Source organism: Polypterus senegalus, chromosome 8 (assembly GCF_016835505.1).
Source record: "Polypterus senegalus isolate Bchr_013 chromosome 8, ASM1683550v1, whole genome shotgun sequence".
NCBI classification, from domain to species: Eukaryota; Metazoa; Chordata; class Cladistia; order Polypteriformes; family Polypteridae; genus Polypterus; species Polypterus senegalus.
This window is the reverse complement of record NC_053161.1, coordinates 120,512,606-121,666,038: the sequence shown is the minus strand read 5'-3', so window position 1 is coordinate 121,666,038 and position 1,153,433 is coordinate 120,512,606. Positions and strand designations below refer to the sequence as shown.

General features: G+C 37.7%; 1 protein-coding gene across 9 annotated transcripts; it reads right to left on the bottom strand.

The window, feature by feature from the left end:
• Nucleotides 1-346,260: 346,260 nt before the first annotated feature.
• On the bottom strand, nucleotides 346,261-891,101 carry nav3 (neuron navigator 3). 9 transcript variants are annotated; one of them, XM_039761717.1, is made up of 40 exons: nucleotides 887,132-891,101; nucleotides 723,708-723,825; nucleotides 722,699-722,751; nucleotides 668,029-668,101; nucleotides 651,286-651,469; nucleotides 637,360-637,428; nucleotides 599,448-599,590; nucleotides 569,059-570,103; nucleotides 542,687-542,802; nucleotides 523,451-523,559; nucleotides 512,558-512,938; nucleotides 493,438-493,557; nucleotides 463,847-463,982; nucleotides 458,991-459,267; nucleotides 456,030-456,726; nucleotides 447,461-447,949; nucleotides 446,856-446,897; nucleotides 438,250-438,413; nucleotides 434,772-434,963; nucleotides 434,105-434,157; nucleotides 430,901-430,924; nucleotides 429,448-429,525; nucleotides 407,787-407,870; nucleotides 395,756-395,867; nucleotides 394,658-394,779; nucleotides 386,441-386,464; nucleotides 385,539-385,711; nucleotides 375,605-375,691; nucleotides 369,375-369,528; nucleotides 367,725-367,917; nucleotides 367,531-367,628; nucleotides 366,410-366,505; nucleotides 363,251-363,419; nucleotides 360,636-360,871; nucleotides 357,471-357,625; nucleotides 356,225-356,296; nucleotides 351,893-352,089; nucleotides 351,270-351,388; nucleotides 350,267-350,470; nucleotides 346,261-347,373 (listed from the first exon to the last, which is right to left on the bottom strand). In XM_039761717.1, exons 1-40 carry the CDS (start codon nucleotides 887,372-887,374, stop codon nucleotides 347,254-347,256), a joined length of 7,221 nt encoding a protein of 2,406 aa, XP_039617651.1. In that variant the 5' UTR covers nucleotides 887,375-891,101; the 3' UTR covers nucleotides 346,261-347,253. The 9 variants fall into 9 exon arrangements, with proteins under 9 accessions (XP_039617651.1, XP_039617652.1, XP_039617656.1 ...); XM_039761718.1 differs by having other exon boundaries at nucleotides 438,250-438,410; XM_039761722.1 differs by lacking the exon at nucleotides 375,605-375,691.
• Nucleotides 891,102-1,153,433: the final 262,332 nt, after the last annotated feature.

Genomic DNA, 1,153,433 nt, shown 5'->3' with positions numbered 1-1,153,433 from the left:
TAAACAGTTAGAGACAGAATAACAATTAAGAACAAAAAAGCAGGAAAAAGAAACAGTAAAATCACAAATCTTCAAACTCTCCCGCTCTCACTCTCACTTTCTCACAGAGCTCCGCCCACTCACCACTCTCGCGAGAGAAAGAAAGAAAGAAACAAAGAAAGAAAGAAAGAAAGAAAGGCATATATTTAATGGTAGGAATCTCTTTCCAAATCATTGTTGTGGAATCTAAAAATCTCAGGGTTGCACTTTTCTTTCACATTGATGGCTTTGTCCATTTACACATAGGGTAGTACTGTAGCAAAGATTAAATTTAAAAGCATGAACCTGTACAATGAAAATGAATTTCAATTGTAATTTTTAAGAGAGTTCACTCAAGTGTGATGCACACATTTTTATCCTACTATGGAAAATATTTTTCCATTTCTTGTTTTAAACAAATATCAAACTCCCTTCATGTTAGGAGCCATTCCATTTCTAGTCAAGTGCTTAGTAATTGTTTACAGACTTCTTTAAAACTACTTATAAAAAGATATCAAAAGAAATACATATGATCTGAAGTAGTATGAAGACCCAGTCACATCAATAAAAATTGTATTGACAATAAGAGAAAGAAAAAGTTGCCAGATAAAATGACACACACATGCTATGCTGGAGTGCAAGGTGAAGTATGGGAAAAAAAAAGGAGAGGTGCATCATGGAGCAATGCTCAACCAGCTCTTTACTCACTGAACAGCATAAAGTTAGCTGTGAAAAGTAAAGCCAGAAGGGCTGTTGATCCAGGATACAGAAAGTTCAAAAAAGGTAAGGTATAAATGAAGACATCCAGATTGCATGAGAGACAAGGGCAAGAGATTTCCAGTGAGATGCTAAAAGCAACTTAGCTGCAATCGTTGCAGTCTTTAAAAATCTCTGCTGGGAGATAGAAAGGGAAAGTGAAGAAAGAGATTCTGTTTAATTAGCTGTCTCAGGTGGGGTGGGGTGGGGCAGGTGGACGCCGGTAGGAGGGGTGTTTTGGTTTTGTTCTTACATAGCTCAACAATCAGTCATTATTGTTGGTTTCTTTTTACTGTTTTTCTTTTTCATTTAATCAATATGACTTTGATTTAAAAAGTATTGACAGCAATATTCCTACTGTGAAAATCCATTCATATCTCTATCAAGAACCATGCATTAGTAATAGCTTCAATTAATGTCCAGACTGCTGTGTTTAATTTACATGATAAAAAATCAAACATAAATCCATGTGGTCTGCTAAAATCTACCAGATAACATCAACATTTATTTCAACAACACATTTTCATACCAGTTATGTAGATCAGAGTATGTTAAAAGAAAATAATTAAATACAATGAAATGCAAAAAACAATAAAACTTTTTTTTGATAACCAAGTCATTAATAAAAACAGCATACTCTTTAAAAGTGTGGATGCTACTTGAACACCTCCAGCACAACAGCACCACTCGCCAATAGCATGGACAGACAAGTAAATAAGTGATGGTGTTGAGAAAGAGGAAAAAAGAGAAGATGATATGTTACGTGACCTCTGAAGTGAAAGAAAGAATTTTCACCAAAGCTGAAGTAAGATATGGTGACATACTTGAGATACACTATAGACCTTGAGTTCTGCTGCCAGAGAGGTAGAGAGGAATACAGAAGGAGTTGAGTTCCTAGCACCCAAGACAATAAGCAGCAACTGACAGCACTGGTAGAGCAAAGAACAGACAGGGGGTGAACATTGTACACAGTGCCAGTCAACCAACTAGGCAACACATGTAAAACCTATTCACATGTGTAACACTTTGGGGGACCTAGGTCCTCCCTAATTAGTTTTACAGTAAAATGCAATGCATGAACCTCACCCATGGAACACCATTATTAAAACTCCAACATAAAGATGCGTTATTTACTCCTTCACCTTGAGGACCAAAAATGCTAGCATCTATACTGACTGTACGTATACAGTAGTTCACAATATTAGTTTTCTTCTATATGGTGCAAGTTAATTCATTCTTTGCAGCACATACACCAAATACTGAAACACTTACTCTGTTTACTGAAACAGATACACAATTAAGTAAAACACATACACTGTATACTGAAACATATACAGTAATGAACATTTGTCTCAAACACAATATACTGAACACTAACTGTTAATAAATAGTCAACAGACTTTATTCATTTTGCCAGTGTTTTCATCTTCTTGTCGTGACACCACATACAACGTATGTTGATGTTTTTTCTCATAAACTATATACAAACATTTTAATGACTTGACTGTAACAGACTTGTAATAGCTAGAAAATTCAAGAAGGATGTGAATTTGTGTGATTAATACTATAAACTTCCTGCTGAGGAGCACAGGTGTGAGCATAACTCTGGCTCACACTCTGGAATGATGTTCTACTGAAAAATTGCATGAAACATATTATTCTCTTCATAACTCAGAGAAATATGTTCATCGGTATTTTATAGATAGGTTCATATAAACGTAGATTTATATTCCATTGCTTTTTTTACATGTAATTCCATTTTCAAACCTATTTAATCCAATTCCTGGCTTCCTGACTGAAGGAGGCATTGGGGTGCATTTCAGCATGACATGTATGTGTTTTTGTATATACTATAAGCATTTCAAACTTTTAATTCATTGCATGACCCTCCTAAAATGTGCAACCTGTAAACATCATTGCTTTTTGTAATAAGCTAAAATAAAATGTGATTCATTGTTACAATTTTAGTGTCTGGATATGGCTATGAAAAAAATTTTGAAGCTTGAATATACAACTCATGAAAAACATGGAAAGTAATGCCTGGATGAATGATTTAAACAAATTACATTTTTTAACATATAATACTAATAATAATAGTAGTAATCCATCAATCCATCCATCCAATTTCTAAACGTGCTACATCTTGAGCATGGCTGCGAGGATGCTGGAACCTATCCCAGCAAGCACAGGGGGCAAGGCAGGTAAATATAAATACTCAAAATTCCAAAATTATTACTTCTGATAACCCGTTTCAATTAAAAAGTATTCAGTTTCATGTAAAACTGTGTTTTGCATTGATCAACAAACAAAGTCAGTCACTAACAAAAGCAGGAATTGGTCTTCGGAAGCAATGTTTTACTGATGAGCAACTTAATGTAGCATGTTCAAGACTAAGCAGCTCCAGTGAACTATAGTAATAATATTACTATAAATAATAAAAACAAAAAGTATAAATATTGTATATAAAATACAATAGTAATTCTGATAAATCTGATTAACTGGCAGCACTATAACTGGGGCCCATTTTCTTAGGAAATTCCTCAGGTGAAGTTGGATAACACAGCTAGATGAACAGAGTTAAACAGGGACTAGTGCTTCTGTTGATGAGTGAGTGAGTGAGCCAGTGAACGAATAAGTCAGTCAACTTTAATATATCTATATATACAGTATATATATATATACACAAACATATATATAGGACAGAAGGTATCCGCTAAGTAAGGACACTTAGATATATCAGTATTAAGGGGGCCTTGTATAAATAAAATGTATTATTATTATTATTAATCTCAAAAATGCTCTGACAGATTTGATAAAAATTTGGAGAGGTTATATAAAAAACAACTTATTCAATATTTCTCTGTAATGTATTTTATTTGTTTATATTTATTGTTATGCTAATTTATATGCAAATTAAGGACGCAACAGAAGTGATTGATGGGCCACACGAACAGCAGCACTATCCAATAGGGTGGACAAATGACTGAAGGCAGGACATTGTCCTAGAGAAGTTAAAGAGGACATGATCACATTATGAAACAGAAAGAGAAATTTCGGCGAAGCTCAAGGAAGACGGAAAGCTCAATGGTTAGCAAGAGCTGTTTTTTGCTGTTGGCTCATAGCACTGGCTCTCATCTTGATTATTTATTCTGCTCTGTCGACCTTCAGCCCACGGACATGGTACTGAAAATTAGAATGGGGACAGACTCCCTTTTTGATTGTGGTGTTGCAAAATACAAAAAAACCCTTCCAACTCTTTGTTACGTGGCACTTAAATTGTGCAATACCCCAGTGTTGGTCTGAGATAGTAGCACTTGAATTTCTACTGGAGAAGCTACTGAAATTGTGTTGTGACACTCATTAGAATATTAGAACAATCTGGATGAGAACAGGCCATTCAGCCCAACAAAGCTTGCTGACCCTATCCACTTAATTCTTCTAAAAAAAGGGGGTTTTAAACTTCATCTGCCAAAAATCTGCCCAAGAGTATATGCTGTCCAAGTCCCTCAGTAATAATTTAATAGATTCCAGATTATCTGCCAAACCACCTATCTTGGTATCATCTGCAAACATAACCAGCTTGTTACTTATATTCCTATCTAAATCATTTATATATATTTTTATATATATTAAAAATAGCAGCGACCCCAGCACTGACCCCTGTGGAACACCACTCTTAACATCAGCCAATTCTGATAAGGTTCCTTGTAACATCACCCTCTGCTTCCTGTGTCTGAGTCAATTTTACACCCATTCTCAAACAACACTCTGAACTCCCACTTCTTTAATGTTCAGTCTCTCATGTGGGACTTTATAAAATGCTTTTGAAAGTCCAGATAAATAATATCATAAGCTCCACTTTGATCGTATCCTTTTGTTGCTTCTTCCCACAATTCCAGCATGTTAGTAAAACACGACCTCCCTCTTCTGAACCCATGCTGACTGTTCAGAAAAACTCCTGTACTTGCCATGTCTTGCTTAAATCTTATCCTTAGTAATTCATTCCATTAATTTTCCTGTGATTCACATTAAGCTTACTGGCCTATAGTTGCTTGGATCTGCCTGGTCATTTTTTTTATAAAATGGGATGATATTTGCCATTTTCCTGTCCTTGTGAATTTCCCCGGTGTGCAGTGACTTTCTAAAACTTGATGCTATTGCTCCACGCTCCTTAGTCTTCATGTTAATACATCAGTAATTAGGATCAGTACATAGAATGCAGACACTTACTTATTTAAATCACTTCAAGCACTGCTTTGCATATGCATCGTAAATATCTAATAATGATAATATAAACACAAATTTCACATTATTCCTACTAATTACCGTACCTGTTTCAATTCAAAATTATCCGCTGTAAAATTGTGTTTTGCAATGTCTATCATCAAAAGTAAAGTCACTAGGAAATGCAACAGTGACATTGTGACAATGTGACAATAACAACATAATCAATTTTACAATTGAGTAGGCACCATGCACTTTCCAGGGAGTGTGGTTAGTTACAGCAAGTCATTTCAATATCTCATCGTGAAACTGTTTAAAAGTCTTCAGGACTCTCCTCCTTACTGCATGACTTTAAATAAAATTTTATTTGTCACATACATATTATACATACAGTACAATATGCAGTTGCTCGGCTTCAATGACTGTGCCTTGAAGAAGAATACAGTAGTCAAAGGAATAATAACAATAATAAACGACTTTATAAATATCAAAAATCATAAATAGAATTTTAAATATGTGAGATTAATACAAAATAACTAAATGAATAAGTAAATAACAATGTGAAAGAGTTAACAATAGAGTATTGTGTATTTCTATACCCTATGTCGTGTGGTGGGTGCGGCAATGCGCTCTATCAGCGTGTGCTCCTAACCTCCTCCTCCCCTATCTTTATTCAAGACTAGCAAAATACCCGCGCTTCACAGCGGAGAAGTAGTGTGTTAAAGAAGTTATGAAAAAGAAAAGGAAACATTTTAAAAATAACGTAACATGATTGTCAATGTAATTGTTTTGTGACTGTTATGAGTGTTGCTGTCATCAAGGATTTGATTATCATTATTTCTTTCAATCAGATTCGTATTTGGAGGACGTGTTGTGTTCAAGTTACATTCCGTGTTTGTCAACCGTTGTAAAGATAACAGGTTTCATTCATTGAAGTGTTCACTACCCAAATCGGTACTCGTGAATCTAAAATGTTTAACAAGCATTCCCGGTTTTAAGTTGTGGATTTGCCTGCGAATACTTAGCGGCAGCGTGTCTATGAACTTGTGGATCTGCCTGCGAGTATTTAGCGACAGGGTCTCTATGAACTTATGGATTTGCCTGCGAGTTGTCACGCACGCGCGAGTAGGAGGCCGCGGATTGATTCGACAGCACCTGGGAAACCACTCGCCGCCAGGGAATGGTGGGGTATTAACTTTCTCCCTCTGCTTCCTCATAGGAAAAAAGACCGTCCTGCACCATAGGCATGGATGACCGCAGTGCGATACTTCCGCCCTTCCTCCGCCATCTTGCCCTGACGTCATCCTTCCCATCCTCCCTTGCGGTCCTTCCCGACATTCCTCCACTTCCGGCTCCTCCCCAATAAAATGGCCGCGACGCCAGGAGTCGGCGTCGCGCATTATGAACTGTTTGTTTATAATTTTGACCTGCTTTTTTTGTTCGGATTTACAATATACGGGGCCGGAAAACCCCAACCCTTGCTACTGTCTCTCTCGGTCCTTTACATCTGGCGTAGTCGGCAGGATAAAGATCCCGGAATGACGGAGGGACAGGACCTGAACACCGTGCTGCAGGGAATGAACGCCCAGCTCCAGGCCCTGCAGCAAGCGCAAGCCGCTACCAACCGGGAGCTGGAGGCCACGAGGCCAGGTTAGTGGAAGCCCAACGGGCGAGACCAGACCCGCCCAGGCAGCCGCCTCCTCCTATGGTACCGATGGGCCCTTCGGAGGACGCCGATGCCTACCTGGGCATGTTTGAGAGGACGGCCACCCGGAACGAGTGGCAGCGGTCCAGTGGGCGCCCATCTTGGCGCCATACCTAAAGGGACAGCGCTGCGGCCTATTATGACCTCCCTGAGGAGGAGGCGCTAATTACGACCTCCTCAAGCCCGAAATATTGGCCCGCACGGCATTAGCCGGGCCAGCAGGCGGCGAATGGCGGAACTGGGTCTTTGACCCGAAAAGCCCTTCGCGCCCAGGCGCTCGAGTTCTGGGGCAAGATGGGCGCTGGCTACGGCCAGAGAGCCCGACGGGCGGAAAGTCGTCGAGCGGGTGGCCTGTGAAGGCCTGGTCAATGCAATGCCCAGTTCCCTCGCCCAGCAGGTCCGGGGGCACGCCTATCAAAACATGTCGGGCCTCCTCGACGCCCTGGAGCGCCAGTTGGCGGTCCTCCGACTTGGGGGTCAGAAAAGCCTGCTCGCGGGAACCGCAGGGACGGGCGGCCACCCCGAGCCCTCGACGCGCTGCAGAAGCGCCAGCCAGAGCAAAGAGAGGCCGGGTCCGCCGCTGTTTCAAGTGTGGCGAGACCGCCACCTGCTGCCAAACTGCCCCCATCACATCGCCCGGAGCCTATGGACTGCAGCTGGACATCACGGAGAGGTATTGTACCCGCCGCATCCCTTGGCGAGTCCGACACGGGAGTGGTGTTGCTAAATGGGCACGCCGTGGTGGCTTTGTTTGATTCCGCAGCAACATTACCATTGTTGCTCGCCGTTTGTCTTACCGCAACAGTGGTTAAAGCAACATTTGTTGGTTACCTGTGTACATGGGGGACTAGGTCATATCGTTCCGCCACTGCTATCTTACCTGGAAGGGGAACCAATCCAAATGACGGTCGCTGTGTTACCTGACCCCCTTCCCAGTGATCCTGGGACAAGACTGGTCTAAAAGAATCAGCGGTAAGCCATTCGCGCTCCCGGGCCTCGTTGGATCTTGTCATGAGGGGAAAAGGCACCCTCCCGCGGCCTCCACGCCGTGCACAAGGGCAGGCCCTATGGGCGCTGGTGTCTCGGGGACCTTTCCGTGGCTACGGACCTTGACCCGAAGATTCCGCCGGAGAAGGGACTAGCCAGGAACTCTCCCGGCCCAGGCCCCAAGACCCTCTCGGCGCCTGGACCATCAATTTCGGTCCACGCCGCCTCCTTTAAGAGGGAGCAGTGGAATGATGACTCCCTGCGCTTTGCCCGAACGCGATTGTTCTGCCTAACAGCTCGACAGCGGACGGATCCACACCGGGAACCCTTCTTTGTCCTTGAAATGATCTGTTGTACCGAGTGGCTACCCATGAGGGCGAGGTGCGGAAGTTGTTGCTAATTCAGCGTACCTTCCGGCGGGAGATATGCGAGTTGGCACATGCTCACCTCCTAGGCCCACCTCGGGGCGAAAAACACTGGAGAGGATTAAGCCCGCTTTTACTGGCCTGGGATCAATGAGGAGGTCCGGCGGTTCTGTCAATCCTGTCCGAGTGCCAGACCCGCCAGATTCCTAGGAGGGACCGTGCTCCTCTAGTCCCTATTCCCCTCGTGGACATCCCCTTTGAAAGGATAGGGGTCGATTTGGTGGGACCCTGGAGCCCTCAACCCGTGGCCACAAGTATATCCTAGTCATGGTGGACTATGCCACCCGGTACCCAGAGGCGGTTCCCCTGCGCCCGCTAATACTAAAAGCATCGCACGGAACTGGTTAACTTGTTTTCACGCGTGGGCATACCCAAGGAGGTCCTCACGGACCAGGGTACGCCCTTCACTTCGGATACGTTCAAGGAGGTGGCCAAATTACTGCAGATAAAGCACCTGAAAGCGTCAGTCTATCACCCGCAAACTGACGGGTTGGTGAGCGATTTAATCAGACGCTTAAGCAGATGCTCCGCAAGGTAGTCAGCGGACGGCAGGAACTGGGACCAGCTCCTCCCGCCGTGCTTTTGCCTACCGGGAGGTACCCCAGGCCTCTACGGGCTTCTCCCCTTTGAATTACTATACGGGCGACAACCCCGGGGAATCCTCGACATCCTAAAAGAAGGCTGGGAGGCCGAGGGCTCTTACCTCCTCTAATATTTTGAGCGTGGCGCAACTGCGCGACCGACTCACAAAGATCAGGCCCCTCCTAAAAGAGCACGTGACTCGTGCGCAAGCAGCGCAGGCCGGTGTTACAACCGCAACTCCGTCCTCAGGGAGTTCCGCCGGGGACCGAGTTATGGTGCTCGCCCCGACCTCCCACTCGAAGCTGCTCGCTCACTGGCAAGGGCCTTACGAGGTTAAGGAGAGAAAGGACTCGTCGACTATTTGGTAAAACAGCCCAACCGTCGACCGAAGTGAGAGGATCTATCATGTCAACCTGTTAAAGCCCTGGAGAGATAGAGAGGAGCTTCCCAGCCCCGTAGGTCACTCTCCCTTTCGCAAGCACAACTGCCCTTAACCTCGGTGAAGAGCTGACCCCAAGCAGCGGCAGGAGTTAGCCCAAACACTCCGAGCCATCCCGAGGTAGTGAGCGAGTCACCCGGCCGGACCGCTGATTGAGCACGATATAGTCACGGAGCCGGGGTAATCGTCCGGAGAGGCCCTACCGACTCCCGGAGGCAAAACGCGCAGAGGTCGAACTGGAGGTGAAACGTATGTTGGACATGGACATAATTGAAGAGAGCCATAGTCCCTGGTCCAGCCCTATTGTCCTCGTCTCCAAGCCAGACGGCTCCTGGAGGTTCTGTAATGACTTTAGACGCCTGAATCAGATCTCCAAGTTCGATGCCTACCCCATGCCCCGCATTGACGACCTCCTTGAGCGGCTGGGGGCGGCTCGATATCTACTCCCTTGACATGACAAAAGGGTATTGGCAAATTCCTTTAACGGCATCCGCAAAGGAGAAAACGGCCTTTAGCACCCCTAGCGGGCACTGGCAGTACAAGGTCCTCCCATTTGGGCTGCACGGGGCCCGCGACCTTCCAACGCCTGGTAGATAGAGTGCTGACGCCCACCAGTCCTATAGTGCCGCCTACCTGGATGACGTTGTCATCTATTCCGCACCTGGGAGGAGCATCTACTGCAGGTCGCAGCTGTCCTCCGAACACTGGCTAAAGCCGCCTCCGCATAAACCCCGGAAGTGTTTTTGGATTAAAGGAGGCCAAATATTTAGGCTACCTCGTGGGACAAGGACAGGTGCGCCACAGAGCTCCAAAGTGAAAGACATCTTAGAATGGCCCGTCCGAGTACCAAGAAACAGGTGCAGGCTTTCTTGGGGCTTGCGGGTTACTACCGCCGGTTTGTTCCCCGTTTCTCCGAAAGAGCAGCACCCTTGACTGAACTGACAAAAAAGGGCGCTCCCCTATACGTGGTGTGGACCGACAAAGCAGAACACGCGTTCAGTGACCTAAAGAAGGCCCTAACGCCGGCACCTGTGTTACGGACGCCCGATTTTGGGCTCCGTTTATTCTCCAGACCGACGCCGGACACAGGCCTGGGTGCCGTGCTGAGCCAAAGCGTCGATGGTGTCGAGCACCCTGTGATGTACCTTAGCGGAAACTGATGGACCGGGAGACCCGCACGCGGCAGTGGAGAGGGAGGCCTTGGCCATTAAGTGGGCAGTGACCCACCTCCGGTACTACCTGCTGGGTCGCGAGTTCGCTCTGGTGACTGATCACGCTGCACTTCAGTGGATGTCCCTGCACAAAGAGTCGAATCCGCGGGTCACCAGGTGGTTCCTGGACTTACAGCCGTATAAGTTCACTGTCACTTATCGTGGGGGCACCCTTCAGGCCAATGCCGATGCCCTCTCTCGTATTCACGACCTCTCGGTTAGGTCCGCCCGACCTGACGGTCCTGGGCTAAGGGGGATCGTGTCACGCGCGCAGTAGGAGGCAGCGGATTGATTCGACAGCACCTGGGAAACCACTCGCCGCCAGGGAATGGTGGGGTATTAACTTTCTCCCTCTGCTTCCTCATAGGAAAAAAGACCGTCCTGCACCATAGGCATGGATGACCGCAGTGCGATACTTCCGCCCTTCCTCCGCCATCTTGCCCTGACGTCATCCTTCCCATCCTCCCTTGCGGTCCTTCCCGACATTCCTCCACTTCCGGCTCCTCCCCAATAAAATGGCCGCGAAGCCAGGAGTCGGCGTCGCGATATGAACTGTTTGTTTATAATTTTGACCTGCTTTTTTTGTTCGGATTTACAATATACGGGGCCGGAAAACCCCAACCCTTGCTACTGTCTCTCTCGGTCCTTTACAGAGTATTTAGCGGCAGTGTGTCTGAGAACTTGTGGATTTGCCTGCGAGTATTTAGTGACAGCATCTCTATGAACTTGTGGATTTGCCTGCGAGTAGCTGCATCAGAAAATGTACCATGACATCTGACACGCTTCCTTTTTACTGTTCTCTCACAGCTTGGAAGTTTCATGGTTTGTTTCAATTACGTTAGTATTTGCAGGACTTGTGTTGAAGTGACATTTGGCATCTGTCAAGCGTTGTAAGCATACAACCGGCTTCATCGATAACTTTGCATCCAGCTTTTGAGAGTTGAAACATTCATAAACATCAAAGTGTCCACTACTCAAATCGTCACCTGTGAATCTAAGATGTTTAAGAGGCATTGGCGGTTCTCCAAATGTGTAAAATATTTTGGCCATTTCGGTACACTTGAAAGCGACAACCGAACAATTCAGCGGCAGCCATCAACTCACATGCAGAAGCATAGGTGAAGGGCTTAAGCATTTCACTCTTATAGTGCTCCTGTGTAGTATAATTATCTCCTGTCCCGTCATCAGTCCACACCTTGAACCTGTCCCAGTCATTCAATACATATGATACAATGTTCCTCCGGATATCAAGATTGAGCCTGATATATAACACAGAGAATGTAAAAGGCAGGCGGCATCTCCAGGCATGGAAACCACTTGGTAAGTGACAGTTCTTTGATCGATGGTGATCACCTCGATAGACATGTTAATGGGGGTATGGCTGGAACGGTAAAAGAAATGGGTACCTGAACAATGTAAACTAAGTCTAAAATACCTACACAATAACTATAAGCGTAATAAATGAACAATAAAACAGCGGAGAAGCTATGGATTAAATAAAAAGGCTGCAGTTATCAGCACAATAAAACAGCTTTGAAGCCGTGGATTAAATAAAAAGGCTGCAGTTATTAGCAAGGAGACATGAATACCACGGCAAAGCAAGGGAATGAAGAGACCGGAGCAACGGTCAGCCAATTACGTGGGAGGTGTGGGGATGGGGGACGCAATATTGGCAGGCAGCCAACTACGTGGGAGGCGTGGGGATGGGGGACGCAACTCCACCTCACACGGCGACCAAGCTGCAGGCTATGGATGTATATATGTACGTAGGTAGGATTCAGTTATGACCATTACTCGTAAAATTTCGAAATGAAACCTGCCCAGCTTTTGTAAGTAAGCTGTAAGGAATGAGCCTGCCAAATTTCAGCCTTCTACCTACACGGCAAGTTGGAGAATTAGTGATGAGTGAGTCAGTGAGTTAGTGAGTCAGTGAGGGCTTTGCCTTTTATTAGTATAGATGCGGATGGACTGTGGAGAAAAGCTCCCCTTCAGTCTCTCTGAACTGGTCTTCTGGCAGTGGTAGCGTTTACCTGACCATGGCACAGAAAAGAGGCTATTGTTGGGATAGCTGGAATCATGGATGATTTTCTTTGTCATGGTCCAACATCACTTGGTGTAGATGTCCTAGAAGTTAGGGAGTGCACACTCATTATTGACTGTATCACTCTTTTTGTGGTCCTGCTGCATGCTGTTTCCAAGTCAGGCAGATATACTTCCTAGTTTGTGCTAGATTTTAACAATGCCTTGTGTAAAGAAGCACTTCCTTTTGTTTTTTTTTTCCATCCCGTAAAGCATATGTCTCACTTTTTAATTGAATAATCCTGCTGGAATATCTTTAATGTTCAGAAAAAAAGAGAAAACAAATAAAAAAATAATATAGTGAAAATAGTCCATGTGCTAAATGGAGGCCCCTAATAGTATCCTTAAAGCATTCAGCCCTGTAACTCTAAATTTTAAAATATTTTAATTTATCATCAGGACATTGAGAGGGCAGTTATCTTGCTGCTGCCTTAATGATACGGCACAGAACAGGCTATACAGAGTAGACAAATACATTTTATTTAAAAATAAAAGGCAAGCTGACATCTGACAGGCATAGAATCTTATAAACATTATCCAGCACAAATGGCTCTTATCATTACTGCTTTGTTCACTTGCTGTCACATTCACCCTGTCATTTCCTCTTCAGACAGACCAGAGCTGGGGCATCATGCTTGAAAGAAATAAATTGACTTTTAAGCAGCTTAAAACTAAACCTGACTTTCTTATATAGTCGAGAATATGGAATTCACAGGTTGTTAAAACCTTAGTTATCCAACAGTAGATTTCTGCATTTTTCTTTACTTTGCTTCATCTATTAAAAAAAAATGCCAACACTTAAAAATAGAATGTATAGTTTTGTATTTTTTGTAGATTCTGAAAACAACTACCATTATAAACTCCAAGTTACTTTTGAGCAACACAGTCAAAACAAAATAATTTAATTAACTAATCAAATATTAAAGGTGTCTGCTATTCCATATTCTGGCTTTAAATATTATTCTTTACCTTTTCTTCTTATATAATTTGCTACCGTGGCTGTTTGTTTGTCTGTCCAGGATTTTAAATCACCTGCAGCTCGCAAACCATTTGACCTATTGACTTGAAATTTGGTACACGTATACTACGTGACCTCAACTGCCCATTTTCTGGGTGATGATTGACTTCCAAGGTTATTCCTCTTTTTATTTTTATTTTATTTTATTGTAGAATCAACTCCCGGGAGCAATCAGCAGGGCAGCTGTGTAGCTCATGCATATGGGCACCATACTCATTCCCTCCCACCTCTGCCATCACTTCCTCTACCTCTTCATATCTTAAATCATTCTTGAGGCAGATTGAAGACTTACAGTAAGTGCCAGCTTAAGTGAAAAATGAAGGAAAACGTACTAAGTAATTGCAACACAAACACTGACTTAATCAGTTTTAATGTGAAAATAAGAGAAGAAGCGGGCTGCTAGGTTTGAAAAAAGAAAAGCTGCTCAGGAAGCAACAAGCGCATCAACCTTTGAGCAAACGAATGGTAAATGTACAGAGAAAGAGTAGGAAAACTTTGAATGCTTAAATCAAGTGTATTCATGCAGTGTGCCGCTACTGGAATTGTAATAATCTCTCTTAGGTTAGTAATTCAATTTTCCAATTATTAAACCTGAATAAATTCAACTCTGGGTACCTACATCCTCTCAATGACTACTAATTGCTAATATTTTTGGTATTAGACTTAGATCTGAACTACATTGGAGAAATTTAGCTCCACCAATGATCATTCTGACCTTTTTTGACAGATCATGTTCTGCTACTCTCTGTTAAATGCCAGGGGCTATTCTTGACTTTGTGTCCATTTAATCACATGGCAGTCTCACTACAGGTCTTCTCCGAAAACTGATTGCAAAATACAAAAATAGTATTATCATGATAGGGATTCTCATAATATTGTCCCACTATACACAGATTCATTGATGATTAGGCTACTCTATTTTGTCAGTTTTGTATCTGCTGTTAGATTCACCTTCAGGGGTATACGTTGAAAGTGGGGCTATCTGTTTTTTTTTAATGATTTTGTTTTATATTTGCCAGTTTTAAAGGAGGACTTCATTAAAACAGAACAACATTGAATCTTTCAATTTAGCTGAAAAACTTTAATGACAATCAGGTTTATTGGATTTGCAATTTAATCATGTTTATATTTTATTTACATGTAATCATCTTTAATTTCTGTCTGGCCGTTTAACTGTCAATTTTACCATAAGCAGTGTAAAAACGACAAAAGGAAAACATAAAGGTTTGGGGCACCAGCACATGTTCCCTGTATAACTGAAGATGTCAGAAAAAACATTAAACATACAATAAACAACTGTAGAGAAGTCTTTACAGTGTCACACACGTGTGATTAGGAGGCTCAAATAAGTGCATTTGCCCACCGGACCAGGGGTTGGCACTGTCCTCTACCTCTTTCTCCTCTCCCTCTACAGAACAACAGAAGAACCCTCAGCCTAACTATTACTTCCGTTTACCAGACAATATCACATCTGGTTCCAGTCAACCAGATCCTGCATCCTCCTGATGTCACTTCTGGTGTCAGAATGCTACACACCCATGATGCCATTTCTTTCCACTGACCATATATACCGCCTCCTTTTTGTTATGATCAGTTCTGTTTTGGACTCCAGTCTGTAAAGTCGTTATTCATTTGCCTGACACCTACAGTATACAGGGGGATGCCCCCTAATCTATGATGTTGACTTCGTATTTAATTTATACCAGAGTTTTTATCTGGACTACTGGAAGATGGCGGTGGAGCCAGTTATCAGGCAAGGGATGCAGAAGAGGGGAGGGTTCAGGAGGTGAGAAACAGAAATGACATCATGGGTCTTCATCCGTCACTCTTCCAATGTGCAGGGGGAGGAAGAGGCGAGGCATTGACAGACAGCGCCAACCGCTAGCTTGGGGTGAATTACGATTTCACGTGCCCTGAAGTTATTTCCCAAGCAGACATGTGTGACAGCAGTTTGTAATTCTTCTTTTTCTTAGTAATGGCCACTTTATTCACTTTAAGCATTAATTGTACATGTTAGTACGAACAGAATGTGAGACGTGTTTCTTTGTTGTCCTAATGGCTGACTTGGTTATCAATAGATACATGGAAGACAACTGTTGAAATGTTTAGTGGATTCAAAATTGAATACCATTTAGGAAGTTTAAAAAAATCGCTAGCACCTAATAAACAAAAACAGGCAGAATCAGCTACATGTGACAAGCGAATTTATAGCTTATATCGTGTCTGCCGTGCAGCTCGGAACAGGCAACACAAAATACGCAGCAAGACTTCAAGAATGGTAAAAGTGAAAAACATTCTAATAGCAGAACAGCAGAAGGCTTACTACACATTTGAAACTTCTCCTCTTTCACCCGACCTTCCAGTTCTTAGAAGAATATGAAAATAAATACTGAAACAAAAGCATACCTCAAGTGAAAATATTTTGGAATTACATTTACTACACATTTATATGCAATAGTCATTTTAATTTCATGGCAATGGCAAGTTGGCTGTATCACATTTTTAGTATTTTGTAACTTGCATCATGGGATGAAGCATGAATGTATCTTAATCACAGCAAGCATAATAATTGTCACAGCAAGTCCGCTTATTAAAAAAATATTCATGCTGTTTAGTGGCCTATAATTTATTAGTCTCTAGTTAAAATTACACATTATACTAAATGCATTATTCCAACTTATCCGAAAGAATGTGAGTGGCACAGTGTCAGTCATTTGCACTTTTGCCTTGCAGACCAGGTTTGAATCCCATCCTTGTTACTTCTGTGTGGAGTCTGCATTGTCTGTGCCAGAGTGGATAGACTGATGTCCTGGCTGGGATAGAGAATGATGCCTAGCCTGACATGTTGGCCATAACAAATAGGCAACATAATGGGAGAAACAAGCAGGTTGGAATGGGCAGTGCCTCCTATCCCATTCAGGGCACTCAAGCTATATTGGATGGACTGGGACAGTTTATTCCCCAAAACAGGAGGTGGCAGGGCTTCTATGGTTCGGTCCCAGTTTGGACATCCACAGGTTATCATGGGACCTGTAGCTTAGAAGGGAAACCCTGTCAGGATCCCTGTGGACAATCCAGGGGTGCTGCAGAGAGAAGTTTTCCCTACTTTGGGAATTTTCCACCTGACCCAGAACTGCTTCCTACGAGCTATGCCCTGGGACCAGAAATGCTCTTGGTCTTGTATAAAAGGAGTCATTCTACCATACCCAGGCAAGTCAGAATCAGGAGGAAGAGGACAACACTTACCTAGAGAAATGAAAGAAGATGGAAAGGAACTTGTTATTTGTGAGGTTGCATTTGGACTATGTTTTTTATTTACACTTGGAACTGTGTCTGGCGACTGTAACATCCTTCAGCATGATCGGTTTGGTAAGGGGTCAGAGGTGGTCTGGGGAGGCATATCCATAGAGAGACGCACAGACTGCTATAGGCTAGACAACGGCATCTTGACTGCCATTAGGAATCAGGATGAAATCCTTGGACCCATTGTCAGATCCTATACTGGTGCAGTGGGTCCTGGGTTCCTCCTGGTGCATGACAATGCCCAGCCTCATGTGGTGAGAGTATACAGGCAGTTCCTGAAGGATGAAGGAATTGATACCATTGACTGGCCCCCATGCTCACCTGACCTAAATCCAACAGAACATCTCTGGGACATTATGTTTCCATCCATCCGACGCTGCCAGGTTGCACCTCAGACTGTCCAGGAGCTCAGTGATGCCCTGGTCCAGATCTGGGAGGAGATCCCCCAGAACACCATCCATTATCTCATTAGGACATTGTCAGGCATGCATAAAAGCACATGGGGGTCATACAAACTACTGAGTATGATTTGGAGTTGCTGCAATGAAATTTCAGCAAAATGGACTAGCCCGCAGCATAATTTTTTCAGTTTGATTTTTGGGGTATCTTTGAATTCAGCCCTCTGTAGGTTGATAATTTTCATTTCCATCAAACGATGTGGCATCCTTTCATTCCTAACATATTACTCAGTCCTATCAGTATAGATATCCAGCAAGATTTTTTTTCCCATTGAGATCTGATGTGTTTTCAAAGTGTTCCTTTAATTGTTTTGAGCAGTTTATATATTTAAATATATATATATATATATATATATATATATATATATATATATATATATATATATATATATATATATACACACAGGAATCACAGTTTATATCTGTTGTCAAATGTGTATTCATGGAAACAGTTTAATAGCTCAGATGATGTAAATTCTCCACCAATCCAGGGGATGGCACTAAGTGATAACACTTTCACTTTTCCTCCCTCTTGACGGCTCTTCTCCAATAATGCCACTTCCAGTGCCCGCCCACCTGGAATTGCCTCCTCCTGCCTAGCAGCCATATGACCAGATGAGCCGCCATTGTTGACAGTCAGAATTGGACTCTGGTCTAATAAGGCACATTTTGTGTGTTTCTTTTTCCTGTTTCAACTTTTTAATAGATGGGGTTGGCCGCAAGGTGCCCCTAAGCATTTTCATTGTCTTGTGTTTCTATTACAATGTATATATGTATTTGAAGAAAGGAATGATTTCTCTTTCTTGTGATACAGATTGACACAGCTCCGTCACAAATAACCAAATTTCAAATTACAATGGCATAGGTGTTGTTATTGCTATACAAGCAATTGCAGTAATTGTTTTACTCATAAAGCAAAATAACAGAAATGAGAAAAGATATCATTTGGTCTGCTACAAGAAAGCATGTAAGGTAGTATAAAAGCACATTTCTTTAAGACAAATATCATTTAAGCCACTAAGCCACTTCTAACATATCTGGAACATAGTGGCTTCAAATATATTAACAGATAAATCTTTTGTATCCTCTGGCAAGTTTCAGTAAACACTAGGAGAGGTCATCTAAAAAAGCAATGTGGATTTTTGTAGATATGAAGTTATAGGATATCATCAAGTATAAAACATAAATTAATATTTCACTGGAAAATAATAATAACTGGAAAAGATATCTAAATCATTATTTATTTCACATTATTGTTATCACTTCTAACTGTATTTTATATGTACCTTGAAAAAAACATCTGTTTGGATATGAAAGTAAAATGTAGTATAGTGTAATCTATACTAATAAAAGGCAAAGCCCTCACTGACTGACTCACTCATCACTAATTCTCCAACATCCCGTGCAGGTGGAAGGCTAAATTTGGCAGGCTCATTCCTTACAGCTTACTTACAAAAGTTAGGCAGCTTCCATTTCGAAATTCCATGCATAACGGCCATAACTGAATCCTGCTTACATACATATATACGTCCATAGCCTGCAGCTCGATTGCTGTGTGAGGCGGGGTTGCATCCTGCTTCCCCTGGCCTTCTATGTAGATGGCTGCCTGACTATATTGCGTCCACCACACCTCCCACGTTGTTGTCAGCCTGCCTTATGTAGATTTAAATGCTTAAATGAGCAGAGCAGACACACTGGCAAACAACACTGAAAACTCTCTTTTGTTGATTTCATTATACTTTGCCCTTTCTCTGTGCAGTTTTTCCCCCTTTGTTGTATCTTAATAATGACAATTTAAAACGAGCAGAGCAGACACGCTGGCAAACAACACTGAATAAATAACGACTGCAAGTACAGTGACCAGATATCCCGGCGTCCCCGAAAAATCAGGAAATGTCCCGGCCTGTGGCGTTTTCCAACAAAATGCGTACTTTTCCCTAGAGGCCTAGACCGAATTCAGGCTTTCTGATTCCAAATCATACTTTCTACCCATCATGACGTGAGACGGTTAGTCGACCTTCTTCTGAGTCTGACGCCTGCTGGTGGCCATTGTTTGCAGTATGGAAACGTACGAATGGTATCGGCCGTGCCTTGTGATATGACACGTTTTGGCTATGCTACGCTCTGAGCCAGGAATTATCTTATTATTCCTGCTCTGAGCCTGATATAAGAGCTGATGCCTGATTCAGTCATTCACTCGTCAATACGGTGTTCGAGGTGAGCCATTTTCACTGAAGTTAAAGCTTAAACTTAAAAGAGTTAAACTTGCCAATTTATTTTGTAAGACAAAATTGAAAGTGCTGACAAAGTTTGTTTTTTTTTAACTTTAATTTTAGCTTTTTATTCTTTAAGTAAGTACTGCTGTACACACTTTACTGTATAGTCTTAAGTCTGAAGACTGTACTCTCTGTAAATTTTGTCATAGTTGTGAATCTGAAAATATTAATTTATATATTAATAGTGAATGAATATTTGACACAAGTCACAACAACATTTGTGTTTGCTTGCCTGTTCCTTACACTTACAGCTGTATTTTACTTTGTTTTCCTTTAGTTTAGAGTGCAGAGTGACATTGCTTCTTCCCTTGCCTCTTTGGAATTTGGTTTGCTGTTTCTTCTTTTGAAGTCGGGATATGCACTAGCAGTAGCACATGTACGTGGGATGCAATATTGTGAATGAAGCACGCTTATCCTGCAAGTGTAACTGACCTAATAATGTACACTAATGAGTTTATTTGCTCTTCAGGAAAGCGTGTCTTTCAGTCAATTTTCACAAACTGTTTTTGGCAAGATCTAGCCTGTAATTTCACGAAAAATAGCATACAATGGTATCGAACCCTACTTGGAATAGGGAATATGTTTGTGGTTTAATAATATGATTGTTTCAAATGGAAGAAACTCGTACAGAATAAGATGCAGGGAACATGAAAATAGGCATTTCCATTAATAAAGTCTATCTGGCTTCAGAGGGGCTCTGCCCCCCCGGCCTCCCACCTGGTGTCCCAAGTTGCACCCAGAAAAATCTGGTCACTGTACTTTAGCTAAATAATACATTAATAAAACAATTAGAAGACCTGCAAAAGAACCTAATTGTGGCAACTATTTTTACTGGCAGTGGCTCAGGGGAGACAGTTTTTATTCCTCGCATCCCCATTATACCCTCTGATCTCCCATTTCAATTCAAATGCCTCCAATTTCCAGTAAGGCTCTGCTTCGGAATACCAATTAATAAGTCTCAGGGACAGACCCTACAAAAGGTTGCCATTGATTTGAGGCAAGATTGCTTTTCACATGGCCAGCTATACGTTGCATGCTCAAGAGGAAGCTCAGCACACAGCTTGGTCATATTACAACTGGCGGGCCGAACTGACAACGTGGTATACAAAGAGATCCTTAACAAATAATTATTGATATATTTTCCCTCAGTTTAAAAAGGTTTACTTTTCTTCTTAATAAAAATTTAAAAGCAGTACTTCGCCGCTGCGAAGCGCGGGTATTTTGCTAGTTAATGATAAACCAGAGACAGTCAAGTTGTATAAACACATCATTTAAGGGAAATAAATAAATTAATTACAAAAACATACTATAACAGTAAAAAAAGAAAAATCCTGAACAAATGTGCCTGACTGACTGGCTGTTCATTGTACAAAAAAAAAATACATCAGAATTGTAAATTATGTCTTTAAAAAAGTAACATTAAATAAGAAAAGACAAACAGATATATGCAAAAGTCTATTTATTGCTGTGAAATTAGAATAATCTTGCTTTTAGTGTCAGAAAGAATCTTTCATTTGGGAACATGTAAATTCACCCAAAATAAAAATCATCAAGCAGCACTTCCCAGAAAGAAATCAAAATTATCATTTAACTGAGATGAGTTACTTGAACACCACCGCAAAGCACGGGCACTATGCTATTGAGAAGAAGTAAAAATTCATTCAAAAAGACATTGGTTCAGATGTAGAGGCCGTAGGGGCTAAAGGTGGGATATCTACATACTGTAACCCTTCTAAGATCCTCCACTGTGATAGTTTGTTCACAAATTAGCCAGATTCAAGAACATATACGTGTAGCAGCATGTCATTTGTATGAATAAAAAGAGTCATTGGCAGCCCTTTGATCAACAGTGCAGATCTGCATAGCTCTGTTTCAAATGGCAAAAACCAAAAGACTGCACCCATTTTTAACCTCTCTCTTTTTGCTGTCTGCCTGTTATAATTAGAAGCACCCATTACCTTGACTAAAAGCAACCACACCACCCAACCAAGAAAAATTAATACTTTCAATATGATCAGTGTGTGCATGCATGGGGCAATACACAAAGTCCACATGTGCAACATCTGGATGCAGAATTCAAACATCTGATATTGGATAAGCAAAAAATGCATTGTATGCATTAGGCGACAATAATGTTTCTTATCTTTTTTAAAATGTCTTTAGCAAAATGGGAATTTCTTCTTCTTTGTCACTGAAAGTCATATCAATTTTAAATCAGGTACTATCTAATTTATCCTCCCCTTAGAGCAGGTCTAGTCTAACTGTAACCCTTTTTGTACAAATAATGTAGTTTTAAGAGAGACAAGAGATGTTGGGAGTATGTGCTAATAGCTTGTTGCTGCACCCATCACACAATGAACCACCTGGATTGGGACCCAACAGCATGTGACACCTCAGCACCACACTGGAACAGTGCGAGACTTTTTATGGTCGCTGGAATGACAATCCTTCTACCATCCCCCAAGTTTTCCCTGTAAGCTGGAGGACCCGCTGGATGAAGATTAATGTCATACCCAGGATGAATTGCAGGTTAAGGGCTTTGGTGAAGGGCCCAACGGAGTAGAGTCACTTCTGGCATTTATGGGATTTGAGCCGATAACCTTCCAATTGCTGGTGCAGATCCCCCACCTCAGAGCCACCTCTCTGCCTGCTTTTAGAACTGTTACAATTAGAATAATCTTTGCATATGTTGTTGGAAATTCCAGCACATCATATACAGTATGTTTAACACATTGACTGATGGACCATTTATTACCAGGACTCCGCAGTATAGGTCTATGTATACTATATACTGTATGATAAATAATGAAATCTATCAAAATTCATAAAAAATGGATAGAAATCTCTCTATTATAATAAAAATATCCTGGAAGGAGACAAGACTTTTTAACCTGGGACAAGACGTAACTTTTTCAGAGAGACACTTTCACGTCCCCACGAGGGGCAGGAATAAAAAGCCAAAGAGAAGTCTCAAAAATAATAGTAAAGATCGCATTAGCGCAAACAAACGGAAATTATTACTCATTCAAATAACGGAAGAGTGAAAAGAGGTTGAATATATTGTTCGGATTTAAACTTTACGTTGGAGACTTGTAGAGCATCTAATTTGTGTTGCCATCACAGAAAATTAGTGCTTTTTCCCAATGAAGAGGTATTTCCCGTGACAATTAATAGATTTGTTGTTTGGTGAAAGCGAAATCCACATTTGCAAGCAGCAGAGAAGTGAAGTGCCTGGCACATAGTGCAGGCCTGGGGGGTTGTCGAGGGAAGTGTATTAGAAAGCAATGGTTTTACTTTCAACTGTATCTTTGTTAAAAATGTAAAGAAACCGTTAATTATTTTCATAAGCAACACAATTTAAAGCTCCATTTGAATGAGCATCCTTGAATCATGGCACTATGCAGACTGCAGCTTAGAAGCACATGTGCCCCAAATTTAATGTGTTATTTTGTAATATCCATGCAGTGCTGTCCTGAAAGTAGTGACAAGTCGGATGCCATGTAATGAAGAAATGCATTTGTGGCAACTATCTGCATCAGTGCCACAGCATACAGGTTCTGCATCATCCAGTTTATTGTCTACTGTTAAATTCAGCTCCGTACTTGTAAAATTGTTATTTTTATACTGTATTGAGGATTTGTTCTGTTCTGTGTATTGTATTGTATTGACCCTCTTCTTTTTGACACCCACTGCATGCCCAACCTACCTGGAAAGGGGTCTCTCTTTGAACTGCCTTTCCCAAGGTTTCTTTCATTTTTTTTCCCTATTAGGGTTTTTTTGGGAGTTTTTCCTTGTCTTCTTAGAGGTTCAAGGCTGGGGGGCTGTCAAGAGGCAGGGCCTGTTAAAGCCCATTGCAGCACTTCTTGTGTGATTTTGGGCTATACAAAAATAACTTGTATTGTATTGTCACTATCTCTATCACTGTCATTATAATCAACATCATTATCTTGTAGCAAACCTAGATGTTTAAAAAAACATCAGCAGCTTTATACCTTTTTCAGAACAATGTACGAACTGTCAATTAATAGAACCGCCGATAACGGTGCACTGCAAGTTATACACTTGACTTCAGCATTCATAGTTTTCGTACTCTTTCTCTGTACGTTTAGCATTCATTTGCTCAGAGTTTGATGTGCTTGCTTCTTTTCTCCATCCCAGCAGCCCGCTTCTTTTCTTCTTTCATCTGCATCTTTTTGTGTTAAAACTGATTAAGTCAATGTTTGTGTTGCAATTAGTACATTTTCTTTAATTTTATTACTTAAACTGGCACTTAGGTCTTAAATCTGCCTCAAAAATGATTTAAAATATGAAGAGGTAGGGGAAGTGACGGCGAAGGTGGTAGGGATGAGAACGACTCCTGTACACATGCGCCGCATGGCCGCCCTGCTGGCGGAGACTTGATTCTACAATCAAATAAAATAAAAATAAAAAGAGGAATAATCTTGGAGGTCAATCATCACCCAAAAGCAGATAGTAGATATCACGTAGTATATGTATACCAAATTTCAGGTCAATAGGTCAAATGGTTTGCGAGCTACAGGTGATTTAAAATCCTGGACAGACAAATGAACAGCCACGGTAGCGTATTATATAAGAAGATTTTCAGCAAGCTGTCTCCTCGAGTATAATATTTTAGTTAGCCCAGAGAAATAAGCACAAGATGTTAACAAATCCTGTTTTACAGATTTCTTGATATGGATATGAAAAAAGGAGCTACACCAAGTCACGATGGAAACATTGAGAAAACTTCTACCCAGCTTCACCCAAAGAAAAGTGATAAAATGAATGTTACATGCATAAAATATATAAAAGGCAGCTCTGATATTTATTTCTTCCTGTGTTTTAGTTTTAGTAGCCTAAACTAAATGTATATTTTATAAAGTTTTATTCTACTTTTTTAATTTAATCTTTTGCAAGAGACTATATCCTTTAAAAGAAAAATCCTTTGACAGGCAGCAAAGTGAAATTGGTAGAGACAAAAGTACACTTGACGCCTGTGGAACAAACAACCCTTTAAAGTTCATCATAATAAAACATGTGCCTTAAGCCTGTCCCCTCTCAGGGTTTGATTAAATTGCCAGAAAGTAATTGAATGTTCAAGTGCTGTACAAAACACAATGACTTTCACCAAAGAAAAAAAAATCAAATTAAAACAAATCCCCTTTAGCGGAAATCTTTAACGTTCAGTCCACAACCACCAACGCAAGTTATTCCACTTTAAAAACTGTAATGATGGCTTCACTTATTAATTAATCTTTCCCTTTGCTTAGCCCATGTATCATGTATTTGCCCCAAAACCCTGAAAATGAGGTTTTAATATAATACATGAATTAATGGTTGAATGTTTACTATATTCTTCTACTATTATGTACACTTAATAATTTATATGTCAAGTTACTATAGTAACTTGAAATCCATATTTATTATTCTGGCATTTTAAGAGATGACGATCTGGTAGACTGTATCAGTCTTTCTTTTATCTGATACCTTTAATTGTTCGTACTTTATCAAGTACTTACCAAAATTATAAAGCAGAATTAGAAGATAAAAAGAACACAATGCATTTTTTGAGTTTTTTTTATTAACATAATAAGGTTCAGTTCATCCAGCTTCAAACATTTCTCATACAGTATGGTTGGCTTCAGCATGTCATATCAAGTCATTAAAGTCAATTGTTGTGCAATTTTTATTCTTTTACTAAGTGCATTTCACTTATAACTGTGTATTTCACCATTACAAATGCAATACAATTTCCAATGTAAACCTGAAAACAAAAACATTATTTTCACAGTTAAATACATATATAGCCACATTTTCACATTTTTTTTAATTGAAATAAGTTTCTTAAATGTGAAAAAACAACTTCTAACAAATGGTTTCCATACAGCCAACTGAACAGCTCTGTTGACACTCTGCTGTAACTTACTGTGCAGAAAAATAGTGACATTTGCAGTAGAAAACTAAAAAGATCTGACAATGGGTTCATGGTTGGAAATAAGACTCCAATCTAAGACTCTTTCAAAACGTGTCAGTCGCAGCCACCAAGCACCAATGACACTAAGAAGGTAACATAAGTGAGGAAGAATTAGTAACGTTCAATCATTTCAAGTGGCCAATCATGTCCTGGGAACAGTTTCTGACCCAGTCACTAACATCATGGCATTGGTAGATTTTCTCTGTCTGATTAGCTCTTCTCCACATGATGTATTTTTTTCCATACATGTGGCATTTTTCTGTAAATTTTAAATTTGACCAGTGTGAACGTGGGCATGGACATGATTGTACCCATTCCCATTCTATTCATGGTTGGTTTCAATTTGAAGTTCAAGATTATTGTCATATGTACATAATGCATTGAAATTCCTACTTGCATGTCTCCCACACACTATTTTATTTTAAGAGAGGATCACTGTGTGACACCTTAAAAGTCTGTTTCAATAAGAAACAGAACAAGGAATTGAAATTTGGATACTAAAGTATAAACAAGCTTTGTTTACAAGTCTAATATTATATATTTCTTTCCTGGACCTGAAAAACATCTGACTCTGGCTCTGTCCAGCAGGAGGAAGACTCACAACATTCTATATTTAAGAGTGTTATTATAAAATGGTTTCAGGAATGACAGACATCACCAGTGTGTGTTTTCCACTAAGTTGGTCTTTCAAAGGTCAACTTACTATTTAATGCCGTCTTTGATTTTCTAGTACTAGAAATGCAGATAAGTTGGAACACAGTGTCATTGCTCTTCTTCTTGTGAATGCAATTAAAGGCTAGGGCAAAAGTGAAGCAGATGTTAGTGACAGAGTTATATCTAAATCCTTTCCTGGTGTCAGCCTAAAATCATTAACCCTAAGACACTCACTATACTCCCTTGCGTGACTCTAAGCCTTTCTTTGAGAGTTTTTTATAATGCTAAATATGCTTTTCTCAGAAAGGAACCAAGGCATACATATGGTCCCCTCATTTCTAGGGCTGCTCTCAGAATCTTTTCAAAGTGAGAGAAGAATGCACCCTAGGAAGATTACTACTTAATACTATTTTACATGTGCTTCTTAACATTACTTTATTGTATTCTGAACACCCTTTTATGTTTAATTCTGTTATTTCTATTGTTATTTTTTCTTCTAGTTAGTCAAATAGGGTGCAGCCCATGCAGACTGCACTGTGTTAGGTGGGGATCCAAAATCATGTAAGCTCTAAGGTGGGCTTACCTTTTAACATTCCCATCAAGGCATTGTTAGGGTCTGGTAGGTACTGGAATACCACATGCTTTTTCCTTTGTCTGATGTCCATGTCAATCCTTATATTCAGGTGACTCGGTGACATGTGTGTGTATCTTCAGAATAGGCTTGCTGGTCATGACAGCTATTTCTAGAAGTTTGGTATCTTCTGGAAATCTAGAAATACATTTTTGTTGATATTAAAAATGTAAAAAGCTAACACTCACTGCACATATTTAGGAAGAATATAGTTGCAGAGGTGGATACTTGCTGTCATTAGAGAACCAGATAACATGTTTCACACAGTTACTGTACGTACTTTAGTTCTTTTTTATGTCTAAGCCAAATGTTCAGTATATTTTATACTTACAGCTCAAACCTTAAGTCACACATATGCTTTTACTTTTCATTAAATTCATCAAAAATACTCAAACCAACGAAACACAATGAACCAATTAAGTAAATTGAGGTCGTCAGCAAAAACGTTTTATAAGGATGAATGAATAAAATACAGGCATGGGCATTATTGTTCTTTCTTTTAGTTGGCTCAAAGGTCAAGAGAAGGAATTTTAGAATGAAAATATTATGTAAATTATTTTGGTTGGCAGTACAGAAAAACTTTTCATGTTCTTTACTGGCCCCAAGAATCATCCATCCATCCATCCATTATCCAACCCGCTATATACTAACTACAAGGTCACGGGGGTTTTCTATGGCCAGTCCCAGCCAACACAGGGCGCAAGGCAGGAAACAAACCCCGGGAAGAGTCAGTGTATTTATTCAAACAGGAGCTACCACTTCAATACACACAGACACAACAAACAAGCAGTGACAGGGCCAGGTCAGTAGGAAAGTTCTCCACATCAACCATCAGGCCACAGACGTGTTACGTGGGAATGCTGCGAACTTGAAGCTGCCTCGGTGTTGCTGCAAATCTGTGGTTACCTCAGCGATGGACAAGCAATCCTCGACAGACAGGTCAACCTTGTTTCGGCATACAGCCGAGGAGGGTCTCAAAGCTCTCACAAAATGTAAAATGTTATTGTGAGTATTTACCTATGTCTTTCCATGTTAACATGGTAACTGTAGAAGCTTTCTTCTTTTCAGATTTGAAACCTCATAAAACTAAAATACAGTATTTAAGTCATGACACCAATCATTAAGCCTAGAGTTAGAATTTTGTAGGGTAAAATAAACAATTACCCAATTCACTGGTTCATACTTTTGTCTAATGGTAGTATTACTGTAATATCTTCTTGGGTAAATTTGGATGGACTCCAAATAGTCCTGTATGCAGATAGGCACTCTGCTGTTAATGTTTTCATTTATTCAGTATGTATCTTTCTTACTTTTGAAATTAACTCTTGCTATAGATTTTTTTCATTATTGAAATTTTGCTACATTGGCCATTTTTTGAGTTCTTGGTTTGTTTTGTAGGTTTTTTTTTTTGTTTATATAATTTAATACATTTAATTAAACAAGTAATAGTTTTATTATTCTTGGACCAGGAGTTTTACAGTTCCCCTCTCCTGTAAAATATAGGCCTAAGGCATATGTGGATTTAAGGATTCAGGCCTTTTGTGAGCTTTTGTTGTCTGTTATCTTAACACCAAAATGCTACATAACATAACATGCTATTATCCTTCTTACTCACTTCAGATTTCAGACCCCACACTGCTAGTTCAATTCTAACATTTACTTCTAACACATAAAATTTTTACATTTAATTACTTTAAATTTCACGCACTTCATTTCTTCCCAAGTCTGAATTCTGCCCTGGCCCATCTTCAGATCCTGATTACTTTAAGCTGTCCGCCATTCCATCTAGTTTTATCTATAAACTTAACCAACTGGTTATTTGTAGTTTTACGTAGATCATCTCTGTGAATTAGAAAGAGCAGCAGACCCAGAACAGATTTCTGAGGGATACCATTTACCACTACTTCAGAAAAGGTTGGTGTCACTGTAGCGGTTTGATTTTTATATTTTAAGCAAATTTTGTACCCATCTATACAGTTTGCCTTCTATTAGTTTAATGGCTAACGAGTGATGATTTTTCTTTTCTTTAATAATTGCCTCTTTTAATTTCTCTGTAATATTCATTTAGCCTACTGGACAATTTACAATTGCTAATCATCTTATTTTATATAAAGGAACAATTTTTAGAAATTAGTAATAATATTCAGTACTTATCTAAGGTTTATATATGCATGTTTACTTCTTCTTAATATTAAGTATTATGCTAGTTATGAAACACAGCCTGCCTGCCTGTGATAATCTAAGTGATAGTGGAAAATTACCCTATCTTTTTAAATGAATATGAATTCAAAATTGCATTTTTTCTGCATTGTCTTAAGAATGTTTATCATCAATTTAATATTTACTTTTGGTTTCCTATAGTCTAAACAGTAGCTGTTTTTTTTAACTTGTTCTGACCTTATATTCTAATTAATGACCTTTTTTGGAGTGTGTTTTTCTCAAAAAAACTGCTGCTTAAAACTTCCAGTTGCGGCAGATTAGACAGAAATGTCATTGGTTACTTGAATGTAAAATGTGACTTCACATGAACCAAATTTAAATCGCCCATGACTTGCTTCCCTCTCAACATAGGCATTTCATATGAATTGTACTTAATTACTTGCTTATGCAATTATTAATTCATATTTTCTAAGTAGATGAATAGTAATTTAAGGGGACAGACATTGATCACTTGCTTATGTAACTTGTCCACATATACAAAATCTAAATGTACCCATGGTAAATGTGGAAATATGGTTAATCATAGTTTATCTGATGCAAGGAAATGATGTATATGGTGCATATATTTATGTGGAAGCAATAAAAGTTATTTTCATAAATGAAGATGTATGTCTCTAAAAATGAAGAATAATACATTAGGAGCATGAAAGCAGTAAAAGTCCAAAGGTCTATATACCTTCTTGCCCAATACTGTCTAATGAAAGAATTTACATGTTTGAAGATCTAACCTTTTGGTGTTTCATCATACACAAGAGACTCCTAGAAACAGGAAACTTAAGCTAATGAGATGCTAAAGCCACTCTTTGAGAGCTGTTTTCTACACCATGCTATTAAAAAATGAAATATGAGGCTAGAGTAGAGCAATTAAAATAATCTCTGGAGCATTGTTCTTTTTTAGACTTAACTGTAGGGGTCTTCATGCTAGTGAATTCTGCAGTTTCATTTTTCTGCAAGAACTGTATACAACTTTGGTTAAGCAATAATCATATAGTATTTTGTGATGTTTGACATAATGAAAGTAATCCAAAACCAACATGAGTACTCAGTCAAGAAAACATTTAACATTATAAGCTATTTACATATATTTACAATAATTACATACAAACGCACACACACAGACACTCATACATATATATAATACATATTTTGAAAGGCAGTGAGCTGTATTGATTAAGGCTTTAGGCTTAGGACTTCAAACCCTGAGTTTCTGGGTTCAAATTCTGATACTGACACTATGTGATCTGGAGCAAGTCACTTCACCAAAGAAAAACAAAGAAAATGTAACCAGTTGTATCTCAGATATTGCAAGTTACCTAGGATAATGGCATCAGTCAAATAAATAATAAGTAATAATAATATTTTTAGGTCACAGGAACTGCTTATTCTTGAACATGTTATACACAACTGTCCATGAGTAAAATGTTCCTGCGTTAGTTAGATCCATTCCTGTTTTTCCAAGTGACTTGCCTTTCATTGATAGTCATTGTAAAGCACATTTTACAGGAAAGTGTATTTTTTCAAATTTGAATATATATTATTATCATTATTAAAAATGTATGATTTTTACTTATTTACATTGTTCATTCAAGTATTTTGTTTCCTGTTTTTCATCGGTTTTATATTTGATCATTTTTTGCCATAGCCATAGGCAGACAATAAAGTGCTAACGCTGAATTGCATTTTACTTAAGCTTATTAACAATGAATTAAATGTTTTTACTTTTGGAGTTGTTTTGTTTAGTACTTTTGTTTAGGGTTCTTAACACTAGAATTACCAGAGCCTATGAGAAAACTCGTAAATCCGGCCCACATTAAATCCATTCGCACCTCACCGTCAGCATCTTTTGTCCTGTAAATGTGCCAATTAAGACAACAAGCAAGCAGCCTGCTATTCCATCCCCCACAGTCGTAGAACGTTCACTAAGTTCTCCCAGCTCATTCCTTGTTTGATTATCTGGGAGTGAACTGCTGGAATTTTAGAGTGGAAATAATAGATTGTTATTTGGAACACATACATTTTATGTGTGTTCCGTTTCTACAGTAATCTGTGTAAACACATTGTTAAAACAGAAACTTTTTCATATTTTAGTAATAAAAGTTACAAAATGTAGACATAAACTATAGAATGTGTGAATCCTGAAGTCCAAAGATCAAATAAACAATTTCACAAAAGGTTCAATGATGATATGACAGCTTTTGTGGTGTAGTGGTAAGATTTGCTGACTTGTAATCAAGAGGCCACCGGTTCGATCCCCACTGCCTCCTATATTTGCCGTTTTCAGTAGTGAGCTGCTGTTATTGTTAATATTATACAGTACACACATACATTTGATTTGCGTCTGTAACAGACCGTGTACAATTATAGTACTGTACTTGTAAAAGTTACCTTTTTTTCACTTTTAATCTCTCACTCACATTCACAATACATAATACCGCCCTAGGGATCTGACACTGTTAGTTTTTATTTGAAACTGGGAATAACTGTTGTGACAGATTGGGGGCACTATCGCTCCCTTGAACCCTTGAGCAAGACGTCAGACACGAGGTAAAAGTCCAATAGTTGACTTTATTAATAAACAACAGTGCACAAAGCACCCTCCTCTCCACAATCCTCATTAAATAATTAATACTAAATCAATAATCACAATCCACCACTCCCAGACACGTTACCACCCTTCCACCCAGCTCGAGTTTAAGCTCGATGCTCTGGTGTTTTGTAGTCTCTTTTATAGTCCTCGACCCGGAAGTGTTTCACTCTCTCTACTCATGTGACTAGGAACACTTTCATGTGACTAGGAAGCACGTCATTCATCTTGTCCATGTGACTCGGACGTACTTCCAGGGCGTAGAGCAAATAATCTTTGTTCCTTCCTGCAGCATCCCCTAGCAGCCCCCATGGTATCCAGCAGGGTTGTAGATAGAAACTGCATTGTCCAAGATTCCCTGCTGGTCTTCGGGGCACCTCCATGCTGCAGGTAGAGCTCCATCTGGCGGCCTGGGGGTATTGGCCGCGATGACTGGCCGGCCATATACCACACTGTACATGTGAGTAGTGTTTTGAGGCAATGGAACTGGACATTCTCTGATCTGGAGGGATAAAAGCTGAAACACAAACGCTGTTGAATCTGCCTTCTTCGTAGGTCACTGTCACTTTATTTTTTTTTATTCAGTTTTATTGAGTGTTCCTGCTCACACAGAATTAGTATGCACCTTATGGTGTATGATGTCAAAAAAAAAAAACACAGACGCAAGTATATATGATATTTTGACATGATTAGTACCAATCAGAAAACATCATTGCACTAATGAAATATTATTTGAAAATGAACAGCGTCTGACTGGGTGTGAATTTACGCTGGCGCTGTTACTTAGTGTCAGATCGGGCGGGGGTGATGGTGTTAAAGCATGATTGTCATTGAGAGAATAAAACTGAAAAAAGCTCACTTTTACAAGTACCATAAATTTATACCAAATGTCCCATATATTTGTCTCTTTCTTTTTTTTCTCCAGCAGTTCACTCCCAGATAATCAAACAAGGCATGAGCTGGGAGAACTTAGTGAACGTTCTGTGACGGTAGGGGATGGAATAGCAGGCTGCTTGTCTTAATCGGTACATTTACAGGACAAAAGACGCTGACGGAGAGGTGTGAACGGATTTAAGGGGGACCGGATTTGTGAGTTTTCTCGTAGGCTCTGGTAATTCTAGTGTTAAATATGATCTGGGTCCCGCTTTAAAGTCTGCATTCCCCTATTCAAAGTAAGTAGACACAGAAGTAAATGTAAATGATTTTGGAGGGCATGGTGGGTGTTCCCTTTCAAAGTCCATAGACGTGAATATGTATTACAATATAGTAGCTTGTGGGGGACCCATTAAGTTTAAACTTGTGCATTGTGTATTCCTTGTCTTGGATCCAAAAACACCACTTCCGCCACTCCTTCTCTCTCCCTGCCTTTTTGCTTCTAGCGAAGGTGCACCTGTACTCACAGCCACAGTGTCTGGCACCAGCATTTGAGCTTTATTGCTCTTGCTAATTAGTGAGCTTTGTATCTTCATTGAGCTTTGCAGAGCTTTCTCTTTCCATTTCACACCCCACTGTATATGGCAAAGATAATTACCTCTGTTTTTTCTCATCCAGAACACCACCTCTTTTTCAGTCACCTGTCCATTCTACTGGTTAGTGTTTATCACTACTGCTGTATCCTATGTATGCATAAAGCCACTTTTAAGCATAGCATGGAGCATGCAAGATTGCATAATATTAATAAATATCCACAAATAAAGCATTTATCAACAAATCAAAAAACATGTGTTGGCTAATTTTCTTTTTTCTAAATTTCAATCAAATCAGTCAAAACATTGTTAAGATTTTGGGGTATTTAATTTTTCTATTGTTGGGGGCATTTTACCCCTAAATACTGGTATATTGAAATGTCCTTTCTTAGCAAATACATACAGGGCTAAGCATACAGTACAATCCTGCCCAATTTTTAACTGAACAGAAAATAGTGTTTATGTTGATGAGGGAGGAAGTAAGTGAGTAAGTCAGCTTTGCATTATATACAGTATACAGCCATCAGCCACAACATTAAAACTACTGACAGGTGAAGTTAATAACATTGATTATCTTGTTACATTGGCACCTGTCAAGGGGTGAGATATATTAGGCAGCAAGTGAACAGTCAATTCTTGAGGATGATGTGTTAGAGGCAGAAAAAATGGACAAACATAAGGATCTGAATGACTTTTTGATGGCTTGATGACTAGGTCAGAGCATTTCCAAAATAACAGGTCTTGTGAGTGATGCAGTGATTAGTGCCTACCAAAGAGGTCCAAGAACAAAAAACAGTGAATCTGCAGCAAGGTCATGGGCGCCCAAGTCTTACTGATGCTAGTGGTGAGTAAAAGTTACACTGTCTGGTCCAAACCCACAGAAGGGCTACTGTAGTAAAAATTGTTGATAAACTTAATGCTGGCCATGAGAGACACACAGTGCATTACAGCTTGCTGGATATGGGGTTGCCTATCCGCAGACTGATCAGAGTGCCCATGCTGACCCCTGATCACTTGCAAAAGTGTTAAAACTGGAACATGGAACAGTGGAAGAAGGTGACCTGATCCGATGAATCATGTTTTCTTTCAGATCATGTGGAAGGCTTGGTGTATATGCATTGTTTACCCAGGGAAGAGATAGCACTAGGATGCACAATGGGAAGAAGGCAAGAGGGCGTAAGCAGTGTGATGCTGTGAGCAATGTTCTGCTGGGAAACTTTAGGTTCTAGCATTCATGTGGATGTTACTTTGAGAAATACCACCTATGTAAAAATTGATGCAGACCACATACACCCATTTATGGCAACAGTAGTCTCTGATGGCAGTGAACTCCTTCAACAGTGCCAACATTGTTCATGAATGGTCTGAGGAACATGATAAACTTGGATTCCAAATTCCCCAGGTCTCAATTTTACAGGATGTGCTGGAAAAACAGGTTGAATGCATGGAGAACCCAGCTTGCAAGTTACAGGAGTTAAAGGATCTGTTGCTAACATCTTGGTGCCAGATACCACAACACACCTCCAGTGGTCTTGTGGGGTCTATACCTCGACAGGTCAGAGCTGTTTTGGCAGCACAAGGTGGCCCAACACAATATTAGACTACTGGTTTTAAATAAATTTGTTAAGATCGGCCAGCATGAATGGATCAGCACATGATAAGACATAATCAGTGCAATTTACAAGAGTATCGCAAACAGCCGTAGAAGTATACTGCTATGAAATTCTTTTTTCTTTCAGAAGACTAGGATTTTTAACTAGGATGGCCAGAAAAATAACATGTACTATATACAGTATGTCTCTGGTGGGGGCATTTCTAATACCAGATGTTCCCATGTTTTTGTGTTTAGACTTTGTGGCAATAATTAATTTTTTTAGATTAATCTGAACTATTTTAATAGTCATGGTTTCTCTCAGCATTCAAGACACTGACAAGATCAGGAAGTGTTTTACCCAGAAAATAATACAACAGAACAATTTTAGTCAAACACAATGTGCAAATAAAAGTAATACTTCTAGGATGCATCCACATAAGCGACTTACATTCTCAAGTCATGAGTGAGGGGAGTCTCTCCCAGTGATAATAGGCACAAGGTAGGAAATTCCACTGACATAGGTACCATATCACAGTAACACACACACACACATTTACACTGGAATCAATTTAAAGTCAACAATAAACCTAACAAGTATGACTTCTAGCATATGAATGAAGAAAAACCCACTGAAAAGGAAACTCCACACAGACAACAATCTAGCATTAGATTTAAAAACCAGGCCATTGGATCTGTGATGCAGAAGTGCTAACCAATTCACCACTATGCTGAGCAGGAATAAATATAATGGTACAATGGTCAGGCCAGCTGAAGGTGTCAAGGATGTGTGTATGTTTGTGATGGGGGGCATGGTGGGTTATCTAGTGATTTGGTTTGTATGAAAAAGTATAGTTTTTACATACACATTAAAACACAATAATTATGTGAGAGACATATGTGTTTGCATTATTATGTACAGACAGATATGTATAAGTTACCACCTTCAAGTCTAGGTGAACTTGGGCCAGACAGAAGCTACAGGGGCAATGGTGAGGTGCTCAAAGCATTAAAGATACAGGTAACAGTTAAAATCTCTGACCATACTCAAATTAGATAGATAGATAGATAGATAGATAGATAGATAGATAGATAGATAGATAGATAGATAGATAGATAGATAGATAGATAGATAGATACTTTATTAATCCCAAGGAAAAATTCACATACTCCAGCAGCAGCATACTGATAAAAACAATATTAAATTAAAGAGTGATAAAAATGTAGGTAAAACAGACAATAACTTTGTATAATGTTAACGTTTACCCCCGAGAGTGGAATTGAAGAGTCTGACTAAGTCTGTCAGTGGAGCAGGACAGTGAAAGCAGTCTGTCGCTGAAGCTGCTCCTCTGTCTGGAGATGATACTGTTCAGTGGATGCAGTGGATTCTCCATGATTGACAGGAGCCTGCTCAGCACCCAATGCTCTGCCACAGATGTCAAACTGTCCAGCTCCGTGCCTACAATACAGCCTCTTTTCCTCTTCCTTACCAGTTTGTCCAGGTGGTGCAACTCTGGACATGTAAACATTAAAATCTCCACTTGCTACAGGGATATTAAACTGTTGGCCGTAAGTGCCCAGAGAGTTTTGACACATCATTGTTGTTATTGTTTACATCCCTCCTCGGACGGACGTGGAGATAGCGGGTGACATCATCCATTCTGCTGTTGCTAAACTACGAACACAGAACCCCGAGGCGCTTGTGCTAATCTCTGGAGATGTTAACCATGTGATGCTGGACAAAACATTACCTGCCTCCTCCCAGTATGTGGATTGTAACACCGAGGAAATAGGATTATTGACCTACTGCATGCAAACGTTAAAGACGCATACAGTGCCACCCCGCTGCCTGCGCTTGGGAAAGCAGATCATAACCTGGTTCTGCTTCAGCCTCACTACAAATCAAGAGTGAGGGTGCTACCTACAACCATACGCTTATTCAAGAAGTGGTCCCCTGAGGCAGAGCAGGCTCTGAGAGACTGCTTTGGAACTATGGACTGGGATATCCTGCAGGGATCTTATAGTGAGAACATTGAGGAGGTTGTTGACTGCACTACTGACTACATCAACTTCTGTATGGATGTTGTAGGTCCAGTAAGAACAAGACGCCACTATGCTAACAACAAGCCATGGATTACAAATGACATCAAGGGCCATTTGAGCCAGAAGAAAAGGGCTTTTAAAGGCGGTGATCAGCATGAGCTCAAGCGCGTGCAGAAGGAACTCCGAGTCCAGCTCAGGGCAGCGAAGGCCCAGTACAGGAGAAAGCTGGAGCAGAAGTTGCAGAATAATAGCATGAAAGAAGTGTGGGATGGGATGAAGATCATCACTGGCTGGAGCTCGAAGCGGGGTGCCACCATCAAGAGAGAGACGTAGAGAGAGCAAACCAGATGAACAAGTCTTTAACAGTTTTGACCACCCTAACCTACTCTAACCTCAGAGTACTGCACCCTCAACCCATTCCTTCTGCTGATACCAGCATAGGAGAGAGTTTCCCCCCACCCACACTTACAGCAGCCCAGGGAACTAGAGAGCTGAGGAGACTTTGTGCCAGCAAAGCAGTGGGTCCAGATGGAGTATCGTCATGACTGCTGAAGGCCTGTGCTTTGGAGCTGGGGAGTCCTCTAAAGCACATCTTCAACCTGAGCCTGGAACAGGGGAGAGTCCCGAGGCTTTGGAAAACATCTTGCATCACCCCAGTCCCATCTGTATCACGTCCTAGTAAGCTGAATGACTTCCGGTCTGTCGATCTGACATCACATGTGATGAAGACCATGGAGTGGCTGCTGCTTCACCACCTGAGGCCACAGGTCCACCACTCCCTCGACCCTCTGCAGTTTGCATACCAGGAGAAGGTGGGAGTGGAAAATGCCATCATCTATATGCTACACTGATCCCTCTCCCACTCAGACAGAGGCAGTGGTGCTGTAAGAATTATGTTTCTGGACTTCTCTAGCACCTTCAACACCATCCAACCTCTGCTCCTTAGTGATAAGCTGACTGAGATGGGATTAGATTCATACCTGGTGGCATGGATCATGCACTATCTTACAGACAGACCTCAATATGTGTGTCTCAGCAGCTGCAGGTCTGACATTGTGGTCAGCAACACAGGAGCACCACAGGGGACTGTATTTTCTCTGGTCCTGTTCAGCCTATATAAATCAGACTTCCAATACAACTCGGAGTCCTGCCACATGCAAAAGTTCACTGACGACACTGCTATCATAGGCTGCATCAGGAGTGGGCAGGAGGAGGAATATATGAACCTAATCAAGGACTTTGTTAAATGGTACGACTCAAAGCACCTACAGCTGAACACCAACAAAACCAAGGAGCTGGTGGTGGATTTTAGGAGGCCCAGGCCCCTCATGGACCCTGTGATCATCAGAGGCAACTGTGTGCAGAGGGTGAAAACCTATAAATACCTGGGAGTGCAGCTGGATGATAAATTGGACTGGACTGCCAATACTGATGCTCTGTGTAAGAAAGGACAGAGCCGACTATACTTCCTTAGAAGGCTGGCCTTTCAATATCTGCAATAAGATGCTGCAGATGTTCTATCAGACGGTTGTGGTGAGCGCCCTCTTCTACGCGGTGGTGGGCTGGGGAGGCAGCATAAAGAATAGGGACGCCTCACGCCTGGACAAACTGGTGAGGAAGGCAGACTCTATTGTAGGCATGGAGCTGGACAGTTTGACATTTGTGGCAGAGCGACAGGCGCTGAGCAGGCTCCTGTCAATCATGGAGAATCCACTGCATCCACTGAACAGGATCATCTCCAGACAGAAAAGCAGCTTCAGTGACAGACTGCTGTCACTTTCCTGCTCCACTGACAGAATGAGGAGATCGTTACTCCCCCACACTATGCGACTCTTCAATTCCATGTGGGGAGGTAAACGTTAACAGTAGTTATAGGCAGGCGGTTTCTGTCAAACTGTCAATCAAAATGATTAATGACCTTTAAGCCCCATCCCCTATAACGTCAAACCAGAAAGTCCCGGCCCCTCACGTGACCATACCCCGAGACCTTAGGTTTTTTTTTCTGAAGTACCTTTCACTGACCCGAATAAGAGACATTCATCAAAATGCTCTTGACAGTTTCCTTAACCAATCAGACCGGTGGGGCGGGAGTCTCTTTTCAAAGAGTATAAAAACCTTTTTCAACAACCCACCATCCTCGACGGTAAAAGAAATTAGGGTTAGGGTTTAAAAATCAAATGGTTCTTTATTGGTCATTTTCAAAAACAATATTAAAATTCAGAGAGGTTTTACCAACTACTTCAAAATATTACAACTAAACAGTGTAATTAAAAGCCGACAAAAAAAAAAATGTGATCTCACCGGGACATTCAGTTTAGACACTTCATCTGATTTTCCAATTCGTATACCCGTAAAACCCCAAAAGTCCATCTGCCCTATTAGGTCCAGAAAATGGCGTTTAGAGAAAGCCTCGGCTATTTCACATATTTTTGAGTAAGAGTCAGTGTCTGTGTGATGAAAGGCTTGGACGATCGACTCCTAAATGGAATGTTCATTTTTCCGCATTTTGATGGATGTCTCTTATTCGGGTCAGTGAAAGGTACTTCAGCATAAAAAAACCTAAGGTCTCGGGGGTATGGTCACTGTGAATAGTTAATACGGAAAAGAGAATACAGAACACATGCCGCTCTGGTCCTATCTCATTTGAAAAACCCTAGGTGAATTTTGAACATCATGTCCTATGACTGGTCATGTGGACCATAACAGAGTAAAGATTATAGAATCTTTTGCAGTCTACATTACAAGATTCATAGCATCCGCAGGAAGTTGGACAATTAAGTGCAGACCCTTTAGTTTGTCAGAATTATGGGGTAGCGCCCACGGCCAAATTCTAAAGTATCTTAGATTATATCTATTTAGTTAGCATGTCGGCACTATTCATTTTCAATATAGGTGGTATATTTCCCTGGCCAGGGGTTTCTTGTCAAAAGGTTAAAATAAAACAGAGATCCGAGATACTCCTATTGGAACAGCAACATTTTGTTATAGAGTGTAGAGGTTTGTCTTGCATTCTAATTCTTAAAGCTCTATCAAACTATTGTTAATTTCAAAGCAAAATGGCAACAATAATTTTGTTTATAACTAAATTAAATAAACCTTATAAATAGATCCCGGTGCTTGATAATACTTAACCCTAATTGATATCATTAAATGATACTTCTGTGTTTTATTCAGCTTTAATATTTTCAATTTGCCTTTTTAAGTTTTACTTAAAAAAAAACTCTTTAAGACACATTCAGACTATTCCAGACTGCGCATGTCAAAAAAGCTAATGTTTTTATACATCACGGCAGTTTTTCAAATTGTAATCACTCCACTTTTTCATGTGGTTATTTACTTCATAATTAACTTTATTTATTTATTTTGGTACAAATGTCCTTACCATCAAGACTACCAGTCTAGTTCATATTGTAAACTCCAATATTTAATGTTCTTCCTGAATCAGGAGGAACACAAGCCTCACCTTTAGTGCCAGATAAGATTCTAACAATAACCGGCTAATATTAATTAGCCTCATACTGGCAGATGTTAAATAATGTTTTCCCCAACTCTTTGCAACCCCGTGGAACTGCCTACATAGATGACAGTTTACCTCATAATATACCGCAGAACACGTAGGTTCTGTTGTAGTGTGCGGTGAGCTTGGGGTGATACCTTGTTGATCCAGTCTTAAGATGTTTTTTAATCTCCTCTGTGACTTAGTATTTGTAAACTTTAGTTTTTGCTGTCTTATCTTTGTGATAAGGGTGAGTCAATGTTTCATTTTGGAATAATAATGTCTAGCTTAACTCTGCCCCTGACTATGAACCCCGCACAAAACCTGGTCCTTTGATTTGTATTCAAGACGTTTGCAGTTCAAACTTACATCCCCTTGACCCTGAATGCTACTAAAATAAAGGATGCTTTTTCACAAACAAAGGGGAAAAGCAGTTTTCAATGACAGCTGTCCTAGGTCACCTGGACTAACAAAAAGAAAGTATAACCCTCACTGTTTAAGTAAAATTATAATCCTTGTGCTGACGCATATAATAGATATGATGTAACTATTTACTAAAAACATTTTCCATCCTGATTGGCCTAACGTGTCCAAAGCCTAATCATCAACCCTGTGGTGTATAGGCTCCTATAACCTACTATAACTGTTCTTATTTTCAGGGGCTCATAACTGCTGTAAAATGGAAGGCTATTACTAAGCATTAACAGAATTTCTAAAACTTTGTATTATACAAAGCCCCCTGAGTACCAAAGTGTTTATAACCTGTTGATGAAAATGCTGTTTTAAATTAAAGACTGAACAAGATAACTGTTTTCTAATCATCATCTAAAATGTTTAGTAAATAAAGAGAGACTAACTACAATTTATAATAAAAATGGAACACCGATAGACGGCTGAATAAACAAGGGAGTTTAATTTAGCTTGAAATGCTGCAGAGTGTTTTAGAAATAAAACCCTACAACAGTGGTTCTCAAACTGTGGGCTGATCCCGCTAGGGGGCGCGAAGTAACAAAAAGTGGACTTGAAGATGTGAAAAAAAGAAAACAAGAATCGAAAATATGAAAAATACATCTATTTAACCCAAAACAAATTAACTTAAACTACATTCTGATACAGAAAAATAATTATAGAGATAGATAAATGTTGATAAAAGTTAAGTAGGTATAATAAAATATGCAAATAAAGTGTCTTGAGAATAAAATCTGATTTATTATATATTATACTAGCAAAATACCCGCGCTTCGCAGCGGAGAAGTAGTGTGTTAAAGAAGTAATGAAAAAGAAAAGGAAACATTTTGAAAATAACTTAACCTGATTGTCAATGTAATTTTTTTGTCACTGTTGTGAGTGATGAGTGTTGCTGTCATATATATATATATATATATATATATATATATATATATATATATATACACATATACATACATATATATATACATACATATATACACATACATCCACATATATATACATATATATACATATACATACATATCTACATATATACATATACACACACACACACACATATATATATAAACTGCTCAAAAAAATTAAAGGAACACGTTGAAAACACATCAGATCTCAATGGGAAAAAGAAATCCTCCTGGATATCTATACTGATATAGACTGGGTAATGTGTTAGGAACGAAAGGATGCCACATCGTTTGATGGAAATGAAAATGATCAACCTACAGAGCCCTGAATTCAAAGACGCCCCAAAAATCAGAGTGAAAAAATTATGTGGCAGGCTAGTCCATTTTGCCAAAATTTAATTGCAGCAACTCAAAATTGTACGCAGCACTTTGTATGGTCCCTGTGTTCTTGTATACATGCCTGACAACATCGGTGCATGCTTCTAATGAGATGACAGATGGTGTTGTGGGGGATCTCCTCCCAGATCTGGACCAGGGCATCACTGAGCTCCTGGACAGTCTGAGGTGCAACCTGGTGGCATTGGATGGACCAAAACATAATGTCCCAGAGGTGTTCCATTGGATTTAGGTCAGGAAAGTGTGGTGGCCCGTCAATGGTATCAGTTCCTTCATCCTCCAGGAACTGCCTGCATACTCTCACCACATGAGGACAGGAATTGTCGTGCACCAGGAGCCACTGTACCAGCATAGGGTCTGACAGTGGGTCCAAGGATTTCATCCTGATACCTAATGGCAGCCAAGGTGCCTTTGTCAAGCCTGTAGCGGTCTGTGTGACCCTCCATGGATATGCCTCCCCAGACAATCATTAACCCACCACCAAACTGCTCATGCTGAATGATGTTACAGGCAGCATAATGTTCTCCATGGCTTCTCCAGACCCTTTCACTTCTGTCACGTGCTCAGGGTGAACCTGCTCTCATCTGTAAAAAGCACAGGGCACCAGTGGTGCATCTGCCAATTCTGGTATTCTATGGCGAATGCCAATCGAGCTGCATGCTGCTGGGCAGTGAGCTCAGGGCCCATTAGAGGACATGGGGCCCTTGGGTCACCCTCATGAAGTCTTTCTGGTTGTTTGGTCAGAGACATTCACACCAGTGGCCTGCTGGAGGTCATTTTGTAGGGCTCTGGCAGTGCTCATCCTGTTCCTCCTTGCCCAAAGGAGCAGATACTGGTCCTGCTGATGGGTTATGGACCTTCTACGGCCCTCTCCAGCTCTCCTAGAGTAACTGCTTGTCTCCTAGAATCTCCTCCATGCCCTTGTGCAGGGCGACACAGCAAACCTTCGGGCAATGACACGTATTGATGTGCCCTCCTGCAAAAGTTGGACTACCTGTGCAACCTCTGTAGGGTCCAGGTATCGCCTCATGCTACCAGAAGTGACACTGACTGTAGCAAAATGCAAAACTAGTGAAGAAACAGTCAGAAAAGATGAGGAGGGAAAAATGTCAGTGGCCTCCACCTGTTAAACCATTCCTGTTTTGGGGATCATCTCATTGTTGCCCCTCTAGTGCATCTGTTGTTAATTTCATTAACACCAAAGCAGCTGAAACTGATTAACAACCCCCTCTGCTACTTAACTGACCAGATTAATATCCCATAAGTTTCATTGACTTTATGCTATACTCTGATTAAAAAGTGTTCCTTTAATTCTTTTAAGCAGTATATATAGAGTATATACTGTATATACACTCTTTGGGGTGCGAGCAACTGTTGCTGGGGGTGGGGCAGAATCCATCAAGGAAGAAAAATGAAAAACATTATTTGTACAAAATCTTAATTTATCTATCCATTCCTAAATAATTAAATGGGCAGGCTATTTCGTATCAGTGCAATACACATTTTGTTAAAACGGATGACTCCAGCTCTTACATGCAAGTCTGCGTGGATATTATGAACTATCATATCTGTTCAAGTTCTATTTAAATTTTAAATAGAAGGAATTTTTATTTAGTCGACAGAAATATCTTTGGTAGGAATGTAAGTTAAATGTAGGCATCATTGCATAAATTTTTCTTCAGCATACAAATGTAAAGAGTAAATTCGCCTTACATTCCAACCAAAGATATTTGTGTCGACTAAATCAGGGGTGTCAAACTCAATTGCACAGGGGGCCAAAATCCAAACCACACTTTAGGTCGCGGGCTAAACAGGATAAACATTTATTGAACACACTAAAACTAAACTTTTAAAACTTTAAAACTTTTAAAACTTAACTTTTTTGAACATAAATATGAATAAAAACAGACAGGAATATTATTCCGGAATAAATCAACTCAAACCTTAAATAACTTATAATATTTTGCTCTCCATAAAAATATATCCTGTGTAACTTATACAAGTTAGAAATAAAGTAAACGTTAAAAGAACAAACATTCAAATTTCTTTACTCTTATGTAATTTTATATAAAAAATAAACTTAAATTTTAAATATCCCAAAAGATTTTGCTCTCCATAAAAATATATCCTGTCAAAATTATACAAATTCAAATATGAACATGCTGCATAACAAACCTGGAAATATAAATAAAATTTGTTCTTTTCAGCAGTAACAAATCAAATCATTCAGTTGTCTTTGCTCTTATGTCATTTTATCAGAGCTGGACGCCTGCCATCTTTTTTTGGCAACAAATTCGTTTATGTTTTGTGTGAGGTTCTGTGTTGTGGAGATTGTCAGGATGGACAGCAGGTGCTCATCAGTGAGGCGACTCCTGTGTGCTGTTTTGTTAGTCTTCATCACTGAGAAGAGCTTCTCACACAGATATGTGCTACCAAACATACACAAGGTTCGAGCCGCATATAGACGGAGCTGGAGCATTTCTGCGGGAATGGAGTGAATAAACTGTGCGGGCCCTGCAGTATCGTACTTTGCCTTCAGTGTGCCATTACACTGCAGCTCAATCACCTCCATCTGAATCTGCACAGGTGCAGTTTCCACATCGACAGCAAATGGGTTGCGAAACAACTCAAAATTCTTTTTTTGTTCTTCAAAGTCACCAAAGCGCCGTGCGAACTCAGTGCGCATTTGGGAACACCGTTGTGTTGACTTGGTTCAACATTACTTGGCAACAGGGAAAGTGGGGCAAGTTGCACTGGTGCATTTGTGTCTCCCATAAAAGCAGCTTCACTTGAAATTACTTTGTGATTTTGCACGGGTAAAAACGTCTGCTGAAGTGTCAGATTCTTCTTTAACTCTTCTGCTTTCTGTATCTTCTGCATTGCATTCAGGTCTTTCAGGTTATCCTGATGTTTTGTCTCATAGTGCCGTCTTAGATTAAATTCTGTAATTACAGCCACATTAGCTCCACAAATGAGACACACGGGTTTACCGGCAATGTCAGTAAACATATACTCAGCCTCCCATCGGTTTTTAAAGGCTCTATTTTCAGAATCAACTTTTCTCTTTGGCATCGTGTGGGCTAGCTTCACAATAACTTGCAGCATCATAAGCTAGACTTGATTAACGCGGTAAGTGTTCGGCAAGGCAGCTGAAGCGCTGCATTATGGGATCTGTAGTTTATTGTGTTACCAGCGCTTCATATCCCCGGCCATTAATAACAATAATATATAAAATGATCTCACAGGCCGGATATAATTACATGCCGGGCCGGATGTGGCCCGAGGGCCTTGAGTTTGACACATATGGACTAAATAGAACTTGAAAAGATATATTTTTTCGAATGTGATCGCAATTCAGATCGAGTTGACGGCACTACATCGAGCCCGCATGCTTTTGTGGTTTTGCCTGCGTGCCTCAATAAGTCACCCTCCCCTCGTTCATCTAATGAATACACTGAGTATGGCTTTACCAAAACAATTATTGATGGCGAATGGATTATTCATAAAGCTTCAATTGGTGATCTGTTTTTCTGTGTTAACCTCATATTTTTTCATACTTCTTCTCAAACCAAGGGTGTGCGAGGGTAAAATGAATCGGAAGCACTGATCAATGTAATCGGTGTACCATGAAATCATGCATTGACAGAAGTTCCCCTTTGCTTGTATTGCAAAGTGTGATTAAATGTGTGATTTTTTAACACGTTATGGAGCATATGCATCGAAGATTCTCAGCTGTGCTTGTGCTTAGAAAAGGAAAGATTTTAAAAATAACGTAACACGATTGTCAATGTAACCTATTGTAAGTAGTGCCTGGAGGATTCAGTGTGGAGAAACTGTAGAGACAGCATGTGTATTAACTTGTGGATTTTTCTGTGAGTATTTGGTGGCAGCGTCACAAAGTCGCTTCTGTAACACTGCGTGCGTTAGCTGCGGAGCTCAGCTCAGAGCGAAATGAGGTGAATGGGAGGGGAGATGATGACGTGACTCCTCCACCCTCCACTGTCAATCCCCCACAAACACAGTCTTTCGGAATTTGCATAAGCACAGCCCTTCACGTGCAATTTTAACTTAGTTTCAAAGTGATCAAAACTCTTGTTTATATCCTGCGTCCTCTCATTAAACTTGTATCCCGCATTACCCGTGGGCATGACAAACGCCAGCGGCAGCCTGTCTATGAACTTAATTTAAACTTTAGGTTTACACCTTGCTTTGTTTCTGAAGTAGCAGCACTCATGAATATGGTTGTATATGTCACTCGCTCGCTTTTTATTGTTTCGCTGCCTTCTCGATTATATAATGCATGTTTTCTTCAGCGCTTTTTGTAGCTCTTCCTGGTTTTCTACGTAATGCGTGATTACGTGAGAGGCGTGATGATGTCACACGAAACTCGTCCCCCATGGCTTTCGAGCTCAACTCCATTACAGTAAATGGGGAAAAATAGCTTCTAGTTATGACCATTATGCATAGAATCTCGAAATGAAACCTGCCCAACTTTTGTAAGGAAGCTGTAAGGAATGAGCCTGCCAAATTTCAGCCTTCTACCTACACTGGAAGTTGGAGAATTAGTGATGAGTGAGTGAGTGAGTGAGTGAGTGAGTGAGTGAGTGAGTGAGTCAGTCAGTCAGTCAGTCAGTCAGTCAGTCAGTCAGTCAGTGAGGGTTATGCCTTTTATTAGTATAGATTATTTATTTTTTCATTATTAGCAGGCCAAAGATTTGGCCATTTGAGAAAAAATAATCGTACATATGTGTTGTAAGCAGAATCTGAATGACTTGGGCTGGCAAGAAAAGATATATGATAGAAGATATTAGATGTCTCCAGTTCCTTTAGGGACTTTATACTGGCTATTATCATTTAAAATGAGTACAGAAATTAAGTTATATGCTATGTTTGGGGTGGATGTGATCAGAAAGGCACTGATGATTCCAAAGATCAGTCAAGAAAACTGTTGGAAAAATGGGCAGAACTCTTTTGGAAACAAGGATTTTTCTTATGATGTTTTAAAATTGGACCTTTACAAAGATGCTTTTAGATGCTTTATTTTCTAAAGATGCGTTATTTTCATGTTAAAGCAACCAGTCATTTTACTTGGCTACTGAACATGTATTTTTGTTCACTAATGCTTTAGTGTTTCATTAGGAATTACCTGAATATTTGATCATTAGTTTAAGCAGAAAGAATAATTAGCTCTGCTATTTTGTGAGCTATACAAGCGTGCTGAGCTGTTGGCTCCCATTTATGAGGTCACTAGCATGAGCTAAAGCTGCTGATTTTAAAAACATGATTTTAGTTTGATGAACTTCGTATATGTGGAAAAGCGCTTCTTACATCCGCTGCCTCTAGTTAAACCAGCACACCTCACTATAGCCTCCTGTGCTTTCTTATAAATCTCAGTTTAAATGCACAACTGTATTTACAGAGGTTTACTTTTTCAAAAGGCTCCTAGGTGATAGAATTGAGCTAAGCAAAAAAATTAAAATCACTGACCGCAGCAAATCCTAAACCATACGTGGAATCTGTCTCTCTTGTGCGGTGTGGGGTTACTTTTAAAAATAACTTCATTATATTACTCACACGTTTGAAATCGCCCGGATTTTAGGTTACTATTCTGTATTAAAATAATTACATTTAGCGAAATGAATGAAAACACTGTTACAGTAAGCTCCTGGAGTCTGTCTCTAACCGGTTGTCCAAATGAGAGTTTATAAAGCAAAAATGTTATGTTATCTCAGCCTTTTAAAAACAGGCAGCTCCGTACAGAGAGAGGCCGTTTCGAAAGAGTAGGCATTTCACAAGCGTGTCATTCTACAAGAATACTTTTATTATGTCAAAGTTAATGCACCACCGGCCTGCGCTTTAAAGCCACTCCTGAATATTCTCAGAGGAGAGGCCAATGTTTGAATTTTCAGACGCCGAGACAAAAACTGCTTGATTGGATTACCTGTTTTGGTATGAAAACCTACTATTGTTTGCTTCAGTCCTATGAATTTGTACATTAATCATCGTACCCGTAGATAGAAAAAAATGCTGCATCATATATTAGACACACGCACACGCACGCTCATGTGACTACACACGAGCGCACTCATGCACGCACTTGAGAATCAACTTGGAAATATTAAGGACTCGTTTGGCGCTTATAATAATCATCAATATTCTGCACGAAGAATAGTTATATTTTATTTAATCCTATACAAAGATAAAAGAAATAATTTTTCTAAGAAATTCATATAGACGCTGGGGGGCTATGTTCTTTGGAAAGAGTTGAAAAAATGACCGACGTATTCGTGGCTTGTCAAAGGGTGTTTTAAAGGCCTCTAGTTAAACAAGCACACTTCACTATAGCCTCCTGTGCTTTCTTATAAATCTCCATTTAAATGCACAAGTGTATTTACAGAGTTTTCCTTTGTCAAAAGGCTCCTAGGTGATAGAAATGAGCTAAGCAAAAAATTTTAAAAAATCACTGACCACAGCAAATCCAAAAACACACGTGGAATCTGTCTCTCTTGGGCGGTGTAGTGTTACTTTTAAAAATTACTTCATTATATCATACTTACAAAATGAGTAACCAAACATGTTATACTGTATAGTGTAAGGGATGACAGGCATGGGCTGGCATCTCAATATATACAGGACGTGGTTCATTACTCAGCCAGGAGGACAATGTAATTAAGGAAATTAGGGTTTTGCTCTTTTTTAGTAACTGTCTTTTGTCCGATTTTAGACAGCCCCCGGAAAATAAACCCTAGAGTTAAGCTCTGTATATATGTAAACATTTTTGGTATCAGCCACCAATCAGCCCAGGCTAGATATTTTATACGTCTCAAACATGATTTAAAAGGGAACTGCGGCATACGTCTGTGTGATTTTTACAAGGCTTATATCAAACTACTTATCTCATGCATCACCTTGAAAAGTGAAGTACATTCCACGGACAGACGTTCTGGGCGCTCACGAACAGGCTGGGGTCGGAGGAAGGGAACTTGCAGACAGCAAGTTGATAGTTGAAAAATCAGTCTAAGATAATTGGAGTGGAGATGGCTCTCTGAAAAGGGTAATCCTAAACTCCCTTAAAAGAGATAAAAAATGTCCTCCAGGTGCTTCAAACGACCTCAAACAATTTCCTCTGCGGCGTGGGGGCTGCTTGGGGTGGGAGATTACATCACTGTCTCAGCCTGTGAATTGCACAGCTGAAGTGAGAAGCTATGGGGATGGTTGCTCGAAACGGGCGGGCTCAGTTGTTTGCAAGCGAACTCACAGAGTACTCCCATACCTGACTTTACTTTCTGTGTGTAGAGAGAGAGAGCAGGCACACAGGCCTGCTTACAAGGGGTCTGCTAAAAGCGTGGGGCTGCTTGATTTCTTTCTGTGAGATGGGAAGCTTGAATCACTGCTAAGGCTGTTTTTACTGCAGATTCTGTCTGCAAAAAAGCATGGAGCTGCAAATCATAAGGCAAAGATGAGATAGATATTTTTTATTTCGTGTTCATATTAAAATCATAGATAGAACCGAAGAAGATGCTTTGCATTTTATACTGCCCTTTCAGTAGGGCTTTCAGCAGGGAGCACGCGGCCTCTGGAGAGAGGATTGGGAAGTGTGGGGAGTCCAACCATCAACGGATGGGAACGTGGCCGGACTGGTCGAGGGACAACCTTGGGAATGTCTGATCTTGTCAGGACACGCCCTGGGCATGTCTGTGCTTGTCGAGGTAAAGGCTGTAACATGCCCGGGCTTGTTTTGCGGGAGTGGGGGGCTGAGAAGTGGGTGTGGGGCAGTGGTGAGTTCAAGGAGGGGACAGACATCCATCAAACGGCTCTTGACAGTTTGTTTAACCAATCAGGTGCAGGGGAGGGTTCAAGGAGGGGTCCGAAACGGGGTGCGATCGCACTCGGCTGGCTCAGACAGTTTGTTATCTTGCCGCAGCAATAGGCACATCAAGAGAGAGAAAAAAATCAAGCACACCGAGACCTGCTCTCATCTCCTGACAGCCCCTGCGAGCAGGTCTCGGTGTGCTTGATTTCTTTCTCTCTCAATGTGCCTATTGCTGCGGCAAAATGACAAAAGAATCTGTCTGTGAGATAGAAGAAAGCCTGGAGCTGCAAGTCATAAAGCAAAGATCAGATAGATATTTTTTATTTCGTGTTGTGGTGTTATGGGTCCACAGCTTGCTGAGCAAAGGACATTTTTTAAATAAATAATCACCGTGCTCGCGGCTTCGTGAGGGGGCATAGTAGTCATAGCAAGCCGCGGGGCGATCTGTAGTGTGGCCGTTTCTCACCGAGTGCACAGGTGAGGAACTGCCCACATCCGTGATTGTTCCTGTGGCTAATGTGCTGCAGCTGCTATGGCCCCTCTCAATATAAAAAGAAGCACGAGTCGGTTGAAATACAGATCGGAAAAAGAGAGAAAAAAAACGAAAAGAGAAAGAAAGGACGGAGGTTATAGGGAGCGAGGAAGCAAGTCGGTGCGAGAGCGAGACAAAGAGCATATGGGTGAGTGAGCGAACGAGCGCTTGCGGGCAGCTGCGAGGAAGCCTGGGTGTTGGGAGTTGCTCCTGCTGAATGAGCAGGTAGCGGGAGTGACCAGGGAAAGGCAACGGGCCGCAGAAGGCCAGAAAGGAAGCGTGAGTCGCAAGGCTTGGAGTTGCAGTCCTTGGTGTGGGCGTCCTGGAGACTAAGGAGTCAAAGTCTCAGGCCTGGGATGAGTGCCAGACCGAAGCCAGGATCAGGAGGTCTCTAGACCTGTGTGTGAGAGATACGAAAAGGGCAGGTGCAGTAAACGTCTCACCTGCTGCCAAGCCCAACTGGGAGAAGCAGGTGAGATGCTAGCATGGAAGAAGCACCGAACTTGTTATTGATTTTAAAGACTGCTTCCTGTATGAACATTTTAACCTCAATTTTTTAAGGATTGTTTTTTTGTAGTATTTTTAACCTACACATTTTCATTTATGGATTATTTATTGAACTTTGGAACTGCACAGCACTATTTATTGAACACTTTGTTTTTGATTTTTTTTAATAAAAGCACTTTGCACATTTCAACCATCCCCTTGCTCAGAAGATACTTTGCTTTTTATACTGCCCTTTCAGAAGGGCTTTCAGCAGGGAGCACATGTCCTCCAGAGAGAGGACTGGGAAGTGTGGGGAGTCCCGGGGGCTGAGGCAGGCCCTTCAGGTCGGCAGGATACGGATGGGAACATGCTGGGACTGGTCCAGGGCCAAGGCAGCAATCTGCCTGGACATGTCAGATCACGCCCTGGGCATGTCTGTGCTTGTCGAGGTAAAGGCTGTAACCTGCCTGGCTTGTTTTTCAGGAGAGGGGGGCTGGGAAGTGGGTGTGGGGCAGTGGTGAGTTCAAGGAGGGGGCAGACATCCATCAACCTGCCCTTGACAGTTTCCTGGGCAAGCAGGTGGGTATGGGGTGGGTGCAGGTTCAAGCAGGGGGCACACATCCATCAAACGGCCCTTGACAGTTTGTTTAATTAAGCAAGTGCCAGGTGAGTTCAAGGAGGGGACAGACATCCATCAAAATCCCCTTGACAATTTCCCGAACCATCAGGTGCCGGGGGCGGGTTCAAGGAGGTGTCAGACATCCATCAAAATCCCCTTGACAGTTTCCTGAACCAATCAGGTGCTGGGGGTGTGTTCAAGGCAGAGTCGGGGGTGGGGTGTGGACTGGGTGTCCTTCACCAATCCACCACAATGGGGCGGTGCCAAAGGGGCGGGGGCTAGGTCACGTGGGGGGCCGGGACTTTCCGGTGTGATGTCATCATGGGGGGACAGAGCGGGACTTCCGGTATTGTGTCATCAGGGGCGGGGCTTAAAGGTCAATCATCATTTTGATTGACAGTTTCACTAAAGCCGCCTGCCTATAACTACTGTTAACATTATACAAAGTTATTGTCTGTTTTACCTGCATTTTGATCACTCTTTAATTTATTATTGTTCTTTATGTATGATGCTGCTGGAGTATTTGAATTCCCCCTTAGGATTAATAAAGTATCTATCTATCTATCTATCTATCTATCTATCTATCATCTATCTATCTATCTATCTATCTATCTATCTATCTATCTATCTATCAGGCGTGAATTATTCTGATATGTCCAGTGGTATATAACTGCTTCAGTCTCTGCCTAGATCAACATGTTGACTGGTACATGCCAATTTTCTTTGATATCAATAGTTTATACTATTTTTTTATTCATTGGTTAAACAATAGTAGTGATGGTAACTATCAGGAAGTACAGATACCACTGTATGCCGATTAGAGACCAATGTCTCCAGAACACATTAAACACAAAACTTTCTTAAGCAAGCAGGTAGTTCTGTTATCACACTACTCTACACAGTGCTGAGATACCAATCAAAGCAGTTTGATTTTCAGAGGAAGTGATTCTTTTGCAAGACAGGTAACTATGCCCTGTAGCCAGCTAATCAACAATAACCAGCAACAGTGCTATTGAGGAAATTTGTCTCTTCATTTATCATCCCAGCCTCAAACAATTCCCCTCCACCTGGCTTTTACATTTGCTATTTATATGGAAAGATTTCATTTAGAGAAATTCCTCTTTTTTAAACACCAATTTCAGTCCATTACACATAGATTTCCATGTAAGTGTAAGAGACTTGATTTATTAAAGGGTATCTGTTGTTGACCAGGAGGTATAGAACTGTATCAGTGCCTGTGTATTACGTATATGGGTTGGGAGCATACACTGATAAGCATTGTCACACCCACCCCATGACAAAACACCCAGGACAAAGCAAATGCAGGTTAAGCGCCTTGCTCAAGGGCCCAATTGAGCAGTAATTGAGTAGTGTCACTTCTGGAGTTTACTGGATTTAAACTGACAACCTTCCAGTTACCAGCGCAGATCTGTAGAATCAAAGACACCTCTCCACCTTATGCCATGTGTAAGCCTTATGTGTGCTATAGGAACTTAAAATAAAGATATACATTTTTTAAAGCCTATCGCCTTATCCCCAAGTGTGAGTGTGTGTTTGAGTGGGTCCTACAATGGACTAGCAATCACTCCAGTTTTTTTTCCAGTCTTGCACCCATTGATGCCAGGCTATGCTTAAGCCCATGTTCTCATGGAAAAAGTTTACATAATAGCTAAACCTTAATTTAATTTTTTTTTGGGACTTTGACCTTTGCTGCAGTAATTTTATTTTGCAAATAACCTCACTTTTGTTTGGCTTTTTTTGTATTGTCGCCTAATGGAATTAAACCTGGCTTCACCCTGTCTGGCATCCAGGCATTATTTAAAAGCCCATGAACATAGCATCATTAGTCTAAATTAAAGTCTAAATTTAAGTATAATATACATTATTTGAATTTCTTTTCCTCAGTGAACATCTGGGATTCTAAATTCCGTCTATGCAAAATCGTTTTGCCATTTCAGGGTCTTACTAAGCCAGCGCCTGCCTGCAGTGGGACCATGCAAAAATCAACTCTGCATCAGTAGATATTTTCATTTAGACTAGGTCAATTTACAGCCACCAATTAACCTTACATGCACATCTTTCAAGTGAGGAAGAAAATCAGGCTATCTAGCGAAACCCCCACATGAGAACAGGAAGAATAAGCTAACTCCACACTTCATTGATCAGGCTTAGAATTGAACACAGCTCTCTAGGGCTGGAAGACAGCAGAACTAAAGACTTCTAGTTTAGGCTCTATCAGTTCTATCAAATTATTCATGGCATCTCTGTTAATACATTTTTTTCTGCAACGTCAAGAGGACCATGGTTCTTTAGAAGTTTGGCAAACCCAACATGAAAGCATGGAACAATAAAATCATTAATCTTATCCTGTTCAAAATAAAATGGAACCCTGTTGTACCTAGCTTATCATACTTTACATTTTGCATGCTTAGATGTTTGGCCCAACATATTTAGCACAGCATATTTAGAAGCACATTTTTATAAACTTAATGCATACTTTTTCACATATTGTGTTCTCCAAGGAAACAGTGGCTTGTAATTCATTATATTCATTACAACATTGTTTCAGTAAGTTCAACCAAAGTATGATGAAGCCAGTTTTATTTTACAATATATATACACTACAGAACTCAAATGCATTTCGTTTTATACGAGAATGAGGTTGAATGATAAAAAGGAGGGGAAAAAGACAGAATTAAATGTAATTTATGATCCTAGCAACCTTTATTCTCCTGTCTATTCAGAACATCAAAAGGGATTTCTCATTTTCTTAAACTTCTTATTTTTACTACTAATGATATGTTCCATTAATTGCAATGCCATCTTCTTATTCTGAACAGTTAAATCGGGGTTTGCAATGCACTTAGCCCACTTAATGTACATTAGCTTGCGACCCGTTGCAGATTTTAGCAGAGAACCAGAGATATTATAGCCCTTAAATGTGTTGATTTGGCGACCTGTCGAATTTGATGTAAATGTTAATTGGTAGAGTAATGTTGTTGAATTTTTGAAGATGAACATATATTTTCAGCTCACGTAGTGTTGTATTGTCTTCTTAATGCCAGTTAAAGTGGGTTCATCATGGTCAGAGATACATGTGAAAGGAAAAGAAAGAACTAGCTTTCAAATTTAGTGAGTTAGCTTTGTGTTCTTTTCAGCTACAAGAAAATCCATTCAAATTTGAGAAACCTTCTATGTTGTTACCTTAATTAAAAAATTAACTAAGCAAGTAAATAAGCAATATTGTTAAACAGAATCCTTCTCTTATACATTTATTCAAAAAGGATTGGCATACATTTTGCAAGAAGCAAAATGATAACAAAGGATGCTGTTTATTCAATGTATCTTTCCCTAGGGCAGGGGTGTCCAATCCCGATATCGGTGGACTGCAGTGGATCCAGGTTTTCATTCTAACCCTGTTCTTAATTATTGACCAGTTTCTGCTCCTAATTAACGTCTTTTGTTTTATTTGTATCTGACTTGCTATTTAAGACAATTGCTCCATTTTTCATTAATTAACAGTCGAACAATAGTGAGACACAAAAAGAGCTAACACACAACCAGCTAACGTGTGTCCATCATACAATGTCTGAAAATAAAGAAAGGAGAAGGTCTCAGTAATGTTGCTCTGCTCAGGTCCACAAAACATTTTGACGATACTCTTAAAAAAAGAAAATCAACAATTTTGGAAATGTCTGCTGTGGCAGAATATGAGCACCAGCAAGCCATGGAATTAAATAATGGGTTTAATTAACAACAAGAATTGTCTAATTAAAAAGCTGGTTGTAGAGAAATTGGTTGGAGTCTAAGGCCTTGACTTAGCTGGTCATCTGTTGGCTCACATCATGTCTCTTTTTTGTTTGGCTGTCATTTAAGGAAAAAAAATATTTCAGAGGACGGAGTCTTTAAAAATTTAGCAATTAAAATGAAGGGAATAGAAGTAACGTAACAACAGAAACTCTTGTTGAGCAACACATTATTTTCTTACATTTTTTGCCCCAGATCAAGGATGCAAACAAATTGTCATGAAAGTTTAGGTTGGATTATGGGAAATGTAATAGAACCAGTTACCAGGTAATGAGTTCCACTAAAATGCACAGACTCAGTGATTATATTTCCCTATATTAGAAAAATAACTCTTGTTATTAAAACATAAAAGATTAAAAGGAGAATAAAAATAAGCTTGTAGTGCAACAACACCAACCAAAGTAAAGAAGAAAAAGTTCAAGAAGCTTAAGTAAACCTAGTATCAAATGGAAAATAATTTTTAATGCCCCTAGATAAGGTTACAAATCTAGAAAAGGTACTACTGTATATGCATTCCTATAAATACAAACATTAATTGTCATTTTAACCTTAGAGGTTAAAATTAATAAAAAGCCCCAAATGAAAAGTCAAGAGTGAGGTAAGAGTGGTATATACTGTAAATATACAATATAGGGTGACACAGAAAAACGGGAACTTTTGAAATGCGTAGTGGCAGCCATGTACAGTTGGCAGCACTGCAGAACCGGGACCTTGAACTGTAAACAATCTCGCCATTTAGTAATTTAGTAATCAATTGCAAGGCAATCAATGGCATCTGTGCGAGAATTGTTCGGTAACCGTGTCATCTCAAGATTTGGTGACATTCCCTAGCCCTCAAGATCACTGGATTTGTCCGTTTGTGATTTTTTCTTGTGGGGCTACCTTAAGAGTTGGGTCTACACGACTCGGCCAAGGACACTGAATGAATGAAATAAAGAATTCAAGACGAAATTTGTGCTATCCCAGCTGAGATATTGCAGTGATCAATGATGAACATCAACAGCAGATTGGAAGAATGCATACGTACAGGAGGACGCCATCTACAGGACATAATTTTCGGACATTGATAATTTAGATTACTGTCTCTTAAAAGGCATGTTGTAGTGGTTCAATTGCTGTCAATAAAATGTTTTTGTTGGGATTTCTTCTATTTTTATTGGGTTTTTCAAAAGTTCCCGTTTTTCTGTGTCACCCTTTGTATATATTGCTCATAGCAATTATAATAAATCGTTAGGAGACTGTTTAAGATTAGAGTAGGGGTATATTTTTAACATTACTGTTAAGATTTTAGAATAATTAAGATATGGGATGGGAATAGGGGAAGGAACATAACATTTTAACGTAAAGTTTAACATTTTTGTGTGATTAAGATAAAGGGTGGGGTATGGAGAAGACATTATCCATTAATCAATTAATAAAATGAATATTAAATATGTTTTAAAATAGAATGTGGTTTGATCTCAATGTTCTTGACCCTCATGACATAAGGAAAGGACATTGAGCTTTAAAACTAAAAACAGTACTATATAAAAAAAAATTATAAAACCTGAAGATTACCTACTAATTTAAAAAGACCAAATATGAAATTTCTAAATAAAACAATTTTTATGGGTATTTAAGATAATATAAACTTTAGATCTCTACTAAGAAATCTAGTTGAGCTAGCCAAACCCTAAGTATACCCAAACAAACTGTTCTGACCATTCAAAAGGTTTTTATAATCCCATGTCTCTGTCCCTGTTTCTGGACTCAAAAGAAGTAAGATGTTGTGAAAGATCTCTTAAAACCTTATTAAAATATCCTACCCAAGTCAGCTGTGTTTTTAAAACAGAGCATGTGACATTTAGATCTGCAAAGCATTCAATCACCTTAAGATATGATATTTTACTCTGCTTTCATACCTGCTCTATCTGCTTATTCAACAAATGAGAGGAGACCATTCAGTACATCAAGCCCGTTTTTTAGCTAATAGCTAAGCTGTTCCACTATCTCATCCATATTCTTCTTAAAGGTAGTCAATGTTTCTGCTTCAAATACATGTCTCAATAGTTTATTCCTCAGTCCTAAAACTCTTTGCATAAAGAAGTGCTTAGTGGCATCAGTTTCAAATGCACTTCTTAATTTCCATTGATGTCCTCGAGTATGTGATTCACCCTTAAGCTGAAAGAATGTTGCTGGATTTGCTTTATCAATGCCTTTCTTAGAATGGGTGGTTGATAAAAAAAACAGTTCTAGAGTCCAAAGTAAAATACAACATAAGCGATTTCAGAATTGGGCTGTACTTTTTTCAGATATGAGTAATGTGATGTAATGGAGCTCTAGGAAAAACATTAATATGTACACCTATAAGTGATATGCTGGAAACATCTGATAGGAGTGAACCTGACATAATCAACACTGGTTGAAAAATCTGTAAAGACCAATCTTATCTATTCAATTGATATGTATTGTAGGGGTACCGTATAGACTTTCAGATTGACAACATAAAAAGGAATGTAAAGTAGAATTAGATGCTAAATTGGAGGTGAACCCTCTTAATTAAGTACTTGGTACTGCCCTGGGGGGAGAACTCATGGTCTTTGATGGATCTAGTCATTCATGTTCTGTAGAATAAAGTCAATATGTTTTGTTGCTTTTGTTTCCTTTTTTTTAGTTTTCAGGTAATGCGCATTCTAGAAAGAGAACCAATTTAAATCCAAACTTTCCTGATGCCAGAAGAAAGTGTGTGAAGCAGAATTCTGAGAAAAAGAACAGTAAACCAACTATTTGAACCCATACATTGAAAGTTATTGCTCTATGCAGCCACTTCATAGAGGCCCAAATATTTAGCAGTGAAGAGAATACAACTGTTTCCTAATATTTTTCTGTCCTCTTTTGAACTTGTACAGTTTCCTATTTGTGACTGCTTTGCTATGATCATAAAAAAATAACAAGGTCAGACAATCAATATAAGCAATTTAATTGCAATGTTGTTTTAAGTCTTCATAGGTCTGTATTGTTTAAAAAATTACTGCTGACCAAATTTTGCCACCTAGGGCAACTGCCTAGTTTGCCTAAATGGTAGAGCTGGTCTTGAACCCAGCCACAGGGGATGCACAAACCAGTGAGTTTCTTTGTGCTGGTCCCAAGCCCAGATAAATGGGGAGGGTTACATCAGGAAGGGCATACGGTGTAAAATTTTGCCAAATCAATATGTGGACAACAATACAAATTTCCATACCGGATCTGTCGAGCCCCGGGTTAACAACAACCACCTGTACTGTTAGTCAACAGGGTGCTGGTGGAAATTGGGATACTGCTGGCCGAAGAAGAAGAGGGGGGAGACTTGTCCGGAGGCAGGAGGAGAGGAGGAAGGTAAAGAGAGTGGAACTGAGGGTAGGAACTTTGAATGTTGGCCAGTATGACTGGTAAGGGGAGAGAGTTAGCCAATATGATGGAGAGAAGGAAGGTTGATATATTGTGCGTGCAAGAAACTAAATGGAAGGGGAGTAAGGCCAGGTGGATCAGAGGTGGATTCAAATTGTTCTATCATGGTGTGGATAGGAGGAGAAATGGAGTAGGGGTTATTCTGAAGGAACAGTATGTCAACAGTGTTTTGGAGGTGAAAAGAGTGTCAGGCAGAGTAATGATTATGAAGCTGGAAAGTGGAGGTGTGATGATGAATGTTGTTAGTGTATTTTCCCTTGCAAGTTGGGTGTGCAATGAATGAGAAAGAAGATTTTTGGAGTGATTTGGATGAAGTGATGAACAGTGTACTCAAGGGACAGAAAGTGGTGATTGGAGCAGATTTCAATGGACATGTTGGTGAAGGGAACAGAGAAGACAAGGAGGTGATAGGTAGGTATAGTGTCAAGGAGAGGAATGAAGAAGGTCAGAGGATAGTGGATTTTGCCAAAAGGATGGGCATGGCTGTGGTGAATACATATTTTAAGAAGAGGGAGAAACATAGGGTGATGTACAAGAGTGGAGGAAGATACACACTGGTAGAGTACATCCTATGGAGAAGAGTCAATCTGAAGGAGATTGAAGACTGCAAAGTGGTGGCAGGGGAAAGTGTAGTTAAGCAGCATAGGATGGTGGTCTGTAGGGTGACGTTGGAGATCAAGAAGAGGACAAGAGTGAGGGCAGAGCCAAGGATCAAATTGTGGAATTTGAAAAAGGAAGAATGCAAAACTGAGTTTAAGGAGAAGGCGAGACAGGCACTGGGTGGTAGTGAAAAATTACCAGACAGTTGGGAAACTGCAGCAGATGTAGTAAGGGTGACAGCAAGAAGGGTGCTTAGCGTGACATCTGGACAGAGGAAGGAGGAAAAGGAAACCTGGTGGTGGAATGGGGAAGTACAGGAGAGTATACAGAGGAAGAGGATGGCAAAGAAGAAGTGGGATAGTCAGAGAGATGCAGAAAGTAGACAAGAGTACAAGGAGATAAGGTGTAAGGTGAAGAGAGAGATGGTGTTGGCTAAAGAAAAAGTGTATAATGAGTTGTATGAGAGGTTGGACTCTAAGGAGGGAGAAAAGGACCTGTACCGATTGGTGAAAGATGTGCAGCAGGTTAGGGTAATAAAGGATAAAGGTGGAAATGTACTCACAAGTGAGGAGAGTGTGTTGAGCAGATGGAAAGAGTACTTTGAGAGGCTTATGAATGAAGAGAACGAGAGAGAGAAGAGGTTGGATGATGTGGAGATAGTGAATCAGTAAGTCCAACAGGTTAGCAAGGAGAAAGTAAGGACAGCTATGAAGAGGATGAAGAATGGAAAAGCCGTTGGTCCAGATGACATACCTGTGGAAGCATGGAGGTGTTTAGGAGAGATGACAGTGGAGTTTTTAACCAGATTGTTTAATGGTATCTTGGAAAGTGAGGGGATGTCTGAGGAGTGGAGAAGAAGTGTACTGGTGCCGATATTTAAGAATAAGGGGGATGTTCAGGACTGTAGTAACTACAGGGGGATAAAATTGATGAGCCACAGCATGAAGTTATGGGAAAGAGTAGTGGAAGCTAGGTTAAGAAGTGAGGTGATGATTAGTGAGCAGCAGTATGGTTTCATGCCAAGAAAGAGCATCATAGATGCAATGATTACTCTGAGGGTGTTGATGGAGAAGTACAGAGAATGCGAGAAGGAGTTGCATGGTGTCTTTGTGGACCTGGTGAAAGCATATGACAGGGTGCCTCGAGAGGAGTTGTGGAATTGTATGAGGAAGTCGGGAGTGGCAGAGAAGTATGTAAGAGTTGTACATGATATGTTGGAGGGAAATGTGACTGTGGCGAGGTCTGCGGTAGGAGTGACAGATGCATTCAAGGTGGAGGTGGGATTACATCAGGGATCGGCTCTGAGCCCTTTCTTATTTGCATTGGTGATGGACAGGTTGACAGATGAGATTAGACAGGAGTCCCCGTGGACTGTGATGTTTGCTAATGACATTGTGATCTGTAGTGATAGTAGGGAGCAGGTTGAGCAGACCCTGGAGGGGTGGAGATATGCTCTAGAGAGGACAGGAATGAAAGACAGTAGGAACAAGGCAGAATACATGTGTGTAAATGAGAGGGAGGTCAGTGGAATGGTGAGGATGCAAGGAGTAGAGTTGGCAAAGGTGGATGAGTTTAAATACTTGGTATCAACAGTAGAGAGTAATGGGGATTTTGGGAGAGGTGAAAAAGAAAGTGCAGGCAGGGTGGAATGGGTGGAGAAGAGTGTCAGGAGTGATTTGTGTCAGACAGATATCAGCAAGAGTGAAAGGGAAGGTCTACAGGACGGTAGTGAGACTAGCTATGTTATATGGGTTGGAGTCGGTGACACTGACCAGAAAGCAGGAGACAGAGCTGGAGGTAGCAGAATTAAAGATGCTAAGATTTGCATTTGGTGTGACAAGGATGTATAGGATTAGAAATGAGTACATTAGAGGGTCATCTCAAGTCGGACGGTTGGGAGACAAAGTCAGAGAGGTGAGATTGCGTTGGTTTGGACATGTTCAGAGGAAAGATGCTGGGTATATTGGGAGAAGGATGCTAAGGATAGAGCTGACAGGAAAGAGAAAAACAGGAAGGCCTAAGAGAAGGTTTATGAATGTGAGAGGAGAGAAAGATATGGACGAAGATGATCCGCTTTGGTGACCCCTTACGGGAGCAGCCGAAAGAAGAAGTAGAGCTGGTCCTGGATCTACCCTTTCATCTCCTGCAGACACAGTTTTGTAGCTAACATAAATTCAAAATTCCTACACCTTTTTTTCATGGATTTATAATCAAGTGTGAGAACGAGCACAGGTAAATTATTACCATGCATTTGCTGAGCAATTCCTCTCACCTTAGTTTTAATATTACATTTTTGCATTATTTTACTTTTCATCACACATACATTGTTATGTCAGTCAGTCTACTTACATAAGCACAAGCTCTTGTCACACACGTGTGCATCTAAAGGGCTTGAGTAAGGGCAGTTCTGAGTAATACCGAGATGTGGGAGAGTGCACTGACTCTTTTTCTCCCTTTCCTGTAGACCATTCAAGGGAGATTCCACCTGGCCCTCTTGATGTCACTTCCAGGACCGAGCCTATGGAAGGAGACCTTGCCGGCTCAGGCCCCTGTGATATCTCGTCCGGGCTCAAACCAATGGCTGAAGACCTTCACGAGCCAGACCCCTTTGTTCTCACTTCCTGTCTTCCCCTTTAAAAGCCTCCACCTTTTCCCTATTCTCTCCATTCTGTTTTGGACTTGGTTTTGTGCACATCAGTGCTGTAGTCATTTGAACGACTTTGCAGCCAGGAAATCAATTATACGGGTGGCTGCCCCAAACCTTTGTACGACTCTGAGTCGAGTTTGTGACACTCTGAAGTTTCATAGTGTCTAGATCCAAATAAGTATTTTCAGAGACTAAATTAGGCTGTGTAGCTTGCTGATGGCCACCAAGCAATTTGCAGTAAACTATATTGGCCAGGTGGATTTGTCTGGTGATGATGAGAAAGTAGTATAACTAAAATGATAATTTTTTACCTGAGAGTTGCCACTGGAAACTGTTACCTCATCCATATTGCAAAATAAAGTAATCAACCCTATTTAAAAAATACAAAACAGTATGCTTGTAGTAGTAGTGTTTTTCTCATTAGTTTCTTCAGGCTTCAGGTTTTGATAAAAGATGACAATTTTTAATTTACAGACACATAATTCTTTACATTGGTGTATGTTAAGCTATGAAGGTGCATTCATAGTATATAGTGTGTAATACATCACAAACTGTTTCATTTTCAATAACCTTTTCCTTAATTTGTTGAATCGTGTTTCATCGTGAAACTTTTGGAAAAATTAATGATTCCTTTCAGAACATTTTATATTTTCGTCAGAAATGTGCCTGCAGTTTGGAAATAGCTAAAATTACACCAAGGTGTTTTGCAAGGAGTGTGACGATAAACACACATATTCCAAGTATGAGTAACCCCCCACGGTGCAGAAGCCCGATAATAATACTTAATGTGTGAAAAGTTTGAATATAAAAAAATATATTATTTTTAGTTAATTATTGCAAACAAAGATTTATTTCTAGTAAAGATTTGAAATAATAAATGTCTGTAAATGGCACATTTTGATGTTCATGTAGAGTAAAAGTTTTATCTCATATATCTCATAAATGGCTGTTGATTCTGTTTGTAACAGAAATCCGTTAACAACAGGCAACAAAAAAAGAGAAGCTACTATGTCCTTTGCAACAGATCAGGACGTACCTCATTTGTTGTATATTATTGTGGTTATCTAATGGGCTAGTAATCTTTTGAATTATTCCTTATGCATGTTTTAGATCTTCGTGACTTGTTCATTAGTGCTTCAGCCAATCTCCCTTTCATAGAGGGCATTAGTGTGAAGGTATCCTTAAAAATAACCGTATTTCATAACAGACTCTATTAACCCCTGCAACAAACTGTTTACTTACAGTCATGTGAAAAAGTAAATACACACCAAGGAAACTGTTGACTACTTCAGCATATGTCAACAGAGAAACAGTATGTACAGATTAAAGCGATAAACCTGGATAAAAAAAAAATTGCCTTTTCATTCATTTGTTCAACAAAATTATCAAGAAATGTAATGGTGTACTAGGCAAAACATACATCCAGCTTTCCCCTTTAGAAGCTGGTTTTGCCCCCTTTATCAGAAATGACTTCTTGTTGGCATTTCGCATTACTGCCCACCAGCCTCTGATATCAGCTAGGTGAAACTTTTGACCACTCTTCCATGTAAAATTCCTTCAGTTGTAAGATGTTTTTGGGTTTTCTTGCATTCACTGCCCATTTCATATCCCCTCACAACATTTCAATGTGACTCCAATCAGGGCTTTGACTTGGCTAGTTCATAACTCTCAATTTCTTCTTCTTGAGCCATTTCTTGGTGGATTTGCTAATGTGCTTCAGATCATTATCATTACCATTTCCAGCTCAAATTCAACTTTTGGATATATTGCCTAAAATTCTCCTTTAGCACACTTTGATAAGATGTATGAATCATTGCTGATTTGATGACTGCAAGCAGCCCAGGCCCTGAGGCAGCATAGCAAACAATACCCATAATATTTCTACCATCATGCTTCACATTTTAAATGAGATTGTTCACTTGAATTGCTGCCTTTGGTTTGCATAAAACATGTATACAATTACTGTAGCCAAACAATCTATCTTCGATACACCTGTCCAGAGCACATTGTTCCAGGAGGTTTGGTCTTTGCTTATATTTTCAATGGCAAGTTGTCTTATTCTATTGTTCTTTTTATAGAAGTCTTTAAGTCTTTTACCTGGCACACCTTGCATACTGGTCATATTTCTCAAATCTGTTTTTGATTTTAGATGCATGCACCTTGACACAAACATTTGCAAAAGGTACCTGTTGATCTTGTAATTAAATTTTGGGTGCTTGGGTCCTTGAGAAATAATCAGTGGGGACGATACACTCCTAGTGCACCAGCAAGACCAAGGAGCTGGTGGTGGATTTTAGGAGGCCCAGGCCCCTCATGGACCCTGTGATCATCAGAGGTGACTGTGTGCAGAGGGTGCAGACCTATAAATATCTGGGAGTGCAGCTAGATGACAAATTGGACTGGACTGCCAATACTGATGCTCTGTGTAAGAAAGGTCAGAGCCGACTATACTTTCTTAGAAGGTTGGCATCCTTCAACATCTGCAATAAGGTGCTGCAGATGTTCTACCAGACGGTTGTGGCGAGTGCCCTCTTCTACGCGGTGGTGTGCTGGGGAGGCAGCATAAACAAGAAGGACATCTCACACCTGGACAAATTTGTTAAGAAGGCAGGCTCTATTGTAGGAGTAAAGTTGGACAGTTTAACATCTGTGGCAGAGCAACGGGCATTAAGCAAACTCAAACTGTCAATCATAAATAATCCACTGCATTCACTGAACAGTGTCATCTCCAGGCAGAGGAGTAGTTTCAGTGACAGACTTTTGTCACTGTCTTGCTCCACTGACAGACTGAGGAGATCGTTCCTCCCCCACACTATGCGACTCTTCAATTCAACCCCGGGGAGTAAATGCTAACATTACTCAAAGTTATTGTCTTCTTTTACATGCATTTTTATTACTATTTAATTTAATATTATTTTTTGTATCAGTATACTGCTGCTAGATTATGTGAATTTCCCCTTGGGATTAATAAAGTATCTATCTATCTATCTATCTATCTATCTATCTATCTATCTATCTATCTATCTATCTATCTATCTATCTATCTATCTATCTATCTATCTAGTGTACTGATCCTTCATGGGGCCATCAACCATGCTACCTCTTACACTGAAGCTGGGTGGCTTGTCCAGCCTCCCATGATGCTGTTCTCATGGTTCTGTTCCTTCAGACGTTTTCTGTATGTCTGATCTTCTCATGCCGGCTCCCCCTTTAATGCTACTCTGTGAGAGCAGCACCTCAATCGCAAATTGTGGAAAGCCAATGAAGCAACTATGACAGAACACACCCTCATGTGCAGCTGTACTCTGTCTCAATTACCACACCAAACTCCCACAACTGCATGAGCATGCACACCCATGGAGATCAAGCCGCGGACTCTCTATACCACACACCCTCTTTGTTATTTGTTATTCTGTTGGACTTGACCATATCGAAAACCTACAAAGTAGATGGCCACCAATCAGGTTATACAGGGTGGCCCACTTCCGCCAAGACAACTGCATTACTATCTGAAGAGAAAAATGATCAAATTTGGTACTCACATTTATAGAAGTTGCTGAAAATGATCTCCTTGTGCGTCAATACATCTCTGTGCCTATTTCAGCATGTTCATGTACACTCTTTGCACACTCTTTGTTCATGGCCACTTTATCGTGGGTCAGTATAGTATAGTCAGTCTTTGATATTTAGTCCGAGATTCCTTGGTACCAGGTAGTCACACGAATAACCTTGTGTTTCAATGTAGTGTTTGTCACAAACAATACATACTTTAAATAGCAGAGAAAAATAGCTATTTTTTCTTGTTTGCAGATGTGTCAAGCATATCCTCCCAATCATTCTTAGGTATTAAATTAAATGACCATGATACCAGTGAATTCTCCTGTTCTCAGAGCAGTTTTTGGCTGCATACGCACAAACAATAAAAGTTTCCTATCAGAAATTAAAAGCTGAATCAAATCTCTGTTTCACTGTTTTAGAATTCCGCCAGATCCCTCGCTCATGGGAGAAATCTCAAGGAGTAGGAGTCCCCTTTCCAATAGGCCTGTTTGCAGAACAGACTTTGTGGTGCTTTCAGGCTGGCCCAACTAAGTTAAACATGTGCATCAGCTGAATGCTCATATTATGAGAAAACAATACTCAAGATTATTATTCTCATTTATATAATACACAGACGAAAGCACACATCAACATGAACTGTTAACTGGAATCAAAAATTAAAATGTCACCTGATAGTTTCTTGGAAATGAGCATGGCAACATCAAGCTACACACAGAAAAGGCTGCAGGACCAGATGGACTCATTCCTCGAATTCTTAAGACCTATGGCTTTAGAAAGTGTCACTGCTCTGGAAAACATTCTGCATTATTCCTGTTACAATGAAGGCAGGCATCTCGTCACCTAATGACTGCAGACCTGTGGCATGTTCATCTCAAATCATAATGCCTTTTGAGAGGCTAGTCCTAGACTATATACAGTAAGTCCTCTTGAGGTAGACCACCTGGACACAATATAGTTTATCTAACGGACAAAGTGTGGACTGGAGGATGCTATTTCTACCTGCTCCACAAGGCTTATTCTCACCTGCACAAAGTTATGAGGATTATGCTTTTTGATTTTTCCAGTGCTTTCAGTACCATCCAGCCAACCCTGTTAAGGGCTAAGCTCAGACATATGCAGGTGGGTGAGTCTATAATGTCTTGGATAATGGACTTTCTGTCAGGCATACCAGAGTTTGTGAGATTAAAGGACTGTGTTTCTGATACAGATGTGAGCAACACTGGAGCACCACAAGGAACAGTTCTGTCTCATTTTTTTTTTACTCTGTACAACTCAGACTATAAATACTGTATAACATTAGGTCCTGTGACGTGCAAAAATTCTCAGATTATTCTGCGCTAATGGGTGTATTGGTAAAGGGTATGAAACAGTTGGAGAACTTTGTTTCTTGGTAAAAAGAGAATTGTCTGCACCTTAATATCAGCAAAACCAAGGAATTGCTTATTGACTTTCACCGCACCCAAGGGACTCTAAGCCCAGTCAATATTTAGGAAGTTGATGTAGAAGCTAAGTACACCAACACGTACTTGGAGTTCCACATCAATGACAGGTTGGATTGACCTCGGAACACAGAGGAACTATATAAATAATGGGAGAGGGGGCTCTTCTTCCTTAATAGGCTGCTTACCTTTAATGTGGGAAGTGACATCCTTCAGATCTTCTACAACTCTGTGATTGCCAGTGCAGCTAACTACACTGTGGTGTGCTGAGCTGGTAACATCACTTCAAAAGAGATTCGTCGAATCAACAAGCTAATTAAAAAGGTAGGCTCAGTTGTAAGACACATTCTTTGACCACCTAGTGGTACTAGAAAATGAAAGGAACTGTGTTCCATTATGAGCAATGCTGCACAGTCACGCCATACTTACAACTATTTTCAAACAAGACCACGGTCATCAGGTGCACTTAACCTGGACAGACACCAAGTCCAGACCTCACACAATGCCTCTCTTCTCTCTTCCGGTCTGCCTCCACTCCTCTCCTCCGAGCTCTGTCCTCTTCCACCCAACTCAAGCCATCAAATGGTGGGATGCAGCTCCTTTTATCCCCACCCGGACGTGCTCCAGGTGCCTCCTGATAATCTTCCACTGGTACTTCCCAGTGTGGCAGAAGTACTGGCTGCACAGCTGGAAGCACTCCAGGTGTCCCTGGTCTTCTTCCCCCCAGCACTTCCAGGTGTGGTGGAAGTGCTGAGGGCCAGGGCTTCTCAGGCATTGGAGAGCCCCCTGGCGGTGACCACTACGCTCTGTTCTCATGGTCCCCAAAGCTACCTGGGCGGTCGCCACCTCATGGTCTGGATGAGGCACAAGCCCTCCTCCGGTCCTCCTGGGTGTCCCGGCTGGATAACACCCCCAGCCAATCGCCACAACAGGGACAAACATTTGAAAAAGTCGGTTTATTTATTAGATAAAAAAAAAACAATATTCACTCATGGGCAGTTATACGTTGCGTTGTCACAATGTAAATACAAACACTGAATCAAAATTCAATGCGATGAAGAAAAGTTCATTTCAAATGTTGTTTTAACTGACGTTTTAAAGTAAAAGTGAAAATAATGCATATGTACCAATTCCCATGAAAATAACAATCTCTTTAAATCGTATATCCAGTTAATCAAACTTGCGGGTTGGCGAGCGAAACAAGCAGGGGGCGCAGCCCCCTAGTTTATACTGTATATATAAAAAGCTTCTGTAATAAACCAAATTTTCCCCTGAGGACAAATAAAATTCTATCTATCTATCTATCTATCTATCTATCTATCTATCTATCTATCTATCTATCTATCTATCTATCTATCTATCTATCTATCTATCTATCTATCTATCTACATTGTAGACAAACTGTGTACTAATGTCAGGTGTAAAACATTGTAGTATGACCAAATGGAAAATAAGTCTTTCCAGAAAACTTGTATAATGCCTCAATGTGACTGTGACTGTCATGTGAAAAGTTTTCTATTCCTTCTTTTTAAGTTTGTCTTCGTTTTAGTCATTATGGTGAGTGTTCAGACCATAGTGTGCGTGCTTATATATATATATATATATATATATATATATGTGGAAAAATGTCAGCTGTAAAACATTATAGTAAACTTGAGCAGGAAATAAGCATAGAGAAAACTGATGAAAACTTGTGGTGAGTTAAGTTATTGAAATTACTTCAGCTTATTTCAAATATAGTGCCACCATGAAGCACTGATGTGATGAATATGCTGCAGTGATGGAGACAGCTAGGGTAACAGATGGAGTGGAAGTGATCGTGAAGTTGGAGTATATCCTCTTACTTGACACAGAGCAAAGTCTTAAATTAAAATGTAAATGTCAAAGTCAATGCCATCCCACAAAACAGATCCCTGCAACATTGTTTTAAATTCACAATTCCAAGGATGTCCTTCTGACCCTTCTTGCCAAATAGCAGCATAGTGCAGTCTCATTGTACTAAACATTTTGTATTTTATGTTGATGTAGAACTTTTCTTAAAATACTCAGAAATAACAACCGATGTCACCATTGCAATGAGCAAAAAATGAATATCCTTTGTTATAACATTGGACCCAATGTAGCCTGCATATCAACAGGTGAGTTCTGTATGCAGACTGAAAAGTATGACAGTGTTTTGTTTTTTCCAATCAGATCACAGAATTCCTTTATAACAGTGACTTGCTACTCTTCTTTATTTATGGAGAATTTTCCATAACAATTCTAAATGTAACAACTGATCACCAATGTACAAGAACTTCACAAAACAGAAAGTCAAAGACCTGGACTAGACTCAAAGCCAAAATGAAACTGCTGCTTGAGCCGAAGTCTCTACCAAAGTCTTTCCATTATTTCGGGAAGGTCTGGATGCTGTTTATTGCACCTGGCCATGTTTTATAGTGTCGATGCAGTATGTGTTGCTCAGTGCACATATCATGTGTCTGACAAAGTATAGCTCCCTGGCAACTTCAAACTGAAGACTGGTGACGCCAGAGAGAAAATATGTTAAACTGCAGAACACACAAAAAAAGAAACCAGCAAAATAGTTATAAGAAATTGTCACCAAATTGGCAATAAAAATATAAACACACGTAGGTTAACACATTAATAAAAATTATTAACATGTTCCTGACAAAGCTAAACTATGCATATTACATGGTAAACAACACAATAATTCTTAGAATATAAAGAGAGAAAAGCTTACATTGAAGCCTTGGATGTATTTTGTCCTTTTTGTTACAGTACTGCCTTTCAAGTACTGGTTAGAGTCAATAATACTTTTATTCCACAGAAGACTAGATAGTTTGACTCAATGCCAAGGCCAAGACTAGAACAAAGTCACCACACTGCAGACTTAAGGCATGTGTTACTACACAATATCTACTGGTAGTGTTCTGAAAATACAGAAAATAGCAACAACTTTTGGCTTTGGGAAGTTTCACGCATCAGTATCTTAATTCAGTGCAAAAGTGAGTATTCACAGCCAAGTTTACCATTTTCACCTTTCTTGTTCACTAGATTCAATACAGCTGCCCACACAGTCAATCATGTTTTTACTTTCTATAGTACATTCTGCTGGACCAAGTCCCATCATCATTTATGAGGTAGGGGCAGGCTAGTATCAAGGATCCTAGGCCAGAATTGTTTCTCGCCATCTTTATTGTACCCTAAACTCCCAGGATGGGATTGTATGCCAACATTTAATGGAATCATGGAAGAGTCCTGAACTCCTGCAGATCTTCTCACGGTACCCTTGAAAAAGCCAATATGGTCCCAGATTTCCTGGCTTGTGGCTGTGTGTTGCCCCTTCTGAATCTGGAGTCTTTTTGTTGTCCTGACCATTTTGTCAAGTTCTATTCTTTCACTATCAGATGTAGTTTTTGCAAGGTAACTATGTAACAAGCAGGGGTCACTGTCTACTTAAGATATCTGCTCCTACTTCCAATGTAGATTTTCAAAATTTGAACAACAAAAGAAGGTGCTAAATTCACAGTCAATTAGGTCACATTATTATCTGTCTGCACTCTAACAGAGCTGTTTATCATGAAGTACATTATATAGCTGTCATGATCATAATTTGTGTAGAGATGGATGCTAGTACCTACTTTGGCCCACTCCACCAGTATAACTCCCCATCCTATATGCCTGCTAATTTTCTAAACCAACCAAGAGTTTAAAACAACAAGCAATAATACTTTGCATTTTTTTTCATAGGAACCCTCACATCAGACATTACTGTCTAATAAATACTATAGGCTACAAGTTAGAGTTTGAATAAGAAATGTGTCAGCTAGCATGAATTATTTTTGAAAAAGAAACTGAGAAAACCACATGTGGACTGACAGCTAATGCAGCCAAACAATTAAAGGAGTTATTGTAGCCCAGTGGTGCCCACTGAATTCATAACCTTCAGTTATTTCCACCAACCTACTGTCTCCATTTTGGTATGTGGGAGTCTATGCAAAGCACAAACCAGCTAGGCAAAGTCATGCCATTCTGGTTAAAAGTCTTGCATACTGGAAATAAAGATGAACATCAAATCAACTTATTTTAAGTCTGACCTACTCATATTCATACCAATTTTAGTTTCAATTTGAAAATATGTCTCTTTTAGGCTGAAAATACATCTTCTCAAATCTAATTTACTAATCACATCAAAAAAATAATTAGAAATCTGTATTTATCTATTTACAGGATTAATGTTCAAATAAGATTGTTATTTAATTTATGAATTTAATTTAAGAGGTGTAATTTAATTTATAAGTCTGACCAGTATAAATAATAGGAAATTGTATTTTATTCCCAAACAGTATCCAAAAAATCAATACTTCACATTATGAGATGTTCATACATATATTTTATAGTTAACAAAACAAAGGATAAACATATCTGACCACTACGGTCGGAAGCAGGTTAGGGCATGCAGGCTTTATTTTTAGGTGCTCTGTATTCAATGCGGGATTTGCCTCGGCTGGGAATGTAACAAAATAAAACTTTTCACTATATATTAAAATTCTTTTCACTAACAAATGTATGAATTGAGTAATTACCCATAATCAAGTATATCTTTATTATGACAAAAATAAATACATGACAAATATAATTTCTGCTCTTTTTTAGGTATTTAGATAAAACATGTCCGTATGTAGTGCTTCGAGGAATGAAATGTTTTCTGTATATTATTCCCAAGGTTATTGTAACCACCTGCCCAATTTTTAAACTGCTTCTGGAGAAATGATAATGGCTCACTATAAAGAATGTTTAATAATTTCTTTCAATCAAAAGCCTCAGTCATGTAAGGCAAAAATAATATCCATTGATTGGGTTTATAACCCTCTAGCTAAGAATAACATATGCTAAGTTAAATATAAATTGGGCATTGCAGCACCAAACGTGTAAGTAAAATATGAAAATTATTCAGTTCCAGCTTAGTGTTTGCTGTAGTTCTGCATTTTTTGTTAAATAGTTTATCTACTAACACATATCAGAGTGGATCATTGATGTATTTGGTACTTAAACAAAACAAAATTAAAAAGGCCAAGCCACACAGTTTTTTCATTAGGGATCAGGCTTTCTCTTAAAGGTGGAAAAATAGAGAGCAGATCTCCGTCCATTGCCAGCCATCACAAGGGACACTCAAATAATATCAGTTATAATTTAAACTAGTCATATTATATAGCTGTAAAATTAGAAACAAGAGATGGATTACCTTTTGTTTATTACTAGTACTAAAACTACTATTAATGATAAACTCTCCTGGCTTTAATATTTACTGATTTACTAAACCATAATATTGCAAGGATTGCAAAGGCTACTTGGTGAAACTGTGGGTCTGAAGCCTCATGCTGGATGTTAACCCCATGTGACTACCACTCGTAACCCAATCTGAAGAGCCATCACAGTTAATGTCAATAATTAAGACGTCAAGTCAGCTGCAGAGGAATGGTTGTATAAGCAAGACAAAACATTTTATTTGAAGGGCACAGAAAAGCTTTTCAATGTTATAACAAATATATTACTGCTTAAAGGAGTTATTTTGAAAATAAAACTTGCTTGGCTTTATTAGCATATTTTTCTAGACAGTCCAATAAGACCATAAACATTTCTCATCCTTGGATTCTAATATCCCTGATGTCACTTCACATGGGTACACTAGCAAGTTGGCAATGTAACAGTGACACCAAGTTTCATAGCAGGGTAACACAATAGAAAACAGTGAGTAACAGTTAACAATGATTGTCACATTTGTATTTATGTGCAAATAACTAACAAAATTAGCCCTAATGCAAGCAATTATTTAATGTGACTAAAGTAGACTAAAATTGTGAGTCTTCAGTCTGGATTTAAATACTGAGACATCTCTCACTCAAGCATACAGATCATTCCAGAGCCTCTGGGCCTTGTAGCTAAAAGCTCAGTGTCCTACTATTATTTTACAAATCATTGCTTCTTTAGTAGACCTTTATCTTGAGATCATATCATTGCAGTATTTAGCTATTTCATTTTCTACAACTCTGTGATGGCCAGTGTGATTTTCTTTGCAGTGGTGTGCTAGGCACTAACCTCACTTCAAGAAAGGCCCACTGAATCAACATGCTAATAAAAAGGCAACCTTAGTTAGGGAATACACATTGGATCCATTGGAGGACATAGTAAATGAGAGAATTAAAACAAAATTGAGTGTCATTATGAAAAATGCTGCACATCCTCTCTCTGGCACACTAACTTAGGACTTTCAGTCAACGAATCATTCAGCAGAAGTGTGTCAAGAAACATAACTGGGGCTCGTTTATACCAATAATAATTTGTGCCTCACTGCGATTCCACTGCCTGTGTAACACAGTCCTTGGTACCATATCAGGCCCTCCTGAAAGTGGACTGCAATGCCTAAAAGTAAGTAAAAAAAAAGTGTGTGTGTGTGGGAGAGAGAGAGAGAGAAACAACAGGTAATACTGCATTATTATTATGATTATTAATATTATGATCAAAGCACATAGAAACTCTCCCTGGTTTAATGAGAATACTCGAGCTCTTAAATTAGAGTTTTGAAAAACTCGAGTGCAGATGGAGAACAACAAAGCTACATATCTTTCAAATTGCATGGACAGAGAAGTTAAAAATATAAAAAGCTCTCTTTAAAGTTCACTCAGAATACTATTCTACAATAATAGATAGCAATAATAAAAATCCCCGGGTACTGTTTAGAACAGTGGTTAAATTAACAAATGGGAATTCAAATCTACAGTGCAAAATACCAACAGATATTAGCAGTACAGACTTTATGAACTTCTTCAATGAGAAAATTAAAAATATAAGATCCCAGATCTCAGTATCACAGTACAAACCACATACTAGCTTAGCAGACCCTGTGTCATATTGCATTCAACACTTTAGTCATTTTAATCCTGTAACTGAGCAGAAAGTCTTAACTTTAATTTCTAAAATGAAACCCACTACTTGTTCCCTAGATCCAGTGCCAACAAAACTAGTAAAAAGTGCAATGGATGTTCTTGCATATTCTTAACATTATCAAAATTTCATTATTGCATGGCACAGTACCTTATGCGCTAAAAGTGTCAGTCATTAAGCCATTACTTAAAAAGTCAGGCCTAGACTCACAAATACTTAATAATTATAGACCAATTTCAAATTTACCCTCTCTCTCTAAAATACTAGAAAAAGTAGTCGCCAATCAGCTGCAGTCACACCTTACGCATCAAAATCTACTTGAGAAATTCCAGTCTGGTTTCCAGACTGGTCATAGTACAGAAACAGCACTAATGCGGGTTGTAAATGACATTCTGATATCCTCTGACAAAGGAAACTCCACTGTAATTATGTTGTTAGACTTAAGCACAGCATTTGACACCACTGACCATTCTATTGAACTGCACAGGCTAGAAAATGATGTTGGGCTTACATGCACTGTGCTCACTTGGTTTAGTTCTTATTTATCAAAGTGATTCCAATACATAAAAAAAATGTGCTAACAGTACTCCATCATTACACACAGACAAGAGATATGGTGTCCTGCAGGGCTCAGTACTGGGATCTTTACTGTTTTCACTTTGCATGCTTCCACTGGGATCTATCATTAGGAAACATAATGTTAATTTTCACTCATATGCAGATGACACCCAATTATACCCTTCTTTGAGATCAAATGAAGTTTCTCCAATGTTGTCTTTAATTAGTTGCGTTAATGAATTAAAGGAGTGGCTGGATGAGAACTACCTATCTTTAAACACTGATAAAACAAAGATGTTAATTGTTGGATGGAATAACACTGATCACAGCAATATTTTGAGATCATTTAACAGTTGGAATCACCATTAATTTTACTGAATCAGTCCGCAATCTAGGAGTTATCTTTGACTCTAGCATGTCATTTAAAGCACACATTACAAAGTTGTCCAAATCATGTTTCCTCCATCTTAAAAATGTTGGGAAATTAAGGCGTTTTCTAAATAAACAGGATTCTGAGAAATTAATTCATGCATTTATTTCTAGTAGGATTGACTACTGCAATGCGGTGTTCAATGGATGTTCAAACTGTTCTTTATAAAGCCTCCAGTTAATCCAAAATGCTGCTGCAAGAATTATTACAAGAACAAGAAAATATGAAAGGCATTAAGATCTCAAGATGCCGGTCTGCTTACGATTCCAAGGATTAATAAAATAACAGTGGGAGGTCGAGCTTTTAGTTACAGGGCCCCAAAACTGTGGAATGGTCTGCCTGCTACTATAAGAGATGCCCCTTCAGTCTCAGCTTTTAAATCCCGACTTTATAGACTGCATCTCTGTTGTTAATCATTAGCACTAAAACATAAGTAGCACGATAGTTATAATTTGTTATTAACCCTCACCTATTCTGTTTCTCTTCTCATAACTCAAATCTGGCACTCGGCGCCATGGCCCACCTGCCAGGTTGTTTTGCTTGCCTAAGGTAAAGTCATCCCTGATGAAGGATCGCAGGAATCGTGGGAAAGAGGGGTCCTTTTATCGGATTGGCTGGCCCAGCGCTATCTTATCTGTGGAATTGCCAAATGGGGGAGGGAGCTTAATGGCTGAGGTCTCCAGGACTCTAAACAAATCCAAATCATATTATGTGATATCATCTACTGTTAAATTCTGCTCTGTACGTGTATATTTTTTATACAGTATTGAGGATTTGTTCTGATCTGTGTATTGTATTGTATTGACCCCCTTCTTTTTGACACCCACTGTATGCCCAACCTACCTGGAAAGGGGTCTCTTTTTGAACTGTCTTTCACAAGGTTTTCTTCTATTTTTTCCCTACAAGGGCTTTTTTGGGAGTTTTTCCTTGTCTTCTTAAAGAGTCAAGGCTGTTGGGCTGTCAAGAGGCAGGGCCTGTTGAAGCCCATTGCGGCACTTCTTGTGTGATTTTGGGCTATACAAATATAAATTGTATGTATGTATGTATTATTACAGTTAGCATATAAGAACACCTGATGCAGTTTTCATCAAAACACACTAAAATTAATTCTTGCTTCTACTTTCATTGCATGTATAACTATCATTGTCAGTGTTCTGAGTAATTCTGCTATTATAAAGTTCACTATAATTTTTTTATTATTGATTCAAGAAATTTAATTCACTTAAATGGATTAAGCGACTTTAAGATGCAGGGGGTGTAAAGCTCAGAGAGAACAAAATGTACCAATCAAACCTTGCAAGAACAGAATCTAGTGCTAAATGGTCAATCAAAGGAGGAAGCCAAGGTAGCAGGAGCTCCAATTTAGAACAGCCAATGAAGTTCAATCAAAGCCAATCATGGCAGATTAGACTGAGCCAACCGGCAGCACGGCTAATCAGCTCTTAATGCATTTTAGAACCTTAGAGAAGCCTTTCAGAACCGAAGATTGGGGCACCCTTGGGGGAGTACAGATGGTGCAGAGCTAGAAGTACCCACGGATCGATATGAACAACATATTGGACTGCTCTGATAACACAATTGTGATGTGTAAGAAGCACCAAAGTGATCTTACTTCATGAGGAGACTCGGGTCTTTTGATGTGTGCAACAAGCTCCTGGAAATGCTTAACCAGTCTGTTTTAGACAGTGTGTCATTCTATGCTGTGGTCTCCTGGAAAATCAACTCAAGCTCGAAAGACACACAATTCCTGAACAAACTTATAAGGAAAGCCTGCTCCTTCACCAGACTGAGTTTGAACTCTGTAAAGCTGTTGTGGAAAAGAGAAGGGTGGTAAAAATGAATGCTATCAGGAACAATTCTGTCCATCCCCTCCAGAGGAAGCTTTCTTGAAGTACTTTTAGCCACAGGCTCTTACCTCTACGGGGCAATAGAAGCACTTATGTGGATCTCTTCTGCGTGCTGAAATTAAGTTTTTCAATGCTTTCTTCCTTAACTCCAGCCAGAAGCCATAAGAAAATAGTATAAACTTCAATTTACTATTTTTAATTCTAATATATTTTGTATTATATGTTTCATTCTATTGTTTTATTTTGTTTTTATGTTTTTTGTAGTGCTGTAGTATACATTTGACTTTCCCCTTGGGGATTATTAAAGTATATCTAATCAAGTCTAGACAAATCTAATTAACATGCAAAACAAACAAACCAAATGACCAAAACCAAGACCGTAGACAGAAAAAGTAATATAAAAAAAACATTTTTTTCTGAGGTGGGCTGGCGTCCTGCCCAAGATTTGTTCCTGCCTTGCGCCCTGTGTTGGCTGAGATTGGCTCCACCAGACCCTCGTGACCCTGTGTTAGGATATAGTGGGTTGGGTAATGACTGACTGACTGACATATATTTTTTTAGACATTACTTTCCATAACTGTACTAAATTCACAAAGATTGTGTTTATTTTCAGAAGAAATCCAAGAAAAGGATGAGAGCAACAACATACCACCATTTTAAATGGGAAGGGCTTGGTGACTCATAGGTCATGTGACTTCTATGTTGACTGGCATAGTGACACCAAACAATATGGCTGCAGGCATACAGTGAAATTCACAAAATGGAGTTCTGCCATTCAACGAACAAAATAAAAAATGGCATGTACAGAATAAATACGAGAAAAATATATTACAAAATCCTAAAAATGAAACAGACAGAACTTAACAAGGCCAAGACATAGATTTGACAGTTTGGGGATAGCTTGAGAGCATTCACTAAAGGCTGAATGAAACACTCAACAATGTGCAAAATGTCTTCCTTCCCATACATTCTGCATTTTGCAATAAAAAAATTAGAAATGTTTGTATTAACTTAAGATATATGTGCCCAACTCATTGATTCACAACAACCTCTTTCTGTATATAATGAAAAGTTTGAATATATCAGTGTTACCCTAGAGAAGTTACAGTACAGTAAAGCCCTAATAAGAGTGCATTTTAAAGAGGTAATACTGAAAGAACAGCTTTAGAAAACAAGAGTGTTACAAGTATAATGTCCCTAACAGAGTAGGAGTGACAAAACCAAAAGGAATCTTTTGCAGAGAAGCTCCATGTTATACACTGTCATAAGCAATACTGGTAGGCATTCTGTGGTATTGATGATGACAGTTGAGCAAGTTAGGAGCAGAGCTGGTGAGAATGTATCTGATAGAACAGTAATTTAATTGGGCCAGGTAAGATAAAACAAATAAAGTGTTCAAAAGTGAGGGAATGCCTTTATGAAACATTGACTAGGCTGTAGGCAAAGCATAAGTGCAACAGGAAATATCCATAGGTGGCAAAGTGTGAGCAGACAGTTACTCGCTGTCTGAATGTATTTTTATATGTACAAAAGAGCATACAGTGATCTGACCATATTTGTTAAATTGTTTATGACTGGTGGATTTCTCGTTGCATTTGTCTCCAGATATTAAATTATAAGCTTTGTAATAGATTCATTTTTGGTATTAATGAGCAATATCTGAATTCTTAATTCTTGATCTGTCCTTATGATAGCAAGGCAATAAAGAATATTGTTGTTACTTAACAAGAACAAAATCTTTCGCAGTTATAATCAGGGAATGTTTTGTGCTGTCCTTTAAGCAGACTGGCGGACCTTTTCTTTTTTTTTTTCCTAAGAATAAGATACAGTGACAAAAAATGATTTGTTAACAAGCTAGGCCCTGCCATGCCTCTTTACGATCCAAAGTGAAAAGGTTAATTGATCTGACATTCAATCACACACTACATCTCTTGTTTACCGGTAAACCTGCAGCAAAATTCTGGCTGCTCTTTAAATGAGAGTTTCTAGTAGTGAGAAATTGCTTTTTAATAATATTTTTCTTTCAGTCTCTGTTACAGCTTGGATTCCTTGTCCTGACTACAGTTTGCAAGACTCACAGACAACTATATTATGCAAGGAAAATTCAAAGAGAAGATCAAAGAAAATAAGCTACAGTAATCTTATCTTTGATGAAAGATTACTTGAGCACTGATAGTGTACATCTCATTTTTGTTTTACTTCAAATTTAAACCCACCAAAAATCCATTTGACTAAAATGAAATGCTGTTTTCAATTTTCTTTTGAAATTTGAAATGTATCATTCTGATTTAGGCCACCCCTGTGAATTTGAGATGAACAGGCTTTTATAATTGTGTAAAATAATATTAATAAGTAAATCCCTGTAGTTAGGATATAGCGGGTTGGATAATGGATGGATGGATGGAAGTCTAATAAATTCATGTTATTCCGAAATATCACATTTTACTGTGAACAAGTTCAGAGCACTGCATTTTTACATTTCATCTGAAATTAACGTATATAAACAAATATATTTCTGAGACAGCACAGTTGTACAGTGGTTATTGCTGCTGCCTCAGATCAAGACGCCGCTGTTCAATGCCTGACCTGTGTGGAGGTAATGTATGCTTTGGTATTTCTCCAAGTACTTGTTTTATTCCTTCATTCTGAAAAGGTGCACCCCTTATTTAAGTGACAATTTCAAAATGAGGGTGTGAATGACCACAGGCTTTTTGTACAGGGCTGGTCCATGTCTTATTTTAGACTAGCCTTCCCCCACGGCTCCGCCCGCGTAGTAGTGAAACTGGACAGCAAGGAGGACCCTGCCCGGTTCCCCACTCCTGATGTCACGCTTCCCTCTCCCCTCGGCCTGCAGCCTCTGTCTCGGATGATCGCAAATATATCGTTCCTGCAAGAAAGCTATGATTCTTAGCGCGATGAGAGAAGTCGCAAAATCAACCAGAATGTTCAAGAAAATTCTAGAAAAAAACCCGATCTAAATCGCAAAAAGCAGACAGACATACAGACAGACATTGGATTTTATATATTGTGACGGATGGCCGGGGCCCATGCCCAGCCACAACACCCCTGCAGCATATGTTCCAGGGGAGCAAGTATGGCAAACCCAGTATCTCCCCCTGGACGCTAGATGGCAGCCTCCCTGGGTTGCAGCGGTGCCTCAGACTCCCGCAGGGCTTCATGGTTGGTGGAGTTCGGTGCAGCCCTATTGGGTTCCGCAGGCGCCGCCAGGGGGTGCTGCAGCAGGAGCTGCTGGCCCCTTCTGGGTAGTAGTTTCGGCACACCCGGAAGTGCAGCCGGATGTCGGAAATCAAGCACCTGGTGCCTAATAAAAGGAGCCAGCAAACCACCACTCAGTGGCCAGAGTCGGAGGATAAAGCTTGGAGGAGGACGGTGGTGGAAGAGAAAGAAGAAGAAAGTGTGTGGTGTGTTTTTGGTGGTGCTTATTTTACACTTGGGACTGTGTTGTGCCTGTGGGGTTAAGGGGAAGACGTGCCTGACAGGTGAAGAAAAATAAATGTGTTATTTATTTTATACATGCCTCCCGTGTATCTGTGTCAGGTCAGGTACCCATTTAGCACCATTTATTACAATATATATAGAGATGTTCCTTGGAGCTCATATTTACTGGCTGCCACTGCAATAGGCTATGGCTCCAGAATCCTGTACTGGGATAAGTGGAGCCTGAAAGATAGAAATATGGATGTTCATATAGTCAGGATATGCAGAACATTGTAAAGGGAGGCAGGCGGAATGGGGGAAATGTGCAACAGAAAGAAGTTATATTCCCAAAGACCTTTAGCTGTTAGTAGCACAATCCTTTTCTTTTTTGCCAAAATGTATCAAAATATCTACAAAAGATAAAAGATTTCTTTTACCTCTCAGCGTTCTTGCTTTCACATATCACTCGCTGAAAAACTGCGATTGGACCGTAATATACTTTTAGCTCTCACTGTTTTTTCCACTTTCATATGGTTTATGCACTTTGTTTTTGTGTATTCATTTTGTATTTATTTAGGATTCTGATTTGTTTTTGCATTTCCAAATTGTTTTTGTGTTTTTAAATTTGGTTTTACATATTTAATTTGTTTTAGTGTTTTCTGATTTGATTTTGTGTTTTCTAATTTTTTTTTTTTTTTGCATATTCAATTTGTCTTTACGTTGTTTCCTGATTTGTTTTTGTGTTTTTTGTTTTGTTTATGCACATTCAGTTTGTTTTTGTGGCCTGCACTTCAGGGCACATCAAATTTTTTATTACGGAGCGATTACTGTGCAGTGAAGTGACTTCTCTAACACAAGATGAGTGTATTATGAGCAACTATCTTTATGAGCTTTCCCCTTAGTGGTCATGATATTTAATTCACTTTGTAAAGTCAGTGGTCACCCAGTTAGCATTACTTCTCATCATCAGATCTCAATTATTTTATTTTTACCAAAAGTTAGACTGAAATGTTTTTTTAGACACAAAATATTTCAGACTGATGAAAAGCCTGTGTAGTGAAACTGGTGCAATGGTACCATGATATAAAAGGAAGAGAAAAGAAGTAGAAAATAGGCAAAGGGAATCTACACTATATCTTATTGTGATATTACATTGGTTTGCAGAATATACCATTTCAATTAAAGTCAGAATTGTTTGCTAGAGTACAAATTGTGCCCATGTTGTTAGAAGTGTAAAGCTGTTATTTCTTTATAGTATATTTAATTTTTTATTGTTACTAATTTCTTTCATAGATTGGAATTGTATAAAACAAAATCTGTAGTCTTTATTATCAATTAAAAGGTTTCTTTGAATACAATGTTTTTGGCAAACTGTCTTCTTTCTACATTAGCTTGAATCTAATGCACTGGCACAATGGTAAATCACACCAGTAATCAATTTTAAAAACTTGATCCTGGTACCTATAGATACAAATGCTAAGAAGTTATTATTGATTAATTTAATGTTTTCTATAAAATTTCCAGTCATTAACTGTCATATGAAGTTGCCTGTTGAAATGGGCTGCGGAATTACTTTTCCCTTTTGATATCATCGTATAAATCCCCTATCAGGGGGTTTTGTTAAGCAGAAAAATGCTGAGCCTAATGGTTCACAACTATCGCCGATAACAATAGATTCATCGGTGGGAACACTGTAGGCAAGGTGAAAAGTGGTGGGAGTGTGAACAGCAGACTGTCTATATCAACAATCATGTCACATATTTAGGAACCAGTGCTCACTGGATATGCTAGTCATGACTTCCATCTTTCTTTGGGCTTATTGTTGCCCTTGTTTATTGGACATTTTAGCCCTTACATTCCTCTTTCAATGTGGTTCTTGCTGTCTCTGCAATGTTGGCCTTCTAGTCTTTCTTTTTCTGATTCTGCTCTCTTTTTAACTTTTTTTCTCATGTTTAATCATTTGTTATCTGAAATATAATTTTTATTAATTCCTGAGGGAATTTATTCAAAGTAAGTATTTTTTAGAAGATATTCTTGTGGACGCTGGACGACAGGTGCGTCATTGAGACATTTGCTGTGCATCATCAATTGAAATGTATTTTGCAATGCATGTAGTAATAAAATGTATGACTATAAATCTTTGCAATGTGTCATCAGTAGAAATGACAGAGACACAGCAAACTAAATGTATTGAAGAAACTCATTGTAGGTCTACGGCTTTATTTTTTCCAGACTAGTGATGGGGACTGATAGGGCCTTTTGCTGCAAATGTTGCTTTTCATATATTCAAAATACATTTTGTACAGTTTGCTGCTGACTATCACATCACCTGTTTTAGCCAAGAAACAATAGAAAAAAGGAAAAGAAGTAATAAATTATGGAGTTACTAAGTATGATCTGTACTTAATTTAAGGTGTTTTGTTTAAGGACATTGGTGAATGATTTTTTTCTATTATAAAATGTGCAGCACATCCTGTTCTCATTGTAAATGGTAGTTAATTTAGAACTCTTCAAGCTAGTAAAGTTGAAACATTGAACTAGTCATTTAATAACAGTTATCAAAGTAGTTATCTCATACCATCATGGTGTTCAATTTGGTATTTCTGCCTTCTGTGCTCTTAAATAAATATAGCTTCACCAGTGATCTGGGGCAGGCTGACAAGTTAGTTCACAAAACTCAATTACAAAGATCAACATGATGAAATAGCCATTTTAGCATTGCACACATACCATCTAAGTCTTGCTATGTCATGAAAGGGGCTATTCTGTGCAAAACTTGTCAGTAGTACAAGTTGGTGAGGCTTTGTTTGCAGAGTGGCATAAACTTAATTTTTGTATGAACTCCATCCATCCATCCATCCTCTTCCGCTTATCCGAGGTCGGGTCGCGGGGGCAGCAGCTTAAGCAGAGAGGCCCAGACTTCCCTTTCCCCGGCCACTTCTTCCAGCTCTTCCGGGAGAATCCCAAGGCGTTCCCAGGCCAGCCGGGAGACATAGTCCCTCCAGCGTGTCCTGGGTCTTCCCCGGGGCCTCCTCCCGGTTGGACATGCCCGGAACACCTCACCAGGGAGGCGTCCAGGAGGCATCCTGATCAGATGCCCGAGCCACCTCATCTGACTCCTCTCGATGCGGAGGAGCAACGGCTTTACTCTGAGCCCCTCCTGGATGACTGAGCTTCTCACCCTATCTTTAAGGGAAAGCCCAGACACCCTGCAGAGGAAACTCATTTCAGCCGCTTGTATTCGCGATCTCGTTCTTTCGGTCACTACCCATAGCTCATGACCATAGGTGAGGGTAGGAGCGTAGATCGACTGGTAAATTGAGAGCTTTGCCTTACGGCTCAGCTCCTTTTTCACCACGACAGTATGAACTCTTATTCTTTGAATTTCACATACACTTTAAAATTAATATTGTTGGACTCTGGAATTTCAACATATGCATACTTAATGCCTGAACTTTTCCAGTAGCTGCAGAATTTTGGAAGAAATGCAGTTAGACTCTGATTTAATTAACCCTTTATAAAAAATTTAAAATGTATTTAATTATAACTTAACTATATGTTGTATTTTAAATCTGAATCTGATCACAAAATAGAAAATGTAAATCCTCATTGTTTAAAGTTTGCTGACCAGAAACTGAAGTTTTGCTACATAAAAATATTTATTTTTTTGGTTGAAGGGTAATATATAACTGAAACTAGACAGCAAGTGTAAAAGTGAAATTAGATTGTGTTTGTACTGCATACAAATATTGCTTGCATTTGTGGTCTCCATATTATAAGATATTAATTGCAGAATTAGAGATGTGAATGAACTTACATTTACTGTATTTGCATGTCCAAATATTTACCTATTAACTTTACATTAATGTCTGGATTTGTTTCTACACATACTGTACAGTGAATAATGAACATATTCAAGCAATAGCTTGATATATTTTCTGTAAAGATAGTCCCTGATCTTTATATATCTTAAGCTATGAATCTATTTTAATAAATAACTACCCACGGTACCTGTCAAAGACAGGTACTACAATATTTAAAAAATATTTGCCATTTTTTGCCCTACGTGTACTTTTAGCACTTTTCCTTTGTAGGTCCCTTACTCAGGTGTGTTCCCATAAAGCCTGATTTTCAGACCTTGCTGTTATTTTAGAGGCGCCTTTATCGTCTCCTGTCTGGTTTTTACTTTGTGTCTTTGAAGGCAACTCTCAGCGTGCATCCTACACCTTTACTGCTCATCGTGTGTCTCATACTCATGCTTTTTCTTTCATGTGTAACCAAAGCCAAACTGACCAATCACCCCAAAGCTAAACTGACCAATGAGAATGGTCTGAGGAAATGGACACCCAGACCGAATGATTGTCAATATTTTCAAGCTAAAGGTCAAGTGTGACTTCTCATTTCTCATGCCCAAGTCTCTTACATGGATATGATTTTTTTGTTCTCTGGAGCATCAGATCAGATCATGCAAGTAACCAGGAATTCCTTTTCTGTTCTTCCTATAGGTAAATTTTAATCAATGTGAATGTTAACTGTCACCACTGCTTATCACTGAAACCAGCCCAATCTGGGTTACACTTGTTCATGTTAAGGACGTCTACAAACTCTTATTAATTCAGGTTGATTTCTAATTCCATTCCACCTCCTAAGGTAAAAGGCTCCTTCTGACTGCTGGATTCTTGAAGAACATTTTCTTTGGTCACATTTGGTTCAGTTTTTTCTCCAAAATGACAGTGCGTTTCTTCAGATTTTCACTCCATACTCCTATTCTTTTAACTGTTCAAACATCTCTGTCTGTCCATTATGTTGTGTATGTAGTAGTGAAGCAATGTGCTTAAATTTGAAACTGTGCTCCATCATCAATTACTTTTTGGTGTGATGTCCTGAAATGAGTTTTTGCCATTCTTCTGTTGTACTTGATAAAAGCAGAATATATATGTAGTGGGATTTTTTGTGTGACATTTTTAAACAGCTTTTGATCTTGATACATGCATGCTTGTGTCAATATCCGTTTTTTGTTTGGATGGTTGGTGTTTGACTCAGTGACTTATTCCTGGATTTCATCCATATGACTCAGCAGAAATTACCTGAAAGAATACGGCAACCACCGCTAACACAATGGATATCATTTAGGCTATAGTATATTTTTTAGAAGTGCAAGTTAAAAAGTGACTTAAGGTGAACTGATTCTTTCTGTCAGAAGAGCTTATGTTTTTTTAGGATGCAGAAGATGACAAGTTTGTCTTTCCGATTTGTTGATTTCCATACACTGACCCTAAATAATTATTTACTTGGCATAAGTGCACAAGCTGTCTACAAGAAATGGAAAAATGTATCTCATGTGAAGCTTTGTCAAAAGCATAACAGATTCCAGAGACGTCTAATTTAAATTTCTTCTATATTTTTCTCCCAGGGGGAATAAATAAGCTGTTTGGCACTGATTAATTCATAGATGATATAACTCTTAAAATCTTAAAGATTAGTTGAGAAAAGGGTATACTTTTTTCTTATAAAAATTAGTTCTTTAGACAGTGACTAAGCTTTGGGATATACTGTAGTTGTATTTTACAGGAAAGCCTTTTCTTTTTATTCTATTAAATTTTGCCCATAGCTACAGTATAAGCATGTTTCAAGCGAAGAACACAATTACATGTATCCTAGAAAGAATGTTCATGCCTTGTTTCAATTACACTGTGCCAACTCATGCAGATCAATAAATTCATATTATAGAATTAAGTTGTAATAAGTTATTTATTCTCCTGACAAGGCACTAAATGAAAGAAAGAGGGAGAAAAATAATAAGAGGGGAAAAGCCCCATCAAACTACCGTGACGAACCCATATTGACAGCTCTGACTGAGACTTTTCAATATACTCCCAGCTGCTCTCTTTGCTGAACAAAACATTACTAACTTGTAATTATTCTTTTTTTAATTTAGATAGCATGATGTATGAGCTTCAGCAATCATTTCAGATGTTCTTTACTGCCTTTTACACCATTATTAAACTGTAGTAATTACTGACTGAGCATTTCTTTATAGTATTTACTCCTTCTAGTTCATTTAATCAAGTAATGATTTGGGATGATGGAACATGAATGGAGAAGGAAAGAAGGATTGTCATTGTTGTGTCTATTATAGAAGAGCAGCTTGCCATAATTGATCACATAAACTTGCCTTAAAAATTGTGTTAGTTAAATATAAATGTTGTTCAGACTTCAGTACTGCTTATTATTTGAACCTTGTTAAATCTAGGAACAGTAAACATATAATTTCATTCAAAAATGCAAGATTATTCAAACTTGTTGTCATCAGGAAGGTGTGATTGTGGATGTAGCTATTGTGAACCCACTAAACCAGGGTCACATTTCTGTAAATTTGGTAGTATTTGTTTTTGTCTGTAAAATTTCTATGGAATACCATAAACAGTTTAGACTTAATCACATTCTGCCTGTATTATACAACACTTTTGGTGAACTCGCCTAGCTGCACCACTCCATACTAGTAAATAGTAGCATGAGACCACAAGTGAGCTAGAGATTAGCTACCTTGGTTCTGTTTTTCCTCATAATATGAATAATTTGGGAAAGAAAAACTAAACTTCCTTTGTGTCTCCCATCCTCACATTTTTTTTTTCTTTTCTGAATTTCAGGTTAGTGGTATGGAAACTTATCAAGAAAAATGTATAATCTTCAAGAGTCACAATACGTTGCTTGTGGTAAATGTAGTGAAATTGTAAAGGTACACTAAATGGCCAAAAGTATGTGGGCTTAAAAATGTTTTAGCCAAACCTGTTGTTAGCAGGTGCATAAACTGAAGCTCACGGCCATGTAATCTCTGTTAATAAACATTGGTAGTAGAACGGGTCCTACTAAAGAGCTCAGTGACTTTAAATGTGGCACTGTCATAGGATGCCACCTTTGACACAAGTCAGTATGTGAAATGTTTCCTCTGCTGGATCTGGCCCTTTCACAGTTAAGTACTATTATTGTGAAGGTGAAGCAACTAAGAGCAACAATAACTCAGCCAAAACAGTGGTAGAACACACAAACTCATACAGTGGGGCTGTGGTGTGCTGATATGTGTATCATGTAAAAAAATCAACTGTTGCATCACTCACAGCAGAGTTTGAAATCAGTTTCTGTGGCTGGAGGCAAGCCTAAGATCACTATGCACAATGCCAAGCTCAGCTGGAGTGGTGTAAAGCCCACATAACATTGAACTCTGGACCACTGGAAATGTTCTTTGCAGTGATGAATCACACTTCACTATCTGCCAGTCTGATGGATGAATTAGGGTTTGGTAGACTCCAGGAGAATGCTACCTTCGGTATAGTGCCCACCATAAAATTTGGTGGAGTAGGGATAGTTTGAGTTTGAGTCTTATTTAATAAACTAAAACAAAACTCCAATTTTGAATCCCTGTTACATTGAGCCTTTTGTACCAAATGTTGTTTTTTATATATTAAATATATCTTAAATACATTTTGATAGAGTACATTGGTCCCATTCATTTCACCTATTTTTGCTCTGCCAGAAGAAAAGGAAACAAAGCTCTAAAGTATATCACTATTAAGTATTATCAGCACTTTAAAGTATTTTATTTCTGGACTAATTGTTGCCTGGTGAGTGATTTTTTAATTTTGTTTCTAAACTACATTATGGTAAGTTATTTACAATTCAAATTAACAAAGATGTAGTCTCATGGGGCCAGAAGTATAATACATGTATAATACATAATAACTGGAGACCATACATCCATCCATTATCCAACCCGCTATATCCTAACTACAGGGTCACGGGGTCAGTGAATTTTACTTAAAACTCATTGCGTGTCATATTTATATCCCAATCCAACGCCTCATGAAGGCTTCACCTAAAGATGATTCATACAGTTCATACAGATACAGTTCAAAAGTTGATTTTGAACTGTAAAGATTAGAGGTGCTCTCATTAACTGGTCTGACAGATAGTAAGCTTCTGATTACAATGTGTACAGCCAGAAAGACTCCTAAAAAGACAACTATGAATATAAATGTGTGCAGAGAACACTTTGCATTTGCTAAAAATAAAAACCTGTCAGTAGCTGTAACCAGTAGGAGGGCGCCATTGCGCCCCAAACCGCAGACACAATCACAACCATACCAGTCATGGGTTTAAATGTAGTCCCTTTTTATTAATAAATGTCACCTTTACAGATCAAAATAAGAACAACCAAAGTAAACAGTCCAGAAAACAATCCTGTTTCTTCACACTTGTCCTGTCAAGCCTCATCCACTTCCTCTCGACTGTGCCTTTCAGTTAAGTTGATGCAGCTCCTTTTATATTTGACCCCGCAGTACTTCTGTCCAGGACATGGTCTGTGAGAATCACTCCTGGGTCGCAAAGGAATCCCCTAAAGTAGGGACCATATCCCCCTGCAGCACTCACTGGTTGCACCCATGGGACCTAACAGAGCTGTGTTCCAGAACTCCACTTTCCATGATACCCTATAGGTATCAGGAGGGAACACAAATCCTAGGGATGCTGCCTTCTAGCATATCGGGGGACATAGTATCCGGATACTGGTGTCTCCCCTGGTCCTCCCTTTATATTGGCCTTCGTGCTGCTGTAGGTAAGGATTCCCCCTCTCTGGGACGCCTGTCCATTTCCAGCAGCACTCACAAAGTGAAAAACTATTCTGTAACATCAGACTACCGTATATACTTACGTATAAAAATTATCATAACATCAGACCCCGACTTATATGCCTGTTCAAAAATACGACACTTAATTTTTTGCTTCCTCCAATCTCACACCAGTTTCTCAGACACATCGAATTTTGTTGCAGCAGTGCAGTTACCAATTTCTTTTGCCACTTCAATGACTTTTAAGTTAAAACCAGCTTCATCTTTTCTTCTGATCGAATGCTCAATCATAGATAAGGGATGCTCTTACAGTAAAGGTATATGAGGGTGTGAGATACAAAAAACACAAATCAGTGCAAACATTACTTTGGAATAGTTTGGGTATTACTGTGTGGTCACATAGGAAAAATACATATAAAAAAAAGGCAGTGTGCTCTGTGGTTACTCTCTCAGGTGGGCGTTAGCATAGCATAATCTCTTGGACCAATAACGTGAGTTTTCCGCATTCGACTTATATGACCAACATTATTAAATACTGGAAATTATACAGTAAATTCAAACCCCAACTTATCTGTGGGGGAACTTCAACACGAGTATATATAGAATACATTGGCATTCAAAGGCATCAATGGACTAGTGGTTAAAGAAGATATGCTACAAGAACTGTGTGTGCTCTCTATTGTTAATAGTTATGACACTAGTGTAAAAGTTGCTGTAAGGTTAAAAGAATTGGCAGCTATGTTTGTGAAAACATGAAGTGCAAAATATGCATTTAAAGTAAACAATGTGTTATCCCGTGTTAGTACTCAAAATACCCAAATCAGTAAGTCTGCCTAGTGACACCAACAGAAACACGCATGGAGCTGCACAACATCCACCTTCTGATTACACATCTAAATGAATAACTAAAGTTTATTTTGCTTTCTCCATTAATCCCAAAGTGCACAAACTGGGGAAATCGGGGTATTTTATGAAGAAACCCTGTGGACATAGCCATGGCAGATTTCATCACTATTCACTACAAACTTTATAACGAGTTGTCCTGACATGCATATTCTTGATTAAGAATCACATCTGGCCCCGCAAAACTAATAAAGACGAGGCAGTGAATTGGTCATGTACCAACAATTATCAAGATAATTATCTCAAGACTGTAGTATGATGGTGTTTAATTTGTTAATACACCAAAGAAGGTGATTCAAGGGTTAGGATTTGTAGTAACTCCCAGAGGTAGATTATAAAGATTGTAGTCCAGAATGGTATTGCCAAAGAAATAGGAAAAACATTTGGTCATCAGGTGCTGATATGTGAAGACAATTGAACTATGGACAATTAGGGTCTGATCCTGGATGACAAAATGAAGTGAGGGAGTTGTGCTTGATATGCAATTTTGAACTGAAATAAACCAAAGAGTTATTAAGAGTTTATTCCCATTCATTACCTTAAAATCTTACTAAGAGAGCCTGTTACTAGTGCTTTTTGAGGTTATTTATAGGTGTGTGTTGCTATGGAAGCATTGGTATAGTTTTGCCATAATTCCTTTATCAGTGTTGTGATTCTGCAGTAATATCTCTGTAAAAGATAAAGGTACAAGGGTAGGAAATTGAATTTTCTTCCTTTTGGTAAAGTCTCTGTAATGAAAAAAAGTGTCTTTTTGACAACTAAGAAGAAATTCATCTAGAATCAAAGAAAATATGAAAACTCCACAAACTGGGCCTGAGATTCTAGCACAGAATCCAATAAAGCAGTAGTGCTAACCTCTGTACCACCATGTGGCCTCAGTTTACAAATTCTAACATTATTTTGGATATCTGCACCATCTCTGTTAATAAGAATTATAAGAATTATTTTATTATTCATCAACCTATCTATATAACATAAATTTTAAATCAAGCGAATTAGATACAGATATACAATATAAGTATATTTATCTACGTTTGTAAAGCTACATGGTTTTACAACTGTGGCAATAAGTTTTTCATAATGCAAGGTAAATTTTTGTGTAATTATTAGAAATTCCCAATAATAACTCTCTGTATCTTGTCTCTCTGTATCTTTCTACCACTAAGCAATTGATAAGTTTTCTCTTACACACTCCATTCATTATTTTCTCTGCTGATCCTTCTATATTTACTGCAGACTACGATTCTCTGTTCTGTGTAACAACAACAACATTTATTTATATAGCACATTTTCATACAAACAGTGCTTTACATAATGAAGAATAGAAAAATAAAAGACGCAGTAAGAAAATAAAATAAGTCAACATTAATTAACATAGAATAAGAGTAAGGTCCAATGGCCAGGGTGGACAGAAAAAACAAAAAAAAACTCCAGATGTAAATTACTAAGCACAGTACAAAACATGTTTTCTTTTAAATGTTGTTATTTGACCTGAAAAAAATTGTTCTTGGAATGAGAGTCCTTCTACATTCATTTTCTACTTACTTCTAAAAAAATAATAACTTTCAATTTATTAAAATAGCTATCGAGAAATCTCAAAAGTCAAAAGCTAGTATTGGCAAAGCCCTTAAAGTAATCACAATCTGTCCTTCCCTCTGGCGTCCATTTGAAGTTCAAAAGAAAACATTTCAGAGCTGAAATTATTATTTGTTAGTCTCAGCTGCCTCCTGGATTTTATGAGAAACCTTAAAGTAAATTTTCAACGTATTCTATACCCCACATCCAATATAATTAAAATATGTCTACTTTAAAATAAAGTGTTCCCATAAAGTTGAAATAATTGCTTTCAATTTCCCCTTGAGTTTCATTGAAAAATAAATTTGAATGATTGCCTTTCATTGTGTCTGATAGTGGTGGACATAAATATTCAATATGCAATAAGTAACATACTGCCTTTCTTAATGAATGAATGCACTCAAGCTATGCTATACAGGGTGGTCCAGATCTAATTATGCAGATCCAGAGGATCTGGATGACTTTGATTTATGCGGGGACAATTCCAGTTCGGCGCAAAGATGATTCTTCATGTCATCAGTTCGCACACTTCTTGATGGTCTGGGATGTTTCGGGTGATTTTCTATGTAATAAACTTAATAAGTTATAGCGTAATGAAAATTGCATAATTAGATCTGGACCACCCTATAGTGTTCAGCATCAGTAGTTATCGGCAGCAGCTTAGAGTATTTGCAAAAAGTAGGTGCAATGCAGTACAAGCAGGAAATGATATTTACTTCCTTCAATTGATAAAAAAATGCATTAGTGATTTCATTTAGAATTTCTGGTTTAATTAATTTTCAAATATACTGTGACAATCATTATTACTACTAATGTACTGACACACTTTATGAACGTCAACCGCCAAAATTTCAGGTTTCAAATCTTATTTTATTTTTTTATTATTTTTATTTTTTTTAATATTTTATTTTATTAAAATCAAAAAACATTCTATACATTCAAGTCAAGTTTAACAAAACAGGTTTGAAACAAATCGACCCCCACCCATCAGAAATAGAGCTAGGTCAGCAGAGTAGCGCTTTAATAATAGTAAAAATATGTAAACAAATAAATAAATAAAAATAGATGGCATAGAAAAAGAGGGGAGAGAATCCACTTCCTCAATTTAAATGCTTATTCTAAAATGTTATTTATCAGATCCTGCCAGGTTTTGAAAAAGTTTTGAACAGATCCTCTAAGTGAAAATTAATTTTTTTTACAGTTTCAAATAGCATCAGTTACCCACTGACTTAGAATATGAGAGTTAGGATTCTTCCAGTTGAGCAAGATAAGTCTGTGTGCCAATAGTGTAGGAAAGGCAATTACAGTTTGTTTGTCCTTCTCCACTTTAAGCCCATCTGGGAGTACATCAAACACAGCTGTTAATGGGTTAGGAGGGATTGTGACACCAAGGCTGTCTGATAGGCATTAAAAGATTTTGGTCCAAAATTATGTTAATTTGGTACATGCCCAGAACATGAGCTTGATTGCAGTGTTCTCAGGTTGGATTTTGCCCTGGAAACATTTTGAACAATTTTAAAAGGGAGAGATGCGTTTGAAATATAATTTTGAGTTGAATAATTGTATGCTTTGTGCATATGGAGCTTGAGCGAATTCTCTGCACTGCTACCTTCCATTCCTTTTCTAAAATATTGAGTAAGAGATCCTTTTCCGACTGTCCTCTTGGATCTCTGAAAGGGAGGGACTGTAAAATGCTTTTATATATTACAGAAATGCTGTCTGAGTCCTCAAGACTGATCGATATTCTTTCCATTATAGAGGGAGGTCGGAGGGAGGGAAATTGGGTAGCTTTTGTTTAACAATGTTACTAATTTGAAGGTAGTAAAAGAAATGTGTTGCTGAAAAGTTAGATTTGGAGTGTAATAGTTTGTAGAATGTGAAGACATCTTCTATATAAAGGTCTCTAAATGATTTAATCCCAGATGTTTTCCAGACATTAAAAACTGTGTACGTTTGAGAGGGTGAAAAAAGTTGGTTATTATGCAGAGGTGCCACAGATAAAAGACTGTCTATCTTAACATGCTTCCTACATTAGTTCTTATTTTAACTTAGTCAGTGTGGATGTGAGTCTTGTGGGACCAGTGGAGTCTCTGCCAGGATGTATCCTGCTCCCTTACCTGGCCAGGGGGCCATGTGAAATGAAGGACAGCTGGGGAGAGATGATATTCTCCAGCCATGGCAGGACATGGACACAGGAAGATGCTGCAGCTACACTGGTGTTAGTGTGCCAGCAGCCTTGGAAGGACAATTTGATTGGACTAGGGTAACTAGAACATCAAGACAGTGTGAGACTGCCTGCTATGAGCAGAACAATCACCTGTACGTTGGGTGACAGCATCCTGTCTGGTGAGCCCCAGTATGGAGACCTACAGCATGAGAGTTGTGGTCCAAGGGTCCTGCCCTGCTGTGTTCTGTTGAGACCGCCAAGGTGGAGCTGTTGGATACAGATGGCACAAAGACCGTCTGGGGTCCTGCCTGACCTGGAAGTACTTCTTAAAGGGCAATAGATTAAACACTGGCAGCACTCCTCGGTCTGGAATTAAAAGCAAGCTCTCCACTCAACTCAGGATGAGCTGGAGTTGGATGTGGAGGAGGGAGTGGAGCTCTAGAAAATGAAAATAAATAGTTGTGCTGTATTGTGGAGTGGTGCAGAAGGTATTGATTAAATTAAAAACACTTTAATTGAAAAGTGACTGTTGTGGTGCAAATGTGTCTGGGGTTTGGAGTGATTATACACCCCCTAGTTGCCACAATAAATAAATATATATATATATATATATATATATATATATATATATATATATATATATATATTTATATCTATATATCTTTATCTATATACTGTATCTATATCTATGTCTGGACTCAACTGTGAATGAAATTGGCTTGTGAGTGTAAATAGTTAGATGGTTCACTAAGGGAAGATGTACAGTAGCTCAAAGTAGGGGTGAGGATTTAATCTGCAAACAGCAATGGAGCTCTTATTAACATCGCTGAACCAATAATAAGTCTCCAATGTTAAATATTTAAATATGTTTTGAGTGTTTAGAGAACAAGTTACATGTGTTGAAAATAAACACAACCTATTACAAAGAGAAAATATTCTGTTAGACCAGATTATACTTTGATGTTTGAAGATATCACTTGCCTAATGGTAAAAGTCAATAATCCACAGTTAAGACAATAACTTGTGCTCCACAGACAATCGCCAGAAGCTATCTTCCCATCATTTTTGTGCATTATCCTGCACTGGCAGCTGGGATTCCCTCTGCATTTAAGAAATGAAATTATTTCTCTCTTCATATTCATACTGGGCTGGGCTGGGCACAAGTAAGTTTACAGTTGTGAGTATGGGAAACAGAGTTTATTCTTGTATTATTATTTATTTAGTAATTATTGTATTATTTGTCTTCTTCTTATTATTATTTTTATTTCAGTGGGCTTGAGTATAGCAAGTAGAATACAAAAATGTCTAAATAATGAAGGCTGACAATTTGAGCACTTACAAGATTGTACCTAAGTGCACAGTGCCACTGTGACCTTCTTTTGAGTTAATTAAGCTTATAAAAATATTGAGTTAATAAAGCTGTTGTAATAATCATAATCTGCATGTCTTTTTCCATACATACAACTGTAAACCTACATTTGCCCACCCCTGTATAACTAATGCATTTTGAAGTTGTAAACTTTAGGTTGCACACAGAGGGCCAAGCTTGGCAAACTAAACATTTCCCATATCCTGTTCTCAAATATGCCAGCACGTCTTTCTTCCCTGAGTTAATGACTTTAAAGTCTTTGAGATGGTTTAATTGAATCAATGCCGTAGATAAAACTAAACGGAATGTTATATTTCTAAACATCCATTATGTTGTCTTAAAACTTTTAAAGGATTTTTTTCTAGCCAGCTAGATGTGGCTTTGTTTGTTGTTTCTTGGTTGTATTCCGAATGGTTACATTTAACAGACTCTTGGAATAACATTTTAGCAATTCTGGCAGCATAAGACTAGTTTGCGCTAACTAGTAAATGTATCTCCCTCTTTAGTCAACTGCAGGTCTGCCTGGCCTTCTTAGCTGCATCTCTTTGCTTGTCCAGTGTCTTCCTCTAGCAGTTGCATTTTACAATCTAAACTGCCATTGCTTTTTCAATCATATTCACATACAGTATGCTTTATATTTTCAGAAGTTTTTCCTTCTTTTATTTTCTCATTGTTTCTCTTTGCAGCTAACTCCTAACACATGTAATTAAATTTAACCACTTCAGTTCTAACACCACATTGTGTTTTCTGCCTGACATAATTGATTCAGGTTCTACTTGGATCAAATAAGATTGACTAAAATTTGTCTGCTTATACTTCAAGCATTTAATACATTTAATAGAACTTTTCACACTATATTAAAGGCTGATAATCCAATTCACTTTTTTTTCAATTAATAAGTCATACAAGCATTAGCTAACCCAATATATCAGCATACATTGACACTTTCTGGGACTATTTAATGTTGCCAATTTGCATAGCCATTTTTATTGCATCATCAAGTTGCTGTGAAATCCACAATAAAAGTCTTGCCTTCCACTTATATGAATGAATTCTAAATTCTCATTCAGCAACTGACTTATATATCCAGAGACAGTTTTTTACAATAATAATTATTTTTAGGCTAACAAGTACACAATATAAAATGTAAAAAAGCTATGTGGCTCGTACTATTAGAAAAAAAATGTACCTAATAATATGGAAGAAATCTGCTCTCCCTCTTGTAAATTTACAACCTTGGAGTCATGGTGGACAGTTATCTGATGTTCTAATCCCACAATTCTGCAGTAGCTATCAAATACAGCACGCCATAGTTTGCTTACTCTGTTTATGTACTTTAATTTTATCACTTTTAAGTTAGATTAGAGCAGTTCATTTTTCACTGTTTTCTTCTGTAAAGTAACAGTAGTTTCCATCAGGTTTTAAATACTCCCAATAAACTCTGTTAGAGTCTTGACCCAAAACAAACACTGTAACCTTATCACACCTCAGCTGGCTTTTCTATACTGGCTTCCTGTCAGGCAATGAACTGCCTTCAGACATCTGCTATGGAATTATCAGTTTGTTTGCTCCAATGCTCCAGAGCAGATTCTATGCAGATAACAACTTATAGCTGTTAAAACAGTTAAGATCTTCACATGTTGACCTCTAGACTATTCAAAAACACTATTGCACAAATCAACTCTCTTCTCTTGGTTTGCTTAGTATATTCCTGAAGCTCGGCCTACAGCAGTGGTTACTAACCTTTACTCTGCCCTGCACCCGTAGAAAATGTTTGATTTATGTTCGCACCTCCTCTAAAAGTAATATCACATTTGAAGATGAGTTTTTGAACCACATATAGTTAAGTGGATGAACAAATTAAAGTCAAAAAATAAGCTTTTAATTCAGTACATAAAATTTAAATATAAATTGAACAATTTACCTGTATAAACGTGTCTCCCATGAACCTTAGGCACTCGATTGATGATCCAGGGGTCGGAGCATACTTTGAAGCATCAAGCACCGCAAAGAAATGAAACATGATCGGTTTGGGGGATTGCACCATTAAGCAATGAAACACAGTTTATGAGCTTTGTCCCCCGATAACACATGCACTCAACTACAAAAATAGGTGTGGCACACAGCTAAAATTGCTGTGACACCTGCCAGGACCACCAGCAACAGAGATTGGCTGAGTGTAAGCAGCAGGTGTTGCATCCAATTCAGTTCCCCTTGCCACCCTTGACAAAAATGTCAATCAAACCTTGAAATCAGTGACGCTTCATAATCAGGGCCTGCCCAGAAATCAATACTAGACCTCACCCTTCTCTATGCATCATTGCAAGGTCCAAATTCCATTCTCTTGAAAAAAGTGATTTGCTTTTATGAATGCTTTTCCTACAGCAAGAAATCTATGAGAACACGCATATCTGCATGCACAATGCTTGATTCTTTTCATAACACAGAACAGGAGCACTAACTAATAAATGACATACAGATGACAGAACACTGAAAGATACTGATGGCACCACGTGTGTGGGACAACACACTTCACTCAATTTTGTTGAATCGTGACGTAGCCTTCCTCTTTGTCACATCCCTTAAAATGCCATCTAGCATCCCCCGTGGGTGGGAACACCCGAGGCTGAGAACCCCCTGTCTACAAGTACATAAAATAGATTGAAGATTCTTTCCAAGGTTTATAATGGCTTTTGCTTCATTTACAAGTCTCAAGGTTTTTTGCTATTCGATAAAATAGTATTGTTACTATTTTCATACAACCGGCTTTAATTTCTCTACCCATAATTTAGTATTTCTTTCACTTTAAATATTATTATTGCTGTATACCTTTTTGAGGATATATACCGCATCTGTTCTTTATTTGTATAGTAATTTTGGGTTCTGTCTGTTTCAAACTAGGTACGGTATACTTCCACGCTCTTTCTGTAATTGCTGCATTTTTTAACTTGCTGATGTTTATGGTACTCCTTTCCTTGTACTGTTGACACGATACTGTAATTGTACTTATTCTGTAAAACAACTTCTGATAGTGCATTCTATTATGAGGGCATTAAAGATTGATTGATTAGTAATTATAATACAGACATTAAGTGTTAAATTTTACATTAAAGAACTTTTTAAATATTCATGAATATACAGTGTCAACAGTTTGTTTAGAATGCTTTAGCAAAACAAGAATACATTTCAATCTAAAAGTGCCATTGGATATCCACGGAAAACACCATTAACAGACATTTGGACTTGATCCCAGCATATGCAGGTGTGAAAAGAAGAACATGCAAATAATAATAAGACTTTATGACTAACACCCTCCAAATCCCACCTCATTAATTCCCCCTTCCCTACATCCCCTTCTTATTTGCTATATACTGCCTTGGTCTCCTGTATGTCTGTATGTATGTCTCCTGTATTTTCCTCTGATGATTACTCCTGATAGGAGTTGAAAGCTTGGGAATAAAAAAAAAACTATTTTAAGATACATGATTCATTTTCTCCCTTGGAGGGTTCCCAGCAACAAATATTCCTTCTTAAACATATTATTTTAATTTAAAAGTGGTAAACATCAAGACACTATCCAAACAGCCAAATGTTACAGTGTTTTCCTCTGTAAAATGGAAACAATAATAATTTAAGGTCTTACACATCTGCAACCTTGTACAACAATCTACATATTTCTACAGGTCTAGCACTGGAAGTTTTTCAGGAAAGTTAATTAAATTTCATACAGTGTAAAGTATTAATTATTTTGTAAATTTCACACTATTTATTGGAATTTCATTTAGGCTTTCTGTGCTCTAGCAGCTAAAGTCTCATGCATTAAGTTGCAAGGTTGCAGATTAAACCCCTGCCAAGGAATGATTACATAATCCTTTATAAGCCTTTTACCTTGGCTGTGATTCAAGGTAAAATTAAAAATAAATATATGAAACTGATTTATATATTGATCTTTACTTAAAACTATTAGGATGATCTTCACCATCTGATGTTCTATATTATATATAGTCTGGTTCAGCAAAAAATGTTTCAGTACATGTTTATTAGTGCAGATGAAACCTTTTATAAACTGCAGTATTTTATGTGATATAGTTCAATAAACATGAGACCATAATGAGAGATCATCTTACGGGATCTGACTTTCATTGAAAAATGGTCAACCTTTGATAGCTGATCTGAGGAAATTTTGATTTGTTTTGTTTAGACGTGATTGTAAAATTAAGAAAATAGACATTTCCATGACAGATAAACCCTCCATAGTTGATCTTCATACTGCATATAGGTCTTTGGCATATACAGTAAATGGAATATTTACTGTAGGTTATGTTTCATATGAACTCTGAGACAGTGTTTTGGAGAAGTCATCCAAGTTTTGACAGTTTTTTGTATCATTTTTTACATGGCAGACAATGCTAAAGGTTAGCTCATTTAGAGGCATGTTTGAAGTCTTTCTACATAATTGTCAGATTCTACAGACTTCTGGTGGTACTCTTTTCACTTTTTGCACATTTTTGTCTTTTTTTTATGGAATCTCCTATTTAATACACTGGTCGTCATGAGGATGTGGTCAAGTTATGTAATGAACTGGAACATGTGGTTATTTGTCATGTCATAAGCGAGGTTACATAGCCTCAACATTTTGGGGAAACCGTATAAGCTAACATTGAAAAATCAGTTTTCTTTTTGTGACGCTACACATCATTTTTCCATACACTAGTTTTGAAATTGTTTTTTGTCTAGTGCTTCTGGTTGTTTGTTGACTCAATGCTCATGATCAGGTTGCCAGATTTATATTCAAAATAAAGTTCGATTTTATTATCACAGATTACTCACAGTAGCTCGGGACCAACTTAAGATGAAAAAGACGTTATACGACATCAGATGTTGAATAACTCGTACATATAGTGTATATAGTACATAACAAACACCAATGAAGTTGTTAATACAAGAGAATGTTGATTAGCCTTATGACTCTTAATATTAACAATTGACCCTTTGTCTATTGGTATGAGTAGTAATGGACCTGTAAAGCACAACAGAACGAATAAAAGAAACATCTAGCCTAATTGGCCTATTTAAACTGGTTAACTATAAATATTCAGAAACAAGTTGCTTAGGAAATGCAGTCTAATCAGAAACACTGAAATTATCATCAGCGTCTTCATAAAATTCACTGAAATTTTCTCTCATCTGTGCAGGTATGTTTCTATAGCAACACTGACTGCAAAAATGCAATTCTACTGCATTGTGCACTGCTTTTAGCCTTTGTTCCTTTACCTTGAAAAATTATGATATTTATCCTTCTGATTTAAAAGCTGCTTGATTAAAATTGTATTATTAATTGTATGATTTAACCTTGATTATTGAATTAACTTGTTTCATCTAAGCAACACTTAGGTGGGTTTCAACTTCACTTCTTATCATGATGTTTTTTGCCTAAATGTGAAAGTTGAAAGCATTGAATTACATCATATTTTGTGAACATTATCACACTATATTTTAGTAGCAATCATAATAATCAAAAAGGTTGATTTCTGCCATTAATAAAATGTTACTGGTCGGTTCCAGAGACCCTGAATTTGATCAAACAAGTTAAAAAATTGATATATAGATGGATATTTAATTACTGATTATAATGAGTGCTGTCAGTACCCCAAAAAATTTCAAAGCAGTAACCTTTTTAATTTTCTCTTACTGCATTAACAAGATGATATTAATTCAAAAAATTGCTCTCAATCTTCAAATAAGTGCAGTGAATTAGGTTTTTAGAAGAATCAGTCTTCTACGGCATTTGTCTAAAATACTTTTGTCTAGTTTAGGACATAAGTCACTCCAGCTCACGATACTACTTTTGTCTTAAACGGGCATTTGAATGCATAAAGTGGAAATGCACTTGTGTCATGGGATAAGGTTTTGGAGGGCAAGCAGAACCTGCACCTGACTGGTGCTTTAATTGTGCATTGGGGCACAAGCAGACTTTGTAGCACCAGAGGGAGCACTGGGAAGAAGATTACTAGGCTTACTAGGGAGTTCCGCACTCCAGAAGTCAAGAATAGTGTTGACAACTGAAATTCAGCAAAACATTTTCTTGCACCAAATATGCTATTTTTGCCAGTGACTTTGTTTTCTGAATATTTTCCAGGAAATTCACAGCAGTTGGTTTAGACCTACATTTTCTTCCCAGCGCCACCTGATACTTTGCGAGGCCAGCATGACATCAGAGCAGCCAGGCAAAGAATTTTCACATATATGTACTGTAAGATCATTGCTGAGCTGCTTCATACATAGGTAATATCATTACCTGATCAGTACTTCATCCATCCACCCAGTATGCATTAAAAAAATGGAAACAAAAAAAAACTTGCAGCGTTTTCAACTGAGGAGTAAATTAACTGACTATAGTGAGAATATTATGAGTACTGCCACTAGATATATAACATTTAGTCATACGCAGACACTTCGGGAACATCTTAAGGGCTTTGGTGATTGTAATTCTCCTCCGGTACATGAGGTGGCACCATGCAATGAAATTCTCCCTTCTTTCCCCACTGCAGAAAGGAAGCTTGACACAATTCGACCTATGACATCACTTCTAGGGTCAGCCAACCCGGACCCATCTTATACTCCTAGAATGCCTCAAAATCGGCATCTACTCCATCTCGGACAGTGCGATTAGAGAACCTAAGAAAGACTCAAAGTTAACGCATCTGTTAATATACAGGATTAGCTTTCAAGGTGCCACAAAACACTTTTGTTGTGTTTTTGTCTTATTCCAGTATATAACAATAATATATATATATATATATATATATATATATATATATATATACTGTTCCCTATGAGTTGGCAACAGAGTGCTGCCTGGCTTATTTGCTTGCATAATTAGTCATGTGTTCCTGCAACGATCCAAAACAAGCATTAAATGAACCCTCCTCTCCTCCCACCTGAAAAAAAAAACTGTGACCCTGTGAAATAATATTAAAAAGGAAAGATGTATTACTGCTCACAAGGTGTATTCTAGCTGCGACTTCAAATAGTTGAAAGAGCCAGTCCCATGCTGCAGCTATGTCGCGCTTTATGTGTGTCCCTAGACTGTTAATCTGTGAGTACAATAATATTCATTTGTTTTCTACGTTTTGCTAGTTTGTGGCTGCTTGTTAGATTTTGTTTGTGGTTATTGTTCTGTGTTGGTCCAGCTTGGTTCCACATCCTTTTGCAGCTTGAACCTTGAATTACTAATATTCATAGACCGAGGATAAGCCAGGCAAATGAAGACAAACTCACAGTCAGCAAGAGGTAGCTGCAAGTGCTTTGTGCTTTTATTAAAACAACAATGTGCAAAATAGTGCAGTGCTTCTTCTTGGTAATTAAAAATTTCCAGAAAATCAGGTGATGTGTGGAGGTTAAAAACAATCGTTAAATAATCATTAAGTAGGGTTAAAACTCCAGGGAAGTCTTTTCTTAAAACCCTGAGCCCCAATGCATTACTCTAAAACTGACGTCTCCTCTTCTTATCTTGTAGGAGCCTTTCAGAACAAGGAGACACCCACCTACATGTACAGTTAACCATCAAAATCCAACTCAAATTCTTGCTACTCGTATTCCTGCTGCCATTCCCTAGTGTCTATGGAAGTCTACTCAGAGCGAATGGGTTGCTCATTCTCAGTGAGGTGCTCTCTAAGAGCAATCCTCTTTAGCCCTATTGAGTGCTGACCACGTGCTCCACTTGCTTAGGCTCACTTCCAACCATCTGCCTCCATTTGCAACAACACAGCCTCTCCCAATCCTGCCTCTCACTGTCTTTTCCTTTAACCTCTGCTTTTTTCCTCCTTCTTCTTCTACCTGTTTTTGGCCCAGGCACCCCTTTTAAGTACTGATTGGGAGCAGGTGTTGCAATCACAAAACCTGGAGCAGTAACAAGGAAATTGATGGAGCCGCATGCCTCTGCACGTGGATTCATGGCCAGTCAATTCCCCCATTAAACCCTGGGCTGGTTATGTATGCATTTGCATATACCTACACGAAGCCTTACCCACACTGTCTTTACTTATTTATTTGAAAACACACAATGCCACAAACCTCTCTTATCACACAGTCTGTTTGCATCTTTGATCTTCAGGCTTTGCTGAGATAGCTTTCACTTTTAACATTCAGTAGATGAAGTCACTCTGTTATCAAAACATGCAATCCAAAAGAATAATTTTGCTATAAACACAAAAAGTTGACAACAGCTAGCTAGCTAGTATTACTATTTTTCTTTTGATTTTACTACTGAGAGATTTTATTATATATAATATATGTAAAATGCTTTTACATTTTACTTTAAGGTTTTATATGATAATGATTTTTACTAATCTTTGCTGAAAGCCTAATACCTAAAAGAAATAGTGATGTATGGGACATGATGACCTGTTCTAATGGCCTGTTGAATACTGGACTCACAATAGGTAGTATATGTTGGAAATTTTTTATTTGATGGGCTATTTCATTTAACTAATTGGAAATTTTTTATTTTTTCTTTTCTTTTGCTAAAATGAGTTATATTAGAAAAATATATACACATTAACGGCTGGAGTAAGTTCACTTTCCATTCTGATAATCTAAAAATCAATCAGCAGTCATTGACAAATAATTTTTGCTATTTTGTGAATATTATCATGCCCCTAAATTTGCATTCAAATGTCCCATGAAATTAGAAACACGGAATTAAAAGTGGGCACTAATTTGTTAAAATGTAACAAATCCTGTTTTGGTTAGTGCCCTTTTGAGCCACTGCCCATTAAAAGTCTGTGAACATCACTGAAGAGGATCGTTGATTTGTTCATATTTAGATATTATTTACTGTGTTGACATGTCTTACATAATGAAGCAAGATCATCAGTGACAACATAAAATAATCCTCTCTTGTACACAGTATCTGGCTGAAACAAATATGCATATTTCATCTTGTGAGAGATTAATTTTGTTAGCAAACAGATGGAGTCAATTAAAAAAATAGTTTATAATAATGAACATTGAAGCTGACTGTTAAATCCTTTAAGCCATGTAAGATGGTTTGAGGTGAATCTCTGCAGAATTAAGGATGGAATTCCATGCTGAGCATTTTAAAGTATACAATGAGTGTTATGTACCGTTTTTGTGCCGTTTATGAGGATGGCACTTTACTTCACAAATCCATGACCTTGTGTTCGGTTTCGTGCCTATGTCTGCACACCATCCCCACATTTACTTTGGTCAAGTTGGTTTTCTTTCACATCTAAACATGTTCGTGTTAGGCAGATTGGTAATGTAAATATGCATGGGGTGTGCGTTATCATTCCCTGACGTCAGCTGGTGTTCCATCTGGGGTTGGTTTCTGTCTTCTGTTCAGTGCTGCCAGGATAGGCATATCTGAACTTGTACAGTAAATGCTCTTATTCATTTTGCATGCAATTATGTGAATGTTGCAAATTTGCAACTCCGCTTCACCAAACATGCAAAGTCTAAAAAAAAAAAACATGTTTTGCCCTGAAGGTCATTTGGAAAATGCAGCAGAGTGAATAGAGGTAGAAAAATTACACTTCTATGGGTTTCATGCTGCGGGAAAAACAAAAGCGACACTAACTTTGGACAGTTTTTAAATTGATGGTAATTATTGAACAAAAACCTGGACTAATTTGCAATTTGACTAAGTTTACATAAATTCTACAAATGGGGCTAAATCCATGATTTATAAGGTCAGTCATTTTCTAATCTGCTTAGTCCTGAACACGGTCACAGGCGGTGCTGGCGCCTATCCCAGCTAGCAAGGCAGGAACAATTCCTGGACAAGGTGCCAGCCCATCACAAGGCAAATACATACACACTCACTAAGGCCAGTTAAGTATTGCCAATCCACCTAACCTGCACATCTTTGGACTATGGGAGGAAACCAGAGCATCTGGAGGAAACCCACGCAGGGAGGACCTGGGACATGAACCCTGGTCTCTTTGATTTGTCAGGTAATATATATTATAACACAAAGTATTGTTTTCCTAATTAATAATATACAGTTAACAGTTAAGTATTATTTACATTACATTTACTGATCAATTATTGTTTTTGATTAGCACTTGACAAAATGTTATTAATAAGGTTAAAATAGTAATAAAAATCAATAAAGTTTGTTTACATACTCCATGACATTATAGTAGAAATTCAACAGAACAACACTTGAGTAAACAATAAATATTTTCAGGCACTTTTCCAAATAGTATTACTGAAGACACAAATAAAACCTGTGCAAACCTTAGTTGGCACTCTGTGTGCTCTAATATTTGTGTACATGCTTTTCTTATAAGTTTTTCTGATAATCCTTTAAATTTGTTTTATAAACCTGTCATCACTTCCTGAACTAAGAGTGTTAAATATCAACATATTCTGGAACAAAAGCTGTTGCCCTCAGCCAGCATGACAATGATCCAAAAAACACAGTCACCTTCTCCAAGGAAGATGGTTCAGTGTCCAGGGCTGACCTGGTCAGTACCCAGACTGCAATGCTGCAGAGAACCCCGTGGACTCTGTCTCTTGTATGCTGATAGACTAATGGAAAGTAAGACTTCACTATACACAAAGAGATCTGGGGCCTCATGTATAAACGGGTATAAATGATTCATACGCACAAAAATGTTGCGTACGCCCGTTTCCATGCTCACATCGCAATGTATAAAAAGTAAACTTGGTGTAAAGCCACACACATTTTCACACTAGCTCAATCCCCAGCGTATGCAAGTTCTCTGCTCGGTTTTGGAAACTGGCGGCACCCAGCGTCAAAGCAGTGCTTTTTTTCCAGTGTGGTTTCCCTTTCTTTTTTAAATCCACATCCCTGACACAACTTTATCATATACACTGAAATTAACCGCATATTGTTTATTAGTTTAAGGCATCTGACTGTAATTAACCTGTAACAATATAATGGTCCATGGAATAGCCAAATTGTTTAAATACCATAGCTGCTTTAACATTGTTACTCTTAGTGAACAACTCGGAGTATTTATATCATTGTATCTGAGTGTGGAATCACAGCTCTACAGCAGCTGGTTGTAAAGAGAATTATCAGTATACAGCATCTAGCACACGCTGCCTCAGCCATGCTGTCTATTTGAACTGCTCTCATACAACAAATGCTTCAGAGCCTTTCCTGTACGTACCTTGTGGTTTAGAAACAGTTTCATCCCAAGAACTATAAACGCACTCAATCACTCCATCAACTGCTCCTTGTAGAAATGTTTGTACTTAAAAGTACAATTACCTCACTGTAAACATGCAATACAGTTATAATATTGCACAACCTGAACCACTATATAAAGCATGTATTTGCATGTGATGATGATATAATTTTTAAGATGAAATGCAGCAAAATATGTTTATTACATTATACATATAAAACGTCAACATCATTTCAGTAATCTGTATTGTTAATAAGTAAACATGTGAGGACACGGTGTAGCAGCGCTAGCAACGAGCTGGCACCATGTTCAGGGATTGTTCCTGCCATGTGCTTTATTCATTGCGCGACACTGGAAGGATAGATGAGTAGAGTAATTACTATGAAGATATTTCAATGTTCCTTAAAAGTTTTGAATAATCGGCGTTCTAAGCTTAAAGATAGCTTAACATCTTTACAGAGCTGATTGTGTGTCGATTCATCATGAGAATGATATCAAGTATATATTTCAGTATTTAATTTATTCAGAGAGCTGTAATATTATGGATGTAATGGATTCAGTGTCCTGTCGGAGGAAGGGAAAGCCTGTTTAAGAAGCACATAGTGATTCACACACATAGAAGAACACATAGAAAGAAACATTTAATGTGCTACTTTAGTTATGAGGGTATTTGACAAACTAGTAAATTAAATCATTTTAAGATGAAGTTTATGATGTTCTGCTTTAATGACAGAATAAACTAAGTGATTAAAGTGAAAATTTCGAAATTAAAGTTGAAATTTCAAGCTTTTTTCCCACTGTGCCCCTATTTTTTACTTTTCTGTGTACCCTAACAAGCAACTTTGTGTACTTACGCTTTCGAGTTTCTCCGACACTCTATATCACTCGATTTTGTTGTTTATACCACTGTTTAAACCAACAAATAGTACGTTTTCCCTTGCCTCCACTTGGTTTTCGCTGAAATTCTTCTATTTCCCCCGTGCTTTTACCATTTTCTTTTGACAGAACGCTGAGCTTAAGGGCTATTTATATTGATTTCAAAGAGGCACGTGCGTTACTTTTCATGCTGACCTGGATTTATGGAGCAGAAGAATGTGGAAGTTGGCATACGCACAGATTTATGCATCTGGATTTTTTTGTGCATAGGCTCATTTCCACTTTTGTCCGTATCAATGTTTTAGTGTGAATTCTATGCACGGCATTTTGCATGAGGCCCTTAGTCTTACAATGTCTGGTGTGAGAAAAAAGTACTTGCTGCTATAACATAAATATTATTTTATGGTGATAATCAGTATATAAAGAATAGATCCTATACACTGAAAATAGGAGCCTGTTCATCTTTTCAAACCTGCTGTGATTTTTTCACATTCTATGCAATCTGTAACCCATTTTACAAATTTGTCCAACTTATTTTAAGTTCTGGTCTTGCATCTTGCTAAAATGCTTTATGTTCTCCATTTTCATCTTCAGATAGGCTGACTTTGAAATGTCTTTAAGGTTGTATACGTTAAGCCAGCATTTATTGTAATTTATCATAGGTCTAACCTCTAGTCCTTTGATTTTCTTTGATGGTGTGTCGTGGAAAAAACTTTTCTCCATTTTCTCCACTTTTCTCCAGTGTCCAGATGACAATGCAGAACAATTCTTTATTTTCACGTAGATATGCACAAATGTTTTAGTCCATGGAGTGAGCAATCAATAGTACAATTCATTTGCTTTTATGCTACCATTACCTTATTTAATACATCACGTCATGTGACTCTTAATATGCATAGCTTTATTATTTCATCCAATCATCAGGTGCCACCAGTATTTTCTGACTCCTTTCGACTCTTTCATTTACCTGAATGCCGTCCCGTTGAAGGGGATTCCTGCGGACTTTACAATTGACTTAGTGCTGCTTCCTAGGAGGGATCTTTGGGCTTTCCCATTAGTTTATCCTCACTTTCGAGAGGGGTGTTTATTGCTTATTTACCTCATTCTAACCTTGGAAAATCAAGCTGGTGGTTTCTCAAAGAAGAGGCAGACCTCAAATGCTCAAGCTTTAAGCCACATTTAGATAACCCTTTAGTTACATTCAGTCCTTTTCCTTGTGTTTCAATATTTCATTGTTACAACTTCATTTAAGTATATACAGTACTTGTAATACTTTGTAAAAAGTTCCATATATACTTGCGTTTAAGTTCTCCCACAGATAATTCGGGACTTTATTGTACCATGTAATTTTTACTATTTTATATCGTCGGTCGTATTAGTCGAATGTGGAAACTCACGCTATTGGTCCAGTAGATTATGATATGCTAATGCCAACCTGAGAAAGTAACCATGAAGCACACTGACATTTTTTTCTATGTATTATGCCTAAATGACTACACAGTAATACCCGAAATATTCCAAAGCGATGTTTACACTGTTTTGTGTTTTTTGTATCTTACACCCTCATACACCTTTATCATGAGAGAATCCCTTATCTACAATGGAGTGTTCGATCAGAAGAAAATATGATGCTTGTTTAAAATTAAAAGTCATTTAGAAATTGGTAACTGCGCTGCTGCAACAAAATTCAATATGTCCAAGAAACTGGTGCAAGATTGCAGGAAGCAATAAGATGTAAAAAAAAAGTCTATTTTTGAATGGGTGTATAAGTCGGGGTCTGATTTTATGATGGATTTTATGGATTTCAAGACCCAACTTATACGTGAGTATATACGGTATATACATTAACTGAAAATACCATAGGTGGTGGGGCAAAACCTGTTATATGGAAACAGGTTCAAGGTACTTTAATCTTCTGTTCTACTTAAGATTCCTTTGGCCAATACAGAATTTCAGGGGCTTAGCCTTGTGCATTGTTCATTTGCGCCCTTCTAAACTGGCTCTTTGGTTAGATTTGTGGTCTTCTCTACACTTTCATTTTAATGTGCTTTATGAAATATTAGTTCTGACTTCAAATTTCACCTTACTTTGTTTACCTTTTTTGCTTTCGCTTTGTAACTTTTTTTTAAGGTTTTATCTCTTTATATGAATTAATAGCCAATTACAGCAGTTGAGTCTTCACTCAGCTTTTCTGTATTGGTCACACAGATGTACTGCTTTTTTTACAATTTTAGAAGAACATGAATGTTTCTCTTGCTTCTTAGCTTTTATTTTTCCTAATTGGTTTGGCATATTTAATCTATTTAGAACTTCTAATGGTGTTCTGTTTGCATGTGGAGCACAGTTTGATATCTCTGTCTACTAGGATTTACACAACCACATTTTATGTAGGAGTAGCAATATAATTATTCCTCTGTCACTGAGAGATAAGAGAGCAGTTTTATTGTGTAGGCCTAAGGCTTTTCTAATTCTAAGCACTTTCTTGTTATTAGAAACTCAGTTTAGTGATTTTCCTATGAGGAAAAATTGCCAGGCAAGCCAACCGTGTTATTTATTTATTTGCTTTACTTTGACACATTTACAAAGCAGTTCCTCAATCAGCCTTCCTCATTCTGTTACTTTGTTCATTTAAAGTCATAATTGATATTATCATTGTATTACATGGATTAATTTTTACCTCTTTTCTTTTTCTTTTATTTACATAAGGTTTCTCATCACCTGATCGACCTAAACACAAATAATCTAATGCTACAACCTCCAAGAAAGAGGAGGTCCTAACAGGGTGCAAGGGAACCGTTACCTCTGGATCAGGCCAACCCAACAAACAGCAAAGACATTCTATGGCCCACTTTTGGGCTTCTTCGCTTATTTTAAGCAAATAATTCTTGCCCAACTCAGATGTCATAATGAGTAATGGTATTACTCTCATACAGTTCTCTGGTTCCCAGCTGGAACAACAATTTCTTGACCTGTACTCAGTTCTTACCAATTTTGTTCCAGATTACCATCTTTAACTTGAAAGTACATCCATTGCTGTTACAGTTTTCAATTTAGTAGTCTTTTACCAGTCAATGAAAGGCAACTGTTGATTTGCAGCACATTTAATTCAACCCAGGTAATAAATCCAAGTTGCAATTCATGCCAGTCAATTCAGCTCCAAATTCTGTTTTCTTTCTACAATACTATATCTGAAGCTTGAAATAAGTGCATATTTACTAATGCCCCTTCTGTCAAAGTACATCTGCATGTATGTTCTATAAGCCTAGACAGTACTTTGTTTCAAAATTGAAATTAGACAATTGTGCTGCTCCATATCTCCCATGTTAGCAGCCTGTAAACTAACAAGTGGATTGTTTTCTCAAAAGTGGTAAAAGGGACATCTTTGAAAGAAATACTTTCTTAACAGTCTTTACGACTTTCCAATTCTGGACTGTTGTCATCTTTTTCCAGATCAGGAGAAACCTCATCTCAGTACACTACAAGTCCAGATGCTTAACTCTCTTTGGAAGATCAGGCATTTCTGCGATTGTACCCACAGTCCATACTATTGCAGCCATTTAAATACCCTTTCCAGATTATATAAGTGTACATTATATAAAAATCACAAGGGAGTCAAATATCTGTGTCCTTAGACACTATAGCATGATGTGCTGAATTGTGTCTACGGAATTACATTGTCAAAAAGGCATGCATTTAAACTCCTCCATCCAAAGGGTGTAGAAAAAGCTGTTTTGTCCATGCCCTGTGGATTTATTTTGACTTGCCAATATCCATTGGTGAGTTCAGGTGAGGAAAAAGAATTGGCCTTTTTGAAGGTTGTCAGTGTCTCCTCAATACAAAGTAGAGGTAACAAATCCTTATATTTGACAACATTGAGCTATGAATCAAAACAAAATCTCCACATTTTGTCTGTCTTCCTCATCAGTAATACTGGAGCTGCCCAAGGACTAGAATTTTCACGAATAACTCCGTTTCCAACATCTCAGCCAATAACATCTGGAAATCTTGGTACAAGGTTATGCGAATAGGTCAAATGCTGCATCAATTCAACCAAAATCTTTGTCATGCCTTGCAAAACCTGCTTTCCATCAATCAAACAATTGTTTCATCTTAAGTTGCTGTTCTAGGATAAAACTATGCAGTTCAAGATGGAGCCTCTCTTTCTTACTATTCACCACTTCAATCATTTTTGCATCTACCTTAACTTCTCTAGGCTTTACTTTGGTTAAATGAACATCCCACTCATTCCATATCTTTTGAGGGTCTATAAGACTAACCCTTGCTAAGAGTTTCTGTCACCCAATAGCACATGGAAGGTATAAGAGTGCCAGACTCAAATGAGACTCCTACCATGCTGAGCAAATATTAAGGTTTATCCCACTGGAGTTGATGCTTCAGTTAGCATAGACTCCACCAATACACAATAATTACTTTCTTTAAAAAGGTTAGAAATCTTTAACCATATAGTGGTTTCATTGAAGAGGAGGATTTAGACTGACCAGTTACCATTTAATTGGTCTTTACCCAGGATCTGGCTTTTCCTTTCCTGAAAGACTAGTCTTCTGCATTAGGCTAGCACTTGTTCCCATACTTGCTTCATTTGATCCTGCAGACCATCCTAGATTACCTTCTTTTGGAATTGTTCCCAACAAGCAGAAAGGACATTCATTCCCAGAATCCCTTTTTTCAGTATCAATGCATTCATCTGTAACACTCAAAACAACCTTCTTCTTACTTGAATCCCACTGTCTATGAAATCCAGGACTAGAAGACAAAAATGAAAAAATTTTTTACAACACACTAGGGAAGTAATAAAACATTACTGCTTAATTATATAAAAACAGTCACTAAGTACTTTTTTGGGGTGGCTTTCTCCCTGTAAGATGAAATCCTCTACAACTACATTTCTCTGCTCCTCTGATGCTTTGGTCTATTACTACCTAGAACTCCAGGGTCAAATAAAACTGGCCAGAAGTGGCCTTTCAGCTTGTGCCCATAATCAATTCCATGTTACTGGTTAACCATCCTAGTGCTGTCTATGTAGGGCTACCACTGGCATGTTGTTGCCCGTTTCCTACACCAACATTCAGTAGTTGTTCTGAAGAGATTCTTACTGGAGGTCCACCCCCGCACTTTTAGGAGGTTAAAGCACATTGGCCTATTCAGGCTTGATGGAATATCAGCTCTATTAATAAACTTATTTCAACTTAGTTTTAGCTCTCAAGCAGACCAGGTATTCATCTGTACCAACCTCTCCTGGATAAAACTGCATAAACTGCAAATGAAGTTCTCTACCTCTTTCAGTACTATTGTCAAAAGTACATCAGGTTTAGGAGTTTTATTAGTTTTCAACACTCATGGATGCCTGCAACACATCTGACTATTCTATTTTAAAAGCCTTAAACACAGAGAAAATTTCACTTTGTGCCTGAGGTGTCCCATTTACTTTTGGCTTTGTAAAAGGTTGAGTGAAATATTTACTTATTTGTTATTGCTTGCTCATTTTCAATAATTTTTCCTTGTGCATCTCTAGAGTTTTTTAAAATGTCTTTTTTGCTGCAGTACTACAAAACGCTTTTGTTATTTATCTTAGCTTCTATTATAATTCTTTTTTACACTTTGTCTTGTAACCTTTCAGATATTTTTTCGATACCCAGCTGACATTTCCAGTATTCCTCCGACTATCCACTGTTGTGCTATTTATTCTTTTCCTTGTAGAATGGTCCTTTAATTCTTGTGCTTTTAATGATGACTTTGTTTTGGGCAAAATAGTAGCACAGTCAATATCTTTGATAATGAAGAGGTGTTTTGTAGCTTCTTTCTTATTTTAATGCAGTCTGTTTTTTGACAATTGGAAGTAACTGTTTTGATTGAATATAACATTGGATTCTTAAATATACTAATTCAACTAAGGGTCACAGGTGCGAGCACAGACTATCCCAGCAGCATCAGGTGCAAGGCTGGAAACAATAAATGCACTTGGGAGTATTTACCCTCTAACTCTTTGGGCTAAAAACAGTCTCAGTCAATCAGCTGGTTAGCCAATAGTATCAGGACAGTTTCTCAGCAGTTCTTGCCAAAAATAATGCCTTCTTCCAGGAAGCCCAATCTTTTATGGAGAGTAAACCAGATGTGGCTGAGTCAGTTGCCCTCACAGGGTGGAATCTGAGCACTGTGGAGAGAGAAGGAGATGGCAATATTAGCTATGGGCAAAAGTAAGTTTACAGTTGTTCCTATGGAAAAAGACATGCAGGATATGATTATTACAATAGCTTTATTAACCTTCATTAAATCAAAAGAATGACACAATGGCATAGATACAATCTTGTAAATGCTCAAATTACCTAAAAGAGAAATCATAAATAAGAATATGAAATAATAACAAGAAGAAGAACAAAAATAAGAAGACAAACAAATAGCCCACACGGTATATATATATATATATATATACATATATATATATATATATATTGTGGCAGTAGGGGGCAGTAGTGCACCCTTGAACCCTCAGGTACGACTCCTGACACCAGGTAATAGTACAGGACCTTTTATTATTTTCTTCAGTGCACCAAGCACCTTCCACACTCTTCATAAACCACAAATAAACACACTCTAATCAACACACAATAACCTCTCCTCCTCGCCCAGACACTTTGCTCCTCTCCCACCCAGCACAGCTCAGTGTCTGGACTGAGGCAGCGTCCTTTTATAGCCCCTGACCCGGAGGTGTTCCTGTCCCAGGAGTCCACAGTTCCCTACTCCTTCCGGGTCAGGGCAATCAGTCCATTACTTCAACCCGGGAGCACGCCATACCTTCCTGTCACATGACCGTGACGTACCCCCGGGTCATAAGGCACAACGGAGCCCATAAGTCCCCCCACAGCGACTCCTGGTGGCGCCCAAGGTATCCAGCAGGGCTGTGTATAAACACCACAGAGTCCATAAGGCCCTGCTGGACCTCGGAGCACGATCCCGCTGTCTGGAGAGCTCCTCCTGTCGGCCTGGGGTGCGGACCGGCCTCGAAGCCGGCAGTCTTCCACAGTTCCCCCTTAGTGACGACTTCTGGGCGGAGCGTCCGCCCCGAAAGGGACGTCCTCCTCCAGGAGGACGCATCATCCGGGCCCTGAATGCGTTGTCCCTGTCCTCGAGCGAACCTTGGAGGGACGGTGTACTTCCTGTCCCCCCGGGGACAATAGCGCCTCTCGTGGCCCGGTTGCCGGCAATTATAGCACCGACGAAGCCCTCCTGGTTGCTTCCCTCTGCGGGACCAAAAACACCTCGGGAACTCCGTCAGCGTCAACTCCGCCCCTTCACCTGCCAGGGAGGGCATTACGGCCGCTTGGCTGCCCTCAAGCCTTCTCTTCATTATGTCGGGAGACCCACCTTTCCTTTTGGGGATCTCCCGCTTGATTTGGGGCTTGCGCTCAGCCTGAGGCTCTCTATGGAAAGGAGAGAGCCTCTTTGCTGTCTGCATTCCCGTGGTCCCACGCTTATTAGGTTCCGGCGTCATTAGTACCGACTCGCCCCGATGTACAGCACCAACCAGCTGCACCGGCACGAGCGGCGCTTCCCCCGGCACTCCTATCACCGGCGTTAACCCGCACTTAAGACCGGTCGGGTCCTCGGGAGCCGTACTGCTCCGGAAAGCCACGCCACGCGCATGCCCCGGGCCGTTTGCTCCCGTCGCCGACCATTCGGTCATCATGCCCCAGTCCCTTGTCGGGCACACAGTGCTTTGACACGCGCTACTCATACTCAGCGGTGCCCGATCGCACTGTGTCCCCTTACACTCTACGACACGGGAGGGACTCACCTGTACTCCCGCATCGATCATCTCCGGAGGTTCCCGGCCCAGCCGCTGCACGTAGTCCTGTAGACGCTTTAACGGGCTGCAGCCGCCGCCCAAGTCCTCCACACGTTCCTTCAGCTGTTGTAAGTCCTGTAAGAAACGGTGCAGGGGCTCGAGGTATTTCGAGACCCGTAAGTCCAAACAGTTATTTACTACGGCCGGCTGCATTTTCGCTTCCGCGTTGAGCTTACCTTCCGGCCGGGAACCAATGAGCACGTCGCCTCCAGGCACGTGTTCCGCTGGGTCGCGCAAAGGCTCCTGGGAGTTGGAGTCCTCAGAGGGACGGCTGGCTACTACAAGCCGGCTGCGATCTGCCTTCTCCTTTACCGCGGCAGACTCGTCAGCCACAACCCGTCCCTCTTTGTCGGCGGCTTTTCTCTTTCGGCGGCGCTTCGCCCGCCTTCCCCTCCCCTTCGAGGAGGCTCGGACCCGTTAGGGGCGACCGGCCTCGTCGGCGGACTCGGTTTCCTCCACCGTCCGACACCCCGGGTGACCAGTCTGTTGTCCCCAACCGCGGCTGTCTCTAGCCGCCTTTCACCGCGACTTGCCTTCTGGGAGCCGCGGCCATTTTGCCGAAGCACGAGGTAGTCAGTTGCGGCACCGCTGCAAGTTTCTCGGTGGGCGTCTGCAAAACATGATAAAAAAGACGGGACGTCGGGCGGTTTACCTGCAGCCGCCTCCGCAATGGAATGCGGCACCCCCGGACCGTCTAGGGAGTATGATGCGCTCGGCAGTTGTCCGTGTCCCGGGTCTTTCGCGGCCCGGGCTTGTTTGGCCCGTATCAGCGCTCTGTCTTCCTCGCCCCGGTCAGGTAGGTCCAGGACTCCTCGTTGCCCGTCAGGCCCTGCAGCCAGCTGGGACTGACCTTCTTTTCCGGTCTTTTCCCCATTACTCCGGATCGGACCAACGCTCACAGTTGTAGGTTCCTCTGTAGCGGGTGGTGTTTGCACCTCCGTAAAAAGATGTGGAACCCACCGAGGGTTGTCTGCCCACACAAAATTTATTTTTAGCGCAGGTCCCCTGCCAACAGACGGCCAGAGAATCCTGCCGACTACGCCAGTGTGGCAGTAGGGGGCAGTAGTGCACCCTTGAACCCTCAGGTACGACTCCTGACACCAGGTAATAGTACAGGACCTTTTATTATTTTCTTCAGTGCACCAAGCACCTTCCACACTCTTCATAAACCACAAATAAACACACTCTAATCAACACACAATAACCTCTCCTCCTCGCCCAGACACTTTGCTCCTCTCCCACCCAGCACAGCTCAGTGTCTGGACTGAGGCAGCGTCCTTTTATAGCCCCTGACCCGGAGGTGTTCCTGTCCCAGGAGTCCACAGTTCCCTACTCCTTCCGGGTCAGGGCAATCAGTCCATTACTTCAACCCGGGAGCACGCCATACCTTCCTGTCACATGACCGTGACGTACCCCCGGGTCATAAGGCACAACGGAGCCCATAAGTCCCCCCACAGCGACTCCTGGTGGCGCCCAAGGTATCCAGCAGGGCTGTGTATAAACACCACAGAGTCCATAAGGCCCTGCTGGACCTCGGAGCACGATCCCGCTGTCTGGAGAGCTCCTCCTGTCGGCCTGGGGGTGCGGACCGGCCTCGGAAGCCGGCAGTCTTCCACAATATATATATATATATATATGTACAGTATATATTTATGTAAATGCACTATATACATTTACATATTTGTCTGATGCCTACATTGGTTACATTTCTTTTGGTTTTCCAGTTGGAGCACAGGGAGGTCACACAGTGTCAGTAGCAGGATTTGAACCCACAACCACAGGGTTTTAAGTTCAAAGCCTTAACCAACATATATATGGTATGTATGTATTGTATCCATCCACCCATCCATTTTCCAACCCGTTGAATCTGAACACAGGGTCACGGGGGTCTGCTGGAGCCAATCACAACCAACACAGGGCGCAAGGCAGGAACTAATCCCGGGCAGGGCGCCAACCCACCGCAGTGTATGTATTGTATGTATTTTTTAAGTATTTTCTGAAGAATAAATTTATTTCCAATATTTTAAAGGAGTGTGATATGAAGATGTTGTACTATAGAACTAAACTCAGCTATATTTTCAGATGCACATAATCGTACAACTAGTAATCCAGCTTTATTTATTTATGTATTATTTATAGCATTTTGAAACAAATCTGACAGATAATCGCTAAGGAAATGTGTTACTGAACATAAAGTCACTATGGTGTCATATTAAGGCAAAGACTATTGCTTAGGTTTATGAGATTATTCCTTGTCTGTAAACAAAAAGACTTCAGAAATAGATGGCAATTTGGCAAGGTGGTGAATTTATCAGCAAATGATTCAATTCTCTACCTGTGGCAATTCTATAAAACACGGGGATTCTGGAAAATAAATGGACAGATGGGGAAAAAACAAGAATTCTTAGCTCCAAGTAAACATTTATTTTTATAGTTTTTAAATGTGTGGCTCACTCCTATTTTTACTAAACATAACAGTCTCGTGCCCATGCAATCCAGTTCACGGTCACAGGGTTCTGGCTGCCCCAAACCTTTTTATTGTGTGTCAAGGCTGATTATTTCACACTGAGTAGGAAAAGAAAATTATAAGGTAGTTTGAGGGTGTGATACAACAGTGTTGGTAGATTAAGTTCCTATTAAAAAAATACAGTTTGAAAACCAAAAGATAAAACAGTAAGTTTAAGTGCTTTATATTCTTCATAGTCAGTTCTGTGAATTAATGGAGCCAAAGCACCAGGTACAGATTTACAAAGAAATTCTGGCAGAGCCACCTGATTCAGATAAGTAAAAATACTTATCTCTTGCCACATTTCAATCAAAGTTAATTCATTGATAAGCAAGGCTTTATTATTTAGGGAACAAACATTGGACAAAATAGCTGTAAGAGTGATCCTGGAGATTTGTCTTACAGTAAATAAATTAAATTAAGAAAGCTTTGTATTGTGTATTTACAATTGATACATGTTAATATTTCAGCCTGAACAGTAATAAATTGTTCAGTGTCATTTGGTGCTATGATAAATATAGTATAGGTGGTGAAGAATGTCCAGATACTGGGAATGGATTTGTAGCACGGCCTAAGCAGCAGGAATTCATAACATGAATATTATCTAAGCATTTTACCTGTAGGACAATGAGCTACACCAAAAACATGGTTCATCCAGTGGATCCAGTGGCTGCAAACCACCAGATCAGGTGGATATCAAAGCCATAGGATATCCATGGTAGCAATTTGGCAGCAGGACTGATGGTGGCAGACAAACATTTGAAGATCCAGACATAGTGAGACAAATATAGTCCATGACGTCTAATGAATCCAACTGGCACAAACAGTCACAGATTAGATCCCTTTCATTCACAAGACCACTCCAAGGCCTGTAGGTGCATTATAGTATTATCAGAAGTGGAACTCAGGCCAAAGAGACTAGTAGAAACAAGTAGAATCACAAGAATGTTCAAAGGTAAAGGAAACAGTAGAGTCAGGCAGAAACAGACAATGTTCACAATAAAGTCCATCCATCCATCCATTATTCAATCCACTATATCCTAACTACAGGGTCACGAGGCTCTGCTGGAGCCAATTCCCGCCAACACAGGGTGCAAGGTAGGAAACAAACCCCAGGCAGGGCGCCAGCCCACCGCAGGGCACACACACACATACGCACACACACCCACCCACACTAGGGACAATTTAGGATCACCAATGCACCTAATCTGCATGTCTTTGGACTGTGGGAGGAAACCCACGCAGACACGGGGAGAACATACAAACTCCACGCAGGGAGGACCTGGGAAGCGAACCCAGGTCTTCTAACTGCGAGGCAGCAGCGCTACCCACTGTGCCACCGTGCGGCCCCACAATAAAGTCTAAAGCCAAAAAAAACAGATAAAACCAACAGAAGCAACAGACAAATGCACATACAGTTTTGTTCTCCCATCCTGAACTAAATGATCTAAAACTCAAAATTGCAATCGTACAACTCCAATTCATAAAATGCTACATTGATGTTAAACTCACTTTAGAATAGCATTTGAAATTCTGTGTTTGAGATACATAAAGTCATAATAATTTCTTAGACAACTTCTACTTCACAAAATCTAGTAATCTCTTGTGACCGGCAGCCACGGCCATTACCTGAACAGGACGCCAACAGAATTGAAAGACCTTGGGAGAGAACACCGATGAGGTAATACCTCTCCTGGGAGGCAAAAGAGCACCCAATCTAGATGGCTGTGGCACTATGGATTCCCACAGGGCACACTGGGAGCTGGAGTTTGGTACAGCCCTTCTGAGTTCCGTGGGGGCCACCAGGGGGAGCTGCAGAACCCTATAATGGTCTTCTACTACACCTGAGAGTGATTCCAGGTAATCTTAATGAACCACCTGGAACACTCCCGGGACCTATAAAAGTCACTACCACTTAATGGCCTGAGCTGGGATGAAGTGGATGAAGCTCGTGAGGAGGAGAGGAGGCAGAAGGACTGGCAGAGAGAAGGCACTGTGTTGCTGAAATATACTGTGCTGCTTTCTGTAAATAAACGGTGTGCTCTTGTGTCCTGCCTGTCTGTGTTGGGTTAGAACGGGCTGTATGTTTCCTGGGCTTCACACTCTGTACTCCACTGTATACAGTGCAACCTAATGGTACAGATCTTCTTTAAGCGTACCACTTTACCATGTCTTAAAATGTAAAAATGGTTTCTTCATCTTACACAATGGGAAAATCACCATCAATACAAAAAGTAAGAAAATCAAATAAATTGAAACAACAGAAGATACATAGAGCATGAAAATGTGCCCAGCCATCAGATGCGCTCAACAGCCATGATGGTACTTCAAAGGCTAACGCTTTCTGACTTTTTAGTATATACATGCAATCACTCACTAACAAGTAGTCTTGGTAATTCTTTGGTCAACCTTAATGTCAATGTCAATTTATTTATATAGCACATTTAAAACAACATAGGAATGCTGTAGCCAAAGTGCTTTACAATAATAGAATAAAAGAAAACAAACAAATAGCATAAATATAAAATATAAGAACATAAATGAAATACATAATAAGTAGAAGTAATGTTATATAATCACAATGAGGAAACCATCAGTATTACTGAAGGTCACGGAATGCAAGTGAATAGAAATGAGTCTTTAATCTTGTTTTGAACAGTTCAATTGTAGATGACTCCTTTATATGATGAGGTAAAGAGTTCCACAGGAGAGGAGCAGCAGCTGCAAAATCCCTGTCCCCCTTAGTTTTACACTTAGTACGAGGGACAACAAGAGACAACTGATCAGAAGATCTAAGCACACTGGATGGCTGGTGTAAAACACACAATTCGGATAAATAGGCAGGAGCAAGCCCATGTAAAGATTTAAAAACATGCAACAAGATTTTAAAATCAATTCGAAAACTGACAGGCAGCCAGTGTAAAGAAGCTAAAATTGGAGAAACAGAGTCATACTTTCTTTCCCCAGCCAGAAAGCGAGCAGCAGCATTTTATTTATTTATTTTATGTAATCTATAAAGTCAGATAATAAAGTTATCTATGTACTTGCTTTCAAAAAAAATAAAAAAGATTTAATATCAGCTGTTGGGTATTTTTGTAAAATTATGTTCTCTTGTGATTCAATAAACAGGTCCACGGAATAAATATATTATTACTGAAATAATTTTGGGGAAAAGTAAAGAAGAAATCAAAGTTTATTTTTATATACTGTAGCACCTGCACATAGTGGAATGTCACTCCACATTTCTTTGCCATTACAGAGAAAAGCAGTACAATTTTTTCATGTATTTTGTGCTATACGGCCATACTGTATACATTTTTAAAGAACTTGAACTATGACTGCCTGTTTAACTAAGTTATTTGGAATCATCTGAACCTAGGATATCAATATGGAGAGAAATCATATTACATTTTAATTTTTTGATTCTGTCCTCCTCAATAATTTATGTAAGATGTTTCTCTTTGAGATAAACAGATATGCTAAAAACTTTTATCCTGATTATTTTGAGAACTTTAGATAATATAAAGGCACTTTGGTGTTCAAAGATCATACCATTTATCTGTTCTCTTATTTGTGTAGACTGAAGTGCCTTTTTGAATTTGTTATTTAAATGAACCTAACTTATAAATGTTTCATACTTTATTAGATTAGGTAGTCTAGCCATGCTGCAGAGTACTTGGCAGGCTTCATCAGCCAGGCCTGATGTAATAAAGAATGTCCATCTTTGGAGACATTGATAATGGTGACTCCACCATTATTTAGCTTAGAATTTTCCCTGTCAGAGGACTGAACCAGCAACTTGGTGTTTAAAGTCCATTGCTTTAACCATTAAACCATAACCCTTCATGGAGTGCCAATCTATTTCTGTCTCATGCGCACACTAATAGAAATTGAGTTATAAATCAGCCCAACACACAGTATGTGTCTTTGGGTATATAGAAGCAAAGGGAATCCACTTGAGCAAAGGCCGAACACAAGAACTTCACAGTAGTCAGTACCTTCGCTAACAACTCTGAAACTTTGTCATCCTTCACAAGTAAAGGGAAAGATGTGCTTCTCTTTTTTATATCACCTATTTTTTTTTTTTTTGGTTACCAAAATATATTTTCATCACATGACCTTTCTCACCATTCAGCTATGTAAAGAACACATATTATAGCTCTAGTCACTGAACAAAATCAGTTAACACTGAGGAAAACTTCCATTAACTATTATGAGAACAACGGTAAAAACAGAAAATGAGAATTTAATATACACCTTAAGGGAGAACTGATTAAATAAACAATACAATAAAAGAAATGTTCACTATGCTCTCAACTTTGTGCTTTATTCTCCACATGATTACTTGATTGCCTTTCCCAAAAGGCATGTATAGTTTAAATGGCTGATAGGAAAGAAAAAGCAAACACAGCTCACACATTATCTTTAGTGGTACCCCTTGGCTCTTGGGCATTTTGGCTCATATTCTATATTGCTACAGAACTAACTGTGAAAGTAAGATAACGTATTAGGCTGCCTATAAAAACATGAAGTTCACTAAAGGAAAAAGAAATGTTTCTGAACAGCGAACTAAAGGCAATCCCTTGCTTTTTATGAAATATTTCTTGATAAATGGGACTTATGAGAACTCACAAGAGTTCAATAACTTCAAGAAAAAGGAAAATAATTTAAACTATACTTGAATGTCAGATACTGAATACAAATTGCTGAAAATGATATAGGGAAAATGCTCAGCACTTCTCCACACAGTATACAAAACTCAGCCTAGGCTTTCACTAGTTTAATAGTCAGTTTGTACCCATAAGACTGCACCTGTTGCTTGATAGATTCCAAGCATACTTATTCTATTGTATTTTGCACCTTTCATAATCAAGTATTGCTTCTTTATCATTTTTTGGATTCAGCTTCCATAGAATCTGCACATTATCCCTGAGTCTGTGTGAATTTTCCTTCTGGTACTCCAGTTTTTCTCCCACAGGGTTAATTTTTGCATGTACTACAGATAACATCTCCATTGATTTGGTTCAGAGGCCTGTGTGCAGGAGGAATGAGAGGTTTGCTGAATGTCTTCCATTTACAGCTCCGCTTGAAGTGTTTCGTTTACGTTAATTTCAAATAAAAATCACAATTCCATATTAGCATCAAACCCTACATTAGAACCGTCTCCTCATAAAACGGACTTGAAAAAAATGTCTACCAACATGTAACAGAAAGTTATGTGTTACTTTAACTCACTCAAACATACCATCTTCAGTCATTCTCTTTCTACCATCTTCTGAATACGAGTCACTTAACAAGCATTGTAGTAAATCATGCTTCTCTCACAACGCGCTGTAAAAAACACATAATGCTGAGCGTTAATTGGTATTATGAACTTCGTAATGATATTGAGATGGACAATAGTGTTGGTATTTTCAAAAATACAAGGGTTTGATTTGATAAAAATGCAATCATATTATTTTAGATTTACTGTCACATGTACACAGGACAATGATATTCTCATTTTACACGCTGGAGAGACACACACCATGCTGCCCTTGTTCAGCAACCTCCATAGGTTATGTGAAATAAATGAAATGATTTATATAAATTAAATCAGATATTAAATATAACATCAAAATAAAACAGGTACTGATGAGAAAGAAATATTTGTGTCCCTTTGCATACGGTTTTGTGAAACTGATACTAAAATTTGTTTTTATTTTAGCAGAATGCAGTTTTTAGTCCATTTCTTGTTAGACCTTACTGTATTTTTGTATAAGACCAATGGTCAGATGGCTTCATATTCACACATATATTCATACACATATATAGTATATAATTGCATATCTGTTGCATGCTAAGTACACTTTTTATTTATTTATTTTTTAATTGTGGTTTTGTCACCTGTCTGAGCAGACATGCAAGTATGGTGTTTACTGTACTATGTGCATATGAAAATTAACTTGACTTGAAATTTGAAATAACAATATATTCTTCTTACATACAATGCTGTAATACAAAAACAGTAACTTAAATGAAGTTATGGACATATATGTATACTAAACACTTTAAGAAAATTAGGCTGAAAAAAATTCAAACTAATAACCCACCATTCACAAAACTTAGATGAACTTACCAGATGTCTCTTTGGAAAAGAGGAAAATGTTCTTCTAATACATTAAAAAAATGTGAAATCAAAGAAGGGACTTGTCACAGATGAACAGCATAAACTTCATTGACTTCATTCACCTTCTAGTGGAAGAGTGTGAAGAGAGAGTGATAACATATTTTAGTTTGTGTGTGTAAAAGCCCAGTCAGGAAATCTTCCAATCTTTACCTCTCAAACATCACAGAACCCTTGATAAGTTGTACAGATTGATTGGTTTGCCTGGAATAACATAAACATTAACATTTCAGTATATTAAAGCAGGCCTTTTGAAACTCAAGAAGCTTCACTGTAACCCATACAATTTGATTGACAAACAGACTCCACCAAAGGAAAGCCTGCTTTAAGAAGCAATATCTATAATCTGTCCCTAAAGAGTTTGTAAAATTCAGTAGTTCATTTGAATTAGACTTTTCCTAGATCTCCAGTTTCTTTATGTTCCCATCACGGACATGCTGCAGTGGCCTGGTCAAAGTGGGGAGTACTGCAGAATTGTCAGACTTTTCACTTGCATTTCTTCATCTGTTTTCATTTAGATCCTTTATGAGCACATTGATATAAAGGTTCTTTTTCTTTTCAATTTTAGTGACATATTGTAATAGTCTTGTCTCTGATTTTACCTGATATCTTTTCTTACATGGAATCTGATCAAACAATTAAATTTTTGCTACCTTGAACATGATGACTCCCTTTCTGTCACTCTTTATGTTCCTGTGTCTCTATTTTATCGACTATTTTTTAGACTCTTGAACTACCGTATTTACCAGTGTACCACGCGCACATTTTTTCCCAAAAATTAGCTTTAGAAAATCAGGTGCGCGTCATACACAAGGAAATATGAGCATCATACACAAGGAAACTTCTGCATGGGCTCGCTCGCGCACTCGCTCTCTCTCGCTCGCCCACTCGCACTCTCTCTCGCTCACTTGCTCGCCCACTCGCGCTCTCTCTCTTGCTCGCACATTCTCTCTCGCTTGCACAATTTCTCTCGCTCGCTTGCTCACGCACTTGTGCTCTCTATCTCGCTCACTTGCTCTCGCTCAGCAGTGCTCGTGCTGTCGCTTGACAGTGCTCGCTCTTTCTCTAAATGCTGCCTATACAATCACAGCGCACGTCATATATGGGGCAAAACTTTTTTCGTGATTTTCTTTGTAAAAAATTAGGGTGCACGTCTTACATGAGGGTGCATGGTACACGAGTAAATATGGTATTTTATGAGAAAATAACGGCACAGTAATTAATGCTACTGCCTCATGACTCCAGTGTGCTGTACTCAAATTCTGACTTCTATCTATCATATATACTCACTGTCACACATGTGCGATTAGGAGGCAGTCAAAGAGCCTAAAGGATTCCAAAATGGCTGCGACGACGTCACTTCTGGCCCACCATGATGACGTCACTTCCGGCTCCATCAATCCACCTCACTTCCGTCCCATCATGATGACGTTGTTTCCGATTCCTGTTTTCAACGTCACTTCTTGCCAACCATTTCCTGTCCCATAATCCTTCCCTGTATAAAGTCGCCATTTTGACTCAAGAAATCTGTTCATTGTTTTGTTCTGAGACTTTGAATCGTTCTTTTCTTTAATTGTCTGGACGACAATATATGGGGACGGTCCCCAAAACTTTGTTTTGTGTTGAGTAAGATTCTTTTGAAGAAGAATAACCATCACAATTGGCGTAGCTTCGGCAGGATTGTTCTTTGTTTGTTTAAAGATGTCGGAAGAACAGGACCTGAACACCGTTCTGAGCACCATCATGGGTGATCTGCAAACCCTGAAGATACAGATGGGTGAGACAAGGACCCAGGTAGCAGAAGCCAACGCTCGTGCTGCTGCTGCTGCTGCAGGTGCACGGACGGAGGTCGCTCGGCCACCACCTATTGCTATCGCTACACTAACAGAATCGGACGACATCGAGACATACTTCTTGATTTTCGAGCGTACCACTAAGCGGAACACATGGCCGAGGTCAGAATGGGCGTACATACTGGCTCCCTACCTGAAGGGAACGGCGCAGATAGCCTATTATGATCTAACTGAGGAGCAGGCAGCTGATTATGACGCTCTAAAAAAGGAGGTCTTCAAGCGCTACGGCGTATCTCCGGAACAGCAGGCGAGAGAATAGGGGGAGTGGCAGTTCGATCCAGAGAGACCGATAAGAACCCAGGGCTTTGAAGCTTGGGGAAAGTATGTCGCTGGCTACGGCCCGACATTAATAATTCACATAAAATGGCGAGCTTCTAGCATGTGAAACTTTGTGCATGCCCTCCTTGACCATATCGCCCAGCAAGTACGGAAGCATAATTTTGAGAACATGGACTCCTTAATCCAGATCACTGAGCGTCACTGGGCGGCTTGTAAATCAGGGAAATCAGAACGCTTCTCCCGCCGAACCTAACAGGCACGTGGGGCTACTCCTGTGCCCACCCGACAAACTCCCGAGCCTGCCGTCCGTAGACGGGAAAGAGGTGCCACTCTTCCCCGCTGTTTCAAGTGTGGGGAGATTGGACATCTGTCCCCTAACTGTACCATCGAGCCCATGGATTGCTCATTAGTTAAGGGAGAAAGGTATTGTGCCACTGTGACTAATCCTTTATCTCTTCCATATACAGGTGCAGTTATTATAAATGGCAGGAAGGTAAGAGCAATGTTTGATTCCGGGAGTAACATTTCCATTGTTGCCACCCGTTTCGTTTTACTGCAACAGTGGACTAGGATAAAAACTAGTCTAAAATGTATTCATGGGGATATCCGGTATTATAAAATGGCCAGATGTGTGGAATCAGTAAATCATCACCTAACGAGCATGGCCATGGCTGTATTACCGGATCCCCCTTTTCCAGTTATATTGGGTAGAGGCTGGAATAAAATTACCAGCAGTAATAACATAACTGTACCTAAGAAACATTTAGGCTTAGTAATGGAGAATACTGCTCCGACTGCCTCCACGCCATGTCCCACAGTAGCACGGACCCATACAGGTACCCAATGTGAAGAATTTGATGTCCCATCGACCTCTGCGGGAACTAGTGCAGTTAACGCAGATGACGTGGAGACAGAAACCACACCCCTTAAGGTTGCACCAGACCCTATACAAGATTTAAATGCCCAATTTCTATTAACACCATCGTTTTTTAAAAGGGAACAATGGAACGATGATTCCTTAAAAAATATTAGGAATGCAGTAGTATCTACCGAGGGTTATACAACCTTGGATCCCATGCCACCGATGCCGTTCTTTGTACTTAAAAACGAATTATTATATAGAGTGGCAGAACACGAGGGAGAAGGCGAGCGTTGTTGTTAATTCCACGCACTTTTCGGTGAAAGGTGTGTGAATTAGCACACTCACCTTCTAGGAGCCCACTTAGGCTCCGAAAAAACATTAGAGAGAATAAAGCTCTGATTCTATTGGCCGGGAATTAACGAGGAGGTCCGGCGATTTTGCGCTTCCTGTCCTGAGTGTCAACTTCGCCACATTCCTAGAAGGACTCTAGCATCTCTCGTTCACCTTCTCCTTATTGATATTCCTTTTGAACAAGTCGGTATCGATCTTGTAGGACCATTGGAACCCTCGTTAAAAGGATTTAAATATATTTTGGTGCTAGTAGATTTTGCCATTCGCTTTCCGGAAGCTGTTCCATTGCGCTCAGCTAATACGAAAAACATCGCACGGGAATTAGTAGGGATATTCGCTCATGTTGGTATTCCCAAAGAGGTTTTAACGGACCAAGGGACTCCTTTCACATCGGAGACGTTCAGGGAAGTAGCCAAATTACTCCGAATAAAACATCTGAAAACGTCTGTCTATCATCCCCAAACTGACGGGTTGGTAGAGCGTTTCAATCAAACTTTGAAACAGATGTTACGCAAGGTAGTTAACGAGGATGGAAGAAACTGGGATCAGTTGCTTCCTCTCGTTTTGTTTGCTTATCGGGAAGTCCCTCAGACCTCTACTGGTTTCTCTCCTTTGAATTATTATATGGAAGACAACCCAGAGGGCTTTTGGATATGTTAAAAGAAGGATGGGAAGAGGAGGTCCTCCCAACTTCAAATATTCTTGAATATATCGCGCAATTACGCGATAGATTAGAGAAAATCAGACCTATTCTAAAAGAAAATTTGGAAAAGGCACAAGCAGCGCAGTCCGTTATTATAACCGAAACACCACCATTCGAATTTGTCCCGGTGATCGTGTGATGGTACTCGTCCCAACTTCTCATTCAAAGTTGTTAGCACATTGGCAAGGCCCTTATGAAATTAAAGAAAGAAAAGGTCTCGTTGATTATCTGGTTAAACAACCTAATCGGCGACCTACTGAACAAGTATATCATATTAATTTGCTGAAACCATGGAAGGACAGGGAACTTGATCCCTCGTCCAATCAGCCTCGTTCTCTTTTTATGTCATGTGCCCATCTTAATTTTGGCCCCGATTTGACATCCAAACAACGACAAGATCTCGAGGCGGCTATCTTGTCTGTCCCTAAAGTTGTGGACGAGATACCGGACGTATGCGTTGATTGTTCCGATATTATTACTAACCCTGGAGTGATTGTCAGAGAGAAACCTTATAGGCTCCCGAGGCAAAGAAAGTGGAAGCAGAGTTGGAAATTAGACGAATGCTAGAATTAGGGGTTATTGAGGAGAGTCATAGCCCTTGGTCTAGTCCAATTGTCTTAGTTTCTAAACCTGATGGGTCGTGGAGGTTTTGTAATGACTTTCGCGACTCAATCAGGTCTCTAAATTTGATCGTATCCCATGCCGCGGTGGATGATTTACTTGATCGGTTGGGGCGCTCAATTCCTAACTACTCTTGACATGACGAAAGGGTATTGGCAAATTCCCTTAGCGGACTCCGCCAAAGAAAAAACCGCTTTTAGTACACCCAGTGGACATTGGCAATACAAGGTCCTTCCTTTTGGCTTGCATGGGGCACCAGCTACCTTCCAACGTCTGGTAGACACACTGCTAAGGCCCCACAATTCATATAGTGCTGCCTACTTAGATGACGTGGTCATTTATTCCAGCACGTGGAAAGATCATGTATGGCAGGTTAAAACAATACTCTCCAAGCTAGCGTCTGCTGGTCTTCGAATTAATCCGAAGAAATGTTTTTTTGGATTAAGAGAAGCCAAATATTTGGGCTACCTAGTAGGAGGGTGTTGTTAAACCACAATGTTCCAAAATTGATGCCATTCTTAATTGGCCCGTCCGATGAATAAGCGGCAGGTACAAGCATTTTGGGATTGGCAGGTTACTATCGCGTTTTGTACGCATTTCTCAGAAGTTGCTGCGCCCTTATCTAATTTAACAAGGAAACGAGCACCTTTAAAAGTGGTATGGGATATTTCGGTTGAGAAAGCATTCAGTGACTTGAAATTGGCCCTTACTTCAGCACCTGTTTTAAGATCTCCTGATTTTTCTGTTCCTTTCATCCTCCAGACCGACGCATCGGCCACAGGTTTGGGTGCCGTGCTGAGCCAATGCGTTGATGGTGCTGAACACCCTGTTATGTACCTGAGCCGGAAACTGCTAGACCAGGAGACCAAGTATGCTGCGGTGGAGCGAGAAGCCTTGGCGATTAAGTGGGATGTCACGTCTTACACAGTACTACCTACTGGGGCGTGAGTTTACTCTGGTGACAGATCATGCTGCCTTACAGTGGATGTCCCTTCATCGGGAGTCTAACCCTCGCATCACTAGGTGGTTTTTGAATCTTCAGCCTTATCGTTTCAGTGTCATTTATCGTAAAGGTTCCTTGCAGGCCAATGCAGATGCTCTCTCGTGTCCACGACCTCTCGGTGCAGGTCGCCCGACCCGAGGGGTCTGGGCTGAGGGGGGGGTCATGTCACACATGTGCGATTAGGAGGCAGTCAAAGAGCCTAAAGGTGAGTGAAACATCGCGAGATAGAGGGTTGTCACGTTGTACTTACCTGAATCTCTTTTGCTCAACAGAAAACTTGAAGAAAAATAATTCCTCCACTTCCAGGATTCCAAAATGGCCGCGACGACGTCACTTCTGGCCCACCATGATGACGTCACTTCCGGCTCCATCAATCCACCTCACTTCCGTCCCATCATGATGACGTTGTTTCCGGTTCCTGTTTTCAACGTCACTTCTTGCCAACCATTTCCTGTCCCATAATCCTTCCCTGTATAAAGTCGCCATTTTGACTCAAGAAATCTGTTCATTGTTTTGTTCTGAGACTTTGAATCGTTCTTTTCTTTAATTGTCTGGCCGACAATATATGGGGACGGTCCCCAAAACTTTGTTTTGTGTTGAGTGAGATTCTTTTGAAGAAGAATAACCATCACCTCACGTATAAGTCGGGTCTTGAAACCCAAAAAATCAATGATAAAATCAGACTCCAACTTGATATACCTGTTCAAAAATGTGACACTTAATTTTTTTTTTAACATCTTCTTGCCTCCTCCAATCTTGCACCAGTTTCTCAGATGCATCGAATTTTGTTGCAGCAGCGCAGTTACCAATTTCTTTTGCTACTTCAAAGACTTTTAATTTAAAACCAGCTTCATATTTACTTCTGATTGAACGCTCCATCATAGATAAGGGATGCTCTTACGATAAAGGTGTATGAGGGTGTGAGATACAAAAAACACAAAACAGTGTAAACGTTGCTTTGGAATAGTTCGGGTATTACTGTGTGATCATTTAGGCACAATAGAGAGAGAGAGAGGGAGGTTAGGAGAATGCGCTGAAACAACGCATTGCCACAGCCACATAGAAAAAAATGGCACTGTGCTCCGTGGTTACTCTCTCAGGTTGGTATTAGCATATCATAACCCTTTCTACTAATAGCATGACTTTTCCACATTCAACTTATACGACTGACATGATAAAATACCAGAAATTATACTTTAAAATCAAGTCCTGACCTATTCACAGGAGAACTTATCTACAAGTATATATGGTATATTGATCAAACACTGGCTGTTAGGTTTCAAAAAAAGAGCCATTGCTTATGAACCATCAACCATCTCGTTTGACAGTATCCATTATCTCAAAGAAGGGGACATCCATGGTGAACATAATTACATTCAAATAAAAGTGTTTATGCCCATGAAGTACTCTAGAGTCATGTATTGATCTGGACCAACAACCACAAGAATATTACAATTTGTGTCAATTACCATCTGTGTGTTGATATCACTTGCCATTCACATATGCGTGATCATCCACACTTTTTGTATGTGTTGTCAATCACAGCAAAAGATCCAGGATAAACAGCTGTTTGCACAAATGTAACTTTCTTTAATGATACCTCAGGTGGAGAAATCTGTTTATTACCTCACATGTTGTAATGGTTTTTAAAGTTTAGTTCAAAGTCTGAGAAATGGTTGGATGTGACATATCAAAACCATTACTGTTGCAAAGCTTTATTTACTCCATGGCCAAAAAGTGTAATGTTACCAACAGTTTTATCATGACTTTCAATGAATGACTTTTCGTGTAAGTGCATTGATCATGTGATGCATAAGATTTACTATTATTCCATCTCTATCAAATCAACATCTTTTTACAAGTTCATTATAGTTCAGCATTTCCAAAACATTAAAACTTTCCAAGAATGTGTGTTACAGTCTCACAAGCTCTCCTAAATCCCAGTGAAGTTAGGCGTAGTTTCCTAAATTAGGAAAACTGATAAAATGCTGTTACTTCTAATTCATAACTGTAGGATTACATTTGCACTCAGATTTTTGAGCAAGTTAGGACTATTTTCCTACTCTGAGATGCTTGATAAATATGGGCACTGGTAACTGTGTATTTTTGCCTAGTCTGTGTGATCTTAAATCTGACAGTTTCTGTACATATCAGTATAATGTATTTTTGATGTGAAATACTTTATTAATCCCTGAGGAGGAGGAATGGTCTTGATGCATGACCTTTTGTATACATGTTTCAGAATGAAACATGTTTTTTAAGAAATGTGTTAATAAGTAATTGTGCACAATGATACATCTGTTATCTTTGTAAATGCTTGTTATTGTTCTGCTAATCTAATGGATATGATAGCAGGTGTTAAATTCTTTTGAAATGATTAAAGTACAGCTTCTCTCTCACTCACTCACTCACCGCCAAGCAAACACAGCACAAGAAGTTGATTGTTCTTGTCCTATCTTCCTGTAGACATTGGCAAGACAGCCTGCTGTAGTTCAAACCAAGCATCAAAATGGGGCAAAAAAGTGATTTAAGTGACTTTGAATGTGGCATGGTTGTTGGTTCCAGACAGGCTGATCTGAGTATTTCAGAAACTGCTGATCTACTGGGATTTTCCTGCACAACCATCTCTAGGGTTTACAGAGAATGGTCTGAAAAAGGGAAAATATCCAGTGAGTGGCAGTTCTCTGAGCAAAATTTCCATGCTGATGCCAGAGGTCATATGAGAATTGGCAGATTGGTTCCAGCTGATAGAAAGGCAAAAGTAACTCGTGATAAAAAAAATGGATTTCCACAACTGAAAAGAGAGTTGAGAATCGTCCCTGTATAATGTCCACAGGACAAAGGAAATGAATAGGCAAAATATGGTGATCAAAAATACTTTTATAGTATATCAAAGGGGCTTTTACAAAATGGTGGCTCTTATACAAAACAAAGATGGCAGGTGGAAATGAGTTGGCAGGAAATGACGTTGAAGCAGACAGACGGATGCAACGTCATTAAAAGTGACCAGAAGTGATGTATGGGTGGAAGTGACGTCATCGACTGGAGACCAGAAGTGTCGTCATAGGTTCGAGCCGGAAGTGATGTCATCAGATGATGCCAGAGGTGACGTTCCGGTGGCCATCTTGAATCCCGGAAGTAACGTAGGTTTAATTTTCTTCTATTTGTCTGAAGAAAGAGAGAGAGAGGCATCAGTACCGCAGATTGTCTCTCGATATTTCACTAACCTCCGGGCTTGTTGACTGCCTCCTAATCACATGTGTGTGACACTCACTACATCCAAGGTATACAGAAGAGTATCTGTGAATGCACAGCATGTCTAATCTTGAAGCAGATGGGCTACAACAGCAGGAAACCACAGCTGGTGTCACTCCTATCATCTAAGCACAGGCAACTGAGGCTACAGTTCACAGTGGCTCACTACAATTGGACAACAGAAGATTGGAAAAACATTGTCTGGTCTGATGAGTCTCGATTTCTGCTGTGACATTTTGATGGTATAGTCAGAATTGGGTGTTAACAACATGAAAGCATGGATCCATCCTGTAAGTAACTTGAATAAATGAATTAATTGATTTTCTTTATGAAATACATTCTATTAAAATGTTACTTGAGTACAATAAAACAGAAAATAAAATTCACCTCTAAAATTATTTAGAAAAATAAGAAATAAGATATCTTTTAATGTCTGTCTGAGCCAAAACAGAGTGTCTACAGAGAGAGAGTGATTTAATTCACTAAAAGAGCATTGCATTTGTTTTGTGCTTTGAAACCAGTAAGTCTGACTTTAGCTTTTTAGTCTCAGTGATATCCTTTGCAAGCACAAATAAAGCCTTCAAACGTATGAACTGCAGTGTAAAAAAAATCCTTGAAAAAAAGTAGATTTGATTAACTGCCTTGTCATTGGCATTTTAATCAAAATAGTCTTTATCGGGACTCATTTTAGAGGCTGCCACCCACGCTTTATCATATACAGGATATGTATTGTGGCGATTAACCTTGTCTCAGTGAGGATGCTTGAGGCTATACATTTTATTATGAATATACCATTTTTTAAGATTAATGTCATCTATGCAACCAATAAAAAAAACTGACATGTAATAGCTTGAAATAATCTCAAAATTTATATGCGGAACATTCATTGATTTAAAGATTGGAAGACAACTAGTAGTTAATGTTTTAAAACATTTTTGTATCAAGGTGATACAATTTAAAAAGCAAACTCGTTAACTCTAAAAAAATATAAAGAGATACATAAACCTAATAAAGTTTTATTTCCTTTATTGACATTTTGCCTTAATAAAAACAAAACATTCCATATAAAGTTAAATAACTTATCATTACTATGGTTATACAGTGTTATTTTTGTATATTTGTCTGATACATTTATTTCAGAAGGTTTAAAAGGTCAATTTATAGTATAACTGGTTATACACAATTGCTTAGAGTTTTCTGTAAGAACCACAAAATGAACACGGTGCAATATAGTCCTCTTGAACTTATTCACAAAAACATATTTAATTAGGCCTATTAAGTATACACGTAAGAAATACAACCACTGAGAAGTGCAAATGTAAACAAATCTTTGAATTAAACTCTAGTGCTGCTGGGCACATCTGGCTGCAATCAACTGCTATTCTGCTCTGTTCCTTGCAGTTTCTTCAGCATTTTCCCATTTGATGTTTGTATTCTGGAGAACCTCGCAGAATGTACTGCACTAAGTCTTTTTCAGTCGTCCTGGTTTTCTTTTATCATCTGTTGGTGTCCAACTCATGGCTATCTTTGTATGTCAGTCAATTGGTAGGTGCAAGATATGGTCAGCCAAACAAAATCTTTGCTCTGCGATAATATCTTGCAGTCTTTTGGAATCAGCCTAATGGAAAAAAGCTCTTCATTTGGAACATAATCTAATGTGGAGTATTCTCTGGAAAACACCTCTGATGGAAGATGATCAGATTTTGAGCTATTTGCACGGTGACTTTCCATATCAGAATAGGGAGGGTGATAGTATCGTACAGATGTAGTTTGATATTGGTGTTGATACTTGCCATTGAGCATATTGAATGCATTCACTGAAAGACCACTGCAGCCTCCCCAATCCTGTGATTTACTTTAACTTGAATGTCACCATTTTTGGTCAGAATACTGACCAGGTAAGTAAACCGGTCAACCTCTAAAACTGGTGGTTGATTGACCATGATTTGGGTTGTTGTTGTCTGACTAACACTGATTTCCATGATCTTAGTTTTAGAACCGCTGATTCGTAAGCCAACCTTGCTCACAGCCCTTTCTAAATTAGTTGTTACATGTTGAAGACTGTTTTTTTGTTTCTGTGAGCAGTGTGATGTTGTCAGTGAAGTCAAGGTCTGTCAGCCTTGAATGTCATTTCCATTGTATACCGAACTGTACCCCATTTACTGCTTGATGCATAACAAAATCAATCACCAACAAGAACAAAAGTTGTGATAATGTCCAACCTTAATGCACACCTGCAATAACTGGAAAGTAGTCAGTTGTGCCAATATTGGTTTTCACACAGCAGCTAGAGTTTTGGTACATATCTTTGTATTCATTTACATAGTGTTGTGGAGTGCCATATAGTCTGACAGTATGCCATAGTGACTCTCTGTGGACGCTGTCGAAGGGCTTCTTAAAGTCAATGAAGTTTATTGATAGCGAGTACTGTAACTCAAGGCATTGTTCAATTATGTTATGCAATCTGAATATTGGCTCACAGCATGACCGACCAGATCAAAATCCTGTTTGTTCTATTGGTAATATTGTGTCACTGCATCACGCTGCCACTTAAGTAACACAGTACAAACACTTTGCCAGGGATAGACAGAAGTGGCAGTTGTTGCAATCTGTAAAGTTTCCCTTCTTTGGTAGTTTAACTATCGTACCTCGTTGCCATTCTTCTGGTACACGTTCTTTCTGCCAACAGCTCTTAAATAAATCAGTTAATAATTTAACAACACATGAATCGCCGTGCTTTAGCAATTTGGCTGTTATCTGGTCATGGCCTATAGCTGTACCATTTTTCATAGACTGAATGACTTTGCACTTTGGTGAATCACGTCAACTTTAACACTTAAATCACAAAGCTTAGAGACATCATTAAAGTTAAACGTTTCATTTGGCATAGGATGATTCAATATTTCCTTACTATTACCCAACGGGCACCTTGTCCTTCTTTAGCACTGGTTAGTTTCCTCACATGTCAGGTCAGGCTGGGGAGCATGCACTGGTACAGTGTGTTGCAGCACCCACCACACGATGAAGCAGCTTGGATTCCTGGTTGGCAACCCCCTAGGCAGACACGTGATCCAGGCCCACCCTCTGGAAATGACCCTCTATCTGCCCCAGCCAGGTACTGTATTATGTGGGCATCCCCATGGCCCTGTCCAGCCACTTGGACCCTCAATAATGAGGATCCTGCCACCCTTGGGGAATCACAGCACATGGCCGTAGTGCTGTAACTGAGGCTCCCTCACAATGCAGGTAATGTGCCTCATTCAGTACTCTGTGAACAATCACTCAGTCGACACAAAGTCAAACCAGCGGTACCCAAGGATTCTCCAAAGAGACACAGTACTGAAGGAGTCTAGTCTTCATCTCAGGTCACTGGATAGCATCCATGTCTTGCAACCATATAGCAAGACAGCAAGCATCAGGATTCTAAAGACTTGGACCTTCATCCTTTTGCATAGATATCTGTAGTGCCACACACCCCTTTCCAGCGACCTCATGACCCATGCTCTCCCAATCCGTCTACTGACTTCATAGGAAGAGTCACCAGAGACATGAATGTTACTGCTGAGGTAAGTAAACCTCTTGACAAGGTTGACACTGTCTCCTCAGACAGACACACTACTGAAGGCTGTGCCTAAGAGGTCATTAAAGGCCTGCGACTTCTGTCATCCCATTTATCGCTAGGGTTGATTTGACTGATCTTGCTGGCTAGGTAAGTGTCTCCTTTCTTCCTCACTGCTCCACATCTGTCCCTCCCGAAGCCCCGGTAGAAAAGTACCGTTTGTTGGTTCCAAGTTTTTACAAGTAGTCATTTTGGGATGCAGAAATTATTCATTTAAAAATGAATCACATACTTCTGGGTGGAAATGAAGTGTAGATGCATTTAAAAGAATGTTTCTCTACTAAAGACTTTAAGAATCAGTAATAAACTATCAAGTCACATTTCTGAAATGGAAACCTTAACAGCTTTTTAAAAAACCTGTTACAACTATCAGGTTAGGCTGAATATTCTGAAAGACTTGACTTGGCAATTGAATAACAAAACCAGGAGAATGGATAACATCATTTGAAAGCATTCCATTGCTTAATGCACATTGCTGGTTAAGTGAAGAGGGCAGTTTCTCTTAAACTTCTGTCAAAATGAACAATGAAGAGAGTGCCTTCTTTTTAGGAAAAAATTAGCAACACTTAGATAAAATGTATGTACTGATAAATGCATGCATTTTTGGACTTGTAATTATGGACACTTTAAAGCACATCATGTAGATGTGCGTGAAAAAGACTCCTTAGTAACCAGAAGTCTTTGATGGAGAAGACTGAAATTCTTGTGCTTTAAGCAGAATATATTGTTTTTGATTTACTATTTGGAGAAAAATGTGTAACATTATAAAACTGTTTGTGACTGGATGTTGGCAGTCCAGCAAATTACAATTTATTGTTTAGTCTGATGAACAGAATGGAGGAACCATTTATGTACTGTAGCTAATTTTTAGGTGATTTTTATCATTTTTTTCACATAAGTTAAATCCTGTATTGTTATATTTCAAAAATTATACTTCAATTTTGCATACTGCAGGCATTAATTGAACCTTACAAATGTTCAGCTGTCTGTTTAACTATCTTCGACATTCTGTCTAACCCCTTACTCAGTTATAATGTGTGGTGTTATGGGTCCACAGCTCGCTCAGCAAAGGCCGTTTTTTAAATAAATAATCACTGTACTCAAGGCGGCTTCGTGAGGGGGCGTAGTAGTTGTAGCCAGCCACGGGGCGATCTGCGGTGTGGGCGTTTCTCACCAACTGCATAGGTGAGGGACCGCCCACATTCGTGATTGTTCCTGTGGCTAATGTGCTGCAGCTGCTATGGCCCCTCGCTGTATAAAAGAAGCGTGAGTCAGTTGGAAGGGGGAATCAGAAAAACAAAAAGAGCAGGAGACAGAGTTTCCAGGAAGTGAGAGAGCAAGTCGGTGCAGTAGGAAGCGAGCGAGCGAGCGAGCACTCGTAGGCAGCTGAGCAGACAGCTTGGGTGTTAGGCCGATACCCAGGGCATAGTAGTTGTTGTCGCTGTCGTAGAATTTGTTGTTGGAAGTACGGGAGTGACTGGGAGACGGGTGACTCTGCATGGGGCCGTGGATGGCAGCGGGAGTCAGGAATTGGGATGTGGTGTCCTCCATGTGAGAGCCTTGGCCGTGAGAGGAATTCCTAAGTCGCGGTCTGGAGGGATCGAAGGGAACTGAAGCCAGGGATCGGGACGCCACCAGATCGGTAGTGGAGAGAAGGTCAGCTGCAGGTAGAGTGGTTCCCCTGTTGCGAAGCCTGGACAGGGAGAAGCAGGGGAGTCACCAGTTAAAAGAAGACACCGGGCTTGTCATTTGTTTTTAAAGACTGCTTCCTGATGAACGTTTTAACCTTGTTGTTTTAAGAAGATTTTCTATTTATTGTTTTCAACCTCCACATTTCTTTTATTGGATTATTTAATGACTCTTTTTGGAAAGCACTGCACTTTATGAATACTTTGTTTTTGATTTGTTGACTATTTTAATAAAAGCACTATGCACATTTTGAACCATCCCCTTGCTCAATTGTTATTGCCTCAAGTGTCTAGCTCATCTCGGTGACATTATCGACTGTGTTGAGTTCAAGGGCTTCCAAGCAGGAGATGGGAGTGTGGAGCTAAACCCACATCATCACATTATGTCACAAAGATTTAGAGCAATACAGCTGACCCCAGTCCTCAAATTAATTCAATGTAATGATAGATGACAAGCATGTCAGGCTCACCCAAGGTATGTGGTACCACCTTTGCAGGAGAGGGTGCACTGTTGCTAACACTCATATCCATTTTCCTTCACAGCCTGATAAAACTGCTCTTGAGGACAAAGAAGCAAAGGAAGCCCCACCCTTTCCAGTTTGCCTGGTATAAAAGGCTCCCAAAAGGTGGTGTCTCATTTTGGACCAGACTATGTTAACAAACACTAAAAGAACAGAAAAAAATTAGATTAAAACCTAGAGACAGCATTAATTCAAGGGAATTGACACTAACAAAGAGCTCCTACAAGTGTGTATTTTCATTACTTTTTTCTTGTTTTTATTTGAATTAAACAGGGTTTTTACTGGTTGGTATCCTATGCATTTGGCTTTTGCTCTGCTACAAAGGACAAACATCTCCATTCACACAGGGCCAGTTTAGAGTTTTCTGTCAGCCTAACTGCATGTCTTTAGACAGAAATTACCATGAGCTAACAGAGGAAATTCACCAAAAACAAAATTGCAATAACCAAAACAGGTACTAAAATGAAACTATGAGGAGGAAGTGCTACATGTAGGCCTACTGCTAAACCAGTTTCCTTCTATAGGTATTTGATTGCAAACAACCTCTGTTGTTAACACAGACAGTGGATCCTTCCTTCTGACAGCATTGCAATGCTCCTATTAACGTGTTTTGAGTATTTTAGATGTTTGTCCCTCGTATACTGCTGGGCATATATTGCATGGTTTACTATATACCATGTTCCTTGTTTCTGCTGCTAATTTCCTGCTTTTGGCATTAAAAGGAACTTGAGAATGAAGGACCTACAGTCTCTGATATATGCACATATAAGTTCGACTGGACACATTTTTAGCTGAAACATGGTTCAAGTAAAATTTAAGGCTAAAACTAAAAGTGCCAGAGAGCTGGCTGAATCGTTGAATCAAACGAGAAACATAATTAACAGACACTTGGACATGAGCCCAGCATATGCAGGCTTAACAGGAAGAATATCCACATTTTAAATGAGATTTTATGACCAAGACAAATTCCACCCTATTACCCCTCACACCCACCTACCACCCCCTTCCTAATTTGCTATATATTGCCTTTGATTCCTGTATGTCTAATCATTTACCTCTGATGATGACAACTGGTAGGGGTCAAAAGCTTAGGAATAAAAATCTATGTTAAGATATGTGACTCGTCTTTTTTTGTTTGTGGTTTAATTTTTTTGTACTTTTTTGTGGTTTTCCCGTCCCCTTTTTGCACATTTTCTTGTCTTGAGTAACACAATTTTGTCCCACTGTGTTATAGATATGGCTAGAATGACAAATAAACTTGAAATGGGAAGCGTGATTGAGATTGTGCAAGTTTTAGTGTCCTTGTGCCTAGTGCAGCACCGACACCCGAGAATTTTGAGATAGACAGAAGTTTAAGAAAGCATGTTACAGCGATGCAATATTTAACCATGATGCCTCATGCCCCAGGAGAGCTGGTTGAAATCTCAGCCCCGTCCCTGTCTCTGTGGACTCTGATAAACCGGGGTTCTTTCCCTTATTTTTCAATTATATGCTGGCAATGAAGACACCCCACACAAATCTCTGTACCTAGACTTTGATTTCCCTTGGAAATGTACCTACTTTCAAAAACAATAGACAGTTGATATGCCAGAGCCACAAAAAATGCAACAGAAAAAAAAAATAATAACATTTAAAGGAAAAGTCTGACTTACTTACCCCATGTTGTCTGAAGTGACAGCCACATTTCTAAGGAGAAAAGAGATAACACATTTTTGATACAATGGACTTCAACTGAGACAAGTGGGGCCAAAGCTGAATAGCAACAAACAATATTTAAACACGTCTCCCTTCTCATTCATTAGTCAGGAGTCCTGTCATCCATTCAAAAGCTAAAATTCGCTCAAATATGCTTCACTTTTGTGCATCAATCTCATTTTCCTGAAGTATTTATTGAACAATATTTTGTTTTTTGGATGTTGTGAGCTTATGAGTGGATAACTGACAAGTAGATTATGCGATTTTTTCATACTCATTGCTAAATTTTTTTGCTGCTGCTCAACATTGACCTTTACTGATCCTCATTTAAGCACCATATACCAGAATGTTTGTTATTTACTTTCTTCATTAAAATATGAGATAAAAAATATTTTTCCACTATTACTACAAACAACATGAGATAAGAAGCAGATGAAAATGTTTAACTTTTGGGTAGAATATTCCTTTAAGCACTAAAATAAAGATGAGACTAATTTCAAGTCATGCAACTCTGCTGTTTAACTCTCCCTCTCTCTCTCCAATCATTCTTAATCCTAAATGCCTTCTACCAGGAAAGCCGATATACAAATTTGGCTGACCATAACCAAAACAAAAAGAAGGTGACCCAGGGTAATTCTGTTTCTCTGTTCTCAGTAGTGCAACATTCAGAGGCAACACATAACCATGCTTGTCCACTCTCAGCTCCCACCCTTTTTATTTTCCCCCAATTTCCCCTCATCGTCAGTCAGGGTCAACAAATTTGGTCAGCAATTCATTTATAACAATTTAGCAAAAGCTTATTATGCAAACTTGTACAAGACACACTTCCCCTGCAGCTTGAAGCCTTACAAGGTAAGTTTAAAGATGCCCATAACTGTAATACTGAACTTTTAAAACGTGGGCAAAGAAAATTCAGCTGCTTAAAACTTATGAAAATGTAAAAAAAGAGGGAAATAACATGGGCCATTTTGTAAGAGTCCTTAAAACTTAATGACATCACATTATAAATAGCCTTACAACTGTATTATTATTTTTAAAGTACACGTTGTGATGTTTAAATCTTTCAGTAAATGCATAAATTAAAACAGAAAGTTTTGTACATACAGAGATGTTGGCAAATTGTCAGATGAAATAATTTATATTGGATAGTTCTAAGGGTTCATGGTTAATTTCCACCCTGTTCCAAAAAAGCTTTAATAAATTCCAGCTCTCCTGCCCTGCAGCACCTCATCAGAATAAGCATACAAAAAATGCTGGGTGTATGGGTTTTTAAGAAATTAAAAGTGTTAATATTATGCTCTGATTCCAACATACCTGAATGTTTCCAATACATAAAAACTTTACTGTTACAGCTAAGTCTCCTTTGTGGCTGCTGATCAGTTGTTGACTCAGGAAGTAAATCCCCATATCTTTATCCTATTCAATAAAAATATATTTTTAACTTCTGCAATGTCCTGGATAAAAGGTGGTGTGGAGTCAATGACAGTGTGCCACTCACTGTCTCCCTCTTCCTGTGACACCAACTCGAAGCTTCAGGCCCCCAGCCTGCTGAGGTGAAGAAGCATTCATTAGCCCAGGTGGCTTCAAACACTGCTGACAATTGCTATTTAAAGATGAGTTTGTTTTTTTTTGGTATCCCATAAAGTATGACAACTTTAGTTTCTAGGCAAAATGTCAAAACTTTAGAACAGAAGCAAAATTCTCCTGGTTGTTTAATTTAATTATAATTGGACTTGGTAACATATTACAAATAATTTAAACATAAATTAGCGCTTAAAACAATGACAATGATCTGGGTGTGTTTAGTTTTGCTTGTACTTCAGCATATTTTTATGTGAATTACAAATAAATTTGTGTTTTGTCATCAGTATAATTGAATGAAAGTTGAACAGCATACCAACAGATGTTGATCCACAAAAATATTTTAAAACGTTGACTGGTGAAGCAATACATGCACCAGCTTTCACTCTGACAAATTTTGTCACAGTGGAATTTTAATTGGTTCCAGTCAGAAATAATCGGCTGCACTGAATGAAAAAGAACAACCAGGCAGCCTCACAGGGCTCAGGTGGGTTTTGCTTTTTAAGTGACAGAATGGCATGTCTCTTCGAAGGAGCATGACCTTTTTTGATTTATTTCTGTTAGCCTAAAGAATGTGAACTCAACAAGCAGATTGCTGAGGAAGATAAATCGTCATGCTTGTAACCTAATGAGAAAGTACCAAGTATAGAAAGAGCTTGCACAAAGAAAGTTTCTTTTTATCTACAGATCAAGATGAACTTATTAACTTCTTTATAACTTTCTCAAATATTGTAATTGGTTTGCCATCAGAGCATTTTAGAGTGGTGACCAGATAGTGCCAATCTACACCATACACAAATTACAGGGTATAACAGCTATCAATATAATAGCTGGATTACGTTTTAGCAGTATTATGTCAAAGAGGGAATAAATAGATCACTCATTGGCTTATTAAATACCAATTTCCCAAATTATAATTTGATAGAATCAAATGCAATAGCCTTAATAACTACAATCTGACACTGATAGGAGTAAGTATTCTATACATAATTAAGAGTAAATTAAGAATTGCAAAATGTTAATGGTCTAGCTAGCATAACTAAAAAGGGACGATTTCATTTATTCCACAGTAAAATAATCATAGTAAAAACATACCAAACATTTACAAAGGAGTAACTGGAGTATACTAACATACATTCATACTTTAATATACACATAGTTACGTTCTCTGTTCATCTCTCTGTCACTCTAGTAGTTACCTATTCACATACTCTCATACATATACAGACATACAATCAAGTACATACACACTCCACGCTCGTAAAAAGGCTCAATACAGGTTTATTCTTCTGTTGTTGTGCCTATTTGCAAGCATTCACAAGACTGATGGCTTTAACGCTTCTTCACTCTGTGCTTAAAACCACTACATTACCTAATCTTTCATTGCTCATCGTACTTTTTAAGTGGGTCTTGATCATCTTAAGCACAGAAAATCAGTGCTCACATCCACAGTCCGAAGTACTTTCTTATGTGGTTCCATAAATACCGTGAGACAAAGTAAATCTCTTGGCACATTTAAACCATTTTTCTGTTTTCTCAGAAGTGTTCTTTTTAGGTGAGGAATCAAACCTTCAATATCATTTTTGCATTGCATGGAAAATGCAATTATGTGCTCTTTATCACAAAATGTATCACTGGAAGGGTTTAAAGCTGGAATGCCTTGCATAGTTTCACACTTTTGTCTTGAATAGCATTTCTTTTACTAAGACAGCATAACATCCAGGATAGTTGTGAATATGTTTTTCCAAAATGTGTCTTTTTCCACCTCAGTCTTCTTTTCTACAAGTGGAGTTGTGGTATTATGCCCATCTTAGCTTGGCAGGAAGTACAGTGGGAATTTTGCACTTTTGGGTAAGGGCCAAAATGCTCTGTAAAATATCCACAAAGTATTATTAATCTCTATAGCTACTACACTTATATATGAGAGAATCTACAAGGGCAGCTGCAGCTCCTAAATTCATTTGTGGTTACTACAAAATATCTAACAGGTGTTTTGAATCTGCAAAAACATTGGTGAAGATTTCAAAAAGTCCCACAACTTTTATGTCAGTTTTGCCCAACAAACCCAATACATCCACAACTCTCTCTCCATTGTGACCTTGACCTATCTCCTGAAGCACTTGGATGATGGCTGGTAGTCTTTCTCTAAAACCCTATAGGCTTTATACCTGCTTGCCCAATAAGAGTTGAATCGGGTACTTTCTATACAGACAGCAGTCACACCACATGCACTTCAGAACAGGTAATCCACATGAAACTAAGCATATTTGGGTCCAACCAGTGCTTGGACAGATCAAGCAGGAAAAGATTGGGTTGCTGCTGGAAGATGTGTTGTCAAGGCCAACAGGTGTCGCTTACCTATGATCTGAATGTGATTCTCAATGCCCCGGTGCAGTGACGGGCACACTCTGCTGTAAAAATGGCATTGCTATTCGGTTAAGATGTAAAAACAAGGTCCTAACTCCCTGTGGTCATTAAAGCTCCCTGGACATCCTTCATAAACAGCAGCCTGTATCCCATTGTCTGGGCTAAATTGCCCACCACGGCCTGGTCATTCTGGCCAGCTAATCACCCCTTTTCCCTAATTAGCTAACTATCTTTTGCCCCATTATCAGATAACAGCTAATGTTTGGTGAGAGTACTGGCACAAAATGAAGGCTGCATATAAGTGACGGTTGAACTGGCTACCCACTCAGTATGTATAGCCCTCTGAGTCATAAGAAAAGCACTATATAAAGGTAAAGATGTTTATTTATTATTTTTAGTATAACTGTACATCCAACCACTTTTGGTGAACATATGATCCTGAAGTAAAAACAAAGCTTTTGTAAAAGTGAGAAAAAGCCATCTGTATGTGGGTTTGTTTTAACTATGTCTACAAGCACAAGCTTTAAGCAGTGTGCATTACACTCCACAGGATTTCCTTTTTGACTTCCACCAGTACTGTTAGCCAACAGGGTGCTGGTGGAAATTGGGCTACTGTTGGCCAAAGAAGAAGAAGAAGAGAGGGGAGACATGTCCGGAGGCAGGGGGAGAGGAGGAAAGTAAAGAGAGTAGAACTAATGGTAGGGACTTTGAATGTTGGCAGTATGACTGGTAAGGGGAGAGAGTTAGCAGATACAGTATGATGGAGTGAAGGAAGGTTGAGTAAGGCAAGGTGGATCGGAGGAGAATTCAAATTGTTCTATCATGGTGTGGATGGGTGGAGAAATGGGGTAGGAGTTGTTCTGAAGGAACCGTATGTCAAGAGTGTTTTGGAGGTTAAAAGAGTGTCAGGCATAGTAATGATTATGAAGCTGTAAATTGGAGGTGTGATGTTAGTGCATATGCACCGCAAGTTGGGTGTGCAATGGATGAGAAAGAAGATTTTTGGAGTGAGTTGGATGAAGTGACAAACAGTGTACCCAAGGGACAGAAAGTGGTGATTGGAGAGGATTTCAAATGGCATGTTGGTGAAGAGAACAGTGGAGACGAGGAGGTGATGGGTAGGTATGGTGTCAAGGAGAGGAATGAAAAAGTTCAGAAGATAGTGGATTTTTCCAAAAGGATGGAAATGGTTGTGGTGAATACGTATTTTAAGAAGAGGGAGGTACATAGGGTTACGTACAAGAGTGGAGGAAGATGCACACAGGTAGATTAAATCCTATACAGAAGATTTGATCTGAAGGAGATTGAAGACTGCAAAGTGGTGGCAGGGGAAAGTGTAGTTAAGCAGCATAGGATGGTGGTCTGTAGGATGATGTTGGAGATCAAGAAGAGGAAGATAGTGAGGGCAGAGCCAAGGATCAAATGGTGGAATCTGAAAAAGGAAGACTGCAAAGTTGAGTTTAGGGAGGAAGTGAGACGGGCACTGGGTGGCAGAGAAGAGTTACCAGACAGCTGGGAAACTACAGCAGATGTTGTAAGGGCGACAGCAAGAAGGGTGCTTGGCGTGACATCTGGAAAGAGGAAGGAGGAAAAGGAAACCTGGTGGTGGAATGGGGAAATACAGGACAGTATACAGAGGAAGAGGATGGCAAAGAAGAAGTGGGATAGTCATAGAGATGCAGAAAGTAGACAAGAGTTCAAGGAGATAAGGTGCAAGGTGGAGAGAGAGGTGGCGAAGGCTAAAGAAAAGCTGTATGATGAGTTGTATGAGAGGTTGGACACTAAGGAGGGAGAAAAGGACCTGTACCGATTGTCTAGACAGAGGGACTGAGCTGGGAAAGATGTGCATCAGGTTAGGGTAATAAAGGATAAAGATGGAAACATACTCACAAGTGAGGAGTACTCTGAGAGGCTAATGAATGAGGAGAACGAGAGAGAGAAGAGGTTGGATGATGTGGAGATAGTGAATCAGGAACTGCAACGTTTTAGCAAGTAGGAAGTGTTGTGATGTGAGATTTTGCATATAACTTGATAAATGTTTTGTATGTCTTTATTTATAATTTAGGCAAACCAATGTACTTTAGAGGTATTCGTTTTTGCCCCCCAACCTTTACGACTGTCTCTTTGTAATTTTATGACAGGATTTGGGGGGATGTGTCTTAAACCAGTTTGATGAGTATTTCCCTGCTAAAGTCTTTGAACCCCCTGCAAGGAAGCCAGGATGTTTAACATATGGTTTTGGGGCAGGATATAAGATGTTCTATTTCACCCATTGGTCTGAGATATGGCTGTCTGGATTGGCTGGAAGGTTTGGACAGAAAACCTATAAATTTGCTTGCTCAACCACTTTTTCTCTCTCTAACCAACATATGATGAAGAAGCATCTCTCTTGCTAACCTGTGATGATGAAGACAACACAATGAAGAGCACAGCTCAGAAGCCATATTGAACAGACATGTGGCTGAAAGCTGAGCACCAACGATGCCTTAACTAGAGACATTTTAAGTAACTACAAGTCTGTGTGCCACCTGAATTACACATCACCATTTTATCAGGTTGTATGGCTGCCAATATTCAAATGTACTTTGCATTTTGTTATTATTTATGAATATTATCAGTAATACATTATTTTATGTGTAACTTAACTCCTGCTTGTCTTTTTACTACATCTAATTGCCTGAGGTTATAGATATAGAAGGGAAGGTGGGGAGAAGCTATATAAAATATCTTATAAACAGTGGTAAGTCTGTGAGTTTAGGCATTCTAAGGCTGCATATTAATAATACAATAGGGGAAAGTAGAGCAATACATATATTACTATATATTTTACCAAGATAAAACAGGAAGTAAGGACAGTTATGAAGAGGATGAAAAATGGAAAAGACTGTTGGTCCAGATGACATACCTATGGAAGAATGGAGGTGTTTAGGAGAGATGGCAGTGGAGATTTTAACTAGATTGTTTAATGGAATCTTGGAAAGTGAGAGGATGCCTGAGGAGTGGAGAAGAAGTGTACTGGTGCCGATATTTAAGAATAAGGGGGATGTGCAGGACTATAGTAACTACAGGGGGATAAATATGATGAGCCACAGCATGAAGTTATGGGAAAGAGTAGTGGAAGCAAGGTTAAGAAGTGAGGTGATGATTAGTGAGCAGCAGTATGGTTGCATGCCAAGAAAGACCATCACAGATGCAATGTTTGCTCTGAGGATGTTGATAGAGAAGTTTAGAGAAAGCCAGAAGGAGTTGCATTGCGTCTTTGTGGACCTGGAGAAAGCATATGACAGGGTGCCTCGAGAGGAGCTGTGGTATTGTATGAGGAATTTGGGAGTGGCAGAGAAGTACGTAAGAGTTGTACAGGATATGTATGAGGGAAGTGTGATAGTGGTGAGGTCTGCGGTAGCAGCGATGCATTCAGCGTGGAATTGGGATTACATCAGGGATCAGCTCTGAGCCCTTTCTTATTTGCAATGGTGATGGACAGGTTGACAGACAAGATTAGACAGGAATCCCCATAGACAGGACTATGATGTTTGCTGATGACATTGTGATCTGTAGCGATAGTAGGGAGCAGGTTGAAGAGACCCTGGAGAGGTGGAGATATGCTCTAGAGAGGAGAGGAATGAAGGTCAGTAGGAACAAGACAAAATACATGTGTGTAAATGAGAGGGAGGGCAGAAGAATGATGAGGATGTAGGGAGTAGAGTTGGCAAAGGTGGATGAGTTTAAATACTTGGGATCAACAGTACAGAGTAATAGGGATTGTGGAAGAGAGGTGAAGAGGAGAGTGATGGCAGGGTTGAATGAGTGGAGAAGAGTGTCAGGAGTAATTTGTAACAGACGGGTATCAGCAAGAGTGAAAGGGAAGGTCTACAGGATGGTAGTGAGACCAGTTATGTTATATGGGTTGGAGACGGTGGCACTGACTAGAAAGCAGGAGACAGAGCTGAAGGTAGCAGAGTTAAAGATGCTAAGATTTGCACTGGGTTTGACGAGGATGGATAGGATTAGAAATGTGTACATTAGATGGTCAGCTCAAGTTGGACAGTTGGGAGACAAAGTCAGAGAGGCGAGATTACGTTGGTTTGGACATGTGCAAAGGAGAGATTCTGGGTATATTGGTAGAAGGATGCTAAGGATAGAGCTGCCAGGGAAGAGGAAAAGAGGAAGGCTTTTAAGAAGGTTTATGGATGTGGTGAGAGAGCACATGCAGGTGATGGGTGTGACAGAACAAGATGTAGAGGACAGAAAGATATGGAAGAAGATCATCCGCTGTGGCAACACCTAACGGGAGCAGCCGAACGAAGAAGAATGTGTGCTTGTATCACATGCTTCCTCCCACTGATAACTGAGGCACCATTACAGTATTTCCTGACTAGATAATTTTTATAGTCAAGACCATATCTTTGTAGAATTGTAAATATTTTCTCAGAAAGTGAGACAGCATCCAGATGCTTAGTTGCCTCAAAATGTAAGAGACTTTCACACACTGCACCACTGTAGTAATATCTTACTACACAACTGCTCCAATGACAACTGTTTCCTCTTGCTAATATCTTCTGTTTCATTCACCATTATGCTGAAAGACTTGCTCCCTTTGACTTGATTTATTATTGAGGCATGAAATATATCATCTAGACAATTTAATATTTCATTTTGTGTATGGTGAACTTTTTTTTTTGTTGTTTTTTTTTCATGTTGGGCTCATGTCTAGCAATAAACTTTACTATAACAAGGACATTACCCTTATTCATCTCTTCTGTCTTTGGGTCATATTCTGAGTAAGATTCTGGCAACTGTTTTGAGATATTCTGTATATTCCTTCACTGACATATTGTTCTTTCTGATTAAGAGAACTCAAAGCAGATGACTCACTTATTGACTTTTTATATTCTGACCATGGAATCATTCCATTCATTTGCACTTATGATTTGTCATGGACTGCAAAGCCACGATCTTTGAAAAAAGTTTTTTTTTTTTCTAATTCCTGAAGTCCTCGGATGTAAGCACTAAATCACCAAAGATTTTGAGAATACTCTCTCCATTTATGGTTGCTATACCATACAGCCTCCAATCTCCATGTTCTGTTCCCTTGGATAGCTCTTGTGAAAACCTTCAATTTGACTGTATTAGTCCATCAGCTTTTGACTCTCACACAAAAAAGGAAACAATGAACAATTAACAGTCATTTACATTTTACTAACATTTAGGTATGTTTTCACTCTCTCTCTCAATTGCATTTACTTAAGTACTCACTCATAGTACAGCACAAAATAGCTAGCAAGTTTACACACCAAAACCAACATTTAAATCAAAATGAAAAATTCAAGCAGACATACAAATGTTCAAAATGGCTTGCATTTAGCTAGTAGTGTATACACTACAGCAGCCATACCTATTAGACCAACAGTGAAGAAGGATACTCCTGGCTCCTCTTGCTCTCTGACCTGCTCTGTCTATCTGTCACTTGCTTCTATGTAAATACACCTGGATTCTCACCCTGCTCTCTGACATGCTCATTATCACCTTCTTCTCTATTATCTACAGCTTTTCAAACACTATTATGGTCTTCTATCACCTCTCTCCCTTTTCCCTCATCGCCTTGCCTCTCTTCCCTGCTGGGTTCTTCTAATTGATGAAATTTGCTGTGTCAATAGCACTTGATTTCCTCTTCATGCTAGTATGAATGAGTTGGCAAAGGCATAATTATTGTATGCCTGAAAAAGAGACTGAATACAAAAGTAGCATTAGATACAGTTATATTACAGCATGTAATTAATGCAATGTATCTAAGCTTTGCTTGCCAGTTAGAATAAAGGACTAGGTAAGTTTAGCTAGTTAGGTAAATTAGTATTGCATTACTTAGTTAGCAAGTACAATGAAGCAAATTCTCCTCAGAAGAAGTGTCCAGCTTTTTTAGCAGTGCTCACAGCACTGTGAAACAAGTAATGGAGGAGGGTGTGAAGCCAAAGGAAACGTTCGCTCTTGAAATGTAGCTGGTAATACTGCAACCATTTCCTCAAAGGTTCTGCCACAGTCAGTTTATCAGACTTGCCTGAAGTGTAAATGAATAAGTGCAACACTGGGGAGCGGGAGCTTAAAGAACCCTGATCCACTATCATTTAATCAAAGGCTTACATGGGTCAGGTTGGGTGGTTTTGGGTTTGAACATACAGTATTTGATGTGAGCTGATAGGCAGTAAAAACTGACAGTATGCTAAAAACTGAGAGCCCCTTGGGGAGTAACTGTAGTTGTCAGTGGGGTGGCAGCATTCGTTCTATGGTGGCCGTGGCCAGCCTTTGGCGACATTGACTGTAATATCTCAAGGCAATATTAAATGCTTTAATCAACTGCATATTTGTGGCCTTCAATAATAAAATAAGAGTATACCTCAACCCTTTTTAAATTTCACAAAATAGAAATTATAGTAAAAAAGATACAGATGCTCCCCTGCAAAATTTCAGCCTGTATCATATTTCAATATGACGTATTGGTCTTAGTAATTATCACAGGATATAGTGTTTACAGAGATAAATGACGCTTTCTATGGCTAGTCCCCACTTGGGGTTTCCCTATATTCCCTCAAAAAAAGTCAAACCAAAATCCTTTTAAAATAAATTATTCTAAATCTATATATATGTGCAATTCATCAGAAAAAGTCTTCCAGTCAAAAAGAAATTTCCTCTGTGGATGCTCCGATCAGGTTTTTGTAAATAATGTAATTAGAATATCATTTCTGATACTGATCTTTTTTTATGTCTTTTTAAAAATGTTTTTACACAAGGTTTGTACATAAGCAGAATTGCATAAGCTTCTTGTCCCATGTTAGTGTTATCTCTGGTATTTTTACAGTTACAGTAAGTATTATTTGTTCATTTTAATGAAATGGAATATTGTAGGCTTAATTGTTCAGTAACCATCACATAAAATGTTTTTACTAAAATAAAGTCCCTTAACATAAATGCCTTTTTTTTTACTTTTGGTACAGATATATAAAAATTTATCCATGATACATTTGCGTCTGGCATATATTGTACATATGTCATTAATAAAAACAAAGCTAAAACAAAAAAATCGGCTTGTCTTAATTACAACCCTAAATTCAAATAAAATTAAATGTTTCCTAATATGACAGAAGGCTAACAATTTTATGTGCAGGCTGTCAAACTAACAAGCCAATAATTTACAAGGACATATTCTAACTGATTAATACACTGCTGTATTGTTAAGATAGTCTGTTCAGAAGCATAGAGAATCATTTTTAATTATAGAACAACTAGGGGGCTTTGCCCCCTGCTTGCTTCGCTCGCCAAACCCCTGCCTGCACTTCAAACAAGCAAATTCACGTCTCTGTCGCTTGTGTATGTGGATTTCACTTTCACCAAACAACAAAACTTTTAATTCTTGTGGATAGGCCTCTTCTACACTACTTTTCCCTGATGGCAACATGGATAAGATGATCTACAAGTCTCCAACTTAAAGTTTAAAGTTTAAACCCAAACAATATCTACATACTCCTTTCATATCACCAATGTCCATATATTCAATCTCTTTTCACTTTTACCTTATGATCAATATCGTATTGAATTTTGATTCCGTGTTTAGAATTACATTGTGACAACGCAATGTATAACTGCCCGTGAGTAAATATCATTTCTTTCTCTCTACAAGAAATGTGTCTGACAATAGTATTCACACAAATGAGAAATGATTGAACTGTACGCGTGGTTACGTGAGCAGGATTTTTTTAAATCTCTTTGCATTAGCTTTTGTCTCAAGGGGCTTGAAATTTTTTCTCGCGGGATTTCAGTTTCACCAAACAACAAATCTTTTAATGCTCGTGGATACGCCTCTTCATTGGGAAGAACTGATGGCAACACGAATTAGACAATCTACAAGTGTCCGACTTAAAGTTTATATCCGAATAATATATTCTATCTCTTTCCGCTGTTCCGTTATTTCAAAGAGTAATAATTTCTGTTTGTTCATGCTAATATTACCTTTACTATCCTTTTTTTGAGACTTTTGAATTTTCGTACTTCCATCATCTCTAACCTGCTCTGCATGTGTACCGCGAATTCTTTACGACGTTCTACCTTGTCGTCTACCCTTTGTGGCTGTGGTTATTTAAATCACTTGGCATAAAGACTTGTCTCATAGGAATTGTAAGTGTCTCTCCAAGAAAATCACATCTCGTCTTCTTCCAAGATTTTTTTTTTATAACAGAGAGAAATTAAAAGTTCTGAACTTATCAAAGCAGATTCTCTTTTAATTTTATTGGAAAACAAATGTCAGTTCTAGGGCATCTTTTCTTTCACCTTTAAGCTTATTCAACAGACTTGCTTGCCCTTCCTCAGATTCCTGATTTTCAGCTTGTTACTCTACTTTAATGTGAAAGCCAATACTTTGGTCTACTCTATTTTAAACATTGCCCAACTGCTTTCTGTTTATGAGCTGCAAAAAGCTTACAGAAAGCATTTGACCAGGTGCCACGTGAGAGGGTGGGAATCAAACTAAAATAAATGAGAGTTTAGGGTGTTGTGCATAGATGGATGTAAAACTGACTCAGACACAGGAAGCAGAGGGTGAGGTGTGAGGAACCATATCAGAATTGTCTGATGTTAAGAATGGTGTTCCACAGGGGTCAGTGCTAGGGCCACTGCTATTTTTAATATAAATAAATTGTTTAAATAGGAATATAAATAATAAACTGATTAAGTTACAGATGATACCAAGCTAGGTGGACTGGTAGATAATCTTGAATCCATTGAATCATTACAGAGAAACTTGGACAGCATACAGGCTTGGGCAGATTTGTGGCAGATGAAATTTAATGTAAATACATTAATGTAAACCTTATGAGAAGGATTTAGGAGTCACAGTGGTCTCTACACTATCAGCTGCCAGACAGTGTTCAGAAGCCATTAAGAAAGCAAACACAATGTTAGGCTATATAGCGCCCTGATGTGTGGAGTACAAGTCCAAGGAGGTTATACTCAAGCTTTCTAACGAACTGGTGAGGCCTCATCTGGAGTACTTTGTGCAGTTTTTATCTCCAGGCTACAAAAAAGACATAGGAGCTCAACAAAATGTCTAGAGAAGAGCAACTAGGCTGATTACAATGCTTCAGGGAATGGATTATGGAGACATGATGGAGTGTTAAAAAATTATGAAGGGAATTAGTACAGTGGATCAAGACTGTTACTTTAAAATTAGTTCAATAAGAACACAGGGACACAACTAGAAACTTGTTAAAGGTGAATTTCACACAAACATTAGTAAGTATATATATATATATATATATATATATATATATATATATATATATATTGTGAACTTGACCCAGGACACAGGCAGACAGACATCGTTATGCTCACCACACACTCGTTTATTATATACTATTTACAGATTGTCCCGCGCTCAACTCCCCAGTGCCTCTTGCACCGATTCAATAGCTCTAGGCCTTACAACGCCTCTGTCTCTCTTTCCAGGCCTTACAATGCCTCTTTCTCTCTTTTCTCTGGCCGCCTCCAGTCCTCCCGCTAGCTCCGTCCTCTTCCACCCGACTTCCGCCCCAGACTGAAGGGAGGCGGCCCCTTATATAGTGCTCCCGGATGAGCACCAGGTGTTTCTGGCGTATCCACTCTTGGCCACGCCCCAGCGTGGCGGAAGTGCCGGCTGTCCTCCCGGCAGCTCTCCGTCGCCACAATAAGTCTTCCCCCCGGCACTTCCTGGTGTGGCGGAAGTGCCGGGCTCCCGGGATAATTAGGCACCGGGCGCCGCCTGGCGGTGGCCACGGGTCCCTACAGGGCTGGGCTTCAAAGCTCTGTACCCGAGGCCCCCTGTCTAACCAGGACGGACGCCCCACTCGGTCTGGAGGAGGCACACGCCTCCTCCGGTCCTCTAAGCGCCCCGCCGGGCTCCACCCGGCCGAGGGCCACACGGATGAACCGGCATCGGGCGCCGCCTGGCGGTAACCACGGGCCCCTACAGGGTAGGGCTTCCATGCCCTCGACCCGTGGCTCCCAATAGAACCAGGACGGACGCCCCCTCGCGGTCTGGAGGAGGCACAAGTCCTCCTCACGCCCTCCTGGCGTCCGGCGGGGCCACAATATATATATATATATATATATATATATATATATATATATATGACTAAAAAGAAATAAACCTTCTGACTTGGCATTCCTAGTCCCAGTGAGGCATTATACAGGCATATTGATGTTAGTATAAAGGAGAACCAGTCATGTTTCTTAACACACTTCTGCTGAATAATTTATTGATTGAAAATTCTCAGCATTAGTGTGTCAGAGATAATGTGCAGCATTGTTTATAATGGCTTTCAGTTTTTTTTTAAATTCTCTCCTTTGCTAGTACCTCCAGGGGTTCCATAGAGCATCCCATATCTAAATGTGTGCCCATGTAATCAATTTGTTGATTTGATGGGGCCTCTCTTAAAGTGATGTTACTGGCCCATACTTGATTGTATGCAGTTTTATATGTTACTGCCTATTGGTTGGGATGTTACAAATTTAAACAAGATAACACAATTGTGTTTGGCCAAGAGTGGCATAACAGCATGTGCCATCCCATCTGTAGTTAGTTTTGCCCAGATTAAATGGTGATCAGTATTTCTTTTTGCTTACATATAGTACTTCTCTACATTAAAATGATTTTAGAGTGTTCATGCACTTTTGAATTGTTTTTATTGTTTTGTTATGCTATCCCAGTATTTGTTATTTTTAATTAAATGAATTTACAATTTTGAATAGAGGAAGCAATGTGGTAATCAACTTTACAATATTGCATAACATGTATTAAAGCATGAATATATCCATTAATTTATCAATGCTGCTGCCTCAAGGTTCTTAATCTCTGTTCAGTCACATTCTGTTTGTGCATTCTGTAAATTTTCTCCAGTTGTCTGCATGGGCATTTTGTTCAGTCAGTCATTGTCCAACCCACTATAACCTAACACAGGGTCACGGGGGTCTGCTGGAGCCAATCCCAGCCAGCACAGGGCGCAAGGCAGGAACAAATCCCAGGCAGGGTGGCAGCCCACTGCAGGGCACACGCACACACACACACACACCCACACACCAAGCACACACTAGGGAAAATTTAGGATCACCAATGCACCTAACCTGCATGTCTTTGGAACGCAGGAGGAAAGGGGCTGCTTTTAACTGCAACAATAAATACTTTGTCATGGGAGAGGGTGATATCAGCCATGAGATCAGAGAATTCAGAAATGAATATATCATTAATTACAGGAGGTCTATAAACCATAGCAAACAACAAAGAAGGGGAGCTGCACACTTCGAAAAGTTGCAGTTTGAAGGTACTAAATGGACCCCTTTGTAAGGCTCTGACACAACAACATACTTTTAAAAACAGTGGCCATGCCCCCACCACAACAAGTTAGCCGAGGAGAGTTTAAAAATGAATAACCTGATGGTACCAAGTCAGTAACACATGAAGAGTCACCATTTACAATCCAGGTCTCCTTTATGAAAAAGAAATCTAGATTATTTGAGGTAATAAAGTCTTGCAGAATAAAAGTTTTATTAGACACTGATCTCACGTTCAAGACAGCAGCCTTGATAGAAGTGGAAGAGCTTGCTGCTGGATGAGCAAGGATGAGCGTGCGAAGATTAGCAGCGTTTACTTCCCGAGAATACACCGAGGAAGAATGATGCTGCCTTGACATGGAGAAATTAAATCCGGTGTCCAGCGCCCAATGAACCTGGGATGGAGTCCTGTGCAGGTGAAGATGGGTTGTAGGCAACTCGCAGGCATAGGGAAACCAAGCTCTGGGACTTGAGTCGACGTTGTTTAACAGCAATACGTCGGCGGCTGGTGCGTTTGCATCTCCGAGAGGCATTCAGCTCACTGATACAGGTGAAAACCGGCTTCCAGATGAAGAAGTCAGCAGATGAATGAAACAAAGGTGGAGGATCACATAATATCCCAACGGGAGATGAAAAATGAAAGGAAAGCAAGCAAGAAAATATGTTAAGTAAAGAATCATGATCATTGGACAGTGGTCGTTGAGATAAACTAATACAAAAAAACAAAGATAAAACATATATTAGCGAGACAATCAGACACCCAGCCACACCAGTCGGCGCCATCTTTCTAATGGTATATCAAGCTGGCTTAACTTTGTCTGCATGAATGATAAAGAGGCTGATGGTGTATTACATTAAAACACAATTTGTTTTTTATAGAGGGTCATGTTCATATTAGAGTTACTGGAAAGTTATTTTGCTATGTGTAGTACAATGTGTTATATTACTGTCTCTTTTTTCCTCTATTATTTTGTATTGTGTACTGAATATGACACATACAGGAACACACTACTATTAATTGTGACAGCTGGATTAGCTGCACTGACCCTATCAACAGTCAACAAACAAAAGTCGGGTGAGGCTTCTAACTTTCACCTTGTCTTGGGAATATCTGAGCTAGGTTTCTGCAATTCCTTAAAATATGTTTTGCTTTGTTTCCTTCTTCGCTTGTAAACAAAGAAGTGGACCTCATGTGTATTGCTTTTTAGAAGCCACCTTGAGTGAAGGTATCAACTAAACAGAAAATATTATTAATGATAATCACAATAATCCTTTGCTGTGTATACTCTACAAAGAATCTACTGTGAACAACACCTCTGAATGCCCCTGTCAGTTTCACTCTACAGTAATGTCTAAATGAATCATATTGATATTTCTAGAACTAAAACAAATTAATACATTTATACACCTGACAACAGTTAAATATAACATGATCAAACAATACAAAAATGGAATAAGATATTCATACTAATTATGATACTCAGGTATACTGACTCAGTTGTAAGACTATTTTTAATTGATTTATTCATTAATTTTCTCCTGGTGAAGATCATGTAGGAACCAACCAAGATGAACTGTCCAGTACACCTTATCTTTAACAAACATTTTAATTTCATAATGAAGAAATTATAGGCAAGAAGAATATTTTTGCCAGCATTTCCTGGATCTACATTTGGGTCTTCTCCTGAGGGGTTGTCCCTACTACAACCGCCAGAGAAATTGTTTAGAGGGTATTCTAGCTGTATGCCTAAACAATCTCTTGTAGTTCCTCCCTATAACTAGAGGAAGTATTTCTAATCCAATGTCTGTCAGCACTGTTGGTGCCTCTAGCCTTGTCATGGAGAGCAAGCCCAGCAACCCTGCATGGATGCTTAATAACAGCAATTTCATTATCCTTATTTTGCTTACTGTGCAGAGCTTAGTTAAGGAAGGAGATGTAAACTGACAGGTAAGCCAAAAGTTTTATCCAAGGGACTTTTTGTTCACTACCACGGTCAGTTTCACAATTACCTTCATCCTAATTTTAAACAAACCCCTGTCATAGCTGACCTCCACTTGTGGCAACGGCTCCCCCATTACCTACAAAGCATAAGACACTCTTTTCAAAGAAGAACAGAAATCTCAGAATGAGACGTGCTAATTGTCAACCCAACTGCATCACTCTCAATTGTGAAATGATCCAGTACATGCCTGTGATCACAGATGTGTACCAAGAGGACAGTAACATTTCCACGTAGCAGAGACTTAACCCTCCAATCCTTGGATGTGCCATGACGTTCCCCCTAAGAAAATCACAACTAAATTAACAAGACTGGATAAGATACAAGACACGCCACTGACAGAGTACATTTGCCAAGTATGCTCAAAGCAAGTGTTACTTCAAAATACAGTGAGAAAATGACAGGCAACAGTGGCTGTGAATCACTATACTCTTGTAGTGTTAGGAACGTTTGTGAAGGACATGAAGCACTGCTTTAAGATTTCACACAAAATGGCCTTCATGTCAAATTTAGCACTCTAGCAAGCAAATAATCTCATAGGGAATAAAAAATTCTGGTTTGGGATTTTTTTTCTGTGTTTTGACCTAAACTTTGAATTTATGTTAATGTAATAAGAATTCTGTGTAACAAATTCTGTTATGTATTCCTCTGCTTCACCCTCATTTAAAATATCTGCCACTCAACAAATAAATAAAACCTCTGTTGCTTGGGACTTCAACTTGTTCTTCCAAACAGTACATGCAGCACTATTGTTCTGTCCACTTTTGGGTTGAACAGAAAGCAAATTGCAGGAATCAGGGTGTTATCCCCCTTTACACACATTCTTACACTTATATTAAATCAAAGGCTGGAATGGGAGTCCCATCATGGCATTAGATCATATACAATGGACTAAAAGACAGTGCCTTGACTCTGAATGGATGAGTAGTAATTTTCTCAAACTAAATAAGGAGAAAACAGAAATTTTAGTGATTGGCAAAAATGTATATAATGAGGGTATAAGAAATAAATTTGATCCATTAGGATTAAAAGTCAAGGCAAAGGTAAAGAATTTAGGGGTAATTATTGTCTCTGACCTGAATTTTAAATCAAATATTAATCAGATTACTAGGACAGCATTTTTTCACTTAGGAAATATAGCAAAAATTAGACCTCTTATAACATTGCAAGATGCTCAGAAATTAGTTCACCTTTTGTTTTCAGATGGCTAGATTACTGTAGTGCACTCCTCTCAGGACTACCCAAAAAAGAAATCAATCGATTGTAACTAGTGCAGAATGCAACTGCCAGAATCTTAACTAGGAAAAGAAAATCCGAGCACATCTCTCCAGTTTTGATGTCACTACACTGGTTACCTGTGTCATTCAGAATTGACTTTAAAATACTGCTAATGGTTTGCAAAGCCTTAAATAATCTCGCTCCATCCTATATTTTGGAATGCCTGTCACCTTACACTCCAAATTGTAACCTTAGATCTTGAAATGAGTGCATTTTCTTAATGCATCCATTATCCAACACGCTATATCCTAACTACAGGGTTACGGGGTCTGCTGGAGCCAATCCCAGCCAACACAGTGCGCTAGGCAGGAAACAAACCCCAGGCAGGGCGCCAACCCACCACAGGACCTTACTTTTCTTCTATGTTAATTAGTACTGCCTAATTTTATTTTTATATTTTGTTTTTCTTTTTTTTCTCTTCCTTCATCCTGTACAGCACTTTGATCTACATCGTTTGTATGAAAATGTGCTATATAAATAAGTATAGCAGCTGTTGTTGTTGATGCAATAGTTTAGGAGCTTAAGATTCTGTAGCCACCTTCCTGTTCTGATGCCACTAACAGAAACTCTTATCAAATTGACAATTTTTTTAAAAGAAGCAGGGATGCGCCAAAAGGCGGAAGAAAATTGTAATCTTTTATATGTAATTTTGTTATTTTTGTTATTTGTGTATTCAGTTATAATGATTATTACCTATGATTGACAGACCCTTTTTTAACAAGTATTTAGAATTTGACTTTTAGAGTATTAAATACAGAGCTACTCCCATCAATTATACTCAAGCAGCACAACTGGCAACTAAGAATAACTGATGCATATTCAAGTGAGAGCCAACTACCGTGGCAACCAAGCTTATATACCAAGCATTTTTCTGGCCAATGTGTAGTTGCTGGATAATAAACCAGGCAATTTTCAGGCAAGACTGACAACATGGAGAGTCATCCTGAGGGCTCATATAAGTAAATACAACACAGTGTGGTGTGACTGAAGAGAAAGCCCCATTTTCTAAACATATAAACAAAATTGCAGGAAATCTTTCTACTATTGCTCTTCTGTTAAATCTAGGTCCATGGATGGAATGGATCCTGAAAGCTTCAGTTCATAAGGTGAGAATTTCTTTTTTTAAGATATAAGATATTATGTTATATAGTACTGGGGCATCGTGGAACTGTAGTAGCCTGCTGCCACATAGTAAGGAAACCTGGATTTGCATCCCACGTCCTCCCTGAGTGGAATCAGCATTGGTTTTCTTCAGGCATTCCCACAGTCCAAAGACATGCAGGTTAGGTGGATTGACAATGCCAAATTAGCCTTTAAGTGTGTGGGTATGTATGTGTGTGAAGGCGTTTACCCTGCACTGGACTGGCTACCTATCCAAGGATTGTTCTTGACTTGCACCCCATGCTGCAGCTCCCCATGACCTTGCTCAGGATTACATAGGCTTTGCATGTTACATTTATTTATTTGTCTGATGCCTTTATCCAATGCAACTTACAACATTTCAGAGAGATAATTGGTTACATTACATTTGTTTTTCAAATTGGAGCACAGGCAGGTCAAGTGACTTGCTCAAGGTCACAAAGTGTCAGTAGTGGGTTTTGAACCCACAACCTCAGGGTTTGAAGACCAAAGCCTTAACCACACTGTGGTATGGTTTTACACAGTACTTAAAATGGCAAATTTGTTGAACCCTGTTATATTCACATACTGAAAAGATCTGCAATAGCCACTAACTAATTTCTGTTTTGTTTTTTTTTTTTTCAAAGTACTCTTCAGTCACTTTTGATATTGGAATTCATGCTGATGCTACAACTATCGATGAGACTCACTACATATTACCTTCTAGGATGGTGCAAGATAACAATAATAAATTACTTTAGTATATTTATGTTTTTCAGAATACTGAGTGAGGTTTGGCCTTGGTTCCCCTGAAGTTTTTGTTTTCCTCTCCTCCCTGGCCATCTGATATAGCATGATATAGCGGGTCAGCGGCTCTGAACGAATGGCCAGTTTTTAATAAATAATCAAGTTTGCTGTGTCAGTCTCTGTGGGCACGCTCACGCAGCTGCAGGGAGTTGATGAGGTAACTGAGGTGAGACGCAACTGCATGTGAAGGTGTTATCATTCTCAATTACTTCATCAGCATCCTGCGGTGTTTGATTGAGGCTTTGTGCCCACAGAGCCGTATAAGTATGGGTTGGCACAGAAAGAGAGGAAATAAAAACGAAAGAGAGACTTTCGTCAAAATGAGATTGCGGCATTGGGAAAGAGAGAGAGAGAATGCATAGCGGTTAGGGTTCCCATGAATGAGTGAGGGATCGGCACTCTAAGGACAGATATTACCCACTGATTGTACTGAGGAGTGGATGAGATTGTGGTGGCGTCCTCTCCAGGATCCGTGGGACGACTGCATGGGCGTGAAAGATGACCAGAGGACAACTGACCGCAAGTGGAGGCAGCCAAGAAGGCTGCACGGAGGCAGCCAAGAAGGTGGTCGGGAGTAGGAGGACTGCAGCTGCTAAAGGCTCCGCCAGTTGAGCAAGCCATGGGTGAGACATGTGAGGAGTTGTGCTTGGCTCATTTGGCCCAATCACTGTTGCTGGATTAATTCTCATTTTTAGCCAGGTTTTAAACACTTGGGTTTTCATTGTTTTTAAGGGTTATTAATGTATAGATATTTTGAAGCACTACCCTTTCTTTTTGGACACTGGTTTTTATTTTTTATAAAAGCACTGAACACTTTGCACCTTTCCCTTGCTCTAAGTGTGATTTATCCCCATCTGTCAGCTCATTCGGTTACATTATCAACGGTGTTGGGTTCAAAAGGCTCCCAAAACTGGAAGAGAGAGTAGGACCCGCACCATTACAATCAGACTCAGTTTTTAATGAATTATAACTATTAGAGATGTAATGAGAAGTCAAGTAAAATTACACCATTTACTTGGCTAACTAAAAAGATTACAATATACAAGCTTTCAAAGCAGCTCTGGCCCCTTCTTCATGCAAAATCTTGCCTGAAGATGGGAACTGAGCTGCCTCAGAAGGTCACAGTTAGCCAATAAAAGGTGTCATTTTGCTTGACTTCATAATGCATCCATAATGGCTAACACGATACAACACCCTATTACATTAGAGATTTAAAAACTGTACTAGTTAATATTAACCTACTTTTAGGGATCCTTTCAATTATGTTACTTATTTCTAATATATATATACTGTATGTAATTGAATTTATTATTTGTTTTTTTTTTGTGCAACTCTTTTGTATTTTGTAAAGCACTTTGAGCTACACTATTTTTCAAACCAACTTATTCAGAGCAGGATTGCATTGAAGCTGGAGCCTATCTGAGCAAGTACTGAACACAAGGCTGGATCAACCACTGAAAAAGGCACCAGCCCATTGCATGCTGAGCACACACACATATATCAGAAGCCAAATTTATAATTGCCAGTTCATGTGACCTGCTTATCTTTGGTTGGTGGGAGGAAACTGGAGCACCTGGAGGAAACCCACACAGACAATGATAGAGCATGCAAACTTCATGCAGGAAGAATCCAAGAATTGAACTCTGGTCTCTGTTTTGAAAAAGCAGTAGCAATACCATACCTCCCCAAATGTTCTATATAAATAAATGTAGTTGTTATCAGAAACTGCTGTGATTTTAGCTTCTCTGAAACATGGTGCAATAAGAATGAGTCTCCAGACTTCATAAAGGTTTGGCGCAGCCACCTGTACAGTATATTATTTCCCAGCTGCAAAAAGTTTTTAGATATTTGAACAGAGATGTTCACAAGACTGAGTCCTAAACAGAACTGATAATTTGGAGGTAAGATGGTGGTTTTAAGGGCTTGGGAAGGAAATGGTGTCATATAGTCCGGAAGCGAAAGTGACATCCTCGGAGGTGCCGGAGCCAGAATTTACATCATCAGAGGTGCCGGAGCTGGAAATGACATCATCAGAGGCACCAGAATCTGGTGATATTTCCCGGGAATGGTCTGCAAGAAACTGAGAGAGACAGTCAGTACACCCTGCCATCCCCTGGTCTAGTGTAGTATTATAGTTGCCCAGGCCCTTTAGCTGTCTCCTAAACGCACATGTGTGACAGTGGTTAACTGTTGAGACTGCAATACAGCCAGATACTGTAGCTTTTCTCTCTTTTGTGAAAAACATACTGAGCTATCGGGTAAAAGCAAAGGATGGTGAAAAACACTTGGTGCATGAGTGTTAAAATCTATAAAAGCTGTTCACCCGATCTTGAATATTAAATGATCAAGTTCTCCTCTGTTTTATCTTCTGAGAAATTTCTTTGCTGTTTTCTTGTTTCTGTTCATATTCTCTGCAAGTCAATGCAAACAATGCACTGAATGATCTGTACAACAATATTACAAAATGCAAGTGTGCTCATTCTCAGAGTTGATTTACTGTTGATGAGGACTTCAACAAAGCAAAATTAAGGAAATTCTACAATATATATCAGCATGTTACTTGCCCCACAAGTGTTGCTAATACTCTGGGGCACTGCTACACCTCAATAAAAGACTCTTACTGCCCACTAGTGCATCCCCACCTTACACAGTCTGGTCACATTTTACTACTTGTACTCCTTTTACTACTCCTACTACTGCCATATCTCTTACGGTAGTAAGAAACAGCAGATCACTGGTGATATCAGGCATTTACTGAAGGTACACAGTAATGTATTTTCAAACGGTAATGTGGAAACATATAAGAAATGCAGATACAGTATGAGCTCTGGAAAGCAAAGTTGTTTCATCTGTAACATAACATAGTGGATTTATTTAAGTAAAGTGATTGGGAGATAAAAAGTGAGCTTATGAGACTCAATAGTGGAAAATCAATAAATCAGACATCAAAACTAGCTATAGGTGCTTGCCAAAATTTTGCAAACTGCAATCTTCTATAGGAAATATATAGGGTTTCTGATTTAGGAAACTGCAATTTCAGCTGCTTATATACTCAAATCCCTGGCTTTTCATTATTCTGGAACTCCATCCCTGGCAACTGCACAAAGCACTGTGGGAACAACCCACAGCTCCCATGGTAAAAACTAAAATGGTGTAGCAGAAACATGAAAACAAAATGAAAATTCATTATATCACTCAAAAGATAATACTATATAAAATAATGATACCAAAGATTCATTCAGATTCTTAACCTCAGAAAATAACATCTACACATAAAAAAAGGTGTTACAAGAAAAAATAAATAAATATTAAACTCTTCTGCGTTGTAACAAAAGTGGCTAAAAATCACTATGGGAATAAATTAAGAGATGGAATATGATAACTGTAATAATTCATGCAAACCATGACAGGATCTAGAGATGCTAATAGGCAACAAGGTAAAATGTTATCCAGTCTCTTGTGCTTTTCCCTGGTGAAAATCATACCTTCTACCCCTGCCTTGATCCATATAACAAGCAGCCTGCCTTCTGATTGCCTACAGTACCACATGAATCATCCTTTGTTTCTGTGTATAATGTAAGAAGAACTTTTATATGAGTTAACATACATAAAGCATCTGGTCGAGGTGGAATTTCAGGCTTGTTTTAAATACCTGTACTTGTAGCTAACAAAGTAGTTACAGTCTTCAGTAATATCTTTAATATATCTCTGAGAGGATCTGTGTTCAACACTTCCACTTGTGCCTAAGAAACAACAGTAATAACGTGCTTTGAGCAGCTAGTCCTGGGAAACATTAAACAGAATGTTCCTGATATTCATGATCACCTGCAGTTTTCATATCACAACCAATCTATATAGGATGCCATATCCTTTATACTCATCCTGGGCCAAATATGCATCATAAAAACTGTTACACCAGAACTGTGTTAATAGACTGCAGCTCAGGAATTAAACACGTACCACCAATGCTGATCACCAAATTCCTCAAAACGGGACAGAATTTTAGATTGACCAATTGGCCACAGCGTGAGCAGATTGGCAACATCTCATCCTCCACATTGATCTTCAACACTGGCACTTCACAGAGTAGTATGCTGAACCCCCTTCTGTACTCATTGTTTATATCTGACTGTGTGGCCAGACACAGCTCCAAGGCCATCATGCAGTTTCCTGCTGACAACACCACCATTTTCCTGTTCTCCAAGAATAATGAGATAGCTTGCATAGAAGAGATTTGCCTTTTAACACTGTGATGCCAGGACAGTAATCTCTTCTTTAATGTCAGAAAACCAAGGAGCTGGTCTTAGACTTCAGGAAGCAGAAGGCAAACCACACTGACAACTACTTGTACAGGTAATCAGTGCATCCTAAATTACTGCATCACATACTGGTTTGACACCTTCTGAACTCAAGATCATAAAGCCCTACAAAGGGTGTTGAAGATGGAACAGAATATTACCACCACCCTTCAGAATATATAGAAGAATTGCAGCCTACAAAAGGCAAACTGTATTGTTAAAGGCCTTAGCCATCCTGCAAAGTCTCATTCCTTTTGGCAAATGGTACTGGGTCTTTGGCACTCGCACCAGTAGATTCAGAAACAATTTGTATCCACAAGCTAGTAGATTACTTAACAACCTATTATAAGAATTCAAACATTGTAACATAAAAACCACTGTGTGTATATTTCTCTCAATATTTACACTCACAAACACATACTCACAAATACATATTGTAAGTAGTCATGTGTGTATATGTTGTATTCTGTGTATACTTTTTGTGTGAGTCTTTGTTAGCCTTGTATTATTGTCACTGTTATGATTAAAAATGGAATTTCATTATATTATCCTTCTATATAAAAGCGGTCGTGATTGTCCTTCCGTCCCGTGAGTGCTACGCAGGCACGGAGTTTCACACATGCCCCGTCCATTTTGCAATGCACGATGGGATTTGTAGTTTCGTTTTTCCAGGTAAAAGATGATTTTCTACTCCAGACTGTGCGATATCTTCTTCTTCTTTCTTACTATAAAAAAGCGGTCGGGATTGTCCTTCCGTCCCGTGAGTGGAAAGCGTAGCGGTATTCCACTTATCACAGACTTACTACTTGCAGCTTGCGGTACGAAGCTACATGATGTGAGCAGAGTTCTGGTGCTCCCATCGTTTCCTTGCTTTTGTGCGCGATGCGCTGGAAAAATAGACAAAATTATGTCTCTGGAAATAATTAATGTTGATGGAGTACAAATGCCTCACCGCGTAGTAAATATCAGGGGGGTTCAAAAGGGCGACCTCAATATAGAAAAAAAGTTTAAATTTCATCACAAAAATAACAGAAACTACGAGTATTAAAGTAATACTGCTCAAATGCAATATAACCAAATTAATGAGTTTGTATAAAATATCAAATTGATCTACATATTGAATTGCCTTAAGAAGTGGTCAACTTAAAAGTTGGTCGCCTTAAAAGGAGGGTCAGACTAGTGTATACTATATGCCATATACACATGACAATTAACATACGGTATAGTAGAACTCTTAATTACACAAGAAGCTGCATTTCTTTTTTATTAATCAATGAATTATGTTATTTTATTCAGTTGTTTAAGGTTAAATGTTATCACCTCTTCCAGATGACTGACCCAATCATGACAGTTTCACCAGTTTTACATCCTGTCATCATTACTTCCTACACCTTTGCTAAGAAAACACAAATACAGTAATCCCTCCTCGATAGCGGGGGTTGCGTTCCAGACCCCCCCGCGATAGGTGAAAATCCGCGAAGTAGAAACCATAGGTTTGTATGGTTATTTTATATATTTTAAGCCCTTATAAACTCTCCCACACTGTTAACATTATTAGAGCCCTCTAGACATGAAATAACACCCTTTAGTCAAACGTTTAAACTGTGCTCCATTACAAGACAGAGATGACAGTTCTTTCTCACAATTAAAAGAAAGCAAATATATCTTATCTTCAAAGGAGCGCCGTCAGGAGCAGAGAAAGTCAGAGAGAGCGCTCGCAAAGAAAAGCAAACAATCAAAAAATCAATACGTGCTTTTAAGTACTGTATACAGAAGCACCGCGATAAAGTGGCATTTTGTAGAAGAGCGTCCGTGTCCTCTGTGCAAACAGCCCCTCTGCTCACACCCCCTCCGTCAGGCAGAGAGAGTGAGAAAGATAGAGAGAAGCAAACAAGCACCGCGGGAAGCATATCTTATAGCATTGAGGAGTTTTAGTTAATATGTAATACATGCTCTGATTGGGTAGCTTTTAAGCCAACCGCCAATAGCATCCCTTGTATGAAATCAACTGGGCAATCAAACTGAGGAAGCATGTAACCTAAATTAAAAGACCCATTGTCCGTAGAAATCGGCGAACCAGCGAAAAATCCATGATATATATTTAGATATGCTTACATTTAAAATCCGCGATAGAGTGAAGCCGCGAAAGTCGAAGCGCAATATAGCGAGGGATTACTGTATATCCTCATCTAAAAGAGGTTTGGAGGGTTGTGGGCCTGAACCTCATTGGCAAACTATTAGAAACAGTAAGCCAAAACAAGTATGTGTTAACCTTGGTGGATTTTTATACTAAGTAAAGAGACACTGAGCCTCAGCAGTCTAACACTGCAAATGAAATGTCTTTAGCTATTATTGGAAAGCTGGGATGGTCAGGATAATGCAAAATATTTGTCAATGTCTTATCATTAAAGTGAATACTTTCCACTTACAAATGGAAACCAAATTTTCAAATAAATACCATGTAAATTCTTAACATGGTTGGTAATAGCCTCTATTTCCCTGTAGCACTCCATTCATTACTGTTAATTGTAGCAATCAAACACCTTGATACCCTATTCTTTTCACTTGTCATATTCAGCTTGTCAGGTAAACCATAAATATTCCTGTTTTTGATTCACACTCAAATAAATTAGATCATCTTCATAAGCCTTCAAAGTAAAGCATGCAGTCTCAAGTGCTTATCATGCTCTTTCTTTAACTTGTAAGAAATTTTAAATATTTGCAGTGGACTTAAAAAAAGGGTTGTTTATTAAACATTTGTGAATACTTTTGAAATGTGCAGGATAAAAGAATCCACCAAAATCCTCATATCTTAAATATCTTAATGAGAGCCGTGACAATTGGGACCTCAATCTTCTTGTAATGTTGCAGTACATGGTATCAAAAACGCTAGGCAGATGGGCATTCCGGGTATTCTTGATATGGTTTGTAATCTTTTTAGGAATAAATTTAAGGGTTTGAATAAGAAAGTCTGTGACCTTTCAAAAAACAATATACACTGCACATGAAATTTCACAAAATTTGAAGTTTGTGTAAGCTCTTAGAGATTGTGGTCCTGATTTCTGAAAACTTCTAAAATTATCATCTGAGAGACACCTTTCTTAACATCATTAATGGCCATTTACTGTGTCATTATCTATGTAAAAGGTCTGGTTAGTTCAATGTCTGTGAATATGGCCACACTACAGATTAGAAAGTAAAAGTGTCATATCTGAAGGCTGTTGTTTCAGTGAATACTATGTTTATACAGTAACAGCTGAGTTGTACTGTAGATTTTAACTTTAACATTTAACTATTATTGATAACAGATGCAAACTTTTAATCTGTAATCTGAATTGTATCAATAAGGAGAAGACTCTCCAGGACTATCTATACTGTATAGCTGACCAATGGACAGACCATCAAGAGAGGAGCTTGCTTTGAAGTAAAAAATAAGAAAAGGATTTGGATCCTGTTTAGAATAAACTGGCAAGTACCATGTCCATCAAGCCACGCTCCCGTTATTGTCTGGCATAACTTGATTCTATTATGCTTTATGGATTTTTCATATCTTATATCATCATTAATTTCATCTTTAGCTAAAGTACATTTTTAAGATGAATTGTTCTGTAAGAGAGCTAACAGTTAAAGAAGGAGCCATCATGCGAACTTCTGAAGTTTGAGCTTAGACTGGAACATGTACCTGGTTGTAGTTTTCAATACAGTGGCATTTTCTAGACTAAGTACACCTTCTACATGGATTTTCTATATACAATTAAAGCTTTTACTGCTGTTTTGAACAGGTGAAAGGTATTCACACTTTAAACCAGTATGCTGTGCCCACTTGAAAGGCCAAGACTGTGCATTCACTGTTTGCTTTGTGCAAATTCCATTCGTGTGTACATTTCTACCCAAATACACAAACCAACAAATGTAATTATATTCCAATAATAAAAAGGTAACCTGGGTTCAAAGAAAACCATACTGTTCCCAATTGTAGAAAAACTGGATCAATTTCAAGAGGTCCATTGTGAAGTGTGATTTTAAATAAATAATCAGGTCCCAGGTGTGCACATACTTGTATTGCTCTGGGGTTGATTGGGGTGCATGGCTGATCATGCATTGACATGCAAATGCAAACGGATCAGTAAGGTGCCTCATTCACACCCAGTCGTACAGAATATAAGGGAGCCTGAATGGCAGAGAAGGTGCTCAAAACATAGAACGAGATCAGCTGAGAAGACCTTGAGATTGCAGTATCGGGTGCCTGAGCAGAGCCAGCGAGTGAGTGAGAGGAAGAGCGAGGAAGAGTGAAGGATCAGTGCTCTAGAGGCAGTTGTCAGTGGAGCAGATTCAATGGTGGTGGATTCCTCCAAGGGGATCAAAGAGATGCCAGGTGTGTGAGAAGGAAGACGAAAGGACAACTGACTCTGAGAGGTCTTACACATGTTGCTGCTGGATTCATCGGCAGCTGAGCAAGCTACCTTTATGGGGGAGCCAGGAAGACAGAGAGGGAGTTGTCTCATATCATCTAGACCGCTGAGTTGCTGGTCCAGGACTATATGAGTCCTCTTGTGGTAGACCACTTAGACCCACTGCAGTTTGCCTATAGAACAAAGACTGGAGTGGATGATGCAATTATCAATCTTCCTGGACAAAGCTGACAGTACTATGAGGATTATGTTTTTTTCTGCAGTGCCTTAAATACCATCCAGCCATCGCTGTTAAGGACTAGACTCAGAGATATGTGGGTGGATGAGTCTGTGGTGTCCTGGATAATGGACTATCTGACGGGCAGAAGACAGTGTGTGAGACTCAAGGACTGTGTTTTTAATTTGGATGTGAGCAACACTGGAACACCACAAGGAACAGTCCTGTCTCCTTTTCTCGTCACTCTGTACACCTCACTATAAATTTAACACCAGATCTTGTCACTTGCAGAAATTCTCTAATGATCCTGCATTTATGGGCTGTATTGATAAAATGAGTGAGACAGAATATCAGGTGAAGAACTTTGTTTCTTGGTACAAAAAGAATTGTCTACAACTAAACATCATTAAACTAAGGAAATAGTTGAACAGAGTCACAATATCCTGGCACTTTCTGGGGAGTGGATGCAGAGGTGGTGCACTCCTACAAGTTCTTTGAGTTCCACATCAATGGCATGTTGGACTGGTCTCGCAAAACAGAAGAAAAAAATAAGAAAGGGAACAGCAGGTTCTTTATTCTTAGAAGTTCCTTTAATGTTGAACGTGACATCCTTCACATCTTCTACAACTCTGTCATGGCCATTTTGATTTTTTTACAATGTGGTGTGCTAGTCTGGTAACATAACTTTAGGAGAGGCCCACAGAATCAACAAGCAAGTTAAAAGTAAACTGAACAGTGTCATTTCCAGGCAGAGGAGTAGCTTCAGTGACAGACTAATAAAGTATCTATCTAAAAGGGCAGGCTCAGTTACAGAACACTGTGACAGTGCGAGGCGGGGCAGCCCCATGAAACTGAGTCCTTCTGGGGAGCCTCTAAAACCCGCTACTGCCGGCAACATACCTGAGATATGAGCCTGTGGATGAAGACACAACAAACACACAAAACAAGGGGTAGGTGTGAAAATTAGTGCTTTTATTTAAAATCCAAACAAAATTTCAAACAGTGCAGTACTCCATCAGTCAATAAATAAATAATCCATGAAATAAAAGGTGCTGGTAGAGGTTAAAAGTTCCAATAAATAGATCCATTAAAAGCATGTTTAAAAACATAGTGCAAGAAGCAGTGTATAAAAACATGAGCCCTGATGCAAAACTTTAAAAACGGACATCTCCTCTGCACACCTCTCTTGAAGCTTTGCAGCTGAGGAGATGCCCCTCTGACAGACACAACCTTCCTTCTAACTACATATCCAGATCCCTGCTGTTTCCATGGCTCCCAGCCTGGCTCCCAATCCAGACCCAGGCTCAGGTCCTTACCGCCCATGGACCTCAGTAAGGCTCACAATCTGAGCCTCTGACTCCTGCCGCCTTCAAGGACTTCTATGAAGAGTCGCTTGCACCTTTGGATCACTCCAGCTCCATAAGACATACAGCAGGAGAGATCCACAACAGCAGCTCCGAGTGTCAGCTGCACGCTCTCCTCCGGGACCTCTTCTCATGGCTGCCTGCATCCCCTTATGCTCGCTCACTCACTCTTGCAAAGGCTCTCTCTCCCATCTTCCTTCCTGCTTTTCTCTCCCTACTTTAACCTCCATTCTTTTCATTTTTTACCCTCTCCTGTTTCCTTGTGCCTGCTCCCCGTTATATGCCTCCATGGGCACAGAGTCTCATTCACGCATTGCAGAAAGCCAATGAATCCTCACATGCAGGTGCATCTCGCTCCAATTACCTAACCAAAATCCCACAGCTGCACAAGCACATCTACAGAGATCGAGCCAGCCAAACAATTATTCATTTATTTTAAAATGGACCACTCATTTCCCAGCTATGAACTCGCTATTCCACAGATGCACTCTGGAACCCCTGGAGGTAGCAGCAAAGGAGAGAATTAAAACAAAACTGAGTGCCATTATTAACAATGCTGCACATCCTCTCTGACACATGTGGTTAAAGAAAATCACCAAAAGAAATATAAAGGTTAGGGGATTGGCCCCTTATAATGGATTTTTCAGGTCAAGATGATAAGTGTAATATTTTATCAGACAGTCGACAAACTGTTGTTGCTTCTGTCAGCTTTTATACAAAATGTATTCAAAAATGGCTACAGGAAGTGATGATAACAGGAAGTGACGTCATCAGCGGGACTCGGAAGTGACATCATCATGCAGGGACTGGAAGTGGCCTCATCTGCGGGAGCCGGAAGTGCCGTCATCAACAGGAGCTTGAAGTGTTGTTATGGATGGTGAAGTGTATGATGAACCGTAGTCTGAGGAGTTCATTATTTCTGGTGTGCAATTATTTCTCTTCTTTAGTTCTGCAGGGTCAGAAAGAGAGTCATTAATCCCATCATACAACCCCCCATCTTGTAACCATTCCTTTACCTCTGCGCCCGTTGATTGCCTCCTAAGCGCACGTGTGTGACACACACTAACACTGAACACTTTCAGCCAATTAATTATTCAGCAGAAGTGTGTCAAGAAACACTACTGAGGCTCCTTGATACCAAAAGCAATACGTCTCTATAATGCATCACTGAGACTGTGACAGCCAAGTTAAAAGTTTTTCTTGCATTTTAATTTTCCTACTTATTAATCATTTTGGTGTGCGTTCAGACTACAGTGTGTGTATATTTATTTATTTATTGAAAGAGATTCTTCCTCCTGGGAAGAAATAAAGAGTAAGGATCTTTAATTATTTTCTTCCTTTGGGGAATTTGTTTTTGGATTATGCTTTTCAAATTATGACTTTTGTCTTTGCAGTCATCCCCAGTGATGCATTACTTTGCACTTTTTAAACAGGAATCCTAAAAAACATCTTACCATGTTTAGAACCTCTGTTTTTAGTGTTGTTTCCTATAATTCAAGACCGTGAAACTTATGTTTATTTAAATATATTATTGTACTTATTTTAATATTTTTATTTACTTTAATGCAGCCAAAGAGAGACAATAAGATTTAAATCTGAAATAAATGTAAATAGAAAGCCAACAAAGTGTAGGGCAGGAAGTTTGTCATATAAGGGTTCACGTAGAGTATGTATCCATACCCAGAATAATCTTGTAGCTTTTCAGATTCAGAGTTTATTACTTAAATATGGTAGAAAAGATGGTAATATGGGGTTGGAAGATAAACAGAACCAAAGGCTGCCTGCAGATCACAAAAAACACTGAAGTGCAATTTATTTGTATGAGAATAATTTCACTACACTACAAGAATCAGCGGATGACAAGGCCGCAACAAGGTAATAAAATCAAATCAAAAAGCACCCAACAATGTGAACTCCTATGGAAATCCTATATCAAATCTTTTTTGCCACACATTATCTTATAATATATTAAACCAAGGACTTACATGTTTCAAGAACTGATAGGATTTCCATAAAAATAATAAATGACAGAATCAGAAATACTGATGCTGCATTAGGAGTAGCTGCTAGGATTGTACCTTTATTTTTTAAATGTATAGTATTTTGGATTTTTCCTCTTCTAACTTCTTTGTATTTTGTTAAAACTTACAACATACAGCATTTTATCTTTCTAAATCATCCCTTTTCCTTCTGTTTATATAATACGGCCTTCAAGTGTGACCTATGGAACCCAATTTAAACCACCTTTTGCCCCAGTTCTGTGAGAAGGCAATTGTCCTAGCCTCCAAGAATAGGCCTCAGTCATTCTGTAGTGACTTACAATCCAAAATCAGATTTACCACAAATTCTAGAAGCAGGCTTATGGCCTGCCCAGTCCCAATAGAAAGGGGAAATTCTTTAAATATTAAAAAAATACAAAAAATGGGACAGATGTAAAAACTGTAAAACCTTTGCCTACAAAAACAAAACAAAGGTTTATTTTTATATTGAAAGACTATTAATAAAATACATTCATGAAGAGATCGAGAAATAAGCAATAAAGAATGTGAATTTGTAATCGTACCTAATAATGACCAAAAATAAGCACAATGCAGAGGGAGTGACTGAGCTTAAGAACATTTGACTCCAAAGTGGCTGATCCACTGGTTTGTCAGCAATGTGACCGACCTAACAACCTAATACTAAACATGTCTAACATTCAATAATACAGCAACAACTTACCCCAGAAATCACCGCTGCCACTACAACAACAACAACATTTATTTATATAGCACATTTTCATACAAACAGTAGCTCAAAGTGCTTTACATATTAAAGAATAGAAAAATGAAAGACACAATTATAAAACAAAATAAATCAACATTAACATCGAATAAGAGTAAGGTTCAATGGCCAGGGGACAGAAAAAACAAAAAAAAAAACTCCAGACGGCTGGAGAAAAAATAAAATCTGTAGGGATTCCAGACCATGAGACCGCCCAGTCCCTCTGGGCATTCTACCTAACATAAATGAAACAGTCCTCTTTGGATTTAGGATTCTCACGGAAGGGCTTGATGATGATGATGGTCACGTAGACTTCTGCCTTTTAATCCGTCCATCATTGTTGGAGCATCATGAAGCTTTGAGTAGGTGGTGGTGGTGCAGGCCACCACCACAAAGAAACCGGAAAAAGAAACAGAAAAGAGAGTAGGGGTCAGTACCGATTTTAGAGCCACCATGAATAGTTATTTATGAGGAGATTGAACATATAGAGTATCAGGATTAAGTTAAATTACGATTAAAATGAAGTTATAAAAAGGCCATGTTAAAGTAATGTGTTTTCAGCAGTGTTTTAAAGTGCTCTACTGTATCAGCCTGGTGAATTCCTATTGGCAGGCTATTCCAGATTTTAGGTGCATAGCAGCAGAAGGCCGCCTCACCACTTCTTTTAAGTTTTGTTCTTGGAATTCTAAGGAGACACTCATTTGAGGATCTGAGGTTACGATTTGGAATATAAGGTGTCAGACATTCCGATATATAAGATGGGCGAGATTATTTAAGGCTTTATAAACCATAAGCAGAATTTTAAAGTCAATCCTGAATGACACAGGTAACCAGTGTAGTGACATTAAAACTGGAGAAATGTGTTGATTTTCTTTTCCTAGTTAGGATTCTAGCAGCTGCATTCTGCACTAGTTGCAAACGATTTATATCTTTTTGGGTAGTCCTGAGAGGAGTGCGTTACAGTAATCTAGTCGACTGAAAACAAACGCGTGAACTAATTTCTCAGCATCTTTCAGTGATATAAGAGGTCTAACTTTACTTATGTTTCTTAAGTGAAAAAATGCTGTCCTAATGATCTGATTAATATGTGATTTAAAATTCAGATTACAGTCAACAATCACCCCTAAGCTTTTTACCTCCGTCTTGACTTTTAATCCTAATGTATCCAGTTTATTTCTAATAGCCTCATTGTATCCATTATTGCTGATCACTAAAATTTCAGTTTTCTCTTTATTTAACTTGAGAAAATTACTATTCATCCATTCTGAGATACTAGTCAGACATTGTGTTAGTGAATCAATAGAATCAGGGTCATCAGGTGCTATTGATAAGTACAGCTGTGTGTCATCAGCATAGCTGTGGTAGCTCACGTTGTGCCCTGAGATAATCTGACCTAACGGAAGCATGTAGATTGAGAATAACAGCGGACCCAGGATAGAGCCTTGTGGAACACCATATTGGATATCATGTGTCTTCGAGTTGTAATTCCCACAACTAACAAAATATTTTCTCCCTGTCAGGTAGGATTCAAACCAATTTAAGACACTGCCAGAGAGGCCCACCCATTGACTAAGGCGATTTCTAAGAATGTTGTGATCAATGGTGTCAAATGCAGCACTCAGATCTAAGAGGATGAGAACAGATAAATGGCCTCTGTCTGCATTTACCGCAAGTCATTTACTACTTTAACGAGTGCAGTTTCTGTGCTGTGATTTGTTCTAAAACCCGACTGAAATTTATCAAGAATAGCATGTTTATTTAGGTGGTCATTTAACTGCATAATGACTGCCTTCTCCAGAACTTTACTTAAGAAAGGCAGGTTAGAGATGGGTCTAAAATTTTCAAGAGCTGAGGGTCAAGATTATGTTTCTTAAGTAGGGGTTTAACTACAGCAGTCTTAAGACAGTCTGGGAAGACCCCAGTATCTAGTGACGAATTTACTATGTCAGAACATTATCAATTAGCACGCCTGATACTTCTTTGAAAAACCTTGTTGGTATGGGTCAAGGACGAGGTGGAGGTTTTAATTGAGAGATTATTTTTTTAAATCAGGTAAATCTATCCTAGTGAAAGAGTTTAATTTGTTTATAACAGGATGCTGGGGTTTAGGAGGATCCTTAGTGTTGGGGAGATATACTATGTTATTTCTAATATCATTAATTTTTGATTGAAAATACAGCGACAGCCTCACAGGTTTCACTGGAAGCACTTAGGAGGCATTCCTTTGAGCTACCTGGGTTTAGTAGGCGATCAATTGTTGAAAATAAGACTCTGGGATTACTAGCATTGTTATTTATAATCTTGGAGAAATAGCAGCGTCTCTCAAGACGGACAGTGTTATTGTATTCTGTTATTTTGACTTTTAATATTTCGTGGTGGATAGTAAGTTTAGTCTTCCTCCATTGACGCTCAGCTCTACGGCATGTTCTCTTTAAATCAGACACTCTTTGGGTCTTCCATGGTATACCAATGCTAGAAGATTTTTTCACTGTCTTTTCAGGTGCAACTATGTCAACAGCAGCTCTTACTTTAGAATTAAATCTTTCCACCTTACTATTTACATTGTCCTCGCTATTATAGTTGGCATTATAAATGGACTGATTGCTTAAAATGTTTGTAAGTTTTAAAGCTGCTGCCGAATCAAAGAAGCGTTTTTTAACAATATGCTTCTCACGAGTGTTTTTATCATTATTTCTATATTAAAAAGTAGAAGAAAATGGTCTGATACACCAATATCAATGATCTGTTTTATATCAACTTTCAGTCCTTTAGTAATCACTAAGTCTAACGTATGACCTGCTTTATGTGTAGGCTGATTTATGAGTTGTCTCAAATCAAAAGAATCCAGGAGGTTCATAAATTCTTTTACTTTTAGATCACACTGATTATCTATGTGAAAATTAAAGTCGCCAACTAGTCAGTTTCAGCAAAATAAACAGAATGGGGAAACCACCCCAAATACCATGAATAGCAGAACAAAACAAGATGGCTAGCCAAAAACTATGCAATAAAATGACCTCTTGTCAACAGAAATGAAGATCTTTACTTTTCTATCTTATATCCAGGAAAAACAAAAAAGGGGAATGTATTACAGTAAAGAAGGTGCAGAAGTAGTCATTTTGTAGAAGGAAAATGTGCTTGTTGGCTAGAAAATGTCAATGAGCTCAATGCTTTGGGTCATGTTCCCAAAGTTTGTGAATAAGATATGCCATATATAAAAACAAAGGTTGCAGGACTACTTAACCTGATTTGTTTATCCTGGAAGGCATAATCTTTCTAGGTTATGCTGTTACCGAGTTGGAATTAAGGAGTAAAACTATTTGCTTATCATCTTAAGGTCAATAGAAGTTTTCTGATCCTTATAAAGAGCAGTGGTCAGTGTAGATTGAAATTTCATTATTGAAGGCCTCAGACAGAATGGATTCCCATTAAATGTATAAATTCTATGGCACTTCTTCATAGCTGGAAAAAAATCATGCAAAGTCAGAAACAATCACAGTTTTACTGATAATTGTCAACATCCTCAGCATTCTCTTTCTGTCCTTCACTTGGCACTCAAAGATGCAATCCATCACTCTAATATCTTAGTCTGTGTATCATGAAGGCCTACAGTACAGTGTTCTGAACTTTATTAGACTGCACTGGATACAAGTGAATTCTTCATTTTTTCAAAGACAGCATCCTTGTATAAATCATACCTTCTTGAAATATAGATGCAGAAATTCTTCTTCACCGGGTTGTAGACTTTTGTGTAGTATCTGCTTGATTCACATGACCTCATCAGAATCAACAGGAATTAGATATGTTAACAATTATTTATGTCATTTAGTTATATCAGCAAGGATTTGGGAGGTTGGAGAAATTGAAAGAATTGTAAAAGTGAGTTGTGATGGAGAGCTACCTTATTGCAACCTTCTTCCAGCACCCAAATTCATTTGATCTACCAGACAGAAGTTGCATCAAAAACAAGATGAATACATTTCTGTGCAAACAGAACCTGCCTCTTCAGAAATAAGCTCTCTGTGTTCAGTTCACATAATATCCTTCACTTCTGTGTAGGTTTTCCTCCATTTATTTCAGTTTCCACTCATATCTGAAAAAAAACCTACATTAGACTGATTGGCTTGTTAAATTTTGCCCTTATTATTAAGTGTGCACTGTGATTGATTTGGCACTTTATTCAGGATTGGAGCCTGCTTGTTCCCAATGTTACTGGGATATGTTCTGACCCCTCACAGGAATCTGTAAAGAATAAAAGAATGAATGAACATATTGTTTTCTCCTGGCTTGTTATAGTGTTCCAACATAATCTATCTTGAAAATATTTTGTAGCTCACATGAGATTTTTGGGTCTTTATCTAAATTTAGAAAACAGCATCCATCACTTAGAGGAATTATTTTTTCTTTACATCATAGAAAAGAACAAGATGATGTCCTATATGCTTATGCAAATACAATAAACAACAATATATTTATGAAAGCTAGAATTTTTCTTAATGTTCAATGAAAAAATAAAGAACACCAGAAAAACAGCAAGAACAAGTTCTAATATGAAGCCTACAGTGCACGGATCTTAATAAATAAATAAACATATTAATTCATCACTGGTTCTCTAAGTAACATAAATGAATCGTAGCTGGAAATTATTTAGCATTTTTATTGAAATGCACTATCATGTCACCTGTCTTCAGAGACTGATTTTTAATGCACTTGGTTTTCAATGATTCAAACACAATAAATCCATGTTAATTGTGCCAGCATATCAATTAAGACTTTTAAGCTTTTTCTATGCAAACAATTAATATTAGCTAAAAGAAGCATCTGTTTCTCCATGCAATCCAAATAAATCTAATTCAAAGCATCTCCTTCCTTTGAACTAGTGATAATTGACACTCGAACAGTAAGAATTAAATTTGGCTGAAGATAATATCATGCAATAGGTTGAATGCCAATTTGCATTGCGAGTCCCATGGTGTTTGGTAAAGCAAGAAACCCATTGATGCATTTCCCTTGTAATAATATCAAAGCACAAAAAACCTAGCAGGCACTACTCCTGTTACCAAGGAGAGTAGACTCACCTGAGGACAATTATAGAAATTTGGCCCACATTGCATTTGAAAGCATTAAAAAAAAAAGAAAAAAAAATAAACATCGGGCTTTTGAGGTCTCTTATGTATTTCAAAATATCCAAAACGCTTTTAGTTATTAAGGCTACACATGAAAAATCACCCCAAGCGCCCTTAAAAGATTTGAACATAAGACATGTGAACTAAAAACTACAAATATTATATTAGACTTCTTTATTTCTTCTTGAGGTTTATAACATATGTTAACACCTCAAAGAGGAGGAACAACAAGCAAAAAAAACTGAAAAAATAAAATTTTAATGTGTAACACACAATAACGACAAACAACTCAGTAGAAACTCTATACAAATGACAGCATTTAATGAGGAATGTGGATAAAAGCAGTTCCTTTAGGATGTTTAGGCCTGAATTCTGTTTATGTTTGCGAAATCAGTGTCTATAATCTGATAGGCAGGCTAAATAGCTTGTTCTCAGAAAAACATTTTCTGTGTAGTGATGACCGAACCCCCCTGAATTCACTTCAGTTCAAGTTAAAAAATGACAAAAATTTTTAGGAACTTTGCAGAATTCAATGAAATTAATTAAAGTCAAAATGGAAAATGAGCTGGATTATAATGGTGTGATGGTCTTTTAAGTGTCGCTGACAGCTAAGAAAATTTCTTACCAACTACCCTAGACTGATTATTGTGGCCAAAACTTTGCCCTGAGTTGTGTGGCAACAGTATTATTAACCACTTTGCCATTTTGCCTTCCTGCAAAAAAAAGTAATAGAAATAAGTATCAGAACATTTTTCTTGCAGACAGTGGCGGATAGGAAGTATAAATTCATTAAGCTTTGCTCCCCACAGATTCAACAGCAGTCACTCACCTTAAGAACTGAAAAGTATTTTTTTTTCTTTAGTTCACTCACTATCATTACTACCAAATAAACACAACACTAAAGCATACATATTCTTCATTCCTTCCTATTTGCATCAACTTCCCATTGCACTGGCAAATGCTATTAACACTAGAATCCCTGAAGCTTACGATTTAATTTTGTTTTCCTCGACCTCCTTACGTTTTCCTGAAATACATCAAGAAACTCATAGCTCCTTATCACTGCAATAATAGCACTCTTTTGTTTTGAAAACGTGTGAATTAGCATAACACAGCTTGCTCCCCCCATCCCCCTATGTATTCAAATGAAGGCATCGTCCTGCTGCAATCCTCACTGCTGAAGTCTGTGTTGAAGTGGTTATTTGGTGATGCGTTTGTAAGGAATTATATGGATAATGAAATACCGTGATTTGAAATACGTATATTTCATGTTTATTCTGTGTCTGCAGCAATCTGTGTAAATACAGAATGATTGAGGAAATGTGAGGCAAGAAATGTTGAACACTCATCTAAAACAGAAAATGTTTTAATATACTAATATTAATAACGACATAATGTTGACGTGAAGTGTGGGATGTGTGAAGGGAGCAGGTGGGCATATCGGACTGCGTACTGCATATCTACACATTTGCAAAACAAAAATGGTCTACGAGCTTCGTGGCGTATCTCAGGAAAATTTAAGGAGGTTGGGGACAACTAAAAAAAATCGTAAGCTCCAGGGATTCTAGTGTTATGCATTACACACACATACAAGTCTATAGAAAAAGACATTACCTTTAGAACATACAGTAAATAGGCCAACACATTTCCAGTTTCTTTCTGTGTGCCTGTTTTGTGTTTAAATGTATTCACAAGTTCAGCATTGAGAGGCTTGAGAGGCTGTCCTAGCCAACATTGTTTGCTACAGCTCTGCGATGTCACATTGGCCTTGCAAAGCATCATGAGGTGCTGGGGAAAAAAAATTTAGGAACAACACACTCCTCCTGGTGTGTATGATGTTTAAATGTTAAATATTTAATTCTATAAGCTAGCATTTTCACAAAGGGTTTCAGGTTTACAACATTTTTTTTTTTTTGCTAATAATGTCGATTTTAAGTGTGGTTAATGTTTTAGTATTCTGATTCATTTGTTTTTGTGTTTCTGTCTTCTGAACTCTGTCTGTTCAATCATTTCTGATTCAGTCTTTCAGTCTACTGGTTAAGTTTAAAAAGAAAAAATAATACCTTTCCTTTATGAAGTACATTTTGTTTAAAAAACAGTAATCATCCATTTACCTGTGGAATTAAGCTTGTAAAATCAGACACTTTACTGCTACTATAAGGATGCTGTGAAGTATTTTAGGTTTTATTGTGAGTATACAGTAGATCAAATTACAATAAGTAAAACATATTCTACAGAAAAATTCTATTAGTATAACATGCCAATAGTAGATGTTTATAATTAAGTTGCATTAAGTCATATGCAGCACTCCTTTGCCCTATTTAGAGAATTACATGAACAAAGAGCCTATTGAAATATCAAGACAGAATAAAAGAAACACAAAAAATTAGCACGGGCCCAGCAAACCAATGTGAGAACTACAGTAAGGAATTCTTGCAAAAATCTGTGGAAGCTTTGAAAACTTCCTTGTAAGGAAAATGGATTTCTTTTTTCCAACTTCATATAACACCTCTCTTTCCAACTGAGATAAGCAGGGTCAATTATGATTCTTCCTTCTGATGACAGGATTATACAACAGACTATCGGGGTGCCTGTCAGTGGCCCCAAGCCTCTTGCGCAAGGCTAAAGCTGCTTTATTGAGACATAAAGACATCTTATTGCATCTGATGGATATGACACAGAAGCAGATGATCAGGAATCCCAAGATTCAGAAGTAAAATTCAGAAGAGGCACATTTCACGTTATGATGGATTCCTTAATTTCAGAATTGTCCAGGTGTTTTGAAAGCCTAAACAAAATATGTTACCTTTTTTGTCCAATTTTAAACTTTAGGAGCATGAGCATAGAGATCTTAGCCTCTTGTGCAAATTTAGATGCAAAATATTCAAAGGATCTGTCATATCATGTGAAAGATGAGGTGATTCATGTCAAGAATGTGTATGACGCAAATGTTAAGGCCCGAATGTGGACACTGTGATAGTTGATATCATATCATGAGATACACATACACAATTAAAAAGATACGTTGACTCCGTTAGTAATTTTAATTCAGAGCTACCAGACCCTCCACGCATCATGAGACATGATATGCGATGCGATATTATATACAGCAAATTTAACTACGGTTGCACAAAATTTCAATGTGATTGATGTTAAGCTTGAGTGCAGCATAGGCACATCACTTGATCAGCTTAATTGTCAGGGTCCCAAGATTTTCTGGCAGCGGGGCTGCACTACATGACCCTAAATCACCTGGGGCCTCATGCATAACTCTGTGCGTAGCATTCACATAAAAACATGGCGTACAGACAAAAGCGGAAATGTGCGTACACACAAAAAAATCCAGATGCATAAATCTGTGTGAACGGCAACTTCCATGTTCTTCCGCTCCATAAATCCCGATCAATGGGAAAAGTAATGCACGTGCATGCGCCTGCTGCCCCACCCTAACTACTAGAATTACACCTCTTTGAATATGCAAATCAATATAAATAGCCCTTAAACTCAGCATTCTGTGAAAAGGCAATGGCAAAAGCACGGGAGAAAATGGAAGAATTTCAGCAAATACCAAGTGGAGGCAACGAAAAACTTACTATTTTTGGTTTAAACAGTGGTATAATCAACAAAAGGAAGTTGATTGAGTGACATAGAGTGTCGGAGAAACTCGAAAGCTCAAGTTCACAAAGTCACACACTGCCCGAAATAAAAAAAAAGTTGTCAGGTATCAAAGTCACAGTGAAAAGGCGAGTTGTAGTCCATAGTCTGAGTTTCATATGAAAGCTTATTAGGGTACAGAGAAAAGAGAAAAAAATAGGGACACAGTGAGAAAAAAGCTAAAAATGTCAACTTTAATCTCGAAATTTCCACTTCAATCACGTAATTTATTTTGTCATTAAAGTAGAACATCATAAACTTCATCTTTAAATCGTTTAATTTACTAGTTTCTCAAATCCCATCGTAACTAAAGTAGCATGTTAAATGTTTTGTTTTGTATGTGTTCTTCTGTGTGCTCTATGTGTGTGAATCACTACATGCTTCTTAAACGGGCTTTCTCTTCCTCCCACAGGACACAGAATCCATAACATTCGTGATATTACAGCTCTCTGAATAATTAAAATACTGAGTTGTATAATTGATATCATTTTCATGATGACAGGAGTTGTTATTAAACATGGGAATAAGGTGGCGCAATGATAGTGACGAGCTGGCACCCTGTCCAGAGATTGTTCCTGCCTCACGCAAGATGCTTGCTACGCCGTATGTGGCCTTCGATTAAATTATTTATTGCAGTAGTACTGTCTCTTTCACACATACTAACCTCCAATTCCTGTCCTTCCTTTTCTTTCTCCAAGTAACCAATCGCCACACAATCAGCTCTGTAATAGATGTTAAGCCATCTGTAAGCTTAGAATGCAGATTCTTCAAAACTTTTAAGGAACACTGAAATATCTTCGTAGTACATGTTTAATTATTTCATCCATCTATCCTTCCAGTGTCGCACCAGCCCCGGCAAGAATACAGCGTGAGGTAGGAACAATCCCTAAACTAGCTAGCGCTGTCATACTGTGTCCTCACATGTTTAATTATTAATAATATAGATTATTTAAATGATGTTAACATTTTATCTGTATAATGTAATAAACATATTTTGCTGCATTTCATCTTAAAAATGATATCGTCATCATATGTAAATATGCAGTTTATAAAGTCGCTCATGTTGTGCACTATTATAACTGTATCACAAGTTTACAGTGAGGTGATTGTACTGATTGAGTACGTTTATAGTTCTTGGGATGAAACTGTTTCTGAACTGTGATGTCCCTACAGGAAAGGCTCTGAAGCATATGTTGTATGAGAGCAGTTCAAATAGACAGCATGGCTGAGGTAGCATGTGCTTGATGCTGTATACCGATAATTCTCTTTCCAATAAGCTAGTGTAGAGCTGTGATTCCACACTCAGATACAGTGGAATAAATACTCTGAGTGGTGCATTGAGAGGAACAATGCTAAAGCAGCAATGGTATCTGGAATATTTTGGCCATTCCGTGGACCATTATATTGTTACAGGTTAATTACAATCAGATGCCTTAAACTACTAAACAATATGCGGTTAATTTCAGTGTATTTGATAAAGCTGCATCAGGGATGTGGATCTAACAAGAAAGGGAAATCACACTTGAACAAAAGCACTGCTTTGACACTGGGTGCCACCAGTTTGCAAAACCAAGCAGAGAACTTGCGTACGCCAAGCATTTAGCTGGTGTTAAAATGTAAGTGGCTTTACACCAAGATTAGGAACATTTTGTGCGTACACAACGTTTATACATGAGGCCCCTGGTGTTACTCCAAACAATGCCTTTAATGGTTTGGGAGTATGTGACAGATAAGCAAACATTTTTTTATATATTCAGAGTGTGAGGAGATCTCAAAATAAATGACCAGTGGCTTGTTTGTATCTTTCAAGCTTAGCATGCTGTAACCCCAATAGTTTTTAGATCATTTTAGTTAACATAACTGTGTACATTCTTCATTTTAATATTAATTATACTGTGATACACAGACTATAAAACAGACTATAAAAGAAAATATGCAGTGAACAGTTAAATTCCATTCTTTAATTTTAGATGTTAAATGAGATTTCCCATCACTGCTTAAGGCTGTTTTGGGGTGCACACTTAGAAATCTTGGAACCTGGAAATACTGTGTTTTCATCATTACTAGCTTGGATAGATTCAAAAGTAGATACTGATAAAAGATTAGAACAGAAAAAAGCTGGGGATTATTGGAGGATTACATTTGAAGCGTAGTTGTTCAAAGGTTACAAATGAATTGTCAGAATAGAGGTCTCTGAAGGTTTGAGTATCTAATGAATTCTTTTTGTAGTAGAGTGATGTACCATGTCAGCCATTTATGGGTGCAATGAGAAGTGAAGCAAAATGACACCTTTTATCGGCTAACTAAGTAGATTACTATATGCAGGCTTTCTAGGAAGCTCAGGTCTCTTCTTCAGGAAATGTGTAATACAGAACCTGGAGTTACCCGTGTTTAAATAGCATACACTAGGAGAAAAACATGATTCTAAAATCCTCATGTGAGACATCTTTAGTTTCAAATACTAACAGACTTCTCCAGCCTAAGATGCATTTAGTAGGAGAGGATAACAATGTATGATCAAGATCTTCTACCAAGATAACCATCCAACAAAGTCTTTTGAATATTTGTATGAGTTTTCCTTACATTGTTGATCTGTAATCAAATCGACTGGGTTATTCAGAGTGATGTAAAAAATACTCATATCCCGTCATAAAATTTTGTGTCTCTATTTAAACTGTGTTGTAATGTATTACATTTTGGGATCAGTTTAACTTCCCATTCCTTTCTCTCTTATTTTGTCTTGAGGTTCCCCATAAGCACTTTGACTACTTTAAAATCATTCTTGTAGTGTCCATTGCTGCTGAAGGGTGTTCCTACAGGAACATTTCTATTGTCATGCTTAATGTGAGGACTGTGTTAATTCAGTTTTTTGCGCAGTGTTTGTCCAGTTTCTCCCAGTAGAGAAACTGTCCATTTCCCCATAGAGTCCAGTTTTGAGGCATTTCATGCACAGAATTAGGTAGACAACATTAGACCATCTGCAGGAAAATGATCCCTTTATCTCAAACGATGCTGAAAAAGTAGTTCACGCTTTTGTTTTTAGTCGCCTAGATTACTGTAATGCACTCCTCACAGGACTACCCAAAAAAGAAATCAATTGATTGCAACTAGTGCAGAATGCAGCTGCCAGAATCTTAACTAGGAAAAGAAAATTTGAGCACATCACTCCAGTTTTAATGTCACTACAGTAGATACACATGCAATTTAAAATTGACTTTAAAATTCTGCTAATGGTTTACAAACCCTTAAATGACTTGCTCCGTCCTATATTTCAGAATGCCTTTCACCTTACACTCCAAATCGTAACCTTAGATCTTCAAATGAGTGTCTGCTTATAATTCCAAGAGCTAAACTTAAAAGAAGTGGTGAGACAGCCTTCTGCTGTTAAGTGCATAAACATCTGGAATAGCTTACCGATAGAAATTCACCAGGCTAATAGAGTGGAGCCTTGGAACCCCTGCAGATTTTGTTTCCTTATTTTCTTCAGCCTTCTGGAGTTTTTTTTTTTTGTTTTTTTCTGTCCTCCAAGCCATCAGACCTTACTTTATTGTTTGTTACTTAGTATTGCCTAATCTTATTCTCATATTTTTGTGTTTTATAAACTTTTCGTTCTTCATCTTCTAAAGTACTTCGAGCTACATCATTTGCAATACAAGTGCTATGTACAAAATGTCATGTGACAGAAGCTCTTTTGATTTGGGTGTCTATTGTTTTGGGAGTATATCCTTGTACCAGTGCATGCTCCCCAACATGACCTGACCTGAAAGCGATTACTTAAACATTTCTCCTGGTCTTTAATATCATGAAGCAGCTTCTTTTTTATCTTGTGTATGTCCTGTTTATCATTCCTTATATCATTTGCATCATTTGTAACCTTCTTTATATTATTCTTTAGCTCCTTTATGTTCCCTCTGAGAGCAGTGATCATTACCTTCTGCTCGGACAGTTTGTTAGGGTCTTGTCCGCATTCCGCAGTTGGAGTAGCAAGCCCAGTTGCAGTCAGAGTTTCCTGGCTAGTGGGGGTAGTTGACATCACGGAAGTTAAGGCCATTTTCAGTTTCAATTAACCTTCTGGAATTAGGAAATACTCCTGGCCTGACTCACTTTCACATTCGCTCCCACTTTCGCTCCTGGCTAGGTCCCGGAGACCTCTGCTTTCACCTATCTGTTCCAGGTCAGTCTGTGGCAGGCCGTAACTTGAGCTTGAACTTGAGGTCTGTTTAGGCTTGGATGAAGCTTTAGCTGCCTTTTCCATTTCTTTCTGAGCCTTTTTTCTGCCACTCATATACTTATATATGCTTGCATATACTGTAATTGAAACCCCTCAGGTTTAGTAAATACAGGATACCTCAAGTTGATAAAAAAAGGAAAAATAACACTGCTGCTAGCAGAGTTCTGTTTCAGACTTCCATCTGCCGAAATGGACAAGACCAAAATTGAAAATATTTTAACAACTTTAATTACTCTTCTAGTAAACAATGAACTTTAAATATTAATTCCCCATAGTATAACAATAAACATTCTCCAAAGGCAAAAAAACACCAATGGAATATAGAAAACCAAAAACAATGGCAAAAATGATAATTAAAAATTAAATAATAAACATAATTAGAACATAGGGGCAACTTGGTCTGTCAAACAAAGCTGTAGGAATTTCAGATTGTGTTTTTGAAATCATATATACATACAGAAATTGCCCCAGAAATATGAGATTTAAAGGAACAGTGGAACTTAGAGTTTGGAAGAGTGAGAATGATTGATGCCCACATAGCTGTTCCTCTTTGCTGGACTATTTAGGTAGCCTTCCTGAATTTAAACCCTTTCATATTTTAGCTCCGGCTGCTCTCTTACTCTGAACGGGAAAGTCTCTCTACAAATCAGTTGATCAAACTCCAGAGCTCAGCCTTGGCTTAACCAGACAGTTCATTCTCTTATGCAACAGTGCGGAAAAGTGGAAATAAAATGGAAGAAAGAAAAGCTCTAGGTCTTTTGAAGAAGCTGTCTACTCACTTATCATGTGGATGTGACATTAGCCAGGGTTAAATATTTTCTTATGATTATACCCACTAATCATCATCATACACTCAAAATTATTTTTAATACCTTAAACACTTTCTTAAATCCTATTGTGGACCCCTTTTTGCTTCATTGCTAAGACTGATGATATTAGGTCTTTCGTTATCCCCCAATCCTGTAACTTAACTTTTGCTTCTTTACATTCTGCTTTTTTTAGACAACCATTCTCTCTCCCTGATATGAGTTAAAAAGTTAGAGTTGTCAGCCTGTGTTTTGGATATAATGCTTTATAAAGAAGAATTTGGACATCCTTGGTGCAAGCATTTTGTCCTTAATAAACTGTTGTTTAGTGTTGGGTACTGTGCCAACCAACCTCAAAATTTCTGCTTTTCATCCCATACTTACTGCAAAAAGCCTAATCCTGCCCACTAAATTCTTAAAAACTTTCAGCCCATTTCCAAGTTCCATTTCATGGTCAAAAACCTGGAAAATGTTGTCCTGTAACAACTTCTGCCGTTCCTAAATAAACATCAGCTCTTTGAAAAATTCCAGCTGGGTTCCACAGCACTCTACAATGTGGAATCTGCTCTGTTGAGGGTGACCAATGATCTTTTGCTGGGAATTGTTGCTGGGGACATATCTGTTTGACCTTGCTAGATCTAAGTGCTGCTTTTGACACTATTAACCATGCCATCTTGATATAGTAGTTGCAGTCTTGCCTGGTTTAAAATGTTTTGTTAAGGTTAGATCTTTATTCTTCACTACTGAAATTTTTCTTTTTCCTCTGCTACTGTGACATATGGAGTCCCTCAAGGTTCTATTTTGGGCCCCACACTTTCTGCCGTTTATATGGTGGAAGTTATAACACTGCATTTCACTGCTATGCAGATGACACACAAATGTATATTCCTCTGAAGCCAAATAATAAGGGATCAGTAACTTAATGACTTGATTGCCTCAAGAATATTAAATCCTGAATGGCAAATAATTTTCTGCAGCTAAACGAAAATAAGACAGAAGTGCTGCTTTTTGATCCTCCTGCTTCTGTTAGCAGTCTGCTAATATCCATGGTCCTCTTAATATACATACTAAAAAACTAGAGGTGATTTTTTATTTTTTCTCCTGTTTTAACATAGAGAAAAATGCAATCATTAAGGGTAGTTTCCATCTTAGAAGCATAACTAAAATTAAGCCTTTTGTTCACCTGAAAACCTAAAAGTAGCTATCCATGCTTGTATTTTTAATTAGATGCATTATTGTAACTCATTGTACTTTTGAGTCTATCAGTCCTCTTTAACTCAGCTGTAGCTGGTTCAGAATGTGGCAGCCAGGTTATTAACTGATACTCAAAAGAGGCAATACCTTACTCCTGTTTTGGCCTCCCATCGGGTATAGGATTGAGTTCAAGGTGATATTGTTTGTATTTAAAGCCCCTATTTATCAGTTCTTCTTTTTAAGTAGTTCACCTCCTGGGTGTTCAGATTTTTTTCCCAATATCTTTTGTCAGTGTCATACTCTCGCCATATACTATATAGAGCGGCAATCTCAGATATTCAGTGGTTGCCTAAAACTTTGGAATGCTCTACCTCTAGATGTCAGAACTGCATCCACAGTTCTAACATCTAAATCCTACCTAAAGTCCCATCTTGAGAGTATCCATTAAAATGTAAAAGAAAGAAAAAAGTTCAGAGAGACTACCTATGTGCTAACTATAATCCTAAAGGAGTGGCAGAAATTAATGGGAGTTACTAGTTGCTCCCTGTATATTACAACATTTATGAGTATTCTAAACTAGACTGAGCTGAAGTAAACAGGCAAGTGCATATATAGTAAATACTTTAACCTTTTCAGCTGGCAGATGTCAGGCGATATAGCCTAATCTGTTTTTGTTCAAGATGAACAGGAGTGCAGGGTATTTTGAAAAAACGGAAAAGTGAATCAAAATTCATAGTCTTTTGCATAGTTGGCAGCATTACAGTTTTGGATTCCCATGGGAAAATAACCTTGAGCTTGTGCTAATGATTTTGTAACATTTTTGTGTTTGAGAAAACATGCCAACTTTCCATTCTAGCAGTAATAAGAACCTGTTCCCAAGCAATCCCGGTATTAACATGTGTTCTCAGTTTGGGCAAAAAAAGGGAGGGAGCTGATGCTGTTCTTTTTTTTCGTATAAGGAGACACTTTTACAAAAAGCTTTCACCAACATATTTTTGATTTTGAAAAAGTAGACACTTTTGTAAATGGAGCTCTATCTCTGGCAAGAAATAATTTTTTTTATTATTATTTTTTTAAAATAATTTTATTGTAATTATTCCATACAAATCAATCAATTTTTACAAAAAGTAGGATTAAGATTGAAAAACAAGTCGCCCCCACCCCTAAGAGAGAGAGAGCATGGCCAACAGGGTAAAACTTAAGGCTTGCAAACATACCTAAATTGATGAGTTTAATAGACCAATAGAGATGAATAGAGAAGAAAAAGAAATGAGGAGATAATTGCTTCCTCTGTGCTTTAAGAGCTTATTCTAAAATATTACTGATTAGATCCTGCCAGGTTTTGAAACAATTCTGTACAGATTCTCTAACTGAATATTAGATTTTTTCCATTTTCAAATAGTATAAAACAACGGTTTCCCACTGACTTAAAAGAGGAGAGTTAGCAAAATACGTCTGCGTGCCAGAAGTGTAGTGAATGCAATCACAGTTTGTTTTTCTCCACGCCAAACCCATATGGAAGAACACCAAACACAGCTGTTAATGGGTTAGAAGGGATTTGTGACACCAAGGCTGTCTGAAAGGCACTTAAAAATTTGATCCAAAATGATGTTAATTTGGTGCAGGCCCAAAACATGTGACCCAGTGAGGCTGGAAGTTAATTGCAGCGTTCCCAGGTTGGATCTTGCCCTGGAAACATTTTGGACAGTTTTAGGCGAGACAGATGTGCTTGATATATAAATTTGAGGTGAATAATTGTATGCTTTGCGCATATGTAGCTTGAGTGAAGTCTCTGCATTGCTACTTTCCACTTCTTTTCTGATATATTGATTAAAAGATCTTTTTTCCAGCATCCTCTTGGATCTTTGAAAGAGGAGGGACTGTAAATAATTTTATGTATTGCAGAGATGGTGTCTGAGTCCTTGAAATTGAGTAATATTTTTTCCAGCATGGACGAGGGTGTAAGATGAGTAAAATCGGGCAGGTTCTGTTTAACAAAGTTCCTGATTTGAAGATAGTGAAAGAATTGTGTAGATGGAAAGTTAAATTTGGAATGTAATTGTTCATAGGATGCAAAGATGTTGTCTATATAAAGATCTCTAAGCAATTTAATCCCAAATGTTTTCCAGATATTAAAAACTGCATATGTTTGTGAGGATTGAAAGAGGTGGTTCTCTTGTAGAGGTGCAACAGATAAAAGGTTCTCCATTTTAAAATGTTTTCTACATTGGTTCCATATTCTGAGTGAGTGAAGCACAATTGGGTTATTAGTATATTGCCGATAACTTGCATTTATTGGGGCACAAAGCAGGGAATATAAAAAAGTACTGCAGGATTTTAGTTCTATTGCGGACCAGGCCTGTGTATGTTCATCTATTTGTTTCCATTGGCCTCATGTATAAACAGTGCGCACAGAAATGTTGCGTAAGAATGTTTCCATGTTCAAATTGCGATGTATAAAGCCTAAAGTTGGCATAAAGCCACGCACATTTCCACGGTACCTCATACCCTGTCGTACGCAAGTTCTCTGCTCGGTTTTGCAGACTGGTGGCACCCAGCGTCAATGCAGGGCTACTGTTCCTGTGTGGTTTATCTTTCTTTTTCAGTTCCAAGTCTCTGACGCAGCTTTATAAATACACTGAAATTAACCGCATATTGTTTATTAGTTTAATGCATCTGATTGTAATTAACCTGTAACAATATAATGGTCCAGGGAATAGACATAGTATTCCAAATACCATAACTGCTTTAGCGTTGTTACTCTCACTGCACCTTCTTTTTCTGATTTCAGCTGCTCCCATTAGGGGTTGCCACAGCAGATCATCTTTTTCCATATTACTCTCACTGCACCACTCGGAGTATTTATATCACTGTATCTGAGTGTGAATCACAGCAGCAGCTGGTCGGAACGAGAATTATTGGGATACAGCATCAAGCACACACTGCCTCAGCCATGGCAAAACGCTTCACAGTCTTACCTGTACGGACTTCGCGGTTCAGTAACAGTTTCATCCCAAGAACTTTAAACACAGTCAATCAGTCCATCAAGTGCTCCTTGTAGAACTGTTTGTACTTATAAGTACAATTACCTCACTGTAAACTTGCACTTCAGTTATAATATTGCACAACCTGTGCCACTTTATAAAGCGCGTATTTACATATGATGATGATATTTTTAAGATGAAATGCAGCAAAATATGTTGATTATATTATACAGATAAAACTAACTTCATTTAAATAATCTGTATTGTTAATAATTAAACGTGAGGACACGGTGCCGCAGCGCTAGCTAGTTCACAGATTGATCCTGATTGATTGCTGTATGCTGGAGGGATAGATGGATAGAATAAATTAAACACGTGCTACAAAGATATTTCAATGTTCCTTAAATGTTTTGAAGAACCGTTGTTGTAAGCTTACAGATGGCTTAACTTCTATTACAGAGCTGATTGTGTGGTGACTGGGTATTTGGAGAAAAGTAAGGACAGGAATTGGGGGTTAGTATGTTTAATGACATGATTTTATTTCTATCATCATGAAAAAGATATCACGTATACATCTCAGTATTTTAATTATTCAGACAACTGTAATATCACGAATGCAATGGATTCTGTGTCCTGTCAGAGGATGAGAAAGCCGGTTTAAGAACCACGTAGTGATTCACACACAGAGCACAAAGAAGATAAATACAAAACAAAGCATTTAACGTGTTACTTTAGTTACGATGGGATTTGAGAAACTAGTAAATTAATCGATTTTAAGATGAAGTTTATGATGTTCTACTTTAATGACAAAATAAACTATGTGATTAAAGTAGAAATTCTGAGATTAAAGTTGACATGTTCTGCTTTTTTCCCCACTGTGTGCCTATTTTTTTTTTTCTGTACCCTAATAAGTTTTCATACGACACTCAGATGTTGGGCTACAACCCGCCTTTTCACGGTGACTTGGCTACAGTATGTGACAACTTCTTTGTTATTTCAGGTACTGTGCAACTTTGTGGACTTGAGCTTTCGAGTTTCTCCGACCCTCTATCACTCGATCAACTTCCTTTTGTTAATTATACAACTATTTAAACCAACAAATAGTAAGTTTTTCCTTCCCTCCACTTGGTATTCGCTGAAATTCTTATATTTTCCCCCGTGCTTTTCCCAGAAGACTGAGCTTAAGGGCTATTTATATTGATTTGCATATTCATAGAGGCGTAATTCTGGGAGGAGTTATGGCGGGACAGAAGGCACGTGCACGAGCGTTACTTCTCAAGCTGACTGGGATTTAGGTAGCAGAAGAACGTGGAAGTTGGACTACGCACAGATTCCTGCATCTAGATTTTTCTGTGCGTAAGCACATTTCGGCTTTTGTGCTTACGTCATGTTATAGTGTAAATTCTACACGTGACGTTATGCATGACGCCCCAGGTTTTTATAGCTTGTATGTTTGCTGCCCAGTAATAAAACTGAAAGTTGGGTTGAGCCATGCCATCGCTGTTTGGATATGTGGATGTTTTGAGTTCTAAATAAATGAGGTTATTGTTGAATCTAATTGCTTAAAAATGATTTATTGATGTATAGTGGATTGTTTTGAAATAAAAAAAGAAGCTTAGTAAGAATATTCATCTTAACAACGCTAATTCTTCCAGCTAGAGTGAGATGAAGGGTTGACCATCTATGCAAGTCTTGGTTAATTTTATCCATACAGACAGCAAAATTTTGTTGATAAATAGCTTTTGTGTTTACTTGTGATGTTAACCCCTAGGTATTTAAACTGATCTGTAAGGATAAAAGGTAGAGTGTCTAATCTAATATCATATGCTTGAGAATTCACTGGAAAGAGTACACTTTTATTCAGATTAATTCTGAGACCACAGATCTTTTGAAATTCTCTAAGTGCTGTTAAGACTGCAGACACAGAATTTTGTGGGTCTGATATATACAGTACCATATCGTGTGCATATAGAGAAATTTTCTGTTCCAGTCCTTCTCTGATAATCCCGTTTATCTGATCAGCATTTTAAGTGAACCGCCAGTGGTTCAATGGCGATTGCAAATAGCAATGGTGACAAGGGGCATCCTTGTCTGGTACCATGTTCCAGTTTAAAGTAGTCTGAACAATTGTTGTTAATACAAACTGAAGCTTCTGGATTGGTATACATTAGTTTGATCCATGCACAAATGTTCAGGCCAAACCCAAATTTCTCCAATGTAGTGAAAAGGTATTTCCATTCAATCATGTCAAATGCTTTTTCAGCATCCAATAATATTTCTGGGTTGTTTGACTTTATTGGTGAATGTATTACATTAAACAGGTGTTGAAGATTGGAAGATAAGTGTTGACCCTTGATAAATCCAGTTTGATCTTGTGATATTACCGAAGGCAGCACTTTCTCCATCCTTCTAGCTATGATTTTTGAGAGTATCTTAACATCATTTAACATCAGATGTATTTGTCTCTAGGAAGAAACTGATGTGCTTGGAAATAAATTCTGTACAGTTCTCGTCTGCTAATAGAAGTGGGCTAAGACTCCATCTGCGAGGTGAGTGTGTAGGGCATAATGGCTTTAGCTCCAAGATCAGAGGTGCATGGTCAGAAATAACAATAGCATCGTACTTTGCAAGATTTAATCGTAGGCAAGAAATTATTATCAATAAAGAAATAATCTATTTTTGAGTAACAATTATTTTACTGGTGAGCAGAAAGAATATGTTCTTGAGTTTGGGTTTAGAAACCTCCAGGGGTCTGATAAGTTGTGGTCAGTTACAAACTGTATAATTGTCTTTGCAGTGTTAGATGTTATCCCCCCCGTGACAGGAGTCCTATCTAAGAGTGGATTTAAAACACAATTAAAGTCCCCAGCCATTATAATTTTATGATTGTTCACATTGGGAATGGATGCATATACATTTTGTATGAATTCCTTATCATTGATATTAGGTGCATAAACATTTATCAAAATTATTAAATAAGTTGCCCATGACACATATCTAGCTTCAGGATCAGATATTACATCTGATGCTACAAATGAGATTGTTCTATGTATGATGATTCCCACCCCTCTAGTTTTCTTCGTAAAATTAGAATGGAACATTTGGCCAGTCTAGTCCTTTTGCAGCCGGAACTGATCCTTGCTTAGTAAGTGGGTCTCCTGTAAAAATACTATTTTAGCGTTTAAACCTGTTAGGTGAGAGAGTACTTTCTTTCTCTTTAATTCGTGATTCAGTCCTTTAACATTCCAACTCACAAAGTTAACTGTCCTATCATGGAGACATTGATTCTGAATTTTTGATGTCATTTTAATGTCTTAACTGGAAATGAGACAGCTTTAACCTTAATTTCCTATTTCCCCAAGAGTTATTGCCATGCAGCCTATTGTTACGTTGGTAGTTATAATTATAAGGATTAAAAGGATAGATTACATATAGGCTGCTCTCTTTCTCTCCCCCCCTTATCCCCCACCCCCATTTTATCTCCCCACGTGAGGCTGAACCCCACTTCACAAAGTCTTGGTCCTCTGACATACCTAGAAACAGAGCATGTCCAAAGCAAAACAAGCCCCCATGCGGCGGCGTTTTAAGATTAAAAGTAGAGATATCTATTGCCAATATAGTTTAAATACTATATGCTTAAAATATAATAATTAACAAACTATAAGCATAAAATATAATCTTCAGCAATCTTAAAGTATTAAGATAATAAACCCAGGTAATGGTGTTAGGAAGTGGTCCAGGATAAGCATAGTAAGTCTTAATGCAATAATAACAATAACCATAAACCAAGGGTATGATGTTAAACAGTCTCCTTTAGGGTAGTAAAAAAAAAGAAAAAAAAAAAAAAGGTTAATTTCTTTCACACACACGTCTATAACTGTAATTAAAACATAAACAGAAAGCGTCCGGGTAATGAAAAGGATGTATAATTATAATACCTGTATAATACCCGTATCATTACAAATGACTCAGACAGTAGGTTTTATATCTTTGCCATGCCATGACAGGATGCAACTCACTATTGTGTTTCAGAATAGTGTTGGGATCAGCTTTCTTAGCTCCTTTTCTGCTTCCTCCTTGCTGGAGAAGATGTACTATTGGCTTTGAACATCTACTTTCAGTTTGGGAGAATACATGAGGCTGTATTTGATATCGGCTTGCCGTAACCACTGTTTAATGTTGTAGAAGGCTGCACGTTTGGCAGCTGTTGCGGGAGAGAAATCAGGGAAATTACGAATGTGGTTATTTTCATGTATAATCTCTTGCTTGTGTCTGAGGAGTGCCATCACATCTAGCTTACATAGTAACCTCTCGAAGCAGATAATAAAAGACCTAGGTCTTAAGGTATTTGATCCGCGTATGCAATAAGCTGCTGCTATCTCGGTATCTAATTTAAAATTTTCTCCAATTATTTTAGAGAATAGTTCAGCTGCGAATTTCACTGGGTTTGGACTTTCACGATTCTCAGGTAGACCTTTTGATTCTAATATTATTCCTTCTGCTTCCATTTTCCAGAGCAGCAAGTCTGTCTCCAAGTTTTTTGCATTTGGAATTGGCAGCTGTTGCTTTTCCATCAGCGGTGGATGCTAGATTTTCGGCTGTTTCAAATCGAGATGTGAATGTCTGCTTAACATACTCCAGCTGATCGACAAATGTGCTCAGTTCAGATGCATTTTCCTGACTGTGCTCCTCTATTTTATCCAGCAGACCTTTAAAGGTCGCCTCAAAGCGAATATATACGTGTTTCTCTGAGTCTTTATTATCCTGTTGCAGCTCCCGCTACATCTGTTCGCTTGCCTTTTCACTTTTTTTTATATCATTCTTTATCTCTTGCTTGAGTTCAGCGATCATCACCTTCAATTTGGACAGATCATTTCTGCTTTCGTGCATCGTAGGCGAAGCGGCGAGTTCGATTACAGCCGATGTTCCCGGCTTGCATGGAATAGGTGAAAGCGCAGACTGCAAGGCCTTTTCCAGTTTCAAATGATCTTCTCCAATCGGCGAGCTATCTTGACCTGCGTCACTCGCACATTCGCTCCCCATTTTGCTCTCAACTGGAGATGATGTAGCAGACCGTGGTCCAGAGGAGCCTGGGCTTTCGCCCATCTGTTCCAGGTCAGTCTCTGAAAGGCCGTACCTTGAGCTTGAACTTGGACTTGTTGGTCTGGGCTTGGATGTAGCTTTAGTTTTCTTTTCCATTTCTTTCTGAGCCCCTTTCCTGTCGTCCATGTTTATATATGCTTGCTTATATTGTAGTAGAACCCTCGGGTTGGATAAATACAGGATATCTCAGGATAATAAGGAAATAATATAAAAAATAACACCGCTGCTAATTGAGCTCCACTCAGACGTCCATCTCTCGCAACGGACAAGACCAACTTTTTTTTGGATCAAGGAAGTGTAATTTTTAGCTAATGAACTAATCCATCTGGGAGTGGCACCAGTGTCTTGCTGATGCTAATTCAAATAAATGAAGACTTAACTCATCCAGGCTGCATGCTTTATTTGCTACTTATTTATATTTTGATGCAAATAAATATATTTCCAGTAAAAGCTTATATGAGCGCTACTAGTGTACAGTAGTCATTAAGTTTTGAACGTTCATTCCTTGTCTAACTGTGATCTCTTAAATGCATAAGAGGATGCTTTTGTGAAGCTCCGCATTTGTGGTAAACTCGGTTGAAGTAAAACAGTCAAAGTAAAGACAGCCCCAATCAGTGAGAAGGGCCCATCGAGGTTCCTAGTGTCAAATATGCAGAATAAATCACGGTGAGTGAGACATGTAAGAAGTTACATGTAACATTTTCATAGCAGGTTTTAAGACTGCATCCCATACCCCATTGAGAAGACCGAAGATGTTAATTGGTACTTTTCGTGTTAGGTGCATGTCACTGGTGAATTAACAGACACAAAAAGAGTAAATTTCATTTTACAGGAAGACTCTTTTAATATCGTACAACCATACTGATCAATAAGTTAAGATTTGATTACTTCATAGTTGAAAATTTAAGCTTAATTAAAATATGTTTGCTGAAAAACCAATACAACTCATCACCCATAGAACACAGTACTTATTGTCAAACATGATGGTGACAGCATCATAGTATGCAACTGCTTCACTTTTTCAAGGACAAGAGCTATGGTAACAACAGGAGGAAGAATAAACTGGCCCAAATATCATGATATTTTGCTGCAAAACAAGTCACCTATTGCCAGAAAAAGAAACAATTTCATCAATCAAAAGATGTCAAATATCTTGCAGTAGCCCAAGTCCAGATTTTATTATCCAGTATCATGTAAAGAGGGTTGTACATAGAAGTTGCTTCTGCCACAAATTTTAAGTCTATTTTTAATTAATTTTTGTTAAAATACATAATTTATTTTTTCACTTAATGTTAGTTAAAAGATTTTATACAGGCAAAAGTTGTTATTCGAACCCACTGTGTGTATATATATATTTTTGTCTACCACACAAAATGTATACTACCAGCATGCTGGGAAGTTCAATACTAAAACGATGATTTATTCATAGTTATTCCAAACTAAAATTATTTTCAGTTCAAAAACCAATGCATATTTTTTTTCTTTTCTCTCCACCTCATATTCAATTTGATGCACATTATTAGATATGCATTAAATATATGTGGGAGTGCAGTGAAGACTGAGTGCCCGCGGAGGAGTAAGAATGCAATTTGTACATTTCACCCACATTTTTACTGAAGCATTTTATACATAAATAGTCTTTTAATGTTTGTAAATCATTGGTTTTTACAGAGTGAAGGTTTTTGCTTGAATCACTTTAAGTCTAAATTCAGAGTTATTAAAGGAGAAATGTAAAGCTATTATAATTTTTGATCTTCTACATTAAAATACAGCTGGATCCCAAAAGTACAGTGCATGAATCCACTAATATACCTCTAATCCCTGATGTATACTTGCAAGGTATGTATTTATTCTTATGTGAAAGTGGGAAAAAGGAATAAAAGGGAGAACTTAAAAAGTGAACTACGAAGATCATGTGTATTTGTGACATCCTGTTTCTCTGTTGATTTTTCTGAAACCAGCTTTCCACATGTTGCACCATATAGAATCTTCATTAAAAATGTGGTTTCCAGTGGTACCTCCTCTCTTCATCCTCTTTTTAGAATCTTGTTCTGTTATCTTAGGTTAAATTAGATGCTACACTAACTTTTTTAGACTTTCATTTTTATATACAGTCGTACTTATAAGTTTACATAGCTTGGCAGAATTTGTGAAACAGTGGCCACTGGTTGGAAAATAAGTAATCATTCAATAATCTTTCCTTTTAATTAGGGAGTGTTGTTTGTGTCCTAATTAAATCATAATGAAAACTGAAATCACACAAATGGGCCTGATCAAAAGTGTACATACCCTAGAATGTTGGGTCTGATAATATACACACAAGTGGAGACACAGAGGTTCAAATTAAGGGTAATTAAGGGAGAGTGTCCACATCTGTAGTTTTTTTTTTATTGTAATCAGTATCTGTGTATAAGTAATCAATTTAAATTCATACAGAGCTGCACTGACTTTACTGGATACTGAATTAAGGAGAAAGTAGAAGAATTGTCAAAGGACCTCCAAGAAAAGATTGTTGATTTTTATAAACCAGTAAAAGGATATAAAAAGAGATCTGAAAATTCCTGTCAGTAGTGTTCACACTCTAATAAAAAAGCAGAAAGTTAAGGGTTCTGTTGTTACCCAGCCACAGACAAGTAGACCAACCCAAAATTTCAGCAACAACTACCAGGATCAAATTTTCCAGCCTTTACTGCCACAGAATCAAACCAAAATCGCCAATCCTCATGCCCAAGTCAGAATCTCCAGACCTGGGGCCTCATGCATAAATGGTCCGTATGCACAGAATTGTTGCGTAAGAACGTTTCCCCATTCAAATTGTGATGTATAAAACCTACACTTGGTGTAAAGCCATGCACTTTTCCATGGTACCTCATACCCTGTCGTACTCAAGTTCTCCGCTCGGTTTTGCAGACTGACGGCACCCAGCGTCAAAGCAGTGCTACTGTTCCTGTGTGGTTACCCTTTATTTCTTAGAACCACATTTCTGACGCGGCTTTACAAATACACTGAAACTAACCACATATTGTTAGTGTAATGCATCTGATTGTAGATTACCTGTAACAATATAATGGCCCAGGGTATAGCCATAGTATTCCAAATACCATAACTGCTTTAGCGTTGTTACTCTCACTGCACTATCTTCTTTTTCTTCTTTCAGCTGCCCCCTTTAAGGGTTGCCACAGCGGATCATCTTTTTCCATATTACTCTCATTGCACCACTCGGAGCATTTATATCACTGTATCACAGCAGCAGCTGATCGAGAGAATTATCGGTATACAGCATCAAGTACACGCTTGCCATTCAGCCATGGCAAAACGCCTCTTTGAATATGCAAATCAATATAAGTAGCCCTTTAGCTCAGTGTTCTGTAAAAAGGCAATGGCAAAAGCACAGGGGAAAATAGAAGAATTTCAGTGAATACCAAGTGGAGGCAAGGAAAAATGTACTATTTGTTGGTTTAAACAGTGGTAATTTAATTACTGAGATGTATACTTGATATAATTTCAGTATTCATATCATATCAATTAAAGCATGTATTAAACATGGAAAGACGGTGGCGCAGTGATAGTGACGAACTGGCGCCCCATCCAGAGGTTGTTCCTGCCTTACGCAAGATGCTTGCTGCGCCGTGTGTGACCTTTCAAACGTACTAACACCCAATTCCTGTCCTTCCTTTTCTTTCTCCTAGTACCCAATCGCCACACAATCAAGACATCTGTAAGCTTAGAACTCCGATTCTTCAAAACCTTTAAGGAACATTGAAATATCTTTATAGTACACGTTTAATTATTCTATCCATCTATCCTTCCAGTGTCACACCAGCCCCAGCAAGAATACAGCATGAGGCAGGAACAATCCCTGAATGGGGCGCCAGGTCTTTGTTAGCGCTGCAACACTGTGTCCTCACATGTTTAATTATTGACAATATACTGTAGATTATTTAAATTTTGTTAACATTTTATCTGTATAATGTAATAAACATATTTTGCTGCATTTCATCTTAAAAATGATATCGTCATCATATGTAAATATGCGCTTTATAAAGTGGCGCAGGTTGTGCAATATTAAGGTTACAGTGAGGTAATTGAACTTATAAGTACAAACAGTTCTGCAAGGAACACTTGATAGACTGATTGACTGTGTTTAAAATTCTTGGGATGAAACTGTTTCTGAACCGCAAGGTCAGTACAGGAAAGGCTCTGAAGCATTTGCCATATGAGAGCAGTTCAAATAGGCAGCATGGCTGAGGCAGCATGTGCTAGATGCTGTATACCGATAATTCTCTTTCTGATCAGCTAGAGCTGTGATTCCACACTCAGATACAGTGATATAAATACTCCGAGTGGTGCAGTGAGAGTAATATGGATAAAAGATGATCTGCTGTGGAAACCCCTAATGGGAGCAGCTGAAAGAGGAAGACGAAGGTGCAGTGAGAGTAACAACGCTAAAGCAGCTGTGGTATTTGGAATAGTTTGGCCATTCTGTGGACCATTATATTGTTGCAGGTTAATTACAATCCACTGTCTTAAACAAATAAACAATATGCTGTTAATTTCAGTGTATATGATAAAGCCGTGTCAGGGATGTGGATCTAAAATAGAAAGAGAAGCAACACAGGAACAAAAGCACTGCTTTGATGCTGGGTGCTGCCAGTTTGCAAAACCAAGCGGAGAACTTGAGTACGCCAGGGTTTGAGCTAGCGTGCAAATGTGTGAGGCTTTATGCCAAATTTAGGTTTTATACAAAGCGATCTGAGTGTGGAAATGGGAGTATGCAACATTTTTGTGCGTATGCACCATTTATACTTGAGGCCCTTGTCACTCAGCTTTAGCTACTGGTTGCAGACTTTGCCACTCAGTCGGTGTCACCAGTCTCCACTACTCAGACTGGGCTAAATCTATTCAGAATGCTTCCTTCAAGAATAAGTCGTCAGGCGGAGTTTACACTGGTGTCCAAGGTTGCCAAAATATCCCATGAAAGAGGTGGTCCAGCCATGCAGTAATCTGCAACCTCAGGAAAAGTTGTTTCAGGTGGAATTTTCATGCACCTTTGTTTTCAATCCCTTAAGAGGCCACTTTTAAACCTATAATTGCAGCCTCAATCATATCTGAGCCTATGGCTGTAATCCTAGGAGAAACTGCTTTTAAGGTTTTGCTTTTAAACCAAGGAGGGTCCTGACCAGCCTTATATATATTCAACCTAATTGTCTCAATTTCTTCCTGAAGCATTAGCTTTCCATATTTTTGTTATAGGTTTCCTGTTGATGCTTCCCTCATCTACCATGATTTTTTACTCTTTTTGGTCTACTGGCCTTTTTCATTTATAATGATGGTGCAATCACGTGTGTAGCAGCATTGTCAATCACATGACCCAGTAATGGACACCCTTAACAGTAACATTAAGGATGCTCCCATAAACATTAGAAAAAAAAACTTGAAAAAGTGGCACAGGTGTGACATTAAGGAAATGATTGTGAAATTGTAAAAGTATAAATGACAATAACGATGTAAAAAATCAGGTGTGTACCTTCCAAAAATGAATTATATCAAAAGTATTTTGCCGTTTTACCTTTGATTTGTGCCCATTGGAATACTATGAAATCTGTGTTGCTCATTAGGAGCTCAATATCACACAATGAATGACTCACTGGGCTTTAAAAGAGCTTTTTTTGACAGCACCCCCAGGCCTGACTGAGAATACTCACTTTTAGGGAAGGCCATTTTGGAGAGAGATCCCCTTCCAGGCAGGTTGGGCATGCAATGTGCATCAAAAATGGTGTAAATACAACACGCAAAAGAGAACACAAGTAATTCTCTTCACTGAACTATATTTCTAATCTGTCATTGCCACCTCAGAAATACAATACAGTAATTCAAAATATTTTGTTCAGAGCTCCTCACTAGGCTCAGAGTAACTCTCAAAGCAAAAATGTAAGAATAGATTATACTACTCACTATACAGAGCTATCAAATATAAAGAAACAAATTTGATAAAATACATCAAAAACAAAGTAGAAATGAATTAACATTAATGAAACACAACAATATCTGTCTATCAGCTAATTGTAGAACTAGGTACAGTCAGAGTTCTGGAGATCTCGGCCAGCAAGCTGCCTCCCCCTACTGGCCATTCTACTGCTGAATCAGTGCTGGGCCAGTCAATCTGATAAAAGGACCCCTCTACCCAGTGATTCCAGTGCTCCTTTGACTGAGATGCCTTTTCCATTGGCAGGCAAACAACCTGGCACTACAGCAGTGGCAACAAGAAAAGAAAGAGAGTTAGTAACAGTTTATAAATACTGAATTACTTTTACTTTGGTACTAATGACTAATAAGGGACATGCAAAATGCACAGCTAATTAGCAGCTTTAGGGTATGCTAAGCTGAAGTTGTGAGTCTTCAAGCCTGAATTTAAAAGCTGAGACTGTAGGAGCATCTTGCAGGCAGACCATTCCACAGCTTCCGGGCCCTGTAACTAAAAGTTATTTTATTAATCCTTGGACTCGTAAACAAACTGGCTTCTTGAGATCTTAGTGTGCGCTCAGGTTTGTAAGAAATATAAGTTCAGAAAAGTAAGTAGGATCCTGGAAATTTGAGGCTTTTTATGTTAAAAGTAGGATTTTGAAATCTGTTCTAAACTTAACTGGGAGGCAGTGTATGGATTTTAGAACTGGTAAGGATTTAAGAACTGGAGTTATGTGTTAGTATTTTCTGGATCTTTCAATAATTCTTGAAGTAGCAAGCAGTAAGGTTATAGAGTTTTATATATAGAAAGTTTTGTTTTGAATCTTTAATTTCAATTGTCAGTTTGTCTGAAAAAAACTGAATTCTTTTTATTTTTATTTCTAATTCCACCACATCCTCACATTAAAATCAAGCAAGCAGTGAATTGGTGGAGTAGTACAGTATCAGCTGTTTAGTCTGAAATATACATTCAATCAGTGAACATGTCCTCTTAGAAAGATCACTATGCTGTTTTTCAGTATTGAATCTTGCTCTTCTGTATGACTTGGTTTTCATCTTCTTTTGGCTCTGGTTATTAAACAGGATTTTCTGGGTGAATGACTTTTGCAATTGTATTTTATGACTATGATTAAGATTAAGCCCTCTGCTTAGAAAATGTAGTTTTGTACTTTGATAAGTTTCTTTTACTTTGGATGTTATTTTTTAGTCTTTGAGTAAATTAAACCTTTATGATTTTACATTTTTTGTTTAAGTAAACATGCACCTCCCAGACAGCATCATAAAAAATCATGCTAGTGGACAACTTCAGGTGGTCAGTTTGCAAAAGAAGGAAACCAGTTAGTTTGAAAAGGAAGATGGGTTGTGGGCATCCTTTGTGCAGGTTTTGGGACTATATTAAATATCAATTACAGCATTTATAATACAGTAAAAGGTGATAAATTCTCTTTTTTAATATGTGTTTTGAGTACGTTCTGCCTAGTTCTTCCCTGTCTAGATTAACCCATTTGAAAATGAGACTAGAGAAGGCCTAACTACAAACATAATATTCATAGTAAAAAGAGACTGTCTTGATTGTGTGTAACATCTAATATATACCTTAAGCCTTTTTTCTGTTATTTTTTTTCTTATAGCTATTAATTTTTGATAGTATTTTATGATGTCAGTGCAGAATCATCCTTTTTGTTTCCCGGATTTTGACTTTTGGTGACTTTTTTTGTTTTGTTCTTGCTCCAATGATTGTTTTTCTGGTTAAAGACCCCTGCCAGTTATATGATTACATTTTATTCAGCTCCTTTCTATGTCTCATTTTCTTTTCCTTTCCATTAACAATTTTTGTTTAAGATATTTGCGTGAATCCTAACGCTTTCAGTTTTCAAAGTCTACAAAGTAATAAGACTACTTTTTGTTTCAATCCTCCTAAAACATTTTCAGCCACTATCTTTCAAATTTCTGTCCTCTAAATATACCAATAATTTAATCAATTAATTAATCAATTAAACTAAAAACCATATATACGCACATATAAGTTGGGTCTTGAAACCTGAAAAATCGATCATAAAAGAACCCAACTTATATGCCGTTCAAAAATGCGACACCATTTTTTTTTTTTACATCTTCTTGGCTCCTCCAATCTCGCATCAGTTTCTCAGACACATCAAATTTTGTTGCAGCAGCGCAGTTACCAATTTCTTTCACCACTTTAACAACTTGTAATTTTAAACGAGCTTCATATTTTCTTCTGATTAAATGGTCCATCGTAGATAAGGGATGCTCTTACAATAAAGGTGAATGAGGGTGTGTAATACAAAACAGTCCAAACGTCGCTTCGGAATAGTTCGGGTATTACCATGTGGTCACGTAGGCACGATACATAGAAAAAAAAAAGGCAGCATGCTCTGTGGTTACTCTCTCAGGTGGGCGTTAGCATATCATAATCTCTTGGACCAATAGCATGAGTTTTCTGCATATAACTTATATGACCAACATTATAAAATACCAAAAATTATAACATATAAACGGTAAATCTAAATAAGTAAAAGGCAAAACAAAAATGGCAAATGCTAGACTGAAGAAAACAAGCAAAACCTTAACATTAAAATAGGAAACTCATCAGATAATAAAACAAACTCTGAAAGTAAATTAAATTTAAAGATACAAGTCCAAAGGGTAAGCAGAGTATTCTTCTGGAGAATTGGTAGTACATTGGAGAAGCACCCAAACAGTTGGGATTGCCCTTTCATCAGATTCTTTGGGTCAGATGGAGTGTAGCTGAGATATTACTGTACTAGCAGTCAGTCAAGACAAAAACAATATAGTACAGTATTAAGTTTAACTAATAAGCAGCTAGTTTTACTTTGGTTTATCATGTGGTGGGTGCAGCAACGTGCTATATCAGTGCATACTCCTAACCTCTCCTCTCCTTACTTTGGCTTTGTGTGTTTCCTCAATCTTAACAGTGGCGTACAGGCAATTAATGTATTGTCCTCTCTCAATTAACATTGTGGAGCTACACATTCCTCTCTCAAGTCTTAGTTATGATCCACTGCTAGTCTGTAGCAAAAAGTAGTGTTGTTACTGTAAATACATACTAAAGTTAGATCAGCATGGGATCACTCCTAGCACATAGAAAGCTGTAACTGACCCTTTGTGGCCCTGATAATTGGCATCAAGACCAAGGAACTAGAAGCAGTTGGAAACCTTATTTCTTTAGGCTCAAGTCTTAATTTAAACTAGGAAAAACAGTTCTGGATTAAAAGGACAGAAAGTGTAAAAGTGCAGAGGTGGTGCTACAGTCCAACCATGTATTATAATTGTTTTTTTCCTTTTTGCATTATCTATTTATTTATTTGCCCCATTCACTCATGTCTCCTCTGTATTCATTTTTTATGATTTTTGCACATTTGCCGTAGTCCCACTTTCTACAGTCACTAAATTAGGGCCTTCAGGTGTTACCCAATGAGCATTATTTAAGATCACCAGTTCCCTTGTTTTCTTGCTAAGACATTAGCTTATTTTTGCTGTACTCTTTGGCTTCCTTTATTCTCCACTCATTCTTATTTGAACTGGTTTTGATCTTTCTTGCTTTTGGAGTCCCTTTTTTGATTAAAGCTCTAGAATTTTGGATGGTTTATTCAGGACTTTTGCTTTTTTTGGTTTAATTGTTTATTTGTTATTTTCATTTTGAAATATTTTGGACTTGTTTTTAACTTTTCCAAAATCAGTTTTGGGATTTTTCAAATTTACAATTCTTGAGTTTCCAATTTTGGGAGATTGAGCTTTTTTATATTTAGAAAATATAAAATAAATTTTAAACATAATCTTTGAGTTATACAACGTGTTTGGTTTTGGTTAGCATTAGGGTTCTTACATAGGAAAAAAAATGATGAGAATTGTCACAAATACTTAATTTTGCTATACTATAAACAATAGTAGCTGTTGGGATACTATATAATACTATCTTGACACTAGAGTAAAGCTATGTTAGTATTGATTTAAGTTTTCAAATCTGTTGTAATATATATTTGAAGTGCCTGAGCTGTGTAAACAGTAAAACTGGGAACATTCAGTTATTGTATTGTAAAGCAAACATTGGTTATTTATTATAAGAAGAACATTTATATAGCAGTGTCAATGAAAAAAAGATATATTATGCAGATTTCAGTTATATTGTTTAAATACAGTATATACAGATGTACTGTACTGTATGATTAAAAATTAGGGGTTCATGTATGTTGGCTTTAAGGCACACATCATTTGACTGTTGACATATTGTTTATTAAACCTTCCTATAAGAACACATTTTCCCCTAAATCTGTTTACTATCTCTTCACCAGTCTATGCAGGGAGTGCAACGTTAACATCCTCATGTCTGTGATTGCTATCACCATATTTTGGGTATTTGTGACGATGCGGGTTCGGCTCCACGCTCCCATATGCTATTTGGAAGCCCTTGAACCCAACACTGTCGGTAATATCACCGATGAGCTAGACAGTTGAGGCAATAAACAATTGAGCAAAGGGGATGGTATAAATGTGCAAAAAGGTGCATAGTGCTTTTATTAAAATAGTCAACAAAAACAGTGTTCAAATAATAGTGCAGTGCTTCAAAATTCTTTCAATAAATAATCCAATAAAAGACATAATGTGGAGGTTTAAAACAATAGAAAAAATAATCCTTTTAAAACGAGGTTAAAATGTTCCTTAGGAAGCAGTCTTCTAAAAGCAACAATAAGCCCGGCGCTTCTTCTGTGCTAGCGTCTCACTGTGACACCCCGTGTAGTGGGAATTGGAATCACCAGCCTACACTCTAGGTGTCTAGTATGTGGGACCGAGCGTGACCAGGATGATGGTGTAAGACAGGGAGACATGGACACAAAAAGGGTTGGGTTTTTTGAAAAAGAAAGTGAGGTTTTATTTACAGGTGCACTTAAAGAAAATCAAAAATAATAATGTCCTGCGGGATTTACATATATTAATACACAGTCCAATACCGCAAAGGACACTCAAAAGCAGTAATTAAATGGAGCCCAAAATGACTCTATACAGTATTTACAGTGCTGCTTGAAAGTCCCAAAAGAAAAAGTAAAATACACACAAACTAGTGAAATCCAAATATATACACAAAAACAAAATGTGAAGCTGTCTTCCTCCACAGTGATCCAAGTCAGGAAGCTGCTCCTCCAAACAGTGTATAATACAGGATTCACCCAAAAATATTCAAAAACATAGAAAAAGTGTATATACAAAAATAAACAGTGCACCACTAACCACAACCCAATAAATACCTCCACCACAGTTAATATAGAGATATTTATATGACAAAAACAAAGCACAAGCCGTAATGCTGTTCTGCCAGGTACCTTTCTCTAAGAAGATCTATTCAGAAAGAACCCCCTCTAGAGGCCACGATTCCCTTTTGTATTCGGCGCCCATACACTGACCAATTAAACCGCTGTACGTCATCCCTCCCGGGTGCGATGACGTGAACGCGTTTGCGAAAAGTGGCGTCTACTATCCCACATAATTACTATAAAAAGTTGAGCAGCTGGCGCGCGCGCACATAGCTATGCTGGCTTTTTAGACGCGGACTACACTTCTGCCGTAAAGTGAAAGTAAGTACTTTCTCCATTTTTTCTCCTTCCCCTGAGCTACAGCCCAGACAACTACGAATACGGGATCCCCATGCTAACCCGGGTTAAATAATATTAAGGCGCTTCACACTTTCTTTTGCTACTTTAGAGTTACAATGTCGCGGGAGGCACACGCAGTGAGTGGAGGACCGACAACGCCATCCCGGCCGGTCAATGGCAAGGCTGTCTCTCCAGTCTACATGAGACCCACCGTGACACTCCCCAAAAGACACTAATATCGTCAGCGAAGACGTCTGACTGCACTATATAATTGAAAAAAAAGGCAAGTTTCCTTTCTTTATACCTTTTTTCCTCATACAAAAGCCTCCCTCTTTACCCAGCAGAGGACGCTTAACTCATTTTATTTACTTACTGGTAATGCCAGTAGGGCATATTACCACACTAACCTGCTTCTCCCGACTAGGCTTTGCAGCAGGCGAGACGCTCTCTGCAAATGCCCTTTTCAACTCACACACAGGTCTGGAGACCTCCCGATCCTAGCTTCGGTCTGGCACTCATCCCAGGCCTGAGACTTGGAACCTTGATTTCCATAACGCCCATATCAAGGTCTTCACCTCCAAGCCTCGCGACTCCCTCTGCCTTTCCGGCCTTCCGCGGCCAGTCGCCTTTCCCTGGTCACTCCTGCTACCTATTCGCTCAGCGGGAGCGACGTCAACTACAACGCCTGGGTGTCGGCCTAACACCCAGCTTCCTCACAGCTGCCCACAAGCGCTCGCTCGCTCGCTCGCTCTCCCACACGCTCTGTGTGTCTGTCTCTCTCTTGCACCTCTTTGCTTCCTCGATCCCTGTAACCTCCGTCCTCTCTTTTTCTCTTTCCTCTGATCTTTTTCTTTTCCTTCCCCTTTCCAACCGACTCACACTTCTTTTATACAGCGAGGGGCCATAGCAGCTGCAGCACATTAGCCATGGGAACAATCACAGATGTGGGCAGTCCCTCACCTGTGCACTAGGTGAGAAACGCCCACACTGCAGATCGCCCCACGGCTTGCTATGACTACTACGCCCCCTCACGAAGCCGCCACGAGTGCGGTGATTATTTATTTAAAAATAAACGGCCTTTGCTTAGTGAGCTGTGGACCCATAACACCACAGTATTACATTCCCTTTTGCATTAATGTGTTTTATAATTGCTATTATTATAACTCCATCTTTCTTTTCTTCATTCTTCACTTAGCTTAAATCCATATTTTTGCACCTTTTATATTGCTACTGTATATCATTCACTTATTTACAGCAACATGATGTTTTTCCTTTATTCTCTCTTTTAAAGTGGGAAAAATAAAGTGTGAACCTTTAGATTGAAGTGATAGTTTACATTCCAAGTGGTAGATCATATTTACATTTGAAATACTTTTTGTCCTTTATTTTTGTGTTTTTTATTTTTACCATTTAGATGCTATGTTACAAACAGCTGTAATAAATGGTATTTTGTTTCATCTGAGCAGCTTATTTGTCGCTGTTGTCAGAGAAATGTGTATGCTCCGGTGTAATGCTCTTTGTGGCATTTTAGTCGACCGTGACTTAAGTGCTTGATGTTAGCCTCACTGATATAGGCAAGATGGGGGGCTAGGGAGGAATGGAAATGAGAAACAATCATTTCTATTCTATTCAAAAAATATAATTTTGAGACTATGTTAACCGTATGGAGGCAGGATGTAACTGTGGGAAATGTGAAACTATGGCTGAAAGTAACCAAAATTTAAAAAAAAGTTATTTTTGCTCCCCCCATCATCTCAAAGGATAAACTTTGCAATACAAATACATATAATGATAATTCATTGATCATTGTAAACTGGAGTGTTAAAGGTCTCAATTACAAAAAAAAAGCACTTTCACATCCATTCTTCCAGTAATCAGATGTAGCATATTTGCAGGAGATGCACTCAAACAAAAAAAAAGCAATTTTTCCATTCTTACTGAGTGAATATGGGCAAAGGAGTAGGGATTTTGATTAAAAAAATGAACTTTATAGCAACTTAAATAATGTCAGACACTGAAGTGGTTTGTAGTACAGTTACTGTATAAAAAAGCTAATTGTAATCTAATTGTATTCTAATCTAATTGTAATCTAAAAGCTAATTATAAATCTAAAGACCTGAGTAATTTTTCTGTATATGTATGGAGTATGGATGATAAAGAATTAATCGTGATGTTAAATTCTAGTATTACCATTCATAAACATATAACAGCCTTTTTTAGCTTTGCATAGTATTTGTTTTTACTTTAATAACACAGAATGGCTATATCAATTAATAAACACTAAAAATGAAGAATTAAATATTTAGCAAACAGAAAACTCTCAAAGGAATATGAAAAAGTCAAATTAATAATATTTAACGCAGGTATAAAAATGGAAAAATAAAAAACTTTTAAAAAGTAAAAGTTTTAAATAAAAGAAAAATCAAAAAATAAAAAGACCACTCCAAAACAAGTAAAATGCTTAAACAAATGACCTAAACAAAGATTATTCTCAATAGTTTTTCTTTTTTTTCTGTATTTGGTAAGTTATTTTAAAATAACAGTTATTCAAATACAAAGTAAATAAAAATAAGAAAATAAATTCAGAGACAAATCTCTAGTAAGAACACAAGAGGACAGGGGTGCATAAAAGGAGGTTTACAGTTGTGAGTTTGCTGGAATAATCATAACCTGCATGTCTTTTTCCATACAAACAACTGTAAACCTACTTTTGCCCACCCCGCAGAGGTAAATGTGAACTCCGAGGAAGAGGGTCTTGTAACCAGGACAGGTGGGAAAATATATTTTTACATTTGCCATGCATCCTACATGACCTTCAGCCTACGAGCCTGCATGACCCTCTGTTTCTAAAGTTACTTAGAAATTTTTCAGCCCCTGTTGCAAACTACATGACCCTCTGCTCACCTCGACTACATGACCCTGTGCCTCCCAGCTGGCGTAACCCTTTGCCCACCCTGGCTACATGACCTCTACTACTCCTTCAAGCCCCATACAACTCCTGCCTCTTTTAAGTTACATAACCCTGTCTTTTTCACTATTAAGCCCCCCCACCACCTTTAAATCAAAGTTCAGGATCCTTACAGCCCCAGGCCAGTGGCAAATGGACATCTGATCATGCACCCCTCTGAAACATGTGAGAGAAGATAGAAATGGAGAGGGGAGGATTATTGGGGTTAGGGAGCCTGGACAGGCATGGGGGTTTGAGAAAGGGGAAAGGGGAACAAAAGCTTGGCTCGAGGGCTGACTTTCAATACATTGCAGCAAGGGAGCTGCTCTGCTATTTATGACACCCTGACCCAGAATCAGTTTCTCTACGAAGGATTTAGTACACAAACATGTGGTGCAAAAGAGGAAGAGTGAGCGGCTACTTATCCGGGCTACTCTTTGAATGGTCTCGAATGGACCTCCACACCAGTCCGCCCTCCACTGGAGGAGGGTGGCCACCGGCTATTCCTGGCCCACAGAAGCTCCACAGCACTAGGATATCGTCATATTTAGAAGGGATTCTGACTTAGAGGCATTCAATCATAATCCCACAGATGGTTTGCTTTGCACCATTGGCTCCTCAGCCAAGCACATACACCAAATGCCTGAACATTGTGGTTCCTCTTGTACTGAGTGGGATTGCAATTGTGACAACACCATCATCAGTAACCTGTCGATGGTCTAAACCTAGCTCACGTTCCCTATTAGTGAGTAAACAATCCAATGCTTGGTGAATTCTGCTTCACAATGAGAGAGCCGAGATTGGAAGATCAAAAAGGGATGTTGCTATGAACGCCTGGCCACCACAAGCCAGTTATGCCTATGGTAACTTTTCAGCCACTTCCAGCTTGAAGCCCAAAAAGGCAGAAGGATCATTTCACTGTTTATACTCATACTTAAAATCAAGATCAAGAGAGTTTTTGCACGGAAGGTTTCTGGCCTCCCGTTACGGTGTGACAGGTGTACTACCCCAGTCAAACTCCCCACCTGACAATTTTTCCGGAGCAGGTCGCACTCTCGGACACTTGACGCCAGAAGTGAGGGCCCCACAAGGTTCCCTTTCCCACCATTCTGATATTCTTTTGAGTTAACAAAGTTAATAAATCTATTGTGTTAATAAAGCTATTGGAATATTCATAACCTGCATGTCTTTTTTCCAAACAAAAAACTATAAACATAGTTTTGCCCACCCCTGTATATGTATATAAATTTATACACATATATAAATATATATATGTGTATGTACCTGTGTGTGCTTATATTTTATTTATATACAGGGTAGGATTCAAAAGTAATGAGCCTTTGTTCAAAAAGAGAAATTTATTGAGCAAATCGGTACAACTAATTAATAGTCTTCAAAATAGGCACCTCCTGCATCAATACACTTTTGTAGGCGGCTTTTCCATGGCTCGAAGGTGTCCACGTAGGCCTGTTCTGGGATGGTTGCAAGAGCTGCCTTGACATTTGCCTGGATGTCCTCGATCGAGTCAAAGCGTTTTCCTTTCAGTGCTGATTTTAAGCGTGGAAACAAGAAGAAGTCAGAAGGTGACACGTCCGGACTGTAGGGAGGCTGGGGGACCACCGGAACGTTCATCCGGGCCAGGTAGGCGCTCACAACGAAGGCGGTGTGGCTGGGCGCGTTATCATGGTGAAGCTTCCAGCTGTCCTTGATGTCCCTTTGCTTGCATGCAATGCTTCTTTTCAGCCTTTTCAGGACTTCCAAGTAGTAAGCAGCATTCACGGTCTGTCCTTGTGGGACAAACTCGTAGTGGATGATCCTCTTCACTCCGAAAAACTTGATTGCGTACCGTTGCTCTAACGAACTTTCCATTCCGCCGTGTAATGCACTACCGCACAGGGGTTCCCGTCAAGGCTGATCCTACCGCTCTGAAAGCTTGGAGCGGTAGGAGCTCCGTTGTGTTGTGAAGCCAACACCCACCGTCGCCGTCGCTGGCAAGTGGGGCCCACGGCAAGGTACGTTCGCGTCAGAACATAATGTGGCCCCGGACACAGACAGACAGACACCTGAATGTCTACAAAAGCACACGTTTATTCACACAACTATTTACAATGTCAACACAGCACATGGTGCCCCTGCACCACACACCCTCATCAAGGGCACTGTTCGGTCCTTCACCGCCTCCACTCCTCTTCACCCAGCTTTGTCTTCTTCCTCCTGACTGCAGCTCCTGGCTGGTGGGAGGCAGCCCCTTTTATGACCACCCGGACGTGCTCCAGGTGCTCCCTGACTGACTTCGTGAGGCACTTCCTGGTGTGGTGGAAGTGCCACCTGAGCACCTGGAAGCCCTCCGGGTGTCCTCGGTATTCCTTCCGCCAGCACCCCTGGGTGTTGCGGAAGTACTGACGTCCGAGGCCGCACAATCATCCGGGCACCCCCTGGTGGTGGCCATTAGGTATCGGGATGAAATCCTTGGATCCATTGTCAGACCCTATACTAGTGCAGTGGGTCCTGGGTTCCTCCTGGTGCACGACAATGCCTGGCTTTATGTGGAAAGAGTATGCAGGCAGTCCCTGGAGGATGAAGGAATTGATACCATTGACTGGTCCCCATGCTCGCCTTGACTTAAATCCAATTGAACACCTCTGAGACATTATCTCGGTCCATCTGCAGGTTGAACCTTAGACTGTCCAGGATCTCAGTGATACCCTGGTCCAGATCTCGAAGGATATCCCCCTGGACACCATCTGTTCTCTTATTAGGAGCATGCAGTGACGTTGTCAGGCATGCATACAAGCACATGGGGGCCATACAAACTACTGAGAACAATTTTGAATTCTGCAATGACATTTCGGCAAAATGGACAAGCCTACTGCATCATTTTTTCACTTTGATTTTCAGAGTGTCTTTATATTCAGCCCTCTGTAGGTTAATAATTTTCATTTCCATCAAACGATGTGACATCCTTTCGTTCCTAACACATTACTCAGTCCATATCAGTGTAGATATCCAGCAGGATTTTTTTTCCCATTGAGATCTGATGTGTTCACAAAGTTTTTTTGAACTCAGTTGGAGGGTGCTGGGGTCACAATATATATATATATATATACACGTATATATATAGGGTACACTTTAAAGAATAGTACATACTAAAACTCTTCACAGAAACTTGTATTACCAAAAAACAATAAAACTAAAAAAATTGCACATGCAATGCTGCCATCTGCTGTTTGCTTTAAGACAAAGATCATTTTTATACTAGTACTTTGAAACATTAGGAATAAACAGGTTCATAACTCATGAATGAAATTTTCATTAATAACACATCTAATCTTATAAAAGTCAGTGCTTCGTTTTAATTGCAATGGATCATACATTTTATTTAAAAAAGGTTCAGTTCACCCTAAATGTTCATAAAAGATAGAAAATCCAGTATATGTACTATACTTTTTCCATCTTGTATGTTAACAGATTCAGGTATGATTTAACCTCTAGTAATTATTTCATTAATTGCAAAAATATTCATGATGAAACAAAACAAAATGCAGCTGTATTTGTATACAGGTTCTTTTCTTGGTTTTAAATTTTAAATACCTTTTTATGACTAGTGAGCTGAGACTGGTGAAGTACCCAGTTTTTTTGAGCATTTTGAAAATGATGCTGTTCTGATTTTTCTACTGCTTCATTTGTTTGTCTTAGCAGGCACACTGCCCTTATTATCTTAGCTTTAAAATACCAAGATCACGGCCAAGGTGTCCTTCTTTACTCAGATTGTCAGATTTCCCAGGTACAATAAGGTATTCCAGTGATGTTATTATTACAATTTTGAATTTTTCACGTTATTATCTATATGAACATCTACTCATTTCCACCCCTTAGTGACATCGTCTGTCTGTAAAAATAAATATGTTTAATGTTGAGAGATAATCACACAGATACAACAAAGCAAATTATATATGTTGATACTTCAGCTTTGACATTTTTGCAAAGTAACTGAGCAATTCAATGTTGTAATTAAGATCTAGTCCACAGTAACATAGATGCATTGTAAAACACATTCCATCCACTCTGAAACAGCATTTTCAACCACCAAAAATGTGTCATTTTAAAAACTCTCTCTAGAGTGTGTGAAATGGAAAATGCTGGGTCCTGAATAACTTTCTGGACATGGAAAATGGAACTTTTCAAAAATAAGTGTTATATGACCAGGCACTGACTTCAGCTTTGTCCCTTTTTTATTGCAAGGATTGTCCTTTCCTTATTTATCTGCATCAGTTCACAGGTAATGAGTGAAACATTCAAATATTTTTTCTGCATTTATTTTGCCAGGACACTGAGTGTATATTTTCCAAGGCGAGTGTATATTTTCCAAGGCTTTGGCAAACATATACTCATGTAAATTCTTTAAAAGCAGTTCAACTTCATTTTCAGTCCACACAAAGAAGTCAGTTTTGTTTTAATCTCATTCTTCCAGCATTTCCAATAAGGAAGAATTATATGTTTTGCTATTTCAGTGAGGATGATACATTTTTAGAAAGCTGTCAAAACTGCTAGTGTAGAAGGAAAACAATTTAAACAGCATTTTCAAATGTATCCATATTAATGAGTACTAAGCTTAAGTAATTTTGAAGAAATGCCAGACAAGCAACATCTTACTAGAGGTAAGAAACAGAGAAAGGTTCTTCAGGAAATATCTGTAAGAGAGACAGAAAGAGACCCCTACTGGCAGAGTGAGAGTAAATTGCAATGCTGAAACACAAGCCTGCTAGGGCTCAATATACTCTGTTAATTTTTAAACAAACTGGGCATTGCCCCATTTCTGAACTCACTCAAGATGAGACAGTAAAGATTTTAATGAAAAAAGGATTGTGAGACAGATGTGGTTGAGAAAACGGACTAGAGTCGAAATGAGAAAAGACAGCAGACCGGTCGTCAAGTTTAAAACGCTAAGAAAAAAATCAAAGACTTTTAACCAAAAAAATATTATTTTGTAACCAGGAATAAACAAAGCATAATAGCACAATAACCATTAGCACAGGATTCCTAATACTGGATATTTCAGAATGGAGCATGCTGATCTTTATAATGGAGCACTGAATGGTGTCACATGTCGCATACTGCCAGCTTATTCCAGGAGATCCCTGTGGCAAGAGTTGATGATCTACTATACCTGACACTCTTTCAGCATAGCCCTGTACTCAGATTGTTGCCCTTCCAGACCCTTGAATGGTTTGGACAGAAGCGACCATGCAGCAGGTTTAAGCTGTCTTCGTCCAAAGAACCTATTGACTAAACAGTCAGGGTTGAGTTGGACAAAATATTGCAGATTCATGCGAGATACGGAGATGAGAAGGGTATACTTTGGGGGTGCAAAGGTGAATCAGAAATAAGACAGACCCAGACTGGTAGTAAGATTTTTACCTGGCTGTTTCTTGATTCTTTATATTTTTCTTTTGTTCGTTCTTTAAACACAGCTATGTGTTATAAACCTGTCATTTGTGATATTTGTGATCACTTTGGTATTGTTCAGTGTTTAGAAATTCTTGTGCTACATTCATATAGCCAGTGGGTTCCATGGTCTTGTGTATTTTTTCCCTTTTTTAATGGAATAATTAAGGCTGTGTACATTAATTTTTTTGAGCCAACACAACTTAAAAGCTTTCAGTTGTATTTATAGGGCAACTACACACTTTATGTATAATTTTTTAAAAATGCAACAGCAAGTCTTCCTTTTAAATTAATTTATTTTCTGTTTTTCAAAATAATAATAAATGCACAATGTCTTAAATGCAGCACAAGCTTGACTGGTTATTTTAATTATGTTCAGAATAGAATATGATAATACTTAGTCCAAATACGCAAATGACACTTACACAGTTCACCTTTTATATTAAGGACTGAATCTTTCTGCAAATGTGTTTTTCCTGTGTGTCACAGGGAGTTAACAATATACTGTAGATTTCAACATTTAATAGCAGAATAAAACCAATCATATGAAATCAGCTGAAAGAAGTTGTTTACCAGAACTCAGACTGTACCTGTCTGTCCTGATTGCTGGGTTTTAGAGCCTGAAAATGATAAATAAATTTGGCTCTTTTCAGAGTTTTTTTTTTTCCATTTTTAAATTGTGTTTAATGATACGCAACTTTGATCAGAGGCCAATAACTGGATCCCAGGTCAACCATGATTGCAGACTAACCTCTCTTTGGTTGTGGTCTAGAAGTAATTTTGGCTAAAACTGGAAAAATACTGGAAAACATGATAATAATAATAATTAATAAAGAAAAAGTAAAGGATGTTCCAATGATAAGAAGAAAAAATTTTATATCTTGACTTTTACAAAAGATTTATTGATGATTGTGTTGGAAGTGCCTGTTGCCCCAGAGGCCAGCTGCAAGAATTATTAAATTTATCAGCTTCTATCCATCTGTTAGGTTTACAGTGGAGTTGCCTACCACAAGTCTACCATTCCTTGACATCCCTTGTTCTATCAGCTTTTGAGGACTTAAAACCTCATGAAAAGCCAACTGACTCACACAATTATCTCCTCTACAGCTTTTTCTATCCTCAGGCACACTAAAACCACTTCTCTTTCTTTACAGTTCCTCAGAGTCCACCATCTCTGCAGAGATGAAACAGAATTATATAATAAAGCACTCAGAATAAGAAGGTTCTTCATCAATAGAGGATACCCATTGTATTTTGTCAGCCAGGCGCTCAATTGAACATCCAGCCTAAGAGTCAGAGTAGTGCCAGTAACGAAAACTGGATCCCACTTGTTCTCCCTTTACATTTTAACACTCTACCCACAGGTCATTCGAAAGAATTTCCCCATTTTCCAGAAGGATCCTTCTACTGGATCATTTTTTCCGTTCCTCCCTTGATCTCCTTCTTTCTATCTTCAAACTTGTCTGCTGCTCAACTTCAAAAAATGGAGCCACTCTGAACACCAGGCACCTTCAGTTTTAACAGGAGCTGCCATGTCACTTGCAAATATGTCTACAATAATAATATTGTATCTGGTCCCTCAAGAAACTCTGCTGTTAAAGTGTTTGTTACTTTCCTTTCTTTTCAGGGGTTATTACTAATCTTTTTTCTTTTATAAATGCATGCTAATGCAAACTTTCACTATCTCTTAATATTATTAATAATATCTTATGCACTGACCAGTGCAAGATACCTTCCTACTTCTCTAGGTATATACAGTTAAAGTGTAATACCAGGTACAGTACTCTATCTATAAAATAAATAGCAATCACACAAATGATTTTATGTTTTTCAAGTATGCAATGGTTTAGTTAGTTAATAATATTTAATGGATTTGAATAAAATAAACAATATAGACTTTTATTGAAAGGTTTTCATTGTATAGTTTTGCTCAAGGAGACTAAGTTCAAACTTCAGCCAAGTCATTGTAATTTTGGCATTTGCCCAATTTTCTTACAGAGGGATTTTGTGAGATCTCGGGTTTCATACTACATCTCAGAAATGTGCATGTTTGGTCAGCTGTCAAGTATAAATTGATCCAGTGTGTGTATGTGTGCATGTGTGTGTACTGTGATGCTCCAGTATCCTGTACAGAGCTGGCTATTTCCTAGTAAAGGCATACATAAGTATCAGGAAACAACTGAAGGATAAATTTACGTGAATTTACCAGAAATTTAAACTTGATAATGAAATTAATATAAAAGAAAAAAAATAAGCCAACTGATGTGTTTAAAGTCACTGAACCTTTGATAACAGCTTTCATTATTATTTGTTGACCTGTTAATGGACTCCCAATAAAAAAGCAAAAAGTAAAGCTATTGAACAAAAACTCATCAAAGAATAAAACATAACAAATTCTTAAAAATTAAGAAATAATGTTTGGTCTTGTAATGAATAATCTATATCTAAAAGAAATGATGGAAAGCTTTCTGAGAAAAGAGTGTATCTTCAAGTGCAAGACCTTGAATAGAGAGCTACCATGCTCTTCCTTAACATCAGCATCTCATCACTTCAGGTCGTCTGTACTGCCAAACAAGAGACTTTTGCATGAATCGGTTTAATCATTGCTTACCTACAATCTCTAGTGCTTTTTTTCACTTGTTTTGGTCAGATTTGTAACCTAGTCTTGTAACACTTGCTTCAAAACAGACCCTAACTGGTGTTTATTATATTGCATAAGTCACTTTGGACAAAAACATCTTCTAAATAAATACATGAAATATAAAAAGAGTAACTAAGGTGGGAATCCACTAAGGAACAAGGCGAGCTAAAGGAAGAAAAGAGAAGGGGAACAGCAAGACAGTAGGGCAAGTTGAGTGGATTGGAGCAGAAATCAAAGGAAGAAAATAATGCTTTTTAGTTTGCTACTTATCTGAAGATGAAGGAAATTAATCAAGAAAAGCCTTTACTGTGTTTGTCTATCTGGTCTTTCTTGCATCCCATTTTTAAAGCCAGAATATGAGTGGCTATCATATTTCTATAATCAATGTGTATTTCTATAAATTATATTTCTTAAAATGAGTGTCATTTAGTTACATTGTTATAAATCTAATAGTTGGCAACCCCTATTTATAGTAGGAGATTAAAAAAATAAACTGGAAGCCTTTCCTGAAATGAAACTGAAAAATGTGGAGCACGATGAGGCAATGGTGAAGAAGGAAGGTCAGCAGACTTAAGTGTTGAATGTGTACAAGCAAAGCTGAAATGCAATAAAATTACATATGAACCAAATAGAAGGTGTTGGTTTTGACTTACAGAAATTGAACGAGGAAAGAAATCAGCACAGTACATCTTCCTGGCTCTTTGAACATTATTTGACAGCTGAAAATCAATTGTCAGAGATCAGCAAACACTACATCTTGTTGCTTCTTCAAATATTATTTATATATTTACATGTACAATTCAGAAAATACACAGGCAGCTCACAGTTGAAATTTGTCTTATTTTTCATGATGCAAGTACTGTAAGATGCTACAGCTCAACTAAATTGCCAGTATTACATTAACACTTTAAGTGTCTGTCTGCATCTTTCATATGTACACTTTTAAAGGTTACTTTGGCACTATAACAGTTACCTTGATGCTGTTGATTTTACTGTGTGGAAGACTCAAGTAGGATTGTTTTGTATTAAACTATATTACACAATAAAGTTATTAACCCATCCACAAGGGATGCACAGACCAGTGTGTTTCTTTGTGCCTGTCTTAAGCCCGGATAAATGGGGAGGGTTACGTCAGGAAGGGCATCTGGTGTAAAATTTTGCCAGATTAATATGCAGACATTGATACAAATTTGCATACTGGTTCGGTCGAGGCCCGGGCTAACAACAGCCACCACCAATACTGTAAGCCAACAGGATGGTGGTGGAAATTGGGCTACTGTTGGCCAAAGAAGGAGAGGAGGAGGCGGGAGATGAAGGACAGGAAAAAGGTAAAGAGAGTAGAAATGAGGGTAGAAAATTTGAATGTTGGCACTATGACTGGCAAGGGAAGAGAGTTAGCCAATATGATGGAGAGAAGGAATGTTGATATATTGTGCATGCAAGAGACTAAATGGAAGGTGAGTAAGGCCAGGTGGATAGGAGGTGGATTCAAATTGTTCTATCATGGTGTGCATGGGAGGAGAAATAGAGTAGGGATTATTCTCAAGGAACAGTATGTCAAGAGTGTTTTGGAGGTGAAAAGAGTGTCAGACTATGTAATGATTATGAAGCTCAAAACTAAAGGTGTGATGATGAATTTTGTTAGTACGTTTGGATGAGAAAGAAGATTTCTGGAGTGAGTTGGATGAGGTGATGTATAGTGGACCCAAGGGACAGAAAGTGGTGATTGGAGCGGATTTCAATGGACATGTTGGTGAAGGAAATAAAGGAGATGAGGAGGTGATGGGTAGGAACGGTGACAAGGAGAGGAACGAAGAAGGTCATAGGATAGTGGATTTTGCAACAAGGATGGGGATGGCTGTGGTGAATACATATTTTAAGAAGAGGGAGGAACATAGGGTGACATACACGAGTGGTGGAATAGATAGATTGTATCCTATGCAAAAAAGTCAATCTGAAGGAGATTAAAGACTGCAAAGTGGTGGCAAGGGAAAGTGTAGTTAGGCAGCATAGGATGGTGGTCTGTAGGATGACGTTGAAGATCAAGAAGAAGAGGAGGAGAGTGAGGACAGAGCAAAGGATCAAATGGTGGAAGTTGAAAAAGGAAGATTGCAAGACTGAGTTTAGGGAGGAAGTGAAACAGGTACTGGGTGGCAGAGAAAGAGTTGCCAGACAGCTGGGCAATTCCAACAGAAGTAGTAAGGGTGACAGCAAGAAGAGTGCTTGGCGTGACATCTGGACAGAGGAAGGAGGAAAAGGAAACCTGGTGGTGGAATGCGGAAGTACAGGAGAGTATTCAGAGGAAGTGGATGGCAAAGAAGAAGTGGGATAGTCAGAGAGATACAGAAAGTAGACAAGAGTACAAGGAGATAAGGTGCAAGATGAAGACAGAGGTGTCGAAGGCTAAAGAAAAGGCGTATGATGAGTTGTATGAGAGGCTGGACACTAAAGAGGCAGAAAAGGACCTGTACCGCTTGGCTAGACAGAGGGACTGAGCTGGGAAAGATGTGCAGCAGGTTAGGGTGATAAAAGATAAAGATGGAAACGTACAAGTAAGGAGGGTGTGTTGAGCAGATGGAAAGAGTATTTTGAAATGCTGATGAATGAAGAGAATGAGAGAGAGAGAAGGCTAGATGATGTGGAATTAATGAATCAGGAAGTGCAATGGATTAGCAAAGAGGAAATAAGAACAGCTATGAAAAGGATGAAGAATGGAAAAGCTGTTGGTCCAGATGATATACCTGTGGAAACATGGAGGTGTTTAGGAGAGATGTTAGTGGAGTTTTTCACCAAATTGTTTAATGGAATCTTGGAAAGTGAGAGGATGCCTGAGGAGTGGAGAAAAAGTGTACAGGTGGTGTTATTTATGAATAAGGGGGATGTGCAGAACTGTAGTAACTACAGGGGGAGAAAACTGATGAGCCACAGTATGAAGTTATGGGAAAGAGTAGTGGAATCTAGGTTAAGAAAGAAGGTGATGATTAGTGAGCAGCAGTATGGTTTTATGCCAAGAAAGAGCACAACAGATGCAAAGTTTGCTCTGAGGATGTTGATGAAGAAGTATAGAGAAGCCCAGAAGGAGTTGCACTGTGGACTTGGTGATAGCATATGACAGGGTACCTCGAGAGGAGTTGTGGTATTGTATGAGGAAGTCAGGAGTGGCAGAGAAGTCTGGAAGAGTTGTACAGGATATGTACGAGGGAAGTGTGACAGTGGTGAGGTCTGCGGTAGGAGTGACGGATGCATTCAAGGTGGTGGTGGGATTACATCAGGGATCGGCTCTGAGCCCTTTCTTATTTGCAATGGTGATGGGCAGGTTGATGAGATTAGACAGAAGTCCCCATGGACGTATGATGTTTGCTGATGACTTTGTGATCTGTAGCGATAGTAGGGAACAGGTTCAGGAAACCCTGGAGAGAGGAGATGAATGAAGGTCAGTAAGAACAAGACAGAATACATGTGTGTGAATGAGTGGGAGGGCAGAGGAATGGTGAGGATGCAGGGAGTAGAGTTGCCAAAGATGGCTGAGTTTAAATACTTGGGATCAACAATTCAGAGTAATGGGGATTGTGGAAGAGAGGTGAAAAAGAGAGTGCAGGCAGGGTGGAATGGGTGGAGAAGAGTATCAGGGGTGATTTGTGAAAGACAAGTATCAACAACAGTGAAAAGGAAGGTCTACAGGACAGTAGTGAGACCAGCTATGTTATGTTGTTTGGAGATGGTGGCACTTACCAGAAAGCAGGAAACAGAGCTGGAGGTAGTTAAAGATGCTAAGATTTGAATTTCGTGTGACAAGGATGGACAGGATTAGAAATGAGTACATTAGAGGGTCAGCTCAGGCTGGAAGGTTGGGAGACAAAGTCAGAGAGGTGAGATTGCATTGGTTTGGACATGTGCAGAGGAGAGATGCTGGGTATATTGGGAAAAGGGTGTTAACGATAGGGCTGCAAGGCAAGAGGAAAAGAAGAAGTCCTAAGAGAAGGTTTATGGATGTGGTGAGAGAGGACATGCAGGGTTACAGGGTGTAACAGAGCAAGATACAGAAGACAGGATGATATGCAAAATCCGCTGTGGCAACCCCTAACAAGAGCAGCCAAAAGAAGAAGACACTATAAAGTTATTATCACTCATATTATATTAATACATTAAACAATGAGGCACATTGGAGCTATCTTTTCTTTAAATAAATGGAACATCCTGTATTTTTCAACATGAAATAGAACTGGAATAAAAATATACAATAAAACCAGCATATAAAATTACAGTACATTTTAAAGATGTGGATGCCTTGATTAATAGAAACAATGCCAAATTATTTTACATTACTGTGGAGTGGAAGGGTATACTTGACAGCAGTTACAAGAATCTGTTCCAGAGCTCCTCACTGCCATCAAATGTACTTTGATGTCTGTTCATATCTGCTGTCACACAAATATATGCCACATCTGCAACAACAGCGAGGTTATCGGTGGGAATGGGTTGGTGCTGCTGTCAGATCACATTAAACATGACAAGAATCTTGCTTTTTTCTGCCTGGATTTAATTTCTCTTTTGGTAATTTGCCATAGGCCAAGACAGGCCTATTTTTATGCTGTCAAAGTTTAATTTCAATTTGTTTATTTAAAACTAGCCTGGGTATATTTGTTTAATGGGATAAGGTAAGAATGCAAATATGTATGTGTTTTTTAAGTGTTGACCCTTTTATCATTGCTTGCTGAAATGCAAGTGTCCCATGCATCATTTACACTACCTTTTTATCAATCTCTCTGCTCTCATTTTGTTCATTTTTGTACACAATTGGGTTCTATAACAGTTGAAACTAGTAGCTGTGTTGAACAAATGAATGCTAGTTCTTTGGATTATCTGGTTTATTGTACTCTCAAAAATAAATGTTTAATCCCCCATTATAATCATTGGTTTGGCATGTAAGCTTTCTAAAACTGGCAGTTTTTGTGTTGTTTTCTTTACTGAACCTCTATTCATGATGAAACTTTTGAAACTCGACAAACTCTATGTTAACTTGGGTTAAGTGTAATAAACATGCAAAACCTGATGAAAATCTTTTAAGTTGTTTTGGAGCAATGCATGGTTTTTGTGGTGCTGACCCTTCCCATTACGACTTTCCAATCAAATTTTTTAAATTCCAAGTCTATATTTTAAAATGCATGAACAATAATGTAGATAGAAAACATTTTGACAGTAGACATAGCTGTTTCTGAGTGATGCATGAGTTGTATGTTGTCCCACCCATCACACCACACAGCCATCATTTCCTTTGAATCACTGACATGGAATGTATTAAGTGTATGTAGGGCCCAACTTAAACAGTATTGTCGTTTGGCAATATAATGCGGTTTTGGTTTTGCTTCCCACCAAATGTTATAACCCTTTTTCTTAACTGAACTTTTTAAAAGGCCATAAAATCTAAATTTTAAGTATGCAGGAAACATACAGTAGCTATATTGGAGGGATAACCCCCATTTCAACCACTCTTCCCAATGAAATTATGGAAACACCATCTATCCTGGATTGCAAGTTGGTTCAGTTTTATTATGCATGCAAAATTTCCTTAAGATCCTAAAGATTTTTTGAAATAACGCAGTATTTGGGTTGCGTCCCCCCAAATGAAATTTTTGAAATGTGATATAGCCTTTATTTTAAGTTGGACCAATGGAAAACTTCAAGCAAAATTTTGTGAAAATCGGTTCAGTGATTTATTTGCAAAAATGAAAAGCAAATAAGCAGACAAAATGCTATCTAAGGACTAAAAATGAGGATCTTAGTGTGAAAAATGGACAAATAATAACAAACAAAGCCAAACAATTCAGAAGACAAGTGGGTATTATGATTTTACTTAAATAGAAGTAACTGTTTTGTTTCCATGCTCCTTAAGCATGTGAAAGTCACTATATAAATAAACGTGTTATTATTCTTCAATGGAATAAATAAATAGTTAATCTTGAAATTTCTCAAATACTTAATTTTTTACCTAATTATATTTCCTGTATGTTTGTTTAATTTTCAAACCACTTTCCCACTCCAGGTTAATTTTTGCTGTCTTCTTATTTGTTTTCACATTCAAACACAAAAGCTCTTTAGTGCAGACAGCATCTCACTACAGATTGATGATATCAGCGTTCTACCGGTGAAACACAAATGGAGCTCATCCGTTCTACTTACTGCATATTTCAGTGCTGAATCAACGGTAGTATGCAACAGTAGGTGAAAGCAAATTTTGTCTAATTACATAAAAGCTAATTAACATTACTTCAATTAAATAGTAGTAAAAAATAATTAGACCATTTATCCTTTTGGTGATTTGCATCAGAGGTTCATTTACTTAGCAATTTAAACAGAAATTCAGCTGAGACATTGCAACTCACTGAGCAAATGTTTACATTCTAGTTCTTTTGACATACCTTTTACTACGTTATCTTGCACGTCATTTATTGCAAAATTATTCTGTATTATATAAAATTAACATTTTCAGTACAGAGCTGTGGGGCAATCAAAGTCTGCAGTTGTCAGTATGAGACACATACAGTAGCAGGAAACAACCTGGACACACACACACAGAAACACTTTCAAATAGGGCTAGTTTAGAAACACAGATTAACCTAAAACTCCTTTGGGGATGTGGAAAGGAAAAAAAGAAATAAAATATGCAGACACAGGGTGAACAAACAGACTTAACAAATTTAATGAATAAAGCAACTGCACCACCTTTCCAACTTTGTTTGTTACAATCTTTATCAAAATAATTCAGCCATTTCATTTCTTATCTATTTTCAGGTTGTGTGAAGTGTGAGTACTTTAATTAGCTTTGGTGTTCATGTTACATATTTATTGTCAACTTCATCTGGCTTATTGCCCTGTAAATCTACTGAATTCTGACAGAATTTGGCAATAACCTTTCAACAGCCAGCCACATATATGTTTAAAATCAGTACATCAATCTTTGCAGAGTAATGTATAGAGAAGAGAAAATAATGCTTCTATAATAATTCTTTTTTAGGTACACCTTACCTTGCAAATTCATTATGGAGGTGTATGCTCTTATGCAGTCATTAAAAACAATTCTAATTTATTGGAATTGTAATATATATATATAACATATTCAAATAAGAAAACTGAAATATAAGGTTCACAAGTAAAAATGTGTATATATGTAAAATTTGTTACATTATTATATACTTTGTCTGAGTGGAATGCAGCTCTGCTTTAGTAAACATAAATTAAGTGATTGACTGGATGAATGCAGAATAGTTCTGCTTTAAAAAAGTTTGGCCAATGAAAAATAATAAGGAGAATGTAAATACTAACTAAAGTTCAGATGAGTAGTGTTCTCACAAATAAATGAAGTATGGAAATTCAAAGCTGCAAGAAAATCGGGCCTTAGCAACAAAGCAGCTTATGAGCACATCAGGAACTTGCACTTGTACTGATGAATATAGCTTCGATCCTAACATAAGAACTCACACAGAATTGCAAGTTTTTAGTCTGCTGTTATTTTACATAGTGTCACACATGGAAGACCTCCTCACAGGCTTTGACAAGGTATGTGTTAGTTTGCCATAGTGTGACGATGCGGGTTCGGCTCCACGCTCCCATCGCTATTCAGGAGCCCTTGAACCCAACACCGAGTTGAGCTAGACAATGGATGCAACAACTGAGCAATGGGATGGTATAAATGTGCAAAGTGATTTTATTAAAAACAGTCAACAAAACAATCAAAGTGTTCAATAAAGTGCAGTGCAGTTCCAAAGTTCAATAAACAAATAATCTGATAAAACGTGGAGGTAAAAATACTACAAAAAAAACAATCCTTTAAAAATGAGGTTAAAACGTTCCTCAGGAAGCAGTTTTTAAAACAAACGACAATGCCAAGCTCGTACTTCTTCTATGCTGGCGTCTCACCTGCTTCTCCCGGCTAGGCTTTGCGGCAGGCGAGACGCTCTCTCTGCAGCTGCCCTTTTCCATTCACACACACAAGACTGGAGAACTCCTGATCCCTGGCTTTGGTCTGGCACTCATCCCAGCCTCGAGACTTGGTTCAATCCAACGGCCAGGACGCTCACATTGGACAATCCCCAACCATACCTCCCGACTCCCGCTGCCTTTCCGGCCTTCCGTGGCCAGTCGCCTTTCCCTAGTCACTCCCGCTACCTGGTCGCTCAGCGGGAGCAACAACAACTCCAACCCCTGGGTGTAGGCCCAACACCCAGGCCCTCGCAGCTGCCCATGAGCGCTCGTTCGCTCGCTCACCCACACCCTCTCCGTGACTCTCCCTCTTGCACCGACATGCTTCCCTATAACCTCCGTCTCCTTCTCCTTTTCTCTCTCATTCTTTCTTGATCTTCCCCCTGAACTGACTTGCGCTTTCTTTTATATTGCGAGGGGCCATAGCAGCTGAAGCACATTAGCCACGGGAACAATCACAAATGTGGGCAGTCCCTCACCTGTGCACTAGGTGAGAAACGCCCACACCGCAGATCGCCCTGAGGCTTGCTACGACTAGTACGCCCCCTCACAAAGCTGCGAGCGTGGTGATTATTTATTTTTAAAAAATGGCCTTTGCTCAGCGAGCTGTGGACCCATAACACCACACATGGCCAGAGGAGGCACTGTTGCTGAATTTCTTTTCTTCTTCTCTTCCCACAGTTCAGATACCCTATGAGGGCACCTAGCCTCACTCCGTCAGGAATTTGCTGACAAAAGAAGTTGGATGGCAGGAGACGAATTGGCAGTAGACCCCGAGAGACAGAGCTCATGAATGATATATTGTATAGGACTGAAAGATTTACGGAGGTAGCGTTAATTCCACTAGAGCAGCAATTTATTTTGTTTAAAAATTCTGGACATTTCCGTTCGCTTTTTCTATTACTAAATGGGATGACCTGATTGGTGTCCTAAATATTCCTGTGTTGTCTGTCCTGCCTTACCACTCCTGGCCAATAGATAAAAACAGGTGCATTGGTACCATTATAAAACAGAGACTTTTTAACAATGTGCTTAACTCATATCACAAATGCTACATCAAACAGTTACAAGTAAGGTATTAATTTTTACTCAATCCTCCAACTGTTTGAAATGCCTGTGTACATAATTAAACACTCAGTCGCTCAGTTACTACTTTGTACATCACAGGCTATGAACTGAGAGCATCCATGTTAAATGTGACCACCAGGGAGCATAGCACCAGCCATACCCCCAGATATAACTACTTGTACATAACACAGTCCAAGGTTCAAACACAAGATCTTTTTTATTTACAATACCTCCGACCATTCTCCAAAATCTATGATGCAGTAATATAATACAAGATAAAATAAATCTCTTTCCACCTTCTGCCCCTCCTTTGAAGCCCCATCCACACTCCTCCCAAATCTGACTACCCTTGCAGGAAATTCAGATTATTTTATGCCAGACCCAGGAGTTCTTCCAGTGCCACAGCATTACACACTGGAAGCACTTCTGGGGGCAGGCGGAAGTCCTTTAAAGAGCTTATAATGATCCCCTGCAGCTCTCCCTGGCAGCACCCAGAAAGACCAACAGGGTTGTCCCATGGAACTGCAATTTCTCAGCCTACCGTGCAAATATTCCTATAGGTGTCCCACCAGTGGGATGCTGCCATCATGTGACTGGGGGAAGATGTTTCAATGTTCCTTAAACATTTTGAAGAATTTGTGTTTTAAGCTTACAGTAGGTTTTACATTTATTACAGACACTTACTGTGTGGCAGTTAGTTAGGTGGAGAAAGAAAATGGAAGGATAGGAACTGGAGTTGGTACATTTGGCAGAGACAGTACTATTGCAATAAATTATTCCATCCAGGGTCACGTGCATCACAGCAAGCATCTTGCGGGAAGCAGTAACAATCCCTGGACAGGCTGCCAGCTCATCGCTACTGCTGTGCCACCATGCCCCCACATGTTTAATACATACTTTAATGCATTTCTTCAAGAAAATAATATCAAGTATACATCTTAGTATTCTAAAATGTTCAGAGAGCTGTAATGTATTCTGTGTGATGATCACTGCCTGCGCGCTCCTGTCGGCGTGAGAGAAAATCCGTTTAAGAAGCACGGAGCAATTAACGACTGGGTCAAAGAACACTCAGAATACAAAAAATTTAACATGCTACTTTAGTTACGATGGGATTTGATAAACTGTTGTAAATTAAACATTGATTTTAAGATGAAGTTTACAACGTTTTGCTTTAACGGCAAAAGAAACCACGAGATTAAAGTGGTCTTTAAGACTTTAATCTCAACATAGAAGCTTTTTTTTCTTCACCATGTCCCTATTTTTTTTCTTCTTCTCTGTGCCCTCCATATGACACTCAGACACTTGCCTTTTCATGTCAACTTTAACATCTAACCACTTCTTATTTGAAATTCTTCTTTTTTACCATTGTCTTTTAACAAAACACTGAATGGAAGGGGCTATTTATATTGATTTGCATACTCAAATATACAAAATTCTGGAAGGAGTCAGCTTGGGCCACTAGATGCATACATGGGCGTTAAAATTCACATTGATTGGGATTTATAATGGGGAAGTGCGCAGAACTTTGCATACACACTGTGTTGTGCATCTGAATTTTTTTGTGCGTACACACTTTTCTGCTTTTGTCCATATATCATGTTTTAGTATAAATTCTACGCACAGCATTATACATGAGGCCCATGGTTTATATGTGACAATAAGGAGTTCAGCTGAACAGCCAAATTACATTGTGTCAGCTAGGAGCAGTTAAGATAATATACAGTATTTCATGTTTTTAGCCATAAACTGAAAAGTTAATAATATGGCCAATTCCAATCACTAAATTATCAATCGGTGCGATTCTAGTGTGAATACTAAAGCCTTTTTTTAATAAGCCATCTGATCTTTTCAACTAAATAGATGGTGCCCAGTTTATAGATATCTTCTGAGTACAGCTTTGCTTAAGAAAAAGCTACATTTTTGAACTAGACTTACTTATCAGAGGTGTAAGGAGATTTCCTATAGAACTTCACATGAGTATAATGATCTCCTTTCTTTTTTTGTGTGAGATATAGTGCTTTCAGCTCGCTATTTACAAATTGAATGCATTTAAGAATTTGTGAACATGACTGACAATATTAATGTTGTACAAAAATTTTATTGTTTGTCCATTTTTTTTTTGTCAAAAAAGTTTTTTTTTGTTACTTGCATCTTGGAAATGTTCACTTGCACAGTATTTATTACTCACTACACAGGTTGGTTGCTACTGTGTGCCTTTGTCTGCACTTCTGAACCTGCAGTGTCTCTAAAGAAGGTTCACTTGCTCTGAAATTGCAGGTACTGTATAGCTCTCAGTGATTTCCCTCTCTATGTCCCTTCAAGCTTCTTATTTTATAGGATTTACTTGCAGAATGTAACTACTATTTTGAAATTCCAATTTGTGCATGCTGTTTCCATAGCAAAAAAATAAAACTGAAGGTGCATACCAATAAACAATCCAACATCCTGCTATGCACAATATGCAGTGCAGAGAATATGAGAATATGTTATGGTGTTGGTGTTACAAAATAGAGGTCAGAAAGTCAGGTTGTCCTACTATTCATGGTAAGTACCCCTTGCCAGAACAAATTATGTTTTGTTGCTGCTGTACCATCTGCCTGACATTAAGATGTCCAGAATGGTTGGAATCCTGTATATTTCATAAGCTTTATCAAGGCAGCTTTACAATTGATAGCATGTGAGATTTTATGATTTTTTAAGCAGATGTGACAACCTTCTGGATTACTGTTTTTTCTTGTGTTGTGGTGCTGCCTTACAATTTTGTAGTCCCACTAGAAAATGGTACATCTCTAATTACGAACTGTGCTACCCATCTGAGGCAGGTTGAAATCTAAACAATCAATGTACACCTCAGTGTTAATGTTTGCAGTGCATGATCTTTTTGAATATACTCTGTAATGCATGTAGCAATAAAATGCTTTGCATCTGTCATTTAAACAAAACACCCATCACAAACATTTGTAGTAATAAAATACATTAAAACAAATGTTTATAAATGCAATGCATATGTCTCTTATATATGCCATTTGGTATGGGATTAGTAAAAGCATTGTTAATGTTTCTGATGTACCATTTGTTGGAGTGAAACCAGATGGACACACAGACAGTTATCCTTTAATTAAGGTGGCTTTGGGAGTATTTATCTCATTCAACCTTTATTTCCCCAGGCGTCTTAGAATGTGAAAGCACTCATAGGTTTGGAGTGGTTTGTGCAAAATAGATGTGGAGTACCTGTAATTTAGGGACTCTTAAACAGCTAACAGCTTCCATTACTATTAATGATGAGTTTATAAGGGTATAGCTTTCTCTGTGCAGTTATTCTGCCCTTGTGATGTTCAGTGCCAGATTGTTATTACATTATTATTCAGAAGACTCCTTCATGGAGTTGTGTTGCTGATCAGTCCAGTTATTGTAGTGTAATCTGTGATTTGGGTGATGTTGTTTTTATTTTATATGGCTGTTCAGTCAAAAGTCAAAATGAGTAAAGTCTTAGGCAGGTGCAACAGGCCTTAGTTGATCTGGTGTTCAGTATGAGTGTGGAAGAAATTTTGCTACATAACTTTACCACTTGTTGTTTGCCCATTCAGAAATGTAATATCCATTTGTAAATAGAGTTATAAAGTGCTAAACCTTTAACATTCAAATATAGCATACACCAAAACAGTGTTAGAAAGGCATTTGTAGCCAGTACATTTGACTGTAGTAGCAGGGATTGTGGAAGAGAGGTGAAAAAGAGAGTGTAGGCAGGGTGGAATGGGTGGAGAAGACTGTCAGACGGGTATCAGTGTATGGTTTTGGCAACTTTATCTTTAACATCCTTTTCCCAATTTTCACAGCATCTTTCCTCTGCATATGTCCAAACCAATGCAATGTGACCTCTCTGACTTTGTCGCCCAACCATCCAACCCGAGCTGACCCTCTAACATACTCATTTCTAATCCTATCCATCCTTGTCACACCCAATGCAAATCTTAGCATCTTTAACTCTGCCACCTCCAGCTCTATCTCCTGCTTTAATCATGCTACAGTCATGTGATGGAAGGGGCAGTGACATTAAACATGGCAGCCTAAGCACAGAGTGTTTCATTGTAGCATTGTGCGTCTTGCTCTTGACAACACCTCTGGTCTAGTCTATATATATAAAATGTTAAGAATTATGTCTCTCTGTCACTTGATTGCCCATGAACCACTGGGGCAAGAACTTTGATCTTGGTCTTAACTGAAAGCTTATGATGTGATACACATAGGTGAGGCACAAAATGTGGCTGGTGGCAACCTCCACAATGTTTTTGGGGTTAACATCTTTTTTACTCCAAACTGATTGAGGAGGTGAACTGGCAGGAAGATAAAGAAGAGCAACAACATCTGCTCAGCATAATGGAAATTGCAGGAGCAATAATTGGAGGAAGAAGAATTTCAATTCTGTCATCAAGCACATGCGGCCGTGCAACCTGTGGTATTCGGGAACTATTGGGACTGGATCCTTGATCTTGAAAAGACCAGAGGCCTAATGCATAACGCCGTGCGTAGAATTCACACAATAACATGACATAAGCACAAAAGCCGAAATGTGCTTACACACAGAAAAATCCAGATGCAGGAATCTGTGCGTTCACCAACTTCCGCGTTCTTCCGCTACATAAATCCCGGTAAGCGTGAAAAGTAACGCTCGTGCATGCACCTTCTGTCCCGCCCCAACTCCTCCCAGGATTACGCCTCTTTGAATATGCAAATCAATATAAATAGCCCTTAAGCTCAGGCTTCTGTGAAAAGACAATGGGAAAAGCATGGGGCAAAGTATAAGAATTTCAGCGATTACCATGTGGAGGCAAAGAAAAAACATACTATTTGTTGGAAAAGAAAATCAGAACACATCACACCAGTCTTAGCGTCACTACACTGGTTACCTGTGTCATTCAGAATTGACTTTAAAATTCTGCTTATGGTTTATAAAGCCTTAAATAATCTCGCCCCATCTTATATATCGGAATGTCTGACACCTTATATTCCAAATCGTAACCTCAGATCCTCAAATGAGTGTCTCCTTAGAATTCCAAGAACAAAACTTAAAAGAAGTGGTGAGGCGGCCTTCTGCTGTTATGCACCTAAAATCTGGAATAGCCTGCCAATAGGAATTCGCCAGGCTGATACAGTAGAGCACTTTAAAACACTGCTGAAAACACATTACTTTAACATGGCCTTTTTATAACTTCATTTTAATCGTAATTTAACTTTATCCTGATACTCTGCATGTTCAATTCATCATAATAACTATTCATGGTGGTTCTAAAATCGGTACTGACCCCCTACTCTCTTTTCTGTTTCTTTTTCCGGTTTCTTTGTGGTGGTGGCCTGCGCCACCTCCACCTACTCAAAGCTTCATGATGCTCCAACAATGATGGACGGATTACAAGGAAGAATTCTACGTGACCATCATCATCGTCAAGTCCTTCCGTGAGAACCCTAAATCCAAAGAGGACTGTTTCATTTATGTTAGGTAGAATGCCCAGAGGGGACTGGGCGGTATCATGGTCTGGAATCCCTACAGATTTTATTTTTTCTTCAGCCGTCTGGAGTTTTTTTGTTTTTTCTGTCCCCCCTGGCCATTGAACCTTACTCTTATTCGATGTTAATGTTGATTTATTTTGTTTTATAATTATGTCTTTCATTTTTCTATTCTTTAATATGTAAAGCACTTTGAGCTACTGTTTGTATGAAAATGTGCTATATAAATAAATGTTGTTGTTGTTGTTGGAAGTTGATGGAGTGACATAGCGCGTTGGAGAAACTTGAAAGCTCAAGTTCACAAAGTCGCACAGTGCTGGAAATAAAAAAAAAAGTTGTCACATGTCAAAGTCGCTGTGAAAAGCCAAGTCGTAGCCCACCATCTGAGTGTCATATGAAAGCTAGGTTAGGGTACAGAGAAAAAAAAGGCACAAAGTGGGAAAAAGCATGAAATTTCAACTTCAATCTCGAAGAGCGCCGATTCTTCAAAACTTTTAAGGAACATTGAAATATCTTCGTAGTACTTGTTTAATTATTCTATCGTTCACGCCAGTCCCAGTGAAGCATGCAGTGCGAGGCAGGAACAACCTTAACAATATAGATAATTTAAATGAAGTTAAAGTTTTATCTGTATAATATAATAAACATATTTTGCTGCATTTCACCTTAAAAATGATATTGGCATTATATGTAAATACGTGCTTTATACAGTGGCTCAAGTTGTGCAATATTATAACTGTAGTGTAAGTTTACAGTGAGGTAGTTCTACAAGGAGCACTTGATTGAGTGCATTTAGAGCTCTTGGGATAAAACTCTTTCTGAACCGCGAGGTCCATACAGGAAAGGTTTGAAGTGTTTGCCGTGTGGGAAACAATTCAAATAGGAAGCATGGCTGAGACAGTGTGTGCTTGATGCTCTATACCGATAATTCTCTTTCTGATCAGCTGCTCCGAGTGGTGCAGTGAGAGTAATATGGGAAAAGATGATCTGCTGTGGAAACCCCTAACGGGAGCAGCTGAAAGAAGTAAAATAAGGTGCAGCTAAAGCAGCTATGGTATTTGGAATAGTTTGACCATTCCGTGGACCATTACATTGTTACTGGTTAATTACAATCAGATGCATTAAACTAATAAACAATATGCAGTTAATTTCAGTGTATATATAAAGCCGTGTTAGGAAAAGAAAGGATAACCACACAGGAACAGTAGCACTGCTTTGACGCTGGGTGCCGTCAGTCTGCAAAACCGAGCGGAGAACTTGAGTACGACAGGGTATGAGGTACCGTGGAAAAGTGCATGGGTTTACACCAAGTTTAGGTTTTATACATCGCGATTTGAGCGTGGAAATGTTCTTATGCAACATTTCTGTGCGTACACACCATTTATACATGAGGCCCGTGAAGACTGTGTGTTTGATAGTTCACATAAGTTTTGTAGTTTGCATTTGTTCTGACCTCCTGCCTGCCTTTTTGATTACTGTTTTGGGACTGCAGACTTGTATAATAAACCTATATTTATCTTACCTGATATTTATTCCACTCCAAGTATGTGCAGCTGCACTTCATAGGACAGCATGCTATGGTATGACCAAATAGCTCAACTTTACCTCCAGGAGAGTTGGTGCTGGAAAGCTGGGCCATTTTTGTAAACATGTCCTTAGGTTGTGTTTACTTAACAGTAAGGAACACACCAGCATGAGAAACTGGAAAAATGGCAGGACTTGAAAAATAACTACATAAGTGTAGACTGTTAATTTAAATATACTGTACTACCATTAGGAAGTGATACCAGCACAGTTTACAAGTACTTTCATCCACATAATGTGTTTCATGAGAGTTGTTACTGAACAAAGGTGTGCTCAGGAGTGACGCAGAAAGACAGCATGACACTAAGACTCTCACCAACATTACAAAAGGATTTGGCTTCTCCCTGCTGTGGCTGATGGCTTGGTGCAGGTGATTATGTTCAGTTCTGCTCTTTGGAGATTTTAGACTGTTCAGTATCTGATCAAAAAGTTAAATTCTAACAGACTGAAAGAAACAATGCCTAGATCCAAGTCTCCAAAAAATGAATTTCTTATATCTGGATTGTCTTTGGACACAGTTCTATATACCTTGTGGTTCTGCCTGGGAGAGAGAGCTAAATGTAATTTTATTTCAGGAAAACTTACTTCATCTGGTTATACTGTATTTATTAAATATTATTGTTGTAAAAGATTTCATGTTACTATTTATCTGTCGAGCATCAGAGTCCTTAGCCGAAATCTCAGGCCTATTCATTATACATAAGTATGCCCATAAAAAACAGTCCTTCAATTTATGTAGTGATCTCGATTGTATTTACCGAATGTGTAATACTTTATATCACTTTGATCACCATGTGAGAATGAAATTTCTGTTGTAAAAAATGGGGGTTTATCTACATATCTGTTTTGAATCATTCTTACATACAGTACAAAAGGGGCTAGATGGGAAAGTGATGATGACTGGTGTATTCAAGTTTATTGTAACGTGCTTATTGAATTCAAATAGAAATACAGTAAATCTAAACTTAAAAGAACTTTTAAGCTGGATCTAAATGAGATGTTTTCATGTTATTTTAAGACCAAATTCCCTTGGGAAAGGAAGCCTCCTAAGGTTTCAAGGTAAGATGCATGTTGGACTAGTAGCATCTCTTTTTAGTGTTGAGTTATGCACTCTATGCTTACTTTTATACATTTTCATATTATTTATAAACATAACTGATATAATTAGGTGTCCAAATCAGTTCAAATGAACCTGTTTTTCTTGAGGCTGTTTCATTTTTACTTTCTTGTTATTATTATAGTTCAATTTCTGTTTCATTTAATACTAGGAAAAACTATGTAAAATTAAACTTTTGATTACATGAGCAGACCTCCAGAAGAAAACAAACACTAAATATCACACAAATCCTTTAAAGTATTCGACTTTAAAATGTCTTTCACGGTATATTTAACTCACACTTTAATTGGCTATGAATATTATTGCAGGTATTTAAGCCTTTTGTGAAAGAAGTATTTGCAAGTGCTGCAAGCTGCATAAAATATTTAAAATTATGCTGGTAATGCTATTTAAAACGGACAGACATATATATTGTATTTAATAGCAGTTTTGTTTGTGGGATTCAGAGACGGAATGGCCAAGGTTAGGAAGATTTAAGTGTTTTGAATTGTATATTATGATAGACACTTGACTTTTCAACATCATGGGTGTATGAGGAATAGAAGATTCTGTGATCAACAAAACCAGTGATTAAAGGATCTAACAGAAGGCTATCTCTAATTGCACAGAATAACAGAAGGAGGAGATCAGTGGTGTTAGAAGAGGTTGTCGCAGTTGGGGGCACTAGCGCTCCCTTGAACCCTCAGGTACCACGCTAAACACCAGGTAAAAGTGCAATAATTATTCTTTTAATTATAAGAATTACGTGCACTAAGCACCCTCCACTCCACACTACTCATAAATAAACCAATAACTACAATAATAAATCACAATCCTCTACTCCCAGACGTGTTGCCCTCCTACCAACCAGCTCAGCTAGCTGTCTGGGAGCTCCCATAGTCCTTTTATACTCCCTAACCCGGAAGTGTTCCAAATCCCAATCCATATGATCCTGTATCACTTCCGGGTCAGGTAAAAGTTCTTTTCTTCACCCCGGAAGCCCGTTGCTCTTCCTTTGACGAACTTCCGGGTTATAGGGCACAAATGAGTCCATTGGCCTCCCGACAGCGACTGCCAGTGTTCCCCAAGTTATCCAGAGCTCCTCCTGGCGGCCTGGGGGTGAGGGCCAGAATATGAAGCCGGCCATCCATCACAAGGTATATTAGAACTCACAACTTATACCCTGTCACACATGGGGTATGGCTGCTCATAAGTTCTACTGGGTGTAAAATCTTGGTGGGTTATGAAACACCAGAAAATGTGAAAAACTCAGTGAAGCCATTAGTGCATTCTATCCAATATTAGTAGTGCAGGCTGGTGGCAGTAACGGCGGGAGATTGCTTTTGTGGTACACATTACAGTCCTTGATATGAGTAGAGCATTGTTGTAACACAATAGAAAATCCAATCACATAATTTCTTACATAACAGTAATGTACCCACGTACAAATGGGCACTTTTGACAGTAATATAGTTTAAGACACAAGGCTAATAAAGTTTTGGAATGGTTAGAGTAAAATGAAAGAGGATTCTAATTAGGGCAATAGCCTTTCCAGTCACCAAATCACAATCTGTTCATGGGTTGAGATGTGACAAGCTATTCAAAACCAGAGATTTGCCTCCAGCTAATTTGCAGAAACTATGGGATATGTTAAAGTTGATGGGGTGGTATCCCTGGGTCACATGTTCAATGCTTTCTTCAGTGAATTCAGACTGTTCTGCAAATTGAATCCATATTAGGCTGATGGGATATACTGACATGAAGCACGTTTGAAAGACATACAGTTATATGAGTTCACTGTATTTAGCATGTGTACATATGTTTAAGTAGGTTACCTTAAAAATGCATACACACTTTAAAACTTGAGTTGTTAACATTATAAATTGCTAGTTGTGGGTAACTCACTAAATGATGGCATATTTGGAAGGTCAAAAAATTATTGTCTGATGTGAAGAAGTTATGACTGTATAGTGCATGTTCTAAAAGCAAATGGTGATGAAGCTGCAGGGTTTCATTATTGCGGTAAATAGTATACGGACAGACATTGTCATATTTTCACATATAAAGAAAATGGTTGTTGATACTCCCGTATACAAATACTTGTACGTACAGATTATATATGTACAAAGATGCCCTGACTTAAGCATTTATATATAAAAAAGCACATAGGCTATACTTGTTTCATAACTTTCGTTTGTTTTCAGTTTATATGCTAATTACATATACAAGGAAGCCGGGTGGTGACTGAGATCATCACCACATGAGTTACCTTTGACAACTCATTATGAAATGCAACACATTTCTTAATCTTTATTTATATCCTGTCAGAATTTTTATTCCTTTTGCATGATGGATTATAGAACCAGAGACAAATTACTTTAACAAACGGTCTACCCATTTGAATAATTTAAATCCTGTGTATCAACCTGCAGCATTAAATGTATTCAATGTCAAAAACAATGCAGAATGGGATCAATTTCCCACCAAGCACAATAAAAACAATGAGTTTAATACATTTCTTACAAATTAAAATCAATTTGTTTATTTGAATACAAAATATGATAAAGAAGTAAACAAACAGGAATTAAAATAATGCTTTGTAATTGATATTGCAGTATTCTTAATTGATCTGTGATCATGCTTACTCTTCTAAACAGCAAATTTACACTGAGTATGGTATTAACTTTCAAAAACATTTCATACAACAAGCCAACTTTTTAATAATGTTATTATTACTATTATTATGTAAACAGTTTGGCTTTTCTGTGTTTTGAAACAGTAACATAAAACACTTCACTTTATAAAATTGAAAGCATTTATTTGTCTTTTAGAGTAAAACCTTAAAGAAAAACAACAGAATTTAAAAATTATTCTATGTTTATCTTACAGTGCATAATGACTTCAACCACCCTTTTGACTTTAAAGTAACAATATATAAGAACATTTATTTGTTAATGCTCAAGAATTATTCAGCCCAGGTTAGAGAGTTTTTCTTTTTTTTTTAAGAAAACTGAAAACAGTGTAATGTGTGAGGGTAGGTGGAAACAAGAGTTTTGTATGTAGTGTGGGGTAAAACCCTAGAGAAGAATTTTGGGTTTTGGTAAATATGTCCTGTGAGTCTGTGTCCTTGTTTTTTATGTTTTTGCTACTGTATGCATGTGTATTTCCCCTTGGGATTATTCAAGTTTATCCAATTTGATTATGTGTAAACCAGAATGGCTTGAGAGGGTTATGCACAAGATAATCTAGGTGTGAGAGCCAAACTAAAGCTTGTATACATAGAATCCATGGTGTACTTGGGTAGAAGCATCAAATAACTTTAGCATGAGGAAAACATGAATGGAACATAAATCAAATGTTTGTGAAGGCTCTGCTGACCAAAAAATTGGTATTGATTTTGATTTCAACTCTTTGACTTTGTTCCTAATGTTCCACTGTCATGCAGAGTTTTGAATCTCTGTTTAAATTAGCACACAGATAAGGGAAAAAAATTAATTGATAGCTGGCGTCTACTTTACTGAGCTCTCTCGTAAACTTAAACATCTCTAAAGTAATCTTATGTTGCTGTGACTGGAAATGTCCAATGTATGTCTACTTCGGCTCACTTACTCACTATCTATTATTATCCCACTAGCTGTGTAAGCCCGTGCTGCAAAAAGCCCAGGGTCCTAGAAACTGTTGAAATCATCAGAAAAAATATTGAAATGCAGAGATGTCAGGTAATTGAAAGGAACTACTCTGGGCATCTCTCTCCTAGGTTTCATTTTGCCAATGTGCTCGTCTCGCTTGTGTAAGAGTTTCTCTCTTTTCTCAGCAGCTTTACTTTGGCAACAGAGTCACTTTGTTCTTCCGACCCGTTAACTTGGGGCTGCCTTGCTGGCTCTCTGAGCTTCATGCTGTAGTGGCCTCATACTTCAGGGCCGGACAGACAAACACACACACTTCCACACGTAGATGTTTAGTTTTCTATTTACTCGGAGGTGGAGCCCTTACCCCGACTCCACCTCTCACTTCCTTGCCAGACAGACACACACACTTCTACGCATAGACGTTTACATATAAGACTGGTCCACTGTAGTATTACTGAATTCTCTCGACTCATTCTAATTTATTTTAAGTTCCTTACAGAATTATATTTTTCGTTCTCCTCTGGCAAATTTGCATCTGTATTTCTGCAAGAATTTAGTCCTGCCTTGTGATTTAACACAGTATTACTTCAGATAATCCTTTAATCTTCAGTAGTGCCTTCTGAATTTGGGACCACATCATCCAATTTTTGGAAAGTTATGTTTTTTTTTGCAGGAGTGAATTACCATTGCCTTCTATATAGAGAAATATACCATACAGCTGCTATCCAATATGAATATCTTATATTTTCTTTTTGTCTGTCTCCCAGGGGTTGTATGGCTGTATGTCTCCCCTGCTGCTTACCAGTTCTTGACTGTGGATGTAGACAGATTTGCCAAAAAGGCTAATCAGGCTCTCTGCCAAAGTTTAAGATCAAAATCTTCTCTTCCTAGACAGGCTTAGTGAGCTCTTTGAGCCCTGTTTTAGAATAAAAGTTTACAAAGTTTACAGTTCCCTTCTCCGGTTCAATAGTTTTTGGTGAAATCCCTCAATGTCTTCTTAGGAATGTTACCTATATATGCCACACAGAGGACACACCTCCACACTGTATTATCTCTGGAGGAAGGCATGTTTCATTCCTTATTTTGGGTGATTTGGTTCGATGTGCCATGCCGGGGCTGCTTAGCTGTGGAATCAAGGTCACTGTCCAGCTCCATAACATGTTCCTACTCTGGTTTTGATGCATCTTTACTGTGTACAGCCCTGAACAGACTTCCAACTGTAACAAATCTGTCGAACGTTTCTACTTGGAGACCCTTCTCATTTCACACTACAAATTACTGTACTTTGTGCAAGTTCCTCCAACTCTATTTTATAACATATGGCTCTGGGATTGTTGGCATCTCCTGGTGATGTAGGCCCTATAGGAAATACATTATGCACTCTTGGCTCGAGGAGAAAGCAAAGCTGACACTGAAATCACCATATGGGTAGAGCTTTTACCCACTTTTTACCTTAATAATGTGAATATCAATTCAGTTTGTTTAAAATTACCTGCTGGCTGTGTCCAAATGCCTGTTTCCATAATTTGACTATTTGTTCTTTATTTTTAAATTGTTTAACTTGACCTCAAAAAAAAAAAAAAAATGAGACTGCACTCTGGAGGAGTTAGAGATCAAGGAATCCTGTCACACATTTGTTTCTCAATTTAATGCATTTTAAACATCGTTATATTTAAAAAAATATACTTCTCCAACAGCTTTTTAAATCAATTGTTTTGATGATGATCTGTTTTTATGATGTTAATACTGCACTGCTAAGAAATGTCAGTGTCATGCATATCCTGGTTTGTCCAAGAAATTCTCTAGTGTTATTTTTTTGTGCATCATTTTGATTGCAGTTTATAAAATCTTTTCCAACTTTCCATGACTTTTGATTTATGTTTTACCTCAGTTTATGTACATATAATGGTATTTGACTTTCGTGTCATGCTTCTACCTACAGTTTGGGCTTACGCATTTGGTTTGTTCTCTAGAGTGTCAATTTTTAAGTAGCTCATTTATAATTTTATAAATATATAATTTACAATTTTTACTTTTCTTCTGAATCTATTTCCCTTCAAAACTCCTGCCACTTTTTGCAGTCATCACACCTGTATCCATTTCCCGTATTTCTTTTGTATGATTTTGGATTTGTCTGCTATTTTTCATATACTTTACAGTCTATTGTTTGAATCTTGTTTAAGGGAAGTAACATTAAGATTTTAAATTAAACAGGAAGAAGTGCTATGTAACTGCCTCAAGAATCTTTCTGTGATGAATTCAGATTCATAATAAGTTCTCCCTCTTGTTTACAAATGACACCTTCAAATGCAGTTAGCCCACTTTTCTCTTCATGATACGAACACTTCTATATTATGAATTTAATTAATTTCCCCTTATGCTTGTAGATTACATTTCAAATGCCTAGTAGAATGTATCCTGCTCTCATTTTATTTGACAGTTTTTTCTAATTTTTTAATTTTCTCAATCTGCACTTTTATGCACATTTACATTACTGTACAGTACTTTAGCCAAACAGTAATTACTTATATTACCGTTGTAAGCTCCATTATATAAGCTCTTTGTTATATGGTCAATTGTTTTGCTTCTTTTGAATTACTAGTGTTGAAAATAAGAATTTGATTATACTATCAGCCTTTAATGCTTACCAGAGGTTATATATAGTATGACAGATCATTGGGTTTAGTAATTTGCCAGCATCACATCACATAAAAAATAAGGCCTCTGTATACTTATTAAAAGTTTATTTGTGATAGAGATATCATTTTTATCCATTGATGTTACTGTTTTCCAAAAATCTTAAAGGAGAGGATTTTTAATAGTGATCTTTTTTTACAGTTTTTCAGCAACTGGAATTGGATATTAAACCTGACTAGACTTTGAGGTAGTGGGATGACTGGTTGGAAAAGAAAACAGTTCTTGAAATATTACTTCTCTGGCAAAATCATTTTCATGTTGTAGAAGAAATTTACCTGTTTTCGCCGTATAAGTGAGGCAATGAATACAGTCAGTAGCATGCATCAATCAATCTTTTTCATTATCTAAGTCTTACAAGAGGCAACATTTACTGGAGTGCAAACACGTTGTTAGCTAGTGTTACAAAGAAGGAGTCGGTAAAGCACTCTATTTATACACTTCATTGATTAGATCACAGTACCAAGGAATTCATTACATAAGCAGAAAACCTTTAACATCACTGGTTACAACCAGTTGCTAAGGGGATGTGGCAGAACAATAATGCCTTAAATGGTCACAATTGGCCTGGTTCAATAGGCTGATTGGCTGTCCTGTTAACTTAGCAGTATGTGACTTTTTAGGTGCTCATGAGTCATTCTAAAACCTTTGCATGACCGTATGTTTCCTTCTTTTGCTCGTCCACTCTATCAACAGGAAACTTAGCGTAAGCATAACAATAGAAGCTGGTATGCTTTAAAAGATAATTTTTTTTTCTTATACCAAGGCTTTTTTTTTTCTTTTTGCTACATCAGATACTTTTAAAACCTTTTTCTTAATTGCTCAAACCTTTATCGTAGTGTTTACCAAAATAATAGCTCAGCAATTAAACATAAGCTCAACATAAACCCAGTAAGCAATGTAGCGCACCTACATCACATGTTAGGTGTACATTGAACCAAGTATTCTATTTTTGAAGAGATAGGAGATTTTTTGCCCTAAAAGGGTACTGCCTGCTGAGTCTATAGTTCTACTCAAAGTCTCCACCACTCACATGGGATACATAGGAAGATATGATTAAATGAATGGCCTTCATGATCTTAATCTTTTTTTGTGTTTAAGTAGTGGATTATCCATAACAAATACAATGTTTAAGCAGAAACATATTCAAAAGCATACTTGGAACCTACTTTGGGAAAAATTCAGTGTTCAACATTGTATTGATACAACCTACAGTATAGAAGACCATGTGTTCTGACCACCAGGGTAAACAGAGATGCTGAGCTATCATCTGGTAATGACTTGGAAAGAATGTCTGCTGTATTGACCTGGAGGACCCAAACAGGTAGTGAAGGTGTACCTTATTCTCAAGAAGATCTTGATTATACTGGGACTGGTCAGGAAGATGGAGAATAGAGACCTCAGTAGCATATGTAACTGTCTTCAAAATGTGTCTATGGCCTGTCGTGACAGTAACCCTAGGACCCAACTGTTAAACCTGTGGTAAAATAAACCGTCAAATTAAAGAAGAATTAGTGTTAGCAGGAGGGTCTCCAGATTTCACAAAGACATACTAAATCAAAACAAATTCAATGCAAATTATTTAGTTATGTGAATCAGGCAAACTAAGTAAATTATTTAAGTAGAGTATTAACAGTTAAGATTACAGGGACATTTTCAGAGATATGAAAACAATATTTGAGAGTTATACCAAAATAAATATTCTCAAAACTATTTAATCCTCATTAGGGTCATGGGAGAGTTAAACTAACCATCACTGCTTCAGTAAGAAATTTCTTGGAAACCAAACCTAAAATTATTAACGTTTGCTCACTACATACTACACTTATGCACTTTCCCTGTTTCAAATTAAATTTACTGTGATAATATTTGGCATCATATAAATGATTAAAGATAAAACATGCCATTTAAATTTACTCCAATTCAAAAATTCTACATTGGTTAGTAGGCATTTTCTTTGTATATTCTGTACTGACACAGAAGGGTTCAGGTCAATCATGCTCGATACAGAGATATAGACAGTAAAAATATCAGCTTTACAAAATGTAATTTCAATTAAAAAGAACTTTCATGCAATACATATTAAAATTAATTCACTTGCCTTTTATAATATAAATCACTACAACAACCAAACGCAGCTAATATAATTAATTAAATTCTTTCCCAAACACTATGAAAAATGTTCTAATGCTACATCAAAACCATTTGCACAATTCCATTTGGATCCATTTAAACTGTTACCATAACTACAAATATATCTGAAAACCTCCAAATTGCAATACAATTTTTAATGCAGTGTTTACTCAATGTTAAAGTGATATTTCCAACCATGACAAATGCTTACAAAAACAAAAAGTAGGATTTATTAGTGGCATGATGTTTATTAATTATATTATATTTAAATTTTAATTTAAAAATTCTTATTGACTTTAATGTATTTATATTTTGCTTTCTTGATTTTCACAAAGGATAGGAGTATTATTATTACTAGTTTAGAAAGTGTGGCATGTATCTAGTTAATAAAAGAAAACTGATGCCAACACATACAGTAATAGAAAAACATTGGATGAGTTCAAAAAATATAAGTATTGACTGAGGATTTTCAGAAATAAAATTTTGACAGTTGGGAGAACATTAAGTTAGTGGCGATAGAATGAAGGAAAATCCCTGATATTTATCTGGTTTATTAAACTAAATATACTGTGCATAAAAGGTCAGTGAAAAATATTAAAAATGTAGCTTCTCTTTAAATATAAATGAAATTTCAAAATTTAAGGTCAAACCATAATCACTGTCAATGTGACCATTGCTCATACAGTAGGTCTACAGATATTTGAGAAGCTCTTAGCTTCTGTTCATGTATGCAACAATACGTTTGATAGCAGAATCACAGCTAAAATAACAAATGGATCAATGCACAATACTTTTCAATAATATTGAAAGGTTTTGCAAAGCTTCACTCGAGAAGAAACACAAAACACAAATTCTCTTCCTCATTCATTATAATAAATCAGAAACCTTTGGTAAACTTCAGTGAAAAACAACTCCAGGTGTAGTTTCCAATGTATCATCTTACAATCTGTTCATGTCTTGGGTGATATTTATATACTGCACAACATACAAATATACACAGCCAGCAGATACAATCTTGCAATGAACAAAAGCCACCAATAGATGTCAAAATGTGCATTCCATATACAAGTTTTTGTTTGTATGAAGGCTAATTTCCATTTAAAATAATGGAAGACCTGTTGAATCTAGGCACATCTCTCTCTTTTCATAAGCACTCATTACAGTCAAAATAAAATGTTATATAGTTTGTTTTTTCTCTCAGATTAAAGGAAAACAATGGTTTCATTTTCTCTCACTTTGTGTGGGGCAAAGGGAATGAAAAAACATACAAAAAAGAGAGATCATAAAAAAAGGATATTTCGCACATTGCATGTAAGGGTAATTTATGTGTTTACTACTTAAACAGTACAGTCATAAAATTGTAGCAATATTTCATTTTTATAGTTTTTGTCATTTTTATATAATTGAATCTGAACCTTAAAATCAACACATTATTTAGGTTTGTTGTTTAATGATCAAAAGTGAAGAGAGGTGAAGAAGAGAGTACAGGCAGGGTGAAGTGGGTGGAGAAGAGTGTCAGGAGTGATTTGTGACAGACTGGTATCAGCAAGAGTGAAAGGGAAGGTCTACAGGACAGTAGTGAGGCCAGCTATGTTATATGGGTTGGAGATGGTGGCGCTGACAAAAAGACAGAGCTTAAGGTGGTAGAGTTAAAGATGTTAAGATTTGCATTGGGTGTGACAAGGATGGACAGGATTAGGAAAGAGAACATTAGAGGGTCCGCTCAAGTTGGATGTTTAGGAGACAAAGTCAGAGAGGCAAAATTGCGTTGGTTTCGACATGTGCAGAGGAGAGATGCTGGGTATATTGGGAGAAGGATGATAAGGATAGAGCTGCCAGGGAAAAGGAAAAGAGGAAGGCCTAAGTGAAGGTTTATGGATGTGGTGAGAGAGGACATGCAGGTGATGGGTGTAACAGAACAAGATGCAGAGGACAGGAAGATATGGAAGAAGATGATCCACTGTGGCAACCCCTAACAAAAGAAGCTAAAAGAAGAAGAATAAATTGACCAAAAATGGAATAAATTTACCCTTGCCCCCAATTAGAATCTGCCATCTAGGAGCAGGCCTCCTGTCATGTTTTAAAAGCGATAACCTAATTGGTATCAACATAAAATAAAATGAAATACACTTGCCTCGTGTCTTTCATGTTGCAGAGCTCCTAAATTATTTAAATGGCATACTTACAATTTTAATGGGAAAGAAAACAATTAAGTTGAATAATTTTGGCTATTTAGAGTCATTTTGGTGACTTTATTGACTCCATTAAACAAATGTGTATAAGAATTTTATTCTAATGAGTGAATTTAATTCACCTGAACCAAACCTTGTTAGCTTTACATGTGCAGGAGGGAAGTAGAAATAAGGTGTTTTATGATTGTCTACTTACTCAACAAGTTAAAGGCTCCCACTAGAGGTGCAATTTGTCTGGATCTAAAACATGTCAGGAACCTAGAGAAAATGCACAACACTCACAGAACCATTTGGTAGCAGAAGAATAAAATGTTAACAGATTTGAAATTTAAAAAGTGAACCTCTTCTATGTAGATCACAACGATAAGCTGAAAAATGAAAAAAGTACATTGGCAACCAAAACCTTGTGATAAAATTCCATACTGTATGTTGTTTTCTGTCTCAGTAAAGTTTTTTGCATATTAATGTTTTAAGTGCCTGCTGAGTGTGACAAGCAGAATTGCTTGAGTTCAGCATTTATTTATGTATGTAAATTACAAAGATGCATTTACAAAATAAAAAACATTACAGTTTAAAAACACAGCAGGGGCAGTAGAAAGAAGCTGAAATTCAGAAATATATGCTACTGGCATTTCACTGTAGTTTAAAGCTTCATGATTCCCAGTCATCACCAGGCAAATCCTGCACACTGCCTAACTGGTCTAGTTTTATTTAAGAATCCATTGAACTTTCAAACTCTTTTCACACTGCTAACCTTGTGCAACAAACACAGTTCCATGATATAATCAGGCTAGTCACAAACTTTCATGTTCTCCTTCCTTTCTCTTCATCTTTTCCCACATCTATGCTTGGTTATAATTAGATTAGGAAAATTAAATGTTTAAACCCATATGAGGGTTTGTGGGATGTTTAACTCCAATCATATCTTTTATAGATACAGTCTTATGGTATTAATATGGTTAAAACTCTAGCTGTCACTGTTTCGATTGATTTCAGAGCTTACCCAGAAAGGAAAATGCATACCCTACATAGACCTGTTTTAGGAAATAGAATATATTTATAAAAATCTTGAAAGTTGGTTTATTTGACCTTCCAGTAGTTCTGTTGGTGCCAGGATTTCCTTTCTCAAAAAAGATGGGGTTTTAACTCTCTGTACAAACAACAGGGGATTAATTAAAATTACTTTTTAAAAATAACTACCTTGATCCTTGGATTGGCTCCAGCAGACCCCTGTGATCCTGTGTTAGGATATAGTATATATAATGACTGACTGACTGACCTTGTTCCTTTGATCTCTTATTTGCTGAACCAGGTAATGGCTGTGTTTCTTCATCAAACTTAGCATTTGATGCAAATAATTTGAGATATATTATATATATATATATATATATATATAGAGAGAGAGAGAGAGAGAGAGAGAGAGAGATATTATATTCATTTGAGATATATTATATATATACAGGTATATATATACAGTATATATATATATATATATATATATACAATATATATATATTGTAAGGGACAGTCGACAGTTCATCCCGGCCGGGTCTCCCCAGCAACAGAAGGATGGGGGAGGGCAGCTTATCAGGGACACTGCCTTCCCTAGGATGATGGATGGCAACTTCTCTGGACTGCAATGGTGCCCCAGATGGCTGAAGGGCACTATAGGACTGGGAGTTCGGCAACACAGCCCTGCTGGGTACTGTGGGTGCTGCCAGGAAACACTGTAAGGAGACTGGGGAGTTCCTACTGTGTACATAGCCCAAATACAGTTCTCCATCTCACCAGGAAATGCTGATGAGTTACATGGACGGAAGGACAGGGTCGAAGACTATATGAAGAACTGGTGGAGACCCAGTTAGCGAGCCTGAGTCGGGAGGAGGTGAACAATGCTTGCTGAGAGGTGTGGAGGAGAGAGAATATTGTGGTTATTGCTGATTCATCCATCCATCCATCCTCTTCCGCTTATCTGAGGTCGGGTCGCAGGGGCAGCAGCTTAAGCAGATAAGCCCAGACTTCCCTCTCCCCGGCCACTTCTTCCAGGAGAATCCCAAAGCGTTCCCAGCACAGCCGGGAGACATAGTCCCTCCAGAGTGTCCTGGGTCTTCTCCGGGGCCTCCTCCCGGTTGGACGTGCCCAGAACACCTCACCAGAGAGGCTTCCAGGAGGCATCCTGATCAGATGCCCGAGCCACCTCATCTGACTCCTCTCGATGCGTAGGAGCAGCGGCTCTACTCTGAGCCCCTCCCGGATGACTGAGCTTCTCACCCTATCTTTAAGGGAAAGCCCAGACACCCTGCGGAGGAAACTTATTTCAGCCGCTTGTATTCGCGATCTCGTTCTTTCGGTCACTACCCATAGCTCATGACCATAGGTGAGGGTAGGAGTGTAGATCGACTGGTAAACCACACTGTTCCTCCTGAATCCGAGGTTCGACTATGCGACGGACCCTCCTCTCCAGAACCCCCGAATAGACTTTTCCAGGGAGGCTGAGGAGTGTGATCCCTCTGTAGTTGGAACACACCCTTCGGTCCCCCTTTTTAAAGAGGGGGACCACCACCCCGGTCTGCAAATCCAGAGTTATTGCAAATCCAGGTTATTGCTGAGTTGTGTGTTATTGTGGCTGTGCTGCTTTGGAGGCACTGGAAAAGAAGAAATAATTAAAAGCATACTGTCTGTTGGGTTGAAAGAGGCAACTGTGACCTCTATCGTCTTACAATTTATATATGTATTGTGGACTTGAACCCGGACACAGACTGACGGACATCGTTCTTGCACCCAACACACGTTTATTATACTGTACAATATTTACAAGTTCTTTCCGTGCACTCCCCAGTGCCTCTTGCACCGTTTCCCCAAAATGTCCAGGCCACACAGTCACAATGCCTCTCTCCTGGCCGCCTCCAGTCCTCTCTCCAGCTCCGTCTCTCTTCCACCCGACTTCCGCTTTGAATGAAGGGAGACGGACCCTTTTATACATGACCCGGATGAGTTCCAGGTGCTTCTGACACTCCCCCGTTGGCCACGCCCCAGCATGGCGGAAGTGCCAGCTGTTCTCCCGGCAGCTCTCCGGCTATTGTCCTTATTCTTCCCCCCAGCACTTACTGGTGTGGCGGAAGTGCTGAGGTAACAGGTCCCCAAGGCATTGGGGCGCCTCTTGGCGGTGACCACGGGCCCCTACAGGGTGAGGCTTCCATGCCCTCAACCCGTGGCCCCCAGAGCAACCAGGAAGGTGGCCCCCACGTGATCCAGGGTGGGCCTTGACCCTCTTCCGGTCCCTCACGGCGTCCCGGCCGGGTTGTTGCCCCTGGCATCCCTGACAGTATATATAAATATACTGTATACCAACCACATGCGCTGCCTGGTAGCTGACGTCCGATGTTTAATCCCTGCAAGGGGAGCAGTGGAGTGTGTACACCTGAAGAGCCCAAATAAGGGCAAAACATGTGTTGCGTACTCTTTGCATTATTTGACATTAAACGATGCAATATATATATATATATATATATATATATATATATATATATATATATATATGTGTGTGTGTGTGTGTGTCTGTAAAATGTGACAAATGGAAGATAGTATTTAATACTTGCACTAGACATTATGAATATCTCCAGATGCCCTATGACTTAACATATGCACCTGCACTATTTTAGCTCTTTGTTAATTACAGTATATTTTTAAGACAAATTAGGTGTCTGCATGCTGGTTTACATCAACAACATCTTAATTTTTTCACAGAGTTTAGAACAGCATATTCAAAGAGATCCTATCTAGATTATTGAGCAACATTTTATTACTAAGATCAGAAAAATGTGAATTGATGATTTGTTGGTGATATTTTTGGAACTTGACATTTCTATGTAAGGCTTAATGGTGGATTAATGAAATATACAATCTATTTTGAATTAAAAGGAGCCAGATAACCTTAAGCAGACTGTACATTAAACTACCGGTTACTCTCATTGATTTATAAAGATTTTAGCTTTCAAAAGCACCAATAATGTTTTTTAACTAAAAAAAATGCAGAATTTTTCCTGAACTCAGGATACATTGTAGTACAGTAATCCCTTCTCTATCATGGGGGTTGCATTCCAGACCCCCCCCACGATAGGTGAAAATCCGCGAAGTAGAAACCATATGTTTGTATGGTTATTTTTATATATTTTAAGCCCTTATGAACTCTCCCACACTGTTAACATTATTAGAGGCCTCTAGACATGAAATAACACCCTTTAGTCAAAAGTTTAAACTGTGCTCCATGACAAGACAGAGATGGCAGTTCTTTCTTACAATTAAAAGAATGCAAACATATCTTCTCTTCAAAGGAGTGCCGTCAGGAGCAGAGAATGTCAGAGAGAGAGAGAGAGAGAGCGAGCGAGACAGAAAAGCAAACAATCAAAAAATCAACACGTGCTGTTGGGCTTTTAAGTATGCGCATCGCGATAAAGCAGCCGCAAAGAAGGGAGCAATGTGAAGGTAGTCTTTCAGCATTTTTAGAGTAGCGTCCGTATCCCCTAGGCAAACAGCCTCTGTGCAAACAGCCCCTCTGCTCACACCCCCTCCGTCAGGCACAGAGCATGTCAGAGAGAGTGAGAGAGACCGAGAAAAGCAAACAATCAAGCACGGCTCGGGAAGCACATCGTATATCATTGAGGAGTTTTAGTTAATACGTAATACATGCTCTGATTGGGTAGCTTCTAAGCCATCCGTTAATAGCGTCCCTTGTATGAAATCAACTGGGCAAACAAACTGAGGAAGCATGTACTTTAAATTAAAAGACCCATTGTCCGCAGAAATCCGTGAACCAGCGAAAAATCCGAGATATGTATTTAGATATGCTTACATTTAAAATCCGCGATGGAGTGAAGCCGCGATATAGCAAGGGATCACTGTACTTTAAACTATAAAAGAAAAGGTATTGTCTGCCATAGTTTTACATCACACAGATACTAGTCTTGCTTTTGAAGTAAAGTTGATGCATCCAGTAATGGTGTGGGAGTTGTCATCTCTCACCTTTTTTCTAGACACTGGAAAATTATACCCATGTGCATACTACTCCAAAAAATACATAACAGCAGAGTAAAAGTATGATGCTAGGATTTCAGAAAATTGGTTTTATAAGAGTGGCATCCTTGTCTAAAGTGGGCAAAGCAGCCAATTATAATTTTTAAGGACAATTAAAGTTTAATGCGTCTTAAATCTACCTAACTACTGAATGCACAGTGAGCTCAGTTGCCATTTTCCATTAGCCATTTCATTATTTCATGCAGGGATGCCAACATAATGTCCCATTCCTCAAGTTTGATCATAAGGGTTGTCACACACGTGCGACTAGGAGGCCGCGGACGGATCTTAAACCACTTCGAAAGACGTTCGCCGGCGGGGAATGGCAGGGTACTAACCTTTCTCCTTTGTCTTCCAGGAAAAAAGACGCTCCGCCATCATAACCTGCCCGCACTACGTCCACTTCCGCCCTTCCTCCGCCATCTTTCCTGACGTCAGCAGTCCCATCATCCCTCACGGTTCCTTCCCAGTATTCCTCCACTTCCGGCTCCTCCCCTATAAAATGGCCGCCGACACCTCACAACGGCGTCGCGCATATGAACACTTTTGTTTATATTTTTGACCTGTTTTGTGAATTGTGGAGAGTCGACAATATATGGGGCCGAAAAACCCCAAACCTTTTTGCTGTTTACTGCTTCATCTTTTACAGTGGCGTAGTTGGCAGGATAACTGCCCGAGAGAAATGACCGAAGGGCAGGACCTGAACACTGTGCTGCAGGGAATGAATGCCCAGATCCTGACCCTGCAGCAGGCGCAAGCCGCCACCAACCGCAAGCTTGAAGAAACGAAGGCCCAGTTGGCAGAAGTCCGGAGGGTAAGGCCCGACCCGCCTCATCTAACGCCTCCGCCTCTGGTACCCATGACGGAGGCAAATGACGTCGAGTCATACCTGGGCATCTTTGAACGGACGGCCACCCGGAACGAGTGGCAGCAGTCCGAATGGGCGTCCATTCTGGCGCCCTATCTGAAGGGACCCGCGCAGCGGCTTACTACAGCCTCCCCGTCGAGGAGGCCGCGAGTTATGACCTCCTCAATCAGGAGATCCTTGCGCGCTACGGCATTATGCCGTGCAGGCACACCGGGGGAAGTTTCTCAGGCGACAGACTCCGACCCAGAAGTATCCGCCGGAGAAGGGACGAGCCAGGGAACACTTCCGCCAAACCGCTCACAAGACCCCCTGAGCAATTTGGACCATCAATTTCGGTCCACGCCTGCCTCATTTAAAAGGGAGCAGTGGAATTTCGATTCCCTGCGGTTTGCCCGGAATGCGATCGTTCTTCCAGGCAGCTCACAAGCTGACGGTTCCATGCCACGCGAGCCCTTCTTTATGCTGGAGAATGATCTGGTGTATCGGGTGGCAACCCACGAGGGTGAGGTGCGGAAGTTGTTGTTAGTGCCGCGTACCTTCCGGCGGGAGGTATGTGAACTAGCTCACGCTCACCTCCTAGGCGCCCTCCTCGGGGCCGAGAAGACACTGGAGAGAATCAAGCTCCACTTTTACTGGCCCGGGATCAACGAGTAGGTCCGGCGTTTCTGTCAGTACCCAGAGACGGTTCCCTTGCGCTCCGCTAACACCAAAAGTATTGCACGGGAATTAGTCAACCTATTTTCAAGAGTGGGTATCCCCAAAGAAGTCCTCACGGACCAGGGTACCCCCTTCACCTTGGATACGTTCAGGAAGGTTGCCAAATTACTGCGAATAAAGCACCTGAAGACGTCTGTCTACCACCCCCAAACAGACGGGCTGGTCGAACGTTTTAACCAGACGCTTAAACAGATGCTCCGCAAGGTGGTCAGCGCCGATGGCAGGAATTGGGACCAGCTCCTTCCCCTTGTCCTTTTTGCCTACCGGGTGGTGCCCCAGGCCTCTACGGGCTTCTCCCCTTTTGAGTTATTGTATGGGCGACAACCCCTGGGACTTTTGGACATACTAAAAGAGGGCTAGGAGGCTGAGGCCCTTCCCTCCTCCAATGTATTGGAGTATATGGTGCAACTGCGCGACAGGCTCGCTAAAGTCAGGCCCCTCCTAAAGGACCATGTGACTCGTGCACAGGCAGCGCAGGCCCGGTGTTACAACCACAACTCCGTCCTCTGGGAGTTCCACCCGGGGGATCGAGTCATGGTGCTCGTTCCTACCTCCCACTCCAAGTTGCTAGCTCACTGGCAAGGGCCATACAAGGTTAAGGAAAGAAAGGGGCTCGTCGACTATTTAGTTAAACAGCCTAATCGTCGACCGAGTGAGAGGATCTACCATGTCAACTTGTTAAAGCCTTGGAAGGACAGGGAGGACTCTCCCGACCCTCGTAGCTCCCTCTCCCTATTCGCCAGCACGTCTGCCCTTAACCTCAGTGACGAGCTGACACCCTTACAGCGGCGAGAGATAACCCAGGCTATCCAAGCCATCCCCGAAGTAGTGAGCGAGTCTCCGGGCCGGACCTCGCTGATTGCCCACGACATAGTCACGGATCCCGGGGTAATCATCCGGGAGAGGCCCTATAGACTCCCGGAGGCAAAACACGCCGAAGTGGAACTCGAGGTGCAACGGATGTTGGATATGGACATTATTGAGGAAAGCCATAGCCCTTGGTCCAGTCCTATCGTCCTCGTTTCCAAGCCGGACGGCTCCTGGAGGTTCTGTAATGACTTTAGACGTCTGAACCAGGCCTCCAACCACGCCTACCCGATTCCCGCATTGACGACCTACTCGAGCGGCTGGGTGCGGCTCGATACTTGACTACCCTTGATATTCCCTTAACGTCATCTGCGAAAGAGAAAACGGCCTTTAGCACCCTTAGTGGACATTGGCAATACAAGGTCCTCCCATTTGGGCTGCACGGGGCCCCGGCAACCTTTCCACGTCTGGTGGATAGAGTGCTGAAGCCCCACCAGTCCATTAGTGCCGTCTACCTGGATGACGTTGTCATCTATTCCGGCACCTGGAAGGAGCATCTATTGCAGGTCTCAGCGGTCCTCGCGACACTGGCTAAAGCCGGCCTCTGCATTAACCCCCGTAAATGTTTCTTTGGCTTAAAGGAGGCCAAGTATTTAGGCTACCTGGTGGGACGAGGACAGGTGAGACCCCAGTGTTCCAAAGTTAAAAACATCCTGGAATGGCCCCGTCCGAATACCATGAAACAGGTGCAGGCTTTCTTGGGGCTGGCGGGGTACTACCGCCGGTTCGTACCCCGTTTCTCCGAAAGGGCAGCACCCTTGACTAATCTGACAAAGAAGGGCGCTCCCCTGCATGTGGTATGGAACGACAAGGCGGAACACGCATTCAGTGACCTGAAAAAGGCCCCAACTTCGACACCTGTTTTAAGGACCCCTGTTTTTGGGCTGCCGTTTATCCTCCAGACCGACACTTCGGACACAGGCCTGGGTGCCGTGTTGAGCCAAAGCGTCGACGGTGTCGAACACCCCTGTAATATACCTGAGCCGGAAAGTGCTGGACCGAGAGACCCGGTACGCGGCAGTTGAGAGGGAAGCCCTGGCTATTAAGTGGGCCGTGACTTATCTCCAGTACTACCTGTTGGGTCGCGAGTTCACTCTGGTGACTGATCACGCTGCGCTTCAGTGGATGTCCCTGCACAAGGAGTCGAATCCGCGGGTCACCAGGTGGTTTCTGGACTTACAGCCCTATAAGTTCATGGTCACTTATCGTTGCGGCGGACTTCAGGCCAATGCCGATGCCCTCTCTCGCATCCAAGACCTCTCGGTTCGTTCCGCCCGACCTGACGGTCTTGGGCTAAGGGGGGGAAGTCGTGTCACGCACGCACGCACGCACGCACGCACGCGACTAGGAGGCCGCAGACGGATCTTAAACCACTTCGAAAGACATTCGCCGCCGGGGAATGGCGGGGTACTAACCTTTCTCCTTTGTCTTCCAGGAAAAAAGACGCTGCGCCATCATAACCTGCCCGCACTACGTCCACTTCCGCCCTTCCTCCGCCATCTTTCCTGACTTCAGCAGTCCCATCATCCCTCACGGTTCCTTCCCAGCATTCCTCCACTTCCAGCTCCTCCCCTATAAAATGGCCGCTGACGCCTCACAACGGCGTCGCGCATATGAACACTTTTGTTTATATTTTTGACCTGTTTTGTGAATTATGGAGAGTCGACAATATACAGGGCTGGAAAACTCCAAACCTTTTTGCTGTTTACTGCTTCATCTTTTACAGGGTATTACCCTAGAACTGTAAAAAACATTTATCCCCAGAAAATTTTTTTGTAAATTCAATTATTGTTGACCTTACTAACTTAACTTACTAACTCTGCTGGAGCCAATCCCAGCCAACATAGGGTGCAAGGCAGGAAACAAACCCCAGGCTGGGCACCAGCCCACCACATGGCAATAGTTTAATCATGTAAAATGAAGTAGTTTGTCTTCAACATATATTGTTTTCTCTTACCGTATTGATTTTCAACGGCAACTAGTGGATGCTCCTAAGGTAGTGCTTGCTGGTGTGAGCCTTGTACATAAGGGATCTATCAAGTGTGACCCCGAGATATGATTGTTCTGTTGAGACATTTTCAATTGTTTGTTGGCCAAGTGATTATTGAGTTGAATGCAGGAAACATTGCTCTTGGTAACGTTTGGATTAAGCTGCAAGCTTTTGCAGTAGTTGTTGAAAGATGTCAGGTCAGTTGTCATTATTTGCTCTGGGTAATGAACGCCACTATATTGATATGCATAAAGCTATAACATCAGAATAGTTAAACCTGTGTGATGCTGGTGAGGGTAAGTTGTGGATGTAATGGTTTAAAAATAACAAGCAAGTACTGAGCCCTTTGGCAGGCCATTGTTCAACTTTCTTGTGCTGTGGCTGTCGTTCATGTGTATGTTAAAATAACAAATGCTAAACATGTTGCAGATGAAGTTGCACATTTTGAGGCAAAAAAAGCCTAACAGACAACATAATTGATGGTTTAGCACACACACATACAGTACAAGTTACATGAGCATCTTTACAGAGGTAAACTGAAAGTAGGGTAGTAAAGTCAGGTAGAGCTGAAAGCCTTCCTGAACAGATGAGTTTTGAGTTGTTTTTTAAAAGAATACATGGAGTCAGCTGACCTGATTAATTTAGGTAGGTCATTCCAGAGTCTGGGCACTATACAGCTGAAGGCCCTGTCACCCATGGAGTGTAGATTAGTGCGGGGCACAAAAAGATTGCCAGAATCAGAGGACCTTAGTGGGCGGGCAGGCACATAGTGATGGAGAAGGTCACTGATGTAGTTTGCCGCAAGATCGTTTAAGGCTTTGTAGATTATTAGTAGGATTTTATATTCAATTCTGTAAGACACAGGGAGCCAGTGAAGGTGAAGCAGGATGGGTGTTATGTGCTCGCTGCTGCTGATTCGAGTAAGGACTCTTGCAGCCGAGGTTTGAAAACGCTGGAGCTGTGAGATAAGATTAGAAGGGGCTCCTGCCAGTAGGGAATTAGAATAATCGATGCGGAATGTGATAAAAGCATGGACAAGTTTCTCAGCGTTAGAAAAGGAGAGGAAGGAGCAAACAAGTGATATGTTACGGAAGTGAAAGTAAGAATGTTTCTTAATGTGATTTATGTGGGCGGAATAAGAAAGGGAGGAATCAAAAATGACAGAAATGAAGATTCTTTGCAGTAGAGGCAGGTCAGATGAATTCACCGCCAAGATTGACTGGGAAGGAGCTCATTTTATTAAGTTGCACTTTAGTCTCAATTTGCAGGAATTCAGTTTTGTTGCAATTTCATTTTAAAGAGTTCTGCTCCATCCAGGTTTTAATTTCACTGAGGCAAGATGTGAGCTGAGAAAGCTCTGATGGAGTTCCACTTTTAACATTGAAATAGAGTTGAATATCATCTGCATAAAAATGATAACTCAGTCTAAAGCTACGAATAATATGACCAAGGGGAAGCATATAAATACAGAAGAGAAAAGGTCCGAGGACAGAGCCCTGAGGATCTCCTTGTGTGATTGGTGCTGTGCTGGACCTGCTGTTGCCAAGACTAACAAACTGTTGCCTATCAGTCAGATAGGACTTGTCTAGTTACTCTCTGTTGGAGTTCAATTCTGAATATATTCCAAGAATTCCCACAGTTTTAATGGTCTTGGGTTGTGAACACGCAGGATGGAGATGTCTTGACAGGTACTGATTGTTGTTTCTGTTTCAGTTTTTTGTTGATCTCACTTATGAATGCCTTGTTGCGTTCAGCTTTTGATAACTCCAGAAAGCGAGAAGTGTTGCGGTTTGGGTGTATTTTACGAAGTTGCACCCTCTAGTTTTATTAGTACACTCCAAACTTTGTGACTTGAATTCTGGCCCTAGTGTACTCAACAGCAGAACACTATGTCCCCTTATGGCTCACATGTCAACACACCAAGGACATTGAAATACAACTGGACACCGGTATGTGAGCCATCCCAGGTACCAAGTGCTCAACTCTGACCCGACATTTGCGCGATAGACATTTGAGCGCCGACAAAATAGTGCTGATTAAAACGTGCCATCAAAATCACGCCGACAAAATCGCGAAAGTTTCATTAAATATGAATTACTAGTTTAAAGCATATATAATAATGTTTATTTTAAAAGTCAATATTATGAGACTCGGCATGCCATCAGCACGGCACACAGATAGTCCTTAAGATCATACCCTGCATATGTAGAAAGAATTGCAGCAAGGGCGTCCCACTCTCTTGGCCTCTCTCGCGATTTTGTCGGCACGCATTTGTCGAAAACCAGTTAGCGGGTTTGTTGGTGCTCATTTGTCGGTCGCGGTTTTGTCGGGGCGCATATGTCTATCGCGCTTTTGTTGGTGAACCGTGCTCAACACCTACTTAGTGTCTTCCTGCACTCAGTGACGTCACACCACTGTGTCTCAAGCACAAACAAGCTTTACTCTGTGAATATGACAAAATAATAATACATAACAATTTGCATATCAGAAATGATATCCTCAATTCTCCAACGATTTAGCTAATGTCAAGAAAACCATCATTTGGCTTCGCAGAACACCTTGCTGCAACAGGGTTCAATCTGCAAGAGACTTCCATTTGCCACGTACACTATGGTGCAAGTCTCAAATGACTTTGTCAGTGAACATTGTACTGTAATGTCACAAAGGTTAAGTGGGTTCTTTCCAATGACCCATAGTTTTTCATGTGGGCATCCAGAACAGGCAAACAATCTCATATTATTGGAGTGTCAAGTGTTATCTTGTCAGAGGAAACATGAACAACACAGGCATTATCTGACTTAATCATTTACAGTTGTGCTTGAAAGTTTGTGAACCCTTTAGAATTTTCTATATTTCTGCATAAATATGACCTAAAACATCATCAGATTTTCACTCAAGTACTAAAAGTAGATGAGACAGAAAAATATTATACTTGGTCATTTATTTATTAAGGAAAATGATCAAATATTACATATTTCTGAGTGGCAAAAGCATGTGAACATTTGATTTTAGTATCTGGTGTGACCCTCCTTTGCAGCAATAACTGCAACTAAACGTTTCCGGTAACTTTTGATCATTCCTGCACACTGGCTTGAAGGAATTTTAGCCCATTCCTCCGTACAGAACAGCTTCAGCTCTGGGATGTTGGTGGGTTTCCTCACATTAACTGCTCGCTTCAGGTCCTTCCACAACATTTCAATTGGATTAAGGTCAGGACTTTGATTGGCCACACCAAAACATTAACTTTATTCTTCTTTTACCATTCCTTGGTAGAACGACTTGTGTGCTTAGGGTTGTTGTCTTGCTGCATGACCCACCTTCTCTTGAGATTCAGTTCATGGACAGATGTCTTTACATTTTCCTTTAGAATTCTCTGATATCATTCCGAATTTATTGTTCCATCAATGAAGGCAAGCCGTCCTGGCCCAAATGCAGCAAAACAGGCCCAAACCATGGTACTACCACCACCATGTTTCACAGATGGGATAAGGTTCTTATGCTGGAATGCAGTGTTTTCCTTTCTACAAACATAACGCTTTTCATTTAAACCAAAAAGTTCTATTTTGGTCTCATCCGTCCACAAAGCATTCTTCCAATAGCCTTCTGGTTTGTCCACGTGATCTTTAGCAAATTGCAGACGAGCAGCAATAATTTTTGGGGGGAGCAGTGGCTTTCTCCTTGCAACCCTGCCATGCACACCATTGTTGTTCAGTGTTCTCCTGATGGTGGACTCATTAACAAGTACTAATGTGAGAGAGGCCTTCAGTTGCTTAGAAGTTACCCTGGGATCCTATTACACGCCTTTTTCTTGGAGTGATCTTTGATGGTCATCCACTCCTGGGGAGGGTAACAATGATCTTGAATTTCATCTTGCCCGAAGAAGGGGCCCGAGTTGCCTCGAAACCTTGCATATTGTAATCCTTTTAGTTAGCCAATAAAAGAAATGTCTTCTAAAATGTTTAGATTTTCTGATTTTTCTTTTAGTGATTTTAACATTTCTCTCCATACTCCCACCTCTTCCTTACTCAACTCCACTTGTCTTCATGTCATGAATAGCTGCTCCTTTTGGATTTTCTGACACTCAGTGTCATTTTAGACAATTTACACACTACACATGCAAGTCAAACCAAATCAAGGATCCTATGAGCTGGATCATCCTCTAGGGAAATGTGCCACATGGCTGTAGTGCTGTAACTGACACTCCCTCACAATGCAGGTAATGTGCCTCATTCGGGACTCCATGAGCAACCGCTCATTCAACACAAAGTCAAACCAATGATTCCCAAGGATTTTCCGGAGAGACACAGTACCAAAGGAGTCCAGTCTTCGTCTCAGGTCATTGGATAGTGTCCATCTCCCGCAACAATATAGCAAGACAGGAAGCACCAGCAATCTAAAACTTGGACCTTCGTCCTTTTGCATAGATAATGGGAGCACCGGACGGCACGGTGGCGCAGTAGTAGTGCTGCTGCCTCTCAGTTAGGAGACCTGGGTTTGTTTTCCAGGTCCTCCCTGCGTGGAGTTTGCATGTTCTCCCCGTGTCTGTGTGGGTTTCCTCCAGGCACTCCAGTTTCCTCCCACAGTCCAAAGACATACAGGTTAGGTGGATTGGCGATTCTAAATTGGCCCAAGTGTGTGCTTGGTGTGTGGGTGTGTTTGTGTGTGTCCTGCGGTGGGTTGGCACCCTGCCCAGGATTGGTCCCTGCCTTGTGCCCTGTGTTGGCTGGGATTGGCTCCAGCAGACCCCGTGACCCTGTGTTCAGATTCAGCTGGTTGGAAAATGGTTGGATGGATGGGAGCACCACACACCCCTTTCCAGCGACCTGATGAGCACCCCCATGCTCTCCCAATCCGTCTATTGACTTCACAGGAAGAGTCACCAGAGACATAAATGCCACTGCCAAGGTAAGTAAACCTCCCAACAAGGTTAACACTCTCTCCGCAAACAGACACATTGCTGACCGCTGTGCCCAAGAGGTCATTAAAGGCCTGGATCTTCGTTTTCTATCCAGGACACTTGCAAGCCCAGACACTCAGACTCCTCGCTCAGTCTTTTATGTGTCCTGATCAGATCCTCCATTGACTTTGTGAAGATCACAGCATCATCAGCAAAGTCAAGATCTGTGAATCTTTCTTCACCAACACATGCCCCAAAAGTGTTCTCCACTGGTTTCAAAAGTTGTAAGAATTAATGACATTTCTAGCAACAATGTGCTGTAACAATCTTAAAAATAGCATACCAATATGCAAGTTTTTATTTTTCCATGATGTGCAAGACTTAAGCTGCTGCTGCTGATCAGAAATTCCAGGGTGGTCTAATCTTACTCTGTAAGGAAAAGAATTTTTAAACAAACAGACTGATTATATTTAGCTTTTAATTCTGTAACACTACACTCTAATCTAAAGCATCTATTACTTCTTAATGCCCACTTAATTGTTTACATTATAGGAAAGTAATAGTTTAGGGATAAACTGTAACCATTTAGAAGCAATTTAAGATAATATCATATGCTTGAAACATTGGAACACAATTGTAATGCTGACAAGAGGTGACCATGATAAGCTCACACATTGATGATCACATCCTAGAAAGCAATTAAGACATTAGTTGTTAGCAAGCAAATACAATTTTTTCATCCATCAATTCATTCATATTAAAATCTACAAAGCGAGATAGAGTTGGATTTGAACCCTCCATCCAGAATATATTATGACATTGCCAACAGATTGACAATACGCATAATTATGATTCATATACCTTCCCTCTCCTGAAATTAATTGCTAGCTACACCACTGATTTATATAATCGAGTATTTAGAATGAATCCACTATTTAGAATTAGCATTTTGTAAATAAGGTTTCTAAGATTCAACTTTTCAATATGTCGTTCATCTTAAATTACTAAATGTACAGTTATGTAGAAACAAAGGTCATTTAAAATTTTCATAAGGAACTTTAAGACTTCTTAAAATATAATAACTAATTAAAAGATAATTGTAATATAGTGACTATCGAAATGTGCAAGGTGGAATTCTTCAGCCATTTCCCCTGTGTATAGTAGATAATTATCGTTTTATTTGATTTTAATTCACTGCCCATTTAGAACTAATATTCTATCTAAGGAGCAACCATTTCACCACTGATTACATTTAATTTATTTTACAGTAGATTAAAACTGGTCTTGCCACATTAGACTCACAAAAATAACAAGTTCAAGGCATGGGCAGTGTTCTCATGTTTGCATTTTTCAAGTTAATGAGAACCTGATGCATCTTGGAAATTAATTGTAACGACATCTGAATTACAAAGCCATTTAATAAAAAAGTTATTAAGCTTTGGTAGCTGTTATCTACTAAATCTTAATGACTTCCAAATGACAACTTAATGACATTGGGAAAGAGACGCAAGGGAAAAAAAATGAAATGATTACAAGCAAAGACATACATGTATTCACACATGTTTACTTATGTCATACTATGTTACTTTATCACAAATGAATTACCTTCATATCATATTTGATTACAACATGTTATAAAAATCATAAAATACTCCTGCAGCCCATGATCTCTGGAGAAAAGTATTGATAGAATACGTATATTTTACCAATCAATATTATTAACCGCCCTTTACTTTTTAGTTTGGATAAAATTAATGGAGTAAACTCTACAGAAAAAAGTGAATTAGTATGGAAATGACAAAAACAGTCAAATATTTAAAGCTACAGTATGTAAAAAATAGCAATATGTGTAGATTACTCATAAATGTAAATCTCACAATATTGTGGTTTTTAGTATGCAGAATTAGAGAACTATGGAGCCCCTACACAATGTCCCTTCAGGGGCTCAGTAGAAAACTGGGTGAAAAAAATGACCTCCTAATTAAAAAGTGAGATCTACAGTGTTAGATGTAAAATGGCTCACTGATTGTGAAACTGGTTGTAACAAAAACCTGAAACTACAATGAGACCACAGTACTGAACCGGGGCACTATTTGCCTATGCAATATGCAGAAGCAAATAAAAAAGGAAATACCGTATTAGGCTATATTGTAAAGACCGTTGAGTATAAATCAGAGGATATTATGCTCAAGCACAGTATTTGCTAGAGACACTGAATTTGGAAAATTGTTTTATGACTACTAAGCTATAAAATAAACAGAATGGCTCTAGAAACTGTCCAGAAAGAATCAGCAAGTGAATTCCAAGAGACATTGACTACTGTGAGAACATAAGCTACTTAAACCACTTCAGTCGAACAGAGAAAGCTATGTTATTTCATCTTTATTGTTGTTTTTGAAAATGTTAAAGTTGATCTACTAGATTTTTTTCAATTATATAGAGAATCTCGAACTGATGGAAATTAAGGTGAAGCAATTTCAGGGTGTACCCTAGGAAGCAGTTTCATATAAGGGGTCATTGGAACCTGTAACAAATTAGTAGTGAAAGCAGAAATCCATCAGTCAGTTATTCCTGAACAGGGTCAAAGGGATCTTTTCAGCTATTTGGTATCTGGATGAGATATTGTGACAGTTTACCTTTTAATTCATCAAACAATCTTATTGAACTGAATGATCTATGTCTGTATTTAAGTGACTCAAAATTACTCGGAGGAATGGCACTGAAAGTCTGACTAGGGTAAGAATTTGTCCTACCCCAGAATACGACGTGAGAAGTAGTTTGAAGTGTCTTACACCCAGTAGTTCACATGTGACAATGAATGACATCACGATTTTATACCATCCCAGCTACAAAATGGCACTAATGATGAAGTTTTGTAGTTTCTGTTGAAGTCATTATGATGATTGGCATGGATGTAGTTTGTTTTAACATTACCTCATGTTTAGTGGAGGGAAATATGCAAATCTCCACATTATCTCACATTTTGTAAGGTCATTCAGAGATTGGTGCAAAATTTGAGAAATGGTTAGTTATGACATAACCAAATCATTGGCATTGCAATGTGACGTCTTCCTTGTGGCCAAAAAAATGTAATATTACTAACATTTAATTTCTTCTGACAGCGTATGACTTCTTCACATTCATGGAGCGATCATGTCACTTGTAACAAGATTTGTTATGAATAATATTCTGTCTCTGCCAGATTAATATTTTTTTATGAGTTCATCATTGTCTAGTGTTTCCAAAATGTTCTGCCTTTGCTGGAATGCACGTGTCGATCTCTGCCTGAACGCAATTTACTGGCAGCCCCTAGCGAGACAGGACAGCTCATGAGTTCTACATCCTAGTGTGGTTAGGATTAGTTTCCTGAATTAGCAAAATTTCCTAAGAGTCGGACCAAATTTGCATCATTCAAATTTTTAAACCAGTTAGGACTGTTTTCCTACTCTTGAGATGTTTGATACTTTTTTGTTTGCCAGACTTCTTATGTTCTTTTCCAAGTTGTTGTCCTAGGGTAAATATGTTTAGCAACATGGCCTTTACATTTGAATTGTTCCTTTACTTACTTTTTTTGTTCTTAAATCATTGTTGCAATCCAAATTTTAATTCTTTTGCTTTAACATTTTCATTTGTTTTTAAATTGTTTTCTTTTTAAACACTGGGGGTATAATGTAATCTTCTGCATGCAATATAAACATAAAGTTTATTCTAATCCAAAGTAATTAATATCTTCACTATTAAAACAATTGTGACAAGAACAGGCCATTCAGTCTAACAAATTCATTCATCTTATTCAACTAGATTGTCCAAAATAACATCATCTTGAGGTTTAAAGGTCCCCAAAGTCTTGCACTGCATTACACTAGTTGGTAATTTACTGCGTTCCATGTGTGAATGATTCTTTGTGTATGTGGCACAGTGACATTTTCAGCAACATTGGTACCTTACAGATCCAGTGGGCTAGAATCCTGTGCCTGGTCATTTCACTTGTTTGCATATTCTCTTCGTGTCAGAATGGGTTTTCCTCCAGGTGTCATATAGATTGACTGGTGATTTCAAATTGTAAAATTGTGTGTTTGGGGGCTGTAAGATGGACTGGTATCCTTTTTGGAACTGTTTATTGCTTTGCTTTGTGGAAGTCACAGGCCCCAACAGCAGCCATAGTGGGACCCCAGAACTGAACTTAAGAAACATTGGCCTAAATGATAAGAGTGCTGTTTCAATATAACCTGTAAGTCAGTATCATCCATCCTGCATTTATAATAAGGTTCCTTTTGCCTGAATGCATCACTTTGTACTTGTCTACTTTAAACTGCATTTTCTAAGTGTCTGCATAGTTTTGAAAATTATCCGTCTTTTTGAATTTCTTTTGCTGCGTTCAGTTTGAAAAAAGGTACTTGCTTGAGTGCTGAAGCTAAATTAAGTTAAATTTAAGAATACATCAAAGGTTCTTTGTTTTCAGCTGTAGCTACCAAGTAGAAGTGATTGGCTTGTAATTGGGGGAATTTAACATCAGAGTGCTAGGAAAGTATTTAAGGAGCTGTGGAGATATAACTGTTTTTTTCTTTTTAGTGTAGACAACTTTCAAATATTCTTTCCAAAGAAATGACAAGCATAAAATTAAATACAGTTTCTTTGGTCAATAATACACTAAAAGAGAGTACATTCTTTTGTTGTAAATGTGCTTCTCTTTGCAGGGATAATTAACCTCAGCACATTTAAAAGACATGCCTTTAGAAACAATATATATTATACTTAATGACTTTTTAAAAACTTATAGTGCATTCAAGTTTCAAAGCACACTTAATGACCTGTCAAGTAAATTGCAGTAAATTACCATTAAAGAAGGTATTGGTTTTTATTCAGTGTTTACAAACAGTGAAATTAATTGTATAACATACACAAACAGTGATTAGTATTGCAAGCAAATCTTAAGGTTTGAACTGATATTAGTAACCACAATGCACAAGAAGAGCATCATAAACCTAATTGTGTTGTTTAAAAATCAGCATGTCAAGAGTCCACTAAACTACAATAAATCTGCCCAGTCAGAAAAATGTACATTCCTTCCCCGCCCTTCCTTTTTTAGTTCCATTACCATTCTTGGCCCCTTTCATCATCAGTTTTTTAAAATAATGTAGAGCATTTAATTTGATGGAGAATTACTTAAAGGTTGACTATTTTATGTGGAGATTTAATCTGCTGCAACTGTGTCTAACAGATTGATGTGTTTATACATTAAAATATGAATGTTTTTCAATGTATTCTAACATGTAAACGTTAAAACACTGCTGAAAACACATTACTTTAACATGGCCTTCTCATAACTTCACTTTAACTTAATACTGATACTCTGTATGTTCAATTCATCACAATAACTATTCATAGTGGCTCTAAAATCCGTACTGACCCCAACTCTCTCTTCTGTTTCTTTTTCCGGTTTCTTTGTGGTGGCGGCCTGTGCCACCACCACCTACTCAAAGCATCATGATGCACCAACATTGATGGACTGAAAGCCAGAAGTCTACGTGACCATCATTATCAGGTCCTTCCATGAAAACCATAAATACAAAGAGGACTGTTTGACTTATGTTAGGTAGATTGCCCAGAGGGGACTGGGCGGTCTCTTGGTCTGGAACCCCTACAGATTTTATTTTTTTTCTCCAGCTTTTGGAGTTTTTTTTTTTGTTTTTTCTGTCCACCCTGGCCATTGGAGCTTACTTATTCTATGTTAATTAATATTGACTTATGTTTATTTTTTATTGTGTCTTCTATTTTTCTATTCATTTTGTAAAGCACTTTGAGCTACATTTTTTTGTATGAATATGTGCTATATAAATAAATGTTGATTGATTGATTGATGTAAAATTAGAATGAATTGTTCACTCACAATTGTTGCAAATGGCCTACAGGATAGTTAAAAGGTAAGTTTGGTGTTTTTCAAGTCAAAGTTATTTCTTCACTTTAATGGTATATGTTCTAAAGGAAAGCGTTTTTTATAAAGTTTCAACAACAACATTTATTTATATAGCATGTTTTCATACAACTAATGTAGCTCAAAATGCTTTACAAGATAAAAAAAACAAGAGAAATATAAATATAAGATTAGGCAATACTAAGTAAAAAAGAATAAAGTAAGGTCTGACGGCCAGTGACAACAGAAGAAACAAAAAACTCCAGAGGGCTGGAGAACAAAACAAAATCTGCAGGGGTTCCAAGGCCATGAAACCGTTCAGCCCCAACTAGGCATTCTACCTTACATAAATGATTTCAATCAATTGTTATGGTTTTCAGGCTTCACGTGGATGAATTAGACAATGATGGACCTCTGGCCTTCAATCCATCAAGCCTGGCAAATTTCTATCAGTAAACTATTACGGTTTTAGGTGCGTAACAGCAGAAGGCTGCCTCACCACTTCTTTTAAGTTTACCTCTTGGAATTATAAGCAGGGACTCATTTGAAGATCTAAGGTTACAATTTGATGTGTAAGGTGAGAGAAGTGAAAGAATGTTGTTCTAGTAATCTGATTAATATATGATTTAAAATTATTTTAATACGCAGATCCATTGGTCTCGTTGTAAGCTGCACAAAGAAGCAAGGTATTTTTAAAATTTGTAAAATTTATAAACACCAAATGTATCCTTCGACTTCAAGATCACACAAAATCAAATCAAATGAGGCTGAGCATTTGTGGTTTCCACTCAAATACCTATATCGCTAAACAAAAACACACCAATATCAATGTTATAATTTATTAATTAAGTAATACTGCTAAGTGAGAAGAATGTCACAAGAATGTGTAAGGGATGGCTGAGAGTTTGGCCCGGCCAGGATGCTCTCAGTCAGCAAGGACTGGGGAAGACGGCATGCACGGGGCATTGTTTCTCACAATTGTACTAGATGGCAGCCCCCCTGGATGGGACTTAGAGTTTGTTGATTCAGCCCTGTTGCATTCCATGTGTGCCGCTAAGGGGTGCTGCGGGGTCTGGAGTGCCCTACTATGTGGGGCTTCTGCCTCACCAGGACGTGATCCAAATACTCTCGGGTGCAGCCCTGTAGACCAAAAAAAAAACCCTCTTTTTAGGCAATTATTGGACCATATTTTGCACAGGAAGTTACCCTTAGTTGATAAAGAGTAAACCAATAGGTGTCTTCAGCAAAAATGATCAGAAGTGGTCGAAGTTGTCCATGCCACATCAGCTTCCCCTGGAGTTCAGCCCTTAATAGGATATAAGGTATCAAATTTATTACTCTTCAAAAAACCTCCAAAAATGGGGATGGTAATATAGGTGTGCAGAGTGTCATTTTATGCTATTTTAAGGTTGCTGATCATGTATATGAACAATTTTTTGATATTTGATTCATTACCGGTGGTCCCAGACCTCTAGGAGCCAGTCCTAGAAGGTTAGAAATAACAAATTTCAATTCTAAGCATGTGTGGAATCATTTTAAAATATTTCAAGATCATTGATTATGATTAACGTGATATTTTTGATCCTTTACTAGGGATCTAGCCCTCTATGGATCTCTGTCAGTAGATGAAAATTACATATTTCTATTACAATTGAGGATATTTAGACATTTAAATTGAAGCACACATGTTAATATTTCAAATGTTTGATGCAATTATTCTTGTTTATTGTGTGCTTCTGTCTTATCAAAGTAAATCATTACATTTCTTATGAACATCCAGAATTAGACTTTTTTTCTTAATGAAGAGTATGAAGCAGCTGCTAGGAGATTGTTGCACTGAAAGTTATGACTTAGTACTGTTATGCAGGGAGAGCTCATAGGGGAATGACGCAAGATTAATACTTTATCCATATAATTTTAATATTGATGCAACTTTAATAACTGGAAAAGTCACTGGGTAGAACATCTTTATCTCAGGGTTCTTATATTAACAGACTTTCATTTCAGGTTTACATGGCTAGAACTCCCAATTAAATACATGTTTGCAGTAAGCATAAATACATGTACATTTGAAGGCTAAATAGAGATGGGATAGATCTAAGGAATCCAGACAAATTTATGTTGAATAGTAAAGTATTGTTTTGTTACCCATGTGTCATAAGGTTAGAAAAAGGAATCCATCTCACATGTCTTAAAAGGCAACTAAAGAAAGTTGGTGTCAGAAAGTGCATGTGGCTGACAGATACAAATCATATATACCTGACAAACTAAATATGGATTGGAGAGAATGTGAAGTTTGATAGTTTGCTTTGCTTCTTCTTCTTCTTTTGGCTGCTCCATTAAGGGGTTGCCACAGCGGATCATCTTCTTCCATATCGTCCTGTCTTCTTCATCTTGCTCTGTTACACCCACCACCTGCATGTCCTCTCTCATCACATCCATAAACCTTCTCTTAGGCCTTCCTCTTTTCTTCTTGCCTGGCAGCTCTATCGTTAACATCCTTTTCCCAGCATCTCATCTCTGCACATGTCCAAACCAACGCAATCTCGCCTCTCTGGCTTTTTCTGTCAACTGTCCAACTTGAGCTGACCCTCTAATGTACTCATTTCTAATCCTATCCATCCTCGTCACACCCAATGCAAATCTTAGCATCTTTAACTCTGCTACGTCCATCTCTGTCTCCGGCTTTCTGGTCAGTGCCACCGTCTCCAACACATATTACATAGCTGGACTTACTACCGTCCTGTAGATCTTCCTTTTCACTGTTGCTGATACCTGTCTGTCACAAATCACTCCTGCCACTCTTCTCCACCCATTCCACCCTGCCTGCACTCTCTTTTTCACCTCTCTTCCACAATCCCCATTACTATGAGTTGTTGATCCCAAGTATTTAAACTCATCCACCTGCAACAACTCTACTCCCTGCATCCTCACCTTCCCTCTGCCCTCCCTCTCATTTACACACATGTATTCTGTCTTGTTATACTGACCTTCATTACTCTCCTCTGCAGAGCATATCTCCACTATCGCTACAGATCACAATGTCATCAGCAAACATCATAGTCCACGGGGACTCATGCCTAATCTCGTCTGTCAACCTGTCCGTCACCATTGTGAATGAAAAAGGGCTAAGAGCCGATCCCTGATGTAATCCCGACTCCACGTTGAATGCATCCGTCGCTCCTATCGCAGACCTCACCACTGTCACACTTCCCTCGTACATATTCTGTACAACTCTAACGTACCACTCTTTCACTTTCAACTTCCTCATACAATACCACAACTCCTCTCGAGGCACCATGACATATGCTTTCTCCAGGTCCACAAAGACGCAATGCAACTCCTTCTGGGCTTCTCTAAACTTCTCCATCAACACCCTCAGAGCAATCATCACATCTGTGGTGCTCTTTCTTGGCATGAAACCATACTGCTGGTCACTAATCATCACTTCACTTCTTAACCTAGCTTCCACTACTCTTTCCCATAACTTCATGCAGTGGCTCATCAATTTTATCCCCTTGTAGTTACTACAGCTCTGCACATCCCCCTTATTATTAAAAATTGGTACCAGTACACTTCTTTTCCACTCCACAGGCATCCTGTCACTTTCCAAGATTCCATTAAACAATCTGCTTAAAAACTCCACTGCCATCTCTCCTAAACACCTCCATGCTTCTACAGGTATGTCATCTAAAGGTATGAAAGTTTGCTATGTTAAATATTTTTAATTGTTACATCGTGACATACCCCTTATTTATATCCCTTTTCATAGCTTACAGAAATGTTTCATTTTCAATTTTCAGGTCAGTTAACTTAATCTCAAATGATTAGGACCATATTTAGGTATAATCTTATAAGCTTAGAGATGCACAGTCTGAAGGGTACTCTCTGAATGTCAATGTTTTCTGTAAATTTGTTAAATTTTACTTACATATTTTTAAAGTTCTAATAGAGCACCTCTTCCTCCAGCCTTGCATAAGTTTCTTAAGCATTTTAGGAGCATTCTTGTTAAGTCAAGTTACTGCACAGCTTTATTATCCTTGTCAAATTAGGCCTCTACAGCTTGCCACTGCTTAGGACCTGTCTATGTCTAAATTTAGCCCTCTGTATGTTCCTCTTCACTTAATACAGCTTCATAGTATTTGCACAACTTTAAAATATGCCAACAACAAAGTATGTTACTATACAATATTTACAATGCGTACATTAAAATAAATGTCTATGTCAAATAAAAAATACAGAGATGACTTACAGTGATTAAAATTAAAATCCTTTTCAAAATGTGAAAGACTAAAGTTCTTCTAATCAAAGTTCTGTTAATAATATGACCAGTTAATAGCATGGAGGTGTATGTAAAGTCTCTATTTAATGCCATTTGTAAAGAAAACAAACCTTAAGGAATTCAGTCTTATAGAAAAAAGTGCAGTCACAGCTCAGCTGACAAAGTCCATCTGTGCACCCCACTGGACATTTTAAGCATACTATGACATACTCAGAAATCCGCAATTCCAGTATAATATGAGAGCCTGGTGCTGTGTTATCAGTCACCTTTGATGTCTGCGGTTTTCTATCACTCCAGCATCACAAACGTGTAGAGTATGTTGAAAATAGCAGTGTTTCCAAGTACCACAATTTTACTGTAATTGGACAATTTCAAAGAGAAATCAAATATAGAAAGGGTTATCAAAAGTTGGTAATCATAGTCAATATGTTAAAAAAAATAAAAACTTTATTGCAGTATGAACAGTTTAATCAACATCTCTAATAAACACAGGCTATAGTAAATGATTGAGGCTGCCTGGATTTAAATTTTAAGATAAACAGACACTTGTAACACTACCAGAAAGAAAATGTGCAAAAATAAAAATTTGAGTTCACTGAAAGATACAAGCTGAATGATTGAATAATTTGTTTGTGAAGCAATGTTTTGGTCAGTTGTGGTTGAAATAATTTTTTGTATTTTACCTTTTTAGTATTTTTCATAGTGAGAAAATGGTTCTTTATATCTGAAGTTGGATGACTGGAACTGCGGGTAACTAAAAAAATATGCATGAAATTCATTGAATATCTATCTATCTATCATCCAACCCGCTATATCCTAACTACAGGGTCACGGGGTCTGCTGGAGCCAATCACAGCCAACACAGGGCGCAAGGCAGGAAACAAACCCTGGGCAGGGCTCCAGCCCACCGCAGTGCATGAATGTATATATATATATATATATATATATATATATATATATATATATATATATATATATATATATATATATATATATATATATGTGTGTGTGTTTATGTGCGTGTATACACATATGTGTGTGAGACACATAAATACCCATTGCTGTAACGTGGGTAATATGTCAGTTTAGTATTGCTTGTCAGTCTGCGAGGCAACAGCAGGTTTGCCATGTCATCAAGGCAAGCAAGATTTCTCAGCCCCTCCACATAATGCACCTCTCGGCTGAGGGTTGATACAGGGAGCACTTTAGTCTGGCTACTGACCTTGCCTTCTTTTTCTTTTCTGTCACCTGCCCTCCAGGACGACCTGATACCAGACGCTGATCCACAGCCGCTGGACCGACATGACAGGGAGGACTATGTATTCCTAATCTGAAGAAAGGAGAGAAGGCAGGATGACTGATAAAGTCACTTCTTGTCTGCTGTGTCTGTGTGCATTGAAGTGGTAACTCCCGTTTCAATAAATACACTTGCTGTTGCTATTTTGAATTGAATAAGGCTGGTTTTCCTGAAGCCTGTGGGTTCAGCCTCGTCTTTGGGGTGCAATACAGTGACTCATGTGTGACTGTATGTATTGTAACAAGAAGAGACACAAGGCATGGCAAGGTTTGGGGCAGCCACCCGTTTAATGCGGTTTCCTGGCTGCAAAAGCAAATGTTTCAAGTAAGTCAAGTTTACACGACAGAGTCCAAAACAGAACTGCCTCCCAGAGAAAAGATGGGAGGCTTTATAGGACGTTGGGCGGAAGTGACATTGTCCTCGGGCCTGGGACCAGAAGTGATGTCGTCCTCGGGGCCGGGACCGGAAGTGATGTCGTCCTCAGGGCCGGGACCGGAAGTGATGTGTCCGGATTCGAGATGGTGGCTCCTGGTGGGATTTCCCGGGAAAGACCTGTAGGGAACTTAGAAAGAGCGTTAGCGTACCCCGTCCTTCAGCTGCCTCCTATGCACACGTGTGTGACAAGACTTCCCCCTCAGCCCAGACCCGTCGGGCCGGGCGTCCTGCACCGAGGTCGTGGGCCCGGGAGAGGGCATCAGCGTTGGCATGGAGACCCCGCCGATGAACGAACGAAAACTTGTACTGCTGCAGGTCAAGAAACCACCTCGTGACCCGCGGATTCGACTCCCTGTGAAGGGCCATCCATTTCAGAAGGTGCATGATCCGTCACCAGAGTGAACACCCGACCCAAGAGGTAGTACCGCAGCTGAGTCACCGCCCATTTGATCGGCAGAGTTTCCTTCTCCACCGCTGCATACCTGGTCTCCCAGTCCAACAGTTTCCGGCTAAGGTACATTATGAGGTGTTCAACACCGTCGACGCTTTGGCTCAACACGGCCCCCAAGCCTGTGTCCGAAGCGTCCGTCTGGAGGACAAATGGAAGAGAGAAGTTAGGGGAGATTAATATGGGTGCTGAAGTCAGAGCCCTTTTCAAGTCACTGAATGCAGCCCCCGCTTTGTCAGACCATACCACTATGTTAGGAGCTCTTTTCTTCGTCAAGTCGGTCAAGGGCGCCGCTCTCTCGGAGAAGCGAGGCACAAACCGGGCGGTATTACCCGCCAAACCGAAAGGATTGGACCTGCCGCTTGGTCTGCGGACGGGGCCAGGTCAGTATGGCTTGTAACTTGGAACACTGCGGCCTCACAGTACCCCGACCCACCAGGTAGCCCAAATATTTGGCTTCTCTCAATCCGAAGAAACATTTCTTGGGGTTGATTCGAAGCCCGGCCTCCCCTAATGCCCGCAATACTGCTGTCACCTGCTGTATGTGTTCCTTCCAGGTGCTGGAATAGATGATGACGTCATCCAGGTAGGCAGCACAAAACGAGTTATGGGGTCGGAGCACTTTGTCCACCAGACGCTGGAAAGTCGCAGGCGCCCCGTGTAACCCGAATGGAAGGACACGATACTGCCAGTGTCCGCTAGGAGTGCTAAACACGTTTTTTTCCTTCGCGGACTCCGTTTAAGGAACCTTCCAGTACCCCTTTGTCATGTCAAGTGTGGTCAGGAATTTGGCTGGTCCCAGCCTCTCGAGGAGGTCGTCCACGTGAGGCATGGGATAAGCATCAAATTGGGAAACCTGATTAAGCCGACGGAAGTCATTGCAAAACCTCCAACTGCCGTCGGGCTTAGCAATCAAGACGATGGGACTGGACCAGGGACTACTACTCTCCTCGATCACTCCTAGTTCCAGCATTCGCTTGATTTCCAGTTCCACCTCAGCTTTCTTTGCCTCCGGGAGTCTGTAGGGCCGCTCTCGGATGATAACCCCGGGTCAGTCAATATGTCATGCGCAATCAGAGAGGTCCGACCGGGCTGTTCACTCACTACCTCTGGGACGGAGCGGATAGCTGCTTCGAGCTCCTGCCTCTGTCTGGGAGATAGTTGCTCGCCGAAATTAAGGGAACTTACTTGAGCGAAGAGAGAGCAGGGCTGACCGGAGGAGGGATCAGGGTCCCTCTCCTTCCACGGTTTCAGCAGGTTTACATGATAGACCCGTTCACTTGGTCGATGATTGGGTTGTTTCACCAAATAGTCGACCAAAACCTTCCTCTCCTTAATTTCATAAGGGCCCAGTCAATGTGCGAGCAACTTGGAGTGAGAAGTAGGCACCAACACCATGACGCGATCCCCCGGGCGGAACTCCCGGAGAGTCGTGCCACGGTCATAAAGGCGGGCCTGTGCTGCTTGTGCCTCCTCCATATGACTTTTTAGAATGGGTCTAATTGTATCAAATCTATCGCGCAATTGGGCGATATATTCCAGAATAATTGTTGAGGGAAGTGCCTCTCCTTCCCAGCCCTCTTTTAAAATATCTAATATACCCCGGGGCTGTCGTCCATACAACAATTCAAACGGAGAGAAGCCCGTAGAGGCTTGGGGAACTTCCCGGCAGGCAAAGAGGACGAGGGGGAGAAGTTGGTCCCAATTCCTCCCATCCTCGCTGACCACCTTACATAGCATCTGCTTGAGAGTTTAGTTGAATCTCTTTACTAACCCATCGGTTTGAGGATGATACACCGCGGTTCTCAAATGCTTTATCTTCAGTAACTTGGCAGTCTCCTTGAACGTTTCCAACGTAAAAGGTGTCCCTTGGTCCGTTAGGACTTCTCTAGGAACGCCCACTCGCACAAAGACTCCTACAAGTTCCCGTACGATTACTTTAGAAGTAGCCGAGTGCAACGGAACGGCTTCCGGGTATCGGATTGCATAATCCACGAGGACGAGTATATATTTATGTCCTCGGGCTGAGGGTTCTAGGGGTCCTACTATGTTGACCCCAATCCGGTCAAAAGGAACGTCAATCAGGGGGAGGGGGACGAGAGGAGCACGGTCCCTCCTGTGAATTTGCCGCAGTTGACACTCCAGACAGGAAATGCAAAAGCGGCGAACCTCCTCATTAATCCCCGGCCAAGAAAACCAGAGCTTGATTCGCTTCAGTGTCTTGTCGGAGCCGAGATGGCCTCCAAGAAGGTGGGAGTGTGCTAACTCGCAGACCTGCCGCTGGTAGGTTCGCGGGACTAGCAACAACTTCCAGACCTTCCCCTCATGCTCAGCGACCCGATATAACAACTCATTGTCAATGACGAAGCAAGGTCCCTGTGGCATGGGCTGATGCGTGCGTTGGCCGTTAACGAGGACCACTGCATTCTTTGCGTGTTTCAGAGAATCGTCATTCCATTGTTCTCTCTTGAAAGAAGCCGGCGTCGCTCTAAACTGAAAGTGCAACTCAGAGAGCGGGTCCGGTCTGACCTCAAGGGGCGGAGACTCCTCCCTTGCTGCCGGGACGCTGGTAGATGACGTAGCAGCCCTCGACGGTCCGGGAGTGCCTGCGTCACTCTCTTGGCCCTCCGCACCACTCCCTGTCGGCTGATTACACGGCATGGAAGCAGCTTGAGATGAGTCTTTCTCACCTATAACTAGGCCCAAAGCTTTTCCGGGAATGCACACTAGTCTACCGCTGTTACTTTCAGACCAGTCCCGTCCGAGGATTACTGGAAAAGGAGGATCTGGGTGAACCGCTACGGTGAGTTTTAGAAGGGTCCCTCCGAGACACACGTAACACCGGGCGGATTTGTACATGCAGATGTCTCCGTGCATACATTTTAGGCTGGTCTTTCTTTTAGTCCACTGTTGCGGTAGAACAAAACGGCGAGCAACGACAGACACGTTACTGCCGGAGTCAAACAGGGCCGTCACTTTATGACCATTAATGAGAATCTCCCCCGTATGGTTGTCTGCCAGGGGATTGCTAAGGGCACACAAACAACACTGCCGCGTCCGCCTACAGTCCGCCTTGTTTCCTGACAGGTCGCAGGCCAGACAGTCGGGCGACTTCGGAACAGGCTTTGGAGTGCATGGCAGGGACTTCCTCAGTGGGACATAGCTCCCGTGTAGTCCACCAAGGGACTGTTCTGCCCTCCCAGGTTTCGAAGCCAGCCTCGGGGTGTTTAGGAGCTGTAGGAGCTCCTCCATGGAATGAAAATCACCCCAGGCCGGCTGGGCAAAGTCCTGGGGTAGGTGCTGCAACAGCAGAAAACAGGCAACCTGCTGCACGATTTGTAGCAGGGTCAATTCAAATGGCCGTAGCCACAGACCCACCTGCTGCCAGAGAGCCATAGCTTGTTCTGGGAGCCCTCTATTTGGGTTAAACTCCCAGGTTTGTAATTCCTTCACCTGCTGGCCTGGGGAAAGCCCATTGTTATCAGGGACCTTGGTCCCGATGAGCGGCTCGGCTCTCCTGCCCAGGAGAACATAATGAGCCCCTTTAGTGTCCTCCCCAGAAGCCAGCCCACGCCTGTGGGTCCCCTCCACCTTCTCCACCAGATAGGGGCTTCAGCCCAGGGGTTGCCCTCGTGGAGCAGAGCCTGCACCGGGTCCTTCCCGACCCCCCAGCGCACCCCCGCCCTATAATTCGGCCCCGGTACTTTCCTATCTGGTTCTTTCTAGGGTCGTGTCCCGGGTTCTTCAGGGACATTATCCTGCCGACTACGCCACTGTAACAAGAAGAGACACGAGGCATGGCAAGGTTTGGGGCAGCCACCCGTTTAATGTGGTTTCCTGGCTGCAAAAGCAAATGATTCAAGTGAGTCAAGTTTACACGACAGAGTCCAAAACAGAACTGCCTCCCAGAGAAAAGGCGGGAGGCTTTATAGGACGTTGGGCGAAAGTGACATCGTCCTCGGGTCCGTTAGTGATGTCGTCCTCGGGGCCGGGACCGGAAGTGATGTGTTTCGATTCGAGGTGGTGGCTCCTGGTGGGATTTCCCAGGAAAGACCTGTAGGGAACTTAGAAAGAGCGTCAGCGTACCCCGCAGGGGCAGATGTATAATCAGTCCTTTCTAAGCCCTTCAGCTGTGAAACCCAGGGCGTGTACAGCCGTCCTGTCTCTGACGCAGACAGGCAGGACATGATTTTGCCACATAGCACACGGTTTATTTACATAGTCCAGCGCACAATTCTTCCAGGAGCACTTCTGGGTGGAAGTGCTGCCAAAAAGGGCCCTGTAAATGTCTAGGTGCCCCACTGGCAGTGGCCACAAGCCCCAGCAGGATTGAGCTTCTATGCTCATAACCCATGGCCCCACTATAAGCCAAGGGGGCTGCCCTCTGTCGGAGAGAACCGATCATGTTCTAGGGTGCAATCATGTTCCAGGGTAAAAATGTGCTGCAGTGTGGTAAATCAAACACTACGCTACAAAACAGTGACATGCCATACTGAGGCATTTGAAACAATGTTGCATTTATTATAACAGACTGTGCCTTAGACCTTCACAGAAATTGTAAAATGAACAGTCATGTACAGTAACTAACTGTAACACAATATAAAGGTTGTCTCTATGTTCGTTTTGGTATTTGAAAATTAATTTTAGAAGCAAAAACGAAAAAAAATGAAAGGAATTTTCAGATTTAGATTTTTGATTAAAGAATAAAATGAGGGAAAATAAGGTATTTTTTAATTCTATGGTAACAAATAGCAGTCATAAATTTAAAATTACACATACTTTTCTGGATTTATTTGTGATTCAAATAATGAAAGTGTAATAGCTCAAAAACAACAAAACAGACACATTTTTGCTGTCTGAAACCGGAAGTACTTCTTCTTCTGCGCGATTTTTGACGACAAATGCGAACAGTCCTCCTCAGTCACAACACATCTATCGACGGCCTTGAAGTTATACTGGCATCAACAGAGAATGGACCATAACGTTGTTTTTCAGAACAGTAAAAGTGTGACACTCCAAGACGAGGACATGACTGCAGAAAAACTGAGTCTTATCCTTCAGGTAAAAATACAAGCTTTGCAAACTTTGCTTCATTGATGTAGCAGTTCTTCTATGAACTATAGGGCATCAGTCCATCAAACAGCATACTTAAGAAAACCTACACCCTGCTTCAGTTTAGAGTTGCCAGTTAGCCTAACATGAACACCCTTTGGATATGGCAGGAAAACTAAAGAGTGAGAAAGCTACATGGATAAGAGGAAAACACAAACTCCACACAGACAGTGATTGTATCGTTAGTGGTGAAAACATTAAAGTTATATGAAGGCTACAAAGTTTATTATTAATATTAGAAACACCAACATAGATTTAGTTTCTTTATTCCAAACAAATCAGTAAACTCTGTTTATGAATCAGAAGATAATCCTAATCATTAGTGGTTTAGAATGGAGTACACTATGCAAGGTACAGGTTTTTCATGAGATATGATATCCATTAGGATATGATATTATACAAGTTTACTAGTATGATATTTTTAGGAGACTTCATTTAATACTCCTATCTGAGTAACAGAGTTAAGAGAATCAGTGTGACATTTTCTGTTGAGTGCTACAGACAGCTGTACAAAGGAAAAGTAAGAGAGGCTGAGCAGACGAGAATCTTTTCATTGTTTCATGCAGCTTATCCACCTGCTGCTGTCGCTGCTACATCTGGGCCCCCACTTTCAACACCTTGCCAATCTCATCCTCACATTTAAATGGGATGTAGACTTGGCTGATCCAGAATTGTAATTTAAAGAACTCAATAACTCTTCCTATACATCTTTCCTTTTTCTATTAACCTCTAACTCACCAGTGCTATCACCAACCAGTCCACATCAATGATGTCTCCTCCATCCCCATTTCTGTTTTCAGTTTCCTGAGTGAGAATAGTATTAATGCTGTCTTTTTTTGTCCCTTTATTGTACACTGTTTTGTTGTTGGACAAGCTACAAACACGATACAAATGCTGTGAACATAAACATAACATATTATTGCTTTGCTTGCAAATGTAAGCAAATGCTGTGTAATGACAGTCAATACAAATGAGCTTAATGGGAGTCAATAAACAGCTGTGGTATTGAATCAATAATGAAGGTAAAATGCAGCTTTAGAGCATGTTTGGATGACTACTATTAACTATTGAAGTGACTGTGTTCATTTTAGTGGAACTTGGTGTGATTGTAGGAAAAAGGGTTTCAGTTTTGGGACTCAGAAATATTTTTTTTCCCATTGAAATTCAATACACTTTTGAATTTCAAGAGCCTTAAGCCTTTCAAGAACATGTCATGCTCTGGAAGAAATAGGAAGACTGTATTTTGCACAAACATAAATATGTGTTGCATTGCACTATGAAAGTAAGTGCAAGATATATCATTCTCAAATTGTATTGCACTGAATGCCCTTAATAAGTTACTTAATCAGAGATAAAGATTGCAGTAACAATGTTGTGATGGTAGCAACCAATCCTGAATTACAGTGTATTCATTACCCACACTCAGGATGAACCTGGGTAATGTTTAGTCATCAATGTTTAATCGTTCCATATAATTTCATTGTAGGAGTTAATATCAAACTTTTATTAAAAATAATGTATTAAAATATTAGCCCATTTTACAGAGCAACAGGGATTGTGGAAGAGAGGTGAAAAAGGGATTGCAGGCAGGGTGGTGTGGGTGAAGAAGTGTGTCAGAAGTAATTAGTGACAGACAGACATCAGCAAGAGTAAAAGAGAAGGTTTACCAGACGGTAGTGAAACCAGCTATGTTATATGAGTTGGAGACGGTGACACTAATCAAAAAACAGGAGACAGAGCTGGAGATGACAGAGATAAAGATGCTAAGATTTGCACTGGGTGTGACTAGGATGGATAGGATTAGGAACGAGCACATTAGAGAGTCAGCTCAAATTGGACAGTTGGGAGACAAAGTCAGAGAGGCGATATTGCATTGGTTTGGACATGTGCAGAGGAGAGATGCTGGGTATATTGCGAAAAGGATGTTAAAAAGAGGAAGGCCTAAGAGAAGGTTTATGGATGTGGTGATAGAGGACATGCAGGTGATTGGTGTAACACAGAAGGATGCAGAGGACAGGAAAATATGGAACAAGATGATTCACTGTGGCAACCTCTAACAGAAGCAGCCAAAAGAAGAAGAAGAAGAAGATTAAAAGATTGATGAACTGTGTCATTTCGTTGATGCCGAACAGAACATTAAAACAATGTAGACAAGAACAGGCCATTCAGCCCAACAAAACTTGCCAGTCCTATCCATTGAATTCTTCTAAAAACACATCAAGTCAAGTCCCTACAAGTCTTACTGTCTACAATACTTGGTAGCATACTCCATGTGTCTGTGATTCTCAGTGCAAAGAAAACCTTCCTAATGTTTGTGCAAAATGTACCCTTAACATATTTCCATCTGTGTCCTGGTGTTCTTGATGAATTAATTTGAAAATAAAAGTCTTGATCTACTGTACTAACTCCCTTCACACTTCAATCATGTCTACTATGTAAAAGAACGAGTCTCAACACTTTCAAAAGGTTTGGGGCAGCCACCCGTGTATTGTTCCTAGCTGCAAAGGATTAGCAATGTTGCTTATTCGAGTTTCACATTGAACTGTTTGAGTCAGCTAAGATGGAGGATTTTATATCTTGTAACCCGGAAGTGATGTCAGTCTGGGTGCCGGGACAGGAAGTGATGTCCGTCTAGGTGCTGGGACAGGAAGTGACGTCAGGTCAGGTAGGTTTTCCCGTATTTGATCTGCAGAAATAACAGTCAAAGGTTTAGAGCATCCCGCCACCCCCTGGCCTGGCGGGTAATTACCTTCACTTGGTCCCTTCAGTTCGCTCCTAATCGCATGTGTTTGACACGGGCCCCCCCCCCTCAGCCCAGACCCATCGGTTCGGGCGTACCTACTCGTGAGGTCGTGGCACCGGGAAAGGGCATCAGCCATGGCCTGCAGCAGACCTCGACGATAAACGACCAAAAACTTATAAGGCTTTAGGTCCAAAAACCACCTCGTGACTCGTGGATTTGAGTCCCGGTGTAACGCCATCCACTGTAATGGTGCATGGTCAGTTACCAGTGTGAATTCCCGACCCAGGAGGTAGTACCTCAGCTGCCCATTTAATTGCCAAAGCCTCCCGCTCCACTGCTGTATACCTGGTCTCTCAATCCAACAGTTTCCGACTCAGGTACATCACGGGGTGTTCCACTCCATCGACACTTTGGCTCAGCACGGCACCAAGACCTGTGTCCGAAGCATCCGTCTGGAGAATGAAAGGCAATGTAAAGTCAGGTGCCTTCAAAATAGGAGCTGACGTAAGGGCCTGTTTAAGGTCACTAAATGCAGTGTCAGTATTTTCATGCCAAACCATGTGGTTAGGTTTCCCCTTCTTTGTCAGGTTTGTCAAGGGCGTTGCTCTCTCGGAAAACTGGGGTACAAACCGGCGATAGTAACTCGCTAAGCCGAGAAATGCTTGTACCTGCCGCTTGGTTATCGGACGGGGCCAATTCATTATGGCATCTATTTTGGAGCATTGTGGTTTGACTGTACCCCGGCCCACTAGGTAAACTAAATATTTGGCTTCGACCAATCCAAAATAGCATTTCTTTGGATTAATATGAAGTCCGGCATTTGCTAGTGTCCGTAATACAGCATCAACCTGCAGTGATGTTCCTTCCAAGTGCTGGAATAGATGACAGCGTCATCCAAGTAGGCAGCATTTTACGAATTTTGGGGTCGGAGCACTTTGTCCACCAGATGTTGGAAGGTAACGGGTGCCCCGTGTAATCCGAATGGAAGTACGGGATACTGCCAATGTCCGCTAGGAGTGCTAAACGCAGTCTTTTCCTTTGCGGAGTCCGTTAAGGGAACCTGCCAGTACCCCTTTGTCATATCAAGAGTAGCCAAAAATTTGGCATGTCCTAGCCATCCACTCGTGGCATCGGATAGGCGTTGAATTGGGAGACTTGGTTAAGCCGACAGAAGTCATTGCAAAACCTCCAACTTCCGTCCGGCTTTTTGACCAACACGATTGGGCTGGACCAGGAACTAAAACTTTCCTCTATCACACCTAGATCCAGCATTCATTTGATCTCCAACTCCACTTCTGCCTTTTTTGCTTCGGGAATCCGATATGGGTGTTCCCCGACTATAACCCCTGGTTTCGTCACTATGTCATGCGCAATCAGAGAGGTTCGTCCAGGAATTTCGCTCACTACCTCTGGGACAGACAGGATAACTGCTTCGAGCTCCTGTCATTGTTGGCGAGTCAAATTATCACCGAAGTTAAGGTGTAATTTATTAGTGAAGAGTGAGCAGGACTGTCCGGAGGTGAGAACCCCGTGGAGGCTTGTGGGACTTCCCGATATGCTAAAAGGACAAGGGAGAGGAGCTGATCCCAGTTCCTTCCGTCCTCATTGACTACTTTGCGTAACATCTGTTTGAGATTTTGTTTAAACCTCTCGACTAGACCATCTGTTTGAGGATGATATACAGAGGTCTTTAAATGTTTTATTTTCAGTAACTTAGCTGTCTCCCTGAACGTCTCCGAGGTAAATGGAGTCCTTTGATCCATCAGGATTTCTTTAGGGATTCCGACTTGCGCAAATATTCTTACTAACTCCCATGCAATATTTTTGGAAGTGGCTGAACCTAATGGAACAGCTTCAGGATATCGAGTAACATAATTCACCAGGACCATTATATATTTATGTCCTCTGGCTGAAGGTTCTAGGGGTCCCACCAGGTCAACCCCGATACGTTCAAATGGGACATCAATTAGGGGTAAAGGGATTAAAGGAGCACGGTCCTTCCTAGGAATCTGCCGTAATTGACATTCCGGGCAGAACATGCAAAAACGGCGGACCTCCTCATTAATCCCAGGCCAAAAAATTTGGAGCTTAATTCGCTCTAAAGTTTTCTCGGGGCTCAGATGGGCTCCCAGGAGGTGGGTATGAGCTAGTTCACAGACTTGTCGCCGGTAAGTCCGTGGAACTAAGAGCAGTGACCTTACCTCTCCTTCATGATCTGCCACCCGATATAAAAGGTTATTATTTAATACAAAGTGGGGACCTTGTGGCATGGGATGGGTTGTACGCTGGCCATCCACTAAGACAACTGCATTGTTTTGCAAATTTAAGGGAGTCATCATTCCATTGCTGCCTTTTAAATGAAGCTGGTGTGTCTAAACTCAAATTGTAGACGACTGAGAGGATCAGACTCGACCTCAAGGGGCGTGGTTTCAGAACAGGCCGAAGCAGCGCTTGGAGATGACATATCGCTCTGCGATGATCCGGCCATTTCTACGTCATTCTGTAAGGCCGCATTCTGCTCCCCTACCGGCTGTGTACACGGCATGGAGGTAGCGGAGGACGCAGAATCAGCATCCATAACAAGACCTAGTGTTTTTGTAGGGACAGCGATTGTTTTGCTGCAGTTTTTATCAGACCAATCTCTACCTAGTATCAAGGGGAACGGAGGATTATCGTGCACCGCCACTACTAATTTTTTAACCACTCCGTTTTGGCAAATGCAGCAGCGGACGGACTTGTATGATCGGACATCCCCATGAATACAGGTTAGACGGCTCTTAATTTTTAACTTTTGTCGCGGCAAAACCAAATGGCGAGCAACAATGGTAACGTTACTGCCAGAGTCAAATAAAGATGGTACTTTAAAGCCATTGACTAACGCTTCTCCCGCATGAGCAAAGGCCAAAGGATTAGCAGGAGCACTCTGCCCCTTGTTCTGTGTCTCTCCGCAGACCCTCGTGTCACCTTGCGAAGCCCTCCACCGTGCATCAGAGTTTTCCAAAGCATGCTCCGCAATGTAAGAAAAAGACTCTAATTTAGTGGCACAAGTCCCTCTGGGTTCACAGGGATTCCGTTCAGGTTCTCCCAAATAGGTTTCCTCCCTCATGGTGTTAATGATCCCCAGGAGGGTGATCACATTATTATATGACTGTCCCCAGGTCAGCTGGGCGAGTTTAGTGGGTAGGCCATTTATTATAATTGCACAGGCCACCTTTTCTACAATCTTTCGGGCATTTTTATTATATGGCCGTAGCCAACACCCGACTCTTGCACATAGATTCATGGCCTGTTCTCTGAGAGAATCCTCTGGGTTGTACTCCCAGTTCATTATATCCCTCACTTGCCGGCCTAGGGCACCCCCACCTTTTCCACAGACATTTTTCTGCGTGGGTTTCTTTGGGTCGGTCCCCATCATTGGAAGCCCATAATAGGTCTCCACTATGTTCCTTTCAGAACCTGGCCCTTGTCTGTAGGTCTTCTGCCTACGCTCCCATGTTCTTTTTAAGGAGAACTGGGTTGGAACATACTCCAGATTCCACCGACACTCACCGTCAGACCCCAGCTTGGCAACACAAGAACGGTACTCTCCTACCTGATAGGTCTTTGGTGGTCCATTACGATGGTGTGTTGAGACATTTTGTTGGTTCGGCTTCCTATTCCACCAGGAGGCCATCCTGCCGGCTATGCCACTGTAAAAGAATTAGTCTCAACACTTTCAAAAGGTTTGGGGCAGCCACCCGTATATTGTTCCTAGCTGCAAAGGATTAGCGATGTTGCTTATTCGAGTTCCACATTGAACTGTTTTGAGTTAGCTAAGATGGAGGCTTTTATATCTTGTACCCTGGAAGTGATGTCAGTCTGGGTGCCGGGACAGGAAGTGACATCCGTCTAGGTGCCGGGACAGGAAGTGATGTCAGGTCAGGTAGGTTTTCCCATATTTGATCTGCAGAAATAACAGACAAAGGTTTAGAGCACCCCGCCACCCCCTGGCCTGGCGGGTAATTACCTTCACTTGGTCCCTTCAGCTCGCTCCTAGTCGCACGTGTGTGACAACTATTACAATATAACTATCTGCAGTAGAAAAGGTGTTATCCACTTATATGGTGTAAGAATCAAATCTCCTAGTGTGTATATTCTTTTTATTTCTCAGGAAATCTGAATTACAGTATATGTGATTCTGGCAGTCATTAAGCCCGTTGTGGAACATTTATTATAGGAAATGGTAAATATGTATATTATCAACTTAATGTTCTTTAAATTGAGGCTGCTTCTTACTACTTCATGTTCTGCCTTCCATATAATAAAAATCTGGCGTGTGTTCCCCAGGATTTCTTGTATACTGAGATAGAGAAAAAGGTCATCAGAACCACTTCCAGTTGTGCAATATTTCTCAAATATAATATCTCTTTCTTTCTCATCACAACTAGTTGATAATATTGATACACATTTACTTATCTCTATTTATAATCAAACTTGATATTAAAATTATATTTTCGCACTTAGGGAGGTCAAAAACCATGGTGGAAATTTTTCATGATTACATATGCATTACCTAGATTACATGCAAAGTAAAATGAGTTATAGCCACCTTAAAACATAGAAAAAATGTTAGTATTATATAATATTTGTTGCAATAAATTGCTAAAGGTAAAACTGCATTTAGCTACATTTAAATATGATAATGATGGTGGAAATAAAAAAAATCATAAAAGTTAATGTATTGCCAGGAACACAACAGGGATGTAGCAGCTTATTGTTCCAATCTTTATATTTACATGGCATGTTCATTGTTTACATGTTATTGTCTATACAAAATTTGAATCATCTATCTGTAATTATAACCATAGTGTACTTGAATATTCATGAAAGTATTCAGTTAACGAGATTTTTCTCAAATTTCATATCTAATTTTTTGTCATTTCTAATGTCCACACAAAATTCGATTCACATATCTTTATTTATAGCCAAAGTGTACTTAAAACAATATGAAATGTGTTCAGGTAAAGTACCATTTTTGTACTTCTTGAAAAAAGCAAAGAAGAACGAAAAGAATTTATTGCTCGGGCAATTAAAAATACAAATAAACAGTCAACATCTTTAATGAAATACGTGAATCAAATACAACCGCTGCTAGTTTTGTTGTCTCTAATGTAATTGCTAAACATGGAAAACCGTTCAGTGATGGAGAATTTTTAAAAGAAGCATGGTTAAAATGCATGCCATATCTTTTTGACAACTTCAGAAATAAAGAAAAAAATCATCCAAAAAATACGAGATATGCCACTAGCTAGAAACACTGTAAAATACCTAATTTTTAAAATGGCTCGAAATATATGTCAACAGCAAAACACAGATATAATTTCTTCAGACCTAATTTCGCTTTGCCTTGATGAGAGTAATGATATTTCTGGTTTAGCATGTTTGGCAATTTTTGTCCAATATTGCATTGGGAATGACATCAAAGAGGAACTAATAGACTTAATATCTTTAGCAACAACGACAAAAGGAGTCGATATTTGTGAAACAGTTATAAATGTGCTGTCCAAAAGAAATATAGATCCCTTCAATGTTGTATCGGTAACTACTGATGGTGCTCCCAGTATGACTGGCAAAAAAGCTGGTTTTGTCAATTTGTTTACAAAACATATTGGACATTCACTTTTGGGTTTTCACTGCATTATAAATCAGCAAGTTTTATGCTCAAAGGCTGGTTTCAAAACACTGGAAAATATTATGAGCACAGTAACAAAAGTAGTATATTTTATATCTGCAAATGCGTTGAATAAAAGAAAATTCAACGTTCTGTTAAATGAGATAAACTTGGTCTAAAATGGTTTACTTATGTACAATAATGTCCGATGGCTAAGTCAAGGTAAAGTGCTCCAGCGATTTGTTGAATGCTTGGATGAAGTTAGACTTTTTCTACATAATGAGAATAAAACCGAACAATATCAAATTAATGTTTTAGGCAGACTTATGCCTACATTTGAATGAATTAAATGTTAAATTGCAAGGTGTCAAAAAGACTACCATTGACATATTTGATCTAATTCAGGCATTTGAAGCAAAATTGCAAATATTTTATTGAGACACCGCTTCCAGAAGCTTCAAATATTTTCCAAATTTGAAAAAATCTTCACAGATTTGGATTTTTAAGAAAAAAACAGATGAAGCTAAACTGACTAAAGAATTTTTAGAAGTTACTATCTCTATAATCAGTGAGTTTTCATCAAGATTCACCCAGACAATCTACAGAAACTGCAAAATTTATCGTGTACCCAAATACAATGGGTGCAGCTAACCTAAATTTAGAAACCTTTGACTGGTTAAAGTTGGACGAACTTGAAATTCAATTAACAGATTCTCAGTCAAGTTCCATATGGAAACAAAAATTTGTGGATTTACAAAAAGATTTGGAAATAACGCAAGCGATTGTCAAATATATTTAATAAGCATGCAGAAGCGGAAATCGGTGAAATTTGGAATGCCATACCGCAAAGCTTCCATTGTTTGAGAAAACTAACACTGTCTGTTTTGACAGTTTTTTCTTCTACATATGCTTGTGAATCTTTGTTTTCGGAAATTAACTTCATAAAAATAGTTTTAGGAACAGATTGATGGATGAATCTAGTTCAGCAAATGTGTTGCTGAAAGTCTCCAAATATGAACCAGATATAACATGTTTGTCATCAACAACAACAACATTTATTTATATAGCACATTTTCATACAAACAGTAGCTCAAAGTGCTTTACATATTAAAGAATAGAAAAAATGAAAGACACAATTATAAAACAAAATAAATCAACATTAACATCGAATAAGAGTAAGGTTCAATGGCCAGGGGACAGAAAAACAAAAACTCCAGACGGCTGGAGAAAAAATAAAATCTGTAGGGATTCCAGACCATGAGACCGCCCAGTCCCCTCTGGGCATTCTACCTAACATAAATGAAACAGTCCTCTTTGGATTTAGGATTCTCACGGAAGGGCTTGATGATGATGATGATGGTCACGTAGAGTTCTGCCTTTTAATCCATCCATCATTGTTGGAGCATCATGAAGCTTTGAGTAGGTGGAGGTGGCGCAGGCCACCACCACAAAGAAACCGGAAAAAGAAACAGAAAAGAGAGTAGGGGTCAGTACCGATTTTAGAGCCACCATGAATAGTTATTATGATGAATTGAACATACAGAGTATCAGGATTAAGTTAAATTAAGATTAAAATGAAGTTATAAAAAGGCCATGTTAAAGTAATGTGTTTTCAGCAGTGTTTTAAAGTGCTCTACTGTATTAGCCTGGCGAATTCCTATTGGCAGGCTATTCCAGATTTTAGGTGCATAACAGCAGAAGGTCAGCCTCACCACTTCTTTTAAGTTTTGTTCTTGGAATTTATGAGACACTCATTTGAGGATCTGAGGTTACGATTTGGAATATAGGGTGTCAGACATTCCGATATATAAGATGGGGCGAGATTATTTAAGGCTTTATAAATCATAAGCAGAATTTTAAAGTCAATCCTGAATGACACAGGTAACCAGTGTAGTGACGCTAAGACTGGTGTGATGTGTTCTGATTTTCTTTTCCTAGTTAGGATTCTAGCAGCTGCATTCTGCACTAGTTGCAAACGATTTATATCTTTTTTGGGTAGTCCAGAGAGGAGTGCATTACAGTAATCTAGTCGACTGAAAACAAACGCGTGAACTAATTTATCAGCATCTTTCAGTGATATAAGAGGTCTAACTTTACTTATGTTTCTTAAGTGAAAAAATGCTGTCCTAATGATCTGATTAATATGTGATTTAAAATTCAGATTACAGTCAACAATCACCCCTAAGCTTTTTACCTCCATCTTGACTTTTAATCCTAATATCGAATATTCAACAACAAAAATCTCATTAATAAATGATTGGAATTATTTTTTTTTTTTCTATTTCAAACATGATTATCATATTTTTGTTAATATGACAATAAAATTCTGTTACAATGAATTATATATTAAAAGTTTGTCCCTTCCTATAACAAACTATCTGGCATGTCAGCACATTAAGAAATATAACTTTTTACATTTTTGGCATACCAGCAGAAAAAGGTTTGCCACCCCTGCTCTAATGCATTTGTAAAATCTGGAGAACATGATGTTGAAGGTTGTTGCTTTATACTATAACTAATCTTGCTGTACACTTGTGACACCCTGTGTATTGGCAAGGCTGGCACCACACTACACAGTGGGTGTCTTGCAGTTCGGGACTGACCAGGATCAGACTCGAGAGAAGTCAGACATGGACACACAGACACAAATAGATAGTATTTCCAAAACAAAAGTGGGCTTTATTTACAGGTGCACAAAAACACAAAAATAATGTCTCAATCAAAAACAGTGACGTATATTTACAATGAAGCTGTCAGACCCCACAAATTAAAAATAAGGACAAAAATGTATATACACAAAAGTGCGGTCTTCCTAAAGAAAAAAAACAAGCAGATAGAAACTACACACAATGAAAATAAAAGAAAAATCCACAAATTAATCCCTTCGCACCTCTCTGTCCTTTTGTCTTGTAAATGTGTCGATAAGCAGCAAGCAGCCTGCTACCACATTTCCCCAACTGACGCACAGTTTTCTCAGCTCAAGTCTGTTTACTTGCGTGTCAGTTGCTTAGAGCTGTATAGAGTGAGAAGTCAAGCAAAGTGGCCCCTTTTGTAAATAGTGTATCGTAAATTGGAACACATACATTTCTTCAGAGAACGGATCAGCAACCAGAAGCAGCGAGCGGAAGCAGAGAGCAGCGGCATCTCCCACAGGCACATAGCCCTTCGCAAGCACCCGAGCAAGTTCACCTGAGGTACAGCCGGCAACTGACCAGTAGAAATAACCGGTAGTGAGAAATTAAAGTCGATCAATCAGCAGGTGGTGGAAACTTAAAGCCGACGGTCTCTTAGTGATTCAGCTGAACACGGAAAGCGCCGAAGCACCTATAAAAACGGCAAAGATGACTTCAACACTTAACGTAAGTTCTATCTGCTCTCTGCCCGTCAAGGGCACGTTTATATGTTGTGTGTCCTGCAGTATGTACAGTTCAGGTTTTCCGGCCGACAGTGTAGATAGCTTCACCTGCCAAAATGTTTAGTTAATTTAGAGTTGGTTGGGAAAATACGCGAATTAGAGGACCATGTTAGGAATCTGATAGCGATTAGGCAAACCAATTCGGTTACTTCTGATTCAGCTTCAGTCTCTCCAGGTCCCACTGTAGTCAGTGAGCGGCCGAAATCAGCAGCACCAATTCAGCCACAGGGCAAGTGGGTAACAGTAAGACGGGGGTCTAAGAATCCAAAATGTAGTCCCCAGCACCCAGGTCACCAATTCGACCCAGAACAGGTTCTCAGCTCTCGCAGCAGCCTGTGGAAACTGAGAATAATAAAGTGCTCATAATTGGCGATTCCATAGTGCGGAATGTTAAAATTCCAAACTATGTTAAACCAGCAGTTAATGTTAAGTGCCTCGCAGGGGCCAAGATTTCTGGCATAAGGCGCATTGGACCGTGTTGCGACGATGAAGTATCTACCTTATTGCTGCATGTCGGCACTAATGATATTTATTTACAGCAATCTGAGGTATTAAAGCGAACTTCATCTCTATGCACCAAAGCTAAAACAAAATGTCGGAATTTAATTGTATCTGGTCCCTTACCAAGATTGTATAGAGGGATGTGATTTATAGCAGATTGCATTCCTTTCACTGCTGGCTAGAAACCTGGTGTGCAAATAAAAGCATAGCATTTGTGAACAATTGGGATGATTTTTGGGAAAGGCCTGGATTTTTCAGAAGAGATGGTCTTCATCCTAACTGGAGGGGATCTTATGTATTATCCCAAAATATGGCAGCAAAACTGCCTGGTTGACTGATTAGAGCACCATCCAGGCCACAGTCATGTGATCTTAAATCACAGGCTGTTGTTTATCCCACCTGTTATTTTCCTGAAGCTGTTACCCATAATCCCTGTTGTGGGGCATCCAGTAAATTTAGTTTTGATACAAATTAAATTGATAACCAAAAAATAAGGTGTATAATTAGACCAAGGGATAAAACCAGACCCTCCACCAGGAACATCTGTAATAGAAATTTAATTCAAATTAAAACAAAAATATATCAGCAGTTCAGAAAGAACCATGCAGTTTTAAATGCTGTTTATTGAACATTCGCTCTCTTGGCACTAAAGCTGTTTTGGTAAATGATATATATTAAGTACAAAATCTGATCTGTGTCTTCTTACTGAAACCTGGCTTAGTAAATGTGACACTGTTCCCTAGCTGAGGGTCACCAGATGGATACTCGTTCCTTCATAAGTCTAGAGATTCTGGTCGAGGAGGAGGCCTTGAAATAATTAATTGTAACAAAATGCAAATCACTTCTAAAAATTTAGGCAACTTTACATCCTTTGAGGTATTCATTTTAAATATTAAAACAGATTCCAACACAATTATAGTGCTAGTCTACAGACCACCAGGGCCATATTCATTGTTCATGACTGAATTTAGCAACCTTCTGTCTGATTTGGCTATAAATTATGATCATGTAGTTCTGATGGGGGATTTTAATATACACATTGATGTGGAAACTGACACTTTTAGCAAATGTTTTACTTATTTGTTAAATTCAGTAGGATTTTGTCAGATTGTCAAAGGTCCAACTCATAATCATAACCACACATTAGATTTAATTATAACTTACAAAGTTGAAATTCAAAATTTAAATATTACTCCATTAAATGTAGTTATTTCCGATCACTTCTTAATTACATTTGATTTAGTTCTGCCCATGCCAACACACTCACAGATTAAAACAAAGACAGTGTGACATCTAGATTGTAATTCTGCTTCAAAATTTATAGATACCTTGAGTAAGTCGAGTGTAATTGTGGAAAACCATTTAGATCAGTTAACATCAAATGTAAACGTGGAAAACAATTTAGATCAGCTAACATCACATTATAATATGACCTTGAGAGATGCTCTGGACACAGTGGCTCCCCTAAAACAAAAGTGATCAAAGCACATAGAAACTCTCCTTGGTTTAATGAAAATACTGGAGCTCTTAAATTAGAGTGTCGAAAACTGGAGCGCAGATGGAGAACAACAAAGCTACATGTCTTTTCAAATTGCCTCTTTAAAGCTCGCTCAGAATACTATTCTACATTAATAGATAGCAATAATAAAAATCCTTGGGCACTGTTTAGAACAGTGGCTAAATTAACAAATGGGAATTCAGATCAACAGTGCAAAATACCAACAGATATTAGCAGTACAGACTTTATGAACTTCTTCAATGAGAAAATTAAAAATATAAGATCCCAGATCTCAGCATCACAGTACAAACCAAATACTAGCTTAGCAGACCCTGCACATTGCATTCAGCACTTTAGTAATTTTAATCCTGTAACTGAGCAGGAAGTCTTAACTTTAATTACTAAAATGAAGCCCACTACTTGTTCCCTAGATCCAGTGCCAACAAAACTAGTAAAAGTGCAATGGATGTTCTTGCAGCCTATTCTAACCATTATCAATAGTTCATTACTGCATGGCACAGTACCTGATGCACTAAAAGTGTCAGTCATTAAACCTTTACTTAAAAAGTCAGACCTAGACCCACACATACTAAATAATTATAGGCCTATTTCAAATTTACCATTTCTCTCTAAAATACTAGAAAAGTAGTGCCAGTCAGCTTCAGTCACACCTTACACATTACAATTTATTTGAGAAATTCCAGTCTGGCTTTGCACTGGTCATAGTACAGAAACGCACTAACACGGGTTGTAAATGACATTCTAATATCCTCTGATGAAGGAAACTCCACTGTAATTATGTTGTTGGACTTAAGTGCAGCATTTGACACCATTGACCATTCTATTTTACTGCACAGGCTAGAAAACGATGTTGGGCTTACAGGCCCGTGCTCGCTTGGTTTAGTTCTTATTTATCAAACTCGATTCCAATATGTACAGAAATGTGCTGACAGTACTCCATCATTATACACAGAAGTTCAATATGGTGTCCGCAGGGCTCAGTACTGGGACCTTTACTGTTTTCACTTTACATGCTTCCACTGGGATCTCTCATTAGGAAACATAATGTTAATTTTCACTGTATGCAGATGACACCCAGTTATACCTTTCATTTAAATCAAATGAAGTTTCTCCGATGTTGTCTTTAATTAGTTGTGTTAGTGAATTAAAGGAATGGATGAATGAGAACTACTTGTCTTTAAATACAGATAAAACAGAGATGTTAATTGTTGGAGGGAATGACGCTGATCACAGCAATATTTTGTTGTCATTTAACTCAGTTGGAATCCCAATTAATTTTACTGAATCAGCCCGCAATCTAGGAGTTATCTTTGACTCTAGCATGTCATTTAAAGCACATATTACAAAGTCGTCCAAAACATGTTTTTCCATCTTAAAAATGTTAGGAAATTAAGGCTTTCTAAATAAACAGGATTGTGAGAAATTAATTCCTGCATTTATCTCTAGTAGGATTGACTACTGCAATGCGGTGTTCACTGGCTGTTCAAACTGTTCTTTATACAGCCTCCAGTTAATCCAAAATGCGCTGCAAGAATTATTACAAGAACAAGAAAATATGAACACATAACCCAGTTCTTAAATCTTACACTGGCTCCCAGTTAAGTTTAGGGCAGATTTCAAAATCCTCCTTTTAACATATAAAGCATTAAATGGCCAAGGTCCGCTTACTTGTCTGAACTTATCATGACTTACAAACCTGAGCACATTAAGATCTCAAGATGCCGGTCTGCTTAGGATTCCAAGGATTAATAAAATAACAGTGGGAGGTAGAGCTTTTTGTTACAGGGCCCCTAAACTGTGGAATGGTCTTCCTGCTTCCATAAGAGATGCCCTTCAGTCTCAGCCTTTAAATCCCGGCTGAAGACTCACTACTTCAGTTTAGCATATCCTGACTAGAGCTGCTGATTAACTGTACATACTGCATCTCTGTTGTTAGTCATTAGCACTATAACATAAGTAACATGATAATTATATTTGAATACTAACCCTCACCTATTCTGTTTCTTTCTCGGTACCCAAATGTGGCAATTGGTGCCACGGCCCACCTGCCAAGTTGTTTGCCTGCCTATGGTAAAGTCATCCCTGATGGAGGATCACAGGAATCATGGGAAAGAGGGTCCTTTCATCGGATTGGCTGGCTGAGCAACGTTTCAGCCGTGGAATGGCCAAATGGGGAGGCAGCTTGATGGATGAGGTCTCCAGGACTCTAAAAATATCCAAATCTTATGTGATATCATCTACTGTTAAATTCTGCTCCGTACTTCTAAAATTTTTATTATTATGCTGTATTAAGGATTTTTCTGTTCTGTGTATTGTATTGTATGGTATTGACCCCCTTCTTTTGACACCCACTGCACGCCCAACCTACCTGGAAAGGGGTCTCTCTTTGAACTGCCTTTCCCACGGTTTCTTCCATTTTCCCTACAAGGTTTTTTGGGAGTTTTTCCTTGTCTTCTCAGACAGTCAAGGGCTGGGGGGCTGTCAAGAGGCAGGGCCTGCTAAAGCCCATTGGGGCACTTCCTGTGTGATTTCGGGCTATACAAAAATAAGCTGTATTGTATTGTATTGTATGTGTGTTCCATGTCTACAACAATCTATGTAAACACATCATTAAAATAGAAACGTTTGTCATGTTTTAGTAATAATTGACAAAATGTAGATATGAATTGTATAATGTGTGAAGCCTGAAATCCAAATATCAAGTAATCACTTTCACAAAAGGTACAAATATAACAGAACAAGTACGCTTTTATTCAAGAATGTAACTTTTTTTTTATTCAGTTTTATTCTTTCAGCCACGTTCACGCTTCCCCCAATCTGTCACTGTTATTTTCACATTAAGACGTCCTATAACAGAGATGAACTCAGATGATGACGAGGGTTCTACATCGGAGAAAGAATGCACATTGCACTTTTCCCATCGCTGTACTTTGTATATGTACAATGGGAAGCTCTGCAGGCTACTTGTGACTTTACACTGTACTAAGATAAGTAAATACTGTAAATAAAGGTAAATACTGTAAGTAAATAACATTTGATCTGGCTGTTATATACAAAGTACAACGACGGCATCTTCCACATGCACCATCCAGATCTAAACACTAACGTGTAGAGTCGCTCACATACTGAAGAGTCTACAGCTGCAGGTGGTAGCTGCCATTAGCAATGCCTTAGATAGAACTGAAGATAGTATCATATATGAAGATAGCAAAGAAAGTGATATCAGTGATTGTGAGCAACTAAGCTTTATAATTTCTGACACTAGTGATGAGGAGTTCTTGGGGTTTCCAGAAAACTAGAAGAGCACTTGAATCTTAAATTATCTCCTCATTTGTTAATGACAGTGATAATGGTTCTTAATACCGCTGTTGACTTTACATGGTTGGAATATTATTCTGCTGTATTTTATTAAATGTATTTGTACACCATTTGGTCCAGAATATTTTTTTTCTTGTTTTCCTCCTCTAAACCTAGGTGCGTCTTATGGTCAGGCATGTTTTATGGAGCGAAAAATATGGTATATGTGATGATTCAAATGATGTCAGGATGCCCTAGTTAAACAGGCAGACAGGTTCAAGTATATTCTCACTTACAACCTGTACACCATTCTGTTTTATGTTTCGGATTGTGGCCTCCACCATTTTTGATAGGAGTACATTCTGCAAACATGACCATGGTATATTTGGTATATAACGTTATTATTGTTCAAGATTACCAAAAAATAAATGCTTAGTTTTTTAACCATCAGCCAATTTAACAACTGTTGTACACTGTGTCACTCCAAGTTGAATTAACACTTTTTTGAGTCTAGGCCCAGAGTAATTTAAACTGCCCTGAGAGCAAGTGCAGCAAAAACCTATTAAAGTGATTACTCAATATGTGTATTAACTGCATTATTTTCTAGATTATATGTTATTATCTTTGTATTAAACAAAATTTGACTTCTCTTTAAGAGTTTTTAAGTGCTGTTACAGAGCATAAAACCTCAGTCTTTTCATTTAATGCAACATCATACCGCATGTCAATGAATATTACATTCAAATGCTGTATGCAAGTGTGCATAACTAGGGTTTATTGATGTAGCTCTTCATTTACTTGGTTATTTTTATTCAAATTAAAGTGCACTGATGATAAGAAGCCTTATGCACAATTTGTTCTGCCTGATGGAATATGAGGGGTATTTGTAACAGAAAATATCTCAGATTGTTGTGTGCACCTGGGAAGTATTAGCATATTGCCAATTTACTAAGTCTTTTGCAATTACAATCTCTTTCATTAAAAGGTTAAATGAGAAATAAAAGATCATCAAAGAATCATTCAGTTTGCTGTAGTGCAAAGACATTTAATTGGGATGGTAATGCGATCTGAGGAAAGAGATCAGTTTGTCATTGCCATATACTGAAAGTGAATGACAGCTATACTCTTGCTGCAAGGCATTTAAATATATTAGATGACAAATACGATGAATAGAAAATGTTCATTATTTCTATTCAGACATCAAATTAAGCTACAATTTGCTATTTTGATTTGATACAATTTTTAAGACATTTCTATGTTAGTTTCCTAACATAGAAATAAGGAATAAAGCAGAAATGACACATAACAAAAGTTACATTTTATTTATTTTTTGGTTTGGAAACAAACACATCTACTACTGATTTTAGACTGCTGAATGCTAACATTGGCTACAGTGCAATATGTATATCGGAAGAAAAAATAATCAAACAGTAAAATACACCATACTACTATGGTGTTGTTTTACAGGTGACTTTCTGATCTCAAGAAATAATACATCCGTCCATTTCCCAACCCACTGAATCCTAAGTACAGGGTCACGGGGGTCTGCTGGAGCCAATCCCAGCCAACACAGGGCACAAGGCAGGAAGTCGTTGGATGAAGCATGTTGGATGTGATGCTGCCTTTAGTTTTGTGCTGCATACACAGTGAAATAGGCTTCTGCAAAAAAAACTCACTTATATATTGCTATCAAAGGATACATTAATATGAGCAAAATATTGCAGAACTATATACTTACATGTTTATATATATATATATTTATATGTATATATAAAATGTGCATAAATATGAAAAATAATAAAGTCTGTAATCAACGAAAAGGAGTGAAAGAATGAAGAAATGTGCCTTTAATTTAAATATTAATAGATTTTTAAACTCCTTACCATAGTGTGTAAATGACAGTTTAATTCTGGAGCTGCCAAACCAAACAACATTATGATTGTGTACTTGCCCCAGTCACAATGAACAAAAAATGCTCTAAGATATGAATATTGCATCATCCATAATATTACAGTTATGCTTTACTGACATTATAACTAATGTAAAATTTAAAAAGATTTGGAAGAGGTTTTGATTCATTGCATTAAAGAGACCTCCAGAGGTATATTTACATGTTTCTCAGTTAATTCTTGCTGTGGAACATCTTTGTTTCACACTCCAGGTGGGATTGTAGAATTTTGAAGCAATCTGTTCAATTCGTGAGTTGTGGTCTATATCACTACCCAATTAAATAACATTTCTGCTTTTTTTTGTACGTATATGAAAGGAGTTATGCATTCACTCTTTGAATTAAAAAATACAACTAATTAAGGGCATTAGGAGAAATATTATTTGGTCTTAAGGAATAGTATAGCTGAGTTACATCTGCATACAAATGAAAATGAATATTTTCTTACAATAGTTTCCAGGATGTGAGGATGAAGTGAAAGAGGCAATTGTGCAACAATGAACAACTAGGATGCTGGAAACCTACATTGTATGATCAGAGAACAAATGTCCTTGTTAAGAGGAAAGAAGAATGTTACAGCAGAGTGAAAGAGAGGCCACTATCCAATCTGGTGATAGGAATTCTGAAAAGGCACTCTAAGAATGTACAAGTAAAGCAGGTATGTTATGTGTGAGGCTGAGAGGGAGGAGGAGGAAAAACTGGAGATAAAACCATTTCCTTAACTGTTAGTGACTTGCCACCAGACTTCAGGAGTGAGCCCTAAGATAGACTGGCATCCTCAGTGCCTGTTGGCCATCATCCATTAATATTTGTTGCATTTAATTTTTTTGATGTAAATGATGTAGGAGACATTTCATAAAGTCTTAGTACCACTGCAGTTAACAAGTGATTTAACATATTAGTAAATTAAATATACATGAACTTTAACTTGGCTAATATTGTCGTGACTCTGCTTGAGAATTCATTCACGATGGAAGATAGGAAGCACCTAACACAAATGTTGTTAGATATCTGCTGGAAACTACTGTGTTATGTGTTTGGATAGGAGGCCCTGCTAGCTGTTATGAAGCTTTACATACATCCATCAATAAATCTACTGGCTGAACTGCATTGTGTGATTACATAGTCTCATCCAGTTGGTGTATCTTCCGGCAGAATTGAGTTCTGACAGAAACAGCCTCTGGAAGGGATTGCAGAGCCTACAGTACTTAACAATATTCACTCACGCTGGGCCATTTTTTCAATCACATATATTAATTGTGGCAGTATATGCAGTTATGCCAGAGAACACACATTGGGACATGATGTGCATGTAAACATTCAATGCATGTACTGACTGGAACAGCAATTAAATATAAGGACCTTGAGTTGGAAGGAAGCGCTTCCAAACATTGTACCGCTGTGTACTCCGCATTTTTTTTCAGAAAATCCCAACAGGTTATTAAATATCATAAATATAACATATAAAACTGGCTTGATAAAACATTTTAAAATTAATGTTGCTATTCTGCATTTTTGCTGTCAGTGTTTTAATCATAATGCACATGTGTGTTTCCTTAGTACTCAACCATTGAATTATTATCTGATAAGGTTTAAGTATTTTCTAAATTTTACTGAGATACTTATATTTGCAGAGCAAGAATAAAACAACAGTTTATAGTATTCAAAAGATACCAATGTTTTTTGTATAAAATAAATGTTTTTAAAGTGTATTTTAAAAGAAACAAAAACATTGCATTAATTTTATATTAACAGGATAAATATGAAACAAAAAACAACACACAGAGCTGTTTTGTGATTAATTAGGTTCAAGTATGACTCCTCTGGCACATGTAATCTACATTATCTGACTAGATAATGTCTTTAGTTGATCTTATTGCACCCCTTGGTGTCTGTTTTGTACATTTTGATTGCTTGTATTATTTCAAAAATTATTCTGAAACAAAAATTTTTTTCTTTTTTTTTTACTACAGACTTTAGAATGAAGCGTCTGGTATTATTTAAACTGATAAGCTAAACCATCATATTACTTTACAGTATGCCCATATATTTCTAATGCCAGTTTGGAATTTTAAAAGATGTTTTAGTGTCCTTTTAAAATGTACTTGAAATTGTCAAAGAAGGTACATTTCATATAAACTAATATTTGAAACTGTGGAAGTAACCCCCAAGGAAGACAGGAATAGTTCAATCAATCAGTCTTTATTCAGTCACAGATGAGTACATAGGATTCATGCTTTGCAAAGCAGAAGAGCACATTTCAGTTTTTGGTCAGCTTTCTTATAGTTATTTTCCTCCCTCCCCCTTACTTATGAAACAGCATCTAAGCATTTCATCTTATATTACACCAATCGGCCAACCGTTTATTTTTTTATGTATGTGTCAGAGGGGCCCCAAAAAAGGAAAGATCATCTTTCCTGTGTCTAATAGACGTGTTCCTAAAAATGGAAGTTTTCCTAAGTCAGCTTACGCATGAATAACCTGCCGTTATAGCAAAACAGTTTTGCCAGCTTTTAATCCTTCGTAGTTTGCAAGTAGTTTTTTTTTTTCTTTCACAAAACTTACATAGTTCTCTAAAATTAGATGCAATAATGTCTGCTATTGTCTGTAGGGTGGACTGTGAATTTTAATCTGTTATGAAAGTTTAAATTATAAATATTATTATATATAATAAAACATATATATTATATGTTTTCGCTAGCAAGGAGGAAGCAGAAAATGAATTAAGAAAGCTGATCCCGGGACTATTCTGATACATAATTGTGAGTCATGGCGGTAAATGATAATGCTAGGATTTTAATCTACTGTCTGATCTATTTGTTTTAAAATACGGGTTTTTTGTCAGCATATATTCTCATATTCTTATTATTACTTACTTATTGCTTATTATTACTTAGTATTACTAGGGCGCTAAATGTTTATGTTTTATTGTGCTTAATTACGGTTTCCTCCTCTTTTTTTTTTTCTCTTTTTCTTTTCTAATTATTTCATGTGTACCCTAAATGAGACTGTTCAATATCATACCCTTGGTTTACTGTTATTGCTATTACTGCATTAAGACTTGTTATGCTTATTTTGGACACATCTTTAATACCGTCACCTGGGTTTATTATCTGGGGGTATCATCTTAATGCACTAAAATTGCTAAAGATTATATATATATATATATATATATATATATATATATATATATATATATATATTAAGTGCAGAATTCTTTTTTTTTTTTTCTTTTTCCTCTTTTAACATTAGAATTACCAGAGCCTACGAAAAAACTCGTAATTCCGTCCCACCTTAAATCGCTTCTTAAAATCGTTCACAGCTCTCCACCAGCGTCTTTTGTCATCTAAATGTGCTGATAAAAATCAGGCTGCAACCAGCCGGCTATTCCATCCCCCCACCGACTTAGAACGAAACTTCTCCCAGCTCATGCCTTGATTGATTATCTAGGAGTGAAGTGGAGTTTTAGAGTGGAAAGAATAGATCATTATTTGGAATACACGCATTTCACGTGTGTTCCGTTTCTACAGTAATCTGTGTAAACACATTTTAAAACAGAAACGTTTTCATATTGTAGTAGTAAATTACAAAATGTAAGCATAAACTATATAATGTATGAAGCCTGAAGTCCAAATATCAAACACTTTCACAAAAGGTACACATATAACAGAACAAGTATGCTGTTATTCAAAAATAAAACTGCAGAAAAAGCCACCTTAGCATGCCATATTGACACGTACGTACTGCAGCTGACACAGTAGCATAATGGTATCAGCCGCTTACTGGTATCCAAAAGCTCATGAGTTCGATCCCACATGGTTCAGTTTTGAGAAGTAAACTGCTCTTATTCTTACTATTTTAGAATAAAAACATGCATTTGATTTCAGTGTGTAAGAGCCAGTAATTTATGATACTTGTAAAGGTTAGTTTTTTTTTATTCACTTTTCATTCTCAGTCTCAGTCGTGTTCAGGATCCTTCCCTACCCCCCATCTGAGAATGCTGTTTTCACATAAAGATGCGCTGTAGCTCTGCAGCGTACTTATGACTGCATTCTCGTACCAATGCTTGCGAACTGAAGTGCCTGCGTGCACTTTTCGTGGCATTACACGTCTATTTTTTTAGCATGCCCGTGTCGCTCAAACACAGGAACATATGTTGGTGTACAAGAATAAAAAACAAGTGCACTTTTATTCTAGACTATAAGTGAAGAAAAAAAAAAGCAAGTTACAGTAGGCGGTTGATACGACAGCTTGCGTGGTGCAATGCTAAGAACTGCTGATTTCCGATCCATGCTATATAAAATCATCACATTCAAATATTAACAATTTCCACACACCCTTCCTACATTCACGACATGTGTACTTGTTGCAGTGTACACATCTCTCTGTGCTATGGTTCCTATTACACTGAATGAGCACCTGACATTGTACTTTCTTCCCTATATAAATAACATTCGAGTATAGCGTCTCCAAATAAATCACATTTGAGTTATAGCGCGTCTTTATGTGAAAACAGCATTGTCAGATTTTTGGGGGGGGAATCGTGAACGCGACTGAGAGAATGGAACTGAATAAAAAAGACTGAAATCAAATGTATGTTTTTATTCTAAAATAGTTAAGTACATGCAATATTATTTGAAAACAAACAGCGTCAGATCGGGTTTGAATACACGCTGCGACGCTGAACTCCCTGTCTATCTACATAGTAATAACAGTAATTTTATTATTATATAGGAGCTTCCTGTCTGCCTATCATATAGTGCCTTTCCTTCCTACCTATCTATATATCTATCTATCCCCTTAGCTGTTTTTTATATATCTATTATACAGTGCCTTCCCTGTTTATTTATATATCTAGTGCCTTCTCTGCCTGTTTGTCTGTCTGATTGCATATAGCGCTGAACTTACTGCTCTGTACTTTTCTGTCCTCTGCAGTTCCTGGAGTACAAAAGAAACAGCACCATACAGCAACAAGTGAGAACTGGCAAGATCGGGGAAAAAACACGCGGTCACTGATTACAAACCGCAAGATGAATGAAAGAGACAATATATGTAAAAACATCATCGCACTAATGCAATATTATTTGAAAACGAACAGCGTCAGATCGGGTTTGAATATGCCGATCTGACGCTGTTCGCTTTCAAATAATATACATGTACTTAACTATTTTAGAATAAAACATACATTTGATTTCAGTCTTTTTTATTCAGTTCCATTCTCTCAGTCGCGTTCACGATTCCCCAATCTGACAATGCTGTTTTCACATAAAGACGCGCTATAACTCAAATGTGATTTATTTGGAGACGCGCTATACTCGAATGTTATTTATATAGGGAAGAAAGTACAATGTCAGGTGCTCATTCAGTGTAATAGGAACCATAGCCCAGAGAGATGTGTACACTGCAACAAGTACACATGTCGTGAATGTAGGAAGGGTGTGTGGAATTGTTAATATTTGAATGTGATGATTTTATATAGCACGGATTGGAAATCAGCAGTTCGTATCAACCGCCTACTGTAACTTGCTTTATTTTTTCTTCACTTATAGTCTAGGATAAAAGTGCACTTGTTTTTTATTCTTGTACACCAACATATGTTCCTGTGTTTGAGCGACACGGGCATGCTAAAAAAAATAGACGTGTAATGCCACGAAAAGTGCACGCAGGCACTTCAGTTCGCAAGCATTGGTACGAGAATGCAGTCATAAGTACGCTGCAGAGCTATAGTGCATCTTTATGTGAAAACAGCATTCTCAGATGGGGGATAGGGAAGGATCCTGAACACGACTGAGACTGAGAATGAAAAGTGAATAAAAAAACTAACCTTTACAAGTATCATAAATTACTGGCTGTTACACACTGAAATCAAATGCATGTTTTTATTCTAAAATAGTAAGAATAAGAGCAGTTTACTTCTCAAAACTGAGCCATGTGGGATCGAACTCATAAGCTTTTGGATACTAGTCAGCGGCTGATACCATTATGCTACTGTGTCAGCTGCAGTAATACGTGTCAATATGGCATGCTAAGGGGGCTTTTTTCTGCAGTTATATTTTTGAATAAAAGCATACTTGTTCTGTTATATGTGTACCTTTTGTGAAAGTGTTTGATATTTGGACTTTAGGCTTCATACATTATATAGTTTATGCTTACATTTTGTCATTTACTACTACAATATGAAAAACGTTTCTGTTTTAAAAATGTGTTTACACGGATTACTGTAGAAACGGAACACACGTGAAATGCGTGTATTCCAAATAATGATCTATTCTTTCCACTCTAAAACTCCACTTCACTCCCAGATAATCAATCAAGGCATGAGCTGGGAGAAGTTTGTGCACGTTCTAAGTCGGTGGGGGATGGAATAGCCGGCTGCTTGCAGCCTGATTTTTATCAGCACATTTAGATGACAAAAGACGCTGGTGGAGAGCTGTGAATGATTTTAAGAAGCGATTTAAGGTGGGACGGAATTACGAGTTTTTTCGTAGGCTCTGGTAATTCTAGTGTTAAAGACTATACAGTGGAACCTCGGTTCACGAATGTCCCGGTTCACGTACAACTCGGCTCACGACCAAAAAGATCGCGAAACTTTTGCCTCGGTTCACAACCACACACTCGGTATACGAACAAGCCAGGTTCCCTTGCCTGCCTGCAAGCTGAGCTGAAAGAGAGAGAGAAAGAGAGAGAGAGACAGGGCGAGCGAGCACGTGCCTGCTAGGGAGGTGGAGGAGGAGATTGCTTCACGTGTTTGCTGAACAAGCCAGTTTCCCTTGCGTCCTCAGTTGAGAGAGAGAGAGAAAAGGGCGAGCACGTGCCTGCTGGGAAGGGAAGGAGGAGATTGCTGCACGTGTTTGCCTGCCTATCTGTAGGCTGTAGTGCAAGCGAAAACATCCCCCTCCCCCCACAGGCAGCCTGAGAGAGAAAGAGAGCTGCCATGCTTTTTCATTTAAGCAAAGCCGCTCCTTGTTCATTGTTTTCAATAAGACGTGCACTCTCTTTGTGCTCTACAGTATTTCGTGTGCTTTTGCAGTTAACTATGGCTTCTAAGCAAGTGGAGAGTTGTCAGAAGAAAGTTTTGAAGAAAATTGAAAACGAAGTAAAGAAAGAAATTACAAAAGGTGGAAAAAATGCTTACCAGTTTACTCATTTACCAATCGGAGAACCCTCGTGCTTTCAAGCAGCATAATGTAAACAAAGCCAGACTGCCAGTAATGTGGAGGGTCACAAGAACGTTCTTTTTGGAATGGCTGCATGAGGCTTTCACTCCCACCAGCTAAACCGCTAAAAGCACCAGAAACCCAAGAAATCACAAGAGAGAAAACACCTGAAGGAAAACACTTCATGCCAGAACTCGTTTCATGCAAGGTTAGTTTTCTTGGTGGTTTTTGTATTACAGATTTTTCAAAAGTAATTTTTTTAGTTCATAATGCGATTTGTTGCAATGTTATTTTTCTCTTTTTCAAATGTTCGCTTTTTCCCTTGTGCTTAAAACTCATGAAAGGTTTACAGATGGAGTTTTTCATAGCGCGATTAGGTGCGATGTTACATTTCTCTTTTCAAATGTTCGCTTTTTCCTTGTGCTTAAAACTCATTAAAAATTGTTTACATGGAGGACTTCATCGTGTGATTTGTTGCAATGTTACTTTTTTGGTTGCTTGCGAGTTGGTTTTAAATGAAGTTCGGATTTGTGCGATGTTTTTTCTGCTGTGCTTAAAACTCATTTTAAAACATTGTTTACAGCGATCAGGCTTTAGGTTTAATAGCGTGATCTCCTGCAATCTCGCTTTCTTGTTTGCTTGTGAGTTGGTTTTGCAAGCGCTTCGGAATTTTTTTCTGCTGTGCTTAAAAGTCATTTTAAAAAAAATGCTGCGCGAGCACGTGCTTCAGAGAGATTAGAGAGCCGGGCAGCTGACAGGGAAGGGATTGGGGGGACAGATAGTGTGTGTGTTTGTGGCGCCGCTACACAGAGAGAGAGGCGTGAGCGAGCCAGCTCCTGTAGCTGATCAGGGAGCCTGGGTGTTTTGTGTCAGTGTTACTCAATGTTTTTACATTAGTTTACTATTACACTGTGGATTCTATGGTGTAATTAACTATATTTGTGCTTAATCTGTACATATTTTTACATATTTACATACAGTTTGTACGGTCTGAACGGATTAATTGTATTTACATACAATCCTATGGGGAAACTGCTTCGTTCTAACCAACTCGGTTTACGACCAAAGTTCTGGAACGAATTATGGTCGTGAACCGAGGTTCCACTGTATTGGTAACAGATATCTCTATCTTTTAACCTTAAAGTGCCACTGCATGGGGGCTTGATGTGCTTTGGACGTGCTCTGTCTCTGGGTATGTCAGAGGACTGGGACTGCATGAAGTGGGTTTTAGCCTCACCTGGGGAGGCAAAAAGGGAGGGTGGGGGTTAAGGGGAAGAGAAAGAGAGCAGGCTTGATCTATATCTAATCTATCATCTCAATCTTTATAATTATAACTATCAACGTAATAATAAGCTGCATGGCAACAACTCTTGGGGAATAGGAAATTAAGACCTAAACTATTTCACTTCCAGTTAAGACTATAAATGACATCAAAAACTCAGAATCAGTGTCTCCATGATGGGACAGTTAACTTCGTAAGCTGGAATGTTAAAGGCCTGAATCATGAATTAAAGAGAAAGAAAGTACTTTCTCACCTAACAGGTCTAAATGCTAAAATAGTATTTTTACAGGAAACCCACTTACTAAGTAAGGATCAGTTCCGCTGCAAAAGACTGGACTGGCCAAATGTTCCATTCTAGTTTTACAAAGAAAACTAGAGGGGTGGGAATTCTCATACATAGAACAGTACCATTTGTAGCATCAGATGTAGTATTGGATCCTGAAGGGAGATATGTGATGGTCATGGGAGACTTATCTAACTGTAAAATGATTTTGATAAATGTTTATGCACCTAATGTTGATGATAAGGAATTTATACAAAATTTATTTGCATCCATTCCCAATCTGAACACTCATAAACTTATAATGGCTGGGGACTTTAATTGTGTTCTAAATCCACTTTTAGATAAGACTTCCTCCACAGGGGAACGCAACTAACACCGCAAAGATAATTACAAAGTTTATAACTGATCACAACTTATCAGATCCCTGGAGGTTTTAAACCCAAATTCAAGAACATATTCTTTCTACTCACCAGTACATCATTGCTACTCAAGGATTGATTACTTCTTTATAGATAATAACTTCTTGCCTAAGATTAAATCTTGTAAATACGATGCTATTGTTATTTCAGACCATGCTCCGATGATCTTGGAGCTGAAATTACTAAGCCCCATACACTCACCCGCAGATGCGCCTCAATCCGCTTCTATTAGCTGACGAGAATTGTACTGAATTTATAACCAAACAAATTGAATTCTTTCTAGACACAAATACATCCCCTGAGATCTCTGCAGGAATACTCTGGGAAACTCTTAAGGCCTTCTTAAGAGGACAGATTATCTCATATCTTTCCCACAGAAATAAATCCGCGAAGAAAGTAGCAGAGATAAAAAGCGAAATTACTAAAATAGATGAAGAACATGCCAGACTACCAAGCGAGACTCTACATAAGAGGAGGCAGGCTCTACATTCAGAATTAAACCTCTTGACAACTAAAGAAACTGAACAACTAATTTACAAATCCAGACATCATTATTATGAACATGGAGAGAAAGCTAATAAGCTTTTAGCGCAACAAATTCACAAGCAAGATGCATAACGCAATCTCGTAATTACTAACATAACGGAGATAAAATCATCGAACACAAAAATATAATGTACACTTTTAGAGACTACTATAAATCCCTATATACTACTGAGTTTAAAGAAGACAATATACAATCTAATGCATTTCTGGATAAATTACAGATACCACAAATTGACGCTTTTAGTGTGGAGGAACTCGATAAACCTCTGTCATTATCAGAATTACTGGATGCTATAAAGTCACTCCAAGGTGGAAAAGCAGCAGGCCCTGATGGCTACCCTGCAGAGTTTTACAAGAAATTCTCCGCTCAGCTAGCTCCCTCCTATTAGCAACATTTACAGAAGCCAGAGATAACCAATCTCTTCCACAAACCTTTCGCCAAGCACTAATCACTGTCTTTCCAAAACAAAATAAGGACTTATTACAATGTGCATCATACAGACCAATTTCACTTCTGAATAACGACGTTAAAATACTCACTAAAATCATAGCTAGAAGGATGGAGAAAGTGCTCCCTCAGTAATATCACAAGACCAAACTGGATTTATTAGGGGCCGACACTTATCTTCAAATCTTCGACGCCTGTTTAATGTAATATACTCACCAACTAAATCAAACACCCCAGAAATATTATTATCATTGGATGCAGAAAAGCATTCGACATGATTGAATGGAAATACCTTTTACTATTTTGGAGAAGTTTGGGTTTGGCCCAACATTTGTGCATGGATTAAATTACTGTATACTAACCCAGAAGCTTCAGTTTGCATCAATAACATTTGCTCAGACTACTTTAAACTAGAACGTGGCACAAGACAAGGATGCCCTTTGTCACCACTGCTGTTTGCAATTGCCATTGAACCACTGGCAATACATTGTCGAAATACTGATCAGATAAAGGGGATTAGCAGAGAAGGACTGGAACAGAAAATCTCATTATATGCAGATGACATGGTACTGTATATATCGGACCCAGAAAATTCTGTGCCTGCAGTCTTAGCAGCACTCACAGAATTTCAAAAGCTCTCTGGTCTCAGAATTAATCTGAATAAAAGTGTACTCTTTCCGTGAATTCTCAAGCATATAATATTAGATTAGACACCCTTCCTTTTATCATTGCAGAACAGTTTAAATACCTCGGGGTAAACATCACAAGTAAACATAAAGCTCTTTATCAACAAAATTTCGTGTCTGCATGGAAAAAATTAAACAAGACTTGCATAGATGGTCAACCCTTCATCTCACACTAGCTGGAAGAATTAACACTGTTAAGATGAATATTCTTCCTAAGCTCCTTTTTTTATTTCAAAACATACCAATATACATTAATAAATCGTTCTTTAAGCAATTAGATTCAACAATAACCTCATTTATTTGGAATTCTAAACATCCACGCATCAAAAGAGACCCTACAAAGACAGAAGGCAGAAGGCATGGCTCTACCTAACTTCCAGTTTTATTACTGGGGGCAAATATACAGTCGATAAGAACCTGGACACAAATAGAAGAACATACACAGGCATGGACCGCAATAGAAGTAAAATCCTGCAGTACTTCTTTGTATTCCTTGCTTGTGCTCCAATAAACACACGCTATCGGCAATACACTAATAACCCAATTGTGCTCCACTCACTTAGAATCTGGAACCAATGTAGAAAGCATTTTAAGACGGAGAAGCTTCTTTCTGTGGCACCCTGCAAAAGAACCACCTCTTTCAACCCTCACAAACATATGCAGTTTTTAATATCTGGAAAAATTTGGAATTAACTTGCTTAGAGATCTTTATATAGACAACGCCTTTGCATCCTATGAACAATTACATTCCAAATTTAACATTCCAGCTACAAATTTCTTTCACTATCTTCAAATCAGGAACTTTGTTAAACAGAACCTTCCAGATTTTCCTCATCTTGCACCCTCATCCACGCTGGAAAAATTATTGCTCAATTTCAAGGAGTTAGACTCCATCTCTACAATATATAAAATCCTTTTACAATCCCTTCCTTTCAAAGATCCAAGAGGACACTGGGAAAATGACCTCTCAATTAATATATCAGAAAAGGAGTGGAAAGTAGCAATGCAGAGAATTCACTCAAGCTCCATATGCAAAGCATACAATTATACAACTCAAAATTATATATCGAGCACATCTGTCTCGACTAAAACTCTCCAAAATGTTTCCAGGGCATGATCCAACCTGCGAGCGTTGCAACCAAGCCCCAGCCTCACTAGGTCACATGTTCTGGGCCTGCACCAAATTAACATTATTCTGGACAAAAATTTTAATTACCTCTCAGACAGTCTTGGACTCACAATCCCTCCTAACCCATTAACAGCTGTGTTTGGGGTTCTTCCAGAGGGTCTTAAAGTGGAGAAAGACAAACAAATTGTGATTGCATTCACTACACTGTTGGCACGCAGACTTATTCTGATAAACTGGAAGAACCCAAACTCTCCTCTTTTAAGTCAGTGGGAAACTGATGTGTTATATTATTTGAAATTGGAAAAAATCAAATACTCAGTTAGAGGATCTGTACAGACTTTTTCAAAACATGGCAGGATCTAATCAGTAATATTTTGAAATGTTTATAAAGCACAGAGAATTTGTTGATTTAGGTATTTTTAAAGCCTTAAATTTTACACCGCTTGGCTTGCTCTCTCTCTCAAGGGTGGGGATCGATCTGTTCTTAGCATAATTTTTTTTTGTAAAACTTGATTGCTAGGTATTGATTGTAATAAAATTAATAAATAAAAAAAAAAAAAAAAAATTATAAATATTAATTGTTTTTAATGGACAGTTTAATGGACAGCATTTTCCAATTTCTTAGTAAGGAAAGAATGACGGGGAATGATGTGGTTTCCAAACATTTAAAATCAACTTTTGCATTCAGATCCGGTAGAAATCTGTTGATAACCATTTTTAAAAAATATAGTCAGTCAGTCAGTCATTATCCAACCCAATTTATCCTAACACAGGGTCACGGGAGGTCTGCTGGAGCCAATCCCAGCCAAAACAGGGCGCAAGGCAGGAACAAATCAGGGCAGGGCACCGGCCAACCGCAGTTAAAAAAAATATATATAAAAAATACTTTTTAAAAAACAGACTTATGTTAAGTTAAAAAGTATACTGAAAACTTACTTTACTTTTTAGTGCACTTTTTAACTTAGTATAAGTGTGGTTTTTAAAAAATATTTTTTTATACAGGTATATACAGTATATTATTTTCAACTTTGTAGTCTTGGGTTTGTTTTAGTATAATTTTGTAATAAATATTGTAACACTTCCTTTAATATTTCTATCTGTTACTAGCGCCATCTATTAGTGAAATCTTTAACTATTCTTCATATGCTCTTCTTAACATGGATTAATTGATCAATTAGTGAAACTGATTATTGATTCATTTATTGTCATCGGAAGTGAGCAAGTGTGCAAAATTTCAAGTCATTTGGGCAATAGGAATTGGGTTAAATATTGATTACAAGATTTGTACTGGACAACAAAAAGGTGAAGTTAAAAGAAGCATGGTTAAAATAATCTTTGTTTTGATTATTTTATACTTTATTTTGGATCTAGTAATAATAATTAGTAGTTGTTATGTTACATATTAAGTGGATTTAAACATTGAGTGTAATGATCTTTCGGTCATTTTGGCTCCATTATCCTGTCACGTGTATTCTTCCACATGAAGCCTAAAAACCACAAGGACTGATTTAGATCATTTATGTTAGGTAGAATGCCTAGTGGGGACTGGGTGGTCACAAGTCCTTGGAACCTCTGCATATTTTGTTTTTTCTGTCCTCCCTGGCCATCAGAACATACCTTATTCGTTGTTAATTAGTATTGCCTAATTTTTTATATTTTTCTTTTTTATTTCTTCATCTTGTAAAGCACTTCAAGCTACATCATTTGTATGGATTGTATTTCACACGCAAAAGACTGCAGTACGAGGATCTACAAGAGTAGTGTGGTTGCAGAGTAAAATGCTAGAAAAGCAGCTACAACCATGCATTAGGCCATGAGTAAAGCTAGAAAAGCAGCAGCAAATATACATTAGGTAAAGTAATGGCAATATAGTTGCAGAACAAATGATGAGAGAGAGGTCACAAAGCAGGTAACAAGAGAGAGAGAAGCATGTGATAGGTGTGAATTGATTGAGAAATGCTAAAAGGGACATTGTGATTGAATATAATGGGATTAGGGGTACTTTGAAGAAGTACATGAAGAACTTGCTGAATGAGGAGAATGGATGGGATAATAATGTTTATTATGAGGAAATAGAAGGGGGCATTCTCTCAGTTTCCAAAAGAGGACTATACACGTACTGTCAAAATCAAGAGAGGTAAAGGAGTAGTTGTAGTTGAAATGGTGTTGGAAATGTTGAAGGCAGTAGATGTATAGTTGAGAGGTTGAGAAAACTAAACATGTTTGAGTATGAAGGGAGGATTCCGGAAGAGTGGAAAACAGTATTTATTCCCATAAAGGGAAGGGTGATATGTTGGAGTGTGAGTCACATCAAGCAACCAGGCTGCACTAGGGATCTCAGTCTGTTGCTTTTGCGATAGTGAGGGAGATGGGGGCAACAGAAGTCTGAAAGATTTCACTGGTAGCTCTTGCACACCAATGATTTTGTATTGATGGCAAAAAGTAAAGCAACATTAAAAGAGAAAATATTGAAATGGAAGCTAGTTTGTAGCAAAAGTAAATCCAAGTAAGATGTAGACGGTATTAGAGGCAAAGTGTCAAAACGCAAGAAAGAGGTACTTGCATTGGATGTGTGGTGAAGGTGTGAGGAGAAACTCAATTCATTATATGGTTTGCCAGAAATGGGTGAACGAAAGATGTTGTAGTGTGAAGGGTAGTGTACAGAACGCAAGTGTAGCCTTTGTAGAAAATGTGTGATAAGGGTGCAGAACATTGATGTAGGATGTGCACATTCAGAAATTCGCAATGAAGTTGTTTTGGAGAAAGTTGTGAAGTTCTGCTAATTCTGTGTGCTGAATGTAGATGCCAGTGCGGGCACATGAGTGATACTGGTAGTGCTGTTTTTTTTTCTTTTCTTTTAACAGTTATCAGTTATGTTACCCAGGCTACTTTCACAAACTAAGGATATTTTGAGTCTGCAGTCTGGTTAATTTATAAATTGTCAAATCATAATAAAAACAGATATGGTAGTATTCATATGCATGCAGTGAAATTCTACGTTGTTCATCTGACCAGCACGCAATACATCACAGCTTTCTGTCACCATCATAAACAAGAATGCTTAAAAATATATAAGCGGACTTCTTTTCATTGAATAGAAAAAAATAAATCAGCTGATGTATTTTATACTCCTGCTTCTATGCCATCATTACCTGCTTTATTGTTTAAGCAGGAGGGAAAAAAGAAATAGTAAATAAAAGCAAAGGGAGAAGGCCAAAAATGTCCCTTGAAACAAGGCTGGGTAGTCAGGAGTGACAAATACATAGCAGACATAAAACATAAAAAATGTCATAACCACAATATAATTCTGGGTCACTTTAATCTATTAGATAAGCATTAGGGACATAGCAGAAACATGCACTAGGTGGTATTCCAGACCATTGCAAGGCCCATTCACCAACACCTTCACAAAGCCAATTGAGTTGCTTGTTAAAGTAATTTGCATGACTTTCAGAATGCGGGAGGAAATCCAGAGGGGCTGGAGAAAAAAATCACAAAGACATGGGGAGAATGTTCAAACTCCACATGGATGACTGGTTATGGAATTCAACCTAAAATTCTAGAGACATAAAAACATCTTTGTATTATTGGAGAAAATGGTTTAACAGAGTAAGACAAGTGGCATTGCTAGGAGAGAAAGAAAAAAGGGAACAAACAGGCCCTTGCATTTTCTTTTTAGCTAAGCTAATGGCAGATGTATGTTGCTTAACTACACTTTCCACTGCCACCACTTTGCAGTATTCAATCTCCTTCAGATCTTCCTCTTGATCTCCAACATCTTTCTACTGACCACCATCATATGCTGCTTGACTACACTTTCCCCTACCACCACTTTGCAGTATTCAATCTCCTTCAGATTGACTCCTCTGCATAGGATGTAATCTACCTGTTCTGCATTTTTCTCCACTCTTGTACATAACTCTATGTTCCTCCCTCTTCTTAAAATACGTATTCACCACAGCCATATCTATCCTTTTGGCAAAATCCACTATCCTCTGACCTTCTTCATTCCTCTCCTTGACACCATACCTATCCATCACCTCCTCATCTCCTCTGTTCCCTTCGCCAACATGTCCATTGATATCTACTCCAATTACCACTTTCTGTACCTTGGGTACACTGTTCATCACTTCACCCAACTCACTCTAAAAATATTCTTTCTCATCCATTGCACACCCAACTTGCGGGGCATATGCACTAACAACATCACGCCTCCAATTTCCAGCTTCATAATCATTACTCCTCTTTCCCCTCATCAGTCATACTGCCAACATTCAAAGTCCCTACCCTCAGTGCCACACTCTCTTTATCTTCCTCCTCTCTTCCTGCCTCCAGACACGTCTCCGCCCTCTTCTTCTCCTTCTTATTCTTCTTCGGACAACAGTAGCTCAATTTCCGGCAACACCTGTTGGCTAACAGTACTGGTGTGGTCATTGTTAACCCGGGGCTCGACTGATCCGGTATGGAAATTTGTATTGTTGTCCACATTTTTGATTTGGCAAAATTTTACACCGGATGCCCTTCCTGACGTAACCCTCCCTATTTATCCGGGCTTGGGACCAGCACGAAGAAACACACTGGTTTGAGCATCCCCAGAAAGTTATGACATGGAAAAATTGAGATATACAAAATTGAGTTTAAAGAAATAGGTGTTAAAAGTGATTAAAAGTGTTTTTTAAACTCTTTTGATACTGATATATTTGTTTGTCACAGCTGGCAAATGCCTGAAAATGTATACACACCATATGTAGGATAGTATTTAACCTCATTATACCATTCAAAGCAACCAGGTGAATACCCTGATTCCTCACACTGTTTGAAACACATGCTGCACTGCTTGCTTTATTTTCTGTGCCTGTTGCTAGAAACCATGCAATTTATTTTAAATAATTGCAAATAGTAGAATGTCATGAAGAGAATCAAAAGATCATTCAGCATTCCTGCTTTTCTCTACACTCATCATTTCAAAAGTGATCTATGGGAAAACTATTTCTAATAATCCTATTTTGCAGTAGACTCTGCTCATCCCATGGTCTTTGCTACCATCTAGTGTAAAATAACAAATAATGTAATCTAGGCAACTTGTATCAAAACTGAACCCTTGATGGTCACTTTTGTTGACAACCCTGTCCAATGGAAAGAGAAAAAAGCAAAAAATAAGCAAGTAAGATATGAAATGCTCAAGTTTCCTTCAAAAAGTAATACTAGGGTGTTGTACCTTGTTAGCCATTATGAATGTTGAGAAAAGCCAAGCAAAATGACACCTTTTATTGGCTAACTAAAAGGATTGCAATATGCAAGCTTTCAAGGCAACTCAGGCCCCTTCTTCAGGCAAGATGTAGTGATTACATAATAAATAATAACAATAAAATAAATAATAGTGCAACTTACAGTAATACTATTACTTCAAGACTTCAAGCCCAGGTACATTTACACAGTATTCACCAAATAAAAATAAAATAAAACAAGTGCAACTTGGTGATGAAATCTTTGGGCCACAGTGAACAAAAACAAATATGGACACATATTGGACAAAACTATGTCGAGAATAAAGTCGAAATGTTGACTTTATTCTCTACATTTCCACTTTATTTTATTCGTGCCATTTATATCGAGATTAAAGTCGACATTTCCACTTTATTCTCATAGTTATTTTATAATTAAAGTAGAATGTCGTAAACTAAACTTCATCCTAAAATCAATGTTTAATTTACTAGATTTTCTCAAACCCCATCATAAGTTAATGTAGCACATTAAATGCTTTCTTTTAAGTGTTCCCTGACCCAGTTGTTAATCACAATGCACTTCTTAAACTGACTTCCTCTACACTAACAGACGGCTCAGGCAGAATCCATTCACTTCATGATATTTCTGCTCTCTGAAAATTTAGAATGCTAAGATATATACTTGATATCATTTTCAGGATGAAATGCATTAAAGCAGGTTTTAAACATGCACGGTAGTGTGGCGGTAGTGTTGCTCCCTCGCAGTAAGGGGTCCTCAGTGTAGAGAACTTTATGACAGGTGTGATGAGGCTCCAAAAAACTGGATGTATGAATGGGTATCACACAGGTTTAACTTAAATATAGTGTAAATGTTGGGTTCATGATCTGGTGGTCGGATACATGAACACAGCATTCAATTGATGTACCAAACCCCCACTTCCTATCCTTTGTAAGAAGAATGAGTCAGAGACATCATAAAGATTTGGGGCAGCCACCCGTATAATTGTATCGGCTGCAAAAGTTGGTTTTAAGTAGCATGATGTGCTTAGTTCAGAGTCCAGAACAGAACTGCCTGTACTGAGTCAAGATGGCAGTTTTAAAGGCCTGGAAGGGAAATGACATCATCTGTGCAGGAACTGGGAGTGGTGTCCTCGTGCCCGGAAGTGACATCATCCTTGGGGCCGGCAACAGGCAGGATTTTCCGGGAAAGGTCTGCAAGGGACTGAGAGAGATAGTCAGTACACTCCGCCACCCCCTGGCCTGGTGTAGAATTACTAGTGTTTAGGCCCTTCAGCTGTTTCCCATGCGCATGTGTGTGACAAAGCCCCCTCCCTTAGCCCAGATCCATCAGGTCGGGCGGACATGTTCGAGAGGTTGTGGACTCCAGAGAGGACATCACCATTGGCATGGAGAGGACCCTTACAATGAACAAGCGAAAACTTATATGGTTGGAGGTCAAGAAAGCACCTAGTGACCCGTGGATTTGACTCCCTGTGAAGGGCCATCCACTGGAGAGGTGTATGGTCCATCACCAGAGTAAACTCACTGCCCAAAAGGTAGTACCTTAACTGTGTAATCGCCCATTTTATCGCAAGATCCCCCCGTTCCACTGCCGCGTACCTGGTTTCCTAATCCAGCAGTTTCCGGCTCAGGTACATGACGGGGTGTTCAACACCATCGACGCTTTGGTTCAGCACGGCCCCCAGGCCTGTGCCCGAAGCGTCCGTCTGGAGTATGAAAGGAAGTGAAAAGTTGGGTGCTTTCAATATGGGTGCTGATGTAAGGGCCTGTTTTAAGTCACAAAATGCAGCAGCAGTCTTGTCAGTCCATACCACATGGTTTGGAGCCCTCTTCTTTGTTATGTCTGTCAAGGGTGCTGCTCTCTCGGAGAACCAGGGTACAAACTGGCGGTAGTACCCGGCCAAACCGAGGAAAGCCTGCACTTGCCTCTTAGTATTCGGACAGTGCCAGTTTAATATGGCATTAACTTTGGAGCACTGTGGCTTCACGGCACCCCGGGTAGCCCAAATACTTAGCCTCTTTTAATCCATAGAAACACTTCTTGGGATTAATTCGAAGCCCAGATTCACCCAGCGTCCACAATACCGTTTCCACCTGCCGCACGTGGTCCTTCCATGTGCTGGAGTAGATGACAACATCATCCAAATAGGCAACACTAAACACGTTATGAGGCCGGAGCACTCTGTCCACTAGACGCTGGAAAGTTGCTGGCGCCCCATGTAACCCGAATAGGAGGACCCAGTACTGCCAGTGCCCACTGGGCGTGCTAAACGCGGTCTTCACCTTTGCGGAGTCCGTTAAAGGAACCTGCCAGTACCCATTTGTGATGTCAAGTGTGGTCAAATATTTTGCTTGTCCCAGCCTCTCGAGGAGTCATCCATGAGAGGCATCGGATAGGAGTCAAACTGGGAGACTTGATTCAGTCGACAGATGTCATTGCAAAACCTCCAACTCCCATCGGGCTTACCAACCAAGACAATTGGACTGGACCAGAGACTATAACTTTCCTCAATCACACCTAGATCCAGCATGTGCTTGATCTCAAGCTCCACCTCTGCCTTCTTTGCTTCGGGAAGACGATATGGGCGTTCTTGTATGACAACTCCTGGTTCTGTCACTATGACGTGCACAATCAGAGAGGTCCTTTCGGGTTGCTCACTCACTACCTCCGCAATCTCTATTTCTAGCTCTGGTCTCTGTCATTCAACTTGGGACCGAAGTTAAGGCGGTTGTTCTGAGCAAAGAAAGAGCAGGGCTGAGCGGAGGAGGGATTGGAATCCCTCACCTTTCATGGCTTCAGCAAGTTGACATGATATACCCACTCGCTCGGCCAACGATTGGGTTGATCACCAAATAATCGATGAGCCCTTTCCTTTTCTTAACTTCATATGGGCCTTGCCAGTAGGTAAGCAACTTAGAATGTGAGGTAGGAACCAATACCATGACCCGATCCCCCAGTTGGAACTCCCAGAGAGTCGTGCCACGATCATAATTGTGGGCCTGTGCTGCTTGCACCTCTTTCATGTGGCTTTTTAACAAAGGTCGGATTTTTCCGAATCGATCGCGTAACTGCATGATATACTCTAATATATTGATAGAGGGAAGAGCCTCTCCTTCCCATCCTTCTTTTAAAACGTCCAGTAGCCCTCAGGGTTATCAGCCATATAACAATTCAAAAGGGGAGAACCCCGTAGAGGCTTGTGGGACTTCCCGATAAGCAAAGAGCATAAGGGGTAGGAGCTGATCCTAGTTCTTCCCGTCCCTGCTGACCACATGGCGTAGCATTTGCTTGGGAGTCTGATTGAAACTCTCGACAAGATTGTAAGTTTGAGGATGATATACTGCAGTCTTTAAGTGCTTTATTTTAAGTACCTTGGCCTTTTCTTTGAATGTCGCCGAGGTAAAGGGCATCCTTTGGTCTGTAAGGACTTCTTTAGGGATCCCTACACGTGCAAAGACTCCCATTAGTTCCCGTGCGATAGCTTTAGTAGTGGCAGAGTGCAGCGGAACTGCCTCTGGATATCGGGTAGCATAATCCACGAGGACTCATATATATTTGTGTCCTCAGGCTGAGGGCTCCAGAGGTCTTACTATATCGACCCCAATACGCTCAAAGGGAACATCAATCAGGGGGAGGGGAATGAGAGAAGCACAGTCCCTCCTAGGAATTTGCCGTAATTGACATTCTGGACAAGATATGCAAAAACAGCGAACCTCCTCATTAATTCACGGCCAATAAAATCGGAGCTTAATCCGCTCCAACGTCTGTTTGGTGCCAAAATGGCTTCCCATGAGGTGGGCATGCTCAAACTCGCAAACCTGCTGCCGGTAGGTTTGTGGGATTAGCAACAACTTCCGCACCCCGTCCTCATGCTCTGCTATTCGATATAACAGATTGTTGTCTAGTACAAAGTGGGGCCTGCGTGGCATTGGCTGATGAGTGCGTTGACCATTGACAAGCACAACTGCATTTTTTTGCAAACTTCAGGGAGTCATTATTCCATTGCTCCCTCCTGAAAGACGCCAGTGTTTGTTTGAATTGGAAGTGCTTTTCGGAGAGAGGGTCTAGCCTGACCTCAAGGGGCGGTGAGTCCTCCCGACTCGTCAAGGCCCGGGTTGATGACGTGTTTAAGTGCGACGGCCCAGGAGCCTCCCCATCCTCCGTTCCTCTCTCCTCCAGCTGGATATATGGCGTGGAAACAGCCTGAGTCGAGTTAGCCCCTTCCATGACTACAGGGACAAGGGGAGCAGTTATCCGCACTCCACATTTACTGCCAGACCAGTCCTGCCCTAGGATCACAGGAGAATGTGGGTGTGGGTGAACTGCCATGGAGAACTTTTTTACTAAGCCTTTATAACTTATAACACAGAGGGCGGTTTTATATACCCATGTTTCCCCATGTATGCAGCGTATACTGGTCTTTTTTCTCGTCCACTGTCGCGGTAGTATATAATGGAAATCAACAATGGCGATGTTGCTGCCGGAGTCTAGAAGGGCTGTAACTCGAAATCCATTCACAATTACTACTCCTGTATGGCCAGTAGCCAGGGGATTTGTAAGTGCACATAACCATCCTCCCCCTTCCACTCTTCCACTCTCTTCCATTCTTCCGCGCTCCCACACTAGCGGCCCATGCACGTGCCCCGGGGACACCAGGACAGGCTTCCGTTTATATGGAAGGGACTCATAAGGTGGAACATAATCCCTACAGAGTCCACTAGAGGACCGTTCTGGTCTCACAGATTGTGAGGCTGTCTTAGTTGTTCTTAATTGAGTTATTAGCTCGTCCATGGAATGAAAGTCTCCCCAGACTGGCTGGGCAAAATTAGTGGGAAGACCTTTAATTAGGATAAAGCAGTCCACCTGCTGCACAATTTGTAACATATTTAATTCAAATGCCATTGAGCCACTATTTCCCAGAGAGCATAAGCTTGCTCCCGGGTTGATCTCTCCAGATCATATTCCCAATTTTGTAAGTGTTTTACCTGCTGGTCTGGGGATAGCCCGTATGTGTCTGGGATCATGGTCCCAACCGACGGCTCAGTCCTTTCCTCTGAGAGAATATAATAAGCCCTTTTCGTTTTCCCCCCAGGAACCAGTCCACGTTGGTGGGTCTCCTCCAGATTCTCCCTGTGTAGGACTAGGGGCTCGTTTTCCCTTGGTGGGAGTGAAGTCTGCACCATGTCGATCCGGACCGCTGAGCGCGCCCCTCCCACCCGGAAACACGGCCCTAGTACTCTCCTACCTGAGTATATCCATGGTTCCTTATCGATTTCTTCTGGCAAAGTCTCTTCCTGCTGACTACGCCACTGTAAGAAGAATGAGTCGGAGACATCATAAAGATTTGGGGCAGCCACCCGTATAATTGTATTGGATGCAAAAGTTGGTTTTATGTAGCACGATGTGCTTAGTTCAGAGTCCAGAATAGAATTGCCTGTACTGAGGCAAGATGGCTGTTTTAAAGGCCTGGAAGGGAAATGACGTCATCTGTGCAGGAACTGGGAGTGGCATCCTCGTGCCCGGAAGTGACGTCATCCTTAGGGCCGGCAACAGGCGGGATTTCCCGCGAAAGGTCTGCAACGGACTGAGAGAGATAGTCAGTACACACTGTGGGAAAGGTCTACAAGGGACTGAGAGAGATAGTCAGTTCACACCGCCACCCCCTGGCCTGGTGTAGAATTACTAGTGTTTAGACCCTTCAGCTGTTTCCCATGCGCACGTGTGTGACACCTTCCTTTTTCTTTCTCCACATAACCAATCACCACATGATAAACGTCTTTGTGAAATTAAAGCTAGTTATAAACTTAGCCCACAGAGTGTTCAGAACTTTAAAAAAAAAATCTTCGTTATACATGTTTAATTATGCCATCCATTCAGGGTTGTGCCCATCCCAGCAAGCATTGTGTGCGAGGCAGGAGCAAATCTTGAATGCCAGCACATCACAGGGTGAATACGAGCAATACATACATTAGCAGGGTCAATATAGCATAACAAAACCCCACATCCTGACTTTGAAAGGAAACTGAAGAATGCCAAGTAAACCCGAGACCCCCTTGCTGCAAGGCAGCAGTGCAACCTCCACTCCACTGTGCCTCCACATGTTTAATACATGCTTTAATGCATTTCATCATGAAAATTATATCAAGTATTTATCTTAGCATTCTAAATGTTCAGGGAGCAGGAATATCATGAAATTAATGTATTCTGTGTGCTGCCTGCACCTCATCTCCTCAGTACAAGAGTTTGTAACAGTTTAAGAAGCACGTACACCTACATAACTTATGATTGGGTTTGAGAAAATCTAGTGAATTAAATATTCATTTTAAGATGAAGTTTAGTTTATGATGTTCTACTTTAATGACAAATTATGAGAATAAAGTAAACATGTCGACTTTAATATCAACATAAACGGTGAGAATAAAGTAGAAGTGCAGAGAATAAAGTCAACATGTCGACTTTATTCTCCTCATAAGCATCGAGATTAAAGTGGAAGTGTCGTCACACTATTACACACTACCCAGGTACATTACACAGTATTGAAAAAAAAAAAACAAGTACAACTTGGCTTGCAGTATTACCCAGTAGTATAGAAACAGTATTCACACATTTGAACATAATGGTCCACATTCGACCTTTTAAAACCAAAGTATCTCCAGGCAACGGATGTGACTCATTTTTTTCGGCAAAAGTTCTTCTGTGTCATCATTTTCAACTTTATTGTCTGCTACAGCTTCAGTTTTGGAATGTTCTCTGTCCATTTTCGCAATACCTTAATTTTCGCATGTACTCCGTTGCATACATTTTTAGCAGTGTAGCAGTGAAAAAGGTCCCCCATTAAACAGTTTCCCACTGCGCCACGTTCATAACGTTGTTTAGGCAATTTAAACAGGTGTTGCGGTATAAGAAAATTCCATATCATAACAAAAATAAAAAATGGTTTTCGGTATGAACCGGTATACCGCCTAGCACTATGATGCAGTATTAATCAGGGTTTTACCTCATGCATTGTAAGGATGTTCACATTTTTTTAAATTTTCCTAAATCCTGGTAAAATTAGGAGTAGATATGTAAATTAGGAAAATTTAAAAAAATGCTATTACTCCTACTCCTAAGGGTGGGACCAAATTTGTGTCTGTGAGATTTGTTTAAGCCAGTTTCCTTCGCTGTGATGCTTAAATATTAGCAGAGATGTTTAGTTGTTAGTATCAGTAGTTTGCTTTTATTATTTTAGAAATAATTTTTTTTTGGAAATGTAATTTAAATATACATATTTACCTAAATTATATTTCCCTTTATTTGTAGTCTGTGATGTTGTTATATAGAGGCGATACATCCTTGAGTCCAGAACTGTCTAAATAGACCACAGCACCCCACATCCTTAAAACGTGCTTAAATGGGTTCAGTAAATGAATGGATGGTTGATATTATAATTCATGGAAAGCTGTATTTATTCTTAATGTTTAGCTATTTAAAATTTGTTTTACATAAACTATTGCAGGAATAATTCGGACAAGCATTAAAGGGCAAATCTGGCATTTAAAACAAATACCATCACTGAATCACGAGACAGTCCTTGAAGCAACATCGTGTCCCTGGTGTCTGCCCTTTACTGCTGGTTCTGGCCAATGAAGTTAATGACAGCCTGAGCAAGCTTGGAAGAAGTTATTTGATTACAGTATGTCTGATCAGCTTTTACAGAAAATCGAGATCTGCTTTTGTGTCACCCCATGTCAATTTTGAAAGATCAGGACAAGGATGTTGAGTAACAGGACCAAAGACCAGTGGTAAAGTGATTAAGGCAGACTACAGATGAGCAATTAAAAAAAAATATCCAAACTTTAATGTGCAAACAGGAAATTCTTGAAAATGGGTGTGTTTTTTGCTTGTGTGCTCACTACTTATTTGTGGGTTAAAATCCCACTACTGACACTATGTGACCATGTCACATTTGACCTGCCTTTACTCCGATTGGAAAACCAAAAGAAATGTAACCAATTGTATCATAAATGTTGTAAGCTGCCTTGGATAAAGGCATCAGCCAAATAAAGGTAAATTTTGTCTGTGCAAACCATAACAAAAAATGTTTTCTCTCTTTCTCTTTTTGACTTCTAAGAGTGGAGTTTTCAGGTAATTCACTGGGCAACCCTCCATTCAAAGCCAACTACAATCAGAGCTTTAAGCCTACTCAAGCCACACATTTGAAAGATAACATAAAAAAATATTGAAGCCCAATATAAGACCAAAGATTACCAACTTGGCTGAGACCTCAATAGCAAAGCACCCACCTTTGACACCTTTAAAGAACCTCACATGACTGAGTTTATGAGGTCATCCTGCACACATGTCCACATGTTTTTGCATGTCTGCCTCAACTTATTACAGACAGGGTTTCCAGATGTGCAGATTTTCACCAAACTTGCCTATTTAGGAAACAGCTCCATGGGTAAAAATATTGATTAGGTGGGATATTAAGTTTTGGACTTTAGAAAATGTTTTCAAAGCAGCAAAAACCACCTAAAACAAATTTAATGTCAGAGTTTACAATTGAGTTTGAAGAACAGAGTGGAGGCTGCAGAATATACAGCAGTTGGTGTGGATGTTGTGTTAGGCTTACCCTGCACTTGTGTCTTTGTATGTATTTTGAACACACATGCAATTACAGAAAAAACAGAACACAGTGGTATCAAGGCGAGGGGGTGCAGCAAATGATAACTCTTTGGAAAATATAAGGCATGTTTGAACACACATATAGGAAAACAACACACTGTCTTAAATTCAAGCCAACTCAAAGGACATCTTTGTCATAGTAACTTTAAAAAAGCAAAAGATGTAGATCTGGTTTGGGTGGAAATTCTGACGTAGAGGTGCATGGAGGGGCTAGTGAGAGATAAACAAATAGCGCTGTAAGTGTCTTGAAGTTTGTTCATTACAAGCAGTTTACCTTGTTACAGTGGTCCAGTTGGTCTCTCTTCTTTATCTTGCAAAATCTTCACTGTTCTTAGGTGATATCTACTCAGAAACCACTATAATGCTTCTCAAGTGTGAGAGTTTACCTTTTTTAAGAATTGCCAAGAAACAGAAAAGAGATCAGCAGATGTAGAGACGTTCCAAAGGATGCTACCATTAATTGCCCCTTTCACCATGTGGATGAGATATAGAGGAACATGCACATCTCAGACAGACAGCTTGAATGCAGGATGTTGGGTCTCTGAGACATCAGGGCTATTCTTTGCAACCCTGTGGCACCAATGGCAGAGTTACATGAAGTAAATTTATTTTGATGTCTGTTCATACATAGGTCATGTTATTTAAGGTATTTGACTGCATTACATTATGAACAAATCAAAATTTCATTACCCAGGCTGAGTAAAAGGGACATTTTCAAGTATTTTGAATATTTTAAATTGACTAGTTCAATCAACAAAAATGCAAACCCTTTAGCACTTTTAAATTATCTCAAAAATACAGTTTAAATTAGTATTTTTTTATTGTTTTTTTTTTTAAAAGCAGTGTTTCCACAAACATTTTATGATGAGCATTAGTGGAGGATGCAGTGGAAAAACTGGATTTTATGATTCTTTTTAGGTGTGGTTGGTAGTGACAAATTTTTGCTTGTATACAAAATAGAGTTTGGAGTTTGAGTCATGTGAAAAAGAAAGTTTCCCCACTTCTAATCCTATGGGTTATATTATCAGACCTTAACTATTGTGAATCATAGGGGGTGCCACCAAGCCCCAAACTCCACACATGAATACACAAACAAGTCCCTGTTTCAAAACAATGGGATTTATTATAACACAATACCTTAAAATGACAATTAAATATAATGATTTCTTCTTCTCTCTTCTCTGCACTGCACTAATACTCCTCTGAAGTATTTCCGGTGTCCCGAAACTGAAGCTCTGGTGCACTTCTGGGTTCATTTGAAGTTCCACAAAGTAGGGCTGTCTAGTCCGTTCAGTGCCACCCGGCAGTGCCCATGGGACTCAACTGGGCTAACCCAATGAACTACATTTCCCATGATACCCCGTGGTACCATAGTCTTGAGATGCTGCCATCTAGCTTATCTATCTATCTATCTATCTATCTATCTATCTATCTATCTATCTATCTATCTATTGCCTTCCCTTGTTCTTCCATGATATTGAAATCTTGGTTAGTTAAGGATCTCAAATTAGTTCTTTTGGGTTGCCGGGCCCAGTGTGTCATCCCTCACACTATCAATCATCTAGCCCTTGCCAAGTCTTAAAATCAGATTAGTCTAACTTCAAGTAACAACAATTTAATGATATTATACACTGTCGTTTCCACTTGTGTGTTAAAATTTAAGAAAACTCCATAATTCAGTACCTTTTATAATCAAATTTATCAGGAATAATTTCAAGTAATGCTTTTTTGTGACATTTCCATTTCATATTTCATAATTGGAGGGAACGGCTCTTTACAAAATTACCTCAGCTCATTGATGTTTGAGGGTATTTATGTATACTCTATTAAGGTCCCATCTCAGCATCTTGAAGTGGTTGAGGTCTGGACAAAGACTTGGATTTTATAAATACCCAATTCTTTGTTTTTCCATTGTGCATGTGCTTCTTTGTTTAAGGTCATTTCATTATCCATTTTCAGCTAAGCTTAATCTGTCAAAGCATAGGCTCTGCATTTTTCTCTAGAATTTTCTGTTGTAAAGAGGTTATGAGGTATGTAAATTCAGTGGCAGCAAACCACTCCCAAATCATCACCATTTCACCAAAATTCTTGATGGATGGCATGAGGTTCTTCTGGAAGTGAGCTGTGTTTGATTTTTTACAGACATGCACAATAACCAAAAACTCTACTGATCTCATGTGTCCTGTGAATATTGGTCCAGAGGTCTCATGGTCTGTTCAAATCAAAATTATGGAGAAAAGGAGCTTACTTTGGGCTTACTTCCATGAAAGCCGTAATTGTTCAGTTTTGTTTCTGCATCATGAACTGAAAGAGTTGCTAAAATGATAGAGGCTTGTGTATCCCTGGATGTTGCATTTGGGATCTATGTGATTTTCCCAAGAATCACATTGTTTGATCTTTTGATTAAATGTCCACTCCTGGAATGAAAGGTACCTCACTTTAATGTTCTCCATTTCTAAATCATCCTAATCTCTTTAGAATGATGGATTTCAGGTTGTTTGAAAATGTTTTTATCATTTTTGCCAGAGTGATGAGCAGTAAGAATTATTTCCCCGAGATCATTCCAGATGTAGTTTGTTCTTCACATGGTGTTCCCCCAATTCAACATAGAAGACTTTATTTTATTTGAGATGGCACATCTTTCTGATCAATAAATAATTGTGTGCACTTGATTTTGTTGAAAACTGGAATCAATTGCTCATTTTACTGAGTAAACAGTGCATACCTTCTCACATGTGATTTCTAAATGATGATTTATTTTTTTTAATAAATAATGGCAAAGTAAAACTCCATTGTGTTGTTTGTTATTTGCAGTTAGATTGTTTTAAATTTTAGGACTTAATGAGGGTTAGGTCATGTCATGATTTATAAATGAAGGAGTAGAGTTTGATTACATTGGAGGGTTAACAATTTAGATCTTATTTTTAGGATATTTTCCTAGGAAACCGCTGCATAATAACTACATTGATTGGCAGAAGTGCTGTATGGCTGATTCTACCCATTGTGACTCTGAAGTGAGTACGCTTTGGCTTTTACCACAGTTATACACAATCATCAGGAAGATATTTTCAATGGGCACTATTTCATCTGTGTGTCTGTTGTCCAAAGACAAGATAGTGGAGTGTTAAATTTCCCGTAAATGTTAAGAATGAACTTTTTTAAACAATTAAAATCCTTTATCCAACAAATTACCATTAATATTTGTTGAATACTTCAAGTTATATTATATGCAAAGAGAGTCTTGTTTCTTTATGTTATGTTTGTTAAATCACTTTTGTTTAAAGTGTGATCTGTAGGAGCTTAATTCTTTGTAAAGAAATTTAGTTCAGTAAAGCCGTCCTTAAAATCATTTGGACTGGGCCATTAGCACACATTTTCAGAGCACTTCTAATCTCTTTCAAAAGAGCAATTTCAACAAAAAATTGATACATGGCTCTGAATATACGGACTATTTCATTTATGTTAGGTTGAATGCCCAGAGGGGACTGGGCGGTCACGTGGCCTGGAACCCCGGCAGATTTTATTTTTTTCTCCAGCCGTCTGGAGTTTTTTTTTTTCTGTCCACCCTGGCCATCGGACCTTACTCCTTTTCTATGTTAACTAATGTTGTCTTATTTCAATTTCTTATTTTGTCTTTTATTTTTCTTTTCTTCATTATGTAAAGCACTTTGAGCTACTTTTTGTATGAAAATGTGCTATATAAATAAATGTTGTTGAAAATGATACAGCCTCTATTTGCCAATTGATAATATATGTTAAAAATTCTAGTAGTGTCCATAATAAATAATTTATATTTATTTATGACTGTTATTGTGTACATTTTTTTTTCATATTTTACAATGTTGTGAATCACATTCTTAGGGATTGTGTTCTCTTTTTTATGCTTTAATTATATTAAACCTTCAATAGGCATTTCATTTTGTTGTCACTAGATGGCACTACATACATGAGACTAGAAACTGGTTTTTGCCATGCTCTGCATTAGAGCTGCTTCTGCACAAACGCATTTTAACTATTCTAAAATTTTTAGTAGCAACACTAGTAACACTAACTTTAGATTGTGTGTTAAGTAGCAGAACATCTATACGTTTATTCTCTTACTTCTTAGGTAATACATATTTATCGAACAGTTTAAATATTTTTTAATAAAAAGTAGAAAATTAATAATAAATATTACTTGAACTTGCTTGTGGGTTTTTAAATTGTTTGTTTCTGTGACTTCTGTGTTGTGCTTTCACAAAGCCCAATGCAGATTTACATGTAAATCTATAATCATGGGAATTGTTTCAAAATATGCTAAAACTGAACTTTATAGATAAAGGTATAAAAGTAATTACAGGGGAACTTTTAATTGTATGTGTTGTTAATCACCATCCTGGTATTTACCCTGCCTTATCGTTTTTGAAACTTAGGGTTGATTCTTCACCTATCCAACATATGGTTGTAATTTGGGTGTTCTTCCTGGGTCCATTTGTGTTTCCTCCAGGCACTTCGATTTCATTTTAAATGAACCGGTAACCCTGAATCAGTCTGGTAGGAGACGGTTTGACTGTGTACTGTAAGAGGAGAATGGACATCCTGGTTGGGAAGGAGGATGAGTCATTACCTGGATGGGAGGCCAGAGTGGAATAGCAAACAAATTAGGCGGCAAGAAGGAGACATAACTTTGTGCCAAGCCAGTATCATTTAATGGGTGAAATACTAGGAAGCAGAGACTCATCAGTTGTTCTATCCTCCATACGCTAGTCAGCAGTGGTCCTCGTATGGGAACCCGGTCAGGACACCTGTAGGGCTACTTGGGATATGGAGTTCAGAAATGCAGCTCTGCCTGGGTCCCTATATATCGACAGATGGCACTGTCGGTGGAGGAACTCCCTACTTTTTCTATGACCCGGAAGACCTAGTGTGACACTGGAAGCATTCCTGGGTCTGGCATAAAAGAGTGCCTACTGCCTCACATTAATGAGTCAGAGTCAAGAGGCAGTGGACAACACTCAGCAGAGGTAGTAATGAGAAAAAATGTTTATGTATTTTGTATTGTGGCTGATTTTTGGAAAGGTAATCAATTTTATTCTAAAAATGTCTGGTATTTTACTGTGGGTTTGGGGCTCAGTGATGTCCCCTTGTGGTCACAATTCATAAGAGTGCCTTGCAACATCTGGGCACATCTATCTGGGATTCCTTTCTGCCTCATGTTGTACACAATCCTGTAATTGGGAAAAAGGAGAATTCAGAGAATGAATTGATGTATTTTGTTAAAGTGTTCTACAAGACAGGAATCATAACGAAGAGAGAACATCAAAGTAGGGAGGTGAAATTTGGAAATAGATTTATCAGAAAATTTTGTGTACTGTAGCTGTAAATTTGACTCACCTGAGGAAACCAGAAGAACATGAAAATCCAACAAACAAGGTACAATTTAAGTTGAATTAAGGATTTAAGTTACGGATATAATTCTTTTAGATTGCCATGCTACAAGCTGCATCACCATGTATTGAACTGTTATGAATATTATGTTTAATTTGAATACAGTAAGTCCCCTACATACAAATGAGTACTGTTCCAAGAGCACTGCCCATACTGCCCATCACTTAATATTGATTCCCGGTAAGTGTTCATGGTGAAGGTTTTGAAGCGTGGACCAAAAAAAAAATCATCAAAAGTACTTCCGGTGCTAACTCTAGTTTGAGCCCTCACTAAGTTCACGATGGGATGATCATATTTGAAGATCATACATTAGAGTCGATTAGGACAAGTCGACGAGAACAAGCTGTTCAAGAGATCTCACCAACTATGGAAAATCCTAGTATGTCACATATTCTTGGTCAGTGGAGTTGCTAGGTTTTTGTCCTGTGGTATGTAAAATACTGTGTACATACTAGTTTCTTCCATTGTGCTGTGACCAGAATTAAGACATATTTGGCCATCACCACTACCCTATAACATCAAGAAAGACCTAGCACCTCTGAAACCTAAAATAAACTCAATTTTAAAAAAATGGCAGTTACTAGATTTTTCCATTGCATGTATGTGATCTGACTGAAGATCACTATGGCACCTGTGCTCCACCACACTATTTGGTTTTGTATAGCCTGTTAATTTGGTTCTCTGAGTGAAGAAGAACTTTGCCTTAATGAGTTTCCAACTGTTTCCCCGTGTTCTTGGCTTGAAATAAAGCGTTCTAACACAACATAAACAGAGATCCAGCCAAAAGCAAAACCACTTGTACAATGAGGCTATTAGAAATAAACTGGATACATTAGGATTAAAAGTCAAGACAGAGGTAAAAAGCTTAGGGGTAACTGTTGACTGTAATCTGAATTTTAAATATTAATCAGATCACTAGGACAGCATCTTTTCACTTAAGAAACATAAGTAAAGTTAGACCTCTTATATCACTGAAAGATGCTGAGAAATTAGTTCACGCGTTTGCTTTCAGTCGACTAGATTACTGTAACGCACTCCTCTCAGGACTACCCAAAAAATGCATAAATCGTTTGCAACTAGTGCAGAATGCAGCTGCTAGAATCCTAACCAGGAAAAGAAAATCTGAACACATTTCTCCAGTTTTGATGTCACTACACTGGTTACCTGTGTCATTCAGGATTGACTTTAAAATTCTGCTTATGGTTTATAAAGCCTTAAATAATCTCGCCCCATCTTATATATCGGAATGTCTGACACCTTATATTCCAAATCGTAACCTCAGATCCTCAAATGAGTGTCTCATTAGAATTCCAAGAACAAAACTTAAAAGAAGTGGTGAGGCGGCCTTCTGCTGTTATGCACCTAAAATCTGGAATAGCCTGCCAGTAGGAAATTGCCAGGCTGATACAGTAGAGCACTTTAAAACACTGCTGAAAACACATTACCTTAACATGGCCTTCTCATAACTTCACTGTAATTAAAATCCTGATACTCTGTATATCCAATTCATTATAATAACTATTCATGGTGGCTCTAAAATCTGTACTAACCCCTACTCTCTCTTCTGTTTCTTTTTCCGGTGTCCTTTTGGTGGTGGCCTGCTCCACCACCATCTACTCAAAGCACCATGATGTTCCAACGGCAATGGATTAAAAGCCAGAAGTCTGCATGACCATCATCATCAAGTCCGTCCGTGAGAACCCTAAATACAAAGATGACTATTTCATTTATGTTAGGTAAACGCGCCCAGAGGGGACTGGGTGGTCTCGTAGCCTGGAACCCCGGCAGATTTTATTTTTTTCTCCAGCCGTCTGGAGGTTTTTTTTGTTTTTTCTGTCCTCCCTGGCCATCGGACCTTACTCTTTTTCTATGTTAACTAATGTTGTCTTATTTTAATTTCTTTTTTTTTTTCTTTTATTTTTCTTCATTATGTAAAGCACTTTGAGCTACTTTTTTGTATGAAAATGTGCTATATAAATAAATGTTGTTGTTGTTGTAGAGGATGCACACACGTGACTGAGAATGTAAACAATAATACTGAGGATTTTGCATTTCGCTCAGTGTTTTGTCTTGGTAGAGTTCTATATTACTTTACTTTCCCCTTTTGTATTCTTTATTGTATAGCCTTTGTCAGAATGTCTCAAATCCCTTAGACTTACCATTGTTTATTTGATTTAAACTATATAAATTCTACATTTATAATCTCAGGCAGTTAGGTGTAGTAAAAGACAAGCAGGTGTTAAGTTACACTTTAAATAATGTATTATTGATAATATTCATAAATAATATCAATAAGCAAAGTACAAGTGAATATTGGCAACTATACAACCTGATAAATGTTGATGCTGATTTCTCTACAATTGATCATTGGCTAAACCCAGGTCACTCAATGGAATGCCTCCAAAAAACTTCCAGTGAAACGTGAGGCTTTTGCTGTATTTTTTAATCACAAAATGAATGATATTAGAAATAATATAGTACATCTCCCCAATACTGATCCTCTTAGACCCTTGTACTCCATTTTAAACAAATTAAATTCTTTCACTAGGATAGCTTTTCCTGATTTATATAGAATACTTTCTCAACTGAGACCCTCCACCTGCATCCTTGAGCCAATACCAACAAGTTTTTTCAAAGAAGTATCTGGCGTGCTAATTGATAGTATTCTTGACATAGTAAACTCATCATTAGATACGGGGGTCATTCCAGACTGTCTTAAGACTGCTGTAGTTAAACCCCTGCTGAAGAAAAATAATCTCGACTCCTCTGGTTTTGAAAATTTTAGACCTATTTCTAACCTGCCTTTCTTAAGTAAAATCATAGAGAAGGCAGTCATTATGCAGCTAAATATCTTACTTGTGTTGCTAAATGGATGAGTAGTAATTTTCTCAAACTAAATAAGGAGAAGACAGAAATTTCAGTGATCAGCAAAAATGGATATAATGAGGGTATTAGAAATAAACTGGATCCATCAGGATTAAAAGTCAAGACAGAGGTAAAGAATTTAGGGGTAACTATTGACTCTGACCTGAATTTTAAATCACATATTAATCAGATTACTAGGACAGCATGTTTTAACTTAAGAAATAAAGCAAAAGTTAGACCTCATATATTATTGCAAGATGCTGAGAAATTAGTTCACGCTTTTGTTTTCAGTCGGCTAGATTACTGTAACGCACTCCTCTCAGGACTACCCAAAAAACTGCAGCATTAGATTCTTAACTAGGAAAACAATATCCAAACACATCTCTCCAGTTCATCCTGCCCAGGGTTTGTTTCCTGCCTTGTGCCCCGTGTTGCGTGGGATTGGCTCCAGCAGACCCCTGTGACCCTGTAGTTAGGATATAGCGGGTTGGATAATGGATGGATGGATCTCTCCAGTTGTGATGTCACTACACTGGTTACCTGTGTCATTTAGAATTGACTTTAAAATACTGCTTATGGTTTACAAAGCCTTAAATAATCTCGCTCCATCCTGTATTTCAGAATGTCTTTCACCTTACACTTCAACTTGTAACCTTAGATCTTCAAATGAGTGTCTGCTTATAATTCTAAGAGTTAAACTTAAAAGAAGTGGTGAGGCAGCCTTCTGCTGTTATACACTTGAAATATGGAATAGCTTACCAATAGAAATTTAACAGGCTAATACAGTGGAGCACTTTAAAAAAAAACTGCTAAAAACCCATTATTTTAACATGTCTTTCTCATAGTTTCATTTTAGTTTAATCCTAATATTCTGTATATGCATTTAATTATCATTATTATTCATGGTGGCTCCGAAATCTGTACTAACCCTACTTTCTCTGCTGTTCTTTTTCTGGTTTTTTGTGGTGGCGATCTGCACCACCACCACCTGATCAAAGCACCATGCTGTCCCTACATTGATGGATTAAAGGCCAGAATTCCACTTGACCATCATCATTAAGTTCTTCCATGTGAAGCCTGAATACCATGAAGACTGATTGAGGTCATTATGTTAGATTGAAAACACCATGGGGGCCTGGATAGTCTCATGGCCTCGTTTTTTTTTCTGTCCTCCCTGGCCATCGGATCTTACATTTATTCTATGTTAATTAGTATTGCCTAATTTTATTTTTTATATTTTGTCTTTTTTCTCTTTCTTCATCCTCTAAAGCACTTTGAACTACATCATTTGTATGAAAATGTGCTATATAAAGAAATATTATTGTTGTTGATGTGTAGTTTCACGCAGCACACAGACTTGTGTGTTACCTAAAATGTCTCTAGTTAAGGCTCCTCATGGCAATGGTATGACAGAGAGATGCTTCTTCATGGTGATGGTGTAAGAGAGAGATAGGGAGGGGTAAAGCAAGAAAATTTATAGATTCTCTGTCCAAACCCTACAGCCAATAGGCCGTTTTGGTGTGGCTTCTGATTTAAAACCAAACAGGCAAATTTAGACCTATAGAATTCTGGTGTGACACAGTGGTTTCACACTTGCCCCCAAAGCCATTTGTTGAGCTGATGCTTGCCAGCTAGGCAGTCTGGCGTTCCTGTGGGTGTTTGATTGAGAGAGTCCTGCAAAGAATCAATTGCCAGACTGGTTTTAGGCACTTCCCCCGACCCTGTCATAAATTTACAACGACTCAGTCCTAAAAGGGGGGTTCATAGCTGCCGTGGACACAACCTAACTGGAGCCTGACACTGCTCCACGACTGGAGCTGGTGAGCTGTTCCACACCAGATTTGCCAACAGTCCGAAGAGGAAAGTGAAGCGGCAGACACTCTGACTGTCATCCTCATTTTCTTAGCAAACCTCTACTGATCACCGTTGATTCAAATTTGATGTCAGTGTTGCTGCTTCTTGACTTATGTGCTGCTTTTGACAGCGTAGACTATGGCATACTTTTTAGCTGCTTGGAGAAACATACTGGCATCCAGGGGACAGTACTATTATTGCTTCATTCTTATTTATCAAACAGAACAATACCATCTCTGAATTTTCAGATGTAAAGTTTGGTGTACCCAAGGGATCAGTTGTTGGCCCCATTCTTTTTTTCCATATATTTGCTTCCCCTTGGTGACATTTGTAAATATGGTGTTAATTTTTATTGTTATGTTGACGATACATGACCTTTACCAACTGCTAAATTTAGAGGTACGTCTGTCAGAAATAAAACAAAATGGATGAGTATGAACTTTCTGCTCTTAAATGCTGATAAAGCAGAATTATTGGTTGTTAGACCAGTCAAATATGGACATCTGTGTGAGAAATTGAGTGTTGATATTGATGGCTGTTCTATCTGTGAAAGTTCAAAATCTTGGAGTAATTTTCGATAATCGTCTCAGACTCCAATCTCATATCAAGGCTATTACCAGGACAGCATTTTTTCATATTTGTAATATTGCAAGAATCTGATCTATTTTAATGAATGTAATTGTTTTATCTAGACTTGATTATTGTAATGCCCTTTTCTCTGGTATTTCTAGTTGTGCCACTAGAAGTCTTCAGCTTGTTCAGAATCCTGTAGCTAGAATCTTGACAAAAACAAAAAAAATTTGAGCACATAACACCCATTCTAGCTTCTCTTCAATGGTTATCAGTACAAGCAAGAGCTGATTTTAAAGTTCTTTTAACATATAGAAACATATAGTTGCACCTCCTTACTTAGCTGAGTTAATTACACTGTACACTCTGGTACGTCATCTTCTCTCTTTTAATGCTGGTATTTTGGTCATTCCCTCAGTTGAGAAAAAAATCAGTTGGTGTCAGATCATTTGCATACCATGCACCTTATCTTTGGAGTGGTTTTCCATTATGTGTAAGAGAAGCACACTCAATTGAGACTTTTAAATCAGACTAAAAGACTAAAAGTGAGACTAAAAATCAACCTTTGCAACCTTTTTTGTCGGGTTTTCCCACTAGGTCATTTTTATTTGTGGATATTCGATTGTTTCATCAAGAAATTATTGGTAAAAAAGGCTCATTCCTGTCATGTAATTCCCCGATAGTAGATCTGTATTTGGTTGTGATCAATCAACTGTCATTTGCGTGAGTTGTGAAGTTATTTACTTTTTATTACATTGCATGATAAAGGAATAAAATGTTTGCATTTATCTTTGGATTGTTAGAAACATGCAAGACTTATTATTGCAACCTTGAATGGAACCTTACACGCAGATGACTACACATCATTCCAAAAGAAATTGTGCTTATTTAGTGTTTCAAAATTTCCACATTGGCCATAAATTTGTTCTTGTTCAGTCATATGACATGGGTTAATGGGAGTGTATAACCTCTGAGATATGCAATTAGTGGAGCTACTGATGCAGCATCTTAAATTTTTTAAAAAATATCAGCATACACTAAATTTCTATCATTTATTAGGTTCTTGAAACCAAACAGTGGATTAAACCGGTTTATTCCCTAGCAGGGAAGACTGTATGAGGATCTAATCCAGAACAAATTCAAAAAATTATTCAGTAGAGTTCCTTTAACTTGAGGGTGAATTGCGTACTCAAGGACATCAGTGTAAATTAAGCAGAAATGCATTTAGGACTGAAGCCAGGAAACACTTTTTAAAGCAAAGAGTTGTAGTACTCTGTAACAAACTACAGAGACATGTAGCTGAAGTGTAAACCTTGACAACCTTTTAAGAAGAATGTGAATAAGATATTGGGACAGCTTAGCTATTAACTAAACAAATGGGCTAGATGGACTGAATGGTCTCCTCTCATTCATCAGATTTCTTATGTTCTTAACTGATGCTTTTTAGTTTAACTGCTAAAATCTGACCGGAGTGAATGCAATGTCAGTTCCAGTTACAACCAGTTTCTGCAGTTACAATTCAATGACTAATTGTGAACACACAGACATATAAATATATACATATACAGTGAACCCTCGTTTATCACGGTTAATCCGTTCCAGACTCTACCGTGATAAATGAATTTTTGCAAAGTAGGATTCTTTATTTATAAATCGAATATTTTCGCAGTTAGAGTATAGAAAACCTGTTTACGACCTTCTAAATACGTTTTTTAACATTATTAGAGCCCTCTAGACATGAAATAACACCCTTTAGTCACCATTACACTCGTATTACCCGATATATTAGAGAAAATAAGACATATTAGACATTACAAATATCATATTACTAGGCGCAATCGCCTTTTAAGGCGACCGACTTATTAATTTTTGTGCGCTCCATGTGTACATCAGGCATGTAAGTGTAGAGAATAAGAACATTAAAGTGCCCATTCATATTATCCCCTCAAGTGCCTGTCCAAAGTCGTACAATGTCAGCCCGAATCTGTACCACTAAAGATGGAGTTTCATGCACTAAATAAGCTATAGATGAGAATAAGCAAGCACCATCTCCCCTGATATTTACTACGCGGTGAGGCATTTGTACTCCATCAACATTAATTATTTCCAGAGACATAATTTTGTCTATTTTTCCAGCGCATCGCGCACAAAAGCAAGGGAACGATGACAGCACCAGAACTCTGCTCTCATCGCCGCTGCACCTCAAGCCGCAAGTAGTAAGTCTGTGATAATAGCGGAATACCGCTACGCTTTGCACTCACGGGACGGAAGGACAATCCCGAACGCTTTTATATAGTAGACTAGCAGAATACCCGCGCTTCGCAGCGGAGAAGTAGTGTTTTAAAGAAGGTACGAAAAAGAAAAGGAAAAATTTTAAAAATAACGTAACATGATTGTTAATGTAATTGTTTTGTCATTGATATGAGTGTTGTTCTCATATCTATCTATCTATCTATCTATCTATATCTCTATCTATCTATCTATCTATATCTCTATCTATCTATCTATCTATATATATATATATATATATATATATATATACAAAATACCAGCTTGGCAGCGGAGAAGTAGTGTGTTAAAGAAGGAAAGAGAAAGAAAAGGAAACATTTTGAAAATAACGTAACATGATTGTCAATGTAATTGTTTTGTCACTGTTATGAGTGTCGCTGTGATATATATATATATATAGCAAAATACCGCGCAGCGATGTCATGTGTTAAAGAAGTTATGAAAAGAAAAGGAAACATTTTAAAAATAATGTAACATGATTGTCAAAGTAATTGTTTTGTGTATTTGGTGGCAGCGTCACAAAGTTGTTTTCGGTAGCTGCATCAGAAAATGTACCACGACGTCTGACACGCCTCCTTTTTACTGTTTTCTCACAGCTTGGATTGCTGCTGTCATATATATATATACACACACACATACACACATACATACATATATACAGTGGTGTGAAAAACTATTTGCCCCCTTCCTGATTTCTTATTCTTTTGCATGTTTGTCACACAAAATGTTTCTGATCATCAAACACATGTAACCATTAGTCAAATATAACACAAGTAAACACAAAATGCAGTTTTTAAATGATGGTTTTTATTATTTAGGGAGAAAAAAAATCCAAACCGACATGGCCCTGTGTGAAAACGTAATTGCCCCCTTGTTCAAAAATAACCTAACTGTGGTGTATCACACCTGAGTTCAATTTCCGTAGCCACCCCCAGGCCTGATTACTGCCACTCCTGTTTCAATCAAGAAATCACTTCAATAGCAGCTGCCTGACACAGAGAAGTAGACCAAAAGCACCTCAAAAGCTAGACATCATGCCAAGATCCAAAGAAATTCAGGAACAAATGAGAACAGAAGTAATTGAGATCTATCAGTCTGGTACAGGTTATAAAGCCATTTCAAAAGCTTTGGGACTCCAGCGAACCACAGTGAGACCCATTATCCACCAATGGCAAAAACATGGAACAGTGGTGAACGTTCCCAGGAGTGGCCGGCCAACCAAAATTACCCCAAGAGCGCAGAGACGACTCATCTGAGAGGTCACAAAGACCCCAGGACAACGTCTAAAGAACTGCATGCCTCACTTGCCTCAATTAAGGTCAGTGTTCACTACTCTACCATAAAAAAGAGACTGGGCAAAAACGGCCTGCATGGTAGATTTCCAAGACGCAAACCACTGTTAAACAAAAAGAACATTAGGGCTCATCTCAATTTTGCTAAGAAACATCTCAATGATTGCCAAGACTTTTGGGAAAATACCTTGTGGACTGATGAGACAAAAGTTAAACTTTTTGGAAGGCAGATGTCCCGTTACATCTGGCGTAAAAGTAACACAGCATTTCAGAAAAAGAACATCATACCAACAGTAAAATATGGTAGTGGTAGTGTGATGGTCTGGGGTTGTTTTGCTGCTTCAGGACCTGGAAGGCTTGCTGTGATAGATGGAACCATGAATTCTACTGTCTACCAAAAAATCCTGAAGGAGAATGTCTGGCCATCTGTTCGTCAACTGAAGCTGAAGCGATCTTGGGTGCTGCAACAGGACAATGACCAAAAACACACCAGCAAATCCACCTCTGAATGGCTGAAGAAAAACAAAATGAAGACTTTGGAGTGGCCTAGTCAAAGTCCTGACCTGAATCCAATTGAGATGCTATGGCATGACCTTAAAAAGGCGGTTCATGCTAGAAAACCCTCAAATAAAGCTGAATTATAACAATTCTGCAAAGATGAGTGGGCCAAAATTCCTCCAGAGCGCTGTAAAAGACTCATTGCAAGTTATCGCAAACGCTTGATTGCAGTTATTGCTGCTAAGGGTGGCCCAACCAGTTATTAGGTTCAGGGGGCAATTACTTTTTCACACAGGGCCATGTAGGTTTGGATTTTTTTCTCCCTAAATAATAAAAACCATCATTTAAAAACTGCATTTTGTGTTTACTTGTGTTATATTTGACTAATGGTTAAATGTGTTTGATGATCAGAAACATTTTGTGTGACAAACATGCAAAAGAATAAGATATCAGGAAGGGGGCAAATAGTTTTTCACACCACTGTATATAATATACATATATATACACATACATATCTTCATATCTACATATCTATATACATATCTACACACACAAATTATATATATGTGTGTATGTATGTATGTATGTATGTGTGTGTGTGTGTGTGTGTGTGTGTGTGTGTGTGTGTATATATATATAATCTAGATAGGGGTGTGTGTGTGTATATATATACACATACATACATATACACATACATATACTTGTGTGTATGTTTGTATGTGTCTATATGTGTGTGTATAGCTTTGGTCACTGAGTGCAAGGGAAAAATAATGAAATATAGTCTATAAGTTATTAAACAGTAAAACATTAACGTTTTAAGAAGTACAGGTACATTGAGCACTACTGGAGTGGTTGCGGGTAAACTACACTTTAAAGACTGTGTAACAAAACAGGTAACTAACAGCAGCTAAAATGTATATGGATCATCTCTCGGTAGTAGATCCTTTTTGAAAGGCGCTACACGACGGCTGTGGTATAGAAATTACATTTTCTATGTGAACGTTCAAATTTGTGCCTCTGGTAATGTGCCTTACCGGCAATTAAAGAAAATTATTTTTGTGTCCTCTGCCGTGTTAAGAGAGAAAGGCTTTGGTTTGGGATAAAAGGAAAAAAAGGTGTAAAGAAAGGAAAGTTGCCTTATAGTATAGAGAGATGTGTTCGCCGACGTTATGATCGCCTTTTGGCGACAGTCGCGGTGGGTCTTGTGTAGACTGGTGAGACGCCCCGCCATTAATCGGCTGTGATGGCACTGTGAGTCCTCCACTCGTATGCGTGTGTTCATAATCCGAGCTGAGGACCTGATAATCGTATACGTGCAAAAGAAAGTGTGAATCGCCTTAATATTATTTTGCCGTGGTGTAGAAAAGGGGTCCCGTGTTTGCACTTGTCTGGGCTATAGCTCAGGGGGCGGATGAAAAAAATTAAAAGTGCTCACTTTGACTTAAGGCAGAAGCGCAGTCAGCGCCTCAAAGGCTGGCACAGCTATGCACGCGCTGGCTGCTCGACTTTTGCTGGGCAGGAGACCCCTTTGTACACACGTTCATGATATCAAAAGTCTCAGCTCTTTGGAGGTAATTCATATATTATATATATAGCAAAATACCCGCCTCGCAGCGGAGAAGTAGTGTGTTAAAGAAGTAATGAAAAAGAAAAGGAAACATTTTAATAATAACGTAACATGATTGACATTGTCATGAGTGTTGCTATCATATATATTCCTGCCTAAATAAGTCACCCTCACTTCGCTCTTACTTTTTTACCGTTCATTTAATCATGGCTAGTGGCGGAAAAATTATAAAATGGAAGGAGGATGGCTTTACCAAAACAATTATTGATGGCGAATCGATTATTCATAAAGCTTGAATTGGTGATCTGTTTTTCTGTGTTAACCTCATATTTTTCATACTTCTTCTCAAACTAAGGTGGTGCGAGGGTAAAATGAATCGGGATGCGCTGATCAATGTAATCGGTGTACCAGGAAATCATGCATTGACAAAAGCTACCCTTTGCTTGTAATGCAAAGTGTGATTAAATGCATTATTTTTCAACGTTATGGAGCACGTGCATCGAAGCTTCTCAGCTGTGCTTGTGCTAAGAAAAGGAAAGATTTTAAAAATAGCGTAACACGCTTGTCAATGTGACCTTTTGTAAGTAGTGCCTGGAGGATTCAGTGTGTTGAAACTCTAGAGACAGCGTGTGTATTAACTTGAGGTAAATGGGAGGGGAGATGATGACGTGACTCCCCCACCCGCCTTAACTGTCAATCCCCACAAACACAGTCTCGGAATTTGCATAAGCACACCCCTTCACCTACAATTTTAACTTAGTTACAAAGTGATCAAAACTCGTTTATATCCTGCGTCCTCTCATTAAACTTGTATCCCGCATTACCTGTGGGCATGTGAAACGCCAGCGGTAGCCTGTCTATGAACTTAATTTAAAGTTTAGGTTTACACCTTGCTTTCTTTCCGAGGTAGCAGCAGTCATGAATATGGTAGTATATGCCACTCGCTCGCTTCTTATTGTTTCGCTGCCTTCTCAATTATATAATGCATGTTTTCTTAAGCGCTTTTTGTAGGTCTTCCTGGTTTTCTACGTACTGCGTTGACAGTCAGTTCACGTGATTACGTGGGAGGCGTGATGATGTCACACGAAACTCCGCCCCCTACGTCTTTGCAGCTCTACTCCATTACAGTTAATGGAGAAAAATACCTTCCAGTTATGACCATTAGGCGTAGAATTTCGAAATGAAACCTGTCCAACTTTTGTAAGTAAGCTGTAAGGAATGAGCCTGCCAAATTTCAGCCTTCTACCTACATGGGAAGTTGGAGAATTAGTGATGAGTGAGTGAGTGAGTGAGTGAGTGAATGAGTGAGTGAGTGAGTGAGTGAGGGCTTTGCCTTTTATTAGTATAGATTATTGTACTGTACATTTAATTGCACACAACCACTAACCTATGAAGGCACGACCTTAGTAGGAGAGTCTTCAGAGGTGGTGCAATATCTTCAGCATGTGCCTTGTCTTCAGTGAAGAAGTACTAGGAGTAGGCAGTGGGTGTCTGGGTGCACAGCTGAAGAACATCTTGATAGGCAGTTGCTGGCACCGTCTTTTCATATGCGTGAGGAGGCATTTGTAGGGTATTGCCATCTTTAATCATATCACCTTCTCCTGGATAGTAAGCATCTTCCTCTGGCACTTAGTTTTATTGTCAGAAGGCTTAGAAAAAGCAGCACGTTTAGGAGCCATCATAGGGCTTAGATAAAAGTTCTCAGAAAGCACATGCGTAGTGACGTAAGTGTGTATGAGAAAAAAATCGCAATAGAGTGAAGCCGCGAAAGTCGAAGCGTGATATAGCGAGGGATCACTGTACACACCATTTACTAGCAAATACATCTTATATGTAATTGTATATATGCAATGTATAGTTTTTATTTATTTTGTGCGTTGTATTTTTGTCACCTGTTCTAAAGAGATATTCAAAAAAGGCTTTTGTAAAAATGCTTTTGTCTTTCCAAATTTTATTTTTGTAATCCTGAGTTATAAATTTCCAGATGGGAGAACACATGAATGTGCCTGACTAGCAGTGGCTTCTCTATTCCCATGCTGCAGGTGTCTGTCCTGAAAGGAAATTTTTCCCTGCAAGTCCTGAATCTTTTTGATCTCTATAGAGACCGTTAACTCCTAAAAATCTACAGTACCTTCTTTAATATGAAGTATAAACTTTTTTCCAAAGGGAGATGCACTCAGTAGATTGAGACTTTCTCTGGACGTCCACATAATTTTCTCCACAAATCACCTTCAAATTAATATGCTAATATATACTAATTAATATATTAATATATTTATCATGTGGAGTCTCTACCCACCACTAACCCAAGAGTTCAAGAATTATCATGGTGATCTATCTGAACCATTTGTCATCTTAAGGAGTTAAACATGCTAGGCCTAGTTGCAAGCATCTGAAGTGTAATGTAATGGACATGAATCAAACATGGACTTCTTGGTTGAAAGGCAAGCAGGTTAACCTTATCATTACGCAAGATGCTTTTTCTTCATTGGTAAATCATATATATATATTTTTTTGCCACTTCCTCCAGCCCTGAGTCACCCCAAATGTCTAAAAGTTACATCTCAAAATTGTGATTTACAATAAGTTCACACCTTTCACACAACGCTAAAAACGTCAGTCAGTCATTTTCCAACCCGCTATATCCTAAGACAGGGTTTTACTTCAGCCAAAACATGTCCAAATTATCCAGTGTTTTCAGCATTTATGGTTGGGTCTCAACCACTCCTGCCTCTGGGAAACTTTGTAGCCTCCTTATCATTATGTTTATCCCCAGAAAAATAATTCAAGAACATGTAACAAATATGTAAATGCAAAAACATTAACAGAAATACAACAGAAAAATAATGTCTAATATTCTCTGCTATATTGATATAGATTTAAAATACCTCCTTAGTGTGACATGCTTTGAATCAGTGACCAACACATAGCCTGATGTTGTAATTGGCACAGTAGAAGTGTGTGTCTCTTTGTTAATTTTTCTTATCATATTTTATCTGTTGTTTGCACATGAGAAAGTAGAATGTCAGTGCCTGATCTGCACTATCGACGTGCCCTTTGTGTTATTGCAGGCTAGCACAGTGCAAGTTTTAGTGACTTCCATGTTTCTCCTGACAGTTGCTACAATGTTAATCAGTGCTTAGATGGCAAACGTCTTTATTGTCCTCTGCCTGATCACAGCTATTTTACCTTTTTTCCCCACGCAGATTCCTCACCACAGGGCAGCTTCACACGACTGGCATATCAAAGCGATTTATTCATGTGCTGCTATACGCATCAGTTTGACATCGTCATCATTATTGATGAATTTTAATTTGTTCCAAAACTGGTTTTACAACTTTTCATTTGCTGCTCCACCTTACTCATGAATATTGATGAGTTACCATAGTGTTATCATAAAGAAGCAGAATGCATAGAAATACTCATGATTTTTTGCAGTATCATGTTATTTCCTCCACTAAATCGCAGTAGAATACTGTGTAAAATCTATGATTATATATCACCTCAAGTATGACACAGGCTTTTGTTTTTGTAAATCTACAGTTTGAATAAACGTTTTAAGTGGTTTTTATTTTTTTTAAAGCGTTCATACATATTTACTTTGCTCTGTATCAAGCCCAAGAAAAGCACTTAACATTTTTTGAATGTGGGTTTATTACAGTGGATGAGTTTCTCACTTGCTTCATAAAAAAAGATGTAAACGTCTGATGATGAACTGGGGGAAGATTCTCACTATATTTCACACATTATGGTATATGGAAAGATAGAAAGTCACCAAAATTGTTCACATTTATCAAACTGCACAGCACCAAGTCAAAGTTGTTTGTAGGTCAAGATTCAAATTATTAAAAGCCAACTGTTCATTAGATATCCATAAATATATGACAATCAAAGCATTGTTATTTCAATAAATAATTAATTTTAATGGCAAAGTAATAATTTAGACAGATACAAGTGCACATATGGTAAAATATATGTAGCTGCTTTACTGGCAAGAGGTACAGCATAGTTTCCCTGGGAAAATAAAACGATTAAAAAATGAAATGCATTGTCCAGTTCTGGTCTGGTGACGTCAAATACTATTTATTAGGTCTTTACAAAGACTACAAAAATCTTCAGATGATTTAAATCACTGTTTCTGTCTATTTACATGATATGTTACATACAAATGTACAAAATATAAAACATTTAAAGACAAATGTTTCACAAAAACTTTTCAAAGTAGTAAACGCTATGCACTCACCAAGATGTATTGCAAAAAAGCCAGAATGTGTCACCCGCATAATGTACCCACAATGGCCTATACAGGTTATTGGTGAATGGTCTGGACAACTGATCATTAATATATTAATAAAGGCAGGCCAGCAATGTTTTCAATATATCTGTTTTCATTTTTGTTTTTACTTCACCAGCAGCAAAAGAGCAAGTAGCCAGATTCACATATTTTTTTTAACAAGTGTTTAATGTTACCTGTGAACTTTTTTCTTTATATGTTTTAGTACCATTTTGGTACCAACCTGAAGGTGAATTAGGTAACTAATGTTTTATTTACTTTTTGCCCAGCAGTAAACTGTTTACTTTTAAAGAAGCAGTTAAAGACTGAAGTGAATGGTAGCACCTGTTTTGTAAAGTTAAGCATCTCAGACAACCCAGAGAAAAAAAGGTTACAGGTCTATTTATCCCAATCCAGTTGACTAAACCAACCTCCAGACAAAGCCACAGAAACTAAAAGGCTGGATAGTACTGATATACCTCACATCATTCAGCATATAAATACAAATTGCACAGACAGTGATATTAATATTTGGCAAATATGTAGTGAAGATGGATTTTTTGCAGTTAGCAACTCCTTTAGTACAGTATAAAACAGAATGCAGTGACATAGTTAAAATATCACTGATTTTGTTATCTTATTATATTTTAATGATCTATTTAGTACAAAATTAAACTAGGAGCCACTTTCAGAATTGTATGATTTTAAAAGTCATTCTTTGGAAGAGTTTACCTGTTATTATTGTTGATATTCCTCAACATGTTCAGTAAGCAGGCCAAGTCTGGAGGCTTAAGGTACAGTAACTGTTACTGATAAGCTATGGCTTCTTTTTTTAACATATAGCACTCATATTTTGCTTGGTTTAAAAATTTCAGATTTTTTGCTTCATTTCTTTAACAGATGTATTAAAAATATGCATGGCATTCATAATAACAGTGTTTGCACTTTTTTTTTTTAACTTCATGTATTCATACTGGCACATGCTTCTATATAGTTTGAAGCTCCTGCATAGGCAAAACAACCAGTTATTACAGGACAACAGATGCTGGGTCTACTAGCTCATAAGTCTGTAGTTTTTAATTTTTTTTTTTTTAGTTTTACAAAGTACAAGAAATTTCAGCAAGTTAAGCAGGTGTTAACATCAATAGGGCAGAATGCTTTATCATTTCACTGTGCAAGACTTTATATTTACAATTTATCCCACCCAATTTTTCTGTGCAAAACGAACCCACTTTTACTTCTTTTTTTGTTTGTTTTAATAGATGAAAATACAATGAATTTCTGTTTGTTTTAATCAAATTTCATTGTTCTGCAGTTATTTTTTCTTTAAAGTCGTATTTTCATTTACATTGAGAATATTCATACAACATGCTCTCAAGCTATAAAATCAAAACTTGTGCTCATGCTGATTCAAGTGTGCCAGCTCAGCTGGGCATTGTACTGAACTTTACCTCTCATCTTCAACACTCATGTTTTGAAGTCATTTATCATTTTGATTTCTATGTTTTTGGCTCCTAATCAAAGTAAAAAAGCAAAACAAAACATAAAAACATATTGTATCACCTGGCAGATGTGGGTTCTGTTAAATCCTGCATTTTTTTTCTTTTCCATTTACCATCAGTAGGCAGTTTATCACAAAGATATAATCTCACTCTCTTTTAGCCTTTATGAAAACACTGTAATTTGAAAAAAAAAAATCAAGACCAATGAATCTGATTTGTGTACCTATATACAGTACATGTGTGTGTACACAGTATATACACTGTATATGTACACATTACATACACTGTATCCATTGTGTGTGTATGTATATATATATGTATATATATATATATATATATATATATATATATATATATATATATATATAGTATATGCATGCCTGTATATAAAAAAAAGAAAACATTGCTGAAATTAATATGTTTCTGGTGTTGATATAATAGGAACCTTAAGGCAGTAAGAAAGCACCATTATCAAATATGTTCCCTTCTTGTTTATGTTTTAAAAAAACACACACGCTCACACACGCACATACAATGCTAAAATACAGTCTTTAGCAGCTTTCCATTGGTATAATGCTATAAATCTGATTGGGTGGATGACTGGCATACCACATCTCTCATAAATTATCAAAATGAGAAAACAAATAAACATAAAAATATATATAGTAGTAATGGTGTCCATTAGCGAACAACCCAGTGAGCAAGGGTTCACAAAGCTCAATGCACTTGGCAGTTGTCAGAAGGTAAAGATTGGCACTTGTCCAGTGTGTCACAGTAGTGGTTTTCTGGATTTGCACAGTGCCACTGTGCTTAATATTAGTATGCCTCATGGATCTCGGAATGGGTAATGGTGTAAACTAAAGACCAGTTTGTCATGTGACCAGCACCATATGGCTCATCTGAGGTCAGAATAGGAGTAGAACTGCAAAGACTCAAAGATTGACAGCACCTCAGTAAAAACAATATGAATTGCCATGTAAACTTTGCAGACGACTGTGATAAAAGAAGAAAGAAAAAAGGGACCCCCTCCCCTGCTCCAAAAAATTCCCAGTTTGGTTTCAGTTCAATGTATATGCAGCCAGTTGTTTTAAGTGCCTTTTTTTGAACTGGCTTTTTTCCAGTTGATGAATGGAGTCCTGTCACTTACTACACATTTCCAATCACTATGGAAATTAAATTATTCTGAAGCGTTCAAATTTACTCTGCTTCTCCATTTTAGAGAAACTGCCCACCTGCAAAAACTCCATGTCCAGGTACGGTCTATGGAGCACTTTATGCTAGTACTGGCAGTGTTTCTGTCGAAGCTGTTTTTCTTTTTTTCATTCATGTATACTGTGTTTACTTTTCTACCCTGTAATTTTTTGACATGGCTCTACAAAGTGGATTCCAACGATGTGTCCAATAAGTCATCATGTTGGCCAGTACTATCACTATCACAGCTCTGTGTGCTTGAATAATTAGCAGCTTCTTGTAGTCTCATCAACATGCTCATCTGAAAAAGAACAGAAAGTGTGTTTATGCATCAGTTACAGTTCATCAGGGGAAGAAAGCTGTATTTAAGCAGGGATTATTCACAGTAAACTATTATTTTTATAGTAGAAAATACTTCTATTTCTATTCACATGTAGCACCTAAATTGAAACTTACTTTCATTTCAAATGCCCTCAAAATTACTATGCCACAGTCAGAAATATCTTTTGCTGACCTCTAAATAAGTGGTTTCTGCTAAAGACCACCACCATTTCAATGCTGCGAGGAGTAAAGTGCAAAATCTGACTCAAGCTCAGGTCCAAATGGGTCTGTTATAGCAGTTGGAGACTGAGTCTAAAAATGAGAACTGACACTTTTATAAATAAAAATGTCTGCACTTTTTATTCTATAATGAGCAAAAATATTATGGATTCCCAAAGGATAAGCACATGTGTATATATAGTTCAATAGCGATCTCATGTGAAATGGCACTTGTGCATGTTAATTTTATGAATTTTTTCTGTTACAAAAAGAAATCATTTCAATGTAGCAACATGTCTCAGTGCATGCATTTAAAAAAAATAATATGCCAGAGTTTAATACTCAGCAATCAGAATTGATACATTTTATATTATAACATTTAGATATTGAAACATGCCGAGATTTACATCACCTCATAATGCATTCATAATTTAAAACTGAAGAAAAAAAGCATTCAAGAACACAAGCAACTGCAAGGCTCTTGTTGACCTTAAGGCTCTGCTAATGGTGCATATCTATGTATGATGCGTTAACTTTTTCTAAGTAGTAGTTAGACATATTTTTTGCGTACTGCAAATTTAACTAGCAGATGACAAAAATAAAATAATATTTTTATTAAGTAAATACTGAAGATTGTGGGGTTACAAGATACAATTCCTTTTAAAAAAGTAAGAATAGGTATGGCCATATATCAAAGCATCAGTATAATGTGGTATTAATAAGGCTTTTATTTAGAATACGTAAATAAAGAAAAGATATCTTTTCAGCTGACTTGATGTTCGTTTCATTGGAAATCTGAAAGTATGGATGCCCTCAAGTACCATCTTAAATAGTTGGGGCGTCATGAAGTTCACTTTCTAGACACATCACTGGCAGTGCATGCTGTTGCTATATATCTTTATTAGAGTATATGCTGACATCTCTACTGTTATAATAAAGGTTTAGGACAGGTTAATGACACAGGAGCATAAAAAGATATTCTTTAAAATAATGTGACCAGAAAATCATTTTATGAAATTTTGTGTGATATTGATTTAACAAAAAAAGTTAAACTGTTGTTGGGGATACAAAGAATTTAGGAATTTTACTAAATTTAGGAATTTTTAAAATAATTTATTTAGGGTTATTTTTATTAAATGGGAATGACAGACCATTTTTAGCCACAATTTGTAATGGGAACATGAATATATTTGTATTGAAATGTTTGTCAATTGGGAAAGGGAAATTATGTGTTTGCCACTTTAAACCAGAATAAATATTGACCAAAGTACAACTTTGTTGTACAAAAAGGTTTTCATTGTACATATTATTAGTGAAAGGAGACAAAAAAAGAGAATGCAAAATGTTAAATCAAATAAAGTAAAAACAAACCATACCTGACTAAACATAAAGATAGTTCACCTACTTTACCCACCTTCTAAAACCTACAAGACATCACAGACCCCTTAATTTTCTTGACTACTCTTTCCACTTACTGGCTGCACTAGTTGCCAGGAGAGGACTCTTGCACTCACCTTGGGATTAGCCCTGAAATCACCTCTGGAATGCTCATTGAAAGACAATAAGCCATCCCTTGCAATAATGAGCCACAATTCATACTTAAATGGACAGTCACTGTTGATGCTGTCTTCCTTGCATGAAATGCTGCAGACCCTATCTATTCCATGTGGGAACCCTGTGTTGTTACCTGATAGTTTGGGGGCAATTTCACAGCCTTCTACTATGTTTGTCTTTCTTTCTTCAATGCTTACAGAATAAGTAATTCTATTGCCCTTATGTTACACACATAAGGCATTCTATCATATGGTAGCAGTTTACAAATACTATCACGTGGAGGGGAATTAGAGTTGCCAATGTGGTTTTGTTTTTTGAATTAAGAACTGTGAAAGGTCTGCCCCATATTTTGTGTAATCAAAAAGATCCTTCTTCCCCTAAAGACTCTTGCCTGGTGAGCCATCTACCACTGTATTTATAAGTCTGCACTACCAAATGTTATCTATCTATCTATTGTCACACACAAGCGCATGGGAGGCAGCTAAAGGGCTCGAAAGAGGGTAATTCCATGCCGGACCAGGAGATGGCACAGTGTGCCAACCCTTTCTCTCTTTCTTCTGCAAACCAAATACGGAAAATTCCACCTGACCCCAATGACATCACTTCCGGTTCCGGAACCCCCAACATCACTTCCTCTGACAGACTTTAAAAGAGGCCATTTTGTGTTTACAGTCAGTTCTGTCTTGGACTCAAGTCGGTAAAGACCAACCATTATTGCTTTTCAAGCAATGCATTTTCAAGTATACCAATGGCTACCCCAAACCTTTTTATGGTGTCTCTGGCTTAATTTCATACTAACTATTATCTATCCCTGGATGCACACTAGTAAATTAAACTAGTTAGTATGAGGGCCTTTGTGCAATATTATTGAGTTTTGACAAACTGCTCAATTTTACTATTTCAGTATTTTCACCCCTTCATGCTTTAAGACTAAAATACTTGTTTGCTCCTATATTGCTTCTGTCATCTCCTAGTCATTTCCTCCAAAAGTTTCCCTACGGACACTACCTCTTGGAAGGAGTTCAAAACACTTTCATCCTCTGATTAGATTTTTTTGAAACCAAGATATGATTTCCCAAGTTATCTTCACTTGTACATACCAGTGGGTCGCCTTCTGTGTCACTTTGTGAAACTTGCTTTGAAGATCCTACTTCTTTAGTTGAGGCATATCCTTCATAACCAACATCCTCAGGGCGCAACTGAAGCAATGACTGCCATTCATGTTGCACAGATGCAGAACTCCATGGATAGGTATCAATTACCCATTTTGAGGGGTCTTCCCAGGCAGCTCTTTTACCATAAAGCTATAAAGGAAATTGCAATCCAACATTCATCTTATCTGAACATGTTTTAAATATAATATTAATTTCTTATATTCTTGGTTTATATGCATTTTTACAGCAGAAGCAACACAGAATGTGAAGTCCAATTACCTAAAACAAACTTATAAAATAATGTTATAACTGCATTCAAACATATTACAAACTGAATTAATATTTTGATATTGTACTGTATATCTATAATGCATGGAAGGTTATTTTAAGACACTTGGAAATGCATTCAGGAACAGGCAGGTGGTCCAGTTGAAAGAAGAAAAATTCACAGGAGACATCTCAAAAATCAGTTTCAGATGTAGTAAAATTTACAGGAGGTGAATTTAACATACTTTAAAATCAATTAAAGACACCTCAAAATGTGTTGCAGATATTTTCAAATATTTTGAAATATCTTGAGATACATTTCAGAAATCACCTAACAGTATTTTAAGATGTCAGAAATTCAGCCTAAATGCTAATTTGGTTGGTATCCATGTGCTACTGTGCCTACAATACTGTGCTGCCTATCAATATATTTTCACAACACATTATTCTTTAAGATTATAAATGTTTTTTAGGCTTATCCATTTATTAGCAGACACTTCTTTCACAATATTATTAAAAAAGAGAATATGCAGATCTAATATTGCAGTGTGCATGGCTTATATGTCTGGTTATGTTTCTGTCACTATTGTTCTGGTGAGGATGATGGCAGCAGTTGTTTTTTTTTTTTTAATATATCTATATGTTACATTGGCAGAATGAACAAAGCATATGGCCTACTCACCTGCAGTCCTTCTCTTACTGCTTCAAGCAAGTATGGAACTAGGGAATAATTCCACAGATCTGTAAACCATACTCTGGAGCCATCTACATCCATTGGACAAGATAAAAATAGTCTGGGACCTGTATACAAATTTGTAAAATATAATACATTCATTAAATGAACTGACAATTATCTGGTATAAATACTGACACTGTACAATGGATAAAAAAAGAAACCATGAAAAGGTGCAGCATAACACCACCACATTTCAGCTCTCACGTGTTGAGCCAGTTACTAGGTATTCTCACCTGGTCCTCTGCATAGATAAGCCGAACAGAATGCTAAAAAGTTAAGCAGCTTATCTTGTATAGACAGTGTACAGAATATAATTTTTAATGAAAAGCATATTCTATCTAAAAATGATTTCTACAGGATGCCTACTAATTATTAGGTACCTGTAAAATATAAGTAGGGCTGGTAAAGATTAGGAAGTAAAAATTAATATTTTAGGCAGAAATATTTAAACAGAATTGTTTAGGGAGTAGAAAAAGATTTAGCATGAAAACCTGTATGTCCTTAATTTAAAAAAAAGAAGTCAGCTTTAAGTAAAGATTAATTTAATGCACAATTTATGTTTAAATTACCAATGGTAACATCAGATGAACTATGACCCTCCAAGAAACTGTTGAGGTGTTGCCATGTTTTAGGAATCCAGTCAATAATCTTGACAAGGTCATTATTCCGCATGTTCTTATCAATTTCTGTCTCTATTAGTTTTCTTCTAAGATATCGACTCAGGAATCCCTTAACTGGCTCGGTGTGATTAGCACAGAGAACCCATCTGTGGAAAGACATAAGCAATTACTTTTGCTATTTTTTTTTGTTTCTTCCTTTTACCCTGCAAAAATGTCAAAAAAGTAAAAGAGAAAAAAAAACTTGTTTCACAGTATTTTTCATTTTCAGATCATACAAAATAATGGATATATTTAAAATACACATAGTTAAAATGTTTTAAATCTGCTCTAACATGTGAATAAAAAAACAATTGGAAAGCATGGATTTCAATTGCTAAAACTGTTTTAGAAAGTTTGTCACTTGTTATATTTAATTAATCATGTAAATAGTCAACAGCTAACATATGCGAACACTATACATTTTCAAATGTTATAAAACCAAATATTTTGCTTTGCAAAAATACCTGTACAATATAATTGTATAATTCAATATTACTGTTATTATTCTGCAATAAGTACTAGACCATGTAAATTAATATTTATTTTGAAGTTGATTAATCTGTACAAGACCAGGAATCATGTCTTTGATACTAAAGCAAACAAACTGTTATTTAAATACCAGTTAAAGACTAGTTTCTTTGGTAATTTATATCCTGTAAACATTATGATTGTTCTTAAATGATGGATACAAAAGATGTGCTTATTTTATAAGGCATCTGTGAAGAAGCCATGTTGCCTCCAGTTTTCCATTGCAAATACAAGAAGTGAAAAAGTATTGTACTGTATATGTATATATATATATATATATATATATATATATATATATATATATATATATATATATATATATATATATATATATAGGCAGCTAAAACACTCAAATAATGGTCAGACCACCTGAAGGAAATTACATCTGGCCTGTCAACATCTCTTTTACTTACAGTGGTGTATTCAACAGGATTTTGCTCTTAAATGAGCTAGGGGCAGCACCAAAGAGACAGTCTGACGACAGTTGGGAGAGTACTGCACTCAAATTACTGAGTTTGAGGAACTGGTTACTGTTCAAAAGGACGAGTCACGAGCTCCATCCCAGGTATTGCTATCTTTGTTTGATAGACACCATTGGGAGCATGCAGAAGGGGCTAACAGAATAGTGCCATTCTTGAAAGGGAATGTGCAAGGGGTTTCTTATACTCTCTAGGAGGAGAATGCCACCAACTATGACCTCGTTAAGGCAGGGATCCTTAATAAACATGGTGAATCCCCAGCAAGGCTGTGTCATGAATGGAGCTTTCACCCATAGCGGCCAACCCACTCCCAGACATTCTCCTTATGAGAGAGGGCTGGGTGCTGGCTAAGGGCAGATATAAACAATGCCGATAGGTAGTCGAACAATTTGCCTGTGATTTTTTTCATTGAATGCCCTTCCTGAATATCTTGCCCAGAGGGTCTGGAGGCAACCTTTCAAGAATATGTAGGCTCTCATTAAGATCGTAGAGAGACATAGAAAAGCTTTACAGTCATAGAGGGCACAAACGGTTTCCTCGTCAAACCTGGAAAGCATGTGCTATTACTCAAGAGCCCAGCTGCCACCACCCAGAGCAAACATCGAAGTCCAAGGCCAAGCAGCACTGTCCTCTACTCGGCAAAGACCTAAGTTACATATGGGCAGTGGGAGAGGCGTACTGTGCACTTGTTAACCTCCCTTCTTTACTTTTACAGGAATGGCACTTGTTAACAAGCATAGAGTGACAACTTTAATAGACTGCAATAGCAATATTTCCATTGCTTGCCAGTTTGTGTTGCCGGAACAATGGTTAAAATATAAGACCAGTATGACCTGCACTCACAGAGAAATCCGCAGGTACACATCTGCCTAATATTTCATCAATTACGATGGATCGCTGAAGAAACTAATGATAGCGGTCCTTCATTATGTAAAGCACTTTGAGCTACATTTTTTTGTATGAAAATGTGCTATATAAATAAATGTTGTTGTTGTTGTTCAAAATCCTCTGTTTTCTGTGATATTGGAGCGAGACTGGTCTAACATTTAAAGCAGTATAACAACACCCCACTCATAAAAAACTTTGGGGCATAGTAAGGGACGGAGAATGAACATCCCAAGCTGCCACCACACCAAGTTGGGAAAAACGTGGCAACCCAGTGTGATGTGGCGATTCCCGGGATGTCATGGGACAGTGTCATCATCAGGCACTGCGGCGGTGCGGGGTGTAACCATGCCCTTTTGAGGTTGGTGCGGACCCTATCTCACTATTACATTTTCAGTTTAAACAGACAGGAGCAATGGAATGACAATTCCCTTAAATTTGCAAAAAATGCTGAAATTCTGATTAATGGCCAACAAACTCAACATCCTATGGTACAGGGTCCTCAATTTGTCTTGAATAATGACTTTTTAAATTGGGTAGCAAAGTACGAGGGGGAGGTACATTCATTGTTGTTGGTACCATTTGGGCACCGAAAAAACCCTTGAACGTATACTCTCCGATTTTATTGGCCGAGGATTAATGAGGAGGTTAGTCACTTTTGCATGTCCTGTGTCAGATTTTTAGAAGGGACCATGCTCCTCTGGTTCCCATTACCCTTATTTACATCCCTTTCACACGTACTGGGGTCGACTTAGTAGGACCCTTTGGACCCTCTGCTAGAGGACATAAATATGTTCTAGTCCTAGGCCATTACGACATCCCGAAGCTATACTTCTATGCACAGGTACTTCCAAAGCCATTGCACGGGAATTAATAGGGGTCTTTGTGAGAGTTAACATCCCTAAAGAAGTCCTAATGGACCAGGAGATCCCCTTTACCTCAGAAATGTTCAGGATAATGTCCAAACTACTTTAGATAAAATATTTAAAATCCTCAAACCTATGGTCTAGTAGAGCAGTTTAACCAGACCCTCATGCAGATACTACTCAAGGTGGTCAGCGAGGATAGGAGGAACTGGGATCAGCTCCTCCTTCTCATCCTTTTTCCCTATCAGGAAGTTCCCCAAGCCTCTATGGGTTTCTCACTGTTTGACTTAGTATATGGGCGACAACCCCAGGGCAAATTTGATATTCTGAAGGAAGGCTGGGAGGAAGAGGCTTTCCCCTCCACAAATAAACTAAAGTATATTGCGCAGTTACGCGATAGATTCGTTAAAAATTCAAGCCATCCTAAAAAGTCACAGCTCTTCTGATTCTGATAACGCCATTTCTGGTTCCGGACCTGATGACATCACTTCCTCCACCCAACTTTAAAAATGCCATTTTTCTGTGTTCTCATTTATTTACTATATATTTTTTGATTACCTCCCCTGGGATGCTAGAGGGCAGCCCTCCTGAGCGGCTGTGGCACCATGGATTCCCGCAGGGCACTCTGGGAGCTGAAATTTGGCATAGGCCTGTTGAGTTCTGTGGGGGCCACCAGGGGGAGCTGCAGAGCCCTATAGTGGACTTCTACCACACCTGGGAGTGATTTCCGATAATCTTGATGAGCCACCTGGAACACTCCCAGGGCCTGAATAAAAGGAGCCGGCTCTCTCCATTTAGAAGTTGCGTCTGTCTGTGTTGGGTTAGGTCGACTGTACGCGCCTGGTGGTCCACAATATATATATATATATATATATATATATATATATATATATATATATATATATATATATATATATAAAAGAAAGAAGGGATTTAGGACATCTCTGCTTGCTTTTGTACATTTACGTTACCTTACTGAAATTCTTTGTTCATCTTCTCTTAAGTGAATGCTCCTCTCTTATATTAATTTTTATAAAATTACTGTTATTATTGTGCTTTCATATTGGGCTTTATCCAAGAAGACTTAGTAAGATCAGGATACAGTATGTTGCAACACTTTGTTAATATTTTATTGTTAGAGCACAGTTAAAACTCTTGAAAGTTCTAAATGCAAGGCTGGTGTAAAATTAATGAAATGCTTAATCTCTGTTCTACATACTGTACATTTGGTTAATTGATTAAGGGATTGGAGTAAAGTCTCCATTATTTGATCCATTGACTATACATGTAAACCTAATTAAATAATGTACTTTAACCTAAAAGCGCTACAGTTGTATAAATATGCTATTGCATGCACAACAGAGTTCATATAAAGTGATTTGAGATAGTAGCTAGCAAGTCACATACTACATAAAATTAATTTTGCTGTTAGTAAAGATTATATCTAATAGGACTTTCAATATGCACAATCTGTTTTTAGTTACCTAAAGTTGTGATGCAGCTCCAGATTTGGTGGTGAAAAAACAGCCTGATTCATGGTTCCAATAACATAAGGACTGAAAAGAAATAAAAAATATTGAACTAGTTAATTATGATTTTTAATCAATACAGTGCCCGCCAACTTTAAGATTTTATTAAGCTGGCAAGATGTAAGGATATGGTTAACAAAGGAGAGTGTATTCTAAATACCATTAGTTATCATTATTTAATGCACTTTAGTTTTAATTGTGATAGATGCAAAGTAATCCATAAGAAGAGTTAAATAAATAGCAACATCAATAACATTTATTTCACAGGGATACTTTCCCAACTGTAAGCTGCCTTTCCAATGGATTTTTTACAGCATTTTTGTTATTCTCAGTAACACTGTAATACCATCCCAGTATTCATTATCAAAGCCACTGAATGGAATGTATCTTCATTGGGGTTTGAGCATATTTCAGAAACACCAGGTGACAATGGTGCCAGTCTATTGTAGGTCACTGCTCATAGGTGCACCTATATTAATAGACACCGAGCCGGTTATGAGTTACCAATTAACTTGACATGCAGATCTTTGCCTATGTGCCTAGTCTGTCTCCATCTGCAAATAGTGCATGAAGTATTGATATCATGCACTGTCCTATTAACCTATGTAAAATTATCACACTGTGTGGATGTTTAAGTATTTACCATTATTTTTTGCAGCATGTTATTATTATTGTTTGTAAGTAAATAAACTGAAATGTTAGGATTAATCACAGATAGTATAAACTAATTGCATTTTACCATTAATTAAAGTGCAGAGTTTTAGCTTTAGACATAGCCTCTAAACATGTTTGCCATAAATTTTAGCACACATCACTTGAATGCATTTGGCTAATAACAGTGAACTTTTACATTTAAGTTAGTTCTGAGCAAACGTAAAACACTCTTCACACAATATGTGGTCCATTCATACAGAATTTTAATTTCCATATGCATTTCTCTATAATATCTTGTTTGTGCTCCTAGACTTTAGCATTATCTTCTAAAAAGAAAATTGATTCTGGTGTAAAAAGGTTTTTTTTTTTGCTATTATTGTAATTATCCAATCTCTTTAACTAAACAATTAGAGTTCAATTAAAACAAACTAAAATAAACTCATGAATGGTTTTGTAATGATGAAAGACTACAATGTGGTACTCACATAAAATACATTACTGATGGTTTATTACACAACGCAGAGGAAAAGAACCATTTGTAACATACCATTTGTGATATTTACAGTTGAGGAATCCATTAAATATATCACTTAGTGAACCAATATGGTGCAGGTTATCCAGTATTACAACTTTAGGTAATTCAGCTTCATTTTCCTCCGTGTTGCATTGGTCTGCAAGACTTGATAGGTACTGTCTTAATTCCTTAAGGAAGAAAAGATAAATGTTAAGAAAATAATTTTCAGCAGAAAGAAGAGAAAATGTTTTATTGAAACTGAAAATATTTCTTTAAAAATCGTACATTATAGTGTAATGTGCAAGCTGCATTAGTAGGAAATGAATAGTAAATCAATTCAGAATTGGGGCCGAGTAGTGACTGGGACACCCATTTTACCTGCTCCTGTCATGACCCCTGATTGAGATGCATAAGAATGGCAATGAGTAAGACAGTAAAAAAGTGGACACGGATCTTCATGTAATGAGGGAGCTGTGCACAGCTTCTATTGCTAATGTTGCTACCTCTTGGAACAATATAAAAATGTGTTTTTAAAATATAACAAAATACACCATAGAAAAGTAAATAAAGGATTTTTATAAAGAGAACAGTCCTACTTTAAGTCTATCCCAACAAGGCATTAATGTATATACTGGAGAAAAGCACAACTTCACAATGACATTGGAAAGGTGACAAGGAAAAAGGGTGTAGTTAACAAAAGCTTAATTCCACACTTGCCAGCTTTCAAAGTCAAGCTGTCAAAATTCCAGTTTATTTTCACCACTAACACAAAGAGGCTATCAGCTTTCTTATTATTTACAGTATATAACATAAAAGACAAAATGGGTATCAAGCAAATTGCCAGCATGTTTATAGGCTATAGATTAGGCTAAGATTTTCAAAGCACACATAATATTTGCTCAGTATATGAGAGCTAAACCTGTTTCAAAGTAGGGATGCAGTACTGTAGTTTTGTGATTTAGTTTTCATTAGGCAAGCATGCTTGTATATTATTAAAAAACTATTTGTTAGCTTAGCAATATTTCCAGAGCCTGTCATTTCTCATGTGAGGTCTTCATGGATTGTTATGCAAATGCAGCCCCTCAGGCAGTGATCTCTATTTATTCAATATGAGCTCAGCGCTAATTTATTGACTGACCCATTGTGTGTGGTTTAACACTTCAGCTTGCATATAAATGTTTTCATAATGTACTGCTGCAAGCTTAGTAATAAACTAAATAGGTAGCACTGAAAAAAAAATCAAACACTACTGTTATCTTGTCTAAGCTTTATACATCAGAAAAAGTCAACTACCTAAAATACAGGCAAGACATATGGTGTACAATCATGACTTTTTTCCAGATGTTGTATTCAATAACTGCAAGCCAGGTTAAAGGAAAGCACTGACACAACCAGAAACAACAATACATAAACACTAGGGATACTACACTGCAAAAATGATGTGAAGATAATTTTTATTAGCCTAGAGATCTATAAAGGACTAGATCTCTAGTAAAGAACCAAAAATGAAAAATGTCATCATATCCGTAATCATTGACCTTGAAAACCCCATGTTTATCTCTGAAACTGGAATGGAACGGTCCATGCTTTAGTGATGCCTCAGGAAGATTTTACACTACAATACAACCAGTTATATAATACACCATCAACTCCATTAACTCACACGATACTTTTTATGTACACAAATAAATGCAAAGATAAACAGGAAATTGAATCAAATTAAAAATTTAATAATATTTAATTTGAAACTAAACACATTGGTTCAAATGAAGTAAACAAGGTGCAGAGACAGATTGGCAGAGGGGTGGCTTAATACCTGTGTCCACATCCAAGTGCTGCCGTGTAGCAGGCGACGCCTCAGTACCACACCAGTTACGATCCCCACCAGGCCTGACCCTATTGGCTCTTTGACAGTTCAAAGGGCTCCCAAGACCTTTCACCCAACCCTTTCATAATGTGAGCAGCCTTCCTATTGGCGGCTGCAGTAGAGCTACTTCCGTGGAGAGCAGAAAGGAGTCCTATTTATCATCTCAGAGCTGCGTGAAGTTTTTTTTTTTATGGTGGCTGGAGTCCCAATCCTGCCACCAACCCCCTTGATTTCCTTACAAGTTGGAGGACCTCTTGCAGGGCCAGATGCAGTTTAATATCATACCCTTTACAAATGTATGGTGGCCATAGGTGATATCTTTTCATATGTAATGGGTTTGTACATTTCACAGATGCTTTTCCATAAAAGCCAGCATTTGTCTGAAATATTTGTAAATTTGTCACAAATAAAAAACAAAATTTTAATTAGAAGAACACAATTAATATTTATTGGTTTAGTAAATACAGGCTAAGAACTAAATGAACAGCTGATAATGTAGGTGTAGAGCTGATATAAAGCAAGCAATAGGTAAACCTGAGGAAGACATTTCCTATAATCTTGTTTCAGTCTTTTTGTGACAGAATATCCATTTCAGGTAAGCAAAACAAATGTTTCAAGGTAAGGTTGTTATACTCACTAATCATGCCATTGAAGAGTGGTGACTTGTTGGGTGCTGTTTAGTATGTGCATGAAAGAATTTCACTGTACTCTGTACACAATATGATATGAACCCTATAAATCTATAGGCCTCATTCGTCAGAGGGATTGTGTTGACAGAATGCTTTTGTTAGCACAGATCATTATACCTGATGAAACCTTTTAATATTTACATTTCTAATAAATATTTTAAATAAAAAAGGAATATTGCATTTTATTCTAAGTCAGACAGCTTGAACAGACATATAGTAAGAATTGTGTCAACTTGAAACACCCAAATCATGTATTTGTGAATAATTGGCGAGGGATGTGCTTAAATTGTAAGACATTTAAGCTATGGGTAAATTTTGTAAATTGTGTCTGTTTGCATTTAATTTGTGCATTTAGAAAGTGTTATGCATGTTTCATACAAATTATAAAATAGGAGTCCACATTATAATTAACCCGAATGCTGAGTTCAAAACATGAAAAACCTGTGAAATTAACACAATATTTAATATAATTTCTCCAAATATAACCCTTACATATTTACATAATACATGTTTCAAACATTTGGCCTCACTGGTCAGTCATATCCACCAGTTGTGGATATGTCAACAGAGAAGGGCCATGTTCTGAACAGTAGATATCACCTGTAGGATGTTCCAACAAATATATATATATATATGTCTTACCTTACTACTCTTCTGGTCCACATTAAAGCTGGCTATGCTTCCTTCAGTGATTTCCTTCCTAGAGCTGCATACTATAAATTCTGCAAGCTTGTTTGCCAAGTATGTTTTTCCAGTTCCACTTGGACCAGACAGAATTATTCTTCTGTGTTCCATTAAGAGGTTAAGGTAACGCTGAATAATTGTTTTTGGGATTAAAGTGTCAAACACCAAGCTATCAATACTATCATCTTCAACACCTAAAACAAAAACAAAAAAGGAATTCAAGTTTATAGGCATGCTGCTTTAATACACTGGTCAGTAACTGAGAAATCACTAAGGTTTGTTCTGGTGTGTTGCACACCCATCATGACAAAGCTTCTTGTACTAAAAACAAGCATCCTCTATGCATCTTTACTATGGTAGCATTTTTTTGCTGAATTCAACAAAGCTGTGAAATAATTGCAGCCAATTAAAAAAAAAGAAAAGAAAATCAGCCCTATAGAGCACCTCCTTGCAAACTCCATCTTTACCAGAGCACTGTGAGAAGAGTGAAAGGAGAAAAAAAAATGAATAGGGGACGTGCTAAGATTATCACACAACTGAACCAGAAAGCTAAAAAGGCAGAAAGGATTAAAAAATCCATATGTTTTTCAAGATAGCTGAGGAGTAGGTAATCATGATAACTGGATTTATGTGTTAAATGTGATTGCTACTGCATACTTTCTTATACAGTAGTGTGCTCATATAAATCTCTTGGCATATGTTGTTGTACTTCCTTCACCTATTGTTTGTTTTTCTCTGCATAGTGCATTATTTATATGCAGAGAGCAAGTAACTAATTGTCAGGTTGTGCAGGTATTGTGTAGAAGAACTTGTATTGAAGGTTTCTGTTCAGGTGACATTTCTGGAATTTCCGAATCATGAATGTTTTGGATTATTATTTTTGAAACACTACTTTTAATTTTTCATAGCTTATGAGAGATTTGGTGACAGGATTAGCACACCAGCCACTGTAAAAAAAAACAAACAAAAAAAAACTTTTACTGTTCCACTCTGTTCAAACTAGGGTGGTGCTGAGGTGTCACCCATTGCACAGCTGTGCTTGGGTCCCAGTTTGGGATCCAGAGATGGTTCTTCATGCGGGGTTTGTGGCAATGCCCCATATCAGTTCATGCTCCCAGCCTCTCTCTCTTATGAGAGCTGAATAGCTAAAGGACACCAATCCACTTGCTTGCAAAGTGAGTATGAAATTATCAGATTAACATTTTTTTTCTAAAGTGAGGTTTGTTTTCAGATTGTATATCTGAAGGTCTTTGAAAATGAGAATAATTCAAATGTCTTTTATAATAAACATGCAATAAAAGTCCACTTAAATTATTCTGTCTTGAGGGAGAAAGAAGAATATGTGCTGTACATACAAACATTCATTTGTTACTTTGAATTCTGTTTATTAAGGATGTCAAGATCCATCAGGATTTTTCTGTCACGATTCTTAGTAACATAACAAAGCACTTAATTAATACTAGATATGGATCCTGACATGATGTTTGAAACTCTCAAAAGAGCTTAGATGTTTGTACAAGTTCTCTGTTATAACTAGGGCTTTTGATATAACATTACTAAAACTTCTGTAAATCAAGGCTTTTCTGCATCATGCATGACAATGAACATCTTTTATTTTTGTTACTAATAGAAACTAAAACAATTAATTGTAAATGTATTGCATTTTGCTAAGTCATGTTCAAATTTTTCTAGGTATCGTATATAAACAATACTATAAGCATGCATCTCAAATGAACTTTTACTGACCAAAACACTCTTCTACAAATATCTGATACTATGACTGTCAGGTACTGTTTTTAGTTGGTTTACTTATCTGGCTTCTCTTAGCTTATATGTTTCATTAAAAAGTATCATTTGCAAACATATGTGCTGATGGTACTGATTTGTCATAAATGTTTCAGGTATGTATTCACTGAAGTGTTTTAATGAGTTCAGGTAAAACATTGGATGTCTGAAAATGGGCTTGTCCCTAACCTAAATGTAGAGGGAAAAAAAGTTCTTATAGTATTTGAAAATTATGTAAACTGATGGAAAATTCAGAAAACCCTCTATTCAAAAGACAATATAATTTAACATATAGCTGACATATTTTTGCACTTTCTTAAAACTGCTTTCTCTTATGGAGATGTTTAGCATAAATAGAGGTGATGTCTTAATAGAAAGGATACAGTAAAGCTGCTTTATTCACTTGTGTCATGTGGAGTTGTTTACTGTAATGATTAACTGTTGAGCTTTTGAAATTGTTCAGAATTGGCAGTAAGAACCATAACAAGTGTGATCATATAACACTTTTGATCAATCATGTCCCAAATCACCTACACTCACTCATCCAGGAATTATTTTTAGTCTTCTTTCAGTATCTTAATTTATTGGATGTGAAAGAAAGCCAATATAGACAGACATGAAAACTCCACATTGACAGTGGCTGACCCACAAATGGAACCCCAGCCTCTAAAGCAATGATTCAGCGACACTGATGACTATACAGCCACTGTATTAGTATGGCAGTTTAAATAAGCATTTTTTTAATAATCTAGAAGCACTTTATTCTATAAAAATAAGGCAAACTGTACCTTTCAAAATCACAGTGATAACATTATTATCTCCAACCAGGTACCCACACGGTAGCAATTCAGGTACTTCTGAATTATGGGATCTGATAACATCTCCTATTCTGTAGTTCAGAATGCTGTCTGAATTCAAACCCAAGCTTGTTAGAGGGTCCACACGAAAAATGTACTCCTAATAAGGACAAACAAAAAACATGACAAGTGTAAAAGTCTAATTATGCATGAAATAGTGTAACAAATTTATTTAAATATGCTTCCAAATAAATAAAACATACAAGAAAAGAATACAACAATGACTATGACTAAATGAAATATGAGCCTCTACATAATTCATGCATAGAGCAAGAAAATTGTAGGAAAATGAAGTCAGCAAATATGCATTATTGAATGGTGTATATATATATATATATATATATATATATATATATATATATATATATATATATATATATATATATATATATATATATATGCTTCACATGAAACAAGTTTCGCCTAGATATTTTTAATTAATTATCATTTATACAGTATATATGAGACTTAATTGACAATCAAGTCTGACATAGTAGCTAACGAACATGAAAGGCACAAGACACAGATTCTGTTTGCACCAATTGCCTTTTCTGCAAAATTGTGCAAATTAGTCTATATTAGTGTGCATAAATTGTTGAAATACACATTATTGTCCTATACTATACTTGTGATTTTGTGCAGCACAGAAATGTGTTATATGAAAATAATTTTGTTTTTAATGCTTTGATTATCTATGAGATAATTCATCAACTTTTATTTTATATACCATGGTTCACAGACCACACAATCACACTGTATAACAAGATAATCAATCAATTTTCCGATGCCACTTAATCCGGCTTTAGGATTTTAGAATTAAAGTAATTCAATATCTGATAAATTAGACACAAGAACATTTAGAAGAGTCTACATAATTGAAGATGAGTTGATAGTACACAGAATTAGATTTACATTTGTGATGAGAAGACAGTAACACAGAATAAGGGTTATTTGGTTATTTGGTACAGAAGGCTCATAATAAAGAATATTTTTACAGGCAAAGCAAATTAAAGTGCAAGAGTGGAAAGGTGAATCTCTTTGCCATTATATGTAGGTGTCCATGGTGTCTGATTTGATATGAGTCCAGCATATGATGCACATTTCTATACAGTGCAGCAATGTGACAAACTGAAGTCTTCCTCTTTGTTCCTTTACTGTTCTCTGATACTGCTATGATGCAGGAAACATTCTCTTTGTAGTTCCCTACACATATACTGCTCATTATATACTGATCAGCCACAACATTAAATCTGCCTAATACTGTGTAGGTCCCACTTGTGCCACCAAAAAAGCTCTGACCCATTGAGATGTTCTGTTGTATCTGGCACAAAGATGTTAGCAGCAGACCCTTCACGTCCTGAAAGTTGCAAGGTGGGGCCTCCACGAATCCAAGTTGTTTTTGTTGTACATCCAAGAGATGCTTGATTGGGCTGAGATCTGGGAAATTTGTATGCCAAGTCAACATCTTGAACTCTTTGTCATGTTCCTCAAACCATTTATGAACAATTTTGGCAATGTGAAGAGTCAAATTATCCTGATGAAAAAAGTCATTGCCATCCGAGAATACCATTTTCATGAAGGAGTGTACATGGTCAGCAGCAATATTTAGGTGGGTGATAATACCAGCATGAATGCCAAAACCCAAGTTCTCCCAGCAGAATATTGCCCATAGCATCACTGGGCTTCTACAGGCTTGCCTACTTCCCATAGTATATCCTGCTGATGTCTCTTCGTCAGGTAAAAAATGCACACACACCCGGTCGTGCATATAATCTGAAAGAAAATGTGATTCACTGGACCAGGCCACGTTCTTCCATTGTTCCATGGTTCAATTCTTACACTCACTTGCCTACTGTAGGTGCTTTTGGCAGTGGACAGGGGTCAGCATGTCAGGGGTCAGTAAATATATTGTAATACACTTTGTTTCATGGGCACACTGACCAGTCCGCAGCTATGCAGCCTCATACAGGCGCAATTGCAATGAAATAACCAGTGTTATTCATTTGATCAGTGGTTTTAATTCTGTGGCTAATCAGGGTATATTGTTTCTAGGAATTGTGCTCACATATTGTACTTTGAAGATGCTAAGAAAGTGTGTTTTTGCAATAATAATAATACATTTTATTTATGTAGTGCCTTTCCCATGCAAGAGAGTATATTGTATACTGGGAACTATAAATGCAACCTTAAATCTACATCAATGGAATTTTTTTAAAGATATTCCAATTAAATTAACATTAAAAATATTAAACACCAGTTTTAATAATATATGTTTTTACTTAAATGCAGTCCCTGAATTTTATTAGTATGAATCAACACCAAATCAGACTGTTTGGAGATATAATCCAGAAAGATAATATTTACTTTCATTCCCATACAAAAGACTTTCAACTGTACCTGTCAAACAAATCCATAGTGGTACATCTTCTCAAATTATATTACAGCAACTACAGTTTGTGTGTTTTTTTTTCTTATGGCCAAGTGTTAATTTAATTTCTGCATCATCATAATCTTCCATGCTGCATTTGACTATAATGTGACTTTAAGGTTAATATACACTTCTTTCTTCTCTTACATTGTGCATCTTATAACCTACTTAGTGTAACTGGCCATAATTATCATTCGTTGGTGATGAAAAAGAAATACTGTACTCCATTACTTCACTGAATTTTTAATGTGATTTATACATTAAAATTAAGGCAATTATTTAATTTCATCAAAGAATAACCAATAAAGACAATATATAACCTGGAAATTTCAATCTAGGTAAAAAAGAAGAGTATATGAGACATTTAGTTCAGCAAACAACAGATGACAAAGAAGTTGTGGGCATAATAGTATTAAGTAATGTTTCTCATTCGCTGCTCTGAACAAAAACTGAGGTTGATAACTTTGAAAGAAAACCTTTGTTTGCATAAGCAATTTCTTGTTATTTGGTTTAGTGTTCCAGGACTGTGAAACATCAGTCTATAGTATGAAGGGTGGGTGTCAGCAATGCTCTAATGAAAATAATAAGGGCAACTGTTACATGAAAGACTGCAAAAGTAAAAATGAAAAAAATGAAATTACTTTAATATTAGAATATATTACCTTGAATAAGCGCCGGATTACACAATCTAGTACGTCCCACTTTGTCTTTCCACTCACACCTAGTGATCCTATAAGATATTCCTGACGCTTTATGACCTTAGAAAGGAAAAAAAAAAAAGTTAAAATAAGCACATTACAAAAACAGTTTTTTGTTTCACATTTAAAATAGGCAAAAATGCAAAGGTTTGACCTAGGTTACTTTTAACGTAAATTCATTTTTCAGTAATTTAACACTGAGGAGAAGAATTTTTTAGCATTCGCTATCTGAAAAAGGAGACATTTATGTAAGAGATGCAATTTTACAGCATTCTAATACAATACGTGTAAATGGAGACATTTCTTTAGGATTTTTTCAACAGGCTGACAATTATTAATATAGGAATAAATCATATGCAACTTGGAAAGCCTTTTATTTTGCACAGCACATCAGCTTATCAAAAGCAGCTGTGTTCTCCTCAAGGCAGCACATTAACATGCGCTCCTGCTGCTAAAGGCTAAGCAGCTTTTACTTAATGTTCCTCCTGCTGCTGAGCCACTTATATAAAGTCTCTCGACAGTAAGTGGAGATGGATAAGATCCCAGCCCTTTCTCAATCCATTTGCTCTGTTTTTCAGTATTTTGCCTTCATATAGAGAAGCTAAGTGACATTTACGAACTGTCATCCAAGACCACACATGCAAGATGAAAAATGAAATGTGGAGCTCATAACATGACTACTTTATAATAGTCAGGTAATATCAGGAAACAGCACACAATTGTAAACTAAATATGAATGGATACATTTTACAAGACAAAGCTGCCTGTTTAAGCATTGCTTGTATGATAACCTTTAACAATTCTAAATAAACAGATGAGTGTATTCGCCTCCTGAACCCCCTTAAACTACTGGAAGATAATCCTCAAGGACACCGAAAGAATGTGAAAACTCCACACAGTGATTGGCCTTGTTCTTGAACTCAGGAACGATGAGGCAACACACTGATCACTGCATCAACTAAGCCACACACCTCCTAGCTTTATAGTATTTAAGCAAGTTTTCAAATATATTTTTAAATCTGCCCAAATCTGACACCACTACATTTATTGTTTAAAGGATTCTGCAATGAGGAATACACTGTTACCTTTGTTTTATTTAAACAGTTGTTGATCACAACCACAATTTTAACACTCCGACCTTCTTTCCGCAAAGTTCCTTCATAGCCATCATCCAAGAGAATATCTGGAAAATAGATTGCAATGTATCTGATAAGACCTGTAATCTTCCATTTACCATATACTGTACTGAGTTGAGCTGCGGTTGTATGTGTTTACCAACCTGACATGATGGTGTCCGTAATGTTGAGATTGTTAAGAGATAAACCCAATGACTGTCTGGAAGGAGACGAGGAGGATGTGCTAGATGTCTCTGATGGAGGACGGCATGTTTTGCTACCAGTAGCAGTGGCTTGAGAAGTGCTTCCAGTTGACTTTAGGCGATCGTTCTCTGCTTTTAGTAGTTCAATTTCATTCTAGGAGAAGTAATGAAGACATGTGAAGGGGATAATCATATAGAATATAACCGTCATCTATCTTTGTTTGACAGCTAAAATAATTAGTTTTATTATGGAAACCTTTTACACTATGGCAGCTCTTGGGCTCCTGTAGCAGTTATACTAATAAAAATTTGTTTTAAAAATTGCAACCTGAAAAGATTCACATTGATGATCTTGAACAAAAATGAAGCAATTAGCAAGGCAGAATCAATTAGAATGACTTTAAATACAACCTTGCCTGATGCTTTTGTAGAGCCATATGACAGATAGAGCGCAAGTCTGGCACTTTATACTGTAATTATACAATACTCTCATGCACAAATAGTTTGAGGCAAATTTGTTTCTAACATTTTAAAAATCTCAGATATCATCTGTTGACATGAATACACACAAACAAAAAACAAGAAGTTGGACTTTAGGTTTATCAGTAACTACTACAAAGCAGCAAGTGACTAACTTGCATGAACAGCTGAAGTGCTCAGCAGAGTCATGGACCAGACAGCCATCTGGACTCTGTTACTTCTGTTCAGGTTTTTTTTTTTCATTTAGTTACATATAATCCTTAAAGGGAAAATATAACAATGCATCTTCCACTGCACTTAGTGAAATGTACAAGAGAAATATGATGAGGGCTTAGTAAAGAAATTGCCAGGTTTGATACCTCACGATTAATTTAATATGACAGACCCATTGGCCTTAGAATCAGGCACAATGTTGCAAGTTCATTCACATCAGTTGACTTATTTGGTGGCCTAAAGCAAGTCACTTTACTTCACTATGCTTATGTTATAAACTTTGTTTCATTTTCTTTATGTTTTGTATTCTGAAGGCTTCTCTTCAGTAGATCCATTTAAAAGGGTGCAGTAAATTTTCAAAGTCCATCAAGTTTATTCAAATGTCAAACAGTGGCGAGTTTAATGAGTATAGGCATTGAGTCAAACACATTTGTCTTTGGTTTTTCAAGTGCACTGAAATAGTTGTTTGCACAGTGGCCAGAAGCTATTTTATTATGTAAGATAAATCCATTACTAGACTTATTGTTCTCAGTCTTGGCAAGGTCATGTTATGATTTGAATTGTCTGAAAACTCACTGAAGCCAAGGAGCACTGCAACACAACAAGTATTGCAGTAAGAACTGAGCTGTGAGCGTGATTGAATACTTTTAGCATGTCAAAATGTTTCTCAAAAAGCATTGTCACATGCTGTGATACCCCACATTTAGAATATTTTTTTTAACATACTGCTGTTGGACTATAGGGGTGTTTGGAAACTAGTCCTGTTCAATGCTGCTAAACGTGAGATATTCTAAAAACAAATAAGCCAAGCATTCATATAAAAGCAAAAAAACAAAAACCACACCAACACAAAATACAAAACTAAGTATGTACAGAAATGTAACACACTGGCTTGCATAAAATACAACATATTCAGACCTGCATCCGGTTCATGGCCTCTCTGATTTGGTCAAGATGGTGTGCAGAACTCAATGCTTCCAGACGGATGTCAGTTAGCTTTAGCTCCTTCTCTCGCAGCTCATTTTTTAACTGAAGGATAATTTCAGCTTCTGCCTCTGTGCACTCACATAGACTAGAGAAAAGGAAACTTTAATTAGTTGACAAATTAATAATGATATATGTTTATCTTTATACACTGTAAAAAAATTACATTAAATAAAATGCATTTCTTTTGTATAGTCTTTTTGCTTAGTTCATTAGGAAAACAATTGTGAAAAACAACATTGGTAGAAATACACAGCATTACATAGTCAAAAATATACAAAATAATGAAAAAACCTAAATGTTCATTGTAAATGAAAACAAACCTCGTTAATTAAATCTAATAACATCTTCACAAAATGTCAGTGAATACATTTCACTTTAAAACACCTTTGGGAGTATTTATTCCGCTTGTTGTTATCTGTAGTTTTATGACTGTAATTATCTATTTTACCTTCTATGTTTGTGAGTTGTGAACCACATATTTGGGAAAAACAATGTCCTTTAGAGTCCGCTATGCTAGGGGGTTATCTATCTATTAATTGTGGCAGATTTCCCTAGTAGCCTATGGGCATGCAACTGGCACTGGAGAAAGAAATGGGCATATCTAAATGGAAAATTCACACTGCTGAATTTAGTGAACCATGAAAGGCCAGTGTGTCTGCAAGAAAATAAGGCCTACTAGCCTATTAGGGTGTTCTGAGAAAAGATTCAGCCAGAGTGATACTGTAGTTAATAGAGCTATACTACCTACTGTTAGATGTCAGATGTATTTCCCAGAAAGTTGAGACTCTACCCTTTGAGCAGTTATAGGTATCTGGCCTTTTAAGTACAGGGGATTCAGGGAGACCAGGGTCTTTGAGAGCATGTCATGTTGTCATTTACACATGCCATATGTCAGCCATTTCTTGACTTCAGAGGTGATTGCACGTCTGGTCTGGTAGTAAATCCAAAATGAATTACACATCACTGATATGTGTCATTACCAGGCTGAGTATTTAAGATAAGTATGGGAAATGAGGCCAGTATGATTTTTCATGTACATTCAGGAGAAAAAGTGGGCAAACCACCTCACTTATTAAAAGGGGATAATCCATATGCTTAATTTCAGGGTTTTATTTGTGTTCTATTTATTTGTTATTTTGCAGTACTTTACATAAGTAACCTTTTTCTGCCAAACTGAAGATACCTGTTAAATACAGCCTGTCACACATATACAAATATATCAGTCTCTTTAGAGAAATACAAATAAACCCCATAAATACTACTATACTTTTTATAGTTTAAAATGCTTTTCTATGCCACTCAAAACAAATTCCTTTGGTTATGCAACCATTCTTGCCGCAAAGGGTCAGGTTAGAATAGGATGGTTGTAGCATTCTTTAAATCCAATGTTTTGCAATTTCTGCAATACATGCAGTGTCAGTGCAGACATTCTGAAGAAGCGGAATGACATGTCTGACAGCTTTCATTTTTTATTTTCCCTGATTGACTGCCTCTATCATGAAAGCAAATCAGTATAAACTGACCAGTTATGTGGGACTTAAAAAGGCATAAAATTATGTTATTTGGGAGTAGTCAATTTTAAATAATTATGCAAACACCTCTGTTGGATTGGATTTGCTATGGTGAATAAGAGAATAAACATACTTCCATTGTTTCAATTACTTCAATTCAGGGTCATAGGGATTTATCCAAGTTTCATACCCAGTTATTGTAAGCTTCTTAAATGTCTCCCTGTGCAAATTCATTAGCTTAAGATTCTCTTTGGAACATCAGGGGTCAGCATTCTGGGAGCCAATGTGTCCATAGCTTCCTTATGCTTAATTATTAATGAAGAATTGACTTAGATGAGCCACAACTATTCCCCATAGTTCTGCTATCTCATGCATCATCACTCTTTTAGCTTTTATTACAGTTTGCTCTGTGGCGGCAACATTTTGTTCTAACACCAATGTTGAAGCCTTGCCAGACCCTGAGTCATCTTTGTGAGATGAATTCTGCTGTCCATTTCTTAACTGTAGCATATGAAAGGAACTGGCCCTGGTAAACATTGACTAAGCAAGAACAAATCTCTGAAGGCGTAATGTTCTTCAGTGTTAGAAATTCAATGACAGTATGATATGTGATACTTGCGTTTTTGGCATTCTTGTTGACTTAGTTCTGAAAGGGGAAATATACACTTTAAAATCAGACAAGCTAGGGACTTCTAATTCACACACTTTAGGACATGGGAGCTAATCTTTGGCCATTTACAAAATCAGCGCCATAAAAATACTACCTTCAGTTTCAGACACAAAACATTTTGATGTACACTCCAAGAGCAAATTATAAGGAACATAATACTAATACTGTATATTGTCTCCTTTTGCTCTCAAAATTCTTCAAGGCATTAATTCCACAAGATGCTGGAAACATCCCTTTGAGATTTTGGTCCATGTTGACATGATTCTAACACATAATGTCTGCAGATTTGTCAGTTGCACATTCTTTCTGTGAATTTCCCAGATTTGTCAGTTGCACATTCTTTCTGTGAATTTCCCATTCTACCACATCCCAAAGGTGTTCTATTATATTTAGACTTGGGTACTAGAAAGACCACTGAAGAACACAGAAGTCATTTTCATGTCCATTAAACCGGTTTAAGATTACTTTTCTTTGTGACATGATACACCATCACCACCAGCCTGGGCTGTTGGCACAAGACAAATTGGGTGCTTAGATTCATGCTGTTGCTGCCAAATTCAGACCCTACCATATGTGTGCCTCAGCAGAATTTTAGATTCATCAGAAAAGATGTTTTCCAGTCTTCTACTATCCAGTTTTGGTCAGCCTGTGCTCACTGTAGCCTCAGCTTTCTGTTCTTGGATGGCAGGAGTGGAACCCAATGTGGTCTTCTGCTGTTGCAGCCCATCCACCTTAAAGTTCAACCTGTTGTGTTCTGAGTTGCTCTTTTGCTCACCATAGTTGTACAGAATGTTTATTTGAGTTACTATACCTTTTCTGTCAGGTTCAACCAGTCTGACCATTCTCCTCTGATCTCTCTCATCAACAAGACTTTTCTGTGTAAACTCTAGAGACTGTTGCACGGAAAAATCCCAGTGGATCATCAGCTACAAAAATACTCAGATCAGACCATCTGGCATGGACAATCATGCTACAGTTGAAATCACTGAGATCACATTTTGTCATCAACTAAACATTTTTTCATTACCATTAACTGAAGCTGTTTGACCTGCTGCTGCCAAAGGATTGGATGAAAAGATAAGTGGATGGTTAAACAGGTGTCCCTAATAATTTCTAAAGTGATATGCACTAATTGCATACACACAAATATTTTATATTGTGTGAGTGTATATTATATATACAGGCAGTCCCCGGGTTACGTATGAGATTGGGACTGTAGGTTTTGTTCTTAAGTTGAATTTGTATGTAAGTCAGAACAGGTACATTATTTTAATAAATCTTATTGTTGACCGACTGTAGCCAAGTGCTCTGCCAATGAATGATGGAGTTTCACCTCTCTCTGAACTTTTTATTATTTCTACTTTATTTTCAATGGTGATGGTTTTTCTCTTCTTTACTGTATCACCAGCACTTGCATTAGATTTGTGTTTCAGAGATATTGTTGAAGGGTGAAGACAAAGGTTAAGAAGAGCTCTTCTGCACAGCACTGTACACACTATAACAGTAGGAAGGCACACCTCGTCAGAACATCTGGTGTCCTGACAAGAGACAACTGCCTGCTATGTACATAACAGTACAAGCAGGCTTGCTATTGAGAATGAATGGGGGCGGCGAGGGGTGGTTCACCACCCGCCCACCACACAGTCACCTCCACTTGCATACAGTATGCTGCCTGCAGCGTCTGCCCACAGAGAATGAACAGGGTGCAGCCATAGGCTGGTAGTGAATCACCCACCACTGCCCCATTCATCAACCAGAGCCACTCGAGGGACATTACTCTGCGCAAGCAGCGAAATTACCCCGTCCAGACCGAAGATGATGGAACAGCAATTACTGAGGAGTCTGCGTCGCGTTCCCCAGACAGATGAAGGAGCAGCTGTGGCCCCATTCGTAAGTCGTATGTTAGATGTCCGTAACTTAGGGACTACCTGTATATGTATATATTAACACATATATACAGTAGACACTGACACACACACACACAAATATGTAAAATCAAAGCCACATGTGGCATGGGAATGAAGACAGGGCAGTCAAAAATTGAAAAGGGACCACATTTCTAGCCGGCACGCATCTCTATGTGCCAGTGCGAAAAGATGTTTAGTATGGAAATAAAATCTCCAGATGCATGGGCAGGTAGCCAGGAGAATAATAGGAGGCCCTAAGAAGTTATACAGACTACAAAATGGCATTGTGTTACTGTTTATGAAGGACTAGCTGCCCAGAGTATGACATTGCCACCCATGTGTAGCCAAAAAAGCATTGCAGTTCATCCTGTGCAATGTCTGACCTACTACTGAATAGTCTTTGTGTTAGCAATTAGCAAGCAAGACCGTCACAATTTTGTGGCTTCATACTAAAAACCAAAGACGAAAAGTTTGAGAGATAATATGATCCCTCACTGTTTTTCATAAGAGTTTCAGAAGTGAAATTTCTGAGATGAGTGTGAGTCATTATGAACTAGCATCTCTGAATTTATATAGAATACTTGTGTCCACAGAAGTAATTCAGGTGTTAGCTTAGAATATAAAATCTGTTTGAGTTTAAAGACTGACAGGAGTTCTTCAAGCCTATAGTTTTGAACTGAGTGGACCAAGGCCTCGTTGCTGGGTATGAAAAGTGGCTGAAGTTTTGGGGAATAAGAGGTACATCACCCAGGGGAACAAGAAGAGAAACATGTTTAAAATCAAGTGGGGCTTCTGAATTTTAATACATTTATCATCTGAGTGATCTCACCATTAATCCAATTCTGAGTCTAGACACTAGATAGGAAACAACCCTGAACAGGGAGCCAGTCTATTATATGGCCCACTTACACTGGGTCATTTTGCAATATGCATGGATGCAGAAGAAAAGCTCACAACCACACATGTGAATCCAAGATGATGCATCTATGAGGCAGCAACATTAACACCTGCACCATAAAACCACACATTTCAGTTTTGAAAATTTTAAAATTAAATTGAACAAAGTTTAATGCATAGTTAGTGCAGTTAAAACTGTTTATGAACAAATCATGAATTAGAAGGCTGAACTCTTCTATTTTCTTAATCAAAAATTCTTTGATAAACATAATATTACCTTAAATGTTATTTTATGTTTCCTAACTTTTATCACCTACTATGGGTTTTACTAATGCTTACAATCACATGACAAGATAAAACTTGATAATCATATATACTGGAATCCTATTATTTTAATCCTATAGAATAGCTGTATTCTCGTCCTTTAAAAAATAATATGAAAACTCAATAACATCTATAAAAATACACCCTATGTTAAGTGATGATTCCGTGCAATGTGTTAAGCAAATACTGAACGAGGATTGGTAACGCAGCCTTTTGTTGCTATTGACTAAATGATCATAAAACCAACTTTTAGATAATTTCACAAAGGATTACAACACTACAAATACATTTAATTTCTTTAGGAATAATAAATCTATACTGTTAATACAAACCTGATAACTGTTATAGAATATAGCTTTTGGGTTAGAACAGATAAAATACCTCTGAGTCACTACATTTTTATTTGTTTTGCTAAAGAAACTTTCTTATTGTTGAAAAATAGTTAGAAAATGTAGAAATTTTGAAGCATTCATTGCTACTGTCTCTAGTCATTCTCTTTATAAAATTTTACTTTCTTTTACTTCTTTTAAAGTTTAATACTGAGATAATAGAATAAGGAGGTGAAAGTTTTTCTCTGTTTACCTTTCTCTCTCTTTCTCTTTTTAATTGACATCCAGACAATTCAAAACTTTCTCTTAAGAAATTATCTTCTGTTTAACTAAGATTTATTATATTGCTGTGGCTTTCCACTATATACAAAACTTCATTACAAAATTGTCATTGTTTTAAAATGTAGTGACTCGCTTAGGTATTTTCTTTAAAAAAAAAAAAAAAATCATGGGTGTATTCACAAAATAAAAATTTAAAGCACTCCACACTTGACTGTCCTCAGCATGCAGCATACTGCTTTACCGAGATCTGTGCTTGTAGATCACATTGCCATTTTGCCGTTTCTTTGGCATCCAAATTGGTGAGGATTTGCTAATGCAGTCACACTCACTAAAGACACAGGGAAAATAAAGCACAAGTAATGGATAAACAAAAGAAAAATAATAGCTATAATGTTGAGAATGAAGCACATCAAGTGTAAACTGAATTTTGATACAGCTATAAGTTAAGAAAAAACTTAATGCATACTTAGCCAGAAAGGTAACTTCTATAGAGGAATATTTTGGGCAAAATGAAATAAATAAATTAAAGTACTCTGAAATGTCAGTATAAATAAATAAACATGTCATGAAATGTGAACATAAATAAATGTGTCACAAAACATGTTTTTTATTGCTTACATATTTATTTGATTTTGTCCATAATATTCCTCCAAATGCATCAGGAAAAACAGCTTAAAATAAAATTGTTACTTTCAATCTTTAAAGTTGAGAGGGAGGGCTCAAGCACATACTGTGCTTTGATTGGTGAATCATCATCTTTAGATTGCTCCTGCCTAATTTAATACATCTGTGCAGGACATAGAGGTTAATGAAATAGCACAAGAATTAATTAGAAAAATGTTTACTATTGCCAATAAAATGGATTCTGCCAAAGTTATCATCTATATGAGAGAAAACTGATGATTTATCAGAAGAGATTACAATGTTGACAGCCCGTTTAAACTACGACATCAATGAATCTATTTTTGAAAACATCTAAGAACTGGTGGATCAGACTAGGCTACACGCCAGTTCAGGTGACTAAGTTACCTGCTCTAGACACCCATCCTTTAATATTCAAGCATAGCCAACAGAACACTTTTTATATACGATTTAAAAATATAACAGATTGCAGATCACTATGGTGTATCAGAGAAGACGATCACAAAGTGAATGAACCAGTGTGAGATATGGTTAGCTGCATCTGTATCAGTGTGGACAATTTAACACAGAAAGCCCAAAGCAGCACCAACTAATATTTTGAACTGAATATTTCATCCTTGTTTCATAAGTCTAAAGTCAGGACCATGTTCACAGATACTTTTCAAACAACTTTACAGCTGTGATCATTGGCACAATGTATCACGTTTAATTACTGATGGAATTAATTATTATCTGCAAGACACAAATAAAAATATTAACATATTTACAGTCTCAGTTTCAATTAATAAGGCTATGACTAATGTTAAATATATTTTAAACCTAAAGCTGACAAAGAAGATAAATCAGCTTAACATTACAGCAAAGTTTTGCATTATAAAATGTGGCTGAAGGGATAATATGGTAGGCTAATTAAGCAGTGAAATCACATATTATTGTGTGCCCCAAACAAGTCACTTAACTGATCAAAAAACGAATACTGTAAATGCAAGGACAGTTGTTGTAGTTAAACACATGGTTGAGACATGGATTCACCATTGTATCCAACATGAAGAAGCTAGGAAGGGGAACTATAAAAATGTTCTAGGGAGGTATGTGTATGATACTTACGGGTGAACCAAATGACTATTATTTGTATACTGTGATTATTTTTTCAATTCAGTGACTAAACTAATAAATAAGTTGTAGCATCTACAGAGACATCTGTTACTTTAAATGTTATGGGATGGCATGTGTATTATAGTATATAGATGGAGGAGGTAAACAGCACATGCAACAAGCCATCCCGTGGTTCTGAATTCTTTTAATTGAATAAAGCTGCAGAACATATAACAACCTTGTCGGTCAGCAATAATAATTTTGAATTACTCTGTTAAAAATCAAACAAATTCCAAAAAGCAAACATGAAAAACTTTTATTATTAGAATATCAACATTGAATTCTGTAATAAAGTGCAAAAAAGGAATGCAAACTCTAAATCTTTCCAAATCAAATTCATTTCAGTTCATGAATCAACATTTGATAAAAAGTAGTGCAGGTATTACCGATCAGAGCTGCTTAGCAGTACAACATAAGTGCAAAAACACAAGATCAAAAAACAATGGAGTTTGTTTGAGTCAGATTTCAATAACACACAAACTTGTTTGTTTAGCAGTCCAACAATAGTGCAAAGATCACTTCTACACAACTTATCAAGTATAACTTCAGATTATATAACTTGGGCGAAAAAAAAAAACCTCAATGTAAAGTGAGAGTAAAGTGATGTGTCCTTTATGAAGTTTAGCTCTCAGGAAAAATAAACACTGTAGAATGCAGCAATTTACCAATCCAATCTAACAAAAGTAATTGCAACTTGTGGTATGGTCTTGGCGGCATCTTCATAGAAAACTCCAGAATGCTTCCGATGATAGCTGTTGTGCCGCTATGATACGCCATTTCACAATTGTTCATTTTGACGATACATTTTGATTTAGTTTTAGTCTTAGTCTTCTGACTAAATTGTGTTTTAGTTTTAGTCCCATTTTAGTCATTTATTGTTAGTTTTAGTCTACTTTTAGTCGACAAAAAGTAAACTAATTTTAGTCAAGAAAAAGTAAATTGGTTTTAGTGGATTTAAAGTAAAAGTAAATTAGTCAAACAATCAAACATATCAGATAGATATCTTCAAATATAGTATAAATATGCACAGAATATACTGTACCTCTAAACTATTAGACTAAAATGCACACTAATGATCTAAACCACATGTAGTGATTATTGAACATAATATGAAGAGTAGGTGTAGAAAGGATTTACTCCACAAGCTCTTGAACAGATAATGGCAGCTCTGGTCCATCATTACAGTTTTCTGGCCCTCAACATGCCTTAGTTATGCTGCTATAAGATTTTATCCAAAAAAATGTATATGACATATGCTTTTACTATGTTCTTCACATTTTAGGGGTTATGCTCATAAACATTAGTTTGCCCTCAAAAACCAATGAGTAACACAGATTTAGTGTTTGCATATTCATATTCAGCAGTGAAGCAACACTGTTTTGCTGTATTGTACATGTACATATTGTATTAATTGGGAGATGTGCTTCAAGCACTGAAATCCTAAATACATTTCATATTAGTATTAACAAATGGAACAGCTCATTTTATCATTGATGCTGAGAAGCCAAATAGCCACTTTGTTTGAAATTTGCCTCGATTTTTAATCGCTATGACTGTTATCATCATTGCCACTATGCCTGTATGTGTAAGTGGATGCGTGCATGATGGTTTCACCTGCAACCCTGAACTGTATCCACCAGTTAAAAAATGGATGGATGCACAGATGAACACGTGTAGATGTGCTCATTACAATCAAAGAACGAATGTAAAGCTCCCATTCATTTATTGGGACTGTGTAGGACACTGTATTAAAATCTCTCTGTCATTTCATCTGCTGTAGTAAATGTGTCACACAATAAGATAAACAGTTAAAACTCACATCTGAGGCTGAGCACATCTGATTGTGCTTTCAATCATAAATCGTAAAGGGATACAACTGGAAGTAATAAAGTCCTGTGTGTCTGAGTGGGCTTTTTCATTTTTTTCATTAATAAGCATGTTTTCTCCCAATTGCCTGCTGAAATTCTTGAACACACAGCATTGCCAGACATGAGTTCTGCTGTTTTTCTTTTCAATGTGTTGATGTGGTGCTGTTTCATCAACACTGTGCAGCCTTTTTCATAGTATGTCTTTACTCACATTTTTCTCAAATATTATTGTGCCATCTTAAGTTATTTGTATATTTGAGGTTACGCAAGAGGGTAGTACCAATCTAAATATCAATGTGACATCCATACTAGCAGCCCACATAAAATAAACTGACGCACTTGATGTATTAGTATTAGTAGGGTGAACCCGAGCCAGAGGTAACGCTATTGGTGTCGAGCAAGTCGTCACCTAGATAACATTACATTCCTTGGTTAATCTCTTGAAAGATGGTAAAAATGTGATGCACTGACGTATGTTGCACCAACCAAAGAATTTAAATAATCAACTACTCTGATTATGTTGACACGTCATAACAGCACTAATGACCCTTGCAGTAACATCAAAAGTCAGTAAGTAACAAACCTTTACTAAAAATACCCTTTTTGAACAATGAAGAAGACTGGCTTAAAAGAGGTGTAAAAGAAGCCATCACCAGCCATTTCAGACTAGAACAACCATCCCTAAATAGAAAGGGGAGGTCTTTATCATCTACATTCAATGTTATCCTAACTCAACAGTTCACATAATTAAATAATCCAATTAATACCTGATTCTATGGGCTCTTGACACCATGGTGGTTGGATTATTGTTAATGATTAGATTACACATAATGATTTAAATGCTGGGGAATTTTATTTACCACTCAGTTGAAGTGAAGAAGCAGCTAGGATGAATAGCAAATTTCTTCAAGAATGCACAGCAGACTTAGCTGATTTTGACTTACTACCAATAGATAGGAAATATCCGGTTCGTTTGGGGTTAAGTTTTGTATTTTTACCAATCCTCCATGGGTGATTCTGAGTAAACACCTGAGCAATGTCTGTGCTGTTGGTTTATGAAGAGAGGGTTACCAACATCTGACACTTTATGAACCCTGGGCCGCTTAGATGCACATAGACACCAGTGCTCAGTAGATGGATTATTCTAGGATGAAATGGAAATATGCCCAGAATGGGCATAGCCACCTCCCTGTCAAAAAGTCAACGAGTATGGAAATGCAAGGATCTGAGAGAATTAACGGCATATTGGTGGGAGGAAGACAGTCCAGATTGATGATAGAGAAAAGGAAGGTGAGAAGAGGGGTGCTGTTGTGATAGTATTTGGGAGGGTTAATTGGCAAGTCAACCCACCAATAAACACAGGTTTGTACATTTTGACCACCTTCATCACTCTTCATAATAATATCTAAGTAGCATTATGTAATTAACAACAGAAACTATGAAAGTAAATAAACATTAGCAGTGACACTCATTTTTAAAAAACAACTAATTTTCCATTTCATTCCAGCCTAGTTATATTGTGTCTAAACCATGACAGTGACTAAAACTTAGTGACAGAAATTTCTTTGATTCTAGAGTACTCACTAAAACTATATTGTGTCTTGTGATTGACTCAACAGTTCTGAGAGTAACAAGAGTAACATTTAAATTGTGTGAAATATTTTTCTAAATGTAACAGCTGAAAATAATATATCGATGGTTCAATCTACAGCATGAGGAATAATCTAATGTGGGAATGATCTAAATTCTATAATCAAATGCAGGTTATCCTTTACATAAAAAGAAATCACATTTGAGTTTTTAATCTTATGTAATATAAATATGTATGATAAATAAACAGTAAAGGGCTGTTAATATTGTTTAAAAAAGTAGATGAAAACAGCTTTTAATTTTTGCAATCATACGTTTTTCCTTGACTGTTAAATACTTTTTATAGAACTCAAGTAAAAACTGAAATAAAGGCAGAGCATTAAAAGTATTTGGGGACATTTCGTTTGGAGCATTTAAAACTCACAGGCATCTGTTTCGACAATCTCTGGTCTTTCATCACCATTTTGTTGCAGCTAATTCTTATACCACTGGGAGACTCTGCAAGCACAGTCAATGAACCAGGTAATGCTCACAACATCAGGAGGCTTTGGGCAAAGCTCTGATATCTAATCACTCTCCTTGTATATTAAATCCCAACCCTGCTGCAGATGGCCAAAGTAAAGAATGGTACATACACAGTCTTTATTCATGCTATACTTGTACTAAAGCTTTACTTTAACACATATCTATTTTAAAAGTTGTTTCTTAAGAATAAATGTTCAGTGCCACTAGAGCTAAGCATTTAGATGTTATGTTGAATGAAATAGAATGTGCTGTGAATATACGCACATACACAAACAGATACATAGTACAGTGACTACTTTTTTAAGTATAACCAGTAATTAATGCAAATACAGTAACCTGCTCCTTCAAACAACCATTCATATAGCAGCATATATAGGATCCAGATACTGTATAGTGACGTATTAGTTAATGTTTAACCAAACATCAGAAAGGTCAAGAGCTCAGCCTAGAGAGCATTTTACAGTCACTGTTCAGGTAAAAAGCAGGGAAATCAGAAAAGGGTGGCACAGTTGCCGACTTGCTTTCCCTCTTTAACCTTGGAATGGAGGTAGGCATCCTGGCGGAGCTCTGATTCTGAAAGTCACGCTACTATACTAACCAGATGTCACCAAAATTAAACAGGGCATCCATCTTGGACCACATCCCTTTAACTGCCTTTTTCTGTATATTTTTTACATCACGTTAGCTATTGGTACCAGATGTGGTAGTTCCGGTATCTCAGAAACTGATGATCTCCTGGTATTTTCACACACTGCAATACAGAGATTTTACAGCTCACAGTGTGGTAAACTTACAAAAAAACAGTCATAATCTTAACAAAACTCTACTCATATTAAAATAATCTTGATTTACAGCAAGGGAAGGTCCTATCTGAATAATACCATATAAACATCATTGCTGACCATGGGCATTCCTTTATTATCCTTTTTCAACTGGATAATTCCAGCACGATAATGTACAAAGTAACAGAACATACATTAGGCTAGTTTCAATGTGCATGACAAGAGACTTCAGTTTACAACATTGGCCTGAACAATTCCCAGATTAGCTATGTGATGAAGTGGAAACAAGAAGTTTGAAGCACTAATGTACGGATAAAAAATGTACAGGAACTGGATGATGAAATAGCATGGACCAAAATCAATAAGAAATGTTTCCAGTGCCTTGCTCAACCAAGTTTCTATCCATCCATCCACCCTCTTCCGCTTATCCGGGGTCGGGTCGCGGGGGTAACAGCTTAAGCAGAGAGGCCCAGACTTCCCTCTCCCCAGCCACTTCTTCCAGCTCTTCCGGGAGAATCCCAAGGCGTTCCCAGGCCAGCCGGGAGACATAGTCCCTCCAGCGTGTCCTGGGTCTTCCCCGGGGCCTCCTTCCGGTTGGACGTGCCCGGAACACTTCACCAGGGAGGTGTCCAGGAGGCATCCTGATTTTCTTTCATCTGATTTTCATCCGAGTTTCTATCCAGAACAATATAGGAAGTCAGTACTTAAGTAAAAAGGCAAATTCCCAGTGAGGTCCTGTTTATCAGGTCTTATATACAAAATGATAATCAAGACTACTTACTTGTCTTGTAATGTGTGCCTAATGTCACAAATTAGGATAAGTAATAAACATTTCAGTTAATTTTATATTTCAAACTTCAAATCATATTATGGCATGTGCAATTTTATTATAATCCATTATATTATATTTATGTGGTGTTTCCATGCATCCAACATAATGTACCCTAGAAAATCAATTCATAACATGTAAAATCCGATCAGCACAATTTCAGTATCATTTTTGGTAATATGAAAATTGTAGCTATGTTTGTCATGGATTTCCAAATTGCAGAGTGACTTTAGGTCAGAAAACTATATGCATTTATACCTTCCAGTCTAACAGTTCATGCTTCTATCCAACTGTCTACCTACAATCAGATTATTCTATTATAACACCAGAGATACAGGTGAGCATTAAGAGAATTCTGTTAAACTGTTAGCTTATAGGGGGTAAAAAGTCTTTTCAAATTAAACAAGAACCAAGTGAATTTACCATTAACATTACAGTGATATACACATTTGCCAAATGAAACAATATGTATGAGAAGAGAGGTGTAAAGGGCACCACATCCAAAGCTTGTGATTCAAAATATTATAAAGACGATAAAATATGATTCAAAGATGATTTAAAACTTCTGCCAACTGATGTACTGATGAACAGTGTGGATAGGTGGGAGAGTTATGTTTTTAGGGAAGTTCTGAAAGACAGTATACTATTACATCTCTCTTTTGGCAGGAAATCACTAAAGAAAAGTTGTCTTAAAACATACTGGGCTTAATCTAAAATGATTAATGGTCAGAATTCTTACGAATTTGTTTATAAATAGGACATCTATCCATTCAATATCAAACCAGGGTAATCCTAACCTGGGTCATGGAGGCCAGAGTCTACCCCAATAGTATCTGGTGTAATGCTGGAAACAACTAGTAACACAAAAGATGCTAGTCATCAAACAACAAGAGGTGGAGATGTCTGATCCTCTATGGCCTTTGTAAAAGTCATTGACAGACCTTGTGTCAGTGACTTAGCATTTGATATACCATATAGAACACCTCTGGATTGAAAAAGCTATTTCAAAATAGACATTTTTCTATCAATCTACTGTATATTTATTGGCTCCCTCCTTCCCTTGTTCCTCTGTCTGAAACTACAATTTCCCTGTATAATTTGTCTAAACTTGTTAAGTGATGAAGACTCCTAAAAAGACTCCTGTTAAACATATAAATGTGTGTTACAAATAGACATAACCTGTTACAAGGGGAAAACCCACGGATGAAACTGAATAGCATCCAATGACTTACTGTACATTTAACCAAATAACTGAGTTAACATTTCTGTCTAATTGTAAATGTAAACATGCCATGCCAGAATATAACCACATCATTTTAACACATTGCATATCCACAGACAAAAAAGCTAAGCTAAACTCTATTTGCTGTTGTTATGATATATCAATCAATAAGCTTCAGTTACCTTGTACTACTGAGTTCCTGAATTGATAACAGCAATTTTAATTTCCTCACTGTAAAGACTTTTGTTCATTTTCTTTTTTCTCTCTCCCCATCTTTCCTTAGTTATTTTACTTTTTTTTTTCTAATACATAAGGAGAAATGGGTCACAGCAGCCCTTAATATTAAAAGTGCAAGGACTGGAGGAAATTGGATGAAGATGTTTTATGAACCCTACAAGCATATCAAAAATTTTGCCAAAAATCACTAGAAAATTTTTAGCGAGTTGTCCCCAGATGTGCATGCTCAGAAAATCATGTCTGGCACGCAAGACTACATGAAAGGCATTCAGCATTTTTTTACAACCCATTCATCCTTCCTTCCATCCATCATCCAAATCTGCTTATCCAAAGCAGGGCTGCAGGAAAGTTGGAGCCTTAATTCATTTCAGATTCGTGGGTGAGGAACCTGTCCTAGGAGCATTTAAAGCAAAGCAGAAACAACCTAAATGAGATGCCAGGCCATTATAGCTTACACATACACACACAATAACCCACTTACTTAAACTCGTATATTAACCTAATCTACATGTCTCTGGAATATGGGTGGAAAACCAAAACTACCTACAGAAAGATTAATTTTAACATGGGCATAATTTGAAAAGACAGAGATTTAAATCTAGCCACCTGCAGCTTTGAGGAAGTGGTATTAATCTCTGTGCCACCAGAGTCTTTCATCACTGTTAAATTTGTTTACAATGCATGCATCCACAACACAAACTGCATTTCCCAAGAAAAATGTAAGCACCAGTAAATTAAGAGTAAACTAAACAAGAATACTGGCACCACAAAGTCAATATATTTATCTGCAAACCAATAGAGCATGAAAGAGTAAAAACTAATAGTGTTCTATACTATCCAGTTTTAATGCTAAAAAAAGTAATACTGATTCCAGTAAGGGAAAAGAAAGCAATTGATAATCAGGTAATTAAAGACTGGAAAACAGTATTGACAGGCATCAATAGCCTTTTATTCAGGATGTATAAATTTTTATAAAAAAACACACACAAACAAAAGTACACTGGATGTGTCAGGAAATAACTGAGTGCTGAATAATTCGACTATACGTAATACATATAGCATTGAGCATACATTTTATTTACCCTTTTAGTTCAATTTAAGGATGTGGGGACATAAGATAGTAAACAATTATGGCTGATGGCCACATACTACCCTAGAATACCATTCTTGATAGTGAAGGAAAAATGTATGCAAGTCTTATTTGTTGTTTGAACAAAAGACATTTTCAATTAAACAGTAATATGTTTCTTTGAAAGAATATTTTTATTTGCTTTTAACCAAGTTTTTCCTTTAAAAAGTACAGTAAAATTTCTAAATAAACTTACTCAGATGCTGACTGAGATGGCATTATTGAAGAAACACTGGCCTGTTTTGCACCATGAGAAAGCTTTGGAGACGATGGCAGTGAAGAGTCTGTGAGCTCTTCAATATCCGAGTGGGGAGAAGGTGGTTTGGCTGACTTCTTTTTACTGAATGCTTGTTTGAATGAGCTTCTCAGCTAAAAAACAAAAATATAAAGAGGATATTACCATCACTAATGTTAGCAACACAGTCTGGTAATTAATTAGCCAAGCACTTTTACTGGGGTTAGTTATGCCACATTTGCCATCCAAACTTCAGCCTCAGGTCAGTAAAAGGAAAAGGAAGCATAAATATTGCACAAGACCAGTTGGGCAAGGAAATTTACCTTTAACTTATTGAATAGTATAATTGTAGTCATCTTAAAATGTCTTTTTAAAAAGCTCTATATGATGGATGTACCTTCCCATAAAAATAAAACATGCCCCAAGTTAGTTAAATGTAACGATTAATAAATGTACACAGAATGTCCTCTAGAAATAAAGGAAACATTCAAAAAAAATTTTTTTTTGTTGTTTTTGTTTTTTTAACAGAACACTTAACATGCACAGCATAAGGAAAGTAAGGGAAATAAGCATTCACTGGAAAAAAAAAGTTATTTTTAAACTATCTTGCCATTTATGATCTGAAACTGAAAAAAAAATAGAAACTAAAGAACACGGCTTGCACAAGGCGTTAAACCATTTGATTTATGGCTTACAGCGTGTGCTTCAGTTTCAAGAAGCTTTCAGTACCAGACTCCTCTAATTTTAAGTCGAGTGGTTTTACATGCTAAGCCTCTTCACATGGAAGAGAGCTGAAACCACTTAAAATTTATGAGGGTAATCCATCAGCCATCAACAATGCAAAACTTTCAAACAACACTGACCTGAGCTGGAATCGAATCAGCAACCTAAAGGTAAAACACACTTACCATTACAATTCTGTACTTGTTCAAAGTGTCTCTAAACTAGACACTGTTCATGTTGTTCTGTACCTAGGACTTTGTTTTGCAGAACTGTTATATTTCTTTAACATTCTCTAAAAATATATATGTTTTAAACATAATACTTAATAAAAGTTGACATTTTGGCAGTAAAATAATGCAGGCCAATATTTTATTATTTGTTTACATGAATGAAATCAAACAATCATATCTTTTAATACTTTCTGATCAACAAATGCTATAGCTGTTATATTGTTAGATTTAAGCACAGCCTTTGACACCATTGATCACTCCATTCATTTATACAGGCCTAAAAATTATATTTGGCTTTAAGGCACTGTCTTCACACAGTTTAGTTCTTACTAATGAAATCAATTTTAACACATACAGATTATAGAACTATGTCATCAAAGTCTGAAGTTAAACATGATGTGCCTTAGGTCTCAGATTTTGAGCCATTATTGTTGTCATCTCACATGCTGCCCATGGAAGTTACAATAAGAATATATGGCAATACTTTAGATTAGGTACTGAAGAAATGCATCTATTACTTATTAACTCTTTTGTAACAAAGCCTTAACAAAGGTTACTTTTGGTCTTCTTTATGCTTATAAAACATTACTAGATATGTTATTCATCTATGTACAGCTTGGTATATTGACATGATGGTAAAATGACTTGTTAATATGAAAGATACTAAATATGTAATATCAAGAGAAATGTGCTTCAGTTTAGCCACCTCAGACTACTCCAATTGGACGTTTTGATAGTTGGTCACCTTACTGCTGCTTTGTAAGTGTTATGAAGACCCAAAGAAGCTTCTGTTACTGTTTGTTACACGACAGTAAATGACTAATATTTTTTGCAGTACCTAAACTAAAATGTTACCAAATATATAATATCTCCTTTCAATTATAACATTCAGTTGTAACCAAATGGCATTTCTTGGAATGCATCCTTAATTCATTGTGTCAATGAGTTAAGGATTAGATGGGTGATAAGAAGTTGACTTTAAATAAAGAAAAAAAAAAGAGACTGCAATAGGGTCCTGTATCTTTTTAATTCAATTGTTCTAAACATTAGTTTTACAGAATCAGGGGTGCAATTCTCAAAAACAAGGAATCTTAGTGGTTTTTGAGCAACTACACGATGCATGTACAGTATGTAACGTACAAGTTACTTTCCATGCATTTCCCTTCTTAAGCAGCCACTTTACAAGTGATTGTAAACCTTGCCCCTGAAGTCACCTACAAAAAAGCATCACTAGAAAATTGAAAAACAGTTAATTGGCAATACTTTTGTTAGAAGGTGAGACTTTAATCCTCCCGTGGAGTCAAAAAAAAGTTGTTAAAGGTAGCATGAAGTAAGCATAACATTATCATTTGATACAATAACATAAAGTGTATAAACAATCACACGATTCTATTCTTCTAGATAACAGCAGAGTGTCGTGGCTTACTGAAGCATGCAGCGCCCTTTTGAACAGCGAGAAAAAATCAGGTATGTTCCCTGCATGAGCTTTATATACTCTCCCTGTATGAATTTCTATCAGGTGCTTATGTTTCCTTCTCCAGTCCAGAGATATACAGGTTAGGTGAAATGGTATTGTTAAATTAGCCCTATTCTGTGTGCACTCCCATGATTGACTGCTTTCCTGTCCAGTTGTTGTTCCTGTCTTGTGCCTGATGTTTGCTGGGATTGGTACCAGCTTTTGTGTCATCCTTTCCTGCGTAAGCGGGTTAAAAAAACTGGATGGATTAATGGTTGGAAATGATGCAATGAAGACAACAAGCCTGCATACCACAATTTATTTTACTCTCTTAAGGACACATAGTCACCATTGTACCAACCTAGCAGAAATATGCATATTAACAGTGTATCCTTAAATGAAGTAAATTCCATTATGTATTAAAAAAAATCCCACATTCTATCAGACCGTGTGTTTATTTCTCAAATATTTATATATGAAATAACCTATGTACAATACAATACAAAAAAAAAAAAAAACAAGTTCTCCGAAGCTACTGTGCCATATTCTGCAAAAAAAGTATTTTGTAATGGAAAAGTCACCTCTAAGAGGCTGGGTGTGAATGGATATCAGTTATAACTCACTGGTTTCATTTTATTAATATTTAAGTGCTGAGTTTGTAATGTGGTAGTCGAAGCCAGAAATGTAGGATCCAGTGGATGTTACTCTGGGTGGGCTTTCTTTGTTGCAGCCATACTCTATCTATAAACGTTATCAGCTCCAGTTCCTGTCCTTCCTTTTTCTTTCTTTCCGCTTCTCCATATAACCAAATGAAACACAGAAAATGTCTCTGTAAAAGTAAAGCTATTTGCAACCCTAGAACACTGATTTTTCAAAACTATGATCAGCTTATACATTTGTAATTATTAGCAGTATAATTTATTTAAATTATCTTAACAATTTATCCATAAAATGTAACTCAATAAATGCTTTATTGCATTTCATCATAAAAATCTCAGCATAATTGTTAGTATTCAAAATATTCACAGAACTGTTGTAATTTAAATTTAATGTATTCTGTATGCTAATCGCTGTCCATGTCTAAGGTCATTACAAGAGGAAGCCCATTTAGAAAGCATGTAGCAATTAACAACTAGGTCAGAGAGCATTTACAAAGAATTTAATGTACTTTAATGTATATAATGTATTAATGATTAGGTTTGAGAAACAAATTAAATTAACAATCGATCTTGTGATGGAGTTTACAATGTTCTTAGCATTACAATTCTTTCAGGAAATGCACCCCTCCATGTGATTTGTGATCTTTGAATTCAGTATATCTTTTACCACACAAATTGCAATATCTAAAACCCACTTTTTCAAATTTAAACATATAGAAGTATTAGAATATGGACCAAATATTGAGAATGTTGACAAATTAATTCAGGCAATTATTTCTAGTAGAACTGACTACTGCAATTCATTACATACATTATTCAAATAATTTTATTTGGAACTTTCGGTTAATTCAGAATGTTAAGGAATCATTGTCAAAGCTAGAATGCAAATACGTAACTCCTGTTTCAAAATCTTTATATTGGTTTCCAGTTAAGTTTAGGGCTGATTTCAAAATCCTTCTTCTTACATATAAAGCTTTAAGTGATCGAAGCCCCTCACTTATCTGAGTTAACAATCCTGTACAATCCTAAGATGCTGGTCTAATAAAGATTTCAAGCATTCATTAATAAAGCTGAAGTGTGAGATCAGATATTCAGCTACTGGGACAAAAAACTGTGGAATCATCTGCCTGCTTGTGTAAGACATGTTCTGTTTACATCTTTAACCTTGCATATCTTTGTTAATGCTGCTGATAGGCTATTCCTATTGCAAGTTTTTGTCATTTGGACAAAAATAAAAGTGTAACAGTAATCCTGAAGTGCTGCTGACCCTCTTCTATTCTGTTACTCTCCCCAGCATTCCACTCCTGCAAGTAGGAAGTGGCACAAGAGATACTGGGAGCCTTTCAACCCAACAACAAAATGACCCATTCCCTTAGGTCATCACAGCTATGAGTTTCTCTGAATTTTTAGTTTTCACTTTTTTACTTTATAAAGGTTTATAAAAAGTTTTTTTTTTCTTCAGACATTTTGATGACTAGCCCTTTTGTTTTTGTCTCCTCCATTGTCAACTGGTCACATCTTAATTATAACATTGATGATCTTATATTGTAATTATTTTTTAAGCAATTAGAATTGCCGTTTTACTGTGTATTCAATGTAATTTGTGCATTCATTCATGTAAGTGATTTATGGGTCAGTTATTTTTGGTAGTTCAGGATAGCTGGAAACTTGTGGCAGTGCTCTTATTCTGTACTCAGTGAAGAATGAATACCATTGTTGTTGGATAAAAACAAGGAATATTAGTATAAAATCAAATCATCACAAAAAATACTATGCATGTAGTATATGTTTACCAGTGTCAAAAAACATTCTTTTATATTGAAAGATGTTTTTAGGCTTGTGTGCTCTTGAGCAATGATGAATCCATAAGTTCTGAGCTTTCAGAACCAAACTCATGCCCCAGTATTATTATTATATCAAAAATCAAGAACAATCCCAGTGTGGCATAGTCAAAATCTACACATACAATTCACTAAGGGCACTCAAGACGCATGCAAGACAGAGAGCCACGTCTGCCAATTCTAACAGAGCCCCGCCCGCCAACTGTTAGACCATGGGATACGCACCACAGGGCCAGGCCGCCACTCACAGAGCCCCGCCCGCCGGCTCTAAGACCAATGGATATGCTCGACAGGGCCCCGCCCACCAACTCTAACCCTCCTCCCGTGTCATGGGAGACGCATGACAGAGCCCCACCCACCAACTGTAACCCTCCTCCCGCGTCCACCGTCGCTCTTGAGGCATGTGCACTGCCTGCTCATGTGCCCACACGCAACAACTCACCAAACACAGCCTCAGTCGCTTTTGTCTGTGCTACAGTCCACATGCACCTCTGAGCCACGTTGACTTTTCATTGTTCTTTTCAGTTCTGGCTGTTTTTCTATATATATAATCGACCAAGTCGCCCGACCATGGAGTACGCACGACAGAGCCCCGACTGCCCACTCTAACCCTCCTCCTGCATCATGGGGAACACATGACAGAGCCCTGCCACCATTCACTAAGGGCACGCAAGACGCACGCAAGACAGAGAGCCACGCCCGCCAACTCACAGAACCCCCCCTGCCAACTCTAACAGAGCCCTGCCCGCCAACTGTAAGACCATGGGATACACACGACAAGGCCAGGACCGCCAACTCTCAGAGCCCCACCCGCCAACTCTCTGTAATGGCACTAGACTTTCTGTTACCAGCATTCACCGCAATGTACTGGAGTGTAAGACTATCACAGCTGCTACCTCACAAACTGTCCTTATTCTCTGGATTTCCATGACCCCATCAGATTCAAATTTGTCTTATTTTTACATGCAGACAATTTGATGTTAATGAATATTATTCCATAGACTGTAGTCAATTTAAACAAATATCTAAGGAGGATATGAAAAGAACATTTTAATGCTTCTAGTTTATTCTTCACTTTTGACTCACTGTGCATATCACTCATCCTGTCAAGCTACATGCCTAAAGGCCACAGTGTACATATAAAATAAGTTCCACAAGAAAACACATTAAGATGATGACCAACAGGCTTTTAACAAAAAAATAAAGTATTTGTTTGTTCAAAAATTCTATATCTGAAAAACTAACTATTACGCATAAGAGGTGGTTGCTCTTAGCAATTTTGTCATGTCTAACTCATTGAATTCAGACCAAGGTTGCCCTTTTGAGCCTATCCCGGCTAGCATAGGGTGCAAAGTAGGAACAAACACTGGACTGGGTGCCAGTACATCACACAGCAAAAACACACACACACAAACCCACACTAGGGCCAATTTAGTGACACCAGTGCACCTAACCTGCATTTCACTGGACAGTGTAAAAAATTCACATGACAGGGGGAGAACATGCAGACTCCATGCAGTGAGGGCCTGGGGTGCAAGCATGGGTCTCCTTACTGCTAAGCAGCAGCGCTACCACTGCCCAACCATGCCACCCTTTAGTTATTTTTAAAATAGAATACTAATGGAAACACAGAATAAGTTGCTCAGTTAAATAAATACCAGATTACATTTATAAAATATAATAATTTACAAACAGAAGAATTTAGAAACCTGATTACCCCTAATTGGGTTCATTATAAGCTTATTAAATATATTTTAGATTATGTCATTATTTATGAATAGTTTACCTGGGTTTACCTTCTATATGTGTTTTTCTAGGAAGGGGTTCTCATGAGAAGTCTTAATTTCATATGTAGGATAACTACCAATATCTTACTTAAAAATGTTCATTTTTCTTTAAATATGAGTTAGGAACTGGGCAGATTCTTGTCATTATACAAATACTGAATGATTTAAGAGGCATGCAACCCATAGCTGAATATTTATTACTGGGTGTAATTCAATATACTTCAGTTGGATTCACAAATGCTTTACAAGGGAACAAGCGTGTCCTCCTCCAACCTGCTTGCCTCAGCATATCACTTATCTTTCAGAAGTCAAGGTGAAATGTACGAGGAGAGAAGTGCCATGATTATTTATTGTTGGACATTATTTGGAGTGTAGTTTAAACTATGCAGCCAGTATAAATCTAGCAAAATGTTTACTAAAATAGTAAAGCACATCAGTAGGAGCTTTAAAACTTCCTGTAAAGTTTTAAGTGATGATAACTATAAAATAACTTTAGCACTATCTTAAAGAAAACCCCTGATAACTGCAAGGACAGCTCAAGATTTCTTCTTCTTCAAGATCTCTGTGTGAAGTTTGTGTACTTCCTACAACTCTCTAAGGAAAAACTTTTTCTTCTTTTAGAAAATATGCAAAACATGAGTTTTGCAACTTGGGTGTAGTTTTTCATTGTGAGCATTAACAATATACGGTGTCATCATTATCAGCATTTCAGGTACTTTAGATTGATTTGAAATATAAATTGCCTGTACCAATTACTATAAATACAGTAGTATTGGTGTTTATTAGGTGTTATTCCAGATGTAGACTCCCTAGTGCAATAAATAGCCTGAAAATAACATGTATTGATTTAAGTCCAACACTTTTTATGACATAAGGTGCAGTTTTATTTGCTTTTTTGATTGATTCCCTGCATTGTTTGAAGAATGAGACTGTAGTGTCAACATAAATTCCAGAATCATTTTCAGGGTTTTCTTCCTGTATGCCAGTGTTACCAACCTTGTATCTGTGTGTGATATTAATTTTTACCAGCAAATCAATTGATCAATATCTCCACTGAAGAATATTTATTGGTATCTTGATTTGTTTACTAATGTACAATATAATATTGCAGAATTGTCCTTTTCTAATTACCACACAAGGCTCAAATCAATTTGTTCAGTCTGAGGTTCATCATTCATTGTAAACAAACAAGAATGAGGAAAAAACAGAATTCTTAGTTTAACTTACCAACTGCATAAGAAATTAAGCAGCTTGTTAGGGTTCATTGTTATGTTATTATTTACATGTGAAGCATTTCCATTCATCCCTTTTTTAAAACTTTGTCTACCTCATAGAAGAATAATATGGGAGCTTTTTTCCGGCAAATCCAGGTTGTTTATGAACACACCGTGTATAGGTTAATTTATATATTGTAGTGAACCTAACTGCATGTTTTTAAATGCCTCCCATTTTATACTGTGGGAGGAAATCTGAGTAGCTGCAAGAAGCTTCTGGGAGCACAAGAAGAAAGTTAAAGCTGGGCACAAGTGGCACTTATCTGACAACTGAACATAAGGGTACAATTACTATGATGGCACAATATTAATCACAATCCTGGCACCTACTTGTAACTTATCAAAACTGGAAATTAACTGAACAGACTAAATCCAAAAAATATGTATGTTGTGGCATTGTACTTGAATATACAAATATTATAAAAGAACTACGTGGGAAGTTACAAGTGTTGTTGTGCCATCATCATATTTGCACTGAGAGTGACAGAGGCTTCACAGGTTAATGGAATGCTGTAGTAGTTTAGAACACTCATCACTCTTTTTGCCACTTGGTAGTTTGGACTGGGGAGCAAAGGGTCACTAGTTAGATTCCAGAAGGTGGGAGCCTGTAGTGAGAGTTCCACATATCTATTACACTAATGGCAGAAATGGACTGGCATTCAGTACTAAAAAAGACGGAGAATGACAAATCATTAAATTCAGATCACTTTCTTAATTCAGCTATTTTTATTAGGGTAAAGATAATTTGAGGATGCATTAATCAATCCGTTACTTCGATTACTATTGTTATTCTATTTTTATTAGGGTAAAGATAATTTGATGATGCTCTTATTTCATGGCATTATCAAAAAATGTAATTCTGAAAATGCAATGCATTAAACATTTAAATCCTTCAGGTTATTTTATTTGGTTGATAGTTCTGATATTCTTCAACTGCTTCAGATACTAATTCTTACAAATTATATATATAATACTATGTTTATTGTATTTAGAAGAACACACAGGTCATGTACAAAATTATTAAATTCAATAGCATTAGGGTTATGAGAAAATGACAGTCAATTGTTTAAGTTTGATCAAGAACAATTCATTTGTGTGTTTGGCTCTTACCCAGCTCTTTTTCTTCTTCTTCTTAGCATCTGCATCAGTTGCACTACCAATGCTCGAGTGACTGGTAGCACTGTTGATACTGGACACGCTATCTGATGAGTGCTGCCGTCTGATTTGGAGATCTGAGTGAAAAATAATGAATAATACTCACATTGTTTTAGTGTGCAGAATGTAAAAAATAATTGAACTAAACTGATGTTTACAGAATGTCCCTGTGTAGAACTTAAAATTAAAATACATGAACCTATACATAAACCAAACATAAGCCTCTTTACAGTTCAAATAAGACTACAGTACAATGAAACAAATTAAAAAATGCAGTTTTGGCACAACCTGGAAGGAACTTGGAAAAGACCCAGCATCAACAGTAACAGAATACTGCAACATGAAAACAGAGGGGTAAAATTGCACATAGCGAACCTACACAAACTGTAGTACAGTAAAAATGATAAACATGTTGCTGCAGTAGCTCTACTTGAACATTTGGAAGCACAAGTAAGACAACTACTGAAGAGATTAACATCTCAGGATACCCCTGGATCTGTTTGTCTCTCTTATCAAGACGGAACTGGAAGCCAATAGCTGTATACATGCATCAGAAGGAAATCTGGAAATCCTCTTGAGTACAGCCACATTCAAGAAGGACACAATGGCTATTGAAGAGCCAATCCTCCTCAAGTGAGAGTACATAGTTAACCACTCTAGTGTAAAGTGACAGTTTCCTAGAAAGACTTATAAACTCCAGGTAGTGGCATTAACTGTTATAAATGAAACCTCCATTTAGATCACCATGACCTAGTAATCATTTCAGCTACTGCTAAAACACTTTAAATAAATGTACCCATCATGACTAGAATTATACATTATCTGTCAATAGCTTTGCCACAAAACTCCAAGTGGTTAGAAGAGCTATTTCTGAAATAATAGTTCTACATGAAGGAGTGGCAAGGTGATCCTAAATGTAAAGGTTATACTTAAAGTAGCCCTTCTTATTAGTCTAGGGAAATGTCATTAAAAATGATTTTAGTTATTTACATTTTTACAAAAAGTTCTATGTACCTACTTGCAGAATTTAAGTGTTTGAAGAGCTTCTGTTACCTTTATGTATATGGTCAGGCCCATTGAGTGCTACTTGGATAGCTGCTTGTGCACTGGTGTTCTGCATCTTCAGTGCTTCAATCGTTTCTCTGAGCTCTGCAAGTTCAGATTCCTTGGGAGAAAAATAAATCATTAGCTCTTCACTTTAAAAGCAACACACCTTTGCTGATTGTTTTAAAATGTGTTTACTTCCAGGAAAATGAATATAGTATAAATACCAGTTACCATTCAGAACTAGGAACAATTCCTAAACAGGATATCTTGGTTCATGGTGGGCTGCACTTTAGGTTCTGACTAACCCATTTTTATTAAAGGGCAAAAAATAAAATCCTTTTCTTTTTTAGTTAAACATAGGCATTTCTTTTTTTTCTGTTCACATTCTTCCTGACATACCAGGAAGACTTATTATAGGCTATATTTTTCAATGCACAAAGAAATTAAATTCCTAGCATCTCATATTGTAGCATTATGACATTCAAGTGGTTTGCAGATTAGACAACTAATCTTTAGCATATGACATCAAGGTCTGTTTGCACTAAATCTTATTTTAGGGTAGAAAGGAATTATGCAGAATTATTGTATGGAGATACTTTGTACAAAAATCCGATAATAAAAAAGGAATATAAATCTTTTTCAAAACAGAAAGTAATAAAGAGATAATTCAGAGTTGGGGAGAAGGAGAATTTAAAAGGTAAAATAAGATTGTGTAATAAAAGAATTCTGACTGAATTCCTATTCTAAAATTGTACCCATTTAGTAGTAGCTCAACACAGCTAATATTATAACTATATTACTATAGTATGTTTTAGCATTAAAACTTTTATATTTGAATATTTAAAAAAAAATCTTTAATATGAGTCATTAACACCCTTTCATTCATCCATCCATTCTTCTATTAATTTATTTCAGTATAACAGCTTAAGATACATTTATATGTGCAAAAAAAAAAATGAGTTTAGAAAGTCTCTTTGGTGCTAATTTTAAAACAGTACTAGGAAACATTTGTGTTAATTCTTTATTATGTTTCTATTGTTAAATACACTAGAAAGGTTACTTTTTAAACTGTTTTTGAAGAATAAATATATTTTTAGTTCCTTCCTTTATTGCTCATACCCTGCAGTCATATATACAGTATATAAATGAGATGAAAAATGTGTGTTCATACTAAATGAAAAAATTCATAATGTTTTCTTACTTATTTTACAGTAAAACATTTAAGCTTATTAATAAAGTGACAGGAAAAAAACAAATACTATAAATGAAACTGTGGCACGTGTATGTATGACATCCCACATTTTCTGGTATAATTATATGCTTCATGGAGTAGGAACCAGCCTAATGATGGCACGAAAATCCCACAGTTTCTGCATTGAGGAATCACTCAGATTGATGGTTCATCCAGTTTGACACTATAGTCATGGGGACAGCATGGTTGGGACACGTTCTTCAGACACTGGTTATTACAAGTGGTGAGATCTACCACTCAGCTAAACAGGCAGATGCCAATCTAGATGCTTTAATTGAGCTTATTGTGCAATTGCATGTGTTGCTCTTTATATTCATCAACATGTGCAAACAAAACCACAAAATGATTTGAAAATTGTGACAAGGTAGGCTCTGGAGCGTGCTTCTGTGTTACTGGCTGGTATAAGTAATGGATGTCATTAGATGAAAATTAATTAAAATTCACATGAAAAGGAAAGATTTGAGTTTTATATGTACATTCCTATCTATGGAACTGCTGTAAACCAAAACCTGCCTGTAAATGAAGGTGAATTTTAGCTCTTCTTAAACTGTTTAAAAATGGGTTCCCATCTCCTGTAGGTGCCTACTTTTGAGATTACCTAACCAAAATATTTCCCATCAATACAGCATGTCCTGCATGCCTGTACTTGAATGATTAATCCATCATATCATACTTTATCTAAAATGTTGTGACGGTAAAGATAAATATTATACTAGTTGCAACTACTATAAAATGTATCAGTTTACAGTCAGATTGTGCAAATCTGCAACCTATCACAGAAGCAAAAAAAGGAAAAGCTAATGACTTTCCTTTAACATAAGTGCAGTCCATGATACACAACACTCAAACGCACAAAACTAGTTTAAAGTTGCCAGACAAGCAAAGAGCTTGTTTTTGGACTGTGGCATGAAAGTCACATAAATATATAGGGAAAATACAAGCTTAAAAAGGACAGTAGCCAGGAATTATTTTTTTCTTTTTTAAAACAAGGGCTATGGAACATTGTAACTATGAACTGATTTGGAAATGAAAAAGGCCTTTTCATTTTAATAAACCATGGCAATTGATCTGGCTTAAAAAAGCAGAATCAACTAACCATTACTGCATACCGTATGTGGACCACAAGCTACAAAAATAAACACAAGCAAAATTGGCCATGAACATTCAGAAAATACTAAACAATGTTTAATATTGCATGATCTTCTGTCAAAAGTTAACAACTTTTTTTCTCTTAGCTATAACTGAAATAAAAATCCATTTTCTGTTTTCTTTAACTATTTGTGAATCTGTACATATCTTGCTGTTATTAAAATGACAGGAAAATAGTTTTGGTTGCCTTATTTTCAAAGACCCAAATTATCTTAACTTTGTGCCACATGTATTTTTTTCCAATAGTTATTTACTTAATGCTTACTGAGGTATTACTTTCTGGAGACGTTGTATTTACAGACTGCAATTTATAATATACCTATTTAGGTGGGAATTTATGGTTTGTGTAACTTGGGTTACTTCTCTCATTATATCAGTACATTCACTGGGCATGGCCTATGATAACTTTTATAATACATAAGATATATAAGAAAGAAAAGTTTTATTTAAAATATACCTAGTTTATAACTAAAAGATCCAGTGCCATGACAATGATACTAGTGTTAACTTATTGTTTCAGAAAGCTGCAGTTTATTTCTTTGAAATCAAACAAATTCTAAATATGCATAAATATTTAAAAACATCAGAGAAGCTCATATCTAGTACTCATATGTGTATCCAGTATCTTGAATTCACCTTAAATTAAATAAGTCCTCGATATTGTGAACATCTAACTTACCCTCTGATAGTTTATGAAGACCTTTAAAATATATAAAGCAAAAGCAAACCAAGCAATGCAAGGGAGAATAATATGGTCAAATTACAATATGGAAAACAAAGTAAAATATCCATCCATCCATCCATCCTCTTCCGCTTATCCGAGGTCGGGTTGCGGGGGCAGCAGCTTGAGCAGAGATGCCCAGACTTCCCTCTCCGACGGCCACTTGTTCTAGCTCTTCCGGGGGAATCCCGAGGCGTTCCAAGGCCGGGGTCTTCCCCGGGGCCTCCTCCCGGTTGGACGTGCCCGGAACACCTCACCAGGGAGGTGTCCAGGAGGCATCCTGATCAGATGCCCGAGCCACCTCATCTGATTCCTCTCGATGTGGAGGAGCAGCGGCTCTACTCTGAGCCCCTCCCGGATGACTGAGCTTCTCACCCTATCTTTAAGGGAAAGCCCAGACACTCTGTAGAGGAAACTCATTTCAGCCACTTGTATTCGTGGTCTCTTATTTCGGTCACTACCCATAGCTCATGACCATAGGTGAGGGTAGGAGCGTAGATCGACTGGTAAATTGAGAGCTTTGCCTTGTAGCTCAGCTCCTTTTTCACCATGACAGACTGATGTAGAACCCGCATCACTGCATACGCCGCACACAAAGTAAAATAGTTCAGCTTCAATTTTTTTCTCAATATTTTGCCATTAGTGAAGATTTTCCCAATATTTAATTCCTTCTTAGATGGCTGCTGTCTGAAGAATGTTGAATAATTAATATAATGCACTTGCATTAAATAATGCACAGATTTTATCTGCAAAGCATTTCATTTGCAATGGACATGAGAATGGGGCACATAATACATCACTGTATTAATCCAGAATATTGAAATAAAATCAAATGGTATATGTTTAAATTGTCTACTTAATATAGATTCTGGTTAGAAAGGTTGATAGCATGCATTTGACCATAAAGTATTGTGAAAAAGCACACTGTATCTGTCATTATTGGATAAGGCCTTGTCGCGTCTGTTCTATGAGAGAAAATTTTAGCTTCACAGTTTTAGTCTTATGTTGATCAGTGAGGCAAATATGATATTATTTATCATGATTTTCAAAAGGATTTTGGTAAGGTACCACATGAAAGTTTTGTGATCAACCTAAACAAAGTGTGAGTTCAAGGTGCAGCATATGGATTATAAACTGGCATAAACATAGGGTGCGAGGGGATATGGAAAAGGAGGGTTTTCAAAATTAGGTGATTTTAAAAGTGGTATCTTTCAAGGATCAGTGCTAGGCCAGTGTTATTTTAATGTATTGTACACTGTGTAAACAATTTTGATAAGATTAAAAATAACAAGTTCGCAAAATGTGTGGATAACACCAAGCTTAGTTGCATGGCAGGTAATCTAGAATCTACAGGACATTTGCAGATGGGCCTGGACATAATTCAGAAAATTTGTGACAGAATAAAATTTTTTTAAGTAAATTTGAAGAATTGCAGATAGAAATAAAAATATTAGGTGTGAATATAGAATAACTGGGATAAAACTTGATAGTAGACCTTATAAATAGAACTTTGGAGTTTAAGCAGATTCCTCAATATTTTAATCTACACAGACATAATTAAAAAACTAACAGAATGTATAGACGTTTAAGCACAATGAATCGAGTACAATTTAAGGGAGGTTATTCTCACACTATAGTGCACTTGTGAGGTTTTGGTCTTCATATTACAAAAAAACATATACTGTAGGTGCACTAATGAGAGGTCCAGAGAAGAGTGACAAAGTTAATTCCTAGACTATAGGGTATGAGCCACGAGGAATGACTAAAGGAGATTTCTTTTGTTTGAAAAAATAAAGGTTATGTGGTGACATGATCCAACTAATTCAAGATTATTAAGTGTGTGCCATACTACATCTAATTAAAAGATAAAAGTAAAGTTTCCTCACACGGTGAAACATATACATAGAATAATTTACCAAGTACTTTGGTAAATAGTATTACTTTGACAGGCTTTTTTTTGGCTAAGTGGCTTGTTCTCATGAAAACTGTTAATAATATTCTGATGTTTAAAATACTATGCTATATATAAGGTTTAAGCTTAGTCCCAGTCATAGCAAAGAAACAGACTGAATTTGTATTGTTACTATAAGGTTCATCATAAACCCAGCAATGGTCAACATTCAAAGTTTTCAAATGGTGGAAAATAACATACAGTAGAGTTGTGTGTGAAAAAACAAGCACACAAAATATACAAAATATGCTACTAAACCAGACAGATTCTAGCAATAAATTAATAAAATAGGTTCCTGTCCAGTTGGACTATAGGTACTGGGATTGGGTGGTTTACTTATCAAATTGTTTTCATTATGTGGAAATGTATTTATGGTTAAAATACTCCATCAACATTTTTTTTAAATTTAGACACAGTCTCCCACACTATTTAATACAAGGACCAACACTCTTTTTCTATGTTGCAATTAGGAGATAACCAATTATGTATATTTTTCTTCTGGAAGGTTTCATTGATGGGTAAACCCCCTTCTGGTTATCTTAAACAAAAGCTGAATTGTGAAATAAGAGCCTCTGTAGTGTCCCATTGTGTTCGCATTCTACTGTAAATGAATATATAATTGTCTCAGTTTCAACAGCTTTCCAACTGATAAAACATAGTACAGAAAATGGATCCAAGCTATCAAAAGACCAAATATTTTACATGTCATGGCAGCCTTTATGTTTGTAGCGGACACTTAAATCTGATGAGTATAAGCAGTTTGCAGGCTGTGTTAAGACTGAGCCAATTTCTTTTTATCTAAAACAGTTTACTGTGGTATTGCCAAGGGAATCAGCTTTTGAACGACAGTACTTGTCTTGGAGTTAATGTGCTATTGGAAAACAGTAAAGCAAATCCCTTCTTGACAGAACACAACTAAGCAATGACACCTACTCCTGGTCAGTATATACAAATTAACTGCAATATGATTAAATTACATTTTTTTTTTGACTAACATTATAAACAATAACTTTAAATGCTGTGTGTCTGCACATTTCACTTTCCTTAACTCACAAACAGTAAACACAAAAACATTTTTTAAAACAATTTAAAAATGGATGGTTGCTAGGTGAACATAGATCTAATATGGAGCGAGCTAATGTTAAATATAAAAAAACAAAAAAAAAAAAACAAAACAGGTTATTAGCATAAGAAAGTTAATATATTTATCTTGGTAATTGTCAAGGAATTCCGCCATGAAAATTTTAGAGCTCTTGTCAGATTTACATTCTTTTATTGTGTAGTTTTTTTGTTAAACAATATTTCTTACATTTCAAAAATCTATTATTGGAAGTGAAAGTAGTGAACTGGAATAAACAAGATCTACCGCAGGATAACTTACTGTAAGTTGATTTACCTGTAGATGCGTCACTTCCGAAAGTTGTGAAAGGGGATAATTGGAAGTATAACACAAGTTTTAATTTTATTACACACGTAATAGTCTAGTTTATTAATGAAGTATTGTGCCGTTAATTATTCGAGTCATCTAGGTAACCAGTGCATAAGTGGTATTTTTTAACCTTACATAAGCAAACATATGTTGTGAGAGTCACAAACCAAGTCAACCTGTAGTTATTCAGCTAAATCCATTTGTAGTTAAGGTCTTATGTTTTATATCGACCTATACCTTTGTTGGCACTTTAAACTATTTAAATTCTTCTTTCTCAGCCTTATGATTAGAAATAATTTTGGTAGTGTCTAACGATGCATGACAGAGGAATTGTTTCATATTTCTCATTTCAACAATTGTTTATTTAATACTTCTCAGGCTGCTCAAATCATTCTGCACTAATCACAACACCTTTAATGTGTAGGCTAGATTTGCAAGCCAAGACATTTAGTGGACTTTAAAACTACTGGAATTATTAAAGTCTTTGCAGTATTTGAATCAATAATAGTGAATTAAGAAAAAGAAAAAACTCTACCAGCTCTTAACAGCTGAAAGATTTTTGCTCTTCCTTTACATTTTAGAGCCCACTTTATTTAATGAAGACACAGATGAGGATTGAAGGTATCACTTTGAAACCTCATTTTTTTATATCCTTCTGCTTGTCTTTTTTAATCTTGTTACTAATATAATACTAAAGTGTCTTTAAAATTCTATTTATTTGTCCTTGTAGTACATGCTCCAGAAAATCTATTTGAATCAAAAGTATAATATTTAATTTTAATTAAAAAACAGGTTACCCACTATTGCCTTCTTGACGGAAATCTCCCTCAAGAATCTTTTTCCATTTAATTTGATATTGATTAAAGCTGTCAAAGTTCATACACTTCAGCAATAAGATGGCAGAATCAGAGACAGAACAAAATCACATATGATGTTAAGTGAAACTGACATAGGACTTTGCTTGACTTGCCTTTATAACTTTACCTTCAAAGCACAGCTCTTCCTCACTAGGATAGTGAATATCTTTTTATAAAGTGTATTTATTTTTTTATAAACTGTAGCCTCATGTAAGCATGATTTTATAAACTATAAACACTACATTCCACATTTCCTTAGTAGGTCATTGCACTGTCTAAAACTGTTTTATGTTTGTTCTGCCTCTCTGAAAAGTCTTAGTAGATCATTATTTTGGCAATGGGCTGTTTCCATTTCCAGGATTGGTTCCTGCTTTGAATACAGAAGATCCTAAAAACAAGGTTGACAACATTTAAACACATAATGGCTGATTTTATTGTCTTACGCTTAAAAACACACATGTATGCAGACAAAAGTCATAATGTATAGTCAAGTCCGCTTGCACTAAAAAGCCAAGACAAATCTGGAACACATAAGAAGTTCTAGACATAAACAAATAAAATCACTGTATACTGTATAAAGCAGTGACTAACAGCAAAGCAAATATGAGAATCGATTCATTTTTAACTAGAGATTACTGAGGCGCAAATCAATCTTGATTGCCCACAGTAAAAATGTACAAGCAACTTTAAAGTGGTTCTCTAATGTCACAGCAATATTCTTGCTAGAAAAGGCATTCATACAGGCATTGATAGAAAAGTCTCCTAAGCTATTATACATCTGGTCACCGTAATAATATACAATGTAAAAAAAGGTTTCTGGAGTCCTTGCCATGGTTATTTTCTGTATTGTGCTCATTGCTGTCAGGATATACTCTGGCATACCAAAAGCTTAATGCTGATTAAGTTAAAAATGCTGTGGTGGGCTTTCACCCTTCCAGGGGTTTGTTTCCTGCCTTCCAGCCTATGTTGGCTGGGATTGGCTCCAGCAGACCCTGTAGTTAGGATATAGCGGGTTGGATAATGGATGGATGGATGGAAGTTAAAAATGTTATTGGAAAGTATTTTTTTTTGTCTAGATATAAAATGAGTTTTGTGGTATATATTTTGTCAAAGAATTGATGCCTAACCATTCACTATACCATATTTTGTTTCAGATAAGGCTTTGTAGATACTTAATTAACTATCACATTCTATGTCTAAGTTGAACTAAATATAATAATAGTATCAGTATTGTAAAATGTATAATATAATAATATAATATAATAGTATCAGTATTGTAAAATGTATAATATAATAATATAATATAATCTATACTACTAAAAGGCAAAGCCCTCACTGACTGACTGACTGACTGACTCACTCACTCACTCATCACTAATTCTCCAACTTCCCGTGTAGGTAGAAGGCTGAAATTTGGCAGGCTCATTCCTTACAGCTTACTTACAAAAGTTAAGCAGGTTTCATTTCAAAATTCTACACATAACGGTTATAACTGAATCCTACTTACGTACATATATACGGCCATAGCCTGCAGCTCAGTTGCTGTGTGAGGCGGAGTTGCGTCACCCATCACCATGCCTCCCACGTAGTTGACTGCCTCGCGAGATACAAGTTTAATGAGAAGACGCAGGGTATAAACGAGACTTTTGATCACTTTGTAATGAAGTTAAAATTGCTGGTGAAGGACTGTGCTTATGCAAACGAAGATGAGATGGTCAGGGATAGACTAGTGTTTGGCACAAACTCAGCAAAAGTGCGAGAGAAACTTTTAAGTGCCGGGTCTGAGCTAACATTAAATAAAGCCGTGGACATCGCAAGAACGCACAAGATATTTGCAAGATACAAGTTTAACGAGAAGACGCAGGGTATAAATGAGACGTTTGATCACTTTCTAACGGAGTTAAAATTGCTGGTGAAGGACTGTGCTTATGCAAACGAAGATGAGATGGTCAGGGATAGACTAGTGTTTGGCACAAACTCAGCAAAAGTGCGAGAGAAACTTTTAAGTGCCGGGTCTGAGCTAACATTAAATAAAGCCGTGGACATCGCAAGATTGCATGAGATAGCACAAGCACAGCTGAGAACCTTCGATGTATGTACTCTGAGCGGCTCACGTGAACTGACTGTGAACGCAGTACGCAGACAACAAGCAAGAGCTCCAAAGAGCGCTGAACAAAAAACGCATTACACAATTGAGAAGGCAGCAAAAGAATAGGAAGCGAGTGACGCATACAAGCAGCTACTGCGGAAACAAAGGACACGGTGGAAAAAGTCAATGTCCAGCTAAAGGAAGACAGTGTAAAAAATGTTGTAAATTGAACCACTTCGCTAAAGTTTGCAGGACTGGGAAAGGTTAACCCATGCATGCAGTGTGTGATGTCTCAGATAAAGAGGAAGATGAGCTGTTTATTGATACAGTAAGAAAGGGACAACCCTCTGAAGCTGAACAAGCCTTTGTAGACATATCAATAGGAAAGCAAGGTCTAAAGCTTAAGTTTAAATTAAGTTCATAGACACGCTGCCGCTAAATACTCGCAGGCAAATCCACAACTTAATAAACTTAGATTCACAAGTACCAATTTGGGTAGTGAACACTTCGATGAATGAAACCTGTTATCTTTACAACGGTTGACAAACATAGAATATGACTTGAACACAACACATCCTCCAAATATGAACCTGATTGAAAGAAATAATGATAATCAAATCCTTGATGACAGCAACACTCATAACAGTCACAAAACAATTATATTGACAATTATGTTATGTTATTTTTAAAATGTTTCCTTTTCTTTTTCATAACTTCTTTAACACACTACTTCTCCGCTGCGAAGTGCGGGTATTTTGCTAGTATAATATAATAGGGGGAGTGATGGCTCTGATGCTAGAGACCTGCACTATAACCCGTAAGGTTGCTGATTCAAATACTGTTACTGCCAGATGGGATCCTCCTCTGTTGGGCACTTGAGCAGGGCTCTTAACCTTAAAATTACTCCGGAGTGCGGTATTATGGCTGACCCTGCGATCCAACCCCTAAAGGTCACACGAAAAGACAAATTCCCCTTGGGCATGAATAAACTCTACCAAATACCAAATATAATAATCTCAAACCCCATTCAAGGTTATGGAGGTCTGAAGCCTAACCTGACAATTTCAAGCACAAGGTACAAACCATCCCTGTTTTCAAGGTCTATTTATACAGACAGCAGAACACAGGAATATAACTAGAGTTTACAGTCTTTAGTAAAATGGTGTGGAAAACTGGAGTGCCCAAATAAAAGAAAATAATTGGGGATTTGTTTAGAAGGTGCAGAATACATCCAGAAACAAAACACATACTAGATTCAAACCCAGGATGCTGGATCAGTAAGGCAGCAGTGCTAATCACTACACCACTGTGCTTCTGTAGAAAAAATACCTACATTGTTCAAAATTCATCATTACCTAACCTTCCCACCAATTTTATTATAATGAACATTCACATTAAAAGAGCATTCCTATTAAAGTTATTCCTGAAAATAGCATGATTTTTTTTTATTTATAAACAATTAATTGTAAACTAAGTGTGGTGCAAATTAAGATTAATAACAGATGGATTGATTATAGCCTAACTCAAAAAAATGATTGCTATGTGTTATAATGTGTAATTGTAGGGGTTTGCTCATGGTGAGCTGCAGGCTGAGCAGTTTCCAGGTCCTGCCAAGGCATTAGGGGGCTAATCAGTAGGAGGTGAGATGAATCAGGGACTCTCTGTTCAGAAAGGCATTCTGTCTCCATTTGCAGGAAAGCTACAAGTTGACAAGGATGAAAGGAACACATAATGAAAACACATAGGTCACCATTTATCATCTGTCATTCACCGAAAGCTTGGGGACTATTACATTGCAGAAAGGAATCAAACAAATAATCCAAATTATGGAGAAAAGTGAGTTTATGGTGCATCTGGAACAGAAATATCACAACAAAACTGTATTAAGATATGGTATTGAGTTTTTTAATTTATAAGGAAGGTTTAAGAGAAACATTAATAAACTATCATTTCAGGCAAATCTGCATTTTCTCTGAGTGTTGTAGCAGAAGGGCTATGGGAGATTCTGATAGTGCTAATCTCTGTCAAGGCAGTTTCTTCAGCTAAGAACATCTTTTTTATAGAAGAAAGAAGACCAAAAGAAAGTATGGGTACTTTCTGAAGACAACATAGTGGTGATTAAAAAAAACCAACAACAACAACAATGAGAGATACCCATTGTATATTTTTTTTTCATTGCAGGACTGTAAAGAGCCAGAGGCGATTTCTTCAGTACCCCCACATACACATTAATACTGAAAAACTTTACATGCTGCATTCTGCTTTCATAAATTATTTGGATGCCAGTAGGATATGGGAGAAAACTGAAGTACCCAATGAAAACCAATATGGACACAACAAAACATGAAAACACCACACAGCCAGTATCCAGGAATCAAATCTGGGTCTCTGAAGCTGTGATTACTCTGAAGCATTACTGTGTCATAACGTGAATATTCCGAAAAGTGCCCGTGTTCTTTTAGAATATGTATCCTTTACTTTTTATAATGGTTTCAAAATATGACAAACTTTTCATCATTTTTTTTTCTATTCCAGTCAAGGAAAGGCAAAGCTTTTTCAATAACATAATTCAGCTGTGGCAATACTTACCTTTTGCTCAGCTGTCATTGTCAAGCTTTGTAAACGAAAGGTCATGTTGCTAAGGCTCTTTTCAAAAGCAGCAACCAGATGTGCCTGAAATGTTGAAAAGAAACAAATCACTCATTAAATCAAAGTATACATGAGAATCGGACAATCAATTGAAATATCTATTTTGTGCTTTAGATTTTAAAGATCCTACTTACTTTTGAACAGATGCGCACTAAGCTGATCATATATTAAAAGTAGAAATACAAAGGTATCAGATATGTCATTAAATAGAATTAAGTATTTAGGTAAAAAAAGTTAATTACTTTAGTAACCAAAAATATAATACATTTAGCTAAATAAACATGCACTTCTTTATTAATAAAAGGTTATTTTTAGCATTTATAACAATGACGTGTGCAATTCTAACCTAAAAATAATATGAAATGTTATTATTCCTTGGCAGTTTATTACCAGTCGGTTGAAGGTTGAACCCATTTATTCTTCTGTTTAAATTCATGGCACACACATCTGGTATATATATATATATATATATATATATATATATATATATAAATAAAATCCTAAGCTTAAAAGTGCAACAATTTTGTGCAACGATTTTATGTGACTTTTTATGTCTCTTTTTTGTCACTCTTTAAATCAGGCTTATTTTAAAACCTACATATATATGTTTGGTACCATTCTTTTCAGAATTTATCAAACTTTAATTTGATGTTGTTAGATTTTCAGATTCTTATTCAGTTTGTAAATTATAAAGTAAAAAAAATATCAAGAACTCACGTCCTGCGAGAAAACGAGACAAGATTTTTGTGCCAACAGATTTAACCAAGCCCGGGGCCAGAAATAAAAGACAAAGAGTAGATGATAAAGACAGCAGCTGTACAAGCTTTTAAAAAGTACTGTGAAAGATGCAGATCATGTGGCACGGTAGTAGCAACAAGCCAGCAGCTGATTGAGCAAAGAGGAAGTAAAAAAAACTGTATTTGATTCCCATTGTACCACTGTTTAAAAGGGGGTTTCGGAGGAGCGACTGTGTCTCCTTGGGGTGCGTTCAGCCCCCCTCTTCACAACACGAGCAGCAGAGATGCGAAGTGGCTGGCGCGTAGTGCAGCCCGGAGGGTTTGACAAGTGAAGCAAGCAGTGGGTAAGCCCCCTAGTATATATATATATATTTGGCGCCCCGAATGCCAGCAGTGAATCATGGACAGTGGAGTTTTGCTTTACAGCCCTGCTGGATACCTTTGGGGGCCAACAAAGGATGCTTTAGGAGGCCCAGAAACTTGTACGTGCCCTATAACCTGGAAGTACGTCTTAGTGACAGTGACAGGAGGAATGACGTACTTCCGGGATGAAAAGAAGACTTTTGATCTGACCCGGAAGTGCTAGGAAGTCACATGGACTCAGGGTTCAGAAGCACTTCCGGGTCACGCACTATAAAGGACTGTGGGAAATCCCAGACGTTGAGCTGAGCTAGGTGGCAACGTGTCTGGGAGTGGAGGATTGTGTATTATTGATTATTGTTTATTGGTTAATGAGTATTGTGGAGAGGAGGGTTTATTAATAAAAAGTCAAACTTTTGGACTTTTACCTGGTGTCTAGCGTCTAATGTCAGGGTTCAAGAGGATGACAGCGCCCCCTGTCTGTAACTATATATATAGTTATTATAGTATATAATATATATATAGTATTCAGACCCCCTTCAATTTTTCATTCTTTGTTATATTGCAGCCATATGCTAAAATCATTTAAATTAATTTTTTTCCTCATTAATGTACACACAGCACCCCATATTGACAGACAAAAAAAAAGAATTTTTTAAATTGCTTTAGATTTATTAAAAAAGAAAAACTGAAATATCACATGGTCCTAAGTATTCAGACCCTTTGCTGTGACACTCATATATTTAACTCAGGTGCTTTCCATTTCTTCTGATCATCCTTGAGATCACCTTCATTTGAGTCCAGCTGTGTTTGATTATACTGATTGGACTTGATTAGGAAAGCCACACACCTGTCTATATAAGATCTTACAGCTCACAATGCATGTCAGAGGAAATGAGAATCATGAGGTCAAAGGAACTGCCTGAAGAGCTCAGAGACAGAATTGTGGCAAGGCACAGATCTGGCCAAGGTTACAAAAAAATTTCTGCTGCCCTTAAGGTTCCCAAGAGCACATTGGCCTCCATAATCCTTAAATGGAAGACGTTTGGGACGACCAGAACCCTTCCTAGAGCTGGCCGTCCGGCCGAGCTAAGCTACCGGGGAGAAGAGCTTTGGTGAGAGAGGTAAAGAAGAACCCAAAGATCACTTTGGCTGAGCTCCAGAGATGCAGTCAGGAGATGGGAGGAAGTTGTAGAAAGTCAACCATCACTGCAGCCCTCCACCAGTCAGGACTTTATGACAGAGTGGCCTGTCGGAAGCCTCTCCTCAGTGCAAGACACATGACAACCCGCATGGAGTTTGCTAAAAGACACCTGAAGGAGATGGTGAGAAATAAGATTCTCTGGTCTGATGAGACCAAGATAGAACTTTTTGGCCTTAATTCTAAGCGGTATGTGTGGAGACAACCAGGCACTGCTCATCACTTGTCCAATATAGTCCCCACAGTGAAGCATGGTGGTGGCAGCATCATGCTGTGGGGGTGTTTTTCAGCTGCAGGGACAAGACGACTGGTTGCAATCGAGGGAAAAATGAATGTGGCCAAGTACAGGGATATCCTGGACAAAAACCTTCTCCAGAGTGCTAAGGACCTCAGACTGGGCCGAAGGTTTACCTTCCAACAAGACAATGACCCTAAGCACACAGCTAAAATAACGAAGAAGTGGCTTCACAACAACTCTGAGACTGTTCTTGAATGGCCCAGCCAGAGCCCTGACTTAAACCCGATTGAGCATCTCTGGAGAGACCTAAAAATGGCTGTCTACCAACGTTTACCATCCAACCTGACAGAACTGGAGAGGATCTGCAAGGAGGAATAGCAGAGGATCCCCAAATCCAGGTGTGAAAAACTTGTTACATCTTTCCCAAGAAGACTCATGGCTGTATTAGCTCAAAAGGGTGCTTCTACTAAATACTGAGCAAAGGGTCTGAATACTTAGGACCATATGATATTTCAGTTTTTCTTTTTTAATAAATTTGCAAAAATTTCAAAAATTCTTTTTTTTTGTCTGTCAATATGGGGTGCTGTGTGTACATTAATGAGGAAAAAAATTAATTTAAATGATTTTAGCAAATAGCTGCAATATAACAAAGAGTGAAAAATTGAAAGGGGTCTGAATACTTTCCGTACCCACTGTATATATATATATATATATATAGTACATCAAGTACATCACCAGAAAGATGCCACAATTCCTTTCCTCATTGCTCATCTGCCATGATTGTATTTATCAATGCAATTTTATATTGGAATTTAGTTCAGAGGAACACATTTAGGTTGCAGACACTGTAAAATGCAGACTATATCTTGGGCATACTTATTTATAGCTATCACCACTTTATGAATTTCTAGTTTATATTTCATCAAAATAAGACAAGTAACCTGTATGTTCTGGTGGTAAGGAAAATATATATTTTTGATTGGTAAATTGTGTGTATTGTAATGGAGCTGACACGCTGCATCTACTGTGACATTGTGGATAAAGATAGAAGGAAAAAATATCTTAAAGTGCCAGACCAAAAAGCTAGCAGTTCAGCTGGGTAGTAGCATAGACAAAGCCTGTGTACTTTTTAAATTCAAACTACCAAACTAAATGAAGCTGGCCTAAAATTTAAATTGACTGAAACTAAAATGTAGCAAAGGTCAAATTAAATATTGGGCACCAAAAACAAAAAGGTTAGGCTTGGTAATTAAAAAAAATTCAAACACACTGAAAATTAATCAACAACAATCCTGCTTTTAAAGTGTTGTGCTAATTATGTCACACTGTGTGGCTGCCGTGACATGTCCCTTACCAACCAAGTATCATATTGTGGCAATGAGACCACAAATGAACAAAATGGTATTAAGGTAAAACAAAAGTGTATCCATAATAATTACTAACATGTCTGTTGACTTTACAGTACCATATAAAAGTAGCCATAATGGAAGATTGCCTGATATTCGCAGCCTTCCAAAATGTCAGATAACCCTGAAACAAAAATTTATATAGAGCAGGAAAAATTTGTTTTTATCTGGATCATAACAGTGTTGGTCTGGAGATGACATCTGCATTGGTTCAGCAGCAGTATGAGCTGGCATTCTATTATTCAAATGATCAGCTTCAGTGCCAGCTTTAAGGCAGCCTATACAACAGTGAGCCTGACACAGTTGCATGATCTCCTACAATAAGTGTTCCTTTTAAGGATAGCAAGCTACCTAAAAGAGAGACTGCGCAGTGCTACATAAGTGGGCAGAGGTGAGATGGGGGAGAAGACTTACAATCTGACTGATAAAAGAGCCAAGCCTAGAACCAACCCTGGAAAGACTGTGTCAATGGTTGCAAGATTGCAGCAGAAGAGAAGACCACCTCACAGTTACAAAGAGTTTGTGCACTTTTACAAGTACTCTCAAGTGGTCACTAGGTCGGGTTACCTCTCAAAAGGAGTACTACATAACTTGGCTGACAAGGAGCACCAACCTGGGAGTGACATCAACACTGAGACAGCAATATGAAGTGGCATTCCATCATTTAACTGAGCAGCTTCAGGGGAGCCAATTTTAATAGCAATCCTGCCAGAGTCATAATATCACTATTCTAGTGCTGCAAAAGTGAACATATTCATTTTAAGGATATTGGGCTACCTAAAATAACAATGGAATTAGCACAAATTAATTGGGCTGGTGCAGGCAAGCAGTGTGCTTTGATACAATATGTATGCATTTGATACCTCTCCCGCCAAGCCCAGACAATGATTTTCCTAGTAGAAACACAGTTTGCATGACTGCTGTGCCCCATCTTACAACAGCAAAACAGCAGTACTGCTCTCCACCCCTGAGTTTTCTTCAAAAAAACGTAATGCAAAGTACTCATGTGTAAAGTAAATGAAAATGACAAAAAATACATTCTTGTATATCATTAGTAATGAAACATGAATGTAATATTTCAGGTAGTGTGGTGATATCAAGGAAATGTATGGTTTTTGTATGCAAAAATGGCTGTATGTATTTGATGTACGTTCCACTATCATTCTGACTATTAGTACAATAAAACTCTGCAGAAACTTTTAAGCTAATCACTTTTACCGTTGTATATTTCTGCAATCCAGTTTTAAGGCTACAATGTTGAGATAAAGAAGAATTAATCATACAGAATTTTACACTTGTGAAATCTTTCAATTTTTGACCTGAACCTAAATTGCTTGACAAGGTATGTCCCTGACTGATCATTTAAGTGGGAGGGTTTATAAAGGATGCTGTTTCACCACTGAGGTCCTCCTATAATGCAGCAGTGTGTTGTAGTGGCTAAGGCTTTGGACTTCAAAGCCTGTAGTTGTATGTTCAAATCCCACTACTGACACTTGACCTGCCTTTGCTCTAATTGGAAAACAAAAAGAAATGTAACCGATTGCATTATAAATGTTTTAAGTCACCTTGTATAAAGGCATCATCCAGATAAGTAAAGTAATGCTTTTCATGTTTTTTGTGCAACAGCACAGGGAGGTGCCTACCTCAGCAGATCTGGGGCCCAGATTGGGAATACACACACACAATTAGACTCCCTTACAGTGTGGAAATTCACAGTTGCAAACACACCTGACTGACTTTGAGAAAAACAGGTGTATTCAGAAGAAAACCCATGCAAACCTCAGGAGAATGTGCAAACTGTAGAAAGAAAGGTCACATGGCAGAATTTAAACACAGTATATGCAACACTGCAGGACTTATTAGCTGAGCTGGTATTAAAAAATGAAGCATGCTTATTTCATGCATATGCTTATCCATAGAGACTCTGCAGTCTGTGTTATATGAAAATTGCTTCATGTTTTTTTTGTCAAATTTCCTATTTTTGTTATTACATGTATTGTTATTATTCATTCATATTTGGCAACAACAAAATCATATGTCTTCAGGTAATATCTCAGTAAATTATAGTTTGTCACATCAAATACAGCATGAAGTATTGATCCAAGAAAAAAAGTTAATAAACCATCAATCTGTTTTTAATCATACATGCACTATGCAGAGGTGTACTCTTCAGCTGAAAGCCTCTTGAGGGAAAGCTGCTAAGCTGGTGACACATTCCTATTACAGAAAAGCAAACACCAGTGATAAAACTAAAGTGTGAAGGTCCAGAGAGCAGAAAGAACAATTATGTCTGTTCCACGAATAAGACTGCCTGCAAAGTGACATTGCTATGGGAAAAAGCAGCTACTGCCAAAATGAACTGTAATTACATCTGCCCAGCAAGAGATGTGTGTCTGTGCTTTTTGGATATTATTTTGATGAGTGGCCTTGGTGACAGATAATTTTAAATGTCCTGCATAGTTTAAAGCATATAAAGCCACAACTATTTTCTTATGTAATTAAAGCTGATAGCTGCAGGCACACAACATGTTTAACAATGTATTACAATTTTTATACACAGGGGATTTCTTGATTTTATCTGAAAAGATTTTCACCATTTTTGTTGAATTATAGAGAAAAGGAACTGGCAGTGAATAATAATAAATGAAATATTCTGCTACATCTGGAGAATGAATTAGAACAAATAAGATAAACACTTGAATAAAAACTAAAGTCAGTTTATATTTAGACCTTGACAGCAGCAAATCTTCAGGTGTTTTTTAGGGATATAGAGGAGTCAAATCCCATGCCAAAAACATCAGGTGCAAGGTAGAAATGAGTCCTGAACGGGTTGCCAGTCCATAGCCAGACATACATATGTACACACTTGACAGTCAATCTGACCTGTCAGACATGGAAATAATGTGCAAACTCCACACAGGCAGTGAATGGGCCAGGGTTCAAAACACATTCTCCTATTTCATTCTTTGATTTATTGTGTTATTAACTTTTACACACTCTTAAATTCTGCAACTCCCAGAAGAAGATACAGTAAAACTGTAACAAGTACCGTGTCTGCAATTTATATTGTAGTCAGTAAGGCTTCAGGTAATAGATTATCTCTATATAACATTTATATATATTTTTTACCAAATAGCATTTAGCAAATTGAAAATGTATTAGACTAATAAATGTATGTAAATATTCAATTACGTTTAAAGGTGCAACCCAGTACCAATAAGTGTGGACAAAAATAATAATTTAAAAATAAACAAATGAATAATTGTAGTAAAAATAAATAACATTTAGTGTAAATCAGACATATACTGCATAGAAATGTTCTACACACACATAAATATTTCAGTTCTAATAGGCTGCCTCTAAAGATATAAAATATTGTAACCTTAACTATATTCTGAAAAAAGGAACCTTTTAGTTTTCATAAGTGGTTGTTCCATCTTTACAGATAAAAGCAACACTGTTTAATTCATTAAAAAGACACTCAATTCATTTACTAAATTAGCAATAAATGCATTATAATCATAATATTTATTTTTTTTAAAGTGATTTAACAATCTTGAAGCATTAGATTACTTAGAATATCAATGTTCATTCGGTTTAAATATACTAAATTCAAGAACAAATTAAGTTATGTCATGTTTTAATTTTAGTAGTAGGTAGTTTTAAATTGATTATTTTAAGTACTTATAAGCATTCCTTTTCTAGATGATGTATACTTTAATGTTAAAATTTCATTTTTTTCTTTTAATTAATAGGTAATTGTTACAAGCATACATGTTACAACACTAGTGTGAAATTCTTGCATCGGTTATATTAGAGGTGTGAAAGAATTCCCTCCCACCTGTGTTGATGGCTGCATAGTCACCCAGACACCAAAATCATCAGAAATGTGAGCCTCTCTGTATCTGAGCTCTCTTCTGGATTGCTTCAGATGTTTTTTCTGCCTTAACCCACTGGGGTACTGATTAAGAACTGGCCATGCCAACGACTTGGCTAAAGTTCTGCCTCTGCTGTCTAAAGACATCCTGTCTAGTAGGTTCCTTTGAAGTCTGTGCATATAAGTTATGTGTTGCCAAAGAACTATGTGAGGCACAGAGGGAGGGGCGTGGGCAGATTTGAAACTTGCTCTACTGGGTGGAATGCAAATTTTGACTTCTAGGAACAAACTTATCGTTGCTTATTTGTTACACACTTGCTTGATTATCCATAAGCTTAATGACTTAGTTTTCATGATGACAAGAAGGAAAGCCATATCCCTGCATGTGAATTGAAATCCTTAAAGTGAAAGATATAAAAGCTGAGCAATGAAAGGAAGAATCTAAGTCATTAATTATCACTAATCTGGCCAAAGTAGATCAAAACTGATAGATGTATAAGGAGTTTATTTATTAAGTTTAAAACTGAACCAATAGCAACAATAACAAGAAGAACTGATCTTTGCATGTGACAACTACAGCTTCTAAATATCACAACACAGTACATTATGTAAAGCATTGAGTATTATCAGGGTTTTCACTGGACTATAATGCAATAGTTCATGGATGTAATTTCTGACAAGCAAGATTCTTACAAAAATAAGATCTCAGGAGCTAAAAAGTGGATTAAACCATTTCACAGAATGAAATCAATTGATACATAAAATGCTGTCCTAACCATATCCTACACTTCATGCACATTTCTTATTTACTTTACAGTGCATAGATTGTACATATGATGAGATACAAAAGACTTACTAGTGCTTAGTTCTAAAGATCATCAAAATCAACTATACATTTTCCACAGTTACTACTAATTTTGTCAGTTATTCTTATACTAAATAACTTAAAAGTTCATCAAATTGTCACTTAAAATTCTCGATTGTTATGTCATCTACTAATTATTCTAGCAGGTACACTAATATTGCCTAAAAATCCAAAACTGATTAAAAATAATTGTGTTGATTAGTCATAAAGTTCATTTTTGCAACAACAAAGACAACATAGAAATGGCATGTAAGATGAGATATCATTTGGAGAAAGCCTGTGTTGTTAAAATAAAAGAGGCCTTTTTGTAAGAGTCAACAAGGGGTTGCTTTGCTTACCCAATGCTACATGGTCAGAAATATTTGCCTATCTACATGGCTAGCTCCTACCTGATAAAACTTACTTTTGCCTCTTTTGTCTACACATGCCGTCATTTTTAGTTATTATATGTTTGTATGTTGCTTATTTGTTTTTTTAGCATTATTTGTGATACAGCATTTCACTGCCATTTTGTTTGTGCCATTTCTGCCACTACTTTGCAATATTTGTTTGGGAGTGAAACTGTTTTGTGTACCTATTTCTATGCAGGATGATAGCACATGGTCACCACTATTTAAGATGGTGGCACAGCTTGCATGGCATTCTAGGTTTAGGATAAATAGAAAAAGAATACCATTGCATGTGGTCAAATTTATTTTGATTAGTGTAAAACTTACTCTTTTAGCTTTGATATCTGAAAAACTTTTCTGTGCCCCTTTGGTTTAGTCCATTGGCTCAGTTTGACTATCTTGCCTTCTCTTGTTTTTTGTTCTAACATTGTTTCAGTCGGGGCGGCACGGTGGCGCAGTTGTAGCGCTGCTGCCTCGCAGTTAGGAGACCTGGGTTCGCTTCCCGGGTCCTCCCTGCGTGGAGTTTGCATGTTCTCCCCGTGTCTGCGTGGGTTTCCTCCGGGCGCTCCGGTTTCCTCCCACAATCCAAAGACATGCAGGTTAGGTGGATTGGCGTTACTAAATTGGCCCTAGTGTGTGCTTGGTGTGTTTGTGTGTGTCCTGCAGTGGGTTGGCACCCTGCCCGGGATTGGTTCCTGCCTTGTGCCCTGTGTTGGCTGGGATTGGCTCCAGCAGACCCCCGTGACCCTATTCGGATTCAGCGGGTTAGGAAATGGATGGATGGATGGATTGTTTCAGTCTAAGTTACCATATTTTATGCTTCTGATCTCTTCTAACTCAAAAAACTATTTTTAGCGCAGGCTAAGTCCAGCCATAACACTACTGAAATAAAAATATCACAGTCCTAGCAAAAAGGAACACAAATAAAGCAAAAAATTGAAAAAGTTACATAGACAGCATCTGCCAACTTAAGCAGTTAAATAAAGCTGACAGTCTCAGTGTTTAGGAGTTCCTTTTGTAGGATGAATGGACACCGCGTCAGTGCACATGCCCCTGTGAAATGAAGCATGCATGAAACGAGCATGAGGACCACTTATGGATAGCCATCTTGAAATATGGAGGAAAATGGGAAGAGTTACAAGTAAAAATCAAGAACAAAAATTTGCCAAAACAGGGGAAAATGTGGTCATGTGTCAATTGGCATAAGAAAAAAGTGTTTTGTTTAATAATTAAAATAAGGTGTTCACTTTTCAAACAATTAAACAAGTTCCAATGCAAGTATCTATATAATTAAACCAATCTACTAGAAGTGTTTAAACAGCAATTAATAAGCTATTGGGTTAAATAAGAATTTTATGTTTTTTTCATAACATATTGAAAAGAGAAAAGATAAAGCTATGACATTAAGAAAGTAATTTTTTCCCAATACTTGCTTTTCAGATTTTCATTAATATTAACTGCACCTCATAATAACCCTTAGATAAATTGGAATGAGTAGTGATCTTAATCAGAATTATATTGTTATCTCTGTTTAAAGTGTATTAATTTGCCCATTCCCCCCACTCCTGTACTTAGGGCTAATAGAGGTCATATTTAAATAGAGCTATAACACTTCATTTTTCATTGTGCAATAATGTAATAATCTTTATTTGTTTTTGTCTTCAGTGCTATCACTACTAACTGGAATTATTTACTGTACCTAGAATAAAAATTGCTAAATAGATTTTGAGGTTCAGTTTTATAGAATTTAATATTTAATGATGTCAAACAAATTTGATCTTATTCTTATCTTATTACTTTAGCTTTATTTTAAAAAGCACTGTCATATTTTAGTACTGTGAAGTGGTAAAGTGGAATGGGTTATGTCTATTTCCCTTTCATTTTGTGTTCTACATGTGACACAAGACTTAAAATGCTCTCTGTCCTCAGAAAACAACAGCAATGTGAAATTTACCATCCATCCATCTTCCAACCCGCTGAATCCAAATACAGGGTCACGGGGGTCCCAGGGCACAAGGCAGGAACCAATCCTGGGCAGGGTGCCAACCCACTGCAGGACACACACAAACACACCCACACACCAAGCACACACTAGGGCCAATTTAGAATCGACAATCCACCTAACCTGCATGTCTTTGGATTGTGGGAGGAAACCGGAGCACCCGGAGGAAACCCACGCAGACACGGGGAGAACATGCAAACTCCACGCAGGGAAGAGTGAAATTTACCCTCATAAGAAATTTATAAATATTAGACTTCTTGCCATAGTTTTCATTTCTTAACTCCCTGCCACAGTTTTAATTTAAATTAATTTGCCTTTTTTTCTTTGGAGTTTGCTCTCTTAATTGTTTCCTAATAATAAAAAGGGAAATGACTCTGAACACTGGAAGGCTACAGCTACTTCAATGTAAGACAGTTTGCTTATTAAGAAATAAAGTTTTAAATAACCAGAACACCTGGAAAATCAGAATACAAATAATGATGATAAGGAGGAGAATCTTAAAAGTAATTATTTAAAAGCAACTGTTTACTTCCAAGTATCACACATAAATGATGTCTCGTTTCAATTAAATGTAGCAAACCCAGGTTGGACATTTCTAGTGTGAAGCATTCTGCCCTCCTGAAATATATTTTGTTCATTGCTAATTGTCAATATAAGGATATAATTAATCTTGTTTTATATTGTGAAAACATGATGCAACTGGAAAATCCGAGTTAAGTACATAAAACTATGGAAGACATATGAAAAAATCTAAATTTCTTATAATGTAAATCTCATATTTTTTCTATTTTCCAAATGCAGAATAACAGAAGAATAAAACCCCACCTAATTAAACAATAAAAACAAACAGAAGTTAAAGGACTCAGTGACTATGAACTTGGCTGGAACAACAACCAGTTGCCAGTAGGGGTTCTGTCAGGCTGAACATGGAGACCACTGCTTTAAACTCAGGTTGTGTTGTTTATGACACATTGGAAATATCACATTTTTTTTTTTTTTAAACAAAATTACTTTCAGCTGTAGTTGCCTTCTCTCTCTTTATACTGTATATACAGTGACCTCTCCAGTTTCAGCTCTCTTGTTTCTATTATAATAAAAGGCATCAGTAATAAAACAGGTCTTTGTTCACAGCTAATCTTCTTAATTCACGGGACTGTCACAAGGTGAAAAACACTTTAGGTACTTGCAATTAAACATGTGATTCTTGTCTTATTTCTGTTTTTTATGCTTATTTATTTGCAAAAATTCTGCGAAAAACAACATTAAGACATGGAAGAAGTATGGTTTGATGTGCCGATTAGTGTACTCTTTTAATCATAGTTTGTTTGATATTAAAAGTGAATGTCTTAATATAAAAAATGAAAAAAAAAAAGATTTTGTGTGACATCTAGACTAAATTTAGTAGACAATCAGTAATAATTGTATATTGAATTATGTTGTATGACTGCTACTACACTTTTGTTCTTTTTAAAACTGTTCTTCAAAGCAAAAGTATTTTTGAAATTGTGTCTTGGCTTATCCTGTATATGCGAAGTTAGGTAAAAGAATGTGTGAGTGACAGTTTATGAAGACAGGAACCTGTGAAATAAAGACTGATTACATGAAGTCGCATTATGATAATGAATCTAAAAATAAACAACCTACATTCCGATTTATTTCCACTGATTTCTGTCAGCTAGTTCAGTGCATTTGTATTTGCTAAAAGAAAAAATTCTGAAACTCCAGAAGAGATTGACTGCATCAGCTAATGAGAAGGAACATTTTAAGCAGTAGCCTTTTAAGTTCAATTAGTTTCTTCAACTGCTATGGAAACATTACTTTTAATGTCAATCACAAAAAATGCAGACATATTTATATTTGAAATTGATGAAGGACATATTAATCAGCCCTCTTACTACTAGAGAATTAGGAATGCTCTGGCACTGATCAATAATATACTGTAAATGCATTAAACATCCCTTAGAAGCAGACTGCATGAAGTGCTTTGCTAAATACATGAAAAAATAAATCATATCAATTTAATTTTTTAGTTGTTATTTGCACTTATCACCAAAAAGATGTTAATGCTCTTTTTTTCATACAGCCCATTTGTATAATGTGCATGCAGTAAAAGGCTGTTGACCTAATATACTGTATGTCTTACATTAACATTTGTGGTTCTTTTCCTTTCATGTCCAGTTGTAATAGATAAGCCCTTTACTTTTCTGTGTTAAATAAATTATGTGATTGGTCATCAATTTCCACCTATCAATTCATTAGATGAAGCCTTTGCTTTCAGTTGTGAGTAAATACTGCATACATGGCAAGGAGTAAATGTGTTGATATATGCTCAGGAGTGTAATGAATTGCTAACATAATTGAATTGATACATGATTTAAAAAACATATAAAATACAAAGTGCAAAGTTTGAGAATTTGTCCTAGTCATTCAGCATAATAATTGTCGTAAACATAAATATAATAAAAAGAAGGCAAGGTGAAGCTTTAGCAAGTGGTATTCAATAGTTATGATGTCAGGATATAGTCTTGAGGGTCAGAGATTTTATCTCCAATTTTGCTTTCTGTATCTGAGGTGACTATTTTGAGGCAGAGTACTGTTAAAATGTATGCTGGTATTAGTCAATGTGCTGCTCAAAGCTATGTTCAATGAACAACAACTGGCAGGCTAAAAATCTAAATCAAGCATCATGCTACAAGTTCACTGAAGATTTCAATTTGAACATCATTATGCCTTCTACTGGCTTCTCCTTTACTTCCTTTATTCAGTTGAATGAAAGTAATTTGGCTGCACCATTTGATAACATTAGTAAAGTAGATTGCTTCAATATACAAAAGAACGTACTGTATGTTTAATTTTTAAACATTAATACTTCAATGTTCACATTACCTCAGATAAGTCTAAATGGGTAAACAATTTGTTAAAAGAATCTTTGCAGTTGTGGCCTAATATGCATCACGATGAAGATCAAAACCATGAGTGATAAAATGAGTCCTCTGTGACTCATATTAAAAATTATATACTGTATCACCATTCCCATTTAGAAGTTCTGCCAGACCTGTGGCAAAGACTACAGATTTTAAATTGGTCTTGTCAGGCTCCTTTTGACCCACTACTGACTAACTAGAATAAGTATCTTCCATTAAAAGAAATGACACTGTTCAGCACTTCAGCAGCAAACTATAAGCATAATGTCTAGAGTCTAATATTTTTTGTAATCCATATAATATAGTTAATCATTTTTATTGTTGAAATTAAAATAATTAGCAATACAGTCCAAAAATAAAACAATACACGAATAAAAGCCTAAAAATGCTTATCTGTTTTCTTTAGGTGATAAAACCATCTACTGGTACACACAATAAGCCTAGCTTTGTTTCTCAAACTGGAGGTTTTCATGTTTTGACTATATTCTTATCATGGTTCAACCCCAACTTACTTTCTGACTTTTGTCCCCTTAATTTGCCAATTGTTAATAACTGCTATTGTCCACTTACACTTTCCTTCCTTTTAAATAGCTGTTCTTAACAAAGAGAACCTGTATCGGTAGTACAAAAGTAGTGAAAGTCACAACCATCTGCATGCTCTGTACTTTTACCATCTGTATCAATTGTGAACCAAACTATTCAGTAAATAAACCTATTCAAACTTTACAAGTATGACTTCATAAAGAGCTATTAATAGCCAGATTATTATCTGTCATATTAATGCATAATGCAGCACTGTTGTCTAACTTCATATAATATTTTTTTTATTTATAATTCTAATGGAAATAACTCTGCAATCATAAAAAATAAAACCACTAACAGGTAACATGCATTTGACAAAAAAAACAGGTGTTGTAACTGAAATCCTATTCCTAAAAAATTCATTTGTTTAATGTCTTAAAGTGCAATGTTTCGAATGCCATCATGGTGACACTGAATATCAAACACAGCATGTTCACAACTTAAAAATGGCCATACTCATAAAAAGGCAAATTAAACGAAGCATGAAAGCACAAAAAGAAAAGGCCAGAAATAACCAAATGACACTTTCTTCACAATTCGTGCAACCTTGTATTCTTTAGCTATTCCACACAAGGAGAACAGGGCAACCTATCCTGCCGAACAGATTGTGGAGAATAATTACATTTTCATATTGAAGAGATTCTAAAAATGTTAATGATAATAAAAAATAAAAGAATTGTTATATGTAATATTGTGGATAATTAAATAAAAAAATGATTCTGTGAGTTAAAAAAAAAAAAATCTTTCACTTTTTTTCAAATCTGCTTTAGAATTAGTCCACAGCAGGTCCATCCTCAGGCCTGTCAGGGTTTAAAAGACACCAAGGTGTGTGGTAGTCATCGACCACACAGGTGGCAATCCCATACAGATGACTATTTATGTGCTTTTACACTTTGAGGGGGTGAAGAATGAGGGTGCTGTGCTCACAATGAGTTCAAGATGGCTGAGCACAATGACATACTGTACTTAAAGCCTTGGCTTGTTACCATATAGGAAATAGACGTGATCAGCCTATAGTGATCTCTGTGATATGACAAGATATGAACCAGTAACCAAACATTTTCTAAATAAACCTTTTTGTTTGCCAAAAAAATAATACATTTGTTTTACGGTGGTAACAGAAAAACAATGTATTTTTAAGTGCTTTTGCTCTGGGCTGTGCTGTATAATGCTAATATGACAAAAGCTATCATCTCTGCTAAGGTATGTAATATTTTAGTTAAACAAAAATAAAAAGATAGTTCAATGAATATGTTTACCAAATAAAGTAAAAATGTATGCCTATTCATCCACATGCATAAAATGAATATAAAATTAAGGATTCACCAGCTTTCCATATTTGCTCTGCTGCTCAAAAGGCTTTCAGTATAGTAGCTGTGTTCATGATGCTGTCTAATTGCCTGCATAATATTTATTAATTAATAGAGTGCTGAAATCATCCTTTAGCTCTTTTCAATAACTTGCAAAAAGATACAGGATATGTTCTCTTATTTCTACTCCATAAAAATCAAACTGTGCATAACACATTCTGTAAAGCATCTATTCCAAAGAATACATGATAAAATAGCAAATGTGAGAGTTTACTATATCATTGCTTTATTAAGGACTACAGATGGTGAATCAGAGAATGTGAGTCATCATTTTTCTAATTAAACTTTTGTCCAAGGCAGGAATTTTGGGTCTTACACAACTCCTTAGTCTTAATACGAGATGTCAGCATCCTCTACCATACTATCCTTCTTTTGAATGCTACTCTATAATTTGTTAAAATAATTTGTTGATATTTAACTAACATCTTATATGAGATTGATTGAAGCATTTGTTCAATGATTGAAATGTTTTGGTGAAAAGAGAGCCGAACTGTCGGATCTTAGCTTACCAGTCTGTTTTAATAAATCCTAACACAAAATGTAAGTACAAAATTAAAAAAAGTAACACATTAAAAAAACTTGCCGTAATGCTAGAAGTATCAAAAATAAAACAAGTCAGTTGGAGTTGTATGTTGTTGAACATAATTATGATATAAAAACCTTACTTACTGTAATAACAAAGATGAGTATAACATAGATGGGTACACATTTTTAGGAGGAATTGACAGAACAGAAAAGGAATGGGAGGAGGGTCCCTGTTTATGTAAAGCAGAATTTAAATATATAGTATGTCTTCTTCACTTGGATGATGAGCCACACCTTAGTGAATATGCCTGCATTCATCTGGAAAGCGGCCATATTTTAGGAGTGTGCTATAGACCCCCCAATGCAGACAGTACATTTAGTACACATCTTTTTAATAATATTAAAAAGGCAAGTTCACAGGGGGATATTATAGTCATGGGGGACTTTAACTACCCAAATATTAGCTGGACTAACCTTGCAAACACTGGCTTACAAGAGCAGGAGTTTTTTTAATGTAATCAGTAACTGTTTTTTTAATACAGAACTGGGTGATAATAATAGTGGTGTTCCTCGGTAATCAGTGCTAAGGCCACTGCTATTTCATATGTGTTAAATTTCATATAGGAATTTAAATAACAAGCTGGTTAAGTTTGCAGATGATATCATGCTAGGTGTACCTGCAGATGACCTAGAATGTGTTGAATCATTACAAAGGGATAGATGAAATTTAATGTAAGAAAATTAAAAAAATTACACATTTTAAATAAAAATGTTAAGTCTGAAAGGGAGGTCTAAATATTGAAATTGCACCTTATGAGGAGAATTTAGGAGTCATTATGGACTAATCACTATGAACTGCCAGACAGAGTTCAGAAGCCATTAAGGCTAAAAGAATGTTAGGTTATATACTGTAGCATAATGGGTAGAGTAAAAGTCCAAGCAGGTTATGCTCAAGTTTTATAACGCACTAGTCAGGCCTCAGTCGGAGTACTGTGTACAGTTTTCATCTCCAGGCTACAATAAAGAGATAGCAGCACTATAAGAAGTCAAAAAAAAGAGCAATTAGGCTGATCATCGGCCTACAGGGAATGAGTTATGAGGAAAGATTAAAAGAGTTGATATTTTTCAATTTAAGCAATAGGAGATTAAGATGAGACATGATTGAATTGTTTAAAATTATGATGAGAATTATTACAGTGGATTGAGGCTGTTATTTTAAAATGAGTTCTTCATATATTTACAACATTGCAGTGTTAACTAAATTAGAATATTCCAGTTGTGTTTTTCTGCTAACAGCTTTAGAAATGCTGATTTTTTTATTCTGCATAAATCTGATACCACAGATTTAATAAATATAAATCTGTCTGCAGTTACTAAGGGCCACAATGAAAAAATGCATTGTTGATACAAACTGGATAGCACTAACAGATTCAACCCTTTGAACCAAACTAAGCACCAAGCAATGTGTTCTCCAGGGAGAAAATAGTAAATGGAAATTTTGAAGTAGAGTATATTGGCCTTTACTGAATATCTTACGCATTCTCTTTTAGAGATTGACCCAAGTAAACAGGTTGGGATGGATGCTGTTGTCATGTAAGTATTCCTAGCAACCAGCATCCAAACATGGTCAGGCATGCCCTGTTGTAAAACTCCACAATTTCCTGAAAATCACATTCTGCATGTTGAATAGCACATGTTACAGTACCCGGTACATGTGATAGTAATGGACTAATTGAATAATAAAATTTTTCCTAACAAGATGCATGAGCGATCAGCCATTATGCCTGATGGCATCCAAAATCATGAAAAATATTTTGTTATCTCCAGGACAGAAGTCAGACTTATCGTTGAAGGCAATCCAATTTCAGTACTTGGTAGTTCAGGCATCAGGCAATACTTGACAATCTGTGACATACTGTAACGCCCCAGTCTAAGATCTGGCAGCCGTCCCATAGTGTTATTTCATTGGCCCTCTCAGATCTTTTAAAACTGCTGTGAAAGATCAGAGTGTGAAGGTCAGTGTTTTGGAGGGAAAATGACAGACTGCCTCCTGGGAACGTATGTTACACCAATATGCTTGGTCACAGCATCTCTTCCAGGTGGTCTCATTTGGACAGCCACAGGGCTTCATGAAAACTTTAGTTCCTGTGGGCAGCCTTGTTGGGGTCCTTGGCTGCTTCTAGAGAGAGCTGAAGGGATGGGGATTTTTTGTTGACACAGAAGTGCTTCTCCAGTTCAGTGTCCAGTATAAAAGAATGTCCTTCACCTCAGCCAGATGAGTCAAAGTCGGGAGCAGATTAAGGCAACACTTAATGGAATGGAGGTGAAGGAATGGAGTTTAGTTTATTGTAGAAGAATGGTGGAAAAAATATGTGAGAAAGTATTTAGTTTAATAGAAGAGTCTATTTGAACCCAGGACTTGTGTAGTTGTTGCTGTATCCTAGGTTTGGAAGTCTGAGGTGCACACTACAGGCCACAAACAGGATTGCTATGCTGAAATGTGCTTAGTAAGAATAAGTTGAATTAAACTGAAATATACTGAATGGCATTAAAACACATGACATATTTTTGACAGAGACATATAAGTTACTCATTCATAGAAGAAATGAATTTACATATCCTTTCTTTTAAAACAATATTGATTGCTTTGGGAATGTTGATAGTTATCAGTATAAAATGTTCTATATATAAGTGAAGACTGGACAGCTTCCAATTTTAATTTTACTACAGAAAAATAAAAAAGTACCCAGCTCACCAAATTGGTTGGAGCAAATATTTGTGGATTTTCTGACACTCTGGCAAATGACTCATATTTTATTCTTCTCATTTGGGAACTAAAAGAACATTGGGAATAATGTTTGTAATGTTTCTAATCATTTTTCCATTTCTTCTATGATAATTATACAACAAAAACTGATTTTAGAAAAATGCCCAAAGTATTTCAAATTCAGAGTTAGCCTTCAAGTTACGGTGAAATGTGGTGAAAGTCTGCCTAGAAGTATATTACAGTCTTCAGAGCCATCACACAATAATATGTTAAAGATCCTCGGTGTTTTCAGTTATGCCTAGACATGTCTGAAGACAAACGAGCTGACGAACAGATTCATTTAATCAGGAAATATTGCAATCTGAAGCAGGACTGATGACAGTAATGAGGTGCAGATGAAAAAAAGATTAATCATTCATCCCATGCAGTAATCATATAATGTTAAAAACTAATATTTTTAACTTCACATTCTAGAACAATATTTGTAAAAAATTAACTTCATGTGTTGCTGTATACTGTAAAGACAACTTCACAAATCATTTTGATGCTGACAGTAAAGATGTTATGCATTGGATGAAAACACTCGGCAGGTTATTTCCCTGAATTGTTGTATGACAATGTCGATGATGTTAAGGTCGAAGATCACTGTTCACCAGTGCCCCTTCACTTAATTTATTTTTACCAGATGTGACACTATATTTCCATTGATTTCAAAATTTCTTGATAGTTAGATCCTTTCTGAAAATGGTGGCTAATAGCACTGTTTTTTTTAACCTAGAGGAATACAAATACTAAATAACTGAGGCATCGTCAATCCAGGCTGTACTGATTAAGTTTAAATTTACCGTAAAATTAAAAAAATTAACCCAAAAAATTTGCCTAAAATGTATAATTTTTGGTAAAATTAAAAAAAGGGAGCATTTTGTGTGGGACAACTTATAGGTCCCTATTTTTTGTGCAAACTTATTTTAATTATGAAATTGAGATTTTTTGTTAATAAATTTCATTTGGATCTTTAATAGTCTTTGTGATCTGGATCATTTCTTTTAAACAAAGAATCAATTGAAACACAGCTAGCTGCTTGGACTGTTTCAATAATTTATTACTTGATCAACAACAGAGATGGAAGATGAGCAATGTTAAAATTTTGAAGTTTATTTTGTTTATTCAACATTAAATGAAATTCAGTCTAATAACCACCTTGTTTACTAGTAGGATGTTTGAGTGTTAGGCCAGGTCATATTACATGAGATTCAAACACATTCTTTTCCTGATTTATTCTAGGTTAGGTCAGGTCAGGTCAGGTTGGGGAGCATGCACTGGTACAGCAAGTTGCTGCACCCACCACACGACAAAACAGCTTGGGATCCTGGTTGGCAACCCCTAAGGCAAACATGCGTTCCATTCCCACCCTCCGGAAATGACCATCTATCTGCCACAGCCAGGTTTTATGTGGGCGTCCCCTTGGCCTGATCCAGCCACTTAGGGTCCTCAGCAATGGAGGAAACGTGCCACATGGCTGTAGTGCCGTAACTGAAGTTCCCTCACAATACAGGCAATGTGCCTCATTCTGGACTCTGTGAGAAACTGCTCATTTGTCACAAAGTTAAACCAGCATTACCCAAGGATTCTCCGAAGAGACACAGTAACAAAGGAGTTCTGTCTTCGTCTCAGGTCACTGGATAGCGTCCATATCGCACTACCATGTAGCAAGACAGGAAGTACCGGGGCTCTAAAGACTTTGACCTTCGTCCTTTTGAAAAGATATCAGGAGTGCACCACACCCCTTTCCAGTGACCTCATGACAACCCCCCTCCCCCCATGCTATCCCAATTCATCTACTGACTTCATAGGAAGAGTCACCAGAGACATGAATGTTGCTACCGAGGTAAATAAACCTCTTGACAAGGTCAACACTGTCTCAACAGACAGACACACTGCTGATGGCTGTGTCTAAGAGGTCATTAAAGGCCTGGATCATGGTTTTTATCAAGGACACTCGCAAGTCCAGACTCCTTGCTCAGTCTCTCGAGAGCCCCGATCAAAGCCTCCATTGACTCAGCAATAAGTAGGCATGCAGTTTTTGAATGCCCAGCTAAAACAGTTAAAAAGACAACATCCACAAAGACCCTTAGAAGTAGTTTTTAAACAGACTTTTCACAAGATGTGTGTGTTACATGTTTTTATTTGGATGAGAGTTGTGAAGCATGTCAAGCTAATTTGTTGGACTACAAACATTCTGCTTTTAGATTGTTTATTTCTGGACATATTTTGTCAGAATTCTTTTACATTCACATTGCTAGAATCTGATTCTTTATTTTAGAGGGCTCATTTTTATTCAGCAGAGCAATTACTTACATTGGATGACAGCTGAGATGTTAACGTGGCAACTTTTTCCTGAGAGGCATCAAGTTCTCTTCTTAGTTTTCTTATTTGCTGTTAGTGCAAAAAAAAACTTTCTAATGAATATCCGTATATTTTTATATTTATATTAAATATTTAAAATATTTCCAAAAACTCTCATTGTATGAACTCTTAAATTCAATACTTCATTAATAACACATTATAAAGATAGTATTCCGGGAGTAGTTTTAGCACAATGTATACATAGTTAAGAATAGTTAATTATATGTACAAGATGTTGGAATCATTGATAGATTATCAGTTTCTAACCTTAGAGATTTGGAGTTTTTTTTTATTTTGAATAACTGCTATTGAGAGTACATTTGCGACAAAAGCTACATGCTTTCAGAAAGGGAAACGCTTGTACTTTTGTGTATGACTGGTATCGTTAAGGTGCACAAATAGGAAGTATACAAAGTATGAATTGCATTGGGGCACCAAGAATGTCCAAAAGCATAGGTGCTCCAACCTCCAAACCCCCAATCTTGGAGCAATGAAAATTAAGAGTCATGATAGTAAGCTTAATAATGCTCATCAATATATGCAAATAATGCAATATTGCTATCCAGTCAGTGTATACCATCAGAACGGTTTCTAAACAAGAGGCTAAGGAGAATTTCTTTCTAGCATGCTAGGAGAGAAGAGTGTAATCAGTCAAATTATATATAGTGAAGAGCATTTGAGAAATGAGCATTTGAGCATTTTGGTAGGTCTGTGTCTCCTATGCTACACCAGTTTAATAATTGTTATTGTTTTTGGGTTATTGTTTATGTTGTAACCTAGAATTTTTTTGTCCCATACCTCATGCCCTCCCTCATGAGACCCCAAAAACAAATCTTGCATACCCCCTCAAAACATCTTGTTAAACTTGAAATCCATGCATGTAATTTTAATTAGATGATGTACATAAAAATATAATTTGTGGAAATTACTTATATGTATCACAGTTTACTAATTTTGGAAAGGGTAGTAAATAATTTTCCGCTTTTAAAAGGAGACTTAAAAATGTGTTTTCCAATAAATAATTAATATCCAATCTGATTTCAGCATTCAAGTTCATAAAGAATGCTGTTATAGCTGCTGAATATACAGCATCACATAAGAAAATATTTAAATACTGCAAAAAAAAAAACTTAATCTATGAACACCTTGGTTTGGATGTTATTTCTTTGTATTTCATTATTTCTTTGCAATTTAAAGATCTGCAATTACAATCTACATATCTATTCATTTTAAATCTTCTACTTTATTATTCTGTTCTGTACCTAATAAAATCTAAGCTACCATCAAGTATAGTGTTTACTAGCAAAGGCCAAAACACATTAGAATACAAAATACTACAACTCAGAAATATTTTATTGAGCGCGTTAATAATCCGGATTTTTCATAATTATATTTGAAAAATTACCTCTGAATGTGCCTTCTCTTCAGCCTGTAAGAGAGCAGTTAAGATTTAGTTAGAGGGTACAACTATTATTAGTAAACATTATACACCCTTTTCCTATTCTGCTTATCTAGTCTAAAGTCATGGAGGTTGGCACTTTTCATAGCATCTTTTGGGTGAAGGCTGAGCAAACCCTGAACAGAGTAGCAATTCCTTGCAGAGTACAAAAAATGCCCACAATCATTGACACTACTGAACCAGTTTAGAACTACCAATTAGCAAACATGCCTGTATTTGGAAGGTAGAAGAAAAACAACAGAACCTGGAGAAAAATTCATGCAGACACAGGGGTGGTATGTAAACTACACACAGCCAGTGCCCAAGCTGGTATTTGAACCAAAGACTTTGGGGTTGTGACACCATGCAACCACGATAATCTGTTGGGATAGACACTTACCGAAACAATATTATATTAAATAGCCACTAAGTGCATGTGTTGTGCTGTGAAATTTTGCATATAAGTTGATACATATTTTGTATGTCTTTATTTGTAACTTAGACAAAGCAAGGTAATAATAGTTATATTATTGATAATAACAGCAATGGTTTGATGGTTAAGAACCCCTTCCCCCCCTTTTAGGACTAAGTCAGGATAGTGAATTTTATGGGTGAAGTTTGGCCAGTGATTCTCTGCAGGACTCTCTCAGTCAACCCCCGCATGGAAGACAACTATCTAGCTGGCAAGCTTCACCTTAAACAAATGGTTTTGAGGGCAGGAGTGAAGGTATTTTCTGCCCCATTCGCTTGAAGTATGGCTCTTGTATCAGAAGCCTTTAAGTACCATGACGGCCTATTGGCTGTAGGGTGTGGACAGAGAATCTATAAATGTGCTTACTTTACCCCTCCCTAGCTCTCTATCTCTCTCTTACCAAATGATGAAGGAGCATCTCACACACTATGAACTGAAAAGGACAACACAGTGAAGACCACAGCTTAGCACCCATATTGAGACAGGCATGCGGCCTATTCTGAAGAAATCTGACCAAAAATGAGGACTTTACTAGAGTCATTTTAAGTAACTAACAAGTCTGTGTGCTGCCAGAAACTACACATCACCATGTATCAGGTTACATGGTTGCCAATATTCAAATGTACTTTGCATATTGTTATTATTTATGAATATTATCAATAATACATTATTTAAACTTAACTCCTGCTTGTCTTTTACTACACCTAACTGCCTTTTAATCAGTTTGGTTTTAAGCTGCCTTTTTTCCTGTAATTAGGAATTAGCACTGTTTTTACAGCCCGAGTGATGCTCGGTGTAACACTAAGGAGATTAAATGTCATTTTGTCCTCAGTTAGATGCAGATAAAGGGCAGTGATAAAATACACTTAAGTATACAGAAGAATTATCTGGTCTTTGTTGTTCATCCAATTCAGGTTCTCCAGAAGCTGGAGTCTGTTCTAAAATGCAATGGATATAATGCAGAAATCAAACCTTTAAGAGACAAAGGTCTGTGCCATTAATTCAAATTTACATTTTTAGAAACCTTACATGTGTATGGAATAGTAACTAGGGATTTGATCTAAATAAAATTAAATACAAATGTAGTTCTTTAGTGAATGTGGAAAGTTCAGAGAAACTATTTTTCTTCAGTTTATATGCATGTTCCAATGTAATAAACAAAGTATTTTGCCTGAGAATGATATCATGGCACTTAAGTATAAGCTCCCAAGCTCTTCTAATGGGTATACTGTAGTATCACTTATACAAACCATACTCCATATAGTTTGACAGGAGTAAAAAAAAAAAAAACATGCCCTTCCATCTATGTGTTTATGAAGCTTGAAGAGGCTATTTGGAAGGCTATCATGCTGAACCTCTACCTAAAAGACAGCTAGTGCAGAGTAAAGAAAACTCAGAGAATGAGAGAGAAAGAGAGACCACCTATTTAAACATAAATCTTAAATAGATAGATAGATAGATAGATAGATAGATAGATAGATAGATAGATAGATAGATAGATAGATAGATAGATAGATACTTCTCCTTACAAAACTGAAGACCAAGAAGTAAAATGTATACTAAAAATGTAACCTACGTTCTTCACTTTAGAAAAGGATTTAAAATAGACACCAAGAGTAGTCAAAGTTTTCATCTCATAGACTAGAAGTATGCTATTTTCCCTTGCCATCCCTAAGAATATTGTGTGAAATCTCCATCCAACACAAGGCTAATGCATAAGCCACACCTAATGTGACTGAGTACAATTTCTAAGTATAAAAAAACATTTTAATGATTTTCATCCTAGTTTTATTCAGTATGAAGGACAGTGTTATGACACAGTTGTTAGTATGGCCCAGCTAGATATTGGGGTGGGATTTTTGTATCAGATTGGTATGGAATTTTCTCAAGACATTCCAGTTTTTCTTCAATATGTCAAAGACATGCAGGTCAGATTAACTGGTGACACTAAATTGCCCAGATATGAGCGTGTCATGCATTTCTATGGACTGGCAGCTCATTCAGGGCAGGCTCTTTCTTTGTACCCATTGCCGCTGGGGTAGGTTCCAAGCAAAAACTGCACAAATTGCTGTGACAAAGGTAAAATTAAATGTAAACTATTACTTAGTATCTTGGCTGATATCTTAATTCAAGGCAACTTACAGCATTTTAATACAATTGATTACATTTCTTTTTTTTTAAATTGGAACATAGGAAGGCAAAGTGACTTGCTTATAGTCACATATTGTCAATAGTAGAATTTGAATCCACACCCTCAGAGCTTGACATCCATAGCCCTAGCCACTAAACCACACTGCCTGTCTAAACTTTGATATTTGCAACAGACAAATATAATTTAGATTGTACAGCCATAAATTTACCATCTTGTCCTGCACTCTGATGACAGACAATACATATTCAATTAATCTGGTGTGTGTGTGTGTGTGTGTGCCCTGCGGTGGGCTGGCGCCCTGCCCAGGGTTTGTTTCCTGCCTTGCACCCTGTGTTGGCTAGGATTGGCTCCAGCAGACCCCCCGTGACCCTGTAGTTAGGATATAGCGGGTTGGATAATGGATGGATGGATGCATAGCATGTGAGATTAAGTGAGTCGGTAGTAGTAAAATGAAAATGTACCCTCTTGCCTCTTAAATTCACATATACATTTAGTCATGTTAAATAACTTTTACTACATGCAGAATGTCACCAAAGAGTATACTTACAGCTGAGTAGAGAGAAGAGGTACTAGAAACTAAGGACAATGAAGATCCATGTACTGAAAAAAGAAGAAAATACAGGGTTAAAGTAAACATGTCAGAGAGAGGAATTTCTGCTGCAGCCCAAGAATCAATTGAATGGCAAGCAGCTCTTGGAAACCTAATGGTTTGATAGAACATGTGCAATTACCATCATCCAGGCTCCACTTCAGGCAACAATCACTCAGACTAAAAGTGCCCTTTGTTTCCTTAAAAATTGTAAAGCAATGATTATAGTGCTTTTAAAATGACATGTTCTTTTCTGCTGAAGTGAATGCCCAAAAGAGATCTTATCACCATTCTGTCTAACTCAGTGACTTTTGTGCAGTTTCTCATCAACCACTGTTATGTTTAGTTGTATACAGTTTTAAGATAATTATTGAAGAAATCCTCCTCTGAACAGGAAAAAATACAACCCTCAAGTTTTCAAAATGCTTAATACAGCGTTCTTTAAACATGACATATCATTACCTAAAGGAACAGTTATTTTCAGATTTCATTACAGCACCTAAAACAATTATTCTGGTTATTTGTAATTGATCTTATGACACAGCACTGCTCTGACTAAAGCCAAGAAAAGTACATCAAGATTCAGCAAATACCTAGTGTGTTATTGACTGCCTAATACACTTACCCTCTTCCATGCTGTCCCTGAATGACTCTGATCGGCTCATGCCCCTTGGCTGTTCCTCTAGGGACATAGCACTGCCACAAAGGACTTGAGACTCTCCATATAAGTCAAAAGATGACTCCTGGGCTGGAATACTATTGGAGCGCATCATACTTGGTCCAGGGAGATTAAATTGTGATAAATTTGTAGGGCTTACTGAAAGACAGGAAGGAATAAATTAATCAGTAAAGGAATGGCATGCCTGCAAGGATCATTCAATCTGAACTAATTCCTTTATAACAGTGTGACTTGTAAATCACTTTGACACTCTCTGCAGAAGTTTAGGGTCTCAGGGAGGTGAAGTCTATCTTGGCATCATAAGTTGCCAAACAGGAACCATCCATGGGTGAGGTGGCAGTCTGTTATAAGAGCAATTTAGATTAATGTAACACATTTGTTTTTGGGATATGGAAGAGAAAAAGCAAAGTACCCAAAGAAAACGTGAAAGAACAGGCAAACTCCTCACAAACATATGAAGGAGGACCTGAAAATTCATAGAACTAAAAAAAAAAAAAAAAACTCACAGCAATTCCTTCAAATGCAATATTAACACATTGAATTGTCTGAGGCATCTACGGGAAAGCATCAAGAAAAAAAACAAGCAAGACCAAAACTAATGTAGGTGTTGCTTCATATCCCCCATATTTGGCAGATCTCAGTCTCACTGTGACTTCTTTTTATTCCCAGAATTAAAGTTGAGACTGAATGAAGGAGTTTTGTTGCTATGTTAGAAATCCAGCAGGCTCTGGACAACAAAAGATGAGTATAGGGACAATTTTATTGCATCTTATGGGGGTATGTTAAAGTTGACTAAAAGGGAATAGCTGTAAGTTATTTTTTAACAAATTTTGGATGCACAGTACACAATATTCAAGACCAATCCCTAAAGGGTACAGGCTTACGCATAACCTCCATTGATTTGTACTTGACACAGCTTACTAAGTAACCCAACAAAATGGCATGGTGGAGTTTGGCTCTAGCATAGTTGCTTTACAAGTCTGTTTGTCTTTCTATGGTCAGAGCTTTTACTCATTGTTTTTTTCTATGATATACTTTAACAAATTCCCTCCATAAACTACTTCTGTCATGTAATGAATCAATATATAGAATGAACATGGTAAAGTCAATGGGGGGAAAAAAGCACCTTGTCCATCTTTAATAACAATAACTCATCACGTTCTTTGTGTTTTTAGGTGCAATTTTAAAAAGGTAACAAAAATTTAGATTATATGTTTATTCATACAGTAGATGACTCTAATAACTCAGCAGCATTACTATTGGAAATAGAATATTACCTTACCATACAAAGCTAACTATTCACACTGATTATACTTAAAGTAATCTGAAATTACTTATGGAACCACCTTTGAAATGGATTTGTTGCCATTGCCAAAATATATTCTGTTATTCCTTGTGACATTGACAAAAATAATCAGGTTTGAAAATGGCTTATTAGAATGGGTAAAAATGTATACAGTGACTTGCAAAAGATTGAGCACCTTTGTTTAACTCTTTCGGGGCTGATGTCGACTTTTGTCAAAAAGAGGAGTTGACGATGGTAATCGACTGTAAAACTGTGACAAAACCAACTGTTATGTTTTAGTTGGACTCTTGTTGCTTGAAGGAAAGTGAGCTTCACTGGTTTGACCAAGACTTCTTGCGCTCTTGTGAGTAGCAAGGCACAAACAACACCAAAATGGCACTGACAGCTGGCGAGAGATCAAAGTGACTGCATAAAGCAAACTCCTGCATGGACGATGTTTTGCCTATTATCTCTGAACTGGACTATGACTTGTCGGACTTCGATTTTGATGAGTGATCGAAAATGAATGTGAGGTTCTAGCTTCAATTGACTGGTCCCCAGCCCATCATGGTGCTGAACGCGTTCATATAACTGATACGCCTACGGCAATGTTCGCCAGGGAGGAGTGCCACTTAACAATGATAAGAGGTAGAACCTAGATTGCAATGCACTGTAACCGTGATCGCCACTGCTGCTGCCTCAGCCACATGAGGACAGCTTGGCAGCAAGCCAGCCGCACATTCTTGTCAAACTGGCAGCCACAGCATGCAGCAACAGACGTTTAATCTTGATTTCTGCGTGAAACCAATGATTTTCAGAAACTTTTTTTTGAACAAATACTCAGCCCTCAAAGAGTTAAAATGTCTGTTATTGTAAATATTGTAATAGAACTGACACCAGAAGGCATAAAGTTAAAGATGACACATTTCTTTAATATTTTAAGTAAGATTACATTTTTATTTGGGCACCCAACACGGTCAATTCTTAGTAAGACCACCTTTGACAAGTATCACAGCTTGTAAACGCTTTTTGTAGCCACCTAAGAGTCTAATTGTTACTTGAGATATTTTCACCCATTTGTCCTTGCAAAAGGCTTTTAGTTCTGCAAGATTCTTTTGAGACCTGTCCACATATTTTCAATCATGTTTTGCACCTCTTGAGGTTTTCTATTGTACATTTTAGGTGTGTTTCAGATCATTAGGTGTTGTAGGACCCATCTTCTTTTTAACTTCAACTTTTTACAGATGTAAAAATCTGTGATGTTTGCTTTCAGAATTTGCTGGTATTTATTTGATTCCATTCTTCCCTGTAACAATGACATGTTCACTGTGCCACTAACTGCAACAAAACAACAAAGCATAATCAATCCAACCCCCATGCATAATGGCTGGAGAGGTGCTTTCTTCCTGGAATTCTGCACCCTTTTTTTCTCCAAACATACCTTTGCACATTGTGGTCACAAAACTATATTTTGACTTCATCAGGCCATAGGACTTGTTTCCAACCTGCACCAGGTTTGTTCAGATGTGCATCTGCAAACTTCAGGTGCTGAATTTTGTGACTAGGATGCAGAAAAGGTTTTCTCTGCATAATTGTTCAGGTGTTGCTGCATAGTAGAACAGTGCATCACCACTCCAGAGACTGCTAAATCTTTGTAATGGTCTCTTGCAGTCAAATGTTAGGGCTAATTAAGCTAATGCGGGGCTAATGAGCTAATTAAGGTCTGAGATCTTGGGGAAAGTTATCTGAGACCTCAAATATCTTGGGGTGCTCAAACATTTGCATGGTTCTCCTTTCCTTTTTTCACTGTACAATTGAACAAAACAAAAACAATCCACTAATCTTACATAAAATGCTAAAAGGAAATGTGTCATCTTTAATTGTATGCCTTTTGGTGTCAGTTCATTTTCTGTTCGCTTAACTATTCACAGTAACAGACATTTTAAGCAAGGTTAGCCAAATTTTTACATGCCACTGCCTGTGCAAAATATCATGATTTTGCTTGTACTTATTAAAATTTTTATATTTAAACTGTGCATTCTACCTGTAGTCATAATCATTTTTAAAAATGTTCATTTTTATTACTTTTAAGGTGTCATTCGGTATTTTCAAAAGAAAAGCCTGAACCTAATTTCTCACCTAGATTGGAATAGTGATACTTTCCGGTTGCGCTGGTGGACATAGCAGAGGGTGATGCCAGGGGAGATTGATTGCCAGTGTCCTGTAGACCACCAGTAGAATGAGAGCGCAGCCACTCTTTTCCTTCCTCCTGTGAGGTCTGCCGAGAGGATGGTGCATACCTACTTGAGGTAAAGAGACTTGTTATTTCATGATATCATAAACAATAGAAATCATATTCAATGTGACATGCTATCTATTCTCAAAAGGCAAGACAAAAGTAATAAATCAAAATCAACTGCTTAGAATAAACAGAATAATCAAAGATCAAACTAAAATTAAAAACAGATGTTTCATTACATATATACATACAGTATATACATATACAGTATATATCTATATATAGTGTACAGTACATTATATGCATATACAGAATGTAATGATAGGAGTGCATCCTTGTGACATTACAGAGGGAAAAACTATAGTAAATTTTGTCTACTTTATAGAAAAAGTAGGACATGGAGGGAGAAGAAATACAAATAAATATTTTAATCAACAATTCAGATATTTTTCTGCACCTACTAACCTCTTGATTTTTGACTCAAAAAAAAAAAATAAAATAAAAATAAACAAACACTGATAGTAAAGCTCTCTCTGCTGGACTCACTTTTGAGGCCTTTACTTCTTCTCTTGACTTTAGACCCAAGGCACCATGACTGTGAGGCTCCCTCTGCTGTAGTGGTCCTACTGCTTTTGTTACTCTTCTGGCCATTGGTTTCAGTTGTTGTTTAATATGCTGAGCCTGCCGTCTATCACCAATGCATTTCCATAAAGAGGCATTGGTATATTGCCTTATATCAAATGGGCGGGAATGGATTTGGCTCTTACCAGTCTTCACGGAACTCACTCTAGAATTGGCATCCTGGCCCCATTCTCTGGCCACCTTCTACCACTGTCAGCCAGGAGGTGTTGCAACAAATTGCCTCCTCTCCTTGGTCTCACATTAGAATTCTTTCTCTTCTAGAGGGGCACTTACTTTCTAACATCTTGGAGAAACTTGGCAAACTTACACTTAAGTAACATTTCTTTCACCTGCACTGGTGTTTTTAACTATTGTCTTTCTGTAGTATCTAAGAAACATGCCCAGTGTGTTTTTTCATCCCCTGTGTTCTCACACTGGCTTGTGCAGGACATCTTCCACTCTCTACATAGGTTTTCTCTCCCTTTAATTCTGGATAGATTTTGTAAGACATAATGGTGCCCAGAAGCATTGTGGTGATGCCCCTTCTTCTTGTTAGTAGAACAACACTTCATGATTAACACATACAGAACAGTACATACTAAATATACAACTGACATTTAAATATACACATGCACAGGAAGGAAACTGAGCAAAAGAAGCACCTATATACCTTATTCTACTTTTAAACCAGTAAACATCAATAATTTCCTAAATTAATTTTTGTGTCTTTTTAGGGTTACATAATTTTAAAATATGCTGCATGCAGCAAAATGAGAAAAATAATATTAAAATGCCTGAACATTAATTTAAAGAAAAGAGGAAGGGAATCATTAAGGTTTCAGCAGGAGTTAAATCTGCACTGAACCAAATGTTCATTGTGACTGACATCTGCACAAGGCAGGTGTCTGCTGTTTGCGGGCTAGGAGCTCAGTTCCCAGTGAGAAGCCATACTCTCCTGCTGATTGCTCATTGGAAATGAAGGAGTAACATATCATCCAACAGCACAGACTGCTAAATCTCACTGTAGAGACCAAAAAAATTAAAGGGAAAGCAGAACTTTATTGTAAACAAAATTGTTTTTGAATTTGATATTGCATTTCGCAGACACATTCAATCAAAAGAACCTATAAATTCTAACCATAGAAATGCATACAGTATACTAGTAGAAAAATGTCAACTAAGTCAAAACTATTAAAAATGCACAGGGGCAATCATGGTTTCTCTCTGAAATGATGATATGGTGATAGTCAGCCCTTCTGGCAACAAAGAAAAAGAATTCAATATACTCTCAATGCAACATATTGCAGGTAGTGAGTTGTAGTGACTAAGGCTTTGGATTTCAAACTCTGAGACTGTGGGTTCAAATCCTGCTACTGACACTGTGTCACACTTGACCTGCCTGTGCTCCAGCTGGAAAATCAAAAGAAATGTAACCAATTGTGTCATAAATTTTGTAAGCTGTCTTGGACAGAGGTGTCAGCCAAATAAGTAAATATAAATTTGTATAAAGTATTTATAATTTAGATTTACAGATATTACTATAGCCTCTGAATACATGTGACCTTAAAAAGAAAAGTTCTAAAAACAGACAGAAAATATATACAGTGCTCATCAAGGTTATAGACAATATTATTGGTAGAATCATGTAAAAATTTTAAAAGTTCAGGTACACTATAAATGTTTTTTGAATGCTTACTTTAAAAAATGAAAAAGTTTTCTTGGGTTCATTTACTTTATTTCTCGCAATTTAATTTTTAAAATAAACTAGATAAAAATGGCTCTAACTCCAGAGCAAATGATTAAGGGTGACTTCTGAAATACTGGTGCAGGTGGGCATAATGTGCTAAATTCCCAGAATCCAACCAGTAAATTTATAAACGACGATATGGGTGAGGGGTGGCTTGACATGATATTTGACGGTGGGGAGGTGGGGTGTGTCTTGCATTGTTCAGTTCCAAAGAATGCAAGTGCCTATTCACTTAATGACTACAGACCACTGCCACTACATCATAAAGACCTTTGACAGACTGGCCTTGGGCTATCATAAGGTTTGTCCTGTGATGGACTACCTGGACCAATTGTAGTTTGCCTAGTGGACAAAGATTGGAGTAGAGGATGTAATTGTCTGTCTGCTCCACAGGGCTTATTCTCACCTGGATAAAGCTGACAGGACTGTGAGGATTATGTTTTTTGATTTCTCAAGTGCCTTCAGTACCATACAGCCATCCCTGTTAAGGGGTAAACTCAGAGATATGCAGGTGGATGAGCCTATGGTGTCCTGGATAATGGACTATCTGTCAGGCAGACTGCAGTTGGTGAGACTCGTGGACTGTTTTTCTAATACGGATGTATGCAACACTGGAGCACCACAAGAAACATGCCTGTCTCCTCTTCTCTTCACTCTGTACACCTCAGACAATAAATATAACAGCAGGTCATGTCACTTGTGGAAATTCTCAGATAATTCTGCACTTATGTGGTGTATTGAGAAAGAGGATGAGAGAGAACATAGAAGTCAGGTGGAAATTGCTACTTGTTGCAAAGAGAATTGTCTGCAACTAATTGGTTACTGGAACTGGTTACTGATTTTCACCACAACAAAAAGCCTCTATGTCCAGTCATTCTTCAGGGAGTGGATGTAAAGGTGGTGCACACCTATAAGTACTTGGTGGTCCACATCAGTGACAGGCTGGACTGGTCTCATAACACAGAGGAACCATGTAAGAAAGGACAGAGTATGTACTTTTTTCCTTAGGAGACCTTTGACGTTGAAGTGACATTCTTCACATCTTCTATAACTCTGTGAAGGCTAATGCAATTTTTTGTGGTGTGCTGAGCTAGTAAAATAACTTTAAGACAGTGATTCTCAATCTATTTGAAGTCATGGACCACCAGACACTGACATTTTTTTCCTCAGAACACTAACATCAGAATACTCAAATATGTTAAATTGTAATTCTTTTTATTATTTAAAAACTTTAAATAATATTTATTTTATACTTATTCTTTTTTTTATTTTCACATTCTCTGACCGCAACTAGTTTTTAGCAGGCAAGTTAAATGTATACAACCTTTATAATATTATTAAAATTGCTATTATTATTACAAGAAGAAATAACTGAAGAAAAAAATGATACATTTTTAATATATTTAAAAATTACATATAATTGTAGTACAGGATGTACTTTGTAATAGCAAAATGAAAAATAAAACAGGAAAAATAGCGAAATATGTCTTTGATGTTCTTTGCAAATTTCGGGAATATTTGGAGGAATAAAGGATAAAGCCGCTCACATCTCTTCTTCCAAATTTCCAAGCTTCTCATGTTTTTTTCATTTTAATATTGATCATTGTTGAAAATCCTACCTCACAAAGATATGATGTGGAAAATAGTAATGATGTGTTTAGGGCTTTTTTCGCTATGACAGGGTATTACTTTTCAACAGAGATCCAAAATTCTTCAGAAGTATATTCTGAATATTTTAGTTTCAATCCGGAATCTGAAGAGAGAGATATTAATTCTTCTTCTTCCGTAATTTTAAAACCAGAGATGTCGGAAGAAATAAATGGATTTTTTATCCAATCGTACTGCTCAGTATTTAATAACAGAAAATACTTCTCGAAGTTTTCTTCTAGTTGTGTAAAATGTTTGGTTATTAAGGAAACAATTTTGTCATTTTTATCTTGCATTGAAGGGAACATTTCAGTGTTCCTTTCTGCAACGTGTCTCTTCCACAGTGAAATCTTTTTTTTCATTGCGCACAATTTATCTGTAGATGTAAGAATGTTTTCATGTTTCCCTTGAATACTTGTATTGACCGTATTAAAGTAAGCAAAAAGATCAGCCAAATATGCCAGATTATTGCACCTAATATCATTTTCAGGTATTTACAAATTTTTTTGTGTTTTTCCATTTCAAAGAAAAACAGTAATTAATTTTTTAGATGTAACATACGATTTAAAACTTTTGACCGTGACAGCCATCTCACTGCTGTATGAAGAAGTAAACAGTCATAGTTCGCCTCCATACCTGAACAAAGTTGTTTGGAAAATTTGCCTCTTTCGTGGTCTCATCTTAATAAAATTTACCATGGCAGCTACTTGATTTAATACTTTGTTGAGTTTCTGAGGCATTGTTTTCATGACAAGTGTTTTTCAATGCAAAAAACAGTGAGTAAATACAGTATTATATTTGAATTGATTTTTTTTTGCCAAATTCACAGATAATTTGACTGGCCCAATCATCAATGTAGCTCAGTCGGTACAATTACCAACACATTGATTTCATGATAATTTTAAAGAATTTAAATATGACATTATTGAATCATATATGCCTATGGTGTGGTGGGCTGGTGCCCTGCCCGGGGTTTGTTTCCTGCCTTGCACCCTGTGTTGGCTGGGATTGGCTCCAGCAGACCCCTGTGACCCTGTAATTAGGATATAGCAGGTTGGATGATGGATGGATGGCTATGCCTATGCAAAAAGATGAGCCGCTGTGGCAACCCCTAATGGGAGTAGCCAAAAGAAGAAGAACAACAATCATATATGCCCTGACCAGTTCTTTCCAGCAGAAAAACTGATTTATTTTTTTTCTTTAATAAATAAAAGTGTACAAAACTCAGTAAATAAGCCTTGCCACTTATATATGTTGATTTGTCCATTTGTAATGTAAAAGGCTTATTAACAAGTTCACTGGTGACTTTCCCTTCAATATTCCAGGACATATCATTTATTCTTCTTCGAATTGTGCCATCAGATACCAGAATCTTTAAAGATTCACTCTTTGCTTATTCTCCAGACATAATTACTATCTCACAGCAGGCAGGTAAAATAAGAGATTCTGCTATTGTGTGTGGTTTTAATTTCAATTCTATTAACTCTGCAATTGTATATGACGCAAATTGAGCTTTATGACTTATTTTCACAAGTTTTTCAAATTGTTTCCTTTATTTACCCTGAGTCTCTAAAAGCCTCTTGAAGTAATCTTTATTTTTTGAGGAAAAATGTTGCCTTAATTTAGTTTTCTTTCTTTTTAAAAAAACACATTTAACCCTAGGGACAAATAAAGTTCGTTCGTTCGTTCGTTCTATCTATCTATCTATCTATCTATCTATCTATCTATCTATCTATCTATCTATCTATCTATCTATCTATCTATCTATCTATCTGAACCCCTGGAGCCAGGCCTGGATAAAATTTAACAAAGTCTGTTTATAACTTACAATAAATATCTTTTTAGCAAAACAAGTGGTTCACATGAGAAGTGAACACTGTGAAAGTGAGTGATGTACTCAGTGATGCATCTCTGTGCATTTTTTAACTCAATTAGTCATATTATGTGAAAATTTACACAACACCATGCTCCCAAGGGAGTCAAATGGGGTGTAAGGCTAAACAGTGCTTCAGCTGGATCTTTTTGCTTATATCTGTCCAAAGCTTACTTTGTTTTGACCACGTTTAATTTTTTTTTTCTGTTCTGTTTCCCTTCATCTTTATGCCCGAGTGACAGTTTTAATTGTGGCATTATCCTTTTTGAGCCAAACTCAGGAATCGAACCGCTTGTGAACTTGGCAGATAACAGTGCTGCTTCTAATGCAATTAAGCACTTTTTGAATCCTTATTTACACTAAAAATAATAACTAGGCTGCAAGTGGTGTTCAAAGCAGTAAATATGAAGTAGATTTATACTGTGTAACTTGAACGGTTTGTCAGTTGCAGATACTAGAGGTGACATATTGACATTTCCTGCACTTAACTGGTGCCTTGTCCAATACTGACTCCTGCCTTGCGTCTGATATTGTCAGGTCAAGCTGTGGTCATCCTTTATCCTGAGTAAGATAAAGTTTGACAATAAATGGATAGATGCTCACTAAAATATATTGATTTTTAGCATCTAAATATAAAGCAGACTAGCTAAAGACTCAATTTTGCCAATATGTCAAAAAATGTCAAGCAACATTCATGAAGTAGCAAAAAATGTTTTTCCTTCTTATCTTTGCTCTACCAGACCCTCTTAAGATGTGTCCACTATGAAAATATATGACATATGTCAAGATGCACACCATGTTTTTAGATCAAGCAGCAAATTCAAGCAACAATCTAAAAATCACCTATACAGGATCAAAAATATTGTTGTTATTATTATGTATGTGGTTAATGCCATTACCCAAGATGCCATACAAATTCAGGATACAATAAATTGCGTATTTCTCTACTGCACCACAGGCAATTTAGGGTTATACAGTGAGGGTTGAATCGGCAACTCCAGACAGTAGACCATGCTGACTACCTCACACTGCATACTTAATTTTATCTACATTTATATCATTTTGGCTAAGCTCTAGTGTGTGCTAATGCCTAAAACATAAGATGAGTTATCCTATAAAGGAGCAGTTACTGCAGGGTAGTTATGTTACAGATTAATTTTTATTAGAACAATCTAAACGAGAACAGACCAATCAGCCCAGCAAAGCTCACCAGTTCTATCCACTTAATTCTTCTAAAAAAAGGTAGCAAGTCTAATTTTGAAAGTCCCTAAAGTCTTACTGTCTACCACACTACTTGGTAGCTTATTGTGTCTATAAAGTTATACTCAAACTAATTATAAACAGGGTGAGAAGTTAAAACATGGAAAGAAATAAGAAATTACTGGAAAGCACTGAAAATCTATAAATATGTTTATCACATTAAATTATTTGTTGGAGCTGGGCTGGAAAGAAGTAGTAGCAGCAAGAGTATGTCCAGTCAGTCATTGGGCATTATTACATATCTCAGAAAGCCTACATAAAAGACAGAGAGCCACAATGGCAACAACAGGAGTTTATAAATGTATATATTGCATATAGCATAAATTATAGGCTTCATCCCAATCCACCAGCCTGCAATCCAGGTCAGGAGTAAGTGAGTTAAAAAATTACAGTACAAATTACATTGCAACATATACACATATTATATTATTATATTTACTGTTTTGCCCCATCATACATTTTTTAAACCAGCTTTTTCTTTTCCTGGTTGGACAGCAGAAGTACACCTATGCTGGCTGCATCAGACAAGTGCAAGTTCACTCATACCAGATTAATTCATCTACCATTGGAAGCAGGAAGAAAAGAAATATAAAGAGAAAAAAGTTCATGCAGGCAGGCAGTGAAGGTGCAAGATATTCTGAGGGAATAACTCGGCAGGAATTCAAACTCAAATCCCTGAGACTATGAAGCAGCAGCACTAATGACTGCTAATTTTAGGACATTTACCTTTCTTGAACATTTTTAATGGCAAGTGAAATTCATGCTTTAATATTGTGGTTCCATTGGCTACTTTTTAATGCACTATAAAAATCCGATTTATTAAATGAAGTGAGAATTGCAAAAGCAAACAATTGTACTAAACATAAATATTGCACTTCTTTGTAAATACTACATTGTGTTTCAATTGGAGCTCAAAACATTTCTGCCACTGATTTAGGTTACTGTATTTTTTTTTAACTATTTATTAAACTATTTTGATCTTTTTTTTTTATCTTTTATCAGATTTCACATTAACCATATGCCTTTGAATTGCTGAAGAAAGGTAGTATACAGGCAGCTATACCAATATACTAACAAACAGATCATCATATGGAAAAGCAGGGATTTAGCAGATCATCATCCACATCCATCCAGTTCTAGCCTTCTTTATATTTCAAAATGGATCATTTTAATAATTCAAAAATTCAATTTTTCAAGGACAGTGTAATCCACTTGACACAGAATCTAAAAGTTCAATCCTTTATTATTATTAAAAATTATATACTTTGGAGGTCAATGAACACAACATACACACAAAAAAATAATTGAACTTAGAAAATGAGGTAGAGTACTCATGTCTGAAGGCAAGCTAAAAATACCTTAATCCTTTTCTGGGAAGTGTGTTTCTGTCAAGCTGCATGCTGTTAAAATAATAAAAGAAAGTAAAAAAAAAAAATTCAAATTCCATGACCTAATATACTTAAGTAAGTAAATCAGTATTTATATTGTACACATGCTTTTTGTATGAATCAGCCACGGAACACAAAATAGAAAAACAAAGTACTATGGATAATTATGACAAGAATGTACTATATATTTTAAAATATCTCTTTGTGAATTTTATGTTACTGGTTCTAAGGTAACAGTGCAAACAAAAACCTGCTCAATAAAACACGCATAAAAAAGAAGTTCCATGGCTTTCTGTTAGGAAAGTTAAAAAGCATGAGACAAATGATTAGATATGCCTCCAGATTTCTTAAATAGTATCTAAAGGATAATTCGCTTTTCTTGTATGATTATAGATGAACATTGAATGAATGAAAAATGAAAACAAAAAGACTGAATAAGCCAACATCCAAAGCATATACTAGAACTATGGCATAAATAAAACTTGGACAGTAGTCATATGCATTTTGTCACAATAAGTGGAAGAAACCGATCTGCTATTCCCCATTTGACTTGTTATTTTAAGATTAGGACTTACCCCTCTGACAACGTCGACTTGACACTGCTAGTTCTCATGAGCAGACTGTGCACCTCTTTTGGAGTGCTGGTAAGGCCAGTTAGGGAACTGTGGTGGCTGACAGGGAGATCGATAGACTCAGAGCTTGTGTGTAGGCTGGTAAGAGACTGGTAACTTAAGGTGTCTTTGCTGCCAGCTGATGAGCTACTAAGGTTTGCAGACCACTGCTTGCCTCCTGATGTATGAGAATGGGCAGATGCAGGGCTAGAAGCCAGAGAGTGGCTTAGACTGACTACATCAGTGGTCAGGTCTGGAGCTTTGGTGAAGAGTGGGCTGCTTCCTCCACTCTGCCCCGTTGCACTGCCCATACTACCAGTGCCAGAGGAGGGAGAATCAAGACTGCCCTGCCGAGCCAATGTAGCATGAGAGTTGCTAATCACTGATGAACTTTTCACAGATTCAGGACTGGCTGAGGAGCTGGGCTTTCCACTTGCTTTTGTGCCAAATAATCTGAAACAGAATTAGATGCACAATAATGTTATTAGGGCCTTATTAGAAAGACCAATGTTTGTACGTAGATATATAGAAATCTGTGGTTAACTCATCATTAGGAATTGTTAATATTTAAGTCTTTAAAGAAGAGTGGAATTATTAATAGTGACTCCAATAAAAAGCAAGATAGATCTTTTCAAAAGGTAATCAACAAATGTACAAATAATAAATTGTGAAGGCCTCTCCTCCTATGTAACACGAGCGAAAAATATATTTTTAAACAGTTTAAAAAAAACAAAAACATAGATATGAACAAAACAATCATAAACCTAGATTTTCCCAACAAGCTTTACTAATTTGGATGGTTTAAAGACTTATTAGCACTGACAAACAAAACCCCTCCATTCTTCATAGGTTCTGAAGTGTAGTTGTATGACTGAGGATTGTGCACCCTCACTTCCACCAATAAAAACAATTACTTTGCACAGGCTCTTTTTTGTAAATTCTAGGCTGCAGCGCCTCCCGGATAGCCTTTGCCACGTTTTCTAAGTTGCAACAGGCAAGGATTTGCTTAATTAAACCCCATTTGTGGATCACTTCCAGACAGCTCTCAGACCTTTGAAGTTTAACTTTAATCTTTAATGTATTGAAACTACTAGGCCAAAGTGTCCCCTTAAAATCTCTAGCACAGCTGATGCTGTAATAGTCCCTTAAAGTGACATACATCTTTAATTGTATATAGGGCTACCTGTTAGTCTCTATGTCATACAGTATCACTATCTTCTCTCAGGGAAAACTTTATTTTATTTCTTCTTTTGATAAGAAGTTCTTTTTAGGACAGTAACACTGCTTAGTATGCGATGCTACTTATAGGCCCACTGGCTAATTGCATATCTGCCCACTGGCTGGTAACAACAGAACGCTAATCTCTCGCCTGAGAAAGGTTAGCAAACAGAGCACCTCCTTACAACACTGCTCTCTCCTTATCTCCTTTTCTTAACATCTCTACCCACTGGGTCACAGTTATGCCACTGAGCATTTTTCTATAAGTTCTTGTGTTCTCAGCTTAGAGTATAAATGACTCTGGAATACATTAAATCATTGGCACCAGCAAGACATTTTTGGCATTTCTGTCACTGAGACAGTGGCACTGCACAGTACATAAAATAGTTTGAGATTACAGGGCAATAAGAAAGAAAAATGCAATAAAGAGTTCTATACAACTCTGCCAGAAATGCTAATGGAAAGCAAATAATTAACTGTGAGTAAAACAAACGAAAGTGGTAAATTTGGCAAAAATTAGGCAAATCTACGGAAAGTGTTTCATGGCTAACCTAGTCCTCCTACTGCGGTTATCTTATAGTAAATAGAAGATCTGTGAAAAGGTGCTTTCAAATGTGTATACTCTTGTTTTCTACAAGATGAAACTTTGCTTGAAGTTTAAAACAGTAGAAACTATATAATGACTAGGGACAGGTGTCTAAAGCAAACAAGAACATGGAAAAATCATAAAATGAAAATTGCTCAAGACTGTTCACAGAAATTATTTTGTTCATTTTGACAGATCAACTTAGTCTCATACAAAGGTCTAAATTATTTTTCATAAATAAGGATAAAGTAAAGGCTTAGTTATAAATGGCCAATACATAATGAAAAGATGCATTCATTAATTTTATCTGCTGGTTTCAGAAAACCGGTACTCAACACTCCAAACACGTGTCTTAGGTTAGGTTAGGATTCAGCTAAAAATGGCTTAAGCCCCCTAAAATTGGTTTATTTGGTGTCAGTAAATAGATGTCCGCTTGTCTTTACAAAACTGTAGTAACTATATAACTAGCAAAATGCACTGCCTTCACCACAATCAATTCACTGCTGACTGGCTGTTGTGTTTCATCTTTAATCATAACCTAATTTTCCAGACTAGTAGTATAAATTTTCTAATTGGTTGAATATATTGAATTCTAAAACCAAAGACTGTTGGAAAACTGTCACCCTATAAGGATCAGCCTGATGTGTCTGAAATCCAGACAATATTATATTTGCCTTATAATGACTTTGCTTAGAGAGTCAGGCAATATAATTCTAAACTATATATTGCAATAACTGAAAAAGTACAGGGTTATTATTAATGCTTGTTTGTTGGGTGCCAGTGGAGGTCTGATGAAATCACATTATTCATGAAAAATCTCAAAACAAAATGAAAACTTAGTCATAAGTGAGTTTAGAACTCTTTTTTATTTTAATGAAAACGAACTTCAGTTTTAAAAATCAGTGTGTTATTTACACTGTGACTCTACAAGAGATCAGTTTTGTGGAAAAAATGTTGTGACAGCAATTTATTTATAGTAGCATACAAGTAGGAAATTAATGAGATAGAATATTGAATTTGCTGAGTGCTGTGCTTTATTTCTATGTATGAAGAAGAATTCAGTCAGTACATAAAGAAGGAATCTATCATCAGCAAAGCCCACTGAAATAATTATTTGTCAATAGAATTCCATGCACATTTTTCAGCACTCTTAACCAGTGATTTCTGATTTGTTTTTCTATTGCTTGTTTACTCTGTCATCAGATATGTTGGTATTTCACATTTTTAGGTTTATTTGTGAAAACAGTGTAATTAGGTTTGGCAACATATTTTCCATTAAGGTTTTAATTTCTCTCTTTTCACTGCAGTATTCAGGCATATGTAGGTGCTTGGGATTCTTTACCATCATTCGATCTTTATGTGTGTAATAGTTAAAGAAATATGAATATGTACGTGCATGTTGGGTTGACCAGCTACTCTAAAATGTGCCACACTGCCAAAAATGCATATACAAAAACTACACAAACTACTTTAAATGGGAATGGTTTAGCTTTTATTTAGCAAAAAAAAAAAAACTGCCAATGGGGTAAGCAAAATTTACTTGACAAGATTTCTTAAAGTAAGCTAAACAATCTTAAATAATTTTTTTGATAAATCGACAATTCTTACAATAAGGGAAACAAGATTTAATTTCATAATATAAGAACTTTTCACTTGCTTAGATTTAATTTTTTGCAGTGCATAAGAATTAGTGTGTTCTGCAATCAAATTCAGAACATAAATGAAAGAAGTAATGGATAATTGTTCACCTTCAGCAAGTCACATCTGAAGCACCCAACATAGTATGACACATAAACATAAAAAGACTAGGGGGTTTCACTCTCTGCTTGCTTTGCTCGCCAACCTCACAGCCTGCACTACATGCCAGTCACTTCGCATCTCTGCCGCTCGCGTATGTGGATTTCACTTTCACCAAATAACAAATCTTTTAATTCTCATGGATATGCCTTTTCATTGGGAAGAAACACTACTTTTCCCCGATGGCAACACGAATTAGACGATCTACAAGTCTCCAACTTAAAGTTTAAATCCAAAGAATATATTCAATTTCTTTTCACTGTTCTGTTATTTCACCGAGTAATAATTTCCATTTGTTTGCGCTAATGCAATCTCTACTATCATTTTTTACAGTACAATATGTCAGTAATTTGCAAGATTCAATACAGGGCTGGACACACTTTAACTACATTATTTTAAAAACTATGAAGCTTTAATTTGAGTGCAACTCCTTGTCCAAATGATTATAAAGCCAAAATTAAGTTAAGCAACGTGTATGGAGGGTTAGTGCTTGCATGACTGTGTGGAGTTTGTCTATCTGGGCTTTTTCCTGCTTTTCCAATTTTCTGAAATATCCCAAAGGTATACAGGTTACATGGATTGGCAGGATTGTGTGCATGAAAGTGTCATGTGAAAGAATAATGTACCATACCTGTGCTGTGGAGCAGGTGTAGAAAATGGATTAAGAAAAGTGTGTGCATTGGGTGAAAAACAGTTAATTCTTGTATGACTTTTTCACAATTTAGTTGGTTAGAGCATGGAATTCTATTAAATATTGTTTACCCATGATAAAAGAAAATTGTTCCTTTAAACCTTGTTAAAAACAAAACTCTACAGGCACTCCTAAACTCATTCTAAATGCAACAAATAACTGTTTACATTAGTATTAATGATTTAACTAGGGGCATAATGCAAAAAGCTATTCCTTTATTAGCTATATACTGTAACTTGTTCAATAGATCGCACATTTCATATGAGATCAACTTAAATGCACTTATCTCTGGAATAAAGCATTAAAAGTTCACATATCCCTGAAATGAAGGTGTAGGTATTATAGTAATGCCTCAGAACAAAACTTAAACCATGAAGACAAATGATCATTCAGAATGGATTTGATGATATTATAATTTATAATGTTACAGAAAAGGAATCTGTTGGGAAATAAGGTTATAATAAACTTTCTGAGATATTGGATGTTGGCCACACCTCAATAATAGCAAATAATAAACTAAGGAAATATGTCAGAGTAGCAATGAACACAAATGGAAGAGAAGTTAATCCAAAACTAACAAGGTGGGTAACACTTATTGGGTAGGTCTTTTTTTTACTTTTATTTGAAGAAAGTAACACACACAATCAAGTCTAACTTATACAAGAAAGAAGATAACATTACATAAAATTATGTCAAACTTTACCAAGCAGAATTCAACCCCCACCTGACAGAAGGAGTGGACATGCATTAGCAAATCTTTAAAAACAGAAAAGAAGGAAGAATGGCCTTTTCCTTGATATAAATTCTAAAATTTTATTAACAAGATCTTGGAATACTTTAGAAAAGTTTTGAACAGATCCTCTAAGTAAGAATTTGATTTTTCCAGTTTCAAATAATATAGAACATCAGTTACCCACTTACTTATAACAGGTGGGCTGGAGTTCTTCTAGTCAATGTGCTAATAGTGAAGTAAAGGCAATTACAAGCAGCTTGCCCTTTTCCATATTAAGCCCATCTGGGAGTATGCCAAACACAGCCGTTAATGAATTAGGAGGACACCAAGGCTATCTGAAAGGCATTCACAGATTTTTTGTCCAAAATTATGTTAATTTAGTACACTTCCACCAAAAGGTCTTCTGGCAGCCCTAGAGAAGCTAACTTCTAAATGTGTAATTGGAGAAATGACTCGTGAAACAATAATTCAATCTTTTCATATGTTTTCATTTAATCACAGTTTTCAGAGACTTGTCAGAGATTGTAGGACCAAACTGAGGTAGATTCTATGATGAGACTAAAACTGAACTTTTGGCATTATTTAAAATTATCCCAATATTTGGTGCAGCAGGGTCAGCTGTAGACATTGACCAAGTAGGCACTAACCTAGGGGCACCATGCTCAATGGGGAGCGAAAATGACTATACGGATCTAAAAGAGGGATTCTATGCAGGATATCTCTTTTTGGGCACTTGCAACCGAGTTCGCCTAGTGGCAAAATGTACCCTTAAGCTGGTCCTGGGTGCAAGCATATAAACACTATTATGCTATGCTAATGTTTCTCTGGGTCAGGGCCTAAATGATTTTTACAAAAGATGAGAACTCGATTCAGGAAATTGAAGACTAAGTCAAACTTTATACAAAGCTTTTAGAAATCCTTATATATAATTTGATAGTATCTGTATGTATGGTGTTCGCGTCAATACCCAGTATGTATGACGATGTATGGTGTTCGCGTCAATACCCCGTATGTATGGTGTTCACGTCAATACCTCGACTCAATACTGGAGAGCTTTAAATGTTAAGAGCGGTATTTTGTGTTGTATTCTGTAGTTAACAGAGAGCCATGGAAGCTAAGAGAAAATAGGTGTAATATGTTCAGTGGATTTAGAACATCAGGTTATTATCCTGGCAGCAGAAATTTGAAGAAGTTGGAAGAGATGGATAAGTTTTTGTGGGATGCCAGATAGAATAGCATTACAGTGATCTATACGTGAGGTGACTCAGGCATTAATCAACATTTCAGTACTGTGTTGCATAAGAACAGGACAAAGTCTAGAAATGTTTCGGAGATGGAAGAAGGTAGTCTGCAAAGTGTTACTTATATGGGAGGAATTCTTTAATAATAATAATTATTAATATTATTAGTATTATTTAATAATTGTCTTTATTAGTGTATAAATGGGTATAAATTGTTACGTTTAAAGGATTTGGCAAAATCTGTTGCATGTAAACGATACTGTTTTAAACGTTATTGTTTTTTCATCAGAAAACCCAGTTTCCACATCTATGTGTGTTAGTTTAAATGGCACTTTTACCACTTGCAATAGGGCAGACGCGCTGACGTATCATGTCGACTGGGCAACACAGTGAATGTGGCGTCTATCTATATATGTCTATGGTTTGTCACTTTTAAATGTGGTGTAAATAAAGTTAATTCATCTCACTGTGGTGCGTATTCCGTACGTAATACCATGTAACACATTATAATTCTCCTGCTTTACGTGAATATACTCATGCCACCGAAAAAAAGATGTACAATTCCACGGTCCACTTCAGATGCCAGAGAAAAGTCTATTTCAAGGGTGTCTCAAACGCCACAGCAGACAAAATCCAAAGTAGAGGAACTTACAATAAAATGTGAATCAGAAAACTGTTTGTTCTATTTCTATGTTCTATTTCTTTCATTTGGGAAATTCACCAGTTATAGATTCCCGGGCAACACCGGGTACTCCTTCTAGTATATCATAAAAAGAAGAAAACCTGCCATAACATTGAATGTATGGAAATAATACAGTATTGCAGTTTGATATTTTCTATTTCATAGTCATAATACAATTAGTATCGCCTGTAGAGTGTTATTACACCCCTAAAAAAAAAGATGCGGCAAGCCCATATCATTCTTTTCCAATTCACAACATGAGTACAATGTATGGAGGGAAATTACCACAAAATATGAGTAAGACCCTGTACCATTACTGTGTTTAAAAATTTTGAACTTGAAATTGTCAGAACTGAAGATTTCGAATTATTTCAAAATTAATGATAGTTTTTCTTCTGAAATCCTAAAAGCATAAGCTAAATTGTGTGAACTGAGCAGTGGTTTGCCTATTATTAGCATTTGAATGAAAAACTCTGAAGTTTAAATGCTTGAAGAATAGTTGGAATTCATCCAAAACTTAACCAGCTCTTAAGACTAACAGTGCCAACAATTTTTTACCACAAACACACCAATACAAAACACACATTTCTTAGGGATATCAAAACATATTTGTGCTAAAAGCCATAAAAACATTAATTCAGGTTTTATATTTGAACAAGTCCAAAAGGGGGAATCTTTTAATACTTTTATAGGAATTGCATAGAAAAGGCATTTCAGTTAGCATTTCTCTCCAGTGCCTATTGAAGACAGTATGGGCCCATGCTCAACTTACATAACTAAAAAGAAATATGATTAAATGACTCATTTGCTTCTATCATTTTGCAACACTGTGGTGCAGTGCAGATGGGGTACCAGACCATTATAGGGCCTATTCATACTCACACTCATGCTCAGACTAGTGATGGTTTAGAGCTGCTAATCATGCTCACCAGCACATCTTTGAGGATGTAAGAGGAAAACCAAACCACCTGGAGAAATACCCACATGGACAACAACTAGGTGATGGATTTGAATCCAGAATCTCAAAAAGCAACTGTTTTGCTACCATGGTGCTTCAATTCCCATATCCTGTATCAGGCCTGATAATATTTTGATGTACACAATAACAATTCATATTTATTAAATGCAACATCATCTTCTTGCATACAGTGGCTGATATTCAAAAGTTCACATTAATCACACTGCTCTATTTATAACTGTAATGGAAGTTGTGTCTACAAAAAAAAAAAAAAAATTGCTCTATATTGGCAGTTTTGCACAAAATCTTATCCTTTAAGTTCTAAGTCATTCACAGTCACTTACAATCAGCTAGTTCTTAACCGGGTCCTAAAATTTACAAATGACAAACATGGCTTAAAAGGTTTCATTTTATCATTTGGTATTAAGGTAAAAAAATAACCAACATGCAGAAGCCACATTTGAAAAGTAGTTTAGAATTTGCTCTGATGATTCATTTCTCCAGAAAAAGTTGTTTTGCTTTTAGAGTTACAGTGTTTCTGTGGAAGCCATTTCTCAAACTATTTACAGTAAAATCCTAAAGTCATTATTATGAACATAGTTGTAGAAAATGTATATGGTGTCTTACCTGCGGAAGGTGGGAGATGCAATATCAGGGTACTTTGAACCCGGTTGCCTCAAGCCAGTCTGGCTGGTTGACGTAGGACTAGATTTAGGAGAACTGGACAATGAAACACTTTCTGAATCTGAAACAGTTACTTTCTCCTTCTCTTTATCTGTCTGATTGATGGTGACAGGACTTGATCTTCCAGAACTGATTTTGTTAGGCTCTCTACGTTTATTACTGGGTGTGCCAGCTGACTTACTGCTGACGTTTGAGTCAATACTACTAGAACTTGATCTGTGTCCTCCTCTGCCCACAATGCCACTTGTGCTGGACTTGTCAGGACGAGGCAAGCTGCGATACTGTAGAGGGGTTTTGGAGCTGATCAGTAAAACGCCATCGTCCTGGTTTTGAGAGCCATCTAAGCTTGTTTTACGTCCTCCACTTGTTTTTCCAGAGATTGCAGAAGACTTTGGGATCTTCCCAAGGGTGGCTGAACCACTTGTCACAGTTGCCCCACTAGCTGTAATCAAAGAAGCAGACCCTGTACCAGTCTTCTTAAAACCAAAAGATCCGGTGGTGGGTGGCCTTGCAATACCTGATGGTGGTTTTTTTCCTTCATCCCCACTGCTTTTTCCAGCATCAGAGGGTGACCGCTGTAAGTCTGTGCTTTTTGAAGGGGTTTTAACTTTTTCTGAAGCCTTGGCATCATCTGTTTTCCCTGATAATTCAAAAGAGGAAAAAAATCTTTAAAATGCATTAACTAAAGTAAACAATGAAACATTCATCTATCCATCTATTTTTCTAATATGCTTCCCCAGTTAAGGGTAGTGAAAAGCTATTTCCTATCCCAACAGCTCTTGGAAACGAGGTATAACCCAGGCTGGATAAGGAACCAGTCCATTACAGACTCCTACAAGCACATATCCACAATTATTTGCATCAGAACAATTTAGACATGAGGTGAATGCGCTGAACCAACGTGGACATTAATATATATTCTGCAGGGCAGTGTATATTGTAAAATCTATATGCTATAAAACACTTTTTATAGTACAGTTCAAGTAAAATTGTTTTCAGAACACTATTCATGGTGTTCTGGATAGATTAACCTAATTGTGGATTTTAGTTAGCCTTAATCAAAAAGCCATAAAACCTTAAGAGCACTGATAAATTATCCTGGGTAAAATAAATCTGAAATGATTTTTAAATATGAAAATCAATTTGATAAAAAAAATCACACGAAAATGAAGTACACATATAAACAATGGTTTTTGATAATAAATTTACATTTCATATGAATTTGCATATAATGCCCAATTCCAACACTTCACAATAAATTTGTGAAAGATTTTGCTTCTAAATAGTTTTCTCCTTTCTATCATGGGATTCAAGAGGCAATTAAGAGTAAACCCGTTCCTACAGATGGGCTTCACTTGAGCCTTTACCACTAAAAATAATTAAGACAGAACTGCTCCTTATTATTTGAAAAAAAAAAAAAAGATCAAATGAAACAACAGGACAGAACAATGGATAAATGGAATCAGATACTAAACATTGTAGTAGATACTAGCAATTTAGGACCTTAACCCATAATTCTTTTTGTTAGGATTAATATCTTGTTCAGATCAAAATGTTTCTGTTGTGTTCTTAAGGCATTGATTGCATAATATTTCAGTTTTTCTTAAAGGTTCTGTCATTACAAATTTGGCTACGAGATGCAAGAACTAACGAGCCATGTCAAGACTCCAAAGTGGTAGGTACGTATAATTACTTTTCAGATCTGACACTCCTTCACATAAATCTCTATCAATTTCACATTGCTTCGCTCACTATGCAGAGGTCACTTCTACCATATGTCAACCTACATTGTTGTGTGTCTTATTAAAAGCAAAGTATTAACGATTTCACTAAATAACAGTTTATAAAAGATGCTTCAGATTTTCTAAAGGGTCAACAGAGTCATAATGGATTAAAATGACATATTCAACAGGAAACACAATTTGAGAAAACTTGTTTTTTAGGAGCTAAGTAGGTCAAACTCCCTCTACAAAGTTCAATTTAAAAAATGATACAATCCATTAGTTAATTAATACATCTACTATATCATAAAATGCTAAGGCCTATGTTTGAGTCCAATCGCTATGAGCAATCTGACTGGTCAGCTTGGCTTTTGTTATGAGATTTAAGAAAAAATGTGAGTGTGAGATACATGAGGAGGAGTAATGGCATAGGGGGAAAACTCAGAGTTGTCTTCAAAGACTGAAAGAATAAAAGTGAACAGGAGGCCAGCAAGACACTTTGAAATGACAGATTCTGACAAACTGGCTTTACCGGAATGCACTCGAAATAGGGAGCACCGATCAAGAGAGGTTCAGGCACACAAGGATTATCAAGAAATGGTGCTGAAGGTGTATACAGGACAACATATATACATTTTTTTTTCAATGTATTCAACTAGCTGTCTTCGACAGATAGCATAGCTAGTTCTTGTTTATATAAAGCACTAAACAAAAGGCTTAATACTAATTAGAAATATACAGTATATTTTAGTCGTAATTTGGATAAGTTGGAAGTTAGTTGATTGTAATGTTACTTATTTCAGTTAGCAGACAAATTCTGGGCTTGCTCCCCATCTTATTATCTCTATTAGAATATGCTGTAAAGGCCTAGTATGTGTTTGCATATGTGCAACTGCAAGGAATAATTCTCATGCCTTAGTAATTTATGGCAAACAAAGCCACTAATTATATTTCAATGTTTATAATCATGGTTAACCCATCCTCAAAAACTTGTGTCATGTAATATATTTACACTTATACTTTAAGAAGCCTGTTAACAGCATAATGTCATAGTTGTATGGTGAAAATTAAAATATTTTGGCTTGCTGCTTGATAGTTAGAAAATGAATATCATAGTTATACTCCATTTCCAGTTTCATCTATTAAACAATTCATATTAAAATGGGTACAATGAAATACCAACCTGGAGTTTTAAGAGATCCAGTTGAAGATTTAGTTCTTGGTGGAGTTATTCCAATCTGAGCCGTCATTCCTCTTCTCCATGACCCTGTATGTGATACTGGCAATCCTGTTTTCTGGCCTCCTTTCTCTAAGTCATCATAAAGGTTTGAGGATGTGCTCTTCCAGTTTTTGCTGGAATCCATATTGCTGTCAAATTCCTCTTCTTTTTTCAGTTCTTCAGGGTTCAGCCATGTACTCTCATTGTCTGGGACTGTGTGCTTCTCTGTGTCAGTCTTCAGCTAAAAACAATAATTTTGATAAAGGTTTAGGTCTTTGTAAATAATTGATTTTCAGGGAGCTCTGGTTAATAAAACTACAGGATTCTGAGTCCCTGATGAGCTTTGAATTGTGTACTGGCTCAGGTGCCACTACCGCTGAACAGCTAATTAAATTGTAAGGCAACTAATCCATCCACACAGATAGAGGGCTAGAGTACTACCCATTACAGATGTAAAGTCTTGGGCATAAATGAAGTACAATCATACTCAAAGTGATGCAAAATATTCTGTATTTGTCACTTTGTTATTTTGAAGCTTTTCTTCATAAACACAAATCAATTCTAATTAGCAGTATTGTTGTGTTGCAGGTAGTGCCTGAAACTCTGGTTCTCTTCAAATCCTAGGTGCCCTCTGAGTGAGGATTGCATTGAATTTCTATGTATTGTAAGCACAGGTCATCTATGCTTTCCACCCACAACCCAGAGAATGCACAGTTAAGTTCACTGACAGCTCTGAATTATCCTGCGTTGAGTGTGTGAGAGAGGGTGTATGCTCTGTAATGGACTAGTGATCTTTCCGGCACTGCATTGTGACTGCTTCTGGAAAATGAATAGACTATCTGAGCCTCAACAAATATATTTCTAAATCTTAATACACTTAACTTATAGGAGATTTATGAAGACCAGAATATACCACACATTTTCTTAGTAATTAGTAGATATTAGTAGATATTCACAGTAAATGTACGGGTTCAAAAGTTAGCAAATGAATCCATGAAAAAAGGTCAGAGCTGACTATATTTTCTTAGAAGGTTGGCGTCCTTCAACATCTGCAATAAGATGCTGCAGATGTTCTACCAGACGGTTGTGGCGAGTGCCCTCTTCTACGCGGTGGTGTGCTGGGGAGGCAGCATAAAGATGAAAGACGCCTCATGCCTGGACAAACTTGTTAAGAAGGCAGGCTCTATTGTAAGAGTAAAGTTGGACAGTTTAACATCTGTAGCAGAGCGACGGGCATTAAGCAAACTCCTGTCAATCATGAAGAATCCACTGCATCCACTGAACAGTGTCATCTCCAGGCAGAGGAGTAGCTTCAATGACAGACTTTTGTCACTGTCCTGCTCCACTGACAGACTGAGGAGATCGTTCCTCCCCCACACTATGCGACTCTTCAATTCCACCCGGGGGAGTAAATACTAACATTACTCAAAGTTATTGTCTTCTTTTACATGCATTTTTATTACTATTTAATTTAATATTGTTTTTTTGTATCAGAATACTGCTGCTGGATTATGTGAATTTCCCCTTGGGATTAATAAAGTATGTATGTATGTATGTATGTATCTATCTATCTATCTATCTATCTATCACCCTTTGACCATATCAAAAAAAAGACAAAAAACATTAACTTATATCTTTAAACCCATTCCACACTGAAATGAGAAAAAGTAAATAACTTGACCAACTGACTTTTACTAATGAATGAAATAATAGATCTTATAATTGAGGGAGAATTATGAAAAAATAACAACGCACTAAACTTGCACTGGAGACTGAATGGTCTCTTCTTCAATATGAGATTGTATATGATCTACCTTTCATAACTAGCTGTGTTACCAGGCTTCATCCAAGATATTTACTAAGACATTGTGCTTCAGTTCTAGTGCCATTAATCAGATTTATCAGAAGTACTATGTAACTAACTGAGTACTTTTCTGTATACAATATTTGTTGTTTTTTTAACAGTTGTTAACGTTGTTCAGTGGAACTCCCGACTCTTGAATAAGCCACTTACAATTGGCCACTGTATTATGTTGAATTCAAAGGGGTAATTAGAAGAAATAATGGGAATATGGAGTACTGTATAAATATAATTCCACCTAATAGCACATCCTGAAAAAGGTAGTTTTAATCGGAATTGAATGTAATACAGTGAGAGTCTGTAATCTTGTACCATTACATAGTTTTGGGGGGTTTAGAACAAAATCACTGAATCTTAGTTTACTTTAACTTATTAACAACACCATTGACTTTTACAGGCTACACTTTTACATTTGCCATTCAATGAAATGACTGCTTTAAGCATTGTACAGAAAAAACAAGTGAAAAGAAATAATATCATGCATTAAGTAAAATGTCACAGTGCTTGAAGTGAAACCAAATTACTGAAGGCACTCCTTTTTAGGTGGCGTCTCGCTACTCCTCACCTTTGGCTATTACTTTTACATAACAAGTGGAGTTTGGAGCGATGTGATACACTAATATATGATTGAAGAGTTGGGATTGTCTCCTGTGAATTTCAACATCCTGAATAAAAAAAATGACATTTAGTCGACAAGCAGGGTAAGAGGATACTCAACAGTGTACTAAGAAATGTTGACAGTCTCTTAAGTAAAAATTGAAAGAGGGGGTTCCTTCACTAAAAAGAACTGTAATGTTCACCTTTTCTATGTGCTGTCCATAGGGGACTTCTGGCTTGTGTTGTATGCTGGGCTGCTGGTGAAGTGGGCTGGTACGCTGTAATAGCACTTTACTGTTTCTGCTTTGTGAACCAGAGTGCAGCAGCACATTGCGGTCTGACGTCTGCAATACTGCAAGCATTTTACCACCAAAAGCCATTGTGAAGAGTCAGAAGAGGCCACAAGTATAGGGAGTATTATGTGTGCCCAAGATCCAATTTGCTAAGCAGGTCTTCTTTAAGCTTTACAGAACTTTCATCCTTGGTCTCACTTCTGGTAGTGACCTTCATTTGCATTAACCAGCTGCCTCATATTTCTGCGCAGCTGCAGAAAAAATGACGTGGCCCCTTATGAAAGCCCATTTGCTAAACCATTATTACCAACAAATACAAAAACATGAGTTGGCTAATTTATTTTTTTTCTATAATGTCACCAAATTTCAATCAAATCAGTCAAAGCATAGATTTTGAAGTCTGTTGTTGTGATAGTTTTTACCCCTAAATATTGATATATTGAAATTCCCTCTCTTAGTACATGCCCTAGATATACAATCCCGGCAGATTTCAGCTTTTAAAGTAAATGGGAAATAGTTTTTTTGGTTGATGAGTGAGTGAGTGAATAAACTTTGTAGTACATACATAAATACCAAAAGAGAGAAAAAAAAAAAAAACATTGAAAGCAATGAAAATGTGCAATGCATCCTAATGTAGAATTTTAAAGCAAAGCAATGGCAATTGTTTGTAAACAACAACATTTATTCATATAGAACGTTTTCATACAAATGGTGTAGTTCAAAGTGCTTTACAAGATGAAGAAAGAAATGTTTATATGAAACAAAAGAATGGGCTTGAGAAACTGACTTTACTTTATTCTATGTTACTTAGCATTGCCTGACTGTTTGTAAATTACAAAGGTACTTTTTTAAGCAGAAAATCTTTTGGAATCACTTTGATTATTACACTCTAAAATACACAATGTGAGGAATATGCAAATGAAGTAAATGGACTGGGAAAATTATCACCACTATTTGAAGAGTGAGATGAATGTCAGTAAATTACTGTACATAATGATTTATGTTCTTTCACACCCAGGAGATGTTTTGGCTGGCAAGTTTGACCTTCAGCTGTTTGGTGGCTTTATAACTTCATCCATCACTTCATTTTCCAACCCACTCATCCAGTCGAGAGATACTTTTAAGATAATCATTTTTATGTTCTATAAACCACAACTGCAAACATGATTCAGATGTTTATATGTGTGTTAAAATTTTGGGCAGTGAAAAGACTATTATACATCTTCATAGTACAGAATGTGTGAACTACCTTGCAGGACACAGAATCAAAAATGAACTGTCAGTATTTTAAACATCACTGTAAATATGAACATATCTTATTGTTTCATGCTATTCACAACTTAGTACATGATTCACCTTGTACTACAGATGAATGTAATTTGTCCATCATAATTTAATACATTATTTGGGCTTGATAAAAATGAGCAATTAATGACTTCATATTTTAGGTTGAATGTTAAAAGTACTGTCATACCAAATGTGTTGGAATGTGATTTTATATAATTTCGATTCTGTCTTTGAATTGCTTGGTATTATTAATGTGAAGGACAAAGTCAGTGGGAAGCTTCATAAAGAAACAATACATAAAGACCCACAAACATAGTGACAACAATATATGATGAAAGGCTAGAGATACAAATGAAAAAAGAAAAACAGCCAAAATATTTATTTTGTATTTTTCTTTGCCTATTTATTCCTATTGCAAATATCTGCCTTCAAAATGAGCAATTGAAACATATTTCTCTTTGCATAAGATCAACAAATATATATATATATATATATACATACATTATATATATATATATATATATATATATATATATATACATACATACAATATATATATATATATACATACATATATATTTATATATATATATATATACACATACACACACACACACACACATATACGTATATATGTATACTAGGGGGTTTGCCCCTGCTCACTTCACTCGCCAACCCCCGTGCCTGCGCTACGCGCCAGCCACTTCTCGGCTCTGCCGTTCGCATTGTGAAGAGCTTGAGGCTATGAAACAGCAGCACTAAGTAAGCACTATTAAAATTACCTGTGAGCTCTTTCCCCGTCTTGGTGAAGATGCAATATTGGAATACGAGCTGACTGATGAAGTATTCAGGTCATCTGTGCTAATATTGTCCAGTGTATCACTAAGGCCGCTGCTAACCGAGCTGCTATCATCCCAACTGTAAAGATAAGAAAAAAATTATATAAATAAAATTATTAACTCTGGACTTAATAAAGATTTGCTATTGTAAAAATGCAATACTGGACAAAATAAGTATATATTTTTGTAAAAACGTTTTATTTTATAAACATTATATACCTTTTAGTACTGAAGCAGTAAAACCCAAGCAATTTGTAATGCAGAGTAAATTTATACTTGAATGTATCATGTTAAAAGAAATTCAAATTTACTTCTAAAGACATTCCTTGTAATTGCTAATGCAAACAACAACTTAGAATTTGAATTTATGATAAAAAAGTTAAATGCCAACCCAATGGATTGCTGTTCATTTTATTGCTCTTTTAGATAGCACATAGCCCTTATCAGGACTGTTTTTTAGGCACAATAGAATGGTGATTGTGCAACTGTGGCAGGCTTGCCCTTTTTATAGGCTCCACCGCAATAGGCAAGAAAGCTGCTCATTTAAATGATGGAATGCCAGGTCATACTGCTGCTGTCTCATCACTGAAGTCATGACAGATACAAGACTGAGCAATGTCATAATACATTGTAACACTGCTTGCCAGCACTGACCTGAAGGAATATTGCTCTTTTAGGAATCTTGCTTGTCAATATCATAAGGACTGCTCAGTTTTGCCACATGAGAATATTGTGACTGTGGTTCTCTCACCCTTTTTACAGGCATCTCTGCAACTGTCAGGGAAGTTGCTCATTCAAATGATGGAGCTGCTGCCTGTTGCTGAGTCAACACTGATGTCATTCTCATTCCTGCCTTTACACACTCATAACAGAGTCAGTGCCATTACAATATTAAAATGTTCAAGCTTCATATTTCTGAACAAATTTAAAGTTTTTTCAAAACCATTTCATATCATAATTAAAAAAGATATTTTAATTTGTGCTCCCCCACGACCCTGGTCTGGAATAAGCATGTTAGAAAACGACAAGACGCAACATGATGTTTTAGTTTGTGTTACAGTCACCTCCAAATAATTTAATCTTAATTTCTTTCATAATAAATATATTTTATTTACACAGTAAATTTACACACAAAAACGTTCAGATTTCAAGGTCTTTGTCATTTCCATCATCAAAAAGAAAACAAACTACATATATACCGTAATATAGTGAAAATTTTCATTGTCAAATCATATCCCCTCCCTTCTTTACAGTAAATTTATCTCAACAGTCTATGAGCTTCTGAATCCCTTCAGAGTAAAGCTTTCTGGTTGAGTCAGAAGCCAGTGGTAAGCTGGTAGACTGTATATAAAAGTAATATTTTAGCAAAAACAATGGTGAGTTACTCCTAAACTGGTTTATGAAAAGTGTATTATTAGGAGAGATGCAATGGTAATTTTTATGATTAAATATTTTTAAGAGTATCAGATGATGTTTGATTGAAGTTATCACAAATACATAAAGCATAGGATCATTTGCATGTTGGGTCAGATTTATTAGGTTTTAAAAAGAAAGTGATGATAATATCTGAAAGAATTTTTAAATCAGACTGACAAGGGTGATCAGCAAAATAGTAAAAGGACCCAGAGGCCAAAATATAAATTGCTTCTAGGCTCAAAACAAAGGACAGTTAAACACTTTTCTCAGAGATATACTGGCTTAAGAGATTAGACTATGAAGAGAAGCCCATCTGTCAAGAGGCTACAAGGAGAAAACGCATCACTAAGGTAGATACAAGTCCAAATGGTATAGCCTCTTGATAGATAGATAGATAGATAGATAGATAGATAGATAGATAGATAGATAGATAGATAGATAGATAGATAGATAGATAGATAGATAGATAGATAGATAGATAGATAGATAGATAGATAATGGCAGTATGAAATACCTTTCCACTGTCAATGTGAAACTAGAGAGGCCACCAGCACAAAAGGACAGTTGGCCAAGGGGGAATGCAATGTCTACCTACCTGGCGAGAGAGAGAGAGAGAGAGAGAGAGAGGCCAATAAGGAAATGCAAAACCTGCTGGCCACTAGAGGGCTCACAGCCCAAGATGGGAGCATATGGAGCAGTGCAGGCAGATGTATTGCTGCCTTAGTGACTTGGCCTTTTAAGAGCAATAAAATATCCATGGTTGCAGGCAGGCACTGACCTGAGACCTATAGCATGCATAGCTGAGACAAACATTGGGCAAACCTCAACTCCCTTAGTTGGAAGGTTGAGATTCAAAGGTCTGAGGAGAGAGCACAAGGGAGAGAAAGTGAAAGATGGGAGATAAAAACAATGCTTTGTGGTGGTTCTGTGAAGAGCAGGTGGGTGAGCCACTCCACTGAAAGGACAGGAAATCAAGGCCCAGAACAGCAAAAGTTATTGTGATTTTTCTTTCTCTTTCTTTCTTTCTTTCTTTCTTTCTTTCTTTCTTTCTTTCTTTCTTTCTTTCGCAGTGAGGTGGAAAAACTAATTTCAAGACTTTTATGTTGTTTAATAATGCTAACTTAGAGTAACAGAGTGAAAAAACTACAAAGCATTTAAAAAGATTGTACTTCTCAAGTGCCTCTAAAATTTAAATTTTAAGTAACTTATAAAGGATATAATATGTTATGGGCTAGTGTCCTATGCAGGGAATGCTCATGCCTTGCACTCAGTGCTTGCTGCAATAGGCCCCAGCTTTTGCGTGATCCTATAAAATGGCTGTACAGATGGGTAAAGGATATAATATTAAGAAAAACAATGAGGACAGATTGTGTGCAATTCTTTGGCTGAAAAATTGAATAGTTTAGGCATTGTTTTGGCAAACTTTCACTGGATATAATAGCTCACAACCCCCTACATCTAATGCTATTAAAGTACTGAAACATTCTCTCTGCTATTCCTTACTTTCTGTTTTGCTTTATTATTGCATTATTTTGTTTTAAAATTTCACATTCTTTGCCCTCTGACTTTTCTTCAAATCCCCTTTTCAATGAAGACCACTAGTACATGATCTTATGAAAATAGTAAAATGATTCAAACTTTGTCACATCAGTACCAGCATTTGTCACATGTACAGAGTACAGCGTGAGACAGATATTAGAGAGTCATGAATTCTGAATGGCAAGGACAAAGTTTTTGAAAGGAAAAAATTATAAGGGGTTATTAATAGATATAAAAAAAAAACAGAAAAGAGACTTAATTAAACATGTCTGTGCTGGGATAAAAGACCAGCAGTTGAAAATAAGAATAAAATATCAGCCGATTTATTTTTTGAACTGGAATATTAAAATGTTGAATAATGAATGGTGGTGTGATGCAACAGTGACATTTCAGAAATATCATTAAAAAAACATAAGAATACCTGCCAAAAAGATTCCCATTAAACTGGGGCTGACGAGCATTCAGGTAGGATCAAATTAGTGAACTTTTATGGGTAAGACCCTTAAAGAAATATGTCAAAAAACACTTATGTCAGGACTGCAATAAATTATGATTTTAGTCATTTAGTCCTGTCCAGATGTAACTTGCTATTGAGCCTCACTTGCAATGCAATTATTATCTATATTATTTGTTTTATTTACATTTTGTATATTCTTCTTAGTTGACAGAGCAAGACGCAGAAGACAGGAAGATATGGAAAAAGATGATCCACTGTGGCCACCCCTAACAGGAGCAGCTGAAAGAAGAAGAAGGAGATATTTTTCTTAGTCCTTTGTCTAAAAATTAGTGCTATGTGCCATGTATTATGATTTCATTTAAAAAGGAGCTTGTAGCATTCTGTTTTATTGCTCTTAATGCATCATGGTGTGTTGAAAAATCTGAAGTGGCATTCATTGTTTGTATGAATAGTGAGGTGTTGACATATCCAAATGTGATAAATACAACCCAGATTTATTACATTATTTATTTGATTAATTACTCAAAATGAAGTAACATAAGCCAAAAGGATGTACTGAACAAAAATATACAGTATATTTTCAGTTTTTTTGTGTTTCTGGGACATTTATATTACTTTGTTAAAGTTTTCATTGCTATCCAGTAAATGATTTACCCACCAGACAGGTTTATACCTACAAAAGAAATATCCAGGTAAATTAACATCTGTGCCAGCAATTGGAGGTTCGAATCCCATAAACGCCAGAAGTGACTCTACTCAGTTGGGCCCTTCAGCAAGTCTCTTAACCTGCAATTACTTTGGCCTGGGTATGACATTAAGCTGCATTCAGCCCTACAAGAACATCCTGCATCTTGCAGGGAATACTTGGGGGTTGGTGGCAGGAATAACTCACATTATTCCAGTGTGGTACTGAGGTGTCACCCGTTGACCGGCTACAGTCGGGTCCCAGTGCAGGTGGTTCATCGTGTGGTGGGTGCGACAATACGCTGTAAAATCAGTGCATGCTTCCAACCTCCTTTGGCTATACAATCTCCAATGAAAACAGTTAAGTCCATCCATCCATCCATTGTCTAACCCGCTGAATCCGAATACAGGGTCACGGGGGTCTGCTGGAGCCAATCCCAGCCAACACAGGGCACAAGGCAGGAACCAATCCTGGGCAGGGTGCCAACCCACCGCAGGACACACACAAACACACCCACACACCAAGCACACACTAGGGCCAATTTGGAATTGCCAATCCACCTAACCTGCATGTCTTTGGACTGTGGGAGGAAACCGGAGTGCCCGGAGGAAACCCACGCAGACACGGGGAGAACATGCAAACTCCACGCAGGGAGGACCCGGGAAGCGAACCCGGGACAGTTAAGTCTCTTTCTGAAATTAACAAAACAATTACAGTAGGAATTTAACATTACAAAAAGTAAACTAATGATAATTAAAATAAAATATTCTGCTAAATAAATACTATGTTTGTTTCCTTTCTAATAGATATAGAGTTAATTGTAATGGTGCTGACATTCCATCATTCAGATGCGCAGCTTCAGTAGCAGCTGCAGTAGAGCCTATAAAAAGTGTTAGTCACAAGGTCACCATTCAGATGTCCTTCTAAGGATAGTGAGCTACCTTAAAGAGTAATGAAATGAGCAAAAATCCATACTGCATACCACTACAATACAAAAACCAATACAAAAGCAGGTTGCTTTATTTTGTATTATTTTTTTTACTTTTCCCACAATGATACTTATCTTTATTGTTTTTTTTAAGTTTCAACCCTGTTCATATAATGCTACTATTCTTAAGTAAAAATATTTTAGGAAAACAATTTTATCTTTCCATTAATTTTCTTATCCATATTCTTATGAACTCAAATCTCAGGGAGCCAGTGTCAATGCCTGCAGCAATACAAGAAAACTCAGAGGACCAATTTAGAGTGGTCAATCGATGTAATACACATTTTTACATATAATAATTATAAATTTTAACATAAATGTTGCATTTCTATTTCATTTGCTGTTTCAAAAATCATAAAAACAATTAAATGCACTTATTTATATTTTGAGCTGATAAAATATAGATCCAAAGTTTTTTTTTTCTAATATAGTGAAAACCAAGTACTAATTTAGACAGAACTGGAATAATAAGAACATTTTTGTATTTTTATCTACTATTTATTTTGACAGAATGATTCTTTCAATGGTAACCTCCATTTGCTATTTTGTAGGCATCTCATTTTTGTTTGTTTCTTTATTTAAGATCTGAAATTGGATGGTCCACACATTGTTCCAGTTAACTTTAAATCAAGAAAATTATTAAAAGATCAATGCTTTTAACTTCTTTACTATGCCATTATTTGATTCAATTATTGTTAAATGCATGGTGTAATAGATTTCATAAAGTTTGATCAGTGAAAGTCAACTGTGACTGAATTGGAATAATCACATTCAGAGAATGGACAGATCAAAGTTTGTCTACCTGCTGTATTCATTACAATAACTGAGAAAGCTGATGTTCTAGGATTTATGTTACTTATTTTCATGTTTTTTGTGTTTTAAAGATAATACTGTATATTTGGTTCTATTGCATTTTGATAATTAGAAATTCTTCTCTTAATAATGGTTCTTAACCTTTTTCCCCCATGCATTCTCCTTTTAGCATTTGCAAGTAGCCATGACCTTTTAACTTCACAAATGCCAAGGGGTGGGAGTGAGTGTTATTATGTCACCCCTGGCTCCTGAAAGGAAGCATGTCTTTATGAGCTCACTTGCATGATGGTTTACATTTGCGTTCTTTATTAAAACCCACTTCACAATGCTTGTGTACAAATATTTATAAAATTGCAACCCTTTCAAAAGGCCCCACTTTGATTTTTTTATTTTCTCATGCACTTGTTGAGACCTTATTCTTAATAATAATAATAATATAAAAATTACATGTAATGCAGTTTAACTCTATGACTGTTGCTATAATCCATCTAATAACACATTTTCACATCTTAGTTGTCAATATACTGAGAGAGTAGATGCTAATAAGAAACAACTACAACTATCAATCACAAATTCTGTAGCAAAATAAAACTAAATAGAATTATGTTTACACAGTGTAAGTCTATACATAGCAGCTGTAACTCTTTATTTACATGAATTGATTAGTTGTTAAAAGATTTCTGTAACTACCAAAGAAGCAACCTGAAATAGGTAGGAATTCTAGGTTCAATAATGAAATGACAAACATGAATATGTAAAGTTTTTATATTTTATGGTACCATTTTAAATGATCTGCACTGTTAATTATTTAATTCAAAACTATTTTTTAATGTAGAATAGACTATTATTGGATAGAAGAAGCTGAAGATCTACAATGAAAAACAATTGCAGATAGATAGATAGATAGATAGATAGATAGATAGATAGATAGATAGATAGATAGATAGATAGATAGATAGATAGATAGATAGATAGATAGATAGATAGATAGATAGATAGACAGAACTTTATTTATCCCAAGGGGGAAATTTGCCTTTTTACAAAACCTCTTTAAAAAAACAAATACATAATGAATAAATAAATAAATATACACACAAACTTTGGTCTGAACACAATCTACAGTACAATGACTATAAAGCATTCCCAGTCCCAGTGCGTCATTATGCAGACGTATTGCTGTTGGTATAAAGGAGCCCCAGTAGCATTTCTTGATGCACTTCTGCAGAATTTTGTATGCCTTTGGCATCTAGTAGTTGAATTCATGCTGGTTTCTTTTTAATGATTTATTGTATTACATTCTATTTCTTTATTAAATTAATGTATTTATTTTAATATGCATTGAAGTTAGAAAAATGTGTAGTCTTTGCTCTTCTAAAATGTGGACAAATTTAGCACTCAGCAAAAGTAATGCAGTTATACAGAGGAAGTTGTCTTATAATTAAAGAAATTTACTCACTTCATCAAAATATGGGGATGTACCAATGCATGTTACTGTTTAGCAGGATACTTCATATTGAATATGTTTTCCAGTTTCACATGAGACAGCAAGAACAGTAACACTGGGGCTTTGAATTTGGGTGACGAATAGGTCAAAGAGGCAGTGGGGAGTTTGACTTTGTTCAGCAGCAAGCCTAAAGTGATGTGGTTGACAAGTGGTTTGTTTACAGTATGAGTGAAAGTTTTGGACCTTTTAACAAATATTAACCAAAAGTACTGAAAAGGCCAAAGTATTTTATCCTTTCTAACTGTGCTTGAGTGACTCACATAAAACAGTCAATTTTGCACGTCTCTGCCAACCAATGGCTATTAATGCTAAGAAGCTTTTGCTTATTTACATTATTTTTCAGTCTATTTCAGACATTTGTTTACTCCACAGCTTCTATAAACACTAAAGTGAAAATCAATTTGTCAAGTTATAATCACTATTTGTTTTAAATCTTTTATGTTTGAGAAAGCACAGGAAGTGAAATCTATTCCAGAATATGATTTTATTAAAACATGGTTTGCCAGAATCCACAGAAATGACCTTTGTGTTATGTTTAACAATGCCCTTGGTAATGCTTAAAGTGGATATGCTGATTTCCCTATTTATCAGAAATCATCAATAATTACAGAAAATCAGAAACAGCAGCCACATAGTTAAACCATTCAGTCTTCAAAAGATGCTACTGTATTAGTAAAGAAGACACAAACATTAAAAACTAAAAATTAGAATGTGCCACAATCTTAAACTGATGAAATGAGCCATATAAAAAGACTTATGGCGAGCTAAGTATAGTATATTATTTCTAAATTAGATTACTGGTGCAAAGAAAGTGATGCAGCACAATGTATCTTCTCATACATGTCTTATGGAGGCGCCAGTTGTATCCTACAACCCAAAGAAACTCTGCTCATCACAGTAAATGAGTGTTGATTTGCATGGAAATGTGCCTTAAATGGACTGGTGACTTGTCAAGAACTGATTCCTGATTTTCACCAGTTGTTATCAGAACAGACTTCAGCTTCCTGTGATCATGACATGAGAAAAGTATCTTAAAGGAAATGTATAGTAGGTAATTTTATTTTTGGTGACCACCTAGTCTGTCTCTTTAGAGTTCTGAATTGGTTTAGAAAAATGTATTTTAAAGTAAAAACATATTAATGACATTACATCTTTCTGAAATTACGCACATCATTACTTCAACTGTATATACAATAAACGATAGATAGATAGATAGATAGATAGATAGATAGATAGATAGATAGATAGATAGATAGATAGATAGATAGATATGAAAGGCACTATGAGATAGATAGATAGATAGATAGATAGATAGATAGATAGATAGATAGATAGATAGATAGATAGATAGATCTTAATTTGTAACCAGTGGGTAAAACCAGTGAGTAATTTAGCTTTTTACAGAAGCTCTTTCCATCCATCCATTATCCAACCCGCTATATCCTAACTACAGGGTCACGGGGGTCTGCTGGAGCCAAACCCAGCCAATACAGGGTGCCAGCCCACCGCAGCAGAAGCTCTTTTAAATATATAAATATATAGAAAAATATATACTGTATGCACACACACTATGGTCTGAAGACATACCAGAATGACTAAAATGGAAGAAAATTTTTAAAAGAAGACATAAAAAGTTCTGACTTGGCTGTTACAGTCACAGTGAAGCATTATACAGGTGTATTTCTGTTGGCATGAAGGAGCCCCCCACAGTGTTTCTTGACACAGTTCTGCTGAATAATTTGACAGCTGAAAGTCCGCATTTTTAGTGTGTCAGAGAGAGGATGTGCAACATTGTTTATAATGGCACTCAGTTTTGTTTTAATTCACTCCTTTGCTACTACCCCAAGGGGGTTCGGAGTGAATCCTATAACTGAGCCTGTCCTTTCAATTAGCTTGTTGATTTGATGGGCTGCTCTTGAAGTGATGTTACTAGCTCAACACAGCAGAGCCTAGAAAATTACTCTGGTCATCACAGAGATATACAAGATGTCAGGGATGTCACTACCCACATTAAAGGAACACAGTCTGTTCAGGAAGAAAAGCCTTCTCTGTCCTTTCTTATACAGCTCCTCTGTGTTTGCAGACCCCCAAGTACTTGTAAAAGTGCATTACCTCCATATCCACTACCCAAACTGTGACCTGACATAGAGGCTCTTTGGTGTGCTGAAAGTCAATAAGTAGATCCTTTTTATAGACAGACAGACAGACAGACAGACAGACAGACAGACAGACAGACAGACAGACAGACAGATAGATAGATAGATAGATAGATAGATAGATAGATAGATAGATAACTATGAAATGTGCAGAAGGATAGATAGGCAGAAGGCAGGAAAAATTACTATTGACTGGGGATGAAACTGTTAAGAACTGACTACATATCAAGCCTGGTCTCAAAAGACTTAAAGCTACCAAAAGTGCACCAATATCTTGACTAAATATTTCATTACTTTATGTCCCAAGATGCTCAGCAACTGCCTATTTAATTCTCAGTCAGACTGACTATCTTCAGTGACTGGAAAATTCTTCATAATCCCAGACATTATTTATAAAGAGACCAGACTACAGCTGTGCTTCTTTGTCTATTCGTGTCCAAAATGAACATTGTACATAAAAATCAATGATCACACCAAAAAATAGAATAAGAAATTGCTTTTTTGTAGTCATCATTCTTCTACATACTTATTAGAAACATCAGAAACAATTAGTACCATATATGAGTCAATATAAACTTCATCTGCAAATGTTTAAAGCATAAATAATTCACACGTCTGAAAATTATTTTTAAACATTGTGAGCAAAAGTAATGGTTCTCCGAAAGAAGAACATCAAACGGACATGAGAGAATGCTATTACAGTAAAAACTAGATATTGGGCAAAACTAAACTTCACGTTGGATAAGGTAAGGCTGAAATGAACTATTACACCTCTCACTGACACTTTTTCATTTCATTTTTACTAATGCACTAATTCAGTAAGGTTTGTTATGTTTTTTATTCAAAATCCCCTGAAAATACTGTATATTACTTATAATATCAACTTTCAATAGAACATAATAGAACTGCATTTAAGCTAAATTATTGCACATTTCTAATAATACTTTATACAGAACATTTGATTTGTTAAAGAGGATTGCATATTTCAAATAGTGGAATCTTTACAGCAATAATTCTTCTGCAGTGTAGATAAGTACTGATCTACCACCCTGATTTTTATAAAATCCATCTCAAAATCATATAATACATTTTGAAATTTAATACATATTCTTTGTAGATAAGTATGACCATAATTATGTACTTTAGATTTGTAAAAATGTATTTTTAATAATATAAAAGTACTCTCCAGCACTACAAATCTCTTCTATGTTTTTCTAGAAAACATCAAAACATGAGAGTATCCAGAGTAATAAGGCTGTTAGTCTAGTTAGTATTGACTTGCACATGTCTTAGCAATGCAGCAGTTATCACTACTTGTATGTTAAACCCTAAGTTAATTTTAAATAAGATTTTATTTTATCTACATATATATACAGATGAAAACACTGAATTGTGCTCCAAGGATGATTCTTTACACAAAAGGAGTTGTGCATTTGTCCTATTATTTATTTTAATAATATTTCAACAAATTGTATTACTAGATTGTAACCATAATGACCCTTGAAGAAAATTTCACAAGAACACTTTAAGCCTAATGGATAAAAAATCTGCATATTTAGACCCTTAATTTAAAAAGTTTTCAATCTTACCTTTCAGAGATTTATGCAGCCTTCTGTTTTTGGCTTTTTCCCCTTTTCTTATTTTCACACTTCAGTGAAGAAACACTTTAACTAAAGAGTCCACCTGCACTGCTGCAATGCAATGCAGCGCTTCAACATAGGAGCATCACCTTTTCATTTCCTAACACTGACTGCCCATGATTCACTGAGCTGAAAAAAGACGCTTACTGCATGTCACAGGAAAAGCCTCTCAAAACACTTTAGGGGCTGTCAAGTGAACTTAGATGTAAAAATACTTGATTTTTTTCTTTTATTTTTTTCCATTTTTTACAGTAAGATATAACACATTCACCACTGAAACTGCTTAGGTGTTCCTGACAAAATATCTTTCCCCTTTCAAGGTTATGTACTGCTCTCTTCCTTAATGATTAATGGCTGCCTCTAAATGAATGCTTATTAGAAAGAAATTCTGTCAGTTGGTTTAGATATTTGAAAAGAAGTTGTAAAGGGATCCATTCATTCAAATATCCATCAATTCATTTTATGAACCCTTGTTTATAATGTTATGGGAAACAAGATTTTGTCCTAACATCAGTAAGTGCAAAAGCAGGAGCCAACCCTGAAGCAGACATTAGTCCATTATATAGTATTAATACTGTTCATTACATTTAATATTTGAAAATTTAGGATAGTCAATTACTGCAATTGTAATGTATTTTTTTCATTTACATAACCCAAATTGATCTTATGAATAAAGGTATTAAAAGGACCAAGTTAATCTTTTTTCTTAGTAGAACCTAACACCTTTTAAAAGTTTAAGAGCTAATATGTTTCAGTAGCACCATAGGTATTTATTATAAACAGCTATTAACAGTCTGCATGTTATAAGACATATCATATTATAAGTCTTTTTAACATGATATAAAACAATAAAAACTTGTTAAACAGTAACATATTTCAATAACCATGGTTAATAAAATGTTTATTAATAGCTAATTTATAATAGATAACTAAACTAAAGTGTGACCTGCTTTCTGACTTTTCTGACCTTTTTATTTTTCATCACGTAATTAACTTTGAAATATTTTTCCTTTTACAGCCTTATCATCTCCAATAGACAATATGGCACATTACATATACCTGCACAATAGGATGAGACAGTTGTTTTAGTCAGATGACTTGAGTAAGATTTATTGTGGCTCATAAAGTTCATACTTTAACAATAAATTAAAATATTTAAAATGATTGTATTCTATCCATCCATCCATTATCCAACCCACTATATCCTAACTACAGGGTCACGGGTGATTGTATTCTATTTGCTTTATTTTAATACAGATAGTTAATATTACGTTAAAATACTAGCAATATGTAAAAAAAGTTATAAATTAAACACTACATTTTCAGTTAAGTAGGCCTACCAATACTAGTACAACATTATATAAGTGTTATTAACCATTTTGCTCAGTAATGATTTTCTGCTTATTTGCTCATCCAACATCTTCTTACAAACAGAAGTTGCTGGTTTTTTTCTAACTAAATAGTTCTGAATTTGTTAAAGCATCCAAACTGTATCAGTCCGTCAACATAAGACCATAAACATGATAAAATGCAGGAAGTGATTTGGTTTATCAACCTCATTTGGCTAAAAATATCCATGTAACATACTATAATCTTAATTACTTGCCTTTCATATATACATTGTATCTATTTATCAAAAGTGTCTTCTTATCAGGTCATTGCATGCTGTGGTCTATTTTGAATGGATGGAATTATGTAAGAAAGTAAAAAATGTTATAGAATTAAATATGAACCATTAAAAAAATCATATACTACTGCTCCAACAGAATGGATTTTGGCAACCTTTTATAAAGCACACAATTTTTATCACTAGTACTGATACTTAAATAATTTACTTAATCATGAAGTCTAAGCAAACAGTCTAAGATGTAATAACTGTGTAACTCACTGTGCTATAAAAAGAAACATAAAAGGAAAACTGAGAATTACCAGTCATTTTAAAATTCCAGACTTTTGTTGGTGTGGACAAAGATAGATATATGTGCAGTATTAAATATTTGGAGAACATCAGACAAAACTGAACATTTGTGTTAAATTTTAGAATTAACAGATTGTCTACAGATAGCTACTACTTTAAACATTTGTTAGAAATGCCAACATTTCATTCTATGTACTTTGATCTTATTATAAGACACTGCTTTATCATGGGTATCTCCCCTCTATCTTGTAATTGTTTGTATAAAAATGTAAGCATGTAGAATAATTATATAAGTCACTTTTGGTTGTGGCTGTAAGAAACATCCATTCATCCATTATCCAACCCGCTGAATCCAAACACAGGGCCACGGGGGTCTGCTGGAGCCAATCCCAGCCAACACAGGGCACAAGGCAGGAACCAATCCCGGGCAGGGTGCCAACCCACCACAGGACACACACAAACACACACACGGGACAATTTAGAATCGTCAATCCACCTAACCTGCATGTCTTTGGACTGTGGGAGGAAACCGGAGCACCCGGAGGAAACCCATGCAGACACGGGGAGAACATGCAAACTCCATGCAGGGAGGACCCGGGAAGCGAACCCGGGTCTCCTAACTGCGAGGCAGCAGCGCTACCACTGCACCACCATGCCGCCCATGTAAGAAACATTAAGTAATAAACATTGTACATGCTTAGCTAACAGAACTGTATACAATGTGTTGTTAATTTAGAAGTTTAAAATAAAAGTAAGCTTAGTAATAAAGAGAAAACATACAATTATAACTCAGACCAGGTTCACACTGATCCATGCAATTTTGGGTTGTGCATTGCCAGATGCCATAAGATGCAATTGTATTAAAAATCCATGAAAGGTTGAGAAGTATGGGGGCAGAGGTGAGGGAAGTACCTATAGTGGATCCAAGGGTATTTATCACAAAGAGCAAAGCTGTGTGTGTGGAAGCAAAACACATTTGAGAAGATCTTGCAAGTCTGATGATCAAAAGACATAAGTAGAGTTGTTGGTGAACCATGCACTCCAGCAATTTATGTTAAAACTACAAAAGGTAGCCTGGAATTTAATGCATGGTAGCAGCAAAAGTCAAAGATAACTTCTTGAGAATGGGAATCAAATGAGCTTTCTAAAAGTCTGCAGAAACAAGCAGTATCTGTGAGTTTAGAAGAGCTGAACAAAGGAATGATGTATGGAATCACACGAGGAGCAAAAGTCTAATGTCAAAATTGGTCATAGTAGTGAAAATGAAAAGATCCTATAAGTGGAGAGTAAGATAATGTCCGAAAAGCCTTGAAATGTTTCTGCATAATGGTAATGATAGATTTAAAGCCTAATGGACTATTGGTGAAGTTTTTGTTTAAAGCCCTGTCCACACAACTATGTTTCCATTTAAATAAACAAACATTAGCCTTCATTTCCACCTTTCGTCCACAACTAGCCCAATATTGTCAGTCCCTGAAGATGGAAACTTTTGAAAGTTCTCTCCAGAGCTGTATACTTCAAAAAAAAAAAAAACAACCTAAATGATGTAATGTGGGAAAGCGAAAACTCAAATTACACTCTGATTGGTTTGTGCTTATTATGCAGCCATGTCCTGACTGGATTATACTTATTGCAACATCTCATTTGTTGATTGGTTCATTTGGTCATGGAAGAAAAAGTGGACACCTCTCTCATCAGCACGTGCATGTGAATTACCCAATTTCCCCAATAAAGACCCTGGGGATGCACGGCTATGGCACCCTGCGCACCTACACTCAATAAGCTTAGGTGCACTGCTTTTATTTTAAAAAAGGATACTACCATGAACTCCTATGCACTTCATTACACAGTCACTACAGTGTTGTGATAAATCTCATGGTCGGTGGCAATACCACCACTTCAGGGACTGCACTGAAGCTAAACGTCTACATCATATGTGTTTTTGATCGTTTCAGTGTGAATGGAGATACTTTCATAAATGATGTGAAAATACCAGTATGGATGGTATTGCTTTAAATATTTTAAATGAAAATGTAATATTGTGGACGTAGCCTAATTCTTGCATGACTTTTGTAATAGCTTATCTATAGCTCTCCTAGAAACTTTTTGGCAGTAATGGACTTTTGGATCTAGAACTCTGCCTGGTCCTGGGCAGGCTCCCTCCTCTCCCCAATTAAATCAGGTTACATCAAAACGACATGTATTGTTAATACTTTTAATTAATTTATCTTTTAAGCAACAGGGTTGTACAAACCTTTGAGCAACAAATTCCAGGTCCAGATGGATGAACTGTTTCTTGCTTATGTTGCTTCAGTGGGTTTGTAATTTATGAATTAACTTATAGACTCCTCACTATTGCAAATTACAGGTACAAGATGTGTACAAATTTTGAAAACTACTACCAACATTTTTCTTGGTACTGATTTTCATTCAGAAACCTTTTCTATTGGAAAATGTGAAAATTAAAACGTCTCATATATCTTTTTTTTTTTTTAAATATCCACAAAGTAAAGAATTAATTTTTAATTAAAAGCTAATTTATCTGATACAAACTATGCAAATTGATTTACTGATAATGCAAAAGTAATCTGCCTAAAGAAAGAAATTAAGATAACACTGCAATCGACCCACCAATATGTTGGAAAAATCACAACGGTCTATCTACCTGTGACTAATTAGTATTCCATGAACAAATACACTGAAATACACTGATCCTCCTGTTATAACAAACCACCAGGCCAAAAATGTGCACAATTAACAGAATGTAAAACTGTAACATTGACACTTCAGTTTTAGATTTAACGTTAACTATTACTTGAAACTTGAGATATACTAACAAAAAAGCAAAATTCCTCATATTTTATTAATATCATCCCAGCATATCATTGTCTGAGTCACCTTCACCAGGTCAAGAAAGCTTCACCCATTGATTTAATAAGCTACCTATAGCCTCTAATCAACCATGAACAAAAAATAGGCACATATACATCCTTAATCTGATCAGAAACAGACATTTTAATCCTGGAAGAATACCCACAAGAGCAGAGATACTGTAATTACAATAAGCAATGAAACATTTTACCTGAAGAATAAAAGAAATATTAGACTGTGTTTGTTATTGAATTGCCATAGACCCTTTACTCTATCACTCATGTACAAATTATGTCCAGACACACTGTTCATTTTCAGTTGCTGGCAAATGCATTTATTCATCTGTCTCCTGATGTCATTTTGCATATCTCCCTCACAATTTACAAAAGGTATCAGCTATAATTCAGCATTCAGCCAGTGAGCTCTTCGTGTCTTTTCATGTCCTGCATTTGTTTCGGTGCTAGTCCTTGCTTTCCAAGGCTATGTTCTTTAACAACTTTTCACTTTGAATTTCAACTTTAATGCATGTACCTTGTGTTTATTTTACCAGCCAAAGAATCACTTTTTAAATATTTGTAAATACCTTCTTTTTCTCTTTGTGTCAGTCTTGTTAAAATTAATCCATCTTTTAATTATACCATAGCCCCTTTTGTGCTTTCAGGCCCTACCAATTTCTAAATATGTATGATTTACATACTCTGAAAAAGATTAACCTTGAAAGAAGAAGAAGAGCAAATGAACAGTCATTTTGAGCAGGATGGAAAGTGCAGTGAGGTGACACATGGGTGATCTTTGTGTTCAATATTTATTGCTAATAACACTTTACATACTGCAAAAATGCATGTATTACTCATTTATTGTTATGTAACAAGAACTTAACAAAGGCTTTCTTGTCTTAATTATGCATATGTGGTTACTCATCTCTGTGCAGTGTGGGATTTGCTATTCTTGGAAAATTAGATTTTTAAATTATAGTTTACAGTACATATTCACATCGATGTACTGAACTATAAGCCAAAAAATATTGATGCTTTTTCTGCACCAACTTTTCTATTCTGGGATCTTCGGACCAAACAATCAAACTCTCTCTTTCACTTTTGAGTCAACCATCAACATAACATGCACGTCTTTCAAATGTAAGAAGATAATGGATTGGTCAGACAAAACTCACAAAGATGGGAAGAACATTTAACACAATACATACTCTATGCCCCCGAGGCTGTGAGACAGCCAGAGCAGCTAAAATCAATTAGCAATCATAGGAAACCATCCTTTAATATATAGTAAAACTACATTTTTTATCAGTTTTTTAGTCCTCTGTTCATATTGGGATATTTTGTAATTACAAAGCACCTTTTCTCATCTTCTTCTCTGAGTATTAGAAATTGATTTTTCCCTTGACTATATTGTCATTGCTTCTTCTCACATATATAGCACATTGGCTTAAGTGGCTTTAGGTTTCATATTGGATCAATACATATTAATATCCTGTTGTTTTTCTGGCAAGTTTCCACTAGCTATAATATCTTGGATTTTGGTAGTTTTATTATTATATTCTCCCTTCTAATTTTTTAAAAATGTGCAGTTTTGAAAGCTAAACTTTATAACTTTGAAAATCCTTATACTTTCTGAGGATTGGCTTGAGGTAAATGAAATTAAAAAAACAAAACGTGGTTGCAGTATGTGACACTAGTCTTACTGGTGCTATAAATGTTGAGAAGAAACCCCATTATGGCCATTGAAAGAAGATAACCATCTATAACAAGCCAGCTAGCAGGTCCCTCTGGCAGCAGCACATACTAATGCAGGGCACTTTAGAGTCACCAATTACCTAACATGCACATCTTTGGGATTTAGAAGGAGAACTGGAATACGCTTAGTAAAATCCCTCGCACAAATTTAGAAAACGTTCAAAATTGACCTAAGCAGACTAGGCTGCTTGTATTTGAACCCAGGACTCTAGAACTGCATGTCAGAAACATTAAGCCCTATGCCAACCTAATGGAAGTTAGGTTATTTTGATTTATTCTGCACTTGACAGGATTATGTGGGTCTAGATGAATGATGAGTGTTTCCATAATACAAACAAAACATGACTAGTTCTATTATGGGCATCAATATTTGTAAGACAGGTTCATAGCCATAAAGTCCTGCTAAATTTACGTGAATTGGATCATTAGTAAAATAATTAAGCACATCAGACCACAACAGACTGGTGCATAACTGGAGAAGGTTATTTCAGTTAAGGTACTTCAGCAAATATAATGAATAGTGTGCAGAGCAGCAAGTCTGTAGAGTTAGTTATTCTGGCTCATTCACCACATGGAAATCAACAGATCAGCTAAATAGCTTTTACTATATTTGTTATATGCAGATAACTATTTCTTTATAAAAATGCTATTAGTTGCCTTAAAATAGGATTATCCTTAAAAGATTAAAAAAAAATTAAGGATTATGCATTTCTTTTAAATTTCAATTTAATTTCCATAATTACTCATATGAGACAAATTTAATATCAACAGTTAACCTAAGAGGCCTGCAAACTCCATTCTGAATTGAACGTACTATCTGTCTGTCTCTCTTCTACAGTATGTGTGTGTGTGTATATAAAACAGAGCATCAGAATTGTTTGTGCTAGGACAGCATGTTCAGAAAATTGAATTGGTTCCTGTGCTGCTGGTGACTCAAAAGAATTCAAAAAGCAATCAAAATACTAAATACTTTTTATTGTAATACAAAATACAAAAAAAGTGGAATGAAATCAGCTACATCATAAAAGTGATCTTCACCAAAAGGTTTGAACGAAATGGGGTCTGACCCAAAAGCAGCAAAATTATGCACTGGATTAAAGACACTGAAGTTGTGTAACCCTCAAGGTGTTCCAAAAATACAGCAACATTTAACATTTCTTGAATTACATATATGTAGCGGTTTACATTAAATCAGATAGAAGCTAATTATACACTTATTAACATTTTCAACTGATCAAATTACACACAATTAGCCACTGTAAACAAGGATTTTTTTTTTCTGAAGAACAATAATTGATGTATAACTGAGTTATACAGGCACACTAGGAAGATTTATGTCTCACTTTGAGTACTACTTTATTATATTTTAATAAGCCATTAAATTGGAACACTCATCCTTAAAAAAAGCCTTTTATATATTGCCCAAACCATTCTGATCCCTATTTTTTCCTGATTTCAGGAGCTCCTTTAAAAATATAGCAACTATATTAGGCTCCATGATGGATTCTGCAAAACACACGTTATTGCTGCTCCTGAAAACAGAGGCACTTATTAATTTATAAGGGTACAGGGAAATGTACTTCCTTGTATGTACATCTCCTAGTTTATGCTCCGCTGACCTTGCCCATCAAATATTTTATACAGCTTTATCTATATTGCATGGTGAATATATTTAGAAAGTCTTGCAACGCTGTGCCACATTATTAAAAATAAAAGTGCTTTTAATAACAAATGACAAAACGTGTTTACCACAAATTGTTTTTTCAAAACAAAAATCTCAATGTTGACTTAATCTAAAGTGCTTAAGTGGGTAAAGCGGGCATTATTTGGTTTAGATTCACAGATTGTCACAATAAACAGTTTTAGAGATATTTTGATCAGTTAAGGAAATTAATGAATGATCCAAAATGATATGAATGATACAAAGTAATAGATTCCCACTGAAGTTATCTCACTTTTGAGCTTTATTTGCATTTTGCATTGTTCTGCATATTTGGCTTAAGATATTTGTGTGAAATATGAAACAATGACAGCAATCAGACTCAATCATATTTGATACACTTAGTGCACAGTCTGCCATTCGAGTCAGCACTTCTTCATCAAAATGCTGCTTCATTTGTTAAATAACGCTCTGGGTATTCAATAGTGGTGGTTTATCAGATCTATTGAAGGTTCTCCTTGTCTTGAATAGCTTAGGAAGTCCAATAATGATATTTATTTGATACTATTCTTATGTTTGAATAGTTTTGACAAATTTGCCTTTAACTGTTTTATACCAAATAGATAATTTAAGGTGACAAAGCAATTGTGCAAGATCACTGCAAGGAATAATAAAGCAAGCACTCATTTTCGCTCAAGTTTAATAATGAAATAATACACAACTTTTTGATGTGCAGGGAGATCAGAATATTTTTAAAAACCAACAAGAACACAAAGTGAATGTGTACAAGTTACACAGATACAACCCAGCCTGGAAGTGAACTAAGGTTTCTGGTTGCTGATGTTTTTGTGCCTATTTTGAATTATTGTATAGCTAGTGCAATTCTGTTCTAAGACTGTGTGCCTCCACGGACATGAGATTGATTACTTGCCATTGTCACGACTGCTGTGAAGATTGCATATTAGTTCTCCCAGAGGTTTTTTCTTGGTTGTGAAGTTAAAGGTTTTAGCGTGTGTGTGTTTGTGTGGGTTGATGTGTTCTGAAAACACTGGACATTCCATTCCGGGTTGGTTCCTCACTTACTGTCCTGAAAATGGCTAGATGTATCAGTGAATACTATCCAAACTGATGCTTCTGAAATACTTTTGAGGATAAAATTATCTTTGTTAGTTTTTCTTTTCTTCAACACTGTTTTACACTGTGCAGTGTGCATGTGTTTCTTCCACCTACTTTGCTATACTATATATATATATATATGGTTAATTGAAAAGTTTTCAATCTACTCTAAACACTGCCAATAAGTACTTGCACTTTTACTGCTATCCAGAACACCTATAGTATTTTAAATAACAATCAAGTATTGCATGAAGCAAAACAAACTGAAATACCTAAAGCAAATGATTAAAAATGGGGTGCAGAGCAATAATGTTTCATGTATACACTTTTCAGCTGCAGGACAACACAGGCATAAACCAGTCAGTGAATGAAAAATCGCAGTATTCTTGTTGAGAGAGTCCCAGGTTAGCACAGGAACCAAACCAACTACAGAATTTCACGATTGGTTCAGGAAAGTATTGTGAAACATGAGATGGAAATACAACAGAAAGCTGCCTTACAATGGTTCTGTTGGGTTGATGGTGCCAAATGAAAAGGAATCTCAAGTCTGTATCACCATGTATACTTTAGGCCAAAAATCCCACATTGTTTAAATATGTTTAATATCTTTAATCCTATTGTGTAAAAGTTTATGCTTACCTACATTAAACTTCAACCACGTCATACCTGACTAAATTTTAATTTTGTCCAAATTTACAGTATTTGTATGAATTCTACCGACTGCACAGATCGATAATTCTGCTACTTTAGCAGTTTTTAACATGACTGAAATATTAATAATGAAAGCCACCCACCAAATTGCTCTCTACTTAACCGAGAGCCGGAGCCTACCATAATAATCTAAACACAAGGCAGCAACCAACTCAGAATAAGGGGCCAGTCCATTAAAAGGCACAATCGAGCACACACACAATTCTTTGGAATGTCTGAGGAGAACTGGAGTACCGAGAGAAAAACAAAAAACACAATGTAAGAAAAGGATAAATGTTCAAATAATAACAAGACTGTGGTTTGAACTCAGTCTCCATTGCACAACTGTGCCATCAACTAAACGCATCTGATCAAGGGAGAAGTCAAAATCTCATGACGTAAATCACTAGAATCAAAGTTTCTGTTAAAAATGACATTTCTGTTATAGACACATAAAAATGTAATCCATTTGCTTAGAATTAAATAAACACTATCCACAGAGGACTCAATATGAGTAACTAACCTTGGGCATTCTTAACAGATTTCACAAACACATGAAGAAACCACTGAGGGCTGTAATGGTTGTTCATGGCTCTGTCCATTTCGGCCTCCAGAACATTTATTAATTGGCAGATGAGAAGTCAAGCAAAATGACACCTTTTATTGGCTAACTGAACTGATTACAATATGCAAGCTTTCAAGGCAACTGAGGCCCCTTCTTCAGACAGGTTGAAAGAGATGTATCTTTTTTTTTCTTTGTGTTTCTGCTAATCATAACAATATACAGTACCTCTAATACCTAAGAAAGAGCATTACAGCACTACATTATGAAAAGCCTGAATAATCTTTGAAGCTCTTGTGTGAAGCAGCCTACACATTTATTACTAGGCACTTCTCTTATAATAGACTACTATTCATTTACTGGAAGGGAGTGTGAGCAAATGAGGCAGACTTAGTCTTCAAGTTTTAATTCCCTTTTAAGCTCTTAATTACTTCAATTCATTTAATTATATAATTGCTAGACATTTAATATTTTATCTCTTATACTGGAAGGTTTAAAAATACTGTTCATAATAGCTTGCTTCCATTTTTCTTCTGTGATTGCTTTCAAAAGCTTGTCTGGTTTTGCCATTTTTTTTTTTTTACATTTCTCCTTTTCTCTATTCCTCCCTCTCTCTTTTCAAATTTCCTCTGTGCTGACCCACAGCCTTCTATCGGAAACAATCTTGCCATATTTGAAGTCATTGACCATCTCAACAATTAAAAGCTCACTAAATAAATTAGTAGATAGATAGATAGATAGATAGATAGATAGATAGATAGATAGATAGATAGATAGATAGATAGATAGATAGATAGATAGATAGATAGATACTTTATTAATCCCAAGGGGAAATTCACATGTATGAATTTACATAGTATGTATTTACCGAAAGACATTTACTGGAAAAATTAACATTAAAATTAGCATTTTAGCATTTTATCTTGCCCAATTCTTCACATGTTATCTGGGTTCTCAAGTACAGTATTAATGTTATATTAAAATCTGTACCTCTTCTTATTGCCCTCCAGCTTCTGAGTAATATCCCGTTATTTGTCATGTTTATTCTAATTTGCAGTCTGAATATATCAATATAAAGAACCATGTTTAAAATTTCTCATCAATAGTGTTTTTCAAGATTTCTGATCAATTCAGAATAACCTTCATTGCTCACACTATTATACTTACAGTATGTATGTCGCTTACCTTGTAAATAAAGTTATGATAAAATTTACTTACTGAACTAACCCTTTATTCCATTATTTACATCCCAACTCCTATAGCAATATTCCACCCTCTGCAAACGTTGCTACATTTGCAGGAATTATCCCATAATGTAATGGGGTGAAATAAGAAAAACATTACTTAATAATTTAGAAAGTAGGCTGGAGTTGTTAAACTAAAACATGTTTCTAAGATCACTTATGTACTCTTTACTTTTCTAACCATGGCTATTATTATTATTATTATTATTATACTAAGTATTTCTTGTTTTTGTCCCATAAAGGGTCAAGTAAAAGTAAAAAACACAAGCATTAATGACTGCAGTGATTCTGAGACTTTGTTCACACATTTCTCCCTCTGCCTGCATCGAATGACTAGTTAGCTAATGTCTAATCACATCTTTTCCTTTTTTCAGACAATAACTTTGCCTTAAGTCCTTTTATCTTCCTTTAAGGCTTTTGTTTCATAGCTTTCCTGATGCTTTCCTACCATTTCCTCGGCTTTATATCCCTTCTCTGCAGGAACTCAGAAAGCCAAACTCCTGATGTTTTTTTTTTCCATTAATACTTATTTTAACATTAAATTCTTCTTTTTTTATATAAAAACTTGCATTTTATATAATTTGCATTACTTTCCACTTTTATTCTTTGTCTTATAGAACCTCTTCAAGTATATTGTTCCATTTGATATGGCAATTTGAAAGTAGTGCTTTTTTAGAATTATAAAGACTAAACTTAGCCAAAATGAGACAATATAAGAGAATAAATTACCTTTTTTTCACCACAAAACAAATCTTGTATGTGCTGTTAAATGCAATATTTGATTTGAGGTCATTCAGTTGATAGTGATTTTATTTTTACATTTGAATTACAGATTTTATGCCATTCATCCAGACATACCGTTTAATACTGATGATCACCAGTGAGTGTTAGGGTTAAAGTGGGCTCATACTTGGAAGCTGTCTAGAAGTTTCATATTGTAAAAGTATTATTTTGTTTAAGTTTTTCAAGCTTCAGCTACAGGTTATAAGTATGTTTGATTCTGGTTTAAAATATAATTGGTAAAACAATTAAAATGAATAAAGTTTAATTTTATATTTACACATTCAAGACTACTGTATGCATTTCTCCAGTCATATAGATCTTTCATATACAGTACTGTATAGACAACATAAGCAAAGACAACTTAATTTTTGTTTAACATTTTTATTTTTTTAGTTTACAGAGTGATTCCCAAAATCACCTGTGGCACATCTGGAAAGCCAAGAATTTTTCTGAACTTGTATGTCTATAAAGATACAAAGCTGCTTGTGACTTTTATTTTTCCTCAAAGTGTATCAGGTTCAGCAATCATTAGATAACTGACAAATAACTATCCGTGTATAAGTTAGAGAGCAGAGAAAATGCAAGTGATTAATAATAACATTCCTCTATAAAACATATCAATTAAAATTGTGTTCGTTTTCAACCAGCATGTGGTTATAAAAAAAAGTAAATGCAGGACAGTAACAACTCGGTTAACAAATCCTCTGAGAATGAAACTCCTTAATAATAAAGTCTGGATAAAACTCGCTATGGCACATACTGTATGCAAAATACCATTCTGATAGAGTACTGTATTATCTTTGCACAAGTTCCTTACCCAGATTAGTGGATTATTGTGTGTGCTGCAGAATGTGAAGTTATTATATGGAGGTGTTTTGTTATTTCACAAGCACTGTAGTTATATTAATACAAAGTAATAAAAATGATTTACCTAGTACTTTACCAAAATGTAAAAAATATCTTTAGAAACTAAAATGCAGAATACAAAAAGGGTAGAAGTGGGAGAAAAACAAGTGCAGAGTCATTGGGATTACCACGTTGTCATGAAATGAGCCTGTGCAGAGCATGGAAGAGGAGGTGTGCTTTACCTGGAAGCACTTCCGAGATGCCTCTCTGCTCTTAAAGAGGAAAGTCTCCTTTTGGATCTTGTGTTGGATCATCTAACGCAGCTGGTGAAAGTAAGGCAAATGTTTTTGCTTCTGGGCACCCGTGAGGTGGGAGGTGAAGCCAGTGGCATGAATATCTAAGTGAGGTAGTTGAGAGAATTTGGAGCCATATGGAATAAACCACCACTGACCACGCACAGTTGCTGCATTGTAGGGTGGTCAAAGAAATAGACAGCAGATGGCATGTGCCGAATGACACCCCCACTAACCACCCAGCAAACCCTCTTGGTTTGTTATTCCTCTGATGTAAAATCTACCTCTGGTAATGAAGTCTCTTATAATAAGTTAAAATCTCTGAAATAACTGAAGTATTACTGTGTTACCTTTCAAACATTTACTTCATTTTACTGATTTTCCCTTAAAAAAATTAACAGCTTATTACAGCATCTCGCATTGTGTCCCTGAAGATTCAACAGTTTTAAAGTATTCTTGTACTACGTATAACTTATTACAGTAATGGGCGGCATGGTGGCGCAGTGGTAGCACTGCTGCCTTGCAGTTAGGAGCCCTGGGTTCACTTTCTGGGTCCTCCCTGCGTGGAGTTTGCATGTTCTCCCCGTGTCTGCGTGGGTTTCCTCCGGGCGCTCCGGTTTCCTCCCACAGTCCAAAGACATGCAGGTTAGGTGCATTGGTGATTCTAAATTGGCCCTAGTGTGTGTGCTTGGTGTGTGGGTGTGTTTGTGTGTGTCCTGCGGTGGGTTGGCACCCTGCCCGGGATTGGTTCCTGCCTTGTGCCCGGTGTTGGCTGGGATTGGCTCCAGCAGACCCCCGTGACTCAGTGTTCGGATTCAGTGGGTTGGATAATGGATGGATGGCTTATTACAGTAATACTTCAGTTAATGAAGCAAATGCAGTCAGATCTTTTTAAAAAGACAGATAACTATTTTCATCCCGGCCAATACCCCTAAGCCGCCAGGTGGAGCCCTCCCTTCAGTATGGAGGTTCCCCGAAGACCAGCAGGGCATCATGGACATTGGAGTTTTTATACACAGACCTGCTGGATACCATGGGGGCCTATAGGAGATACTGCAGGGAGGAACAGTGTTTATTTACCCTATGCCCTGGAAGTACGTCCGAGTCACATGGACAAGGGGAATGACGTGCTTCCGGGGTGAAGAAAAGGACTTTTAATCTGACCCGGAAGTGATAGAAGATTACATGGACTGGAGATTGGAACACTTCCGGGTCAGGGACTATAAAAGGATTGTGGGAGCTCCCAGACATTGAGCTGAGCTGGGTGGTAGGAGGGCAATGCATCTGGGAGTGGTGGATTGTTTATTGTGATTGTTTTGAGTATATTAATGAGTATTGTGGAGGAGAGGGTGCTTTGTGCACTGTTGATGATAAATAAAGTCTACTTTTGGACTTTCATCTGGTGTCTGGAGTCTTGGACAGGGGTTCAAGGGAGCAATTGCGCCCCCTATCTGTTACAATGTATAATCTGGGAGTGTATTAAACAAAACAGTCTCATGGCACAAAACATTGTGAAATAATAATATTTGATTATATTTATCTTCCTTCATAAGTACTTCTGTATAAATTCCAGTCTATCATAAGTAATTTGGCTCCAAACTGAGTTTAACGTAACAGTATTCAAATATTAAAAGCAATATACTGTACATGGGTGACACCGTGTATTTGAAAATCAAAACTGCATACAACAAGCAGTTCAGTTCGCATTTCTCTCCATTGTCAAAATGTGCCTGTTGAAGACAGTAATGGGTCGATATTTAACTTTTTTTAACTAAAACAAGATATGACTAAATCACTTATTTGCATTACTTTTATTTTGCTTCACAGTGGCGCAGTGGTAGCACTGTTGCCTTGCAGTAAGGAGACTAGGGTTTGCGTCTCGGTTCCTTCCTGATGCAGTTTGCAATTTTCTCCCATGTCTGCGTGAATTTTGCCTGGGTGCTCCAGTTTCCTCCCATAGTCCAAAGACATGCAGGTTAGCTGGAATGATGATGTCACATTGACCCTATTGTATGTGTGTGGGTTTCCTCTTTGATTGACTGCCGCCCTGGCCAAAGATTGTTCCGGTCTTGTGCCCTGTGCTTGCTGGGATGAGGATTAACCAGGGTTAGAAAATGATATGATATGGTATACTGTACATTACCAAATACATTTGCATGTGCTGAAATGTTTGTCATTGTCAGGAACACATTATTAGCTGGTTTTTGACATTGTTGTTTTATTCATTTTTATTTTTTTGTTTTTTTTTCATAATTCTCCATTTTATTCAATGATAACATATATGGGGCATTACTAGGCAACTTAGAACCACCTGTGCGCCATGTGATGTTGGCACTTTTGCACACAGTGAAGAGTCCTAACTCAGGACCTTCTCATAGTAATGATTTGTGTAAGAGCCAATCTTAGAAAGTTAATGCTTTACGTTTAACTCTTATTAGTGTTTGCTTAAGTAGAATAGAATATAATTTTCTTTCATAGCCATTAGTATATGGTATAGTCTTTTACCCCCTGTAAATTAATATGAGGTAGAACCTTCTTGGTATAACTGAGATAGAGTGTATTAATTGAGGCAGTTGTTGTTCAGAATAGGTCCCAGTGTTAGCAGGGAATGAAAGACATATTCACCGCATGAAAATGGAATAGGCATACAGCTTTCTGATTATTTTAATATGGTTCAGAAACATTTAGAAGTAATTTTGTAACATTTAGAAATGGTTCAATTGCAAGCAAACTTAAAGAAACAAAACAAAATTTATAAGCTTTAAACAGAACTTTTCTTAACAAGAACTTTTCATTTTTTTGCTATATCAATTTTCTCTATTTTTGTGTGAACTGATATACTTTGAATTTTTACGAAAGCATCAGGCTTCTGCTGAATCCCATTTACAAGCTGGTAATTTTGGCAGCTACAACTTGCATTCAAAGGGAAGACTACATCTAGGAAAGATTGCTAGTTTTAAAAATCCAACTTTCTTGTTTTTTTTACTTTTTTTTTTGTTTGACAAATGATCAAACGTGTATATCAGAACCCAGCTTGTATTGGACTGTTCTTTCAACTTTTCCCTCAAGAAAAGACATTAGCATAGCTATCTATGCCACTATCAGATTAAAATTCAGGGTGTCTAGATTCTCCAGCAGTTTAATCATAAGCATCATCACCATAAAGAAGGTACTTAGATGATCGGAGACAGACTTTTACATGGGGAGACTATTATCTCCTATAAGATAGATAGATAGATAGATAGATAGATAGATAGATAGATAGATAGATAGATAGATAGATAGATAGATAGATAGATAGATACTTTATTAATCCCAAGGGGAAATTCACAAATTAATTGCAGTCTCATCAAATTCCAAAATGCTACTGCAGAGGTACATGTTGATAAATATGCATCATTTATCATTCATTCATTTTCATTCATTTCCAACTCTCTTGTATTAATTTATACATTAAGTATAGGAGATGACAGAGTGTCAATCGTTCTTACTGTACATGCTCATTTAACTGATTAAATCAGTATTAATGATTATTGAATTATTAACTGAAATAACTATAAATTCTGTAGAAGATGCAACCATTATATCAGTATTTGAGTGAATATCTGAGAAAATTAAAACAAAAAAGACTATTCTCTATAATGTTACAATGTGAATGAAGTACATTATTAATAAAAGAATCCGAATAATAAAAACCGAGACACAACAGACAGGCATTACTGATGAGTGAGTGTTAGTGGGGATATCTTTTTTCACATCAATACTTTTTCCATCGCTGCTCTGCCAAAACCCGTCTGTTTTTTCCCTCTGATAGTTTCCTCTGCATTCTTATAACCTGCAGCCCCTCATGACACATATCTTACAAAGACATCAGTTAGTGCCACATGCAGTGATAGACTCGCATCATATTGATTTTCATCAGTTCAATCAATCTGGCTCTAATGTCCAGTTTAAATTCTGTGACCATCAAACTCATTTTATACTATCCTACACATGCCATCAATCTAAATTAACTGTATGACCGTTGCTGGCACTATTACGGTACAGGTTTAGTCTTATCACTGCTGTGACAAAGAACGGTTAAAACATATCACATCAATCCTTGAAATGTGAACTTGAAAAAGAAGGAATAGTAGGTACAATCTCAACTGAAGGCAAATCATATGTTTAGGGGAGCAATTTTTAAATATACAGATGACAATAAGCCTCTTTGAAGTCACTCTTGCTTTATTATTGTTATTGATTCTTTATTAGAAAATCACTGTAATGTGTTCTTTGGAGTATTTATTTCATATTTGCATTTTTTATTGAAAATTCAAGTTAATTAACAGTACAAACTGAAGCATTAATTTCTTCAATATAGTATGTCTTCTACGGTGGTTCCAAATAAATCAAATGAAAGATACATGTGTTTAAAACAAAGAAGGCAGGCCAGTTTATGAATCAACAATTCATCCTGAAGGATGACTGATTCTCCTAGCTACTAAGGAATGCACTTTTCTTTTCGGCACAGTAGAAATGGTGACTTTTCTTTTAATTTTTGTTTTGCTTTCATTTTAGAATAAATAATCACAAAATTAGTAGTAATTAAACTGCACTTACCTGTCTGCATCTCCCGGCACCTCATTTACCCCCCTCTGAATTACATCACGAGATGCCACAAGATCTGGAACACGATTCACATTGCGTGAGTAAAGATTAAGACCACCATCTGTCAGGTACCTGGAAGAGAACAAATGCAATATTGTAATCTAGTTAACTCTGTAAATATTGCTTTAAATGAATAAATATGCAAATAGTTCACTATAATAAAACAAGAAATCATGTTAAACTCTAGAATCTTTGTAATCTTTATATTATTCCAAAAATGTGCAGACATAGCCATTAGAAGTCATACACAATGATGTTGTGGTTTAGAACATGCCAATGTGCACATATGGGCACATACTAAACATTCTCAATCCAGTCGAGTGTTTCCTTTATTTCAGCAATAACAGAATCACAAAGAATGCAGCACTTGTTTTGGTAACCGCACCAATCCAATTACATGGTATATACACACATACATCCCCACTTAGTCAAATTGGAATTATTTACAGCTGCCAGCTACATAAAGGAACATGTATATTTCTTGGATGGAGGTGCAAATAGCTGTGCCAGTAGAAATATCATTGTAGACAAAGGGAGAACATTCAAACTTAACACAGGTAGTGAGATTATTGAGGTTCAAAATCAAGGGCGCTAGAGCTATGAGGCAGCGGCAACACTTATCACTATCAGTATATGGCAGAACTCTTGCTCTCTCCCTGAATGATAAATGAACAATTTATTAACAACCAATCAGCAGGTCAAGAACACAGTTATCTTAGATAACAGACACTGCTTATTGTTAAATTGTTGTCGATCTTTAGGAACTGCTTCACTGGTTATGCCTTTCTGCACCATTTACCTTAGGTTTTGTCTTTTATCCCAGTTTCAATCTTCAGAATTGAATGCATTTCCAAACCCTCTCAACCTTTCTGTTCCAGGACCAATAAAGTTCAAATTTAAAGACTCTAGAAAATGATGCTATTTTTAAGGTCTATACATGTTGATATGGTACCATGATTACTCTAAATCAGCTTTCCTGTTTCAATGTTTGGCATCTCAGATATATGTATATAGAGTATGCCTCTATCTGGAAAGGCATTGGTATTTCAATCTTTCAAATACACACAGAAAATTATATACATTTAATAAAGTTAAAAGGCTGATTCAAGAGGGTGGGAAACTCACAATCAGCAAAGATCCATATATTTAAAAACAGCAAGCAACTCCTGATTTTGGTTTGCATTTCCAGTCCTTCTTCTTAAATTACGAAGAAAAGCTTCAACATTTCTTTATTATCTAATCTTTGGCATAAACATGATTTACTGAGCAAAACTTCACAGCAAAGTAAAGATAGAACATATGTCAGGGGTCTCCAACTCCAGTCCTGGAGAGCTACTGTGGCTGCAGGTTTTCATTCTAACCCTTTTCTTAATTAGTGACTAGTTTTGCTGCTAATTAACTTTTTGCCTTAATTGTAATTGATGCACAACTTAAGACTCAGACCCCTTAATTATTTTTTTCCTGAATTAGCAACCAAACAATATTAAGACACAAAATGAACCAACAGATAAACAACAACCTGCATCCATCACACAATAGCTGAAAATAAAGTAAGGTGAAGGCCTCAGTAATGTTGATCTGCTCAGGTCCACAAAACATTTTGACAGCGCTCTTAAAAAAGAAAATCAACAGTTTTGGAAATGTCTGCCATGGCATAATGAGCGCCATGGAATTAAATAACGGGTTTAATTAGCAATGAGAATTGGCTTCAAATTAAAAAACTGAATGAACTGAAGTTGGTTGGAGTTTGAAGCCCCAATTTAGTTAGTCATCTGTTGGCTAACTTCACATCAAATTAATGCTTAGGTGTCGTTTAAGGAAAAAAGAATCAATTCAGCGATCCGAGTCTCAAGAAACGTCATTAAAACAAAGGGAAATTGTTAATTAGCAGCAAAAACTGGTCACTAATTAAGAAAAGAGTTGGAATGAAAACTTTCAGCCACAGTAGCTCTCCAGGACTGGAGTTGGAGACCCCTGACTTACGTGGTCTTAAACACTGGACAGCAAGAGATATAAAAAAGCATTCTGTTTCTTTAGTAAATACCATTTATATAAAAATTGTAATTTACATTGGCAGCATGGTGGCAGGTGGACTTCCTTACACCTCCAGAATCATAGTTTGAATTCTGTCCTGAGCACTACTGGTGTGGAGTTTGCAGGTTTTCTTTGCATCTGTGGATGTTTTCCTTTGGATATGCTCCTAAAATCATTAAGGGTAACTATCTACTTTAAATTGGCCTGATATGAGTGATGGTGGATATGAATGTATCTTTTGATGGACTGGTTTTGGGGTTGTTACTGGGATAGGCTCTTGCCCTTTGGAACCCCAAATTTGATAAGCAGATTATGAAATGTATGGATGGATGGATGGATATTATGTAAACTCCATGGTGAAAGCTGCATGTAAATTGCATTTTTCCTGTATTCGTCTAAATATGAGGGAATCTGATTTCCCATTACATGCAAAGTCTTGAGCAGAGCATTGTCTACACTTGAAGTTCACATTATTTTAAAATCAAGTTTTTATTCAAATATATTATTGTTCTTGAATGATGCATTTTTAAAACATAAGTTTTTTATTTACAATAATGAATCTTTATATATTAAACTATGTATATCCTTAGTGAAGCCTGCTTGCCACAGTCTACCTTATTTTTGGCAGAAATACAGTAACTGTATAAGTTCATTGAAATATGACCTTTTAAGCATTTTCAGATATTAAGATCCTGCTGAGCAAGAGTACTTGATGTACCACTGTTTACAGGGGGTAATATTGCTCCAGGCACTCGATGTGGTGGTCAGAATCACAAGTGCAATACAGAATTAATAATGCATGAATATCATTGGTAAGAGACCTTCTGTAAATAGCAATGGATAATTATACTTTGTTTGATAGACAGCCATTAGAGGCAATTGTGAGGTATTTTGATTTGTATGGTGAGCAGTTTGTCCTAAAACTAATGTGAGATGGCTAATTGAGCTGGGACCTCTGAATGTACACACGGTCTCCATGTCTACAAGGCAGGTTTAAACATCATTATGCTTGTGGTGGAGAAGGCTGCACTTTTGGTTTCTAGGGATGGTTTAATTACAAAGTAAAGACACTTTCTTACAAACACAAGTCAGAAAGATACTGGAGCAACTGAATATCAGCTTCCTTAACACTCGGTCGCATATTTCGCTACTGTAAAAGTCTTTAGAAATGCTCGTTTCTCTAACACAAGCAGCCTTTCACTAGCTAGGGTGATTTTGTTTTACAGATCCATGTGGATGGTATTCTCCCTGTCCCTGTCCAGGTGAATCATTTATAAAACTTTGTGTGGATGCCAAAAAACAGGAAACGGTGTACGCTAAAAAAAAAATCGGATTTTAAAAACTTGGAGTAGGCAAATTTGTATGCAATTCATCAATTATAAATCATAATCATCTATAAATGTAGTTATGCGAACACATCTCGAAACCCCACCTAATTGCCACCTTGAAACAACCGTCTCTGGATTACACTAATCAAGCTCATACATATGTAATTATGAGGCTGTAGACCTTGATTGGCTAAAAAAGCAGCCACCCACCTGATGCATCCAGACTCACCATCTTGCGTTTGAGAAGTTCTATGGTTTACACTTACAGCATTGTAGCACATCTTCTCAGCACTATGGCATCAGGGAATGGTGTAAGATGCCAAAATCTGAGCAGGTGGCGACTATCACCTGACACATCTAATGGCATGATTCCTGCTCAAAGAATAGTATAGGCATATGAAAAACAGAGGGTTCAAGCAGTTACCTCACCACAAAAACAGCCATGACATACTCCACCATTAGCGAGTCAACTGCCAATGCTATTTTCTTCTCAAAATAAATGATTCATTGGGTTGTCCCAGGTCAACAACCCACAGCATGTATCAGTCTCACCTTAGCGGCACAAATGACTTGTACATTAATGAAATGGCATTGCTTAGGGTTCACAGCAATAGCAGCCTTACTACGTTAGGTGCCATTATTGCAGCTGTAGTGCATTCAGTTGCTCTGATTATGTTAGGAAAACTGGACATTGTTGCAATGTTGGCCTGTACACCTACACCATATGAAAGCTGAATGTAGTGCCTCATCGTTCAGTTTATGGCTTCCAGTACAGTGAGCTATGACAGAGCTGGGACTTTAGTTCAGATATTCCTGACTTTTCTGCCAGTTCCCAGTCATTCTTAACACCTGCATGTGAACAGGTTGAGTCTGATTTCAGGCAGTCAGTCCTTCTATGTATGGACCCAACCCAAAACACAGTTCTAAGAGAATGGCACTTGATAATCTAAATTGACTCATAAGCCAGTCATCATTATGGACAAAACAATCAGATGAGTCCCTAAAAGCTTGTTCCTTTCATGTATTACCACGTGCATAGTCTCCAAGCCATTAAGCTATGAATAGGTGTGAGATTCTGTATGCAGGGAGTAAATCACAACTTCATTTATTCAACATACAATTATTGATAACAAGTGGTTGCATTGGTTTCTAATCTTCAGATGCAATAACAGATGCCCAAAATAAATTGAGGAAAGCCAAGTAAGTTCTTCAGTGCAGATACACAGTATTGGTCCTCTTAAGAGTCTAAACCATATACTCATCACTTTCAAAGTTTCATAAGTTTGACATTTCAATGCACATTATAACAACTGCTCTGTGAAATGAAATATTACACGTGTGAGTCATTTGGCTGGTTTTCCTGTAACTCCCTACTTGATCAAGGGGTTTGTCATTTCCCGATTTCTCCAAAATGTTACATACGTATTAGTCAGATTTATTGTAAATATAAGTAAGTTCTCCCATCAGTTTTGTTTTATAAATTCCAAATTTAATAAGTTCAAATAACATATGCTTGGAAAATAATTATATATAATAGTAACTGAAATCACATAGATTGCATTATTAGTGCACTTCAGTCAACACATAAATAATGTAATTTGAAGTGATATTTAACACAGTAAGGTCTGACATTGAACCAGGCCTGTTCCTGGATCAGTCACAGGAATAATATTGGTGAGATCTTGTGAGTTTATAATAAACTTTATTAATGTATGTGTATATAATGGGACATAGTCTTTAGCTAGCTGTGAACCACTCCCTGTTGGATAGCGACCTAAAAACATGTGTGTTTCTTACGCAAAAGCTGGGATTTATAAAACAAAACCTTTCTGTGCAAATTGGCACACCCCTGAGATGGGGGAAGGCAGTTAGTTGTGGACACTGCCTCCCCCAAACTGCTAGATGGCAGCTCCCCTGGAGTGTAGAGGTGCCCCGGATTCCCACAGGGCTTCCTGGGACATGGAGTTCGGTTTCTCAGCTTTGTTGGGTGCCGCCAGGGAGTGCTGTGAAAGGATCTGGTGAGTTAATTGCCCTTATAGATCAGAAGTACTAGGAAGTCACAAAGTACTTCCAAGCTCATTAAAGAACTTTAATTCTCTGTCTGACCCAGAAGTGCTGGCAAGTGATGTGGATGGAAGAGCAGAAGCACCTCCGGGTCAAGAACTATATAAAGGACTGCTTAAGACCCAGCAAGTGAGCCAGAGATCAGCTGGAGGTGGAAAATGCTTGCTAGGAGGTATGTAGGAGAAAATAGAGAAAGACAGAATTGTGTTTATTGTTGTTCTTGCCTGTGTTCTCGTGGCTGTGGTGCTTAGGGCATTGCTTATAGGAAGAAGAAGAATTTAAATATTTCTTAGTGTTTTTACCCTGTGCCCTGAGTATCTGTCTGTTAGGTTTAAAGAGGCAACAGCGACGTCTAGTGTCCACAAGAGAAACATTGATATTTAATTGGTAAATGGTTTTATTTAGTTTTGTTTTGCAAGTTCAAAGAGAATGTTCTTAATATCTTACAATTCTGTGCATAAAGCATGCATCAATTCATGCTGTGTACTGGCAGTGGTCTGCGCATTGCATGATGGTACATTGCAGTTATGCTCTCTCCACTCAGCTGCTCAGCTGTATTTTTCATTTATTTGTGATTTCCGCACATAGACCAGCAAAAACACTATTTTTATGAAGCTCCAGTTCAGTCATTAATACCTCAAGTTCACATTCACTGAAGTTTCTTTTTCTGCCTTTTTTCCCCTCTGTTCTTCCATGGGTTGTGGTAAGGAAGCCACACAGGAATTTCGGCAAATTTATATGATGGCTAGCAGAATACCCGCGCTTCGCAGCGGAGAAGTAGTGTGTTAAAGAAGTTATGAAAAAGAAAAGCAAACATTTTAAAAATAACGTAACATGATTGTTAATGTAATTGTTTTGTCATTGATATGAGTGTTGTTGTCATATCTATCTATTTATATTATATATATATATATATATATATATATATATATAGCAAAATACCTGTGATTGGCAGCGAGAAGTAAAAAGAAAAGGAAACATTTTAATAATAACGTAACATGATTGACAATGTAATTGTTTTGTCATTGTCATGAGTGTTGCTGGCATATATATATATATATATATATATATATATATATATATACACATCTATACACATACATATATACAGTTATATATATATACATATACACACATACATATATATACATATACATATATACATACTGTATATACAACATATACAAATCTACATATATATATATCTACATATATATATTAGGGGTGGGACTCGATTAAAAAAAATAATCCAATTAATTAGAGGCTGTGTAAGAATTAATCTTGATTAATCGTATGTAATCGCACACGTAAATTTGCCCCAAATCGCAAATGTTTTTTTTTTTTAATTTAAAACAGTTTTAGTGGGCGACAGAATCAAATAATAGACATGGACATGAATATTGTAAACTGAAGCTGTTTTAATTTCTGAAAAAAAAGCTTTTAAACTGCATTTGAATTCAAAACAGAAACAAAAATATCATCCCTGGTTAAAATTGGGCAGACTTAAAAATAAAGTGGTAGTTTAAGTACTTTAAGTACATTTTCAGAATAGTATTGTCTTTAAATAATAATAACCAAAATTTCAACATAAAGTGCAGTTTTCTTCTTAAAAAATAAGTCAGAAACATAAAAGGTAATTTGACCAGCTTACTCTTTAAACTCTGAGTAACATTAGCCAAAATTATTTTGTACATTAGGCTAAAACAGTGTGATCATTGAACATTTTGTAATTAGATGTATTTAGAATTACTAACGGTCACGGAAGTCCAATGATCCCCAGTAAGAGCCACAAAGTCCGCTTTCTGTAATGCATCTAATTTTGCTTGCTTTTCAGTGTGCACAAAACCATGCTTTTATCAAGGCTTCGCTCGGGTAGTCGAAATGATCAGTCATAGGAACGCGCTTTATTCCGACTCTAACATTTTTGTAGCTGTGATGTGTGCATCAGTGTAATGGATGTACCAGGAAATCATGCATTGACAAAAGTTCCCTTTGCTTGGAATTGAAAGTGTGATTAAATGCGTTATTTTTAACGCGTTATGGAGTACATGCATCGAAGCTTCTCAGCTGTGCTTGTGCTAAGAAAGGGAAAATTTTAAAAATAACGTAACATGATTCTGCGTTAACCTAATATTTTTTCATACGTCCCAAACCAAGGAGATGCGAAGGTAAAATGAATCGGTAGCGCGTACATAGTCAGTACACCCTCTCGGAATCGAACCTCAAATGTCGGCGTTAGAGGCTTAAGACTCTACAATTAGCCACAGCGTGTGGCTTGTCTATGCTAAAGTATGTATTGTAGATCGGGGTATATATATACATTTATATATATATATATACCCAAGTACCGCAGTGGAGAAGTAGAAGTTATGAAAAAGAAAAGGGAACATTTTAAAAATAACGTAACATGATTGTCAATATACAGTAATTGTTTTGTGAGTGTTATTGAATGTTGCTGTCATCAAGGATTTGATTATCATTATTTCTTTCAATCAGGCTCGTATTTGTAGGATGTGTTCAAGTTACATTCCGTGTTTGTCAATCGTTGTAAAGATAAGAGGTTTCATTCATCGATTAGTTCCTTACTGCATCAATAAACAGCTCGTCTTCCTCTTTATCTGAGACGTGACAAACTGCATGCACGTTTTTTTTACGCTGTCTTCCTTTAGCAGGACATTCACTTTTTCCACCGTGTGCTTTGTTTCCGCAGTAGCTGCACTTATGAATATGATTGTATGTATAAGACGCTTCATATTTTTTTGCTGCCTTCTCAATTGTGTAATTCGGTTTTTGTTCAGCACTCTTTGGAACTGTTGCTTTTTGTCTGCGCATTGCGTCAGTTCACGTGAGCCGCTTGGTGTTCTTGCATCGAAGGTTCCCAGCTGTACTGGTGCCATCTCGTGTAATGTCAGCTAAGACCCGCACTTAAAAGTTTCTCTCGCAGTTTCAATGAGTTTGTGCCAAACACCACCCTGACCATCTCATCTTCCTCTGCATAAGCAGTCCTTCACCCGTGAACATTTACCGGCAGTGTTTGTATTGGATTGCCGCTGATGGACGGCCTTATATGGGCAGGCACTAAATTACAAACGCTAGTGGCAGCCTGTCTATGAACTTAATTTAATATAAACTTACGGTTCACGCCGTGCTTTGTTTCCGCAGTAGCTGTACTTATGAATATGCTTGTATGCATCATTTGCTTCATAATGTTTTTCTGCCTTCTCAATTGTGAAATGGCGTTTTGTGCTCATCGCTGTTTGGAGTTCTTCCTTGTTCTCTACGTACTTACGTAGGAGGCGTGATGATGTCACACGAAACTCCGCCCCCCACGGCCATCTCCAACTCAAGACTCCATTACATTATATGGGGAAAAATAGCTTCCAGTTATGACCCTTATGCGTAGAATTTCGAAATGAAACCTGCCCAACTTTTGTAAGTAAGCTGTAAGGAATAAGCCTGCCAAATTTCAGCCTTCTACCTACACGGGAAGTTGGAGAATTAGTGATGAGTCAGTGAGTCAGTGAGTGAGTGAGTGAGGGCTTTGCCTTTTATTAGTATAGATTAGATTTTATATCATATATTGTTATTGACAAGGTGGTGGGGAGTAGTTAAAAGTGCCAGCACACAGCAATAGTTTTAAGATGATCTGACATTTATAAAAGAAGTGGCTATATATTGTAGTTCTGTAACTGTGACTTTTTTGTGTGTACTTGGTTTTTAAATTGTAGTATTGCTTATAAGCAAGGTTTTATACTTGAGGCCACAAGTTTGTCTTCTTCAGCCTGGGGACGCTGCAAGCAGTAGCAGCTGGTGGGCGGCTAGTAATTCTGCAAGCGGTGACCCGGTTGTAGCTGAACGGAGGCCATTGATGGTGAATGGGGTGGTGGGGGGTAGCATTGTAGTGTGCATTGGATGGCTGCCTATTGAATGGGGGCGATTCACTACCCGCCTTTTGCCGCACTGGGTTCGTTCTTGGTGGGCGAATGCTGCAGGCAGCATACTGTAGTAGAGGGAACTGTGAGGTGGGCTGGTGATGAACTGCCCCTTCCACCCCCATTCATTCTCAACAGCAAGCCTGCTTTTACTGTTACGCACATAGTAGGAAGTTGTCTCTTGTCAGTACATTAGACGTGTTGACGACTGGTGCCTTCCTGCTGTGATAGCGTGTACAGTGCTGTGCAGAAGAGCTCATCTTAATCTTTTGTCTTCACCCTTCAGCAATGTCTCTGAAACACAAATCTGATGCAAGAGCTGGTGATACAGTAAAGAAGAGAAAAACCATCACCACTGAAAATAAAATAGAAATAATAAAAATGTCAGAGAGAGGTGAAACTCCATCATTCATTGGCAGAGCACTTGGTTACAGTTGGTCAACAATAGCATTTATTAAATTTATGTACCTGTTCCGACTTACATACAAATTCAACTTAAGTACAAACCTACAGTCCCTATCTCGTCTGTAACCCAGGGACTGCCTGTATATATATATCCTCATAAAAGGCAAAGCCCTCACTGACTGACTGACTGACTCACTCACTGACTGACTCACTCATCACTAATTCTCCAACTTCCCGTGTAGGTGGAAGGCTGAAATTTGGCAGGCTCATTCCTTACAGCTTACTTACAATAGTTAGGCAGGTTTCATTTCGAAATTCTACGTGTAACGGTCATAACTGGAACCTACTTTCATATACTGTATATGGCCATAGCGGGCAGCTCGGTCGCCGTGTGAGGCGGAGTTGCGTCTTGCGTCTCGCATCTTTCGCACTTTCTTTTGCACATATACGATTATGAGATTGTTAGGTCAGATTATGAAGACACGCACAGGAATGGAGGACCGACAGTGCCATCCCAGCCAGTTAATGGCAGGGCCGTCTCCCCAGTCTACACGAGACCCGCCGCGACGCTCATATTGTCAGCGAAGACGTCTCTCTACACTATATAAAAGAAAAAGGCAAGTTTCCTTTCTTTACACCTTTTTTCCTTTTATCCCAAATCAAAGCCTTCCTCTCTTAATACTGCAGAGGACACAAAACTAATTTTCTTTAATTGCTGGTAATGCCAGTAAGGCACATTACCACAGGCAGAAATTTGGACGTTCACATAGAAAATGTAATTTCTATACCACAGCCGTCGTGTAGCGCCTTTCAAAAGGGATCTACTATCGAGATATGATTCATATACATTTTAGCTGCTGTTAGTACTACTTACCTGTTGTGTTATACCATCTTTAAAATGTAGCTTACCCGAAGCCACTCCAGTGGTGCTCAATGTAGCTTTACTTCTTAAAACGTTAATGTTTTACTGTTTAATAACTTATAGACTACATTTTATTTTTTTCCCTTGCACTCAGTGACCAAAGCCATATATACACACACACCTACATACATACATACATACATACATACATATATATATATATATATATATATATATATATATATGTTATATATATGTGTGTGTGTGTATATAATGTAGATATATATATATATATGTAGATAGGTGTGTATATATATGTATATATGTGTATATATGTATATACTGTATGTAGATATGTATATAGATATATGTATATATGTATGTAGATATATGTAGACTCAAACCGATTATGACAGCAGCAATCCAAGCTGTGAGAAAACAGTAAAAAGGAGGCGTGTCAGACGTCGTGGTACATTTTCTGATGCAGCTAGACGAAAACAACTTTGTGACGCTACCGCCAAATACTCGCAGAAAAATCCACAAGTTAATAGACACACTGTTGCTAAATACTCGCAGGCAAATCCACAACTTAATAGAGCTGCTGCCGCTAAATATGTAATTTTATTTGTTTAAGATGGAGGTCTCTACTGATCTGGTGGTGCAATGTGAATTGTTGTTGCCTTGAGCTACATAGAATTTGCATATGCTCTAAAGGTACTGAGCTCCAACAGTCCAAAAAAGTTAACTAGCAAGATTAAATTTGCTTAAAGTTATTCTTTCTCCTACTATGTTGTTCTTATTGTCTGAATTTACCCTCAACTTTCACAACAACAAAAAGTCTGTGTCAGGTTTTCCCCAACTACTCAAAGACAGACATGAATGGTTAATATGGACTGCAAATTGGTCTTGTGTAAGTGAGTGTCAGTGTCAAAGTTAGAGTGTCCTGTTGATCCAGGCGTGTTTGACTCAGATTTATTAAGGTCTCTTAAGGGCCTGGTAAGTGAAAGGATGCATAGATGGACTTTTTCATCTGCTTGTTCATCATAGGTAATACCTGCTTGTACCAGAACATGGAAAAGCAACACAATTATTAAAGGAAATAAAGAAAAGTTTTTGTTGACCTATCAGACATTTTGGTAGGCAATTAATGGTAGCTCAGATTAGGAGGCATCAGTGGCAGGTAAGATTATCACAAAAAACAGAATTCTTGTACTGTAGACTACAAATACAACCAAATTTTCAAAATGTATGACAGACCTCAAGTAGAAACTGCCTCAGTAAATATTCAGTAAATCTACACAAACAGAGACACACACTCAAACAATATTTACTCTTTCACAAGTAAAAATGACACTTATCTGAATGCTCATCTAAATTCAATCTGTCATTCGAGTTTTGTAAGAAGTCTTTATTTAAAGTAGTGAACACGTAGTACTTACAAATTACAACATAGAATCCCATAAACACGTTTCAGCGTTAATTGCCAAAGCAAACTCAAGTGTCACATCTCATGTTTGAACCTTCTCAATTTGTTACATTTAATGAGAAATTCTACACTCTTTCTTTTCCCCTAGTGCTTTTCAGACAGGCATTTTGATTATTTAGAGATAGTTTTCAAATTTTATGATGTGTATGTGAGCTAATCTTCAGCTTCTGATTTAAAGTTCAGAATTTGCATATGTCCAGGGTCTTCTTCGGAACAATTCCTAGCAGTTTTATTTTCAATAGCTGCTGATAAAATATCAACTCTTTGAACACTGGAAATGGAAAGTGTTTGATGCTGGGTGATACTTTTTTTGAAAAGTTTTTATCTCCAGCAGTATTTTATGTCACATTAATTAGATAAAAAGCAATGTTTTATGAAAGATTAATAAACTACTTTGAAGGTTTTCTGTTTTCATTACAAAAATAAAAAAAATCATATGGCATTTTATTGTTATCAAACTCTTAGGCTAAAACACTGCTATTTGACCGCCCAGTGACTAAATGCACTACATTATAGTAAGGAAAAGTAACCCATCAACACCTATTACAGTTAAACACTAATCCAGTATCAATTATTATAGGGTTACACATAGAATAAAATACACCTTTTTAATTAGCCTAAACTGTTTTAGTTCCCAAATACTGTTGGCAGTATTTTGATTTTTGGAAAAGAAAAGAAAGTTACATCAATAATAATGCACAAAGATGTTTTGCCCTAAATCACAATTATTAAAGGCAAGAAGTGTTGCAAGTCTTGTGAAGTAAGTAAGTGAATTAGAAGGCATTGCATTAATTCCATAAGAAAAGTCGCATTGCAACAGGAGCTACTACAATCAACACAGCACAGTCCACATAAAAATAAAATGTTTGACTGCTGGTGATTTTTATGGCACAAACAAGAACCTATTTTACTTAATACAAGCATAAGGTAACTGACAAAATAAAAGAAACACCTATGTAAATTCCTCAATAGAGTGTGGGATCAGCCCGAGCCACCAGAACAGCATTAATGTACCTTGATGTAGATTTTACCAGTGGCTTGAATGGTTGTCGAGGATGGCACAGTTCCATAAGAAATTAAATCATTCTGTAATTTGATGATGATGGTGTGAATCGGTTAGTGTATGATGACCATAGTTTATGATTTACATTGCTGATTCGCTGAATCAAGCAGTCATTAACTAGTATGTCTGTAAATGGGGGCACTGTATGGAAATATATTTACATGAATATTTACTGGATATTTTTATATATAGGGTTTAAGAAATAGGTAGATTGTCCTTGACAAAAGATACTACCTTAGACTGAAACCTGCAAGGAAAGGACCCAAAGTTTGTAGCGGTGCTTAAAACTTCAACTCCCAGCAGTCCCTGCAGTGGCTCTGATTGGTCATCTTCTGAGGGTGCAGGGGCTGCTGGGTACAAGGAGGCCGGCTCAACATTTAAAAGGTGGCTAGTGTTTCCAAAAAGGAGAGAAGTCTTGTGTGTTTCATGTCTGGAGTTGCCTGTCTGTCTGCCTTCCGTTTTGATACCTGTGGATTCTTGTTTTGTTCTGGACCATCTCCTGTTTTGAATGTATGGACTGTCTGGTGTCTTCCTGCTGCACGAGGACTGTCTGAGGATTTGTTGTCATCTTTCGAAGAAAGGAGCACTCCTGATCCCATTCATATACCATCAGGAAATACCAGTAGGACTGACCTTTACATTCATATACAGTATGCTGATCACTGGACTATCTACCATCATTTCATTTCATCAGTTGCCGTTGGACTTCATGGACTTCACAGTGTGATTTTTGTTAGTGGTTTGTTATTGTTCGTATAATTCATGTTTATTGTACATCGCCATAAGGAGAACTGGGGTGGTATCATTGTTTTAATTTATTATTGTTTAATACATTCTTTAAATTCTGGTTTATTACCAGTCGCTTTTTTGTCTCTGCTTGTGACTGTGTGCAGGTCGGGCCAAGGCTGGATGTGTCCCTGGAATCACCGTCTCTTCAGCGGTGTGAATCTTAGCGGCACTGGACCGCTACAAGTTGCTAGTCTGTATTTTCATCCACCATGAATCAATTGCACAGAAAAAGGGTATGGATGTTCATCCACAGCTGTGTCAAGCTGATGATCTTTCTCTAAAATTTTCATGCTGCTATTAGTACAGTATTGCATCTTATGAATTATCACGTTTGGCATGCCATACAGTATGTACCTCAACAATTATCCCTCTGAAGTCAATGAAAGTTCTTGTGCGAGCCACAGTAGCCAAGATAATGAGTAACGGCAACTGGATAATACCAATATTGTTATATACTGTATGACCTTAAGGAAGCTGTGATGTTAGATGTGTAAATTATATCAATAACCAGACCAGTGCAGAATAAGCTGTTAGTAATAAAAGTTATATTCCTCATTTGCTCATGTGTTTCCTTTATTTTGTAAAGCAAAATGGTGATGCAAGGAAAAACAGATGACTCGGGGCAAAGCAAGACCAAAAAGAACTTAGGGTGATGATTTAAAGCAATGGTCAACATCAAAATATATTTGGGGAAGTTAAAAGAAAGGCAAAAGATAAGGTGAATTGGGAGCTGTGGTCATCAAACTACAAGTCAAAGATTACACATAAGAAGAAGAACCACCAAGTATCTATGAACAGAAAGCAAAGCTTTCATGAGGAAAAGCATTGCATCTGTTAATTATTCCATTTACTACATGCTTCAGTATTTCCAATACCTTAGTTAAATGAGTTATCCATCTATATTTTACGTCAAACCATCATTTCCATTTTAGGGTTGCAGGAATATTTTCACTGTCCCATCAGCATTAGGCATAAGGCAAGATCTAAATCAGTATGGATACCATACCATCACAAGGTATAATTTAAGTGCATAACTAAGCTCACTCATGATCAGTGATGCTATCTCCTACAGGATAATGGGGCCCACAAAACGTGCTTTTAATATGCTTGTTTTATTAAATAATGTCTGTGTAGGTTTTCTCAGTCACACTCCAAGCATAATTTTCAGAAAACAGAAGTAATACAATTTACTGTATAAGTCGATTTTTTTTCATTTTCACATATTTTTTTTTTCTTTTCTTGCATTTCATAGCATTCCACCTGTCATTCTAGATGGAAACAATATGCCATAGAAAATATTTCAATATTATGAAATTGTGCTCAGTCAAAGGTCTCACACAGAGTAAAGCAATCAGTAAAAGGATCACAGTGACATGAAATTATTCTCTTGTATCTTGGAGTTGAATGAGAAAACTGCTGAGCATTTGAAATGACAGATGTAGTTTTCAGATGCGGCAACCAACAAACAGATTTCACTGGGGGGCTGTGAAGTTTAAAATAGCACAGATCGTAAATAAACATGTGTAATAAAGGTGATCTGTGAAAATGCTGTAAGAAAAAACACATTTAAAGACGATATTTAATCATCCCTTACAATGCAATAGAAATAAGGAAAAATATTACTTTAGAAACATTATCAGTAATTAATTCATAGTTCTGGTTGTTCACCTAATATTCTAGAAGCTTTCAATTTAAAGAATTCTTATAACCATTTTCAAAATAAAAAAGGCTTCTGTGTACAAGTACATTTAATTTGAATGAATAAATATTACTGACACATACAGAACAAGCAGAAGAAAAGGACAGAAGAAATGTTAAGCTAAATTTCAGTAATCTAGCGGATCTTGTTTTGTTATTTATGTTATTATATTTTTCTCATTAGCGAATACACACATTGGCCCGATTTTGTTCTCAATAATTTTATATAACATCATTATGGTCTGGCTGAACATACCTTTCATTTTTAAAATATCTTAATATATGCAGAAGCAATCTTATTTATTTCAATAATACTTATTTTTTACTCTTTGACTGTGTTCTCTTTTCTGTTGAAGGATGTGTACAATACTGAAATCCCTCAATTTCTAGGAAACTCAATATAGATAATTGCAAGGATTTTCATTAAATTTTTCCATAACCATTTTTCTTTCTGGATGTTCACTCATTACTTATATTAAACATAATACAGTTAACTTGAAAAGACCATATTTGTTGACTTTAACATCCATGTAAAGGTTATGTGCATAACACAATGAGAAGAACTACCACACTCACAAAGGTTTTGTTCAGCAGCACAGGACATTAGAATTTAAACAATAAAGGTTTTTGTTAATACTTCAGCAAGCCAGACACGCTACAGATAACCTTCATTAGTAAAAATGACGCATTAGGAGCACTTCCTTCTGCTCAATCCATTATATATGTAGCCTTTCATGCTTAAAGCTTGCAATTCTTGATATTCAGTATTGTAGCAAATGTAGAAAATGAAAAGACAGCAACATATTTTGCAACGTAAATGCATTCTAGATCAAATATGTGGCTTTTTTGTGAGAAGAAATTAGATTAAATTAAGAATAAAAACACTAGCAAATGTATAACATTAAAAGTGAATTTTCAATTAGAAGAAATGGAATGAATGGATGAATTTATTAATAAATAACAATAGCAATTCTTTTAATTTATATAGCACTTTTCTCACTACTCAAAGAAGTTTACATAGTAAGTGGGCAGCCACTTCAACCACCATTAATATGCAGCATCCACCTGGATAATGCAATGTCAGCCATTTGCACCAGCACGCTCACCACACATTAGTTGTTAGGTGGTGAAGGGGTAAGAGATAGATAGCCAGTTAAAGACAGGGGATGATTAGGGGGCCAGAATGACCAGGCCATGGTGGACAATTTAGCCAGGACAACACCCTACTCTTTACAAAGGATGCTCAGGGATCTTTTATGATCACAGAGAGTCAGGACTTTGGTTTTATGTCTCATCTGAAGGACAGCACCATTTTTACAGTATGGTGACCCTGTTACTGCACTGGAGCATTGGGATCCACATTCAGACCACAGGGTAAGCACCCTTTCTGCTGGCCTCGCCAACACCTCTTCCAGAAGCAACCCAAGCTTTTCCTGGTTGGCCTCCTATCCAGGTACTGACAGGGCTCAATCATGCATAGCTTCAGGTGGATGACATGTTCTGAAGTGCATGTGGTATGGCTGCTGAGAAGCAGAAAGAGAAGATTCTAGCAACTGATCAAACTCGAAAAACAATATTATAGAGATGGACAATAATTAACAATACATAAATACAATTAACAAAAAGTCAAATCCTAATTTCTATGAAAATGTTTACATTTTAGGATCAGCTTGTAGTTCACCACTCTGCCTTTGTTATTGAATGTGCGACCATTGAGACAGTCTGACAAAAATTAAACAGACGGTCTTTATGTTTCTGTTATACATAACATGGAATGAGTTCCATTTCTTGCTGAGATCATGGATGTTAAACAAAATAAATGTGTATATACAACAGTAGTATTGACACTGAAAACTGATTGCATATTGATAAATTAGCAGCACTAAGATCGTGTAAATATTTCTCTGGAAAGCAATTATTTAGTCAATACAAACTTTTACTGTACCCCTTCCAAGGTTCTAAACTGATCTGTGATGCCAATACAGTTCATAACACTGGTAATTTCAGCTACCTTTTATTGGATATTTTGTCCTCATACATGTCATTTGTATGCTTATAACATTTGAACTACGGATAATGTTAAAAATGAAATCATAGGGTCAGATATTCAACAGCATTATATGGAGTTTGTCTCATTGTAGTAGAAAGTGGTATACTGTAGTTCAGTTTCAGCATGTAGTCGGTGCCATACCCTGAGTGTAAAGGTAACATAAGGATTACAGCAGCATGAGAGCCAGACTAGGAAAGCAATCCACCAAGAAATCAAAGCAGATTAAAAAGTCAAATTCAGCCAAGGAACAGCAGGACATGTTAAAAGTATTAATCCTTTTTTGCTGCTCAGAAGGAAAATAAGTTTCAAAAGAGTCTATAGAATAAAATTGTCAGTATTCCATGCTCCTAAGATTAAAAATTATGAAGGCCATACAAGTAAAACACAAACATTAACTCAAAAAGGAGCAAAGTTCCTTTACCATCAACACCGTGCTCACCTGGGCTCTAGCACAAGTCCAGTGTAAGTAACAAGCCCCTGTCATTAAGTATAAGCATTCTTGCATTTCCTTTTAAAACTGTTTTCATTCTCTTAACAGTCTGCTACTTGCAGTAAGTAGAAACCTGAAAATGTTCTAGTTCTATTTGAATTAACAGAAATAAAAACAACTACTGTACAGGCCACCAAAAGACAATAAAAATAAAAAAGATGAGTGAAAATAAAAGCACTGCAGGACCAAGAGGTTGCTTGCACTTTTCTTATTGTGTTCTATTCAGGTAATGCACACGTTAATTGATGAATAGTTCCAAGGTCAAGTTGTGTTTGCCTCTTTCTTTATGCTTTATTTGTTAATACACAATGAAATACAACAAATGTTCTCTTACTAAGTTCACATACATTTATGTTTTTTTGGAGCTTCAAGGAACAAGTGAAGATCATTGAACTGTCAAGACACAAAGCACTAGAAAAGAGTGCAAGTTTATTATACAGTAAGCAAACCTAAATTAATTATCTGACCACAGAATACAACATGCAAAGTAGATTTGATCTTAGAACTCACATACCCTGAGTCCACCATTTTCCCCCTATAAATTTCATTGAAAACATTGCAAATGTTCAGTTTATCTTATCTATTCCATTTGAAGAAAATGCTGTAATATAAAGATTATAATTAAAAAACAAATCCCACTAGACAAGTGCCTTATATTTACAACACTATCTCTGGGGTCCAAGTGTTTAACAAAAGGAAAGTGTGCACAAAACCCAAAACCGCTCATGAATTCATGCTTTATGACTTACATGATTGGCAGTTTTCAGAAAACTGTAGACTATGTAGTCCAGCCAACTATCTGATTTTGTAAATTTTCAAAGAGCAAAGGGAATAGGCAAACTGAATATAGCCTTTTCTGAAAATGACTTACCCACTGCTGACTTCATTTGCCCTTAAATTCTTGCTGAGAATGTCACCGTCACTCATGTATCCAGTTACGTCCACTTCTCCAGTGTCAAGATCTCCTCCACTTTTCTCATCCATATGTGCAAGATTGCCTGCACGTGCTCCTGTTGCAGTTCGTCGTAATGGAGTTGTATACATAAAACGTGATGGATCTGTGTGCATGAAGCGGCTGGTGTTGGCCCGTGAAGGATAGCCACTAGGTAAAGAAGGTGCATCCCCAGCTTGCAGCCTGGGGCTTGATTGTCCCAGCCTCCAGGCCATGGGACATGATCTGCTGGACAAACTTGGTATACTCCTTCCATTTACTTCAGTTGTCACTGTGCTGTCAAATGTTGTTTCCAATGTGCTGCAAAGCAAATGAATGTAGACATTAGGGAAAAAAGATAGGATGCTATTATTATAATGTAAAAATTGAAAGCTCATCAAATGTATTTGATTGTAAGGTTTGATTTTAAACCCTTTCTAGTTCTTACTTTTACTGAGTGCAAAAGCAGAATGTGGGTTTAGACAATGAACAGTGTTTAGTTTAATAAAATATTGTTAAACAAATTAACAAAATATCCTGTGCCATGAACATTTATCCAGAATCACACAGAGTATGGTTCTCATACAGTTCACGTTAATTTCGCAAAAGGGTAACTTGGTTTCTAACTGTAATTGATCACAGCATAGAGGGGATAAGCAATGCTATCTGTTGTGTTACAATCTGCAGCTCAACGTTCTTTTCCAGTCTGGTTTTAGGCACTGTGTATGATTGATTTAAAGTAAATTGTTTGTCTTTCTGATCTGTTCCTATTCAATTGTCATATAGTACCCCCTTTCACATTTGAAACATATTATTGTTTTACAATATGAACTTATTGTATTAAATTAAGAAATTTTGCTACCGGGTAATACATGAGCTACAGATTGCTCTACTGTTATTGCTGTTTTTGCACTTGGTAACTTAATGAGATCTATAAACCGTTACGTTTCCATGCACAGGAGCATTCTGCAGTTGTGATTTCAAGTTGTATTTAATTATGTGTATTACCCTGTAATTACTGTAAATTGCTACTACTACTAATGAAAATAATATCTCATGAAGAAAAAAATTCAGCACAGTCCCAGAGGTAAAGTAGACTACTAGAAGCTGTCAATGTGTTTTTCAGTTAACCCCAATGTTAAGCCATAAGATGTAAGACTGAACTCTAATGATTGTCGATATACATTGCCTCCAGACATAGAATTGACCTTACTGTTTTCTCCATATTTATTTATTTCCCTGTTTCTTGACTTCTTTTCTCCCAGCTCTGTCATATCTTTCCTTTATCTTTGTCTCCTTTTCTGTGAATTTTGTAATTAAAAACAACTAGAATTGGCAAACAAGCTTGTGAAATACAATTATCAAGTGTTTGCTTGGCTTCAGTCATGGATTGAGATTTCTTCAATTGCACCATGGGTTCATTTAGTTCAAGAAGCAGTAGCAAGAATCATGACCAAAAAGAGAAAATTTGAACACATTTTGTGTCAGCATGATTACATTTACTGGCTACAGCTTTAGGATTTTCTCAGTTTCTATAAGGCTCTGAACAATCATGCACCTGCCTTTATTTCAGTAAATGCCTGTACCTCCCTAATCATATTGTCTGATTTTCCAACAGTGTCCTACTGAATGTTCCTAAAGTGAAGTATGCAATAACTAGTGTGAATGTTTTTTGCTGTTACTCATCAAAAACTAAGATGACTGCTTTAAAATTGAATTTCTTAGAATGTTTTATGATCTATATATATATATATATATATATATATATATATATATATATATATATATATCTGTCTCTATGTTCTGTATACAATCCCACACCCTTTGTTCGATCTGCGCCAAATTTTGCATAGTTGCCCTCTAGGATCATACGGACAAGATAGACTACTTTGGAGCCCAAAATTTGGACCATGGGGGTTCCTGTGTTTCTTTTTTCCTTATGTGCTACAGTTTGCACTCCAATGCCACTTGCTGGCTCTGAAAAAGTTAAACATCTAAATAGACCAAAGCCAGACTAGTAGACAAAATGACCAGAGCTTAACATTACTTGCCCTGGCAAGGCTGTATGCTACTTTTATCTACTGTAATATAAAAAGGAGTATCATGGGTTTTTGCAGGGGAGTTTTAGGTGAGGCTTGATCAAGAGTGAAAGTGCAGTGCAGTACAAGGAAAAATCAAAGGGTTGTTGTTTACCTCCTGCTATGTCAGCTTTTCGTCAAAATATATGCACTATGACCTGTCCACCATGAACTAAGAAGATGAATTAGACATTGCAGCATTCATGGTTATAACCCAGCAAAGAGTTACCACAATTCTGTATTTCTACTAAAGAATAAAATAACAAATTCTTGACTCGCTGTGTACTGCTTCTATCTATTATAATATAAAAGGGAGTATTGTGGGCTTTTGCAAAGAGGTTTTTAGTGAGGCTTGATTGAGAGTGTAAGTGCAACGAAACACAACGGAAAAATAAAAGGGTTATTGTCTAAGTTCCACGTTGCTGGCTTTTCTTCATAATTTAAGCACTATGAACTCTCCACCTTGAACCAAGAGGATGAGTCAGACATGACAGTGTTCATGGTTACAACCCAGCAAGGAGTTACCACAATTCTGAAATCCGATCAGGCATAAAAAGTACAAATTGTCAAGTCACAAGAGTTAAGCTATTATGAGAGAGACAGAGTGTGTGACAGACAGGACAATAAAAGCAATAAAAACAGGGTCACTATTTAAAAAACACAAACATCTTTGCTTTCTTCCATTAACACATTCTATATGTATACCGGGGCAGCAGTGGGTACTTCGACTAGTATGTAAATATGAAACCCCTAGAGATGTATTTTTCCAACACTCTTGCTAGTTTTAGTTTTTGTTTTCCTCCACTCATTGTCTATCTGACCATACCATGTATTTGTCAAATCAGACATAATGGTTTCTATGTTAGTATCAAAAATATGAGACTGTTGGACAATTATTCTTACCTTTTTTAAACATTTAAGAAGGACTAATGGAAGTCCTAGGATTTCAAGCAGCAATCTCAATTTAATTTGTGCATGTCCAAAATGCAACACAATGAACACAGAAATACCTCAAGATCAATCAGCACAATGAAATCACTCAAACGATCACTCTTTATTTAAACTACTATACAGTATATACTTGCATATAACACGGGACTTAAAACCTGAAAAATCGATCATAAAATCAGACCCAAACTTATACGCCTGTTCAAAAATACGACGCTTAATTTTTTTTTTTTTACATCTTCTTGCCTCCTCCAATCTCGCACCAGTTTTTCAGACACATCAAATTCTATTGCAGCAGCGCAATTACCAATGTTTTTTGCTACTTCAATGACTTTTAATTTAAAACCAGCTTCATATTTTCTTCTGATAAAACACTCCATCGTAGATAGGGGATGCTCTTACGATAAAGGTGTATGAGAGTGTGAGATACAAAAAGCACTAATCAGTGCAAACGTCACTTCGGAATAGTTCAGGTAGCAACGTGTGGTGAGGTAGGCACAATGCATAGAAAAAAAAAATGCAGTATGCTCCGTGGTAACTCTCTCAGGTGGCGTTAGCATATCGTAATCTCTTGGACCAATAGCGTGAGTTTTCTGCATTCAACTTGCACAACCAACATTATAAAATAGCGGAAATTATACATTAAAATCAAACCCACACTTATCCGCAGGATAACTTAAACGTGAGTATATACAGTAATTACAGAAAGGAAAAACATAAAACAACCAATTTAACCATTTACCTCCTTGAGTTAATATCTTGTAGGCACACCTTTAGCAGAGGTTACAAGTATACTTATTTTAGAATATGCTGCATCTATCTTTGCATGCAAGACATTATACTTGTAGTTGATCCTTTCCAAAATTATTCTGGGTTTTTTGATTTGGACAGAGATGTTGGTAAATAATCATTTCTACTACATTTTAACAGGCTAGAAGTTTAGGTAGTGATCAAATCCCTCTGGAATGGCTGTATGCTTTGGCTCCTTGTTCTGCTGGAGGTTAAATCTTCCTTTGTGGCCACTTACACACGGCAACATGGCTTTTACTGGAATTTCTTGGAGTACTTTACAGTACTGTACAGTACTTTCTGTTTTCACAAGTCTTTCTGATTCTGATACAGTGAATCATCCTCATTCCATGATGCTTTACCACACTGCTATGCTATAAAGATGGGATGGTATTCTGAGGATAATGTTAGCTTCACCACTTTTAAAAGACAATAAGTATTAGAGCCATAAATGGTCAGTTTTGATCTTATCAGACCACACTGTATTCTTCCCTTTGGTTTCACACTCTCCCACATGCCTTCTGGAAAACTGTAATCATGATCTGATATAATTTTATCATTCTGATATAAAATCCAAATAAGCTAAGAACACAGGCAATGTGGAGCCAATCCCAGCTAACACAGGGCGTAAGGCAGGAACAAACCCCAGACAGGGTGCCAGCCCACCACAGAACACTAACCATCATAGATGTGGAAAACAATCTGATTAAAGATCTGACCCTTCCTGCAGTGTCATCTTTCTCATTCATTCCTTCTTAAAAATGGTAGAGAGCCATTGGAACTTGCACTAGTAGATTCAGGGAGAGTTACTATCCACAAATCATGTTGGTATTGTATTATTGTCAACTGTGCTGAGGAGATATGCAATGCAAGAAAGAATTTAATTGCACTACACATCACAATAAACTCGAACGTAAACTGTAAACTAATAATTGAAATAGCATTATTACAGAATTAAATTATGAAATTAAACTACTTACAGTTGTTATGTGTTCATTTTAACCTTCAAAGGTTTTAAAAGCCAAAAAATCCAAAATTGTAGACAGTATTTCTAACACTACAAAAGAACACTACAGAAGAATGAATTTCAAGTCAATTTTCATCTACATAGAACAATCAATTAATCAACCACAACACTAGTATTTAATCTACACAAGAAAACTTCAACACAGCAGATGAATGTCAATCATTTTATTATTAAATGGTATTACTCACTTCGGGCGGCACGGTGGCGCAGTGGTAGCACTGCTGCCTCGCAGTTAGGAGACCCGGGTTCGCTTCCGGGTCCTCCCCGTGTAGTTTGCATGTTCTCCCTGTGTCTGTGTGGGTTTCCTCCCACAATCCAAAGACATGCAGGTTAGGTGGATTGGCGATTCTAAATGGGCCCTAGTGTGTGCTTGGTGTGTTTGTGTGTGTCCTGCGGTGGGTTGGCACCATGCCCAGGATTGGTTTGTGCCCTGTCTTGGCTGGGATTGGCTTCAGCAAACCCCTGTGTTCAGATTCAGTGGGTTGGAAAATAGATGGATTACTTGCTTCTCTTGGACCACACCCTGCGGCTTACGATAAATGGGACTCTACCGGAGTTTAATACCACTATCCTCAGGGCTGTAGAAGCTCACCAGTTTTAATGAAATCATATACAAGTGAATGCACATCCTGAGACTTTGCAGGATCCCTGCAAAGTTGCTGAATACCATGGCCAGCCTGTACACTGGTACTGTGAGTGCTGTACAGAGTGGAGGCAGAACCCCTGTAGTTTTCCCAGTTGATTCTGGGATTCGTCAGGGCTGTGTTCTCGCTCCTACTCTGTTCAATGCTTACATGGACTGGGTATTGGGAAGGGTCATGGGGTCCAGAGGCTATGGGGAATATGTTGGTAAAGAAAGATTCACTGATCTTGACTTTGCCGACGATGCTGTGATCTTTGCGGAGTCAATGGAGGTTCTGATCGGAGCTGTCAAGATACTGAGGAAGGAGTCTGAATGTCTGGGCTTGAGTAAAAACCAAGATCCAGACCTTTAATGACCACTTGGGCACAGCCAGAAGCATGGTGTCTATCTGCAGAGAGAATGTCGGCCTTGTCGAGAAGTTTACTTATCTCAGAAGTTACATTCATTGCAAAAGCATGGGGGGGTCATGAGTTCACTGGACAGGGTGTTTAGCACTCCTAATATCTTTGCAAAAGACCTGAGATGAAGAATGGACTCCTTCAGTACAAAGACTCTTTGGAGAGTCCTTGGGTACCGCTGGTTTGACTTTGTGTCGAACAAGCAGTTGCTCACGGAGTCCCGAATGATGCACATTACCTGCATTATGAGCGAGTGTCAGTTATGGCACTATGGCCATGTGGCACGTTTCCACGAGGGTGGTCCAGCTCATTGTTGAGGACCTGAACGGCTAGACCAGACCAAGGGGACTCCCACACAACAACTGGCTGTGGCAGATAGATGGCAATTTCTAGGGGGTGTGACTGGGCCTCCTGTCTGCCTGGGGAGTTACCAACTAGGATCCTGAGCTGTTTCGTCTTGTGGTGAGTACAGCAACGTACTGTACCAGTGAATACTCCCCATTCTGAACCGACCTGACCTGAATGCACTAGCAGTGCTTCCATCAATGGTGATACAGCAATCTACAGTCTGTTTGCTACAGACTTACTGTAAAAGTGGCTATGAATAAGAAAGAAAGTGAGAGGATTGTGCATTATGGTCTGAGGTTCATTTCCTCATTCTCAGTACTAAGAAAAGGAAGTGATGTTTGATCCTAAGTCTATTGCTGATCATTCACCAGTGCTAGTTTATTATCATACTGTATCATAACATACTGTAGGCAAATTCATATAGTACTTAGGAGTTTAATATAGATACTAAATTAACATGAGGTATGCAGATAGACAATGTCTAGTCCAAGGTACAACTGCATCTGTATTTCCATCACGTCTAAAATTGTTAAGTTTGGGTAAAAATAAAAAATAAATAAATAATAATAGTGATTCTCGGTTTCCACACAGTAATAAAAAGCATATTATGTTATAGTAGACTTGTACAGGTAGATATGAAAGACATGAAAATCATTGGAGTACATAAAAAATATTCTCTGCCAGCATTGTATGAAGAAGCCATCTTTAGTAAAAGAAGAAAATCATCTCAGATCCCACACGGGCTTTGCACTCCATGTATCAGCTTCCTTAAGATGGAAGCCTTTTCTAGTCCACCAATGCAGGCTAAATAGATATATTCATTCTATTTTTGCTAATGTCAATTAAAATCCTTAGTACTGAATGGTATTTTAATTGTCAGCTAGATTTAATGTTGATGGAATAGACACTGATGTTTGGAAATAAATTCCACCTTGGAAAAGTACATTTCTTAGATTATTTTTAAGGAAATGTAGAGAGACTTGTACATATACTGATGCATAGTTGAGGAACTGCTAGAATATACACAAGCTGAACAAAATGCAAGTAAAATTTACTCTAATCAACGACTACTAGTTGACAACATCTCTCATTATGCTGCATTTAGACTAACAAACTGCAAGTTGAATTGTTATGTTATGCTGGGGCTGTAATAAAAACAAAGGCTGCACTTCATATTCAGATTAAAAAATGGATAGGTAAACTCATTGTATGTTTACACCTTATTTTGTTATACAGTATACTGGTGAAACATGGCATAAAAAGGTGTGAAAATCAAAAGATTTTTTTTAAATGGAAACACAGGTATGGAACAGTTAAAATGCAGTAACTCAGTGACTCAGTTGAAGTACTTTAAGAAAAAAAAAATGTTTTTCAAATATTCTTGGCATCACATAAGATGTGAAAAAGTAAGAAAAGAGAGAAATAGTGCTGTTATGCCATCTGGCCAGTTATATTTCTTACTGTTGCCAAAGCATGTTGAATCATTAAAAAAAAAAAGCAGGACACATTTAGGTTAATCTAATGCTTATTTAAGTCTGTCATTTGGAGATATTTGTGAAATTTTTCTCTTCATATGTTAATGTATCTGTTGTATTCCTGTCTCTGTACCAGTAGTATATGGATTAAATATATATATATAAAAAGGTTTATGAAACAAATATGTTAATAACCCTAGCATCCCTATACTTCTAGCCCAAGAGTATCCTTAAAAGGGTCACATCAAAGGCATCTCTGCTGTTGCTTGTCCTCATAAATTAGCAATATGATCCCCTCTGTTAATTCTCAAACTATATGCATCTTATTAGTCTTGAGGAACATAAGGCCTCTGACCAGCCCTGCATGGTTTCTCATTCTGACTGAGCACAGTGTCAGACAGTCCTGTTATCTGATGGTCCCCTGCCTTTTAGGTTTGTGTGTAAGTCTCCTTTCATCCTATAAATGTCTGTCTTGGCCTGCTATGTGTGGAGGTTTCACTTCCAGGGCACCCAGCATGACAAACCACAGAAGCCCCTGTCCTCCTACACCCAGATAATGAGATGCTATGTCACTACCAGTGTGGTTGCTCTCTGGAATTTCCAAAATGTCCTCTGCCCTGTTGTGTGCAACCTCATGTGAGCTGGTTAACCTTTCAAAGCTTTGTTAGAATTCAGATATTTTAAAATGCGGGAAATGTGCAACACTGTATAGTTCCCTGTGCATGTTTTCCTTACACAACTGAAAGAGTGTTACACATGTACTTTACAAGATATATGTTGTGAACATGCAGCATGCATGTTTAAACAAAGAACAGATGATCTTAGAAAATTTGAAACATTGAAACTACAGGAAAGCATGGTCCTATGAACGTGCAAATCCAAAGTTTAAACTTAAAGTTGCTTTACATAACATAGAGGTTGGGAACATGCACTGATACAGCACATTGCCACACCTATCACATGACAAAACACCTGGATTTGGACCCGAGTGCAATCGTGTAATGGGTGACACTTCAGCACCACAATGGAACACTGTGAGTTTTTTTCATGGTGGCTGGAGTGCCAATCCTGCCACCAACCCCCAAAATTACCCTGTCAATTGGAGGACCTGCTTGCAGTGCTGGATGAAGATTACATCATACCCAGGACAAAGCGATTGTAGGTTAAGGGCCTTGCTCAAGGGCCCAATTGAGTAGAGTTACATCTGGCATTTTTAGGGATTCGAACCGACAACCTTCCGATTGCCAGTGCATATCTCTGACCTCAGAGACACCACTCCACCCTTTGTTACATAACATAACATGACATAAGTATAAGATTCTTCAGTCAGCCTAATCTAAGTCAGTTAGCAACCCTGGATGTTCTGCTAGTTCATTCCTTATAGAGTATTTAAAGGAAAACTCACACAGACATGGGACAACAGGTAAACTGTGTACACAGAGACAACAGCCTGTGAGGGAATCAAACCATCACAGAGGATTCATGTGGCACCAGCACTATCAACAATAATAATAGCATCAGTAATTTATTTCTTGTATAGCCTAAAAATCACAGAAGGAATGCCTCAAAAGACTTTAAGACCCTGTTTTTTGACTGGCCACCAGCGTTGACTTGCTAAAACGATAATAGAAAACTTACAAAAAAAAATCTTGTAGGTAAAAAATGGAAGAATAATCACTAATCAATGCACCACTTTTAAAGGAATTTAGTATTAGGTTGTTTGAAAAAAGTTTCACTAGACAATGTCATGGAAAACTCAGAGATCTAAAATGAACATAGTGGAAGGATTTAGAGGCTGCATAGCAGCTCTCCTTTCTGCTCTCGGCCAGGGAAAAAAATCCAGATTCTCTGAAGACCCATAATGTCTCCTCAGGTCCTACTCCCTCTCCAGTCTCTTTCACTCTGCCATCCTTAAATACCCAACCTACTGACTGAGGAACTTAGCAGTTGAGACACAGACAAATGGGTGTCACCATTCTGCATTTTTGTTTCAAAACTTTTTAATGTTTTGGTATGTTTTATTACAATATACATATATAAGAAGGAGAAGAGGTAATGTAACTAAAGGTTTCCTTTTCTGCACTATATATATCTCTGTTCTTAACCAACCAGGATCCCGAGTTGTTTTGCTGTGTAGTGGGTGTGGCAATGCACTGTTCCAGTGCATGCTCCCCAACTTGACTTGTCTTGACAAAAAGTCATCAGGTGTATTAAATAAGCTTTTTTTAGCAAACAATGTAATGGTTTTGAGTAATTTTGAATACTGTGTGAACCACCAGGGGGCATACAGCACCCCAAACCCAGACACAACAGAAATAGAGTCCAGTCTTACCACATAACACCGGTTTATTTTAAGTGGAGAAGCGATTTTCCTTTGCTCCCCGCTACACAGCACAGTATAGTATAAATATATAAAAAGTGTCTACCAATGCACTGTTCCTTTCCTCTTTCTTTTCCTTTTCTCACCTCCACTCCTCCTCCAGCAAGCTTCATCGACCTCCTCCCAACTCTGGCTCTCTGATTTCTGGAAGCTGGCCTCTTATATAGAGCACCCAGAAGTGCTGTGGGTGTTCCAAAATCTCCTTCTGGCTACACTGCCGTGTGTGGCAGGAGCCCTGCAGAGGAGGCCTCACTCATTCTCCATGCACCTCCTGGAGGTGGCCACAGGCACCTAGCAGGGTTCAGCTTCCATGCTCCAAACCCGTGGCACTGTAGCATGCCAGGAGAGGCTACCCTCTGTCATTCCAGGGGAGATATTGCTCCATGCAAGCTCCTTCCACCGGTCCTTCCATTATAAACCCAGCTGTCTGTTACAACTGGCATTCTAAAACATGTTGATGAAGAGACGGCCTTTCATTTTAATCAATAACTGAAATATGGACTGTGAGAAATACTGTGGATTTTTTTATTGATTGTTTTAGAACTGCACCAACAATGCTGAAAAGAATCCTTAAATTGGCCGATAATGAAAGAGTGCAGTGACAGGAAACTTACAAAAAGGCAGGTTTTAACCTGGTAGGTAATGAGACTTCAATAAGAAGAAGTGTTATTACAAGAAATCATGAAAATTTCTATTCTTAAAGACAATCTCAGTGAAGTGTCACCCAGCATTGATACCATCTGTTACCTGTGACTAATCTGAGTCCCTCGAAGGCTGGACATTGTTTCTTCCAGATTCTGTCGCAAGTCTGCAATATTTTTTACAGTTCTCATTCTTCTGGTTTCAGGGTCCTCACCTACGGGTGAAAATAAAATATAAAATATTAAATAGTGCAAATGTTCTTTAAAAAATATAACTAAATGGAAGCAATGTAAATGCTGACCATTTACCATCAGGCTAACATAAGAAGACTAAAGGGCACATTATATGTATGACAATATAGATTTGTTAGAATTACAACAAACATCTAAGGCTACCTAATGACAGGGAGGACTGGACTGTGTTTCATTTTTCTAATAATAATCTCTTCTCTATAATCTAGCCATCCATTATCCAAACTGTAGGACTGCAAAAATTCAGATTTTTTGAAAAGACAACATCTACCCAATCTGCAAATACATGGTGACATTGAGGAAGTAACTGTGTCTCAGTGCTTCAGCGTGAAAATGTGCATATTTAAATATATGATTTATATCATCATGCAAGGGCCAAAGGATATCCTGAAGAGTCTAAGGACAGGGGCTAAAAGCAGGTATATTAAAGTAAAGATGTGACTTTTGTACCATCAAGGACTGTTTCTGCGTGATGCTGGAGGGCAGGTGACCCAACTGTTATCAGGAATGCCCTCCTTATACAAAGAGAGAATGACTGACAGATCCCTAGGGCAACAGAGGGCAGCATGTCACCTCAAAGTGGGAGTGCAGGGATAGAATTACCCTTTTTAGGTGCTGAAGCAGCAAGAGGACTGCCCAGGAGATATGGCCATCTTAAGGGAGTTGATGGCTCAGAGGTTCAAGGACACGAAAAGCCACTAAAGAAACTGTAGCCTGATGTCTCTGTTATAAAAATAGGGCTTGCCCTGATCTCAGAAGTAAATTTGAGGCTTGGCCTAAAAGTGAGCCCAGGACAGGAATTAAAGCTGCCTTGAGCCCACAGTCTCACATATGGTGAGATAAAGGCAAAACATTAGACTGGCATGAGGAGCAGATAGGCCAAGTTGCAACAAGAAAAGACTGGGAGATGACAGGTGAGAGTGCTTGTGAAACTTAAGGTAGGTAAGAAGTTGAGACACCCACCTGATAGGCAAGATTACAATTCTGTACAGATGAGCCTAGTAGGACTGATGGTTAGGGATGGGGTAATTTATTCATTTATACAGTATTTCGAATGTCATTATCATGTGCACACATCATTACCTCAATCCCATTAATGCTGCCATTGATTCTGAAGGTATGCTTTAATTTTCAGTCCACTATATTGGCTCTGTTTTCTGTATTATATAAACAGAGGCTGTTATTTCCTTTAAATGTATCTCTGAAAATTTTAATTTTATGCTGCCAGAAAGTCAGTTTTGGTAAAGGTATAGTTTTCAGCAATGCGGTGGAAATTCTGTCCATACAGACGTAATTCATGGATTGAGCACATAGCTGCTGGAAGAATCTTTCTCCCTCATGACCACATGCTTAGATTAAAGGGAATCTGTCAATTGATGGATGGAGGGTACTTTGGTCACTTGTGGATTACACAACACTCTCAAACTCTCTTTTTAGAATGAATAAAAATAGATTACAAAGAAATTCAAGATTATATATGTTTTCGTGATGCAATACCGATCGATTTTAAAATGTGTATAGTATTTTTTGAATGAGATGTATTGCTGTTGTGGACTGCATAACATTTGTTCAATAATTAGCATAGTCGTGTCTTTATTCTAACATGTTTAGCCTTAAATTTAATAAGTACTGACTAACTTATTTTATGCCAACACAGTTGCACGGGTGCTGCCGCCACATAGCTTCACCATACTGGTTTTAAATCCAGACATTGAGTGGTGTACATGTTCTCCACATGTATGTGTGGATATTTCGCCCTCATCTCAAAACTTGCATGTTAGTTTAATTAGGCGATTCTAAGATGGCCCTCCGTGAATGTGGGTAGGGCACTGTAAACCTATTACAAATATACATATTTATAATGATACAGGCACCCGACTGTGTTTGGTTCCTATTTTAGGCCCTAGCTCTATAACATCCTACAGTTGAATTAGGCAGGTTTGTGAAATGGTTATATTGTATATTACTGCTGGCATCTGAGTTTTTTTCTTATTAATTAAATGAGAAACATTTAAAAACCAAACTCTATCCATTCATTTTCCCAACCAGTTTGGTCAAGGAAAGGTTTATGGGGAGCAGGAGCAGGGGTTCACTGATGTACACACCCTCACTCTTATATGGCAATTCAGTGGCCCAGTTTGCCTAATCTGCACATCTCAGTATGCGGAAGGGTACTCTACCATCCTCTGAAATCCCATACGGACAAAGTGAGAAAGTGTAAAACCTCATACATAAAGCACCGAAGGATGTCATCAACTGTACCATCATGCAACCCAGAGGCAAATGAAATCAATTAAGGTTTAATATGACTAATTGCTAATATGAAGAAACAGTTGTGTTGTAATTCTGAAATATCATACGAAATTAGTCAAAAAATAAATAAATTAGTACATGTTTAAATGTTTAATTTTTTTATGTACTAGATAAAGAATTTGCTTAGCATGCCCTTAATACACCATAGGGTTTCATAATTAAAAAAATAAAATTTGGACTACTCTTGAGGTTTCCAGGCCTTCTGTTAGGCATGCAGCCACTAGTTATTCACATGGGGAACCAAACCAAAGGGAATATGGGCAAATCATCAGATTTTTGTATTTGACAAAAAAATGTTTTTAACTGTAATTGTTAAAACAATTCACAATTAGTTGCATTGTAAATTACATCTACATATTTAGTCAGCTCGTAATAAAACAGAATTGATCCTTTCATACCGTATTGTGCTTTAAAGAAAAACTCAAGTTCATTACAAGATAATCAATCACATTGTACACTGAAGCAGCTGACACATCACAGTATTTAATTTCAAATAAAATATGCAATGAGACACACATACAGTCATACAGTACTTTATTCTTGGGTTATTTCATCTGACCATCACCCAGACTTGTGTGCAAACTAAACAAAATTCAGTTACATCAATCACTGTCTTGATCACCATCAAGGCTATATATCCTAAGTACATTCAAGGAAGTTATCATCTACCGACTGTTCCATTACCAGAGTCTTTAAAGATTAAACTGCCTGCTAATGAGTTGTATGTGCAAGAGGTCATGGCAGAATTGACTTTCTCTGCAGTGTGACCTTTCTTTTAGACGTGACAGTAGAATGCTGTAATACCCAGCTAAGACAGAAAGGACGTATCTGTTAGCAATAACCCCTTAGCCTCAGTATTGTGTCTTGATTATTACATTACATAAAATGACAAACTTCTTCCTTATGTAATAACATTTTTTTACTAAATTGGTTTGCTAATAATCACCCACACACTGTAGCTGTTGCCCATTTCAAGATGATTAAAATGTATCACTTTGCTGAACTACTTAATCTTTATTTCTCCTTTTTCTATTTTTTTCTGTATTTTACATATAATTAGAGAGCATTATTATTTATATTGCCAGAGGGCAATGCCCACAATAAAAGTTGCAATATAAAATAAAGACTGATAAATGAAAAGACAACTGCACTTCATTCTGTATTTTCATGCACTCTCTACACAAGAAAAAAAGTGCATGAATTTAAACTTGACACGGAGTGGTAGAGTTTCTGAGGTTAGGGATCCCATAAATGCCAAAAGGGACTCTGCTCTGTTGGGCCCTTGAGCAAGGCCCTTAACCTGCAACTGCTGAGCGCTTTGAGTAGTGAGAAAAGTATATATATATTAAATATATATCTATATAAATGCAAAGAATTATTATTATTATTACTAACATGAGGAAACAGGAGAGAGGTTGGGAGCCTGCACTGATATAGCACGTTGCCACACCTACCACACCACTAACCACCTTTGGATCCCAAATTAGGACCCGAGTGCAGCCGTGAAATGGGTGATGTCTCAGCACCTCACTGGAACAGTGTTAGGGTTTTTATAGTGACTGGAGTGCCAATCCTGCCTCCTACCTCCAAGATTGCTCTCTAAGTTGGAGGACCCGCTTTCAGGGCTGGATGCCAGTTAATGTCATACCCAGGATGGAGAAACTGAAGGTTAAGGGCCTTTCTTGATGGCCTAATAAAGTGGAATCACTTCTGACATTTACAGGATTTGAACTGGCAACCTTCCGATTGCTGGGACAGATCCCTAGTCTCAGAACCACCTCTCTGCCTTCATTAACATGAACATGAAAGAAAAAAAAGATTTTTGAAAAATCTAGATTTGTCCATTTAAAAAGTGTTAAAATGATAATGTCTTCACCAATAGCACAACAGTAAAATTAACAATAGGAAAACAAACCTGAGAAAACACACATATACACACTGCATTTAATCATATTGAAGTATCAAGTAGTTTACAGAATCGTCCATTCACTTTTTGAATCCACTCATCCCACATGCATGGCTAGTAAGACAGAAATCTGTTCTGGGTGGGATGTTCATTCACAACAGGGAACACTCATACATACCCCCACACACCCTTAGACCAGGTAAATTTAGAAATGCCTTAACCTTACATACATGTCTTTGGAATTTTTGAGGAAAAAGGGTTAGCCAAAAAAAAAAGGGGGAGACATATAAAATCCACATTCACATAGTAGCTCAATTCCAATTTTACAAGTCTATGTGACACAAATCCAATGTGTTCAGAAATGAAAACACAAAAAACACAAGGAACCAGAACTGTATTGACTCAGCATGCAAATCGAATAAGAGGTGGCAGATTTATTAAGCATTTTGGGTGCCTTTCACATGTCATTAAAACCTAATTGCAACTTATTTTTTGATATAAATGACAGACCGTATGAAAGTATTTTTTTTAAAGAGTCTTGCAGATAGATGCTTGCATAAGTAATCAAATGTCCACCTAAGTATTCTGATATTGTTCCACCACTGTTTTGCACCAAACCCAGCCTTAGGTCTTCTCTTATGTTCACTGGTTTCAAAGTACAGATGCAGCAATGATCACTGTACTCCAAGCGACAGCTACAGTACGTTATTTCATGTTTTTTTTTCTATGCCATACCATACCATTTTCATGCCCTCTTAATCCTGAGCCGGGTCATGGGAGACTGGAGTCTAACCTAGCAAGAAGGACAGGGAAGCAGCGGCCCATCACATGGTGAACATACACACGCAGACACACACACAAACACTCCTTGACATCACAAGTTAATGAATTTACAGATGTCTTGCTCTGAAAATAATGGAAAGTACAACAGCAACAAGCATACAGTACTGTTTGTGTTTATGGAGATCTGTTATGTCACATCTGTATTTGAATAGACTGATATCGGACTCGGATTACTTGCAAGACTAATTTGAACGATAAAAAACAAAAATGGATATTAAACAAAAATATGAATCAAGTCACTTTTAGTGAACAAAGCCTAAGAGTGCAACCAGGACCATGGAGCTAAAAGCGGGTGCCACCATGCCATTTAGATTTTAAAATAACCAATAGCAAAATTTGTTAATTAGTAAGATTAACAAACATCTGTAGTGAACTACACCACCCTATTAATAATTTAAACCACTATGTATATATGTGTATATATTGTCACTTATGCATGTCTGAAGGACAATTCAAGGTTTCATCCAAGATTTGTAATACCCCACCAGGGCGAGAGGAGGCACTGCCATCAATAGGCTTGTCTTTTTTTTTTCTTGCTCAGCACAGAGAAGATGCCACCTGAGGACGACTGACTATGCTCCTTCCAGGTGGGATCACTGTAAAAGGGAGACGCTCTTCAAATGGCAGTCTTTCATTTGGATCCAAATCTTAGAGAGAATGGAGTCTCCTAATTTTCACCACTAAAAAGAGATTTTCTTTGCTTCAGCCTTAGAGGCGATTTATGTTTATTATTACGCCATCAGGAGGCTGTTTACTTTATTCATCCAAAGATTAAAAGGGGAAAACTGTCTGGCACCCTAACACTTTATATGAGCACTAAGTGCTCCTTACACACATATAGTGGATGGGTGTGTGTGTGTGTGAGTATGAGAGATTTAAGGTTTTGATTTTCGATAAATTTGTAAACCTTACCTCACTTAAAAATGACAAATTTATGCATTTTAAATTAAATACACATTCATTTGTGCAGAAGGGAACTGAATCCAGTTTAGAGCCACCAATTAACCTCAATCCATCCATTTACTCTACTCATTTCATCCAAATTAGTGGAATGGACATTTTATTGATCGGAAAGAAAAAAACAAAGTTGCCAGAGGGAACCCATGGAGTCATAGGAAGGACGTGCAAATTCAGTGCAGACAGTACAGTATGTGGGCTGAAAGTTAATCCTAATCGCTTAGGCCGTTGAGCCAACATTGCTTACCACCCACAATACACACTCCAGTTCTTCAGATTGTTTTTTTTTTTAAGGAGCGGTGTAACTTAATACATGCATATTAAATAAAAATCTACCCATCCATTTTTAAATTTCCATCCATCCATCCATCCATCATTTTCAAATTTGCGTAGTCTAATTATAGTGAGGAGGAGGGAGGAATCCAACAAAATAAATATAAAAATGAGCCTCAAACTAAAGATCTTCAGAAAAAAAGAGTAGCAATGACAACATATTACAAGGACAATTAAGTAAATTCAAGTGTTTCTCTTTCTGACATTCTTAATAAATACTGACTTTAGAATAAACAAATCAAGCAATACACTCAGCTTACTAATAATATCATCCAAATTTATAGCCCTACAGTAGGCCTTCACTATCTTTCAGAAAACAAGGAAGCAACAAGTGGCAAATCAGTAGGCAGAGCTTATTCGTAGCTAACAGCATGAAGGGAGGGCACAGTTATGCACTGCTTAGCACTGCTGCTTCACATGTCCAGGAGGCTGGATAGGAAACCCAGCCCTGGTCACAGTTTGTGTCAATTCTGCACATTCTCCCAGAGTCTGTGTGATCTTATTTATCCCAGGACTCTGGTGTTTCTCAAGCATCCCAAAGATATGTATGCGAGGTTATGTGGCTGCTGTAAACTTACATCCTAAGAATGTGAAGCACCCAGTCCAGGGTTTGGTTTCTGACTTGTGTCGGATCCTATCAGGATAGGCTGCGCAGCCCTGTGAGCCTGAATCAGATAAAATGAAATAAATATCTGTTCAAGGCCATCAAACACTTGTGCTACATAGACCACACACAAGGATTCACATTAGTATTGAAAAGGGATAACTCTAGGACTGTAGTAACTATAATTGGTGAATTTTTATCCAACAGGTTTGGAACTACTTTAATAAAAATATACTAAATACCACAGGCAAACAGGCCAGGATTTGAATTAGGACGTTGAAACTGTAAGACATTAGTGCTATCTGTATTACTCTTACATATTTGTCACCAATTCATTTAATACATTTTATTACCTTATTTATTCCAGCTAAGTTGCAAAAGAACTGAGGGTGTTTCCAAATAGCAAAGTGCTAGATCTAAATTAAGCCACTTCACTGCAGAGTACACCAACAATTTGCAGCAACTTAGAATTTCTTTTTAAACGAAATAATTGTTTATGTATACAATCTATCTATATACCTTTCTTAATGTTCTTCCTGATGATCCTATGTGCAAATCTTGCCACATAAAGTAAAGATGTATTAATTAACTTGTGGGGTTTGAATGGCAGGCAGTATTTAATATTTTAGCTCCACAGCTCCACGGACTTACCAAAGATTCTCACTGTGGAGGCTCTACATAAACCTCCTCTTTGTTTTGCTTCAGTTTCCACCCTCATTCTAAAAACATGCATGCTAGTTGACTTAATATGAATGAATGTGTGAGTGTATGTGTCTGTGTCTTACTGGGTTAGGCTATATTATTTATTACACAAAATCCGATATAAAATGAACTTGAATGACATAGTGGCACAGTGGTTAGCCAAGCAGGTTTTCAAACTTACATTGGCTCAGTATAAGTAAGAGTATGGCATTCATGTGTAAGTGTGCCTTTTAACAGTCCTGTCCAGGTTTGGATCTTGCCTTACACACAATACTGCCATGATCCCCCAGTAGTTGGTTCAGTGACTGTCTGAATGAATAATTAAATTATTTTAGTGAAAAACTGCTAGAGGAAGTGGAGACGTACATGAAGAGGACATGCAGACTCCATGCCTCAGACCTTCCAGTCAGGAATTCATGGGTACCCCTTTCATTCAAAAAAAATTAATAATTTGTGCATATCCTAATAAATAATAACACCTGTAATAAGGTGTTACTCATCATACTAATTCATGGCTCTACCATGAATTGTAATACCTGTAAAATAGAGACTATTTCTTTAGAAAGCACCATGATAATAATCTTGGTTTATGTTAATGTATAACTGACTGTACCATAGGTATTATTTTTTGACCTAACTTATATGTGCATATTTATTTCTAGAAACAGAATGAATAATTTGCAATTAACTAAAGGAAAATTAGCAGGAGAAGGTCTTATAAGTAGTAAAGGTTATAAAATACGACATACAAATCTTAAAAGAATGTAAAATAAAATACTAGTCATCAAGGAGGAACATAATCATCAAATGGAATCCTCCTGTATGCCCCAAGGTTGCACTTACTTAAGTTATGCATGTACAGGGCCTGCTCCAAATCTCCCAACATTGTAAGTATGACCTCCTGGTCTAGGTGAGCAGTGCCTTCTCGAGGACAGCCATCGTCTTCAGTGGCCCAGTCCTTGCTGCTGGTAATAGCAGAGCTATGAGACAGTGTTGCCTCATCATCAGACCTACTGCTGCTACCTTCTTCATCTGTGACTTCACTAACTTTTTTGGGAGTTCTTACATGTGCCCACTGGCATCCCACACTTGTGCCCTGCATAGCGCTGCTGCTGCACGGACTGCAGCGACCAGTTGCCAGCTTAGCGTCATTGTCATTTGTAGCTACCAGAGTCTGGGCAGTAGAGTAACCCGAAAAGAGAGATTGCTCCGATTTAGAAAGAGCTTTTGAAAGAGAGTTTGTGTGAAGCTTTGCATTTCCTTTGAGAGAACAGCAATTCTTTTTCGTGTGATCCTTGGGTTCTGACAAGTCAAAGGAGAAAGTCTTTTTCTCTCCTTTAGTTAGAGTTGTCAGATTGCCGAGTGACTTCTGCTTGCGCAGGGTGGATTGTGCTTTGCCACTGGCGGTCTTGCCTTGAAAGACTGACAACTCTGTGGCCCTTTGCATACTGGAGGCTTTGATATGCACAATTGTCCTGTTTGGCTTTCACAGAATTTAAATTAAATCATTAGAGCTGTCTAATCCAGAACCAGAAAAGAAGAAAAAAGAAACCAAAAACTTGTAGAATCCATTCAGTGAGGGACTCTCCCACACAAACTCTCATCCAGTGGGTACAATCTGAGTGCTGCCCTCCAGTTCGCTTTTCCTTTTGCAGCTTCCATTTACTTGCATCGATCAATCCAACACTCCTAGCACATTCTGCAGTAGTTCAATGTCCTGCCGTGATTCCTCAGTTTCCAGCAGCAGAATAATCCTCAAGCTACAAAATTCTTACAGTCACTTCAGCCAAAAACTAGCTAGCCGCAGTTCCTCCAGCAGAAAGGTAGCTTTTACACTTCATTCTTTCTTCTTTTTTCATCCCAAGAAAAGGTGCAGGGAGAGATAATATATTAATCTTTGCCTCCCTCAGTTCAAGTGAGTTGAACAGCACATAGGTTGCCTTCTCTCATCTTCCCCAAATAGCTACCACACACAAGCAAATGGATTTCCCACGTCAGAGCTCAATAATAGCTGAAACGAGCCAGCGGAGCAGAGCCTTGCACAAGGATTTTTCTTGTTCTTAGTATTCAGCCTGCATTTGTGGATGTATGTCTCTCTCTCCTCCCCTGCTGCAGTGCCGGCTGCTGCTGGCTACCATGGCAGCAGAGATGCTAGTGAATTGCAAAAGCTACCCTGTTTGTTAGAAACAGCACCTCCTAGAGCAACTTTTGAAAAGATCTGGGCTGACATTCAGGGAGGTGGTAGCTGGTGCTTATAGAAAGTTATTTATAATGGCATCTCATTTGAATGGATTGAAATGGAGAGAAAGAGTTTTTCATTGAAAGCATTTTGAACAGCACATATATAAGAGAAATGACATGTTGAAGCACTGAAATCTTTTTTTATCAGAGCAATGCAGTGTTTGGAAATTTTATCCAAATGGCAGAAATGAGAAACACCTACTAGTGTATCATGAGACTGGAAGTAAAAGTCTGTCAGAGATTTTCTGATGCAGGAACAGAGCACATTAAAAATGTGAATTTTTTTTAACCTACTTCTACTGTCTTGCAATAATTCTGCAACAACTGTTCAGTTTAGTGATTCAAGTCCGTTTCAATGTCTTTGCTTGCAATGATTCTGCTAGAACTAACTGTTCAGGTCAGGTCCATCCATCCATCCATTATCCAACCCGCTATATCCGAACTACAGGGTCACGGGGGTCTGCTGGAGCCAATCCCAGCCAACACAGGGTTCAAGGCAGGAAACAAACCCCGGGCAGGGTGCCAGCCCACCGCAGGGCACACACACACCCACACACCAAACACACACTAGGGACAATTTAGGATCGTCAATGCACCTAATCTGCATGTCTTTGGACTGTGGGAGGAAACTGGAGCACCCGGAGGAAACCTACGCAGACACGGGGAGAGCATGCAAACTTCACACAGGGGGGACCCGGGAAGTGAGGCAGCAGTGCTACCCACTGTACCACCATGCCGCCCATTCAGGTCAGGTCATATACTGAAATTTCAGGTACATTCATGTAAGTGTGAGTGAGAAAAGGTGTCTTAATGTTCCTTTAAATGTGGATGTCAAATGAGGTTCCACCAGTTACATGTGCAGAGGAGTTCATATTTGAAAAGGTGCTCCTTTAGCTTAATGTGGTAATAAACTGTTGTACTGGAAGCAATGTCAGGTAGCAATCCAAGAATCATGTCTGAAGTCAGGTCATTATTACTCAATTATAGGATGCATTTGCTTGAAGTCATGAACTAAATGGTGATACAATCTGTTAATGGGTATAAGGGGCAGCTACTTTTTCACACAGTAACCCTTCCTGCTTGGATAATTTTATTCATCAGATTAATAAAATATATTTTAAATATGTTATTTGTTCATTTGGATGGTCTTCATCTGTATTTCTCACATTCAACTCTTCACTTCAAAGAGCATTGTGGTGTGGACAACAGTCAGCAATAACAAAAAATCTAAAGTGTCAATTAATCATGTCATCCAATTGTATGCTTATAACATCCCAAATGCATGCAGTTTTACTAAAATATTGTTAAATAAGTCACCCCTGGAAAAAATAAGGCAAAGCATGCTGAGATGTACCTGAGCATTTGATTAAAATCACCATTCATTGGTCCAACACAGTACCAACTTTTTTACTGGGTAATATTATGTTTCATGTAATAGCAACAATGTAAAGTTCACTGAGAGACGTGTACAACCCTAGAGAGAACATTAGAACAATCAAGACAAGAACAGACTACTCAGTCCAACAAAGCCCACTGCTCCTATAATAAAATAACAATAATAATAAGTTACATTTAGAGAGCACCTTTCACAAACCCAAGGTTGCTTCCATTTAATTTTATTAAAATGTTATTAAGTCTAGTTTTGAAAGTCCATAGAGTCCTACTCTCTACCACACTACTTGGTAGCTTATTTCATGTGTCTCTGGTTCTCTGTTAAAAGTTAAACTTTCTAAAGTGTGTGAAAAATATACCCTTAACACATGTAAAATTCAAAGAAAAGTGAGTAAAAACATTGTTAGGAAAAGAATAGGCCTGGAACTCGTGTAAATCCAAGATACTTCAGCAAGTTGAAGATTAATTCACCCTTGCAGTTTCACAGCCAGCCACTAAATCATTCCAAGGTACTCTAGTACTCTAGTTGAGGATAGGAATTAAAATGTAACAACGAGAGGTGGGTCTACAAATCAAATACTTGTTTACTTATGAAGGCCCAAAAACATTTCCCAAAGGTGAGTTATTGGGCAAAATTTCAGTAAAAATTGATGATTTGGGATATTGTGAGCTACAACTGGTTGACTTCAAATGTAAATTATACAACATGAGAAATGTGAGATTGTTCATGGATGTTTTGATGCTGTTGTCTCACCATAGACTCATATTAAATAAGAAAGTTTTTAATCTCCATTCTATGTGAAAATATGAGATTGAAAACTTCTGTTGAGGAGTTTAGGTTCAAATTCTGGTCAATGTGTGGAATTTTCATATTTCTTCTTTTTCAGTGTTTTTTTTTTATTTAAGTACTCAGGATTCTTCCTACAAGCCCAATACAGAAGTATTTGTTTAATTTTCAGCACCAAATTGGCCTGATATAGCCTGTTATGCAATACACATGACAAGATTTGTCATCACTAGTTTTGATCGGTGAAATTCGAAAAAAGGGTTTTTTTGCAGTGAATATGCAGGCTCACTGGTGACCTTGTATGGCAAATATATTCCAGGAAATTCATCATTACACTGGCTTAGATGTGTGTCCCATGATGCCCTGCGAGGCCAATTTTTCCTCACAAAACTAAAGCAGCCATGCACAGAACTTTCATGCATTTGCACTGTAAATATACTCCACCTCACATTTTACACCACTGTCCAACATGCTTTGCACATGCATGGTGTCACTACACAATCAATACTCCAGCCAGATTTGCACACAGCAGTGTTTAAAAAAAAAATACAAAAAAAAAAAAATTTGAGTTCTGAGCCAATGTGTACAATCACTCCACACAGTACCTCCTTGGCTAATTTCGCAAGCTGCTTGAAAGCACGTGTAATGAGCCATGCAGCAGAGCTATGTGTCAAAACAAGCCTTAAAGGAGCCCTCTGCCTGCCTATCTGTTAGAAAACACATGAGATCATCTGAAATAGTATTAATAATGAAAGATGTATTACTATTTACACAGCATTTCTATCTTCCTGATGAAAGAAAAAGGTGTGAAACAACATGAACAGATATTATCAGAAACAAAAATGACATTCCAGCTATGCAGACCCTCAACTTCAAACAATGGAATGCCTCTCTTAGAACCACTGTTGTACTCTCTTAAGCCTATGTCACATTTCAAGAGTTTTCCAGTGATTTCAGTCACAGCTTTCAATTACATAATCTTAGTGAGTTGGACGCAGTCACTTACAGTAGTTTGACATTCCTAGAGACTCATTCCAAATAGTCTTTGACTCGTTCTGATGAAATCAAACCGGTTAGATTTTGTATTTAGTTATGTGTGCACGAGACAGGACAATAAATGAATGAATCATCAAGAAGGATGATGCTTATAATTCAGCAATGAGGAATAATGAACGTGCATGTTTTGGAACTCGCAAACTGAAGACTGTATTATATTTTGTGTTTTATATAGCAGAGCAAAATGAAAAAAGACAAATGGGATGAGGTTGCAGCTGAGCTTGCTGTACCTGTTAACCCTTTGTACAGCACTGCCTTCTTCAGACAGCAAACTATTGGTAGTCAGAAAAATGACCAGTGTGACTGTACTGGAAAGTCATCCTGCGGTTGCTAAATCTGACATGGCCAGTGTACTTCAGTCTTGTAAATTGACATTGTCCAGTGCATAAATAAGTAACTGCAACTGGCTGCTCTGACCTACCCACTAAATAGGTAATGTGACATTGGCTTTAATTGACTGATTGTAGCTTGTTTGTCCTCTGTACAGGCTGTGTCAGATTCTATCAGCACCTTTTATGATTGTGATGACAGAACCACTATTGACTGGATTTTCTGGGGTTGTGACATATTCTCTTCACATACTGCACATGAATGTGTCAAGTGTGCAGAAGTCAGGAGGTTGCTGCTCCTTAAATGTTCTTGATACCAAGGTTGGTGCCCACCACCATGTGCCGAAATTGATCTGCTCACACAATGTGTAGGGTGGTCCAGATCTAATTATGCAATTTTCATTATGCTATAACTAATTAAGTTTATCTACCCATTATCCAACCCACTATATCCTAACTACAGGGTCACAGGGGTCTGCTGGAGCCAATCCCAGCCAGCACAGGATGCAAGGCAGGAAACAAACCCTGTGCAGGGCACCAGCCCACCTCAGGACACACACACCCCAAGCACACACTAGGGACAATTTCGGATCGCCAATCCAGTCAACCTGCATGTCTTTGGACTGTGGGAGGAAACCGGAGTACCCGGAGGAAACCCACGCAGACACGGGGAGAGCATGCAAATGCCACGCAGGGAGGACCTGTGAAGTAAACCCGGGTCTCCTAATTGCGAGACAGCAGCGCTACCCACTGCACCATTGTGCCGCCCCTTATTATGTTTATTACATAGAAAATCACCGGAAAATCACAGACCATCGAGAAGTGTGCAAACTGACTACATGAAGAATCATCTTTGCACCGAACTGGAATCGTCCCCACATAAATCATAGTTAGCTAGACGATCTGGATCTGCATAATTAAATCTGGACCATCCTGAACAGTATATTAGTAACTGCCAACCTGTCTTAAATAGCATAATCTGCAAATATAATGCTGTCACTGATTTGATGGGGTAATCACACTGGAAAGATGGTATTATTGAGTTAACTCTCTCTCTCTGTTTGTAGGCTGTAAATCTAAAAGTACACAAATGAATTACAAAACATTGTGGTATGGTTACATAGCACTATCTATGCTGATAAGCACGTATAACACTCTATTTAAAGTCTTCTGAGGCTTATTTATGTGGTGGAATAATGTATTACAATATCCTGCATGAGTAAAACCACAGTGCAAAGGCTTCATTATTTAGTAGTACCTTTATCCCAGTATTTGGCTCTAGGCTGGGTTAACATGGTACTCAATTATTTTAGCACCTATTGATATTGAACTCACTGCCTGATCTAATAATAATAATACATTTTATTTATATGGTGCCTTTCCCATGCTCAAGGCATGCACTCAAGTATTATGAATTTGAGATCATTTTAATATATTTTTTCCATTGCATACATTATTGCTTATAGAAAATGCAAAGAATATATGGATATTAAAACTTTCTTTTAGAAAATTTTAACTGCTTTTGGACATGGACTTCATAGTATCTGCCTTTTAAAAAACCATAATAAAAATTTACATACTTTTTCATTTCTTGATTATTGTGTATTTGAGCCTGTGTGAATTTCATTTTACAATTTATTACTCTCACACTGATCATTGGATGATTATTGTTATAATTAGGACATAAAATCCATTTTATTTATATAAATTATGCTTACAATGCATTGTGATGTGTCTTCCCACTGCATGGGCTGTAGGGAGTGGAAACAATGTTGGGTTGGGGTCTTGGGGGAACACACTTTGTAAGGGCTTGGGGCACCTCCCTAGAGAGAGGATCAGGGTTAATTAAGAATGCATGGAGAAAAAGGGTGAGGGAGTCGGAAGTGGTAGTTGTTTTTGGGGAGAGAAAGACAGCATCAGGTTGAGAAGAAAGCGAACAGTTAAAGGGCAGGCAAGAGGCAGATAGGACAAATTATATTTATTATTTTGGAGGTGCTCCCATGACCCAGACATTGGGTGGCGGTAGGGCACTGTTTATATTGCGACATTTCAAATAAAAAGCCAGTCAGCATTTGGAAGACTACCCTGGACTAACGGCTCCTGAGTGTGTTTTATTCGATGGGATGTCACAGTATCTTTCCATCCGTTCATTCATTTTGTGAATCCACTCAGCCTAGTACAGGGCCATGGAGCAGCCTTTAGACCAGGGCAGGCATCAAATTTAGGGCATAATCTCACTCATACATAAGAATGTAAGAAACCTGGCAAATGAGAGGAGACCATTCAATTCATTAAGCTCATTTGTGCAGCAAATATTTAAGCTGTGCCAACATCTCATCCTGACGCTTCTGAAAGGATGTCGAAGTAACTGAACTGTGACTTGGTAGTTTGTTCCAGATTGCAAACATTCTTTAGGGGAAGAAGTGTTTCCTGGCTTCAGTCCTAAATGGGCTTTCCCCAGTCCTCTTCTTCTTCTTCTTCTTCTTTCGGCTGCTCCCGTTAGGGGTCACCACAGCGGATCATCTTCTTCGATATCTTTCTGTCCTCTGCATCTTGTTCTGTACACCCATCACCTGCATGTCCTCTCTCACCACATCCATAAACCTTCGCTTAGGCCTTCCTCTTTTCCCCTTCCCTGGCAGCGTTATACTTAGCATCCTTCTCCTAATATACCCAGCATCTCTCCTCTGCACATGTCTAAACCAACACAATCTCGCCTATCTGACTTTGTCTCCAAACCGTCCAACTTGAGCTGACCCTCTAATGTCCTCATTTCTAATCCTATTCATCCTCGTCACACCCAATGCAAATCTTAGCATCTTTAACTCTGCCACCTCCAGCTCTGTCTCCTGCTTTCTGGTCAGTGCCAGAACCAACCCACATAACATAGCTGGTCTCACTACCGTCCTGTAGACATTCCCTTTTACTCTTGCTGATACCCGTCTGTCACAAATTACTCCTGAGACTCTTCTCCACCCATTCCACCCTGCCTACACTCTCTTTTTCACCTCTCTTCCACAATCCCCATTACTCTGTACTGTTGATCCCAAGTATTTAAACTCATCCACCTTCACCAACTCAACTCCTTACATCCTCACCATTCCACTGACCTCCCTCTCATTTACAAGTATGTATTCTATCTTGTTCCTACTGACTTTCATTCCTCTCCTCTCTAGAGCATATCTCCACCTCTCCAGGGTCTCCTCAACCTGCCCCCTACTATCGCTACAGATAACAATGTCATCAGTAAACATCATATTCCATGGGGACCCCTGTCTAATCTTGTCTATCATCTGTCCATCACCATTGCAAATAAGAAAGGGCTCAGAGCTGATCCCTGATGAAATCCCAACTCCACGTTGAATGCATCCGTCACTCTTACCGCAGACTTCACCACTGTCACACTTCCCTCGTACATATCCTGTACAACTGTTACGTACTTGTCTGCCATTCCCGACTTCCTCATACAATACCACAGTTCCTCTCGAGGCACCCTGTCATATGCTTTCTCCAGGTCCACAAAGACGCAATGCAAATCCTTCTGGCCTTCTCTAAACTTCTCCATCAACATCCTCAGAGCAAACATTGCATCTGTGGTGCTCTTTCTTGGCATGAAACCATACTGCTACTCACTAATCATCACTTCATTTCTTAAGCTAGCTTCCACTACTCTTTCTCATAACTTCATGCTGTGGCTCATCAATTTTATTTCCCTGTAGTTACTACAATCCTGCATATCCCCCTTATTCTTAAATATCGGCACCAGTACACTTCTTCTCCACTCCTCAGGCATCCTCTCACTTTCCAAGATTCCATTAAACAATCTGGTTAAAAACACCACTGCCATCTCTCCTAAACACCTCCAAGCTTCCATTGGTATGTCATCTGGGCCAACGGCCTTTCCATTTTTCATCCTCTTCATAGCTGTCCTTACTTCCTACTTGGTAATCCATTGCACTTCCTGATTCACTATCTCCATATCATCCAACCTCTTCTCTCTCTTGTTCTCTTCATTCATCAGCCTCTCAAAGTACTGTTTCCATCTGCTCAACACACTCTCCTCGCTTGTGAGTACATTTCCATCTTTATCCCTTATCACCCTAACCTGCTGCACATCTTTCCCAGCTCGGTCCCTCAGTCTTGCCAATTGGTACAGGTCCTTTTCTCCCTCCTTAGTGTTCAACCTCTCATACAACTCATCATATGCCCTTTTTTTAACCACCTCTCTCTTCACGGAGACCATGCAAAATTCAGAGATTTGGTGACTAAACTGGATACAGATGGATATATTATTTACATTTATCAAAATAAACACCATGCAGAAATTTCAGAACATGGTTCCAACTTTTAGGTATTCTTACACTAGACAACTTTGGACATCAAATTACAGTAAAAAATTATTTGAATCTTTATTTCCAAGAGCTGTTAATTTAGTCAATTATGGCAACAAAATGTTTAAAATAAAAAAAAAAAATAACTGGCTGCTGCCTGAGTCAATTCCTTTGTTTGAATGTTAAACTAATTTTTGCATCACTCTTTCTGCCCACTAGGAGGCTTGCATGTTACACTAAACACTGTATTGCTTTAAAATCAGAATGGGAGTGTCCTTTCTCTAAATATCCCATTTAAAAAGGCACCCGCGATAAAAATAACTCTGCGCTCCATATTAAATCATAATTCAAATGAAGTAATCACAAAACAATCTGAACACGTTCTGCTATTTTAAACACATTGCAACTGATGCTTGATTTTAAATGGACTCCTATCCTCATTTCCATGGTTTTAACTTAATTGTGTCAATTTACAAGATTACTCTTTTATCACTTTTTTTAGAACTTAAAAGAAGTTCATGTTTTCTTTACCATTTTAAGATTGTACTCTTTTATTTCAATTGAAATCTCTTGATTATTTAAGCCATTGCTTTTGAATGACATTAGCATGGCAGCTGTTCTTTAGCATTTGCTGCCTTTTGCTTTTGTCTCTGTTGTTTGTTAACATATATTTTTGAATAAAACTAGTGATTATAACCCAGAAAACATAGTTTGTCATCAGGGAAAAAGGTGTTTATTTGCTTGTGATACTCAGGTAGTACAGTAAATGCTAAATGAGCAAACTACTTTAGAGGAATTTTATGCAATCATTAACAAGCAAAAAAAAATATTTCAAAAGAAGCAAGATTTCAAAGTATATTTTAAAAGACAGGAAAAAAATCATAGAATTGTGAGCACTTATTTATTTTTTAAAGTTCATATAAAATGTGAATACACCCCATGATGTTTTTTTTCGTGAGATGACACAATAATGCTCTAAACTAGTAAATATGAGCAAATTAAATTAATATAGAAGTCAAATTAAAAACAAGATATGTTAGAATAAAATGACACTTCTACTGCATCACTCCATACCATGACTTAAGTAGCTGGGGTTTAAGTAAATATCTTTCATGGCAGAAAACTTTTAAAATAAAAATAAAAAAACTTCATTAGAAGGTCTCAGTATTAGTTGAGAGCTACAACACATTATTCACAGCTGATCTATACTTCTTGAAAGAGGCTTTAGTTAAATCCAGAGAGCTATTTTTAAAGCTTAAGACAGTTTAAATTAGAGCTGATGCTTGTGCTACCTACCAGATATCTCCTCCAGGCACTGTTTGGCAGTTTTATTGTAAATCTGCTCTGCTTTTGTGGGGCTGAGACAGGGGTCAGTAGGAGCAACAGCTGTACAATCGTTTTCTGAGTAGGTTCTAAAAATATAAGGAGAAAATGAAAAAGGACAGAGGTTAAGCCACTTATCAAGGGTTTATCAACGAAACAGGCCAATGCTAAATTTACATGTTAAGAAAGTTCATTATCAAGCTATTATTTCACTCCATTCATGATTTTTTTCTTTTCCCCCTGCATATATATACCATCTTTAAATTTTCTCAGTACTCTACCATATTAACAAATACTACTTCAAATTGTTCCAAAGCCAAACACTTTACAAAAAAATTGCGAAATTAATGCTGAAGCTTCTAGTCTAAGGCCACAATTATTTTTCTTTATACAGACAACAGTGAGAATTCAAGCAAATTTATTGGCTAACTGAACAGATTACAACATGCAAGATTTCGAGCCAGCTGAAGCCCCATCTTCAAGCTGGTTGTTTCTCCTTATATCTCCATCAAAGATACAAAGCATGGCCACTTCCAAGTACCATAACCAGCAAATATTACTTGTGAAACACTTACCTTATTTTTTTTTTGTATTAGTCCCCAAGGAGAAATTGTTTCCCTGTATGACCTTGGGGGGGTGGGTCAGAGTACAGGGTTAGCCATTGTAAACCACCCCTTTCCTCAAGGGCCCAACCGAGTAGGATCCCTTCTGGCAGTAAAGGGATTTAAACAGGCAATCTTCCAGATACCAGCCCAGATCCTTAGCCTGAGAGCCACCACTCCATTATCTCAGAAACTCCAGATTCTTTCTTTCCTAGAACTGATTTTGCTTTAAAATTAACATATATATTCTAAGTACAAACCATGCACAGTATAAATGCATAGATGGATGACTCTTCAAAATGTCTGACAGAAAGTAAACCCTACAGACTTAACCTATCTTATCACTTGACTCTAGTGTCTGGAAATCTAAGTACAGCTTTGGCCAGTAAATATCCAGTACATATATAAATCCATTACATGACAAAAAGAGTATAAATGTGCAGTTCATCACTGCTAAAATTACTTTCAGATACTCCTAGATCCCAATAAATATCTGTTATGGTACGTCTATTTTATGCACTATCAGTACTGTTCATATTAAGATCAATAAATAATGTCAACAACTGGAAGAAATTCAACAACAGAACAATTTGAACAGTTGAATAAGAAAGTGAAATATCTGACAACAAAGAGGTGATGAAATAGAAAATAATACATATTGGCAAGCCATTGTAATTGAAATTTAAAGTAAAAATAGACTAACATCAAAGACCTTATGAAAGTAGACAGACCCAGCAACCTAAAAAAAGTTTAGTATGAAGAACATGAAACTTCTGGCTTGATAAGAGAAACATTAAAGTGCATGAAACAATTAAACAAAACAAAACAGAAGGAATCCAAAATATATAAGAAACCTTTTGGAGAAAAGGCCTTAGTGGATTCTGTTAAGATATCAACATTGTTGATAAATACACAGAGGACTCACTGAAGATGAAGAACATAACAAATAAAGCATATCCATTCTAACCTAATCTTATAAAATCACAGTGCAGCTGCTGATCATATTCAAAAAATTACTTAAAGGCAGATCTAATAGGAGACAACCATTCTGGATTTAGAAGAGGCACAAGGACAAGAGAATTCACTGTCTAAATAGTTAATAAAAAAAAGCAAATGGAAAATTGTTGGAATGAAGACAGATAGGGAGTAAAATTAGCATTCAGAACATGTTTATTACATTTTTGGACATTGTGAAAGGCACTATATAATGCCGGACCCGACACAGATTGGACACGGGAGGCACGTGTAAAATAAAAGGACTTTTTATTACTCCAGCTGGAGGGCACATCTTCCACGTACTCCCCCCAGCCACAACACAGTCCCAAACACCAGTACAATACAGCACAAGCACTCTTCTCTTCCTTGGCACCACCACTCCTCCCTCACAACTGTCCTCCTTCACCCCACTCTGGCCGATGAGTGGTGGTTGCTGGCTTCCTTTTATAGGTCACCTGGAAGTGCTCCAGGTGTTGGATGACCAAGATCCGGCAGCACTTCCAGGTGTGATGAAGCTGTTGCCCAAACACAGCACCCCCTGACGGTACCTGCGGGACCCAACAGGGCTGCCCCCAACTCCAATTGCCAGGGAGCCCTGTGGGAAACCAAGGCACTACACCAGCCCAGGGGGGTGGCCATCTAGCGTCCAGGGGGAGGTATTGCACTGTCCAGGGGTGCTCCCCCTGAATACAGTGTGCAGGGGCGTCCCGGCTGGGCATGGACGCCAGGCGCCTGTCACAACATTTAATTTTATTATGATAAGCTATTCAATTTAATTTCTTATTTATTCTGTTTATAAAAGATTTATCAAAGAACACCTGAAAAGAAATCACACGCATACGTCCATCAATTCTGTCTCATCCATTCAGAAAACTTCAGAGAAAATGGCAAATGATGACACCTTTAATAAAGCAGGGAAATGCAACCAAACCAGCTAAATGACAGCTCATATGCTCAACAATTCAGTCAGTCACCCACTATATATCCTAACACAGGGTCACGGGGGTCTCATCAAGCCAATCCCAACCAACACAGGGTGCAAGGCAGGAAAAAATCCTGGGCAGGTGCCAGCCCATGGCAGGGCACACACACACACCAAGCACACACTAGGGACAATTTAGGATCGCCAACGCACCTAACCTGCATGTCTTTGGACAGTGGGAGGAAACTGGAGCACCCGGTGGAAATCCACACAGACACCATGAGAACAGAACAGAACATGGAAACTCCACGCAGGTTGGACCCGGGAAGTGAACCCAGGTCTCCTTACCTTAAGGCAGCAGTGCTATCACTGCACCATTGTGCTGCCAACAACAATTCATATCACTGAGAAATTAATATAATGTGGGTTGAAGTGATAAACATATTAACCCTCAAAACTGATGAATACGATATACAGACTCTACTTTGGCTACTTTTGTTGTTAGTGCATATGCACCGTAAGTTGGGTAAGCAATGGGTGAGAAAGAAGATTTTTGGACTGAGTTGGATGAAGTGATGAACGGTGTACCCAACGGACAGAAAGTAATGATTGGAGCGGAATTCAGTGGGCATGTTGGTGAAGGGAACAGAGGAAACGAGGAGGTGATGGGTAGGTATGGTGTCAAGGAGAGGAATGAGGAAGGTCAGAGGATAGTGAATTTTGCCAAAAGGATGGACATGGCTGTGGTGAATACGTATTTTAAGAAGAGGGAGGTTACATACAAGAGTGGAGGAAAATGCATACAGGTAGATTATATCCTATGCAGAAGAGTTGATCTGAAGGAGATTGAAGACTTCCAAGTGGTGGCAGGGGAAAGTGTAGTTAAGCAGCACAGGATGGTGGTCTGCAAGATAACGTTGGAGATCAAGCAGAGGAAGAGAGTGAGGGAAGAGCCAAGGATCAAATGGTGGAAGTTAAAAAAGGAAGACTGCAAGGTTGAGTTTAGGGAGGAGGTGAGACAGGCACTGGGTGGCAGTGAAGAGTTACCAGACAGCTGGGAAACTACAGCAGATGTAGTATGGGTGACAGGAAGAAGGGTGCTTGGCGTGACATCTGGAAAGAGGAAGGAGGAAAAGGAAACCTGGTGGTGGAATGAGGAAATACAGGAGTGTGTACAGAGAAAGAGGATAGCAAAGAAGAAGTGGGATAGTCCGAGAGATGCAGAAAGTAGACAAGAGTACAAGGAGATAAGGCGCAAGGTGAAGAGAGAGGTGGCAAAGGCTAAAGAAAAGGCGTATAAGTTGTATGAGAGGATGGACACTAAGGAGGGAGAAAAGGACCTGTACCAATTGGCTAGACTGAGGGACTGAGCTGGGAAAGATGTGTGGCAGGTTAGGGTGATTAAGGATAAAAATGGAAATGTACTCACAAGCGAGGAGAGTGTGTTGAGCAGATGTAAAGATTACTTTGAGAGGCTCATGAATGAAGAGAATGAGAGAGAGAAGTGGTTGGATGATGTGGAGCTAGTGAATCAGGAAGTGCAATGGATTAGCAAGGAGGAAGTAAGGACAGCTATGAAGAGGATGAAAAATGGAAAGGCTGTTGGCCCAGACGACATACCTATGGAAGCATGGAGGTGTTTAGGAGAGATGACAGTGGAGTTTTTAACCAGACTGTTTAATGGAATCTTGGAAAGTGAGAGGATGCCTGAGGCATAAGACGTCTATTGGTGCTGATTTTTATGAATAAGGGGGGTGTGCAGGACTGCAGTAACTACAGGGGAATACAATTGATGAGCCACAGCATGAAGTTATGGGAAAGAGTAGTGGAAGCTAGGTTAAGAAGTGAGGTAGTGATTAGTGAGCAGCAGTATGGTTTCATGCCAAGAAAGAGCACCAGAGATGCAATGTTTGCTCTGAAGATGTTGATGGAGAAGTTTAGAGAAGGCCAGAAGGAGGTTCATTGCATCTTTGTGGACCTGGAGAAAGCATATGACAGGGTGCCTCGAGAGGAACTGTGGTATTGTATGAGGAAGTCGGAAGTGGCAGAGAAGTACATAAGAGTTGTACAGGATATGTATGAGGGAAGTGTGACAGTGGTGAGGTCTGCAGTAGGAGTGACAGATGCATTCAACGTGGAGTTGGGATTACATCAGGGATTGGCTCTGAGCCCTTTCTTATTTACAATGGTGATGGATAGGTTGACAGACAAGATTAGACAGGAGTCCCCATGGACTATGATGTTTGCTGATGACATTGTGATCTGTAGCAATAGTAGGCAGCAGGTTGAAGAGACCCTGGAGAGGTGGAGATATGCTCTGGAGAGAAGAAGAATGAAGGTCAGTAGGAACAAGACAGAATACATGTGTGTGAATGAGAGGGTGGTCAGTGGAATGGTGAGGGTGCAGTGAGTAGAGTTGGCAAAGGTGGATGAGTTTAAAAACTTGGGATCAACAGTACAGAGTAATGGGGATTGTGGAAGAGAGGTGAAGAGGAGAGTGATGGCGGGTAAAATGGGTGGAGAAGAGTCTCAGGAGTAATTTGTGACAGACGAGTATCAGCAAGAGTGAAAGGGAAGGTCTACAGGATGGTAGTGAGACCAGCTATGTTATATGGGTTGGAGATGGTGGCACTGATCAGAAAGCAGGAAACAGAGCTGGAGGTGGCAGAGTTAAAGATGCTAAGATTTGCATTAGGTGTGACAAGGATGGATAGGATTAGAAATGAGTACATTTGAGTGTCAGCTCAAGTGGGACGGTTTGGAGACAGTCAGAGAGGCGAGCTGGGTATATTGAGAAGGATGCTAAGGATAGAGCTGCCAGGGAAAATGAAAAGATGAAGACCTTAGCAAAGGTTTATGGATGTGATGAGAAAAGAGATGCAGGTGATGGGTGTGACAGAACAAGATGCAGAGGACAGAAAGATAGGGAAGAAGATGATTCACTGTGGCGACCCCTAACAGGAATAGCCAAAAGAAGAAGAAGAAAGAAGACTTTGCTTTGGCTGAGTTTTAAGAAGGACAATGTTGAATATTTGCACTGAATAACTTACTTGGATTTTCCTCCATTTATATTTGCTACCTTTTTTCTCTTTTAATGATTAGACACAAAGCAATCCATTGTCAATAACTGCATAAAGTAAAACACAAGTGTGTTTCATTTCCTAAGTACAGAAAGTAATAAATACTGTATAGTTCCATACATACTATTCATAGCCTAATAGTTTGACAAAACCTGGCCTGTTTGGTACTGCTTGAAGAGTATGCAAACGGTCATATATGAAGGGAATAAACTTTTAGGGACTGTTAGGATTTTTTTGCCCCTGAAGATGACTGGCTCATACGCTTATAAGCCAATTTAAACTTCCAAGAGCCATTTTCTTAAAGCTATGTTCTGAGCTGGGTCTTTCATTAGAAGGACAGACTTCCGAAATTGGGTTATACCTGCTCTTATCAAGGTTTTAAAAATGGCCTGACTTCCTGGCAACAGACCACTACCAGAAAGAACTGTCCACCAGGTCAGGAATCTCTCAGTCAAGCTTCGGCCCACTGTACCAGAAAGGCATAAAACTGACTTATGACACCCTGCATTCAGCTACTGTATGGTTTAAGTATAAAAAGGCAATTTGCAGGAAGGTGTACTTTTCCTAATATAATCAGGGCAGTTGACCTAGTGAGAATTAATCTGCTTTTGTTATGTTATGTTATGTTATGTAATGGAATCAGTTACATTCCATTAATGCAAATGCCATCTGTGATACCAAGAGGAGACTGAACTCTCAGTTTTTCATATGGCCTATAATATTAATTGTAACAGCAATCATGTTATTACATGTGCTAGGTGATTGTGGCTGTGCTTTCAGATGCTGGTTTCTTATGCTGTTCCCTAACCTCCCAGAGTGCAAAAAAGAGGCACTACAACGCCACGCATATTCTTAGCACACTCAGTTGTGGAGTACACCATAGGACCTCTTAAATGCAGGTTATGGTGTCTGGATGTGTCAGATGGGAGACTGCTCTACCAACCAATGAAGGTCTGCAGCATCATGTTTGCATATGTATGGGGTTGATTAGCATAGTCCATATATAGCAGATTCATGCTGGCACATTCATGTACAGACATTTGCCAAATCATTGTAATTTATAAATTATAAATTGTGTAGCAAAGGTGCCTACGCCAAGTTTTATAAATTACATTTTTGTGGTGTATGCATTTTCTCATCTTCTGGCTATATGTTTACTTTCATTCAAAGTTTTATAAATGAGGCTCCTGGGGATTTCATTGTTGCAGATGTGTGGCATTGCAGGGATTTCTTTATAAATGATGGCAATGTACAAAATAGAGTGACTGAACTTTGACCAGAGAAAGGAAAGACCACTTCAACAGATTTCAAACAAAAACAAAAATAATTAGGGCTTGAATTCTGCTTTATTTCAACTTTGAGTTTGGCTGTGTCCTAGCTCGGTTGTTGAACAACAAAAATAATTTCTGTGTAGCAAACTCTGCTAATGTCAATGATTCTCCCAATATGCTCACAGAGCTAGATATTGTAATATCTCTGACACTCAGTTAAATATTTGTCTAATAAGACACTTCACTTGCCTTACTATAGATGTTAATGAGGAATGGATTGCTATTATGAAATCTGTTATTAAGTATCAATTCAGTTTATTTTTATATACATCTTTTTACAGCACAGGTATGGAGTACTATAACAAGTTCACAGGTAAATTCTGATATAAACTTTACAAATGACTAATTATCTAATAGAAGAGCATCTTAGAAAACCAAAAGTAAATGTAAAAAGGGAGTGACTGAGAAAGATTATTAAAAAAACATATTTTTGTCAGGCTTTGCAAACAGAGAATAATGGATGATACAGACATCAACTAGCTTTGCCATTAAAATCAATATCAAGAAAACAAGGTTGACTATACTAATCAGAGAGCATGATGAATACATAGAAATAAAGGATAAATGAGAAAACAGACATTAGGTTAAGTGTTTCTGATATTTTTAAAATCTAATCTTTGCTGATTCTAAATGGTAGCAAGAAGAAAAAATATTTGCAATGGTGAAAAAAGTCATTTTACAAAACAAGTCAATGGCTGAAAGGTGCAGTAAATAAGAACTTGATTAAAATGATTATCAAGACATAAATGTTAAAAGCCGAATTTTCCCCTGGAGACAAATAAAATTCTATTCTAGGCTACTCTGTTCTATTCATTTCTATTCTATTGATGCAGAGTGTACTAATTTATGGGTTGGAATCTTGCAGAATAAGAAAAGTAGTCGTCAAATTATTGGAGACATTTGAAAAGTGGGTATTGGGGAAAATGATTTCCAAAGAACAGTTATTTGGTTTAATGAGACTAAGGCAGAAAAACCGGATCAGACAAATTCAGTGTGATGATAGTATTAAAACAATCTTAGAAGTCACACTGGAGGAGAAAAAGACAAAAATAACTAATGATATGGGAATAGATTATCTAACTAGAACATACTGAAGAATATACTGTAGAGTCATTGCAGACGAAAGCCTACCAAATAACAAAAAAACTAAAAAAAAAAACCTTTCCAGCTGACACAAGTAATTCAATGCAACTTAAATTTCTGTAATTTTATGAATTTGAATAAAAATAATTACTACAACTTGTTACAGAAACAGCCATCACTAAGATCCCAGTAAAAGATCAATTTCTGTGGTTTCTGTGTTAATATACAGGGTGGGCCATTTATATGGATACACCTTAATAAAATGGGAATGGTTGGTGATATTAACTTCCTCTTTGTGGCACATTAGTATATGTGAGGGGGGAAACTTTTCAAGATGGGTGGTGACCATGGTGGCCATTTTGAAGTCGGCCATTTTGGATCCAACTTTTGTTTTTTCCAATAGGAAGAGGGTCATGTTACACATCAAACTTTTTGGGAATTTCACAAGAAAAACAATGGTGTGCTTGGTTTTAATGTTTTCATGAGTTATTTACAAGTTTCTGACCACTTATAAAATGTGTTCAATGTGCTGCCCATTGTGTTGGATTGTCAATGCAACCCTCTTCTCCCACTCTTCACACACTGATAGCAACACCGCAGGAGAAATGCTAGCACAGGCTTCCAGTATCCGTAGTTTCAGGTGCTGCACATCTCGTATCTTCACAGCATAGACAATTGCCTTCAGATGACCCCAAAGATAAAAGTCTAAGGGGGTCAGATCGGGAGACCTTGGGGCCATTCAACTGGCCCGACGACCAATCCACTTTCCAGGAAACTGTTCATCAAGGAATGCTCGGACCTGACACCCATAATGTGGTGGTGCACCATCTTGCTGGAAAAACTCAGGGAACGTGCCAGCTTCAGTGCATAAAGAGGGAAACACATCATCATGTAGCAATTTCGCATATCCAGTGGCCTTGAGGTTTCCATTGATGAAGAATGGCCCCACTATCTTTGTACCCCATATACCACACCATACCATCAATTTTTGTTCCAACAGTCTTGGAGGGATCTATCCAATGTGGGTTAGTGTCAGACCAATAGCGGTGGTTTTGTTTGTTAACTTCACCATTCACATAAAAGTTTGCCTCATCACTGAACAAAATCTTCTGCATAAACTGAGGGTCCTGTTCCAATTTTTGTTTTGCCCATTCTGCAAATTCAGTGCGCCGATCTGGGTCATCCTCGTTGAGATGCTGCAGTAGCTGGAGTTTGTAAGGGTGCCATTTGTGAGTAGCTAATATCCGCCGAAGGGATGTTCGACTAATGCCACTCTCCAGTGACATGAGGTGAATGCTACGCTTTGGGCTCTTGTTGAATGAAGCTAGGACAGCCACTGATGTTTCTTCATTAGTGACAGTTTTCATGCGCCCACATTTTGGCAAATCCAACACTGAACCAGTTTCACGAAACTTAGCAAGCAGTTTGCTAACTGTAGCATGGGAGATGGGTGGTCTCGTAGGGTGTCTTGCATTGAAATCTGCTGCAATGACCCGGTTACTGCGTTCACCAGACATCAACACAATTTCTATCCGCTCCTCACGTGTTAACCTCTGCGACATGTCAATGGCTGTAAACAAAGAGAAACTTGTAAATAACTCATGAAAGAATAAAGTTACGTTAAAACCAAGCACACCATTGTTTTTCTTGTGAAATTCCCAATAAGTTTGATGTGTCACATGACCCTCTTCCTATTGAAAAAAAAAAAAGTTGGATCCAAAATGGCCAACTTCAAAATGGCCACCATGGTCACCACCCATCTTGAAAAGTTTTCCTCCTCACATATACTAATGTGCCACAAACAGGAAGTTAATATCACCAACCATTCCCATTTTATTAAGGTGTATCCATATAAATGGCCCACCCTGTAGAGTAATTGTAAATAAAGCACTATATAACATCACTTGACATGGACATTGTGAAGTGCTAATTCAAAAGTCCACTCTTCAAAACTAAAAAAAAAGTCAGGCAACAATTAGTATAGATTATAAAAGAGTACACTCAAGCTATGAATCACACGCCTTGCGCTTTCAAAACACTTTTACTTTTGGCAGCCACAAATAACCGATATTCAAATGAATTGGGTTGCTGTTAGCATTTCAGTTTTCCTAAAATATAAAAGAGGTAACTAATGACAATGGCAGTATGATAATGTTCTAAAGATGAAAAAGTGGAGTCCCTGCAGTAAACCAAGATAAATACAGCACAACACACTGAAATGAAACACAGAAACAGTGGGACCTTAAACCAGATCACAACACTCAGTGGTACCTAACAAGCTGCTATCCTGCCCTGTGACTTTTTGCATCAAACCAAATAATTTCTTCCCATCTTTTATTTATCAGGATCCTACCACAACGTACAGATAAATAACAAAATAAAGAAGCTCTATACACTACCTAACTTGTCTTAAAAAGATACTGGCATACTAGAACATCTTTGGTGAACACTAACATAAATGCTGTAAGTGTTAAAATTCCCTCCGCCCATCGATGACGCATTGTTTCTGCTAATTGCAACAAAATGCTAACAGGTCTCCAAGTTCAAGCAGCAGCCTTTTTACAGAAGTGCCATATTTCTCATTTTTTTCTTTTTTTCTGAACTTATTTACCAGTTTCTAGTCTTATTTAAAATTATAATTGATCTGGCTTCTGCCACTACCAATCAGATAAATGGATTTTAAATTTCCAGACAGACTGCAATGCACACAAACCCAGGTGCCAGCTTGTCATGACTGCAATTCATACAAACTGTGAACTTAGATGGAGTCGTGAAGAGGACAAGAAAGCTGTCTTATGTCTGCACTGCCTGTAACAGTAACGGATACTGAGAAAATGAAAGCAGGGTGTATTAAAGACTCCCGTGATCAGTTACTTGAGCTGCGAGGGCCTAAGCAGCTTAGTTACACTTAACCACAGAAGCTGTTTGTCCACAGACAGACAGGGTGAGATCTTTCTTGTACCTGCATAAGAGTAAAAGCAAGGTGAAAATTTTTTAGAACTGGTCTACTATCTATTGTAATGGGCAGTATTGGATTGCTGTCAAATAAGGTAGATGAACTGTCTACGCTTATATCGGGTCATGAGCATACAAGTACATTGGCACTTTGTGTTTACTGGAGTGCTGGCTTAAACCCGATATACCAGACACTGGTTTAATGCTGGATGAATTTCATCTTCTTCAAGCAGACAGCGACCCAGTGCAGTGTGGAAAAAAGACAGGAGAAGGACTGGTCATCTATGTGAATGAGGAATAGTGTAAAAGGGATCAGATTGCACTTAAAACTACAGCTTGTAATTCAGACATTGAAATCCTAGCTGTCGAAATGAATTTACGTTATGAATTACAACATCCTTATTAATGTTTATACTGTATTCCTTCCTCTGTAAATGGGGACATAGCAATGGAAATTACTTACTTTGTCACCAACACTTAAATGAACACAAACTCTGACCCTGCAGTTATAATATGTGCTGACTTCAACCATGTGACTTTCGAATGAACAATGACAAACCTTCAATAGTTTGTGATTTACTCGAGAAAATAAGAAAGTTGTTAAAAATGCCTTTAAGTATAATCTACTGGTTCATTTAAGCAAATCTGACCACAAACTGATTCATCTTATTCCCAGCTTGTTATTAGGTGGCTAATATTATCCATCCATCCATCCATCCATCCATCATCCAACCCGCTATATCCTAACACAGGGGCTAAAATTATAATATTATATTATAGCCAGAATAGTGAGGAAGTGGGGCCTGTAGGCTGAAATGGCTCTGAATGACTGTTTCCAAATGTCAGACTGGGAAATAATTGCAAGTCACATGGAGACAATATTGAGGGGCTCTGTCACTGCATCACAGAATATATTAACTTCTGTGCTGAAACAGCAGTACCCACAAAGACGCGTGGCTTTCCAAAAAACAAGCCCTGGATTACTAAGGAACCAAGGAAGAAAAAGATGAGTGAAGGAAAGGAAACTTACAAAGCTAAAATAGAAAGCAAACTCACTCAGAATAATATGAAATTGATAAGAATGGGCTTTGTAAAATTATGGGACTCAAACAATCTGAGGTTCAGGTGCAAGAAGGGGATGCAGACAAAGCTAATGCCCTGAACCAATTTCATAGTAGATTTTCCTTCCCACTATCACCTTCTTCCAATGCCCATCCCCTCACCATCCCTACTACACCAACAACTACTACCACATCAATTGAAATGGCCACTAACAAGTCCACCTCTGACCATGAGTGTGGACTGTCCATAACTGAACAGCAAGTAAGGAGACAACTGAGGAAGCTACACACAGGAAAATCTGCAGGACCAGACAGAATCAATCCTCAAGTTCTGAAGGCCTGAGCTGACAAACTTTGTGGTGTCTTTTGTCACCTGTTCAGTCTGGTCTTACGGCTTCAGAAAGTACCACTGCTGAAGAAAACATCCTACATTATTCCTGTTCCAAAGGTGGCAAGCACCTCTTCAACTAATGACTAAAGACCAGTTGCACTTACGTCTTACATCATAAAGACTTTTGAGAGACTGGTCCTGGACTATTTGAGTCCTCTTGTTATAGACCACCTGTATCCACTGCAGTTTACTTATTGGACAAAGACTAGAGTGGAGAATTCAGTTATCTATCTGCTCCACAAGGCTTATTCTTACCCGGACAAAGCTGGCGGCACTGTGAGGATTATGCATTTTGATTTCCCCAGCACCATCAATTCATATTCTGAATCATCAATCAATCAATCAACATTTATTTATATAGCACATATTCATACAAAAAAATGTAGCTCAAAGTGCTTTACAAAATGAATAGAGAAATAGAAGACACAATAAAAGATAAACATAAGTCAACATTAATTAACATAGAATAAGAGTAAGGTCCGATGGCCAGGGTGGACAGAAAAAACAAAAAAAACTCCAAAGGCTGGAGAAAAAAAAAAATACCATTTAGCCATCTCTGTTAAGGGGTAAACTCAGAGAAATGTAGGTGGATCGGCTTATGGTGTCCTGGATAATGGACTATCTGTTAGGTAGACCTCAGTTTGTGAGACTCAAGGACTGTGTTTCTGATTTGGATGTACACAACACTGGAACAGCCCAAAGAACAGTCCTGTCTCCTTTTCTCTTCACTCTGTACAACTACAACTACAAATATAACCCAGGACATGCCACTTGCAGAAATTCTCAGATGATCCTGCAGTAATGGGATATACTGATAAAGGAGATGAGACAGAGTATAGGTTCTTGGTGCAAAGAGTATTGTCTGCATCTTAACTTCAACAAACCCTAGGAACTGGTTATTGACTTTCACCACACCAAAGAGCCTCTATGTCATATAATTCATTGCAAAGCTTTTATAAATTATAAGAAATGTAGTGTATTTGCAGGTTCACCTAGGATACCATGGAACTTTGTTAAATCAGGGCACGGAAAATCAGCATTTTACTCTATAAGGTATTGAAACAGGGTCACACAACCATCAGTTGTCTCCATGATATAAAAGCAACTAACCTGTGAAAGACACAGCTGCAGATTATTTTCTTTGTAATGTAGATGGTACTACCATCAATCTTTTGTTCATTTTGTGCAACCCACTCCCTCCTACCATTACTTTTCATATGCTTTTTTCAATAAAGAAGAACATACTCAAGTATCATTTTGTACTTAGATGTTTAAATTATCGTAGATATTTTTCCTACTCTTCAGAATGAGAAAATTCTGTAAGTACTATGTTATTCATGTTTACAATTTCATTTTCAGGACATTGATACATGTTTTCTACCCTTTCAATAAATTACATACAATTCTGGAACATTTTAATGAAGAAACTCTTTCCCAAACAAATGTCAACATGTAGCTAAAAAAATTTGACTTTCCTAGGTCCCATTTGTATTTGCGAAAGACGACTCATTTGACCAAATGTTTTTCCCCCACTGTGTTGTTTGCACCACTTTATCAATAAATAAGCATTTTAGCATTTATAATACCTCACTGTCTTCACTATCTCTGTCTCAGGAAGGCTAGCAATGTACTGTGCCTAATAAAACATCTTGTTCCCCACTTAGATTTGACATTTGCAGTCAAATGAACCTTACATTTCTTATGCATGAGTGGACATCACAGTTTGTGTTTTGATCTGCAGCTGTCTTAAATATGATATAATTTCTTACAATGCTAATGCTAACACAACCTTTGGTACTTTAACTGAGACATCAATAGGTTTAGCAGCCATTGTACCTGAAATGCCTAACAAATGGACCCAAGGTATGGAACATAATGAGGATGTACATCTGCAAAGCATTTTTACACTTGTTAACATAATGGGATGTTAATTGCTTAATTATATCAGGAATCCCTCATTTTGAATATTTTATATGTGTTCCCATTATTTACATAACTACATTCCTCATCTTGCCATATTTGTTCATGGCTTAAAATGAAACCATTGCTTTACATACAACTGAAGGGTTTGGCACAGTGTTCATCAGTAAAGCTTAAATATTTCTAGGCAATTGATGGTCTTAGGTTTATGTTTACTTATGACTTAAGAGAGAACATTAGTTCCATAAATTTTACTTACTGAGGATGCATAGCAAACCCAAATGTTATGATTTGGATCAATAAAAATTCATTTTTTCTTTTCCTTGAGCTCTTTTAGTTGCATTAATATTGGATTTTGAGGTAGCAGAACCAAGTAGTGGCACCAGTTCTCAATTCTGAAATGATTTTCTTATATATGCATACTGTATATATAAATATGTGTACTGTATATACGAGGTCAGGCACAAAAATAACTGGACTGGGCTTGGGGCTTTCTGGGAAAACTGTCTGTAGGTCGGTCAAACATGAATCATAGAACTATATCCCCTCCTACACGCCTTCTCAAACCGCATACCGGCTAGGTATATCCGGTGAATAGCCCAGTCAGTATCTGTACAACAATCACTACAAAAGTTGTCGCTATACTGTCAGGTGACAAAAACATAACGGCCACATAAACTTATGAAATGATAAAAACAGTGTACAGTGATAACAGTTTGTCTCACACACAAGTTTTTGATTGGCAGACATGATACAAGGATGGACAAGAAAATGTGGAAGACGTTCAACGCCCAGGTCAAGAGGGGGGTGGGTGCTTCACCAAGACAACACTCCTGCACACAATGCTTTTTCTGTAAAGCAGTTTTTGACTGACAAAAACATTCCTGTCCTTGATCATCCTCCCTATTCGCCCGATTTAACTCCATGTGGGTTTTACTTGTTCCCGAAAATCAAAAGTGACCTGAAAGGAACACATTGTTCTTCAAAGGATGAAGTGAAGACAGAAATGGCAAGCCTGTTGAAGAGCCTCAAGCAAGAAGACTTCCAGTACCTGTTTCAATCAAAAGAAGATATGTATGGAGTGTGTAGATATCGGGAGGGGTGTATATAGAAGGTGACAATGTTTAGAATGCTGTAATTCATCAATACATTTTTTATATGCGTATTTATATATATATTGTTTTTTTTCCAGATGCCATCTTTGTTTTGTTGTATTACTCTGCAACAGCCCTCAGAGGTGCATGGTTCTGACATATTGCTTTAACAAGCTAATATGGTTGGTAAAATGCACTTCCCGTTCATCCAAATTTGTGAAAAAAATGTAAAGATTTGCTGCATGATTGTTATTCATTTTAGTGCTTTAGATGTTTTTTTTATGGCTTCTATTGTTATTGGTCTAGTGTTCACAATCAATGAAAGATAAGACAGATTCAAAGTTACAATCTTTTGGTTTTTATTTTGACATCTCCTCTCCTAATTAGCTCCATTACCCTAGAAGTCTTCCCCTTTTCATCAGTAGACATACTGTAACAACAAAAAGGTTAGGTTTCCCAGTATTACATTGTACAGAAAATATTTGCTTACATAGGCTTTCAAAGTAATAGGTTCCTGCTACAAAAATTAGTTTTGTTGGGAGACACCTTAAAATCTTGAGGTGGGGAGAACAACAAGTTGCTTAATGTAATTTCATTTAATTTTATTTTTTAAATCTATATGGTTCACTATTAGTGAGTGCACTGCAATAGACCATTTGCACTCATCTAGGGATGTTGCACCCCATGTCAGCTCCATATGTGCCAGCATGCAATAACCCAAAAGTGGAAAAGTAGGTTGAAAAATGGATCCTTTGTTCTGGTCTTGGCACTGATAGACTTAAGTCTTTGCATGTCAGGGCACACTGAAAACATGCCCACACTCATTCATGTTAGGCCAATGTTAGCTGCCATGATTTGGGGATCTGAGAGCAAACCAGGGAAGTTCCAGTCCCCAAGCAGAAAGTGCAAGCACTGTGCTACCTAGAAAATTAATTTCTGAAATACATCATTAAGGATTATGGCCAACACATCTAGGTGGTGGTAAAGTAAATGCAATCAAAAGTAGCATATAGAGGTCTACCTTACTGATATTGGATTTCTTATCGACAAATTCCCTTGCACTTTGTAGCCCACCTGCAGCAGACTTCTGACAATGCAGACACCTGCTGTGAGTTCTGAGATTGCTGTACCATGTCTTTTCCTGCTGACGCCCAGCAGCTGTGTATTTAAAGATAAAAATGATGCATCCTTCTGTAAATAGAAACTAATTGAAAGGGGGATTCTATATTTCTGAAAGTCAAAATGCCTTTTACTGCCATCTTGTTGTTAACTCTTAACCACAGACAGAACATTTTCTTTGATATCAGACAATTATACAGGCCACAAAGAAAAATTGAAAAGTTACATGAAACAGCAAACACCTTTCTTGTTCCTTCATTACATTTATGAAATGATGGTGAAGAACTTTTAACAACACAATTTAGACAAGCTATTATGAAGTGTAATGACACTGAGAACCATTGCCACTGAAATGTAGCAGCACATAATAAGGTGCTGAGATCAGTGCTGAGGAATGTTTCCTGACCACATGCAAGTTCTGCTGAGATCGTCTCTGCAGGAATTAGTATAAACTGCATATCAGCATGGATGCTTAGTTTGTTTCTCAAAGACTTATTAATCCATAATGAATTGTGACATTAAGACTAAAAACATAAAGAGAAATCGATGATCAAGAGTCTTGTCGATATACAGTACTATAGAATCTTTACCCTGACATACAGAAAAGAAGAAACTCACAGATATCTGGTTGGACTGTAAAGCTGTATAATTTGATAGTAGAAGAAGGAAAAACAGAATGTGCTTCTGCAATAACAACAAGCGTTATTTAATGTGTTTCCCTTTATCGTAAATATCATCAGGAGGTGATTTACAAGTAAGAGATAACATACTGATACTTTGCCACCAGACTAACAGTGGGTTAAGTGACTTTGGATCAAAAAAATGTAGTCATCAATGGGGATTAACCTGGGAATATCAAGATTTATATTCGAACTTTGTAGAGTTTTATTGTGTAAAAAGTGCATGATAAGAAGAGTAAACAAGCAACAGTTTAATCATATGAACCCCTGAAAAAGACTAGAACTAAACATCACATCTAATGTAGATACAGCTCAAAAAAAGCTTACATTAAAAAAAAAATCAATATCCAGCATATTTTATGTGTACTCTATAGCCCTTTTTAGGAGCTTCCATGTATTTCTGTAGTAGGAACAAACAGCTCTTACAATGTGCTAGTTCAAAAGAGCCAGTTAGCATTAATGGAACATATCTGGACTGTAATGACACTTTTGGAATCTACACCAAGGACAGAGATGGTACATAAAGACTCATAAAAGTGCATCTACAATACTTAGGCCTTCAGTTGAATTAGAAATTTTACAAAACATCTACATAAAATGAAAAACAGGTATATCAGAAGTCACACAATGCATCAGAATCAGAAAACAGAATGTCCAAATCAGAATAACCCATAAAAAGTTTTAATTGCATGAAATTTAAAAGAATTGCAAAATCAATTCAGTAATGGTCCTGAACCTAGGAATCACAGAGCAGTACAACCTGACACAATGAGACTAAAGCCTTATGTCTGCCAGGTGCAGCTTTCTGCACAGAAATTGCCACTCACACTATTAGTGAGGGGCACATTTCTGAAATGTTCTATTTTGTACATTGAGAGGCAAACGTGAGAAGCAGGGAAGCATCAAAGGTAATGACCAGGAAATATTCAGTGTTAAGAGAAAGAAAGGGTAAGGGAGAGAAAAAGAGGGTGCATTCTAATAAAATGGAGAAGGCTGACTGAAAGAAAAAGCTGGAAAGCCACATGCAGACAACTGGGGTCATGCCGTTCAATTAAATATGAAAAATGTATTCATCTACAGTAGAAAAAGGTCAGTTATGCAAGTAATTAATAACAACAAATTATGTTGAGAGTGAACATTCTGTTATGGAATGAATATTTTATTATTTTTTTTTTTTCTATATTTATTTAATAAATGAAAATATTATACTTTACATACTTTATCTAATATCCAGACATTAGTTTATAGTTATTTTGTAATATGTTTGCAAGTGTTTCTTGTCTCACCTTTGTCCTCAGCCTTAGTAAAATTTAGACATGTAAAGAGTATGCCAATTCACCATGATCACATCCATTCACTCTCTGGCCAGCTGTACATTTGCAAATTTCAAATACATTGTCTGAGTTGTGTTGGAGGACATTGTGTGTGTTATTGGGGGCTCAGTGGTGCCCCCTTATGCTTAATATATATTTATGGAGCACACTATTCCAAAATACTTTTATTGAAAATCAGTAGTGCCTGAATAGGAGGCATATTCAAACGAGATCAAGCTCTTGAATTGAAGACAAGACTCTTGACCAATGAATGATGAGTAGTGGCAGGTCTTCAATTCAAAAGAACTAAATATGTCTCCTATTCATGCACCGCATCGATTTTCCTGATTAATAAGATTTATAAAAAGATGAACATTGTAAACACACAACTGAATAATATGACTTGTGAATTATGCATGATTAACAGGATTTTTGTTTCCTTTGCACATTTTTGATATTGTTTGTTCTTGAACAGTGTTGGTCTCCATAGACACCCATTCTATCAGAAGCTTCATTATCTCCATTTTCCAAGAAAAAATGAAATTACAATTTTTCTCAGCCCTCTCTGCAAGCCACATGGGGTGAGTAACATATAAAAACAAATCATTCATTTTTGAAAACATTTACACAAATAAGCTGTCATTTACATTATGCATATCTCCAACTGCAAAAGCAAATGTTTACTCTCATTGGTGAAAAACGTGATGAGGGCAGAAGGGTTGTGCTTAGTTTCATCAGCACCCTGCAGTGAAAAGGTTGGACGGTAAGCACCTTTCAAAACACACAGTAACAGCATAGCGACAAGTGGGAAGGAAATACATTTTTTCAGACAATTGGATAATCCCTTTTTAACACATGCATAATTTCAAGCTGTGAATCAATATAATGGATAATTTGCCCTCCTGAGTGGATATAACTAGTACTGTATCAAAGCTTCCATTTAACTTGTTGGCTTGTGCTGTCTTATTTCCCCAGGAGACACTGTTATGCAAAAATCACTAAATGCGACTACAAGAAACAAGACAGCTGTTTGGGGTGAATGACAGCAGACAACAATTATAAAAGAACCATAACTCTCAAAATACCAAACTAGTCTCCTATAATATGGCGCAAATTCTTGTATTTCATTGTGACTCCAGCATAACATTTAAATGTTACTGTGCACCCAAGTTAAAGTCTTTATATGGAGCAGATCAAATCATGACATGGTGATTCCTAGCATTATGTTAGGCTCAGACATTGGATCAAACAGCTTACTGGTGCTCCTCCTACCCCACAAGAGGTTGGTTCCTACATATCTCCTGATGCTTCCTGTGACCTTTCAAAGGAAAATTTGGACAGAGATAACTGGTAAACGAACGTATATAGGGTAGCTATAGATCTTCTGTAGGAGAAATTGTATGCCTTATGATTGATATAAGTACACAAACATATAAGATATCCATCCATCCATCCATTATCCAACCCGCTACTGTATATCCTAACTACAGGGTCACGGGGGTCTGCTGGAGCCAATCCCAGCCAACACAGGGCGCAAGGCAGTAAACCCGGGCAGGGCGCCAGCCCACCGCAGACATATAAGATATCAGGGTTTAACTTGAACATGTATTTCCTGCATGTAAATGTAAGACTGGGTGCATTAGTGTGCACTCTAGGACAATCTGTACTACCGATTAGGCTGATGCTTTGCATCCAGTACACTTAGTATTGGCACTGGATGCCATACTATGCTAACATGGATTATATCAGTGTAGAAAATGACAGGATGGATGGTAAAAACACATTCTTTCCTTATGAGAAAGCAAGCAGTATTATTTTCCCATCACTTTGCTACTTCATCTGAATAGTTTCATATGATGTTGGTTATTATACCAGTTCTAATTCATCCTGTATGGAAGGTATCTGATTGAATCATTGACTAGTTACAGGGACAGTTTTTTAGCTTTCAGAAAAATCACATACAAACTGGACAGTAGTTAATTGCTTAATTATAAATTATCAAATCATTTCTTTGCACAGACTTTGAAGAACATACTAAATGGTTAAGCCACTAATTATTATTTTTTAATTAGCAGTAAATTTCTGCCACAAACAAGAAACACATAGGGAGAGGGAAATGAAAGAGGGGGAAAATGGAGAGTGCTTCAGTGATCCTTGAGAGGTGGACAAGTGGTTGAGTCATTCCTCTAGACAGAAAAAGGTTCAAGTGTGTGTAAGGAAGATAAAATGTGTGCATTATCCTTCTTTGTTTCATCATTTGGAACTTTCAAGCTCTCTTTTTGGTAATCCTTCCTTGTGAGCTTTATGTTGCAATCAATATACATTTTAGGCAATATTTTGTGAACTGATGTCAATAGGACATATTTATTTGTTATGCCACATACACACCAATATGTTGTTAAAACTAGCCATACCTATTTATTAAATTATTTAAGTTCTTTTACAAATGTATTTATTTACACAGATCTCACCTTTGAAATCATGGTAGTGTAGCAAGCTGGAGCCTCAAGAGTCACTCACACTATGCATACAGTATATATTACCCACAAAGTAGCATTCCTCCATTTGTTCTAATCAATGCAGACATCCTCTGTCTCGTAGTCACAAACACTACTGTAGATACGTATACTGCTTAACTGAATTTGCCATGAAATCAATCTCTGTTGAGCCATTTTTGTATTCAGTAGTACTCTGAATTGTGTGTTGCTCCAGTTACCTTTGACTTTTATTAAGTATGCGGCCTAAACGTGTTCCCTGCTCTAGTGAGAGCGAGTCTGCAGCTACAAAAGCCCTGGTATGTTAAGGGCCTAGGTAGAGAAAGTGTCGTTTTTGGATATAATAAAAGCAAGTTATTCCTTTACATCTGTAGGATGTATAGTATGATGATAAAAAGCCCACAATAAGGAGCCACTTAAGAACATTTATGTTAAGCAGAATGCCCAGTGGGGGCTGGGTGGTCTTTTGGCCTTGGAACCCCTGCAGGCCTTGGTTATTTTTTCTCCAGCATAACTGGAGTTTTTTTTTTCTGTCTACCCAGGCCAACTGACCTTATCATTTGTACTGTAATTTACAGACTTTAAAAAAACAATCATATACTTAAAACTCTGTTTCTCTTAATTATATATTTATCTGATGTAAGTGTGCATTATTTATTTTTTGCATACTATATATATATTATTTGGGCTGGCACCCTGCCCGGGGTTTGTTTCCTGCCTTGCGCCCTGTGTTGGCTGGGATTGGCTCCAGCCAACCCCCGTGACCCTGTAGTTAGGATATAGCGGGTTGGATAATGGATGGATGGATGGATATGTATTATTATTCTTATCTTTTTTCTATTGCATATAATTATTTTGAAATCTTGTAAAGGACTTTGAGCTGTATCATTTTCTATGAAAATGATCTTCAGAAATAACGGCTGGTTTTTGTGTTATTAGAAAGAAAAAGAAATTTGACAGATGTTTTACTGCTGGTGCATCAAAACCTTCAAAGACTGTGTGCATAATATAGCAACACTGAAAATGGAAAGAGCTGCTCCTCAAACAATGAGTTCTTATTAACTCACCTTTCTGTCTGTCTATCAACAGGAAGGGATTTCTACTTCATTCCTGGACGGTCTTCAAAAGCGGTTCCTTTTTGACCACACTTACTGTACCTGGTGGTTCTCATTCACCCTACACCTGTTAATGAGATGATATTTTATTCCTTTACCTTAACTCTTTGTGTAAACGGCCTGCTTATTTTCCTTTCTCCATTTACAAGCGGGCTCAAAACGATTATTATCTTTGGATATGTAATCTGTTTTCCCAGCAACTGCATTGATTTCCTCCATGCTCATGTACAGAAGTTTATTTACTGCACAGTTCTTACAGCTATTAATGTGCAATCTATTTGCTAATCTAGAATCTTTTGTCGAGTGTATTTCCTTAACTGTGCAATTTAGGAGCAGACTAAGCAATTAATTACCAACCTCATTTGTTTGTTATTTATTTCATTTAAAACCACAGGTCTCTTAGCTTATGTGCTTTTTATTTCTCGTAATTACATAGCCCTGAGGTCAGGTAATTTATTTGCTAATGCTGTGTCCCTTCTACTTGAATTATTAGAAATGAAATTCTATTTGAAGCAAAGCTCACACAAGCAGTCATAAATGTATGCTAACAAATCAGAAATGGTGACAACTGGTCCTTAGTAGCCATGATGATGAACTTCTTTAATTCTAAAACATTCAAGATAAATGGACTTTGGTAAATATTATTAAGGACAGAGAAAATAAAGATAGATATACTGTACGTAAAGCAAAAGAAAGATAAAGAAAATGTAAGAGGTGATTGTGTGAATTTTTTAGAATTATTGTCTTTATTGCAAAACATTAATGGACATTACCTCTTTCTGTGATTTTCATCATTGAGCTTCAGAAGTAACATAATAAAAATCACAAAGGAGGAGCATTTCTTATTTTAAATAATGTGCAGCATTTTTGTGTGTAAATGATTACAGGGCTAAGTCGTAAGGGCGTGGTGCTGTACGGAAACAGCATGCAGAATGCAGAAAAACTTTAATTGGCATCATTTTCATTTGTGTGAAAGTGTTCCTAATAGTGGAATGGACTATCTGTTTATCTTGACAAAGAAATGAGTGACATGAAGGTGCAGTGGTTAGTAGTGTTGCCTCACAACTTTAGGAGTCCGGGTTTGCATCTGGTTTAGTGTCTTTGTGGATTTTGCACACTACCTGTATGTTCTTACAGAATACAAAGAGAGGAAGAACTCCAGGTGTTTCAGCTTCTTCAGCAATCCTCCATGTACATATATGAGCTAGGAGACGGAAAGGCTTTAGGTAGGAGACTAACTGCCCCATTACATATATGAACTAAGAGATGAATAGATTTTAGGTAGGTAGAAAACTGGGATGGGAGGAGAGGGTTTGGTCCCCTTGTTGCTACTGTTTAATACAAGTGGCATTATAATAATGAGAGGCTATGAGAAATGTCAGTTTGGAATAGTGAAAGAAAAAGTTACCATAGTTTGTAAAGTATAAAAAATGGAAGTGATGAGTCTTACAACTCTTAATTGGCCCAGTTTGCTTACTGATCAGTGGACTGAGAAGTGGAAATGTTTTACATGTTGCTGAGATCTGCAAATCAGAATTTCACTGTTCTCTGTCTATACGACAATAAACTTGAACTTCAGTGTGCCTTGCAATGGACTGACAGATCATTGAGGGCTGAATCGTGTCTTCTTCTCAGTGTTGCTATGAATCCCCATAACTCTGGATTCGTATAAACAAGCTGAGAAAATAGATGTATAGATTGAATAAATGCATCAGGGAAGTATAAAGGTGAGTGTTTTTTTTTTGTCATTCTTTCCAGAATGTGTATGCGGCACTTGTTCAATGAACACAGTGACTGATCCAAACTATTATGCTACTGTGCCATCCTCTGCAGTAATATATCAAATTGTATTTTTTTGTTCTTAACCTGCATGGAGCCAGGAAAATTACTGTCATTATTTCTGCTTTATGCTCAGTAGCTATTAAGATCTCCAAATCTATGCTGCTTGTATGCACTAATACGTTACATTTACTCAGGAATCATTCGTGTACATTCATCAAATGTATACAAAAGTATCTCCTCTACTGATTATATATAAAACCACAAACATCCCATAAGTGTAAATGTTCACCTTCTAACTATGGACAGTAATAGGGTTAAATTTAAAAAAAAAAATCCTGTTTTAGATGGCTGAGAACGGGGCTAATAAGTATCAAGGGGTCTAACTGTATAACTGCACAGCAATGTGTTAACAGTTAATGGGAAATAAAGCTGCAGTGGTAGTATCAGATTAAGCAGTATCTTAAATTTAGATTAATTACCATTCATCCATCCACTCATCATCTGAATCTGATAATCCCAAGGTCTCTAGCTGAGGAATAATCATTTAAAGATATAAATAGAAGAAAAAAAACATCTAGCATTGTTTAGCTTATTTGGCATACCCTGATCTAAAGCAGATGGTGGAATACATAACCGAAGGCTGCATCTATGTCTAGCCTCTCTTGTTTATTATGGGAATTTTATGTTTTCAACAAAATGATTGATCAGACTAAAAATCATTTCTTATAAAATTCACAACAGTAAAATGCACTTCTTAATTAGCTGTTGGAAATGTGCAGGTGTGTATAATTTTACCTTCCGATCCTTAGTAATAAAATTTACATTTTAATGGAAAGTTGATTGCAATCAGTGGTGAGAAAACCACAATCTTCAGAGAAACCAAGTATATCCCCTGTGGGGATAGATAGATAGATAGATAGATAGATAGATAGATAGATAGATAGAGTCACGCATGTGCACATAGGGGACACCTTCAGGGCTCAGCTGACGTAAGCAATATCACCCAAAAAAGACAGGTGGCAAAAATGTATTCCCTTTTCACTGACAGCTCTTAGGCACAGTAACAATAGACAACTATTCCACCCTGACTCCTTCTGGAAATGGATGTTTATATTCAGGATGATGGTCTAAAGAGGTCATCATTTGGGACCATATGTGCAACAAGATCAACGCACCTAGCATTATCAGTTACAGTTTCACAGTATTAATATTATACATTATATTAGACATTGCCATAGTATATTGAGTGTGCTAGTCCAGCTCAGTAGTATTCAGCACACAGGGAACAATACCATCTTAGCTGAGGGGTCACTCATTATACAGTAGATCTTGACATCTGAAATGCCAGTTTAAAGTAAAATAAAATGACACACAGTTAAAACTAGATTAGTACAGGTGGTGTAGTGTGTGGAACATTTAGTGCAGAGTTGCAAGAATCAAGAGAAGACTCTGTCCCATACACCATTAAACAATGTGTTTCTTTTTAAATGATCAACTAAAGAAAGTACAATGTGGACAGATAAAAAGGTATCTAGGCTGAATAGCTGGCTAAATACTTGAATACTGGCATTGATTTTGTACAATAGGGATTGTTTCACACAGATTGAGACAAGAGATGCTCCTACTCTGGACAGCAATGTAAAATTGGGTCCTGACTTTTGCCAGAAATGTTATCTGTTAAGCAAATTAGAAAATTTAACCAGATATTGTTATAAAACAACAATTGAATGACCATGGCAAAGTGGCAAAGTTTATCTGAGGATGTTTCTTCTACATAAGGATAAGTCCATTAGTGTAATGAATCTGTGACAGAATTATAGAAGAGAGTTAAATTCCCAGCTGTCAGTTGGAGTGGCCAGGGGTCAACAGAAGGAGCTGTTGATTGGTGCACAGTTTAAAATGAGCATTTTGCAGGAAGAAAAGGTTATAGCAGAGCTGCAGCAATCTTTTACACAGCATCTAAATGTGCTTGCACTCTGTTTGATGATCAGAAGTACAAAGTGGCATGGCCTTTGCTTACTTTTAACTACTTTGGATACTGTATGCATATTCTAACTGACAGAATCTTCCATAGCTGATTTATTATATATTCCATAGTACCAAAGTAAGACTTCAGTATTCAGCCAACACCGAGCAGTAAAAGGACCCCCAATTAATTTGAGGTATTTCACACACTGCTTGAAATCCCATACCTTTAATGCATAATATGGAAAACCATTGGCTACACATTGTAATACCTGGATGATGGGCAACACTGGCCCTAATTTGAAAACCACACCACAGAACTGGAGATCATCTACTGTAATAAATAGCTACTGTAGCGCATGAATCTGACAGTATTGGAAAATTACTTTCTAAGTAAAACTGAATACAGACTCACTCATATTTTCACAATTCAGCACATACCTGTACATGAAAGGAGCTACGGTGGCTGTGTTTGGATGACTGTATTGCTGCTGCTGCTGAGGGAGCTGGACAATGCCGTTTGCAGCTAGCTGATTGCCTACTGCTGACATTGTGGCTGAAAGTGCAGAAGTGCTTGTTGATGACACCATACTCGTCCGTTTCCCCTCAGGAGAGGCAAAGCTACCAGGGATCTTGCCGTCAATAGGGGATTTCTGAACATTAAGCATCTGACTTCCTTTAGGTGTCCGTAATTTTTCAGAATCCTTTCCCCCGGGACCAGTAGGACTGCCTATAGTTTTTACAGTGGATGCTGGCGTCGCCACTTTCAGTCCAGGTTTAGGTATTCCAGTGGAGGCAGGGACAGGGTTCTCTTTCTTTGCTACTGGGGCTTTGCTACCCTTTGGGATCAAGCTGGCAATTTTCGAGGTTTTCTTTGAAGATTCCGCAAGCAGCTCCTTTTCCTCTTTACTTGGAGTACTAGCTTTGCTTTTGTTTTTGCTTTTGTCTTCCTTATCTTTAGATTGTGGCAGAGATTTCTTATTGCTGAGGGTTTTGTTGCAGGACTTTGCAGGTGGAGTTGTGCCTTTGGGTGACTGTTTAGGACTGCTGCATGCAGAACCCCCACTATTTTGATAACTGCTAAAGCCTTCTGTTTCTCCACATTCTGATAATGCGTCTTCCTCTCTTCCTCCAACTTCTCCAAGGGATCCTGAGCTTGGTGAAAGAGCAGGTCTGGGGGAACTCCTTGTATTGATTAGTTTAAATTTTTCTAGCATGGATTTTTGTCCTGTGCTCATTACTTTGGCTACCTCAGCAAAGGGGGGTTTGAGGCGTTCAGAGGAAGGCGTAGGGGAGGTGGCTGGGCTTGGTTGTTTCACAGACAACATTGAAGAGGTCGCTGTGTGTTTGATGTTCATTGACTTACTCCTCCAGGGTTTGCTGGTGGTGGGTGAAGGAATAGCAGAGGGCAACTGTTGACCAGCAGAGGTGGAGATCTGTCCATTTCCACTGATGCCACCAGGCTGTGGAATTCCTTTTACAGATTCTGAAATGAAGATGATTAAGCTTTATTAAAATATTACCCAAAAAGAAGACTCACAAAAATAGTGCGGTCCTAGACATTTCAAATGAAACCTACATTAACTGTTGTCTAATGAAGCTTTCTTTCCAATTCCAAAAATTCATAAAATAAATATTGTGAACTGTAAAAAAGTATTACACAATTTTGCTTTGTATAGAAACAGATGAAGCTGTTGCAGATGAAGTACTGCTGCATCAATTATAAATATCTACAATCTCCATGTACTCGACACAGTTAAAGATAGCAGACTAATAGATTTATTTTACATACAACTATTCTAACATCCATGCCCTTGGGTTTTTTGTACTTATAATAATGGAATTTAAAATATAGATTTAAATACAGAGGGAAGACATAGAATTTCACTAGGGTGTCATAATGGGAGTGTCGAAACCACAAAAATCACTCAAAACTCTAAAACAGCTGGGCAGATGTTCACTTACCATTGCATGTATATTAGAGTTAAACTTAGTTAACATATAGAATTTATGGGGTTTCAAAAGTTTCATCACAAAGAGGGGTTCAAAAAAGGGACCAACACAAAAATGGTAGTTTTGCTCAGTTTACATCTTATTCAATAATTCAGTCATTCAACAAGTCATCCAATTCATTAATGTGTGATTAAACATCTATTCATGAAACAATAGTAAACCAGGAAGTAGAACGAAGTGACATTCATGGTTACAGCCCATCAAGGAGTTTACAACACTAAAGAATTCAATCATACACAACAACAACAAATTGTTGATTCATGAAAGCAGAATAGTAGTGAAGATGACAAATGGGACACTTGCATGTCAGCCAGCAATGACAAAAGGCCCAACATTTAGAAACACAAAGGTTTATTAGTTTAGCCCATTATACAAATATATTCGGGCAAAGCTGGCTAGCTGTATATATAATGCCAGTCCATCACAACATTGAGTCCTGCACGGATCAAAGCCAGGCTCCACAAAGCATTAGGCAACCTCCGTGCCACTCAAACTACCCTAAATTCAGTTCAGTGCCATGGAGGGCTGGAGCTTATCCTGTTAGTACTGGGCATAAGGCAGGAATCAACTCTGTTAGAGCACCAGGCCATTGCAGATTCTTCTCTTGCACAGCCCCAAATTAACTCTTACATGAAGCCAATTCAAAACTAATCCAAAATGCCTACCTTTGTGATGGGGATTGGAGATACAAATATGAAAATTCCATGCACACTCCTCATAGACAGCAAAACTGTGTTGGATTCAAATCTAGGAAACTGAATGCATAAGGTGTCAAAACTAACCACAGTGCCACAATGCCAGTCATTCTATGCAATTTTCTATTTTCTGTTAAAAGCCGATATTTATGAGGCCACACATGGATGTACCATGTTTCTTTTAGTCATAATGGCAATATTATTGTCATCCATCCATTTTCCAAGCTCACTTATTTCAATTAAAGATTACACAGAAGTCCACTGCACTGTATGCGCCCCCCTCACTCACATGGGCCAATGTATATAAGCTAATTGGTTTTAAAGGCATGACTACTGTAGTATGTGAGAAAGTCCATGCTAGAGAAAAGCTATGGGCACAATGGGTTTGGTGCAAACCTGGGCAAAGATATGAATTAAGATTCTGGAACTGCCCCATCCTACCACCTGTAACTATGTTCTAAATTCCTTTGAAAAAAACTTCAGAAAACTGTTTAAGGGAAATATCTGATATGTGATAACTACAATTAAATCAGCATATTATAATATTGGCCTCAAGGTACAGCTAATAGGAATATGGTTAATGAAGAGCTGGGTCAGAGACTTAACTACTTTTCTTCTTAATAAGTGTTATTCATTCTAGAGAGATATGCAATACAAAATAATTTTAATGGGTGACAACATTTTAATATGCTGTCTTGTTAATTGGACTTTCTAACTCTTCCATTCTATGAATTCAAAGCAATGTTAATTGCAGTGCTGTGAAAGGTGAATTAATGAGAGGGGATTACTAAATGCAAGTTTTTAAATGCGCATGAATTGATTTCATCTTTAAATAGTTTTCAGTCTGCTTTCATGAACGCGCTGCAGTGCTGAACCTGCAGGCTTACTGGTGTACTCATTTGGTGAAGCTGCTTGCCCTATTCGATATTCATTTTACAGTATGTGTTTGATGAAACTGCAGAGAGCCTAGGCTACACATTTATGAAGCTGCTGAGGCAGAAAATTAACTGCTCTCTAAACAATTTCAAAGTATTGATGCCTTCCAAACGAGAGAGTGGAAATTATTTAACCTTTGCAGTTTCCTTTGCATGCAGGGCACTATTTCTTCGTATTTATTCGTATGTTTTGCATTTTTCCAGATTACAGACTTTTTAATCTTGAGCTTCAAAATTTTACAGAGTATGGCGGAGGAAGAACTTCCATAAGTACATCAAATACCTAATCAAAGCTAATTAAAAAAAAAGAACAGAAAGTGTAAAGAAAGCAGATATTAACGTGACAGATAATAATTGAGTTTTTTATTACCACTTTTTAAATAATGTAATGGCTTCTTCAATTACAGTTGTGCTTGAAAGTTTGTGAACCCTTTAGATTTTTCTATATTTCTGCATAAATATGACCTAAAACATTTCACTCAAGTCCTAAAACTAGATAAAGAGAAACCAGTTAAACAAATGAGACAAAAATATTATACTTCGTCATTTATTTATTGAGGAAAATTATCAAATATTACATATTTGTGAGTGGCAAAAGTATGTGAACCTCTAGGATTAGCAGTTAGTTTGAAGGTGAAATTCGAGTCAGGTGTATTTAATCAATGGGATGACAATCAGGTGTGAGTGGGCACCCTGTGTTATTTAAAGAACTGGGATCTATCAAAGTCTGCTCTTCACAACACATGTTTGTGGAAGTGTATCATGGCACAAACAAAGGAGATTTCTGAGGACCTCAGAAAAAGAGTTGTTTATGCTCATCAGGCTGGAAAAGGTTACAAAACCACCTCTAAAGAGTTTGGACTCCACCAATCCACAGTCAGACAGATTGTGTACAAATGGAGCAAATTCAAGACCATTGTTACCCTCCCCAGGAGTGGTCGACCAACAAAGATCACTCCAAGAGCAAGGCGTGTAATAGTCGGCGAGGTCACAAAGGGTCACAAACTTCTAAGCAACTGAAGGCCTCTCTCACATTGGCTAATGTTCATGTTCATGAGTCCACCATCAGGAGAACACAGAACAACAATGGTGTGCATGACAGGGTTGCAAGGAGAAAGCCACTGCTCTCCAAAAAAAAACATTGCTGCTCATCTGCATTTTGCTAAAGATCATGTGGACAAACTAGAAGGCTATTGGAAAAATGTTTTGTGGACGGATGAGACCAAAACAGAACTTTTTGGTTTAAATGAAAAGCGTTATGTTTGGAGAAAGGAAAACACTGCATTCCAGTATAAAAACCTTATCCCATCTGTGAAACAGGTTTGGGCCTGTTTTGCTGCATCTGGGCCAGCATGGCTTGCCTTCATTGATGGAATAATGAATTCTGAATTATATCAGAGAATTCTAAAGGAAAATGTCAGGACATCTGTCCATGTACTGAATCTCAAGAGAAGGTGGGTCATGCAGTAAGACAACGACCCTAAGCACACAAGTCGTTCTACCAAAGAATGGTTAAAGAAGAATAAAGTTAATGTTTTGGAATGACCAAGTCAAAGTCCTGACCTTAATCCAATCGAAATGTTGTGGAAGGAGCTGAAGCGAGCAGTTAATGTGAGGAAACCCACCAACATCCCAGAGTTGAAGCTGTTCTGTACGGAGATATGGGCTAAGATTCCTCCAAGCCGGTGTGCAGGAATGATCAAAAATTACCGGAAACGTTTAGTTGCAGTTATTGCTGCAAAGGAGGGTCACACCAGATACTGAAAGCAAAGGTTCACATACTTTTGCCACTCACAAATATGTAATATTCGATCATTTTCCTTAATAAATAAATGGCCAAGTATAATATTTTTGTCTCATTTGTTTAACTGGTTTCTCTTTATCTACTTTTAGGACTTGAGTGAAAATCTGATGATGTTTTAGGTCATATTTATGCAGAAATATAGAAAATTCTAAAGTGTTCACAAATTTTCAAGCACAACAGAATCATGTTTTAGCAACTGACAGATAAAAAAATTGCACTCTTGTGGTAACAAATTAATAAAAAAAAATCACCTGTCTTCTAAATAGTATAATTGAGAACTTCCCTGCATGCATTTAAATGTACAGTATGACCAACTCTCCTTATAAACAGTAGATATTTATCCATCCATGCCTCTTGTGATGTTGTTAATTGTACTCATACAAAAACCATATCACAAAGGGACAATCTGCACACTTCAAGGAGATTGCATCTTTACTAGCAATAATACCTTGTGCTAGCCTAAAAACCATGACTGATTGAGGTAATTTATGTTAGGTAGAAGGCCTAGAGGGGGTTGGGTGGTCTCATGGCCTCGGAACCCCTGCAGATTTTAATTTTTCTCTCCAGCTGTCTGGAGTTTTTTTCTTTTTGTTTTTTTCTGTCCTCCCAGGCCATCGGACCTGACTTTTATTCTATGTTAATTAGTATTACCTATGTTTTATATATTTGTCTTTTTTCTCTGTCTTCATCCTTTATAGCACTTTGAGCTACATCATTTGTATAAAAATGTGCTATATAAATTAGTATGGTTGTTGTTATAAAGCGAATGCACTAATCAGTGGATTACTGTGCCGCCCACCTACACATTATCTTCATAATGGAATAAGAGAAATAGTATAGCCCTACATTTTCTTTGAGTTTATATATTTAGGGTATTGTGTTCCTTACCACTGTTATTTAGTAGTCTGTTTTGTTCATCTCATCAATTAAATTAATTTAATTCAAATGAAGACAGCCATAGAACAGGGTTCTTTTTCAGTCATTGTAATATGTCGGAGTAGACAGTGATATAAGAAATCAAGACAGTAAACAGCAGAGGTACTGTATATACTGCCTGTACAGCATAAAGGAAAGATAACTTTTAAAGAAGCATACATATAGTCAGTCTTAGCAAGCACACAATAAAACCTCCAAGCAACAGAGATTTATTACTCTTGAAGTACTGGTATTATGACCAATTCAACAACATTTAGTCTTGTGATGAAAGTGATATTTATAAAAGAGGGGCACAGTAGTGCCACCAGTCATAGTAAACTACTACTGTGCCTAAAAGCCCACAGGAAGAACAAAAAAACAACAAGCGAAATGTTCCATATTTCAAATTTTAATTTTCATTGTCCTCCCAAAAAATTGCCCATCACATAATAGTAAAATAATGTTCTCATATGAGGTAGGAAACATTTTAAGTAAGAATAATGTAGGAGGCGGCTACAGTTGTTTACAGCTGAAAATAAGTACAAAAAAATCAAAATAAAGATGAATAATGACCACTCATTAGCATTGTTACTTGTTAGATAATGGGTCAACTGGAGTGTGCCTTAATCAGGCTTACTCTATCATCATAGCATGATGAGGCTAAGGTACAAGCAGGAGATCATCCCTACGTTGGAATCCTATAGCAATGACAATTCGTTTAGAATCAGGCTAAGATTTTCTGTTATGCAAATGGTTGCGTTGTGGTTTGATGTTTTAAGAAGATGCTGGTTTAAGATGGTGACATCTCACATCTTATGCCTACCGTTTCTTTTATTTGTGTTTAGTTTTATATATTAGGGCAGCTTTTTAAAATGTAAGTGTTGCTCAAGGGTCTCTAAGGCAGCAGTTACAGTCATATTGCTTTGTTATGCTTCCACGCTTTGATCTATAGCAGCACCTATTCCTCATACTGTCAAAAATCTCATCAAATAAAGGGCTTATTTTATGGGGTAGCAAAAGAGAAACACACAACATAATACAAAATTGGTGAAGTCAGATGTATTTTTTTTTTAGTTCTCTGGACCTGGTAAAAACTGATCATAAGTGCTCAGTTGCCTCCTGTTGCCTAGGATGGAGGGCTCACTCAATAAAATATACTCAGTATAAATAATGTGTGAATTACTTCGGCAGCAGCATGTTTCAGGTTCTGCCTGTTGCTCTCGACCTACACGTCACATCACTTTGGTAGATTAACAACTGTTGGGCAATTTTTCCAAGATTCCAGCGAATAATGCAGGAATGTCGAGATACTGTAACTACATTTGGACTCTCTGGTTAAAGCAGGGGTGTCGAACTCTGGCTGCAGGTTTTCATTCTAACCATCTTCTTAATTAGTTACCAGTTTTGCTGCTAATTACTTCTTTTAATTAACTTGGCTCAGGCCCCTTAGTTATTTCTTTTTCCTTAATTAGCAGCCAAACAATAATGAGGCACAAAACAAGCCACTGCATGACCAGCTCCCCTGTGCCCATCACACAATATCTGAAAATAAAGAAAGGTGAAGGTCTTGGGAAGGCTGATCTCTCAGGTCACCAAAACAATGTTTTTTATGAAAAACAGAAAATCAACAGTTTTGGAAATGTCTGTTGTGGCAGAACGAGAGCAGCAACAAGCCATGGAATTAAATAATGGGTTTAATTAACAGCAAGCATTGGCTTCTCATTAAGAAACTGGTTGATGTTTGAAGCACCAGTTTAGCTGGTCATCTGTTGGCACGTTTCATGCCTTATTTCTGTTTGGCTGCCATTTAATGAGGAAACAAATCAATTCAGAGGACTGAATCCTTCTAACAGGGCTATTAAAATGAATGGAAAAAAGTGAATTAGCAGTGAAAACTGGTCACTGTTTAGGAAAAGGGTTAGAATGAAAACCTGTAGCCGTTGCGGCCTTCCAGGCCTGGAGTTCGACACCCGTGTGTTAGTGGATCTCTAAGGACTGCACTTTCACATGTGAGTTTGGGCTCTGCTCCCCTAACACTGTAGTCAGCATTCAAGGACTACCAAATAACATTAAAGTATGTTGTATTATTAAAATGCATGTTGTATTAAAAGTACATAATGTTTACTAAATATTTACTTGTATTGAAAATTGATGTAAACAAGAATATTACTCTCCCTGTGATGTATAAGGCAACTAACAAACAAAGAAGCTATCATTAATGAAATGATATTATGCTATGCAGTCATGTTCAAAAAAATGCTGCAGAAGTGGGGCTCCAAAATGAGAGTATATGATTTACTTCATCTCCTTGTTAAAATCTTAGAAGACCAAAAATAATAAAACAGAATTTCATTAATATGTCTTCTAATTTCAGCAGAACATTTAGAACATTTTAAAATAAGTAACTGTTAAAGACTGCTTTGTCACATACTTTAAGTGGAACAGATTACAAAAAGTAATTTATGCAGGTAGGTTCACATTTCAAAACACTACAGTGATTTCCATATTTATTAAATAATGCTTTAAATGCATCATTTAAAAATTTCCATCACCCCATCATGTTTTGGATAAAAACAGCCCTTTGAGAGTGTTGGGTTTCTGATTATAGTACAGATAAACATGAATAAAAGAATTCAACTATTTTTGAACCCACTAAATCCAGCTCAGGGTCCCATGTGGGCTAATGTAGCATCGATAGGAAATGGTCAGGGTGCCTGTCTTTTTCAGGTAACTGTAACTACTACTATTTTGCTCACACTATACTTACGCTGGGCTAGTTTAGAGTTGCCTATTAACCTAAATTGCTTGTTTTTGTGGATGTGGTGGGAAAAAAATAAAAAAATCACAGGATGCTCCGGATGTAGGATTGCATTTCACATTCTTCCTTTGTAATGTTTAACATATTATTCCTGAACGTTGTTCATTAAGAACAAAAAAAAAGCCATGTGGAGAATGTGAGCACTGCACACAGACAGCAACCAGGTCAGAATTTGAAACCAAATCTGTGAAGCTGTGAGTCAGCTGTGTCTATTAATCAATCAAATCTTTATTGATTATATAGTAGCCCGTTTTATAACAATCTCACTTTCAGTCTAAGGCTCATTGGTCATGTACTGGACTTGATGTTTTCTTAGCCTCTTTCCTTCTAATCTACCCTTGGGTACTTGACTTGCTACTTCAAATTTCTATTAAAAACGTGTGTAGTCACTACTTGGTTCTTTATTCTAAAGGACTATTCAATAATCATAACATACAATTCTGTTTCATTGTCTTTCATATTCATATTTTAGTCAGCATTAAGCTCATTTCTTCCATGCATTACGTTTAAATTAATGTGTAAGGCTTCAATACTCCTGTCCTAATGATCTTCTTGAGCAATCAGTTCTGAGTTTAGTTAACAGCTTTCCTTTTTTATTGCAATACTGTCCTTCAAATAATTGTTTTTCTGTTCTTCTTTTTTGTTTTGTGAGCCCAATGTAAAAGCTGGAGCCTTTTCTAAATATACTGTTTTGTATATTTAGGTCATTTCTTCCTTTTGTTTTTCTGTACCTGCAACACCTACATCGGTCTTTGAAGTCTTTGCTAACAGTGTGCCTTCATAGCACGGATGCCTGCCTGATTCATGTCTTTCCGTAACTAAGCTGTACTCGAGCTCTTTCCCTCTTGTGCCACATCAGCCATCATTATTTCTGAGGATATCATGAATACTAATGGTAAAAGCTTCTTCCTCGGTTTCTAAAGGTTTTTTCTCTTCAAATCACTCTTGCCTCTTTATAAGCTGTGCAGCTTAAGAATGCCCTGCCACTCTGTGTTTTGCCAGTGTTCCAGTGTATAAGTCAAATGAACTGATGAAAACTCCATAAAGAAAGAATTCAGGTGAGGAATTAAACTCTTGAGCAAGTAGAATGCAAAAAATGTCCTTGTCTTTCTTTTGATTTCTCTCATGGAATTCAGTTTTCTCCCACAATCCAAAGAAAGGTTATGGGGTGGAAGAGTGACTTTAAAATGGTTTCAGTTTGAGTGTGGCTGAATGTGTTGTAGCAATGAATTGACAATCACAAAATGAAAGTATGGATGCTGAATTGACTGCATGAATATCGCTAATGCTGGAATTGTTGGCACATCACTATCAGCTTAGATTAGTCTGGGCCCTTTTGGCCCTCTAGGTTTTGCAGTATATGCTAAGCATATAAAAGCATCATATATCATATAAAAGTACTTCAGAGCATTAAAGGTATAAATATCAATCTTAAACAAAATTCTGAACTGGAGGATTTCAAACACCTTAAGTGTTTATGCATTTCTGGTAATTTTGATGTGTTGGAATTTTAGTAAAAACATTTATGGAAAATATAGTATATTGATTTTCCTGGAAGATCGATGAGGAAAAACGGAACTTCTGCAGATAACGTTAAACATGTTATGCAAATACTTTTTATAAGCTGGGGGGGGCAGATAAGAATGGTATATCAAAATGTTTCTAAATATTTGACAGATTAAACGGAGTCATTTCATTGTCAAGGATGACATAAAGACTTTTCTCAAATGGGAAGGAGGGATTATTTTAGAAATGTGATTAATTTTTCACGTTATTTTTAACATCTTGGTGGTGATGTAATAAATAACACTGTCACTTTCTGCTTTTGCTTTTTTGTTAGCAACAGAATGTGCTTTCGATTACATGACTTGCAATGGAATAAGGAAACAGATTCATTCGTAAAGTGAATACAAACAAGATAACATAAGAAGGAGCAGAGCATCAAAGGGGAACTCAAGCCACAAACACAATGAAGTCAGGCCACCTAAATGATACCAACTCATAAGGCCAGCCTTATGATCTCCTAAGATCTTTCAGGACCAAAGTGCAGATTCTGTTTTAATTATGTATTTCCTTAGTTTTACTCAGTTTCTTTATTTTGATCATTTGTTTGTATGCTATTATTATTTTGTCTTTTTAGTGTCCTAACACAATACCAGCTTCACTAGATTTTTTCTTGGTTCATACTGTATTTCTATATTCAGAAACAGCTGACAATATCATGCATAAAGATTTAATATATTTTGGCAGATAAGTGAAAACTATTGTAAAAAGAACTAAACTTGTAGATACTGAAATCAGGAGAAGCAAGGGACTCTCCTCACTTGCTGATTACAAGTCAGAAGCTTTCAACACTCCAATCATAATATAATAATCAATATTACATACTGATCTTATTCCTAACCCTAAATTCTCCTTTTCAATAATAAAAGCTACAACATCTTATAAGTGTATTTCCAGCATAGGTCTTCATATTGCTTGGTCTACAGTATGTATATTTAATTATTGCTATCAAGACACTAAAATGGTCATCCAAATGCAACAGGACTGTTAAAGACGCGAGACTAACACAACTTGCATTGGCAGTGCCAACAAATAAGAAAAAGTCCACTTTAGAAATTGAGAGCAGGCAGTGTGTTGTACCTTCCAAGGCACTGCACATCATATAAAGAATTGTCTCACTCAGACCTATACGTGACTTTAAATCAATTTCAATAAAATCATTCAATATTCATAAAACCCAACAGATGATTTAAAGCTCATTCCTTACATCTTTCACAGGCTTTTTCCCATTTTCCAATTTTTGCAATTGGAATCCTTGTGATCACCCCAAACCTTGTCTTTTACGCCTTTCAGAATGTCTCATTTAACTGATGGGCTACAGATGACATTATAGAAAAAGGGAAAATAATAAACCTGACCCTCAGTACAACATGAAAATCAAACGCCAGTTTCAAACAGTTATTTGATTTGCCAAAATGTTAGGTGGGTGGACAAAAGTATAACAGAAGATGAATAAATTCTTTTTTTAACAGAAAAAGATGAAATATGACTTGAAAGACAAAAGCTCAAACATTTCTTTCAGGTAATTGGTAGCTTTAAATTGTCTCAGTGAGGTGGTGGTGGTTGTGGGGGTTTGTGGGTATGTGTGTACAATTGCTGGTTTGTGAAAATCATTGACCTTCAACAGTAGAAAATGCAACATAATTCATGTAGTATTTGAGGCCTTGGGGATCCCTGCTATTCATCCCTGGCCTTTGTGGTTTGTCAAATAAATGTTGTTATGGTTACCTTTGGGTTCTGCTTGAGCTGCTTTTTAAATGTCTCTTAAGTATGTGAAATATTTTTGTGAAGAAAGCTAAAATTATGACAAATAAGCAGTGCAACATCTTGTCTCACTTATTGTTAAGAAGAACACTGATAATTTAGAAACAGCTTTCATAATCCTATTTAAAGAAGTTCTGTGAACCATAAACATGGTGGCTGGTTAGAATACTGCAAAGATTATACAGATTCAAAACCTTTCACTAGATGTCCCAGATGTCAATAGCCAGAATATTCATATTAGTAATTACATGACAGAGAGTGTGTCCCATTATTGATTATTGCTTTATGCGTTCATTTTTATGATGTGCTTATGGCACAGTAATGTCTTATATAAGTTACTTTAATAAATACTCTTCTGTCTTTTGGCTGACTGTCCTCTGCGAACTACAACTCAGTTAAACCACTTGTTTTGAAAGAAAAAAAGAAAGAAATTGGCCAAGAGTTTTAATTATTTATTTAGTTTTATTTAAATTTAAAAAGAGGGAAATTAATTTTTGTTTCTCCTCAGAAAATCAGAAAATATGTTGGTTAAAAAAGAAGCACTTCCATACAAGCCTCCATTAAGCGATATAAATAAATAAAGAAATGCTCATCCTCCTTTGAAATGGAAGAATTTTGGACCATGGTAAGAAAAAATTATGAAGAAAAATTTGGGAAATGACAAATTTATTAGTGTGATAACAAAACACTACAATGCACATTGCCAAACCCTGGTGGTTGAAGTTCTATACCTGCAAAAAATCTACCCAAGAGAACTTTGCGGTGTAAAGTAACAAAAAGTCTTCAGGTCAACATCTACCAAACTATTGAATTAAAATTTTGAGATTTTGTGTAAAGGAAAGTCAAAAGCAGTTGAATTATTTAGGAAATACTGTATACTTTTTCTTTTCCAATCTGTAGCTTTTAACGGAAGCAGTTCAGGTAATTCCGGACTTTATTGAAGGTAGTGAAAGCAGTGTGATTTTGGCCATTGATATTTCTGTAATACCTGTGGAGCGGAACATCCATCAATAGATCCCTACAGGAATACACCGCCTGTACTGGAGGGGAAATATCTGATCTACAACAGATGGAGGAAACAAATGGTTTGTCCGGAGAGGAGCAAACATACTGAAGGACTGAATTCCAAAATATTCCTAAATTGAGACCATATCCCAAGAGTCCATCTAACCAGGGGGTTGCTGCTAAAACTAGAAAATTACAAGAGGAATGTAACAACAGACCAGGGAGCAATAGAAAAAGTAAAGGACAATTCAATTCGTAAGTGTAATGAAGAATACATCTACATAAGTGTGGGAATAGGTGACACAGATGTTAGCAGCTGGATTTATGGGAAACAACTCTCTTTTATTAAAGTTGAACAAATAACAGAATATTTACCAAACTGTTCAATTGCAGAGGTTATAAAAGGAAGAAGGAGGCATGATCTGTTAAGTCAATGTCTCATTATGTGATGTATAGGTGTGGGGCATGTCAGACTTGCCCATTACAGTTGCTGATCTTGTCGCCACACCATGTCAGTTTAAATGTATGTTCAAGTTTCGGACCACCCATTGTGTATTCCTCTTTAACAACTTTACTTACATTAAATTTTATCTTCCACAAATCTGCTAAAGCCTATATACTGTCCAAGTCCCTTTCTAACAATTTAGCTGATTCTGTATTATCTGCCCATCCGTCTAATTTTAGTTTTTCCAGCACAGGTTATAATAATTATATAGTGCTGTAATAGGAGAGCTTGCCATTATATGGCCTTTTCATATATCTAGCCAGGACCAAAAGTTAGATCAAGTTCAAGGATTTGCACATCTTTAAGTTAAAGAATCACCAGGCTATAGTTACCTTTACCAGCTCCAAATATCTCTGCACACCTCAGTTTTCAATAGTCTTAAAAATACAATATCTTTAAGGAACTGACATTTGCTGTTTCTACTTTTATTAAAACAGACATAAAAGTTTCCACACTTCCAGCTTGTGGCCATGTATTGACATTTAAGTGATCAGAGAGTTACAGTTAACCTTCAGCCAGAGTTTCTAGACTCCACAATTCAAAGGCAATATGGTTCCATTTATCTCAACTCAGGATAATGTGTTTTCCAACTTTCTATGTTTTCATTGTCTCTTGGATGTCCTCAGATATTTTTTTCTCCCCTGGCAACAAGTATTCTAGAGATTTTTGTCTATTGGTGATGCAAGCCTTAGAGTTGCATGTAGTGATGTTTTCTAATTCAAAATCTGAATTATCCTTCCTCTTCATGGCCTTATCCTGGTCCCTTCCCTGTGATGTGTCATTTCAGAGCCAGTTTCAACATTGGCCACCCACTTGACAACTGGGTAATCCTCTACAGCACCTGCCCCTTAAAGAAAAAATATAAACTCTGCACTGTTTCTTTCTCCAATAAACTGACAGCATAATATAATGAGATTGCTCCACAGTTTCAATTAAATTGAATGGGAATACAAACACCAAACCTTGCTGAGGACACCAATCAAACTTGAACAGAAGTGCACTTACCACTGAATAAGATTTTGGAACAACAATTATCTAACAAGGCAAGCTTGGTGGAACAAATGGTCTCTTCTCCTTTGTCAAACTTTGTTCTTACATTTTAAAAATCATGGAAAACTACCATTCATCCAACATCATATTTTCCAACACACTTTATCTAGCTCACAGTCACAGAGACATAAGCCTCCATCACAGGCCTCAATATGCATTAACTTATAGATATTTTATAATTTACTTTAATTTCAGTTATTCATTTTAGCCTAGTCTAACGCTGTGGGTGCACACTTGGAAATGATAGTTCATGTATTCTATTCATTTTACTCTGGGTAAAAATGCAGTAGACTTTGCATATCTTAGTGAGATTTTTTCTTCTTTGTTTCTTATTTCTTTCTTTTACAGATAACATATTTTGTAAAAAATATTTGTACTTATCTATACTTATGTTTGTTTTTCTTTTCTGTTCCTGACTCCCATTCTTCCTGTTTCCCGGTTTATCTTTAGATCATAAATTGGTCGAAACTGAAGCCAAGTTTCCAGGCTGGCTCTGAAGTGCTTATTCTGAGCTACACATGCTCTGTGGTGCTTTTTTGGGAATATACTGTTACATGCTTTGATAATAATAACGCAATATTTAATGCAGGGTGGTTTTTGTTTAACTGATTTTGGGAGTTTATTGGGTACATTTTTTTGGTATGTTGCTTTGACATGATTAATTAGTGACTGTAAAGAAAGGAAAAACCTTTGTATATGAGGTTAACGGTATACTCTTGTAGGCAGAGCTACAGGTATATATGTAGCTCAGGCACAACATTTGGGTAGTAAACAATAAGAGTATGAATAGGATAATTGCATATTTAACTACTTTGAGTAGAAGGGACAGCATATAGATTTATTAATGAAAATATCTGCATGTTATGCTATTTTTAATTTGTTTTGAACACCTTTGGAAATAAATGTCACTAGCACTAAAGTGCTATTGTGGCTGTGCCATCCTCTAAAGGGACTTGTAAATTCAAACAGCCTCACAGTCATATGAGATAGATCCCATCTTGGAGGCATCCAGTAAACATGAGGAAACCACTATAAACATTGGGCCAGTCTATAGCTGAGCACATTTATATACAGAGGTCCAATTTATGCCTAACAAGTTCATCTTTGGGATGTGGGAGGTTAATTGAATAACCTGGAGAAAAAGCTCTTGTATGCACAAGGAGAACTTACAGAGTGCTCATAGAAAGTCCAGATTTTAAACCCAGGTACACTAGAGCAGTGCTAACCACTGTGCCAAGAAGAAACATAAGCCATCTTTTCAGAAAAAAAACATTTTAGAACATAATTAACTACATTTTTAAAGATAAACGTAGCCTTGAAGGGATCTTTTGAGCTTGCTTGGCACTGATGAAACTCTGGTGTGGTTGCCATGGTTACCTTGTCAGCTAGGCTTGCGTTTTGTAGTGAAAATAAAATGTCAGTTCAGCTAAGAAAGCAGGTCTTCTAATGAACTCTAGAATAATATATCTTACACTCGCAGATAAAGCTTCAAAACCCTGATAAAGTCCTGAACAAAAAAAAAAAAGAAGCACAATAAGAATCAGTGTTAAACACCCAAAGGGAAATTATGCATGTAAGCATCTTTTGCTAATACAGTTTATAGAAAGTTATTAACACTCTAGAAGCTTTTATACTTCTTAAATTGAAACAAAATATTAACATCAATTAACCATTTTATTTTAGGTGAAGCAACATTCATTTGCTTTTATTGTCAGAATTTACTTTGTTTCATTTAAATCAACATTAGTTATTACTGCTGCTTTCTCGTCTCTTAGCTCGAGAGCCTGGGGGAACCCAAAGGTTTTCCAGGCATTTTCCAGAGAGCTTTGAATGGTCCTTCAGCACCTATTCACCTTCTCTGAATGTGTAGTGGAGACACAGCTATGAAAGACATCCTCCACAGTTTCACAGCCAAAAATATATACAGTACCAGTATTCTGTACAAGTATACAAAAGGGGATCTTGCATCACACACCAATAGACTTGTGGGAGTTATTCCTGAAATAAATACATTCCCTGCATGTAGACCACCATGATTCATTATAGCTACCTTATAAGGAACATGAAGTGGAAGAAGATTCTTTGTTCTTTATACTTCACAGAGCTTACTTCTACCTGGACAAAGCTGGCACGGTGGTCAACATCATGCTGATGCCTTTTGATCATGCCCTAATTGCCCAGAGGGGACTGGGCGGTCTCATGGTCTGGAATCCCTGCAGATTTTATTTTATTTTATTTCTCCAGCCGTCTGGAGTTTTTTTTTGTTTTTTCTGTCTACCCTGGCCATCGGACCTTATTCTTATTCTATGTTAATTAATGTGGACTTATTTTATTTTCTAACTGTGTCTTTTATTCTTCTGTTCTTCATTATGTAAAGCACTTTGAGCTACTTTTTGTATGAAAATGTGCTATATAAATAAATGTTGTTGTTGTTGTTTTGATTTCTCCAGTGCCTTGGAAAATAGCAAGTCAGAAGAATAAGCTAAAAGTGATGCAGGAAGAAGATCTCACAATGCCCTTGATCATGGATTACATAAGTGTCAGGAAAACAATTTGCGAGGATCTTGGATTGTGTTTTAACCCTACTATTATCCTAGCATTTCCACCCATCTGTTATCTTGGGCGGGTCGGTGCCGACCCGTGTCCTAAATCAGCCTCCCTCAACCCTCAAACATTTTTTTATCATCCAGTTTGTTTCCTTACCTCTCGGTTACCTTGTTAGGCTTCCTTATCCATGAAAAGATTTTAAAATTTGGTTTTAAAATTTTTGGTGTGGCCCTCTGAAGATGAGACGTATGATGTCAATAAAACGGCCCAGTCCAAAAAAATTGGTAAAATAAACCTCAGGAGAATTATACAAATAAATCAAAGGTTTATATGTTACCTGACTATTACTGAGGGGTATTAGAACACAACTGTAAAAAAAAATTACAATTTTTTATTTTAATAATATTACTATCAATATCAATATTATTAATATTAGTAACATCTGTGGTGTTAGGGTCGGTTTTGACCCATATATATTTACTTCAAGAAGAAGGCAAAAAAAGTATTTTTTTTCCAAAAGTTGAACTTTAATTCAATTACAAAGACAAAGCCAAACAAGCAAGACAAAATAAATTACAAAATGTAGATCAAACAAACAATCAAACCAATAGAATTAGTAGTACGGTGGTAGGGTGGTAGCTCTCCAGGAGCAGGATTGCTACTGTATGTTTACACTATGTGCAAGTAGGACAGTAAGTGACATTTTTAGTGTGCTCTTTGCAAATATATTTCTTGCATTTGGCACACATGGAATTGGTTTTTCTGTCCTTGCTGCTTGGGTAGACCTGACAGCGCTTTCTTTTGGAATCCGGCAGCCTCTCTGGGTCTTGGTCTGTGGCTGTGGCAGGGCTGGCTAAAGGGAAGGATGCTGGTGCTGAAGCTCTTCGTCTTCCTGCTGACCACTCCTGGATTGAACATCAAAGGCAGGCGCTGCACCCATCTCTCCCAGACATCCCTTATGGGAGCAAGCTTGTCACGTCTTGCTCTCATGTCTCGGTTGTCAAACCTGAGGACTCTCGAGATCATGTGGAAGCTCTTCAGTGACATCGTGGCCCGAAAAATATTTCTGCCTGTTGCTGTGTCCCAGAGACTGGCTGGGGCCCCATTGCTGGATCGGTATACTCCAGCAAGAAGAAGAATTCCAATATAAGCATCCAGGAATTCTTCATCAAAGTCAATCCATGTGTCTCCGTAGACTTTTTGTCCTTCTAGGTTTGTCATGTCAAGTATTATTTTCTTCAGCGATGATGGCATGAACTGTTCAAAACTTGTTTTGATGTCACTTATCCTTGTTATGGCAAACCTTGTGACCCCAGGAGTCATTCTGATGATATTTTCAGCAGCTGCCCTGCCAGTTGTCCTCGAGTCTCGTCAGGTGGTACTAACCTCCAGGAGATGCTGCCATTCTTGGACTGTAGTACTTCAGCTGGTGGGGAAACTGCTTCAGAGGTGATCTCCTCCTCAGACTCTGTGTCTGTGTCTTCTGACTGACACTCCACAATGTCTTCCTCCTCTGAGTCCACCTCATCAGTGTCGCTGTGCCACTCTGTAACTTGTCCTTCAGCTAGGATATGATCCAGAGCTTGGAGTGCTGTGAATCTGGCCATTTTTACCTCTGCAAATTAGATGCTTTCTCTCCAGTCACAATCACCAAACTGAACTGGTCTGGGTCTGTTTTGTCTGGGCTGTCTCTGTTTTTTTACTCGGGGGAGGTGTGAAGAGATAAGCCCCTGACTACAGCTCGGGGGATGGGAGAGGCCTGCTACCTGACAGAGTTGTGTGGGGGTGTGGGGGGGGGCCAGAGTGAGCTGAGAGTGTGTTTATACTGGAACTTAAGTTTGGCCAGTATTTATTGTTTTATGATCTCTTATTGTACCCTGGGTCGTGGCCGACCTGGTAAGACCACAGGCAGTGAATTTCTGATTAGAGAAATAATTTACCTTTTTTTTTTTTTTTTTTTTGTTTAAATGGAAGTTTCAGAAAAATAGAAAAAGCCTTGATGCAGTAAACAAAATGTATGTGGTACTTTTATGCATTTAAAACTTGAAAACGGGTCAGTACCGACCCTAGGGTAATAGTAGGGTTAAAGAGGAATAGTAAAACTGGACAATCTAGGAAACTGTCCGGTCCTCTTAAAACCTGGCTTATACTTTCCTCATGAAGCCAGTGTGCAGACTGCATTGCCACGTGCATGCGTGGTCAGCAACTGAAACTTGTTGTGGCTCATTTGATTGCTGTGTTGATAGTCTCTTAGCCAATATGTGACTGTGTTTGGTCAGTGTCACATAGCTAATAATATCACAGCAGAAGATGGGAGACTCAGCTGATGAAGGAAGAGTTGTGCCTGCTATTATTAATTTTAAGAGGAAGAAGAGGAGAAGGTGCAGAATCAGACTTATTGGCCAAAAGTGGTTAAGGAAGGGTAAATGTAATACTCTTGTGAATTGCAGACAGGGCTGGATTAAGACCTTTAAGCACTTAAAAGATTTTGGTGCCTTCCATATATATTTAATTCAAAATATAAACAATAATAAATATAAAATAAAATGTTATTTTTTCAAATGAAACAAAGTTACAGTAGGATGGAAAATAATGTTTATTTTTGAAAGCTTCTAATTTATTATTTAAGTTAGAAAAGTTTTCACTTACTTTTTCTTATTGCAAAGTCTTTAATCAGATCCTCAAAACTAATCTTAACGTAACACATCTGTTTCAGTATTTAGTAGAGATAAGGTACCTTGTTTCATTGATGTTACAAAAGGATTTTTAATATATGTCAACTGAGAAAATGTATGTTCAGTTGAGCAGTTTGTGACCATTAATCTTAAAAACATATGAAAGTAAATGGCTACATTTGGAAAGGCACATTCAATATTGTCTTCTACAAATATTTTGTAAAGTTCAGCATTACTGGATGACTGAACGGGACAGCTGAAAACATGACTGAGACAAAGACAAACAGTCACATGAGCCTTGGTGGACAATGTGTCAGTTTCCAGATTCTAATTTTGTTGTATTCCCAAGATTAATATGTATCATTAAACTCTATTACTATTTTATTATTATTATTTTATATACAGTATAAATATGTATGTATTTTTTCATTTAATGTGGGAGCCCCTTTTTGTGGAACCTGGGTCAGCTGCACCATTTGCAGTTTTGCACCATATGGTTCATGATAAATCCAGCAATGGAAAATTTCTGTGGTGCCCACCCCCACCTTGATGCTCTAAGCATGTACTTATTTTGCTCAATGGTTAATCTAGTCATGTTGGGGGACCTATGTGATGAGCAGATGCATTTCAAATTTTTGTGCATGCTTTTCTAGCATTTTGCTGACCTGTTTTGTAATAATCAGCCCTTTGGTTATCATTCTAGCACCCATGCATGCAAACTCTCCTTGAAATTCACCATTTTGGATACATGGCCACTACATCATGTACTTAAAAAAAAAAAAATTAGTGAAAACAAACCTCCAAATCTGATGTCATTTTTGACCAATGTGGACACGGCAAGTATAAACTAGGCTTAACACTTCACTCTCTACACTATCAGTTTTTAGCAAATTATAATGAATGTAAACTATAGAAGTTCTCTGACGACTCAAATAATTACCAAGAGGCTTTAGTGATGGTGGTGGACTTCTGTCATATCAAGGAGCCTCTGAAATATGTCACCACTATAGTGGAAGAAGTGGATGTAGTGGAGTCTTGAGCAGCTGAACAACAGAATAGATTGGGCTGTATCAATGAGTCTTCAAGGAAGTCTTATGTCCTGTAATGTGTTGGATAAGTTGTCTGGGGTGTTATGTCAGATCTTAGTTGCAAACAGTAAATTGGACAAATCAACAGAAAAAAATGCATGCCACTTAAATATCTTAACCAGTGGATTCTGCAGGTCAGCCATGAGATTGCAAAAATAGTGGTTAACTGCGTTAAATTATCTTTGATAGCATTTTCATTGTCAGCCTTGTAATAATCGTTACTCTCAACATATTGTATGTAATTTACACCAGACACTGTTTCATTTAGTGATTCAAAACTCAAGTTGCATTCATCAGTTTAATAGTGTGCAATGGTTAATTCTGCTTCTTCAAGCATTTTGGGTTTGAATTTTTGCAAAGCTTTAGTTTGTGTCGAGTAAGTACATTCTACCAGTATTTGCATAGGTTAGGTTTTCCTCTGGGTACTCCGGATTTCCTCCTTCATAACTGGCATCATTTATGTTTGCATGAGTGGACCCAGCAATGGCCTAAACTCTTGTCTGAGGCTGCGTCTTGTTTTGCACCCAGGGGTTAGAAGCATGCACTGATGCAGTGCAATGCCGCACCCACCACTTGACAAACCAACTCATGATCCCAGATTAGGACCCAAATGCAGCCATGCAACCGGTGACACCTCAGCACCACACTAGTTCAGATGGAGTGGAACAGCGAGGTTTTTTATGGTGGCTGTAGTGCCAATTCTGCCACCAACCCCCAGGTTTTTCCCTGCAGGTTGGAGGGCCTACTTGCAGCACTGGATGCATAACATCATATCCAGGATGGTCACATTTTGCCATTTATGGGATCTGAACTGGCAACCTTCCGATTACCAGTCCAGATCCCTTGCCTCAGAGCCACCACTCCACCCAGTTTTGCGCCCAGTGCTACTGAAAAAGACTTCAGCCCTCTGCATCCATGGCTTGGATTAAGTTGCTTTGAGAATGCTAGGTTATGCTTTAGATTTCTCAATAACTGGAACTGAGCAAATACTAAATAGTTCTAATTATTCTTGCTAAACTATGTATCAGGGCAGACATGTGGGGATAAGAGGTGTTACATGAACTGATGGGGAAATATTCATGTCCACTGCAAATTAATCTTAACTGAATATAAATATTTCATTTAAAATTAAATACTTTCCATTCTGTGCAAAATTTTATATTTTGTAATACTGCTCTGACATTTGTCTGGTCTTCCCAGATATGACCAAGTAAGGTAATTAAGTTTGGATTTGCCACTAACTGTGGCTAACGGCAAACCTTGAACTGAGTTCTGGTCCTTTACATGCAGCACCAACATAAAAGCCTAATTGTCCAAACTAAATAAGGTCTCTTACAGCCTGGGTGGACATCCTCATTGTCCTTTCAGGCAGATCCTTACCTACACTGTATAAAAGGCTTGTATTTTGAACACAAGTATTGAAGCATAGAATATAAATCAAATCCATAAAGAGCAGCAGTTATGCGCAGCATGATTCAGAATATGAAAATTAGTATCCAGAGTTGTTCCAGGAGCTAAAATCAGCAGAAAATTAAACAGCAAAAATATATTTCATCTTTCAGGTTCAATGTGTGATCATTTAATTGACAGTTTTCAATTTAGCAGATTTTCCATAAAGAGTCCAACCAGCAGAGATATTTAACATGCAAGGCATCATGCTGTGGGTTGCTTAATTTAACATGAATCCGCATCTTGTCAAATAGATAATCTGAAGCAACGTTGATTAATTTATATGGATAGGATAAATAAATGAAAGTAAATTTTACATACATCATATTATAATGAATATCCAGGCATAGTAATGTGTTTAACCAAATGTTAAATTGTTCAACTAGAATGCTGAGCAAGTTTTAATGAACTGCCAGAGGATTAACAAACCTCTTAAAGTTTTATTTTTTTCATTTTATTTTTCACTAGTGGAGCAAATGTATTTGAACATTTATTGCAGTATAAACTTATAGTTATAGCTACTCTACCATACACTCACCTAAAGGATTATTAGGAACACCTGTTCAATTTCTCATTAATGCAATTATCTAATCAACCAATCACATGGCAGTTGCTTCAATGCATTTAGGGGTGTGGTCCTGGTCAAGACAATCTCCTGAACTCCAAACTGAATGTCAGAATGGGTAAAGAAAGGGGATTTGAGCAATTTTGGGCGTGGCATGGTTGTTGGTGCCAGACGGGCCGGTCTGAGTATTTCACAATCTGCTCAGTTACTGGGATTTTCACGCACAACCATTTCTAGGGTTTACAAAGAATGATGTGAAAAGGGAAAAACATCCAGTATGCGGCAGTCCTGTGGGCGAAAATGCCTTGTTGATGCTAGAGGTCAGAGGAGAATGGGCCGACTGATTCAAGCTGATAGAAGAGCAACTTTGACTGAAATAACCACTTGTTACAACTGAGGTATGCAGCAAAGCATCTGTGAAGCCACAACACGCACAACCTTGAGGCGGATGGGCTACAACAGCAGAAGACCCTACCGGGTACCACTCATCTCCACTACAAATAGGAAAAAGAGGCTACAATTTGCACAAGCTCACCAAAATTGGACAGTTGAAGACTGGAAAAATGTTGCCTGGTCTGATGAATCTCGATTTCTGTTGAGACATTCAAATGGTAGAGTCAGAATTTGGCGTAAACAGAATGAGAACATGGATCCATCATGCCTTGTTACCACTGTGCAGGCTGGTGGTGGTGGTATAATGGTGTGGGGGATATTTTCTTGGCACACTTTAGGCCCCTTAGTGCCAATTGGGCATCGTTTAAATGCCACGGGCTACCTGAGCATTGTTTCTGACCATGTCCATCCCTTCATGACCACCATTTACCCATCCTCTGATGGCTACTTCCAGCAGGATAATGCACCATGTCACAAAGCTTGAATCATTTCAAATTGGTTTCTTGAACATGACAATGAGTTCACTGTACTAAAATGGCCCCCACAGTCACCAGATCTCAACCCAATAGAGCATCTTTGGGATGTGGTGGAACGGGAGCTTCGTGCCCTGGATGTGCATCCCACAAATCTCCATCAACTGCAAGATGCTATCCTATCAATATGGGCCAACATTTCTAAAGAATGCTTTCAGCACCTTGTTGCATCAATGCTAAGTAGAATTAAGGCAGTTCTGAAGGCGAAAGGGGGTCAAACACCGTATTAGTATGGTGTTCCTAATAATCCTTTAGGTGAGTGTATACTGTCACACTGCATAAAAAATATTAACGTAACCTCAACTTCTCAGACTTGGTATATCTAGTTCACATTTCTGGGAGACCTATCTCATTTTCCAGAGCATAACCGATCTTCATTGAGCACAAGGCAAGAACCAACACTGGATTGTGTGCCAGTCAATCATGTGTTTCACTTGTTTAGAACCGCCAGTCAGCCCAAATTGTTGATTCCATTCCATTCCATTTGGGCCCTTGACCTGCAATTGCTCCGTCCAGGCCTGCAAGTTGGAGGGAAAAAACTTCACAATGTTCCACTCCATTCAAATTAGTGTGGTGCTGGGTGTCACCTGTTGTACGGCTGTGTTTGGGTCCCAATTTGTGATCATGAGGTGGTTCATCATGTGGTGGGTGCCACAACGTGCCTAACAGAGTATGCCTAACAAGGGGTATTCATGCTACCCTATAGTAGCAGTAATAGTAGCAGTAGCAGTAATAGAATTGTCACTTATTCAGGCTGCAGTGGAATTCTTAGTTGCATGTCCAACCAACAGGCAAAACATTATCATAGCACTAAAGAAAAGCAAACAGTTATGATTAACAGAGATCTATCGCCTTTTATAAAATAATGTCATGACAGTCTTGCTTGAAATGTGCAAGGTTCATTGCACTCCTTTGGTCATGCGAAATGATTATGAGCAAGATCACCTGGTTTTGGTGTTGTGTTCAGTACTATTTCTCCAGCATCAGTTGACCTAGTAGATTAATTTCAACCCTATTGTGTTGTCAAACAATTTTCTTGTGAATAACTACCAGCAAGTATTATTATGAACAGGTAAATAAGGAAAGCAAGTGTCCAAAAATGAGATTGAATAAAAGAATGGGCAATGGAAGAAATAAACCATTGCACCAACTCATAATAATTAAAATTCAAAAGATAAAGCAAGTCGATCACAAAATGGTAGCATGATGATATCATCCTCATAATAATAAAAATAATCAAATTTATAAAAAGAAAAAAAAATTCTGAAAACAATGCAAAAGAACTGGAGCACAAACATGCAGTTTCTGACTGTGACGATGTGTGTTCAGCTCCATGCTCCCATCGCTGTTCGGGAGCCCTTGAACCCAACACCATCGATAGTTATAACCGAGGTGAGCTAGACAGTGAGACAATAACATTTGAGCAAGGGGATGATGTAAAAAAGGTGCAAAGTGCTTTTATTTAAAATCCAACAAAACAAAAACAAAGTGTCCACAAAGTGCAGTGCTTCAAAGTCTTCATCAAATAAATAATCCATTAACAGAAATGTGGAGGTTTAAAAATACAAAAACAAACAGTCCTTTAAAAACCAGAGGTTAAAACCGTTGCTGGAAGCATTCTCATATAAGTAAGCCCGGTGCTCTTCTACACTAGCGTCTCACCTGCTTCTCCCAGTTGAGCTTTGCAACAGGCGAGATGCTCTCTCTGTAGCTGCCCTTTCTCTCACACACACAGGTCTGGAGTCCTCTCGATCCTGGTTTCGGTCTGCCACTCATCCCAGGCCCGAGACTTGGGACCTTAGCATCAAGGACACTCACACCAAGGACTTCACCTCCAAGCCTCTCGATTCCCGCTGCCATCCCGGCCTTATGCGGACACTCTCTTCTTCATTGGTCACTCCCGCTACATGATCGCTCAGTGGGAGCAACTTCTACATCGACTTCTGGGTGTCAGCCTAACACCCCGGCTTCCATACAGCCGCCAGCGAGCGGTCGTTTGCTCGCCCACTCACACCATCTCTCTCTTTCTCCTGCTTTCTCCAGCCACCTCCATCTTTCTTTCTCTCTCTTCCTTGTTTGTTCTCTTTTAGTTCCTCCCTAACTGACTCGCGCTTCTATATATATGCAGATAGGACATAACAGCTACAGCACATTAGCCACAGGAACAATCACGGATGTGGGCAGTCCCTCACCTGTGCAATAGGTGAGAAACACCCACAGCGCAGATCGGCCTGCGGCTTGCTACGGCCACCACGCCCCCTTGCTAAGCCGCGAGCACAGTGATTATTTATTTTAAAAAAACGGTCTTTGTTACATAACAGTAAATGAGTAGATGCATATTTGCAGTACCTAAACAAAAGCGTTACTGTATCAAACAAACCTTTTTTGAGTGAATCATAGTCAAATACATTCTTGGGAATCCAAGTTAATAATCAAATGTGATTTTCTCATTTTGCCCAACAAAGGTTTTTTTTTTTTTTTTACATACATTGAATACTTTTAATATTAACTTGTATTTTATAAAATGTTCTATATGTATTTTGCAGAGTGTTTTGTTCTTTAGTCTGATCAATGTTTTTTGTAAATATGCACGGTCTCTATAAAGTTAAAGTGAAGTACACAAATAAAGCACAGAAGTGAGTAATTGAGGGTGATCCAACATTTCTAGAACAGCTTCAATGACTTTGCTATCACTCCTAGCTGTAAAATTTATTTTGCAAGTTATGGAATTCTGCATTTAAAATATTGTACTAAAGAGATCATTTATACCTTCTGCCATTAGAGCACTTATTGGTTAAAAAAAAAAAACAGAAATAAGAGCTGTTTAAAATGAATGAATTAAATAAAATGGGTATGAAAATTTAATTCAGTGAAGGGTTTTTGCTTTTTCTTTGGATAGCTGTATATGAACATTATATGTCCTGAAGGTTCTCTTTATCCTTTTTTTTCCTGATTTTTGATTTGTCTCATGTTTCTTCCTTGTGAATGATTGTTTTTAGGGTCATAGAGATATTGATTATTTTTCAAATCATTATTAGTTTGTTTAATTAATTCAGAAATTTTGTCTCATGGTAGCTGTTTCACATTACTGCTTACAATGGAGAGTGGTCCTGGAAATTATATATATCATTTCAGTTATGAGACAGTTTAAAGTTTGACACAACTGAACAGAAATTATCTGAGATTGATAGACTCCAATAAAAAAAATGTGTATTTGCCTTTATTATTTATTTATTGGAGTTTATGTTTTGTGACTTTTTTCTTTACTATAGTTCTAGTGTACAATTTGGCTTTGACCATCTCTTTCTTAGTCTTCAGGATAGAATCCCTTGCCTGTTTAAATGACTCCTCTCTTCGTCATTCCATTTAAATTTGGTTGCATCCTGGTGTTGCCTTGCAGTGGGTGACGGCATCACTAGGATGTAACCAAATTTAAATAGAATGACAAATAGAGGAGTCATTTAACGAGCGGTTGCTCACGGAGTCCTAAAAGAGGCCCATTACCTGCATTGTGAGGGAGAGCAGTTACAGCACTACGGCCATGTGGCACAATTCCCAGAGGGTGATCCAGCTCACATTTGACAGCCCGAGCAGCTAGGCCAAGGCAATGGGACACCCACATAACACCTGGTTACAGCAGATAGATGGTCATTTCCAGGAGGGTGAGACTGTAATGTGTGTCTGCCTGGGGGGATCCTGAATTGTTTCATCATGTGATGGGTGCAGCAACATACTGTACCAGTGCATACGCACCCACCTGACCTGCATTCTACTACTATCTCACCACCTTTTACATTTTTTCACATTTTCTTAACAGTTTATTTTATTAACCTACATTGCTCATCCATCCATCCATCCATCCTCTTCTGCTTATCCGGGATCGGGTCGCGGGGGCAGCAGCTTAAGCAGAGAGGCCCAGACTTCCCTCTCCCCAGCCAATTCTTCCAGCTCTTCCGGGAGAATCCCAAGGCGTTCCCAGGCCAGCCGGGAGACATAGTCCCTCCAGTGTGTCCTGGGTCTTCCCCGGGGCCTCCTCCCGATTGGACGTGCCCGGAACACCTTACCAGGGAGGTGTCCAGGAGGCATCCTGATCAGATGCCCGATCCACCTCATCTGACTCCTCTCAATGTGGAGGAGTAGCGGCTCTACTCTGAACCCCTCCCGGATGACTGAGCTTCTCACCCTATCTTTAAGGGAAAGCCCAGGCACCCTGCTGAGTAAACTCATTTCAGCCGCTTGTATTCGCGATCTTGTTCTTTCGGTCACTACCCATAGCTCATGACCATAGGTGAGGGTAGGAACATAGATCGACTGGTAAATTGAGACCTTTGCCTTACGGCTCAGCTCTTTTTTCACCACGACAGACCGATGCAGAGCCCGCATCACTGCGGATGCCGCACCGATCCACCTGTCGATCTCACGTTCCATTCTTCCCTCACTCGTGAACAGGACCCCGAGATACTTGAACTCCTCCACTTGGGGCAGGATCTCTCCCCTAACCCTGAGAAGGCACTCCACCCTTTTCCGGCTGAGGACCATGGTCTCGGACTTGGAGGTGCTGATTCTCATCCCAGCCGTTTCACACTCAGCTGCAAACCGTTCCAAAGAGAGCTGAAGATCACGGCCTGATGAAGCAAACAGGACAACATCCCCTCCTTGAACCATCACCTTATCGTGGTGGAGGGGTTTGCGTGTCACAATGATCCTAGGAGCTATGTTGTCCGGGGCTTTATGCCCCTGGTAGGCTCACCCAAGGCAAACTGGTCCTAGGTGATGGATGAGACAAAGAGCGGTTCAACAAACCTCCAATGAAAAGCAAAAACATTGAACAACGTTTTCCCTTGCCCAGAGGCAGGTCACCGGGGCCCCCCTCTCGAGCCAGGCCTGGAGGTGGGGCTCGATGGCAAGCGCCTGGTGGCCGGGCCTGCACCCATGGGGCTCGGCCGGGCACAGCCCGAAGAAATAATGTGGGTCCTCCTTCCCATGGGCTTACCACCTATGGGAGGGGCCAAGGAGGTTGGGTGCAGTGTGAGTTGGGTGGTGGCCGAAGACGGGGACCTAGGTAGTCTGATCCTCGGCTACAGAAACTGGCTCTTGGGACATTGCTCATCATTTATGCAAATACATTTGTTATTTTTGCCTTCACCAAGAATGGCACATCACTCAACTCCATTTTCCAATCATTTTCACTACTTTGCCATGGTTATTATCTAGTTCCATATTTCAACTAGTTCCAAGAACTGTGCTCAGACTTGGTCCTGGTTCCTGTATTGTTTACATTTCCCTAGAAGCCTTCTGGAGTCCACCGTCCATCTTTTCTGACCCATGCAGTGATTACACAGTAAAGTCTTGGTGAATTACCAAGCCCTGACTGGAATCTATCATAACCAAGTCCCCAAAGCTTTATTTCTTAGTAGATGTTTTAATTTGTTTTGTCAAATACTTACTTTTATGCAAAACGTATAAATAACTGCAAGCACTTATCAGAAATAATGTGCTACAATATTTTTAAGTGACTCTCTCTGAAACAGGGAGAAACAAGTTATGGGAGTACAGAGAAAAACAGTTCTGACAAAAAACAAGTATGTCAAAATAATCAAACAATAATTAAAATTACAGTAACTTCTTCCATAGCATTAATGTTGTTAGATATGCCAAAATGTATTCCTCAAACCTGATGAAATTGATTTACAAGTAATGCTACAGTTAGAGTACTTGCAAAAAAATGCTTTGCACAGAATTGCAGCTTATTAATTCTTTTCATCCTGGCCTTCACTATTTCTTTTGCCACTGTCCCTGAAGTTTAAGTCTTGTTTCTACTATGTGACCCTTATCAGCAATCTGATGCAGTTCTGAAGAAAACAACAAAGAGGAGCAGAATGAATTACATTACAATACTTTCTGAGATGATATTGGATGTGAAGCATAAATTAAGCAACATTGTAGCTGATAAATGTGTCAGAGCAAATACTGTATATTATTATTTGTGATACAATCTTCAGTTTGGACTGGGTGGTGACAAACTCTTTATTAGGCAAGTCACAAGGAAAAGTGGATTATCAAAATGTAGAATGCTGTGCCCAGCCATACTGTAACTGCACTTTTCGATCTTTTATTCTGTCATAATAGAGAATGAGAAGTACTAGGGTGTTGTACTGCATTAGCCATTATGGATGTAGTGAGAAGTCAAGCAAAATGAAACCTTTTATTGGCTAACTAGAAAGATTACAATATGCAGGCTTACAGGGCAACTCGTGCCCTTTCTTCAGGCAAGATGTAATCAGATGTAATAGAGATTCAGAAGAAACTCTGCCTGTGAACATGAGCAAGTCATGTGCATGCGCTTTAACAAAAGTTAAATAAACATGTAGTCTTATTGATTGATTTTTCTAACAGATTTGTATCCACACCTGAGAGGGATCTTTTATATTTGCACAGTATGGCCATTCCAGCTCTGCGTACAATGACCAGTACCAACTCAAGTCACTTGAATCTCAGTATTTCATTACTTACCTTTGTCAGTGCTGCCTGCATACTGTAGAGGCTTGTTTTTGTCGATGCTGTTAAAGCTCTGACTTCTCCTGTTTAAGTTGGAAGCTACTTGAACCTTACTGGTACTGCTGCCCGCAGCTTGCACCCTTGAGGGTCCAGGAAGCCTATAGAAACATGAGATGGACATTAGAACTGTTTTGGCACAGTCTGAGAAAGGAAAAAATTCAATGAGAACACTGTAATTAGGAAAAGAAAAATAAATGCTTAATGCAGTTGCAGTTATCTCTTGGTACACTTGTGTTTTGAAGGTTACTTTAACCAGCAGTTGTGGTAATCACTTTGTTCAGTTGTGTTTTGATGCAAACACTAACAATAACAATTTTTTATGCATAGCACAATGGACTCTGAGTACCACACAGGCTGCTAGTACAAAAATCATCAATCACAATACTTAGATATTCATTCAAGAACAACTTTAGCAAATAAAGAACATATGACAATAGCAAAGGCTAAAGCCTTGAAGACAGTGGAGAAAAAGCATGTTTCATTAGAATAAGAAACATTGTATTTCTTTAATTTTGGCTCCAGCAAGTCTGAATGAATATAATTTCAAAGGGTAATCCTGAGCTGCTTTTGACATTTGACAAAGAGCACATCTCCACCGTACTAAAAAGAATGACAAGGCAGAAACTGGGGCAGGCAAAAACACATGAGAAGGAGCTGAACAAAAAAAAAAAAAACAAACTTTGATGGCTATATTCTACAGGCTTATGATAGTATAAGCCTTAGGTTGTCATCTTCATTGTGCATGTTAAAGGCAAAGATCATAAGCATGAAAACAGAAATCTCCTTTTCACATACATAGAGTCTGGATTAAACTACTTAGTCATATGCAGTGCATGAAAGAGATACTTTCTTTTAAGAAGAAATGTAATCTGATGAATTAATGCATCAATTTAAAATAAATGCTAACCAGACTGGCAAAACTAAAATCTCCACAATAATGCAATCATCCCCAATATATATTGTTAAAGTGAATCAAACAAGACCCAATTACTGAATGAGATAGCAGGATTAAATGCATAATTATAATACATAAAAACCGATGAAACTAAGCTTGAGGCAAACATTACAAAAACATAAAAATTTAACCCATAATAATCCATCTAAAGCAAATCTGCACAAAAAATTCAAATTGCCAAAACTACAAAAAATTCAGAAATAGTCAGACTTAACATTGTATGAGCATCTTCTAAAATTTAAACAAGCTCATGAGGCATGATATTAATTTAAAATGTCTATATATCCATTCATCCATGGACTTACTAAATAGATTTCAGATAACCTTAATGTAAGTTTGGAGTTTAAAGAACCTAACCTAGCAGTACCGGCACAAGGCGCGGATTAACCCTCGACAGAGGCTGCATATGTTGACCATATAAATAAACTACAAAGTACAACAGATTATGCTGAGGAATATACATATTCAGTCTAGAATAGTGCTGGTCAGTTCTAGCTCAGAGATTGTTACGCTGAGCTCTTACTGTATGTACATTTATTTTCTTTCTGTATTTGTACAATGAATGTAATGAAATATACCTGTATGAAAACATAACAAATGTTATATCTGGCTATATTTATATAAGGCTTGAGAACCTAATAAAAATGATAGATAGATAGATAGATAGATAGATAGATAGATAGATAGATAGATAGATAGATAGATAGATAGATAGATAGATAGATAGATAGATAGATAGATAGATAGGCAAGAGGTCCATTACTTAATACTGAATTTATTAGACGGACCATTTACAAAGATTTTATAGGTGACATATTTGCAATTGATAAAGTGACTCCTGTTAGGTGCCTGGTGGAGAATGTGGGTCTCCTTTGTGAAGTGAGCCGAGACCTTAAAAAGCCTATCTCTCTGTTTGTGGTCTTTCTTAGGACTTCAAAGACACTTTTCAAAGAAAAACAGAAGATACTAAATTCATTCTGACCCTGGGATCATATATTTCTCTATGTCTTAATACCTTTGTAACCACTTCCTTAATCTTTTCCAAAGGCAGCTTTTTCTCTCTGACTCTCACCTTTTCTCCTTTCTTCTGCCCTGGATTTGTTCCCTCCTTCCCCTCCTATATATGTTACCTTCTCTTTCCTTTTCTTACACACTTAGTGAAGGCTATACAGCCAAATCATTGTGTCTTTAACCTTCTTTCCTTTTGAACATGGAAATAACCTTTAACTCTTTTTTCAGATAGAAAATGTAGATGACAAATGAATCTTTTCACCGTCTTTGCATACTTTTCTGTTTGTGTCCATATGGGTTATTTAAAGTAGACTTATATATATTTCTCTATTATAAAAAAAAATCTTGGGACGAGACGAGACTTTTTATCCTGCAATGAGACGTGATCTTTTGAAGAGAGACACTTTCACGCCTCGCGAGATGGTCAAGTCACGTCATACTTTCATCGTCATACGTCATCTAACCTCTCAGTTGTTGGAATGCTTTTGGCAGACACACTTACTGTGCTCTCAGCTCTTATAAATGTTATATGTTCTTGATGACACGTCAAAGACTAAGCAAAGAAGAAAGAGCAGCATGTCAAAAAGAGACCCAAAAGCATTGGAGAGAAAAGAAAGCAAAAAAGAACAATAATAATGTATGTGCAAATTCTGAAAATAAGGAAAGTAATAATCAGCTCGGACCAAATGAAACTGAAAAATTCATAGGTCCAATCGGGGTCAGAAATAAAATACAAAGAGTAAAAGACAAAGTAGAACTTCATAAAGACGTTCAAAAACTTTGGCGCGATACACAGCAAATTGATTAAATGTGTATCAATAGACTATGCGGAAGCAGTTGGTGGTGATGGTGTGGAAGATGAAAAGATCAATTTACTATATCCCAAAGAATATCTACAACCTTTAATACAGTCCAGTCTTCCACTGGCCGAATTACTGTAGAAAAAAGGATGTATCGTAATGTTATTGCATAATTTATGTCTGAGTGATGGGCTATGCAATGGGACAAGTTTAGTTGATTTGAAAATTGGTCGAACAATTCTAACATGTAAAATTTTAAAAGGCGACAAGAAAGGTAATGTAGTACATATTCTGCAAATAACATTAGACACCAAAGGAGATCTTGATATGCTATTCATATTAAAACGTTTACAGTTTCCCATTAGAATAGCTTTCCCTATGACAATTAACAAATCACAGGGACAAACATTCAAAAAAGTCGGTTTATTTATTAGATAGAAAGAAACGATATTCACTAACGGACAGTTATGCGTTGCGTTATCACGATGTAACTCCAAACACAAAATCAAAATTCAATGCGATCTTGAAGAAAAGTTAATTCCAATTATTGTTTTTACTGAAGTTTTAAAGTAAAAGTGAAAATAATGCACATGTAACAATTCCCATGAAAATAGCAATCTCTTTAAATTGTATATCCGGGAGTTGGCAAGCGAAGTGATATTGTCACACACGTGTGCATCAGGGGCAGTCCAAGGGCTATTTGGGAGTAAAGTACAGAGTCAGGGGTTGATATGTGGTACTAATGACTTTTCTTTCTCCTTCACAGACCACCAGAAGGAAAAGCCAACTGAGACTTCTCCCATTTGCTCTTCTTCATCACGCCCTCCAGCTGATGTCATTCCATCTGAAGCTTGCCTCTTCCTCTCCCCTACCTATAAAATCGCAAATCTCCCCTCCCCTCCTCAATCTGTATTTTGACTCAGTCTTTTATGAGTACTTCTTTTTTTGCAATTATTTACAGTAATTATTTATATATGACTTTTGGACACTGCCTCACCCAAAACACTAGATGACAGCTCCCCTGGAGTGTAGCGGTGCCACGCATTCCCACAGGCCATCCTGGGACTTGTAATTCTGTTTCTCAGCCCTGTTGAGTACTGTGGGTGCTGCCAGGGCGTGCTGTGAAAGGTCCTGGGGAGTCATGCTTCCCTTATACCCCGGAAGTACTAGGAAGTCACGAGGACAGAAGCCCCTAAGTACTTCCGGGTTGATTAAAGGCCTGGAATTCTCCATCTCACCAGGAAATGCTAGTTAGTCAGGTGGGAGGAAGAACAGAAGCACTTCCGGGTCAAGGACTATTTAAAGGACTGCTGAAGACCCAGCCAAGGAGCCAGAGTTGGGTGGTTGGTGGACGAAGCTTGCTGGGAAGTGTGGAGGAGAAGAAAATTATAATTATTATGTTATTTGATTGTGTTATGGTGGCTGTGGTGCTTAGTGAGCACTGTGCAAGGAGAAAACAATTAAAAATACTTCTTGGTGCTTTTACCTGGTGTCCTGCGGAGTGTCTGTCTGTTGGGTTTAATGGGGCAACAGCAACCCCTAGCATTCGCAATATATGTATACTGTACATAGTCTTATACATATTATGGTGGATTGCTGGGGACCCTACCCAGCCGGGACGCCTGAAAGGACTGGGAGAGAGACAATACCTCCCCCGGGCCATGAGAGGGCAGCCGCCCTGGTAAACCTTGGGGCCACGGGAGCAGAGCTTGGAAGCTCAAGCCTGTTGGAGCCTGTGGCCACGGCCAGGGGGTGCCCAGAAAATGGCTACAAAGCCTTGGATTGCAGCACTTCCGACACAACAGGAAGTGCTGCCAGAACAAGATCTAAGTACGCCCAGAGTGCTTCTGGGTGCAAGGGCAGCACTTCCGCCACTCCAGGAAGTGCTGCCAGAAGACCATCATGGAGCACCTGGAACACATCAGGGGCATTATAAAAGGGGACTCCTCACTCCAGTAGACGAGCCAGAGTCGGGAGGAGGTGGACAGAGCTTCTGAGGAGAGGAGTGAGGGCGAAAGAAAGAAGAAGAAGGGATTGAGGATTTGGTTTTGGGCATTGTGTGGTAGTGTGTATTACCAGAACTGTAATAAATGTGTGTGTTTTTGGACATCTGGTGTCTGTCTGTCGGTGTCCGGGGGCTGGTCTTCCACAATATATACATTATACATACATACATATAGTACATACATACGCACACATAACCACACACACACACACACACACACATATATACATAAAGTACCTACCTATTGTCACACAAAACAAGTAGCAATGTCGAGTTACCATTCCAGGTTCTCAATAACCATGTTGTGTAACGAAATTTATAAATATCACAGTGTTAATAGAAAAGAGATTTTTTTTATAACACATGTAATTATGCCTAAAACAGTCTGGAGGCATTTTATAAGTGACAATTTTGTCACTAATAATTAAATTATTTAATTATCCAAGTTCACAAACTGAGATTCACTTTTCCTGAACCATTTTAACCCTGGGAAGGACAACAAAATGCCAACATCTTTGTCAGGACTTATGCACTCATGGTTTCAGAGAGAGACCTCAGATGGCTTTCCAGGGACTAGGTAAGTTTGCCACTTATCTATCTCCTTTGTGATTAAACACCTGATAATTCCTGCTTACCTGTTGCATGATTATGCTAATGTATTATGTTTGGAGGAATATGAAAAGCACAATAAATTTAGTCAAACTACAAGGACAAGGTGGCTGCCAGAATACACACATGGGAGAGGGACAGTGGAGGGTATTAGCTCCTTTTATTGCTCTCTTTCATGCATGTGCTCCTCTTTCCTATATAAATTCTTGCTTATGCTGCTGTCACCTCCCGTAATCCACACCCCATTAGCAGCTGATCAGTTTATGATTTGCTTTAAAATGCAGTGCCACAGTTTAACAGTTTTTGAGCAGGCTGCAGACACATTGCAAAATTTTCTCATTTAAATTAGATAGTGCCTCTGCCTGATAGCTGGAGGACACATGTTCTCTTGTGCCATAGATAAATTATGAGTTGCATGCTATACCAGCATGCCTTAGGTTTTGTAGATAATTCTGATTATATTTGAAACAACAACAATCTGAGCCTGAATCGTTAGAGATCTTGCAAGCCGCAGGCACAAGGAAAGCTTTCTTTCTGGAAACTTTTCATTGCAATTTCAATTAAATTAAACAGAAAATGGCTTTCATGCCAAGTACCAAGCAGTTAAAGCATTCACACACATGTTGCTCCTGCTGAAACAGAATTATTTATGGGCACGATTTTTTTTTTGTGCCATACAGAGGAAAGTGGCTTTTAAATCCTTGGAATTTATAGCCGCTGTTAAACACTAATCATCTCCTGTAACTCTGAGGCTTGTAAATTATGGCTGCCTTATATGAGGAGGTACATCAGCTGGACTCATCACCACCAGAGAGCTTTTCTTTGCCTCTAGTGAACTTTTAAATGGCTAAACACTAAAACATGACTGGGTGCAGAATTTAGATTCTGTGGTAAGACATGACATTAAATTAATTGGAAATTAAGTTTTAAAAAATATGCAGAATGACAGGAAAGACCAGGCACAACACTTAATAATCCTTTGGTCTGGAGATTTTGAAGTTCAAGTTTATCATCATGCATACACCAGCAATCTCCAACACTTGCATGCCTCCCATAGACTAATGAAAATAATGCAATATCAACAACAATGAATAAAACACAACATACTGTTTTGCAGGTTGGAAAATGACTGACTAATACTGTAAATATATTAAATTAAATATAATACAGTATATACAAGAAACAGTAATACAGTTGTTGATATGGGGAGCTGTTTATCAGTCTTATGATGGGAGGTGGCTCAAGGGTGGAGTGGTGGCTCTGAGGCTAAGGATCTGTGCCGGTATCTTGAAGGTTGCTGGTTTGAATCCCCGTTACTACCAGAAGAGATCCTACTCTACTAGTCCCTTGAACAAGCCCCTTAACCTGCAATTGCTACAGGGGCACTGTATAATGGCTGCACTCTAACCCCAAGGGATATGTGAAAAATAATAAATTCCTAATACAAGAAATTGTATAAGGGGAAATAAAGAACAAAAGAAAAACTTACCATAGATCTTATGGTTTCCAGTACAAATGGTTCTGTATCTAATGCTAGAAAAGAGGAGTAGGAAGAAGAGAGACTGCAGGATCACTGGCGTCTTTCATAATACAATTTACCTCTCAAAGGCAGTGTGTTATATATGCCCTAAACAGATGGTAGTAGTGTCTCTTATACACTGTGCCAAAATTTCCACTTTCTGTAGTTCTTTGTGGTCTTCAGTCGAGCATGTGCTATACCAGGATGTAATGTGGCCAGTAAGGATGGACTCCACTCTGAACCTTTAGAAATCGATGAGTGTGATGTTTAAAGGAGTATGATACCTGCAAATTACTTAACCTGCTAGTGTTTCAGCTAAAAATGTAGACAATTCCAATGTAACCTGACTTTCCAAGCCTCCCCAGTATAAAGTGTCAACCAAATATACATTATGATGGAATATGCAATAAGCAAAGTTTCTTTTCCTTCATCAGATACACACCTACAGTAAGACAGTTTTTGATAGACATTTACTGGCCATGCATTTGGAGGTGGTCACTCCATCAGTATGCCACCCCCAACACCACAGTAATAATTGTCCACAGCCATAAAACAAGCAGGAGGCTGCAAATAAAAGTAACTAATCAAAATAATAAAAGTCTCAAAACCTTATGGAAAGTACACACTTATGAAATCAAAAAACGAAACGGAGAGCAGATTTCATTACCTCCACAAAGCCTAGAAAATGCAAAATGCAAGAGCACTGAAAAAACATGATCTTGCACTTCCCATCATGTGACTACATAATTAGTATTTCCAAGCAACAGAGCCAGGTGGGCAGGGCCAAGGGCAAACAGCATATGAACGCAAGACTCTACCCTGATGCTATTCTGACTAGCCTGTTGCTTTTGTTTTTAATCAGGTGTCACTTACGTGCAATTAGGAGGAAGCTGAGTGGACCAAGTGTAGGTAATTACCCGCCAGGCCAGGGGGTGGCAGGGTGCGCTAAACCTACTTCAGTTGTCTCTGCAGGCCAAATATGGGAAAACCTATCAGATTTAACATCAACAACGGCACTTATGGTTCCTGCGCCAATACTAATGTCACTTCCGGTTCTGGTGCTAAGAACAACGTCACTTCCAGTTCTAGCCTCAGATGACATCACTTCCGGTTGTGGCTTTTAAAGCCACCGTCATTTCACAGCTCAAATCAGTTCAGTCTGGAACTCAACGTATGCACATCAGTGCCTATTTCAAAACCCTTTTGCAGCCAGGAACAATATATGGGTGTCTGCCCCATACATATAACTGCAACCATACAACTGCTCTCTGAATCTACTGGACGAAGAGCTAATCTTTACTGAATTTTTGAGATTTTTCAAATTGGGAATTGTGAAGTTTTGAGGTAAGGTAGTTGTATTGAAAAAGCATAGAGAATGGTGCACATTGATTAGCACAGGACTCCGAGTCATATTGGAAGTAAGTAAGTAATACTGTATGCATGGACTCCCTACAACACTGAAGTTAAAACAGTGTTTTTAGCAAATAAAAATGAATTAGAGATGAATGCATGTCAAAGTATAACTTTTTTTAAATAGAACTGAGCAGTAGCCATTATAAATGAACAAAAACAAATCATTTTGATAGCACACATACTCCTGACAAACACATAAAATTAACTTTGAGTACTGTCCTGACAAAATCTGTATTTTCGGTGAACCTTCATTATATGGCTGATAAGTTTAGGGTGTCATTACTGTCACCTGTACACATTACACCAAGATTTTTACTTGCATGTGTTCATCAACGTGCAACACATTGACATTCTTCTGTGCCATGATTGGTGACTATATAACTACATTACCTCAAAACTTTTGTCTTCTTTATATGAAATGGTCTCTGAACATTTTTCCAATTAACAGACAAATGATCATGCACAATTTCACCGAGCAGCACAAAGGTACTCAGACCTAGAAACAAAATCAATATTGTATATTTTTAAATTACACTAAGAGTGTCATTTTTTCTGCTTAAGTGAAGCACCCTGTGACACTAAAATTGAAATTAATTGGCTTCAGTGAATCGAAAGGTCTGGAATTTAAAACTAGTTTGATAAATGGTCAGGATTGGGTTGTTTTAGCTAAGAATTGACATTTTTAGTCACAGTGACTTTCTGACTCTGAAATCTTAATGATTTTATCTCTTGTCAATTAAATAGAAAAACGACATATCAAATTAACAACAGATTCTTTCATAAGCAGTAGTCAACATTTAACCATGGTGTTATTCCCTTTTCACATAATGTAAAAACAATATCTACTGTAATCTCTGCAATGTACAACATTTTGAAGACAAATACAAATTTTTTCATGAAGAACTAAAAGTTTACAATGAGAAAGTCCAGAGACGCCGTTGATTGTGTACAATTCAACTGTCTCTGCTGCTTAAATTTCTACCTCTCATTGACAGTGCCTATCCCTCAACCATCTGTCTCTTGGAGCCTCTAGATATACCGTAGAGCCAAAGAAGTCCTGTGATCCTTTTTTTTAATGCAAAAGTCATGGCAGACATAAGGAGTTATCATACAGCATGCTAGTTGTTGGATTAGAGTTAAATAACTTTTACATTTTATTTTAAATAGTTGTAAATGGGGCGGCACGGTGGCGCAGTGGTAGCACTGCTGCCTCGCAGTTAGGGGACCTGTGTTCGCTTCCCGGGTCTTCCCTGCGTGGAGTTTGCATGTTTTCCCCGTGTCTGCGTGGGTTTCCTCCGTGTCTGCTCCGGTTTCCTCCCACAGCCCAAAGACATGTCGGTTAGGTGGATTGGCGATTCTAAATTGGCCCTAGTGTGTGCTTGGTGTGTGGGTGTGTTTGTGTGTGTCCTGCGGTGGGTTGGCGCCCTGCCCAGGATTGGTTCCTGCCTTGTGCCCTGTGTTGGCTGGGATTGGCTCCAGCGGGTTGGGAAATGGATGGATAGTTGTAAATGCAAGGTGATTTCTAAACAAGCAGTAATAAAAATATGTTATGTAAAACATACACACTGTAGCAGGAGAATGGGGATCCCAGCCGGAACAGAGGAAATCCCATTACCCAGGCAGGATGCTAGCGAGATGATGCAGGCAAATTGGCCAGAGGGACAAGGAGATAAATTTGCACCTGACCAGTATACTATAGCAGACAGGATGAGAAAAGCTGATTATTGTGAGTAGTTCCATCCCCCACACTCCAGGTGGCAGAGGTCCCTGTATGGGAACCCAGTCAGAATACTGGCAGAGATGGGAGATAGAGTCTGAAAGTTAAGCCCTGTTGGATTAATAAAGTGAGGTTTAGAGATTGTTGATCATAATGCCTTTTTTATTATTTGAGTGTTATTGTTTTAAAGCCTGTATAAGCTGGGTTCAAGTCCAAGTGTCTGTTAATGGCCTTTCCATTTGATAGCCACCATTCAGCCAGCTCTCTGGCACTCTTAGTGTTGATATGAATTTTACTTACACCATTTCCCAGTTAAATATGTGTCCTGTAGAACTTGCATGTGTGTATATCAGAGACCATGGGTCCTTCCTTTGGACGGCATTGTAATGCTCTTGTATACATGTTTTGAATGACTTAGAGGCTTGTCCTATGTATACAGCTGGGCATGCACTGGATAGAATGCTCTAAACTGCTTTTCCTGTCTCTGTGGTCGATTTTTTTGCTTTTGGCATTGAAAAGGACCATCTGGAGAGAGTTTGCAGGCTTATGCTCTATCTTGATCCCAGATCAAGAGAGGATGTAATCTGTACTTTGTTAAGAGGGGTGAGGGACCAAGTTGGATTTGACTGCTTGCTGAGGTCTGGGGTGTCTCCTGTGTGAGCCTTGTTTAGTAAATGTATTGGGATAGGTGTTTGATGTGAATGGACGAAAAAGATAATGTCTTTCATTCATTTGAATGCAGAGAGATGAGCCAACCTCGGCTGGGCGTGAAGTGGAGTAGAAGTTGCTGTCCTGCTTCCGATCATGCGGGGATGGCTGTGCTGCAAATGCTGCTGGCCCTGGCGTGGCTGGAGATGTTGCACTTACGTGGCAAAGAAGAACGCCAGAAGGAAACATAGGCACAGCCATTCTCATTTTTCTGTGTTTCAGCACAGAGCCAAGGATTGGCCAACCTTGTCAGCCCCTCCTGATGGAAAACAGCCCTCGCAGGATGGGACACTTCACCCCACAAGTCTCAGCTGAGGGAAGGGTCATATAGTGGACAGCCAGGGCCCTTGCCCAGTTGGGAGAGAACATGTACAGGGCATTACCTCCCCTGGAGCACTAGATAGCAGCACCCCTGGGTTGATACAGCACCATGGATTCCAACATGGCTTCAGGAGTTCAGCCCTGTTGGATTCCATGGGTGCCACCAGGGGATGCTATGAACTTTGTATTGTGCTTTGATGGTGGGAAAACATTTAGGGGAAGTGGTTCCCACAACAAAATAAAAACTGTGTGTTGCATTGAACTTCTGTCTGCGTTGGATTTGGAGCTAAATAAATTCATTTCTGAGGATTTGGTCCCAGTGTCTGCATCTCAGTGGTTTTTATATTGCTGTTGTTGCAGTTGCTGTAATACCAAGGCATGTATTTTGCATTTTGTTATTATTGACTGATAATCAATACATCAATGTAGATCTACCACAGTATAATCCTTCAGAACCACTTTTGAGTGGAGTCTAGCTTTTGATTTCCTGAAAATCTGATACTGAGAGAGAATTGATGTCTCACAATCAGTAACACAATGGCTCTTTCTCAGTCTGAAACAACACACCCTCTTTACTAATCAATGCTCATTCAAAACAAATTGGAGTTTTAATTATAAAGAAAGAAAGGATAAAATAAAGTACAACTCTGTGTCATGACTATCTTTTGACAAAAATATTTGATTTATTTCAACATTGGCATTTATAAAAATAAATTAAAGTCATACTATTAGGTAGGGATAGTGGTAGCAGTAACACACTAAGAAAACATTATAGGTACAGAGGTATACACTTTTGCATCCTTGCCTTTTTCATATTTGGATTTAACATGAAAAAATAAGAAAATACGGACGGACTTCATTGATATTTGTGATATTGAGGGTTACCAATACTTTTTTGCACCTTTAGGCTTCCATTTTGTTTGCCTCTAATTCATGTGCAAATATTAAACAACATGGCAAAACAAGGCCTACTAAATTCTTGAAATTGTTAAGCTGGGATCAGTGGGTAAACCCAGTAACTTCACAACCATTTGGAGATTAATCAGACTTGATTAAATAAAATATAATTGTGATTTGTAACTAGTTTTGAATATAAAAGCTCACTAAAAAATACTTACCATACAATTCACACATTTCACAGGTAAACATTTGAATTATGATCTTTGAAGGATATTTTACTCAACAAAACTAGGGGTATTTGTTTTTAACATGTGTATTTTTTTTAGAAAAGGTAAAATGCATCTGTTACAATACACCATATTACAACTTAAGAATCAATTTTTCAATTCATGTTCACTGTATTTATTAAGAAATTTACTTGTAACAATCCACCATTTCTTGAATTTACTCCACTATGTATATAAGTGTTTTGCATAAACCAGAAGGGTTTTTCTGTTGAGGCCAAGCTGCTTTCAATTCATGCATGTATTGAGTTAATTAAACTTAAACAGAAACTCAAAGGAGAACAAAGTCTTTTTTGTTTATGTCTTGAAATACAAAACATGTGAAAAATCCAGATAAAAAATCCATTATTATATGTTACTGTTATAGAAATAAACAAATAGGATTTTCAGAAAAATAAGTCAATATATGCCATTTCTGGAAAAGCTGATATACAAGCATTGCTTGCCTCAGCATACCCAAAGTACATCTGTGGGTTTGATGGCAATGACATTTCTTTAGTATTGCAAGAACTGATAAGGCAGTGTTAGCAGGGAGCAGTATTAGTTGTCATTGACCGCCATCTACTGGCTGTGCTTAAGTACATGTAAAATCGGACACCAAAGCTGTATTCTTCAATCATGCAAAAATGTTCATTAAGTTTAATCTTGGCTTTTGCATGAAAGCCAAGGGACTAATTTGTACGAGTAGGTTGTAAACATTTTTTTATATAAATAATAGTAGCCCATCCTTACACCAAGTGTTCTTCCTGTTACTATATGGAATTTACTCTGGGTATTTTTGTTTTCTTCCCACATTCTCCAAGTACTGTAGATTGACTGACAGCTCTAAACTTGCTGCAATGTGAGTGATGTTTTGTATGGACCTTGCACTGGACCCGTGCCTTGTCTGAAATTGCTTCCCCCTATCATCTGTGTTGCCAGGATAGACTCTGATCTTTCACCACCCTAAATTAAGAAATTGTATGTAGTAAAGCGGATTTACTGCTCTTGAACAACTCATCACCATGCTTCCTCCCTTACCTTGTTTTAAAGTTGCAGTTGTTCTCATCAATTCCTCATCCAATAATGTATCTGTGTATATTTCTGTAGACAGAATAATCAACACCTTAAAAATAGCTTGGTACTGTATTCTAAAGTTATGGTGAGCAGTACTGACCTCTGGTGGTGTTTGCCTGCATTACACAAGTAAATCATTTCTACAGTAAGGGCAACTTTTTGTACCATAGAACTGTCCTTTTCAAAATAATCATATTGAATAAAAACTGAAAGATGGGGATTTATTTGGAAGGCTACATTGTTTTTAGCTAAGAATGAGACCTGCCTTTTTAAAATATTATGTGTATCGCAGGAAAGAGATTATGGGTTTGCACCCCAGGTCCTCACTGTGTGGAGTTTGCAAAGCACTTTGAGGAGTGAGAAAACCACTTTATAAATGTAAAGAATTCTTCTTCGTATGAATAATAATGCTGGTTGATACAGAAAAAAATCTTTTAACTGGTCTATGCTCCAATTAAAAAATACAAGTAAATAAATATATGATAATTCTGTATTTATAAAATGTCTTGAAAGTGTTTCTTTTCAAAAGGTCCTAAACAAGATCAAGCTTGTTGTGTTTGTTTGTCTGTCATAAGCACATGATGTCAAGTGCAAAGCAAACTTTCTAAAATGATATATCTTTGCACTCTGCAGAGAAGACTGGAGCAGAAGTCATTTTAGGATTGCTTTCCAAAGACAAAAGTCATATGTCATCTCCCTGGACTTATCAGTGCATTAGTCAGTGTATATAATCTTATTTATAAACAGGTTATTAAAAATTAGCTAGGATCAAGGTAAAAGAGACCCGCTTTTAGGGAGCAAATGTCCCCTGGAAAATAGAGCTGGGCACTGCAGAAACATCCCTACAAACAGTGAAGAGCTTAACAAGCAATGCATCTGCTGCTAAGTACAGGCTGTATGTGCAATTATTTTTCATCTTTAAAATTACTGGATTAATCAAACAACATTAAAGCCCTGCGGTGGGCTGGCGCCCTGCCTGGGGTTTGTTTCCTACCTTGCGCCCTGTGTTGGCTGGGATTGGCTCCAGCAGACCCCCATGACCCTGTAGTTAGCATATAGCGGGTTGGATGATGGATGGATGGATGGATGGACTTTAAAGCCTTGGGCAGTACTTTATTTCAACTCTAGGGTAAATACTTACATACCAAAAAAAGAGAATTGTTTCTTAAACCTCTTAGTGCTTCTTGGTGGAACATGTCTCAAAAGTATATTCACTCTGTCTTGTATGGTATATGCTTTAAACAATGGTACTCAGATAACAGGATATGTTCCTACTCTCCTCGCCAATAAAATCACGGGTCACTCTATTAAGTGGAGCGAAGAGTCATCTGGCTGCTAAACATTCCATTTTATGAAAAACAGATTTTGGTGACTGCACTGAAAAGAACAAAGGGCAACATTTTGGGAAATACTGCACTTGTAGTTGGTGATCACCTTATGTAAAACTATGGAAACAAAATTCATGTTGAATGTTCTGGTTGGGCTGGCAGGATTTTTTTGCATTGCTTAAAAGCTTAACCACAGCAATACCAGTGTAAACATATTCAGCTTCTTTGTCACAAACTTGATCAATTAAGAAAAAATGCTATCATCTCTGTTATCCTTATACCTAGTAGAGGAAGATGTTGGAAAAATTACAATTTCTGCAACTAGCAAAAAAATAACAGATATTAACTGCAGATGGTTTATGGAGAATTTGAAGAAATAACTACATTATATAAATATACTACATAACAGCATTATAATATATTACATAGAGTGTCAGTGACATGAGAGTTTGCACTATCAGCTCACGTTTTCCGGTGTACTGCGGAGATGCCACATATTTTCTTTGCTTGAATTGCAATTATTGCATTTTTTTCCCACAGGTAGAAACTGTATATTGTAAAGGAATTGGGCAAACTGGCATTCTATCCTGGGCGAATAATGGTCTGTTGTCCAGCTAGGAGGCCTTTATAGCAGACAGTCCATGTAGCTGGATGGGCATCCAGGTCAGGATTGGTAGCATTTTCTATCTTGGATTGGAAGCTGCAATAATTGAAGGACAGAAGGAGAAGGTCTCCTGCGGTCATTTGTTGCCCCAAGTACACTGTGTAGCAGCATCCCTCTGGTATATAAGTCCTGTTTATATTCCCATAGGGCAGCATGGGAGCTGTAGCCCTAATGGATGGCCCTGTTGGGATACATGGGTGACACCAGTTGGACCTGGACCTACTCAGGAGCAGGATTCCCTGTCTTAAGGAGGTTCTACTTGACCCAAAAGTGCTTCCTTGTGGAAGTGTTGCTTCACCAGAAGTAATTGCAGGTCTGGAACATTAAAGCAGCTGCTTCACTTCACCCAAGCGCTTTAGAGTCAGGAGAAGAAAAGAAGAATAATTGACAATGAAACCTTGGAGGAGAAAAATGAAAACAAGAATTATGTATTTGTAGAAGATGCCTAGTTTTCACAAGTATCTCTTTATTATAAAAGAAATCTTGAGACTTTTGCCAAGAGATTTTTTCAAGTCCCACGAGACAAGACTATTGCCAAGAGATTTTTTCAAGTCCTACCCTTCTCTCAACTATTTTCAACAACGGTCCTCTTACCTCTCATTCGTGTTAATGCATTTGTCAGACACAGTTCCTGTGCTCTCAGCTTTTTAAAATTTTTACATTTTCCTCACTTCAAGTTCCCAATAAAAGAAGAATTATTATGTCCAAATCTTATTGAAGAATTTCATCCCAAAGGATTATCAACAGAAGAAATGAGTACACAGGCAATCCTAGCACCGAGAAACGATGAAGTCAAACAAATGAATGCGAAAATTGTTGATTACAGGGCAAATTGGTTAAATGTGTATCAATAGACTATGCTCAAACAGTTGGTGATGATGTTGAAGAAGATGAAAACATCAACTTACAATATCCCGTAGAATATCTACAACTGTTAACATCATCCGGTCTTCCACCGGCCGAATTACTGTTGAAAGAAGGACGTATTATAATGTTATTGCATAATTTATGTCTGAGTGAAGGGCTATGCAATACGACAAGATTAGTTGTATTCAAAATTGGTCGAACAATTCTGACATATAAAATTTTAACAGGCGACAAGAAAGGTAATGTAGTACATCTTCTGCAAATAACATTAGTCACCAAAGGAGATCTTGATATGCCATTCATCTTAAAACGTTTACAGTTTTCCGTTAGAATAGCTTTTGCAATGACAATTATCAAAATGACAGAGAGAAATATTCAAAAAAGTTGGTTTATTTATTAGAGAGAAAGAAATGATATTCACTCACGTGCAATTATACGTTGCGTTGTCACAATGTAAGTCCAAACACGGAATCAAAATTCATTGAGTTATCGACAAAAAATTAATTAAAAAAACTGTATTTACTGAAATTTTACAGTAAAAGTGTAAGTTTAACAAGTATTTGCGTGTAAATTTCAAAGCCAAAAAGAATGAAAATGTGTAATGCAACGAATACCTCTAACACAACATGAAACATATTCTTATTTCAATTTATTATGTTCTACTATTTTTTACTATGGTTAATTACTCGCTGTAATGTAAAATAGTTCTATTATGCATATGTAATAATTCCCATGAAAATAACAATCTTTACATTTTTTTAAATTTGATATACAGTATTGGTTGTCCATTTGGTTTGGTATCTTAATTTGCACCTGGTCTCTTTACCTTTTGATGGCCTCCCAGAGCTTCCCATTTTTGTCGCTTCCTCTTGGCATCACTTGTTGAAATGACCATTCTTATAGCTGAGGAGTTTTGATGGGAAAATTGTGGTGGTGCTTGCTAATGCATGGTCTGGTTTAGCGATTCTAAACTACTTGCACATTGATTTATTGTTATTTTCACCCGTTCATTGCCCAATACACAAAATTATTACTCATTATCAGTACAACTATTAACCTCATTCTTTTGACCTGATTGGGTGCAAGAAAGTTACTACCATGCTGCTGTTGCTGGTATATAATCGAGTTGGCCAATAAGATTGGGGGATTGTTTTCTCCCCCACCTTCTACAGGTTTTGATATTTTTCTTTCTAATCCTAGCAACCACATGGACACACAGACACAGACACAGACACACACACACACATTTGTCCTTTTATTACAGTGGGTAATTTTAGTACAATAGCAGCTGATCCTATAAACTATACAGTTATAAACATTTTAGATACAAGGTCCAGGTGTTATGGCATTAACATGCATCGACATGCATCTCTGGGGAGTGTTGTAAGTAAATCTCCTAGAAATCTGCAAAAAGAATTAGAAACCATAATAAAATGGTGGTCTGTATCATTAAAACTGCACACTATAAATCATCTGTAACACTTTAGAAAAGCAGTTTTAAAGGTTTGCTGTAGTGCATCTTTTCATCACTTACTGCCATCTAACGCAAACAAAAGCCTTTGTTAAGGTCTTGTTACACTCGGTATGTGACTAATTCTTGCACCACAGGTAGCCCCTATTCTCAGGTGTAGCCATTGGTGTTTTGCCAGTCTTATTCAGATCAGACAAACCACACTCAAACTCTGCAATACACTGGTGTACTGAATACAGTTTTGGCCACCAGCCTTCTTAAAAAGCATCTGAAAATATCCCAGGGATTAAGAGATGAAAAGCAAATCTTACTCTGACAGATTAGGGAAACTGAATCCATTTACTTGGTAGCAGAGAAGACTTTGTGGGGACAAAACTCCATGTTTTCAAAAATCATCAAAGGCGCTGACAAAGTGAACCCATGAGATTTCATTGAGCAAATCAGAGACGCCAACTGACTGCTGGAAAATAAGAAGAGTACAGTATTCACAACTGAAAAGTACAAGCCCATTTTTACACAGAGGGTGATGGGAGCCTGAGACAAACCATCCAGTAACTTTGCTGGAGTGAAATATTAGAAAAACTCAGCTGTTAGCGGACTAAGTAAGATAAATGGATTGAATTATTTTAAATTTTTCTTATGTTCTTAGAAAGCTTTCAGAATATGGGTTTAGCTTTGTTACCAAATATTAAAACAGTCTACCATTTAGGTTTCATTAGGTTTTCATTTTTCGTTAAAACATCCACTATTATTTAGAAACACTGCCAGAGTAAGCACAAAGACGGTCCAAATAGGATTTTCACAATGTATAATTTTTGTATCTACAGTAGTCCACTTTTCCTTTTAGAAATTGAAGAATATCTGTCAAATGTATTAATCCTGCTATATAATTTTTTACATGGGTGATTTTGTGTTGTACATAGTGTGGAAGGCGGCCGAGTTCCTTTCCCGGCCCAGATGCCCCTGCTGAATATGTTCCGAGGGAGCAACCATGGGCAACTCAATACCTCCCTAGGGACGCTTGGTGGCAGCCTCCTTGGCACGCGGTGATGCCTGAACCTCCTGCAGGGCTCCATGGGAGATGGAGTCCTCAACAGACCGGTTGGGAGTTGGGGTGGCTGCCAGAGGGTGCTGCATGGATTTCACAGCCCAGCTGGACAACTCTATAGCCCCGCCCGGAGGTGCAATCAGAAGCAGGTGATCAAGCACCTGGAGCATTTCTGGGTGGGCTATAAAAAGGACCAGCAACCACCACTCAGGGCCAGAATTGGGAGAAAGAGGACGAGGTTGCCTGGGAGGAGTGGTGGTGCCAAAAGAAGGGTTGGTTCTTTTGATTAAGTGCTTGGGACTGTGTTATGCCTGTGGGGTTCATGGGGAAGACTTGCCACACAGGTGACGAAAAATGAAAGTCTTGTGTGTTTGACACGTGCCTCGGTGTGAATTTGTGCCGGGTCAGGCACCTATATAGCGCCTTATTTCACAGTAGGTTATATTCTAGCTTTATTAAGTACACTTGCATTTTACTATTTAATTGGTATCTTGCTTATGAAGGCAACATAGGTATGGACAGTGATATTCAATGGAACTAGATGGGTGTTCGTGGCTCATATGAGTGTACAATTCAAAGGAGATAATGGTTGAAACTAATAATTTGTGTGCTTTTGTGAATCACAAATAGTAAACCTATAGCAGCTTTTACAGTGTCATGTTTTTATCCAGATTGGACCACCAACCCCAAAACATCCAGCCAATGGTGTTCTTACGTGGTGTAACAGATTATAGGAGCTGACATAGGTTGACATGACTTGTGAGGAATTTCTCCCAGAAGCATGTCTGGAGTCAAATAGATGGGGTTTGAATTAGGAAGAATTAAAAAATTTTCCATGTGGAACAAATTAGAGATAATGGAAAGGAAGTTAGGTGTCTAGCCTGAAAAACAGAACATTACAAGAGTGCACGCTCTGTGTTAGTGTGCCTTGATCTGATGAAAAAATAAATAAAACTTGTTTCTTGTATAGCACTGTGAACAATTCTCAGTTAAGGTTCTAGTATAGATTATACTAATTGCTAAATACTTGTACACATATAAATAAAGTTTGTTTTTGTTTGTTTTTTTTAAACACAAAAGGAATAAGGTACAAACTTATTAAATATAAATATAAACCAGTAATATCTGCCCATTAGTGATGAACTGCCAGTTGACAATGGAGGCAATTAAAATTGTAAAAGAGAAAGTCAAAAACAAAGTCAGAATCCTGAAGAGCTCAGTCAACTGGGTCAAAAATGCATGGGTATCCGCCCTGAGAGGGAAGCTGCCAATAGGTGATAGTCCCATTTATGTTCTAGATCCCAAATTTTACAGTTTAGGTGGAGGGTTGGACATGATGAGGCTTCCAGGAAAGCCCTACCACATCTTCCGATCTGATTGGAGTTAGCAAGGAATCCTAGAAAGCCGATATCGAGCATGTCTACTGTCTTTTGGACTTTGCTCTTTGGTTGCTCGAAGCAAAATCTGGTTTACAGAGTGCAAAGACAGCTGAGGACACAGTGACTTATTTACTCAATAACTGTCAAAGACTGGCCTGACCCCAGTAGTGATTCTTAGTAGTCTGAGAGTGGACTCCACACTGGATTAAAATGGCCTCACTCTGCCAGAGCCAGTTGAACTTAGAGTGAATGTAAAGTACAAGTAAGCAAATGAACTGTTCTCTCACTCAGGTATGGACTCTGGTCCTGTTTAGTTATGCACTGCAGTAAAATGAGAACATTTTGCTTTTAGTGTCTCAAGGTGTCTAAATAAAAATCTCTAAATCATGCTTCTGACTATGCTTTTAAGTCCATGTTGTATTGAACCGACTGGCCTAAAAAAAAGTAGCCGATGGACTACAATCAGTCAACATATAGGTACTGCATGTCCAGAAGTGGTGCTAAAACAAACATGCAACTTGCTAGATGGGTGAAGCAATTGTTAGTGCTTCTGCCTCAAGTTTCCAAAGTGCTGTGTTTGAGTCTTGGGTTAGGTCACTGTTTGAGTGGACTTTACACGTTTTCTCCTTGCACTGTCTGATTGCTCCTAAAGACCCATGTCTTAGGCTTATTGTTTGCTCACTAAGATATGGGGAAAACATGCAAACTATGAGCGGGCTAAGTTTTAAAATACATTAATCAAGAGAATATAATGAGTGCTACTTGACATTTATCACATATAGAATCATTCACTCTCGCCATCTGCTGTAGGATTTTACAAACTCTTCAGTTACACGTCTTGGATTGCTTAATTACTTTCAAAACAAAGATTCAACCCAATTGGGATCAAATTTAACAAGATAATTTTACTGCCCATGTGCTGGCTAAATGAGTAAAATCTAAGTTAAACTGTTTCATTTGGAATGATGAACAAAATCTTGACCCAATTGTTATGCAGATGTCCTCCAAATCCTTCAGTAACCGGATGTTTGAAGAATGTACTTAGCATTCTGAGTAGTAATATCCTTATTACTGTTAATTAGTTCACTGTCAAGTATTCAGAGTTCCCTGAATCTGTCAGTGCTCAGTCTAAGCTTTAAAGAATTCTAATTTCCACAAATCAGCTTTGCATAACCTCAACATTCTTTTGAAAATTATTTTTAGATGTATGGGTCCTGTATACGTAATTAAAACATTTCCTTAAAAAAAACAAAAAACAACAATTATTTAAATTAGGGAAGATTAGTAGGAAGCAAATACACTTTAGTGCAAATGATAGAACTGAGAACATGGTTCCTGACTACCTGGACTGGGACACTGTTGACCTGTTAAGCGACCCTGGAGAGCTTGTAAGAAGAATGAGCCCTGTAAGGGCAATTAAACGTACAACAACAGTGTGACACTAGATGGAGCTTTTAAATTTTTTGTTGGCCTCTCTGTTGCATTTTTTGTCTTTGGAAAGTGTATTATGAATAAAATTGGCTATTAAGTGTGATATAATTCATCTAAACTGCAGTATAAAACAAGTGTATCCTTAATCGGCTAGATTACTGTAAAGCACTCCTCTCAGGACTACCCAAAAAAGACATCAATCGATTGCAAATAGTGCAAAATGCAACTTCTAGAATCTTCACTCGGAAACGAAAATCCAGGCACATCACCCCAGTTTTGATGTCACTACACTGGTTACCTGTGTCATTTAGAATTGACTTTAAAATAGTGCTTATGGTTTACAAAGCCTTAAATAATCTCGCTCCATGTTATATTTCGGAATGTCTTACACCCTACACTCCAAATCGTAATCTTAGATCTTCAAATGAGTGCCTGCTTAGAATTCCAAGAGCTAAACTTAAAAGAAGTGGTGAGGCGGCCTTCTGCTGTTATGCACCTAAAATCTGGAATAGCTTGCCAATAGGAATTCTCCAGGCTAATATCATTTATGTTAGGTAGAATGCCTAGAGGGGGCTGGGTGGTCTTGTGGCCTAGAACCCCTGCAGATTTTATTTTTTTCTAAAGCTGTCTGGAGTTTTTTTTGTTTTTTCTGTTCTCCCTGGCAATCGGACCTTACTTTTATTCTATGTTAATTAGTGTTCCCTAATTTGAATTATTTATTTTGTCTTTTTTCTCTTTCTTCATCATGTAAGGCACTTTGAGCTACATTGTTTGTATGAAAATGTGCTATATAAATAAATGTTATTGTTGTTGTTAATTAATGGTTAGTAAGACCAAATAATTGCTACATGATAATATGGCAGAAACAGACAAATAGATACATTACTGGAAGTAGTATATCATAAGAAGACTAAATAAATGTTTTATTAAAGTTGGGTTGCATTTTAGTTTTGGTTTCCATTATTAATTGGCTATAATAATTTACAAACATTTTATTAAGTATGCTGTTAACAATAATATAAATCTATACATTTGAATGTCTGTTTGCTCATCAATCCCACAAAAATGGCTGATCTGATTTTCATAAAATATTGAATGTGCGATGCCACTGCTCCAACCTAAAGGATAAGCTATATGGCATATCAATGACAGGGTTTGTAATAGGGGGGACCCCAAAAACTAGGACTGATGCAGCTACCATAATTCCCTTCAGATAGCAGGAGTGTGCTGGGGACTGACAGAAGGATCTCATCATCTGCATGCACAATCTTTTGTCTAAGATTTCATCTTCATCACATTGTGGGTTCTATTTAGTAATGCTGAATTTTCAAAAGATACTATTGCTACATTATATTTGCTTTCTTACCTTTAACTCGTTGTACAAATATATCTGGGCAACACCGGTACTGAGGTAAGTTATCAATAAATATTAAGACTCCTGAAATACTGTAGGTGACTGTCATTTTTCATTTTTGACATTAAAAGCATACAATGTGTTTAATATGGTGACTGTTAGCAGTTGCTTATAATGGACACCTGAACTATAGTGTGACTAAGTTTGTTAGTTAAACACACTATAGTTAGTCCCTATTAATTTCTGTGATGTTTTTTATTGTATCAAAAGGAAATGTATATCTAGTAACAATAAATCAGTATAAATAAAAAAGTAATGTTGCATACCCCCCACTCCAAGGTTTTATGACTTTCAAATTGTTACACTGGCTTGTTGTCTCTTCTCGTCTACAATTCCTTGGTCTGTTAGACAGTTTATTAAAGGAATCATTCACAATGTGTCTCAGTACATCAGTATTTAAGTTTTAATGGAAAAGGAGCTTACACGAGAATTTAGGATTTTTTTTTTTGAGCTGTTGAGGTTGGGCATGAGCCAGTACTGGGTCTTTATTCTGTTATAAGAAAAAAAATTTCATTCCCTGTTTCATTATTTTGTGGACTGCAAGTATGACCTAGTAGCTAAGCAAATAGACTGTAAACTACAAGGTTGCCAGGTCAAGTATAAACTCTGAAGAGCTGTCAAATTTTCTTGAGTTATTTAAAAAGTTTAAACAGTTGTGCACTTGTGAAGTCAATTCAGTGCAGACAGGCATAAAGTAAAAGAAAATTTCCCAATGAAAACACAGACAAAAAATACTGTACAGTAGAGTGGAGGTACAGTAACCTGTAGCTGTGTAATGATGGAAACCTGCATGTCCAGTTCAGTGTAAGTTAAAGTAGCCATGAACAAACTGCTTATTCCATTTGCTTCCCGTTACTAGTCCCCCAAGGCTCATTCATCTGATATTTTATGAGTGCTGCTAATGCTGTCTGTAAGCAGGCCCACGCTGCACTCCCAAAACACTCGCTCTCTTACCCTTTACTGAGTCCAGTCCCCTGCTCCTAGTCCCACACTGTACACACTACTTAAAAAAATCTATTTCCTTGCTTATATTAAATTTGTTTTAAGGGTTTAAGCAGCTCTGCACTCATTTGTCTTTAAACTGAATAAGAAAACTAAAAGAAAAGCATACATTTAACAGGAAGCTATAATAGCATATTAAAAACAGTCAAGCGTTTTTTAAACATATGTCAAATGAGTTATTGAATGTACTTTCTATGTTTGCTTAAAGATTATTATATCTCCAGGAAATTAGCCAAATCATGAAAACAATATGAACCCTTTAGTAAGAGTAAGATGACAGAATCTCCTACTACAAATGATCCATCCTCCATTCATGTTTTTCTGTACCTGGTTTTTAGGCTACATGAGATCTGAGACAGAGGCCTGCAGTGGAAGACGATATCACTCAGTCTTTATGTTTCATATCACCCTTCTGAAAGCCAACTGGCACCATGCACTTTACAAAGCAAGGATATATATTTCAAAGTATCAAATTATACTAAGAAGGTTTTAAAATCTATGTATGCAGGTATGTAAGTCTGTATTCCCAAACACTGTTATAGATTATGGAAGTAGAGTAGAATGAAGAGATGACAATACAGCAGAATTACTGTAGGATTAGAACTCAAACAGCACATATGAAAACATATATGCAAATATACTCATTTCCATCCACTCTAGAGTTGCCGATTAACCCAACATTTTTTTGGAGGTAACTGCAGTAAGGTGAGAAAATCCAAATGGACATGGGGAGAGCATGAAGTCTACATATAGAAAGTGATCTGATGGGGTGAGACAGCAAAATTACTCACTGTTCTACTGTGACACCTTCTGGCAGGTAATATAATGCTGTAATCAAAAAGCTGATCAGGTAGTCATTCATAAAATATAAATAACAAGCAGTGGAACCTGCAGAAGAAAGGTAATAGAATAACTTTAAAAAATATGTGGTATCTGTTGCGCTATGTGTACCTTTGATGCCTTTTCTCTGTATTCACGTGTGTGTGAATGCCTATTCACTGGTGCTCCCTCTCTCAAGCGTGTTTCCGTAAAGCCTGCTTGAGGCAACTTTCTCACCTACTGTCCTCTTTTATACTTCTGGCTTTAGAAGGCAGTCTGTCAGTGTGCCTCATATGCCACTTCTCCTCCTCATGCGTCTCACACTTAAACTTCCTCTTTCATCACGCCACCAAAGCCAAACTGACCAATCAGATTGCTTTGAGGGACTGGACACACAGACCTTAGGGTTTTGTTATATAGTAGATATGAAGGTGGTATAAAATAAAAAAAAGACTCAAAATACTGATTATACTGCACAGATCAGAGCATGAAATCATTTTGGACTTTCAGTAAAAGTGGTAGTAGAAGTGGGAAAAAATAGATGCATTCAATGGGGTAAAACAACAACACAGAGTATTTATTTCCCAAAATAAATCAAAAATAACAGAAGTAATTTCCCCCATATCCACTACATAGGTAAGTAGCAAATATCCAGCAGTTACAATTAATACATTTAATATAACCAATGTTTAAGTAACATCTTTAGTGTTTTTGCTTGAAATGGGAAAAACAGTATGTAAGAAATCATCCTGGAAGTGAAAAGTAAAAAGAGGTTATTTGGGACCATAAAAGGCATCTATTTTTAAAAATTATTTATTGCTTTCTATCTACAAAAACCCTTAAGCAGGTGCCGACTGACTCATTTGTTGCCCTTTTCTTCCTTCTGCCCACCATGTGTTTTGGATGCTTTTGGTTTCATAGTTAAATAAAAGAGAAGTCAGACTTCTGCTTCCAGACTCAGTGGCCCTACTTTTGCGGAAATGAAATAATAAATCGACTAGCTTCACTTTATGTAGTGCCTTCTAACAGGAAGATTTAGAGGCTTGCTCAGGGTTGTCCACTCATTTTCACTGACCTGTCAATCTTGTGGCTCACAGTGTAGCACCCTAGTTACCAGGCCATAATACTTACATGTTGTAAAACATCTTTCAACAAATCAGAGATATGAAAGATGATCTTCACAGAAGAAAAAATTTGTACAGAAACAGTATGAAGTAAATTTCCAGCATGATATTCATCTGCATATTTAAAGATATCTAAAACAAATATTGTCTTAGATTGACATTCCCTAGCAAATGGTGGTTAATGGTAGCAGATGCTTCAGCTTGATAGTTCTTCTCTTCATATGCCATATGGTTTTCTCCTGTCTGTGTTTCCAATGTAAGTCACAGGCAGTTTAACTCAAGTAAAACTAGGAAAAAACAGTCATTAATATTCTTTATATGCAAAACAGATATGCAAGTCTGCTCAAGAAATACTGTATGAATATTGATTCATTACTATCACAAAATCATGAAAAATGAATCTTATACATAAAATGTAAGCGGTTATTATTTTCAAGGTACCGCTGTGCGGCTATTAGCTAATTCAAAATGTGTAACAGAAACAGAATATGAATTGATATTTTGTAGATTGATATTAAGTAATATCTAGTTTTCTGTTTGTCATGCATTTATAATATGATACTGAAAAATAACTTATTAAGAGGAAAACCTCTTGAACTTTAAAACAGGCTTAATGGGGTGATAGAAGACTCTTTAAATAAAATGTGATGAATTAATTTAACAATTTATGCTATTTGATATAATTTTGGCACCTGACTAAAACTAATTAATCTCTTTCCATAACCTGCTTTTCATTTTAAAGAAGGGAAGGCAGCAAATAATGTTCTGGCAGTATTGGATGCAACACAGGAAGCTGGTCCTTCATACAGCATATTTAAACAGGACAAGTTTAGGATGATAAGAAGTGTGGCAAATGACAGTCCAACATTTACTTCATTAAGGTCAAAGTATTAGCTAACTTCTAGTGATGAGCAAAACATTTCATATACAGTTTTGTGAAACGGATGCTGAAATTCTTTTTGCATGTGATTCTACAATTGCAAAATGTGAAAGAGACTAAAATTTTTTTTACGTTCTTTTTTTAAGGAGTAGCGGAAGGAATTTTGTTCCCTAAATGTTTGGCAACACCTTGTACTTTTTTGGACCTGTAAAATTTCTCAGAAGATGGGCCCAGATAAATATATAGAGGAGAAAGTGTCTTTTGAAAAGTGTGACATGGCTTATTACAAAGTTTTGGTGTCGCTATTAGATAATTTCATGTTCTGAGTTGTGTTAATGTAGTGGAAGGTGGTCAGATATGCATGTGAGTGATGAGGGAAAAAAGCGGTGGTCCCCTGCTTGAAAAACTGGTTTGTTACAGATAAGTGTGGACAAAACTGAGCTTTGCCACTGCATCCTAACTAAATCAATCAGGTACACACTGGAAAAAAGTTTAAGCTTATAGAGAAAAAGTTGTGTTTTTTATATATAAAATTCAACACTTTGTCAGTGGAGCAAATTTTGCTGGTCAGGAAACACTGTAGTTTTACATCTTTTATGCAAAGCAAAATTATTAAGTCAGTTAGTCACTTTCTAACCCGCTGAGTCATGGGGCCTATCCCAGCTAGCACATGGTACGAAACAAATGCTGACAGAGCACCAGTTTGTTGCAGGGCGAACACACACGAACACACACACATAGCAGACACTAGAGTCAATTCAGGATCCTCATTTCACCAAACCTATATGTATTTGAACTGTTGGAGTAAATCAGAGAACTCAGAAGAATCCCATGCAGACACTGGAAGAACATGCAAACTCAACACAGGGAGGACCCAGGACACGAACCCTGGTGTCTTTACTACGAGGCAGCAGCACTACCACTGCACCACCTGCCGCCCTGACATTATTATGTTTCACTGTGAATTTAGTTTCACGCAAATTGATTACTACTAATAGCTAAACGGTCACCACATTTACCAAATGCTTACTGTGCATCTGCCAAGCTGTCTAGAATACATTTGCATTATCTCCACAAATGGGCAGTATTGTCCATTTCTTAAATGGATATTAAAGATTTGGTAGGTAGGAGACTTACGATTTTCAGCTACCTCAATGATATGTTAACAGAGATTTTCTAAGTGTGTTTGGATTTAAATAACATTGTTTACCAAATAGATTTGATTTTTACGGGGTTCAACTTATTGTGAATTATGATTTAAAAATTGAATTTATGATTAAATTCCATTTTCATTAATTTGCGTGACATGATGTGTTCATCACATGACCATGATCATTGTGCTGATTACATCACAGGATGTGACGAAATAAATACAATGACATTTCCTTTAACTCTTTATCACTCAGTGGATGCAATTTGTTTCACAAAAATCACTATTAGTGGTAATTAGCTTCAGCTTTAGCACTGAATAAACAGCGCAGAATTTGCTTTACCTTGAATTTGGCGAAATCATAGAAATTATCAAGTTTTGAGTGGATTACAACTGTGCCTTGGCCTTTTAAGTGTCCCTGAAGGCTAGGGAAGCGCTTGTCAACTATGATGCACCAGAGCATCAATGAGCATCCTCAAATGAGTGTCTCCTTAGAATTCCAAGAACAAAACTTAAAAGAAGTGGTGAGGCGGCCTTCTGCTGTTATGCACCTAAAATCTGGAATAGCCTGCCAATAGGAATTCGCCAGGCTGATACAGTAGAGCACTTTAAAACACTGCTGAAAACACATTACTTTAACATGGCCTTTTTATAACTTCATTTTAATCATAATTTAACTTAATCCTGATACTCTGTATGTTCAATTCATCATAACAACTATTCATGGTGGCTCTAAAATCGGTACTGACCCCTACTCTCTTTTCTGTTTCTTTTTCCGGTTTCTTTGTGGTGGTGGCCTGCGCCACCTCCACCTACTCAAAGCTTCATGATGCTCCAACAATGATGGACGGATTAAAAGGAAGAAGTCTACGTGACCATCATCATCATCAAGCCCTTCCATGAGAACCCTAAATCCAAAGAGGACTGTTTCATTTATGTTAGGTAGAATGCCCAGAGGGGACTGGGCGGTCTCATGGTCTGGAATCCCTACAGATTTTATTTTTCTCCAGCCGTCTGAGTTTTTGTTTTTTCTGTCCCCCTTGGCCATTGAACCTTACTCTTATTCGATGTTAATGTTGATTTATTTTTTATAATTATGTCTTTCATTTTTCTATTCTTTAATATGTAAAGCACTTTGAGCTACTGTTTGTATGAAAATGTGCTATATAAATAAATGTTGTTGTTGTTGTTGTTGAGAGCCATGTTAACCACTGCACTGCCATGACTGCCTTAGAAAAATTTATAGAATTAAATACCAGGACAAAAACATTTCTTGTAGAGTAGAGTGACCACAGGAGCAGGAAGCATGAACTCACCTCTCTTGAACTGAAAGTAAAATTTTTTTTCCCCATGACGTGCTTGCTCACTCAGTTCTGCTGCTGACTAATAAGCCCGACAGTAAACCACATGGATTCTTCCCTCTTTCCTGTTTGCATCAATTGCACAGCATTCTGGGTAATGCTATTAAAGGCATAGTCTTGTGTAGTACACACAGATCACATACAAGTCCAAACAAAAATGCTTTATCATTAAGACACAAATTCACCAACACATTTCCAAATTTCCTTTTGTGTACACATTTTGTGTTTAAATGTATCTAAAAGCTTTCTGCTAAATTTTAGCATACCTGTAAATCAATCCTTATTGCGTTCATACCAAAAGACAAACTTAATCCAGAATAGCAGCTAAATTGGAATATCACCCACCGCTAAGATCATTGTTATGTAGGAGGATGTCCCATCCACCATTGACTGCTACAGCTCTGTGATGTCATGTTGGCCTCCCAAAGCATCACAGGATGCCAGGAAAAAAAATTAAGATGGGTACTCAGCAAACTTTCAGAAAAATATTCGTCAACCAAGGTCACCAGCATACCCAGCAAATTCTCAGGGAAAGAAGCTCTTGTGAATGTTTCCAATCAACACTAGTCCCGTCTTATATTTTGTTTTTGGTTGCCTGATGCTTTTATCTGCTTTTTCTGAACATTTACCGGTCTCTCACTATGACATTTCACACGTGTTTCCATCTAGTTGTTATTGTTGCACTTTCAATACTCCTCTGAGACAATCTGTCTCATAAGAAATGGAGACACACCAGAGATACTTCTCCTTTTAAAATAGGGTTACTTATAAAGTGAGCCCTCCAACTCTCCCTCTATTAGGCAGAATTATTTACTAGATTTAATATCCATTTCAGGGTGAAACAGAGAAGATGATATACTGCACATCACAAAAGATTCATTTTGATTGTTTATTATTCTGTCAGTTAAGAACCATAACTGACCAGATTGTCTAATTGTACTGTGTATGCTTTTCTTAATCTATAATGAATGGAGGGATCATTTCTGGAACAAGTGAATAAGCCTTGGACTTTGAAGTAGGGCACCACGTTGGAGAAAAATAACCTTTTGATATTTTTAAAGTTTGGCTGGATTTGTTGTTCCTTTTTTGAAGAAAAGGAAGGAAATGAGCAAGTAATTCAAGGCATCTGTTTTTCAGGACTACTGGTACATTTCTCTTTGTTTTCTCTTCAGGGAGCTACACCATAATCAGCAGACTGGTTAATAAACTAGATAATAAATAAGCTTATTTAGATATAAAGGGCATACAGTGGCATATTTCAGAATAACATCATTCCGACTTTGTGATTAAGGTGCATAATTAAAACAAAAACAGACAGCTTCCTCTCTTTTTTCCCAGTGTCCCTTTTCAGTGCTAATCTACTATCTATTAATTACTGACCACCCACAGTTCCTGCTGAGAGGGAATTCTTACTAATGATTGATGACATCAACTGGATGCCTGGAAGGTCATTGGCACACTGAGCAGACAGTCACTGCCACAGCTCCTCTACTTATCTGGACACAATTTTGCAGCACTCAGCTAGCGAACTGTTCCCTGTGGACACTTTTGGAACTGGCTGTCTTCACTTTTGATCTTTCTATATACAGTATTTTACAACCACATTTATACACATACTAATACACTGTTAGATAAAATAAATCTACCAAACAAATACTGTAAACATTCACGGGCATTAAATAAAGACTATTTTGCCAATTCAATTCTTAATTGCACCAAAATACTCTAAAATTAAGGCACTTGTAACCAGAATAGGAATCATCCAATATTTACGTGAGACTTTTCAAATTAGAGTGAATGTCCTGTAAATTACATCCCTAAGATTTCTCATGCTACAAGGGAATGCAAAGATTTCAAGCCTCTTCCAAGTCATGGATGCTGTAGGCCAAATGCTTGTATACAATGAACTATTGAACCAGCATCTTCGTGTTTTGCACATCTTAGCTTACAGGCATCACATTAGCTGTCTAATGTACCAAATACAAGCAGAACATACAAGCAGAACTATTTAATGAATAAAATAAAATGGTTGTATATAAGCACTAGTACTGCCAATGACCATTCACTCTCATCTCCATCCAATTATGCAGCACAAATTAAGCACTAAAATGGTATACATTATTTTCAAACCCAGTTTCGTCATGTGCTGATGATTAAAGCATTTTAGTAATGTTACTGACAAACTATTGTATAAAAGGGAGTTAAAAGAGCAAAGTAACACAACACTACATAACAAAAGGCCTAATAGAAAAGTGTCCCCAGCACAAAGAATGTTTTGGCCAGCTGTTCCTGTCGAGCAAAATTTTGTTTTAACAACTTCTAAAAGCAAACAAAAAAGTCTCCCCAAGATTAGTCACCGATCGTCGGCAATATCTGTTAAGGTATTTTTATACTGTGTTATTTAAAGCAAAGTGCAAAAAATATAACAGGATTTTCTATATTTATTTACAATTGCAGTATAATTAAATACTTAAGGGCCCAGTAGAAAAATACAAATAAAAACTACATTTCAATGGTATGCTTTGGTGTTTTTGTTGGTGAGTAAACTGAGATTGTCATTCAAACCTGCTTTATCAAATTTAGCATTTGTGGGATAGTGAGCTGAAAGCAGGAGCAAAAACTGGATGGGGTGCAACACCAACATTGGAAACACACAAGAACACACACAAACTCACTCACAAAGGAGCAAATTACAGCAGACAATTATTCTAACTTACTGTACATGTTTATTGAAGTGTGGAAGGCAGTACCTGCTGTAAAACCCATGCCCACTTGTAGCTTTTGCTAATGCCAGATAGACACAGACCTGGCCAGGATTCGTATGCAGTGTTCTTGCGCCATGATGGTGCACTGTCTGTTTTTCAAGCAAGTAAAGTACTTCACATTTCACAGCTTCTGAAAGTCTGTTGTGGAAGGTTTGGTTAATAATAGACTTCACATTTGATAACTGAGAAGTGATGTTCTGGGCTCGCTGTAGAAGTTAACTAAACTATTTAAACCATATTTACTAAAAATATGTTAACAAGTGATATACAGTTTATATTTGTTATCTATGAAAAGTGTACCACAACAGAAGAGAAGGTTGGGAAATCCTGCTTGAAGATAATAGAATGCAGCTATTTTTTTGGCAGGCTTAGGGAAATGACTACATTTAACCATATATTAATTTAGAAATTTTAGGCCTGAAGGAAAGAAGGGCAAAATTTATGTTCAACTCTAGGTGTCCTGAATGTAAAGGCACAATAAGATTTACGAATGTTGGACTTGTCCAGTGGGGGTAGTACAAGAGTTATGTTTTAAGATGTGGGGTTCTGTGGATCATACCATGTAAATTTGTGCTTAGGTGAGGTAAGCCTGGGAAACCTTTGTAGGACTGGACAGACTGGCAGTGAGCATAGAATTAAATTAGGAGTTAGGAGACCTAGGTTCGCTTCCCGGGTCCTCCCTGCGTGGAGTTTGCATGTTCTCCCCGTGTCTTCGTGGGTTTTCTCCGGGCACTCCGGTTTCCTCCCACAGTCCAAAAACATGCAGGTTAGGTGGATTGGCAATTCTAAATTGGCCCTAGTGTGTGCTTGGTGTGTGGGTGTGTTTGTGTGTGTCCTGCGGTGGGTTGGCACCCTGCCCGGGATTGGTTCCTGCCTTGTGCCCTGTGTTGGCTGGGATTGGCTCCAGCAGATCCCCGTGACCCTGTGTTCGGATTCAGCGGGTTGGAAAATGGATGGATGGATGACTCTGTGGATGTGGTAAATGATACAAGACTTGGGAAACTAATGATGTGGATTTATGGAATACAGTGGAAATGGCCAAGGATTGAGCACTCTATTAGCACAGGCAGATTAAGATTTGGATTGGATTTATACTATAGATGTGTTATAGGACAGACAGAAGTCTACATTATTGGAAGAATGGCAGAATGGGGAACCAGGCAGTTTGGCAGAGGATTTGACAATTAAGAGAGGGGTGTAGCATAAGCTTTGGGCAGCAAGTGCACCTGTTCCTTTCCACATCTATAGGGCAAGTTATGGGAAGAACGGGGGGACGTGTGGAAGTCACAGACTTAAGTTTTGGAGCACAGTAGAAATGGGAAAGCAGGCATCAGATTGGGCAGAATGGTGGAAAGGGTACAATATATATTAAGCTAGCTTTGTCCTGTGCATCAGGTACTGGACAGGCCAAGATGTGCACTGACACAATGATGAGGACCTTGCGAGCATGTGGGATAGATAGATAGATAGATAGATAGATAGATAGATAGATAGATAGATAGATAGATAGATAGATAGATAGATAGATAGATAGATAGATAGATAGATAGATAGATAGATAGATAGATAGAATATAAAAAGTGCTGCTTTAGTTTGCCCCCCAAAAGCTACACCCCTGCCCAAATGTTTATCACCTGTCACCACTACTGTATAATATGTCCCTATATGTCCATCTCCAGATTTGCTTAATCCAGTTCCCGTTCACAGGTGCAAGAGTCCATCTTGATAAAAACATGCTCATGGCAAGAACCACCCCTAAATACAGGGATACTGTTCAGCACAGCACAATCATGCACACATGCAAACTCACTTACAAAAAAAAAAGCACTAAATAATGGTAGGCCTTTAGAACTAAAGTTGGAACTGAGAACCACCCACAGGTAGTAAATAATATAATACCATTTGACATCCTGACATTTACACAATAAATCACCTAATCTTAAAATGAGTTTCTCAAGGTGAAGCAGACAATCAGCGTCAGTTTCAGTGTTTAAGCATCAGGATTTAAATTCATTCTTCTAACCAGCAGACTATGAAGCTGAACATTTTTTCAGCCTCTAAGGTACCGGAAGAGCTGCTGCCCATTGACTTTCAATCTTCTTCTCTCTATTAAATGGCAATCTATTTTCCGCAATCACCTTGAGTTTTGATGACTCAAAGTTTCATGTTTTCTGAAGGATTCCACTAAAGTTCTACTCATATTTCAGGGTTAACAATGCTTAATATGGAATCCACCTGAACAGCTGCCCTGGACTGTCAAGATAAATATCCTAACACACTAAATTGTTGATTTTCCATAAGAATGTGAATAAGGGGTGAAGTGGGGGGGATGAAGAATTGACATTTTACTTGGATGTGACAGTAAATTCTAGTTTTATGATAAAAAAAAAACACTGGGAAATGTAAAACATATTATTCTCAAAACCCGCTAAGCTCATACTCCCCAACAATTATCAGTTTATTCTTTCATTTGTTAAGTCTGTTTTTATTTTTTATAATTGCTGCACTAGGGATCTCAAAGTGAAGGATTGCTCTTCTACCAGTGAGGTCCTAATTGGGTACCAACTACTTTTTATTTATAGTAAAACAAAATAATTAGATGGCAGCTCCAGTCAGCAATAGCAGAAAATAAGTATCTAAAATCTCATTCCACCAAATATTCATAAATTGGTGGCTCTGATAATTATGGCGAAAGGCATGTGCAAATATATCATACAACAACTTTTAATTGCAAAAACCCTTTAATGGTGCACCACTGCAAACTACATATTGTACTTTCAAGTACAAGTAATTTTCTCAAATGTTAATTCAGTAGTAGGGTTTACACCAACATTTTCTCATTTCCAGAAACATTCTGTGTACTGAGTACCTTGAGAGAGTAATCTCTTCCTTTCTCTGTTACATGATTCTTGAGAAACAATAAGAAGAGTTAATTCCAAACAAAGGTTGTGACAGATAGGGATTGCTGTTGCTCCTTGAACCCTCAGACCAGATGCCGACACCAGATAAAAGTCCCAATAATTTTATTTTTACAATAATAAAATGCAAAGCACCTCCATCTCTACTACACAATAAACAATCAATAATCAAATACAATCCTCCACTCCGAGACGCATTGTCACTCTTCCTCCCAACTCAGCTCAACTCTCTGGGGTTTCCCATAACCCTTTATAGTCCTTGACCTGGAAATTCCTTCTCCTCTTTAACTCAGAAGTACGTCATCTCCTCTGTCCCCGTGAATGGGAAGTACTTCTGGGCTATATGGACGATATAAGTCTCTGAGCCTCCCTGCAGCGTCCCTTGGTGGCCCCCATTGTATCCAGCAGGGCTGTGCATTAAAACTCAAAGGTCCATGAGGCCCTGCTGGAATTCGAGGCACCTCCATGTTGCAGGGAGGGCTCCATCTGGTGGCTTGGGGGTATTGGCCGGGATAAATTGCCGGCCATATATCACAAGGTGTTGGGACCACAACCTGCCTAGGAGAATGATTCCTTAACATTAGTAATGAAGCACTCTTTCTTACAATACCTTGACCATACTAATTCTTCACCAGTGAACAGTGGCCTTCCATTAACATCCTTCCATCTTCTGAGCTCACTTCTGTCTGGCTTTTTCCAGTTTTGGGTAGAAAGTAGGAGAATCCATGGGTGGAACTCTAGTTCTTAGTAGCATTCATACACATACTCACACAAATGTAAATATACTGGTAAATCTAAGGATCTGTATTATTGCTTGGAAGGAAAATTAAAGTTGAAGAAGGAATCTCGAACAACATGCGAAAATCAAGCAAACTCCACATAGAATAATTACATCTACTACCAAACATTGTGAGTCTGCCATAGTACACTCAAATCAATCTAACATAAAACTCAGTTGACAGAGGTGATGCAACCCAAATAACTGGGATAGGATGTTTACTGGCTATATTTATAAAAAAAAGAACCCAGTCCACTATCAGTCAATACTAAAAAGTAAACACAAAAAGGCATTTCCAAGCCAAACACCAACTCTATAACGTCTGAAAAACAAGTATATTCCAGCCAAGTATGCCTGCTTAGTTTAAAGGGACCTGCTCTCAAGCAAATCATCTAAAAAATGTATGCATAATTTGCCAGTTGATTTCTAAACATCATTCTGTATGTCTCATCGTAGTTTCAAGCAAAACTTTCTTTATAATATTGTGGTTTCTTATTCAGCTGTATTTTGCGCATCTTTAACTTGCATGAAATTGTCCTTCCTATAGAAAGCACCTCATGGGTACATAGAAGATATAAATAAAAACAATAAAATCCTAATATACAGTGTGGGCAAATTTACAATCAGATTTGTAGTGAGAGAAAGAGTTGGATATTCTGCAATATATTCTGCAATATACAGTGGTTCACTGGAGAGAGCGGATTCCCCAACGCTCCAGTCACTGGTCCATTCACTGCCTGGAGTCTATTTGTTACCCTGTGTCTGTGAGGTGAATTTTCTCTTTCTATACTCTAGTTTTCTTGTCAGGCATTGTATTAACTGAAGACTCTGAATTATCTCAATGTGAGCGAGTGTTGGGTTGGACTGGTTTTCTATTGAGGGTTGCTGCTTGCCTTGATATTGCTTAAGGATAGGCTAAGGCCCTCAAAGGCTCTGAGAAAAGGATTAAGTGGGCTTAAAAAGAACTGAAAGGGCAGATGAAATATTATGTTTATGACAAATAATTAAACCTGGATGTTTGCATATAAGTTGCCTAACACAACAGGCAACAGATAAATATTAAAGACCAGAGTAATGTAGCACTGTATTAGACCAGAATGGGGGTACACATACTAGTCATTCGTATAACCCCTCTGTTTAATATTGTCATTGTGGCATGGAGTTATACACACATCAAATAGCATTCTTTGGTATATCCCAACAAACATGGCACACCATGGCATCTCCAGTAGGACTGTGGCATCAAATAGTATTCATTCCAGAAGGCTCTACAGATTTTCTTTTATCATGCTCAAGCTAAAGGATTCTGCAAGTCAGAGATATGTCTTAGGCCTTCAAACAAGATGGTAGCTGTGTGTGGTCAGGAATTGCCCAGTTTAAAAATGGCATTAAAAAAAATAGATCTTGGGTAGGTAATGGGACAACCTCACTGTATAGCTATACCATTCAAGAGACAGTAACAGGCAATTGGGGTAGCCAGCTATTGTAAGCAATGATTACATATACTCTGACAACCACTGTTCTGGCAGTGCAATTTTGAAAACATTATATAAAATGTATTGTTTTTAGTACTGTATTCATCTGCAAATCGGTTAGTTGTTTGTTCCAAATCAGAGGTGGAAGCCATCATTCAAGATGTAAGTGACTGAGTAAGTTTCTTGAATCCAACATTAGTTTAGAAACATTTAATGATACTACATTTTATGTGACAGACATCATAATGGATGTTGCCAACTCCAAGTCATCAGCCTACACTCTGAGGGGTTATTCAGTGTTATAGCTCGACATATGAAGGAAGCATTGACATTCAGTAGATGTTACATGGGTCTATTTTTATACCAGTAGTTAATAACATAACATTCTGCAACCTCTGACCCAGTTTGGGGAGCTGAAGAGCAATGTCTGTCCCACCAGGTAGGAAACATCTTTGGCGATATTGGAGCAAAACTGGAATACCCAGAGGAAAACCCATGCAGAAGAACATACAAACTAGGCACAAACAAGAAGCAGGTATTGGATTTGAAAGAAGGATTTTTGGACTTGGACAGAGCTAACACCATTGAAATATTTTTCATTGTTCAGTTTGGTTTTAATACTTTGTAAAATAAAACTGTAGAATACTTCTTACAATAAATATGATACTCAAATAAAAATTGACCACCAAACTTACCGAGTACTCTTTTTCTGACTCACTGCTATTCCACTGTGACTGGACTGAGTTGCATATCTGGCTGTCAGACTGCAGCAAAAAAGGAAAATTCAGTAAGAAAATCAAGCTGAATAGATTTATTGACCTTGCAGGTGCACATGTAGAATAATTTTGGATATAAAACATTTTTCTTTGTAACTTATATTATTGAAACAAGAACAGGGAGTACAGCTCCAAACTGTACAGGTTTCAGTTCCTCTGCTAGGATTCAGCTCTTCAGTTTTTTGTCACATTTTATTTATTTTATTTTTATCTGAGGGCATACCTAGTGTAGCGGTGTCATGTTTCGCTATATGAAGTGTACAAAACAAAAAATGAATAAAGAAAATTCTCATGTTTTTGAACTATGCGAACTCCTTCACAGGTTAGTTTTTTTTGCAAATGCTTATTTCCTTCAATATACATAAAATATATTGTACATATGCATATTGTGTTATTCTAGTGTGCTGTGCACAACTGGGGACAATCTCATAGCAATTACTGACACAAAAAATGCAAAGTCTTAATCAGAAAAGTTGAATTTTAAAAAACAACATGTAGCCACTCTGGGCCTTCCTAATAAAGGTCTTCTCTGCCTAGCTGCATATAGGAGTGGCCTGTTCACCTAGCCATGTTGTTGTACTATGCCCCAAGACCAAAACACTCCCTTTACCTCTCCTCCCTTTCCTACTCTATTGTCATTTTTCCTCATGTCAGACTCTACACTTGATGGAATACATGGGGCTTTAAGCTTCCTCTCAGGACCATTTCCTGTCTAGCCCTGGAACTACTTCCAGAGTTAGCAGACCAAATATGCCTGGTCTAACAGCTACTGGAGTTCTTAAATTCCTGAGGCTTCAATTAGTCTTTCAAGGGCAGACCTCCACAGCAGTAGCAGGGCAGCTGCTCTCCTAAACGGAAATGACAGAATTACATGTTATCCATTAAGTCTGAGCATCCTCCATCAGTCAAGATTGTTTGTATCTTTAAAGTTTCCTCCTTAACCTTCATTCACTAATCTTGGTGCCTCTGCTTGTGGTCCTTCTTGGGTTCCATAAATACTCATAAGGCATAGTGATCCTTGCTGAGGTCCATGTTTTCTCTCTAGCATTGCTACTTACACTTGTATCAGTAATGTTTGTATCCATCTTCTTGTCCTTGTCTTGTGTGTAACCGGGCCCGTTACTGCATATGCTTTTAACTGTTTAGCAACAGATATACATTTATGATCTTTGTCTATGTAATAATGGAGGAAAGTATGAAATTTAGTAGCTGAAACCCAAAATATGCTATAACTACAATAAAAAAGAGTTTTATTCATCTTTGATTATAACATTTGCCTTTATACTGAGTGGCAGAATGCATATTGAACTGGGTGACCACTGGAATTTAATACTGGAACAGTATTCAGCTGAGAAGTAGTTTTTAGTTTAATTGAATAGATGGAAAGGTAGCCTCAGCAATTCAAGAACCTGCAAGTAAATCAAAGTTATAAGGGTTCATTAAGGTTAGAAGTGCATAAATTGTGCAGTTTTCAGCAAACAGAATTGTGATTATTTGCTAACCACAAACAATATATTGTTGATTTAACATCAACCACTCACTAAGTAATGATGTTCATATTAAAGAATGTATTCTGAATGAATGATTGCTTGTAAAATTTGAAATATAGTGGCTGAAGTCTATTAGTCTTGATATGGCACTCTCCCAATGTTTCTGTTGTTCTAAGGTGTAAAATTCTGAATAGCTTTACTGTGCTGCAAATAGTACAGTGTTCAGGTTCACTGATGACATCAGAAAGATTGTCTTCTCAAAAACGACACTTTTGGGAGAGCTTTTCACCAGAACAGGAGGGAGAAGCGGAGGGTTCACTTAACTGAACCATAATATTTCATAAAAAAATATGATGAATCGCAAAGACCCAAGTACTGGTGCAGCTTTTCAATACTGTGTAAACAAAACCTCTGATATTTGAGGTCTCTAGTGGCTTACTTTGGCCATAAATGTTTACATACTGTAAAAAAGTCTTATTCAAGTGTTGACAAAAATAATCATTGAATATGAGCAGCACACATTACCCTTTTTATGCTTTAAAATTAACAGAAAATCAGAGGACACACTTGTACTTTTGAGTTTGTTAAAATGTTTTTCATTACAGTTATTACATATGCTTTACGGCAACACACTATATGAGGATTTTTGAAATTCAGAAGGTAGATTTCTGGCCATGAGTGTTATTTCTGCTAAAGGAAAAGGTACATTTTTAAAATAATGAAGATGACCGGGAGAATAGATTTCAAAAACTACAAACCAAAATCTCATAACTGAGAATCTGTTCATTCCAAGGCCAGGTTTATACTTCATGTAATGCGACGCATGCTCCAGTAGACGCTACTGCTACACAAGCACTGTACTGTTTATACTTGCGCATGTACTTTATGTAAATTTGGAAGATTCCACCAGGTGACAGTGTGAGATATCATCACAGTGAGAACAGGTTAAGCTTCGCTATGTTGCGAATTACCTGAAACACCCATTAAATTCCGAGGACACCTTTCCATCAATCCAGGGATGCACCCATTCCTGCAAGCATTGGGCACGAGACAGAAACAATCCCTGGATGGGGCATCAGCTCATCGCAAGGTGAACACAAGCACACAAATACACTAGCATCATTTTAGCGTCACCAAATCCCCAAAGCTTCATGTCTTTAGAAGGAAACCAGAGCACACTGTGGAAATCCACCAGGGAATCACACAAACTCCAGGCAGGGAACACCAGGGACATGACTCCCTGCAAGGCAGACCATGTCACCACAACATGTGTAATTATTATCAGTATTCATTACTTAAATGAAGCTAACGACTTATCTGCAAAATGTAACATACATACATGAAAGTGATATCAAGCATAAATCTAAGGATTCTAAATGTTCAGAGAGCTGGAATATCATAAAAGTATTGTGTTCTGTGTGGCCTTTGCTCCTGTCAGGTCAGGAGGAAGCCCCAGAAGCGCAAAGCGATTAACAATTGGGTCGATTTTAAGATGACGATTATGATGGTCTACTTTAATGATAAAGTAAACGACGAGGTTAAAGTGCACATTTCCAGATTATAGACGAAATATCCACTTTAATCACAAAATACACCTTTTCACCATTTCCTTAATTTTTTTCTATGTGGCTCAAATGTGCTTCTGCACATTCTGATGCTGTTGTGAAGGCACAAAAAAAAAAAAAAAAGCACAGACACCACATTGAACCATTTATCAAACATCGAAGCATGCACATCGATCCCAGAAGAATCCTCAAAGCAGCTTTTTGTCACATGTTAACATGTCAACATAAACAGTTCTGACTTGATCACACTAAGCCCCGACTTTTTGCTGGTACTGCAACTCGCGCCCGTGTCGCGTTAATTACTGAGGGCGTGCCTAGAGGACGTGTTCTGAGCATTAAGTATAAACGAGCCCTTACATTGATCCTAAATAGTAAGCCAAAAATCAGATAAAGGGTCTAAAACACTTACTATGAATCACGCAACAAAGTTTTTAGGTTTATCAGCAGACCTGGATGACTGTGAAGTGCACTGTGATGATATTTTATCCTATAACAGTGTTATACTGTATATCAGCACTGCATACCTCTGAGGGTTGTTGCATAGGAATGTCAAAGCTAATGATGTTCAAAATAGCCAGGCCCAAAAAACCAAACATTGTGTAGGAAAAAGATGTATTAGAAAACCATTTTCACTCAGAGCACTGATGCCAAAATTGTGTTCAACAACCCCAAAACCTGTTGCAAAAAAAAAACCCAAAAAAAAACCAAAGAGCTCAAGGAAATGAGAAATAATTTTAAGCAAACCCAAATTATAACAATGAGAAAAACTCCAAATATTTCTCAGAGAAAAGTTTCAATTTCAAGCGAGGAAAATACAACCTTCCAAGATTCTAGGAAATGACCTGAGATATAAGCAGTCACTTGGGGACTCATGTGTGGTGCATGGGAGATAAGTGGATTGCAGTTCTTGGGAACTGGTTCATGTGGACATACTGTATGCTTGTGGTGTTCACCCCATTATGTTTACCATCATATACAGAATACTGTGGAATGGTAATATTTCTTCCTAGCATTTCAATATAGCAACAGAGTATACAGAAGAAACACTGTGATCCTGATTTAGTCAATGAATTACAGCAAGGCTGCAGTCTGCTCAAAAGCCTGTCAGATGCAGAAAGTACAAACAAGTGATGTTTTTGAAAGAAAACCCCAGGAATGGATATGATTGCTAATCCATTGGACATTGATGTGGAAAAAGTAGAAAGTGGCTCATAGGCATGGTGGACGAAATGTCAATGATCCAAATATGCCCATGTGACTCAAGAAATTATCTGGTAGTGGCGTTTGCCTTCAATATTTTTATTTATTTATTTATTTTACATAAAAACCTCAAATCCATTCCCTCACAGTGCCTTGGCCTGGCAACACTTGGCACAAGGCCAGAAACAGCCCTGGACTGGAAGTTAGTCAATTGCAGGGTCAACTCCTACACACAAATCACACCGTATACAGGGGCAGTATGGAAATCCAAATCATCTTAACCAGCCTGTTCTTGGGTGTGTGGGAGGAAAAAAAAAAAAAAAATCAGAGAGCCTGAAGGAAAACCCATGCAGGAGAAAGTGTAAAAACTCTTTACAGCCTGCGAATGAGTACAAGTCTCAAACCCTGAACACGCCATCTGTTGCATTTCTGCCACCTTTTAAATCATACCAGTTATACTCTTTCAGGTTTGTTTAAATATTTTCAAAATAATATTAGTTTAGGGTATCACAAGGTGGCATTGCAGACTTATGTTTCCTTGCATTCTATTATCTGTCTGTAAAAATGTGAGAATTAGGCTATGTATGTCATTCTTTTCTGATATCACTTATATGTAACATATGTGGTCTGTTTTTTTAAAAATCAACACTTTTTTTTAAATGCCCATGATTCTCATCATGATATTTACAGATGATAATAATATAGCCATATAAATAAAATGTATTATTATTATTATTATTACTGTAGTATGCAGACCATTTAAAAAAATACCAAATCTTGATGAGATATTCAGACTACTAAGCTACTAGCTAATAAAAAAGAGCTTAGTAGACTGAATCATCCTTTCTCTTTTGTCAAACTTCTCACATATTTTTCTTTTTGGAAATTAAAACATTCATAGTGTAGTCATTGGTGCATGTTGGTGATATTAAAAGAGCAGGATAAGACCCAGCAATGCTACTAAGCAGATCTCATTTAAGTTGCATAGAGCAGAGGAAGAGGTGGGATCCAACTAATAATAGTTGTCGACTTCTGACAGTGGAGTGAAAGGTGACTTTATACACTTGTCCGGATTGCTTTAAAAGGCTATAGATAGCACAGTGGGCTATCCTTCTAACAGCATTAAGCCATTTCTGACTGAAACAAAGGTGAGAAAAGGAGGCATTGTGCAGGACTTTTCTTTCTTGACATACAGTTGTTAGGTTGTTCTTTTCAAAAGTTGTTCAATCAGAGATCAGAGACTAAGGTTTTCTGAGAAGAATGGGACGGAGCTTAAGAGCTATTTAAAGCCCTATTTTCACCAGATTTTGCGGTGGCCACCTGCTTCCCTTTAGCCCCATTTTCATTACATGCACATGAGGGACACAATTTAATTGTGCCACCTGGGCTTTTAAAGTGGACGCGCTTTCCACACTTTAAACGTTCATCCATTATTTATCCATTACCCTTCAAGCAATCCTATTTGAACATTTCATTACCGCGTATCACTGTGGAGTAATCTTCAAGCAACAAGTAGCAACAAATACCTAACAGAGAGTGTATGTATTAATTCAAAGTTTTGATTCGGATAATTACTAGTTTTGTTCCATTTTGTACTCAGCTGGTGATTCTCCTGGTGATGTTCATGTTTTATTCTAAATAAGTTTATTTTTGAATCATCGTTTTGTTTCTTGGATGTGCCAACTTTTGGGTGACAAGTGGCCACAATGTTGTTAGCTAAGCATTTCTGTTACTATCACATCATGTTAAATGGTGGCACACTACTCCTGGCATCCAATATTTGAGATTACAACACTAACCTCTTGCAGCAAAAGCTCCCCTATCTTGATCCTTTCAGTCAGAACCTTGCATGTTTTTTTTTTTAACTTCAATAAATAGTTCTAGGAGAATGGGAGTATAAGAGTTTGAGAGAGTATGCACTATGATGGACTGGTGCTTCATATTACAGTAGTAATAGGTGAAAAATGGATTGGGGACAATTGATTAAGGAATTTTAAAAGGCCAAGCAAAAGGAGAGTTGAAAAAACAGAAGAGGGCCGTCTTAACATATGGGCAAAATGGGCACTGGCCGGAGGCCCATTATGTTTCTGATGCCTATGCACATTTCTGTTTTGCTATCAAAACAGGGGCCCAAATGCACTACTTTGCCTGAGAGCCTATGATGCTGTTAAGACAACCCTGAGGATTGTAACAGAAAGACAACAAGAGCATGTGAGCAAAACCAAACATTACCGCCTAAATCAAAGTTAAAAAAAGAAAGAAAAAAATTTACATATGTCACTAAAATTCTTTTCACTAACTAGTTTCTATAACTCTTCTCAAAACCATTTTTTAATCCAATATCTTGGATACGGGACTATATGTCCATGATCTTATACTTGTTTTTCACAGGGATATCAAAATTCACAGTGGCAAATATGCCACTGTCAAAAACAAAATGGCTGTGACCATGAAACTGTGGAATAAAATAGCTTCATAGTAAAAAGATCAATAACAACAACTTAGAATAATGTGAATGTATAAAATAATGTAAATAATGTTAAGAAGTATTCAAACCCATAATGGCAATCAGGGGTTAGTTACTGTCGTGTGTCTAATGTCATTGGATTTGGCCCTGGATTCTGTTCATAGTCAGTTCAGCAATCTATCCATGAACTTCAGTGCCAGCTCTTCACTTACAGATATGAGTAGGTGTTAGTAACTATAAAACACGTCCTCTGTGTAAAAATGTATTATTAAGCTTTGTTAAAAAAACATAATTTATGTGCTCTTGTGAAACAACAAACAATTGTAATGCAGCTTTTTATTTTTATGAGAGTATGAACAGACTAAAGAAAAAATACCACAAAAAAAAATTTTCTTCATTTTCAATGAAGGCAAGCTCAGAACTTTAAATTAAAACATCTAGTCAACAAAACTTCAGTAGTCAAATAAATTGCATTTCTTCTCATTTTAGAGTCTAAAGGTATTGGATATTGTAAAGTTACTGAATACAGACTTCAGTCAAACAATCAATCACACAATCAGCCATTAGTTTTTTTTTTATATAATGTTATTAAGAGAATGCACATCATAAAGTGCCTTATACAGGAAACATGATTAGAACAATGTCAAGAATAAAAGCAGAAGTGAGACAATAAAGAAGAATAAACAGAACAATTAGAAGATATGCAGCAAAAGCAGATATCAGGAAAAGATTTTACTAAATGGAATGTATTTTGTGAAGAATTCTTTTGTTGTTATTTTGTTAGCCATGATGCTTTCAAGCAATTCAAAAGAATATAAAATTGCTAGAAACCTAGTTTTCCTCCGGGTACTCCGGTTTCCTCCCACAGTCCAAAGACATGCAAGTTAGGTGCATTGCCGATTCTAAATTGTCCCTAGTGTGTGCTTGGTGTGTGGGTGTGTGTGTACCCTGTGGTGGGCTGGCACCCTGCCCAGGATTTGTTCCTGCCTTGCGCCCTGTGTTGGTTGGGATTGGCTCCAGCTGACCCCCGTGACCCTGTGGTTAGGATATAAGAGATTGCATAATGGATGGATGGATAGAAACCTAGTTTCTAAAATCAAGGACAATATTCATCGGACAATGACAGCTTTGTGTACTGGACAGATAAAGGGGGACCTCCACCTTTCATGGGTAACACAATTTGTTGTTTTAGTTACATTTACTATTCTAAAGACTGATACCCATCATCTCTTTTGAGAGGCTTCACTATACTCATGAATTCCCAGTGGCATGTGGCTACATTCCTTTAGAAAATGTTTGAAATGTTTCTCTCCTTTTTCAATCAGTTTTAATGTCTGTAGCAGCATGTTTAACACCTGTCACTGGCTACAAAAGGAAACAAAAAATAAAAAAACACAATCTGAGTTATATAAAGAATGTAGCAGCTGCACTGGTTCCAGTAGAGGCATCCCATTCAGACTACAAATATGCTGAAGCTGTGTAAGTAAGGAGACACTCACATAATATGAAACCCAGAATGGAACTGTGCTATACAACCTCGCTAGGAATGGTGTGCAAGTGTTACATTTGTTTGGTAATGCCAGGCCATTAAACATGGTGGGACACATTTCTGTTTTCACATCTGCTGGCCACTCTGCATTACTGGTAACACACAGAGTATATCGATTACCTTTTTTGAAAACTGATTTAGAACTGCATTCAGATTAAAAAGTAGAATGATTGCATAAACTTGCATTAGATTAAAAATGGGTTGTTATTTTGTGTTAAACTGACAATTGAGGTCCTGAAAGAATAGCTGAAATTATACTTAAAACACATTTTCAAATTTATAGTTGCAGAATGCACATTGTCTAGTTTTTCCAAACTTAGTGAAATGTATTATTTCTTTTTGTATGTTCTTTTTTGCTCTGTGAAGCAATTCTGGGTGGATAATATATAAACATACAAGACGCTAGCCAAATACTAAGTGGACAGCATGTGTGAATAAAAGGTTTAGCTAAGTTAAAGTGGACTTGAGGAGAAACATTTATAGTTTTGTGCAGAAGAAACAAGTTATTTCCCAACTACTTTGTTTCAGTCAACTCTGTCTCACTGATTGCTCAAAATGAAAACATTTAAGAAGGAAGCAAACCTCATGTATGTGCTAAAATGCGGGAGTGAAAGGGCTTCAGATAGTGCTTCATGGAAACTAGATCAAACACTTCCATTTTTAACAGTGCTTAAGGTGGCATAGTGGTTAGAGTTCAAAAGCTGGCCTAGGCAGTGCACGACTGGACTTTGCATGTTCTTCTTATATCTGAAACACTTGTGGGTTAGATTAAATGACACCTCTAAACTGGCTCTTTATAAATGAGAGCTTGTATGTGAACTGTGCCCTGAGCTTTTTTCCAATCTTATTCCCGATGCTGTTGGGATGCACTCTGCCAAATGATGGATTGATGTACAGACTTTAGATATACTAAAATATTAAGTATTGTTGTTTCTTGTCCTATTGTGTGGATATAAACACAGGAAACTTCAGTTTCTGTATTACATCTTGTGTGAAGAAGGGGCCCGAGTTGCCTCGAAAGCTTGCATATTGTAATCTTTTTAGTTAGCCAATAAAAGGTGTCATTTTGCTTGGCTCTTCTCTAAAATTTTATGTGAAATGCTTTTTGGTACTGAATTCTCAAGCTGACCAGAATGATAACCCCTTTTGGAAAGGTTCAGTTCAATTCATTTTATTAAGTCCATCCTAAACAAAAACTGCACATTTAATATGAAAAAAAGAAATGCACCATAAACAAATTATGTTTGCAAAAATAAACAGGTAAACATTATTCAACTGTACTGCCAAACTAAATTCTATTCAGTTTAGTTGTCCAGAGGCAAATTTAAGTCTGAGATAGTAGGAAAAGAATCATAAAATGTGTAAATACTAAACACCACAGATGACTATTAAATTTTATTATAAAAGGTGTAATGCCAAAAAGCACAAGAGACGTACACTCGAATGTTTATTACTAAAATGCTCTTATTCTATTTGTCTCTTATTGACAAATATGCTCAGAAATGTTAAAGTAAAACACACAGAAGTTTCCAGGCAATGTAGTTCTACTCACTAATCCTGCTCTGGACAGTGCTGATGTATTGCATGTTGATTATCACATGCAAGTGAGAATTTCACTGTAGTCAGGAAATCTATTTATAAAAACAGACAACTGCTATATTGTAGTTACACATGCATGCGAATGAGTGATCGTATGTGTCAGAGATTTGTCTGCACTCCATTAGAGACACAAAGCTACTCCTAAAAGAGGGCAATTTAAAGAACGTTGCTTCTGTCTTAATGTAAATAGCTGGAGTATTTTTAAAACCATGAGTAGTCAGAATGAAATACATTATAATTATTTTTTATAGGCATGACTCAATTATTAAGTAATCTTAAAACTATCAAAGTACTTAAAATATGGGCATTCATTATATTCAGTTGCATTGCCAGTGCTATATTTTAAAATCATAATAACATGTTGATTTCTTTGTAAATGCTTGCTTCAGATGTTTCCATCAATGTATGCTTCTAAAAGGATTATTTTATTGTCCAAATTCTAAGGCAGGATTGACCCGTGTCTACAGCTCCTAACATGAAATACGTGTGTTGGAGACTGAATGAAAAGATTAAGGATGTGTGTTACTTGGACACAACTCTGACAAATACATTGTGGTTGCCTTACCCCGAAAGTGTAACCACATGTCTTGTACTAAAATTACACTAAGCACAAATCTCCCTCACAATCTCTGCCATTCTGGCTCCACTTGCTTGTAAAGTCTTTTAAGGTTCAACAGTCACACTTATTACCACATTTACATAAGAAAGTCTTATTAGTACCTTCTGAAAAAACAGCATGACATTCTATAACCTGGTTAATTCACTTCAGAGTCATGGGAGGCCAGAGTCTATTACAGTAGTGTCAAGAACAAGGTACGAATCAAACTTGGATGTGATGCAAGGTCATCACAGGGCCCACACACCCACAGTAAAACTCCCACAGTACCAGTTTAGAATTGCCAGTTAACTTAATGCACTTGTCTTTCTGATGTTGGAGAAAAATACCGCAGGAAAGCCTACACCAGCACAAGTAGAACACATTAACTCTGCAAAAGGAACTATGAAGCAGCAGCATAGATTCTTATCCCACCTTTGGGATGCCAGTGTGTGTGTGTTACCTTGTTGGGATATTGAAGCCTCATGCAAGACATGTCATTGCCAAGATGGGATAATATTGTAAGGAATATAGGATGAGGAACTAGCCTGATTAACCAGCCAGTCTTTTTAGGTAGAACATTGCTAATACCTTTGTATGCTGCTATATTACAAACTACTTCAGGACTGCCTGGGAATTTTAGTCTAGATGGACAATCCTGTGAGGTGAGGAAGCTGCAGCTTGTGGCAGCTCTGGCAAGATGGCCTCTGGACTTGGTCAGACTTTCGGTCTGTTATCGAAATGCTTAGAGTTCATATTACAGCGGCATAAGACCATTTTATGCCATGCATTAAAAAAAAGAGGCTTCTTACTTTTTTCTCGTGGAGTCTGAAGAAGAGTCACTACAACTCGATGGTTCCTCAGTCAGAACAAAGGTTGGTATGCTTTCTTCATAAAGAGGAGGTGTAGGAACTTTATATTAAATTAAGGATGACCCAATGTTAAATACTTTTTAACTGGTGTATTGATTACTTTGACTGTTTTGTTATGTCTTCATCTTGTCACCTTTGTTTTAATTATTAAAATACCTTATTTTCCCATTAGTACATATATTCTGAGTTTGGTGGGGGTGAACAGTGTTTATGTGACCTTCAGACATGATGATAATAACTGAAACTTTTGGTGTGAAACATTAGGGTCCTGTACTGTTTACCCAGAATGGAAAATAAATAAAAGTGACACTGTAGGATGGTGGAAGTCTGCTTTGAAGGCAGCTTCATTTATGTACTGTATGTCCTAAATAGAAGGGAGCTGTATACCAGCAGTATTCAGTACCATATTTATCACCCTCAGTAGTGCTTTGTAATCTTGAGCTGAGCAGCTGCCATACCAGAATGTTACATAATAAGTTGTGACTCATGAGTCGGTGTCTTGCACCCCAAAGACGAGGCCAAGTCTCAGTAAACAGGAACAGCAAGGTTATCTATTGTAGCGGGATCAACCATTCTACTATACACAGACACAGCAAACAGACAGGGTCGGGGCCAAGTCAGTGGCCAAGTTATCATGTTCTCTGCATCACCCATTGGGCAACTGGTACTTTACGCATGGCCACGGTCAGCTTGCAGTTGTTTATGTGGCACTATGAATCTGCGGTTGCCTTGGAGACAGATAAGCAACACTCAACAGACACGGCAGTCGTGTTTCTGCGTGTTATCCCATTGGGAGGGTCTCAAAAGAGGCAATCGAGCTGCTGTGTGTCTTCCCCTTGGGTAGGGTCTCAAAAGGGTTCAGAAATCTCACAAAGTGAATATGGACTGACTTTAGGAGGCAAAGATATTTGGTAATCATTATTGAAAGCATTAACTAACAAGATTTTATGTGTCCCCTTTAGATCATCAGTGATGGTGACAAGATAAAAGTGAATGCTGTTGACACTGTGTCACCAAAGCAAGTGGAAGTTGGTCTTTTCTTTCCAATGCCTATAACCAGCTCCTTGGTTTTACTGACATTAATAGAGTGTTATCTGTCTAGGCATCAACTGTATCAACAACTTGACCTTTATTCTATAAGTTGTCTCAACATTGTTGGGGACTTCAGTCTATTATGGTGGTGTCATCAGCAAACTGAATGATGGAGCTGGAACTCTGTCTACCCATACAATCTGAGGTGAACAAGGAGTACAGGAGTGGGCTTAATACAGTAACCTGTGAGATGCCTATGTTGAGGATCAGTGTGGAAGAAGTGATGTTGCCAATCTGCACATGCTGGGGTCAGCTAGTTAGGAAAGGTGAAAGTGGTGGAAGTAAATATAGTTATGTATCCTAGTAATGCTCAATATCCAAATGTACTTGTAATCATGTTATGGTATTAGTTGAAAACTCAATGTATGCTCCTGAGTTTCACTCGCCTCCTATGCATAATCCCCGGAATCTGTGTTAGGTGTTTAGATATTTGTTACTTACTCATTCATCACGAATATTAACTTATCTGTAATGATTTTCATGTGGGATGTGTAAACAAACTTATGTGCTTTGTCTTATTACATTGTTATTGTTCTCATTTATTATTACTTGTCGTGGTGATTATTGAACTGTATTTACCTGACATTGTAGCAATTTTATGTCAGTCTTCTTTCCAGTGTTATGGACTCAATTTGGTTGTAGGAGTGAGGATACATAGTTTTCAGTTTTAAATAATGACAGTTTTGTTTATTAATGAATTTACGAGTTTACTCTTTTTGTGTGTGTTAGATCTTCCCAATCACACTAAAACAGTTTGCATGCCTGATAGGTTTTCCTTAGAATTTAGGTGTCAATTAATTATATTCGAAAGAAATATTAAGGCGTTTAAATAATAGAATCAGGAAAGGTAAAGTCATAAAGAAAAGTAATGTTTAAGAATATAGTTTGTATAAAGTTTAACTTAGAAGTAAATAAACTGTAACTTAGAAGAGTAAATAGGAGCACTATAGTTACTACTACATATCAATCAGAACACAACAATGTGAAGTAATCACTATTAAAATAGTACTTTTTGCAAGTATTTCAGGATTTGAAAAAAAATCCACTATATTTATGAAGCCTTTAGTTCAGGAGTTATATCATTATAATTTAAGTAACTATACTGGTCTAGTTCAGGATATAAATTGTAGATTTGATTAGTCCAAGGATTTTTAATACTGACATCAGAAAATCGATGAACCTGCTAAACATCTTTTTTAAAAAAACAAATCAAATCACACAACACTACTGCTGTTGAGAAGTATCAATCTGTCACTTACCTAATGCCTTGGATATCTATTTATGGTTCTATATTCATCCAGATAATTCTGTTAATTAGTTCATTTGATTTTTCAGTCAAACCCAGTCCAGTTAACTAGTAAGAATATGCAATTCCTTCCACCATCACATTTCTTTACTACAAGGAAAAGAACCTACCTGGACTGCATTTCTTGTGACTTCTGTTGACTACTTGAACTTGCTCCCAAAGACTGTTGGGCAACCTGCTGCTGGAGCTCCACCAGAGACTGATAATACTGTTGTTGCTGCTGTTGCTGCTGTTTGTAACGGGACAAGCTGAAGAAAAGCCCCAAAATGGCTTTTAAATTCCCATTCCTTATTTCTGTCAAGATAACAAGAGAAAAAATTAATATATTTTCCACTAAAAATAATTCATCCGTAAGTATATCTCTGTAATAAGAACACATCCTTTTCTGCCCTCTACTTGAAATCCTCTGCCAGCAATCCTACTTAAGTATGTCATGGGCAAAATGAAAGTAAATTCTGAAAAGCAAAAGCTGATCTACAAAATTCCATGATTTAATGGTTTAAAGTTTACTTTTACTTACATTATTTTTTCCTGAAAAAAGTACCAGGAAAAGCCTCAGACTGTCAAATAGCCTGTTATTTGGTAACTGCATAGGCTGCAGTTATTCATTTTTAGGATTTCAATTTTTCATTACTGACAGGTATATATTATATGAAATATTATTAAGTAGTGGGCTTAAAGTATCCATCTGGAGGAATCGAGCCATTTTGACACATCACTATCTACCAATTTTGCCATTTGCATCCTGAGTGGAATGGTAAGCTATTGCCACCATTCAAAAAGAACAAATTAGCAATTTCATTGAAAAACATGGTTCAGTAAAGCCTGCAGTATTTTCTAATTTAAGAAGAAATCACATTTAGCACCCATTTTCTTGGTTTTTTTTTTCTGCAAATTTAAATTTTATTTAAGTTAAAGATGGAAAAGCTTTGCATCTCTTAACACATGGTAAAGTTAACACATTTATTCATAAAACTCTAACATTTCTGCATTAACCCACAAAAATGTAATTATTACTGCAAATTATTACTGTAGAATAGCTACTGTAAATGCACAAACTCTTTTTATGACACAGGACTGACCTGGCAATGCTGGAGGCATTTGGACAGTGAGAGGTGGCTTTCTGGCAACATTTGTGCACCATTATATTGCAATAAAGATTGTAGTACCTTTTACTTTTTTCAGGTATGATGTGGAAACAGCCCCCCACACCCCAAGTCATTTGTGAGTATATGGTAAAGCTAGGAATGTAGAATAATAACCTTCAAATTGTGACAGTTACATTTATAAACTCTGCTAGTCAACTACATTAAGTAATGCAGTTTGACAGTATGTATAAGAAGATACAGAGTCAGAAGATATAGAGTCATGTCTGTGTTCATTGATAGGCCAGCACAGGGGTGCTAGACAGTGGCTGGGAAGTACAAATGGGCTCTTTTGAATTTCCTTAAAACCTTAGTAATTTCTTTTGTTTAGGAAAATATGTATATATTCTTCTAGTCATTATATTTTGTTAACCGATCACAGAGATGTTGTGTGCACAGATGAGTTGGCAGAGGGGCAAACATGATCTCAACATAACTACATTCTTTCTAAAAGAAATACACTTAAAAACATACATGACCTTCCTTCAAGACAAGCAACAAAATGATTTTTATTAAATATTTTTTTTTTATTAATATAACCTTAAATTTAACCAATGCAATCAATTTCTGTTTTACAGTTTATTTATCATGGGTATCAAGGTAAACTTCTGGAACCTGCATTCTAGGTTTGAATCTTGCATCCAGTCATGGTGTATATGGACTCTGTTTCTCCTTATATAATGACAGGGATTGGGAATGTATGAACATAAATTTATTTTGATAATTTTGATTTATGATGTAGATACTTACATGTATATTTACAAATACAATCTGGTAAAAGTAAGAACAAGTAAGAACTCGAAGCCTGTACTAAACTTGGTAACACTCATAAAACAGTCATTCTACAGAAACAACTAATTTTATAAATCAATCGTTTTTGTTCATTCCATACTGACAGACTAGTTCAAATAGAGCATCATTAGTTAGCTTGATCGTCAATCATGAAAAAAGCTGAAGGTTGAATCAAAAATCAGACAGACAGACAGACAGACAGACAGACAGACAGACAGACAGACAGACAGACAGACAGACAGACAGACAGATAGATAGATAGATAGATAGATAGATAGATAGATAGATAGATAGATAGATAGATAGGATACTTTATTAATCCCAAGGGGAAATTCACACAAAAAAAAACAAAAAACACGGAGCTGCTGGAAAGTCTGCCGCTCCCGGCAGCGCCTGAGTCAATATATATTCACTTTTATACGAGTACTATCAATTAATAGATAACCTGCATTCATAAATAAGTGATGAGTACTCTAAGGGAATGTGTTACAGTAAATTCCTCAAAAAAATAAATCAAAAGAGGACAGTTAGTGAGAAGAAGGTATGAGCATTTAATGAAGTGTCACAAACAAAAATGAGAATACCTAACACAGCAGGGTTTCATAGCCTCATTTTTATACATCAATTGTGTCTTTTGGGCTTTATTCTAAACAAATCTTCAGAGATCCATCTCTCTTTTAAATTAAAATATAGCTTTCCTCTTGTGAAGTCTGTATTTACAAACAAACAATCAACCACAGAGGAGATTGTTACTATCTGGCTCTTAAGAAAACTGCAACAATGTGTTATCAATTAGTTAACATGAGAACATTTTTCTGTAACTTTTGATGATATCCATTCTCATTCAAATGTGTAGAGAATGGTTTGCACATATTGCTACAAAACACTGGGACTACATAAAGGTCCAATATGATTGGGATGAAGAACAACTGTAATTGCAAAGAAGTGAACTTCAAGGTTGCTTTGGTATATTAAGACCAAAATAATTTAATGATATTGAATGAGGGGTCCAGAGTGGGAAGTACACCCAGGTTGTCTGGTGAAGCAACATGAGTCACTTCTTTTATCTGGATTTTCTCTGCAATTATGATAAGAAAACCAACCCTACTTTTTATCCAAAATAAACTATGGAATAAAAATAAGATATGCAACTTCCCCTTAGACAGATTGCTGAAGCTACCATTAGATGAACTTTATATGTCATTTTGAAGGACATTGGCAAGCTGTTTACTGGAAATAGGATCATGCACTTGGTATAGCCAAATGTAGTATTGGATTTTTGTATACAGCTTTCAGGTGCTGAAAAGTTGCATTACATTTTAATTTCTCATAAATATCAGTGCAGCTACACTGTAGGAATAATAAAGATACAATATAAAATAATCAAATATTTGCCAGTGTCACATTAATAATTAAAGGCACTGTGAATCCTGCTTCTTGGAAACCAATGTTTGGTCAGTGAAGAAGTAACAAAGCAATTACAATACAATGGTGTTTAAATTTTAAATGTATTTTGCATTGGGTTATAAATGCAAGTGCTTGAAAGTCACTGAAAAAAATAAGAAAATAATGATGACTAATAATATACAGTACCCGTAAATGATTTTATAAAATTTTATAAATATAAAATATTCACTTAACGATTACCTAAAGTATATAGAAACACTGCTGTGTAAGTTAATATGCTGAACAAAATGCAAAAGGTTCATGCTTCAGTAGCTCACATTGCTAACTTTTCTAAAATGCTAAAAAGCAGGTACTATTTGTTGATTCCAGCATATTCAACTGCAATAAATGGGTGCAGACGAAAAGCATTTTAATAATCTGAAATCATCCTACCAAATTACGTTTTCATGGCCAAAAAAATTTGAAAACCTAGAAGTTTGCATTAAGCAAAACACCTCACAAGAAGAGCCAATTATAAATAGAAAACCAGTGTAACTGATACATTGTCAAAATGTCTCTTTTTTATGTATTCAAGGGAAACCTGATTAATACAAAGTTCTTTAAAAAATATCTAAAGAACAGTTCCTTACAACACAGCATGAATTCTTCTTAAAACAATACAAAGAGCAGAAAGTGTATAATTTTCCTCCTTTTGTTATCTTTCTTCTCACATGAACAGGAGAATTTAAAAACATATCCTACATGTTTATGATGCATGTATAGCATGTTTTATGTTAATTATTCTTAAAAGCACATGCACATACCTATTGCATGAATACATAATTTATTATACCCAACCAGTAGTACAACTGTATTCACGTGTTTTAATAACATCGCTTTGAAATTATTTTTGTACGTCTGGATTTGTGCTCATGTCCAGAGTAGTTTTTGTAAGTTAAACCCATTTTTTAAAATGTCACATACACTAATGCTCTTAAAACAGTTACCATTTCTGAGTTAATTAATTCCAAGTTAGCTGAAGTTATAGGAGAAAAAGTATGAAAACTTGGCCAAACACATTGATTTAATTATTTGTTTACAGGCTTGGTTAGCCGTTAATTAAAAATTTGGCCTTGTGTTAGAGTTTGTGCGAGTGGGCCCTGCAATTGTGTGGTTGTTTTTGCCTTGTGCAAGATAATACCTGGATAGATTCCAGGCCCCCCCACAACCCTGAGTTTGATTACGTGGTTACTTCAACTGTATGAATGTATGCATATCGGAAAAGACCATAGGAGCCAAAATAACTACACAATCTCTATTCATGTAACATTTTCAAACACAGGCAGAGTCAAATTATCTTGGTGTCAATGTGTTACAGTCAGTATTTCTGTGAATTTAGAATTCTGTGTGAAACATTGTTTTCCAACATGTGTTGAATTTATTGTTTACTGTATTCAATTAAAGCCTTCACACCCTTTCTGAAATAAAACATCTGAAATCTAATTCCTTATTTTATAACTTTTACAGCAACATTTCAGTTATGGTTCCTTGTTGGGCTGGCATAGTATCATACTGCTGCCCACTGAGCCTGAGTGACCTGAACTTCTTGGTCCATCCACTGTCTGAATGGAATCTACATGTTCTTCTATGTCTATGTGGACTTTCCTTAGGTATACACAGACATACAGCACAAGTTAGACTGAATGGCACCTTTAAATAGGCCCTGTCATGAACATGCATATGGTGAAGGACTATTAAGATGTTATTTTCATTTGACTTCATAATTCAGCATCTGAAGTTCCCTTTCCTGCTGTAACAGTGTGATCAGAGTTAGTTATTCAGTTATTATTTCAAGTGGCAAAGACTGGTTTTCTGGTTTAGCAGTTTGGAGCTTCCGACCAATGCTAAGGTTGCTAAAAGGAAATGTTTAATTATAATCAATAGTGGTGTGTGTTTGATGACGGCAACAGTGTGCGAAGGATAGAGATTAAAAAATAAAAAATTGCATAGAAAGTGTGGTAGCACATTTTTTACTGCCAGTCATTGACTATGTAATTACTTGAACATTTAACAGGATTACTAGATGCATTTTTTCTATTTTTCAGTATAATCTCCATCAACCTCAGGCCCCTTCTTGTTCCAGCCTGTATCTTTGACTTAATTCTTTACTTCTTCAGTATCATCAACATTACTCAAAAACCTATTCCCATAGGTGGTATCCTTAAGGGTTCCAATGAAATAAAAATTTGAAGGAGCAAGATCTAGGCTGTAGGGTAGATGGAGAACACTTCACCTAAGTTTTGATTGCTTCCTTTGTTTACAAACTCAGCTTCAATCATGTTCAGTCATGCATTGAAGGAGAATTTCACCAATATTTTGTGCGGATGAACTTTCTTTATACACTTCTGTAACTTCAAGAGTATAAATGTGTGGATTTTTAATAGTTTCACTAAATGACATAATGTCTACCAAAATCATTATCTTCTGCATCCCAAACAGCAGCTGCTGTGACTGTCTTTTGGTTTCTAGTTCAATGAGAGGGTTCAGTGATTCATACATTGTGATGATTTGTCTGAAAAAGTTTTCAGACTCAGATCTAAACACCTCTCTTTTTGCATAGTTTTGTCATCAATGATTAAGATTAGTTACACTCATCATGCACGCACTTTTTGAATATCTTGAGACAAGTGGAGCAATTTCGGAATAACCACAAAAAAGGTTGCAGACATTTGGAAAGAAGCATAAAAAGTGTTGAAAACATTTCTTAGCAAGCCAAATACATTTTACATATGGCAATGGTACATTTTATTTATATAGCGCCTTTCCCATGCTCAAAGCACTTCACAGGAGTCTCAGAAACAATAGCAGAGTATATGTAACATTGGATACAATTATCCTCATAAAACACTAAGAACAGTTAAATACAGGATATACACAGCATTAAATAAAATAAAAGACAAGCAAAGCAAAGCAAAATAGTAAATACTAGAAGAAAACTCTAAACAAATATTATTTGTGATATAAACACACAAATATGTACAATAACAAAGTGATATACAGGTATATATATATATATATATATATATATATATATATATATATAATATTATAATATATATATTATATTATGGCCATGGCATGATTCTTGGTGCCAGACATGATTGCTAACTGCTGATCTCTTGGAATTTTCATGCACAACAGTCTTTAGAGTTGGGATGAGCAATATCAGTTTTGCAGGGCCACAGTGGCAACGGGTTTTTGTTCCAACCCAATTTCTTAACTTATTACTGAAGTAACATTTTTATGCTTCATTTTGTTAAGATTTCACATCCTTAGTTGCCTTTTATAGTCAAATAGCTGCACTCATTGGTTTTAATGGCCTCTTTTATTAGCAATAAGATGCAAATGACAAGAGAATCATCAGTTCTCCATCTAACTCATTTTCATTTACACTTGTATGTGTTCATTGCATACTGTTTGGTTTTATAAAATATTTAGAAGTGAACTGAAGTGAGAATTACCCATCCACTTTTAAAACACAAGAAGTGACCTGATGATCTAGAGCTAAAACACTAACAAGCATGTACAATTAAATGAGATCCATTATTGGCAACAGTTTATTAAACAGGATTGGAACAAAAACCTGTAGACTCTACAGCCCTCCAGAACTGACAACTGATCATTCTGGCTCTAGAGATTACTCAGACTATCGTGAAAAATATAACACATCCAGTGAGCAGCAGTTCTGTGGACAGCAAGGTCTTGTTGATGAGAGAATATCAGAGGAAAATAGCCAGGCTGTTTTGAGATGACAGAAAGACTATGGAAACTCAGGTAACTGTGATGAACAGAAAAGCAACTGAGAATGAACAACATAACAAATCTTGAGGTGGATGGGCTACACAAGCAAAAGACCGAGGCAGGATCCACACTTGTCAGCCACGAACAAGAAGGCCAAGGTTGCAGTAGGCTCAGGTTCACCAAAACTGTAGCCTGGTCTGATGAATTATTGATTTCTGCTGAGGCACACAGATGGTAGGGTCCAAATTTGGCATGAACAACATTAATCCCTGCACACAACCTACTCTGTGTCAGCAGTCCAGGCTGATGGTGGTAGTCTAATGTCATGGGAAATGTTTTCTTGGCACATGTTGGACCCATTAATACCAATCCATTATCTATTCAATGTCACAGCCTATCTGAGTATTGTTGCTGATCATGTGCATCCACTCATGGCTATAATGTATCCATCTTGGCTACTTGCAGCTTTTTGAACACCTCATGTCACAAAGCAAAAGTCATCTCAAACTGCTTTTATGAAAACGACAATGAGTTCAATATTCTTAAGTGGCCTTCCCTTTCATGGATCAAGATCCAACAAACATCTCTGGGATGCAATAGAAACGGAGAATCACAGTATGAATGCGCAGTTGACAAATCTGCATGATTCAGTCATGTCAACATGGACAAGAATCTCAAAAAATGTGTCCAGCATCTAGTGGAATCCATGTCATGAAAGAATTGGACTATTTTGAGAGCAAAAGGAGGTCCTGCCTAGAATTAGTATAGTGATGTTAATAATTTGCTCACTTAGTGTAAAGATGGACCCAACTGAAATCTTCTCAGAAATACTGTGATATTAAGGTTTCAAATGTAATTTTATGGAATTTGTCTCTTAAACTTAACGCCCCATCCACCTTGACTTCTTTCCTTGTTTCTGATTTTTGAACTTCTGAAAAGCACCATGTAAGCTAAAGACATGTCTAAAAATATCTGAGTTATATAGAAAGCCAGGACAGCACATTGTTCAGCATTGTGGGTTTCAGTCTCAACACCTGACTTTTAATGTGCAGAGTTTGCACATTAGGGTGATTGTTAATTATAAATCAGCTGTGTGTGTGTGAAAGTACAGTATGCCCTGTTGTGGTCAGAAGTCTTGTCCAGTGTAGTTCAGGACTCGTTCCCAGTGCTACATGGATAGGCTTTGCATGACATGCCTCTAAACTAGATTATACATGCATGAGAATAGTATGTTGTATTATTAGTAAGTAGTTAGGTTCAACAGTTTCTTTAAAAAGTACAAGATCCTACAGAAAAAGTCCCTAGAAAAAAAAAAAAAAAACCCATAACAGTCTTTATGATGCTAAGAGCGTTTTATGACACTGCAAATCTTGCCTGGTCAATATTTGAATTTGTATGGAAGACTCAGGCCGACATACTTTAAGCTTTGAATTCACCATAATTTCAGAATGATTTCAGAAGCTTGAAAATGGTGTGAAATACTCCAGTACTTCATTTTAAATGTCGTTGAAACTCCTTACTTCCACAATTCTTTAAAACAACATTTGAAAAATGTAATTGCAAGAATGTCAAATTTAGAGTCACAATACCTGCTAGGTTTTATTAAGTTGTAAATGCAGATTGCGAAAATTAAAATTGAAAGTATAATTGTTCATAAGGATAAATGACTCACTTGTTCTGTTTAAATAATTTCATCAGAAGACAGTATAGATACCACCATTTATTCATCAAATCTAACACCCTCTTGTTCCAGTTCAGAGTCACAGATAGGACATATCCTGTTAGCAGCATGTGCAATGTAAAGGACATGGTATTGTCAAGTCTACAAAAAATATTCTGTATTAGCCTGACAACTTTAATCAGGGCAACTACAAACTCAGGATACAATACAAATATTTACAGTTGGCACACAAGCAAGTGATTTGCTCAGAGAAACCCAGCAATCACAAACAACAATTAAAGCAACACCTTTGGGTCCAAGATTCAAAGCTATAACCACTACACCACACAATGTAAAATTTCTAGACTTAATTTACAATCCAGGAGAATATGCACATTTTCGGAACTGCTTAATTCACTTCAAAGTGGAGAGGACTGGAAGTGCATCCCAGCAGTTGTCAACTCAAGGCAGTGCAGATTGTGTCTTCTGGGTAACATGGTGCTCTAGTGGTTAATATTTTTGCTGCATAGATTCATGTATCCAAGTTCTGCCCTTAGTCTATTCAATATCTATATGTAGATTGCACATTCTCCCAAAATTCCCCAGAGCTTTACCAAGGTTCTCCAGTTTCCCCTTGCATCCCAAAAATAGGCATGATAGGCTAATTGTAGATGTGAAATTGGTGCAGCATGAGAAAATATGGATGCATATAGTACCTGAATGTGTCTATGCTGTCAGGATAGGGTTAAGCGCCACATGCCTCTCAGAAAGAGAGAAAGAAGTGTGTTTGAAAATTGGATAAATTGATCGTGAGGTGGACTTTTAGATATATTTTAGACATTTTCATGAACAATGCACAAAACCATTTTAATAAATTGCTAATTTCTCCAAGATAAAATGGAACTTAAATACTGAGACATAGCTTCCTAGTATAATTAAATAAGAAAAATATATTTTGAAAATATACTGTATGGATGAAAAATAGGTAAATAACAAGTTTTAATATTAATCTTTAGTCCTCAAATTGCTCTAAAATTCAAGAGATGCTTTTTCAAACTAATAATAGTAGGACAATTCAGACAGATTATTAAGGATTGTTCATGTGTCTCAAGTTCAGTTGGTTACATGACTTTACGCACAGGCTGTTCAAATCATTTTACTTCCATTAGGAATTCTTCTACAAATTTCACAACCAGCAATAGGATGAACAAGTTAGCAGACTTTACACTGGTGTCCATGTAAGGTCTAATTATGTAATCCATCTTTAAGATGTACATTGTAAATGTCTTTACCCGCTTTATTCAGTTACCTACTAGCCGTCCCCCACAGCTCTGCCTGTGTAGTAGTGAAACAGGACAGTGAGGAGGACCCTGTCTGGCTCCCTACTCCTGACGTCACACTTCCCTCTTCCCTCGGGTTGCAGCCTCTGTCACGGATTAGTGCGAATATATTGCTCCTGCAAGCGAACTATGATTTTTAGTGCGATGAGTAAAGTCGCAGAATCAACCGGAATGTTCAAGCAAATTCTAGAAAAAACAACAGATCTAAATCTGCTAAGTAGTTCTCTCGTGAAAAGCAGACAGACATACAGACAGACAGGCATTGGATTTTATAGAGAGAGAGAGAGATATGCCAGTGCATACAGTAGGACTCCAAGATATGGGCTATTTAACAATTCCAAAGAGATATAAAAATTACAGGGGGAGACTGTGTCCTTTAGCTACTGAACCCCAAACTCTTAAAGAAGCAGGCAAAAAATTACGGAGATTACCCTTCAGTCCCAGTTACTTTATCACAGTATACATTTAGTAGAGTGCCTGGTTGGGCTGATCATAGAGTATAAATGTCTGTCATTTACTGTGGCAAACAATGAGACTAACCCTTTTATATTCTATTTTACTTCTGGTCTCACACTTTTTTGGCACTCCTTTTTTCACCAAGTTCCTTCCCAGTTGTCTATGGAGCATATGAGCATATGAGTGTTTGAATTGTTTTATATTTCTGTCACTTTATGCAACAGGGTATTGTAGCATACTTAGGTAGGGCCTTGGCCGCCACTTAATTTAAGCTAAATAGACTTTGACTTTGTTTATGGATTTGTATATACAGTTTGTATTTAGTATGTGGAATACAGAAGTTCTTCTATACAAGGTAAGTAAATATTATAATACCAATGCAATGCCAAAAGAATAGATATATAGAGAGTTAATGTGATCTCACTAAGAGCCTTGGAGATGGGGGTGTTCTCACCAGTAATGACAAAAGAAAATGTTATTACATGTTGAAGAATGGAAAATGGATTCAGATAACCCTTTTCAAGGTTTAAAGTCTGGCATTTCCAGATTTCACAGAAAATATCTGACATCATACATCTCGAAAGCTTTTTGTTTTTCACCCCACACACACACACACACTCTCTCTGGGTCCACTACTAGAAACTATTCATCAGAAGTTAAAAATTTCCATATATCTATCCATCCATTTTCCAACCCATTGAATCCAAACACAGGTTCACGGGGGTCAGCTGGAGCCAATCCCAGCCAACACAGGGCGCAAGGCAGAAACCAATCCCGGGCAGGGCGCGAACCCACTGCAGGACACACATACCCACATACCAAGCACACACTAGGGACAATTTAGAATCACCAATCCACCTAACCTGCATGTCTTTGGACTGTGGGAGGAAACCGGAGTACCCGGAGGAAACCCACGCAGACACGGGGAGAACATGCAAACCCCACGCAGGGAGGACTCGGGAAGCGAACTCGGGTCTCCTAACTGCGAGGCAGCAGCGCTACCATACAAGGATTAAGCGTAGGATAGTGAGAGAAACATAATTTTTAAAGGCAGCAAAGAGATAAATATTTCAAATTGTTAATTTAATGGAAGAAAAGAAAAAGTTATTTTTAAATGAACTACTTGCAAGTAAAGCTCAGCAGAATTAATAACCTAATAATGTTAGTTTACCTTAAATGGGTTCAGTGAATACAACCCTAATCAGAATGCATGCAATAAAGGTGAGAGTTTTAAGTTGCAGACTATGCAATGTCTTTACGAAAAGGCATGTGTTCCCTAAGAGCTGAGATAGAACTTATATCTGTTGCAACTTTAAGTCATGACAGCTTTAAGTGTGATCAGCACTACAATCAAATTCCTTTGTTGCAGGACTTCTTCAGCATTATCTTCTAGAGCAGTCTTCCATGAGCAAAATCTAGTTTCTAATGTTTGTGTAAAATAGCCTATTGAAATTATATATTAAAAAAAGAGGGGCTTTAACTATAATTCACACATTTTTAATGTCCTTCATCATGAAATCATAAAATACTGTACTTAAAATGTTTTACCGAGCCTATCACACTCATAACTCTGTCCACAGAACAAACACCCAATTTACAAGTTAAGTTAAGCAAGAATTGTTGTAATCCTTTTAGGAAGGCTTAGCCTCAATAGTATCTATAATGGTATTGCCATCACAGACTCATGTACTGAGTATTATTACAATATGTTGTGCTTGAGCTTGCTATTCAAAAAGTAGAGTATGCCACCTTTAATATCATTTGTCTTTAGCACCATAATGGCTCGAACTTGGAGCTTCCACTTACAGACCAATATTCATCAAGCTAATCTTCAAAAAAGGACTTATGTAGCTCCTACAGATAGAATTACTTTTAATTAGTTACATGCTGGTGTGTTAAATGCTCTTATAATACACATAAATTGCATTCAAGATAAATCAGTATTAATAAGTCTTCTCTGATATAGTTCACATGGTACGGAGGACAGGATTCAGCATATAATTCATTTTTGTAGCAATTATATTCCATTTTATTTTGGAGAAGACAAATGAAAGGGGGACTGCATGGTGGCACAATGGTTAATTCTGTTTTCTCACTATTTTATTGTCATAGATTCAAATAATGCACCTGGTCCTTTACTATGCAGCATCTTTACATTCTCCTTGTGAAACTGGCCCTGTGTCTGTGTGGGTGTGTGTATAAGGGGGCCCTGTCCCGGAAGGTTTCCAGTCTTGTAACCAGTGCAGCTAGGATATGTTCCAGAATGTTTCGTAATAATATACTGGATTAAGGAGGTATCAGAATGCAATATTATGTTGTAATATAGGTCAAAATAGAATTAAATAACTCCCATTATAATTAAGTGTATTTAGCATAACTCTAGTCTGTGGCTGTATGGTTTTTATATCTGCATTCCTGGTTTCTTCTAACATCTCAAAGAAGTTCTTTTTTAGTTTTCAACTCTAAATGATCCCTATTCTAGTTGGTGTGTGAATTAATGTGCCCTTAAAATAGGCTGACATCCTGATGCTGCCAGCATAGCCTCTGGTTCCATGTGACCATACAAAGGGAAATAGAAAAATGAATGAATAAATATACTATTGTTATCTTTACTCTAACACAATTTTACCATGCATTTTCCTCTTTTAACGTTTTTGTCAACCTTATGTGTTACACTTTGAAATCAACTGCCAAATGTCATCTGATCCAGCTATTCAATTAAAATTCTACTACATGCTTAATCCAGAATTATAAAACATTAACAGATATCCTATCTATGACCTGACAAAAACATAGCCAAACTGAAAGTGTGATATGTCTAACTATGAAGAGCCTTCCAAGAAATCATAGAGCTGATTTTAACCTTCACATTTGAGCAGATATACTGTACCAGTCAATAAATGTTGCGCACATTAACAGTTTTCACACAATGCTTCATTGGGGATTTTACTGCAGCAACAATAAGTTTTGGTCCAGATCTTTAAACATCAAACAGTCACTTTTTTATTCTGTAGACTTTTAAAGGGCATCACAGCTTTGTGCCAGTCTAAGAAACTTTTTATTATGTTGCCTGCTGTTAATTTAATTGCCAGTCTATTTTTTATAGTATATGAAAATAGAATCAAGTCAAACAACATATGGCTTGTGATTTAAAAAGAAGAAAATACATCAGCTTCAAAGCACTTACAGATAACATCTAAAATAGAACTGAAAAGTAAGCCTCTATTTTATATTTAGAGCCTGCAAAGGAGTATTACCTTTAAAAGGTTGAGATTTATCACTGAGTGTGCGGAGATCCTGTAAATAGTATACATTACTTAAATGTAAAAAGTCAGGCAGTACATGAAAGCTTCTGCAAAAGTAAAACTAATCTGCCTAAATTAAAAACGGATTCACTGCCACTGTATACTGTATCATCTGGTTGTATGAGGGACCAAAAAAAAAAACGCTGACTCAAATGTCAGTAATTCATTCTTAGAATAGTAACAAATGGAAAAAGTGAATACATTCATATGAAAATAATCCTTTTGTTCAGATCTGATAGTTTTCAAAATTGCCTGTATAGAAATTGAAAGTGATTTTGCACTTTCTCCCTGTGTTCATTTAAATTTCCTCTGGGAAAGTTTGGCTTCCTCCAAGGTCAGGTTGACGGTTGTCTCTGAATTGTTGTTGTGTGTATGTGCATGGCTGAGTTTTCTAATAGTGTGTCGTTTGAGGCCAGCTTCTGCTTTTGACCCTGCTGCAACTACCACAAAATATGACACACCATGATCCAAACCAGGAGTTAGTGGATATGAAAATAAAAAGAACGATGTATACTCTCTCGGAGTTAAGAGAACTTTGAGAGGGCTTAAATCAGAATTTTGGGATATGTTTATGCAAACTAATCTGTAGCTATTGGGGTCAGTTCTGGCTCTGCCAAATGTCATTCGCCATTTTCAAAAGTAAATAAAATAAGCCATAAATATACTATAATTTGCCAATTTTTTTTTTTTTAATCAGCGCATCCTATTATTATATAAGCCCATTTCCAACACCATAGGGTTGTGCAAACAGGCATAAAGCAGGAGCCAGGTCTGGATGGGACACCAGTCCATTACACTAGACTCAGTTAACTGAAGATATATATGTCTTTGAGATGTGGAAAGAAATGATATCCTAAATTCAGTTCCGTGGGTTTTATCCCTTGGCATTTTCATACTATTTGTCAATGTTTCCACTAATCCATTTATATTGAAAACCTAGTTAATTAAAATTGTGTAGTCAGGGGTGCCTTAATGTCTCATGACAGCAATAAGTACAGGGTGAGAGCCTATCTTGGATAGGGTGCCAGTTCTTCACAGGGCACACTCATACCCATTTTCTAGGCTAATCAGGCATCACCTTTTACATGTGTATTTTTGACAAATGGTCAAAAAAAAAAAAAACGGAACCCATGGAGAAGCCTCAAGCAGACACAGGAGAAATATGCAATATCACCACAGATAGTAAGTGGACAGGAAATTGAACTCCATTCACCTTAGTAATGAGTTAGCAATGCTAGCTATTATGCCACAGTGCTGCAGAATTTGTAAACCATTTGTTAGTTTTTCCATTAATATATCCTTTTTAAAAAACAACATAATTCATTTATGGAGTCACATGTGGCTAGAGCCTATCAGAGAAGCATTGGATGAAGGCTACAACTGAAAAAAAATCACTGGAAAACTTGTCTAATGTGATATGCTCTTAAACAAAACAAGCATCATGGAAAGCAACTCTTCTATGACCGCTTTGTTGGAACAGGTTTTACTTTCATGAAGGGTGACAAATAAGGGAATGAGACAATGTAAAAAACAGGATCCAGTCAGTGAATGACCACATAATAAGCACAAACAAATTGGAACAAGATTAAAGTTTGTGTTTTCAAAAAACTGCATTTTCGCCCATCCACACCACACTGAGGCTGCATTTCCAGAAGTACAGTATATGGCTTTGGAGAGCATTTTCAGAAGTATCCATTTTCGGGAGATGAAAATGCCGGGGAAGTGTTGGCAAAAGGCAAAACCAGCGACTAGCGTCGGTGTTTTGAAACAAAAACATAGTAGTATGGCCAGAGTCTTAACCTTATATGTGCACTTTTGATAAGTGGCAGAAAAATAGAACATCTCATGGAGAAGTTTCATGCAGACACAACAAGAATACGCAAAATCAGCACTCCAGTCACCTTAGATATGGGTTGACAGTGCTAACTTTTATGCTATAATGCTAATGAATTTTTCTATCATTTGTTAGTATGTCCATTAATACAAAATGTCCATTCAAAAACCCACCTAAGTTATTAGAGAGTCGGAGGTGTCTGGAGCCGATCACCGCAGCACTGGAGGGCAAAACCTAAATTAACCTAAAATCACACAGTACAGGCACTCACACATCTATATAAAGCCACTTAAGAGTCATCAATGGACATTAAACAATAAAATCATAAAAAAAAAACCCTGTAGAGAAAGAGCACATGCACAATCCTCACAGATATCGACTAAACCAGGACTCAATTTTCTGGAGCTAAAAGGACAGCAGAGCAAACAAATGTGTGACATGGTGGAGTCTTTCTTTTCATGATTAAGACATTAACATGTATATTAACTATTTCACAAATAAACAGTAATTGAATAGATGTCTTTACAACTTACATTCTTCTTCTTCCTTTCCCTTCTTTGACTCCTCTGTATTCACTCTTTTGTTTTATCAGCTTCCTCCATTCCACAAATACTAATCCAAAGCTAATGTGCCTCGGACTCATTGGACTATCACTGTTATTTTCCTTTTCACTGCACAGTATGCCATCATATCCAAGTTCTTTAATTACAGTCAGCAGCATGTACAGCCTATGTATTCGCCATTTATTTGTTGATACTTAATTAGTTTTACTGTTCCAGTACAGTATGTGTCACCACCTCAATTATCTATTACAGCATTAAAATCTAACACTGGTAATCTCAGGTCTAAATAAAAATTATGAAAACAATAAAACAAGCTGAGGAGCTATATGTCAAGAAATTAACATAGTGGCTACTCAAAAACCATTGATAAACTATATGCACATATTTTTGATAATACAATTACATTTTCACAGGCTGTCTTAAGTAATTTTGTATCTAGACTTTTTAAAGAAAAACAAACTTCATTTGGGATTATTATCCTTAAATGACAAGATCTTTCACATTCTAGCTTTTTAACCCTTAATAAAAAAAAAAGTTTGTGAGAATACTTTGAAAAGCATAGACTTCTTACCTTCTGCAGACAGACCCTGCACGTTCACTCCCCTGGCTGCCAGAAAGCTAAGGCAGGCATCGACATTCTCAATCTGCAACATGAAGAGAAAGCAAGAAGGAGCTCAGAGCTTCTTACAAGCCAGCAGCAGAGGGATGCATGAATACTTCACATTCATCATGTTCTAAGGCACTTGCAAACTTTAACAAGAATGATTACAGCTAATTGGGGAATTGCTATAAAGCTTTCATTGTCCACAAGGGGTGGCTGTTCAACAATATATAAAAAGAGAAGTGCTGCCTGGCAGGTCAACAACGGAGGCAGCTACCTTGAGATTTGTGCCTTATTAAACAGACAGCAAAAGGCATCATGCTTTGGCTATAAAATGAGATGACACCTGTGGGAAGAGGGGTATGACCACAGGAAAAATCTTTAGGCCTGTTAAACAAAAAAAAAAAAAAAAAAAAAATTCTTCTTTTTAGAAAAAGGGCTGATTAATGGAAGACCTTGCCAGTTGCATTTATACCACTTATGAATGACTTCTCCCTCTTGTGAATCAAGTCACCTTGCCAAAGAGGTCTTTCTATGTTAGTGCCACAACGGGCTGGCTGTTTAGGCAAGGCGCCAGTTCATCGGGCAGCTCATGAAATGGGCTCTCTGTCTTTACATGGTAGCCTTTCACCTTGATGGCTTTTGAGCAACAGCCAAGCAGACAGACAGAGAGACCCCAGTGGCGGCTACTTAAAGGAAACTCAAAATCCCGGTGTATATTTTCAGATTGGCACAACCTTTAGACTTACTGCCATCTAAAGCAGATTGTGACAAGACCCCAGCAGTGCTAATTCAAAACCACCAAGTTTGTCTGAATTATGTGCTTTCCTATACAAGCAAGCTTTGAGTTAGTCAACAAAAGCTTGAGATTACAATTTTTTAAATTCAGAGTTTTCAAAGAAATCTTTCTGCCAGTCCATAATCAATGAAAAATTGATCACTGTGGTTTAGTTAGCAAATGTCACTTATTCATATTGTTTTAAAATCTATGCCATCTTCCGCTTTATAATTACCTTAAGTGAGAAGTCAAGCAAAATTAAACCTTTTATTGGCTAACTAAAAAGATTACAATATACAAGCTTTCAAGGCAACTCGGCCCCTTCTTCAGGCAAGATGTAATCCAGGCTAATTACATCTTGCCTGAAGAAGAAGCCTGAGTTGCCTCTAAAGCTTGTATATTGTAATCTTTTTAGTTACCCAATAAAAGGTGTAATTTTGCTTGATTTCTCACTACATCCATAATGGATAACATGGTGCAACACCCTAGTACTAATTACCTTAAGGAAATTTACAAGAACTGACGACTGGCAAGGAGCTGCCAATGGGAAATGAGAATCAAACAAGAAGGTTCAACATGGAACATTCAGAAAAAAAGAAACCCACCTTCACAAGGGGAAGGTTGCACTTTATATTATTGTTTTGTAACACCAAGGGAATGTTTTCACAGTTGTCCTCATGCCTAAAGTAATGAAAACATATACAAAAGTAGCCCTCTTGTGCAACACACACCCCAGGCTACACTCCCAATGTAACCCTGGTGTCTCTGCACCCCTAGTCATCATGTCAATTTAAAGGGTCACCTCTCAAAGTAATTGCTTTTGCTTCCTATTCTTTTAGTATGTAAAGGATAGTCCAGTAGCTTGTTACTTGCAACCACGCACACTTTTGGCAGTTCCATCCTGGTCCTATTCTCTAATTATGAGGCATGTCAAACATCTTCTGTATGCTTTAGGCTTCCTGCCTGGAGCACTAATATAGAGCATTGCTAATATCTATCAAGACTGTTCTAAATTCATATCCTACATGCCCTTAGAATTTTTAGGGCATCCAATCCATCTACAATGTATGGAAGTATGGCATGTTCACATAATTCATCCCTGCCAATTTATAAAACTGTTGCCTTCTTAGGGCTTTTATGGCTCCTACAACTGTTCTGTAACACTTTTAATGCTGATATTTCCTTGTTGGCTGAGCCAGCCATCGCACTGAGCTGGTTGACAGTCAATAGTGACATCTGTGAGGGAAAAAGATTGTCCTGAATTTGACATTCCAAAGGCAAATAGAATGAGAAAAAGGTCAGACAGTCAGACAACTGGAAAACACTTCCAAAGTGTGGATGGTGCAACTTCTTATTATGGGAGAAAGGAAGCTACTATGGGGGCACTAACTCTTAAAATATACCTTGTGACTTAGAAATTTGTACTATCACATAATATTGTGGGATTTTGGGTGTTTCTGTGGAGCAAATCTCTGGTTTGCATTTAACAGGCTTTGAGTCTAGGGTTTTAAGGCAAATTGGGGTAAGGAGCAATGGCAGGTAGAGAAGACAGAAGATTTAGAAAGAAGGTAGGGGATGATAGGAGGTGATTGGGATTATAACAATTGCAATTGAGTGAGTCATTAAAGGTGGCCAGTAAGATAAGCGAGTGTCAAAATTCTCTTTTTGGTTTCTATGTGTTTTATTCTGTAACTGTTTTTCGTTATCCTTTTTATTGTAATACTTTTGATGTTACCCCATTTTTGGTCATTTTTCCTTGTCAGTGCTGCCATTTTGTGCACGGTTGTCATGAAGGCATCCATATTGTTGTTAACAAAAAAATCTGGTGCTGGTCTTGTAATTTACTGGTGCCCCTTGGATTCACAATAAAATGAAAACCATGTTTGCTGGAGGTTAGATATTGGAAAGGGCATAGATTAGGATTTCTGTTTTATTATTTTAACTATGACTTTTGCCTTTCATAGTCTGATATTGCTCCTTTCCTGGTTTTTGACTTTATCTGAGATCTCTTTCATGTTGTCTTCTAAATGTTAATTTTCATTTCCTCGTCATTGCATGCAGTTGTCCACTTTGGACAAACATTTACACCCCATGTCATAATAGTAGAAAAGTGAGGTAGACATGACTATGAGAACCACTCCAATTGGGACATTAAATTTCATTTTATGTGCCTTAGTTCTCCTGTTTGGTTGGAATTAATACAATTTCAATGTACTTGGAGCTATGTCTGTATTATTCAAGGCTGGAGAGGAAAACAGAAGTCATAAGAAAAACTGTGTCTTTTTGCTAATTTACCTAATTTACAAATGATCTAGTAGATTAAAGAAGCAGTGAAGTATGAGTTACCTTGTATCTGTTCTACAAGCTGAATTTAAGATTGTAATTTAATAGTTCAACCTACTAATCTAATTTTACAGAGTATTATATTATTTTCACCTTCATTTTTTTAATGAACTGTTTTGTAAAGAAAATTGAGCTGCAAAGATCATATAAAATATGCTACATTATACAAATTAAGTTAAGTAACAAATTACCCTTCATTTTCTCTGGATCTTCTTTTTTATTATAGGGCTGTAATAAAAAAAAAATGTGTGGCCTGTAATGCAAAGCAGAAGTCAACCCTGGAAAAGATGATGGTCTAACAATGTGGCGTTTTCTGTTAACTTAACACTCAAGTGTTTAGGATGTGGGAGAAAGCTGATGACCTCACATGTCTAGAGAAGGACTTTCAAAAACATGGCATGAACAAATGCACTCAAAAGATTTACATCCTGATCTCTGGAGCTGTGAGGGAGCAGCAATAACCATTGTGTTACCCTGCTAAATGTGCAATGACAGTTATTGCAGTTTAAATGTTTTATTACACAGTATTTACATTTATGTCAAAATATATTAGGAAGAATCCACTCAAAGGTTGAATGACTATACAATACATGTTTTAGACATTAGTCAGGTTTTTGGACCAAGAGATCTAGATAGATAGATACTTTATTAATCCCAAGGGGAAATTCACAACAACTCTACTATGAATATATGTGGATGGATTTTTTTTTTTATATGCATATTAGCATATGTATGGAAAATACTGGGACAGAATCAAAAATTAATTCTAGGTTCCTCAAAACACATTTTGACTGCTACTCGAATGATGTCCCAGTCTGTTTATTTGCAAAACAAATCAAATCAAATTAAGCTTATCACAGGTATTTGAATGGTGATATGCTACAACCCTTTTGATTATGAGCAAAATTGTTCCTGAGGTATTTGCTCTACACAAATAACTAGACATAGTGCAGGTATTTAGATGGAGTCAAAATTTCAAAATCACAACTTTATATGGGGAATATCTTCTGGTGGATCCATCAATTTTTGATACTTGATACTCTTGTATCTCTGTTTACAATTTGCAAAACCATGTAAAGAAAAATACTGTAGAGGTTACCAAGACCAAGTGATTTCACAATCTACCATTCAACTTTGTTTCCTTCATCACACAAAGCTACAAATATAAATGCCTGGTAAAGTTAAATTTATAGACTGCTTATTTAAAGCACAGTTTATTCAGACATCCTTCAACACCCCTAGTGCAATACTGATTTGTACACCTACTACTGGTTTCCTTAAAAACTGACAGATTGACTACCATAGTTTTCCTGAAAAATATTTTTTTGTGGACAATCTGCTGATAGATAGATAGATAGATAGATAGATAGATAGATAGATAGATAGATAGATAGATAGATAGATAGATAGATAGATAGATAGATAAGGAGTGGCTAATGATAGATAGATAGATAGATAGATAGATAGATAGATAGATAGATAGATAGATAGATAGATAGATAAACATAGAATGTTCCATGTTGAGCCTTCTTGTTTGATTCTCATTTCCCATTGGCAGCTCCTTGCCAGTCGTCACAGTCAAAGTTAGCTATAACACCATTCTGCACTTTTCATGGAAGAATGACATTTAGCAAACTAATAAGCAGATAGTTCAATCACCACGTAAATTGAAAAAATCCTAGACAGAAATGCAATTTAAATCCAGGCTTTTCAAAGAGTATATACAATGGTAGGGAAAAACTGCATACTTCCATTTATTCACAAAAATAAAATGACTTACAGTAAATGAATCAAGTAACTTTGGGAAACAAACAAAATAAAATTGGATAGATTGTACTTTCTTAATGTCAGAATAGGCTAAAGTAGGTGTAAATATAGTAATAATATAAACAACAAAAAAAGTAATATCACTCAGATATACCTAAGATAATTACAGGGTAGTCTGCATCATACACTGACTAATTTATTGTGAGATTGGTGGAAATGCTGCTGATTTGTGGTTTGAATATGTCACAGAGAAAATGATTAAGATCTGGGATTGTACAGTTAATTCGTTTTAATAGTCACAGTCCTGTCATGTCATGTCTTTAGAATGCAGTGAAATTGTTACTTGTTTCTCTCTATGGCCGTGATAAGAGTACACTAAAATAAAGGACTTCATTTTACTAGATAGAAAACACAGAATCTGGTACATGCTAATCCGATAACCATACATACATCAGAAATCATCCATCCATCCATTGTCTAACCCGCTGAATCCGAACACAGGGTCACGGGGGTCTGCCGGAGCCAATCCCAGCCAACACAGGGCACAAGGCAGGAACCAATCCTGGGCAGGGTGCCAACCCACTGCAGGACACACACAAACACACACTAGGGCCAATTTAGAATCGCCAATCCACCTAACCTGCATGTCTTTGGATTGTGGGAGGAAACCGGAGTGCCCAGAGGAAACCCACGCAGACACGGGGAGAACATGCAAACTCCACGCAGGGAGGACCCGGGAAGCGAACCTGGGTCTCCTAACTGCGAGGCAGCAGCCGCCCCATCAGAAATCATCTCAATATTATTTTTCAAAATAAGAAAATTAAACAACGTGTCCTTATTGATATGATGGTTCCAGACAACATAAACACATCCATGCTTCGGATGGAAATATAAAGAGTGAATAGACCGGGCTGCAATCAATCATTACTGGAGAGATTTGATGCTCTAAAATAGGGTTTGTGAGAGTTTTAGAAGATCTCACAGTCAGACATCCAATGAAATATTTGCAGAAGATAATTCTCATGGGAATAGACATTTTTTGGAAAATGGTGGAATTGAAGTCCACGTGCAACATCAAATATCAAGTAATAAAAGTATTTTATTCTGTTTTTGACACAGAAAGGGTTATCTGTGTCTTCTTTGAATCTGTTATTACATTACTGTTACTTGCTGAACTTAAGCAAAGCTGCCACTTCCTGGGTTGGGTGCTGACTAAAAATAACATCCATTTAAACATCATCTTAATTTTATCTACAAAACAAAGAATAATATCTCCTCATTGATGTGACAATGTCTGACAACATTAACATCCTACTCATCTAAACTGTATAGCACTATACCTTGCTTTATTTAAGGAACTTTTCTCATCTCAACATCTGCAGTATGGGTTTTGACTAAGACAAATTTCACATTGTCTAACAAAACAAGAAAAATAATGTCTCATAATCACTAAAAGAAATTCAGATAATCCGACATTTAATTCATCTAAACTGAAGTGTGATAACCTGATGTGATTAATTCACTTAAGCAGCATTGTCCTTTATCATTCTCAATTTGTTTATAATTCTAAAGTACTGATTGAAATAAAGAATAGTAGATAATATGTTGTTTTACTATACTGCTTATTTGTAGTGGAATCCAAACTTCGCTATAATATTTTTTAAAAATATACCGCTTAGATACAAAGATGTTTATTTGTTTATTTTAAAGCAGTGTACTTAGCTAAGATATTTGTGTGTACCGCACAAATTCTCCCATATGGGGTTTAATGGGGGGATTAAATCAAATTTGAAAACAAAGACCACTAGATCTTTGGTACAGTGGAGCTTTATCCCTTTAGATATCAGACGTGGTCCTTCAATTTCAAATTGTAATGCTACTTTAAAAGCTCTTTTCACTTATAATCAAACCCACTTAACCCCACTCAGGATTTAGCAACATATTACTATAAATGATCTTTTTCTTAATTTTTTTTTTCTTTATTGTTGTTTTAACTTTTTTGGTACACATTAAATTTATCTTAACTAGTTTTTGCTTTGCTCATTACTTTGAGAGCTATGTAGAAAAGTCTGTACATACCTAAAAAAAAGAATTGTCTCAAATCTTTAAGAATCCAATTTTCTAATTAGCATACCCTCATGTTCAGTAATCATATAGCATACCTAAGGGTTGCAGGGTGGCAGGTCTATCTTGGCAGCAAAGGACTGGTACCTTCACTAGAACTTTTTCCTGACTGAATTCGGCCCCCCTGCAACCCTTAATTGAGGTTATTTGTATTCTTTTTAAGCCACAACCATTACTTTTTTTGTTGTTAGCTGGTGGCAGAAATTAATATCATCATAATCACAGGTTTAGCAGCTACTTTCCAGTTTATCCCCCCTTTCCACTGACCCTGTGCATCCGTTGCCAGATCCATTCTATTCTTATTATCTGAATTATGTGAATCTGAGACTGACATGAGACAAATGCACCCAAGCCTCCCAGGACTCAGAAACATTATTCACCCATACTAAAACACAGAGTCTGTTCCCTCATTTTATTGTACAGTACAATGCAATCCACTTACATTGACCACAAATCCCCATTCCTGCAGACTGTGGCTGTCAAAACTTCCATCTGCTATCCCCACTTCACACAGTGGGAAGTCTCTTGCTTGTTAAACTGCTTTTCCTTTGTTGTTTCTAATAGCAATCAATTAACAATGAGCACAAACAGGTGCAACCGACAAGCATACCAGCTGTTTCAATGTCAATTACACCTATTGCACTTATCAAGAAATGGCTGCATTAAAATACTTTAAAAAACAGTTGTGTAAAATCTGATCAAGTAAATCTAAATTTGGATAAATATATACTCTTTTCACTTAATCTCCTCCAACAATACAATGCACATCTAGAGCATATGTAGAGTATATTTAGATCGCCAAATTCAAATAATTAACATGCCATCTGATTCAACAAGCAACTGGCCCTCAGGCACCACATTACATTAGGTTGTAATTAGTAGTAAAGTTCAAATTGTCAGGCCAATAGGATTAGTTGCCAGCCAAAGTCACTGTACAGTCCATATAAAATTTGACCATTCCCTTGGTGTATATGTGGGGTTTCCCCCTCTGCGCTGGTTTCTTGTCATGTCAATGAAGTATGCATAAATGTAACTGGTGACTCTAGATTGATCTGATGTGAGCAAGAGTGCAAATAGCTTAGTTTGAAAATCTCTCCTTTTCATTTCATGTTCATTTGTTTCTCCTTGTACTCCTAAGATAGACTTCTCATGGTACTTTAATAATAAAACAACTGCTTACAACGCCTTTTTGGTTTCTGAAAACTGAACTTTTTTTTTAACTTTTGCTGAAGGTAAGATATTGCATGGGAAAACAATCGTCACATTACATATCACTTTTATAATAAACACTGTGTGTGTACTTTACAAACGCTAAAGAATACAGTAATTTTTTTTTTGCTGGAACAGGAATATATATGTGTGTGGCATGGTGGCGCAGTGGTAGAGCTGCTGCCTCGCAGTTAGGAGACCTGGGTTCGCTTCCCAGGTCCTCCCTGCGTGGAGTTTGCATGTTCTCCCTGTGTCTGCGTGGGTTTCCTCCAGGCGCTCCGGTTTCCTGCCACAGTCCAAAGACATGCCGGTTTGGTGATTCTAAATTGGCCCTAGTGTGTGCTTGGTGTGTTTGTGTGTGTCCTGCAGTGGGTTGGCGTCCTGCCCAGGGTTTGTTTCCTGCCTTGTGCCCTGTGTTGGCTGGGATTGGCTCCAGCAGACCCCGGTGACCCTGTGTTTGGATTCAGCGGGTTGGAAAATGGATGGATGGATGGAGGAATATATATCCTTGTGTATCTTTCTCAGTGTAGCCTAAAGTAAAATCTTTTAGCTACTTGTCCAGACTACTAACTTAATAAACACAGCTAATCACTGTAAAAAATGAAAAAGTATCATCAATGTTAATGATTAAAAATGAAATGTCCTTCGAATTTAACTTATAAAGTAAAAATAATTTCTTCGCTGTATGGGCACATTTTGCACATCTGACAATAATTCATACAGCTTAATGCATCAAATCCAACAAAGCTCTTGCTTCATTATCTTTTCTTAACATGTGGCTGCACTCCTATTCTGCCTGCACATGTATAGACTGCTACTTATGCCATGTATTAAATGGTGTAAAGTCTTAAATAACATACCAGAAAACAAACATTTGTAAACAGTCTGTTTTTTTACGATGGGGGTGAAAGATGAAACGCATAAGGCTTTTAAAGTCTTATCTCTACAAAGAAAAAGAGTACAGGTTTGCTCCAAAGAGCTATTTAATAATATTTTCTAACTCCCCAGCTGGCTGTCTGTCACACAGAAAGAATATAAGACAAAGTAGGGAGGAAAAAAAAACCTATGTGCTTAGACAGTAAGGTTTGTAGTTTTACAGGCTTATCCTCAAAATTCAATAAACCGTATAATTTGTGAGCAAGTCACAGCAAAGATGATCTGTCCAAAATTGCTTCTGGTCCACATCACTGTGTTAATAACTCAATAACTCCTGTTATTTTAAAACTTTTATTAGGCATGTCTATTCATCCTCATTGTGAAATAAGCTTCATTCACTTTATGGTTATGGGAGTCAGAACCTATCCTGACACCATTAGGCCCAAAGTGGGACCCAGCTCTATTAGGGATGCTAATCATTACAGGACATAATTATGTACACATGCACTCATGTGGCATCAGTTTGGAACCTGCATTTAGTTTAAAATACAACCATTCTTTGAGATATGAATGACAACAAGAATACTGCTATGTAAATTTTATTGTTTTGATTATGATTTTTACCCAGAGAAAAACTAACTGGAGAAGAAACACCATGTTTGTTTCACATGGTGCACTTTTTTACTCCATATTTAAGATTAGTATTAACACTTCAGTATTCACACTTCTATACAGGCACCGTATCAAACACATTTTCAAAGTCCAACTATTGAACCTTCACAAAATAATTAACTAATTAATACAAATGAATGGAGGTCGAGGAATTTCTATATATGTTCCAAATCTTTACCCATAGTGTCTACCAGACACAAAGCCGTGGTTAATGGAATATGAACACTCAAAAACAGAGCAGAACATACTTGTTAAAGGCAACAAAAAGGAAGTCTAAGGAAGATTTTTAGATTAAATCATGGAATGCCACTGATCATGGGTAGGATTTATGGTCCCAATGATTAACAAGAATAAAAGTGACATGAAATTAATTGATCAAAGATTTTGTTACAATAAACATTTGTTTTGCATCACTTTAGGAGTCATTGTATGAATTGAACAACATTTATTTATATAGCATGTTTTTATACAACTGATGTAGCTCAAAGTGCTTTACAAGATGATGAAAAAGAAAAAGAGAAATATAAAAATACGATTAGGCAATACTAAGTAACAAAGAATAAATTAAGGTCTGATGGCCAAGAGGACAGAAAAAAAAAATTCCAGATTGCTGAAGAAAAAAAAACAAAATCTGCAGGGGTTCCGAGGCCACAAGACCACTTATTGTTTATCTTCATTTGCATTTCTTTTCAGTGTGTTCATGGATTTTTCTCTGGACACTTTTGTTTCTCAGTGGCCACAAGTGATTGATATATACGTGTGTGTGTGTGTGTGTGTGTGTTTACCCTGCAATGGACTGGGACCCTGTCCAGGGTTTGCTCGTTCCTTGCACCCTATGCTAGCTATGACAAGCTCCAAAGCACCCCTGGTCTGGATGAAGCAGGTTAGCTTATTAAATCACAAATGTTAAATGGTTAGTGAATTTGATAATTCTAAATTAGCCTTATGTTAATGTGCGTGCACATCTGGCCATGTGATTTAAACTCAAGACACTTAGTCTGAGTGGATACTACACTAAACAATGTTGCACCTTGCTGCCAGTCCAGGACTTTTGTAATTCCACTCATTCATGAAGACAGCATAGTGAAATTAGCCTAACTTCAATTTTGTGAGCAGCAGAATAAAACAGAGCAGTTTGTTGCAGCTCATGGCCTCCATCCTTTAAACGTCTCAACTAATGATAGATAAGATGCTTGTGGGGCGTCTAACTAACTACACGAATGCATTTTGCAGCTGTGATGGCTCTTAATTGACTTAAGTCATTAAGTCTTACTATTCTCAGTGGTTACATTGGAATTGTGAGCGAGGTAGAACTCCCTCTTGGTTTTTGCATTGTAGTAACATATTGCTAAGACTGAAGTGTAAACTCCATGAGGATATAGTTAATTGTTATTAAATGATGCTGTCTAGTAAAGTGTTCATTTGCATAAATTACCACAAATTGTTTTTAATGTCATCAAAAGCCTAAACAACACATCTAGCTTTTCAGTTGCATGGAAAATACAAAATATTGGAAAAATGACAGCATTATTGATCTGCAGCATGGTAAAACAGTCTTTAGTGCGTACAGTTACAGAAGCCTGCGATTGAATTCTTGTGTCTGCATCGTGTTTGCATAATGTGCTTGTGTTTATATGGGTCTTACTGTCATATCTCAGAGACTTGTATTTAAGGGTAATTGGTAGCTATGAATTGGCCAAATGTGTGACTATGCTCTGGGATGGAATGGCTCCTCAGTTACACATTCTGGGTTGGCTATTGCCTGGCATTAAATGCTGCTGTATTTGGCTCATGCCTTATAATATCCTAAATTCACATAACCAGATTTGAAAAGTGAATGGATTGATACTTTTTCAAAATTGGTGAATGTTAAACAAAAAATATAGAAACTTAAATGCCTTCATTATCACTTCTGACTAGTGCCCCATCAAATACATTTATTGGTATCCGTAGCGTAAAGCACACTGTTGAAAGACTTTCCCTTAAAAGAGCTTTGATTCACTTCCTATATATCAGTTTTCAAATCATCTACTAATGTGTTCTTATTTCATCCTCTTCAAATCACCATCTGTAAAATCAATGCTTGAATGAGGAGTGGGACTTAAACCATGAACCTAATGCAGTGACACATCTCCCCTAAGCCATAGAGTGTCTCACATAAGTCAGGTTTTCATCCTGGCCCTTTGAAATGGTGTCATTTTCCTTTGACTGGTGATACCAGCAGCATATGTCAGACTTCCTCAAGGCGACTCTTATAGTGACCCTGTGTCCATTCAATCAAAACACCAGCAGGATTTACCAGGGAGCTAACACATTTTACTTTTTTGTTGATTCAAAGATAACACACTTTGTTATTCAAACATCAAATTAAAATCTCTAACTAAGGTAAACTGCACATACACATATATAAAGTATATATAACTATTTAGAATTTTATTGTGTAAAAATTAAACCGTTACACTAAACCATTAGTGAACGAATATATATATATATCTAAAAGCAGTACCTATAGCAGTAGTGTTGCTTAAGATAGAGGAAAAGATTTTGCATTTCTAAAAGAATGAAATAATTGATTTCACTAGCTACAAATACAAAATTTAAATATAAACCCAGCCACAGGGGATGCACAAACCTGTGTGTTTCTTCGTGCCAGTCCCAAGCCTGGATAAATGGGGAGGGTTATGTCAGGAAGGGAATCTGGTGTAAAATTTTGCCAAATCAATATGCGGACAAAAATACAAATTTCCATACCGGATCGGTCGAGCCCTGGGTTAACAATGACTGCCACCAGTACTGTTATCCAACAGGGTACTGGTGGAAATTGGGCTACTGTTGGTCCGAAGAAGAATAAGGAGAAGAAGAGGGGGGAGATGTGTCCGGAGGCAGGAGGAGAGGAGGAAGGTAAAGAGAATGGAACTGAGGGTAGGAACTTTGAATGTTGGCAGTATGACTGGTAAGGGGAGAGAGTTAGCAGATATGATGGAGAGAAGGAAGGTTGATATATTGTGCGTGCATGAGACTAAATGGAAGGGGAGTAAGGCCAGGTGGATTGGAGCTGGATTCAAATTGTTCTATCATGGTGTGGATGGGAGGAGAAATGGAGTAGGAGTTATTCTAAAGGAACAGTATGTCAAGAGTGTTTTGGAGGTGAAAAGAGTGTCAGGCAGAGTAATGATTATGAAGCTGGAAATTGGAGGTGTGATGATGAATGTTGTTAGTGCATATGCACCGCAATTGGGTGTGCAATGGGTGAGAAAGAAAATTTTTGGAGTGAGTTGGATGAAGTGATGAACAGTGTACCCAAGGGACAGAAAGTGATGATTGGAGTGGATTTCAATGGACATGTTGGTGAAGGGAACAGAGGAAACAAGGAGGTGATGGGTAGGTATGGAGTCAAGGAGAGGAATGAAGGAAGTCAGAGGACAGTGGATTTTGCCAAAACAATGGACATGGCTGTGGTGAATACTTATTTTAAGAAGAGGGAGGAACATAGGGTTAAGTACAAGAGTGGAGAAAGATGCACACAGGTAGATTACATCCTATGCAGAAGAGTTGATCTGAAGGAGATTGAAGATGAAAATGTAGCTAAGCAGCATGGGATGGTGGTCTGTAGGATGACGTTGGAGATCAAGAAGAGGAAGAGAGTGAGGGCAGAGCCAAGGATCAAATGGTGGAAGTTGAAAAGGAAGACTGCAAGGTTGAGTTTAGGGAGGAGGTGAGACAGGCACTGGGTGGCAGTGAAGAGTTACCAGACAGCTGGGAAACTACAGCAGATGTAGTAAGGGTGACAGCAAGAAGGGTGCTTGGTGTGACATCTGGAAAGAGGAAGGAAGAAAAGGAAACCTGGTGGTGGAATGAGGAAATACAGGAGAGTATACAGAGGAAGAGGATGGCAAAGAAGAAGTGGGATAGTCAGAGAGATGCAGAAAGTAGACAAGAGTACAAGGAGATAAGGCACAAGGTGAAGAGAGAGGTGGCGAAGGCTAAAGAAAAGGCGTATGATGAGTTGTATGAGAGGTTGGACACTAAGGAGGGAGAAAAGGACCTGTACAAATTGGCTAGACAGAGGGACTGAGCTGGGAAAAATGTGCAGCAGGTAAGGGTGATAAAGGATAAAGATGGAAATGTACTCACAAGCGAGAAGAGTGTGTTGAGCAGATGGAAAGATTACTTTGAGAGGCTGATGAATGAAGAGAACGAGAGAGAGAAGTGGTTGGATGATGTGGAGATAGTGAATCAGGAAGTGCACCGGAGGAAGTAAGGACAGCTATGAAGATGATTAAAAATGGAAAGGCTGTTGGTCCAGATGACATACCTATGGAAGCATGGAGGTGTTTAGGAGAGATGGCAGTGTTGTTTTTAACAAGATTGTTTAATGGTATCTTGGAAAGTGAGGGGATGCCTGAGGAGTGGAGAAGAAGTGTACTGGTGCCGATATTTAAGAATAAGGGGGATATGCAGAACTGTAGTAACTACAGGGGGAGAAAATTGATGAGCCACAGCATAAAGTTATGGGAAAGAGTAGTGGAAGCTAGGTTAAGAAGTGAGGTGATGATTAGTGAGGAGCAGTATGATTTCATGCCAAGAAAGAGCACCACAGATGCAATGTTTGCTCTGAGGATGTTGATGGAGAAGTTTAGAGAAGGCCAGAAGGAGTTGCATTGCGTCTTTGTGGACCTGGAGAAAGCATATGACAGGGTGCCTCGAGAGGAGCTGTGGTATTGTATGAGGAAGTTGGGATTGGCAGAGAAGTATGTAGAAATGAAGTGTGACAGTGGTGAGATCTGCGGTAGAAGTGATGGATGCATTCAAGTTGGAGGTGGGATTACATCAGGGATTGGCTCTGAGCCCTTTCTTATTTTCAATGGTGATGGACAGGTTGACAGACGAGATTAGACAGAAGTCCCCGTGGACTATGATGTTTGCTGATAACATTGTGATCTGTAGCAACATTAAGGAGCAGGTTGAGGAGACCCTGGAGAGGTAGAGATATGCTCTAGAGAGGAGAGGAATGAAGGTCAGTAGGAACAAGACAGAATACATGTGTGTAAATGAGAGGGAGGTCAGTAGAATGGTGAGGATGCAGGGAGTAGAGTTGGCGAAGGTGGATGAGTTTAAATACTTGGGATCAACAGTACAGAGTAATGGGGATTGTGGAAGAGAGGTGAAAAAGAGAGTGCAAGCAGGGTAAAATGGGTGGAGAAGAGTCTCAGGAGTAATTTGTGGCAGACGAGTATCAGCAAGAGTGAAAGGGAAGGTCTACAGGATGGTAGTGAGACCAGCTATGTTATATGGGTTGATGACAGTGGCACTGACCAGAAAGCAGGAGACAGAGCTGGAGGTGGCAGAACTAAAGATACTAAGATTTGCATTGGGTGTGACAAGGATGGATAGGATTAGAACTAAATACATAAGATGGTCAGCTCAAGTTGGATGGTTGGGAGACAAAGTGAAAGAGGCGAGATTGCGTTGGTTTGGACATGTGCAGAGGAGAGATGCTGGGTATATTGGGAGAAGGATGCTAAGGATAGAGCTGCCAGGGAAAAGGAAAAGAGGAAGGCCTAAGAGAAGGTTTATGGATGTGGTGAGAGAGGACATGCAGGTGATGGGTGTAACAGAACAAGATGCAGAGGACAGAAAGATATGAAAGAAGAAGATCTGCTGTGGCAACCCCTAACAGGAGCAGCTGAAAGAATAAGAAGAGGATTCACAGATACTTTATGAATATGAACCAGAGAAAAGCTCTATTGTCATTATTTAAAAACATATATTGTAGACACTGTCCACCAGGTTGTATCTTTACTGTATACTGTATGTAATAACTCTTGATCATCCCCTAATATCTTTATAACTTTCTTCAAAATCAAAATCAAACCATGCATTTTCTAACCATTTATCCAGTTCAGGGTCATGGGAGACAATTTCTACCTTCCAGCAGTACAGGGCACAAAGCAGGAATGAGCAACCAGTTTGTAACTGTTAGAGTTCACACCAGGAAAGACTAGCAAGTTTAAATGGGTGGATATGGAGTGTGACCTGTGGGGGGCTTAGCAGTAGATCAAACCCCACACACAATTGCACAGGACCAAGTCACGGATACAAATCACAGATTATTAGTAAGGAAGTACCTCTCAACAGACATCTCTTCACAATACACAACAGAACATTCCACAGTTTCTCTTCCCTGTGTGTTTCCATCCTCCTTGTCCTACTCCTCCTAACTCCAATTCCCCAGGAGATGCATCGCAGATCCTTTTATGTCAGACCTGGGAATACTTCTGTTGCCCTAAAATCACATCTAGGAAGCACTTCCAAGTATGGTATGACCTCCTTAAACAGGAGATAACCTCCCTCTGCAGCTCCATCTGGTGGTTCCCACGGAGCCCCAGCCTCTGAATACTCTGAATACACCCTGTGTATACCCCTCAGTCCTTCTAACCTGTATGGACAGCCCATCCATTCTTTATTATAAAAGTGCCCTGGATGTGTAAGGAGCCATCTGTATCATGTCTTCTGGGATAGGAGAGAATACATAAAACAAGAACAAACTAAAAACCTGTTATCAGTTCTGTCAATCATTTATACTTAAATCAAAACTCAAGAACCAGACTTTTCTATTCCTCTTTTTTCTTTTTTATGTATGTTTAATTTTGATTCTTGTAAATTTTGTATGTCAACAGCTCTAAATTTAAGTCTTATTTACTTTGTTAAAAGGCTTGTGATGGTTTACTCTATGGAGCATGTAAACATATGAGAGACAGATTAATTTATTACTGAGAAATTACTTAAAAAACGAATTCTTTCATAAACAAAAAGATACAATACAAATAAAATGACTGTCCATTTATACATCTTTTCATTTTTTGGCCCTATTATTCCACTGCAGAGTTTTACAAACCATAATCTATCCAGCACTAAGAATAAGATAGGGCCTAAACCAGAATGGGGTGTCAGTCTATCACAGAAAAGTGCACATATACACACTCATAAATAGCCAGTTACCAAAAATGTCATGTTTTTAGGATATGAGAGAAAATCAGGGAGATAACCCTTGCACAAATAAGAAAAACACAGAGAATGAGGAGGTCAGGATTAGAACTCTGAGACAGAAGCTCTAACCACTTTGTCATTGGGCTATCCATATGTTTTATGTTGTCAGGCAAGAACACTACAGTAGAGTGTTGGGGGCTCCAAGCAGGAAAACAAAATGGGGACGGGTTATGTTGAAGCACATGTACTAACTGCTCTTCCTCTTCCAGCTTGAGAATGTAGGAGGAACCCTTGAAACAGCAGTGACACCACTTCCAGAGCCCCCATCCCTTCTGGCATTGTCCCTATATAAACACCACGATGGATGGAAGCCATTGTTGATTTTTGGACCCATGACTTCTGAAGTCACACTAGCCCACAAAAGCACTCCTTCCGGAATGACGCCTAAGTTCTACAACTCTTTTATTTTTGTCATATTCTGTTGCTTTTCGTCATTAGCATTGCTGCTAAGAAACGGGGATCTCAGGGAGATCCCGACACTTTAATGTGTTTTGTCCCTTTTATACTTACAATGTGCATGAAATAACCCATCATTTTTAGATCTGTTCACTTTTTACTTTTTGCAGTACTTTTCAATCACAATAATGTCTAATAAAAGATTTTAATGATGATTGAGGGAAACTGCAAATAAAAATAATAAGAAACAAAATATAAAAATCTTCACATGCCTACTAGGATCTGATATGATCATTTTAAGTAATCCCCCTAACTATCATTACATAGGGCTTTTAACTTTAATTCTAAACAGAAACTGGTCAGGGGCCTGGTGATGCAAAGATTTGAACTACCACCTTACAGCAGCATCAAATTCAACTTTATGTGTGGGGTCTGCATGATGTCACATGAGATTTTCTCCCACATCCCTCAGGCTCTAGACTGGCCCAGCATGAGTGAATGAAGGTGGGTTTTTATGTCTGCATGTGCTGTGGTGGACCATAAGCTCATCCAGGACTCGTTCTTACTTAACGTTAAGTGTCGTTAGAAAGACTGTTAGAAAAGTCTCTCAGCAACCCTGTTAAAGAACAGATGGCATATAAAATTAATGGAGGAGTCATTTTGCATTTTATTTAATCGCAGATTACTTCTAAATACTAAAATATGAATTGGAACGATTGAACAGAATACAGAGCTTTTTTGATTACAGAATACATGTGAAGGGGAGCAACTCAAAATTTAGGGCATTGTTTATTGCAGTTTTTCATATGAAGAATTTTTGCACAAAAGATTTGTTGCTTAAAATTTATTCACAAATTGATAAATGAGGCCAGTTGTCTGCCATTTCAAATCACGGTACTGCCTTGTCTTGTGTTTATTGTTGCCAAATTGCATCTTTCTGGAATGCTCTCTGGAAAGCAGAATGATGGATGAAATGATAAATTAACTGAATCTGTTCATACTAAAAATACATCATTTTTTTTTCACTGCAACAGAAAAAAGATGAGATCAGGACTAACTGTTTCTGTACTTCAAGTGCATGCACTTTTATCCAGTCTTCAGTTTTTTATACGCTGCACATTCAATTCAATTTATTATGGTGGCATTAATAAAAAGGCAAATCTTGGAAAACCTGATGAATGTCAGACTGTCACAGAAGGTAATCCACCATCAGACCCACTTATGCCAAGAACATTAGACATAACCATCAGCCTGTTACTTTTAAACTAATATCTGGGCAGAAAAAAAAACACAATCATGCATACTTTGCCGATACTTGAACTGCTTAAGGTGGCAGTGTTAATACCAGTTTCACTTCATATTAATGTTGATGTCTCACGTTTTGGGTTGCACTATTGTCTCATAGGCCCAGCATCCTGGATTCAAATTTTGTCCGAGTCATTGTTTGGATGTTGTTTGCAATTTCTCCATGTGTCTGCATGCATTTGCTTTCCTTGTTCCAAAGATAGTGGGTTAAATAATGACTCTGATTGGGGTAATGTGTGGCGATTTGTGGAAGCGTTCCCCATGATGGACCGAAGTGAATGCTGGTGTTTCTGTCTGCCGCTGCTTGCCGGTGCTCTGTTTGTGTACTTTTTCCTAGTTGTTTTTTTTACTCGTTTTTTGCCTTTTGCATCGGATCTCTCTTCGCCTTTGCATTAGATTAAAACTGATAACACGCATATCCGTCCCTTGCCTCCTTCGACCTTAACACAAGCCCTTGTAGAACTGTTCATTGCTGGCTATAATCTGTGTGGGTAAGTGAAAACTTTCTCAGTGATTCTCTACTCAAGTAACTAGCTTTGATGAATAGGTGGTTGAAACTGCCCCTTGTCAATTGCGGAGTACTTGCGGAAATCCCAGTGGTGACGGTCTACTGGCTAACGAGTTATTTTAATTGGGCTGACCTGGTACACAAGGAGTACATTGCTTTGCTTCCAATATGGAATTTGCTTGGGTGACTTCTGGAAATCTACTATGATAATCCTCAATTGATGGTCATGGATTATTATGTCTACTTTGCTATCTAATGCAGTCACATCTTCAAAAATATTCACCTGATGAATTATATTGACTTCGAACAAACTATGAATTGCCTGATGATCTCCTGTTGCACCGCGGCATTCTCCAATGACCAAAGTACATTCACCAGGGCCCTCGTCATCATTTTTGCCTCAGCAGGAGTAGCAGTGGGTCTATTCCTTCACTTTTGTCTGAAGGATGCACTTGTCCACGTACTTATGAGCAATGTGCTAATCATAACATGTTCATTCCTTTGGTAAAATCACCAGAATTTACATCCATAGAAGCTTTGAAGTTTGGATTATTTAATATTCGATCTATCTCTAACAAAGCTCTGCTGATTGGTGATATTATCACAGACACTAAGATGAACTGTTTATGTCTTACAGAGACTTGGTAGCAACTGGGGGATTATTTCCATCTAAATCGAGCGCTCATTCCAGAGTTTGTCTGCATCTCCAAATCCCATTCTTTGGGGAGGGGAGGTGGTACTGCAATAATACACCGTAAAGACTTAAAATTATCACCGATACCTTTTCCAGCATATCCATCCTTTGAACTGTTAGCTGGCAAACTTTGTGGACCTTCTCCTATTATAATTGCTGTTTTATATAGACCTCCTAAACTATCAAGTGTTTTTATTGCTGAACCTTTTTACTGTTTTAACAATTTTGTGTGCAATGTCTACTAATGTCATCCTCATGGGTGATTTTAATATACACGTTGACGTGCCAACTGATGCACTGACAAATGATTTTAATAAAATCCTTGACTGTTTTAATTTAATTCAATATGTCAACTTTTCAACTCATAACAAAGGTCATATTTTAGACTTAGTTTGCTGCTCTAGTATCACACCTCACAATCTTATTCCTATTAAATTACCTATCCCAGATCACAAAATGGCACATTTGATGTTAGCGTACTTCTCTGTAAATCAAAAGTTCAGCGTGTAATTTCATTTCGTAATGTCAAGCATGTAAACCCAGAGACCCTTATACATTTATTGCAATCCCAGCCTGTTCCTCCTTTTGCTACAACACCATCAGAATTTGTAGACCATTACAATGCTGCTCTGTCCTCTGCATTTGATACACTAGCTCCCTTAAAAATACGGATGTTTTCATTTATTCGCACTGCTCCCTAGTTTACATCTGAACTCCGTCAGCTCAAAGCCACGGACTGACAGTTGGAGCACCTAGCTAAAAAGATGGGTCTTGTACAAAAGGAAATGTACTCAAATCATATGTTAAAATACAAAAATGCTCTCTCTGCTGCCCAAACTGTATATTATTCTAACATTATCAGTACAGGAGGGAATAATACTAGACCTCTTTTTTTCTACAATGAAAAGACTAATTACACCACCAGAAAGTGTCGCTTACCATACCTCTCTGTTAAATACTGCTGCATTTTTTTGGATTTCTTCAACTCAACTTCAACTTGCTTCCTCTATTTCTGCAGAAAATGACATACTCTCCACTATCACCCATATTCCTGTACCAACCACCCTATTCTCAGATTTCAGTTTACCAGCTGAAAATAATATATCAGAGCTTATAACAATATCTAATTCTTCCACATGCCAATTAGATCCAATGCCTAAAAGCTTGTCTGTCACATATTTCCCCCATGATAACTACTATAGTTAACTCTTCCCTTACTACAGCCACGGACCCCTTCTCACTAAAAACAGCCTCAATTAATCCAATTCTGAAAAAACCTGGCTTAGACCCAAAAATCCTTAACAATTATCTGCCTATTTCAAATGTTCCATTCATATCTAAAGTTCTCGAAAAGATAGTTGCCTCCCAACTCCAGTCCCATTTTTCAAAAAAATAACCTTTGAACAGTTTCAATGTGGGATTTCACCCTAAACACAGCACAGAAACTGCCCTGGTCAAAATCACAAATGATCTTCTCCGGGCAGCTGACATGGGACTTTTATCAATTCTTGTGCTTCTTGACCTCAGCTCTGCATTTGACACCATATCCCATCAGATACTTTTGAAACATCTAGCTAGTTTTGGAGTCTGTGGCCTTGTCCTCCAGTGGTTTTCTTCCTACCTCACTGATAGGAAGCAATTTGTTCAAATAAAGGGTTTTAAATCTGAGAATGCAGTTGTTACTCAGGGAGTGCCGCAGGGTTCTGTTTTGGGGCCGCTTCTTTTTCTCATTTATATCTTCCCAATAGGTAATATCTTCCAGCACCATGGTATTAAGTTTCATTGTTACGCTGATGACACACAGCTATATCTATCCACTAAATCCACTTCTGTTTTCTCTCCAGATGCTCTTATGGCATGTCACCAAGACATAAAGACATGGATGACTCACACTTTTCTCCAACTAAACAGCAATAAAACTGAGGTGCTCCTCATTGGCTGTTAATCTACACTTGCTAAGGTTAACCATTCTTCTATTTTAATTAACAATATTAACACAAATATCTCTTCTCTAGTTAAGAGCCTGGGCGTTATTCTTGACAGTACTCTCTCTTTTTCTTACCATATAAGTCACATTTCTCGGACTGCCTTCTTCCATCTCTAAAACATTTCTAGACTTGGTCCTGTTCTTACACAACACAGTACTGAAGTATTGGTTAATGCCCTAGTCACCTAACATATAGATTATTGTAATGCTATTCTATCAGGCATCCCACAAAAACGTATCCATCGCTTACAACTTCTTCAAAATTCTGCTGTTAGGATAATAACCTGATCTAAATCCACTATTAACATATTACATCTATTTTCTCTCAGCTTCACGGGCTCCCTGTTAAATACAGATTACAATACAAAATACTGCTCTTACCATTTAACGCTCTCCACCTTCTTGCTCCCCCCTACCTCACTGATCTCCTCCAGACTTACACTCCTCTCACTCACTCAGATCCTCATCTGCAGCTCTACTTTCTCTACCTCACATCGAACTCAGTTCTATGGGAGCTCGAGTGTCTCTCGTAGTGCTCCTCAACTCGGGAATTCCCTTCCCTCTCATATACGTCAGCTCGATTCAATAACACATTTTAAAACTGCCCACAAAACTTATCTTTTCAAGCTGGCATACCAATTGTGAATTTTGCACTGTTACTGCCTGTTATCTTTGTTTGCTAATTATTGCTTTGTGATTTATCATTCTCATGTTTTTATTTTACCAATGATGTTTAATTTTCTCTAACAATTTAATTTTATTGTAAGGTGACCTTGAGTGCTAAGAAAGGCGCATATTAAATAAAATCTATTATTATTATTATTATTATTATGATAGGCTGACACTCAATCTATGGTTAGCTCCTAGTCTGAATGAAGTTCTAATGGGATAGGATTTGGCTTTGTGATGATTATTTAATTGAATGGAATCATATAGTTAACAGTGACCCTGTGGCTAAGACATTAAGATAATAATCACAAATGTTTGGGTCAATCCACACCTCACATTGTTGTCAGTGAATCTGACTGTGATTAAAAGGTATAACACAAAAAAAACTCAGCATGATATTGTCAGGCACATAGAAATAGACATAATGGAGAACTAACTCTTAATGGTCAATTGAAAATTTTATTCGCACAGGCCAATTTATCTAACATTTATATCTTTGGGAATATGGGAGGAAAACCAGAGGAAGACGTGGAGAGAGAACCACACAGAAAACAGCCTGATGTGGTGTTTGAACCTAAGGTGCTGAATACTGTACATGAGTGCTAACTTCTGCATTTCCTCAAGGAAACAACATTCAAATTAGCACTAGTAGTATATCCCTAACTGCTAATGGTTTTAGTGCTAGGTTCTATTTCATAGATAAGGTTAACTGGTCTTGTACTTTAATTGATTTAACAGATGTTTACTCAAAAGGTCTAGGGCGTTTTTCTCTTGCTTTACTCAATTTTTAACTTTCAGCTTAAGGACGAATCACATACTCGAGGACGTCAGTGGAAATTAAGGGGAACTGCATTTAAGACTGAAGCCAGGAAATCACTTCTTTATATACAAAGAGCTGTGGGACTCTAGAAACAAAATACCGAGGCATGGAGTTGAAGTAGAATCCTTGACAACCTTTAAGAAGAATCTGGATAAGATTTTGGGATGGAATAAACTACTGCGACATGGAGTTGAAGCAGACACCTTGACAACCTGTAAGAAGAATGTGGATGATATTAGGTCAGCTTAGCTATTAGTTAAACAAACAGGCTTGATGAGCTGAATGGTCTCCTTCATTTGTCAAATTTTTTTATGCTTCTTCATTTTTGTAATGTAGTCTTGTAACGCTTTTTCAGAACAGACCAATAATTGAGGTTGACTCAATAATGTTCACTTGACTTCATTTGTAGCGAATTTGGATAAAATCATCTGCTAAATGAATACATGTATATGTAAAATGTCCAATATACTGTATTTATATCTCCTTCCACAAGTAACACTTTACCATAAAAAGTACAATAAAAAGGTGCTATATAAAACTGTTTTGTACTTGATGATTTATTAATCTCACATTGAAAAGAGCATGCACTCTTCTGTTTATTTTTACAATTCCATTCCATAATAGAGAATGTCTCCCCACATGCAAATCAAATTCATATAGTGTGACAGCCTTTTTTTTTATCCGAAGCAGAGATGACATACTCTGAAATGAAAAAAACTTTATATCCAGGGCTTAGATTTTATCGCTATTCCTTTACAGTCATTTTAATTTATCATCACAGTCATTTCTCATTGTAATATTTCCCTTTTTAGGTACATTACTTCAATGAAACCTATAACAGTTATTCATACAGTAGAAAGGTGAAAAGAAAAAAGAGAAAAAATTCTGGTTTCTCATGCTTGAAAACATTTAGGTTTTTAATTCTGTACTACCTATTTTTATGTACTTCGAAATAATAGCACCTTCACAATACGATGCCGCAATAGTGCAGACAACAATGATAATTTGTACCAATTTATTAATTGAACAATTTTTTTACATACAGCCTCTTGGTTGGGTCATGCAGAGCTTGAAGCAGTCAGTTTTGGAAAAGGCACAAGGAAAGAAGGAACCAGCCATATAATACAGGCCTGTATATCATTTACTTGACACCTTCATCTAAGGTGACTTACTACATTTATGACACAATATGTTACATTTCTTTTAGTTTTGCAATTGGAGTACAGTATAGACAGGTCAGGTGACTTGCTCGTGATCAAACAGTGTCAGTAGTGGGATTTGAACCCACAACCTCAGGGTTTGAAGTCCAAAGCCTTAACCACAACACCACACTGCCTGTCTATTATAGGACACAAGTATTAACACTCACAAAGAGTCAATTTTCTGTTTATTCATTAATGAATCTTTAGGCTTGGATAGGGAAATGGAGACCAAAGGAAGAAGAAAATTTAATGACAAAGTGAGCATGCAAACTTCAACCCAGCCATGGCAAAAACACTATAAAACAATTCTATTAACAGTACTACTGTGCATACTTTTGTTAGGTATATACATTGATCTGAAGGTGATGACTTTAATATTTTATATCTGTGCCTCAGTGAAGCAAAAAAGTCTAATGTCTTTTTGGTGAATTGCAGTTATAGTGCATATGCATTTTCAAAACAACTTAATATAATTCATATATAAACGGAGCTGGAGCCTTGGGGTACTGGGAAGGAATCACCCTAGACATGGCACTAGAGCATCTCAGGGCACAAGCACACCAATATTGGAAACAAATAAAGAATGATAGCTACAATTAACAATTTTACTGTAAATAAATAATGAAGCAAAATGTAAGCTATTAGTCTCATTGCTGTCTGGATGGAGCACAAGCTTTGCCCTGGCCACTCCTTTCACATAACAGTTGTTTCTGGCTCCACCCATTAATATCTACTATCTTGCAGAATTGTTCATGCAGCATTCATGTGGTGGAAGGGGCCAAGAGATGTAAAAGATGTACATGAGCTGTCAGACATGATTGGAACATTGTGGTGTATTTGGCTTTTTTGTTCTTTGAATTGAATAATAACAAAAACAATAATACATGTATGTATAAAATAAAGAGATACAGATTATATACAGAATATATAACTACTAGCAGTAATAAAAGCTTGTTTTTTGCATGCCCTTTGTGTGTTTCTTGTGGACTCCTTAACACAGTTATCATGAGAAATTATAAAGATATGCTTATGAACTGGAATGATAATTTTAAAAACCTGCTAAATAATTATACAGGAGTATGTCAGATATATAAACTAAAAAAGAGTAAAGGCTAACAGAATTAGGTGGCAAAGGTTGTTTTCTTAAGGTAAATTATTGACATAATTAGTTAAATTTAAGAAATGCACATGGGAAAGGAAATTTCAAAGAAAATCAGAAGTTATTAAACTTCCAGACAATGAAATACAATACAATAATTGCAAATAAGAATCAAAATTTTTTTTTTTTTTGTATCCTTTTCTTAGTATTGATAATTACTTTTCTGTATATTATGACACGTGAGTCATTGTCTTGCACCTGAGAGAAGACACCGAGTCCAAAGGCTTGAAGAAAACCAACATTATTCCAGTCAAGACAGGAACAGTCAGGTCATTTGTTCAAACAGGAGCTACAACTTCAATGCACACAGACACAGCAAACAAGCAGTGATGGGGCCAGGTCAATGAGCAGGTTAGAACGTTCCCCGCATCAACCATCGGGCAATGGATGTTTTACACGAGGAGGCTGAGAATTTGCAGTTACCTAGAAGATGGATGAGAACCCTTAACAGCGTTTTGGCGTGCAGCACAGTTGGAGAGGCTTTCAGAATAGCTCAAAAATCTCACATATAGTTTTGTATATGAAACATAAATAAGATCAAGATAAATACAAGGATACACAGGTTTAATGATGTTCTGCAATTGGTGTAAACCAGCACCAAGATCGAAATTTCCAATTATTAAAGGCAAAGAATCATTGCAGTGTTTTATGACTTTTTTCAACATTACATTAGCTTTGTAGTGCAATTGGATTATTCCAAGCATCAGATTTATGCAGTTGATTCATTAGTAAAAACTGTTTTCCTTAGGTTGGGCATAAACTGTGCGATTCTTAGAAAGTTTCTTAGTTAAGCGACTACTCACACTGCCCGATAGTGTCACCATTCATATATGTGCTCAAAATATATAAGAACATTCACTCCGATTGACATGGCACAATGTGGGTGATAAGATTATACATGTACATAGCCCTGACAGAACATTTTAGCAATTGGCATTTTGCAATAAAACTGACAGAAAAACAATATGACAACATGTTTCCAAAAATGTCAACAAACAAAACAGATGCATCGCTGACTCTTGCTGTAGTGAGCTCCAAAACTGCAAAGAAAAGAAAAAGTTGTAACTGGACACAAGTGTTTCATATGATATTCTAATTATGGAAAGCTGTGTTAGCTGTAGTCCTAAAGTAACAGGACTCACATCTTCCAAACAGTTCCACTTTTGAATCATCAGTTCACAGAACATTGTCCCAAACATTTTGGGGATAATCAGATTGTTTATTGGCAAATAATACACAAGCCCTTAAGTTCCTGTTGTTTAGCAATGACTTTTACCTTGCAACTCTCTCATGGTTACCATTTTTGCCCTCTGTCTTTCTAATGATGGAATCATAAATGCTAACAATAACTGAGCTGGAGAGTGCTGCAGTTCCACAAATGTTTATTTGGGTTCTTCTGTGACTTCCTGGCTCAATTTCCTATGCACTCTTTGAGTAATTTTGCTTGGCTGGCCATTCCTAGAAAGATTTTGCACTGCCTCATGATTTCTGTAACGAAAGTGATAGTTTTCATAGTGGTTTACTGGAATCCCTGGGGTTTAGAGATTGCTTTTTGTAACCCTTTCCCATTTGATGTATTTCAGGAACTTTTTTTCTTAGATCTTTTGCAATTTTTTTTTTGATCAAGGCATGGTGTGTTACTTCTTTAAGAGACCTTTGAGTCAAATTCAATTGGTGGAAATTTTTAATTTAAGGAAAGTTTAGATTAAACAGGGCGGGAAGCAATCAAGGTGTGTCTAGTCTTGTATATCCCATTATCAATTACATTTGGTTCATTGATTGATCGAGACCTTAAGAGGGCAATTACTTTTTCACATCGGTAATAAATGTGTTGTTGAACTTTTTCATTTCACAAATGAAATGATCATTTAAAAGCTGTGTATTGGGTTTACTCAGGTTGTCTTTTGTATTATACTAAATTTGTTTGGAGATCAGAAACAATTACATGTTATGAATAAGCAAAAGAAGGAAACCAGGAAGGGGCAAATACTTTTTCACAGAACTGTATATATACAGTATATACTGTTGATATACAGTATTCAGATTTAGCATATTAGTTTTTTTGTGTTCTAGTACTTTTCTTAAATTTTGGTTTCCTTCCCTTTATATTTTGAATATTACTACCTTTTTCTATGTTATTTGTGTTTTTATCTTTTGCAGAATGTATTTTTTGATATTCGCTGAAGAAGAAAAAAAGGTATATTTTTGCCCTCTACATTTTTATATGCATATACTGTAATCTGTCATAGAGCCTTTACTGATACAGAGAAAGTGAGGATATTCTACAATGTATGATTTCTTGAATGTTTTCCTCAGCTATCAACTAAAATTGACACACTTTGCCACAATTGCTCTTGTTTGATTGTTATAACCTTTATCTGTAATCATTCTTTCAAAGTCAGTTTCTGATAAATGCTTTTGTATTATCAGTTATCACAAATTGCTTCACGCTGAGCAGGGTACAATGCTGTCTTCAGCTAGTGAAATGGCAGACTGTTTTATAAATGTAACAAATACACTTTCAGTTGTAGACTACACTTGCTATGACTGAGGTTTTGTAAAGCAGAAGGTTCAGTTAAATGGAGATTACATTTTGGCATGCTGTGTAAAAGAAACATCCAATTTTGCATCTCCTTTTAATTGGTGGGTCATAGAGTGCTGGTCCCTGTCCTAGTTGCATTGAGAGTAAGGCAGGAACCAAGTCTGGGGGAGTTCTAGTCTATGTGAAAGGAGCTAAATAAAATGATAAGATGGTTGGTTATACATTTCACTATGAAATTGTATCATCGCAAGTAATTCTAAACACAATCTTCGCGAATAAACCAGAGATTATTTATAAAATTTGAGGACTTCACACAGAAAGTGTGACTGCCATGTAAAGGCTAATGTCAGTATTATATAAAATTGCCTTTTGAATCTTAGCCTTCTTAGACAAACCTGTGCAGCATTCATAGTCTGCTGAAGGAAATCCATGCTGAGTGAAAGTAATCAGAAATTCGGCTAAGGGGATTACCATGATAATTACGGATATTCTAGGAATATCACTAAGTAAACCCACTGAGTCCCTTCATCACTTGGAGATGGAATGAAGAATTTTCTCAATGCGCACTCACAATCCATCTGGCCACAAGTCATAGATCATCTTCATGAGAACAGATAAGTCATAATAACCTAACCAATTATTCCGTGAAAAATCCTACTCGTATTGGTTTTTGCTTGTGTCTATTACTGCCAGGATAGGCTCTGGTCCCCAGTAATCCTGAATTCACTTTGGTGGGATTGAAAATCTTATGTTATTCTATGCTTAGATTGGAGTACAGCAGAAAGGAGCTGTCTTGAATGCTTAAGAAAGTACAGCTACATTTGAGAAAATTAAGATATATTATTTTAACAAAAGGCATTATTGACTCTATCCACACTGTCCCTTCACTGATTGACAAACCACTAAAAAGCAGCTGCATAACACACAGCGTTTGCAAAAATCCCTTTAAAATCAATGTGGCAATCATTATAAGCCATTATGCCTACAAAGAAAATCAGTCAACTTAACCCTAGTCGTTAAATTTTACTTTCTGAAACATGCCGATCCAAGATGGAAACACAACAGGAACTGTTCAATGAAAAACCAAGGACTGTTGACAGACTCAATTTAAACCTGCTGTTAAGTCCACAACAGGGAAAGTTCATGACAAGTTAACTATTTTCGAAAGGAGTGCAGAAAAGCTATTAGTGACTGTCTGATGTGTTGCAGTAGCATCTGCTGATTGACTCGAACATTTAGCGGAAGTTGTTATTGCCTGACAGAAAATAATTTGCTTTTTTTTCTTGGTTTCAGCCTCTGTTTGAGGTTTAAATATTTCATTTGCTATTCCAGCTGCTAACAGAAATATATCTTTTGTTGCTTTCTCCTCTTTTTTTTCCAAAAATTAATTCAGTCATTTTCAGTTTGCAGATTGACTGTAATCAAAACCTTCATGGATGGTGTAGCGATTTGCACTGTGCAGGGCCTGCTAATGCTTCACACCTCCAAGGTCTTGGGATCAGTTCCTGGCTTTGGCACTGTCTATGTGGAGTCCAGCTTTAACCTAACAAATGTGTGCACTTAAGGCTAATTGGTGTTTCTAAATTTGGATGTGTATGTAAATGGGTCATGCAATTGACCCCATCCACCTTAAATGCAAAAGGCTCTAAAATTACACAACCTTGAACTGGATAAGTGGAAATGAATGGATGGATGAAATTAAATTCAGAATGAAAAGTGTTCCCATAAGTGTTGATGTTCATATTAACTGTTAACTGGGATGCAGGCATGGTTTCTCGTTAGTGTTTTATATGTTCATCCATCCATTGTCTTATCTTGCCTGGGAAGGAACACCTATCTCTCACATTCTGAATCACTTGTGAACTCAGTGTTGATCATGAATATTGTAGTATCCCTGCCGGGACAAAGCCTGGCAGCTGAAGGACTGTTGAATCTAGTGGGGAGGGCGGAAGGTGGTGAAATGAATGACACTGGAAGGTAGAAAAGGGGTGGTACCCTGATCTGGAAATAGAGTCAAAAGCCCTGATGATACTACTTTATTAATGTTTAAACATTGTGTTTTGTACTTATTTCAACTATCTTTTGCTCATATTGTAATATTGTATAGCCTACTTAATCCATTTCAGCCTATCGTAGAAGTGGTGCGCATAAAAGCAAGAACCAGCCCTGGACAGGGTGCTACTTCATCACAGGACCTGTTAATGCAAACATCCACGCAGAGCCAATTTAGAATAACTATTTAACTAACTAGAAAATCTTTGGGACCTTTTGAAGAAGATTAAAGTAGTTGAAGGAAAATCCACATGAGCAAGGGGAGAACATGCAAACTCCACACGGACAGTAATTTGGCATATGATTTGAGTTCTGTATTGTCGGTTCTTGATTATGATCCAGTGCACCACAGTGCTAGTCTTTATATTTGTAATTATAGTATAACTCTCAGATTGCACTCAGAACCTAATTTGGGATTCTGAGGTGGTTTGTTGTTGTTATGTTGTTGGACTTAAGTGCAGTATTTGACACCATTGACCATTCTATTTTACTGCACAGGCTAGAAAACGATGTTGGGCTTACAGGCCCCGTGCTCGCTTGGTTCAGTTCTTATTTATCAAATCGATTCCAGTATGTACAGAAATGTGCAGACAGTACTCCATCATTATACACAGAAGTTCAATATGGTGTCCCGCAGGGCTCAGTACTGGGACCTTTACTGTTTTCACTTTACATGCTTCCACTGGGATCTCTCATTAGGAAACATAATGTTAATTTTCACTCGTATGCAGATGACACCCAGTTATACCTTTCATTTAAATCAAATGAAGTTTCTCCGATGTTGTCTTTAATTAGTTGTGTTAGTGAATTAAAGGAATGGATGAATGAGAACTACTTGCCTTTAAATACAGATAAAACAGAGATGTTAATTGTTGGAGGGAATGACGCTGATCACAGCAATATTTTGTTGTCATTTAACTCAGTTGGAATCCCAATTAATTTTACTGAATCAGCTCACAATCTAGGAGTTATCTTTGATTCTAGCATGTCATTTAAAGCACATATTACAAAGTCATCCAAAACATGTTTTTTCATCTTATAAATGTTAGGAAATTAAGGAGCTTTCTAAATAAACAGGATTGTGAGAAATTAATTCATGCATTTATCTCTAGTAGGATTGACTACTGCAATGCGGTGTTCACTGGCTGTTCAAACTGTTCTCTATACAGCCTCCAGTTAATCCAAAATGCGGCTGCAAGAATTATTACAAGAACAAGAAAATATGAACACATAACTCCAGTTCTTAAATCTTTACACTGGCTCCCAGTTAAGTTTAGGGCAGATTTCAAAATCCTCCTTTTAACATATAAAGCATTAAATGGCCAAGGTCCGGCTTACTTGTCTGAACATATCATGACTTACAAACCTGAGTGCACATTAAGATTTCAAGATGCCGGTCTGCTTAGGATTCCAAGGATTAATAAAGTAACAGTGGGAGGTCGAGCTTTTAGTTACAGGGCCCCTAAACTGTGTAATGGTCTTCCTGCTTCCATAAGAGATGCCCCTTCAGTCTCAGCCTTTAAATCCCGGCTGAAGACTCACTACTTCAGTTTGGCATATCCTGACTAGAGCTGCTGATTAACTGTACATACTGCATCTCTGGTGTTAGTCATTAGCACTATAACATAAGTGACATGATAATTATAATTGAATACTAACCCTCACCTATTCTGTTTCTTTTCTCGGTACCCAAATGTGGCCATTGGTGCCACGGCCCACCTGCCAAGTTGTTTGCCTGCCTATGGTAAAGTCATCCCTGATGGAGGATCACAGGAATCATGGGAAAGAGGGGTCCTTTCATCGGAGCAACATTTCAGCCGTGGCATGGCCAAATGGGGAGGCAGCTAGATGGATGAGGTCTCCAGGACTCTAAAAATATCCAAACCTAATTATGTCATATCATCTACTGTTAAACTGTACTTCTAAAATTTTTATTATTATGCTGTATTAAGGAATTGTTCTGTTCTGTGTATTGTATTGTATTGACCCCCTACTTTTGACACTCACTGCACGCCCAACCTACCTGGAAAGGGGTCTCTCTTTGAACTGCCTTTCCCGAGGTTTCTTCCATTTTTCCCTACAAGGTTTTTATTGGGAGTTTTTCCTTGTCTTCTCAGAGAGTCAAGGCTGGGGGGCTGTCAAGAGGCAGGGCCTGTTAAAGCCCATTGGGGCACTTCCTGTGTGATTTTGGGCTATACAAAAATAAACTGTATTGTATTGTATTGTTTGCTGTGTGGTGAGTGTAGCAACACACTGTATTAGTGCATGCTACCAATCTCTCTCTCTCTCTTTCTCTCTCTCTCTCTCTCTCAGACTAAAGCATTTTAATAAGAATATATTCAATTGAGCAGAACAAATTGGAGCACAGTTAAAGCAAGTAACATTGTCGCAATCATCGAGTCAACTTGTCATCACGTTTCCAATCTCATGTTCTCAGCAGTCTGTCACACTGATTGCACTCTAAATTGTAGGTTTCTTGCAAAAGTTACATTAATTCATTTAGCTGCTATTCTATTCAAAACGACTAAAGCAATATCACATTACACAGCTTCTAGTTGGACTGGGAGTCAAAGTTGATGATTGCACTGCTAATCTCGTTAGCTGAAGATGTCAGATTATATGACTAGAAATTGCAAGGTATATCAAATTACACGACTGATTCGCAAATTTCCAACACTTTATCACATTTCCAAAGCATCACATGCTGGTCCCTTTTCTGATAACTAGTAGCATAGTGACTGACCACGCTGGTGCTCTACAAAAACTTTATAGGAAGGGCAAATTTGGCTTAGTCTTTGCCCTCGTTTTTTTTTTTTACATTCTGTCATGGTACATAAAATGTGAGACATCAGACAGATTAATCTCTCTTCTATTTGCAAGATCCAAATCACCCATGTTCCTTATTCCTTCTGGCTACATGATATGCATTGTACTTCCAGGTGAGTGCTCATTGGTGTATTCAGTTTTCACACACACACACACACCAGCCCACCCTTACGATTTAAATCTGCAAATCACATCTGTGATTGGCTCTGACTCACAAAGATTATATAAATGAAGTCTGCAACTAAACATTATTGGGAAAAGTTATGTAATGCAATATGGCCTTTAGACGTTTGAATGGTTTCCGTACATCTGTAATTGATGCACTGGGAAATTAGCAGAGGTTCACAATGACCCACTCATAGTCTACTGTAGACATGATTATGTTTCTGAATTAACATTAAGATACAGGGAATAAGACATTTTTGTTTTTAAATTAACATAATGCTCATTGAAAAGCAAAACAATGAGACTGGAGCAGAGGCTCAAGTCATCTCATACTCTTACATCTCATTCTGGCTTTGGTTTAGCTTTAGCTTTTCTTGCTTATTTTCCTTCATCTTAAAAAGCTGCCACTAGTAAAGTGAAAATAAGATTAATGAGACATTTAAACTCTTGGTTTAACTGGTGTTGATAATATATGTAAGAGAAGAACAATAAATCGATGAAACTGTCCATATTTTTTATAATGATCTACATATACTGTAGCAGTACTTAACATTAGCCAGTACAAAGATGTCACATAATGTACTTAAAGCAATTTACTAGTTACACGCACACATATTGATTCTTATTTTTGAACTCTATTTATTCTAAGTAATGATATAAGCATCTTTTTTTATTTGCTATAGCAGAGCTAAAACTGAACATGATCCTGCATCTCCATACATTAAGCCACAAGAGAGGCAATGTGGTTTGATTTATTATGCTGACAAGCAACTCTGGCATCTAGACTCTTTTGATGAGAAAAGAAGTGTTGGATTAATGAAGCCCCACAGAAAAAATCGACTCTGCAATGAAAGTAAATTTTACAGCTGACATTTTAGTTAATTCATCATTAATATTATAATATCTTTCTTATCACTCATACAGTAATGTTTAAATAGATCCGCAATGCAAAAAAAGAGCTAGAAAATCAATGAAAAAAGCATTGAGGCTATTTGCCAGCAAAGCAGAAGAAGAAGCATTGACTTTAACACCGGACTCATATTCTGACATTGTGTAAAAAAAGCAAAGATTAAAGAGAAAAGTAATGTACATTTGAATCGTATTCCCTATTGTATAACTGTTATTATTATTGTGCCTCACACATTCAGCGTTTTATATTTAAATGCCACGCTTTGACACAGTGTTTACACAATATCTCTGTTTGCATGGATTTTACTATAGGTTTTCCTCTCACGCCAAAATAGATGTGTGTGTGTGTGTGGAGCACTTTAAAACACTGCTAAAAACACATTACTTTAACATGGCTTTCTCATAGCTTCATCTTAGTTAAATCCTGATGCTCTGTATATTCAATTAATTATCATTATTATTCATTGTGGCTCCAAAATCCGTACCAACCCCTACTTTCTCTTCTGTTCTTTTTCCGGTTTTCTGTGGTGGCGACCTGCACCACCACCACCTAATCAAAACAGTGTGATGTCCCTACATTGACGGATTGAAGGCCAGAAGTCCACATGACCATCATCATCAAATTCTTCCATGAGAACCCTGAATACAATCAGGACTGATAGAGGTCATTTATGTTAGGTAGAATGCCTAGAGGGGGCTGGGTGGTCTCGTGGCCTGGAACCCCTGCAGATTTTTTTTTTCTCTCCAGCCGTCTGGAGTTTTTTTTTCTGTCCTCCCTGGCCACCGGACCTTACTTTTATTCTATGTTAATTGGTGTTCCCTAATTTTAATTACTTATTTTGTCTTTTTTCTCTTTCTTCATCATGTAAATCACTTTGAGCTACATTGTTTTGTATGAAAATGTGCTATATAAATAAATGTTATTGTTGTTGTTGTTGAATAACTGATCTCCATATAATGGACTAGTGCCCACTTACTGCCTTGTGTCTGATTATGCCAGGTTATGCCTTAGAATGCCATAAACCTAAAACTAGATAAAGCGAATTTCAGAAATGTTGTTATTTTTATTAATAATGGTATTATATCCTTTAGTTTTATTGATATAAGTACATATACAAATTCATGTATTGTTATTAGGACAATGATGTAGCAAGCAGTGATTTTGCTTGACAATCCTTGGCCATTGTTTGATTACAATGCTTTCAGAATAGAGAGCCATATTCTTATCAAGTCTGTAAAGGTTTCTTTACAAAGAGCATAGTTCACAATTTACAAATCTAAATTTTCCTGCTCTAGTTTTTAGTAATGAGACTGTTCAAAACTATGCTGGTGTCCTCAACTCCAACAACCAAGTGACTTCACTCCAAGTATGAGCTCTGGGAATGAGGTTTACATAAAAGAGGCAGCAAAGTATTGAAGGGGCTCCATACCACCCACAAAGACACGTGGCTGCTGTAGTCAGCACACATGCACAATATATGGCTGTTTCTACAACCTGTTTGAATGTGGCAGGGTGGGTAAGGTCTCTGGGACTCTAACTGTGTCTGGATTGTCTGACTCCTTTTCTACAATCTAGCAGTGTTTCTACAATTAGTGATAGACAGAACTTTTTGTTTTCCATTTATTTTAATTAGTTACTGCTTTGCTTTTGATGTATTTGAACAAATCTGTGTCCTCTTAGGTGGTAGTTCTGTACATAGTAAGTGGTATAATCTGTTCTAGAATTTTGCCTTGAGAGTTGTTACAGTATTCTGTACCTGCACTTGGTGAGGAGCGCTGCACAAGAATAAAGTGGTTTCTATTATTGTGTTGTATTTCTGAGGTAGCAATTATACATTGACCATCCAGTTCAATATTGAGGCTTGTGTTCTGTTTTGTGTGTTGCATTTACCTCATTTTTTGAGACCTATTGCACACCCAGCCTAACTGGAGTGGGGTCTCTCTCTGAACTGCCTTTCCCTAATTTTTTTAGATTTTTTTCCCTAAAGAGGGTTTTTTTTGGGGTGTTTTCCTTGTGTTCTTAAAGAGATAAGGTTTGTGGACTGTCAGAAATCAGTACCTACTAAAGCCCATTGAAGCATTGAGATTTTGGGCTATAGAAGAAATTAATTATTGTTGTAATTAAAACTTGCTAGTACAGTGGTTCCAGTGTGAGGCCCTTAAAATGTTTCTTGGGCCAGGTCTCCTTGCATTAACATGGGAAATGTAGCTACACTGCAGAGAAACACTAAATCTATGTATATGTATACCTAACTGTTGACCTAACTTTGTAATAAAGTTACTATGGTAGTGCCAAACCTTACCTGCTTTCCATGACAATCAATTAAGGCTCTAATGCCATTACATCTCTTGATAACATGTCCTTCAAAACCATTAGGATCTGTCCTTTTAACACAACCACCAGGTGAAAGGCCTGTCGCCAACCATTACCAGCTGCAAGTGCTATAAACCAGGTCTAGTAAGCCTCCCAAGTGCCTGATCCATCATACTGGACCCATTTCAGTTTCTTTCCATGGTGAAAGAGGAATTTTCAGAGCAGCAGATTTTCTGTTGCTGGTAATCCACAAGAAAGGAAGCCCCATGCATGACCTTGATGCATAATGATATTGATGGGGCTCCATACGCTAAGCAGATGGGTCTTCCCACTGAAAGCTCAATCTTCACCCTGTTGCTACTACAGCCTTTACCTACACCAGGCCCATGGTGCGGCATGAGATCTTGTAGACCCAACTTCCACCTCAAATCATTTGCCCTATTTCTAACACCAGAAAGAGTAAGACAGAGACGCTACTCAAAAAAAGAACTTCTGCCCTGAAGTAAATGAATTCATTTATTATTTTGTCAATCACATGGAACTGTTTAAGTTCGAAGTGATTCAGAAAACTTCCCTGCTGTTGGAAATTACAAGGAATGCCTTCAAAACAAGAAAAATATAACTAGACCCTTAAACAAGTGATGGCTTACCTTACTTTAGCCTCCCTCATGTGCAAATAGAGTGAGTTCCTTCACACTCCTTTGTACACCTGCAGATATACAGCCAGCTCCTTGTATTTGTAATGCCAGTATACCATCTCTCACTGAGTACTCCAAACTTTCTCTGACCTTCTGCCTATAACTTCTCTATTTAATATTGTAGTGGGGTTCCCTAAGCCACTCCAGAATGATCTTCCCAGAATGCAGTGGGAAGGTTTTCCATTTATTTCCTAGAGTAGTCATCATCATTCCGAGTAGCTTGCCTTGATCCTTCTCAGGGTCAGCCCTCAAGTCTGCTGGCTTCTACACTATAATATAACGTACAACATACACTATACCACAAAAGTACAATGTTACCAGTCACATGCAATAATGAATAACAGGTAAGTCATTCTGCAGTTATTTGGGTAATGATTTTTCTGTTGTTTTTAAGTAACCTCAAGTAACTGAACTCATATATGACAGCTCATTTCTCTGAATGTGTCTAACCAAAGAGTCCAAAAAGTATTCAAACATCTCAGCAGATTCATAAAGATCCTGTAAAAAGTTTGGACCAATTTTTAAGTCAGTCGATTAAGACAAAAGAATTAGGTAGAGCCAGCCACATTCTGCTGCAGATGCAAGTTAGGAAGGCAGCACAGCAGCGCTACCACTTTGCCACCGTGCTGCCCCTCTTGAGTAGCATTTTACTTGTTAATCAGAAACATAATTAACCTAAATCAATACTACATTGAAACTGTAATGTTTTTGTGTGCATTTTCCTTACAGACAACCCTTAAATGATAAACTGTCCTTTTTCTTAATTAGAAATCTCGGTTTCAGCTGCTATTACTCAATGGATGAATATACATAATCATTAAACTGTGAAAGTTTGTAGACAAGCAACAAGAGCAAAGGGTCTGAAGTAAGGGTGAGATTCAGAAGGAAAGTAACAGCCAATTTGCTGTGTGCTCACAGAAAGCAATAAACCAGCAAGATCATTAAAAACACAGTTATATGAATTCATATAAAGTTAGCCCCCTTAGTATAATTTATTGTGTTAGTTTATATTCTGGAGTTAAGAGTTAACTTAATTTTTGGGGGGCTTTCTAACTATGGCATTTTCCCAATACTCTACTAGTGTATCTTGTTTGGAAAAAGACAACACATAACAAACATTTGCCTAGGATCATAGGAACTTGAAGCCTATTCCAGCAACATAGAGAGAGTAGTGCCAGCTCACAGCTATTGAGGGTGACATTGAATTGCAACCACAATTAATAGGATGACCAGGAGAAGACTCATAAAACCAGCAGTGAACTGTAACCAGAAGACTGTCAAACCCTAAATGTAACCCAAAATCCGCAGTAGAAAAACATAATGTAAAAGTCAGAAACCAAGGGATATGTGGAGTGTATTTTTTAAGAAAGAAAATGCGTAAAGGTATATGTGGAATCCATCAAACCTGGATAGTTATGGTTCTGTGGCACTAATAATAAAAATAATAATAATACATTTTATTTATATAGCGACTTTCCTATGCTCACTTGTCTTTAAACTGTCATGTTGATGATGTTCATTCACAGAACTTCTAAGACTGCTTCCCATGGCAACCATAGAATCGAGATGGCTACCATATCACAAAATAGTGGAGACTAAATTAGCTGAGAATAAATTATATAATTATGCAAATAAGTAGAAAAATGAAATACAAGATAAAAACAAGAGAAAAGTCCATGGGAAGGAATCATGACAAGAGCACAGGCGCATACTCATACTGTGCCAATTGAAAGTAACAGATTAAATAGTATCAGGTCAGTTCTGATTGGGAAGCATGCACTGGTACAGTGCATTGCCACACCCATGGCATAATGAAACAGCTTGGAATCCTGGTTGGCAACCCCACATCCACACACACAGTCCACTCCCACCCCCTGGAAATGACCGTCTATCTGCTGCAGCCAGGTGTTACATGGGCGTCCCCTTGGCCTGGTTCAGCCACTCGGTTCTCAACAAAGACTGCGAGCTGGGTCATCCTCATTAAATCATGCCACATGGCCATAGTGCCATAACTGATGTTCCCTCACAATGCAGGTAATGTGCCTCATTTGGGACTCCATGAGTAACCGCTTGTTCAACACAAAGTCAAACCGACGGTACCCAAGGATTCTCCTTAAGAGACACAGTACCAAAGGAGTCCAGTCTTCATCTCACATCATTGGATAATGTCCATGTCCTGCAACCATATAGCAAAACAGGAAGCTCCAGGACTCTAAAGACTTGGACCTTCATCCATATGCATAGATATCAGGAGCGCCACACACCCCTTTATAGCAATCACAATCTACTGACTTCATAAGAACAGTCACCAGAGACATGAATGTCGCTACCGAGGTAAGTAAACCTCTTGACAAGTTTAACACTCTCTCTACAGACAGATATACTGCTGATGACTATGCTCAAGAGATACATGGTAAGAAATTAGCAAAACAAAATCATTAGATTACTGCCTCACTGATGGGTTCTGCTGTTAGTATTATTGTGGGTTGTTTTTTAGACAGTGTGGCCAAGAGGATTAGGCACCACTGGACTAAAAACTAATAGTATGCCAGTTGAGTCTTTACCACTGACTCACTAACCTGTCTCTGCTCCAGTTGGCTACAACTGCTACAATTGAAAACAGCTGCACTCAGATATAAAAAAAAAATTAAAATTCTGTGCATGAACCTTATTTGTACAGTTTAAGCTTCCTTTGAACTCTTCTGTCTAGTACACGCTCTTCTGCTGGTCTCAGCCATTACAAGATGATTAATGCAACAACATTTTAATTGCCTGTCTTTGAGCAGGTTCGTCACATGCATATTCATTGTAAACAATAGAGGTGCATCTCAAGCTATTCTCATTCTTGTTTTTATTATTAGCGCAATTTTACAGGATGCTAGACAGACAGAAAAGTGGTCTGAGACAAATGTGCACTATAATCTAGCAGTGTGGTCCAAAGCCATATTTTGGAAGAGAGGTCTGCTTTTACGGAGCCATCTGGTCACTCTATTCAAGCCTAACCACTGAATATTAATCCAGTCAACTATTTCCCACTTTCAAAAGCTGGCAACATCATGCCTGTCTTAATAAGCATAATCCCATAGACATAAGCCTTTTTTTGCCATAACACATATTTGCTCAATTATGCTACTCCTCTTACACAACTTAAAGTAATTGAAAAAAAAAACTATAAAGGATTTGTTCAAATGTATATAAGGAACGTGCAAGTCGCTTTTAGATCTCATTTATTGATAGTGTTTCTCAACAGCGACAGATTAAATTAACAAGGCATATTTTTATAGCATGATATTAAATAGTTGCTGTTTAAAGATTTTTTTTTCTTTCAGCCATTATTAAACCTCATATGGATCATTATAACCCTATGTGCAGAACACAGCAAAAGTCCAAGTCAGTCTTTAATTCTAATAAAGAAAACAGATTGATGTATATATGTTACCGGCAAAGTTTGAAATCCGGCATTCTATAGAATGCCTAGGCATTGTATATAATGCCCAAAACTAGCCGGCAATGTATGTATATAATGCCCAAAACTAGCCGGCAATGTATGTATATAATGCCCAAAACTAGCCGGCAATGTATGAAACGATTCATATTTCACACATTTCCTAGGCATTCTTTAGAATGCCGAATGAGAAACCGGCAAAGTATGAAATACATCTCCGATTCGTTTCGAATATCAAGTGGCAAGGCACGTGACTTTTAACGCGCGTCCTCAGGCTTAGAATTTGTCAGTTGCACTTTGCGTTTTGTTCAGGAGTGTCAAAATACGCAATTTTACTTAAATTTGTTCAACAAAAAATGTTTTTTTTTACTGTGCTCCATGAAGGTGATTCGCGCAATATATTGGCAGTTGTAATGAGTGTGACAAAGGATGGTTTCTACCGACTTGGAACTTCTGAAGGAATTTTAAAACAAGTATATGCGAGATCACAATTTACTTTATGCCCTAAGAACTTGCCTAGAATTGAAGATATTCCTGACCATGAAATTCCTCTCAGGTCAGTTGCAACTGCTCAGTCCAGTGGAAGCAGCCAAGGATTCGTCAAATGTATGTGTAAAACAAAATGCCAAAATATGAAATGTCTTTGCGTGAAAAATGTAATGAAATGTAATTCAAAATGTCATTCAAGCCTATCATGTTGCAACAAGTAGGTTAATTTTAATTTCTTATTTTTTATATGAAAATTTTGTTTCTCTTAATAAGAAAGGCATAAATTTTGTTTTGTACAACTTTCATTTTTCTTTACGTATTTTGAATATTTTTTTTTTAATGGCACTCTCATTATTTTTTTTCAGAATAACATTTGTATTTTTGAGGAATGCACGTCATTTATATAATAGCCTTATCAGGACCTTTTTTCATACTTTGCCTAAATAGCATTAGTCATTCTATAGAATGCCTAGGTATTATATACAATGCCTAGGGAAAGTGTGTAAAAATTCTCATATTTCATACATTGTCTAAAAACTCCGGTCATTATATACAATGCCTAGGTATTCTATAGAATGCCGGTTTTTCATACTTTGCCGGTAACATATACACTAGGATTTAGGAGCACAGGTCAAGACTTTGTCAAGGAGTAGGTGGGCACAAGGCCCCAGAGTGTGTCAAAACACACAAGATGCTTGAAGCCACAAGACAGAGAATCTTTATATTCAAGCTGAGGGACATAATTTCATCAAATCGCAGTATTTACATTCTGCTGACTTGTAAGTGTATGCCCCCTGTAGGAATTCAGAAGTGCATTGTCTGAGGCAGCTGAAGGACTGGACCAAAGTCTTTCTTGCTCAAGTATCAGTTTGCTCAAGTATGTAGGTGTGTTGCCTGGAAGCAGAGGTGGTCTGAGGGTCACTGCATCTTTCCCAGGACCACTGTTTGTTTTTGTGGTTTGTGGGCTTTAGATTCCTACACTTAGAAATATGAGTGCCTAAAGGAAATTCAGTAAAATGGGCAGCTCAGGTGATTTCTGGGGACATCTGTGCTTCTAGCAGGAATTTGAACTTAGAGATACATATTTATAGGTAGTGTGGGTAAACACGTAAGCCTTAGAGGAGGTTATTATCTCACCAAAGACACGCTTAACTATATTACAAATCACAATGATTGTAAAGTGTGTGCCTGGAATGGCCTGATAGTGGAGAAGCATGCAGTAAGGCAGGCATTATGACCTTGTGTTGACAGATTTGGGCTGGCACCCTCAAGACTGTAGATTCATTCCTATATCAGGCTCACTGAATCTGAGCATGTCATTTAACTTGCTTGAGCTTTGCTATATAATAAAGTGCTTCTAAGTGTAAGGAAACTGAAGTCTTGAATATTAAATAGAGGTCAAAAGAAAAATTGATTCTGCGCCTCAATATCAGAACCTTTGACCGATATATCTGCCTGAGCCATTGTGCACAATTAAAGCCAAACAGCACATTGGAGTGTTAAAATAACATTCAGCGAAAGTAACCCTGAATGACAAGAGGCCTGCTAGCCAAAACATAATGGCATACCAAAGACAGAAACGAAAATCAAGTGACAACAAGATCCTTTGACCTTATCCTAAGAATAAAATAAAAATGGATTAACGGGAAGTGAGAAGTCATTAACTGTAGAGGTCCAAGAGAAAATGGAAAAGCACACAAACAGTTATCAGCGAACCAATTTCCATAACAATTGAAAAGTAGTTAAGAAGCTTTTGCAGAAATGATTGAACTAAGGCTGCTGATTAAAATAATGATGTACTGAAAAGGAATAGATGTGTAAAACATATAAATCCCAAGGACAGGGGAAAGCAGCATATAAGCAGGACTTATTGTATTTATTCTTATTCTGAATAACAGTACTTTGCCAGTGCCGTCAAGTTTTCTTATTTCCGTATTTTTTTTTTAAGTATCCTAAACAATTTATGAATTTGGTATTATTAGACATAGAATGCGGTTGTATTTATTTGTTTTTTGCTCAGATTATCATTGAAAAGAGTCTTGGTAATTCATACTGCAAACTTTCCACCAACCAGGGCATAAGTGCTATTCTTAGCCTTATAAAAGTCTGTGTGGAATTTGCCATTTGTTTCCAGAGTCTCATTTACTCTGATTTCCTGCAACATCTCAAAGACTAGTTAAGTTAATTGATGGCTTGGCACAAGAAAGTGTAAGTGTAGGTGTGCATGTGTTGAACATCAATGAATGGTGGGCTGGGGCTAAGGATTTAGATAGATAGATAGATAGATAGATAGATAGATAGATAGATAGATAGATAGATAGATAGATAGATAGATAGATAGATAGATAGATAGATAGATAGATACTTTATTGATCCCAAGGGGAAATTCACAAATTTGTGCTGGTATCTAAATCCTATTACTGCCACAAGGGATACTACTCTGTTGGGCCCTTGAGCAAGGCCCTTAATCTGGAAATTGCTCCAGGGCCACTGTACAATGGGTGATCCTGCACTCCAACCCTCTAAGCTTATGTGAAAAGACAATTGGTTGGCTGGTTTATTTCAATACCACATAAAAAGATGTGCATGTTAGGTTAGGTTAAATGTTAACTAAAATGCTTAATAAGAGTTTTGCTGTCAATGTATTTAAAAATGCTTAAATGGCCCAGTGTGATTCCTCATGGTTGTACACCCTGACGTGGACTGACTACTCACTTACGGTTAGTCCCTTCTCCTACCCAACACGGAGAAAAGATATAGGTTTGGAAAAAGCCTTGATTTATATTTACATATTTGTACACAGTAGCTTGAGAAACAAATATGAAACCATATTTTTAACATTTTCGTTTTTCTCTAAAATTTGAGCGTAAGAAATGTTTTGATGAGAACAGGCTGTTTAGCCCAGAATGCATCATTAATCTGTATTTATCTAACCAAGTAAAGAAAATGAATATTTACTATATTACCTGATAAAATATTGCATCATTATTAAACCAAATAGATAAAGAAGAACTAAGGGAATCACACAGATTGTTTAGAAAATAACCTAAAACTAACGTCTAGGACTAATACTAATATTATTGCAATTGCATGATGTTGAAGAAAATGTTTGGAAAAGAATGAGGAGGTTGGCAGCTCATGGTTCAAATCATGTTATCAATCACAAAGTCTACACACGTGTATTCATTTGGTAGTACACTATCCAGTTTTGCATTCAGTACTAATTTTATTCACATTTTATTGAATTTATTAAAATCAAATAACATTCCATATAAGCAAGTCAAATTTAACAAACCTAGGTTCAAATCAAATCAACCCCCACCCATGAGAAAGAGAGCTAGGCCAACAGAGTAAAACTTTAATAGTAGGAAAAGTAAATATATGAATAAATGAATAGATAGATAGATAGATAGATAGATAGATAGATAGATAGATAGATAGATAGATAGATAGATAGATAGATAGATAGATAGATAGATAGAATAAAAAAAGAGAATCCACTTCCTCGATTTTAAAGCTTATTCTAAAATGTTATTAATTAGATCCTCCCAGGTTTTAGAAAAGTTTTGTACAGATCCTCTAAGTGAGATTTTTTTTTTGCATTCAGTATTAAAACTGGTTAAACTGTTTCCCATGTCTTTAATGCAGTTCGAAAATAGGCTAAAGTTACAGCAATGTATTTCCACTTATTGATAAACACATCTTGTGAGATAGTTACTGTATATAATTAGGTATAAAACAAACTCATAAAAAAAACAGTAGATAAACTCTGCATTTGCATTGCAGGCTCCAGCTTTTGTCAACAGAAAAACTCTCTGACTCTCCCACAGGTATCCTGTCTCTGGTTTCCCAGCTACATGCCAACATCTTTTTCTTCCAGGATGACTAAATTACGCTTCTAATTAGCAGGTGCTAATATAGAGGACAATAGCCATCCTGCCTTTTCATGACAGGCACTTCAGGCCTGCTTTTAAGCAATAGGCAGTTAAAGAACTGCATTACCATTCATGAAAAATACACATCTGCATTGTATTTCACTCTTATTTTCTCCATTGATTACTAGAAAGGTAACATGGTGGTGTATTAGTAGGTTCTGGGTGAAACCTTATCTTGGTCTTTGTGTTTTGGAATTTCCACTTTGAACCCATTTGTCTGTGACTTTGCTTTTCTAATGGGTGTTACGTTATTTAGCAAATATGAAATCCCCTGTGAGTGAGAGTGTAAGAATGAATTTGCCTTTATCTATGTATTAGACAAAGTGCATTAAGAAAATAGATGAATGAAGGATTACAGTTGAGAATGTTGTAGTATTTTAGTTGATAAATATTGGGTGACCATAGTTTGGAATAGAGGGATTTTGGAAAGGGCTCAATCAAAAAAATAGACAAGATGGTGAAAAATTATTTACTGTAATTATTACATTGTAAAATAAATTAAACAAACTCTGCTCCATTAGACATACTACTCGATTAAACCTGAACAGGTTGTTTCTAACCTGCTTAGTCCTAAACAGGATTGTGGGGGGGGGGTTGATTTGAAGCCTATCTCAGGCAGCATAGGGGGCAAAGCAGGAACAAACCCTGGACAGGGCACCAGCCCATCACAGGATGAACACACACAGACACACGCACACACACACTTGGGTCAAGTTAATATCATCAATCCACCTAACTTACAAGTCTTTGGGCTGTGGGAAGAAACTCGAGTACCTGGAGGATACCCTGGCCTCCTTACTGCAAGGCAGGATAAAAACAGTGGATAGCAGCAAATCATCAAGTACTAGATATAATGTTTAAATATGTTATTTTTAGACCAGTTGAAATGGAATAAAATTTGAAGTACAAATGCCAAAATGATAGCCATTCATAAACAGCTCTATTGCTCCTATAAATATGGAAGTACATTAAAATACTATATAAGTAAATTGGTGTCAGAAAAGGTAACATAGTTGAATAACTGTAAAATTTCTTGTTATGACATTTGATCTAAATGGACCTGGTCGGAATGAGAGTAGGTGCATGAGTGAGTGTGTTCCCTAAATAAATGTGAAGTAATACTGTCCTGTCTTGGGTTGGTTCCCGTATTTAGCCCATACTGATTGGATTGATTTTGGTGTTGCTCTTCTATGTGAGACCCTACAGCTGTAACAAAATGATTGGCGCCACATGACTGACACTTATGACACTGATCCTATGACATGTGCATATGTGTTTGGTCAGGTTTGCTTTCTTGGAGAGAGCAGATTTAGTGAGAGGTTTTCAGCTAAGACTTTTATCTTCCATCCATCCAGTATCCAACTCGCTATATCCTAACTACAGGGCCACGGGGGTCTGCTGGAGCCAATCCCAGCCAACACAGGGCACAAGGCAGGAAACAAACCCCAGGTAGGGAACCAGCCCATCACAGGGCACACACAGGACAATTTAGAATCGCAAATGCACCTACCCTGCATGTCTTTGGGAGGAAACCCATGCAGACACAGGGAGAACATGCAAACTCCAAAGCAGGGAGGACCCGGGAAGCGAACTCAGGTCTCTTAACTGCGAGGCAGCAGCGCTACCACTGCACCACCATGCCACCTGACTTTTACCTTGTAAATTAAAACAACAATTTCTGTACTGAAAATGTATTACTTAGATTTCATTCTCAATAAAATGTATATAATATACAGAAATGACACGTTCATACATTCAACAATTATGTGATGCACTTATGAGCATACATGGTCACCATATTTATACCTTTCAGCTTGTATAAAATTGGCCTGGCAGTTGCAGAATTATTACAAATCCTGTACAACGAAAGCAGCCAAATACCTCCAAATAAATGTTATTTAAATGTTATACTGTAGGTAATGTTACTTGCTATGTGGTATGTACTGTAAGCCTTTAATTGTCCGGTTCTACCAATATTTAGCATATTTGTTATGTTAACGTTTTTAATTAATATTTATTTGTTTGTTTAAGAAATCAACTTTTCATTGTCCTTGGTTTACATTTTGCCTTGTCGGATGCTGTGAGTCCATGGTGTCATTGACAGCCATAAGAGGTAACTATGATCTCTTTTTGGAATTTAACATCAAGGTGGCCATCTAACTTAAGGATGAGCTCTGTATTCATAAACGTTCTGTACAGTTGCAAAAAAAAGTGGAATGAAAATTCAAGTAAGAGAAACATTTGCTAAAAATGTAATGTAATTAAAAATTTTGGATGTTTAAGTATGGTCCATCATGCAGTTTCAGGTTTATATTTTGTTGCCTATTTTTGCTCAGAGAAAATCCAATATGAAATCACACTATGTAACTGTAGATCATGATTATTTTTTATGGACTAATGAATACATCATAAGTTTGCACATCTGGCCTTGGTTTGAATACTGCTTTATTGTCTTAACATCAATGGTCAGTGCAGTCTTATAAGCTACTTGCAAGAGTTGCATACAGGACAGTCTATTGTAATTTTTGAAGGCTTAATAGCCCAGTGGTAAGAAAATTATCATACATGCCCATAAAGGCTCACCAAATGCTTAATACATGCTGTACTGGGCCTGCCTAAATCCAGATTTTTGATTTCCTGTTTCTTAGTGTGACACATTCACTTTCTCACCCAAGAGAACTCTTCGAACAATACTATCAACCTTTCTTCAGTTTTCCTGGTTGTACAATTTCCTTGCCAATGAACACTCTTTCACATATCTCCAGTAGAATTAATAAACAAGTGTGAAAGAGAAGCCTTTTAATCTCCAACTTTTCATGTGTTCCCAGAGAATCCAAGTCACAGTGGTCTTTGGAACACCATGAAACCACAACACCCCATTCATTGCAAAAGTGTGGAACCCAATCTCATTAATGACAAGGTCTGTATTTTCTAGTGTAGATTCTTTTTTTTTGAGTAGATCACATCTGTCCCATGCAAGCCTAGTGCTACTTCTGTTCTGAAAATGTCCTTCTCATCGGTGGATGATAGATAGATAGATAGATAGATAGATAGATAGATAGATAGATAGATAGATAGATAGATAGATAGATAGATAGATAGATAGATAGATAGATAGATAGACTTATTATGTGTGGATTGTTACTCATTTCCTACAGCCCTCAACTGAAGAATGTTCTGTTCTGAATGTTTAGAAAAGGATGAATTGACAAATACATTTGGAAATCAAATACAGACTATTTAGATGTTAAAAATTATACCATAGTTAAATTAGTAAAAAAAAACTCTTCAGCAATGAGTTGAAAGAGCAATTTAATCAAAACCTCTCAAATAAAAAATAAACATATTCTTATGGTCCAGTAAAACATGCTCAGTTCTATTGCATGAATTCACTGTACGCATATTGCCTAAGAATATTATAATCAAAGGTAGTCGGTATAGAAGATTTAGAGGAAAATTTGTAATTTTGTTCTTTCAAAGATATAGACAAATAACACAATGGAGAGTGTTGTGGGTTCAGAGAGGTGAAATAAGAACATGCTTGGTTCTCTAAAAATGTATATGTTGTCTTTATGGCTGCTTAGGGTTTCTCCCACTTTTTATTCTACAGTAATTCAGACGTATGGTTACTCTACAATGCTCTCTAATGTCTACCTTTCAAATTGGTCACTGTCTCAATGGCAAATCCATGTGAAATGTCAACAAACATTACTAACAATCTAAAGGTTGTCATTAAATATTTCACATCTCTGCAAGTTATTATTATACATTTTTATCCAGAAATATGTATTGAGTCATCTGAGATTCCCAAAACACTGAATGACACATTCCAGTAGTGAGGACTGGAGCTGTGATCATTCCATAAATGTTTTCCAATCAGAGTTATGGAAAGGAACAAAAGATAGCTGGATGAAATTTCCATGAAGAATGTGAGAGGAAGAACATAAGCTGCTGTTCTGAGGTGGGGCACTAGTATGAAATTCATGATATGGTGGTAGCACAAGAATTAAATATAAGAAATAGAAATTTTTATGTTTTTAGGTAAAGTAAATATTCCTTAACAGCCTTCTGTTAATGTTTGTTAATGTTCAAGTATAGGCTTTCCTGGAAACCATATAAATATTACCCATGAGCCTCTGAATCCAGTTAAGCTAATGTTAAATGATGTAAAACAACCATTATAATAGTTAATCAGTAAATATGAGCCTGAAATTAAATGCTTTTGTTTTTCTGTGTTACCAACATTGGTGCATTTAAGACTCTGGTTAAGCATAATAGTCACCTTCTTGTCCAATCTGTTTTCTCAGATGTTGTTGAATATTTAAATGGAAAGGAATGTACCATCAAATATTTTAATTGGAAGGTTCATGTTTTTAATTTCAATAAAACAGCTTATTTTCTATAATTTTAATTTGATGATTAATAAATAATTAAGTAATTTCATGCTTTGCAAAATTTTATCTGTCCTGTTGCTTACCGCCAATCATGCTAAATACACAGCATTGCTTCTTTAATTGATTAATCTTGAAGTCCTAGCTCAGGCAATGGTGTTTTAGGAGATTTTCTGTTATCTTTCAGTTGCTAGGTGTCTTCTATTATCTGTTACAAATTAGTTTCTATGGACACAAGCAACTCCTATGTTCCCATATAGGCTTACAGGGTCATTATTGTCAAGAGTACAGAGTACAAAGAAATTTTTACTTGCAAGTGTTAATCACCATACTACACATTGCCATTCTCTGGCGCCATGATTAGTTATGATAACAAAATTACCTCAGAACTATAACAAACAAGGTGTTAATCTTTAATTGCTATTAATGTGAGCTTTAGAGGTAGTAAACAACTCATAATTAATATGTGAAACTCCTATAATTCCAATACTAAAATCTTAGATACAGACTCATATCTTTTGCTTTCACCTTTTAAAACGTCTGAAGTAAACCAATAAGATCACTCTTGAAGTAACGTGGAACATTTTAAACTGTTAATAATCAGCAGAAAGAGTTAAAAACTTCTACTGTACTGTAGAAACTTCATAAAATACACCCTGCATCATAGATGGTCTGTTTATGCAAGAAGTAAAAATATTTGCATGTGTATTTTAAAACTGATTAGCTAAGAGACATGCTTAGAGCCATATAGGAAGTGGAATATATACAGTGCATGATCCTACAATATCTTGGATTAAAGTTCTACCTTCTTCTCCACACTCTCTACCGGATTTAAAAAATATTTTTATAGGCCAGTAAGGTAAAAAAGTGGTTAGTTTCAATGAGACGTTTACTCATTCTTCCTTTTAGAGTTACCAAAGATGTTCACATTACAATACATTAATTTGGTACCTGATCTGGGGTGAGAGTTTGGGACCTGCAATGGATTATTATGTCATCTACTTTTTATTTCTGCCTTTAGCCTGATGTGTCACCATTAATTAAAATATCACTATTCTCTTTCATATATTTTGGTCTATAAATGCCAAGTAAGTTACTGTCACTTTTAAAGATTAGAGATTTATCTTCTATGGTTTGAAATGGTCTCATAATAAATAGCTGTTTTCATTAAGACACACACTTTCCAGCCTATGACTAGGTTCCAAGTGATTCAGCATTTACACTCAGCTGCCTATGTCAAGTGAGATTACGTAGGAAATATGTTATTTAAAATGTAGAGTCATGTTTATTTTTACTCTTTAAATGGGATACAGAATAGTAATCCCATCATTAGAACCCCTAGCTCACAATTCAACTGTTGTGGTTGGTCACTGCCAAGCACGCTCACTGTTTGTCTAGTCTGCACTTGCTACAGTGTCTACATGTGTTGTTTTCTCAGGTACATCAGTTTTCCTCCTATATTCCAAAGACATGTGTTGTAGGCTCATTAATGACTCAGAATTTGTCCAACATGATTATTTATGATGTGATTATTTTAAATTATTGAGAATTAACTGACAAAGCATAGTATCAACCAACGCCCAAGCAACAGAAGTATTGAAAGGTAAGAACACCCAGCCTAGTGTTTCCTATTGCCCAAACAGTTGTGCTTGAAAGTTTGTGAACCTTTTCGAATTTTCTATATTTCTGTATAAATATGACCTAAAACATCATCAGATTTTCACTCAAGTCCTAAAAGTAGACAAGGGAAACCAGTTAAACAAATAAGACAAAAATATTATACTTGGCTTTTTTTATTATTAAGGAAAATGATCGACTATTACATATTTTTGGGTGGTAAAAGTATGTGAACCTTTGCTTTCAGTATCTGGTGTGACCCTCCTTTGCAGCAATAACTGCAACTGAACATTTCCGGTAACTTTTGATCATTCCTGCACACCGGCTTGGAGGAATTTTAGCCCATATCTCCGTACAGAACAGCTTCAACTCTGGGATGTTGGTGGGTTTCCTCACATTAACTGCTCACTTCAGATCCTTCCACAACATTTCGATTGGAAGGTCAGGACTTTGACTTGGCCATTCCAAAACATTAACTTTATTCTTCTTTAACCATTCTTTGGTAGAAAAACTTGTGTGCTTAGGGCCGTTGTCTTGCTGCATGACCCACCTTCCCTTGAGATTCAGTTCATGGACAGATGTCCTGACATTTTCCTTTAGAATTCTCTGATATAATTCAGAATTCATTGTTCCATCAATGAAGGCAAGCTGTCCTGGCCCAGATGCAGCAAAACAGGCCCAAACCATGATTCTACCACCACCATGTTTCACAGATGGGATAAAGTTCTTATGCTGGAATGCAGTGTTTTCCTTTCTCCAAACATAACGCTTTTCATTTAAACCAAAAAATTCTATTTTGGTCTCATCCACAAAACATTCTTCCAATAGCCTTCTGGTTTGTCCACATGATCTTTAGCAAACTGCAGACGAGCAGCAATGTTTTTTTTGGAGAGCAGTGGCTTTCTCCTTGCAACCCTACCATGCACACCATTGTTGTTTAGTGTTCTCCTGATGGTGGACTCATGAACATGAACATTAACCAATGTGAGAGAGGCCTTCAGTTGCTTAGAAGTTACCCTGGGGTCCTTTGTGACCTCGCCGACTATTACATGCCTTGCTCTTGGAGTGATCTTTGTTGGTCGACCACTCCTGGAGAGGGTAACAATGGTCTTGAATTTCCTCTATTTGTATACAATCTGTCTCACTGTGGATTGGTGGAGTCCAAACTCTTTAGAGGTGGTTTTGTAACCTTTTCCAGCCTGTTGAGCATCAACAACTCTTTTTCTGAGGTCCTCGGAAATCTCCTTTGTTCGTGCCATGATACACTTCCACAAACATGTGTTGTGAAGAGCAGACTTTGATAGATCCCAGCTCTTTAAATAACACAGGGTGCCCACTCACACCTGATTGTCATCCCATTGATTGAAAACACCTGACTCGAATTTCACCTTCAAACTAACTGCTAATCCTAGAGGTTCACATACTTTTGCCACTCACAAATATGTAATATTCGATCATTTTCCTCAATAAATAAATGACCAAGTATAATATTTTTGTCTCATTTGTTTAACTGGTTTCTCTTTATCTACTTTTAGGACTTAATTTGAAATCTGATGATGTTTTAGGTCATATTTATGCAGAAATATAGAAAATTCTAATGGGTTCACAAACTTTCAAGCACAACTGTATCTTAGCTGTATGTGACCAGAAAAGCTTAAAAAATTGAAGGAGCAAAAGATTCCAGATTACTCCGGGAAGAAAGTGCAGCCAGGGAGAGAGACAGAGATAGAGAGAGTAAAAAAGGGAGATGGAGTCCAGTATGAATGAGAGTTGGCATATAAATATAAGCATCAAGTCCAGGGTTGGTTTCTGCCCTGTACCAAGACTTACAAAGGTAAGCTGTGATTGTTTACAATTCTAAAACTGTAATATTCAAATTCGGAAAATGGACTTTGAAATGGACTTTTTGTACACATGAAATGTGCATTAATAATGAGATGATAATTAAACATATACTAATATCAAGCATTCTGTTTATCAAAGGCAGGGTATTTGTCAATATTTTAATTAAAAAGAAATACAACTAAATGATCCAAACAAGCAGATGTTTTAAGGACTCCATTAAAACAAAAACAATTTTTACAAAAAAATATTAAACAGCAACAATCAAAATCAAACGTGCTGCTAGCACTATGCACCATATAATAGGTGGGGACCAACCACATTTTTGTGAATCACATTGCAGCCCATTGACTTATCACATGTTTTCATACCACAAAATGAAAAACACATTTAAAGATATGAAAAAATCTCACAGCAGCTGGCAACACAGCAAGAGCACTTCTCAACGTCTGGCAGCCACTGCTGTACCCAAAGTAAAACTGTGAATTACATGAACGCTTGGGAACCTTCTTTTTTTCATTTGCGTCAATGGGTCATTTTTTTTTTTTTTTTTTGTTGTTAATTTAAGGGAAACACGTTTTTTCACTGTCATCACTTTTACAGTAAGAAGTTACAGCACATAAAGAAAGGCTCCTGTAAATAGCAGTTCCATAGATCCACATCACTCTATAAACATCTAACTGCAGAGTAGATGTATTTCACAAAACTTTGGTAATTTTAATTTTGATATCTTCTTCTTGTCTATTGACTCTTTATAGTTTTGAAGTTAAATATGAAAACAAGTCAAGCAGCTATGCCAAACCTTACACATCCAACACCTCTATTCACAGGACAGTGTGGTGTACCACATTTTCAAGTAACCCGCTATACTTTATTACATGCATGCACAATGCAATTACTATTCACAGAGTGACAGCCTTACTTTTAAAAGTGGCAGCTTTAAGCCCAGGAAATCAACAAGCTATAGCAATTTGTCATTACCTTTTAACTTGAAGGCTCAGCTGTGTCAACCCAATGTGGCTATGCATTCAGGCTAAATCGGCAGCATCAGCTGAACTGGAAAAGCAACCCTAGGACTCCTGAACAAGGCTGACAGAACTGAATAGTTACCAGTTTTGTTTTATTGTATACTCCAACTGGGGTGTCAGATCAAGACACTTGAATGTTTCTTCACGGTTTAGAACTCTTAAACTCCAGAAGGTAGCATTTCTTCCCTTTCAAGCAACCTGACTTTGGAAAGAAGAAATTTATTTCCAAGAAGATGAAAACAAAAAAAAAAGCTCCCTAAAGCCAATTTAGAGTGCCTTTTGTGCTATACATGGACGCCTTCTGTTGCCAGAATGTCAAAATGAACCATGCACATGGATAAAGTGCGGTGCTATTTATATGCTGAAGCTGGAGTCTATATGAAATGTGCCCTGCTGGGCAGTTCATTTGTTCTGAAGCACAAATACAGCATAGAAAATCTGCCTTCAGAACAGAGCAGAATAGGACACTTGAAACAGGAGTTTTACCATCAAAGAGAGTAGGAGGAAAAAAAACAACTTTAAAACGTTTAAATCCCTTTTAATTACACAGGTTTTCATGACAAGGCCAAGAAAACCAAAAAAAAAAAACACACACAAACATATGCTCTTTTTTGTTGCAGCTTGAGGTCACAGTGCGGAGAGGCTAACATTAAACATTACACCAACTGACGCTAAAACAATAAACATGTGTTTCATCTGAACACATTACTATAATTATTGTCACATAGCAGCAATACTCTTTTTTCTCTCTTTAAAGATGCTTGCAAAATGGCAAACTTAAAAAATAGGCTGTATACATTAAAAAATAATTTTTGATTCCTCACTCACCATTTGAGATTGACTCCTGGGACAGCCATTGATGTCTTCCACCTTTTCATTAGCTAGAAGATACAAGACACACTTGAAATACAGCAGGACCGTTTGAAGAAAAAGGCAAAAATAAAAATAATCATTTTAAAATGATGGTATCCTCACAGTATTATCTCAGCTCACAATTTAGTATGTTTCCTAATCATTAAAACAAATAAATAGATAAGTCAAAGTTAATCACAGCTTGAAAAGGAAGTCAAAAAAGAAGGCTGAGTGCTAATTCATGTGCCACAGCGAAATGATTGCTGACATTAAATCCTCAACAATTGTCTTTTGCTAGCGCTGGAGTAAAGTTTCAAGACAGCCCAGAAGAAAAAAAAATGCAAGAGCTGCACAAGCTAGCTGAAGAGACACATGGATGACACATGGTTATTTAATAGTATGTGTGTGCGTAGAGGTATTTAAACAAAATCCTGAGCTGCGTGCCGCATGAAGTGTTATATTTTAAATGCGCCTACTCAAGAGTATACTGTATACTCCTTGATTTATTTAACCCTCCCTCTTAATAATTGTTTGGAACATCTTCAGTTCTTAAAGAAAAAAAAAAAATTAGGAAAGCATTCTGCAGCATTCATGCGAGTAAAGAACACAGTTAAATTAACACTTACAGTGTATATATGGAAAAATTCGTTCAATTTATTTATTATTATTATCAACTTTTATTATTATTTGCCTGAAACCTTTATTCAAGGTGACTTAACATTTATGACACAATTGGTTACATTTCTTTCACTTTTCCAATTGGAGTGCAGACAGGTCAAGTGACTTGCTCAGGGTCACATAGTGTCAGCAGTGGGGTTTGAACCCACAACCTCAGGGTTTGAAATCCAAAACCATAACCACTACAACACAATGCCCAAAAAACACAGTTATAAGAGTTTATCAGAATTCATTTAACATATAAGAGTGTTGAAATCCTACATATTACACACTCTTGGGATAAAACAAAGACAGTAGATTCATTTACCAATGATCTGGATGATTTCTGCCAGTAAAACTCCGTCTGCAATATCCTGTTGCAGGTCCTTGATCAGTCTCTTGTGACCAGACTTGGCAAGGTAGTGGTTAGCCCAATCTGTGTAAATCTGTATGGGAATAACAGTGGGAGAAAAGGTTAAGGTATTTTGGCACAAATACTAAGAAGTCGGACTATTCCGAATCAGATTATCCAGCACTTTTTATGATAGTATTAAAGTCTTAACTTTTGTGATAAAAAAGCACAATCCTTTAATCAAATTAAAATCTAATGTTTGTGATAAAAGACAGAAGACATAAAGGGCCAACTCCTCAAGATAAGGAGGCGTGAAGGAGCACTAATCTCCTTCCCCTCCCCCAATTCTTAAATGCTATCCTCAAGTGTCTGGTAGAGTCCGTCACTTGATAATTGACTGAGTGAAAGGATTGGAAATTTAGAAAAAAAAAATTAACATAAATTAAATTAAAAAACTATGTAAAACAGACTTGGATCAACATGTTACAGAATAGCAAAAAAAAAAATTTTTTTTTTTACAATAACCCAGTGGAATATATTTTGCTAATTTTTTTGTAACAAGATTTATTGTATTGTAAACACATTACCCTGGGGTTCTCATTTAGGACCACCAGCCGTGTCTTCAAACACATAATTCATTGAGGTAGAAAAAAACAGTATTTTCTTTTTTAAATAAAACCTGTATATGCTCTGCACACAGAAGCAAAAATCAACACGTTTAAAAAGACCTTTATACATAAGTAATGGAGTCTAAAATAGCCACTAACTAATACATTTACATTTATTTACTTGGCAGATACTTTTCTCCAAAGTGATTTACTAAAGAGGTCAACATAATCAAGTAAAATCAGTGTGGGGGACTGTTTGGGAACAAAATTTATCACCACAAGTAAAGAGCTCAGAACAAAATACAATCAAGTTACAATTTTTAGGTTACAAAACTTAACAGCTCAGTTACATGGAAATTTACCAAACTTAAGGATCTTCAAATGGTTCTTAAACATATTGAGGGAGTCAGAATTCCAAATGAAGGTGAACACCTTGATCCACAAGCTAAGAGTTACACATGAAGAGAGTCTGGACTGAGATTTAATACGGCACAAATGTGGCATCACCAGAAACCTTTCATCAGTAGACCTGAGTTAGCGAGAAGAAGCATAGGACCTCAAAATGTGTCTCCATACATATGAGGTGCTGACCCATTGATTTCTCTGTAGGCAAGCATCAGTGATTTGAATTTATGTCCTTACTACAGAGAACCACTGTAGTGATCTGAGAGAGAAGTGATATGTGCCTGCCTTGTCTGATTGAACACTTGATGGGTCGCCTCAGTTTGAATCATCTGCAGCAGCTTAGTGGCACATGTCTGTACTCCAACCAGCAGAGTAACTAACACGGTTAACTTTTTTCTTGTCATTTATAAGTCAATAGATAACATTGAAATTAGACTGTACACAGTATTTTAAACATAACAAGCTCTCAGAGCTGTACAGACAAGCCCATCACATTAGTAAATATGTTCAACATATATACCAATTAATATTTATGCCCTCATTTTCAAATAAGAACATTTGACAAATGACAGGAGACCATTCAGTCCCTCAAGCTTATTTGTTTTGCTGATATCCCAATATCTCATCTTTAAGGTTCTCCAGGCTTCAGCTTCTACTATACGTCTCAGGATTTTGTTCCAGATTCCCACAGCTCTTTACCTAAAGAATTAGTTCCTGGCTTCAGTCTTAAATGCACTTCTTCCCTTAATTTCCACTGATATCCTTGAGTACATGATTTACCATAACGCTGAAACGATTCTGCTGGATTTACTTTATTAACCCCTTTGAGGATTTTGAAGACCTAGATTAGGTTTCCACACTCAACACATTTAATTATCTGAGTCAGTCAGAGCAAGAAAGGTCCTTAAGTCCTGGAACACACTTGGATGCTCTCTTCTACACAACTTCAAGTGCTGCTGTGTCTTTTTTACAGTGTGGTACTTCAGACTAACTGGTGCATTATATAGTCTAAGCATGACATCCCTTGATTTGTATTCAACATTTTTTTATGATTTATTCGAACATTTCATTTTCAGAGATTGGACAGTGCCTCGAATCTTGTATTTACAACTGACATTCCTTTTACCCATGTGTAGTACTTTGCATTTTTCTACATTTAACTGCATTGTCCAAGTGTTTACCCAGTTCTGAAGCTTGCCCAGGTCTTTTTTTTTTTTCTGCCTCTTCAGTGTGTGCCATTCTTCCAGTTTTAGTGTTATCTATGAATTTCATAAGTTTACTAACTATACTTGAATAAATGTCATTAATATGAATCAGAAAAAGTAACGATCCAAGGACAGACCCCCGAGACACTCTACTGATGTGATTTCATGTGGAGCATTCTCCTCTTATCTGTACTCTTTGTTTTGTGCTGGTTAACCAACTTGAAATCCAGTTATGTAGGTCACCTCTGGTGCCTAATGTGCATAAGCAACCTCACAGCAAGGCAAGAACCATTCCCGGGTGAGGCCCATAATAGAACATTCAGAGTTACCAACTAACCTGACATGCACTTTTTTTGGAATCTGGGAGGAAAACTGTGTGCAAATTCCACACAGACAGCAACAAGTCATGGCAATTGAATCCATGATGTATTAGTACAAACTAGTGCATAATCCCTATACAATAACAAATGCCTTTAGAAAACCTATTATGCAATACTAATTTTGCCTTTGAGCTGCACCATACTATATACAGCAGCTGACATCTGTCCACTTCCTTTCATCTGCACATCCACTTATCGGTTATAGTGGTAGTGGTTATATTATGGTTATATAGTGGTATAGAGGTTATAGTGAGCTGGTGTCCTACCCACAGCAATGGACTCAAGGTAAGACTCCACCCTATATAAATTGGAAATGAATCAGAGGGCAGACCACCATACCTGTGCTCACATGGCAAAGTGGTCTTTGGATTCAGCAAATAAACCAGAGTACAAGGAGAAAACCTTGGCAAGCAAGTAAGCTTCACAAGGAGAACTTGCTAGCCATTTCTGTCACAGCTGATATAAATATCACACCTAATAAAATTTAAAAAGCAATAAAAATGAAGATAACTTATCGCCGAGTTTTTTTTACTCTGGACAGAGTATTGTTTGCAATGTTATAGTAACGCTTCCATTCATAATTAGGCATAAAATTGTAACTTTAATTATAAAAAAAGAAATGTTTCCAGGATTAGATTTGAACCCAATTTCCTAGAAATGAAGGGCAACAGAACTAATGACTGATCCACCTTACCAAATAACAATCATTTGTAAAGTTCCAATAAATACATTTATTAAAGTGAACATCCTTTTTAAGTATTTAATTATTTCTGATGTGACAATGGAACCTTTCCTTCCTTGTGTCTCACTACCCCAAGGATCCACATACTCTAATTGTGTAAAGGCGAAATTAATGTTAGGTTAAAATTTAATATTGAATTTAGTAAGTGGTTTGTTGTAAGCATCGACAGTTTTTAGACAGTGCTCAGCAAGCATTTTTTCAAAGCCGTGTCGTATAGAGTTTAGTATGTGTACACATACACTCACCTGAAACACAAAGACGTCTGGTATGTAAAGCATACTGATGCTTTTTTTCCCCTCTATTGTAAACAGCAATAAAGCCAGAAAATTATTACTTTCAAGAGGAAACTACCTGAATTGGCGGCTGCAACTACATATGCGATGTCTAAAATCCTGGCAGTGTGCACTACTCATCAAGTACAATTTCTGTATATTAAAAACATTTTTATAACAGTCAGATGCCCAATCTACTTCTTATATGTCTTGTTCTGTGTCGAATATACTACAACAATTTTTTTTTTTGTTTGATGCTTTTACCTTAAGCACCTCACAAGTCGCCAGTGTATACAAACTGCTTTTTGTCTTCCTGCAATGGGAGCATTAAGAAGAGGGGTGATGTGCTCAAGGCCACAAAGTGAGGGAGAGTTAGGACAGAGCCTGCAAAATTATGGTATGTTGTCCAATGTCTTATAGAATATGAAACATAATATTTATAGTCAAATATGTACTCTTCTACATTAGGTTAACTCAGTGCTTCTCAATTATTTTCTGTCATGCCCCCCCTAGAAAAAGAAAACATCTCGCGCCCCCCGCGCGACTATAAATTGTATCATTTGTCTATAAAATTGTTATAAGTACACCTCTGCATAACAATGTATCCTTATTAACGTATAAGAGAATAAAAAAAGAAAGAAATATGGACCAATTTACAACAAAGAATAGCTTTATTAAATGTAACAGAAAAGATTTAAAGTGCATTCTAAATTCAAAAAAAATTTAAAAGAAAAATAAAAAAGCATGTTCCCCGAGGTCAAATGCGCCCCCCTTGATGGAGCCACTATTTGAGAAACACTGGGTTAACTGGTGACCTTAGGCTCGCCCATTTCAGTGTGTGTGGTTGTGTGCCTGAGTGTGACAGACTGGCACCCCACCCAGGGTTCCCAACATAATCCTAATTTTTCAGGGACAGGGTGCCCTGAACTGGATAAGTAGGTTTAAACATAAAGGGATTGATATTCTTCCAATCAGAGTATATTCTGGTAAAAAATAAACATCCTCAGAGTTACACAGTAATTTCTTCACAGAATAACTTCAACCTTCTTTGCCATTTCACCTCCTTGATAATATGAAGTTTCCATTTATGCTTCTATAAGTTTTAGATAAAACTGCCTTATTCTTAACATGCAGTCATGTACATTGAATGAAATGGCAGCACTGCTGCCTCGCAGTTAGGAGACTGGGTTCGCTTCCCGGGTCCTCCCTGCGTGGAGTTTGCATGTTCTCCTGTCTGTGTGGGTTTCCTCCAGGCGCTCCGGTTTCCTCCCACAATCCAAAGACATGCAGGTTAGGTGGATTGGTGATTCTAAATTGGCCCTAGTGTGTGCTTGGTGTGTGTCCTGCGGTGGGTTGGCACCCTGCCCAGGTTTGGTTCCTGCCTTGTGCCCTGTGTTGGCTGGGATTGGCTCCAGCGGACCCCCGTGACCCAGTGTTCGGATTCAGCGGGTTAGAAAATGGATGGATGGATGTTTTTCATGGCATGCATTGTGCAATCAGAACATCAATGTTTTAGATCTTTGCTCTTTTCCTATATCACTACATCCCGTAAAAATATTTTAATTGTGTAAAACGTTTCACTCTCTCGAGTGAAAGAGTACAAAGTGGGCTACTTTAAGACATTATTCATCTTGCAGAGTGTAAATGCAAAGTGCCATATTTTGTTACAAAGTCAGTGATACACTTCTACTAAAAAATACATAGAATTGGAACTGGATCTAAAAAACAATCCAGAGCGCACTCATTTAATTCATCTATACTTTCATCTATTAATTTTTCAACACATGGCAACTGAGAGATAAAACCTGTTCAACAAGCATTTTGAGTATGAAGGCACCAAGATATAAGTCTGCTTGAACTTGAACAATTTAGCAACATTAAAACAAAATATGTGTGTTCTCACTGTTGTTACCATTGAATATTGCTTTGTTGCTCTTCAAAATGTACTTTGTAGACACAAAGATAAAGTTTAAACTAAAAATCACAAGCCTCCTCTGTTTTCAGCCTTGGCAAAAGACAAATACTCACTTATCAGTCTACATTACTATCTTTAGCATTTCTTTTATGTGGGACTACACATTCAAGGTAATATGCTGCATTTTCAGCAGGAATTTAAAACAACAAAAACAAAACATTTCATATTAACAGTTCAATTGTCCTTCTAAGCCTGAAGTTGTAAACGATGGCCGGAAACATGTGATCATTCTTACGCTCTCAAAAATGCAGAATTTCAAAAATGTTTTTTTTACTAATTAATTTATCTTTTGAAAAAAAACCTTTCACATTCATTTGACTGAGAGTATTGCAGTATGACCAAGAATAGTGAATAGACTTCTGCTGTACTATTTATTTATAGATGGTTAGCAGCTGAAAGTGTAGGAAACATACAGTAGACATAACATAAGCATAAGCCAGTTAATACATTTTAGTGATAAAGGCTATGGATAGTAAAGGTTTAGTAAAGGAGACCACAGGGTTACTGGGTGAAAGGTCTGCTGTAATGCAAGTTACGTAAAAATGTGATACAGTTGACTTATTCTGTTGACTGACTGACTGAGCATGTAGGCTATTTACACTGTATGCTGATGGACATGGCACACTCTAGAGGGCTTAAGCTGAGCTATTTTTTAACACTAGTTTAATGACTGGACTAAGAAGTGGCATAACAAACTGGTAGTTTAAAAAAGATAAAGCCTCTCAGTACATTAGACTTTTCTGCATATTATAATTATTTTACAAAATTCACCACAGTGACGTGGACCTGACTAAAATCTGTATGTGGAAAAACAATACTTTGCTTAATGTGGGCCCAAAGGTTTATTGTTTAACAGGCATTGTATCTACTGGAGTTTAGATTAGATTTGATTAAATAAACTTAAACCATGGAGACATTTCCCAAACTATTACCAGTTGACCTTACCTTATTTTAATATGTAACCTGCTTATCCTGAGCAGGGTCATGAGCCAGCTAGTGCCTATCTTTGATATCACATGGCCCAAGGCAGGAACAACATCTGGGTAGGTTGGCAGTCCATCACAAGGTGAGCTCACACACACACGATTTAGCAAAACCAATTCACCTAACCTGCCTGCCTTTGGACTGGGGAAGGAAACTGGAGCACCCAGGGGAATTCAGTATTGAACTGAGGAGAACATGCAAACACTAGACATTGAATACCCAGGATGCAAACCACTACCCCTGTGTCACTATTTCGCCTGCCTTATTTTAACATATATTACCTTACTTTTACTTTACCTTACTAAAACTGCACGTTTATTATTTAACATTATAGCTGTACTGCAATCAATCATAAAGCAGAATGATTGAAGATCTTTAAATGATAATCTTTCACTGCTTCTGTGAAAACAAAAGACATGTGTATTATGTATATGTTATGTTATATGAGTAAAGTTGGCCTTTCCTGAAACAGCTGCTGTGTTTAAAGAGGACTGGCTTGACCAACTGAGTTACTAAAGTAACCCTTATATGAAATTCTATTTTGAAGTAGACTAAATTGATCTGAAATAAAGAGTCTACTATATTTGTGAGGATTTCTGTAAACCCACAATCATAAATAAATTCATAACGGGTTACCTTAAACTGCACCTATTGTGGAAATTTAATCCATCATAAACAGACCTCCAACATTTATATTGTATACTGTAGTATTTGTCTTGGGTGAGCGCCAACCTAAGGCACTTTACATGTACAGACACACAGCTCCCTTTACAGGCAGGTAACCAACAAAGTAGGTTAAATGACATGCTCTGGGTCACACAATGAGGCAGAAACTGAATGACAGCCTTTTGATTTTCAATTCTGCACCCTACCTGTCTGCGCAAAACTCAAAGATCATTTGAATAAAGGAATACTATATGAACCTGATCTTACCCTAAGCAATCTTACTGGGTCTATGAATTTATCAGAGAGGTTCACATTTCTTGAGGGTTTCAAGTTAGTACTTCATACATTGCAATTCCACCAGAAACTTGACAAACTTAGCAAAAGAATGAGTTAAATATCCTCAAAACTGTAAAAACCCTTTAAGAACTAGAGTAACAGGTTATCTAGTATCTCACCCAGACATTTCTAAAAAGATCTCCACTTTAGTTACAGGAGCAGTAACCTGTCCTATTTTCATCCTAACCATTTGTGTAAAAAAAAATTCTTCTGTCCTCTTTCTAGATTGACATTTTCTTTAATGTACAGTATGTAATTCTCTAACTGAAAGAATTCTGACAAAACTATTTTAGGTTCTCAGACTGAAGAAGTTCAGTTCTATTTGCCCATCTGTGTATGACATGTCAGATGTGTCCTTTAGTCCAAGGATGCACATACAGTAGTCGCTCTTTTGTTAGCAGTGCTATGAACTTTTATATATCATGGTTATAAGAACTGAACATGCAGAGGTACATAACTACCTCACATTTTGAGAAGTTTTTCAAAACAAAGCAGAAATAAACAATAAAGTAAAAATATAGTTTTTTTATTTTTAATGAAATGAACTTGCCACACATAGTTTCTATGTCTTGTGCATTTTGTTTCTAATCTCTTAATGTTACCTTTGTAGATGCAATATGATGTTATTATGGGGTTCTTAAAAACCAAAGAAGGTATCAACCTGCTACACCCTATCGTTTAGCAGAGTGATTGCCTTACAAACAATCATTACTCTTTGCAGAGCTGAAATGCAAGTCTCCTCGTTCATTAGTGGTGAAATAGTTCCTTTCAATAAACAACCAGATTTAGAAAGAAACACATCCTTAAGGATTTTAAAAAGATAAAGGATTATGACATTCTTACAACACATAGTATTTAAAAAGAACTAGTGGCAAAATCATTCGGTTTGTTTCAGAAGGAGTATTTAATAAGAAGTGAGGTGCATCCTTACTACACTGCAGTGATTACACTGCGTTCATTATTATTTCAGAATGTGAACTTATATGGTTGTGTCAGCGTGAATGGATGACAATAAAATATTTCTGAGCTCTGTAAGTTATGTAATATCATCAGCTCTTACAAAACGAGACCATTCAGTTCAATACAATTCATCGAAAATAAATGTCCAGAATAATGCTGAGTCAAACATTTTGAGAGCTTGCCAAAGAGCATATTTGAGCAACATTATTGGTTAAGTAAGTCCATGTATTAAACTATCACTGCGTAAAAATATGTCTAACAATTGTACAATATGTCATCTAAACCAGCTTTCAACTGTGTCCCTCCGTGTCCTAACTGGAGGACAACTAGCAAAGCCTCACCTGTGATATACTGTAGTCTTCATTTGAAAAGCTGAATGATTTAACTACTAATTTTTTGATTTAGGAGTCAAACAAATGCATTTTACGAGATCATCGTGGCACATTTTACACATTCTCCTTTTGTCTGTGTGGATTTCCCCATCATGTTCTGGTTTTCTTCTCACAGCCCAAATAAATGCATTTTTAATTTAATTATAAACCTGGTTGTGTGAGTGTATGCTTAGGAGTGAGAACGGGCCCTATGATGAGCTGCTGATCTATCCAGAGTTTGTTCCTGCCTTACATTTGATGCAGCTGAGATAGGCCTCATCCCCTGTGACACTTAATCAGGTTTATGATGGTATGTAAATACAGAGACTACAGGCATCTCATCTTTAAATGGGCAAAGTCAAATGAAACACTGATTCAATATAGAGTTGTCAGTTGCATGGAGTTTGATTTAGTGCAGCTCATACGAAAAAATATCAATACAAATAAGGAAAATTAGAACAAAATTAACCATCGCTCATAAATAGACCACAAACAGACAATTTAACTAGAAATATAAATAGTCATCAAAATACTGCAGACACATCTTTAGTTCAAGACGATAAGGTTGAGTATTTCACAGTTTATAGCCTAATAATTTGATGCATGTAATTATTCTTGGACTAGACTGACTTAAGCAAGTCACGCATGCGTGTTGGAAGACCTCACAGGCTCTGTTGAAGTGTGTCATAACTCAAGGGGGGCGCTATTGCTAACACTGTCATCTCTTTCTTTTTCCACAGTGCTGAGAAGCTGCTCAGTGAAGGCAACTGGAACCACCCCTTCCGGTTCGATCGCCATAAGACCCCGGGCCTCTTGGAAGGAGGTGTCAGTGCTGGCATGAGCAACCCACCAGATGGAGCTCCACTAACTAAAAGGAACAACAAAACCATTATGCTTATCCTCAATACCTCACATAACAGGAAGCATACACCGAAGAGTGTTTCTTTTATTTTGTCTTTATCTACAAAAAAATAACTGGGACCACTCCGTTGGCACCCTATATTTTCTTGCTTTGTGAAGCTGTCATTTCTACACCCAGCCACACAATTCACCAGTAGAAAGAAAGATAAAAAGGTGAAGGAAAAGGTCATGACCACTTTATATCTCAGTCTGGGACAGCAGATAAGAGTGAACCCACTGTGGTGACCACTGATTTTAGAAGTGATGCAGATCACTCTTGTCTATTTTCTATCCTCGGAAGACAAACTACCATAATAAACTGTGAAAAGTAAAAATGCTTTCAATAATGGACCTTACTTATTTACTTACTCATAGTCTCTTCACTTATTTGTTCTTTAAATTAATGAATTACTTTTCACCCAGCAGGCACAATCTCCTTTAAAAACATTGCAATGCTGTTTGCACTATACTTTCTCTCATAAAACTAAAGGAATATTTACTGCAAACTGTAAACTTGAATATAAGCAGCATCTTCTGCTAACTGTTACATGCTTAATTGCTTTGCATAGGGTTCCAAGACATTTAGCTTCACAGCTGCATTCTGTACCAGTCTGGGAAATCTTTTAATTATGAAATTAACAGACATTTCCTATTCTACTTCAGTCATCATTGATGACATTTAAATTTTTCTGATGAGTGTTTCAGTAATGTACTATTTTTAAATCTTATATACCCTGTAAAGCACTTTGTGATTTATGCTAGTATATAAAGTAAACTCTGAAATTAAGATTTGCTATACATTGATTCAATGAACTGAGTATCCCTTGCAGCACTTGTTTCATTGCTCAATAAAAAACTGGAGAAATTAAATCTTTTTGCACATTTTCACAAACCCCCTTGTGATTAAAACTGCAGCTCTTTGCTTAGTGCCCAGAGAAGCACCAAGCCTACTCTTAAACAGTTAAATTCATTTGGCAAACAAATTAATGGGCCAATAAGTAGGCAGACTCCAGCATTTGAAAGCTTTGCCTCTCCATCAATACTTTTTTTTTTTCATTCTTACTTTGATAACGTATCATAGTAAAACTTCAAAAGGCAACATCTTCAAAGGCTCATCTGTTGTGGCTTTTGCAGGTTTTTCAAAAAAAAGAAAAAAACACATTACTGCTGTGTTGCGCAATCACTCACGTTCAAAAAACCACATTTATGCAGCCTCACTAATGTACTTCCTTAGAAAAAAATCCCCAAACATCCCACAGCTTACACATTCCTTAATTAAGTGACCAGTCAGTGACAAATCAGTCAGAATGATTCAGCAAGAACACCCAAGCTTTGTCATGATGAACGTCAGGAGCCAGAGGTTGACATTTACACAAATCTTTAGCTTTCATTGCATTGTTCATATCTTTGGCCTTCAGACCTCCAAACTGACTGAAAACGTTGGAAAAAAAAATCCAAAGCAGCTTTTCTGGGAAATGTTACTGATCGTTAACCATTAGTCCTGTTACTTTTACACATTCCTCTGTTTGACCCCCCGCCCAACTCATTCCTGCACCAACTTTGTTAGTATTACGGCATCCAAGAGATATCCAAATATAGACAGGCAGCCTTGGATCTCTGATCACGCTGAAATTACAGAGCAAATCCTGAATGAACTGAATTCCCTAGCAACTTTCCGAAGTTTTTTTTTCCCTTTTCTTTAAAACGACTAATTCCTTAAGCACTTAAGGAAGTCAGAGGAAAATACAAATTGTATGTGGTGGTGTTTCCCTCCTACAGGAATACCTCACTTGTGACTCAGAGTGTTGTTAAAGAAAATAACTTGGCTAAGGCAGGTGCTTAAACTGAAGAGCATGCATCTTGAAAAGTATACTTAAAGCAAGAAAATTTGTCCTCTGAACTATAGCAATAAAATTACATTACAATCAAAACAGAATAATCCCTCATAGGAAATAATTTTGTGATGCAGTTTTGAATCATCTTACACGTCTAAAGCAAAGATAAACGAGCCCGTAACTTTAGTAACTGATAAAAATGCCAAATCATGAACACATCCACTTACTGAAAAATGCATTTTCTTTAACCATGACTACCATTCTTTAAAGGCATAAAACCAGATCAAAAACTGTAAAAATGTTTTTAAACACCTCAAAGGCAAGAGTGCAAATAAATACAATTATAAAACATTAAAATATTACCTCCAGTATATAAAAAATAAGTAACAAGCACCTCAAAATAAAACCAACAGAGTACATCTAAGTGTCTGAACTCTGATTTTGCAGGCTTAGAACACAAAGCTACATCTCTGTGCCTCACTTCAATTACTCATTTTGTTTCTGGCAAGATCTGTGGCTGGCTTGCTTTTGCACTGCCATCCTTAATTTCTCCTTCTGCCCTGTTTCGCTTTTCTTGCCATCATTGTTTGTTTTTTTTTAATTTTTTAAGTTATAGACTGAAAAGAACTAATCTGCTCAAGCATGAGCCATTACAAAATTTTCACTGCCTCAGTAATCAATAAGCAACCATTCCTCCCCCTCCCACCCCTTTCATCCTCCAAAAATAAGGCACTCGATTACCAAAAAACAAGCTTTTTCCTTCACCAGCAGGCCGAAGATCAGTTTAAAAAGCTGCCTTAGGTACCTTGTGAGTGAGTAAGTGGAGTCTTTCCTCAGCATACTCTCTAAACAAAACAATCTGGTCTACGCCAATGTGACTATGCTTTGCAGATAGCAGATGGATTGCTCTGTAGTCTGATCACATTGCAGTGTCTGTCGGCTTGCAGGTACAGTGTACTCTGTGTAGCCTGCAGTAGCTCCAAACTTCCTTTGGGAGGTGATAGATGCATGCGAAACCGAGCCACTTCTGGACATAGAAACTGTCAGTTGTTCATATGCTGTATTTTATCACAGAATATCCAAGTCTGATTGCCAATATAAGAAACCACTTTTATAAGCCGTTTTACAGTATTGCCATATGTGTCCCAGACCCCACATCCATATTTCCACAAGATGTGAAACAAATTAAAAGAAACAGTCTAAAAACATAAGCAGCCATGGGTTTGCATTGATTTTTGTCTCCCTCTCTCTCTCTCTTTTTCATTAAACTTCCATTTTTCGATAACTGTTTCCAGCTCATTAAAGCTAAAAGCAAGACTGAAATAAAAAGAAGAGAAAAAAGAAATTAAAGCATTCTGGCTTTTAAGTAATGTTTATTTCCTAGGAAACTGTGCACAAATGAAATTGCCACATTTTATGTTTCCTACTGTTTTTGATACTTTGGTTCTCAGAAAGGATGAAAGAAAGTATCCAATTATACATGTCCTGTTATGGCTGTAAATTGACCATATGGTCACTCATTTACATGCAGTTAGCATCTCTGATGCAAATTGTATACACAGTGTATGTGCATATATATGTATATTTATATATATATATATACTGTAAAATCTGCATATGCAGTATTTTGATAGACAAACAGGAGTCCCAGCCAGTATGGACGCCACTCCCCTTACCTGGCCAAGAGGCCTTGATAATGGAAATCCAGGAAAGGACCGATATCTTCTTTTCATGCTAGAATGTAGAGGTGGAAGGATGATACAGAGGCTACATCAGGTGTGGGGTCCTTACAACCAGTAAGCAGCATCAGGGATGGTTTGGGGACCTGGAAGGTCTGTACACTGGTTGACTGCTTTCTATGGACAGATTGCTTACCCATACACTGCAGCATCTCATCTAGCAAGGCCCAGTATGGACAACTGCAGGGCAGCATGGGAGTTGTGATTTCATGGGCCTGCCCTGTCAGGTTGTTTGGGGGGCTCCATAGGGAGCATTTAGATACTGATATTACAAGGACCGTGGTAGTCCAAATTTGATGCTTCCTGGGGGCCATATACTAATCTCTGGGATTACTCTAGGGTCTCGAGTTAAACATGAGCCCTCCACTCGACTCAGGAGGATTTGGAGTCAGATGTGGAAGAAGGAGTGGAGCTCTAGAAAAAGAAAGGAAAAAGAAGGAAAGAAGTGAGAGTTGTGCTGTATTGCTGATTTGTGCTGAAGGTATTGTTTAAATTAAAAGTGTTTTAATTGAACTGAGACTGTTGTGGTTCTATTGTATCTGTGAGTCTGGGGTGCTAAAATTAAAATAAATACATTTGTATGTGTTACTCACGATAGTCAAACCGAAAGGACAACTCCTACAGTCCATAATGTTTTACAGCATGTTGCATATAAGATTCCCACACAGCAGCAGCTTAAAGTGTGCTGAGCAAACTTTTGCTGTCTAGAGATATACATAGGAAGTATTTCCTTCCATTATTTTTTCATTCTTATTTTTCCCACTCAAGATTATGCTGACTCAAATCATTATAGTGAACCAGCAAGCATGAGCAGGAAGCACGTTCTGAGTGAGCAAGACGTGAAATTTGAGCCTGCAGCCTTTTCTAATTCCACTATTAATCTTTAGTCACTGGAGTAAATGTATTGATCATTTATTTTAAAATTACAGTAGAAGATAACTTACTTTATCAAGAAAGCTAGTTTATTATAGCTTATTAGAGAATCTTGCAAATAGCTTAAGTTGTCAGAGAAAAGTTTGGTCATGAAGCTGCATAAGCCAGGGGATTTACAAAATGTTCTTTATGCATTTAGATAGATAGATAGATAGATAGATAGATAGATAGATAGATAGATAGATAGATAGAAATAAAAAATACATATATGTAAAATAAAATAATTTAAGTAATGGAGCAAATACAATTTTTTAATGTTTTGAACAGTGCAGTATCATGTTGGGTGGCACTCACTGCTGCCTTACAGCTCCAGTAATTCTTTGCCTGCTCACACTATCTGTTTGGATTTTGCATGCTCTTCCCTTTCCTGCAAGAGCTCTCTCCAGGTACTGTAGTTTATGCTAGTTAGGCTAATTTATCCAATGGACTGACAACCAGCATACCTTCAAAACTGCCTGAATTGGCTCCATCATGCAATAATTAAGTACTAGATTATGTGACTTACAAAAAAAAAAATGAGGAAAAAAAATTGAAGCATGGATAATTACACAATGGGGTGGTGTCGGGGAAGCCTTGTGGTGGTTTGGGATGTGGTGTAGCAGTTATTGCAGCAAATTCACAGCTCCAGAATGCTGGCTTCAATCCTGGCTATCGGTGTGAGCTGTCAATGTCAATTTATGTTTTCTCCTTGTACTCTCATTTTGTGTACTTCAGATTGGTTGACAATCTAAACTGACTTTAAATGACTGTGCATCCCATCCTGAGGTCAATCCTTTCTTTTGCACAGGTCTTGAACAGATAGGCTTCAGCACTCTCTGACAATTTATTGGGAATATGAAGGAGAAAAATGAGTGAAAGAATGAATAGTTAAACAGGGCATTTAAAATAGTAGAACAGAGTGGTGCTGACATTCCATTATTTAATATAGTAATAATAAAATATTTAAAAAGCCAGGAGAATTTTCCAAGTTCAAATACCCTATATGGGCTACTGTTTCAGTGGAGTTTTCCAAGTTCTCTTCATTTCTGCAAGGTATTTCTCCTGGTCTTTTGGACTTTTCTCACATCATACACTACGTACACATTACTATTATGATATTATTGTTGTTGTTGCATATTTGATCCTTTGTGTCTTACAACTTCAGGATACAATATTATTAATTGCATATTAAGTGCATATTGCTATTAAGTGCATTTTTTTACAATTGGAACCCAAGTGGATTAAGTGTCTTGCTCGAGGTCACTCAGTTAGTCAGGCACATTAAACTGTAAGCCTAGTGGGAATGAGAGTGGCCTAAACTTAAACTGGCACTCTGCACAAGTTGGATTCCTACCTTAGTGCTGATGCGATAGGACATTCCAGCTCTGTCTGGGAATAACTTAGGAAATGAGAGAACAAATAACTGCAAGGTCAGATAGCATCCATAGACAGTGTAGTAAAGTGGATGTAATAGGAAACTAAAATTGTCAGTACATTTCCGGCGACTGACTTGCTATGATACAGCACATTGCGACGCCCACCACACAACGATTTTCAATTGACCTGCTAGTTTTTCAGTTCTAGAAATATGTGAACAATTGAGCATTGCATTTTGTGATTTAAAAATTCTGTTATTTCATTTTCTAAACCTACTTACCTTATTCAAGAGCTTTTGGAATCTGAAGTCTATCCCAGCAGAATAAATAATTAGAAAGGAACCAGGCTTGAAGACCAATTCAGTTGCAAGGCGCACACACACACACACACACACACACACACATGCACATACTTTTACATTACCCAATAATTGGATGTGAGCAGAAATACCTGAAGAAAACACACAAACACAGAGAGAATGGAATTCTCCATACACACACAATGCTGAAGCTGGCAGTCAAACTCAGATCTGTAAAGCTGTGTGGTATGGCACCAACCACTATGCCACCTAGCAGAATAGTGACATGACAATAATAAATCTATTAAAATAAAACACATCTATTCTGTGTTGCTGTTCGAAGTTCAGTTACATTTCAACCAGCTTTGCTGTTAAGACCAATAACTGTATACCTTACCTTTCCTAAAAATGCTCATGTAAAGTCTCTTCATTTTTGTGATCACACGTCACTTTCATGCCCATCTACTTTTTTTTTCATCTCTTCCTCATTTTTTATGCAGTGACATCCTTTTCTTTCTCATCTTTTCTCACCTTTCTTTCTTTTCTTTATAACACATTCCTTTACAGGTTCTTAAAGTACATAAAGTGAATGCAGCAAATAATGCATAGTCGTGGAGAGATGCTGGTGAGTCATATTTAACTGTAAATGTATTTCGAAGGATTTGAAGTTAAGACTAATCAGAAATGTATGTTTTTGGCACAACACACACATTTTAGTTTCTGATGAGTTTAATTTCATTTTTGAAGAAACCAAACTTCTGTTCTTTTTCTTTAAAACTACAATTATGCATTGTGTTTGAAGGGCTCATATTTACTGGATGTAAAGTTCATGAAAATTCACAGGATCACAAACCTCTTCATTTAAAAAAATATGAAATATGGACAATAAATTAGTACCTAAACCAACACACGTAAAGGAAGCATTACATTTTTAGGTTTATTTGATTTGGCTTCATTTGACTATTATGTCTCTTTCAGTCATTTACACTGGAGTGTTTTCCTATGCCTACATTAAAGACAAAAAATGACTGAGTTGAAATGTGCATTGCATAGCATCAACTATCAGCTATCAAGTAGGAAATTCAGTCCACATACGGTACCCTTAAGGTACCCATTAGGTTCTGCTCGAAAAAGTTTGACAGGATTTCTTTGGAGCAATGAACCATGGGAACAAATTATATACATGCAACAGGTTGTATAAGTTTGCCAATTCCTTTTCCTTCCACTATCGTTATGGCAGTATACAAAGACATTTCTGACATATCAACAGGAACAGTTTCCTGCAGTAGCATAACCAATGCTTAAAAGACAAAAATGTTTCGATGTTGATGTAGCTGAGTATTTTAAAAAGATGGTATCTGGATAAAACTGAAAAAAAAATCTCTAAAAAAGGTCACTGTAGGAATAGAAATTGTCCTACAACTTCTGCGTTTGAGTAGCATGTGATATTATTGATAAAAAGAATGTGTAATACTCTAGTGATAATTTGCAGTACAATCTTGTGGATAAGGCTGAATTGTCAGACCACCTTCTGGCTCTGTGTATGACCCTCATTACTGTGCTCTGATTATATTACAAGTACTGTAAGTTATAAAAGTTATACTGCAATGTAGAGACTTATAAAATTATGTTTATCCTGACAGCTACTACATAAATGCTTGGTTATCGGTCCAAATCACTGTTGTCAGAGTAAAGTACAGGCAGCTGGATTGCCACAATTTTATCGTAAAAAAAAGGTGACAATATTTTTAGGTCTATAAAAATGTTATTTTTACAATAAAAAAAACTGGCAGCTGGGTTGCCAGAATTTAACTGTAATAAATAAGGTGACAATATTTTTTTAGGTCTACGGTATAACTTTGTAATAAATAACTGTTTTTTCTTTACAACACATTCCATCAGAAGGGAATGTTTAATCATAGCCAGAAATCCATGCACTATAATAAATATACCAATCAATAAACCATCAGAAAGTATTGTCAGGGTCAAACCCCAGTACGCCCCCAGTTTGCATCAGTAAAGTAACAACAACCAATAGCAAACATGTGCCATTTAATTATACACATTGAAAACAATTCAGTGTTTAAGGAAGTCACGGCACATTGTCTGCTGGGGAAGTAAAGTTTGCTTTTGTGGTGTATGGTGTCCTATAGATGCGCCAGTTTATCAGATACAATCCACCATAACTCAGCTTCCATAACCTCAAAACACATTCAGCATGCAGGTAAAAGTAAGTCTGATAACTCTGTTTAAGTTTTGTTTCCCTATTGTGCAAAGGTATGCAGTTCACTAAGAACAATATAGTAAAAGGGGGCGTTTCCTTATGCAAATATCATAACTTTGGTGTTACTGAAACAGCACTTTACCGTTTTACATTTTACAGTCGTTTACCTTTGCTATTTAACAGTTTTACTCTGCAAAATTAATAGAAATTCAGCGTAATTGTAATGCATCAGTAAACGGTAGGTAGCATATTTTGAAGGTAGAAAAATATCGATTTTACAGAACTTGGCTGCAAAAAATAATGAAATGTATTGTTTGGGATACACAGGTAATCTTCAGTAGAATATAAGGTAACTTTCCTTTTTTTCAGAAAACGTATTTTACTTTTACAGTATTTTTACCGTTAAATTTACTGATATGTTTTACAGTGTATGTAATATAAAACTAAGATATTTGTGTCCAGTACATCCAAACAATCTGATCTTCAATTTGGCCTTGGTGTGATTGGTCAGTTTGCCTTTGGCAATGCAATCAAAAGATGAAGTGTGAGTGTGAGACGAACAAGGAGAAGTAAAGGCAATCGAGGCATGATAATAGTGTTGCCTTCAAAGACAGCAAGTATAAAACCAGACAAGTGTTGAGAAAAGCACCTCGAAAATAATAAAAGAATCTGAGAAGCATTATTGGAATGCATTCGAGAGAAGGAGCACCAGTAAAGGTGTAAAACACATGCTCACAGAAGTCACTATCAAAGACTGAAAGTATAAAACCAAACAGGAAATTAGAAAGGCCCCTCAAAAATAATTCATCTGAGAAGCAGGGTTTAAGGGAAAACACCTGAAAAAGAGAACACCGGTTAAGAGATGTTCATATATATGTACGCAAATACAGTGAAAAGGCGCTGATGGTACTCGTAGAGCAAGAGATGGAAAATGTTTTCAACTATTATCTCTATGTTCTTTATTCAAGTGAGACAATGAAGTGGAACTTGAGTGAAGCAGAGCAGTACGAGGATACATGTGTGAGCATGGCTATAAGACATAAGAATGTAAGACATTTGATCATTCAGTTGATCAAGCCTGTTTGGTTTACTAATAGTTAACTTCTCTGAATATCTCATCTGAATGCTTTTAAGAAACTGTCAAGGTTTCTACTTCATTTACATGATATGGAAGTTTGTTCCATATTCCAATGACAATTTGCATCAAGAAGAACGTTCTAGATTCATTCATAATTTCCACCAGTGTCCTCAAGACCACAAGCCTGGTTTTGAGCCCTTCTCCAATCCCTGTCTGAGTAGAGTTGATCTGGTGATGACTTTTACTGAACTATCCGCTGTACAGAATGTTCCTACTTTATTCTCAATGCTGTTATGACATGTTTTTCTTTTCAAAATTTTGCAGTAGGTAAAGCAGGCTGAGAAAAGGAATAGACACATGAATGACGTTAACATTTAGGGAGCTGAATTATTAATATTTATCCTCTATGGTGCTGCCGATTCCTGATTAAATGTCAGACCTTTTATAAGATTGTATACAATACTGTGGATATGACCCTCTGAATAAGCTTTTCCTTTCACATGTTTGAAAACTTAAGTTTCAAAATGTCATGTTTTTGTACTTATTTATGCCAACTTGAAAAAATGAAATGGAAAGAAGAAATTAACTGCAAGACCCATACTTCACAAGTTGGAGAACTATTTTCAAATTTGGTATATTAAAATGCCACAAATAAAAATGGACTAGTGTCAAGCAGAATATCATCTCTGTAGGCAGTTAAGCCTAGTCTGCCAATATAGCAACTGCATAAAATGAATATAAACAACTAGGTTATAGGTGTGTACATTTAAGTGCCTTTGGATGGTACACTACTGAATCTTCTTAATGTAATTTATGGTTGAGTAAGTTAAAACCTACCCTGACATAACTGGGCACAACATTGGAGTCAACCAAAAAAAGGGGCAGCAGTTAATTTCTGCGCAAACTTACATATACACCCATACTCTCTCATAAAGGGTCAATTCAGAGCCACCAATAACCTTTCTTGTGTGTCTTTGAGATGTAGGAGGAGAAAGAGAGGAAAAAAACCCAAGCACACACGTGGCAAAATCATAAATTCCACACAGATACTAAAAGGGCTAGAATACAATCCCAGGTCACTGTCTGTTAGGTTAACTTCCAGACAGTGTTCAGAATCCATTAAGAAGGCAAACAGAGTTTTGAGTTATATAGCACAATGTGTGGAGTACAATTCCAAAGAGGTTATGCTCAAGATTTATAATGCACTGGTGAGGCCTCATCTGGAGTACTGTATGAACGTTTGGACTACAGGCTAAAAATAGGACATAGCAGCGGTAGGAAAGGGCCAGAGAAGAGTGACTAGGTTGATTCCTGGGCTATAGGGAATGAATTCTGAAGAAAGATTAAAGGAGCTGAGCCTTTTCAGTTTAAGCAAAAGAAGATTAAGAGATGACATGATTGAAGTGTCTAAAATTATGAAGGGAATTTGTACAGCATATCGAGATTATTATTTTAAAGAACACAAGAACACAGTTAGAAACTTGTTAAGTGTAAAGCATTAGGAATTATTATTTACACAGAGAACAAAGGAAATTTGGAATAAGCTCCCAAGTAGCATGGCAGACAGTAAGATCTTAGGGACTTTCAAAACTTGACATGATGTTTCTTTAGAATACATAAGTAGATAGAACTAACAAGCTGGGCTGAATAACCTGTTCTTGCCTATGTAGGTTTAATGTTCTAATGTTCTAACTGAAGACTTTAAAATGGCAAAGTGTGAGTATTAGTGTGCCTTACTATGAATTGTTGTCCCATACATGGATGGTTCCTGCCTTAGACGAGAATAAGGTTGGTCCTTGTAACCCAAATGTAATGGAAGTTAAAAATCAAGTAAAATTAACACATATTTTAAGTACCACTCTACCAATGTGGAAAAAGAGCAGTGTGTTAGAAAATATTTTGAACACAATTTAAGAAGCCTCTTTACTTGATTAAGTTAATAAGATTTGTCTTTAGATGGAAAACTACATATGACCCTTATTCATAGCGAGAAACTGTGGGTTTTGCACAGTAAGAAGTTTTGGGAGGTAATACTGAATAAAATTATAGCTGCAAAGAACAAATATGAGTTCAGATAAAGGTATCAATATATGATTTTAAGTTTTATTTTCCAACATCAATGCATAACACAATGCAGTTAATGGCCAAAGCCCAGTACTCTGGACTGGTCTGATCAACAAACTACTGTGGAAGAGCATATTAGGTTAAAATTAGTAGTAACACTAGTGGCTTAATAGGGACCTCTCATCCCCTTTGACCATCATTGTCATTCAACTGCAGGAACCGATGAGAATGACCTGCAGAAATTTTCATTTTTGGATGTACTCAATCAAAGGCCAATATTTTTTGATCATTCTTCTTTTGGTGTTAATTTTAATATGAATGAATATTTTCTCCAATTACGTTGCTGATTTTCTAGTCTAGTTTCTTAAACCTGCCACTGAAAAAAAACATTTTTTTAATTCTCAGTGGCATACTGTGGACTAACACGTGTAAAGTTTTCTGCATTGATTTGAGTGTGTCTGGGTAGTGTTACATAAATCAAACTCGATTGCAGACTTAACCCGCACATTGATGATGAAATATAGCCGTGTTTTTCACTGCATATTTTACTTAGAATTTACTAAGTAAATTAACTAACTTAACAGAATGAATATATCATGTTTGTGATTTCTATTGTCTCCATTTATTTTTGGAACACACTACCGCTTTTACAGGATTTGGGGAATCAAAAACTATACTGGAAATAAAGTGCATTAGGCAGAAACAAACCTTATTACTTTGCCCTGATGAAAAAGGATGGTCCTAAATGATAATGCAGTTATGTAATCCAAATACAGTTATTTGGCATGCTGAAGGTACTAACAAATTCTAGTATTGAAATCCCACAAATAATATTTTAATTTGTTTATCGCACTTCACCTTATATTCATTCAAAAACTTGGATGATATGAGCTTGGTACCACCATCTTATATAGGAAAAAGGAACTTATATCACAACATGCATTGTACCATCATGTGACCAGCAATGACCACAGCTCTGATGAACAAGATGTCAGTGCCTGTAACAAGACAGCAGAAAATGTCATCAAACATGATAAAAATGAATTGACCCGAAATAAACAAGCAACTATTAAAATTAAATATAAACAGGATAAAAATAAAAAATATGACTCTAGTTTATCTTAGATCACACTCACTCATTTTGAGCCATCACAAAAATGTTATTCTAGGAAAAAGCAGGACAAATATATGGACAATCAGAAAGCAATTTTAAATGTTAGGCGTAGATAGATAGATAGATAGATAGATAGATAGATAGATAGATAGATAGATAGATAGATAGATAGATAGATAGATAGATAGATAGATAGATAGATAGATAGATAGATAGATAGATAGATAGATAGATAGATAGATAGATAGATAGATAGATAGATAGATAGATAGATAGATAGATAGATAGAGTCACGCATGTGCAAATAAGGGGCACCTTCAGGGCTCAGCTGAGGTAAGCAATACCACCCAAGAAAGACAGGTGGAAAAGAATTCCCTTTTCACTGACAGCTTTTAGGCAACAGTAACAATAGACAACTATCCCACCCTGACTCCTGACCTAACCCACGCTCCTTCTGGAAATGGATGTTTATGTTCAGGATGATGGTTGAAAGAGGTCATCATTTGGGACCATATGTGCAACAAGACAGAGCTAAATAGGCAAACCTTGGCTCAAGAATTGCTGTGTTTAATTTTGCAGCAAAAAAATTCCTTTTGGTGCTATTGCATGGTTACTTTTTTAAGACATTTGTGTTCATTAAATTTGGATCACATGGCTGCTGCCCCAACCAATGCTTTAGTCTATGCTACGATTTTGTGGCCATTCACAATAGACAGACAGATAGAAGTTGCCTTTATGACATTAATACTAATTGTTAACAGCAGGAATGTAATACAGAATCGTTGAGTTACATCCGTCATTTCCCGTGAGTAAAACCATCCAATTTTAAATTCCAGGCATCCTGCTAAACGACAGGAAGATTCAAAAGGATTGTACATTCCTCTTTAACCAAAACCCTTATATCCTGGAGTCCTTGTATTTGCCTTTTTGCGTTATTTGGCACGTATTCAATTGAAACAGAACTGAAGAATCTCCATACTGTGTTTAATATTTAAATAAATAAATGTTCCCCATGTTTCATTTTACCAAATTAGTTCCAAAACTGAAGTTTTATTTTACAATACATGATTTCGATTTATATTCTTAACTTCAAAACATGCCTATCAATAATACTGTGAACACTTCAAATGATCTGCATGAAGAAATGGGAAAGCACCAAGAATGAATTGTTTGGCCAAGCCAGAGTCAATAATTAAGAACAGTTATTATAACGGTTTCTGCTGGCAGAAGGATCTTAAGTAGAGAAACACTAAACCACTTCAAAATGGGGCAGCCATGGAACAGGAAATCCAGACATGCATATTTATCTGGGGAATAAACAACGCTGGCTTTGACATTCTTGACTTGGCTTTCTTATCCACAGAAATAGTACACTGACATGTGCAATGCAAAGCTATTCCTTCCATTGTGTAGAGGAAAGACAAAATAAATTTACCAGTGAAGATGAAGTAAATCTAGCTAGAGTAGGAAAAACTTTAAACTGCTGTTTACTGCATGTTTAGACTGAAAATCTCCTTGGTGTCATACAGTTTTTATACAATATTTTTAAAACTATTATAATGTGTCTGTATTGTTTCCCACAATTTAGTACACTGAAGACAATTGGCAAGAAGATCAAACACCTAATTTGTCCTTTTACTGAACCAGCTGAACTACATTTGGGGTCATGAGAAGTTACAGCCTATCTTGGCAACACCAGTTGAGAGAACCAATAACATGACATACTTGTGAACACCAGGCCAATTTAGAGTCACCAGCCAATCTGCCTTGCAATTCATTTAGATGTGGGGTGACATCCAATGTACTAAGAGAAAGCTCATGTGGATACAAAGAGAAAGTGCAAACTCCACACACAGAGATCAACAGGGCCAAGATTTAAGTTCCTTTCCCGGGAACTGTGAGACTGCCTCATTATCCAGTGCTTGCCTAGGATTAACAGGAGATTCAAATGATGTGATTACGTTTAAAATATCACAAACTAAGATGACATTTTGATGGAAATGTTGTATTGCTACCTTTGAATTAGAACAGCATGCTGTTACTTCTTCTCTGTCTAATCAAGGCTTAACTTCACATTGCATTCAAAAATATATCTCTGCATCGAAACACACTCGGAGTACATTCCGCACTCAAGCCACTGATTTTGCTCTTTTATTTATGAAGATTTTTACGCACTATCATTTTTGCAGAGCTCAGCTCATATTTAGCCAGACTCCTGCCAACAAAGGGGAGTGAAATGAAAAACTCTTGTCCTTTAAGGAGAGAATTTGTCAAAGTAAAAATGCATAAAATATTTTGTTGGTTACAGTAGTACAGAGGAAAGGTACAAAAGTATGGCATTACTTTAATGTGAAAAATAAACAAAGACACACATTTTAATTATTGAATTGAATTCAGTTTATTCTTGTACAGAGCTGCTAACTGAGTGCAGGCACAGAATCACTGACCTCCGCAGTCAACTCAACAATATTAAAGAGGTAACTCATATCAGACCGATTTAAATGCGCCCTGCCTCATATAACTCATATAATTTTTTAGCATCAGCATGATGCTGCCAACACACAAGATCTAGATGTACATTATGCCATGATCTACAGGAACTCCCAAAAACATTTACTATAAAGTTGTTATTTTCTGTTAGTCTGGAAATCCTAACAAATTAATCTCTAAAGCTGTAACTTTCACTGGTGTCCTCGAGTATGTGATTCAAAGTATTACTTGGAAATTAAGGAAAAGTACATTTAGGACTGAAGCCAAGATGTGAATCTGGAACAAACTACTAAGCTATTTGATTGAAGCAGAAAATTTGATAACCTTTAACAGGTATGTGGGTGAGATATTGGGACAGCTTAGCTATTAGTAAAACAAATGACCCTGGTGGACTGAAAGGTATCCTCTCAATTGTCAAATTTGTAATGTTCCACTGAATTGTAGACAAAGCCATAGTGTCTAAGTGTAGAAAGTCCTTAAAGTTGCATTGCAAGGCAATATGATTTTCCACAAAGTCACCAATAAACACTGAACAGCATTTAGGGATCTGCACAAATTTCTCACACTGTAAAGAAATGCTTGAATACCTTTGGGACCTTTGATGACACAGGGGAGGGTATCCATGAATACATTCTCCTTAGTATGTGGGAAAACTACCCACATTTGTAGAGCTATTGCATCTTAATATTTTCAATGTTTTTATAGTGTGTTTTTTTTTCAAGCATAAGCCAAAATGGCAATATTACAATTGAAGCACTAAAATCAATGTAAATCATTTATGTTTTGGTTGTTCAGTGAAATTAAGATTTATTTAATCTGACAAGTAACATTGATTATAATTATGTGCATACTGATTTATACTTTAGACCTCCTGTTATATTTATTTCCTTGTTAATATTGGCATTATAGTGGTACAGTGATTAGTGCTACTACTTCACAGACCTGGCTTGAGTCCTGACTCTAGCACAGTGGCCTTTTTATAATAGATCTTTTAAGCTCATAGCTCAAGCGGATATTTCATTTCAGTATACTGATTTCCATGTTCAGTTGAAAGATTGTAAAATATATACATTGATCGATGCTGTAAAATTTATTCATTGATAAACTATAATTGATAGTTCCTGAGAACAGTTTACATGTTTGTAGTTTAGAAAATAATAAAATCATACTTGTCATGTTACATCTCTCTATTATAATAAAAAAATCCTGGGATGAAATGAGACTTTTTAGCCTGGGACAAGATGTGACTTTTTCAGAGAAATACTTTCACATTCCACGAGATGAGATTTAACCACACCCGGGGCCGGAAATAAAAGACAAAGAGTAGATGACAAAGTAGAACATCGTAAAGAATTCAAAAACGTTGGCGCAATACACATGCAGAGCAGGTTGGAGATAATAAAAGTACTAAAATTCGAAAGTCTCCAAAAAAGATAGTAAAGATCACAATATTGCAAACAAACGGAAAGTATTACTCGGTGAAATAGCGGAACAGTGAAAAGGGATCAAATATATTGTTCAGATTTAAACTTTAAGTTGGAGACTTGTAGATCATCTAATTTGTTTTGCCATCTGGGAACAGTAGTGCTTCTTCCCAATGAAGAGGTGTATCCACGATAATTAAAAGATTTGTTGTTTGCTGAAAGTAAAATCCACATACGCAAGCGGCAGTGACGCGAAGTGGCTGGTCTGTAGTGCAAGTTGGCGTTGGCGAGTGACGAAGCCCCCAAGTTTTATTAAAAGCAAAAGATGACATCAGTGTCCATTCAAAACAATCAACATATTTCAAGTTCTCTTTAAATGTCAATCTGTTTATCGGGTAGGGTCACTATAGGTTGGAAATAATTTGTAAAATACTTCCCACCTTGAAATCCCAACCATTGCACGCTACACAAAATCATGGATAGAATGTGTCATATTTATTAGACACCATTTAACTTCTTAGCATGCCTTTAGCGCTAAACCACATTTTAAAAGAAGACCTGAATGAAACAATGCAAATATACAACCTCAGCCTGACACTGCAATACAACTGGTGACTTCAGCCCTTTGATGCAGGAGAGCTACCTGCACCAGCAGCAGGGCCAGCTCAGAGGAAGAAAGATTTCCGCTCATTTTAAATTCATCACCACTCTCTAAACAGCAAAACAATAAGCCTTCAATATAAAAATGATTAATTATTTACAATATGCTAATTAATGCAAATTTAGTTTGTTCATGAAGCTACAATAAAACAGCAGCACTAAAATTATTCCCCAGTTTGAAACCATGCTGAGATAATATTTAGCTTCGGGAGTCATGTTCTGTTGCCATCGAAAAAGCTGCAATGAAATGATCTCTCAAAAACCAGATAAATAAAGAATAAATAAAACCAAAGTTAATTTTGATGCAAATTACTATTTAATTAACAGACGTACCTAACTGTTTTGGGGGAAAGTGTAAATCAGTTTTATTTACAATAAAAGCCCCTTTTATTCAGTTTTTCACATGCTGTAAACAAAATTAACAGTACTGGAAACTAAAGCTGAGAAAAGCAGTTGCAAGCAAGTCTTGTCATCTCAGCCTACTCTGTTATTTTGGGTTGTACCCACTGTGTAATTAGTAGCTTACTAGGAAATGTGTGTATTTTTCTGTAAAAAAAATTATGACAGTGCCATATGTAAACAAAGCCCATACAATTAGTGGTCAGGCTTCTAAAAAGACTAGTGAACCCCATTGAGGAGTAAACTGGAGGCCACATGTATTAGAAAAAAAATATCGACTGGCATCTTGCCTTGGCCTTGTTCCAGCAGTCAAATGCTGAACTCGTAAAACGTTATACCCATTTTTACTCCAGATGTTTGGAAGATTATCCCCTAATAGGTTAATGTGCAGATTCTGGTAGTGAAGTGTTTATCATTGTGCACTCACACAAACCAGAAATGGTGCTTGGGTGTCATCTTGGCATCTTCAGAGCATCCATTTTCCAATACTAATGTTCTCGACCAAGATTCTATACTTGTTTAATTGATGTGATTTTCATCTGCTAACTGGCTGCCAATACCCAAAGCAAATTACAAATCTTATGAATAGAAACAAGCTGATCTACCAATCAAATTGTACTACGCACAGTCAGTTCTTCACATACATCACAATCTCCATTTCAGCAATATGATGTTTCTGGGTAGTAGAGCATTCGATTTTGTTTAGTTAGAAATCTGTCATTGGTTATTGCTTTGCATGATCCTCTTTCTGTTACAATTGATTATTCAGTTCATAAGAATTTCTGAAGTAAGCTTTGAAATCACTTCAGTATTTTTGTCTGGCACCTCCTGACTCACTGGCATAAGAAATCCACCACATATGATATACTATTTAATACGTCTAGTTATGCAAGATGCCATTTAGTTAGGGGTCCCCCCTCTTTTTGGCCCTCTAGACTAAAACTTTTTTAGGCCATTTTTGGACCGTACAAATTGGTTTATGATGAAGATTAAACTAATATGTATCTTTAGCAAAAATGAGTTATGCATGCCATATCAACCAACCCCAGATGTTTGCCCTTTATTTGCATATGAGGGTTCAAAGTTACTCCTTTGCACAAAACTGCACTAAAAATGGGCATCAGTAATATAGGCATGTGGGGTGAGGTTTTATGCTATTTCAAGGTTGATGATCACAAATATGACAATTGTTTTGGTATTTGATTATTTGCTTGTGTTAGCCTAGCCCTCTAAGAACCACCCCCAGAAGGTAAAACATGTCTAATTTCAAATATAAGCATGTGGGGTATTGATGTACACGAGTGTGTGATGTGATACACTGTCTTCCCTTGTTCCAAAATTGGTTCTTGTAACCAATGTGGCCAAGATAAACCGTAACTTGTAATGGCCCTAGAAATTAGTTAAGCTGATGTTATTTTTGATCCTTTCTTGGGGATCTAGCCCTCTGTGGACCTCAAAATGACAAATTTCTATTACAAGTGAAAATTTTTAGACTTTAAACCTTTATATTGAAGCATACATTTTAACATTTCAAATATATGACATGACTATTTTCGTTTATTATGTACTTCTACCTTAAGATGTAAATCATTGCATTTCTTATGAGCTCCCTGAATTAGGGCAGCTTATGTTAATTCACACTCTTTTAAGCTATAGTAGCACTATAATAGCCTGTGAAGTTTGCAAAAGGAGTTTTAAATAAACCTGCAAATGGTGTAGTGTACCTTTCCAATGAAACACGAAAGCGTTGACAGTTCATGTACAGGCGATGAGGATGCATCCCTTTAACTCTGCAGAACACTATAAGAACATTTATATGGCAACACAAACTACTTAATTTTTCATTAGACTCTCAGTTATTACATAGTATATTGGTGCACGGGTTTATCACTGCTGTCTCACAGATCCAACATCCTGGGGTTCAGTTCAGTTTGCCTGTTCACCCCATGTGTTGGGGTTTTTCTCCAGTTACTCTGCTTTTCTCCTCACATCTCTACAAGTGCAGGTTTGGCTAACTGGCAGTCCTAAACTGGCTCTATATAGGGGAGTGTGTGTGTGTGTGTAAGTGTGCCCTGCTTGTTCTTGTGAAGGAGTGTTTGTTCCTGCCTTGTGTCTCATGCTGCTTGGACACAGTCCAGCCACCTATTGCACTGGTTTGTGAATATTATGTTAATTCAGAAAAAAACACCTTCTGATTTCTCAAACAAATGCCATTATTACCATTTTGTTGGCACTGAAATAATTTCTTCCATGATCATATCCCAGATAGCCAACAAGAATCAAAAAGTATTGCACTTTGCACAAGACTTTTCCATCCCTGTCCAAAAAACGCTGTGCTCATTTTTGAATCCATAGGCTAACATTATTAGCAAACAGGCTGTCCAGAGAAGAACTAAACACTCTAATTAAAACTGGTTTCATAAAAACTAAATAAGCTACCTCGTGCAATAACATGATATAATAAGCCTTCATTAAAAATTCTTTAATCATTGTCACTTATCGAAAAATGTACTTTCTATGCATTACCTCTGGAAAAATGATTAGTTGCTTTAAAAGGTAAACCATTTATGTATTGTAATAAATACATGTGAATCTCAGCTCTTCTGCCCACAAAGGCTCCATGTTTTTAACAGGTTAAGCTATAATGCAATTGGAATTAAAATAAAAAAATATATATATATGATTATGTGATCCTTAAACAAAAAAATAGGAAAAAGATTTTTTTTCACCCTAGATAACACTGACACTGGTGTGGTCAAAAGTATTTGTCAAGTAATGCCGTGCAAATTACATTGCCCACACGCTGATTAATAGTAGTGGTTCAGTGATTTAGGATTGCTTTCAAAACATTTGCTATAGCTTTCTCCCCTGCAGCTTAAAATTTCTAAGTACCATTTGAATAGGATGGCTTCATAAGGCCAAAATTATGTTGAAAAAAAGTTCTATGCTTCAGTATATGGTTATACTGAAGCATAAGAATATTCTCCTTTATATGTAGGTGTTCCCTAATGTTGAATTTGTGTAACAAGAGTCATACTTTTTTTTATAATAGCCAAACAACCTTGATTCGATATTTCTCTAATTTTGGTCAAAAAGCAAAAATTACTCCAACAATGCTCAATGTATAGAGAATGCTGGGGCTTGGAAAATCTTGACATTATCTCTAAATTTCAGGGGCGACGAAACTTTCAAGTGATTAATACAATGGTTAACAATTGAAAAAAGAAATAAGGCAAAGAAAAGAGGCAGTTACCAGACCCTGCAAGGGGACTTTCTGATATCCTGTACATGTATGCTTGTTGAATGTTTCAGGATTCAGATCTGCCATAACAAATGCAAAAGAGCTACAGAAAAATCTAGTTTCCAAATGATATATTCAGATTATCTCACAAAAATTTGCAGTAAATCACATAATTTCTGAATCTCTGTTCTTTTGAACCAACTAGGAAGATTAAAGGCTAGAAAGTATAAAAAAGCTCCCAGGGAGGCCCTCTGTACTGCGTTTTTATGACTCTTGGCAGTTATTTTGACACATTTAATTGAAAGCTTGGCAGCGCACAACCCGTGTAAATAAATTGCATATCCCACTGGTTCTCAGCAACAACTTTCGAGTCCTCATTACTCCTCCCTGCATCAAGTGGGCATGCTTCATCTTAGCTCTCAAGAATCTGAATTCCATTGCAAGCTGGAGTTTATTGCACTGTTTCTGGATATTGCAAAAAAAAAACAACACATAGCCAGTATGTAAAGAGACAAATTATTTAGTGTCAGGTCAGTGTAGAGGCGCAATGGCTTGCACAGATGTCAGATGCATGTTAAATTAAATGGAGTCTCTGAACTGGCCCTATATTAGTATAGATAAGTCACTCTTATGATCCCTGTCTTACTTCCATCTCTGACACAGCATAACAAATTTTCAAGAAAGTTCAGAAATGAATGAACGGATGACTGAATGAAACATTTGATATTGGAACTAAAGTTGAAACACAGGAAGTCATCTCCAAACACCACCCACACTCATTCACTACTGTTTTGTCAGCACAGATGACCAAGCAAAATAATTGCTTCCAGGCCTATGATACAAGAGGAAAACAAATAGAATCAGTAGCATTATCAGTCCAGATGAAAAGCATAAGCTAGGCTGAAAATTAAACATAACTGGGCATCTCTAAGTCATATAAGACTCCTTTTGTTTGCTATTTTTTCCCTTGACTTGTTCTTCGATAACCTCCAAATGCAGGTAAATTAAAATTCTGTGGTTTCTTTAGCCTTATAACACTGGCTAATGTCATTTCTATAGTCAAACTATATATAATAGCCCATGAAAAAGTTTGATCCAAAGGAAGAGCACTGACCTTTTGTCCCCATTATATAATTAGATGAAGTGCAGCCAAAACTCTGTGGAAATTAAATGGGCTCAGGGATACAAATTACATGATGGTTAGCCAGTTAGTGTACTGTATGATGCATTTTGTCGAGGGAGCCAATAGCATGGTCTGTGCCTCTACAACGTAAAAGCCAAACCAAATTTCTGCTCAAAATATTCTTCAGCTGGCAGATCACCCAATGACTCTAATCAAGATTTGACCAGAAAACTGATGAGTCTGCCCCTACACAGTACTGTGCTGCTGTACATTCTAAGTTATCTGAAAAGCAGGAAAGACGCGAACAGATATGTGAAATATGCTTATTCTACTAGTACCCAGAATGCTTCTCTTTTGAAAATAATGAAAACATGTTCTAGATCCAATCTAGTGCCTGAATGTCCTACAGTCTAAATAGTGAGTCTTCATAAGGTCGTGTTATAAGGATGCAACTATAAACGTTAACTTAGCAAGCAGCTGTTAGACGAATGAATGTCATGGCTAAGCACATCTCCTGCAGTGACTCTTTTATATAGTTAGGCAATTATGGTTAATATTATCAGGCTGAAAGAGCTGATTGAGATTTAGAAATAGTTTAATCAATAGTTTAAACAAAAACATATAGTTACAGTAATTGTGCAAGTGTTTCTGAAGAATTATGTTCTGATTTATCTTATTTAAAATATTCAATATCACATTACTCTGGCATGCTCTTCTATCATCATCCCTCTGCCACAATTCAGGAGTTAACTCAGCCTCACAGATTTTGAAGTGTATATTCACTTAATGTCACTAATGAAAAGTAAAAATACCCTCCTGAGAAGATTAGCATTAGATTAGTAGCGTGGATAAAGTTTTGCAACAAAAGAAATTTAACTCTATGAAATGATCAATTGATTCTGTATGTTGTTTTTTTATATGATTGTTACAGCAATTCTCCACTTAACTTACCATACCTAAATTGTACAATATATGGCCATGGGTAACATTATTTGGAAGCACTGAGCATAAGATAGGAGCTACATGACCTAGACCTGATTCCATTTAACTGTAGGACTCTCAAATTATAAAAGTTATTTTCTGATTTTGTCAGCTAATCAGTGGTAGTTATGCTATGAAGATTTTAGTGGCTCTGACCTGAGTGAGAGAGAGAGAGAAATATGTTATCAGAAGGGGCGGAGCTTTCCTAAAAAGTAGGCCGTAGAACGAGAGGTAGGAGTGATGATCAAGTATTTAAAGAGCAATACTTACAAGACCTGCTCCTCTGCCTAAATCTACTGGCCCAAGTATGTGGTCACTGGAAAGGTGCAGGACGTCTAGCTTGAATTGGCTCAATGGGAGGCACAGCCAGTGGTGTGAATGTGCAGGAAATAGATGAGGAAAAGAAAACATCATTGGAAATACAAAGAAGAAATGTCTTAGTTTGAAGAGGTGGCAGTGGCATTGGAGGGTGTGGAATTAGATGGCCTCTACTACACCTTTATCAGGGAGTGAGGATGAGATGCTGCATTTCACAATGTATTAGGTTGCCAGCACCAGTGATAATTAAATTTCATTGCAATAATACCATAAAAAGGCAACACAACATTAACATCTATCCAAATATAGTAAAACCACCAAAAGACTGTATTAAAAGATATCTCAACATCAAGATCACGTACATAAAACTGAAAGCAGAATCACAAATGAATATTCATGAATTTCGAGCAATGTGCTGAATTGTATTGTACATAATTGATATGATTTGTGATAATGGTGACCTCTATAACACCAAAGGATGTGAAGGTTCATGATTCCTTTAAATTTTGTGACAAAACAGGGTATACCTATGCAACTTAGAAATAGGCTAGTGGTGCCAGACACAAAAAAATGTCACATACTGTACATCCAAAAAAAAAAAAAAACTCTGGGGAAGAAATTGCATTGAGCCAATCAAAAATGAAAAAAAAAATTATGATGAATTACTGACTATTCTATAAATATTTTAAAAGTATGTTTACTACTTATTTAATATACAGCATTCATAACAGCACCATCTGCTTGGGGAATAATGAAACAGTGCCCACCCGCCCTTAATGTAGTGACACCACTACTGTTAATTAACTCAATTCCCAGGTTTCTTCAAGCCAGAAATACAATTGTGTTATATAAGGAGTTAACTTTAGTTCAGCATATTTACTCATAACACTAAAACATAAATAATATAATCAAACTCATGAGGTTCTATTTCATTTAATTATATGCATACTCTATGTACTAAATGCATAAAAAAGATGGTTGAGTTTGTAAAGAATATTAATTTGAACATTCAAGCTAGTATAATGTAATAATTCTAAGATTACAAGTATTGTGCTGACATAATACACTGTACATAATGAGAAAAGTCACCACATAGAGGCAAACATATTAATTAACTTCATTTAATGAATAGATTACATTTTTAACAGTTGTGCCTGTGTTGACTTTTTAATTTAATTGTTCTTTTGATTTATTGGAAAGGATTGCAATTTATTTAACTATAATAATAACTTCATAAGACACTGTTTAGACATTGAGAATATGAGAACTTCATTACATAACCTAAAATTCATTACTGATTATTCCTCAGTTAGACACAGTAAAAAGCATAGCATTTTGGGTGTTTAGTGGATGTTCTGCTGATGAGTTAAAGTTTAACTGTCATAGAGATAGACAGACAGATTATATATACTGTCACACGCGTGCACATGGGTGACAGCTTAAAGGTTCCGGTGATAGTAATTACCCACCGAACCAGGGGCTGGCGCTGTGTTCTAATGCCTTTTCTCTTCCTCCCTCTGCAGAATAGAAGATTGAAGGCCATTCCACCACTGATGTCATTTCCATTATCTGCCCTCCTGGATCCACTCCTTCCTTCCTGGAAAACATATGACCGGAAGTTCTGCCATTTTGAGCTCCCGTCTGAAAAGATGCTATGTGCAACTTGTTGCAGGTATTTTCACTACTGTCTTCTTTCAATTATACAGAGTCACCAGGGTGGTGCCCCAATCCTTTAACATTGTTTTGTTTTCTCCTTTCTATATATATTATATATAATATATTGGTTTAAATAGATCGGTTTAGAGATATATATCCGTTCAGATATATACAGTATATTGGTTGAGATACATCCGTTTAGATATATAGGTCGTTTCAGATATATATTTATCAGTTTGAATAGATTGCTTGGGATTTATACACAGACACGTCGCAGCCACCTAAGAACATTGCTGTTATTATAATACATATTTTATACAAGTAGCATATGCCTGTCGGTAATGTTTGATTTCGTAAGTCATCTCTGTTGGGGGTCCTAGATTCCAATGCACTTTTCTTTTTCTTTCATTATTTAAAACACTCACACAGACACCCACCTCCTTGCCCCGCACCATCCAACCCTGGCTCATTGTACATGCCTCACTTTTTCAGTCTTGTCCTTCCCATCATAGGTTCTTTTCAAAAGCCGAGTTATCAGAAAGCATTGATCACAACTTCAACATGTCCCATTTTTTCACCTCAAGAAACATTTGTTTATCATTGACCAAAAGCTGGATGGTGATTTCTGTTATTCCTTATTGGCAGCATTTCATTAAAAGGTGATCTGTGTCAAGAAGGATATGAGTCTGCCGTTTGCTAAAAGGACGTTATGGAGGAAAATACTGGTATGCTGTTTCTTCTGTGTGTTGATTAGTGATCAGGGATCAGAATAATCAGAATATTCTTTCTTCACAAATAAGTGATGTATAACTATTTTTATAGTAAAACTGACAAAACCACACACACACACTCAAACTTACAAATTGTCTATTGCACATACTACTAATTAAGGGTATCTGTCAGAGGCGAATATTATTTTTTTTACCCCATACAACTTTAGTTCATCATTGATAGAAATTCAGTGACATTAGTTCATCATTGATACATAAATAAAGAATAGCTAAACTGATGTATCTGAACTTATTTATATATTTTCAAATCAGTGTATATATATCTAAACTGATCTATCCGAATGGATTTATATATATATCCGAACCGGTGTATATATGTCTAAACCAGTGTATGCATACCTGAAACAGCCTATATATAGCTAAAACATATATATATATATAAATAAACTAGTCTTATTTCCCCTTAGGTGATTGTGCTATCATTATCTGCAACAACTTAGAATGTGTCAGAATTGCCTCTCTAGTTCTAATATTTGGGTTGGGGGGTAACTAAAAGATAAAAGCAACATAGAATTATAGTAACATTTGTACAAATTGCCCTCAATTGCCACAATTGCAAACCAGTGGACCAGCTCAGTTTATGGAGGCAGAGAATCTAGCAATAAGCATTCTTGGTTCCCAGTTTTTAGTATAGTTGTAGTGGCCACAGAAAGTGTAAGCTATCTGCCTACAGGTAAGCATCCTTGTTAATTACTAATAAGGTATTCAGAGGTATTAATTATTTAAAAGCTTATTAAATAATCGAACTGTATTTTACTTTGTACTTTTTAAATATCTTATTCTCTAGGGGTGACTGGCACTTCTTTCATCCTGGCTCATTTCAGAAATGGAAATACTAACTCTTCAACCATCTTTCTTTTATTTGGTTAGTTCACTGATTGTACTCTTCTATCAAATGTGAATCTTGCCTAATTGGCCTAGAGGGAAATGACCAGACTGCAAGACCAGCACAGTGCCTTTGATCACACAGTAGAATATGAGGTCACTGCCTTCCTCCTCACTGTACAGAGGTGAATCTGTTCAGCATGCTTTTCAGCAAAATTGTTGTCTCGACCAGATCCCCCATGCGCAGAACAACTCTTTCCCCTGGGGTGTGCACAATCTCATATATTCTAAAGGAAAACGGAAGATGTTACAGCAAGTTTTAACTTTCATGCCTTCCATTGTACGCAATAATTTCCTCAATGGTGGTTATGGTTTCCATCATCACTAAAAAAATCCAGAGCCTCATTATAATGAGAGTATGAATCATAGGACACCAGTTGAATTTAATCTAAATCTCTACAACTCAATAAGGGATAACAAAACCTTCATGTGCCTTTCTTTAAATGTGAACTGTGAATGAGAGCTACCGGTTTAATTTAAGTGAATGACTTAAAAACTCAGAGAAAATAATATTAAAGGGCATGTAGGTATTCTTATGTTTTATTTGCACAATGAAATCATAGCAGGCACAGCTTATTTCTTTTGTAACATGCACTCCACCTATGTTCTGAGCCTGATTTTCTGTACCAGAGAGCTAGAGACTATCTGCAGGCATGAAGCAGCAACCCTAACTGAACACTAATGACACACCCACACTCAACAGCCCTGGGAAAGCTGGAGTCAGTAATTAATCTAGCAACACATCTTTCAGCTAAGCTCTGAAGGAAATCCAGAGCAAAAAGAAACCCAAGAAAACAAGTGAATAGGATGCACACTCACAGAAGACATCCCTGATGGGATTCAAACCAGGGTTCAAGTATCTTTAGCTGGCTGTGCTACCCATTGCACTACATTGCTGCCCTCTCCAAGAAAAACATTTATACAAAAACAGAGAATATAATATATTCTTTTACAAATCTGAAGAAATATGGGCTTCATCTGAAACCGCTATCCACAGAGTCTTGGGACTCAAGGCATATAAGAGAGGAGTGCCTGAGGGAAAGCTGTGGGTATTTTAGGAATGGCACTAAAATCCAAACTGCATGCATATTTTTAAAGCCACTAAAATTAATAGAAAACAGGACCTAATAAAAAAGATGTATTATTTAAATGTTGTATTAAATAGTTATATTAGCTTTTTTGAAGAATGCCTTGTGGTCAGACTTAACTAAAGCAGCAATACACAATTATGGAAATTTTACATTATGGCAATGATCTCCTTTAGTAAAATTGTGATTACTTGCACTTTGAAATTCTTGTTGCTATTTTAATGCACATTAGATCACAGCAAATTGCTCTGCTGACTACATATAGCAAAAAGCCTTTACATATTTAGAATTTATCAGTCTTTATTGTAGGGCTAATTTAATAGTACTTCTATCATGTTTGCTTTGCTAAGCAATTTGTAATCTTGTAGTTCTAAATGTAAAAGCTACTATACACATGCCTAACATATAATAAATATTGACAGAACAATATCAAGGTGACAAAGTTGTGATACTGATTTATATCCAGTGCCCTTCATTCAAAACCTACCCCATTCTGTGTGGGTTGTACATACTTTTGTCATGTTTGGGTAAAATTTCTCTGGATACTTTATTTTTCCTCACACATCCCAAAGACACAAAACTTGTGTTGCATTGGTCACACTAAGATAGCAATTTCTGAGCCAATGTGAACATCTGACGAACAAGCTCCATCTCTAATTTCCTTTCTTTTCTTGTACTCAATGTGTATGACTACCTAGTTGGTATAAACAAGATTATTTAAAGGATGAATGGATTATATTGGAAAATAAGTGCATGAAAGCCCTATATCTGAACAGTTCAACATTCATATCCATCTGGTGCCATTGTAAGATAAGGCTGAGAGCCTATAGCTACAAGAAAATCCAGATAGCTCAGTTTTCCACCAACCCCTGAAAAAGTATATTTTAAATTGAGTTTCTTAGGTGGCTCATTATGAGTGAGTGTGGCTATTATTGTGTTCTGATATAAACACGCTGCAGATCCATAGTTGGATCTGGTCTGGTACCTGTTGCTTCATGGACAGGCTTTCGTCCTCCCTGATCCTGAGTTATATTAATCAGTAGTAGTCAGATGAGTAAATGCTACTAGATTAGCACTGTACTGGTGTATATTTACACTGGGTATTATACAAATCATTACATCCCAAGGACTGAATTCAAAGAAATAAATAAATGTCATATAATCTATCAGGCCAGATATACTGTAGCAGTAATCAGTGGATTCTGCAGAATATCTCCATAAATGTCTTATAGAATATGCTTGTGCGCTTTCATGCTTGCTGTTTGTTTTAAAAGGTACCCTCAATTGCTACATAAAGTGCCTTGTGGTTAAGTGTATTCTATGAACAACAATGTTTAAAATACAATAGCGATTAATTAATTGATATTTTAGAAATTTGAAGACAAACTACAGGCTTCTGAATCAGAAACATGTGTTTAATATTTAGCATAAAATATTTTCATATTGGAAAAATGTAGCAAACTGATAGAGTGTAAGCAAAAATAAGCAATGCAGCTATTAAACCTTGTCCTTCTCAGTGCTTAAAAATAACTAAGGCCACTTCTAAGTATCCATGCTCTATATGTTAGATAGGCCACTATTAATAATAATGACCTAATTGCATTGGTTTTTTATTAGACGTTTTAAAATAGAACCACCAATACTATAATATTATAATAATAATGACAACAACAAAAGCAACAATAATAATAATAATAATATCTTATTGCTAGCATAAAAATTACCAGAAGGGGGCACCTAAAGCCAAAATAAAATTAGACTGGAAAATAAAGTCTAGCTCTTCTTTCTCTCTTGATCTCTAGGATAGATAGATAGATAGATAGATAGATAGATAGATAGATAGATAGATAGATCAAAACTTCATTTTCCAGTTTTTTATGATTTTTTAAAATTACATTCTTCCATCCCTCCATACTATAAAGCTGTCTATTCTTGTAGCATCTATAGCAAGGCTGACAATAATTCTGGGCAGGAAATCAATCCATTACACTTATTTCTACTGCCCAGTTTACAGTCATCAACCAACCAACCAAGCAGACCCAGGATATCCATATATTAAGGTTATGGATGGAAACAGGACTACATGGAGAAACCACTGTGAACACAGAAACAGGCTATAAATCAAACCAAAGGACCTGGGACTGTGAAGTAGCAAGGTAAATAACCATAGATGTTTTAGCCTTTAATAATTAAGAATTGAAAAATGATTGCTACATTTTTACAGTAGAAGCACTGCATGAATAAATGTTCTCCTAAGGGTCACACAATGATCAGTAGTAAGGGCAGAACTGGGAACCTTGTGGTTTGGAGTCTAACACCCCAGATCTCAGAGCTAGTCAGAAAAGTGATAATTGCAAACACTGTGTTGTACTGTAGATTCTCTGTAAAGCATTTGGGATACAGTAGTAGTCACTGTAAAAATATTTTTGTTTTGGGAATAAATTGCATTTCATACTGTTTTTCCAATAACAGGGTAGACATCCTTTGGTTACCTATGGACGATGCAATCGGCCATCTACCTTTCAATGAACAATTTTCTGCCAAAATTTTGCTGCTGCAATTTCCAAGGCAGGCACACAGTAGTAGTAAAACAAAAGTAGTCTTTGTAAGTGATCTAACTGCTATAAACTGTGCAACTCTACAGTAGTAAAATATAATATTAAATTTCACTCCCTTTTTATTTCCAAAGTAAACATTAGAAGAAAATGTCTGGGCATGTTATTGTCCTCAGAAACATTCAATATATACATTGTGGGACACGTTCAAAAATCATAAACTACTATTACAACTGTTTCTCTTTTTCAATATGAAAAGCATAAAGAGGTGAACATTACAAGAAGTTCATAAGGTCACCTAATGTCTAAACAGCACAATAATTTCATTACAGATCTTTCTGTGTTGTCACATCAATATCATAACTGAACAGATAATCTCTGACATCTTCCACCCACTGTGATAGGAAGTGCGTCCTATTTTCTATTTTGATTATATATTTTTTTTGGCTCACACATTAGACTCCAAAGCACCATACTTTTCAGTGACTAAATCTTCCACTGGTGCATGAGTTGGACTGGTAGTAGAATTTTCTTTCAGTACCCATAGCAAGTCAAAAGATTCAAGACAATGTTTAATTGCATATTTACAGGAAATAATCCTCTCAAGCTTTCAGAGGGAAGGGATATATGATGCAGAGTTAGACAATTATCAACCAAAACATTAAAAAAGTCTTGATGTAGAGTTTTCAAGTTCAGATTTAGCCTTGAATTACAAAGCCTTTTGAACAGTACAGTATTAATATGTGCTACTATGATAATTTCATTTAGATAACAAAGGAAATTACAAGACAGATTAATGGTGAGAAGAACTTTTATAGGAATTCTACTACAATTCATACTTTAAGAGCAAAGCCAAGGGCCTTGAATATTAATCTGGGTTATTTTTAATGCTTACAAATCTGGTTTTGTAGTGAGAACTTCAGGGTTAGTTAATGAAAATTGGAAACAAAAGGCTCTTATTTACCTGTTGCATTGCTAATGCCTTTCTGACAATCCAGATGGTCAAAAAAGCAATAAACAAAACTAAAGCAATGCAATGAATAATCAATAATAAATTAATTAAGGAACCTTTAAGTTCAAATTGTCAGTTAGCACAGGGTATAAACATCAACCCACAAAAATCTAGAACATTTAAAACAAATCAAAAAAGGAATAAAGAAATAGAACAACCTCTGATACTTTCCTGAATGCCAAAAAAATTAATAGGAAAGTGTATAGTAAATATTATTATCCAAATTAATAACTCTAGATTACAATTACCTAATCATATATTTCTATCACAAATCCAAAACTCCACATCTTAAAACTCTATTCCTGAATTAAAAACCCTAACCATAAATCCAAAATAAACCTGAGTCAGAAAAATGCATAACAAGGCTTATATACTAGACTAAATTTTAAAACTAACCTGAATCTAAAAGCCAAAAGTCTAAATACAAAAATTGCAAATGTGTAATGAGAGAACCATGAACTCATATAGGGACAGGAGCCTTTGCCTGAGATCTGCACTATAGCTGTGCCCTGTCTTTTATCTCCTGAAATGCTTACTCTAGCTGTAATTTAAGACTTCACCTGAGACAGACACAATAATAGAAGCTGACACTCTTGGATTCTGGCTGAAATAATTTAAACATCTTAGTCTAAAATAAAATGAACAGGAACTGAAATTTTAAAAAAAGACTAATTATAAAGAAAAAGGTATTAAAAACAAATTGGAGAGAGAAAGATTAAGCTATCTGTATGTTCAATTCATCATAATAACTATTCATAATGGCTCTAAAATCCGTACTGACCCCAACTCTCTCTTCTGTTTCTTTTTCCGGTTTCTTTGTGGTGGCGGCCTGTGCCACCACCACCTACTCAAAGCATCATGATGCACCAACATTGATGGACTGAAAGCCAGAAGTCTACATGACCATCATCATCAGGTCCTTCCATGAAAACCCTAAATCCAAAGAGGACTGTTTCACTTATGTTAGGTAGATTGCCCAAAGGGGACTGGGCGGTCTCATGGTCTGGAATCCCTACAGATTTCCTTACTTATTCTATGTTAATTAATGTTGACTTATTTTTATTTTTTACTGTGTCTTCTATTTTTCTATTCTTCATTTTGTAAAGCACTTTGAGCTACATTTTTTTTGTATGAAAATGTGCTATATAAATAAATGTTGTTGTTGTTGTTGTTATGGACAGAGCTTATGCTGAATTTTAACAAACATTTTGGGGTAGCATGAAATGTTGGTAATCATTGCCTGGTAGGACACATCTCTCAAAACTTTTATGAGACACACAGAGAAACAGGGATGACTTGTAGCAATCCTAAACAACCTACAGTATGTTAAGTGTTAATGTGTCATAAATTAATGCAGTTCCTTGCACAGGATGACAGTTTTTTTTGTTTTTTTTTATTACAGAGAATTCATTATGTGGGATTTCAGTCTATTGTTATTTTTTAACCAAAATGTAATGTTTACTTTGGTTGTTACCATCTTTTCATTGTGCGACATGCAGTTTGTGTCATGTCATTAAGAGTGAAGCATCAACGACGTATGCAGAAGCTCTGCTATAAATAAAGAGGCTCTGCAATGTAGTGTCATCCCTCTGTGCATAAATTCTCTCTAACAAAACCTTATAGTACAGTATAGTTAGTCAATCTCCAAGTAAGCGTAGCATTAGGTTTCGTTCTGGTTTTGACTTCCTTCTTTCCTTGACTTCTCTTTCAATTGACCCTTGTGTTTTGTTCACTGGTTATCCCTAGCCTTTCGGATGTCCTTCATTATGAGTCTGACTGAGATAACATTTCCTGCTCTCCCTGCATCTCACAATAATTTGTGGAGACGCTGTCTCAACATTTACCGAAGGATCATGAGTGACCTCAAGATGTTTGATGTCATTATTGAGTTCAAATGCCTCAGAGAATAGGAGACTGCTATTTGGGAATAAATGATGAGTCCTGCAGTAAAATTTCAACATGCTCTTCATGAACTTTTGACTCTCAAAGAAGCTATAAAAAAGGTTAATATGATTGAACCTCACCTGCCTCCTACTGAGTGTTATGCCAGGGATCCAAAACATTTAGCAGGTTTATTAGTCAGTGTGATATAGCATTGAACCTCCAACCTTGTGCCTATGAAGATAATGGGGCAAAGGTTGCTTATATTGTTTCCTAGCTAACAGACAGGCCTCTTGAAAGGTTGTCAGCAATATACTTTAATAGAGGTTTAATAGCTCCAAAATATGGAACTATTTTTAAAGGTGTTTGCATGTGTTTTTGATATTTCTGATCACACTCCTAATACCCCTAGTGCCTTAGTGGAATTAAAACAAGTAAAAAAAAAAAACTATTGGGGAGTATAATATATCCTTTAACACCTTAAAGGTTCATTTGGGGTGACACTTTAGTGACTGTGTTTAGAGATAGACTGTCTGATTAAATTAATGACAAAATTGGTAAGTCCAATCTTGAAAATTCTCTCGGTGCTGTGGTCAGTACTGTGCAAAAGATTGCTGGTAGGAGTTTTAGTATCAAGGACGTGCATTTACTTCCTCAGTCGTCAAAAGAGAGTATGTTCCTTCTGCAAGCCTGTCTGTCCTAACCCCCCAAACCCATGGCAATTGGAAAAAACAGTTTGGGGTTTCAGGAGCGGCATCACAGGGCTGCATTCAGACATTGTGGTCAATCTGAACCTGTTGTAGCAAACTTTCCACATTACACAACATCAGCACTTGATACTGAGCATATCAGTGTCAACATATAACTAAAATAAAATACACAAATACAAGCTTGGATTAAAGTAAAACACCAAAAAAATAAAAACATTGCATTTATGTTGTGAATACCCTTACAATCCTAACATCAGCCTGTAGTTTCTAAAAGACGTAATGGTTAATATCAGCTGCAGTGATTACAATTTATGGTTGAATCACAGGTTAAACAATTGGCACCAGAAAGAATTTAGCTCTTAGATACCCCAAAACAGCAAAAAATACTAATAAGGGGTGAGTATTCAGATCTGAGGGACTCTGTAATCAACAAGAAAGGCTCCCTCTATGCTATTAGTGACCTCAAATCCTAAGCCGTGGAGCAGCCAGTCTCTGCTCTTAAAAGTGTTCGGACAGCAGAGTTATTGCGTAAATCTACATACTTTTTTTTTTACCTTTTATTACATACTATTACTATCCTATAATTCCTGTATATTATAACAGGTAGCTGTAGTTGAATATTTGGGAATAATTTGCCACAGATTATTAGCTTCACCAGTGATCCATTAAATAGAACTAGACATATTAGACACATCCAAACAACTAATTGAATGTTATGTCCATGGCCATAGATTAATGATATCAGATGCTATTTCCATTTTTCTTTTACAATTACTTTTACTTAGTCGTAGCAAAGGCAGTTGGTCTAATACCTGACTGACCCTGCTTTCCACAACATAGTTTTATTATACAGTTGGGCCTCCTTTTGCAGTCATTAACCTGAGCAACAATCCCACAATCTTTAAATACAAGATAATGACCAAGAGAATCGAATCAAACCCAGGGTCTGTAGGAAATCAAGGAAGCTCTAAATTCCAAAGCACTGTTCCTCCAGGCTCCACTTCCTCACCACATCTCTGATCCAATGACAGAACACTCCTACTTTAGGCCCGAAAAAGTTTGAAGTGTATGTCCACTCTTAGCTTTGCTTCTGTGTCTTTCAGGATTAAGTCACAGTATTTTTATACAACCCAGCATGGGGGCAATTGATTCTGAACTGGTTCTAATTAGTAGAGTGCCCTGTTTATTTTATTTTGCTAAGGACATTTTCTTGTTGGTTATATGGCAGTACTCAACTGAAGTAAATTCTGTCTGTCCTTTTCAATATGCTTGCTTGATTGAGTGTGTGTTATGTTAGGATTGGTTGCTTAATTCCAGCTTTGTGACTCGCCTCCTGTTTAGATAGTGGGCTCTACTCTAACACTACATCTCAAAGTTTGTAGAAACCCACTTTAAAATATGATCCACTGTATCATTTATTATAGGGCATGTGGGTTAATTTAAAATAAAGGAAAATGGAAAGCTTAATATCCATGTAAACAAAAATAAAACAGATTTAGATGTTCTTCATGACTTCTCGTCGCTTCTGTGCATTACCGATGTGCAGCTTCAACACAAAGTAAAAGGGGTCACACTAAACACAAGGAAACACAATGTTTACATGTGGTACCGTTGCCACTTTTTTTTTTATTATTCACAGCCTACTAAGAATTTCCTGTCAAACACCTCAAAGCCTGCAAAGAAATTCAATCGCATGACCTCTGAATGGACTTCCTCTGTGCTCTATCAAGTGAAATATGCTTTCCTCTGTGTGTTTCAAGGAAGGCAAGTTAATTTCGTTTTTTAAGGTTATATTTGAACATGTCTTTAATAATTGAAACAGCATGAAGCCTAATGTCATGCCACCTTGGAGACTGATCATATCAAGGTTTGCACATTTTGGAAGTGATTAGTCATCCAATAATTATTCTCAAAAAGAAAAAAAGAATCAATTTGGAGTAAGGAGCTAGTCATTTTAAAGAAAAAAAGTGTTGTTTATCCATAAAGTATGTATATGGTTTACGTACTGAAAATTAATTACAGTAATAATAGTATAAGATGACGGACATATATTTATTTTATGCATTGGTTTATCATTTTTTTAGCTAAAGTTAATTTATCTGAAGTTAATTAAAACAGTGTGGGATAGATGCAGAAGAAATAGGCTACAATATTTTTTCATTGATGATTATAGTTATACTCTTGTTCCTAAAATTATTTCCTAATGAAAAAAATGTTGGTTTAGATAGAATGTAAATTGGAATATACTGCTTATATCTAAATAATATGATTGTCCCATTATTTCTAACACTGGGCAGAAGAAGCTAACAACAACAACATCATTTATTTCTACAGCACATTTGGGTACATTGGAGGTACTGTAGCTTAAAGTGCTTTACAGGATATCAGAGAAAAAGTTCAAAGAAAAAATAATAGAAATAAGAATGAATAAATACCAAAAATAATTGATACAAATAAATGAATTTGCATTTACATAAAATAGATATACAAGTAATAGAAAGATCTGAGTCCTTATTTAAAAAATCATTTTTAACTCACTAAAGGTAAGTCCAAAGTTATGGTCAGATATGCCAAAACATAGATCTATCTTATTCTATATGGTAAATCTTGCTTAGCTGTTATATAATGTGCCTTAGGATGACATTCATTATAGAAAACTGCTATATAAAATACAGAGTTTTTGACTTTTCTAACCTTAAGGTGGCAAGGAATGATTTCCGTAACTAAGCAACTAGAATAAAGAAGGCCAAATAAATCTGAGGCTAGCAAAGCAAAGTCCAAGTCCATTCTTCATCCAGTTGTCTTGTTTTGGTAAAAATCACCTTCTTTTTATTTTTTGACCTGAATCACTACAGTTATGCTGCATGGAGGACTGCTAGCCAAAACTGTTTTGAAGAAATACTAGGCAAGAAAGAGTGGAAATGTGAACATTTTTGTACAAAACCCAGTAAACATCATGGTTGTGGAGAGACATGTAAAATGCTTTAACACACAGCAAAAAAGAATGCTTTAGTGTTAAATCATGGAAACTTTGAAGCACATGCCAAGATAGAGGAGATTACTTAAAAAAGACAAGAGGGAAACATAATGAAGTTTGCACTGGCTGAATCAATACACGTGTTTATTTTTTAAGAAAAGACTTGCTGTAAACAAATTGGCCCTCAAAGCTCTCTGACCTCTGTCAACGCGTTCTCCCCTCACAGATTAAAATTTTACTGGAGAATCCATTCTTTGAGGATCTGTCTTTATATACTTCACTTTCACTGGTTGAACATATTAGTGTTATAACTTACAGTATTTAGAATAAGAAAGCATTTACTACTGTAACACTGTAGCAACTGATTAAAGTATGAAAGATTTAGTGTCTGTAACACATCATATTCATTTTATATCCACTTGCATTGTACTGTATATTCTTCTTAGGACCTCCAGTTATTTCTTTTTCCCCTCCTCCCAAAGATATCTGCATGTCAGATTAATTGATAACTTGAAATCCTCCCGGTGTGGCTGTAGGTACCCTGGGGTGGACTTTGGCATCCTATCCATGCTTCCCAGTCTATTTTTAGAGCGCTAGAATAGTTTCCAGCTCCGAGCAACCTTATAATTGAAATAAGCGGTTTCTGCACATGGATGGATGGATGTACATGCAGCATTTTATGACAACTCTCACCATGAACAGCCTTGCATGAAATACATTTTGATCATTTCAACAGTTTTGCCCTCACTATTCCCCAGGCTAGCATTAATCAAGTGAATGCATAATGTGTAAGACGTGTAAGTCAAATATCAGTGGCTTTTGAAATTAACATTTTGAGAACGTAGAGTGGTCTGGTTAGTCTGCATAATCTGGCTTCCCAATAAATCAAGATCATCTAGTCATGAGAGTAATAACCTTGACCTAAATAAATTAATATTTTTGGTTGACATGGTGACACAGTGACTATTGTCCATAGATCATTTCTTGTGGAAAATAGATTTGGAATTCCCCCAGTCACTGTCTTTGCGGAGTTTGGACATTCTCAACTAGTTTTGCTCAATAGGCCCTCTTACAAACAAAATGGATATATGGCTGGGTGCAATGAAAATTCCTAAATGTGTAAGCTGAATTTCATGAATTTCCAAATTATACTTATTCCAGTAGATGATTCAGTGAATAGTTCTGCTGTTTCATAGATTTTGTTCCTAGTTCTGCCTCAGACTCCACTTGTGTTTTTAAGCAGTAAACTATAACGATGAAAATTACTGCTATTGTGCTGTAAAAAGATATCCATAGTCAATTATAATTTTCTCATTTTAAATGTGTTCTTTTAATGAATTATATATAACTTTGTAAGCCTGGTTTGTTGCCTTGCAAGTTAATATCTAGTGAATATTTATACAAACTCCTGTCAAATAAATCAATATACAGTATTGTGTATAGTATATGCAAGTGGTGTTGTAGAAGTCCTTATGCTTTCATATAAGAAATAATAGTTAAGGTAAAAAAATTCTTCAATGAAAGCTCATATTTGGTGAATTCAACACAGCCTCTATGCTGTGTGAAAGGGTAATACTAATCTAAGACTAATATTATCTCTTCATAAACCTCAATAAGCTTCAAGCCAGCAATTTCATGCCAGCACAGACAGCATCCACAAGTTCCTGGCACAGACATTGCAAAAGAAAAGGCAAACTATTTAAGCTGTCTCTTTCTTCACTATTTAATAGAAAACCATATAGTAACTCTCTACTACATCTTTGGCCTGTGATTTACTGTCTCTTCACAAACAATCCCATGTCATCTAATTTTGATTTGTCTATGTTCTCAGGTACTGTGCTTATGCAAGAGTACCACGCATACTTCAATTCCTTTTTGTCAAGTGATATTTTTAATCTATAAATGTAATTTATCAAAAGCTTACAGAGAGTTAAGAGTTTTATACATTTTTCAGAAATGTACATGTGTAAACCATAAAGCAGCACAGCGGCCACAGAGCACATTCAGTTTCCATCTCACAGGGCTTAGTCCCTGGCTCTGTTCTCATCTGGACTGCTTTCAGTATGGTGTCTGCGTTTTCTCTTTATCTTCACATTGATTCACTTGGGTAATAATGAAACCTTTAATGACTACAGACCTCTCTCAGGCCAGTTACATGCTATTAAGCTGATTTTGTGTGAGTCAGTGTGTGGTTGTGCTTGTGTTTTCTCTGGGGTGGTCTAACATCAACACAATCAAGTGATGTTCCTGGGCTCCAATTCACTCATAGCCTTCCACTCTATTTTGTTCTAAGGAACAAAATGGGTATCAAACCCCTAACCCTAACCCTAACTCTAATTTCAGATACAAGTGTGCAACAGGCCTTAGAATAATTTGGGATGCTAGGTGCAAATTACTGCAGTATTGTTGGTATAGCCAATATTTTGATGTACAGTACATTGTAATTCCTAGTAACCATGTGTGCAGGCTCTAATCTGTTTTCTTTAGTTGTTTGGGAACGCAATACTAACTCTTTAATGGCATACATTTGTCAGACATTGATCTTGAGCAAAATGAAAGTTTTGCAGGCAGTGTTGGTACAGCATAAGAAGTATAAATTAAATCATGAATATAAATTAGCTTTTGTCTTTTCCTGATGTACAGTCACCCATGTTTCATTGATCAACTTATGATACATCAAACATATGTAATTTTTCATCTGTCTGTTTGACATTTTGACATTATGCCATGTTTCATTACAGTTTACAATATATGCAGTAGATAGATAGATAGATAGATAGATAGATAGATAGATAGATAGATAGATAGATATGTGTATATACATGCATAAATATTTTTCATAGAGTAGACATGCATACACAGAGCTTATGTTAGGTATTTAAAAAAAATTAAAGCCATTTATGAATTGGGCACAATATACTGTATTACAGTAGCACTATACATAGTGTAATTGTCAAAGGAATATGACAAAGGAATATTGCAAAAATGGAAGAAATGTAAAATAAACATATTCAAACAATATATTGATTATAATGGGTATTTAATGTATTCAGTTAATTTCCTTCCCACTTCCAGAGATAGGAAAGGAACTGCTAAAAAGAGAAAAGTTTGTAAGAAATGAGCTATGCATTTTATTACAAAAATGTTTGCAATGCACCATCTGTTGGAATGAAAGAGACACAGACACTATCCTTTCGTTAAGGTGGATACCATAAATGCCCAAACTTTATAACAGGGTATTAACCATAGTTGCTAATCTAGTATAACAACTGTTGTGTTTTAAAAAAGGGAAATATTCCAAAACCAAAACATGATTAGCCTCCTCCTCCTACAGGCTCGCTTTAGCCAGAAACAAAGTGGCAGAAGCACACTAAAAGCTCTAATTTGACTGTGTGAGTCTTTCAAAAGAAGTCCTCTTGTATTATCCTTTGAAAACCACCTGGGGGTTCCAAATCCTTAATTCTTCCCAATGGGGCAATCTTTTTTCAATTGCTACCTTATTTGTGTTTCTGATACTGCAGATTAAATGGAGTCTTCCCAGCTGAAACCCCAACCCTTCTATGCTGGCTATGACATACTAGGGAGCTTTGCCTCCTGTTTGCTTCGCTCGCCAATCCCTGGGCCGGTGCTACATGTAAGCCATTTTGCGGTTCTGCTGCTCGTATGTGGGGATGTGGATGTACAATTTAAAAAGATTGTTATTTTCATGGGAATTGTTACATATGCATAATATACCTAGCTATTTTACATTACAGCGAGTAATTAAACATATTAAAAATATTAAAATGTAATAATTTGAAACTAATCTATGTTTCATGTGGTGTTTGAGTTTTTCATTGTGTTATACAATTTCAATCTGTTTGGATTTGAAATTAATATTTAAATATTTTTAAACTTACACTTTTACTGCAAAATTTCAGTTAAAACAATTTTTTAAATTAAATTTTCATCAATATCACACTGAATTTTGATTTTTGGACTTACATCGAGACAATGCAACGTATATCTGCCTGTGAGAGAATTTCGTTTCTTTCTCTATATTAAATTAACCGACTTTTTCGAATGTTTGTCTTTGTGATTTGTTAATTGTCTTTGCAAAATCTATTCTAACGGGAAACGGTTAACGTTTTAATATGAATGGGATATCAAGATCTCCTTTGTTGTCTAATGTTATCCGGTAAAGATGTACTACATTGCCTTTCTTGGATACATCCTTCTTTCAACAGTAATTCGGCCGGTGGACGACCGGACGGTGTTAACGGTTGTAGTTATTCTTCGGAATATTGTAAGTTGATATTTTCATCTTCTGCATGATCACCACCAATTGTTTCAGCATAGTCTATTGGTACACATTTAACCAATTTGCTGTTTAACTGACAATTTTCGCGTTAATTTGTTTGACTTCATCACTTTTTGATACTACAATTGCCCGTGTACTCATTTCTTCTGTTGATATCCCTTCGGGATTAAATTCATCAATAAGATTTGGACATAAGTCTTCTTTTATTAGGAACTTAAAGTGGGGAAAATGTAAAAATGTATAAGGGTTGAGAGAACAGGAAATGCGTCATCAAAAGCATTCACACAAATGTTTGAATATGGTTTAGAGGAGGGCGTGACTTGAAACAATCCCATGTCAAAAGTATCATCTCGCGGGACTTGAAAAAATCTCTTCAAACAAGTCTTGTCTCATCGCAGGATTTTTTTAATATAATATATATATATATAGTGTGTATGTATATATATATATATACACATACAGTATATACTGTATATATATATATATATATATATATATATATATATATATATATATACAAAGTATTTGCATGAATTGCATTCCTATATTTAATATATTAATTAGATATGAATATATCTAATATGGAATTTTGGCCACCACCCCATCTCAGAGGGTTCAGACTAAAAGTATTTCTATTACAGAAATGTACAGGAAATGTTAAATTTACTGCCTTAATATAGCATTAAGTTTCAGTCATGGGGATTATCAGGAGCCAACTCAAAAACCGTGGGATGCTGAGCTATCATGTTTTAACAACTGGGAAACTGTTTTAATTACAATACAATATAAATGCTTTTCACAAACAGAATATTTGGCAATTCATGTATTTATTCCTATTCGGTGCTTCCAGAACAGGTTTAGGCTCCCTGCAGTCCTTTAACAAAATATATCAAATCAGAAAATTGTTCAGTCCACCTCCTCAGGCATCAGATGAGACCATGTTTGAGAGACTGCTGCAGCTATTCCAAAATAAGAAACAATGCAGTTCAGATGGACAGAATATAAGAAACTGTGCAATTAGAAATGACCAGCCTGCAAAGCTTTACACGTCTATTCTGAAGTCTCAAGACTTGGTTCAAGCACTTTATTGTCATTGCGTAACACAACAAAATTACTTTTTGTGACAGACCCAAGGTGCATTTAAAGTAAAGTCAAATAACTCCAAATATGTCATATACAGTGTTAAGTGATCAAATAACCAGAACAAATTATTATTGCTGAAAGTACAGCAGCATAAATTGTTATTGCACCTACATTACATATTATATACAATATTGTATTACATTAGTATATTGCACATTACCAATATAGTTTATTGCACATGTTCAATTAAAAATTATCTAAGACTGAGGAGATTCAGAAAGTTTATGGCAGATGGGAAAAAGCTCTTTTTTAGTCTGTTTGTGCGTACACGGAATTGACCTAAAGCGTCTGCATGACGGGAGGAGCTTAAACAAAGAATTTCCAGGATGAGTTTTGTCTTTGAGAATGTTTTTGGCCCTTCTCACACTGTGAGTCTTATACTTGCATGTCCAATCAACATTAAGCTTGCCACCAAATTTTGCTATCATAGTACACAGAATGATTCAAAATTAATCATTTTCAAAAATGTTACCCTCATTCCACCTATTCAATGCAAAATTAAGGAAAAAAAGGAATACATTGTGACTACCATATCAACATTTGATGATGGTATGCTGTCAAAGATCTGGCATAAATAAAACCAAAAGATTTACGTGAAATGTGTAAGAGAAACAAAAAACTGTGAGCATCGTTGGTGTTTAGACTACATGATATGACAATTATTTACTAAATAATACTTTTCTGAACACGTTGAATTCTTTTTAAATCACCTAATATATCTGTATTTATATTATTACAATTATATAAATATATATATATATATTGTAAGGTTTCTAAACTCGTTTGTGCTCTCCCCAAAGAGAAGACAGCCTATTGCTTGCCGGGGCAACCACAGGCTCCTAGACACTAGAGCAGCTCGCCGCAAAAACAAATTCGAAAAGATCATGGTCGCACTATGTGCACCTGCTGACGATGGGTGATGTAAGAAACATTATAAACGTGGGGAACAGTATTACTTGGCCATTAACCTGGCCACGACCCTGTCTGACTGCTGTGTCTGTGTATAGAAGAGTGATAGATCTCTCTACAATAAATAACCATACTGTTCCTGTTTCAAGCTGAATAAAGCTGGCTTTGCTAAAGTACTGAGACTCAGCCTCGTGTTTAGGGGTGCACTACAGGGACTCACATGTCACAAAATATATATATATATATATATAGATATATATATATATATATATATATATATAGATAATTACATATATACATTGGAAAATTAATTTTGACAACTCTATAAGTGTTTTGTTCACAGTTGATTCCTACCTTCCATCCAAGGAAATGGTTAGCCACATTTGAGTTCCCCTGTGTGCCTATACTGAATTGGCTCTTCATTGAATTAATTTCTGCAGCACTCCAACTCAATTATTACATCGATTCAATGACCACTACTGACATCCTCATGTCCATGTTTGCTTTTGGAGTATTTCAATTTTTACATTTGTCAGTTCCAAGTTTATGTGGCCTTAACTTCTCCGCCTTTTCATGCTCAGGGAAACTGATAATATATTATAAACATGACAATACATTATATATCATTCCACATAATTCTGAAATTTAACTGGAATGGGATAAACATGGTGTATTCAATTAAACTTTTAAGACTATATGGGGACATACACCAAATATATCTGTAAAAGAAGTACTTTACTTTATGATCATTACTGTGCTTTCTGAAAGAAATCTCAGAATTGTGAAAGAGTGGCAGCAATAACATGCTTTCTACACTGTCATTAAGATCCATCTACATTCCTAAATGCTTCATTTCTTGAAAACACTCGAGGCAGAAGGCAGCCCTTATGGCATAATTCAGGAAGAAGATCCATTACTGAGTTGCTCGCCAGGGTATATGATACTCTTTATAAAGTTCATTTAATGGAACCTCTGAGCTTTTTTAGGCACGCACGTGGTAAAACAAAAGTATCATGTGGTTGGACCGCCTGACTGACAATCGTCTTTCATCAGCTACCACTTTCATTCTCTAAAGCACAGAATTTTGCAGATCACTAACTGCAGTCATTCATAAAGAAAAGCAAACAATTTTCATAAGAAAAATGATCTGATATTTTTTTCTTTTATTTTTAAGAATGAATTACTAAATCTGTGGCTCTTCTGAATCCAATCTTAGACTAATCACAGACAAACTGAAGACAAATAGCATCCAGCAGTAAAATTTTGATGCTGGCTTATTGTGATTATCAAACAGATGCTTAGATTGCACACCTCATTGTTTTTGTTTAAAATCATTTAAGATACCTGTTAACTCTGAATTGGACCCATAAAAGGGAATGTGGGTGTGTGCACAATGGCACCCTGTCCTAGGTTGGCTTCCATGCCCAGTGCTGCTGAGACAGGCACTTGACCCCTCTGCCTTAATCCAGACTAGATAGGATTTACAGTGAATTGGTGAAAAGGATGAACATTAGTTACCTGTACTTATGTTACAAAATAGGACCTTGAAGGCTATATGGTGTTTGCCATAAAGAAACTACACTTGTGTGGGACTTAGGCAAAGGAAAACTGGTCATGCATTAGAGAGAATTTTGGTTTATTTATATTTTATAAATGCCTCTTCCGCCAAATAAAGTTCATAAAGTCAAAAATTACTTTTTACTTTGGTGAAGAGAATAAGTTTGTGATAGCACATTTATTTGCCATTTCAATTTTTTATTTATTCTTCAGATTTGGACATGCATTTTAGTTTTCTTTACATTGAAATGTGAATATATATTCCAACAGTTGCTGTTTCTTAACTTAAACACATTTAACTGCATTTTTTTTCCTTTGTTGTGAAACAATACCTAAACTGAAGTAATCTCCAAAAAATACAAAACAGAATCATAAAGCAGAAAAAACTGTGACATTGACACACAAACCTACATTTACAGTCAAGCAAAGCCAGTTTAGAATCACCAGTTAACCTAGCATGCACCGCCTTCCAATGTGAGATAAAAACTGGACACAAACCAAAAGGGAAAATTTTAATGTTATACCAACAGTTACTGGGCATGTGATTTGAGCTCAGGATGTTGGGTCCATCACAACAGCGATGCTAACCATTCAGACACATATTTTGTGATCGCATTGTGTTCAAATCCAAGGGTGGAAAAGCATAAGGGGTGTTTTGTTTTTGTATGAATACTGCCATTAAGAGAAGCGTTTTTTTAATTATTGCTATGATGAAGCTAAAAAAGGTCAAACAGAAGGGTGCAGTGTATTACATCACCAGGTTAAAAATACCAAGTTAATGGAATTTTTATTATGGGTTATTAACAGATAATTATTTTCTGTCCTTTGACAACAACTTACGTGTTACATTTTGGATCGGGTTAAGTGAACCATTTTTGTTTCTCTTTGCTATGTTTTTGAATTACAATTTTTATTTCGTGACCTGGGATTTGTCTACTGGGTTTTTGTTCACCTGGTATCACACCCTTGAGTCTGGGAGGGAAAGGGATCAGAAAATGCCAATTCCACACCAGGCCAGGGGGCGGTGGGTTGCACTAAATCTATCTTTTTTCTCATCCGTAGACCACACACGAGAAATTCTGCCTGTATCCGATTATGGTCTGACAATGTCACTTCCTGTCCCAGCCCCTAGGACGTCACTTCTGGTTCCACCCCGATGACATCACCTCGCTTGAACCGCCTTAAAAACCCGCCATCCTCCATACTTGACCAGTTCTGTTTTGGACTCTAACCTGTACACAAACTTAAGCCTTTTGCAGCCAGGGAAACTATACATGTGGCTGCTCCAAACCTTTGTTGTGTGTCCAGCTATTTATTTAACACTAGTTATAACTTTGAACAGTTATTAGAATTACTGTCCATCTTATGAATCCATTCCCATTCAAAATGGATTCTGTGCTGGACAGCCAGTGCAGCAAATAAGAATTTCACTTTACCCTGTACAAATCACACTACTACTGGTACTACTACTGATTACTGACACTGTTTTTGTTTTTATTTTGTGCCAGTACTTTTAGGGATCTAGGATATCAGCCAAGTCATAATGTAATGAGGAAATTGTGGTATGGTGTGATCATTTTGTGTATGCAACCATTTTAAATAACTAGAAAGGTAGAATGACGGAAGAATGATCAGACCATGATTTTGTATCTTTGAAATTCAATGTCTAACATTTTTGAAGAAACTTTTAATATTTATTCTAGTGCATTTTCATTTTAAGTAAGTACCTATTTTTTCTGTGCTCTTCACTGTTTTCCTGTTTTTTATACTTTGAGCATGGAGTATATTTTTAACCGTAGGTTAAACTAATTGAGCCAAGCCACGAGGGTAAAGCAGATTTAACTTGTCTTATGACAAGTGACATTTTAATTTTGTCTTGTACAGTTAATCTAGGGCTTTTGTGTACCATTTTTAATCTCCTTGTGGGTATTAAACTCCAAGTGACTCAACAAAAATGTTACATACTAACAGACATTTTTTATTTTTTACATGGTGGCTAGTTGTGCCAAACTAGATCTTTTATACCTGCTGCCACTTTTGCTGTAGAAACCCAATTTTAAAATAAAAAAAGAACCTATATATAATCTGTGACACTGTAAGCACTTTAGCCTAATAGCTAAGACACTCAATGTTAAAGTACAAAGTTATTTCCAGTTCCATTTTCACCTTGACTGTACATTTACAACTTTGTCATATAACATGCCTGTTTGTCAGTTGTAAAATAAAACATATTTAAGCAGTTGTACTGTACCTTTTAGTTGTAAAACATTTTGGAATGCAAATCAGTTTTTTTTAATGACTATATCTATATCTACATACAGTGTTTTATATATTTCAGTTTTTTCAGGACTCTCTTTAACCTGGAAAATTTAATGTTGGAGTAAAACACCAAAGAAAGGCCATAGACACCCTAAGGGTACCCTACTCAAGTCTTTCAAGTTTTCCTGTACTACTGGCAGCAGTCATTTAAATTTATGATTTCTTCTCCTTATAAGTTTTATCCTCGCCGTTAATTATGCTCCATTGTTTTAAACCTTAAATTCTTGCCTTTTATCTGTCATATACTGCAGGTTTGTCTATAACACTTAAATTCTTCCCTTTTCATATCCTTCTCTCTTTGCTGTTTTCCTTTCTACATCTGTGTATCTATTCTAGTGCTATGATATAAGTTGTCTTGTAAAGAACTGTAGCATGGGCTTCACTTTATAAGGCAATATACGAAATAAAGAAATGTCTAGACTTGTATGAAAAAGAGCTACTTAATGCTGGACAGGAAACTTACGTACACAAGACTGGAGGCTTCATGAAGGTCCTCAAGCAAAAAATCATTAAATAATCATTATTATCAAAATAGTATGTGCACTACACCTAATATTTTAAAGCTGTATTTTCTATAATACTGATATTACCCCTTAGTCATAAAATGTCAGTTAATTAAATATGAAAGAAAGCTAATTATGTTTGCCTTGTCAACCTGATCACTGGAAGTGGAAAAGGCAAATGCAGGCATGATTTAATGTGTACTCCAATGTCTGCTCACTACTTTTAATTGTTTACTTGCCCTTTCAAAGACAACAAAATTCAATATATCAAAAATGAGATACCCCATGGAAGTTAAACAATCCTTGAAAGAGAACTACAGAGCTTGAAGTAATAGACATGGGCATGCTTTATGGCAGCAGGGTGGAAATGGAGACCACACCAGGACTTATAATGGTATGGCATTAAATTCTGAGATTTTACACATCTACTTTAAGAGATACTGTAATTCCTAAAATGTTTGTATGCATCCTTATTTCTACTATTGGTATGATTGTTTATTAAGTTATGTACATAGTACACAGTGTCCAATGGTGAATCAATGGATGAATTTCAATAAAATAATTGCATGACAAAAGAATAAAAACGTCAAAATCAAAACCAGTGTGTTATATAATGCCATCTGTGGCAAGGCACATTTATGCCACAGGCATAACTTGATACAATTAATCCCCATACAATACATATTAGGGTGGCACAGTGGTGCAGTGGTAGCGCGGCTGCCTCGCAGTAAGGAGACCCAGGTTCGCTTCCCAAGTCCTCCCTGCGTGGAGTTTGCATGTTCACCCCGTGACCGTGTGGGTTTCCTCTGGGTGCTTGGGTTTCCTCCCACAGTCCAAAGGCATGCAGGTTAGGTGCATTGGCTCTAGTGTGTGCTTGGTGTGTGTGTGTGTGTGCCCTGCGGTGGGCTGGTGCCTTGCCCGGGGTATGTTCCTGCCTTGCGCCCTCTGCTGGCTGGGATTGGCTCCAGTTGACCCCCGTGCCCTTGTGTTAGGATATAGAGGGTTAGATAATGACTGACTGACTGACAATACATATTACGACACACAGTTCATAACAAAAAAGTTCCACAATACATTACATCCTCAGAACAGTGGCAAAATAATAAATAAATAATAGTATTTTGGGAAAAAAATGTGAAAAAGAATGAAAATGATTCACTTAAAATCAATAGAACAACCAAAATAGGCAATTAAAATAATACTATTGTATAAATTCCGTACTGCTTCGGTTTCACCCAAAATACAATTTTTTTTTTTTTATTATTTTTGATTGCAAAATAGAGTGCAAAGCAAAACATCAGCTGATCTCTCATGCTTTTGTAATTACCTTGGCAGTTTCCAAATTCTGTTTTGTAAACAAAAATTCATCTGCCCTTTTTAAATGAACAACTGAATTGCAAACCTAAGACACATTTAACATACATTGTACTATACCTGTAAATAACACCTTAATAACATTTCAAAAATTACCAAAATGACAATCAATATATTCATAATATGATATGTGAAAAATCAGGGAAATTAACACCAATATCAATTACTAAATTGTAGCTTAGATATGCACATGTATTGTTTTGGTATTCGTTCTTGCAGTGTAGTGAAGCTGTGCAAATTGCAGTTCTATGAAACATCTAAAATGAAAATATGTTTTACATTTTTTAAAGGCAGTATATAATTTAGGTACTTAGGATATAACGGATTGGATAATGGATGGATGGTACTGTTTAACTGTTAATTTTTAACTCTTATGAGGAGTCTGTGTACCTAAGCTTGTGATTATCCTAGATAAAAACCAAGATCCGGGCCTTTAATGACCTCTTGGGCACAGCCATCAGAAGTGTGTCTGTCTGTGGAGAGAATGTTGAACTTGTCGAGAGGTTTACTTACAGCAATGTTCATGTCTCTGGTGACTCTTCCTATAAAGTCAGTAAGCAGATTTGGATAGCATGAGTGGCTATGAGTTTGCTAGAAAGGGGGTGTATAGTGATATCTCGATATCTATGAAGAGTACGAAGGTTCAAATCTTTAGAGTCCTGTTGCTTCATGTTTTGTTATATGGTTGCGAGACATGGATGCTATCCAGTGACCTGAAATGAAGACTGGACTTCTTCAGTACCATGTATCTTCGGAAAATCCTTGGCTACTGGTGGTTTGATTTTATGCCAAACGAGCAGTTGTTCATGGAGTCCCAAATGAGGCACATTACCTGCATTGTGCAGGATCGTCAATTATGGCACTACAGCAATGTGGTGTGATTCTCCAAGAGTGATCCGGCTCACAGGATCCTCATTTTTGAGGACCCAAATGGCTGGACTAGGGTAAGGGGACACCCATATAACACCTGGCTGTGGCAGATGGATGGTCATTTCCGAAGTGTGGGACTGGACCGTGTGCCTGCCTGGGTGGGGAGGTTGCCAACTGGGATCCCAAATTGTTGTGTTGTGATGTGGATGCAGCAACGCCATTGTACCAGTGCATACTCACCAACCTGACCTGACCTGGTTCATACTTAACTTAACATTTTTTTTGTATTTTTATTTCATACTGTTGAACAAATAAAAAATATTCTTGAATGAAAATGCCACCATGAACAAAGTGCCATCTGAGGCATTTGCCTTAATGCCTCACCCCGCCTCACCAGCCCAGGTCAAAAACTCCACCAACTGCAAATCACTAAAATATTAATATATCCAACAATAAATATAATAAAAAATACACATTGTAATTCAGCTCTTTAGCCCCAAGTGCCAAATAGTGCCTGTTTTAATTAAATCACAGAAAAACATTATATAATCCATGCAGCTCAATTGTTAACAAATTAATTTCAAACATTATTTTAAGCACAATTGGCTGGACACAGCAAATCTAATGCGTGAGACAGTGAACCTTCTTAAAATGTCTAGTCTCAGACAGTTGTTGAGGCCAAGTGTTAGCTAAGGAAACATTGGGGGAGGGTGGTGGGAAAAGCACAGAAATGATTACTCCCAACCTGTCATGCTACACTTTCTTTTAATCATGCTGACACATGCTGCTTTTCTGTAAACTGCCTTGAGCTCTGAGGCAGCTACATCCAATTTGGATTCCACTGTGTATTAAGTATTTCAGCTAGCTAAAATAAATGGTGCAATTCTGGGGAAAAGGAATAAAACTTAAAAAGGACCTAGTTTTTTCATCTTTTTGTTATTATTATTATTTTTATTATTATCATTAAAATATTCATCTCTCAAAACACACCATATAACTGGGCTGTGTTTTTTTTTTTTGCTTTTCTGAAGTTTATTTTGTTTTTTTTAACCATTTAAGTGAAGCACTGTTAAAGATGCTGGGCTGTGCTGGGAATTCAAACAAAGTAAATATCTTTTCTTTGTAACAGGACTTACTATAAAGAAAATTCTTCCTATGTCTGTCCATTTTACTATGCTACCTAAAACATTTAAGGTCAATTAAGTAAATTAAAACCCACCTTTTTTGTTGGTAGTTAGATTAGCTATGCCTAGATTTACTGACCCATTTATATCACTGGTAGTTCTGTTAATTTTCCTATTAATTCTTTACTTTTAATCAAACTGTTTACTTTTTGTTGCATAATCTGATTTGATTTTAGAACACTTTGTGCTCAATAATTGGGAGTCGGCACCTACACTGATTTACAGTGATACTGAATAGACTTTAAAGTCACTGTGGTTTCCTTTGATTTGCTTGAGATGATGTTCACTAAAAAAGTTAATGCTCAAAATGAAGATTGGTTAGTTGATGCACATTTCCTGTTCTGTGATACAGTAATCTGGTACAGTGAAGGTGACGATTGTCCAACTATAGCAGATAAAGAAATGTTTAAAATGCAGCCTTTTAATATTGCTGGTGATCCATCTGGGGTCATTCCTAACCTTTGAGTCAAATATTGTGCACAAACCTAAAACTGGATTTAGTAGGGTCAGAATGTGGATTTATGGAATATAATAATTCATGTAATAGAAAATAGTAAAATATTGTCAGTACTATATCCTATTATTTTATGCTGCGTGGAAGATTTTCACTGTAACATAAGCTGTCGCTTATAAAAAATTAACAAGGCCTGACAAGAATAACTGGTTCTGATGAGGTTGATTAACCTGTCATCATCAGAATAGACCAGTTTAGCACACTGACTTTTGAGAAGAGAAGGATCAAGTGAACGGAGATTTTTTTTTTTGTGATACAATTATTATTCTGAACTGATCTGTACCCTGACTTGGATTAAGTGGGGTAGAAAAAATTAACCTGATTATGGACAGCATGTTATACCATGCTTTATAAGCTGAAATGTTTTCTGGAGATCTGCTTGTAAGCACATGATGTTATGCTCAACATTATGATATATCTATCGTTCACAGAACATACTAGCTATTACGGTATTATGTAGTTGCGAGTGAAATAGATTATACAAGGTTTCTTCAAAGAGTTTCTACACTTTCTTTAGCCTGCAAGCCATTTTTGTGAGGTAGTTACTGGGACTTTGCAACATGAGATTCTTTTGGTTTAGTAGACTATTGCTCTTGACCTCACTGTTAGTGTTTAAGCTTTCATCAGTCCCTAATGAAAGAGCAACATTTGCTAATTAAAGAAGAGCAGAGATGTGCTGTGCAATTTCTGAAGACATGAGATATGAGCTGGTTTCTCTCACCTGTAATAGATAATGGATGCACATTCAGGTAGTCTCACTTTGGATCAAAGAATTAAAAATAAACAATTTGTATTTTTACTAATTAGCGGTAGAAACTCAAGACAGCATGAGAATTCATTTAATACAAACTTATGCACAGGGGGCTCATTAGTCATTTCTTGTTCCATGACCTTTTTCCTGACCTCTGACAATGCATTTTGACCACCTCTTTGGTCGTCATTCCCCAGTAATTTTTCTCATTTCTCTTGCTTCTGGACACATACTACTCTATCTTGTCAATAACTTGGGGGTAATGCTTTACCTCATGAACGTGAATACAAATGAATAAAAATAATCAAATATAGTCAGGCAAGTGCGACAGATGCAGAGGTCAGGATGGCTACCAACATCAACCACTAATGAAAAGTGAAAAGAGGTCAGGTCCAACATTCTCACCAACAGAGGTAACAATAGAGCAAATCCCACTACAACTGGGATAGATTGTTGATTTTAGGTGGTAATGAGGTTGAAGAAATGATGTATAAAGTGCTTTTCACTAACTGTTTTCTGAATACATTGAGAAGCTTGTAGAACCACTGCTATTAAGATTTAAAAAAGAAAAATAATTGAAACAAAACATGTTTGGAAACATAAAGTGCAGGTATTTTTGAAAAGCATTCATCAGTAGATCTGTCATCAAACTCAAAGTCAAATAGAGACAAGATTCCACAAACTAATCGAGATGATCATTCATCTGTCTATCTAGCAACACAAATCCATGTTGGTTGTCAATCCATGGTCAGTTTCTGAAATTAATTTATTTTATTTAAGCTCTTAAAAATTCTTGTTTTTAACTTTAGTTGTCCCTTTAAAGAAAGATTAGTGGAGTTCTCACAGTGGAGCTCGCTCTCAAATATGATGACCACACACTGCTGTTATAAAATGCTCCCATATGCTTGGTAATGTTACAATGAATAAAGAAAGTGGTGGTATTGATTCATGACACTCAACAAACAAAATATAAATAAGATAATGAAAAAACAACTCACAAAAAAAAAATAATGATTACTGATAGATCCTGTTCAAGCACAAATAAATAATCAGCAGGACTGCTGTGCATTGTGAAAGAAAAGGTGGCAGGAACTAAACAGACCAATATATTAGAGCCTGCTAGAACCTGGTCTGTCACAGGTAAAAATATTAAAAAACAAAAAGGAGTGTCTACAATGGAAAATACAAATCATAGACACTTGTCAGGCAAATTGGTCTTTTACACCAAAGGCATACTGTATAACAGCAAAAACACTGCAAAGAACTTGATCTTGAACTACAGCCATTAAATTGTAACTAATTACTACATCACAGCACATACCTAACTCTGCAATGACTTGTGGCTACAGAAACCAGTTGATTAAGCAGAAAAATGATTGCAACTAAACAAAAAAAAAATGGGACAACTGCATTACTCATGGCGTTAGTAGTGACAGAATATGTTGCCCTATTGTTAATTGCCTCCCAGTCCTAACCATCTTCTCAGATCAAGAGACAATTGAAAACATCTTAAGGTTCCAATTGTAGTTAAGCAAAATATAATTTTAATACAGGAAATGATTCGAAGGTTAAACATTTAGCTCCCAAAAAACAAACAACCAAGCTGGGTTGGTAAGAGCAGCAGTAGGAAACACTAAAATGGCTCATAATCTTTGACATTGCTGCCTATGACAGGATTATGAAAACCATGCAGATGATTATTTTAACTTAATGAATTACTCCTTGGTGCACCGGCATTGGAAATGTTGAATATACACTATGGTTAAGTTATTTTTTATTCTAGGTGTTCAGCTACCATACAACTAAAGATAATATATAAGACTTCAATGCTTACATGTCTAATTTATTTTCATTTCATAACACTGCTTACTGTTGGTTTAATCTTTTCAGATTCCCTTTATTAAAAAAGCACATTTTCTATATTTTGTATTTTATGTAAAAGTCAAGTGTATCATGTTTAATATTTTGAACATGAAAGAAATCCATCATTTTTCTATATTTTAAGCAATACTATCTTAGGCTTAAAGCCCGACCTGCAGTGAGTAGTCTCTTTCATGTGTGGAGGCAGGAATCCAAGACGATGTCACAGAAGCCAATGCATAGCCTTAAGACTGTCTCAGATATTAATACAGTCCTTGGGTATTGTCAAAATCACAACAAGCACACAGAGCTCTTTGATATACTGGCCGCATGATCACAGGCTCTCAAAAAAAGTGGTATCTGTTTACTCTGTAGCTTTCGTCACTCCCAAATATTATCTCTTTCTTGTCAGGTCAAAATGACAGAGTTAAGCCCACTCCTGTTGCCTGATGGAGGTCAAAAGATAGACATTTTTCCCCCACTTCATTAGTTTAAGGAATCATAATTCATTGAGCCTCCAAGAGCATTCCATTAATGTTTTGGATTGATTTGAGATTTTCAATAAAGACAAGTCAAATTCCTAACTAGACAAATAATTTTTAGATTTTTTTTATCATCTCTATATGAAAAGTAGAATTTAAGGAGTATGCCAATAATTTTTACCTGAATGTAAGTCCAAGCTGATAATTTAGCAATTTCAAGTGATCTGAGATTAGACAGCAAATAAGATGCTAAAGCAGCAGTAAATTATAATTAAATGCAAAACAAAACACCAAATGTATACAGTATGTCTACAGGAGTATTACCTTCCATGCATCCATTTTCTTAACCTGCTTATCCAGAGCAGGGTTGTGGGGATTCTGCAGCCTATCCCACCAAGCATTGGACAAAGAGCAGGAACAATCCTTGTAACACACTCTCTCTCACACACACACACACACAAACACATACAAACACAGAGGTCAATCCAAACAACCTGCATGTGTCTCCTGAAGGCCGCCTATGGGAACACAAGAAGAACATTCAAACTCCATGCCAAGACATGAACACTGAGCTCCTTATTGCCACTGCGTCACTCCTGCCCATGAGGATTACTTTTATATAATAACTAGCTGTCCCTCGCAGCTCCACCCGCATAGTAGTGAAACAGGACAAACTTTAAAAATCAATAAACAAACAGGTATCACTAGCTAAGTAGAGACAAGGAATGCTCCGGCAGGTTGTGAGAGGTAGAGCGACTTGAACGAAGACTGGTGTGTGAGTGAGGAGGGCCCCCGTCCGCCTCCCCCTCCCCTCGGCCCACAGCTTGTCTCTTGGATCAGCGTAAATAAATTGCTCCTGCAAGTGAACTATGATACTTAGCACAATGAGAGAAGTCGTAAAATCAACCGGTTTGAAAAAAACTTGATCTAAATCCGTTAAGTAGTTCTCTCATGAAAAGCCGGCAGACATACAGACAATATAGTGACATGATGAGAAACTCTTTTTCAGTAAATATTTCTGAGCAAACTTACTATTATTATCATTCCTATCCATCCAGAAGAATGTCCACAAATGCCTTGATCATATTTAACTAAGCAGTCTGATTCAGTCACAGTCTGCTAAAATTACTCTCAACTAAACACCCATTTTTAAGTTGGCTTTTAACAACTGCAGACCAGCTATAGAAAATGGAAAATCAGCCCATCATAAGACGCATAGTCAAATGTGATCAGCTTAAAAGGTCTATTAACTTAAAAGGATGTCTTTATTATGTTGGAAAAATTGCCATTGTAAAACCTACCACTACTTCAATGAGGTAACCTTAGCCAGGAGTCAAATCATGGTTCATAATAAATTAAAAAATTACTTTTGACAAGCAAGATACAGCATTTTCTCATTTTAAAGGGGTACCAAATCAAATGTATGGTTCAGGCAAAAGAGGGTTCTAAAGAATGGGGTTTTACAAAGCCTTTAAGAAAGTATGTAATTGTTACAAATAACAGAAATAATTTAATTTGAAGACCTAAATATGAAACGTAAGTCAGGAAACATGCCATGTTCGTTAACTATGAATTTAAGTCGACCTTTTATCAAACCAAAACAAAAACCTTAATTTTAATGGAAATAATATTGCCAAATGAACTAACATAAAAAAACAGAGCACTAAGTGTCACAGTGATTATCCATCAAACTCTGATAAGTAGGAAGTAAACAGTGCAACCTTTATACCACTGCTGACATCATATATCATGACCTCCAACCTGATTAACATGGTGACATCATAACAACAGTATCACAAAATAGTGGCAACTATAAAAACAAAATAGCATTGGAAGACAACGCAAATAAATTCTAACAATGTCAAAACACAAGTGAAAAAGAAAACTAACATCAGAATTCAGCATCCCAAAAGAACAATGCTTAAGTAATCCATTTAGAAATAAATTATATTAAACATAACATAAACACAATAGAGTATAGCATGAATAACACTAATAGGATGGAAGAAACACTGGTAGGTTGGTAGGGCTTATGCTTATGTACACCCTAGAAATATTATGGAATAGAAACAGAACAATGGATGCTTTGCAATAAGTCTGCTTCCCTGCATTTCAATTTCTACAGACAGATTACTTGCAGTTATTTTGCCTGCAATTCTGGTCTTCACAGCACAAACTATGTATTAAACAACCTGCCTTTGGAATCACGGCTCCAGTTATAAATTCTTGAATTTCTGTGTGCATAAATGAAAAGTGAACAGCACAGTTCAATAGTACTATGGCCTCACAGTTCCAGCAAACTTGATTAAATTTCTTTCCACTCACTGTGTAGAGTTTTCAGTGATCATGTCGCAGGAGGTTTTCCTCCATATGCTCCAGCTAACATCCCAGATTATGTTCAGAACTAAATTGATCCTGTATGAGTAAGTGTAGGTTCTGGTATGTCTATGTGTTTTCTGTCATTGGTTTCGCCCAAAAGAGAAATTGGCTTAGCTGACACCAAAATTGGATCAAGCAGGTTCACTAAATGAATGACAGGGAATTTAACCTATGTATCTTCAATTCTTTTAAAATAAATATTTCCTGAAATCCAGTATTTAAACCTGGTTTATTCAGAGTATACTGGGGAACTGGATTCCTATAGCTTCAAGTACCTGCAGGGACTACCCTTAAATCATTACAAATCAAACACAGGACACACATGATTACACAACACAGATTTAGAGTAACCATTGAACTTAATTTCAATGTTTTGCAGATGTGAGAGGAAACCAAAGTTTCCGAGGTAAATGCATGTAAAATTTGGATTATTTGCATATCCTTCCTTATATACAACTAAACAGAAATCAAATCTAAATATTTAAATTTTGTCCTGTGTGGCGACTGCATGTCATAGTTAAGGACTCCATTATGTGAATCTGATATCCTCCAATAATCCAAAGACATGCTGTTATGCTGATAAGCTTTTCTACATTGAAAAGTTTATAGCCTACAGTATGTGTGGCTGTGTTTGAATGAGTCTATGACTGGCCAGAATCCTGCTCAGTGTAGATTCATGAGTTGTGAGAAAGACCCAGCTGCATTGGCAGATTTATATTATGATCAAAAATAGGAATGTAAGCACTTATTCCAAAAATGCTTTATTGATCCGTATGAAATATATTCCATTGTTATTCAGTTTTTATACCTGTCATATCCCAAGCATAGACTTTTCCATCTAAAAATAAACAATTACAAATTGCTTCTGCATTATAAAATATCCTTTTTAAATGTTCTTTATGTTATAAGTGCAAGTCCAGTTTTATATAGAGAGCTTAAAGCAGGCACAATTCACATTGAGGAAATGGCAGCATGCGATGTGCTTTGGCCTTTACATGACACACTTCAGCGCTCTTATTTAGTATGCCTTGGCTGGGCTATGGAGACACCGCGTGGGCTGGCAAAGGGTCATGGAGTGTGAAAAGCACTTAAAATGTCAAGCATGAGTTGTGCAAGAGCTTAAGACAGAGAGTTTAAATTGATTTTTATGAATAACTAACATAAGACCATCGTAAATGCTGTAAAGGGCTGGAGTAAAACACAAAACCGTATTATAAAGAGTACATAATTAACAATTTAAAACCTGATTTGTTATGTATTTGTGTTGTAATAAGAAGTGCTGCTGCTCTGTCTGGTTCATTACCAGTAGTGATCCATTTATGGAATTCTTGAATTCATATTGACTTTGACATGTTGTTAAAGTACAGGTCTTAGGGCATAAACAGTCTTTGTTTTTTTCCATATCAGGTTATTATTGTGATGAATTGCTCTCTGGGAGAAGACCATACCCTTAAAAATTCTCCCAAACTCAAATTTCAGTATTTGATTCTTTAATTCATTATACAATGATAACATTAAACCAAATAATTAAGTTACAAATAATGAGTACAGAAGCAGCAAATTTAATCGAGTGGCAGTCATGACTCAGTAAATGTTCCTCTCCTGGCTGGGGTTCAAATTCATGTTTTATGTGTCTTTTGTTCATTTTTGATTCTTTGATTTATGTTGATTATGTGCATCATTCTTTATTTTTGGTTTTGTCTATGTATATAGCATGTATATGTATATAAGCTGCCTTTGTTAATGTTCCATGTGCTTTGTGGGTGGTTCCCAAGAGGCGGAGTCACCCCCAATCACCAGCAGGAATTGCCCTCCACCCTATAAATCAGGAGGGTCTTCCTGGGAGTTCACTGTGAATCTGCTCTGGAGTCAGTGAGTTAATTGTGTTTTTGCTGTGCCTCTGCCTTTGGTATTTTTGTCTTTTAATTTTGACCTCCATTTTGGGGCAATTCCTTGGCTTGTTGTGCTCTACAGAACTGAATTGGTATTGAAGAGCATTTTGTGAGAATAAACCTTTTATTTTATAAAGATTCAGTGCTTGCCTTTATGACTAGCCAGGGTTTGATGGTGCATTACTCCAGGATAACAACAGTGGGCAAATGAAACAAATACTAAATTTAAGCTAACTTAAAAAGTACCAGTATGCAAAATACAGTATATGGTATAGCAAAGAACTAAATAAAATAAAGAGTAAACACTGAGCTAGAAGAGTGAAAGTTCGAAATAGAGAGGTAGAAGGCAGTATTTTTTATATATAATTAATTAAATCTAAACTAACACCCAAGGAGAGAAACCGTAACTTTAATAATAAACCGTCAAGTCAAAAATTCCTCAAACAAGTTAATACAAAAGTTATCAATAAATGGCAAACTCAAAGTGATGATTATAGAAAGACAAGCATGAATGCGCATATTAGTCTGTGGCCATATGGAGTCTTTTATAGTCCTTTCAGGTGATTGCAGGTGAATGACCACAGCACCTGTGATGTCTTGTATAATTTTGTTTTTCTTCTGAAATTCGTATTTCAGTGTTCCCATACAGCTCAATTTCTTTTGAATTCAAATTTTTACATTAATATATTTTAAAATTATAGCTAAACATTTATTAGAAAGCAGTTTGCTTCTGTGAGTTGCATTTACTGTGATTAACCTTAATCTGGCATGGTTACAGGGATTATAATTTTGATTACCATTTTAATCATCTTCATCTTTCAAACTGTTTGTGACTTTATACATGCAAAATGTAAATATACCAGATCACATATTATGGTTTTGTGGTTGGATGATTCATTCAGAAAAGAAGAGAAGAGCTTCTAAGCTATTTCAAAGACTGCAGTCTGTTACATATGAGAAACAAATTGGAAAAACTGAATCTTTTCATTTTGGACATTACGGATGGTTATGAAATTACTGTTTAAACTAAAAAAGTATATGATGTGTGATATCGTTTGTTAATCAAACTGAACAAGTGGGCACAGGATGACTAGCTAAATTTCAAAGAAATCTCAGGAAATATATGATGGAATACATATCTCTGGGGATTGAGGAGTCCAGAGTGTTATACCACACTTTGTCATTGTCAATGTGCAGTCTGCATATTTTCTTTATGTCTACTTGGGCTTTTCTCCTGATATTCCAGTTTTCCTCCCACATGTTAAATATGTGGAAATTAGCTTAATCGGCTATTGTAAACCTGTGAGAGTGCATGCTGGAGCAGACCTATTAATTGACTAAAACTCTCCTATTAATGGACTAAAACTCTTTTCAGGGATGACTCCTGCTTTGGGCAGTTGTTGCCAGGATCTGCTGTGGGCAGTTAACAACCTGAACCTTATCCTGATACAACTCTTAAATCGACTTACTTTCTAAAATCATTTTACTATATATTTTCAAGACACAAGATTTTCAATGGCTACTGCAGTGTTCTATTTGAAACTGTCTGAGGCCTGTGTGAAAGGTTTATGAGTACCTGCCTTTGTGAATTTAAGAAAGTCTGTCAACAGACAGCCACTTGAACCACAGCAGAACATGAGGTTTTATGAACTGTTTAATAAAAACACAGGTGTCCTATAAAGACAAGCCTTCTTCGAGCTTGATGATTCAAATAAGATGCATGCATATGATTAAGCAAGATATTTGAGGGGTCACTTGATGGGTTGCCCCAGTTTTAATGGAATAAACATGTAACGTGCACCCTAGTGTGTTAAGTAAGTAAAGTCATTTTTCCTTAGCACCATTTCAATGTTTTCTGTCACTTCTGCTTTCAAAAATTGCTAGAAAACAGTGTCCAACTGCTAAAATTAAATCATTTTATTCCATCACATTGTCCTCCAACAGTGTCAAACAAGTCTATATAGCCCAGGCTTTCATATAATAAAATGAAATAACTAATGCTTCAGCTTCACAAGCGATGCATATTATGCATGAGTGCGTTATTTTTGGATATGCTTGCTGAACTTTAAATTACAAATAGAAGCTCTCCCATGATTTCTTTAATTATTGTCTGCCTGATCCATTTTGATTTTGATAAGTCTACCAATTTAGTTCACCTAGGATGCAAGAAAAGCTAAACTGTTATTTGTCAAATCCTGTTTTCAGCTAAATATGCTGCAGCCCATTTCCTAAAAGTCTAAGACCTTGTTAAATGTGTCTCTTCCCTCCTGCTTGCAACCTTGAGTTTGCCCTTGATAGAAGCTTGATCTTTACAACACTGCATTTCTATAGTCAAAACTTCTTTCTGTCATATCTAAAATGTCTCCTGAGTCTTTAAATACTACAACTTCCCTTCCATTTCCTTCTGAAATTTTCTGTTCTGCTTCTCCTCTTGGCTATTTTAATTCCCTTTAAATTTGACTCTCTTTCCAGCTCAGTGAATCATTTAGAGAAACGAATCTGAACTTTCCCATTCATGTGTACAAGACTGTGAAATGTTTCAAAAGTAACACAGATTTTAAATCAAAGGATGACTTCAGTCAGATAAATGTATCCATAAAAACGTAAGTTATCTGATAGTGGTTATTCAGCTGAAGATGATAAAGAATTAGCATATAAGTTAAAAGATTATGTTTTTTAGTTCCTATAGTAGCTATATTTTATTATCATTGTAACATCGTGTTCTGCCTGGGGGTTTGCCAACCTGGATCCTGAGCTGTTTCGTCGTGTGGTGAGTGTGGCAACACGCTGTACCTGTTCATGCTCCCCAACCTGACCTGACCTGATAGAAGCTATTAGGAAACACCTATGGTAGTCATGTACTTCTGCTGCAGTGCTTAAACATTCAACCTTTTTTTTAAGACTTTAGATTATCTAATGTGCTTCATCCATTTTCTAAATCTCCTTATTTCACTGCTGGTCAGATTTAAGTGGTATCAGGCACAATACAGAAATCACATCCAGGCTTCCAGGTCATCCCAAGTCATTTTGTCTTTCTGACTGGGACAGTTTAAACTAACAAACATCTTTGGCAAAGCACCACAAAGCAGATGTTATTGCTGCTGTTTCGCTCCTTCTCACGCCTGCCCCACTGTGTGCTTTTGCACATTCTGCAGTACAAAGGCTGACTTTTCTTTGGTTATCCTGCTTTTTGTAGAACAGGTGACTCTAAAAATAACTAACTTCAGTGAGTGTGGGTTATTATGAGAGGATGTCTTCGAAAGCACCGGTATCTCGTCTGGAATGGTTCCTGTCTAGATGCAATTTCCTCCGACTCAGTGTTGGACAAAGGAGTTTTAGAAAGTTAAAGAATTTGTTTTCAACATTTGCCTTGAAATTAATGAGATTAAAATAAAGAAAAAATATTGATTTAAGATTGCATGTTATTACATGCGGATCTTTTCACCTAGAAACATCCTTAGTAAATATTCTTGTTTTTAATTTCATCAATATAATCCTTACAGCTATTAGGATGCTTCCAATCAGTCCCCTTAATTCTATGACAGACCTCATACACCTTCAAGATGAAAGCAGGGTGCTGAGAGAAAAACTATAGAAACTACACACACACATACACAGAACCAGGGTGTGAATTAAATATTACTACAATGACCCTCAACGACTTGAGCTACTGTATGTAAAAAAATAAAATTGTAAATACTTCAAGTGATTGATTCCCAATCACAGCATAATGGCAAAAGCAATAAATGAATGCTAATCAAAATTTACATTTTTTAGATGTTAAAGAAAGTAACTGTATTTTTTTCCCTAGGCTTGACAACTTTTTAGTTTTAAGATGTGTTACATTTTGACTGGAAAAACTTATTTTCTAACCATTGGGCATTGTTCTATCAATGCTACTGGCTGTTGAAGTTAAGATAAAGATTATTTTTGTACTTCTGGAAGTAGCAGTAAAATGTGCCTGGGAAATATCAAAACTAAATCCACAGCATGCATTTAATAAACCAATCAAGTCCAAGGACTTGGAAAGAAATGTGTAGCCAATGAATGCATGATGTAATAGGCCTTGTGCAACAAGGAGCTTCAGTCAATTTTGTTAGGAAACTTTGGTAACAATGGATACAATAATGCACTTTAAGTGATTTTGTTTGCTTTCACACTTTACATTCAAATTCAAATTTAAATCAAAATACTTCTTTGCATGTGTTTCTTTTTGGTCAATATCTAGGAGCTGTGTTGACAAATATTTTGATAGACAAACATGCTAATATCAATGTACTTTACAGTATTACTCATATAGATCCTGATTTCATTAATAATTGGTAGCTAGGATATCATGGTGCCAAGATTGTGAGAGATGTTGCCTCATAGCTACAGGTGAATAGGTTTGAATCTTCCATCACTTGGATGAGATGTAAAACTGAGGTCCTTACTCTCCACCACAGCCTGGTCTTTCTATCCCTCCCTAATCATCCCCTGTCTCTAACTGGCTAGCTATCTCTCTCACCTCTTCAGCACCAAACAGCTAATGTGTGATTACCTTAGTACAAGTCCAAGGAGGTTTAGTACAAGTCCAAGGAGGTTATGCTCAACCTTTATAATGCACTGGTGAGGCCTCATCTTGAGTACTGTGTGCAGTTTTGGTCTCCAGGCTACAAAAAGGACATAGCAGTGCTAGAAAAGGTCCAGAGAAGAGCGACTAGGCTGATTCCAGGTCTACAGGGGTTGAATTATGAAGAAATAATAAAAGAGCTGAGCCTTTACAGTTTAAGCAAAAGAACATTAACAGACATGACTGAAGTGTTTAATATTATGAAGGTAATTAGTACAGTGGATCGAGACTTGTATTTTAAAATGAGCTCATCAAGAACACGGGGACACAGTTGGAAACTTGTTAAGGGTAAATTTCGCACAAACATTAGGAAGTTTTTCTTTACACAAAGAACGATAGACACTTGGAATAAGCTACCAAGTAGTGTGGTAGACAGTAAGACGTTAGGGACTTTCAAAACTCGACTTGATGTTTTCTTGGAGGAAGCAAGTGGATAGGACTGGCGAGCTTTGTTGGGCTGAATGGCCTGTTCTCGTCTAGATTATTCTAATTCTAATTCTAAGAAAGGCTGCCGTTGCATCATTCAGGTGGATGTTGCACATCAGTGGTGGTTAATATGCTTTCCCACTGTCTGTGTAAAATGCTTTGAGTAGGTTAGAAAAGCACTATATAAATGTAATAATTAATAATTAATTAAAAACATGCCAGTCACTGTCTGTATTCTCCCTGTATCTGACTGGGTTACTGTAAGCTGGCCCACTGCGACTTAGCATTAGAGTGACACCACATCCAGGTTTGGACCATTCCTTGCTTCCAGTGCAGCCATAATGACCTTCCATTCTTCATGACCCTATCTTAGTAGATAACAGGGTCAGAAAATTTTTGGATTGAAGGATTACAATAAAAAGATTAGATAGAACATGTTAAAAATGTTATGTGAATTTCCCCTTGGGATTAATAAAGTATCTATCTATCTAAAATGATTGTACTGTATGTAACATCAAATGACAAGCCTTTCTGCTTATGTCATAAATGATTTTGCAGCAGTCTGTAATGTTAGCATCAGTTCCAAAGTTTATTAAAAGATGGCTTGCACAGGAACTAGAACAAGACTGTCAGTATTATTAGTACCTCAGTTATATGGTGAGTAAGTGATGAATACTTGTGAACTTGACCACATTGAAGATATGGAGGAAATCATTGTGGTGCTATTTGTTAGTTTACTTACTTTTCAAATTTCAAAATTTAATTCCAGTTTCCTACAAATGTTTGTAATAATTTCTCATTGTCCCAAATTCCATGCATTGCTTACATGGCATCTATTTTTAAAATGGTTTTGGCACTTTCATACTTGGTGGTAATTCTAGTTTTAGTTGGATTTAAATGCTGAAATGAAAGATTTATATATATACAGCATTTATGTTTTAAGATACGCAAGACCCAATTGGGGCAGTGACACCTTTGTCAAAATACTTAAGGATCACAACACATAACTGAGATACTACAAACGTTTCAATACTAGTACAAATTGAAAATAACAAGGAGAATGGCAAGTTAGTTTGCAAACATGTGCATACAGTAAATCAGAAGGAAAGTGCACCTGTGAAATTAGATTTGGGAGTAACTTTAAGAGAGAAATATCAAAGTCCAAAAGCAGTTCAAAGGTTAAGTCTTACATTAAAGGACTGACATTACAATGAGCAACATCACAAACTGTTAATGTAGGGAAACATAAAGGAAGAATTTCGACATAAGACTGGGATAAGGGAGATAAAAAGAAGAAACCGACATGAAGTGAGGAAAAACATGCACATAGCAGAAAGTTTACATTATGGAGTATTAGTGGGTCCTAGAATTAAATGTTAACATCTGTTTATGACTTATGACTGTACTACCATATGACTTCCATAAGTTTAATAAATATATGCATGGCGTGACATTTCGGTGTGTTCAGGGACTAACTTAACTGTTTTTTAAATTTTTGCTGCCTTTATCAAAGACAGATTTATCAAATTTTGTTTAATAAATCTTTTTGTAGTGATGATGTATATTCAAATGTAAACTTACTTGTAGTAGTGGGGTACATAATATACTTTTTTATATCAAGTTAATTAAAAATTGGCATGTGGTGGTTTTCATTGACAGTAAATTCCAGGTCAAAATGCATTTAGGTACTATTGTTAGTTCTTTGTTGTGGAAGATCTATGGCTAACTGTAATTCACATTTCTTAAACATAACATTTTGGAAAGAAGCACCCAATAGAGAGTCAAAATCTGTGTTGAAGTCTCAAGCTGAAATAATGATAAATTCATAATGAATAGGAGGTCATTATGGCACTTTGATTATAATTGAAAATGTCAGTTGATTTTAGTGTGACATAAATACCAAGCACATGTTTATTTACTGTATGCATAATGGCTTACTGTAGCTTCTTTCCTCTTCAATACATTTCTAGACAAGTTAAGCATCTTTTTGCTTTTCTTGCTTGATTGTTTACCTTTACAGCTATTAAAATCACTTAACTTACTTTGTCTGATTGAAAGTACTGAGAGAGTCAGGTTGGCATGTCTGAGATTCACACAACCAGATAAAGTCACCAGTGTGGTCCCTGCCGCACACTGGACACTATGGTATTACAATAACTTGTACTGGGGATCTGATTTTTTTCTTAGGAGTGGCTATCACACGAATAAAACAGGAAATATAAAAGTTGAAATATTTTCTAAATTTGAAACAGTAAATGAATCGGCAACTGAGGTCACGTAGAATGTTTCTAGATTTTAAGTTAGACAATTTCAAAACTTCCCATGCTTTTAAGATAGACAATTATATCAACTTTCATCATAATTACTTACTTTGTAAATAAGTTGCTTTGTGTGCACAAACAAACATAATGACGAATGTAGGCGCTTTTCACATTATATGTGATGAACATACCTAACAAAAGTATGGTCTGAGCATTTCTAACTCTGAATCTTGAGTGTTCAAAAGCCAATGACATTCATGTTTTTTACAGAGCTGGGTTCAAAGTTAAACACTATTAAGAATCACTACTCAATCTGATGGTAATTTATTCTTATAAGTACAGTATAACAGTAAATGATTATGCAGTGCTTTACAAAAAGCTTAAGGTGTTGTAGATGTCAAGACTGCTATCTGTCTTGACTTCTTTATAACTAGCTTTAACATGTATACTATAAAACTCTCCAGCAATTATATTTGTAGTAATCTTAAGAAAAATATAGGTTCCATAAAATTCTGCCATCTAATAATCTTTGCACTCCAAATTAAGCGTCTCATTTTGCTGCTCTCATAGCATTTAAATTACTTCCTCATAATTGAGATTCTTAAACTCAGCTTGACATTTGGTTTTGCTAACATTAGTCTTGCTGGGAATGTTTCGAATTAATTTCCATATATTATATGTTGATCAGCTGTAATGTTTCTTAGAGGCAGGAAAGGTGAAGCCAAAAATATAGTGTGCATTTGTATTAATAATGTAAGAGACATGGCTGCTGAAGAGACACCACGGACTGCAGTTTAGCTTTCTCTAAGAGAGTAATGTTCTGGAGGTGTAGGAGGAGGAGGAGGAAGATTGAGGAGGATATGCAAATAGCAAGGTACACCTGGGTTTGAGAAAAGGCTGACATACATTTAAATGACTTCCACATGGGACAATGAAGAAATTCAGTGTTATATTAGGATTCAGTATTAATAATTTGAATACAAATTGATTGTTTATTTGGTATTCATAAATGCTTCTCAAAATATTTCCCATGTTGCTCTAAACAATGAAATTCCAAAATGCAATATTAATAATAAAGTTAGAATTGCAGGTATTGTAAAGAAAGAATTGTAATAACAATTTCAATAAACTACAATAAAAATACTTTTACTCCTTGTATTAGAAATAATTGAAATATATATATATATATAAAAATCCAACATTTCTCTGTCTGTCTGTATGTCTGTCCGTTTTTTACAAGAAAACTACCTAATGGATTTAGATCTTTTTTTTTCTATAGTTTGCTTGAACATCCCGGTTGATTTTGCAACTTCTCTCATCGAGCTAAGTATCATAGTTTACATGTGGTACCAATTTATTTGCGCAAATCCAAGAGAGTGGCTGTGGGCTGAGGAAAGGGGAGCATGGCTCCTCACTCACACGGCAGCCTCTGTTCGAGTAGGTCTACCTCTTGCCACGTATTGGAGTGTATCTTGCCTCAGCTTAGCTAGCGATACCTGTATGTTCAACAGACATTATCATCTACAGATTGTTAAAGAGTAATGTTTGACGTTTTTGAGAGACAGATCAGAGCAACATATGTTTTATAGGGTAGCTGCTGATTGCCAGAGATATTACGGCCATGGGACACTCTCTTGTCAGAGCTGAACATGATCAGATACAGTGCCAGTGTTTGACGTTTGAGCGTACCTGCCTTCCGCTTGGCCAGAATTACATTTTTTTAACATGTTTATTGTTGTTTAAAGTTTGTCCTGTTTCACTACTACGCAGGAGGAGCTGTTGGGGACAGCTAGTGTGCGGCTGATGTATACTGTATATATCAGTTCAGATAAAGTGGTTTATATATATATATATATATATATATATATATATATATATATATATATATATATATATATATATATATATATATATATATACACACATTGGTTGAGATATATCTATGTGAATATTTAGCTTGTTTTAGATTTTTTGAATAGAATGGTTAGGCAGGCACTGCATGGACACCTAAGTTTAGTGGCTCAGTTTCGCTTCGTCGTTGTTGTCATTATAAAAGTTAATGTGTGTATGTATGTATGTTCCAGCATCACGTCCAAGCGGTGGGAGCGATTTTCATGAAACTTGGTACACATGTTTCTCATTGGTTGACTAAAAATACTGTAGGGTGAAATCAGCCCTAACCCACCCCCTTTTGGGTAGGGTACGGGGTGATCTTACAGTCTTGTATGCATGTTATCATCCAGTTGACACTCGGAACGACCACCCGAGGGAGAACTGGAGGTGACTACCAGCATTGTTTATGTTTGAGCACCACCGCACCCCTGTTGCTTTTGAAATTAAACAGAGTTCTGCTCGTGGAAGTGTGTGTGCCTGCCTGGCCCGGAAGTGAGACGTAGAGTCGGGGTGAGGGCTCCAGCTCCGAGGATACGCAAGCAAGGCCAGCATACCGGCCAAACGAAACCTCCTAAGAAAGACAGTTGCTTAGCTGCTAATGCACAAATGATGCGAGCACTTCGGCAACATGAATCCTTCTAGCAGAAAGATGCCCAGAGTAGTTGTGACGATTTCAATACTTTCTAAGATGCTTACACAGTTAGTATATAGCAGGCGACTGCCAGCTTTTTTTTTTTGTTTAAGCAGTACCGTGCCCTTGTTGCTTTTCAAATTAAATAGAGTTGGCCGGTTCCGAGCATCAACTAGATGATAACATACATACAAGACCGCAAGACAAGGACATTAATCAGTCTTTATTGTTTGTTAATTTATTTTTATTTATAAAGTTGTGTTTTTTTTTAATTATGCTTTTCTCAAACAATTAAAAAAAAACTTTATTTTGCTCCCGGGCAACGCTGGGTATTTCAGCTAGTTGTACATATTCCTCTTGATATTTGAGAAGGATTTTTTATGGGAGGGGCAGACAGAGCAAGAGAGGAAGGTGGGATGAGCTGTGACTCGGAGGGAGGGCACAAGAAGTCGGTGATCTGTGTGAGTGTTTTGAGGGTACCTTGGAATTAAGGACCCCCAATCAACGGGGCTTGCAAAATAAAACACGCTCAACAGGTATATGCTTCTTGTATAAAATATGTATAGTAATGAACAACACTGTGGAAGCAATGATGAAGTAAAACTGAGACCCAAAACTTATCCTGCCTGTAAATCCAAACTGTTCTTTTGGGGGTCAACTGCTAACATGTGCTCGAAAATCAACAGTTTCTAGATGCTATTGTACCAAGCAGGACATTTCAGATTAACCAGAGCAAGTCACTCTAATTTCCTGTTTGACTGAAATAAAGTACATGTTGCAAAAATTTTAAAATTGTAAATAAATATACCCATATTTTTGACCAAAAAGACAGGTTTTGTTCTACCTCGGTCATTCATAGACAAAATCACAATTTAGACAATTTACAAGCCTTAAATGTTTGGTGTGAGTGCATCCAACAAAATAAATATGGACCAAAAGCATAGGCATAGATATATAGATATATAGATAGATTGTTCCAATGATAAATGCAGTACTTTGATTTTACAAACGTGTCATTAGTGGAATATCCCAGAGGAAAAATATTGCAAATGTTTTATACCTCTGTAAAGCAGCTCGTTGTTTTTTGTGTTTCAAGCAGAGTTTTTCCCTCAAACTATGCTTACCAAGATTGTTATAACTGCCTATGAAGTAAATCCCTTTTTTCATGGATTCACATATTTTCTGGATTCATCTCACTTTGCATCAACTTTAAGTTTCTTACACAGATAGTGACTTTCTATAGTAGTGAGAGCAGATTTCATTTAAACAGTGTTGATTGCAGTTTGCTGATACTTCAAATATATTGCATTTTTCTTTCAATACCATTCTAACATCATATATCCAAAATCTAGTTTACAAGCATTTTTATTTATTTTGATGCTTATATATTAAAGTTATAATTGCAAATTTTTCTTAAATGGCTTCAAGGATTCATGTTCATTTTTTACAAACTGGATACTGTGATCTTGGTTGTCTACATAGAAGTCTCAATATTTTCTTTTTAGTGTAAGACCGGGGGTCTTGTGAACAATAATAGTAGAAGCTGGATAGAGCTTACTGTGTGATACTTTTGTATCCATTTGAGAAAAGGCTAGAAGAATAAGAAAGAAAATACAGCAAGAAGGTGCTCCATCCACCTTCTTCTTGCACTTTTCTACTCCTTTCAGGCACAACTGCAAATATAAATAATAAAGGGTAATCTTACCATTAAAGTAATAAAAGTAACAGCACTGTAATATGAACACCGTTCTTTCTAAATTAAACTAAAATATGAACTAAAACAAAGGTCACCAACCCCAGTCCTGGAGGACCACTGCGGCTGCGGGTTTTCATTCAACCCCTTTTCTTAATGAGTGACCTGTTTTTGGTGACCCCTGAACTAAAACATACCTCAAATGCATATAATGGAGTGCAATTTTGTATATTTTGAATTATTACTATTGTCCTGAATTTTTTAGCATAGTTCTTTTTTGTTATGATTTATTTTAAGAGGATATGTGGTCTCATATGATGGATCTGATTTTAGATGTTTTATATCTGTTAGTCGCAGTATGCTTACGGAAAGATAATTTTAGAATGAATCGAGAGCTACACTTGAAAGGATAACAGGCCATCTTACTGTGTATTAAGATGACAAAAGTAAATATTTACTTACAGTACATACCAAATGTATAAATATTACCACAATTCCTGAAATCTTTACAAAATTCTCATTTCTGTGTACGCTGCTCAGGAGTGCACTGATGACATTCCATATTATAATAATTTTATAACAATTTTAAAAATTGCCTAATGAATTTTCAACACGCAAAATATGTTTCCTTCATTCCTTGTAGGTGAATGGTGAACTAGGAGGGCTGAAATATGGACTTAAACCCATCTCATGTATGATGTATATTTGTCTATATTACATATTTTCATAGCATACTTATTATTCTATAGGTTGCTGGGATCCTAAGTAGAAGCATAAAGAATAAATTGAAATTGATTTTGTTTGCTCTGTGAAACAGCTAATGAAATGCACTTGTGCTTCTGTCTCATGCTTACAGACAGAGTGTAGAGCAGAATATTAACATTACAAATGAAGCAGAAATGCAAACATAATTGTAATTTTTGTAAGTCAAGAACTTCCTTGACTATGCCAGCTTTCTGTTTGGTATTAAATTATCCATAACGCACTACTAAACTCCGACACTCCAGCCAATCTATCATTATTGTTTATGGGGTATCAAGCTGCCAAACACCAGTGAGTTGGCGCCGGTCTTCTCACTTTTCCAAAGTCTATCTATGACAATTGTGTGAAATGCTTTTTTTAGCATACTTGTTATTGACATCTGAGCATGAGCCACCATCAGTGTTAATATTCACATTTGTCTCTCTTGGATGTTACATTAGCTATTTTTCTATGCCTTCACCATACTCACTATACAGATGTTTTCTTATTATCTCCCTACTCCTGATACTCTCCGTCCATTTTACTTTATAATGCTTATATCTCTTAAAATCATCTTGCCTTGCACTTTGATATACTGGATCATATTTTTGTGTGCTTTGTAAATGTGTCTTGTGAGGATATGATCCATAAGAGAAACCATAGGAAATACTGTAAAGTTTCATTGGTTGAAGATGTCATTCAGATTATAATTAGTTTCACTGTCCTCTTAAAATGACTTAATTTTACTTTACATATTTTATTAAACACAAAAATTCCAAGCCAGTCTATCAGAAAAGAGCTTAATGTAGCAAGGAGCACTTCTAATGAAAAAAACAGGTGCAGCACATTGACAAGATGTAATATAAAAATCAGTCCGGGCTACAGTAGAAATGCAGACCTCATTTCTAAAGAAAAGTTATAAAACCTGATAGGCTGACAAGAAAAATGATCTGCTCAAATACAAAATGAATTTGGCAGGTTTTCCATGGCTGTATGGGTTTTTCTCTGTATGCTCCACTTTTCCTTCCACATCCCCAAGACGTGCATGTTAGGTTAATGGGTGACTCTACACTTACTCAGTGAGAGTAAGTGTGTAAGAATTACCCAGTGATAGACCGTCAGACCATCCAATATATACATTAAAAACTGCTGCATATTTTTAAAAAAGAGCCCTTTTTGATTAGTTTTTGCAGACTATCATAACCTTCACTGAGTGCAGTTGTTCGATTTCAGCCTCTCCTCCATATCGTCTGACTTGGCACATATAATATATGACAGTTGGACACATATGGACTACTAATCAGACAAACAATTCCATCATGTTGCTCTGCTATATTCATTGTTAGAAAAATAACCATTCTTTAATATTCACTTTTTTCCTGTTTGAATGAAAGCTCATATATTATTCCATGCTATTATAAATATAAAGATGAAACCAAGAAAAATGCCAAAGAACAGAATTTTCCATTGTAATAAAACAAAAAATGATTTCCATTAGTTTGAACATCATTTGCAGTGGTTTTGATTAGAACAAAAGATACAAAATAGGATCAAATATATGAATATTTTCTGAAAGCCACTTAAACCAATTTAGGGTTGTGGAAATGGAGTCTAAGCAGGTAGCACTGGACACAAAGTGGGGAAACAATCTTAGACAGTGTGCCAGTATACAGTAGCACATGGCCGTCATGCACATACACATACATGGTGCGAATTTGGAGTCAGCACATATAATCAAGAATTGCAATGATAAAACTCTTGCAGATATGGGCAGAATGTGCAACCTCCACAGATGCAATGACCAGGTGTGAGATTCAAACACACATTGCAAGATCCCTGAGGCAACAGTCCTAAACCCTGCAAAACTAAAATAGCATCAAAGATTATACTCAAAGTAAGCTAAAGATTAGACTAAATAATTGACAGGGTCCTAAACAACTGGTTTAAACATCTGGATGTTAATCTCTATTGTACATATTATTTATTTGCCAACCAGTTGTATTTTATTACTGACAGGAGAATCTGAATAACAACACCCTAATCATATATTTCTTTAATTTTTGTGCCGCACTTTTTTCAAAAGCCTGGGGTGAGGACTTCACACTAAAAGCTAAAAAAACCCTCTGCATTTTCCAGGGCTATCTGCATAATGCTAATAATTACTGCATGCTGGCAAGCGTACATTCACGCTAACTTGGCAGATGTTCAGTTTTCGAGCAGATGAATGAAACTTATTTAGTTATAATCCACTAAAATGATTCCATTGCAGACTATAGCCCATTTTTATATATTATTTTTATTTAAAAAGTGGGCAGAAGACAACTAGAGCAAATGATTCATATAGCTCATTACTGCTGACTACATACTGTCAAGCTTTTCTTTGTGATTAACAGCTAAAGCTTTGTTCTGAAATAATAAAGAGTTGTGAGCAAAACCAATTTTATTTAGTATATAACAACTGCATTAAACTGAAATTTGTGTATCTGGCAAATTGATGAGTTCTCAGATTAGTAGAGTTTTTGAGTTATTAGTACACAAGAGAAGAGAAATTGCTGCTAGTTGAAAAGCTGGGGCCAACTGTTTATGTTTAATGTTTAACTCATTTTATAGTGTCTTATGTTAGATTTGACTAATTTACATGCAAACAATTGTCACATATCCTGGTCTTATAAGCTGTCATGGGTAGAGATGTCTGTTAAACAAAAAAAATTAAATAACCAGGGGGCTTCGCCCCCTCCTCGCTTTGCTCTTTGCAGTTCTGCAGTTGGCGTATGGGGATGCGGATGTACAATTTAAACAGATTTTTATTTTCATGGGAATTGTTACATATGCATAATAGAACCAACTATTTTACATTACAGCGAGTAATTAACCATATTAAAAAATAGCACAACATAATAATTTGAAAGTAAATTATGTTTCATGTTGCGTTAGAGTTATTCGTTGAGTAATACGATTTTGTTCTTCGAAATTAACACACAATTTTTAAACTTACACTTTTTCTGTAAAACTTTAGTAAAAGCAATTTTTTAAATTACATTTTTGTCAATATCGCATTGAATTTTGATTGTATGTTTGGACTTTCATCATGACAACTCAACATGCCCGTGACTGAATTTTATTTGTTTCTCTCTATTAAATAAAACGACTTTTTGAATGTCTGGCTCTGAGTTTTGTTAATTGTCTTTGCAAAAGCTATTCTAATTGGAAACTGTTAACGTTTTAATACGAATGGCATATCAAGATCTCCTTTGCTGTCTAATGTTATCCGCAGAAGATTTACTACATTACCTTTCTTGGATTCATTCTTATTTCTACAGTAATTCGTGCAGTGGAAGACCGGACAGTGTTAACGGTTGTAGATATTCTTCGGGATATTGTAAGCTGATGTTTTTATGTTCCGCATGATCGCCACCAACTGTTTCAGCATAGTGTACTGATCTGCGTTTATCCAATTGCCATGTAACCAATGGACATTTTTGTCGTTAATTAATTTGACTTCTAGGTGCTAGGATTGCCTGTGCACTCATTTTATTTGTTGATAACCCTTCGTGATGAAATTCTTCAATAAGATTTGGACATACAGTGCATCACTTTTTCCACATTTTGTTATGTTACAGCCTTATTCCAAAATGGATTAAATTCAATTTTTTCCTCAGAATTCTACACACAACACCCCATAATGATAACGTGAAAAAAGTTTACTTGAGGTTTTTGCAAATTTATTAAAAATAAAAAAATTACCAGAAGTGTGCATATCTTCAATAAGGATTAGGCGATTACAAGGTACAGTGGGGTGGGAGTATGGGGTTTGGTACTGGTGGCTTTCCGTGTAGTGTGACATTTTGCTGTGGACAAACCACAGTAATGTGTATGATGGTGTCCTTTGGTGATTGTATGGAAAATATCCAGCATGTCACATTTAAAAAAAAAAAACTTTACAGCATTTCTCCACAGTGATGTAGATGAGATGCATAAGCAGAATTAATTTTACGCCTATAATATAGAGAATGTGCTTTACACAGATTCAATAAACAAGACAGCACTGTAAATGAGGCTTTATGTAGAAATATGTCTTATTTTCTACCTACTAGAAATAGTTACACCCCAAAAAACTCTTTAGTGACTTGTGTGTTTTGTGATTGAAAAATTGTCTATGAAACAAATTTTAGTGTCAGTTTTTTGTGAGAATGTATGCAAATTAACTTTGTTTTTTTTATGCTCATAACTCTAATGAACTAAGTGGTTTTGGAAAATTTGTTTAAACTGCTATTTAAACAAATTACTGTACTTCTAAATTGTGAAAATGATTTTGCACCCGGAATGGTCAGAAAACTGACATAATGGATGGATAATAAAAAAGGTGTAATTTACTAGAAAAAAAAAGCTTTTTAAAAACTCTGTTTATTTGCATTACATTTTTTATGCTTTGATTGAATAATTCTCCTCAAATGGAATATGTACAATATGAAATGAATCCGAATATTTCTAACCAAATGACCAGTAAAGCATTTAACATGAAGCAATTCATATCTGCAGGGTAACATCCTTGCTTCAGCATATATTACAAAAAACATTATGACCTAAAAAGGGAAACAGTCAGCTTAACTGTAGTTTTAATCTGATATGAGGTTTACTTTAAAAGATAAGCAGAGAATCTAGCACATTTGCACAGTTTTTATGTGTCTTTCATTCATTTACATCACTGCTGCCACTTAACTATCCATGCATTTACTAAACATTTTGATTATATTACATGATTGGGGGGAAAGAGCCATTCCATAAAAAGCATTGTATGCAAAATAGAAGCCAAACATGAATGACGCATCACTTCAACACAAGGCATGCATGCACACTCCTGCACACAATTTAAAGTCACCAGTGAAACTAACCTGACTACTTTCAACATTCCCTTAGAAAACCAACCAAAACAGGGAAGGGATATGCAAACTCCACAAGGAAAGAGACCAAGCATTTGGATCCTAAATGTTGGAGTTGTGCGACAGTTATAATGTGGGCCATTATGCTGCTCTCTGCCAAGCACATTTTGTCATTTTTTTAAGGGACAAGAGAAAAACTCAAGTACTGTTTTTTCAACTGATATCCATTTTATGATGAAACTATATCATAGCAGCATTTCCACTGTCAAAAACTGAAATGAATCTCTTTCAATTTAAAGTTATGAGTCATTTTAGCCCGTTAAAAGGCATTTCTAGAGAATGCTTTGTAAATGATACAGGGCTCCCAAATCAAGGTTGAAGTGCATAGCCTGAAATTGAAGAGTCTAGGACTTCTGCGGCATGTGTCAGTAATTCTCCTTACATTTGTAAAGGATATTTAAAGACCTTGGAGAATCGTTGTGCCACCACAAATGTATTCTTGCAACTGTTACAGGACATTTGGGGTCTAAAATAAAACGTCTATGCAGCCAAAAAAAACAAGAAGATGTATAATTTTTGCTTGGCTTTGGGAGTGTTGCTCTCAGATGATTTACTATGAGGATTCAGTCGAACAGGAATTCATAAGTTGTGCACATTTCCTTTGTATGTACAGTGCGTTGGTTTGTATGTTTCGTAGGGTACATTGGCACGTCTGCATGCAGTTTGTTTTGTGTATGCCTTATTAATCACAATCCATCTTATTCTGGTTTAAAGGAAAGAGCTGGGGAGGAGCTGTGTCAGCATTCATCTGCAAAAGGAAACACATTTTGCCTGTTGAGCATTAATTAGGTGGTTTTTAACATTATTACAATACAGAACTGCATCAGTGCACTCCGGAATTGTGTACATAACAGTGAGCATTTCCTAAAGATTTAAGGAGTTCTGCCATTTTTTATGTATTTAATATATGTACATATATTTACTTTAACTCAACTTAATAAAACACTGAGATGGCCTGGCATCCCCATTCAAGTATGTTTCTTGATTCATTCTAAAATGATCTTTCCATAAGCATAACATGACTAGTAGACATAAAACATCTAAAAACAGGTCCAATGCTTTATAAAGAAAACAGGTCCAATGCTTTACAAAGATTTAAGGAGCTGTGTTCATTTTTATATATTTAGTATGATTTACTATGCTGATCTTAATGCACATTGAGGTGGCCTGGTGTCCAAGTCAGCGAAGCTTCTTGCCTTGTGCCTAATGCTGCCAAAATATTGTGACTGTGACCTAGATTAGTAGGTCAGAAACGTAATGGATGGAATTTATGACACTGACCTGACACTCAGTCTCACCAGTAGCTGGGGACACACAGCCTATCTAGAGAATATCCAGCACAAGGCAGAAACTAACTGCTTCAGTCTAAACATTCATGTTGGGCCAATTTGAGTTTAACATGCAAGTGCCATTAAAATGACAAAGCTGACTTTTTCATTTTCTTATGTTTGTTTTAACCCTAAACTTTTCCTGGATTGTTTGTAGAATTTCTTTGATGTTTAATGTTTGTTTAAGGAATTCCACATTTTTCCCCAATTCCTGGCTAATGTCTTGTGTATAAATGGCATTCCCAGTCAATTAATGAACAATGTTTACAGTGGCTCGAATACATGCAAATTGACTTACTTAGGCTCTAACAGAAATTACAAAATGCAGAAGACTTCAATACAAAACATGCATAGACATTAGAGAGGAAGATATGAATCAATATGTAAGAAATCATTAGGTGGTAACAGAAGCAATTTTGTAGGGTATTTTGTGAATTTTGTTCATATTCACTGCTCTATAAATGCCATATTGACTGAAAAACACGATAACATTAATTACGAGGGTGGGCTGGGGGGGGTATTCACAAACATATAAATAAAGAATATATAAATTACAGACTGTAGTTTTGAATTTTAAAAAGGGCACATATTGATTATGTAAACACATCAGGCTGCCACAACACTATTTCCCCCACATGCAACCCTGCTAGGAGATGGGTAAGCATCCATCAGGCATGTCGGCGCACATAAAACAGCATGAAAGAGCTCTCCCTACTTCAGCTTTGATTCAGCGTGCATACTTACTGTACTTTCTTCCTTTAAGCCAACCAACAAATACATCTCGGGGCCTCATGTATAAACGGTGCGTACGCATAAAAATGCTGCGTAAAAACATTTCCATGTTCAAATTGCGATGTATAAAACCTAAACTTGGCATAAAGCCACGCACATTTCCACGGTAGCTCATACCCTGGCGTATACAAGTTCTGCTCTCAGTTTTGCAGATTGGCGGCACCCAGCATCAAAGCAGTGCTAGTGTTCCATTTTGGTTACCCTTTCTTTTTTTAGATCCACATCCCTGGAACAGCTTTATAAATACACTGAAATTAACCGCATATTGTTTTTTAGTTTAATGCATCTGATTGTAATTAAACTGTAACAATATAATCGTCCACAGAATGGTCAAACTATTCTAAATACAATAGCTGCTTTAGCGTTGTTACTCTCACTGCACCTTCTTCTTCGTCTTCTTTCAAAAGTAAAGACAGGAATTGGAGGTTAGAACGTTTGAAAGAGACAGTACTGCTACAGTAAAGTATTTCATTGAAGGTCGCGCATGGCGCAGCAAGCATCTTGTGTGAGACATGAACAATCACTGATACTGTGTCCTGTCGGAGGTAGAGAAAGCCCATTTAAGAAGCACGTAGTAATTCACACACATAGAGCACGTAGAAGATCAAATACAAGACAGACTATTTAACGTGCTACTTTTAGTTATGATGGGATTTCAGAAACTAGTAAATTAAACAATTTTAAGATGAAGTTTATGATGTTCTACTTTAATGACAAAACAAACTACATGACTAAAGTGGAAATTTCGAGATTAAAGTTGACATTTCGTGATTTTTTCACCACTGTGTTCCTTTTTTTTTTTCTCTGTACCCTAATAAGCTTTCATATGACACTCAGACAGTGGGCTACGACTCGCCTTTTCACAGCAACTGTGACATCTGTCATCTTCTTTTTTATTTCAGGCACTGTTGCGACTTTGTGAACTTGAGCTTTCGAGTTTCTCCGACACTCTATGTCACTCGATCAGCTTCCTTTTGTTGTTTATACCACTGTTTAAACCAACAAATAGTACATTTTTCTTTGCCTCCACTTGGTATTCGCTGAAATCCTATTTTCCCTCGTGCTTTGCCATTGCCTTTTCACAGAACACTGAGCTTAAGGGCTATTTATATTGATTTGCATATTCAAAGAGATATTCAAAGAGATATTCAAAAACATGCATTAATTTTCACACTAACCTGCATTTATGTAGTGGAAGAATGTGGAAGCTGGCGTTCACACAGATTTATGCATCTGGATTTTTTGTGCGTAAACACATTTCCGCTTTTGTGCTTACGTCATGTTATAGTATGAATTCTACACACGGCCATATTGCATATGCATGAGGCACAGCAGTAATGATTAAGTATACAATGCAGTGATGAGGCAGAGAGAGGTGGATGATGAAGAAAGCAACTGCATAAAAAACACAGAAAATAGTATGCCTGATGCAGATGAAAGTTATAATCATGACAGAGAAATGAGCATGAAGCAAGTGATGAAAACAATGGTGTTAGTGGCCCATCACAATTTACCAGTGCTGACAATGCTAATTTAGCACCCTCATTCAGGATTAACAGGATTAACACTCAACCAAGCAAAATGTCAAGACAGCTCTTATTGCTTATATGATAAATTCTTGGAATTTGTGTGCCTTGTGTTCTGAGTGTGCAATAAGATATCAGGGAGTTTCTGCAGCTTGTGGGAAGCCCACTAACAAACTTGCCTCCAAGTTTCAGAGGCCTTGCTCCACTACTGATTAAGTAAATAAAAAATATTGATCACTGTACTATTACATTTTACTTGGCCTACTTGTACTACTGGTTCAAGGGCAAAAGGAGACCTATATATTCTGAAGGCCTGCTGTCATGGCTTTGAAGGAAGGCACTGGAAGCCTGCAAAATGAAACTAAAACTGATCATGATCCTGGAACATCTCTCTTATTTCTGATCTTCCATAAAAGTTGGAAAGAATGAGAGTTGAATGGGAGTGCTTCAGAATGGTGTTTGAGGTGGATACATGGGCTAGGTGTTCCAGCAGCAGCACAGGACCTGCGAGAGTCAGGCCCAGTGGGGTAAACTTTGCTTTGTGTGTACTCATTTGCAGGACAATTCTTGCTGTGCGTTATGTTAGATAAAGAGCTATTTCTGATGGTGTATTTTGTACATATTTATGGTGGCACAAAATGGCCTCCACGACTTTTAAACATAGAAATATTCAGTGCTCAATTTAACAATCCATTGGGCAGATTGTATAGCCTAGAAGTTAGGGTATTGGAGAGTAAATCGCCAGGCATCAATCTGACCAATTCTGTAGCTTGTTTTGTGCCTCTAAACAAGTTACTTGCCTTTTTTCCAACTCTAAAATGAGCATTAAAATATGAAGTGTTCTGTGATGTTGTTTACTTTAGAAATACTGTTTGTATAATAAATAGAATTTAATTTGCAAGGATCTTGTCTTGGTTGAATTTGGAGAAACTTCAGGTGTTCTTGTGATTTTCTGAAAGGAGTCCAGTTACTTCCTGTATCCTAGTACTCAGTGACACTCAGTTGGCCCATGGCTGAACACAGAAAGTCACGTACATAGGCATAACCTGTGATGAACTAGCAGTCAAGTTGGGGTGGTTCTTGATATGAGTCTGATGCTGCTGGAATAGATTCATGATCCCTGTGACCAAGTATTGGATAAAGCAGATTTAGAAAAGACGCACAAATATGCTACTTAGGTTAATTGGTGACTCTAAATTAGTATGAATGAGTGTGGATGTGTGCTTGTGATGTACTGGTGGTCCATTCAGGTTTGGTTCTTATCTTGTAGGCGATGCAGGCAGGAAATTAAAAAAAGAGGAAAGAAATACTTCTTTGAAATGGTTCCAAGCGTAATGGGCATTATTAATGTCTCAGTCTCCAACAAATTTCTTGTAGTACAGCAAGTGAACAAGTGAACTCAGGCCTAAGAGAAGCACAATGACCACATTGCCCCTCAACTGATTTGACTACTGTGGCTTGTTGTCATTATGTACAACTATTTTCAAATCTTTGCTATTCACCAATCATATAAGCCAGTGCTGGTCGATGTCCATAGAGTCTTAGGTGAGGTGGATGGATGTCTTTAGCAGGTATTATTAGATTTCAGTGACCTGTTGGGGTCTTCCTCGGTGTCCTTTCAGTAGTGTATATATACCCTTTGTGTATATACCACAGACTTAAAAGGAACATGCGCTATTTGGCACCCCACACAATATCCTCAGAGTTCAATGAGCAGGGTTTGTTGGTGTCTCCCTGTATCTGTAGTGTGTGCCCCTTAACCTTCATAAATGGCACCCCTCATATGACAGCACCCTAAGTGGCCACGTATATCATATAAAAATGGATTGACCAGCTTTATCACAAGCCATAAACTTCATCAATATGTAATATTTGCCATTATTGCATCTGTATTCCGTCACTACAGATTAATGTGAATATAGTCTGTGTGGAACAGTTCTATGGATTTTTTCTTTGGGCACACTCACCCCACACACGTCCATCTATTAAACGAGTAGAACGGGAATGTGTTTGTGGCTGCCTTGCAGTGAACTATTAGTCTTTCTAGGGTTGGTTTTTGTCTAGTGGCTGATAAATTACGGTGGATTACAGCTTCCATGAAACTTAATTGGACTAAGTAAATACAGTAATGAATGGATGCAGATTGATAAAGTTAGTCCAATTCAGTATCTACAATGTCCACATGCAAAATTAAGGACCATACCCTGAATATGAATACCATAAACACACCTACACTGAGGTAGATAAACCACCAGTAAGGTAAGAAGAGACAAACTGCAACCAGAAAGTGGTTCAGCTGATACATTGCCTTGGGAGCCAAGCCAGAAATTAGGGGAAGGTTATTGCAAGAGAGAACTGCAGAATCCCAAATGAGCACAGTGTCTGCTACAATAAGTAGTATTTTTCACATAACCTCTTTGGTGAACTTTTTAGAACCACCCCCCACATAGTGCAAAAAATGCTTTGCTTTCTGGCCCCGTCCTTCAACAGCCAGTGCTGGGAAAGTTTGCACGTCCATCTGCTATACTTTCCAAGTGGGATCCTTCAGATCTGCAGGAGACTGAGTGAAAGTTAACTGTAAGAAAGCCAAAGCTCCCCTTGGATTGCTAGCTAGAAGGCTTGGAGCTAAGGGCTTGAACAGCTCTGATGACAGGACAGGATGTGAGTATAGCCAAGCACTGAACCCCAATGTGCCTTTCAAAATCAATTACATGTGTGGGAGGTCAGTTCTATTCACTTACTTGTTTAGTTGATAAATGTGTTTGTATTTACAATAAAAATGTTGAACAAGAGATGTACTTTGCTCTAAATATGTGCCACTTGCAGCAGGTAAGAAATGTCAGACAGTAATTCAACTAAAACATTAAATTGTAATCTGAGTAAAAAGCAAGTTATTTTTCATTTGCAGAGAGAAATTCAAGCAGTACAAGAGCAAAAACATGCCCACTTCCTCTGGAATGATATTTTGCATGCCTTGAAACAAAAGCTTTCATAGCAGATTTCCAAATTAGCAGCTGTTAAGAAACACAGACAGGAGGCAGAATGAAAACAGAAAGGGAGATCAATTCTTGCATATCCACTGGAAAATAAGATGCAACAACTGGCCTTATTTAAGCAGCATGCCAGTGTATCTCTAAAAGACTCATAAAGAATCAATTATGCACACGTTTGCGCATGCATTTTCATCCTGTCATTGTAGGGCTCCCTCAGATTTTATATAGAAATCACTGGTGAAGTATCAAGTGGGATAATGCTTAACTGAAACATTATTATAAATTGAGCCATTACATGGCTTCTTCTAAGCCCCTGGGGAATAGGTGCAAACCATGGCTTGGTCAATGTCAGTTGTTCTTCCACAGAGTGGGGTTTTCCTCCAAGTAATTCCACATCCTAAAGATGGAGATAATAATTTAATGAGTGATTCTAAATTGGCTTGGTGTGTGCGTGGGTGTATCCTACAATGGACTGGCATGCCATTATGGGACTGAATTACACTACTACCACAAACTCTTGTCTTACAACCCTGCATTAGAAAACAGCACGTTTAGAAGAACCTGAAGCATTCCACATGGCACTTGGTACAAAAAAGGAATCAGCTGTGGATTTGAGACCAATCTGTTGCATGGCACATTCATGCACAGCCCCAACTCACTCACAAAAGAGCAACTTAATACACATGCCAGTTTAAGAATGCATGACTGATATAAATGAAAACAGCACAAAACACACAGGTCTGATCAGGTTCAGTAGCATGCACTAGTACAATGTGTTGCCACAACAACCACACGATGAAATCGCTTGGGATCCTGGTTTGCAACCCCAGCAGGCAGACACACGGTCCAGTCCCACCCTCCGGAAATGACCATCCATCTGTGGCAGCCAGGTGTTATGTGGTATCCCCTTGGCCTGGTCCAGCTGCTCGAGTCCTCAAAAATGAGGATCCTGTGAGCTGTACCACCCTTGGGGAATTGTGCCACATGGCCATAGATCTGTAACTCACACACACACACACCAACTATACTGTACACTATGGTCAATTTAGTATTGCCAATCTACATTACCTGAATATCCTTGGACTGTGGGAGGAAACCCATGCAGACATGGGGTAAACAGGCAAAGTGCAGACAGGGAGGACCCGATGTAAACCTCGGTAATGCAAGTTTTTTCATATATTAAATGTATTTACTATGACCCTAGCAGTTAAATGAACAGTTATTTAATGTGTATCATGGTTATGTTAAACGTTAGCAATTATTAAGGCTGGTTTAAATAATATTTATTATGTACAGATGTATTTGAAACATGAGTTTGGACAACAACAAACGTGTTTAATTAATACAATAAAGCAATAAAGGCATTTTGATAATTAGGATAACTCATGGTGGAGTTATCACTGTTCATGTTCAAACAGTGCACAGAAGTTATTAAGTAGGGTAACGCGATACTGGTACTCAAAGTTATGTCAAGGAAGGTTATTTCTAAAACTGACAAAGCTGCAGGTATATTGTGAGAAAGTTTTACCTCCATAGTACAAAAATGTAGGCCAAGGGATCATGAGATTATACATTGTATATACTTTGACTACTCTCACTGGCAGCATCTTTGCTAAACCCTTAACTAGCACATTTTTCATCGCTATTTATATGCATGCTGTGAGGTAGTAATATAAAATATTGCAATAGTTTTAAATTGTACATGTTTTAATGTAATTTAATACCACATTACTAAATAGTATGACACAGTCTAGGACTATCTGAAAATAAACCTAAATCCACTTCTCCAGTGCTCATTTGTCACCGGTCATATTTTCATCTACTGCAGGATTTGTACATGTGTCACATTTCACGGCAGACAAAGTCTTTGCAAGAAGAACATCTCATTGTTGTCATACACATGTACTGTAAGTACCCACGCGATGTACCAAATGCATCATATAGAACTTGCGACTGCACATCCATTCATAGAACAGGCTGGGAGCACCACACTGGAGGGAAACCATTGCGACACTGTACTTGTAGTGAATCAAGGTGAGGACAGATGGCAGATGCTGCCATTAGGTTCAAGTAAAAGGATGCTAGACAAAAATAACTTGAGATTGGTGTACAAAATACACCAGCACGAGTAGTTAAGGGACCAAATTTATAAAAAAAAGATAATATCACTTGACAATGACATGCAAAGTGTATATATTTATTAAGTGCAGGAGAATGAACATAGATGCAGTATAAACAGGAAGAAATGTTAGGTCTTCTCTCGATTTATTTGCTAATTTCTTCCACCACTAAAAATGGTTGTGAATTTCTAAAAGTTCATTACAGGACATGCATACCTCCACTCAATCTCATACAGCAACATGTTTCACTTGCCACCCAGGGGCGTGAGATGGCATTTCAGGGGGGTGACAAAGAGGAAAGCTGCTTCGTGATTCCTTTCTGTGGGCAGAATGTTCTAAAGGCAAATAACTTTTTTTTAAATGGAATTCGGACCTTGTAATGAACAATAGAGAAGGGAGAGGTCTAGTGTTGATTTCAATGCAAATGTGTTTTGTGTACTCTATGGTGTGTCTGTCATGGGGAGGCATGTGTAATGCTTTCACCCTTGAATTGGCTAATCCAGTTCATGTCTGCAGAGAAGTCCAAGGGACACAATAATGAAGATGAGCACATCAATGGATGAGGGAAAGTGGGGTTACAGAGAAGAGCAAAATATGCAAAACAGACTTTCACTGTAAATGGGGTCACACTTCACTGTAACCCACAGCCATAAACTCCTAGGCTCAATTTTCAAAGGTCTGTCAGCTAGAAGGTATGATTTTAGGTACAGTAGGACCATCAAGTACCAAGACAAAGCTCACGTTAAAATAAAAATGCAGACTCTCCACACAAGCCATTCCAGCTTAGACTTGAAACTTGGATCCAAATAGAAATACTAAATGTCACCAATAAGAATGATTAAAATATAGTAACAGTAAATCATTGTTCTTAAATTATTGTATTCCTTAAAGACATATGGAAAACACAAAATAGATAATAAAAATAAGTCATAACTACTTTTATACACTACAGGACTATATTTTAACAGTTAATAATTTTTCCTGTATGCTCCAGTGGATCAAAAGATGATAAATGTAATTGTAATGTGTTTTTGTTCAGCTTTTAGGCACATTATCAGGTCTCTGAAAATGCCAAGCTACAAAAGCCTTTTTTCTTGGTGAAAACGCTGACACTGGCCCAGGTCCATACAGTTTATCATTTCTTTATTTGAGCTTCCAGGTGGCCTATGAAGCATATTTAATACAGGCAACTTGAGACGAACATCAGCGTTCTAAGTGTAACCCATACATGCTACACACTGCACAAGATCAAAGTCTTAAAAACCAATTGAGTTGAGCATGTAATAAATTTAGTCATCTTCAGTCCTGAGGATGAATAATAAATAATTTAAGATTACGATTTTTATCTGGGAGATATGATCACAGACAAAGCAAACCATCAGGATGACGTCCGCATTGACCTCATTGGCTCTGTATCCTTAGAACTTCTAAATAAAACTGTTCACTGCTTGGAGGCAAACACAGTGACATGTCTGTGTTGTGGACAAGAAAAAATGGGGGCCCTTGAAGTGATGTTTTTAATTAATCTTGGTGATAAAAGTATGTGGGATCATTTTTCCAAAACAACCCTAAAACTACAAATACTTTAAAGATGGATTTTAGTCAGTGCTCATGGCTACAGGCCGAGGACTGCTTTTTATCAGTTCATTTTTTTTTTGTTTGTTTGACAACATGACCTTTAAAATCAAAGTGATCTACTGACAACTTATAATCCCAATACCAGCATGCTTCAAAAGCAAGCATTTCAAATGTAAAGACGCCTAATGGCGTTTTGCAAAAGCCAACTCACCTAGGTCTACATGCTCTTTGAAGCGCTCCCATGTAGATATTCTCTTACTCAGCAGCTTATTTCACTGTAAACTAAGTATAAACTGAGGTTTCTGAATAAGCTTGGAATTTGTTCTACTGTTTCTCTAAGCAATTATAAACCTGAAATCTATTAATATAGGTTCACTAAACTCTGTTTTGCCATTAATCAGTCTTGAAATGTCATCTGTCATCTTCCAAGAAGTCTATATGATGATATTGAGCATACTCTGTGGAGGAGCTATCTATCCATATCCTTCACCAGTTAGCCTGCTTAATACAAATTATCTGTTGCTTTGAAAAAAAATCTAAGCATAAACTGTAGGTAGAGACTAAAGGCACTCGTGCAGACCAGTATGGAGGCACTTGTGTTATTGTTGATCATCCCATTATTAATACACATTTATGTTAAATTTGTTAACTTTAACTATTGAAACAGGAAATCCAAAAGTCTAACAAAGGTGTTCAGGTTAAAACCAGAATCGGGCCTTTAGTACATCCATTCTGTTAGTAAGAAAATATGCAGCCTCTGTGAGTAGGTATTGTTTCAGGTTTCATAGAGCTAACATTGTTATCCCTGCAAATTAAGGGCATAAATGACTGTGTTGTGTCTCCAGCCATAGACAAGTGCAGCTTAAAGCTCAGTGGGTAAAAAATTGAGGAGCACAGGACTGCACTGCTAAATTTTAACAATTCAGTTAAATTCAGTCAATTCAAAAACGAGCAACATGCTAACATGAACTGTGAGATAACATAATATGTTCAAATCCTTTCTATATAATTCAGTCTATCTAATGCTTTGCCATTCTCCAAAACACTGGACAGAAGGCAGAAACATAGATGGAATGCCAGCCCATCACAGAGCCAAGTCATTCATATTTCCACACTCACACTACACCATAACGGGATATTTAGTTAACATAAACCAGACCTCTTTGGGTATGACAAATGAGACAACTAATTTGTTTGTGTGCATTTTGCACATTAATGTTTTCTTAAGTTCTTAGCAAAGTAAAACTCTTCCAGTTTCAACAATTTGTCAAAATATTATATCTTCAATTAAACTCTTAATTAATTTACAGGCAGGAATTGTACCCTAAGTAAGGGGAATAAACATCTGGTCCTTAGAGATCAGGCTTGGATGGCCATGGCTAAAAATTCTGATGTTCCATGTACTATTACACTGATTACTACATACATACATATATATATATATATATATATATATATATATATATATATATATATATATATATATATATATATATATATATATATATATATATATATATATATATATATATATATATATATAAATGCAGATAATCTAGAAGGATCCAGTTCAGAAATCTTGTCTTGACCTATGGTCTGTCTACTGACCATCCTTCCTCTTATCAAGACTGAACACTGTTTCTTCGCTCTTGCTCCAAAATTGTGGATTGGTCTTCCCTTAGGCTATTCGAACTGCACCCAATTGACTCATTTTTAGGCCTCTTTTCAAAATGAAACACTCATTTTTGTCTTAGTCTAGTTGCAGGCTTAATTAAATAATAGTAGTACTACACTGTATTGCTCATTTCTTTATTTTGTTCTCCATTCCTTTTAATGCTTGCACCTTCTAGTTATTCTTGTATATACTGTATTATAACTTGCTTTGTATGTCTGCTAAATAATAATAATCATCATCATCATCTTTTACATCTCCATTTCCTCTGAGGGCCAATGACCCCAGTTGGTGGCCTTCCTCAAATTCATTCTTGACTGTGCAACTATACTAGGTTCATCATCAGCAGCTACAAGCCCTGGGCAGCTACCTGTTCACAGGAGATTTTGTGGCCTCTGCCCTTCCTGAGCTCACTTCCTCCACTAAGGAGATATTCAGGCCTACGGCATTTAGTGGCTACATTATATACAGCAAAAATCTGTTTATAGGCTTATATATACATTTCTGAAATACTGAGCTAAGCTTAGTTTACATGGTCTATAAATACAGACGGTACATCAAATACATACAGCATATATTGTGTTTGTATGAAAGTAACATAAGAAAATGTTTGCTTAATGTTTTTTTTATTATTATACAATATATTGCCTGCATATTTCTAGATATCTGTATTTAATTAATCCCCTGCTTGTTAGTACAGAAATAAATTAATCCCATATTACTTTACACTTCACTTAAACCTGTAACACTATAGGCCTGGGACTCGTAAAACTGTAATGAGTGACTTGCTGGGAGGCCCTGTAAATTATGTAAATAGTTTATTATTATTTAGTGTGTTTGGTTGTAAATTGCACCAGTCTGTATGTCACTTTTTTATATTGGTTTGCACTCTTGCTTGAGTCATATTAAAGATGTAACCTTTGTATTCCATTTTGCAGCTAAGGGCTTTAAGTCCTGCACTTAATCATTTAAGTTCAAGGTTTTTATGAATCGGAAAATAATGAAAAACATGCAATATATCAATATTCTCAATGCTGCAAATGATATATGTTCATGTAAAATTTGTAAGTATGACATTTTTTTAACTTTTCCTAATCTGTAGCTAGATAGATAGATAGATAGATAGATAGATAGATAGATAGATAGATAGATAGATAGATAGATAGATAGATAAAGATACTTTATTGATCCCAAGGGAAATTGCTTTGTTACATCAGCCAGCATACTAACGCTGGACGGAATGCACACCAGATGACAATGTAATATGAATAAATTAACATCATAAGTATGCTACCGACTATGTTTAGTGCCTTCTGCTTTATAAATGCATGTCCTAGATTCAAATCAAAAAGACACTTTCCCACATGTATTCCAGTTTTCCACACACATACCCAAAGTTATGAATGCTAAGGTTAACGGGCAATTCCAAATAGGTCCTATGTTGCACTGGGATGTCTCTAAGGCTGGTTGCTGCCTAGCACCCAATGCCACCATGACTCACTATAAACCACTAAAGAACAAGACTGGACTATACAACATTTCAGAATTTTAAATGACAAGCAGTTAGCACTGCTGCTTTACAGATTTAGGGTCCCACAAAACCTGCACCCAGTTGTTACCTGTGTCAAGCTGGCATATTTCCCCATTTCTACAAGGGTTTTTCTCCCACATTCCTAAAAGCATGTCACTTAGATTATTTGGCAGCTCGAAACTGGCTCTATATGAGTATGAGTGTGTGTATGCGAGTGAGTTTGTTTGGTAATCAATTCTGTTTCCTGCCTCACGCTCAGTGTTGCTGGGATAGGCCTCAGCACTTTATGACAACGCACTTTATTGACTTGAGAATGTTACTACTAAAACTGCAAAACACCACAATCATTGTAATTATCTTTAGCTTCCTGTGCTTGGAGTGTTCAACATCATCTAAGCACCTTTCCTACTAAATCCCAGCTCTTTAACATTTACTGTGGAGACTATGAAGCATTGTTCAGTGTCCAGATGCAAGTTACAATTTTGTTTAGCTAATATGGGCAGTACATATTTTTTCTGTCCAGATCTATGTGCACATGTGCTCACAAAGAGTCAGCAGTTAAGGAAGTCACTCCCACTCAAGAAAGACAATAAGTTGTCTTTTAACATTCAGGTTCGGTAAGATAGCAAATACTGTATTCATTAAAACAATGGGCAGACAGGGCTGGATGTGATATTCTTTTTTTTTTGTTTTGGAAATTTTTGTTTTAAGTTACAGCTTATGCTGAAACTACAGTTTGGACAAACAAACTAAAAAGTATTTGTATATTAGTCATAAGATGAAAAGTAATTGCTATTTTTTGTATTTATTAATGTTTGTGAATTAGATTAACATCCACCCAGTATCCAGTCCACTGATTTCAGTCTAGAAATGTGAGGCTGGAGCACTGAGTGCAGGGAAGGAACCAGTCGAGGCCTATTGTAGTTAAGTCACTATAATCTGGATAATTTACATTAATGAACATGAGAGCTGCATGAAAAATGAAAAATCTAGACAAAACAAAAATCGTCATACATTAAATGCATCACTTTACGCTCATGATCATCTTGCCAGCAATGGTTCAAATGTTGCTGTATTTTTTTCTTTTACCAATTTTTTTGATGTATTTATTAATACTGAAGAACTTTAAAGTTCTGTTTTTTATGAAAATAAAAAATGTAGCTTGTTTCATATTATATATGTATTTGTTGCATGGTCTCCTTGTTTTCAGAACTGTGATTTTTTTGTGTTTTGTTATATATTAGGTAGTTTGTTTTTAAATTTCTATCGTTTTAAATTAATGTAGAGTTCTAAGCTTCTTAATTGGAGTGCACTATATAAAAATATCCTGACTGGAACTGAATTTATAGTGGGAACAAAGAGTGCAGTAGCCGGAGAACACAGATTTTTATGAACACAATTAAAAACAAACAGAAAATCTTTACATTTTATCTGGTATTTTTTTTCTTTTGTAGACTTAGGTACAGCTGATTTTGCTAAATTATAAAAAAGTGAAGGTCATGATTTTACTGGCTACAAGTTTTACTTTGACCTGCTTCATTTGCTCTATAAGGGACACATCATCAAAAGACTCCGTTGCCTGTTGGTGGTAGCCTGGAGCTTAAATCTTAAAAAGACACTGAATGATTGATATTACCTTTTTGTCTAATAGAGAAACTCTTACTAAAGTTCTTTCTTTGTGACAAATCTTTAAGACAAAATTAAGGTCTCAGTTGTCTCTTCATATAAGGAACAAAGGAAAAAAAGAGATTAATTTACGTCAAGCATCCAACCAAAATTCAAGCTCCAGGGGAATAAACGTAAGGTACATTTTGTCTCCAGCTCTCTAGTAGATGATTAGATTTAATGAAGTGTCACTCTAATTATTCTCCTCCATATTCTCTTAGATATCCATGTGGTTTCAGTAATCAGCATGTTTATTGCATGTGGAAAACAGATCACTGACGTCCTTTTGCAATCTACAGACCTTCAGTGACAAGGCTGAAACAAACACCAGTCAGTGATGATGCAACAAAAATGATGAGGTCACCATTCTGTTTGGTAATCATACTGAGAAATTTTTCTAATGTATATATATATTGTCACAGGTGGCTGGGGGTGGTACCCAGCCGGGACGCCACGGAGGACCAGAGGAGGGTTTACGCCTCCCCCAGAACATGTTGGGGAGACTGCCCTGGTGGCTTTGGGGACCACAGGAACTCAGCTTGGAAGCTCAAACCTATAGGGGCCCGTGGTCACCGCCAGGGGGCGCCCCAATGCCTTTGGAGCCCTGGCCCTCAGCACTTCCGCCACACCGGGAAATGCTGGGGGGAATAAGACCAGGGACACCCGGATTTCGATGGCTGGAGTTGGGTGGGAGAGGACAGAGCTTGGGAGGAGAGGAGTGGAGGCGGCCAGAGACAAAGAGGAGGCATTGGATAGAGAGGCCCGGACTTTGGGGGAGTTTTGGGAGTTGTACTGCACTTATTGTAATATACTGTAAATAAACGTGTGGGTGCTTAAAAACGATGTCCGTCTGTCTGTGTCTGGGCCATGCTCCACTATATATATACAGTATATAATATCATTCCTAGTTCAATTTCCAAATCATATGATAAAAATATGCTTTCATTTTATTACAACAAAAGTAGGTTAAAGTGGTATGGACATTTGATGAGGAGAGACAATGAATATGTGGGCAAAATAGTGAAAATAGTGATGGGAATGGAAGTCCAGGAAGTGAGGGGGGCCGAAGCAAAGGTGGATGGATAAAATAAAAGAAAATCTGAAGGAAAAGGGCTTCACTGGCTGGGACAGGGGTGTCAAACTCTGATACTTGAAGGCCATTGTGGCTGCAGGTTTTCATTCTAACCCTTTTCCTAATCAGTAACCAGTTTTCACTGCTAATTAACTCCTTTTCCCTTCATTTTAATAGCCCTGTTTTTAAGGATTCAGTCCTCTAAATGGATTCTTTTCTTTATTAAATGGTAGCCAAACAGAAATGAGATGGGAAACGAGCCGACAGATGATCACCTAAATTCGAGCTTCAAACTAAAAAACAATTTCACTCCAACCAGTTTCTAAATTAGAAGCCCACTTTTGTTGTTAATTAAACCCATTATTTAATTTCATGGCTTGTTGCTGCTCTCATTCTACCACAGCAGACATTTCCACAACTGTTTGTTTTCTGTCTTTTCTAAGAACACTATCAAAATGTTTTGATGACCTGAGAGATCAGTCTTACTGAGACATTCACCTTTCTTTATTTTCAGATATTGTGTCATACAGGTGAGCTGGTCATGTGACTGCTGAGTCAAGTTAATTAACACTAAGGCAAAGGACATTAATTAGCAACAAAAACAGGTCACTAATTGCTTAGAATGAAAACCTGCAGCCATTGCGGCCCTCCAGGATCGGAGTTTGACACCCCTGGGATAGAAGGTGCAGGGCCGAGATGTATGGAGAAGGTTGATAAACCACATCGACCCCACATAGAAGTGAGAAAAGAAGAATACTTATTTTTACTAAAGTTTTTCTCTTTCTCTTGGGTGGGGGTTGACTTATTTCAAACCTAGTTTTTTTTTAAACTTGACTTGCTTTTATGGAATGTCATTTGATTTTAATAAAATTAATAAAAGGTTTAACAAAATAATTGTATGATATCTATTAAGAACTTACTACAAAAAGATAAATTAATTGATCAAGGGTAGAACATGTAGCTGAGCTGGTCATTTAAATAGCTAAATGTTACAAAAACAGTGAATAAAATAACGCTGTACAAGATACAGTGATATTTCTGAGTATCAGCACTTTGCCTTAATTTTCCTAAGCTTAATGTTATAATTGTGTTAATTTATTGTACCTTCAATCTAAATTTCAAGTCGACATACTTCACAAAATCCAAGTTAATGAAATATATGAAAACTACACAATTTAGCATAACTGTGATAAAATCATCATGGAATCTAAGAACACAAGAATGCAAAAAACAAGCAAATGAAAAGGGACTGTTCTATCCAACAGGTTTTATTAATGTGGTTGACTTATACTTTAAATTCTTCTACTGAAATTTTTATTTTTGGAATACAGAAATTACTCCAGACTGTCTAAGTATAACAGGACTCAAGTGTGCAAGTCTGTTACAAATTATATCAGAGTCCTTGTAGTCAAAAGTCTAAATAGTCACTTCAGATAAAGAAATCTTTACTTGAAGCATATCTGGAAAACTGCTTCGTTTTTGTAATCTGAAAGGAGGAGGAGGAGGATGATCAGCATGAAATGTCTGCTTTGAATACCAAAAGGGAAGAGGCCTCCATCTGGATGTGGCACAGTACCTGACACTAATCTCTTTCAGTGGTTGTGGTGCATGGATTTGTCAAGTCATAGACATTTTATGGAATATTCCATTATGAACAAACACTACTGACTTACTTTAAGAAATGAGTGGATCATTCTAAGGAGTGTTAATGAGTGAATGCTGCTACATTCTTGTGATATTAACATCACAAATTAACTTTACTGCCTTTTCACACCCAATACTTGAAAAAACACTGAATATTAAGTTAAAAATAGTTTTTAATGTAGGTGTATAATATTCAGGAATTGAAATGTGGTTGTCAGTATTGTCAGTCTACATAGAAACTGATTTGAATTTATTGCTTCGTTTTCATTTTCTGAAGTCAGACTTTAATTGCCATTTAAACTCTTACTGTTTGAATTTCCAGACTGTATCCTAGAAGTGATTATTAATGTTCTTCACTCTGACTGTTAAATTACTGACCTATATTTTCTAACGTTAAATAAATTCAAAAAGCCATCCCCTGGTCAAAAGACTGACATATTCAGGACATCTTTGCTGTACACAGAGTCAATAGAGGAGCTTTACAGAAACTGCAACAAAGGAAACATATAATATGACCTTCTTTCCTCTTTTATATATGGACACACCATCTAAATAAACTAGTAATTTTATGAAAGACTATCTGAAGTACCTATCAAAGGCCATGTATATTTGCTTAATGGGTTAAAGGAAGAATGAAAAAAAATCATGTGTTTTTAAAATTTTGACCCTTTTAGTTATTGTTGGCTGAAATGCAATTATGCCATCCATCATCTACACTACCCCTCTATCAATTTATGTGTTCTCATGTTTTTTTGTGTATGATTGGACTCCATAATGGCTGAGTTAGAATCAATGAACAATACTTCTTTGTATTTTATGGTTTGCCATGGTTTCACATATATACTATATATTAAACATTTCATGAAGTTCAACTCAGCCATTTTTGAGTAAAGCATTTTTTAATCTGCCTCCCTCTACACTCACCCTTCTCAATTAATTTTTTAAAATGGGAAGTAACCTGGATTTTAAGTTGGTTCAACTTTACACATGCAAAATTTGATCAAACTCAACTCAGACTTTTTGAATAATGACCAGTTTTTGGATTTCTTCCCATGTCAACCCCTCTCACCAAATTTTGAAATACCACACAGCCTATATTTTAAGCTGAATCAACAGCATCTTAACATTAAAAATTTTGTAAAAATTGGTTCAGTCCTTTTTGTGTAATTGGCAAACAAACTAACAGACAAGACATAATCTGAGGGTTGAAATTAGGTCCATAGTGTGCAAAAATATGTAAGTAACCATCAAATGAAGCCAAAAAATTCAAAGGACAGACAAAGGATATTATGTTTTTTTTCTATGTAGACGATTAAGAAAAATGAGCAAGTTTTAATGAAAATTGATGGAACATTTCATTTTGTTAATCAAGCTTCTCAATTTCAGCGTGGATCTCGGCAACAGGTTTGCTGACATATTATAAATTATATTTCTGCTAAAAAGAGGGGATTGACATTGTTCAGTGTTCACCAACCACATCTTCCTCTTACTATACTGTAGTATATTGTAACATAAACTAACATTCATTCTTAAACTTGCTTAATCCTGGGGATCCAAAGCCTGTTTTGCTAGCATCAGGTTCAAGGCAGCCCAGTAACACAAATACTTTCCTTGAAATTCCTATAATGTTGTACAAAGGCCATTATATCAAGCATCTTAATTATTTCTCTTTCTGACCTTGCTATATTTGCATTCCCTGATACTGTAGTTGCACGTACCAGCTATCATTTGAATAAAAAACATTTTGCACATTCATAGCTCCAAAAGTCATTTTTACAAAGACAAAACAGTTTTTATTTCCAGTGCCAAGTTTTAAATGTGACTGAAAGCTGGAATTACTATACAGACAAAAAGATTTGTTAGGCTATTAATTAGACTTTGCTAGAATAATTATTTTCTCTGTCTGTTCACTGCTAATGAAAACGAGGACAATGATATCTGTGTAAAGCCTTTTATTTAAACAAAATTCACAAAATATTAAAGTGGAAGGTTTTCTTGATAACATTTGAACTGTAGGCCAGAACTCAAAAATTCACACAAAGAGACAAGGATAATTTTTGGCTTATTTTTACCTTTGGCATTTTATATATATATATATATATATATATATAAAGATTCTTAAAAAGAATCTAAACCTGCAGTAAAAGGTGAAGAATAAATTCAGGGGGAGTTTCAGACCTAACAAAATGGCTTTTATTGCAAAAAAAGAATGAATTTAAATAGGACCAATATGATATTTTAAAGGAAACATGCTGGGGTGACTTCAGGACCATAGGTTGATTGCAACAAACTTCCCAAATTAGTCCACAAAGCACCATGGAGTGAACTTCGTTTTGTGTGCTACTTTAAGTTCATTGTGGTTCAACCCTTCAGTCTAGAAAAAGAATTGTAACAGGAACCATGTCAGAATTCATTTTGGTAAGTTATCTTTAGATTAGAAAGACTACTTATATTTGCCACATACAATTATATATTTCCATAAAACTGAACTAGTAAATGTGACAAATCAATGAGTGAATAAGCATAAACCTGATCGAAGGGTTTGCACATAGGCTTCGAAGGAATAGCCGCCACATAACCACATTCTGAGTAAAAAAAAACCAAAACATATCATAGTTACCATGTAGAGAGATGCTGTTCATATTATTGTATCCGTCCATAACCCTAAACAATAAAAAGTGCATCAACAAAGTGTTGTTCTTTAAAAGATGGTTGTGGGTAGTAAAGGAATTAACGTTGTAATTCATATCGTAATCATACCGTGCCATCTCCTAATTTATAAACCATACATTTCTGTATGATAACACTCTTCTCCAACACCTTGCATCCATTAATAATGGAATGGCCACACATGGTCATTATTAAAGAGTAAAATCAATTTCTCTTTGTACCGCAAACTGTCATAAGTGGTATGAATCTTTTCTGATTAGCCCCAGTGTTTACACGCTCTGGCAGATTAATGAATGGCTGTCGAAAGCTACACTCAAACACCATCCAAAGAGAACATTTAAGTAAAACATGATGTTTTACAACTTGATATGTTTTTCTTTTAGCCAGTCTGAATTGTGTTGTACATCTCATTACTGTTATTCAATTCATCTTTGTTTATGAGTGAGGACTTTCTTATTTTTAGTGTAAAAAAACACTAAAAATTAAAAGGATGAAAATAGAATATAATATTAAATAGCTGTAATTTGTAACATGCTTTCTACCAGTAAAAGATGAACCTAAAAATGAACAGGACAACTGGCTGGTTAATGCTGTGGCCAAAAACTCGGTTCGATTTCTAGGCCAATTACGGGCTAAATGGAACTTGCATATTCTCAAAGTTTTTATGCAGTTGTTTCCTGGGTACTTCGAATTTACCCTTGGCCATGCTTGGTACATTAATCTGTAACTCTAAATTTTTCTCAAAGTAGGAAGATGAATGTGTGTACTGTAGAAAAGTCTGTGATGGACTGCTGTGAATTTCTGGGTTACGTGTAAATTTTCATTTATTTGCTTAGCAGACTCTTTTATCCAAAGCGACTAACATAATTAAGTAAACATTAGACTGAGGGGCTGTTTTGAGTTAGTTAGGGTTACCACAACTAAAAAGTAATGAATAAAATTCAAATTAGTTACTATTCCATGGTTACAAAAGTCTAACAAAGCCACCGCCAATTAGATATAAATACACCAAACAAGAGTCTCCAAGTGCTTCTTCAATAAATTATGAAGTCACAAGTTCAAATGGAGGTGTACAACTTGTTTCAAAACCTAGGAGCTACATATTATACACCACAGGTCCATGTCCTAAATATCAAGCCTCCTATACTTCATACTGGCTTTCTTGTCCAATTGTCTTTTCTCTCCCGTTGACTAAAACGCTCGAGTTTGCTCTGTAGTTTTCTCCCTTTGTGATCTCTTCCCTTTTTCTGTTCACCTTCTCAGGCTCTCTTTATACTCCCAGTGGTGCAGGTGCCTTAATTACGACTCGTGGAGTGCCAATATGGAACAGCTGAGCTGATTGCACCTGCACGGTAACAAGCAATGATCTCAGCTCCTCATCGAACACCCCTCAGCCACAGAACCCTGCAGCAGCACACACTCTCACCCGCAGAACCTGAGCTGCAATGTTTTTATTTTAAAACTGGCACTGCCACAGCCCCCTAATGCGATTTACCACACTTGGCAACTGTGTTTGCTTCAGATTTCACTAGAATGCTATATAGAAAATATTCTAGACATAATAAATGAGATGGATGGATTTCTTTTGCACTTTGGGGACTCTTGAAGCACTGTAAGAATTGCATGAACTTTGTATTTGAAAAAGCAAAATAATATAGCATACAATAACACATCAGGAAGTAAAACATTTCCACTAGGCCAAATTCTTTGCGAATTGCTAAAATGTTTACATTTTACATGGGATAATAACCAGAGCGTGCCTCTAGTACACTTTATTTTTTTTTACCATGTATCATTTTGATATTCTGATGCTTTACATCTCTGAACTGCTAAGCTGTATGAACAAACTGAAATCTTCTTAGCAAACTAGAAAACATTATATTGGAATAATATACGGATAATACATCATACTGTACATCATTTCTAAGCAGCCTTATGCAAACAGATATCAGTCAGAGCTTACTGTCAACATTAAGAGACTTATAGGAAATCCAATTTTTCACTGTTTTATTACGGCCTTCTAACAATAAATATGTTTACATATGAAAGCAATGAACTTGGTGCTTCATCACTGAAATGAAAAACAAACATTTACACACAATTTTCCACACTTACTATTCTGAAATTAACTTCAGATCAAAATCACCCTAGTAGAAAATAAATGTCATCTAGCAGTTTTAGAAAGGATTAGCCTTGCAATAAACGATTATGGGTGAGTGAGTGGAGATGTGAATGAGTGTGCACTGTAAAGGACTAGCATACCCTTTTAGAGTTTCCTGCCTTGTGCCCAACGCTGCCAAAGCAAGCTTCAAGCTCTGTAATGGAATAAGGAGGCTGTGAAAATGAATGAATGGATAGTCATGCAGCTAAAAATTGAAATGATATTAGCAGCCAACTAACTATTAAACAAGCTATATACGAGGAGGAGTCAAGCTAAAGATAGAAAATGGGATTTATTAGAAAATGGAAGAAATCTTAAAAAAACTGATAATGTCATTTCTCAATGTCATCTCCACCCTTCGCAATGCACTTGCGACACCTGCCTGGAAGTGCCTGGATTCCAGCAGAATAAAAGGTTTTGTCTTGTCCTTGTAACCACTCATGCACCTGAGTTATTGTCAAACACTACATGCCAAGTGGTACCATAGTCACTAGTGCAAGTTACTTTGACTTGCTGGAGACCAATGTGAAGTCTGTTATTCGATCCAAGCAGCAGGGACTGCTGTCCCAAGGAGTCCTTTTTCTGCAAAGACAATGTCCGCCTACCCACACACTGCTAAGAACACCAAGGCTTGTGTGGAGAAACTAACGTTTGAGTTATTGCCACATCCTCCTTATTTGCCAGATTTGACACTGTGTGATTTCCACCTTTGTGGACTGCTGAAAAATCATCTGGGTGGTCATCGAGACAGATGACGATGTGAAGAAAGCGGTGCACGAGTAGTTGTGAGGACAGGACAAAAGCTTTTATTCTGCTGGAATCCAGGCACTTCCAGGCAGGTAGCACAAGTGCTTTGAGAAGGCTAGAGACTACATTGAGAAATGACATTATCAGTTTTGTTAAAAGATGTTCCATTTTGTAATAAATCCCATTTTCAAACATTAGTTTAACTCCCCCTCATGTTTATTTGAATTCCTTTAGGATGTGGGAGGAAAACAGGGAATACTTGCACAAACTTGGGGAGAAGTGAGTGGGTTGAGAATCTTACCAAGAATCCTTTGGGCAAGGGGCAACAGATCTAACCACCATACAACATATTATAAAAATAAATGAATGATTATTTTATATAATGACTTTCTCAGTTAAGGATATAAAATAATAGTTACAAAAATGTACACATCATAACGGTGAAGACTGAAATTACAGTCAGTAAGATATGCTGACAGACTCGGAGAATTAAACCAGTTTATTCTTAATCAGAAGAGACTGCCTGGCGACCTATCCCAGATCTTCAAAATCCTCAAAGGCATTGATAAAGTACATCCAGAAGAATTCTTTCAGCTTAAGGGAGAATCATTTACATTAGGACATCAGTGGACATTAAGGGGAAGTGTATTTAGGACTGAAGCCAGGACGCACTACTTAACACAAACTGTCAATGTTTGTGTACTTGAAGTAGAACCCTTGATGACCTTTATAAAGTATCTGGATGACATATTGGGACATCATAGGCAATGGCTAAAGAAATAAGCTTCATGGACTGAATCATCTCTTATTTGTCAAATTTCCTGTGTTCCTATGGGCAAAATGGTAAGAGTAAAGATTATAAACTTCAGCAAGTGTCATGTATGAGATTAAGAACAGTAGCGCTAAAATCCAACATTGTCAAAACAAGTGGTTGACAAGATGGCTGTGACAGGCATTATATTTTCTACAAATTAAAACTGACCTCACAAAACCATGAATCCTCTTATTGTAATCAAAGTCACAATCAAAGAAAGCTTCAGTGTCACCAGCATTAATGATTTTTTTTATATACTTTATTAATCCTCAAGGGGAAATTGTCTTTTCACCTGACCTTTGAGGGGCAGAGTGTTGGGTCGGCGCCCCAAAGCAATATTTAAGTTAAGAGACTTGCTCAAGGGTTTGCTCAAGGGTACAACTGTGCAGCATTCCTTCTAGCAATAACAGGATTTGAACTGGCAGCCTTCAAGATGACAGTACAGATCCTTAGGCACAGAGCCACCACTCGACTAAGAAAGTAAAGCTCCCAGATATTCTAAACCAGCAGCTAGTTGAGCTCTTCATCCTAACTGCCCTCCCGGTGATCCAAGACACCATTTAATTCAATATGAACATATAAGAGTTGACACAGTGATGCAGCAGTTAGTAAAGCAGCCTCACAGCTTTGGTGTCCCGCAATCATTTCTCAAGCCTGGACTCTCTCACTCTGGAGTTTTCATGTGTGCCTCCAGCTAGCCCTGAGATGGACTGGTGTCCCCATCTATTGATGTTTCCCTCCTTCTAAAAATCCTTGACACTGAAGTGCGTATTTACATTAGAAAATGGACGGAAGAAAAATATATGGGCATCACTATTTTTTTCTTGTTACTTTCATGCCCTTCCCCTTTTTGATAACTCTGCGGTAACGTGTTTGCATTAATTCTAAGTGTAAAACAGCAAACTGAAGAAACTAGCTAAACTACTTTTTTGAGTTTCAGACTGTTTAAATAATGTTTTTTTTTTCTAAAAGAATGAAAGGTTTTCTTGCAAAAAGCACAACAACTTTTTCCCGCCATGTTGTAGGAAAATGTGTCAGCACAACTTCAGCAGTTAATAATTCATTCCAGGATCATGTATCAAGATAATGCCATGATCATGTTAAACATTCCTATCCACTTCCTTATAGTCAATAAACATTTTTTTCAAGTTCCAGCCAACTCAAACATTCTCAAATTATTTGCCAGACTGTGCTGAGTCTGACTCTTTTTGGCATTTGTGTCTTCCTTTTGCAGATGGGTGTAAGTCTACTTTGTCATTAAAGGATGTGAATTAAATACATCTTATGCTCACTGGAGCCTCTCTTTTTCCCTGTGAAGGGGCCATGCAACATGTTCACATGTGTTCATTTTAGGCTAATCACCTTCTGCTCAAACCCTAACACTGAACAAAAAGTCAGTCATCACAAGTAACAGAGTGCTCCCAGTCACACGCAGGATGACATGGCTTTGATCACTTTATAATAAAGACACCAGTGTCATGAAACTCTTGTAATGGATGGAAGGCATGGGCTGGTTTCCCAATCAGGTTTGTTCAAGACTCTTTACCTATAAGGGAGGCTGGCACACCAAATAGGCACCGTGGTCCCTGCTGCAGCCCGGAGGTGGGCAAGAATGGATATGCTGGCAACCCGGAAGAACATGATAAAACATGCCAATACAATGGAGGGACAGGGGGAAGCAACCTACATGGGTTATTTACTCACTTGAAATGCTAGATGGCAGTGTCCCTGGGTTACAGTGCCTCTCTGGATACCCAACAGGGCATGTTGGGAACTGTGTTGGGTTCCAAGGGTGCCACCAGGGGGCACTGAAGGGATTCATGTGCCCAACTTCATGAGACTTTTGCCTCAGTACAGGGGATTTGGATTTTTGAAAGGAGCTGAACAATATTCATTTGGAAGAAAGAAAGAAAGAAAGAAAAAGAAAATGAGGAATTGTGCCTGTGCTTATGTTTGTTGACCTGTGAAGGTATTTGCTAATATAACTTATTATTTCAGCCTGGAACTTGTGTTTGTGAGATTGTCTTTGGGGTTTGGTGTGTTGCAGCACTTCCTACTGGTCACACTCTCTATTCTACAAAATATTCCTGATTTGCTGCTGAAAGTGAGAAATCAGACATTAACAGTGATTTCTGAAGCTATCAGTTGTAATATGCAAGTGTTGTGCTATGCAATCCTAATCTGTAGACACTTTAGCACCATATAAAAATGGCATGCTGTACAATGGAAGAGTCAGCTGGATATAAATGGTCATGTTGTGAATATTCAGTTAATAGGACTCAGCTAGCCACAATACACAGACTGTGAACAATGGGTCATCCTGCAGTATATATTGTAATGTGTGGTGTGTGGCATACAATGAGCTGGATGAATGCATTTGAGCTGAGGTGTCATTTTGTTTTCTAAATAGTTTTTTTCTACCTTCAGTTGTCATAGGTCCCATAATGTTCCTAATCAACCACCTACTTTGTGTGGCCCTGAAAACTGTTTCTTTAAAATGATGAACGCCCAAACCACCCTGGAAATGGTGCTATGCCAAATATACTGAAAGCATTTCAGCACATATAATATTTCAAATTTTTAGTAATTTTACCTTACACATGTCTTTTTAGGCAAGAACTGTTAGTGAAATCTGAAATTCACTACAAAAACATAGAATTAAATGTATTTCAAGTTCTGTATTTTTGTGTAAGGAAAAGGCAGGCTAGATTTTAGCCATCAAACATTTCTTTTCATCACCTAAGGCAAGATGTCTGTCTACAGATCTAATAAAACCACTTGTACCCGAGATGAAAAGCTCTTTGATACTTTTAATTTCATAGTACAGTTTGGATATTGTATTTAAGCACAGCTCATAATGTCAGTTGTTGCCAAGTAATGTTTTCAGTTTAATTTCCTGCAACAACTGTATTGTAACTTCCACTTGCTACCTCACATGTAGGGGAATGAAGCAGTTTATTTGTCTTTTGATAAAATGGAACTAATGATCTGTATATGTGCCTTGATCATGTCTTTTAAATAATAATAGATCATCAAATGAACACAAAATAAGAATGTGAGTCATTCTAGTAGAGCATGGTACAGTCGGGGTATGCTGCGCAAGGCTACACCTTTGGCTACTTGTGATAATGAAAGAAAAAGTCTGGTGTCTAACTACCATCAAACGGACCATTTTTGCCCGATGTTGGCTACAATGTCTTGTATCTGATTTCTCAATCGAGATTACATTATCTTTAGCAGGCATAAAATAAAATGAGATTGTCATACAATAAACACACTTGACAGTTGCCCAGGGCAGGAACCATAACCTGCTGTGCATAGGTTACAAGATACATCCTAATAAAGAGAAAACAAGTCAGTTATTGAAAGGTGGCACAGTTGTGCCTGGAGTCATTTGTACTAAAAGATAAAGATCCACAGCAGTATTTCAGAACTTCTAAAAATTGACAACATAAGTCATGCAGTGCATATCCTCACCTTCAACTTTGCTTTTGGAATAACTGTAAAATTCTTTTTTTCTATTTGTTCTGATCTGATGCTTTCTTTTTTCCAAAGGAAAAAAAAATCCATTGATGGAGGCCACATTCTAAACAAGACTTTGGGATTTATAAATAAAATGTTAACCTTAGTGTAAAAAAGTTATTTGCAATTGTCAGGTAATGTCATACTTCAGCTTACAGTACAATCCTCTGCTCCACAATGTTTACTGCATTTAGCACACAGCAACAAAAGTCAAGAATTGGCACACATGAGGAGAAAAACATATTATAAGCCTTTTTTAAATGATATAACACAAGGAAAAATTACGGTAATGATAATTTAGAATTGTTAGTAGCATGGTTAACAAAATGTTTACTGCCTGTTAATACAGGGCGCTGCATGATGAAGTAGCCCCACACAATGTAAGATGGTGACCCTTGTTCTCTTATCTTTGTCCATGATGGACACAAAATGTTGGAACAATGGACTTTGATTGTGGAACTATATGTACAAACAGGCTGCTTCAAGTTAACATGTGAGGGATTCATGGAATGATATCCTGCAATGGCTTCCTACCAAGGAATTGTTCCTGCCTTGAGCCTGATGCTTGCTGGAGCAGGTTCCAGCATTCCCATGGCCCTGCTCAGTATAAACAGATTTGGAAATGGATGGATAAATGGATATCCTGCAGTATATCCTGTGAATAGCCCAGTAAGTATTTGCAAAACAATCGATACACGAGTTGCCACGATAATGACGGGTGAAAAAATCGAACAGTGAATCAACATCAAATTTCTCGCAAATTTTCTCTTTTTCTGTAAAGCAGTTTTTGACTGACAAAAACATTCCTGATCATCCGCCCTATTCGCCTGATTTAGCTCCCTGTGATTTTTACTTGATTCCCGAAAATCAAAAGTGACCTGAAGGGAACACATTTTTTTTCAATTGATGAAGTGAAGACAAAAACTGTTAAACAGCCTCAAACAAGAAGACTTCCAGAACTGTTTCAATCAATGGAAGATACGTATGGAGCGGTGCAGAGATTGGGAGGGGTGTATATAGAAGGTGACAATGTTTAGAATGCTGTAATTTATGAATAAATATAATTTTTTTACCAATCTGTTTATTTTTGTGTTTCACCTCGTATGTCCATATTGCAACATGTGGTTCTGTCACATCAATAAGAACATGTCACCACGTGCATTACAGCTAGAGGCCACTTTCCGCCCAGCTTTTAGAAAGTTAATTAACATTCTTCAATAACATCTCAAATTACAATAAACTACCAAGTTTTGTTATAATAACATAACATTTGTTATTCTTTTATTACTAATAAAACACCTAATGCCATTAATATGGTATCTCTCCCACTTTCTCATTTTCTTTCAGATATCTATAAACACGTAATTTGAATTTGCACTAACAGTTGAATGAAACACTTTATTTTAGATCCTGGATGGCAGACTGCCTAAAGCTTCTCCTTAATGTACACTTGAGATAGGGAGACTCTCACAACACTTTTATCTGACAGTAGCAAAAACAAGTATGGAGCATTCTTGCTCATTTATAGTGTTAATCAAAAACGTTATTCACAGCGAATTGTACTTTGAATTATTTACTGATTGCTTGGCTGGTTTAGGAGAACTTTTTTTACGGGTGTCCCATAATGCTTTACAAGGCCATCGCTCCATCCTCAGGAGCTTTAACAGCCAACACTGAAGCGATCCAGGTTGTGTAATGCTGATCATTTGCATTACCGATTCTGTTGGACGAGTTATCTGTGCTTGTAGCTAAATATGCAGGTCAATCTTCGAGTTCCACGTCAACATAAGAGAAGGAGGTGCAGGCTCTGTACATGCATAATATTTAGGCACATGGTGGGGTGAGAGTGAAAACAAACTTTGATGCCAAATAATAATAATAAAGAAAGATTTACTATTTATGAGACATTTATATCTTTTTGGTAGAATAAAAAGTGCAAAGCATCAGCACAGACAGTTTAGAGATCCTTCAGTGTGACTTCAGAAAACAGAATGAGCCAGTGGCTTCAATTATGAGACACCACTTGGAATTTTCTGCCTTTAAAAGACCTACATGTTTTTTTTGATTTTTAACTACGATATCAGCATTGCGATGCATTTCCGCTTTGTTTTGATGAAATATATGATTGCACGTCTATGACTGCATTCTTTCTTCTTTTATCTCACGGAGGCACAGTGATGTAGTGGTTAGCACAGCTCGGGTCACCTTTTTGACCACAATAATGAAACAAAAAGCATACATAAAGAGTTATCTCTGCTTGTGAAATTGTAATGTATTATAATAAACAGTTATGATTTTAAAATTTTAATTGTGCCCATTGCAAGTATCCAAAGTGCATGGCTAGAACTCTGTATAGACTGGGTCCATCTACTTTTTTAGTTGCAGCTGACATCTTTGACTTTCCAGCCATCAACAGAGGTTTGTGAGCAACTGTGAAGATGGTTTTAAGTGGCCTAGACATTATCAAATACTAGACAGTAAAACTGTCTGACTGAGAAATGTTAAAAGCCATTAACCAAATACAAGTTGTTACCAGAACCAAAATGCTAAAACCATAACTCAGGTTGATAAATGGAATGCTATGAGACATTAATCAGAAAGTTTGTTCAAGGTTTATCGCCAATGTGCAGGTCGATCTTCAAGTGCCATGTCAGTATAAGAGGAAGCGCATGCCCTATACATGCATAATAATTAGCCATGTGCATAAAAAAACAAACATTGAAGGAGACTGTAAATATTTTTATTTTTTGAAAAAGCACAAAAGGAAAGATGGTTCAGAATTATCTCATAGCTATCTCATTTATTTTAGAATATGTCTTACAAGGTCCAATGAAGCCTGAAATTAATTCTGCACTACTCATATGGTTTTAGTGTTTGCGTAATTTAGAGGAAAATTAAAAAAAAATAAATAAAAAGGCAGAGCTTACAGTACATTGTTTTGGATTATTAGTTTAAACACAATTTGAGATTTTGGAAGTATCATTTTCAATGAGTACATGTAAAACTAGAAATATAATCAAAGATTTCTTCATCCACTCAATCCAGATGAGGTACCTGGGGAGCCAGCAGTATGCACAAGGTGGAAATTGACTGTGGAAGAAGGATCTCAAAGGCTTTGCCTGTAATAAGTGCATGTTGGATGACACAGTGCCAAAATGGTTAGTACAGTTGCCCTATGGATCTGGTGTCAGGAATTTAAATCAATTTCCAAATGTGTTCTGTATGGAGTTTTCAAATTCTCCTCATGAGTTAAAAGGTTTTCTTGCAGGGTCAAGGATGATTTTTAAGAGAGTATCGTACAATACAAGTTATCTAAAGATTTTCAGTCGTAGCTTTCATTTACACAATCTTAGTGAGTCACAGAAAGTTGTGCTGTACACCCATGACTGAGAGTTTTACACTGTGATCAATTGATAGTGTTCTGTGACTATTCGTAACACAGTCAAATGGCTTTGATTTTGTCTCAAGGCATACAAAAATTAACCACAAAAGAGCACTCAGTCATAAGTACAATGCCATAAACAGAGAAGTCCCCAATCAAATCTGTAAGAAATAAAAGAACAGAGATGAGCGTCGGCAAGCTCAAGAAATAAAGGAAGCAGATATTCAGGACTTTACAAACAGAGAAGGGGCTCAAAGAACTTTGAAACCAGCCCAAATTTCTATTGGATATTATATCTTTGTTATACCACAACAGAATGGTAAAAGAAAAAAGCTGCTCTATGTTGAACTGACTGCCATAATACGTCAACCTTGAAATGCCTTCATATGAGGGAGTTGTGTAATCTGTAATTCCTAGTGGTTCTTAGTCATATAGTCTGAAGTTCTAAAGGCAACAATATCCAGCAACTGTAATCAATAAAAAATTGAAATGCCAGCGTTAGATGACTGTAAATAGGAACGAGTGCGGGCACATGTGCTCTGCAACAGACTGGTGCCCTGTCTCAACCGCTTTTTCACCCTGCACCCATTGCTTCTACAAAAGATGTCTGCCTATGCAGCCCTGAATTGCATTAACCAAGTCTGATGATTAATGTATATAATTACATGTTGTCATATGAATTATTTTTCACATTAAATGTATTTTCTATTGTTTATTAATTCATGTGTTAATTCTCTATGAACCTACCACTTTAACGTTTTTTCTACTTTTTCACTTTCTTTGATCTTCTAAGAGTAGGCTTATATCTTTAAAGCAAAAAAAAATCCCACTTAATGATTACCACAGTACAGAAATATATGGCAGTAGTTGATTATTCCAGTTCGATTAACTGCTGAATTATTTATATTTCAGCTGTGCCATGTTATCCAAACGAGTGTTTAAATAAATCTAATTTCTAGAATTTTTCACTTGGTATTTATCTTATTCTTGGCAGATACATCCATCCATTATCCAACCCGCTATATCCTAACTACAGGGTCACGGGGGGTCTGCTGGAGCCAATGCCAGCTAGGCAAGGCAGCAAACAAACCAGGCAGGCAAAGCAGGAAAAATCCCCGCAGGGGCACATACACACGCACACACACACACACTCCAGTTTCATCTGAGCCCAAATAAGGGCGAAACACGTGTTGCATACTTTTTGCATTATTTGACAGTAAAACTATGCAACATTCCATGATCTGCTTCTTGCAACTGAAAGAGGGCCCCATGGCGGATGTTTGCTGAATGGCAGACCAACCACAAGCGTGACCTGGTAGGTAACCACCTATACAATCAGGTTGGGATTCAGACTTCAAATGCAATGAACATATATATATATATTTCTTCTTCTTTCTGATATTGTGCCACAGTGGACACCACAAACACCACCATAAACAAATAAATCAATAATCAATATTACAATGAATACTCCTCTCCTCCCAGCAGCTCTGTCACACTACCTCCTAACTCCGACTCAACTTGCTGGGTTTCCCATAGTCCTTTAAATAGTCCGTGACCCAGAAGTGCTCCTGTCCTTCAGTCCATGTGATATCAATAGCACTTACGGGTCAGATGAAGACTTATATTTTTTCTTCAGCCCAGAAGTACTTCTATTCTTCCGTCACTGTGACTTGGGAATACTTCCGGGCTATAGAGAAAATAAAAATCCCCCTGTCTCCCAGCATCATCACACAGCGGCACCCACGGCACCCAGCAGGGCTGTGAAGCTGAACTCCATCTCCCATGGTGCCCTGCGGGAATCCGGGGCAACTCTAAGCTGCAGGGAAGTCTCCATCTAGCAGTCTGGATGTGGATGTGTTGGCCAGGATGAACTGCCGGCCATCTCTCACCAAAAGTTTGGACACACCTCCTCATTCAATGTGTTTTCTTTATTTTCATGACCATTTACATTGGTAGATTCTCACTGAAGGCAACAAAACTATGAATGAACACATGTGGAGTTATGTACTTAACAAAAAAAGGTGAAATAACTGAAAACATGTTTTATATTCTAGTTTCTTCAAAATAGCCACCCTTTGCTCTGATTACTGCTTTGCACACTCTTGGCATTCTCTCGATGAGCTTCAACAGGTAGTCACCTGAAATGGTTTGGTTCAATGAGAATCTACCAATGTAAATGGTCATGAAAATAAATAAAACACATTGAATGAGGAGGTGTGTCCAAACTTTGGCCTGTACTGTATATATATATATATATATATATATATATATATATATATATATATATATATATATATATATATATATATATATATATATATATATATATATATATATATATATATATATATTTACAAAGAGAGAGAGAGAGAAATTCAGCACATTTCCACAAAGATCTTTTCAATTGTATACTCCATAATATATTAGATTTTATTTAATACAGTATTTAAACGTTATGCAAATGAAAATCACTAGATAAGTCAAAAAATATGGTGCCTTCACCATAATGTCTGTCTTTTCTCAGTTTCTTAAATAACTGAACCTGGTAATAGCAGCTATGATGTAGTCAAGAATTGCCTTTATATTGGCTGACACTAAAACTGATTGTTGTTTAACTTTCTAAAATCCTAAGAAACCACCAAGACATAGAAGTTATTGCTTTAGTGGCATGCAGTACAGAAGAGAAATAACTCACTGCTCTGTTTTGCGAGTTTTTATATATATATATATATATATATATATATATATATATATATATATATATATATATATATATATATATATATATATATATATAATTACCTGCCTAAAGAAGCCTCCTTTTGTGCTAATATGCAGTACTTTAAAAATTATTCAAAGCCTTGGCAGAAGAAGTAGGCCAACCGCTTTCTATCAGTATTTTGTAAGTTTGCCAAAGTTCTGTAGTACAGCTGTAGGCCTTCTATCTGAATATCCCTGTACCTTAAGGATCATAAAATTCCACGAGTTTGTGGTATGTTTTATATTTTGTCCTTTAAATTAATAACAAGGAATGTGCAGTTGTGTTAGGACAACATAATAACCAAATGAGTAATAAATTCAAATGTATACTTTTGTATGTTTCTTCTTCTATACTGCTTTGGACAAAGTATCCCACTCCCATACTGTACATTTCACAATAAGTACAGCATATTGTAAAGACATGTTTAGATCAAAGCCAAGGAGCACAGCCTAAACTGATCAAGATTGCCTACTTGCATCAAGATGTTTTCAATTCTCCAACCTTTCCTTTGTAGCTTAATTAAAACAGTTTGACTTTAGATTACTGAAATATTAAGTTCCTTAACATCGAATGTTCTTATAATGATTACCATCGCTCTCCCACCCTCTCCTGAAACCATTCTTTTGAAAAGCCATATGCATCTCTATTAAACTTTGAAAACCTGAATTAGGTATCTGCAGCTGCTTGCATTGCTAAAATGTTAAAGTTTGCACGTTTTCATTGTCATTTGAAAGCCTTTATTTTACAAATATCATGTTATACAGAATTGCAAGCAATGGAAAAGATTTATGTTTTAAGTAACTACTGTATATCTTAATCATTTCCTTTTTGAAACACAAGTAATAAGAAGAAGATGAAATATGCAGACACTATTAATTTTTTTTTTTAATAATCCACTTACCGTTTGTTGGGATACTAATAGTATTAACTGTAATACAGTAGTCCACTCTAAACGAGACAACAAAAACACCAAAGAAATTTAGAGCCACCTATTCATTAGACAACATAACTTTGAGCTAAAAACGTCCATCCATGTTCACAGGGGAATAAAATGGATTTTCAAACTTAACACGACATGCTCCTCAGCCTGGAGATAAGTTATGGCACCATGTTTTGAGAATAAGCAAGTGCACCACTTCTCACTGTATGTTGAATTATAACAGACTACGTTAGTGATCCACATAGCTGCAAGTCTTCTACAGTGCAGTGATATAACCATGGCCCACCCTTCAAAATAAAGACAATACTTGCTTCTCCGGCTATACAGTAAAGCTTTTTCTTAAGCTCAATTTTCCTCTCATATCCTAAGGACATGTATGATGGGTTATGTGGCAAATCTAAACTGGCCATGCATGAATGAGTGTGGGAATATGAGTGGGTACTCCAGGTTGCTGTCCTGTCTTGACTCAGATGCTGCTGGGATAAGTTTTGGCACCTGTCACACTATAATTGATTAAATAGGTTTATGGATTATTAGATTTCCAGACAAAAAATAGAAAAAACTACTTGTCATCTAAATAACTCAACATGGAACAAGAATTCTTTAAAAAAGAAACATCCCTGTACAAGCACATTGTGGGAACTCTATTTCAGCATTTTTATATTACTAGTAATAAATCCACACATCAGAGAAGAACTCATTTTTTTTCAGCTCTTAAGAAAAGAAGGCTTAATCCTTTTGGTTTAAAATTTAATAGGCTTAAACAACGTAAATCCAAGGTTTCCTTCCCAAGCAAGAGAGAAGTGGGCACTTGATATTGCAGGCAAAAACTTAGCAGGAAGTTTATGGAAGACACTTCATTGCACTAAGCATAGTAAGAGTCTGGGAGCCAGCTGAAAATCCTCCTTTGAAGAAAATGTATTAAACAGAATAAACTGGTGTTTGTGGGGACAAAAAGTGAGGGGAAAAATAGAAGATGTTAAAACAGTGGGTGTGATTTTATATTGACTTTAAATGACTTGTGGCTGCGTTCCTGGAAATGGACACACCCTTTCAAATGTCATGGGTGGCACAGCCATAATTTATGCACTTCTGCACTACAAGTTAATTTAATGTAAAAGAAAGGGAACGGAAGTCAAAATGCATATATTATACATTTTCATTAAAATATTGCATCACTTTAGGCATTACTCCTACCAGAGGGGTGTACTTAATGAAAATCACATTTATTAAAATATGAATATGCTGTTTTATTAATTTTGTTTTGAAAAACTGAGCTCTTATACAAAATGCAACAGCTAGCCATGCTTGTTAAATAATTCTTTCTCTTTCTGAAATTAGTTAAAGAAAGGAGAACACAAGCGAATTAACTCACACTGCAAACAGAACTATAAAATCAAAACAACAGGGTTACAAGCTAAACCCTTATGTGCAGGTTTATGTAACCATTTTAATTTACTGATCTTTATTTTGCGATCAAAAGTACACATTTAACAATTTTTACTAGAGCAAGTACTAAATATATTAGGATATGTTAAAGCCCCTGAGAGAGGCACAAACAGTAATTCAAAGGTAATTAGATTATTAACCTTTTTTAATGAGGAAACCATTATGTCTAAGATTAAGAGGGAAAAGGTTGTTTGTGTCTGAGATGGAACATAGTTTCACCTAAAATGAGCACTTAAAAGAATACAACAGTAACAAGACGATGCATTTGAGGTGCCCAAGGGTAAAACCTTGGTACACTAATACAGAAATGGATTCCAAAATACCAAACAACCTTTAATGCCAAAGAATCCTGGGAAAAAATAACACAAACTAGACCATTTATGGCTCTCTGGGCTGTTTCTATGCCCAGAGTATTTCAGAATAAACTCCTCATTTTGTTTTTAAATTCTACTTAACCATAAAGTATGTACTAGAAAAAAAATCTTCACAATATCTGAGTTTTAAGAGTAAACATCTGGCTGACATCTACAGAAAGGTGGCCAAAGAATGTCTGCTTTTAATACAACTGATAAAATGTGAACATCCAACAGCTGTCTGTAAACGTGGACATCAAATTCACATGACAAGCATTCACAACAATATTCATCTAGAATTGTTTTCTACTTTGAAGATTTTTGGAATAGTCACAACAAAATGTTTGGCATACCAATTTCAGTAAGTCTTTAAGCAATTTTCAAAAATAGATTTTGCTCATAATTATTGCAGAATTTCTATTGTCCTGAAATTTAAACAGCAAGCGTGGATGTGTTAGAATCATGTGAGTAACTTCACGTGATATATTTTCCCTAATCTGAAAATAAAAGTCATCCGTAAAGACAATGTGTATTAGCAGACATTGTTGGTGGCGAAACATTTGTTTACATTAGGTCAAAAATAAGACACACAAGTAAGTAAAATAAAATAAAATAAGTAAGCATCCTGATTTGAGAAAAAAAGCTAAAATTGGTAGAATGAAAAGAGTTTCTGATCTAGTCAAACCCAGTCAAATCAAAATATATCAGCTCACTTGGCTGCATGAAATATTTTATCATCACCAGGCAAACAATGTAAAATGAAAAACAAAGAAAATAAATTAAAAACTGCAGAAAAAATAGGCAGAAATATGTCAACAGGCTGTAGAACCTGGTCACCTGCGTAACTTTTTCACCAAATGGTTCACTAGTGTTTAAAAGTGATACAATATCTTATGTTTGAAATTAAACTAACTGCATGACATTCTTAAATAAATTCTGCAGAGCTGTAAGCTTCTGCTGTATACTCATCAATCTACCCAGACAATGATAATTAATATACAGAATGCACAGAATTCCCTGTGTGAATCGCCACCAGTCATGGTGAAGGGATTTGTGTGCCCAATAATTCTAGGAGCTGTGTTGTCCAAGGCAGTTTCCCTGGAAGGTCAACCAAGAAAAATTAGTCCTAAGTAAGGGACCAGGCGAAGTGCAGTTCACATTACCATTATAAAGATAACAAAAAAGGACCCAGTACCCCTGCCTGGAAAACTTAAACTGAGGCCCTGGCCTGGAGCCAGGAGTTGGGAGGGAGCTCATCAGAGAACGCTTGGTGGTTGGACCTTACCCATCAGGCATAGCCCGATGGAACAAAATGGGTCAGCTCTCCAGTGGGCCTATAACCTGCAGGAGAAGTCATAAGGGTCTAATGCTTTGTGACTTGGGCAGCAGACAAGTGCCTTGGCGGAGTGTTCCTTGGTACTGAAACTAAAATTAGAGTGAGAGGTTCAAAGTAGAGTCGGTGCTCCTTCTCATCAAAAGGAGCCAGTTGAGATGGTTCAGCCATTACTTCTCTTATGAAGTGTTTCGGGCATGTCCAACTGGAGGAAGACCTCAGGGTATTCCCAGGACAAGCTCAACAGATTATACTGTATAGCAATGCCCAGTGTCTTTCCCAAAAAGCTGAAGCAGGGAGCAGGAAAAAGGCATGTCTTGGTAGTTTGATTGGATTGCTTCCCCTGCAATGGGGACCTATAGATAAGCAGCAGAAAATGAACAGATGGATGGAAATACATAGACGTACAAGGCTTAGTTACACAGGATGTCAAGCTACACTATATCTGAACATAAACTGAGTACAAACCACATGTAAGAATAGAGAAGTTGTTAAGATTATTGACAGAAAGTTTGCTTTGAAGACTTTGTACATTTAATTTACTTTACTATATTATAGACATTGTCAGTCATGAAAAGCTAAGATCTAAAGTGAAAGAGCTTGATAATAGAAAACACCAGTCAAGATACACAGCTTGAAAAGAAGGAAAGAAATGAGAGACATGACTGATGTGTTAAATTCCTGAAGGGTATGACCAAAAATTGTTCAAACAATATTTTGCAACTGTAATTCAGGCCAGGGCCAATTGGATGAAGTTCAGGAAAGGTTGATTCAGGACAGAAATAACTGAATTTAAATTTAACTTGAGAAATGTATTACATAGGTTTTTTTAACGGAAACCTGGAGGTACAGTTAAGTCTTAGCTTACCTAACTAACCATTTTTTCCCTCTCAGTGGTTTGCTAAATTATTAGTATTTTTTTTTATATCCTAAACAGGTTCAGCTTTCTGCATGAGTTTGGGAGAACTGGAACCTCACCCCCTGCACAGGCAATTTGTACCATGCAGGTGTTGCTGCCCATGACATTGAACTGGATTAAGAAAGATTACACAATAAATGGTGTATTTTATTTTCTTTCCAAGTTAGTGAAACCCAAAACTACCATTTTTATGTAATGCTTGAAAACAGTTTGGATGCTTGTCCAATTTTTTCCAGTTAATTTGTCAAGGAGATATCTGCATCATGTAGTGAGCATGCAAGTATTCACCAATCATAGCCAGAGATCTCTTGCATGTCGGTGCTTTATGCAATGAGAGAAGTATCAAAAACCTCTAGTGAGTAAATTTATAGGAGTAACCCAATCAGGTAACTCTTACCTGCACCACATTTAACAGAGACTTAACCTGGGCAATAGTTCTTCAGCCCACATATGCCGAATGGCCTATTTCCACCGAACAGTTCTTTGTTTTTATGCTTATCCACACAAGAGTGAAGTTCCATGCTTTTTCTCTATTGAAGCACTATACAGAACTGAAACCTAAGACCTTGATAACAAAAGCACATTGTAAAGTTTATGGAGTTAGCGCCTGCAAAGATTTTTGGCTAACCTCAGTGTGTTTCCTTTTCCCAACTATCAAGATGTAATATAAAACAAGCCTGCCTGGTGTACAGTTCAATGACCAGGAAATCCTTTCATTGTTTAAACAGTGAGTAAAAGGTATGCACCTTCTACCAGACTACAGTGTCCACACATCTGACTAGCTCTCGGGGTGACTCACAGAGTGCCTTCCTCTTTTGGTCACTTTTTACAGGACTCAGTGGGATGTCAGCTATCTATTTCAGGCCATTCCAGTTACTAATTACCCCTGTATTGCGGTTTTTTACAGATGTCCGCCTGCAAATGAAATCCTCATGCATAACAGGAAGATTCCGGAGCCAAAAATGTGGAGGCTTTGCTATGGCACGGAGCAGTCAGGATCTTGCCAGGACCAGGTGTTAAGATTTCTACAGTAGGTTAACTTTCAAAAAGTCAAGAATGTGATTGACCTGCATAACTTGCGTAAAGAGGTGCTCTTGCTTGATGCTCTCACGTTTTATTATTTTTTGAAAACCAGACATTTCACCTTTCTGACAGGAGTCAGTTAGAAATTTTTGCAAAGAAAGACAGAGCATTTTAAATACAAGAAATTGTTTAGAGAGGAAAGCTTTCACCCATAAGCACTCACCAGGCTTGCTTGGGTAGTTCCTCTCCAGCTAATCACGCCAGGTACTGTATATGATACATGAGCCATATTTCTCTGTTAGTTTTTGGTTTTTTTTTTTATTTATTTTTTATTAATTTTATTACAATCCATACAAAGCAATCAAGTTTTTACAAAGAGAAAAATTAAGTTAAGAACAGATGGATCCCCACCCCTGAGAGAGAGAGCAAGCCGAACGGCGTGAAATTTAAGGCTTGTAAACATACCTAAATTAATAAATTCTCTGTGCTTTATGAACTTATTTTAAAATATTACTGATTAGATCCTGCCATGTTTTGAATAAAGTCTGTACGGATCCTCTGAGTATTTGATTTTTTCCAACTTCAAATAATATAACACATCGGTTTCCCACTGACTTAAAAGGAGGAGAGTTTGGGTTTTTCCAGTTTATGAGAATAAGTCTGCGTGCCAAAAGTGTAGTGAATGCAATCACAATTTGTTTGTCTTTCTCCGCTTTAAACCCATCTGGAAGAACCCCAAACACAGCTGTTAATGGGTTAGGAGGGATTGTGAGTCCAAGGCTATCTGAAAGGTAATTAAAAATGTTTGTCCAGAATAATGTTAATTTGGTGCAGGACCAGAACATGTGACCCAGTGAGGCTGGGGCTTGGTTGCAACGTTCGCAGGTTGGATCATGCCCTGAAAACATTTTGGAGAGTTTTAGTCGAGACAGATGTGCTCGATATATAATTTTAAGTTGTATAATTGTATGCTTTGCGCATATGGAGCTCGAGTTTTTCAGCATATCAGTGCACTTATTCAAAAATAACACACAAAAGAAAGAAAACGATGTATTATTTATCAATAAATACAAGGCAAGTTAATACAGGGTATATTATCTTCAGTGCTAACAGCAGATACAAAATATAAAAGTAACAGAAGAAATAATACATTTGGAAGAAGCAACTCATATGATTCAAGAGAAATGCATCCATTCTTCCATTTTTCTTCATGACAAAACTTATAATAACACCCCTGGGCAAAAGGCACACACATTATCATGGATCAATGAAACTGACCAGAAGTGACATGCTTAGATCCATTGTCCATTTATTAAAACTATCCATCCACCTACATGCCTTTTTATTGTCTAAACTAGTAATGTGAAGTTTTGGGTTACAGACTAAAACTAGGCACTGGTCTGTAGTGCACAGCATGGCACACTGAGTCACAAAACTCATGTCAAGTCAATCTGGAGTCACCCACTCGGTTCATTCACAAATCTTTGAGATGCCGAAGAAAAATCTCAGTTTCTGGAAAATAACGTGTGCAGACATGAGGTGATCATGTAGACTCCACATAGGTAGGGAAATTGGCCAGAATTTAAACCCAGGAGCTGTGAAGCAGCAGCACTAACCACTGTGTCACTGTGACTCTAACCTGAACCATCCATCCATTTCCAAAATCCACTTCAGTCTCACTGATGCAGCTTCATGCTTACTTGTAGAGGTTTGGTTTACAGTTGCCAATTAGCTTAATTTGTACATTTGCACACAAAAACGCAGCAGCATTTGTTTATTTATTGGTTGATTGATGTAACCATAACATAACATCAAGGTCTCAAACACACCAAATCTAATTCAGTGTCATAGGAGGCCAGAACAGAACAGGACTTGGCAAGGCAGGAACCTGCCCTTGGACTGGATGTCAGTTCTATCATCGACATGTTTACATTTACACAGGGCCTAATGCCTAAATGAAATGTTGATCAATATTTAAAATCATCACTAGTTTACAGACAATGAAGCAAAATTCCAAAGTTTTTTGGAATATTTGATGACAAATGTGGGTTTAGAGAAAAATGTTACAATAACTTCTACCATATAAACTTACCAAACTGCTTAGCGTCATAATGGTAATTAATCGATATATGCCAGATACTAGGAGAAGGCAGTGAACAAAAAGTGTTAGCACTTTTTCAAGATGTTAGAGGAGGAGATGGATATGGTGTCAATGAGAGGAATGAAGGTCAGATGGTAATGGATTTTGTGAAAAGGATGGAAATGGCTGTGGTAAATACATATTTAAAAAGAAGAAGGAGGAACACAGGGTTACATTCAATAGTGGAGGAAGAAGCACACAGGTGGATTATATCCTGTGCTGAAGGGTCAGTCTGAAGGAGATTGGAGACTGCAAAGTGATGGGAGAGGAAAGCATAGTTAGGCAGCATAGACAGCATAGGATCAGAGCCAATGATCAAATGATGGAAGTTGATAAAGGATGACTCCAGTTGTACAATATCTACAGAGGCTCAGCAAGTTGATCTGCACACTCCTTAAGCAGTCTAGGACGCACACAATCCGGACCAGCTGCCTTTCCAGGGTGTAGCCACCTCAGCTCCATTATCTACTGTGAATAGCAGGGGAGTGGGACCTTGTGTAGCAGATGTTGCAGCAACAATGTCAGGGTTGCAGCAAAGCTGAGGAGCAAAATCTGTCTCTGCAATGGTAGGTGAGGGAACAGGTGACCCATTCTGTGACACCGAGCTTGTGCTGGACACCATGTCAAACCTATTGTAAAACAGGTAAAACTCATTGGCCTTGGCCAGTAACGGTCTTCATTCCTCTCCACACCTCTTGTATGTTTTGTTGCAGCCATATCTCCAATTTTCCTTTAAACTTCATTTTTGCCTGCTTTATGCTCCTCTTCAGGCTGTGCTGTACCAGCATAAGATTCTCCCTATCACCAGCCCCAAACGCCTCCTGGTTTTGGATAAGGAGTTTCTTGATGCTACTGGTATTCCAAGGTTTATTGTTGGGAAAGCCCCAAATAGATTTTACTGGTACAATATCCTTGCAGATATTTATGCAGTCCGAGACTTCAACAGTATTTTCAAATCTGTGGAAACATGGGAGTGTTTAGGAGAGATTGCAGCAGAGTTTTAATTCAGATTGTTTAATGCAACTTTGGAAAGTAAGAGGATTCCTGAGGAGTGGAGAAGAAGGTAACTGCTACCAATTTTTAAGAATAAAGGTGATGTGCAGTACTGTAGTAACTACAAAGGACTAAAATCGATCAGCCACACCATGAAGTTACGGAAAAAAGTAGATAGATAGATAGATAGATAGATAGATAGATAGATAGATAGATAGATAGATAGATAGATAGATAGATAGATAGATAGATAGATAGATAGTGTCAGGGATGCCAGGGGCCATGACCCGCCTGGGACGCCATGAGGGACTGGATGTGGGTCTGTGCCCACCCTGGATCACGTGGGGGTCACCTTCCTGGTTGCTTTGGGGGCCACGGGTACAGGGCATGGAAGCTCCACCCTGTAGGGGCCCGTGGTCACTGCCAGGAGGCGCCCCAATGCCTTCGGAACCTGTTACCCCAGCACTTCCTAGTGTGGCGGAAGTGCTGGGGGGAAGACTTTGGACAGCACCCAGAGAGCTGCCGGGAGGACAGCCGGCACTTCCGCCACGCTGGGTCGTGGCCAAGGGAGGAATGCCGGGAACACCTGGTGCTCATCCGGGACTTGTATAAAAGGGGCCATCTCCTTTCATTCAGGGCTAGAGTTGGGTGGAAGAAGGATGAGGCAGAAGAGAGTGGAGGCGGCCCGAAGAAAGGCATTTGTGGCCAGGACTGTGTTTGGGGTTTGTGTGCACTGTTTGGACTGGGTCTTAGTGACCATTATTTGGGTCTGTGTGACCATTTGTTGTAAATATTGTAAATAAACGTGTGGTGGTTTGATTAACAACATGTCCGCCTGTCTGTGTCCGGGCCAGGTTCACAATAGATAGATAGATACTTTATTAATCACAAGGGGAAATTGACATACTCCAGCATCAGCATACTGATAAAGAACAATATTAAATTAAAGAGTGATAACAATGAAGGTATAACAGACAGACAATAAGTTTGCATAATATTAACGTTTACCCCCCCTGGGTGGAATTGAAGAGTCGCATAGTGTGGGGGAGGAACGATCTCCTCAGTCTGTCAGTGGAGCAGGGCAGTGATAGTAGTCTGTCGCTGAAGCTGCTCCTCTGTCTGGAGATGATACTGTTCAGTGGATGCAGTGGATTTTCAATGTTTGACAGGAGCCTGGTCAGTGCCCTTCACTCTGCCACGGATATCAAACTGTCCAGCTCCATGTTTATAATAGAGTCTGTCTTCCTCACCAGTTTGTCCAGGCATGAGGCATCCCTCTTCTTTATGCTGCCTCCCCAGCACACCACTGCGTAGAAGAGGGCGTTCGCAACAACCGTCTGATAGAACATCTGCAGCTGTTGATGTTGCAGATGTTGAAGGACCCCAGCCTTCTAAGGAAGTATAGCCGGCTCTGTCCTTTCTTACACAGAGCATCAGTATTGGCAGTCCAGTCAAATTTATCATCCAGCTGCACTCTCAGGTATTTATAGGTCTGCACCATCTGTACACAGTCACCTCTGATGATCACGGAGTCCATAAGGGGCCTGGGCGTCCTAAAATCCACCACCAGCTCCTTGGTTTTGCTGGTGTTCAGTTGTAGGTGGTTTGAGTCGCATCATTTAACAAAGTCCTTGATTAGGTTCCTATACTCCTCCTCCTGCCCACTCCTGATGCAGCCCATGATAGCAGTGTTGTCTGTAAACTTTTGCATGTGGAAGGATTCCGAGTTGTATTGGAAGTCCGATGTATATAGGCTGAACAGGACCGGAGAAAGTACAGTCCCCTGCGGTGCTCCTGTGTTGCTGACCACAATGTCAGACCTACAGTTCCCGAGACACACATACCGAGGTCTGTTTTTAAGATAGTGCACAATCCATGCTACCAGGTATGAATCTACTCCCATCTCTGTCAGCTTGTCCCTAAGAAGCAGAGGTTGGATGATGTTGAAGGTGCTAGAGAAGTCCAGAAACATAATTCTTACAGCACTACTTCCTCTGTCCAAGTGGGAGAGGGATCGGTGTAGCATATAGATGATGGCATCCTCCGCTCCCACCTTCTCCTGGTATGCGAACTGCAGAGGGTCGAGGGCGTGGCGGACCTTTGGCCTCAGGTGGTGAAGCAACAGCCGCTCCATGGTCTTCATCACATGTGATGTCAGAGTGACAGGCCGGAAGTCGTTCAGCTCACTAGGACGTGATACCTTTGGGACTGGGGTGATGCAAGATTTTTTCCAAAGCCTCAAAACTCTTCCCTGTTCCAGGCTCAGGTTGAAGATGCACTGTAGAGGACTCTACAGCTCCAAAGCTCCAGGTTCAGCAGTCGTGGCGATACTCCATCTGGACCCGTTGCTTTGCTGGCACAAAGTCTCCTCAGTTCTCTGCTTACTTGGGCTGCTGTAATTGTGGGTTGGGGGAAACTCTGTCCTATGCTGGTATCAGCAGAAGGAATGGGTTGAGGGTGCAGTACTCTGAGGTGAGAGTGGGTTAGGGTGGTCAAACCTGTAGTAGTAGAAAGTAGGTTAAGAAGGAGCTGATGATTAGTGAGCAGCAGTGTGGTTCCCTGCTGGGAAATAGTATTACCGATGCGATGTTTGCTCTGAGGTTGTTGATGAAGAAATATAGAAAAGGCCAAAAGGAGCTGCATTGTGTCTTTGTGGACTTAGAGAAAGCATATGACAGGGTAACTAGAGAGTTGTGGTATTGTATAAGGAAGTCAGGAGTGGCAGAGAAGTATGTAAGAGTGGTACATAATATGTATGAGGGAAGTGTGACAGTGGTGAGGTCTGGGGTAGGAATGACAGATGCATTTAAGGTGGAGGTGGGATTAGATCAGGGATCGACTCTGAGCCCTTTCTTATTTGCAAAGGTGTTGGACAGGTTGACAGATGAAATTAGACAGGAGTTCCCATGGACTATGTTGTTTCCTGATGACACTATGATCCGTAGCGAGAGTAGGGAGCAGGTTGAGGAGACCCTGGAGAGGTGGAGATATGCTCTAGAAAGCAGAGGAATGAAGGTCAGTAGCACCAAGACAGAATACAAGTTTGAGAATGAGAGGGAGGTTAGAGGAATGGTGCTGATGCAGGGAGTAGAATGGAGGTGGATGAATTTAAATACTTGGGATCAACAGTACAAAGTATTGGAGAGTGTGGAAGAGAGGTGAAGAAGAGAGTGAAAACAGGGTGGAGTGGGTGGAGAAGAGTGTGAGGAGTAATTTGTAACAGATGGGTATCAGCAAGAGTGAAAGGGAAAGTCTACAGAATGGTAGTGAGACCAGATATGACATATGGGCTGGAGATGGTGACACTGACAAAAACACAGGAGACAGAAGTGGAGGTGGCAGAGTTAAAGATGTTAAGATTTGCATTGGGTGTGATGACACTTGTACTCACAAGGGACCAATTTAGAATTGTCGATTAACCTGACACACATCTAAGGGATGTTGAATTAAACCAGAATACTGAGTGGAAACCCACTCAGACACGTAGAGAATGTGCAAACTTCACACAATGACTGTGCACATCAGTGTCCAGGTTGCTGGATATCTGAGGCAGCAGCACTAACTACAGAATTGCCATGACACTCTTAAGCTGGTTTGATCAATGATAATTTTTTATATAGCACCTTTTCTTGCAAAACAACACATCTTGGGATGTTTTTGTAAATGTATTCCCTTGTGACAGGTTTTCTGTCTGGGGTTTTGTTACAATTACTGTGAACTGTAATTTCATTTCATGTGCTTTGTAAGAGAAAAAAAGAGGCAGATAGGACAGAAAATATTGCACAACCATGCTGGATATATGCTTTTTGAAAAATGTATTACTTTATCTAAAAAATGAGACTGTAGGATTTCCCAAAAGTCATCAAAAATTCAGTGCCACGTGTAAATAATCTTCTGAACTCTTCTCGGAGCAAGACATGTTTCACCTGCACAGATGGCTGCAATGCTGTTTATGGAAATGCGTCCAAATTTCCCTGCAGAAACGGGACAATCTGAACTCTCATATTTAGCATTTTTTTTCTATCATACTCAGTCTGGTTCTGGCATATGCTGTATTTTAAAGATGCCTTCTCTTGTCGGATATTTCTCCTTGCAGCTTTGAGACTCCATCAGCATAAACATTTATACTTCATTGTTGGTCCATGTTGAATAATTTCAATATTACTAACTTATTTAACATGTTTTAATACAACACATAACATATTATTTATTTAGTCCATTTATTTATATTGTTGCAAAAGATGGTCACAATTGTAGCAGCACTGCCCAAAGTAAGGCCCAGAAGGCCAAGATATGCAAAATATAATGTATTTTAATAATTGATAGGGAGGGGTAAGTACAGGAAAAACATAAAGTGCATGTAAACAAAAAAAACCTACTGTCTGTCTCTGCCTTACTTTAATGGGTTTTGAACTAGTTCGTTTTTAGTGTTTATCAGAGAAATTTGCCAAAATGTTTTTTACAGTGAGTATGCTGTGCTCGCTCATAAAGGCATAAAGGCTCTGGTGGTGGTAATTCTTTGCCAGTCTAGAGGGTGGTGTTGTATTCTAACACCTCTTCCTCTCTTTACAGACTGGATGACTGACAACCTCACCACTCTAATGTCACGTCCAATGTAAGTCCACCGCTTCCTGCCTAGGTGTAATTTAACCCAAATGTCGCCATCTTGAATAATCTGATTTGAGATTCATATCCTTAGGGACATTCTTTTGCTGAAAAGCTTCATTTATTATTTTGCCTTATAATATACAGGGTTGCGGTGCAACCGGGCAGCGCCTTGTTCGCTGAATGCAACATCTACACAAGTATATAACATTGATTCTAGGAGTTGGGGAGCATGCACTGGTACAGTGCATTGCCACACCCACTTCACGACAAAACAACTCAGGATCCCAGTTTGCAACCCCCCAGGCAGACACGTGGTCCAGTCCCACCCTCCAGAAATGACCATCTATCTGCCGCAGCAAGGTTTTAGGTGGGCAACTCCTTGGCCTGGTCCAGCCACTCGGGTCCCCAACAATGAGAATCTTATGAGCTGGATCACCCTCTGGGAAACGCACCACATGGCCATAGTGCCATAACTGATGCTCCTCCACAATGCAGGCAATGTGCCTCATTCGGGACTCCATGACACAAAGTCAAACCAACGGTACCCAAGGATTTTCCGGAGAGACACAGTACCAAAGGAGTCCAGTCTTCATCTCAGGTCACTGGATAGCATCCATGTCTCGCAACCATACAGCAAAACAGGAAGCACCAGGATTCTAAAGACTTGGATCTTCATCCTTTTGCATAGATAATGGGAGCGCCACACACCCCTTTCCAGTGACCTCATAACCACCCCCATGCTCTTCCAATCTGTCTACTGACTTCATAGGAAGAGTCACCAGAGACATGAATGTTACTGCCAAGGTAAGAAAACCTCTCAACAAGGTCAACAGTCTCTCCGCAAACAGACACACTGCTGATGGCTATGTCCAAGAGGTCATTAAAGGCCAGGATCTTGGTTTTTATCCAGGACACTCGCAAGCCCAGATACTCAAACTCCTCACTCAGTCTCTCGAGCGCCACAATCAGTTCCTCCATTGATTCCTCAAAGATCACAGCATCATCAGCAAAGTCAAGATCCATGAATCTTTTTTCACCAAAAGATGCTCCACAGCCGCTGGACCCCACAACAATGTCCTTACAAGCATTGATCAGAGTTGGAGCAAGAACACACCCCTGACGAACCCCAGAATCAACTGAGAAAAATGCAGAGGTCCTGCCTCACCTCTGCACAGCACTCACAGTACCAGTGTACAGGCTGGCCATGATATCCAGCAACCTCGAGGGGATCCCGTAAACCCTCAGGATGTCCCACAGGGCAGCTCAATCAACTGAATCGAACACTTTGCGACAATTAACAAAGGCTCCAAAGAAACTCTGCGTTTGCGCTTCATGAAAACCCTTAGTGCCAGGATGCGGTCGATGGTAGACTTCTTAGGCGTAAAACCAGACTGTTCCGGTCGCTGGTAGGTGAGCAAGTGATCACAGATCCAATTGAGGATGACCCTAGCAAGGATAGTGCTGCTAGTGAAACACAGAGTTTACACAGCTCCTCCGACAGCACAGGAAGATGATCACAAGATGTTCCATGCACCCATCCGTACGGGCCGCCTCAAATTGGGACCCAAGTGCTGCCGTGCTGTGAGCGACGTCTCAGCCATTGGCTCTCCAATGGTTTAGACTCTTCCAGGGATGGGGCTAAGATGATTCTAGGAGTGAGCTAAAAATTAGCAGACAACTTTCAAAAACATTTAAACACAAAATGTGCACACAGAAGGAAACTGTAAATGTTTTGGTGTGTTTATGTCATAAATGTAATGTCTTTTTGTATGGACTTTTATGTGATCTCTGTATAATATATAAGTCCATCCATCCATTTCCCAACCCGCTAAATCCAAACACAGGGTCACGGGGGTCTGCTGGAGCCAATCCCAGCCAACACAGGGCACAAGGCAGGAACCAATCCCGGGCAGGGTGCCAACCCACCACAGGACACACACAAACACACCCACACACCAAGCACACACTAGAGCCAATTTAGAATCGCCAATGCACCTAACCGGCATGTCTTTGGACTGTGGGAGGAAACCGGAGCGCCCGGAGGAAACCCACGCAGACACGGGGAGAACATGCAAACTCCACGCAGGGAGGACCCGGGAAGCAAACCCGGGTCTACTAACTGTGAGGCAGCAGCGCTACCACTGCTCCACCGTGCCGCCCTAATATGTAAGTCTACCCTTTTAATAGTACAGTAAATCCATGCTATCCTTGCTATCCATGAGAACTGATAAGGATTTGCTTATCTTCAATTATAAATCTATAAAACCCATTACACAATACCTGCAGTCTAATTGCACTTATTCAAGGACAGAGTCCTTTCTGTAGGCCATGGGATGGAGCAAGGATAGACAGGGGATTGCATTTATGAAGTAGAAAAAAAAATTCTGAAAGGCCTTCCTCATATGAGCAATAAATGAGATTGAGCAATACTAGGTCTGTGAATGCCTTTAGATTTCTGAGGCAGCATGTAGACTAAACTGTATGGATTTATGTGTGTTTACCTGGTGCAAAGAAATTTAGGTAAACCATTGATCCCCATTTATGATGGGGACCAGTGCTTGCAATTGTTCCCCACGATTAAGGAGGTCCCGGTAAATAAGGCTCATAAGCTCAAACTGATTAAGTCCCTGCCTTTTACACACACCTCCTATCGCTACTACCAATTGGATGGTTTAGTGAGGTCCTCAAATAAGCTCCGCTGTGGTCGCTTTCAGCCTCTGGTGGAGTACCTAGAAGAAAATCAAACTTGACTATAAAGCAAGTATAAGCCATAACAAGGTTTCTGTAGATGAACCTATGGAGGTATTATTACTAAACCTCGAGGGGTGGAAGTAGAGGGCCAGCACGTCTGCCTAACACTGTCTTCTCTTGCCTGTCCTCCTACTATGCCAACGTCCTTCTGGAACCTAACCACATTTTTCTCATAGGATCAATGCTATAGTATCTGTGTTTTCTGTATTCACAGAGGTTTTTAAGGTGCGCAGCCCCCACGGATGCTGAGAATCAACTGTACTTGATGCAAACAAAGAATCCATGTGCTTTAGTGTTGCACTTATTTGGTAGCAGTGGCAGTGAATGAGCAAAAGTGTCAGATAAGAAAAACTCACTGTACTTTAAATTTGAGAGTGGTGAGTACCTGCTATCAAATCTGTTGGGGACAAGCCTTAGTGAATTCATGCTTCCTTTCTGTAATTATCTGCAACAAATGTTACTGTTCTGATATTGTTGATTTTATCTCAAGGAAGAATGATGGTATGGTGTTTAGCACAGGCTCAAGTCACATTTTTGCCAGCAATAATTGGGCCGGCATAGTTGTCAGATGCTTCCCTAGCCTTCAGGGACACTTAAAAGACCATTGCATCATTATAATCCACTCAAACCTAGTTCAGTTTCTCATTCCCCTTTGAATTCAATGCATTTTGTTGACTTCTGCAAAGCTCCCAAATTTTCTACAATTCCTCAACTTGAGGCAAAGTGACTTCAGCGGGGTTTTCTCCCCTGCTTGCCTTACACCGCTATGACACTCCCTTGTATCTTCCAACTCTTTTTACTCTTTCTTTTTCTAGCATATGGCCTCTCCTTCATCCAACTTGATGAGTGCTACTTCTTCATCTCCTCCCGATTCTACACTCATTGAGTCTATATCTGTTTAAGGGGGCCTTACATTCTTTCCTGAGATTACTTCTTGGGTCCAGATTAGCCTGTCTACCAATTACCTTTGCCTCAGCCACTCATCATTGAACCCTGACTATTCAAGGTAATCTGAGTTTTCACTAGTCCTGAGGCTATTGAACCATATTGTGTTCAGGTGGCCTCTTAGACTACCACTGCACCTCCAAATATGCCTTTAAAGAACTAAGTTATATAATCAGTCTTGCCTTAATTAAATGGACATGAGGCTCCTATTCTTTGCTTTAACGAATGCTAGCTTCGAGTTAATGGGATGAATGATAATAATTTTAATTTGGCTTGGACTGTGTACTACCATATATTGACCAGGAAGTATTTTGACCTCCTTTCATTCCTCAAATGTTTCACCTTTTTTTCTCTACGGTGTTCTATAGGTGCACAAAAGATTCCCAGACAACCTTTCCCCAGTCCCCCTATGCGTGCTGACTTTAAATATAAGTTCAGAAGTGATTTTATTAAATAAATTTGACAAGTGCAAGAAAACAATTCAGCCAATCAAGCTTATTTGGATAGTGAATAGCTAAGCTGTTCCAATATCCTATCCAGCTACTTTTTAAAAAAGTTTCTGGTATAAACCATAATGTAAAGAAGTGCTTCCTGGCTTCTGCCTTCATTGTACCATGATTTTCACTAGTGTTCTCAAGCGTCATTTAATACAGGATTCATTTGCTCCAATTAAGATTTACATGTGCATATTAGTCATAATCTATTGCAACTTGCAGTGTGTGCCTACTATAAAAAGCTGATCATGGCTTCTGATTGTGGTTTTGGTCCATTCCCACAACATAAATGCAATCAAAATCACATAAACCTCCTCTCCAGCAGTTTTATATTTAATTGCTAGGTGCATCATTTTTGGTTTTTTTTTTCATCTCTTTTGTACAAGCAACCCTTTTCAAGCCTCACAGCCTCCAAGACAAATTTGTAGAAAACATTTCCAATTAACCATTATTGTCCCCAGTGACCAGTGCAGATTGCAGAGCAGTCAAACTCACAAACCAAAAAATTACAGTCCCATTTGTCCTTCTCATTGTCTACAAATATTTGGCATGACAAAAAACTGGTCATCCTTGTCTTAAATAATATCCATTCTAGCAACTATATAAACATCCTATGGAAACAGATTTCAATGTTGTTTCTATTGTTGCATTCATTATAAGGTTGTGATAGGCCTGCTTTACTACTAGGTGGAAAAAATAGCACTTAAAGGAGCAAACTGCATTGTTTAATGCCTTTTTTCTATTTGATGAGTACAGATTAGATGGGCAAAATATCCAATGATATATTAAAAAAATAAATAAATAAAAAATAATACTATCCAACAATACAAAAAAAAAACAGATCCTTGCAATTTGACAAATGGTCACCTATACAAGTACTTCAAGGATTTAGCTAAAGTTACATCTCTTAGGTTAAGTACAGTTCAGTTAATGGATTTCTGGCTGCACACAACACCCTGAATGAATTTCACCCAAAATGAATTTTTTGATTCATTTGTTGCATTAGAAAAATCTCAAAATTGTTTTCATACACAGTACATAGTGCATCTATATACCGTATATAAAATGCAAAGTTGACTGACTGACACCAACAAAACACTATTCAAAAATGATATATCTGTATGCGTATATATAATAAACAGTTGACTGACTGACTCACTCACCGACTGGCCCATCAACAAAAGCACTTGTTCCCATTTAATTAAAGAGCTGATATTTGGCAGGATAGTACATCTACGGCACAAGGTATTTAAGAAAGGATATTTTGATATGTTCAATATTTAGGGGTAAAAAAAAACTCTACAAATGGAAAACTAAATATCCCAGAATCTAAAAAATGCTAATTTGATTGAAATTGTGTGACATTGTAGAAAAAAAAAATAGCAGACCCATGTTTTTTGTCAATAATAATACTGTAGCAAGTAGGCTACACTAAGGCAGGCTGAGTGCTGAGAAGGACTCGACACTGAGAAATGGGGCTTGCCACTTGATGTAAGTGAAGGCTAGCAGAAGCAAACTGGAAGGATGAAAGAATGGTGAAGCTGAAAAAAGATGCAGATAGCAAATCCTTTAAAGTTTCAGGATGTGCCATGCGCTGTGGCTGTGTGCTTAGGTGTTGCTTCACCAGCAGCAAAAAGCGAGGGCGAGAGAAAAAGAGGATGAAGTGGCTTCCTTTGGTATGTGCAGTCCTCTTTGATTCTGTCTGGTTCTTCTTCCTCCTCGTGATACAGTATGAAATGCACACAATTTTGAGAAGTGAGGGGGTTGGTTTGTGAGTGGTGAAGAGGTTCATTTGTTTGGTTGTAAGTATATGAGGGCATTATATACATATACTTCAGAACATAGGTCCCCTTGGTGGTAAAACACATGCAATACTTTGTAGAACAGGGGTGTCCCCTTAGAGGTCAGGTAGCATTGTGTCACTAGGTCTGCAAAGCAGAAACAGTGAAGTGCTGGTACAGTGTATGCCTACTGCAAGCCCTGGGTTCCACCAAAGCCTGAAACAATGGCATGCCTTGGTCAGTTTAAATGCTTGCACAGCTCAGTAAAAAGGTACCCCATGGCTAGAACATTGAGGTGGACATTGTACATAGTTCACAATATTATTTCTTTTCTCTTGTTCTTTCCTGTACAATGCTTAAAATGTTGTATTTGTTCTGTGGGCCACATACTATGCAGCCAGTAAATATCAATGGTGTATGTAGTAAGTTAAAGGAAATTACAATTTAGTGTGTATTGCTTTTGATCTAAACTGTCCAAAAAATTGTAATGGTGCAAGATTACAAGTCAAAGTGTTACATTCAAATCTAATTGAAGCTACCACTTTTACAGTATCTGCTACAGGATAGAATTATATTTATACCCAAAATTCCATTATTCCAACTAATTACCAGGTTCAATTCAAAAGAATACAGTTTCGTGTAAAATGACCATCAACAAAAGCCATGATGAGTCACTAGAAAAATGCAAGACTTGATCTATGGCAGGAATGTTTTATTAATGGACAATTGTATGTAGCATATTCCAGAATAAGGACCTCCAGTGAACTAATAATATTAGCCTCTGGTTTAAAAAAAGAAAAAGAAAACAACAAATATTGTATGCAGAAAAAATACTATGTTATGTACACTGTGCTTCTAATACATTTGATTAACTGATGGCACTACAAATGATGCACATTCTCTTAGGAGTTTGTCATACAGCTAACATATATCTTCAATATATAACGTAATCCCATCATAATGATATGAATATTTTAAGTTAGGGTATTTAAATATCATTTCTCACTAGACAATAAGTTCACGTATTGCATAATTAACGTTCTTTGAACAAAATTTACTGTGTGTGACAGCGGTATAATAACCAACGGAAACTGTCTTTCAAGTGTACAGCATGCCCTGCAAATTCAACAAGATGGGGAACTATACAGTCTCCACTCAGGACTCTAAAAGGAATGCGTACCCCTTTATTAAAAAACTATTAATGCCACAAATCTAAGATGCATTGAAATGTAAGTAATCATTGTAGATCTCGGTATTAACGTTTGCAGTGCACCGTGCAATGCATATGTCTCTGTTAAATGCCATTTGAAATGGGATTTATAAAGGCAGTGTTAAGGTTTGTAATGTGCTATGTACAGTATTTGAAAAACAAATGCAATGCATTTTATTACTAAAAAAATTTGTTATATGAGACCCGTTGGAATGATAGAGACGTCACAGATGAACACACAGACAGACAATCAAACACTTATCATTTCATTAAGGTGGAAGAAAGTGAGACTACAGAGAAAATGCAATACCTTCTAAATGTCAAAAGACATACTGTCTAATAAAGGAACAAGTCTGCCCTATGAGGCCTGGCTTTTGACAGTATGTTGACATAATTCTGGCAGACATAATTTGTCGGAAGTGATCCTGGGAAACAGTTTAAAACTGCCTCACTGCCAGATACTACGCATGTATGGACTGAGGACGTCAAAGCTGCACTAGTTGGGGGAAGGAGGGCGTGTGTTTAGAGAGGAAGACCAAAATGACAGAGAGATAGGAGTGAGTGCACTGTATTGGTATTTTAAGGTGGGCAAATGAGTGATCTCTACACCACCACATTAACAGGGATGCAGTTCCACCTAGTTTTGCTTTACTCTGTTTAACTGTACTTTGATGTTCCCCGTTTTAATTGTTTTTAAGTTGAATATTATGCAGTTATTGTTTTAAGTTGAAAATTATGCAAATCTTTTGTATGTTTTGGCATTTAACCTGTATCCTAGGTATTAGGGTGTTGTGAGAGAAGCTCATAGTGGTTATGATGTATTTTAAAATGAAAAAGAAACACGTTTAACAGCATATTAGTTCACCTTGTTATGGCATGATGGCAGTGGGTAGTGCCGTTATTTCACAGATCCAACATCCTGGGTGCAAATCTTATGCCTGAACACTGTCCTTGTGAAGCATCTCCCTGTATCTGTATGGATCTTTCTCTTGGTGCTCTGGTTTTCCTCCTGTCTTCCCAAAGATTCATAGCTGAAGCTAACTGGCCTAAGTGTAAGTGTGGATGTGTGCTAGAGGTGGCCCTAGGCATTTTCCACTGTTGTTGTGATTGGCTTTGCGCCACCAGAACCCTGAACTGTATTAATCAGGATTGAGAATATTATGTCTTTTTTCAATTTTCACACTTCTTCCAGGCTAATTTAATGTTACTTCACACCATAAATGTATGAATAGAAATTCTTACTTATACATTTTCTTCATATGTGCTAATGATGAGTGAACCCTATGGAATTTGCTTCCCCATGAGTTTGACAAAATTATGGAAATGTTCTTGAACTTTGTCAAACTATACAAAATGTATTGAAGATAATGAGGAAGGATGACCTGAAGTATTTCTGAGTGCCTTGTAATGGAGCACTGGTCTTTTAACTGTCTCTGAGTGCTAAGGAAGCACCTGCCAACTATGTTGGGCTGATTATTGTGGCCAAATATGTGATCTGAGTGGTGTGGCAGCAGTGCTAACAAATGTTACACCTTACCATAAACAAAAAAAGACACAAATTAAATGATAATCACAAACTTAATATAACAAATGATCACACATTAGAAATAAGTAAGTAAGTAAGTAAAATACAGTATATAAACTGCTCAAAAAATTATGGGAATGGGAAAAAAATTCCTGCTGGATATCTATACTGATATGGACTGGTTAATGTGTTAGGAACAAAAGGATGCCATATCGTTTGATGGAAACGAAAATTATTAACATACAGAGGGCTAAATTCAAAGACACCCCAAAGATCAAAGTGAAAAAATGATGCAGCAGGCGAGTCCATTTTACCGATATGTCATTGCAGCAACTCAAAATCGTACTCAGTTGTTTGTATGGCCCCCATGTGCTTTTATGCATATCTGACAATGACAGATGGTGTCCTGGGGGATCTCCTCCCAGATCTGGATCAGGGCATTTCTGAGCTCCTGGACAGTCTTAGGTGCAACCTGGCGGCGTTGGATGGATCAAAACATAATGTCCCAGAGGTGTTCTATTGGATTTGAACTGCCTGCATACTCTTGTCACATGAGGCTGGGCATTGTCATGCACCAGGAGGAACCCAGGATCCACTGCACCAGCATAGGGTCTGACAGTGTGTCCAAGGATTTCATCCCGATACCTAATGGCAGTCAAGGTGCCATTGTCTAGCCTGTAGAGGCCTGTGCGTCCCTCCATGGATATGCCTCCCCAGACCATCACTGACCCACCACCAAACCAGTCATGCTGAACGACGTTACAGGTATCATAATGTTCTCCACGACTTCTCCAGACCCTTTCACGTCAGTCACATGTGCTCATGGTGAACCTTTTGTCATCTGTGAAAAGCAGAGGCCGCCAGTGGTGGACCTGCCAATTCTGATATTCTATGGCAAATGCCAATTGAGCTCCACAGTGCCAGGCAGTGAGCACTGGGCCCACTAGAGGATGAAGTCCCTCATGAAGTCTGTTTCTGATTGTTTGGTCAGAGGCATTCACACCAGTGGCCTTCTGGAGGTCATTTTGTATTTCTCTGGCAGTGATCATCCAAAGAAGCAGATACCGGTCCTGCTGATGGGTTAAGAACCTGCTACGACCCTGTCCAGCCCTCCTAAAGTAACTGCCGATCTCCTGGAATCTCCTCCATGCCCTTGAGACTGTGCTGGGAGACACAGCAAACCTTCTGGCAATGGCACATACTGATGTGCCATCCTGGAGAAGTTGGACTACCTCTGTAGGGTCTAGGTATTACCTCAGGCTGCCAGTAGTGATACTGACAGTAGTCAAATGCAAAACTAGTGAAAAAAACTGTCAGAAAAGATGAGGAGGGGAAAATGTCTGTGGCCTCCATTTGTTAAACCATTCCTGTTTTGGGGTTCGTCTCATTGTTGCCCCTCTAGTGCACCTCTTGTTAATTTTATTAACACCAAAGCAGCTGAAACTAATTAGCAACCCCCTCTGCTACTTAACTGACCTGATCAATATCCCTGAAGTTTCATTGACTTGATGCTATACTCTGATTAAAAAGTGTTCCTTTAATTTTTTTGAGCAATTTGTATTATTGGGTTCACAGAGTTCTAGTCTTGGGGCACAAATTATCTGTGGGATGAAGCAGTGGCATGTGACTGGCCGCTTCCATTGTATAAAGTTGCAACACCTTTTGCAGCTGCACATCTTGTTTGTTTAATAATCTCTGTGCAGAAGCTTTGCATGTGTTTTTTCAATGAAGAAAATTGAAACGGCTTAAAAACAATAATAAATCTTTTGTTATTATTATTATTTCATAGGGTCACGTGTATTTTCTTTTTTGGGGATGGGGAGGGCTTCTTTCAGGCTTGTTTTGAGATCACGGGGCACATGGATAATTATGCATTGCAAATTAACCATGCAGTGCTGCATTGCCAGTACACAGGGAGCAGTGTTATATGTCCAGTGGCAGTACTAATAATATTATCTTTATGGTACGCTAATGTAACTCCCAATGTATGATAACCTAATGTAACTCCCTGAATGGTCTGGACAACACCATTCAAGGCTGCCAAGACGGGGGGTTGGGCCGGTAAGGACCGCAGCTGCAAGTGTCTCAGCCAAATGAGCGAGCAAAGAGTGAGCTGGGTAGTGGGGGGCTCATCCAAGAGTGAAAGGAATATTTTCCTGATGACTGTTTTGGTGGTTTTTATCCTTATTTTAAGTCTTGATCTAAGTCAGTGTTTTTATGGATTATTTGTTTATTGAAGATTGCACTGCATTTTGGACACTGATTTCTTTCTATTGAAGGTTGTTTGATTGTTTTAATAAAAGCACCTTGGTACCTATAGGCACCTACCCCTTGCTGCAACATGTGTGTCCTCATTTGCAAGGCTCACCCCTTGGTTACATTACAGACGTGGCAGATTCAAGAGGCTCCAAGAAGGAACCAGTAGCATGGAAGTGATGCGCACCATCACATGGATTTGGAACTCTGGAAAGTTACCTAGTAAGTCAGAGGCAAGGACTGAGCCTGCAGCTTTGTATTACAGTATGTACAGTAATTCTGCAGCAAAACCATTATGCCACATGGCATTTAAAAACATTGTTTCCACATAAATCACATTTTAAAACTACTCACAAAACATCAGTGTGCTAATAAAATATACTGGAAAAGTTCACTTAAATACGCAACAGTTTCTATAAATGTGCAAAATTGTATTTTGCCAAAGTAAACGTCATTTGTGGTACCTGGTTTTAGTAAAAATGATAAACTACATTTAATTATGATGTATTTCAGCAATTGTAATATTATTTAGCACAGACAATGTTTTAATTCATGAACTATATACAGAATGCCATCATAATATATTTATGCACTAAAAAATAATATAATAATTTTAGAATTCTTTGAAATGCAGATGCTCTATACTTTGTTTTGACTACAAACAGTTGCGTATAAGTGGCCTGTGATGTGTTTAAGTTGTGTCCTTGGCTGCCTCTTGCTTGACATCTGATGTTACTGCTATTGTTCTTTACTAGAAATGAATGAAGCCTTATATTTTAAAAGTATTACACCATGCATAATTCTTGTGTGAGAACAACATTCATGACGATTTCACTTGCCAAGGCACCTTATTTATTCAAAATAAATGATACTAACTTAGCTAATTTTATCATTTAGCATTAACATACCTTGATCGAGTTCCTGCTTTGTTATTTTTAGTTTGGCTTCAGTCTGTAAAATTGTATTTTACACCATCTGACATGGCAGAAACACTAAAAAGAATGTTATTTCATTGACTGGGGAACTGATTATCAATGAACTTGCCAGGTTTTCTGAACTGCAAGGCAGAAGTTAAATTCATGTTAGAACTTCTTTGGAATGACATATTAACTCACTATGGCCACAAAACTATGAATGTTAACTAGACAATTCCATCAGCAGCACAGATATTTCTGTTTATTTCCTTATCAGAATGGAAGGGGCCGTGTGAGTTTGTGATATTTCATGGAGCTAATGCACCGTAACGATAGGGAATTATTCCATAAATAAAAACATTCAAAGAAGTATGCAGCAGGGATGTATATGAGCCATTTTGTTAAGATCAGCAAAAGAACAAATCCATTTTCATTTTGTGGTAATGTTTTTGCAGGCAACAAAACATAATGTATACTATTATGTATGCATAAATTGTACACATATTAGTAGCTGTTTTGACAAAAATACTTTTGAAAGGTTTTCATTCTGAAAGCTGTACTGCTTGTTATACTGTAGCATAAGACATTTTTTTTTATTTCCTGCCACGTAAATACTGTGGTACCATTTTTGACAGCTTGTGAATAATGATTAACAAATACTTTGACAATCTTCTGCATATAAAAGACCACAGTGGGGAGCATTGCAATTTTTCAGGACTTGAGCTGTGATTGGATTTTTGGCTCCAATGCCTCCTGTGTGAAATTTGAATATGCTTCATGTGTTTGCATAGGTTTCCTCCCGAGACTGCAGTTTCCTTCAACAATTCAAAGTTGTATTGGAAACTATAATTTGCTCTGGATTGAGTTAGAGCATGCATGTGTGTGTGTGTGTGTATGCCTGTGTGTGTGCCTGTGTGTATGAATGTTCCTTACAATAGTTCAGCTTCTTGTCCAAGACTGTTTCCTTTAAGCAAGTATTACTGCTTGATCCTGTCGATTAAGAAATAGTTGTACAAAATGGATACAAAAATTCACACTGGTCTGTCTGTAAGTGTTTTTGGAAATGTTCTAATAATAATAATATCTACCAGTTAGGAAAAAGTGCTAAAAACTGATAATTGTTTATTAATTCCATAGTGTAACCAAATATAAGATCTAAACAAACCATACTCACACCCACTTAATCCAAATCAAGGAAATGTGGTCTGAAGCCTATCCCAGCAGCAATGCATACCAGACAAAAACTTTAAGAAGCGGTAACGTGTCATCACTAGGCCAATATGGAATAATCACCAATTCAACTGATTAGTATGTCTTTGGATGAGAAACAGAGTGCCTGGAGAAAGTCACACAAACACAAAAAGAACATGAAAACTGCCCTGCACAGAAATTGACCAAACACAGGATTTGGGCTACAATTCATGAGGTAGCAGTACTATACATTTCCACCACCCAGAAATGATCTTAATAGTTCTAAATTATACAAACAGACAATAAATATGATTGACTAAAATTGTCAGTTACCAAAAGCTTCACACCCTAAATGTTTAATCAAAAGGTTTAGCTATTCAAGGAAAATTACAGAAACATTGTGTGATTAACAATGTAGGATTAACACAACATTACATGTTATATTTAATTGTGTAGTAGTGTTATGAATGTGTTACAAGTATATAATAATACAACAAACACATAGCCATAAATAAAACACAGAACATACAGTGCATCCGGAAAGTATTCCCAGCACATCACTTTTTCACATTTTGTTATGTTATAGCCTTATTCCAAAATGGATTAAATTCATTTTTTCCCTCTTAATTCTACACGCAACACCCCATAATGGCAAAGTGAAAAAAGTTTACTTGAGGTTTTTGCAAATTTAAGTACATAAGTATTCACAGCCTTTGCTCAATACTTTGTTGATGCACCTTTGGCAGTAATTACAGCCTCAAGTCTTTTTGAATATGATGCCACAAGCTTGGCACACCTATCCTTGGCCAGTTTCGCCCATTTCTCTTTGCAGCACCTCTCAAGCTCCATCCGGTTGGATGGGAAGCGTTGGTGCACAGCCATTTTAAGATCTCTCCAGAGATGTTCAATCAGATTCAAGTCTGGGCTCTGGCTGGGCCACTCAAGGACATTCACAACAGGAGTTGTCCTGAAGCCACTCCTTTGATATCTTGGCTGTGTGCTTAGGGTCGTTGTCCTGCTGAAAGATAAACCGTCGCCCCAGTCTGAGGTCAAGAGCGCTGTGGAGCAGGTTTTCATCCAGGATGTCTCTGTACATTGTTGCAGTCATCTTTCCCTTTATCCTGACTAGTCTCACAGTTCCTGACACTGAAAAACATCCCCACAGCATGAAGCTGCCACCACCATCCTTCACTGTAGGGATGGTATTGGCCTGGTGATGAGCGGTGCCTGGTTTCCTCCAAATATGACGCCTGGCATTCACACCAAAGAGTTCAATCTTTGTCTCATCAGACCAGAGAATTTTGTTTCTCATGGTCTGAGAGTCCTTCAGGTGCCTTTTGGCAAACTCCAGGTGGGCTGTCATGTGCCTTTTACTAAGGAGTGGCTTCCGTCTGGCCACTCTACCATACAGGCCTGATTGGTGGATTGCTGCAGAGATGGTTGTCCTACTGGAAGGTTCTCCTCTCTCAACAGAGGACCTCTGGAGCTCTGACAGAGTGACCCTCCCTGACTAAGGCCCTTCTCACCCAATCGCTCAGTTTAGATGGCTGGCCAGCTCTAGGAAGAGTCCTGGTGGTTTCAAACTTATTCCACTTACGGATGATGGAGGCCAGTGTGCTCATTGGGACCTTCAAAGCAGCAGAAATTTTTCTGTAACCTTCCCCAGATTTTTGCCTCGAGACAATCCTGTCTCTGTGGTCTACAGACAATTCCTTTAACTTCATGCTTGGTTTGTGCTCTGACATGAACTGTCAACTGTGGGACCTTATATAGACAGGTGTCTGAATTTACCACAGGTGGACTCCAATTAAGCTGCATAATCAGCTCAAGGATGATCAGGGGAAACAGGATGCACCTGAGCTCAATTTTGAGCTTCATGGCAAAGGCTGTGAATACTTATGTACATGTGCTTTCTCAGTTTTTTTATTTTTAATAAATCTGCAAAAATCTCAAGTAAACTTTTTTCACGTTGTCATTATGGGGTATTGGGTGTAGAATTTTGAGGGAAAAAATGAATTTAATCCATTTTGGAATAAGGCTGTAACATAACAAAATGTGGAAAAAGTGATGAATGAATACGTTCCGGATGCACTGTAAGTACAATCAAAACACAGTCAATCTAGTATAGGCTAAGATTTGTTAATCTTAAACAACATTTAAAAAGTCTGAAATAGTATAAGCCACTCTCATTTGAGGTGTTAATAAAAAATATAACGATTTACTTCATGAGGGAGAAGTACATAATAAAGAAGCAATATGTACTTCAATTCAAATGTTGAATTTTCTCAATTGTGATAGAATTCTGATGGAAGTCCATAAGAAGGCTAGATTCCTAGTAAAGGATCAAATATCAAAAATAACATCACATTTATAATCACTAATCTTGTAATTTGTCATTTTTAACATTATAGGAGTGGCTCTAAGAGAGCTAGGAACACTGATAAAGAATCAAATTTCAAAAAAGTAATCATATTCATGGTCAGAAACCTCAAAACAGCATAAAAAGACACTCTACATGCGCTTATAACAATAACCCATATTTACAAAATTTTCTGAACAGGAGTAACTTTGACCCATCATATCCCATTAAGTAGATCTCTGGAGTCAGTTGATGTGGCATGCACAACTTCAAGTAATCCAGATCATTCTTGCTGAAAATTCCTACTGGTTTACTTTTTATCACAAATCATGGTCCACAAATGGCCTAAAATTAGGGTTTTTCAGATCTAGAGGGCCAAAAATAGAGGGGAACCACAGAAAGTTCAATGTCTTGCATAGCTAGACATCGGGACGTATCAAATAATAAATAATATGTGGGGGCTTTCTCATTCCAGTGAGTCAGGAAGCATAGGACAAAACCCAACCCTGACCTAATTACTTAAGAAAAGTGACCTCCTAGGAACATCAAGTGCTGTAAGTTAGGCAAGTTCTGCACTTGAAAGCTAATAAAGTTTGGGCATAGTTAGTACTTAGATGGGAGACAGTTCATGTTTTTAGGCTGTGTTGCGACAATATCCACATGAAGTGGTAGAAGAGTATTAGCGAAATATGGCCATTTTTACACATGTTCATGCACACTTTTCTAATTCCATTTGGAGACAAGTAAAGTATATCAAACCTAATCTAACCTAATCTAAAACACTGAGGTAGAGAGATACTTCTTTCCATGGTTACTCCATAAACAAAACTATAATGTTCAAATTAAAAGAAGGAACTAAATGTTTAATATAATTTTTAAAATATGGATATAAAATGAGTAAAGTAAGTTACAGATGTTTACATAATCTTTGCCAGAGCCGTTTTATCTGAGTGCTCCATCAAATTGAACTCTCTATAATAACAAGGAAAAATTAATCCTCTGACTCAATTTTTTGTTTCTACATTTGACAAGTTGCACATCTAGATTTTACTTTTATTGTTTCTTTCTAAATATTTACATTTTATCCTAACACATATGTTTGATAATTGTCTTTTTATTGTGTTTACACATACAGTATATGTATAAAATTTTGTATCTCAATTTTTGCTTCCATTGCTTCCCAAAAACTGCTATTTATGTCATAATGTCTTAATACATAATGACTTCATGTTTACAGTAGGTCATTACCATTGCCATTGGAATCCAACTGGGATTTATAATTAAAATCATAGCCATCAACTACTTTTACAGAAGCAAGCCATGGTATATTTTTTTTGCTAAAAGGTGACATCATTCATGATCAATGTTTTTTCCCCTGAAGCAAGTACTGTAAGTTGATCAGTAATGATAAGAATGTGCTTCAGCTATATATAATAAGAATGCTTAGTGACCCAAAACTATGAAAACAAATAATTAAACCATTTCAGCACCAAGAAGAGTTCCCAGTTTCAGCTGGCCAGTGGTGTGTTACTGGTAACTCCCCATGGATGTGCTTCTAAAGATCATGCATTGATATTAAATCATCTTTTAACTAATGCTGTGTTTTGGCTGCAATTAATGCATGCCTTTTCAATGACTGGCCAATATAAATCCCTTCTCATTATATTGGAGCATACTGTAATATTGTTTTGGAATAGATGAAAAACCTGTACAGCTCCAGACATTAAAAATACAAAGACACAAGTACAGAGTTAGATCAGTTCTGCTACAAAGTTATTATCGCATAAAGTATTTGCATGTTTAAAAGTAGAGGATAATTTATATATTGAATCTCAAAAAATCAGATAGTTGGCCTGGTTGGTAACAAAAGGATACAAGTAGGAGCTAACTTACTATACTGTGCTATGATGCTACATTATGTAGCCGATGAATGAATTATATGTATGCAGTTGACATTAGAATTGCTAAGTAATAAAGACAAGATTCCTTTTGAATTTCTGGAAAATATTTCTCCTCATACAGAATTGAGGTCTTTTTACTCTTTTCAGATACTTTTACCATTTCAGCCCCTAGCACGCATAAAGCAATCTGATTCTATAGTAACATATTGCAGAGGCATCAGCTATTTTGGAAAAACTATTGCTTCTTCCAGTATGTATTGTTGTGGTGTGATTACCACTGACTATTCACGCAGTAATGTTAGTATCACCTGCAGTAGCCAAGTTGATTAGCGCAAATATATTTTTCTGTGCTGATGTTCACTTCAGTGCCCTCACATTAATTTGTACAGAGCTCGCTTTATACGCTAACACATGATGCAAGATGCAATAAGCAACATGCATAATACACTACAAACAGTAGTAAGCTATCACACAGAACATACCATATGTCATACCTGATTAATACAGAGTCTCCGAACAAAGTTACTTACTGACCCAGTAAAACTCTCATCTAAAGGAATATATTTTTCTTTTCACTTAATTTTGCGTCACAGGCAGCTTAATAGAGATAACAGCTGAGATACGTATGTAGTGTCTGACTGATATGGAGGAACCGGACATACTTATTTACCTACAAAGAAAAACTGTTGTGTAAAGAAGTAGATAAGTAAAATCACTGACAGGTTGATCTAGCTAGTTTTAGCTTCATAAGATACATGTTGGTGCTAAATTAACTATATTGACCTTCTTAAATCATGTTTTGCAATGGATGCACTGAATATCAATAAAAAAGCAGATTTGGCATATATAACATATAAAATGCAAGTAATCTGAAATTAATAATATCTATTATTTGTAAACAAAAAACATTTTTACATTATTAAAATACCAACAAATTATCAGAAGGCACTTCTTAATCTAACAAACCTAAACTTTGCACTATTTGAGAGCAGCATGGAGATTACTTTCAAATCTCATCTCCTTCACTGTCTGTATGTGTGCATTTTTATCAATTTAATCTTACTTTTCAACTCATATCACAAAAAAGTGTCCATATTAGGTTGAATGCTGGCTCTAATTTTTCCCTTTATGTGGGTGTATTCACTGATGAAATAGCACTCATGAGGGCCAGTTACTGCCTTGTGTCAAATACTGCCAAGATAGACTATAATCTCCACGCAACACTTAAATAGATTTAGGAGGGTCGAAGATGGACAGATACAGCAGCACTACTAGGCAGGTCCAGCTCTTCTTATGACTTTGGCCATGCATTTCTGTACTTGAGTGCAGTGTTGCTACCCCTTCTAAAATATTATATTAAAAGGGCATTTTACCCCATTCATGTGTTATAAGGCACTCCTTCCCACCAGTAAATCATTACTATTTTTCCAGAGGTACACTTTGTTCATGCAGACTTAGAGGAAAATTCCAATCATGTATATCAAGTAATTTTTGCAGTTTAGATAAATCCTTTGTACAAACTTCATGGTTTCTATGTAGGCAGCAATTAAAGATGAGGTTTCTTATAATTTACAGGACTATAGAGAGTAAAAACAGATGACAGCATCAGTGTATAATAATGGATTCCCACAGTCTCTGGGGAGATTTATTGCACTGTGGTTCTGTGCCGTCCTGACAAAACCCAGTCTTTCTTTCTTTCTTTCTTTCTTTCTTTCTTTCTTTCTTTCTTTCTTTCTTTCTTTCTTTCTTTCTTTCTATGGTTGAAGAATATAATTATAGAACTTTGTGAAGAGTAGCATGGTAGCATAATGTTTAATGCTGCAAGTTCTCCTTACTGTATGCCTGCATAGGTTATTCTACAGTATTTTTCTACAGGGTTGATTTTTGCCATGAATTTCAGAACAGATCATCCACTGGAACCTAAGCATATTTAGGCCTGGCCAGTACTTGGATGGGAGACCATTTAGGAAAAGCTTGGGTTGCTTCTAGAAGAGGTGTTGACGAAGCCAGAAGGGGATGCTTACCCTGTGGTCTGGATGTAGATCCCAATACCCCAGTGAACTGTCACAGACACTGTGCTGTAAAAATGGCACTGTCCTTCGGATGAGATGCAAAACGAATGTCCTAACTCTCTGTACTCATTAAAGACCTCTGTGTATCCTTTGTAAACAGTAGGGCGTATATCTATGTCCAAGCTAAATTGCTCACCATGGCCTAGTCATTCTGGCCCCCAATCCTCCCCGTCCCTAACTGTCTATCTCTCTTACCATTTCACCACCTAATAGCTATTGTGTGGTGAGCATATTGGTGAAAAAATGGCTGCCTTTCCATCATCCATGTGGATGCTACACATTAGTGGTTGTTGAAGTGGCTCCCCACTCACTGAAGTGTTCCGAGTAGTGAGAAAAGTGCTATATAAATGTAAAGAATTATTATTATAATCATTATTGTTACAATCCCACTAGAACAGGTTTTGGACACTATGATTCTGAGTTAGAATTAGCAGGACCAGCAGAAAGATGAATAGATGGATGGATGGATAATGAAGATGGATTTTCTTGCATTGTGCTGAACAGCTGCGCACTGACCACCTTTACTAAGTATAAGTATGCATATATACGTGTTGACCCAGCTGATGTACAATAAAGCAAAAGCATGTGCAGTTCAAGGCTATACCGTAGTTCACCTTGAATGTCAGTCTGTTTAAATGAAAGCTGAAGAACAATACTGAGTAAACAGTAGCAACAGTAGAATGCTAAGGTTTTACACTTTTTTTATACCTTTGACCACAACTTTGTTTTCTGATTAGACAGTGTATCATGCAGTCCTTTCATATCACACTTTATCCTATTACCCACTGGGCCACTGTATGTTTCAGATCCTCTAGTTTTTATCTTACATCACAAAGATGTAAATTTGAGGTTAACTTGACAATTCTAAGTAAATCCTTTAACAGTCATTATAGTACTAGCTGAAGCTCTTAGAAATAAAACATAAACATTAAGGCAACAGCAACCATTACTCCCTAACAATCCATGGACAAAGATCTAAATAAAACACACACATAGATATATACATATTATTATTAAATGTTTAAGTTCATGCATCTCACAGCTTGGTAGAAAAGTGAGCAAAGGTTGGGTGTAGTATGATTCATATGGTAGGAAAAAATCTCAATGGCTTCACATTTCTGTCTAGAAAAGTAAAGCACATCCACAATAGGAAGTAATGTTAGAAGAGGTGCACAGTACTTCTTGTTAAGGTACTTCTTCCCTCAGCAGATTTATCAACCTGTCATATCAAACTGAGGCTGAAATGCTATAAACACTTTCAGTAATGGACCTGTAGAAAAGTGGTGTTGCTTCTTGTTATATTCTGTACTTCTTTAACTTTCTCAGAAAGTATAACCTCTGGTTAGCTGTTATTATTATTAGTATTATTATTATTATTGCTGTTGTTGTTGCTGTTAATGCAATAGTTCTCGTGCTCGTTTTTTTTAAATGGCGGTTAACTTGCATTTTTTGCAAAAGTTCTGAGGCAAACATTAAAAATACAGAAAAATAACCATTCATTCTTGTTTTCTTAACAAGCTTATCCACTTCAGGGATATTAAAAAATAACTGACAGTTAGCTTAATGCTAAAAAATGAAGGAAAAGGTAATACAATCTGATCAGGTTTAGTAGCACTATTACATATGTTTCTCAGATTGGTGTTTCTTTAAGATTTTGTTAAAAAAAGCTTTTAAATAGGAAAAGAAGCTAAAGTAGTCAAGCCAACACTACAAAAAAAAAAAAAAAGTCTGGTAGTTAGTGCGATAAAAAAGCGAGGAGGCATAAATGATTTTGAATGATAGTGGATCAGAACTACGCCCACAACGCTACTGTCATGGAAAAAATGACAGTAAATTACAGCTTCAGTACAAGTGAATGACCCAGACATTCATCTGCAGGAAATGAAACATAACCCAACATATGAGTAAGAGATAGGCACCCGGAAATGATAGAATATCCTTTGACATTTTCAAAATAAAGGGAGATGAAGTACCTACATAGAATGAACACCAAGACACAACTGCTGGATCAAGTACAAGAAAAACAAGCTGAAAAGCAAATGTCAAAGCACTAAAGAAATTGTGACAAAACTGACATTCCGGAATGAATTCAGCACCACGGACTTTGTACAAAGCATAGAAGGAGGCAGTTTACTGAGCGCCACTAAGCAGAATTTGGTTTGCAGAGATCAGACAATGTGGCAGTAAGCATTTTAAAGTCTTATAGGATGAATTTTACAACAGAAAAGAAAAGGTGACTAAAATGTAATATACTTTACACAATCTTTTATAAAGAAAACAGAATTACACACAGAGGAGAGTATCACACTGTATATCCCTGGAAAAAAAAACACGAGAAGATGCTCATTTAAGAAAACATCTTGAAAGTTACTATTTAGCATAAAATTACGAAAGGAAAAAAAATGTAAAGCATGGGATGAATTCAGATCTTTACAAAGCTGGCTGTAAAATGGTCCTTAAATGTATTTTGAAGATTTGTAATCATTCTATTGCCCCGATGGAGCCCATAAAAAAGGGTACACTGGAAGAGGCAATGTCTAAATCTGGCCTTATAAAAAGTCTGTCTGTTCCTTCTCAGGCTTTGACGTCTGAAAGAATAACTCCACCAATGAGCTGACTCTACCCAATGACACAATCTTTAAAAATCATCACTGGACTTTCCTTAACAGACTGATGATCCAGGAGTTAGAAAATGAACAGGTTCCTCTCAAAGCCAGAGATATTGCTACATCGAGTTTAGGAGAAGGCCATAGTGGTAACCAGAAGGTGCAGTATTCTATATCGCTGCTGGTCTCTTCAAACTAAGACTCTCAGTTGGCTCAACACAGTTTCCTCTTTCTCTTCAGGGAAATATTTAGAGTATTTGAAATTACACTGTTTAATTTTTCTTGATGACACCAAATGTTTTAGTTCAGAATGGTGTGTCTAACTTACAATATAATGAAAGGATCAAGGGCATCATCAAGGAGGTGCAGGACAAGCATAAATCTTCAGACACCCATCAGGAAGGAGAGGTAGAGAAAAAGGGAGAGACCAAGCTTGGAAAGAAGCATGTCTTGCAGGGTGCAGGGACAATAGGAGCCACTAGAGGGAGGTGTAGCATAGTTTGCCCTGAAGAAAATGGAAAACCACTCCTTATAACAGAGGGGCTTGGCTGAAAGTGAACTGAGGATGGCATTTAAAGTTGTCTTTATGCCCAAGGACTGCAGGAAATGTTATCAGGGCCTGAGTGACATAGAGAGACGGGACATGAGAAAGGGAGTGCAATAGAGTGGTACTTTAATAAGCAAGTGTGCTACCCCCCACATTAGACAGACAGGGGTTCAAGAGTTGATTATTCTGGCTCAGAATAGCATCAGGTTTTGTTATTTTGCCTTTGTTTATTTCATGCTTTGAATTCTCTCCATGTGTTTACTTTGCACCTACAAACACACCAATTGTCTAAATGAATGAAAAACTAAAAAAAAATTATAAAGCTTTTCAAAACACAGACAATATGGAAAAGCAGAAAAAAAAAGAATATTATTACACAATAAAAGCAAAAGAATGAAGATGACTGTGCGCCTAAGTCCAAAATTCTAGTTAGAAAATATTTTGTAATGTTTTTCTTTTTGAAGGACCTTTATGAATAATTGACTGATATTATGTGTCTTCAGTAGCATGGCGCATGCCTCGATTCACCTCATTTTCTTTTTCTTTTATGTCTTTGGAACCAGCAGTTAAAACCGTCTTCTCACTCAATTAATCAACTTGCACTGTTAGATTTTTTAAGTTCTACTCAAAAGCAAAGTGCAACTTGGAACACTCCGGCTCTTCTGTGATCCAAAATATCATTTTAGTATCTACAACACATTGCCAGAATCTGATGATTTTTTTATATCTGACACATTCTCTTTCAAAGGTGACACCTGAGATTCTCAGTAATTAATTACGTTAAAAAATGCTGCTTTAGTTATTTTTCTTTTCTGTCAAAGAATTTAGCATACAACACACTCGTGACATTTTCCAGACAGAATAAGAGGCAATAAAGTGATTTTTGCAGGTACTTGTGTAAAGGTGTTCTAGTCAAACAAATCATGACATGGCAGATAAAGTTTTATTGTGCATTAAATGTATGTCAAGACTGGTACTTTTGGATGGCCTAAATATAAAATAAATAAGAAGTAAGGTAAGCCCCTATCGTGTTCCATCTTTTATACCTGCTTATTGACTGCATAACTGTCATATTGGTATGGTACGTTGTGTCATATGCCCACTCTGTGCCTATTGCACAACACTAAGAAGTGTTTGAGCACACCTTTTGGGCAGGTAGACAAAGAAATTTTTTGACACACAACCAGCCTGGTATGGATGAAGAATTAGTTATTTATTTTGAGTGACATCTGTAATAATGTATTTCTTTAATCAGAGTAAGCCCTCAGGGAGAGTTTCTGACAGGTTCATGGCTTATTAATTGTGCATCAGTATTGCTTCTGAGGCTCTAGAACTCTCTTTTCACTGGTTTTCTTGCACAAAGGAGTTACACATTTTCATGTTAGAGTCTTCAGATAAACCAAATATAGGAAGCACCTCAGCCTATTTATATAGATCGGCATCTTGCCCCAAACAGAACTTTCAAAACTCTTACTACTAACATTGCACAATATTAGCCACTGCTGCTTCCCCCATGTTATCTTGCCAGACAGCCAAGATCTTCAGATGATCACATTCTTGGCACTTCGGAAGTCAAATATTCAGTTTTCAGCAAGTGTTCATTTAGCTTTGTGATTCTTTGTGTGTGGACTTTTCACCTAAGTCTGTCAGTGTTCCTCCACAAGACAGAACAGAATGTATTTAGCCAGTGGGAGGAAACTAAACTGCCAAAAAAGCAATCCTTGCATAAACAAAGAGGACAATGGGCCCAGACAATAAAAACAGAACAGGCACAACAGAAGATAAAATGGATTTTATACAAGGCAATGAAATTGTTTGGACTATGCCAGAGAAATATTGAATAGGTGAATTGGCATTACTAAATTGGCCTTAGTGTCTGTCTGTTTGTTTGCCCTGTTATGGACTGGTGCCTTGCCCAGGAATTGTTCCTGCCTTGCACCAGATGTTTGCTGGAATAAACTCCAGCTGTCCCAAGCCCCTGCCCTGGAAGAATGGGTTATGAAGATGGATACATGGATGGATAGATGGATGAATGGATAGGTGGATGAATATATTTTATACTAAAACAGGTTCTGGAGAATCCACAGCAGTTCCTCATGAAGGCTCAGATATTAAAAGAAGTAAAAGGAGTGACCAGAATATGCTAGTGCTTTAAATGGTGAACTCTGACCAAAAGCACTTTACATAAACTGTCCAATGCAATTTACATTTTGCAAGTACAGAAAGGTAAAGTGACTTGTTTAGTGTCAGACAGCAAACCTTAGAGCAAAACAGCGGCCAGCAATCTACTTGTTCAAATTAAAAAAATGAAGAAATAGTTTACTTGTCTGATTGTTCTTCCTCCATGAAATTCCCTCTTTTACGGTATGATTCAAATTATTGGTGTTCCTAAAGCCACAGGTCTAATGTCTAATGGCACCAATAAAAGGAACCTGTCAAACGCTTAACTGTTCAAAAAATGCCAACAGACAGTGTGCAGTAAAGTGCACTTCAAAGGCAAAAATTCAGTTTAAGATTTTGTTTATAAGGTTCAAATTTAGCTGTTTAAGGTATCTTGATATTAAGAAGGTAACATTTTAAAACTAGTACAATGGAAAAAATAGTATAGTGTTGTCTAAAATCTCTGCAATTGGAGGACGCCATTCAAATCATGCCACTCTGATTTTCAGTAACAGGAGTAGCCGCTCACTCAGCACCCACGCTGGAGCACAGATCACAGAGTGGCCTGCTGTGGCAGCAGCTTTGATGTTCAAATTTCCTTGAGGTAAAAATGAGGCTGCTGTGCTTGTTCAGCGAAAGCTCCTGAGGTCATGAACTCGTCTGGAATCAGAAAGGTACAGTAAACGGCCTCACTAGCGGGCTTAGCACGCAAACAGGAAGGGAATTTTATTGTGTTTAGTTCACAATATTATGATGTGGGCAAGGCATAAAGAACATTTTTGGACATTTTTCCAGTTTTCTTACACCATGCTGACTAACTCAAATTCATCCACAAACTGAATAACAATCTTTTAGTTTCAATATTTGGAATCACCAGATTGGATAGTCAAATGCTCTAATTTATTTTATTAGCTATTTGATCCTGGCAGAAAATTAGACTGAACCTGGCCAGTGGCGACCCAATAAGTGAGACATTGATCACTTGCTTACCTTAATTTGAAATAATATTGTTCCAGAGTAAGATGTAAGAGTCAAAAGCTTGGTAATTTCTATATTAAGACAAAATGTTAACAAGTGAAACAGGAAGTATGGTGGGACAGTGGATCTAATGTCTTGGCACTGAATCCGAAGGTTCTGTATCTGTTGTTTCTTCATATTCTGTCATGTTTGTCTGTTTTTTTGGGGTTTTTTTTTGGCCGGTGGTGGGGGTCTCTCCCATTACTTTGCTTTTCCTCCAAGGTCCCAAAGACATATCTGTTAGGCTAATTAGGTGATTCTAAACTGACCCCATGAGAGTTCTGACATACAGAGCTGTCCTGTCCAGGTTTGCTTAAGGTTTTAAAATAGCCTCCAGGCCCTTAATTTCATCAAGTTAGTCGGACCATGTAATATGTAATTATGTAATATGTGACAAAGTGCTTGGTTGTCATAAAAAAAATCAAATATCAAACGTTGCTCCAAACTTTTTTTATAGCACACATCTTTTATACAAGCTCAGATTGTTAATCTTAGATTGTTAATGATAACAAATATAAAATAGTTAAAATTCTAGTAAAAGTCAATAAAAGCTCAAAAACATCTTGCAATATAACACAAAACATGATTCAATATGTACAACAGAAACATTTGTTCTGATATTATTGATGGAAAATGACCAGGTTTGTTATGATGACAAAGGTGCAGTTATTAAAATGACTCATTATATTATTGCAATAATTAAGTATTTTACAAGAATATGCTGTTACAATAATAACAAGGGATTGGCTCAATTCCTGCAAAGACCATAAAAAGTACAACCATCAATCAATACAGAAAGTCAATTTAATACGAAAACAGCAAATTGCAAACATGTAGCACATGCCAAAGGTCAAAAGCTAAGATGAGAGATATAACAATATTAATATGGTACATATCCTGGGGAAATACAATCCCCCTGGGGTCCATTGGGTCTTGCATAATGACACTGTTCAGCAGATTTGTGTCACCTGATGAGCTACAGCTGTTATACACCTAGTGATTTACAGCAAAGAAAATACAGATAAGCAGGATTATGGGTATTTTCAGGTTCAGGCAGCATGATGACACAGAGATAGTGCTTACAGTAGGTAGACTGGGTTTCACGTCCCAGGTACTCCATGAGTGAAGTCTGGATATTCTCCCCGTGTCTGTTTGGCACTTCCTCTGGGTTTTCCAGGTTCCCCCCCAAAACCAAAGGCAAGTTAGGTAGTTAACAGCACTAAACTGGTCATAGTATGTATGTGTGGTGTGTGGTCACCCTGTGATGGATTGCTACTGTGTCCAGAAGAACGTTCCTGTCTGGCACACTATGCTTGCTGGTATAAGTTCCAACCACTCAAGACTCTGTTCATGATTAAGCAGGCTTAGAAAAGAGTATACTGTAGTATGGTAGTATCACATTTATAAAAAATGTGTAGATAATTAATATTTACTGTTATTGCAAAGCTCAAGATTAATACATTAACACAAGTAGCTCCCTCGCTCTGCTTTACCCATAATGATATATTTGCATTTAGTGTACTTCCCTGTCATACTGATTGTTCCTGTTTTTCACTAGAGTTGTTGCTGGAAAAGACTCCAGCCGCCCCACGCCCCTGCCCTGGATGACTTGTATTAATTCCATAGAACTTGAATCAGGTATTAAGAACTTGTACGTATTTAGGCCTTGTATTAAAGTCCATAGATTTACTTGCCACGTCTGGACTTCCTACATGCTTGGTCTCCTTCTCTCCATTATTACAGAATGTACTTTCTATTTTCGTTCCCCTGCTCTTTTTCACTTGTAACCCCTTGGAATGGCTATATACTTCTGCTATCTTCCAACACTAATTTCCAAGAACACCAAGTAAATGCCAATGCACCCACTTTAGTGCACTTTGACTCTGATTAGACTTAGGCTGACCACCTAACACAGTGGTTCTCAACCCTTGTTGTTGTGCAAGCCTTGTTGTCTGCATCCTAAGTGGCATTATTAGAAATCAACATGTATTCTTGAAAGAGACACTAAACATATTTTTATAATCAATAAGAACAAAACCAACACTACTAGCCCTGTTTGTTTAATTATTAATTACAAATACCCTCCAAAATTTGCTTGAACAGTTTTGTAAATAATTTTTTTTATTTTACATAAATATAACATATTTTATCATATTTGTGAACTTTCTGATACTGTTCAGAGAAGATTTCTTCATAGCCTAGAACAATGAATGAAGGGCCAATGAAGCTTTAAACTCAGATTACTGTCTCTGAGATGTGCCTAAAACTGTGACCTAATTTTGAACATTGCAGAAAAAATGTGCTGACATATAACAAGGATTATCTGTAGCAGTGTCAACAAGCACGAGGAGTGGCTAAAATTGAATTGCTGTCTTCATCCCATTCTGCATGCAACTCACTTCTATCAGTTTTCTGGCTCTAGGATTTAGAGCTCAGTGCTTTAGAGCTCAGTGTTTTTTGATTGCTGTCACCCCACCTCTTTTGAATGCCCCACCTCCTAATTATCTTGCATTTGCATTTCCTGGTTAAGATGTGTAAGGAAAAAACACAATTAGCACCATTCGTGAGGCACTGTAAATAAACTGATTATGACAGACACAAATTATGAGAGAATTATGAGCTTTTACATATAACGTGGTGTTAAATATTCATTAACCATACATGTGCAGAGGTGTTACCAGTGCAAATAACTTGTGATTGCATGTCAGTAACATCCAGGAGTTCATCCAAGCTGCTTGTTCAAGTTAGGATGTCATGCATCCTCCTGATGTAAGAGGCTAATAGGCCCATTTAAGTAATGTTTGTTGCTATCCTGACCAACTTGAATAAAAACAATAATAGTATAGCACTCTCAGATTTGCTTATTCCAATGCCAGGTCTCAAGGACCAGAGCCAATCCTAGCAGCACTGGGCAGCAGTCAATCATAGTGACCACAGTGGGTCAATTAGGAATTGCCAAGTCATGTCATTAGGAATGTGGAAGGGAAACATGCAGACATGACAACCAGCCATGGGATTCAAACCTGTTACACTGGTGCAGTGGTGCAAATCGCAGTATCAGCATGCTGCCCAAGAAGAATATATAAATAATATTAAAAATAGTTTTTACTGCAATAAGTAATTCAACATCAAATTAGATAATAATATGAAAATTTAAGTCATTTTCATGTGCAGCAAATACAAGGAATTGTATATTACTAATATATGAATAAACTGTTTTCAGTAATACTACTGCATGCTTGTTATGACAACTTGTGAAATGCACTATTTATTTATTTATGATTTATCCAACAAATAAATGCATTTTATATTTTTTATTTAGGCTCAATGAATTAGACTAAATAATAAATATGTACATTTCTTCATCAGTTATTCTTAAATAAATAAAGCCAAGAATATAGCTGCTGAAATTCAATTGCAGGACTTTATTTCACAAAATATCCTATGGTCTTTATACCTTTCTAACTGTAAATTTTATTGGCAGGTTTAATGAGTTTCTTTAGGTCACACAGTAAATCAGTGGCAGGGATTGAACCAGCAGCTCAGTGCTTTATAGTCCAATGTCTTAGCCAAAATACCCCAACTTCACTTTGTATTATGTTTTAATAATATTGAAAAGAGAGATATTTACTAAAGCATATTATGTTTCATAAGTGAGACAAATGAATGAATGAATGAATGAATGAATGGTGGAGCACATTCTGTCTTTTGAAATACTTTGGGCCTAAGAAATATAATAAAAATCTATTAAGGTCAAGAATTCCATCAATACTGAATAAAGCTAATAACCACACCAAGCAACTTCTACTTCATCAGTCAAGCAAAGCCACTATACATCTATTTGATGTTGTTTAGTTTATTTCACAAACTGGGCACAGTCCAAACTACCTGGATCATGCAACAGACTCGCCACCACTTCTCATACTACTTATGCAACTTATGTGATTATTTTTCAGTTTAGAAGGGGATTTTTTTGAAGCCCCAGGAATTTTTCCAAGTAATATAATTAGACAGAAAACCCGATCCAGAGCTTTGGGGGTAAATTCATCACTTCTCACTGACCTTACTATCTTCTGTTTCCTTGGCTCTCCCTTCAGGCGGCCGCTCCTGAAAGCTGCAGGTTGATTTTAATGACAGCTGACAAGAGAGCATTGAATTGTCTGTCCCTCCAAGCTCAGTAGTCCTTGGCAAGTAGGAGCGTGACACAGGAGTCCTGCCAAGATTAGGAATTGGAATTGCTGTATGAACAGGCTTTGACCCTACAGCTGGCTGTCTCAGCTTTGAAGCGACCCCCACAACTGGCATGACCACTTGAAAAAAATAAATAAATAATGGGAGCCGAACTTGAGAGAGACAAAATCCCACCACCAGAGCAGAACTTCAGCGTATCCAGATGTCTGAGAATTGCAATAAAAAAATGCAGCTGTTTAAAGAAATGCAGTAGCAGTCATTCTTCAGGTCAGCCTTCAGTGACTGAGACTCGGAGAAAGTGAGAATCTCTTTCCATGCTCCACAGTCTAAAGCTGACGATTCAGTCAGAGTTTCTCTGAAACGCTAAAACACTCCTCTGGGGCGTGAACTTTTCTGGAAGGTAACTGCCTTAAAGCTGCCTGTGATTAAAGAACTCGTAAGTTTTGATTTTTTTTTTTTCTTTTCTTTTCTTTGCTCCTAGCTCTCCAGCAGCATTCCAGTGAAGTGTATAGACTGAATCAGTTGAAAAACAAGCCTATATTCCAACTGTCAAAACACGGCCCTGAGCCCACAACACTGGAAATAGACACGTCTTCCTGACCACTGAAAATGCTGCCTCCTGCTCTGTTTTAGAAGAGAAAAAAATAGATTTTCTTTTTTGGGTAAAAATGAGGCCTGAGCAGTGGCCAAAGCAAACAGCTGTTGGAAAAGCTTTCAGTCCCGGAAACAATCTCTTCACTGAAGCTGTTTGTCTGATTCCTGACAATTTTTCATTGTTGACAGGCGTAGGATGAGACGTGCCGCTTCTTTTTATTTCTATCAGTTATTTATTTATTTATTTATTGGCCAAGCCCTCAGTTCAGAAATCAGTTTAAGGTCAAGCAAAGATCACACTCCCGTCAAGTGCTTTGAATCATTCTCTCTATTTCTCTAATGTCCCTATTTGCTATCATGAGCTGAAGGGAAATGTTAATAGCGAGGCGCTTTTTTTTGCCACAGATTACTCTCATTTTAATCCTCTTCTTGTTAAATAATCCCAAGTAGTACCTACGGCAACCAGAAAAAGGTGCATTTGGCTTTTATTTTCTACCATCGTTTTATACTGAATTCTGTCCTTGGTTTATTCTGTGATAATCTGCCTGCAGAGAATGATTTAAACAGCACTTTAAAATCCGTTTATTCACACCACCCAGAAAGAGAAAAAGACTGTAAAAAATATTTTTTATGAAATTATGACAACAGAATATCTCATTTTGAAACAAAAATTTGTTCTATAATAACTATGACTGGTGGTTGCCTTGCATTTCTCACTACATGGTATGCTCTCACTGACTTTGAAAGGAAAATAGATGATCATATAAACAGATAATAAACCTTCCTTCCTGTATTAAACCTTTCACGGTAGACATTTTTGTACACATTGATTCAGTGCCCTATATTGTAAACTCCCTACTGGTTGCTGTTAGTGTCAAGTTAGCATGTTCTTCACTTGTATGTCTAGTGTTTTCACCCCATGTCATCTTAGACTTGCCATTCTAACTTGGCCAAACCTCAGTGTTAGTAGGCTATGGTGTCCCATCTCAGAATGGTTACTCCTTTGTGCAGTGTGATACGAGATTAAGCCTAGCCCCATTGCCTCTGAATTGGAACATGTGGGTTTGAGAAGTTCATGTTATGTTAGATATCATTATTTGTGCACCAAACCTAAATACTAAAAGTTGGAAAAGGCAGGTGAAGTTACTTCCACCAGTTAACAGAGTGAGGTACTATTTGAACTGCCTCCAGCTCCTCAGTCTTTAGACCACACTGCAATTGAAGGCACTGATCTTGTTCTCTGTGCTAAAGATCTTGAGGAAAGCATTCTCTCAGAAAGGTGCTATAAAAGCAGAAGCATCATTTTTTTGGCATCAGTGATCCAATCAACAACAGGATGGGATGATTACCCTGTTTGGTTAATTAAGAAAACCTCTAATATGTAGCTTTTAATGGTTTCCAACATGCTTTGCAAATATAAAAGGGAGAGAAAGTTTTATATGGAAAGTGTACATCTGGAATGAGTTAAACAGTGAAAAGTGTTAGAGAACACAGAGTATTAAGTCACTCAAGGGCAAAAAGATTTTTTTTTTTTTAACATGGCAGCAGTGCTCTACAGCTGTTCATTCATGAGACTTATAAAGATGTCTAGGGGCAGGTAATAATATGCGACCAAATGCTTTCAGCTGACTCCAGGATAGCAAAAGCCATACTCTACATTCACCACTAGGTGGTATACGCTTTTGAATGAATGTGTGCGTGAAGACGTTTAATTGAGCCTGGCCTTTCTTGGCATCTTAGCTGGAATACCAGCATGCTTGAGGCCACTAGTTTATCCAGATGGAATTTCTTTTTTTTTTTTTATTTTAGCAACCCACATTTCAAATGTTTTTTTAAATCATATTGTAAGAGCCAATTAGGTTATGTTAAGTTGATAGAAGTATTTTCTTAGTTATGTTAAACGTTTGCCTATATATTAGTGCATAGTCTATGAGAGGTCTCATTATAACTCCCCAAGTTGAATTGAAATGGAATATTCTAACTGTTTCTTGTCCTTCTGACTACAGATTAGTCTCAGTTAGTGACCTCCCTTGCCATAAGTAAGGCATGGAGGGCACACAGTTTCAAACCGTGCCCAGTTGTATGTAACGTAACATGCTCAATTGAACGTGCAGCGTCGTATGTATAGAATGTACTGAATGTATTAAGTAAGACATAAGGAAATAACTAATCTTTAAGTATAGAAGACAACTGAAGTTTAACAACAAAAGATTAAGTATAAAGAAGAAACTTTTTTTTTCATTGTTGCCTTTTACTCTGCGTGTGTAATAACTTTTCTCTATTTTTGTGTGAACTGTTTGCTTTGAATTTTCACTAAACCTTTTTTAAAACGACCATTTTTGGAATGAGAAATTTCTTTTGGTACGTGTTGGGCTCATGCTTGATCCTGCCTTACCTACTTAGCGGCTACACACATGATAGGGTCAGCATTGAAATACACATAAGGAAATCAAAGAGAAGAGGATTTAAAAGAATTTACTTCTTCTTTAAAGTTGCATTATCTTATCTGACAGAATGTACACAGAGGGAACAGCTCTGTGAGGAACTTGTTTAAAGAAAGATGTTGAAAACGCACTGCGTTGTCTTACTGGTAGCACACTAAAGTGTAAATTCGATCATACATGTGTGGCAGTGGTGATAGAAGAACTAGGATGGCTCCCACATCACTGAAGCTGTGCCTGCAATTAAAGCTAGAATTGTCTGCCTTCTGCAAGATGATTTTCTCAGGAGATTTATTTTACACACAAAAGTAAATTGTGATGTAGTAGTAACTACGGAAATGAGCAGGTTTGATCCCTGTCTACGACTCACTGTATGACCCTGAACCCGTCATTCGAACTGTCTGTGCTACAACTATAAACTGGCACGTTCTGTTTCAGTAGCAAGAAAAAAATTTTAACTTCTACAAAGGGAGAGTGCCATAGTAGGTAGCTTTACTGCCTCATGGACCCAGCATCGTGGGTTTGAATGCTATTCCCTTTGTTATCTGTTCAGAGCTACCACGCTCTCCTTATGTCTGAGTGGATTTTTCGTCAGGTATTTTGCTTTGTTTCCTCAGTTTAGGTTAAATGACAAATCTAAATTGGTCCTGTGAGCCCTAAAATGGCCTGGCGCCAAATTCACGGTGGGATTGCAGCCATTGCTGTTAGGATAGGCTTCAGGCTCCTATAAGTCTGAATTTCTTTATTTCACCTTATACAATTTCTTGTATTAGGAATTTGTTAGTTTTCGCATACCCCTTGGGGTCAGAGCTCAGAGTCAGCCGTTGTACAGCACCCCTGGAGCAATTACAGGTTAAGGGTCTTGCTCAAGGGCCCAGCAGAGTAGGATCTCATTTGGCAGTGACGGGGATTTGAACCGGCAACCTTCTGGATACCAGCACAGAATTTGACTAAACACGTTTGAAAATGTTAAGTTATAAATAAAAGGGAATGAATATAAATAAAGACGGCAATTGTATATCACCATGGATTACTTACAGAAAATAATACAGCAATGTGAAATGTGTACTATAGTGTAATAAGCTCACCTAAGATGTGAGGCATTTTTTAGTAAAGACATTTATTTCCTTTGTAGATGTGGCTGATTATCTCTTGTAGCGATGAGCAAAATGATTCATGCAATAATGAATTTGTGGTGAAACTCAGGGTTTTGTTTTGCATAAAAATTCACAAAACAAAACATTGACCCAAGAAGATAAGCATTTATTCCTTTTCTGAAAGAGCTTTCAGGCATTAATGTATGTGTCTACCTGAAAAATTACCAAACTCATTTCCTATCAGATGTAGACATTTAATTGAGCCATCAGGCTTGTGATGCGTTTGTACTGGTAAGAAGATTCCCACTTGGCTAATTATAATGACTGTCTTGATAATCACAATCCTAAAGATGCAACAGAGACAGAAATGAATTTGGAGCTCCACAGCACATTTATAGCATGCAAACCCTCATCTGCAGGAATCAAGAGACTTGACAGAGCAGTTCCTATGTCATGGCAGAGAGTGGTAACTCTGGATAGTGTGTTTTCCTGTGAAGAAAACATGAAGAAATGTGTACAAGGGTGCATTTTGGTTTTGTTTTCTTTGGAAAACATGCAACATGTCACATTTTTAAGCAACATACCTCATCTCTGCTCTGATGTGAATGGGGGCATAAAAAAAATCCTGTTACTTGTATTGCAGACAATTACTTGCATTACCATCTTCAGAACAAAACACAAGTAAACAGTGGGACTATGTCTCTAGGGAGCAATGTTCCTTGTTTTCTAACCAAAAACCACAAACAAAAAATGTTTTTAAGTGAGTTATGTTTTTCACAATGATGAAAACTCCAGAAAAACACATTTTAGTGTCAGGTTCATGAAACTGTATAGGATTAAACATCCCTGATTTGATCATCACATGTGCCTTGTCATATGTGTTCCTGGCAGCTTTGTCTTTTTGTTACAGCATCTCATCTTGTTAACCACTATGAAGATAGACCAACCATCTACCCAGTTTAGAATATCATCAGTCAGTCAGTTATTCTCCAACCTGCTATATCCTAACACAGGGTCACGGGGGTCTGCGGGAGCCAAACCCAGCCAACACAGGGCGCAAAGCAGGAACAAATCCCGGGCAGGGTGCCAGACCACCACAGTGCACACACACACACACACACACACACACACACCCACACACCAAGCACACACTAGGGACAATTTAGGATCGCCAAAGCATCTAACCTGCATGTCTTTAGACTGTGGGAGGAAACCGGAGCACCTGGTGATTATAAGAGCATACAGGGATTAGTTTAAATTATTTTTTAGCATTGATTATTTATTTTCATAATTATATCTGACGCATTTCATATTCATTTGCAAAAAGAAAAGTGTGTTTAAACATACATATTACTGTTTTACTTTTGTATTAGATACGGCTCTGGCCTAAAAATACAGTTCCATTTTGTAAATAGCAGGCTGTGAATTTCGAAACTTTCCATATATTTCCAAACCTGCTTATCCAGTTTAAGGAAGTGGGAGGTTTGGAAAATTATATATTGTACATTTTTCACGTAACACTAATTAATGTACATTCCATTGTGAGAGTGGCCCTTTGTGAAAGGTGTAGTGAAAATTTCACTTGTAATGCATGTTCAATCTGTCCGGCATTGCTCAATACTTCCCCAAACTCCTGGCTGACTGTATGCTTTCATAAATGAAACAGCATCCTGTAATTGTGAAAGCTTACATGCTTTGCAAAAGATCAATTCAAAACAGTTAAACAGGATGCATAAGATATCTGGTCACATTTGAGATTTCAACTACACAAAACAGGAAATCACAGAAGTTTGCAGCAAATGCCTTAAAAGAAGTAAATGGCCAAGCAATTTGTCTTGCTAAATTCAATGATGAATGGGACTTTTGCATGCTAAGCAGTTTTTTGGCTCAGGGCAGTCAGAGACCAGTATATTGGTGGGATAAATTAATTTGTGGGAGATTAAGCAATCCTCTTTCTGATGTCCTTAAATATCCAGAGCTGCACAAGAAGTGCATTAAGTGGATTGGCAATTAATTCCAAAAAATGCGAAACTCCAAATTCCATGGAATGCAGTGTGGATGGAACAATTGGAAGAAGGAATCAGTAATATTGTGTAATTAAAGAATTAAGGAGCAGGTTAAGGGTGAGGTTTTTAAGACAGTGGTAAGACCAACAATGATGTATGGAGATGAGTCATGGGCAGTAAAGGGAGAGCAGGAGAAGATGTTAGATGTGGCAGAAATGAGAATGTTAAGATGGATGTGTGGAGATACAAAAATGACAAAATAAGAAATCTGAGGTGCAACAAAAGTGGGAGATATCTGAGAAAGTAAGGGAAAATAGATTGAAGAGGTATTGACATGTGATGAGGGCAGACAATGAATATGTGGGCAAAAGAGTAATGGGAATGGGAATACAGAAAGTGAGGGAGGCCAAAGTTGAGGTGGATAGATAAAGTGACAGAAGATCTGAAGGAAAGAGACTGACTGGTGAGGAGGTGCAGGACTCAGCTGTTTGGAGAAGGTTAATAAAGCAAATCAACCCCACACATAAGTGGTAAAAGATGATGAGGAAGAACAAAAAATGAGAAATTCCAAATACTTTCACTAGGCTCCTGTAAGCAGCAAGGTGGCAAAGTGATGAGCTGGAAAAAGCTGAGCTGGAAAACTACAGTGTGGTGCACTACTCTCTGTAAGATACAGCTGGCAGTTTGGACCCAGGTTGGAGTTCAGAATTTAGTTAGGCCCCTTGAAACACAATGATGTTTATTAACAAAGTCTCAAATCTAGATGAGTAAGTAAAACAAAATATACAAGGTCATATATAAAGAGAGACAGAATTCAGATGGATGGTATGCAAAATAAATATGATAAAAAATGTTCTACAAGAATTGGTAAAGATCATACAAACAATATAAAATCAAAGACAAGAGCAGTAGACAAAAAAATTAGTAATCCAAAAATCCAAAAGGTAAAAACACATAAGAATACAAAACATAAGAATGCTTGAAAAAATGCAAGGAATGTTTAAAAGTTACCATTTAAAAATACAAAAGTATGCAATGCTAGAACAACACTACCAACCGAGCCCCTGCTGTATACAGTATTTCCCCTGTCCTTCCCACTACATGATAGCATCACAACAAATTCACAAAGTAAGAGCCAGGAAGGGCTAGAACCAGAGCACCAGCCAAGTCCTAACAGACATCTGCGCACCCTTTGGTTTGAATCTCAGCCTGGCTGGGCACTCTCTGTGATTAAGATTCTTTGTCCACTGTATCTTCATGGCTTATTTTCCAGGTACTCTGGTTTTCATTCCAAAGATATGTTTGCTGAGCTACTCTGTAACAGTCGATTAACTCTGAATCAATAGCTGGGTTTGTAATTGTGCTTGGTCATGGATTGGTGCCCCATCTTGGGTGGTTCCTGCCTTGCTCCAGAGGCTGCTACAGTATACTCTGACCAGGCAATTTGGAACTGATGGACACATGGACAATTAAGCTTCAGATCTTTCTACAAACTACTTTGTGCAGTGAATTGAATATTTTAGTGAGGTCCATAGGCACTGAGATGATCCAGTGTGACTGTGTGTGTCACAGGTTACATACTGGTATGAGTATGTAATTTCAATGTACACATTTAACATTCTCATTTGTCTGCAGCAGAAGAAAGTGTGCTAATATTGTCAGTAGATTAGGTTCTTTGGTGCTTAAAAGACTTAAGAGGACCCCATTTTGTATGTCTGCAGACTCACACTTTATTTTATATCCAAAGCTGAGAAAAATGCAGTTGTGGCTAAAGGCATATGGTTAGAAGAAATTGTAACAAGGTGAGTGTAATGAATATATATGTATATATTGTGGACAGTAGGGGGCATACATCTCAAACCCCAGACACAACACACACAGAGCCCAAGTCCAGCACATAACCTGTGTTTAGTAAGAGTGGGAAACACTTTTGTTTAGTTTCCCACCTTATGCAACTCAGTACCAACAAGTGAAAATTCATAGTCCCCTTCGTTTACTTCTTGTCTATCTCTTCCCTCTCTTGTCTACCTCCACTCCTCCTCCTGCAAGCTTTGTCCTCCACCTACTGACTCTGACTCCCTGAATGTAGGGAGGCAGCCCCTTTTAAAGAGCACCACAATCTCCTTCTGGCCTCAGACATTCTCCTTGCACCCCCTGGTAGTGGCCATGGGCCACAGCAGGCTTAAGCTTTTATACTTCAAACCAATGGCACTATAGCAAGCCAGGGGGGCTGCCCTCTGTCGTCCTGGGGGAGGTATTGCCCTGAGCAAGTTCCTTCCCCAGGTCCTTCCATTACAGAGGTGTCCTGGCTGTCTGTTCCAATATATATATATATATATATATATATATATATATATATATATATATATATATATATATATACTTCTAAATATATATTGTATGATGTTACGCTGTTTATGTTTTAACATTATGGTTTATATTTATTTTCAATTTGGTTTTTTCTTATTATATTTGTAATTATTGCATAGAGCATTTGCCTCTTAAGTGCTAGATTGAATTTCATTAACTAGGCACTGAAATCCATAAACAGGGAAAATTATACTTTTGCAAATATTTTTTACAATAGAATGAATATGTAAAAGAAAATAACCTTTCAATAATAAATGTCAATTATACAGTTTATACGTAATATGAATTGTTTTATCAAAATATTTAGAAATATGTCATGTGACATAGTAAATCACATATACAGCTACAATAAAATTACTTTTTACGTTACAACAAATAGCAATGACTCCATTTCAACTTACTTGCATCGTTCTTGTTTATTCAGTGTTCTTTCTGTCATGCACAGCACATAGTACCCTGACCAGAGGGCAGGAATCTCTCAAATATGAACGCTTTCCATACATTGTATTATTTAAAGTTGCCAAATTCACCTAAGAATGAAAATAGCCCATATTGAAATCATATCTTCCTTACCTTCTTTGCCTTACTTTCTATGTAGTCAGGTAGTGGTGTCAGATTGAAAGACACCTTAGCATATTCTAGATTGTCACTCTTTACACACAACACATTCACAATGAGTGTGCTTAATTGCACACACAAAACTGGAATAAGTTGAGTAGCCCAATTAAGGTAGAAATCTTTTTTATTAAATATCCACGTTTACATATGCAAGTCCACCTGTGGAGTTCTACTTTGGCGAAATGCTCTAATGTCAGGAAGATGCTCTAATTAATTTAAGCATCATCAATACGAAAGCAAGGATGGGAATGTGTCTCCAGAGATTGTGTTGCTGAGCTTAAGACTGTACAATTAGCTCATCAAAATAAATGTATCCATTTATGAAATATACAGGCAGATTATTTTAACCAGGAGGAGGGACAATACGATTTTGCAATCATTTGGCTCAGGAAATGTACATTATTTTTGTGGACCCTTCCACCATTATGTATGCTTGGCTGCAGTATGCGTGTGTGAAGGAAAGACATACACAGGCTAAAAGAATGAAACAGACATGCACAATCTGCAAAATCCTTAAGTATAACCTACATACTGTATGTTAATCTAATTTCTCAGAAACTAATATTTTGGTTTGTCTTACTGGAATAAGGGTATGTGGGGTATTTTTGAAAACGGGTTTCTGTGAATAACCAGATTATTAAAGTGCAAGTGAACACACTCAACAAAGCTCTTTGAATCAGTGGCCTTCAATTGCTGGGCCTATTAGATCATTAGCACAGGTGAAGACATTTTGATGGCTGGGAACTTAAGACATTCCAAAGGCTACAATCCAGGTTCTCTAATTTCCACCTTTTCTTAACATTTTTGCCTCCAGCTTCAGTCATTCTTTAAGGCATATGTTGTTTTGCACTTCTTCTCTTTACTCCCACCCTCTTTCTGATTTGCTTTGTTCATTGTTTCCCTATTTGAACATTGTCTTTCATAAAGCTGTCTACAGTTCCTTGCTATTTTACTCAGTCTGGAAAAGTAACTCCACATTCCTTCTATCTTTACACTAGTATAGTGTTTTTATATCTTGTTTGAAATGCCCTAATCCACAATATCTCCAATTTATGTTTGTACACAGTTTATTTACCCAGAAGCCTTTTGTTATGGGTTTGGCCACTAGCGCCCTGCTGCCACATCTGTTATCTAAACACCCTTGTACTTATGTCCTTATGCTTTGGTGCTTTCAGGTCTTCATATCTGACTTTATTTCTTTGTTCATCTCTATAGTTTTTCCTTCTCACCACAATACCATTCTCCTTCTGGACCACTCTGGTGTTCTTCTCAGCTGAGGCATTTCTCCCTGTGAATAACTGCAGACAAACTAGAACCAACCTCCTGCTGGAAGAAAGTCTATTTCTTCTAATCTATGGAGATCCTCTTTCTATAACCAGTTTTCTCTCAAACTCTCCACATCACAGATCAACAGGACATCAAATTCCAATACCTATATGTTGTGCGACTGGTTGAAGGCTTGATGGCCGTTGATTAGTAAGGTTTATTTATTGGTACAGGAGGTGTGTCTGCCTCCCTCCCTTGTATATATCCTGGTTACTCCCTTATTTTTCTTTTTTTCTTTTGTATTAATCTTTCCTCAGTGGGCTGGTGAAGAGGAAGGGTGTGTTGTTGTGGGGGGGGTGTTGTGTTACCTTTTGAAAAAACAGTTGTAATTATTTTACCTCTTGTATATGTTGAACTCAGAGGTTATCACATGCAAAAAATGTGATAACAAAAAAAGGGCCACTTTGAGAATAAAGGAAATGTGATAGCTGGATTTAACAATGAGCTTGTATCCAAAATGAAGTGTGATTCCATTATAGAATTGAATGCAAGCTTTAGCTAAAATAAAGCATCACAGATCAGCATTTGCAAAGTATAGGCTTAGGTCTTTTTGACAAGGGATCATTTTCAATTGTGCTTTACTGGATAACCATAGATTATTATAGCTGATCTATGTTCAGTAATGGCTTTGCAATAGAGCATTCCTGCTTGGTAAGGATCATCTTACTGTCCTAAATGTGGATGCCAAGCTGTAATTGGAGGGACAGTCAAATTCAAGGAAACATGAGGTATAGATATATTTTCCTGCACCTCGAATGTAATGTAAGAATTTTGTATATATTTTTTGAGCCTGGCTTTTTTATTACAGGGGCACAGAGTCTATCACTGGAGCATTGATTAGAAAACAACAAACTGTTCAGTGCAGAACACCAGTCCATAATGAGTACACTCACACACAAACCATGCATTCTCATTGACATTCATATTGAAGTCTTTTCACTGTTTCTCAGATGCATCAGTCAGTTTGAGTTCAATGGTAACTTCTATTATGTACAAGTGGTTCGAAAAAGTATGTGAACCCTTTGGAAATAATCATTATGTATAAATTTGATTTTAAATATGATTTAATCTTCATCTAAGTTACAGTAATGAACAAACACAATCTAGTTTAACTAATAACAAATAAATGGTATTGTTTTTGTACATATTGAATACATAATTCAAACATTCAGTTAGCAAACCTGGACTCCAATTAATGAAACGAGATTGGAGGTGCGGTTTAATGCTACTTTGAACAATAAAAAAAAGACTCATTTTATGTTTGCTATTCACAAGAGAAATCAAGTGATGTGAAGCATGTCTTGCAATAAGCAGATCTCAGAAGATCTATGATCAAGAACTGTTGATTTGCACAAAGCTGGAAAGGGTTACAAGTAATTTCAAAGAGTTTAGATATTCCTCTGTCCACAGTTAGACAAATGTTATATAAAAGGAGATGACTTAGTACTGTGGATCTCACCAGAACTGGACACCCAGCCAAGAAGATTTAAAAGGCACAACACACGAATGCCTGCAGTGGGCTGGCGCCCTGCCCGGGGTTTGTTTCCTGCCTTGTGCCCTATGTTGGCTGGGACTGGCTCCAGCAGACCCCCGTGACCCTGTAGTTAGGATATAGCGGGTTGGGTAATGGATGGATGGACATATATCAAGAATGCTTAGTGAGGTAAAAAAAGAACCTTAGAGTAACAACATTGAACTAAAAGATTGAAAAAAATCTTTGCAACAGGTTAACATCTCTGTTCATGGGTCTTCCATATGCAAAAGATTAAACAGGCATGATGTCCATGGTAGAATACCAAGGAGAAAACCTCTGATCTCCAAAAAGATCATCACTCCACACCTGAAGTTTGCCAAAGACCAACTTTACAAAACACAATGCTGTTGGGAAAATGTTTTATGGACTGATGAAACTAAGATTGAATTTTTCTGCAAGAATACGGAGCAGTACATATGGCATGCAAAGGGTACTGAATACCAACATGAAAACATCATATCAGTGATGAAGTACGGTAGAGAAAGCATCAAGATTTGGGGCTGATTTGCTGCCTCAGATCCTGGACATCTTACCTTCATCAAAGGGCAAATGTGTTCCCAAGTTTATCAAGGTATCCCACTGTATAATGAAGACAGTGGCTGTCCACCAGCTGAAGCCCAGTAGAAGTTGGGTGATGCAGCACGAAAGAAATCCTAAGCATTGAAGTAAATCTATTACAAAAAGAGAAAATTTGCCTTTTGGAGTGGCCAGTCAGGGCAGAGTCCTTAATCCAATGGAAATGTTTGGAATGACCTCAAGAGAATCATTCAGGCCTGACATTTTAAAATTTGGAAGAATAGTTCAAAACTCGTCCTGAATGCTGTGCAGGTGCGATTTGCAGGTACTGGAAGTGCTTAGTTGAGAATATTGCTGCCAAAGGAGGTTTCACCAGTTATTAAATCCAGGAGTTCACTTCTTCCACAGCATTATGTGAATGTTCGATGCGCGTGTTCAATAGTGACATGATAGATTATAACTGTGTTTTATTAGCTTTAGCATATCGCACTTGTCTATACTTGTGATTTAAAGATCAAATCACATTTTATGACCAATTAATGCAGAAAATCAGATAATTCCAGAAAGTTCACAGACTTTTTTTTCCCACAGTAGCAGTGTGTGAAGTATTTATGCACAGGCTGAAATTCACCGACATCTTTTGTGCTTTGTGTAATTCTTATATTCTGATTCTCCTTGTTCTACTTTATGGTGTGTGTAGGACAAAGTGGGCATTACCCATTCTGCTATTCTTTACTGGCACATCAGGCCTGTTAAGAAAGTAGATTTAACAGGGATTCAGACATCCACTATCATCTTCCCTACTTACATTCCAAAGTAAGGGACTGATCTCCAGTTTGTACCAATATCTGCTTATACTTCATCTTATAGCAACAATGCAAATCAGAATTGAAATTACATCTTTGTAGAGGCCCCTCTGCAAACATCTTGAGTCAGAAGGTGCAAAATGGACTCAAGCATGATCAAAGACCTATAATTCAAGAAATGACCACGGGGTGGACAGAAAAACTTGCATATGTAACACTCATCCCATCTAAGGATTTTCTCAAAGATTCTCTTACTGAACTCCCTGGAGACTCTTGGGTACTATTTCTGAAAAAGACCTTCTGAAACCCCTCTCAGAAAACTGATGAACCATTCCTACTTTGGGAAGTTGAAAGTTGTGGACCAGAAAGCTGAGATCCAGTTAGCTAAGCCAAGCGCTGGGTCATGTCTAAAGACTAAGAAGCAGGTGTTACTTCAGGAAGGAAACTTCAGCATCTAAACTCTTGTGCCAAAAACAGTACTGTTTTTCCCTATGCAAATGAAACAGCAAATTGCCTAAAAGCACAAAGTGAGCTGAGAAAGTAGCATCACAGAACACCACAAGCAAAGGATCCTGCAGCAAAAAGAAATAGTGTACTTCAACCTGAGATCTGAGATCCAGTTTGCCAAGCTAAACAGTGAGCCAGCTTGAAAGCTGAGAGGCAGCCATCACTTCAAGTTGGGAACTTCAGCATCTACACTCTTGTGCCAGAAACAGTAATTTTTTTCTCTAAGATGCTGAAGGCACAGCAAAAAAGCAGCAGCACAGCACTGACAAGGACCATGCAGCAAAGAGAACTCCTGAATGAAGAATCCTCCACTCAACCCTGGAACAGCAACAAAGCAACAATTCCACACAACATCAAACATTATCTTTAAAGACTTAGTATCGCAAAACTATTTATCTGTACCAATATAAATTAGAACACTAAATAACCAATAAACAACTTATTCTACATTGTATCTAAGAATACTCATATTTGTCTAATGCAGTGTTTCCCAAACTCGGTCCTGGGGACCCCCCGTGGCTGCAGGTTTTTGTTCCAACCAGATTCATAATCAGTGACAACACCTGATAACACTAATCTCATTTAATTAGTTGGTATTTTTCTCTCTTATTCTACATTCAAAAAAACACAGCAGCATGATTTTTACATTTATAAGACATTTAGAAAATATATCAGCTTTTTCTATAGATTTAAATGCTTAACTCTGTTTTGTTGATTTCATTATATTTTGCCCTTTTTCTGTGCAGTTTTTCCCCTTCGTTGTATCTTATTAACAACAATTAAAAATGAGCAGAGCAGACACCCAGGCAAACAACACTGAATAATCAAAGGCTGCTACTTTAGTGTTAGACCCACTAATTAGTAAATAATGGATTAATTAAACAATTAAAACACCTAGAAAAGTAGAATGAAAATCAAGATGAAAATACTGTTAAAAAGAAAAAAAGTACATTATTCCTATATAACTGCTTGGTACATTTTAATATATATATATATTTTTTTACCAAACTTAGTTTTCTAATTTCTATATTGTTCCCGAAACAAAGAGTTTAGGAAATAACAGGTCACTTAATTAGCCCAGGAGCCCAATTAAAAACAAAAGCTTGTTGGAACAAAAACCTGCAGCCATAGGGGTCCCCAGAACTGAGTTTGGGAAACACTGGTCTCGTGTGTCTGCTTCCGGTGTCATGTATCAATATACATATGCAGTTATCATATTTCATTACTGCTTGTGCTTATCAATACATTGTATTATTCTGTCATGAGTGTACTTTATTTACCTTGATATACTTTTAACCACCAGAGACCTGCCTCCTACAACCAAGAAAGGTAAGGGAAATAAAGTTGGCGCTTTACCAAATCATTTAATTAATTACTGGCATTGCGGAAGGCCACACCGATAATTAATTAACTAAGTTAATACTGGGTTTTATAACTGCACTTTCAGCTTCTGATTCTAACCAAGACAACAAATCAACCTCCTGAAATTCATGCATTATTTCATTATCAATTCATTATCAAATCCAAAGATAAAAATAATTTTTTGTATTTTGTTCTCTTTAGCCTCTTTTGTTCAGTTCAATTGACTCAGAAAATGTGTTTATCAACATGTAAGTGCAGAGGTTGTGAAAATGCAGTTAGTCTGACAAATTACACTGGACACTTAATCTAATATGCACATTTTTGGAATGGAATGAGTGCATCCAGACAGAGCCCATGCCAACACAGACAGAATGGATAAACAAAGGAGGTCTGAAACTCAGGGCACCATAGGGTGTTCTATGTGAATTTGTGCTGCCATAGAATAAGAAAATAAAAGAATAAATTGAATATACATCATAGACAGTAACTCCTGCAAAATGCACAGACACATTAGGTAAAAATATAAAATAAAAAAGAAAGTAAATGTAAAATATCTGAAAAAAAATTTAGGCATTCAGGTCTGACTTGAATTTAATGATTGATGGAGCTTCTTTTTTAATAATATAAATTACATTTTATTGGTTTTGTGAATTGTGCTAAAATGAGTAAGTTATAATAAATGGGTTAGACACAAATATCACACTGCAATATGTAAAACGCTATCCAAGCAAAAACAGAATACAACATTAAAATGTAATGGATCAAATTCTAGAAATTGGAGGCTCACCACTACTGAAACTGGACAGCTACCTAAACAAAAGGTCCATAATAAAATGGTTCCTCATGTATATGAAAACTGTTGAAATAAAACAGAACAGAGGCAGAGGTCCAGCAAACCTGTTTTAGAATAACACTAATAAATTCTGCACATATCCTAAAAAGACTTCACACTGTTCCACATAAAGATAATGTAGGACATTGCTTATCCAGTGGGTTATGGAAGTGCCTTCAAGGATAATTTCCCGAAGAGGAGTTACAGAGTTGAATATCCATGCTTCTAGTTTTCAAGTAGCAAGGAAACCAAATCAGAAGGTGTCTTACAAAATGATATGAAATAGACTATGACAACAATATTCATGGATGCAGAGTTTACATCTTTGTCTATAAGTTAATAGCAGAGCTTTTAAGATGGCTTAATAACAGCCCATTTATTGAAGCTACCTAAGATATGAAGTGATTATTCAGTTAATTTTAAGCGGTCAACCCAAGGGTTCAGGTTTCATTTTAGTTATGATTCTTAAACTAAGTAAGAGTACAGGTTGGAGCTGAATTGTTTTTAGTCATGATTTTTTCAATGGAGTGGCGCCCTGTCCAAGGTTGGTTTCTTCCTAGTGCTCAGAATAAGCTCTGGCCCCTCAAGATCTTGAATCACCAGATTAACTTGGGTTCAAGGAGGTTTTAAAGTGGTAATAGGTAGTACTTTATAATATGTTAGGAACTGATACATGTGTTTATATTCTCCATGTATCATTATTAAAGCAACTAGTTTATTTTTCACAGAGAAATTTTTTTTTTAACCAAAATAGCATTAAGATGAGTTTGTTACAGAAAACATGTAATGCATTAATACATGCAAGGATAAACAGCAACATCAGTGAAGATAAGCAGAGCACCATTAAACACCCTGTCAATTACATCAATTATATCAATACTGTATTTGAAAAGGATATAAATAAATAAATAAATATATATCCATCCATCCATCCTCTTCCGCTTATCCGAGGTCGAGTCGCGGGGGCAGCAGCTTAAGCAGAGAAGCCCAGACTTCCCTCTCCCCGGCCACATCTTCCAGCTCTGCCGGGAGAATCCCAAGGCGTTCCCAGGCCAGCCGGAGACATAGTCCCTCCAGCGTGTCCTGGGTCTTCCCCGGGGCCTCCTCCCGGTTGGACGTGCCCGGAACACCTCACCAGGGATGCGTCCAGGAAGCATCCTGATCAGATGCCCGAGCCACCTCATCTGACTCCTCTCGATGCGGAGGAGCAGCGGCTCTACTCTGAGCCCCTCCTGGATGACTGAGCTCCTCACCCTATCCTTAAGGGAAAGCCATATATATGATGTATTTATACTTCATTGTATATACACAGCAGGGAGAGATGGATTCAAAGGGGTTGATGTATAGTTTTTTAACCTTTTCTTAACTTTTTGTCTTCACAATAAAAACTTATTGACATGTAAGTTTAAGAGTTGTTTACCTATAAAAAATCACTTAATTTACATTTTATGACTCATTTAACTTTGGCTGATAAATTTTACAATGCAGCACACTAATATAGCATTAAATGTTGCAAGGAAAAAATCATTATTTTTTTTGGAATACTCTTCAATTTCAATGTTTGTTTTTATGTCACTTATCTATTCTTTCTTGTTTACTCAATTGATGATTTACCAAAATAAAATTTACAATTAAAACGTTTTTTTTTTCACTTTTTACATTTTACTGTATTATTATTTTAATAATTAATGGAAATGTAAAGTTCTACAAAAGCTGGGTTTGACTTTTCTAAGTAAAATAATGTTTATGTAGTTTTCAACTTTTGATTTCCTACACAAGTGATAAACGGTTACAAACTACTACAGTATATCTCCTATACAACAGTGTACTATTTCCATTTAAACATTAAAAAGTGAGGAAATCAATAGTAACTTGATTTATTTGAATAAAATAGTATAAACACATTTATTATTCACTACAATGCAATCATTATTCTTCTGCAAGTAATTCAAGTTAAAATTCTTTACCACACAGTATAATTTAGTAGTATTTTTAAAACACCCGGTGATGGACACTCATCTTGTCCAAGGCTGATTTATGTCATCCCCCAAGTCTTGTTGGTGTAGGCTCAATTTTGTTGTGATTTTGCCTTGCCTGACCTTAAAAGATCTGGCGTGCTTTCCTATATTTTTAAAAATAAATTATTGACAATCATCACCACAGGAGTGGACAGAAGTAGTAAAATATTTTAGCCTCAAGAAAGCAGCTCATGGGAATTGCAATTTGAAATAAATATGGGCATTGTCAGGGAGGCAACTGACTAGTTATTTTCAAATCTAGCATTTTTGTGGTCTTCTCTGCACTTGATTTAATTATAAAGTTTGATGTCTATATACGAAACTCTTGAGGAAGGCACACATAAAGGAAGGCAAACAAATGGAAAAAAAAAACATTAATTATGTCAGTGTATGCACAGCAAAATGATAATACAAGTTTTTGCTTATCTTTAGGTTATCTTCAAGTAAGGAACACAATTTGAGCAAATTTTACTGGATTGTCATGATGGACTAAATGATCAGCAAAGAAAGTCTAATCCACAGAAATAAAGGAATACACCACACAAAAACTGTATTTTCTATGTTATTCATCAATCATTGTTTGCAATGATGGCCAAAAACAAAAGTAAATTTCCTAATATTTACTTGAATTAGGGACATGTTGTATATTACAGATTTTAGTTTAGTTGGTCTTTTTTTTTTCATGTTATTCATTACATGTTCATAAGGGCTGCTGGCCACGGCTGGGGTATTATATGATCACTGGTTTAAACAGTGCCTTGCTACTCAACACTTTTTGATCGGTCAGGTTCCTTGGCTTCACCGGTCAATCTGGTGGTCAATCCAATTACCTCCAGGTTAAATATGGTCATATGTCTCTGAGATTAAGTATTCCTTGGTGAATAATTTCATGTAAAAGATTCTCTCTACTTGTGCTATAGTTAGTGGTGAAAATCATCTGAAAATTGGGCAGTTAGGGTTACACTTTGTGTTTTTAATTTTTGTTCTATTGATTTCTGTTTCTGCTTCCTCACATTAAAATCTCCCAATTTAGGTGCTCATAATAATCGTTGGAATTTTGTCCTAATCACGACCAAAGTCTCACGTTGGGACTTTGTGAGCATATGATCTGACACAAACACCTGACACTTGGAATATGTGACACAAATAATTTGATATGGGCATTTTGACATTGGTCCTGAATGGGTTGGGTGCCCAATTAAGCCTATATTCTTTAATAAAACCTTTGTGTGCGTCCAGTGTCCGTGTGTGTGTGTCTTCTGGTGAAGTGTGCATGCGCGGGGCCACACAGCACTTGTTCAGTCTCTTCCTGTGCATTCCCTGTGCAGAGAGAGAGAGACAGATACACACACAGGCGCGCGCGAGTCACGCACACACACACACACAGGCGCGCGGTGTCCATGTGTGTCTTCTGGAGAAATGCACATGCGTAGGGCCACACAGCACGTGTTCAGTCTCTTCCTGTGCATTCCCTGTGCAGAGAGAGAGACAGACACACACAAAGGCGCGTGCGAGTCACACACACACACAGGCGCGCGTGTCACACACACACACAAGTCACACACACGCACACGCGAGACACACACACACAGGTGAGAGACAGACAGACACACACACAGATACACACACGCAGGCCCGCGAGAGAGACACACACACACAGGGGCACGTGTGCATTGTTGCAATGTTACTTTTCTTGGTTGTTTATTAAATTATAGATTTTTCAAATCTTCATTTTTTCCCCTGTGCTTAAAACTCATTAAAAAAAGAGTTTTTAGCGAGCGGGTCATAAGGCTATAGTGCAAATTCTTGCAGTGTTAGTTTTCTCTGTTGTTCAAGGTTTTCTTAGTGTTATTCAATGTTTGTACATTTAGTTTACTATTACACTGTGCTTTCTATGGTATAGTTAACTATATTTGTGCTTAAAAAATTAAAAAAATAAATATTTACATACAGTTCATACGGTCTGGAATGGATTAATTGTATTTATATACAATCCTATGGGGGAAATTACTTCGGTTCACGACCAAATTGGGTTGCAACCAGAGTTTTGGAACGAATTGTGGTCGTGAACCGAGGTTCCACTGTATTACTGTCAGACAAAATTACAGGCATTTCATGGAAATACAAACCAGTATTACTGAGAGAGAAAATTAAAGGCACACAATACAGTGACACATATTACAGCCACATACAAGGTCCCTTGCCATTTAATATAGACTGTTCATACAAATGTTTATGCACTACTGTTCTAGCGCCCGTTATTTTAACGGGCTTAATGTCTAGTTGTATAATAATTTTGTTATCTCTATTCATTCTCCATGAAAACATGAGATTAAAAATTGTTCTCAGGATGAGCTACAAACAACACAGTAACAGTAACCAATAAAAAAACTTTTTATTTTGTGTGAAATATTTCTGTAAATTTAGAATCATAGTAATCAGCTGTCTATACTAGGAGCAAACCTAAAAAAGTGTTAAACCACCCCTGGGCTGATGCGCAAGCACGTAATACCCATAAAGGGGCAATTCAGTGTCTCCAATTAACCTAACCTATGTATCTGTAGGATGTAGGATGAAACCTAAATATCCAGAAAAAAAACATACAGATGAGTAAAAACAATGCAGTGACCAAGTCAGGATTTCAAGAATTTTCCTTGAATGTGTTGTGGCTGCAATAAGTACAGTGCTACTCTTATGCTAGTATAATCTGCTAGTATAATATATATATAATATATATATATATATAGTGGCGAGTGGATGGGGGTGGCACCCAGCCGGGACGCCCAGAAGGACTGGAGGAAGGCTTGTGCCTCCTCAAGACCACAAGGGGGCGACTGCCCTGTTGACTTTGGGGACCACGGGAACAGAGCTTGTTCTCAACCCTGTAGGGGCCCGTGGGCACTGCCAGGGGGTGCCCGGATGCCTGAGGAGCCTTGGCCCTCAGCACTTCCGCCACACCCGGAAGTGCTTGGGGGAAGAAGACCAGAGACACCCGGAGTGCTTCTGGGTGCACATCTGGGAGGACCGGCAGAAGGTAATCGGGAGGCACCTGGAGCTCGTCTGGGTGAGGACAAAAGGGGCCGCTTCCCTCCATTCGATGGCTGGAGTCGGGAGTGTAGCTGGACATAGTCTTGCAGGAGAGGATTGGAGGCGGTCGGAAGAAGGAAGAGTCATTGTTGAGGGCCTGGACTTTGGAAGAGTTTTGGGGTTGTGTGGCACTTTGTGAATATGGAGTTCGTGAATAAACGTGTGTTGGGTGAACTAACGATGTCTGTCTGGGCTAGGTTCCACAATATATACTGTATATATATTAAAACAGTCGTGCAGCCCCTGGTAAACATTGTCAAAAATACTTCAATATAACAGAACAACAAGAGTGGTATGCTACCTGTTTAGAGTATTACCTATAAAGCCATAGGTGAGATTTTAATAATTTGAGCTCCTTAATTAGCAAGCCATATAAACTATTCTGCATTACAGGCTGCTCCATTTTACAGGAATTAAGTTTTCCCTGGGAATCTGAAATGAGAGTTTGATGTTCCACTAGAGCTTCAGATTTCACAACCCCACCTAAACTGAACTTAGTAGTGGCAGCCACTGTTTGTAGCTCATATTATCAGCAGTCAATCCTTTATCTCCTGGCTCCAGATTGATTTGCTAAAAACAGACGACCTACACCCAAGTCTGGCTGAGTCACAAATTCCCATGTTTTTTTCCAAATTTTCTTTCCTTTCCTTTCCAACTCATAGAGCGAATGACACAGAGGTAATAGGAGAAGGTTGGAAAGAGAGGCCCATATGGTATATACAGTCATATAATATGGCTTTTACTCAGAGTGATAATGGCACCCTTTTTAACAAGTTGTGTTTTATTTTACAAAGCTTTCTGCATCATTCAGACCATATAGGCAGCTGATTTGGCCTTATTTGATCACCAAGATTAGAATTCTTTCCCTTTTTTATATTTTCTGGAGCAGCTTGAAATCTCATAGCTTTTGTCTTTCAGTGTGAGTGGACTGGGTGGACCTTCTTCTCCTGGTCAATGGCCTTTGTTGCCCTAATTCTAAATTAAATTTGAGATTAATCTATTTTCATTTTTTCTATTAATCATTTTTCAGACTCTTTAAAAAACTCACTATTCTACAACTATATTCATAGACTAATTAGTTGGCATTTTGCATTCAGACTTTTAAACAGAATTAAATGGAAAGCTTTTTGAAATAAATTAGTTCTCTTCACCCATTTTAGCACTCACTACTTACTGCAAGTAAAGGACTATGTTGGTGGCAAAGTGAAAATTCACTCTGTTCAGTAAGTCAGTCTTTCACAAAGTTTACAAGAATGTGAGGTTACTTTTAGTCACAATCTAAATTATATTTATGTGGCTGTTGCATAGTGGTGACCATTTCTTTGTAACTCTAAAACTGGAAAAGCAATGTGAGTCTGTTTTCAATTAAATTCACTATAGGAGGGTAAGCTGAATTATACTGAACCTTGCATTCCTCTAAGAGTCACATAAGAGCAGAAATGCAAGTGCTGAGGTATGAAAGGCACCTGTGAGGATAACCTTGTCCAACATCCATCCAGCTTTGCTATTGGAAAATTTGGAAAAGAGTACCTATAAAAAACAGTTGAAGTGGCAAACAAGTCAGAAACAGCCAATAACCCTACCCATTGCCAGAAAGCAGGTGAGTCAACATCTTTGAGTATCTCACCCTGAAGCTCTTAACAGATCTTGCAACGGCTAGTCATTAGCTTCTATTGACAGAGTTTAATGCTTGGATGTTGCCCAAAACCTCTGAATCCTTAGGGCTCAAACAGATCTGAGGTGAATGCTTAATATGGTTCACTTCACAGAGCACTAGTATGGTGCATCATTAATGAAATTAGAATCATTGATCCTGGAAATGACTTCTTAGCATGGCTGGACATGACCTCCGGTTGGGGTTTAAAGCCATCTCTTGTACTAATCCCAGTGAGCCCAGAATCAGGAGGTAAGTTAACGTTGGTCTCGACTGTTGGTAAAGATACTAGAGGATGGGCATCAATCTCTGCTCCTGGAGGGCCACAGTGCCTGTAGGTTTTTGTTCTAGCCACTTTCTTGATTAGCAATACATTACTGCTGCTAATGGCACATACTTCTTTCCTCTTTAATTTAAGGTTAAAAATTCTTTTAAATTAATTTTTATAACTTTGTAGATATCTGTTTCCTCACTGATATTCTTTACTGTTGATCACTGTTAAAAAAAACACTGTATAACAATAAAATGTGAAAACTTCCATGGGGTGAACACTTTTTATACGTATTGTTGCAGTGTTCATTTGTAATTGACACACATTAAATATGCTACTACCATGGGTCCATTATTGCAGAAATACGTTTTGGCTTTCAGATGATCCTTCATATGTGGACCTAAAAGAGGAAAGGGTGAATGCAATAGTTGTTGAATTTTTGTTAAATAACTGACCCTGGGGTTGTATTGAGTAGCATTTTTATGCTGTATTGTACTGAATATTCTTTACCCATATTTCTTCTAAGGTGCATTCAGTGCTGTGTATTGTTATTACTTTTTTTTTTCTTTTTGCACTTTGACTACATTTGTAGTGATCATGTTGTCAGACATAGTTTCAGTCAATTGTCCATCTGAAAAATAAGGTTTGTCAAAGTCTGAAGGTGATATTACAGAGACGTACAGCCCAGACTGACTCAGTCATGGATAATCCCAACATCAACCTAGGAAGAGCAATGTGAAAAGGAACAACATCAGGGCTGATGTCAAGGCAATGGGCTACTCAGACCGCTCGTAAGAAAACAACAACGAAACTGGTGTATTTGTAGAACAGGAGGTAATTAGCTGCTTAGATTAAAAACATTTCAAATGGTATTTTCTAATGAAGCAGGTAGATTGTTATGCATTTGTGTCTGGGGACTGACTTCCAGGCTTGACTGAGGTAGGCAATTCCATTCCTGGGTGAGAGGGGGCTCTGTCACTAAAGGTATCACAACAGCATGAAGCCAACCTCATCAGAGCAGGCCATGTCCCTTCCTGTCAGGACACCACAAAAAGAGGTGGCCCCAGAATGCAGCGTCTCACTCATAACCAGGACTCAATTACATTTGTGTTCCTGTGTGAAGACTAAAAGACAAGCTCAGAGGTTACTGTGCGGGCTGATTTTGATTAGCATCTTTTTTGTTCTTCTTTAGGGCACACTTCTGCTTTTTCTTTCACTATAATTAAAGGTGGCCTTTTTTTAATTCTCTCTAGTTTCTTACCGTTGGTCACAACATATTAATGCAAGTAAAAAAATAAATATTTGCTATTTGTTGTATACTGTCTGATGTTTTTCTATTTTTCTGTACATTATTTTGTATTGCGTACTGAATCACAAACACTGTTGCTGTCACACTGTTGAAGAACCATGACAGTTGGCTTTGTAATGATTGCTCAACATACATCTATACTAATAAAAGGCAAAGCCCTCACTGACTCACTCACTCACTCATCACTAATTCTCCAACTTCCCATGTAGGTAGAAGGCTGAAATTTGGCAGGCTCATTCCTTACAGCTTACTTACAAAAGTTAGGCAGGTTTCATTTTGAAATTCTACGCGTAACAGTCATAATTGGAACCTACTTTCGTCCATATACTGTATACGGCCATAGCCTGCAGCTCGGTCGCCGTGTGAGGCGGAGTTGCGTCTGACATCATCACGCCTCCCACGTAATTGAGTGCCTGCCCATATAAGGTAAATATTCGCGGGTGAAGGACTGTGCTTAGCATATTCATAAGTGCAGCTACTGCCGAAACCCTCTCTCAGTGAAAGTGCGAGAGAAACTTTGAAGTGCCGGGTCTGAGCTAAAATTAAATAAAGCCGTGGACATCGCAAGATCGCACGAGATATTCGTGAGGTACAAGTTCAATGAGAAGACGCAGGGTATAAAGCCTCGAAGCTAAAGACCTGGCAAAGTCATGGAGAACATGGAAGGACGAGTTCACATTATACACAGAACTTGCAATGCCGGAGGCAGAGGAAAACACTAAGGTCAGATTATTCCGTTAAATAATTCCAAATAGTCTGTTTGCTTCCTTTCATAGCTTTTCCGATGGTTGTGCTGCTTCCAGACATGTATTTTCGTATTAAAGCATTTAACCAATCACATTTCAGCCATCATTTGTTGCCAGGCAGAGAGGCCTTCACAATCCGTTCTGCAGGCCCGAAGTTTCGGGAATACAAGAAAAATTTCCCGAATGCAGCCTTCTCCAGTTTAACACAGAGCCACGGAGCAGTTTTTGATCTGTCTCGGCTAAAAACAGAACTGACTGTAATGTATGCCATGGATGATTTGACAGGAAAATCTCCCACTGATCTCCTTGACTTCCTTCATCAGAAAAATTTAAATGAGAGCATGGGGCAGCTGTACATATTGATATATTTGGCGGTGACCATTCCCGTGTCCACTGCTTCTGTCGAGTGGACATTTTCAGCCCTAAAGCGAATTAAAACTTATGCCAGAAATATGACAGGGCAGGTTCGACTTTCAGCATTAGCTTCGATGGCGACAGAAAGGGACTTTTTGATGGAACTGAAGCGAACGGATAATCTGTACGACAGAGTAATTGAACTGTTTTTGAGGAAAGAGAGTAGGATGGATTTTGTTTACAAATAATCTGAATTTTTGGTGAGTAAAATGTTGCGAATTTCCTAAATAATATTGCAAGTTTATGAGTTATTATTGATGTTTTTTATGTGTGTCACGGTTGTAGCTGCAGTAGAAAGGAACTTGTTCACACCTGGTTTGTCTATTCAATAAAGGCATTTATAGTGGCTACAGGAGTTATCTATCTGCAATGCAGCATCTCTTTATACTGTATTGCTGCATATTAAGATGGTTTTTATAACCATAAATTAGTTTTTGAGGGGCGGGTTGATTCAGACGGAGCACTACTGAAGGCCTAGGTGTGAGATGCACGGTCCGCCACTGGACCAGATGATACGTAAATTTGATGAACATTACAACCCGAAAATAAACAAAACTGTACAGAGGTTCAGATTATATTTCTCCCAGTGTGTCTCTCTAAATCCTCTGTGCAGGAACATTATCATAAGGCTTAACAATCTTATTGTTACACCTTCTACGTGCACCAAACCGTCCTTATTACAAAGTCTTCCTTGCTTTACCGCTGGCTGCTTCTTTCCATTCACCTTCCTAGCTCTTTATTTAAACAGTTTTCCTTCTCACTTTTCCGCTCCTTCGCTGTCTTCTCCTTTTCGTTCAAAATACGCACCTCCTTGCCTTTTTACAGTCAGCTCCCCTTACGTCACACCATGGTACGTTTAGCACAAGTTAATACCGGGAATGCCTGTTAAACATCTTACATTCACGAGTAGCGATTTGCGTAGTGAACACTTCGATGAATGAAACCTGTTATCTTTATCTTTACAACGGTTGACAAACACAGAATGTAACTTCATAACAACACATCCTCCAAATACGAACCTGATTGAAAGAAATAATGATAATCAAATCCTTGATGACAGCAACACTCATAACAATGACAAAACGATTACTTTGACAATCAGGTTATGTTATTTTTAAAATGTTTCCTTTTCTTTTTCATAACTTCTTTAACACACTACTTCTCCACTGCAAAGCGCGGGTATTTTGCTAGTATAATATATACGGATGACTGGTCTTGGCTAGAAGTGCAATGCAAGGAAAGTAACTTAACCAGAGGTGAAATAAGACATCATAGAAGTCCCACAGTGTAACAAGTGACAGCAAGTAGGCTTTCTGCATTATATATGGCCCCCACTACCTATTATAATGGATATGTTAAATAAAGTTTGCCTATTACTGCAGTTTAGGAATACAGGGGACTAAAGGGGGTATTGTAGGAGGACATCCAGAGGGTATTTGACTCTAGGAGAGATTATTGGGATTACCCTGGAAATATTCCCTCAATCAGCCTTAAAAGCTTCTTCTGGTTACATCTTCAGTTATCTTGGAATCAGAAAGTAAATCAGAGCAAGGGGTTAACTGGTCAGAGGAAGAATATCCAACATAAGAGAGAAAAGATGGAAATGACAGTGGGAGTGCTTAGTTTATACAGAGGTGTATAAGTGGGCAGAAATCTCAACAGGTGGAAAATGATTTATGTGTTTCATTAGATCTTGAGAGGCAGAAAGTATTTAAATTTAACTGGTGATTTACTTTATATTGTGTTTACTTCATAAGTTTATCTTTCCATCATAACTTCTCAAATAAACATTTTTATTTTAGAATGTTCTGCCTTTTAAGGTATTATGTATGGTTCTGCAAAGACTTGAGAGTTCCACAGTGTTTGTAATACTTAATATTGTTGATTGGAAGAGAACAGCAATAAATTAGTATTGGTATGAATTTAAAAAAGCTAAAGGTCTTACTTGAATAATGAAACATACACCTTACCATATCTATATTAGTGCCCTGAAATGTAATCTTGTGGGGTTAAGCATTGTAAACATATACAAGAAGCAATAGCGGCTACATGGAAGTGAAGGTGCATCCTGCTTCCTCTGAGGAAATCCTTTTTGTTTATGTGCCAAGTGCCAAGAAAGAATTCAGCTGGCCACTTTCATTTCTGACTTATGGACATTTCAAGGAAGTGAAAACCACAGTTTAGTTTGAAAAACCTTTTGCACTAGACAGGAGTATTAAGGAAACCTGATAACAATAGAGATAATAATGATCAGATAAATGTGTGGAGTGTCATGGAGCGAGAGGAAGATGAATGCTGTAGCAGAGGTGATAGGTGTTGTGCTAAAGAGAAACACAAGGTTATTTGGGCATGTGGAAAGAAGGATGATTAAGTGAAGAAATGCATGGTAGTAGGTGGGATAAGGCCAAGAGGAAGATAAAACAAGGTGTGGTTGCAAGTAATGATGGGTGATATGAGAAGTTTTATGGTATTCACCTCAAAGAATACTCAAGTGGAGTACAAGAGAAAGATTTGGGGGAGTTAGTCAGGGCTAATTTGGGTAGTCTCATAAAATAGCCATTTAGCACCTGATAATGACTGGATGGTTATTGAGTACACAATTTATGCAGAGATCATACAAACTAATTGCAGTGAAAGAATACATGCTTAATTCAGTATGGATATCCTGAGAGATAGGTAGCTCATATACTTTACTTTAACTCAAATATGTTATCATTGTTTGATTTTATTTGTAAAAAACATTTCATATAATCTATGTTTTCAAAGGTGTAGAGTAGATAAAACGAGAAAGAGTGCATGTTCCTGATTTGATCCGGAATAAAGTCTAAAATGCGATAACATAAAAAAGAAGTAAAAAAAAGACAAACATAAGTAAGTGAATATACAGTATAGGTGATAAAATACAAAATAAACTGAAAGCTTATTGCCCTCCTGAAAATTTTGCAGGATGAATGATCTACTTCTCACCTCTCTATCAAAAACTCTCACTCTCTCTCTCACCTATTCTACTTTGTTTTCCTTAATTTTCTGGATTTACTTTCTTCTCTAATCCAGTCCCTTACCTTCTTTTATCCCCAGACTGCAAGATCACTGAATTAATAACTTGAATGAACCACTACTGGGGTATATTCTCCAATTAATTCATGGGTCTGGATTGCCCTCTGGAATGCATGGTGCTGTCCTCTTACTTATCATCCTACTGCCTCAGCTGGTCCTTGCAGTCAGTATCCCAGAACACACTTAAAGGGCTAGGCAATCTCCAGGTTGGTTGCCACTGTAAAATATAGCAGGGGTCACATATATTGTAATATGTCTTACAGTTGCCATCTTTTGCACTAAGGTCTTTCTGCCACTGTATTATCCTTTCCTCTTATGCACCCACTCATGCTCCTGTGCCCTGAGGACAATAATTTTCTGGGCACTTTATATTAGAATGCATTCTATTACAGTATTTCATTAACTCTCCTGGCAATATTTTGCTTACGATGCTGGTCCTGATTTGGCATTCACTCATAATGTGTGTATAAGTCTTTTATTTCTTCATTATTTTTGGATATATAGACAACCACTGAACTAATTGTTAAAACCTAAAGTATTCCGCCTCTATTCTTTTATACAAAAGCTGATTTACTGAGCCATTTCACTCAATAATCTAATTTAACAAAACTCAATTGAATGGCTTAGTTTTATTACTGATTCATCTTCATTTTGTCAGTAATGGTTACTAGGTTATAGAAATGAATACTAAATAATTCTTCTGAATTCTAAAGGCTAGAATAATTCTTTTTCCTATTGCAAAGAATGGTCTGTGATCAAAAGCAGGAAGGATTTTACTTTAAGGATGTTAAACTTCTGATTGATCAATAAATGTGAGGGAGGACTTGGACTCTCAGAATATAAAAGATCACTGACTATTCAGCATGTTATAATAGCCAATGTCTGCTAGAGCAATTAACATTGTTTTCTTATATAATACGCTATCGTGGCTGTCCGTTTGTCTGTCCAGGATTTTAAATCACCTGTAGTTTGCAAACCGTTTGACCTATTAACCTGAAATTTGTTTAACATATAGTACATGACCTCTACTGTCTGCTTTTGGGGTGATGACTTTTAATCCTCCTTTTATTTTTATTTTATTTTATTGTAGAATCATCTCTCAGCAGCGCGCAGCAGTGCGGCCGTGCAGCGCATGTATATGGGAGCCGTTCTCATCCCTACCACCTTCGCTGTCACTTCCTTTACCTCTTCATATCTTAAATCATTCTTGAGGCAAATTGAAAACTTAAGTGCCAGCTTAAGTGAAAAAGTAAAGAAAAATACTAAGTAATTACAACACAAACACTGACAATCAGTTTTAACACAAAAAGATGCTGACGGAAGAAGGGAAGAAGCGGGCTGCTAGAGTGGAGAAAATAAGAGCTGCTCACGAAGCGCATCAACCTCTGAGCAAGCGAATGCTAAACGTACAGGGAAAGAGTATGAAAACTATAAGTCAAGTGTATTCAATGCATGTTATTGTGCAGTATGCCGTTACTGGTAATACATAATTCACTATCTTTATCACAGAAAGGGTAAATCATAAAGAAAAAGCAATTTGAAAATTACAGAATTTACAGTACAGAAGTGAAACTCAACAAAAAGTTTAATGCAGAAAGAACAGGTGTTACTGGCAAATCTCAATCTGGTGGGCCATTAACACGGTACAGACAATCCCATAGCAAGTGCCTTATTAGAGAAGACAAACAGATTACATTGTCTGCTGTTGCTGCACATTTGGATATCATCTATGGATCTGAACTTGCCATAGTGCATGATGACTTGAGGTACTATAAAGCTTGTGCAAAATGAGTACCAAAACAGTTTACTAATCTGCCACAAGCCAACATTCATCAGTGAATTTCAGCAGGTTCAAGGTTTTCATGTTCATTTGATATTGGCTTCAAGTAGACTAACAGCAGAGCACTACGTCATGCATGTTCAAACTACTCATAAACCTTCATGGAGTTGTTGTATTGCAACAGCATCTATCCATTGTGGTTACAGCTCAATTTTCAAATTCTCTTTCCTTATTGATTTACTCTTGTATTTTAGGCAGTATGGTGGTTTGGTGGTTTGCACTGCTGTTACTCAGAGGACTTGAGTCTTGGATTCTTGTCCAGACATACAAGGTAACTATGGACCTCTGGGGTCGTCTTCATTTATTCTGGTTTCCTCAAACATTCCTAAAATTTGCAGATTAGGTAGACTGGGGACTGGAAATTGGTGTGGTATGAGTGAGTGTATAAATGATCCCTACGATGGACTGGCGCTCTTTCAAGGGCTGGTGCCTGATTTTGTACCAGATGGGCTCCAGCTTTCTAAATTTGAGTAAATAGGTGTACATAGTGAATTGATTAATATTAATAACTAGCAAAATACCCGTGCATTGGCAGCGGAGAAGTAGTGTGTTAAAGAAGTTAAGAAAAAGATAAGGAAACATTTTAAAAATAAGTAACATGATTGTCAATGTAATTGTTTTGTCACTGTTATGAGTGTTGCTGTCATATATATATATATATATACTGTATATATACACACACACACACACACATATACATATATACACATACATACATACAGATAAATATCTACATATATATATACACATACATACATACATACTGTATATATATACACATACATACATACATACATACATACATGCGCATATATATATATATATATATATATATATACATATCTACATATATATATACTGTATATAGCAAAATCCTCATGTTTCGCAGCGACGAAGTACTGGTTTTAAATTTTTATTAAGAAGAAAAGAAAACCTTTTTAAACTGAGGGAAAATATACCAATAACTATTTGTTAAGGATCTCTTTGTATACCACGTTGTCAGTTCAGCACTCCAGTTGTAATATGACCAAGCTGTGCTAGCTTACTCTTGACAATGCAACGTATAGTTGTCCAGGAGGAAAGCAATGTTGCCTCAAATCAATGGCAACCTTTTGTAGGGTCTGTCCCTGAGACTTATTAATTGTCATCACGAAGCAGAGCCTTACTGGAAATTTGAGGCATTTGAATTGAAATGGGAGATCAGAGGGTATAACGGTGATGCCAGGAATACATTCAGAGTGTGGCGCTCTGCTGTTTTTTTTGTGTAGCTGCCTTCACACAACTTCTCCGCTGCTTTATAAACGAACGCCATATAAGGCCATCGTTTCTCCTTGCTTCGCGGTTCTGTACTGTTTTATTGTTCATTTATTACGATTGCTATAGTTATTGTGTAGCTATTTGAGACTTACTTTACTGTTCAGGTACCCATTTCCTTTATTTTTAATCCGCGGCTTGTACGCTATTTTTTGTTTGTTTTGTTACGATTATAGATATTTACTGATTCCCTTTTTTAGCTGACTGCCTGCTCATATAAGGCGCTCCGCTGGTTTTTTGTGAAGCAGCCTTTACACAGCTTCTCCACTGTTTTATAAACGAATGACATATAAGGCCATCCTGTTTCCTTGCTTTGCCAAGGAAGCTGCCTTTTTATTTAATCCACGGGTTTTCCGCTGTTTTATTGTTCGTTTATTACGATTGTTATAGTTCTCTTTATATAGCACGTTGTCAGTTCAGCACTCTGGTTGTAATATGACCAAGCTGTGCTAGCTTACTGTTGAGAATGCAAGGTATAGTTGTCCAGGAGAAAAGCAATGTTGCCTGAAATCAATGGCAACCTTTTGTAGGGTCTGTCCCTGAGACTTATTACTTGTCATCGTGAAGCAGAGCCTTACTGGAAATTGGAAGCATTTGAATTGAAATGGGAGATCAGAGGGTATAACTGGGATGCGAGGAATACTTTGAGTGTGGAGAAACTCTAGAGACAGCGTGTGTATTAACTTGTGGATTTTTCTGTGAGTATTTGGCGACGAAGTTGCTTCCGCAAGACCGCGTTAGCTGTGGAGCTCAGCTCGGAGCATATTCTTTTCCTACCTTGTCAATTGTGTAATGCGTTTTTTGAAAAGGTTTGATGCATGGAAGTGATCACTAGTACTGCGTTCAGTCAGTTCACGTGAGCTGCTCTCTTGTGTGATGTTGCGATGTCCATGGCTTTATTTAATGTTAGCTAAGATATGACACTTAAAAGTTTCTCGCTACAGCAATTTTAACTCCGTTACAAAGTGATCCAAAGTCTCGTTTATACCTCGTGGCTTCTCATTAAACTTGTATCTCGCGAATAAAGTATTCGACGAAGGCATGACAAACAGCAGCGGGAGCGTATCCAAAAACTTAATTTAAACTTACGGTTTACACCGTGCTTTGTTTCCGCAGTAGCTGCACTTATGAATAAGCTTGTATGCGTTTTTCTTCACCGCTATTTGGAGCTCTTCCTTGTTTTCTACGTACTGCGTTCACAGTCAGTTCACGTGATTACGTGAGAGGCGTGATGATTTGACATGCAACTCCGCCCCCCACGGCCATCAAGCTGAAGTCCATTAAAGTATATGGAGAAAAATAGGTTCCAGTTATGACCAATACGCGTAGAATTGAAATGAAATGAAACCTGCCCAACTTTGGTAAGTAAGCTGTAAGGAATGAGCCTGCCAAATTTCAGCCTTCTACCTACACGGAAAGTTGGAGAATTAGTGATGAGTCAGTGAGTGAGTGAGTGAGTGAGTGAGGGCTTTGCCTTTTATTAGTATAGATCCGGGGTACTCAATAGGCGGACTCCGGTCCGCATCCGGACCCAAATACGGTTAAATCTGGACCGACGCCAAAACAAACATGCAAATTTAATCATAATCCAAATGAGTTTTCAGTAAAGTGCGCAATTGTGATTCCGCGCGATATATCTTTGAGGTTTCTACTCGGTTTGGCTGCTTCATCTATGTCCAATCACAGCAGCTGTAATAGTATCGTTATAGCAACGTTCCCACTACTCCCCGCCTCCCCCCCAGCCAGATTTATGTACCGGTCACGTGCTCTGGGTCAGGCCGGTGAACAGGCAGTCTCATCACTCGCGGGCAGTGCAAATTTCGATAACTGAATTTTTTTTTTGCTGACTGAAAGTGAAGATGGCTGGCTCAAGACAGTACATTGATAAGAAAAGAAAAGTTGATTTTGAAAACCGTGAATTTAAGAGTGAGTGGACAGAAAAATATGCGTTTGTGCTCCCCGTGGGAAGCAGAAAACCAATGTGTTTAATCTGCAACGAGACGGTAGCAATAATCAAAAGTGGTAATGTGAAACGCCATTATGAAACCAAGCATGCACATTTCGAACAAAATTACCCTCAGAACTCAGAGGTAAGGATCATAAAAATAAACCAGCTGAAATCATCATATGAAGCTACAAGCAGTGTAATAATTAGATCAGCCACACAACAGGAGCGGGCAACAGAAGCCTCACTAAGAGTAGCATGGGTCCTGGGAAAAAACAAGAAACCCTTCTCTGATGCTGAAGTAGTCAAAGAGTGTATGAGTGAAGTGGTGACTGCTCTGTTTGAAGGGACTCAAAAGGATGAAATAATCCAGAAAATAAACCAAATACCCTGTTCTGATTCCACTGCTGCAAGACGAACTAAAATACTCGCTGATGATTTGCTTGAACAACTTAGTTCTGCTATAAAAAAAGCCAAATTCATTTCATTGGCTGTGGATGAATCCACAGACATCACGGACTATGCACAACTCATGGTCTTTGTCAGATTTTTTGATGAAGAAAAGGGAGAATTTCATGAAAATGTTTTGGGTCTCACAAACCTCCATGGACACACAAAGGGGGATGATATCTATGAAGCAGTGACACAGATGCTTAGAGACAGAGCGATAGACCTGAAGCATGTTGTTTCCATTGCTACTGATGGCGCACCATGTATGATTGGGAAAGAGAGGGGATTAGTGTCACGCTTGAGAACTCACCACCCTGACCTCATGGCATACCACTGCATAATTCACCAGATGGTTTTGTGTGCCAGCCTTGGAGAAAGGTACTCAGAAGTCATGACAACAGTCATGAAACTAGTCAATTATCTGAGAGCATCCTCTGCTTTGCAGCATCGTTTATTGCGCTTATTTCTAATAGAGGTGAATGCAACATTTGATGATTTGCTCCTTCATAACAATGTCCGGTGGCTTAGTAAAGGCAAGGTACTGGAGCGTTTTTGGGCACTGCAGAAAGAGCTGGAGACATTTCTGTTGGATCAGAAGAGTGCAAAAGCCAAACCGTTTGCGGATTTCATGAAGAATGACGAGAAAATGGAAATTGTTGCTTTTCTAACGGACATTACTTCCCATCTTAATGACCTTAATATGAAGCTCCAAGGCAAAAACAGCACAGTGTGTGACCTCATGTTTGCTGTCCGTGCTTTCCAGAGGAAGCTGGAGGTGTTCAAATGTGACTTACAGCAGGACCTGCTTCACTTCCCAAGACTTTTAGATCAGACTGCAGGAAAACATCACCATCACAATTATGCTGAATTCCTGGACAAGCTGATTAAAAATTTCCAAACTCGCTTTGAAGATTTCCCTTTGGGAAAACAAGTCTTGCTGTGCATCGTAAATCCATTTCTTGTCAAAAATATTGCAGAATTCTCAAATGAAGCCACAAAAGTCTTCCAATGGGCCAGTGCTGCTTCTCTGCAAACAGAGTTAATTGAGCTACAAGAAAACCTAGCACTGCAGGAATCTCACTGTGACCTTGTCACCTTCTGGACAAAGATGGTTACTGCGGCAGGTGTTCCTCTCCTGCAGAAGATGGCCCTTCAAATTCTTACAATGTTTCCCTCAACGTACTGCTGTGAATCTGCCTTTTCCACTATGAACATGGTGAAAAACACATACCGCCACACCCTCACCAATGAACATTTACATCAGTGCCTCCGCCTTGCCCTCACACCTTTTATGCCCAAGTTCAAGCAACTGGTGGCACAAAGAAGGTGTCACCTTTCACACTAAAAGGCCTACCATGTCATTTTTTTGTGTATAGTTCTAAAGTTTGGGGATTGCCTTTTTTTGGAGTTCTCTATTTGGAATTTGACCGTCACTTTTACGGACCTCAGACTGAATGGAAATTTAGTAAGTGGACCTTTCAAATTTATATTTGAGTAGCCCTGGTATAGATTAATATTGGTATGTATTTTTTCATTAGAGTTATTACATTTACAGGCTCTAACAACCTGTGTGTAGCAGTTAAGGGCAGATGAAATATTATTCTGCTCCATAGCTTCATGTGAATCTACTATACTTACCCAGATAGCCTTGTTAAAGACAATGACTAGGCCAATCAGATATTCAGTTTGTGTAAAAAGAGTTTCACGTTAATAATCTGCTATTTTTGCCTTTCATTGATTTTGATGAAAACAACCTTGATACTCTCATAATTTACAGTGTTGAGGTTTTTCAGTAGAGAACAAGATTAGGATGAAGTTGACAGATAACGTGTCCTTCCTGTTCAAGAAACTATCTAGTATTCTTAATGATATGGTGCTCACCATCTACTGTATAAAGATACCAAAGGTTTAGAAGGACAAGCCTTATCAATTTGTACAGACAGACTTCATAATATCTTGTGCAGCCTGATTACTTTGCAATTAAAATTAGCTTCCTAACAAAAGCCAGTACAAAATGTAACACTTGTTACATTCTGCCTTTTCAGGTTGTTCGAGGATTTGCTATTTTATAATCACTTGTGCTACTCCTCAGCACACATATCATGAGAAAATATTTTTCTTTGATATCTAAAAAGAACAGCAAAAAATCAGTAATGGATACAGAATATGCAAATATTTTATGCTTCTAAAAATCTCATAAAGACATGTATTGGGGGAGACAAAATACAATGTATAAGGAAATCCTCCTAATTTTTCCAACCTTATGATAGCCATGGAATTTCTAAGTCTTTTTAAGAGTTGGTATCACTATGAAACCACTCCTATTCTCATGTACCATGTCTACGCAATTTGTTATGTTTGAAAGGTGGAGCTCACTCACAAACAGATCTTTTGTCCTACATTCATCAGTGTAGCATTGTAAGGATACTGCAGTAGCTCCTATGCTGGAAGCTTTTGGAAGCAACACTGGATGGGATGCATGCTTTTTCTCTCCAGGTGCTAGAATTTCCTCCCACATCCAATAGCCCTGTAACTCAGGCTGATTAGTGACAGTTTAGCTGAGGTAGGCAAGACATTTAATTTTCATGTAGTCCAGTCCAAGAATCTTAAGAAAAAGCAAAATGGTTTGACTGGACATTTGTGATTTAATAGTCAATGTGGATAATACTGTCAGCTAAATAATTTGGAACAGTTTGTACAAGAATTATTAAGACAAAACTAAAATGAAAAAGAAACAAATTAGAAAAAATTATGTTATTTACTGTACATGTTTTCTTAATCTTAATGACAGCAATTACCAGATACAGATGGTTTGATGTAGTGCACCTTGATGTGTACTATCCATTCCTGTGACCTTACCTACACCTCACACAGCTGCCATGTGGCTTTTTTCCAAGCTTTGACTAGTGACCGGAAGAATACGGTAGCATACTCCACAGGTAAACAAAACCGAGTGCCTGTGTGGGGCTGCTACACTAACACTTTGTTATAGCATGTGAACTTTGAACTAGAACAGCTGTTTTTCTCAGTTGAGAAGCATCAATAGTCTGTTACTCTGACGATCTGCAAATAAGCATTCCAGTGACAATACTGCTATAAGTAGTCAGGATTTTCCATGTGTTTCTCCCATTTCAGCAGACATCAGAGCACACCCTGCATACAGTATGCTAGAGAGTTGTTGCTTGCTTTGTCAAGAAGATTATGCCTCAAATTACATCAGTGACAAACATATTATATTTGTAAACATGTCATGTGTGGTACACAGTGCAAGCTGAGCGGTTGAAAAGGGTGCCAATGACTGAACAACCCATAGCAGGCATAAAGTGGAAGTGTGTCGATTTACTTCTTTTGTCTAGCTTACACTGTAGAGTTAACAAAATAAGTTTGCTTTTTAATCTAATATTTATATATTAAAATGCATTCACAGGTATCACTCTGAAACGAAAACTTGCCTGTTTTATTTGATATATATCTTTTACTAATAGCATAGCAAAACTGTCAGTGTTAACACTTAAAAGGGTATGTATGAAAACAATCCTTCCATGTGTACAATTTTAAGAGTCATGTTGACTCTATAGAGTGAATTTAACATTGAGGATGTTCTGGATAAACTACAAGCAAATTTTTTTTTTTTTCATTTGCATAGTGGATATATTACTGGATACATTAGGATTAAAAGTCAAGACTGAGCTAAAAAGCTTAGGGGTAACTTTTGACCGTAATCTGAATTTTAAATTGCATATTAATCAGATCACTAGGACAGCATTTTTTCACCTAAGAAACACAGCAAAAGTTAGACCTCTTATATCTTTGAAAGATGCTGAGAAATTAGTTCACGCATTTGTTTTCAGTCGACTAGATTACTGTAACGCACTTCTCTCAGGACTACCCAAAAAAGACATAAATCGTTTGCAACTAGTGCGGAATGCAGCTGCTAGAATCCTAACTAGGAAAAGAAAATCTGAACACATTTCTCCAGTTTTAATGTCACTACACTGGTTACCTGTGTCATTCAGGATTGACTTTAAAATTCTGCTTATCGTTTATAAAGCCTTAAATAATCTCGCCCCATCTTATATATCGGAATGTCTGACACCTTATATTCCAAATCGTAACCTCAGATCCTCAAATGAGTGTCTCCTTAGAATTCCAAGAACAAAACTTAAAAGAAGTGGTGAGGCGGCCTTCTGCCGTTATGTATCTAAAATCTGGAGTAGCCTGCCAATAGGAATTCACCAGGCTAATACATTAGAGCACTTTAAAAAACTGCTAAAAACACATTACTTTAACATGGCCTTCTCATAACTTCACTTTAATTAAAATCCTCTGTATATCCAACTCATTATAATAACTATTCATGCTGGCTCTAAAATCTGTACTAACCCCTACTCTCTCTTCTGTTTCCTTTTCCGGTGTCTACTCAAAGCACCATGATGTTCCAACAATGATGGATGGATTAAAAGCCAGAAGTTTGTATGACCATCAACATCAAGTGACTCTGTGAGAACCCTAACTACCCTAACATTTCATTTATGTTAGGTAGAATGCCCAGAGGGGACTGGGCGGTCCTGTGGCCTGGAACCCCTGCAGATTTTATTATTTTTCTCCAGCTGTCTGGAGTTTTTTTTCTGTTTTTCTGTCCACCCTGGCCATCAGACCTTACTCATTTTCTATGTTAACTAATGTTGTCTTATTTTAATTTCTTATTTTGTCTTTTATTTTATTTTCTTCATTATGTAAAGCACTTTGAGGTACTTTTTTGTATGAAAATGTGCTATATAAATAAATGCTGTTGTTGTTGTTATAATCTCTTGAATCCCATCTTGCCACAACAAGAAATAATTGTACAAGTACAGTTTTATTGCAGTATTATCCATTTAATTTTGCCTACATAGAAACACTTTCTCTTCCCAAAATGAAAATAACCAGATCATCTTGCTATAGCTCTGTGACCTGTATTATCAATTTATCTTTGTATTATGCACAAGCACATAATTACTATGAGTTATGTCACCCTGACTTGAAAAATGAAGTCAATCAATTCCCTTAGCTGCTAGAGTTCTTGTAGCAGCACTTATTACACAAGGCTTACATGCTGATTGGATTTTACATGTACAGCACAAATATAAATTTCAAGTTTTCTGGTACTTAACCTGTTAAATCCTTTGAGAAAGATACAAAACACTGAAAACTTAAACTATGCATGTTGTAATTGTGAGAAGAGTATTCTTATTTTAGTTTGAAAATGTTGGTGTATACGAATTTGCATATTTCAATTGCTCAAATTTGTAAAAACAAAGTTAAGCAAAATGACACCTTTTATTGGCTAACTAGAAAGATTACAATATGCAAGATTTTGAGGCAACTCAAACCACTCTTCAAACAAGATGTAATTTATATCTTTTCATTTACATGGTTACATCTTGCCCAAAGAAGGGGCCTGAGTTGCCTCGAAAGCTTGCATATTGTCATCTTTTTAGTTAGCCAATAAAAGGTGTCATTTTGCTTGACTTCTCACCACATCCATAATGGCTAACAGCTACAAAACTCTAGTACTAAAACACATAGTTCTGCTAGTATTATTTTTTCGTAATGTATAATGAAGAGAGACACTTTGACAATTACATAGTGCTACCCAGTAAGCGCACTCTATGGTCAAACATTTATGGACAGAAGAGCATCCCACATCTATGACTTTGTTGGACATCCCTTTACAAACCCAGGGGCATTATTAATATGGAGTTGTGGCTATGTCAGCCTCTACTCTTCTGGAAAGGGTGTTCCTAAGATTTTGTGGTGTGTTTGTGGGACTTTATGCCTATTCAGGCAAAAGAGAATTTGTGAGGTCAGATACTGACATTGGATAAGAAGACCTGGTTTTCGGTAGGGTTGAGGTCAGGACTCTTTGCAGGCCACTCAAGTTCCTCCATACCAAACTTGTCAAAACATGTTTTTTATGGACCCAGCTTTGAGCACAGGGGCAAAATCATGCTGGAACAGAAAGGAACTTTCCTAATTTGTTACCATAAACTTAGTTCATGGTGTAGCATTAACTACACTAGTACTTGTCACTGGAACCAAGGGGCCTAGTCCAAAACCTGAAAAAGATGCTTATTCATCTTACACCAAACTTTACAGAAGGCACAATGCAGTCCAGAAGATAGCATTCTCAACGAATCTACCAAACCCAGATTCATCTGTCAGGCAATTCCATATTGGCTCTCTATGAGTCTAAAGTGTATGGAATGGACTGGTGTGACGTCCAAAGCTGTTTATTGTCTTGTGCCTGATTTTGTTAGGACAGGCTGAGCTCTCAATGTCTGTTAATTGGATTAAGAATCTTGGATAATATTATTTCAGCATTTATTAAGATGACTTTGATTATATCGCCTTACAGTTCTTCATGTACATTTTAAATTCTTATAAGCAAAACAGTATCTAAATTTCAAGACATCACAAAAAAATGTAATGAAGTGCAACAGCTGACAGTATAATCACATGACAAAAAAGTCACAGTAGTGGTCCTAAACCCCTTCAAAGTAGTCTTAAAATGTTAAACCTAGCAAACAAAGAAATAGTTGGCAATATGCAAATTTGAGTTTAAAAAGTTATAGTGAATTGTACAGTATGCCCTAGATGCTGACATCACACTGATGCTGAAACAAATCAAATTACAGTGACCAGTGAAACGTGTTTGTCCAAAAATAAATATTATTTGCTGACTAAGAACCAAGTGGTCGAGGTTTGGAATCACTAACTAATAATCAGAAATGTTAAAAGGCAGGAGTCAACAGACAAACGTTCCTTCTTAGGGCCAAACCAAAATTCAGAATCCGAAGCAAATCCTGAAATTGTTTGAACTAAATATATTTTTAGAGCATGAAAAAATGTTTTTCTTTATTTCATTTTAAAGTTTAAATGAGAGTCAACATCAGCCTCTCGTCCTTAAATAAGAAGGTGCAAACTGACGTGTATGCCACTGCAACTGGGTAATGGCTGATTGTCCCAAACACAGGCACCAAACTCAAAAGGTGAGAGATATCTTTAAATGTCTACAGTAATGAAGACAAATACAAAAACAACCTTATTTATAAAGAAACATAGCTAAGTAAAATTTCAGAAAAAATACAAACAAGAACCTGACAAATACTGTACGTAGCGTGTGAAGTTTACAGATGGGTATGTACTGTGTACAATATATGCTCAGTACAAGTGCTGGCACTGAACAAGTAGTTATGTTTTCACAGAGAATATTAAAATAAGTGCTTTAAAATTTTTAAAAAGTCTTTGGATGAGATATTGGGAAAAGCTATTAGCTAACCAAATAAACTTGAATGGCCTCCTCTCATTTGTCCAATATCTTATGTTTCTCTGAGGAGGATCTTTTTTTAACTTTTGTAGGCTGTTTTGTGTTTATATTTCTGTGATGTATCATATATTGCTAAATAGTTCCAGACTCTTTAAAAGTAAACATTATATGCCTAAAGGCTTCTTTTCCATTCTTTGCCTGATACTCCTCATTTTATTTGTGAGAGCAGTTTTAAGAATCAATATAGACTAGTAAGTGACACCCTGACAGGTATAACTATGGGTTTTATTTAAGATAATCCTAACAGGAATAAGAGGGTAAATAATGATATATTTCTACATATCATGATTGTAGCTTTTATTACAGTAAATAGTTTTGAAGTTGAGGAGCAGGAAACATGGCTGTATTCAAGCCATCAATAATGGACAATAGAGTTACTTGAGTTGAAGGCATTTACAGTTTGAAAGGAAACAATTTAATTATGGTACTTATTCTGCCTTGGATGAATTTTTCCAACAAACAGTTCAATAAACTGAATCAAATATTTTTTTGGCCAGGAAAAATCTAACATGTGCCATATTGTAAATTATATACTCTATAGGCAGATACCTCGATATCCCTCAAATTATTCTAGACCAAATGCAAAGCTGACAGGACTCTATTAGATTACACGTATGACACATTTAGTTTCTTTCAAAATAGGAATGATAAAAGTAATAATATTCAAAACAGTACTCTTTAAGAAAAGCATATTAAATCTTAGATTTACTCCAGGTTTTATTTTACATTGGATGAGCACAAGAAAAAGCAGACTTTACCAATTACTATTTTAGAAGTGGGAAGGCCATCACGTAATAGGAACATTTAAACATACAGTTTTGCCAAAGAAGTACAGTCTATATACTAGTTTAACATACTTAGACTCCAAATTCAGATATTGGCAAAACTAGCCTAATGTGACAAACAACACAATTAAATCATATTTCACTTATTTATATTGTAGGGGTGTACTTTTGAGCCATTCGTGAACTCAAATAACAACAATAGGAGACAAAACTACAAAAGATGGTGGAATTATCATTAAAAATGCACACAAACATGGGTTAAACACAAACAAACTAAAATATCTTGCACTGCAGCTTACCTTCCTGCACGGAATTTTTCCCTGAATAGCACGTGAGTTCCCTAAACTCTAGGACCTAGAGCACTTTTACACCAGTGAACATTTTTCTTACCTTTCCATATCTTTCTCAGCACCTGTGATCTCTCTTCTAGAGATGAGCTCTTACTAACACCCTTTCTCTCAAGATCACAACATGTAAATCCCTGAACAACATCTGGAATGACCTTCTAGACTATTTCCTGGGTCAAGGACACCCTTTAACACTCATGAATCACTTGTATTCCAGTTCTGAACCCCAGTTTATGTCTTCAGCATCATGTAGTCCTACTGAGGCTTGTCTAATATAATAATTATTATATTAGGAGGACAATGTATAACTCAAAGTTACTCTTTGTTGCCATTAATTAGGTTGAGGAACTCCTGTTTTGTGTGATGTCCTCCACTATGTTTCCATTACTTTGTCATCCAGGAACACTCATTTTCGTGGATATTTCCAATATTAGGAATCTCAGTACCTCTCAAGGATGGCATCTTTGATACATTGACATGACCACATACAGTATTCCTCTTACAATTTTGCTTCATTCTAAGCCTCTAAAAAGACTTCTTTCTGCCCTGAATAGTTTGAAAAATATTACAGTCCCAGCCCCAACCAGTTTTGCCCTACTTCACAATATATATGTAAAATGTTTAATGAAAAAGTAAGTATGCCAGCTATTTAAAGTAATAACTCAAAATAAAGAGCTGATCAGTGTCTGACATTGCCTGTGTTGAATTCAAATGATCTCACAAATGTTATTTAATGTTATGCAGAACCACTTCAATCCAAGCAGTGACAGAAACCTTAGACAGCTTTCCTACAAACACGTCTCTCTTTGTATTATGTCCCTTCATAGTACATCTTTATATTGCAAAATCTGGAATTCCTCTATTTTCATCTCTTATAAAATATATTTCTTTATGTGTTTTGGATCATTGCCTTCATGCTAAATCCAGTTTTTGTATAAAAGTAACTGCTGGATGTACAATTTCCTCTGAAATATTGGGATTTAGTATGTAATTCACTGAACCATTAAGAGGAACAGTGTGTCCACATTCTGTGGCACCAGCCATGCACATTACAATTTTGCCATAATTTACATAAATTGTCATAAATTTGAACTTGTACCATTGAACTTAAACAAAGCAAAGCATCTTATGATATTTTAGCAACAGTGAAACAATCCCTTTTTGAAATTGTGGAGAGAAATGGCTATCTTCTGATTGTCCTTATTTGAAAGTCATTATAGTACAATGCTTTTTTGATGGAAGGTATATGGACTTTAATAATAGATAAAAAGATCCATATTGTGTGCCATATCAGCATTCAGATTTTTTTTTCAAATAAATATTACAGTTGCTACACAAGTTGATTAAGTCCACTTTAACTCCCTATCCCTAAGATCATTTTTCCACTGAACATAATCATCCCTGAGTTAATGTTCAGTGTACAGCAAGTAGTGACTGAGGGTTGCTGCTGGAACAGCATTTGTGGCAGCGGGGCTAGCGTAGTCCCAGCTGTTGGAAGAGTACAGGATGTGAAGAAGAAAGTAATTTATCATACGGTAATAGTGACAGTTCTTCAGAACTGACCAGATACAGCACAACAAATTCTAGTTTTAGCGAGACAATGGCATACAGAGGTTATAACTGTATTCAAATGGTTAACTCTGGTACCACTTCTGAATGTGTATGGTGTGACAAGTGTACTGGGAAACTTTCAAAGTTTCTGTTCACTGGATACCTAGGGTGCAAGGCAGATGTATCAGATACAAATGATGTAAAGCAGTTGATCCAGCATCACATACAGAAGCCAGATAAAACGGTGCATACAGTATAAGGTATGATGTCAATTATGATGAGTTGCTGGTTTTCTTTCCACTTCTTGTATATCAAGGCATAATTAAACTGCAAATGCTGGCTAACATATAAAAGAGAAGGCCAATACACATTGCTGAAAGCTGTTATTTGGTAGAAGACCAACATGCCCAAGACCTCAAGACCAACAAGCGAAAGAAAGATTAAGCCAAAAGATAAGCAAGTATTTTTTTTACTAGTTATATATCTCAATACTGCTCCCCAAATGGCTATAGAAGTTGTGCTCCTACACAGATCACAGATCCTTGGCTGCAACTGGGGGCATGCCAGAAGCTGATGAGGTATTCTACACCATGTTTTCCAAAAGCATGGACAACTGCCCACAGAAAAAAGTGAGGAGGCAGATTCATTGACCATCATCCTCATCTTCTGACCAAACCTCACAGTATTCAACTGGAGAACAGATTCTCGATTCTAGAATAACATGAGGATTATTCAATGTCTGTATCTCCTCCTCCTGCTGCTTAAACTACTGCTCAGTTGGCCGTACCCGTCGCTGCATGGGACTCGCCGGGGCTCACTGCTGCTACTCAGTGCTCACCATCACTTGTGCTGTTACTGAAGGGCTCACCTTCGTGTCCTTCTGGGCAAAATGTCCACAAAGCTGGACAGTGGTGTCTCCCACCAGTTACACTGATCATAGGAGGGTCAATTGTCAGAAACATCACAAGAAGATCTGCTGTTGTCTACTGTTTCTCAGGAGCCAAAGTTTCTGATATTCTATATCACCATCCCAGTTTACTCAACAAGTGTGTATCCAAGAAAACGTGTATTCATGTATGGTACAATGACATTCATGACCAGAAGATCTGAGGTTTTTAAAACATGATTTTAACCAGCTTTTTAGCCTTCTTCAAATCTGTGGCAAAACTGTTTTTATCTCAAGTCCATTTCCACCCCATGGAAGAGGATCTGAGTGTTTTTGTCGCACTTTGAGCCTGCATAATTGGCTCCAAGTGACTTGGCCCACATTAAATCTAGTTTATTGACAGTTTTAATCTTTTCTGGAATTGTCCACCTTTTTTCAGGAATGGTGGAATTCATCCAAGTTCTCTAAGCACTCGAGTTTTAGCGGACAATATATTATATTCTGTTTTAAACAGCTCTATGAAGTGACTGAATTCCAGATTTGTGACAGTTTTTATGACCTACTGACATCTTTAACTTCTGTATATTTTACCATTTCCAATACGGTCCAAATAATTCTTACTATAATAATAGCAGCCTCTATTTTATACCTGTTATAATCAAGACTAGATCAAATCTTCTTATATAATACACTACCATGGCTGTCCGTTTGTCTGTTCAAAATTTTAAGTCACCTGTTGCTCACAAACCGTTTGAACTATTGACCTGAAATTTGGTGCACATATACTACATGACATCTGCTATCTGCTTCGGGGTGATGATTGACCTCCAAGGTTATTCATCTTTTTATTTTTATTTTATTTTATTGTAGAATCAGCAGGGAGGCCGTGCAGTGCATGCGTACGGGTGCCATTCTCATCCCAATCACCTTTGCTGTCACTTCCCTTACCTCTTCATATCTTAAATCATTCTTGAGGCAGACTGAAGACTTCATTCTTACATCTTAGTAATATTGCAAGAATATATTCTATCTTTTTGTGATGCTAAAACATTAATAAATGCATTTGTTTCTTTTAGATTTGACTATTATAATGTCATTTTCTCTGGTCTTCCTAGTTATGCTACTAGAAGTCTTCAATTTAGCACATAATACCCATTCTAGCTTCTCTTAACTGGTTACCACAGTACAAACAAGAGGTGATTTTAAAGTTCTTTTTTTAATGTATAAGGTGTTGCATAGACCTGCAGCAGCTTGCTTAGCTAAACTAATTACACCATACATATATATTTGTCACTCTCTGAATACTGGCCTTTTGGTGATTCCATCAGTTAAGAAAAATTCAGTTGGTCACAGTGCATTAGCATACCATGCACCTTATCTTTGGAATGGCCTTCCATTATGTGTAAGAGAAGCACACTTAGGTCATATTTTTAAATCACGACTAAAAATGTACATTTACTACCTTCATTACAATTTGTCTTAGAATTCAGTCAGGTCTATCATCTTTGAAAAAATCCTTAAATGCTTATATTTTTATTTATTTCTTCATTTTTACTTGTCATTTGTTTCCTTCAACATTGATGCGGTTTTATTTTAATTTCTGATTTTATTTTACTTACTTTATATCTTCTCCAGTTTATTCTTCTACTTTATATAGTGCATTGGGGCCATACTGCATGGTGATTCTGCACTTTAAATAAAGTGTATTTATTGATTGATTGGTTACAAAGCCTGATGATGACATGTACTTTTCAACAAAAACCTTTTCATGACAGCAGATCATGAGTACAAAAAGTTCCAACGTTCTCGTCATGTTTTTGCATTTTGTTGATAACAACTTACCTACCACTTCTGAGTAGTAGCGAGGAATCCTTTTTGAAAGCAAAATCATTCTTTAATGCATTGATAGAAAGATTCACTAGAGTTTACATACTTGCACATAATGTTGTTGACAAACCAGGTATGCTCTGGAAACATCATTCTCCAGTGAAGCAATAAGTACCTCTTACAATTACTGAGATGGCTGTATCTCAGAGGTGAACAATCAGATAAGTTCATTATTAGTTGAACAAAAGTGCCTAGAGTTGGCAAACTAGTATAAAACTAAGCCTACTTATGTGCCTTTATTTTTATTTTATTAACTTTCTAACATTTATTTTGTTTCTATGTTTTTCCTAGTTTTACCTTCACAGCTGAAAATACCTGAGACTATAAAATTAATTTGGTGCTAGAATAATGTTTTAAAATATCTCTTCCTCTCAAAACAGAAAGTTGAAGGATCAGACTCTGTTTTTCACATTTGATATGGCATACTGTCTCTGATGAGGGATCAATTGCTATTCTTTTCTCTCTCTGCCTCCACCTCTCTCTTTACAAATAGTTTACAATCTCAGATGCTTTTTATTTGTTTTTGTGGCTATCGATACACTTACTAGATATTCTTGCATTACTTATTGTTCTTGTGCAGTGGATATTCAAGTCTAGGTAACCCCTAAGCTTTCATATTGCATAATACTTTTTTTCTGTGGTTGATTCTGTGCAGCTAGGCAGGACCTAAACAATGATTTAAGCCAGGGTCCCCAACTGTTAATGCTTATTATCAAAATTATTTTGGCCTTTTTGTAACATAAGGACAAAGAAATATGTTTTTCTAAAAACAACCCTCTGTCTGAACTAGAGCGAAGTTGTCTTAGCTAACATACTCTATATGGACTGTGGTATACTTAGTTTCATTTGACAGTTTGCACACCTCATATGTGGCCAACAGTTAGTCAGAAGGTGTGATGTTTATCTGACAGATTAGCATACCCTATATTCTTTTATGTGCCATTCATAAATATTATTATTGCATAACTGCAAAATATGCACATTGTTCCCATATAATACAGGGGTTTGTATACTAAAGCTTCTTTCAAGGTTCTCCATTTTTCTGCTCATATCCCTAAAGACATACATCTGTGGTTAACTGATGATGCCAAATTGGTACCCTGTTCAGAACTGATTCCTGCCTGGCGATCAGTGCTAAATAGTTACTGTTCCCTTGTTACCCCAATCAGATTAAAGTTGGTGTAAGTGCCAGGTAGGATTATCCAGCATCCCACACCTGGGAGAAAAGATGGACCCTTGTTTAGAAGGTAAGCCGGAATGGAAGGGCAGTGATGTACTTTGGGCTATTTCCGTTAACTGGAAGTGGCACTTTCCATTCATGCAACTGCAGAGTCTGATTTATTCAACTTTACTTTTAGAATAATTGTTTAATATATTATTAACTCTTTCAGGGTTGATGTCAACTTTTGTCAAAATTCAGTGGTAGAGGACAGTAATCAGCTGTAAACTGCAACAAAACTCACTCTTACATTTTAGTTTGACTCTCTGCTAGAAGGAAAGTTACATAGCTTTGTTGATTTAACCTCGATTACCTAAGTGTGCATGAATAGCGAAGAGCAAACTACCTCTAAAATGGCACCGACATCAGGCGAGAGACCAAAGTGAATGTGCAAAGCAAAATACTCCATGGACGTTTTTACGTCATTTTTGCTGAATAGGACTTGTCAGACTCCGAGTTTGATGCAAGTGATCTGGAGATGAAGATCAAAAACGAAAGTGAGGTACCAGCATCATCTGATCAGTCCCCAGGTGATTGTGGTACTGAACACTTTAATGTAGTTGATGTGCCTACAGTAGTGTTTGCCTGGGAGGACCACCACTTATGATGACAAGAGGTACAAACCAGATTGTGTCAGACTGTGACCGCCACCGTCACCCACCTGCTGTGCGAAAACAGGCAGGCAGCTGCCCACCATACATTCCTGCTGACCATGGAGGTGCCCCCAACACAGCCACTGCCACCAGAGGTGCCCAACATGCTCCAACAGCAGCCACAGCACATAGCAACTGACGTTTTATGTTGACTTATGTGTGAAACCACTGCTTTGTGTGCTTTTCAAAAAATATTCACCCCTCAAAGAGTTTGATTTGCTGTTGATGTTTCTTTAATGTACATACTATAAAAATATAATCATTGTCTTGCGGTTTACTCTTTAAATATCCATTCCCATATCTGAGTATATGAGAAAGTAAGTCTAGGGGCAACCATTTTTCTTAGTAATAATTCTCTTAAATAAATCAGATCTGTTTCAGATAAATTAAAAAAACTGAAATTGACTTGCACTGCAATTGCAGCCTAAAAGGTTTCAGCTTTAAAATGTGGACTTTTTTGTAAAGGTCAATGCTTTCAGTTTATTTTAATGGAAATCCCACCTATCAGCACAGTTGAAGGGTCTATTCAAAGGAGATCAGGATTGGCCTAGGGCAGCAAAACTGGTTTGACCAGTGCTGGATGAGCCCCAACAATAACTTATTTTTCAAAGTTTGTATTTGAAATCATCATTAATCTTGCCAACCACTACTGCCATGTCTTTCAAAATTTAACATTTTCTAAATAATGGGAACATTCTTGAGTGGAAAAATAGTTTATTCTGAAAACAAAGGTGAATGAAAACATTCTGAAAACAAAGGTGAATGAAAGCAGGGGATCAGGAGTTTAAGATGAGGTACAAGAACCAAGATAAACTTACTTTAAAAAATATCCCTAGGACTCTAAAGTAAGAATTACATTTCCTGAAAGCAGTTTCATTGTCTTGCTTGCCAGCCCTAGTGAAGAAAGGGGGAGGAAGGTCATTTTTTTCTGCAGCTGACAAATGTATTGGATTAATGGAATGACCACAAACATTTAAATTATTGGGCTTTCTTTTTATTAAAAAAACACAACAATTATAGCTTGTGTAATTTTTCTAGAAGTTTTTAGTTTGTTTTATCCTTCTGACCAGCAATATAGCTTGTGCAGTGAGTTATTGTAACTCTGGTACCTTTACCCAACAAGGTAGAACAAGACTGATCAGATCTCCTTTTAAAAGAGTTTATTTCAAAAATGAGGCAACAGCAAGACAAAGGCCACGCTCACTCAGTTTTCTATGCATCCCATAATGCCTCAGATGTCACCAGAAGTAAGGGACAAGGCCATTGCAAGAATTAAGCTGCTACACAGTGTCTTGCTACAAGCAACTCAGAGTAGGAAAACAGCCCTAACTGGCACAAAAATCTCAGTGTGATGGAAATTTGCTTGTACTCTTCTGAGAAGGAGTAATAGAACTTTATCAATTTTCTGAATTTCGGAAACTACTTCTAACTTCACCACGGATTTTAGGGGAGCCTGTGTATCATCCTAACTCTCTATGAGTTGCCAGAAGATGGCATTCAGGCAGAGATCTGCATGCACATCCTGGAGGAGGACATTTTTGAAAATACTGGACAATAATGAACTTGTAAAAAGATGTTGATATGACAGGGATGGAATAATATTTGCAGCAAATCTTTTATATTATGTGATTGCCTAATTGGAGAAGTCTTTTGCTCTGCCAAAATAAAAGCATTTAGTAACGTTACAAGTAAAATGAAGCTTTGCAGAAGTGATGATCTGGGTAAGTCATAACAACTATTTCTCTAATTCCGCACAAAACTTTGAACAACAACATTTATTTATATAGCACAAAAAACAAAAAAAACTCCAGACGGCTGGAGAAAAAAATAAAATCTGCAGGGATTCCAGACCATGAGACCGCCCAGTCCCCTCTCAACCCTTTCAACCCATGAGGTGATACATAAAATTATAAATTTCCCCTACAAGAGGTATTGTTAAAACAGGCTGCATTCATGGAAATCAGTACAAACATAAAGAATCATTGATGAGCTCATATATGTGAATCACAAGCAATACTGTATTACAGTCTAAACACACAGGTGGTCATGGATGCAAACTGTACTTTAGTATCCAGCATATTATCCTGAAGAAAGATGGGGCTAGATGCACGGGTATGCAGAGTTTTTCCCTGGAGCATTCCTGTTTCAATTTACAACCCTTGGAAAGTCCATGAAGGCAGGTAGAGACTCCCTGGGCATTGGATAAATAGAGCCTCGCAGAAGATAAGGGAGGAATAACAGGGAGGATTCAGCATGCAACTCTGAAAGATAATTTGGAACAGTGGAAGTGGAGTGAACAGTAGAGTGAACGCAACTTCAGAAATATTGCAAGTACAGTATAGCTTTGTCTAGTTTCAGTAATTGACACTGTACTTTCCAAGGCATTTCCAATGGCCATTACAGCAGGAAGGTATGTGTGTGTCTTGGTCTTTCCATCTTGATGCTGTTGAGAAATGGAAACAATTACATGCAGCTAAGACAACACCCTTTATTATTATGTCCTGCTTCTACTACTATTATTATTATTATCTTTGTGGTGAAGCCATTGCATTAGTGTTGGGGAGTAGGTTTGGATGCATCCTACTCTCAGGTAGGAAAAATTCTTATCCTAGTCCGTCTTTTAGACTCACCAATGACCACATCAGAGCATAACTGGCAGGTCAGACTTTTGAACCTGAGAGACTATTTGAGATCTGCAACCAGACACTTTTAACACAAAAGTGACAGGAGGGTGAGAGAAAGGATCCATGCTACCAACGTCCAGGCAGTGTTCAGAAGCCATTAAGAAGACTAATAGAATGTTAGGTTACATAGCATGATGAGTGGAGTACAAGTCCAAGGAGATTATGCTTAGGCTTTGTAATGCACTAGTGAGGCCTCATCTGGAGTATCATATGCAGTTTTGGTCTCCAGGCTCCAACATAGATTAAGAGGTGACATGATTGAAGTGTTAAAAATTATGAAAGGGATTAGTACAGTGTATCCAGGGCTGTTAATTAAAAATGAGATCAACAGGGTCACAAGGACACAGTTGGAAACTTGTTAAGGGTAAATTTCACACAAACTTTAGGAAGTTTTTATTTACAAAGAGAACCACAGAAATATGGAATAAGTTACCAAGTACAGTGGTAGACAGTAGGATCCTAGGGACATTAAAAACTTGACTTGATATTATTTTGGGTGGACAGGAATGACATACTTTGTTGAGCTGAATGACCTTTTCTCATCAACTGACCCTACAGCAAGGTGACCAGTCGGAGGACATGGGACAACAAATTTTATATGTCTGGCCCAGCAGAACAATGGCAGGACTAATACAATACATACATACATACATGCTTGTGAGAAGGTGCTACCTGAGCTTGCCATCTCCCCCTGACCTTAAGTCCACAGAGCACCTTTGGGATACCCTGCCTAATAACATCACGAGAAGTGACTCTGCTTGCCAATGACCAGCACCTTTGTCAGACCCTTCAGCAGTGGCTCATTGGTTGTATAAGCCAGAGCTGTCAAGGAGTGGTGGATGTAAGTCATACAGGACTGCAAGATGACAGATCCTTAAGTCCATCATTGCTATTTTTTCCCTTTTTTGTTGCTTACCTCTTATTCTCAAGTGTTTATCATCATGTAATCAATTAAGGTAGAAATTGCAGCCCAAGAATGAGTGTTGGTTTTCTTTTTCCATTATTAATGTATCCATTTCTAAATGAGGTAAATCCATATGTTTTATTCATTAAATGCTGTTTCTTGGTTTATGTTTCAATATTATGTTTTGTATTTATGTTACATTTCTTTTTTTACAGTTTATTTGTAATACGTGTACATTCTGCTTGTCTTATAAGTGGAAGTGTGTTTAATAAAAACGAATGAGTTGTAGCTTGTAAGGGCAGCACCAAAAAAGAGAGCAGCCTTGAACAAGATGCCAGTCTCACTCTCTTGCACTCCCCAATATTAGGAAAATGGAGACATGTCCAACTTCTATGCAGCAGCACTAACTACCATTTCATCACTACAAAATACAGCCACATTCATAGTTATGAAAAAATAGTTTGAAGTGCCCGCATGACCAGGAAGTCTTTGGCAAGCAATCCACATTTTAAGTGCATTTCGTAACTCTTTTTTATAAGATTCCTCCTTTACCCAGTGTAGACTGTTTCAGTCACCAATGATGCTATGTCAGGGTGTTTCATCAGAAAAAACCCAAGTAATGAATTACTGTATGGTATTTCCTAAAACTTAAGAATAAAATACCATTTGCTTATTTTTACCTGACAATTCCTGTTTGAGAAAAATGTCTGGCAAGAAGTGATGCAAAAAATTTTTAAACATTAAAAGGCCAGCCACAACTATAAAAAAGCTTAGGATCTGAATGATTATATTTCAGAGTTAGCTGGCTTTCAAAGGGAATTTAAATATCAATAAAATAATAACACTAAACAGCAGTATGTAGCATTTTAAGAGAACAGGAAACCCGTAGCCATACTTTAAATAACAGTTCTCATCACAAATCCCTGTGTCAAATTTCATGATTCACTTATTAAAGGGATTTTCAATACTCTTGCAAAGGATTCATTCCAAAATGCAGCACACTACTATGAAAAGCTTAACTTGAAACAGCAGTTGTATGGTCAGTTACTTTATTTGGATTCATAGTAATTACAGGCAAGGATATATTTGTTAATATAACCATGAAACTGGACTTATCAGGCCCTCATTTGTTCCAGTGTCTAATATGCATCTTTATATGCTTCCCTTCAAAGAGAGGTTACTGTAAAACCAAAGCTTCACTAAACATGTTTGGAATTTCTAATTAAAATCTGACAAGATGCGTTCTTCTGTGTTTCAGGATGTGAAAGCATGACTTTTGCCATTTGTGAGTGGTGTCCATCCTGATCCTGGATAGCCACCATGTCTACAGACTTTTGTTCCAAACAACTCTTTGAACTAATGTTACTTTGTGTTGTTAACTGGTATCTCAGCCCACCCTCCTGTTGGTAATTTCAGAAATTAATAATGAACAGAATCAAGATTTTATTTGACATTCAGGAAGATTATTTTGCCAGATATTGCTTTTAATTGTATAAGATTCAATTATGTATTTATAATATGTAATTTTCTTGCAGGTAAAGATTTTAAATCCTCATTTATTTCATTCTTCTTAACAAGGAGGCAGTTAGCAAAGAAATGCAAATAACATGTCTTCTACAACTAAACAGGGTAGTGTTTCCCTAAAGCTTTGAATCTCTAAGTACTTTATTATCTCATACTTAAGATCAGTTGTTAATTAGCTGGTGTATCTTGTATCAGTTTGTCTTGTTCATAAATAAATGAGTGAACCAACGTACTTCTTACTTTTAACGTTGTTCTTTTTTTGGACTTTTAACTGCGATACTGTCTCAGAGAGAATGAGGTTACATTAAGTAGATCACAACATTGATGCTCTTATTTGGGCAATGTAACAAAAATAATAATAATAGGTCAACGTAGCAATTATAAATATACAATTATAATGTTTAGAAAAAGAATTGATGGATGGATGATGTAGAATAATGTAAACTGTGGCAGAAGGGAGATAGAACACTGAACATCAAAGCACACATACTTCTGCAAAGCGCCCTCTCTGCGCCTGTGGAAGGTACATGCGGTTCTGGTACATACACAAGTCCTTGGGGGCATCCACGAGCCTTGTAAAACAATAATTCCTAATATTTTTCTACCTCCTATATAAGATGTTTTTTGTTGCTCTTTTTCCCAAATACTGCTCACCATTGGTTTTTTTGGAAACTGAAAACTACATCACATGTTGAACCCTTTTAGAAATTTTTGACTAATAAGTTAAATTAATTGTACCTATTAGTTGAAATTTAATTTTTTTTCTTTTTTTTTTTTGCAAGTTAATTGATTTTTTTTTTCTTTTACATTTGCACACATCTGGTGTGACAATATAATTTGTATTTGAAAACTTAAATGCATGTGATTGATGTTCCTGTTATCAACAGTTAGCTTTTCTGAAATGGATAAAGGGGAGGAGCCCAACAAGGAAGTACTTTAAACTCATTTGTTAAATCTATATACTGTATATAAAAGTCAACGTATGTGTGTGTGCACATATGTATGTTCCAGCATCACTTCCGAACGGCTGGAGCAATTTTCATGAAACTTGGTACTGTGACAGTAGGGGGCGCTGTCGCCCCTTGAACCCTCAGACCAGATGCCAGACACCAGGTAAAAGTCAGAAATATTTAAATTTCTTAAATAAGTGTGCACAAAGCACCTCCACCTCCACAGTATACAATAAATCAATAATCCAATACACAATTCTCAATAAACAATAATCCTCCACACCTTCCAGCAGCTCAGTCACCGTTCCTCCCAACTCTGCTCAACCCACTGGGGTTTTCAATAGTCCTTTTATAGTCCCTGACCCGGAAGTGTTTATGATCCCTCAGTCCATGTGATTCTTATCACTTCCGGGTCAGATCAAAACTCCTTTTTTCTTCAACCCGGAAGTACGTCATTTCTTCTGTCCCCCTGACTGAGACGTACTTCTGGGCTGTATGGAAAATTAATATCTCTGTGCCTCCCTGCAGTGTCCCCTGGCGGCTCTGACGTTATCCAGCAGGGCTGTGCATTAAAACTCCAAAGTCCATGATGCCCTGCTGGTATTCGGGGCATCTACACGTTACAGGGAGGGCTCCATCTGGCGGCTTGGGGGTCTTGGCCAGGATAAACTGCCAGCCGTAGTTCACAGTACACATGTTTCTCATTGGTCGACTAAAATTACTGTAGGGTGAAATCAACCCTAACCCACCCAACTTCTGGGTAGGGTGGAGGATGATCATGCGGTCTTGTATGCATGTTATCATCCAGCTGACACTCAGAACGACCACCAGAGGGCGAACTAGAGGCGACTGCCATCGTTCTTTATGTTTGAGCACCACCGCGCCCCTGTTGCTTTTGAAATTAGATAGAGTTGGCCAGTTCCGAGCGTCAACTGGATGATAACATGCATACAAAACCACAAGACAAGCACATTAGTGAGTCTTCATTGTTTGTTAATTTATTTTTAAAGTTGTGTTTTTTTTAATTATATTTTTCTCAAACAATAAAAAAAAAACACTTTATTTTCCTCCCAGGCAACACTGGGTATTTCAGCTATGTTAGCTAGTGTCAAATAATGAAGGGCTTCGGGAAACACTCGTGAAGTACGTCATTCGTTATTCACTAAGGTCGATCATTTTTGGGGAACACACCTGAGATTTCAGACATTCTAAACTCTGTGTTTTAAAATCATTTAACTTTCTCTTTTAACAAAATTTTAAGAAAAAAATAGAACGGTGAAAAAATTGAAGGTATTCCTCACAAGTCTGGCAAAGTTGTTGCATACATTGGTAATAATTTTAAATGCGAAAGAAAAATGAGAAAAACCTGAAGCAGATTGTCCTATGAAATGTCCTATGATTGACTATGAGTTTCTAATTATTAAATTGACTAGCCAACCCGCGGTGTACCATAGGCCGCATAATCAGGCCGGTTTTTTAATAATTTTTTAGCACAGGGAGAAAGTTAACATTAGAAAATTCAGTAATGTAATAAATCAGCAAGAAAAGCAACATTGTAACAATGCACGGAACGAACCAACACACAATCGTCCGTACGGCGTTCAGGCGCGGAGGGTGGAACGGGAGGAGAGGAGAAGGACGTCCACTCCGCTCCTTCCGTCATGCTAGTCTGCTGATTTCTCGTCCAGTATGCACTGCCTGCTCATGTGCCCACCTCCAACGTATCACTCGAGTCGTTGTCATCTTTGCACTGTCCAGATGCACCTGTGACTCACGTAGACTTTTCATTGCTCTGTGCGGTTTTGGCTGCCTTTCTATATATAATCAAGCAAGACACCTGACCACGGTAGTAGCGAGTTGGGATGGGGATTTTGTACAAAGTGCAGGAGCGTCTAAGAAGACGCATGTTTGTCGCGGTCATGCGTCGTAACCGAAAACTCGGTTTTTAAAGACTGCTTACTTCATTGTGTATACGACTGTAGGTGAATGAAAAGATGAAAACTCTGGAGAGGGCAACATACAATACAGTGTTTTACACGCTGCATACAGCGATTCACATTCGCGACAAATTGTTTTACACGCTGCATACAGCGATTCACATCCGCGACAAATATGAATCTTCTTAGATGGTGCTGTCGCGTCCACCCACGCTCTCGAAGCACACACACTGCCTGGTCATGTGTCCACTCGCAAGAGCAACTAACAGAGACCCGCCCACCAACTGTAAGACTATGGGATCCCCCTCACAAACTGCTCTACACGCCCCATACAGCGATTCACATCTGCGACAAACTGTTTTACACGCTGTATACAAGATTCACATCCGCGACAAACAAACTGTTTTACACGCCACATACAGCGATTTACATCCGTCAGCTGCTGAGAGAGCGTCTCGACTGTTGCAGGGCCTGCATTGGTGAAACAGTTGAGACGGTAATGAAACAGAGGCACAGGGCTTATTAGTTTTTAAAGACTGCTTCCTTCATTGTGTTTTAACCTCAGTTTTAAAGGATTGTTTTAAGGATCCCATTGGATACCCCTCGCAAACTGTTTTACACACTGCATATGGCGATTCACTTCCACGAGAAACATGCCTCTATGAACAGTCAACGTGGCTCAGAGCTGCATGTGGACTCCATGACAGACGAACATAAATTACGCCATTTTTCCTGTGTCGTCGCGTCCGAGTTGGTGGCCGTGGTTCTGCGAGTTGTTGTCGTATCCAATGGTCTTAGAGTTGGTGGGAGTTCCTGCGTGTGCCATGGGCGTCTTACTTGTCGGCGGCTTAGTGAATTCACGTCCATTCCGGCGTGCTTTCCATGGGTGTCTTGCCTTAGTGAATTATATATATACAGATTGGGACAAACACCTGCAGCTACTGTGCACTCTTATCACACCATGGCCATGGGTTGGATATTCCTGAAATGAAGTAATGCTCTATCACCTTATCTCAGTTGTACTACTTTTTTTTTTGATAAACCATTGCAGATTCATTTCTGTGAAGAAAAATATGAACATAACTAAACAAGTATTATAAGTTTGAATTCCAGCCCAGGTCACCAGGTACTTCTGTTATCCTCCCACTCAAAGATTCTGAATGATCGTGTGTGTGTGTGCATACAGATAGACTGTGATAGGCTTGCATACTAACTTAAGATTGCTTCGTGTGTTTTATTCAGTGCTGACCCGTCTGTGACTATGAACTGGACTAGGAAAGTTTGTCAATTTAATGTTGTTATATTACATAACTTTACACATCTATCAAAAGCTCTGACCTCTGTTTTGAGTGACAGAACTCACTAAGGACGAGATCAAGTGGCATATCTAAGCCTGTTGTGTGCAAGTCACCTATATTTTACTAAAAGGATTAGCCTTTTCCTAATGTAAATATGTATTCACCACAGTATATCCAGAGTGACATGATTAGCCAGGATCTAATCTCTGGGACCATTTCTTCCTCTTAGATTTCTTCATAGTGATTTAAACATCATACTTTCAAACAGGGAACCACTGAGAAAATCACCCTTTATCAAGAGATAAATAATGTTCAAGTATGGTAAGATTCTTTTCCCTGTCTTTAAACCTCACCTCACTTTCCAGCCAGGAATTTAGCACTTTAGAGTGAGGAATATACAGTAATAATGCTTTCTATTGTCATCACTTGTTCATGTAAATGCTAAGAATCAATAAATGACTTTAAACTTTGACTTGTTTTTAGTAGCAGACTTTTCAGCACATTCTACACTATATCATGACTACAATTTGGCATTTTGCTTGCTCAGTTAGTAGCTTGTATCCTATTTTTGTCTGTTTTTGTACATTTGGGGATATGCAGCTCCAAACCATCTGTTGACTCTTGCACTCTTTTTAGCAGCTCCTAGCCTTCATTATTTCATTGTCAAATGTATGTATTTGATTCCTTGCTCTGCTTTCTGTTACTAATTTCCTATGTTACATTTTTTTAATTACACCCATCTCTTTTTTCCCTACCCTAGTCATTCAGGAAAACCTCACTGTGATTGATGCCAAGAAATTTAACGATTACATTGGCTAACAGCTACCATGTTAAGTTTATAACTGCAAAAGAAGCACAGACGAATCACAGAAAATTGGACTTATTATCACACTAGACTATTGGGTCACTTAAAAGAAAAAGAGCACTAATACATGAAAAATAAAGAACTGAAGGACTAGTTATTTTTGGCATAAACAACTCAACAGAAGACTGTGGAGTGAAGCAAAGGGCAAAGACTGTTTGTTTAGGGGCCAGAGTTCCACAGTTTTATTTCACTGGCTTGCAGCCCAAAACAAATACTTTAAGCAAGGAAACCCCTCTAAAAACAAAGTTTGTTTAACTCTCAAGAAATTATAATATACATGCAATTAATATATAAAAGTACTATATATTCAGAATATTGCTTTGTTGAATCTGGCCATGGAATAATTTGTTTTCCCCAATCCATTTTATATTTGGCCAGAGTACTGCAACTCACTTCTGTGTTAAACACTGGATTGGCCCATATTTCTACTTACCCAGTGAATTAATTCTGTAATATCCCATCACAGCTGCCCTATCAAGCCAAACTCCTTAGGATTACTAATCCTCAAGGGATAAATGCAAACTAGCATTTTGATGACAGATTTTTTTATTGAATTACAAACTGGCCTTGCCCTCTGGGTAATCCTGTGTTCTGCTGTTGTCCATTTACATAGATACAGGTTCAAAATGGTTGATTAATGTTCTATTGGAATTTCATGTACTCACTTTTTACATTGTTAATATTTGTTGTTCTATTTGTTTTAGTTTGGTGACCAAAGATACCTTTTAGGTAAGGTAATTGAATAATCCCTAGTTTTCAATTCCACATGAAGCAATACACTTAGGTAAAATCCTATAATTAAAAAAAAAATACTACAATAAAATTATAGTAACTGATAAATTTCAAACAGAAGTGATAGTCGAACAGGAGGCATCATTGCATCAATGGACTTTACTAGAATCTAATATTTTTGGTGGACCTGCTATCTTCTCATCCGTGCTAGCACTGGAAGATTTCTATTATATCAATATTTCACTGTCTTTATGTGAAAAAAGAGGGCAACACTAGCCCATGATGCTAGATAAATGATAAACAGGACTCATACAGTATATATGTGCTGCAGTTTAATTGGTTTAACCTTATTTGGCCAGAGCAATATATGAATATAATAGTCTTAATGACATAAGTTGGTGTAGGCAATAGAGGCAGTTACTCAGGGCAAAGTAATCTGGTGAAAGCCCAATGACGTTATCAGTTCTTGGCATAAGTAATTAACTCATGAAATGTTAAAAAGGCCTGTCACTTTCTCTCCTTAGATGTATAGTAAGAAATTTCTTTCCCAAGTGGATACATTCTAAACCAAACACAGTTTGACTGTGGAATGTTCAGGGAGTGACCACAGTCACCAAAATCTCTTCAACTTACCAATGAGACATGATTTGAGCAATTCAGATGCCTTTTAAGAAAAGACAGTTATCGCTAGTAGTTGACACATTAAAGTACAGGTTGTTAGAATTACAGTATAATTGGAAGATAAGCAGGAGTCACATTTGTATCAGAGTGTTTTGCACAGGGATTACCTTTCCTAATTAGGGATGTCACAGAATATTTAAGTGAGCTTCCTTTGATGCCCAACAACACATTAGAAATTAGGATGGGATGTGAAACCAAAGTATACTGATCAGTTAATTTAACTAAGAAAGACTTTCACTTTCAACTATTATTAGGTGCAGAAAGAAGTCCATAGCAATGCTTCAACTAGTCTAGCTTCGTGACTTTCAAAGTTGGCACATGCCAGCTCTGAGGAAGTGACTTAACAGGGTGTGGGTGTTCTTGTTAAGATGAAGAAAATCCTTTTTGGCCTATAACAAAATTTGTCTTTCTTTAGATGTTTATTTTTCAGTTCATAAGACTACAATATTTTGAAAGCTGAATTTTCAGGCTTTATTTTTACATGCTTAAATTTTATTTACTTGCTTAAGTGAGAATTTAATTTTTTCCTATTTAATTGGCATTCAAGTGCATCACAGTGCTATTTTAGAATCTCTACAGGAGAATAATGGGTTGCTAACAGACATTGACTTGTTGCTTAGGACAGCCTGTGATTTATAAATTCCAGTGCAGCACCAGTAGCCCTTTGTCCAAGATTATGGATTTGACGTGAAAAAGTCTGGTTGACTAATTTAGGTTCTGGCATTCTGCCTAAGGATTTATAGCTTTCGCGTCTCAACTTCTTTTAATAGTACTGCTCAAGTAGACTCTTTGCAATTTGTATCGGAGTATAGTAATGGTTATCCGTCTGATTTTCATTGTACACAGTCTCTTTGTTTTTAGTTTCTTAAAAACACATGCATCTTCTTATTTGTTGCTAATTACATTTTAGCAGTTATTCTCTATCAGTTAGTCTTTATCAGTGGAGTATTGGAAGGGGCTGGCCTGAGTTAAAAAGGGAGTTAGTTAGCATCTGTGCTGGGTTGCAACCGAATTGCTTCAGATGTTTGTGACTGGTGCAAAGGTTCTTCAAACTTGCTTAGGTCAGCCTCAAACATTGACTTACAAAATTTGACCTTAAATTTCTTACAGTTCTACCAATAAAGGTAAGACAGTTGCTTACAAAAACTAGATTAGGATACACTTTTTTTTTAATTCTAGTCTAATATACTGTACCTGTTTTTCTAACTAGCAAAATTAAATGGTCAGGTGGAACCATAGTAGTGGCAGTACTCTTTTAATAGCGATACAGTGAAGTTTGATCAAAATAGTTTTTTAGGGACACTTTCAGGGCACAGAATACATCATCATTCATTCAAAGAGCTGGGAAGAGAGTTCCCCTGTGCAGATTCACAAAAAGGTGCCTGTATTCTATGTTTTTAATTGACATGGAAGAGTATTGGCCCACTGCAAGCACTCGATACAGTCCATTTGCAATGAGCTCTGTCTGTCTCATTATAAAGTTATAAGGCTTATGTTAAAATAGCTTCATCATAACCTGCTACTTTTAAACAAAATCTGTCATTTAGATCTTCTTAGCATAGACTGTTTCCTTTAACTTTTAAATTAATGCAACCTTTTGATCTTAACCTCATTGTTGTGAACCATAAGCATGAATCAGGCTTGGAACCAGAAGAGATCATATTCCTTTGGGCCTTTGAGCAATGTCCTTAAGTAGAAAATTGCTCCAGAGACACTGTACAATGGATGACCCTGCATTCTGGTCCCCGAAAGGTCATGTGACAAGACAATTTCCCTTTGGGTATTAATAAAGTATATGAAATCAAAAAATTCCATATAAACACAGTTATGCCCAAGTCACAATTGCAGTGATGTATAATAATCTATTTTGCAATGTTTAACCCAAATAACTCTCTCAAGACAGTACTCTGCTGCCATCTATTGAATGAAATCACAACATGCTGCAAAAAGTCATGACTATTTCTATGCATTTTGCTATGTTATGGTAACTCATCAATATTCATGAGTGGGTTGGATCCTTCAATCAAAAACACAATGACATGCAAACCAAAAGCTGAAACGCCAGTTTTAGAACAAACTGAAACTGAATCATTGCTCAAATTGAAGAATAGTAATGACAATGTGATTTGGTCATCAGACATTGACACTGACAATAAAACTGACACCTACTTGGTAGATTAGTAATCTGATAGGTTTCAGTAATGTTTGTGTTAGGTATCAGCTTCATCATTCTGTTGACATTCCTGCACCTCCTTGTTGCTCATTTATGGGTAACCCCAGCCTAAAGATATATGTTGATAATGATTATCTGGACTGTTTAAAATTTATTGATGATGGTCTTGTGGAGACAATAGTTTTAGATAGTTTCATTTCTTGTCGCATTCAATGGCAGCCTGTTGTTGCAGAATCATGTAAGTGTTTTTGGTCTCCTGATACTGTAAGACATAGTGGGTAAACTAGTTCAGAGATGTTACCGGTCACCCATTTTCAGTGAAGTTATGACAAACTGTCATTTTTCACTCATTATAAAATACCTGCATTTCAAGAACAACAATGACTATGATGAGGCCAGTCATTCAGCACCAAAACTGTACAAACTGTGAGATGTGTGTCGGGTGATCATCAAAAATATATGGAAGATGTATGTTTTTGATCTTGATGCAAGTATTGATGAAAGTCTCATGGGTTACAAGGGAAGGCTGCTGTGGATACAGTACATGACGTCCACACAGACATGATCAAGTTCTACATGTTGTGTGAAGCAAGCTGTACCTACAGTGTAGGTACATCTGGATTATTACAAAATATCTTTTGACATCTGCTCAAACATTGCCTATGTGCATTGGTGACTGTTTAAAAAAAACATGAAGTACATATACTAAATTTGCATCAGTACAGCAGAGGACACTACACATACTTGTTCAGTGATTTATGTTGATATTTTTGGTATTTACATGTTTATTTTACAAATAGCTAGGGGGCTTCACCCCCTGCTCGCTTTGCTCGCCCAACCCCGGGTTTGGTTTACCGGATATACAATTTAAAAAGATTGTTAGTTTCATGGGAATTGTTACATATGCATTATTTTCACTTTTATTTTAAAACTTTTGTAAAAACAATACTTTATTTCCGGCCCTGGGCGTGGTTACATCTCTTTCTCGCAGGAAGTGTAACGCTGCTCGCGTTGTGAAGAGGGTGCGGCTGAACGCACGCTACGGAGATGCAGTCGGATCATCTGCTGTCTTTCTGCTGCTGGTGAGCTGCCTGTTCTGCTTGTCTCGCTGCCCGATCATTTCAAAGCCTGTACAGCAGCTGTGCTTTTGCCACTTCGCATCTCTGTCCCTCGCGTTGTGAAGGGGGTGGGGTGGGGGGTGAGGGTTATTTTGGCTGAATGCACACTAAGGAGAAGCATTCTGATCATCTGCAGGCTTTTTGCTGTTGGTGAGCTGCATGTTTTGCTTGTCTCTTGTCGTTTTTTTAGAGCTAGGAGCACATGAAGCATGTCTGCCAACAGCAATCCAATAAATGATAGGTTAGATGTCCGTGGACTTTTTTTGAATGACGTCTCACTGTCTTGTTTCATGTGACATTGTAAACACAATACTTGTCCTTTATTTCCGGCCCCGGTCGTGGTTACATCTCTTTCTTAGGTTGTATAATGCTGCTCGCATTGTCGTTGGGGGGGGAGTGGTGGAGTAATCGGCTGATCATGCTAAGGAGGTCACGCTGCTATCAGTCTTCCATGCTGTACTCCACCCTCCCTCAATCGGACCTAACAGTCACTTAAAACAAAAAGGGCTTCATCTGGCTGGGACGCTACAATACTTTCGAATTTTACTGCTTTCATATTCTTTACCTTTCTCTGCATGTGTATTGCGCCATCGTTTGTTTGAGCCTTTTGAATTTCACTGCTTTCATAATCTCTTATCTGCCTTTTTTTTCTCTCCAATGCTTTTGGGTCTCTTTTCTTCGCACTGCTCTTTCTTCTTCTTTCGTTGACGTTTCATCTAGAACTCATTGTCCGGTAACACTTTACATTAAGTGTCCATAACTACACTGTAACTACTATGTAATTACCTGTATAAGTACAGTGTAACTATGAGTTATTGCTCCATACTTACTGTGTAATACAAAGTAACACTATAGTTAATTACTCAGTTGTCATTGTTATTCCACAGTATATATAATTATAATGTAACAATTTATCACTGATCCAAAAACAAGTGTACTTACATAGTTACGATGTATCTGTACTTTCAAAATGTAATAAAAACATCAGGGTATGTAACTACAACTATGTAACAGATGTTCCTTGGTCTGGGCAAAAAAGGTGGTGCCCAAATAAAGAAAAAGTCAAAAAATAACAATGTAATGATATGAAAGTGATAATTTTATATATAAACCTCTACGCGTGGAAGTGTGTGTGTTTGACCGGCCCAGAATTGAGAGGTAAAGTCGGGGGAAGGGCTCCACCTCCGAGGAAACAGAAAACTAAACTAGCTCAGAAGTGCGAGGCTACTACAGCATGAAGCTGAGAGACGGCAAGATGGCCACAAGTTAACGAGTCGGAAGAAGAAAGTGACTCTGTTGCCAAAGTAAAATTGGCGAGAAAATAGAGAAACTCTTACGCAAGCGAGGCGAGCACATCGACAAAGCCATAGACATTAGAACATTAGAACACTGTAGACAAGAACAGGCCATTCAGCCCAACAAAGCTTGCCAGTCCTATCCACTTATTTCTTCCAAGAAAACATTAAGTCGAGTTTTGAAAGTCCCTAATATCTTACTGTCTACCATACTACTTGGTAGCTTATTCCAAGTGTCTATCTTTCTTTGGGTAAAGAAAAACATCCTAATGTTTGTGCGAAATTTACCCTTAACAAGTTTCCAACTGTGTCCCCGTGTTCTTGATGAACTCATTTTAAAATAACAGTCCTGATCCCCTGTACTAATTCCCTTCATAATTTTAAACACTTCAATCATGTCACCTCTTAATCTTCTTTTGCTTAAACTGTATAGGCTCAGCTCTTTTAATCTTTCCTCATAATTCAACCCCTGTAGACCTGGAATCAGCCTAGTCACTCTTCTCTGGACCTTTTCTAGCACTGCTATGTCCTTTTTGTAGCCTGGAGACCAAAACTGCACACAGTACTCAAGATGAGGCCTCACCAGTGCATTATAAAGGTTGAGCATAACCTCCTTGGACTTGTACTCCACACATCGTGCTATATAACCTAACATTCTGTTAGCCTTCTTAATGGCTTCTAAACACTGTCGGGAAGTCGAAAGCTTAGAGTCCACTATGACTCCTAAATCCTTCTCATAAGGTGTACTCTCGATTTCCCGACAACTTATTGTGTATTAAAACCTAATATTTTTACTTCCTATGTGTAATACTTTACATTTACTGACATTGAATTTCATCTGCTACAAATCTGCCCAAGCCTATATGCTACTCAAGTCCTTCTGTAATGATATAACGGATTCCAAATTATCTGCTAATCCACGTATCTTGGTATCATCTTCAAACTTAACCAGCTTGTTACTTATATTCCTATCTAAATCATTTATATATATTAAAAATAGCAGCGGCCCTAGCACTGACCCCTGTGGAACACCACTCTTAACATCGGCCAGTTCTGATGAGGTTCCTCACACCATCACCCTGTGTCTGAGCCAATTCTGCACCCATCTAAAAACATCACCCTGAACTCCCACTTCTTTTAACTTGATGCCCAACCTCTCATGTGGCACCTTATCAAATGCTTTCTGAAAGTCCAGATAAATAATATCATAAGCTCCACTTTGATCGTATCCTTTTGTTGCCTCCTCATAGAATTCCAACATGTTAGTAAAACATGACCTCCCTCTTCTGAACCCATGCTGACTGTTCAGAATAACTCCTGTCCTTGCCATGTGTTGCTCAATCTTATCCTTAATAATTCCTTCCATTAATTTTCCTGTGATGCATGTTAAGCTTACTGGCCTATAGTTGCTTGGATCTGCCCTGTCACCCTTTTTATATAATGGGATGATATTTGCCATTTTCCGGTCCTTCGGAATCTCTCCAGTGCACAGTGACTTCCAAAAATATGTGTCAAGGGTTTATATATGTACTCACTAGCCTCCTTAAGAACACAAGGATAAATATTATCTGGGCCTGGTGATTTGTTTGATTTCATCTTATTTAATCTGAGCAGCACTTCTCCCTCTACAATTTCCAAATCCCTCAGTACCTCCTTAGTAGTCACGTTTACCTCTGGCAGGTTATCCACTTGCTCACTTGTAAACACCTCAGAAAAATGTAAGTTTAGGGCATCTGCTATTTCATTGTCTGTATCTTTTAATTCCCTTTACTATTCCTGATGAACTTGACCTCCTCCTTAACTGTTCTTTTACTACTAAAATACTGAAAGAATCTCTTGGGGTCTTCTTTCGCCTTATCTGCTATATTCCTCCCAACTGTCTTTTAGCCTCCCTGATATCCTTCTTAATGGTTGCCCTCATGTTCTCATCCACTCTACGATTCACTTTGCTTAGTCTTATATGCCTTATAAAGCAGTTTTTCCTTTGCAACTTCTTTTTAAATCTTTATTAATCCGTGGAGTTTTTTAGTTTCCTATTATTCCAAATTTAGGTATGTATCTGTCCTGCATTACATGTAAAACATTTTAAACCTGTTCCACTGCTCCTCGACTGTCTCCACATTTAAAAGCTTATCCCAGTCTATCCTACTTAGACTTTGTCGCATCTGCTCAAAATTAGCCCTACCAAAGTTCATCTTAACAATTTTAGTCTTTGCATCTGTACTCTTACAAAATACTGAGAATTGTATTACATTATGGTCACTTGACCCTAGTGGTTCAACCACCTCTACACCCTCAATTCTATCCTGATTATTACAGAATACTAAATCCAGACAGGCTTCACCCCGTGTTGGTGCTTTAACATGCTGTGTTAAAAAACAGTCGCTGATTACTTCTAAAAACTTCTGCTCTTGTGCTCCTCCATCTGCAAGGTTATCCCAGTTAATATTTGGATAATTAAAGTCCCCCATGACTATAATATCTCCCTGTAAACTTACCTTTTTGATATTACTAAAAAGATGTGTGCTGAAATTACTGTCTGAATATATATATATATATATATATATATATATAGACGCCGCATTCACTGTGTTGCCCAGTCGACACGATACGTCAGCGCATCCGACATATTGCGAGTGGCAAAAGTGCCATTTAAACTAATACAGGTAGACATGGAAACTGGGTTTTCTGATGAAAAAACAATAACGTTTAAAACAGTTTCATTAACATACAACAGATTTTGGCAAATTGTTTAAATGCAATTATTTATATCCATTTATACACTAATAATGGCAATTATTAAATATTATTATTATTAATAAATTCCTCCCATATAAGCAACATTTCTAGGACTGCCTTTTTCCATCTCCGAAACCTTTCTAGACTTCGTCCTGTTCTTATGCAACACAGTAAAAAAGTATTGGTTAATGCCCTAGTCACCTCACGTATAGATTACTGTAATGGTATTCTATCTGGCATCCCACAAAAACATAACCATCGCTTACAACTTCTTTAAAATTCTGCTGCTAGGATAATAACCTGATGTTCTAAATCCACTGAACATATTACACCTATTCTCTCTCAACTTCACTGGCTCCCTGTTCACTACAAAATACAATACAAAATACTGCTCTTAACATTTAAAGCTCTCCACAGTCTTGCTCCCCCCTACCTCACTGATCTCCTACAGACTTACACTCACTCTCGCTCACTCAGATCCTGTAATTTAAGAGTATTCCGTCTGGCAATATGGTGTAGCCTTAGTTTGTGGAAGACATGAGCATAAAATGATGGTTTTCAATTTCAAACTGTGTTTCCTCAATGTGCTCCTGGATAAAAAAACATATCATCTGAACCAATCTCAGCCCGAACAAACTGATTGATCAAAGATACACTGACAGCTTGCCCTAATGTCGACTGTCGGATAACACACTCAGGTACTTTGACCACTTTGACTGTGCCCTCAGAAGGAATCATCAAAGCTCCTTTGTTTTTTAATGTGAGCAAGTGGTAGCTTTGATCATATGATGCTGGTACAGTATCTGCTACCAAACTAGCACGGCACACATCACAGGACAGCTTTCTCAAAATCCCGTCTAAGGGCTACCTCCCACTGCTTCCTGAGGTGGATTTCTTTGGGAAACCTTCAAAGTTTGAGAAATGTTAACAGCTAACAACAACCTACATAGTTAATGAATAAATACGTTTAGCCAAAACGTTGTCTGGAGGCTCGCTTGAGCACATAAATGCATAGCTTTACTAGCGTAACTGTCGTAGCTAAAGTTAAGATTATAAAACGGGATTTTCTAATGGCCAAATATAACTAAAACAATTGTTTAACCTTACATATGAAATGTAACCCCCTGGGATCTGGTTTGGAGCACACAGGCGTTTGCACAATCCCAAGCAGCACATGCATGAGGCATCTTTATCCATTACTTCACGCCACAGCAGTGCCACTCACAATATGGTGGCAACATTGACATACGATGCTGCTGGTCATGTGGCGTCTAGTAATTCTATGTCTATGGGCAAAACGGTATCCCTTTTACTTTTCCTCCCGCCACTAATACACAAGCATGTCAGCAAAATGAAACCTAGGGGAGAGACACCCAGAGTAGTTCCTTTCAATCATCTAACATCTCTACATTTCAATTTTTTTTCTGACAATTTCAATAATTTCTAGGACCCTGGGCTTTTTACAGTACAGGCTTACACAGCTAGTGATAAAATAATTACATTAAAAATGCATAATGTTTAGGAAACAGAGTATAAAGAGGCAGACTGATCCCGTAACTCAATCAATCCTCTTAATAAGAGGGCTACATCTGAAATGTAATTTTTAATATTTGTAAATTATTTTAATTATCTAATATTTACAGATCCTTTTTATGATGCTTTTTATACAAGTGGATTGATGAAGTTTATCTACACATACTGTAATGCTTTTCCCTATGCAAGCACAACCTTCGAGCTTCATGATACAATAACAGTCTTGTGAGATGAGTTTTGAGCAGCGTGTTACACTGTCATGCAATCAAAGAGGCGTAGTGAGGTCAAGTCAGAGTTTAGAGCATGTGGATTCTAGGGGAAACCAGTGAACCCTGAACACTGGACACAACTGTCACAGACACAGTTCCAAGTTAAAATATAGTTATTTTATTTTATAACAATATCTTAACCATGTTTTAGGCTAGTCCACACAGTATAATGTAACAAATTAAATGCCTTTCTGTCTCCTTCCACTCTTCACCAAGAGTGTTGTCCTCTTCCTCCCAACCCTGATTCATAATTGCAGATGAGTTGGCCTTTTTTATACAGGACCCAGGAGTATTTCTGGTGCCACAGCATTGCATGCTAGAAGCACTTCAGGTTCAGGCAGAAGCTCCCCAAAGTGGGGATAGTGTTCCCCTGCAGCTCCCCCTGTTGGCAACTAAGCATCCCAACCAGACTCTCTATTTGGACTATAGCTCCCAATATTGGGTGTATAAAGGGGAGTTCCACCAGAGCAATGCTACAATCCTGGGTATAGGGGAAAAGCAGGCCACCTCTGTCCTTTTGTTATAGCCTCCTGACAGGTAATGGAATCAGCAATCAGCCTGGCCAGGATGCCATCCTTCCATTACATCCTCCTGGCTGGTCACTGAATCACCCAACAGTCCATCCATGATGGCATTCACAAGCAGCTCAACACACTGAAATGTAATCCAAGATCGGGTGGAGGGCTTGGTTTGGATATGCATGATGCAAGCTGGTTCACTCAAAAACACTGCTGGTACACACTGCCTGGAACAGCTATAAACTGAGAAATGCCGAGACTTTCGTATTTCATATAAATTGTGTGCATAGACCACTGAGTGGAGGATTCACATGTAAGACGTTAAAAAGAACAAGCCAGGCAGGTTATAAATGAAAAAAACAAGCCATTTAGTTGTATAAGATTGACTAGTTATCTAATAGTAAATTTCAGAATTTATATTTTGCCACTGCAAATGATGATATATTAAGATTGTTGTGGAATTCTTACTGTTCTCTATGTAAGGGAATACTCTTTAATTTGTACTAAGCCACAATCTCCCTAGAGGTAACCTCTCAGCTCAGGTGCTAGTTTTGCTATAAAGCTGCAGGACTCCTGGACTTGCTTAGGCGAAGATTGATGATCAGACCTGCATGCCTTTGGGTAAAGAGCAGAATGCTGGGCAATGCATCTACTGAGATAATGATAGGAAGCACACAGTTCTCAGTAGAGGTACTGTCAGAGGTCACATTGTGATTGCTACAAATACTTTCTCCTAAACAAACTAGAAAAAATATTTCTGTAAACACTGAACACATACATCCACCTTAATAAAAAAAATAAATGTTGTCTATCTGTATGTCCATCCAGTTACTATGTCTCTGTCATTTAAACAAGTGGCACATCACATATATTTACAAAAGTAAATTGCATTTCATTTGTCATTCCAACAGATGGCCCAGCACAGCCATTAACACTGCTTTTATGAATCACATACCAAATGGCATACAACAGAGAAATAATGCATTGCATTTATCATTTGAACATATGGCACATCTCAAACATTTGTAGAATGTTTGTGATGTGCCATCTGTTGGAAAGACAAATGTAATGCGTTCACTGCTACATGCATTACAAACTACATTCCAACAGATGGTGAATTGCAAACATTAAGACAGAGGCCTACATTGATTATTTGGATTTCAACCCATCTTAGATGGATAGCACAGCTAGTTAGATTTATAATGTAATAATACATATTTAACATTTAAATACAAATGATTACAGCTGAATGAAAGAAAATAATGCAGTTAATTGTTTAACACTGAAACAGGAAGAATTTAAGCTCAAGAAAAAAAAAAATATTTTTGAACCTGGACCCCTATATCCTCAAAAATTCAAACTGTATTTAATAATTAATAATTACTCTGCTATGTTACTACCCCCTGATTAAAAACAGGCTAAAAATCTAAGACAAGTATATGTAAGTGGAAGGGCACATCCAGCACACAGCTGTAAAAACACTAAAATGGAATTATAATTAATGTTTTTAGTAGTTCTCTAACACAGAGTAGTGTCAAGGCATATTTACACCCAAGCAAAAACAGAACTGCTATATCAAAAGAAATTCATTAATGGCTAAGAACTGTCTGATCCAACTGGTTATAAAATATGTAGTTAGAGTGTTATAATAGTATGTTGTACTCCCAGCAGAGGCAGAATGAAATAACCACGTTAGAACAATAAAGAAGAAATAAAAACATTCAATGTTATTCGCTTGTACAGCTCTACAGTGTAATTCACTTAGGTGTGACATCAGCTCAGAGTTGGTGAGTGTGTTATATGAAATAATAATTTTAAGAAGGCCCTTAGTATCTTTAAAAGACCTTATCAAACCACCAAACCACTGGTATGCCCTGAAATACAGTAGATTTGAACTAAACACATTTATTCACATTAATTTAATAAAAAGTTTCCTGCAATGTTTTATATTCATTTTTTACAATGTATCTTCTCAAATGCAACTGCAGGCATTCATTTTGGATGCAGTACTTCCTTAGCATGTTTTTATGCTTAAAATAACCCTGTAGTTCCTTTTAAGCCTCAAGTCAAATAATAAATCAAGAGTTATGAATTTGTAAATCAAGACCTTTTTCCCCTCAGCATTTATTATGTACCCTAGCCCACTAATGATTAAAAAATATTGCAGACAGACCAAGTCGCAGAGAAGCATCAAGACAACCTCAATAAATAGTACATACAGCACTGGTGGCACATTCTTTCTTTACAGGTTTTAATAACTCAGTACAGTTGGGACAGTTGGGATGTCCAATTTGTCTCAGCTTTTATAATAATAATTATTTTAACATAGCCAACACCCTGTGTCACCAGTTTAATATTTTGTGAATTTTTCTGCATCTTGATATTTATGACTGTTACATTTAAGAGTGTTAGTAGTAGCATTGCACATTTTTTAGTTTCATTTCTAATGTACTTCTGCTGTAGTATACTGGCTTTTCAATAAAGCAGTAAGACCTTCTTAGATGCTATTCAGTTTTGCTTCTCTCATCAGTACAGATAAACAACAAATTAAAGAGGCGTTACAGCACTTTCACTCTGCCTCCAGCTTCCTTTCACCCTTCCACTATGGGTGAGTGAAAACTGCACCACATATTGTTATTCAACCCAGAGTCTCCTGACAGAGCAGACAATGCTGACAATAACAGACAGAACTGGACAGCATTTAACTAAAGGTGATGTTAACCAAACCTTAATGCAATTTTGCCTTAGAAATTAACAGGGAACTCCCCTGCTGGAGCACCAGACCCTCTTATTTCTCATTTGCTTCAACTTACAATATATTTATATATAGTCAAAGTCTGTCTCTTCTAAGGTACAACCTAAAGGGTACAAAAGGGAAGCTGAGTGTGGGCACAGGAACTGTTCTCTGCATTTTCCCTTATCTCGGGAAGGATTGACCAACTAGAGAAGCAGCGAAATCAGTACAATTCTATAAATGGACATCACTCCAAGACCAGTAAATAAATGAGGCATAACTGTAGCTTTGAAAGGGAAAATGGGAAAGCCTGTGGCACTCCATACCTATTAGATGACTTAGCTCTGTTTCTTTTAAGTCTAATGCTGTGTTAGAGTAACTAAAACATTGCTCAGGTAGAAGAGATGCTTAGGAGTAGCAATACTGCAGAAAAATGCAGACAAGTTAACCTTTTGCAAAAGGAACTGAGTGTGCGTGAAATCAAATGTATGAAAGTGTACTTGAAAGAAAGTGATGTCAATGGCTCACAAGGGAAACTAAAATGGTTCTGCTTTGGGGAACAAGAAATTTAACAAGAAAGGGCATTTAAAAGCCTGAAGGAAGCTTGGAAAAACCATGACGAGTCAAATAGAGAATAAGTATGTCTGGCAGGTTACTAAAATAGAATGAGCAAGCATACCCTCCTGCCATGCTATTAAAAAGCTGAGCGAGGTGAATGAATGAAAATGTGAGCGATACATAGTAGATATAGTCTAGACTGCAAATCATGTAAGTCTGCCATTACCAGTACAGTGTGATCAGTGTTCTGAACAGTTTATAGTTGATAAATTGTGTCTAAGTGTGACTATTGTAAATAAACTAGCACTTACAGTGTGCACAGAATAAGCATATTTCTACTGAAGCAAATTAAATCCATTTTGTCCAAAGTAGGCAACAATTATGTAGGAAGGTTGGTGCAGAATCAAAGGTAAAACCTTAACAAATGCAATATATAGACCTAGTATAATAATACTATGTTTGTGTTATCTACTGTATTGATCAATAATGCTACCCCTGTGTTGGCTCTGATCAACTTCATTAATCAATGAACATGTTTGCAAAGATCCACTTTTAGAAAGAAATTGCTTAAATTAAACCAACAAATCATTGTTATGCCCAGTTAACTTTTAGAATTGATGACTTTCTCAAGTGTGACACATGGTTTTATTAAGGTGTCTGGCATGCTGGCAACACAACATGCTTTCTGTTAATTTCCTACTAGCATATTAATTAAAAAAATGATGATTTCCATATATCCTTAAGCTGGTCTGCCATGTGTGTAGTTTTCCTGCCAGAGATTTATTTATGGGGCAAGTGTAATCGCTGAAATGAAAAATGGAAGAAAACATATTCTCTTGAAGACATGATGCAAGGCAATTTTTAGATAATTTATAATGGTAAGTTTCACAGGGAAGCCAATGATTTCAGTCAGTTGCTGCTCTCTTTACTGTTCTTTGGGTGAGAGTAGACAAATTGCTAATCTGATCAATCTCTTCATAATACATTGCTTTTAAAAGTCTGTCTTCTTTTGTTCATTTGTCAGAGTGAGACAACGTACAGTACAAAAGCATTTTTCTTATTTCAATAGGATATTGTGAAAATATTTATAGCCTATTCCTTTAGCAATGACTATAAACATAACTCCACTGGCTATGATTCATAATTATATTATGTTTGTTTACAAGGTACTGTATACCTAGAAACAAAGGAAAATGTGATAATAAAAATGCCTATCAATGGAGAAAATGGAGAAACATCCTACATATTTCTTGTATTCATCTTGAAATAAAAATTACTTGGCTTAACCATGGGATTATTGTAATACAAAAGGGTAAATGCAAAAGATGGAAATGAACATGACATAAAAGAAAATATCAGTTATTTATATTATCAGAATACATACTTTGTATATAGACTGTATATATACTGTATATTGTGACCTGTAAGGGTCGCAGCAGCTCCCCAAACCCAACACTGACAGACAAAGGAGACAAGCTCAGATGCTCGTTTTTATTTTTTCCTCATGGGGAGTGCTCCACGAGTCCGGTAATCTCCTTCCGGCAGCACTTGTGGGTGTGGCAGCATTCCTGCCATGAAGAGCTTTGCCGATCCCACAGCTTCACCTGGCAGCATCCATGGAACCCAAGCCATAGCACCCAGGGGATCTAACCTTTATCGTCTCAGAGGAGATAATGTCTTGAGCCTGCTCTCTCCTCAGGTCCTTCCATCACATACTGTAGGCGTACCAGCCGGGCAAAGTGTCCTGGCCATCAACCACAATATATATATATATATATATATATATATATAGTCTTCAACCACAATATATATCATTTATATATACAGTATATATCTATATACAATGGCAATTGAAGAAGAAAAACTCAAACGTTAAGTGTTTGCATAGGTATTTATGTCCTACACATTATTTTTTGTTGAGAACCCTTTTGCTGCAAAAAACAGCATTAATTCTTCTGGGTTAAGTATGTCCCAGTTTCGCACATTGCTGAGGAGTGATTATTCCCCTTCCTCTTGGTTGACAGAATTTACAGAGATACTCTAGGTTGCTGGTATGGCACCTCTGGACAGCAGTTTTCAAACAGTGCCACATATTTTCAATAGGGTTAAGATCAGGGCTTTGATCTGACTGTTACAAAACATTCAGCTTTCTGTTTTTGAGCCATTCCAGTGTCGTTTTGGCCTTACGCTTAGGGTCATTGTCATCTTGAAAGATGAATCTTCTCTGCCGTAGCAGACTGGAACAAGTTCTCCTGCAATATTCTGCTGTATTCATGTCCATTCATTGTCCTTCAACTCTGACAAGATTCCCAGTCCCACCACATGAAAAGCATCCTCTTAGCATGATGCTGCCACCATTATAATTCACTGTAGGTATGGTGTTTCCTGTGGCTTTGACAATGTTACTTTTAGGTAAGTTCTATTTTGGTCTCATCTGAATATGAAACCTTCTCCCACACCTTAACTGTGTCTTTCTCATGTTTTGTAGCAATTGCCATACATGCTTTTACGTGTACCTTAAGGTATTGCTTCTTTCTTGTTATCTTCCTGTTCTATGGACAACTCTTGAAATTGTGGAACCATGGACCATCACTCCAGTTTCAGCTGAAGAGCACTGCAGACTTCTGATAGTAACGACTGGATTTTTAGCATCATTTCTCACCTGATGACGTCTTGCTCTGATGTTTAAGTGTTGAGGGACGGCCTATTCTAGTAATAGTCTGGGTGCTGTGATGAACCTTCTACTTTCTAATGATGGACCCAAAAGGGCTTAACAATATATTCAAACTCTTCAGTATTTTTTAGCCCTTCCCTGCCTTGTGCATTTTAATGACTTTCTTTTTCACATCAGCAGAATGCCCCTATGTCTTCTTTTTTGCAGCGATTGTCCAGCAAAGACTATGGACCTTACAAAGGGTATTTTTTATATCCAGAGAGATATAAAGGACTCACAAGTAGTACCTAAATATGTTTAATTATGGTGAAATGACTGTCACCTTTGTGTAATTTTTAATTAATTTGTCATTTGTGTAAACCTGGAGCTTCCAAAGCAAAGAGGTTTATGAAAACACTAACTTTCAAATATTTAAAGAAAATGGTTTATTTTGACGTTGGAAATGTATTGTTATAGCATAAGAGTTCACATTGAAAATACTGAATGGATAAAACAAATCACAAATCTTTTGTGATGCAGAAAATTATGATTACTTTCAAGGTGGCTGAATTCTTTTGTATGCCACATATTTGTATATATTGTCACACATGTGTGTCGCAGTACCTCCTCACAGGCTCGGACAAGATACGTGTTATCCCACCATGGCAGGAGTGGGCACTGTCACTGACCTTCTCTCCTTGAAGCTCCAAGAAAGTACCTAATGAGTGCACCTAGCCCCAACCCTTTAGGGACTCACCAACATAAGAAGCCAGCAGCTGATCCCAGGAGATTACTGCAAGAGTGAGCTCCTGAATGATTTATTGTATAAGATTGAAGCCTACAAGGAAGTAGCACCAATACCATCAGAGTGGTTATTTACTTTGTTTAAAGGTTCTTGACATTTCTGTTTGCTTTTTCTGTTACTAAACGAGATGACTCATTTGGTGTCCCAAATATTTCTGTGTTGTCCATCCTCCCTTACTGCTCCCAGCCACAATATATGTATACACACAACACACACACACACACACACAACACAATGTTCTCTCTATATATGTAATAAATGTTCTCCAGATATACATACTGTTGATTGATGACTTTTTTCACAATCTTTTTACCTGTCAGCTTTGTCATTTCTTTTTAATTCATGTTTTTTTTTCTCCTCTGTGCTGCAAGTGATTGTGTGCCACAATTTTAAAAGTCATTTTAATAATTGTTCTTTACCTCATTTGTCATGAAAAGGGATGAATCCAGTCTGCATTGGAAACAGTTGTAATTTATTTTCATGCTGAGATTTGTACTGTAATGTATTGGGTAAATCAATTTTCGGTAAGTTCAAAAATATTCATTGTATATAGTATTTTATTTACTCATGTATACAGTTAAATGTCAGAGATTATATTCTTCAACAATGCACTTGACAGTTTGATCTTTTAAAATTTATCTATTTTTAAACCTGCATTTCCCATTTGGGCCACCAAGGCAATGGAGCCTAAAGAGAATTTGTGAAGGCTTTGCCTGATAGTAATTCATTTTTTGCATTCATATTTTCCAATTGGATTAAAATCCACACAAAAGTAAGCTGGAGCAAAAAAAAAATCTTTATAGGTCAAAAGTAGGTTTATGGATGCCTATTTTTATTGTGTATCTCTGGTATTGTGGGCCTACTTATTCCAAACACAATGTGAAAAAGTCAATATCTGAGACTTAGTTGCATCATGGATCATGCTTTTTAATATTTAACAGACGGCCTAAATCAATCAATTCACTTTTCTGTTTAGTTCTGATCAAATTAACTTAGTAAGTACATTTACACTTAAAAACTCATTGTGCTGTTTAATAACTACTAATACGGTATGAATAAAAAGATACATAAATAAAACAGAAAATTCTGAAACATAAAGAGAATCATCAGTCAGTATTTGCAAAAATACACATATTTTCATATTGTAACGAAACAGTCCAGCTCGCTATGAGGAACATATTGAGCGTGTGGGGAAACCGTTGAGCATAAGATAAGAAACTGCATATGGCATAATGTATGTTCTCCTGTCTTTTGACGAGAGGTTTGGAAACAATTTGAGAAGAACACACCAGAAAGGAAATGGAACTGGAGTCTACCAAATCAAGTGAGGGTAGTATCTGGTATTTGAGTTATTGCCTTATTCGATCATATAATCAAGTGTCATTATGAAAGAGTAACAGGAACAGAACTAGTCAGTTTCAACTTCATCCTGTTACAAGGAAAGATCTTCACCAAAGTGATTTAGAGAGGTAGAACAATTACACGTAAGAGAGTCTTTAAACTAATAACTAGTGCATAACTTAGTTTAAGGGCATGTTTAAAGGAATCACCTGAATTTTATTCATACTATAAAAGAGACAATCTCTGATAAATGGAGAAGAGTGGGACATTTCGAAGTTTGGTTGAAATCCTAGTAGTCAAAATATATATAAAATGGTTTTAAGTTACAGGTCATTCATAGGTTAGCTGTATTCTTTAGTGGATATATCCATCGATCAATTCATCTGTTATACCGTCCATCCATCCAACGTTCCATCCATTCACACATTTTCTGAACTAATTTTTCAACCTGTAGTTTAATACTGGAACTAATCCTATATTGAGTGAATTTAATGTGGGGTGCATCTTCACATTTGTCCAAAACTATTTATGCCCTTCCAATTAACCAAACATGAAATTTTCTGAGAAGGAACTATAAATTCCTCACCAACAGATGTAGTTCTATTTAGCCTCAAGGGCAATACAGTGATACAAAGGTACTGAACTGAAGGATGATACAGAAATATTTGTTTTTAGACCTGTTGCAAAAACATTAGCTTTGTTAATATGATATAATGATATGGGCACTGAAATTTAACCTACAAGACTTAAACCGATTTCTCTGTCCATTGACCCTGAGTAAGTCATGTAACCTCCCATTGATTTCTGCCATATAAATCATAATAAAAAAATGTATCCAGATACATGAAATTTTAAGTAAATATCCCATCCTAGTTCAAAATAATGAATAAATAAATAAACAATACATAAAAGCAACAAACATTAATATTACACTACACATATACACACACGCACATAAATATATATAAATATTCATAAATATATAACTTCCATTCTGTATTTTATTCAACATCTATCATTCTGAATACAATAAAATTGCATTGACAACAGAACAGCACAGAAAAAATTGCCCCTATATAAGCTAATTGCAGGAAAAATAAGATGAGATAAAGTAATACATTGAGGAAGCAGGCAGAGAATAAAAGTAGAAGTCTAATTTTTCATTCCTACATTTTTCCAATCACATACCTTTTACAAGAGAGTGGGAGCCTGTCCTCAATAAAAAAGGCAAAATGCAAGGTCTCGGCAAGTGCTGGATGCACACTAAATGCACATTTGACATAGAATACAATCTTGGAACATGTGTACAAAAACAGCAGATTCATTGCTATGTCAGTCATATAACAATGTATTTTTGCTAATAATGTTTAGTCTCTCAATATATCTGACAGGGGAACAAATTATTTCATTAAGAAAAACAATGATACAATGCCTTAACAAAATGAGAAATTAAGTACAATGCTTCTGGTTCCTGCCTCCCATGACTGTGAATCAGGTTAAGTGGGCTCAAAAAAGGTCCTGTTATGTTATTTTAAATTACAATGTTAATCAAATAATGCACATTATAATCTGTCTTACTAGGATTAAACAAATCAGTCACCATAAAGTCACGAAGGTCTTGGTAAGTGCATTTCCATCAGCACAGGTTCCACATACTGAGCAGGGACCAACCAAACCATGAAATGTCTACAAACCTTTGTAAAAAATATATGGAAATACATCAGCTTGGAAAAGTGGCATTTGTTAATTATAAAAACAAGTAACACTTCCAATGGCAATAACATATTAATATTTTATTTTAGCCATATTAATCTTACTGCATTTAGTTATTAATGTTATTTCGTTCTATTTATTGTTTATCTTTGATAACTTTATTAAAGAAGTCTATGGAGTGTGGATTGCAGGGGGACACAGACAGACAGACACAGGACAAAAGTTTAGCACACGCGTTTCTTATTATTCTTTGTGGGAAACGCTTTCCCTTGTTTCCCACATGCTCAGCACAGTTCAGAAACACAATAAACTGCAGAAAAGCACATTTTTTTATTTTTTTATTTCTCTTTCTCCTTTCACCTCTTTCCACTCCTCCCAGAAAGCTTAATTTCCATTTCTCCCTACTCTGTGAGGCTGCTCCTTTTATAGAGCACCTGGAGGTGATCCAGGTGCTCCATAATCTTCTTCTTGCAGAACTTCCAGGTATGGCGGAAGTGCTGCAATAAAGGGTTCTATTAATCGCATAGCACCGGAAGTCTTCAGCTAGACCCGACTTATTAATTCTGCATGCGCCTGCCTGTCGTTTAGTATTGAAATAAAGATCTCTAGTGGAAAAGAAAATTCACCTGAAGTATGCAAGGTGGTCGTGGTGGTATGGGTTTGGCAGCAGCAACTTTCTAAATAGTTAATTTTCCTGTGAAGACAATGTGCACAATGGTGCAATTTGTAATGTCACATCTGCAGCACGTTGCATTTTTTAAAAATGTGCAATATACCCTTACAGTGACGTGAATGAAAGACATAAATAAAACTGATTTTACCAGTGTGGTATGGATTCAATGCAATATGCAGCTGCAGAAAAGAAAAAAGGTAAATGTTGAAGTGTGAATGAGGCTTTAGGAAGCAGTATCTCTTGTTTTCCACTAAAAAAAAAAAAAAATTTAAATTAAAACCCTAAAAAACACTTCAGTGAGTTTCATGTTTTACCACTGCAAAGTTGCCTACAAAATGAATTTTAGCATTGGTTTCACAAAACTGTATATGAATCAAAACGTATCTGTTTCACTCATCACTACCTAAGCCTAAATGACATCTGGGTAAAAAGATGCCTGTATATTACTGAATTAATATTATTAATTTTTAAGTATCGAGAACTTAATTTCTGAGGAATTACTATTTCCTACCCATTTCTCATGTCCATTTTATTCTAATATGGGTCAAATGAATATTTATGTAAAAGAAATAAGCCCTCCATAGAGCATGCACTACCACATTGTTAATTATACATGGCTACATGAGGAAAACTGGGACAGAGGGAAAACTAAGCACAAAAACTGTCAAAGCACCTCATTCATCTACGTCACTGTAAAAAATACTGAAATACCACAAGCCTTTTGGAGTGTAGGAAACGGACAGTGTCCTTTTTCATGAGATTTAATTATGGTTCCATTCCCTCAACTGATAATGTCAGAATCCTTGAGAGTTAGAAGAAGGCGTCTTTAGTTAAGCAGGATAGTCACTTGGTTTATTTTTCTTTCTCAGAAGAGTGTTTTTCTGTGTTTCTTTCTGGGGCATGGTTGCAATGGCCTGTATCAGTGATCTATTGTATTACCATCTAATGGATGAAACCTGGTACAGTACATTAATGTGATTCTATATGCAAATCCTCCATAAACTTATTTTCCTATAAAATGATAAAATAACAGTAATAATAACAATAATAATAATAATATGATAAAAAATGAAAAATATACAATATGAAAGTACAGTATGCTGTACATGTGCATATAGTGCAGATAGTGAAATGGTTCATAAAGTGTCAGGTTGTGCAATATTACAACTGAAGTGCAAGTTTAAAGTGAGGTAATTGTAATAAGAACAAACAGTTCTACCAGGAGAACTTGATGGACTGATTGAGTGCATTTAGAGCTCTTGGGATGAAACTATTTCTGAACCTCAAGGATTTTACAGGAAAGGTTCAGAAGTGTTTTCTGTATGAGTGCAGTTCAAATAGACTGTGCACATGGCCAAGGCAGCATGTGCTAGATGATGTATCCCAATGTTCCTCTTTCCGATCAGCTGTTGTAGAGCTATGATTCCACACTCAGATACAGTAGGTTAAAATACTCTGAGTGGTGTAAAGAGACTAACAACACTAAAGCAGCTATGGTATTTGGAATAGTTTGGCCATTCCTTGGATCATTATATTGAGACAAGATGATTACAATCAGATGCCTTAAACTAAGAAACAATATGCGATTAATTTCAGTGTATTTGATAAAGCCGCATTAGGGATGTGAACAAAAAAATTAAAGGGGAACCACATAGGAACAGTAGTACTACTTTGACGCTGGGTGCTGCCAGTTTGCAAAACCAAGCTGAAAACTTGCATACAAAATGGATTAAGCTGGCGTGAGAATGTGTGTGGCTTTACACCAAGTTTAGTTTTTATACATTGCAATGTGAGCATGGAAACGGGCGTACACAACATTTGTGTGCGCACACACCGTTTATACATGAGGGCCCTGGTCTTTTGACAGCCTGCCAGCCTTGACTCCCTATGAAGACAAGAAAAAACACCACCTCAAAAATGGAAGATATCTTGGGAAAGGTAATTCGGAGAGACAGACCCTCTTCAAGGTAGGTTGGGCATGCAGTGTGTGACAAAAAATGGGGCAAATACAATACACACAACAGGACACAAGTAATCATCTTCACAGAGCTAGACGGCCAATCTATCCTTGCCACCTGTCACCAGGCAGAATAGATTATACTACTCGCTAAATACAGAACTATCACATTTGAGGATACAGATATGTTCAAAACATCAAAACAAAGTAGAAACTAATCAACATAAATGAAAAACAATACATGGCAACGGGGAGTGAAGCCAACCGTAGCATTATCCCAAACAAGACAGAAACCAACCCTGAATATGGCATTGTTGTTTTAAATGCAATGTATCCATACTTTCACATAGCCAACTTTAAAATTGTAAATTTTAAAAACAAGCCAATCAAGCTTCTTCATTTAGCTAATTGGTTGTCCTAAGATGTCTTCCAGATATTAAAAGCTAGCAGGATCTTTGTATCACTACATGATTCATTATAAAAGTAACTTTTACATCTTGTGAATGCAGAAGAAAACAAATACTGTACATGGTGAAAACCAAGGCAGACATGGGCAAACCTCTAAGCATGGCTTGGGTCAGGGTCTGAATTCAGTAGACAATTATAAATTGTATATGATATATTTGTTAAGAGAATAGCACGTATTTTTTTAATTTAAAACTTTGAGAGGAGAATGAACAAAGAGAATGAGAGATAGAGAAGGTCGGATGGGTGGGAGATAGTGAACCAGGAAGTGAAACAGATTAGTAAGGAAGAAGTAAGGACAGCTATGAAGAGGATGAAGAATGGAAAAATTGTTGGCCCTGATGACGTACTTGTGGAAGCATTGAGATTTTTTTTTTTTTGTTCTTTATTTCGCCTTATACAATTTCTTGTATTAGGAATTTGTTAGTTTTTGCATACTCCTTGGGGCCAGAGCGCCCCTGGAGCAATTACAGGTTAGGGGTCTCGCTCAGGGGCCCAGCATAGTAGGATCTCTTTTGGCAGTGACGGGGATTCGAACCGGCAACGTTCTGCATACCAGCATAGATCCTTAGCCTCAGGGCCACCACTCCACCCCATTAGGAGTTTAGGAGAGATGGCAGTGGAGTTTTTAATCAGATGGTTTAATGCAATCTTGGAAAGTGAGAAGATGAGAAATATGATTTCCTGCCAATAAAGAGCACTACAGATGTTGTGGCATTGTTTGTGGAAGTCGGGAGTGCAGAGAAGTATGTAAGAGTTGTAAAGGATATGTACGAGGGAAGTGTGAAAGTGGTGGGGTCTGCGATAGGAGTGACAGATGCGGTGGAGGTGGGAAGGTCTACAAGATGGTAGTGAGACCAACTATGATATATGGGTTATAAACGGTGGCACTGGAAAAAAGACAGGAGACAGAGCTGAAGGTGGTGAGTTAAAGATGTTAAGATTTGCACTGGATGTGACAACAATGGAAACGATTAGGTATGAGTACTGTACATCAGAGGGTCAGCTCTGGTTGGGCAGTTTGTAGACAAAGCCAGAGAGGCAGGATTGCATTGGTTTCGATATGGGCAGAGGAGAGATGCTGGGTATATTGGGAGAAGGATACTAGTGATGGAGCTGCCAGGCAAGAAGAAGAGAGGAAGGCTTAAGAGGAAGTTTATGGATGTGTTGAGAGAGGACAGTGCAGGATGCAGAGGACAGAATGATATGGAAACTGATGATCCACTGTTGCGACCCCTAATGGAAGTAGCTAAAAGAAAAAGATTTCCATGTAAAGTATACATATTAAAATAAAGACTTTAAAAGTTCAACAGAATGACTGCATCGCTGAAGTCTTGAAGAATACATCTATTAAGAGCCTCCTCTATTATACTTATAACAGTGTACATGCAGCTATCATTCTGTTAAAAGTCTCCAAGGCCTTAAAATGACTCAAGGCATAGAATTGTTCTTATTTTGTAAGTGTCTGACATCTTTTGTTAAGGATATTAAACTGAAAAACAGTGACTGGATTAGACCCGTTCACCTACTGTGAGTCTCTATTATATAAAAAGTTATTTCAGCAGCCCTTTGATCCCTTTAGACGAAAGTCATTGATATGCCATTAAAAAGTCTTTTCTGCTTACTCTGCACTTCTCTTTCTTCTTAAAAAGTTATGCCTATTACATAGTCTTTTACAGAGGCTTACTCCAGCAAAGAATAAGTTTTTGGTTTATTTTGGTAAGGCAAAAAATAAAGTATAAGGAGTTCTTCAACACAATTCCACAATGGACCAAAAATAGTGAAATATATTTTAAAGCAAAATACAGCAGGCCTACTTTTTTTCTAATAAACAATGGAAAGGGTTGTTAAACTTGACTGATTATCACTATTTTCCCTTTATTACAACTATTTACCTACAAACTAGGCTAACTTAGTACAAAGATGCAGCAAATTTATTAAGAAGGAGTTAATTAATGACAACTGAACCAAATGTTGTTCCCTTGAGAAGACAAACAGTTTTGCTACTTGTAGCATTAGGTTTTGAGTTGGACTGTATTTTAATTGGGGGAAGCACAATCCACAGAAGCAGTAGGATTTTTATTACAAAAAAGCTAGATAACTAGTACAGCAGAGAACCACAGTGGCAAGATCACGTAATGGTCTCACACATGTGCAGTCTTGGATATACTGTATGTGATTCATTCTGCTTGTCTTTGTTAACTTTATTTATTTGAATGATATCTAATGACTGTGGTGGGCTGGCACCCTGCCCGGGGTTTGTTTCCTGCCTTGCGCCCTGTGTTGGCTGAGACTGGCTCTGTGACCCTATAGTTAGGATATAGCAGGTTGGATAATGGATGGATGGATATCTAATGATATGTTTCTTTTCTATTAGTAATATTTCCTGATCAAATATAGAAAATTGTAAAAAGTGTCCTCCTATGAAATATTTATTTAATTTTAAGGATGAATGTTTCTGGGGAAGAGTTGTATAGTGGAACATTCTTAAAAATTGTCAGTGGCATAAATGCAAAACAGTACGTGGCAGAGACCTTCTGTATTACTGCAAAAAGGCCCTACTGTACGTATCAAAACATTAAAACATTATGTAGTTCGAAAAGTATCAAGCTTTACGTATTTCAGAAAAGGCAGTCCACTCAATCGGCCTTTACTTTATTTGTAACCATTAAAAACATGCATCATCACACAAGATTACAAAATAGTATTAAACTGAAATTCTTAAAAGTAGAATAAGCATAAAAGTGTAGAATAAATAGAGATAAGAATATTGTATTAGGTGGATTTTGGAGGAGCTAGTAAAGACTTGACATTAAGAGTAAAAAAATATTCTGTGGGAAATTGTGCTTAAGGAAGATACACAGTAGCCAGAGGTCCATTTCATAGATGTAATTATTAGTGGCATTAGAAAGCAAGAGTGAAATGGCTGGTTTGTAGTGTTGGTTTAAACGTTACAAGGATGTTCAAAAAGTTTTCACACTTTTGTAAACTCTGTTTATTAAGAATTTCAAAAACAAATCACATCACTTTTTTACATAGTCACCTTCGTTTGCAATGCAATTTTTCTAGCATCATACCAGTTTTTTAATGCCGCCTTTACCATTTCCAATGAAAATATAAAAATGCACAAACATTTTGAACGTCCCTCTACAATTGAAGGAGACTCAGGAAGAGACCTCAGTACAGGGTTACAAAGATGAGGAGCTAAAAATGTAAATTGGCACTCAAAAATATTTGCATGGCAAGGTTTTGAGATCTGAATTGCACTGGCAGGTATTTCACAAGTCTAAACATAATACATAGATGTGGTGAGGTATTGTACTTCTTTCCTTGGTAGAGTTTTACTAACTTGATGTACTAAGCTTGATGTCTCAGAAAAATTGCAACCATTGAATACAGTCTAAGAACTGAACTATGCCAAGCAAGTCTTTAATTACTTTAACGTGCCTTGGCCATATACGCTGCATGTACAGGGAAAGCAAAGACTTGAAAAAGTTTTTTTTGCTTGTCATATTTCAGCATTATTCTTTTATGCAAGACATAAGTTATTTTTTTCGTTATCCCTAGGAGCACTTTGATGATATTTAGTACTTCCAAATTTGAGGTCATAGGCCTCTCACAGAAAATAGTGACTTGATATTTGCAGGTAAGAGACAAGCAGCTACCTCTAATTCAGAAGTTCAGGTGTGGTTCACAGCAGTGATTCTGAGGTTTAATAATGAATTGGTGTTGCAACAGTGTTGTGATTACGCACACAAAAATGACTGAAATGGTGTGTGACCTCAAGAATTAAGATAGGAATCCACACCAGCCTGACCAAAAAAAGGTGCATACAGCAGTAGTCAAAGCTCCCACTATATTAGCTTCACAAGCTCAAAAACATGCTTTGAAACCTCATTAATTCAAAGTTTTTTTGAGAAAAAGGGTGAAAACTTTGAAAAAACATTGGCTTGAGCACAAAACAGTCCATGGGAATATTTATAAATAAAAATATTAATTAAGCAACTGGGTTAGAACAAAAACCTGCAGCCACTGTGGCCCTCCAGGACTGTGACTGAGGACCCCTGGTTTAATGTTAGGTGCTCTGCACTGCATCCTCACTTGATCAAAGTATTGATTATATAAAATGTTTAGGAAGTAAAAGAATGCACATTTATGGAAAGAAAAACAAAAGAGAAACCGCTTCGCAAAATTACCACTATAGTGATAGATTATATTTATATAGTGAGAAGAATGTGCTGAAAACTGAAAGTTTCTGCTGGTAACATTAACCTTGTACTTTATCTTTTACAGATAATATTTTAAACATTATGTTTAGTGCATTGGGTGATTATTTTCATACTCCCACAAAAAAGGTAATTTATAATAACCAATTAACCTAACTCACCCTCCTTTGGGATGTGGGAGGAAAGCCAGAACTCTGCTGAAAAACAAATGCATTTATGAGACGAACATGCAGACTTCATCGCAACAAGAACTGGGCCCAGGATTTAAACAGAGGATGCTGAATCGACATGACTGTATCAATGACCAATCTACCACCATGCCACCCAAACTGAATATTATCAGCATTTTATACCTCTAGTAATTAATGATCGATCATGGAGTCCTATCCTTGATCATAAAAGAAATATAAATTTACTGAATGACCCAAAATTGGGTTCAGCAGGTTTGACAATATTACGGAATGTCAATATGAGAGGGTAAGTCCTCCACCTTATAACACTTTAGTGAAAAATGGCGGGGTGTTTCATTAACAGACATAATAATGAAACTTATGGCAATAGGTATTTTATTTTCTTTTAGACATTTCTTACACAAACTAGTTAGAAGAGTATCTGACGTTAATTTGTCATAAGAAATGGAAAGAATAAATGTGTATTTTTAAAACGTTAACGTTCAATTTTTGATGACGTTTGCGCTATAGATGGAAAGTGTGAAAAATTTAAAAACAGATTGCAAAGTTAAATGCCACTTGAGTTAGTCCTTGGATTCCTCCATAGCTAGAGAGGTATTTTCGCCAATTTAAAAAATTGCTTCAGACTGGTCACACATTTCTCGCATCTAAAGCACATTTTCCCTTAGGGAATAAGCAGCTGTTGAAAACAAAAGAGATGCATGCCGTGTAATTGCCACGGTGCCCTCGGCTCTATCAGAATGTGCAGTCCCTAGGATTAAAATTCATGAGGAATTGAAATAACATGGCAGAATAACTTGCATCCTAGAGTGTACCTCAGCTGGGAAAGCCCACAGTAAAGCACACAGCAGAACATGAAAGAAAAAATGTGATGAGAAATATTTGGAAAGAACCCAGCAATAATAGGAAATGATTAGAATTTACTAAGGCAAAATGGACGGAGGCAGATTTATTCATATTGAAATACACTTAGAATTGTACACTAAAAACTGACCTCAAAACTATTTTGACAAGAGGTTTAATTAGTTATGTCATTATTATTCTTTATGAAATAAAAAAAGACTACTTACTAATTTTGTGGATACAGAATAGTAACTAATTCATTGAGTTGCAAAATATTCAATCACGCTAGTCCAGAAATTTCATATGAAAAAATGCAAAGCAATATTTTTCCTTGTGTTATTCAGTTATAAAATTAATTAATAAAATTTAACATACTTTTACAAAGCTGAATTAATACCCACACAATACTATCTCTCTAGCACTCTTAATATTAATATTAATGTAAAAATTATTTAAATGAAATTAATGATATATTTTATATTATAACAGATAAAAATGTATATTTACTGTCATTTACAGGAAACAATTACTATGTATCCAAATATAAAAAATATACTATATATGTAAAAAACACATATTTTTAATTCACATGATTTCTTAAATCATTTTTATCTATTTAAAATCACTTCTATGTACATTTTAAATGAAAGTGGTTTCCTTTTTTCAAATGAGCATCCACATTGCACAGAAGTATCATCACCCTTCTTATCTGACATTTACATCCACTATCACAAAAAAAAAAGCTCTAAAATATGTATAACTAAAAAAATAAAAGTAAATTTATTTACAATAAGAATCAAATAAGGCCAAATTTCATTCAATTATTTTTTTCCATCAACATTACCAGTGTATACAGCCTCACAAATCTTTTACCATATAGTATATTACAATTTCCTTGACAAAAAAAATATTTCTCCCAAAAAAAAACTCATTATGTAAAATTGATGTCTGTTTAAAGTTTGTGTCAGCTGCTTGAAGGTGTAACTTCTTTTTATAACTTTAATATTGACGTACCTGCTTAGCTGACATTTCTCCCTTTGGGTGAGTGCTGGGGCTTCCCTCTGGGGTCACTGGAGCACTACGACTACTGGACAGCAGTGATCTCATTGTGTCGAGCCACTTCATCCTTGCTATTTTGACCTGTGTTAGCCTGTGTAGTATAAAGTGTCAGACGATAGCAGCTCTTCTCTTATAGTAGCTCATTAACATGGAATTCAAGTTCTACTCCAGAAATACTGATGGCTAATGAACAAGTTTGGTCGTTCAAAAACAGTTTTGTGGCCACACTTCCAGTCAGACGGCTCGTGCCACGCGATATTCACTGTTTTACTACTTGTCTCTACTGCTGCTGCTCTCTCTCTCTCTCTCTCTCTCTCGCTCATTCTTTCTTTCTCTCTCTCTCTCTCTCTTTGTTTGCACCAAGTCCCAGGGGACCCCCAGTTCATAACTGTCTGCAAGCTGCCCTAATAAATGACATGCATTATCAATGCTTGTCATCAGAGACAGAACTCCCGCTGCACATGCAGGTGGAATAGCTTGGGGACAAAACCTTCCGTTGTGATTGAAAAAATAAAAAACAAAATCAACAAAGTACTAGAAAACAAGCAAGCCTACTGTGCTCTTTGTAAATGAGCCTAATTATGCATTTGTGCAGTTACAATATTTGGCAGGAGTGAAAAGGACTTCATGTTTGAATAAATCCCTTGTTAGGAACTGAAAAGAATGACCTTTTAAATATATCCATTAATAAATATAGTAGGTAATTAATTAATGGATAGATTTAAAATAAAAAAAAGAGCCTACAACATTGCTTGTTTTAGGATGTGTGGATTTATTTCGCAACATCAAAAGCCCAGATGGCATAACAGCACTATCACCATAATGTTTATCTGCAACACTATATGTCAATTTGTTGCCAAAACATTTTCCATTCCCTTGCACATTCTACAGCAGGATGTCAATCCACTAGCATTATCACTTTTCATTTTCATTATATTATAGTAAAATTCTCATGTAACATAATATAGGAAACTTGTCATTTATTATAAGGGTTTTTACATCTACTGTATACCTTTTTTTGTATTTTATTTTAGCTAGTATTCATACTGTTACTTCTTTTAGCTATCAATTTTTGCCATCTGGAGGAGTGTATTTTCTCCTCAGATGTGTGCATCCCAATTTTGCCAACCACACAAAGAGAACTAATACCAGCGAAACCATAACAAAGCACCAGAAATATCTGATTAATAAATACTTATAGTTCAGTATGCTGCACCATAGAAATGCTATGTTTGGCTTTGTAAAACTGGTAATCTGGTAAAAAAATGTCTAACATTTTATCACACTCTGAAATAGAATATGGGCATTCCACCACAACTGTTTAAAAACTCTCTATCTATCCAGCTCACTTTTTCACTCAAAGCAAGTGAATTAATCTCACAGTGTTCCAGTAGAATGTAGCTACAAGAACAGTTATATCATTTGGATGCTGCTTTAGATCAAGCCTTTACATAAATAAATAAATGTAGCAAGACAGGCAGTAAGACATTTAACTTTAATCTACAAACTTTCTGGTTTAGACCTTACCTCTGATTGACTGAGTGACTCAGAACCGTTCACATCACCTAACTGTGTTTGAAATATGACAGTCTGTTCCATATCTGAAGAAGTACAATCTCTCAAAAGACAATATTTACAAAATATAGGTTGCATATGTGTGCTTGTGTGCATGTGAGTGTGTTCATGTTCATGTGTGCAGTGTATTTAGAAAGTTTTTAGACCCCTTCACTTTTTTCCCACATTATTGTCTTATAGATTTAATTTTAAATAAGTAAATTTGCCATTTTTACCCATCATTCTACACTTAATATCTCCTAGTGACAAAGTGAAAACATGTTTACAATTTTATTAAAAATCAAGAATTATTTTCTGAATTCACTGTATTTATATGTAATGGAAAGTTGACTGACTCACTTACTAATTTACTTATCAACAAAAACACTATTTCCCATTTAGTTAAAAGGCTGAAATTTGGCAGGGTGGTACATCTAGACCAGTATCCACTAAGAAAGGACATTTTGATTTATTAATATTTAGGGGTTAAAGCCCCCCACTGCCACTGTACAAGTTGAGGTTATATTCACGTAGAGAAATGGAGCTGGTGGTGAGCAGAAAGAGGCATCTACCCTGCCCAGGAGGTGACGAGCTGTGAAATGGACATGGAAAAGTTACATAAAACTCAAAAAAACATGGTTAGCAAGTGTCCTGCTTGGGTAAACGGATTACTCCCTATTCATTCAGCATTTTCTAACTCCTTGTGATGCATTAAAAATATATGAATTCAGCTGACAAAATTTTAGAGCTTTTATATACATACACTTTGAAGAAAACAGGTTGGGTGGGCTGCTTGGATACTGGATTTCATATATCCAGTATGGCAGAGAACTGCCAAACAAATAAACAAAGGGTTGTGGTACCAGTATGTAGCCCTGTTTAATGCTAATGAAGGAAAAACAGAAAAAAAAACAAACACTTGAGGGTGGAAAATTGACATTGAAACCAATACAGAAAGATGATAGGTGGAAGAAGTTCTCAATACTGTTCTTGTGATGGTAGTAGAATGAACTCTGACTTTCGGTGGCTTCTTGGGTTATATATTGCGAACATGGAAAGGGACTAGGTTTCATAGCACAAGAGAAGCTGGTTCACACGTCCTCCGGCTGGTGAGCCTCCAAACTGCTAGTGAAAAAGGGAGATATGGTTAATGACAGTGGCCCCCTCTGCTTGGGGTGGAATCAATTACTGTTTACCTGCATCACTATTTCTATCTATCTATCTATCTATCTATCTATATATCTATCTATCTATCTATCACTTCAAAATATAAGGTTGTTTAGATTAAGAGTGACCTTGTAACAGAAGCAAGATGACCAATCACACGGAGTTTCAGACCTACCTATGACCCTGTAAATGGACCAAACAGTTTCAAAAACAGAAGGATGTATGAAGTTTCATTCCTAAGGTTACAGTAAGATTTCTTACTCTTTCTTACTGTAAAGAGTCTTAGAAATCCATAATTGTTAAAGATTTGAACTTTTAATCATTGAATAATTATGGATTTTGATTTACAGTATTTAAAAGAGTCAAATGATGTATGGTTTTAGAGTTTGTCACAATAAACTGCAAGCACCAAAAAGTGCTACTAACTGCAAATATATGAAGATTAAACCAGCACAAAATGTCAATTGGGATTACTGTATGAAACACAGGGATGTTATAGCAGTTGGTTTTCACATACAGTATTGTAGCGACCCGGCAGTCAGCGCTGCCGGAGTGATGCATTGTGGGAAGGTTGTACGTTCACTGTTTTTTTATACTGTTTTCCTGTTGTATTTATTAATGTTTTAACTTGTAAATAATTGTTGTGTTTGTATTCAATTAGTTGGGTGGGTTTGGGTCATCGCCGTCCGGGGTTATTTATTTTGTAAAAAAGTACCGTTTATGTGTAATGTGTCTTCGTGCATGACCTTGACCATGGTAGTGCAGTAATGTCGAGCTTTGTTTACTGGCTATCTGTGAATAAAGAGATACAACAGGACAGAGCTGTTATTCATTGCGAAGATTTTATCTGAGCAATTGATGCCGAGACACTCGGAGTCGTGCGGTGTATGGGACACGAGTGCTCGTTACTTAAGAAGCTGGGTACAGCTGCGTGCTGCCGAGACACTCGTAGTCGTGCGGTGTATGGGACACGAGTGCTCGTTACCTAGAGAGCCGGGTGCAGCTGCGTGCCTAACGCTGGCAACCTGCTAGCCGACAGCTTGGAAGAGGTGCACGGCAGAGATCGGCTCGCAAAACTTCAAGATTCGACCTCAGGTCGCTACATTGGTGTCAGAAGTGGGAGACCAGGCTGTTTAGAAGACACCGTCATGGAACAGAGTCTTGAAGAATTGGAGCGTGCCATCTTGGAGAACAGCATTACGATAGAGCGCCTGATCAGCGGAGCTGTGCGGAGAAAAGCGACAGACCGGCCTGATGGTACCAGTATTCCCCGGACAGTGTTGCAATCTTCGGAGCACGGCCAGAGGAGGCCGTCGGCTGCGCAGCGATACCCCAGGTTACCAGTCGGACGATCCGTTGCTCACGGTCGCCTGCTAAGCTACCGCGATACAGCGGATTGACTTCTTTAGAACCCTACCTCGCACAAGTGGATCTGGCCGCGATACACAATGAGTGGAACTGCAAGGAAGCTGCGACACACTTGGCCCTTGCCTTGGAGGGTCCCGCACTTCAGGTACTCATTGATCTGTCATCGGAAGAGTGTCGTGATCTTCAGGCTCTCACCGCTGCTCTCACCAGTCGCTTTGGGCAAAGAACTTCAGCAGAATGCAGCAGAAACAAGCTGATTAGCCGACGTCGGCATGAAGATGAGAGTATAGGAGCCTTTGCGCTGGCGTCAGGGTATTGACACGAAAAGGTTACCCTACTTTCTCGACAGCAGTGAGGGAAGAACTCGGACTTCATGCTTTCCTGCGAGGCCTCACACCAGAACGTCTTCACCAGCATGTCTGTCTATCGTCACCCCGAGATTTGAGCGAGGCAATAAAAGAGGCTGAGCGGGTCGAAGACATACTACAGGCGGAGTCACCGACAAAACGAACACCATGACCGAGTCGATTAACAAGAGCCGTTGAACGAAGGGCGGAAGGGGACCTGTCTGAGGTAGTGGAGGTCAGCCGAGCCCAATCAACATCCACCCCCCGACAGAGACAACGAGTGGACTGCTGTTTTCGAGGCGGAGAGCCAGGGCACTTTGCCAGGGATTGCCCTGCCCCAAGTCCGTTACCTCATACAGCATCACCGCAGGGAAACGACATCGGGGTGAGGCCGTGAGGGGGCCCTCGCTCCGTTTTTCAGCACCCCTCAACAAAGACTGCTTCAAAGTTGGGCGCTGTGGATTTTCCACCGGACTATACCTGGACTGCACTATTGATGGATGGCCATGCAGTGCCTTAGTGGACACGGGTCCACTATTTGTTTGCTGAGAAAAGGAGTGTTGCCAGAAACAGCTAGTCTTCTTCCCGAGGGCTGGACCCCCACAAATAGCGAGCTACGCACGGTTACGGGTGAACGAACAGTGATGCCCGGCAGGAAACTGTTGTCTGTGATGGTGGGGACGAGCCAGACCAACCACGAATTCTGGCTTGCAGACATTAAAGATCCGTGCATCATCAGGTTGGACTTGTTGGCCCACTGGGGGGCATGTGTTGATGTCTCTAGGGCCGTCCTCTGCCTAGGTAATGAGACTTTGCCGCTGCAATCAGGCTGGAACCATCCTAGAAGGGCTGCTGGCTTGGATGTGCCTGAATACCACGGTTCACCGGCTCCCAACCGTTGCTCAGGAGATGCAGAGACTCAAGGGGATCCTCAGGAGAATGCTGCAGCTCAGACCAGTGCTTCCCAACGGACTTCCTCAAGCGACCACCCATCAGCTGAGACAGTTGCGCTGTGGAGGAATTGGGCGCGAAGTGGGGAACATCTGAAGCGACACAGCAGGAGCAACTTCAACAACTTTTGAGTGACTACGTGGACATTTTTGCGGCTCGGGAGGAGGACTGTACCAGGACAAATTTAGTAAAACACCACATAGACACTGGCCAAGCCGCTCCCATTCGTTTGCGCCCCCACCGATTGCCTCTTGCGAAGCGTCAAGCTGCCGAGGAAATGATTCGTGAGATGGCAGCCAACGATGTTATTGAGCCCTCGGACAGCCCCTGGGCTGCACCAATGGTTATGGTACGTAAGAAAACGGGGGGTTGGCGCCCCTGTGTGGACTTTCGGAGGTTAAACGAAGTCACTAGAAAAGACTCATACCCACTGCCACGCATCGATGATGCCTTGGATTATGTGGCTGGATCCTGCTGGTTCAGCAGCTTGGACTTGCGCAGTGGGTATTGGCAAGTGGAACTGTCACCAGAGGACCGACATAAAACCGCATTCACCATAGGGCAAGGGTTGTGGCAATTCAAGGTGATGCCGTTTGGGCTGTGTAATGCACCAGCCACTTTTGAAAGACTGATGGAGCGGGTCCTGAAAGACATTCCCCGAACCCGGTGTGGGGTCTATCTGGACGATTTGTTAATCCATGCCAGAGACTTTGATCAGGCTATCCACAACTTACGGGAAGTCTTGACAGCTATTCGTAGCGCCGGGTTGCGGTTGAACCCCGCGAAATGTAAACCTCCTCTCCAAACAGACTCAGTTTCTGGGACATGTGGTTAGCGAGAGTGGAGTGGCTACCGACCCAACAAAGGTGACCGCCGTGAGCAACTGGCCCCCACCAGCCAACATTACCGAGCTGCGGAGCTTTCTGGGCTTAGCCTCATACTACCGGAAATTTGTGAGAAACTTTGCCACTATTGCTAGCCCCTTGCACCGGCTGACGAGTAAGGGCCAACAGTTCGGTGGACAGAGGACTGCGCCGCTGCCTTTCAACAATTAAAAACTGCTCTTACCAGTGCACCGATCCTGGCTTACCCGACCCCAACCAACCCTTTATTTTGGACACGGACGCCAGTAATGTGGGGGTTGGCGCAGTACTCTCCCAGAAGGGGGAGACCGGAGAAAGAGTGGTGGCCTACTATAGCTGCAGCCTCAGTCGGCCGGAGAGAAACTACTGCGTTACCCGGCGGGAACTACTGGCAGTGATCTTGGCAGTGCGACACTTCAAGCCTTACCTTTTGGGCACGAAGTTTACGATTCGAACTGACCATGCTAGCCTTACATGGCTGTTAAACTTTCGGCAACCTGAGGGCCAGGTAGCAAGGTGGATAGAAATACTGCAGGAGTTTGATTTTGAGGTGCAACACCGACCAGGACGGCAGCATGCAAATGCTGATGCCCTCTCCAGGCGACCATGCGTCCTCAATGACTGTCGATATTGCAGCCGGCAAGAAGAAAGGGGTATGGGACCCTCGTCAGCAGCAGCCGGGCTAGAGGACACTGATGGGGCAGGGGAACCATTCACCATCGACCAGATACGGCAACTACAAGCAGACGACCAAGTGCTGGAGAAGGTCAGGGGTTGGCTGGAGACACAGGAATGCCCGATTGGCAAACCGTATCTTCCCAGGGGCCGGAACTTAAGTTGTTACATTCGCAGTGGGGCAGCCTGGAGTTACACGATGGTGTAATTTACAGAAGATGGCAGGCACCAAGGGGAGGGACTGACCGTCTGCAACTTCTGGTTCCCCAGACTTTACGTACAACGGTTCTCCATTGGGTCCATGGAGCCGCTGGATCTGGGCACTTTGGAAATGCAAAGACAGTGCGTCGGCTGCGGCAGCGATTCTATTGGCCGGGATGTCGACAAGATGCGGAAATGCACGTCCACTGCTGTGACGTTTGTACGGCGCAGAAAGGACCAGGCCAACGCTCTCACGCGCCACTCCAACAATATCTCGTCGGGGCTCCCATGGAGAGGATTGGGGTAGATGTGCTGGGTCCTTTCCCTACCACAGAGGCCGGAAATCGTTTCGTTTTAGTGGCGATGGACTACTTTACCAAATGGCCGGAGGCATACGCCATTCCAGATCAAAGTGCCTCCACCGCCGCTCAAAAGTTGCTGGACGAAATGTTCACTCGATTCGGGGTGCCGAATGAACTGCACAGCGACCAGGGGCGGAACTTTGAGAGCCGGTTGTTTAAAGAGGTGTGTCAGCGGCTGGGGTGAAGAAGACCCGGACTACTCCCCTTCACCCTCAAAGCGATGGACTGGTTGAACGGTTTAACCGCACCCTGGCCGCCCAACTTGCGATCCTCACTAGTCAACACCAGAGAGACTGGGATCAACATTTGCCCCTGGTCTTGTGGGCGTATAGGACAGCTGTTCAGGAATCGAGTCAGTGCACACCGGCGGGGCTGATGTTCAGAAGGGAGATGCGCACGCCGGTGGACTTGGTGTTTGGCTCGCCCCCTGAGCCTGAGCTTGCTGGCGGTCACGAGACGGATTATTTTCGACGACTAAAAGAGCGGCTGAACACCGTGCATCAACTGGCCAGGGAGGCACTAGCGGGAGCTGGAGCCCGTCAGAAACGGGCATATGACAATCGGGCTCATGGCCCAACTTTCAAACAAGGGGACAAAGTGTGGGTCTTTTGCCCACAAAGGAAACGGGGGTTGTCCCCAAAACTGACACACCATTGGCAGGGACCGGGAGAAATTCTGGACATAATTTCAGAAGTTGTTTTTCGAGTCCGAATGCCTGGAGGGGCAGACGGGTGGTGCTACATAAAGATCGCTTAGCACCATACCACCCATTGGCCCCAGCACCAGAAGGAATTGGAACTCAAAGTGGCTCTCCAACCTCCACACTCGGTGTCGAGACAGACATTGAAAGTCTCCGGACTGCACCTGACACGAGTAGTGGCGAGTCAAACCGGCCAAAGCGTGTTCGTCGCCGACCGGGATATTTAACAGACTTTGAATGTAGCGATTAGGGTTGTGAGGACACTAAACCCTCTTGGGAGGGGGCTATGTAGCGACCCGGCAGTCAGCGCTGCCGGAGTGATGCATTGTGGGAAGGTTGTACGTTCACTGTTTTTATACTGTTTTCCTGTTGTATTTATTAATGTTTTAACTTGTAAATAATTGTTGTGTTTGTATTCAATTAGTTGGGTGGGTTTGGGTCATCGCCGTCCGGGGTTATTTATTTTGTAAAAAAGTACCGTTTATGTGTAATGTGTCTTCGTGCATGACCTTGACCATGGTAGTGCAGTAATGTCGAGCTTTGTTTACTGGCTATCTGTGAATAAAGAGATACAACAGGACAGAGCTGTTATTCATTGCGAAGATTTTATCTGAGCAATTGATGCCGAGACACTCGGAGTCGTGTGGTGTATGGGACACGAGTGCTCGTTACTTAAGAAGCTGGGTACAGCTGCGTGCTGCCGAGACACTCGTAGTCGTGCGGTGTATGGGACACGAGTGCTCGTTACCTAGAGAGCCGGGTGCAGCTGCGTGCCTAACGCTGGCAACCTGCTAGCCGACAGCTTGGAAGAGGTGCACGGCAGAGATCGGCTCGCAAAACTTCAAGACTCGACCTCAGGTCGCTACAGTATATTGATTCTGAAAGTTAATCCACTTTGCAATGGAATACTATAAGCAATCGGGGTTCCAATGGAGTAAATCTGAGATAAGTCACATAAGTGAAATTTGACAAATGAGAGCAGACCATTCCATCCACAAAACTCATATGGTTAACTAAACTTTAAAGTTATCAAGGTTTCTTTTTGACCCTTCTTTCTAAAATCCTAGAAAGGGTTTGTTTTTCTCAGCTATTGACTTTCATTAGTAAAAATGGCATTCTTGAAAAATTTTAGTCTGGTTTTAGAGACCTTCATAAGACAGATTCTGTCCTTGTGAAGGTGATAAATGACCTTCTGCTTGCTGTTGAGCCTGGTGATTGTGTTATTTTTATTATACTGGACCTCAGTTCTGTTTTCAGCACTATTGACCATACTCCTTAATTGCCCTGGGCATAAGGTATTCAGGGTACATCATTCAATTGGTTCTATTCATATTTTAAGCATAGAACGTTTACAATTGATATTGGTAATTATTTTGCTGTTTCTACTGTTGTCTCCTATGATGTCCCTCTGGGTTCCATTCCATGACCCATGCTTTTATTTCACCTGCATGCCTCAATTGGGAGATATCAGGCAAAACTATAAAACCTCTTTTCATTGCTACACCGATGATCCACACCTCTTTGTCCCTTTCAGCCCTAATGATATAAGCTCCCTCAAGATGCTCAATGATGGTCTTCAAGAAATAAAATGTCTAATAACTTTCTCCAAGTAAATGAAAAGAAATCAGAGGTGCTTTTATCTGGATTTTCCAAAAGATACTAATGAACTGTCAAAATGTTTAAAGAAACTGTTCCCATATGTTAAAAGACAAGCCAGAAGCATTGGGGTGATTTTTGACTGAGACCTTAAATTTAATAAACAAATTAATTGTGTTATTAAGAATAGTTTCTTTCATCTTAGAAAAAATTCAAACACTTTCATGACGTAGAAATAGATTATTGTAATTCTCTGTTTATTATTATCTATCAGTCAGTTATCTCTGTCTCACTTACAGTTAATACAAAATGCAACAGCTACACTACTGATTGGAACAAAGAAGATGGATCACGTAACCTATCTCAGTATGCCTTCATTGGCTTCTTGTCTGCTATAGCATATACTTTACATTTTTATATGGGTTGACCCCTTCTTTCTGATCTGTTCTCCATATATTCTGTCTGTAGATTATTAATTTAAATTGAAGGGTGACCACTGTACCAAGATTAATGAATGGCTCTTAATATCAGATTAGCTCCTTATGCTACTCTTTTTACACTTAAAGTTCATCTTTTAGTCTTTTAACTTTGTCAGTTATGTTTAATGTGTTAAACTTTGTATTAGTTTTCAGCATTTAATTTTGTTTATTAATTGTTCTTCATTAATTTTCTTATTGCTTTGTTCTAATCTTTGCACAGCACTTTGCTCAATGGGAGTTGTATTTAAATGGGGTTTAAAAATACATTTTGTCTACTTTGCTTGCTTACTTCTACTTCAACTATATGACTCAGTAGTTTGTTCAACACTCCCATGACTCTTTGTGCAGAGAATTGCTTCCTGGCTTCAGTCCTACAGTAAATACACTAAACCCTTAATTTTCAGAACACATCATTTAACCAAAAGAATTTTAATGGATCAGTTTTAGCAACGTCTTTATCGATGTTTTTGAGTTTCTTCATTGCAAGTAGATGACTCAGTGTTTCCCACTAGGTCACTAAAAAAGGATTTACTGTGTTGATCAAGTATTGGTCAACTTGGCTTGATTGCATTTATGGCCATATGTGTTTTCTTGCTTTTCTGCATGCAACAAATGGTGACGGTTTTGTGTGACTGTACCAACACATGAGATGTGGAGTCAGCCTAAGAATAGAAGCAGAATTAAATACATAAGACATGGCACAATTGTTTAATTTCAAATTAATGTTGTTACAGAGAAAAGTCGCTGGTGCTCAGTTAGTAATTGGTGAACAGCTGGTGTGCCCAGTGATCCCCATTCACGGGTGATAGAAGTGCTGACTGGCACTCCAGCTTGCAGGGCTGCATACCTAACTCAGAATAGGGAGTTACGTTAACAGACCTGCCTCTCAATGTACTGTGTCATTTAAGGGGCACCTAAAAGAGTATTCTTCTTGTCAAGACGACTTAGGCTGAAAGAATCACACATTAACATTTTTTTTTAAATGTTTTATGTTATTTTTAAATATATGTGATGCTCTATAGCAGTAAATCTAAAATAATTAAGTGGCAGAGACTCAGCTTGTAAAGGGAGTTGTTTTGCTTTCATTTGGCCAAGAAATCTGCCAAGAGGGTAAGCAAAATTTACTTGATTTGTTAAAATAAGCTAAATAATCTTACATACAAATTTTGAGACATACCAATAAATCTTACAGTCAGGAAAACAAAATTTAATAGCTTGATATAAAAACATGGTTAGATTTCATTTACTGAGAAGGAATTGAAGGAATGTATCTAAAATCTTAAACTGAGATTAAAAACTCACAACTAATATTACTTTTAATCAAACCAAAGAAGTCCATATTTGCAGTAACATAAATACCTATCCTGCTTTATCACTTACCAGAACTTGGCAGATAAATGCACTATAAATGCAGTAGTACTAGCCCATATTTGTTCAGGTTTCATAAACAAGCTAATTTTCCATTTTAGTGAGATGGTTGTGCTCAGTTATACGCCATTATTGCATAAACCGTAGCATCTTACAAAGACTTTAAAAGGCAATTTGTATTATAAGACATGTGAACACATTGCTGAAGTTCTACTTTCCATAATAAACATGAGCCTAATCCAGACCTGATGTGGAGAACATTCTGTAAAGACCATTTTCATACACCATTTATTGCTAATTTAAATTATAATATCTGGGCAATAATCTGTTTCTTTCCTTAGAATTAAGCACTGAGTAGAATATTGTAACTGTCAAGTAATTGTGTCAGAGTTTAAATGAAAACTATTTAAGTGATATTTAAATGAAATATCAAGGTCCTCAATCCCAAAACAGCTGTAAAATAAATCAGCTATTTTACATGGTGTGTCTTGACAGAGTTTATGGAACTCGGTTTACTGAAACCGCTGTGTTGTGGTAATTAAGATAGATGCAAGAAAGGCAAGACTAATGATAAATTTGCACTTTACAGATGTAGTAATTCATACATTCACAGGAAAATGTCAAATACATTTTAAAAACACTAAGCACATAATATTTATTATTATTATTATTATTATTATTATTATTTTTAATTTAGTAGTATTAATAGTGGTATTATTATTTTTGTTTTTCTCATATCCATGCTACAGAAGCAGGTTTACCTATCAGCTTAGCAAAGATTGTTCAGTTATCAGCTTAGCAAAGATTGTTCAGTCCTGAGTTATGACTATCACTAAGACATAAAGGGCAACCATGCAGATTACGTTTGGCCAAAAAAAGGGTATTCAGTAATTTCAGCAATTCTACTATTTTGCTGAACCAGAAAGTCCACAGATTGATAGATTGTTCTGAATGTCTTATGTTATTTGTAAACCTTATTTTAAATAGTAGAGAAATTTTCTTTGATTTGCACAAATCCATTAATAATAGTTGAGTGGTGTTTCTCATGTGAATGAATGCACAGAAAGGAGAGATCATTTATGACTGGACTGTGTAATTATTTAAACTAAAACTGTATTTAGAAATGATATTGCAGGAGGTGACCTAGACTAGCATAAATGTTCTGAGGCATGCTGGGCATCTGAAGCTGGCATGTAATAATGTATATTATACACTTCAATGCAACACTGTATTTGAATTGTTAAAACATCATTTATTGTAAGCAATTATTTATTATTTAATATAACAACACTTTTTCAATAACTGGAGGTTGATCAATCATCACCGGTACTGGGAGGGCTGTGCAGAGTTGAGGCAGAACCTTTACGTTTTTCCCAGTTGATTTTGAGGTTTGTCAGGACTGTGTTCTGCTCCTATTCTGTTATGCAATGGACTGGGTGCTGGGCAAGGTTGTGGGGTCCAGTGGCTATGGGGCATCTGTTGGTGAAGAAAGATTCACGGATCTGACAATGCTGTGATTTTTGTGGAGTCAATGGAGACTCTGATCGGGGCTCTCAAGAGACTGAGCGATGTGTCTGAGTGTCTGTTCTTGCAAATTATTATTATTATTATTATTATTTTATTTTGTTTCCTTTCAACAAAGATAATACACTATACAAAAATAAAAATAAATATAAATAAACAAATACAACATATACATAATTTAAGATTGGCACACTAAATACCTGATATGTTTAACAGTTTAGAAAAAAAAAAAAAACAGAAGCCCTAAAGGATAGATGAACAGACGATGGCTCACTGGTAAATTGCCCTACAAATCTGAATGACCCGCAAACAACTGCTTATTAAGCAATGGCTACTTTGCATTGCATTTGCTAGACAATGATGTTGTTACACACAACTTCCATATTAGTCACATTTCAAACAGAAGTGTTTGCTGTAGGAAGGGGTTATCGTTTTGACTTAAGAATTGTTTTCCACATAATGTTTTTCGTTGCATTTCCTCTAGATTTGTTTCTTGACTTTTACATTTAGAAATTGTTGAATATTATTGGTACTAATATTTTGTTTGAAAGAGTATTTTACTAAACGTCCCAGATAGCCAGCCCATTAAACTTGGAGCCCATGTTCATTAAGTTCAGAATGGACTTGAAGAAATAACTTGAAGAATGGATTGCTTCTGTTAGCGAAGAAGAACACAAAGGAGTTTTTCTAGAAAGAAAGGGTTACTTCAGAAAGACACTAGATTCATATTGAGAGTATTTGCATTATGTAAGCAGATCATGAGACTTGATATGTGCTTTTATTCCTTCAGTAACGATAAAATACAATGACAAAAAAATAAAATATATATAGAGAAAATACTTTCAAAATAGAATAAAGAAAGGTAAAAAAAAAATAACTCTGGAACATGCAATGCAACTCTTTTTTTTAAATTAAATAGCCTTGCCAAAGCTATTAAGGATATGCACTGTTTTAGGTTAACATGTTCTTATACTGTACCGGCTGCTCTGGACTTTGATGTCTTGATGTTCCGCCTAGTGACTATTGCTTTAGTATTTGGCCATTTTTTTTCCCAGTTAACACAGGTGAGATTATTTGAGTACTAAAAATGTATGGATGGAATTAAATATACACCATGATTCACAATCTAATCATGTATACCAAGCATACCTACATAACGAACTGCAATTAGACTAGAATTCTGTCAGTTCCTCAGCATTATTGCCAGACACACTTTGAAATGTTTTAGATGTCTTCACAGTGAAAAAAATGCCATGTTGATAAATTTTTCTTTTTTAATACTGTATACTCATAACGAGGACAAGTGTTTTAAAAATGAGATAAAGTAAAGACATGGCAACTGATCAATTTAATCGATGAAAACTTGGATAAAACTGGCTTTTATTTATTCACAGCCTTTTTAAAATGAAAAAAAAATTAAAAAGATGAGAAGAAACACTTATGTTTCGCCCTCAAACAAGCTAGAAACAAACAAGCAAAACACATAAACCACAAATTGATCCACCATGTGGAAATAAATACTACTATGGTGCTGGTCAGCTTTATCGTCCCACACTAAATACTGCATTTGCTGCTTTTGAACTTCTGTAGACTTGTTTGGCCAGCTTTCAGCAGCATTTTTCTCTGAAGCCAACTCAGTACTTAGGTTACCAACTTGGCTCTTGCACTGTAAGCTTTAGAAAAAGATAAGGATACAGGAGGCAAAGCCATGCTACTTCTAGGATCCCTGAAATTTAGCAAAGCAATTTTATTGAGATCTACTGTATATAAAGTAAGAGATTTTAAAATGTCTTTTCTAGGTAAGTTCTAACATATTTTTGTATGCACCTTAGCTTATGAGTGACATACTGGCTCAGTGGTTAGAGGTCCTGCCAACACAAATCCAACATTTTCAATTCTGATTCCATCTTCTTCTTCTTCATTTTTTTGGCTACTCCTGTTAGGGGTTGCCACAGTGGACCATCTTCTTCGATATGTTTCTATCCTCTGCATCTTGTTCTGTTACACCCATCACCTGCATGTCCTCTCTCACCACATCCATAAACCTTCTCTTAGGCCTTCCTCTTTTTCTTGCCTGGCAGCTCTATCCTTTGCATCCTTCTCCCAATATACCCAGCATCTCTCCTCTGCACATATCCAAACCAACACAATCTCACCTCTCTGATTTTGTCTCCCAACCGTCCAACTTGAGCTGACCTACTCATTTATAATCCTGTCCATTCTCGCTAGGTGTTTATCTGTGGCATTTGTATGTTGTCCCTGTGACTCTCCTTCGGCTAACTCTGGTTGTTTTACCCCCAAATCATCAAAGTCATGTGAGTTAGTTTAAAATGGGCATAGGAATAGGATCTTGGATAGACTTGTGCCCAGTGCTGCTAGGATAGGTCAGGTTCTCTACGATCTTATGGATGAAGTGGGTTTAAAAATATTATGTTATATCACACTGCTTTATGTCTAGGGCAACAAAATAAAACTATTGTACCAAAAGATGTAAATCACAATTGGTAAAGACTGATACTCTCAGAAACAGGAGAATTTTCCAGATTAGTGAAGATGAGTGTCTGTTATGAATGGGTAGATGTTCCATTTCCTGTGAACAGAGAATGTGCTCAGGTGTTTGTTTGATTTTTTTTTGGTTTACTTATATTTATTTTTGTCCTATCAGTATTACATTTCTCATATTTATTGCCTTGACAAACCAGACAAATAGTTTCAAGCCTGTGGAAGTGTTCTGAATTTATATTATAATGTGTTCAAGCATAAAAATGGCTTTGGAAAAAATGCATTGTCATGGAAGGAAATTCTTTGATAGAATGGTAATGAAAAAAAGAACTGAAAAATAAGAATGACATTCAAAAGCGAGATATGGAAATATAAGGGACATTTAACATTTCTTTGTTTATATTGATTTTTAAATAATCAAGCCATGGCCAAAAGTGGGTACCAGATTTCATTTTTTTATTTATCTAGAACCTATAAGCTAATGCACACCGTGTGTGATTTTGTGATATTGTTATTATTACAATAATGTTGGTACCACACTGAAAGCAACTTTCAGGTTGTAGGTAGCGAAAGACTAGTGCTGTCTAATGTATCTTTATAACGTGAAATACCTGAAGAATGTCAACCTCAAGCTGTTTTACTCTTTCAGCTGCTGTCCTCCTTTGTTAACAAACTGGATATCTGCTGTCAAACATCACATATTGTCATATGAAGCAGAAGGTCATTATTTTGCATGATGTTGTGGGTTTCATTTTAGTTTGCTTAGTACTGAGACTCCCATTTTAGTGCTATAGTTTATGGAAACTATAGATGTTCCAATTTTTACATTTTATGTTTATGTTAGATAGATAGATAGATAGATAGATAGATAGATAGATAGATACTTCATTAAAGTTATGGGTATGCAACTTTTCATTTCAACTGAAAGTTAGCCACACACGTCTTTACGTTGTGATATTTCTCTCCAGCACTTCCATTTTGCACATTAGCTTCCTTTACTCTTGGTGCTGTTTACATGTCACTGTGAAAAAAGAGAAGAGAATGCATGCAGTTTCATTTTCCAGTAAAGGTAACCCCGAAATTCTGTTTGTTGCTACAAATATAAGGCACCTATGAAACATGGAAGTCGTGTTTTCTGAAGTCAGAACCTTTGCTGCTTTGAAAAGGATGCATATGTTTATTTAAGGCTCATGTTTCATATTTTTTGTTCAAAATTGTATTCTGCTTCATTTCAAGGGATAACTTTTCAAGGCAAATTGATGTATGACATAGCTGTGATAACTTCAACTTCAGAAATAACAAACTTATTATTAGCAGCTTTCTTTTACAACTGTGAAGAAAGTTGGAAAGCATTAACATCCATTTTAAAATTGTAATACAGTTTTAATATCTCTACTTGTTGAAAACTAATGCCTTCATGCTTAAGAACTGTCATACTAAAATTGCTTTTTGCACTGGAGATATTTTAAATATTAAATTTTTTGAATTTAAAAACTTTAGGAAACACCAAGAAATGGCATAAATATATGTAAGAATAAGAACATCATTCATTAAAAAAAATTGACTAAGGAGGATTAAAATGGTTTCTGAATTTGGCATTTATTTCACATTGCCCGATCTTGTGGTATTCTTCAGCAAATGTTATTTGTACAATAGAATTATTCACATAATAACAAATTTGTCTTCATTAGTTTGGGATGATGACTAACCCTGGCTTCTTTGCAGCTCTGAACATCTTATTCCTGTGCTCTCCATCACACGATATGAAGTGTGTTATTGCAGAGTAAAAGTTCAGCAGACACGCTTATGAAGGGCATTCAAATGGTGATTTCTGGAGTCACTGTAAACCTTTCAGAGCTTCTTGAATTATTCAAAATAGTAGGAGGTCTGCCCCAAGACTACAAAAGTCCTAATATATCTTTACTCTGTTTTCTTCATTATTATTTTCACTCCAGTAAATTATAATATTGAGTGGAGACAACACTGGTTATACACATTAAAGCAATACATACAGCTGAAAGTTGTCATTTAAGTATTGCACAACTAAATTGCAGAATTTGGTAACATGCTTGATCTCCATTAAATATTTTGGTGTAGAGCCACCAAGTGAGTAAATGCTAGGCAAGAATCTATGCCTGTCTTCTGACATTTATTTATTTGGCCAAAGCTTTTGTTCAAAGCAACTTATGACATTTCAGATACAATTGGTTACATTTCTTTTGGTTTACGAATTGCAGCACAGGCAGGTGAAGTAACTTGCTCATGGTCACACAGTGTCATTGGTGGGATCTGTGCCCACAACCTCATAGTTTGAAGTCCAAAGCCTTAATGACTGCACCACACTACCTGCCTACAAGCTTCATTTTTATTATCTATTAGATGAGTGGTACTCGTATGCTTTTAATAAATGTTTGGTGTGATTGGACCTTTAAATTCTGTGTTACTGCAATATAGTAAAGTTAAATTCTTTTCAGGCACAAATGACAAATGAAACAAGTGGAAATGTGCCTATACTCATCCTTGGTAATAAGATTAGATTGACATCCTATCAAAGGTTAGAACTTCATAATTTATAAATTGTTGTTGCCTTGCACTGAGATATTTTGGGAAAATGGTTACGCAATGTAACTGCCTACAACTTCATCTGGTGTCAGGTTTTGTCTAAACTGCTACATTTTCATTTAAAAATGCAGACGTTAGTCTCAGTTTTCACCTTTTGTTCACATTACCACATTAAAGTACATTTTTATTTTACCTTTTTTGAATTTTGTTTAAGCATTTATACATGTATTCCTCAACCCCAAAGATGACACCTTATATGCATACGCCTTTCCCAGATAATGTTAATAGAAAATTGACTTTATCAAGAAATCAAGGTAATTGTTCTATTAAATGAATAAACAGAAAATTTAAAGCAAAACACCTTAACAGAGAGGCGATCATCATATTTAACATTTGTTTTAAACCAGTAAGGAACTGCACTGTGTTCAACAAATGTTGGACAGTGAAATGCTAAGAACTGACCCCAATAACAGAAAAGCCAATCGGCCTGCTGCTTTGCAGTGATGAGTTCCACCTGTGAAAGAAGGTTCGCAGACTACACCCTAAAAAGTGGCCTTTAAAATATATTCTATAATACTTTATTCTGATTTGAATTTTTAAATTAAAAAAAAAATGTACAGAGATAGAACTCATTGCTTTGAAGATGCACCATATATGTTAATTATTTACTGTGTTGCTCTAAATGTCTTAGTGCTTGTTGTATCAAAGACATAACTGATTTAATTTATGAATTACCACTGATACTGCTACTACTTGTACTAGTACTACTACTCCAGTCATCAGGAATTGCAGTACACGTAAATATCTGACTAGCCCGATAAGAACTAACATGTGAAACTGATATTTGGAATCATTGCATAATATTTTCACAATATTTGTCACTATTTATATACCCCTACTTCATGTTTCTGGAAGGTCATTGTTAGATAAAACTCAGCAAAAGCAGGGGTGCAGTAAGCTGTCACCAGGAGTCAAAAGCTTTCAGCTTTACGTTGTAGACTCCTGAAGAGGATGAAGGGGGCTAAAGAGATAATCCTACTAAAGCAAGCATCACACTCTATCTTTTTTTAATGCATTACTATCTCTCCTAATTCCACATTCCTAATGCAAATCCTATTCTTTACCATAGTTCACCTTAACACCAGGGAACTAAAAGAATGAATTACTTCCCCAAAAGCTAAACTGTTCTTTCAACTTAAGTCAGATGCTTGTCCACCCGCTGTGTTAAAAACAACATTGGCTTAAGAGAACATTGAAAATGCCTGACAGACTAATAAAACACTGGCCTCCTTATAGGCTGCTTTCCTTCCTACTTAATTCTCCAAAAACTTCTGTGCTGATCTATGGAAAAAGTCTATGCTTCATTTTGCCACTGGTATGATTGGCTTATGTGATAATTTTCCTGCTATTTAAACCCAATAACAAGTTCTGCCTGCTAGTCTGCCAGATTAAGGATGGTGGTAGGCAACTTGGAAATGTTAATCATCTTTAGGTCTGGTACCCATGTTTAATTCTGCAAATATTTAAGGAATAATCTAAAAGAGAATATTGTACAGTGTGGAAAGACAGCCCCCGGGTACAGACAGACAGACACCAAATGTCCAGAAACACATACGTTTATTTCTCTCAAAACACATCTGCACCCACAAGATAGTGCACAAAACAAAATGGTCTCTCTTCTCTTTCTCTTTTCTCGCCTCCACTCCCCTCCTCACACATTCCGTTTTCTTCCTCCCGACTCCGGCTTGCCTAATGGAGTGAGGTGGCTCCTTTTATAGTCCCCTGGATGTGCTCCAGGTGCTTCCTGATAGTCTTCCGACAGCACTACCTGGAGTGGCAGAACTGCCGTATGAGCACCCAGAAGTACTCCAGGTGTACCTGGAATTACTTCCGGCAGCACTCCCGGTTGTAACAGAAGTGCTGTATTCCAGGGCTCCTTAATCCTCCGGCCACCCCCTGGCCGCAAAAGGGATGAGCTTCCCAGCTCTGTTCTCGTGGCCCCCCTGCAGACCAAGGCACATGCCCTCTCGTGGCCCAGGGGAGGTATTGTCCCTCTTGTGGTCCGTCCAGGCATCCCGGCTGGGTAGGGTCCCCAGCCATCCGCCACAACAGATAACAGCCCAGGTCAATGAGGGGCTAAAGTGCACTACAATCAGTAGTTTACACATAATTGGTATTCCATTAAAGTTTGGTTCCTGCCTTATTAGCTCTGTTGTAAGGGTTGGTCCTGCCACACTCATCACCATTCATTTAGGTTAAGCTAATTTGATATGATGAATGAATGCTTCCATGTAGGTTTCATTACTAATGAAATTAAGTATTTAATATTAAGATAAGCCCTATATTTATATATAGAGCTTTAATTAGCTCATTTGCTTAAAAAGATGGCCAACATGGTTGGAAGTTAGTTTACAGTGGGGTTAGAGTCAATGTCAAGGCATATTTAGCACAGACATCTCCTTGTATTGATGTTCTCAAAAAACATTGGTAATGCTGACACAAATCTCAAAGGTCTGATTTAGGGATTTTATATTTTAACCCTCTATGGCTTATTTTCTGCACAGTTTGAATGGATTTCATAGTGCACTAGCAGAAGAGAGCCATGGGACAAGTACCTTATAAAGAGAGATGGGATGGGTTGATTTTGGTGGCTTATATATGCTGGAAGTATCAACTACTTTGATTTGCTGTGTCTTTCTTTCTAACTCATTGCGTCTATGAAGATGAAAGACACCTTAGTTGCACGGATCGAGCAAATGATGTGCATCAGTGGTGTGCAGTGTGAGGTCATGCCTTGGGGAGTTGCTCAGCACACTGTTTGAATTGTTAGCCTAAAATGTTTTGTATGGATTTTTAAAGTGCTTCTGACTGTTACTGCCTGTTTAACTAAGACATTCTGTATCATCTGTACCCAGCATATCAAGGGAACAATGAGATAATAACAATAACTTTTATTTTTTTATAAATAAGAATTAATATATATGAAGTTCCTCTTCAGATATAGATGTGTGCCAAAGACTTTTAATGAATTTATCTATTTTGGGACCTTTACATCTTCAAAGATATAGGTGTGCAACAGATTATACCATTTTTTTATAGGCTGATTCTTGCAAACTGATGACATTGTTATGCAATTGAACATCACTTATTCAAGATTTGTGCTTTGTTATATTCTTCAGTCTTGTCATGCTGAACTGACAGGACCACATGAACATCTATTTTGGATTCATAGGTAGCACTGATCTCAACTATTCTATATTTGTGATAGTAATTTCCCTGACAGAAGATAAGTTCCTGAAATATATCTCACTTTTAATATTTGGAAAACAGGTTCACTTTGGGTTAAAGGGCAAAGTAAACTTACCAGATTGGCTGTACATTCGGTAAATGGAATATTATGGCATCCATTATATGTAAGATTTATTTAAATTAATGCCAGTTATTATTTTGTGATTTTTATTATTTTAATTAATGTCAGTTCACTGAAACTATGTTTATTTCCAAATTCTGAATTGTAGGCCTACCATATTTGATTAAGACTTTCAAACAGTGCCAAGGACCCACCCAATGGCATATGGAGAGTGCTTTAAGCAGAAGAACTGTGGACAGTGTTACATTGCTTATAGTCCAGCTCTCTGCTCACTAACAAGTTATTTAACCAGCTTAATCTGCTAAATCCGTCAAGGGGGAGCTATTATTGCATGCAGCTCACCCAGCCTAGGATACCAAAATATACAAAAATACAAGGTTTGTTGATTAGAGGAAACAATAATGAAAGGATGAACAAAGGAAGCAAATATTATACAAAGTAACAACGGTTGCAGAATTTTCTGGGTCTACCTACAGTTGTTACTCACTTGCATACCGTTAAGGGCCACAAAACATTCTTTGTCTTTCGAAGATCTCTCTCTGTACTCCTCGTCAAGTCAGTGCATGCCCTAACCACAGACTCAGTGAGCCTTTGACATAAAGGAGTGGGAAGGGATGAGCAGTAGGAAAGGACAGTCCCTCTATTGCGACAATACAGCTCCTGGTGTCCCTACACCCCTGAGACTTACTGTAAGTCACCTTTAGCAGGCCACTCAAGGCCATTTCGATGCTTAAAAGGGCAGCCCATAGTTTGCTCTACTTCTCTGGTACCATGTGTTGTGCTATGTTGACCTGGAGATCTTAACCTTCTATTACATTCCTATCTTTCCATCTCTCTCTAAGGAGGGCATGGCATTCCTGCCAATTCCTAGGTTCTCTGCAGTATAGCATCATGAGAATATCTCACATGCTTCTGTTCTGGCACACTCAGGAATTCACTACCATATTTATTTTATCGTTTCTCTACAAGTTCATTCTATAAAAATGAAACTACTGAAGGCTTTACTTCTGTTTCCTACATACTGAAAATGGTTAGAACATTAGAGAAATTATTACAAAAAAAGACCATCCAGCCCAACAAGCTCATCCATCCCAAACGCCCAGATTGACCAAAATAGCTTCAGGTCAAGATATGAAGATCACTAAAGTCTTACTCTGCAGGACACTACTTAGTAATTTATTTTGTGTATCTATGGGGAATTGCAAGAGGAAAAACTTCTGAACATTTGTGTGCAATCTGCCCTTAAGAAGATTCCACCTTATTACATTATTGAAAAATATATTTTAAAGTAACAGCTGAGATTGACTATTCTAATTAATTCCATAATTTAAAAAAAAATTTGATCAAGTCACCTCTTAACCTGTCTTTGCTTAAACTGAAAAGGTTCATCTCTTTTAATCTCTCTTCAAAACTCATAACATGCAGTCCAGGATCAGTCTAGTCACTCTTCTCTGGACTTTTTCTAGTGCTGGTTTTTGCAATATGGAAACCAAAAATGTACACAGTACTTAATGTGAGGTCTCACTAATGCATTATATAACTTAGGCATAACCTATCTTGACTTACTCCACAATTTATAATATTTAACCTAACATCCTATTAGTGTTCTTGATTACTACTGTACACTGACTAGATCTAGATAGTGATTAACGATACGTCCACTGTGAATTCTAGACCCTTCTCATAAATTTCAGGCCTCCCATTGTGTATTCAAGTTTAACATTTCTGTGTTCTATGTGTAATATTCTCCATTTACTTACATTTAATTGTACATGCCACCAATCTACTCAAACATGTAGGCTGTTTGAGTAACTCTCTAACACTTATTCTACATGATCTGTCCTTCCATCAACTTGCCCAGCTTGTTTATATACTTGTTCAGATAGACAAGAATTGATGTAGCAGTGTTACTATACTGCATTATTTCTTTCTTTTTTTTTATAAAAGATACCTGAACAGCTATTGCCAAAACATATTTACATTATGTGCAGGATCCATGCTTTTGGCAACACTAAGTTTAAATGCAACAATTTGGGAAATTCCAGCTGTCTGTGTGGAGTTTCCATTGTTTCTATAATGCTGTGTCTGGAAACACATATTGTCAACTGTCTACTGGCTCCACTGTGTGCAAAGATATATATATATATATATATATATATATATATATATATATATATATATATATATATATATATATATATATATATATATATATATATACACATTCAACCGTCTTATTTTGTCCCAGCAGACCAGACACGGGAAATCTTACCTGAATACAAAGAGATCACTTCCGCCTCAGCTCTGTGGATGTCACTTCCGCAAACCTCCCCGTAAAACCCAACTCCCTTCCTCTATTGATCAGTTCTGTTTGGACTCCGTTCTGTACATTGTTGTGCTGAATACTTTGCCTTATTTTGCAGTCAAGATCATGTACATGGGTGGCTGCCCCAAACCTTTGTTTTGTGTCAAGGCTCTTTATTTCACCGTAGTTATATATACATAAATATATATATACACACATACACACACATATATACATGAAGTATACACTGACATGATTTTTTAGTACACACTGGCATACCAATTATTTGTGATAAACACTGCTTTGAGTTAGGAAAAATTATTTCCGTTAAAACACAACAACTTGCAGGGTGTAGATAGAAGAGTTTCTAGGATTCACTGAAACACTCACAAAACCAATGAAATGTCACTTTTTCAATAATTGCTAAATTGTATGTTTCACGGGGGTACCCACCATAGCATACAGTTGCACAAGTCACTCTTTTGTGTTGACTTGAATAAGCCGTACAATCGAAATGCACAGTTCCAATAACTATGGCTTATCTTCACTCTAGCAATCAAAGATAACAGAACTAATAAAATGAAACATAATGTTCAGGGCACTACTATTTGAATGCATATGAGTGTTTGTGTGGTTACATGTAAATACTGTAGATCATTTTGTCTTCTACTTTAATGTCAATTACATTAGGCAAGCAGTGTGGCTTAGTGGTTAAGATGTTGGACTTCAGAGGTTGTGGGTTTAAATGTCATTACTAACTGAGTAGTATGTTACTATAAGCAAGTCACTTTACCTGCCACTTGGAGAAAAAAAAGAAATGTAACCAATTGTATCACTCAAAGCGTGCAAGTTGCCTTGGATAACAATCAAACATTGTAAGGCACATTTGTAGTGATCTAAAGTATCCAGAGTTTACTCTAAAATTACAAATTGCTCCTTTTTTGTTTTTTGGCCAACAATCAGAGAAGATGTAAATCATGACTACCTTTCTCACTTTCTCTCTTCATTGTCTGTCATTCCTGTGGTTCCTATTTCCTTAAAGCACATACTGTACACTAGCACTGTTTTCTTTCTGATAATTGTCTGCTTGATTGATGGGTGTGTGTGACAATTTGCAGATCTACAATAATGAAAACCAGCCATACAGTAGTGAGTCAGAAGAAAGTCATCTTCCTTAGTCCAATCACATATGTGACTGCTCTTATTCTGCTTTTGTGCCGAATGCTAATCATAGGGAGTCCAAGTTTAAATGTCAAGTTGACAAGTACTATTAATGACATTTGCAATGTGAGACATAGACAAGCCCTAGTAATTCAACATCAGAGTGCTGAATAAAAATCTGGGAGTCCAAGAATTTCAAGTTATCTAAAGCTGGCAGCTCCACAGATGAGCAAAAATTAAGACTAAAATGAAAATGACTTCTATCATCAGTTGTTTCATCCATGCATTTATGTTATCTAATACATGGTGAGGGAGTTTATATTCATACTTGATGAATGTACTGTGGTTTCCTTCTCATATTAAGACTATAGGCTATCTGTTTCAGGGTTATTTCATGCATATTACACTAGCCGGCAAGCCAAGATCACACACATGCAGGAAATATGGCTTATGTTAGCCATCGTCTCTTGTAAGGTAACACCATGACAATCTCATTCACTTTCTCTCTGACAAGGTCAGCAAATTGCTTTAACATTTTTTTTCTTTTTTTGCAGGACTTGAATTATTATTATTATTTTTTATTTTCTAGCCCTGTATAAACCATGACAGGTCGTTCTGTCAGGGTGACTAGTGAGCACGGGGCTGCTGCACTGACTTCACATCTGTTTGAAAGGCCTTGTACATCTGCTGCCATCTGGCTGGCTTAGGCCTCCCTTAGGCAGGGTGGCTGCTCTGTGTAGCCAAGCCCAGCTGAGATCGGCAGAGCATTTTCTATTATAAATACAGCTTGATTGAAAAATTCTGTCCAATTTGTTTTACTGTTGTCAAACTCCAACAATAAACACTTTTATTCTGTTTCTCTAACCATTGTGAAATACTTTATTCATGCTCCTCTGTATGCCTGTTTTGGAGACCATTTTTGTTAGAGCTTACCAGATGTTTTTGTCAAAAATAAAAAATCAATACCTCATGGCAAAACTCTTTCTCTGGATCAGTTCTTTTCTTATTGATTAAATAAAAATGTGACAGAATTCCTAAGTTATTTAATTTAATTATTTAATTTCCATCTGTTTAGCTGATGGAAACTTTCAACCACATATTCAATTCAGGGTACTGGGAGGCAATTGCCTATTCAAAAAGCATTGGGCCCAAGACATGAGCCAATGTTGGATTGCATGGCAGTCTATTACAGGTCATGCTCACATCATAATTAATCTAATGTGTAGATCTTTAGGATGTTGGAGGAAAACAAACACACAGGAAAGAGCAGGCATACCTTACCCAGACAGTGACCAGGCTGACGTTCGAACCATATCTCTGGAGTATTGAGGCAGCATCACAACCGCAGTGTGAGGGTTATTTGTAACATTCAATTGGGCCAATTAGTGTGTGAACAGGAATACAAGCTAGCAGAGTTTCACGTTCTGGAGCTCAGAAACACATGTGATGATCCAAAGTCCAAGCTAACACAGTAGAAATATGCACACAGACTGTGATTGAATGGGCTGTGAAGCACCGCCATGCCATGTCGCCTTGCCTAATCAGCTCCAATCTGAAGGTGAACACAGCCCAATGAACCATGTATATTTTAATTTCTATACATTCATATGTATCAGTCAATCCTTATACCACAAAGCACTCTAAATAACAATAAGCACCATCTCATTCAGTTTAGCACAGCAAATGGGATTTCAGTACAACACTCAAGTATCCAAACTGATCAATTAAAAAATACAAAAAGATACACTGGGAATATGTTGGAAAAACAACTATCATCAAAACAAGCTTACAGATGAAAAATAGTTACAATTTAAGAAGACGCATGGCTAAAGTTTTTATAGATGTTTAGCCTAGGCTGGGTCACAGTGGGTGTCAGCAGTGGGAATGAAACCCACGTTCTTGTGGTTTTCACTCCAACTGCCTGCAATCAGCTACCCTGTATTTATGGCATATGACTAGGAATTTAGTCTTTCAAGTCTCTTGCATATCATTTACCTCCACTGTGTTGCCTTCTGACCAACTTTTCTAAAGGCAGACCTTTAGATGTCTGAATATGTTTCAGCAATATTTGTAGTCAATACCAAAAGGCTACATGTATCACAATGAATTTTTGAATAGCTAGACTGGACACTTCACATTTAGTCTGAAGGGAGAGCAGCCTCACCCTGTAATAAAGATGTGTGCACATTATATTTATGTGCTTTGAGTCACTTGTAATGTTTATATTACCTATCAGTGTGAAAGTCATCTTACATTACTTTTCGTCTACACAAAACAGCTTTCTTTATGTAGTAATATATTTCATGTGCAACGTCTTTTTTTCAAGCTACACCAACGAGGCAATAGTGAGATCTGAACCTACAACCTGCTGCATTTTTGCCACGTTTAGCGTGTCAACCACTAAACCACACTATCTGCCTTTGCTGCCTTATTTAACATGGCCTTGCCCAGATGTGAATCATTTCAAGATTTTATGTTGTGCATTGGCCTAGTTGCCTATATGCTGCTCCTTATAATTTGATTCGCTTGGAAATTTAACTAGCTCTTTTTTATTTTTTAGTGCCTGTCTCACCAGAAACAGGAGAGAAGAATGAGGAGAAAGAAAAACCACAAAGTAAACCCTGCTGTCCTAATAGGCTTGACTCTAGCAGGTGTTGTGGCTGGTTCACTTGTACATAGTAGGACACATTCCAAAATCTACTCCTCATTCACATTCTCACTCAATTTGTGCTTTATTTTATATATTGACTTGAGCAGAGCACTGTAGTCTAAATCAATCTATTTAACCCAATCAGATTCACATGGAAGATCTTACTCTCAGTAGCCATTTTGCTCAGTATACAGTGTGAGGTTTCTGAACTCTTTTGGGAATGGGACGATATGCTGAAGTGCGTCCTGAAGCACGATCGCTGTGGCTGTGGAAGATTGCTTGTCCATTGCCACAGCAACCACAGGCTCACAGCACTGTGAATCAAATCCGAGCTGATCGCGGTCACGCTATAAGCGCCTGTCGTCGATGGGTGATGCAAGGAACATTATAAACGTAGGGAACAGTATTACTTGGCCACTAACCTGGCCACAACCCTGCCTAACTGCTGTGTCTGTGTATAGGAGAATGGAAGATCACGCTACAATAAATAACCGTGCTGTTCCTGTTTCAAGTTGAATAAAGCTAGTTCTGCTAAAGTACTGAGACTCAGCCTCGTGTTTTGGGGTGCAAGACAGGGACTCACAAGTCCCAACTGTCTCAATAAAGCAAAGACCCTGCTCCTCATAACAGCCAATTATGTGACAGAAACTCGATATAGGTAGGCTACAGACAAGTTCAAGAAAGCCAAGCATTAGGATGGGCAAGAAACATTCCTTAAGAAATTCTGACCAGGGTATGATTATTATGCAAGTTCGAATCCCATAAATACCAGAAGTGATTCCATGCCATTGGGCACTTGAGCCTGAAATTGCTTTGTTCTGAGTATGACATTAACCTGCATCCAACCCTGCAAGCAGGTCCTCCAAATTGCAGGGAAAACCTGGGAGTTGGTGGTAGGATTGGAGCTTGAACCACTTTAAAAAACCTCTCACACTGCTCCACTCCATTTGAACTAGTGTGGTGAAGAGGTGTGCACTCAGGTCCTAATTTGGGATTTTGAGGTGGTTCATCATGTCGTGGGTGCAGCAACGTACTGTATCAGTGGATGCTCCCAACCTCTCTCTATGATTATTATAGTAACAGCATCTAAAAACAGTTACCTTCATTAAATTTTCATATACTGGTGTCTCTATGGTTTACAGTAAATTGTGCAGTAAACAAAAAACTTTACAGTAGGAGTGTGAAAACTCCTTCTTAGTGAAAAGGGTCAGAGGAGAATGGCCAGACTTTTTCAAACTAATACAAAGGTCACAAGTACTGAAATGACAGCTCTTCACAACTGTAGTGCGCTGAAGGGCATCTCTAAACAAATAATACATCTCACCAAGTTCCATTTATGTCAGCTACAAATAGGAATATGAGTCACCAGTTGGCACATGATCACCCACTTGGACAACTGAAGATTTTAAAATGTCACCTGGTCTGACAAATCTAAATATGGTATGAGCAGCATGAATCCATTGACCCATTAGATAGTTAGTCCTAATAAAATGGCCACTAAGCATGAAATGTCTATTGAATAAGAAACAGTTCTCTATGCTGGTAGCAATCACTTCATTACTGCCAAGTCCAGCCAGTCCAAGTTCCTGAAGTGATGGCTGGCTATCCTGTAAAAAATGCAATATTTGTTAGGAGCTGGATGGAGCTCCTCCCCTAGCTACTGCTTTTGCCCCTATTTTCCCCTGGCCCCAGTGTCTGTTGCTATGCAACATTAATTATGTTATAGTCATGAAATGGGAGGGACAATGGCAATAAATGTGACAGCCCAACCAGACATCATAACTGTAACATTGTGCATCCTCCCCTTGCAAAGGCCTTTAATATATCACTACCAAATTTATTATTATTTTTTTTACCTCTGTTTGTCTATATTGATTTTGAGTCTTTTTGTTTTGCTGTGATCCTAGAAAGATTGAGAGAAATGTACTAACTGGGAAAAGAAATGAAGGTTAACCAAGCACTAAAAGAGATCAGAAAAGAAAAGCACATGTGCACAGTTCTATCAAAAAGAAAGCACCAAGAAGAACTAGAAAAAATTTGAAGTTAAATACAAAAGTGAGAGAGGGGAGACAAAAAAGCAGAATGAATTGTGAATAAAAGTCTAAACACAGAATAGGAATCATGCTCAAAATAAATGTTGCAAGAAGGCCATAACCTGCGGTGGGCTGGTGCCTTCCCCTGGGTTTATTTCCTGCCTTGCACCCTGTGTTGGCTGGGATTGGCTCCAGCAGACCCCCGTGACCCTGTAGTTAGGATATAGCAGGTTGGATAATGGATGGATGGATGAAGAAGGCCATAAGTAACTATTGTCTTGATGCTTAGAAGACTGCATTCCCTTAATGGGGGAAGCAACATCCTGCACATCTTCTACAACTCTGTGATGGTCAGTGTTATTTTCTACACTGAGGTGTGCTGGGCTGTTAACATCACTTCAAGAGAGGTGTACTGCATTAACAAGCTTATTAAAAGGGCAGGCTCAGATATAGGACACACCCTGGACCTCCTGGAGGTAGTAGGGACGATGATAATTAAAACAAGCCATTATGAACAATGCTGCACATCCTCTCTAATGCACTAAAACTGAGGACTTTCAGCCAATTAATTATTCAGCAGAAGTGTGTCAAGAAACACTACTGAGGTTCCTTTAAACCAACAACAATATGACTGCATAATGCCTCACTATGACTATGACAGCCAAGTCAGAAGTTATCTCTTTCTTTAGTCATTCAGGTGTATATTTGTGTATGTATGTTTGTATGTATGTATTGAGCTCTGTAAAAAACCCAGTTTCTCCCAGGGACAAATAAAGATCTCTTTATTTGATCTAACATAGAATGTACTGTAGGGTATATGTTTCAAATTTGAATCTAATACACCGGTAATTTGCATTGTATACCACTGCACCTCATGACGTTAATAGCAATGTACTTAAGTTTTGTTAAAACAGGCTACAGCCATCCAAGTAAATCATGAAACAGCCTCCACAGCAAAACAGTATTTCAAAATAGTGCTGTAATCAAACTGCTATCCCAAAAAATATTACAAAGAAAGTCAATACCAAATACAAGTACAAAAATATACAAAAATAAAAAGTAGAGTTCCATTGATGTAAATGACAAAAAATACATTTGGTTGGTCTTGATTACAACCTATATGGAAGTGAGCCTAAGTCAATCCAAATGAAAACATGGTGGAACTGTTGGAACTGTCATAATCAATGTATAGCTCTGTATTTTCTATTTTCTTTCCGAGTACACCACACTGGCTTCTGGTGGAACCCATTATTCAGTATTAGGAAATGATTACCATGTCTATTGTTCTCAAGACTTCTTCTTGCCTCTAAACTCTGTCTAAAAAATAGTTGCAGTAACCTTGCATAGAACAAACTATGTGCTTTTTAAATACTTTACCAACCTCACAGGTCCAGGGCCTGGGATTCAAATCTAGGCCTGTTCTCCGACTTTGGAGAGTTTGAATTTTCTCCCCATTTCTGGTGCTGATAGGATAGGCTCAAACCTTCTAAGGCCATTACCATACATTGGTGCATAGGGGATACCTTCAAGGCTCTGAGGTAAAATGTTCCACACTGGGACAAGAGTGAATGCTGTCAGAAACAACCTCTTCCATTTTGCCTGCAGCTGAGAAGGACAAATGGCAGTGGATCTGTGACCATGCCCCTGCCTGGACTCCAAAAGAGCTACTCCTTCCAAGACAGTTGCTATAAATCCGACCTGCTGACAGAAAGCAGGTGTTCATTCCAAAGAACATTTCTGAGAGAGAAGGACTGTTGTTCTACCTTGGAGACATTGAAAGAGCTAAAAAAAAGACAACTGTAACAATTATAATTATGGAAACCTGAGATTTCTAGGCAGGCACCCTAGTCCTTGCACCCATGTCTGACCTGTTCCTGACACCATATATCAGACTGAAAAACTTTTGTTAAAATAAGTATCATTCAAGTAAGAAGAAAAATGCATATGTATGGATTTACTGCAAACACCCTTGAATGAACATGAGATATTGGAGGAAAATAGAAAGAAGTATGAAAGGAAAGGTAAATTGTAACAATAATGAAATGATGATAAAAGAATGTAATATTGCTGTCATTTACTGCATTCTCAAAAACCAGGAAAAATAAAACCTCAAAGGCTGGTGATGAAAAAAAAATGGCAGATTATTTTACACATTAAATTTTTATAAGCAAAATTTCATTTCCACAAACCTCTGAGCGGTTTCTTTTAATAATAGCATTTTATTGTGTTCATGAAAAAAAAGAAAAGAGTCAAGAATCCTTATTAGTTGGGAAATGAAGTGGCACAATCTTTTAAAGAAGCTGGTGGAAGTGGAAATACTAACAAACAGAGAAAACGGCAATGCAAAAAATAAATAAATATATAAATTTATAAATAATTGCTGCATCACACCCTTAATGAGGGAAGATCATTTGTTTTATGTTTCGACATCACAAAAAAGGCATCTGCTAAGCTGTAATGAAGAACAAAAGTTAATGGTAAATTATGCATCAGTTGTGGCTTTGGCACAAGTGGCAAGGCTGCCTCAAAGAAAACTCCGACCTTTTATAGAAACCATAAAACGACCGCACTGGGTGCAGGCAAAATAGTCTGGGAAAGCAAAACTGCTGGATAAACAAATCAGAACTGCATGGAAACTTACACATGTTCCTTAACCCATAAAATCAAGGTCTAGCCGACTCATCTGCAAGCCTCTTTTTCTGTGAGTGGATTATTCTAAAAGAATGGTTGTCATTATTTATAAGCCTGTCCAAGGCCTGAGTAGACTAACATTAAAAGGATAAAAAAAATCACTAGATACCAAATCTGCCACAGGAACATCCCTCTTTCACATAATGGATGTGTTTCCATCTGTACAAATTTACTCCTTAAATCTGATATTTTAGTATCATTTTCAAGGACCCCATTAGAGCTACATTTCTGCTCACCTCAGGGTCAGGCCTACCCAGCAACCAAACCTATCTTGTTCCAAATAATCACATTTTTTTTTCAAAACCATTAATGTTGCAAATTAGAGTCAACGGTATCTGCTGAATGACAGCCTTATTAAAAACAAACATAAAAAAAATCTTCAATTTGTAAATTCAATTTATTTGTACTGTAAATATCAGCCTTCACGGTAGGTTGGCTCAAAATACTGCACATATGGTCGATTTTAAGTATCCCATCCCCTTTAGTCTGTTATTAAGATATTGTGTTCAAGCTCTGGAAATATTTTGAATGTAGTTTAAAAAAAAAACAAAAAAAAAGCCCTATCACAAATATGGAAGCATATCCAGAGGAGTGTAAACAAAAAATTCCGAAGTCTGGAAGACCCCCAGGATTCAGCATCCTGTAACTATGCATTATAGTAGGCCCTCCATTATTCTCTGTGGATTTTAAAATGCATGTTTCTTTTTTACCATAGGTACATTAATTAAATGTATTTTTTCTTACTTACAAAAGATAATGATATAAATATGACGACGATTGATCACTACCTCATCCTCTGATGATTCAGTTTGCTTTCCTGGTTTTGAACCCTTCTTTTTCATTGACCATGTCTTTTATAATTTAATGTATCAATGCTTAGGTATTAATGTGGCCTTTTACAACCTGCCATAACTTCCTAGTTATAGCTGTGTGGGAACATATGTGAACTAAAAGACCATATTAAATGAATGAAAAAGAAAATAAAAAAGTAGAGGCTTGTTTAGATCATTCAGACATTCATAATCTGAGCTCTATCTCAAAATGTAAAGTAAAAGGTCTTACTGCTGTTAAGATTTCATAATTTGCTCTCATATTCTACCATGTTGTCAATGACAATACCATTGTTGCCATTTCATGAGGCCCTTTATAGCACTATGTTTATGGACTTATGGCATGGAATGTGACATTACAGCAGGTCTTTTACAAAAGGTTGGGTCGATTAGTGTCGTCTCATTTTTTATTCAAAGACTCACTCTAAATAATGATTTATTTTGCTTTTTGAACAATTCAGTTATTTGCTTACTGCTTTTTTATCTTTGAATTTTGTTTCCTGTTTACCAATTTAACTTACCAACTTAACTTGTTTTGCCCATTGGTTTTGTTTATTGCTCCCTAGTGTATCTGACTTTGACCTTGACAGTCTAACTTCTCTTGTGGGTCTCCTTCTTCATGTGCACAAGAGCAGATCATTGTTAAAATCAGTGACTGACAAGTTCAGAGGACTAATAACTCCAGGACCAGAGTTCGACATCCCTGATGTATAGAGTGAAAGTATTAAACAACATAAGGAAGCCCTCTTTCTCGCGCAGTATAAAAATGGCCCAGTTGAGCAGTTAGATACATAAACAGTTGTTGAGTTTTACTCAAATTTGCAAGAGTGGATACTCCTACAAATTAAAAAAAAAACATGAACAGTCATCTACAATTCTACTACTACTACCAGCAATTATTTAATGAATTTCATATTCATATGCTAAAAGTTTAACATATCAACCTAAGCATTCAGCCTGCAGCTATTTTTTTAAATTACAATGCATTTCTTCTTGCAGATATTGCTGGTGTAAAGTTTGTGTTAGGGTAGGCCAGGACAGGACAGAACAGGGATTTCTACAATTGTTTTTTTAAAATATATTCAACAACATGTCCCTTAAAGCAGTGCTTCCCAGGTTTAGTCCTGGACAACCCATGTGGCAGCTGGTTTTTGTTTAAACCAGTTTCATAATCAGCAAGTCATTCTCCCTCTAAAAGATTTCACTATGTCATTAGCTAGTCTTCTATTTTTCAGCAATCAGTAAAGTGCAAAAGCGTTGAGATTTACACTTACAATAAATTTAGAGATACTTGTATTTTTGACTAATGCTTAAACTTAATTATCCTATTAATTAATCTTTCTAATCCCTTAATTCTATCCTAATAATGACAACAACAAAGAGAGCGGACACGAGGGCAACTAACACTGAAAGCTTCAGTGTTAGACCCACTAGAGTGCTCATTAGTAAAAAGAAAAAAGATTACATATCCAGAACACCTTGAAAAATTGAATGAAAAGCATCACTACAATGATGGAAATCTTAAACATGAATATTAAAACATTAAATTACATTCATGAAGCTGCTGACAGGGAAGAGGAAAAGAGGAATGCCTTGGAGAAGGTTTATGGATGTGGTGAGAGAGGACATGCAGTTGATGGGTGTAACAGAACAAGATGTGGAGGACAGAAAGATATGGAAGAATATGATCCGCTGTGACAACCTCTAACGGGAGCAGCTGAAAGAAGAAGAAGAAGCTTCTGAAATGCCTGGAACATTCTAAAAAATGTTTTGAATTCCCAGTTTTGCAACTCCTGTATTGGCTGAAGAACACAGAAACTGGGAAATGACAGCTTGCTTAATGAAGAGAAAATTCCAAATAAAAGCAGAAGTTAGTTCACAGTTCTCATCAAGGATGGAAGTTAAGAAGTACTGCCTTTAAAAATAAGAAATGCACAATATATATTGAGGCTTGTGCCTCCTCCAGACAGCGAGGGGGCGTCCGTCCTGGTTATGTTGGGGACCTCGGGTACAGGGCTTGGAAGCCCAGCCCTGTAGGGACCCGTGGCCACCACCAGGCGGCGCCCCGGTGCCGGAATATCCCGTGTGGTCCCCGGCAGGGGCTGGAGCCCGGCCGGGATGCCCAGGAGGACCAGAGGAGGGCTTGTGCCTCCTCCAGACCGCAAGTAGGCAATCACCCTGGTTGTACTGGGGGGCCCAGAGCTGGAGAGAGGACGGAAAGTGGCCAAGAGAAAGGCACAGAGACTGTGAGGCCTGGACATTTGGGGGAACGGTGCCGGAGTTAAAATATTGTAAATATTGTAAATAAAAGTGTTTGTGGGTGAACTTACGATGTCGGTCTGCCTGTGTCCGGGTCCCAGTTCAGAATATATATATATATTCACGCTAAGGAGATGCGGACGAATCTGCTGCTGACTTGCAGCTGTTACTACCGAGCTGTGTGTTCTGCATGTTGCACTGCATGACGATCATTTAAAAGCCTGTACAGCAGCTGCTGCTACCGAGCTGCATGTTCTGCAAGCCGCGCTGCATTAAGATTATTTAAAAGCCTGTACTGCAGCTGTCCTTTTGCCTCACTTCCTTGTCCCCTGGTGACATTAAAGTGTCTCCGAGAAATTGTTTGTAAGTAGGGCGTGACGTGCAAGTAGTCTCGCCGAGATGTCTCGACCCATATATATATATATATACTAGCAAAATACCCGCGCTTTGCAGCGGCGAAGTACTGCCTTAAAATTTTTATTAAGAAGAAAATTAAACCTTTTTAAGCTGAGGGAAAATATACCAATAATTATTGGTTAAGGATCTCTTTGTATACCACATTTTCAGTTCGGCCCTCTGGTTGTAATATGACCAACCTGTGCGCTGAGCTTACTCTTGAGCATGCAACGTACAGTTGGCCACGTGAACAGTAATCTTGTCTCAAATCTCACAGCTTGGATTGCTGCTGTCATAATCGGTTTGAGTTTCATGGTTTGTTTCAATTACGTTAGTATTTGCAGGACTTGTGTTGAAGTGACATTCGGCATCTGTCAAGCGTTGTAAGCACACAACCGGTTTCATCGATAACTTTGCATCCAGCTTTTGAGAGTTTAAACATTCATAAACATCAAAGTGTCCACTACTCAAATCGTCACCTGTGAATCTAAGATGTTTAAGAGGCATTGGCGGTTCTCCAAAGGTGTAAAATATTTGGCCATTTCAGTACACTTGAAAGCGACAACCGAACAATTCAGCGGCAGCCATCAACTCACATGCAGAACCATAGGAGAAGGGCTTAAGCATTGCTCCTGTGCAGTATAATTATCTCATATACCGTCATCAGACCACACCTTGAACCTGTCCCAGTCATTCAATGCATAAGACACAATGTTCCTCCGGATATCAAGAGTGAGCCTGATATGGCCATGCAATATGTAACAAAGAGAATGGAAAAGGCAGGCGGCATCTCTGGGCATGGAAACCACTCAGTAAGTGACAGTACTTTGATCGATGGTGACCACCTCAATAGACATGTTTATGGGGGTACGGTTGGAACAATAAAGGAAATGGGTACCTGAACAATGTAAAGTAAGTCTAAAATACCTACACAATAACTATAATCGTAATAAACGAACAATAAAACAGTGGAGAAGCCGTGGATTAAATAAAAAGGCAGCAGTTTTTAGCAGGGCGACGTGAATCCCGTGGCAAAGCAAGGAAGGGAATGAAGAGACTGGAGCAACGGACGGCCTTATATAGGCAGGCAGCCAACAACGTGGGAGGCGTTGGGATGGGGGACCCAACGCCGCCTCACACGGCGACCGAGCTGCAGGCTATGGATGTATATATGTACATAAGTAGGATTCAGTTAGCGTTGGGAATCCGCATACAAAATTTCTTGAAGATGGGCCCATAACTAACAAAGACCATTGGAAAGTTCAATATGGCGACCGACAATGGTGTCATACCACTGAAATAAGTACGTACATCGGTTTCGGTTAGTGCAGGGAAGCCGCCTACATCGTGAAGATGGGTCCATAAATAAGAAAGTTCAACATGGCGGACGTTGTTGACCGTTTTGACCGTTACACGTAGAATTTCAAAATGAAACCTGCTTAACTTTTGTAAGTAAGCTGTAAGGAACGAGCCTGCCACATTTCAGCCTTCCACCTACACGGGAAGGTGGAGAATTAGTGACGTGTGAAAGTTCAATATGGCAGCTGACAGTGGCGTCATACCACCGAAATAAGTACGTACATCGGTTTTGGTTAGCGCTGGGAAGCCGCCTACCAAATTTCGTGAAGATGGAGCCATAAATAAGAAAGTTCAACATGGCGGACATTGTCAACCATTATGACCGTTACGTGTAGAATTTCAAAATGAAACCTGCTTAACTTTTGTAAGTAAGTTGTAAGGAATGAGCCTGCCAAATTTCAGCCTTCTACCTACACGGAAAGTTGGAGAATTAGTGACGTTGGAAAGTTCAATATGGCGGCTGACAGTGGTATCATACCACCAAAATAAGTACGTACATTGGTTTCGGTTAGCGCAGGGAAACCGCCTACCAAATTTCGTGAAGATGGGGCCATAAATAAGACAGTTCAACATGGCGGACGTTGTGGACCGTTATGACCGTTACATGTAGAATTTTGAAATGAAACCTGCTTAACTTTTGTAAGTAAACTGTAGGGAATGAGCCTGCCAAATTTCAGCCTTCTACCTACACGGGAAGTTGGAGAATTAGTGACATTGGAAAGTACAAACAGTAGCTCAAAGTGCTTTACATAATAAAGAATAGAAAAATAAAAGACACAATAAGAAAACAAAATAAATCAACATTAATTAACATCGATTAAGAGTAAGGTTTAATGGCCAGGGGACAGAAAAAACAAAAAAACTCCAGACGGCTGGAGAAAAAATAAAATCTGTAGGGATTCCAGACCATGAGACCGCCCAGTCCCCTCTGGGCATTCTACCTAACATAAATGAAACAGTCCTCTTTGGATTTAGGGTTCTCACGGAAGGGCTTGATGAAGATGGTCACGTAGAATTCTGCCTTTTAATCCATCCATCATTGTTGGAGCATCATGAAGCCTTGAGTAGGTGGAGGTGGCGCAGGCCACCACCACAAAGAAACCGAGAGAAAAGAGAGTAGGGGTCGAAATAAGTACGTACATCGGTTTTGGTTAGCGCAGGGAAGCCACCTACCAGATTTCGTGAAGATGGGGCTATAAATAAGAAAGTTCAACATGGCGGACATTGTCCACCGTTATCGACCGTTATGACCGTTACGTGTAAAATGTCAAAATGAAACCTGCTTAACTTTTGTAAGTAAACTGTAAGGAATAATCCTGCTAAATTTCAGCCTTCTACCTACACGGGAAGTTGGAGAATTAGTGATGAGTCAGTCAGTAAGTGAGTGAGTGGGTCAGTGAGGGCTTTGCCTTTTATTAGTATATATATATATATATATATATATATATATATCACGCATGCGTGACTAGGAGGCCGCGGAATTACCTTAAAACACATGGAGAGACGTTTGCCAGCGGGGAATGGCGAGGTACTAACCTTTTTCCTTTGTTTTCCAGAAGTAAAGACATCTCCGCCATGAGCCACTATACCGCAGTGCGTCTACTTCCGCCCTTCCTCCGCCATCTTCCCTGACGTCACCAGTCCCGGCATCCCTCACGCCTCCTTCCCAGCATTCCTCCACTTCCGGCTCCTCCCATATAAAATGGCCACCGACGCCTAGTATGGCGTCGCGCAGATGCAACTGTTTTGTTTTTCTGTTCTGACCGTTTCTGTTTATTAGGAGCTGGATTGTAGACAATATACGGGGCTGGAAAACCCGAAACGTTTCTTCTGTTTGGCTCTAAGTTTGTTACATTGGCGTAGTCAGTAGGATACTTGTCCGAAGGAGATGACGGAAGGACAGGACCTGAACACTGTACACCAGGGGATGAATGCCCAGATCGTCACCCTGCAACAGGCCCAGGCCGCTACTAACAGGGAGCTGGAGCAAACCAAGACCCAGTTGGCCGAGGCTCGAAGAGTAAGACCTGACCCGCCTCGCGCAACGGCCCAGCCCCTGGTGCATATGACCGAGGCCGACGATGTGGAGTCATACCTCGGCATTTTTGAACGGACGGCTATCCGCAGCAGTCCGAGTGGGCGTCCATTCTTGCGCCGTACCTGAAGGGACCGGTGCAGCGCGCTTATTACGACCTCCCCGAGGAGGAGGCCGTGCAGTATGACCTCCTGAAACAGGAGATCCTGGCACGCTACGGCATAACGCCGGGCCAGCAGGCAGCAGAGTGGAGAACCTGGCAGTTTGACCCGGATAAGCCGGCCTGAGCGTAGGCCTTCGATTTCTGGGGAAAAATGGGGTGATGGCTACGGCCCGAAGGTCCCCAAGCCAGGAAGGTCGTAGAAACGGTGGCCTGTGAGGGCCTGGTAAACGCCCTACCTAGCTCCCTTGCCCAGCAGGTCCGATGGACTGCACCTGGGCCTCCAAGGAAAGGTATTGTACTCCGTCGCACCCGCTGGCAACTCCAAACACGGGAGTGGTGTTGTTGAATGGGCACTCGGTGGTGGCTTTGTTTGACTCCGGCAGCAACAACACCATTGTTGCTCGCCGTTATGTATTACCGCGACAGTGGCTTAAACAGCACTTACAGGTCACATGTGTGCACGGAGAGACCAGGTCTTACCGTTCCGCCCGGTGCCTGGATAGGGCAGGTTTCCAGTTTGATGGTATTGCCCGAACCCCCCTATCCGGTCATTTTGGGACAAGACTGGTCGCAAACAAATTGCGGTAAGACGCACACCGCTCCCGAAGCCTCCTTAGGTCTGGCTATGAGGGGACGAGGCGCCCTTCCCGCGGTCTCCACGCCATGCTCTGGGGCAAGCCAAGATGGTGCAGGCACGTCGGGGGACGTTTCTCAGGTGACGGACTCTGACCCGGAAGTATCCGCCGGGGAAGGGACAAGACAGGGGACCCTTTCGCACAGCCGCTCACAAGACCCATTGAGCAATTTGGATTATCAATTTCGATCCACGCCTGCTTCATTTAAGAGGGAGCAGTGGAATGACGATTCCCTGCGGTTTGCCCGGAATGCTGTTGTTCTGCCAGGCAGCTCACTAGCTGATGGTTCCATGCCACGCGAGCCCTTCTTTGTCCTAGAAAACGATCTGTTGTATTGGGTTGCAATTCACGAGGGTGAGGTGCGGAAGTTGTTGCTAGTCCCGCGTACCTTCCGGCGGGAGGTGTGTGAACTGGCACACGCCCACCTCTTAGGCGCCCACTTCGGGGCCGAAAAAACACTGGAGAGAGTCAAAGTCCATTTTTACTGGCCCGGGATCAATGAGGAGGTCCGGCGTTTCTGTCAGTCCTGCCCGGAGTGTCAGATTCTCCAGATTCCTAGGAAGGACCGGGCTCCTCTCGTCCCCATTCCTTTAATAGACATTCCATTTGAACGAATTGGGGTCGATTTAGTAGGACCCCTCGAACCCTCAAACCGTGGTTACAAATACATATTAGTCATGGTCGATTATGCAACCCGATACCCAGAGGCGGTTCCCCTGCGCTCTGCTAATACGAAAAATATCGCACAGGAGTTAGTCAACTTATTTTCAAGAGTGGGTATCCCCAAAGAAGTCCTCACGGACTAGGGTACTCCCTTCACCTAGGATACGTTCAGGGAGGTTGCTAAATTACTCAGAATAAAGCATCTAAAGACGTCTGTCTACCACCCCCAAACAGATGGGTTGGTAGAACGATTTAACCAGACGCTTAAGATGATGCTTCGCAAGGTAGTCAGCGCCGATGGCAGGAATTGGGACCAACTCCTACCGCTAGTGCTTTTTGCCTACCGGGAGGTACCCCAGGCCTTTACGGGCTTATCCCCCTTTGAGTTATTGTATGGACGACAACCCCGGGGACTTTTAGACACACTAAAAGAAGGCTGGGAGGATGAGGCCCTTCCCTCCTCCAATATATTGGAGTACATCGTGCAACTGCACGACAGGCTCGCTAAAATCAGGCCTATCCTAAAAGACCATGTGACTCGTGCGCAGGCAGCGCAGGCCCGGTGTTACAACCGCAATTCAGTCCTCCGAGAGTTCCACCCGGGGGATCGAGTGATGGTGCTCGTTCCCACCTCCCACTCTAAACTGCTAGCTCATTGGCAGGGGCCATACGAGGTTAAAGAAAGAAAGGGGCTCGGCGACTATTTGGTTCTCCAGCCGAATCGTCGACCGAGTGAGAGGATCTACCACGTCAACTTGTTGAAACCGTGGAAAGACAGGGAAGAGGTCCCCAATACCCAAAGGTCCCTCTCCCTATTCGCTGGCGCGTCTGCCCTTAACCTCGGAGACGAGCTGACACCCTTACAACGGCGTGAGATAGCCCAGGTCATCCACGCCAACCCAGAAGTGGTGAGCGAGTCACCTGGTCGGACCGCCCTGATTGCACACGATATAGTCACAGACCCCGGTGATCGTTCGGGAGAGGCCCTATAGACGGCTCCTGAAGGTTCTGCAATGACTTCAGACGTCTAAACCAGGTCTCCAAGTTCGACGCCTACCCGATGCCCCGCATTGACGACCTACTCGAGCGGCTGGGTGCGGCCCGATACTTGACTACCCTTGACATGACGAAGGGGTATTGGCAAATTCCTTTAATGGCATCCGCGAAAGAGAAAACGGCCTTTAGTACCCCTAGTGGACATTGGCAGTACAAGGTCCTCCCATTTGGGCTGCACGGGGCCCCAGCGACCTTTCAGTGTCTGGTGGATAGAGTGCTGAAGCCCCACCAGTCCTATAGTGCCGCCTACCTGGATGACGTTATCATCTATTCCGGCATCTGGGAGGAACATCTATTGCAGGTCTCAGCTGTCCTCACGACACTAGCTAAAGCCGGCCTCCGTATTAACCCCCGTAAGTGTTTCTTTGGCTTGAAGGAGGCCAAATATTTAGGCTACCTTGTGGGACGAGGACAGGTGAAACCCCAATGTTCCAAAGTCAAAGACATCCTGGGATGGCCCCATCCGAGTACCAAGAGACAGGTGCAGGCTTTTCTGGGGCTGGCTGGGTACTACCGTGGGTTCGTACCCCGTTTCTCCGAGAGGGCAGCACCCTTGACTGACTTAACAAAGAAAGGCGCTCCCCTTCATGTGGTATGGAACGACAAGGCAGAAACTGCATTCAGTGACTTGAAAAAGGTTCTGATGTCGACACCTATACTACGAACCCCTGATTTTGGGATGCCCTTTATTCTCCAGACCGATGCTTCGGACACAGGCCTGGATGCCATGCTGAGCCAAAGCATCGATGGTGTCGAACACCCCGTGATGTACCTGAGCCAGAAACTGCTGGACCGGGAGACCCGGTACGCAGCGGCGGAGAAGGAAGCCCTGGCCATTAAGTGGGCTGTGACTTATCTCCGGTACTACCTGTTGGGTCGCGAGTTCACTCTGGTGACTGACCACGCGGCGTTGCAGTGGATGTCCCTTCATAAGGAGTCGAACCCGCGGATCACCAGGTGGTTTCTGGACTTACAGCCCTATAAGTTCACGGTCACTTATCGCCGCGGTGGCCTTCAGGCCAACGCCGATGCCCTCTCTCGTATTCACGACCTCTCGGTTAGGTCTGCCCGTCCTGACTAAGGGGGGGGTTGTGTCACGCATGCACGACTAGGAGGCCGCGGAGGGACCTTAAAACACATCGAGAGACGTTAGCCGGCGGGGAATGGCGGGTACTAACCTTTTCCTTTGTTTTCCAGAAGTAAAGACGCTCCGCCATGAGCCACTATACCGCAGTGCGTCTACTTCCGCCCTTCCTCCGCCATCTTCCCTGACGTCACCAGTCCCGGCATCCCTCACGCCTCCTTCCCAGCATTCCTCCACTTCCGGCTCCTCCCATATAAAATGGCCGCCGACGCCTAGTATGGCGTCGCGCAGATGCAATTGTTTTGTTTTTCTGTTCTGATCGTTTTTGTTTATTAGGAGCTGGACTGTAGACAATATACGGGGCCGGAAAACCCCAAACGTTTCTTCTGTTTGGCTCTAAGTTTGTTACAATATATATATATATATATATATATATATATATATATATATATATATATATATATATATATATACTCTAGCTTGCTGTTATTGCCAATCTTTTCATGTCCGAAATGGATTTGTGCTCAACTGATGACAGAATCTTCAACTCTACTGCATTTAGACTTTTCAGTGGCAAGTAACTTGACATGCACACATGATTTGATCTTTATAAAGCAACACATTTGTTCAAACAGCCATTTAACAGTCACTGAAATTTTTCTCTCTTAGTTCACTCTCTTTATTCAGAAATTACGATATCATAACTTGTTATATATTTCTTCTAACATTTTGTATTATTATTATTATTATTACTACTACTACTGCTAGTCGTTGATATTAAACTAGGGAGATTGATGGACACCCAACAATTAGTAACATTAATACAGGGAATGATCTTTTATTTGAATTATATGCTGTTTGCATTCTTAAATTATTGATTTACATTCATAACACTGCTATGCAAAGTACTGTATAACAGTGCTTACTTTGAAGGGTACTACATAACATACTGTAAATAATGATATAAGGGCTACAGTGGTTATGACTACACAAAACTCACTGAATTAACTGGTATTAGTTCCAGAGAAAAAAATGCAGAGAAAAAGAAATTAACTCTGAAGCTCTTGACTTTTTAAAATAACATGTTAATTCCCAATATATCTTTTCTGTTTATTTATAATGTCTACTTGTAATGTAAATTGACAAAGCACTTTTTCCACCTAATTAACTTTATGCTGTACATAGCAGGGGAAGTCTTCACAGTTGTTCACGTTCACACTTTGTTTTATGTGTGCAGTAAAGCCACTGTTGTATATCTGAATCGATTTGCTCTGTCACGCTGCCTGTACTTAACTAAATGCTTCAAGCTTGTACATGTTTTCAGTGCCTTAAAATTACTGGATAACTCCTGGCCACTGGTTTTAAATAAAACAAAGAATAAGCAAGCATCTCAGTCTAGCGCTGACCCCTTCTCAGATAAGTCATTTGCCTATACTGTATATATATGACTTGTTGGCAAGGAACAGAATGCTTAAAGAACACTTGGTGTTCACAACTGCAACCAAAAAACATAAACAGTGCTGCCTTCACCTTGATATTGTTGTAATTTCAGTCCACATCTTGATCTTGGTTATAATATACATTGTATTTTGAACTGATATTTGTTGCAAAAAATGTATATTAAATTCTACTGGAAAAGGACTGTTTAATTAATCTGAATTGGAGTCTCATATGACAGGGAATTTTGGAGATCGAGAGTTGCAATATAAATGTCAAGGTCTCAGGTTGAATCTTGGGTTCACTTTTTGACCCTGAACATTTGATTATTCCGTCAAATAAGATGCACATTCAAAGCATTTTAACTGACCCTTGCTGAAACATTGAGTACCATATTCAGTTTGTTTGGTTCTTTCTGCTGCCTGATTGCGCTCTGTATTGTCCTCTATATTCCACACAGAAGAGTAGTGACAGGACAGGCAAGGGAGGTAATTGCCGGGGGCCATAAACTGGGATGCCCCAAGGGGGGGGGCTTATTTAAGTACTCATTACAAGGACAAATCTGTGGGAACCGCCCTGGGGGGGCATAACATGCACAAACTATAATGACAGTCAGAAGCCCTCCTAAGGGGTGCCCCAATCTCTGTTACAAATGTAGTTCTGATGAGTGTAACTTTTTCAGTAAAGTTAAATTTAGAGTTATTTTCATAAATTATGATTCGGATTTACAATACATATTTAGAGGCAAAGATTGGATTACCTCGGTTTGTTTAGACAATTCAGACATCTCTGATTCTTTCCAGCCCCCACTTTAGCCAGTGCACAGCCAAAATCAGCAGCACCAGTTCCATCACAGGGTGAGCAGGTAGCAGTGACACAGGGTCTAAGAAATTGAAATTTAGTCCCTCAACAGTCTTGACTCTTCTAACACTGTTTACTCTGTCAAGATATGTTTTTCCTCCTTCAAGCTGAATAAATCTTACTTGAGATCTTCCATGTGCCAGGAGAGGTTTACAGCCCCAGTTCTAATTTCAACAGAGCACACTGTTCGAAGGTCTTTGGACCGCAAGGGCATGGTGGCTGTATTTGCTGGAGCCAAAGCCCACAAGCAGCAAATTTGAAAGATACAGCAATACCTTTTTGTTTTCTTAATTACTGTTATGTATGTATGTTTTTATGTAGTTTTAAAATGTTATGATGTGCAATTTACATGTATTTTACTAGCCACACTACCTGTCAGTAATACAGTAATTTACAAATATTTACCTTCAGTGCCTGTGCTCTGAATCCCTGTGTGCCTAAACTTGTGCTCCCTCTCTTGTGTGTGTCCCCTAAAGCCTGGTTTTCAGAGTCTGTCATTATGTTTGATGTGCTTTTCTCACCTGCTGTCCTTTTTCCCATCTTTGAGGGTGACTCTCTCCGTATGACTTCTATGCTGTTTCTTTTCATTGTGTGCCTCTTTCAATCGCATCACTAAGGCCAGAATGACCAATCAAATAGGTCTGAGGGACTGGATGCACACACAGACCTTAGTGTTTTATTATATAGTAGATTTCCATGTGCACTCTTACATTTATTTGCATTTTCCTTTTTCATTTGGGTTCTCCCAGAGGAGCTGGAGGAGGTGGCTGGGTAGAGGGAGGTCTGGGCTTACCTGCTTAGGCTGCTGCCTCCGCGACCTGACCTCAGATAAGCAGTGGATAATGGATGGATGGATTGATGGCATTTATTTACATTTACTTTCTTTATATTATTTTGTTTTTCTCTGCAAATGTATTTAGTGTGGTATTTTATTTATAAAATCTCTTTTTCACAAAATTAAAATAAAGTATTTTTGACTTTTAAAATCTCCTTGTTTTATTTTATTAATTTAGATTTTGTGCTTAAAATAATGGTAATTCATTTCACAATGCTGGGACTCAAGGCAGGGTGAGTTGGAGGGCCTTGTGGAGATTTTACCTAGAGTCCCTAGAATCACATCTGATACTTTGCTATGTTTTTCCATATTTTTAATGAATAAACAGATTATTTATATTTGTTTTCTGAAAGTATATAATGGAGGGCATTCACCTGACACAAAATTTTGAAGTGCTTAAGCAAAGGGTTACATGCAGATAAACACATAATACAGTGACTTTCATTACAACGACCATCCCAAAGTAGGTTAACGTGTATAATACTGCAGGTATTTATAAAGGTCATTACTTCTGCCGCATACAGTGTTAGTGAAGGAGTCTTTGCCTGTGGTTTTCTAGTATAGTTTATGCACCCATATAGCAGAAAGATCTGCTTTTGTGCCTGTCTAAAAGAATATAAAATAGTATGATTAAATCCATTAAACTGCATAATATTTTCCAAATATACTGTCTCGTTAAAAAAATACTTATGAGAACAGGTTTTCCATTTATTTCTTAAACAATGCAAGACACAATGTCCCTCAGATGGATTTCCAGCCATCTCTGGGAACTGTCGAAGTTCGAGTTAACAAATATACCTTAATTAAAAGTTTGTGCCAACAAACACAAATTGCAAAGAAAAAAAGTAGTTGAAAAGTTCATTTAAAAAAGATGACAATTCTACTTTTGCAGTGTAAGGTGGTTACACAAAGTATCTGGGTGCTTAATGCTGATGCATATTCAAACTGGCTACCAAAAATATATTGTGGATAATGAGCAAGAATTCTTTCCCAAAAAAAGATTATTAGTACACCAAGCCAAATCTGGAGAAAAGATTAAGATTGTAATTTTCTTTTCTGGAGTTTGTTTAAAACAATAGGCTGCCTCATGAATCACTGACATGCTGCAGATGTTAACTAGGGCATTATAAATCCGCACAGAATGACAATGTGACAAAACAACTCAGTTTTGTCCTTAGCAATGCCAAAGTACGTTTTTTGTATTTTGAGTAATATTGAGCCCAGTAAGAGTAGCATATTGACATTGTGCTTAGCACTGCAGACTCTGATCTCTGGGTTCAATTCCCAGAAAGGTTACTTTAAGTGTGTGGTTTGCATGCTGTCCCCGATGCTGGAGAATTTTTTCCTAAGTACTGTGCAGTTCCATTCACACAGTATTAGATTGTGTTGTCACCAAGATAGATGAACTTATCCTTGATTCTTACTAACTGGAGTTCTCCATAGATAAGGAGGCATGGGAGGTTGAGATCATTTTCAAATGTAGGATGTATACAAATATAGAATTTTCTAGTGGTGGCCAAGTAATATTTCATGTTAATTCTTGTCTGTGTTCACTGGACATGTTGAAGGCATGAGCACATGCACTGTTAGTAGCATCGTAGAGGCCATAGTTAACACAAAATATACTTCTTACTTCCTCAAAATATAGCCCTGGCTGACAGAACAGTAATATAACATTGTCAAATTTAATTCAATTCAGGCTTGTGGAGTTCAGAGTCGATCTCAGCAACACTGGTCACTGGGCAGGAACCAGTCCAGGACAAGGAGCCAGTTGAACCACAGGACCAAAGAATAATTTTTTCTCATATAAGAGAAGACCTTTCAGTCCATTAGCACTTGTTTTTTATGAACATACCTGAGTGTAGTGAAGGCACGATGAGGTTGTCAGTGAGAAAATAGCAGCAACCTGAGCTGAGCTTCTTTAAGAAGTAGCAAAGTACTCCAATTTATTGTCTGGTATGGTCTGAAAGAGTGCAGAAATCATCTCATCTGTACTCATAACACTGCCAAACAGTTTTCTTTTTGCTTCATTTTTTGCAGATTCAACTGATTTTTTTATAATCTCCAAGAATTTTTATTACTTTACAAAAGTACTAGTTATGTTACCTGTCAAATTTACCTCGGTGTTTCTCCTATGCCTTCCATCAGTATACTTGTGTATCTCAACCTCTCTTGCCTAATGCCTCCTCTCTTGATCGCATTCTCAAAGAGGGTGCTTCTCAGACTATCACTTCGAGGTGCTTTATTCACCTCCTGTCCAATTTCTGACTACCATCAATCAAGGGCCTGAAGAACCTGTGAGTAATTCCTGCATTTGAAGATGAGTCTCAGTGCTCCTCTTACAACTTTCCTCGATATACTTGTGCATTTTAACCTCTTTTGATCGCCACTTCTTCTCTCAATCAAGTATAACTGAGTAACCAATACAAAAATGACTAGTCACACCAAACTCAAATTGACCAATCAGATTTCTTTGAAAGAATGGACACACACACTTCTAGAAAGTACTGTTTTACGTAGTATAAATTAGACAGAGTGAATTTGAAAATATAATATTGTAAAAAGATTTTCTTATAAGTTTTATCTGTAAGAACAAATAAAAGAATATTTTGTGAAAAAATGCAAACCCTTTAGATCACATATGATCATAAATTTAATGATTGTGCCATGCTATAATTACAACAGTGACTGATTTGAAAATTGTTGTGGGGTACAAAATCTGTACATTCTCGTTTATATTTCCATTATATTTTGTTCAAGACAACAGATGATCTACATTCAGAACAAATCAAAGCATGTCTTCTTCCCAGGTATACTTCACTTTTAAAACAGTTGTTCCAACAAAGAAAGGAAGACATGCTGGTGGCTCAGTTACTTTATAACCTGAGAAAGGATGGACATCTAATTATTTTGCAGTCTGGGAAAGGAAGATCTGCCGATACCTTGGAAAACATCAAAAAAAGTTCTATTGTTTGGGAAAACGGAAAGTGAATTAATTCATCATATTGACAGCCAGCCAGCCAGCCAATCAGAATATCTAACAATCACATCTTGCAAAATGAACCAGTAGAATTTTAGAATAAATATGCCTCATCTGAGGATCGATATAGTAAGTGAGTAAGGAAGTAAGAATGGAGGGAGGAAGAAGAACAGACGAAGACATCACTGGTTGTCAGAAAAGCATCATGAGCAACTACGAGTGCTAGATCACAAGCTGCCTGCAACATTCATCCTTGTCATCTTTACTTTCTCATAAGCTCTTTCTAAAGACTATACATATTCAGACTTTTCTATCAGTCCTATTTTATATTATTCTTTGTTCCAGTGGTATTATTATTATTATTCCTGTAATAAATACCATGCTGCTTTTAACTTTCTATGCTTTGTCTTAATGTCTATAGAGTGATTGAAGTAATAAGTTAGATTTCTTTGAGCATCTGGTGCAGCCGGAGATTTGCCATTACCTCTGTGCTGCGAGGTTTATTAAGGCTGCAAGTGAAAGCTCCACTCAATAGTAGGGGACAGTATGTAAAGTCATACTTGCATGATAAATGGCCTATAGTCAAGAGTGCTAAGCCTTTGTATGTTTAAATGTATTCTTGTAGACCAAAAGTAATATTTAGGTCTGAGATACAGTATCATTAAAACATTGTATGTTATTTGTGCCGATAATAAGTAAGTCTCTTGAAGTGCTGAGAGAGTGACAGGCTGTGTTATTCCTAAAGCATTTGTGTGGTTTGAAGTGCTAGAGGTTAATCAGCGTGTGTGTGTCATTCATGGGGCACTGTTGTGGTTAGGGTCTGTGTGTATGTGTAAAGCTATGTATGTGTGTGTTCATCTTAAAGTGCAATAGTAGACCAACCCGATAATGAACTTGACGAGTACACTTACCCTTGGGAAAACAGGTAAAGGGTAAGTAGAGGGAAATACTATGACAATACAATTGTTAAGCACAAGTCAGTGAAAAGTCACCTCACTAGCACCTGGCACAAGGTTGAAACTAATTTTAATAGGGACATTAGTCCATCAGTAGGCACATTCACACACAAACACAGACACTTATACATATTACTTCATTCATAATATAGGAGAAAACTTACACAGATCTTAGGAGAATGTTGAGACACTTACTGGGCTGGGCACGGGATCAATGCCATAGCAGCTGTGAAGTATTAGGCCACATCTCAAACTGTATTGATTTAACTAGGTGAGGAATAAGAACCTATTTTCTTAAAATGCCTCTGTGGCCGAAAGGTTTCACTACTGTCAGTCTCATAACTTTATGCCAATCCCTGTTGTCATAGCCTTTAGGGCATGTACTGCATTACTGTGTGCAATTTAAAGGAACTTGTAATGGAATGCTCAATGAAGGCTGTTCCAAATAAGCAATATATTATAAAGGACCACCCTCACACTCACTGCCACGTCTGTTCCATCGCCAGTGAGTACCAAAGGAAGACTTTGACATGACATGATTCTAACACTTAAAGGGACTAACCCACCAATAAGTGTTTTGAAAAGTGCAATAAGTCTTCTATTTATATGTTTTGGTTTTGACCCAGTCCATTTTTGTCTACATTTCTCTCTTTCTCCAGTTCTAATTAAACATTATTTTTCTGCCCTTGCTTTTTCTCAGGCAGAATAGTGCTAGTAGGAAGCACCATTAATTAGCAATACCAATGTGCTCACCTCTATTTAGTATAGTGGTAGACAACAAGTATGCATCGACACATGACCTTTGAAAAAATGCTTTGCTTTTTTTGATTGAATGTCATGTTAAGTGAAAATTTGTAATTGAAACACAGTGTCGTTTTGAAGAACATTTATTGTTACAAAACACTAACATCTTTTGGATAACCCTAAAGGTGATGTCAAGTTTGTAAGAATGCCAAAAAACATTTAATTACATAGTCTACTTGGCTAAAGTAGCTAGCAAGTCACTTAGCCTCACTACCTAACTTTTTTTTTTAAACAGCTGCTGAACTAAAGGAGGGAGTTACGGAGTAGGTTGACAGAATTGATAGAAATGACTGAAATATCACTTAATGCAGAATACTATGAAAAGAGCAGAAAAAGTCATTAAGGACACTTAAGTGATAAGATTTTAATATCAAGCAGCTAATTAAAATGTCTTTGTACTTAAATGACAATTATAATAATTGCTTGTTTAAAGAATGGTAATAAAACTTTAATAACTGTGGTGGGCGCATAAATAAAAAGGGAGAAATGAGAGAAAAAACAGTGATCATCAAGATATGACATTTAATTTAAGACCACTAGATGCCCCAGACCAATTTTAGTGAGGGACAATTACCAGAAAAAGTGGGCCAGCAGATATGTCACCTCACTGAAAGTTTGCTGAGCTGTTCTATGAAGGTAAGCCAAGAGGGGCTATGACATTGTCAGTTTCCTTTATTTTGTGTGCAAATTATTTCTTCTTTGTAAGGACAACACCTCCCTTCTAATTAAATTTTTTTGTATTTGGTACATAATCTCTGGTGACATATTTACTGTATTTTTGGTGTTACTATGTGTAAAAAGTGCTCATAATTGATCTCTCAGGTTAAAGATTGTCAATTTCCTGTCCTCCACTCTGTAAATGAGATATAAAAACAATATAGGGAGGAACTGCCTTTCAGGAGAAAACCTATTAATGGCATACACCCCTTAAACCTGTAATGTTTATATTGGATTTTTAGGCTACAATATATTATAAATATATTCTGAATTTTTACTTTTCTCTTTAGCGTTAAAAAAGAGTAAATGACTGATGCTATAAGGCAAAAGGAATATGTTAGAAGAGATTAGAAGGCTATCAGATGTTTTGTTGATTCCATACAATTACAGTAGACTTAGCAGAAGAGAGATGATGATACAAGAGGCAGAGAAAACACATTGTATTGAACATCCATTAAACTTTTTTGGGTTTGTTTCCTGCCTTGCGCCCTCTGTTGGCTGGGACTGGCTCCAGCAGACCCCCGTGACCCTGTAGTTAGGATATAGCAGGTTGAATAATGGATGGAAGGATGAACTGAACAGTAAATGTGATAGATTAGAAGTACCTTCGTAATTCTTAGGTATTGGCTGATAGTGTTTATGGAGGAAGAAAATGTTTTTGTTTTTAATAACATACGTATGGTCGGGCATGCTTTAGGTTTAAGCTCCTAAAGAGATGGAATTTTTTATGGTAATAGTAGTCGGGCTGACAGTTTAGTATGAGGTCCTCTACTTCAAAGTAACAAATATGTGGGTATTGGGAAGAAGGATCCATCAATGCAAAAGAGTAATTTCACTTTATACGATATAAAAGCTCGTTTTTTGTTCATGCATTTAAGCCTAGACAGTCATCCACTGCTGAAGGAAGTAAATGTAATTGACAGCTGACCATGAAATCTGCAAGCACACTTTAAGTATTAGCACAAACCAGTCTGAACCTACATTTTTGCGGACAGGACACCAGTCACTGTGAGAGGTCTCCATAGGAAAAATGTGAAAATGGCATCGGGCTAAATAATGAGTAAGATGCTATTAGGTGAGGTGGAACCCGAAGACATGCACTTTAGGTCAACTGACAACACTAAATTGTTTGTGTACAGTGTGTGTAAGTGTAAATGTGTGTATACAAGACCTCATTTAGACAGGGTGAGGCCCCAGGCTATGGGAAGCTGTAGAGGCCAGTGCTAATGGCAGGTGCGAACAGAGAATAAGGTTGTGCTTTAACCAAACCTTTCAAGAGTGGAGCCAAGATATCTCACAGATCCATGAAGGGGTGGAGGCAAAGTGTTCCTGTATTATAACTTCAAAAATGTGCCTTTAAGTACTAAGTTTTAAGACACTTATTGAACAGAAGAATTACACTGCAGATTTATTCTGCATAATTGAATGCATTTAATTCTAAAAGTAAATAATTTTGTAATCATTTCTTTGTCCAAACATGCAAGCTTGCGAGGCAACTCAGGCCCCTACATCTTGCCTGAAGAAGGGGCCTGAGTTGCCTCGAAAGCTTGCATATTGTAATCTTTTTAGTTAGCCAATAAAAGGTGTCATTTTGCTTGACTTTTCTCTACATTCATAATGGCTAACTCGGTACAACACCCTAGTACTTTGTCTAGAAATGAATTCTTATTTGTAAGCTGTAACATGATGAAGAGCAATAAATTAAATCAATTTGTAAGGTTTTCTTTATTTCTTCTTTAAATGAGAAGTCATTATGTTATGTAAGCATGTGGGAAGTATTGAAATGTATGTATCTCTTTGAACAGGTATGAATGCATACAGAAACAAACTCCGTCTTATTAAATTATTGAGGGTTTTGTGATCCATATAGGGCACTTAATTTATGGAGACTTTCATATATAATGTAAAAAGTGTAACAAATTATAACAAAGTGCAGCATTTTAAACAATTTATGAAATTCTTGGAGGTTTCTTCAGACTGTGAGGATCTAAGTTGTAACTTAAAGCTGTGCCTAAATCCACCCTTGAGCGTGTGCATGAGGATGCCCTAAAACAAGATGGACTAGCACCCCCATTTAAACTCAACATGACCCTAACAGCTAGTACACAAAATAGATGGGTTTTATTAGGCTAGATTAAAAAAAAATGAAATATAAATTTAAACAATTCCTTCTAAAAATCCCCTCTCATAGCTTTTAGGTCCATTGTTAATTGTTGAATGTTCATTTTTATTTAATTTCCAGCAGCATATGAACAACAGGCTTTCAATTTTTACCCAACACTGGAATTTTAATATTATACCTGAGGGTCTCTGCGGCACATGTGCCAATCTCAGGAAAGAAAATGCAAACCAATAAAAGCAGAGGGAAGTGCTTCTGCCCCGAGAATTAGTTTCATCTGACAAGGCTGCAGTGAGTGATTTAATTAAGAAATGTGGGTGGTTTACTGACAGATTTAAATGCAGGCAGAAGAGCCAGACGTTTCACCACAAAGGCTCAGACCTAAATACATTGCAGCTGAGCAAATTTCTACCTTTTTCAAGAAATACATGCCTTAATAATGCAGACAAAGATGGAGACATTATAAATAGAGCCTTATGGCTCATTGAAATATGTCAGATTTCAGTCCAGGAACATAACTTGTAACGCACTGCCATCGTCACACATGCACATAGCTTGCTTTGAATGAAAATGCTCCAAAGATTGGCCCAAGACATTAACAGTTTTAATGTTACAAGGATCAGCAGAAACATTCAGTCATTATAAAAAATACATTTCTGAACATGTTTAAGGCTTCTTCTGTGCAGAATCCAAAGATTCTCAAATCTAATTTTATTTTGGCTCATTCCAGGATACCCAGCCAAAGGAATGGATAGCAAAGGCTGATTCTTTCTAATATAGTCAGGAGGTGGTTTTTACAACTTGGGCAGAATACTCTTTTTACTAATTGTTTCCATTCTTTTGTTAACAAACATGTATTTAAAAAGGTTTGTAAAGTATGAAAATTGGCTGTATCAGTAAACAAGTTAGAACCAATCAGCAAAAATATTGTGTGTTATTTTGAGAGGTCATTCTGTCTAGTCAGTATTGCATTTCACTCTTTGTCTGCTTTGATTAACACAATGTGGGCCGCACAATTGTTGGTTTTAGTTATATGTTCATGTTTCTTTCCTCTTGGTAGTTATTCAGTATCTTGGCTCTAAATCTATTTTTCCAAAACACCATCAAAAATACCCTGTGCAGGGAACAAAGTGATTTTTCACAAAGAAGCACAAATCAACACATAGCTATAGTAATTATCATACACCTTTATCAAAAAGAACAGATAAAGAATTGCATTTGGAGTTTTTCTTGAAAGATAAAAGACCTTTTTTTAGACTGATGAGACATTGACAAAATCTGCAAAATTTTACTGTAAGGTTACAAAAATATAATAAATACACTTTGTTCAGACAACTTTAATTGTATTAATTAAAGAGCTACTGTGATAGTGTGAATGGCTGACTTTTAAGGAATATCTGCCAGCCAAGCATTTACTGTATCTGATAGATAGATAGATAGATAGATAGATAGATAGATAGATAGATAGATAGATAGATAGATAGATAGATAGATAGATAGATAGATAGATAGATAGATAGATAGATAGATAGAAATAGTGATGCAGGTACACAGTAATTTTTACATGGACGTGTGACCCAGCTTCTCTTATGCTATGAAACCCAGTCCCTTTCCAGGTTCGCAATATATAACCCAAGAAGCCACCGAAAGTCAGGGTTCATTCTACTACCATCACAAGAACAGTATTGAGAACTTCTTCCACCTATCATCTTTCTGTATTGGTTTAAATGTCAATTTTGCACCCTCGAGTGTTTGTTTTTTTCTGTTTTTCCATCATTAGCATTAAACAGGGCTACATACTGGTACCACAACCCTTTGTTTATCTTGTTTGGCAGTTCTCTGCCATACTGGATATAAACTGCTCAAAAAAATTAAAGGAACACTTTGAAAACACATCAGATCTCAATGGGAAAAAGAAATCCTCCTGGATATCTATACTGATATAGACTGGGTAATGTGTTAGGAACGAAAGGATGCCACATCGTTTGATGGAAATGAAAATGATCAACCTACAGAGCCCTGAATTCAAAGACGCCCCAAAAATCAGAGTGAAAAAATTATGTGGCAGGCTAGTCCATTTTGCCAAAATTTAATTGCAGCAACTCAAAATTGTACGCAGCACTTTGTATGGCCCCTGTGTTCTTGTATACATGCCTGACAACATCGGTGCATGCTTCTAATGAGATGACAGATGGTGTTGTGGGGGATCTCCTCCCAGATCTGGACCAGGGCATCACTGAGCTCCTGGACAGTCTGAGTTGTAACCTGGTGCCATTGGATGGACCAAAACATAATGTCCCAGAGGTGTTCTATTGGATTTAGGTCAGGAAAGTGTGGTGGCCAGTCAATGGTATCAATTCCTTCATCCTCCAGGAACTGCCTGCATACTCTCACCACATGAGGCCAGGAATTGTCGTGCACCAGGAGCCACTGTACCAGCATAGGGTCTGACAATGGGTCCAAGGATTTCATCCTGATACCTAATGGCAGCCAAGGTGCCTTTGTCAAGCCTGTAGCGGTCTGTGTGACCCTCCATGGATATGCCTCCCCAGACAATCATTAACCCACCACCAAACTGCTCATGCTGAATGATGTTACAGGCAGCATAATGTTCTCCATGGCTTCTCCAGACCCTTTCACTTCTGTCACGTGCTCAGGGTGAACCTGCTCTCATCTGTAAAAAGCACAGGGCACCAGTGGTGCATCTGGCAATTCTGGTATTCTATGGCGAATGCCAATTGAGCTGCATGCTGCTGGGCAGTGAGCTCAGGGCCCATTAGAGGACATGGGGCCCTTGGGTCACCCTCATGAAGTCTTTCTGGTTGTTTGGTCAGAGACATTCACACCAGTGGCCTGCTGGAGGTCATTTTGTAGGGCTCTGGCAGTGCTCATCCTGTTCCTCCTTGCCCAAAGGAGCAGATACTGGTCCTGCTGATGGGTTATGGACCTTCTATGGCCCTCTCCAGCTCTCCTAGAGTAACTGCTTGTCTCCTAGAATCTCCTCCATGCCCTTGAGACTGTGCAGGGAGACACAGCAAACCTTCTGGCAATGACACGTATTGATGTGCCATCCTGGAGAAGTTGGACTACCTGTGCAACCTCTGTAGGGTCCAGGTATCGCCTCATGCTACCAGTAGTGACACTGACTGTAGCCAAATGCAAAACTAGTGAAGAAACAGTCAGAAAAGATGAGGAGGGAAAAATGTCAGTGGCCTCAACCTGTTAAACCATTCCTATTTTGGGGGTCATCTCATTGTTGCCCCTCTAGTGCATCTGTTGTTAATTTCATTAACACCACAGCAGCTGAAACTGATTAACAACCCCCTCTGCTACTTAACTGACCAGATTAATATCCCATAAGTTTCATTGACTTTATGCTATACTCTGATTAAAAAGTGTTCCTTTAATTCTTTTGAGCAGTATATTTCATATCCAAGCAGCCCACCCAACCTGCTTTCTTCGAAGTGTATGTATATAAAAGCACTAAAATTTAGTCTCAGCTGAATTCATATATTTTTAATGCATCACAAGGAGTTAGAAAATGCTAAATGAATAGGGAGTAATCCATTTACCGAAGCAGGACACTTGCTAACCATGTTTTTTTGAGTTTTATGTAACTTTTTCATGTCCATTTCATAGCTCGTCACCTCCTGGGCAGGGTAGATGCCTCTTTCTGCTCACCACCAGCTCCATTTCTCTACGTGAATATAACCTCAACTTGTAGAGTGGCAGTGTTCTACTTGCATTGATTTGCATGAACTGCTCGCCCCATTTCTCAAGACAATCACAGTAAAAGCAAAAAAGGGGACTTGGTGCCTAAGAACACTGCACCCGCTACAGTATTATTACAAACAAATACTGAGATACAAAAAAAAAAGGTGGCTAATTTGCTTTTTTTCAATAACTTTTTTCAATAGTCTTTTTAAAATTTGGGGTACTAGTTTTTCTATTGTGGGGGGGCTTTAACCCCTAAATATTAATAAATCAAATGTCCTTTCTTAGTGGATACTGGTCTAGATGTACCACCCTGCCAAATTTCAGCCTTTTAACTAAATGGGAAAATAGTGTTTTTGTTGATAAGTAAATTAGTAAGTGAGTCAGTCAACTTTCCATTACATATAAATACAGTGAATTCAGAAAATAATTCTTGATTTTTAATAAAATTGTAAACATGTTTTCACTTTGTCACTAGGAGATATTAAGTGTAGAATGATGGGTAAAAATAGCAAATTTACTTATTTAAAATTAAATCTATAAGACAATAATGTGGGAAAAAAGTGAAGGGGTCTAAAAACTTTCTAAATACACTGCACACATGAACATGAACACACTCACATGCACACAAGCACACATATGCAACCTATATTTTGTAAATATTGCCTTTTGAGAGATTGTACTTCTTCAGACTGTCATATTTCAAACACAGTTAGGTGATGTGAACAGTTCTGAGTCACTCAGTCAATCAGAGGTAAGGTCTAAACCAGAAAGTTTGTAGATTAAAGTTAAATGTCTTACTGCCTGTCTTGCTACATTTATTTATTTATTTATGTAAAGGCTTGATCTAAAGCAGCATCCAAATGATATAACTGTTCTTGTAGCTACATTCTACTGGAACACTGTGAGATTAATTCACTTGCTTTGAGTGAAAAAGTGAGCTGGATTTTAGGGTAACAAAATTGACAGCCTTATGATTGTCAGAATAAAGCCTACTAAGCAACACTGCCTGTATGATTTACAAACAAATGGCTAAGTAATGTCATCATTCTGCTGTTATGCACCTAACATCTGGAATAGCCTGCCAATAGGAATTCGCCAGGCAAATACAATAGAGCACTTTAAAACACTGCTGAAAACACATTACTTTAACATGGCCTTTTTATAACTTCACTTTAACTTAATACTGATACTCTGTATGTTCAATTCTTCATAATAACTATTCACAGTGGCTCCAAAATCCATACTGACCCCTACACTCTCTTCTGTTTCTTTTTCCAGTTTCTATGTGGTGGCGGCCTGCGCCACCACCACCTACTCAAAGCATCATGATGCACCAACATTGATGGACTGAAAGCCAGAAGTCTACGTGACCATCATCATCAGGTCCTTCCATGAAAACCCTAAATACAAAGAGGACTGTTTGACTTATGTTAGGTAGATTGCCCAGAGGGGACTGGGCGGTCTCTTGGTCTGGAACCCCTACAGATTTTATTTTTTCTCCAGCCTTTGGAGTTTTTTTGTTTTTCTGTCCACCCTGGCCATCGGACCTTACTCTTATTCTATGTTAATTAATGTTGACTTATGTTTATTTTTTATTGTCTTCTATTTTTCTATTCTTCATTTTGTAAAGCACTTTGAGCTACATTTTTTTTGTATGAATATGTGCTATATAAATAAATGTTGATTGATTGATTGATCTACTACATGTAGTAGAGAATGAGATCCTTTACCTTTGCTTTATTTTAGGAAGAACATATTTATTTGGGATGTTGCCTGCATTACAAATTATACTCTTATTATTGTCAATGTTATATTGAGACATTCAGCGATGTGGTCAATCCTGCTGCACTTAAATATACAAAGAGTGTCTGAAAACCTGCATTAATGGCAATGGTGAGGACCAGGCTAAGGGAGAAAGCTAAGACAGCTTTGTCCAATTAAGTCACTGATTTTGTTAGAAAGCAGATTACAGAAAAAAAGAAAACTTATTCAAAATTCATTTTGTAAAAACTTGAAATGTGGGTGTTAATTGATTATCATTCCTATTACATTCTTTCTATCAGTGTTGTTCATTGAATTAATCGTAAGAGTGACCATTCTTTGGTAACTAAAATAAAAAAAACCCAGGAAGGGTTGTATTGTAAATGAGACCTAAGAAGTCATGTATCCATGTACTTCACCCACAGTGGAGAAGCTGTTGTCCACAAAAATAAAATTACCCTAACTCTGCCCAGATCTCCACATTCTGCCACTCCCATGTGACATATGTATGCCAAGTCTCCTTTCCTATTATGACAATATCTAGCGAACAGATAGCAGTAGGACCTTTTTTAACTATTGGTTTACTCTTTATCATAAGGGTGTAATTTCCTGCACAAAATATGGCCTAAAAATAACGATTTGTCAAGTCTAAAGGGACTTAAGGAGGGAACTGTGATGATGTGGGTTCTGCTCCATCCTCCCACTTCCTTTTTGGTACGTCTTGAACCAACGCCATTGTTAATGTAAAAGAATGATTTGGACAATGAGGACACCAAACGAAGCAAGGGAAGGTGTAAAGTGCAAAAGTGCTTTTATTACAAAAAACAAACAAATCAAACAGTGTCCAAAGTGCAGTGTTCCCCAAATGTTTCAATAAATAAGATTGCTCAGCTGGAGTGGCCGCTTCCTGCTGCCCCTACTGAGCGTTGGCCTAACACTCCTCCTATGGGGCTCTCTTCCCAGCTGCCTGCATTGATTAGCGAGCCTGCTCTTTCTGCTCGCTCGCTCACACCCACACCGGATCTTTCCTTCTCCTGCCTTCTTCTCCTACTCTTAACCTCCGTTCTCTGTTTTCTTTCTCTCCCTTCCGCACCCGCACTTCTCCTATTTATAATGGGGACATGGCATAGATGTGGCGATTAGCAGCTCCCGGCATCAATTATGGATATGGACGATTCCTCACCTGTGCACTTAAGTGAGGAAACGCCCGCACCACATCAAGTCTGAGAATTGCTCCGGCCACAGTATCATGCACCTTCTTTAAGCCATGAGTGCGGCAATTATTTATTTTAAAACTGGCCATTCTTTCTGAGCCACAGACCCGCTATATCACAGGAAGTTTTCCATAACAAGACATCAAGACATGTTGAATTCTAAATAATTTATGGGGGGTTTTTGTGTATCCATGTGTCAGGAGGCACCAGACCAAAAAAAAAAAGTAATTTCAAGACATTCTTAAGTAATAGTCATGAACACAATAACTACTTCCACATGTTTATATTCATTACTGTTTTTTTGGAGATAGGTAGCAAGACTAAAGACAATCAAGGTATCCATTCACATCACCTAATAAGGTACTGATTTCAACGGCAAAAAGGGATGAACCATATCCACAACCCAGAATCCTCTCTGAACATGATCCTTTAAACAGCACTGTTCGCAAGCTCCTAGCAGGTTTTTCTGCTTTCTGGGAAAAGTCATGATCAGGAACACTTTTTAAAATAATCAATAAACAGAAGTGAAGGGGCAAGTCAAACATGGCTTTTCATCTACTTTCAGCTTTATTAATTCTTCCCTTGGCTGTCAAATGCTGCTATAAGAAAAAAGCTCCTACCGATAATTTGCCCTAAGCGAAAATGCATACAGTGCACGAGCCGACAATTAAAAACTAGGTTGCTGAGATGGGATTTTATCAATTATACATGAAAGGGCTCTTGTTAGAGATCAGTAAGTTCAAAGGCAATACTCCCCCAAGAGACAGAGTACGGGGTAGAAACCTTCAAGGACGCAGCGTGTGCATCGGTAGTATACATTTGTCACATTTAAAGACTGTAAGATCACTGCTTTATCATTTTGCTTGTTGCAGAAAATGACATCATTGGTCACCACTTTAACCATTAAGTGTTGTATGTAAACATTGCCTTAGTAGTACAATGTAAACACATTTTGCCAACTCCTTGTCCAAATGTTATAAATAACTTTAGCAAAAAAGGAAATAACTTGGGTCAGAATGACTGGAAACAACGCTGATGAATAATGAATTACTTTCCTTTGGAGTGAATATGGACTTAGTCAGTCTTCCTGGGCAACATGTGCTTTGCTTCATATGCAGACCACTGACAGCAGTTTATGATTATGATTTTGTGTGAGTCAATCAGACAACCTCATACCTTATTAATCAAGCATTGAAAATGACACTTTAAGGTAAAAAAAAACAAACATATTCTCATATACTAAAGCTAATTCCCATAAGCTCTTATCTGCTCTAAAAGTGATTATTCACACTGAAAGCTTTTGTCTTTGTACTACATTTTTTCTTCCACATGCCACAGCCTTGCATTCTACAGTAGTTCAACTGCTGTCTTAAAAATGGTCCAGACATGGAGAATATGGGTGTGTTTGAAAATGTACCTGGAGATGGACCAGCAACCTATCAAGAACTGGTTCTTACCTCGTTCCCTTTTGTGTGCCACTGATAGGCACTGCCAACATAACACTGAACTAAAGAATGAATAGACAGATTTTCCTTGTGCTGTACTGAATAACTACAGTATTTGTAGCTTAACATATTAAACTTAAGTGTTTGAAAAATCCGAGAGTCTAAAAACATCTGTAAAATAAAAACTCATAACATAATGCAATGTTACAGAGAGAAAATAGGGAATAGGGTTTCGCAGTTTAAAGGTTTTATAGGGACATTGCTGTCACATATATGGAGTGCAGCAAAATTCCTACTTGCATGTGTTAAGGTTACAGTGAAGAGCTACAATATGGCTTTTACCTTTGGTCACAACTCCATTTTGGCACAGGCATCTGCCTCACTGATCCATTTCCACAATTACTTCACTGTCCAGACCTGATTAGGTCATTTGTACAATTCTGACCCAAAGAGAGAAGAATTTCAACTTCAACACAAAAGGACTGTGCAATCAGCTCAGCCTTCCTTCTTTCACTTTAATATGCTCCCCTGACCTTCAACTGACATGTATGGGAAATATCAAATATAAAAGTTTGTGCTAGCTGATAAACATCCAGAAAATATTTGTCACTGATAAACATCCACAAAGTCATTGTCAGTGTATACATGAGCATTGTGGAAGGTGCCCGGATCACAGACAGACACACAGAAGTCCCAAAATACACACGTTTAACTATCCGTTCTGCGCAATGCACCAATCACCCCAATAAACTCAGTCCTTTTCTTTCCTTTCTCCATCTTTTCTTCTGCCACCTCCACTCCTCTCCTGCAAGCTGATGTGGCGTAAGTGATGCAGTTCAAGGCTCCGGGATTGACCCAGGGGGGCTTCCCTCTCATGTCCTGGGGAAGGTATTTCCTCTCTCCTGATCCTTCCAGTCTCCAGGCATCCTGGTGGGGCAAGGTCCCCAGTCGTCTGCCACAGAAATACAGCATTTATAATATATATATGAGCATGCCAAACAAGCATTTGACTTGGCTTTTGGTAACAAACAACAAATGTTCTGCTTGACATATATTTTTCCTTGTGACACAACAGAGAAACACCATTCTGTCTCTTCAAGGTTTATTTAATTCCTCTACTGGAACTGTTTATGATGATCTCTTTCTTTGATTTAACCTTCAGCAAAACTAAGGCTAACTATTGTTTCTGTTAATAAGTCTATCTATATGTTTAAAACATTTTATTTCCCCTATATTTTTGCTACGTAATACAAAAATGATGTTATCGATCCCTAATTAATACTCGCATGGTTACAGTGCTTAGTGTTCTCAGGCGCCTGTGATTTTATCAAGTCACTTTGGATGAATATGTCTGATAAACACATAAAATACCACCAAACTTTTCAGAGTTCCTAAGAATACACTTCTACTATAACCCATTCAATCATTATATGACTAAATCAACCTTTGCTTCCTGGCATCTCTAACAACTGAGTTGCTGCAATGACAGTATTTGATGTCATGTTGTATATAAGTCTGGATATGGGGTGGGGAATTCCAGGGACTGCATGACAGCAGAATATCCCAAAATGTACAGGTAGAATTGAAGTACCCAAAAAAATACAAACAAATCAAACTGAAGTCTCTGGAGCTGTGAGGCGCCAACTCTAATGACTGCACTACTACTCATCCAGTCATGACGAACTTCTGTATAAATCTCTCAATTAAATTAAGTTTAATTGCATTCTGGGAACTATCTTCTTAATTTACTTAGTTTTAAAAGCAGACGTTCGGAGAAAGCCTTAATCGTAAATTTACTGTACTCAGTCTGGAAACAGTAATGTCATGCATTGCATTTCATGATCTACTTCACAGCCGTTTCCTCAGGCAGAATGCAGAGATGCAAATGAAAGCAGTTAAGGAGGAGATCTTGCACAGACAAAAGCTTTTCGGCAAAGCACTGATAATGAAACGAAAGAGCTGCCAAGCTGTATATTAGAAAATGACTCATTGGTGTGTTTTACACCCTGACTTGAACATGCTCTGGTGAGTTCATTAAATTATCTTATGGTCTAATTAGTAGATCTTTTTAATCAGAGAGATAAATAAAAAAATAACTGCAATAAAAACACGGTAAAAGTACAGATATTTTGGAACTCATATATTTAAACATTAAAATGCAACTGCTACCTAAAAGAATCAATTTCCATGTCACCTTTAGAATCCAACATTATCCTCATACCCTCTTCTTCTTCTGCTGCTGCTGCATTCATAAACTTGCTTAAACTTGAATTGCTTAATTCAATTCAAAGTGACACTGGCTAGAGCCTATCTTAACAGCATGGGTATGAAGCAGGAAACAGATCTGCAATCCTTCACAGAACCTGCCCACTCTTACACTGAGAAAATTTAGAGTTGCCTGTTAGCCTAAGCTATATATCCTTGGGGATAAGAGAACCAGGGACATGTGGTGGACACCCACATAGACACAGGGAGAGTCTGCACAGTTCACAAAGACAATGTCTGGGTGAGGGATTCAAAACAAAAAGGCCACCATTTATTGATATATAGTTATTCTATCTGTGTTGTACTGACAACAGAAATTTTAAAGTTCAGTACAACAGATTTTTGAATGCATTACCACTATAAAGTAAGGGGGGTATCACAGCTGTTACAGCAGTTTGATATGATATTTCAGTTTTGCTTTTCCTGCTCCTAAAATGGTAATCTGATACAACACCCTCATCATTTTTTTTCTGTAATAGCATTAGCCAAACCCAACAGTCTTTCTTCTTCATTAAGTGATTGAGTTGCTTTTACTCCTATATATAGTCCTGCAAAACAGAGTGGCAGCAATGACACAGATTGTCAGGCAGGTCATTATATTAAGAATACAATAAACATTTTGCTTGCTCCCACTTGATTCTGGGCAGTTTTCAAATCAGCCCTTTTTAACAGAATTTGGAAACACGTGTGCTTTACAATTGTTTAGCACTTTTCAGGTGTCTCTAGGGAGACAAGTCACATCTGCAATGAAATCACATCTGGCTGTTACTTTGGGCCTCTTCTGTAGTAAAATACAGGAAACTAATTTTATTTTCTGTAAAGTAAGTTTTTGGGAGTGTCTTTTTACCACATTATTGTTAAACTAAATGTATAAGAAAATTACAAAAACACCAAAAACATGCTTCTTTCTATTCTGAGTGAAGCAATTAATGCTTGAACAAAGTATGAATGCTAATTGATTCTTTATGGTTCACTTGTGTGAGACAGTGTGGATGGGTAGAGATGGTGATTCCCATATCAGGCTGCTACTCTACAAGCTGCGGGCTGAGACAGTAGTGGGTTCTGTTCCCTGCCATGCACAGAAAAATGAAACTAATGAGATCAAACATGTGCAAAAATTATTTCTTTTTGAATATAAACTTTTTAAGAGAAGGATAAAGATAAGATGGCTTCCAGGTAAGTGTGTAATCACTGTTAAGGTCAAGGCTGGGTCTATAATGTCTTTATTCCAAATCCCATCTCATCAGAGACCAATGAACCCTTAAGTCCTTCTTACACCTTAAAGAATGAAGCCTATGGACTGTCTCACTTAAAAAGCAAAATGATCTGACTCTTTCTGCTCCAGGAAAATGTCCTGCCAACAAATGGACTGAAGAGAAGTAGTCAGCTTCATGCCAGTGTGATGGACGGCCGGCAGTTCAGTCCGGCCAGGACGTCCCTGAAAAAGGAGAATGGAGGAAGGCAGCCTTTTCAGGGCACTGCCTCCCCCAGAACACTAGGTGGCAGCGCCCCCGGATGGCAGCGGTTCCCCGGATTCCCTCAGGGCATCCTGGGACATGGAGTCCATTAACAGCCCTGTTGAGTGCTGCCAGGGATAGCTTACAAAGAACCTGGGGACTCCTATTGTTACTAAATCCCAGAAGTACTTCGGAGTCACGAGGATGGAAGCCCGCAGTACTTCTGGGCTACTTAAGGACGGATGATGTGCCGTTTGACCCAGAAGAAGAGAAGGAACACTTCCGGGTCATGGATATTTTAAAGGACTGTTGAAAACCGAGCAAGGAGAACCGGAGTTGGGTGGTGGAGTGACGGAGCTGCTGGGAGAAGTGGAGGATTATTGTGATTATTGTTTATTGCATAATTATTGGAGAATTGTGGCGAGTGTGGTAATTTATGCACTGTATCTGAAGGAAAATATTAAAATTCTTCTTGGTGCTTTTTACAAGTGTGTCTTGGATGTCTGTCTGGTGGGTTTCACTGGGCAATAACGACCCCTAGCGTCCACACCAGTTATAATAATAGGGCAACATTGCCGCTATTTTTTTCCATCTTGAGGATTTTTTTTATTCTCTAAAGCCTCTTTTTCATTTTCAGAGGTTATTCCCTGGTCATTGCTATGTCTCCAGCTTTCTATTGTCCATTATAGAATACTAGAATGACCAACTCTTTCCAGGTCAAACTTTTCTCACTGTTTTTAAAGCTTTATTAGAATTTATCTGTATTTCGTATCCAACCTAGAAACTCTTTCCCCCCAACAACTCATCACAAAATGTTTGGAAATTCAGATAAATAGAAAGAATTTAATCATACTTTTCAGTGTGCAAAATATATTGGCATATACTCGGAATCCAGAGCTTTAAAAGTTGATGACTGTTCTACTGTTAGAAAGACACTCAAACATATTTGAAAAAATTAACTCATGTCTGTTTTGAAAGGTATGATGTAAAATTACAGCAGACAGATGAAAGCTGATCATGTTATTATAGAAAAGAAGGCAGCAAAGGGTGCTTGGCAGACTCTAAAATAAGCCAACTAACTAAAAAGCCACTCCATCCATGTGTAAACTTCCTGTGCAACAGCACCTGTGAATATCAAGTCTTGCACATGGAACCTCAGAAAGCTCTCTAGTTACATATCGTAGATATTTACTAACATTTTTTCATTCACAGATCTCTGAGTAATCAATAGCACTCTCATGTGAAATTAACAGTTAAGGGGGTGAGGATGGTAAGAATTTGGTAAAGTAAAACAGTGGCAATTGTTTATTTTTGTCTCATTATAAATTACCTCGTGAGCCAAAGCAATTTATCGCTACTATTTTCAAATATATTTTTACAAAATCATAAAATTATATTTAAAACATAAACAAAATTAGGAAGGAGAAATAATTATGTAAGAACTCCGCTGAATGTGGTTCGCCTTGAGTTTAGTGAAATCGTGGAAATTTTGCTCAGCTGAATAAAATGAACTTCACCAAACTGAGCTAGATTGTCAAGTTTGATTTTTGAGTGTGAATTAAATGACATTAAGCACAGAATGTCCAAGTGAGATCCCATGTGAAGTACGGTGGGCTGATCTTGTTACCACCAGAAAAATAACATAAACCAGCACTAGCAGTTTTGGAGAGAACCACAATGAATTAAAGGTCTGCCCTACCATGACAAGCTAAAGGAAAAACATGTCTTTGGTTTCCTGTAGAGCAACCGTGATGAGGAATCAATAAAAATGCTTCAGGAAAATTGTTACAGTTGTGTAAATTAATGGTAACTGATTTCAACAGAGAAGCTGAGAAGCACTTTATCATACAAAAGGTCAATGGATTCAGAAACAAATTATTGATTTGTATTGTTGAAGTAAAGATGATGTTAACCTGCTTGAACAGAAGAATGTTTTTATATTTCTAAATATTATCAACTGAAAGTATACAGAGATCAGATTCTAATCTGTTTTCTGCTTTTTTTATACCAACGAAATAAGGCATAACAGGGTGTATTTTGCATCCCAGTGTTAAAGTGCAGAAGAGGCCAGATGGCTTGGGATTTAATGGAGCAATACAATTAGCTGGACAAGTAGGATTCTATTGCTTTTCAGGTTTTTTTTTGCTAAATGGATGTTTTTCCTTTCACGTCATTTATCAAAGATGGTGGACTCTCCCAGGGTGCACACCACCATGCTAAATATTCATTTTAAGCATTACATTGTGTCTGGAGCATCACATTTTTGTTAATTTTATGAGCATTTAAAATAATGCTCATATATATCAGAACATTATAAACAGAAGACAGGAGAATGAATATATTTAATAGTTGTAAATTAAAAATAAAACAATTTAAAATAATTTGCACAGAAAAAAAAATTAACACATATCCTCATATTTCCTAAAGCTTTTTCTGATTTATAATGTGCATGACTAGCTCTCCTAAAAACAGCTGAACCTTCTTTCCTTGCCATCAGTAATTGTGAGCTACCGACTGATAATTCATCTTTCCAGATAACACGCTGGCAGGATAACAAGCCTTCAGGATGCAGCAATTATTTATCTGTGATACTTACTGTAACTTTACATGATTCACTGTGACTACATCTTCTGTATATGTTCTATGTTTGTTAGATTCATCTTCTCTTCATCTTAATTTTTACAGTAGTGAGCCTAATGAAGCACAGGCAATAGACAACAGAAAATTGCACAACAATCTACATACGTAGACTTTCTGAAAGCCTCTCTGCTCTTCTCTAGCAGCCACTAGACATTAACATATTTTTCTGTAGTGGACCTTAGGCCCATTTTGGCAGAAGTTTGTCTGACTTTAGATCGCTGTACTTTCTTATATTTTGATACCAGAAAGATACAATTTAAGAGAATTGCCAAAAAAATGTTGTCCAAAATGCATAGAGAGGTAGTTTTCATTTGTGTTTGTCTGTGTGGGTGTGTGTGTGACAAATGTGTCGAAAATCCTCATAATGAAAAGTACAACAAAGTAGTTTGTCCATTCATTGCATTTTTAATTCTCTTTACTCCTTAGTTGGGACTGTAACATTTATCACTTATTACTTGCGACAAGTATAAAAACTTTGTTAGAGAAGTTTGCATGTTCTCTAAGTTTATAATTACTCTCAAAATTTGAAGACCTACCATTACGTGGATTGGTAGGCCCTGTGGGAGGTGAGGATGCAGAACTGCCTCACCCTGTTTTCATTTATCTTTATATTTTCAGCATACTCCACATTCCTACATGTTCTCCTTTTTACGTGTTTGTGTATTTGTTATATTATTTTTAGTTTTTGTTTAAATCTTGTTTTAGCAACATTATTATTTTTTTATTTTCTGTGATGCAATGCCATTTGGCTTTTCATGGGTGCTACCATTTTTAGAAACATTTCTGTATTGTATGTGTGCAGTGTATGACATCTTTTTTCTTTTTCTAAATTTAGTGTTTAGGATTAAGAACCTTCTGATAGTTTTGACTATGAGTTTTGGTAAGAAATCCTAACTTCTATGATTTGATCTTAGTTTGCTTCTTTGACTTCATCTCCTGGTTCTGTCTAACACCATCCTCCTGAAGTCTCTGTGTATTATGACAGAACAAATCACTTGGTTTTTGGATGATACCTGCTGCATCAGTAATTTTTGGATTGAGAAATTACTCTGTACCTGGGCTGCCAGAACAGATTTCAGGTTTAGTTTACCATTAATCTCTAAAACAGACTACTGTTCAAGAAAGAGAAAAGGTGTGGTGATAGCTGAAGTAGATGTAGCCATGTTAAAATCAGATGCAGATGGCAAAAGTGACCTGATTTTACAAATGACGTTACGCAAGCCTCCGTTTACACTACAGTAGTCCACTTACACTGTAGGGCTCTGGAGATAGAAAGAACAGCAAGTTCCCATAGGATGGTTTTAACTACAAACGTTATTTCAAAGAGCACAACAAACAGTCTTGGAAATTTCAAAGTACATTAAAACACTAAACCAAAAATAGTGATGCAATATTCTAAAGATCTAAAGGAAGTGGGTCTCTGAACAACTCATGTTCTCAGTTATTTTTATTTTTATCAGCAATCCACTTCTGAACCAATAGCCCCAAAATACCCTAAACCACACCTTCTGACTCCACCTCCTTATAGCCTGCTGAAATAACTTTAATCAAGTTTAGTCCATGAGTAAATTGTCTTTCTGCATACTCATTTTCTGAAGCCACATATTCTGAGTCAGGTTCATTGAAGCCAGAGGAACTCTGGATATGAGGCTCGAACCATCTCTAGATACGACACTAGTATATCTCATAGTAGAGAAACCCACACTCATGTGAAACACAACAAATTTAGGTTTACCAGGCATCCTATCCTCCATGTCTTTATAATGTGGGAGAAGTGCTTTTATAACAACACTTGGGTCAGAAATTCATTTTTGACAGATGACAAGAACCAAATATATCATCAAGAGCAGCTGCTTGCAAACCGATAAAGTATGCAAAATTTGTTTCTGAAGTAAAGCACTTAATCATTACGAGATCATAGATCTCCAACCAGTAAATAGTTATATTGACCAGTGAACTGAAATGAGAGTAAGTAATTTTACTGACATCTTCTTGCATATCCATTCTCAGAGTGTTATAAATATTACTCAGCTGTAGAGTTTTCATTATTTTTTCTTTCATCTCAACATTGAAATGGCAACATTAATCATTCCTGTCAGAAGAACATTGGTAGTTCACCTAGGTCAGGCAATTCATAGTAAAACACACAGGCCCCTATCTTTAAAATAATTAACTCCAGAGATCCAAATTAAAAATGTCCTCAGTCTACTAGCCTGTAGTTCCTTTCGGTGTATTACATCAGTGTTGGATGTCTCTTAAAGACAATACATTATAATATCACAGAAAATGTATGCTAACCTTTTCCTTTCTTCTGTTTTCCTGAATTTACACCAGCAACTACTATTTCTAAACAGTGGTTTTATAGAAAAAAATACATGAACAAATACATTCACTCCATTATTTCATATTCTATTTAAATTATTTGAGTATCATACATTTAACTTGTATATAGTATCATATCAAAATGCACCTACTACAAAAATTTTAACTAAGTAGCCATACCTATGATATAAACCTATATTAAATTGTCATATAGCGTTTTAATATTCACATACAATTCAAAAAATAAAAAAAACAATTTGATTTTAAGTATTTCAACATATATTTCACATAGATATTTAATACAAAATATACATTCTTTTATCCCAGACCACATATATTTGACAGATGCCTCTTTTTTCTACCTGTATGCCATGCCAGATTAAATGACTGAAATCTCTCAAAGTAAATTTAAGATACTGTATTGTGAAATTGAGTAGTTGTTCATTTCCTGGCTTCCTCAATTATTGCAGATTTTTGACTCTGCATATATTGAAGCTTTGAGCCAAAATCTAATATTAGATAAAATACAGTTGAGTGAATAAATAACACTTTTTTCTTATCTCATTTATTCATTGAACAAAGTTATCAAATGCCAACTGTGTGAAGAAGTAACCCCCCCCCCCTAGTTAATTCAACAAAACTAAAGGGATAATTAGAGTCATCTGATTAAACACAGGCTTCATTACCACCAGCACTGCTAAATGAAAACCTCACTTATTATCACAAGTCAAGTTGCCAACATAAAGATTTACCAAACACATAATGCCAAAATTAAAGGAAATTCCTCAAGAAAATATTGTTGATATCTACCAGTATGGCAAGGACTACAGAGCTGATTACAAGGTTCATGGACTGCATTGAATCATGGTGAAATCCATACATTCCATATGGAAAATACTGGACTGACCAACCTTCATTCAAGAAGTCACTAAGAAGCTCAAAATAAATTCTATAGAACCACTGGCATCCTCTGCAAAAGTCTGTGTTCATTATTGCACAATCAGAAAGACATTGGACAATAATGGGCTTCATTGGAGAGTATCAATGAAGCCCATTTCTTTAATGGATATTTTGATATTATTTGAAGCCCTTTGTATCATTGTGGTCTCCATAAAAATAAAAGATTAAAAATTATTTTCTGCCATCACTACAGGCAGCATGGGATAGGCAAAAATATAATCTATCTATCTATCTATCTATCTATCTATCTATCTATCTATCTATCTATCTATCTATCCATTCTTACGTTTGCTAAATAAATAATAATAATAAATAATTGTAGGAAAAAAAAAAATATCATGGAATGTGTCAATTTTTCAGGTTATGCTCCCAGCACATATTGTATTTTCTCTAGCATAGGTAGATGAGTTTGTAGTGATTTTTCTATTATTTTCCAGTATTCTCTATTTTATAATTTTGTTATCATTTTAAAGCTGTGAAGTTTCACTCCTGAGTCACTCTCATCCTAAAGTTCTACTATAACCAATGGTCTGCCTTGATGTAGCATTTATATATCCAAAAGCCTTTGGAGCTGATTTTAAATAGAGTTAACCCCACTGAGAAAGCACAACCAGTCCTTTTACATGAGCAGACATTTGCAAACTGCAAACATACATTTAGAGGTTGTAAGAGAGTCAGTAAAAAAACACAATCACGTAAACAGTAAAGACGTAAAACACAAACAAGAAAGTTGAAAATTAGAAAAAGAACATGGATTTGTCATTCTAATAACATTTTGTCATATTAAGCAGAGTGTTCAAAGAAAATTTGCTTAAAATTATGCATCAATTCAAACTGGGAGAAAACCAAAATATCCATTTATATTTAATGACAGGTCAGGACATCATAAGCATGTTTGCAAAAATGCACTCATATTAGTATGAGTAAATGGACATACAACATCCAGAGGACAAAAATAAATAAATAAATACAAATCTCTGTCAGATATAAGCCTCAAAAAGCCTACAGAATCCAGTTTTTCCACTGGGCAACCAAAACACAGTCATGATGTAAACTGTTAGAGTTGGTATTACAATGACTTATGGTATATGGTAACGTGATTTTTTTTACAAAGTTTACCTCTTTTTTTATGTGTTGCTAACATGCTGTAACAGAAAAGTACTGTTCTTAGTCATGTCCAAATAAATACATGAATACTATTCCCAATGTGACATGTTGAAAAAACTGCAGTCATACTTAAGCTGTAAATACAAGGGGAAGGAAATGGCAACCAGACTTTTTAATTACTTGCGGCCTCGGCTTTGTTTGCTAGTGTATCTCAGTCTTTATAATTGTCACAAAGGCCACTACTATTAATGATGTGAATTTTTATAAAAAACATTAAAGGCTTCAAATCAGGTTTAGTGCACTTGGAGTGGAAAAAGTGAAAGACTGTTTGAAATGAGACATGTTAAAGAGACAGGACACCTGTACTAAGTCTATAACATTCAAAGATAAACAATTTCAATCTCATTTATGCTAAATGTGCATGTGTATAGTCATAAATTAGATACACATAAAGAATTTGTGTCATATTCACTGAAGCAGTGTACAAATCAAGTTTGATGTTACTGATTTATGTTTGCTGATGAATCTGAAATGTTAATATAGCCTCCCTTAAATGGTATCTGTAGGCAGGATTTATATGCCTCCACAGCAGGAATGATAGTCTTGAGAGACTGTATTACTGGAATGACTCTACTTAATCTTCATTATTAATGATTAGTAATTATTATTTTGTTTTTTGCCTATTTTTACATTTACATTTTAGAATTTAGAACCTACTGTTTTTGAAAAATATCTCTTTGATTTATCATCACAGAGAGAACTCCTCATCCTCCTTTAATGTTAATAATGAGGTGAATGACCTGCAACCTTTTTTACTTTCTCTGTGATCACTTTTTTTGAGGTTACTGAGTAGGCATGTCTGTATTTACCTAACTTATTGGCATCAGTTCCTTCTACATTATTTATTACTCTCAACCTTTTTCAGTTTGTTCATTTTTGTTATTCTTTTGTTTTTGGGTGAATTTTTGGAGACTGTCAGGTACCACCAGACCACACTAATAATAATCAATCATCATCCATCCATCCATCCATCTATTTTCCAACCCGCTATATCCTAACTACAGGGTCATGGGGGCCTACTGGAGCCAAATCCCAGCCAACATAGGGTGCAGGGCAGGAAACAAACCCCAGGCAGGGTGCCAGCCCATCGCAGATCATCATCATAATATTAATAATAAGTGTATAAACAGCACAATTCATATATTTACAAAAAGATATAATTCCTATCTATCTATCTATCTATCTATCTATCTATCTATCTATCTATCTATCTATCTATCTATCTATCTATCTGTTATGTAGTGTCTTACATCTATCTATCTATCTATCTATCTGTTATGTAGTGCCTTACATCTATCTATCTATCTATCTATCTATCTATCTATCTAAGAGACTGACTGACAAAAACACTATGTCCCTTTTAGTTAAAAAGCTGAAATTTGACAGGATAGCACTTCTAGGGCAGTAGGTATCTGCTAAGAAAGGGCATTTTTGATATACTGTAATAATATTTAGGGTTAGACCCTATCCCCATGTTAGAAAAATTAAATACACCACAACCTCAGAAATGCTTTGACTGAAACTTGGTGACATAACAGAAAAAAGATATCTAGCTGACCCATGTTTTTTATTTGTCAATAATAATGCTGTAGTGAGAGGTCTAATTAAAGCACTGCATCCTTTTTTAGTGATTGTGCAGATAAATTGGGTTTGGCGGTTTATGTAAATGAACATCACCAGCAGTAGAGAGTCACTGACCAATAAGGTGGACAGATGAGTCAAGAATGGGAATTATTCTGCACAGCAAAAAAGAGACAGGGTGGCATGCTATGTGGAAAATGAGCATGAAGTGGGTGGAGGCAAGTTAGGCACATCTCATGTAAGACGTGGTTAGTAACTGCCCCATAACATTCGACTGTGTGCCAGTCACTGTGAGTGACCAAAGGTGTTGCTTCCCCGCATCTCAGTTAAGGAGTCCCTCAGAGCAGAGACATGGGTGGACACTATACATTGTACATAGTTTCCAGTATTATTTCTTTTCATTTGTTCTTTGGTGTACATTTCTTAAAACATTCATTTCATTACATAAGCCATGTAAATGTGCAGCTTGTACAAGTCTTTTCTGTTTGTAATAAATTAAACAAGATTCGGCATTAGAACTTAAATGTATGGCTATGGCTTTCAGGGTTAAACTCTATAAAGTTTAATAATAAAATGAATGATAACACTGTAGTTCTACTTTCTACACCCCATTGCTGCCATTTTATAATACAGTATGTATGTAGAGGGTATTGTAAGTTAATATTTGAAGTTTGCTCTTCTTTTTAGTTGACTTTCGATCATTTTGCATTTTATACATTTATGTAGGGTTTATTTCAGTTCTTATTTGCTGCCACTTTTAATTCCCCATTTTCTCTAAGATAAACAGTTATTTCCATACCCTAGGCCTGTTTCACTTTTTATATTGCTTTTGGTATAAACCCTCAAAACCTTTGTAATGGTACAAGATTACAGATCAAAGTGATACATTTATATCTTATTGAAGCTACCATATTTACAAGTTGAAATTATATTTACACCCAAAATTACATGATTCCTACTAATTACCTGTTTCAATTTGAAACAACAATTTCCTCAAAAATTAAGTTTTGCAATGACCATCAGCAAAAGTCAAACCACTGGGAAAAGAAGAAATTGATCTTCTGCAGGAATGTTTTACTTATGTTCATATGTAGGAACTCAAGTGAACTAATAATATTAGCCATTGGTTTAAAATAAAAACAAAAAAACTGCAAATATCGTATACAGAAAAGTACTAAATTAGTTACACAGTACTTCTTATACTTCAGAAAAGCTTATAGAATAGGCCCCTAAGCCCACTGAAAACTGGAGATTTTGCAACCACTTCAGTCAGCTGAAGCATGTCTCCTTATTCAAGGCTTACCCCATGCCACACTATAACTGAGGCCTGTTGTGTTTTGAAAATTAATATTAATTCGATCGATCTGTTCTTAACTCAGTTTTTCTTTTTGTAAAAACTTGATTGCTTTGTATGGATTGTAATAAAATTAATAAAATAAAAAAAAAGGAAAATTAATATTAATTTAAGCAATACCACCCCAGATAGGGAGGGGGCACTGATCAGTATACATTACTTCTCATCCACTGTCCGGAAGCTTCTAGAGTAGAGGAGCACTGCCATCACTTCTGGTTCTGCCTTCTCCAAAACCCATCTCTTCCTGTCCGCCATTTGGAGCACTACACATTTTCATTATTATTTCCTACAGTTGTAGTAATGGTTTTTGCACCCTCACATGCTATTTATTATTTCTTCTTTTTCATCTACATTAAACAAGGGCAGACATATTACTCTGAAAGGCTGCTCTATACTATTCTTTCCACATACTTTTAGATGTGGAGTAGATGATTTGCTCATGGTCATGTGGTGAGTTTGTGGCAGGACTCTCCCAGCCAGCTTGTGGTTTACCATCCAATGATTTTGCCACCAGGCCACATTGTCTGTCAAAGAGTAAGCATTCATACCTCCATTATATTGAATTACATCAACCTTCAGATTTTTAGAGAAGAAAAACTCATATAAGTTGTTTGATTGACTTTCATTAGCATAACATAACACAACATTTTTACACCTATTTAATCCAATGCAATGTTCTGGGGAGCCAGAACCTATCCTGGACCACTGAGGAGGAGGTAGTAAGCAATTTTTAACAACAGATCCAGTCCACTGCAAGACCAGCTTATCTCACAGTCAGTTTATAAACTCCAGTTGCTTTAACATATATACCGGTGGGGAAATCTTGCAAACTGCACTTGGACAACATCCAAGAGCAAATAATCACCCTAAAATTCTGCATTGCTCATGAATGTCTATTGAAACCACAGTTATTTTAAACATTTATTGAATTTGTTGATATTGATAGAAGATCATTATCTTTTTGTAACTCCAGACAATTTTCATTTTGTTTTAAACTAAAGCTTCTGGCAAGGACTTGGATGTAGGATAACTGTCAGGAAGTGGGGGAATTACAAGAAATAATCCACCTCTCAAAAACCTTGTCTGTCTGTGAAACCACACGGATGTAAAGGATGTAACTAAGAACAATGCAAGCTGATAATAGCTAATCACTCCAAGGATACATGCAAGTTATAGTTTATGCTTGAAGGTGGAACTTTAAAAAACATCCTTGTTGAATGCCTTGGCAGACAACATACTGAATGCTTTGCTACAAGGATATTAAATAATTAACCATTTATGTAAAAGACAATTCTTAGTTTTGATTTTTAGTACTTAAGGACAATATTTCTTCCCTACAGTCTAATTCAAAATGTTATCGGATATCCTATTCTATACAAAAAATGCTTTGCTTTCCTCACATATTTAATGGTGCAATGCTTATGACAGTTTCAAAAATGTATACTATGATTTAGAAATTTTACATAGCTTTTAATATTTGTCCATTGCAAAAGATTTATTTTCTTTTAAATACCAACATTAATGGTAATGAGTAACATTTTTGCCTGTAACATTAAAGAGTTTTTTAAATACACCACAGGACATTTTAACAGTTTGTATTACTATATGAGCTGCAAACACAATAAGCCTGATGCAGGCGCCTTTACCAAGTATTATGGACTGGTTAGCCATAATAGAAGCCTAACACAAACACATGGGTAAAACCTCTTTTTATAGAGCTAGAAGGATCAGGCCAACTGTGTAATGTGTCAGGGAATAACAATTCAGCAGATTTACTGTTTAAATGCTAAGAGCACATAATCAGGTCAGCTATAAATTGACATGGCCTCCCCATTTGCATTTTTTGGAATTAAAGCTAGGAAATTCCTCTATTAAAAAAGAACATCCATTCTTAAAGAAAATGAGAATAGAAAATGAGTAATTATTTGTTTTGGGAGATGGTTGTCAATGTTACAGTACATTTTTCTGTATTACAAACATTACGAATGATCAGTTCATTCTTTGTTTTGGCTTAGAATATCCACATAAAATCTATCTACTGAATATACTGTATCCATCTGTATCAATGGCTGTAATATGGGAATGTAGGAAAAATGAGACTGTCTTAAAATTATAGTAATAATAATTGGAAGCACTTTCAAAAATTACTAAAAAATAAAATATGTAGATGGATAGAAGTTTATTTGTCTTAGAGGGAAGTTTGACATTTTACAGAAGGATGCAGCATCCCGGGATCAAATCACACAGCCGGATATTTTCTGTGTAGAGTTTGCATGTTCTTCCCATGTGTGCTTGAGTTTTGCTCCGTGTGCTGTAGTTTTTCTCCCACATCCCCAAAGATATGCTGGTTAGGTTTATCGGATATCCTGCAACATAGTTACTGACTAAATGGAATATGCAAAATCTTCTAGATTTCATACGAGTGTTCTTAATGTCCTTCAGTTTGCCTCCCAGATTACAAAGATGTGCATGTTATATAAACTGACAACTCCAGATTGGCCCAGTGTGGGAGTGTTCAAGAGTGAACTCTACGATGGACTGTTTGAACATTAGAACAGAGTCTGGTTGAGAACAGGCCGTTTAGCCCAACAAAGCTCACCAGTCCTATCCACGTAATTCTTCTAAAATAACAATTCTAGTTTTAAAAGTCCCTGAATATGTACTTTCGCAAATATCTGATTAATAAATATGGCAAAGATGATTACATAAAAATAAAATAATGTTTTTGTCAGTAAATATATATATTGACTAAATAACAGATGAATTCCTTAATTTGTAGTCATAGTCATGCTAGCAATTCAAAATTTCGCATGCACTTTGTTATGCAATTCTCACAAAGATCTCAACATGGCAAATGCCATGTCATAAGAAAAGAAATATGCTTGGTTAGTGAACATTAAATAATGAATTTTATTATATATTTTTTATACTAGCCACTTTAACTGCCAAAGACAGGTAACAGAATAAATGTAAACATATTTGCTATCTCTGTGTATATTTGAAATCCCTGTATGCACCTGCAATGCCTTTCCTCTGTACCCTTGTGTGTCTGAACCTCTCTTGGCCAGCGCTGCCTCCATTGAGCACATTACCGTGAAGCCTGCTTCTAAGACTCTGTCATTCTAAGGCGCCTTTCTCGACTCCTGTGCACTTTTATTCTTCCAGTCTTTGAAGGTGACTGCCAGCTTGTCCTCAAACACTTTTACTCCACCTTGTGTATTTGACACTTGCACTTCCTCTTTCAATCGTGTCACCAAAACCGAACTGAACAGTCACACTAAAGACAAACTGACCAATCAGATTGGTCTTAGGGACCGGACACACACACAGACCTTAGAGTTTTATTACATACATTCTTTTCCTAGAATTCTGTGTAAAAATAATAATAAAGTCTTTATATTTTGTTACAGGTGCAGCCATGTTGTTTAAAGTCTTTAAGTCAGTCGCTGTCATGTGTTTAACGACATGGGTGTGATGTCACCATCAATAATAGATATAGTACATCCATAACAGAAATGCAATGCAATGCAGGAAGTTAAGTGTCCCATGGCTGGATCAATGAAACATTAAAAAGCCACTTTCAAAAAGACAAAGTTTGCGAGGCACTTCTGGCCAGTTGTTAACAAACTTTGTAGTTTATTTCTTTACTGGTTTTGATGATCAGTAATTTTAATTTTTGATTTTAACCCTGACCTCTTTCCTGAATTTGACTTAATTTACCACCACAACCCCCACCAGTCTTACATTGTCTTGTAAACTTTGCAATGTCTCAGTTTTCCAGTTACTAGAAAGATGGCTTGCTGCAAGAAAGTGGAGATTTTACACTTGTGGGTGTCATACCTGCTAATGAAGATGTATCCAACCTGTTGAGTGATCGAGGAAAAAGAGAAGACAGAGTATCCATTGATAGCCCTTTGGGTATCAACTGAGGAGGCAGAGATGGAGCCAGTAGCGGGGCAGAGTTCACAGGTGAGTGGTCTACAAATCACAAATAGTATTGTCAGGGAGGTGACAAAGTTGCTGCATGGTTGCTGCTTACGAAATGAACGTCGGAGGACTGCATTGGATAACTGTTGTTGGGAAGGATTCATGAAGAGATGCTTATAGATTTGAACAGTGTTAAATATTTACTGCAAATCCCATTGGAGTAGTGTGTTTTTATGAAGATATGCATTCATTTTTAACTCATTGTTGCTCCTTGACACCTTAGTTTTGTAATAAACATGCACTTTTTATTGTCTCCTCACTTGTGCGAGTCATCCTCCATTATGAACAACAACATGTCCTGGTAGGGGTATGTGCCAATGGCAGTGGGCACTAGGCATCACACAGGGTATGGAATTTTTTCCTCTTGTGCAGGAGTAATGACCAGCTACCTAGTCATAACCAAGAAAAGAAGGAAGAGGATAATGTGATTTCTTATAAAATGAGCTCAGAGTTGATTTGTACTTCTAAAACAAATGATTGTCTCGACATTATAAAGATAGTGGCCATTCATTGTGTTTACTTCAATCTCATGTATGGATCATTCAAGAAAAGACATCCTACTATTGTACATAGATCAATGCCTCCTACTCCCTTAAAATGAACACAAAGGAACATTGGAGACCTCTTTCAAGTACTACATTTACCCTGTGCATAGGTAAAGGAGGAAATGGGTGTAATAGTTTCATTAGTGCTTTAATTTTTGAAGAATACATTTTCTAGCTTCTTCTGGTTACAGACTGTAATTTCTTGTAAATTCTTGGAGAAATCTCATTTAAACATGAGAAGTATATGCAAAATTCTATGTATGGAGTACCCAGTTGTAAAGTCAACCAGGGCCCATCAACTGGCAGCTGCCCAGTACTCTATAATGCTAATCTCTTTTGGACAGTGTTTTAAAAATACCAAGTGAAGAATTAAAAGGCAACAACCACCCTGAACTAACTGCATATAAATGTTTAACATTTTTTCTACAATTTGCTCTTAAGTAGCTTCCAGCTGTGCCACTGCATCCTCTTTAAAGAATTAATGTTACAGCTGGCATCAGCCTTATTTATTCAATTCAGTGCTTTTATCCAGTCACCAGTTAGCCCATATATGTTTAGATTTAAAAGATTAACCTCCTTCTGCTTTACCTCAAAACCCATAACCTTCAGTCCTACAATACACATTACAAGGCAACAATAAACTAAAAAGAGAAAAACATATATGGAATATTATGTGCAAAAATCCATTTTAGTGTATTGTGGCTATATCTGAGTGGAAAATGAATTAGATGAATGTAAATTTTGCCTCCCACTGCAATTCTTCCCTGCAATGTTTCATATTTTTAACTGACTATGATTATAATTCGTTCCTCTGTGTCCCTAGAAAAGCACTGATCTTACTCAGATGACTCGTGAGACAATTGTGTTTGCATAAGACATTGGACAAATTGGATTATTTTATTAACCTCTTATAAGCAGCAAGTGGTGCACCATGTATCGTATCATTGCAACTATTTAGTTCCGACTATTGTGAATTATTTTGTGATGGTCCTGGTTAGCTCCACAGTCCTTGGCAACTTGAACCCAGAACCATCGATAACAGAACCAAGGATGACCCCAGCAAATAAAGGACGCACACAGTCAGCAAGAGGTGGTGCTAAGAATTTACAAACAATAAAGTCAAGCAAGGGTGCAGTGCTTCATCAAATAATCAGTAATAAAAAGCAAGTGAACTGGTGGAGATTACTATATCCAAGAAATAAACAATAAATAACCTATTAAAAATTAGATTAAGTCAGGTTCCTTCCATTTAAAACAGTCCCAAGCCATAGTGCTTCTTTTTAAAAATCGATTTCTTCTCCACTGACTCTGAAATGTTTTTGCAGCCATATGAGACATCCTCCCGACAAGTGTTGTCAAACCCTCACATGGGCTTGAACCCCAACCACCTCCGTCAGTCACTTTTGGGGTTCCCCAAGCCCAACTCCTGTCCCTAGATGCAATCCCTCTGGGTCTATAGGGACCCACAAGCTCTGATCTGCCTGATTGGGTCCATCTCCCAGCTGCCTGCCTCCATTTCACAATAGCACTGGCTACTCCACAATCCTGCCCTGTACTTTCACTTAACTGCAGTTTTAACCTTTGTCTCTCCATTCTCTCTATTTTTTCGTTCTTTTGTCCATCTCTCTTCTCTTACTCATACTTCTTTTTATGCCTCCATGGGTGCAGCATCTCAATTACAAGTCAATGAGGCAATTGGAACTAACTGCGTTCTCACTTGCAAATACAATCAGTTCCAATCAGCCCATCAAATATACTAGGGATGCACACAGATGAACATCCAAATTGGCTGCACAATTTATTTATTTATTTAAAAACTTCTATTGCCGCGGACCTCTCCCATCACATACTGTATTTATGGAAGTTACTTATTATCCTTGCATTGGTGTGTGTTTTTCAGAACATTCAGTTAGACTGCTTGGTATAGTGTAAATTAGATGGGTGTGAATGAGTGACTGAGTAGGCTGTGTGATGGGCAGATGTTCAATACATGACTTCCTAATGTCCTCCACCAGAACAGACCCCCTATGGTGTAGAGACTTCAGTACCTGAATGCATGACCTATTCATAACTATATATATATAAGAACCTAATATTGACTAAATTTGCCAAGAAAACAACAGAAGACTACCTTTAATGTCAATATTTTCTCATAAAATCAGCCCTTTTTAAAATTTTCTTGTAATAATTTTTCTGAGAAATGGAAAACTGGATTCCAATTGACATGGTTAATGAACCATAAACAAATACATGATCTGAAGAAAATGAAAAAAATAAACAGAACCTTAATATTCTGCCTCCACAGCAAAATTTGATATGCTACATGGTGTAAAGAAAATGCATCTTTAAAATCTACCTCAGATTAAAGAAAAAAATCATATACTGTACTTGCAAACTCAGCACATTGGCTCAACTCAGGTTGATGTGTGTTGTGTGATGTTTGTTTTACAAATGAAATACTCCCAGCTGCTCCCTTATGTACAAAAATAACTATGTGTGTTAATTTGATGCACTTTTCTTTGAAGCGTTAGTACTCAACCATTGACCTCTGTATTTTTGGAGCCGTTTTTAGATCTACTCAATTTAGGAATTTTTGAAAAATAATTTTTATATTCTTTCAAAGCAATTATGTTTGGACAAAATAAATAATTATTGTTATGACTTTAATACCTGCATTATAATTTCAAATGTGCTTCTGTGCAGTGTTATATATGAAATATGCATTATAACATACAGTAGAATATCGTATACAATGTAATTTAACCTTCTATATGTTAAACTTGATGTATAAACAAATCTGATTTTGCCCACTTTACCTCCTTATCATAGGATGTAGGCATAGTGGAGTGACAAGGAGGTAGGTCCACATCAAAGTTTTAGAATTAAAAAAATGCCATGAATTTGTTGGCTTTTACATGGAAAAAAAGCACATTTGGCCTTGTCATGCACACATATGGACAGAAATTACTGGACATGTGGTTCCTTTTCTTGTGGTATGAGATCAGTTTTTCAAAAATTAAAAAAAAAAAAACACTTATGAACCATTTCAGCTCACTTTGACCTGTATTGTTGTATTGTTAGTTTATTTTTCAGATTGATTAAGCTTGAATACACAAACTAGAAACTGAACCCTTAACATTAAAATCTCTGAAATTTACGAAAATATTTGTAAATTCCTTCACACCTCTTTATCAGTATCTTTGTTTTGCAAATGTGTCAATCACCACTGGCAGTAAGCAGCCTGCTCACTCATCCCCCAGCGACGGAGCTGAAGTGAGGCACAAAATTCTACCAGCTCAAGTCTGTTTATCTGAGTGTGAGGTGTCTGGAATTTCAAAGGGTAAATAATATATTGCTATTTGGAATACATTCATTTCATGTGTGTTGCTTGTCTACAACGATATGGGTAAATGAAGGATGACAGGAATTGCGAGGCAAGAAATGTTGCAACACGTAACTAAAACAAGTGCGCTTTTATTCAAGACTAGCAAAATACCTGCGCTTCGCAGCGGAGAAGTAGCGTGTTAAAGAAGTTATGAAAAAGAAAAGGAAACATTTTAAAAACAACGTAACATGATTGACAATGTAATTGTTTTGTCACTGTTATGAGTGTTGCTGTCACCAACGATTTGATTATCATTATTTCTTTCAATGAGGTTCATATTTGGAGGATGTGTTGTGTTCAAGTTATATTCCATGTTTGTCAACCGTTGTAAAGATAACAGGTTTCATTCATCGAAGTGTTCACTACCCAAAGCGGTACTCGTGAATCTAAGATGTTTAACAGGCATTCCTGGTATTAAATTGTGGGTTTGCCTGCGAATATTTAGCGGCAACTTGTCTATGAACTTAATTTAAACTTAAGCTTTACACCTTGCTTTCCTATTGATATGTCTACAAAGGCTTGTTCAGATCCAGAGGGTTGTTCCTTTCTTACTGCATCAATAAACAGCTCGTCTTCCTCTTTATCTGAGACATCACACACTGCATGCACGGGTTTACCTCTCCCAGTCCCGCAAAGTCAGTTCACGTAAGCTGCTTGGAGTATATGCATCGAAGGTTCTCATCCGTGCTTGTGCAATCGTGTGCGATCTTGCGATGTGCATGGCTTTATTTAATGTTAACTCAGACACGGCACTTAAAAGTTTCTCTCGCACTTTTGCTGAGTTTGTGCCAAACACTATTCTATCCCTGACCATCTCATCTTCGTTTGCATAAGCTCAGTCCTTCACCAGCAATTTTAACTCCATTACAAAGTGATGAAAAGTCTCATTTATACCCTGCATGCTCTCATTAAACTTGTATCTCGCAAATATCGTATTCGTCTTAGGCATGCCAAACGCCAGCGGCAGCGTGTCCATGAACCTAATTTAAAGTTAAGCTTCACACCTTGTCTTCCCATTCGTTTGCATAAGCACAGTCCTTCACCAGCAATTTTAACTCTGTTACAAAGTGAGCAAAAGTGTCGGTTATACCCTGCGCCTTCTCATTAAACTTGAATCTCACAAATATCGTATTCGTCGTAGGCATGATAAATGCCAGCGGCAGTATATCTATGAACTTAATTTAATGTTAAGGTTTACACCGTGCTTTGTTTCCACAGTAGCTGCACTTATGAATATGCTTGTATGTGTCACTCGCTTCATATTCTTTTGCTGCCTTCTCAATTGTGTAATGCTTTCTTTGAACAGGTTGCATTCATCAAAGTGATCTCCACCCAAATCGGTACTCGTGAATCAAAGACATTTAACAGGCATTCCCGGTAGTAAGTTGCTGATTTGCCTGCGAATATTTAGCAGCAGCGTGTCTATAAACGCAATTTAAACTTAAGATTTACACCTTGCTTTCCTATTGATATGTGTGCAAAGGCTTTTTCAGCATCAGAGGGTCATTTCTGTCCTACTGCATCAATAAGCAGCTAATCTTCCTCTTTATCCGAGACATCACACCCTGCATGCACGGGTTCACCTTTCCCAGTCCTGCAAAGTCAGTTCACATGAGCCGCTCGGAGTACATGCATCGAAGGTTCTCAGCTGTGCTTGTGCTATCTCGCGCAATCTTGCGATTTCCACGGCTTTATTTAATGTTAGCACAGATCCGGCACTTAAAAGTTTCTCTCGCACATTTACTGAGTTTGTGCCAAAAAGTATTCTATCCCTGACCATCTCATCTTCGTTTGCATAAGCACAGTCCCTCACCAGCAATTTTAACTCCATCACAAAGTGATCAAAAGTCTTGTTTATACCCTGCGTCTTCTCATTAAACTTGTATCTCGCAAATATCGTATTCGTCGTAGGCATGACAAACGCCAGCAGCAGTATATCTATGAACTTAATTTAACGTTAAGGTTTACACCGTGCTTTGTTTCCGCAGTAGCTGCACTTATGAAAATGCTTGTATGCGTCACTCGCTTCATATTTTTTACTGCCTACTCAATTGTGTAATGCTTTTCTTGTTCAGCCCTCCTTGGAGCTCTCACTTGTTCTCTGCGTACTGCATTCACAGTCAGTTCACGTGAGCCGCTCGGAGTACATGCATCAAAGGTTATCAGCTGTGCTGTGCCAAACACCAAGTCTATCCATTACCATCTCCTCCTCGTTTGCATAAACACAGTCCTTCACCGCAAATATTTAGCGGCAGCGTGTCTATTGGATTGCTGCTGATGGATGGCCTTACGAAAGCGGGTTCTGGTTATGACCGTTACGCGTAAAATTTCGAAATGAAACCTGTCTAACTTTTGTAAGTAAGCTGTAAAAAATGAGCCTTCCAAATTTCAGCCTTCTTCCTACACGGGAAGTTGGAGAATTAGTGATGAGTCAGTCAGTGAGGGCTTTGCCTTTTATTAGTATAGATTATAACCAAAGAAAAAGAAATCATTTGTAAAAACCAAAGTCAATTTACCAATTCTGTGGCTAGGTTACAGGTAAGAACGGCTGCTTCTAAATCCAGAGGTTGCAGGTTTGATCCTGAGTCTTCCTAGCATTTAACGTTTTGAGAAGTGAGCTGCTATTATTATTACTATTATACAGGGTGAGCCAAAAAGAAGTACACATTTCAAATGTTTATTCTACAAAAATGCTATAAGATAAAATAAATTTCATTATGACACAAGAATGGGTTTTTTCACTGTGTTTTAAAAATGATGTCTTCAAGGTGGTGACCATCATTAGCAATACACTCCTTGAGATGATTTCTGAATGCTAGCATGAGTCGATCGGCCATTTCAAGGGGAAAAGTGGCAATTTCATGGTGAATAGCATCCTTGAGGGCTTCAAGGTTTTAAAGATGGTGTGTGTATTCCTTCAACTTGAGATAGCCCCACAAGACGAAATTGCATGGAGTGAGATCAAGTGAACATGAAGGCCACCTGACATCAACGCGAAGGGAGAACATCTCCAGCAAAACTTGCATGGATCTCCATGCTGTATGAGCTGTTGGTCCATCCTGTTGAAACCAGGTATCCACAACATCCATTTCTTCCTATCAGTTCTCTAGCATTTCAATGTAACATTCTGAAGTGACGGTGACAGTTGCTCCCCCCACTCAAAAATGTAGCTCACTACTCATGACGGTAAATGCGAGGAAGACATGAGATTGAGCCTGCAATCTCTTGATTTAGAAGAAGGTGTTCTTACCTCTACACCAGCCATGTAATTGATATTTAGGCTTCAGTTTTTACATAATGACAGCAACATGTAAAGTGAATAATTTCTTTTTCTTTGGTTATATTCTTGAATAAAGGCACACTTGTTTTGTTATACCTTTTGTGAAATGTTTATTTGATATTTGGACTTCAATCCTCACACATTATACATTTCACGTCAGAATTTTGTCATTATTATAACATGAAAAAAGTTTCTCTTTAAGTTATTGTGACACCCCGTGTGGTGGAAAGGTTGGCACCAGACCAAACAGTGGCCGTCTTGTAGTGCAGGACTGCCCGGGATCAGATCTGAAAGAAGTCAGACATGGAGACACAGAAAAAAGGTGGTATTTCCAAACAAGAGTGGGTTTATTTACAGGTGCAATAAACAATAAAAAATTTCCCAATCAAAAATAGTGAGAAATATATATATATATATATATACAGTGAAGTTTCCAGACAAAATTGTATATACACAAAAAAAAATTGGTAGTCTTCCTAAATGAAGAAAAGGAGTTCAGGAAGAAGCTACACAAATAACAAAGTCCAAACGAAAGCAAAAATATTTACAAGGGAAAAAAGGTGTATATACAAGAACAAAAACAAAGCTTACCAAAACCCAAAATCTATATAAATACCTCATCCAAAATAAAGCTAAACTAGGAGATATCTGTAATACATTTACAAGAAATTTACAAATATAAGGCACAAGCCACTGTCTGGTAAACTAAATGAAACAAGCTATACCAACCACACCACCGAGTCTAAAGACCCCCTTATGAGGCAAGAAGTGCCTTTTACACTTTGAGCTAACACCCAATCCTGTGACACGTTGCTCCCAGGTACTTTCTGCACAGGTGCTCCTCTCGACCTTTGCAAGCCTTATAATAAATAGTGCTAGCAGTCTCACATTTGCGCAAATGAGCATGAGTGTAAACTCTAGTGCATCCAGACACGCTCCCTTGGAAGAGCCAATATGCAGTACAAAATTAAATACTTCTTTTCTTTGGGAATTCCCTCCTCGCACTAATGCATGCATGCACGTTCTTAACTAAGAACGCTTCGCACCTCTCTTTGCCAATGGTAGGACTAGAGAGGCACTGGACTTTATGACGGGATATGTGCAGCGTCCTCCAGCAGGCCTGACCTGGAGGTGCTCCTGACCCGTCACCGGCATCCCGCTGCGTAAATCTGCTGCAGACAAAGTTAAAATGATTGTGAAAGCACACCCGCTCTTAATGACTTACACAGGTAAGTGCTTTTAGTGAATTTTGAAAAGTTGCCTTTACCTTATTCATAGGACATTTCTTGCCTCCCATTCCCTGTCATCCTACTTTTACCCAGATCATTGTAGACACAGAACACATATGAAATGTATGTATTCCAAATAACAATATATTATTTACCTTATACAATTCCAAACACCTCATAGCCAGATCACAGATTTGAACTGGGAGAATTTCAGATGTGTTGGTGGGGAGCATGGGATAGCAGACTGCTTGCTGATTGTGCTGATCGACACATTTGTAAAACAAAAACACTGATGAAGAGGTGTGAAGGAATTTAAGGTGGCCCAGCATTACGACTTTTTTGTAGGCTTTAGGGATTCTAGTGTTAAGACTGGTGACTGTTGATCAGTTGGGAGAAGTTTTGTGAAGATGCAAAACAAGAATCATAGTCAAGGGAGTGCTTTAATGGTGCATCTCAAATTCTTAAGTGATCAAACATTTTTACTTTTTTGAGAAGAGAGAGAGAGACAGAGATTCTTTAATTTATCATTTAGGTAAAATTCTAATCAGAAGTTACAGCAGCCTCTCATTCTTAAGCGACATGGTATATAGCATTTCCCTATATTGATGAATGTTCTCCAGCAGATTTGGTCTGGTGAGGCACCTATAACAAACAACTAGTGCAATGGTGAATCAGATGACATCATCAAAGATATAAAAAAGAAAGAAATATACATAAAAATAAAATAGAAAGACAATGAGAAAATATCTCAAACTAACTAAAACACCTGCAGGTCATAAAACTAGCATTCTTAAATCTCATTTACAAATGACACCTGTCTAAAACTTACAATACATATTTATCACCTTTTTACATGGAAAACTTTGATGCAAACTCTTAAAGTTCATTTATAAATTGTCAAAGTTTGAACCCTGTCTATTCCCATCTCCTTGATCTGAATGTATACAGTTTGTTTATTAATCTATCTAGTTTAGTGACATTTTTATTCTACTGTGCACCTCTCCCTTCCCCTTTGTTTTCCATTTCCTTTATCTTACATGACAGCACTATGTTGACTATTAAGATTGCATCTTTATAAACTGATTGAATTTTTACTGCTTGCTCTTTTATGTGTATTGATATAATTACAAGTACTTTCAATTGAGATTATTGTTGTTAACAAATGAGTGGGAAAGTAGACGTGTGAAAGTCAAAGGTTATCTGCCCTGAAGGAGCTTTGAATCTTTTCAACAGTAAGTCCTCTCCCATTTTTATGTTTTCTTTTCAAAGCACAAAATATTTATGAGTTTTGCCCAGTGATTAAATGATTGTTAGGAAGTGTAATGAAGCCTGCTGCATACAGTGTAGGAGAAAACATGTGCCCCTTGGGAATAATAAAAACGTTACTAACTATTATTTAATGATTAGTTACAGTGACCTTTTGTTTCCACTTTAAGTAAATCACTTTGATCATGTGGGGTGGCACAACAGTGAAGTGGGTTTGAATCCAACTTCTGGTTGTTGTCGGTGTGGAGTTTGCTTGTTCTTCCTGCATCTGTAAGGGTGTTTTTCCAGGTAGTTCAGTTTTCCTCCTAAATCCCAAACATCTGGGAAAGGTTGCTTATAGACTTTCAAGTTTGTGTGGGGGTGGACCCTTTGATGGACTTGCATTTCTACAAAAACAGGTTCTTGGCGACCTTGAATTGGATTAAGTAGGTTTGACAAAGTTTTGTTATGCTTTTATGGCATTCAAGCCTTTGATCAAAGTGGTTTGTTGGCAAAATGGTTGGCAAGACTGACTGCTATAGAGATCTGTACATATTTCAGCTTGGCACAGTACATATGGAGCTTGCACATTCTCACTGCATAATTCAGATATTCCCAAGATTTTTAAAAAGTGCATGATAAAGTTAGTCACCTTCTCTATATTGTCCCATTGTGTGTTTGTGTGTGTAAATGTGTTATGCCATAGATTTGCAACCAATCTAGGGCTGATTCTTGTTTTTCACCTGATAGATAGATAGATAGATAGATAGATAGATAGATAGATAGATAGATAGATAGATAGATAGATAGATAGATAGATAGATAGATAGATAGATAGATAGATAGATAGATAGATAGATACATACATACATACATACATACATACATACATACATACATACATACTTTATTAATCCCAAGGGGAACTTTACATACTCCAGCAGCAGCATACTGATAAAAAACTATATTAAATTAAAGAGTGATAATAATGCAGGCAAAACAGACAATAACTTTGTATAATGTTAACGTTTAACTCCCCTCGGGGTGGAATTGAAGAGTGTCAGAGTGTGGGGGAGGAAGGATCTCCTCAGTCTGTCAGTGGAGCAGGGCAGTGATAGTAGTCAATCGCTGAAGCTGCTCCTCTGTCTGGAGAAGATCCTGTTCAGTGGATGCAGTGGATTCTCCATGATTGACAGAAGCCTCATCAGCACCCGTTGCTCTGCCATGGGTGTCAAACTGTCCAGCTCCATGCCTACAATAGAGCCTGCCTTCCTTGCCAGTTTATCCAGGTGTGAGGTGTCTTTCTTCTTTTTCTTGCCTCCCTAGCACAAAACCGTGTAGAAGAGGGCACTTGTCTAAGGCGTTTGATCGAACATCTGCAGAATCTTATTGCAGATGTTGAAGAACACCAGTCTTCTAAGGAAGTATAGTTGGCTCTGTCCTCTCTTGCACAGAGCATCAGTATTGGCAGTCCAGTCCAATTTATCATCCAGCTGCACTCCCAGGTATTTACATGTCTGCACCCTCTGCACACAGTCACCTCTGATAATCACGGGGCTCAGGAAGGGCCTGGGTCTCCTAAAATCCACCACCAGCTCCTTGGTTTTGCTGGTGCTGAGGTGTATGTGGTTTGAGTCAGACCATTTAACAATGTCCTTGATTAGGTTCCTATACTCCTCTTCCTGCCCACTCCTTATGTAGCCCACGATAGCAGTGTCATCAGCGAACTTTTGCACAATGTATATAGGCTGAACAGGACCGGAGAAAGTACAGTCCCCTGCGGCGCTCCTGTGTTGCTGACCACAATGTCAGACCTGCAGTTCCCGAGACGCACATATTGAGGTCTGTCTGTAAGATAGTCCACGATCCATGCCACCGGGTATTAATCTACTCCCGTCTCTGTCAGCTTGTCCCTAAGGAACAGAGGTTGGATGGTATTAAAGGCACTAGAGAAGTCCAGAAACATAATTCTTACAACACCACTGCCTCTGTCCAAGTGGGAGAGGGATCAGTGTAGTATATAGATGATGGCATCCTTCGCACCCACCTTCTTCTGATATGCGAACTGCAGAGGATATGGATAGGCTTAGTTCATCTGAGTGCATGGGCTCATTCTTCTCTCATTTCTTTTCCTATGCATTTCCTTATAAACTTTCTTTTAGTATATGTGATTTTGAATGCTGTGCCCCACATCTTCCAAATATGTAAGACTTTGTTTAAAAATACTTAATGCCAAGAAAAAGAGGGACAATTTCTTCATTTAGAAAAGCGTGACCAAAGGGATTTTGCTCATACAACTTATAGTCAGACCAGAACCAGACCACATCTTTTTAGTAATATCAAAAAGGCAAGTTTACAGGGAGTTATAATAGTCATGGGGGACTTTAATTATCCAAATATTAACTGGGATATCCTTGCAGATGGAGGAGCACAAGAGCAGGAGTTTTTAGAAGTAATCAGTGACTGTTTTTTAACACAGCATGTTAAAGCACCAACAAGGGGTGAAGCTTGTCTGGATTTAGTATTCTGTAATAATCAGGATAGAATTGAGGGTGTAGAGGTGATTGAACCACTAGGGTCAAGTGACCATAATGTAATACAATTCTCAGTATTTTGTAAGAGTACAGATGCAAAGACTAAAATTGTTAAGTTGAACTTTGGTAGGGCTAATTTTGAGCAGATGCAACAAAGTCTAAGTAGGATAGACTGGGATAAGCTTTTAAATGTGGAGACAGTCGAGGAGCAGTGGAACAGGTTTAAAAATGTTTTACATGTAATGCAGGACAGATACATACCTAAATTTGGAATTAATAGGAAACTAAGTAAAAAACACCATGATGGATTAATAAAGATTTAAAAAAGAAGTTGCAAAGGAAAAAACTGCTGTATAAGGCATATAAGACTAATGACTGCAAAGAGAATCGTAGCGTATGAGAATATGAGGGCAACCATTAAGAAGGATATCAGAGAGGCTAAAAGACAGTTGGAGAGGAATATAGCAGATAAGGCGAAAGAAGACCCCAAGAGATTCTTTCAGTATTTTAGTAGTAAAAGAACAGTTAAGGAGGAGGTCAAGTTCATCAGGAATAGTAAAGGGAATTAAAAGATACAGACAATGAAATAGCAGATGCCCTAAACTTACATTTTTCTGAGGTGTTTACAAGTGAGCAAGTGGATAACCTGCCAGAGGTAAACGCAACTACTAAGGAGGTACTGAGGGATTTGGAAATTGTAGAGGGAGAAGTGCTGCTCAGATTAAATAAGATGAAATCAAACAAATCACCAGGCCCAGATAATATTTATCCTATGTTCTTAAGGAGGCTAGTGAGTACATATATAAACCCTTGACACATATTTTTAGGAAGTCACTGTGCACTGGAGAGATTCCGAAGGACTGGAAAATGGCAAATATCATCCCATTATATAAAAAGGGTGACAGGGCAGATCCAAGCAACTATAGGCCAGTAAGCTTAACAAGCATCACAGGAAAATTAATGGAAGGAATTATTAAGGATAAGATTGAGCAACACATGGCAAGGACAGGAGTTATTCTGAACAGTCAGCATGGGTTCAGAAGAGGGAGGTCGTGTTTTACTAACATGTTGGAATTCTATGAGGAGGCAACAAAAGGATACGATCAAAGTGGAGCTTATGATATTATTTATCTGGACTTTCAGAAAGCATTTGATAAGGTGCCACATGAGAGGTTGGGCATCAAGTTAAAAGAAGTGGAGTTCAGGGTGATGTTTTTAGATGGGTGCAGAATTGGCTCAGACACAGGAAGCAGAGGGTGATGGTGCAGGAACCTCATCAGAACTGGCCGATGTTAAGAGTGGTGTTCCACAGGGGTCAGTGCTAGGGCCGCTGCTATTTTTAATATATATAAATGATTTAGATAGGAATATAAGTAACAAGCTGGTTAAGTTTGCAGATGATACCAAGATAGGTGGATTAGCAGATAATTTGGAATCCGTTATATCATTACAGAAGGACTTGGATAGCATACAGGCTTGGGCAGATTTGTGGCAGATGAAATTTAATGTCAGTAAATGTAAAGTATTACACATAGGAAGTAAAAAATTAGGTTTGAATACACAATGGGCGGTCAGAAAATCGAGAGTACACCTTATGAGAAGGATTTAGGAGTCATAGTGGACTCTAAGCTATCAACTTCCCAACAGTGTTCAGAAGCCATTAAGAAGGCTAACAGAATGTTAGGTTATATAGCACGATCTGTGGAGTACAAGTCCAAGGAGGTTATGCTCAACCTTTATAATGCACTGGTGAGGCCTCATCTTGAGTACTGTGTGCAGTTTTGGTCTCCAGGCTACAAAAGGACATAGCAGCTAGAAAAGGTCCAGAGAAGAGTGACTAGGCTGATTCCAGGGCTACAGGGGTTGAATTATGAGGAAAGATTAAAAGAGCTGAGCCTTTACAGTTTAAGCAAAAGAAGATTAAGAGGTGACATGATTGAAGTGTTTAAAATTATGAAGGGAATTAGTACAGTGGATCGAGACTTGTATTTTAAAATGAGTTCATCAAGAACACGGGGACACAGTTGGAAACTTGTTAAGGGTAAATTTCGCACAAACATTAGGAAGTTTTTCTTTACACAAAGAATGATAGACACTTGGAATAAGCTACCAAGTAGTGTGGTAGACAGTAAGACGTTAGGGACTTTCAAAACTCGACTTGATGTTTTCTTGGAGGAAACAAGTGGATAGGACTGGCGAGCTTTGTTGGGCTGAATGGCCTGTTCTCGTCTAGAGTGTTCTAATGTTCAGAAAGGCATGACATTTATTAAAAGCTGTTCGGACTACACACCTCTGTGCTCTTCTGTGTAATAGATTCACACCTGTGCCTTTTACATTTAAAGTAAAACTAGCTGCATTACCCAGCTTTGCCTGGGAAATTTCCTAAATGAATGGGTCTTAGTTATGGAACCGTTGGTTAATCGGATTTATCAGAAGTACTATGTACTTTCTGTAAGCAATATTTGTATTTTTGCCAGGGACTAATATTACTAGTTCACTTTTGCTGCTTACTGTTGAAGCAGGTGTTGATGTGAAAGAGATTGCTGCAGAAATCTGAATTAAAGCAGTATTCAGCAGTGTTACAAAGGTGATTTAAAGTTGATTTATTCAAAGCTAAAAACTGCTAAAATGTAGACACTCAATTAGCATCAAAGACTAAAATTAGTATTGCCTTAGTATTGTTTTTTTTTTAACCAAGAACCTTTTCCTCACCTTTCAAAGTATTATTAACATTTCTGATTTGTATTAAAAAGCTGTTTCCTATTTGTTGTGTAAACAGTTTCAGCCATTGTGCTTGATTTGGATATGCTTGTCACACATCAGATCCAATCTATGACATAACTGGATGTTTTTTTTGTTATTCTTGAGACTTCCAACATAAATATTATCCTTCATAAAGTATATTTTCTTTCTCTAGAAGGGCATTTTTATTTTTAAAGATTTTGTCTTTGCAGAAGGGAAATGCACAGCTGTCCCTTTGCAAGCCAAAATAAAATAATTTTGCCAAACAAATACAGCCTTCAAATATGCTGCAGGACCCTTACCTGGCTGGGAAAGCCATGAAACCACGAAAGGACCGGGAGAGAGAGTATTTTCAACAGGGCCATGGTTCATGAGCATGGAAGCTCAACCCTGCTGGGGCCTGTGGCCACCGCCAGGGGGCACTTGGATGCTTGGAGGGCACTTTTTGGCAGATTGTTGGGCACCTGGACTTCTATCGGGTGGCTTATAAATGGAGCCAGTCACCACCACTCAATGGCTTGAGTCAGGAGGAAGTGGACGAAGCTTGTGTGGAGAAGTGGAGGTGGAAGAACTGGCTGGGAGAAGGGACTGTGTTGCAGATTTGTGCTGGACTGTCTTTTGTAAATAAACTGTGTGCTGTGTGGCAATTTGTGTCCTGCCCATCTGTGTTGTGGATAGAGCAGCTCTATGTACTGTATATATGTATATGTATATACACAGTATATATATGTGTGTGTGTATATATTGTCAGGGATGCCAGGGGCCATGACCCGGCCGGGACTCCATGAGGGACCGGATGTGGGTCTGTGCCCACCCTGGATCACGTGGGGGTCGCCTTCCTGGTTGCTTTGGGGGCCACGGGTACAGGGCATGGAAGCTCCACCCTGTAGGGGCCCGTGGTCACCGCCAGGAGGCACCCCAATGCCTTGGGCACCCGGAGAGCTGCCGGGAGGACAGCCGGCACTTCTGCCACGCTGGGGCGTAGCCAGAAGAGGAATGCCGGGAACACCTGGGGCTCATCCAGGGACGGTATAAAAGGGGCCGTCTCCCTTCATTCGAGGCTGGAGTCGGGAGGCAGAAGGACAAAGCTCAAAGCAGAGCTGTGGAGGCGGCCCGAAGAGAAAGGCATTGTGGCCAGGACTGTGATTGGGGTATTTGTGCACGTGACTGGGGTTTGAGTGACCAATGAACTGGGGTCTTTGTGACCATAGTATTTGTATATATTGTAAATAAACGTGTGGTGGTGTTTCAACAACATGTCCGCCTGTCTGTGTCCGGGCCGGGTTCACAATATATATATAATTATATTAATTAATTATAATTATTTATGCGGGGGGGGGATAGGAGGTTGGGGAGGCTAAGCCAGTGAGATTGGGGGGAGGGGTATTGGTTGTAAAGTTTTATTTATTATGAACATGTTCTTCTTAAGTTTACATATGCTGGATTTATGTCCAAGTGTCTGTCGATGGCGTTCTCATCAACAAGTAAGGTTTAAGGCCAGTATTAAAAGTGCCAGAGAGCATTTTCACCTTTTGTGGATCTCCAGCTGCAAATATGCAAACCATATCACAGACCTTCTTCTTTTTATATATATATATATATATATATATATATATATATATATATATATATATATATATATAGCATAAATCCATTTCTCACAGTTCTACCTTTGTCTTTGAATTTTAAAAGTTGATTTTTGTTAACATCTTGGTTTTCTGATTTTCTGTTTTTGGATTTACACACATAAACCTGATCATCATGCCAATGATCTAATGTACGTTACTCTATAAATACTGCAGTGTTCCCAAGACATGTTATGCCTTGGTGGATAAAACAACTTAAGAAGAATTTTTAGCGTCAGTTAGCTTATTTTCCAACTAGGTCATCATGGAATAATTTTGTTTTTGGTTTTGACTTTCACTTTATCTTTGACTCTCAAGTACTATCTTGTTTTGTTAATCCCGGTTTAGTTTTGATCCGATGATTCTGACCTTTGCTTTGACTCACTATGTCTTTTTTTTCTTGTTATAACCTTCCAGTATGTCTTTTTCCTTGGAAATGATCAATCTGGTAGCTTTCTTTTTTATCAATTTATATTCCTCTGCAAATTTAATGTACTATCGGATAGATAATACTTGTCCTAAGTCAAAGTTATTTCCAAATAGACCAATAACTGACTGTTGATTTTGCCTCCTTATACCTCAGATGAATATAACACTTCTAGTACATTTCAAATGTCCATCATGATAAGAAAACATAATATTTTTTCCCTGTCAGCCTGAATAGGGTTAAATGTTTGCAAAAATGGATGGACAGGATTATTTTTAACATAACATAAATAAGGATGGTGCAGTGGTAGCACTACTGCCTTGCAGCAAGGTGTCCAGGCTTTTGTGTCCTGGGTGTTCCCTTTGTGGAGTTTGTATGTTCTTTCTGAATGAGGTTCCTCCAGGTTTCCTAGTTTACTCCCACAGTCCAAAGACATGCAGTGATTAGTGATTTGGCATTGCTAAATTGGCCTTAGTATGTTTATGTGTAAATGTACTCACGCAGAGATGAACTTGTCCCATCCAGGGCATTTTCCTGATTTGCACCCAATGCTTGCTGGGATAGGCTCCAGCTGCCCCACAAATCTGCCTTTGATAACCAAGTTAAGAAGATGGATGGGTGGATGGATAAGATAAATAATGTATTTTCATCTCATATCATTTAATTTCATGTTATTACATCTCCTGGAAATGTATCATATATGAGTTTGGTATTACATCAATATCCTATAATAAAGGAATAAAATTGGTCAATAAAGAGTAAACACTAGTATAAAGAGACCTCAGAAAAATTACTGCTTATTCAGGAGAATATAAATCTATTGTTTCTGTAGCAGATGAGGAAAAGAACAGTATCTATCTTACAGATTTTAATTTACTATGTTTTAATATATGACAGTATTTAATACAATGTATGCTTCTTTTTTGTACTAAAGTTGTTATAAACTGTATGATCGTGTTAAGTAAAAATGTGCTATAACATATACTTTATATAAAATTATTTTCAAAGAGGCCATAGAAAATCCATTCAGACATGCTGATCCAATTGATTTGGGTAGTGATAAGGCATTTGCAGCCTACAGACTGGTACCTTGCAGAATTGCATTCCCATTGTTCCAACGGCACCTCACTGAATTAGATTTCAGTGTTAATATCCTGGCCTTGACTCTGTCTGTGTGGAATCTGTAAAATTTTTGTATAGTTGCATGGGTTTTATTTTGGGTATTCTGGTTTGTCTCTTACATCAGAAGGATTTCAATGTCATTCTAAATTGGTTCCATGTGAGTGTCACAGGTTTATAATGTTCTGTGATTGACTGGCACCATTTAGGGTAGGTTCTCTTCTTAAACCCAGTTCACAGGAATGGTGTTGGCCTCCAATGGCTCGAAATGCCAGTGTTGATGCAATGTATCTAGTCATTCACATCCTTACATCCTTTTCTTTAACTTTTCAATTTTGTCCATTCTCAAACCCTATTTCAAGATCATAGAGGGTCTTTAACAATCATTTTCAGTTCACACCATCATGCTTGGACAATTTAGAGTACACATTAACATGTGGGACAACAAAAGGATGGAGATGCAGATGGAAAGAATGTGAAAACTCTACAGTGACAGTAATCAGTTTGGGAATTGAATCAAGCCTTGTGAAAATGTGAAGCTGTAGTGCTTATCGTGAACTTTCTGTCCATTTAAGTTACAATAGATTGCAATTTAGGTGCACTGGCGATCCTAAATTGTCCCTAGTGTGTGTGTGTGCCCTGCGGTGGGCTGGCGCCCTGCCCGGGATTTATTCCTTGCCTTGCGCCCTATGTTGGCTGGGATTGGCTCCAGCAGACCCCCGTGACCCTGTACTTAGCATATAGTGGGTTGGTTAATGAATGGATGGATGTTTATTCTTCTAAATAGTTTTTTTTTTTTTTTTCAAAAGTTCATTACAACTTCAGTAAATTGCTTTATTTCAAAGAAAGGAGATTTTTGTCACATGATGGGTGTTTTGAGAATATTTATCCAGAGAAACGAAAAGGCAAGTTTAATATTGTTCTTGTCTTGTACCCATTGCTGATTGGACAGGGTCCTGCCTACATGACCCAAGGTAGGGTTATCTTGTTCAAAAATGGAAGAATCGATATATGGAACATAAAAGAATAAAAATGCCTGGATGTATGTAGACCTCCTGCTTCAAACTGTTACAAATCATGGTTTTATAGTAAATTTTGACATTTTTCTGTCCTGCACTTATAAAGACCAGTTATTCATTTACTCAAATTAAATGAATATATTCTCCATTTTAAGCTATACAGTGTACTTTTTGTTGTAGGCTAGCAAAGATTTTATTACAATTGAATTGTATAACATTATTAGGCTCTAAACACTATGCAAATATACATATATGAACATAAAGAAAAAAATACTAAATTACAGAATTGCATACTGTTAATAAATATCTCTTTAAATTTACTCTGAGATTAATAACTCATGCTCTCCTCCACACTGATTATACAGATTTTGATTTTGTTCATCAGTGTACTGTATTGTAAACACTAATTCAGTTTATTAACAGGAAGAAAGATGTGACGAATTATTATTGTGTATTTCAAATGTTGTTTTCAACTGGACTTTACTTTGGCAGTTCCCACTATATTCCAGTAGGTGGCATTGTCCAGTTTATAAAATAATAGCTTTCTTTCTGTAGTAACCATCATCACATCTGCTCATCTGAGACTAACACTGATGGATAAAAGCCAACATCCTCCTGCAGATATGAGTGCTTAATCATGTAAACTATTTGTAGGAGGAGAACTTTATAGCCCCCTGTGTGCCTGAGCCCGAGATCTCACATAATCATTTACAGCAGAATGAAAAGAAAATGTTCGATTAGGAGCAATTTAAACCTAATTGGATCAGTGTCCGAAGATTAGTACAGGTAAAGCGGTGACACTAAATTGGCCCCCTTCACCATATCTTGAAGGATGTTAACATTTATATATATTTAAATTTAGTTAGTTCTACATATTGTTCTTTTAGTGCTGCACAGACAGAAGTACAGTTGAAACTCTAATGACTTATCAAACAGTGGTAATCAGCAAGTTTGACGAGCTGAATAGTCTCCTCTCATTTTTATAAATGTGTACCTTCCTATTCTTCTAAATGCTGTGTTTCAGTTTTCTTTCTTCTTCCTTAATGTTATCACACTTAAGCAGATGGGTCTGTTTCATTATTATTTTGTTTACAGATAACACATTGTCCTAAAACAGTTTTTGTTACTGATGTAGTGGCATCCTGAAATGTGAGTTACTGAAATGTAAAGAATCATTAAGCAGAAGAACTGCTGTCTGCTAGCACTACTATGCATTTCACATCCTTGGTAAAGTGCATCATTTCTGGGCTAAAACAAAAGCGCAGGCAGCAACGGTGAGCACAGCCTGTAGACTGCAACCCCCTTATCTCTGCTCAGAGGAGCTGAATAAGGATCAGTGGATTTCCAGTGCCCTAAATGAAAATAATTTTAAATGAAGTACAGTACATACAATTGCACATTTTATACTTGGTACTATTACACAGTTAGCGGTTTATTACCATTGGGGTACATACCATGTGTTCAGTACTGCCATATATTAAAACACAGTAAAAAATGTATATGTAAGACAGTGAATGGTTTAATTATTTGGCACCAGATCAATGGATTGATATTCTGTTGAACATATAAAAATTTTCTGAGATCAGTTTAAACTGTTGTTTAGTGTTTATTATGATATGAAATTGATGTAAGAAAAAAGTCATATATAATACATTTACAGAAGATGCAATAATATGAAAATAAACAATATCAGAAGAAAATATATTTTTCTCTTATGCTGAAGAATTCCATTTATCAATTTTTGTGGGGGCTTACTTCAGTTCAGGGTCACAGTTGGTTTTCTTACATTGAACTGCATTAGTAATGTAATATTCATTGGAGGTATGAGGAAGTAAAAGCAGACAATTATAAGTTTGTTTGGAAATAAGTTTTACTGGTCAAAGTAAATAAAATTACATTAAGTTTGCAGAGGAACAGCAGAAGCTGAAAAAAAGAAAGTAGCCAGATTGACTGTTACACTGCAGCCATGGATCATAAAATGTACTTCACCTATAATAATGTGGCCTGCAAATATCATTGTCAGTTATTATCACTTTATTATCTTTTGGCTTTTGTCTTGTAGTGCTGCATCTACAACAGGACTATACATAGCATAAACATGATTTCTTTTTCCATCAGATTCCCTTCTTGAGATTAAAAAGCTGTTTATTAATTGGTTTTCAATAATAAATACATTTTACACACTATATGAGATACACTTCCATAGTCTATGTGGAAAAGAAATAAAATAAAGTTTAAGCATTCAGCACTTAATAGGAGCAATTATTTATTTATGTCAGTTATCTCTAAAAGACCTTTTGCTTGATAATTGTAGCTGAAGCAGACAACCTTTAGAAGTATCTGGATGAGATATTGGAACAATTTAGCTATTAGCTACACAAACAAGCTTCATGGACACAATGGTCTCACCTTGTTGTTAAATTTGTTATGTTTTCAATAATGTCTATTTAACATGTTACTGTTGATTTATGATTATATAAAAATAAACAGGTGATATACAATGAATTATCATTCTCCACATTAATTGACTGTGTTAAATGTCCACACTTCCTTAATAAATATCTTTTATAAAATTCTTTAGGGTGAATTTGTTTGGTAAAGTTAATTTTGCTTGGCTTTCAGAAGGAAAATTGTGTATTTTCTCTTCTACTTAGAGATGTCTAGTGACTGTTCTAACTCACTGGTTTCCAGCACACAGCTGTAAGCCCACAGACAGAGAAGATACTTGTGATGTAAGGGTCAACCGTCTTACCTCTGACAAGTCTGTATTCAGTTCTCTGGGGATATGTCTAAAGTTTGATATAGTCTTGAGGCTGAAGCTAACAACCCAATAAATGATAATGAAATTCAGCAGTATGTAGCCTCTTGCCAGTTTTGATTAATGAGTTGATCATTTGAATGGTTTTCCATTTACTTCAGAGATTGTCACTGATGTGTGTCAAGCATGTCATAATTAATGTATTAAATCCAAACCAGCACATTGGCTGCTACTGCTTCCACAATGAAAAGGATACACAACAGATTTCAGTACAAATCAAAAATATTAATAATATGATATTGTGTATTTGAGAAAGCTGAAATTAGTGTCATGACCTTAAAGGAACCAAATGAACATAAACAAAGTAGAGAATAGGGTACTTGACTAAATCAGCATAGTTCTGATTGCAATTTCATGCAATACCACAAATACAACAATAAGGGCTACTATTAGCACAATGTTTATGATGTTGGCTGGCAGTTTTTCTTGTAGTTTTTACTGATTCTTGCATTTGAAGTATCTTCCAACTGTCTGGTATTGTTAATTAACACTGACTCTGATCCACCTCTCACATGCTTTCTGTACCTTACACATTTCCAGCACATCTTCATTTACTCCATATCCATGCAGATAACATTGTTGGAACAACACGATCAAGAGCTAACAAATCCCAGTGAAGCTTCCGGCTAGTACAAATACACAATCGGTTTCTCAGCGGTTTTACTTTCATTGTTCACGTATAATGTTGTTACCGTTTTGTCAACAAAGTGTCCATGAAGCCTTGATAGTGATCATTTGTGCTGCATGCTTCAACTCACTGTAACCATTACTGAAAGCCTAATGTTCAAGGAGACTACTTCACTTCTGTGTTGAAAGGTAGATAGGTATGTATGTTGCAGATGAAAAACAGTTTTAGTATAAATGTAAAAGGCAAAAGTATATCTATCTATCTATATACATATATATATATATATATATAGTGGATGACTGCAGGCTTTGTGCTCCGGCCCTCACCCCCAGGCCGCCAGGAGGAGCTCTCACGACAGCAGGATCGTGCCCCGAGTTCCAGCAGGGCCTCATGGACTATGTAGTGTTTATACACAGCCCTGCTAGATACCTTGGGGGTCACCGGGAGTCGCTGTAGGGGGGCTCGTGGGCTCTTATGTGCCCTATAATCCGGGAGTTCGTCACGGTCACGTGACAGGAAGGAACGACGTGCTCCCGGGTTGAAGAAAAGGACTGCTTACCCTGACCCAGAAGGAATAAGGAACTGTGGACTGATTGGGCAGGAACACCACTCGGTCAGGGTGTATAAAAGGATTGTGGGGAAGCCCTGACACTGAGCTGAGCTGGGTGGTAGGAGGGCAACGCGTCTGGGAGTGGAGGATTGTTGATTTATTAGTGTGTGTAGTTGGTTTATGAGTAGTGTGGAGGGTGCTTTGTGCACTTTAGTGTTATTTAATAAAGAAATCTTGGACTTTTATCTGGTGTCTGGAGTGGTACCTGAGGGTCAAGAGGTAGACAAGGGCGTCATCTGCGACACTGGCATAGCCGGCAGAATTCCGGTCCGTCTATTTGGGTCGGAACCCGCATTAAAATTAAATATAGTGTCGAGGATGACCAGACATCAGGTAAAATATAAGAAATTAATTTAATTTCTGTAATACTGTGCACAAAGCACCTCCACCTCCACGATACACAAAAATACTCAATAATAATCAATAAATCACAATAATAAATCCTCCTCTCCACCCAGCAGCTCTGTCCCACTCCCTCCCAGCTCCGGCTCAGCTTGCTGGGTTTCCCATAGTCCTTTTATAGTCCTTGCCCCGGAAGTGCTTCTGTCCTTCAGTCCATGTGTTTCCATAGCACTTCAGTTTGTTTCGTCCCCGTGGCTTGAGAGTACTTTCGGGCTATAATAGAAACACTCATGCCTCCCTGCAGCGTCCCCAGGCGGCCCCCACGGTATTCAGCAGGGTTGTGAAGTTGAACTCCATTGTCCATGATGCCCTGCGGGAATTCGGGGCACCTCCATGTTTCAGGGAGGACTCCATCTAGGGGCCTGGGGGTGTTGGCCGGGATAAACTGCCGGCCATCTCTCACAATATATATATACACACACATACACATAAACAAGTATACATATAGTATGATCAGGCTCAAAGCAGAAGTACATTATTTGTCTTATAGATAGTGTTATATGCTGGCAAAGACATACTCTAGGTGGAAATGCAAAGTTTATTTTAAGATAATACTTGCAGACTATTTTTTAATATTATTCACCATGAAAAGTGCTATATGAAACAAACCTTATACATTATGGAAAAAGAGATGACATTTTATTAGGTACACTTATTTTACCTTCAAGGCATGGATTCAGCATGGAGATTTTGTTCTGGGGGCGGCACGGTGGCGCAGTGGTAGCGCTGCTGCCTCGCAGTTAGGAGACCCGGGTTCGCTTCCGGTCCTCCCTGCGTGGAGTTTGCATGTTCTCCCGTGTCTGCGTGGGTTTCCTCCGGGCGCTCCGGTTTCCTCCCACATTCCAAAGACATGCAGGTTAGGTGGATTGGCGATTCTAAATTGGCCCTAGTGTGTGCTTGGTGTGTGGGTGTGTTTGTGTGTGTCCTGCGGTGGGTTGGCACCCTGCCCAGGATTGGTTCCTGCCTTGTGCCCTGTGTTGGCTGGGATTGGCTCCAGCAGACCCCCGTGACCCTGTATTCGGATTCAGCGGGTTAGAAAATGGATGGATGGATGGGATTTTGTTCTGTGCTGCTTTTTCCACCATAAATTCGTGTTACAAACCTCCTGCTCCATCTCCCCCCAAAGGTACTCTATTGAATATAGATCTGGAGAACAAAAACTAAACCTCTTAGCTATGTCTGTATGTTAAGTTTAATGAGATGCAGACATGTAGTTGGTTGTTTAAAAAAGCAGGGTTTTTGTGTTAATAAGATGATGTACTTAACATTGATGCCACTTAGAGTATATATAAGGTTTTCAGTGCAAAGGTGATGAATATTGTAGTTGTTACAAATTCTTAGGTGAAGATTTATATTAATTAATCTACATTATGTAACAATCTAACAACACATCTATCAATTTACAGTTCCTTAATTCAATTTTAGAGAGCCAGAGTCTGTTCAAGCAGGATTGGTTAGAAGTTTTTTTTTGCATGAGACACCGGTCCATTTCACAGTGAATTCATACATATCTATACTCACATTTAATCTATCTATTTTTTGATTTTTTTTTAGCCAGCCTAGTGGGACCAGGGGCCTGTATCAATAGTAATGAATGCAAGTCAAGAACCCTTCCAGGACATGAAGGCAGTCTATATACTGCACATTCATATACACACCCATATTCAGAGCAATTTTTTCTAAAAAAATTTCTAAAGCTTAAGATGCCTGTTAGATTAGTCATAAGCTCTGAGCTAAAAATAAATAAATAAAGAAGATGAAGAGATACTATGAAAAATTTATAGGTGAGAACAAGGTATCAATATTTTTCCACACATTCATTCTTTATCATCCCTGCATATTACATTCTAGAGTAACAGGGACCAGAGCTTATTCTGGAAGTATTGGGTGCAAAGCAGAAATGACAAGAGATATGGAGGCAGTTTATTGTGAACACTCAAACCCAGATTCTACTTTGCAGGGCCACTTTAGAGTTGCCAGTCAACCTAACATTTGTGTGTTTAGGATGTGACAGCAAGCACGGAGTTGACAAAGAAAAACCCATGTCAACACAAAGAGAAGGTGAAAGTGACTAGATTTAAGACTAGTGTGCAAACCTAAAAAGTTATGTGCAATAGTTCTAGAGGCTCAATTGATCATCATAGTCCAAACACATACACATTCAGGACTTTTGACAACTCTAAATGAACCCAGTGTGAATGAAGGTAAGTGGAAGAAATTGGTGATAGTTTCACCCAGAGAACCATATAGCTTCCCATGACTCTGTATTTGAAAACAGATGGATGGCTTCTTACTTACAACTTTCCAAAGTTGCTCCTTTATTTTATTGGTTAAATTAGGAAGATTTAGCATTGTCTTAACATTCAAAGGGCTGTTATCCAGTTAAAAGGCTTTTTTTCTATAATTTACATAATTTAATGTCAAATTAGAATGTATCCACTGTTTTAAACCACTAAACTATTTAACTAATGATTGTTACAGTAAGTCTAAGTAATGAATATTGTCAATTAAGCAGTTTTAGAAATGTCGGGTGGTGACAAATGACAAAATGACATGTTTTGGGAGATAAAGCCTTTATAATTTGCTTTTAACATTCATTATTTTTATTACTATACAGTATAAATATTATAAAAAGATGTACTGTTACATAAAATAGCTTTCAACATCCTCACAAAAGTTTTCCTTTCCACTGATGAATAACTGTTATTCAGAACTCAGATCATTTCTGTAGCACCTCACCCATGGTTCATGGTCCTGCTATGATGTTATCAGTGTTTCAGTTAAATGTTCCCAGCGCAGGATTAACACCTGTATTACAGTTACAACTGAAGCCAAAGAGCTTTTATTTTGTTAACATTACGTAGCAATCTCTTTAACCTGAGTCACCATCTCTGTAACAGTCTCTGACAATAAAAAAATAAATAAATAGGGAAATCCAGATTGTCTTAAAATGCTGGCAAGTCTATTCCAATTTATTCATGAGGGGATGTGTCAAAGATGAGTAGTATTCTGGCTTCATTTTTGAATTGTACTTTTACTGAAAACTTTATCTGTAGTTATTGAAACAATATTGCATTTTTATGATATCAAGTAGCTCTCTTTTAACCCTACAATTGTTAAATATCTTCATACATGTCAGATGATGACAGATGAACACTAAGTCCATATGTTGTAACTCCATGCACAGAGGTAAAACTGGCAACTTCTAGGAGCTGGGGTGAAATGCAGATCTGAAATTAAAAATGTTCCTAGAATGTTTATTAAAATACTATAATAGCAAGGCTCTCTTTCATTGATAATAGTTCTAATTGTGAGAGCTGAATGAATTGCAGGATCAAAATGAGAGAGGTCAGTTCAGGTCAGGTCAGGTTGGGGAGCATGCACTGGTTCAGCACATTGCTGCACCCACCACATGACAAAACATCTTGGGATCCTGGTTGGCAACCTCCAAGGCAGACACATGGGGAATAGTGCCATAACTGACGCTCCCTCACAATGCAGGTAATGTGCCTCATTCGGAAATCCATGAGCAACCACTCATTGCACAAAAAGTCAAACCAGCAATACTCAAGGATTCTCCAAAGAGACACAGTACCAAAGTAGTCCAGTCATCGTCTCAGGTCACTGGATTGCAGTTATACAGCAAAACAGGAAGCAAGGATATGCAGAGCACCTCACACTCCTTTCCAGTTAACTTGTGATCCTCCATGCTCTCCCATTCCATCTACTGGCTTCATAGGAAGAGTCACCAGAGATATGAATGTGCCTGTCAAGGTAAATAAACCTTTCGACGATGTTGACATTCTCTTCGCAGGCAAGAACTGAAAGCGAATGGTTTAGCTTTCCTTTATTTTGCCGCATTTACTAAAAAAATAACTTTTCTATGATGAAGGAGAACTCAAAAGTGCTTTGCTTTCATATACATTTTGTTTCTACTTGGAGCACTAGCAAGTTAAGTGACTTGTTCAAGTCACACATTGAATCTGATGTGAGTCATCAGCCTTGAAGTACAATTTCCTAACCACTTGTCTGAAATCTGCAGTCCAATCTCAAATAAAAAGGATAATATCTTCTAATTTCTGAAATGACAAAAATATTGATATGGAAAGAAGTAGAGACATGATAACAGACATGTACGTTCTATACTTGATCTGCCAACAAATGTTGCTCATAAGCCCCCGTTTCAGGTTAAACAAGGCTGATGACCAAATATTTGCTTGACTGAATATTCATGTGGCATATTTTTGTTATCTGATATCAAACATTTTCATCATATTATTATCATTGAATTCTCTTCTAGTAGCTGTGATGATATGATATTTTTTCATGTTGCTTACCCTGTGTCACTTGTAGTGATGGCTGTGAAAATGTTTTAATATCATGTTTTAATGCAAAACAGAGATAAAGTTTTGTTTAGAAAGGGTGTCTATGGAGAACAATATTGAACAGCAGCAAACAATATTAAAGTAATCCACATGTCAAGTCATCTAGCTGTATTCTTACAACGTCCAAAACACATGTATTTTTACTCAAATATTGTTAAATAAGTCACTTCCATAAAATGGTCTTGTGAACTAAAATGTAAAGCACTCAAATTTGAACAAGCATTTGAATTGAAGACTGTAATTGTCTTTAATAAGTCTTTAATGACAATCAGATGACAACACTTTTTGTTTCACTGCTATAATCTGGAACCTGTGCTTCTACACCTCTTAAATGGGCCAGCACTGCTGAAAAATGATTTATTCTGCGACTGCAGAAATCCATAGATAAAAAGTAGTGCTCATAAGAAGAAATAAGAAAAAAAAAAAGGTTTTGGACTAAATTTATAGTATTGAAGAAGAACAGATTGCTGAAGGCTCTAAAAATGTTACCTGAAACGCAGCCATTAAATTTAATTCAAAATTACGGCAAGACTTGAAATTTAGTGTGGGAATTGTGTGTATTCAGCACAAAGTTATTAATTCCTATTTGTTACAAAAATAGTAAGCATAATTTTTAACCCGCTATTTATAATCGTTATGTTACTTGATTTATTTTAAATAGTTTATATTTTGCTAAGGTCATATGCACAGGATGTCAGCTTCCTGTTCCCATTACTCTTGATCAGAATGCACAGCTTTGGAATACGGCAATCATCTGTTCAGCAGAGTTGCACAAGTGTGCAGCAGACATCAACACATGGGGCAGGCAGAGTCCTCTTATTTAAACTGCGCTTTATAAGAAACTCAACTAAACTTTTGTTAAATTGAAGGCTAAAAACCTCAGAAAGAATAAGTTGTGGCTTTTAAAAAAGTTAAGAAATATTCATCTCAAAGTGCTTTTCAACCCAAACCCTAATTGGACTACTCCCCCCAACGCCACCTGGAGACTGAAATTCCCCTAATAAATTTAAGGGGGGAATTTCCCCCAGTTTCAAAAATGAATTTGAATTCCGCCCAGTAGGGTTAGGTTTCAAGTACAGAAACAAGGTACCATATTCTATTAGAAAGACAAAACCTTCTGAAAATACACTTAAGGTGCCAGAAGACGCTGCTTTGCACAGTCATTCATTTGAAAAAGAATACATGGACCCAACAGCTGTGGCAAGCAATGATATCATCAGTTTATCTGTATTTGAGGATTGGTCTCATCTGTTTCGGGAGATGGACATCTGATATGGAACTCCATTAGCAGCAGTGTTATTTTGCTTTTTTATCATCCTGAGGGATTTTGATTACAATATATGCAAGTATACCCAGCCACAGGAGATGCACAAACCAGTGTGTTTCTTCTTGCTGGTTCCAAGCCCAGATAAATGGGGAGGGTTACGTCAAGAAGGGCATCTGGTGTAAAATTTTGCCAAATCAATATGTGGACAACAATACAAATTTCCATACCGGAAGTACTGTTAGACAAAAGGGTGCTGGCAGAAATTGGGCTACTGTTGGTCGTAGAAGTTGAAGGAGAAGAAGAGGGGGGAGACGTTCCGGAGACAGGAGGAGAGGAGGAAAGTAAAGAGAGTGGAACTGAGGGTAGGAACTTTGAATGTTGGCAGTATGATCGGTAAGGGGAGAGAGTTAGCAGATATGATGGAGAGAAGGAAGGTTAATATATTGTGCATGCAACAGACTAAATGGAAGGGAAGTAAGGCCAAATTCAAATTCAATCATGGTGGGGATGGGAGGAGAAATGGGGTAGGAATTATACTGAAGGAACAGTATGTCAAGAGTGTTTTGGAGGTGAAAAGAGTGTCAGGCAGAGTAATGATAATGAAGCTGGCAATTGGTGGTGTGATGATGAATGTTGTTAGTGCATATGACCCGCAAGTTGGGTGTGCAATGGATGAGAAAGAAGAATTTTGGAGTGAGTTGGATGAAGTGATGAACAGTGTTCCCAAAGTACAGAAAGTGGTGATTGGAGCGGGTTTCAATGGGCATGATGGTGAAGAGGCAGCTGATAGGTACCGGCAGGCCAAGCGGAACGCGGCTTCGGTTGTTGCTGAGGCAAAAACTCGGGCATGGGAGGAGTTTGAGAGGCCATGGAGAAGCGACTTTCGGACGGCCGAGGAGATTCTGGTCCACCGTCCGGCGTCTCAGGAGGGGGAAGCAGTGCAGTGTCAACACCGTATATAGTGGGGATGGTGCGCTGCTGACCTCGACTTGGGACGTTGTGGGTCGGTGGGAGGAGTACTTCGAAGACCTCCTCAATCCCACTAACATGCCTTCCAATGAGGAAGCAGAGCCTGGGGACTCTGAGGTGGGCTCTCCCATCTCTGGGACTGAAGTCACCGAGGTGGTCAAAAACTCCTTGGTGGCGGGCCCCGGGTGGATGAGATACGCCCCGAGTTCCTTAAGGCTCTGGATGTTGTAGGACTGTCTTGGTTGACACGTCTCTGCAACATCGCATGGATATCGGGGACAGTGCCTCTGGATTGGCAGACCGGGGTGGTGGTCCCCCTCTTTAAAAAGGGGGACCGCAGGGTGTGTTCCAACTATAGAGGGATCACACTCCTCAGCCTCCCTGGAAAAGTCTATTCGGGGGTTCTGGAGAGGAGGGTCCGTCCGATAGTCGAACCTCGGATTCAGGAGGAACAGTGTGGTTTTCGGTCCTGGTCGCGGAACAGTGGACCAGCTCTTCACCCTTAGCAGAGTTCTGGAGGGTGCATGGGAGTTTGCCCGACCGGTCTACATGTGTTTTGTGGACTTGGAAAAGGCATTCGACCGTGTCCCTCGGGGAATCCTGTGGGGGGTGCTCCGGGAGTATGGGGTACCGGACCCCCTGATAAGAGCTGTTCGGTCTCTGTACAACTGGTGTCAGAGCTTGGTCCGCATTGCCGGCAGTAAGTCGAGCCTGTTTCCAGTGAGAGTTGGACTCCGCCAGGGCTGCCCTTTGTCACCGATTCTGTTCATAACTTTTATGGACAGAATTTCTAAGCGCAGCCAGGGTGTTGAAGGGGTCCGGTTTGGTGGACTCAGGATTGGGTCACTGCTTTTGCAGATGATGTTGTCCTGTTTGCTTCATCAGGCCGTGATCTTCAGCTCTCTCTGGATCGGTTCGCAGCTGAGTGTGAAGCGGCTGGGATGAGAATCAGCACCTCCAAATCCGAGAGCATGGTCCTCAGCCGGAAAAGGGTGGAGTGCCCTCTCAGGGTTGGGGGAGAGATCCTGCCCCAAGTGGAGGAGTTCAAGTATCTCGGGGTCTTGTTCACGAGTGAGGGAAGAATGGAGCGTGAGATCGACAGGCAGATCGGTGCGGCATCCGCAGTGATGCGGGCTCTGCATCGGTCTGTCGTGGTGAAAAAGGAGCTGAGCCGTAAGGCAAAGCTCTCAATTTACCAGTCGATCTACCTTCCTACCTCTCACCTATGGTCATGAGCTATGGGTAGTGACCGAAAGAACGAGATCGCGAATACAAGCGGCTGAAATGAGTTTCCTCCGCAGGGTGTCTGGGCTTTCCCTTAAAGATAGGGTGAGAAGCTCAGTCATCCGGGAGGGGCTCAGAGTAGACCCAGGACACGCTGGAGGGACTATGTCTCCCGGCTGGCCTGGGAACGCCTTGGGATTCTCCCGGAAGAGCTGAAAGAAGTGGCCGGGGAGAGGGAAGTCTGGGCCTCTCTGCTTAAGCTGCTGCCCCCGCGACCCGACCTCGGATAAGCGGAAGAGAATGGATGGATGGATGGATGTTGGTGAAGGGAATAGTGGTGACGAGGAGGTGGTGGGTAGGTGTGGTGTCAAGGAGAGGAATGAAGAAGGTCAGAGGATAGTGGATTTTGTCAAAAGGATGGACGTGGCTAAAGAGGGAGGAACATAGGGTTACGTACAGGAGTGGAGGAAGATGCACACAGATAGATTACATCCTATGCAGAAGATTTGATCTGAAGGAGATTGAAGACTGCAAAGTGGTGGCAGGGGAAAGTGTAGTTAAGCAGCATAGGATGGTGGTCTGTAGGATGACATTGGAGATCAAAAAGAGGAAGAGAGTGAGGGCAGAGCCAAGGATCAAATAGTGGAAGTTGATAAAGGAAGACTGTAAGGTTGAGTTTAGAGAGGAGGTGAGACAGGCACTGGGTGGCAGTGAAGAATTACCAGACAGTTGGGAAATTACAGCAGATGTAGTAAGGGTGACAGCAAGAAGGGTGCTTGGCGTGATATCTGGAAAGAGGAAGGAGGAAAAGGAAACCTGGTGGTGGAATGAGGAAATACAGAAGAGTATACAGAGGAAGAGGATGGCAAAGATGAAGTGCGTTAGTCAGAGAGATGCAGAAAGTACACAAGAGTACAAGGAGATAAGGCACAAGGTGAAGAGAGAGGTGGCGAAAGCTAAAGAAAAGGCATATAATGAGTTGTATGAAAGGCTGGACACTAAAGAGGGAGAAAAGGACCTGTACCGATTGGCTTGACAGAGGGACCGAACTGGGAAAGATGTGCAGCAGGTTAGGGTGATAAAGGATAAAGATGAAAACGTACTCACAAGTGAGGAGAGTGTGTTGAACAGATGGAAAGAGTACTTTGAGAGGCTGATGAATGAAGAGAACAAAATTGAGAAGTGGTTGGATGATGTGTAGATAGTGAATCAGGAAGTGCAACGGATTACCAAGGAGGAAGTAAGGACAGCTATGAGGAGGATGAAAAATGGAAAGGCCGTTGGTCATGCCAAGAAAGAGCACCACGGATGCAATGTTCGCTCTGAGGATGTTGATGGAGAAGTTTAGAGAAGGCCAGAAGGAGTTGCATTGCGTCTTTGTGGACCTGGAGAAAGCATATGACAGGGTGCCTCGAGAGGAGCTATGGTATTGTATGAGGAAGTCAGAAGTGGCAGAGAAGTACATAAGAATTGTACAGGATATATACGAGGGAAGTGTGACAGTGGTGAGGTCTGCGGTAGGAGCGACGGATGAATTCAACGTGGAGGTGGGATTACATCAGGGATCAGTTCTGAGCCCTTTCTTATTTGCAATGGTGATAGACAGGTTGACAGACGAGACTAGACAGGAGTCCCTGTGGACTATGATGTTTGCTGATGACAAGGTGATCTGTAGCGATAGTAGGGAGCAGGTTGAGAAGACCCTGGAGAGGAGGAGATATGCTCCAGAGAGGAGATGAATGAAGGTCAGTAGGAACAAGACAGAATACACGTGTGTAAATGATAGGGAGTTCAATGGAATGGTAAGGTTTCAGGGAGTAGAGCTGGCGAAGGTGGATCAGTTTAAATACTTGGGATCAACAGTACAGAGTAATGGGGATTGTGGAAGAGAGGTGAAAAAGAGAGTGCAGGCAGGGTGTAATGGGTGGAGAAGAGTGCCAGGAGTAATTTGTGACAGACGAGTATCAGCAAGAGTGAAAGGGAAGGTCTACAGGACGGTGGTGAGACCAGTTATGTTATATGGGTTGGAGATGGTGGCACTGACCAGAAAGCAGGAGACAGAGCTGGAGGTAGCAGAGTTAAAGATGCTAAGATTTGCATTAGGTGTGACAAGGATGGATAGGATTAGAAATGAGTACATTAGAGGGTCAGCTGAAGTTGGACGGTTGGGAGACAAAGTCAGAGTGGCGAGATTGCGTTGGTTTGGACATGTGCATTGGAGAGATGCTGAGTATATTGATAGAAGGATGCTAAGGATAGAGCTGCCAGGGAAGAGGAAAAGAGGAAGGCCTAAAAGAAGGTTTATGGATGTGGTGAGAGAAGACATGCAGGTGATGGATGTAACAGAACAAGATGCAGAGGACAGAAAGATATGGAAGAAGATGATTTGCTGTGGCTAACCCTAACAGGAGCAGCCAAAAGAAGAAGAAGACATGCAAGTATATATAACCATGACTGGTAGAGAAATGGCCCAGAAAGAAACTGAAAAGACAGTTAAAACTTCATCTAAGTCTAAACAGGCCTCAAGTTCATGTTCAAGATACGGCCTCGCAGACACTGACCTGTTAACAGATCTTCCGGGACCTGAAACTGCAGCATCTCCTGAAGCTGGGAGTGAAAGTGGGAGTAAAAGTACAAGTGAGTCAGGCCAGGATACCTTGGTGATTCCAGAAGGTGCACTCAAACTGAAAATGGCTTTATTTTCTGTGTTATCAATTACCCATTACGAGCCTGCACCACTGACTCCAAATGGGCTTGCTACTCTACCTGTGGAGCTCGGAGATGACCAAAACGAGCAGTACGAGCCTAAAATAACGATTGCCTCAATGACCATCGCAATAACTACCACACTCAGGGAGGGCATAAATGAGATAAAGTGTAATATAAAGAAAATCAAAAATGATATAAGACATAAACATGATAAATGTGAAGCTGTTTCAGAATATTAAAGACTCTAAGAAACGTTTAAGTAGTTGCTTTGAGGCAAACTTTAAAGGTATGCTAGAAAAAAGTGTGGAAAAAATACAGGGAAATGCAAGAAGTTTTGAAAATAAATTCAGAGCACTTGATGCTCAGATTGAAGACATTAAACAAATGTTCACAACTCGTTTTGAAATAGTTGAACAATTGGATTCTTCCGCTGATGAAAAAGCAACGGCTACTAAATCCGAATGCAAAGTGGTTGGACATAGACTAACTGCGCTGGAAGACGCTATCTCTCAAATAATTGGAGAGGACTTCAAATCAGATGCCTGGATAACAGCAGCTTACCGCATACATGGATCAAACGCCTCATAACCTAAAGGCCTCATTGTATGTTTTAATGAATTACAATCTAAAATGAATCTGTTGTCGTTACTCAGAATGAAACAAGATTATATTTGAAAATAACATTTAAAGTTATTTTTCCTGATTTTTCATCTTCAACAGCTGCCAAACATGCCTCATTTTACAGCATTAAACAATGTTTACGTAAAGCTGAATTTAGATACAGCCTCTTGTATCCTGCTAAATTAAGAGTGGATATTCAAGGCAAGTAATACATTTTTAGTTCTCCGGATGAAGCAGACAAAGACCCAACTTTTTAAATACAATTGTGTTTTGTGGAAAGGCAAAGAAGACTATACCTCCAATTTGGCCTATTTGCAGTGAGACTTTTGTCGTAATTATACATTTCATTTTCTTCCCTGCTACTTTAACGTTTGAATTACAATTATAATTCTATTTGAATGTGTATGTGTGTGTCTATATATGTATACAGTGGAACCTCGGTTTGCGAGCATAATTCGTTCCGGAAACGTGCTCGCAATCCAAAGCACTCGTATATCAAAGCAAATTTCCCCATAAGAAATAATGGAAACTCAGATGATTCGTTCCACAACCCAAAACTATTCATATAAAAATGATTAATACAAAATATAAAGTAAAATACATAATACAAATTAACCTGCACTTTACTTTAGACATGCGGAAGAGCATCCCAAAGCAATCGCAGTCTCCCAGTGCTGTAGCAGTTCGCCGTATAAGCGCATCCAAAAAGATCGCAGACATGCTATAAGCGCCTGTCGTCAATGGGTCATAAAAGGAACATTATAAAGTTCCTGCTACAATAAATAACAGTGCTGTTGCTGTTTCAAGCTGAATAAAGTTGGTGTTAAAGTACTGAGACTCAGCTTTGTGTTTTGGGGAGCAAGATGGGGACTGCTTTGTATATTTATTGTTTTGAGTGAGCTGCTCTTATTGTTAATAATATACAATAAACACATACATTTGGTTTGTGTCTGTAACAGCCGCTGTAAAATTTATAGTACTTGTAAAAGTTAGCTTTTCTTTTCCACTTTTATTCTCTTCAGTCACGATCACGATACAGACTAACCCATTTTATTAGAAACTTTTATAGAAACCAGGGACAATAAAATTCTACCTCAAACTTTTCATCAATCCTTAATAACTGTTTTTCCTAGGAAAAATAAGGACTTATTACAATTTGCATCATACAAACCAATCTTACTTCTGAATAACGATGTTAAAATACTCTCGAAAGTTCTAGCTGGAAGGATAGAGAAAGTGCTCCCTTCAGTAATATCAGAAGACCAAACCAGATTTATTAAAGGTAGACATTTAGCTTCCAATCTCCAATGACTATTTCATATAATATATTCACCCATAAAGTCCAATCCTCCAGAGATCTTATTACTTTAGATGAAGAAAAAGCATTTGATATGGTTGAATAGGATTACACTTTGTATAAATTTGGGTTTGGCCCTAACATACATTTATGGATCAAACTATTGTATACCACTCCAGAAGTTTGTATTAACAACACTATCTCAGACTACTTCAAACTAGAATGAGATAATAGACAAGGATGCCCCCTGACATTACTGCTATTTGCAATTGCCATTGAGCCATTGGCTGTTCACTTTTGAAATGCATCAAAGATAAAATGAATTTTCAGAGAAAGGCTTGAACAGAAAATATCACTATATGCAGATGATATGGTAATGCATATATCAAACCCACAAAATTCAGTGCCTACAGCCCTAACTGTACTACCAGAATTTCAAAAGATATCTGGACTCAAATTAATTTGAACAAAAGTGTGCTTTTTGCAGTTAATTCTCTAGCAAACAGCATTAGTTTGGACACCTTCCCTTTTATCATTGCAGATCAGTTTAAATATCTAGGGGTAAACATCACAAGTAAATATAAAGCTCTTTTCCAACAAAATTTTGCTGTTAGACATGCATAGATGGTCTACCCTCCATATTACTTTAGCAGGGAGAATTAACACCATCAAGATGAATATCTTCTCTAAGCTTCTGTTTCTTTTTCAAAACATCCCCATATACATTAACAAATTATTTTTTAAGAAATTGAATTCAATGATAACCTCATTTATTTGGGACTAGCAAAATACCTGCGCTGCTTCGCAGTGGTGAAGTACTGCCTTAAAATTTTTATTAAGAAGAAAATTAAACTTTTTTAAACTGAGGGAGAATATACCAATAATTATTTGTTAAGGATCTCTTTGTATACCACATTGTGAGTTCGGCCCTCCGGTTGTAATATGACCAAGCTGTGCGCTGAGCTTACTCTTGAGCATGCAACGTACAGTTGGCCATGTGAACAGTAATCATGTTTCAAATCTCACAGGTTGGATTGCTGCTGTCATAATCGGTTTGAGTTTCATGGTTTGTTTCAATTACAACAGTATTTGTAGGACTTGTGTTGAAGAGATATTCGGCATCTGTCAAGTGTTGTAAGTATACAACCGGTTTCATCGATAACTTCACATCCAGCTTTTGAGAGTTTAAACATTAATAAACATCAAAGTGTCCACTACTGAAATCGTCACCTGTCAATCTAAGATGTTTAAGAGGCATTGGTGGTTGTCGAAAGGTGTACAATATTTGGTCATTTCGGTACACTTGAAAGCGACAACCGAACAATTCAGCGGCAGCCATCAACTCATATGCAGATGCATAGGTGAAGGGCTTAAGCATTTCACTCTTATAGTGCTCCTGTGTAGTATAATTATCCCCTGTACCGTCATCAGTCCACACCTTAAACCTGTCCTAGTCATTCAATACATAAGACACAATGTTCCTCCGGATATGAAGAGTGAGCCTGATATGACCATGCAATATGTAACAAAGAGAATGGAAAAGGCAGGCGGCATCTCTGGGCATGGAAACCACTCGGTAAGTGACAGTTCTTTGATCGATGGTGATCACCTCGATAGACATGTTAATGGGGGTACGGTTGGAATGATAAGGAAATGGGTACCTGAACAATGTAAAGTAAGTCCAAAATACCTACACAATAACTATAATTGTAATAAAACAGCAGAGAAGCCATGGATTAAATAAAAAGGCTGTAGTTATCAGCAGGGAGACGCGAATCCCGTGGCGAAGCAAGGAAGGGAATGTAGAGACTGGAGCAACGGACGGCCTTATATAGGCAGGCAGCCAACAACGTGGGAGGCGTTGGGATGGGGGACCCAACGCCGCCTCACAAGGTGACCGAGCTGCAGGTTATGGACGTATATATGTACGGAAGTAGGATTCAGTTAGCATTGGGAACCCGCATACCAAATTTCTTGAAGATGGGCCCACAAGTAACAAAGACTGTTGAAAAGTTCAATATGGCGGCCGACAGTGGCATCATATCACCGAAATAAGTACCAAATTTCAGCCTTCTACCTACACGGGAAGTTGGAGAATTAGTGACATTGGAAAATTCAATATGGCGTCTGACAGTGGTGTCATACCACTGAAATAAGTACGTACATTGGTTTCGGTTAGTGCAGGGAAGCCGCCTACCAAATTTCGTGAAGATGGGGCCATGAATAAGAAAGTTCAACATGGCGGACGTTGTTGACCGTTATGACCGTTACGCATAGAATTTCGAAATTAAACCTGCTTAACTTTTGTAAGTAAGCTGTAAGGAATGAGCCTGCCAAAAATCAGCCTTCTACCTACACGGGAAGTTGGAGAATTAGTGAAGTTGGAAAGTTCAATATGGCGGCCGACAGTGGCTTCATACCATCGAAATAAGTACGTACATTGGTTTCGGTTAGCGCAGGGAAGCCGCTTACTAAATTCCGTGAAGATGGGGCCATAAATAAGAAAGTTCAACATGGCGGACGTTGTCGACTGTTATCGACCATTATTACCGTTACGTGTAGAATTTTGAAATGAAACCTGCTTAACTTTTGTAAGTAAGCTGTAAGGAATTAGCCTGCCAAATTTCAGCCTTCTACCTACACGGGAAGTTGGAGAATTAGTGATGAGTGAGTGAGTGAGTAAGTGAGTGAGTGAGTCAGTGAGTGAGTGAGTCAGTGAGGGCTTTGCCTTTTATTAGTATAGATTTGAAACATCTATGCATCCAAAGGGCGGCCCTACAAAAACCTAAATCAGAAGGCGGCATGGCCCTACCTAATTTTCCATTTTATTACTGGGAGGCAAAACCTGGGGCCTCATGTATAACAACGTGAGTACAATTCACACTAAAACATGGCGTACAGACAAAAGCAGAAATGTTTGTATGCACAAAAAAATCCAGATACATAAATCTGTGCATTTTCCAACTTCCACGTCATCATGAAACGTAATCCCTGTCAGCATGAAACGTAACGCACGTGCACGCGCCTGCTGCCATTCTCCAAACACCTCCCAGAATTATGCCTCTTTGAATATGCAAATCAGTATAAATAGTCCTTAAGCTCAGCGTTTTGTGAAAAGGCAATGGCAAAAGCATGGGGGAAAATAGAAGAATTTCAGCAAATATCAAGTGGAGGCAAGAAAAAAACATACTATTTGTTGGTTTAAACAGTGGTATAAACAACAAAAGGAAGTTGATCGAGTGACATAGAGTGTCGGAGAAACTCGAAAGCTCAAGTTCACAAAGTCGCACAGTGCCCGAAATAAAAAAAAAGTTGTCAGAAATCAAAGTCGCGGTGAAAAGGCAAGTCGTGGCTCACCGTCTGAGTGTCATATGAAAGCTTATTAGGATACAGAGAAAAGAAAAAAAAAATACGGACACAGTGGGAAAGAAGCTTGAAATGTCAACTTTAATCTCGAAATTTCCACTTTAATCACATAGTTTATTTTGTCATTAAAGTAGAAAATCATAAACTTCATCTTAAAATCGTTTAATTTACTAGTTTCTCAAATCCCATCGTAACTAAAGTAGCATGTTAAATGCTTTGTTTTGTATTTGTTCTTCTATGTGCTCTATGTGTATGAAGCACTACGTGGTTCTTAAATGGGCTTTCTTTTCCTCCGACAGGACACAGAATCCATTACATTCATGATATTACAGCCTTCTGAATAATTTAAATACTGAGATGTATATTTGATATCATTTTCATGATGATAGGAAATAAAGCATGTACTAAACATGGGAACACGGTGGCGCAGTGATGCTTGCCGCACCGTGCGTGACCTTTGATGAAATAATTTATTGCAGCAGTACTGTCTCTTTCAAACATACTAACCCCCAATTCCTGTCCTTCCTTTTCTTTCTCCAAATACCCAATCATCACACAATCAGCTCTGTAATAAACGTTAAGCCATCTGTAAGCTGAGAACGCCGATTCTTCAAAACTTTTAAGAAACATTGAAATATTTTCGTAGTACATCTTTAATTATTCTATCCATCTATCCTTCCAGTGTCACACCAGCCCCAGCAAGAATACAGCGTGAGGCAGGAACATTCCGTGAACGGAGTGCCAGCTCGTTGCTAGCGCCGCAACACTGTGTCCTCACATGTTTAATTATTAACGATATAGATTATTTACATGAAGTTAAAGTTTTATCTGTATAATATAATAAACATATTTTTCTGCATTTCATCTTAAAAATGTCGTCATCATATGTAAATACACGCTTTATAAAGTCAGAGGTCAGTACAGGAAAGGCTCTGAATGTTTGTCGCATGAGAGCAGTTCAAATAGGCAGCATGGCTGAGGCAGCATGTGCTAGATGCTGTATACCGATAATTCTCTTTCCGGTCAGCTGCTGTAGAGCTGTGATTCCACACTCAGATACAGTGATAAAAATTCTCCGAGTGGTACAGTGAGAGTAATCTGCTGATGATCTGCTGTGGAAACTCCTAACGGGAGCAGCTGAAAAAAGAAGAAGAAGGTACAGTGAAAGTAACAACGCTAAAGCAGCTATTGTATTTAGAATACTTTGGCTATTCCATGGACCATTATATTGTTACAGGTTAATTTCAATCAGATGCTTTAAACTAATAAACAATATGCGGTTAATTTCAGTGTATATGATAAAGTATTCTCTCTCAGTCTTAATTGTTCAAGTTGAGGGATAAAGTATTTTTGCAGCATTTCTAAATAGCTATCACCATTAACAACACGCCTTTCAAAAAAGAATGGCCCTATGACTCTATTTTTTCCCCAAAGCACACAACACATTAACTTAATGGGAGATTCTCTTTCATGTTCAACATACTCATGTGGATTTTCAGTTCCCCAAATACAGCAAAAATAAAACTTCTAAAGACATATAAAACTACATACATCAAGCTTTCTAATCCTTTTTACAAATTCTTTCTATCACATATACCTACAAATTTACAACTATTTTAAATTGCACATGGATTCTATGGACACCCTGTATATATTCTAGAAGAGATATTGATCAGTCTTGAAGACTCAGACAGCACTTCTATAATTTTTTTAAAGTCCTTTCCTTTTAAAGATTACAATGTACAGTGGAAAAAGGATCTCTTACTCAACATTTCAGAAAAGGAGTGGAAGGCAGCCCCGCACAGAATTCACACTAGCTGCATATGCACAAAGCATTCAATTATTCCAGTTAAAATTTTTTATCAAGCACATCTATCTCATTTAAAAGTGTCCAAAATGTTTCCAGGGCAAGATCCAACCTGCGAATGTTGCAATCGAGCTCCAGATTCACTACACCGCATGTTTTGGGTGTGTACCAAATTGCCATCATTCTGGATAAAAAATTTTTTAATGGCTATCAGACAGCCTTGGTGTCATAATCACTGCTAAACCATTAATAGCTATGTTTGGTGTACCCCCAGGTGGACTTAAAGTGGAGAAGGACAAACAAACTGTAATTGCCTTTACTTAACTACTAGCCTGTAGACTTATCTTGCTCAATTGAAAGAATCCTGGCCCACCTCTGTTAAGTCAGTGAGTAACTGATGTTATATACTATTTGAAATTGGAAAAAAGCTAATTCTATCTTAGAGGATCTGTTCAAAATGTTTTTTAAACCTGGCAGGAACTAATCAATAATATTTATTTTATATATTGTGGCATATGGCCAGCCATTTATCCCGGCCAATACCCCTACACCACCAGATGGAGCCCTCCCTGCGACGTGGAGAGGCCCCAAATTCCAGCAGGGCATCTTGGACCTTGGACTTTTCCTTCACAGCCCTGCTGGATACCATGGGGGCCACCAGAGGACGCTGCAGGGAGGATCAAGGACTCATATGTTCAATATAGCCTGGAAGTACTCCATAGTCACGAAGAAGGGAGAAATAAAGTACTTTCGGTCTGAAGAAAAGAATAGTTTTAATCTGACCCAGAAGTGATAAGAATCACATGAACTGGGGGGATTGGAAGCACTTCCGGGTCAGGGAATATAAAAGGACTATGGGAGATCCCAGCAGTTGAGCCGAGTTGAGAGGAAGGGTGACTGAGCTGCTGGGAGGTGCGGAGGATTATTGTGATTATCATTGTTTATGAGTATTGTGGAGTGGAGGGTGCTTTGTGCACTGTTTAGTACAAATAAATTTAATATTTTGACTTTTATCTGGTGTCTGGCATCTGATCTGATGGTTCAAGGGGACGACAGCTTTCTCTATCTGTCACTGTGGCATAGCTGGCAGGATTCTCTGGCTGTCAATTTGGCAGAGGACCTGATTAAAAATTACTGTGGACAGAAAACCCCAAGAAGACAGCGCCAGGACACCCAGAAAAAATTGCCACAAACCATAATCACCGAGAACGCCATGGGGAAGAAAAAAGGCAAGCAGAGCGACAACCACAGCGGAAGTTTCACGCTCGCCCTGGGCGACATTTGGGTGGAGCTACGGAGCGGCTGCACGGGTCGGGAAACTACCGCAAGGTATGTGCCGGGGAGTTAATTGATAACATATTTAAAATAGCACATTTTGTCCCGTGCACATACCTCAAAGGAGTCCATCCGGAGGCTCTGCGGGAGAGTGCTGTGCACTCAATCCAGCAGGAGAGCAAGAGGGACTTCCACATGTCGTGTGCCGGCGAGGAAGGCATGTCGATTCCCAAAGGATTGTGGGAAGGAGAAGGACTGCGTCCTACTGCTTACAGCTTCACCCAAGTAAAGATGGACTTGGTTTTTCTGAAGGTGAAGGGGGAGGCGAGCGAAACACCACTCACCCTACAAAAAGGTAAGGAGGTCCGGGAAATGACTGATCAGTCCATCGATAAATTGAGACAGACGGACAGCAGTCAGCCAAATGCGGCACTGAGGGCCTCCGAAAAGAACTCCAAATCCCAGCCGCCCTTGCGAAGCCCGTCAGAGCACATGCCAGGAGTGGGTGTGCTCATTGGCTAACGGCCGGGAGATAAGGCTGATGATGGATTGAGCCTGCCTTCGGCTGATTTAATTAATAATATAGACATTGCTTCAGCCCGTGCACAGTTTCTTGCAGATTGTGGCAACAATAAAGAAGATTGTTGAGGAACTGGAAGCAGCGGCTGAAGCGCCATTTAAAAAGGTAGATGATTACCTATGGCGATTGGGTCAGGAGCCTCCCGTCATGACTGATTCGGTGGTACAGGTGAGTTCTACAGGTACCGTATATAATGAAATAGGGACGCAGAGTGACACAGGCCCGCAATTAATCCATAGTGGGTGCCAAGTAGCTGCGAGCCCTACAAGGGAGTCAGGAACCTTGACCGAGTGGGAGGGGGAAGAACCGATCATGCCGGAGCAGCTGACTAGTGCTGTCTCCCAGAGCGATGCGGTTCTGAAGACACCGCTGCCAGTCACTTATAAATCGAAAGGGGTACAAACAGTAAAGGGTCTCTCTTTGACAAATAGAGAGACTCAGACTGTGGGAAAACCCCAGATTAAGCAGGAGATCCCAAAAGTGAAACGAGGATCTCCTGACAAACTAGAAAATAAAGTTGAGAGCTCAAGTGCGGCGGTGGAACCCTCCTCAGCGGGGAAAAGGGCGGAGCCAGAATTTCCAGAGTGTTTCCAGTCGCGCAGAGGGATACAAACAGGGGGCGGCGGCTGTGCTACGAATGCCGCTGGCCGGGCCACGTACGGCGAAGTTGTCCTGGGAGGACAAGGGATAAAAGTTCTTATTTATAAAATGTTCCCCCTAGGTTCTCCCGGGAGTATGCAAGACATTGCCAAGGCCCGACCAATAGCTTCTCCTGGAGGAATACGTCCCTCGTGGGGCTGGCCACTTCGAACCATGGTTCTTCGCTGGGGGGTGAGTACTGTGGCATATGGCCGGCCATTTATCCCAGCCAATTTATGAGTATTGTAGAGTGGAGGGTGCTTTGTGCACTGTTTAGACAGCGCCCTCTATCTGTCACAATATATATAAATATATATAGGAGAGAAAGTCGCTTTCTATACTACTCTCAACAGTTTTACTCTGGCTATTAGCCTTTCTCTCTTTCTCATTGGTGGGGGTTGAACTGAATTTAGTTTTGTTAAGTTTGACTTGATTGTATGGAATGTTACATGCTTTAAAAGAATTCAATATAAGGTAAAAACAAAATAGATTTGATTTTCATGTCTGGATATTATTTTGTCTTATTGGTAATATGTCTTCAAATCATTGCTCACTAGACAAGACAGTATTTGAAACAAAGGCTAATAGATTTTTTGCTTGCTCCTCTTAACTTTTCTCTTCTTTGGTGCTATTTTGTTTTAAATTGTTCTACAGATTACTTTCAGACAATACTCACTATCGAAAATGTTACACCACCATATTATTCTCTTGACTTTTACATCTATTTTTGTATGTGATAGTTACTAAGTGAACATGAAGACTGTGAACACAAATTTTATTCTTTTTGATTTTTCCCCTGCTGACCTCAGCTTATCTTTGGGAAGAGGAATGGGGTTGCCAAAGTACAGTTGATATTGTGTATTTTCTATTGTACTATACACCAAATTAAAAAAAAAAACCACATAAAATTATTGCTTTATTCACTTATCTATGAAACTGTTTTTTGTTAAAAGCTAACCATGATACAAGTTCTCTTTTTGGTGAAGTTATCTCTTCTTCATCAAATTTCTTTCAGTTTTGACCTAAAGACTTTAAAAAATCAACCTCACATTACCTTTCATGATGTGGTATTAATATTATTTATATGTCACTAATAACTGAAGGAAGGTCACATTCTAAAGACCCAACATCTCCAATTAGATATTGGACAAGCAATTTATAGTATAATGGCAATGTATGATGAGTTTTCGAGTAGTTTTAAAATAAAACAAGCTAAGCTTAGAACCATGTTCCAGTATTAGCCAGCACCAAGAGTGAGGAAAACATGCACTTCCTTAAAGCAATTAACCTGAAAGGGTCAAGGTTTGTAATTAAACTGTCAAATGTGGCTCTTGTCACTAATGGAAAATTTAATGGTCCCTGCACATAAGGTTTACATTGGACACGTCTGCTTTGACTCCTAAGTGCCTCCAGCAAGGACCCTTTGTGTCTATCGATGAGACCTTCGCTAATGCATGCTCTCTCAGGTTCCACATGTAAGCCTTTGTTACATCTCCAAGCGACCTCTGTCAACGCCATAATATGATACTGCATGAGTGAATGTAGGGAATCAGGGAGGATTTACCACTGAAATGCACTTCTGAAGCATGGCACACCTTTGCTGAGGCCAATCTTAAAGAAAAAAATAGACAAGAGCCTTTGAAAGGTAGATATTAATTTGTTTTTAATTTCCGGCATAGATGGGTTACATGTTTTCATCGTGAACTGCTGAACATAATGAAAAAATCATATACAATGGAATGAAGTCAAAAGCCTTCACTGATTCAGCAAAAAAAAAATCTATAAAAAGCACTGCATGCAAAATTTGTCAGGCATGATTTGGCTGTGCGTTTTTTTTAGATGCAGGTAATGTCTTGACATGTGCAGCTGCTCATACTTGTTATAGATCAAATGGAATGGGATGCATTAGATTAGTGAAGTGGAAACTTTCCTTGGGTAAAGGGAAATAAGTCAATTTCACCTTGTGCTGAAAAGACCTAATTCAGGTGTCTGAAATCCACAAAGGCATTGAAAAGAAGGTTAATGGGTAAAAACTGAGACTGCAGATAAAATTAGATTGCTTTGCCTGGGCTGAGATAATCTTCACAAAATCAGAATATAAATAGGAGGTGACGTTGCTCAGGTTGTATATGACATAGTGGTGTGTCCTTTCTAACCCACCTCCTAACCCAACTAACCCTCCTAACCTCCTAACCCACTTTTATTCAAGGTACTGCAAATTGTTTGCAAAATATTGAAAGAGGATAAAGTTTATAAATTTAAACACCCTGCAAGGAAGACACATGAAACCTGATTTTCTTCAGTCTTGCAGAAAATTATGGCATGACTGTCCTTAGGCTTCTAACATTTTGTACTCTTTACTAGCTTTGGTTGACTCTGCCCCCTTTAACTTAAATGCTTGCTTTTTCAATCATTGTCATTAAGAAAATAAAATAGCCGTTTGCTGACAAATAGTAGCATTGTCTGTTTTTGGGAAAGAGCTTATGGAAACTACTGTCTGGAAAATGCTATTAGTCATTTTTTCCAAAAATGAATTAATCTGGTGAGTCTGGTGTCTCTTTTAATTTATTATATACTAATATTGGTCCCTGCAACCATAATTTGGAATATACAGGTTGGACAATGTAACATTATGCTGTGTTCTACTCATATTTGTTCCATACAGTTATTCATTTTGGCATGTGCATAGCTATAATAATTCATTTTCTTAACCCACAAAACAATAATAGTAATACAGTTTTTATAAAGCATCAGAATCACACATAAAAAGAGAAGTAATGCTAACGAAAATAACTCCATGATTACCGTGTATCTTGGCTCAAGAAGTCCTCCCCACACAAACTGTTTGCACGTTTTTTATGTATTTAATTTGGAACAATCCAAAATTAAATCTGTAACTCTTAAAAAATAAGTGGGCTGGTCACTAATTATATTAAAAATGAGTAAATCACTATTTTTACTTCAGTGGCATTTTTGGAAAATATATACATATTAAATATATATATATATATATATATATATATATATATATATATATGTGTGTGTGTGTGTAAAAATAGCAAAATCATAGCAATTGCTGAACAGCGTGTGAAGAGGTGGACAAGCAAGCAGTCAGGAGAAGGGAATATGTTCCCTATAAAAAGTCAAGATTTTATCCAATGTGCCTAACAGAGTTTAGAATTGCATTATTAGACAATGCCTATTTTTCAAAATAGTCTCTGGAATGACACGCAGTCAGGGGGCTACTCATAACTGATTCAGGACAGGAGCTGGGCTTTGAAGTGCCAGAGTAAATTTTACACTGATGAAATACACTTACTTTCCTGGAAATCATATTGCAAATCAAACTGCCATCATTTAAGGGCATGTGTAATAGAAGGACAAGACAGGTATACAATTGAAGCACAGAAGTCCATTGTATAATATCCATCCATCCATCCATTATCCAACCTGCTATATCCCAACTACAGGGTCGTGGGGATCTCCTGGAGCCAATCCCAGCCACCACAGGGCACAAGGCAGGAAAGAAACCCCGGGCAGGGCGCCAGCCCACCGCAGGGCATGCACACACACCAAGCACACACTAGGGACAATTTAAAACCGCCAATGCACCTAACATGCATCCATTGTATAATATATGGCACCCAAATGCCCGTTGTAGAGGTCTGGGAACATGTAGTCTGTCTTGTCCTTTAAAATAGAATAAGAGGTCAAAATTGCAGCAACAACTGTGACCACTAGGGGGAGTAGAGTTTTCTACACTATTCCTGACTGTGCAAGTGTTTCCTAGAGCGTTTTTCAGGAAGAAATTCCAAGCCAGACATTAAAATCCCCTTGGACTATTTCCTACTGACTTTGCCAATCAAGTGAGGTATCAGAAAGAAGGGTTTGACCAGCCATCAACAGGGGGATGTAGTGAAATCAGAGTTGAAAAGGTAAAAAGGAAGATGAGGAGGTGAGGATGGTGAAAAGGAGGTTAATCTCTAAGCACATATTTAGTTTAGCGTGAAAAGCACTCTGCTTTTCATTCTGGAAGCTAATTGTTTAGTTAGTTCCAAGGGACAGTTAGGTTTTTATTATTTATGACCATTATTTTGTTGCTTTGTTCCCTCCTTATTTATTTCCTGACCTTTGTGTTTCTGGTTCCTTAATAAATTGCCTTTTTTGGTCATTTTAGCTCAAATGGTGTTATTCTTTGCCGAGGGTCGACCCTTTGCTCCTCCTTCTGGTAATTAATGCTTGTTCCACCACATAGATCCTTAATGACAAGCATTTCTGTTTTGGTGTTTTGAATGACAACATGTGGTGGGCAGTGTAGGTTTGTGTGAGAACAACCACATAATTGTGATTAAGAGTTATGTTTTTAGTTTTCAGGATATACATGGCATTGTTAGAAAAGGACTAGGATTTTCTGCTTTTTCTTTCACATACTGATTTTAGTCAATGATTTTAGGCATATGCATTCACACAGAGTAGAAGGAACAAGAGAGGTTACATTGTCTCTAAAACTTCACTTCTCAATCAAGGCTAGCTTCTATCATACTTTGGATTTGCTTCATGGGAGTGGGAGACACTCAGAGCAGGTAGGTGTGGAAATACTCACAAATAACACAATGCTCAAACACAAGGTTATTCGTAAATGTGAACTGTTCTATCATACATTGAGCCAAAGATTAATGGCAAACTCTATAGTTATGTCATGTCATCTAGCCATATGTTCTGGACAGTTCAAGAAAGAGACATACCAAGTTGTCAAATAATCACCACTAGGTGGTGAGCTGGCACAGATGGATGAAGTGCTGACTGGGCAGTCTTGATAAGCTCATATGGTTTATGAGAGCATACTGAGAAAAAACAGTGGAATAAGTTCAACTCCCACCTCCTTAACAACTTTTCCTTTATGTTGGGATACATTAGGGCTGTACAGTCTGGAAGTTAAGAACTCTGTAGTGAAGACACTTATAAGGATTTTTGGCCAAAGGATTGTTGTTGTCTATCAGGATGGAAATCCTAGGATCCATTGGTGGACACCAGTGGACGCTTAGCTGGAGCATCTCTAAATTTGATTAAGGGCTACTGGCTACACCAGGGGACAAAGTGAATGCCTGTATGGCTTTGGTAAGGCAATAAAGAATAACGTCCAGAATTCCTGATGGTGTTCTGTTTAGAGTATGAACAAGGTGAAAAAATGGATATAAATAGGACTGGGAAAAAGGAAGAAACTCATAGTCAGAAGAGGAAAACAATACTTTTAAGAAACAGAAAAGAAAATAAAGCATTAAGAATTTTAGTCAAATCACAGATGAAGAGAAAAGGTTCATGCCAGCTTTTAACGTGTCACGCTAATGACATCAGACATCACAGCATCCGGAATACAGGAACAGGCTTCATGAAATTAGCCCAGAACAATGATGGTAAAATAATAATAAAAACTTTTTCTAATGAAGGCAAAATAATCAAACCCAGACAGAAATTTTCTATAAGATCTAAAACTAAGATTTGACTGTAAATACTAAAAACTGCTAAACTACATCTAAACATCTAATTTGCTCCCAGTCTGCTGCAGTGCAGGGACTTCTTAGAGACAGACCTTTCTATAAAGTGTCTTGAGACTCACTAAGCGTTCTAGATCTGTGCCACCACCACCACCACCTGATCAAAGTCCCCGGAAATGATGGAATGAAGGCAGGTGTCTCTGCTGTACATGAGACCAACTTCATCTTATGAAGCATGAAAAAAAAGAGGACTGATTTAGAAACTTTTATGTTAGATACAATGCCCAGTAGGGGCTGGGAGGTCTTTTGGCCTTGGAACCCCTGCAGATTTTTATTTTTTTCTCCTGCATAACTGAAGTATTTTTTATTTTTTTTGCTTTTATTTTCCTCCCGACCATCTGACCTTACCTTGCTTTGCTGTTACTTATTCTTTAATATTATTGCCTAATCTTAACTGTTTTTCTTTTCTTGTAACTCTTTTCTTGTGACTTTCTCTTTGTCAGCTTGTTAAGAACTTTGAGCTACATTGTTGTATGGAAATGTACTATAGAAATAAATGTTGTTGTTGTATCTCTGCTCTCTTCCTTGACATCAGCAGCTGGACTGACCAAATTTTCAATCATACAATTATGATGTTGCTTGAGTTCTATGTTTATTATATACCTTTGGTGTTATAAATATGATTCAAAAAGAGAATGCACACTTAAAGGGTGAAAGAAACACAAGGAGATTAAAACATAAAAAGGGCATCCTAGCCAGTTTTTTTTCTCAATACAAAGTTCCAAAAATAAAACAACTTCTGGTAACTAAAATTGGTATGGTCCATAAACATTAAAAGGTGACTCTCAATACCCTATAACTAATGATGCCACTTTTCCAAGGCTAGTTTTATGAACAATAATTCACTGTTTTCTGTGTCATGATTTTATTTAATGAGGATCAGTTTTTTAGAATAAACTTTGCATGGATGTAGAAGAAATTTGATGAAAAGAATTGCTCCTGGAAAGTAAGCAAAACAAAACACTAGAACCCAATACATTAGTCAAAATAGAGATTTAATTACAGTATATTCAGACACAAATTGAAGCAATAGTTTCTCTAAAAAATTAACTCAAACAGTTGAGAATGTGGCAAGACCCATGAAAAACCTAATATGACTTTTGATTCTGGTGAGCCAAATAAAAGAAAAAAAAAACAAAACAAATGGAGATAACCTTTCTGCAGAGGAATAGCAGCATTAGTAGAAGTGATAAATTCTATGCATCCTTTACTGACTGGACCTCCATAAAGAGAGAAAAAATGTATTTTCTTTTGTAATGGGATTTAAAAAAATATTTTTTAATTGATAAATTAACCATGCACTAATGAAATTTATTTTAGCACTAGAGTCAGTCAAAACCAAATAGTCAAAACAATTTTGACAGGCACATTTAAACAATGTCCTATGAGTAATTTATGACCTGGCTTGGGCCCATTCATTCCAAGAAAAGTTGACATCTTTGACAAGTTGTCTTTGATTAATCAGCTTTGTGCACAACACTTTAAAATACCCAAAAAATTAACAATAAAAGTAAACTTCTAATTGAAAGGGTGTAGTGTGTTCCCCAAGGTCACTAGCTGCCTTCTTAGATCTGGGTTTCCCTCAGCACATTCAAATTGGCCCACTAAACAATTATTTTCAGCCACCCTTTGTGTATGGAATGCAGTAATTTATTTATACAACTAACCCTATTATTTCATCAGTCAAACGCTGAATAGCAAGTGCTTGTATAATGAACTTGTTTATACAGCACAAGCTGATCAGCAGGTAGCTCTACTAAATCAATATCACAACTATTCATCTTAGTGTAGTTTCAGTAATTCTGGCCTTCTTTTGTGAACAGAATTCAAAAGGAGCCTCCACACTAAAATGGGTAAAAAAGAAAAAAAAAAATAGGAGATTGAAAAATATTAAGCAAATGTATAATTTCTAACCAGAAAGTAAATGACAACAATCCAAAATGATGTGCAGATCAAGAGTCAGGTAAAAGATCACCAATGACCATGTGCCAGAAGGGTCTGTTAAGCCTCAGGTATAAACTTTCAGAATTACTTCAAGGGTCCTGAATATTATGTAGAAGCCCTAGTCTTCCTTGGTTAGCCAACAAATTATTCAGCAAAAGTGTGTCAAGAAACGCTACTGGGACTCCTTTATTTCAACAGCAATACTTCTGCATAATGCCTCACTGGGACTGGGATAGCCAAGTCAGAGGTTTTTCTTTCTCTTTAATTGTATTCCTTTTTAGTCATTCTGGTGTGATGTCAGACTATAGTGTGTGTTTACATCTATCTGTCTATCATTTAATCTATTGTGGCACGTGGCTGGGGATGGTACCCAGCTAGGATGCCCAGGAGGACCGGAGGAGGGCTTGCGCCTCCTCCAGACCACAAGGGGGTGACCGCCCTGGTAGCTTTGGGGCCACTGGTGCAGAGCTTTGAAGCTCAACCAAGTAGGGGCCCATGGTTACCGCCAGGGGGCGCCCCAATGTCTGGAGAGCCCTGGACCTCAGTACTTCTGCCACACCAGGAAGTGCTGGGGTAAGAGGAGCAGGGACACCCGAAGTGTTTCTGGGGATACAGCCGGCACTTCCGCCACACTGGGGCGTGTTGGTGGAAGATTGCCGGAGCACACCTGGAACACATCCAGGGGGGACATAAAGGGGGCCGCATCCCTTTATTCAGTGCTGGAGTCGGGTGGAAGAGGCGGCCTGAAGACAGGAAAGGCAGTGTGGAAAGAGGCCTGGACTTTGGTGCTGCGTCACTGGGTTGTGCACTTTGTTATTGTAAATAAATGTGTGTTGGACTTTAAAATGATGTCCAAATGTCTGTGTCCGGGCAGTTTCCCACAGTGGAGTAGTCGGCAGGATTCCGGTCCATAGTGTTCCCTTGGTGCGGGAAAAAAATGGGTGGTGCAGGAGTGCAGCGGGCTCCTATCAGCGCGCTGTCGTTGGAGGCGTCCGGGACAGCATGTCACCTAGCGAGGCCACACCAAGGATATTTCCTCGGACTGACGGGACCCGGGAAGTAAGTTCCCTGCTTGCCGGCAACCGGCCCCGCGGGGCCGCATGTGTTTTGTGCTTAGCAGTCAGGGGCTGCCCAGATCCTTGTCGGTGGCAGGCGCATGTTGATCCGCGGTGCTTTGTTGTCGTGTTGGCAGCAGGGAGAGCTGCTAAGAGTGAGACGCTGCAACTCAAAGAGCCAGCATGCCGCCACACCAGGGGGAAAGGAGCATGGACCGAAAGTCCCACCCTGTGATAGGCACGGGGTTGGATGGTATGTCTTGCGGGCCCGCTGATGAGTGGATGGAGGCGGGACAAAGGAATGTCCATCACATGCCAGGGAGAGACCCGATTGTGCCAGAGGAAAAGGCCCACAGGAAGCAGCCGACGTGTGTTGCTGACGGACAGGTAAGTCCACCGTCCGCTGACTTCCTGTCCTTGCTGGTGGCTCTGTGTGAGCCGGAGGAGCGCCTTTGGTCCGTAGAGTCATGTTTATTGCAGGTGCTGAGTGCTCTCCGTGTAGAGTTGCAGAAGCTGGACGGGAAGGCGATCGCGTCATCACAGACGCTGCGTGCTGCGGCGGAACGGCGCAGCGCTGGAGCCTTTGGCCGGAGTACTACGGCAGAGAAGGTGAGTAGAGCCAACACCATAAAGCATGAGGGTGGTCCCACCGAAAAGGCCCGTGAACCATGTGTATGGAACCAAGTAGGGGGATCTCCAACAATGGATGTGGCGGCAAGTGCTGCATGCATGGTGAGGGGAGAGACAGCGAGAGGGCTGGCAGGACGTGGGCTGATGAGTGCCCTGGGTCCTAGCACCCTACGCCCCGACCCCGTGACGGTCTTGTGTCAGTCTATAGGGACGCAGACAGGATTGGATCTGTGCGCTTGCCATATGCAGACCCTGACTGTCATAGCGTCCAAGAGAAAGAAGAGGATTCAAAGGAAGGGGGCCGGTTACTCCGATAGGAAGGAATGTGATGCTGGGTGCTTATGTCCAGAGAAGGGCCGCCCTCTGTGGAGGCAGAGGGAAACCCCACAGCCGGCTGAGGTGATGGGGGCATGTGCGGTCCTGTTCGATGTCCCAACATGGGGGGGCATGGAGGTCACGAAAGGGGGGAGCGTTGCCTGCGTATGAAACAAGGAGACGCCGAGTGGCGGCGTCAAGGCAACGTCTTCGCCACTTCTGATTTATATTTTGCAGGACCAGGACCTGGAACGAAGTATGTCAGCTTCTGGCCGAGGAAGACCTGCCCTTGCAGGATGGGCCGCTGGCCCCTACGGGTCTCAGCTTGTGGTGGGGTACTGTGGCACGCGGCTGGGGGTGGTACCCAGCGGGGACGCCCAGGAGGACCTGAGGAGGGCTTGTGCCTCCTTCAGACCACAAGGGGGCAACTGCCCTGGTTGCTCTGGGGGCTACGGGTGCAGAGCTTTGACGGTTAACCCTGTAGGGGCCCGTGGTCACCACCATGGGGCGCCACAATGCCTGGAGAGCCCTGGACCTCAGCACTTCCGCCACACCAGGAAGTTCTAAGGGGGAAAAGGGGCAGGGACACACGGAGTGCTTCCAGGGATACAGCCGGCACTTCCACCACACTGGGGCGTGACGGTGGAAGATTGCCAGAGCACACCTGGAGCACATCTGGGGGGACATAAAAGGGGCCGCCTCCCTTCATTCAGGGCTGGAGTCGGGTGGAAGAGGACAGGGTCTGGGAGAGGAAAGAGGCGGCCTGAAGAGAGGAAAGGCAGTGTGGAAAGAGGCCTGGACTTTGGGGGTGATTGGTGCTGCGGCACTGGGTTGTGCACTTTATTATTGTAAATAAACGTATGTTGGACTTTAAAATGATGTCCATCTGTCTGTGTCCAGGCAGTTTCCCACACTATCTATCTATCTAGTTAAAGAGTTTCAGCAAAACACAAATTTCCCCCCGGGGGCTAAAAAAGTTCTATCTATCTACTTGTCTATACAATTTAGATTAGATTAGATTAAATAGACTTTATTAATCCCATTGAGATATTCTGATGCATACAGCAACAGAAACATAAAAAAAATGATACAGACTCTTAAGACAAATAATGCAGCCAGTCAATGAATCAATAAATAATCAAAGATACGTAGATGTATATTGACCTTATACTAGCATGCCCATGTGTTCCTACACTTCACTACCACAACCACAAAGACATACCTGTATACTTCATACAGGCTGCTCCACATCCAGCACTGTTGAAGAGTCCACACATATTGCACAGGGGCTAAGGTAGTGTTCTGTATTGACTTTGAGAGACCAAACGGCCAGCAATACTAATGGGAGTTCCCTATTAATGTTTGTAAATTAGTTCAGAGTCTGTTTTTTAATAGAGGACTAGGAATAATAGACTGGATAATAGATGTATAGATGGAGTTTAAAAAAATATAAAGGACTGAAAATGTTTGCCTTACTTTTTAAAAAATAGTTGCTCTCTATTAAATTCTGCTTTGATATACTATTTTACTAGTCACACTAAGCAAAAAACATTATTTGAAGAATAATTCAAAACAATTCCTCCAACATATGTTTTCCTTGCAAAGAATTTATTTTATTTTTGTAGTTTAGCTGTTAGCTGTTACGACCTGGGAGCTCAGTTGTCATTGCAAGTCCTAAATTGTTTATAGGTGAACTGTCACACTTGTTTTAAGTTGATATATGACATAAAAAAAGTCTTAGTATCTAAGGAATAAGGAAAGTTTGCTGAATTTTATACAAGAATATTGGAATACTGAAACACTGAATCGTCATTAGGTTATTGTTAAGTTCAAGGTCATCCTATTACAGGATATTTATTTGCTTATGTGCACTAGAAATCAATAATAAAAATATTACACCATAAGAGAAAAATGTACAATAGGCTATAAATAAATATTAAATACAAGTGTAGTTGAAAAATTAATGTATTTATTTTGATGTAGTTAATCAATTACAGATCTTGTTTGAGCTGTGATTTACCTTTAAACAGTAAACCACAGTAATATCTGTTACTGAAGTAGATGCATTCTGGGATTTTAATTTATTATAAGAAGCTTCATTTTTGGAGTTAGATTAACACAACACGAATATACACACATACTGTAATGAAAGAGACTGCTGTGTGTGGCCACTGGTGGTTCCTACTATGTAGCTCCACATGCTCCCATCTGCCTCGTTCACTGCCTAGACATCCCCACTTCCTCAGTTTCCCCAAAGTCCAAGAGAACATTCAATCAGAATCCTTAAGGAGACTTGTTGTTATCCACACACTCAGACTTTTGGATCTTAGCAGCACCGAAGCATCTCTAAAGTGCTTGCAGGTAGGTGAATTGTGTTGGTGTAGTGATATCTATTTTCTGAAATTGTTATATAGGTTAATACAGTAAAATGTAAGTTATTACTGAGTAGGTGGAGTTTTCCAATAAGGAAAATTAAGATTGGAACCTGCAAGGAAATGCTTACGAGTTGTATATGTGCATAAATCTGAATAAAATTTCTTTACTTTGCTCTGCTTACCTTGTATTGGTACCATGACAGTTTGCACACCATCCTCCATACACTGCAATGACTCCTTTCAAGACTTTGTGCTAACCCCAATGATCCTACTACATGTTGTGTGGTCTGGGTGGTCTTTTGGCCTTGGAGCCCCTGTTGATATTATTATTTTTCCCTGGCATATTAATCCTGGGCTTTATCATCACACTCATCTTTAGAAATTTAAAAAACTGGTACTATATAAAAGAACTCTACTTTGATACTAATTATTATGTATGTGCATATTGATGTTTTTTTTTTTTTTCTGTTGCTCATTATTTTTTTTATCTTTTTAATTTGTTTTTCTTTTATTGTAACTGACATCTTGTAAAGCACTTTGAGTTGTATCCTGTGAATGAAAATAGGAATAATTGTTGTTGCTTGGATTTTTTTTTTCATACTTCAATCCTTGTACCTCATTTATTACTGACATATGTGGTGTTCAAAAAGTGTGATTATATGAGTACCTAGTTGGGTAGTGAGCTGAATTGAAGGGAGCCTTTTGAACTTTTACACCAGGAACCTAGTGGAGTCCTAACCCAGCTTTGTTCTCACCTTCATATGTTAATGGCCAGATTGTTGACATAGTGAAGAATTTCAAATTCTCAAAGACCTTCATTTCAAAAATGCTAAAATAGTCACCAAATAACAGCCTTTCTGGGACAGTTGAACAAATTCCAAATCTAAAGTAATAACCATTTTTATAGGTCAACTACTGAATGTATTTTGACCTTATCAGTCACATTTTGATATGGAAATATATCTGTCAAGAACAACCAACTAGAGAAAGAACTGTACTCTGCTTCTAGCATCAGTCTGCCTACATTCCCACAACCGATTCCCTCTACTTTTGCAGATATATATGTAAATTAAGATTTTTGTTCTTTTGTCATGTCCTGCCTACCCTCTGTTTGCTTAACTTCCATGCAGAAAAACAGCTTAGGCCAATCAAGAACAAAATTATGTGATTTCAAAAGAATTCTTGGCCATGCTAGGGGCATTGCAAGAACTTACCTATATCAACTTAAAAATCAGTCTACACTAATTTGAGGGCTATATATATATTTTTTTTTAATTGGACGTGTTTAGGTTGTTGATGTGATGACAAATATTGTCCTTATCTTGTCATAATTTGGAAATAAGCAGCCAAGAACAGAACTTGGTGGATCAGGAGATGTAGTCAAGAAGCAAATCTGGAGCCATTACCAAATGTTCAAACTAATGAGCATCAAAGTCAAAATGGGAAACCAAAATCAGAGTCAGAAATTCAGAGACAAAAGTTGTAAAGAACCAGATTTCATTAAATATTGCTTTTAAAAAGAAAAAAAAAATAGTGAAATTAACCACAATCTTAGACAATATATAGGGGTATGACATCAGTTTTAATGCAGTCACACCAATGTTGCCATCCAGTGTGACTTCCGGGAACATGCCTCCTAATACAGTATACCTGGCCATGCCAATGCCATACCATTTTCTAAGACCACTTAACCCACAGCAGGGTTGCGGGTGGCTGGGATCTATCCTAACAAGCATAAGTCACAGGGCAGGAGCAATCCCTGGACAGAATGTCAGTCCTTTGCTGGGTGAAGGCAGACATTCACACTCCACAAACACATACAGTTAGCCAATTTAATGTCACCTTTCCACCTAACCTATAATAATTGGAATGTGAGAGGAAACCCAGGCAGACATGAGAAGAAGCCTCCTAACACCAGGCTGTCAAATCACAGCAAAAGGGCTAAAGAATAGTGGCGGTATAAAACCATGATGATAACATACTGTATATTTACTGTAAGTCCAAATTATGAGAGGTAATAGAAATAAATTCTGTAACGTTCAAAACTTTAAAAGAAAAATGCAAATGTTCAGAGAAAAATGCATTAAGTCTAGCATAAATGAAAGAAAACAGTCTAATATTACAGTATTACTGTTTTATTTGTATGAATGTCATCAAATCAAATTCCTTGCAACTGTCAATGTTACGGCAGTAAACTACTTATTTTCTTATAATAATAATCAGTCTTGCTAAATAATATAAAGCTTTGTTATTTTGGATGCCAAGGCTCTTTCAGAACAACATTCTTAAATGAAGAGGACAGGCAATTTGTGCAAAGATGACAAGTGTGAAAAGTAATCCTCTTCTCCTGTGCTTCTCTCCATTTTTCTCTCCATTTCTCACTAAGAAGTCTTAGCTTGATGTTTATAGTTTGGGAGTGTCAGACTAGCTACGAGTAGCCACATTATTCAAAATAAAAAATATCCATCTATCTATCCATTATCCAACCTGCTATATCCTAACTACAGGGTCACAGAGGTCTGCTGGAACCAATCCCAGCCAACACAGGGCGCAAGGCAGGAAACAAACCCCGGGCAGGGCACCAGCCCACCGCAGATAAAAAAAATATCTTCCTCTTAAATAATGTACATTTTTTTTTCATCCATTTACCTACAGTGCATCCAGAAAGTATTCACAGCGCATCACTTTTTCCACATTTTGTTATGTTACAGCCTTATTCCAAAATGGATTAAATTCATTTTTTTCCTCAAAATTCTACACACAACACCCCACATTGGCAACATAAAAAAGGTTTACTTGAGGTTTTTGCAATTTTATTAAAAATAAAAAAAACTGAGAAATCACATGTACATAAGTATTGACAGCCTTTGCACAATACTTTGTTGACGCACCTTTGGCAGCAATTACAGCCTCAAGTCTTATTGAATATGATGCCACAAGCTTGGCACACCTATCCTTGGCCAGTTTCGCCCATTCCTCTTTGCAGCACCTTTCAAGCTCCATCAGGCTGGATGGGAAGCGTCGGTGCACAGCCATTTTAAGATCTCTCCAGTGATGTTCAATCGGATTCAAGTCTGGGCTCTGGCTGGGCCACTCTAGGACATTCACAGAATTATCCTGAAGCCACTCCTTTGATATCTTGGCTGTGTGCTTAGGGTTGTTGTCCTGCTGAAAGATGAACCATTGCCCCAGTCTGAGGTCAAGAGCGCTCTGGAGCAGGTTTTCATCCAGGATGTCTCTGTACATTGCTGCAGTCATCTTTCCCTTTATCCTGACTAGTCTCCCAGTTCCTGCCACTGAAAAACATCCCACAGCATGATGCTGCCACCACCATGCTTCACTGTAGGGATGGTATTGGCCTGGTGATGAGCGGTGCCTGGTTTCCTCCAAACGTGACGCCTGGCATTCACACCAAAGAGTTCAATCTTTGTCTCATCAGACCAGAGAATTTTGTTTCTCATGGTCCGAGAGTCCTTCAGGTGCCTTTTGAGAAAACTCCAGGCGGGCTGCCATGTGACTTTTACTAAGGAGTGGCTTCCGTCTGGCCACTCTAACATACAGGCCTGATTGGTGGATTGCTGCAGAGATGGTTGTCCTTCTGGAAGGTTCTCCTCTCTCCACAGAGGACCTCTGGAGCTCTGACAAAGTGACCATCAGGTTCTTGATAACCTCCCTGACTAAGGCCTTTCTCCCCCGATCGCTCAGTTTAGATGGCCCGCCAGCTCTAGGAAGAGTCCTGGTGGTTTCGAACTTCTTCCACTTGTGGATGATGGAGGCCACTGTGCTCATTGGGACCTTCAAAGCAGCAGAAAGTTTTCTGTAACCTTCCCTAGATTTGTGCCTCAAGACAATCCTGTGTCTGTGGTCTACAGACAATTCCTTTAACTTCATCCTTGGTTTGTGCTCTGACATGAACTGTCAACTGTGGGACCTTATATAGACAGGTGTGTGCCTTTCCAAATCATGTCCAATCAGCTGAATTTACCACAGGTGGACTCCAATTAAGCTGCAGAAACATCTCAAGGATGATCACGGTAAACAGGATGTACCTGAGCTCAATTTTGAGCTTCATGGCAAAGGCTGTGAATACTTATGTACGTGTGCTTTCTCCTTTTTTTATTTTTAATAAATTTTCAAAAACCTCAAGTAAACTTTTTTCACGTTGTCATTATGGGGTATTGTGTGTAGAATTCTGAGGAAACAAATGAATTTAATCCATTTTGGAATAAGGCTATAACATAACAAAATGTGGAAAAAGTGATGCGCTATGAATACTTTCCAGATGCACTGTATGTTCTAAACTATTCTTGGCTGCCAGGAGTTGGAGCCTATCTTGGAGACATTTGAAGCAATCAAGAAAGAAAAATCAGACAGGGCATACTTGGCCACACTCTCATAGACTAAACCAACTCAAAGCCACCAATAAAGCATAACCTGCACAACTTTATGAAAGTAATGAAGGCAAGAGTACTCAGAAAACCCAATTCTCTTTGAAAACACATATCCTTGCAGCATCATGCACAAGCTGCAGTGCCAGTAAACAGTAAAATACACTCATACTTGTTAATACTGGCCCAATATATAGTTATCAAAAAGTCTGACACAGAGTATGTCTCTTTGTGATATGGTTAGATACCAGACAATGCAAAATGTGACTATCTTTCTAATGATAACTGGATGCTAGGCACTGGAGCTAAGAACAGGAAACTAGTTTGTATTGCTCTTGTTGGTTTAGAGCTCTTCACATGTGATGACATGTGAACATTGTGATAGACGGCCGACAGCCTTTTCAGGGCACTGCCTTCCCCGGGACACTAGGTGGCAGCTCCCCTGGACAGCAACGGTTCCCCAGGTTCCCTCAGGGCATCCTGGGACACGGAGTCCGTTTCCTCTGAACTGTTGAGTACTGTGGGTGCCACCAGGGGGAGCTCACAAAGAACCTGGGGACTCCTACTGTTACTACATCCCGGAAGTACTTCAGAGTCACGAGGACAGAAGCCCGCAGTACTTCCAGGCTACTTGAGGACTGAGGATGTGGCATTTGACCCGGAAAAAGAGAAGGAGCACTCCCGGGTCATGGACTATTTAAAGGACTGGTGAAGACCCAGCAGGCGAGCCGAGTTGGGAGGTTGGGTGAAAAGTTGCTGGGAGTGGAGGATTATTGTTTATTATTGCATTGATTATTGGTTAATTGTGGCATATGCAGTGCTTTGTTCACTTTACTTAAGAAAATATTAAAAGATTCTTTTTGGTGCTTTTACACGTGTGGCTTGGACGTCTGTCTGGTGGGTTTCACGGGGCAACAGCGTCCCTAGCGTCCATAACATCCAGCTGAAAAATGGGTAGGTTCTTATCTGAGATGGCTTAATTACAGACTAGTCACTGTGTATGAATAATAACAGGGTTACTTCATCTGTCCATTGACAACAAAGTATCCTGTGGTTTTCACTAACTAACCAGTGTTATGACTAAAATGGAAGCATAGAACATTCTTAGTAGTGTTTGGCATTATAATATGACTGACTTGATCAGAGAATGTTTAAATTAAACAATACAAAATGTTGCACTTTTGTCATAATTACTATGCATTAACATCATCTCCATTTAATTCACTTCACTTTATTCTTATAAAGCACACTTTCATCAGTAGACAGTTGTATTATCCATCCATTCATCCATCCATCCATTACCCAACCAGTTTGCAACCATTATTACAGAGTTGGTCTGTTGGTTTGCAATAGTCACCCAGTATTCCTGGAGATGTTCATGTAAAAACCTAACAAGTCAATACTGATTACAGTATGTTTGAAAAAAATTATAATAGTACCACCTGTAAAATGACCCTGATCTTCTTATTAGTGAATATTTAAAAGTAAAATAAAACGTAAGTTGCTGATGAATGTGTCCCATCCAGGCTTGATTTTTGTCACTGTCACATTCTGCTGGGATAGCCTCTAAATATTCTGTACTAACATAAGAGAATTTATGAAATATAGGAGGATAACACTAGTAGGAGGAGGTGTAGTATACAAAAATAAACATGTGTACATATATAAATAACCAAATTATCATCGCCACATTTCATTTTTCTTTTTGATGTCACTGATAAAAATTAGGAGTGGGGTTTACTTTTTTTGAAACTGAGCTGAGTTTGATGATATTTAAAACAGCCATGAGAGTGTTGATTAATATCAAATTCAAGCTTAGAGCATGGATTCCAACTCACACTCTGGGATGTCACAGTTACTATCTGAAAGAAGCAGTAAATGTATCAAAGAAGCACCCTACTGATTCACTTTCACAGAGTGGGCTCCAGTGTATATCACAAGATGACAGTTTTACATGTTGAACTCCAAGCTATTTATATTTCAAAAAGGAAAACAAGGTGGCTTCTAGTCACTTGTCAAATGGCAAGTCTATGGTGTCCACCGATTTTACACAATAGTGTGTTGGCTTATCCAGAAAATAAATGTGATACTAAGTAAATGTAACACAACACCCATTAATGTATTAAATAGAAATGAAATATAAAACGCACCAATAAATTATGATTACCTGTGAGTTTGCAACTGTAGATTTTTTCTGCTAAGTCTATAAATGTGAAGTATCACATAACAGTAACACAGCATACCCTCATTGCGGTCTTCTTTTTGCTTTGTTTCAGTCAAGGATTTATCTTTTTTCATATCCAGAATAATATGCAGTATGCCGCTGACTTTGTGTTTTTTTTTTCTTGCAGAATTAATCTGCAGACTCCACAAAGTGTGTGACGAAAACCAATTCAAGACAGTTGGATACGGTAGGATGCTTCCTGGCATTGTGCAATGCCAAGAGTTAGATTACAAGACTTACACCTGGCGTTTTATAAACCTGTTTTGAAAAACCATATATCCGAGCATTTCTGCCCAGTGTAGAAAGATAGGGAAAGAGTTTACTAACGCAGTGTAATGAACTGAAGCCAAAGAAAGATATAACCGATGCATGCAAAAAGAGCAGTAATGCCATAATCTGTGATAAGAGAATTCTGAGATAATTATCAAAGCTTGGCATATGAAATAATGGCACAGAAGAATTCCAAACATTTCCTAACCTTACACTGACATGGCTATGTCAAATTTACTCACAAGGCATGTTCAATTTAAATACGAAGAACTACTTTGTACTTAAACATGAAAAGGCCATTAAAATAATCTAAAAAATTGGATTACTTTTTCAAAAGCAAGAATTTAATTGTGCCACTTTGTTGTAATAAGAAGAGTGAAAACATCCCCCACACTAATTCTAACCCAGCTCACTGAATGTAATAGTTGAAGTCAAGAACCCTGGGCACGCTGGAATCTGCTGTGGAAAAGAAGATGATGGAAAAATTGGGTTCCATTATGAAAAATCCCCTCCATCAGGTGCTCTCTTGAAGCACTTTTAGCCACAGGCATCATGGTCTTTTTGCCCATTTCTATCGAGTAATTCAATGCTTACACCCGATGTACTAATTGAGTTATTTATTTATTTATCATTTGATTCCTTGGATGTATTATCTGTCCTGTGAGTCCATATTCTTGTTTTTTTACGTTTCTGATGCCGTATACCTTTTTCTTTCCCTAACCTAATCTAGTCTTAGACAGAAATCAGCCTATCTTCCTGCATTTAGCTGGCAGCAGGAGAACTCAGTGTGATCTCCTACTGCTGTAGCCATTTTGATTCAAGGTCCAATGTATCGTATTTTTAGAGATAGCCTCCTGTACAACCTTGTTGTAAAGAGCTATTATTTTAGAGTTTTTTTACCTCTCTGATTGCTTTATACAGTTGTTTCACTTCTGCCACATCATGACGTTTTGGTATTGTAAGACTTAACAATTTTATGTCCAGAAAAAGTTGAAAACTTATAACAGCCCTTTTGAGGACAATGCTAGTCACCTGTGCTTTTATTTTCTCAAGGATTACTGCTTGTCTCTGTACTACCCAGGATCCTACATACCACCTACCACACTCAGCAAATCCAATAAATATTACCCACTAAGTGCACAAAAATGTGTAAGACTAACACATTTTATAGAAATCAGCACTACAAAGATTCTCAACAGTAAAGCTAACTACAACAAATTTAAAAACAATGCATACACAAGTTTTGATCCACAATAGCATATGCCTCCAGATGATATGGGATTAATATTTGACCAGATATCTAAATTATGCTAACTAATAAGACATCTACACCTCAACCACAAAGGAAATGCAGGCAAAAAGCAAATGGTTTTCTCTTGTTTGGTAGAAATTGAAAGTAGAGCATTAAAGAATTGTGTGCAATAACAGATTTACTCAGTTGTAGCTTGAGTAACACATGTTAAAAAAAGGAAACTAAAAATTTGCAGGCACATATCCTAAATGTCATTTTTATTCCCAGAAAGACAGCGCAGGGTGTGTTGCTTTTGAATTATAATCAGTGACAGCTAGTTTTTCATGGATTGATGCCTGAGGATGTTACATGAAAAACTGCCTTTACAAATTATGAAGTAAGATGAAATTGGCAACTGACAAATATTGTAGAGTTATTCTAGTCAAGCTGAGAAACATTTTTCAGAGTTATTTCAAAAGCACATTCTATTGTACTGACTGAATCGTAAAACTGACATTATCTGTGACTGATCCAGTCATGTTTTTGAAATTATTTTCAGATGTATTTGAACAGATCACTGTGTTTGATGATATCACAGAGCAATGGAGTATCTGTTCAAATAACTTAGTTCAATGGTACTTCACTTTCATCTATCCATTTTGTAAGTGCCAGGTGTGTAGCTCACACTGACAGTGTTGGAAACAAAGAAGGAATGCAGGGCCTTCTACCATACACATGTACTCTCTTCAACTGGTGAAATTTAGAGCAGCCAGTTAATATAGAACAAATAAAAACAGGAGGAAAACTAGAGCAGCTGGCAAAAACAAAACAAACAAATAAATAAAAACAAACAAGAAACACACACAGAGAACATAGACTCATTCCACACAAATCCTGGGCTGGGAATTCTGGATATGTGATGCAGCACCACATTACGGCATCATCCTCAACATTACTGTCTTATCATTGTATTTTTGTTATTATCATTTAATTACAACTGTTTTATTAGATGACAGCCATTTGGAGTTTTAACAAAAGAGTACTGTCTACATGAACAAATATTTATATATACACTGTAGTGAACGGCCTGAGTCCATGCCTGGCCGGGACACCCTTCACTGTATATTCAGGGGGAGCAGCCCTGGAAAGTGCAATACCTCCCTCTGGATGCTAGATGGCTGCCCCCCTGGGTTGGAGCGGTGCCTCGGTTTCCCGCAGGGTTCTATGGGAATTGGAGTTGGGTGCAGCCCTGTTGGGTCCCGCAGGCACCGCCAGGGGGTGCTGCAGCTGGGCCTGAGCCCTTATGGGCAATATATTCGAAACACCCGGAAGTGCAGCCAGAACTCGGCAATCAAGCACCTGGAGCACTGAACTATGAAAGGGGCCAGCAGCCACCACTCAGCGGCCAGAGTCAGGAGGAGGAGGACGAAGCTTGGAGGAAGAGGAGTGGTGAAAGACGAAGATAGTGTGTGGTGTGTTTTGGTGGTGTTTTATTTGTACTGGGAACTGTGTTGTGCCTGTGCGGATTACGGGGAAGACGTGCCCCTTAGGTGAAGAAAAATAAAAGTTTATTTATTTTAACATGCCTCTGGTGTGAGTCTGTGTCGGGTCAGGTGCCCATATAGCTCCTTTTTTTACAACACATATGCATATACTGTTAGAGGGGTCCTGCTCTCATACAGACCACCCCTTAGGTGAAGAAAAATAAAAGTTTATTTATTTTAACGTGCCTCTGGTGTGAGTCTGTGTCGGGTCAGGTGCCCATATAGCGCCTTTTTTTGCAACACATATGCATATACTATTAGAGGAGTCCTGCTCTCATACAGACCACCAGAATAACATCAAAATATTTGTGCTTATCTATACTAATAAAAGGCAAAGCCCTCACTCACTCACTCACTCACTCACTCACTCACTCACTCACTCACTCACTCACTCACTCACTCACTGACTCATCACTAATTCTCCAACTTCCCATGTGGGTGGAAGGCTGAAATTTGGCAGGTCCATTCCTTACAGCTTCCTTACAATAGTTGGGCAGGTTTTATATCGAAATTCTACGCGTAATGGTCATAACTGGAAGCAGTTTTTCTCCATTTACTGTAATGGAGATGAGCTTCAATGCCGTGGGGGCGGAGTTTCGTGTGACATCATCACGCCTCCCACGTAATCACGCAGTACATAGAAAACCAGGAAGACCTCAAAAAAGCGCTGAAGATGATTAAACATGCATTATATAATTGAGAAGGCAGCGAAACAATAAGAAGCGAGCGAGTGACATATACAACCATATTCATGAGTTCTGCTACTTCGGAAACAAAGCACTATGTAAACCTACACTTTAAATTAAGTTCTTAGACAGGCTGCCGCTGGCGTTTGTAATTTAGTGCCTGCCCATATAAGGCCGTCCGTCAGCGGCAATCCAATAGCAAACTGCCACTAAATATTCACGGGTGAAGGACTGTGTTTATGGAGAGGAAGATGAGATGGTCAGGGTGGTGTTTGACACAAACTCAGCGAAACTGGGAGAGAAAGTTTTAAGTGCCAGGACTAAGGTAACATTAAATACAGCCATGGACATAGCACGAGATGGCACCAGCACAGCTGGGAACCTTCGATGCAAGTACACCGAGTGGCTCACGTGAACTGACGCAGTGCACAGATAAAAAGCAACAGTTCCAAAGAGTGCTGAACAAAAACCGAATTACACAATTGAAAAGGCAGCAAAAAATATGAAGCGTCTGATACATACAAGCATATTCATAAATCCAACTACTGCGGAAACAAAGCACACGTTGGAAAAAGTCAATGTCCCGCTAAAGGAAGACAGTGTAAAAAAAACCCATGCATGCAGTGTGTCAGGTCTCAGATAAAGAAGAAGACGAGCTGTTTATTGATGCAGTAAGAAACGAATCGATGAATGAAACCTGTCATCTTTACAATGATTGACAAACACGGAATGTAACTTGAACACAACACATCCTACAAATACGAACCTGATTGAAAGAAATAATGATAATCAAATCCTTGATGACAGCAACACTCAGTAACACTCACAAAACAAATACTGTATATTGACAGTCATGTTACGTTATTTTTAAAACGTTCCCTTTTCTTTTTCTAGCTTTTTTAACACACTACTTCTCCGCTGCGATACGCGGGTATATATAAATATGTATATATATATCCCGATCTACATACTCGAATAATGGATACTTTATTCGCCATCAGTGATTGTTTTGGTAAAGCCATACTCAGTGTATTCATTAGATGAACGGTAAAAAAGTAAGAGCGAGGGGAGGATGACTTATTGAGGCATGCAGGCTGTAGTGCGCGTCAACTCTATCTGAATTGCGCGATCACATTTGAAAAAATATATCTTTTCAAGTTCTATTTAGTCCATATGTGTCAAACTCAATATACTGTATTATTGTTATTAATGGCCCGGGTATATGAAGCGCTGGTAACACAATAAACTACAGATCCCATAATGCAGCGCTTCAGCTGCCTTGCCGAACACTTACCGCGTTAATCAAGTGTAGTTTATGATGCTGCAAGTTATTGCGAAGCTAGCTCATACGATGCTGAAGAGAAAAGTTGATTCTGAAAATAGAGCCTTTAAAAACCGATGGGAGGCTGAGTATATGTTTACTGAACCAGTGTGTCTCATTTGTGGAGCTAATGTGGCTGTAATTACAGAATTTAATCTAAGACGGCACTATGAGACAAAACATCAGGGTAACCTGAATGCAATGCAGAAGATACAGAAAGCAGAAGAATTAAATAAGAATCTGACACTTCAGCAGACGTTTTTACCCGTGCACAGTCACAAAGTGATTTCAAGTGAAGCTGCTTTTATGGGAGACACAAATGCACCAGTGCACCTTGCCTCACTTTCCCTGCTGCCAAGTAATGTTAAACCAAGTCGGCACTACGGTGTTCCCAAATACGCACTTTGCTGATAAACTGAGCGCACTGAGTTTGCGCGCTTTGGTGACTTTGAAGAACAAAAAAAGTCCGTCTACATGCTGCTCGAACCTTGTGCATGTTTGGTAGCACATATCTGTGTGAGAAGCTCTTCTCAGTGATAAAGACTAACAAAACAGCACACAGGAGTCGCCTCACTGATGAGCACCTGCAATCCATCCTGAGAATCTCCACAACACAGAACCTCACACCAAACAGAAACGAACTTGTGGCCAAAAAAAGATGCCAGGCGTCCAGCTCTAAAATGACATATGAGCAAAGACAACTGAATGATTTGATTTGTTATTGCTGAAAGGAACACATTTTATTTATATTTCTAGGTTTTGTTATGCAGCATGTTCATATTTGAATTTGTATAATTTTGACAGGATATATTTTTATGGAGAGCAAAATCTTTTGGGATATTTAAAATCTAAGTTTATTTTTATATAAAATTACATAAGAGTAAAGAAATTTGAATGTTTGTTCTTTTAACGTTTACTTTATTTCTAACTTGTATAATTTAGACAGGATATATTTTTATGGAGAGCAAAATATTATAAGTTGTTTAAGGTTTGAGTTGATTTATTCACGAATAATATTCCTGTCTGTTTTTACCATTCCTACCAAAGATATTTCTGTTGACTAAATAAAAATTCCTTCTATTTAAAATTTAAATAGAACTTGAACAAATACGATAGTTCATAATATCCACGCAGACTTGCACGTAAGAGCGGGAGTCATCCGTTTTAACAAGCAGCGTATTGCACTGATACGAAATAGCTGTGTGTGTATATATGTAGATATGTATGTATATGTATATATGTTTATATATTTGTGTGTGTATGTATATATATATATGTATTTGTGTGTATATATGTAGATATATATATATATGTATGTATATATGTGTGTGTGTATATTTATGTGTATATGTATAGATATGTATATATATATGTTTATGTGTGTGTGTGTGTGAATATATATATATATATATATATGACAACAACACTCATCACTCACAACAGTGACAAAACAATTACATTGACAATCATGTTACGTTATTTTCAAAATGTTTCCTTTTCTTTTTCATTGCTTCTTTAACACACTACTTCTCCGCTGCGAAGCGCGGGTATTTTGCTAGTTGGAAATAAATAAAAGGTTACGATTACTAAAAGTAAAGAAATTATAGAAGACAAAAGAATATAACCTGTAGCTTCTCTCGGCCTAGCTTTGAGGTTGGTGAACTCCATCTAACACTTGCTGACTTTCACCCACAGTAAAGAACTCCCTTCTCTTACCTCTCATCTATCTGAGTCATAATTCTAACTTCTCTTCCTCCCGACTAGTGAGCTGTTGGCCAACTCACCCCCTGATTCTAAGCTAACTGGGCCTATAGCTTGAAAACAGCTTTAAACGTTGCCAGGGCTATATGCATTCATGTACGTAACTACCTACTCTAGGTTAGAGGAAGAGACCATTTGGTGACCCTAAGGCTAATGCACCCAAACCACCCGAAGCCTTTAAATGAATAGGTCTTGTAAGTATTCTATGGCTGAAAAGAGTCATACAGTGACTCTATGGGTGCCAGCATTTCAGTGCAAATGCATCAGCAATTTGGCAATCCTACCCAGAATTCCCCTTTTGAAATCATCAGCCTGATTATATGGCATTTCTGGTGTATCCAAGATTATGGATAACTCCTAGTACTGCATGCGAACTACAATCTCCTTGTAATCGACTTTCTGATTTAAGAATTCTAGGTGTGGCTTCTGGTCTTTGAATTCTAGCTAGTGTTTCAATATTTATGGCAGATCATTTTGACTTTCAGTTTTGACCAAAGGCTTGCCTTAACTACTTTCATCTACTGGTCATTTTCATTCTTTAAATACAACCATTTTCTGAGGTAAAAATGGTTGGCTGGGGATCAGCATTATACGGATCCTCGCCTCTCTCTTTCTCTGGACCTGTCTCCTTCTCTGTCTTTGAGTGCATCTGACTCTGTCTCATACTACCTTTTCCTCCTTGGCAACCCATCACAATCCATTATTTGTTTTTTTGGTAAATATGTCCAGATGTTCAGAGTTAGTGTTTTATTTTTACAATTCTGTACATGGGCTGTAAGCCAGTCTTTTCCAAAAGAATTAAAAATAAACTGAACTGGAAAAAATCAATCTTAGCATTTATAAACATTTAAAAAATATACACTGCATTTCCAGTAAATAATCAATAACATAAAGCAGTCTCCACCATTATTTGAAGCTCTAGAATTTGAAAGATGTTCTCTTGCATTGACGTTCTTGGTTGTTTATAATTTATTGTTAATTTAAACAGTAATATATCACACAAATCTGTAGATACTGCTCATTTTCTGCATTCTGCATGGCTATACTACTACACTGCTCAATAAAAGTATAATGGAAGACGGCTCTACTAGAACTAAAAAAAAACTCCATAAAATATCTTGTAAAATTGTCTCTTTAAATGATAACAATCAATTTGTGTGCTGCTCTTTGTACACAGGCCAATGACAACATGTGAAGTATTGAGGCTGATGGTGGTTTCTATGCTGGGATAACTTCCAAGAAGCAGCCATGTTGATTAGAAGCATCAGTGTAGGTTTCAGTGACAGAACAGAGTTGTCACATTGCCTCTGTGACAGGCCAGCCTGAAGTCATGACTGGGGACATTAATCCAATTGCATAGGCAGCATTTGTATATAAACACAGGTAAAGGCTCATCACACAAGAAAACAATAAAAAAAAAATACGTTTGCATGGAAAATAGACAATATTTTCACAAAGAACCAACATTTTTCTGGTGATGTCAATTGCAGCAAAATGTTTTTAATGATTTATGAGAACTATTAAGATGCCACTGAATCATTCATACAACATGTTATAAGACCAGCCTTGAAGTGTTAAACAATTTAAACAGATTAACTTTTAAGTTCTGCATCAACATGGGCTCTAAGACCAATTAAAAAACCAGACCAGAATTTTCATATATATTTACAATCGAAAAACTGTGGAAATGTAATCTTGGAAGTTTTTGATTTTATGAGCAGTAGATTAAATCAGTTGCGAAAGGCAAAGAACAGTGAGCTATTTTATGCTTGTGGGAGATCTAATAAAAAAGTGACTTTAATTAGTGAAAGGGTTTTATGTGTCATAGTTTGTAATGCCACATATTTGCAGCCTAGCGACTGGAGAGTAAGCAACACTGCCACATTGTTCCTGTTTCTGAAGTCTAATAATGGACTGCAGTGCTTCACTTTTAGTGTTACTTCTTCTGTAGGGCCTAGGGTTTCTCAAGTCATTCTAAGACTTGCCATGATGTGCAATAAATTGTTCTTAAATAAACCTCAGGATATCCACAATTTAAACCTGCAACCCCTACGATTCTGCATTGAATGAGAAAACACCAATATAAATATAAGTGAATGGAATGATTAGTATATTCATTGTCACTTTAATAATAACCACTAAAAATATAACAGTTTTAGAAATCAAAGAATATCATATTTTGATTAATTAATTTTTGAGTACATAATGAGATGAGGACTGGACAAGAAAAAAAAGTAACGATTAGAACCTAAACCTGTAGTAAAAAATAAATTTAGATATCAAAAATGTATTATTCAGGAGGTAGTTTACAATATGATGGAGTACTAATATTATACATAGGTAACCATTACACTGTACTCATGTTCTTGAGTAACCTTTGAGGATACTACTAGAGATATAGGTAGTATTATATTCATCAATGGTAGTAATTTCCTGTTCTAACTTAATTTTATTAGAAAGAACTAAAAAAAATCACACCATTCACTTTTACAAGGGCAACTTTAAAATCTGGTAACATACTATATAAAGGAGCTCTGCTACCATTACATTTTACATAGAGCAGTGATTAGGATTGCTGTCTTAGGTTGGGGATATACTTAACGCTATGCTATGTGTGCACTTGAAGATGCTGCTGCTGCTATGCAAGCAGTGTACTGTCTATGCTTGTGTGTGTGTACTTTAAGTAAATCTGGAGGATTCCACCAGGTGGCAGTGTGAGACATCATCATGGTGAGAAAACAATGTCCAATTTCACTGTGTTGTGAGTTAAGGGAAGAAAGATGTTAAACATAAAATCTCTTTGCATTTGGATGCTGTTGCAAAGGTGCAAAAAAAAAAAAAAAAAAAAGTGAGACCATAATTGCATCGAGTCATTACACTGGGGAATAATAGACGCTTGTATTACCTATGTGGGAAATGGATGTAAAAAAAAAATACCATGAATACATTTGCATGTCAGCATTTAAGTTTGATGATTTGCTTCACCGCATCGAACCATTCATCAAACATCAAAGCACGCAGAGTTATCCTGTTGGAGTGGCATTGTGGCTTGCTATCACATGGTAATAGTTAACAACAATGCTGGCATCATGTATCAAAACTTGAACACACACGCCACCCATAGTTTTGCAAGTTCTGCTCCCCAGAAGATGCATTGAAAGAATGCTGGTAACGCATGGTAGGCATTATATATGTGTGTACCTGTTCTGAGCGTGAAAAATAAACTGTCCCTTAGCGATCCAGAGGCCTGTGTTCCCCTAGTCACTGTTGGTGTGGAACTTGCACTTTCTGCCTATTTCTGTTTTGTTTTTATTCCAGGTACTACAGTTTTTTCTCCTGCATCCCAAAGTTCAGTATTAGGTTAAACGCACATTAAACTTTAACATTTTTTTGGAGGGTATAAATGAGTTTGTCGTCTGATGAACTGGAAAATCATTCAGGGCTGGTTTCTACCTTGTGCCCAGTGCTTCTTGGCTAGGCCCCATCTATTGAACTAACAGGGTTTAAGAATATTGTAAAAAGCACCCAAACAAAGTTGCCATGCATGTTGAGCAGTTCAAAGCCCTTAAAAAATGAGCATATTTATTGTTCTACTAAATACAGGCAACTGCTTATTCTAACGCACCTAACCAAACTTCCATGTTGTTAGGGGCCACTGGGAATGCCTCCACCCAGAAGAAGTACTCAACTCACCTTGTCCCCTGCCTTCTGCACACTTGCAGACTTGTGGGCCCTTGTCTGCACATCTGTAGACTATTCATGATCCCCTTTTCCAGCACATGATTTCTCTCGGCTCTTGGATCCTGACACCTCCTCAGCCTCTATGCAGCATACAAGCTCCCCTAGCTCCCTCGAACTGTTTAGCTTCTACTCTGTCTTCCCCCAAGTACTTCAGCTCTCTTAATTCCTTCCATCCTCCTGGGGATCACCTTATACAGGCTCTCACTGCTCAGTTCCTACCACATGTTAGCCTATTAATTGTGGTGCTTCTGTTTAAATTCCCTGTGATGCAGTTTTCCAGATCCTGGGAGGGTGGATCCACTCCATCTATGAGTGTTTTTGTCTATTAGTCCACTGTACTGGCCTTTGTGGGTAGCTATCCTCACCCAGTCTCTAAGTGTTTGTGTCTGCTGGCTACTAAAATGTTAAGTTTTTTTTATACAAATAGAAAGACAATTAGCTGTCATTTTAACATTGATGTTTATTGTAAATAAATATATTATCCTTTTGACAAGATTACTCTTTTTGAATCATTCTAACCCACATCTGCCACACAAATTGTGAAATGCAAACTAAGCACATATTTTGTGCTTACTTCAAACAACATAAAAAATATAAGAAAACAAAGGAAATACTACATTTTTGAAGATATGTATCAGTAATGTAAATGCATGTGTTGGTAGTGCTTATCAGAGATGGTGATCCGTGAAAAGATCCTTCATTTCAAAGCTGTGACATTCTTGTCACTTTCTGATAATCTCATACACTTGAGGCTGGTTACACGTGAATGCACCAGACAGTGCTTTTCTTTTCTTTTTTTTTTGCTTTGCACGTGTCTTATTTGTAAGTCTTAACATTTAAACAGTGCAAATTCAAAAGGCAACTATATTGTGTTTCATTGTTAAAGTAAAAGTATAACTGGTCAGCGTTTTTAATTTTATGCTTATTATTACAAAGGACTCTGGGAAGAATCTGCTGGTATTAGAATTTAATCTAACACTTGCATGAAAAGGATTAAGACAACGAAATACGCACAATGTACATCTGCCAAGGAATGTACATCTGATAAGGAATTACTGCCTTAATCTTTTTGATTTTATGAAGAACAAAAGCTTATTATGACATTCTGTAATCAAGTCGTTAAAAATCAATGAGATGTTTACTGTATTGAAATATAATTTGTTCATATTAGTAAGTTTTTAAAAACAGAAATTGATATTATTACAAGATAATAGAAATATTCATGAGTGTCCATTATCTATCTATTCAATGAAAAAAACTATTATGAAGAAGTAAATAATTAATGCACTTTTTTCATTTTTTCTTAGGCAGATTCAAGGCAGAGATGGCCATTGCGATGTTATGACAGGTTACCTCGAGGAAGGCTTATTGAATACAGGATTTCAGACTGACCTGGGTGTATTTTTTGACATACTCCAGTTGTTTCTCAGAGGATTGCTCTTCCTGAGAAATATTGTTTTCTGTAATTAAATCCAAACCAAATTATTCTTTGCGCAGTATGAATCATTTCATACTCATGATATCTTAACAAAAAGTGTTAATATTCACTAGCATTCAAAATGAGCAAAAATTAGAGATTTTTGGCACTATCAGTCCATACTGTTATTTCATTGCTCTCTATCAATTTTTTGTTTTAGTTTTCAGCATTCTAAATTTCATATACTCTTATTAAACCAATGCAAGTTTCATTGTGCTCTAATCATGTTTGGTTTGAGAGATGCTAACATACTGTATTTAAAGCTGCATTCAGAGAAAAATTACAATTATGTGATTTATATTTTTCTCCAGAATTAGTACAAGCTTTTCAGAATTTCCATACATTTTGGTCTAGCATTGTAATCAAGGTGTTGCACTGTTCATGCCTTAACTTACAATAGTATTATTTTATTTTTTTTTTTTTTATTTTATTATACTTTATTAATCCCGAAAGATATTACTTGATTTTTCGCATACCCCAGGGTCAGAGCACAGGATCAGCCATTGTACAGCGCCCCGGAGCAATTGAAGGTTAAGGGCCTTGCTCAAGGGCACAGCAGAGTAGGATCTCTTTTGGCAGTGACGGGGATTCAAACCAGCAACCTTCGGGATACCAGTGCAGATCCTTAGCCTCAGAGCCACCAAATTAGAAAATGCAGTATAAGTAAGTATTTATTAGACATAGTTCCATCTAGCGGAATAACAATTATACTTTAAACCTCAATATCACAAACTGTAATTGGATCTAATATGTGGCAGTAAAAGTGAGTCAAAAGTTTATTGTTTCAAAATCCTGCCTCATTGCGTAATCCATTTTTTATACTGTAGGTGTCTGTTTCCATGCCTATGCGAGTATTAAAATCAACCATCAACATTACATGATTATACAGATGTAATTTTTAGCTACATCAGAAAAAAAAGTTTTAAATTAATTCATGAACAATGAGCACTTGCATGGGGACGCACCACCCCACCAAAATTAATTACATAATTTACAACAAGACCAGCGACCACAAACAGTGCATTTTCACATTCTTTTTTTTTACTAGACCTTATTTTTTATTTTTTGTACAACATACAGTAAATTTAGATTAACATTTGTGTAGTGAAGAAGAAAATGTATGTGCACCTTGTGATATACAGTATGGCCGGACATTCATCCCGGCCAATACCCCCAGACCACCAGATGAAGCCCTTCCTGTAGCATGGAGGGGCCCCAAATTCCAGCAGGGCATCATGGACATTGGAGTGTTTATTCACTGCCCTGCTGGATACCATGGGGGCCGCTAGAGGATGCTGCAGGGAGGAACAAAGAGTATTTGCCCTACACCCCAGAAGTACATCCAAGTCACATGGACAAGAGGGATGATGTGCTTCTGGGTTGAAGAAAAAGGAGTTTTTTAGCTGACCTGGAAGTGTTCCTAGTCACATGGACAAAGAGAGCGAAACACTTCTGGGTCAAGGACTAAAGGACTGTGGGAAATCCCCAGACTACGAGCTGAGCTGGGTGGAAGGGTGGCAACGCGTCTGGGAGAGGAGGATTATTGATCATTGTTTATTTGTATTGGTTAATGAGTATTGTGGAGAGGAGAGTGCTTTGTGCACTGTTGTTTATTAGTAAAGTCAACTATTGGACTTTTACCTGGTGTCTGACGTATTGTCCGAGGGTTCAAGAGGATAATAGCACCCTCTATCTGTCACAAGCTATACAGAACCAAAACCCAACAGTCTTAAATGCCCAGAATCTCTAATTGTCCTTCCCACTGTTGTGCTCTTTCTTTCTGTCATCAACCAAAGACCAGCCACTATCTTTTGCATGGGGTTGCTATTTATTCTCTCCTCTGAAAGCATTTGCGTACATTCTTGTATCTTCTTGGGCTCGTATAATGTAGTGCCAACTGTACTGAAACTTGTGAAATGAACTTGTGAAACGAACTGCTACTTGTACCTCAGTGACAGGTCACTGTCAATCAGGCCTTCATTTATCGTGAGTCTCTACAGTATGCTAACGTCACAGCAGTTTTCTCCCAAATTGCAACAAATTGGTTATGCGCAGTGTGGGTTTAATTTAATTTGACAAAAAAGCCATTTTATATGAATAGTTTCTGGCTTCAGCAGAGACACAGGAGAGAGGCAAGTTTGACATGAATGCTTTTTCCCTTGTTTTTGGGAGGGGGCACCAAATTTTGCACTATGCTAGAGATCCTTAACTCTATAATATGTAATATTAGAATTAATTTTAAAAAAGTCAACAACTTACAGCAGTAAAAATGTAATCACATGAAAAGCAGGAAGGTATAACCTTGTGGTTTTCCCTCAACTAAAGAAAAAATAGCAATATTACTAAACCCATTTTGTGTAAGTTAAAAGTGATTGAATTGTGTACTTAGTATAATGTTATTAACCACAAGAGGTTTACCCTCAAGTAAGTGAATGTTTATCAAACAAATTTTTAAGTGCTCTGGGATTAGGTTTATATATTTTTAATATGAATCAGGTTACTGATATAGACAGTACTGACAGAGGATATGAATTTACTTGTAGGTCTCATTCTGCTATTTATTGGTTGGCTTGTTATAGATTCTGTTATATAAATCAAATTGTGTAATTCACAAAAACTGTAATTTTTGCATAGTTGTTAGTTTCATACAGTCTTCAGTTTTAGACAGCAAGACTGCAGCACGAATAGTGTCTGATCAGTTAGCCCAACAGTTTGGCAGCCATATTTGGGGTAAAATCTATATTACTAAATGAAGGTTGTATATATGCACGAATGCCAGATGCCAGAAGCAAGTCGTGCACAATACAACTGCCACCCGAACGCGAATGCGCACAATACAACCGCCGCCCGAACGTGAATGCGCACACCACCGCATATTCAACCTTAGTTTAGTAATGTAGATCTCCAAGCCGGGATCCGCCACCATGGTCTCTTCAGCACGCGAATCCGCCGCCGTCATCATCATCAGGGAACTAGGTGGCGCTGAAAGCACACACGCACAGCGCCTAAGCGGCTTCCCAGAGTCAGTAGGTGGCGACCAAACAACACAACTTAACCTGTAGGGATTTACCTATTTGAGCCTGTATTTGGATATGGACAACTTTATGTTGACTTTTCAGGATTCCGGCGTTCATGTGATGTTAAATTGAAGGTTTTAACTACTCCATACCAGGCAGAGCTGATTCAAGGACAGGAAACCATCTTTACCAAAAATGTTGTTTTTAAGGAAATTTTTGATTAACTATGTTGAATTTACCATTTTATGAATTTTTTGTTTCCAATTTACTTCATTTAAACCTTTGTCTACGATATTTTTTTTACTTATGAGTGCAGCAACTCAGACATTTTGAACTTAAATTATATAACAATTAAATTTAAATTTTAGTTTTAAAAAATTGGTTATTTTAGTACAAATATATTTATTTAATTAAATGAAAACTTTCCCAGGACGCTCCCACCCTCCATGATTTGTCATCCCTCCAAAGATCGGACGGAACAGAAAGTGATTGCCATTCTTGGATTTCCGATTCTTTACAGAATCAGGGGTTTATTGGTTTAAAATATAGTGTTGTTCAGGGTGTACACTGTCTCTCTTGAAAAGTCCAGGCTTCTTCTTAGTTTTTTTCTTAGTTTTCACAATTTTCACCAAGTTTTTTTTATTTGCACACCAGGTAGTGATGAAAACATATTCCTCTATAGACTGTGTTCCCCTTTTTCTAATCTTGGCAAGGGTCCCAAAACAATTAAGTTCTGACATTAATTTTCACCTTTAGTGAACATCGAATATGAAGTTTTCTCTTTAATGCTTTAGATGGCTGTAAGGCAATATTGTTAGTGCCAGCATACAGGAACATGATGGATACATCAATATTAGTAGCAACGTCCAATTTAGACACACAGTGGGAAAGCTTGGAATCTAAGGGGGAAGCCTGTTTGAACTGCTGGGCTTAGATAGTTTGGAATTCTTATATTTCTCACTAAGAAATTACCTGTGATGAGCACAGTGTTATCATCATCTTCAACAAATGAAAGCTGCTGAGCACTGAGTAACAGTTCTGGGTGGAAAAATAATGGAGAAACTGAAGCTGTATCAGAAATGGCCAAACTGAATTAATGTGATTGTCATAATAATTATCAAAAATACTAATGTAATCCTCCAAATTGTTCATCTTTTCCAGCAACTGCACATCTTTCTCCACATGTTTCACTACCAACAATATTTTTAGCCCATTAAGCTGTTTTTTATTGTCAGTGGGTAAAGCTAAGCTGAACATATTATAGGAAAGACAACATGAAAACAGGGCACTGATTCATACTACAGGTTTCTAAAAATACAGGCTGAGGTTGTAATTGTAATGAGAAACAAAATTAGACATGATTGTATTATGATTTAAAAAACTTTGTCATATTAGATTAACATTATTATGGATATTTTCTTACTAGCTTGAATAGCTTGAGAGCTGTTGAGTTTTGAGGAAATTTACTTTAAAGTTGAAGAACTTCTAGAATCTTGACTAATGAACATGAGAACACAGAAATTTTGACAAACAAGAGTAGGCCATTTAGTCCATTAAGATTGTCTGTTAAGCGGCCCCAATTTTTCATCCTGATCCTTCTTAAAGGTTGTCCAGTTTTCTATTTCAACTACATGCCTCAGTAGTTTGTTTTAGATTCCCACAATCCTTTGAGTAAGTAAAGCCATTGCTTTCTTCCTTCAGTCCTGAATGCACCTCTCCTTAATTTCCATTGGTGTCCTTGATGCACCCTTAAGATGAAAGAATGTTCTACTTTATCAATGCCTTTGAGAAAAAATGAAGACCTGGATTAGGTCCAACACAGGTTTAATTCTCTGAGTCAAAGTAGGACATTTCCTTAAGTTCTGGGGTGAATTTGGTTGATCAATTCAGCATGGCCTCAACTGCTGCTATGCCTTTCTTGTAGCTTAGTGACCAGAATTGCACACAATACTCCAAATGCTGTCACACTGACTAAAGGGGGAGGATGATATTTAATTCAAAAGCTTGATGCTGTTTTTAAAGTTTTAATATTGTTCATTGTTATGAAACAATAATGCTGGAAGAAGTATTCCTTTAGGGGGCACTCAAGCTCAGATTTTAAACTTCAAAGCTGAGCACAAGGGCACACTTAGGCCTGTAGCCCTACCATTTTAGATAATTCAGTAACTGTAATTTATGTATGGCACCAAAGAAAATAAAGCAGTACAGAAGAACAAACCAGTTTCTTTATCATTTTGTGACTTCATCTGCCTATCCAATCACAAACAGAATATGATGATCTCCTCTAAGAGCTGGCTGACATCAGAGAAGATTACAAAAAACATAGTACAGCCAGAATTCTGTGTTCATCACTCCACAAATGAGTCCCAGTGGTAATTTTTTCTAGACATGTCTAAAATCTGTAATAAATAGATATTGTTATGTTTACCAAAAGAAAGGAGGGCAAACAACTATGTACATAGAATAAATTTATCCACAAACTTGGTGCATGTTACTGGTCATTGCATAGCAAAATCCTAACAATTAATCTTAAACTGTCAGTGCTCTGGAAAACAAAGACAGTGCCAGAAAACATGCATAACATATAAAACAATTAGAAAATGATTTATAATACAAAAACTGGTGCTAATTTTGTTCTGCGACCTCAAAAACCTATACCTACATATGAAGATAATTACCAGTGCTCCAAGAGATAAGTAATTAATTTAAAACAAACATAAATCATAAGTGATATACAAGATAGTGGGTACTGCTTACCTTGTTTTTTGCCTAAAATGTCTTAGCAACTTTTTTCCAGTTTACTTACTGATAAGTTATCAGTCACTAAAATTTTGACTCTTTCTCATTTTAATACTAGATGTTTTAAAATTGTATTAAAATGTATATGTTGTGTCCTGTACCCATTCTCTAGATGTTAAAACAAGAACAACTGATGAAAAAGTAATGGGAAGGTGTCAAAAATATTCATTACAAGGAAGGAAACCATCATGTAGAACACAGGAAGTTTCACAAATGAATGGAGAACATTGGGTCCATGAATCTCATATGGTTAGCTAATAGTTAAGTTGTCCCTATATCTCATTAAGATATTTTTAACAGATGTCAGGAATTTCAGATAAGCTGCATAATTAGGTAGCTTCTTCCATACTCACAAAATAAGTACTACTAATTTTAAAATGAATGAAACCTGCCTGATGGGGTATTATGTATTCAGGAAAATATAAAATCAAGGATAGGGTAACACATGCAGTAGAAATTCAGCCCAAAATAGCTGTTAAATACCTAATCCACCTAACTTTGCATAACATCATTAAGTCAAGATTTGAAATATCATAAAGTAACGCTATCTGCAATGCTACTGGGTAATTTGTTTCAAATATATCTGCAGTTCTCTATGTGAAGAAAAACTTCATAAAGTATGTGCATATTGTATATTTAACTAGCTTTCATATGTGTGTCAATGTTCTTCTTGAAAAAAACATTTCTAAATAATAGCTGACATTCACCATACTGGCATTCTTCTTAATTTTGAACATGTCTGTAATGTTACCTCTTAAATTTTGTTTGCTTAAACTGATAACGTTCCACTTATTAAATCTTTCTGCCGAAATATCACAGTCCTGGCATCAGTCTAGTTACTCTTCACCGAACGTTCTGTAAAGCTGCTATATCTCTTTTGTAATTTGAAGACTAAGTCTCACAAGAGTATTTTATATTTTAAGTATACTAATATCTTGACTTCAGCTATGTCCACACTATTATGTTTGCATTTAAAAATACACACAGTAGTCTCCATTTTAGCCTTTCATCCACACTACCCTGGTGTTGTTAAACCGCAAAAATAGATCTTTGAAAGTGCTCTCCAGAGGCATATATTTCTGAAAATACCGTCTTGATATTGCAATGTGAATGAGTGAAAATGAAGAGTTTTAAAAATATGGACTCCAATCAGGTTCTAGTATTTTTATGCTTACTACATAGTACTTCCCTGATTGGATCCTACTTATTACAATATCCAATTCTCTGACTGATAGCCCTACATTGAAGAAATTATATTGTCAAAATCAAACATTCCCACATAGCGGACATAGAACATTTGGCGTCCATGACGCTTGTTGCTTACCGGTATGCTTCTAAATTGCATTTTGTATAGTCTGAAAGATATAAACATGCCTAAAAGGCAAATAATTTCCAAGTTGCTCCAGTTTTGTCATAAATCCCCTGTCCGGCAGTGTTCCCATTCCTTCAACAAGTTTTCTGCTAATATGTGCATGTCAATGTAGTCAAACGTTTATGTCATATGCGTTTTTGGTCATTTTAGTGAGGACGGACATACCTTTGTAAACAACGTGAAATCAGTAGTATGGACGGAGATAGTTTTCATTTAAAATGTAAACGTAGTAGTGGGAATGTAGCTTATCACAGCATGCTATGAAACATCATATTAGCCTCCTTATTAAGATGGAGAAGCACCAAGAATGCAGCCTCCAGCATTCCCATCAACTGCCAGCACTGGTTCAGCATCCTGGTATCTTGAAGATCAAACTCAGGCCTCAGCAAAGATTTGTGACAGACATTATCTTAATCCAGCAATTATGTATCCTTAATCACTGCATTCAATAGATAGAAGTATCATCTTGGAATTTTCCTTTTCTGAGAAGGGAACATGTGTTATGCCAGCCCTTGAACTTTTATTTCCCCTATCCCTTCACTATAATCCTGCTGTTGTTGCTATGTCATAAATGATCAGCTACTGGAAACCAACCACTTGGCTTTTTGTTTTTAATTAAAACAGACTTTCAGGAGCCCCAACTTAAAACCCCTTAAAGCACCACATGGCCAACAAAAGCTTTCATGGGAAATCAGCCACGTCTATCGATAAAATACTGAAAGTTACACGAAGGCTCTGTAAACAAAACATAATTTCAGTTGGTATCTTTCCACCTCTGTTATGCTTTGCCAATAGTGAATCTAATGAGAATAATGGCTGCCAGTTGCCAGGATGAAAATTATGCAGATACAGTGTGATGTAAATGCTTCAGTCTGTCTATTTGGCACATGAAGGGAGCAGTAATGTTTTTTTTTTATTATTATTTATTTTGTTATACTTTTTCTTGTTTTCCCCATTCCAGCTGTCCTTTTCCATACCCATATGTTAGCTAAAGAATACTTCTTGAGACCTTGAAACTTTCACACTTCAATGAACAAAGTCAGCTTTAATCTGGGACCTGTGAGTGCAGCCAAACATCTGTTCACATTACAATGCTACTCAGAACCTGAGCAATCAAGGGAGTGATATTCAGGAATAATATGGCACAATCTTACTGTTTTTATCTCTCTTTATAAAAATTCAGCTTGGGCAGAAGAATGCATCTCCAGTGGGAAAGGGATAGCAAGGGTTAATTATCCTGCTGATTGCTATAGAAGCTTGCTGATTATAATCTCACATCAAGTTATCATTTTCAACAGCCTTTCTCTGAGCTGACTGATCCTTGGCTGATTGTTGGGTGATTGGCTGTCTCTGTTATATCAAACTTAGTTGATAGCTTATCTGCCACTACACCACAACACAGCATAGCTGCTTAAATTTCTAAGGTACATATTATCATTGCCTTTTTCTAGGTGAAAGAGGAAAACACCACATTTTTTAAAACATGGCACAGTTAAAGAGAAAACAGCTATTTATTTGTTCAATTTTGCAGATGCTGTCATTCAAGACAATCAACTATATAGTACAAATGCTATTAAGAAAGAAAACAAACAATACTAACACTAACATCAGGTCAGACAGGATCAGAATATGGTAGTAATCAGAGATTTCAGATACATTAGGGTTTACACACCAAACAAACTGGAATACAGAACTGCGCCTCCTGAGCAATAAACTCTTATTGCTCCGATCTAAAAGAAATCCAGTGGACAAACAACATGTTCATCAATCCAGCCACATAACGGCATGGCACGCAAGGAAGCAAAATCGTTGTAAATGACACATCAGCAGTCTATTGTCAAAGCCCATCAAGTTTACAATACACTGTGTGAACAATAGAGGGCGGCCTTGAAATGTCCCTGGAAACCAAAATGAGCACTAAGGAGAGCAAAATATAAAAAGGGCTGTTGTTATTATAAATAAAGAATAAAAGGCAGGATAATTATATTAGTTGTACAGAAAGCAAAACAAAAATAAAAAAAAAATTAAATCTTACTGTTTTTATGCCTTTCTTACACACAACAGCCCCCTCTCTATCACATAGGGTGGCTGGTCCACTTTCAAGCAAAGTATCAGAAATAAGTATGCCTTCCTCACCTCCCATACCATTCCTTCCCTCTACCTTGTTTTGCTTTCCTCTTCCCAATAACACCTTTGTCCCACTGACCACCTAAATGAAAATTCAGTGACTTCCTTAGCAGAAGAGGATTTTAAACCCTGTGCACAAGCTACTTGTGGTGGTCCAAAAAATAATTTGTGGGGTCAGGAATAATCTTTGGAAGTCCCAGGGCACATCTCCCTATCATCTAGAGATATCCTCTTGATCCAACACCCAAATTCCTACTTACAAGGCCAGGCAACCCTAAGGTATATGTCCGCTAGAACCTAGTTTTATCTGTTTTTGTTCAGTGATGACCCTTTATGAACATTTATAGTAGTGAACATTTTCTCCTGAATGGAACTCATTAACAAATAACAGTAAGTAGACATTCAAAATTTTAATAGATGAAATACACGTTGTTCTCACATCAAAAAAAAAAAATCAACAGGTCTTTGATAGTGAATAAAATGTAGTGTCCCGTTTTCATAGGTAACCTGAACTTGGCTGATGTTCACAAGTTTGTCAAAATTAGGGGTAAGTGATGAGAGTACAGAGTGGAATTTGTTTCAGTTTGCTAGTGGCGGACTCTTCCAGAACTGTCTGGACGACACAAAATGAGCTGTTCTGCAACTGTGTGCACTTTCATATTGGGCAGTTTGATGTGCTTGATGAATTCTTGTATATATATGCAAAACTGTTTTTTGTAAACACTTAAGATTTGTATTTAAATAAGTTAAAATGATTTACTTCTGTGCACTTTTGTTTCCAAATAACTTTATAGCAAAAGTGTTCATGCTTATGTTTGGTAGTGAGACACCACAGATTATGCACAATGGCCTTTGCTTGCCATGTTTAACGGTAAAAGTAAATCTGTACCTTAGAAATCTGGATTGTATGCTCTTTTAACAATCCTATTTGATTTAGGTTTTTTGGGATGAATCTTGTGAGGCTGACATGGAGTTGGAAGAGTTCAGAGTGTGTGACACTACTGGGCATTTAAGGAACTTGCCTATGTTCTTTGGGAATTGAGTGACATGCTGGTTAAGAAATGCTGCATTTGAATGGGTATACGGGAGCCACAACCAACACAAATTACTTGTTTTCTGACAGATCTCCAGCTACATTAGCCTCTGCACCCCCGCTGCTACCTTCTGTTGCATTACCATACCATCCATCCATTTTCCAACCCGCTGAATCTGAACACAGGGTCACGGGGGTCTGCTGGAGCCAATCCCAGCCAACACAGGGCACAAGGCAGGAACCAATCCTGGGCAGGGTGCCAACCCACCACAGGTATTACCATATCATTCTTTTATTTTGTATATCCAGTGCTACGTCATCCAACGTCTGGCAGCAACTGTAATGTGTACTTAAAGTGAAGAGGTGGCTGTTTAAGATTTATGCCCAGGTAATGTTGGTTACCTTCCATATCCTGACATTGTGCTGACTACACTGATTGGCTACTGCAAAACTGACCTGCCATGAGTGAGTATGGGTAGGTGTGTGAGCTCAACACATCTGTTCTGCAGACAGGGTTGCTTCCTGCCTTCCACCTGGAAATTAATGTATCACCAGAAGAGCTTTATATTCTAAAAGTGTAGTTTTCGAGATCATTTCAACATGAGTAGAAATACACTCACCTAAAGGATTATTAGGAACACCTGTTCAATTTCTCATTAATGCAATTATCTAATCAACCAATCACATGGCGGTTGCTTCAATGCATTTAGGGGTGTGGTCCTGGTCAAGACAATCTCCTGAACTCCAAACTGAATGTCAGAATGGCAAAGAAAGGTGATTTAGCAATTTTGAGCGTGGCATGGTTGTTGGTGCCAGACGGGCGGTCTGAGTATTTCACAATCTGCTCAGTTACTGGGATTTTCATGCACAACCATTTCTAGGGTTTACAAAGAATAGTGTGAAAAGGGAAAAACATCCAGTATGCAGCAGTCCAGTGAGCGAAAATGCCTTGTTGATGCTAGAGGTCAGAGGAGAATGGGCCGACTGATTCAAGCTGATAGAAGAGAACTTTGACTGAAACAACCACTTGTTACAACCGAGGTATGCAGCAAAGCATTTGTGAAGCCACAACACGCACCACCTTGAGGCGGATGGGCTACAACAGCAGAAGACCCCACCGGGTACCACTCATCTCCACTACAAATAGGAAAAAGAGGCTACAATTTGCACGAGCTCACCAAAATTGGACAGCTGAAGACTGGAAAAATGTTGCCTGGTCTGATGAGTCTCGGTCTCGAGTCAGAATTTGGCGTAAACAGAATGAGAACATGGGTCTATCATGCCTTGTTACCACTGTGCAGGCTGGTGGTGGTCGTGTAATGGTGTGGGGGATGTTTTCTTGGCACACTTTAGGCCCCTTAGTGCAAATTGGGCATCGGTTAAATGCCACGGGCTACCTAAGCATTGTTTCTGACCATGTCCATCCCTTCATGACCACCATGTACCCATCCTCTGATGGCTACTTCCAGCAGGATAATGCACCATGTCACAAAGCTCGAATCATTTCAAATTGGTTTCTTGAACATGACAATGAGTTCACTGTACTAAAATGGCTCCCACAGTCACCAGATCTCAACCCAATAGAGCATCTTTGGGATGTGGTGGAACGGGAGCTTCGTGCCCTGGATGTGCATCCCACAAATCTTCATCAACTGCAAGATACTATCCTATCAATATGGACCAACATTTCTAAAGAATGCTTTCAGCACCTTGTTGAATCAATGCCACGTAGAATTAAGGCAGTTCTGAAGGTGAAAGGGGGCCAAACACCGTATTAGTATGGTGTTCCTAATAATCCTTTAGGTGAGTGTACATTAAATACTGCTGTGTGGTTTACAAAAAAATTGTAATACCAGTTACCTTAAAAATATTGTTTGTATATAAATATAAAGCCATATGCTAGTAATTGTGATCAGTAATGACAGATGGAGTTGCCATGTCTGAAACAGTTTGGTAGAGGTGAGGAAATGCCTTTTTAAGTGGATTTGGCTAAGAAAAGTCACTGTTTCATGTTAAGTCAAATGATTATTTGACGAAAACAAAACACTGGCCATATGTAGAAAAGCACCCCAAACAGTATGTAAATTTCTAAAAGAAAGGTCTTTGCAAATGTTGTTGTGTGTATCACCATCTTAACAATTAATCATTTGAGCTTCACTGGTCATACAGGTGCATGCCATGTACCCCAGCAACCCACCACATTCTATATTCTTGGCCACAAAAGCGCAGCACCCATTGAAAAACAGAGAATACTAAAACATTTTATTCTCTTCTTTAACCACTTCTTTCCTAATTATTCTGAACCAGACCCATTTCTCAATGTATGTACATATTAGCAGCCAACAAAGAAGCAGAGTGAGACTGAGGCTGTATTGGGGGTAGCAGGTTAAGAATGATAATGTACTTTTTTGATATAACAAAAAACACATGTAACGTGTAAGCAAAGGTACAAATTTGCTATTGTTAGTCAAAACAAAACTGAAGAGTAAAAGTGCTTAAACTGAATTAAATCTTCCTAATATGGTTAAATTTCCTAATTATTCTATGAACTGCCACAGTTTCATTTTGCATTTAGACACCAAAACATTTTTACCATCTAGAGCACTACAATGGCCTCCTCAATGGCTCATCTACAGACTAATTAGTAAGTCCAAACTGGTCATGTCCTTCACAGTTGTGATGTTAACTATGCCAAACATCTCAACTAGTGGTTTGAAAATCTGACTGTAGAAAACTTCAAAACTATGTTTCTCAGATGCTTTGCACATTTTCTTTGTGTTCTCCAAATACACACACACACAAAACAAAACTGAACAGTCAACATGGGTTCAGACGAGGGAGATTGTGTTTTACTAACATGCTGGATTTCTATGAGGAAGCAGCAAAAGGATATGATCAGAGTGATGTATATGCTATTAATTGTCTTGACTTTCAGAAAGCATTTGATAAGGTGCCACGTGAAAGGTTGGGCATCAAACTGAAAGACATGGGAGTTCAGGGTGTAGTGTTTAGATGGTTGCAGAATTAGGTCTATAACACAGGAAGCAGAGGGTTATGGTACAAGGAATCTTATCAGAATTTTATGATGTTAAGAGTGGTGTTCCATAGGGGTCAGTGCTACGGTTTCTGTTATTTTTAATATATACAGGGTGGTCCAGATCTAATTATGCAGATCCAGATTGCCTGGATGACTTTAATTTATGCGGGGACGATTCCAGTTCAGCGCGAAGACGATTCTTCATGTCGTCAGTTTGCACACTTCTTGATGGTCCGGGATTTTTCGGGTGATTTTCTATGTAATAAACTTAATAAGTTATAGCATAATGAAAATTGCATAATTAGATCTGGACCACCCTATATAAATGATTTAGATAGGAATATAAATAATAAGTCGGTTAAGATAGAAGATGATACCAAGGTAGGTGAATTGGCAGATAATCTTGAATCCATTGAATCATTGATAGCATACAGGCTTGGGCAGATTTGTGGCAGATTAAATTTAATGTAAGTAGGGGATTTTAATGTAAGTTGGAAGTAAAAGTGTCAAGTTTGAATACAAAATGGGATGTCTGAAAATTGAAAGAACACTTTATGAGAAGGATTTAGTATTTATAGTGAACTCGACACTATCAACTTCCAGAAGTGTCCAGAAGCCATTAAGAAGGCTTGCAGAATGTTTGGTTGTGAAGCACTATGTGTGGAGTATTGAGTTTTGCTCAAGCTTTATAATGAATTGGTGGGGCCTCATCTGGAGTACTGTGTGCAGTTTTTGTCTCTGGACTATAGAAAAGACATAGATGCACTACAAAAAGTCCAGAGAAGAGCAACTAGGCTGATTCCAGTACTACAGTGGAGGGGTTATGAGGAAAAATTAAAAGAGCTAAGTCTTTTCTGTTTAAGCAAAGGGAGATTTAGAGATGACATACTGTAACTGAAGTACTGTGGTGGGCTGGCGCCCTGCCCGGGGTTTGTTTCCTGTCTTGCGCCCTGTGTTGGCTGGGATTGGCTCCAGTAGACCCCTGTGACCCTGTAGTTAGGATTCAGCGGGTTGGAAAATGGATGGATGGATGGATGGATAATTGAAGTATTTAAAATTATTAAATGAATTAATACAATGAGTTAAGACGGTTACTTTAAAATGAGTTCAACAAGAACATGGGGACACAGTTGGAGACTTGTTAAGGGTAAAATTCACAAAAACATTGAGATGTTTTTCTTCACAAAGAGAACTATAGACATGTGGAATAAGTTACCTAGTAGTGTGGTAGACAATAGCCACAATTGCCACTAATACCTCCTTTTCTCCCCAACAGACAGTTCAGAGGACAATTCCCGAGTCAGATCATGATGACACTCCTGAAGACCCACCACTATTTAAAGAACAATGGCACCAAAAGTTTGCATGCACTTGGGAACCTGCTTCCAAAGAGTATGGATAACCCAAAGAAGAGAATTGTTTTCCGACTGAGTTTGAGTCTCATATAGCACTGGCAAGCACTGGACCTACACATCCCAGATTTTTCATTAAATTTTTTTCTTGGGTGTGTGAGTATATGAGTGTGTCCCACAAACTGCTGGTGTCACTTCTAAAGCTGATTGTTGCCAATATTGGCTCTGGTTTTCTGCTTTTTTAAAATGGAGAAACTTGGTTTGGAAGATGAATGGATGAATGATTGAATGGTTTAATGATGGTGTCCACTATTCTGTGCAGCAGAACAATTTATTAAATGACATACAAGTACGACCAGTCTTAGACAGGACAATATCAAAGTGAATGTCAACGAATACATCCAATATCCCTCATTCCACACCAAATTTAGAAACAATTAATCTAGTCTGGGCTGATTGGACCCCTCATAGTTGTTAAACTCGCTTTGACAGTTTGCCTGTCTTTGGGATTAAATCTCCAGTCTCCTGACCCTAAGTAGGTGAAGTATGTGCAGAAAGCTAATGGATGAGTGTGTGACTGGTTGTGAAATGCAATTAACAACTATACAACTCTGTACATTGCTGACTTTGGTATACTTTTAATTTTTATCAAGAATATTTATAACAAAATAATGGCACCAATTCTGCACCATTATAATCAGTATGATACCCAAAGATCTTGATGAAATTTGTGTGTCTTTTCAAATTTCACACCTTGGGAATTGAATGTGGCTTTGAATTTAAGAGTTTTTTTCCATGATTATTACTGGTTTGCAGATCTTCCACATTTGACCACATAATGAACATACTTGGCTTCAATATTTGGTACATTCATATTACGTTGTCAAGATGCTGTCAGTAGTTCTAGATGTTGTAAGTAGTTCCTCTCCCTTATAAAAATACACTGCCTGATTGCACTTTTGAGTAGGTTAGGAGCACATGCTGATACCATGCAACGGGTGACACCTCAGCACCACACTAGTTCAAATGGAGTGTGAGGTTTTTTATGGTGGCTGAAGTGCCAATTCTGCCACCAACCCCCAGGTTTTTCCTGCATGTTAAACGGCCTACATGCAGGGCTGAATGCAGATTAACGTCATACCCAGGATGGAGCAAATGCAGGTTAAGGGCCTTGCTCAAGTGCTCAATGAAGTAGAGTCACTTTTGCCATTTATGGGATTCGAACTGGCAACCTTCCGATTGCCAGTGCAAATCCCTAGGCTCAGAGCTACCACTCCGCCTTTTGAGTAGCATCTGAAACTGATGTCTTCAGCCCTGCAAACTAATATCTTAAAGTTATTGGTAAGAGTTTATAAATAGAATTAAATGACATAAAACTAATGATACTGTGCATTCCATCAAACTGGATGCCCTTTAAGATCTGTCATGAATGTGTGTCTAAGAAAATGGCATTGGAATGTTTAGGTATATTTTAAGAGCTTAGAGGTGATCTTTTCAGAAATCTCTCTAGATGTATCATTAAAGGTCACAGAAAGACAAGACACTTTCTGGTTTTTCAGAGTTCATAATTTATGTTACCAGTCTGATTTCAGTCTGAAACATGAGCAGATAGTAGTTAACCTCAGGTAGTTGTAATGCCAACATTTTTAAGCTTTACTGGAAATGTTTTAAAGAAAAAATGTGTTTAGAAATCCTGAGCATCTGTAGTACTGTGCAGTATGTATCATTGGTAGAGTGCATGAAAGGAGCTGGAATTGTTTTACTTGTCAGAGCAAAACAAAGTAGGAGAAAGTTATCAACAAAAAGAAAGTAAAAAAACAAGTACTTAAATATTCTGAGCCTCCTCTAGTCATGTTTTAAGGTGAACAATGCAGACTAGATAAAGTATAGTGGTGAGATAGGGAGATAAGATGGTAGTTTGCAGCTGTATCATTACAAAAGTCTCTAGCACAACAGGAATCTGAACAAGATATTTGTCCATTGCCAAGTGTTTTGGATTTTCAGCCTCAGACAAAGAAATGACACACAAAGGATAGACGACTTCCAACAAGACAGAACTCAAATGATAATCCATGACAATTAAATTGGCAGCAGCATATTATCAATAATATTTGAATATCTTATTTTCAAATATTATTGATAACGTTTCATCAATAAATGATGAAACTCTATATACACCTCTTTTTCCCATTCTTTCTGTGTGTATCCAGCAATTCTGGCCATTCCTACTCTTTCAGCTGCAGTCTTGTTTTCTAGTTTCTCTATTGTGACAGACGGCCGGCTATTTAACCTGGCCAGGATGCCAAGAAAGGAGTCAGATGGGTGAAAGAAAGTACAGAGGGACACTGCCTCCCCCAGAACGCCAGATGGAGATGCCCCTGCAGCATAGCGGCATTCTAGATTCCCACAGGGCACCTTGGGAGTTGGAGTTCAGCTTCACAGCCCTGTTGGGCTACAGACGGACTTGAGAATCTGTACTTTCCGTATAGCCTGGAAGTACTCCCGAGTTACAGGGACGGAACCACAGAAGTCCTTCCAGGCTGAAGAAATCCACAAATCTCCATCTGACCTGGAAATGCAGATGAGTCACGTGGCTGGAAGAACAAAAGCACTTCTGGGTCAAGAACTATATAAAGGACTGGTGGAGACCCAACAAGGGAGCCGGAGTTGGGAGGAAGGAGTACAGAGCTTGGTGGGAGGAGTGATTTGTGTGCTGATTATTGTTATTTTGCTTGTGTATGGTGGCGGAGGTGCTTTTGGGCACTGTTTAAGGAAGAAAAAGATCATTAAAGATCTTCTTTGTGGTTTTACCCTGTGTCATGAGTCTGTCAGTTAGGTTGAAAGAGGCAACAGTGACCTCTAGCATCTTACACTATGGATGTGTAAATTTTAGGAGAGCCTATTACTAATATAGCATTGTGCTAGCTATATACTTTCATTTTTGTGTAATTGCAAGTCAATGTGTAAAACAGGGAAATGAATCCAAGAAAGTCGTTAGACATTTAAATCATTTACCTGGGATACTAAAATGACCTTTAATTCACAATACATACACCCTAAAATTTACTGGAAGAACAGAAAATGTCCCCTTAAGACTGAATGTGTCAATATGCACTTTCCTGTGTCTGCTGAAAAAGAAAATATGTAATTGGGTTTTAGAGATTAAGGTGTACTCGATACAATCACAATAAAACTACAGAGGCTTTTTTGCTGTAATGTAGAGAAATGAATCCCATTTACTCCCTTTGTCAGGTTAAACAGAAGGTGTCCACAAAGGGCTGTACAATCACACAGTTATTCTTGTAGCCCCATCTTTTGGCTGAGAAATTTCAGACTAGAAAGCAATAAGGTGAAAAGGTGAACAAGGATGTAACCCATCATGCATGATAAAAAGGATGTGACATTTATAGAGCACAAATTGAAACAAACTCATTAAAATAAAGGTATAAAAATTATTATTACTTATTATTATAATATTAAAATAATTATTATTTAGTCATAAATTGTACGATGGAAAACAGGATGGCACAGATATCAGATGGAATACCTTTGCTTGACTGAGATGGCATCATTCTAAATCTTTGGCTGGAGATGGACCTTAAAGATGCCATAAACTCCCATGCAGCTGGCTGGCAGCAATAATACGCTGCTGATGTAGTTCAGGCACCAGCAAAAGTCAAAAGTCAAAGTCAAAGTGAACTTTATTGTCATCTCAACCATATACAAGTATACAGATAGATGAAATTGCAGAAGCTCAGGGTCCACAGTGTAACAACATGACGTTCAAATAATAAATTAAAAATAGAATTAAAATTTAAAAATTTAAAAATTAAAAATTAAAACACAAACAAGACAAGACATTGTGCAAAGACAGAACAAAGAAGTAGCAGCAATATTGATTTGTAAGATATGTAATATAACAAATAAATAATAAATAATAGATATAGATAATGCAGAAATTATCAGTGTATGATAATAGTTGTTTTAAGACATTTGCAAACAATGACAGGTCAGAATGTTTCACAGCAGAAGGATAAAGAGTGACAAAATCCTTAAAGGTCAGTATGAGATTTTCAGTTCTTTTTCGGATGGGCTACAACACTTCCAGCATCATCACACTGAGCACTGGAGCACCACAGGGCTGTGTGCTTAGTCCACTACTGTTCACCCTGCTGACTCACGACTGCACAGCCACGCACAACACCAACCACATCATCAAGTTTGCGGATGATACGACGGTGCTGGGACTGATAAGCAAGGATGATGAAAGAGCATACAGAGATGAGGTGGAACGGCTGTCTGCATGGTGTGAAGACAACAATTTATCTCTCAATGTCGACAAGACAAAAAAGATAATCGTGGACTTCAGAAAATCACATCCTGCCCACATCCCACTCAGCATCAACAGTTTAGATGTGGAGATTGTTAGGAGTACCAAGTTCCTCGGTGTGCACATAATTGAGGAACTTACGTGGACACATAACGCCTCATCACTAATCAAGAAAGCCCAGCAGAGATTACACTTCCTGAGGCTACTAGGATATTAAGTTAAGGCAGGAGCATCAACTGGACTGAGGATGACAATCCCCAGCATGGTTAAGTGGCCCAAAAGTATTCCTGGGCCTAAGACAATAAGGGTGTACTTCAATCTATTAGTCAGGTGAGCCTGGATTTGGGAATGGGGTAGAGGCAAGGAATTGTCTGGCAAGGTGGAGAATGAAGAAGACGTCACTATAATATGATAGAGGAAAACTGGGCAGTAGGAACGAAGGAAATACATATATAAATGGGTAGATAACCCTAGAAATATACATAGGCTGTGAGAGGCATAGTCTTTATAGTTTGTTTCCTTCTTCGTTTTTTGGATTGTGTTGACTCTTTCAGTTATACCCTTCCTTGTGTGCTTAATTTTGTTAATATATTATCTTCTTATTACTTAATCTGGAATATACTGGTATCTTTTTGGGTATGGGGGCTACATCAGAGTTTCCCACCTTGCCACAACAGAAAATCAAAAGCCAATACAGAAAACAGATTCACAAACCAAAAAAAGTAAATGTCCAAACCGGAAAACAAAAAGGTCAAAAAACACGCAAATACCAATACCTTCAAGAGCTTAAGATAGTAGGTTTTGCAAGAATATGAGGTACACAATGTTAGAGCAAAGCTGTGTTTTCAATCTCCCATTTAATCTCCCTCTGCTCCCCCATCATCTGACTCCTGTGTCAAAAAGGTTTAATAACAAAAACAACCGACAGAGCAAAAACAGTTATTGTTCATTAAAAGATGATGAGCAATAGAACTTATTTAATTAAAATGTATTTAATCTCCAAGGGTAATTGCTTTAGTTCATTCCTTTAATGACTTTAAAAGATTTAGTAAATGACATCCAAAATGAGTTTCCAAAATGCTGAACTGTTAGGCAGATTCAAGAAAGCCTCCATTAAACCACTGATTTACACATAGCTTGAGTTAGGGTGGCCAATTATGGTGTAAGTTTTTTTTTTTTCATCTACACTTAAATGATCAATATTTTTTTCCTTTATGGTATTTTGTTTTTCTTCACTCAAAAAGCAGAAAAAAAAACATTATTCGTAACTATTCAAAATGTGGTTTAGTAGCCTCTTTTTCTTCTCTATAAACAAGTTTTTTTCACCCACCACCACTCTGTCTTCTCTTTCTGATGTCAGAAGCATCAGCCACCACTGATAAAAAATTTCCTGAGCCTGGAATTAAATTTCCATTAATCTTCCAGTACATGAGTTATGGTTATGGAAGTAGGAATAATAAATTAGGGTGTTGTTTTAATCAATTGTGCCCTCCAACCTGATTCCTTGCTTATATACCAACATATAAATGTACAAGATTGCATTTTGTGGCTATCTTACTCAACATTTTATCAGGCATATTGTGAACTAAGCAATAGCTGAGCATACATCTATGTTCCCTAGGGGTTTTAAAAGCAAGCACGATAGATAGATAGATAGATAGATAGATAGATAGACAGACAGACAGACAGACAGACAGACAGACAGACAGACAGACAGAACCTCTCTCTAACCTGTGGAAATAAACTTCTTAGAATGGAATATCAGTTTAAAATTGGCAATAGGTTTCTCTCAAGGGTTACAAGCTACCTTGTCAATATTTCCATGAAGATGTGGTTTAACTAATAACCACCTTGTCGTTTGTTCCTACTACCTTAATTGATTTAGGCATGGCTTCATAGGAGTCCCATGGTTTCCATTAACCAACGATCAATATCAAGCCAGTTTGAACAGACTCTTGTTTATTCCTTTTAAGTCTAAGGAGCATAACAGTGCTTTAACAATGCTCTAGATACTTATAAAGTTTATACATGCTTTACCATTGCAACATTCAATCCTATCTCAAATTAGTGAACCTAAAATGAAATTAAACAATGAATAATACATAATTTGCATCAGTCTACATTTAATACAATTTTACTTTCTTATACAGTACTGTATATGGCAATTATCTATAGTGTCTGACAATTCCTTCATGCTTAAATATGAGACAGAATAAAAATATAATTATTTAATCAAAATGCTGTGCAGAAGCTCACCATTGCCTTCCATACTACATTACTGTGCCTAGAAGGCAATAAAAGAAATCAATTGGGGACTGTAACTTTGGTATCAGATGGATATCAATGGCAACACTAAAAAGGAAAAGTATTTACTGATTTTGTGACAGAACACTGGATAAAATAGAGTAGCTTTTAAAAGAGCATTGTAAAAACTAACAAGAGTTTGATTTCAGCATCCTAAATCAGCAGTTAAGACAGATGCCTTTGCTTGAATGCCTTTAAATATTCTTTGTTCATGGCTCTTACACTGTTAAGTGGATCACGTAGCTAGGCCTGATTTATGCTCCTTGTGCCAACAAGTGCCTCAGGTTCTTGTAATGGTGAAGGCAACACCTTTGAAATACATGTCATTAATGCACATACTGTATCTCTCTCCAAGCTTCACCAGCCTCAAACCTTTATTATAACAAAATAGCAGGTACAAAATGAAAGAAATGCATTAAGGTTAAGTTATCAATAAAATAGATGACTAGGAAATTATAAATAATAACCAATGATAATTTATTTATTTTGAAAAAAAATTAAACATGTCATGAATTTACATAGAATTTTTTTAGAATGTTTAAAACACAGAAAAATACTTTTCTATTACTAGTTTTTGAAATATTGAAACAAATAGTATTTCACTATTTTCTATTCATAAAAAATAGATTTCTCACTATTAAAAACATCAACGTACAAGTCATCCATTTCCTGGTTACAGAATATTTTATTTTTTTAATCTATACGGCAAATTTCTTACTCTTTAAGGCGATCTTTAAAAGTGAATGTAACACACCCTCAATCTACCATTTCTCAGGTAAAGCAATCACATAACATAACTCTCAGTGGAGAGTTTTGGAAATGCACAACATTGCTTTTGTTCTTGTTTATTGTAATCTGAGTGGCACAATCTTTTACATTCAAGTTGATAAGAAACTCATAAACCATAACTAAAAGATCATCTGCTTATTATAATCAAATTTTGCAAGAGTTGTGGTTAAGACTTGAATCCTTTCATTTTTTTACCCTTTTGATCAAATTAACTTCATATTGTTCAATCTCATGTGCAACCCTAGCAAATCACTTACATTTAATTTCTTAAGTAATTAAAGGCAGGAAAGGTTGGTATAGAAAACATAGGAAAGAATAGTGCAGAACAAAAAGGACCATAAAAAATGGGACTAAACATAAAGGAAATGGCTCAACTTGTCTTATCATGACAATTGATCAAAATGTACAAATATGGTCTATATTGTATTAGCATGTCTTGGAAAGGCCAAAGGCAGAGGTATTTAAATGCTAGAAAATAAGATCTGGCTTGATAGGAAGAATATAATAGAGTGTAAATGGTTTAGCAATTCCCAAGAATATTCTTGTAAAAGAGAGACTGTGAGAAAATGAAGGCCTGTGAGGGAATAATTCAAAGATTTTGGCCAACACTGGGAAACAAATATTCTAAGGATGGGTGAACAAACATAGATTTAGTCCATAAACTGGTGAGACAGCAAAGAAAAATAGCTCTTTGAAAGTATCTAATGGCTCAGGAATGAAAGGATATGAAAGGACAGCCAGAGACTGATTCAGATCTATAGCAAATACAAAGCCAGTTCTTACCCCAAAAGTGACTCTATGGTTAGAGTGGATTCGAATACTGGAACTGGAACCCCAAAACTACACACCCATGAGGCACAGCATAACCATTGGGTAGAAGACAGAGTTAGAAAGTGAGTTTTTGACACTTTGGAGTAGCGACATAACCATGCTTGGAGCAGTTGTACCTAGGTACACACTGTTTGCTCATTGGTCCATTTATATTTAATACTAAGCTTGGTTGATAGGCACC

Coding starts and splice junctions, on each gene's coding strand:
- nav3 (XM_039761717.1), bottom strand. CDS start 887,374: ATGCCAGTTGTGGGGGTCGCTTCAAAGCTGAGACAGCCAGCTGTAGGG. Junction 385,712..386,440: donor CTGATTCGATTCCAGCTCAG/GTCAGTGTTGTT, acceptor TTTGTTTTTTAG/CTGAGAAGCTCATTCAAACA. Junction 360,872..363,250: donor TATCACTGTGATTTTGAAAG/GTACAGTTTGCC, acceptor TTTTTGTTTTAG/GTGTTGAAGATGATAGTATT.